The sequence below is a fragment of the Stegostoma tigrinum genome, chromosome 6, assembly GCF_030684315.1.
Source record: "Stegostoma tigrinum isolate sSteTig4 chromosome 6, sSteTig4.hap1, whole genome shotgun sequence".
Taxonomy (NCBI): Eukaryota; Metazoa; Chordata; class Chondrichthyes; order Orectolobiformes; family Stegostomatidae; genus Stegostoma; species Stegostoma tigrinum.
The window spans coordinates 76,490,510-77,453,803 of NC_081359.1; the positions used below are offsets into that span (position 1 = coordinate 76,490,510).

General features: G+C 40.4%; 7 protein-coding genes and 1 long non-coding RNA gene across 18 annotated transcripts in view; 3 read left to right on the forward strand and 5 right to left on the reverse strand.

The window, feature by feature from the left end:
- Positions 1-60,378: 60,378 nt before the first annotated feature.
- amer2 (APC membrane recruitment protein 2) lies at positions 60,379-65,676 on the reverse strand. Its single transcript, XM_048533447.2, has one exon. It carries the CDS (start codon positions 65,599-65,601, stop codon positions 63,703-63,705), a length of 1,899 nt encoding a protein of 632 aa, XP_048389404.1. The 5' UTR covers positions 65,602-65,676; the 3' UTR covers positions 60,379-63,702.
- Positions 65,677-98,693: 33,017 nt separating this feature from the next.
- mtmr6 (myotubularin related protein 6) lies at positions 98,694-139,735 on the reverse strand. Its single transcript, XM_048533242.2, has 14 exons — positions 139,611-139,735; positions 133,324-133,446; positions 127,045-127,207; positions 118,028-118,185; positions 116,294-116,422; positions 115,731-115,865; positions 115,464-115,596; positions 113,668-113,777; positions 107,850-107,975; positions 105,420-105,469; positions 103,603-103,803; positions 103,226-103,360; positions 103,015-103,141; positions 98,694-100,595 (listed from the first exon to the last, which is right to left on the reverse strand). Exons 1-14 carry the CDS (start codon positions 139,632-139,634, stop codon positions 100,332-100,334), a joined length of 1,878 nt encoding a protein of 625 aa, XP_048389199.1. The 5' UTR covers positions 139,635-139,735; the 3' UTR covers positions 98,694-100,331.
- Positions 139,736-147,046: 7,311 nt separating this feature from the next.
- nup58 (nucleoporin 58) lies at positions 147,047-204,289 on the forward strand. Of its 4 annotated transcripts, XM_048533198.2 has the most exons (16): positions 147,234-147,618; positions 155,668-155,816; positions 161,489-161,527; positions 161,690-161,833; positions 164,681-164,815; positions 169,531-169,641; positions 172,440-172,470; positions 176,225-176,290; positions 176,385-176,559; positions 178,452-178,531; positions 180,669-180,787; positions 182,504-182,586; positions 189,418-189,616; positions 192,820-192,918; positions 197,938-198,033; positions 203,245-204,288. In XM_048533198.2, the coding sequence occupies exons 1-16, from the start codon at positions 147,551-147,553 to the stop codon at positions 203,418-203,420; spliced, it is 1,770 nt and encodes a 589-aa protein (XP_048389155.1). In that variant the 5' UTR covers positions 147,234-147,550; the 3' UTR covers positions 203,421-204,288. The 4 variants fall into 4 exon arrangements, with proteins under 4 accessions (XP_059502662.1, XP_048389155.1, XP_048389156.1 ...); XM_059646679.1 differs by lacking the exon at positions 169,531-169,641 and having other exon boundaries at positions 147,047-147,618; positions 203,245-204,289; XM_048533199.2 differs by lacking the exon at positions 197,938-198,033.
- A 32,718-nt stretch (positions 204,290-237,007) lies between these two features.
- LOC125453061 (protein shisa-2-like) lies at positions 237,008-251,730 on the forward strand. Its single transcript, XM_048532120.2, has 2 exons — positions 237,008-238,393; positions 248,909-251,730. The coding sequence occupies exons 1-2, from the start codon at positions 238,060-238,062 to the stop codon at positions 249,469-249,471; spliced, it is 897 nt and encodes a 298-aa protein (XP_048388077.1). The 5' UTR covers positions 237,008-238,059; the 3' UTR covers positions 249,472-251,730.
- Positions 251,731-261,022: 9,292 nt separating this feature from the next.
- atp8a2 (ATPase phospholipid transporting 8A2) lies at positions 261,023-759,904 on the reverse strand. 4 transcript variants are annotated; one of them, XM_048533131.2, is made up of 39 exons: positions 759,838-759,904; positions 753,370-753,429; positions 748,940-748,999; positions 666,004-666,142; positions 648,122-648,221; positions 644,320-644,418; positions 627,385-627,430; positions 617,230-617,270; positions 609,060-609,133; positions 605,353-605,422; positions 604,175-604,302; positions 600,187-600,298; positions 592,607-592,772; positions 585,869-585,996; positions 584,759-584,836; positions 580,645-580,733; positions 577,941-577,985; positions 569,853-569,925; positions 560,439-560,544; positions 557,753-557,835; positions 557,335-557,384; positions 554,492-554,561; positions 550,338-550,422; positions 547,748-547,887; positions 545,793-545,931; positions 542,840-542,904; positions 477,236-477,408; positions 393,617-393,800; positions 391,611-391,721; positions 359,499-359,573; positions 356,477-356,599; positions 345,965-346,043; positions 336,340-336,401; positions 335,305-335,361; positions 334,265-334,372; positions 310,816-310,904; positions 307,399-307,503; positions 281,728-281,816; positions 261,023-263,029 (listed from the first exon to the last, which is right to left on the reverse strand). In XM_048533131.2, exons 2-39 carry the CDS (start codon positions 753,425-753,427, stop codon positions 262,932-262,934), a joined length of 3,597 nt encoding a protein of 1,198 aa, XP_048389088.1. In that variant the 5' UTR covers positions 753,428-753,429; positions 759,838-759,904; the 3' UTR covers positions 261,023-262,931. The 4 variants fall into 4 exon arrangements, with proteins under 4 accessions (XP_048389088.1, XP_048389089.1, XP_059502665.1 ...); XM_048533132.2 differs by lacking the exons at positions 748,940-748,999; positions 753,370-753,429; positions 759,838-759,904 and adding an exon at positions 735,177-735,564; XM_059646682.1 differs by lacking the exons at positions 748,940-748,999; positions 753,370-753,429; positions 759,838-759,904 and adding an exon at positions 652,554-652,579 and having other exon boundaries at positions 666,004-666,075.
- Positions 759,905-777,926: 18,022 nt separating this feature from the next.
- rnf6 (ring finger protein (C3H2C3 type) 6) lies at positions 777,927-788,358 on the reverse strand (the record flags this gene model as incomplete). The annotated part of the gene is made up of 3 exons (XM_048532805.2): positions 777,927-780,270; positions 783,133-783,240; positions 788,154-788,358. Coding segments are annotated over 3 exons (2,124 nt in total), but the record flags the coding sequence as incomplete, so codon positions are not given.
- A 20,291-nt stretch (positions 788,359-808,649) lies between these two features.
- Positions 808,650-825,142, reverse strand: LOC132209772 (uncharacterized). The gene is made up of 3 exons (XR_009445851.1): positions 825,030-825,142; positions 809,764-809,813; positions 808,650-809,527 (listed from the first exon to the last, which is right to left on the reverse strand). It is a non-coding gene; the product is annotated as an uncharacterized LOC132209772 (long non-coding RNA).
- A 50,311-nt stretch (positions 825,143-875,453) lies between these two features.
- cdk8 (cyclin dependent kinase 8) overlaps positions 875,454-963,294 on the forward strand; it is a 144,383-nt gene continuing 56,542 nt past the window's right edge. For 2 of the 5 annotated variants that reach the window (XM_048532368.2, XM_048532370.2), the window contains exons 1-4: positions 875,454-875,801; positions 926,865-926,940; positions 939,588-939,698; positions 946,301-946,441. In XM_048532368.2, the coding sequence (XP_048388325.1) occupies positions 875,674-875,801; positions 926,865-926,940; positions 939,588-939,698; positions 946,301-946,441 (456 nt within the window). In that variant the 5' untranslated portion in view covers positions 875,454-875,673. The remainder of the gene's footprint in view (positions 875,802-926,864; positions 926,941-939,587; positions 939,699-946,300; positions 946,442-963,294) is intronic. The other 3 variants (XM_048532371.2, XM_048532372.2, XM_048532373.2) reach the window with 3 other exon arrangements.

A 963,294-nucleotide genomic window follows, 5' to 3' on the forward strand; every position in this document is an offset into this window, starting at 1 on the left:
ACAGCTCCAGTTGTGAGCATTTATGCCTGAACCCTTGCCTTGGAGGAGAAAGTAAAGGAGACTGTCTATGCAAACCTTGACACACCATTGTCAAGCATCCCCAAGAGGACAAGATAATTCTTCTTGGGAGAGTTCAATGCTGGGATTGGTCAAGACTATAAGCTTTGGAATTGCACAATAGGAAAGTAAGGTATTGGCAACAACAACTCTTGTAGAGGCCTTCTTCTCACAAAATGAACTGAGTACAACCTCACCATCAAAAACGCACTCTTACACCAGAAAAACAAATTCAAAAAATTTTGGAGGCACCCATGCTTGAAACAATGGCACCTCATTGATTCACATCCCAACAGTCCCTGGAGCAAACAGTGATGTAATGTCGTGATCAGCTCAGATGACTACTGGACTGATCACCACCTTATCTCTTCCACAATGTCCATCAGACTACACAGAAAGAGAAGGGTTTAGGTGAAGCAAACCTGGCCAAGATTCAACATCAAGAGCCTAGGTGACGCAGTCACTAGGCAACATCTACAGGTCCTTTGCTAAAAACAAGCCTGCCTCGGAAATACCCAGTGGACACTGGACTCTGCGAAAATCAACATTCTCGGTACCTGCAATGACACCCTCCAGGTACAAAAACCGTTAGGACTGGTTATGTGAGAATGATGCAAAAATTGAACAGCTCATTTCCAAAAAAAAGGACATCTTTCTGTGACTGGCAGAATGACATCAACTGCAAGACCAAAAGAAGTGCCTGAGCAAAAGGAAAGGCTGATGTCCAGAACAGGGTAAGGGCACTCAAAACAAATAGTTGACTGATATAAGGCCTGAAAATCCAGCAGCTGGCAGATGCCAGTGACACAAGCTTCTTCAGAGCCACCAACGCAGTATGTGGTCCAAGCTACCATGGTCCAACTTCTGTGCTCTCTAAAGATGGATAATATTGCTCAAAGACAATGAGGCAATAAACACCAGCTGGAGAAAGCATTTCCAAGAACTCCTCAATTGTAATACCAATGTGAACTTGGAAATCATCAACCAAATCACCTAGAGATCCATTCAGGGTCACATGGGAGAACTTCTCAGTGTGACCAAAGGACAAGATGCCATAAGGACTGTAGGAAACAACAATGTTGTGGGTCCTGATGGTGTTCCAGCAGAGATCCTCAAGGAGGGTCGCCTACAGCTTCATGAACACATACATGCTTTGTCTTTGAAGATTTGGCTCTAAGAAGAACTCCCCTTGGGAGCTCAGGCATGATTTGATTGTGACCGTATCTAAAAGGAGTGAAAAAGTTGACTGTGGGAATTACAAAGGCCTCTCCCTTCTGTCAACAACTGGCAAAGTACTTGCACTTATCCTTGCCAATAGATTTTTACCATTATCTGAGGAAATACTTTCTGAATTGCAGTGTGGCTTTCACCTGTCTAGAGGAACAACAAACATGAATTTTACAGAATGTCAATTATAAGAAAAATGTCAGAAACAGAAACAACTGCTTTTTGTGGTTTTATCCACCTATCTAAGGACTTTGAAACAGCTAACTATCAGGCTCTCTGGCAGATACTGTTACAATGCAGTTGCCCTGATAAGGATGCTGAGGCTGTTGCATGATGACATGTCTGCAACAGTATTTAACAACTGGAGATTGGATTCTGAGCCTTACGGAAACTGGTTTAAGCAGGGCTACATCATAGTACCCACTCTGTTCACCATCTTCATTGCCACCATCCTTCATCTCACTGGCCAAAACCTGCCCATAGGAATTGAAATCATTTATCTTATGGACTACAGGCTGTTTAACCTAATAGGTTCAAGGCCAAGGGCAAGGTCTCCACCACTTCCATCATAGAGTTTCAATATGCTGATGTTAACATTATTGCAGCACACTCTGTGGAAGATCTACAACGCTTCTTGGATATCTTTGCCAAGTGTATATACGCTTATAGGCCTTACTCTTAGCATAAATAAGACTGTAGTACTCCATCAAACATCACTCAACATTCCCTCCACCCCTCCTACAATAAGGGTCAACAACCCTTTGAAAATGTGGATCACTTCCCATACCTCAGTAGCCTTCTCATCCCCAAGGCCAACATTGATGCAGAAATACAACACCATCTGAGCTGAGCCAATAGACCGTCCGCCCGACTCTGGAGAAAGGTGTTTGAAGACTATGGCCTATAGACCCAGACTATACATCTGATCTAGAAAGCCATTGTCCTTCTCACACTGCTGTATGGAGCTGAAACGTGGCACCTTATCTACACCTATCTAAAGTAGGCACCTTAAATCACTGGAACGGTACCACCAGAGATCCTTACAAAAAATCCTGCAGATCTCCTGGGAAGACAAGCACATGAACACCAGCATCTTGGAGGAGGCCAGCTTCACCACCTCCATAATTCAACTGCAACTCTGGTGGACTGACCACGTAATCTGAATGTCCAGCACACACCTCCCAAAATACCTCATGTACTCCCAGCTGAAGGAAGGTCAATGTGCCCCTGGTGGCCAAAAGAAACCCAACAAAAGGTAACATCTGGGCCAACCTCAAGAAATTTCTTATCAACATCAACAACGGAACAATAACTGGGAGGACATGACTACCAACTGGAATCACTGGAGAACCATCACCCAGCAGGGAGCTAAATGATATGAAAATGGCTCCACTGAGCTGCTGAACAGAAGCGACTCTTGCACAAGAAGAGACAGAACGTAAGGAAGGCCCACCCACAACCACCTCCAACCACCATTACCACCCACTAATGTCCACATTGCAATACAGTCCATGGATCCCAGATTGGCCTCTTCAGTCAGTTGAAGACTCACAAATAGATACCCTTGTAGAGGACAATCTGCTCAACCTGAGTGATCGCCAATAGCTTTAGTTATGTTAACAAACCAGTTTAGGTATGTTACCATAATACCTTCAGGGCAGGTAGGACTTGAACCCAGACCTTCTGATCCAGAGGTAGGGACATTACCACAAGACCTTACCAATTGTGCTTTAAAATATCTATTTAGTTTCAAGATGTGAGTTGGGCTTTCATGAGTAACTTATTATAATTTCTACCAAGATACACAAGGTTAATGTGTATAAGCCATCATGTGAAACAGGAAACCATTTTTGAAATCAGTTTACAGGCTTCCCAACAGATCAGTAATCTCAGATAGATAACAATTTTTGTGTGATCAGCAGAGGTAAGAGGCTGTTTAGATTGCCAAGATCCTATAGCCAGATGCAGGAAGCACGTGACCTCTAGTCAAAGAGACACATCCAGCACGACATCCAACAATCATTTGAACAGGCTTTACTGTTGGTGGATTCAAGGAAAGTGCCTGGGGATGGTCACTTATATTCCCATTTACCTGCATAGAAATATAGGAACCCATTGGACCCTGGAGGAAATTGTGGTCATTTGCTTTATTTACTGAAATTTTGTGGACAGTGTTACATGTGATAAGTATAAAAGGGGAATATTATTTCTGTAATTTAAAGCATGACTTGGCAACAAAAGGAAAATTGTTTTTAGTCAATAGTGCTTTTCTGTCATTTGTATCACTAATAACAATCAATTCCCATTAATAAGGCTGCAGTAGACCCAGATTTGAGTGGTGAAAAGCTTTGAGAGCAATTGGTCCAAAGTTATCTGTTCTTATACATTTATTTGATATGTCTTAAAATACTGATATACTATATCCAAAGATACTACTTTGTGAAATACCTTATCTATTTTGCATTTAAATGAATCAATACTATCTCTTTCTGCTGGCACAGTCTATTCCATAGACTAAGGACTGTCTGACTGAAATAAATGGGGGGAATCTAAACAGTTGCAGTTACCAGGAGTGGAATCAAAGTCCATAAGTTTCTTGTCCACATTTAGTGAGTGAACAACACGTACCTGAATGTTGAATCTTCAGTATTTATTGGACCATAGCAAGGAACAAAATGGAATCATTCTACATCTGGTGTATGCGGGTCAATAACTCATGACATGAGCTTACAATGAGGGAAGACTGTCCCACAGATTTGAAGTATGTATGTAATTCTCCAATCTGTAGGAACCCTGGGAGACATTTCCTTTGAAGGATGAAAGGGCAGGCCATCCATTAGAAATTGAGCAGAATTGGCTGAGGGAGTGAGCAGCAGAAGCCTGGTCTGTTGCTGATATCTGTATTTGAGCATATGTAATAGGAGCACACGCAGGCTGTTAAACCCCTGAAGCTTGTGCTGTTGTTTTATAAGATCATGGCTGATCTGTGGCAGGCCACTACTCCTTTTTCATGCAAGCACTTCATAGGCATCAATTCCTCGATATTTCAAACACCTATCTCCTTTTTTAGGATAGAAGGGATGGTCTCTGGTCGGAGATACATGCAGCAAGACATCTAAGGAATCTAGGAGCTTTAGCTGTCAATCATTGGAACAGCAATACTGTTGGTGGGGAGTTGTAGAGTCATACAGCATAGAAACAGACCCTTTGGTCCAAAGAGTCCATGTTAGACATAATCCCAAACTAGGCTTGTCCCACCTGACTGCTCCTGGCCCATATCCCTCCAAACCTTTCCTATTCATGTATCTATCCAAATGACTTTTAAACATTGTAATTTTACCCACATCCACCATTTCCTCAGGAAGTTCATTCCACACCAGAACGAAGCTCTGTGTAAGAAAAATGCATGTCATGTCTTTTTTAAAATTTCTGTCTTCTCACCTTAAAAATATGCTCCATAGTCTTGAAATTCCACATCCTAGGGAAAAGGCAAATACCATTAATTCTATCTATACCCCTCATTATTTTATGAACTTCTATCAGGTCGCCACTCAACCTCCAATGCTCCAGTGGAAAAGGCCCCAACCTATCCAGACTTTTTTTAATAACTCAAATCTTCAATACCCAGCAATACAGTGGTAAATCTGTTCTGAACCCTCTCTAGCTTAATAATATCCTTCCTATAACTAGGTGACCAGAAGTGAACACAGTATGCCAGGAGAGGCCTCATCAATGTGCTGTGCAACTCAATTCCTACACTCAAAGGACTGAACAATGAAGGCAAGCATGCCAAACACAGATTTAACCATCCTGTCTATAGGTGATGCAAGCTTCAAAGAATTATGTACCTGCACCCCAAGGGCCCTCTGTTCTACAACACTACCCAAGGCCCTACCATTAACTGAATAAGCCTTACCCTTGTTTGTTGTGCCTAAATGGAATGCATCGCATTTATCCAGATTGAACTCCATCTGCTATTTTTCTGCCCATTGGCCGATCTGATCGAGATCTCTTAGAAAACCTTCTTCACTGTCTACCACGCCACCAATTCTGTTGTCATCCACAAACTTACTAACCATTCCTTCTGTATTCTCATCCAACTCATTTACACAAATGACACACAAAAGAGGACCCAGAACTAATCCCTGTGGAACACCGCTGGTCACAGGCCTTCGGTCTGAAAAGCAACCCTGCACTATTACACTCTGTCTCTGGCTGCTAAGCCAATTATATATCCAATTGGCAAGCTCAACCTGAATCCCATATGACCTAACTTTACTAATTAGTTTACCATGCGGAACCTTGTCAAAGGCTTTACTAAAATCCAAATAAGCAATGCCTGCTGCACTGCCATCATCAATCTTTTTCGTAACTTCCTCGAAAAGCTCAATGAATTTTGTGAGACATGATCTTCCTTGCACAAAACCATGCTGACTATTCCTAATCAATTTTGCCTCTGTAAACGTCCATTAATCGTATCTTTTATAATCACCTTCAACAATTTATCCACAACCAAAGTCAGACCCACAGGTGTACAGTTCCCCAGTTTCTCCTTACAACCTTTCTTAAACAAAGGTATAACATTAGCCACCCTCCAGTCATCAGGCACTTCACCCATAGTTATAGATGATGCAAATATTTCTGCAAGGGGTCTCATGATTTCCTCCATCACTTTCACAATGTTCTGGGATAAGTTAGATCAGGTCCTGGAGGTTTATCCACCTTTATATTCTTTAAGACCTCCTGAACTTCCTCTTCTGTAATGTGAAATGTTTTTAAAACATCAAGTTTATTTCTCTGCATTTTCTAGACCCCATTTCTTTCTCCACAGTAAAAACTGATGCAAAATATTTATTTAGTATCTCTCCTATCCGCTAGGGTTCGGCACAAAGACGACCAGGACTCTGGGTCTATTCTTGATGGTGTTTAGAAGGATAGGGGGGATTGAATTGAAACTTACAGAATACTGACTGGCCTGGACAGAGTTGATGTTGGGAAGATATTTCCATTAGCAGGAGAGATGAGGACCCAAGCGCACAGCCTTAGAATAAAGAGAAGAACCTTTAGAACAGAGATAAGTAGAAACTTGTTCAGCCAGAGAGCGGTGAATCTGTGGGATTTCGTTGCACAGAAGGCTGTGGAGGCCAGGTCAATGAATATATTTAAGACAGAGATAGATAAGATCTTGATTGTCAAGGGGATTAAAGGTTATGGGGAGAAAGCAGGAGAATGGGGTTGAGAAACTTATCAGCCATGAGTGAATAGAGTAGACTTAATGGGCTGAATGGCTTAATTTCAGCTCCAATATCTTATAGTCTTATGGACCTCCTTAATCTTAAATAGGTCCTACCTTCTCTAGTTACCCTCTTGCTGCTGATGTATTTGTAGAATCATTTGCATTATTTTTAACCTTATCAGCCAATGCCATCTCATATCTCCTCTTTGTCTTCCTGATTTCTTTCTTAAGAATGCCCCTACACTCTTTATATTGCTTAAGAGATTCATTGAACCAAGTTGTCTGTGTCTAAAACAATATTCTCTTTTATTCTTGACTAAAAGCTCAATATCTTTATTCATCCATTGTTCCTTAATCTTACAAGCCTTACCCTTCACTCTAACAGGAACATAATGCCTCTGAACTCTTGTCATCACATTCTTGAGCACTTCCCACCTGTCTGATGTCCTTCTACCCGTGAACAGTCTACTCCAGTCAACTTTTGAAAGTTCTTGTCTCATGCCATTAAAATTTGCCTTACTCCAATTAAACACTTTAGCTTTAATAGAAGGTTTATCTTATTTCATAACCATTTTGAAACTAATAGAATTATGGTTGCTCGACCCAAAGTGTTCCCCCAATTTTAGCTCAGTCACCTGCCCTGCCTTATTGTCAAAAAGGAGATCTAGTTTTGCTCCTTCTCTAGTAAGAGCATCCACATATTGATGAAGAAAATTTTTTTGAACACATTTGACAAATTCTTCACTTTAACTATGGTAGCCCCAGTCAATGTTGGGAAAATTAAAATCCCCCATTATTCCAACCGTATTATGCTTACCTACATCTGAGATCTCCCTACATATTTGTTTCTCAATTTCCCTGCTACAATTGGGGGACCTATACTACAATCCCATCAAAGTTATCATTCTTATTTGTAATTTCTACCCATATATGTTCTGTGGATGATTTTTCAGAAATATTTTCCCTAGCTACAGCAATAATGTATTCCTTAATCAAAAATGCCACCCCCCTCCTTTCTTGCCTGCTTTCCTATCCTTCCTATAGCATCTAAAACATAGAACATTGAGCTGCCAGACTTGTCCATCTCTTAGCCAAATTTCTGTAATAGCTATGACATCCCAATACCGTGTTCTTAAACATGCCCTGAGTTCATCAGCCTTACCTGTAAAACCCCTTGCATTGAAATAAACCCAGTTTAATTCTTCAGAGTTACTACATACCCTGACTCTAACCTAATCTTAATTCTATCTTGTCTTTCTTTTCTAACTGATGTTCTCTCCTCACATTCAGAACCTTCCCCATCAATCCTTCTGTTTACGTGCTGGTTAGAATTCCTCCACTCCCCCTCTCAATCAGTATAAAATCTCACTTAATGGAATGAGCAAACCTCTCTTCTAAGATATTAGCCTCTTTCCAGTTTAGGTTAGACCTAGTGATAATAGGAACTGCAGATGCTGGAGAATCTGAGATAACAAGGTGTGAAGCTGGATGAACACAGCAGGCCAACGTCAGCTTTCCTGCTCCTACGGTGCTGCTTGGCCTGCTGTGTTCATCCAGCTCCACACCTTGTTATCTAGGTTAGACCTATCCTTTTTGACAGGTCTTTTCTATCCCATAAGACATTCCAATTGTTCAAAAACCTGAATCCCTGAACAATACACCAGTTCTTCAGCCATTGATTTATCTCCGACGTGATTGGTCTAGTTGCAGGCAGCAGTGAGGCGGTGGTGGAGGAGTATCGGCCAAGCAGCAAACGATGCCGCCTGAGGATCGCAACTTCAATCATTGGTTGAGTCCGGTGTAGATAGCAGTAAAGTGATGGAGGAGGATGGTGGTTAAGGTATCATTGATGGTGATAAGTTGGCTGAGGACTAATGGACTGTCTTTAAGCTATATATTTCCTTTTCGTCCCTTAATTTTTTATTTAAGAGTAAGGACTAATCCTCACTCTTAAATTATTCAAAATGGTGCCAAACTGTTGTGACAAATGAAAGCTTTTTGCTGTAGTTTATTGTATTCTTACTGTAAAATACACATGACAATAAAATCATTCATTCAACTTGAAAGAGTGCAGAAAAGAATGTTGCCAGGGTTGGAGGGTTTGAGCTTTAGGGAGAGGCCGATTGGATTAGGGCTATTTTCCCTGATGCGTCGGAGGCTGAGGTTTGTAGAGGTTTATAAAGTAATGAGGGGCATGCATGGGGTAAATAGGCAAGGTCTTTTCCTTGGGGTAAGGGAGCCCAAAACTAGACATTATAGGTTTAAGGTGAGAGGGGAAAGATTTAAGAGGGGCTTAAGGGACAACTTTTTCATATAGGGGGTGGTACATATGTGGAATGAGCTGCCAGAGGAAGTGGTGGAGGCTGATACAATAATGGCATTTAAAGGCATCTGGACGGGCGTATGAATAGGAATGGTTTAGAAGGATATTGGCCAAATGCTGGCAAATGGGGCTAGACTTATTTAGAATATCTGGTCGACGTGGATGAGTTGGACCAAAGGGTCTGTTTCTACACCGTATATCTGTGTGATATGACTCTATTCATTCATTCCTTTATTTTGATTCAGAACCCTCATCTAATAATCAGGTACTGTCTCTCTCTGTCTTCATGAAGAAATCTTCCCCAAGGTTTCTTGTAAAGCTCAATTGCCAATTTCTCATTATGTAAAACCCAATTTAAGATGGCCTGTTCTCGAGTTGTTTCCTGAACATATTGATCCATGATATTATTTCTGATTTCCCAATCTATATACAGATTAAATTCACCCATAATTACAACTATATCTTTATTGCTTGCATCTCTAATTTCCTGTCTAATACTTTCCTTAACATTATCCCTATAGTTTGGGAGACTGTATACAAGAACTCAATCATTTTCTGCCACTTGGTTTTCTAAACTCTACCCACACAGATTCCATTTCAGGTTAGCTAGTAATATCCTTACTCAGTATTGTGTTAATGTCGTATTTTTCCAGCAACACTACCCATTTCATTTTCCTTTTTGTCTTTCCGTCCTAAAACGTGAAAACCTCTAATTATTCAGTTCTCATCCCTGCTCATCTTGCAGCCATATCTCCATAATCCCGACTATATATATTTGTGTGATTTATTGGTCTTAGGGTTTGTCTTTTAATTGTTCTTATTAGAGGTAATATATCTATTAGCCCCAGGAATATAAGAACTAGATTAAAAAAAAACTAAATATGAGTTATGTAGTCCTGAAAGATTCCACAGATGTTTATTATAGCTCCAGATATCTGTGTACCTATTTCCATTACATGCACCATTACTTCTGGGTTAGCACTATGTCACACTGCAGGCACAGTAAATTGAGAACTAAACCTTTTATAACATAGGATCACATTCTGTGATATGGTGATGATGTGATGAACATGCCATATAAGAGATAGAAAGATGTGAAACTTACAGCAGAAATGTACTAAAACAGCTGCACCAAAATGCAATATGGTGTAGATCAATACCATGTTTCAAGAATAACATCTCACAAAGGGCCATAATCATACTGATGAGCAAATCCATTTTTGATATATTGGTGCAGCAAGAAACATTGGCCTGGAGAACACTGTTCTTGTTCAAGTAATGTTAATATGTTTTGATTATTCATGTCAAAAAGTAGGTAGGACAGTATGTCAGCATGTCCACAGAGACGCTTACCAATTTTTGTAGATGAACCATAGAAGGCATCCCAATTGGAAGCATACGGTATGGTATGACAACAGCTCTTCCCCAGACTGCAAGAAATAACAGAGTCATGAGCACAGTCCACTTCACCACACAAACCAGCCTTCTATCCATTGACTCCATCTATTCTTCCCGCTGCCTCAGGAAAGCAACCAACATAATCAAAGACTCTTCCCACCCTGGTTATACTCTCTTCCCCTATTATCTGTTAGGCAGAAGGTACAAAAGTTTGAATACGAACAGATTCAAGAACAATTTCTTCCCCATTGTAATCAGTCTTTTGAATGGACCTCTCAAATGTTAATGTTGATTTTTCTCTCTCTGCACTTTCTCTGCAGCTGTAACATTGTGTTCTGCACTCTGCTCTGCTACCCTAATATACTTTGCATTGTACAATTTGCTTGTGTAGCAAGCAAAACAGCACTTTTCACTGTGTTTTGATATATGCAACGACAATAAATCAAACACAAACTCGGTAGTTTAACAACATGAAGAGATGGTGGAAGCTGCCTCCTTGAGTTATTGTAGTCGGAGCTGTCTTGTCTTGGCAGTTGATTTGTATCTCCATTGTTCAGCAGTGAATCATGAGTGCATGGATTGGGTACAACATTTAAAAGGCTTTTGGATGGGTATGAATAAGAAGGGTTTAGAATAATATGAGCCAAATGCTGGCAAATGGGACTAGGTTGGATTGGGATGTCTGGTCGGCGCAGACAAGTTAGACCAAAGTGTCTATTTTAATGCTGTATAAGTGTATGGGCCTATGAGTCTATCTCAGACAGACAATATAGTAAATCTCTATATAGATTATTATGTGATTAGTTCCTGCAATTGCATATGAAGCCACAAACGTCAGATCCACATGCAAATAACTGTATGCATTTTATGTAGTAATGCATTCTTGGGATCCTGGATGAACACAGCAGGCCGACCAGCATCTAAGGAGCACAAGATGCTGCTTGGCCTGCTGTGTTCATCCAGCTCCACTCTTTGTTATCTCGGATTGTCCAGCATCTGCAGCTCCCATTATCTCTCATTCTTGGGATCCCATTTGCTTTTCTGGTTTACAATGTCTTGAGATCCCTGTAATCATATAATAGCCTACCATTTTTGTTTCAATAAATCTCATTCCAAAGAGGTAAATATCTTTGAGTTATTAAACCTTTTAATACTATTTCACTGACATAAATCATGAAAAGAAATTGCAGGTCAGAGTGGCTTCTTCACCTCATTGTTTTTTCTCCAAAGGATTAAGACCATAAAACATAGGAGGATAAATTAGGCCATTCGCCCCATCGAGTCTGCTCCACCATTCAATCTGGCTAATAAATTCCTGAACCCCATTCTCCCGCTTTCTCCCCACAACTCTTGATTCCGTTGATAATCAAGAACCTATCTATCTCAGTCTTAAATGTGCTCAGTGACCTGGCCTCCACAACCTTCTATGGCAGTGAATTCCATACATTCACCACTCTCTGGCTGAAGAGGTTTCTCCTTATCTCCATTCTAAAAGGGCTTCCCCTTATTCTAAGGTTGTGCCCTCAGGTCCTAGCCTCTCCTACCAATGGAAGCATCTTCCCAACATCCACTTTGTCTGCGCCATTCAGTATTCTGTAAGTTTCAATTAGATCTCCCCCCCCCCATCCTTCTAAACTCCAATGAGTATAGTCCCAGAGTCCTCAAACGTTCTCCTATGTTAAGCTTTCCATTCCTGGGATCATTCTCGTGAACCTCCTCTGAACCCACTCCAGAGCCAGTACATCCATCCTGAGATATGGGGTCCAAAACTGCACAGATTACTTCAAATGTGACCTGACCAGAGCATTATAAAGCCTCAGTAGTATATCGCTGCTCTTATACTCAAGTCCTCTCAAGATAAATGCCAACATTGCATTTGCTTTCCTGACTACTGACGTAATCTGCAAGTTTACCTTGAGAGAATCTTGGACTAGAGCTCCCAAGTCTCTTTGCATTTCAGACTTCTGAATTTTCTCCCCATTCAGAAAGTAGTCCATGCTTTTATTGTTCTAACCAAAGTGCATGACCTCACACTTTTGCACGTTGTACTCCATCTGCCACTTTTTTGCCCACTCTCCTGAACTGCCCAAATCCTTTTGCAGCTTCACCATCTCCTCAGTACTACCTGTCCCTCCACCTATCTTTGTATCGTCTGCAAACTTAGCCAAAATGCCCACAGTTTCTTCATCTACATCATTAATGTATAAAGTGAAATGTTGTGGTCCCAACACTGGACCCTTGCAGAACACCACTTGTCGCTGGCTGCCTTCCAGAGAAAGTCCCTTTTATCCCCATTCTCTGTTTTCTGCCAGACAGCCAATCTTTTATCCATGCTAGTACCTTGCCTCTAACACCATGGGGACGTATCTTACTCAGCAGCTTCCTGTGTGGCACAGTGTTGTGTTTTTTTTAATTATCAGTCTGTTTATTTAAAGCGAATTTACAAATGAAACTATTCCTGTGCTGCACTGAATGGCCATATGTAAAGTTTTTTGCATGATAAAATTTCACGTCCTGGCCTTTTCCCACTTTCTCATAAAAGTTCTGACAAACGTTCTGCAGTCAAGAAATGTATCTCCAAAATCACAAAGATACAAATAAATATTGAGTTTACCATGGCATTGACACAAGGGAAACTATCACAGCAATGTTAAAAGACATTGAATTATTTCCATTTAATTTGTATGGATCTAATTGGTTGCAAAATTTATGATGTCTTTACAGCTCACTGTAATTTTAATTACCACGTTATTGTGTAGGAGTTGTTCATTGGAACAATGATAGCTAGACCACAAGGTTTATGTGCAGCACCAAGTATGAAACAATGAAAGACCCCAAAGTGTTAGTTAATGTGTATGAGCTGATGAAGGTGATCTCACCAAGATTGACCTATGAGCTTATAATTTATAATGAATAACACAAATACAATGATTCACAGAAGGTCTTACCTCATTAATCACTTTTATGTACATTCAGTCCCTCCTTTCGGGAATAGTGTTGATAGATGTCGTCATTTGAAAAAGATTGTGCAGTTTGCCAGGTAAAATCTGCAGTTGCCTTAGTTCTGGTTAAGCATATGAAGTACATTGTATAATTGCTGTGTTCCAAAAGAATGATCTAGAAAAGAAGCTGATTTCAATAATGAAGAGGAGCAATTGTTTTAAAATCTTATGACTTCACCCATTTACACATCAATGAAGAATACAAGAAGAATGAGAATGGACTTGATTTACTGAAAATGTGACCATTTTGCCAGAAATGATGAAGTAGAAGCTGAAGAATGTATTAATGGAATTCCATTTGGACAAAAGCAGCCCTTTCATCAGTCTGTTCACTGATTTGATAACTATTATTTATATCACCGTGAGGGGTATTGTGAGCATTTTAATAACCAAGAATTCCTAACATTTTATTTATTAATCCCACAAGGTGAGTCTATATATATCTAAATGCTTCTTGAGTGAAGGAAAATATAATGTACACTGACATTGGAAAATACAAATGATAGACTAACAGATGTTATGGAGATGATTTGGGTAGATGCACTCTCATGCCTCTATTAAATATGATGGAATGCTTCAAGAAAGATGTTGACAATGATCAAGGAGTTCAGAACCTGGGTTCAGAATTGAAGGATATAAAATAAGACCATTCAGGACTGAGATGAGGAGAATTTTTTCTGGACAGAAAGCAGTGAGCCTGTGAAATTCTCTGGCAGAGAAAACTTTGAATATTTTCAAGAAGGATTTAGATATAAAAGGCTAAAGAGATCAAAGGGACTGGGGAGAAAGCAGTCACAGGGTGAGTTGGATTATCAACCGTGATCGTATTGAATGAAGGAGCGGGCTCAAAGCGCTGAATGGTTTACTCCTCTTGTTATTTTCCATGTTTCTATCAGGTCAGAAACCCAGCACCAATGTGCCAATTTTGAATCAGCTGGAAAGTTTGAAGGCCGCAGTGTCAGAAGCATGCCCACCTTCAGAAATTGCTTAACTGCAGCAGAAGTTGACACTGAATAGATTTCGGGTACCAGAGTCTCTCATTTTGCAATTTTTCACTGGAGAATGTAGTATCCTTCTGTCAAAGGGTCATTATCTCGTAGACATTTGCAGTGTTGCCTCAAACCATCACCCCAACCAATCAAGGAATCATAGAAATGTTATGGTATGAAACGAGGCCATTCAGCCCATCATGCCAGCAATCTCCTGCCTTTTCCATGTATCCCTGCACACCAGGGATTTCAGTCCAGATGATCATCAAATACCATCTTGAATGCCTCAGTTGAATCTGCCTCCACCACATTTCCAGGCAGTACATTTCACACACTACTTTCTGTGTGAAAAAGTTTCTACTCACATTACGCTTGTTTTGTTGCACACCACTGTAAACATCACCAGGGTTATTGTGCACATGTCAACTGCAAAGCAGACACCAAAAGTAAATTTTGTGGTACGCATGATTGTCAAATCTTGGTCTACAATCACTCACGTACATCCATGAGACCACTCACATGAATTACATCAATAAATAATTAATTAAAACATTTTCCTATATGTGTCTACTGTGACTGTACAAATTTTTAAAAAGTGCTTTGGGTTAGGGTTAGAATTTATTGCTAGCTGTACTAGAGGCAGGCTGCTGGCCCAGATTCTCCCTTATTGGATGTGGACTCCAGTGTTAAGGTTCTCCTGCTGTGAGTCAGCGGTCTCCTCTGCTGTGTCCTGTGTTATGGGCATCACTGGCAAAGAGGCTCCCATACCAGGAGAGCCCTGAGAAGTGGCCCTTTCAAACATGTGTCTACTTACCCAAGTTGCCAGTCTCAGAGATGGTGCTTCATGCGTGGAAGAATGGGATGGTGTACCTTGTCAAGCTCCCTCCTTTTCTGAGCCTGTCTTAGGCTGGCTGAAGAGAATTCTGCCTGATACACTGTCTAGCTCTGCCCTATTTAGTATGACCTCAGTCCAATCTGAATCTAATATATACAGAAAATAGTTATAAACCTTCTTATATCCATGATCATAAATTGTTTACAGTTCATTTTTGTATAACAAACAAAAATATTCCATCTTTTCTCTTACTCTGTCTACAGACATCTGTTTATATTCCCTAATCTATTCCCAATGCTGATACAGGCCTTGGGGTTTACAAGGTTCATCTCCAGTCATTACTGCTGACATGGACTCTTAGAGTGGTTCAAGGTTCATGCCTGCTAAATCATTCTTTAAATGCTTGCAACCCCTCTTAATGAAATATTATTTAATTCTCACTGCAAGAGGGTTCAATGCTGGCACTTGTGTTACACAAATCTCATTTTCTACTTTAAGCTAGTATACGTAGCTAGGTTGGACAGATCACGAGTGAAAAACATGACCTGCTTTTCTGTATGAAGCATACAGCTACAAGACAACTGAAATGCATCAGTATCTTAAAGTAAATTCAAATGGAACAGGATGTATTTATCAGAAGTGGTAACTGTACTCAATGTGCATGATGATATAAAATAGTCATGCAAGCAATGCATCATTGCTCTGCGAACCTTAAACAACCCAAGCACTGCAATCATCGTTGATCTAAAAATCTGCTTTCCGTTGACCAGGGTAATGCCTGATATGAAATCTCTCTCTCCAATAAATGTAAGTTGTTTGCCTTTCTATTATACATTCTGATTAAGAGATTTATTGTCAGTGTGGACATCGAATCTGTACTCTTGAAGGGGTTTCATCAGTTGCAATGAATTTCTCATTTTAAAATAAATATTTGGATCTCATTTGCAATTTTAGATGTGGATAAAATTAGTAAAATATATATTGATACCATTATGATTTCATGTAGCACAGTGGGTAGATTTCTGAGCCAGAAAATCAATGACTTTTTGGTGCTTCAGATTTTTCAGCTTGCAATCTTGCAGTTTTAGTATTCAAAAGCAGTTTGGATGTATCTGTGGAAATCTATTCATGTTATCTTCCGTTACAGTAACAAACCCAATTGCCTCATTTTACTCTCTCACCAAAAAAAATTGCCCCTCTGCATATCTTCTGAGGGCTGATCATGCCAATCTTTCCATTCAATTTACCCCTCCCATTCCTGAACCTGTTGGAGTCTGCCAATGGATTATCTCTCATTCCCCTCCCCCAGCATCACCCTCCAGCATGTCCATTCACTCGTAGATGGAAAAGCCTTGTTTATGACTATTGATGGATGAATAGAATTTCATCTTAGCCTTAACAGAAAACCGATTAAAAATTGAGTAAACCACCTTGTCCAGCTAAATCTTGGCCCGTCAAGACCCTTTGTGGTGCAATGGGCTAATTAACACTATATCTCACTTTGATCTGAACCTCTACTCCTCTGACACTTACTCCTCCTTTGAGCATCTCACCTTGTTCCACCTCACTTTCAGTTTACTGAAAATTATCATTCTCTATCACCTTCCCAAGTATGATAAAAATATTCTAACCAAGGTTTCTTTACTGCTTTCATCCCTCAGTTCCACTTTAAACTAACTCTCAACTTCAAAGGTTTCAACACAGTTTGCTGTTTTTCTTCTGAGTTCACTGTCCTCCCATCCTTGCTTAAGCTCTTACTCTACATAAACTCCCACATCTATACTCTAGGCTCTTAATTGTTTTTCTCATCTGTTATCTTAATCCCTCCATATCCACCCTTGGATTAAACTATTTCCTAATTCACACAACATTCACTCCAAAAATTCCAAGGGTCTAGGCTTTGACTCTTCATTTGCCACTGTAGCAGCTACTGATTTTGTGACCTCTTTAATGCTTTAGTCTCCAATAAAACCTTCCCTTACTCTGCTGTCCTATAAGTCTCTTGTCCCAAACTTGAAAGGATATGCTAAACAACCAGTTTCACACTAGACCACAAAGGTTCCCATTATCATCTGCTAAAACTCCTCACTATAACCAAGATTATGCAAAGAAAATCTCTCGCTTCTTTTCTGGATTGCAAATTATCTTCTTAAATCTTTCTTCTGTGTCTTTTCCAACCTCATCTCCAACAATATGTATAAGGAATTCATGGATGACTTTGGTTGTTCTGGATGTTAATGACAATCAGCTGCCTTTGCCACTTTCCAGCCTCCCACTAGCCTCTTACTCTCTTGCTTCCCTAACCCTGAACTCACATCTTCCTTGAATTTCTTTCCTATCTCCTTTCATGAAGTCTGAGATCATTTTGTCCTTAAGATCCAACTACTGCTGCCTTGACCCCAAACACCTTAAACTTTTGGTTGCTAATCTTTCTCTCCTAGGTCCTATGTTAACTGGTATTCTTAACACATCTCTACTGTCTTGCTCTCCTTTAAAATTGTCATTGAAACCCAGCTTCACATAAAAACAACCTTTGTGTCCATTGCCTTTTAAGAGTACTCTGTCATCTCAAACCAAAAGAATGCATTGTCACCTCCCAAATCTGCACTTATCTTTATTGGAATTCCAATGTTTGAGTCCCTCCAATTACATTTCTGCCCTTGTCTCAGTAATGAAGGAGATTTTATCAAAGTCATAAATGGCATCCTTTCTGATTGTGTTGGAGGTAAACTATCTCTCTCTGTCCTTTTCAACCTGTTTGCAGTCTTTGACAACATCCTCCTCCAATGATTTTCCACTGTTGCCTAGCTAATTGGTGCTGCTTTTACGTGGTTCCATTCTGATCCAATTATATCAGTTGAGCAACTTCTGTTTCCACTCACTCACTGTTAACTCACATCTCCAAAGAATTGATCCTGAGCTGCATCCTGTTTTACATGCACATACTGGGATGCTTAAAGTCCTAACGTAAATGCACCAAGATATTTTGGAAGTTTCTGAAGTTGGGGGAAATAAGAAATAGAAAGGGACAAAGCCTTGAAGAATTTGGAAGCAAGATGGCTTCTTTACTTAAATCAAACCATGCATAAGTCAACAAGAACAAGGGTGCTGGACATGGTACAAATTAGAGAACTGTTAAGATCCCAGCTGTTGTTATTGCCGGACAAGTCAGATCCCTGTCTGAAATGTGGATTTCTGAGTCTTTTGAACTTTGTGCCACAGAGAGCTGCGGGACAGAGTCGTCGTGCATATTTAAGGCTGAGATAGATAGATTCTTGATCAGTAGAGGAATCAAAGGTTATAGGCAAAAGGCTGAAAACTGGGTATGAGGAGTGTCAGATCAGCTATGATCCAATTAAATAGTGGAGCTAGCTCGAGGGCTAAATGACCTACATTGACCTACCTAAATAACCTCCTATTTCTTATGATCTTAGGTCTTAAACTATGTTTTAAAATAAATCACCATGGCCACAGAAATACTTGCAAGTTAATCATAAATGCACACAAAACCTGCAAGCCACTAATTCAAAATCCAAAAATCCAAAATGTTTATATCTATGTCATGCACCTTACATCGCAGCACACAGTGGTATGATCAGGAAGATGGTTTTTGCTCATGCTTGACATAATGCTATGTTATTTCATGATGTTTGGAACCAATGTATCGCCTCCTAGGGCCACTCCGTCACTGTTATGTATCACTCCCTTGCAACCTCAGTTTAAAAAAATGACACAGCCTATCATGATTCAACAGAAAGTCTTGAGTCTCTGCCAATTTGTTAACACAGAGGTGTCCTCACAGTTTCCATGGCAAGGAAGCTGGATGAAATATTTTTTTCTGAACAGACTGTCTGTCTACTTTCAACCTATCAGTATACCAAATAGGTCTGTCAGCATTCCTGTCTATATTCTGCCAATAAATACAGTAAAACAGTATGCAGCTAGCGAACCCTGAAGGATTGAAACTCAGCATGGGAAAATAACGTGGTTCCAGAATACTTACAATGTCAACTTTCATAGCAATGTGACTATCCGCATATCAGTTTATCACAGTGATAATAATGAATACAGGCTGAATGCATAACTAAAGTTCAAAGCCAAATTTTAAGAGAATATTAAGAAAAATTCTATTATTTGCCATCTTTATTATAGACCATATTTGAATTAGTTAAATGGAACAAGCACTTAGGTGACCGACATTAGTTCTAATATGAACTTTAATTCTGCTTTAACCAAGAAAAATGTTCAGGCCTCTAGGTAAAGAAGAGTGGACAATTTAAATAGTTGGTTCAAAGAGTTGGCCTAAAAGCAATGGATTGAGCAGCCTCCCTTGTGCTGTATGATTCTCAATACATGAGCAACTCAATTGTTTCTACCCGTAATTTGGTTCTATTTCTTTTCACTTTGCAATTTTTACTCTTTATATTATAATACATTTATCATACAAGCTAATATTTCCGGCTGTTTTGATTGATATATTTAATGATATACTTAAACATATGAAGCAAACCAGTCAATACAGCTGTATGATGTCAGATTTTTTGAACTCCTAATCGAAGTGTCCTGAGTTTCAATATTCGTGCTGACTGACAATAAAATCTGATTGCAACAATTCTTGAATCGTACACTCTGGAGAGAGGGAAAAATGCAGAATTGTAGGAAAAGGAAACCTAGGCTCCATATGCAGGAGCACATAGTTTCCATTAATTGATCTTAACATGTCAGCAGTACAGGCTTAATTTTGATTCAGTCACTTTTCTTATTTCCTCCCCTTTTTATGTAATTGCTTATAATTTGTTACTTGTTTAATTAGTTAATTGAGTGAATGGGCAGTGGATTTTCAAAATCAAAGAAAAGCTGGGTTCTGAGTGATCTTTTGTGGCTCAAAAGTAAAGAGCTGAGTTCTTTTGCCCTCATTTGCAATTCCCAAATGCTAAATTCTCTTCCATAGCAACATTCAGCCTAGGTGTCCTTGGAGAGAGAGAGCACATGGTGTCCACCAACAGTCTGTAAGTTTGTGGAGAGTGTCGGGCATCACAGGCACTGAGGTGCATTAATACCCCTACTACTCCATTTTGATTCAGTTCTTCCCCTTGTTTCCTCTCGTTTTTTGAACGTTTTTGTTATTGTTACACTGGCAATGGTGGTCAATATCGGTGATTTGTATGACTGGATCATTTGGTGGTGGATTCTTTGAATAAAAAGATTCTTCATTCTTACTGCCCCTGGTGGTCAGTGTTCATTGATTGATAGTTGGTAATTGAGTAAATTGATACATTTTTGGTGGGTTATTGAAATAAAAGAAGAGCTGAGTTCTTGCTACTATAGCCTCCAACAGGCCCAGGCAGAGAGGTGAGGAGGAGGCTTTAATTCCCAGCTGCCTGCCTCTCTTCAATGGCTTCATCTATGTCCATGTCAACTTAGAAAGGGAGCATGCAGTATCTACAGGAATCCTCAAAGATTTTAAACAGAGGTGTGCACCCTGTGGACTGAAGGGTATTATCTCCAGCACTATTTTGATTTAATAGACTTCCCCCATTGTTTCATTCTTTTGGTTTTTGATTTTTGAGGGTTTTTTGGTCATTGTCACAATGCCCCTGTTAGGCAGTGTTTGTTATTTGTAAATTGGTGTTTGTTTTTATTTTTTTCTTCAGAAATGAGTTGAGTTCTTGTGTTCTTGGTGACACAGTGATAGTGACCTTACCTCTGGGTAAGAAGGTTCAGTTTCAAGTCTCACCTGCATTAGAAGTGAATCATAACAAGGTCCAACAGTAAATTTAAATAAAGAGTTCTTCATGGACTGACAGCTTCTGAACAGGAAAGGCTCCAGAAGGGAAGGGTAGAAACTGGTATTTGTACTGTAGTGTACATTGAGAATAAAACATTATAAAACACCGAAAATCTTTTTCCACTTGATTCAATATATGTTTATAACGCATGAATAGATAGTGTCTTCATGAGGACCTGATTATGTGCTGGTGCCTGTCTTCTACAAAGCTTTCCCAGTATCACTGCATCCTCTCAGCCTTCCTCTCTGGCGTTGCCTGCAACTGGCACTACAGCCTCAACTGTTGACCAGTGAGAGCCCTCCTTTATTGCATCTTCTTCTCCTACACCTTATGTTGTTGGGCCATTGTGTTTATGAGAGACATAGATTCTCTAGCAATTAAAATGTATGAAGAAGGTGGACAATGATAAGAGAACACATGTATGCGTGAATTTCTTCTATATTACTGATGAGCGATGAAACTTTCAACTCCTCTCACTGTGCACATTCAAAGCTCCAGCCACCCCACATTGGGCTCTTCCCACCTTGAATTCCATTCAAGGTGGGACACACGTATGTTTAGAGACATTTTGGCAAAGTAGTACGAGTAATGTTTGTCCTCTAACTTGTGACCCTTTGGTCTCCTCCTGTCATCTTCACGCTTCTTATCATTGTGCTTAATTCTCCCAACATCACTTTGTGCATTCCCTCTATCACCTTTCAACCTCTCTCCATTACTCTGGACCTCATCACTCTCAAATTGCAACCACCATCCCTGTCCCTGACTTACACCTGTCCCTATTAACAATGCCTCTTCAATCCTATATAGTCCTCAATTAACCCTGCATTATCTTTGGACTTTCTGGTAGATCCCACAACACACACAACAAGATCTGTGATTATCCACATATCAGACTGGAATGCCAAATAACCAAATTGATTTTCGTCTGCTTCCCCTCTTGATTGTACCTTCTACCAGTCAATATTTCAAGTTAGACCCATAAATGGAAAAGACTGACCCCATCCTTTATGCCCATCATTTCTTACCTTCATTGACACTTGCTACCCCCCATGCCCAACACGACTAAGATGTCCCTCTGAGATAACAAGGTGTAGAGCTGGATGAACACAGCAGGCCGAGCAGGAAAGCTGACGTTTCGGGTCGAGACCCTTCTTCAGAAAATTAAGATGTCCCTCTTCTCACTTCACTTCTCCAAGACCCCAACCTTCCCCTTTTGTTCTTCCTTGGATCTGTCTTCTAATCCTTCATGTCCCTAACTCCATTCCAGACCCCACAAACTCTTCAATCTGACAAGGCCTTGCCTCCATACAAGATGACATTTTTCCGCTCTGTTCCTTTGTGCCACAGAGTTTAAAATGGTAAAACACTGACCTCAGACACAAATATAAGGTTCATGCCAACTTTAAATGAAAATCAACCAAAATCTGAAGATTGCTGTGCACCACTAGCTTCATGCTGAAGGTAAGACTTCATAGCAAAAGTTTTAATAGTGTTCCTAGCATGCAAAACATATTACTAGTTGAAATCACAACACAATGTGAGGCCCAACACACTGCCACACAAGTCTTAATTTCTGCAATTCAGCCACCATTGGGAATCTGAAATATCAGCTCCCACCAATTACCTCCCTCCATCTATCATATTTCCTGCTCATGCAGGCCCCAATATTATTGTCCCTATATCTTTTTATTCTTAGTGTAGTCTTGATAATTCTTAATGTTTGGTCTTCTTGAGTTCCTGACAGGAAGATGCACTCCTTAGTATGGCAAACAATCAGAAATCAAAAGGACTAAGATGCAGTTTTTAGTCTGCGCTAAATTGTTGATCTTAGCTAAGGCGTAACAATTGGTGTTACGTTCCTGAACTAAAGAGTCAGAACATCATCTGGTTTCGATCTCTCATTGGAGTTCAGTGATTTATGACAGAAAATACACACATATGGATGTTGATCCAGAACTAGATTGGACATATACACTGCATTTTTCTTTGTCAAATAATCTGTCAGCTTTCATTGGGTCATATATAAAGAATTATAGCATAGGTAAGAAAGAAATATCTTTAGTTCATAAAGAACATTTCACATTCTTTGGACATGCAAAATACTTGACAGCCAATTAATAATTTTTAAATATAGTCACTATTGTGACACAGGAAAATATGGCAATCAAAGTGAGGACAGATGAATGATCAGATAATATACTCTCATTGTTTGATGGATTTTTTTTGTCTTTCTATACATCGTGATGAGATATTTTATTTCTATCTGAGAAAGCAGATGTTTTGATGCCTCCCTGAAACCACATACCTCTGAAACCATAGCCCCCCCATTAGTACTACACTGGAGTATCAATCCAGATTCTATCTGTAGATCTCAGTCTGAACTTGCAACTATCTGATTCAGACAGACAGTAATGCATGATACCATAAAACTGTTCATCAGACTTAAGAACTTAATAAGTAGAAATAGGAGTTGACCCTATCTGCTTCATTAAGCCTGCTCTGTTAATCAGTATGATATTAGCTGAGTTTCTGTCTGAATTTCACTTTTTCACTCCCATTCCTCTTAATTCCTTGTAAGATCAAAAGTTTGTCTACATAAGCCTTAAATATACTTAGCAATCGGGCGTCCACAACCCTTCATAACCCAGACAGTGAACAAACTTTTCCTCATCTCATTCCTAAATGATGCCATATCCTGCTACAGTGCCTGCTAACACGAATCTCTTTTAAGTTCAAGATAATACAATGTGAGGCTGGATGAACACAGCAGGCCAAGCAGCATCTCAGGAGCACAAAAGCTGATGTTTCGGGCCTAGACCCTTCATCAGAGATGGCCTTGGCCTGCTGTGTTCATCCAGCCTCACATTGTATTATCTTGGAATTCTCCAGCATCTGCAGTTCCCATTATCTCTTTTAAGTTCCACATTTTTAGGACATGGGAATTTGTCAGCTTCTGGTTTCTTAAATTTCTCCAACCTTTGTCTGCTATATTATTTTAACACCTTCATCCGTAATTGACCCTTGAATATCTTTTATTTCTGATTTGTAATTCATTAATTCTACTATGTGACATAGGCAAAGGCCAAGATTTTTGGGCCCCTAGCAATGTGAATGGAGGTGTATGGGGCCTGAAAATGCAATATGCCAGTTTTCTGTTGCCAAGCCCAGTATCAACCACCTTAAAGCACCTGGTCTGGGCACATCAGAATTGTCCACCTCTGAACGACTGTTTTCCCCTAGGAGTGAGTTCAGCATTCAGCTAGCCCTGACTTCTGCTTCCCATTTCCAGTGGGAAAATCCAGGCCATGATGTTTGTTACTGCCATTTACTCATTCTCAATGACAATTTTTCCTGTTTCTGTCTTTAAGGGATCAATGGTTGTTTGAATCATAGTCCTTTTTGTAAAATTGTAAAAACTCTTATCAACTGCTTTAAATGGTATTCCTAACGTTTTGTTTACTCTTTTTTTCTCTTTATCAAATTTTTAGTTACCATTCCAACTTGTTCCCAATCTTCACACTTAACATATCAGATCAAAAGAAATTGGAGCAGGAATAGGCAATTCAGCCCATTGAGCCTGATCAGCCAATCACAGCTGATCTGATTGTGGTCTTAACTTCACTTTCCTGTCTGTACTCAAAAACCCTCAACTCCCCTGTCAATCAACAAATTGTCTAATTATGATTTGAATATATTCAATGGTTTGGACTCCACTTCTCTTCGGAGAAACCCAAGGCACCTAACTGTGGACTGCACATAGAGGAGATGGAATCTGAGATTTGATGGGAGGTAAAGACAGAACAACAGAGCAGGTGAAAAATTGGACAGCCATTACATTTTCACAGACTAACAATAACCAGGCCCTGTTTGTCTACTTGAATTCTTGATAGGGGTCAACATCTTTGTCACAAAAACCATTGCACTGTCTGCCTTGCAGGAACAGTATATCATTACATTATTCGCGCATTGGACATGTTAATTCCTATATCCATTTACCTCGTACTTGTTCTCTTCAATAAGCGCTCTGTAGCATGATTGTGGTTAAGTCTGGTAATACCGGTTTTCTCTCAACCTTTTGTAGATACAAAAGTCCACACTTCTTTATTTTGGAGAAGATTCTTTGGTTTTCATTTATTCACAAAATACTTTGGGATACCTTGAGAAAGTAAAATACCTTGAAAAATGAAACTTGCTTTCTGCTGTATTCTCATTAACTGATTCTATGTTCTGCTGTGTTACTACCTTCTTACTGTAGCCATAGGAAAGAAATTACTATATAGTGGAGCAGAAAATCTGCAATCTTTCTTGTGCATAGCAAAAATGGGAATTTGGGATTTAGAATATAAATCAAGTGTGGTTACATCCATTTTACTTGTCCTCTCCCCCTGCTTTCATCGATTGATTTATTGATTGTTTTATGGTCATCTGTATCAAAATACAATGAAAAGCTTTGTTTACAAACAGTACAGACAGATCATAGTAAACAAGAATGTACACATCAAAGAGACTTAGACATAGACATACAAGTTACATTGCATAGCGTGTATGCTGGACGAGATCAACATTAGCAAGATCAGCACTTTTGAGGTCAGAGAGCCCGTTCATCAGTCTGATAATGGCTGGGAAGAAGCTGTTCCTGAACCTGCTGGTGTGCATGTTCAGGCTTCTGCATGTTCTTTTCATTTCTTGTCTTTTTTTTGTCATTTCCCATTTTCTTTTCTTGGTCTTTTACCTAACTCTTGCTGAAGAGGTCAGTTGCAGCAACAGCATTAACAGCAGTGAGTGAGCCTAGCACGGACTCGAGTAGGCCGAAGCAGACTCAAGTAGGCCCAGCAATGCTGACTCATGGCAGCAGCAGAGGTGGGTTTGGTTTCGTGGCGGCTTCTGCATTATTGAAGCAGTCCTGGCGCTGACTCGTGCCGGCTGTGGCAGAGGCAAGTTTGTGTTCCCCGCAGCATCGGTATCCAGCACAGATTCATGGAGGCAATGGCAGAGGAAGGTTTGGGCCCAGTCATCTCAATTAACTACCATACCTTTATCGTTTACATCATTTCTCCAAAGTTTTCACTCAAGTTCTGGCAGAAGAAACAACCAAATCAGGAAAACAATCAAAATTCCAGGTAACTGCCTTCAGGAAAACAGCTTTCTTCAGGAAAGAAGTTATTCCCTTGTGACAAAATTGCATGCATGAGATCTAATAGTCCATTTTGATGCATTTTAGATTGTCATAATTAATTTCACAAATACAATTTCACAACAGTATTCCTGTAAATAAAAATGCTGATGTCCCAATTTCATCAACCATAATACTTTTCATCAGTCACTATGATGCATTTTGTCTAAAATTTGTGGTTTATACACAACAGTTCCCTTCAGCAAATCAAAGAAGCCTTTTAATTTCTTGAAAGATTTTGGCTCATTCTGTATACTTCCATTAATTACTGCCATCGTTTTTGTTTAAATTCATGAGGGCATAATAAATTCCAACTAAATTAACAAAATGTTGTACCAAGCTGTGGAAATGCTGTTTTGGTTTTTGTTTGTCATTGAGGAGGCAGCAGAGCCAAAGAATCCTGATTGCTGTCACAGTAAGCCAGAGCAGACACTCAAGGCAGTGGCTGTACTGGAACCACAGGGACTCGTAGTTGCAAGACGAGTGTACGTTCAGCATTGGATTGAGCATCGGCAACGTGGGCCCAATGGCAAAGAGATGACTCCTAAAGAGTGGCGACTCCTACGTTGCTGTGTATGGCACAGATGGCAGTGAGGCAGTGGAGGAGGGCTGGTGTTGTAGGTGTGCCAACTCTGGACTCATAAGACCATAAGGCCAAAGGACATAGGAGCAGAAATTACACCATTCAGCCCATTGAGTCTGCTCCACCATTCAATCATGGCTGATAATTTCCTCAACCTCATTCTCTTGTTGGAGCTGGACATTACCCGGCACTTGTGTGGTGCATATGTTACTTTTTGTGCTATATGTGTTTAATGGTCAGTGTTTAACATGCTGGGACAGACCTGAAAGAAACCTTAGTGAAAGAGGGAAAGGTACATGTTGCTTCATGTTGATGAAGACAAGGAAAGTGGAATGACAAATCTGGTGTTTTACCTCAAGCTTCCTTATTAAAATGGACCATCCCTCAGGTCAGACTTCTGCCTGCATATGGATAATGATGGGATAGTGTAGGGGAGGGGCTTAGATTAGTTCACAGGTTGGTGCAACATCGAGGGCCGAAGGGCTTGTTCTGCGCTGTATTGTTCTATGTTCTATGTTCCTGCTTTTTCCCCATAACCCTTGATCCCCTTGATAATCAAGAACCTATCTATCGCAGTCTTAAATGCACTCAATGACCTGGCCTCCACAGCCTTCTGTGGCAGTGAATTCCATAGATTCACCACTCTCTGGCTGATGAATTTTCTCCATATTTCCATTCTAAAAGGTCTTCCCTTTACTCTAAGGCTGTGCCCTCAGGTCCAAGACTCTCCTACCAATGGAATCATCATCCCAACATCCAATTTGTCCAGGCCATTCAATTTTCTGAAAGTTTCAATTAGATCCCCCCTCGTCCTTCTAAATTCTAATGAGTATAGTCCACTTATGGTGGAGATAGCAGAACAAAACTGGACTCTCCTTCATTATAACTTTTTATTCTTAAACTGTTCCAAATGGTGTTGGATTGTGGCAGCAACTGAAGCTTTTCACAGTAATATTCACCATGAAATGCAATTGACAATAAATCATTCAAATTCAAATTTGTTAGCAGCTCTTTAATATCTTTCTGCATTAGATGCAATGTTTGAAAATTCACATGACAACTTTAAAAAATGGCAGTCCTATATAAATTATTAAATAACATAATTATGAAGGTTAATAATGCCAAGTTCTTGGATATTTAACATTGAATTAATGTGAATGCGATTAACTTAGGGACTTACAAGAGGAAGGGAGCAATAGTATGGAGCCCACATTTAGATTTAACTTCAAAGCTATTCTTAGCACACAAAAGCTTCAATGACAACATTCCTTAATTGTGTGAATGATACCAATCCGCTAACAAATTAGTTGCATCACAGTTTTGATGGACAAGTAAATAATGATTACTGAAGCATGGTTTATCTCCAGCTTTAATATTACAATTCACAAGATCATGATCAAAATAGGTTCGATGTAAATAGCTCCTTATTTCCAACAGTTTCAAGTGAAACACTTTTGGTAATAAATACCGTTTCATCAAATGTACATATTTGATGTTCAGTATTGCAATATATCGTATTTAAATAACTCGTCTTTCAACTGCAATTTTAGTTAGTTACATCATTCATTACATCACGAGAAAGAAATGGGTGTTTATTATCTGTTGTGAAACCTGGGCGGCCTACTTTTAAGTTCAATATTGTACCCATCACCTTTTCTTTATTTCCATGGAATCTAGTTTGTTCATTCGCTTAATTGTGGTTTTTCTTGTAACTCTATATTTTTTCTTTATCTTTGGCTGTGCTACTTAGGAAGTAATAATTTGCTTTGCAGATTAGGGCAATGGCTTTCAGGAATCCATGGTGTTTAAATGGATCCCGAGGAATCTGCGAATACCGGCAGAATGTCCTTCACGTGAAAACATTTAAAATGTACTCCTCTAAACTGATTGCTTAATTGTTCCACATCTCTTTTCATGCTGTTTATCTCCCTAATTCCTAGGTCACATTGCTGAGTAATATTATCAACTGTATGTATTACAGCTGCGCTGTTCTACAGATTAAGAATATCATGAGTAATTTTTCATTCCTGTTAACTAAAAGGTATTTTTAGATTTGTCATTGAGCCCTATATCCCCTCAGGCTTCATACCCCAACTCTAGACTAACTGGGGGAACCAGGCACGCACACTGGCAACGAAACCAATGGTACAATGACTTTCTAATTGGCCACTTGTGCATTTGTGTCCAGTAGGGATGTTTGGTGCCTACCAATTTTGTTATTGCAAAAATATACTTTATTCATAACAGATTACAAGTTCATGCAAATGTCATAAAACAGTTGTACAGTCTTTGCAGAGGGATAGCAAAGTGTGGAGCTGGATGAACACAGCAGGCCAAGCAGCATCTTAGGAACACAAAAGCTGATGTTTCGGGAATTTGACTTTTCTCAGAACTTCCTTGCATTTGCAAAACAAAGGCATTTTCTACTGATGCAGGAAATTACTTACATTCATTCTAATGCAGAAGAGGGTCTGGTTACCACACTCTTGCTATACTTTGGCAGAAAGAACTCGGACTGTAGCCTTTCCCCACTGTGCCTTGGCAGCAACTGCCCCAAGCTTTAGTGTGTCCCTCAGCACGTAGTTCTGGATCTTGGAATATGCCAGTGTGCAACATTTAGTCAGGGTCAACCGTTTGCACTGGAAGACCAACAAGTTTCGGTGAAACCAAAGCATGTCTTTCACTAAGTTAATGATGTTCCAGGCGCAGTCAGTGTTTATCTCAGTGTGTGTCCTGACGACCAGCCCACAGAGCACAGAATCCTGCGTCACAGAGCTGCTTGGGACAATCCTCAACAAATGCCACTGCATCTCTCTGCACACATTCTTTGCAAAGGCACATTGCAGAAGGAGGTGTGTGACTATTTCCCTTCCCTCTATCCCAGCCACTTGAAGGGCAGTATGTGGTGGCAGAGACCGTTCGAACATACATGAAGAATCTGATGGACAGTGACCTTTTCACCATCAACCATATAATGTCTCGATGCTTGTTGGAAAATTCTGGTGATGAGGCTTTCTGCCAAATAATTGACAGTCTGTTCAGGGAACAACCTGACAGGATCCACCCTCTCCTTTTCCCGCAGGGCCTTGAGGATGCCAGGTGCTGACCACTTCCTGCTGGAATTGTGGTCAAAGATGTTTCCTTTGAAAATTTCTCCTCAAAGAACAGGTGGTACAGAACAGCCCAACTACTTGGAGAATTCCGCAGCACCAAGGCCAGCCCCATCCTTTGCAACATCAATGTCAGAAAGAAGAGAGATAATGGGAACTGCAGATGCTGGAGAATCTGAGATAACAAAGTGTGGAGCTGGATGAACACAGCAGGCCAAGCAGGATCTTAAAAGCACAAAAGCTGATGTTTCAGGCCTAGACCCTTCATCAGAAAAGGGAGAGGGGGAGACGGTTCTGAAGTATGTGTCAGATAGAACCTCAGTACATAGTGACACTTGGTGTTTGCTTACCGAAAGTCTACACACAGCTTGATGGAGCCACACACAAAAGTGGCCATCAGAATGAGGGCTGTGTTGGGTACAATCTTCTGCCCCGAATCCAGAGCTTTGTCTCTGCAGACACCGTCTTTCTTTGACCTGCAGATGAAGTGGAAGATGGCTCTGGTGACTGCAATAGCACAAGCTCAAGGAATAAGCCAGACCTACGCCACATACAATAGTAGAGAGAGTACCTCTCACCTGATGACCAGGTTTTTATCCACAATGGAGAGGGAGCAGTGCTCTTCTGCTTCACCTTGGCGATGCGCTCCTCCTAAGTTTTGGCACATTACACTGGCCCCTTTAAACAATATTCCCAGCACCTTCAGATAATCTGTCCTAACGGTGAAGGGAATAAAGAATCGGCCAGCCCAGTTTCCAAAGAACTTAGACTCATTTTTACCTCAATTTACCTGGTTCCCGGGGCTGGTTAGAGCTGATGACAGATGCTCATGAGTCTGCACACTGACAGTGGATCTGAGCAGAAAACGGCAACATCATCCATGTATAGGGAGGCTTTGACCTGCAGTCCTCTGCTGCCTGGAATAGTCACCCCTCTCAGGCTCACATCCTTCCTGATGATCTCATCAAAATGCTCTACACAACACACAAACTAGGCACAAACTCTGCCTGACTCCAGATCTGATCGGGGAGCTTTCTGATTCTCACCCATTAATTGAGACTGCGCTAACAATGTTGGTATTGGGCAGTTGGATCCAATTGCAGATTTCCTCCCCAAAGCCCATATTGGACAGCACATCTCACGTGTAGGTGTGCAATATCCTGTCAAAAGCCAGGCTGATGAGGCAGGCACCCACCCCCCTGTCCTGTGCATGGGTGATTGTATCCTTGAGGAGCATGAGGCGCTCAGATTGTCCTGTCCGGTACAGCACAGGTTTAGTCAGAGGGAATCACTGACCCCAGAACAATCCTGACCCAGTTGGCGATGACCTTAGACAGGGTTTTGTAGTCTGCATACAGTACTGATATTGGCTGCCAATTTTTTATTTCCTCCCTCTCCCCCTTCAGCTTGTAGATGAGTGCAATGATACCCTTCCTCATGGATTCGCACATGTTACCTGCCAGAAACATTATGTCCTTCACCTCCAGGTGCTGGCCAATCAAGTCCCACAGTGCCAAATACAACTCAGTCAGTAAGCTATCACTTCCAGAAGTTTTATTCGTTTCTAAGGACTCGAGAGCCTTGGTCAGCTCATCCAGTGATAATGGCTGGTCCTGTCTGTCCCGCGTGTAGTCAACTAAGATCTCTGTAATAGAGGACAGGAATTACTGGGAGGTGGTGCTGTCTGGGGCTTTGTGTCATACAGCCTGACATAAAAAGATTTGCTGGTCCTCAGAATGTTAAACTGAGATGACATCACTGAACTGGCTTGTTCATTCAGGCTGCTATCACAGAGCTGTCCCTGTGCCCCTTCTGTCATAGAATCATAAAGTCACAGAGTTATACAGCACAGAAACAATCCTTCAGTCCAACATGTCCATGCCAACCAGATACCCTAAATTAATCTAGTCCCATTTGCCAATATTTGGTGGCCCATATCCTTCTAAACTCTTCTTACCCCTTTACCCATCCAGATGTCTTTTAAATGTTGTAATTGTACCAGCCTCCTTGATTTCCTCTTGCAGCTCATTCCATACATGACCACTCTCTGCATAAAACAGTTGCCTCTTAGCTCTCTTAAATCTTTCCTCTCTCACTTCAAACCTGCACCCTATAGTTTTGGACTCCCCTAACCTGGGAAAAAGACCTCGGCTCTCCACCCTATCCATGCCCCCATGATAAACCTTTGTAAAAAGTCACTTCTCAACATCTAGTGCTCCAGGGAAAGTAAGCCAAACCTATTCAGTCCCTACTTATAGCTTAAATATTCCAACCCCAGCAACATCCTTGTTAATCTTTCCTGAATCCTTTCATGCTTAACAACATCTTTCCTATAGCAAGGCGACCAGAATGAACACAGTGTTCCAATGGTAAGGAATAAAAGAATGACGAAAGTAAGATTAGGGCCCATCAAGGATAGTAGTGGGAAGTTGTGTGTGGAGTCAGAGGAGATAGAGGAAGCACTAAATGAATATTTTTCAACAGTATTCACTCTAGAAAATGACACTGTTGTCGAGGATACTGAGATACAGGCTACTAGACTAGGTGGGATTGAGGTTCACAAGGAAGAGGCATTAGAAATCCTACAGAGTGTGAAGGTAGATAAGTTCCCTGGGCCGGATGGGATTTATCCTAGGATCCTCTGGGAAGCCAGGGAGGAGATTGCCGAGCCTTTGGCATTGATCTTTAACTCGTCATTGTCTGCAGGGATAGTGCCAGACGACTGGAGGATAGCAAATGTGGTTCCCTTGTTCAAGAAGGGGAGTAGAGACAACCCTGGTAATTATAGACCAGTGAGCCTTACCTCAGTTGTTGGTAAAGTGTTGGAAAAGGCTATAAGAGATAGGATTTATAATCATCTAGAAAAGAATAAATTGATTAGGGACAGTCAGCACAGTTTTGTGAAGGGAAGGTGGTGCCTCACAAACCTTATTGAATTCTTTGAGAAGGTGACCAAACAGGTAGATGAGAGTAAACTGGTTGATGTGGTGTATATGGATTTCAGCAAGGCGTTCGATAAGGTTCCCCAGAGTAGGCTATTGTACAAAATGCGGAGGAATGGGATTGTGGGAGATATAGGCTTGCTGAAAGGAAACAGAGGGTGGTAGTTGATGGGAAATGTTTATCCTGGAGACCAGTTACTAGTGGTGTACCACAAGGGTCGGCGTTGGGCCCACTGCTGTTTGTCATTTTTATAAATGACCTGGATGAGGGCGTAGAAGGATGGGTTAGTAAATTTGCAGATGACACTAAGGTCGGTGGAGTTGTGGATAGTGACAAAGGATGCTGTAGGTTGCAGAGAGACATAGATAAGCTGCAGAGCTGGGCTGAGAGGTAAATGGACAAGTGTGAGGTGATGCACTTTGGTAGGAGTAACCAGAAGGCAAAGTACTGGGCTAATGGTAAGACTCTTGGTAGTATAGATGAGCAGAGAGATCTCGGTGTCCATGTACACAGATCCTTGAAAGTTGCCACCCAGGTTGACAGGGCTGTTAAGAAGGCATACAGTGTTTTAGCTTTTATTAATAGAGGGATCGAGTTCCAGAACCAAGAGGTTATGCTGCAGCTGTACAAAACTCTGGTGCGGCCGCACTTGGAGTATTGCGTACAGTTCTGGTCACCGCATTATAAGAAGGATGTGGAAGCTTTGGAAAGGGTGCAGAGGAGATTTACTAGGATGTTGCCTGGTATGGAGGGAAGGTCTTATGAGGAAAGGCTGAGGGACTTGAGGCTGTTTTCATTAGAGAGAACAAGGTTGAGAGGTGACTTAATTGAGACATATAAGATAATCAGAGGGTTAGATAGGGTGGATAAGGAGAGCCTTTTTCCTAGGATGGTGACGGTGAGCACAAGGGGGCATAGCTTTAAATTGAGGGGTGAAAGATATAGGACAGATGTCAGAGGTAGTTTCTTTACCCAGAGAGTAGTAAGGTAATGGAATGCTTTGCCTGCAACGGTAGTAGATTCGCCAACTTTGGGTACATTTAAGTCATCATTGGACAAGCATATGGACGTACATGGAATAGTATAGGTTAGATGGGCTTGAGATTGGTATGACAGGTCGGCACAATATCGAGGGCTGAAGGGCCTGTACTGTGCTGTAATGTTCTATGTTCTATGTTCTAGTAGCCTTTCCAAAGTCCTGCCCAGCTGCAATATGACCTCCCAATTCCTATATTAAATGAACTGACCAATAAAGGCAAGCATACCAAATGACTACTTCACTAATTTGTCTGCTTCTAACTCCACTTTCAAGGAACAATGAACCTGCACTCCAAGATCTCTTCTAGAATATGAAACATAAGCATGTCTCATCCTTCTCCACGGTGTGGGCCCTGGACTGGGAGGTTATCTTGGAGGCCTCCAAGGCCAAGAGTAAGGCTTGCTGGCTCTTCGCCACCTGGAGATCCTTCTTGACATCGAGCATCATCTGCAGCAGGAGTCAGTTCTGCAAACTTTTCTGAAGTTTGTACAGTTTCCCATCACTCTCTTACCTTCTGAGGGCCTTGAAGGATAAAGAACCTCTTGATGCCCCCGTTGACTGTTTCTCTTAATGGATACCCACTGCTGCTGGCCCAAAGAAGTACCTTGGTGGTCTCACTCGGAGAATTTGGTACTACCAAGGCAAGTCAGAGAACTGCAAGGGCACCTCAATGTGGAGGATTTTAACTTCCAACGGAGGTAGAAACTCAGCATTGTGAATGGTTTCTCATTATTTACCATGCTGGATTTCCCTTTATATTGACTTAAATTGAGACAGTCGTAAATCTAGCACTTTACAGGTTGCTTCTTTAAATCTATTCAGCTTGCATTTTACAGTCTATCAACTCTATGAATGCATATTTTTGCTTTCTGAATATTTATGGTTTCTTTTTCATTTTTAAAAACATTTAAGTAGAATTTGCTCTCTTATAATCCTCGGAGTATATTTTGTCTGAGTTCTTAAAAATTATTAACCATATCTGGTCTTATTTTCTTTTATTTCTTTGAAGATTTTAAGCTGCTTCCTATCTGACCCAAGGTCTTCCCAAATGTTTGATGTTTACCATGTGCAAAGGAGTAATGACATTAGTTTTATTTCCAAACAATAATCTGTAATCTGACTTGAAGCAAACATGAAAAAGGCTGCGAAGAGTTATCTGATTGTACATCTTCAAGCTTTAGGTAGATTGCAGAAAGGTTTCTCATCATGTCAAAACTCTTGAAAGACCAGGAGTTTGTGTTGGCAACAGTGAGAAACAAAATGGCAACAATTGCCAACATAAAAATCTGAGCAGGTACCTCATGGCTCCAATTCATTGCATTCTCCTCCATCTTGGTCAGTAGACCCCAACACTTTGGGATTCACTCCATGGACCAACTGTATCCCACACCCATCCATAGGCACCAGACATGCATCAGCCTCAGCGCATCTTCACTGCACATCTCCAACTCACTTAGGATACGGAGATTCACTGCAATGATCACTTTGGTGACGCTGCTACCAGGATGCTTTGCACAGAGGGACAGTCACTCATCTCATATAGTGGAGCAGGGTGCACTTCAGAGCTCTTCGTGTACTTTTTTAGTGCTCACTCACTTTGTGCTTGCTTTGATGTTAACAACATTTCTGCCTTGCCTTGATTTTGTGAACTTTGCTTCCTCTTTCAGAACTTACAGACTCACAGTGTTTCTGTCTTGCCTTGCCTTTCAGCACAGGCACAAAGCCAGGCCACTTGTCATGGTTGTCAGCATTGATCAACGAAGGGAGTGGACAATGCTGCAGCACAGCAATGTGCTACATCAATGTCATGTTAAGTTATATACCAGTAGCTTATTTGGCAAACAAACTGCATGCATTTCAATCAATGGCTATTTCTCAAAGCTGAATGGGGATAGTACTCAGTCGAGCCAAGGGAGACTATTGTCAGGCAGGAGGTGCCGCCACAATTAGTCAATGACAGTGCCCAATCACTGTCCAAGACTTGGATATGATCACTCAGCAAACTGGGATGCTTAGGGTCAGTAGTTCCACATCACAGTATGAGGAAAAGGCCATGGTCATCCTGCAGGCCCATTGCAACATCAGGGAATAACGGAAGGTCAGTAAGGAGACTGCACAGAAAGCAGTCAGGGCTGTCATTCCAAGTCAGTCAGAATGGTGAAACAACGTCAGTTCTGGTGCACCTCTTCATTGAGAGGTAGGTTACCAGAGGCCTCTGTTCGACTTGTTGGGGAAGTCAGTTGTGGAGATTAGAGGCCGCATGCTGATAGTTGTGACACAGTAAATCACCACATAAAGATGGGAGACAATTGTATATGAGAGGACATGGCGTACTGTGAGGGATGGTCCTAGCCACCTCCTCTGTCCTCCATACCACTGGAGAGCAGGCGTGATATAAGCCCCACCCTAAGTGGACTGTCCACATTGAGCTGAGGACATAGGCAGAGCCTGATTTGAGATCTTATCAAATGGCAACATTTCCCCAGTACAGCATGGGAGTGTCATCTCCTGAGGTCAGACTTGAACCCAGAACCTTGTGACTCAGAGGTCTGTGCTCCCAACTGAGCCACATCTGGTCAACAATTCATCGTCACAGAAGGACTTTATTCTAACTTCACATTTTTATATCCAACCGGGGACAGTATCAGAGTTGTGAGCAGTCTAGCAGCTTTCACCGCATGGGCTACTCAGGGTATACACACCTTAGATGATATCCCTCCTTTATCTATTCACCTTGCTTTTAATGTCCAAATAAACGCATGTAGCAACTTCACCCCTCTTCTTTGGTTACCAGGCAGATCCATCCAAAATCCACAGACTTACTTGAGTTCCATGACCCCTGATATTTCATTTTAAAGGACTGTTTGTATTCTCAACAGTTGCCATTACATAGTCATAGCTCTGCTGTGACTACAGAACTGGTAACCAATCAAGGCCTCCTACCCTCCCACGACTTATTCATCTCAAACTGCTGTCGCAACATTGATCACCTCAACCTCTCCACCCCTCTCACTCACTCCGAACTGTCCCCCACAGAACGTGCAGCTCTTTGCTCTCTCCACTCCAACCCTAACCTCACTATCAAACCCGCGGATAAGGGTGGCATAGTTGTGGTATAGCGCACTGACTGTGTACATCGCTGAGGCCATGCGACAACTCTCTGACACCTCCTCCTACCAACCCCTCGACCATGGCCCCACCCGACCGCCAAAATATCATCTCCCAGACCATTCATAACTTTATCATCTCAGCTGACTTCCCGCCCACAGCCTCCAAACTCATCGTTCCCCAACCCCGCACTGCCCTTTCTATCTCCTTCCCAAAATCCATAAATCCAAGTGCCCTGGCCAACCCATTGTCTCTACCTGCTTCTGCTCCACTGAACTTATTTCTACTTACCTTGACTCTATCTTCTCCCCTCGACACCACACACGCCCTCCATCTCCTTCAAGACTCTAAATTCCCTGGCGCCCAACACCTCATCTTCACTATGAACAACAAAACCCTGTAAACTTGCATTCCCCATGCAGAAGACCTAAAAGCCCTTTGCTTCTTCCTTTCCCTCAGGCTCAACCAGTGCCCCTCCACCAACACACTCATCCACTTAACCAAACTTGTCCTTATCTTTAACGACTTCTCCTTCAACTCCTCCCACTTCCCTCAGACTAAGGGCATGGTCATGGGAACCCACATGAGCCCAAACTATGCCTGCCTTTTCGTAGGATATGTGCAACAGCCCCTCTCCCACAGCTACACTGGCCCATCCCCCACCTCTTCCCCTTCATTGATGTCTGTACTGGTGCTGCCTTGTGCTCCCACGAGGAGCCTGAACAGTTCATCAACTTTACTAATGCCTTACACCCCAGCCTTAAGTTCACCTGGACCATCTCTGATACCTCTATCTCCTTCCTGGACCCCTCTGTCTCCATCTCTGGTGACTACCTTAAAACCAATATCTATTTCAAGCCCACCTACTCCCACAGCTACATAGACTACATCTCCTCTCACCCACCTTCCTGCAAAAAAAGCAATTCCCTACTCCTACTCCCAATTCCTCTGCCTCCACCACGTGTGCTCCCAAGATGGGGTGTTCTACTCCCGGACATCCCAGATGTCCTGTTATTTCAAGGACCGCAACTTCCCCCCTTCAATGGTCGAAAATGCTGTCAACTGCATCTCTTGCATTTCCCGCGTCTCTGCCCTCATATCCCCTCCCCGGAACAAAAAAAAAGACAGAATCCTCCTTGTCCTCACATATCACCCCACCAAACTCTGGATCCAATGTATCATTCTCACACACTTCTGCAATCCAACACTACAACTAAAGATATATTTCCCTCCCCACCCCTATCTGCCTTCCGTAGGGACCTCTCGCTCTGCCACTGCCTCATCCACTCCAGACTCCCCACTGGCCCCACCAATCCCAGCACCTTTCCCTACAGCTGCAGGAAGTGCTACACCTGTCCTTACACCTCCCCCCTCACCTCCATCCAAGGAACGAAAAAAACCTTTCACATCAGTCAGAGGTTGACATGCACACCCGCCAGTGTGGTCTACTGCATCCACTGCTCCCGAAGCGGTCTCCTCTCCATCGGTGACACCATGTGGAAGCACAGAGAGCACTTTGTAGAGCACCTGCCCTCTGTTCGTGACAAATGACACCTTCCAGTCACAAACCATTTCAAGTCCCCCTCCCACTCCCTGCTCGACATATACACCCATCCTGGGCTTCCTCCAGTGTCACAATGATGAAATTTCCTGAAGAAGGGTCCCGACCCAAAACGTCAACTTTCCTGCTCCTCTGATGCTGCGTGATCCGTTGTGCTCCTCCAGCTCCATATTGTGTCATGCCAAATTATCTGATACTTCTCTAGGGTGTGACTTCCTCAGGGCCACTTTTAACTCGATGTTGCTACTGGACTATTATAGATTCGGGGCAACTGGATTTCTGGTCAGCATGTTATCAAGGGGCATTTTAGCCAGGGTTGGGCGCCTCTATAATCCCCTGTCTAAAATTCAGTTCTATGTTCGTCACTCACTCTGTCATTGAAAGAAAAAACATTCTCTGACTTGTCTTTAACTATTTGGTGTGTTTTCAACTCATCAAGCCATTATTCAGGGTTCGTACCCTAACTGCCTTTTCTTTGATTTTGGAACATGAGACATCAAAGTGATTTAGCTAAGCAACCTCCCTGCTTCTTCACGGAATGAATGAATTAAGAAAATTCCTGGTCACTTGGGTATCATAAAGGGACCGATTCATCACAATGGTGTGGTATGGTTGAGATTATACGCAACAGTCTCCCCTTTGTTTTATTCATTACCATTACAATTTACTATGGTAACCAGCTTGGACTCACTCCAACTTGTTTATTGCTGAGAGAACATGTTAAATTTATCTGTTATAGGATCATATAGCTCAGAAAATGTTTTTCAAACTGTACAAATGAAGACCAAGTTGTTGTATCTTTTGCTTGCTTGTTTGTTTTACTAATATTCATTTGTGTTAAGGGGAGCCCTCTCCTCTTCCTCCACAACATTATATCTCAACCAATGCCAATAAAACAAATTACCTGGTCAAAATTGTGTAATTAATTTAGATTCTGATCAAAGTAGCCCTTTTGATCCTGAACAAAATGGACACAGCAGGATTGGACAGAGAATGGAGCAAGGAAGGCAATTTGAATAAATGGGCATTTTTCTGGTTGGTAAGATGGTAACTAATGGATGCCACAGGGTTCAGTCCTTGGGCTCTCACTATTTACAGTCTATATTAATGAATTGGATGCAGGGATAGAAAGTACTATTGCCAAGTTTGTAGATTACACTAAAATGGATAGAAAGATAAATTACAATGAAGAAATAAGAAATTTACATTGAATTTGAACTTTGAATTTGATCATTGCTATCCTGCACTTAAGTCAGTTAAATTCAACCCTTAAGTCTCTGAATTGGTGACTGTCAGATATTTCTGAGAGCAAAACTGAATAATTTTTTAAATTATTATAAACCATGAAAGAAGGGGTCAGATAGTGATTTCAAAGTAACTCTTTAGTTTATCTTTATGCACAGTGGTTCAGTGCTTAGCACTGCTATCTCACAGCACCAGGGACCCGGGTTTGATTCCACCCTCGGGCGACTATCTGTGTGGAGTTTGCACATTCTCCCTGTGTCTGCGTGCATTTCCTCTGGGTGCTCTGGTTCCCCCCACTGTCCAAACATGTGCAGGCTAAATGGATTGGCCATGATAAATTGTCCATGGCATTCAGGGATGTGTAGATTAGGTGGGTAAAAGGGGGATGGGTCTGGGTGGGATGTTCTGAGGGTTGGTGAGGACTTGTTGGGCCAAAGGGCCTGTTTCCACACTGTAGGGATTCTGTAAATCTATCAATGACAGAAAATGGCAATATAACCTTTTTGATAGATATTTTGAAAGAAATCTGACAATTTGTGAATTTAGTTCAATTCTTATCAAATAGTTTATAAGTCCATAATTTTTACAATTTTTTTGTAATTGAATTAGAGGCAAAAAAAACTGCAGCTGCTGGAATCCAAGGTAGACAAACAGGAGGCTGGAAGAAGGGTAATACCCAAGACGTTGACTTCTCTTTTCCTCCAGATGCTGCCTGGCTTGCTGTGTTCTTCCAGCCTCCTGTTTGTCTTTATGAAATTGAAACTGTTTCCTCAGAGTTTGAAAATTGCAACAGGCCCACTTTTCACAACATTTATTAAACATACTGACAATTGAACACAAAACTATGGTATGTTACTGCCACCTATAGTGCAATGTATTATCCTACATATTAAAGACCTTACACAATATTTAAAACTAGTCTCAAAGAAGGCTCTTTTCTGTATTGGGCAACAATATCCAAGTCATCTGTGGCTCCAGAGAGCAGAAGTAGACTTAAGACTATCCCTGGGATAAATATATATAAAGCTAGCTAATGCTGGCTTTCAAAGTTTATTAGAATCCCCACAATGAGGAAGCGGGCCATTCAGTCCAACAAATCTACATCAACCCTCCAAAGAGCAACCCACCCGATCCCTGTAATCTAACATTTCCCATGGCTAATCCGCCTAGTCACGATGGGTAATTTAGCATGGCCAATCCACCTAACCTACACATCTTTGGACTGTGGGAGGAAACTGAAACACCTGGAGGAAACCCAGACAGACACAGGGAGAATGTGCAAAATCCAATTGGACAGTCACCTGAGGATAGAATCAAATCTGTGCCCAGCAGTGCTAACTACTGAGCTACCTGCCACTCTATTGGTATAATTGATAAGTTGCTTTTCTAATCCTCTGACAAAAAACATTGCGCTCATTCAATTGAACTTCATCTGCTAATGTTTGGTCGATTTAACTAACCTACACATAAACATTTGTAAATTTCTTATTTCTTCATTGCAATTTACCTTTCTATCCACTTTAGTGTAATCTACAAATTTGGCAATAGTACTTTCTATCCCTGCATCCAATTCATTAATATAGACTGTAAATAGTGAGAGCCCAAGGACTGAACCCTGTGGCATCCATTAGTTACCATCTTGCCAACCAGAAAAATGCCCATTTATTCTAACTCTCTGTTTTCTGTTGATTAACCAATCCTGTATGCAAGCTAATGACCCAGTGTGATCTTGCCTTGTGTATTAAACTCATGTATTAGACAGCAGCTGACTAATCTCATTGGCTGGCAATTCTGTAGTTCCAGCAGCTCTAGAAAGGAATAGTAACCACTGCTGAGACTGCAAGTGGTAAAAAAGAACGAAGATTGGGCGGGCCTGTCAGACAAATCCTAACAGGGTGGGATAGAGTCCTGGGGGTCAGGTTGTAGAGAAAGAAAAGGACAAAAGGGATCAATAGGATTGCAAGGGATGTCTCCAAAGAGCACAAGGGTGTGCCACAGGAGGTAAAGCCACCACCATGTCTCCCCCTCCTGCTTGACAGGAGCCCACATAGAGAAAGAAGTCAGATTTGCCCTGCTTTCCTAAGTCGAGGCACAGAATTGCAATAGTTGTGAAATGAAGCCTTTACATGAGACTTTGCATGCCCACCATATGTGTGCATTCCTCAAACTAAAGTGGTATACAAATTTTATTGGAATTTAGATTTATACTTGTGATAATTCTACAGACTGCTATAAGGATATAATTTAGTTCTGAATCACACAAATATGACCTGGGGAACACCATTGCTTCACACATCAGTGAGCTTTAGCCATAGTTAAGTACCTGAAACTTCAATGGACTAAAAACTGATAAATCTCTATGCCTTAGAGATAGCAGGAACTGCAGATGCTGGAGAATCTGAGATAACAAAGTGTAGAGCTGGATGAACACAGCAGTCCAAGCAGCATCAGAGGAGCAGGAAGGTTGACATTTCGGGCCTAAACCCTTCATCAGAAATGGGGTATGGGAAAAGGGTTCTGAAATAAATCGGGAGAGAAGGGGAGGCAGATCGAAGATGGATAGAGGAGAAGATAGGTGGAGAGGAGACAGACAAGTCAAAGAGGTGGGGATGGAGCCAGTAAAGGTGAGTGTAGGTGGGAAGGTAGGGAGGAGATAGGTCAGTCCAGGGAGGATGGACATGTCAAGAGGGCAGGATGAAGTTAGTAGGTAGGAAATGGGGGTGCAGCTTGAGGTGGGAAGAGGACATTGGTGAGAGGAAGAACAGGTTAGGGAGGCGGGGACGACCTGGGCTGGTTTTGGGATGCGATTAGGGGAGGGGAGATTTTGAAGCTTGTGAAATCCACATTGATACCATTGGGCTGCAGGGTTCCCAAGCGGAATATGAGTTGCTGTTCCTGCAACCTTCAGGTATGCCTTGATGACTTGCATAATTTGATTCTCCAGAGATAGCTACGACGACAGTGGATTAACACGAATAATAATTCTTTTCAAAATTCCTTAGACACTAGGACAGTCTCTGAAGATTCAAAGTTCTGAAATTTATACTACTGTTTTAGAAAAACAGAGAAAAGAAGACAGATGGTAGATGATGAGAAGACAAATGGTATCAGTTAGCCGGATGTCACTTGCCTCAAATGGCTCACTGCATCATCTATGACAAAGAAAGACCAAGAGAACCAGGATATTGAACACTCAGGCCATTTTCAACTTTTAACAATAATCTTTTAGAATAATTTCTATTCATCTATTTTGCATCATTCTCCATTTTAGTACAATGCTAAATTATATAACGGTCTTGAGTAGCCAAGAGGAGATCAGTCACCACCCCAACAATGGCCCTGAACACAGGCCATTTGGTAGCCTGGTGTTAATGTTGCTGAAGAAGTAAATCCAGCTTTTCCAGCTAACACCCTAAGGGCAATAGTTTCAATCTCCTATGTTGCAGTTAGTGAATTCAATTAATTAATGATCTGGAACTTGAAGCCAGTCTCAGCAAAGGTGATCATTATCATTGATTACTGTTAGAATTTATCAGGTTTACGAGAGATCTTTGATAAAGGAAATCTGTTGCCCTACAACAATGTCAGTTGATTTGTAATTGTCTGCTGAAATGGCATGGCAAGTAGTACCAAACTGCTACAGGGACTGCGGCTATTTATGACAAACAATCTTTCTCAAGCACAGTTAGAAATTGGCAACAAATATTGCAAGTCAATCAATTTAAATTTGGCTTATGAATGAAACCATGTAATCCAAATCCCCAGCTTTCCATTTACAGTTCGCAATAAGAAAATCAGAAACCAAGTACAAATGGAGAATGTGGAATATGATCTACTTTAAAATTAGATCACTGCAGCTGCTACAGAAAAAAAAATCCCCCAGTCCTCATGTCAACACATGTTTATCTTGCATGATTAAAAATTGAAAAAGCTTAGCTGTAGCTGATCACAATGTTGTAATCATGTGTTTTACAAACTGAAGAATGAAATACTCACCAACTGAGCTATTCCAAATTTGTTGGAAAAATAAGTGGAAAAAAGGTATTAAATCAGCAGCCTTTAAAAAGTTTGAATTTCCATTAATATTGAAAGGCACATATACCTTTAGTTAAATGCGTATTGAAGTTATTTTGGATATCACCGATAATCTGTCTTCCTTCCCCCTTTGTTTACTGATGCCACTTTGTGTTGACATGACATGATAACATGATGAGATTGTTCCAGGCAATTACCACACTGGTACAAAGTTCCATTTGCCAAAACAGAATCCTTTAAAAGACAAATTTCTTTGAAATGGAACATTCTGATTTCGGTCCAAACTAGTCACACTTACTTAAAGGTATTATATGCAATCAGAAGGAAGGAATTATTAAAGGGCAGTTTTGATGGTGAACACTCTAAATTGTTAATTATCCCCACTAGACAGCAGGAAGTAGTCAGTACAATAACAAACTCATTAGTAAGCTACCCATAGATATGTTTCACATTGCACTTGTACAGCTGGCAGAAACAATTGTCATTGATATTTGTTACCATGGCAAATGGCTGGGAAAGGAGTCAGTCTCATGCAACTGCTATTAGTGACAAGTTTTTTCAGAATTTAAAAAGTGTTGCACTGTGGTGTCTTATGTGTTACAGAAATAATTACACAGCATTGGAATTTCATAAATTTGTCCCAATAAACGCCTGAAAATAAAAATGTCTAAATACTTTAAGATAACATTATGTTATACAGACTGTAAATATAGAAATACATAAGTTTAAAAGAATGGAAAAACAGAAATTTTTTACTGTGTATTATCAGAATCATAACCAATGACATTCATTACTGTGCTCAATTAGAATAAGAGATCCATAAAATCCATATCAGTCAAGTTATCCTATGAAAATGGGAACTATTTTCAGAAAATTTAATGAAAGAAACTGACCCTGAAATTTCACTTTTTTTTGTGCTAACTCAGAGCAGCCCCAGTCTAGAGGACCAGAATTTGCTTAGTTGGAGCAGCAGAAGTAGTGGAGTGGTATTTCAGATAAACCAGAGTTACACCTATTCCAAGTACATATTAAACTTTGATATAATCAATTACTGGTAGAACATGGGTTAAACTGACAAATGGTTCATTTCTTTTAATGCTTAATTAATCAACCAGGAGAAGCATCACCCTTTTATCCAGAGATAGCAAGAACTGCAGATGCTGGAGTCAGAGTCAACACAGCGTGGAGCTGGAAGAATACAGCAGGCCAGGCAGCATCAGAGGAACAGGAAAGTTAATGTTTCAGGTTGGGAACCTTCTTCCAGTCTGTCTTATCTGTCCTGCTCATCAGAAATATATGTTTCAGTAAGATTACTTCTCATTCTTCTAAACTCATGAACATAGGACCAATCAACAGCAGCTGTCCTCAGGTGACAAACCCTGCCATCCTAGGAATCGGTCTGATGAAATTTTGCTACGCTCCCTCTAAGACAAATATACATTTCTTCAAAAAGGGGACCAAAACTGTACATAATATTACAGGTAACAAGGCATAGAGCTGGGTGAACACAGCAGGCCAATCAGCATCAGAGGAGCTGGAAGGCTGACGTTACGGGCCTAGACCCTTCTTCAAAATCTCCAGGTGTTGTCTCACAAAGGCCCTGTACAGCTGAGGCAAAACATTTTTATTCATGTACTCAAATCGGTTTGCAATGAATGCCATCATATCATGTTCCTTCCTAACTGGTTGCTGGGCCTGCATGTTTGCTTTCAATGACTCGTGTACAAGAACACGCAGGTCCATTTATGCATCAATGTTTCCCAATCTATCACTGATTAATTAATAGTCATCCATTTTGATTTTACTAAACTTTACATTTATCTACATATTTTTACATTTATCCACTTTCTACTTCTTTTACCATGTATTTTCCCACTCACATAACTTTTTAAAATTATCTTGAAGACTTCCTCCTCATCACTCACAATTCCTCCTGGTTTTGTGTCATCAGAAATCTTATAAATATTATATGCAGTGCCCTCATCCAAATTCTTGATATATATATTGAATAGCTGAGGCCGAAGCACAGATCTATGTGGTGCCCAATTAGTCACCACCTTCCACTCCCAAAGAACCCATTTATTTCTATTCCCTGTTTTCTGTTTGCTAACAAATTCTCAATCCATACCAGTATATTAATATTACCATACTTTTAATCTTACACACTAACACCTTATATGGGACTTTATCAAAAGGTTTCTGAAAATCCAAATACACCACCTCCACTATTTCTCTGATGTCTGTTCTAACAGCTATATCTTCAAAAAAACTCCACTGAGTTCCCTTCCATAAATGCATGTTGATTTTGTATAATCCTGCTGATATTTTCTATTTCTGTTATCCCATCCTTTAAAAACAGACGCCAGCATTTTACCTAAGTTCCCGAGTTTTCTCCTTTCCTCCTTTTTCAAATTGTGGAGTTACATTTGTGACCCTCTAAACTGTTGGGACTATTCTAGAATCTACAGAATTTTAGAAAATGACTAATGCATCCACTCTTTCCAAGGCCTCTTTTAAATGTAGACTACTAGGCCCTAAGGATTTATCAGCATTCAGTCATCTTATTTTCTCCAGCAGCTTTTTTTAAACAATATTAATTTTCTTCAATTTCTCCTTCCATAGAATTTCTGGGAAATTACTTGTGTCTCCTTCTGTGGAGACAGAACTAAAGCAGTTGTTTAAAACAAAAACAGAAATTGCTGATGAAACTCAAATGTATGGCAGCATCTTTGGAGGGAAAACAGAGTCAACATTTCAAGTCCAGCGACCCCACGTCAGTTCTGGTGTTCTGATGAAGAGTCACTGGACTAGAAATGTTAACTCTGCTTTCTCCCTACAGATGCTGTCAGACCTGCCGACATTCCAGAACACATTCCAGGCCATATAAATACACATGTGTTTGCCCAGTCTATGTGCAGATTAAAGTCACCCAGGCATATTGTACCACCATTGTTATATGCATCTCTAATTTCCTATTTAATGTTATCTTTACTTTGCTAGTACTGTTTATAGGCCTATAGACAACCCACTACAGCTTTGTAGCTCCACCCAGACTAATTCTACGTTTAGATTTTCAAATCCAATATCCTTAGGCTCATTATTACAGTGATTTTATTCTTTACTAACTACACTACCTGCTTTTCATTTCCTTTCTGTCTGTCCTTCCTAAATGTCGAATACCCTTGGATGTTTGGTTCCTAGCTTCAGTCACATTGCAGCCATGGCTACACAACCAAAATCATACCATGACCAATTACAACACTTGGCATTGTTAATTTGTCCATTATTTTATGAATTCTCCATGCATTTAAATACAGTACTCTTAGATTTGTCTTTTTAACATTTCTTTTCATATCTCTTTTTGTACTATGGCCCTCTTTTCTGCTAACCCTTGTTTCCTCTGCCTTCCATTATTGCTTTCTATTTTACTGTCTTCCATTTCTAACTTTGTTTCCTTTCTTCAGTCTTCCCACTCGGGTTCCCATTCCCTGACACTCAGTACTCAAGAATACACCTGCCTTGATATCGGTCCAGTCTTGCTCAGTTCAACCCATCCAGCTAGTCCAGAATCAGTTCCAATGCCCAGGAATCTTAATCCCTCCCTTCTACACAATCTCTCCAGCCAGGCACGCATCCAGTCTATTCTCTTATTCCTGACTTTGCCGGTAAATAGTGCTGGAAGTAAGCTTTGAAGTCCCTTTTTCAACTTACACCACTAGCAATTTGAACAAAAGATCTAAAGGTGAATGCCTATCCCTCTCAGTATACAGCCTCTCCATTGGCAAGTCCATAGTAGTGATACAGGGAAACAGTCTTCCATTCAACACCAGGCTACACCTTCACAGGTCTTCCAAGGATACAGCCCCAGAAATACAGTGTGTGGCATTCATATGGAATGTGTGGCATTTAGAAGAGTTTATGGTTAAGGGAGTAAATCCTGACAAAAACTCTGGATTAGAGACAAAAGATGGACAAACATTTAAACTTGTCATCTTTCCAGCAATTCCTGCAACCATGAAGTATCATCTAGTCATCAAAAGAAGAGCACCTCTCTTTCTCTCCCTCTCTCTCTTTCCCCTTTGGTAGTGGTATGCACATTTCTGGAAAAAGTGCTCAGTTCTGGCAGAAGACCAGCTGGGAACCAATATCTTTTAAAAAGGTAGAAATTTGCTCTGTACCATTGAACAACCAGTTCAAAGTAGAATTCTTTCACCAGTGAACTGTAAATGTTCTTTTAATTCCACTTGCCTTCAGCTTCTGCTTTGTTACGTTCCCTAAAACTCCAATGTGTGTACCTACTGGTCATAAAATTTGGAATGTGCTTTTTTTTTCCTTTATGTAAGGTAATACTTTTATTGAGGGAACTTAGAAATAATCAGCTTGTTAATTTTGATTACCTCAAGGAGATCTGTCTGGCACATTCTTCATAACTTTAATGGCAATTTAAGTAGAAATTAAATCGAAAAGCATACTTTTAGAAACAAAAATTGAAAAACTCTTTATTGACTCCTCAAGTGAGAAGCAATACATTTATTCAGCTCTTCCAGCTTGATTATAGCAGAATCCTAGAAACATTCAAGATTAGGCATTATTCTGAACTCACTCTCAATACACACAGGTTACCAAATGTGACAGAGCCTGGGTCAGTGTCAGGGTCAGGGTTAGCTCAGACTATGGTACTGACCATTCCCTGGTGTGGATGAGAGTTAGGATGCAATCTTGATCTTGTTTCATTCACATTAGAAATTTGATCCCCATATCATACTGCCTACCCAGGTAAAGACCAATAGTTCAAGTCAACTGAACAGGCAATCTCCACAATTCCACACAAACTGCAGAAGCAAAATGGAACATATTTCAAGACACTGTCTACAGTACTTCACTCTAAACATCTGGGAAGCAAGAGCAGAAAATGTTTATTCACTCAACACTAATATTATTGTGATCAAACCTGTCTTTGAAGCCAGATGATCCACATTCATTAATTACATACAGTCACGGAGTCATGCAGCATGGAAACAGACCCTTTGGTCCAACTAGCCCACACCAACAGTGTTCCCAAAACAAAACTAGTTACCTGTTTTTGGCCCATGTCCCTCAAAACCTTTCCTGTACTTATCCAAATGTCTTTTAAATGTTTTTGGCCCATGTCCCTCAAAACCTTTCATGTACTTATCCAAATGTCTTTTAAATGTAACTGTACCTGCATCCACCACTTTGTCAGTTCATCACACACGTTAATCAATTCTTGTCCCTTCATCTTATATGCCCCCACATGTTGAACCCCGCCATCCTAGTGAAAAGACCCTTGCTATTCACCTTATCTATGTTCGTTATGATTTTATAAACTTTGATAAGGTCAGAAACCTCTTATGCTCCAGTGAAAAAAGCCCAGCCTATTCAGCCTATGTTTATAACTCAAACCCTCCATTCCCAGCAACATCCTGGAAATTTTTTCTGAACCCTCTCCAGTTTAATAATATCCTTCCTATAACAGGGCAATCGAAACTATACACACTACTCCAGAAGAGGCCTCACTAATGTCCTGTACAACTTCAACATGATGTCATAACTCCTATACTCAAAGGTCTGAGCAATGAAGGTAAGCATGCTAAATGCCTTTTTAATCAACATGTCTACCTGTAGTGCAAATTTCAAAGAGTTATGTACGTGAACCCTAATGACAATTTTAACAACTTTGTCAGATATCTCAATATCCTTTGATACAGAGAAAGCTAAGGGCATGTATGAAGAAATTACAAGAAAGGCAAAAGGTACAGAATCAAACAAAGTGGCTAAATTAAAAGCAATGAAGACATCACTGACTGCAAAAATATTTGGAGAGATGGGTTGTAATTTGAGTTGTACTGAGGGAGAATACATTCCGGAGAAGACTCTAGACATGGTAAAATCTCTGCCTGCCATTGCACAGTTGAATATTGAACCTACATTAGGCTAAGCTGTTGACTTTCTCATAATGGACAAATCTCCTGGTGCTGATGCTATATCTCCTGATCTCACTAAGTCTTGTGAAATTGGCACTTGTGCAGCACCTCTGGTAGAGGAAGGCAAAGTACTCAGGATATGCAAAGAGTGTAAATATAAACAAAGGCAAACATGGCAATTACAACAACAATCAAGGCATTGCCCTGCTGAGTATCATGTAAATCATATTTCCACAAATTGCCCTTGTCAGGCTATAGATCCTGGCAGAACACATCTACCCAAATCCTGGATTCAGAACTGCAAGGTTTACAACTGAAACAGTCTTCTCACTCTTGTAGCTATAAGAAAAATGCTGTGAGCAAAGGAGACTAAGATTCATTGATCTCTCCATTGAGCAGAAATGATCCATTTAAGCTGCTGCAGAAAATTGGCTGCCCACCAAACCGGCTCAATGTAATTTCCTCTTTTCACACAACATGATGAGCAAAATTGGTGTGAAGGAGCAAAAGTAGAATCCTTTCAGATGTGCACTAATGTCGAACAAAGTTATATTTTGACATTGACACTCTTCAATGTAGTTATACACCTTCAGGTCATCTGCAGACAGTGTGTACTTAAATGCTCACACCAGAACCAATGCAAAGCTGCTCAACCTAGCTCACCCAAGATCCAAACAAAGATATGCCAAGTGCTCATCACAGAGTTGCCCTGTGCTTCTGCCTCCAACCCAAATAAGCATAAACTGCTTTCCTGACATGTCACCGACTGAGGCCCTTAAGTAGTGAGTTAATAGCAATATAAGGGTTTCATCACACTGCCATTTGCACTTATCCAGCAGCAGGCAAGGGCTCACCATGTGTAGACCATGAAAAACAAGCATTGTTGAGATTACACAGTTATTCCCAGATGGGGATCTCCTCTTTTCAAAGGCACTTGATGCTTAATCAAGATACTTGACATCAGGAAGATTGGGTCCGCACTGAGGGTCACCCAAGTGCACTTGCTGCCAAGGCCCCCAACAACATCCACCCTGTGAATTCCCCCTGCGTGTCATTGCTCATCCATAGTCTGGGATCCATTGCGTCGGCCTCAGGTGCATGTTTTACCACCAGATAACACTAATTTTCTGATGGTTCCAAAGTTACAATGCAGAAAGACACCATTCAGACCATCATTCTGTGCCAGCTAAATGAAGTTTCACCTATTTAATCCCATTTTCCAGCACCTGGTCTGTAGGTTTGCAGATTACAGCACTTCACATGCTATTGCATGTTCCTTTTAAATGACTTAAGAGGTCCTGCCTCAACCACTAAAGTGGACATCAAATTCACCTTCTGGGTGAAAAAATATTTCTTCATGTCTCCTATAATTCTTTTACTGATCACCTTTATTTTCTGCCCCTGATAATTGATTGCTCAATAATTGCTCATAATTGATAATTGAAGGCAACAGATTTTCCCTGTCCGTTCTAAAGTCCTCGTTATTTTGTACTCGTCTATTAAGGCACCCCTGTAGCTCCTCTGATCTAACAACCATAGCCTGTCCAATCTTCATACTTGCAACTTTCAAGCCCTGACAAAATTCTTGTATATCTCTGTATTCTCTCGAGGGCATTTAGACTGATAGGGCTGTAATTGACAAGATTGAATTTATCCTGCTTTTATGGACAGGATATAAATGGGCAATTTTCCGCATTACTAGGTAGATGCCAGTGGTGTAGTTTCACTAGAACAGCTTAGCTTAGAGCACCACTACCTCTAGATGCCAGTGGTGTAGTTTCACTAGAACAGCTTAGCTTAGAGCACCACTACCTCTGAACACAAGAGTTCAATACTAATGCTGTCTGTCCAGTTAGACTTTGCAGTCTCTAGTGTCTTCAACAATTTCTTGATAACACATGAAATAATCTGAATTGGGTGAAGACTCACAGTTGACACGCTTGACACCTCAAGAGAAGACAGCTATGTATCATCCACTCTGCACTTTTGGCTTAAGGTGAATGCAAATATTTATGCCTTGTCAATTGCACTGAAGTGCTGGGCTTCCTCATCATTGAAGATAGTGATATTTGTGGCGCCTCCTCCTCCTGCTTGTTGTATAAATGCATTCATGACAAAACATGACAAGACAGCAGAGCTTAGATCTGATCTGTTGGTGTGAGATTGCTTAGCTCTGTTTATCACACACAGCTTGCAGTGTTCAGTATGCATAAAATCTTTGTATTCTGCAACTTCATCATGTAAGCAACCTCAGTTTTAGGTGTGCCTGGGGCTGCTACCGGCAGACCCTCCTGCAGTCTTCATTAATCGAAGGTGAAACTCCCAGTTTGATGGTAATGATTGAGCGGGGCATATGCTGAGCCATGATGTTACAGATTGTTGGGGAAAATTAGTGACTAGTGTACTGACCAATTAGCCACTTTGCCAAGCAAAGCCACATGTACACAACCTTGCAGCTCTAGTTCACCTGCAAGCTACACTTCAACTACTTGTGGGACCAGCATCTATGTAAACAGTGTTTACAAGTATCAGGTGACTTGCTTTCAAAAACATGCAGTAATCCAGCAAACCCTGTTTTTTATAACAGACTTTTTCCCATTTTAGTACACAATTAAAAATACCATAAGACACAATTTTACAGTACATTCAGATATTGGATGCAGTGCGAAAAATAATCAACTTGATTTCAGGTTAATGGCGTCTGTAATATGAGGAGGGAAAAGATTCAGGGAAATGTTACTGAAGTATTGAAGATTCTTAAAGAATTATTCTGAAAAGTATCTTTTAAGTAACATTTAGATATCCCTTAATCCCAATAATAAGTTGAAGGTTGCCAACAAGATTAGAATCGGGGAACATCAATTCTGAAGAAAGGGAAGATGAACAGTTCAGACTTAACTCCTATTTCTGCAGGTGGAGGTGAATATGTACCATGGAATGCCCAGAAAAGCAGAAGGACAGATGGTGTAAAATCATTTCAGGGATGATTGGATGGAAGTTTGAGGGAGTAGAATAGTTGAAAAGTAATAATTGTAAGTTCCAGACGGACTGCAAAAAACGTTGTCTTAATCATCTGCATTCCTATTTGAACAGATTAAAGTAGGCTGACCATGATAATGCATTGCTCTTCAAAGTAACTACTTACTGCATTTTTCAGTAGTTTTTGTAGTTCATGGGTTATGGATGTCACTGGCTAGGCCCAAATTTATTGCCCCATTAACTGCAAAAGCCAATTACATTGTCATGGGTCTAGAGTCATATATAGGCCAGACCAGTTAAGGATGGCAGTTTCCTTCATTAAAGGGCATTATTGTACCAGATGGGGTTTTCCTGACAATTAGACAATGGGTTTGTGGTTATCATGAGACTCTTAGTTCCAGATTTTTATTGCATTCAAACATTACCTTCTTCCATGGTAGGATTTAAACCCAGGACCCAAAACATTACCTGGGTGTCTAAATTAATAATCTAGCAATGATACCTTTGGGTCATCATTTTCCCTAGATTGATATTGTGGAATAATAATTCTATTTTAGATCATTATTTTAGAAACGTTTCATTCAAAATGAGCTCTTTCTAATACTTTTGTCCCGAATGCTGTACTAACTTTATCACAGGCACACAGATTACCATAAAATTAACACCAAAAATGTAGACTTTATTAATCACATCCAACATTACATGTGAAAATTACAAATATTCATATTTGCTTATGCCTCCAAGGAAAGTACTGTTTGCTTACATTCCACAAACGTAATGTGTATAAAGATACCTTAGGAATAATTTGGACATTGTGCAATAGTGTAAGTGGGTGATAATGAATTATCAGACAATTTCATGATCTTCAAATTTGCTTTTTGCCATTTTACACAATTACATAAAGGTAAAATTCTACAGCACCCCCCTCACTCTGTCTGCCCTTGATAGCATGGATTGATACAAGCATTAATGGATAGAGCAAAGAAGTAGACATATTTATCAAAATAAATTAAAATAAATTTGGTCAGATTAATAAAAGTGTTGGACACGTTGATTGTTTAGTTTGCAGCAAACCGCAGGAAGCCTCACATATTGCTGACAATTTGTATTGTGAAAAATGCCATTTTTTTAAAACTTTTTTTTAATTTGCTATTTCTTTCCATTAAAACACTTTCACATTTTAATCCAAAATGTAAACTAGTTTTTCCCACAGAGATTTTGCACTACATGATATAAAGCTGCAATTTTTGCCTATTTTCATTGCCTTTGGGTCTTGGTGAAATTCAATTTTTTTCTTTATACATTCACAGTATGAAGGCATCGCTGACTAGGCAGCATTTATTACCCATCCCTAATTGCCCAGAGGGCAGTTAGAGTCAACCACATTGCTGTGGACCTGGGGTAACATGTAGGCCAGACCAGATAAGGATGGCAATTCTTTTCTAAAGGACGTTAGTGAATCAGATGGATTTTTCCGACAATTGATTCATGGTCATCATTAGACTCTTAATTCCAGATATTTATTGAATTCAAATTCCACTATCTGCCATGGTCAGATTCAAACCCATGTCCCTAGAACATTATCTGGATCTCTGGAATAACATGATGTTGAATCCAAGTGAATGAATAGCAGTTTCAAGCACTGACAGTAGTTTGTTCTGATTAGATATTCTCAAAGTAGGCAAGCTAACAATTTAAAAAATGGTTTTCAGTCATGTTAATTTTTGATGAATTAGCTATACCCATTTTCACAAAACTTGTACATTTTTGCATCGACCAAATATCAGCAAATATTGAGGAGGTGCAGCAATTTGAAGCATTTTTCATGATTACTTGATTTCCATGAACATTACTTTCAAATTCTCATTAAATTTTCTCTTTGTCTCTTTTTTCTGTCTCTATGAGATATTACAATTGGTTTCCACAAGGAGGGTCAATCCATTTATTTACTGCCCAATAAGTCTGTTATGATGTGTAAGTAATCTATTCGGTATGAACAGCAATATGACCCAATGTTGTTATCACCAAGCAAACACATTGGACGAGAGATCCCTAAGTAGCCTTCAAGTGTTGCTTTTTCTCTTCCCAAACTGGACATAATGTACCACACCCCAGTTGTACCCATGGTAAGGCAATTTGTCTCAATACTTACTAGGGAACTAACTTTGGAACAAGTCATACTCTTTTTAATGAGAATATGAATTCCTATATATCTCTTCAGCAAACACACATGATAGCTCAGGTATAAAAGGAACTGCAAATGCTGGAGAATCTGAGATAACAAGGTGTAGAGCTGGATGAATGCAGCAGGCCAAGCAGCATCTTAGGAGCAGGAAAGCTGACATTTACTATGAAAAAGGGCTAAATATGCAATCTGTTCTGAGTCCTCCTTTAATATTTCTCAAAGTTAGCTTTGAGAAGTTAGTGGGAAGGTGAAAGAAAACTTAGGATAATTGCAACCTTGAGTTTTTATCCCTGCAGGAAAATACTCAAGCACAATTAGAGACTTGTCACAGCAACTAAACAGAAATAGGCAAATGAAAGTAACTACAGCTGTTCCAGCATTGTACCCCATTTTCTAATCTGTAATCTCGAACTTCATGAATCTCTATTTGTAAGTAAGGAACATCAGCAGGCCATTCATCCACTCAATCTGCTCTACCATTCAACAAGATCGTACTGCAGCTCAATTCTATTTCCTTCTCTTGATACACTTGCCTAACAAAATCCTATCAATCTCAGCCTTGAAAATTTCAGAGATAGCGGGAATTGCAGATACTGGAGAATCTGAGATAACAAGGCGTAGAGCTGGATGGACACAGCAGGCCAAGCACCAGCAGAGAAGCTGGAAAGCTGACGTGTTGGGCCTAGACCCTTCTTCAGAAGAGGGGTCTAGTCTTGAAAATTTCAATTGGCCCAAGATCCACAGCCACTTTGGGAGAAGTTGTTGGAATGTCATCATCCTCAATGTAAAGAAGCACTTCCTGTTTTCAATTCTGGCTCTAATTTTAAGATTGTTGCCCCTTTGTTCTGGATTCCATCACCAGGGGAATTTATTTTACTGTATTTGCATGGACAAATTCCTTTCTCATTTTACACATCTCAGTTAAACACAAGTCAAACGTATGTAACCTGTCAACATAATTTATTTCTCTTAAAGTTTGTTTCATCCAAAATTAAAATACTACACGATGCTGGAAATCTGAACTAAAACCAGAAAATGTTCAGGAAGTCTGGCAACACCAGTGAAGCAAGATATCTGCTGATTAATTTATTTTGCAATTCACTAATATCAACATATCTTGTCCTGAGGATCAGTCCCTGAACCTAAAAGTAATATATTTCAAGTGGGGTCTAACCAAGGATCTATACAACCAAAACACTTCTTTCCTCATTGTGCTTTTTAAAATTTCCCTCCTACAAAGGTCAACATGCTTAGCCTTTTTCAACACATTTTGACTGTAAACTAGCTTATAGTCATTTCTGTACATGAACATCTTTGCTCTTTCTCTGTTTCTTCCTTCTTAATAATGAGAAAATATTAACATTTGTCTTAGACCAATTTCCCCACTTTGACTGTCACCTGCCACAGTTTTGTCAATTCATTTAGTCTGTCTTTGTCACTTTTCAACTTCTTGCTCCTTTCTCCACAACGTGCTGTATTTCCTACTATCATTTGTAAATTTAGTCATACAACCCTATTCCTTGCAGAAAATCATAAATATATATTGCAATTAGTCAGGATTCTGCAAAGAACACCTGTTGTTAAATCCTACAACCATGACAGGTGTGGGTGAGAGGACAAACTTAATTCCTAAATGATCTGTCGGTTGGGCTCGATGCACTAGCTGGTCTTTTCCTGATCATTAATTTCATATATTCCATCAGACAATGCTCCCTTTATTTCTAAACTCAGGCTTCTCCAATCACTCTCCTAGCTCTAATTTGATGTATATTACTCTCTGACTTAGCAATTTATGAATAATCCCCAATGCAATTCATCAAATGCCTTCCAAAAGTCCCTCAGACAACGCTCGTGGACTCTCCCCAATCCACCAATGACCTCCCTAAAAACTGCAACTAGACAAGTAGGCCATCTCTATCCTGAAAAGATCCAAGCTGTCTGTAATCTTCTTGAATTTATTGAAGAATTCAGTCACCCTGTCCTGGTCATGGATTCCAGTACCACAGCCGCAAATTCTGTTGTTTTGACAGCTTCAAAATAATCTGGTGTGTCAATATTTCTCTTGTTGCTAAAATAATGGACTGAAATTTGAAATTTTCTTGTTTAAAGTTACATTTTATAAATCTTGAAAGTTTAAACATTCGTGATGAACACAAGTGCAATCTCTTCATACAAAATCCTGGAAATGTATTTATCTTAAGACATATTACCATCATCATTTTTTTACTTATTTCAAGATCCCTTAGTATTTTGCTCTCTTCCTGCACTGTGGAAACAGATACAAATTACTAGTTTAATAAGTCTAGCATTTCCTTCTTATAAATAATTATCTTGCTTCAACCTGTCTTTAAAGATATCTTATTCCCTTTTACCACTTTTTAAAAATATATTCACTAAACCATTACTGTTAGTTTTAAGAGATAATGGGAACTGCAGATGCTGGAGATTCCAAGATAATAAAATGTGAGGCTGGATGAACACAGCAGGCCAAGCAGCATCTCAGGAGCACAAAAGCTGACGTTTCGGGCCTGGACCCTTCATCAGAGAGGGGGATGGGGGGAGGGAACTGGAATAAATAGGGAGAGAGGGGGAGGCGGACCGAAGATGGAGAGTAAAGAAGATAGGTGGAGAGGGTGTAGGTGGGGAGGTAGGGAGGGGATAGGTCAGTCCAGGGAAGACGGACAGGTCAAGGAGGTGGGATGAGGTTAGTAGGTAGCTGGGGGTGCGGCTTGGGGTGGGAGGAAGGGATGGGTGAGAGGAAGAACCGGTTAGGGAGGCAGAGACAGGTTGGACTGGTTTTGGGATGCAGTGGGTGGGGGGGAAGAGCTGGGCTGGTTGTGTGGTGCAGTGGGGGGAGGGGATGAACTGGGCTGGTTTAGGGATGCAGTGGGGGAAGGGGAGATTTTGAAACTGGTGAAGTCCACATTGATACCATATGGCTGCAGGGTTCCCAGGCGGAATATGAGTTGCTGTTCCTGCAACCTTCGGGTGGCATCATTGTGGCAGTGCAGGAGGCCCATGATGGACATGTCATCAAGAGAATGGGAGGGGGAGTGGAAATGGTTTGCGACTGGGAGGTGCAGTTGTTTGTTGCGAACTGAGCGGAGGTGTAAAACTGTTAGTTTTAAATTCCTTTAAATTTTATATATTCAGTTTTCTACCTCTTTATTTATTTCTCTTTATTGTTTATATTACATAACTCTCATGCTCCTGAATTTAATCCATTTTACTTCCTGTCTGGTGTCCACTCTACTTTAGTTAGTAAATCTGCTACCTGACAGAAGGTTATGGGCTTAGAGATTGTGAGCAGTAAATCTAGGCTGATACCCCAGTGCAGTGCTAAAAGAGAGCTGGAGGTTCCAACTTTCAGATGAGATATTGAAATGAGGCCCTATCTAGCGAGACAATTAAAAAGAGAAGATCGTCTTGTATTTCATTAAAATAATCCTGGGACATTCTCCCAGCTGAGTTGGCCAGTGTTCATCCCTTCCCACAACTCAAAAATAGCCTGCTCTGGGACCTTGCTGTATACCGTTGACTGTATGTTTCCTACATTACAACTGTGACAACTCTTCAAAAATGCTTACTTGAGTGCAATGTGAACATCATGAATGATTCTTTATAACCACATTTCTATTTTTCTATCATTTCTACTATATTTCTGACACACAATCATTCTGTGCTTCCATGACTCTTTCTTAACTTGTTGGCCATGATCACTTGACGATAGGAATGGTCCCTTTGCCTTTTAGGAGTATACACTAGTTTTGATGACCTACTTTAAGACTATTAATAGATGTCTGTAACATTTCATTTACATGAAGGAGAATAAAAACACTGTCCCATTTTAATTAATCAGAGTTTAAAATTTAGACTCCAGAAAACAATTTTGCTTTTCAAGGGAATATTGTTTTGGAGAAGATGTTTTCTTCAAGGGCGAGGAAAGAAAATAAAATCAATAAACCAAGACGGCACCCTTACATCTCTGAGTACATTAATGTTAATGAAACATTAACTGAATACAATGTCCATGACAATAGTGATTAACAAGCTTCTGAAGAAAAAGTCAAACAATGAAAAAAGACAAATTCAGAACAAAATTCAAGGAGGAAGTGAGATTTGTTTTGAATTTATAGAGGCTGAATTTCAAAACCTTCGAAATTTAAATTAAATTTGATGTAATTCAAATGCTCCAAATTGGATGATAAGAACAAACATCTGATGGTGGAAGAAAGCGAATGAGGCCTAACATATCTAGACAAATAAATGGTTAGTAGACAGAAGTGTCAATCTATTCTTGAACTCAAACATAAAGATGGGCACCTTTACATTGTTTATATGATGCATTGTTCTACGTGATGCACCCAAAAGAAAAAATGTCAAGGCTGTTTAGGAGCCAATTCAGGTTCATTAGTCATTGCTTTTTGATAAAAGAGCACAATGTATTTGATAGCGTAGAATGAGTTAGTAGCACTTTTGTCGCAATGTCAAAAGGTTATGGATTGGAACCCCACTCTAGGATTTAAGCACACAGTCTGATAATTCAGCATAGTACAGTAGCACAATTTCACTGTTGGAAACACAATCATTTATAGAAAATGCTCAACCAAGGCTGCCTGCTTCTATAGATAGATATTAAAGATCCTGTGACTATTCACAGAAAAGTAAAGAATTATTTCTGTGCCGTCCTAAATATCACTCCTATGATCAAAATCACCAAAATTAGATTAACAGACTATTGATCTCAATGATATTTGTGTGATTTTGCTGTGTGCAAAATGGCCGTTTCAGTTGTCTGTAGAGGAAGAGTTATTGCTCGTCAAAGTAATCAATTGAATGCAAATACTTTTAATCATTTCTGAGTAATGTAATAGGCATTATATAAATGCTAGTCATTCCTTTTATTTTGTTTCAGTGAAGTAGAGGCAAGCTGACTAGTGTCCATTGAAATCACAATCTGAACCAACCAATAACAACACAATAACAAAGTTGTTGGCATAAGTTTACAATTGGCTATTCCAATTACATATGAAAGTAAAAGGTAAAAGTCACCCATGTCCTACCAGACCATAGGGCTGCCTTCTGATTAGAGAGAGATGAGTAGTGGTTTAACCTGAGGGAAGGCATGTCTTAGGAGAGATTGAGAAGGAGAATTCATAATAGTAACCTCAGCCAATTACATGTAGAAATTTTGTAAAATAAGTAAACTAATCATTTTAGAAGAAATCTAAAGTAAGCCATTTGAAGACTGGGCTCAGGGTAACCTAGTGATCAGAGATAATGGGAACTGCAGATGCTGGAGAATCCAAGATAACAAAGTGTGAAGCTGGATGAACACAGCAGGCCAAGCAGCATCTCAAGAGCATAAAAGCTGACATTTTGGGCCTCGACCCTTCATCAGAAAAGGAGTATGGGGAGAGGATTCTGAAATATATAGGGAGAGAGGGGGAGGTGGGCCGAAAATGGATAGAGGAGAAGATAGGTGGACAGGAGAGTATAGGTGGGGAGGTAGGGAGTGGATAGGTCAGTCTGCCTCCCCCTCTCTCCCCATTTATTTCAGAATCCTCTCCTCATCCCCCTTTTCTGATGAAGGGTCTAGGCCCGAAATGTCAGCTTTTGTGTTCCTAAGATGCTACTCGGTCTGCTGTGTTCATCCAGCTTCACACTTTGTTATCAAGGTAACCTAATTAATTTTACCAAGGTAAGGTACCTCATTGTAGTTCTCCTAGTTACAACCATGATCACATTAGCTCAGAACATCAAACTCCTTAGCAGGCAATATGATACAGGATAACATTTCATTTGAACTAAGTCAACCAATAGATGACTAACATATTTGCCAGTGTTAATTGATCCTCCTCTGTGAAGGACTTTCTTTCACATTACTTCCAATTGTTGGTTGGAAGGAGACCTGATCCTCTGCCTCTGTCTAATAGCTCTCCAAATAGCCAGCAGATGGTAGACATTTTGCTGTGTATATGTACCTTTCAATTTCCTAGTAAGGAGGCTAGTACAGTTTCACAATGATTAATTTTTAAAAACTGAACATTTTAACTTCATTTCCAATGCAGAGCCACATGCTATAGTCATCAGCTCTTTATGTTTTTTTTAAAGTTAAAGGAATGTTATAATTCTATTTGATAAATTAGCAGACCATTGGCTGGATTTTACATTCCCAGATGAGACATACTGTCCCCATGTGCAGATAATAACATTCAGCATCATGGTGTCAGGTCAGCAACTTGATATCATCAAGCAGGTCTTCCAATTGCAGTGCCAATGTCTCCTGAAATCATTAGCCTACTTACCATTTTGAAATCATTTGTTAATGGAGCCATTAAGATCATTAGTAAGCCATTCACCCACAATTCTTCATTGCCTGCTACATTATTGAGGAGTCGAATATAACAGGTTTGGAAGATTTCAAGGGAAGTTACAGTGAGCTGGCACGAGTACAGTAGATAAAACCTGCTGTGATTGAAAGTACCAGAAAATTCTGCTGCGGGAGGTTACATTTTTAGAAAATGGTTAGATATGGAATGAATAATAAAGTCTGATTCGGAGAGTGAGGAGACATGAAATTCTAATCAAGACCATGGCATTACCTTTCTACCTGAAAACATCCCAGGCCAAAAGGCCAATTGCCACAGAGCCTTCCTTTACACCTGTTTCTCAGAATCCACAAGTTATTTATTCACATCAAGGTGTTTTTCATTTCTATCTGTGAATATAATTGCAACAAAAAAATTCAACCCAAGATTTATTTTCCCAGTAATGCAAATTCACAAGACCTCTAGCTTGTTGCATCTGATAATAGCTGCAACGTTGGAAAGAAATATGAGAAAGAGTTAATTTTTTGGGAAGGAAGCCTCCCGTGCATATATAATTGGCTTCCTTCCTACCAGATGGCAGTGACAGGAGCAAGTAGACCATGCAGTTTCTGTTCCACCACCCTCAGTGTGCTGGGAGATGTAAGATCCAGCCCCTGTATCTGTTACTGGTTTTCTGACATCATTTTATTGAGATAAATATAGAATTTACCTCATACTGTTGCTCCCCTGTACTATCTATGAAATGGCAGCATTACCTTTCTACTAACTCCACTCTTGAATACTTTTATTTTAAGGCGCCTCATGTTTCATTATGCTGTTTTAGGGTTGGCCCTTTATATTTTCTATGTACATTTGATTTTTTTTTCAGATTGAGGCTTAGAATTTAAATTATGCTGCCCTTTTTAATGGACAAAATAGACATTAAACATTGAAAAATATGGCATATGTGTCATTGCACTCATTATTTACCTAAATATACACCTACAGAGTAGCTCCAAAGGTTGTTAGTATCTACCATATCCAACTGACCCCTTACCTCACTCCTTCCCATATCGATCCCCCATTTGTTCCTCCCCATCCTCAGCTTATTGAGGACTATTGCAAACATTGAAATCCTCCTCACCAGCAAAATGCCTTGGGACCTAAACAGAAGTCAGCAGCTCATCTACATCATTTAAATGTGGCCTGAGGTCAAATTTTGTTTTCGCCTTAGGCCTTTCCACTCAGGCACTGAGTGCCCCAAGTGGAAAAAAAATCTAAACAAGGAAAGAAAGAAGTTTAACAGACCAAGTTTTTGTGAAGAATGTTTTCTGCAAATAGATAAGAACAATCTTAAACAGTTGGACTGGAGACTGTAGTACAAATATAATTTAAATAGTATCCGCTTCTTCTTCTGCATAAGCTGGTCTCTGTCACAATTACTGAACAAAAATAATAGATACACGACAAAGTGACTAATATAAAAAGAATTATGTGACTATCAAATTCACTCACTATATAACCTTTAAACAATGAGTGTACAGAAAATTTTGGAAGGAACAATCTAAGTTATGTAAGGAACTCATGTGGCACAATTGTAGTGTCCCCACCTCTGGGCCAAGACACCCAGGATCAAGTCCCACATGCTCCAGAGCTGTATAATAATATCTCTGAACAGTTGACTAGAAAATATCTCGAAGTTGTTTAATCATACATTATCTGCCCCCATTGTGAGGACATTTCTGGTGGTCATTCACTCGATCGTATTTATCGCCACTACATGTGGAAAATAAGAGCACTCAGAATTAGTTATTCAAAAAGCATTGGCAGACTGAAAATTGAAAAGGAATCAAATTTATGAAGACAATAAAACAATCTAGAAAGGCAGATTTCTCTCCCCTTCAAAAGTAGCTTCAAGGGAATAAATGTTGTACTATTTACCATTATGCTATACATTGAAGTGTTTTCTCTGGGATGAGAATACAAGCTGGCCTGATTATGTAATCATTCCCTGGTCATAATTATGTAACCCATTTTACATATCAGTTTCTTTTCTTCTTCTGTGAATCACAAATGTCCAATGGATCAACACAATCTGATCCCAGAATGGATTGGCTTTAGGCACCGTCACATTAGAGTTTTTTTCCTCTGCTGTACTTTGTATTGGTGGAAATTCATGTTCATCTTTTGAAGAATATCATCCAAACAAAAGATAGCAAAATGGTGTCTATTGCTCATTATAAAGATGTATAGGATTTGGTTCAACTTCTCATTCACTGTTTCGCAAATATATTTTGTATTCCGTCATAAAGCCCTTTCTTGTTCACATTAGCTGTTTAAAATTTTGTGTGTCAAACAATTGTTTTCTTTCCCAAGAAGAATTTGTGAGCTATAAATTTTGTTTGTTGCATCTGTGCTTCTTAAAATTTCAAATTGCTTAATGTTTCTAGGCACGATTCTATGACATCACAGGAGAAACTCTTTGCCAAGTGATAAAAGTTCTGTTACACAGTGTAAACATTACGAGTGCAAACAGAATATCACACCATTGTGCTTATCCGTACAAATACATGGTTCTGGGCTGATGTAACATGCACATTTTAATTTTCCAACAGTAGATTTTATGAGACTATTTTTTTGCATTTCCTTTGGTTGCCAAGACATTTGCATTTGTCCCAATGGTGCCTTTGTTATTAGGTCTAGGAATTGATGTCTTAGCAACAGGAATTTTGGTTCTTGCAGGCTCGCATCCTACCAACTGTTGATGTGTCTGAGGCCAGGAAGTATGATTTGCTTCGCTCTGTCGTACAGTTAAAGTGGCCCTGTGTCTGGGAATGGCAGATACACTTTTCTCCTTGGAAATTGTAGGAACGTTGGATGCAGTAATGTTGGATGCAGGCGCAAGAGGTTTTGGAGACCAGATTTTAGGTTCAGATACAGAGGACATTTCTTCATCCGAAACAATACTTATCAAACTTTCATCTACATCTGCAAACAGATCATACAGAATATCTCCACTGTAACTGTCTCTTGGAATACTTGCCCTGGTAGCAAGTGTTTTCCCACTTTCATCATCAGGTCCAGGGGTTGTGGAGTCCCAATATCCCTCATCACAGTTTGGGACACAGTCTTGTTGATCACTGTTGGTGGTCACTGGGTCTTCATTATCATTTTTAGTTTTAGAAACATCATTCAAAGTAAGTTGCTTGATTAAGATCCCTTCTGCTGCTTCATCAAGGCAAATTGGAGTTTCTGAAGCCATCCAGGGTGTTTGGTTAGCCATGGTCTGGTCCTGTTTTTCTTTTAGAGGCTCAACAGTTGATGGAGGTGTGTCCCAAAATTCTTGCAGATATTCATCATCAACTTCATCTGGGCTTGCCATCTCCTCTCCTCCACCTTGATAAGTCAGAATATTTGAGCATTTCTTTGCACCACCCTTTCCCTTTTCTGCAGGAGCTCCTTTTTCACAGACATTCCCTTCATCATCCTGGTCAGCAATAATGTCTCCACACCCTGTAAATGAATCAAAGCTCTTTAAAGATGTAACATCAGAAAACATTAAGCAAATTCGATCAATTGATTGTTCCGAGGATGGATCATTATTGGGTGCACAAAGTGTTGAAGCTTCAGGATTGTGATGAGATTCGGATCCAGTTACAGAAATACTTTCTTCTTGTACATCCTGCCCCATATCAGTCAATCGTCCATCATGTTTTTCCTCTAGCTGTTCAAATCCCTTGACATTAGAATCTTGGTCCAATAACTGGTGGTCAGTCGCAGCTTTCTCCAAATCTTTACATAATTCTGGAAGGCACTTGCCACTATTTACATGTTTTGATTCCTCGGTGAAGATGGCTTCATTACCATTCTGCAATTCACATGATAATTTGTCCTGCATTTCCAATGCAGCACTTTCATGTTCAGAGCAAGATTTGTATGTCTCTTCTTTCACACATTCCAAGCTGGCAGTCAAAGAACTAGGCAGTGTAATAGTGCCATGGCTTTCCAGGTACTCATCTTTCTCCTCTTTACTAATTTTGTCCTTTTTATGCCATTTCATGTTGCTGAACAACCCTTTCAGTCCTTTCTTTTGTCTGTTGCAACTCTTTTCCTTCACCTGCTCAGAGTTTGAATGTACTGACTCTCCCTTGCCATTTTCTAACCTACTATTCCTTTTTAGTAAAGAGAAAAAACTGTGAGACTTAGCAATAGGTCTGCAACCAGCAGCAGCAAAGCTCATACTGTTGACAATTTTTGTACTGGAATCATTGTCCAGTTGATAATTACTCAAAGATTCTTCCTTATTGCTCATTTCCAGTCCCATATCAGCAATTCCATCATGCGTTTTGCTTCTAACAAGCCCCATTTTCAAGGAGCTTTTCCTATCCCCTTTGTTTTTCAGATTAAAAATACTAGGCATGGTGCCCCCTGATTTTTTCCTCCCAAATAATTTAAATGCTGTCTTACTTATCTTGCCAGTTTGTTGTTCAGAAGCCGAAATATCATTACAATCACAATGCAAGTCCATGTCTGCCACGATCTTGTTCCTGTTTTCTTTCTGCAGACCACTGCAGCTGCCTGATGCTGACTTTCCCTCTAGCAGCCTCAGTGCTGCTCAAATTCAACTCCATGGCAACCAGAAGGATAAGCAGCTTTCGTCATCTGTGAACTAGAGCCAGTCCACCCTCAGTGACAGTAAATTAACCTGAATTTTGTCAAGGCACTGGGAAAATTAGCATTCCGAAACAATTATACGCTGAATTAAAGTTTCTGTGTTCGTTAACATAGTAAATTGTATTCAGTTATGATTAAGAGAAATTATAACTTAAACAAATAAACATATTTTAATAGATAAACAGTTCTAGTTCTGCTTAGGTACTATGTACAACATATATACATAAAATGATTTACGTAAGGGAAACTACAGATTAGGAAGAGTCATCATAAAGTGTTTGTAAATCTCACAAGGAGAAGCAGAGGAAAATGGAGGCTGAATTTTTAAAATCTTTTTCACTCCTGATGACTTGTCAGTAGAACTGGCAAAGGTTTGGGAACAGATTGCCTACCCTCCATGCTAGTCAGAATACAACATCGGAACAGAAATAATAACTGGAAACAATCTACACTGCATGCATTGTTAATTAAAATTTAGAAAATGTGGAGCTGCAATAATTCAAAATCATGCCTGTTGCAGCTCTGTTAGTAGTGTGCGCACTGCTTGGTTAGAAAATTCTAGTTCCAAACCAGAGTTTGACCACAAAAATCAAGGTTGATCTTGTAGTGTTCTCATTTTATTGCCGTGATGATAAAGTCTGAGTGCGTTAGGTAGAATGTTAAAAATTTCTCCATGTGATGTTGGTATTGCAGGTCAGTATTTATTCCTCATCCTAATTGACTGCAGCACTGTTAAAAGTCAACCACATTGCTATAGTTTTGGAAGCACATGTTGGTCAGATTGGGTAAGGCTGGCAGATTTACTTCCCTGAAAGGATATTAATGAATCAGATGGAATTTTAGAACAATCAGCAGGATGCTGCCACCTGCTCTTCCTTCCAAGTTACTTTGGGATTGTTTTTAGTTGTTTGTCATAAAGAATCAACCAAGAATAAGTCTCAACAGAAGAAATGCCTATCTTAGCTCACAAAATAAATCATAGAATCCCTACAGTGTGGGAGCAGGCCATTTGGCCCATCAGACGTACACCAATCTTCCAAGAAATATCCCACCCAGATATACTCCGCTATCCTATCCTGGTAATCCTTGTAACCATATCCCGTGGAAAATCAACCCAGCCTGCACACTACGGGCAATTTAGTACCGCCGATCCACCTCACCTGCACATCTTTAGACTGCAGGAGAAAACTAGATCAGTCCTGAATAAGAGTCACAATGGACTCCAAACATTAATTCTGTTTCTCTCTCCACAGACGCTGCCAGACCTGTTAAGTTTCTTCCACATTTCCTGTGTTTTTGTTTTCAGATTTCCAGCATCCATGGTATTTTGTTTTTATTACAGTTATTGAATGTTGGGTTATGTAACCAGAAGAATTAAATATAGATGGGCAATAAATGTTGGCCCCAGCCAGGAAAGCCCATATCCCCTGTAGAGACATAAATCTCCACAGTTACAATTTACTGGACAAATCATACTTTAAATATGAACAGTTGTAATTAATACAACAAATTATGAACAAGTCATACATTGACAAGGATTTTGAGAAAAGCAAATGCTAATCCCATTTACCTATACTTGATCCATAACTTACTATAGCCTAAAATATTCCATAGCATTTTAAGTGATCATCTGGATGCTTCTCAAATGTTGTGAGAGTACTTGCCTCCAACACCCTCTCAGACAGCATGTTCCATGTTTCTACCATTCTCTAGATGACAATTCTTCTTCTCAGATCTCCTCAAAACCGTTTTGCTCCTCACTTTAAACTTATGCCCTCTGGTCTTAGATACATCTGCCACCAGGAAGAAATACCCACAATCTACTTTATCCATACCTCTCATATTTTTGTATGCCTCAATCAGATTCCCCCTCAGCCTCCTCTGCTTCAAGGAAAACAAACCTACCTAGCCAGTCTTCCCTCATAACTGAGACTTTTCATCTCATGCAACATGCTAATGAATCTCTTTTTCATCCTCTCCAGTGCAATCATGCCCTTCCAATAGTTCAGCAACCAAAATTGTACACAGTATTCCACTTGAGGCCTAACCAATATTTTATAAAGTTGTAACAAGACATTTTTGCTTCTATATCCTGTGCGCATGCTAATGAGGGCAAGCATCCCATATGCTTTCTTCACCACCCTGTCTGCCTGTGCTGTCACCTTTCGGGATTGTTGGACTTGTACGTCAAAGTCCCTTGGTTCCTTGATACGCCCCAGTGACCTACCATTGTGTATATCCTTCCGTTATTAGACCTCCCCAAAATGTATCACCTTGTACTTATGATTAAATTCCACCTGCCGTTCTGTTTCTCTACCCAATTTGCCAGCTGACCAATATCAGACTGTAGCTTGAGACCATCCTCCTCACAATCAATTATATCATCAACTTTTGTGTCATCTACAAACTTACTAACTATACCTGTTACTTTTTATGCTTTCATTAATATTAATAAAGTACAAAACATGAATATTTCTGAAAAGAGAAGCATGTTGTTTAAGCTTTTTGTCTTGCATTCCCCAACAGTTCAAATTTCAAATTATTACAATAATTTACACCCTAGCAGTAAAGAATACTGATTAGTTGGTGAGAGGACTCTGATTTGCCAAGGTGTTGCCACAGAAGAATCAACAAGCTCCTGAATAATTCCAAAAAATGTGAGGCTTGAAAGAATTCCTTTTGTTTGAAGACAGCGAGTCCCTGCATATGAACATATGGCAATTCTAGCAACTGTAACAGAGCTATGTTTGACTAATTTATATTAAATTACTTCTTGGTGTAGCTATTGGTTCACTCAGGATTGTTCAGCAATTGTGAAAGCAAATCTAACAGCAGACATTTTGTTGGGTTTTGCAAGTGCAGGCTTGTTGAGTAGGATATATTCTGCTTCTATTATTGACATAGATAAAGGGTGCAAATATTGTCAGGTATATTTGCTGCTGACTCAAAGATAATTAGGAAAGCATATGTTAAGAGAATGCAAAGGACTGAATCTTAACAAAATTCAATTTAAAGTCAAATTTGAGGAGTTTCATGAAGGATTACATTCCATGAGCTCTAGTGGGATCAATTCATAAGATTCTCCACTGCTCACCTCATGATGTATGCACCATATCTTTATGACACTGTGCTCCCACTAATATGCACTCACCAGCAGCAGAAGCATTTGCCACTGCCAGCACCTTCCAGGATTTGCACTGCCAGTGTCATATTCAAAGGCCCAGCTGTGTTTCAGCTCAAATGCTGCCAGCCAGGAATAGCCTCCTTTCACTACATATAGTCATCGGAACATGAACTGTCAGTTCCAAAGAAGAATCATTTGGACCTAAAAAATTAATCTGCTTCTCTTTCCACAGATGATACCGGACTTGCTGAGTTTCTACGGTATTTTCTATTTTTATTACAGCTAACTATTAATGGTGAAAGGAATTTGCACCCACTTAGCAGAAAATAATCCTGTGTGATATGGCTATTAATTTGTCATTTCTTATTGATATGAATGAATAAGAAAGAAAAAGTAATTCATTAGAAACTCTTATACCAAAAATTCTTAATCAGCTTTAATTATTTCCATTTACCTGAAAATATACTTTCTTTTAATTTACAACCAATTTAATTGGATTATCAACGATTATTATAGCCAGTAGGTACCAATAATAGCTTTGATTTAGTTGTGTTTACAGATGTTTATGCTTTTGCATGAAATAGAACTTACGAAGCAATGACAAGGCACCAGGATAGTACTGACCGTACAGACTATAAAAGTTACAAGGATAATTATGCAAGTGTACGCAGTGTTAGCTAAACACAGCTAGGGTAGGAGTAGTCACTATGATTAGGTACAGTTGACCTAAGGCGAGGAAGAAAAAGAATCAGGCAAAGTTCCCAATTCTGACTGATCCTTTGGCACAGATGCATGAGAATCGAGTGAAAAGAAAATCGGCCTATCTGTGATGCTTTCCATGCTTGACCAACATGGGAGCATTCATTACCCAACCACGCACACAAAGAATTTGGATGAGGAACTGGATGACTGCTGGAGCCGAAGCTTGTATCAAGTGAGCATGAAGTAACTTGGAAACACTGTTACTTGATGTCAAGGACCGGATCTTTTGCCTCAATTCAACACTTTTGACCATGTTTGGATCCAGCCTATAATAAGGGCAGGAGTTAATGGCCTTGATAGAAAAAAAGGTGTGCATCAGTGGGTAGATTAGTGCATCAAAGTGCTGCTTGATAACAGGATTGAACAAGCCTTTTGTTACTTTTCTAAAAGATGACGGTAGACTTAAAAGGGGCAGTAACTGGCTGGATTGTAATTGTACTGCTTTTTATTGAAAGGTGTGAAGTAAGGTATGTGATTTATTAATATGTTTTAAGTATTTATTTTGTGGGTTTGGTCCGTGAGTATGAAGGGTTTAATGATTAACTTGTCAGTATTTATGAAGCCTATTTTTTAACCTATATGAGAGACAAATTTCAAAGAATCACAGAATCCCTACAGTGCAGATAGAGGCCATTCGGCCCATTAGGTCTGCACCAACCCTCTAAAGAGCATCCCATCCAGACCCATCCCTCCACCTGATTCCTCTAACCCTGCATTTATTGTGGCCAATCAACTTAGCCTGCACAACCCTGAATACTATGGGGCAACTTAGCAGGCCAATCCACCCAACCTGTACATCTTTAGACTGTGGGAGGAAGTCCACACAGACACAGGGAGAATGTACAAACTCCGCACAGGCTGAAATTCATCATGTTTCAATAAACATTGAAAAGCATTAGCTTCCTTTTGAATTAGAATAATTAGGGTCTTGTTTTGCTTAGGGGAAAACCTATATTTTGGAAAGCTTTTGGTTTCAATTTGCAGAAGTCTCATCAATGTTTATAGGTAAGCGGGACCATAGGAATTATGGAGGAGGTGTAGGCAATCCAAGCTCATTCTCCTAATTAACATGATCATAGCTGATCTCATCCAGGCCTCAACTCCATTTTCCTCTCTGCTCACTGTAGTCCTTTATCCTGCATTTCATCAGAAACATACTCATTTCTTTATGGAATCTGTTGATTGATTCTGCCACCACTACTATCTGTGGCGGTGAGTTCCACAGATTCACAACCCTCTGAGAGAAGTAATTTCTCCTTAACTCAGTTTTGAACCTAACTCCCCTCACTCCATAACTATTCCGTCTTGGAACATAGAACATAGAACATAGAAAAATACAGTGCAGAACAGGCCCTTCAGCCCTCAATGTTGCACCGACCTGTGAACTAATCTAAGCCCCTCCCCCGACACTATTCCATCATCATCCATCTGCTTATCCAAGGACTGTGTAAATGCCCCTAATGTGGCAAGGCTAACTACATTGGCAGGCAGGGCGTTCAACGCCCTTACCACTCTCTGAGTAAAGAACCTGCCTCTGGCATCTGTCTTAAATCTATCACCCCTCGATTTGCTGCTATGCCCCCTGATACAAGCTGACGTCATCATCCTGGCTTGTTCAAGACAGTCCAACAAGGAGGGACATCAGTTCCATGTCCACCTTATCAATCCCTTTCAGCATTTTATATACTTCTTTGCTTGCTTTGTTCCCAACCACCTGCCTTATTAGTTCAAACTACCCAAGTTGCACTGGCAAATCTCCCCAGTGAAGATGCAACCTATTCTTTTGTACTGGCCCCACCTCCCTTGGAAGAGATTCCAATGATCCAAAATCTGTAACCCTACCCCCTGCACCAGCTCTTTAGCCACATGATAAGCTGTACTATTTTCCTATTTCTTGCTACACTACCATGTGGCACAGGGAGTAATCACAAGTTGAGAACCCTGGAGGTTCCTGCTTTTCAATTTACTGTCTAGCTCCCTGACTGTCCTTGCAGGACCTCATCATTCTGCCTGTCTATGTCATTGGTACAAATGTACACCACAACATCTGGCTGTTCACCTTCCCACTTCAGTATGCCCAGAGCACACTCGGAGACATCTTTGACCCTGGCACCAGGGAAACAACACACGGCCCAGGACTCTCATTTGCAGCCACAGAAACGTCTGTCTGCTCCTTTAAGTATTGAGTGCCTGAGTACCACTGCTTGCCTGCACTTCAACCCATCCTGTTGCACAACAGAGACAGTTGTGTTGTCACTCTTTAAATGCCCCTAATGTGGCTGAGTTAACTACATGGCAGGCAGGGTGTTCCACGCCCTTACCGCTGTCTGAGTAAAGAACCTGCCTCTGACATCTGTCTTAAATCTGTCACCCCTCAATTTGTAGCTATGCGCCCTCATATAAGCTGACGTCATCATCCTGTCTTTAGGCTACTGTTGTTGTTATATCTGGTAATCTTCGCTCCCACTCCCCCAACAAACTGTACTTCTGATGAAGGGTCTAGGCCCGAAATGTCAGCTTTTGTGCTCCCAAGATGCTGCTTGGACTGCTGTGTTCATCCAGCTCCACACTTTGTTATCACAAAATAGTATACCTGTTTGACAAAAAGGGAGGCCTGCAGGGTCCTGACTGACTGATTGCTCCTTATGGCCATCACCCATCAATCTGACTTAACCTAGGATGTGGCCATCTCCCTGAAACTCCTCTCGCTGGCATTTTCAGCCTCGTGCATTCTCCTCAGCGAGTCCATCTGCTGCCCCAATTGATCTAAGTTACCTGCTAAATAAAAATCGAAAGAACTGTAGATGCTGTAAATCAGGAACAAAAACAAAGTTGCTGGAAAAGCCCAGCAGGCCTGGCAGCATCTGTGGAAGAGAAAACAGAGTTACCATTTCGGGTCCGAAATGCATGTCACAGGTAGACTATATGACATCTATCCTGCTGATAATGGTGATGCCTCTGGAATACTGCCTGCGAGGTCCAATTCTATTAGTATGAGAATTTCAGGCTATTACTTATGTACAAGGTTTGTGGGACAATCTTTCCAATTTTGGCACAGCTCCCAGGTGTAGCAGGGTCAACATGGCGAGATGTATCTTTGTTATTCCTGATGCCATAGTTGCTGCCAAATGTTTCATCTATTGCAATTTTTCTGCTGCAGCTTGATGCAGCTGAATTTGGTTACTCACCATCCTGCCAATGGAACAGAAATAAGAGGAACTGCAGATGCTGGAGAATCTGAGATAACAAGGTGTAGAGCTGGATGAAGGGCCAGGCCAAGCAGCATCTTAGGAGCAAGAAAGCTGACAGTTTGGACCTAGACCCTTCATCAGAAATCGGGGAAGGGAAGAGGTTTCTGAAATAAATAGGGAGAGAGGGGGAGGCGGATCGAAGATGGTTAGAGGAGAAGATGGGTGGAGAGGAGACAGACAAGTCAAAGAGTTAAGGATGGAGCCAGTAAAGATGAGTGTAGGTGGGGAGGGAGGAAATAGGTCAGTCCAAGGAAGATGAACAGGTCAAGGAGGTGGGACGAGGTTAGTAGGTAGGAAATGGGGGTGCAACTTGAGGTGGGACGAAGGGATAGGTGAGAGGAAGAACAGGTTAGGGAGATGTTGACAAGCTGGGCTGGTTTTGGGATGCGGTAGGGGGAGGGGAGATTTTGAAGCTTGTGAAATCCACATTGATACCATTGGGCTGCAGGGTTCCCAAGCGGAATATGAGTTGCTGTTCCTGCTACTTTCGGGTTAACGGAGGAATGTAATGGGATCCAATGTAACGGAGGAAGAGATGGGGTTTAGGGCCAGTGTAGATGCGGAAGAGGGATTGTTCCATGTAACCTACAAAGAGGCAAGCATAGCTTGGGCCCATGCAGGTACCCATGGCAATCCCCTTTGTCTGTAGGAAGTGGGAGGAATTGAAACAGAAGTTGTTGAGGGTGAGGATGAGTTCTGCTGGGTAGATGAGGGTGTCAGTGGAGGGGGATGTTTGAGCCTGCAGGACAGGAGGAAGCGGAAGGCCTTTAGGTCATCTGCATGGGGAATGCAGGTGTATAGGGACTGGACGTCCATAGTAAAAATGAGGTGTTGGGGACCGGGGAATTGGAAGTTCATCTATTTCAAGACCACCAGTTCCCACAGCTACCTAGAATACACCTCCTCCCACCTACCCTCCTGCAAAAATGCCATCCCCTATTCACAATTCCTCCGCCTCCGCCGCATCTGCTCCCAGGATGAGGCATTCCACTCCCGTACATCTCAGGTGTCCTTGTTTTTCAAGGACCACAACCTCCCTCCCGCAGTGGTCGAGAACGCCTTCGACCATGTCTCCCACATTTCCTGCAATTCATCCCTCACACCCCGTCCCCAAAATTACAACCAAAACAGAATACCCCTCATCCTCATGTACCACCCCATCAACCTCCAGATCCATCGCATCATCCTCCAACACTTTCACCATCTGCAATCTGACCCCACCACCAAAGAGATTTTTCACTTCCCACTCTTATCTGCTTTCCAGAGGGACCACTCTCTCCGTGCCTCCCTTGTCCGCTCCACACTCCTTTCCAACCCCACCACACCCGGCACTTTCCCTGCAACCAGAGGAAGTGCTACACCTGCTCCCACACCTCCTCCCTCACCCCCATCCCAGGCCCCAAGAAGACTTTCCACATCAAGCAGATGTTCACCTGCACATCTGCCAATATGGTATACTGCATCCACTGTTCCCATTGTGGCCTCCTCTACATTGGGGAAACCAAGCGGAGGCTTGGGGACTGCTTTGCAGAACACCTCCGCTCGGTTCACAACAAACAACTGCACCTCGCAGTCGCGAACCATTTCAACTCCCCCTCCCATTCCTCAGACGACATGTCCATCAAGGGCCTCCTGCAGTGCCACAATGATGCCACCCGAAGGTTGCAGGAACAGCAATTCATATTCCACTTGGGAACACTGCAGCCATATGGTATCAATGTGGACTTCACCAGCTTCAAAATCTCCCCTCCCCTACTGCATCCCAAAACCAGCCCAGCTCATCCCCGCCTCCATAACCTGTTCTTCCTCTCACCTATCCCCTCCTCCCACCTCAAGCCACACCCCCATTTCCTTCCTACTAACCTCATCCCACCTCCTTGACCTGTCCATCTTCCTTGGACTGACCTATCTATCTCCTCCCTCCCCACCTACACTCACCTTTACTGGCTCCATCCCTACCTCTTTGACTTGTCTGTGTCCCCTCCACCTATCTTCTCCTCTATCCATCTTTGATCCGCCTCCTCTTCTCTCCCTATTTATTTCAGAATCGTCTTCCTCTCCCCGATTTCTGATGAAGGGTCTAGGCCCGAAACGTCAGGTTTGCTGCTCCTAACATGCTGCTTGGCCTGTTGTGCTCATCGAGCTCTATACCTTTGTTGTCTCTGCCAATGGAACAGTTTGTTCTTATATACTCCATTCGTACTGCTTCTAACTTTGATTTAATTGTATGAGTTTTGCATACCCTTTTATACTGTTGCTTCCTTTCCATGGGGATATTGATGAAAATGTTTTATCTGAGAAGCAGTGCACTCCTGCATTCCAGGATATGCAAGTAGGTCAAAGTCTCATGTTACGAGGCTTCAAATTAAAATGCTTCATCACTTTTTTGTGATGTTTTAAGGAGCATACAAGAGCCTTATTATAATTTTAATTTTAATCTACTGTGTGTTAATTAGTCCCACACAGAAATCAGTACACTTCAGTTCGCTCTTTCAGTTTTGCTACAACACTTAAAACAGGTTCTGCTGGAATTTCCAGCTCTGGCTTTGGAAATTTGACGCTCAACAGTTTAATTGCATATTGTATTAATGGTTGAGTCTTGCTATTTCAAGAGTAATATCTGTGTTATTATGGGTGTGTTATGTGCTGCAGGGTATGCTGCTACATTTTTTTCATTAACTAACCTTTGAGACATGTTATGCCCTCAGCACCGTTGCTGCCAGAAGTCACTTTGTTAACTGCAACCATGGTTTTCAGTAAGGTAATTCCAATTATCAGGCCAATTGCAGGATGATGATGTAGAGTGAAAGTTGAGTCAATTAATTTAATAAAAAATTATCAGTTTTTGCCAAGAAGTCGCATGAGGATCATAAAATAAGAAATCAGTCAAATTGACTGATGACAAATAGAAGTGTGATTACACAAGTAGTCAGTACAAAACAAATCAATATGATGTAATTTCACTATTATTTCTTACTCAGCAGCCACTTAATTCATGGAACTACAATACAGCAAATTATTGGACTGAATTTTGAAATTGGCTGTGGACTTTGGTGACTTTCATGGAGGGATTCCCTCAGTGAGGCCTAACAAGGTTTTTCACACAATTTTCTGAAACTTACCTTATTTCCTATCTGCCATGCCCCTATGGCCCCTGTGATTACTCAGAAGAGGAACATCGTTTATTGTTGAACACCAAAAGAGAACCACTACTTAGGGTAGTCCAAGCTCGGGACAGATAGTTCTGACAGTTCATTTATTTTTCTCTTTTTTTGGTTCCCGAAATCCAGAAGACATCTTACACAGAAACAAGCAGCTTTCCCACCACCAAATCACTGTAACTTTTTTTTTCGTTTTAAACTATTATCCGCCACTAGTAATCAACCATATGACCAATTAGATATTTACATGCAAATTTTATGAGGGAAAATGCAAATAATCAAAGTGAGGGAGAGGTTCAGAAATGTTATGACAAATATCTGGAGCAGATGGGATTGAATGCAGGTCTCCTGCCTCAGAGGGAGGGATACTGCCACTGTACTAAAACAGTCCTGCCCTGGCGTCTGCTTTGTAGTTATTTTCTAATCAACTTTTTCAGAGCTGTTAATACATACAGCTGGAGCAGGTGAGACTTGAACACAGGCCTCTGGGCTGCAAAGCCATTATGGTCTGCTTTATTTTCTGCTTAATTTTCCAGTTAACCTGTTGAATATGCTCTTACTCACCTCTGGAGCAGCTAGGACTTGAGCTCAGATCACCTGGAGCAGTGCGAGAGCCCCTGCCATTGTGCGTTTTTACTTAATCTATTTTTCTCCCAAAGATGTGCTCAGAGATGTTGTTATAGACCTCTGAAGCAGGTGGTGTCCTGAACGCAGGCCTCCCAGGTCAGGGGCAAGGACACTACCACAAGAGGGCTCCATTGCCATTGTACCACAATAACCAGGTTGATGAGCCTCAGCTTGGCAAGGGAACTTGTACTCAATGAGCTTCATGGGGAGATGAATTAATCCCTAAAGGCCTTATAAGGATTCTCACAGCCCCTGAGATGCTGTATCTTCCATCTCACCACAAGGGCAAGGACAGGCCTCCTGCTGGGATCTCCTTGGATTTCTGACCTTGGTGCCATTTTTAAAACATATTGATGCAACAAGTTCAAGTGCTGTAAGCCCAGAGTTGCTCAGTGCATTTCATGTGAATTGTCCAGGACATAGCAGATAGATGAACATTGGCACCTAACTTTGCCAATGGAGACTTGGAGTCCCTGGAGGACTAATTAGTGCGGTGTAGGGCCGTCCTTTTGCCTCAGGTGCAGTAGAGGATGCCATGCTGGGACCCTTCCAGCCTCGTCCATAGTTACCACTTTGGTCACTGTTCTTTCCATGGCCCCTAGAAATGCTGAGCAATGCAGGAGAAAGGTCAAAGATCTTCTCCACTCTGCAACAGTAAGTGTAATCATCTTTTCCCTATTACATTACACTCACTCTGTCTCCACCAGCTGGAGGAGGAAACACACCCAGACTCCCCAGAATAGTAGAGGTGGCTAGACTTTCTATCTCCTTGTCACCCTCAGTCCTGGGGGCATTCGAGCTCAGGAAGGTGCATTTGCATCCGGTCAGGCCACACTGAACATTCCTGTGCCCTCTAGCCACAAAAGCCTCTGTGGTCCAAGGCCAGCAAGCTCCAATATAGAGCAGGTTCCTTCCATCCCAGCTGCACAGCCCAGGTCTGCGCCAAGATATAGTGGAAACGAAAGAAAGAAGATTACTTTCTGAGGGCATGCTTTGCAACATCAGCTGTTAGAGTGAAAGTAACTCTAGTTACAAGTGCATCATTGAAGGCGCAGAGTCTTGCCATCCTTAACTCTATATGAGGTGCTATGTTTGAAGGTATGAAGCAAACAACTGCTGCATCATGTGCAGACTATGAGACCTTTTAACATGCTTACTACTTTGGCAATGAGGGTGAAACTTTCCAAGCTGCAGTGTACTGCTTGTGCAGCATAGCCCTATATTGGATTTATTTGTAATGTTGCATGAATGGTGAGATTGGGGCCAGGGTTTGTACTCAGCACAGTGGTTTCACTTACAACTATTTATAGTCACAGTGTCTTTCATCTGTATTGTGTTGGTGTCTGTTTAATGCTGCAGCCCTTTAAAGAGCCTGATAGAACATGAAAGTAGAGCCCCTTCCCTGAAAGAATGAAACCATTTACACTCTGTACTCCAGGTGTGGTGGCATCCGTTTTCATCTCCTTTATACATTTGTGATTTGGAAGACAGTGGAAGGAAACAGCAGTCATGTTTCATAGGGTGAATCACAGTCCAGGTGACCTCTCAAAATCTTCATTCAGTCTTAGTTACACTCTCCATCAGTCCCATCAGATTTGATCTTCATCACATTACGAAGCAACCCATTTATTTATCAATACATCTACACAATTAAGATAAAGTCCCTGCGCCCTAGGGTATAATTACAATGTTTAAAAGACATTTAGATAAGTACATGATAAGGAATGTATGGGGGAGGTGGGATATGCACCAAGTGCAGGCAGGTGGGACTAGTTTTGTTTGGGATTACAGTTGGTACGGAGTGGTTGGGCAAAAGGGTCTGTTTGTGTGCTGTATGACTCTTTGACTCTACATAGCGATACTGCTAAGCCAACATAGTATCGTTCAGTAGTGTTCTGTTCCCATCAACCCAGGGCATTGCTGACTCTCAATGACATCCCCTCCTGCACTACACTTTTCCCTCCCATGCTCTGTTGTCTGCTTCCCTCATGTGTTGAGTTGCCCTCTTTCACAATTCTTATCCTATCTGCATGCTACCTCTAATCCCCACCATTGGGTTCCCCAGCTACCATCCACAGTAGTGCCTCCTGATAACTCTCCCTTGGCTTATATTGGAACAACCATGAGGACTGACTATGGACCAGCCGTCCAATGGACAGCCCTCACTGATGGGTGGTCAGACTGCTGGATGATCTCTGTGCAACTCCCCAACTGACTTGCTGCACTGCCCAGGCAGGTTGCACTAGACCTTAGGACTGACCATGGCCCAATCACCAGAATGAGGAGGTATGGACCCCCTGGTCCTAAGTGGTCCAAGCAGCTGATTTCCTGTAAGATTGACCGGAGTCTACCCTTGACCTACTATACCAGGAGGCCCTGGGTGAACAATCTCTCCCTTAAATTGCCTGAGGACTTAGACATTGTGACATAACTGGTTGGTTTATGCACATGCTACGTGTATACAACATATACAGTAGGCACATGGTACAGCTGTGAGACGATGTAGCATAATGGCAAACAGCAACATCTCTGCTGACAATCATGTCAAGCTGCCAGGCTTTGCATCTGTGCTAAAAGACAAGTCAAGACAAAAGTACTGAAAGCATTAAGATCTATCTGAAGGGACACAAAGCCAAAGAGGTATAGCAAGGCAAGGCAAGACAAGACACAACAAGGCAGCAAAGTTGACACAAAATGAGTGAGAGTTAAGAAATCACAAAGGAGCTCTTAGATGCTCCCTGGTCCAATCCATAAGATGGGTGAGTGTCTTTGTATCAGCAACAGCATTTCAATAAAACGTGCCTGTGCGCTCCCGAGTGCAGCATTGAAACGCAGAACCATATTTTTTGAAGATCAGAGATTGCTATAAGGGTGCAAAGAGGCTGGTATGGGTTCATTTCTAATATCCATGGACTGGGTGATCCAGAGTCATGTGAGCAGTCACTCCCTGTCAGTGACTAGTATCAAGATGGGTGTCCAGAGGAGTCAACCGATAACTGCTTAGACTTTCAGGTCAGGAATTGTCACCAAAAGACACCCGGTTAAAGTATTTTTGTTTTCCGTGACATTCTTGCCAACCTCATTGAATTTTTCAAATTTTCTTGCCAATGCCCATGTTATTCAGGGCACAATCGAAATCACTGATTGGGGACTGAAAACTAGAGAAAGCACTAGTAATCTTTATGCTATGGGAACACAGAAGTTTCTCACATGAAAGTCCATTTTAATCTGTGATCTGCAATTCCTCGTTCCACCATCTGCTGTCAGTAATTCCATAAACAAGTAATATATAAACGCATCAAACATGAACAAAGAACTGAGTGAAATATTTTAAGCTCAGGTACATTATATATAATTACAGTAGATCCTTAAAACATTTTGAAAAAACCTATTCAAAGAAAAGGAACTAAGTAAATCTATACACAAGAGCAATATCCAATTGATATAAAAATTATTTACCTGATGCCAGTAAAATAATCCCAATTGAAGATGGGTATTACCACCATTTGCACAGTAACTACACCTGACTCTCATTGGAGCCCAGCCATGGTAGAAATGGACTTTAACTTGTAATTTCCACATGGCATCTTGGAGTATTTAGACAGGTCACCTAATTTGAAGTCCCAATAAGCTTTTGAAAGGTCAGTGATTATCTTCTTTAAATTAAGAATATTTTATAATGATTTCAATTATATTCAATGGTAATTTTGAACTAGGTTATCTCACCCTATGATTGTGTAATTGAAGTGCTGTAAGTATTTTGTTCTGCAGATCAGTCAATTACTACCAGGTCTAATCTCAATTTGACTCATCAGGCCATCGAATTAAATGGATACTGGAGATGAACCATGTCAGTGTACAATGCTCACTTTGATTCTTCCATATCCAGAACCTCCTAACAGAAAAATCTTTGGGTGGTTTGACAGTTTATGCAACTGAATTATTTAGTATCACACTGCAACAACAAGCTAGAAGTTTTTATTGTCTCGGAGCCTATGTAATGGCATATGTTTAACATAGATGATCTGAGATAAAAAGACTAACAATGCTACAGGGGATCAACCAATATGAGAAGCAGCGTGTAACTGTGGGAAAATTCAATCCTTGAGAATTACCTGGCAGGATGGTTCAAACTATTAATCATGCATGCTTAACCTTTCTTGCTTTTTGAAATGTATTTAGATTTCAGCCAGAGTATTAGCTTAAATCTTCACTTGCATTTCTATCACTGTCACTTCCTTAGGATCATTAAAAGTTTTCATCCATGTATTGTCACTTACCTCCACTGTACAGCAAATTACCAGAATTAAGAATATATTATCACCAATATTGAAATTCAGTAAAATAGCAGTAAACCAAAGAACAACCTGACTTCTCCTATAAGAGAAAGTGAATACTTCTCCTACTATTAAAATAGCTACATTTTTTGCATTATGTCACATAGAACGTCAGGCTAGATTTTGCTCTGAGCAGTGAATGAACCATGGTCATTAACCTTGCACTTGCCCTTTGCCTATCAGTGGGCTTTTGCATGGGAAATTTTTGTCATGCAGAGCTTTTAAAACATGAGTGAGCTGATAAAGTAACAGCATGCCTCTCTAATCAGTCAGATTGGAGAATCATTAACAAATTGAGTCCGAATCAGTCAATTAGAACAATGGATTCAAAATCAAATGGTCCAGAAAGCAAATAAGGAGAGAGATTGGAATACCAGATAGAAAGAAATAAGCTAAAAAGGAAATTTATTTCCCTTTAAAGTTTTCAATGATCATTAAAAGCAGAGGAACTGAGATCCAAGGAGTGAGGTACAGAGGAATGTGGATGTCATAGAGACAAAGAGTCATACAGCATGGAAACAGAACCTTCAGTCCAACCAGTCCATGTCAGACATAATTCCAAACTAAACTAGTCCCACCTGCGTTGAACTCAAATCTCTTACCCAGAAAGCAGTGCAGGGTGGGTCATTGAATTTAACCACGTTTGAGTTGTGTTGATTTTTGAGAATCAGGGAGTTGAGGGTTGTGGAAGGGCAGTCAAGAAAGTAGGGCTGTAACCACAACCAGAGCAGCCATGATCTTACCAAATGGTGGAACAATTTGAAAGTGTCAAGTGACGTACTTCTGCTGCTAAATTCTTTGTTCCACCCTTCTGAAAGTTATTTTTCAGCGCCAAAGAGCCAATATGAAAGCAACTAAGTCTCAGCACATCACTAAAGTATTCTTAGATTGGAATGGACAAACCCTAACTTTTTTAGTGAGTTGAGACATTTTCTATAAGTTCAGGTACCTTACATAGTAAAATAACATAGGAGCAAATGTAGGCTATCAGCCACCTGAGCCTGTTTTGTCATTCAGTAGAATCATGATCAATCTGATGATTACCTCAAATCCACTTTCCTGCCTGTTCCGCATAATTCTGGCACTTTATGATTTGTTATTTTTAGATATCTTTCAAATAATGATGCTCTAATTTCACTGAACATGTGTGTTTGATGGAAGACATTGTCTAATTTACATAAATGACAGTAAACACGGGTAGCCTCATCTTTACAGTAAAATTGGGCTCATTGCTACAGCTTTAAAATTTGAAGATTAACAAATCTGTGTTCTTCCTCAGTATGAAAAGAATGGCCTGGCTGCATTGAAAGAGTTAGGTGTGCCTATTGTGCATTTCTACTGCATACAGTTGCAGGTTGGATTTGTTAACTGGAGAGGAAAGAATGTCTAATGAATCCAGTATCAACGTTTAAAGTCTGACATGATCTTCAAGATTCTGCTAAAGTCCTTCAAACTTGAACACGAGTAAGTTCTGAACCTATATCTTCTGTCATGTTTAACCATATCAGCAATTGTTTTTGGAAACATAAGGCAGTCAAAAAATCTAACACTTATTGTAAAATTATCTAATTCATGTCCTCCTGAATTTTAGTTCCATTTTATTGGTACAGCTAGTCTTGAGAACTGATACTTGTTACCATGGAGATGTTATGCTGGATTCTATCAATGGGAGGGCAGGGGCTAAGAAAAGTACATTTTTATTTGACTGAGGGCCCTTCCCTTCCCCTGTCAGCCAGGAATGACCCGCTGTCACATTGTTTAGGCTTCTGCTTGTGTTTCTATATCTAATCAGCCCCAAATGCCAAGCCTCTAAGTGGGACAAGTTGAGGGCACAAGGTCTACCACCTGTCGAGACTATTACTGTTTCTACAAAGGCTTTTATGAATACAGTTACAATAGCAAGTGAAAACCTTATCCTGTGCTCAGAAATAAATGAGTGTTCCAACGTTTGAGAGATCCCAATTACCCTGAATAACTTCTGTGACCCCATTCAAAAAAATTCTAAGCTGCTCACAGATCTCAGTCGTTTGGTATAGTAACAGCACACTAAAACTACATTCGGTATTATTTTGTTGAGGATTGAAAATCTGAGAAAAGGAAATATCTCTGAAAACATTAAATAGTGAGATCGTGTAGCCCCTCAAATTCAATGTCAATGTGTTTTTTAGAAGTAGATGAATTTTCCAGAACATGCTAACATTTTAAAATAATGCAAATGAATAGTAAAGTGCTCTCTAATGCTTTGTTTAGAAATTCATTATGTTTGTGTGCTTAGCCTTTTATAAAGATTATCCCATTCTACATTTTCTCTGTCCAGTCTGCCCATCCAGAATTAGGCACATCTTCTAATTTTTCTAAAGAATGTTCCACCATAAATATCTTGCTCAGGGTTCATGTAACTTCCTCCCTTTGTAAATGAATATGCTGTATTACGGCATTAGGTATATTACATTTATTCAAATATTTAATGAACATTTCAAGAACTGTCACAAGATCAAATTAAACAGACATAAATACATAGTCACACAAGTGGGCAAAAGTCATTTTAACAGACAAGTTTTCAGCATAATTGGGAATAATAATGACACATAGTTACAGGTGCAAATGTAATGACAAGGAGTTTCATTTGTTCTTGTGGATATCTACATCTACACAGAATTGTTATCATGATTCCAAAATAAAAGCTTGATTACCTCAAGTCCACTCATCTAACATAGCTCTTCCAGCTGCAGGAAAGCTAAATCTTGCATTAGCTATTAGCTTTCTATCACAATTTATGTCCTGCATGTACACAGAACACATTTCAATAGCTATTCATTCCTTGTGTTTCTCTTGGGGAAATCATGTTCAAAGAACAGTCTCATTACAGTTGTATAATGAAATAAACTACTTTGAGATTCAAAATCTTAATATCGCAGACATCAATAAAGATTAAGCTCTAGGCCTGCAGTACCCAAGTGTCCTGGATGGGAATATTCTTTTAACTGAATAAGAATCACAACATCTCCAGCATGCAGCATTTTGGTACTGTATTTTCTATGACTAAATATTCAATATTTTGTTTCAGACTGTCAGAAAACCCTTAAAATTGTTAACAAGTTTTCAGTTTTTAGGAGTTTTACTGTTTTGAGCAAACCAAGATTAATAAATAGCAGAAGCATTGTTTACAAACAAATGATCTAGCAGCAAAGTGGATAGCTGGCACTGTGCATATTAGAACATAGTAGTCTGCCCAAACAGAAACAGCTAGTCACATAAACCCCTCACCAGAAAGGAACAAATTTCATACTAGTGAAACTACAAAGCAGATTGATTAACTTAGTCTGTGAACTTGCTTTCAATTTTCTTTGTTTTTAAAAGAAAATAATCTTTACATCTACACAATTAAGATAAAGTCCCTGAGCACTGGAAGCAATTTCATTCAATCTCATCCATAGAGAGATCTCAGGACTCAAAAAACCTTTCCCAACCTGAAACATCAATCTTTCTGCTCCTCTGATGCTGCCTGGCCTGCTGTGTTCCTCCAGCTCCACACTGTATTATCTCTGACTCCAGCATTTGCAGTTTTTATAACCTCTTAGAATATTTCACAAACAAAGAAACCTACAGCACAAGGAACAGGCCCTTCGGCCCTCCTAGCCTGCGCCGATCAAGATCCTCTGTCTAACCTGTCATCTATTTTCTAACAGTGTGTGTCTATTTGCTCCCTGTCCAAATATGTCTTAAAAGACGCTAACATGTCTGCGTCTACCACCTCCACTGGCAACGCGTTCCAGGCATACACCACCCTCTGTGTAAAGAACTTTCCATGCATATCTCCCTTAAACTTTCCTCCTCTCACTTTGAACTCATGATCCCTAGTAATTGAGTCCCCCACTCTGGGAAAAAGCTTTTTGCTACTCATCCTGTCTTTACCCCTCATGATTTTGTAGACCTCAATCAGGTCCCCCCTCAATCTCCGTCTTTCTAATGAAAATAATCCTAATCTAATCAACCTCTCTTCATAGCTAGCACCATCCATACCAGGCAACATCCTGGTGAAGATAACCAAGTGTGAAGCTGGATGAACACAGCAGGCCAAGCAGCATCTCAGGAGCACAAAAGCTGACATTTCAGGCCTAGACCCTTCATCAGAGAGGGGGAATGGGGTGAGGGTTCTGGAATAAATAGGGAGAGAGGGGGAGGCAGACCGAAGATAGAGAGAAAAGAAGATAGGTGGAGAGGAGAGTATAGGTGCGGAGGTAGGGAGGGGATAGGTCAGTCCGGGGAAGACGGACAGGCCAAAGAGGCGGGATGAGGTAGTAGGTAGGAAATGGAGGTGCGGCTTGAGGTGGGAGGAAGGGATGGGTGAGAGGAAGAACAAGTTAGGGAAGCAGAGACAGGCTGGGCTGGTTTTGGGATGCAGTGGTGGGAGCAGACAAGCTGGGCTGGTTTTGTGATGCAGTGCGGGAAGGGGAGATTTTGAAGCTTGTGAAGCCCACATTGATACCATTGGGCTGCAGGGTTCCCAAGCGGAATATGAGTTGCTGTTCTTGCAACCTTCGGGTGGCATCCTTGTGGCACTGAAGGAGGCCCATGATGGACATATCGTCTGAGGAATGGGAGGGGGAGTTAAAATGGTTCACGACTGGGAGGTGCAGTTGTTTATTGCGAACCGAGCGGAGGTGTTCTGCAAAGCAGTCCCCAAGCCTCCGCTTGGTTGACCCAATGTAGAGGCAGCTACACCGGGTACAATATGCCACGTTGGCAGATGTGCAGGTGAACATCTGCTAAATGTGGAAGGTCATCTTGGGGCCTGGGATGGGGGTGAGGGAGGTGGTGTGGGGGCAAGTGTAGCACTTCCTGTGGTTGCAGGGGAAGGTGCCGGGTGTGGTGGCATTGGAGGGGAGTGTGGAGCGGACAAGGGAGTCATGGAGAGAGTGGTCTCTCCGGAAGGCAGACAAGGGTGGGGATAGAAAAATTGCTTGGGTGGTGGGATCGGATTGTAGATGGCGGAAGTGTCGGAGGATGATGCGTTGTATCCGGAAGTTGGTGGGGTGGTGTGTGAGAACGAGGGGGATCCTCTTGGGGCAGTTGTGGCAGGGGCGGGGTGTGAGGGATGTGTTGCAGGAAATGCGGGAGACGGGGTGAAGGGCGCTTTCGACCAGTGTGGGGGGGAAACGTTGCGGTCCTTGAAGAACACGGACATCTGGGATGTGCGGGAGTGGAATGCCTCATCCTGGGAGCAGATGTGGCAGAGGCAGAGGAATTGGGAATAGGGGATGGAATTATTGCAGGAGGGTGGGTGGGATGAGGTGTATTCTAGGTAGCTGTGGGAGTCAGTGGGCTTGAAATGGACATCAGTTTCGAGCTGGTTACCTGAGATGGAGACTGAGAGGTCCAGGAAGGTGAGGGATAATGTTGGAGATGGCCCAGGTGGGATAGATCCCATCCGGACCTGGGGACTTGTCCACTTTAATGTCTTTTAGGATACCTAACACTTACTCCTTCCTTATGTCAACTTGACCTAGAGTAAGCAAACATCTATCCCTAACCTCAACATCCGTCATGTCCCTCTCCTTGGTGAATACCGATGCAAAGTACTTGTTAAGAATGTCACCCATTTTCTCTGAATCAGCACATAACTTTCCTTCTTTGTCCTTAAGTGGGCCAAACTTATGGTACAGGTGCTTAATTTTGGCTGGTGCAGACTCAAAGGGCCATACGGCCTTTTTGGTGATGTAGACCTCTTTGACTCTATTATTTGAACATGTAATAATGATCTAAATACTGTTATGGCAAGCCAGTTAATCCCTGTTAGTGAGGCCCACACATACCCATTTAAGGTCAACAATTTTTTGAATGACAATTGGGAAGGTAAGGTGTTTTCATTGGACTATCTGAAACCTGAGTCAACATGCAAAGCAAAACATGTAATTCATCAATCTGATTGTAGGATTCTGAAATGAACAGCTGAAAGACTGAGAAGGACATATAATTTAGATCAATGGGCTCAATTTCAAAGTCAAACACAAAGAAAAAGAGAAGAAAAAATTTTGGATTAGAGGAAGATAAAGTAAAATATGTATCAGAGATAATGGGAACTGCAGATGCTGGAGAATCCAAGACAACAAAATGTGAGGCTGGATGAACACAGCAGGCCAAGCAGCATCTCAGGAGCACAAAAGCTGACGTTTCGGGCCTAGGCCCTTCATCAGAGAAGGGGATGGGGTGAGGGTTCTGGAATAAATAGGGAGAGGCGGACCGAAGATGGAGAGAAAAGAAGATAGTTGGAGAGGAGAGTGTAGGTGGGGAGGTAGGGAGGGGATAGGTCAGTCCAGGGAAGACGGACAGGTCAAGGAGGTGGGATGAGGTTAGTAGGTAGATGGGGGTGCGGCTTGGGGTGGGAGGAAGGGATGGGTGAGAGGAAGAACAGGTTAGGGAGGCGGAGACAGGTTGGACTGGTTTTGGGATGCAGTGGGTGGAGGGGAAGAGCTGGGCTGGTTGTGTGGTGCTGTAGCCCAGCTCTTCCCCTCCACCCACTGCATCCCAAAACTTGAATGTATTTGGTTTAATGTTCTGCCTTGTATCAACAAGGACAGAAATTCAGTACATTTGAATAGAGAAGCAGAGAAAGAGATATCATTTACATAAAACTCCAGGGGAGTAGAGCAGAGCACCTCTTTCTTTGGTAAGTTTTTGATTTCTATGATTAACTGTGCATATGTCTATGTCTAAAATTGAGATATTTCTGCATTTAAAAATAACATGCACAATGCATCTTGATGTTATTGAGATTACATTTTTGGCCAATGTTCATCCTATTTATCCTTGCATGATTTTCTGACCCCTTCTCAATCTACTCTTCTGAATGAACAATTTGTATGAAGTAGCCTCTGAAGCGTTGGTTAACCAAAGTGTTATTCATGTAGGAGTAATCAAATATTTGAACTTCCCTGATCTCTGCACATTTTGCACAATGTGGAAATTTGTCATTACAAAAATGCAAAACATTACTTTGAGATTCAAAATCTTAATATCTCAGACATCAATAAAGATTAAACTCTAGGCCTGCAGTACCCAAGTGTCCTGGATGGGAATGTTCTTTTAACTGATTAAGAATCACAATATCTCCAGCATGCAGCATTTTGGTACTGTATTTTCTATGACTAAATATTTAATATTTTATTTCAGACTGTCAGAAAACCCTTAAAATTGTTAACAAGTTCTCAGTTTTTAGGAGTTTTACTATTTTGAGCAAACCATAGTGAAGTGGAAGAGAGTTCCAAGGAGCTTAACATTTTTGCTTCAGAGATTCACTCCTCCAGTGTTACAAAACATGCACATAACATTGAATATAAGCACTTTTTCAGTATTAAAAAATATTGTATAATTAAATACATGACTGCATTTCTTTTATTTACTTTAAGAATGTATGCTCCAGACAATTAAAAATGCATAATATAAAAATATATAAAGTGGACTAGTAAACTGAAGGCCTGAACAATTACCAGTCATTTGGCGAAGGCTGGAAGATGAACATCGGTGACAAAACGGGAAGATGTTGATCTTAAAAGCTTCACACTATCATGATGTTTTGCCAGCTGTGAACATTCGGGAGGTGCAACCGACTGGAAACCTACTTAAGCCATTAAGGGCCAATTCCAAATTGTGCCACAGCCATGTGGGAAGACAACCCATTGATAATTGTAACCCTCTCAACTCTAGCACAGATCAGAAGACTTTGTTTTTGGGCTAGTTTCTAAATGTGGAGCCCTCCTGGAGCCAATGGCCACCCTACAGCAAAACCAGCATTTGTGCCTCGTGACTACACCCTCTTTTGAGGCTGTCTGAATGGCCCTGGTGAACTCCAGTGTTATTTGTAGCTCTTCACGGACACCCAAACACTCTGTGGAACTGCAGCCTCCGCAATGGCCCGCACTTGCAACAATATTATGAAGGCTGCTGGGCTGCTAACATTCAGATTGAACCAGTAACATTATAAACGTCCTGTCTTCCCAAATGGGGTTGCAGCCACTTCATGGACCACCACCAGAAACGTGCATCCACAAATTCCACCACTGACCAAAGCAGCTCATCTTTTGCTTTCAGATGTGATGGCAGAAGTTCTGCATTTAATCTAGCCCGTGTTCAAATTCCACCGTGGAAGTTGGGAGAATTTCAATTCATTTAATTAATAAATCAGGAATAAAAATAAGGAGTGTCATTTATAATGATCATGAAAATAAAAACAAACCTCACACAATTGCAGAAATTTAGATTTTACCCACTGCAATCAATGCAATTGAAGCAATGAAGGGAGGCAGAGGTGCAACTGTCAAACAAGAGAGTGAAGCAAAGATTTGAGGAAACTACAGCTGACAAAGAATAGATGTAAGGGAGAGCTTCAGGGTGATGATACCATAATGGTGCATGACATACATTCTGTGTTCGATCTCCACTTTATAACCACGAAGCAGCACAAGGAATATTCAGTATATTACAGGGTATGCGAAAGATAAGGGAACACATGGGAAGACATGTTTGGATTTTGAATGAATAGTGTTTCATCCACAATTCAGGCCTGTGTGACTTGAAGAGAGCTGTTCTGTCGCACTGCACTTAAAAAGGAGACAACTAGCAACTAGTGTTATAGTGGGTTACCTCAAATGTAAACTACATTTAAGCTCACCCACTTCTGCAAGTCCATTTGTAAACTTGTGTGATGAGCTCAAACCATGAGGTATTATTTATTTTCTCACTGAGGTCCATCTGCTGGTTTATCAGTTACTAATTGTTGGCTAACTGAAATCCTGTACAGTTCCAACATAACCTCCTTGCTTTTATAATCTAGATCAACTCTGATAAAGGCACATGTCTCATGCTCCTTTTCAACTCCCCGGTTAATCTGTTGTGCTGCTTTCAGGGATCTGTGGACAAGCAACTCTGGATCTCTGTGTTCCTCTGAGCTACTGAGTGTCCTGCTATTCATCAAGTTATTTAATTACTTCTTCCAAAGTGCATCCTCTCACACTTAACAGGATTAAATTCCATCTGCCACCGATCTGCCCATCTACCAATAAGTTTATATCCTCCTTTAACCTAAGACTTTCTTCTTGACTGTCAACCACCTAGCCAACAATTTATCTGCAAACTAAATTATTATCTCTCTACATTCTCATCTACATTGACAAGCCTTCTGGCACACCACACAAACAGTCCACCATCACCACCCTCTGTCTCTTTCCATTAAGCCAATAGTTCATCCAACATGCCAAGTTACCCTAGATCCCACATGTCTCACCTCCTTTATCAGTCTCCCATTTTAGACCTTGTGAAAGGTTTTGTTGAAATCCGTACAAAATACACTGCCCTCATCTACACACCTAATCAGCTCAAAAATTCCATCAATAACCTCCCTGCATCGAAGCTATGCTGACAACACTTTGCATTGCCACATGGAGATTAATTCACTCCTTCAGAATTTTCTCCAATGATTTCCCTACCACTGATGGGAGATAGTGGTCTGTAATTCCCAGGTTTATGTCTACCACCGTTCTTGAAAAGTGGAATCGTGTTTGCTGTACTAGTCCTGTAGCACTCCCTACCCCCTGTTGAGCATTTTTCCAAATTCATTCACTGGTTGAGGGTATCATGACTAGGCAGCATTTATTGCCCAGAGGGCAGTTAAAAGTCAACCACATTGCTGTGGGTCTGGAGTCACATGTAGGCCAGACCAGGTAAGGTAAATGACACTAGTGAACCAGAGTTTTTCCAACAATCAGCAATGGATCCATGGTCATCATTTGACTCCTAGGTCAATTTTTTCTTAAAAATTGAATTCAAATGCCACCATCTGCTGTGACAAGATTTCAACCCAGGTCCCCAAAACATTGTCTGGATCTCTGGATTAACAGTCCAATGATAATACCACTAGGCTATTAAATATTTGAGTGAGTGCCCGTATAAATTCCTTCTTCATCTCCCACAGCAGCATTGGATATGACTCATTTATACCTGGAGGCTTATTTACTTTTGAGCTACTCAAAACCTCTAATACCTCCTCTTCCCTTTATCAATTTGCTCATAGGCTTCACAATTGCTCAAACTCTGTGTCAACATCTTCCTTCCCTCAAGTGAAGAGAGATGTGAAGTAACATTTAACACCTTGCCAATATCCTCTAGTTTCACATAAAGATTGCCCGAGTCTCTAATGGACCCTAGTTTTCCACTGGTTATCCTCTTCCCCTTGATGAATTTATAAAATCTTGGGATTCTCTCTAATCTTACAAACTCGTGCTTGCTCATACCCGCTTTTTGCCATAAATTTCTTTCTCAAATGCTGTTCCCCTACATATTCTATACTCCATTGGGACCGCTGCTGATTTGTTCCCTTTGAACCTGTTAAAAACCTACCTTTTCTTTCCCATTCAGTCCTGAATATTCCTAGACAACCAGGGTTCCTTGGGCTTGTTACTTATATATTTCACTCTAAAGGTGACATATCGAGCCTGTAAACTTACCAATTGCATTTTAACACCAGTCGTCCCCCTACTGTTCTGTTGTATATTACCCAGAAGAAATTATTTCCACTCTACTTTGCCCAGATCCTGCCTTTTTTTAAAATGCAACTTGCCTTTCCCAAATCCAAACTTTTTTCAACACACCATCATTTCCTTCACCATAACCAACTTTAAACATGTGTGTTGTGGTTGCTATCACTAAAATATTCTCCCATCACTACCTCAAAGATCTGTCCAAGTTTTGTTCTCCAGAATTCCCCAGCACTATACCTTCTCTAGTTGGACATTCTACATGTTGATATAAAAAGTTCTCCTGGATACATTTCAAGAGTTCGGTCTCACCTAATTGGGATTGTCATACTGTAAAAGATCATGTTGAGGAAGTTGAAATCTCCCAAATTAATTACCTTATTACTGTTCTCATACACCTTAGTGAACTGTCTACAAATCTGCACCTCTGTTTGGGGGTCCGTAATACACTTCCTGCAGCATGACTGCCTCCATTTTATTCCTAAATTCTACGCAATAGACTCATTTGAAGACCCTTCCAAGATATTATCCCTGTTACTGTAGTAACTGATACTTTAACAATGAGGAACTACCTCCTCTTTTACATCCTCCCCAGTCCTGCCTGAAGATGCAAGATCCTGGAATATTGAATTCCCAATCCTACCTCTGCCCCAACCATGTCCCTGTGATGGTAACATCAATTCATTCCCTAAACTCATCTGTTTTACCCACCACAGTCCTACTATTAGTGTCGAGGCTAGATGGCCTCACTTAACTCCCTTGAAACTCAACATGGCTGAAATCCCTTGCCTTTGCTCCTTTATTACTGCCTAGCTCCCTAAACTCTTGATGCAAAATTTTATCCCTCATTATGTCTATATGTTGAACCACTACAGTACTCAAGATGTTGGAACACGTATTCTTTGTATTACAATGTAGAATGTGCTCCAAGCAGAGTAGAATGACATCGCTTCATTGGAGGCTCCACGGATGATATCACCTAGCATGGTGACGAAACATCTGAACAAAAACAAGCCAGTTTGGTGAGCAAGTCAACAACCTCATCCACAACCCAAGCTACAGATCTTTGCCAATACTTTAAATATTCCCACTGTTTGAGAGTGTTGACCACAACACTTAGTAACCACATTTTTACACATTTAAAAATGTGCATTTCAAACTTATCCTATTGAAATCCTCCTTAATCTGTTCCTTTCTAATATAGCACATCCCTGTTGTCTAGTATTATTCTAAATCTAGCACTCCTTTATACATGTTATTCTATAGCTTTCAAAGTCAGAAGTCACATGACACCAGGTTACAGTCCAACAGGCTTATTTGAAATCACAAGCTTTCAGAGCACAGTCTTCCCCTAATGAAGGGGATACACTCCAAAAACTTGGTGATTTCAAAAAAGAACCATTGGACTATAACCTGATGTCATAGTTAGAACTCCTATGTCCACCCCAATCTAACACCGGCATCTCCATATCATCATTTCCTTTCCCCCAATATTACGTACTGGTGCACACACTCTTGTTCATTTAGTCCAAGTCCTCAACAACCACATTTGTGAACCTCCATTGGCTCGATTCTTAGAGGATAGGAAATTGCCCCATATTGAATTCCAAATAGGAAAAAATGCTGGAGAAATTAATGAGGTCTTGCTACATCTGTGTAGGAAGAAAGTTAGCATTTCAAGTCCAATGGCTATTCTTCTGTAGCACTAGATACCTGGCTTTGTAAGAAGGGTAACCATGTACAAACGAGGAAATCTTCCAAAGCCTTTTACAAATCTGTCTGGGCCTCAGTTGCAGTATTGTCATGAGGTTTTTTGGTTATGTGGAGAGATGAGAGAAATTGGGATTGTTTTCCATGAGATAAAGTTAAGGTTAATAATAGACATAATTCAAAATTATACATTTTTGGTCATCCAAACTTACAACTACCACTCCTTGACATTCAACGGTGTTACTACCACCGAATCACCCACTATCAACATCCTAGGGTTATCACTGACCAGAAATTCAACTGGACTCACTACATAAACACAGTGGCTACAGGTCAGAAGCTAGGAATACAGCAGCGAGTAATGCACCTCCTGACTGCCCAAAGCCTGTCCACCATCTACAAGGCATATGTCAGCAGTGTGATGGAACAGTACCCATTTGCTTGCACAATTGCAGCCCTGACAACATTCATTCAAGAAGCTTGACACCATCCAGGTCAAAGCAACTTTCTTGATTGGCACTACATCCACAAGCACCCACTCCCTCTACCATCAATACTTGGTAGCAGCAGCATGTACCGTCTACAAGATGCACTACAGAAATTCAAAGATCCTCAGATAGCATCTATCAAACTCCCTACCGCTTCCATCCAGAAGGACAAAGACTGTAGATTTATATGGAAACACCATCACCTTCAAGTTTCCCTCCAAGCCACTCACCATCCGGACTTAAAATATATCACCATTCCTTTACTGTCACGGGGTCAAAATCCTGGAATTCCCTCCCTAACGGTATTGTGGGTCAATCCACAGCAGGTGGACTGCAACGGTTTAAGGAGGCAGCTCACCACCCTTCTGAGGGCATCTACGGATGCGCAATAAATGCTGGCCAGCAAGCAGACATCCCATAAATGAAAGAAAGACTCTCTTCCGGCAATTAACCAGAAAACAAATTTTAAATAATTTGCTAGAAGATTTACAGAAGTAGTGAGAAACAGGTCAGAGAATTGTATAACACTTACAATTTAGGACACCATTCAGCCCAAGCTCCAATCAAATCACCTAGATCTACTTTCTTATTCTTTTTTCCCTGCGTTTTTCTTGTTCAGATGATAGTCTATGAAGTGCTTCTTAAAAACAAAGAACCCTGATTGAATTGGTTCAGACCATTCTTTCAGGCGGCAATTGTAGATCTTACATAATTCCTGTATTAAAAAGATTTTCTCCTTCATGTTCTTGCCAGCTCTTCTGAAAATTATTTAATTGGCAACTTAAACTTCCACTAAGGACAAGTATGTAAAAGAACACCATTACCTGCAAATTTCCCTCCAAGCCCCACGCTGTCTTAGCTTTGAACTCTATTTCCATTCCTTCAGCTTTGCTGAGTTAAAATCCTGGAACTCCCTCAACAGTGCCTGTGTCCCTGCACCAAGGACTACTGCACAGCAAACAGGCACCTCACCACTAACTTTTCCAGTGAAATTAGGGATCCTAGGCATTGCTGCCTACATCCTATGAACTAACTAAAAACAAAACAAAAAGGAAGTGCAACAACGCTCATGATTTCTCTCCCTGGTCCCGAATACACGAACGTACTCCTTGCCCCATGATGTGCATGTGGTGCAGGAAAAGATTTAACGGAACTGCGCAGGGAAGAAAAATTATCCACTTATAACAACTATGTCTTAAAAGGAGATAAACTGAAGGTATATGCTTAAAATTGTTTTAAAGCTTTATTTAAACAACAAACATTTACAGAAAGAACTCAAGTCTATTTTATTCAATTTTTAGATTTACAATAAGGCAACACTGTGTCCAAAACATTTGTTAAATGTAATGCTCTTCATAGGCATTCTTTGCTCACATTGAAAATTTAGACTTCTCTCAAACAGTTCAGTATATTTACAATATATTCTGCCCAACCCAAGATTACATGGCAAACTCAGCAGTACAAGATACTGTAGTAAGACTAATCACGGAGCTCAATAATAAATATTCAACAGTTTTAAGTGCACAATACTAAGAACTTGCAAAAGGCTCCTGCTCCAACCATTCCAACAGGAGTTTCTGAACAATTGCCATAGTTCAAGTCACATGATGACTTTTTCTAGCCCAATATCCATCAACATCTCTGCAGTAGTTTTCAATGTTCTGTGGCACGTAATCATGCATCAGGGCAAGTAGTAAAACACTATACAGTATTTCAAACTCAATAATTGCATTACAGTTAAGAAATTCAAACTAGGTCCATTCAACTTACTGTGTCCATTAAGAAAAACCACAAATTAAACATAAATAGAAGAGGTAGGAATACGCAGCACAAAAAAAAACACCTTCTATTCTTAGAACGTCAATGCATATACTTTTCCCTGCATATTTCTATTTTTATTTAGAGTGAGTGCAATAGACTGCTTCATATGTTTACCTATATTGTGTTTATACAAAAAACCTTGTTGAACATCAAATCTAGGCACTGAATTTGAAGAGAGTCTGAAATGCCATCACTTCAATTATGCTTCTAGTAATATTTACTGCTTGTTATTTCTCTAGATCCTTTTGCATAGTCCCTTACAAGTTCTTGGAATTTTCATCTGATAATCAAACCAGACAAATAAATGTTTATAACAAATAATCACTAAAAACTTTCATCCAGTTTATTTGTAGCTTTTGATCTAACCACAGGCTCACTGCCGTAAATTCTCTATTACTAACATACTGTCGTCACTAACAGCCTTGTTCCACTAGATTCAATATCCCCCAAAAATTGTATCTTACTATGACCACTTATTTTAATTCAAAGATTACAGCTAAAAGCCAAATCATCTGTGACCAGGTATCTGCTCGTAAAAGACAGTGTTAAATGAGGAACAAAAACATAAGTTGCTGGATAAGCTCCGCAGGTCTGGCAGCATCTGTGGCGAGAAATCAGAGTTATTGTTTCAGGTCCAGCGACGCTTCTTCAGAACAGACTGTTCCCAGAATAAAACACCTACCCTCACTTCAATGACATTAAATATTTCTGTACAAATCTTCTCCAACGTGAGATCGCATTCAGGCAACACAGATGGAATGCTTATGCAAAAGATCAAACAAGTGGAGAAGTTTGTGCGCTTGCAGATGCTCACCATGACCTGATCTAATACTCAACTTACAAAAAGAATATTAATACCTTGTTACAAAAGTGCATTTTTTTTCAATTTCATCCAAACTTCAAAAAATGCATATATAACCAATGTTTGTGGGGAAAAAAATTGTGCACCATAATTCATAATTTACTTCTGACAACAGTAAACCATTTGTACACAAATCTATAATAATTGGTAGGGTTTATTTTGTCATAATACTGCACAAGTAATCAATGCCTTTGAATTTTATTGACAAAAGGTGTTTTGCTAAAGTAAATTAAATTACAGACCCAAATTTACTGTGTGTGTGTGTGTGTGTGTGTGTGTGGGGGGGGGGGGGGGGGGGGGGGGGGGTTAACAGTCAGTATCTCTAGAAATTCTGCAATGTAGTCCATAAGGGCTATGCAGTCGTCCCCATCCCCGACTTGAAATTTAAAGAACAGCAAGTTTAAACCATTGACAGATCTGTACATGATTTACACCTCTTAATACAAATGTGCTCAAAGTTCTCAAATACAAAACAGAGATAACAGACCATATTTGTTCTACACAAAATTACAAAGGTAACAAATAGTGTTGTACTACACTTGAGTACGTAAAAGATGTTCGAGTAACATCAGTGGAGGAGGAGGATTAGGATGAATTGAGAAAGAAAGATATATCCAGCTCTAGTTACTTGCATCTAGTTAAATCCTTTAATTAATAGTATGAAAAAAAAAGATAGCACCAAGCCTACTTTAGGCCACTGAATTTTCCGCCAAACAGAACAAATGGGCAATATATAAACTGTTACATTTCTAAATACAGAAACAGCTTGTAAGGTAAGTTGATGAAGTGCCTTTTGATGTGAAGTAATCTCACCAGCAATAATGGCAAGCTGAAATGCTTTCATTTTCCACATGCTAAGGTCACTACAATGCAAAATGTTTCAAACCAATAGTTAAAATAATTAATCTAATAAAAATCCACATCTTTCTAAATGCTGTTCTTGTGCCATCTGCCAAACTGCAATTTGGAGCAATAGAAGAGGAGTTCAGAAGTTATACATTATATGGTTGAACATTATATGGATAACGGAATCAGTGAAAATTAGCACTTTCAAAACAAAATGCTATACCTTCAAACAAGCAAAAGAAACTTCCGGCTTATCTATTGTTTTGAAAATATTTACCCCATAATCCTTTCAGTCAAAAGTCCAATTATTGATATCCATCTTTGCCACTTTGTATCACTTGACACAATTTAGTTAAGTTGAACGCCGAATTTCTAGCTTTTTAACAACCTTTTTCCTATCAATCAGTTAAAAAATACATACTTCATCCCATTAACTTTTAAAATTCACACGACTTTCCTCTGATCATGGTCAGCTTGTACTTTGAGCTTAAAACGTTTACATGCAGTGTAAAAGAACTTACATTTATATAAAGTGCCAAAATAATCCTGAACACACCTGCGTCTGAAACATACATCAATTTTAGATATTCTGTTAAGCCTCTAAATAAATTCAATAACATCTGTTTTAAAGCCAAGTAAGATTTAGGGTATGTAAAAGTGAATTAATATGTAGCTACATATGAATGACACTTCACCAGCATTTTGTTAGAAGGATAAGCAGGAGGGGGTTTTCACGTACCTGAGGAAATTCTCCGAATATTTTCAGGAAACAATACTCCCAATATTTGCTTCTGGCACAAAGCCTTGTCTGCTGACAGCATATTAGAAAATTAAAGACCAAACCCTATGATTTAAAATTAAGGAACAGAAAATTATATGGTATCAGTGATCTTTTGATGTGTTCCCAGTAGGTGAGATAGATGCCTGCAATGAATCCGAGTAAAATCTGTCCAAAAACGTCCCCATTAGTAGAGTATTCCAATGTTTCTAGTATTATGAATTGACAAATTCTAAAAGCTTAAATTTGAAGTGACATCTTTTAAAGTGATAGAGAGCAGATATTTTAACAGTATGCATGGTCATCAGACCTTCCTACAGCCATGTCTCATAAAACTACCAGATATTACTATATTTATTTGGAACAGAAAGCCTCTGTAGTTTTACTTTACTACGGCAGTAACTTGCACTACACAGAAATTAGCACACAGCTACTTCAGGAATTTCCAGAATTTAAAAAAAAAAGCATTTTTGAGAAGGTATCAACAATGTTAGTGTTAATAGGTTTATATCCATCACATACGATATGATTTTGAACAAATTTTTTGATCATTCTGAATGCGTTACTATGCAATTAGTTCTAATGACAAGGGATCTAGCTTAAAACATATCAAGCTCGGTATCAACAGTTCAAGGAAAAGCCACAAATCAGAGAAACAAAAAGCTTTAATTATGGGAGAAATTTAATACAACAGTCAGGGCAATTTATACTACAGCATACAGTCTTTTCCCCCCTTTCTGCATGCTTTGCTATGGCTGTAAAGAAAGAGTTTGAGAATACAACAGGCCATAAAAAATACCAAACTGAGAACTACAGAAAAATGTAATCGCATATTTCAAAAAACCCATGATCAAACCAATTGACCAGGTAGTGCAATATACTTGCTTGCTTTACTGTACAGTGATAAGTATAGTTTACACAATTCTATACGTGAAGTTAGTCATTTCACTTATCCCAGAGAACTACAGTTCACACTTTTTTAAAAAAAACCTCTCTTTATGGTGGGAATCGAGTTCTACAATCAGAGAAGAATTAGAAATGCGTTGTTTCTTTTCCACTATCAGCCCAAGATGAGGAGAGAGGGAAAATGCATGAAAGCAACAATTCAGACACATTTTTAAAAAAAAAGGTGATAAGAATCATACTACAACTGCTCTCAACTTCTGTCACTTCAGGTTAATCAGAAACAACATCAATTCAGTTCAATATTTGCTATGGGTGCTATTGAAAAACAAAATTTAGATTTCAACAGCAATTTCTAAATGTTGTAAGTTTCTGCCTTAAACAATTGACTCAACCTGCTCAATATGATAAAACAAGCCGAAGGGTATGCCAATACAAACTGCTCTTACATTTAAATACTTTAAACTAACATCCTTGCCCTATCAGGCTCCGATGCTATTAAATAATCATGCTTAAATTACAGCAGCAGGAACAGGGCACCTAGCTTCCTTTGAATGCATCACATCAAATCATTTGTTCTAAATATACAGAAAATCATGAAGTGATAGTAGGTTAGCTTTTAAATCAACTGGTATTTTTCAGCATGAGGATGAGTAGAAGGGGAGAGAAATTAGAAATCTGACTTTTTAGTGGTCAGCGGAGAGATTCCATGTTGTTTGCTTACCGGATCAATTATACTGGTACTGATATGATCCTCTAGCAGCAGGTACATACTTTGGTAGTTGTATAGTAGGTAGCTGTGAGGTCGCTAGTTCATAATAGGGCCTTTTTTTTGCTGAAATTGTCATGTTAATGTCATAAAATATGGTAACATACTTCTCCTGCAAATAGGAACTTTCCAAATAAGTTGCAGCAATATCACCATTTTGTGTATGTGTCTCAACTTCAAAGGGCCACTAGGTGCATCCTCTGCCAACACTTATGAACGTTTTATCCAAAATCCAAATCATAACACGTAGTCAAATGTTTATATTAAGTAAACTTATCAGTTCTCAGGTCCACAAGTCCTAATTATTGTGCATCATATAATTATGTTGGAAAAATACTATAACAGAAACATAGTGCAAATCTTACTGATTTAGATCTAGTACCTTTGTTTGGATTGAAATAACTGAAGTACTACATTGAGATGTTACAGATCTAAATCTGACAACTATTGGAATTAAGAAAATTTACTTCAGTAATGAGAACAAAAATCAAGTGAAACTTAACTCGCCATTAGTAGGTGCAAACCTTTTCAATATTACCGAACAAATAATTAGCAGTATCTGATCACCACAAATACTTCGCCAAGTGTACGAAGAACTGTCTCCTATTCTGAATCAGCAGGTCATCTTTGCCATTCCAAACTCCAAATTAACTAATGTAGGCTCAGTTTTAGAGAAAGTAGCTTTGAGTTCTTTGCATTCATCTCCAGAAATGTTCCCATCTTCCGGTGTTCTAATTGAGTTGTTTTCCACAGTTTTTTGCTGTTCTTCTTTACACACAGTCTCAGATGCCTTGAGCATCTGTGATAATCGGCTAACTGGATGAAAAGGTTCCCTACTGTAGACCGCACATGGTTTTTGACCCAGTTTTATTATTTGCTGTAACAGAAAGACAATATTAACCACAATTAATTGTAAATTAACCAGAGGTATTATGACTAAGCCAAAGAGTAAGGTGACAGTTTACATTTTAAGATATAAAGTAATTAGCATTTAACAGAATTCCAACTCCCCAGGTTCACCTTGGAATGTCTAAAAATTGAAATTTAATCTGGAGTCTGGAGACTGCTGCAAGAAACATGGGAGTTAAAATTTTTTTGAAGAGCATTAAAATAGTGCGCAGTGGTTTTAATTAAACACCATTACTTATTTGTTTTAAAAATACTGGAGATGCAGGACCTTTTGACTGGACAGGAGAATCATCAGATGAAACACCCAGGAATATATCTAACTCACCTATCACCGGACATGTAGATCCGTAAATCAATACACGTTTGTGAGTTTTCACTCTTCAACAAACTTAAAATTTACACCTCATCATGACTCATTGGGGTAGTATGCTGGAAATCAAGCCCCATTAGCCCCGGAATAGTCAATAATATAAAGCGATTTTGTCAACACTATCAAACTCCACAATGACCTGGCTAACACCTAACTAGAAAGAAACTGTTTATTGCAAACACATTGTCCTCAACCAACAGCAATTAGGAAATATGAATTACTACTCAACAGCTCAGATGCTATCCCTTGTTAAATTTTAGACCATCATAAACAGATAAGACAGAGACATTAAAGTGGAAAAATAGAATAAAAATCAAGGAAACCGTTCAATTGCACCAATCTGAACTACAGGATTCAGTTAGTTATTTCTTCCAGTTTCTCTTATGTCTATGCAGTTGATGCAAGGTTCTTAGCATATTGATGCTTTCTTTCATTCACCGTTTGAGAATTCATCTTTTCACTGCCTTTGAAGGCATTTTACTCCTTCTCAAATAGAGTATCAGCAGACAGTGAGCAGAATATACCAAACAACTACGACTGGAAACTTTCCAGTACCTCCACAAAAGGGAGAGACACCAAAATATTCTGAACTCTCTTTGCATACCAGATAGTTCTCTGCTACAGTGTCCTGGTCAGGAACCAATTAGAATGTTATCGACAAGCAATTTACCCTTAGGACAGAACCTGTTCGCTTCCTAGCGTCTGATTTTGTCCTCACTGTTCCAGGAAAATTGTGTATTATATATACTATACACAATGTGTTCCAGTAAACATGATTTTTAAGATGTAGTTCTATCTTTGCAGTCTTCTTGCTTTAAAGCAGTATCTTTTTAACAGTCCAAAATTAAAAAAGGAAATAAGATGACGTGCCCTTTACAGTATTTTAGTTATGTTGAATAAGTGACTACAAGATCTGTATTAATTTACTTATGCTTAGATTATTGCCAATGATTAACTTCAGGCAACTGGCATGAGGTCAGGATGTTTCAACTGTAAGATTTCAGCCTCTGCTGACCCAAGGCTACAAGGTGATTTAAACAAACTTTGTGCACAATCATTAATACAGCTGCTACCCAGCATTTTACAGCACATTACACTAATACCTGAACCATCTTTACGCAACTGTTTTGAGTGAAAAAGTCTTATACTTATAGAACAGAACAGTACAGCACAGCACAGGTCCTTTGGCCCACAAATGTTGTGTTAAGCTTTTACCCTAATCCTAAGGTTTATTTAACCTCCATCCCTACCTTATACTATCATCCATATACGGTGTCATCTATGACCAAATAGACATCCCAAAAGTTCTTTACAGCCAATGAACGACTTTCTGAGCAAAAACAGAAGTTGCTGGAAAAGCTCAGCATCTCCAAAGGAAAAAAATCAGAGTTAACGTTTTGGGTCCTCAGAGCTCAGGCCGTTCTGAGGAAGGGTCACCAGACCCGAAACATTAACTGATTTTTTTCTTCAGAGATGCTGCCAGATCTGCTGAGCTGTTCCAGCGACTTCTGTTCATGTTCCTAGTTTACAGCATCCACAGTTCTTTTGATTTTTCTTAAGTGTAGTACTGTTATAATAGAGAAAATATGGTAGCCAATTTATACATAGAAAGCTCCCACAAACAGGAATGTGATAATTGACAACTATTTCTAAAGTTGATTGAGGGAAGAGTAACTGGCAAAGACATTGGGAATATTGCTTTGCCCATTAAGTACCATAGGATCTTTCAATAGATGGCAGACAGGCCTCTGTTTAAATGTTTCATCTGAAAGACAGTATCCCTAACAGACCAGCATTCCAACAGTTAAGTAGCAGAGAGCCAAACGAGATGACTGTGTTCAGTCCTCGAACAGGTTTTAAACTTCTAGCTTTCTGGCACAGGCAAATGTACTACCAAATGAGCCAAGGCTGACTCAAAAATTGCAAAGTGAACTATGCTTGTACTACAATAAGCACTGCATGGGACAATACACTAGTGAATTTCAAATCTATTTCATACAGTTAATGTTCAACTCACCTCCTCTAGTTTTTTGGCTTCCATCTCCAGTTGATTATTCTGCTCAATGAAGGTCAAAATTCGGCTGAGTTGTGATTGCCTGGGATGTATTGTTATATCAAACTGATGATACATACAGCGCCAAAATCTAAAGTCAAAATCAAAAGAATTAGAAATTGGGGAAAATAAACTGCACATACGATAGAGAATTTTAAGAATAATTTAAACTTACTTGAAATTAAAAGAGACAGTGTTTGGCTCAAGCACTTCATGAGCACAGGGAAGATTACAGTCATAGAGTGGGTTCAAATACTTGTGTTGATTTTCCAAAAGAAATGACCACAAGGAATGGGTTTTTTGTTGAATTCTGTGAAAAGTAGTTTTCAAATCAAAAACATTTAATGCAAGCGTTCTTGCAAAAGCAGAGTTTCACACTAATAGATGGTCATTTACTTTCTCAAACTGAAAATTTCAATAATTATTAACATCAACTTGCTGTGATATGAAACAACCCATAGATCTCTCAAGCTCCTGGAGGTACAGAATCTATTTTTAGAATTCATCTTTTACTTTATCAAATTTACCATATCAGTGCATAATAATTCTTACTTCATTTCCTCCCTTTCTTTTTGGCAGTTTCCAATGAAGTTTCCAAACTGGCAGGAATGGACATGCTCGTGAATCTCAAGTAAGTAAGTTTCACTATACTCAAAAACACGAGGAAACTGTTCAGTCAGATGCCAAACACATTCAATAAACTGCGTAAATACAGGAGATATTTCTTTGGGGTCTCCATCAAGTTGGCCACATCTATATGATAGAAAAGATGAGAAAGAAAGCAATATTAAAATAAATTTTTCAAATACAAATTATTTTGGATGCTCTTAGTTCCTCATCAAGTAATCTAAACTAGTACTCTGGTCCAAGGACCTCTTTGGATGAGATAGGGTAAAGCATCTTTTTCTACTTTACATGTTGAAACTTGGGAAAAAATTAGACTCTTTCCACTTTGCCTGCCTTCCCCAGGAGGTACTATGCTCTTGCTATGCCTGACAGACCGGAGAGACCAGGACCATACCGTTTCAGGAACTTCAGATGCGAATCCACAACTATAAACCAAGTGCACCAAGCATGTCTCTTTCTCTCTCACACACATGTTCTCTCAGTGTTGGTCTGACATAGTTTAACACAATATCTGCTCTATTCTGTATATAAACATCAAATAAAACAAGACACACAATTATTCAGACAGTAACAGACATTGCCCAAAGATGTACTAGTTAGGTGGATTTGCCATGCTAAATTTCCCCAGTGTCCAGGGTTGTGCAGGCTAGGTAAGTTAGCTATAATAAGTGTATGGTTATGGGAATAAGGGAGGGGGCTGGATCAGGGTAGGATGCTCTTCAGCGGATCAGTGCAGGGTCAAATGGGCCAAGTAGTTCTGTCTGCACCATACAGATTCTATGATTAACAAAACAATAAAAGGAAACACTGAATTTAAAAAGGCTGAACAAACATTACCGAAATAGAAGCTAACTAGGTTTTAGTAAATTGAATAAACTTGGCTGTTTTGGATATTTTTACCTATTCCTACATAGAACATTGATGCATTGTAAAGAAAGCAAACAATAAAAACAATAGTGATTTATGGAGAGAGAATTAAAGTTAATGCTGAAACAAACACAGAACTTCCTCCTCAGTATTATACAATTCCAGGTTTTAGGTTCCACACTATGGCTGGAGTCTCAAAATCCTTGCTGGTGGCACCATCTTTTGGATCAGATATTAAACTAAAGTATCATCTGCCTGCTTGGATCAATTTAAAACCTCTTGGTTGTACCATTTCAGAAATGGTGCTGGAAGCTTTCTCCAGTGTCTTGGCCAAGAGCAATCAATCAACATCACAGAAAATAGATCACAGGGTAGCTGCATTGCACAAGTTGACAGCCATGTTTCCTACATTACAACAGTTCAAAAATTATTTAATTAGATTAGATTCCCTAGTGTGGAAACAGGCCCTTCGGCCCAACAAGTCCACACCGCCCCTTGAAGCATCCCACCAGACCCAGTCCCCTATAACCCACACACCCCTGAACACTATGGGCAATTTAGCATGGCCGATCCACCTAGCCTGCACATCTTTGGACTGTGGGTGGAAACCGTAGCACCTGGAGGAAACCCACACAGGCACAAGGAGAACGTGCAAACTTCACACACACAGTTATCAGAGGCTGGAATCGAACCTGGGTCCCTGGTGCTGTGAGGCTGTAGTGCTAAGTACTGAGCCACTGGGCCACCCTGACTGTAAAGTGCTTTGAGATGATTGGTAGTTGAAAAATAGTACAAAAATGCAAGTCTGTTTTCTTTCATGCATCTATTTTAGTTAATAAAAAAATGTAAGTTCCTCCAAATTCTATTCACATTACCTCTCAGCAAACTTGTGCCCAAATGTGATCCAGTCTTTTTCTATCAAAACCTTACAACAGAAAAGAATTAGTTAGAAGGAAATAACTTTTGAAAACGCATTAGTACAATCAGTTTTGTGTCTGATAGGACAACATTTAAAACAATAAGTCACTCAATTAGGGCAGGAATTGTGCTTTTTTTTGTCAAGTGTCATATTACTGCCTGATATTAGATTGTTGCAGAGAGAAATCATTGATTTAGCAGCTTCAAACAAAAAAGGTTAAACACTGTTTAATTAAGTTTAATTAATCCAAGTCACACGCAAACAAGGTTTTATCAGCACGGCATAATATGACATTTACGAAGACTTATGATATTCAAATTACTCTATTACACTAATGACATTTTCACTTACATATACATTATCTTAATGGTGTGTCCAATGTCACACTTGCCTACAACTCTGTTTGGCCTTCATTTGGGATCCAAATCCTATCTGTTTAGAGTCACTGGGCATAATTTTATGGTACCTCACCAGCTGTTTGCAGACAGGTTGGAACCAACAATCCTCTGGATGGCCTTACCACTTCAACCTGCCTGCACTGTTGGGAGAGAGGGGGAGAGGGACAGCATAGGATGCCCTGCTCTTGCACCAATTCAGCCCCTTAAGTGGGACATTAATGACCATTTAAAGGCCGTTGCCGACTTGGCCTTAGTTTTGAGGCTGGTGCGAGCAGTTCAAAGGCAGGGACCAGCTAATCAGCTAGCTGAGGCCTTGCGCAAGCAGAGAACCACCTTTTTTCCCCCCCCCCCCCAACAGCAGAATTGTGCAAAGTTGTTTCCCCCGAATGGATTTGCCCTATTCAGAACACAAAAGTAAGCCACTCATTTTTGATAGAGTTCATGCTGCTAAGTTATTACACAGCTTCATTTAAAGTACTGACATTAAGTATTAATAAGAATATGTCACTTCTGTACTGAGGCAATTCTGGAATGCAGGAAGAAACAAATATATGTATTGTTTACATTTGTCAACTATTGACTCAACTACTCACCACAGATCAAAAGGTGTCAACATAATTAGACACTCAAGACAGGAATCAAAAGATACACCTGATTCAAGTGACTAATTTATATAGAAGTAAATATAGCCCTTTTCAGAGTCTTGCAGAGGTCAAACAGCCCAAAACTTTGCACAGTCTAGTGCCCGACTTTTAGCTTACGAGGGGAAGAATGCCTCATAGATACTGTAATCTTAAAACAACCCTATAGATCAAATGCAGAAGTAATATAATTAAATATTTATTCAGCCTCCTGTATTCACAGAATTTTGACAAACATTGCCAGGTGCTATAATGACATAAAAACAGGTTTAATTCTCTAAAGTAATTAAACCTGCTCCACTACTGCTCCCACGAAATAAGCTTACATCATTCTGTTTGTGCTACATTATATTTCCCCCCCCCCCCCCCCAAGTTTTCCTTGAAGTGGTATAGACCTAAATAGTTAATTTCACATCCCAACATCTTTTGCATTGCCCTTGTTCTGAGAGCAGCAATTCATGATGGAGTATATTTGCACATGCGATGCCAAGCCTTTAATGTTACACACAAACAATTAGTTCTCATTTGAGCCCAGACAAGGAACATTAGCAAGATATTCGTCTACAGGCAGATATTGAAACTAAATTCACTACATCAAGTTCTTTGCTAGAACTAGTGGACAAATGATGATAATAGTGTCCTCATTGTTAATCCCATTCCCTACCAGACACCTTAGAGACCCTGAAGGTCCTCGAATGTAGGTGCAACTAATCCCCGCAATAAATTGTCAACCTGGTTGAACATGTTCTCAACATTTTTTTGATTGTACTAGTTTCCTCCAAATAAACGATAATGCCCAAGTGGGTCCTTTAGTTTATGTTGTCCTTTTTGTGGAATACATGGAAAATTCTTTGTTTCAGTCCTGATCACATCTCTTCTCTAGACACATCATTCTAGTATGCTATTGACTTTCGGTGCCATTCCTTTGTATCACTCATTTTGGAAAATTTCATCATCTTTCTTTCAAGTTCCACCTTTGCATCAACTCCAGTTGCTCCCAGGGTCCTCCTTTCCCCAACTTCTATATTCCATTTCTTCAGAACAACCAGCAAGGCACCACTTTCACAGCTGCTTTGACCATACTTTCACCCCAAGACAAACTTTTTTTTTGATGATTCTATAGCTATCAGTGGCACAAAGATCAACATAATTTAAAAATTGCGCAATATCAATCCTGGCATCGCTCATACATTTAAAATCTCCATAAAAGATTCATTTCTATGATTAATGGAAGTGAGTAAAATTAATTAACAACTCTGGTCCAGTACAATACTTCAATTTGGTAAACAACATTTATACTTTATCTACAATGGCTAAAAAGAAGAAATGCTAGAATTATTTCCTTACCATAAACCCTTTTATTGTCCTATAATATGGGTCCAACAGCAGAGAACCTAAGGAACAGACTTGGGCTGTACGATCCCAACCATCAGAACAATGGACTAAGACACTGGCACCTTCACATCCCACTGCCTGTTCAAAGTATGGAAATAAAAAGAAATGATATGATCGAGCCATTCAAGCAAATTTATTTCTTCAGGATAATAAAAAGAAATCCACAGTCCTTAAATAAATGGTGTTTAAAACTTCATATCAGCTTTTGTGTCAGCAATTAAAGATCAAATACAGACTTATATTTTTCATTACACAAAGTTGACTCCACATTCTGGAAGCAGGTTTACAGTTTGATTCAAGCACTCGTGCACAAATATTTATCCACTCATCTGTGTTTTTAGCTGTTGTTGAACAACTGCTTAATGCTAATACACGATGAAGCACAAAGCCTAGAGATTAAACAATACACTCTACTTTCAGGTTCTTATTTCCAACACATGCTCCCACTTCCCTTCACACTTGGATCATCATCACTATCGGACACTAAATTGAATAACTGCTTTTAATAGAAGAGTTATGGATAAAGAATCATTTCATTTCAGATATCCAAAGCATTTCATGCAAAGTGGCAAGAAAACAATCTATTTCTGTATCTGTATGGAGAGTTGTCATCTATTTATATTGGAAGTTAGGAATGTGAATTTCCTCACAACTACATTACTCATAAGCAATCAGCTGGCAAGGAAAAAGTCTTTTCCTCATGAGATAGTTACTGAGGGACAGTCAGGATCATGTGCACAAAAATAACACTGAAGATGCCAGAAATTTGAAACAGAACAAATATCCAAGCTGTCAAAAATTTTTGAACAGAACACAAACAATTGAGGTGAGGGATTCACATCTTTTTCCAAATGATGTCTGCCTGAAACATGTTCGGTGTTTTCTCAGTGATAATGGGAACAGCAGATGCTGGAGAATCCAAGATAATGAAATGTGAGGCTGGATGAACACAGCAGGCCCAGCAGCATCTCAGGAGCACAAAAGCTGACGTTTCGGGCCTAGACCCTTCATCAGAGAGGGGGATGGGGTGAGGGTTCTGGAATAAATAGGGAGAGAGGGGAGGCGGACCGAAGATGGAGAGAAAAGAAGATAGGTGGAGTATAGAGTATAGTAAGGAGGTAGGGAGGGGATAGGTCAGTCCAGGGAAGACGGACAGGTCAAGGAGGTGGGATGAGGTTAGCAGGTAGGAGATGGAGGTGCGGCGTGAGGTGGGAGGAAGGGATGGGTGAGAGGAAGAACAGGTTAGGGAGGCAGAGACAGGTTGGATTGGTTTTGGGATGCAGTGGGGGAAGGGTACAAACTGGGCTGGTTTTGGGATGCGGTGGGGGAAGGGGAGATTTTGAAGCTGGTGAAGTCCACATTGATACCATTGGGCTGCAGGGTTCCCAAGCAGAATATGAGTTGCTGTTCCTGCAACCTTCAGGTGGCATCATTGTGGCACTGCAGGAGGCCCATGACGACATGTCATCTAAAGAATGGGAAGGGGAGTGGAAATGGTTTGCGACTGGGAGGTGCAGTTGTTTATTGCGAACCGAGCAGAGGTGTTCTGCAAAGCGGTCCCCAAGCCTCCGCTTGGTTTCCCCAATGTAGAGGAAGCCACACCGGGTACAGTGGATGCAGTATACCACAGTGACAGATGTGCAGGTGAACCTCTGCTTAATGTGGAAAGTCATCTTGGGGCCTGGGATAGGGGTGAGGGAGGAGGTGTGGGGGCAAGTGTAGCATTTCCTGCGGTTGCAGGGGAAGGTGCCGGGTGTGGTGGGGTTGGAGGGCAGCGTGGAGCGAACAAGGGAGTCACGAGAGAGTGGTCTGTCCAGAAAGCAGACAGGGGTGGGGATGGACGACCCAAGACATTTTTCCATCCCCACCCCGTATACTGCATCCACTGTACCCGGTGTGGCTTCCTCTACATTGGGGAAACCAAGCGGCGGCTTGGGGACCGCTTTGCAGAACACCTCCGCTCGGTTCGCAATAAACAACTGCACCTCCCAGTCGCAAACCATTTCCACTCCCCTTCCCATTCTTTAGATGACATGTCATCATGGGCCTCCTGCAGTGCCACAATGATGCCACCCGAAGGTTGCAGGAACAGCAACTCATATTCTGCTTGGGAACCCTGCAGCCCAATGGTATCAATGTGGACTTCACCAGCTTCAAAATCTTGCCTTCCCCCACCGCATCACAAAACCAGCCCAGTTTGTACCCTCCCCCCACTGCATCCCAAAACCAGTCCAAACTGTCTCTGCCTCCCTAACCTGTTCTTCCTCTCACCCATCCCTTCCTCCCACCTCAAGCCGCACCTCCATCTCCTACCTACTAACCTCATCCCACCTCCTTGACCTGTCCGTCTTCCCTGGACTGACCTATCCCCTCCCTACCTCCCCACCTCTACTCTCCTCTCCACCTATCTTCTTTTCTCTCCATCTTCGGTCCGCCTCCCCCTCTCTCCCTATTTATTCCAGAACCCTCACCCCATCCCCCTCTCTGATGAAGGGTCTAGGCCCGAAACGTCAGCTTTTGTGCTCCTGAAATGCTGCTGGGCCTGCTGTGTTCATCCAGCCTCACATTTCATTATCTTGGTGTTTTCTCACACGTGCTGCATCAGACATAATGTTTGTTTCAATAGTAAATTGTCATTTATCAGACTTCAAAGGTGAACAGCTGATATTATGGTTTAGAAGTGATCACTTTTGCAAACACCTGACTTGAATCTTTTTACTGTATTGTGGAAGTGCTCTATAATGGATTATATTTAATCATAAATAATACATTCACTTTTAAACTATGTTGGAACAGACTGGTGTCATTGGCTAGTTATGTCTTGTGCAACCACCGTTCTCTGATTTGAATAAAAGAGAAGTTACAAAAATGTTTCATCAAGACTAGTGGCCCACGTTAGTTGTTACTATAAAAAAAAACTTATGCATTTTATAATTCCCCTCTAAGCAGGAAGATGAATCACGAAAAGCTAATTAGTTTTAAGTCTGAACTATACAATGTTTTGTCTTTTTAGTTTTGGTAAAATTTGGAGTCCACAAAAAAAAAGGAACAGGAGTAGGCCATTCAGCCCGCTCTGGAATTCCATTGGATCATAGCTGATCTGAGATTCCTTGTGTACACTTTCCTTCCTTTTCCCTGAAACTCTTGATTTCCCTAGAGATCAATAACCTAGCTCAGCCCCATATATACACTAGATCTCTGACCCAAAAACTTTCTGTGGCAGTGAATTCCAAAGACTCAGTCCTCCAAGAGAAGAAATCCCTCCTCATCTCAGTCTTAAACTGGCCCCCCACTTCATTCTGAAAGAATGCCCTCTGGTTGTTTGAAACTCCCTATGAAGAGAAACATCCTCTCAATATTTATCCTGAGAAACCCCTTACAATCCTATACATTTCAATGGGATCACCTCTCATTCTTCTAAAGTCCAAAGAGTCCCAAGCTGTTTAGCTTTTGCTCTTAAGACAATCCCTCCACACAAGGGTTCATCCTAGTGAACCTTCTTTGAACTGCCTCTAATGAAATGACATATTTCTTTTAATAAAGGGAACAAAACTAGTCTCAGTACTTCAGATGTGGTCTCATCAGTACTTTGTACAGTTGCGGTAAGACTTCCCTACTCTTATACTTGAATACCCTTGAAATAAGGTCCAATAATCCATTAGCCTTCCCGACTATCTACTGTACTTGTGCCTAACTCAGTGTTTTATGTACAAGTACTCCCAAGTTATGCTGCAGCTTTCTGCAGACTTTTTCCCCTATTTATATTCCTTTGTTCTCCCTTCCAAAATGAACAACTTCACATTTTCTCACATTATACTCCATTTGCCAACATTTTGCCTCTTTACTTATCAATATCTCTCCAAACTGCTTGTATCACTATCACAACCTGCTTTTCCACATATTTTTGTGTCATTTGCAAATTTGGCTGCAGTACATTCACTTACTTCTTCCCAGTCACTAAAATATATTCCAAAAATAGTTGTATTCTCTGCACTTATCTCTGTGAAACCCCACTAATCACAGGATGCTGAAATGAATTAAAAAAAACATTATCACCACCCTGTTTCCTGCCCATTAGCCAATTTGCTATAAATTCCAATATACTCTCTGACATTGTGGGCTCTTATTACTTCAGTTTTTGTGAGGCACCTTGGCAAATGCCTGCTGGAAGTCCAAACACAACACAACTTCTGGATGCCCTCTGCAGATTCTTCAAAAAACTTTTTAATTTAGTCAGACAAGATTTCCCTTTCATGAAACCATGCTATCTCTGGTTGATGAGATTAAAATTTTCCAAATGTTCTGCTAAAATTTCCTTATTGATTGTTGGTAAAGTATTGAAATCAATGGATGTTCAGCTAATTGGGCCATAGACACTTATGATTTGCCTAACCTCTTTATGAAAAGGGGTGTCACTTTGGCAGTTTCCCAATCTTCTGGTATTTCTCTAGAATCTAACAATTTTTGAAAAATTATACCCAATGCATCCATTAACTCCGTCACTATGTCTGAGAATCCTGGAATGCAAGCCATCAGGGTCAGGAGATCTATCTGCTTTTAGCCCTAATAGTCTGTCTATTACTGCTTCTTCAAATAATGGTGATGGTAATTAATTACTTAACCCTCAGCTGCAGAAGTAACATGTTTTAGCTTGGAGTAAAAATTTTTTTCTATGCACAAAAGTTTTGATTCACATCAACTGGGCCATAGCGAGCAGACTTTTACAGTATGCATAAGGCACCATTTTAGAGTTTGAATCAGACTTTGTTCCAAGTCTACCACATGGACAAAAAAATCTTTTCTATTACTTCTTGCATCTGATCATTCTATTGCATTAATCCTTCAGACAAAAATATGGTAGCATGTCTTTACATAATTGACAATATAAAGAGTCATCTCATCATTAAGCTTTCACTGCACCTTTTTTATAAATAGTTAGAAATGACATCTTATTCTGTCCTTAAGAACCTATTTTCAGGGTGTTCTAAATTAGAAAAAAAAACAGTATGAAATGGATTCTTAGCACCTCCATCACGACTGAAATTAGATTTTAAAAGTGCTTTATGCTTACTAAAGGACAATCAATTAGACGGAAGAGGACTTCATAGAAGGTTTATGGGTGGATGTCCAGTCTATGCTGAGTCAGTGTTTTTCTTCTTTGGATGAAATCAAATTTATGCAATGGCTTTAAAGTTGGGACTGTGCAGGACATGTTCTGTTGTTCCTGGTTTGTATCTGGCAAGTATAAATGCATTTGTAGGGGCTAATATCCTTACTTCTTGGCCAGAAGTCCTGGTTTAAAGTCCCACTTTCTCCAGAGGGAACACATCTCAATTAAAAACATCCATACATTTTTGTTTATGTTGCACACAGTCAACTTGCCAAGAGGCTCCTTGTGATGGGCATTTACAGCCAGCTCAAACATGAAAAAAGGGCCACAGTTAAGATACTGAAGGCAATTAGTGTAATAACAGCTTTTTTTTGAGGTGGGGGGGTTAGGGGAAGCACAGAGAAACAGAGACTGAGAGGCAGGAGAGTGCGTGTGTCTGGATTTAAGGAAGAGAAAGAAAATTACAAGCAAAGGTCAAAAAGCTTTGAGTCTACTGAAGGCTGTCTCAGCTTTGTAATATACACCAAACATTGGCACTGTAACATCTTACTTATTCAGAAAGCTACATCTTTCCTCTATTAATTAAATTATTGGCTGGATAACATTTTATATGCAGGAAGGAAATTAATTTTATAAAATATATGGTGAAGTAATATGTACTTTAGCAAGAAATGTAGCAGCATCCAACACAGCTTTAATGTGGCGAAGCCATCCAGAACTCTCCAAGCCAATCAGGAAGTCATTCAGAGACAACTCTTTGGTTCCACATACTAAAAACAAGGAAATAAATAATTAACAAGTCAAATAATTATTTTAGCTTGCACATTTGGTAAAAATAACATTTCTTACTTCCAGACTGCACAAGTAAATAAAAGTTTCTCATCTGTTACACAGAACGAGACAGAGTCTTTCTCAACATCCGTTTCATATTTAGCTGTCAAATTCACATGACTCACTCATTCCGCCCAAAATAAATTTAACAAATAGGGTTAGCACTTTGAAATATTAACTCCAAAAAGATCATGTAGAAATTAAATCAGATTGAAGGGCTCCATTACAGTAGTTCCCTAACTCTAACACTGCAGAGGAAGTAACATATGACCCTTTCATAACCAAATGCTGAAGACTTGAAACAAAAATAAAAAAACAAGCTTGATTCACTAAATAGGTAGCATCTAATTCAATTGGCTAAAGATGTACTTCCATGATGGTGGCACCTCAGAAGATTCTTGGATTGAGAGCAATTCGCATTGGTCAACAAACACTGGCTTTATCCAGTACACCAACTTCCGATGAAAGAATTAAACTGAATCATCCATTTGACACTTCAAGTAGAAAATGGCTGAAAGAGATTCATCCTTATCTTTCGCACCAGTGTGCTCAGTTTCACCATTATTGACGATGGGCATATCTGCCAAGTGTCCTTTCCCTATGAGGTGTTTAATTTTCTCCACCTTCGTAACTGAACAGTGCAGGACTGCAGAAATTGGATTCACTGGCTGTAGACTTTCACTGGCTGTAGACTTGGTTCACTGTTTGTAGAATGCTGTTCCACGTCTAGTCATTATTATATTTTCACAAGGGGAATTTTTTTTTCAGTATGCCTCATGCTATTCCTGGCATGATCTCCTACACTCCTTATTTGGTACAGGTTTGGTGGCTAGCCTGTGTAAATGGTTAAATGAAAGGTATGTCACAGAATGAGGTTTCAAATTGTACTAACCATCAGTACCTCATGATGACCAACTCCGAGATGCTAGGTTTCCTCTGAATTTGTCCCGTTTAGCACAGTAATGAATGCTGGAATCTCAAGTCAAGAGTAACCTCTGTGCTCGTTACTCTCTGTACCTCTTCCAAGTAGCATTCAGCATGAGGAATACTAACTTATCGGTAGTCAGAGAAATATCCTTACCCATATTTAACTCAATTGCATAAAATTTCACAGTCAGCTGCTGAGAATGTGTAGGGTTGCTCCCTCCTGATCGTATACTATTGTACTATCATGTCCGCCGAGCCTGGCCTAGTAAAACAGTGTGTAGCCAGGTATGGTGATAGAAGAGGTTGAAATAGTCATAATCACAGCCTTTCAGCCAGTCAGGTAATAGTTCACACTGCAAAAAGATGGTGGATTTTCCTCCCCGAAAAGGCACTAGTGACCCAGATGGATTTTTTAAATGACAATTTAGTAGTTTCACAGTCACAATTGCTGACTAGATACATACCAATGTGCTCAATTTTCAATTTTTCTCTGAAATGGCCTAGCAAACCAAATAGTTGAATCAAAATGCTACAAAACAACTAAATGATCAGAATCTTGCTAAGGTGGTAAAGGAGTTGCTTGCTAATAGAAATGTAGCTCAGTACATTCCACCACATTCAGAAGAGGGAAAAACAGGGCAGGAGGAATTACAAAGCCCTGCAAGACTTACATATGATAGAAACAGATCAAAACACACCTTCATTGACTTTCTGCAAGCTTGCTCTCATGACATGTATATTTTCAATCCCAACAAACTTAAATCTAATATTGGAATAGTTGTCTTCATTTTCATAACCTTTACCAGCAGCTCGATTTGCTATTGCATTTAGCTGAAAAATATAAGAAAAGTCTATTGTAATACTCAAATTTCATGCAATTACCATACTTTAGTTAAAGATATCTAGTAAATAATCTCTTTCAATAAAAGAACACTGACAAATACCAAAACAAGATTCACACATACTTTTGGTCTTGTATCCATTACATACATGAAGTGGCTGTTGGGATTAGCTTTACTTATAGCTTGCAGCATATGTTCATCTTCTAGACACCTGGCACTAAAGCCAGATAATGGTTGGCTGCATCTACAAATGGCAGCCTGGTAAGAAAAAAAAAGTTAGTTTGAAAAAAAAACAGTAGTTTTGTTTAAAAACAGCACAGTAGCAGGCAACTTCCACCTTCATTTCTTCAAATCAGAGGGGTAGAGTCTTTATTGTACGGGGCACACAAACTTGCTTGACTGCCAAAATCAGATTTGGTAGGAAACATTAGCTGATACATCTGGCTTCTACAATTGTTACACCGCCTGCCTTTGATTTTTTATTTTAACGCTCCATAATACTCAGTAGCTTCTCTCCATTCTCTGCACATTTGTAATTTGTGCTTTTTCTTGCATCATTTTTATTTTCATCTATTACATGTTAGCTGCCTCTCTAAGAAAGAAAAATAGAACTAAGGAACCTTGTCAACAGCATGCTTACTAGTGACATGACAGTAATGACCATTAATACAAATGAATGACCATACCTGCGTCTGGTGGAAAAAATAGGACAATGCAGGAAATCTTCCTTTGCTCCTGAACTTGGAACTCCCAACTATAATGGGCTTGCTGACACTTTTAGGAACATATAGCTCTGTTGGGTATGTATCACAAACCTGTTCGTGGAAAGGACAAGTACATTCATGAAATGAAAAAAGCTAATGCTACCAGCATTAAGAAATATCCACAACTCCCAGGTGTCATTTATTACAAGAGATGTTTGTTAACAGTGGGTACAGTCAATAAATACAGATGCAGAAAGAGACTTAGGGGCTCAGGTCATAGATTTTTCAAATGCCACAAACAGGTGCAGAAAATAAATCAGGGTGGCTAATAGGATGCTGGACTTGATATGTACAGTAGATACAAGACTACAGTATAAGGTCACAGAAGTTATGCTGCAGCCAAGCAAAGCCCTGGTTAGAACACACTTGGAACACTATCAGCATAACTAGGCACAACACCTTAGGAAGCATACATTGAGTACAACGTGGATTTATAAGAATGATAACTGGACTTCAGGGTTAAGTTATGAAGAAAGATTAAAGTCTTCAAGATATTAACAAGAGGAGATGGGGCAGACAAAGATAAACTATTTCTACAGCTGGAGGATTATAGAACTGGGAAACAGAGTCTAAAAACTGCTAACACTGACTTGTCTGTTAAGGAGAGATGTTATGAAGCACTTTACACACAAAAAGACAGTAGAGGTTTGGAACTCTCTTTCACAAATGGCAGCCGATGCAAGATCAGTCATTAACTTTAAATCTTGAATAGATATTTTTTGTTAATCAAAAGGTATTAAGGGACATGGACCAAAGCCAGGTGCGTGGAGTTAGACCACAGATGAGCCATGATCACACAATGGTGGAAAAGGCTCAAGTGGATGAACAGCCTACTCCCATATGTTCCGATGTTACATTTGGTTTGTTGCAAAAGAAATTTAATTTGATCAACTAATAAAGGGATAATAAGATGTAAATAAGTAGGACATTTTACACTGACTTCTGCAAGCAAAGTCATTTAAAGTGACTCCCAGTAACAGATTTAATTAACAAGAAATGTTACTACAAAATCAGTACAATGAATTTTCAATGATTTAGGTCTACCTCCCAAAGGGGAACAGAGTATGTAACTAATTCAATTAAACGAGCATCAAACGCTTTAACAGCTTAATAGAACAGTTCAGTATTATTCAAAATTACACAGTTCAACGTCAATCTTTATTTGGATGGCAAGAAATTTTGGACCATGTCTGTGAACCCCAAAGTACAACGTTGGAAAAAAACTGGGCAATACAGGAAACTGCATTGTTGTGAAAACAGGGTAGAATATGCTCTTACAGCAAGGTAATGATAAAAAATAATTGCAAGTGAGAAATAAATTAAGAGAACCATCCTGCCCAGTAATTATGTGCATTATTAGACAGGGAGTTCAAGATCAACATTGCCAAAAGAACTGGGTATAATGGCTCACCAATCTGTAGCCATTACAAAGACACACTTGAGGAAGAGGCTTTTGGAGCCAAAACTGGAACCAGAATACTTTGAAGCAAGTATGTGCACTAAACCTTTTTTCAACCAGAGATTATTTTAGTTAGCTAAATACGATCAAACGTTAGGAAGAGAACTAAAAACGGTAGGAAATCTGAGTAAACGTTATTCATTTTACTTCTTTCAATAAGCATTATATACTCCATATTCTTGACAATTTCTTCTTACCTTGTAACCTCTGTTTACATCAGTTAACTGCCAGGTATCATTTGGGATTCTCATACGTTGATATTCATCATTTAAATTAACAACCTTCCAGCCCATCATTCTTTCATATTCAGTCTTCTTAGGTGTATATGAGAATGCATAGAGATCATCATACTTAACTGAAAAACAGAATGTATTCAATCATTTACTAAGTGTACAAATACTTGTAAGAAATAAAAATGACAAAAATCACTGAAATTCACACACTTGTTCCAAGTAATATCACTTCGGTAAAGGGCAAAAGATCGACAGGTCTTGTGGAGCAGTGGTGGGGTCTTGGATATGCCTCTTACATCAGAACAGACTGACTGCAAATATCCAGGTATTGATTTTGTTTAAAGACAGTTAAATCTGATTTAAAGTAAATGGAAATATATACAATATTCAGTGACAAAACTGCAACTAGGGATCATGATTATTAGTTTCGATACACCCAAGAATTCCAGGAATGATGCCATCATCGACTATACCAAACAGCTGTAAGATTTTCAATTGCATCAGATCCTCTCCTACACAGCAAGTTCAAGATAGCACTTTTGTTATTACAAAAGGCAGAACTGAAAGTGTTTTTTGGTATCTAGAATTAGTCTAAAAAATATTGGGCTGCTGATGTACACCATCTAGTGGTTGGTTTAAGAGCAACATTGGAGGATGAACAGGAGCTGTTAACTGAGATACTAGGAACTGCCAATGCTGGAGAATCTGAGATAACAAGTTATAGAGCTGGATGAACACAGCAGGCCAAGCAGCAGAGGAGAAGGAAAGCTGACGTTTCAGGCGTAGACCCTTCTTCAGAACAAGCTGTTAACCACGCTTGTCCTGAGAAAGGATTACTCGAACTGAAACGTTAACTGATTTCTCTCCACAGCTGCTGAGCTTTGCCAGCAATTTCTATTTTTGTTTCTGATTTACAGCATCAGTTCTTTTGACTTTTATTTGTTAACTGATCTGACCATCTGATGAATTTCCAAGGAGGAAAAGATATTGAGCAATTATGTAATCAAACAAACAAAAACTCAGCTCATCACATTTTGAATGTTTATTAAGTACAAACAAACCAGATTTAGAGCATACTTCTGTATAACTCACTCTACTCAATCTCAAAACAAAATGATGAGATCCTTCTGCAAGTAGAATTTAGGGAGTTAGGCAAAAACAAAACTCTTAGGCAGTAACTTGATGATTGCTCTAAATACTACGTGCTGTTGAGTATAAAAATAGCGGGACTGAGTAGGCTTGGAAAACAGGAAGGGGAACTTTAGGTTTCTGAGGCTCTGGCAGTTCAAACCTACACAAGGAGAACAGGTTACACCTTAACAGAAGTGGGATGAATAAGTTTGTAGTGAAGTTGGTATAGTACTTGTGGATTGAAAGGCAGGACGTTAGAATTTGTTTGCAAAATGATAGGGGCGGGGCGTGGGTTCAAAGATTGCACGGTCTCTTTGAAACGTGGTTTTTTTAAAAAAAAGCAAGAGATTAAAAAAGGTCTGCAGGCAGCAGCAGATGCACACAGGGCTCTTGAAATTGAAACATTGTATCAAGAGGCTATACTGTTAGCAGGCAAAGTAGCATTTTTACCAAGTATACAGATTTTTGAATTTTGCCAATTAATTTAAACTAGGCCCTAGATACCAAGGCCCAGTTAAATTTAAATCTGATTGTTTGGACAACCTCAGATCAATCATATTGTAAGAAGTCAAGCGGTCATCCAGGGTATAAAAGAAAATGGCATTTAGAAAAAAATCAGTAAACCGCCATCTGTTAAAAGAGCAGCTATCAGCTCTAAAGAAAGAGAGAATCATCGGCTCTCACAGAAATCTCTAAGATCTCAGAATAAGCACCATGGCACTCCGCTAATATTCCTGACTTAAGAATTCAACAGAGGGAGATGTTCCTGACTAGAGGACTGCAGAGAAGGCAAAGAACATTCCAGAAGACTTATCCAGAGTATGATTTTGACATATTAAGCTTTCATTTATTAATCTGGCTTATGTAAGTGGGACTTATATCTATTGGAACCACACACCATTAGAATTTTGTTTTATTTGGGAAGTTATTAGTTAAGGGGGAATAGTTCAGTTGTGTTAGTAGTTCTGTTAATTTGTTAACTGTTAGAGTTAGATAAATAAATTAATTATAAAGGGAGTATCAGAAATCTCTTATTTAACTATTGCTTTAATAGATTATGAGGCAAGTTGAGCTTCTCTTGGTGTTTCGGTTTTAGTTATGGTGGCAGCGGTCAGGGGTGGGGTGACCACTCCTCCATAACATGCTTGTGAGAAAACTTACTATTGCTGTTAGTCATGGTGGTAGTGAAAGGCTAGGGAGGGTCAACTAGTTTGTCAAGGAGTCAGGGATACCAGAGGGATTTCAGATCAGAGACAAACACATTTATTACAAGGAAGTGGAAAAACAGAGTACAAATGAACACAAAAACAAGTTCTGGAATCAACCAGATTCAATCTACAGTTTAAAAAAATTACTAAAAGCAGTCTGAAGGCACAGACCACTGACAGCAACATAAGTGATTTGAAGGCACTGAGAAGTAAAAGTCTAAATCATTGCCATCACATGAGACATAGCTTGGGAACTAATAAAGATTTCTGGCATGTAGGGTGTTCAAGCAGAAAGGAAAAGGTGGTGGTTGTGCTGACAATACATAATGGGATCAATGTAACAGAGAGGGGATTGCTGATTAAAACGACAGGATGTAGTATTTGTTTGAGCACAACTTAAAAAAGCAAAGGACAGAAAACATCAATTGAAGAGATTTACAGGCCACCAAACAGTACAGAGGTGCATGTCACAAGGGAAATTCAATAATCATGGGTGACTTCAATTTACATAAAAACTGGGTAAATCTAACGAACAACAATGCTGTAGAGGAAAAATTCCCAGGTTGTGTTCAAAGCAGCTTTTCAAATAATTCTTTGAAGACCAAACTCGGGCACAAATTATTTTAGACTCACTATTATTGAATGAAAAACATCTAATTAATAATTTTATTACAAAGAGAACATTTCAGAAATAGTGACTGTATTATAAGAACATAGAAAAATAGGAGGAGTAGGCATTTTAGACCTTTGAGCTTGATTCGCCATTCAATATGATCATGGCCGACCATCCAACTCAATATCACGTTCCCAATTTCTTCGCGTAACCTTTGATCCCTTCAGTCTTAAGAACTAGATCTTATTTCTTGAAAGCATTCAATGCTTTGACCTCAACCACTTTCAGTGGCAGAGAACTGCACAGACTCCCCACTATAATCAGTTAAAACATTTCTCTTCATCCCAGTTTTAAATGGCTTAGCCCACATCCTTGGACTGTGACCCCTAGTTCCGAAATCTTTGGTCACTGGAAATATTCTTCCTACATTTACACTGTCTAGTCTTGTTAGAATTTTATACGTTTCTAAGAGATCCTCTTTCTTTCAAACTACAATGAAAATAATCCTCACTGATCTAATCTCTCTTCATGCATCAATCCTTCCATTTCAGCAATCTGTCTGGTAAGTCTTCATTGCACTCCCTCCATAGTCAGAACATCCTTCCTTGGATAAGGAGACCAAAACTGTACACAATACCAGAGATAATGGGAACTGCAGATGCTGGAGATTCCAAGATAATAAAATGTGAGGCTGGACGAACACAGCAGGCCAAGCAGCATCTCAGGAGCACAAAAGCTGACGTTTCGGGCCTAGACCCTTCATCAGAGAGGGGGATGGGGGGAGGGAACTGGAATAAATAGGGAGAGAGGGGGAGGCGGACCGAAGATGGAGAGTAAAGAAGATAGGTGGAGAGGGTGTAGGTGGGGAGGTAGGGAGGGGATAGGTCAGTCCAGGGAAGACGGACAGGTCAAGGAGGTGGGATGAGGTTAGTAGGTAGCTGGGGGTGCGGCTTGGGGTGGGAGGAAGGGATGGGTGAGAGGAAGAACCGGTTAGGGAGGCAGAGACAGGTTGGACTGGTTTTGGGATGCAGTGGGTGGGGGGGAAGAGCTGGGCTGGTTGTGTGGTGCAGTGGGGGGAGGGGATGAACTGGGCTGGTTGAGGGATGCAGTGGGGGAAGGGGAGATTTTGAAACTGGTGAAGTCCACATTGATACCATATGGCTGCAGGGTTCCCAGGCGGAATATGAGTTGCTGTTCCTGCAACCTTCGGGTGGCATCATTGTGGCAGTGCAGGAGGCCCATGATGGACATGTCATCAAGAGAATGGGAGGGGGAGTGGAAATGGTTTGCGACTGGGAGGTGCAGTTGTTTGTTGCGAACTGAGCGGAGGTGTTCTGCAAAGCGGTCCCCAAGCCTCCGCTTGGTTTCCCCAATGTAGAGAAAGCCGCACCGGGTACAGTGGATGCAGTATACCACATTGGCAGATGTGCAGGTGAACCTCTGCTTAATGTGGAATGTCATCTTGGGGCCTGGGATGGGGGTGAGGGAGGAGGTGTGGGGACAAGTGTAGCATTTCCTGCGGTTGCAGGGGAAGGTGCCGGGTGTGGTGGGGTTGGAGGGCAGTGTGGAGCGAACAAGGGAGTCACGGAGAGAGTGGTCTCTCCGGAAAGCAGACAGGGGTGGGGATGGAAAAATGTCTTGGGTGGTGGGGTCGGATTGTAAATGGCGGAAGTGTCGGAGGATAATGCGTTGTATCCGGAGGTTGGTAGGGTGGTGTGTGAGAACGAGGGGGATCCTCTTGGGGCGGTTGTGGCGGGGGCGGGGTGTGAGGGATGTGTCGCGGGAAATGCGGGAGACGCGGTCAAGGGCGTTCTCAATCACCGTGGGGGGGAAGGTGCGGTCCTTAAAGAACTTGGACATCTGGGATGTGCGGGAGTGGAATGTCTTATCGTGGGAGCAGATGCGGCGGAGGCGGAGGAATTGGGAATAGGGGATGGAATTTTTGCAGGAGGGTGGGTGGGAGGAGGTGTATTCTAGGTAGCTGTGGGAGTCGGTGGGCTTGTAATGGACATCAGTTACAAGCTGATTGCCTGAGATGGAGACTGAGAGGTCCAGGAAGGTGAGGGATGTGCTGGAGATGGCCCAGGTGAACTGAAGGTTGGGGTGGAAGGTGTTGGTGAAGTGGATGAACTGTTCGAGCTCCTCTGGGGAGCAAGAGGCGGCGCCGATACAGTCATCAATGTACCGGAGGAAGAGGTGGGGTTTGGGGCCTGTGTAGGTGCGGAAGATGGACTGTTCCACGTAACCTACAAAGAGGCAGGCATAGCTGGGGCCCATGCGGGTGCCCATGGCCACCCCCTTAGTCTGTAGGAAGTGGGAGGAGTCAAAAGAGAAGTTGTTGAGTGTGAGGACGAGTTCCGCTAGGCGGATGAGAGTGTCGGTGGAGGGGGCCTGGTCGGGCCTGCGGGACAGGAAGAAGCGGAGGGCCTTGAGGCCATCTCCATGCGGAATGCAGGTGTACAGGGACTGGACGTCCATGGTGAATATGAGGTGTTGGGGGCCAGGGAATTGGAAGTCCTGGAGGAGGTGGAGGGCGTGGGTGGTGTCACGGACATAGGTGGGGAGTTCCTGGACCAAAGGGGAGAAAATGGAGTCCAGATAGGTGGAGATGAGTTCGGTGGGGCAGGAGCAGGCTGAGACGATGGGTCGACCAGGGCAGGCAGGTTTGTGGATTTTGGGAAGGAGATAGAAACGGGCCGTGCGGGGTTGGGGAACAATGAGGTTGGAGGCTGTGGGTGGGAGGTCCCCTGAGGTGATGAGGTCATGAATGGTGTTGGAGATGATGGTTTGGTGCTCGGAATACCTCCAGGTCTGGTCTCACTAAGGCACTGTATGATTGCAGCAAAATATCACTGCTCCTGTACTTAAATCCTCTCACTATAAAGACCAACATGCCATTTGCCTGCTTCACCACCTGGTGGACCAATATACAACAGACTTTTCCACTAAGTTTTAAAACTAAGTAGTTCAATGTAAAACAAGGGTTTTTAATCCATCAAGAGCAATTATAAAAAGTATAAAGGAGGAAGATGGCTGTGATTAATTCAAAGAGTTTAAAAGGTTTAACAGATAGATTTCTTTTCAACCTGGTTATCCTTTAAATAGTTAATACATAGATTATTTAAAAAGAAACACATCTTTAAAAGGTAAAAATACCCAACAGAACAGCAAACCATGGCTCGTCAAAAAGGGAAGTAAACAAAGAAGGCGGCTTATCAAGTTGTCAAACAAGTTGATAACCTGAGGATTGGAGAATTTTAACTCAAAAGGAGGATCGAGAAATTTATGGACAGAGAATAGAATAGAATATGAATGTAAAATGGCAGGAAATATAACAATAGATGGTAAAAGCTTGCAGAGGCTTGTTAAAAGAAAAAAGATTAGCAAATACCATTACAGATAGACACAGGAGAACTTGGTGAAACAAAACAACTGTGTATGTGTTTTCACTATGGAAGACACAAAAACTCCCGGAAATAATTAATAGCTTAGTTAGAACGTGGAACTGAAAGAAATTCATATTGGAACAAAGTATTATTGGAGAAATTAACTAGACAAAAAAAATTGACATATCCCCAGGACCCAACTACTTCACTCAAGAGTCCTTGAAGAGGTGGCGACAGAATTAGTGGATAGATTGGTGCTAATGTTTCAAAATTCTATTAAGCAATGGTGCCTACAGATTGGAAGGCTGCAAGTGTAGCCTCATTGTTGAACAAGGAAGGGAGACAGTAAAACAGGAAACTTCAGACCCGTTAGACAGATATCAGGAGTGGGGAAATTACTACAATATTTTAAAATATACATCATACTGAGATATTTAGGCAATAGTCTTCTGATTGGACAGACACAAAATGGATTTATAAAAGGTGGAATCATGTTTGCCAAACTTGGTGGGTCTTTTTAAAAAAGGATGTTTCAGGCACAATTGATACAGGGAAACAAGTAAACGTTGGGTTTTTAGATTTTCCAAAGGCTTCCCACACAGGAGGATGTTAAACAAAATTAAGGCACATGAATTAGAGGTAATATACTAGCATCAATAAAGACTGGTAATAGGCAGAAAGTAAAAATCTGAATCAGGTTGGCAGACAGTGACCAATACCACAAGATAAATGCTTGAGCACTGATGTTTTCAATCTATAATCGAAGATGCGAATCCAGTGGCCAATTGTAACGTTCTCAAGTTTGTAGATGATACAAAACCTGGGTGATAATGAAAGTTGCAAGGAGGATGTGATGAGGCAAATGAATTCACAGTCGGTAAATGAGTTGGCAAGAGCATGATAGATAGAACAATGTGGAAAACTAGGATGTTATCCACTTTGACAGGAGGAACAAAACACAAGTCATATTAACTGAGATAAGAAAGTACATCTTCCCTCAGATGGTGAATCTTTGGAATTCTTAACCTGAGATGTCTATCAAAACTAAGTCATTAAGTAAGTTCAAGACAGAGACTGATAGCTTTCTAGTTGCTAATGGCATTGGGAGAATACAGGACAAAGCTTGATCAAGGGAGTGAATGACTTAGTTTTACGGTCCTATACTATAATCAACAAGAATACTCATACTCCCATTTTTTGTGGAAACTATTGGTGCAGTTCAGAATTTTGAACATTTCGACAATATGGGTCTTAAGGTCTTTCAAAAGACAGTTGACACTATTCGAACTGGTATGACATAGGACAATACCACCTTAAATCAGTGTGACGTGAATTAATTAGCCAGTCCAAGATATGCAATGACAATGAGTTAATTTACTTGATCAGTGATAATGGGAACTGCAGATGCTGGAGAATCCAAGATAACAAAGTGTGGAGCTGGATGAACACAGCAGGCCAAGCAGCATCTCAGGAGCACAAAAGCTGACGTTTTGGGCCTGGACCCTTTGTCAGAGAGGGGAATGGGGAGAGGGAACTGGAATAAATAGGGAGAGAGTGGGAGGCGGACTGAAGATGGAGAGAAAACAAGATAGGTAGAGAGAGTATAGGTGAGGAGGTAGGGAGGGGATAGGTCAGTCCAGGGAAGGTGGACAGGTCAAGGAGGCCGGATGAGGTGGTAGGTAGGAAATGGAGGTGCGGCTTCAGGTGGGAGGAAGGGATGGGCGAGAGAAAGAACAGGTTAGGGAAGCAGAGACAGGCTGGACTGGTTTTGGGATGCAGTGTGAGAAGGCGAGATTTTGAAACTTGTGAAGTCCACATTGATACCATTGGGCTGCAGGGTTTCCAAGCGGAATATGAGTTGCTGTTCCTGCAACCTTTGGGTGGCATCATTGTGGCACTGCAGGAGGCCCATGATGGACATGTCGTCTGAGGAATGGGAGGGGGTAATATCCTTCTTCTAATAGGGCGACCAGAACTGAACACAGTGGTCCAGATGAGGCCTCATCAACATTCTGCATAACTTCAACATGATGTCACAATTCCTGTACTCAGAAGAACTGAGCAATGAAGGCAAGCATGCTAAATGCCTTTTTACCTACCCGGTCTATATGTGATGCAAACTTCAAAGAATTACATACCTGAACCATAGGTCCTCTGTTCTACAACATTACACAAAGACCTACTCCCTATTCATAAAATCAGTCAAAAAGGACTAAGGAAGATTTTGTCAATATTCTCTGAATTACACATTGTAGATCTGGTCTTTGCAAATATGATTCTGAGTATATTGTTGCTCACAGAGTGAATCTTTTGCCTAACATTTCTTTGCCTGGATCTTTTGGATCAGCTTACTACTCATTACTTAAATCGATGCAAGTTAGCTACAGGAAATTATGAACAGTCACATATGATTGTGACTACGTTCTAACTGCAATTCGTTTCAGATCAGAGCTACTACTTCCCATAACTTTCCAGCTTAAAAGTATTAAGTCTAACACGTATAGTGTCATATTAGACAAAGTATACTGAACAAATGAGTACATATTTAAATTTTTCTAAGATATCTAGTAACCAGCAAGAACTGAACAAAGTTAAATTTTAAAAATTAAAGGTTCCGAGATCTCTATTTATCACCATGCATACCTGGTCGCGAGAGCTTGAGTAGAGAGTTGAAAATGTCATGACAGTCCCTTTCTCTTGGAATGATGAAGTGAATGACCCGAAAATTCTTGCAGTGAATTACTAACGGACACCCAACTGCTGTCAGAGGAAGTTTTTCTACGACAGCAATGTGATGATGCATTATCTAAAGAGCAATCAAATAGATAGTTTAAAATACTCAAATGTGTAATTCATATTTGCCAACTAATTAAATTAAAACTAAAGAAATACAAATGGTGGAAATCAGAAACAAAAACAGAAATTGCTGGAAAATCTCAGCAGATCTGGCAGCATCTGTGGAGAGAAGGCAGAGTTATTATTTGGGATCAAGTGATGCTTCTTCAGAACTGTCACTGCCCCCAAGCAGGGATATTTTCTCACCTTGTCCAGTCCCTTCCCACTTATGTCAGTGATCCTTCTGACATTTTATGTGAGTTTCAGAATTTCCAGTTCGCAGGCTGCAGCCGCCACCTCTATCAACGGACATGCAATCTCTTTGCATGTTCATGCCCCATCGGGATGGTCTCAGGGCTCTCTGCTCCTTACTGGAAAAATAAAAGGCCTAAACCATCCCCATCCACCTCTACCACCTGGCGAAGCTCATCCTCACTTTGAGCATCTCCTTTAACTCCTCGCACTTTCTTTAGATCAAAAGGAGTTGCTATGGGTACCCGGATGGGCTCCAGTTAAGCCTGTCACTTTGGGGAGTATGTGACACATCTCTTGTTCCTATTCTGACCCCCACCCACAATTCCAGTACAATGACAGAGTTCTGATGGAGTGTCACTGTAACAGAAATGTCAATTATGCTTTCTCTCCACAGCTGCTGCCAGATCTGTCTAGTTTTTCCAGCAATTTCTGTTTTTTTGTTTACTCACTATTTGAGGTATGGAGAAGGAAAAAAGAAAAAGAAGCTGCAAGTGGCTAGAATGATCATTTCTGAGAGCAATGGACATTATTCTAATTGCATACATCTGTGCAGGAAAATATGCTAGGATGTGGAGCAGTGAGATCATTATTGATGATACCAGTTAAAAAATTAAAGAAATATCATGGTCCTTAAATATTCTGCCCTTAAATTTTAGTGAAATTCACAAAAGACTAGATTAATAGGAAATACCCCTTGACAGTGTTTTTGTTGCATTTTAGTTAATGATTTGCACGAACTGAAACTGTTCAATTTTCAAATATTCTCCAAATATTTAACTCTTCCACATACTGTATCCTTAACTACCCTTTTAAACAAGAATTAAAATGAAATTCACAAGATATTAAAAGGTAGTGATGTTCATATTTAGAATACCTGCTTGAATTCCTAAATTTTATTCTACAAAAAAAAAATCAGCACACCGAAAGCTGTTAACTCACACAAACACTTAACTGACAAACCCTCTAATATAACTATACTAACAGGAGAGAAAGATCTAAATAAAAGAGTGCTTTTGATTGTGTCAAGGGAAAATCTTATACTTTTAAATCTTCAGAACCTAAGCAAGCCACATGAGAAGTACTCACAGCATAGAAAACATTTTAGCAGCAAAGAGAAAAAAACTGAAGGTTCAATGCAATCTGGGCGCCCACGCACACGACTCATTAACAGTCAGCATACAGATGCAGAAAACAAATCAAGAGGGCTAAAGAAAAGTTATCTTTTTATTTTCTAATTATTTGAGGTAAAAGAGCAAAATATTGCATCTTGATGTGTAGAGTTCTTCTCAGGTCTTATTCAGCTTTAGACACCAAAATGAAGAAGGATAGAGAGTCATGGAGTCTCAGAAGAGACCAACTCGTCAATGCCGAACATGTTCCCAAACTAAATTTGTTTCACCGGCCTGCATTTGGCCCATACCCTTCCAAACATTTTCCATTAATGTACTTATCCAAATGTCTTTTATACGTTGTAAATCCTGCATCCACCACTTCCTCTGGCAGTTCATCCCACACACATGAACCAGTCTAAAAAAATGTTGTCCTTGGTTCTTTTAAAAATTTGTGTTTGTACTTTACCCATATTTGAGGTCTTTCTATATAATTTTCAGGAAAGAGTTTGTAATTTATTTATTGGTTCGTTTGGAAACTTAAGAACTGGAATAGGCCATTCAGATTCTGAAATCTATTCCCCCTGGAGTACTTGTTGATTTCTACTTCAGTACTATTTACCTGTCATTGGTACCAATTCATTTTTAAACTCTTAGCTAACAGTAATCTAGCAATCTACACCTTAAAAATTTCAAGTGACCCTTCAGGTGCTGTTTTGAACTCCCCTACCCTAGGGAAACACCTTTGCTCTTCACTTTATCTATGCGCCTCATGATTTTATAAACTTCTAAAAGAGGTCATCCTTCAAACTCCTACACTCCAGTGAAGGAAAGTCCCAGCCTATCCAACCTATTTTTATAGCTCAAACCCTCCAATCTTTTCTAACTCTCTTCAGTTTAATAACATCCTTACTTTAACACACGTTGAATTTGGAGAGGAAACTATGTAGATTCATCCCAATTTGGCTCATCTTAAAAGGGGTAAATTGGCTACAGACTGCAAAATGTAGTTTGCTTTCACCTGAACTCAGATGTTGTGAAATAATCTAACTGCAGTGGGAGATGATGGCATTCAATTAATAAATTTGTTAAATAAAGTTGGACGTAAGATGAGAGGGAAAAGGTTTAAATGGGACCTAGGAACAACTTTTTCATGCAAGGGGTGTTGCATGTGTGGAATGAGCTGCCAGAAGTACTGGTGGAGGCTGGGTCAATCACAATATTTAAAAGGCATCCGATGGGTACATCAAAGGAAGGGTCATGGGGAATTGGGCCAAATGCTAACAAATGGGGCTAGATTAATTTAGGAAATCTGATCAATCTGATGGACAAATTAGACCGAAGGGTTGTTTCCATGCTGTACAACTCTGACTCTAAATGGTGGCCATGAAACTATCAGTTGTATGAGCCCATTTGGTTCACTAATGACCTCTAAGGAATGAAATCTGCCATCCTTGCCTTGATGTGATCCAGACCCACAACAAAATGGCTTTGAACTATCCTCCAAAATCATCCTGGAAGCCTTTCAGTACAAAGGCAACTGAGGACAGACACACATATTCTTAAATGGTATGCAGATAGGAAAAAGGACATTGACTTGGTTGGAGAAAGGAATCCAAAACAAGGGAGCACATTCTTCAAATCAGAGCTAGACTATTTATAAGTGTAATCAGTAAGCACTTTTGATAGAAATGGGACTGGAAATTTGAATATTTCTCTCCAAACGACTGCAGTTTCAGGGTCAATTGAAATTTTTAAGACCGAGAATGCTAGATTACTGTTAGCTACAAGTTAAAAAAAATGGTACCAATGACGGGTAAATAGTACTCAAGTAGAAATTAAATGAACACTGTACAGGGAAATAGATTTGAGAATCTGAATGGTCTATTACGGTTCTTAAGTTCCCGAGTGCACCAATAAATAAATCAAACTCTATACTTTATAATTATATAGAAAAGACCTCAAACTGGGGTAAAATGCACATACAAAGATGTAATATTAACCTTAGAGAAGGGATGCAATGGCATTGTGGCAATGTTACTAGCTAGTAATCCAGAACTTAGGGTTTGAATTTACATTTGAATCCCAACCTTGACAGATGATGAAATATGAATTCTATTAAAAAAACTGGAACAAAAAGGAAATCTGATAGTGGCCACATAATCATTGTCTGCTTTTGTAAAAACCCCATCTGGTTCAATAACGTTCTTCAAGCAAGAAAATCTATCATCCTTACTGGTCTGCTCGAAACTGACTCTAGGCCTCAATATTGACTCAACTGTCCTCAAGGCAATTAGGTACATCTTATGAAAAGAAAATGCCGGAATAAATGAAACGATCTGCTGGACTCTATTTCAGTTAATCTACCTTGAGATTTGTTGAAGCTTCAATGTACTAGAACTAAGTTTGGAGACATCAAAATGGTTACATCTCAAGAAGGATCAGGAGGCCAAAGTATTGAACAATAGGAGCTTTTATCAAAGACGCTACAATCAGATCAAGCATGATTTTATTGAATACTGGAGCGGGCTAAAGGAGATGAGTGACTACTTGCGATAGGAATTTCTACGTTCTTTCCTCAGATATGGTGTTAAGCACTGTAACTTTAAACACAATACAACACTAAAGAACTTAAAGAGCTTTTGATGCAAATTATAACAATGTTTTAGAAAGTTCCAGAGAGTAGGCACTAAATATGGACTTTAAATAGATTCTTAAATATTTTGGCCCAGGCCTTCTGCTGACACACCATTTGAACGGAAGTGCAGAAGTATAAATTCATATAGTGCAAACATGTACCCTGAATACAAGCAATTTTCAGGACTCTGCTAGCTAATCTACCAACTCCAATCTGCTGGGATAGAGTTAGCAAGGAACTTGGATTGCAATAGGCCTCGAGACCCTCTGCAGGACTGCTGTAGGTGGTTTCTGTGCTGCTGTGAAAGAAGTTTTGCATTTTAAAATTTGATATCACCTCTAAGCAGTCAGTTATTTGATCAACCACATTTGCTTCTTGCCCATTTATAAATGAGTCTAGCATTTTCCTGATGTTACCTTAACATATCATTGAAAAAATGCTCAAATCCTTTTTCAAAAAAAATTGTAGCAGGACAGTTCGAGCATCATAACAATCAGGCAACGTCAACACTATATACTGTAGGGAAAATAGGGTGAATAAAAGGAGAACCAGTAAATATACAGTCAGTTCTGCTATAATGTGTTCCAACAAGGCAAATTGGCTGTAATGCGACTGACAAATAAGGGAATGCTGTTTCTACAACATGATTCCATCGTTTCGCAGGCTTTGTCCTGAGCATGCGCAATGTTAGCAGCAAAGGAGTGTCTGCACTGACATCACATGATCATTTCGCAGACTGTGTCGTGAAGCGCTTTCCGTGAGAGGTACAGTGCTCTGATTTTTAGGGGGTTTTTCCACAAATTCTGCTGTTACCCACAAAAATACCAGGGCAAAGAGTCAGGAATGTTAACAAGAGTCATGGTGATAAAATTGCAAATGGTGAACATAAAAGAAAGGCTATAACACTGGAAGAGAAGCTCCATGTTATAAAGCAGTTTGAGCATAATGACAGAACATGTGATATAGTTCATGTAACAGGAGTAAAGGAGTCTACCTTATGCACCATTAGAGGCAATGCAGAAAAGACTAAAGCAAGCTGTATTGATGGAACCAGTCCGAGCGCTACCAAAACTGTGTGGTCACAGACAAAGGAACTTGAGGAGATGGAGAGGCTTCTAAGTGTGTGGAGATAAGTTCCAACGAAAAAGCAATCCGGGACCACCTCTCTCACCATAAAAGAAAAAGCCATACCAGTTTATGAAGATCTAACAAAATGAGGTGTAAATCCTGCAGATGTGCCTGACTTTAGTTATAGCATTTCACTTGTTTTATCTTCTATCCGGAGGGAAACTGAGAAGCAATTTTGTAGCTCTTAGGAGGTCAATGATTACAATGCAGAACGCAACAGGGTAACAGTTAGTGGAATAAGATCTTCTTTAGCACCCAATGAACAGCTTCTTCATGAGGGAAGAAAAAAGGGCAAAGCAGCAAAAACTGGAGATCTTTTTTAAGCCAACCCCCAAGAAACAGTCAAAAGTCAATGAACCACAGCCATCCACTTCTGAATTAACTATTTTTCGTCCTAAATCTGCAACCACAACTGCACCTTAAGGTGATGACAATGACGCTGACGACCCTTAACCCCTCAACTCCTGTATTAACAACAGAACAACCTCAAAAATCTCCTTCCCCATGAAGTCATCTTTACATTTTATCCCCCAAGGTATTAAATTTACTTTTCTTTCATTATTAGTCAAGAATTAAATATTTATTCAAACTGTGCTATCCTTTGTGTTGGCTTTTGAATGATTTTGAGTGATTTTTTTGGTGGTCTGCCCCAAGCCCGCTTTTCCCATAGGCCCCGTTATTTCTATAGAATGATTTTCTATGATATGGTTTGCGCAGGAACACACCTATCACATTATAGCAGAACCAACTATAGCTTGTTTGGATTTCCAAAGGCAGTTAAATAAGGTGTCAACTTAATCTTTGAACATGAGAGCACTGTTTTCATCTAGAAATCACTGCATAACTTGGTGAATTCCAAACTTACAACATGCTTGGGTATATGCTCATGTGTGCATCTTTTACCCTTCCAAAATGGATATACATTCACAATTGTATTAAATTATGTTAAGTTCATACCCAAATTTCCTTAGAACAGTCTGTAGCTGTTTCTCGATAAATTAAGTGGGTGGTAGTAAGATGCAAAGTTCCAGTAGTTGACTTCTTACTGCTAAACCGATCTAAGCACTTCACCTGCTCCACCTGTAAGAACAATGTCAGAAAAAATGAGAGATGAAGTAAGGCAGTATGGTAACAGTGTTAAGCATTCGATGGTCACCTCTCAATGTAGTACCAATTGACCAAATTACTCAAGTTTTTAACAGGTGCATTATGCAGAATGGATGAGAAATCTGTCAGAAGGAAGAAATTAGTTACATGAATCCCAATAGAGCGGATAAGATCTAGGAATAGGAAAGATAACAGAAGGATGTGCACAGCAGCTCGAAGGATTTGTGGAGAGGTAAATGAGATATCTTCCTTTTCACCTTGCAGATTTAAAAGTTTCCAGTGCTTTCAACAATATGCTGAAAAGTCCCATTTTATTTCAAGAAAAAAACCAGTGTCATTTGTGTGAAAAGTGTCTTCAGTCATGTAATATTAAAACCCAGTGTGTGACAGCCTGTTCTTTTTTTTCCTTAAACACTTCGAACATGTCCAAGGAAAAGACTACCATGATGAACTCCTGTCACGATGTCCAAAACTAAATAGGCTTCATTTGAAAAAGCTGAGAGTTTAGTACCAAATGACTGTAAATAGGAAAGAGTATTGAAGAACACAGCTTTGCTTCCTCCAGAGCTGGCAGAACGTGCAAGCAACAGAGATAAGAGAACAAATACGTAGATGGTTATAATTAAAGAATGCCATGCAGGGCAAAAATATCACAACATAAGAAAAAAAGATTTCTGAAAAGTACGCTTTTTAAAAAAAAAGTAATTTCATTGTACATCTTAGCATGCAACAATATAAATGTAATAAATGAATTCTAAAATATTTTATGTCAGAAAAATAGCACCATGTCAATAGGATAACAATGAAATATGGTCATGTACATCTTAGCAATTGCTTTGTAAAAATAGTTTTGACCAAATTCTCTTGCTTGAACAAAACAATATATTCTGCACTGCAGGAATGTGCAACAACTGTTGTATGGTGATAGTGAAAAACTTTATTCATCTATTTACCAATGTGGATACTGTTAGATCAATGGAAAAGGACTACGAAATGCATTCAGAACATTGCTGGCCATTACGCTCTCAGTCCAAGTGAGCCAAGCATCTATGGGAGAAGTAAATAAAACCCCGAAGGAACTGCAGAAGCTGTAAATCAGGAACTAAAACAAGCTCAGCAGGTCTGGGAGCATCTGTGAGGAAAAAACAAGAGTTGACATTTCAAGTGCAGTGACCCTTCCTCAGAACTCAGTTCTGAGGAAGGGTCACTGGACTTGAAATGTCAACTGTTTTTTCCCCCTTCACAGATGCTCCCAGACCAATCTATGGGAGAACATTTGGATGAGTGACAATCTTATCCAGGACTTAAGATTAATAATAGAGATAAGTGAGGAACAATCCAAAGTAGAACTTCTGAACACAGACAACTCAATTAAATTGTGATAGGAAAGGGTTGAGAGGTAAACTGCAATCAAAGTCTGATTGGTCTTTAAGGAGATTTTCGGTTGTAGGCTATTTACATTGCAACAAAGAGGAAAATCAGGGGAATTATACCAGAGACCAAGGATGTATAAAGAAGAACATGAAGAACCAAAAACAGACAAAACCTAGGAATGCCTTTAAAAATTCAGGTCCAGCAGCATCCATGGAGCAGAAACAGAGTTAACATTTCAGGCCCAGTGACCCTTTCTCAGAACCAAAAAGGTGAATAGTGAGTTGATGAAGGAAAGCCAGCATGGATTTGTAAAAGGCAGATTTTGTTTGAGTATCCTGATTTATTTTTCAATAAAGCTACAGAGAATAAAATTCAGTGATAGTGACTGTATAGATTTTAAGGAAATATAATGACAAATACATCATAAAAGACTGCTAACAAAATTTGTGGGTCATGGAACTGTTGGGGCAGTATCAACTCAGATGAAAAAAAATTCAATCAAGTACAGGAACCAGCAAATCATGACAAATGGGCTATTTTTCAGACTAGATTGTAAATATTTGAGCTAACCAAAGGGTCAGTGCTAAGACCACCAAAAGGTATATAAATTAGCTGAATATTGGAATAAAGAATTAAAAGTTTCAATTCGGCCATGATACCAAAGTTCAAAGTGAGGCAAACAGTGATGAAATAACATCATAACATAAATTGGGTAACAGTGAGCAGAGAAATTTAACACAAGAGTGGGATGGTGAATTTTGATAGATGGAACAGCGAGATGCATTACTATCTTAAACAATGGTTCTAAAGTTCTAAAAGGTGTGTTCAGAGACATAGGGACCTGTAAATTCATGTGCTTAGATCTTAGAAGCTACCATGATGCATTGGGTGAATAATCAGCAAATGATTAACACAGTTGTTGGACACTAAAAACCGGTTGTTATGCTAAACCCTGGCAAAACTCTGATAAGGACTCAACTAGAGTACTGCTGCTGGATGTGAAGGCTCTTGAGACAGTGCAAAGGAAACTTCCTAGAATGGTTCCAGTCTGAAGGAATTTAGCTGTAAAGATCTGGTTGGAGAAGCTGGAGTTATTCTCCTTTCAGCAAAGGAGGGTGAGGGAGACAGCATACAACTATCCAAAATACTGATTGGTTTATGTAAAAGTAGGGAAAGAAACTGCTCTCACTAGCTGATTTTCAGGGATTAGGCAGAAAAACGTAAGATTTTGGGCAAGAATTACAGGGAGGATGAGAGGAACGTAATGATCCCAGTTGACGGAGACGTCAGATCACAAATGAAAGGTGGCTTATACAGTCAGAGTCATACAGCCTGGATAACAGGCCCTTCGGCTCACCATACGTATGCTGACCAAACACCAAACTATACTAATCCCATTTATCAGCACTTGGTCTGTAGCCTACTATGCACTGGTATTTCAAGTGCTCATCAAGGTATTTCTTAAAACGTTGCAAGTGAACCTGCCTCCACCACCTTCTCAGGCATTATTCAGTCCACTATTAGTTAGCAATATGATTCAAGCAACAATAAGTTTGAAATGCTCTGCCCAAGACGGTGGTAGAAATAGACTCAAGTTGAAACATTCGAGTTATGAACTGAAAAAAGACAACGTGCACAACTATGGGAAGAAGGCAAGATAGACTTCAAAGTAAATTGGACAGCAACAGAATGCAATTCAAGAACTATGTTCAAAAATAATAATGAACGTGACTTTATACTAACACATATGCACTGGAACATTTATTAGGTGCAATATGTTGGTGGAGCAAATGGCTTCTTTCCTATCGTTTTCCAGAGTAGGCTGGTTTGACAGGTCTCTCAATTACAGAATCACAATGGTTATAAAATAAATAGCCATACCTCTTATTTCTCTGCTGACTCTCCAAAGGAGCATTTTACTTAATTCCACCACTTCTCCTTCACACCATAGCTCCGCACATTTTCCTTTCCAGATAAACATACAATCCCCTGGGAATGCCTCATTTAAATCTGCCTTCATACATTCAAACAGTGTATGTCATATCCTAACCATTCACTGTATTAACAAGCTAGTCCACATGCCTAATTACTTTTAGAACATAGAACAATACAGCGCAGAACAGGTCCTTCGGCCCTCGATGTTGCGCCGATCTGTGAACTAATCTAAGCCCCTCCCCCTACACTATCCCATCATTATTCATTTAGTGTCTCCATTTTCCAAGTGACAAGGGACTCTGCAACTCCTGTGCATGTTGCTTTTCCATCTTTAAAGCAACAAAATAGCAAAGCTACTTCATACTTCTCAAAAGTGAAAAACAGATATTGGAGATCTGAAATAAAATAAATCAAAGTACAGGAGAACATCACCATATCTACCAGTATCTGTGGAGAGAGAAAAAGTAGTGTTAATATTTCAAGTACGATATAGCTCTTCCGTGGAGGAAGAGATGGAACAGTGATAGGTTTTATACTGTAAAAAAGGTAGGGTGGGTGGCAGTATGTGCAACAGAAGGGAACAGAGGAAAATTTGGAACACTCAAGATTCTGTAAAATATTGGAAGCTCCAGGGTGAGCATGTGTATGTAGGGTGTTCCTTTGAAAGTTTTCAGGCTTAACATATAAATGTTTACAAAGAATATTTAGTGGTATCTGTTTAATTTAACTGTTGCACATTAAAAACTTCTGATGATGATGGGATACAGTAGGGGGATGGGCTTAGATTAGTTCACAGGCCGGCGCAACATCGAGGGCCGAAGGGCCTGTTCTGCGCTGTATTGTTCTATGTTCTATGTTCTAAATAAGAGATCACAGGTGTCACAGACAAAAAGCAAAGGGAGTGGTCATGGTTGTATGATTGGTTCAAAGTGAGTCTTACAAGCAAAGTATCAGGCAGCACAAGTAGGCTGGAAAGGCAGGCAGATGAAACAAATGGGGATAGAGCACATTGTTTGAAATTGTTGAATTGTCCCAAAAACTATGAAGTGCTTTAATTGTGCGCTTTCTCCAGTTGCGTAGGACTTCATAACATCACTGCAGCAGAATTACAACAAATGAAAGCATGACAGCAAGGTGGTGTGCTAAAATGCCAAGCAACTGGCAGGCTGAGATATGCTTGAAGACTCAGCAGATTTGTTTGCAAAGCAGTCACCAGTCTGTTAGGTCTCCCCCGAATAGAAAAGATCACATCATAAACAAAGTGTATGGACAAGTCTTGCACTTCCTTCAACTGTTAACTGCTTCGTAGGCATGAGCGCTTGGGGCATTGGGTGCAATAAAAGAATAAGTGTTACATCCCCTGCACTGGCACAGGAGGGAGATGAGGTGTTGAGGGTGACTGAGGACCAGGGTGTTGCTGTGGCTTTGTCCATTATGAAGGCAATATTACTGGAACAAATGCCCTCAAATCACATGCAATCCACTGCTTGTATTTCTGCTCCCCCACATTCCATTTCCACCTGGAGCCACTATAGGCTTCCTCCATTCTCCCTTTACCAGCCTTCATACACAAAGGATCACCCTCTATCATTTCTGCCACTTCCAAAATGATACCACCTTTAAACATCTTCCCTCCGCTTGCATCATCAGCACCTCCATAACATCATAGTGCAATCCACCATCACTGGCACACATCATCCCTTTCCCACACAATCATGGGAAACTTGTTCTTTATTTCTTTTTTCCTCTTTCGTCACCATCTAGGGTTACAAACTCTCCTTCCAAGTGAAGCAGCAGTTTGTATTTCTTTCAATCTTGTCTACTGTTTTTGTTGCTTACAATGCAGTCACCTCAATATTGGGAAAACCAAACACAGTGGGTGAGCACTTTGCAGAGCTTTTTGCCTCAGCCCACAAGGACAACACCAACCTTCAAGTTAATGGTTTTTAAACAACAACTCACTCCAATGCTCACATTTTTGTCTTAGGTCTTCTGAGGGGTTCCAGTGAGGTTCAAAACAACCTGAAGGAATGGCATGTCATTTCAATTTAAACATTTTACAGTCTTCTGGAGTCAACACAGAGTTTAACAAGGTCAGACTATGAATCCAATCTTTGTTTCTTTTACCTTCTTCAGTGTCTGTTTATTGTGGTTTTGATTTAGTCAAAAAAATTAACCAAAATTCTGTAATTAACATCTATTCAGTATCTCTCACTCCTACACAATCATGGCCACTCATTGCCTTTGACTCCTTGACATTCATAATCTCCAATTTTCCTCACCCTCAAATCGCACCATTTTTTTTCAATAACATAAAACCCATAACTCTGAGGTCACTTCATTTTCAAAGAAGTCATATTGGGCTCGAAACGTTTATACTCGCTAACTGCACAGATGGCAGAGATTTTCCAGCATTTTCTGCAAGCTTTTCAATCCTGGAGGAGCACAACAAACAACTCCACAACATATTCCCATCTTCTGTGATGATTAATAGTGACTACGTTGACTACTAAAAACCTGGAGAGGATAGTAGACTACACAGAATGCGTCCCCATTGTATCCCTACATCATTTGAAGTAAAGCCTCCTAGCACTGAATACGCACTTGATAGCGGCTTCACTTGATATTATAAACAGTCTCCTTAAACTACCTCCATGTTTCTTAATTGCCTCCTAACGAATGTCCAGATACAGCCAATAACTCTTCGTAGCTAGCACTATTACACCACTTTATTCAGCTACAGCAGATTTGACAGGACCCCGAATAAACAATTTTTGAGGACAGAGGAGAAAACAAACATCGCTGTAAAAACTACATCAATCACCCACCTTCGGGGTCCTGATGTGCTCCATTATAACTGCAGACGATAGATAAACAAACAAACACAGATGAAAATTGATATTTCCGCAGTTCCCTCCTCCCCACGACCCAACCCACACACCGCGCCTGCTCAAAATCGCGTGCGAACACCTACGTACGCAAACACCACGCCTACGCAAAACGGCTTGCGGGCGTGTATATACACAAGCACCGCGCCTGCTCAAAGTCGCACGCAGGGTCCGTACGTACGCAAGCACCGCGCGTGCGCAAAGTCACGTGTGGTCGCGTACATACACCAGTCCCGCGCCTGGGCTGTAACACGTGTACTTGCTCAGTTTTCCAGTTCATGTTGGGTCTATCTCCCCTATGCTTCCTTCGGGTGGGGATGTAAGTAGCTTGATGCTGTTTTAATACAACAAGCTATATGCAAGAACTCTCCCCTTCAGGGCAGTAGTCTGTCTATGGAACCTTCTCCGTTCGAGCTGGGTTCTGAGGACGGATGACCGGACCGAAACGTTTTCTCTGTTTTCTCTTCCACAGATGCTGCTAGACCTGCTGAGCTTTTCCAGCAACTTTGTTTTTGTTCTCCCATTCACAAGCATGCTCTATACCAGAAACCACCTTAGGGCAGCAAATTCTCTCTCAGTTCTGAAGAAGAACCACTGGGCATGAAACATTTACTCAGAGATAGCAAGAACTGCAGATGCTGGAGTCAGAGATAACACTGTTGAAGTTTAGTACCTGGTCCGAGTGTGTGGTTTTTCTGTGTACTTCCATTTGGAGTTCCCCATTTGTTTTGCGCTCTACTGTGACATTTCCGAAATCATGGCAGAGGCAGTGATGCAAAGACTAGAAAGGATGGCCCTTCTGCTGATCCAACCAAAAGTATGGATCAGACATGTGGACGACACCTTTGTCATCATTAAATGGACCAAACTAGAGGAGACACACAAACTTATAAACAACACTGTCAAGGAATAAAATTCACCAGAGAGGAAGAGAAGAACAAACAGCCTCCATTCCTGGATATTATGGTCGCATGCAAGACAAATGGTGAACTCCAAACGAAAGTACACAGAAAAACCACGCACACAGACCAGGTATTGAACTTCAATAGTAACCGTCCCGATGCACACAAACGAAGCTACATGTGAACACTATTTAAACGAGCAACAACACAGAACTATGCCAAGAGGAAGAAGAATACCTCTTCCAGGTTTTCAAGGATACTGGATATCTGAAAAACTGGATTAGAACATGCCTACACAAACAACATTGGAAAGATACTACACGCCCTGACACACTCAGCACACTACCCCACATCAGGAACACATCGGAACTAACCGCAAGACTCCTATGATTGCTGTGCTTCAGAGTGGCACACAAGCCCTCATCAACCGTATGACACTGCTCACCTGAACTAAACCCCCACTCTCCGCCATGGACAGGACCGATGTCATCTATAAGATCCCTTGCACAGACTGTGAGAAACACTACATGGGACAAACAGGAAGGAAACTAAGAACAAGGGTACGCGAACACCAACTGGCTACAAAAAGACACGACCAATACTCACTCATCTCAATCCACATGGATAAAGAAAGCCACCAATTTGACTGGGACAACACCAAAATCCTGGGACAAGCTAAGCAGTGACAGGCACGGAAATTTCTAGAAGCCTGGCAGTGCACAAAGAAAGCTATTAATAAACACATACAACTCGACCTCATATACACTCCACTATGAAAGAAAACCAAAAGTGAGGCAATTCAGCTCAATGGACTCCAGAGTTTAAAAACCAGGTGGGAAAACACACCAACACTTCATCAGAGGCTGCACTGAGAATGTTAGCCAGCATGGTAACAAAACGTCTGTGGAACAACAAACCAGCTCGGTGAGCCAACCAACCGCAACACCCATAATCGAAGCTACAAATTTACACCAAAACCTTAGAGAACATTAACTCTGCTTTCTCTCCACTGATGCTGCCAGACCTACTGAGTTCTCCTGCACTTTGTTTCCACTCATAACGGTGAGTTGATTTTCTAAGGATAACCAAGCTAAAAGAAAGACAGAGAGAGAGATTCAACAGTAGGGAGTTAACAAAAAAAAGTTTTGATCGGAGAAGAATGTGCTGTGTTCAACCAGGTGATAACCATGAAATTTGGTGAGTCCAGTTGACTTGATAGTCATTTTGCAATGCATGGTGATGCCAACAGCTGGCGTTCAATTCCTGCATTGGGTGATGTTACCATGAAGGATTCTCCTCTCTTGCTTAAGATTTGGTGACCCTCAGATTGAACCACCACCAGTCATTTCTCTCTAATGAGACAATAGGGCTGTGGCTGTGACTATTATCTCTTACAACCATGGAATAGTTGCAAGAGATTTGAGGAGAAAAGTTGGGAGTAAGCAGAAGACCCAAAAATGTACGAATACTTAAAATACTCAGATCAAGTGGCTAATCTAATTTCTGCTGGGTATCTGAGTTGGGTTTATTAGATCTTGTCAACTGGATGTAGAAAAGTAATTAATTTGAAAGTACCTGTATTCAATGTACTTTAAAAATCTTTAATATAACTATTTGAGATAGAGTGTAGTTACTAGTATTCAAGTTCTTTGAATTGAGTAATAAAATTATTTGCATTTAAACCACTGAGCTTACGGCTTCACTCTTTGAGTAAATATCTGGGTTCTCAGATTCTGAAACATAAATTGTCATTACCAAAGTGGCCGAGATCTTAGATAATGGGAACTGCAGATGCTGGAGAATTCCAAGATAATAAAATGTGAGGCTGGATGAACACAGCAGGCCAAGCAGCATCTCAGGAGCACAAAAGCTGACGTTTCGAGCCTAGACCCTTCATCAGAGAGGGGGATGGGGAGAGGGAACTGGAATAAATAGGGAGAGAGGGGGAGGCGGACCGAAGATGGAGAGTAAAGAAGATAGGTGGAAAGAGTGTTGGTGGGGAGGTAGGGAGGGGATAGGTCAGTCCAGGGAAGACGGACAGGTCAAGGAGGTGGGATGAGGTTAGTAGGTAGCTGGGGGTGCGGCTTGGGGTGGGAGGAAGGGATGGGTGAGAGGAAGAACCGGTTAGGGAGGCAGAGACAGGTTGGACTGGTTTTGGGATGCAGTGGGTGGGGGGGAAGAGCTGGGCTGGTTGTGTGGTGCAGTGGGGGGAGGGGACGAACTGGGCTGGTTTAGGGATGCAGTAGGGGAATGGGAGATTTTGAAACTGGTGAAGTCCACATTGATACCATATGGCTGCAGGGTTCCCAGGCGGAATATGAGTTGCTGTTCCTGCAACCTTCGGGTGGCATCTTTGTGGCACTGCAGGAGGCCCATGATGGACATGCTTCAGGACATGGTCAAGCAGTTTCAAGGCCGAAGAGATTACAAGAGAGTTGCAATGGGAGAGAGATTCCCTGAGGTTGGTCCGGAGGGAGGAGGGTAAATGCTACACCTGTCCCCACACCTTCTCCCTCACCCCCATCCCAGGCCCCAAGATGACATTCCACATTAAGCAGAGGTTCACCTGCACATCTGCCAATGTGGTATACTGCATCCACTGTACCCGGTGCGGCTTCCTCTACATTGGGGAAACCAAGCGGAGGCTTGGGGACCGCTTTGCAGAACACCTCCGCTCAGTTCGCAACAAACAACTGCACCTCCCAGTCGCAAACCATTTCCACTCCCCCTCCCATTCTCTAGATGACATGTCCATCATGGGCCTCCTGCAGTGCCACAATGATGCCACCCGAAGGTTGCAGGAACAGCAACTCATATTCCGCCTGGGAACCCTGCAGCCATATGGTATCAATGTGGACTTCACCAGTTTCAAAATCTCCCCTTCCCCTACTGCATCCCAAAACCAGCCCAGTTCGTCCCCTCCCCCCACTGCACCACACAACCAGCCCAGCTCTTCCCCCCCACCCACTGCATCCCAAAACCAGTCCAACCTGTCTCTGCCTCCCTAACCGGTTCTTCCTCTCACCCATCCCTTCCTCCCACCCCAAGCTGCACCCCCAGCTACCTACTAACCTCATCCCACCTCCTTGACCTGTCCGTCTTCCCTGGACTGACCTATCCCCTCCCTACCTCCCCACCTACACTCTCTCCACCTATCTTCTTTACTCTCCATCTTCGGTCCGCCTCCCCCTCTCTCCCTATTTATTCCAGTTCCCTCTCCCCATCCCCCTCTCTGATGAAGGGTCTAGGCCCAAAACGTCAGCTTTTGTGCTCCTGAGATGCTGCTTGGCCTGCTGTGTTCATCCAGCCTCACATTTTATTATCTTGGCCGAGATCTTAGTTTGTTTGTATAATCCCATTTAGATTTGCAAGTAAATCCATTTAAGAAAACACCAGCAAGACATGAGTCTTAAACAAGATGAAGGTTTGTTTATTACAAAACATTGCTTCAAGTTCCTTAAGTAAAAGTAATAAAGTAACTTTATTGAAATAAAATTCAAGTCAGATTTTTATGATATTGTTGCAGGTCTGTACTTTGCAGGTAAATGTTGGTTATCTGAAGTGAGGGTTAAAATCAAAGAGTTATAATGTCTTCTGAAATAAAACAGTCAGAGTTTAACTTTGTAGGTTCACTCAAAAGTTGGACAAATTGGCTGAGCAGTTTAAGGAAGTGAGTAAAGGGCTTCTTTTTACTAGTTCTGGAACAACAACATTTGAAAACTATTGGGATTTCTTTTCAACAGAACAGGGATGGATTGCTGAACACCTTCCTCAATAACTTACAGTGAGTGAAAACCCAACTCTCACACGCAAGTCATTTTGTTCAATCGAGAACTGTGGCCTGCAGCTGTCTTCACAGGTTCTCCTGAGATCTCTGTGCACAATGACTGACTGCATCCCATCCAGACCCTTTGTTTTAATTTGAATCAATCTGTTTTGATACATTATGAGAGATCTCTGGAACAGGTAGGACTTGAACACTTGCCTTCTGCCTCAGGGATAGGAACACTGTCACTGCACCACAAGAGCTTCAGACATCCAGACTATCTGATCCAAATCAGCCGTATTCCAAACATTTGAATCGTGCTTCCATATTAGACATTGGGTTAGCTCATGTCTGAAGCATAGTCCCATTCATTTCTTTTAACCTTTTAACTTGAGACAATTAAGAAGTTAATTTGAAGAGCTTCCATTCTTCTAGGTTTGGTGAGATAGGATAGAGCTATTTAGATACCCAGGGAAGTTATTGTCAATGAGTTTCTATTTGTCCTGATGGAAAAATTAATTAAAAGTTAAACACTAGTGATGCTTTTTGAGAAAAGTCCAATCAGTTTCCTCCAGCTGGCTAATTGAAGTTGAACTCACGAGAAGTCGTGTTACCTTTTGGTATACATGTTTGAAAGCTCGTGTATCCATTTTTTAAAGTACAATAGTTTGTTACAATCTATATAACATGTTTCTGACAAAATAAATTAGCACTTCCTTGGAAACAAAAATAAATTGCTGGAAAGCCTAAGTAGGTCTGGCAGCATCTGTGGAGAGAAAGCAGACTTAACAACTCAAGTCCAGTGACCCTTTTTGCGAACTGTAGCACAATTGTTATATGTGCTAAAGATGGTATCAGGGGAGGAGTAAGTGATCAATGGTGGTGGAGCCCGAGAGAGAAAAAACACTAATGGGCTGACAGAGGAATGGGTAAAGGCAAGCCTGAGAGAATCAATAGCTGCTAATGGGGAACTTTAATGGCTGACAATGGGTAGCAGCCCACGTGATGATAATGCCTGATGTGCAGGGGTTGGGGTAAGGACATGAGAAAAGGGTTTTAACCCCTTCAATGATTGAACTTGATATTGAGACCTGAGGCTGCAAGAAATGTTGTTCTTTCCTGTTTTCACTGAACTTCATTAAACACTGCATTAAGCCCAAGACAGAAGTTAGCCAGGGAACATGGTGAGGTGTTGAAGTGGCAGGCAACAGGAAGCTCGGTGTCAGAACGTAGGTATTCTGCAAAGCAGTTGTCTAGTCTACATTTCATCTCCCCTGTGTACAGGAGATCATAACTGTGAGCAGAGAATACAGCAGTCTAGATTCAGTGAAGTGCAAGTAAATTACTGCTTAATTTGGCAAGTGTGTCTGGGGCCTTGGATTGTGAGGCAGGAGAAGTAAACAGACAGGTGTTACACCTTCTGTGATTGCATGGGAAGGTGCTGTGGGACTGACAGCAAAGGTCCTATGAGCTGAAGTGATATTAAGTACAAAGGAAGATTCTTATAATTGTTGGAGCCTTGGTCACCCCGCAGACATGTCCATAATCACAATTACATCACATCCTTGTACAACTGTTTGCACTTTTTATTTGTCTTAGTGCAAATGCTCTGTGTATTCAACTAAACACCTCTGACATTTAAAACAAAATTGTATGCTAGCCTATTTGTTGTTAGCCCTTGTTTCCCCTGTCTTCCACATTTCTATTTCTCATTTCCATCTTTGTTTCCCTCAGTCTTCCTTCCCCACTCAGGTTCCTGTCCTCTTGCCACTCGAGTTTAAAGACTTCCCTATGTACAAACAAATGTGAGCATATTGATGCCATTTCTGCAGTGGTGCAATTTATCCAGCTTGTACAGGTCTCTTCTTCTCCAGAATTGGTCCCAATGCTTCAAGAATCTAAATCCCTTTCTTCTACACCATCCTTCTGCCACACAATCATTCGGTCTATTTGTTTCATCTCCCCTTGGCCTTCTCAAGAAAAACACCCAACAGCTCCAATCTATCCTAACTGAACTTTCTTGTTGGAGGAACTATTTTCATAAGCCTCTTCTGCACGTGCTTCTTAAAGTGTGGTATTCAGAATCATAGACAATAGTCCAGCCGAGGTCTAACCAAGTGTCTTATATAAATTCAGCATATCTTAATCTATGGCCCTTTTATTAATCTTTTAAAATTTTATATGTTTTATTAACTGTTCCTGTCTGTTCTGTCACCTCTAATGACTTAAGCATTTTACACCACAGCCTCTCTGCTCGTACACAATCTTTGGAATAGTACCATTTGCTTTATAAGGTCTCTCCATGTTCTTTGGATCAGTTTTCCACATGAAGCAAGGACATTGGGGACATTTAAGAGACTGCTGGACATGCATATGGTCACAGAAATTTGAGGGTGCATACATGAGGATCAATGGTCGGCACAACATCGTGGGCTGAAGGGCCTGTTCTGTGCTGTACTGTTCTATGTTCTATATCCAGTCAAGCAGATTGATTGAGCTTCGTTCTATCTGACATGGCTGAAGAGTTCAGCTTACATTTTTGTGCTCAACAACCGACATAGAGATTGAACCCAAAACTCTGAAATCTAGAGATAAGAGTTACACCAATTGGCCTACGAGAGCCATGTTTTTTCCCACCACCTTAATTATATTTTCCCACATCATTCTGAAGAGAGTGTGTTTGAACGTACCCACGTCTCCGACCGTAAATGGTCCCCCAAATGCCCTGGTCCTCCCATACCTTCACTTTCAACGGGTCATCCTAAACATTGGCCTCATCCCCCTCACAATGCCCTATGACACTGATCTTCCCATCCTCTCACAACCAAAATCTTCCTCCATCAACGCATGTCCCCTCCGTCTAGACCCTTGCTGACTGAGTCTTCCTCCGTAATCCTCCAGTATCCCAACATGCCGCAGCTGGAAGGCCGGTAACTTCCTCTCCTGCTGACCCGAGCCGCAGTTAACCCGCGGAATCGATGATCAGTTTAAAAGGAGTGAGCGGAAGCTACTTTCACCTATCAATTTCTCCCGGTTTAACGGCAGTTTCGATCCGGTAGCTAGCTTGCTTTTAAAACAGTTTTTTTTGTTTATCGGATGGTGTTTCCTCTGTGTGTGGGAGGGAAGCTGGTTGTGACCACGAGAAAGCGGCGTCTTCCGCACCAGGGCACTACAGAACTAAGGCCACGGTTCAGCTCGTCCAGAAATACAGGATGACAACTGGATTTGGTTTCGGTACCACGGCCGGTAACACTGGCGGCTTCACTCTCGGAGTGTCCAGGTAAATACCTCATGGCGACGTGTCTGTGGCTTTTGTTCCGTTTCATTTAAGCTGAGAACTGATGGGTTGAGTTTATAAGCAAACTTGTGTCCGAGTTACAAAGTTACCTAAGTCATGCCTTCCACAAAATAAATAGCATGACTTGTTCCGATAAGTCAGTACACATTGTTTGTGATCAATTTTAAAATCATCTCAAGTTCTCCAGTTTACTGATGGTCTTAGTTTTTATCTCAAGTATTGTGCGTTTTGTGAATTATTGCACCAGACTTCTTATTGTGCATTAAATTGTGTTAAACTTTTCCCATAGTAATCGTTGGCGAACAAAACAAAGTCATTCGAGGCGTTGTGCCCATGCTTGTAAGAGCTTTGCTAGTCCGCTCCCCATATTTACTTGGATAGTTTTTTTTATCCCTTCAAATAATTTTCTGAGATTAATAAGGTGTAGAGCTGGATGAACACAGCAGGCCAAGCAGCATCAGAGGCTGAAGAAGGGTCAAGGCCTGCAACGTCAGCCTTCCTGCTCCTCTGATGCTGCTTGGCCTGCTGTACTCATCCAGCTCTACACCTTGTTATCTTAAATTCTCCAGCTTCTGCAGTTGCTACAATCTTAGAAACAATTTTCTGAATCTCTTTCGAAAGTCACTACTGATTCAACCTCTGCCATAGTCACAGGAAATGCATTCCCGGAACTAAATAATTCATTAAGAGTACCACTTGTATCCCCCTAGTCCTCACAGATCACCCCACCAACCTCCGGATACAATGCATCATCCTCTGACACTTCTGCCATCTACAATCTGACCCCACCACCAAAGACATTTTTCCAACTCCACCCTTGTCTGCCTTCCAGAGAGACCACTCTCTCCGCGACTCCCTTGTCTGCTCCACACTCTCCTCCAACCCCACCACACCCAGCACTTGCCCCTGCAACTGCAGGAACTGTTACACCTGCCCCCACACCACCTCCCTCACCCCCATCCCAGGCCCCAAGATGACTTTCCACATCAAGCAGATGTTCACCTGCACATCCGCCAATGTGGTATACTATATCCACTGTACCCAGTGTGGCTTCCTGTACAAGTGGAGGCTTGGGGACCGCTTTGCAGAACACCTACACTCGGTTTGCAATAAACAACTGCATCTCCCAATCGTGAACCATTTTCACTTCCCCTCCCATTTCTTAGACGACATGTCCATCCTGGGCCTCCTGCAGTGCCATAATGATGCCACTCGTAGGTTGCAGGATCAGCAACTCGTATTCTGCTTGGGAACCCTGCAGCTCAATGGTATCAATGTGGATTTCACCAGCTTCAAAATCCACCCCCCCATCCCAAAACCAGCTCAGCTCATACCCGCCTCCCTAACCTGTTCTTCCCCTCACCTATCCCCTCCTCTCACCTCAAGCCGCACCTCCATTTCCTACCTACTAACCTCATCCAAGCCCCTTGACCTGTCCGTCCTCCCCAGACTGACCTATCCCCTCCCTACCTCCGCGCACACATTCTCCTCTCCACCTATCTTCTCCTCTATCCATCTTCGGTCCGCCTCCCCCTCTCTTCCTATTTATTTCAGAATCCTCTCCCCATCCCCCTTTTCTGATGAAGGGTCTAGGCCCGAAACGTCAGCTTTTGTTCTCCTAAAAATTCTGTTTGGCCTGCTGTGTTCATCCAGCTCCACACTTTGTTATCGCTAGGTCTTTACCATTCGCCTCACTTCTATGACCCCTTCTTCTTGATCCCTCTGCCAATATAACTGTTTTTAATAATCAAATTTGTCCATGTCCCTTATGATAGAATCAATCACACAATGCAGAAACAAACCCATTGGTCCATCTTGTCTGTGCCAACCAGGCATCCCAATCTGACCTAGTCCCATTTTTACCAGAATTTAGCCCATACTCCTCTAAACCTTTCCTATTTTCACAGCAATCGAGTTGCTTTTTAAAAGTAGTAATTGTACCCGCCTCCACTACTTCATCCCACAGTTCGTTCCACGCACTCTCCACCTTCCACGTGAAAAAGTTACCCCTTGGGTCCTTTCTAAATCTTGCTCTTCTCACCTTTAAACATATGCTCTCTAGTTTTGGACTCCCCACCCTAGGAAAAAGACCTTGGCTATTCACCCTCCCAGCCCCTCTTAATTTTATAAACCTCTACAATGTCACTCCTTGGCCCCTGATTCTCAAAGGAAAGAAGCCCCAGCCTATTCAGCCTCTCCTTTTAAGGAAACCCTCCAGTCTTGGTAACGTTTATATAAATCGTTTTTGTACCCTCTCAAGTTTAACAACATCTTGGAATGGAGACTAGAATTATATGCAGTATTCTAATAGTAGCCTCACTAATGTCTCCCTTTTGTCAACAGTTCCCAGGTATTAAACAATTCTGATCAAAACTCTTGACAACCTTTACTTTTCTAAGGAAAACCTCAGTTTTGCTGTCCTGTCCGTATAACTGAAGTGTCAGACTTGTAGTCATTCCTGTAAATCTTTTCTACACTCTTGGTAATGTTTCCCATCTTTCTTGTATAGATTTGACATTCACATTTGTTCATGTGGAATGTCTGTATGTTTGTAAGGATTCTGTTGTATTCCATTTTGAAACAACTGAAGCACTATAATCTATCTTGGCCTTTATCTGACTTGGTTATTATCTCCTTTAAAGAATGTAGTAATTTTGTCAAGCCTGATGTTTCTCCACATGAAACCGTGCTGACTGACTTTGTTTCTAAATGTTCTACCAAACATGCTTTATAACTCTGTATTATATTTAAGCTGTAGGCTAATATTCCTTGTCAGATTCAAGCCAGGAATTAAATCTTATCCATTGTCAAGTATCTGCTATTCCTACTTTTGTCACCAGAGTCTTTCTCGTAAATTCAAATTTATGGCTTCTTTCTTTGCAATTCGAAGCTTTCTTTTACTTGCTCGATCTCTAACTTTTGTTTTTCTCTCTTTTTAGAATTTTAATTTAAGTTTCTGAACTTTCTTTCTCATTCTTCTCTTTTTAATACAACCTTTTTTATTTGTCTTTATTGCTTTATTTCTCATGTTGTTTCCTTTGTAACTGAAACCTGGCCAATTCAATCAGTTTGGGTTATCTTTTCCTTTCTCAATGTTCAAATGTTGACCAAATATTCCAACTTATTTAAAAAGAAAACCTTTAAAAGTTTCCAATTTTTCTGCCACAGCGTTTAAATCAATCTTCCTTAACCTTTGCAAGAAACTCCAAAGCAAGTCTTCTTTTTAAGGAAACTTTGATTGTAAAGTTAAAACGGCTACATTCAGTAATGTAAGACGCACATACTCTTTTGAATGACAACTGGATAACTGAAAGTTTTGAACAATTTGTGCAGTGAAGCATTTACCTTGTGACTTTGTGAAACTGTACTGTGCTTCAGTTATTGTTTGCTTAAATAAGATTGATAAACTGTGGAAGACCTCCTTGCTGTCGTGATATTGCTCAATCTAAGTAAATATACTGAAATATATTTTCATATACTGCAAGTTAAATTACCTACAGAACAGATCATGTGATCCCCTTCATTTCGGTTTAATGACTGTTACATTTTGGAATTAATACTCGTAATCTGACTTCATACAATAATCTAACAATGCTGACAGCAATGTAACTTTAACAGTAGATAACAAAGTGTAGAGCTGTAAAAACACAGCAGGCCAAGCAAAATCAGAGGAGCAGGAAAGCTGATGTTTCGGGCCTGGACCTGCTGTGTTCATCCAGCTCTCTACACCTTATCTCAGATTCTCCAGTACCTGCAGTTCCTCCTATCTCTGAAACAACTTTAACATGCCCAGCTCGGCATTTTGAGGTTACATAAACATGGCCGTGTGAGGTTCATCCAGTTTTGGATTATGGAGGCAGGTTGATTTTTTTTCTGTTTTTAAAAATGCTGAAATAAGACCACTGGATTAATATAAATAATGCATACAAATAGAAATTTTAAACACTGGAAGTATCATTAGCTGCTAATGCTTTTTGCCTAAATTTGTAATATCCTCAATCTTAAAATGAAGAGAAATATATAATTTCTTTATGATGAATCTTACTGGCCAATAATGAGCATGTGATCACTTTGAACTGATCTCTTCCTTTTAGGTAACTCTGTGGCCTGCAGTGATATCCTGTCAGATGTTAGTAATGTTTTAAAACTACATTGTTGGCCAGTATGCATCATTTTGCTTTTTTTTAAGCATTCATTGGCTCCAGATAAGAATTGAAATTGGTGTGTGTTTACTCTTGGTCAGTGCTGATGGGTATAATTTGTCTGTTGTGTTTTTATATGGTCATGATAATTGGCTTTTTCTTAGCTTTCCATATTTTGTTTACCTAAATTTTCTCCATATTGTATGTTTGGTCATCTCCCAGTCTAAGGTTCCTGTTAATCATATCCCAAGTTTATTGGTTCTATTCCTGTTGTCTTATTCAAACTGGTCTCCAATTTGCTCTTTCAAGCTGGCTGTTCAGCATAAACTTCTGGTCAGTGATAATCTCCAGGGTAGCAAAGTGATGGTTGATATGGGGAAGCGTATGGGCCTAGGAGAATTTTGAAAGTCAAAGAATGGTTGCTGGTTATTTGCTTTTAAGATGGACTGCCATTTGCGTGGGGCCAGCTGTAGTTTGGATATTGGCTAGGTACTGTCTATTGGCTGCTTCTTTTTTTTTTTGGAGCTGTGCATGGATCTGATTACCGTAAGATCTTCTAGCAACACCTCCATTCTTGACCTGGTTTTGAAGGGAATGGTGTTGGTAAAGCAATTGAAGATGATTGAACTGAGGATATTTTCTTGGAGGTCCTGTAGCATGACTTGCACTGAAATGATGAAAATTGAAGGTGTAGTGGACAGTGAAGAAGGTTATCTCAGAGTGCAATGGAATCTTGGTCAGATGGGCCAATGGACCGTGGAGTGACAGGTGGAGTTTAATTTAGATAAATGGGAGGTTATGCATTTTGGAAAGGCAAATTTAGGGCAGAACTTATACACTTAATGATAAGGTCCTGGAGTGCTACCAAACAAAGAGACCTTGGAGTGCAGGTTCATACTTCTTTGAAAATAGTCAGATAGGTAGGATAGTGAAGAAGGCATTTGGTACATTTGCCTTTATTGGTCAGCGCATTGAGTATAGGAGTTGCAAGGTCATATTGCATCAATACAGGAAGTTAAGCCACTTTTGGAATACTAAGTGCAATTCTGGTCTCCCTGCTTTAGGAAGGATGTTGTGAAACTTGAAAGGGTTCAGAAAAGATTCACCAGGATGTCAGAGGGTTGGAGAGTTTGAGCTATAGGGCGTGCCTGAATAAGCTGGGGCTATTTTCTCTGGAGTGTTGGAGGCAGAAGAGTGACCTTGGTCAGGTTCGTATTTCGGAGACCCTCATGGACTTGATGCAATAACAAGACACTGACCTGGCTACAAAAAGTCAAGCCTTTATTATTAAGCAAGTACAAGCTGTGGAAGCTTGCTGTACCCAACCTGGCACAGAGCGCTGATTTTCATAAGCGACCCTCCCCAAACAGCGGACAGTCCCCGCTTTTTATACTCTATGTATGAATTGGCTAATACAAAAAAAACAGTTACTACATTCAGAACATAGAGAGCAGGATACAGCATTGATCATTCGTGAAGTGACTAATAACAGCAGGGTGCGTTTTCAAGTTGCCGAACCGACAGAATGCGATTTCAAGCCCCTGAAGTGTCTGGCTTGAACAAAAGGTCACTGACCTAACCACTTCAGTATACACAGAAGTTTCAGTACTTTACAGAAGTTTCACTCACTTACAGAAGTTTCATCCCCTCATCGTCATAGAAGCTTATAAAATCCTGAAAGGCATGGATGGGGGAGTCCAAAACTACAGAGCATAGGTTTAAGGTGAGAGGAGAAAGATTTTAAAAAGGACCTAAGCAGTAACTTTTTTCACACAGAAGGTGATGTATGTATGGAATGAACTGCCAGAGGAAATGTTGGAGGCTGATACAATAACAACATTTAAAAAGGCATCTGGATGGGTATATGAATAGGAAGGGTTTAGATGGATATGGGCCAAATGCGGCTACATTAATTTAGGATGTCTGATCAGCATGGACATGTTGGGCCGAAGGGTCTGTTTCCGTGCTGTACAACTTTAACTTTGAGTGATTGGCTTCTTTTAGCAATGACCATTGCCCTGGTATCTAATATGACTGTGTAGAACGGAAGATTTCACTGTTAACCCCCTATGACCTCAATTTTCTGTAGGATTCGACAGTGCCATGCTGTGCCAAATATTCCCTTGATGTTAAATATATCCACTTCCACTTTTCCTTGGGACATTGAGGAATGAGCGATTAAATATGGCCATGCAAGAATTGCCCAATCCCAATATCGTTTGAGGAAAATAACATAATGGAATGTCAACAATGCTTTGTAATTTAGTGTACTTTTGCTGAGTAATGTGGAGAGGCATATCACCTGTTGCAAAACACTTTTTTTTCCTGAATTTTAATCAGGCTGGAGGAGATCCCTCATTTTATGAGCAAAATGGTTGGAATTTAGCTATAGTTTAATGTATAGCATTTCTCTCCATATTGGTTGCTGGCGTTTTTAAGTTGACGCCTATTTCTTGATCACTGAGCATTTACTGCATGCTGGGAGAAGATTGTAACAATTGCATATGTTATTTTTGACAATAAAGCAATCTCTGTCCATGTGCTACGTGATGTTGACCACCTCCAGGCTAGAGGTGACAAGTAGCACGTAATAATCACGTCACTCATGCCACGCACTACCATCTGTAACAAAAAACCAACCATCTCTGCTTTATCTTCAATTCTGTTACAATTGCTGAATTACTTTCAACTGACGGTTACTACTTACCAGAAGCTGAACTGAACTGGTCCAGGCACACACACAGCATGGCTATAAGAGCGGGGTTGGAGTCTGGGACTTCTGAGAAAAGTAACACATTGTCTGCAAGGCACAAATCAAGACTACAGTGGAATACTCTCTACTTGTATGGATGAGTGCAGGTTCAACAGGATCTGGGAAGCTCAACAATGCTGCTCATTTAATTGGCACCCCATCTACCATCTTAAATATGTTTATGTGGAATTGTCATGTAGTATCCACCTAAATTACAATAGCTCTTGGAGTACATCTAAAACTTGTTCTTTAATGTACCTAGAGAAAACGTTCAAAGCACAGTTGTGCAAGATACTGGCAGGTCTTCACTGTTAACAATTTGATTGACTAACTTGAACAAATTAGTTATTTGGAATGGATCTTGATTATACTAACTAAAATGTAGCCATTACTAACATTTTGCTAATTCAGAAATACATTTTCATTTTAGTTTCTCTACTTTCTAACACAGGTCCTCCCACTACTGACTCAATTTCTTTATTCCTGCCCTTTTTTTTGTGTGTGTACTTTTAATATTCTTGGCTATTTGATGTCTCTTTTATGTTTCTTCCTTCTATGTTGTTCTTTTGTATAGTCGAGCAATATCTTTCTTTTCATAGAAGCAGATTACAGGGCCCCGTATTAATTTCCTCTCATTTGAATTTTCTTTTTACATTTTAACTTAATACATTTGTTTCTTCTGATTTTTCACATCTGCAGAAGTGTTTTTCAAATGATAACCTATCTCTTTTCTCATAACAGACATAAACTTAACCTACTGCATAATTTTGGCATATAGAATCATTGAGTCAAGCAGCACAGAAACAGACCTCTGCACCACCCTTTAGTCCAATCAGTCCATGGCAAGCATCATCCCAAACTAAACTAGTCCCACCTGCCTGCTGCTGGTCCATATCCCTCCAAACTTTTCCAATTCAACATTTGTAACTTTTTGCTACATGATGTATTATTTTTCTTGTCTTGCATCATCTTGCATTGAGTCAGTCTATAAAATATAATGATGGCTACAGAATATATGTTAATTCTTTATATAATTGTCAGCCAGGAGGTTGTATGAAACCATAAGTGCAATATGACATGTATGGCTTGTCATAAGACTGGCCTTCTGACTAACATTTACTCTCTCTCATATTGTAGCAATCCTGGTACCACAGGAGGATTTAGTTTTGGAAATCTTGGAACCGCAGCTGCAACCCCAGCCACAACTGCAACATTTGGGGGCCTTGGGGGTGGACTGTTTGGGCAGAAACAAACTACTGGATTCTCATTTGGAGCTACCTCAACAGGTGAATTAAAATTGTTTGTTGTTGTTTTAGCCCCCAGTTTATTTTTTTCCTGTACTTCATGTGTGATCTTTTTACCACAGAAACAGGATGGACAATATTGCTAATGTGGAAAGTGCATGCTACAGCAGTAGAGCATTGTTCAGAATTTGTAGATGGATTTTATTCAAAAATGAATCTTTTCCGAATGAACTTATTTATCAGATTGCTCTTTTTCCATTATCATTTGCCTTTGAACTGTCTAATCTCACTCAATGCTCAGTGTCAATTTTGCATGAGTTTCTTCCACAGCTAGATGGTTTGTAGGGAAGTGTTTGAAGCCGGGTCATGTCATTCCAAGGAGAAACAAGTAGATGGAACTTCTCAAGGAGGTCATTGGACAAAAGTTTCAGATATAGGCGAATCCCATCTTGTAAGCCTAGAACTTTCAGCTGAATAGGAGGTCCAATTTATCTCCATAACTGACGTGCCTCATCAATTGAACTATTGTAACCACCATCTGCATACACTCAAATGCACATATTTGCTAAATTGAGGCACCCAGAACTGTACACAATACTGCAGTTGAGATCTAACCAGTATCTCGTACAAGTTCATCATAACCTCCCTAATGTTTCCTCTGTGCCATTATTTATGGATCTTTCGAATAATGTATGCTTTCTTAGCAGTTCTCTATTTCCTGCCATTGTAAATAGTTTATACACTTAGACATGCACATCTCTCTGCTTCTGTGTATCTGTTGTCAATCTACGCCTCTGGCTATCCACATTCTTTGTATCACCCCTCCCTTCTCTACATTGAACTTCATCACACACTTTTTGTTGTCACCCACTGCACCATGTTCATGTGCTTTTGAAATTCTACACCGTCCTCTTTGCACTTTGCAGTTCTCCCAAAGCTTGTGTTGTCTGTAAGCTTTGAAACTATCACCTTCACACAGAGATCTAGATCATTGCTATGTATCAAGAAAAGCAAAAGCCCTGATCCCATCTCCTGCAGAACTCCATGACAGAACTTTCAGCTCAAAAACTACCCATGAGCTATTACACTGCTTCTAAGGTTTTCAAATAGATATCTAGCTCTGGTTGTGGATGTTGAGGCTGGTTTGCTTGCCAGGCTGGTTCGTTAGTTTGCAGAAATTTCATTACCCTGCTGGGTAACATCGTCATTGCAGCCTTTGAAGCACTATTGTGTTTTTCTGCCTAATATTTAAACTCTGGAGTCCATTGGAGTTGATTTTACCTCATTTCCTTTTCCATTTTTTTTGCAGTTATGTGTCTGTGTTCCAATTCTACGTGTTTATTGATGGCCTTCTCGGTGGAGAGCCAGGTCTCAGGAATTCCCATGCTTGTCTCTATTTGGCCTGTTCCAGGATCCTGATGTTGTCCCAATCCAACTGGTGGTTTTCCTTATCTGTGTGAATGGAGACGAGTGAGCATTGGTTGTGTCTTTTTGTTGTTAGTTGGTGTTTATGTATTCTCGTGACCAGTTTTTCTTTCCTTGTCTGTCCAATGTAGTATTTGTCGCAATCCTTGTATGGAATCTTGTATATCACGTTGGTTCTGTCCGGAGCGGGCAAGGTGTCTTTAGTTCAGTTTAGCAGTTGGCGTAGGGTTGATGCAGGTTTTTGTGCCACTGTGATGCCCAATGGTTGTAGGAGTCTTTTGGTCAGTTTGGATATGTTCTGGATGGATGGTCATGTTTGTCAGGGCATACTGATAGGATTTTTGTGCCACAATGTATCAGTATGCCCTGACAAACATGACCATCCATCCAGACCATATCCAAACTGACCAAAAGACTCCTACAACCATTGGGCATCACAGTGGCACAAAAACCTGCATCAACCCTACGCCAACTGCTAAACTGAACTAAAGACACCTTGCCCGCTCTGGACAGAACCAACGTGATATACAAGATTCCATACAAGGATTGCGACAAATACTACATTGGACAGACAAGGAAAGAAAAACTGGTCACGAGAATACATAAACACCAACTAACAACAAAAAGACACAACCAATGCTCACTCGTCTCCATTCTCACTGATAAGGAAAACCACCAGTTGGGACAACATCAAGAACCTAGGACAGGCCAGAGACCAGCACAGGAATTTCTAGAGGCCTGGTTGTTCACCAAGAAGGCCATCATTAAACACATAGAATTAGACCCTATATCTACACCATTGGAAATGAAATAATCAACTCCAACAGATCCCAGAGTTCAAATATCAGGCGGGTAAACATGAGCTCTTCGTCGGAGGCTGATGTTACCCTGCAGGATAATGAAATGTCTGTGAAATAACAAACCAACCACACTATTATATTGCTTCCTATGCTTCAGACAATCTTGTATCCATATTGCTACTGTCCCCTTTATTCCATGGCCTATAAGATTGCTAACGAGCCTGTAGTTTGGCACTATATTTTTAGCACTCTTTGGAAATCCATCTAGTACCTTCCTCCACATCAACCCTCTCTCTAGTACCTCTTCGAAGAAGGCACCAGCAAATCAGTTGGACAAAATTTTCTATTAAAATCAATGCTGACTGTTCTGAATTAATACCCACTTTATATGTGACTATTAATTCTATCCTGAATAACCATTCCTAGAAGTCTTGCAACAGCTGAAGTTAAACTGACAGGCCCGGCTATTAAAGACCAATTTTTCCAACCTTCTCTTGGACAAGAAATAGTGTTTTCAATTTTCTAAACTTCCAACGCCATCCCAAATCCAGAGAAGATTGAAAGATGTTTGCCAGCACCTTTTTTGCAATTTCCGCACATGCTACATCCAGCATCCTAGATGCATCACATCTGGGTCTTGTCTCATCAACTTTATCACCAACATCTTATCCAATGCCCCCTCCTTTATCATTTTTGAACCCTTATACTGAAAATCCTGCCTATCCTCCTCCTGTCACCATGGCCCGGGCTGAATTTGCCTGTAGGTAAAGACAGATGCAAAATAGTAATTTTTAATGCCTCAGCTATGCTGCTTCCCTTCAAGTGCAAATCCTCTTTTTGGTCCCTAATCAGCTGCCTATTCCTTTTTTATAAATGCCTTTATTATATAGAATGACCTTTTTGATAGCTGACAGCCTTTTTTATTCTGTAATCCCTCTTTTCTTCTTATCTTTGTCTTTTTCAACTCCCTTATGATCCTTCTGTTTTCAGTTTAGTTCTCAACAGTATGGACTGTTGGATGCCAGCCATAAGCACCCTTTTTGTTTTTACCTCAATTTAATTTTGATATTGTTTGTAAGCTAGGGAGCTACAGATTATTATTTTTTTTTTTGCCTTTTACCTTTTTTGAGGAACATACCTTGACTGTGCCAGACTCCCTCCTCTTTGAAAGTATATTGTTCAGTGACTTTTTTTTTCCCTGCTACCCTTTGGTTCCAGTTCCTAATTTTGTTTTTTGCTTCACTCATGTCCACTGTCTGTTCATTGTTATTACTCTGAATTGACGAATGTCTTTTTCCACCATTTTCCTAAAGCTTATGATACAATTCTTTCCCTCCCTGGCTAATTTAGAAATATTGTTTCTAAAAATTACTGGAGTTGAAACATAGTCCCATAGCCCATCAACAACTAATCAACTCAACTTTGTGATGTAACCCATTTGCCTGTTGTTCTCCTTCTTGTGCTGTTTTACCCACTGTCTGCTCCTTCACCTCCTCACATTTAGGTGCTGATGACTCACCAGGGCGCCCTCCTCTTCCTGCAAAAATATTGCAGATTCTGGAATTCTAAACACAAGTAAAACTAAATTACTGAAACACTCAGCTACTCTGGCAGTTTCTGTCTGGAGAGGAATCTGGGATTAATGCTTCAGGTAGATAACTTTCCATCTGAGCTTTTTATTTCCCCCTTTTTCATTTTGACGAGGAGTGTTTGGAATCCGTAGTCAAATGGTAAGTGAAAAGGCAGATCTTTATTTTCTAAAGTTGCAGGGAATGTGGCTACAGAGGAAAGGGCACTCTGGTAGAATATAGCAAGCTATCATGGCGGGGACATTTTTTAAAATGCTGAGAAGAAAGCAAGGTCAGTTTGTGATTGTGTTGGAAGTGGTACAGGACTGATTCGTCCAAACTGGAGGCAGAAGAGATAAAAGATGAAGACAGAAAGGATCACCTGACACCTATAATTAAATAGATGGGAACAGTCAAACATAACAGTGGAGAGGAACCAGGATGACCTGGCAGAAACACTAGTGTGCAAAATAGTATTATCCGAGCAAATACAGCAGAAATTGGGAAAAAGGAATCAAGGCTTTACATGTTTCAAAGTAATGTTATCCGTCTTGGGTGGTAATCTGACTTTCCAAAGCTGCTACTTGTCCTGAGTCATAAGGCTCTTCAGCCATTGAGTCTGCACTGGTCAAGAAAAAAAATTAAACTATTCTAATCACATTTTTCAGCCTTTAACTCATAGTCTTAAATGCCTTGGCATCACAAATATACATCTAAATACTTCTTAAATGTTATGAAGGTTTCTGTCTCTACCATCCTTGCTGGCAGTGATTTCCACATTCCATATTCCCTCGAAACCACCTGCCTCTTACATGTAAGTCCCTGTCATTGATCCTTCCTCCAAAGAGAAGTGTTATTTCCTGTCTATGCCTCTCAGTTTTATACATCTCCATCATGTGCCCCTTCAATCTCCTCGGATCCAAGGAAAATTATTCCAGTGTATTCAATCTCCCTTCATTATTAAAACTCTACAGCCTTGAGTATCCTGGTAAATTTCTATACCCTCTCCAGTGCAATCTCATCCCTGCTGTAATGTGGATTTCAGGGCTGCACACAATACTCTAGCTGTGGCCCAACCAACATTTTGGACACTTGAACTCTGTACCTGAGCTAACAAAGGCAGGTGTCCCATATGCTGCATTAACCAACTTATCTACCTGTCCCACTCCCTTCAGGGACCATTGGACATGCACATCAAGGTTCCTGATTGTTGGCCCTTCCCAAAGCCCTTTCATTCATCATGTTTGGGTATGAATAGAAGAAACATTTCTACTCTTCATCCATGTTGAAGATATCCACTGAATTCTTTATTTGTCGCCCACAACTTCAGTCCTTTTCCTGTTTGGTTCTGAAATATTTGATTTGACCTGGATTCAAATACTAGTCCTTTATATTTATTATGATAGTGTTGTCAAGTGGACAGTTCTACCATAATATAAGTTCTTCTGACTATTCCATCATGTTTTAATGCTGATCCTAAATGTATGGCTGCAAGTTACTATGGATTTCTGAAAAGCTACATAAGCTCATAATTTTCTTTACTTCAGTAATGCAACCACAGTTTTTAGAATTTGCATAATAACAACCTTTTTTATTCTGAATGATTCTACATTTGACCCTTTTCATAATGTAAACATTGTTTTTGTAATGGAGATAACAACAAAATTTGAACACGAGTATTTTTCTGAAGTTGAATCAGTGCCCCAACAAATTTGTTCGCATCCTGTGAATTGTTGTCATTTTATTGAAATAAAAGCATGACTAGAGAATTTAGCCTTGAAATAATTGCAGAACCACACAAATTTGAGGATCTCATGTTCTTTTCTTGTTCTGTCTGGTTGATAGTGGGTTGGCTTTAGTCTCTTCAGCTTATGGAGAAATGAAAGTTTACTGTTTTTATTGTGGCTTTTTTAAAATGCAGGGACTACAACAACAGCAGCATGTACAGGACTAACTTTGGGTAAGTTAAAGTGATAAGCTGGTTAAGAAATTGAAGTAAATATATTCACATTTATTTCACTTAAATATGACTTGGTTTATAACCTGGTCATCCTAATGATTTGTTGCACTGTAACATTATTTGTTATACTTTAATCTGGGCTTTATTCAATTCATTTTCTAGGAACACCTGCAACTACCACTTTAGCTGGTTTTAGTTTAGGCTTCAACAAACCAGCTGGTTCAGCAACACCTTTTGCAATGCCTATTGCACCTTCTACCACTGGAGGATTGGGCCTTTCGTCTGTACTGCCAACATCTACAGCAGGTAACTGTTCGCAGATTTCGGTCTTCGTTCTCCCTGGCCATAGTCATTCGACGTGGAAACAGACCCTTCAGTCCAACTAGTCCATGCCAGCCATGTTCCCAAACCAAAGTGTCCCATATCCCTCCAAACCTTTCCTATTCTTGTACTTATCCAGATGTCTTTAGTGTTGTGACTGTATGTGCATCCACCACTTCCTGTGGCAGTTCATTCCACACAATAACCACACTGTGTAAAAATGTTGCCGCTCATGCCTTTTTTTATAAATCTTTCTCTCATCATCTTTAAAAATATGCCCCCTAGTTTTGATCCCCCCCCCCCACTCTTCAACTTGGGGAAGAGACCTTTGCTATTCAATTATCTATGCCCCCTCATGATCTTTTTAAACTCTATCAAGTCACCCCTCAACCTCCTATGCTCTAGTGGGGGAAAATAAGTCCCAGCCTTTCTAGCCTATTTTTATAACTCAAACTCTGCATTTCCAGCAAATTCCTGGTAAATCTTTCTTTTATAAACCTCTCCAATGTAATATTATTGTTCCTATAACAGGCTGTCAAGAAATGCACATTGTACTGCAGAAGAAGCCTCACTTGTACAATTCCAACTCCTATACGCCAAGGCCTGAGCAATGAAGGCAAGCATGCTTAATGCCGCTTTAACTGCCCTGTCTATCTGTCATACAAATTTTGAAGAATAATGCACCTGAAATCCTAGGTCTCTCTGTTTTCCAATACTACCACTAATTATATCAATTCAACTAGTCCATACCTTTATTTGTTTGAGCAAAATGCAATAGCTTGCATTTAATAAAACTAAACTCCATCTGCCAGTCCTCAGCCCATTGATCCAACTGATCAATATCTCTTTGTAATCTTTAACTTTCTTCATTGTCTACTATATCACCAATTTTGGTGTTATCTGCAAGCTTACTAAGCATGTCTCTTATATTCTTATCCAAATCATTTACCTAAATGACAAACAAAAGTGGTCCCAATACTGAACCCTGTGGAACACTGCTGGTCACAGGCCTCCAGTCCGAAAAACAACCCTCCACTGCCACTCTGTCTCCCATCATAAAGCCCATTTTGTATCAAATTAGCAAGCTGTCCCTAAATCCCAGTCATTAATTTTACTAATTAGTCTGCCATGTGGAACCTTAACAAAGGCTTTACTTAAACTCAAGTAAACAAAGCCGACAACACTGCTCTCAATCTTTTTGATTACTTCCTCCAAAAAAAAACTCAAGTTTGTGAGACAAGATTTCCCTTGCACAAAACCATGCTGACTAGGCCTAGCCACTCCAAATACATGTAAAGCCTATATTTCAGAATCACCCCCAACAACTTGCCCACTACCAACGTCAGTCTCAAGTCCGTAGTCCCCCTGGCTTCTCTTTACAGCCTTTCTTAAAGACAAAACATTAGCTACATTTCAGTCTTCTGGCACCTCACCCATGGTTACGGATGATACAGATATTTCTGCTAGGGACTCCACAATTTCCTCCCTAACTTCTCACAATGTAATGGGACGCAGTTGATCAGGTCTTAGAGATTTATCCACCTTTTACATTTTCTAAGACCTCCAACACTTACTCTTCTGTAATGTTTTCAAAGCATCACTATTTATTCCCTAAGTACTTTAGCCTCCATTTCTTTTTCCACAAAAAATACTGATGCGAAATATTAATTTAATACCTCTGCCTTCTGCTGAGGTTCAACACAAAGACCACCTTGTTGATCTTTGAGTCATTCCACTTAAGTTCATACATGATTTCCAGTTTATTTGTGCTGTCTGTCCTGTTATATCCTTACCTCTTGAGCCTGAGAGGCTTTTTTGTTATAACTTTTTTTTCTTTAACCGTTGTCTCAAAATCTAATGGGATCTTCACTAAATCAAAGGCATGTTAAGACCTTCACCACTAGTATATTAAGGCTTGAAGAAGTCTCAACCCATAAGCATGCATTGCATTTACCCTGGAAGGTTGAACTTCCAACAGGTAGAGTTAAGTTTCCCAGTGCCTTTTCAGAATATACTAAAGGCTGACTTCTGTGTACTAAATTTAACTAAGTATTTACCCTATAAAAACCGAAAGAACTGCAAATGCTGTAACAGGAACAAAAACAAAGTTTTTGGAAAAGCTCAGTAGGTCTGGCAGCATCTGTGGAGGAGAAAACAGTTGACGTTTCGGGTCTGGTGACCCTTCCTCAGAGCAATACACCCTCTGAGGAAGGGTCACTGGACTTGAAACCTAAACTCTATTTTCTCCTCCACAGATGCTGCCAGACCTACTGAGCTTTTCCAAAAACTATTTGTTTTTGTTCCAAGTATTTACCCTATCCTTCTCGCACAGTCCATCTCTGAGACATGCCGAGGAGTAACAGCAGGAATTGTAGAGGAAATCCTTTTTAAAAGAACAAAGCACTGATCCCATATCCTATCCAGACTATGCTCCTGTCGCTTCCAACACCCTCTGATAGAACTCCCCTCCAACAATGTTGCACTTCCCACCATAGGCGACCTGTATCCCAGCGTTTTTCAATACCTCACTTCCCACTTGCATTCTGATAATTGTCACTTCCAATCTCTCACCTCTGCTCAGTTGTCTCCTCTGCATCCCTGGCATTTCTCCCCTCCCTTTCACCTTATTACAACCCTCTCCTGACACTGCTCCTCTCCTCACCTGAATTTCATCACCATCCAGTTGTGTACCTTTTGATGATAATGAGGCCACAATCCAGCCTGATATGGTCTTATTGAATGACAGAGCCAGTTAGAGGGGCCAAAGGGCCTACTGTTGCTCCTTTTATTTGTATGTTTGCACATAATTTACCAATAACTGGTTCTGCGCAGGCTCTACAGGATTTGCATTAAATTTGGGTGGAGCATCCGCATCCACTGCATCTGTACCAACAGGCTTAACATTGGGAGGAGCTTTGACTGGTTTAAGTGGCAGCCTGTTTCAGGGTGCAAGCACTTCCACTGCAGGTCAGTATGCTGTTATAGATTTGACAGCATTTCCAAGATTTTGTATGTGTCTGCATGCGTGTTAGTTTGTCAAATATAATTTGTAGCAGAAAATATGAATTTCTAGAAATGTCTACAGCCATTTTCAACTTCAGACTACATCGAATGGAACTTGAAATTTAATTTACATGGTTTTGAGACTTGTTTGGAAAATGTCATAGATAAGATAACATTGCTGCATTTTGTTAAATGTTTCATGTTATTTCTCCTCTCTGATGCCTGTTCACATTTTCAAATTCATTTCGTGGCATGAAATCAGTCAGTTGGTTGTTGGAAGATGCGCTTCTGCAGGTCTTGAGCATGTAATGGGGTATTGAAGCTATTTCTGATTTTAAGCGTCTGTCTCAGCCACCGTCTTAAAACAGCTTTTATGCAGAACACATAACATCCTATGTGACTGTGATTAATATAAGTTGTCTACCTTCACCCTTCGCATATCGGAATCCTTTGATACAGTGTCCCTCCACTGTCTTCCAGCTGGATGCACTTCTCTGGTTCCATTTCTTTTTATACAGCTGTAGGCTGAGAACCACAAGCAAAACCTTAACTTCCTGCTTCTTCACAGTTACTTCTGGAATCACCTCAGACCTAAAGGTGCCTGCCTTCGTCCCTCCTATTTTATTTTGTTATATGCTATCCCTTAATGGCGTCAGCCAAAAAAGCTGCTGATTACCGTCTGCTTTTTCTGATTTCTTTGGCTGCTAGTCCAATACACAGCCCAACTATGATGAACTAGGAACTCTCTTCCTCAAGTGGCAGTCAATGCTAATTCATTTGTTAAATTTAAATCTGAGAGAAACATTTTTTAAAAGTGTTTTTTTAAAGTGTCAATGGATCTGGGCCCAAGGCAGGCATTTGGAGTTTGACCACTGATCAATCATGATCTTAATGGCGAAGCAGACATAAGGAACTGAATGCCCTAAGATAACAGTGTGAAGCTGGATGAACACAGCAGGCCAAGCAGCATCAGAGGAGCAGGAAAGTTTTTTTTTGTTTCTGGTCAGGACCCTTCAGAAATGGGGAAGGCCCAGGATGGGCTTTGCGGAACACCTATACTAAGTTCACAGCAAACAACACGCCACCCAGTCGTGAGCCATTTCAACTCATATTTCCCCACCCCCCTCGGACGACATGTCCATCCTGGGCCTGCTGCATTGCCATAATGACGCCACCCGAAAGCTGCAGGAACAGCATCTCCTCCTATTTCCCTTGGGAATCCTGCAGCCCAAGGATATCAATGTGGACTTCACAAGCTTCAAAATCTCCCCTCCCCTGACAACATCCTAAAACCAGCACAGCTAGTCCCTGCCTCCCTAACCATTCCTCCCACCTCAAGCCCCACCCTCATCTCCTACCCACTAACCTCATCCCGCCCCCTTGACCTGTCCGTCCTCCCTGGACTGACCTATCCCCTCCCTAACTCCCCACCTACATTCACCTTCACTGGCTCTAACCCCGTCTGTTTGACCTGTCTGTCTCCCCTTCCCCCTATCTTCTCCTTTTTATCCATCTTCTGTCCACCTCCCCCATCTCCCTTTTTTATTTCAGAATCCCCTTCCCCTCCTCCATTTCTGAAGAAGAGCCCTGACCCAAAACGTCAAAACTTTCCTGCTCTTCTGATGCTGCTTGGCCTGCTGTGTTCCTCCATCTTCACGCTGTGTTATCTCAAATTCTCCAGCATCGACAGTTTCTACTATCTCTGTAACAAGCTGAATGACCTACTTCTGTTCCTGATTTCCTAATATCTAATCCTTGATGAGCAGAAATTTCCTTTTTTTTGTTTTAGGGGAAGGGCCTCTGCCATAAACTTTACAACCAAACCAGTATTCCTCTCCCTGGCTACTGTCTGGGTCTGGTCAACTTGATGCTATATCTAACTATTTCTGTACCACACAGAATGCTGATTTCTACCCATTAGCTAACTTTGTTTCTGAAATACGCTTCCATTTTGTTATCGGCTCATCAATTCAGTGATCCTCTGGCCGCGTCATCTCTTTCATCCTTCATGAATTGAAATCAGAAAATCCAGAATTCTACTGCTTGTATCCTCATTTCACACCTCATTCACCCTTCGAGACGTGGTCCACTGACTTGCACTGGTTCTTACACTGACAGCACCTTGATCTTTAAAATTTTTTTTCATGTTTACAAATATCTACTGTGGCCATAATCCCTCCCTTCTCCCTCCCCTACACACCTTTACAGATCTATGCACTTCTTGAATTCTCATCTAGTCTTGTGCTTTGTCAATTTTAATTGCACCTTCATTTGATAGCTATTTCTTCACGACTTGTCTGTTTCTGTCCTAATGTAGATTTATTGTGTATTGCTTGATAGCACTTCCTGTGAACCATGGGAATTATATTGCATGCAAGTGTATGGATGCTATATAAATGCAATATTGAAGTGTTGCTAGTACCTGGGCTAAAGTGTGTACTGTTGTTCACATGGCTGTTAAATTGAGATGTCTTTTATGATGGTTGTGAAAAATCATGTGGTGCTGTTTGAAGAAGAGCAGATCATTTTCTGCTTATTTCATGTTTTTCTGTCAGCCCACACCATCAAAAACAGACTTAGCTGATTATTCACCCAGTTGTTATTTGTGGATCCATAGGCAAATTTACAGGAAATTTTCATACACGTAGTGTTAGTAGTCTGTTAATTGGATCATTTGGGGTAAGGATTATATAGGTAAGAAGGCATTCAATCAGTGAAGTAGGGGCTCCTGTGGCCCAGTGGTAACGTCAGTATATCTGGGCCAGGAGGTCTGAGTTCAAATCCTGTCTGCTGCAGAAGTGTGTAATAGCATCTCTGAACAGGCTGATTAGAGTATAAACAGGGGCAGTGGTACATTGGTAATTTCACTGGATTAGTGATCCAGAACCCAGACTCCAGTGTTCTGGTGATATGGAATCAAAGCACACCAAGGCACACAGTCAGATTTGAATTACATCCGGAATTAAACAAAATAATTGTGGGGTCTTATGGTGGAGTGGTAATGTCCCTGCCATTGAACCAGGAGGTCCTCAATTCAAGTCCCACTTGCTCCAGTGGTATGTCGTATCATCTCTTCAGATTGATTAGAAAATATAAAGAGCAAATGAAGTCGACAAGGATTCCTGCGGTAGAGTGGTAGGAAGCTCTGGTTCAAGGCCTACATGTTCCAAAGGTGTGTAATAACTTCTGAGTAGGTTGATTTAGAAATATCTGAGTGTATGAAGCAAAACCTCCTCACCATGGTGGCCAGTAGCAACTCCGGGTTGTGGCCCATGCTAGTGCGTATTAGACTTAACTGCCTTCTTTCGTGGAGGCACCTGTGCCCAGGTAACCTTGGAGAAGGAACAAGCAGGGTCTGTTGGTTTGCTTGAGACCTAATGTGACAGATGAGCATTGAGGGGCTGAAATACATCATGACTCCAAAACAAAATTCTAATTTAATTTGCCACGATTCCTTTTTATATTTTCTTAATGTAATGCAAGGGTTGCTCACTCTCGTTTTTAAAAAATACATCAAAGAGTACAAAGTGGAATTTCTGGGACAGGATTTTAGATGCGGAAGATTCAGACATTGGCAATGTTGCAATTTGCAAATAAATCTATTATTAAGCATTGGAGTTGCATCTAGTTTCTTCTTTGAATTGGCTTCAGAATGAATTAACATCCAAAGACTGCAATTCAGAAGTAATTCATTCATTTTGTAGCTGTTTGAAATAATAAGGCACTATACGTCTTTATTTTTGACTTTATGAAATGGAATATTTGAGAAGAATACCTTTTTAATGGGAAATGTATGGGATACACTGAACAAATTTACTGGTTGGAGCGTGCTGATTCTCTTTACCACTAGTGGCTTTACTGACAGCATGCTTAGTGAAACTTGGGGATAGATTTAATTGCATGATCTTCTTCAGAAACCATTATTTGTTAAGAGCCATTGTGCAGACTAGTGATTTACTGAGATACCAGAGAGTTGGTGTCATTTGTGAAACTGGATCAAAGGAGTAGGAGATCGATTTAATGGATGAGCTTAAGAGAAGATGTGAAGAAATGGGTAAACCAGTGAAATATGAGAGTTCAGAGCTTCAAGGCGTTGGGAGGACCTCTTGTTTAGTAGCATTAGCAAGGGTGGGATATGGCCAAGGCAGCTGACCAGACAGTTGCAATCTAAATGGTAAAGTCAATGCTTGAACTTTCTTGTATTGAGGAGAAAGTGAAAGGAGGAGGCAGAGATGTGATAATGAAACAGAGAAGCCCAAAATTATCCTGACATTCCAAGTTCCTGGAGTATTGAACAAATTTGGCTAAGATAAATGAAGGAAAACAGGGTGCCCTAATCATTTTGAAGTTTCAGCCTCTTGGACAAATGGAGCAAAACGGGGGCCACACTAGAACAATGACCAAGGTAGAAAAGTGTGAGGTCTTTCCCAGGGAAAGAAGCATCGAAGGTAGAGATGAGAGTATGGTCAGTTGTAGAAATATTTCAGTTAGATTTCTTTCCTCCTGGTGATGCTATATTAGCTAAATCAAGTGGTTGAAATTATGAGAAGCACCCTGATCACATTCAAGTACCATGCGTTCATCTTATGTTTTTGGAGATAATTAAGTCTTTTGAAGCTTTGACAACTAAATAGAACAGCCACAAAGTTTTTTTGACAACATTTTCTTTTCTGTTTTAGGACTAGGTCAATCACTGGGGTTGAATCTTGGGGTATCTACAGCTGCTCCAACAACTACAGCCAGTGAGGGTCTTGGTGGTATAGATTTTAGTGGGTCATCTGATAAGAAGAGTGAGTATTAACCAGTGATCATCTTCATTACTTTTTAATTGTAAATTTAGCTGCTGTACAATGTTACATAGCTAACTGTGTATTCTGGGATTAAAACATTTAGATGGAGAAGACTTGGTTTTTTTTAAGCACATGTGCTGTGTTACAGGTTAAAATAGTAAGTTACTGTTAAGTCGATTTTTGAACAGAAGAAATTGAATTAATACAAAGAAATAAGAGCTGTTTTTGTCACTGAATAGAAATTTCTTCCTTTCTTTGTCCTTGTTGTCTTTACCCCTGTCTCTTGAACTTGCAACATCAAAAAATTAAGCTCCCTTTATTGGAACTGTCTTTTGTCTGGCAGTGGGTTTGTATAGTTGTAAACTTTTAAGAACAATTAGTTTGGTTAGAATAAAGTTCCATAATTTGCATTGTATAGGTCTACCTTGCATCCGTAATGATCCAATTTTCTTATCTCCAGAAACATTTTTTTAATATCCTCTGGATATAAGTCAACCTCCTTTTCTTAGCCATGACATACATTGCTTGCCCCCTTTGTTTTTCCCCAAAATATGTTTACTTACAAGTAACTTAACTGGGAAAAAGAAAATGGTAGATGTAATATAATGTGGGAAAATATGTATTTATGCACTTTAGCAGGAAGAATAAAAGAGCTGAATGTTCAAATTGAGAAAGATTACAGAAAGCTGCAATACAGTAATTTCAGAGTCCTTCTGCAGAAATCATGAAAACCAATATCCAACTTTAGTGGTTCAGAGAAAAGGCAAAAGCAATTTTGTCTTTTATTTTGAAGGGAATGGAGAGTAATAGTGGAAGGCCTTTCTAACTCTAAGCAGGTCACTAGTTAGACCATACCTAGAATTTTTGAACAGTCTTGATGTCTGTCTGTCTAAGGTAAAACGTGCTAGCATTGAATGTTCACTAGGTTGATTATAGGAATGGTGGATTGTCTTAGGAGAAGTTGCATACGTTGGGCTTATATTCATTGAGTTTAGAAGAATGAAAGGCAACCATATGGAAACACACAAAGTTCTTAGGGGACTTGATGGATTAGATGCTGAGAGATTCTTCCCACTTGTAGGAAAATCTAGAACCAGAAGGCATAGTGTCAGAGTAATGCATCGCCTGGCTATGTCAGACAAGGAAGAATTTCTTCTGAGAGTAATGAATGTTTGAAATTCTTTGCTGTAGAGGCTAGGTTGTTAAGTTTATTCAACACTGAAACAGATCTTTAAGCAGTAAGGAAATACAGGACTGTGGGGTAAAGGCAGAGAAGTGGGAGTTGAAGATTCAGATCAGCCATGTTCTCAATGATGGAACAGACTTGATGGATAGACTGGCATACTTTTGCTCCTGCATTTCATGGTCTAACTGGCACAAGGAATCAAGCAGATGATGTGAAGTATGTTGTAAAGATTTGGAGGAGGCCAAAACAAGGTCCTCTGTGTTGGATGCTGCTGGCATTTCAAAATGGTGACCACTGACCTGCATCAGCAGTTCATCTTTATACTGGGCGTGCAGGTTAATCCCTGTTTATGAAAGCTTCTTTTCAGGGTCAAATGTCAACTCAATCTGGTGTCTGTAAATTTTTCATTTTAAACTGTTTCTGTACACACTAGAGTAACCCTGGATTAAATACAAATGTGCAAAAATTTAAATCAACTTGTCAGTTCCAAAAGAAAAGTCTTACACTGAAACTGTCTATAATAATGGGTACAGGTAGTGGTATGTCTGAACAATAAGACAGTTTAGTTCTTCCCTAATTTTTTCTTTAACCGATCACTGAGGTTTATAACATAGCAGGTAGCAATTTAACCCACTGTTTGTTTGTCATGAATTTGTGTACATATACCCCTTTCTCTTCCAGACCTTTGATCTATCCATCTTCGATTAGTTTAGTTTACTTTTTTTTGTCACTTGTGTTTCTCATCCTTCTTGAAGTGCATCTTTTGTGTCTATTTTGTCGGGAGTAAGTAAAGAACTATATATTTTAAAAAAAACTGGCTTTAGATTGTGCTCCTTCTAGTTCATTAGATTCTCTCAATGTGTTTGAGTTCTCTGCATTAATTGTGGGAATATATTGGATTGTGGATTGTTGCAACAAACATGGAAAATTGACAGTTGTCAAACTTCACAAAGTTGAAAATGATACAGGAATCAAACATGAAGCCAGAAGCACAAATTTGAATTTGGAAGGAGCAAAGTTGCTTTAGCACCACTATATTAACACAATGTCCTTGGTTTTAAGAGACGTTTGTCATATATCAAACATGCATGAAGAAATTGCATTTGCAGGTGGGAAATTGAGCAGGAATTAGGTATTCTAAGTCCCTGTTTGTCCACACTGTTACCGAGATTTTAAAGAAATGCTCATCAGTGTAAAATCACGAGGGGGGAGAAACGAAATGCTAGGAATATTTTTGAAATACTCTGTTGATTTAGAAGATAGGCGGGTATACAGAGAGGGTTGTAAATTTTGCAGATGGTTAAATGAGGTGTACTTACGAATTGAAGCATCTTGCGTACCCGTTGGATAAGTATAAGAAAATAATTGTGTAATCCGTACAGGTTAACTTCAATGTCGCACAAGTAACAGCCAACCACTGAATTTGCATTACATTGATTCTGCTCCCCTGGTAATTGCTTTAATGTTTTTGATCCCTTTGAAGGGGAATTGGGTCTGTTCCATTTTACTTGACATTTGCTCTTTTGTTAAGGATATGCTATGTTGTATATCATGTTCCTTTTTAAAAAGTGCATTTAGATGCACTAATAACCTGTATATTTGTCCATTACAGATGATAAAGGTTCAACTGGAGTTAGGCCTGAGTAAGTATACATAAATATATGTGCTTTTTAAAATCTTGGGCAGCTTGTGAAGGGATAACTTCTGCCACAAACTTCATTCAGTCACTGCCCCATTCCACACACTCCTTCCCCAGCCGCTGTCTCCAACTGAACCTGACTTGTTTGTTTGCTATTGAAGTATGTTGAGTTATGGCAGTTCTTCCTGTAGATCTTGTGTATTACATCCACATTGTACCAAAGTTCAGTGTTTAAAACTGTTCCATCTTGACAATCCCAGTTTTCGTGATTTCTTACAACTTCACCCATTAAGCAAAACAATGAATATCCCATTACATTCCAGTGTTCTGTTTGATTCCAAGAAGTGTTTCTGACTCCATAATCTGTTCATTGCATGTGGGGAGTGGGTGTTCTCTGGGGATTAACTTTCGGCCCTATCATTGATAACCATGACTGAATGTTCTTTTAAAAAAACAACTCGCTAATGTCCGTTTTTTAGGGAAGGAAATCTGTCTCCCTGGTATGGCCTACATGTGACTCCTGGTCTACAGCAATGTGGTTGATTCTGTACTCATCAGCATGAGGATGGATAATAAATGCTGCCCTAACCAATGATTCTCAGTCATACACTCTAGCTTGATATGGAGGTGCTGGTGTTGGACGGAGGGGTTGGACAACGTCAGAAGCCACGCAACACCAGGTTGAAGTCCCAACAGGTTTATTTGAAGTCACAAAGGAGGAGGCGATAACACGGCACACTGGTTGCATGGTTAGCGCTGATACCTCCATGCCACGGACCCAGGTTCAGCCCCAGCCTTGGGTGACTGTCCGTGTAGAATTTACACATTCTCCCCACGTCTGTGTGGGTTTCTTTTGGGTCCTCCAGTTTCCTCCTGCTGTCCGAAGAAGTGCAGGCTAGATGGATTGACCATGGAAAATATGGGATTACGGGGATAGGGTGGGGGCAGTAGGATGCTCTTTTGAGAGTCACTGCAGACTTGTTGGTGAATGGCCTCTATCTGCACAGTTGGGATTCCACTATTTCTCTCGAATGATCTCATTGAAACTTATTGGTCTCTTATGGAGCTTGGCAGCCTAAATGCTTAAAGGATGTTTCCTCTCGGAGAGCGCCTAGGACCAGAGGCATACTTGCATAATAAAGAGGTGCTAACTTAAAACTGAGATGAGGACGAATATCTTCTCTCAGACAATTGAATGTGTTTGGACCACCTTTCCTCGCAGAGCTGTAGAGATAGAGTTCCTCTTATATTTAGGGCTGAGATGGATAGCTTCTTGATCATTAGTGGAAAAGGTAGGAAAGTGGATGTGAAGCATGTCAGATCAACCATGATCCTGTTGCACGGAGGAGCAGACTCAAGGGGCCGAGCAGCCTACTCCTGTTCGTATTTCTTGTGGTCTTTATAGGTGTGGTTTCAGCGATACAGCTGCAGTACTCTTGCAAATGAGGCCAACAAATCATTGCCTTCCTTAAGTTAGTTGCTGCATCTGCATTCTTTCTTTCAATGACCAGTGTACAAGGACACAAGTCTTTTTTGTTACAGGAACATTTCCCAATCTATAACTTTAAATGATACTCTGCCATTTCATTTTTTCCTACGAAGGTGGGCAACTTCGCATTATTTATGTTGTATCTGCATTTAATTGGCCCACTCGTTCATCTTCTCTAAATCATTGTGAATCACCTTTTACCCTTCACAACTCATACTTACTTCCACCTAGTTTTGTGTTAACTTGCATTTCAGAGGGCAGCTGAGAGTCTGGTAATGCATGTAGACCAGACCAGGCAAACATGACAGATTTCCTTCCCTGAAGGGATTAATAAAGTTATTTGTTGAATTGTCTTTTTGACAGTCAGTGGTAATCTCAGTGCTATCAGACTAACTTTTTATATAACTGATCCTGTAATTGCATTTAATTTTCACTGGCTGCTATTGTGACATTTGATCCGGTTTCCAAAACATTATTCCAAGCTTCTGGTTTACATTTCCATTGATTATATCATCACCTCCTCAAAACTTGGAATGCCATATCAAATACCACAGGCACAAGGACTCTAGTGCTTCAAGGAAGAATTTTGTAACCACCTTCTCTAAAACTACTATTGACATGTTGATTTTTGCCTTGGTGCTATATGAATACATTTTGATACTGGACCACAAGCAGGTATTAGAGTGGGTAAACAAAAGTCAATCAAAGAAATAAATTTTAAGGAGCATCTTTTCTACCTCTCTTTCTTCTTTAAAAGTTAAAGGGCAATAGATGAAGAGCAGGAAGATGGCATCAGGCTCTGTTACTTTTTTGCTTGACATGTAGGCAATGGACTGCATGGCCACTTTCTGCGCCATAAAGTTTTTTTTTTAAATCGTTCTATGCCTTAAAAATGGAAATAAAGGCTTGGGGAGAGAATCTGAGGTTAGTGTTGTGACAGCTGAAGGCCCAATTAAATGGTGGGATGCCTAATATAGGGAATGCCCAAGAGGCCAGAGTTGGGTCAGCACAGCTAGAAATCTGTGAACAGACTTAGGCTGTTTACCCCTTCCAACCTGTTCTGCTGTTCATATGCTCCACATGCCATTTCCTTATCCCTTTTTTCCAGGCTGTAGCAATCAAAAGCTATTATCAATCTTAGATTTAAAATTAACAGGTGACCCAGCATCAATTGCTGTTTGAGGAAGGGATGTAAACTCTTTTAAAATCCTGGAGAGTTGTGGGCTGAAGGAGATTAGAAATGACCACCAAGAATCATCAAAACCAGGATAAGAACTTGCAATCAAAGTTTTTCCAAACCAGGAGACAATATATGTCATTACACTCTTGGATGATAAGTGAACAGTGCGCAGACAGCAGAGTTTTGGCTTGTTAGTTTTATGGAATATATAAAATGTTGGAAACCAAGTAAGTGTCAGTTAAAATAATCCAGCCTCGAGAGCCAAAGACTTGAATGAGGGTGGAAGCGGGGCTGGAGTCAGATGATGTTACAAAAGTGTAAATCAGTAGTGATAGTGCAGATATATGAGGAAACGTGCAACTTAGGACTATGTCTAACACCAAGCTTGCTGAGAGTTTGATTTAGCTTTAACTTTGTCAGAGAAAAGTGGTGTTTGTGGCAGACAGAATATAACATCTTGCATTTTCTGTATTTAACTGGAGAAAATTTTGTAATCATCTGAATATGTCTGATGCTAGAGAAGCAATTTGATGTAAAGCAGTGGATGAGGCAAAGAGGGATGTTTCGACACAACTGGATTTCGGCAGTATGACTGAGCGAACTGAGCACTATTCAGCATTGCAGTGGCAGGTGTTAATAATAATTGTACCTTTATTGTGATGCAGAAGTCACATTGTTGCATTATATGTAAAATTATAAAAGGGCCTCTTTATGAAAAGTATATCCTACGTACCGTATCACTACTGCTTCTAAAATTTGTAATACAAAATATTGAAAGAAATTTTACACTGGTTTCACACCAAGTTGAATTGTTTAACAAGTAAATCATCTGACCAAACAATATTATTTCTGTACAATGAAATTTGAAGTTCTTTCTTGAGAATGTTAAATTAAAATATGCTTTTTTTAAAAAGACTTCCTATTATTGATGCAATGATGGAATGTCGAATGATTACAATGTTCTCCTAACTTGAATATATTTACAATGTTCTCACATTTAAAAGAATGATTACATTATAGCAGGTTTTGCAAAGGGATACTTCTCACTATGTTGACATTGTAGTCCTTTTTTTTAAATTTGTTTTACAGTGATAGCAAGGCCCTGAAAGATGAAAATCTGCCACCTGTTATCTGTCAAGATGTGGAACACTTCCAGTGAGTTTTACAGGTTTGACTTCCAAGCAATCATTAACTTGCTATTTTACAGTATCAGCATTTGAAGTCATATATTCTTTTTACACATCTGCAGGAAGTTTGTAAAAGAACAAAAGCAGGTGCAAGAAGAAATTAGTCGAATGTCTTTTAAAGCTATGTTGAAAGTACAAGAGGATATCAAAGCGCTGAAACAATTATTAACAGTAGTTGCCAGTGGACTTCAGAGAGATTCACTTGCCATCGACAAGCTGAAGATAGAATCTGCGCAAGTAAGTGAAAATTCCCAGAGGTTTTTCATGTAAGTTTGTAATAAGACCAGTTTTGAAAAAGGAAATAGTCACGGTTTGAGTTTAGCTACCGAAGAGGTGATATCTAATTTGGGACTTCAAGGGTAGAGATTAGTCAGTAATATTTTACAAATAATCATTTGAGCTGCATTCAATTTCTTCCTACTGTTTTAATAAAAGGATTATTTTAAAATTAATAAAATAATTCTGATTTGCTGACATTGAGAGCAGTGCCTCTATCCTGAGAGTTAACGTCAGTTGTATTTTTGTGTGTTCACAGGAATTAACACAGAATTGTAGCACAGAAGGTGATCATTGATCCCTCTTAACATATGTAGAAATGGGTTTTAAGTCTTAGATTCTCCTCTTGAATTGTGTCACTTACTTACTGAGATAAGCTGGATGAAAAACTGTGTTCTGTAATCAAATAATGTGATTGTGGTTGCATTAACTCTTGTACTATATTTTCAATTCTAACAGTTTCGGGTATAGAAATAACTATGCAACAGTTGTTCTGTATTGACATACTAACCAGAGGCCTTTTCAAAATTTACAACAAGAAGGCTCCTCAGAGGAGAGATTAATTGTGAAATGAAAAAATTGCAGGCCCCTATGACCCCTTTGTGAAATACTGTAGAAGTTAGATTCTTTATCCTGTGTCTAGTGAATGTATTTAAGCTACTCTCTGGTGGTGTAAACCATTCCAGAAGTCTATTGAGCAAGACTACCCTAACCCTAAAAGAATTTGTCATGCTGAGCATCTTTAAAAATTAGGTATAGCCATCAAACAGAAAAGTGACCTCCCATTAGTCCAAAACTACTAAATGGTGAAATAAAATTTGCAGACATGCTTGGATTTAGTTTTTTTAAAAAAAAATTTTGATCAATTGTTTGTGCCAGCCCTGAGTGTGTCATTCAGGAGGCTATCTAAAGTGCAGGTTTTGCATCTATTGAGCCTTCAATTTAGCTAGAAGCACTGTCTCATTTTGAGAAGAGCCGGTTTGGCAGCAGACTATGTATGTTTGATTGCAAACAAAAAAGAATGTTAAAGTGCTCAGAAGTAAGTAAATTGCCGTGCTTTCTTACTCTGTGTATTTTCTATTGTTTAGAAGCATCTTTAAAAGCAACAATATTCTTTGCCCTAACTACCCCCACACCCCCTGCCCTGTGCTATCACAACCCATTTTGACAGTGAAATCGTTACAAATTCATCACATGATATTACTGAACATTTTTGCAAAAATTCTCAATTTCAGTTATGGTCTCTTCGCTGTAGGAAATATGATGTTAAGCCTGAAAGGGTTCAGAAAAGATTTACAAAGACGTTCCTGTGCTTGCAGTGTTTGAGACCCAGACACTTGAGCCACTCCCTATAGCTATTTTCTGTCATGTCAGAGGCTGAGGTGTGACCTATTATAGAAGCTAATAAAATCATGAGGGGCATGGATAGGGTGAACAGCCAAGGCCTTTTCCCCAGGATAGCGGAGGCCAAAACCAGAGGGTATAGCTTTAACGTGAGAGTAGAAAGATTTAAAAGGGACTTGGGGGGCAGTCTCTTTCGTGCAGCGGGTGGTGTGCGTGGAATGAGCTGCCGGAGGAAGTGGTGAAGGTGGGTACAATTACAACACTTTTTAAAAGGCTTTTGGATGGGTTTATGAACAGGAAGGGTTTAGAGAGATATGGGTCAAATGTGACCAGGTTAATTTAGGATATTTGGTCAGCATGGACAAGTTGGACTGAAGGGTCTGTTTCCATGCTATACAACTCTCGACTCTAAAACTTTTTGTGCAATTAGCATAAAATCTAAAGATTAGATGAAGTGATGTTGAAGAAAAGCCACTTAAAATTTGTCAATATCTTGAATTTATTCATAGGAGCTTAAAAATGCTGAAATAGCACTCCGAACACAGAAGATACCGCCAGGACTTCAGCATGAAAATACAGCACCAGCAGAGTAAGTCTACGGATGTCTGCGCAAATGAACGGTCTAGAATGCAATTGAACAGTTTTTTTTAAACTGACATGATGGCAGGAAGTGCTACACTTGCCCCCACACCACCTCCCTCACCCCCATCCCAGGCCCCAAGATGACTTTCCACATTAAGCAGATATTCCCCTGCACATCTGCCAGTGTGGTATACTGTATCCATTGTACCTGGGGTGTGGCCTCCTCTACATTGGGGAAACCAAGCGGAGGCTTGGGGACCGCTTTGCAGAACCCCTCCGCTTGGTTCGCAACAAACAACTGCACCTCCCAGTCGCAAACCATTTTAACCCCCCCCCCCCCCCCCCCCCACCCCATTCCTCAGACGACATGTCCATCATTGGCCTCCTGCAGTGCTACAATGACGCCACCCCAGGGTTGCAGGAACAGGAACTCGTATTCTGCTTGGGAACTCTGCAGCCCAATGGTATCAATGTGGACTTCACAAGCTTCAAAATCTCCCCTTCCCCCACTGCATCCCAAAAACAGCCCAGTTCTTCCCCTCCCCCCTCCCCACCACATCCCAAAACCAGCCCAGTTCGTCCCCTCCCCCCACTGCATCCCAAAACCAGCCCAGCCTATCTCCGCTTCCCTAACCTGTTCTTCCCCTCACCCATCCCTTCCTCCCACCTCAAGCCGCACCTCCACTTCCTACATCCCACCTCCTTGACCTGTCCGTCTTCCCTGGACTGACCTATCCTCTCCCTAACTCTCCACCTATCATCTTTTCTCTCCATCTTCGGTCCGCCTCCCCCTCTCTCCCTATTTATTCCAGAAACCTCTCCCCATCCCCCTCTCTGATGAAAGGTCGAGGCCCGAAACGTCAGCTTTTGAGCTCCTGAGATGCTGCTCGGCCTGCTGTGTTCATCCAGCTTCACACTTTGTTATCTTGGATTCTCTAGCATCTGCAGTTCCCATTATCAATGATGGTATGAATATCGAGTAAGAAATTGTGCATTTGGAAAATAACATTTTGAAATCACATCCTCCGCTTGATTGGGTGAAAGCTTTACATCTTCTACAAAGATGGCTTCCTGATCCCAGATAGATCTCCTACCTTTTGGTTATTTGCAGTACCCCTTCACTTTCACAGTAGAGGCATGCTGTGGAAAGATATTTGTGAGGTCCCTTTGGAGACAAACTATAGTGCCTTTTTTTTTCCTCTGACATTTGAATTATGGGCCTGAATGCTTTCAGGCTTCTATGATGTCCTACAAACAAATATGTCAAATTATGGGAAACACTTGATGCACACACATTAGGCTGAAGAGGGAGAACAATTGTGCCATACATCCCCAAGCTCTCGTCTCCCCTTGCCTGCTCGTGGTCATTGCGAAAATAGTGGAAGAAGTAAAATGTATAAATGTAGAAATAGGAGCATGAGTAAGCTGTTTTGGCCTTTTTTGAGCTTGCTCTGCTATTTAGTATTATCATGGCTGATCATCCAACTCCGTACTGTGTTCCCACTATCTGTAATACCTTTTTGATCTCTCTCGTCCATAGAATTGTATCCAAATTGTTGAAAGCATTCAATGTCTTGGCCTCAATTACTTTATGTGGCAGAAAATTCCCTAGGTCACATTCCTTTCTCCATGATAAAGATTAGGCCTGCTGGCTTTGCATTTTAAATTAACGTTGTTTCTTCGGAGAAACTTTATTTAAAATATTGACTTGTAAACTCGTTAATGTTCATATTTGAAACACTTGTATTACTGGAACTCTATAAACATCATATTTTGAATAGTCTCTCAGAAGACACTCACACCTGCTAAATGTATCCATGGCAAAGCCATCCACATGTTCCAAACAAACCCATCACCATTTGAAGTTGTATCCGTTGTTTCTTGTAAACAACTTCTTCCTTCATCATGGTTTCTTTAACCACATTCCCACTACACTTTACAAGCTCTCCCTTTAAAGAAACGTTATGGATATAATCAGTAGCAGATCATAATTCTTCAATCGCTGATTGATTGCATACAAGTTTAGCTAGTCAAGTCACCTTGTAAACTTTGCGTAAACAATTGGTTATGCACATGAAAATAATCATATGCTATGTTGAATTTCAACAGCTCTGCTTGGCTAATTTTAAGTTCTATTTTAACAGCTATTTCAGACAGCTGGTTGAACAGTTTGAGGTTCAGTTACAGCAATACCGACAGCAAATAGAGGAATTGGAAAATCACCTTGCTGCTCAGGCTAACAGTTCACACATGACTCCACAAGGTGGGTTTTTTTAAATTCTGTTTAATCACTCAAGCATGGTGATGAATTGTCATGAGTTATGTTCTACCATTTGCACTCAAGTATCTGACTTCCCCAAAAGATTTGTTCATTTGTAGTGAAATTTGTTTGCACTAGTGCAGTGCAATATTGCGCTTCTCCATCAGTTTAAAGTTGACCTCTAAGTTTGACATCACCAGTAATCTGGAATTGCAATTAAAAAGATCAAATTGTTAATTGAAAAATGGAATTCTATGCGTTGTATCCACACCCACCGAATACCCATAGCTAAAATTTAAATGGTAAACTTGGTGACATTTGTGAAAGGAGTGTAGAGTTAACATTACACGTTTATGATTTTTCATCAGTAAATAATCAATGAAGCATACCCTTGCTACGTAAATGTCAAGCAATGACCCTGTCAAAGAAGAAAGAAATCAAGGCATTGTCCCATGTAATTCGGTGGCTTTCCTGTCACTGAATCCCCTTCTATCAAATCCTTGGAGTTACTGTAGACCAGAAATTGATCAGTCATATGAATACTGTGTAGCTCCAAAGGCCGGTCAGAGGCTAAAGATTCTAAAGGGAGAAACTCTGTCTCTCCAGTTCCTTTTCCCCCCTTCCAAAAGTCGCCAGGCAAGAGGACTGATGAGATGTTGTCCGCTTGCCTGGATGAACAGAGCTCCAGAAGTTTGACACCATTTGGGACAAAGTAGCATGCTTGATTGGCCCTCTAACCCCGTAGCTGACCCTAACCCATCTTTATGGTCGATCGGGACAAGTAACAAATGCTGCCCTGGCCAGCAACAATCACATCCCATGACACAGTGGAGGGGGGAATGAGAAAACACTTGTCTTAAATAAAAGCCTTCAGATGCCGTAAATCAAGAACAAGAACAGAAGTTGCTGGAAGCTCAGCAGGCCTGGCAGCATCTGTGAGGTGGGGGGGGGGGGGGGGGGGGGAATAATAATCAGGGTTAATGTTTTGGGTCCAGTAGCCCTTCCTCAGAAATAGAGTTGAATAGAGAGTTTAATCAGCAGAGATGTTTAAACAGAGATCTGTGTATTTTTCTATTGTAAACATACTTTACAGTTTATAAACACTTTGCTGAATTTATGGTGTGTCAATGTTTTTGTTTTTTCCCTTTTTATTTCGCAACCAGCTTAACCAGTAGGACAGTGACGTGTGAAATTTCCATTTTCCCAACACTGCCTTTTGTCAATATTTCTCCCAGAAATTGAGAACAAATAAAATTTAATTATGACAGAAGCGGGAAAACAGGCAATAGAGACTAAACTCCCTGGACAGGAGAATCCTACTGTAATGGCTTAATTACATAAAAGGAATTAATTCAGCCAATATTAAATTAGTTATGCTCGTTTCTTTTTGAAGTGAAAAGAACCCTGATTGTGTTGAACTAATTAGGTCCCACACTTAAGATCACCATCTCCACCTTGGAAAAAGACAAAAAAATCAGGTTATAATCAATGACATTCTTATGGAATATATGGGTGTTGGAGATAGAATTGTACTCGGCTGTTGTTTCCTCCGGAATAAAATAGCAAACCATTGCTTGCACCTGAATATTGGCAACTTGGATGAGTTATTAAAGCACGCATGTCAAACTACACCAAAGAGGTGGAGAACAAATGATGACCATTAGATGAACAAAGGATTTTTTTTGGATTCTTCTTTAACCATTTTTGTCATTCCCACAGATCTGTCTCTTGCAATGCAGAAGGTATACCAGACTTTTGTGGCATTGGCTGCCCAACTCCAATCGATTCATGAAAGTGCAAAGGTAGGGCTTGAATTTGAATATTATTGTTTTCATACTTCTTCTAAAATTTAATATTCTTGAAGAATGTATATTGACTGTCATACCCTTTAGTGTAGGGAACACTGTTCTGTTGGCTAGATAGCTTACATTCAGAATCATTTCCACAACTTGGGATTCAGTTCAGGCTCCAGATTAGGTACACTTTGGGACCTGCCATCTTGCTGCGCCGTTGAGAGTTGAAACCAGTGACAAACCAAGAGTTAACAAGAAAAACTGCCAAGAGAAAGGACTCGGGCTGAAGTACTAGCAATGAGCCAAGAGCATTCACAGAATAGAATGTTTCATAGAATGGAATAGTATGCTAATTTCTGTTTTGGCCTATTTTCATGACCACAACTGATAGTTATTGAAAAGATTATGCCACAAAGTTAGGTCAAATAAAGAAAATATTGCTGAAAATGAATATAATATGTATTTGTATGTTTAAATTGAATGGGTTTCTCATCAAATTCAATTTCAAAGTAGTTTAAAAACCCCTATCAACTACCTTATTAGTGCCTGAAGGTGTGTTTGTGATAGCAGCTCATGTTAAATGAAGTTGAAAACTAACGTAATAGTAGCCACAGTATGTGACTGGTCACGTTTTGTCAACAAGTTCATATTCTTGCTATTAACGAGCTCTACAGCCAAAGTTTGTTCAGGCTCCAAGCCTTGAGTATCAATTCATGTGTAAGTTACTTTAGTGTTCTTCTTTCAGTGTTAGACAGTCTGTAGGTTTAAATAATTTGCGATATTTTCTTTTATAATATTACAGCTGCTATAAAAGTGGAGACCTTTTTAAGAAACCCAGTGTTTCCTTACCGTTTGAACAATTAAGAATCTCAAGCACCAACTGTGCAGGACCTCAAAGTTCTAATGTTCCTAAAACCGTAATCGCTAATATTTCTAAAACTCTGCAAAACATTCAAAGAGCTGAGGGTTTACTTCAGCCTGAGGAACATCGGCTAAGAAGATCAATTGCTTGGTCGTCTTTTTCCTGGACTCTAACCTATTCCGAATCCTTGGACTTTCTTTTTCTGTTGACTTCACAAGCTATTTCCTTAGATCTAATGCAATGGTCAGCTCTTTGCAAACAAGCATCAATGATTTAAATGACAAATGATAGGAGTAAATGAGTAGAAACTATCTTCAGTACCAGAAATATTCATAACTAAACGACAGACATTTGACGTGAATGTGCAACCACCCAAAGGTAGCACAAAAGCAAAACATGTATGCAGTAAACTTTTATTCTTGGGAAGCCAGAAGATGCAAATTTAGTAATAACATCTGGAAGGAAATTTGACAAAAAATATGATGTGAAAAACTTCCAGAGTGAGGAAAGAATGGGGCAATGAGGCTAATTGGATACCTCCTTCAAAGTGCCAATTTGTGCATGATGTACAGAATGACCTCCTCTTGTATCCAATCTTTGTATTATTTTCTACATTTTTACCTATATTTATTGTTTGGGAAGGAAGAATCTGACTTTACATCTAATTAATGCATACTGCACAATTATTTATAATCTGAATTAATTTATTTTCTGTGTTATTGCTCAAAGCTATGAAGACCAAGCGCTATTCTAGATAGAAAAGTGTTGGGGAACTTGGGGGGGAAAAATGCACTAAACTTGCAAAAGCATGGTGTGGTATTGTGAAGAACCAATAGAGAGTAGAAATTAGACACTTTACTTTTTGATGCAGAAACTCCCCAAGGCAAAGCCTCAAGCAGAGTCACCATGCCTTTTGTTTTTAAATAAAATCTAAAAATTTAGGAACATTTTTCCCTGGTCTGTTCTTCTTGGCAGTGCTCAACCACTCAGCACTTTATTTTCCTCATACATGTGGGGAAGTGGTGCCACAGTGATAATGGACGTGACTCATCATCCAGTGGCCTAAGATAATGCTTTGAAGACATAGATTCAAATCCCACCACAGTAACTGGGGGAGTTTGAATTCAGTTAATGTTCCAACACTGAGCCTAGTCTTATTGATGATGACCAGGGAGCCATCAAAATGTGTTGAAACCTTGGTTTACTTACATCTTTTTAATGAAGGAAATCTTCCATTCTTCACTGGTCTGGCCAACATGTGACTCCAGACTCTCAACAATGTAGTTGACTCGCTAACTGCTTAGTCAAGAGCAATTGAAGATAAGAAAAAAATTCTGACCTTGGCAGTGATGCTCACAGATCATAAAAGAATAAAGGAAATAATAAATGGTTGGCCTCTTTGAAATTTGGTACTTTTCCAGTGCTAAAGAGTCTACAACAAAATATCTTCTGCAGCGTGTTCCTTTTTTTTCTGACAAAACTTCAAGTTATGAGATCATCATCCCTAGTTTTAATTACAGTTAGAGACCAGGTAGTTTTATGGAAATTAGGAGCCCTTCATATCACAACGCAGGAGTAGGCCATTCAGTCCTTCAAAGCTATGGAGTTGTATCAGCCCTGCCGACTGAAGTATTCCTCCTTCACTTGCATTTTTCTAACCACTTGACCTGTTTGAGTATCTCTCTAATGCATCTGCTGTAATGCATTTCCATGCACATTCCTGTCAGTCTCTTCCCACTTTTTTCCTTCCTGTTCTGTTCCCCCATTTTTATGTTTTTTTTTTTGCACCTTTTTTCAACCTCTTCCCTTATCTCTTTTTTTTTTCTCATTCTTCAACTGTCATCACCATCTCTCCCACCCTCCTATTTTCTCTTGTACTCCAAAATTCCTCTCCCTAAAACTCAGCTTGACTGATAAGACCAAAGGCTACCTATTTCATCATGTGAAATGCCATAGAAAGTTGACTAATCATTATATGAACAAAATAGTATGGACTGGCTGTTTCTTCCTTCATGTGCTAAATTCCCAATCTGTGTGACCGTAGGAAATACTAAGCAAAATACTGATGCCTCCCCAAAAAAGTGGAATGTAATTGCTCACTCTTAAGGCCATAACCTGTAGGAGCAGAAGTAAATCATTCGGCCCATCAAATCTGTTCCGTCATTCAGTGAGATAATGGCTGACCTGATGAGCATCTTCCAATTTTCTGCCATATTGCCAAAGCCTTGATTCTCTTAGATAGTTTTATTGTTTAAATCACTATCTCAACATGAATATTCTTTAATGACCTGACCTAGACAGCCCTTTGCGGTAAAGAATTACACAGATGACTTGCGAACCGAAAATATTTCTCCTTGCCTCTGTCTTAAATGGTCTACCCCTTATTCTGAGGTATTCTGCCGTCTGGCCAAAGACTCTCTCAGAAGGGGACACAACCTTGGGCGACAATTCTGTCAAGCCTCCTAGAAAAAGAAAAGCTTCCTTTTCAATAAGGATTCTCATTATAGAGTTGGCATAGAAACATTATAGTATGTTGAAGTAGCAAGCCACTGGAAGCTCTGGGTCGTTTTCCTGGGCTGAATATAGGTGTACTGCAAAATGGTCACCCAGGCACTCTTTGTACGCTCCATTCCCTTTCGCATAAATGTCTGCTTACTACCTGCTGAACGTGGATGCTAGCTTTTTGTGATTTTTATGCCCAAGAATACCTAAACCCACTTACACTGTAGCTGTCTGCAATCATTACTATCGGAATAATATTCATATCCTCTATTCCTCCTCTCAAAGTGCATGACCTCACATGTTCCCACTTTGTATTCTATCTAGTAAGCATTTGGCCACTCTCCTAATGCGTCTGTATCCCTTTGTAGACTCGTTGTGACATCCTTAAATGTGCCTTCCCAACAATACTTTTCATCTGCAAACATGCCATTGATAGAGATAATGGGAACTGCAGATGCTGGAGATTAAATCCGAGATAACAAAGTGTGGAGCTGGATGAACACAGCTGGCCAAGCAGTATCTTGGGAGCACAAAAGCTGATGTTTCGGGCCTAGACCCTTCATCAGAAGAGGGGGATGGGGAGAGGATTCTGAAATAAATAGGGAGAGAGGGGGAGGCGGACCAAAGATGGATAGAGGAGAGTAGGGGTGGGAAGGTAGGGAGGGGATAGATCAGTCTGGGGAGGATGGACAGGTGAAGGGGGCGGGATGAGGTTAGTAGGTAGGAAATGGAGGTGCTGCTTGAGGTGGGGACGAGGGAGTAGGTGTGAGGAAGAACAGGTTAGGGAGGCGGGGACGAGCTGGGCTGGTTTTGGGATGCATTGGGGGGCAGGGGAGATTTTGAAGCTGGTGAAATCCCCATTGATATCATTGGGTTGCAGGGTTCCCAAGTGGAATATGAGTTGCTGTTCCTGCAACCTACAGGTGGCATCATTATGGTACTGCAGGAGGTCCAGATGGACAGGTCATCTACGGAATGGGAGGGGGAGTTCAAATGATTCGCGACTGGGAGGTGCAGTTGTTTATTGCGAACTGAGCGTAGGTGTTCTGCAAAGCGGTCCCCAAGTCTCTGCTTGGGTTTCCCCAATGTAGAGGAAGCCACAACGGGTACAACGGATTCCAAACCTCTAGGACTTTCCCAAATCTTAAGAATTCTCGGAGAATACTACCAGTGCATCTACTATGTCTGTAGCTGCCTTTTTAATTTCAAAAATAAAATCCTAGGATGCATCCCATCGGATTCACCTGATGGCCTTTAGCCCTGTTCGTTTCGCAAGAACATTTTCTCTAGTGATTAGTTAGTGTGTATATTTCAACCCACCCACTTTGGGCCCCCTTGCTTATTTAGTACTTTTTGGAATGCTGTTAATATCCTCTTCTCTGAAGAATGATTCAATTTCCTGCTTCATTTTTATTTCCCAGCCTAAGGGGTCTATGATTACTTTTGATCTCACTTTCGATTTACGTATTCAAAAGAAGGCTGTCCTGTCTGTCCTTGTATGATTGGCTAATTTGCCCTCAAAATTTATTTTCACCCTTTTTTGTTTCTTTTCAGCTTTTGGTTTTGAAACCTTCACAATCCTCTGGCTTACCATTTAGTTTTGCCCCTTCATGCTTTTTTTTCTTTGAATTTGATACTATTCTTAACTTCCTTGGTTGACCATGTTCAGTTTATCCCCCTCCTTAAATCCTTTGTCCTCACTGAGGTATATCTTTGCTATGACTGAACTATTTTCTAGCATTGTTCATCAACTTTTTTTAAAACTACTTTCCCAGCCTGCTCCAACCAACTCCACCCTCATCCCTTTATAATTACCCTTACTTAGGTTTTTTTGCAACCCAAGTTTCTTGCTCTCAAACTGAATGCTAAAATCTGCCAAGTTGTTATCACTGTTCCCTCAGGGATTTATCACTCTGAGATAATGTATCAAACCTGTGTCATAGTACATTACCAGATCCAAAACAGCCTGGTCCCCAGTTGGATCCATAAAAGATTGTAAACTATCACTCTGAATTCTTCCCTGTTGTTACCTTTTGCCAATTTGAGTTTCCCAATCTACGTGAAGATTGGACTCACCCATAATTAGTGCACTATCTTCTTCACATGCCCTTATTATCTCCTGATTTATATTCTGTTACACAGAACAGTTACTGTTAGGGAGCCAGGAGACTACTCTCAACAGTGTCACCTTGCTTGTTATTTCTTGACTACATCCATATGGATTCTAAATCATTCAATTCAAAATCATTTCTTGTTATTGTACTTATTCCATGATATACTAACAAAGCTATCCCATCACCCTTTTTTGTCCTTCTGATAAGTCACATACGCCTGAATATTTGAATTCCCAACAATGATCTTCTAATCATGCCTCCATAATGGTTATAAGACGTGCTGTCAATTCATTTAATTTGTTCCAAATACTAAACACATGGAAGTAAAAATCCATTAATTTTAATTTTTGCCATTTTTTTTCCCCACCTGAGACTATTTGTTGTTTTCTTATGCTTGTAGACACTGCCCTTTTTTGTTTCCAAGTCTACATATGCTCACCCCTGCAGAGCACAGTATCTTTTTCCCTACTTCTTACAGTCCACTAACACCACTGCATTCCTATTTCTTCATTATCCCATTTGAATGCTTTCCTGTACCACAATACCATTGTGACTTTGCTCATTGTCCCTGCAGTACCCATTTTTACCCACTTGCAAGAAGCTCGTAACTATTAGACCGTTTCAGGGAAACAGGCACCTCAAGGGCTGCCCCTTGAGTCCGCAAACCTGCTTCACCTACATTCATATTCTCCTGTCCTTGATTACAGACCAAGTTTGAATTGCTTTATCTAGGGGCTACGTCAGCCTCTTGGAGCAAACTCCAGTAATCATCCCTCCCCTGACACAGCAGTGTTAACAGCTCAGGCTGCAGTTCTTCATCTCAACCTGAAAGGATTTAGCTGAGTCAGTTAATAAAGATCCCATTTCAAAGCACTCACTGCAGAATTAAAAGCTGCAGTTTTTAATAAATTAAAGTTCTAGACACTAACCCCATAAAGTTATCGTTTGGCTGATTCGCTGAACCAGTGGAGCCCCAAGTGTGAGTTGATGAGATAAATTACCTCAGTTGTGATGGTGAATTAATCTGCATGCAATTTAAATCCAACTAGATATATTTTGCTGCAGTCCACTAAACTGTCTCAGGGAGAAAAAATTAACAAAGGACTGGTGCAGTACTTATTCTGCACAAGTATTGTTTGATGTATTTGTCCTGCAAACGCTTACGACATTGGTGATGTTGTACAGTTGTCATCGTGACATAGATGCATTTATGAACAAGTAAATATTATCTTTTTCTTAGCTCTGTAATAAGTAATATTTCTTTAATTCTATTCGCCTCAACGATAAAGTAAGCTGCCTTTGCTTTACTTTGCGTAGTAAATGATTTTGAGCAGTGGTTGAACATGAGTTTTCTTTCTTCAGATTTTAAGGGAACAGTATCTTGGCTACCGGAAAACATTCCTTGGAGATGCTACTGATGTCTTTGAAGCAAGGCGTACAGAAACTAAGAAGTGGCAGAATGCTCCACGCATTACAACTGGGCCAACTCCCTTCAGCATACCAAATGCAGCGGCAGTTGCCATGGCTGCAACATTATCACAGCAGCAACAGCCTGCTACAGGTCTGAATGTCTTCAAGTTATAGATGAATAGTGTTGAGACAAATATCTGGTTATAGTGGGTCATACCATTATAGTGAACAAATATATTACTCTTTATTGTCTTCCTGGATACATCTCCGTGGTCTTACTGCTGTATTAGAAAGCAACTAAGACTTTGTACACTTTTTGTATTTAAATAAAATGATCAAGATAAATTAATTATTGATACCTGCATATATAACTCCTAGATTATTAGTATGCAGGATATACAAAGCAATAATCCTAAACTGCAAAGTACTTAATCTCTTAAATTGATGTTTCAAAGATCATTACTGCTACAGTAATTGAGAAAATGTGAAGTGACTTTTTATACTGTAACCATGACTAAGAATTTAGTTTGTGACCAGTGAGGCTTTTTCAGTGTTGAATTGATGAGTCAACAAATTCTGATGATAAATTTCAGCAAATATGAAATATTTATTAGAATTAATGTTTTTGTTCAAAAAAACTTGGTTAATATTTAAACTCCAGAGATGGCTAATGGATGAATTTTAGCCATGTATAGCCCTGAGTGTTTTTGGGTTAGATTTTGCTTTGATGAACCTTTAGGGTTGATACTACTGAAGGATGCCATTCCGTATCATTTCCACTATATTTATGCAATGACCTGTCTTTTCCCTAAGTTAATTCATGAGAAAGTGTTGTATAATATATTAGTATACCAATATACTCTCCAAGATATGATTTGTGCTTAGGTTCCCGAAGTATTGTATTCTTTATCTGGGGTAAAAGGTGCCAAGTATGAGGTTAGACACTCTTCCAAAAGGATTTCATTGGAAGCGTGGTTCATTCTAAATTGACTGCTCCTGCAACCCTTCCTTCAGCTTGACAACTTGTCATAGGCCATGACAGATCAGGTGCCATTAATTTTTGGCACATTGGGTTGATAAAGAATTTTAAAATAGCCTTGTTTATTTTTGAATGAAATGTTCTTCACTAAAAGTTGCAGATTCCCATTGCAGGTGCTATTTCCAAGTAGAAACAGGTGCCAGAAATACAAAATTAAACTGGCATTTTTTTTCTCTCTAAATTGAAATGTCAGATACATTATTTTGAGAAGGTAGAGTGAATAAAGCTACTTTGTGTATAACTTTTGGGAAGGTGTAACAAAAGAAGTTCAACAATAATATTAATACATGTTAGTCTTTTTAAAAAGGTAATGAGACATAACAAAGTAAATTACGTTTACAGAAGAAAGGAAGAAGTATTTAACCAGTATTAACATGCTGCATTTTTTTATACTTGCACCATAATTAATACGGTTCTGCCTTGTTTAACATATTCCAGAGCAGCATTTAAAATGCAAGTAACTGAATTTTCCAATTTCAGCTTTAAAGTTTGTTTTGTATGGTTTTTAAATATTTATTAACTTGATAACTCCCCCTTTGCCCCCACCAGTAAAACTGGCTGGTTAGTATGTGTGATTAAATGAAAATGAAGGATCTTTTAAATAAATTTGAAAGAATACAAATATTTGTTATTAACCAGTGTTAACAGCAATATAAACATTTTAAATTAATTTAAGTTGGTAATGTATTTAGAAAATGAGGCTGCTAGAATAATGTGCAGGTAAGTTGTTGCACTTATCGTGAGCTATATTTTGATCAGAAAATACATTTTAGTATAACATTGCTTTCTGATGAAGCAGTAATAAAATTGTAGTTCTACTGAAAACTGAAATGTCTTAAAGGCCAAAAAAACCACTTCTGCCCGGTATTGTAATGTTGCAAACACTATGCGACACTTTCTTTTTATATACCAGTACACAGTGCCACAGTTGCCTTCCAAATAACACTAGATTATGATACTGGTTTGATTATGAAATCAGTCTTTGTAAACTATATATTATATAATACTGCCATACCTGTAAACTTGTGTTAAAAATCAACTGTGCGTTTGGCTCTTATCATTGTTCTTCGAAATCTATATGATGCAAAGAGACAGTGTCAGTTTACTATGACTTAAAGGTGGCTGAAGTTTTGAACACTAGGAATGATCAAATTTGTCTAAAATTCTACTTTAACCATTTTATAGTATTCCAGCATACGTTTTACAAAGTTAGATGCTAGGATTCCATATAAAAATTGCAGTTGTGTAAGAATTAGTTTTTAAAATCAAAACCTGAGTCAGCATACAAATTGATACTGTCTCTTTACTTGAGAATTTGACCCATAATTTGCTTGTGTTTTCTGGCTTTTCTTTTGGCTTAATTTACAGTTTTCTAATTCTCTACGCTAAATTCTCTCTCTGACACTTAAAGGTCTAGAATATCAGAATACAAAAGCAATATTCTGTTCTACCTTTTAAGAAGGGCAAAATAAGTAGTGTGTTTGACCTGTGAAAGTATGGATGTGTTCAATCTACATTTGGAGTGTAAATTCAGTGGTGCCTTTTCAAATTGCGCACGCAAAGAAATTCTCTTCTCATTTGTAACTGCCTTGAACATGGATGATTTATTCCCTTGGTTTATAAAAGGTTGCCTAATTTCAAATTGTAGTGCACTAAAATGAAGATTACAGCAGTAATGGTTTTTTAAAAAATGAAATTGCATTGTTATGTTGCCATGTAATTGAGATGTTTCAAAACTAAACAATAAATTGAGCCATGAAAGATTTTATTGTCTTGTTTCTTTATGTATTTTGTTCATTTTTAAAAAGTATTAGTAAATTGATTCACAGTCAAGTGTAATGCATGTGTAAAATCTGCCAACAGATTAAATTGGGGTTTTATCACTGGATGTGAGCTATTTATTTTAAAAAGTAACATTTGGAACACCATTAATTTGTACTGACCATGCATACTATGTTACCACACATTTTATAAAAATACAAGGAGAAATTGGTAGATAGAAAGCTTTGTTAATGTTTTATATATTTCAGCTTACACAACTAAAGTGGGTAAATTGGCAAGAAAAGTAGTTAACTTAAAACGTTAAATAACTTGAAAATGATCTATATTTTAACATAAATTCCTTAAGTTTTCAGTCCAGTTCTAAACTAACTATTTATAAATTAAGTCTGGCTATTTCCAGTTACTGCTTTTGTCCATTATCTCAAGATTAGCAGATATAAAGAAAAAATGTTCACATTGGTGAGTTTTATATATACTTATTGAATAAAACTACGTCGAAGAGTAAGGCAAATTTTCTGGTTTTTCTGTACTAGGACCGCAACCACCTCTGGGAGTTAATTTTGGAACACCATTCGCCACATGTATTGGTACAGGCTTGCAGTCAAGTGGCTTAGGTTCTTCAAATCTTGGAGGTACTATTTTAAAATCTTTCTAATATCTAAGTTTCCATTTTAATACTCAAATGTTGGTTTTCAGATGCAGTGAATCAATCAATGACTGGAAAATAAATCTGAAATGCAAAGTTTCCTTACAAGGGACATTATAGATTCTTTTTTAAAAAATAAATAATATTTCTTTAAGGGAGACTTTTGTTACATTTTGGGCTGAATCTTGGGTTATTGGTTTATTGACAGAATGCATAAAGTTCTTTGATATGTCGTGTATCTGGAATTTAGGTAAGGAGCTGCCCTATTTCAATATGGATTTTCAAAATAATAAACGTTTTATGATGGTTCTGGTATCTTTCCCCATTTCCTTTCTCATTTTCTGCACCCACACCACCTCTGCTCCGCAAATTAAATCCAGTGAGTTAAAATTTATCCATTTGAACTTGTTAGGCTAAAATCTCAAGTAGGACTTTTTTTAATATTTCACAGGAACATAGTTTATTAGCTATACACTGATTTTTGAGTGACATGTCCTTCACTACTCCCAGCAATTTGCAGAAAGCCCAATTTAATTTTGATATAAAATATATCTACAAAGGAATATTCTGGAGAAATCAGAGTTAATGTTTCAGGTCCAGTAACCTTTCTTCAGAACTGATTTCTCTGTACAACTGCCAGATCTGAGTTTTTCCAGCAATTTCTGTTTGGATATCTGATTTCCAGCACCTGCAGTTCTTTTGGTTTTTTTTTAAATCAGTCTGTTGAATTCTGACTTAAGAATTCTAGAATATTTGCAACAATTTGTTTTGTTGGTCAGATCTTTGAAGTATTAAATTTGAGTCTACAGTTTTTTTTTAATGATTTCTTAATTTATTATAAGAATCAATCCTCTACAACATTGTAGATATGGTTGCATTATTATGTAGTCCAGAATAGTTAACATAAGTCAATCCATCTAGACATTACTTCTGAAATAATTAATGCACTTAGAGATAATGGTTGTTTTTATTGGAAGGAAATATAATGGAACAATTTCTCCTTAGATGTTTGCCACAGCTTTCAAATTCACCTAGAAATAGATGTTCAGAATATTCAAATCTACCATGAAATAAATTTAGGAAATGAAACTTATACATATGATGCCAGTATAATATTGTAGGGTTTCTTTTATGTTTTTGCTTCTGAGGGGAAATCTTGTTGAGATTTTAACTCTTTTTATGTCAGAGATGGCTGCTGTGTTGTAACTTAGCAATAGAGGCTAATTTTTTTTTTTACTGTTTTTTGAATCAGAAAATGGCTCCTTTTTTCCTTCTTGTTTGACATCTCATGACTTGCAGAAATCTTGATGGCTTAATGTTTTTCTGAAGTATATTTGTAGTGCAAGTGTGTCATGAGGTTTGTTTTTCTATCTTTGTTTCCTGCACTTGCTTGTTTCAATCCTGATCTTTGCAAAGGTTCAGATTCTGTTTAGGCTTTTCATAATTTGTGTTCCCAATATTAATTTTCTTTTAACATGATTGCAGTATTAATTTGGTGATTACTTTTGTTTTGAGCACTTTGTAGCTTTGAATGTTGAACATTATCCTCACTATTTTGACATCACATTTCTTTTTATTGCAATTCCACATTCCTATAGAACTATTTGCGCTGTTACCTTACCAATCTAACATGTTTTTACATGTATGCATTGCAAACCTGTCTTTGTGTTTCTTGTAGTCCTCCTCAGTTGTTCCTATTTAATGTAGTGGAACTTACTTTTCTAATATTACCAAACGCACGTTCTCCTTCATACACCTTTTATTGCCTTGCTTGCTTATATATGCTGATGCCAACTTATTTTGAAATCCTCCCAAACCACAATGAACCTTCCTGCAATGACTTTGGTCCCAGTCATGTAGAGATGCATAATTATCCCTCATTAAATAGGTGCCTCCTGCCACATAGCTAGTCTCGGTGCTTCAAGAATCTGAAACTTTTTCTCCTGCACTGTGCCTCAAACCTGATTTATTTTCCCCATTTTGCTCTTACTACTCTCTGTGAGGCATGGCATGACTCCAGCTGGCCCTCAAGCTCAAAAAACATTAACTTTGACTTTGAGCAGCCGGAGCCATAGTTCAGTCCACATTTGGTAAGCTGGGGCAAGATGATTGCCGGCCACGGAAGCAGGCAAGTGTGGGGGTGAGCTTTCTTTGCTCAAGTGGCCAATCTGTTGTAACAACAAATTATTTGTTTTATTAACAACACTTAGGAAGTTTTAATGAGGAAGCAAATTAAAACTGCTGGTACAGCTAGTTAATGGCTTTTGCTACCATACACCAGATGGTCTGTGTGCTCCAGGAGTGGGTGCCTGGTTTGTCTCCAGTGGGAATGAAGAGTTGAGGCCATAGTTATATCAGTCATGATCTTATTGAATGGCAAAGCAGTCTATAATGGCCAAATGGTTAGTCATCCTAACTTGTATGTCAGTGTTTTATTTAAATGAAAGAAAAGGTATCCGCAACTTTCAGTCAAAGGCCTGGAATTCAAATCACTTAAGGTTTGTTTTAAGTGTTGTGGTCTTGAGTCTTCCCCTTGGCATTTCCAGCTCCTTGATGAAATTGCAGTTCCCGCACAAGTTCAGGTCTTTGAAGCAGCAAAGTGATCAATTTAAACTCCACGCTTGTTTCAAATGGTCTGGCTAAATTTGGATCTTTTTTGCCTGTGCAGTTCATGCACTGTCTCCTGTCACCCCCTGGCAAATATGGTATCTCCCAGAAATGGAAACAGGGCTTCTGCACCTTCGTCCTGTCACAAACACACACCCATTTTTTTTGTTTAGGTCTCTTGAGTCATCCCAACTCAGCAAATGTCCATTTGCTCTGAGCGTCTGACTTAGTTATGAAGCAGTTATGCACTACGTTTTTCAACTGTAACTCCAAAACACTTGGGTTATCCTTATGTATTTGAGTGCAGCTAACTGATTTTGTTTTACCACTGAGGTAAAACAATTGATTTTTAAATGGATGTAAAACTAGGGCACATCCTGCATCTATTTCATGTTCTAGTTCTAAGATGTTTGCTTGCTGCTTTGCTTTTCCCAATAAAGTATTAATTTTCTTTCCATGAGTTTTATTTATTTGATCAAAATTATTAAATAAACATTTGAATCTCCTAAAAGTATTTGTTGTTTTATTTAATAAAATTCTCTGGAAAATACTTGTATCCTCATGGCTCAACTTGTTGCTTAATGGTGCTGTTTTCTCAATTATGTTAGCATCTAAATGAATGTCATTAATTTAGCGTAGAGAACATTTGTAATGATTGTGTCTTACCCACAGTAAAGATCAATTGATGTTCTTTGCTAGATACTTCAAATGATCAAATTTGCTAATTCTAATTGAAGTGTATGAAAGGTAAAGACAATGAAAGAGAGAGAAAATCTAAAACAAAAATTCGGAGAAAAAGGAGCTATGAAATTGTGAATCTGTTTTGTAATACATGTAACATTAGACTTTAAAACAACACCTATAAAGTGACACTGATCATTTACATTACGAGGGCTTAGTAGAAGGAATCAGAGCGCCCACCCAAATCTACAATAGAGAAAATAATTTACAAGTGGAAGGAAGCAGCTAAAATTTTGATTTCCTTCTTTGTTTCATTTCTTCACCCCATTTTCCCCTTCTGGAGAATATCAGTGAGATGTTGAATGTCCAAATCTATTTGAACTGCTTAATGAATGCTGTTTTCTGAAATGGAGTGGGACGTGTGCCTAGCTCTAGCCTTTGGGGACAGGCTTCCTACCTTTTATTGTGTCTCAGGACCTCATTGTCCCTAGATATCAGTGGATAATGAAATGCTGAAAAAGGGTAGTTTTTTTAAGTATGTGAGCACTTGTGTAGGTTTACAATGTTGTTGTACAATTTTAATCTTTAGAAACTTTGGATAATAGCAAACTGTAAACAGCGTATCAAAGCATTAATTCATAAAGTTTTAATGCCATTTAAAACTCCCACACGTCAGAATGACTATCATGTTTTGTGATTTAGCTCTTCTCAAATACTTCACTTTTTTCTATTGTCTCAATTTTTGATCAATTCCGATGTTTTTAATGCTGTTAACAATGATGAGCTGTGAATGATTGTGAAACAGAAAAAATGCTACAAATGGCAACAGCTGAAGAATGATGAACTGTTGGAAAACCAAACTCAATGAGGAATCACCCAAAAATGGTGTTGTGTTGAAGCCTAAAATATTGAACTGTATTTCTTAAAATGTTATACAAAGCTTATAAACAACTTGGGGCAATAGTGTTGGGGTTGGTTAGCACAGTTGGCCAGATGGCTGGTTTGCAATGCAGAATGACACCAACAGCATGGATTTCATACTAGCTAAGGTTACCATAAAGAACGGTCCTTCTTGACAATTTCCCCTTGCCTGAGGTGTGGTTAAACTATCGTCCGTCATCTCTCTCAGAGCAGTCCTATGGTTTTCCAGGATTATGATGACTTTCCCTTGCCACAAAAATGCACTTTCTTCCTTTTAAGAAAATAACATCAGGTTTGATTGGCATGCAAATTCACCCAGTCTAGAATCCTTGCCTTGTAAAATTATGTTAATTCCATCCATGTGTTTTTGGGAAAGTCAACATTCTTGTTATTTCCACTTGCTTTTTTTCTTCCTCCACTAATTCAGAGGTAAATTTTTCCTTGTTATGCACAAACATATAGACCAATGTAATTCTAGTACAAATACTTTAAAGAGAATTTAATTTCATTTATGTTTTGTCTGCTTTCCAGTGTATGTTGTTGTATAGCATATTTGCTGTTTAGTTTATCAATCTAGGAAACATCTTTAAACCTCTTCTCAGAATATTGATTTTTTTTTTTTTCCGTGCTGAGAAATACTCCCACATGAAAAAATTGAGTTTTGTTTCAGTTGCAATTCTTAATGGAATTTTCTAAAGTAAACTTGGTCCAATCCCATTTGGTTACATGTTGGGTTTGCTGTGTAACTACTTCAGCAGCACAAATTATATTAAGTGTACAGTACTTATTCTTGTAGGATTTGGAGGTACTTCTGGCTTTGGAAGTAATGCTTCAGGCACCACCTCATTTGGATTTGGATCAACCAATAAGCCCTCAGGAAGCCTCAGTGCAGGTTTGTTTGTAATTTTTGTATCTGTCAATGTTCAACTGTGGGTATGATCAGGAATTCGTTTCCAGTAACTCTCTTCTACATGACACAGCAGGAAGCATTTGAATTTTAAAATGAATTAATGAAAGAAATGGAAATTCAATCTGAAATCCTGATCCAAAATGGTTCTGTTGCACTGTACTGCATATTTTTCATGATACCAAAATTGTATTGTAGTGACGCTGAATGTCTAGATTTTATCGTCTTTACGAGCCTTGCCATTAAAATACTTGGATAGTGCGTTTTTTTTTCTTAAACTGCTTGCCATTTGAGATAAGTTGTCTCATGGAAGATATTCCAGTATTTGAGAATCTGTCAATTGAACAAAAAGCCTGTTTTAAGGACAGAACCTGTTATTAGGGACTAGAATTCATCTCCCTTTCTTTCAAGTGGCCTTGCAAGCCTCTGATCTAATTTACTTAGTGGTAATGGATGGATGAGGAATGATAATTTTACCAGTGCTCTACTGGTAAGATATTCAGTTGAATTCCTCCACTGTCCCATTGCACTTTTGAGGATCCCTGAGCCTTGACACACAGAATCATACACTTTTTAACAGTGTAGAAGGAAGCCATTCAACCCATCATGTCTGTACCAAGTCCAGAAAGATCTATGCAGCTTGATCCATTCCCAGGCCCTACCTCCATAACTTTCTAAATTCATCATGTTCAAATGTGTATCGAGCTCTCTCTTGAAGCCTCTATGAAATCCGCCTCCACCACTCTCCCACACTGCATTTTAAATCCTAAAAACTGAGTTTAAAAATGTTTTGCCTCATTTCAGCCCTAGGTCTCTTGCAGACAGTCTTGAAGCTGTGACCTTTTTGTTACTAACATATCACACAATAGTTATGCTCATCTGCATCTGAATTTGGGCTTAAGCAAATAGGATCTATAATTCTGGGATGGGAGCTTATACAATTTCAGATAAGCAAAGCCCTTGTGTGGATATTTTAGTTCAATTTGGAGACTCTTGAAAAAATAAGAAAATTTGGAATCGAGGTTTGCAAGTGGGATTAAGACACATTCTGAAGTGGCAGATAAATACCAACCATGACTGGTTGTATCAAAGGGCATCATTTGTATTGTAATTGCCATGTAATTTCACAGAAATGAGCATGAAGATGAGTTTGCGTGGCTCCTGGACCACAAAATGCCTAAATAGTAAAGAATATATTTCCCTCTGTTCATTGTTATTGAAATGTTGGAGTTTTAAATGGAGTAATGAAGTTCCAGTGGTAATCTAGTATCTATCTAGCACTGCACACTTGTCTGTTATGGTTTCTAATATTTTTAGTGCAGAGGCACGGATCCATAAATGAGTATTCAGTGCATTAAATGGAGTTTGTTGAAAATAGTTATTATATCAGTGTAACTGTTTCTAACCAGCAATGTGGCTTTTGTCTTCTTTCATTGAGGATTTGAAGTTGAGCTCTTTCTTCATTATGCCTATATTGCATCTAATTTCAATTTAATGCTTATCATATTGTCTGGACTCCTGATCAGGGATGTCAGTTTGTTGTTTTCAAAATAATTACAACATTAGAGACCATTTGGCCCATCTTGTATTTATTGCCATTTACCTCACCTTCTCCCTGTAAACTTGCATATTCATCCTTTCGAGGTAATCTAATTCCTCCTTTTAATGTCTTGGGCAGCACACTCCAAACCATAATCACCTGTTCTGCGAAAGCGTTCCTCCTTTGTCTCCATTGCTTTTGCCAACTGCCTTTTAAATCAGTGCCCCTGACCTCCCATGATCTTGAATACCTTCTACGAACCCCCTCTCAACTTTTTCTTCTCCAAGAAAGTTCTAACTTCTGAATCCATGGAACTGTTCTTGTGGGTTTTTTTCCCTGCATTTGATAAAATGCCTTCACATTTGAACTAATAGTTTATACATAACTTCTTTTTACAGATATAAGCTGACAATTGGTTTCCCAGCATCGTTTGCTGATTAGTGCTTACAGTGGAGAAATTGGGAGGCTCCTTGCTGAAACAGAGAAAAAATGGTGCACAAGTTTTGCAACTTGTTAAACAACATTCCCCTGAATTTTGGGGTGAATTTTAAAGCCTTATGTCTGTGTGGTTTACACGTAATAACATGCAAACATATTCTAAGTCATGTGCTGCTGTTCTCTAAAATTTCAAAACTTCTGGAAGCTAGAGATAATCTGTGGAACTCATTTCTGCTGATGCTTATGGAGGCCAAGTCATTGAATATTTAAGACAAAAATGCATAGGTTCTTGATTTGGTATGGGGATCAAAGGTTAAGGGGAAACAGGAGGAGAATGGAGTTGAGAAACGTATCACCCATGATCAAATGGGAGAGCAGATTTAATGGGGTGAATAGCCTCATTTTACTCCTGTATTTTGTGGAATGCGGTGGTTTAGTGGTAATGCCATATGACTAAGACTTCAGAATCTCAGGGTCGTGATTTGAGGTCTCTGGTTTGAATCCCACATGGTAGTAATTGGTGAAATTTGAATTTTATTAAAATCTGAATTAAATGTGATTGTCATTCAAAATAGCTCTGATTTATTGACAAGATGATAAAGTGTGAAGCTGGATGAACACAGCAGGCCAAGCAGCATCTCGGGAGCACAAAAGCTGACGTTTCGGGCTTCGACCCCCCCGAAGAGTCTAGGCCCGAAACGACAGCTTTTGTGCTCCTGAGATGCTGCTTGGCCTGCTGTGTTCATCCAGCTTCACACTTTATTATCTTGGATTCTCCAGCATCTGCAGTTCCCATTATCTCTAATTCATTGACTTTCCTTGTATGGAGGAAGATCTACCATTCTTGTCTGGCCTGCATGTGACTCCAGATCTACAGCAATCTGGTCGACTCTTCATACTGCCTTCTGGGTCATTTGGTTGGCTCCCCATTCTTGGCACAAATTTTAATAACTAGTGGGAAGGGGCACAATGTTATTAAACCCTTTTCAAATGAACATTTTTGCATCCCCATTAAAATGACAAGCTGTTATTTATACACTTTTTAAATTTTTTTTTTATGTTCTGTAACATCATATTGTGGAATTTCCGGGCTCTGTTTAGTTCATGTATTCTGGGGTGCATTCCCTAGAATCATGTTGGTACATATAGTTCACTGTTGTTCAGATTAGCTTTGTTTCACTTTTATCTTCAGCCAAAACGTGCTACTTGTAAAGCTTATTCTTTTCAACCGTGCAGTATATTCTTTGGATATATAGAAAACTTCTGGTGTTTTGAACTGGAAACTGGCATGTTTATAACTGGAAAGGTTTGGACAATTTACTAGTATTTTAGGTTTATCAACCATCTTTTTAATGAGTATAATTTATGAATTCTTATTTGTGTCATCACACCGTGACCCTTCTGTTCATTTCTTTCTTAGTTTCGACCATCCACGTTTTTGTGGAAAATGCATTTCTTCCAAGCTCGTGGAGATAAAATTTACCTTTTACTTCATAAGTAAAGTGTGGATATAGTTTTTTAAAAATCAATAAACTGTAAAACTCTGAACATTAGGGATCTTCTTGGGATTCAAAATATTGTATTATAATTTCTTTCTGCTTTTATTTGACTTTTAGATTAAGGGCAAATGTTGATGGCATTGCAGATACTAATGTGAGTGAGGATTAAGTCTCAGTACCATATCCTTAAATCATTTTGCACAGATGTGCTCTGAGCTTTTGTGAGCCACATGATGAGCAACGGCCAGACATTTGACCCTGGTTGTGGCTGTGATCCGTGTATACAGATTCAGCAGGGATCACTGGAAGGAAGAGGAAATCTTGGCTGATTTTCACCTCCCTGACTAAATCAGCACAACCTTGATAACAAAGTTGGCACATTCTTGACTGCAATAAAAACAAAACCTGAAAATGCGCAGAAGGTGCAGTTGGTTAGTCAGCATCTACAAGAAAACAAACCTTCCTGGCTTCTGTGGTTTACCTGTAGATAGGGGAAAACTCATTTTCTTCAAAATAAGTTCTTTGATATGCATTTCTGCACTTTTTTTCTTGATACTTGCAGCGTATTTTACTGTCCACATTGAGGATGTGTATATGATCAGCATGGCTGATGTAAATTGCACATTCTTTCAATCAATTAGAACTGTGTTTCTTTTATCAGCAAGATAGGCTGTCAGACAGATGAAGCTCTTCACATATCTAATGCACCTAGTTTTTGACAGTTATTAAAAATGCAGACCAGTTTTACAACTACACTGGTTATTTATTAGTTTTAACTCTGCTTTCCAGTTTTCAATAAGGAGACCTTTATTGTAATTGTGAATACATCAGTTTGAAACTTCTAATTCGATGCCTTTTCTTCTTATTGTGCTCCATTTTTCTCCCCCTTGATGGTTATCATCTTTCCTGTTCAGCATTATCATCTATTCAACCTTCTTACCATCAATGCTAGCAAATACTGAAGTCTTATTTGTAGCAGTGTTTTCTTAGTTCTATTTAAATCTGTTTTAATGAAGCACATACTTTTGAGTTCGTATGGAGCTCTGAATATTGGCTGTTGTTGAAGATTGTTTGTTTTGCTCCAAAACACATTATATTTATGCAGTGTTATTAAATGTGTGTCAAAGTTACTAATCACTGGATTTTTAAAATTAAATTATTTTCTCAAGTTTTGTTTCATGATATTTCAGCTTCTGTCTCCAATCTATGTTTGTTCCAGTCTTTTATTTTGTTTCATATAAAAATTTTTAAAAAGTGTTATGGTTGGCTGCTTCTGACACTTCATTAATGTGATTTGGCGTCTTGGACTAATTATGCAACTCAACTCGATGCTCCAGTCTTTTGCATGGCATGAGAGAGAGAGTTTTCTCCACAAGAGATCTCTCATTGCAGCTTTCTTTGTGGTCAGCAGTGGCCTTGCTCTTCAACTGAATGCAAAAATCAGGGTCATTATCTGACTTTAAAACTTGAAATAAAACTAGATCTGTGGAATACTGGCATTTGATCTGTTTTTTAATATTATGTTAGCAATCAGACTCCTGTATCACTTAGGACATGTCTATTCAGTGCAATGATTTCATTTGTAGTTCTTTACTGCTTGAAGTTTAGCAGAAGCCAGAATGGAGACAAGGTAGCTATCTTAAACCTGTTAAATAATATTTGTTTGGATGTTGTCAGTTATTTAATGAGTAGTTTCTATTTTTGTTTTCCTTGTGCAAGGCTTTGGCAGCTCAACCACATCTGGATTTAACTTCAATAATCCTGGGATCACAGCTTCTGCTGGCCTGACTTTTGGCGTATCGAATCCTTCAACATCCGCCTTCCCCAATAATCTAGGGACACAGCTTCTGCAACTGAAGAAACCTCCAGCTGGAAACAAACGGGGCAAAAGATAGGGAATTGTTAGTATGGGAAGGGAAATATATTTTCATAAGTTAGGCATGATTCATGTGGTCCTATGTCCTAAACACATTTTTTAATATTTGTAGATATAAAACTACCGACAAAGAACATTTATATTTCAGCCAGGGAGCTTTAACCAGAAATTCCTTTGTTTCCAAAAGGATTCTGATGATCAGTTTTAACAATTGAAGATTATATTTTTGAAAGTAAAGCAAGATGGATTGTGTACCTGGATAATTTCATATGCATAGTTGTATCTGTTTTCTACTTCAGGAATTGGTCACAAACTTATCTAAGAACAGCTGCTATGTAAGTGAATTTGAACCATGGGTGCCGCAGATGTCTGCATAGCTGCAAAACTCATTTGTGTAAAGTCAGCAATGTACATGTTTTAATATGGACATTTACAGCTATCATTTCCTTTTAATCATTGCACTTTTTTTTATACAATAGGTACTGCCAATATTTGTCTTTGCAGTAAAAACAAATTTGAATGTCTTACTTTTGAGTTGTCAAGGTACTTGGAAGAAAGCTTTAGTAGTGGTGACTTTCCTTTAACACAGTCAATGTCTATTTTTGTAAGATTAGGGATACTGCTTTTGAATGCCTTTTCTTTAGAGAGAAAGGAAGTTGAGATTTGCTGAATTGGATTAGGTGGTTGAGGAATGCCTGAATTTCGTTGTGTGTATTTGCATGAGGTCCTGCATTGTGCAGACTTGACCTGTGATTCATCTTCCAGTGACTTTTGAAGACCAGATCTAAAAATTTGTTTTCTTTGTGACTACATATTATTTATACACTTGTTTCACAATTGCAGTGAAATAGTCACTAAAATTACAATGTATTTGAAGATTGTAAGGTTTGGATTAGATGAAAATTGAACTGCATTTCAAAAAATATGATTTTGGATTTAAAATAAAACAACTTTCACATGGTTTGTCTTGCTGCATTTTTAATGAATTCTACAATTAAAAACAGAATAATTATTTTCCTGACCAGACACTCATTATACATTTATAGTGGTCTTATGCAAACTCACCTGATTAGATTAGATTCCTTACAGTGTGGAAACAGGCCCTTCGGCCCAACAAGTCCACACATAAAATGCATTTTATCCATTGCAGAATATTCCCTTGAGAAAGGAAAATTGCCACCTGAATTATTTATGCTTTTATGGTGTGACAGGTCATGAGACGAGCAGCTGCAACCCACTATGCATCAGATGGTGGAACAGATTACAAAGGGCTATATAGCTTAATGCTGCTTGTAATTTTCCCGTTTACATGTATGTAGACTGATATGCAAAATTCCATTTTAAAAGTTTTTAATTCTGAAAGCTTTGATGGATCTTCCTTCATTTGACCAATCTGAGATGTGTTTCCAAAGAAGTCTCTTTATTTTAGTTCTGCGGCATTACTTTTCGGATCTGATTGAAATCAGTTTAATTATATTAAATAATCTTCATTAGATTTCCATAAAGGTGCAACTTGATTCAGGCACATTGTGAGCTACATTTTTAGATTTGGCTTATCACAGCTTGTTGTTTAGACCTTTATAACTATTTAAAGAGTGTCCATTGTCAGATGTTGGAAATAGGTCAGTCCCATCCCTTTACTGCAGTTTGACGGAGGGCAAGGGTGGAAGAGGTTGGAGAGGACGGGGCTTTTAAAACCTTAAAAGTTAGAAATGATATTTCATTAGTCTTGTAAATAGCAGAAATAGTGTTACCAGAGTAGGAAAATATTCACAGTATCATCGTTCTTAAAATGAAAGCAGATGCATTGTGCCTGTTATGGACCTAAGAAACCTGACCATGCTGTTGGAGAAGAAACAATACGGACAGACAACTTATCATGCAGCTTGAAGGACTTTGGGCTGCTCGCAGGCTGAAAGCCAAGGTCTAAAATATCAGTTTCCACATGTTAAGTAGAACCAAATGAAGTTGCGGTATATCCAGATGGCTGGATTTGCTATCAATGGAAGGGGATTCTCTTTGGTTTGAACTCCGTCCACTGGATTTAAGTGTTGTCCTTTAATTTTTAAAATGCTGTGAATGCCGTATGTGAGAATATTTCATACTCCAATTTCTTTCTGAAATAGCTCTTGAAGAGCTAGTTGAACAACCCCCATTGCAATTGCAATGGGAAGGATGCTATTAAGTTGGAGAGGGTTCAGAAAATATTTGATTTAATTTAATATGGTTCTTTGAGGGGGTAACAAGCAGATCCAGGGAAACAAGATGTAGTGATATCTTTCAATTTCCAGAAGGCATTCAAAAACCACCCCATGTTGGTGTAATTAATAAGAGGGAGGCAATGGCCTTGTGGTATTATCATTGGACTTTTCATCCAGATAACATTCTGGTAACCTGGGTTCAAATCCTGTTACAGTAGATGGTGGAATTTGAATTCATTAAAATATGTGCAATTAAAAATCTAATGGTGACCATGAATCTATTGTCAATTTGTTGGAAAAGTCCATCTAGTTTACTAATGTCCTTTAGGGAAGGAAACTTCCATCCTTACCTGGTATGGCCTCCATGTGACTCCAGACCCACAGCAATATGGTTGACTCTGAACTGCCCTCTGAGCAATTAGGGATGCCCTCATCCTGTTAATGGGCGGAAAAAAAATTGAGTCTTGCAAGTTGGGGTAGTATAACAACATGGATAAAGGATTGACTAATTAATAGATAACAGAATTGGGATTAAGGGGACATTTTCAGGTTGGCGATCTGTAATTTTTCTCTGTCACAGCGATCAGGCCTGGGTCCACAATTATTTATGATCTATTCATGATTGAGATGGCAGAAGTGAATGTATTGTCCCTAGTTTACAGATGGCATAAAATTTGGTGGAAAGGCAAGTAGTGAGCCTGCAGAGGAATAGAGATGGGTCAGGTGTGTGGGCAAATAGATCGAGGTGGAACTTAGTGTGGGAAAATGTGAGATAATGCAATTTGGCAAGGAGAATGTAACAGATGAAAATTATATAATTAGAAAAAGCTGTAATACTGAGATTTGTGTGTCCTGGTCCATAAATCTCAAAAATTTAGCATCCAAGTTCAGTGGTTAATAGAAAATACAAATGGACTTTTGCCTTCATTTCAGAGGGAATGAGCTAGATAAACAGTGAGGTCTTGCAAAACTATTCAAAGTACTAGTTAGAACACACCTGAAATACTGTGAAACATTTTGGTCCCCTTGTCTGAGAAAATACATAAAGGCACTAGAGGTAGACCAGAGAGCATTAGAACATTACAGCACAGTGCAGGCCCTTCGGCCCTCGATTGTTGTGCCGACCTGTCATACCGATCTCAAGCCCATCTAACCTACACTATTCCATGTGCTTGTCCAATGCCGACTTAAACGTACCCAAAGTTGGCGAATCTACTACCGTTGCAGGCAAAGCGTTCCATTCCCTTACTACTCTCTGAGTAAAGAAACTACCTCTGACATCTGTCCTATATCTTTCACACCTCAATTTAAAGCTATGCCCCCGCGTGCTCGCCGTCACCATCGTAGGAAAAAGGCTCTCCCTATCCACCCTATCTAACCCTCTGATTATTTTATATGTTTCAATTAAGTCACCTCTCAACCTTCTCTCTAATGAAAACAGCCTCAAGTCCCTCAGCCTTTCCTCATAAGACCTTCCCTCCATACCAGGCAACATCCTAGTAAATCTCCTCTGCACCCTTTCCAAAGCTTCCACATCCTCCTTATAATGCGGTGACCAGAACTGTACGCAATACTCCAAGTGCGGCCACACCAGAGTTTTGTACAGCTTCACCATAACCTCTTGGTTCCGGAACTCGGTCCCTCTATTAATAAAAGCTAAAACACTGTCTGCCTTCTTAACAGCCCTGTCAACCTGGGTGGCAACTTTCAACATTGTTTTATTGATTCTGGTTGTGGAGTAATTTTCTTATGATTTGGGCTTGATCTCAATGCCATTTAGAACAATGAGACAAGATCTTATGAAACAAACAATTTTTTTTAGGGTGTTTCCCCTTGTAGAATAATTTAGGACTAGAGGGCATAATCTCAGAATAAGTAATAACCCTTTTAAGATAGAGATGAGGAATTTCTTCTCTCGGAGGGTAATGAATTTATGGATTTTTTTTATTGCAGAGGGTTGCAGAAACTGCGTGGGTACCCGCGTGGGCCCAAGCTATGACTGCCTCTGTAGGTTGTGTGGAACAATCCCTCTTCCATAGCTATACTGGCCCTAAACCCCACCTCTTTCTCTGTTACACTGATGACTGTATCGGCGTCACCTCCTGCTCCCACGAGGAGCTTGAACAGTTCATCCACTTCACCAACACCTTCCAACCCAACCTTACGTTCACTTGGGCCATCTCTGATACCTCTCCTTCCTGGATCTCTCTGTTTCCATCTCTGGCAACCACCTGGAAATCGATATCCATTTCAAGCCTACCAACTCCCACACCTACCTAGAATACACCTCCTCCCACCCACCTCCCTGCAAAAAATGCCATCCCCTATTCCCAATCCCTTCGCCTCCTCCGCTTCTGCTCCCACGATGAGGTATTCCACTCCCGCACATCTCAGATGTCCTTGTTTTTCAAGGTCCGCAACTTTCGCACCCCCCCCCCCACCGCGGCAGTCGAAAACGCCCTCAGCCGTGTCTGCCACATTTCCCGCAACTCATCCCTCACACTCCATCCCTGCAATAACAACCAAAACAGAATCCCCCTCATCCTCAGATACCACACCACCAACCTCCAGATACAACGCATCATCCTCCAACACTTCCGCCATCTGCAATTCAACCCCACCACCAAAGACATTTTTCACTCCCCAGTCTTATCTGCTTTCCGGAGGGCTCCCTTGTCCGCTCCACACTCCTCTCCACCCCCACCACACCCGGCACTTTCCCCTGCAACCACAGGAAGTGTTACACCTGCCCCCACACCTCCTCCCTCACCCCCATCCCAGGCCCCAAGAAGACTTTCCACATCAAGCAGATGTTCACCTGCACATCTGCTAATGTGGTATGCTGTATCCGCTGTTCCCATTGTGGCCTCCTGTACATCAGGGAAACCAAGCAGAGGCCTGGGGACCGCTTTGCAGAACACCTACGCTCGGTTCGCACTAAACAACCGCACCTCCCAGTCGCAAACCATTTCAACTCCCCCTCCCATTCCTCCGATGACATGTCCATCCTGAGCCTCCTGCAGTGCCACAATGATGCTACCCAAAGGTTGCAGGAACAGCACCTCATATTCCGCTTGGGAACCCTGCAGCCCAAGGATATCAATGTGAACTTCAGAAGCTTCAAAATCTCCCCTCCCCCTACTGCATCCCAAAACCAGCCCAGCTTGTCCCCACCTCCCTAACCTGTCCTTCCTCCCATCTATCCCCTCCTCCCACCTCAAGCCCCACCCCCATGTCCTACCTACTAACATAATCCTGCCCGTTTGACCTGACTGTTCACTCTCGACTGACCGATCTCCTCCCTAACTCCCCACCTACACTCACCTTTACTGGCTTCATCCCTGCCTGTTTGACCTGTCTGTCTCCCCTCCACCTATCTTCTCCTCTGTCCATCTCCTATCTGCCTCCCCCTCTCTCCCTATTTATTTCAGATTCTCCTTCCCCTCCCTCATTGCTGAAGAAGGGTCTAGGCCTGAAACATCAGCCTTCCTGCTCCTCTGATGCTGCTTGGCCTGCAGTGTTCATTGAGCTCTACACCTTGTTATCTCAATTGCTGAATGGCCTACCTCCACTCCCATGTCTTATAGTCCAAAATAAATATATTTCTGGCTAGACCACAAAGTCATAGTTACCATGTAGATCAGAATGTCAGGGTTTGTAGGAACAACATTTCTTTGATCTTCAGGTTGTGCACTGCCCCCATCCAACAGGGCCAGTTCACAGGGCTTTCCAGGATCATAGTGGCGTTTTTCCTTCAAATCTCTCTCAAAATAAATTGGAAAAAAGTATTTCTGGCACTTCACAGCAGGTGTAAATGAATTTCACCATCCCACCCCACGCTCCATCTGTTTCAATAACAGGAAAACCAAATAGACTACCAACATCTTGATGTATTTGATTTATTGTAAAAAGGAATTAAAACCTTGAACTTTAAATAGCTGTGTTGCAACAACTAATAAAAGGGCTGTCTAGATTTCAATGACACCTGCTAAATAAAGCTTTGGTTATTTAACTTCATTAATTTTAGATAACTATAATATTCAACTTGGTAAAGGTACTCTTGGCTTTAAGTATGATAGTTTTGCCTTCAAACTCCACCTCTAGATGTATCCAATTAGAAAAGGCTGATATTTCAGTACCATCCTGAGGGACACTTACGCTATGAAGCAGGGCTGCCTTTTGGATGAGATATTAAACCAAAACATTGTCTACCTGTCCGTCATAGTTCAAATAATGTTTACTAAAGCATTAATCAACACAAAATGATTGCTTCCATTTAATATTTGTATTGCTTTAAAATCATTTCCAATCCAAATATACAGTTTTTGCAAAGGATGTTGCTATATGTTCTTGTCACAAACATTTGAAAACAACTTCAATGCATATCTAACTGTTTGGTGGCTGAATGCAAATAAAACAGCTGAACGAATAAGGTTGCATTAATCACTTGATTGGTGGAGCAATAGAAGTTAAATTCGATAAGAATTAATCACACTCACCGAAGAATTCCAAAATGCCAACTTCAGCTTTGGACGTTCAAATTCCATCTTAAAAGCAAAGTCTTTGATCAAATGGTACCTCTTAGTTGTTTAGTACTTAAGTTGCTGCTAATTGAATATCTCTTTACTCTTTTTGACTGTCTTTCCCTACATCAGTTCACTGGCATGCACGTTTTGCGAAGTTTTACTCTGCGCCCAACTCCGTGTGAAATAAACTTTGCCTCTGATTTAATTTGACAATATTTTGTTGTGCTTATAAAATCAGAGCCCACTAACAGAGAGATTGGGAAAATACTCTCCCGCAGTTTAAAAACGGGAAAGTTAAATCTCAATCTATTTACAGTCAGGCGGTGAGCATAGGAAGAAAGTTTTTTTTAACCATGTAATCTGTTTGTATTAATTATAGTCAAGAAATTTATCAGATTATGTTTTGTGACTGTCTCTAATTTAAGGTAAAAATGTCTTGTGAACTGAAGTCAGCCTGGCAGCAAGCCTGGGTGGTTTGATTGTTAGAGATTAAAGGGAACACGATCGTCTAACAAGGAAGAAAGTGCAAGATGTTTATGCATTTAGGGAATGGAAGCCGACTGTCTAAACAATGGATAGACCGAGTCTCCGAAGTCCTGGAATTTTCACTTTGTTAACAGATATGTTTTAAACTGCCCATTTATTTCCAGATTTGACGGTGTTTAAAAAAAAAGCAAATATGCTGTTTTGTAGTTTAAATTGTTAGCAAAGACCGTATTTAGTCAAGAATGCTTTTTAATCTTTTATCGTATTCACAGTCTTAAAAACGGAGATATCGCTGTACCTTTAGAGTTCTATAGACTACATCTCTACAGAGATCATCCCATATTATCAGAAACACAGTATCTTCAAGTGCAAAATGCTGAAAAATTTTTAATGCTAGAACTAAAGATGGGCCACAATCATGATTTGTAACCTAATGTAGCAATGTTGCGTTTCCTAATGCAATATTGAAATATTAATATTTTATGAATATTGTGTTGAATTTTTGGCACAGATAGGTTTTGACATATACAATAGTCGTTAGATAAAACTACCTTGCACAACAATATTGTTACGTTAAGCACTGGAAAGAAGCATAGATTGATCAGGGTTTGGGTAAAAAGGTAGCGTATCTTATTATGTGGGGAAGTGTACAGTCATTAACCTAGGCAAGAAAAATGGAGGGCGGATTATTTTTTAAAAGGTGGGAAAATACGAAGTGTCGGGATTCAGGTGTCCTTGTCTGTCACAACAATTACACATGTTATACACAGATACACGTAATTACAGCAGCCAATTGATGGAATAGGAATGTTGCCCACCTAGTGACACTATCTGAGTGACTAAAAATAAGCTTTTATTTATTCCATGGGTTCACAGCATAAGGAGAAAATATTCCATGTGATAATACAAGTAGTCACAAGGCCAATTCTAAACCCAGTTTTACTTGCTGCATCTTCCACACGGGGGCGAGCTTGACCTAAAAATCGAGCAAGGAATAAGCATTCGCATGGATCTCTCCTTGAACTGTTTAAGCATAATTGAGGATTGACAGTGATATCAGGCTAGCCGAACAAGAATTGGGATCAAGGCTGAATTTTGTTTGGACTTGATGAGGAAAAGATTGTCAAATTGCAAAATAAGTTCTAATGCAATACTCGATTTATTTGAATTTATTTCCCCATGAAAGGAAAATTCCTACAACCCTGAAATTATATTTTCTTTTTCAAAATAGATAAATGTATTGATTTAAAGGGAAGGGGACTCTTTTGTTCACGCATAGTTTAAGTGGCATAGAAGAAACCTCAATAAAAGAATGATGCAGCATGTGAGAAGCATAAAAGTGTGATATCAAGAGTCCAGGGACAGTATGTTGAGGCTCTAGTCAGGAAAAAGAAGACATAATTGGGTTTAAGCTATCAGGCTCAAATGAATCCCTAGATGCCTATAAAAAGTGTAAGAGCACACTTAAGAGGGAAATAAGAAGAGCACAAAGGTATGAGATGGATCTGGCAGAGATAATCCCAAAAGGTTCTATAGCCATATTAAGATCAAGAGGGGGCTAGGGAGAGAATTGATCTTCTTAAATATCAGCATGGTTGTCTATTTGTGGAACCATAGGACATGGGTGAGATTTTTAATGAATATTTCTCCTCAGTGTTTACCGTGGAGAGAATCATGGATGCTAAGAAAATAAGGGAAACAAGTGGGGATGTTTTAGACTGCATTCATATTACCAGAGAGGAGGTGTTTACAGCCTTCAAATGCATTAAAATGGATAAATTGGCTGGGTCTGATTAAACCCATCTTTGGACGTTGTGGGATGTTTGGGAAAAAATTGCAGAGGCCCTTGCAGAGATTGTTGCTTCATCTTTAACCACTGGTGACGTTCCGGAAGACTGGAGGATGGCTAATGTTGTTCCATTGTTTAAGAAAGGTAGCAAAGACAAGCCAGGGAACTACAGGCCAGTGAGCCTGACATCAGTGGTTGGCAAGTTATTGGAGAGGAATCTGAGGGTGAGGATCATCCAACATTTGGATAGTCAAGGTCTTATTGGGGATAGTCAGCATGGATTTGTGCACAGGAAGTCATGTCTGATAAATCTTTTAGAGTTTTTCGAAGAGGTAACCAGGAGGCTAGATGAGGGTAAGGCAGTGAATATTGTCTATATGGAGCTTAGTAAAGCCTTTGACAAGGTCCTGCACAGCAGGCCAGTCATGAAGGTTAGGTTGCTTGGGATCCAGGGCGAACTGGCTAACTGGATTCAAAATTGGCTCAATGGTAGGAAGCAGAGGGTAATGGTTGAAGGTTGTTTCTTGGACTGGAGGCCTATGACTAGTGGTGTGCCACAGGGGTTGATGCTGGGACTTTTGTTATTTGTTATTTACATAAATGATCTGGATGTGAATGTACAAATCATGATTAATAAGTTAGCAGATGATACAAAATTAGGAGGTAACGTTGATAGCGAGGAAGGTTATCAACAATTACAGAGGGATCCTGATCAGATGGAGAAATGGGCTAAGGATTAGCAAATGCAATTCAATACAGATAAGTGTGAGGGATTGCACATTGCAAAGTCAAACCAAGTTAGGATTCATAAAGTAAACGGTAAGATCCTGAGGAGTGTTGTGGAACAGAGGGACCTAGGAAGACAAATACATAGTTCATTGAAAGCAGTGTCTCAGGTGAACAGGGAGGTGAAGAGGACATTTAGCATGCTAGCCTTTATCGGTCAAGGCATTGAGTGTAGGAGTTGGGATGTTATGTTACAGTTGTATAAGTTGTTGGTGAGGCCACACTTGGAGTATTGTGTATAGTTTTGGTCACCCTGTTAAAGGAAAGACATAGTTAAACTGGAAAGTGTGCAAAGAAGCTTTACAAGAATGTTGCTGGGACTAGTAGACCTGAATTATAGGGAGAGGTTGGCCAGGATAGGACTTTATTTCTTGCAACAGAGGAGAATGAGGGGTGACCTTATTGAGGTGTGTGAAATGATGAGGACCATAGATAGGATGAATGCATGTAGTCTTTTTTCCCACGCATGGGGAATTGAAAACTAGAGGGCATGGGTTTAAGGCAACTGGGGAAAGATTTAAGAAGGGCATGAGGGGCAACTTCTTCATTGCAGAGATTAGTGTGTGTATGGAATGGGTTGCCACAGAAAGTGGTCAAGCAGGTACAATAGCATTTGGATAGGTACATGGATGGGAAGGGTTTAGAGGGATATGGACCAAATGCAGGCAATTGGAACTAGCTGAGTGGGCACATAGTCGGCATGGATCAGTTCTATTTCCAAGCTGTATTACTCTGACTGTGTCATACAGGTGTTTAGAAATACAGCTGTCAATCTGTTCCTTCAAGAACTGGGCAAACATTGGATATCTTGTTGGGCTGATGGCTGGATATTTTGTATGGGATATCCATCCGCAAGATAATAAATGCAATGCCAATCATATAAAAAATTAGGAGCAGATGAGGGAAGAGATTGAAAGCATAACAGAACTTAATAAACTAATACTACCAAGCTCTAGAAGGTAGAATATGTATCCACACAGAGGGCTGGGGTTTATGGTTTCCAACGGTGTAGGGGAGGCACAACAGGAAGTGCGTTGTCTGCTCACTCCCAGCCCTGCTGTTCAAACACATTGCATTGTGTGTCAACCATTCAATTAGCAGTTGGCCAATGGGAATGCTGTCCAATTAGCATTATGATAGGGGCTTTATACCCAGTCAGGTGTACAGCTGCAGGATATTTGGCAAGGGAACAGTTAGGCTATGAGCCAAAAGGCAATTCTGACCACCAACTGAAAGGCCACCACTTTCTCTCTCTCCCCCTCCCTCCCTCCTCCCCTGAATTGCTGTACTGGCCTGTAAAAATTCAACAAATTAAATCTACTATCCATGAAACATTGTTGCCTTGAGCAGAAAATTCTGCCCTTCTTTCAGTCATGATCCTGTCTTTCCAAATCCTAGCTGTTGTGTTGCCCCCCCCCCCCACCTAGTGCATGGGATAGCAGTTAATGCCCTGGCATGGATTAAGAATTGGCTAGCAAGCAGAGAAGAGAGAGTAGGAATAGGTGGGTCAACCTCACATGGCAGGCTGTGACTAACGGCGGTACTGCAAGGATCAGTACTTGGACCCTAGCTATTCACAATATATATCAATGATTTGAATATATGCTCAAACATAATATTTACAAGTATACAAATGATGCAAGACTAGGTGGGAATGTGTGGAAGATATAATGTAATTTCAAGAGTATTTGGGCTGACATTGTGAATGGGCAAGACAAAGCAGATGGAACATGTGGAAAATGTGAGGTTATCTACTTTGGTAGGAAGAGCAGATATCTTAAATAGTAAGAGGTTACAAAAAGTAATTGTGCAAAGGGATCTGGATATCCATGTCAATAAGTCACTGATAGTTGTAATTGCAACTGTTGCAAACAATTAAAAAGACTAACAAAAGCTAAAAGGTTAGTCCTTACCACAAGTGGATTTGAGTACAGAGGTCTTGCTTCAATTGAATAGAACCTTGGATTAAACAACACCTAGGGTACTGTTTCGAGTCCCATTACCTTAGGAAAGATATCATTACCATAGAGGGAGTGCAATGAACCAGACTCATTCCTGGGCTGGCAGGCCAGGAAATAGGCATGCCTGAATATTGGAAACTGGGTCTGTAATCACGCGAGGGTTCAAAAACGAGAGACAATCTCATTGAAACCTACTGGGGTAGATGCAGATAAAATATTTCCCCTAGTTCGGGAGTCACCATAAACAATTTCAAAATAAAGATTAATCCACATAGGACCAAGAATGGGAAAAATACTTTCACTTCGAGGGTTGTAAGTCTTCAGAATTCTATATTCCACATAGCTATAGAAGTTCAGTCTTTGAAGTAAAGATTGACAGAATGCTAAATATTAATGAAGTAAAGGAATATGGGGATAATGTGGGGAAACAGCTTTGAAGTGAATTATCAGCCACTATCATATCACCTGTTTAAAAAGTTTCTACATTCTGAACTACTCCTTCTCCTATGTTCCTACAACTCATCTTTTGCATGTTCAAATGAGTGAAAATATGGCAGAAAAACAAACCTACGAACTTGCACATGATCCCCTTTCCATCTACAAGTTTGTGTCACTAAAGCAAACCTAAGAGTTAACCTTGACACAGGATTGGAGAATACAATTTTAGTTGATAGTTAAGGAGCAGAACACTGTCAGAGGCCTTTACATATAACATCAACCAAGGTTTTGCCTGCAGTCAGGGTGAATATTACCCTGGCACTATTTGAAAGAGAGGAGGGATTTTTGAGATTTTAGCCCACCAATGTTAAGAACTGAAAAATTTCTTACTGCAGTAAATTTCTTTCAGTTAGTTTTAAAATAAGTTTTAAAATATTTAATGGGATTCTCAAACTTTACAGTAATGAAGAAGGCCTTTTGACCAATTACACCTGTCTGAAAGAGGTTGCACACTTGAAAGTATTTCCAACCCCTTTCCTTGTATCTTCTAAAGCATTCATTTTTGAAGTACCTTTATTTCTGGGTTGTTATGTGAGCAAACACATTAACACCAGCAATTAATCAGTTTTCTCTTTGGTGGTTTTGATTGAGAGAAAGATATTGACTGTGGTGGTTAGAGAATGTCTCTGCTTCAACTATTGACATGTGATTTTTCAGAAAAGAGTGATTTGAAAGTGACTTTTACAACCTCATTGCGTTATAAAACACTTCGCGGCCCTATAAAGTACTTTTGAAATGTCACTGTTGTCATGTAGAAAATACAGCAGCCAGTTTGCATGCAGGAAGCTCTCACAAACTGCAGCATATTAATGATCAAACAATAGGCCTTTTATGACTTTTATTGAGTGATGAACATTGGCCAGATATTAAGGATAGTTCCCCTGCTGTTCTTTGAGTAGAATCATGGAATCTTTTATATATACCTTAGAAAGAAGGTATAGCATTTCATGTGAAATACAATACCACAAATGCACAGCACTTTGTCACTACTGGACTGCTATGTCAACCTAGATTTTTGAGCTCAAGTCTGGGGTGGAGCTTGAATTCTCAACCTTGTGATTCAAATGTAAGCGTGCTACCATGAGCTATGGCTCACAATATTGACTTTAGCTACTGAAACAAGACAATGACCTTTTAGTTTAAAATTGGTCCAAAGGATAGACTCACATACAATCCAGCATTCCCTCAGTCATGTAGTCATGTGTTGGCCTGGCTTACAAGCTCAAACATCGAAATAGTGCTCAAAATAACAGTGTATTAACCCATAGGAAAAAGAGCTATCCATTGAACCTTACTTACAAATATGTCCCCGTAAAACGTAAGTTTTCAAACTTCTCATCTTGTGAATTCCATGCAAAAAAAATTAATGCAATATTAGGCAATGCAGATCAAATGTGAAACCAATCCACAAGATCCTGTCCAAGAAGTAATGTTTGTCTAGTGGTGTCTGTTCTTCCTGAAGATGATGCCTGTTAAACAAAAAAAAGTCACTGGTGCACAGTATCAGAAATAATTTGTAAATATTGTTAAATAGTTTCAAGTTTAATCATTTACAGCCAAAACACTAAAGTCACAAGCAAAGTTAATTAATTAAAGCATTAATGCTTCAAATAAAATTAAATATATAAAACAAACCAAGCTTGGCTGAAAAAAATAATAACGTCATTTGAGTTACCATTTCTCAATCTTTCCTTGTCAAATCAAAATACACTGACTTAAATATCTTATTTATGTACTAGTTTCTTATCAAACAATCCTTCTATGGCACATCCAGCCTAACAGTGTGTCACAACCATGTCTGGTCTACATATAACTGCACATTTCTGAGCTACAGATGATACATGATATATTTGACGTGAGTGAAGCTAAGTCAGCCTTCAATAATTCTGTTATCTACTGTTCTACAAACCAAAGTAACAAGCTTTTCTTATTTCGCTTCTTCTGAGGTTTCCAGATATTCCTTTATTAAGTATTTGTGCAATGACCATACATGGACATTTTCCATGGTTCACAGAATGCAAGTGGAATCTGCCTTTTTAAAATGGTGACAAGTCAGAGAATTTAATGTTCTGTCTACAGTTAAATGTTGCTGGTTTCAAAAACTGGAGTCAGCCTTCTGCATTTTACCTGTGTCTCCAAACAGCAAGTTAACAAGTACAGAAAAAAAAATTATTTTAGATTTTTGAAAAACTGTTATAATGCTGGTCCAAATTTAAACTGCACCTGAAAAGATTCCCTTGTTGATTTGCAAAATCTTAATAATGTGCCTTCATCTGATATTGTAACTGTGATATCTTCTGAAATCTTTTACAGTACAATTAAATGCCTTCCACTTTAGTCACAATCCATAATGAGCTGTGTTTCTATCAGGTTGTCAAAAATTATATTTTGAAGAGTGGCAGGATGTCGCTAAATTACTTTTCAAAAAAGACACAAATTAATAAACAGTACATTTCTCACTTGCAAGTTAGAGGAAGCCAGGTATTGGAATCTGAATGAGAACATTAAAAGATATATTCAACATTCTTGAATAACTTATATCCCTTTTTGTACATCCATGGAGGTTTGGTCAGCCTCAGTTGTAATCTGTACAGATTTGACTGGTCTTTATCTGCAATACCAATCTAATTTATTGTTTTCTGTTTTATTTTAAATTAAAAAACTCAATCAAAAACTAAACATGTAAAAATGTTTCTCAGGACAATTTCTCCTGCTTCATGAGATACCAGGAAGTGATCCAAAGAAACTTCAAATGCACTAAGCAACCTTACTTTGCTACACATAAATTGGAAGATGATAGTTTTACCTTAAATGACTCAATATTCGTTGTAGATATGAGTAGCTAAATCTAATGTAGAAGTAACTAGCCCATAATTTTCCAATTTCTCTATGGGACTGCCACATTTATTTATATAAAAGTATTTTTTGAATGTTTGCATGTATTTGAGTTCCTCCTTTTAGGTCTCAATTTTTGTACTTTCAGGAGTCTAATTTTTGGAACCTCATGTTTTGCCTGCTTGGAATGGATACTTACACTTTTGTCAGAGGGTTAACATTCTTGCACAATTAGATCCTGCCTGTTTAATACGTACAACTTCATTATGCTGAGCTTAATACAGTGACAAAGTGGTAATGTTAATTGAGGAGTAACCTGCAGTCCAGGCTAATGCTCTGGGGACATGAGCTCAAATCCTAACAGAGCAATTCAAATCAATTCAATGAAGAAATCCGGAATAGCCTCAATAATGATGGACGCGACAGCTATCATTGGTTGTTGCAAAAACCCGTCTGGTGCACTAATTTCCTTTAGGGGGAAGGAAATCTGCCATCTTTATTTGGTCTGGCCTACCTGTGACTCCAGACCGACTTAACTGCATTCTGAAATGGCCTAGGAAGTCACCCAGTTCAAGGTGAATTAGGGAGGCAACAAACATTGGCTTTGCCCCAATAGCTACAAAAACAGGTTTGCATTCTCCGTATAATAATATTTTTCTTAGTTTGACCACTATATTGGAATTGAAAATGATGTTTAAAGAAAAATCAGTGCCAGAGGAAAACAAATGTGTATGGAATCTTGCCAAAGTTTGTCATTGGAATATGGAACTGATTTAAAAACCAATGAACTCCTAAACTCTTGAGCTGCCTTAGGAGTTAGACCAAGTATGAGGATAGTCTAAGCAAACCCCAAGCACAGTCGCACCAGAAGAGTTAAATGAGTTACTGTTCCAAAATATTGATCACAATGATATGCACATTTGTTGTTATTTTGGAGAGCAATGTATGATTTTCCCAGTAAACTGTCACTGCCAGTTTTCCACAAAATGTCTGCTAAAAAAAATTGTTTCATGACATTCTCCCTGTCAAAATTCACTTTTCTGTACATGTCTATGGATTAATTAGTAACAAAGGAATGGTAGCTTCATTTTTGCAGCAGTGACTTAGTTGATGTGTTAATCGCTTAAATTAAATTTATTTCCTGTGCTTGAAGTAAATGTTGACATGAAGCAAAACACACTGGAAGCCTGGCAGGGAGTGGCATTGACTGGGAGTGCCAATTGGAAAAATTACAAGTAGCAGGAAGATAATTGATTGAAATTTATTTTCAGCCAACTAGTACTGTATTGAATGTGCCAAAGAACAAGTTTTTTTATGTGTTGTTTGTTATATGTGATACCCAGATCAAATTGAAATCATGCAATTACAATGTTAATTTTATCTTACATTCACTGCAAGTTATTGTGATATTCTATGACCATGCCTAAGAATGATTTCTTTACAAAATACCATAAGCCAAAGCAATTTCACTGACGGTGTTAAGTTGTTGACATTAGGACAAAGGAAGAAAGATCTAATAACTATGGAATATATGTTTTTAGCACTTCAGCAAGTGGCAATTAATCAGCAAAGCATTTGCAGGGCTCAGTCCATGGCTAGATAAAACTTGTTTGACGGACACCTTGTGAGTTCTTCCACATGAAATCTGTGAGCTATTGATCTCTGCCACATTGGTCTATCGAGTGTCCTCAGTGAAAAAGACATTATAAAACTTGCGATTATGAGTGGGTGAGTTGGCTTTTGAACCTTGACGACTCTTACATTAGCATTCAATCTGAACAAGTTACCAAATACAATTACTGTCAATTATAACAGAAAACAAATTATTATAAATCAGATTGTGATTGGTGCAAAGGCAAAGCAAACTCCATTAATTCGAAGTCTGGCATATTACAAGCATTTAGCTTAGAAGGAATAACCTAAAAACACTAAAACTGTTCTCATTTGAGAGAAAGGTTTCATATAAACCATCATTTTAAGACTCAGAATACAAATTGTGTTTCCAGGGCTAAATATATGAATGATGAAATAACTCAATGTAACGGTATATCCACAGAAATAAATTTGTAACTGATAGTTCCCATCTAAGATTTAAAAAGACAAACGATACACAAGTAACAAAGAAATTGGTGGGAATAATTCTGTGAGAAACATAGATTGTTAACAGGTTCAGAAAGGTGTGTATAAAAATAGATCATGCTAAAGTAATTTGGAAGCACTTGTCAGAAAGATGAAATAGTTAGAAAAGTTAGAGTTCAAAAAAAATGTTGAATTTGAAAACTGATGAATTATTAATATCTGGAATGCATATTTACTGGAGGTAGTCATCAAGAGGATTATAGTAATTTTCAGTCCAATTTGAGGAATTTGAAGAAAGTGTGGGTGGTACTTGATGAGAAAAAGGGACTTGAGAGTAACAACTCCCGAGTCAGTTAATTCTTTGACGACGTTTCAGTACATTGCATGAAATTGTGTATTTAGACTCAAATAAAACCTTTTGGTAAAATACATGTGAAAGTCTTTCAACTAAATTAAAAGCTACAAAAATACAAGTTAGAATGATGCATAGGACAAAGCACATTAGCAAATAACATATAAAGCATGAGTAAGCAAAATAGCTCAGCGTAATGGCATTGATCAGACCACAGAGGCCTGTATTGAGTTTGATTCTGGTCACCATGTGATGAAACGTATACAGGCATTGATAAAGGTGCAAGGCTGTGTAGATAAGCTGGTACAAACTGGAAAGGGAATAAACTATGATACATGATATGAGTTCAATATGGAAGGAAGCCTGTCAAGAAGAAACACCAATTAAATATTAACAGTATGGATAATGTAAATGCTAAATATTAAATTAATCCCTGAGAGCAGTAACAAAAGCATGAATTTAAATTTGTGTAAATCAATTTCATATCAAAACCTTTAGTTGAGGAATTGTTATTTTAAAAAATAATTTGCCAGACAAAAGCAATTAGAAGAAATGCCATCCTCACTTATTCGTACAGTAATAATTTTAAATAGAGAAGTCCAAAAACTTAGTTATTCATTAAAAGGATGAAGCCACAAGATTCCATAGTTTGAATCAAAAGAATTTTTAATATTCCAGAGTCAAACAAGCAAATATTAAGAACTAACTTAGTTAATCATGTGTACTGTAAAACTTGAAGTCAAAATTGTTCAAACCTGAAGGTGAACATGTCTGAACAAGAAAATAATAGTCAATTAAAAACAATAAATAACTCATTAAATGGCAAATACAACTAGCACAGATTATATGAATTGGCTCAGCACAAAGTCCTGCAAACTCAGCTACACAGGTGCTTCAAAACTCAGCCTTCCTTATGAAGAATTTCAGCTTCTCTCCCAGGATGTAGCCTGATGCCAGACTATAGCACTGCACAATCAACCCAAGTTCCAGGGGCAAAGTCTTCACCAAAGGTAGTACAAATCTGCAGAGCTTCCTCAGTTCAGTCTGGATGGTGCAGGTCCACCAATGTTATCTTCAAATAATCAAAACAGCTGCAACAGCTGCACATTTTCTTACTCTCAGCTTGTGGGTCTGGCCTCTGTTTTCTTCAGGACTGCATCAGTGGCCTTACCATGCTCCATCACTGAGGTCTATTGGTTCTGTCACATTTTACATAGATACAACTAAAAGTTTGGTTTTCAAATTTATATCAGTCCTTTTGCAACAGCGCGAGTCAGTTTCTGCTGACACCGACGCAACCCCGCCCATGGCTGATGCTGACGCAACTCCGCCCACCACCGCTGGCACAACCCCGCCGATAACTGACGCAGACATCTCTCCGCCCACAGTCTCCACAGCCAGCAGCTCCAGAGGAGACATCAACACCAAACCCTGCCGAGTCTTCACCATCCCCCCAGACCACCCCCTTACTGAGGACAAACGGCCAGCCCTCAGTAAAGGGCTCACCTTTGTCCCCCTTTCAGTGTGCTGCCTCCAGGCTGTGCCCAATCTCCAACACCAGATTATGTCCACTGGAGAACAAATTGGGTTTATGAATTCCCCTCCCCCACCGCATCCCAAAACCAGCCCAGCTTGTCACCGTCTCCCTAACCTGTTTCTCCTGTCACCTATCCCCTCCTCCCACCTCGAGCCCCACCCCCATTTCCTACCTACTAAGCTCATCCCGCCCCCTCGACCTGTCCATCCTCCCTGGCCTGACCTATCTCCTCCTCACCTCCCCACCTACACTCACATATACTGGCTCCATCCCCGCCTCTTTAACTTGTCTGTCTCCTCCTCACCTATCTTCTCCTCTATCCATCTTTGATCTGCTTCCCCCTCTCTACCTATTTATTTCAGAACCCCCTTCCCCTCCCCCATATCTGATGAAGCGTCCAGGCCCGAAATGTCAGTTTTCCTGCTCCTAAGATGCTGCTTGGCCTGCTGTGTTCATCCAACTCTCAACCTTGTTATCATAGAGTCAGTTTCCAACTTTTGTTAAGATCTATCTCAAACTTGCACAACTTTGAAACCACACATTCATCCTGTCACCCACTTCCCACACCCACGACAAACATGTAGATGTTTAAATTACACTCCCATCGAACGTAGATGATGTTATTTAATTAAGTCCTTTGAAATTTTCCTGCAGAAAAAAACCATAGAATCCTTACAGTATGGCAGCAAGCCACTTGGCCCGTTGAGTCCACACTGACCCTCCAAAGGACATCCCACCCAGACCCATCCCTGTAACTCTGCATTTCCTATGGTTAATCCACTTAGCCTGCATGTCCCTGGACACTTTGGGAAATTTAGCATGGCCATTCCACCTAACCTGCAGATCTTTGGACTGTGGGAGGAAACCCACATAAATACAGAGAGAATGTGCAAACTGCACACAGTCATCCAAAGGTGGAATTGAACCTGGGTCCCTGGTGCTGTGTGGCAGCAGTGTTAACCGATGAGCCGCCATAGATGATATGGAGGGTGAGTCATATTTATGTAATTTTGGACATTGCTGTCTTAAACTGCTTTGTGTGCTATTTGTAGTAAGTTATCTTCTGTAATATAGTACAAGCAGAAATTGACCATGAATATGTTCATATTACTGTAAAAGTATTTACAGAAGAAATGTAAATATTACAATAAATAAACACTTCATAAATATTTCTAACCATAATAATTTAAAAATACTACTAATGGTATGATGCAAGTTAGGATAACATTGAATGTGATGTAAGTTCTCAAACAAGAAACACCGTGATTCAAAAATTTCATCTGTTTTCAAATCTTGCCAAGGCCTTGCTCCTGTCTCATTATATTGTCTCTTCCAACCTAACGGCCAACACAGCTGTTTGTGTTCTACTGTTTCAGGCCTCTCGAATCTTCAAGACTTTATTCACAACACCATTTATGACTGTACCTTCTGTTGTAAAGGCCATGAAGTCTGGAATTCCTTCTGGAGAACTCTTTATCCACTACCTCCCTTTCCTTTTTTAAGGCGCACCTCATAACCTACCACTTTGATTACGTTTTTCAGTCATCTGGGTTAATCCCGCAATATGTAGTTCATTGTCAAATGTTAGTTTGATAATGTTGGTAGAATGTTTTGGGAAATTTTGATATTTTAAAAGCACCATGTATGCTGTTGCTATTACACTGGTGTCCTCGAGCTATTCACCACTTTACTTTGATATCATCAGGAAATGAAGTGAATGAGAATGACACTTGGACATAGAAAACTATTCTGTTGGAATACTTCTGGCTTTCACATTTATCCCCCTTTTTAATTTTTTTGTGTTGTTGATATATTGTAAAATAGTCATCAGCTTTTACGTTATCCAGTTTGTAATTGTATTGCAACCATAGGTTATTGTTATGCCTGACATAAAAGACAGAGTAGATGGAAATATATCATAATATTTATTCTAAATAATCTGTGTTATTGAAAGAGACTAAATCGCTCCTTAATGAATATCAAATTGCCATTTTAATTTCAATTTATATATTTGAATATATGGCTCATTGCCAATTTCTCAAGTGTAACTTGGGATGAACACCAAACACTGCTCTCATCTTAGATGTGCAGAAATAAGAAATCCTAAACAAAGTCTAATTTTTCAATCAGTGCAAAATTTAACAACTACTTGATTCACTTCCATTTGTTGAATGCTGACAGAATCATAAGCGTTAAAGATTTCATCAGCCGTAATCAAGGCAATTCCAGTTCTAATATAATTAAGACTGGTATTGATTTAATCCAATGTATTTTCTTTTAGCTTATGACTTACTTTTTTAAGATATTGCTACAGGAAGAAATGGCAGGTACTGTGACCTGGTAACTATAGAGGTCACTCAAACTTGATCTCTAAATAAGCATCAAGTATCTAACATCACATGAACCATGGAGAATACACCTTATTCACCTAGCCTGCTGGTGATATGTAGTGGCCTTTAGTTGAGATTCAATCATTCTGATGTCAAGTTCTCTATGTCTTCATAGGAACGATGAATTGACATCAGGCAACAACATCAGGCACCAGTTACAGACTACTTCATTAGCAAGTTAGAACTAGTTCAGGTTTTCCTTTTATATTTTGTTAGACTTTGTACAACAAACTAGCTTTTGTACTATCTCAGGTACTTGCCTTTATGCTTTATGCACTGATTAAAAAAACTGGTGAGTACAAAACATTGAATTAACAATCAAATCTGTTCAATGATATATGAACTCCTCCCTAATTGCATTTTGGGTCAATCTACAGCAAATGGACTGCAATGAGACAAGAAGGCAGCTCACCACCACCTTCTGAAGAGCAACTAGGGACAGGCAATAAAATCTCATCCAATCAGCATTGCCCATATCCCAAAAATGAATAAAAAAACTAGTTTTAGTATGTTATGATACCAATAAAACTCTAAAAATTAACAGAAATAATTTAGATGACAGTACAAGATAGTATGATGCTTCCAATTGCACTGACTTGAGCATTAGAACAAAGAAATTGCTAGATGGAAAAAGGTTAAATTCCATTCCGTTCACCATCTCCCATTGTGGTCATCATGTGAAATTGATAATGTTCGCTCATCATAGTTATCAAACCTATGAATTAGCCTACAACAGACCCATAAAAGTCTATAAGAAAATCTCAGTGGTGGAGAGCTGTGGAAATTTTAACATCTTAAATTACGTAAGCTGGCAACAAATGGAAAATAATGGAAAAAAACTTTAGAAATCCTCAAATCAATTTCATCAAACTCACTAAACATCTTAAAATGAATATCTTATAAATTAAGTTAGGTTTCCACATAGTAATCCTTAAATCCATTGCAGAGCACCTCACTCCTGTTTAACACTTCTTCCAGTTCCATTAATGGCATTAAATGTGCAGGGTTTTTGAAACGATTGACAATAATCTGTTGATTTGGTGCATGCTGCATATTCACTTAACAACTGAATAAATTCTTCCAGCAGCATAGTTTGGCCTCTAGCTATGGAGGAGTACACAATGATTAATGCATAGACCAACCGTTCATCATCAATGAACTGCAACACTTGCATTTTGTTCCCCGGACTTAGTTTGACTGCGTGCACTGAACATTAGTTAGCTAACTTACAAAAGGTATTTGTCGAGGTACATTTATCTCAATGTTGGAAAGAATCACCAAAGAATTTCCCACACCAGTAAGCCTTTTTTCAAATATGAACAAACGCATCTTCATTTGTTTGGGCAGTGCTATTACTTTAATTGTGAATTCATTAAGTCTCTAACTGCTAGTGGTTCTCTAATATACCCCGAGCTCCACTGGCTCTTGCTTCCCACAGATCATCTAGAGTGATCGTTGCAATAGTGAATACACTATCTGTTTCCTAATGTAACATTTTAGTGGAATTAACCAATTACAATCTCCTTAGCATGCTAATTAAGACAGTTAAAAGGGTAGCAGCAATATAATCTTGCTTAAACCTTGCAGAGAATTGTTAGTATACATGCAATATTAGTGACTTTATCACTAACGCCTCCAATTGAACTATTTAGTTATCATCAACTCCTCTAAATTTGCAACATGTCCTTACTAATCCAGATTCAGAATTCAATGAAACTGGTTGTTTTAATAATATAATTTTATATTTTACAGGTCCGAATTTAATCATAAGAATTATGACATCCATGAGAAAATCCAAGTGAACTTGTGATTGCCAAATATGCCAATTTCAAAACTAGTGAAAATAGTTTCACTAATGTCTATACACCAGCAGAATTCTGGCTGCACATGAACATGTATAATATGTAAAAAGGATAGCTAAATGGTAAATGTACGTACCATTCCTTCCTGTCCAGTTCTGAGGATGAGTCACTTGACCCAAAACATTAACTCTGATTTCTCTCCACCGATGCAGCCAGACCTGCTGAGCTTTTCCAACAATTTCTGTTTTTGTCTCTGATTTACAGTGTTCGCAGTTCTTTTGGTTGTTACAACATTCCTTCAATTGCTTTGGAAAGGGAAAAAAGAATTCATGCATGAAAGTGTGATAGAAACATGAAACGTTAAAAGGAAAAACATTTTATTTAATTTGAAAGCCTCCTGATAGTATTTTTTTTATTTTAAAAGGCAATTAAAAGTGATATTTAGAGTTTCAGCAGACCATCATCAAAAGTTACCTCAATATCTACTTTCCCACACCTAGCCATTAGTGCCAAATTTTGCCATGTACCTTCTCCAGGTGGACTTACAGAATTATTGCATCTAAACCATAGAAACACTCTTTCTTCCTCTAACTCGCACAATTCATGTTGAAATTTTGTTTCCTCTTTCTTTGTCTTCCCCTCCCCTGGAACTTGGTTAAACCAATACATTGCTCTCACACTCCATCAGCTACATCATGCTGGCATCCATTTGCACTACTCCATCAGTTAGTGGCGTAGTTTTTCTTCCTCAACAAAGTTGAAGCCCAGTTGCAGTGTATGCCCCTTTCCTTCATTCCTTCATTACCATCCATTTCTCCTGCTTTCATAACAAACACATCTCCTCCCCTGTCCATCCATTCTCCCTTTCATCATGTATTTATTCTGCTTGTTTTCCAGATTCATCCATCTCTGTCCCTTTCTCTGTCAGGCGTTCTACCCTTTAATGTTAGCTTGGACTCCAAGCTCCTCTATCTATATTCAAATAGTGAAATTAAAATTGCTATAAGGACTTTAATAAGCAAAACTAAAGGGGATAACACCTTTAAAACAAAAGAACATGCTGCCGTTACAACTCTCTGTTTTCTATCAGTTAGCCATATCTTCCATCCATGCTGATATACTTCCTCAAACAGCATTGGCTGTTATTAAGTAGCCTAATGTATAGTACCTTATCAGTTGCCTTTTATCCACATCCAAATCCAAATATACTCCATTCACTGCTTCATCTTTTTCTATCCTGCTTGTTACCTCCTCAAAAAGTTCTAATAAGTTTGTCAGACATGATTTTCCCTTCCTGAAGCCATGTTGAGTTTGTTTGATCATATTAAGTATTTCTATATATTTCTAAATACTGCTATTACATCCTTTACAATATACTCATTCATTTACTTTCTGAATAACAGACATTAGGCCATCTGTTTCTTTTTTCTTCGCTTTATGAATAAAGGTATTATCTAGGCAGTTTTCTAATGCTCTGGAACTTTTCTAGAATGTAGCTACCTCCTTTAACATTCTAGGATGCATCACATTAGCTTCAAGGAACTTATTGGTCTTTAGCTCATGAATTTCCCTCACATTTTGTTTGAGCAAAATTTATTATGTTTATTTCCTCTCCTCCTTTTGCCCCTTAAATGTTTAGTAATTTTGCAATGCAATTAGTGTCTTCCACTGTGAAGACTGATACAAAGTATTCATTTAACTCTTCGGCCATCTCCTGTTCATTATTATTGTTAATTCCCCAGCCTTGCTCTCTGAGGGCATATAATCACTTTGGTTCTCTCTTCCTTTTCATATATTTAAAGAAGTATTATTTGCAAGTTTACCCATATAAGGTGTAAAAAAGAGAGGTTGAGTGAAAGAAAATGCAAAAGACTTACATTTTAACAATACTTTTCACAGTATGTTTCAAAGGGCTTTAAAGCCATTGAAGTACCTCTGAAATTTAATAATTACTGTAGTACAGAAAATATAGCAGAGAATTTGCACATATGAGAATACAGGGTGACTTAGACAGGCTATTTGAGTGGACAGATGCATGGCAGATGCAGTTTAATGTGGATAAATGTGTGGTTATCCACTTTGGTGGCAAGAACAGGAAGGCAGATTACTATATAAATGGAGTCAAGTTAGGTAAAGAGGAAGTACAACGAGATCTGGGTGTTCTTGTACATCAGTCAATGAAAGCAAGCATGCAGGTACAGCAGGCAGTGAAGAAAGCTAATGGCATGCTGGCCTTCGTAACAAGAGGAATTGAGCATAGGAGCAAAGAGGTCCTTCTGCAGCTGTACAGGGCCCTGGTGAGACCGCACCTGGAGTATTGTGTGCAGTTTTGGCCTCCAAATTTGAGGAAGGACATTCTCGCTATTGAGGGAGTGCAGCGTAGGTTCACGAGGTCAGTTCACAGAATGGCAGGACTATCATATGTTGAAAGATTGGAGCGACTGGGCTTGGATACAATGTGAGGCTGGATGAACACAGCAGGCCCAACAGCATCTCAGGAGCACAAAAGCTGACGTTTCGGGCCTAGACCCTTCATCAGAGAGGGGGATGGGGTGAGGGTTCTGGAATAAATAGGGACAGAGGGGGAGGCGGACCGAAGATGGAGAGAAAAGAAGATAGGTGGAGAGGAGAGTATAGGTGGGGAGGTAGGGAGGGGATAGGTCAGTCCAGGGAAGATGGACAGGTCAAGGAGGTGGGATGAGGTTAGTAGGTAGGAGATGGAGGTGTGGCTTGGAGTGGGAGGAAGGGATGGGTGAGAGGAAGAACAGGTTAGGGAGGCAGAGACAGGTTGCACTGGTTTTGGGATGCAGTGGGTGGAGGGGAAGAGCTGGGCTGGTTGTGTGGTGCAGTGGGGGGAGGGAACGAACTGGGCAGGTTTTGGGATGCGGTGGGGGAAGGGGAGATTTTGAAGCTGGTGAAGTCCACATTGATACCATTGGGCTGCAGGGTTCCCAAGCAGAATATGAGTTGCTGTTCCTGCAACCTTCAGGTGGCATCATTGTGGCACTGCAGGAGGCCCATGATGGACATGTCATCTAGAGAATGGGAGGGGAGTGGAAAAGGTTTGCGACTGGGAGGTGCAGTTGTTTATTGCGAACCGAGCGGAGGTGTTCTGCAAAGCGGTCCCCAAGCCTCCGCTTAGTTTCCCCAATGTAGAGGAAGCCACACTGGGTACAATGGATGCAGTATACCACATTGGCAGATGTGCAGGTGAACCTCTGCTTAATGTGGAATGTCATCTTGGGGCCTGGGATAGGGGTGAGGGAGGAGGTGTGGGGGCAAGTGTAGCATTTCCTGCAGTTGCAGGGGAAGGTGCCAGGTGTGGTGGGGTTGGAGGGCAGTGTGGAGCGAACAAGGGAGCATATAAGTATTACTGAGAAAGAGTCAAGTGCAGTGGAGTTAGAAAACATTAAATTGCAAATAAGAGAATTGAAATTAGAAAGGGAAAATGAGACAGAAGAAAGAGAGCTGAAACTGTTTGAATTATGGTTACAAGCAGAGGAAAGACAAAAAAGAAAAAAGAGAGAGAAGAAAGGGAAAAAGAGAGAGAGTTTGAAATTCAGAAGTTGCAAATTAAACAGAACGCCAATTTAAAAGGATAGAAATAAAAGTAGAAGACAGGCTTAGGAGGAGATTGATGACGAGCAAACCCATTGTAGCCAAAGACCTGGGAAGCATATATACAATTGCCTAAATTTGATGAAAACGATATAAAAGTCTTTTTCATTTCTTTTGAGAAATTGGCTAAACAGATGAACTGGCCAAAGACTATGGGGGCAATGTTAATTCAGACCAAGTTGGTAGGCAGGGTAAGTGAGGTGTTTACAGTGCCATCAGAGGGGTTATCAAGAGAATATGAACGAGTAAAACAGGCTATTTTGAGTGTCAATGATTTGGTACCAGAAACATATAGACAATGGTTCAGAAATGCAATAAAGGAACCAGGTCAGACTTATGTCAAGTTTGAAAGAATTACACAGAGCAGCTTCGACAGATGGGTGAGAGCATTAAAAATAGAAAAGTCATATGATGATCTTAGAGAGATCATTCTGCTGGAGGAGTTTAAAAACTCACTTCCGGAAATGATAAGAACTCATGTTGAGGAACAGAAAGTTAAAACAGCGAGAAGAGCTGCAGAGTTTGCAGATGAACATTATGCATTTGTGCATAAATCAAAATCTGGTTTCCAACAGCAATTTTATTCCACGAGGGATAGAAACTGGGAAGGAGGGAGATCCTTCCATGAAAATCAAAAAGTAGGTCACACTTGGAACAGTTTACCACACGTGAAAAAAGAAATCCAAGAGGGTGGAAAGGCGGTGAAAGACTATAATAGGGTGGGACACACGAAGTCACAGTGCTAGTGGATTAAGAAAGGCACTGGGATAAAGGATGCTGTAAAAGAGGCTAAACTAGTGTGATTAGTTGAGGTAGTGAAGGAAATCCCAAGAGAAGTTGAGGAGCCACAGGAGAATGCATAGCCTAGTCAGGCATTGGATAGTAGAATATCACCTAATCTCTTCAAAGTCTTCACCTCTGTGGGTAAGGTTTACTTGGGTGGAATGCGGAATTGGTAAAGAAGTTAAAATATTGAGAGATATGGGAGCTAGTCAGTCTCTGACAGTAAGAGATGAAAATATTTGTACTCCTTCTGAACTGTTGCCTGAGAAAGTGTTAATCTGCGGAGTAAATGGAGAGAGAATTAACGTTATGCTGTGTAAGATAGAGCTAGAAAGTCCAATCAAGACTGGGGAAGTGATAGTGAGAGTGATTGAGCGAGTGTCTATTCAAGGAAAAGAGTTTGTTCTTGGAAACCATATAGCTGGATCAAAGGTAGGAGTGATGCCCATTGCAGTGGAGAAGCTGAAGAAAAACCAGGGATTTTAAAACCAGGGAATTTAAAGGAAAATACCCTGGAATTTTTCTGGACTGTGTGGTGACAAGATCCCACAGCCATAAGTTAAAACAAGAAGGGAAAACAAAAGAGAAAGATAAAGGAATTGAGGTCCAGTTAGCTGACACTGCTTGATAAAACGGTAAGGGAAAATCCTAAACAGGTAGAGGATCAGGCAGAAGTGTTTACTTCTGAAAGAAATTGATATCATAAAGCTTACTTGGAAAAGGAACCAGAATGTATTTCAGAGTGTTATTACCTGAAGGATAAAATCTTAAGGCAGAACTGGAGACGTTGGCAGGTTAGTGCAGAGCAGAAATGGTTGGATGTTCACCAAATTGTTGCCGGTGACATACAGACGGGAAGTATTGAGGGTAGCACAAAAATTACCCGTAGGAGGTCATCTAGGAGTACGGAAGACTCAGGCTAAGATACAGAAGCATTCCTATTGATCTGGATTACATGAAGATGTGGTTGGACTTTGCTGTACCTGTCATACATGTCAGATGGTAGGAAAACCATGGGCAGTAATAAAACCAGTACCTTTGATGCCGATTTCTGGATTTGGAGAATCTTTTAGGCGGGTTATCATTGATTGTGTAGGACGCCCCACCATCCAACCTCCCCTTCCGACCAAAAGTGGGAGCCAGCATTTGCTAACAATAATGATGTGTCTACAAGATTTCCAGAGGCAATTCCATTCAGGAATGTTAAGGCAAAAAGGGTTGTGGGGGAGTTGCTTGCTTTCTTTACATGTTATGAAGTACCAAGGGTCCAGTTTTACTGCCAGATTATTTAAGGAGGTCATAGATAATTTAGGCATCAAACACTTTAAATCAAGTGTGTACCATCCTGAATCCCAGGGAACATTGGAATGGTGGCATCAGACCCTAAAGACAGCGCTAAGGGCTTATCGCCAGGATTGCCCAAATTATTAGGATAAAGGTATCCCATTTATATCATTTGCTATTAGAAATGGTCCAAATGAATTGACTCAGTTTACTCCATTTGAATTGATTTTTGGATGCGAAGTAAAAGGGCCTTTAAAATTAATTAAGGAAAAGTTGATAGGTCTGAAGTCAGAGATCTCACAGTTGGATTATGTATCTGAGATGAGAGAAAGATTAAATAGTGTAGGTGAATTAGCTGGACAACATTTGCAGATGGCACAGCACATTATGAAGCAAGGGGCAGTTAAGAAATCTAAAATTTGTAAGTTTGCCCATGGGGATAAAGTATTGGCACTGTTACCAGTGGCAGGAGAACCCTTCAAAGCAAGGTTTGGTGGCTCTTATCAGATTGGGAAGAAGTTATGTCAGGTGAATTATCCAATAAAGATGCCAGATAGAAATAAAAGTGATTGGGTATGTCATGTGAACATGCTGGAGTATGACTATGACAGGGAAAGGGAACCAGAGAAACAGCTTTTGGTTACTACCTCTCAATGTGAGGAATCAAATGTAGATTATTTGGATTTTGATGTGCTTCAGAGTAAATTGAATAATGAGGAAGCCCTTAAATTATGGGATAGGGTAATAAGCTATCTGTTTCAGGAACAGAGGACTGAATTGAAAGACTTGTTACAGCAGTATGAGGATATATGTAGAAATAGAATGGGGAGGATTAATACCATAGTACATGAGATTAACACAGGAATTGATAAAACAACACCCCTACAGGCTTAATCCTCTCAAAGCAACACAGATACAGAAGGAAGTGGAAATGATGGTCCAACAAGCTTAGACAAAGCAAGTGGAGTTTGTTGATCTTGTTGGTTCCCAAAAGCTGATGGTACTCAACAGTTCTATGTAGATAATCAGAAGGTCAACACCGTGACCAGATCAAACTCATATCCAAATCTCAGGCTGGAGGACTGTGTGAAAAATGTAGGACAAGCCACTTACATCACAAAGTTGGAGCTATTTCATGATTACAGGCAAGTACCTTTGTAGGAAGAGCAAAAGAAGTTTATGCTTTTGTAACCCCAAATGGGCCATATCAATTTAAAGTAATGCCCTCTGGAATGAAGAACGCACCAGCCACTTTTCAAAGACTTATAACAGAATTGCGGCAGGACTGACTAATTGTGCTGTCTATATAGACGACTTTGTGGTCTTTAGCCATCCGTGGAAAGATCACATAAAGCATTTGGCAGAGCTCTTTGAGAGACTGCGGAAGGCAAAGTTGGTCATAAAACTGGCAAAACCAAAATTTGTGAAGGCGGAAATGACGTTCTCAGGGCACAACTTCAGACACTGATGGATGACACTGAGGTACATGAAGATGAAGGCCATTGAGGAATTTCCAAAACCATCCTCAAAGAAGGAAGGGCTACAATTTTTGGGATTGAGTGAATTCTACTGGAAGTTTGTATCAAACATTAGTAGCATGGTGGCACTGCTGAAAGATTTGCTGAAGAAGACCACAAAATTCCAGTGGACAGAACAATGCCAGGGAGCATTTGAGAATTTAAAAGCAGCGTTAACCACTGCACCAGTTTTAGCTGCCAAATTTCTTGAAACCCTTTAAAGTTGCCATTGACACAAGCGATATAGGGGTTGAAGCTGTGTTGTCACAGGAGGATGATTATAGAGCTGAAAACCAATGGGGTATTTTTTAAAGAAACTTGAAACCCACCAGAAAAGATGTTCAACCATTAAAAGGAGTTATTGTGTTTGGTACTGATCATACAATATTTTAATGTTTATGTTGCAAGCAATGTATCAGAGACGGTTGTGTACACTGACCGCAATCCTTTGACAATTTTGTGAAGATTTAAGGAGAAGAACACCAGATTATTTCATTGGAGTCTCATGTTACGAGCATTCAATTTACAGGTTGCAGGTTGTGAAAATGTTATTGCGGATGTGTTACTGCTGGTTTAAAAGAAAAATGTGTATGGAAGATACAAATGGTAGTGTTCAATGTTATATATGTTTCTAGCATTAGTATTAAATGTGTAACTCTAGACTAATGAGCTATGGATATCGGAATTTAATGGTATTAAGGTTTAGAGAAAGGAAAAAAAAGCCAAGTTTCCAGAATATTGGTTCATTTTTTTCTAAAGGGGAGGTGTTACAAAGTTGGGTACAATACTTGTAGATTGGAAGGCAGGATGTTAGAATTTGGCGCTTTTAAAATATTGATCTTTATAGGTTGATGGGGTTTGGCCTTTAAAAGATAATGTGCTTTTTCTAGGCTTGGAGACAAAAAAAAGGTCTGTTGTCAGTTTGCAGGTGCGCTGAGCATTGGAATTGTAACATTTGTATCAAAAGGCTATTCTGTTAGCAGGCAAAGCAACATTTTTATTGAAACCACAAATCTGAATCTAGCCAATTAATTTAAACCAGGCCGTTAAATGCCAAAACGCAGATGATTTTGACAACGTAGGAGCAATCCTTTTGTAAGAAATTGATATGCCATCAAGGGTATAAAAGATGAGGGCAGTTGGAAAATTGAGAGAGAACCAACTGCCATCTGATTAGAGATCAGCTCTTAGAGAAAGCATCACCTATTTAATAAAGGCACTGCAACACTGTTAGCTAATATTCCAGGCAGAAGAATTCACAGACAGAACATTCCTGACAGAAGATCAACAGAGAAGGTACAGAATATTACAGAAAACTTACCCTGGCTGTAATTTTGAGGGACTAAGTTCTTTTTTTAATATTATTTTGGTTTATATATATAAGTGGGACTTATATTTATTAGAACAGCATTACATTAGAATCTTGTTTTATTCAGAAATAGTAGCTAGAGGGGAACTGTTGGATTTGTTAATAGTTTAGTTAATCTGTTCACTGTTAGAGAGAAAAAAAATTGTTACTTGTGATTACAAAAGTGAGTATCAGGGATTTCTTTCATTTAACTACTCCTTTAAAACAACTTGAGGGTGACAGGCAGGTTATACCACTTTTCACACTTCTTTTAACAGAATATAGGGCAAGGTGAGCCTACCTGGGTAGTTTGATTTTAGTTATCAGAGGGTAGGGGGTTGATCTCCACTTTATAACACCTTTCTGGTCCTGAGGTATGAATAGGAATTACCTTACCTGTGTTAATTCTGCACCCTTCTTGCTTTTAATTTGGGGATGTTGCCTATCCCTAATTGGGCTGGAGAAGATAGTGGTGAGTTGCCTTTTTGAATCACTGCAGTGAATTTATTGGGCAATTAAAGTGCAAGTCTAGCAAGTTCTTTAAAATAGCAGCGAGAGAGAAAGGGAAAGGTGGCTAATGGCTGTGGAAAACATGAGAACAGCATAAGTCGATCAGCAAGTTTTGGAGATTCACAACTCATGGCATAATCTTATTTCTTGCTGCTGCCAATCTGTGCTTTAAAATTGCCCCACACTATGAATATACTTTTCCAAAAAGATATGGCTCATTGAATGAAGTTGGCCATTGCTATCTATGAATAAGCCAACCTTTTTCATTGCATGTTGCCGTGATCCACTGGTGCAAAATTCCAAATATTGAATCCTTTTTAAAAATGTGTATACATTAAGTAAAAGCTCATTATTTATTCCTTTATTTTAAATCTCAAATCCTGGCAATTTTCCCAATACAATGGCAAGAATAGTTAAGAAAAACCCAGTCATGTATCTATAGTCGAGAACAATTTCTTTATTTCAAAAGAAGTGTGTACAACTATCTTGGAGAAAAATTCTGGCCATTGTCGGAACATTGCTTCCAAAATGTTAAATTTGCATTGAAGCAGATAATTTGTTATGCAGAGCATCTTTAAGAACAGGGCCGAAAAGCCAACACCTGTTACTGTAATTCCCAGAAACCATTAGTCCTCAAACTTTAGTTGACCTCACATTTGTCACAGGCAACAATGAAAGAAACTTCAGTTTGCTCGCTCCTTCCGACTGATTGGATTGGTTCTGGAAGACCGCAAACTATACTTTTGTCCTGGTCTCATTGATTCATATCAGCAGCTTCCAAACAGAATGAGAAAACGGACTTCCCCTGTGCAAACGGACGATTAGTTGAACTTTGTCTGCATTGCCACGTCCCCCCAACAGTTATAACTTCATCCGAGTGACATATTTTGGAAACAATGTATTAGCCGCGTACATTACAACGATGAAAGAAATCGGAAAATCACTCAGGTCCCATTTCCTGTATAACAATGACATTTTTTTAATTTGCTGAATATCAATATTTCCATAGCAACAACAGCAAATGCAGGAACTGCGCACCTCGCTTACAGATTCTGCTGGATCAAGGTGCTGAACGGATGAATTCCAGCACATTTCCCCTCTGATTTAAAACAAAATCCGTGCACTGTAGCTTTTGGCATTCGCTCCAGTTCCAAGGGTTTCGCTTAACCAATACCGGTAACAATTTTCTACAGTGTGGACGCTGTTCCAAACTTAAACCCAACTTTACGTAACTCAGATCCCGGATTAAGGAGGTGACCATGTGAACCCGCCTTAAAGTTGCTCCCCCTCTGTGTGCAGTTTGCAATGAACTTGCACAACCAACAGGGCTGTGGCGTCATGTTTGAGCCCCCTGCTACCTGCAAAGAGTGGTCAAAGACTCTTTCAAAGCATTGTACATATTTCTAGCGAATCATTCATTTTAAACATCTTAATCTCGCCAGGAGAATAAATGGCACATAATTAAATGCATCAGGCACAAAAAGTTCGGTCACTGAAGAAACTCCAATGGCCATGGGACTTTTTTTCACGCAGACTCAGACCTATGCGCAAGCCCTGTATAATGTAAAGCGGAGACTGCTGGTGAGATAGTGAAAAGCAGGGATTGTAGGAGCTGGAAGCTGTTAGCACTGAGCCGAGCCAGAGACTGCAGCTCCAGGGCTGACACTCGCCTCTGTGCTTTCAAGCTCCTGGATGTGAAAGAGGCGAGAGCCTGCCAGAGTCTGTGCTAGTCGCAGCCTTTGGACAGAGAGGGCTTTCTGTTTCATTTCTCTTTCCTCAGGAAAAGAAAGTTGACAATCACTTGTGCACAGACGTTGCTGAGGGACTCTGTGCTAAAATGCAGTAGCAGTTGTATCTTTGCTTTTAGCCGGGTCCGGCGGATTATAATTCTGAGAAAGAAGAGTTAAAAGTGTTGCATACGGAGCTGGACAATAGACAGAAAGGGAGTAGCCAGAGTCCACTGCCTGGATATCCGGATTGAAAGACGCTTCGTTTCTTCCTCAACAAAATCGTTGCTGTTTTTGTTCCTATGACTGCTCCGGGTTAAGAAGCGCCGCGGAGATGTTGGCAAAGTGGAAAGTGTCACTTGCTTGTTCTATCGAAACCAACAACTAAATCGGATCTCACCGTGAACCGCTTGGATGAAGATGGGGAACGAAATCTGCTTCCCCACAGTTTGCTTTGTTGTTTAAAGACTGCGTCTGATGTCGGGATCTCTGTGGCTTTCTCTACTGATTCCAGAACTTACCGATCAAGATGTTTTAGAAGCAGGGCAGTCTGTGTGAGGGCTCCTTATCGTATTTCGCTGCCCGTTTCAATTGTTTGACCCGACCCTGTGGTTCCTGGTCACTCGGGGATGGGCTTGATGATGAGAAGTTACAGGGTGCTCCCGGGCAGCTTCCTCCTGCTCGCCGCTGCTTTCGTGGTCGCCCCAACTCCGGCCAGTGCCAGCGGAGAGTACTGTCACGGCTGGCTGGATTCTCAGGGGAGCTGGCACCAAGGCTTTCAGTGTCCCGAGCGCTTCGACTCGGGCTCGGCTACCATCTGCTGCGGCTCCTGCTCCCTGCGCTACTGCTGCTCCAGTACTGAGGCCAGACTCGACCAGGGCCGCTGTCACAACGATCAACCGGCTGGAGGCAGCGGAGCCCAGGCCGGCGGCGAGGGCACGGACAGCGCTAACTCCTCAGCAGGTAAGGCCACACGACATCCGCAATACTGTCCAAACACAAAGCAACGTGCGAAGATCGGCGTCTTAAGGGCACCTAGGTGAACAGAAACGCAATAGACAGGGGTTCATGAGATCAGATTAGGAATATGAAGCCCAGCATGGACTTGTTGAACAGAATGCCCTGTTGTAAAACTCTCAATTCTGTATAAAAGGGCTTACGTTTCTGGCTGCTCCAACCTTTAAACCCCTCTCTCCAATAATATAAATCACGATGAAATGGGGGCTACACTGTATAAAGAAGAGAAAGTGGATTTTTTTTCTGTTTCTTTTGACTGTGTTAATGTTCAGAAGTTGGTGTTTTCAAACAAAAAGTGTGTGCCTTCGGAAGTTTCAGTCTTTTGCTAAAGCAGTTTGTGTAGAGTCATAGATAAACAGAACGGAAACAGACCCTTTGGTCCAACTTGATCATGCCGAACAGATATCCTATATAAATCTAGTCCCAGTTGCCAGAATTTGGCCCATATCCCTCCTAAACCCTTCCTATTCATGTACCCATTCAGATGCCTTTTAAATGCTGTAATTGTACCCGCCTCCACCACTTCCTCTGGCAATTCATTCCACACATGGACTACCCTCTGCCTGAAAAAAGTTGCCCCTTTTAAATCTTTCCCTTTTACCTTAAATCTATGCCCAACCACCCCGGGAAAAAGATCATGGATATTCACCCGATCCATGCCCCGATGTTAGAGGGAGGAGAATGTTCCAATAGGAACTTGGACTTCGGAACAAGAAGGCCTTTCCAGACTGCTCCTCTGTAAGGTCATTTGCTTTCTCAATTCTCCTCTCCTGTCTAACGCTCCCCTTTACCCCGAGACACTATCGCTGGCAGAATCACATCGTTTACAGAACATTGCAGACCGAGTACGTGGGAGAGACAGTTGCGTTACTGCAGTAAATCATAGGACCGAACCTTGGGTTTCATCGTTACATACAGGCTGGGTGGGAAACCTGGGTGAGGGGATTCCCAGACAAATAGAGGGGAGCTGCAGTCAGTGTTCAGCAGCATTGCGGCCTGGTCATTGGAGACAGTAGCTCCACACCAACCTGACAGAGTCTCCAGGCTCATAAAGTCAGGCAGAATGACGGGGATTTGCTCAGAGCGAGGTCAGCGGGTACATGTTAGAGAAGTCCAATCGTGGCCACACGTTGTGCGGTCAATATTACGCGGCAAGTTAATACCAATCGCAGTAATTTAGTTATGGCTGCTAATTCACATTGTCAATTAATGTTTCTCTGCACAGTAAATAACTGCATTTTTCCAAATCAAACTGTTCACAGATGTTATTATACACCTCTGAAGCAGGTGGGACTTAAAACCAGGTCACTTGATCTAGGGTTAGGGACATTACCCCTGCGCCACAAGAGGGCCTAATGCTGACAGTTTTTTTTAACAGAGGTGCACACGTGTGTCTGTGAGAAAAACAGGATCCTAGGTGATAGGTCCTCTCTCCTCCAAACGTGCACATTGCAATATACAAGCTTCGGGTTTGAAGTTGTTGGTTCAGTATTAACGAAAAGTTAAGCGTTGCCCAAGTTGTTTTAAATAATAACACGAAGATTATTGGAATTTATTTAACGGCGCATTTCAGAAGGATTAAAAGACCACACAAGTGATCGGAAACCAGGCTTCAAAAACATCCAGACAAAAACACATCAAATTAACCAGACAAAATAAATAACGTGGCACCGTAATTTTCCCATGGCTTCCAGCCCCAGCGGAACGACAAGTTATTTTAGAGCTGCATCGTTTTAACTCGCTTGGGATTCGCTCCCTTGTGTGGAACAGCTCTTGAAATGTCCATATGCTTAAAAATGTTATGTTGTCAAGTACGAATCCATCTGTCTAATGTTGGGTTCGTTTAATTGTAGCATTTGGTGTCAGTATCTGTTTGATCCAGCCGGGGTTTTACTGAGAATTTTTGGCGCACGTATATTCGATTCCTACATCTGAACCTCTGCATGCAACTGGAAAGTGAAAGTTCACTCACAAAATACAAGCTCTTTTTATTTTGTTGAATTTTGAATGATATGATCCACCAAGCTAATTAACTCTGCTTCACTCCACAGCTGCTGCCGGACCTGCTGAGTTTCTATAGCACTTTTTGGTTTGCTTTTAGATCTCCAGCATCTATAATCCTTTGTTTTATAATTATTCCGATGGTATATACTTGAATCATATATATAAAATGAAAGAATGAGCTTTCTTTATTGTCACTGAATACGCTTCTAGCATCTATTGGCATTTGAAAACAGAAGATGGCTAAAAATATTAGGTGCTTAATGCAGTGGTTATATAATAAGCTGTAGTGACAACGGATCATGCGTGATCGTCCTCTTGCAAGATTTAAGGAAATATCTGTATAAGCCGTTATCCTTTTGCATGCATGTTAGTGTGGGGACAAAAGTTTAATGTCCCAGATGTATCTTAAGAGTTTCAACATTTTATCAGGCGTATTGGTGGAAGCAAAGACAATGAGAGATATGTCTACCCACTGCTACAGAAAAGTTGCCTATTAGATTCCTTTTAAATCTTTCCCCTTTTACCTTAAACCCATGCTCTCTAGTTTTCGACTCCCCCACCTTGGGAAAAGATCATGGGTATTCACCCCATCCATGTGCCCATTTTGGAGGGAGGGGAATGTTCAAATAGGAACTTGGACTTTGGAGTTTATTTATGATATTAATGATAGAAACTTTAAAGAATGAATAATGTGTGAGTTTGTAAAATGTCATTTTGCCTATTGGAAACGGAATTAAAGTCTGGATGAGCTGATGAGGTGAAACGATGTTTTTCCACCAGAACATATTTGGTTCAGATCATGGAGGCTGGTGCTTGTATGCAGGCACTTTATGTTTACATTGCTGAAATGACTCAGCTGCTGAAATTGAACACAATAAGACCAGAAATCACACGACACCCGGTTATAGTCAAACAGGTATCTTTGAAAACACAAGCTTTCGCACCCTTGCTCCTTCTTCACTTGAAGAACTGGGTGTTGTGTGATTTTTGAACTTGTCCACCCCAGTCCAACACCAGCACCTTCCCATCAACACAATATGAACCGTGAAAAGAGATTTTATCACCACTGAAAGGAATACACTAATGTGCCAGTCTGCTATGATTTGAATGAAACAAGAGCTAGTGTAAACTCTTTTTGTATTTCAAGTTCCTGCTGGTTGTCAGGGTCTGTCGAAATGTTTTATTTAAATGGAGTCCTGGACCACCTATCTGTAACAAAACTGTTTTCAACTGAAACATTTAGCATTTTGAATATTTCTTTAAATCAGCTCACACTGATTAAAATTGCAGTCTGTCAGTCATCATGACACTATTACTATTGATGTCACCCATAGGTCTTACTATTTTTTAAAATGATTTGAAAATCCATTGATCAGATGTTTTATTTGTTGAATCATTTATGAAATAATAAAGTCTTGATATCTTGCGTATATAAACTTTCCAAAGGTACTTAACATTAAAGTTCAGGGATTAGATGCTCAGTGTGGATACAAATTTAGCTAAGGGACATGCAGACTGTAGGAATGTATATTGCCTTGTTCACCCTTGTTCAAGTACCAGTCTGCTGCTCTTTTTGGTATATATAATTATTCTGGGCATACAGGTGATCAGTTTAATGTTTGCAGAGGGAACGCAACATGGAAATGTAGCAAACAATAACAGAAGACTGTGAAAGGATTCTGTGATGTTTACCATTGGAAAGAAACTGTGCAAATATGGGACAATGGTCACACCTCAGCTGGAATATCGTGTTCAGTTCTGGGCTATATATATTAGCAGGTTGTCATTCGGAATGCATTGTGTGAAAGTGTGGTGAAAGGGGATTCAATCGTATTTTCCAAAAAGGTATTCAATAAATACCTCTTGGGCAAGTATCAAAAGAATCACCATGAAAGTGTAATTAATTAGAAAGGTCTTGTGAAGAACTGACACACATCTGGTGGGTTGAAACTCCTTCTGTGATGTATGATTCTATGAATTCCTGAATCACAGTCATTAAGAAAATTGAGTCCATTGAATCCTGATAAAGGAACACACCAATATAAAAGTGTAGACTTGCATGGAACTATCAGATTGTGGAACTGCTCTCCCGTCAAAGAGAGATACTGGTGGTGTTTAACCTGTGTGCCACAGCACCTCAGGGAAGGGGAGAGGTTGAGAAGGAGAGTCCTTCATGATAACCACAGCTGGTAGCAGTGACACTTGGACCCAGTGAAATTCCTTGCTTATTGTGGAGATAGTATTGTGATTGTCAAATCAGGGGCAAAACATTATGAGAGAACCAGCTAACAATTTCAAAAAGTGGCAGTAAATCATTAAAGAAAGCTATCTTAACAGAAATAGTTTTTTACTCTTTTTGGAACATTACTATTAGTCAACAGTATTATTTACAAAATAGATTCCACAAGAAGTCAACAGCATTCCACTTTTCAATAGGCTATAAAGAGGGCATTAATGAAAATATTCATATATGTTTCAATCCAATTCGTAATGGCAGAGATCCATAGCTTGAGATGCACAGCTTATAACTGAAATTCATTTATAGCCCAGTTGTATTGAATGTCAGGCATATAGACATACAGTTTTAAAATCTGCACCCATTACAATGTTAAATAAGCTGGAACCTGTGAAACGCAGGCTATGTGATGGGTTGGACATACTTGCCCTTCAATGTTATAACTGCCATATGTTTTAACCTACTTTTGCATAACCAAATACAAAAACAACCTAGATTCCCAAATTGGGAATAACGTTTTAGACGATGTGAAAAATGAAAGTGTCACAACTGGTATAGGGGGAACCTCCTAAAGTTGGAGATATGATAAAGTCCTGGTGCAGTTGCAAGTGACAGTTATCTCTTCTTTAAACCTGGGAAATGATTTTATGAGCGCTCTAGATGCAAAAAGTAAAATGGATAACTTTCTAACTGTGACATTCCTTTACTGAAGAGGACAAAGAAAAAGTCCAAGTACAATTAAGTTAGCTAAACTAGGATAAGTTATTTAGTTTGGGCAACAGATGCTTTCTTTTAGCTGAAGTACTATTATTAAATATAATATCTAGCATATTTCCTTTTTAAGAAAATGTGTTAATATAGACAATCTAAAATCATGGGGTGCAGCCTAAAATAGAGACCAAATGCTGCCAATTAAAAAAAGTGGGTTGACACCTTTGTTATTATTGTCTTTTACTGCTCAGATACAAGGATAAAATTGTAGTTGCACTCATGCTGAATTGAAGTGAAATATGTGATTTGTGCCAATGACATTGACCCTACTGAAGTATTTTATACCGCTATGCTTTCATCAAACAAGAATATATCAAACTGCAGTACAAATCTTACTGGCATTAAACACAGAATCCACTTTACTTGCAGTGAACTGATACAGAATGGAACACACATGTTTTCCTGCTTTCCTTTATTTCATTTGTGCACATTTCTTCATCAGAAAAACAGTAGATGAGGTATTCAGTGAATTCGTTTCTATTTGTAGGGAATTGTTGAAGCAATTTACATTTGTACCTTGTCACTGTATTTTTAAAGTAGTTATTTGAAATATCTAAAATGCTTCCTAAAGTATTTAAAGAGGAGATAGATTTTTGAAATCTCAGGGAGTTGAGGGCAATGCTGAGGTAGAATGAAAGAGGTGATGAGGTCTGAGGCAGATCAGTGGCAATCTTATTGAATGGTTGGACTGGTTGATGGGTTGAATGGCCTACTTCTGCTCCTATTTCTTCTGTAAGGTGTCATGGTGTCGTATAACTGGAAGTAAAAATATTACTTGTGCTGCATTTTGAGGACTGGGCATTGAGGCCATTCACTAGAGCTGGAGCATAGGCATTTTTGCAGGCCATTCTGCTTTGGGTAAAACACCAAAAATGTTAATAACACAACTTTACCACTGAAGCATGAAGACTTATATAATTAAAATATAAAGCTAATTATAGCTGTGTGATAAATGTCATTCATGTACAGTGTACCATAATTCCTTTCATGCATAAGAATTTTCTATGACAACACACACCGGGAATCTAACAGGACATGTGAGCTTGTAAACTAAACAGAATGTTTGATAGCAGTGACAATGATCTTCAGGTCTTGTTTCACATCTGTGAAAGCCCCTTTACAACTCTCACAGATCACTCTCATTCAACTTACTGTGACTGGCAGCCAAAGATCATTCAGTACCTGTATTCCAATATTTTCCAATATCCTGTTCCAATGTGATTATACAGTAGTTTTTATTAAGCTGGACCGTTGTTCATTGACTTTCATTTAGTCACTGAAATCCTAGATCTGGCTCTAATCCACAATTACTCGTGCTGTTCTGAGCCCTTGGTGGAGTGTTGTTTGCAGCAAGAATGGTTCCATGCCTCAGAACTGGAACAGCTGACAGTAGCACAGAAGCAATGCTAAACTTGTAAAAATTATTGGTTATGTTACAATTAGAATTTTGGAGATACTGTAAAGGGAACATAAGACATTTACGATGATGGCATTAGAGTTAGTGATAAAAGGTGTTGGTTATTTGAGAACAAGAGAAAGTTTTTATAAATAGAACAAAGAATTTGTGGCTGAGCTGTAATAGAGAAGGTCGAGGGAAAATAATTATGCCTACCAGCTAGTGAGTTGGTAAAATTGATTTTAATTTAATTTGTCATGTAAAGGACAAAGAAATTACAAGAACATCTAACACTAAAGCACACAATGAACTCTTACTGTCAGAAGCAGAATCTATACAGATTTAAAATAAAACAAAATAGATGTGTTGAGGAGAAAAAATAACTTGAACTGTAGCTTCTGCCACTTAAAGAGTAGCATTGTCTGTAGGCTAGTGGAGTATGCTCAGCTGTAGAAAGATGGTGGAAATAAAATAAAATCGTCCATCTCTCAGTTTTTCAGGGGTTCACATTTAACCTTTGTGCACGCTATTGATAAAGTTTGCAATTTGTCAGCACAGGCACATTATCACCTGCTGTATATCCTGCCTGGATAAGATTGGTTTCAGCTGGTGTAATCTTGGGGTTTGGGGAGATAGTGAAAATATTAGAGAGAGACAGAGATTCAAGCAAGATGGTAAGTGGGCTTGGTTGACAAGTGGAAATAGGTGGAAGGGCAGGTTGCAAAGGAGCTACAAACAGTTCACAGAAAGGTGAAAACAGAAATTGCTGAGAAAACACAGCAGGTCTGGGCAGCACCTGTGAAGATAAAGCAGAGTTAACATTTTGGATCCAATCACCCTTCTTCAGTGCTGAAGGTGTAACAGGTATTCAGAATGGCCCTAACGTTGGCCCTTATTTCAAGGAGGTTGGAGTAGGCAAGTCTTTCTGCAACTGTGAACGTGCCAGTGAGACCACACCTGGAGTGCCAAGAGCTGTTTTGATCGCGTTAAGAAAAAGTAGCATTTCATTGGAGGCAGGTCAGAGAAGGTACAGCCCAGCTTATACCTGCGTCCCTTATCTGTCCTCCCACCTATCCACTCCTCCCACCTCAAGCCCCACCCCCATCTCCTCACTACTAGCCTTATCCCGCCTCCTTGACCTGTCCATCCTCCCTGGACCAACCTATCCCCTCCCTAACTCACCTTTACTGGCTTCAACCCCGTCTACTCGACCTGACTGTCTCCTCTCCACCTATCTTCTCCTTTATCCATCTTCTATCCACCTCCTCTTTTCTCCCTATTTATTTCAGAACCCCCTACCCCTTCCTCATTTCTGAAAAAGGGTCTACACCTGAAACATCAGTTTTCCTGCTCCCCTGATGCTGCTTGGCCGGCTGTGTTCATCCAGCTCTACACCTTGTTATCTCTCATTCACTAAGATGGTCCCTGGTACGCAGGGATTGTCTTATGAGGAAAGATTAAAGAGGTAGGGAAACCTCTCATTGTAGTTTAGAAGAATGAGAGGTGACCTCATTGAAATGTGTAGGATTCTGAAGGGGTTTGACAGGGTAAGTGCTAAGAGGATGCTCCCTGTCGTGGGAGAGTCTAAGACCAGAGGGCATAGTCTCAGAATTAAGGAGCACCAATTCAGACAGAGATAGGGAGGAATTTCTTCTCTCAGATGGTTTTGAATCTGTGGAACCTCTCACCACAGAGAGCTGTTGGGCAGAGTCGTTGTGCATATTTAAGGCTGAGATAGACAGATTCTTGATTGTTAGGGGAATTGAGGGTTATAGGGAAAAAGTGAGAAAATGGATGTGAAGAATGTGGGATCAGCCATGACCGTATGGAATGGCGGAGCACTCTCAAGGGCCCAATGGTCTGTACCTATTTCTTTTGGCTTTATTGTTACGGTCCTGGAGATGAACTGAATGGGTGGATGGGAAAGGCAACACAGCATACAGAGCTAATAGCCAAAAGAAGCCACATTTTATACATATTCTTCAAGATGATCTTAAGATGTTGGCCATTGTATAGGAAAGTGTGGTGAGGGCTGTGGGTTATTATCTGATGGTACAGTGCAGGATGGTGAGTTGGGTTAATGGGCTGAAAGTGAGTTTGCTGTGGTGAGAAGGTCAACAAAAAAAGAGAATGGAGCAGTTTGATTTCACTCCTTACTTGAACAACTTGTATGCCTTTTGACCTATGCCAGGAGGGGCACTTGCTCTTATTTAAAGGAAATTGAAATCTGTGCTGGCAACCAGAGAGTAGGGGAGCTGAAGAGTAATGATTGGTTTGGGTAAGCGATTAGTCCATGGGGTAGGGTGCAAAGTGTGCGGGAGTGGAGAAAGGAATGGTGGTGTGGTCAAGATAGAAAGAAAAAAGGAGTAGAAAAGGGAATTATAAATGATGGACTGTGATTCAGAGCAGCAGCTATAGGTTGCATGGAAATGGATATGAAAGGTTACACAAAATGGGTAACAAATATATATCTGATCTGAACAGTAGTCTGAATATGTTCTTAAAGTCAAATAGAATTCAGCATAATCTTCAAATCAATGGTAGCCATGATGTGGAAGTGCAGGTGTTGGACTGGGGTGGACAATGTCAGAAATCACACAACACCAGGTTATAGTCCAATAGATTTATTTGAGTTCACAAGCTTTCAGAGTGCTGCTCCTTCATCAGTCTCTGAAAGCTTTTTATTTCAAATAATCCTGTTGGACCATAACCTGGTGCCGCGTGACTTCTGACTTCAAATCAACGAGCTGCATTGGAGATACTTTCCCTGCTGTGTGGTCGTGAACTGCATTGGGGACAATGTAAGGTGCTGCCCATAGTGTGTTGATGAACTGCATTGGGGACTACACAATGCGCTCCCTCAGCGAGGGAACTGCATTGCAGACAGTGTGCTGCACTCCTTGTATTGCACTGATGAACTGCTTTAAGGATAGCATAATGCATTCCCCTTAGTGTGCTCATGGAATGTTTGATTGTTTTACGCAGCTGATAGAGCAGAAATTTCTTATCAAACTTGTTTTGCTCTAGGGATGAAAATCAACCAATTAAACATTAGTACACTTTCGTTCTGAAGTATGCTTCATCTAAAACATGTTAAATGTTTGAATAATAACATTGGAAGTTCATTTCTAAAATCATTTCTATTTCTATGTTTCATGAGGTGAGAAATGAATAAGAAATATGTAAATATTCAACTAGCTTTTTAATTCATTTTCCATTTCAAGGAGTGGGACTCTAGTTGTAACAGGATATTTGACAAAATACAACAGATGTATATGATTTTCCATCTTCTCTACTGTCTGCTTCGCTACATCCTGAGTCTTGCTAACCACCAATCCAGGCAGGAATTCAGGAGAAATTTATTTAGCCCACAGGATGGCTAGAATGTGGAAAATGCTGCCGCAAGGAGTAGTTGAGGCAGGTAACATAAATACAGTCAATAGTAAGATACGTACTCACATGAGAAAGAAAGGAGTGGAAGGCTACGCTTTTAGGGAAAGCTGGAGAGGGGTAGGAGGTGGTTTGTGTGAAGCATAAGCACTGCCATGGTCCTGTTGGGCCCAATGATCTATTTCTATGTTGCACCTTGCTGTACTTCACTACCTGTAAACAGGATGGTGATAGTGTCCAGATAATTACATAGCCCATGTGACCTGCCCATTTCAGAGACTGATCAAGTAGTAACACATTTATAAGAATTACTTCTGCTCCTGAAGCCCTTCCATGAAATGCAGCAATTCTGCATAAATAATAATGTGTCTAAGGACCACTCTGTCACCCTACCACTGTTCCAATAGGCAGGTATAGTTCGAATTGTTGTAGAAGATAGATGGAAATATGACGTAAAACACAATGTGGTGGCTCAATATACTTGTACCCTTGTACTTCTGCATCCACCTGATTAATTCTTTGTGTTCGGTATTATTGTTAATCATTTGCATATAGGGCCTACTGGTGGCATACGTACTCAGAATCGCTTGCCGACTGTACCTTTCGTAACTCTTCTCCAGTAGTATCTGCTCATTAATAACATGGTATGTTTCTTTCCCTGCAGTTCCAATCTACGTGCCTTTCCTCATTGTTGGTTCTGTATTTGTGGCCTTTGTCATCGTGGGCTCATTTGTGGCAATCTGCTGCTGCAGGTGTCTCAAGCCTAAGGAGGAACCACAACAGAGCAGAGCTCCAATGGAAAATCGCCTCATGGAAACGATCCCGATGATTTCAAGTTCCGGCAATCCCAGAGGATCCTCATCCAGGCAATCCAGCACTGCTGCCAGCTCCAGCTCCAGTGCCAACTCGGGGGCCAGGGCCCCTCCTCTAAGAACACAGACAAACTGCTGTCTGCCTACAGAAGGGACAATGAATAATATATACTTGAATATGCCACCTAATTTCTCTGTGATGAACTGCCAGCAAGCTCCACAGATTATGCCACACCAGGCTCAGATTTTACACCCTCAATATTTGGGTTATGCTGTGCAACATGATTCTTTGGCAATGACCCCTACTCCTCCCTACATAGATGGACTGCAGAATGGTTTCCGACAGATGCAGACCCCCTTCCCTCATGTTAGTGGGAATACTGAACAGATGATGTATACAACAGTAACTGTTTAGAAAGATACTTCTCAATTTTTGTTAATATCTACTATGAGAAGTCTCTTCCTTAAAATGCGAGAAGTGTAACTCAATTTGAGTTTCTGAAATCAATTAGTTTGTCAACTTTATCTCAAATGAGATGGCAAAAAAAATTTCATTATGTGTACAATGAAAACATGTTTTTAAATTTGCTACCCTGGCAATGATCCTATGAATATTTGTGATTAGCACTGGCATGCTAATGCTCCTGGGAGTATCTGATGTTAGTGTTGCCCAGGTAATGCTCTGGGAATATCTGGTGGTTAGTGCTGCCTAGCTAATGATATTAGGAGTACCTGATGGTCATTGATGTTCAATTGTGGTTTGGAAGCACTTGATTGGTGAGTATTGTAACAGGCTCGGAATTGGGGGTATAACACTGGTTGTTGTTGCCCAATGATGAGTTTATGCTGGTCGGTTCTGTCTCATTGATGATTGTGGCAGTATATGCAATTGGTTCTGTTCCATTGCTTAGAGCAGACAGGGTGACTGCACTAATGATCACACATTAAAGTTCAGAGTGGGATTGGTAATTTAAATATTGTCTTGCCTATTGACTATGATGAATAGGCAACTATTCTTATAAGATGCTACACTGTCTCTAAATCCATGCCCCTCCGTCGATACAGAAAACTGTACCATTTCATAAAACCATGTGTTCATTGTCAGTATCTCACACTGGCACACCTCTACACTGCTGTTTCCAGAAATAACCAATCAATTCCTGTTAAGACAACAAGGGCATTTTGGATACTCCAAATTTAAATTTGTTGTACAGGATCACAATTTAGTCCAAAACAAAGGAAATGCAAATACCTATAGATATTCATGAAAAATGTATTTGAATCTTAAGCAATTTTGTCTAGAAGTTTTAACTGTGAAGCTAGTTAACAGCTTGAATGCAGTCATGGAAAGTCGTCACCTTTACATGGCCAGTTCTGCTAACAGCAATCTATTTGTTAGGATGGAAAGTGCCACAATCAGTTTATTATCTCTGATAGTTTTGTAATAAATTCACTCCAGAGTAAGGGGTCCATGTCTGCTGTGATTTCATACACCAACTAAATGTGCTTGAATTTTTGGTGTAAGAGTTAATTAACCTGAAATTCAATTTTAATTATATGGTGAGATTGCGTCAGTTTCCAGCTCCATAATCATGGCTCCATGAATATAATTCAGCCATCATTCCCCATTAATTCTGAGAATTTTCCATAGAAATCAGGTATTTAGTTCATTCTCATTTATTTCAAATAATTCAGAAGTTGTACCAGGGATTTTACTTATGCTGGTTGTATTTATTGGAACCTCTACCAGTAGACCACAAATGGACGTTTAATTCAGAATTGGTTGGTTTTGAATGTTCACATATTGAGAATAGTTGTTACTTTACAAAAGAGGTTCAAAGAGAGCACCTATGTTAGTCCTTTTTAAACTTATACTGTAAAATGTGATATGCAAGTTGCAGAAGTGTACTTCCTTAATTTTATTGGTTGATATCGTAGTAGAAGTTGTACAAATAACTATGAAGGAGCAACTTTTACACTGGAATACCTTGCCATATGAATGAAATGTAGACTAATACATAATTTCAATACTCAACTTTATTTCAGCTTTTGTTGTGAAACATGCTGAAATCCTGATGATGTGGAGGTCATCAGTCAAAAGATTCTTCTTAACACAAATTCATTTTTATAAAATCAATTTTTACCATTTTTAAGACAATGTGATTGATCCCTTAAGTATCCAAACATCTATTCAATATTTGCATTGATTGTGAAAACTATGCAAACAAAATAACTTTTATGCAAAAGAATACAAATGATCTGTGTAAAGAAGATAAAAAAAATAACTTGCACACCAGGGAATTTGTTGTACTTGCTGATGGAACGTTATATGACATGTATTTGAAAATTAATTATTTATTCAGTAATGTCATCCTTAATTGCTTTGCATTCAGCCATAGTTATAAACAGAATGTGTTGCTCTGTGGACAACTTTCTCTTTCCTGGTTGTATTTTAGAGAATTATTGAAAATAGAAGTGAAAATAAAACTTCTACCTCTGACCAGTAGTCCTCAACATGTGTGGCATTGTTCAGTGGAACAGTTCAGTCCACATGGCAGCTCTTTATAACTGTGCTGCCCTTCCGGTCATCACTTGGGTGTTGGAAGTATAAAGCTCACCTTCATAAATAACAAAGTGTGGAGCTGGATGAACACAGCAGGCCAAGCAGCATCTTAGGAGCACAAAGGCTGACGTTTTGGGCCTAGACCCTTCCTTCTTCATCTCTGATGAAGGGCCTAAGCCCAAAACATCGGCTTTTGTGCTCCTAAGATGCTGCTTGGCCTGCTGTGCTCATCCAGCTCCACACTTTGCCATCTCAGATTCTCCAGCATCTGCAGTTCCCATTCTCTCTAAAGCTCACCTTCAATTTGGTTTTCCTATCCTCCGATTGATGTCAGTATAATGCTTCCCCGTAGAGAAAATCTAAGAAGAAAATAAATGGATGGAACCTCAGCCTTGAGGGCTCATATGAGTGCCCATTCTTTTCTTCTTTATTTTCAAGAATTTTCAAATCTTTCCACATTTTCCCTTCTGTTCTCCATAGTACCCTGTCAATGCACAATGAGCCATCAGGTGGTTTTCTGATCCCAACCTTTTCCAGGTTTTAGAATAGTTGCATGTGCTAGACACAACAATGTGTGAAATCAGTAGTGGGGCTGGGAGAGAGGAAGTCAAACCTGGATGCTGTGGTATCTTTGGATATCATATGTTGATATTCCATCACACTGCACCTTTGGATTCTTGTTTGTGGTCACTTGAAAAGTCAGGGAAAAGGTAGTATTTCAGATTATAACGATGCTAGAATGCCATCCTCTCATGGATTAATGATCAGTGAGTAAAACAGTCTTTTGAGTTAACCCAAAATGAACAGGAAATTCTTGGATCAGGAGACTGTACAGCTTCTGTTAGTTTTTTTGGAACTTGAGCAACTATTTTGGCTTTGATCCAATTTTCTGTTTTATTTAGAAAGTTAGACCAACTTGCTATAAAGGTACAGAGCCTCATGAACCATAGTGGTCAGTGTGCATTTCACATTACGCTCAATAATTGCTCTGTGAACCCCTCTCAGGTGCAAGTCTTTACTGCAGCATTTTTGTAATATGGAAATGTACATTTTATCACATAGAGATATTGCAAAAAAAGAGAAACTGAGTTACTTTCCCAAAGGCTAACAAGTACACATTTTGTTTGTTTCTGTAAGCCAAGTCTGTAATATTTCAAAAGACATTTAAGTGTATTTCTTGAACCAGAATCAAAAATTACATTTTCATAATAAACAGTTAATTATGTGGCAACATAATTTCTTATCTCATGTTTAATTTGATACAGCTTGGATTTTCATAGAGTTGTGGAAGCTCTGGAATTTGCAAAATGGACAGCATTCAGATTGAACAACGCATGCCATTTCTGACCTCCCCAAATTTTGCTGGTCAGAGAAAAAGGGCGGGGTATGATTCACATGATAGAAACCTGCACTCAGCAAGGCAACTTAAGCTCACTGCTGTGTTCAAACACACTACAGTAAGAGCTTTACCCCATTGGTGTGGGAGTCACAAATTTATAGAGTAGACCTAAAGGCTGTTGACTGGAGGAATAACTGTGCATAGCTGTCATAATATTTGAAAGGCCATGGTGTCAGTGAGAGTTTTTTAAAAAATTATTCTCGCTGTTCCAAGAGTTGTTTGTGTACATTTTCATAAAGGCACTATGAATGCTTAGCAGCTTCCCAAAAGCAGTAATATTTCAGTGGATAAGCTGGGAGAAATTTGTCTTTAAAAGAGATCAATCATTTGTGATTTAAAAGGATTGATGGGACTTTCATGAATGGGAGATTGTTTTTACATTTTTCATTTTCATCTTTGTATTTCATTTCATTCCAACTTGCCTTCAGGGGCTTACAACTGATGGAAACTGAGTGAGTTAGTGTGGAACGACTAGGCTGATGGGTTGACACGATGGCTTCAGGGGGCCTCAAGGGGAGTGGGATTTGCTGAACCATGAACTGGCACAGTAGTTATTAGGGATCCAGAGGTTTGGGTGGGTTGTCAAGGGTTTACATGAGGGGCATAATGACCCTGGGGTGAAAATTGGTTCTGACGAGAGTACTTTCTACACAATCAGGTGTTTTGTCAGGAATATTTCCATGCTGGAAATTGTCTTCAACAGCATTTTCCAAACTTTTCCCATTTTGGTCCCATTTTTGGAGACTGAAAAGTTGTTTTTTAAATTCATGAGGGTGTCATCAGCTAAGCAGCAGGTGGTTGGTAAAGGGGTGCCCGAGCTGTCTGACCCTGGTTCGGAAGAGCTTCACAGAGTAATAAGCCACCTCCAGTTGCAACAGGACAATCAGGCCTCAAGAATTGGCCAGAGATAGCAAGGTGTAGAGCTGGATGAACACAGCAGGCCAAGCAGCATTAGAAGAGCAGGAAGGCTGACGTTTCGGGCCTAGACCCTTCTTCAGAAGTGTTATGTCAGATGCTCCAGCATCTGCAGTTCCTACTATCTCAAGAATTGGCCAGTCAGCCTATGCCCACTAAAAGAAAACTAAGTAATGACAATAATTTGTGCCTTGTAGCTTGTGACCTCAAATTTTCATCTGCTGAATAAATTCTGAAGAAGGGTCTAGGCCCAAAACATCAGCCTTCTTGCTCCTCTGATGCTGCTTGGCCGGCTGTGTTCATCCAGCTCTACACCTTGTTATCATACATTGGTTTACCGTTCTTTTTCTAGTTTATATCTTCAAAAGATATCCAATATGTTATGTATCTCTCAGTAAAGTTTAGCCTTATGGAATTGTGTTACAGAGATAGTTTATGTTTGGAGTAACAGATACAACGGAGTATGCCATGAAATGTAACATAAAGTTGAGAAGCTACCATGTAGCTGAGTATGCCTGGCCTGAACTGTACAAATCAGGTGAAACATGATAAGGTTTGTGGAATATTCTTACATCACAGAGAATAGAACTTTAATTATTATTATTGTTGAAACAATTTGAAGAGTTAAAGAGCAAGTCACAGGTGACAGTGGCAGCTGTCGGTATCAGCATAGTAAAGGAGTAGGTAGTTAAAGCACCTAAACCTCTTGATATCATTGATGTCCCATAAGAATTATTTCTTTATTTATTCACAGAATGTGGCCATTGCTGATAGGCCATTATTTATTACCTATCACTAGTGTCTCTGAGGTGGTGGTGGTGAGGTGCCTTCTTGAATAACGTACTCTCTGTGGAGGGAGGGCTTTCCAGTATAGTTCCAAGTCAGGATGATATGTGAGTTGGAGGGGAACTTGTAGGTGGTGTACATCCATGCATCTGCTACATTTATTCTTCTAGGTAGTAGAAGTCATGGGTTGGAAGGTGTTACTGAGGGATTTTGTGGCTGGACCCATTCAGTTGCAGGTCAATGGTAACCCCTAGAATGTTGATAGTAGGGGATTCAGTGATGGTAATGCTTTTGAATGCCAAGGAGATATGGTTAGATTCTTTCTTGTTAGATATGGTCGTTGTCTGGCACTTATGCAGCACAAATGTAAGTTGCTACTTATAAGTTCAAATCTGAATGTTCTCCAGTCCTGCTGCATATTGATATTTACTTCTCAATATCTAAAGTCATAAATCATCCCGAACATTGTGCAAATATCAACAAAATTCCCACTTTGACTTTATGATGAAGGGCAGGTCATTCATAATGCATCTAAAGACAGTTGGCCTAAGGATACTACCCGAAGGAACTCCTGTGGAGATGTCCTGGATTGGAGATGTTTGATCTCCAACATGTACCATCTTCCTTTGTGCTTGGCGTCACTCTTATCAGTGGAGAGTTTTCCTCCTGATTTCCACTGACTGCAGTTTTGTTTGGGGCCCTCAATGCCACATTCAATCAAATGCAGTCTTTAATGTCAGTCTCTGCTTCTCGAGTTCAGCTCTTTTGTTCATGTCTGGACTAAAGAAATTAAAGATTGTATTAGCTCAAAGGAGGAGGCTTCTGTAGTTACCAAAAGAAGTCGAATGCCTGACAATTGAGTGCATTTTAGAGTTCAGCAAAGGAGAATCAAAAAACTGATTTAAAAACTTGAATGTAAACTACTAAGAAACGTAGGAATGAAACATTAACGTTTGTTAAATATGTGAAAATGAATAGTTTGGCAATGACGAATGTACATGCATTACAGGCAGAGGCATGAAAATTTTTAATATGAAATAGGGAAATGACAGAGAAGCTAAATAATTACTTTTATGTCTGTCTTCTTGGAGGAAGATAGAAGAAATAATAGAGACCCAAGGAACCAACGAGAATGAAGAACTGAAAGAACTTAGTAATAATTTAAAAAATAGTGTTGGAGAAATTATCAAGACTGAAAGTTGACAGATCCCTGAGACCTGATGATTCAATCCAGGAATGTTGAAAGGTGGCTATTGTGATAGTGGTCGCCTTTCAAAATTCTATAGATTCTGAAATCATGCTTGCAAAATACAAGGTTGCAAATAGATCCTTGCTATTTATTAAGCATGGAGGGAGAAAATGGGGAACAACAGACCCGTTGTAATGTGGTCAGTAGTGGAGAAAATACTAGCATCTGTTACAAAGAATGTGATGATTTAAAACTTAGTGATGATCTGATCAGGTAAAGTCAAGATGGATTTATGAAGCAGAAATCATGTTTGACAAACCGGATAGTGTTTTTTGATGATGTTACTGGCAGAGTTGATCATGGGCAACAAATGGATATGATATTTTCAGAAGGCTTTCAGTAAGTTCTCACGGAGGTGGTTAATAAACAAAATTAGTGCTCATGTCATAGTAGATAACATGCAGATGTGGATTGAGCATTGGTTCAGGGACACAAAACATAGAATGGGTCATTCTCAATTTTTCAGGCTGTAGCTAGTGATGTACTGCAAGAATCAGTGCTTGAGTCTCAGCTATTCACAAGTTTTTCCATGTATTGGATGGAGACAAATATAATATCTCCCAGTTTGCAAACGGCAGAAAATTAGGTGGAAACATGTGTTGTGACAATAATGCAATGAGGCTTCAGGGATTTGGATAGGATGAATGAGTTGACAAGATCATGGCAGGTGGATGTGAATAAGTATGAGGTCATTCACTTTGGTAGGAGGAATGGAGATGTAGAGTAATTTTTAAATAGTGAAAGGGTGGGTATTCAAAAGAACCTGGATGTTCTGCTTCAGCTGCAAGTAGCGTAAGGATTTTTTGTCTTATTTGTTCACGAAATGAGTGTCACAGTTGGACCACCAATTATTGCCCATTCTAAATTGCCCAGATGGTAGTTAAGGTCAGCTGTAGGTCTGGAGTCTCGTGTAGGCCAGATCTGGTAAAGGTGGCAGATTTCTTTCCTTAGAGGGCATTAGTGAAACAATTTTTTGTTTTATAATAATGGTCAATGGTTATTTGGTAATCATTAGGCTAGCTTTTTATTTCAGATTTATATTGAATTCAAAATTCACAATATCTCTGCCCTGGTGCGATTTAAACCCACATCACCAGAATATTAGCCTGACTTTACTAGCATGCCACTATCTTTCCTAATTGGAAAGATAAATTATATATTGACCTTTATTGCAAGAGGAAGAAATTGGCACAAGGGTCCTATGGACTTGGTTCCTATGTTCCCATGTCCAATCTGTAATAAGATCAGGAGCTGTGTAGCTAAGGTAAATTCCAAACTGAACATCTTTGAGCAGATTAGTGCCATGTGCTGTTCAATAGAACTGTCAATGACCCCCACCAGGGCGGCATGGTGGCTCAGTGGTTAGCACTGCAGCTTCACAGCGCCAGGGACTCGGGTTCAATTCAATCATCGGGTGACTGTCTGTGCGGAGTTGGCACATTCTCCTCTCTGCGTGGGTTTCCTCCCACACTCCAAAGATATGCAGGCTGGGTGGATCGGCCATGCTGAATTGCCCGTAGTGTTCAGGGGTGTGTAGGTTATAGGGGGATGGGTCTGGGTGAGATGCTTCAACGGGCGGTGTGGACTTGTTGGGCCAAAGGGCGTGTTTCCACACTGTAGGGAATCTAATCTTACTTTGCTAATGTTGGGATGATAAATTGTCTAGGTTGGACTTGTCCTTTATTAGACAGAACATAGCTGGGCAATTGCCAGGTTGATGCCAGTGTTGTAGGCGCCTTGGAACAGCTTGGCTAGGAGCATAGCTAATACTGGAAGAGGTCTTCATACCATTGACAGAAGATTGTTAGGGACCATAGCACAGTGTCAAGTGTCATCAGCTGTTTCTGATACCATGTCAAAAGAATCAAGTTGGCTTAACACTGGCACCAATGAGTGGCAGAGATGGATCATTTACCCAGCATTTAAGGTTGAAGGTGTTTGAAAAAGCCTCAAGCTTGTCTCTGCAATGATGTGCTAGGCTCATCCATCATTGGGGAGGTGGATGGTCATGCAGCCTCTTTCTCTTATTGGTTGCTTACCTGTATACTACTATTCATGACTGGATTACAAAGCTTACATCTGATTTATAGTCTGTGGGATTCCTTAACTCTTTTACATGTCGCTTGGCACTTGCTATTTCTTCAATGCAGAGTTGGGAAAGACACTCCAGTTCCCACCCTCAGTTACTGAATGGTGTTCTCAGTAAGATTCTTATAACACTAAACTGATTCCAAATGTGCTGTGCTGTGAAACTGATTGTTACTCCTACCACAAAATTGAGGTCAACGTTATTGTTTTTTGTGAAAGCATGTATCTAACAGAAACTTCCAGCAACTGCAGTTAAGTACAGAAATGAGGATATCGCTGTCTGCATTGCCTGGCTCATCTAGAAGCTTCGGCATAGCAGCCCCTCACCAAAATTTTCAGCATTAAAATACACACAATGCTGTAGATCTGCTTTTTAGTGAGCAAGTAGTTGTATAGTGTAGCTTTCCAGGTTGATAACTTTAAGTTTTAGCTATGCCTGGTGCTACTCCTGATATGCCCACCTACATTCTTCCTTAAACCAGGACTGCGCTCCTGGCTGGATGGTACTGGTAGAGTGGGGGAATATGCTAGGCCATGAAGTCTCAGATTGCGGTTGAATATAATTCTATTGTTGCCGATGGCCCCAGTGCCTCATGGATTTCCCAGTTTGAGTTACTCAGTTTATTTAAAATTTAGCATGGTGCTAGCGCCAAATAACACTATGGAGGGCAAGTTTAATTTTTAATAACACATCAGAAAGTAATTTGGAAATGTGTGTCAATTCCAAGGAAGCATATGACTGCAATTAAGTGCCTGACAGAGCTGCTGTAATGCTATTGCATGGGACATTTATACAAACAAGCTTACAACAGACCAGAAAGCCATCTTTAGTTTGGAACAGTCAAGTATTCAAGTAATTCAAGTAATGGAGAACAGTTACTTTTAGCATGTTTCAGTTTTTGAAGCTTCCAACTCAGTAGTGTTTGGTTTGAAATCTTCACGTTGTAAAAACTGAAATAGATGAGGCTATCAGAGTCATGAAGGGTTAATGCCAGCAGATTTGGAAAGGAATTGCAAAGTTACCTCTCTGCAATTGAAGGAAAATAAACTGTGAAAAAAGTCAGTTAAATAAACCTGAAAGAATTGCGATTGGAGTGGAATTGTTCTGGAATTCAACATTTGTAAAAGGTTAATATTGGGAAATAGTTATTAAGAGATATCAGTCATATATAAGACACTCCTTTTGCATAATGAACTCATGATCCATTGTTAGAGAACATTTGCAGCATCATGAAAATACATTTGTGACTAACCCCTGTGGTAACCAATTGTGATAATTAAACACACGATTGATCAAGTCAGGTTTCTTTTTCTGGGATCGGACTCATCCAGTATTGCTATCAACTACAACGATGGCATGAAGGCTAGGTTATGCAGGATTTTCATCCACTGATTTCCTAGCCGCTTGCTACCAGTCTAACAGCTGTGTATGCGCCTGTGTTCTTCCTCTTTTAGGCACTTCTTCCAGTTGGTACTTGCTGGGAGGATTAGCTGATTCTTCAGCTGAAAAGGTGGGGGGAGGGTGGTTGCAGACTCTCAGACATTTGCAGTTCAGGAGATGGCATTTTGGACCAGCAAGTCAACAAAGATCCTCTAATTGCTCTAATTTCATTTCTTAACTTTTGGTCAATAACCTTGAGTCTATGGCAATGCAAATGGATACCTAAATACTCCTTAAATGATACAAGAGTTTTTACGACTCAGGCACTGAGTTTCAGACTCCCAACGCCATCCTAAGTGAAAAGATTTCTCCTCAAAGAATGATTCTGAATGCATTTAGGATACAGCTTAAATAATCTGTGTAACAGCTCTCCAAAGGTTTGCTGATGTTAATACTTTGATAGGGTTGGGTTTATTGTTGGTGTTTCCAGTGCCTTGTTTAATGCCAGGTGGTGCTTCTGGTTTCACTCCTTTTAGACTGAGTGGTTTCCTAGACATTTTAGCAGGCATATAAAGGTTAACCACACTGCAGCAAATTTGGAGTCATATGTCGGCCATGCTTCTTACTGTTTTCCTAACAGTAGGTTAAGAATTTCAGGTTCACTGTCTGAAGTATCTCAAATTATTTTTGCACGCCCATCCTGGCAAACCTCAAAGATCTATCCACTATTAGATGAGACTCTGCTATTAGATATCACTTATTAAATAATCTGGATTGTGGTAAGAGCTACACTGGTAACCAGTTTAAGATCATCAGCCAGGCCAACAATGTGATGCATTTCTATGTGCTGGAAGCTACATATATAAAACATAAGGGTATAAGTGTAAGCTAAAGAAACTTGTACATACATGGCACCTCTTCCAAAAAAACAGGGTCAGTGAGTCCGTCAAACTGTGATACATTCCTATGGCAACACCCTGACCAATTCAAATACCTGCCTGGTCTAAGAATTAAGACTGGCAGTTAACTATTCCTGCTGCAACTTTCTGCCAATGACATCCCAACCAATCAGCACCTTCTTTTCATTCTGTATAAAGTGGGGTCTTTCTCTCTTTTCTCCCCACCAACCCCGATCTGCAAAATCTGTTTCTTGTGTCCTGGTTCTGATGAGTACAAGATAATAAGCAGCACCTCTTATCTCCTTTTAGCAATGTTTGAATTGATCTTTCTTGGCCATAACTTTGAGAAGGGGGAAGGAGCATTTTGTTGAAGCAGGAGAGAGAATCTTCAAGCTGGCCCTTCTCATTCCTCCATTACAGGCATTTTAAATGGCTTTCATTCTGAGTCAAACACTGAAAAAGGCAGCCCTGTTCCTTCGGAGGCATATAATATCACAGGGTTCAATATATTTTCTATGTCACTTTGACAAAACTATATTGCATCTATGTTAGTGTTTCACATCGGCAACAGGTGCTTAATTTAAAACATTCAATAATTAAATAAATTTAAAACATCTTAAGTTCCTCTAAGAGGATTTCTTTTTTAAAATTGTAATTTCAAATCAGGACAACACCCAAGTCAGAGATAGACAGCTTATAAAATTTTTATTCACAACTTTTTCTGTGTTATAGAAGCAGGTCCATACGGTTCCAAAAGCTGTTAAAGAATTACCTACTGCAACTATTAACACCACTGCCAAGCAGTTAATAGGAATTTGCATCAAGATGTGGAGAGAACCGCTGCAATTTATTCCTTGTATTAAAAGTACCAGTGAACATTAATCAGTCAAGGAAACCTGTATCACTGCTAGAAAAAATATACAGACCTTTGGACACTGCAGAACTGCAGAGCATTAATTAAATACTACTTCCTGAAGTGTCACTCCATTCTGCAGACATTGATTACAAATGTGTGTCTAAATGGATACTTAAAGAGATACCTTTAGAAATGACACACAAGACGCACAATTTCACTTGTTCATATGCAATACTTCCGGAGTCTGACCATGGACCAGCTCATAGTAAAAATATCTGAATACAAGGGACATTTAAGGAAATTGTAATTGTATAATACAAGTGATTTTTGATGCCATGGTTAGTGTGAAACAAAAGCATAGTTCCATATTATTACATTAAATAGAAACAATGTTAATGGTGATGAAAAACACAAAATAACGTGCAGACCATGCAAAATGTGTAACCTTCCTCGCTTTAATTTAATATTTGCACACTTTGGTAATTCTCAGAGAAGTTATACATTTTTTAAAATTGCTACCTGGGCCTATTTCTGAATGTCTCTTCAAATAACAAAAAAAAATACAATTCGGACACTAATTGTGCTCAGACAGGATTTTCTTTTCCTTGCTTTGATTGATCTCTGAACCAAAATTCTAAAGGACTTCTGCATTTTGGAGAAGAAGGGGTGAAATTCATTTTCTCCTTCTCCCATTGTCTCTTGGGGCGAAGACTGGGCTGGGTTGAACTGGGTGTTAATGCAAAATTAACCTACTGCAAAATCTCTGGGAAATGTGCTGCTGTGACCGGCTAGGTGTGAAAGTAGTGTACATTGGTGCTCAGGTGTTGTGGGGAAACCTGCTCTCAGCTTAATCTCTCCCCAGGAAGGACGGTGACATCAGGTGAACATTACATGAGAGACTGTCAGTGACTAGTTCATCGCATTACCCCAGGACACCAACTTACTGAATCACCAAGTGACTAATCTAAAGCAAAGGATTTTTCTGTATTAATAACTTGAATGTTACATAGGAATACTATCAGACGTGAGATTTTTACATGAACATTGAACAGACCCCCTAAAATTCCAAATGATTTAAAAAGAATGAGTCCCAGACATTTACTCATTTTGACAGCCTTATTCAGGTATGGCTGAATAGGTCAGTCATCATTTTTCTTCATTTCAAGTTGGCAAGCTGTTTTTGGGCTTTAATTTTATAATAATCTCAAGGTCTCATACAGGCAGTGCCATTCAGGGTGAGTCTATGCAATCATGACTTTCCCCCATGATACTGCACTACCTAAGGTGAATGCAGAACAATCTTCAGTTTATGAAATTCAAATGAATTCAACATATAAATTGTCTCACCCAGTTCATCCTCCAACTTCTGCTCAAATAAAATTAGCCTATTATTAGATATTTCTCACTTTACACATGGGGAAGGTGGGTTCGAGGGTAGGAGAGTTGACAGTTATGCTCCACATAAGATACAGTGTTGTTTTAAATGATTATTTTTCACAAGCACCTACAATTTTACATTATTAGAATCTGATCAGGACAGCAACACAGTATTAGTTCAGGTACAGCATTAGATCTCTGATATCAGTGCGAGAGTGAAATTAAGTCAAGCTAGTAGGCTAAGGCCACAGAAACAAGGAATCCGTTTTTTTTTGTTGTTGGCTGCTGCTGGGTACGGTCAGCATGCTCAAAAATCTGATCAAAATTTTAATCAGTTCAATACTTGAGGAGGTTCACACTATTCAGTCTGCTGCAACCTTTTGTTTGGTGGTATTGTAGGAACGGACCATGTCACTCTGTGAAACCGCACCATGTTCTTCTTGAGAAAACGCATAGCCATCTGCAACAGAACAAAGTTATTGAGCAATGCTATTTGGGCATCTGTGTCATTTCTATTCAAAGTGTTTTACTTTCATGTCCAGTTTAAAAAAACAATCTGCTTAAATTGTTTGGCAACTCACAACACTGATTGCTGCAAAGAACTGATATTCTAGGTCCATATATACTGGGGTAAAAGGAATCACAAGGGAATAAATGATTTGCAGTGTCAAGGTTTTAAAAAAAAAGGTTATTGAACTTGTGTTCTCTATTTTTCTGGAAATGAGACAGGTTATCTAGTTGCAATTCTCAATTGTATTGAAAGGGGATTGACAAAGTAAATGGGAAGCGACTTACTTTCTATATTGAAGGGTTTAAATAACAAGGTTGAAGGTTTCTAAAAAAAAAATACACAGCTTGGAGTAAAAAATAAAATAAAGCGGAAGTGCCCTGGAACTGAATTGTCCAAACAGACTCAAAGAAATCTGATGGATCTATAACGGTGAGGTCCATTGTCTTTCAGTTCCTGAAACACACACTTTATCCTTTGCCCTTGCCACTGTCTGTACTTTGTCATTCTATTTGATTTTGAGTTGAGAATCTGACGTGAACTCCTCTCCATCACTCAAATTTCTTACTTCCATCATCATAAACTACATATCTCCATCTCTGTCTCAGCTATTTTCTAATGAAACCGCCAATATCTCTGTTAACTCCTGACACAACTATTCAAATGTTCTCCTGGCCAGACTCCTAACCTGCATCCAGTGTAGGGCATGCTTTAATTGGAGGCAGGATTGCCTATCAGTGTGCTGCAAGATTTGGTGGTTAATATACCCTGCCAGAACAGCATCCCTGTAGTTAATACAACCATCCTAGCAACATTAATTGGTTGGAGAAAGAACATCAGCTCAAGCCCTATCTCAAATAGAGCTGTACCAGTTAAGATTGGAATTATAAGCAATCCCCAGATTCAAAGTCTAGGATCAGATAAGTGCACGGGGTCTTGGGGTGGTGACAGAACACCAGCTGGGTCAGTCTGTGGGAGGAGGGAGCCTAATGTGGAAAGGGGGCTCTTAAGCCTATCCCTCTTGTCCTGGTTGGGGCACGAGCAGCATACTTGTCTGGCATCACTCATACTCTGAATTCCTCCTACCAATCTTATGTGTGCCTGGGTGGGAAGCAGCTCAAGCCACTTAAGGACGTCAATTAGGATGAAGGTGGGTGGGTTGCACAAGGCCTTGCCTATCCCCTGTAAAACTGTGTTCAGTTCAGGGGCATGCTGGAGCTTGGCAGACAGGTCACCCAGGAAACCTTGTATTCCCTACCAGATAAAGACCATAAATACTTCCCATAAAGTTGAGTGCATCCAAAACTCAGCTGCCCATATTTAAATGTGAACCAACTTTCTGTTCACCCTTCACGGCTATGTTCGCTGACCCACAGGAGGTATCAGGCTGAATAAGAAGCTGGAAGAACACAGCAGGCCAGGCAGCATCTGGAGGAAAGGAGCAGTCAATGTTTTGGGTATTAGCCGAATATTGAAAGTGTATGTGAATACAGTTGGGGTGCTTGTCTAAAAAAAACTTGAATAAAGGTGGTTTATAGAAGTGTGTCTTTACTTTGGGGATAGCTACTTAAAATAACCATCAAGAACCTTACGAACTGCAGAATGAAATAACTCAGATGCAGAACTAACTGCAGTAACATGATTGCTTCTCAGGAAAACACTTACTGAGTGATGTAATAACATTTAGGGCAGTTGCTGAAGAGGTGCACTAGAGAATGGTTGCTGCTTAAGGCCTTTCAACCATAGTGCACCGAGGCACTGGGAATGGCAGAACTCTTTGGGCCGGGCATTTCAAAAAAATGTAAATCCAGACTTGGGGGCGGGGGGGGGGGGAGACAATGGCCTTGTGGTATTATTGCTGGATCGTTAATCCAGAGACCCAGATAACATTCTGTGGACCCGGGTTTGAGTCCCACCATGACAGATGGTGGAATTTGAATTCAATAAAATATCTGGAAATAAGAATCTAATGATGACCGTGAATCCATTGTCGATTGTCAGAAAAACCCACCTGATTCATGAGCATCTTTCACGGAAGGAAACTGTAATCCTTACCCAATCTGGCCTACACGTGACTCCAGAACCACAGCAACGTGGCTAACTCTGAACTGCCTTCTGAGCAATTAGGGATGGGCAATAAATGCTGCCCTAGCCAGTGACGCCCTCATCCCATTAATGAATACAAAAAATAGAAAATATATTGAAGCACCCAGTGGAGCATCGTTTGTACAGAACTTTATATCCGTTGCAATGTCTATTAATTCTAATATGAGAGGTCTTTGCCCTTGGCTAAAAAGTGTAGTTTATCAATATCAATTCCACTACAATTGAATGGGACATGGAGGCAAATTGAATTTTCTTGCAAATATTCAAATATACAAACTGAAATATTTTGTATTGTATTTTTACACATTTTATAAAGTAAAATACAGTTTTGAAAATGAAAACAAAAGGTTAATAGGCTGCCTGGTTACCCTAAGTTAAGCACATTTTCCAGCAAGTTTAGCTGAGCTTAGTTAGTAGCAATCTTTGACCCAAATGATTGGGATTTCAAGCAACCCTCAACACATCAGCATATTAACACATTGGCAGTGTTGAGGAAGTGCTGCATCATTGAAAGTGTTACTTTTGATGAAATTGAGGTTTTTTGCTTCTTTGTTTGTTCATGCTGGAAATTCAACAGCAACAGCCATTTCATCACCATTTTCCCAATACAGCCAAAAATGACAATCAAGCGTCATCAATCTGATCATTGTGAGATGTATGTGCATTAAATAACTGTCATGTCTGCAAATGTTACAATAACTTCAAAGTATATGTGAATACCGTTGGGGTGCTTGTTAAACAAACTTTTAATAAAGGTGCTTTACAGAAGCGTGTCTTTTCTTTAGGGATGACTACTTAAAAAAAACCATAAAGAACCTTGATTGATTCTACAGTTCATAACTCAGATGCAGAACTAACTACAGTACCATGACCACTTCTCAAGTCAAGAATTATTAACTTAGCATAAACTGGATACCAAATCTGGAATCTTTATGATCACTGCAGGAGTTCCATAGTCACAACGCTATTACGAGAATTTTGATCTTCTTGATAGTCTAAGATGTTAAAAAAATACTTTGTAGCCAGCTTTAACCAAGAAAACACATCACCTACTCAAAAGGTCCCTGTCAGTGGACACTTTACACTTGGGCACTATCTGGTGGATGGTATCACTGTGCTATCAATCTTTTGCGTGTCCACTCCACTAACCACTTAATTGAGATATTGGTAGTGTGTTGGAGAAAGGATCCACATTTTAATCTATAATTAAGATTGTTCCCTTGAACAGGGATAGCCATAATTCAAAGCACACAGCCCAGGCACTTGGATCAGTCTGTACATAGACTAATTTAAATTTTTCACTTGAGATTTCACATCTAATTAAGCAATGAAGCCAACTCATTACATATATCACACTCGTACACAAACAGAATGTTCCAAGTAGGGTCCTCAACTTACATTAAGCTCATCATTAAAAATTTAAACTTTAATGGAGAACTTTTTCTAAAATTAAAATTCATTGGAAAGACCATCATAATTAATATGTATCTGTGGTTCTCGTTCATTTCTCATGAAATGCACCCCATAACACAAAAGCAACTATATTTCCCCATATAAAAGCCACATTTCTTAACAATAGGGGCGAGCACATTTGCTAATAGTTCACTAAAGCTATTCATCACGTTTAAAACACCATTTCTGGTTTTGGCCAACTGAGGGGAAAAGAGCATTTGAGGATCAGGATCTCAATCACAATCACAAGCCTAAGGTTATGGTTTACTGGACAGCAGTAATTCTCTGCTCCCATATGGTTTGAAGACTTGGTCAATATAAAGTAGACTCCTCAAAATACTGGTGAAGCACCATCAGCAGTCCATTTGCACAATCCAATACCAAAACAGGAGGCCCAACATATGAGCATTAATCACTCAAAACCAGCTTCAATGGATGGCGTGTGCCAGTCATGTGTGACACAAACTCCTGAAGCAACTGCTCACTTGGCACTTGTTTATGGCAGGAGTCACTGAAGGAGAGAGCATAAGTGTTTAGAGATGTCCTGGAAAGCAAAGTTTTTGGGAACTAATGAAGAGACTTGGTCAGGAGCATAATAGGTTTTGGCAACCTGTAATCAAACCTGTAAAGAATTCAACAAGCCAACTGTAACACAGAGACAAACACCTTCAAGTAAATTAGATTCCCTTGTAAATACATAATTTCTACAACCAGGAAATTCTATCAATCAACAGAAAGTAGATTGTCAATTGGTTTGCACAGGCTGATTTTTAATGGAAAAACAGATTGAATTGAGGTTCTTTTGGGAATCTGGAGCACAGGCCATCAGATGCTTTAACTAAGGTTTATTGCAACAAGTGTGTTAAGCATGAATCAGGTTTATTAGTATTCCTAAAGTTTATCAATAATAGGAAGGATGATTAAGTTAAGACAAAGTTAAATAAAGTTAATATAAATAAACCAAAGAAAAATAAAGCTAAAAATAAATAGAAGCAAGGTATGGGACAGCAGCTCAGATATTTGGAGCACATGTCCTCTAGTATACAGAAAATGTTGATATTACCAACGGTGTAGATGACCACGTGCAGAAAGTGTCACCAACTGTAGAAACTTGTGCTTGAATCACAGCTGGACTAACTGTGGGGCATCTACAAGGCTGAGAGTTATGTGAGTAGCACATTTAGAGATGTGGTCACACTGCTGGCTCGGTATGGAGGTAGAGATTGAGTGATTAGCTGTCACACAGTCCAAGAAATCCAGACAGTCCCCTAAAGTCCTGCTCTGTAATTGGCTTCCCATTTTGGTTAATGGTAAGGGAACTGGTTCCTCAGATGAGTACAATCACAGTTATGTTTGTGGTACAGTTAGGGGCTCAGTTGTAAAGGAGAGGAGGGAGAGGAAGAGAACAGCATGGGCAATAGAATGTTCTGAGGAAGGGTAACCGGACCAGAAATGTTAACTCTGATTCTTCCTTCAAAGATGCTGCCAGACCCGCTGAGCTTTTCCAGCAACTTTGTTTTTGTTGCAATAGATTTGTTAGTTAGGGGAACAGACAGGCTTTTGTGTGGTTCTAAACATGACACCAGGATGATGTATTACCACCTTGGTGCGAGGATCAGAAATATCTAAGAATAGCTGTAAGATACTCTGCTGGCAAACTGTGAACAGCTAGAAGTTGTGATTTAGGTGGGAAGTGGGCTGACGCCTTGAATGCCGAAATCAAGGAGCTTTTTTGAAGGAGATTGCAAAGCATTCTTTGAAGTATTTTCAATGCACCAATCTCAGGATTATTTGAGGTCATGCCTGCTACTCAGCACAGCAAGAGGATAACTAAGCAATCGAACACATGGCTGGAGAGTTGGTATATAAGATAGACATCAGATTTCTGAGGCACTTTGGCCAGGGGAAAGCAACAGCAGCAGCCAGATCAGTGGCATATGCTGGTGAGGCAAGAAATAGGAAGACAGCTCAGTTGAATGTTTGACTAAAGGGCTGGTACAGGAGGGAGAGTTTCATGTATCTGGATCATTGAGACCTCTTCCAGTCTGGTGGGATCTGTACAAAGGCATGGTTGTACCTAATCTGGAAAGGTACCAAATCCTTGCAGGGAAGTTTGCTAATGCCACTCAGGAGGGTCTTACATTAGTATGGCAGAGGAGTTGGGCCGGAGTAGAAGGTCAACATGTGGAGTGATTGAGGAAAGGATTACTCAACATTAAGTCAACTAAGTCTAATAGGAAGATCAGGCAGGGCCAGGTTAATAAACACCGTGGGACTGGCAGTCTGAAGTGTATTTATTTCAAAGCAAGGAATATGACTGGTGAGGCAGATGAACTTACTGTCTGGATTACTGTATTGAACTATGATGTAGCAGCCATTACAGAAACTTAGACCATGAAACATTGGAGAAGAAATTAGTCCATTTGGCCCATCAAGTCTGCTCTGCCATTCAATCATACCTGATAAGTTCCTTAAACCATTTCACCCACAACCTCCTCCCCCCTGTGACCTTTGATGCCCTTGACAATCAAGAACCTATCTCTGTCTTAAGTATATTCAATGACTTGGCCTTCTGTGGAAATGAATTCCATAGATTCACCAATCTCTGGTTGAAGGTGTTTCTCCTCATTTCCATTCTAAAGGACTTCCCTTTACTCAGGTCCCAATCTCTCCTGCCAATGGAAACATCTTCCCAACATCCATTCTGTCTAAGCCACATTCTGTAAGTCTCACTTGGATCCCCCTTATCCTTCTAAAGTCCACTGGGTATAGACCCAGAGTCCTCAAAAGTTCCTCATATGTTATGCCTTTCATTCCTGGGATCATTCTTGTTCCTAGTCCACTTGCGTATTTAAATCCGCACCCCCCCCCCCACCCCCCATTTTCATGGTAACCTTGCCTTTCTTACACACCTTTTCTATCTCCTGGTGTATCTTGTGCCCCATATCCTGACTATTGTTTGGAGACCTGTACATAACTCTAATTATGCTTTTTAAAAAAATTGCAGCTCGTCAACTCTACACACACAAATTTTACATCATGTGACCTTACGTTGTTTCTTGCTATTGATTTAATTTCATTTCTTACAAATAAGGCAACTTGGCTGAAACAGAGGCGAGACTGGCGGTTCAACATTCTGGGTTTTAGATGTTTCAGGTGAGACAGTGAGCAATTTAAATGGGTGAGTGGCTTGTATTACTTGTTAGGGAGAATGTCACAGCTGCATTAAAAAAGAACACCCTGGAGAGCTCATTCAGTGAGGCCATATGGGTAGAACTCAGGAATAAGAAAAGTGTAATCACTATGATGGGGCGGCATGGTGGTTAGCACTGCTGCCTCACAGTGCCAGGGACCCGGGTTCAATTCCAGCCTTGGGCAACCATCTGTGTGAAGTTTGCACATTCTCCCTGTGTCTGCACGGGTTTCCTCCCACACCAGGCTAGGTGGATTAGCCGTGATAAAAAATTGCCTGTATGATGATGGGTTTGGGTGGATGCTCTGAAGGTCGGCGTGGACTTGTTGGGCTGAAGGGCCTGTTTCCACACTGTCAGGATTCTATGATGGGGTTATATGTAGGCCTTCCAACAGCCAGGAGATAGAGGAACAGATCATGGAAAGATGCAAATTGTTTTTAGTTGGTAATTTTGACTTCCCAATATTGACTGGGAATCCCATAGTTCCAGGGGCTCAGATGGGGCAGAATTTGTTAGTTGCATCCTGGAAGGTTTCTTGAAACAATATACAGATAATCCAACTACAGAAGAGGCCATATTAGACATGAGCCCAGCCAGGTGAGTGAAGTTTCAGTGAGGGGAGAGGTTTGGAAACAGTGATCATAACTGTGCAAACTTTAAGATAGTTGTGAATAAGGATAAGAATTGTCGTTGGGTGAAAGTGCTATATTTGGGGAAGATCAATTACAACAGTGTTAGGCAGGAACTGGAGAAACCAGATTGGGGTGACTGTTTGAGGGTAAATCCACATCTGACACATTTAAATCTTTTAAAGGCCAGTTGATCAGAGCTCAGCAACAACATGTTCCTATGAGGATAAAAGATACGGATGGCAAGATTTGGGAACTCTGGATGACAAGAGATGTTGAAAGTTTAATCAAAAAGGAAAGGGAAGCATATGTAAGGTTTAAGAAATTGAAATCAAAGCAGGCCCTTTAGGAGTATGAAAGAAGCAGAAAAGAACTTAAACAAGGAATTAGGAGGGGCTAAGAGGGGCCATAAGATGTCATTGGCAAGTCATTTTATATTAATAAGAGCCAAAGTTTAACTAGGGGAAGGGTAGGGCCACTCAAGGACAGAGGGAATTTATGCATTGTGCCTGATGAAGTGGGTGATGTCAATGAGTATTTTGCATCAGTATTCAACAAGGAGAAGGACTTGGATGATGGCAAGTTTAGACAGGAATATGTTGATACTCTGGAGCTTGTCAATATTAAGGTGGTGATGGTGTTGGGTATCTTGAAAAGCATTAAGATAGGTACATCTCCAGGCCTGATGGGATATATCCCAGATAGTGAATGAGGCAAGGGATGAGATTGCTGGTGCCTTGACAGAGATCTTTGTATCCTCTTTAGTCAAAGATGAGGTCCCAGCAAACTGGAGAATAGCCAATATTGTTCCTTCGTTTAAGAAGGGCAACAGCGATAATGTAAGAAATTATAGGCTGGTGAATTTAGCATCAATAGTAGGGAAATTAATGGAGAAGATTCTTAGAGAAAGGATTTGGAGAAGAATAGACTTATTAGAGATAGTTAGGATGACTTTATGTTGCAAAATCTTGACTTGAGTTTTTTGAGGATGTGATTTGACTATATGAGCCTTTAGGAAGGATTTGTTTGTCCTTTTTTTCTTGAAGAGTAGTGTTATAAACCAAGGTGTTTGCTCCATGGGAAGCAGAGTAAATAGCTTGCATTTTTTAAAATTAAAGAAAGCCTAAATTAGACAAAAGTAGCATGAATGGATAGAGTCAGGCTCACCAAGCCCAAAAATTTTTGTTTGCTTTCAGTGGTTGAAGTTGGAGTTTTGGAGTTGAATCAACTAGACACAGCTGTGTCTCTGCTGCTGCAGCAAAAGCTTGAGTTCTATTTCTGTGCTGCGAGATTCATTCTGTTGGTGTTGTTCTCCTGGACTAGAGGACATAGCAAGGGAGAGAAATCTGTTGTGATGAACTTGCCATTGCCAAAGGTTTGTTCATGGGATGCTGCTCTATTGGAACAGTTGATAAGTAACAGTTAAATATTATTTTCTCAGTATTTCTAAAAGGCATCTAGGTATATGGACAAGATATGGACGGAAGGGTTTAGAGGGATATGGGCTAAATGCTGGCAAATGAGACTAGATTAATTTAGGATACCTGATCAACATGGATGAATAGGACCGAAGGTCTGTTTCCATGCTGTACGGCTCTATGACTATTTCTTTAGAGTTTAAATTATGCCAATTTTTTTTTTTGCGTGTATTTTAACTGCAGTGTAAGAATAAAGTGTTTTACTTAACTCTGACGACCCATATTTTCATCCAAATCATTTTATCTAGATATAAGCAACAGAAGTCCCAGCACTGATCCTTGCAGAACACCACTGGTCACAGATTGCCAGTCAAAGAAACACCCCTCCACACAATCACATTCTGTCTTCTATGACCAAACCAATAATGCATCCAACTTGCCAACTCACCATGGATTCCACGCATCTTAATCTTTTGGACCAGCCAACCACAAGGCACCTTATCAGATGATTCTGCAAAGTCCGTGTAGACAGTATCCACTGCCCTACCCTCATTAATCATTCTTGTCATGGTCATGGACCAGACCATGACGTAAAAAACACATCAAGGAGATAGTCTAGATCCTAACTATTATCCTAGTTAAAGACAAATGTAAGGTGTTACGTTCCAGATATGATTCAGTTGGTCAAACCACTAGGCCCACTTCCTCAGAAGGGTCACCGGACCCGAAACATTAACTCTTTTTTCCTCCTCCACAGATGCTGCCAGACCTGCTGAGCGTTTCCAGCAACTTTGTTTTTTTTTTTGAAACCAGGATGATGCCTGGACAGCATCAGCTATAAGGAGAAGTTGGACTAACTTGGATCGTTTAAGCTGGAGCATCTGAAGCTGAGGGGGTGACCCAAAATTATGAGCAGCATGGATAAGGTGAATAGTAGAAGTACTTTTCCCTGGATGGAAATGTCAAATAATCTGGGGCATATGCTTAAGGTGAGAGAGGGTAAGTTCAAAGGAGATGAGTGAGGCAAGTTATTTTTAAATAAGAAGGTGGTAGCTGCTTGGAACACAATGCTAGGGGAGGTGCAACAGTCAGATACAAAGTTGAAGAGGCATTTTGCACGGGCAGGGAATAGAGGGATATGGTCCACATGCGGGCAGATGGATTAGTTTAGAATGGCATCACCATCAGTGCAGACCGGTGGCCTGAAAGTGCATGCTCCCACACTGTACTCTTCTATATTCTCAGGGGGAATTCAGGTTTGAAGGAAGCAAACTGGTAAATGGAACTAATGAAGTAGAATGCAAAAAGAGAAGGCACATGAAGCAATGGCAGGTATCATATGAGATAAAATAATGTTACCAAAGCAGAATTAAAGGCTCTGTATCTGAATGCAAGTAGTAGTCACAAAGAGTTGATTTGAATGCACAAATTGAGGTAAATGAACATATTGTAATTTAATTGCCATTATGAAGATGTGGCCACAGGGTGACAAAGTCTGGGAAGTGAATATCTAAGGTTATTCTGCACATGGGGTGATAAAAGAAAAAAGGAGATGAAATAGTACTTTTAATAAGGGACAAAATTCACACATTAGTGAAAAAGGATTTTTAATCAAAGGATCAAGGTGAAATCGGTTTGGATAAGAGAAAGCAAGGGGCTGCAAACTTTGGTGACGTGCTAAATGTGATTGTCAGCACAATTTAACCATGAAGGACTCGCTGACAGCAGCGTCCATAGCAACAAAGTACGAAGATTCGAGCTGTAAGTTAGCTAAAATGGATTGGGAAAATGCACAAACATTTGACTGCAGACAGGCAATGGCTAGTATTAAAAGAAGTATTGTACTACACAGTCTACAACTGATAGACTTTGCTATTGTTTGGTGGAATGTCTAAGAGGCATTTAAACAGACACAAACAGGCAGGGAATAGAAGGATATGGACTATGTGCAGGCAGATGGGGATTAGTTAAGAATGGCATCGTGGACAGTGCAGAAATAGTGGGCTGAAGGGTCTGTTCTTGTGCTGTACTGTTCTATGTTCTAATTAAGAAATACAGATCCGTTACATCACTGTCAGTAGTAGGGAAAATATTAGAATCTACTGATGGCGATAACTGGACATTTAGAAAATAATGGTACCATTGGGCAGAATCAACATGGAATAATGAAAATGAAATCACATTCGATAAATTTTAGGCATTTTTCTGAGGATGTTATTTACAGCATTGATGAAGTGGATTGGGTGTGTTTGGTCATTCAGAAAGCTTTTGATAAGGTCCCCTATATAAGGTGTGATGAAGTTGTTACTTTAAAAAAAGTTATTTTGTCCTAGGGTTTCTTGAAGTGAGGTTGTAAAGGCAGAGATGACAAACTGGCTCCTGGGAACGGTTTAAGTAAATAATTTAGGATGCCTTTGGGTTTTATTTTTGAAACAGTTGGAACAATGAAAGGAGATTGGCCAGTTCTTAAAGATCAGGCTTTCTAGTTCTTTTTAGCTTTAGCAGTCAGAAGCTGTTTGGGGTCCCATAAGAGTTGGAGCTTCAGTCAATGATTCCTAGCTGCTACTTTCTCTGAAATTTCTCTTGATGGTGTTTTTTCTCGGACTGATGAACTGCATGTAAGAATCCGTGTCTGAATTTGCCTTTATGCCAAAGGGTGTGTTTACGAGATGTTACTCCATTTGGAACAGTTAAATAGGAATAGGTATTGTATCTAATATTCAGTTAAGTTTTCCAATAGTTAATTTATTGTAAATTCCTTTTTCTTTTTTTTGAAACAAGGTGTTTAAGTAAATTGTGTTTTGCTTAACATTGAGTAGTTTGACCAGTTGCATCACATATGGAACATGCACTTCATATCTACCTTTAAAAGTAAGAAAAAGTTAGGGTCTAGGCTACCTGCTTAAGATATTTTGAGGGGGTTTGGTCTGGTCCATAACAAGTCAGCAGGTAAAATTAGAGCACATGAAATAGGGGGATAATATACTTGGTTGGATTGAGAATTGGTTAACAAATAAAAAGCAGAGAGTACAATTAAACAGTCAACCATTCTCAGATGGCAGGCTGTCATTAGTGCAGGATACCAGAACTGTTTACAATCTACATAAATAATTTGGTTATGGGGACTAATTGTAATACTGTATTTCAAAACTTGCTGATGACAACCGGATGGGAATGCATTTTGCGAGATGTGTGTAAAGAATCTTCAAGAGGACTTGGGCTTAAGCATAGCAGATGAAACATAATGTGATTAAGTGTAAAGTTGCTCACTGTGGTATAAAACAGAAATAATATTTTTTAAATGGAGTGGGGTTGGAGATGCAGGTATCTAAAGGAACTTGAATGTCTTTGTTCACAAGTACCAGAAGTTAACTATTTGGGTGCATCAGAAATAAGTCTTGCTTTCATATGTTTTCTTTGGTGAGATCACACCTGAAATACTGTATATAGTTGTGGTCTGTTTATCCAAGAAAGAATACACTCGTCATAGAGACAGTGCAATATGGCTCACCAGATTAATCCCTGGGATGGTTAGATAGTTTTCTCAAAAGGCAATATCTGTACTCCCCTGAGATCTCATTGAAACTTACAAAATTCTTCCAGGGTGTGACAGGGTCCATATGGATAAGATACTCCTCCTGGCTGGAGAGTCTAAAACTAGAGACATAGTCTCAGGATATGGAATAGGCCATTTAAGATGGAGGTGAGGAGGAATTTCTTCACTCGGATCTATCTTTAGAATTTTCTATTCCATATGGCTGTGGAAGCTCAATCATTGAGCATTTTCAAGACCGAAATCGACAGATTTTGAGAGTCTAATGACATAATGGAGCACGGAGTCATACAGCACAGAGACAGGGCCTTCGGCCCACCATGGCCATGCCAACAAAAACACCAAAATACACTCATCCAATTTATCTGCACTTGGTCCATAACCCACTATGTGCTGGCATTTTAAGTGCTCAACATCAAGCGATATGGAGGTTGTACAGTCAGGTGGCAATGTGGTAGATGATCAGCTATGATCTAACTGAATAGTGGAGCAGACCCAATGGCTGAATGGTGTCCTGTTGTTACTATGATTCTAAGGGATGGCAATAAGATGACTAAAACTCAGAATCCTATGTTGCATTTTGCACCGTTAGCTTTCTTGGTTAGTTGTACAAATTATTGTATTTTCATTCACAATTTGTAAACATGACTGCTGATTCATTGTTAGTCTTTATAACAATACAGAAAAATATTACTGCATGTCTTACATTTGGCTTTGGAGCTAGGTCTCGCTGCTGCAATGTATGGAGGATTTATTGTCTAAATAAAAGGACATTAGCTATAAAATTCTGATCAGATTTTAAAGCACACCAGTGTCCTTTCTCTCCTTCCCCTTCTTCAGATATTCTATATACTCAACCAGATAAAGAAAGTGCATTATAATTGTTTTATTCAATGTGGCTCACACTTATCTCTGGTATCAATAAACAAATTGCATTCCGGCAATCAAAACAACCAACAAATTTCATTCGTCATCACCAGGAATGAGTGCAGCAATATATTGACAATTACTTAATAACGTCACAACAGAAATATAACAAAAGAGACTACATGTTGTCAAAACTATTTATCCCTTCTTTTACCAGCAGTCATCTCAGTGTCAGTATTACCAGTTACAGTTACAGACTTGCAAAAAATTGAACAACTAGTTTTTGGCCTTTGACCTATACAGGATGTAAACTGATATGCATCATGCTGTGATGCTATGGGTTATTTGCAATGGATATCCTGAATGAATGTGAAATAAAGATATATTATCCAGCCTTAGTCTAGGTTCATTATTTCAATGAAGTTAGCCTTCAAGTATCATTAGTGAGGTCAGGTATGGGAAATCATGAGGGATGTCTATTCCTTAGAAATCTTTTCTAGTCAATCACTGCAAGCCCTCTCCCTTCCTGAATCCTAAATAGCAGGACACAAGCTTGTACCTATTACTGGTTTCCTTCCTCCGCGATGGTAACTTACAATATGGCCTCATTACAAACAGTATGGGATTTGCACTTAGCATCAGAGGTTACTGTTTGCAGATTATCAGAGTAACAAAAAATGCAATCTTACTAAAAGGAAAGACTGTCTGCAAACATAATCATAATGCTATCATCACACGAATAAGGCCACTAAACAGGATTATTTCTCATGGAGATAAGACAGAAAATATATAGGAGCAGACACACAATTTTGTTTGAAATATAAGAAAAAGCAATGCTGCCAATGTGTCACATGATGTGGTACTGAATTATGTAAACCAAGAAGGTCCCAGATTTGTTAGGTTTTTCTGTTAGCTAGGGATGCGCAAAATTCATATTAATGTAAAATCTAAAAAGCCAGAGGTGTAGAAGGGTAAGAAGTGCAGGGTGATAAGGTTACAGGCTTCGAAGGACCATTCAATGACCCTTGAATGTGACTTTTAACCAAAGAAAGGACTGAATTTATCTTTAATCCTCTCCCCCCTAATGTTATCTTCGCAATATCCCAGACGGCTTCCACGAGCCTGAAATGCAGGTATGAATAGACATACGGTCCGTTCAGGTAAACAGGCAGCTATCACCAAAAGGCTTTATTTAAAGTTACTACCCAGGGAAATGAATTTGGGCTGAAGGACAGCAAATGCATTTTCAGCAAATGCCTTGCAGCTAAACAGAGTGAAGGAAGTTTACTTAACTGTAAAGTGAAAGCAAGCATTAATAGATCTATGACTCCTTGGTAGTAACCTGCAAACATAATGTGAGGCCACAGAATGAGCAGATTGAGTTGAGGTTACAATTAGCTGAAAATCTGAGGCTACAAAATGTTTGGAAGAATAATATTTTCTTCACATTTTTAGTATTAAAAATGGAGATTGAGAATGATAATTATAATACAACAATAGTAAAACAGAGCTGAATTGAGGAAAGGAGCCATTGAAATTAAATCAATTTTGGCACTGTAAATCTGTAATGATTTTGATCCATTGGTTTATGAAATTTTGTACCTGCTCCCCCTTTAACAAAAGTGCAGATAAATGCTTGTTCTATTGGAGTTTTGGATTGCCGGATCATTATGATGAGTGTCAGTGATGATAGTGTTTAAAGTCTATAGTGAAAGAGTCCTGTGTCAATCAAAAGAATATTGTTCATAGTTATAATTTGAAGAAGCATGGTCTTTCTCTGGAGTGCTTTTTTTGGGGGAGGGCATGATCTCTTCCTTCTTAAGGAGTTGTGCTGTTTTGCCAATTAACATCAATGAACTTGAACTGAATAATCTCAGTACTCCTAGCTAGCTCTTTCACTGCTGGTTTACAGCCTTCAGGGATTCAACTGTGCTCATTAATGCAAAGTGAAAATGAATATTGTTAAAGAGAGAGAGAGACATATCATGAAGCTTTTCATCTTGGACTGATCAGGTCAAACAAATGCCAAATTTCAAATGACAATTTATACTACTGGTCAAGAGTGCTGATTGGTTGTAAAATTTATGTTGAGTGGATGAGGCATCCAAAGCAACAGAGCAATCATAGTCTGTCCAAAGGCGGCAGTAAGGAAGGATTGACTTGCATTGAATCAGTGCTTTTTAGAATCACTGGATGGATCAAAGCACTTTGCAGTTAATTAAATACTAAAGGTAGTTTTACCAAAGTGGTTAGTTCAGTTGCCTGGATTACCATTTGTGATGCATGTGGTGTCAACAGCATGGGTTCAATTTCTAGAAGTTTACGTAATTATGAGATGCAGGGATAGAATGGATGGTCAGTCTTTCTCCTAGGGTAGGAAAACCGATTATTAGAGGATAACAAAGTGTAGAGCTGGATGAACACAGCAGGCCAAGCAGCATCTTAGTTGCACAAAAGCTAAAGACGTTTCGGGCCTAGACCCTTCATCAGAAATGGGAGAAGGTTCTGAAATAAATAGGGAAGGGGGGCAGGTGGATCAAAGATGGACAGAGGAGAAGATAGGTGGAGAGGACACAGACAAGTTAAAGAGGCAGGAATGGAACCAGTAGAGGTGAGTGTAGATGGGGAGTTAGGGAGGGGATACGTCAGTTCGGGGAGGACGGACAGGTCAAGGGGGCAGGATGAGGTTAGTAGGAAGGAAATGGGGTTGCGGCTACAATTATTAGAGGATACAGTTTAAGGTAAAAGGGATAAGTTTAAAGGTGATGTGAGAGGCAGTTTTTTTTTAAAAAAAAACGAAGACGGTAAGTGCTGTCAGAGTAGGCAGTGGAGACAACAGCAACAGTTAAGAAGCATCTTGACAGACAAAATGAACAGGCAGGGATAAAAGGGATATGGACAGTGTAGAGACAAATGAACAGGCAGGGATAAAAGGGATATGGACAGTGTAGAGACAAATGAACAGGCAGGGATAAAAGGGATATGGACAGTGTAGAGACAAAATGAACAGGCAGGGATAAAAGGGATATGGACAGTGTAGAGACAAAATGAACAGGCAGGGATAAAAGGGATATGGACAGTGTAGAGACAAAATGAACAGGCAGGGATAAAAGGGATATGGACAGTGTAGAGACAAAATGTTTTTAGTTTGGAAAGGCATCATATGTCAGCAGTCTTGGTGGGCCAAAGGACCTGTTACTGTGCTGCATTGTTTTTTGAAATGTGTAGGAAACAGCCAAGTTGAGCACAGCAAACTTCTACACAAACAGCAACAAGTCTGATAGCGACGAGATAACTTATTTTTGTGCTGCTGATTAAGGGACAGATGTTGGCTCAGACAACATAGATAACTTCTCTTTCTTTCTTTGAAATAGTGCCAGGCGATATTTTATACTCTTTTAAGCAGGTTAACCAGTCCTCAGTTCCAAGTTCCATGTGAGAAACAACATCTCTGACAGTGCCATGCTCCATCAGTATAGCACTTGATTGTTAACATTAATTTTGGCCATAGACAGAGTTGTTTGCGTACAAGTTTGATGGGCACAACCTGGAGAAGGACTTGTGACTCAGAATGCTAGAAGTGAAAGAAGTAGATGCAGAGAGAGACTGGCCAAAGTGAAATTTGGGATTAGGTCTTTACTGTCACTGTAGTAGTTTGGACAGGCTAAATGGTGAAAAACATAATTGCAGTAGGCTGTTTGAGCTCACAACAGCATGTCAGTCAAAGCCAGAATATCAATACGAACCATCTATAATGAGATCACAAACAATACAGGGAGAGTTAGAGAGATAAAGACCAGTCTACCTAGCCTGCCATGCACAATTGTAATACCTTGTGCCTCATAATCTAAGTACCACAGACCACCTGAAACTATATGATCTCATGGGACTGCCAAAGAATCGGAAAGGCACGCTGGTCAAGTTCTCTGAGGGAAGACATCTTGTGCAAAGGAAGACAGCTGCGGTTGTTGGAGATCAGCTATCTCAACTGCTTACTTCAGGAGCTCCTCAGGTTAGTGTATTAGATCCAATCACCTTCGGTCACTTCAAAAACAATTTTTTCTCCAACAAAAGTTCAGAGATTGGGAGTGTTCACTCATGATTGCACAGTGTTCAGTGACAATACCAACTTCTCCAACACTGAATTAGCCTGTGTCAATAAAAGGGCAAGGTGTGGGCAACTCTCAGGCTTAGACTGACAAAGTGGCTCATAAAATTTACATCATACAAGTACTACATAATCTCCAATTATACAGAATCTAACCATTTCCCCTCAATTTTCAACATTATTACCATTGCTGAATTCCTCCACCATCAACACCCAGGGCATTACCACTAACCAGAAATATAACTAAACCAGCAAGACAAATACTTAGGCAATAGAAACAGATCAAACACTAGGAAATTTGCCAAGTGTAACTGATGTCAGACTCCCAAAGCCTGTCCACTATTCAAACAGGCACAAGGCCAGGACTGTGATGCCAATGTTATCCACTTGCCTGGATGAGTGAAGCTTCAGCAACACTCGAGAAGCTCAACATTATCCAGGGCCATGCAACTCACTTAATGGGCAACAAATGTTGTCTTGAGAACAACACACACATCCTGAGAACAATGTTTTTTTGAATAAAAATAGGAGATCACTCTGAGCTTGAATCCCCTCAGTACTGACTTTATATAAGAAGTGATGTCACATAAACCAGAAAGGCTTTGCCTGGACAAATTCAGAAAACTGGCAAGGTGCAGTGCAAAAGGCAACCTGCTCCAAAAATCCAAAATTCTGCAGAAAAAGAAGCACCTTTCTATTCATACGCTTCAGTCCTCTCACCACCAGTTAGCCAGTTTATTTGTTCCAAATCGCTTCTCATTTAAATGAATTTGGCTCCTCTGAAACCTTGCACAAGTTGCAAATTCTAAATACGTTTAGTATGATCCTTTAATAGTGGGGATATCAATGTCATTGTCTTCAGTCTCCAATACAGACTCCATCCCAGGGATACAAACTCTATACCTATTGCTAATCACCGAGAACAAACAAGGCTGTTCATAACCTTGGTGTCACATGTGATGCCGAAATTAGCTTTCAACTATCATTTCACATCATCACCAAAACTGTGAAGAAAGCAACAAAATTAAGTAGATACCAGAATTTCAGAGGAAAGAAACGTTAGTAAGCTGAAATTAGAGCAAAACAAGTTGTGAAGCATTTTTAAATTTTGAAGGTACACCACTAGTCTTTCATTTGAATGCGTTTCCCACAGTTTACACATGAAAGTTTTCTCTTACGGTTGGGAAAGGCCTGACTGAATATGTGTCAAAAAATTCAGTGAAAATGAGTACAGTCTCCTGTTTGCATTTTTTTGGAAAGAACAAATATTTCCTTTCCACATAAATGTGTAATCAGAGTAGTGAGAGGTAATGCAATACTTACGTGACAGACCATGAAGAGAATGGGTCCGGACAAGGTTTGAAGGGGTTTTCTTAAATACTCTTTTTAACAGATAAGCACGTTCATTCAGACTATGGAGCAAAACAAAGCACATGTAAGTTCCATACATTTTGAAGTGGTAATTCAAGCTTTGAAACTAGTATGAAAGTCTTAACCTATAAAAGTAAACATCTGGAACATAAATTCAAATTAAGAGAATGCTCACAGTGAGCTGCAAAGTCCAGGTGACTTATTAGGTTTGCAATTAAAAAGGGACAATCCCTCAGTCAACAATTAACATACCAGGTGTTGATTAGCACATGCTAACAATGAGCGTGGTTTCTGTTAATTGATTGACCACAAAGAAAACAAACCTTAAAGGGCTCTTGTGGTGCAGTGGTAGTATCCCCACCTCTAGACCAGGAATATTGGGGTTCAAGTGCCACCTTCTTCAGAGGTGTGTCATAACATCACTGAACAGGTTGAGATAAATAAAACAAGCCTTCAATTTAATGGTTCCAGGAAAAAAAATGTCTTTACAAAGGTCTTGATGGCTACACCAGTTTAGTTCTTAAAATCAATTAAGGAAGTTCCTATCAATTACTTGACTTAGTTCTTCCAGAGACTCACTCACACTAGACTCAAAACTTTAACAGTTTCTCTCTCTGTCGTTGCTGCCAGGCCCGTTGAGTATCTCCTGCATTTTCAGTTTGTATTTCAGATCTCCAGTAACCACACTATTTTACTTTTATTTGAGCTTGTTATTAGTATCCTTTCTCGCTCCTCTTCTAAATTATCTCCTCTTCAGGTTATTGATGCTTCCTTCAATAAAATTGGATATGAACTCAATCACACCAAATCTAAGATCAGGCCATTGATCAAATCAATGCTGTTAAAAAGGCAGCCTTCAAACAAAAACATCTCTGCACCAGCTATCTCTATAACAACGTTGTTAGTGAACTTTACTATTATGATCCATTATTTACATTTAGAAAATAGCAGATGGAAGGACCAAAGGAAAACAAGGGTGCAACAGTTTTCTGATTTGTGGAATGTCATGGAGCATCCTCATTATCGAGGGATCATAGAGCAATGCTGAACTATCATGCAGACGGTTAGCAAGCTATCCTCTTTAAGATACAGCGTGGATGCACAGAAGAACTTATAAACGTCTTATGCATTGAAGTAAGTGGGTAATGATTAATGAAGGAAAGTCAGGGGGCTCATTGTTCAGTTTGCCACTAAAATGGATGAATAGAGTGTCAACAGGGCCGTCAGTAGGATGATTTGAATAGATTTTATAGAGAGAAAATTAACAACAATCTGGCAAAGTACTCAGTCCCAGCATTTCAAGTTCCTTTTAACTAAGTCCCACCACCTACATTAGGTGTCAACTGTGCATGAGAAATTGTTCTCAGAAGCTTGCATCAGCTGTATTTGAAAAAAATCCTCCTGTGTTAGGTTAGCTATTGCTTGATAATTCCTGTCTTTTGTTTAGTTACTTTGAATATTGTTTTGAATTATTTTACTCCTATTTATATAACGTGTCAAAATTCCCATTGAACAAATTTATTTTCCATTAATTTCAATCATCATGTCCACATTTAGTTTCATTGACAAAATAGAACCAGAAGTTATTTTGCTCATTTTTCCTTGACAATGATTAATTGATTTTTACATATTCTGCTGTACAGCATTTTAAAAAAAAATTGTGGGAAGTGAGCTAGCTGGGCCAACATTTATTACCCATCCCTAATTGCTCAAGAAGGGTTGGCAAGCTGCTTTCTTGAACTGCCCCTTTAACAGCATTGATTTGATCAATGGCCTCATCTTAGTGTAGGTAGATCCATAACATCGAAAGGGAGTTCTTGGATTTTGACCCTTTGACAGTGAAGGAATGGCGATATGTTTCTAAGTAAGAATGACGACAACAGATACTGCAGATGACAAAATGAAATGGGGACAAATTTGTTGTCTTATATTAGAGATAATGGGAACTGCAGATGCTGGAGAATTCCAAGATAATAAAATGTGAGGCTGGATGAACACAGCAGGCCAAGCAGCATCTCAGGAGCACAAAAGCTCCTGAGATGCTGCTTGGCCTGCTGTGTTCATCCAGCCTCACATTTTATTATCTTGTTGTCTTTTATTGTTCTTTTTCCCTAAGCAAGCAGTGGAAAGCACATAGGTTGATTGTAACAAGGAGCAGTTTAGGTTTTGTGATGACATCAACTACATTGATGATGAAGTAACATGGGAAAGGGTTAACTGGAGGAAAAACTCAGTTGAGCCCTCCACTCCACAGCTAATCAGTGTATACGTGCAAGTGAAGCATAGGTGAGACAACAAGGTGTGGGGCTGGATGAACACAGCAGCTAGGTAGCATTAGCGGAGCAGGAAAGCTGACATTTTGCACCTGGACCAAAGGAAGGTCCAGACCCGAAACGTCAGTTTACCTGCTCTGCTAATGCTGCCTGGCCTGCTGTGTTTATCCAGTCCCACACCTTGTTATCTCAGCCTCCAGCATTGGCAGTTCCTACTACCTATGGGTGAGACAACTGGGCGTAACAGTCTCCCTTAGTCAGACTGTTACCAAAATTATCAATAAGGCTCAACCATGCAGAGTAACAGACTTAGAAAGGTGCATGTGGATACCTCAATGCAAATCAATGTCTTCAAATGAAGGAGGGAGAAAATTAAAATGGAATAAATAGATGTTCTTGTGGGAATGCCATATCATAGCTGGCTCACACTGGGAATTGCCTGTTCTGGAATGACAGATGGAAACTTATATCCTTGACTTAATCTATATAATACTGTGATATTTCTACATCATCGTTTACTTGTAACCAGTATTTAGAATTTTGGGAGGGAGTTTGTTGGAGGATTAGGCTTGTATGACAATGGAATTTGAGCAGTCTAAAAAAAATGATTAAAAGTTAAGTATCCATTTTATTCAGAGAATAGCATTAGAATGAATCACAGCATGATAAAAGAAAGGCCTGGATAGGCTTTTAAATACAGCCTGCTAAGGGCAAATGAAGATGATAAATAAAGCTGTCATTAAATTTGGTGTTAGGGGCTTAACTGTAATTATTTATTTACAACATTTGAAAGGGAATCACCTCCCCCACCCTCTCCATCAAGAAAACTGCAGCCTTGAAACTTTGAATGAACAAAGATTTTGAAAATAGCTTTAATACCAATGTTTTGTATTGGCCTTGAGAAAAATGCCTGTGTAGTCAACCCCCTATACACACAATAAGGGCTTTCAGAAAATAGCACTTCAAGAGCACCCAGAGTAGTGGGTAGGTCATTGCTGGGGGTCAGAGCCTCTGAAATGGTGAGATACACTTTTGGTATTCATGAGCTGACTGACTAGGATTTATACACAGAGCAGGAGGATTGGTATTTTCTGTGGATCTGGATAGACAAAGCCCAAAATGTGTACAAATTACATTATCCAGAACAACTCAAAAGATGTTAGATAGTGGTGTTCTGTTAATATTCAGAGTAATTAAATAATGATCCTTTGATTTACTACCTTTTAAAGTGACAGAATCTAAAAATTCCAATTCTATAAAGAGAGAAACACTAGCACCAACCAATTAGGAACAAGCAGACTACAGTCACATAACCTCGCATACATGCAAAATAGCACACAAGTCCGAAGGGAATCCAGCAAGGCTACAGGAGGAAAGGATGGCTGCATGTGGGACATGCGCGCGCACACACACACACACACACACACACACACACACACACACACACACACACACACAAATCACAGACAATGCAGCCCATGTCTTTCCCTGACCTCTGAGTCGCTCAGAATTCAGAGAATCTTCTAAATGAGGGCAGGAGAAAACCCACAGAAGCCTGTCTGAATTCTTCTATAGCAGAGTATAAGCAGGTGTGAAGGAATTGTGGAACAACAAAGAAACGGAACATCACAGTGATTAGACTCAGTTGGAAACCGCAGCAGCACAAGTTAAAAAGACACGAAAACATTTGACAGATTTAGCCACACTATTATCTAGTTCACAGATGGACCACCCAGAGAATCTGTGAGCAATTAGTGAAATAAAAACAATATAAGGCAAGGCTGGGTGGTAGAGATGCAAATCTTACATGATCTCCATGAAAGCATTTTGATAGCGAAGCGAGTCTGTGTGGAAGCATGCAGATGAAAAGGTTTTTAAATGAACATGTAAACAAAATAACTAAAACATATTCTCAGCAGGAATAACCAGTTCTCAAACAATTATGTACATAGCTGGCCAAATTTTGCTTCTGTGCAATGCACACACATAAAACAGAATGTCTTTTCAAGTATTTTCGTAATTCGTCTTGCCCTTTCTTTGCCATCGTAGCTGAGCAAATGTCAGAAGGAAGGCAGGCAAGGATTGTTGTTTCTGGAACTTTGCACCTGTTGCTTTTTTAGGATATGAATCAGCTTCTCCTGGTGTGTATAAAACAGACTGTGGTTTTGTGCCCAGATAACAGCCGTAGCAGGTTGCAGTCAGGTTTATGAAATATTATGCCACTCAGCCATCTTTCAGTAACGTCTGCTGTCCTACAATGAATTTGTTCAATTTGTACTATCTAATGTGCGATCTGAGGACACTATATAGTATTGCAGTTAAATATATCTATTCCTTTAAGTGTGATTACCAAATGAATTGGTTGTGGACTAATTTGTACTCCACATGTCTGAAAAACATGTTCAGTACATAGGGACATTGGCTGATTATTACATATGTGACATTACCCATGTCCTTATGCACAGAGGAAAGTAAGATCCATGTAAAACCATCTGCTTTGCAGCAATAAAACATTATACTGAAAAAACAATAACATTTTAAAAACAGGAGCAGAGTTCTATCAAGAGTTCCTAGGCCGACATAATGATATTAAAGAGAGATACTGAGGCTCTGAAAAATAAAAAAAAGGTAATGACTGAAACAAAAGCGATGTTATGATATGCATCGCAAAAGGCTACTTTGAAGATCTACATGAATCTCTTTATATATCCATAAATATTTTCTGTGGGACACTAAGTATAGTTTGAAGTAAAGCATCAGACTCCAAAAAACATATAATTAGCACAGGATAGCTTCTCAACAACTAGCTGCAGAGATAAAGTTGTTTCCTTACTGCACCTGCACAATTTAAAACATGAGGTTATATTCCTCCAATTACAATTTAAAAGATTGCAAGTTCTCAAACTCTTGTTTCCCTCTCTCCATAGAATACATGAGTGGAAAACTCATTTTCCGCTTAATAATCAACAAAGAAAAGCTTTTCTTTAAAAAAAACAGAATCAGCTCCAAATATTCTCATGCTTAATATTTTTGTGATGATTCACACATGATTCTCTAAATTCAAAAGTAGAAATGTCCATTTCAACAAAATATAACTGTACCTGTAATTTTCCTTTACTGTCACTGTTTCTCTGAAAGCATCGCACTTGAGGTTTCTTTATCATACAAAATTCATTGGAAGAGAACTAAAATAATAAAGGCATTTATACAAAGCTTGGTTCCAAAGAACACATCCTGTTTGACTGAAAATATTCATGTGTGCGCGCGTCTGTGTGTCTGTTACAAATCATGCTGTCCTCTGGGTGAAGTCACAAGTCCCACAGAGACTGAGGGGATTGTATTTTGCGCTTCTTAAATGTTTGAGAATGTCATGGAGACACGGAAACAAAATCAGATGGAACATCATAGCAAGGCCTTCAGTGCATCCAAGGGAGCATTTAACTCATCACTCATGCATATGTTCTTGTGCTAAAGCTCATTTTTGAAACAGGTTGGAAACTCAGTTTTTTTTGGGTTGGCGAAATGTTGTCACTAAAGTTGTTGGAAGAGTTACTGATCAATTCCAAAACCCTTTTTTATTATGTGTAGCTCGATTAATACTTGTTAAGATAACAATAATGCTATCAATGAATTGTACGTCACATTGTTCCACCATTTCTTCTCACTTGAAATTCTTATTCTCTACTGATGATTCAAATTCTGCAGTGGTTCTTATTCTCGGTGATTTCAGCCTCCATTTTAACTTATGCTCTCTTAATGCTCTATCTTCTCAATTTACTTCATTTTCTTTATTCTCTCCCTCCATATAAACAACTCAATCCAAATTCACATCTGTCCTCTCACCCTTACCCACCTCATGTAGTTTCATTATTCCCATCATATTAATCACAGAGAAGTTCCAAGTATCACTCTCATAGAAACATAGAAAACAGGAGCAGGATTAGGCCATTTGGTCCTTTGAGCCTGCTCTGCTTTTCGGTATGATCATGGCTGATCATCCAATTCGATTCCTTGTTCCTGCTTTTCTCTATATCTTTTGATCCCTTTCGCCCCCAAGCGCTACATCCAACTCTTTCTTGAAATCAAAGTAGTTTAATGTCAAATGCTTTCTGTGAATTCTACAGGCTTATCCCTGTCTGGGTGAAGAAATAGTTTCTTAGCTCAGTCCTAAACGGTTTCCCATGTCCTTAGATTGCGATCCCTGGTTTTAGATTCCCTGGCCATCGGGAACATCGCTCCCTCAACTACCCTGTCCAGTCCTCTCCAACTATATGTCCCTTCCCTGTTCCAACTCTACATGCTTTCTCTATCTGGATGGAGGGAGAGGAAATTGGTGACACAAACCTCTCATTCACTTAGAAAATTGCAAACATCTAGCCTTTGGCCCACTGTTTACCAGAACAGTTCTGCAACTATTAATTTGCTCAACCCTTGAAGCTCTAATCCTCCTTAAAACCATTACTTTTTCCCACCCTACCTGTTTGCTCATCTGTCTCCCTTTAACTCCAACAGAAGCAGACTTCAACTCATACAGCAACCGACTGGTTTAGCCACTTCTCACCTGATCTGGCCAAGGACCACATTAAACACTCTCTGGTCCTGATCTCAACTGGTAAAACTGCTCACTATTCTACAATCATCCTGGAATACAAAGTAACCTGTCTAGCTTCTTCAGTTACCAAAAGCCACCTTCCTCCGCTTTACCCTGCCTTCAGTGTGAGGTGCCCATGGACTTCTTTGTCACTGAGACTCAGGCCACCCAGACAGCAAATTTTGCCACTACCCCTAGGCTATCTGGCCAATCCTTTCATAAGGTATTTCTGCCCTAATCAAAGTTGCAATATTTGTTCGTTTCTCTTCTATCTCCCTCTCATGATCTCTCCAAGTTTATCTTGCCAAAGAGATGCACTTCCTGCTCCCTTGGCTCTACTCCCAATAAATTGCTCGCCATCCAGTTTTCTTTCTAAGTTTCCACGTTAGCTGACACTATGAACGGCTCTCTCTTCTTAGCAACTGTTACTTCCATCTTTATCGCTATCACACCTTCTACAAAAAGTACATAAACCCACCCTTCTGTCCTTATAAATCACCACTCCATTTCTAACCTCTCTTTCCTCTTCAACATGTTATCACAGCGGAAATCTGTACTCGTCTTTCTTGGAACTCAATGTTCAAGTCACTGCAATTAGGTTTTTTTGCCCTTTCGATAGGATTGAAATGGTTCTTATCAAAGTATTTCTTATATCTCTGCTGCCAGACTGTTTCAGAGCTGGATGAGTAGAAATTTTGACTGGTTAAATATTGGGAAAATTGAAGCCATTGTCTTTGATCCTCATTACAATGCCATTCCCTACAGCTCTTTCCTTGCCCTAGGAACTGTCTGGGACTGATCGAGATTGTCGGGAACCTTGATAAAATACTTGCCCGTGTGATGTGAGTGCCTAAGCACACTTTGGCTTGATCAATAAGACTGCCTATTTCTATCTTTAGAATAACATCGGACCCCTTCTCCACTCATCTGCTGTGGAAACTCAGTTATCCCAAACTACATTCTCTTTAATTTTTTTCGTTGTTGCAGGCCTCATAGATCTATATGTAGTAGTGATTTCTGCCTCCATGGATCCTAGGAATGGCTATATGGCCACTAAGAGGGAACACCCTTCCCAGGCCTTCACCAACTGTGACCCCATTTTGAGATTTGAATATTGTCATGACCCTGCAGTCAGAGTGATGGGCGTATGGGAGCAACCTGAGAAAGGAGATGGGATAGGGGATGGGGGGGTGAGGAAAAGAGAGCTTCATGACACCAAGGAGGTAGGGGGAGGTCTTCTTGAGTTTAGGTGGCTGACAGAACAGAATTTAAGCTGTTGGGGTCTGGTCAGAGCTCCATAGTGGTCACTGCTGCCTGAGAGCTTGCAACCCCAAAACTTCACTTTGTGAGCTCACTTTAGTAAGCCCTGCTCTATACAATTATTGCAATACTCTGATTGACCTCCCATTTTCTATCCAATATGACTTTCAGATCATCTAAAACTTTGCTGCCCACATCCTACCCATATCAAGTCCTGTTCATTCATCATCCCAGGACTGAATGAATACATTGGCTCCTAGTCAAGCAAAGTCTTGATTTTAACATTTACATCCTTGGTTTTCAATGTCTCCATGGCCTTACCCATCCCTTGTGCTATAATCTCCCCCCACCTGCTCTAATTTCAACATTTTTAGGAGCTCAAATTCAACTGCTCCACTACTGATGACCACGTTGTCAGCTGCTGAGGCCCTAAATTTTAGAATCATTTGGCCCCAAACCCCCAGATCTCTCTGCTTTTCTCTCTCGTTCCCTCTCTAACTTGTTTCCACTTAAACTATTTCATGAGCTAAACTTCCCTCATCTTACCCACTGTGACATACTGTGACATTTTTTTTTATAATACTCCTGTGAAGTACCTTTGGATCTTTTAGTGGCTAAAGTGGCTATCTAGAAGCACAAATTCTATGGTATAGAACCTGTAACTCAGCTTCACAGAGAGATGAATGGATATCAGCAGATATCTAAGGAGGGCATGTTACAACAAGTGTGGTGGTATACAGTCAAAGAATTTCTATGGAAATATGTGAAAACTGATACGTCTTTTAACAGCTACACCATTTTCAGGTGAGATATTTGAACAGTCACTGTCAGATAAATAATGGGACTGGGATAACAATCAGATTGTTTGAATTAATGTCCTATTGACTGCAATGCTGCAGCTGAAGGATGCAAAAATTATTTCAGTTGATGAATGTAAATGCAGTCTTGAAATGCCTTGGTTTTTTGGGTCTGTTCTCCACATCTAAAGACTGTCCAGAATCGAAGTGCACCACTAACTATGTATTTATGTGAGACATTATGTCGTGAATAAATTATGATTTTGAGATTGAAAAAAATTGTTTCAGTTCATGACCAGAGCCCTGCAGCAGCAATACTACCATTAGCACATTATTACAACAGGATGCTATTTTAATTACCACAAGATCCCATTTTGCTGGTCATGGTTAGGCCAAACACTCAGCTCGTTTGTATAAGCAAGCAAAACCTTTTTCACATTGCTGATGTGTCTGGATTGTCCTTGCCCGTTTGAAGAATGTAGCTAGGCAATGAAAAGTGGCAGTTGAAACATTTGGATGACAGTGTTGCACACACTTTGCCACTAGTGTTAAGTCATTGACAATTGAAAATGCAGGCCCAATACAAAAGAACAGTTTACAGTTGACAAATTAAAAACAAGAAATGGTAAATGAAGTGCATTAATGCACTTTAAGATTTAAAATTAACAATGATAGAACTACAGCAATAACGTTACTCCGATGTTGATCACTAAGTTGCTTAAAAGATTAAAAACTTGTATTTATATCAGTCATCACTTTCAAGGCAAGCTTCACAAATATTTAACAGTTTCAAAATATAAATGTACTCTATGAAAACCTCACCGATATTCCTCAAGACAACGCATGATACAACAACTGACTTCATTATTGAAACCAGTTTGCAATTTCTGAATGTCTTTTCATTGCTATTGTTCTTAAAAGTTTTACTCAAGCTGTTATTAAAGCTAAATAAATAATAATTAATGAGAAAGAGCCCATAATGTAAACCTATATTGGTGTCTCACTGCCATTGCATGTGCAAGATTTCATTGTAGTGCTGAACATAACATCAAGGAATAGTTATTTGAATTGTCTAGTGTGTTTCAAAAGTGATGCAAATATCTCTCTGGTGTAGAATAAGACTTCAACGTGACTACATTCATAGAATCAGCGGTTCTAGTATGAAACTAATTTGTTTTCTTGCAGATATAGTCTGGCCTGCTGAGTATTTCCAACATTTTATGTTTTATTTCTATCTTACGTTTGCTTTCAAACAAAACAATATTACACAATTTAAAAGAAAAAAAAAGAAAATCCCTGCAACTTTCAATTTTGACAGAAATATGCACCAGTTTCATATAGTTTATTTTATAGAAGTGCATTTTCCCCAAAAGTCCAGCTGAATCAGGTGCTTGAAGTATTAATAAATGGTGGGCTTCTGCAGCTTCCAGTGAAACTACTGTCTTCAAACTGTATTTTGAGGACACATATTTCATTTGCCAAAAATCAAAGCAAAATACCATAGCTGCTGGAAATCTGAAAAACAAATTCTGCAAATAGAAATTAACAGATCTGGCAGCATCTGTTGAGAGGAACAATTAATATTATTTCTTCAGAGCTAAGGGATAGCAGACGCATGATGGCAGAAGCATGGGGTTTGGGCAGGGAATGGCGGTGGCGGTGAAGGAAGATCAAAAGGGAAGGTTGGAAAATGGTAGAAGCCAAGAAGGGTTAAATGACATTGTAATGGAACAAAAGGTAAAGGAAGTGGTCATGATACTGGGAAGACAAGTGGTTAGTACCACTACCAGTATGCAATAGCTCTCGCACTTCATACCACCCTCCCCCAAATTTGGACATGAAATGGCTCAGATTAGCCACACAAGAAACTAGAGGCTATTGTTATAACACAATCTGTGAACATTGCATTTATGAAAGGCATAGCAGATCATTACAATATTCAATGAGGCAGCACAGCTCCCCTGAACCATAAGTACAATAGATCAAAAATAAACAAAAGTTCAAACAGCGTGTTCAAAATATCAACACGTTATGAACTCCCTCACTTAAATTCTCTAATATATACATTGTTTGAAAGCTGTATCCCTTCCAATAATTTTTTTTAATCTGCATCATCTCAGGATATCAAGCATTTTCTATCACTGAGGTTGAGTTGGATTGGAGTCTCCTTGTGCTAATTTTGAAGTAAACATGAGACATCTAGAAGGACAAGGGCAGCACCTTCAAGCTCCCTTCCAAGCCACTCACCATCCTGATTTGGAAATATATCACCATTCTTTCACCATTGCTGGGTCAAAATCCTGGAATTCCCTCCCTAATTGCATTGAGAGTCAATCCACAGCAGGTGGACTGCAGCGCTTCAAGAAGGCAGCTGACCACCACTTTCCCAAGGGAAACTAGGGACAGGCAATAAATGTAGGCCAGCTAGTGATGCCCACATCGCACGGCTGAATAAAAAAATGTAATTGAAATGCAGTTGCTGGAAGTATTTTTTATTCTGTGATGTATGTATACATGACATTACTGAATGTATGCGGAATGAACATATTATTTAAATTTTAACAGAACACAAATTTCACGGCATTTTGTGTAACTAAAGTAAACTGCTTTTGATATGGATGAATTTACCCAGATCCAGTGAGATCAAGGCTAATCGCAACATGTTGTCATTGACAATCACTCGCTAACAAGTACGACTGTCTACCTGGGAAATTCTGTGTCACTGATCATACGTCCTGTGGGTCCTTGTGTGGCTGATTAGCCTGATCCTGGAGCCACATCTCTGGCCACACATCTGGCAAGTGTTTCTGGGACGTGAAAATGGTCCTTGGATTTGAGATCAGTGGCATTCCTTACTCCGATTCCTTTCCTGTACTTCCTCTTGCCCACAGGTGTTCTCAAAGAATTGTGTCCCTACAAGAGTTTCTTCCAAGTCGGTTTCTTCTGAATGAGGTATCCCTTGTGATGACATTCATGTGGTACTTCTTGAGGGAAGGTTTCAGGGAATCTTTGAAAGGTTTCTTTTGTCCTGTCGTTCAAGTGCCTTCCTTCAGATAGTCAAGGATGATTTACATTGGTAGTCAAAACTTAGCTTTCCTACGCACATGGCCAGCCAGTGGAGTTGGTTTCAGATGATCATTGCCTTGATGCTAGTGTTATTAGCTGCTTCAAGGCACTGATGTTAGCATGCTTGTCCTCCCAGCTGATGCAGAGAATCGTCTCAAACAATGTTGATGGTACTTCTTCAGGATTATGAGGTGCAACTATATGTAGTACAAATTTTGGGTTTATAGAAGAGTCTGAAGGATTGTGCACAAGAATCCTGGTATCAGCACAGACATCGTGGTTGAAGACTTTCATCCTTATGTGTCTGAAGGCAGCGCTCATGGATTGTCTACGATGCTGAATCCCTGCATTGATATCAGCCTTAGACTAAGGGGTAGCTTCATAGGTAGGGGAAATGTTCCATGCTTGGAAGGATTTCTCTTAATCATAATGGAGGAATGGATCAGTTCTTGATCTGGGATGGGTTGGTAAATGATTTGAATCTTCTTCAGGTTGAGGCTGAGACCAATTTTTCAGCATGCCTCCACAAAGGGACTAAACAAGACTTGCAGATTCTCTTCAGAAAGCAGTGATGACATTGTCATCCGCAAGTGAGCTCCATAAGTGGGTTGGTGTCATTTTCTCCTTGGATTTCAACCGGTTGAGTTTGAAATATTTTCTGGCAATCCTGTAGATAATGTCTGCATCACTGGGAAGCTTGTTCTTGACAAGATGAAGAAGGTGGCAATGAAGGTAGAGAAAATAGGGGTGACGATGACCTATTCTTGTTTGAATCTTCTGTTGACTTCAAAGGATTGCGCCATATTCCTGGTGAGGACTGTCACTTATATCTAGTTATGGTGGAGATGGAGGATGCTGTTGAATATGACTGGACAGCTGGCCTTTGATAGGATATGCCATTGCACTTCCTGAATGACTGAGTCAAAAGCCTCAGTCAGATCGATGAAGGCCAGGTAGAATAGTTGGTGTTGCTCCAGGCATTTTTCCTGGAGTTGTTGAGCAACAAAAATCTTTCATAGTTCCAGGGATTTGGTAAGAAGTCACACTGGCTTTCAGGGAAGATTTCCTCTGAATCTGGGAAAAGGCACCTAGCAGGGGCTTGGGCTATGATCTTTCCTGCAATGGAGAGTAGCGAGATTTGCTGGCAGGTCCCACATCCAACTTTGTCTCCTTCCTTGAAGACAATGGTAATGGCAGCATCCCTGAGTTTCTCCCAGATTTTCAGGAACAGTTGATAGAGATAACAGGCAAACTCTGCTCCTCCAAGTTTAAAAATCTCCGCTGGAATCCCATCTTTTCCTGCAACTTTCTCATTGTTTATGTGTCTAATGGTAGCTTCAACTTCTGTAACACTTGGTAGGAGTCCAAGATCATCTTTGATGGGGAGTTGGGGGTTTCCTCAAGCACATCCTCAATGATTGTACTATGGTTTAGATTTTAAAGTGCTCTCTCCAGAGACTGATGCTTGTTCTGCCTCTCAAGAGAGTGACATCCTTGCTCCACACCAGTTTGAGGCCAAGGGTGTTGGGTCTGGATATTGTCTTGGTACACTGAGGAAATCCCCGGTATTGTGCTCATCAACAAACAGTTGTAGCTCCTGAATTATCTCAGTCCACCTCAGTTCTTGATTTCCCAAGTTCTTCCTTGGAACTCTGCCTCACTGGTAATGTTGTTTTGCAGGCATGGAGAGATTTCCTGTTCATGTCAATGAGATCTTGGATGATATGGTCATTCTCATCAAACCAATTTTGGTGTTTCTTGGTCTTGTAGCCTATGTTTTCTTCTCTATATCTCCTTCTAGTATTCCCCTGGTCAATTAAAATGACCTTTTTGGAGATTTCGTTGAAAATATTTTGGAAGAGTGCTAGTTTGCTTGGCTCTTGAAACCATGCAACATTGAACATTTTTCTGCAAGTTCTGTTTGTCTTCAGCTGCTTTTGATGACTTTGTGAGGAGCCGATGAGCTGACGGTCTGTCCAGCAGTTGTCTGCACTGGTCATTGCTTCGGTAATGAGGAAATTCTTTTTGTCTTGGGATTGAATGATGACTTAATCCATCACGTGATAGTGCTTTGATCATAGAGGCCTTTAAGTCTTCAACTTACCTTTTTGGCAGAACAGTATGTTGGTAATGACTAGCTAATGTTTTACACAGTTGGTGAATTCCATTGGAGTTGCAATTCCCAACTCCATCCCTTCTCACTATTCCTTTCCAGAATTGGGCGTTTTTTCTAACACTGGCATTGTAGTCTCCAAGGAAGGTAATTTTATAATTATAATTTTATCTTCCTCCAGGATGTTGGTGAGAGTGGAAGAGAAGCTTTCTTCAGACTCGTGTGGAACCAAGGATTGCAGCATAGGCACTTACGACTGTTGATGCTGGTTCACGGAAAGTTGTAGATGAAGAGTTATGTGACAATAAGGCAGCTCCAAGAGCTGGTTGGTGAATTTGTTCTTGATCGAAGATTCAATTCCATGCATTCTGGGCTGATCCTTGGATTTTTTTCCTCTGGAAGAAGGTGCAACCACCACCTTTTCCCCTCAGTTGCCCTTCCCCTGCTTTTTGAGTCTCCTGCAGGCGGTGATATCAATTTTGAAGTGCCTAAGTTCACAAGTGACAAGGACAGATTTTCATTCTAGATGATTATTTTGCTCATTATCCATTAGGGTTTGTTATATTTCAGGTTCTGAAATGGGGTTTCATTTTGGTTTTCAGGCTACAGGTAGATGAGTCCACTGGATATGGTTTTCTAGCCTGTTTGGCGATGGAACAGACTATTTTTAAGGCACTTAATCCATCCGCTTCCTTATGTAGGATGAGGTGACTGGATACTGAAGAGGTTGCTCAGTCATGAAGAAAGCTACTGAAATGCTCTCCTGTTTCTGTTCCAACAGTGAAATGACTGAGGCAAACTCCACCAGTGTCATGCTGATCTGAATCTAGCGACTTCCAGATCTCTCAATCCAGTTCCCATCACCTCTCATCGATCACTGCAGGACTTGTGTTATGTGTGGGGTTCAATTCATTTAGGTAGTTACATTGTGCAGGGCAATTTTTAATGTGGGATTGCTGTTGCACGTCAGCAGACACACGGTTCTTGACAGGTGGTTCATCCACTTCCAGTGGCAAGCAAGCTTTGATGATGGGGGATCTCCGTATAGCTGCATCAGCCTTCACAGTTGTTGATAACATGAGTGCCTTCCACCTTGACATGTCTTCAAACATACAATGGAGACAGGTACCAAATCACTAAAATGGACCACATTCAGCTAAAGCAATGTGCTCTCCTGGGCTTTTGCTGTACAATTTAGTTTGTACAACACTGGTGGTATGTTGTTAAGCAACAATGGAATTTCCAGTCTTTCTCAATCCATGAAAAAGTCTTAATCTGTCAGACAGTTATAATTTTATGCGAGTAACTTCAGTATGTATATTGGAAGCAAGTATACGTTTCCACAGCATCAGCTGCTGCAATGGAATTCTTTAGAAGTTGCCTAAATGGCCCAACTATTTTAGGCATAACAATCTCTTCTCTCAGCAACAATACACTCTGCAGGGTGCAAAGGTATTTCACAATATCACCCAACATGCTGTCACTAAGTTGAAGAGACATTTGACAGTGTTTAACCTCCTGCAAAGCACTGGTGCCATTTAGAGGCACCTCTTCTCAATTTTGCTATCCTCCTTGGCCTATCTTCGGTATTAGCAATCACCATTGCTCTGATGGTACTACCAGTGAGCAGAGTTGCTGACATCTGACCGCAGACAGATGGCATTCCGGCCCAATTATAATTAAAAGGCTATTGCCTGAAAAAGTTAAAGAGGGTTGAGGATGCCTTAAGAGTATAATCCAATCCAATATGTTCAAATTTAGTTTTTCCATTTTGTATAACAAATGATTGAGAACTAATCATCAGCATCTGAGGGCACAGCATATGTTGGATTTTGTTGCTATCATGCTGCCGGTAACTTGTCAAAGTACCAATTATTCACTGTAGGTCTGGACAGTGAATGCCAGCAACTGGGGGATAATCATAATCAAACCAAGCTTTTCCTCTCTAAGACTGAAGAAATCACAGCCAGTTTCTCTTTTCTTAGTTCAGGGATGCTCAGATTATGAGGCCTATGACAATTCTGCTTGATTCATCTTATTCAATGTCACACTGTTTGGGACATTTACCCATGAAAACATCAGAGTCCTCCAGTTACCTCTCCTTGGGAAGTGATGTACTATCATTTTCTATACTCCACAGAGCAAGCAAATCATAGAATCCCTGCAGCATGGAAGCAGGTTGTTCAGTCCATCAATTCCACACCAAACCTAGAATGAGCATCTCACCCAGACCTACCCTACCCTACCCCATCTTTGTAACCTTGCATTCCCTATGGCTAACTCACCTAACCTACACATCCCTAGATACTACGGGTAATTTAGCATGGCCAAACTAACTAACCTGCACATCTTTGGACTGTGGGAGGAAACAGGAGCACCAGGAAGAAACCCAGGAGAATGCGCAAACTCCACACATTCACCCAAGGGTAGAAGTAAACCCAGATCCTTGGTGCTGTGAGGCAATAGTGCTGACTACTGAGCCGCCCCTCTTTTGCAGTGGATGAGGAGTAATTAAACTGCCATTACATAAAATGCCTCTCATCAGTTGCCAACTTGCATGTTCCCTGCATGTTCCATGCTTTGAGTTACAAAATGACCTGATGCATGAAGGCTGTCCAACATTCAAAATCTGAAAGTGGTACTAGTTCAGGTTCGGTCTGTATCCATAATAAGTTATGTGTGGCTGTTAATAACTGTCCATTTTAATAGATGTCACTGTATACTTTAACAACTTTACTGGTCTTCAGTAAGGGGTTTCTTAACCTCGACCTTTGTTGTACACTCGTGGCATGTAATCGCCTCAGTCTGCAACCCCAAGGAAGCGAAATGAACATAAAGGAGAGAATGAACAAGAAAATAAAGATAACAAAATAAAGTAAATAAAATGGAAGAAAGTCTGGGAGTACGCCAGCAGGAAATATGCAAAATTTAAAATGAAGGAAAAAATTACAAAAACACTAGATTTTGTGGAAATTAAAACTGCTTAGATAACGTCCCCCAAAATTGTCATTTACAATTATTTATACCCTTATAACTGAAACTAACTGAAAAGAGAAGAGGTCTGATATTTGCAGTTGGTTAGTGACTAAGGTTAGAAGTCAGTTAAATCATTCAAGAATTAAATCATTCAGAATCATTGTGCTGTGAACTTGTACCAAATAGAGGTCCAAATCATTCCAATGCAGTTCAGTCCACAACAGCTGTAGCACCTTATTACAACACTTAAGTGCTTCTGAAGTCTGGCCAATACTTTAAAAAAATGGCAGTCACCTTATACACAAGGTTCCCAAATCAGCAATGAAATAACCAAAATTATTCTTACTTGTGAAATTTGGCCAAGGCATAAATAAAAATCTCAAAATTAAGATGGTAAATCACCATTGGCACCACTCGAATCACTTCTCCATTTCATCTATTCATTTGTTTTACCCAGCAGCCTGCAAATATGAACCAATAATTCTGTTTCTACTTCTACATTTTTTAAGGAGGTCTTAGCTCTCTAACCTCTGCTCAGTAACTCTGTACATCATGATTAAAATCAGCAGCTTAGTCCAACTTGGGATGGCGTGTGCAGCCTACAGTCTTCTGGTATCTTGCCTTAGGAAGATATGTTGGCCATTGAGGGCGTACAATGTAGGTTATGAGGAGAGATTGTACAAATGAAGCCTGTTGTCTCTAGGCTGTTGAAGGTTAAGGGGTGATCTGATTGAAGTCTTTAAGATATTACAGGAAAAAAAGTTTATTTTTATCTATCCTATTTCCACTGTCTGAGATTCTAGAACTAGGGGATATGTTCTGAGAATTAGGGCCAGAACATTCAGGGGAGATGTTAGACCATAAGATATAGAATTACACCATTCAGTCCAACAAGTCTGCTCTGCCATTCAATCACGGCCAATAGGTTTCTCAAACACATTCTCCTGCCTTTTCGTCCTCCGACCTTCAATCCTCTTGCTAATCAAGAACCTATCAATTTCTGTCTTAAATACACTTTTTTTTAAAGAATATTTTGTGGGATGTGGGCATTGCTGGCTGGCCAGCATTTCTTGCCCATCCCTAGTCTGGCATTTGTGTGGCATGAATGTCACTTGCCACTTGTCAGCCCAAGCCTGGATATTGTCCAGATCTTGTTACATTTGAACATCGACTTATTCAGTGTCTGAGGAGTCATGAATGGCGCTGAACATTGTACAATCATCGGTGAACATCTCCAAATCTGACCTTATGATGGAGGGAAGGTTGTTGATGCAGCAGCTGAAGATGGTTGGGCTGAGGACACTACCCTGAGGAACTCCTGCAGAGATGTCCTGGAGCTGAGATGACTGACCTCCAATGCCCATGAACATCTTCCTATGAGTCAGGTATGGCTCAAGTCATCTGAGAGTTAGCCCCTGATACTGACTGATTCCAGTTTTCCAGGGCTCCTTGATGCCATACTTGGTTGAATGTAGCCTTGATGTTAAGAGCTGTCACTCTCACCCTATCTCTGGAATTCAGCCCTTTTTTCCATGTTTCATCCAAAGCTGTAATGAGGTCAGGAGCTGATTGGCCCTGGCAGTGCCTAAACTGGGCATCACTGAGCTTTTTATGTACGGGACATACTTGGGCAATTTTCTACCCTTGTCAGGTATATGCCAGTGTTGTAACTGTACTGGAACAGCTTGGTTAGGGGAACTGCAAGTTCTGGAGCATAGTACTATTGCTTAAATGTTATCAGGGCCGGTAGCCTTTGCAGTATCTTGATATCATGTGGAGTGAATTGAATTGGCTGGAATCTGGTATCTGTGATGCTGGGGACCATTGGAGGAGGCTGAGACTGATCATCCACTTGGCACTTCTGGTTGAAGATTGCTGCAAAAGCTTCAGCCTTATCTTTTGCACTGATATACTAGGCTCCTCCATTATTGAGGATGGGGATATTTGTGGAGCCTCATCCTCCAGTGAGTTGTTCAATTGTCCACCACTATTCATGACTGGATGTGGCAGGACTGCAGAGCTTAGATCTGATCAGTTGGTTGTAGGATCACTGAGTTCTCTCTATCACTTGTTGCTTATGCTGTTTGGTGTGCAAGTAGACCTGTTTGGTGGCTTCACCAGGTTGAAACCTCATCTTCAGAAATGCTTGGTGCTGCTCCTGGCATGCTTTCCTGCCCTCTCTATTGAGCCATGGTTCACCCCTTAGCTTGATGGTAATGGTTGAGTGGGGGATATGCTGCGCAATGAGGTTGCAGATTGTGCTGGAGGACAATTCTGCTGCTGTTGATGTCTCACAGTGCCTCATGGATGCCCAGTCTTGAGTTGCAAGATCTTTTCAAAGTCTGCCCCATTTAGCATGGTGATAATGGCACACAACAAGATGGGAGGTTATTCTCAATGTGAAGGCAGGACTCTATCTCCAAAAGGACTGTGTGGTGATCACTCTTAGCGATATTGTCATGGACAGATGCATTTCAGCTGGCAGACTGGTAAGGATGAGGTCAAATATATTTTTCCCTCTTGTTGGTTCCCTCACCACCTGCTGCACACCCAGCTTGGCAGCTATACCCTTTAGGACCGAACCAGCTCGATCTGTAGTACTGTTGCTGAGCCACTCTTGGTGGTGGAAACTGAAAGCCCCCACCCTGAGAACATTTTGTGCATTTGCCAGCCTCAGTGCTTCCTCGAAGTGTTGTTCAATATGGAGGAGTATCAATTCTTCAGTTGAGGGAGGATGGTACGTGGTAATCAGTAGGAGGTTTCCTTGTCCATGTTAAAGCTGAAACCATCAGACTTCGTGGGGTCCAGGGTCAATGCTGAGGACTCCCAAGGTAATTCCCTCCCAACTGTATACCACTGTGCCACCACCTCTGCTGGGTCTGTCCTGCTGGTGAGACAGAACATAACAAGGCATAGTGATGGTGGTATCTGGGACATTGTCTGTAAGGTATGATTCCATGAGTATGACTGTCAGGCTGTTGCTTGAATAATTCATGAGATAACTCTCCCAATTTTGGCATGAGCCTCCAGATGTTAGCGAACAGGCCTCTGCAGCGTTGACATGACTGTCTCTGCTGTTATCTTTTCTGGTGCCAAGGTCGATGCCAGGTGGTCCATCCGGCTTCATTTCTTTGAGACTTTGTAGCGATTGGCACAACTGAATGGCTTGCTATGCTATTTAATGGGGCAATTCAGAGTCAATCATATTGCTATGGGTTTGGAATCACATGTCAGACCAGGTGAGGATGACTGGTTTCCTTCCCTGTGGGACATTACTGAACCAGATGGGTTTTTCTCACAATCGTCAATGATTTCATGGTCAACAGTGAATTCTAACTTCCAGATTTTCTTTTTATTGAATTCAAATCCCATTTTTATTGAATCCTGTGGTAGGATTCCAATCTGGGGCCCCAGAACATTATTTGGGTCCCTGGGTTAATAGTTTAGCAATAATACCACTAGGCCATTGCTGGCCCTGTTGCCTCCACAGCTTTAAAGCACTTTGATACACAAAAGGTGGTAGATACTTAGCAGTTGATGTTGGATCAGTTGTTAATTTTAACTCTGAAATAGATATATTTTTGTTAAGCAAATGTATTAAGGGACACAGGCCAAAGGCAGGTATATAGAATTGTCACATATTGCCCATGACTAGTGAATGGTGGAATAGGCTATAGGATCTGAGTAGCTTACTCCTGTTCCCAATGTTCCTAATGTACCGCTGGTTCCAGCACTGTGTCTATGTGCCGGGTCTCCTGAGCATTGCCAGGCAGTGTTTGGGTGTGGAACAGCTGGAGACAGTGGGAAAGCTCAAAGAGGAAGAGTCAAGAGATGTTTGAGATGTGATTGGGAAGGTTTTGTGTGGCTGGGGGAGAGGCAGGTGAGTCCAGGAACAATTGAGGAGCAGGCTTGTTTTGTGGAGCCTGGAGAGCACCACTGTTTCTCCATTCTAGATAAACAATGAAAGGTACCAAGTTCCAGGATATTCTTTGCTCAGCCCACGAGCTACTATTCGTCGGAAGGTGTACAATATACTCTCCATTTATTCAGCTTTAGAAGTGCTAATCCAGGTTCTAGGCACATCATACAATAACAATTGTCATTTAAAGTGCCTACTGCCTGACTCAGGGCATTGCTCTTGTTACCCAGTTGCAGTCTTAGGGAGAAGTGATAATGGAATATGTCACTGTCAATTACTTATGAGATGCTGCAACCCACTATAAAGTACGGTTTTACCTTACAGCACCTTGTAAAAAGTAAACACCAGTTCCAAGAAATGATGGACAAATGTCTTAAACAACTTTTTAATTCAAAGAAAAATACAAATTAATTTCAACTGGAATTTTACGCAGGTGCAGAATCAGAGGACATAGTCTCTGAATAATGGACTTGTCTTTTAGGATTGGGGGAGGAGAAATTTCTTCACTCAGAGGCTTTTGAATTCTCTATTCTAGACATCTGTGGAAGCGTCATCACTGATTACATTCAAGGTAGGCATCAACAGATTTCTAGATAGTTATAGAATTCCTACAGTGTAGATAAAGGCCATTCGGCCCATCGAGTCTACACCTACCCTCCAAAGAGTATCCCACCCACGTAACCCCATAATTATTGCTAATCCACAAAGCCTACACATCCCTGGATACTTTGGGGCAATTTAGAATGGCCAATTAACCTAACCTGCTCACCCAGCAGAAATCTACCCCCACTTGGGGAGAATGTGCAAAATCCGGAGACAGCTAAGGACTGCTGATGCTGGAGTCATAAATTACACAATGTGGAGCTGAAGGAACACAGCAGGCTGGGTAGCATTGGAGGAGCAGGAACCCGAAATGTCAACTTCCTGTTTCTCTGACGCTGCCTGCCCTGCTGTATACGTGCTAAATCCATATAGGCAGTCACTCAAGACTGGAATCGAAATCATATTCCTGGCATTGTGAGGCAGCAGTGCTAACCACTGTGCTGCTTAATGACATTAGGAAACATGAGAATAGCGTAGGAAAATAACACTTTGTTAGATAATCACTCATGACTCAGAATAGCAAACAGGATTCAGGGGCCAAATGATTACTCCTGCTTCCATGCTCCTAAAGGAGCTGATAAGCTTGTCACACACTATTGACAGACAATTAAGGTTGCATTCACTTAATCTGTATGTTAAAACTAAAGCTAATTGTATTTTAAAACAATTAAGGTACCAAAATATAAGGAAGTTTGCTGCTCCAATTTTCAAATAACTTGCAGAAAACAGAACATTAATAAGGTATTCTCTAATGAACTGAGCGTAAGTAGTCTACAGAGGATTAAGGCTGACCCAGGAAGAATGTAACTGCAACTGGATTTTGAATCAGCTTGAATTAATCCTTTGTATATGTTCTACATATTAAACTTTAGAATATGTTTTAACAAAGTAGCACTTGCAGCGTTCAGGAGCTTTAACAGCAACAATACATTATTTAAAAAACAGAACTTCACGGGTTTCATTCAAAGTTCCCATTCATTGAGAACTATGAATTGGTTATGACCATTCAATTAAGAACAACAATTTGGAGAAGCTTAATTTCTTACCTCAAAAGAAAATTCCAATTATCCATGAGCAAGATTTTGTCTGCTCATCTAAAAAAAAGTCTAATCACTTAATTCCATTCAGTGACATCAACTACAAATCAAAGCTAATAAAGCAGAGAAAATTGTAGCTCACTTTAAACTTACAAATAATACAGTAGAAAATCAAATACTTAAATTCAGCAAACTCTTGAGTCCAGCCACTCAAACATTAAAAAAAAACATCAAATTTCACCACAATATAATAGCACTGAGATTCTTTGCAAATACAAGGGTCAGCATGGTAACTCAGTGGCTAGCACCGCTGCCTCACAGCGCCAGGGTTCGATTCTGCCCTGGGGTTACTGTGTGGAGTTTGCACATTCTCCCCACGTCTGCGTGAGTTTCCTCCGGGTTCTCCGGTTTCTTCCCACAGTCCAAAGGTGTGCAGTCTAACAGGATGAGCCATGCTAAATTGCCCATAGTGTTCAGGGATATGTAGATTAGTGGGATGGGTCTGGGTGGGATGCAGTGTGGGTCGGTGTGGACTTGTTGGACCAAAGGTCTTGCTTCCATGCTGTAGGGATTCTATGATACATTTTACTGGATAATCGACTATTTAAGTATGCAGCACTAATTTCTTTTTGTAGCAAAAAAAATTTATTTGTAGGCATAAAAAAAGTGTCCTTGCCTTTGCTATCCCTAACCAGAGTCAAGCTATTTACATTTCAATAAAAGCCATATTAGATCTTTCGTGGAATTGTTGCTGCAGTTGGAACTGTTGCAGATCTTGACTATTTCCTTTAAAACCTTATCTATGGCTCTTTAACATTTTCATTCTTTTATAATCTATGTACTTAGTCACAATAGTTTGATACAGGTATATGCCATTAATATTCAGTTCCTTGGTTAGGGATGATTCCCATGATAACTGAATTAAATCATGTTAAGCAATCAATTTTATGTAAAAGAAACTCTGATGGAACTCAGTTTAGTCCCATCTGTATCATTAGTGTAGTCACTTCCTTTACACTCTTTCAAGGACTCAGTCCTGCTGCAGCTAGACTTTATTTAGCTCCATTACAAACCTAAATCAATTCACAAGACTAAAAAGTAGATTCACTATCTAAATTTCTTCATAATCATGGGACCAGAAACAGTACAGATCCACCAACAATTTTGTTTCGAAAACCTGACTGTTAAAAACCTCGATCGTCCTGGTTTGAGATTTGAGTCAATTAAAATGAGGAGTTGGTCACTATTTGTTAAATAGTTCAGATTATTTGGGGAATAAGATCATTCTGTCTTATTAAGTCAGGGACACTAACACATGTTACGGAACTGAGGCAATGAAAAGAAACACATACCAAACCATGATATGCAATGCAACACAGGCAGTTCACATAGCCTGCTGGAGCAGTGTTATGACACCAGTCATACCTGAATGCTAAACTTGGTCTCATTGATCCTTCTGTAAAATATCCTGATATTTATAGTTAAATTATTCAAATATTTCAGCAAAGAGATATCGTGACTCTAAAACGAGAGGTAGCCATTACTAATTACAACAAAAATGATGAGGTTCAAACTTTATGTGCCAGAAAGCTAGACTCCCTGTCGTTACACTGTTCAGAGAATCCAAACTGAACGAAGAAACAGGAGCTATATACAACCTTATGAATAAGAAGCTGGAATAAGCCACTTGGTTCTCTGAGCTAGCTCCACTATTCAATAAGATTATGGCCGGTCTGATTGCTCCACATTCCCGTCCGTCCCGATAATCTTTTTAACCCTTGCTTGTCAAAAATCTATGTAACTCTACCATAAAAATATTTAAGGATTCTTTTGAGGAAGAGCTTTCTAAAGACTTACGGTCCTCTTAGGAAAATTATTTCTCCTTATAGTCAGGGTCTTAAGTACATGACCCCTTCAATTAAGTCATTCATACATTTTTCTTCCAAATGACTGTTAATGTAGTTTTAGAGGCATAATTCATTTTATGCTGACTTCTCTCCTAACCATTCTTTTGCATTAGCTAAGAACTGTAGGAGGAAGATTGTCCCTCTGATTTGAAAAGAGTTGCTAACCAAGAATTTTGTACATGGTACACAATTGGACAGTGCAGGTGTAAAACTGTGTCCTACCTGCTCCATCGCACAATGTCTGACTGAACATTGTTGTAGTATTATGGAATACTGTTTAAACTGTAATGCCTATGATTGAAGGCTATGTAAAATGTAGAGATGCTATTTAAAATTATTTACCCATACAAACATCGATATAGGCAGAAACATGTACATTTAGAAAGACAGGCATCAATATAATTGTAGTTCTTGAAGTTTAGTGCGCACACCACACGTTTCAACACAGCAATAAAACAGCCCAAAATGTAAAAATGCAACTGTAAACATCAGGGAAATAATAAACTATTATGACTAAAGCATGAGGAAAAAAATCTGGGATTCCATTCACACAGCAAATGCAACAATTTGACAGAGAGCAGAGTCTTTTTTAACGATTCACTGCAGGGGGATATATTTTAATTGAAAGGATGTAAAACACAGTACAACCAATTTGACAACCTCAATACAGCAGGCAAAACCAATGGCCCAAATTAAGTGTGTATGCAGGCATAAAATGTAAATTCTCTCAGACTTACTCCTCCCTTCACTATGCTTTCATATATTTTAAGTTGAGTGGGTTGGCAGAGTAAAGAATGAAGAAAATTGAGTTCATGTACTAAAATGTCTCAATTTTCCAAAAACAGCACCATTCGAGAAAGCCAGATCTGTTGAAAGGGCAGCAGCCACTGAAAATACTTGTTTTTCTCTCTCCAAAGATGCTGTTTGATCTGATGACAATCTTCAACCCCCTAAAGAAAATGCCCCAAGGCACAACAGGAATTTAAGCAAATTTGGCTGACTTTCTTTACAAAACCTCTTGTGTTGAAGTCCTGTTTATTCAGAATGTCTGAATCTGACATGACCATTATTCTTGTCCTACCTCTTAGAACTGATACCACGTAACACTGCTTTTGATGGATCTTGAGATCGAGCTTCCAGTTCCTGAACCTCTTCCAGCAAAGTTTTCCGGTAAGAATGCCAGCCTCTGGGTGAACAAAGTTTTTAAGTAGTTCAGTATTTCAAAAAAAAAACAGGCAGCAAACAGAAGAAAATGAAAATTTGAGAGAAAACACTGAGCTCAATTGGAATAGTTCACCACTAAATTGTGTACATGAAGATGACCATCAACTGCATTGTCTAAAGTGAAATAAACCTAATGAAGTTAGATATAGATGAAAAATATTACCAAGTCATCTACCAGAACCATAAAAATGCATATAGATTACACTGAATGTCCATGTGATCTCTTACTGAGCTACACTGGGGTCTGGAGGTAGTGTTCCAAATATAGAAGGGGTGGCGGACTCCAAAATCTAAAAATGGCCTGGAAAAATTCACTCAAGGTGTAACCAATATGGAAAAAATAAAGGCTGGCTCTCTCCTGTGCACATGCTAATAATTTCTTAGTGATCATGAGAGAGATTGAGAGAAAGATAACAAAGTGTGAAGCTGGATGCTAGACCCTTCGGTCTAGGCCCAAAACGTCAGCTTTTGTGCTCCTGAGATGCTGCTTGGCCTGCTGTGTTCATCCAGCTTCACACTTTGTTATCTTGGATTCTCCAGCATCTGCAGTTCCCATTATCAATGAGAGAGAATGAGCCTGTTACAATATTGAAGGGATGAGCAATGGCAGTCAGCAAGACTGGGGAAAGTGGCAATGGAAATGTGCACCAAGGCCCCAGGATAATGGAGTGAGACCAAGAGCCATGCTAGTAGGAGGCCAAGACAAGGGATCAACATCCAGAGCCTGTAATGCAAGGTTCGGGAGCAAGATCGAGGACCAAAGACCACTGGCTAGAAACTGAACTGATTGAACCATATTAAATACTCTGGTTATAAAAACGGGTCACAGTCAAAGAATTCTGCAGCAAACAACTCACCTTCAAACTCCTCAAAGCCTTCCATCTAAAAGGGGGCTAAAAGGCACAAGTCAGGGGTGTGATGGAAAGATTTCTATTTGCCCAGATGAATGCAACTTCAACATTAATCAAGAAGCTCAACACCACCCAGGATAAAGCAGTCCACTTGACTGCCACCTCATATACCATATTAAACATGCACTCCCTCCACCTCTGACACGCAGAGGCAGCAGTGTGTCCTAGCTACAAGATTCACTGCAACAACTTTTCAAAGCTTCTCAGAGAGAAACTTCTAAGCTGCTGATGTCTATAATCGAGACGGCAAAGGACATCAGATACATCAGAATACAACCACCTGCAAGTTCCCTTCTAAGCCATATACCATCAAGACTTGTAGCTGTATCACTGTTCCTTCATTGTCACTGGATCAAAATCCTAGAATTCCCTCCGTAATAGCATTATGGGTGTCTCTATACCAAACAGATTGCAACAGTGAAAGAAGGCAACTCAGTACCACATTCTGAAGGAAATTAATGCTGCTGCAGCCAAATGTCCAATAAGTGTGGAGAAAAATGTCATGAGGTTGTTAATGGGGAAAATAAATCATCATTTAGCTTGGTTTTCAAAGATTATCTCAGGGATTCGGCTAAACCTGTTGGAGGCAAGCCAACATGCATTGGTGCCTGTCCCAAGCCTAGATAAATAGGTGGGTTTGCAGTTGGAAGGGCAACTAGCCATATAACTACCTGCTAAGTCTCCCCAAAATTATATTTGATATCAAGGGTGATCAATCAGCGTTGTGGAGACAACATGGAAATGTACATAGAGAATGAAGAGAAGAATCCAGAGATATCAGATGGTTTTGGCAAAAAAAACAAGTTGAGTGAGTTGGCAAAAATCTGGCTAATGGAATATAATGAGGAAATGTGTGGTTAAGAACTTTGGCAGGAAGAATAGAGGAGCTGAATATTATTTGAATGGCAAAGAATCACAGAAGGCAGAGGGATTTGGGAGTTCTCACGCATGAATCACAAAAAGTTAGCATCCAGTTCAGTGAGTAACAGGGAATGTTGGCCTTTATTTCAAAGAAAATGAAGAATAAAACTGGGGAGGCTTTGCTAAAACCATACAAGTCACTAGTCAGACCACTGGACAAATACTGTGAACAATTTTGGGTCCCTTAAACAAGGAAAGATATATGGAATTGGAGGCAGTCCAGAGAAGCTTCACTATGCTGATACCAGGTATGGTGGGGCTGCCTCCACAGAGGAGGTTGAGTACATTTGACCTGTACTTATTGAAGCATACAAGATTCTTAGAGGACTGGACAGGGTAAATGAGGATTGGTTCACCTTTAAGACAGTCTACTACCAGACGGCATAAACTTAGAATAAGGGATTGCCTATGTAAGAGAGAGGAGAAGGCGAAATTTCTTCTTGTAGAGAACAGTGAATTTGTGGAATTCTTTACTGCAGAGGACTATGAAAGTTGTGTTGTTAAGTGCATTCTAGGCTGAAATAGATAGATTATAGGGAAAAGGCAGGAAAGTGGAGTACAGGATTATTAGATCAGCCATAATCTCAATGAACAGCAGAGAAGATTGGATGAGCTGAATGACCTGCACTGCTTCTTTCTCTTATGGTTTTAATATGGTCTAAAACACAATGATATGGTTCAGTCAGATCTGATCATGGATAGCTAAGCCAGTTTTACATACTAGGAAAGAAAAAATGAAAGAGAAGAAGAGATTTATGAAGGCAGCAGAACAATGCCTCAGTGGCAAGTACTGCTGCCTCACAGGGGCCAGGGACACAGGTTTGAATCCAGCCTCGGACGACTGTCTGTGTGGAGTTTGCACATTCTCCCCGTGTCTGTGTGGGTTTCTTCCAGTAGTCCAAAGATGTGCAGGTTAGGTGGATTGGCTATGCTAAATTTCCCATACTGTCTAGGGTGGGAAGTGCAGGGATAGCTCTTGGGATGGTTGGTGCAGAGTCGACAGGACAAACAGCCTGCTTCCATACTGTGTAGGATTTCAGTGAAAACCTTGTTTTACATGGCATTATGCATAACCTCAGAAAGTTCCAAAGATGCTGTTCAGTATTTGCAGTCAGTAATTTTAAAGTGTAGTCAATGCTATAATACAGAAAAATGTGCAGCTAAGTTATGCACAATCTCATCCTACAAATAGCAATGAGATGAATGACAAGATCATTCTTTAAGTGGTGCTGCTTGAGGTATTAATATTGGACTTGGCACAGAAAGATCGCTGATGCTATCCTTCAAATTTGCTGTCTTCTTTTACATGTACCTGATGAAGCAGACAAAACATGGTTTAGCACATCATCCAAAAATGTCATAGTTTGTTTGATGGCAGTCCTAAGAAATATCTTAAAGCAGTTTGCAGTCATAAAAAACTACATAAGTTCAATAATACTTACGCTCTCCAAACCACATCTTTTAGCAGGCATGCAATGGGCACAACGAACAAACCAAGCCAGAATGTCGCACATTTTACTATCATGCCAGCCTGCAAAAGAAATAAAAAAAGTGAAATAGTCATCATCTATTTTATGAGTAGAATGCGTGAGAGGACAAGGAGAGATTGGCAGTAGCTTGGAGGTTGGAACAAATCACAAGATAAGGGTTGATGAGAGCAGTCATTCTGCTAACCACTGAATCTGATTAAAAAGACTTGATTACTTTTACATCGTTGAAACTGGGTGCAAAACAACATATCTAAATTTAGTCAAAAAGCATTTTTTAATTATTTCACACTAGACTGATGGGCATGCGTCTTGACAGCTCATTTGTCAGTTTTAAACTGTTAAACACTTGAATGGCGCAACATAACAAAGTGTGGGGCTGGATGAACACAGCAGGCCAAGCAGCATCTTAGGAGCACAAAAGCTGACATTTTGGGCCAACAGGTTTGTTTTATGCCATCATACTCAAGACATAGGAGACCATGGCCTTTGAAAATAAATGGACTACCTTACAACAACGTGGTAGCACATTTTAGCTGAACACGGTGATGAAATGGTAATGTCACCAGACTAGGAATTGGGAGACAATGGCCAATGCTGTGGATTCATGGGTTTAAATCTGACCATGGCAGACGGTGAAATCTTAATTTAATAAAAATCTACACTTAAAGACTAACGACAACCATATACCCATTGTTGATTGTTGTAAAAACTCACGTTTCTCACTGGAGAAAGAAATTTGTGCTCCTTACCTGGGCTGGTCTCAATGTGACTGCAAGCCCATTGACATGGCCTAGCAGGCCACTCGGTTGTATCAAACCATGGCAAAGCCTTATTTAATGACCGAAGCTGATGGACCGGGGGTATTGAACAAGGCACTCGAAATGACAATGGCCAACCCAGCCTAATAACTTTGAAAGGTTCCCCGACAAACATCTGGGGGCTTGTGAGAAAATTGAGACAGCTGTCCTTCAGACTAGTCAAACAACAACCTGGCATTTATGCTGATGGAAACATATCTTACAGATCATGTCCCAGACACTACCTTCATCATCCTATTGACAGAACAGAGCCAACAGGAATGGCAGAACATTTGCATATAGTCGAGAAGGAGCTGTCCTGGGGGATCCTCAAAAATTATTTTGGGCCCCATGAAGTCTCATGGCATCAGATCAAACAAGGAAAGAAGTCTGCTGCAATTGCTACCTATTATACTGTCTTGGCTGGTGAATCAGTGCTCCTACATACTGAACACCACTTAGAAGAAACACAGTGGGTGGCAAAAGCAGAGAATGAACTTTGGATGGGGGTTAGGGGCGGGGGCAGCAGTTCAATGTCTATCACCATGATTAGCTCAGTAGCTCCGTTACTGAATGAGCACTAAAGCTAGCCTGGGTCTGTGGTAGGTGGCTGGTGAGAGAAATTACAGAAGGAAGGAAAAATAAACGAAAACAGAAGTTGCTGGACAAACTCAGTAGGTCTGGCAGCATCTGCAAAGAGAAATTCGAGTTCATATTTCGGGTCCAGTTACCTTTTTCGGGATCTGAGGAAGGGTCACTGGACCCAAAACATTAACTCCGATTTCTCTTTACAAATGCTGCCAGATCTGCTGATTCTGTTTTTGTTTCTGATTTCCAATATCCACATTCTTTTGATTTTGTTTGTTTCTAAGGAAAAAAACATGCTTGACCTCCTCTTCACCAAATTATCTACCACAGGATACATCTATCAGCTTTTGTAGAAATGACCACCACACATTCATTATGAAGCTGAAGTTGAAGTTCTGCCATCACACTGAGGATACCCTCTATTGTGTTGTGTGGTATCTTTATGTTTTGGACAAACCAGGAGCAGCAGCAAGTGGAACAGATTGTGAGGGTGCCCAGAGCAAACTAAAAAGAGAATAAGGGCAGGAATGGCGGACATTAGTCAGACCTGGCTAAATGCTGGTCAACCATGGTTTTGGGGGGAGATGGGGGCAGGAGAACATTCCTTGATTGAGGAAAAGCAAGCAGCCCTGTGTAAGGCATCATCGGAACAGATGCAACAGCAATAATCAAAATACTTGCATTCGCTAAAAAAATCACATTACAGTGATTAAGATTGTGAAAAGCTTTACACAAGTGCAAATTTGAATCTCTGATGAAAAGCATCACGTGAAAGTCAAATAATATTTTCATGCGTCCAATACATGAGTCAGTTACACAGCAGTTGTGTGCATAACGGTTTTTTGGTGGCTTTAGAACCTTCCTCCTTGTCGATCCGCTACTATTACTTTTGAATATTCCATAATTTTACTTGTTAATTTTACTTCTGGACACAAAGGCAGACAATATTCAGATTGCGGAGAGTTTAATTAAGAAACATTATTCCAATGAAACCTACAACGTCTACAGTGACTCCTAACCAAACTGAATTTCAGAAAGCTCAGTCCATGACAAAGAATGCATTAGATCCAAAGGCACTAAAAGCCTTTCAGAATCAGTCCAATAATCCAGGCATCTGTTCTATGTCCAAAGCTGGCCAACTGTGGGAATTTACAAATGCCTGCTGTCAGCATTCTCACAGATGAGTAAACATGCAATCGGCAGTATCTGCGTCTCAAGTGACTTCAGCTGGAAACCCTGGACAGGAACCGTGCTCTGACTAGTAGGTCTCAGGCTGCAGAAAAAGCAGCTGTTTCATGCCTCTTCAACATAACCTGGCACCAGTACAAAAAAAGCCTCCACCTTCAGTCGATCATCTTTTTCATACAGTTCCTACTTTGCCATTGTCCCCTACCATAAATGATGGCCCAAACAACTGTTTTTGTGGAATGGTTGTCCTTTAACTCGCAAATTCATTCAAAAGGGGTTATTTTTGTGCAGCAGTGTTTTTCAAAGGGTCCATTTTGCTAACTGCTCCATTCAGCAGCTTGGCCCAGAAGTGGAGAATATTTATTCCATTGGTGAAGGCAACTGAATAGGAGTAACTGTTAAAGCTGGAAGCTGAATTTATATTCTAGTGGTTTGTAGGACATACCTTGAGAAAATGTCTCTTCTTGTAACCGCAAGAAAATAGCAAAAGGAACAGATTTATAAAAAAAGCAAGTGTCATAATTGCATTAGATTATTGTCGATAACCTAGGTAAAAACTAGAATTCTTTATAATACATCTGGGCTCACAGCACATTCACTTTTCTAACAAGCAGTTACCTTGTTGTCTCACTCAATATTCCTCGAAAAGGCTATGAATTCAATAATGAGCACTCTGTGGTAAAATTCAGATAAAACTTTAATAATTACTATTGTTTTTGCACAGATTTGGCTGCAGTTCTATTTTTCATGAAAATTTGAACAGTGCAAAACCAAGAAAAATAAGCTACATACTAATCAAGAGGTGCAATCTGGGCCATCTTGTTGTGAGTCATTACTACTGATTAGATCACTTAATCACTTGAGAAAAACTGTCACACTATATTAGAACCAAAAAAAACCCTAAGAACTATTTTCTAATGTTCATTGTTAGCAACCAGAATCAACTATAATGAAGAAAAAAGGATACTACTTTTAATAGATGTGCTTTAAAACATATTGCTGGTTATCAGGAAAATATTCAGATCTGCTGAAAATACTTTGATGCATCAGTTAATCAAAAGAAAATTGGAGTTTGCTACAATATTTTACAAGAATACTAAAATAGAAAATACAGTGACGGTACTCTTTCTTCAGTCACTGAATTTAATTGTGCTAAGCAAAAGGTATGGAAATTTAGTGTGGGAAATTGGGATTTGAAATTGGTTAATCAAAACATTCTCCTTCAACAGTCTTTCAACAGGATTGCACAGCTGTCCGTCTTGGACATACTTGAGACCCAAAAAGCAATCTGCAGTACCCTAATATCCCTCATTAGACAATGATCCTGTTAAAACTTCGACTGACAACGATATACTTTGGGGAAACAGCACTGCTGAAATGACTGAGATTCAACTAATAAATTTAATCAAGTGACGGAAAGAGAAGCTAAAGAACTTGCAGCTGGGTGAAATGCATTAAATTCTAGAATAAGTAAATGGTTTATTGTGCCGCATCATTAAAATATTTCATTCATTAATAAAAACTAAACATAAACAGAATTTTCAAGCTACCTTAACAGGAACTCCTGTGAAAGGATGAATAAACTTATGGGAGTGTACTTTGACTTTTATTTTCATTCTGCAGCAAAGAAAAGAACAGTTCTCAAGTAATTCCCACCTTCAGTCTGGTCAGGAGCAAGCTTTTGTTTCACAATGCTCGAATGATGTATCCTGTCAGGATCATGACAGTCTGCTAGCATTGGAGTAAAGCAGATTTAAATGTTTTTTTTACACAACCTGGAACCACAATGAAAGAAATAGTGCTGTTTGCATTGCTGTAATCTACTAACATGAAATAGTTGAATGAAACTGCTTTAGGATACGTCAGCAGACCACAAGCAACCAACCTAAATTGAATTGAAAAGCTACATACTTGGATCCAAAAATCACTTTACATCAAATGAATAAAAAAAACAAGGAATGGCCTCTCCTAAAATAGTCTTCACGAGATCTGTCCTTTGAGCTGATGTGACAAAATGTCCCTTCAAGCTGATTTTAAAGATTTGCCACATAAAGTATTTTGTTTTAAACTTCCTATTAATACCATTTTGTAAGTAGTTATCTTCATCTCCCTTCTTTTCCTGGAATACGAAATGGTGATTGTTGTACAACATATAGTACAAGGGACATCACTGAATGAATGCTAGTAAAAGCAAGTTGTTGGTCTAACAAAACATTTCCCAGTTTTTTGCTGATGTCCCTGTTAAGTTGAACACTAAGAGGTGTGTCAGAGAGACACTGGTTTTTCTTTCTGTCCTACATACTATCAAGTTCGTTAGTTAGAGAAAATACAGATAGATTTATACTCTGAAGGTGCCTAAGAATCCACAGATGCCCATCATCTGAATAGGTTAAAATCTAGATAAATTCTCTGCTTCATTATGAGCATAGCTAATATTACAGGTTATAATGTGAAATTGATCAATGTCAATAGGATCACTCAATCTGATCTGATGGTAGCTTGTGATCCTCACTTGAGGGTATAAAGGAGTAACTTTTAGCTTGACCTGTAATGATAATGCATAATTGGTAGCTATTACCAACTTAAGCTCATTCTTAGCATACCTGGCTCCGAAAAAGTAAGAGGTTTTAGGTCCACACCAGAATCCTGAACACATAACTAATGTAGATTGATTCAATGTAGTGTGCAATAACTAAGGTAGAGTTGCACTGGTGGCAATGCCATTTTACAGAAGAAATGTTGAAATTAAACCCCATCTATTCATTCATGTAGTTGTAAAACATCCTGTGGGCCTATTTAAAGAATAAGAAGTTCTCAAGCTTTCTTAGCTAAAACTTATTCCTCTACATCACCACACTAATATATGCATGTACTAAATGGTTGATCTTAATAGTTAATTAGGCTGGGATCTCTGGACTACAGAGGTGTTGCTTGAAAGTCCTGTAGAAATTAATTACAAAATCTCTTTTTAAAAATTTAATTAGCGATCCTACTTGACAACATTTAGAGCAGGAAAACAGTGGGTGGAGATGCTTAGATAACAAGGTGTACAGCTGGATAAACACAGCAGGCCAAGCAGCATCATAGGAGCAGGAAAGCTGATGTTTCTGGCCAAGACCCTTCATCAGAGATGAAGAAGGTAGAGATGCTAGGTAAATTTAAGTGATGCGTTGTGGAAGGAAGAACAAATATTTTTGGAGAGACTAGGAGTTGGCAAATCACAGAAGTCTGATTGCATGAAATAAGATCAGCGGATCTGGGACTAAGGAGTATTAGTTGATCTTTTGTTGGACTGGAGTTGCAGCAGACAAATTTGCAAAGAATAGTATAAATTGAGCATCAGAAAATATGAGATGGAATATGCAACATGGGTCCAAGAAAGAATATGCTCCCTGATCTCACATAGAGTGACAAGGATTCAGCCCTTAGTGATAATGGGAACCGCAGATGCTGGAGAATCCAAGATAATAAAATGTGAGGCTGGATGAACACAGCAGGCCCAGCAGCATCTCAGGAGCACAAAAGCTGACATTTCGGGCCTAGACCCTTCATCAGAGAGGGGGATGGGGTGAGGGTTCTGGAATAAGTAGGGAGAGAGGGGGAGGCGGACTGAAGATGGAGAGAAAAGATAGGTGGGGGGGTAGGGAGGGGATAGGTCAGTCCAGGGAAGATGGGCAGGTCAAGGAGGTGGGATGTGGTTAGTAGGTAGGAGATGGAGGTGCGGCTTGAGGTGGGAGGATGGGATGGGTGAGAGGAAGAACAGGTTAGGGAGGCAGGGACAGGCTAGACTGGTTTTGGGATGCAGTGGGTGGGGGGGGGGCGCGAAGATCTTGGGCTGGTTGTGTGGTGCAGTGGGGGGAGGGGACCAACAGGGCTGGTTTTGGGATGCGGTGGGGGAAGGGGAGATTTTGAAGCTTGTGAAGTCCACATTGATACCATTGGGCTGCAGGGTTCCCAAGTGGAATATGAGTTGCTGTTCCTGCAACCTTCGGGTGGCATCATTGTGGCACTGCAGGAGGCCCATGATGGACATGTCATCTAAAGAATGGGAGTGGGAGTGGAAATGGTTTGCGACTGGGAGGTGCAGTTGTTTGTTGCGAACCGAGCGGAGGTGTTCTGCAAAGCGGTCCCCAAGCCTCCGCTTGGTTTCCCCAATGTAGAGGAAGCCACACCGGGTACAGTGGATGCAGTATACCACATTGGCAGATGTGCAGGTGAACCTCTGCTTAATGTGGAAAGTCATCTTGGGGCCTGGGATAGGGGTGAGGGAGGAGGTGTGGGGGCAAGTGTAGCATTTCCTGCGGTTGCAGGGGAAGGTGCCGGGTGTGGTGGGGTTGGAGGGCAGTGTGGAGCGGACAAGGGAGTCACGGAGAGAGTGGTCTCTCCGGAAAGCAGACAAGGGTGGGGATGGAAAAATGTCTTGGGTGGTGGGGTCAGATTGTAGAAATCAAAAATTGGGAAACCAAGCGGAGGCTTGGGGACCGCTTTGCAGAACACCTCCGCTCGGTTCGCAATAAACAACTGCACCTCCCAGTCGCAAACCATTTCCACTCCCCCTCCCATTCTTTAGATGACATGTCCATCATGGGCCTCCTGCACTGCCACAATGATGCCACCCGAAGGTTGCAGGAACAGTAACTCATATTCTGTTTGGGAACCCTGCAGCCCAATGGTATCAATGTGGACTTCACAAGCTTCAAAATCTCCCCTTCTCCCACCGCATCCCAAAACCAGCCCAGTTCGTCCCCTCCCCCCACTGCACCACACAACCAGCCCAGCTCTTCCCCCCCACCCACCGCATCCCAAAACCAGTCCAACGTGTCTCTGCCTCCCTAACCTGTTCTTCCTCTCACCCATCCCTTCCTCCCACCCCAAGCCGCACCTCCATCTCCTACCTACTAACCTCATCCCACCTCCTTGACCTGTCCGTCTTCCCTCGACTGACCTATCCCCTCCCTACCTCCCCACCTATACCCTCCTCTCCACCTATCTTCTTTTCTCTCCATCTTCGGTCCGCCTCCCCCTCTCTCCCTATTCATTCCAGAACCCTCACCCCATCCCCCTCTCTGATGAAGGGTCTAGGCCCGAAACGTCAGCTTTTGTGCTCCTGAGATGCTGCTGGGCCTGGTGTGTTCATCCAGCCTCACATTTTATTATCTAGGATTCAGCCCTCAGACTGGTTTCACAGCTTGGGGCTAAAGCAGATTTGAATGTTTTTTGCAAAGTCTGGAACATCAATGAAGGAAATGGTGCTGTCTGCATTGCTGGAATTGACTGACATGGAATAGTTGCATGAAATGAAAGTGCTTTAGGAGACATCATCAGGCACTGGTACAATTTATCTCGGTGGTTTACCTGTAAGAAGAAAAACGCACACTGTTTAGTTTACTTCCCCGTTCACTGCCTAACACCCCTTGATGGAAACTATGTGTATTATGACATAAGAAAAAGGAGAGGAGTAAGCAGTTCAGGTCTTTGAATCTGCTCTGACATTTAATATGATCAGGACTGATCTTATCTTCGCCTCAAATCCACTTTCCTGACTACTCCCCACAAATCTTTAACCTGTTACTAATTAAAAATCTGTCTCTCTCCTCCTTTACATTTACTCAGCATCCTTGTGTCCACTATACTTAGGGGCAGTGACTGAATAACATAACGTTAACATATTATTAAGAGTGGATCGGATTCAGATATGATGCTGAACATTTGCCATACTTAACTGACATTCACACTTCCAAGGAGGAGATGACTGCTGTAAAATTTAAACCATTGCTTTAAAGAAAGCAGAAAAGGAAAACATTAGAAACAACTGATCTAAAATAAAAGTTGATTTATTTCAATGACTAAAAAACACCACAGTTCCAAAACAGGGAAGAGCTATTGTGAAAAACATTTCTGCAGCAGTGCAATTTTTAAAAAAATTAGACTTCTGGATTTCTCATCTGCAACATAGTAAGAATCTATTTGAGACTGTATAAACCCTGTTTAATATGAAAGCTAGCTACCCCTTGCAATGAGCTTTAAGAACAGCCTGTCCATGTCTTATTTCACAAAAATGTTAGAAACTGACTTTGGAAAATCAATTTAAAGCAAAAAAAATCAAAGTCCAAGTTATATAGATTTGGGAATGTTCTTCATTAAATAATTTTGCATTTTCTTTTCTACTTAACATACTCATTCATCCCACGTGACTTGACGTACTGCCCGATCATACAACAAAGCTGTCGGTGACTCTGTTAGATGCTTACAAATGGAAACAGAATGTAGACCAGACAGAATAGCATTCAGGTAAATGAACAAACACAAGGACAATGTTCTGAAATCTTAGACTTTTCAAAACTTATACTGAGTTATTGAGCAGTGAGTGCTACGAGTAAGATACATAAAAGCAGTAAGACACTTTCCTAGAGGAAGGTAAGATCTACAAGATAACTTGTGCAGCTGGCTATAATCTCCAACAATCACAAAGCAGCATTAACGCAGAACAATTAATTCGAATTCAATTTAATTTCATTCCAGAAAAGTATGACCTGTTACTAATTACCTGAGGTTTACTGAGAGGAAGAAAAAAGGGAAAGAAATTGGAAACAAAATTCTAAATTACTGTTTATTCATGAAAAAAAGGGTAACATTAAATACAGCCTACATCAGAATAGTACAAAAAAAAGCAAGGACTGTTTTCAAGACGACATCAGCTGTATTTAGTTCTTGTTCACTTCCTTGGATCAGGAAATGGTCTTCAGACAAAATTCTCACATAGAGGCACTATTTGTCTTCCTTTCGCCAAACTACTAAACCTGATAATGTTTTCTTTGCTTTGCTGCTATCCCATGACTTGGCCCAAGAGATTCACCAAATCTCTTCTCAGTTAAGAGCAAATTTGTGTTTATGCACAAAACCTCAGGAGTTTTACAATGTTGGTTAAAACAAAAGGTGAAATAAAACTTTAAGCTCATGAAAAATCACCTTTTACTTGCTCTTTTAATCGGCCTAAGAGCATTTACTAATTTAACAACACACTCCTGCTGCTTAGGGTCAATAATGCTATTGTCTTCATCCTATGATAATTATTGTAATTCACAAGTTACTTATACAATCTGCTGGTGTTCAATGACACATTCGTCCTTTTGTTACATTAAGCAGACTTATTGTTCTTTATTCAGCCTAACCAATTAGCATGTTTTGCCAATCTCTGTCAGCTGGTATTCATAAAGAATGAAAACAGGCCAGCCAGATACTAATTTAGATATAATTCTTACAGGGAATTCATGTATAAATTCCTTAAAAGATAGTGCTATGATTTAATGAAGGTAACAGCTTGGGTCTTGGCAAGCCGAGAGCAATAATTAGAAAGCCAGATGTATGCTTCCACGCTAATTAGTTGAATGTCAAGGCAATCCCCTTCCTCTAGGTTTGTCCTGCATTGAAAAAACACACACACACACACATCTTCCAAAGAAACTTTTCTGGAGCATTCGTATACAATGCAGGCCCCACAAACCAGATTCACCCCATGGCATTGTTATATCTAGCCAGAAGCATCCTTAGTTAATTTCTTTAAAAGCATTCTCACCAGGGGTTTCTTATCCTGATAGGTTCCATTACGTGCAACTAAATCTGCATGTGTATGTATCACAACAAGAAAACCAGGCCCTCTTCCTCATCTCTGTTTCTGAACTCCATCATGCATTTTTCAAAACATAGTCATATGTACACTTTTCAGGACATTTACCTTGGTGCTTTTATGCCTCTACCTAACATTGAACACATAGACAGGCTGTCAGTTTTAAGAGCTGCACTGGCCAAGTTGCCGTCTTTGAAATAACACATTAAGCTGTGTGTCATGACGTTCAGATGATCATAAAGGTCCCAAAGCACCATTTCATGAGAAACTGGAATTTCTGAGAGATTCCAGTGACAACATATTTCTCAAAACTAATAACACCAAAAATAGATTAATTATTAATTGGCTTTACAGCAGTTCTGAAGAAGAGCAGCAATGGACTCATAACATTAACTGTTTCTCTCTCCACAGACGCTCCTAGACCTGCTTCCAGCACTTGGTTTTTTTATTTCAGCTCTCCAGCAATCACAATATCTTTCTTGTAGTTAATTATTTGCTAATTATTGTAATTTGCTATGTGCATTACACCAATACAAGTGACTACAATGCAAAGTATACTTCGTTTTCCATACAACAAATGTGGGGCAAATAGCAGTTATAAAATTCCCTGTATTGACAGATTGTCTTTCACGGTATAAATTAGCTACAGGTATTTCTGCTACAACGTGTGTTTCATTGATGCAAATTGTCTGTAATGCGATTGATTAATAGTGGAAACTGTTTGAATAACACAAATGTTCTATTGTACAATATAGTGATTTTCTATAATGATATCACTATTACATGATTTTGGAAACTGCAATTTTCTATAGCGTAAGGTCACACAAGCACACAGCTATCATGTTACAGCAGAAATACCTGTATTTTGGTTGAAAACAACAATGACTGTGCTTTAAAAGTATGCCATTGGCTGTGAAATGCTTTGATACTTCCAGAGAACAATCAAGATACTACTTTATCAGGTTGGAAGATCTAGTTACTGCTCAAGGTGGTTTAGGTCTCGTTATAAGGAGAAAAACACTCCTACTGGGTCAGAATGAGCAACAGTGCTCTCTCTACATCCAAAGCAGCCTTTGGCTGTCCCTTTGACACCACAACCTCTCTCTATCCCCACTGGGATTGCAAAACCGTCACCATTACCATGTTACACTCATTCGTTGACGTAAACCCTCTCAGTCCCAGATCACACCCGCCACCACAACCCCAGCAAAACGCACACCAGCCAAACCGCTTCCTGTTTGAATGAAATCTTTCTTTTGCTTACTACTTCTTGCAAAGACTGACACCCACCTCCAACCCCAAAGTCTGATCGTTTGTTGGCTCCCTCCCACAGTTACTGATTTTTCCTCCCCACCTACAAGTCCAGATCTCCTCCTCCGTTCCATGATGTTTGACTTTCCCTGCACCAGCATTCCACAAAGCCAATCTCAACATTCCTTCACGCTCCCTCATCTTTTTTGGGTGCTTTTTCCAAAGTTGTCCAGTTGTGGCCTCCTACTGTTTTTCTGACTGGTCTATATTAAGGCTGGTTACTGGGCAGACAGGGAAGGAGAAAGATTATAATGATACACAATGAAATACTACTGAATGGTGTCCAGTGTTGTCATTCTCCTCCCACTATTCCTGGTAATACTGGGCTGAAGCATCAGATTAGCGCAAGAGAAAATAGTTACCACCTGAAAAGACCATTTATTTGTGAGTTACATAGTTATTTGGCGGTGAAGTACAAATGATGAAACTACCTTTCCTGACAACTTATAGCTTTACAATTTTTTCCAAAAAAATTTAACATCTCTGGTTTATTTGGTATTATGTTTTTCTGGTGACCTGCACCCAACCTCTGGCAATGGTTCCTTCTGGCTAGTTAGTTACTTCCGCAGTACAAGCAGCACTACATCACATATTTGCAGCAAAATAGATTCATCAGGATTAAAAAAGGTACAAATCCTACCATCGCCTGTTCCTTTGATATAGATTGCTCAGACCCATAATAACACAATGCACTGGTATAACCTACTGATCTTTATCATAAGACACAGAAACAACATTTAGATTGAAGTTATAAGGGCTCCAAAGCTGTTCAGGATTTTAAGTACAGTTGTATATTAACTTTACATGTTAAAAATTGATTTCAGTAATTTAGGAGCATTTTGGCTCCTAAATACATATTTCCACAAGCAATTCCTATTTGTTACCCACAATAACCATCAAGTTTAAACATTAAATTGTCAAAAATGTCACTTATTTTCTGGTTACAACAGTTCAGTGAGAATTTTGGAATCAATAGTCATGAAGTATTGGGCACACATTACACACAAAAGTTAAACAATTACATTTTTATCGCATTGATAACAAACTAGCTTCAAATTTGGGTATTTGTGTAAAGTGATCACTAACATTGTCAAACCAATCATGTATTTAAATCCAGTGATTATAAACACGGATGTTTTCCAGAATATTTCATCATTCGTCACTGTCGAAATGTTCCCATTTGAATCACTTGAAAAACCATGAGAAACTGTCACAAAGCAAAAGGTTTAGTGACCTTTTTTCTGCACAATCTCAAAAACTTAGCACAGGTCTCAAATTCAATTAAAACAAAGTCAGCCTAATATCCTGTCAGCTAACTTCAGAATCTGATTAGGATACCTCAGATCATGTTAATCACACATGATAAGAAGATATATAACATCACTGAAAAGAAGCAAAAACTTATCTAACAAATGTATATTAGCATTGCTTACAGTTACAAAGTTAACATTAAAAATCTTCTAAAATTCCCCTCTCTGACTGGCCAGTTTTAGAAAATTACTTGAGTCAATTTGCAGCTTAAGAATGATGAAAGCACGTTTTAAGAAAACTTGCTCCATTAGCCCTAAAAACAATAAACTATGCAAAGCAAAATTCTCAGGAGACTTGGAGCCAGCAGACCCTAAACCTCAGTATTCAACAACTGCATTAGGTATGGGATGGCTGGAATTTCCAATGTGTGGACAAGCCTTAAAATGTACCAGCTGTTCTGCACATCTCCACATTAGACATCAGCTTTTTTCAGCTCTAGCAGAGATTCCTGGAGGATGTACCAATCTCACTTGTGTAGGTCACCAAAAAACAACGTTCCACTGCACGGAGTATCTTTTTCTCCCTCCTTGCATAGCAAATGGTTCACTCTCAACAGGCATATTTTATGATTTGCTAGTCCCCACATTCCTGTCAAAGCTCTTTCGAAATGAAACCTGCTGCAGCTGTCAGGATTTATTTACATGGATTTCTAACACAAACTGAATTAATGAGCGTAATTTGGCTGGGGAAAATTTTTTTTGCATTTGATGACTTTTGCTTTCCTTTCTCCACGTGATTGTTCTCTCATCAACTATCTTATGGCTATTTAAAAGTAAACTGACATTGGTTGGGGAAATGAACAGTAGTAGAAGCTTCCTGCAGCCTTCTGTAATTGCAGCAGAAGGATCAGATTGCATGTCTTATAGGCTAGCCAATGATTCAAAGATCTACTCCAAATGCACAGATTCTTCAAAAACCAACAGGACAGCTGTTCTGGGGTAGGTCTGTTATAAAATGTTTCAATGATCAGTCAAAAGCTTCAGCCACAACAGACTACACAGTGTGCTGATTAGCTCCACATTGTTTGTTTCAAGAGATCCCGCAGCAGCCAGAAACAAAGCAGAAATTTGATTCCGACGAACATTTGCTTCAGAGTTGAGTTTAATGACAAAGGGCATTCTACTGAAACTTCGACTTGCGCTCAACAGGACTTTTGCAAGAACAGATTAAAGGGGAAAACTAACATTTATACTGCACGAGAGGACTGATTGATGACAAATTACTCTCTTCTCATGCAGTAGAAGTGTTGGTCTTCCCCCGAATTTGTATTCTTGCGAAAGGTGTTGATGAATACAAGTTGAAAAACTTCAACGAAACGTGCCTTTTTCAGCAATAATCAAGTTTTCTACTATGAAATCACTTCCGTTCTCCTTTTATAAAGGGGTTTTTAAGAGTTTTCTGGAATAAATTCCTTGAAAATAGAGGGGGAAATTTATTTTAAATTACTTATGCTTTGCAATTGACATAGCTGGTTATGGGCTCTACAGTGTTCTGTTGAACAACATTCCAAAATTTTGACATGGCATGAAAAAAATTAAAACATTTTTTCTACTTCAGTTTTATTCTGGGCACTTACTACACTACATTCATGCAATCAAACCCAGATTTGGCACCTGCTCAGATAAACCAAAATTTCTCAAGGCATCCTGGAAAACATACAATGCCAATGAGATGTTATTGTCTAATTTAGATGGCTAACTCAGACTCTTGGAAAATGAACTGCCCTGGTACAAGGTTTCTTTATGGCACCTTTGAAGTACAGGATGTTGGTCCCTGAAATTGGGTTGGGCTGAATACGGCATTAGATACCATTATAATTACCAGACTAGATATCAGCCCAGGATCAGTATTTGTACTTTTGTCTGAGTCTGAAAGTCATGCAATGAGATCTCATTCCAGATAACTGAACGTAAATGGGAGATCGATGCCTTGGTGTAGTACTACAGGACATTACATTGAGGAGCTGTGTGTTTAATGATATATCGAACTGAATGCCTTCTGCCCTCCTGGTTGACGATAATGCATTCACCGACCAAGATTATTATCTAGTCATTTGTCTTGTTGCTACCTGTGAGACCATTCTATATGCAATTGCTTCACGACGTCATGATAACACATATTTCATTGGCTGGGAAGTGCTTTGGTACAATGAGAATTGGAAAGACACTGCACAAATGTAACTATTAAGATTTATGTTAGTGAATTTTTAAAATGATGAATTAAATTTTTGCATGCTTTGCTGAGGGGACTGCAAAAGGGCTGAGAAAGGTGTTTGTGAAACATGTCGATGTTCAGATTTCTGCCGCTAACTCCCAATAATGTTTGCTTCTTTTTGCTGTTAGCTCCACTCAAATAAATTCGACATCTTAATCCTTTGATTGAAGTTCTCTTATAAGAATACCGGGAATAATGGTAAGCCGAAGGATTGGAGTAATTTACAACAGAGCAAGGGGTGGGTGGTGGGCAAGGAACTGATTGGAGGAGAATATGAATGTACGTTAGTGTGGAACATAAAAACAGCCTGTGCAAGCTTCTATTTGATGTGTTGAAGGAAAATGATTAGTAAGGATTAATTTAGGCCCCTTGCAAGTGGGCTTGGAAAATTTAGAAGGGAAAGCAAGGAAACGACGGAGAAACTAAACAGTCACTTTGCATCTTTCTTCACAGAGACTGATACAGAAAATCTCCAGAAATTCTATGTAATCAAGGAACTTGTGTAAGTGAAGAGATAAAATAAATTACTATTAATAAATAGGCAGTACTTGAAGAGTTAGCTGGATTGAGAGTTGATGAATCTCCTAAACCAGATGACCCTCATTGCAGATTGATGGAAGAAACAGTAATGGAGATCATGGGTGCATTGATGATTATCTTCCAAAATTGTACAGATTCTGGAAAAGTTCCTGATGATTGTAAAGTACCAAATGTAACCCCTTATTTAAGAAGGGAAGAAAAGGGAGAGTGGAGAACTTGACTTAGATCTATTAATTTCATGCTAGTAACAGGGACAATGGTGTGACTATATTATAAATGATTTGATAACTGAAGATTTAGAAAGTATGATAAAATTAGGCAGAGTCAACATGGACTTATGAAAGGGAGATCATGTTTGACAAACTTAGATTGTTTTGAGGCTGAAATAGTATCAGAGATAATGGGAACTGCAGATGCTGGAGAATCCAAGACAACAAAATGTGAGGCTGGATGCTGTGTTCATCCAGCCTCACATTTTGTGGTCTTGTTTTGAGGCTGTTACTTTGGCAGAGACAGAGGGCCAACATTGGATGCAGTGAGATAGCAAGGTGTAGAGCTGGATGAACACAGCAGGTCAAGCAGCATCAGAGGAGCAGGAAAGCTGATGTTCCTGTTATCTCAAATTCTCCAGCATCGGCAGATCCTACTATCTGAGTGGATGTAGTGAATTTGGATTTTCAGAAGGCTTTTGATGGGATCTCAGGTAAAGAAATAAGACTAGTGTCTATGGAACAGTTGGGGGGTGCTGCAATATGCAAGTAAGGTTGAGAATTCAAAGAATGCACTGTCAATTTCCTCAGTCTCTTATATATTAATCTCAGGGATTAATATGATTAATAAAACTAAGAACAGAAAGCAATCTGTAGGGATAAAGAATTATTCTCAAGATGGCAGGCTGTTACCACGAAGACCATTGATAGGTTCACAATTTATATAGATTGTGTGGATACAGGGACCAATTGTAACATTTTCAAATTTGATGATGACACCAAACACAAGTTGTAATAAGGTGCAAAGTGGTTTCAAGAGGACTTGGAATGGATAAATAAATGGGTTAGATCATGAAAAGATCATGGCCAATGAAAAGTAATGTTAAGTGAGAAGGTATTCACTTTTATGGAGATTAAAAAGAAAGCAGAATATTTCTCAAATCGTGAGAGGTTGGGATGAGGATGTTCAAAGGAATCCATGAGCCACTAAAAACTATCCTGTAGGTACAGTAAGCTATTAGAAAGGCAAATAGGGGTTGGCCTTCATCACAAGGGTCTGGAATACAGAAGTGAAGATGTTTAGGGGCAGCTGTATACAGACCTCAACTGGAATATTCTGAGCAGTTTTGGATTCATTATTCAAGAAAGGATAGACTTGGCATAGAGGGAGTGTAACAAAAGTTAACCAGATGAATACAAAAACATAAATTTCTGGTGAAACTCAGTAAGTCGGGTAGCATCTGTGCACGGAAAGCAGAGTTAATATTTCAAATCTAGTGACTCTGATGAAACGTTAATTCTGCTTTCTCTCCACATCTGCTGCCAGATCTGCTGAGTTTCTCTAGCAATTACTGTTTTTGTTTCAGATCTCCAGCATCCATAGTTCTTTGTCTTATTAACCAGATTAATCCCTGGGTTTACCATAAATAGGGAGGCTGAGGAAATTGAGAGTGCATTCTTTCAAGCTTTCAAAGATTGAGATGTGGCTTCATTGAAATTTAGAAAATTCTTACAGGGCATGAGACTATGGGCACAAATAGTGTTCTCCCTGATTGTTAGAGTCATCAATCTCAGGGTCAGAGGCAGGCCATTTAAGAATGAGATAAGGAGGAGTTTCTTCACTTAACAGGAGGCTAATCTTTGGAATTCTCTAACACAGAGGCCTGTAGAAGTTCATTCACTGAGGACATTCAAGACAGAAACTGATTGCTTTCCTGAAAATAATGGCTTTGATGGTTAAGAATTTAGCGTGAGAAAATGATACTGGGGAGATGATCAGCCATAATCTAGGATAGCAGAGCTAGCCTATAAAGTGAATAGGCTACACTTTTTACCTCTATTCCTATCTGTAAAGAAATCCACTCTGTCAAATGTGGATTTAACTTGTACTGTGCATAGACCAGCTTTGTTCCATGTTCTGGCAACTACATACCTTTAGATTGAGAATTTTTAAATTCTGTTCATAATGCGGGTATTTTCTGTTGTGCTGCATGATATTTGTAGCAATAGATCAGCAAAGGTTTGGTGAAATTTAACTTTCATGTTCTTGAATTTTTTTTGGTTCAAGTACACAGTTTATATTTAAAAGAAAAACTAAAATCCATAGTGCTATCATGCTTATTTGTTTGAATTAGTATTTTAAAAAATAAAGCACCGAATGACATAGACCATATTGTTCACTGGTGTAGAGCTATTGTAGCTGTTCAGAGGCTTATTTGTTAAGATGTACTGTTGATATACATCCTGGAATGCACACTACAGCCACTCAATATAAGGCCGTTTGACTGAATAGGACCAACAGCTGACATGTTGTTATCTCCTCTATAAAAAAGACAGTAGCAAAATATTTGGAACTAGTTCCATTTAGGTACAGAATATAGCCCTGAATTGCAACATATTAATCAGAGAGCTTTAGTGTTGCTATCTCATAAATATTACAAACAATATGAATGCTGAACAGAAAAATATCAGTTTTTCCTAACATTATTCTCCTTTGCTGAAGATGGTGACTTGTGTGTGGCATTACTCACGGCCATCCTAAACCATGCCAATGCGCATATTCTTCATTAATGAACAAAGATTGAAAGTTGGGGTAGGTTGTTCGACCATAGAAGCGTTAGCCCAATCCTAACCTCACTGAGCATTCACACTCTCAAACAAGACTCACTGAATATTAATCATGACACTGGAATCTGATTAGTATCAAATCCAGGCAGAGGATCATTACTGCATCTACTGTATTTTGTTTCAGTTCAAAATCATCAGGGATAAAATCTTGGGCCTTCCTCATCTCTGTGATTCAGTACTAACTGGGCAAGAGACATTTTAAGGAAGTTGTAAGTCATTTGCTAAATAATATCAATTTATAATATGAAATTATGTTATTAGCTTCTCAATAATGGTGCAGCTCAACTTTAGCTTATAAACATCAGTTTTAACGATGTTATTTGAGAATGTTAGTTGAATGATGTTAGTTAAGAGAAGTTCATTGCTCCTCTAACAGTGACAAAAATGATTATGTGAGACAAGACTGTCGATGACTCTGAGTTTAATACATCACCCAAAGCACAGGCACTTCAGTATGCCGTCATTCTGTAATACATTGCAACATCAGTGGGCCACATATTGGCACGGTGGTTAGCACTGCTGCCTCACAGTGCTAGGGACCCAGGTTCGATTCCAACTTTGGTTGACTATCTGTTTGGAGATTACATATTCTTCCTCTGTCTGTGTGGGTTTCCACTGACTGCTCCAGTCTCTTCTCACAGTCCAAAGATGTGTAGGTTAAGTGGATTAACCTTGGGAAATGCGGGGTCATGGGGATAAGTTGGGGATGCTCAGTCTGGGTGGGGTGCTCTTTGATGCAGACTCGATAGGCCAAATGGCCTCTTTCTGCACTGTGGGGCTTCTATGATCAGTCTAAATTATCAGGTCTCTGGTATGGGCCTGGAATCCATGACCTGTGGACTCTGAGGTAGGTGTGCTCAAACTAATCCCAGGCTGTATACAGGATAGTGCTCCCCAAGGAAGTTCTAAGTGTGACTTACACTTCTACTCCTGTATCTTTCACAATGTCTGTGAAAAGATCTTGTGGGACTACATTAGTGTTCCTTATGCTGCAGTCAAATTTGTCATAGCCATCAAAACTTGCTTCATAATGTCCTGTGAAGTGTCTTGGGATGTTTCATCACAGCAAGGGCATTATGTAAATACAACTTGTTGGTTTCCAGCCAGCAGTAAAAGGTGATCTCTGCTGGTTAGGGATTTGATCTCTGGAAGTATATAATGCAAAAAAGTTAGCATTTCAACAACGAAACGTACTAAACATGCCTGTATATATTGCACCAGGTAGCATTTATAAAAATCTCAGTTCCTTAGTATGACTTGTTGGTACAATGAAGATCTTATAATCAGTGTCCACAGTTATTTTTATTTGCTGTGAATGATACACTTATCCTAGTGGTTCTGTTTAGATGGGGATTCTTCTCCAAATTGGAATTTTACAGTCATGAATGAAAAGAAAACTTAGATCTTTGCTTCATTCAATTCTATAATTCCTTATGAAGAAGAAAATCACCACCAAAATACACATTCAAACTGCTAGAGATTGTACAGTTCTATTCAGAGACTACCAAACATACTGCAGACTGATGACTGCAAGTGTGTGGGGCTTGAATTTTAACTGTAATAATCCAATTCTGCCTCCCACAAATGATCAATAGTGCACATCTCAAGCCAGTAGAAATCACTTTTACTCATAGGTACAATAAATTTGCTACTATTATTTCTACTATTCACTAAAATCAACACTTGACAACAGTAACAGCCTAATGGTACTGAAAGTATTGCAATGCTTGCCACGGAGTCTACAGTAGCAGCTGAACTCTCAAAATCCTGAAATACAAATAAAATGATACAAAATTTCCAAACATGATATAAAATAAATAAAATCATGTTTTTCGTTGTACTTTCATTTATTTTCTGGCTCCTTCAATGTCTAACTACATAACCTCCACCAATTAGGAGATTTCAGCAATTTTTACAAAAAAATACTAACTAATCCCAGATTTTGCAATCAGCAACAAGTGGCATCAGCCACTCACTATGTTTACAGCTGGCCAAAAATACATCACATACATTTCCTTGGCAAACTACAGTTATCAAGGGTCCAGTACAGTGGTGGCACCCTCTACAGGGCATCTGGGACTTGTGAGAGCAGGGAAAGCAAACTGCATGGTCCTGCAAACAGAATTTATGTTTGCAAGTGTAAATCAGAATACGTAATAATGAAATCATTTATAGTAAGCAAAAATGGAGAAGGAAAGAAAAATGGAATTAAGGGAAATTAATAAAAGAGACAGAAATAAAAGGTAAAAAAATTCCCTTAGATTTTTACCTCAATTAAAAAATCTCCAACAATATTTCCAATTTGAAGGAATTTGATTCTAGGCTTGTCAAAATAACTACAGTGTCAGGGAGGCAGTTTGGAAATAATTACGAACTATTTGTAATTCGTTTAAACTTAGAGATGGATTATTATGTATGTTGGTGGATATATATAGTACATAAATACAGCAGCATCATGTATTTCAGGTGTCTGAATGCCATATCTTTTGGTATTGCAAGACTTTAGGAAAACTAGTCGACTGTGACATCTTTTTAATTTTGTTGTTTAACTGCACCACTACAGATGCAAGAAATTACCTTCCAATTTACCTCTTAATATTGGTGAGTTTTCATAATCTCACTGTTAATCATACTACAAAACCCATAACATTAAATCTGAACAGTGGGACTTATTATACAATCCATAAATGAAAGTATCAGTCCCGAAATGAAAAAAAAATCCCAAAAAAACTTCCCACTGTAAGGTTGATGACAAGACTGGACTGGTTTACTGTCTTATAACCTAATTTATTTAGAGAGAGGAAAAGGATCATGTACAAAGAAATAATTCTGTAAAATAATATCGCATCCTTTATCAGTACTTGTGCCAGATTGCTAGCCCAGTTATGCCATAAATAATGAAATCACTATTCCATTCATTTACTAAATGTTTTTACTGCATGGTACAGAGATTGCTGAGGGAATTGTGTTTCTGCTCCATGACAGAAAATTCTGCACCAACTTTTGTAATAAATGCTTGCATTGTTTCCTTGGATATGCAAATACACAGTAACAATCTGCACTGTGTGAACTGAAATCAACAGGCAGAACAGGACTGTTAAGGTAGCACTTGGTAAATTCATAGGCTTGTTGGTTTGTTTAAAATCCAAATGCCAGTTTTTTGGATTAAACATCTGTCAACTGTAAAATGTAAAAACATTTAAATTCAACCAGAATATAACATTTTGAATGTTCAAGAGTTTCAGGAAAGCAATCTCCAAATTCCTAAATGCTCATTACTTCCGGGGGGGGGGGGGTAAAAAAAAGTAAAGTATGATGGTTTTCCCAGTTTTCTGGATACAGGGGTTGTCGTGTGGGTATACATGTGATTAGGCGATGGTTAGCACTCCTTGCGAGATCTGCACTCTACTTCCACCACAGTCAATATTGTGCCCCTATTTCAACTTTGCTGGCCCGGTTTCACTATTTACTTTCTGCTTTCATAACTGTTCTGAAGAAGTCATACTGGACTAGAAATGTTAACTCTGTTTCTCTCTCCACAGATGCTACCAGACCGGAGTTTCTCCAACACTCTCTGTGCTTGTTTCAGATTTCCAACATCTGCATTTTTTGTTTTTATTCTTCTAGTTGGAAGTGGTCATGTATTTGGAAGATGCTGTCTAAAAAGTCTTGATGAACTTCAACAGTGCATCTGTTAGTTGTACACACTGCTACTACTGAGCATCAGAGGTCAGGGGAATGATTCTCTGTGGGTTTGGGCTGCTCAATCCTGATGGCGTCAAGCTTCCTGCATGTTGTTGGAGCTGTACTCATACAGTGCTGACATGGACAAAGAGACTTTGGGAGTCAGAAGGTGAGTTACTCACTGCAGGATTCCAAGCCTCTGACGTGCTCTTTTCTTTCAACGCTAAGCAGGCATTTATTGTCCATCCCCAATTGTCCAGACAGCAGTTAAGAGTCAACCACACTGTCGGCCTGGATTTGCATGTAGGCCAGAACAGGTAAGGGTGAACCAGGTGGGTTTTCCCAACGATTAGGCCCATAATTGTAATTTATTTGCTGAATTCAAATTCTACCATCTGCCATGGGATTCAAACCTTGAACCTTAGGACATTTGAAACAAAAATATAAATTGCTGGGAAAGCTCAGCAGGTCTGCCAGCATCAGTGGAGAGAAGGCAGAGTTAACATTTTGGGTCTACTGACCTCCTCAGAAGTGGTTTCTTTCCACAGATACTGCCAGACCTGCTGAGCTTTTCCAGCAACTTTGTTTTTGTTCCTGATTTGCAGCATCCGCAGTTCTTCCGGTTTTTATATATTGTATTGGGACGGTATGTCTTTAAGAGGTGAGTCGCATGAGCACTGGTGGCTCATCAGCCAGGTTTGTCTGTTTGTTAACACCTGCTTTAGATTCTTTTACAGGGCACTGCTTGAGAGTACAGCCTCGCTGTAAGATCGCAGGAAATAACAAGTTTGTGTGTTCCTTCATTCTGACTGGAGCCTAATAAATGTTCAGGACAGACTAGAGGTGAACATGCAAGAGGTGGTGTTCCATGTATCTGCTGTCCTTTTCCACCTAGAAGCATTGGTCATAGGTTGGAAGGTGTTGTCCAAGGATACTTCATGAATTCTGCAGTGTATCTTGCCAATGCTGCTATACTGAGCATAGTCACGGAGGAAGTGAATATTTGTGGACATGGTGCCAGTCAAGTGAGTTGCTTTTTCCTGGATGGTGTCAAGCTTCTTAAGTGTTTCCCTTCCCCAGAACAATTTTAACATTGCCTGATTGTATTAAAATATTTTCAGAACACTGCTATAATTTCCTTAACAATAGATTCAAACATTTTCTCTATGACAGATGTAGGGCTAAGTAGCGTTTTGAATACATACAGTCTGAACTACAAAGTGTTTAATAATCTTGTCGGTGTTTGGTATCATTGTCATTTTTTGTTGGCTATAATTTTAAATAAAAGCAGCAGTATTGTTTACCTGTCCGAGCATATCTGGTGCAATCGGTACGGTGGGCCAGATGGTTGAGTAGACTCCTAAAAACGCCAACCACATCAATATACTGCCCCAAACAGCCAAGTGACTGAACTAAACAAAAGAGAAGTGGTCTATTCAATAGATCAACAGGCTAATATCAGTACAATGCTTGAAATCCCCTATGAGATAGCAAGAACTGCCAATGCTGGGATTAGAAACAACAGTGTGGTGCCGGTGGAACACTGCAGGCCAGGCAGTGTCAGAGGAGCAGGCAAGCTGACTTTTCCGGTCAGGTCCCTTCTGAAGTTCTGAAGAAGAGTCCTGACCCGAAACATCAGCTTGCCTGCTCCTCTGATGCTGCCTGGCCTGCAGTGTTCCTCCAGCTCTACACTATTCTGTCTCTTGAGATTCCTTATGATATGCAGTTGGTAAATAATCAATAAACATTCAGGTTGTCAAGTAATTTGTAAAATAATTAGTGGTTGTCCATGAGAGATCTTAGGATCTTTCTCTGTTTGAGGCAATTAATTGTATTGCTTGAGAGACAACACTATGTTAGGCATGACCAGGTTAAGGAGCAGGCCTACCACAGTTAGCACAGGCAGTTAGCACCATTCTCACGTTATCTTGCTAACTGATCAAATGGATTCAAAATTATACACTCAAAATTATGCGCAATAATTTGGACAATGTCCAAGTCAATTAAAAAGAATAAAATTTTTTTACTGGCTTTCATATAAAGTATCTACTATATTGGAAATAAGGCAAAAGTAAAACTTCTAACTGATAACGAGAAGTGGGAAAAGGAAGACCCTTTAAAGTTAATTCTTAATAGTTAATGTTCCAATAGTAAAAATTTCAGACAATGCATAACCACGAAAACTACAAAAGAAAACCTTTAGAAATTACAGCTATAAAAGGCACTAAATTTCAAGTTCCCAGAATTCTAAATGTCTATCCGAAATTAATAGCAATTAAGTAATGTTTTGAAAAGGTATTTTGTACATAACTTTTAAATACTTAATGTTAAAGTAAGTTCCTACCTTTGTCCATGCTGTTGTCTCAAAGCCAGCTTTCAAACATACAGTTACAACGACATACTGAAGAAAAAGGCGCAAAAGTGTTAAGGTAAAAAGCGAGTTTTTAAAAAAATATAATTTGTGAAGCAATACAAGTATAAAGATTTACTTCATTCTGAAATTAAATCAAGCAACTTGAGATCTTATTTAGTCAAGAATGATGGTGGTTTTACTGTAATTTTCGTCAACAAATTTACATGAATAAATCAGTTACATTTTCTGCAAGTAGAACTAGTTGCTAATGGCTATACTGGTTGTGTCTCTTCGTAAGTGTCTTCAAGTTCTTCAGCGCTCAATGCAATGCTTTGCATGGGCTAGTTGGTGTTCAAAAAGATCCCCAACCAACAGGCTAAAATATTTCTTTAAGTTTTTTTTTGTTGTTGTTGAGGGTGAGGACGAGGGTCCCGACCCGAAACGTCAAGCTTTCCTGCTCCTCTGATGCTGCTTGGCCCGCTGTGTTCATCCAGCTTCACACCGTGTTATCTCAGGTTAAAATGTTTTTTCACTTCCAGGCATGGAAACAGAAGTTCTATACTAAGTAATTTTGTTTTTGCTTCTAAATAGGAAATAGTCTGTAAAGACCAGGTAGGCTGTCTGGAGCTTTCTCAGTCTGTTGCACAAACCAAATAATATTTATTTAAGAAATTATGTAGTGCCAGGATATTGCAAGGAATATCTGAAAAACATAGTTGCTGGCTGTTAAGTTGCAAACCAAGTCAAATTTAAACAAAAAAGACCATTTCTGAGCTCGGTGAATAGAATGTTAATGGCCCGCTGTGGGACTGACAATGTTTATGGCACTCGTTTATGTTACACTGAGGGATTCATAATGCAAATGCCCATTTTCCAATTTTGTGGCTGAGCAAGTCAAACTTAACAATTTGCACCTCATATAAATACAATTGCAAACAGATGTGAAATAAATATGATCGAACACATCGAATAATATTGCCGGCCCAGTTTGATTTTCTACACTGCTGCAGAGATTGTATTACTTACTGTATAAACAATGTTCCCGAGAAATAAATAGTCCATAACTTGTCCACTCATAAAAACTGAATCTGAAGGAGAACAGCAAAATTAAAATGTGGTTATGATACATTCATATAGAAGGTACTTCTGCAGATTTAGTTAAAATACACATGGGATTTCATGGTAATGTGGTACGACAATGTACAATAGCTTGGTGCAATGTTACTGCACTAAAGATCAAGAGGACTAGACTAACGTGCCCAAGACTTGAGTTCCAATCTCTCTACTACAGCTTGAAGAATTTGAATTTATTTAAACAAATCTGGAAGAAAGCAAAACTAGTCTCAGTAATAATGATCATGAAAACACCAGATTGTTCTAAAAACTTATCTGGTTCATTAATGTCTTCTAGGGAAGAAAATCTGCCATCTCAGCTATCATATGACTTCAAATCCACAACAAAGTGTCTCACTCAATTGTCCTCAGAAAATACCAAACAAGCCACTTGTTATTTCAAACCAATGTAAAGAAGCTGAGTAAGAATGAAACCAGACAGATCACTGATTATCAACCAGGGCACTAGCCAGATCAAAGGCACACGCTGCATAATCAACCTTGCAAAGTCCTCCTCAGCTGTGTCTGGAAACCTGCGTCAAAGTTGAAAGAACTATCCTATGAGCAACAGTACAACCATCACACTGTCAGAATCCTCATGTGATGTCTCAGAATCGCCCACCATCATTACGGGCATGCCAGTCAATGGTTAGGTGAGTGTGTTCCAGGGGGACCTCAAAATTGATGGTGCAAGTTATGAAGTACCATGGCATCAGGTCAAATTTGGGCAAAGGAATTCTTTTTTAATACTGTGGGACATGGGCATCACTGGCCAGCCTGCTGATTATCATCTGCCTCTTCCTTCCCCCACACATGGAACAGAGACTCCAACGGTCATGATAAGCTGGAGAGAGTTCAGAAGAGATTTATGAGGATGTTGCTGTAAATTGCCCACCACTGCCTACTTGACTCACCTATTGCCATCCCACCTAGCTTCCCCAGCCCCATCCCTTCTCTCTATTTATTTCTGAGCTCCCTTCCCCCTCCCCCATTCCTGAAGAAGGGTCCTAGCCCAAAATGTCAACTTTCCTGTTCCTCTGATGCTGCTTGGCCTACTGTGTTCATCCAGCTTCACACCATGTTATCTCAGATTCTCTAGCATCAGCAGTTCCTACTATCTTTCTTACCTTGGTTTGTTGTGTTTCTTTTAAAGTATGTTTTTTTTGTTCCAGTGCCCCTTTAAGATGGTGATAATTTCATTATGATTTAATCTGATTTATTGAGTATTCCAAAGATTGGATTTGGAGTGTTCTAGGACACTGAATGTTGATTATGGAAGAGGCAGACACTTGTAATGTTGCATTCTATGAATAAATTCAGAATGAAATAAAATATTGGCACCTGGTTTCCCACCTCACTATTTGGCTTTAGAATGAATTCATACCACGTGTTGAGTGATGGCACCACATTGCTGAATAGGATAGATTCAGCACCAATCCAAGGGTGCAAAGCTCAGCATCCATAAGACATTATCGGCCATCAGCAGCAGCTGCAATGTAATCCATCACAACCTGTAACCTCATCGTAACTTGTAACAGCTTGTATTCTCACTCTGTCAAAATCATTATCGTTTAGGAGACTGACCCTGGTTCACTGAGTAATGTAGAATAGCTGGCCAGGCATAGTACCAGCCATTACTGAAAATGACACGCCAACTGATGAAGCTACAAAGGACTATATTAAACAATACAAGCAGCACTTTAAAGACATCAAGTGATTCCACAACCAAAAAACCATATTATTATTCTGCCATATCTATTCATGATTAGTGATGAAAAATTAAGCAATGAGCCAGTGGGAAAGGCTCCCCAATGATCCTAATCCTCAATAATGTGAAAGCCCCACACTTCAGTATGAAGATGAGTTGAAAACCTCTTAACTGGGTCTTCTCTCACTTGTTCAAATCTTGTTGTTTATATTTTGCATTAATCCTGATTTTAATCATGTGCCTGTATAGTTGATTATCTGTTTCTTACGATCAAAAACATAATCCAATGTCAAAAACTTCTCGTGGCAGCTCCTTACCACAAGACTTCAATTCAGTCTTTGTTCAAACTTGGACAAACCAGAGGTGAGGTGAAACTGATATCAAGTCAGCATTTGACACCAGTGTGGCACCAAGGAGCTTGAGGAAAACCAAAATGAGAGAAAATTCACCAGTGGCTGGAGGCAAACCAAACACAATGGAAGATCGCTGTGATTACTGGATGTCAGTCATCTCAGTGTCAAAACACCACTACAGTACTTCCACAAGGTAATGCCCTGAGGACAACTATCTTCATTTCCATCATCATGAGGAAGTGGTGGATATGGGCACAATTAGAATGTTTAAAAGGCACTTGGATAAATACATGAATAGGAAAGATGTGGAGGGATATGGGAAAGGAGCAGGCAGATGGAACTGGTTTAGTTTGAGATTATGTTCGGCTTGGGCTGGTTGAAGTGAAAGGTCTATTTCCAAGCTATATGACTTTAAGACATTAGAAAATCAGACATCAGATGATCATTGATGATTGGAGAGTGTACAATACCATTTGCATTTGTTCAAATAATTAAACAGTCTGTGTAGCAAGGCCTGCGCAATATTCAAGCAGGAAGATGGCATCTGTAAGGCACACAGGTTATGTGGCAACACTATCAACAAGAGAAAATCTAACATTGAATGGTATTTACAATATCCAATCGTCTATCAACATCAACCTGGACTGGCCAGAAAAGTAATGACAATAAATAATCTGGTCACACTGTGGTGAGTGATTCACCTTCTGACTCCCCAGTATCTAAAAGGCTGAAGTCAGGAGCATGTTGGAATACTCTCCACTTGCCTGGATGACTGCAATTTTGATAGTGCTCAAAAAGCTCAAGAATATTGTGGGAAAATAGCCCAATTGCTTAATAACCCATTCACCACCAAAACATTCACTCCTGCAAACACAGGGAAACTGTCTTTATTGTGTGTCATCTACAGGAAGCACTGCAGCAAATTACAAACTTGCAACAGTTACCAACTAGAAGAATAAAGGCAGCATGCTTAGTGGTTACCACTATTTCTAAGATGCCACTCTGACCTGGATACATGGTGAGTTTCCATCATCATCATCCTGCAACTTCCTACCTAACAGCTCCATGACAGTATTTTCACAACATGGACCGCAGTGATTCAAAAAGGTGGCTCATTGTGACCTTTCCATCGGTAATTAGGGATCAGCAATAAATGCTGGCAATTATCATAAAATCCACATGCCACGATTTTAAAATAATTTTTGGGTCATCTTGGATGAAACCCAGAGATCACCTCCTAGGATACGTGAAACAATTTCAGAAAGTGAATATCTCTGAACTAGTGATGCTCCAGCTAAATATTAAATGAAGGCATAAGTCAAAGGAATTGGGCATTCAGTAGCAGTGGATAATAAAATGTGAGGCTGGATGAACACAGCAGGCCAAGCAGCATCTCAGGAGCACAAAAGCTGACGTTTCGGGCCTAGACCCTTCATCAGAGAGGTCTAGGCCCGAAACGTCAGCTTTTGTGCTCCTGAGATGCTGCTTGGCCTGCTGTGTTCATCCAGCCTCACATTTTATTATCTTAATTCAGTAGCAGTGATTGTGATTGCAGAACAACAGCAAAAAATGGACCAACTTGACAACTTACCATTTTCCCACTATAATGTCGTTTTTACGTGGTTAGCACTGCTGCCTCACAGCGCCATGGACATGTATTCGATTCTGGCCTTGGGTGACTGTGTGGCGTTTGCACATTCTCCACGAATCTGTGTCAGTTTCCGCTGGGTGCACCCACAGTCCAAAGATGTGCAGGTTAGATAAATTGGCCATACTAACGCACCCCATAGTGTGCCATCTAGGTTGATTAGCCATGGTTAACGTGGGGTTGGGGGTTAGGGTGAGGATGTGGGTCTGAGTGGGATGCTCTACGGAGGGTTAATTGAGATCTATGAACTTCAGTAGTGGGATCTGTCACTCTTGTGTTAATTTATGAAAATTGTTTCTTTCCCTTGACTTTCACATCTGGTGAGGAAAGTTAACTGATTTCACATTTAAGAACATTGTTCATTAAATGTAAAGGGGAGACATTGTTTGATTCCATTACTGCAGTTTGTGGGTTTGATTTCTGGAGGAGGCTGTCATGCCATTTACTAGTCAGATGCGTAATGAGCTCCAAGATGTCAAGTTACAACTGAGATTTACATACGCATAGTTAGATGGAGTGTCTAGTTCTACTGGATTACACATGGTAAAAATTAAATTAAATACAGTTTCATATCCTTTGTTCTGGATTTGTCATTTTTAAATAGCTTTAAAGTGAATTTGTTTCAATTAAGGTGAAGAATTGTGTGCCTGGAAATTAATATATTCTATCTCCTGCACCTAGTTTCAGCTCAAAACATTTGTAAGTCAGCCAATGCATAGGCTAGATAGAACCAAAGCCTGATCCAATCTCCTCCACAGATGTGCTTTAACTCAGTCACAGAAGGGTGACACTTACTGTGTCAGCAATATTTCCATTTGCCAACATTAGCTATTCTTATGACCCATTGGAGTGAAACTGCCAATTTATGCTTAATTATTGGTTATTTTGTGCAGACTGTTCCTGTCCACTGGGATTTGAGACTGTCCAGACTCATTTTGCTTTCAATATTCAAAGACAGAAGATTTTCATCACCTCAGTCTGGTTGAATTCAAATTTGTGTCCCAAAGGAGAAATAAGAGTACTCTAACTCTGCACCACTCAGCTCCTCCCCAAATGGTTATTTGAACATGCACTAGAAGCGCTTGTAAAAATTGATACAATAAGAGATACTGTCCATCACCTTAATAAGTATTTATACTTCCACTTACATAGCACCTGCACATAGTGAGTTGTCCTAACGTATCCTAAAGGAGCCTTATGAAAGAATACTTGACAATGAGCAACTTAAGTAGACATGAGGAAAATGAATGGAAGCTGAGTCAACAGATAGGTTTTAAAGAACAACCTGAAGGAGGACAGAGAGCTTGCGGTGCAAAGGTTAAGGGAGGTTTTTAACATTGAGAACTTGCCACATCTTGAGCCACTATGTTAACGTGCACAGGATGATGGGTGAACAAGGCTTGTTGTGAGTTAGCATATACCTGTATGCGATAAAGGAGTCTTTAGATGCCAGCTGTCACACCATGACAGAGGTTTTGGTTTGGAAAGGAGAAGTGTGGGTCTATAGCTCATGTTTCATATCTAAGTAAGGGCAACCATGACGGCACGGAGAGACAGCTGGCTTAGATGATCCGAGAAGGTGGATTAAAAGGTAGGCTAGTGAAACTGCAGAGGCAAACCATTCAGGAGACATTAAATAACTCCAAACAAAGATTTTTCCCAATGAGAAGAACAGACTCTGAGAAGGGAAAAATCATGTGGCTAAATAAAATAGTTATGGATTGCATTAAATTGAAAAAGCTGTTCACACCTGCAAAAATTAGTGGTAGGTCAGAGGAATGGGAAGACTTTAAGAATGAGCAAAAAATGACTAAAAAGATAATAAAGAGCAAGAAAGCAGAATATGAGAGAAAGTTAGCTAGTATCACAAAGGCACAAAGTAAGAGTTTCTACAAGTACATGAATAGCAGAAGAGTAACTAAGCTTGTGTTAGTTCTCTAGAGAGGGAGTATGGGAAAATGATAACAGAAAACAAAGACATAGAAAATTTCTCAAAATTAATTGAAAATCACAGGGAGGATGAGCTTAAAGCAAACATTATCATGGGCGAAATGTTGCTGGTAAACCAATAGACCTAAAGACTGACAAGTTCTCAGGACTGCATTTCCCAAGTGCTGCGTCCTTTTGTACATATTGACTCATGCAATTACTGTAAGATTTGATCAGCTTAATAGGTGTAATTTAAAGTTAATAATTCTCTCTTTCGAATTTTAGCTGAAATATTGGTAGCTTGCTTAATTGTTAAACTAAAACTACCATAAGATTCCAATTTTTAGGATAGTAAAGGCTGCTGGGAAGAAGGGTTTTAACAGCAAGATGGTTGGCACTTACCTGTTGTCATATTGTTAAAGATTCCTTCGGTACTAACACAAGAAGCACGCTATGTACGAAAATCTATGGTTCTAAGTCTGAACTATTTTTGATTTATTCAGGGAACCTGATCGTCACTGACAAGGCCAGCACTTGGTTATCTGTAATCATTGCAGTCCGTGCACTGCAGTAAGGGAGATCTAGTGGCAGTGAAAGAATGATGACATGATACTGAATCAGAATGGTGTATGGCTTGTAAGACAAGTCACTGCAAGTGATGGTATTTCCATATACCCATTGAGGGTATTTCTAGTGATGATGGCCAGTGATTTGGAAGGTGCTATTGAAAGCTCCTTGGAGAGTTGTTGGGAGTGTATTTTGTTGATGATACCCACTGCGACTGCGGCACATTGGTAGAAGGTGTATCCATCATACATGTTCTTTTGTTATAGGTGGTGTCATCTAGCTCTCAGTTCACAGACTGGTGAGCCTTATATCAGGGTGGCTAAGCTGTTGGAGGGAATTCTGAGGGACAGGGTTTACGTGCATTTGGAAAGGCACTTTTTCATGTTGGGGATGGTGTGTATATACAACGAGCTGCCAGAGAAGTGGTGGAAACAGGTACAATTACAACAATAAAAAGGCATCTGGATGGGTATATGAAGAGGAAAGGATTAGAGGGTTATGGGCCAAATGGTGGTGAATGTGACTACATCAGATTGGGATGTTTGGTTGGAGGGAAGGGTCTGTTTCCATGCTCTGTGATGGTATTAACATTTTAGAAGGAACGTTTAGTTTTGGGAAGATTAAATTTGGATGGATAAGATCATTAAAATGTTGGACTTTTGAAATTGGCAATGTCTTGGCAATATTTCTGATGTGGAAGCACTTAACCAGAGTGCAGTGCCAGCCACACTTCAAGTGGAGTTTCCAAAATCATGAAGGGATTAAGGAGCAGTGGAGGGTTGCTGGGCTAGAAGCTAGTGAAAGGATCTCAAGAAAGTTCAAAGGACAGAGGAGAGCAGAAACACTAAGGAGAATAGAAATTAATTCCTTAGAACTGTGGCACTTTGGTTTGCTCCAAGGACGTGAAACACTTTAAAAGGACTTGATGAGTAGACAAAGGCTTTCTGGGGAGGGGAGCAAAAAATGGAAAGGGTGTGTTGTTTCAGTTGAGGATTTGAATATGAATTTGAATATGAATTTGAGAATATGAAAAACCATGTTTCTATTTCAGTATAAAGAATAACTGACAACTTTAGATAATGTTTAGTGAACGATACTTGCTTTGTTTATTTGTGTACATGCGGTAAAGTTGTTTAAAAAAGTGCATCCTTGCGGTAGCATTCCCTCAACAGGTAATTTAGATTTTGAATATCTCTAAGTGTTGCTGTGTCAAAAAGGATTGTAACAATGGTAACACCTAGGATGTTGATGGTGGTGAATTAAATGATGGTCATGCAACTGACTGCCAGGATCATGGTAAAATCTCTTTTGTTGGAATTAGCACAAACATTTCTTGTACTGCATGCAAGAACGAACTGCTTTATCACTTGAAGAGCTGCAAATGGAACTCTTGTGCAACCACCAGCAAGCATCTCTACTTCTGACCTCAGGATGAGAGAAGGTCAGTGAAGAAATAAAAGGTAATTGGATCAAGGACTCTGTTCTGAGAAACTCCTGCAGTCCTCAAACAACTATAACCAAAATCTTTTGTGCTAGGTATGACTACAGCCAGTGCATAGTTTTTCCCCATTCCTAATGAACAATCTTGAGTTCCAAGAGGGTGGCATGGTGGCTCAGTGGTTAGCACTGCCACCTCATAGTGCCGGTGACTCAGGTTCAATCTCGCCTCAGGCAACTCTTTGTCTTGAGTTTGTACATTCTCCTCATGTCTGCGTGGGTTTTCTCCAGGTGCCCTGATTTCCCCCCACAGTCCAAAGACGTGCAGGTTAGGTGGATTGGCCATGCTAAATTGCTAATAGTGTCAAGGGATGTGCAGGATAGGTGGATTACCCATCAAAATGCAGGATTACAGGGCTAGGGTAGAGTGATGGGTCTAGGTGGGATGCTCTTCTGAGAGCCAGTGTGGACATGATGGGACGAATGGCCTGCTTCTGCAGTGTAGGGATTCTATGATATCACTCTTACATTGCCTCTGGAATTCAGCTCTATCATCCATGCTTGGAGTAGGGAAGCAATGAGGTGGTCCTGCAGAATCCAAACTGCACATAGTTGGTAAGGTTATTGCTGTTCAAGTTCCATGTGATACTACTACTCAGGATATCTTGCATCGCTCTGCTAATGGCTCTGAAGCCGATGCGTGGCAACAGCTTCTGGCACCAGAAGTCAATGTCACAATTAGTGTGCTGACACCAAATGGTGTGCATGAAACACTTGTCTAGAGGCTAGTTCTGAAGCAAACATCTACAATTCTACAGTTTAATGCTGTCAGCATCCACAGCCTTTGTTGTATTCCATGTAGTTAACCAGTTGTTGATATTGTACACAGTGAATCAGACTGGCTGAAGAATGGAACTTTTTACAGTGGCATCTCAAAGTAAAACTCAAGGTCAGTCCCAGCAACAGAATTCCATAGATAGACGGAAATGTTCAATTCTTTTCAAAATTAGCAAATTCTTCTCTTTATAACCTCAAGAAATGAAAAAGGTGAAATGACTTCATCATGCATCATTTCTGAAATACAGATACATTAGACAGGGAAGAAACAGACTGGTAGAACTTAAATTTGGTTTGAAGAACTGCAAACTCCAAATGGCTTAACGCTGAACTGCAAAATTAGTTGAGCCAAAACAGGTTGAGTTAACGAGCTTTAGCGAGTCCAACAATATAACATGTTAACAAATCTCAGTACACATTGGTTTGACAAGGAGAAAAATTAAAATATTCCATTCAATTTTCTTACATCTGATTAACAATTAGCAACATCTGCAGCAACTTCTTCGTGTGGAGACATCCATTGAGGATGGGACCAAGGCAATAATGCCCTCTGGTACACTTGCTCTTGTCAAATAGTTGGGAAATATTCAAAATCGAGATTTACACTGAATAAATTACAACTTGGAAGCTATATTAGAGAATAACTGATACTTGTACAACTACACCACAGCAAGGAGTCAGCATTGTCAGAAGAAATAAAGAAATTGGTTGCAAGGAAATTAAAAGATAGTTGGCTCGCATGTATGACAAAACTCATTTAAGAGCACTGCAATGTTTAACTAAAATGTATGTAATAACAATACCATGTGGCTGTAAATGGAAAAATAGTTCTGTACAAATTCTAAGTTTCTGTCACAAATAATTATTGTTCATGATTTAACTCACCAATACCTTCAAATTATATACTATAATAATAATCACTTTACAGTACATTTGTAAAGTAAATTAGTAAAACAGGCCCCAAGAGTCAATAAAATGTTATACATTTTCTAAATAAGCAAATTTGTAAAAAGCATGTGTTCTCCAGTTACATTGAGAATAAAAAAATGGACCAAATACCTTGTTCAAGTGCCTTTAGTGGAAACCAGAAAAGGATGATGGAATGGACCAAGGCATTTATGCAATGAGTCCAGAAAACCTGTGGAGAAACAATTTTCCAGAGTCAGCAAGCCTTTCTTTCTTACTCATTCCAACATAGTTATACAGAATATATTTGTGTTGAACTTGCTTAACTACATTGAGCAACATTTGTAACTAATGAAAACATTGCTAAATAGTTTAACATTGTTCAGATCTAGCTTATTACGGCCAAAAAAATCAGTTTGGTGAATTTGCATGTTGCCTGAAGTTCTTCCACATGGGCATTTTGAGTTATCCTTGCAAAGAAGCACAATAGCAAATGAGAAACTTAAAAACCAACTAAAATCCACTGGCTATCCATTTGAGAAAAGTGAATAAAAGATGTGTGCAAGCCTTAATATTTTTGATCATAAGAAACATTACATTTCATATTCACTCGTGCGACATTTCCGTTTTGTACAGATGTGCCCAAAGAATACAAGAGATTCAGATATTCTATTGGTAAGAAAATAGGTTATCAAGAACATTTTTTTTGGTATCTCTAAAATAACTCTGAAGCAATATATTTTGTATTTGTTGAAGGTAATCAATTAATAAATGAACAACCAACACAAAAATCATGAAGTGCACAAACAGCTCAAAATCCTTTAAGAGGTCACATCGGTTTCTCATCCATCCAAACAGACATCCCAAAAATGTAATAAACATAAAAATATTTTTTCAAGTGAGGAAAAGAAAACCCGATCTTCTAACGACTAAAACAACCATAGTCCACAGTCGGTGTACTTCCATTCTCTCTGTGGTCTCGGCCTTGTCTCCTGCTGTATCTCCAGTGTTTGGGTCTTTTAGCCAAACATCCACCCTCAATGTTTGAAAAAAGAAAGAAATAAAACCTGAAAGAACTGCACATGCTGTAAATCATTCTGATGAAGGGTCACCGGACCCGAAACATTTACTTTGATTTTCCTTCACAGATGCCGCCAGACCTGCTGAGCTTTACCAGCAACTTCCGTTTCTGTTTAAAAAAGACCCCACTCAACTCCTTTGTGCAGTTGTTCGAGCAGAATATGCAAACACCCACATCCTAAAGCTTGCTAAACCCCAATGCCCTGCTCCATAGATCCTTCTTTTTACTTTTGACAAAATGTTGAAAGCCAGCTTGCACACAATGCAACTAGAAAGGCAAGTGGCTTGATGGCCTCCCATCACTTAGGGACTCAAGTACAGGGGTAAAAATATCTTGCTGCAGCAGTGTAGACCCCTGTTGACACCCCACAGCCCAAGTCCTCCAATCCAGCAAAGCATACATCTGCCAGAGACGGAGCTCCACCAGATGGTCCCTGGTGGGACCATTCCTTAAGGAAAGGTTGAGGACATGGGTCTGAACTCCCAAGTGTACTGTAGAATGAGGGGTAATTCCACAGGAACCACAGGATGTATGCAGGCAAGAGACCACCCATGGCTGGTCAGCCCAGAAACAGGGACTGCACTATAGGAAGGGTGTGATTGCACTGGAAGGGGACAGAAGACGTTTCACCAGGATGTTGCCTTCGATGGAGAGCTTTATTTATGGGAAGAGCTTTGGTTGTTTTCTTGGAGCAGAGAAGGCTGGGGGTGGGCAATAGAGATGTGTAAGATTACGACAGGACGGACAGAAAGCAGCCGTTCCTCTTAACTGAAGGATCAGTAACAATGGTCAAACATTTAAGAGTGTCGGCGGCGGTCTGGAATAGACTGCCTGGGAGGGGACATGAGGTGGGCCATCTTACAACTTTTTAAAAAGGTACTTGGATGAGCATTTGTAATCTCATAACATTTAATGCCATGAGAGTAGTGCTGGGAAGTGGGATTAGTGGTACAGGTTTGATAGGCTGAAGGGCCTCCTCAGTACTGTATGATTCTATGCTTTTGCAGTCTGCACAGTTAACCGAAGATTCAGATGGTAATGCATTCATAATACAAAATGACTTTCCAGGAATCAGCAATTTCCAGGCAGAAAATCAGAGCCTCTAACACTGCTCATAGCTTCAGACAATGATATGTATGTAAAAGTGCATGCTGTCACAGCAACTCAGGCTCCTCAAGTGAAGATTAACACATCATAGTGGCTGTAGAGACAAATTTAATCATGAGCTGCAATTACGGAAGGGATGCTGGCTTCTGGGCACTGACACAATCCTTTATATTTCCCGACCGTCACTGTATTGGGTATAGTTCCAGAAAGCGGTAAGGCATTTCAGTACACTTGACCAGATGCAATTTTAGCTAGTTAGGCAGAAGCGATACTGTATACTATTGGTCACTGTTCAGCTGCAATGTGTATATTCCAAAAGCTTAGTTACCAATGGGATTATGTAATTCTACAGAATGAACATAACATATCCTACCCATAATAGGGTTCTCCTTTATTATAGCATTGTTTGAAGACTAGCCAGAATTTACATTCTAACAAGGATTCTGCTAACTTCAGTTTAATCAGACTTTTTCCAAGTGTTGTTTCATTGTGACTGCTCCAGGCATTTTAAAATTAAATGTTGATGTGGAGATACTACGCATCTAAAATTAATGTGTGTGTTTTCTGCACTTTTATGAAGATTTTTGGGTATCTTTTTATCTTTTGGTTTAATGAGCATTCTTTTCAAGTCAAGGGTGTACTCATAACTTTAATTACTAGAAAAAAAACATCACATTTGCTTATGCTATTTCTTCTTTGGCTCTGACTCACACTAGACATTATTATTTTCAGAGCCAATAACCACTCAGTACTGTTTCTGACTGAATTCCAGTATATGTTTGAAAGTGGTCAACTTTTTTTTATTAAATCAGCCTGATTTCTCCCCAGTTATAATGCACCAAAACCGTAAGTAAGTATTGGGAGGGGCAAAAACAAATTCCTTTACCACGGGACACTTTAAATGATATTATTTTGGATCACCTGACAATATTGGCTTAGCATTTTTGAGATATTTGCTCGCCTGCTAAAAATTGGAAAAGCAACACTGTGGTACTTCTGGATCACTAAACCACCAGGACTTGAAATAACAAAGTGGAATGGGCTAGTTGGCTTAGATGCGATCTCAGCCGTGCTGTACAGGGAAATTACAGAATAGTCTTTAAGGGTGTCCTCGTAAAGAGAAGAAAACAGGTAGTCTCCCAGCTCAGGGTGTCATGAGGCCGAGTAAGAGGTGGGGGATATCAAAGAAACACTAAAAAGAAACACTAAAAAGACAGGATTAGAGAAAATAAAGCATGCTTCAATTAAGGTTAATAGCCTTAAATCAGAAGGTATTTAGTCTGTTTAAAAAATACTCTCTGGAAAAAAAACAGGAACACTCTCACATTAGGATGAGGGACCAGAAAATAAAACTCAATTATAAAAATTCAAGTCTGAAACAGACTTGTGGACAAACTACCAGACTTTGGATAAGATAGCTACCAGAATTACATTTAAAGAATACTGACAAGCACTGATAGCTTAGTTAAACAAAGTCTCCCACTGGCTAAAATAAGAATCATGTCAAATTCACCACATGTGCAGAACCATGGCTTCCACAATAAATCTTAATAGGAAACAAGAAGCAAAAGGTTGCAAACCTTTTATTTATTGATCAGCCTTATCACAAAGCTTTTCAACACTAACATTTAGCATGAAAATTAACCCCCTTTCATGTGTCTTTATTTAGCATTGTTACATACTCCAAGATTCAATTTCCTTTGTCTTATTGTTAGAACTGGAAAATTAAATACAAAAATGAATCCCAACTTATTTTCCTAAATTGTCATATGAATATTTATATTTATAATAGCACAAATCTTCTATCGCCTACTTCAAAAATACTAAACATTACACGTATTTATATTTATAAAGTGGCAGCCTGAAATAGGATCCAAACGATTTTTTAAAAAATTTCAAATTATTATATTGTCAATTCACCATCTTTTCCTCTTGTTTTAGAAGACAGTGAGTTCAGAGATTCTACTTCTGTAAAATGTTCTTACCCTGCAGTTTAGGTTTAATTAGAATATTTAATTCTTTGGCATTCCTCAAACAGACTGCATTAAGCAATGCATCAATTGCATCAATGCATCAAACCATCATCTCCAACACCATTCAAGACCTCGTCACCACAGGGGACCTCCCACCCACAGCCTCCAACCTCATTGTTCCCCAATCCTGCACGGCCCGTTTCTATCTCCTTCCCAAAATCCACAAACCTGCCTGCCCTGGTGGACCCATTGTCTCTGCCTGTTCCTGCCCCACCAAACTCATTTCCACCTATCTGGACTCCAGTTTCTCCCCTTTGGTCCAGGAACTCCCTACCTACATCCGTGACACCACCCACGCCCTCCACCTCCTCCAGGACTTCCAATTTCCTGGCCCCCAACACCTCATTTTCACCATGGACGTCCAGTCCCTATACACCTGTATTCCGCATGCAGATGGCCTCAAGGCCCTCCGCTTCTTCTTGTCCTGCAGGCCCGACCAGTCCCCCTCCACCGACACCCTCATCCACCTAGCCGAACTCGTCCTCACCCTCAACAACTTCTCTTTCGATTCCTCCCACTTCCTACAGACAAAGGGGGTGGCCATGGGCACTCGCATGGGCCCCAGCTATGCCTGCCTCTTTGTAGGTTATGTGGAACAGTCCCTCTTCCGCACCTACACAGGCCCCAAACCCCACCTCTTCCTCCGTTACATTGATGACTGTATCGGCGCCGCCTCTTGCTCCCCAGAGGAGCTCGAACAGTTCATCCACTTCACCAACACCTTCCACCCCAACCTTCAGTTCACCAGGGCCATCTCCAGCACATCCCTCACCTTCCTGGACCTCTCAGTCTCCATCTCAGGCAACCAGCTTGTAACTGATGTCCATTTCAAGCCCACTGACTCCCAAAGCTACCTGGAATACACCTCCTCCCACCCACCCTCCTGCAAAAATTCCATCCCCTATTCCCAATTCCTCCACCTCCGCCCCCACGATGAGGCATTCCAGTCCCGCACAGCTCAGACGTCCAAGTACTTCAAAGACCGCAACTTTCCCCCCACAGTAGTCGAGAACGCCCTTGACCGCGTCTCCCGCATTTCCCGCAACACATCCCTCACACCCCGCCCCCGCCACAACCGCCCAAAGACGATCCCCCTCGTTCTCACACACCACCCCACCAACCTCCGGATACAACGTATCATCCTCCGACACTTCAGCCATCTACAATCCGACCCCACCACCCAAGACATTTTTCCATCCCCACCCTTGTCTGCTTTCCGGAGAGACCACTCTCTCCGTGACTCCCTTGTTCACTCCACACTGCCCTCCAACCCCACCACACCCGGCACCTTCCCCTGCAACCGCAGGAAATGCTACACTTGCCCCCACACCTCCTCCGTCACCCCTATCCCAGGCTCCAAGATGACTTTCCAGATCAAGCAGAGGTTCACCTGCACATCTGCCAATGTGGTATACTGCATCCATTGTACCCGGTGTGGCTTCCTCTCCATTGGGGAAACCAAGCGGAGGCTTGGGGACCGCTTTGCAGAACACCTCCGCTCGGTTCGCAACAAACAACTGCACCTCCCAGTCGCAAACCATTTCCACTCCCCCTCCCATTCCTCAGACGACATGTCCATCATGGGCCTCCTGCAGTGCCACAATGATGCCACCCGAAGGTTGCAGGAACAGCAACTCATATTCTGCTTGGGAACCCTGCAGCCCAATGGTATCAATGTGGACTTCACCAGCTTCAAAATCTCCCCTTCCCCCACCGCATCCCAAAACCAGCCCAGTTCGTCCCCTCCCCCCACTGCACCGCACAACCAGCCGAGCTCTTCCCCTCCACCCACTGCATCCCAAAACCAGTCCAACCTGTCTCTGCCTCCCTAACCTGTTCTTCCTCTCACCCATCCCTTCCTCCCACCCCAAACCGCACTTCCATCTCCTACCTACTAACCTCATCCCACCTCCTTGACCTGTCTGTCTTCCCTAGACTGACCTATCCCCTCCCTACCTCCCCACCTATACTCTCCTCTCCACCTATCTTCTTTTCTCTCTGTTCCGCCTCCCCCTCTCTCCCTATTTATTCCAGAACCCTCACCCCATTCCCCTCTCTGAAGAAGGTTTCCAGGCCCAAAACGTCAGCTTTTGTGCTCCTGAGATGCTGCTGGGCCTGCTGTGTTCATCCAGCCTCACATTTTATTATCCTGCATTAAGCAATGTTCACTTTTCAGCTTTCATATGATTTGCTACATAGGCCTAAGAGTAACATCAAAAGACTTTCATTCTCCTTGGTGCTCAGCTGTTTGGAATCTTTCTCTGCAAGATGGTTGATATGAGAAACTCAGAGTGATGGACCAAAGCATGAATCCCTTCACTTCATCCAGTGGATTCCTGCTGCAGCAGCATGGAAAGTCGTGATGTGGCTGGCTAGTACATTACTTATGTGTCCATTTTAATAAGTTAGTAGGAAATTATTTATATAGCACTGCAAAATATCCAAATTCTAAAAAAAGTTAAAGATACAACATTACTGTTTCAACAAAATAAGCAATAACTGTCTTTGACTACGTAATTGTTAATGCGTCAAATTTCAGAGAATACAGATTTCCATGTAAATAAAATGTTGAAATCAGAAAGAATTTTATTGACTATATTCTTGGACTAGCTGGAAGAGGTGCAATGATGTAATGAATAGCAAGATTTTTTATTACATACATATTAATGTCAGAATCCTATTCAATTTGGATCTATATTTAACATTTACAAAGACATATCATGACAATATTTGGGCAAGTCTGTCCTCCTGCCTGCACCATTCAAACCAGATGAATAAAACAGCAGTGACAAGAAAAGCTGCACATGCTGAAATCCAAGGTACACAAACAGAAAACGGCAGAACTGACCGTGATTGAGAATTTCTGCTGTGACACAGTCCTGCCTAAGGAAAACATGGAGATAAGGGCAGGGATTTTGCCATAATTTAAACATCACAGCGAAAATAAAAATCAATTGATGAGTTGAAATGAATACAGATTTCAGGATTTCCATGTGGCGAAAGATTGTATAAATAAGATATCCGGACCTTGTACTGAAGCTAAGTTGATCCAGTTCAGTACTTGGACCTTAATTATATGCCACTGAAAGACATTAATAGTTGCAACTGTGCAATGAGCCTGAGGATATTTCAAAACTTGATTCATATTAGTGGACAATGAGTGTACTAGAAGGCTTACTTTTTAGTTGAAAACTGTGAAAACAGACTGTAAACTTGTGACGGATTAACTTGATCAGTTTTGTAGTACTGAAGAACCATTATCAAGCTGATCAGTTTCAATTCCAAGCAGATCATTCAACTTGAACTTGGTGGTCATTCGAGAGTATAGGAATACAAGATCAGTACATCCTTTTCAGAACAGGAAGGATTGGAATAATTCTCCATCCACACACTGTCCGATCCCAAATCCATGTCTCCTCTCTCTATCGCTGCCCCATCTTCAAATGCTCCAATCCCACCCACAACCTTGGGAATAGAACGCACATGGAATTACCAGAGATAATTAACAACATTTCAATTAAATCCGAAAGAGACTTATAAGTATCCATTGAAGGAAGGTACTATTGTACAACGGTAAACTGATAGTTAATAATAATCTCTGAAAAATAAAGCTTCCAGTTATGCTGGGCATTTTTTAAAATTCATTCACAGGACGTGCATGTCCCTGGTTGGGCCACCATTTATCCCTAGCTGCCCTTGAAGCGGTGGTTGTGGACTGCCTTCTTGAACCACTGCGTACAGATATTCTGAAATGTTACTACAATAAACATGGTGCATCACATTCTGAAACTGATGCAATGAAGTGTTTAATTAATTGCCTTTGCAGTAGTGAAAAAGGTTTGGAATAAGATGTTGCAGAAAAAATGTCATATTTTCATTACTTTCACATGGTTTAATGAATTATACTTCGTTCAGATTGTTACAAGACGAGAATACAAGAATTAGTAGCAGGATTAGATCATATAGCCCCCCCAATGAGCTTGCTCTGCCATTTAGTATAATCACGGATCATCTCAGGTGTCAACATTTCTGCCTGTTCACCAGATCCCTTGACAGCTCAAAAATCTATCTGTCCCAGCCTTAAAAGTATTCAACAACTGTACATCGACAGACCCCTGGGGCAGAAAATTCCAAAGATTCACAAATCTTTGACTGAAGTTATTTCTCCTCACCTCAGTCCTCAATGATCTGTCCGTATCCTGAGACTATGCTTATATTTTAGATTCCTTGAATATAGGAAACAATCTCTCTGTATTCACTCTATTAAGCTTCTTCAGAATCTTGTTTGTTTCAGTAAGATCCTCTCTCATTCTTATAAATTTCAGAAAACAAACAGCCCATTAACTGAGCATCTCATCAAAGGAGTTATCACATCCTAGGGACCAACCGATTGAAGCTCTGCTGCACTGCTTTGATATCTAAACCACACACAGTATTCCAAATGTGGTCTCCCCAGAATGCTAAACAATAGTAGCAAAACCTCTTTATTCTTGCATTCCAATTCACTTCTGAGAAAGGTTAAAATGACATTTATTTAAAAAATAAAGTCCCAGAAATAAATATACAAGGTGAACTGTATGGAACAATGTAAAACAATTAAACCTACCAAGGGAGGGGTATTGAGGAGTAACTTGAACTAAAAATTTGCAATTTAGCAGGTCAAAATGGACTTTCTGTTAAGTTTGTAGTAGAAATAACTGCTGAGATAGTGAATGCATTTAAAACTGTATAGATTCTGGAATGGTTGCAAGAAATTGGAAGAAAGTGAATGTAACTCCTCTATTCAAGGCGAGGGAGACAGAAAGCAGGAAACATAGAACATAGAACAATACAGCGCAGAACAGGCCCTTTGGCCCTCGATGTTGCGCCGACCTGTGAACTAATCAAAGCCCCTCCCCCTACACTATCCCATCATTATCTATACGCTTATCCAAGGACTATTTAAATGCCCCTAATGTGGTTGAGTTAACTACATTGGCAGGCAGGGCGTTCCGCGCCCTTACCACTCTCTGAGTAAAGAACCTGCCTCTAACATCTGTCTTAAATCTATCACCCCTCAATTTGTAGCTATGCCCCCTCGTACAAGCTGACGTCATCATCCTCGGAAAAAGACTCTCACTGTCCACCCTATCTAATCCTCTGATCATCTTGTATATCTCTATTAAATCCCCTCTTAGCCTCCTTCTCTCCAATGAGAACAGACCCAAGTCCCTCAGCCTTTCTTCATAAGGCCTGTGCTCCAGACCAGGCAACATTCTGGTAAATCTCCTCTGCACCTTTTCCAATGCTTCCACATCCTTCCTGTAATGGGGTGACCAGAACTGTACGCAATATTCCAAGTGAGGCCGCACTAGCGTTTTGTACAGTTAAGTACGCCAGTCAGCTTAACATGTGTGACAGAAAGAGTGCTGTAATTTATCAGTAAGCAAGTTATTGTGGGGCACTTAGAAAATATCAATGCAAGCAAGAATTGCCCACATGCCACACTCCCCACAAATGTTCCCTCTAGGCTGCGTGCATGTGCATGGCAATTGGCATGCTAAAAAAAAAGAGCAAATGCTGTTCTCCAACAGCCATCCTACCCACCCATACACTCACTTACATTCAAATAAGTGCAAGTCTTCATATGTTAGGGAATGCAGTAAACAAGGGGTGTGTCCCATCTTTCATTGCATGTCTACACAATTGTAATGGGGGTTTTCTTGGGATGCTGCACTCTGCATTTCCAGAGAAGTTAGGTTTGGACAAACGGGAAAGAAATACAGAGCAACACTGGGCAGCAGAATTTTCGAGTAGAGCAGCAAGTTGATGATCAATGCTTCTCCGTGAAAGATTCAAGCTAATATATCCTATGATTCAGCAAAAACTTTTCCAAAGTCTCTGTTAAATACTACTTAAACACGTTATTATTAAAAGATCAATACTGTGAAAGATTTCAACGTCTAACCCTCAAACAATATGACTAACAAAGAAATAAAGAAACTCAACGTTTGTGCCAAGATGCAATATAGAATCTGTACCTGATTAGAAGAACTCATCTCGCAAAATACATTTTTGACTCTATCCAATGAGAATGCCAGCCAGAAAATTTAAATTAAACAACATTTGGGCTTTGTTAATTTCTAGGTTACAGGAGTTTTTCAAAATAAATATTTCATACTTCTGCAATTTTTAGTGATTTCTAATATAATAAAAAATCAAACTTGTTGATTGAAATTTGACTTTCTCTATTCAGAAAACAATCAAATAGGCCTTTCATAGGTCAAAGAAACGCATGTGGTGGCACATTCAGGCATAGGGTATTGAATTCCCATAACAAAATGGCCCAAACCTGAAGGAACGCCTAATTCCAAAATAAAATTTGTAGCACAAGTAAGTTCTTAGCATAATACTGAAAGTGACATCTTGTGCATTTTACATAGTGCTGGGGATGGTAATATTTACCTTTGTGTTAAAGCAATCTGCATTTTGAGTAATCTTATAAAGCTGTGGAAATCGTAGCATGTTCTCTTGACTACACGTCCTTTCAAAAATACCCAATGAGAAGGGAGGTAAGGCTGTGAAAATCTACAGAGAAATTTGAAAAGACTTGGTGAATAAATAAGATACATTTACATAGGCTTCATACACTTTATCAATACTAAACTACTAATTCTGCATGACCAGTTACTATAGACAAGGAAATTAAGGATTAAGTATATAGTCAATACATGATACATATTTTATAAATACCAAAGTGAAAAATATCCTGCATTTATGTAGTACATTTTACGTAAATTGGCAGGGGCAGGATTGTGGCAAGCAGTTCAGAGAGGAGAAAAGCTGAGATGAAATGAGAAGTTAAAACACAAATGATTGAGTCTGGAAGGCACAGGAAACAGACTAGATAAGAAAGAGGTGAGTTTAGCAAGACTAAATTGAGTATGTTTTAATGCATGGAGCCAGAAGAATAAGACAGACAAACACAGAGCACAGATAGGTACATGGAAGCATGACATCACAGTTTTGATGAAAACTTGGCTGAAAAATGGGTAAGCTTCCTAGTTCAATATTCCCATTTAGAATGCGTTTAGATGTGATATAGAGGTGGATAGAAGGGAGTGGGGGAAACATAGCGTTGGGCATGTACTACAGACCATCAAACAGTCAGGGAGTGCGACAGGATCAAATATTGAAACAAATTTCAAAGCAGCCTAAGAATAATGACGCAGTAACTGGTAGGGAATTGTAACTAACAAACATCAAACTAGGGTAATTTTAGGATGCAAGATAGGGAAGGAGCAAAGTTCTTAAATTGCATCCAGTAGAACCTTATTAGCCAGTACGTAGGAAGCTCAACAAGGGATTAGGGCATTTCAGGACCTGATATTTGGAAATGAGCCTGGGCAGGTGGATGGTATATCAGATTGGAGACAGTGATCATAACTCAGTTAGATTTAGAATGCTTATGGAAAAGGAGAAGGATAGGCCAGGAATGAAATTTCTAACCTGGGTAAAGGCTAATTTTATGAAGGTATGTTACAATTTGGCCCAAGCAGACTGGAAGCAGTTATGTGCAGATAAACCTGTGTTACAGCAGTGGGAGGCATTCAAGAAGAAAGTTGCGAGAGTCCGGGCAAGTATATTCTCGTAAGAGCACAGAACCTTGACTTCTCATGGGACATGGAGATTAGGATGAAGAGACAAATTAGGGAAACTTACGGCAGGCATGAAGGGCTCAATATGGTGGACAGCCTAGAAGAGGATAAAAGGTGCAGGGGGAACTTAGCCACGAAATTAAGAAAGCAAAGACAATGCATGAGAAAGCATTGGTGAACAGAACAAATGAAAACACAAAGATTTTTTTAAAATATATAAAGAGCAGGAGAACAGCAAAACAGTAGGGATAATAAAGGATAAATCTGCAAGCCCAGATAAAATGCATTCTAGGCTGTTCAGGCGGGCAAGGGAGGAGATATTAGGGATGCTGGCAATAATTTTTAAATCTACTTTGGCTATAGGTAAGGTGTCAGAGGATGGAAGGGGTTGGGACCCTTGCGATTTGTGGTGTAAATAGAAGTGCAGGGGTACAATCAATAAGTTTGAGGATGACACAAAAGTTGGTAGATTGGTAGATTGGCTAATAGCAAGGAGGATAGCTATGCAGGTGAATGTTAGGAGCCTGGAATATACTGAACACCAGAGGGACCTCGTATGCATATACACAGATCCCTTGAGTTAGGAGAGCAAGTAGAAAAGGTGGCTAAAAAGACAGATCGGACACTGCTTTTATTAGCTGAGAGATAGAACATAAGAGCAAGGAGGTTAGGCTGGAACTGTATAAAATGCTGGTTAGGCTACAACTGGAGTTATAGGGAGAGGTATGGAGAGGGACAGGGGGCTAAATCAAAATGGAGCTGTAGGGGGAGATAAAGCACTCTACCCACTACAATGCCCACCTCTCTCTAAGGGCATCGAGACCATTTGCGGACACAATGTGCACCATCTCCAATGACACCCAGGCACAAAGGGAGAGAGGCAGACAGTCAGCAGTTGTAGCCCCTTCCACAGCCTGCTGCCTGAAACTGTTAACAGGTAACTTGGCCAGACCCAGGAGCAGATCCATGAGGAAGGACCACTGACTTGCTCATACTGCTCCCCACTGGGTACCCAAAGATCAAGAACGTGATGCTAAAGTGCAATCAAAAGCAAATAAAATTTTCACTGTTTTTCTTTAGCTCTCCTACACTCATTTACACATAAGGGCTGGATTTTACACTCCCCTCAAGCAGGTTTAAAGGCAGATAGCCTTCCTAATATCTACCCTAGTGCTCTGCCTCCCATCTATATGAACTTCAGCAAGGGATGGTAGAAACATTGAGTGGCCTATTATCCCTTATTAAGGCCCTTATGTGCCGAATTAGTGGTCTTATCTTGATCCCATCACTATTTTGTCAACATTGAAAGCATCCACCTCTCCTACCACCAAATTCATATTTCCTCTTTACCCTCCTCCCTGGCCTCACAAACTTGGCCCCCTCCCTGTCTCAATGAGGCTTGCAAGCCTGACCCCAGTGAAGACCCGCTCCACCTACCCTGGTGTCCAGTTACAGCAATGATCTCCATTGTGGATGGCTTTTATTCACAACAGTGACTACCTCTATGCCTGAGTTGCTGCTGGGATCACAGAGTTAACGCCAGCAGCTTTCCGAAATGGGACTTCCAGTCCCTGAGGACAGGAGTCTGCGTTCAGCCTGTTAATAGCCAATTGATTACTTCTCAGCCATTCTTCCACTAGACAGGTTCTCCATTGACTTTTTAGCCAAGGGGGCATGGATGACAGCACCCCGTAATATCTAGCCCAGGTTTGTGTTTTGGTGCACACGGGTTGTAGGCCAATTCATTGCAGTTGAGTGAGACAAGCGAAAGCAAATACATTTTAGTTGACATTGTTCTACAGCTTAATATAGTGTTCAGATGTACTTACTACATTGTAGAGACCAATACACCATCGCTCAAAGAGAATTTGTCCTGAAAATCCATTGACAAATGCAAACCAAAGCTGCAACAGAGAAATAAAATTACCAACTTATTCCAGATTGAATTAATAATTGTCTATTAACAGCAAGAAAGGTGTTTAGGAAACAGGAGAATGTTCCTGAGCAAAACATACGCTCTTCCTTCTTCTTTTTAAATAAAGGTTATTAACTTCAAAGGAAATACTGCTGCTTCCTACATTAAATGGTGTTCAACTCCTGTGGAACCGCACCTAGCATGGGACATCATCATGTTCAGAGGCATGGGCTAATAACCACGGAATAAGAATGGAAAATTATATCCCTGACATGGTAGTCCTATGCAACATTAGACATTTAAAGAGAAAAAAATTGAAACTGACATACCCCTCCAGAGATAATAAAATGTGAGGCTGGATGAACACAGCAGGCCAAGCAGCATCTCAGGAGCACAAAAGCTGACGTTTCGGGCCTAGACCCTTCATCAGAGAGGCATCAGAGAGCTCTCTGATGAAGGGTCTAGGCCCGAAACGTCAGCTTTTGTGCTCCTGAGATGCTGCTTGGCCTGCTGTGTTCATCCAGCCTCACATTTTATTATCTTGGAATCTCCAGCATCTGCAGTTCCCATTATCTCTGATACTACCCCTCCAGAGAATTTGGATGGTCACGATTATCATCGTTTGTTCACTGAGAACGTAAAGAAAATCAAGTTGGCATAAAAAATTGCAGGACTACAGAGCCCCTCAGTTTCATGGTTAGCATTCAGATTCATTCAATCAACATCATCTAAATATAGTATTTATATTAATTATTCCATTTTCTGTTTATGTTACACCAATTGGTTTCTGTTTGTTGGTCCAAAGAGTGACTAGTCATTAGAAGTAGTCAATTGGTTTTGAAGAACTTGAAATATCCCAAAGATGTAAAACGTGCTATGTAAATACAAATCTTTTTCATTACAAACAGCTAGCATTATGTAAAAACTAATCAAATTGGAATTTTAAAAATTGAAATGCGTATATCTATTAGGCTTAGTGAGATTGCTTACTTGTGTGGCTAAGACTGAGATTTGGTGTTCAATGTCTTGAAGTGCTGAATTTCAACCTCATAGACAACTAGAATGAGTTATCACTGTTTAATATCTACTGCTGAATAGTCCCAAGACTGAAATACTTTGGTTAGAAACAACTTATTACGTCATTTAGTTAGATATCAGAGAGAAAAAGTGCAATTTACCTTCTGTAGGCAAGACGCCATAACTAAGAAACAAACAAACTTGCTATTCATACTCTAAACCTAAGAATGTGTTGACTTTTAAAATTTGTGTGTATGCAGGCCTGGATGAGGTGTATCCCAGGCTGATGAAGGATGTTCATAAGTAAGTTTCAAATCCTCTCAAGTAACTGATATCAGAGGATGGACGACTGCTAAATTTCCCCATTATTAAATGACAGGAGGGATAGACGAACCAGGGAATTATAGGCCAGCCAGCCTAACCTCAGTGTTGGAGAAGATAGTAAAATGAATTCTGAGGGGCAGAACATATCTGACTTGGAAAGACAGGAATTAAACAGGGATAGTCAGTATGGGTTTGTTAAAGAAAGATTAGACTTGAGAAGTTTAATCGCTGCATTGCCTTAGCTTCCAGGGCTGCGGGCCAAGTGCTAGAAAATGGGATTAGTGTAGTCAGCTCTTCGTTGATCAGGATGGTCATGGTGAGCTGAACAGCCTCCTTCAATGCTGTAAACATCTATGACCTCCAACAACCACTGCCATCCTTTGTGCTCAGTATGACTCAGAATTTTCCCCTCAATTCCCAATTACTCCAGTTTTGCTACACTAAAGTCAAATGCTGCCTTGACGTCAAGGGCTGTTACTACATGTGCAAAGCTGCGATGATTTCAAAGAATGAATGACCATGGCATGGCAGAGCTCAAATTGAGCTTCAGTTTGTGAAAAGCTACCCGAGAACATTGATTACAACATGATCAATGTCTATGCTGATGATGGAGAGAAGGCTGATGGTGTCTGCTTTGCTACACACAATAACATCTACATTGAAGGTTCAATTCCTGCACATGCTACTATGAAAGTTCTGCCTTCTCAACTTCGTTCCTTGCCTGTGGCATGATGAGCCTCAGGTTGAACTTACCAATTGTCTGTTTTTCTCTAATGACAGAGGGGTCCTCTGAGATTACAGTAACTTTATTACCATATGCTGCTTGTGCTAATTGCATGCAATTTATCCTGTGTTGCACCTTCATCCGGTTGATAGCATATTCTTTTTAGGTAGAATGAAATGCAATTTATTGTCACATGATTTTATAAAAACAGATAAGCGAAAAGTTTTATAAGTCGCTACACCGAAATTTATGACAGAAGTCAAAAATAATACTAACCAAAAGATAAAAGTTCATCACAGTTCAATGAATAGCTCTGGAGTTTGGGGTGGAAAATCAGGGTGAAATCACAATCCAGGGGTGGGCCAAAACTGCCCCTCCACACTGAGATGAGATCTTTATGCTGGGTTGCTCAAATACACAGAAGCCATTGAAGAAGACCTCTATGATGGCACGAGGCCTCCACGCTGGGACTTGAATGCCATACTGGGTAGAGATCAATTGATGCCTCTGGCATTCCCTCCTTTATTTCATCAGCAAGTGGTTTCTTTACCAACATCTGACCTGGTATCATTGAGGCTGGAGTCAATGTTGAGGACTCCATGTTAACTCCTCCTCTTTGTATTCCACTGTGCCACCGCCTCTGTGGGTATATCTTGACAGTGAAACAAGTCAAAGCCTAGGATAGTGATGGTGACATCAAGGGCATTATCTATCCGGAATAATTCCATGAATATGATTATATCATGTTATTACTAGGCTAATCTGAGGCTAATCTCCCACCTTAGGTACAGGTCCCTTATGTTAGTAATGACTTTGCAGCATTGACAGGTGCATGCCATGGTTGATTTCGGTGCCTTGGTTGATGTCAGATGGTGAATCTAGCTTAATTTATTTTATCAGACTTTTTGGTGGTTGGATCTAATTTGGTGGCTGCTCGGCTATTTCAGATAGCACAAAAAAGTCAGCACGTTGTTGAACAATGAATATAGTTTGAATTTTAGGAGCTATACGCCCATTAGAGCAAAGAGTTTCTCCTCTTTTAGCACTTAATAGCAGAGAAGAGTCAAAGGGCTGATGAGATAATTTGGAATAAGCCAATGTTCCCTTAGAGGTTTCTATTGTTTTCTCAGCAATTGTAATTATAATTATCTTCTTCTCAAATGTCTTCATTGGCCTAGTAGTTGACCTACAATAACAAGACCATAAGATATAGGAGCGGAATTAGGCCACTCAGCCTACTGAGCCTGCTCCACCATTTGAGCATGGTCCGTAACCCTTGATCTCCTTACTAATCAAGAACCTGTCTTAAAGACTCCCAAAGATTTGGCCTCAATAGCCCTCCACAGCAATGAGTTCCACAGATTCACTATTTGCTGGCTGAAGAAATTAGTCCTCATCTCCATTCTGACGGCTTGTCCCTTCACTCTAAGGCTGTGCCCTCACGTCCTAGTCTCTCCCGCTACTGAAAACATCATCTCCACATCCACTCAATCCATGCCTCTCAGTGTTCTGCAAGTTTTGATCAGATCCTCCCGCATCCTTCTAAACTCCATCGAGAACAGATTCACGGTTGTCATCTGCTCCTCCCAGGAGCCCTTCCTTCCTGGGATCACTTTTGTGAACCTCCTTCGGACTCCCTACAAGCGTAGCATATCCTTCCTTAGATACAGGGTCCAAAACCGCTCAGAATATTCCAAATTCGGTCTGACCAGAGCCCTATACACCTCAGCAGTACATCCTTGCTCGTGTTCTAGCCTTTTCAAAATGAATACTAATGTTGCATTGGCCTTCCAACTGCCAAGTGAACCTGAATGTTGAGTTGGAGAGGATCTAAATTCCTTTGTGCTTGATATTTCTATAGCTTTTCCCCATTTAAAAAAAGTCTACGCCCGCATTCTTCTGACCAAAGTGCATAACCTCACACTTTCCCACGTTGTATTCCACCTGCCATTTCTTTGCCCACTCTCCTAGCCTGTTCAAATCCTTCTGCAGCCTCCTCACTCCCCCAACACTCCAACTATCTTTTTGTCATCTGCAAACTTAGCAATAATGCCCTCAGTTCCTTTGTCCAGGTCATTTACGTATAACATGAACAGTTGTCGTCCCAATACTGACATCTGTGAAACTTCACTAGTCACTGGCTAGTCACCACCTTCTCACCCAGCCCCACCCCATTGCTTTTTCAGTTGTATTCTGCTGGGTTTTAAAGGATTTCCATTCTTTTTGCTTCCCATTAATCTTCACCACATTGCATGTTTTTTATTTTGCTTTTATGCTGCCTTAGACTTCCCTTGTTAGCCATGATTGCCTCATTCTCTCCTATCATACTACTTCTTCCTTGGGATGTATTTCTGCTCTGCTTTTTGAATTATCTCCAAGAATTCCTGCCAGTCTTGCTCTACCATCTTCCCTCCTAGCTCCCCTTCCAATCAAACTCTTCCCTTATGTTTTTGTAGTTACTTTTACCCAATTTTAATATCATTATATCTGATTCTTGCTTCACTGTCTCAAACTGCAGGGCGAATTCTGTTATGGTCATTGTCCCTTAAGGGTTCCTTCAGCTTCAGCTCCATGATAAAGTCTGCCACAGTACACATCACCAAATCTAGAATTGCCTGTTTTCCAGTGGGCTGTACCAAAAAACACAGCTTGTAGACATTCCCTTTTTCTTGGAATCGGCTACTAATCTGATTTTCCCAGATCACCTGCATATAGAAGTCCCCCCATTATTATTGTAACAGTGTCTTTCTAACATGCCTTTTCTATCACTTGATCTATTTTCTTCACCACATCCTGATACTGCTAGGGGCCTGTATATACAACGCCCTCTATTAGGGTCCTTTTTCCTTTGCAGTTCCTCAATTCTACCCACACAGTAGGTATGCCTTCTGACCCTATATCACTTCTTCTTATCAATTTGATTTCTCACTAACAAGGCAATACTGTCCACTCTGCCCATCGTTTCTGATATTTAGTTCCCAGTCTTGATCTCAATGCAGCCATGTCTCTGCGATGCGTATAACATTGTGGCTGCGAGTTTTAATCTGCTCTACAAGCCCATTAATCTTGTTTCTTATTCTGCATATATTTAAATACATATACATATTTAAGAATAATGCCCTCAGCTCTGCGTTGACCATCACTCCTCCCCCTTCTCATAGTAGTCCCTGAAGCTAGATTCCTGACCTTTTCCATACTCTCTGTCCTATTACTTACTGTGGAAACTTTAATAACCTCCCCTGCGCCCTCCCCCATTTTAACCTGTTTAAACCAAATGGCCTAAAACTCAGCCAGTATATACCTTTGTCTACAACTCTTGCCTCAACTTGGCTGGCTCTTCTTCAGTCAATTCATGTTTCTAATATGGCCTGTTCTAAAATAATCTCTGCAGCTCATGCAGTTTACCAGATGTTTTTCTTTCTTGTAATTCTTGCTTTAGTTTGTACATTCTCCTCTCTTAACTCACTTAATGGTTAGTGACAAAGCCTTCAGCAATCTTGATATAGCCTCTGATTGTCCTCCTTTAATTACCTCTGCACTTCTCCCTTTAACTTTAAACATTCCTCAAAACCTATTTTTTGATGAAGGTTCCTATAACTTTGCCTAATTTCTCATTTAGCTAATTTCTTTGTTTATAAGTTTTTATGATGCATTTTCTATATCGAAGGCAATATATAAATGCAAAATAAAAACCAAAAGAACTGCAGATGCTGTAAATCAAGAACAAAAACAAAGTTGCTGGAAAGGCTCAACAGGTCTGGCAGCATCTGTGAAGGAGAAAACAGAGTTAACGTTTCATGTCCGGTGACCCTTCCTCAGGACGGATGGTGGCTGGGAAAACATCAGTTTATATGCAGAAAATAGGGGTGTGGGTGGGGTAGGGATTAAACAATAGACAGAGCCTAAAGACAGAGAAAGAGAGTTGGACAGACAGAGGAGCTACTAACGATTAGTCCTGGAGGGTGAGCAGTTGTTAATGAGGACTGTTATTGACTAACAACAGGGGGGTGTGTATGGCAGGCTATGTGGTAAAAAGGCCTGATGTATGGGGTGGGGGCCTGGGACATGGGAGAGTTTAGGCCCTAAAATTATTGAACTCAATATTGAGTCCTGAGGGCTGTAGGGTCCCCAAGCGGAAAATGAGGTGTTGTTCCTCCAACTTGTGTTGGGCTTCACTGGAACACTGCAGCAAGCCAGAGACAGAGATGTTGGTCAGGGAGCAAGGTGGTGCATTGAAGTGGCAGGCGACAGGTAGTTCAGGGTCTTTTTTGCAAACAGAACGTAGATGTTCTGCAAAGCAGTCGCCAAGTCTATGCTTGGTTTCCCCAGTGTAGAGGAGACCACATTGTGAGCAGCAAATGCAGTAGACTAGATTATTGGAAATGCAGGTGTAGTGTTGCTTCATCTGAAAGGTATGTTTGGGCCCTTGGATTCTGGGGAGGGAGGAGGTAAATGTGTAGGTGTTGCACCTTCGCCAGTTACAGGGCAAAGTGCCATAGGACTGTGGGGCAAGTGTTGGGGGTGAAGCAAGTACAGACCAGGGTGTCCCAGAGGGAACAGTCCCTGCAGAAGGCAGACAAAGGAGGGGAAGGGAATGTGTGTCCGGTGGTGGCATCTTGCTGGAGGTGACGGAAATGGCGTCAGATGTTCTTCTGAATGTGGATGCTGGTGGAATGGTAAGTAAGGATGAGGGGAACCACATCGCTGTTGCGGGAGGGAAGAGAAGGTGTGAGGGCAGAAGTGCGGGAGATGGGTCGGACCTGGTTGAGGGCCCTGTTGACAACGGAGCTGGGGAATATTTGGTTGAGGAAGAAGGTGGACATTTCAGAGGCTCCCTTGTTGAAGGTGGCCTCATTTGAACATATGTGGTGGAGATGGAGGAGCTGAGAGAATGGGGTGGAGTCTTTACAGGAAGTGGGATGTGAGGATGTGTAGTCCAGGTAGCTGTAGGATTCAATGGGTTTGTAATGGATATCAGTGGCCAGTCTACACCCAGAAATGGAAACAGCAATGTAAAGGAAGGGAAGGGAGGAGTCAGAGATAGAGCAGGTGAAAGTGAGGGCAGGGTGGAAAATGGAGGCGAAACTGATGAAGTTTTCCAATTCCAAGTGAGAGAGGGAAGCAGCATGGATGATATCATTAATGTATCGGAGAAAGAGTCGTGGTGGGGGCCGGAATAGGACTGGACCAAGAAATGTTTCACATACCCCACGAAGAGACAGGCATAACTAGGGCCCATGTGGTTACCCATGGCAACCCCTCTTACCTGAAGAAAATGGGAGGAGTTGAAAGAGAAGTTGTTGAGGGTGAGGACAAGCTCGGCCAAGTGGAGGAAGGTGGTGATGGGTGGGGATGGTTCAGGTCTTTGCTCCAGGAAGAAGCGGATAGCCCTAAGACTCTCCTGGTGAGGAGTGGATGTGTAAAGGGATTGCACATCCATGGTAAAGAGGAGGTAGCTGGAGCCAGTAAACTGGAAGCTTTGAAACCCGCGTAGGGCATCAGGTGAATCATGGGTCTCTGTGGGTTGGGATTGGACCGGGGGGAGAAGATTGAGTCAAGGTAGGAAGAGAGGAGTTCTGTGGGGCATGAGCAGGCTGAAACAATGGGTCTGCTCAGACAGTCCTGTTTGTGGATTTTTGGCAGGAGGTAGAAACGAGCTGTGCGGGGTTGTGGGTCTGTTAGCTTGGAAGTGGATGGGGGGAGATCATCGGATGAAATGAGATCCATAACCGTAGTGGATTATGACGGCCTGATGCACTACGGTAGGGTCATGGTCCAGGGAAGATAGGGGGAGGTATCTGAGAGCTAGCGCTCAGCCTCTGTCAGGTAGAGGTCAGTAAGCCAGGCAACAACAGCACCACCCTTATCAGCAGGCTTGATGACAAAGTAAGGGTTAGATCTGAGTGCACGGAGTGCAGTCAGTTCGGAAGGAGATAGGGTGAATTTGTTGAGAGGGACAGTGAAATTGAGATGACGGCTGTCACGTCGACAGTTCTCAATGAAAAGATCGAATGCAGGTAAAAGGCCGGAGGGAGGGGTCCAGGTGGAGGGAAAATGTTGGAGTTGGACAAACAGGTCTGTGGGACAGGGAGAGGACTCTTATCTAAAGAAATGAGCACGGAGGCGAAGATGGCGGAAGAACAGTCTGGTGTCATGTCGTGCCCAAAATTCATTATGGTGGGCATGCAGAGGGATGAAGCTGAGGCCTTTGCTGAGTACAGAGCATTCAGCATCAGAGAGCAGAAGGTTAGGGGTGATGGTAAATACCCAACAGGAGGTGGGGGTGGGGGGTTGGGGGAAGGGATAGAGACAGAGGGAAGGGGAGGAGAGGTAGGTTCCAGAGGGCCATGGGTATTTTGAGTTGTTGCATCTTGGGGGCCTTGATGCCTGAAAGGAAAAGAAAAAAGTTTCTTGTTACCACAAAGAATGAGCCGGAGGATGAAGTGGAAATGTGGAGGGGTGCAGCCCTGAGCCAGCATGTTGTGATGCTGTTGGAGAGAGATTGAGAGTGTGCATGTAGTGCCGCATGGCACTGGATGCGGATCTCAGGGTGCAGCGAGAGCAGCTGTCCGTGGAACGTTGAATATCATGGAGGTATCTGTGATCCTGGGAGGATTCAAAACATGAGGGATGAAACTTCAGTTGGAATCCACATGGGGTGAGTCTGAGCCAGAGTTAGTCACTGAGGAATGTGATATGGCTGTGGAAACAAGTTTTAGCAAATACCTGGTCAAACACCAGGAGTGACAGTGAGATTAAAGATGGTGGGCAAGAAGAGAGATTGGAAGAGAAATCCCGGAGGGAGGAGCAGAACTTCTTCAAGGTGGGCAAGCATACATAAATCCAAGATTTCAAAGTGTAGAGCTGGATGAACACAGAAGGCCAAGTAGTATCATAGGAGCACAAAAGCTGACGTTTCGGGCCTAGACCCTTCATCAGAAATATGCAAGTTGTTAATGCAGATCCATTAATCTGAAGACCCTACTTTTCAATAAAATTTTGTTTCCTGGTGAAATATTTCTCATAAATAGAACATAGAACGTAGAACATTACAGCACAGTACAGGCCCTTCGGCCCTCAATATTGTGCCGACCTGTCATACCCATCTCAAGCCCATCTAACCTACACTATACCACGTACGTCCATATGCTTGTCCAATGACGACTTAAATGTACCTAAAGTTGGTGAATCTACTACCGTTGTAGGCAAAGCGTTCCATTCCCTTACTACTCTGAGTAAAGAAACTACCTCTGACATCTGTCCTATATCTTTCACCCCTCAATTTAAAGCTATGCCCCCTCGTGCTCGCCGTCACCATCCTAGGAAAAAGGCTCTCCCTATCCACCCTATCTAACTCTCTGATTATTTTATACGTTTCAATTAAGTCACCTCTCAACCTTCTTCTCTCTAATGAAAACAGCCTCAAGTCCCTCAGCCTTTCCTTGTAACACCTTCCCTCCATACCAGGCAACATCCTAGTAAATCTCCTCTGCACCCTTTCCAAAGCTTCCACATCTTTCTTATAATGCGGTGACCAGAACTGTACGCAATACTCCAAGCGCGACCGCACCAATATTGTTTCATCGTTTGATAAATGGAAGAAAATCTTAAGGATACTTCATAAAAGTTCAATAGGGGTGATATTAAAACTTCATGATTTTAAAAAGTAAGATCTGGACACAAACATGTCTCTATGACGAAGAAGGGTCCAGACCTGAAATGTCAGCTTTTCTGCTCTGCTGCTTGGCCTGTTGTGTTCATTAGCTCTACACCTTGTTATCACTTTTCTATCTCTCTTTAGTTTGAAGAGGAGTCCTATTAGACTTGAAATGTTAACTCTATTTCTTTCTCTACAAATTTAGCCACACCTGCTGAGTTTCTCTAAAACAATATTTGTATTTCAGTTTTCTAGCATCCATAGTACCCAGTTTTTGAACAAATTATTGAGCTGATTTATTTTAAGACAAGTGAATGGACAGAGCAAAAGACACGACTGGATTCACACCTTCAAGCAGTATAACTTGTCCTTGTAAAGTAATACAAGACAGTAAATGAACACATCGTTTTCCCAAATCAAGAAGTTGTATTGCTTGACTTAACAAAATAGGTTGTAACCACCATCCTAAATTCTGACATTTGGTTTGTTTGCGCTGAAGTAGTTCTGGGGACATTTTACTACATTAAAGGTGTTATAATACATACAAACTATTGTTGTTTTGGATCTGGAGAAAACCTGACCTTATAACTTCTGTTGAAAAAACACTTCAGTTTCATTATCTTCAATTATCACCTGTCTATCTTTATAACCTGAAGAAAGGCTCTCTAGCATGCAATGCGAACGGAATAGCCGCGACTGGAGTCTTCTTAACATACTGTATGTGAAACATTTAATTACTGCCAATACTTACCTTGAATAATGTGAATAATTTTGGCCCCCTCATCTAAGGAAAGACTTACTGGCATTGGAAGCAAATCAGAAAAGGCTCACAAGGCTGATCCTGGGTATGCAGCGACTCTCTTATGAGGACAGGTTGAGTAGGCCTATAGTTACTGGAATTCGAAGAATGAGGGGGAATATTATTGAAACATAGGGTACTTGATTCAAAGGGTACTGGACAGGGTAGTGTGAAAAAGTTGTTCTCATTGTGGGAGAGTCTAGGTTCAAAGGGCATAATCTCAGAATAAAACAGGCAAATTTCTTCTGTTAGAGGGTACTGAATCGATGGAATGCTTTACTCCAGAAGGCTGTGGAGACTGTGTTGTTAAGAATATTCATGGATGAGATACCTAGATTTTTCATCAAGGGTTATGTGGGAAAGGCAGGTAAACGGAGTTGAGGATTATTAGATTAACCATGATTTCATTGAATGCATGGCAAACTCATTAGCTGAGTGGCTCACTTTTGCTCCTCCTGCTCTGATACAGGCCAACAAGCTACTTTCTGTCTGACATGCTGAGTATTTGCAGCACTTTGTTTCTAAAATAAACATTTTAATTGTTAACAAATATCCAAAAAGGTCTTGATCTTCCAATTTGACTAAATTCACACTGAAGGCTAAAACTGAAATTTTCATTGAATGCCTACAGCACGGGCAGTGGCCATTCAATCGTTTGTGTCTGTGCTGGGTCTCTCTAAGAGTAACTTCTAGTCTCACAACCATGCACTTTCCCTGAAGTCCCATAAATTATTTCTCATCAAGTGTTTATCCAGTTTCTTTTTGAAAGTCTCGATTGATCTGCTTTCACTACTTACTCAGGCATCTATTCCAGATCATAGATAACAAAGCGTAGAGCTGGAGGAACACAGCATGCCAGGCAGCATCAGAGGAGCAGGAAAGCTGACGTTTTGGGTGAGGACCCTTAGCTTTCCTGCTCCTCTGATGCTGCCTGGCCTGCTGTGTTCCTCCTGCTCCACACTGCTGTCTCAGACTGTAGCACTGGCAGTTTCAACTATCTCTATTCCAGATCCTAACCACTCACAACATCTAGGCTTCTTGTCAATTTGCTGTTTCTGCTTTTGCCAATCATCATAAATCAATGCCTTCTGATTCTCAATCTTTTAACCTATACCATCTCCCCCTTATGATTTTGAACACCTCTATCAAATCTTTCAATCTTCTGAGAACAACTCAAACTTTGACAATCTATCCACATGACCGAAATCGCTTATGCGAGAAACCTTTCTCCTAAACTTTCTATACTCTCCCTTCTAAACCTTTCACATCCTTCTTCAAATATGGCATCTGGAAGTGAACACAATATTCTTGTTGAGGCTGAAGAAATGTTAAGGTTGGCATAACTTCCTTGGCCAGAAAGCCTAAGATAAACGTTCTCAATCAGTTCAGTCAGCTTCAATGATTTGTGTGCAGAAACCCTTGGCTACTCTGTTCCTCTATATTTTTTGGATTGTAACCTTTGACGTTTCATCAACTGCAGATACAAACTCAAAAACAAGTCCATTTCGTTGTTCACACAAATCTTCTTGTCATTTAAGCCTTTTAATTAGTAGCAGAGATGTTATTCTTCTCTTCCCAACTAATGATCTGCTTTGTCTATGTTCTGGTTTAAACTCTAAGCTACAGTCTACACAATATTTAATGTTAGTAGCTGTCCTCAGCTGTACTTCACTAGATGATGTGGTTATGTACCTTCCTGCTTCATGTTTTTACTTGGAATGACATATTGGTATTGCATCGGCTTCTTCTGTGGCTTTTTAAAATTCATTCATGGAATGATGCTGTCACTGGCTAGGCCAGCATTTATTGCCTATTCCTAATTGCCCAGAGGGCAGTTAAAAGTCAACCACATTGCAGTGGGTCTAGAGTCATTTGTAGGCCAGACCATGCAAGGATGACACTAAAAGACATTAACGAACCAGATGGGTTTTTCCCAACAATTGTCAATGATTTTATGGTGATCACTAGACACCTAACTCCTAATTTTACTGAATTCAAATTCTACCAGTTGCCATGGCAGGATCCAAACCTGGGTCCCTAAAACATTTTCTGAAGAAGCGGCTTGGCCCGAAACGTCGGCCTTCCTGTTTCTCTGATTCTGCTTGGCCTGCTGTGTTATCCAGCTCTACACCTTGTTATCTCAGAGTCTCCAGCATCTGCATTCCTACTGTCTCTCTCCAAAACATTACATGGATTTCTAGATTAACAGTCCAGCAATAATAGCACTCGGCTGTCGCTTCACCAATAGTTTGGAGAAATTAATATTTTCTACAAATGTATTTTTCTGAATTGACATAATGTAAACTGCATATAGTATTCTTTCTTCAACAAATATGACAATAGCATTTTATGGGGTGGGAGATGGCTTTCACATAAAATCATCCACATGCTGGCTTGAAATAAACAAAATAAATTAACACATTAAAAACTCCCAATTCACTGACTCAGTGAATAAACAGCAGTAAATTACAAGCATGTAGTTCCATTACTTGGTTGAAATGGTGTGGAGTCATATGATAATCTTGTGTTCCTGATCTTGGTTTTGAAATAAAATTAGTCAATTTCACATGCTGTCCATGAGAATCAACTTGTTGCAAATACCCTATGTCGACAAAGATCACATGTTCTTCACATATAGTATGGTGGGTATTTCTGTAACATAACTCACTTGCTCATGAAAAAAAAAATCAAGTTGACAATTCATTGGATTTGCCAAACTATACCATACAGCTAAAACATCTCAATTTTGATTCGTATTTATCAAGGTCTAAGTGATGGTTACTGTTTTGACGGCATCACATACTGGATGATGTCCTATCTGCCAGCTGCTGTGACACAGATGATTCAGGTATTGCAAGAACACAAAGGGGATTTCCCAGGAACTCGATCTACATCAGTTCCTCACTCACAAACAGATCAAGTAATCATTCATCTCTTGGTCTTTTAAAGACATTGCTAGCGCAGAATGCACTTTGACTTGCTTCATAAAGCACATCTGCCTCAGAAGTAATTCATTGTGTGAAACACCTGGAGGTTTTAAACACTATATAAATGCACATTGAAACATTGTGACATCAGCATTAGACTAATATAAACACAGACCCAACTCCAGACTCAACTTCTACATGTCTTGAGTTAACTGTAGACGCCAAGGAGAGAGCTTCAGTCCTACAATACCAACAATTTCTTTTCTACATGAGTGGACTTTTCTATGTGAGATGAACAGTATAAACGCTGCAGACCTGACTGACATTTGAAGCTTACTTGTGTGAATCATATGAAATGACAGGCTTGTTTGAGCACAACATTGTCAAGGTACAGGAGAATTCCCTGTTCCTTCAGAATTTTTAAGGTTTACATTTAAGTCTGTTCACTTCAACTGAGTAACTTGAGCTTTCTTTTATACATTGGAAAGGGTCTGGATGCTTCACACAAACTCCACATAACTATATAAATAATAAGTAACCGGGATTTGAGAGTTTGGGAAAAATTAGCCAGAAGTCTCAAGCATTTGATTAATACTGTTATTGGCATGCTTGACAGTGGAGATCAGTTATGTGGATGGTAGCCTTTACTCTGCTCTATGTCACATGGCAGACTTGTCAAACATACAAGGAATACTGCTGAACAATGAATCATACCAGCCATTTCAAGCAAGAGAAATAGAACTAAAGGTACAGTCACTGATCCCTAAAGCAGGAATTGGATCCATATGAGCAAAGCTAGTGTTCAACACTACCACTACAAGGATCCTCAACAGTTTTAAGGAATAATGTGTTTCAGTATGGTAAGCAGTTCTATATACACAGCAGCAATACACTGAGGTTGCAGCAAAGACACAATTCACAACACTGTACATTCATTTATAAATGAATAAATGTAAACAACCAATCTGACTGATAGCTCAAATTAATGTTGAGGGAGATAAACTGAAGCCTGGTTGGATGGCTGGAATTCCCGGGACATTATTTAGAGCAGTGGCAACTGTATCTCTAAAAAGAAATTAATTGGTTAGTCATCTAAGGTACTGTCCACAGAACACGACTGTGAGCAAACTGTTAAAAAGATCTGCCTACCTAATCACAGTGACTACATTTCAAAACAAAATCACTGGCTGGGAAAGATTGTGGGCTATGTGAGGCACGAAAAGGCAGAATAAGAACAGAAGCTCCATCTTTCTAGGATAAGCTAACCAGCAATTCAAGAATTTATTGTTGAATAATCTATCCTCTCTCACCAGAATAGATTTATGAGAATTATATGGTTAAAAACTGAGTGAGAAAATGAGGTTTAGGAGATGAGGTGCCATTTTCCAGGTAAACGTTTTGGGTATCATTTTGATATTACATTACTATTTAATTCAGCTACAAATGACATTAGAAACATATGCTATTACATTAACTAAGATAACAAAGTGTGGAGCTGGATGAACACAGCAGGCCAAGCAGCATCTTAGGAGCACAAAAGCTGGTGTTTCGGGCCTACCGAAACGTTAACTTTTGTGCTCCTACGATGCTGCATGACCTGCTGTGTTCATCCAGCTCCACACTTTGTTATCTTGGATTCTCCAGCATCTGCAGTTCTGATTAGCTCTCTATTACAATAATTACTATCTTATTTAAAATAACTAGTTTGTTAAGATCATACCATTTAGTATAAACAGTTAATTATCAAGGAAAAGTTTAAATTTGCTCAAATGAGCAGAATAACTGCCACACAGTATTTATCAGTTGTTTCACAAGTAAACATGAATTTCTAAGGGGTCTGGCATGTCCAAAGCGTCTTGTTGCAGAGTGGCAGTTGTGCTAGAAGGTCCGAGTTCAAGTCCCATCTACCCTAGAGTTGATTAAAATAACTGGGTCACATCTGATGATCCTCATTGGAGAGGTGACAAAAATAGTGAACAAGGTGTCCAGTCAATGGATGTTATTAATGCTGACGTTAAAAATCAATATTGCATTTGACTTTTACATTACGTAATATTCAGTTTCAGTGTTACTGGCCACCCTGTAGGCATGTATTCTATGATCCAAAATATTACTTCACATGGTCAGCATTAAGGTAGACAATTGTAAGACCCAACAGAGTTCTTTTTTCCTTTTACTGAATTGTACAAAGTGTACAGCATCAACATCCTGGGAGGTACCATTGACCAGAACTGAACTGGACTCACCACATAAACACAGTGGCTACGACAGTGGGTCAGAGGTTAGGGATCCTGCAGCTGGTAGATCACCTCCTGACTCCCCAGAGCCTGTCTGCTATCTACTAGGCACAAGTCAGATGTGTGATGGAATATATCTCACTTAGCTGGATGAATATAGCTCCAACTACACTTAGGACATAGCAGTCTGCTTGCTTGGCACTCCTGGAACACCCTCTCTAATAGCATTGTGGTTGAACACCATATGGACTACAGCAGTTCAAGAGAGCAGCTCTCCATTTGAGGAAAATCCTTTTCACCCAGAGAATGGTGGGGGTCTGGAATGTATTTCTTGCAAGGGTAGTTGAGGCAGGAAACCTCATGACCTTTACAAAAATACTTGGATGAGCACCTGAGGCATTGCAGCATTCAAGGTTATGGGCCTATCATGGGGAAGTGGGGCCAGTGAAAATAATGGTATATTTTTGGCTTGACCTGATGGGCCGAAGGATATCTTCTGTAATATACGGGTCTATGATTCTACCACCACCTTCTCGAGGGCAACAATGGACGTGCAATAAATATACCCCAGCCAGTGACAACTAGGTCCCATGGAAGAATGTATAAAAAATTGAAAACAACATCTTTTTGATAGGAAAAGTTATTTGTTGTGTTCTGAGTACTAATCTTTGTTTTGCACAGAAAATACATGCTTTATTATGGCAAATGGAGATGAAATATGCATTGGGGTGCTAGGTTCTGAAACAAAGGTATTTTCATGTACCAGCTCATATGTTTGGGGAGGCAGTAGTTAATGACCATACATAGATACTAGAAACTTCTAATCACAGAAGTATCTGTAGAAAATCAACTTCCAATTTGGAATAATTTAGGCAGCACCTGTGAATGTGAGACAGAGTTAACATATCAGGTTAATACCTTTTAGCAGATGACTGATCAAAACATCAACCTGAAACATTTCTCTCTCTTCACAGGTGCTGCCTGACCTGCTGAGTGTTTACGCTTGTTCTGACTTTATTTCTGATTTCCAGTATTGGCAGCGTTTTACTTATTTCCACATCTAGTCATTGTCCCAGCTGCTAAATAAGGCCCAATTCTCATTAAAGCCAAAAAGTCAAATGTTTAAGGTTTCCAGGGTAACTTGTAATGAACAAAAGGGAAAATGAGTTGAGGTTGACAGGGTGCTTGAGGGTGTGCTGAAGGGGTCAAAGTTTGGGTAGAAAGGTTTACGGCAAGTTGAGATTGAGCAGAAATGAATGAGAAAGAGTTTGGAGTGGGTCAAATCAAAGACAGATTTGAGAAATGACAAGATTATGTTGTCAAGTTTGAGGGAGTCTTTTACATATTTGAATGTCTTTGGATACACTGAGGTTAAAAAAACATATTGGTTACTTGGACTAATACAGGGACACAAAATAATAAAGCAAGGAAGGGTGCAGAGTTGGATGATCAGCCATGATCATACTGAGTGGTGGGGCAGGCTCAAAGGGCCTACCCCTGCTCCTATTTCTATGTTCCTAAACAGCAAAAGGAAATTGAAAGCTATTCTCAATAATAGTGACTACGAAACTACCATAGATTGTTGCAGAATTCATTTCATTCACTAATTTCCTTCAAGGGAAGAGTATTTGCCATCCTTAGCAGCTCTAGCCTACACGTAATGCAAACTGCCCTCTGAAGTGGCCTGACATGCCATCCTGTTCAAGGGCAACTGGGGGCAACAAATATTGTCTTTGCCAATAATGCCTATATCACATGAAAGAATAACTTACAGATCATGTAATAACTTTGTGACACAGGTTAAATCTCAGCTAGAGCACTGTTGACAATTCAGGGCACAACAGAGAGATGTGAATGCTTTGGTATAGGTAGGATGAGGTTTAGCAAGATATTATCAGAGATGACAGACTTCAGCGATAAGGAGAGATTGCAGTTAGGATTATCCATACACTTAAAATCAATGGCAAAGAACCTGAGGGGAATGTGGAGAATTTTTTTCCACTCCAGATTTCTCCAAATCAAGAACACTTCATGAAATGCAGTGGAAATTGAATTCATACTAATTCCAAAGACAGTGAGACAACTACCTGAGGACAAAATGCCTGCAGGGTTCGTGGGCCAAACAATACTGCTCTTTCAAAGAGCCAACAACATGTTGAAGATCTCTTACTGCGTTATAAGATTCTACAATTATAATCCTTGCACGAGTAAAAAACTCTGGAAAATTACAGGTAAGAAATGATTCTAGCAAAATAACTTGAGAAAAGCTCAGGTAGATCTGGTGAGGGTTGATGCATCAAAGTATAAGATGTCAAATATAGATAAAGAATGTATCCTTAAATGTTGAATCAAATTGAAACAAAGGCAGCTATAGTGAAACATAATAGAAACGGATTATTGGAGAAAGTTACTTGTTGATTGTTTAGTCTTAGGATGTTGGTAGGACAATATTTTCTTCCCATCTCTGGTTGCTCAGAGAGCATCAGAAGTCAATGTGAAGTATCCTCAAGTCAAATCATAACCGAAATCCTCGATCTTGGAAGTAAACTTCATGTTTTCTCAGTTTCCAATCTTGTACTGAGCTTACCATGCTAAGATCTATTATATTTTCAATATTTGTAAAGGAGTTTGATGAAAATAATTACTTAAAAGATAAAAGAACAAAACTGAGATACTGTTGTCTTATTGTATGGCTTTCGAACTCAATTTTCTACCAGTCTTAATATCAAAGTTGCACTCATCAGTAAGTGAGGCATTTTTTGGGCATTGTAACATTTAATGCGCCTTTATGGAGATTCTCCACTGACAAATATATTTCATGTGTGTAGCTGTGGCAGGTTGATTAACAACCACTTCTTCAGCAATAGCCAACATTAATTTATCAGATTAATTCTCTTCAAGGGCACTGGCAATACACCAGTAGTAATAGTTAAATTTTGCTTAAGCTTGTAATTACTAATGTGATTACAACAGAAGTCTTCTCCACATTTTAACGTAGCATGAGTAATGCACAGTTTGAAACATATTTTTATTTATCGTCTATTTGGTGGTCTATGGCCTGTTCTACATAAATGATTTCGGTGGGCTGTGAACACCAATAAAATGGTGCCTGTAGAAGGCGGCAAAGGTCAATATGGAAACTTAAGATTTTACAAACTGCATTATGCTTTAATAACCACATGTAATATGACCCTTTGAGTACAATAGTTCTGTGAAAACATGAAAGAAAACATTTAAGTTACAGAAGTCACAAATGTCTTTTTACAATCCTTTTGTTTTGGGGGCACAACTCACAAAAATCCAACTTCCTCTAGAGTCACTGTGTTGACTTGATGGCTTTTCATACAATTCTATCAACTCAAGAATCCCAGAGGCTTTGTCATCTCTTTTATTCTGTTCATTCCTTGTAATGATTCTGTGAGTTTGAAGCCTAAAAGCCTACGTTCTGAAGTAGAGTTGAGAATATGGAATTCAATCAGCAATAGCAACTTGTATTTTGATTATGCCTTTAATGTAACAAAACGTCACAGGAGGATTATAAAACAAGGAATCACATTCAATCACCTAAGGTAAAATTAGGTTTCTTCAAACAGCAGGGTTCTAAAGAGTACCTTCAAGTAGGAGAGTGAGGTCAGAAGTTGTGGAAGTGTAAGGAGGGGATTCCAGAGGTTGGGGTGTAGACAAAATTAAAGCACAGCCATCAATGGTGACACAATTGAAAAGGGGAATGCACTCAAGGCCAGAGTAAGAGGGGGTGGAGGAGATTACAGAGATAGGGAGGGGACCAGGCCACAGAGAGATATGAAAGCCAAGGGTGAGAATTTTAAAATTAAGGCAATGGTTGACTGGGAACCAACGCAGGTGAGTGAACACAACGGTGACAGGCAAATTGGATTTTGTTGCAAGTTAGGTCAAAACACTGAAGTTTGGAGGTGCTCCTGAAGGATACAATGTGGGACACCAGCCAGGAATGCATTGGGAAGAGGTCTAAAGGTAAAAATAACAAATGAGTTGAGAGAGTCAGGCAATGTTATGAAAGTGGAAATAGACAGGAGTGCAGATGTATACATCAGAAAGTTACTAACATGATAAAGTAAGTATCCAGGAGCATCCTGAATTACTGGAATATCAAACAGCTAAAAAAACCAACAACCATTTTTCTCACAGACAATTTGAGAGAAAACTAATCATTTAAGAACGTAGATAATACGAACTGCTGATGTTGGGGAATCTGAGATAACATGGTGTGAAGCTGATGAACACAGCAGGCCAAGCAGCAGAGGAGCAGGAAAGATTGACATTCTTTAGAAATGGGGGAGGGGATTCTGAAATAAATAGGGAGACAGGGGGATAGATAATGGATAAAGGAGAAGATAGGGTGAGAGGAGACAGACAGGTCAAACAGGCAGGGTTAGAGCCAGTGAAGGTGAACATAGGTGGGGAGCTAGGGAGGGGATAGGTCAGTCCAGGGAGGATGGGCAGGCCAGGGGGGAGGAGGGAGGGGCAGCAGGATGAGGTTAGTGGGTAGGGGACGGGGTGGGGCTTGAGATGGGAGGAATGGTTAGGGAGGCGGGGACTAGCTGGGCTGGTTTTGGCATGTGGTTGCGGGAGGGGAGATTTTGAAGCTTTTGGGAACCACTTTGCGAAACACCTACGCTCAGTTCGCAACAAACTACAGCTCCCAGTTGCGAATCATTTCAACTCCCCCCACCACTCCTCAGACGACATGTCCATCCTGGGCCTCCTGCATTGCCACAATGATGCCACCCGAAAGATGCAGGAACAGCATCTCATATTTCGCTTGGGAACCCTGCAGCCCAACGGTATCAATGTGGGCTTCACAAGCTTCAAAATCTCTCCTCCCCCGACCACATGCCAAAACCAGCCCATGTAGTCCCCGCCTCCCTAACCATTCCTCCCACCTCAAGCAACACCCCCATCCCCTACCCAATAACCTTATCCTAATCCCACCCCCAAACTGTCCGTCCTCCCTGGACTGACCTACCCCCTTCCTAGCTCCCCACCTACGTTCACCTTCACTGGCTCTAACCGCGCCTGTTTGACCTGTCTGTCTCCTCTCACCCTATCTTCTCCTTTATCCATTATCTATCCCCCTGTCTCCCTATTCATTTCAGAATCCCCTGCCCCTCCCCCATTTCTGAAGAAGGGTCCCGACCCAAAACGTCAAACTTTCCTGCTCCTCTGATGCTGCTTGGCCTGCTGTGTTCATCCAGCTTCACACCGTGTCATCTCAGAACATAGCCTTCTTTGCTAGGAGGCCACATATATGGAACTGCATGGTGCCAGGTCATCAAAAGCTTTGAAGATCTCTATGGAAATGTTAGGTGAGAGATCAAAGTGTTCATAAGGTAACTTTGGAGCTGGGTGATATTGCAATAAAACTGCCAGTAAAAAGACCTATCAGGCCAGAACTTTCAAGATGACACATATTTTTAGAAATTAATGGCATCTTGCATGATGATAATAAAAAGGAAGGTTACACAACCATGAAGAATACAAAAGTTAACTTTCTTTGACATATTATGAGAGGACAAAACAATTCTATAAATTATACAACATATCCTCATTATTTTATGGCATTGTATCATAAACTGAATCAAGTCATTTTCAATGGTAAGTTGTAAACACAAACACTCAAAAGCAAAATTATTTGAAAGGCTACATACTGTAATCTGTTCAAGACAAACAATATATGTATGGATGATTAATGGGAGACTGGGCTGCAGTCAATGAAGATTTTGCGTTATATATCTTTCGTAGTTTTGAAGTTTGACTGTGCTTAGCATCAAAAAGGGGTACTGCCACTGATGAACTTCTCCAAAGCATATAAACGTTTTTGATGTTTTTATGTTGCAGTGCCTGAGTTGGAGGTTGGCTCGATCTTCAAATTTTTTTTTAGAAAAAGCATTTGAGAACATCTGAAAAAACACAGGTTTATCATCAGATAAGAAACCTGGTTATTGCTGTTGACAGTGATTAGAGATGTTCTTAGATCAATCTATTCTCCATTTCAGTTTCCTTTGATGAAATCAGTATTATATAATTGCAATGGGCATACTGAGATAAAGGAGGATTACAAAAATTCCAGATATAAGTATAGCTTCTAAAACATTACATAACTGGCTTTACATAATATGTGGAATATTAAAATCGCCAGCTGATACTTTTTCACAAAAATCCACAAACATTTCAGCCACCAGCATAGGTTGTGATCAATTGGTTGTTGGTGGAACTCCACAGTAAGTACTGAACTGCAGCACTATGTTACAACATCTGTTCTATTTTCACATCTTATGTGAACAGAAGGATATGGAGGGACAGTTTCCTATGGTGAACAAGACTCTGGTTCCTCACTGAATCCTTCTTACCATCCATCAACCTGAATAGTTAATGTGACATGAGGAGAGTACATCTCAGCCCCATCCTGGGTAGGAATTTTGGATTGGTTGGTCTTGGTTGAGTGTGAACTGCTGAGAAATTAAACCAGGGGTCCAGTGTAGGGTGTGTTTGGCCACTGACCTGCCCTCTAATGCATGTAATTATGAATTCACTTCTAGATAAGACTATTCTCAGCATATGGGTTTGCTGATCTAAACTCCTCTTGGCTGGTTTATTTTATCTTTATTCATTTATGGGACATGGACATCATTGACAAGTTCTGGATTTGTTTCCAGTCTCTAGTTGCCCGTAAACTGGGTGGTTTGCTTGGCCATTTCAGAAGATAGTTAAGAGTCAACAAGTAGGCCAGACTAGGTAAGAGTGGCAGAATTCCCTTCCTAAATAAAATCTGCTGTTTTTTACACCATCGATTATGGTTTCATGGTGTTGAGGTTAAATTTACATTCCAGATTTATTATTTGATTCAGATTCTACTAGTTGCCATTTGAATGCCAGTAGCATTTGAATCCAAGATCCCAAGGCATTTGCTTGGGCCTCTGGATCACTGCGTCAATGACATTATCAGTATGTCATTATTTTCCCATGGTATACAGAGGAGGCCTAATATACATATTAATAGAAAATCTAGAATCAGTCCACTCATCTGCTATATGGAAGGAAATTGGGTAAAACTATTCATGTCATTTTGTATTACGTATATTTGCAACAATTTAAAAGTTACTGGAATGGTCAGGACTATCACTTTGAGATACTTCTATAAGGCAGTCACATGAGATCTAGGCTCAGAGAGACAATTTCCATTCACAGCATTAAATGATTTGAATGGGGCTTCCCTCTGGGGCAATGTGATAGCAGTTTTGATTGGCAGCAGTGTTGGCCAATCCCCAGAGAAAGAAGTAGCCAGAGGGCCAGTGAGCCAGAAGAACTAAATAAAAATTCTTCTAAGGACAAAGTAAGAGGATAGATTCAATAGAAAATGTTTAATTTAACCTGATTAGTGAAGAAATATGAAGTATTTTGTTACATTTTCTCCATCATAAGGCAGGCTTGTAAAAGAACGCAGTTCAACAATAGGTACTGAAATTTATCACACTTTGTCCAACATGGAAAACTGGAGAACTACAAGTAGAGGAAAATTATGGAACCCAGTTCAAGTGATCATAAAACTCGACACCAAGCAAGAAATTACACCATGCCTAAACAAATAATACAAGTTCACTGTTTCCCCAGTAGCTCAATATGTGAAATGTTGATACTGGCAAAAGAATAAAAGATACTTATTGTATTTGCACTCTTTTGTTCATATAATAACAAGAATAAAATTATGCCAAAGGACACAGACAATAGCAAGTCAGGTTGCACAATGTGGTGAAAAACAGAGATCAATACCAGCCTCTGCTGTTTAGTAACTTCAATACTGGTTCCCCATAAGGGCACTGGTGCCCTTACTAAACTTCTTATAAATTCATTACAGTGCGGCCAAATTCAGCATCAAATTTGTAAATGGATTTAGAGATGACACCACTTTAGTAGGTTGAATCTCAAACAATGAGACAGAGTACAGGATAGAGACAGCCAGTTTAGGAGCATGGTGTAAAGACAACAAACTCTCCCTGAATGGCAGAAAAACGAAGGAATTGGTCATCGACTTCAGGAAGCAGAGTGTAGGACACACCCCTGTCTGTATCAACGGTGCTCAGGCAGAGGTGGTTGAGAGCTTGAAGTTCTCAGGAATAAGTATCATCCACCTTGATGCTACAGTCAAGAAAGTACAGCAATGCCTCTACTTCCGCAGAAAGCTAGGAAATTTGGCATGTCCACAATGACTCTTACCAATTTTTATAGATGCACCACAGAAAGCATCCTATCCTGATGCATCACAGCTTGGTAAGGCAACTGCTTTGCCCAAGACCACAAGAAATTACAAAGAGTTGTTAATGCAACCCAGTTTATCTTGAAAACCAGCCTTTCTTGCATTGACTCTGTCTATGCTTCCTGCTGCCAGGAAAGCAGCCAACATAATCAAAGAGCCCTCTCACCCCAGTTATACTTGCTTCTACTCTCTACCATCAGACAGAAATACATAAGTTTGAAAACACATACCAACAGATTTAATTTCAGCTTCTTCCCTGCTGTTATCAGACTTATGAATGGACTTCATATATTACAGGTGATCTTTCTTTACAACTTCTCTATCTGTTAACACCATAATCTGCATTCTGATCTATTACCCTAATGTACTAATGGAACATATGATCTGTCTGGTTAGCACACAAAACAATACTTTTCACTGTATCTCTGTTCATGTGACTGTCATAAATCAAAACACCAATTATCTGAACTAACAGTGCTTATTTTTTGTGTATACACCAGCAGCACTAAAGGGGGATGTGTTGGCCAAATGGTATTATTGCTGGACTGTTAATCCAAAGACCCAGACCCAATGTTCTGGGAATCCGGGCTCCAATCTCGCCATGGCAGATAGTGGAATTTGAATTCAACAAAATAAATCTTGAATTAAGATTGTAATAATAACCATGAATACATTGTCGATTGTCAGATAAACTAATCTGGTTCACTAATGTCCTTTTGGGAAGGAAACTGTCATCCTTACCGGTCTGGCCTACATGTGACTCCAGACTCAGAACAATGTGGTTGACTCTTAACTGCCCTCTGAGCAGTTAGGGATGGGCAATGCATACTAGCCTAGCCAGTGACACCCTCACCTCGTGAATGAATAAAAGGAGGAATGAAAAGTTCCTTTCCGGATTCAAGTAGAATGTGAAACTTATGTCTAAGTTAGGGATTTGGTTTTCCTTTTAGGTAAAAAAAATTCCGTTTTAGCAGCCATCAGTTGAAAAATTTCTTCATTGACTTCCTATCACAACACTTATTTCTCCTCTTTCCATGATTTGAAACAAACAGCATAGGTCAAAGATGAACTCTGTTGATCCAGTGGACTGACTAAATATAAAACCCATTGTTGAAAAGGTGAGTCTGCATGCCAGCATTATTGGGTGCAGCATAATGACCTGTATTGCAGCTTTGACCTTATACAATGACCTGGCGAGTCACTTTTGATGCTACTAGTCTGTCACTTGCATAAATCTGAAGTGATGACAAACAAAACTTTACGTGAGATAGTGCGAATTAGAATGCATTTAGTTAAAGTCTACTTAAAGATTTGCTGGTGAGGTCATCAGCTTGTGCTAAATCAGATTTGAATTCGAGTAGGAATTAGTAAGATTGCAGATATCATGAATTCTTTGAATTTCATGCATTTTAATATAAAAATGAATGAAAAGCAGAGACAATGATTTTACTGAATGAGCTGAAATTCTTTTCAGACAAACACGTGTGCAGTCTTGTGAGAGATGAGTTGGAATAATATTCTTGTTCAAGAAGTGTGTTAATGAAAGGCTAGTGGAGAAGTAAATAGAGAAAAGGAAATAGAAATACCAAAATCTGACCAGGACCCCCCTCTCAAAGCAGTACATTGGTCAGATACAAGGGCACATACTTTGCTGCATCTGAGTACTTGAGATAGGACAGGTAGATGAGTAAGATAAGTGAGTGTTTGGGAATAGTGACCATATTGTTGCAAAGTTACCTCAAATTAGAAAGGGAAACTAGAACACCAGGTTGAATTAAGATAGCTTTACAGAGTTGAGCAATCTCGCCGAGGTGAAATGGTTGACACACTGGACGGTACAGCAACATTGGGATGGATGCTCAGCAATATCCCTTATGCTCACTGATCTATATTGGTTCCCATTTAAACACAGCATTTACCATAAAACACTCATTCTTGTTCCAAAATCCTTTCATAGCTTTTCTTCTGTACCTGTCTAATCATCCCACCCAGTTAACACAAATCAACTTCTCCCAATGGCTGTAGAGCTCCTGCAGAAGTCAAACTCTGGATTCGACTCAGTAAGAAGCACAATGGACATGATCTTCACAGAAAGATATACAGTCATAGCCATACAGTTACAGCACAGAAACAAATGCTTTGGTCTAACCGTCCATGCCAACCACAACTTCAAGTTCATTACATATTTGAACCATGTTTTGTGTTAAAAAAAAATGCCCCATATGTCCTTTTTAAATCTTCCTCCTCTCACAATAAGATATGCCCCAGTGTTAAAATTCCCTCACCAGAGGGAAAAGACACCTGCCATTCATGTTATCTATTTCTTTCTCCTGATCCTCTGATGCCGCTTGGCCTGCTGTGTTCATCCAGCTCTAAACCTTGTTATCTCACCTTATTTGTACTCATGCTTTTGAAAACCCCTAAAAGGTCACCCCTCAAACTCGTATACTCCAGTGAAAGAAGCCCCAGCCAATTCAGCATCTCCCTACAACTCAAACCTTCTACTCCTGGAAACATCCTGGGAAATCTTTTCTGAACCCTCTCTAGCTTCCTATAATAATATCCTTCCAATAAGAGGGCCACCAGAACTGGAGATAGTAAACAGAAGAGGGTTCATCAACATTCTGCATAACCTCAACATGGCATTCCAACTCCTATAGTCAAAAGTCTGAGCAATGAAGGCAAGCATACTAAATGCCTTCTTAATCCACCCTGTCTACCTGTGATGCAAACTTCAACTAATTACGTACCTGAAACCCTCTCTATTCTAAGGTCTCTCTATTCTACAACACTACCCAAGGCCCTAATTTTAATTGTATAAGTCCTGCTCCTGTTGGTTTTACCAAAATGAAATACCTTGCATTTATCCAAGTTAAAGTCCAACTGCCATTCCTCAGCCCTTTGACCCAATTGATCAAGATCTCTTGGTAATCTCGAATAACTTTTTTCCCTGTCCACTACACCACCAATGTTGGTGTCATCTGCAAACTTACTAACTATACCTTTTATATCCTCTTTTAAATCATTTATATAAATGACAAAGTGGACCCAACAGTGATGCTTGTGGAACGCTGTTGCTAACAGGCAACCAGTCTGAATCTGAAAAACGACCCTTCACCACCACTCTGTCTCCTGCTGTTAAGCCAATTATGTATCCAATTGGCTAGCTCACCCTGAATCCCATGCGGTCGAACATTACTAAGTAGTCTATCATGTCTTGTCAAAGTATGTCCAAGAAAAGTGCAGAAAACAGCAGCAACTTTATATGTGGCCCTCTGCAACCTCACAAAAGACCAATGGCCTCAGCAAGTTGGAGACACTATGGTCTACAGGCATCATAGTGCGGCCCTTCATATGTGGCTGCCCACAGAAATTTGTCACTTTTCTTACTACACAACAGCATGCAAGCCATGATTCTGAACATTATTTTCCATTTTCTTCGTTACAACAGATCTGAGTGAAACCAGACCTGAAACGTCAGCTTTTGTGCTCCTAAGGTGCTGCTTGGCCTGCTGTGTTCATCCAGCTCCGCACTTTATTATCTCCGATTCTCCAGCATCTGCAGTTCCCATTATCTCTTGACAAACCCAAACTCTGTCTTACTTTAAACTGTGAAAAGTTGATTACAAATAACATTCACAAGAGTTTTCTAATGTACTTTTAAGAATAATAAAATGTTTATTAAACAAAAGCTACATTATATCCAGCAAAAAATGTTGGAATGATTTGATGACAAATATCATAAAAAGGTGCAAGCTTACCTTCCTTAATTCTTTACAAACCACATCAAAGACTTATAGCTATCTTCACATCAAGGTTTCTTGTTCAAACTGACACATCTGCAACTGATATTCATTCACTGAATTTCTGTGCCTTTACTTAACCTTTTCCTTCAGCTAGTACCTCATCCTGAAACATCTAAAATAAGCTGCAAACTAAACTGACTGTCACTTTCACTTCCGAGCAAACACGTGTTCCCAAAACTCAAGGATTTTGCAGGATTTCTTACCAAAATATTTATCATTCCTGTCTCTGTTCTCTGGCACATAGTGGTGTACAGTACAGAAAACAGAGACCCTTCAGTCCAACTTGTCTATGCCAACCAGATATTCTCAATTAATCTAGTCACATTTGTCAGCATTTGGCCCATATCCTTTAAAACTCCTCATATTCATACACCCATCCAGATGTCTTTTAAAAGTTGTAACTGTACCAGCCTCCATACACAATTATTGACTGACTTAGAGTCGTAGAGCCCCAACAGTGCAGATAGAGGACATTCAGCCCACAAAGTCTGCACCAAGCTACCGAAGAACATCGCATCCAAAGCTACCCTGCATTTAGCTAAGCTAATCCATCTAGGCTGCATATCTTTGTACTGTGGGAGGAAACTGGAACACCCAGCAGAAATCACCACAGATACAGGGAGAACATGCAAACTTCGCACAGAGATTTGCCCAAGGCTGGAACTGAACTCAGATCCCTAGCGCTGTGAGGCTGCAGTGCTAGCCACTAAGTCACTATTGATGTTAATGTGATGTTAATCAACAGTATCGTTTTGTCATGGATAGTGTGAAGTTGCTGCACTCATCAAGGCAAATGGGAGTGTGCCATCACATTCCTAACTTGTGTCTTGGTGGACAGGCTTTAGGGAGTCAGAAGATAAGTTACTTACTGCAGGATACCTGGCTTCTGACCTGCTCTTGCAATTACAGTAGTTATGTGGTTAGTCCAGTTCAGGTTCCAATCTAACTCCTAGGATGTTGATAGTGTGGCATTCAGTGATGATAATGCAACTGAATTTTCAAGAGGCGGCAGTAAGACTATCTTTAGTTACAGATGGTCACTGCCTGACATTGTGGCACAAATGTTACTTGCTTTTTGTCAGCCAAATCTGGATACTGTCAAGGTTTTGATAGATTCAGACATGAATTGCCTCAGTATCTGAGGATTAGACTGGATTAGATTAGATTCTCTACAGTGTGGAAACAGGCCCTTCAGCCCAACAAGTCCACACCGCTCCTTGAAGCATCCCAAGCAGACCCATCCCCCTATAACCCACACACCCCTGAACACTATGGGCAATTTAGCATGGCCAATCCACCTAGCCTGCATATATTTGGACTATGGGAGGAAACCCAAGCAGACACAGGGAGAACGTGCAAACTCCACACAGACAGTTACCAGAGGCTGGAATCGAACCCGGGTCCCTGGTGCTGTGAGGTTGCAGTGCTAACCACTCAGCCACCGTGCAAATGGTGCTGAATATTTGCAATCACAGGTGAACATCTCCTTCTGACCTTATGATGGAGGAAAGGTCATTGAAGAAGCAGCTGAAGATGGGTGTAGGATAGGACCCCAAGGAACTCTTCTGGTGAGATGTCCTGGAGCTGAGATAACTGATTTCCAATAATCACAACTATCGTCCTATGTGCTAGGTATGACTTCAACCAACTATCTAAAATTAATCCATGGCTGGAATCTTCTGAACCCATGCATGACACAGGTATTTGGTGAGAAAGTTGAGAAAAATCACTTGAGATTGGCAATAGGAGATTTCTGATGTTGAGAGTAAAAAGTCCTATTTTCCAGACAAGCGTTGGGAATAGCAGGATGAGAATCTTGTTAGTGAGCTTTGAGAGGCCATTTGTTTGGATTAACATCTCATTGTTAGTTAATCTTGCTTCACTTATGAACAGTTTCCCATTCTCCCACCTTCCAGATAGAAACAACAATATTACATTTCCCTGCATGAAAGTCAGTGTGGCAACTGAGTTCACTGCTTGCTCTTCTGGCTTTTTGTTTGCACCGACATTTCAGTGTGCAATCCATGGTCAGTGACTCTCACTTCACCGTATCTATGGAAGTCAGCATCGGGCATGTATCAGCCTTACTGCATCATCATGACGCCCACTTTCATTACAGTTCTGCAATTCAAAGCTGCATTTTGGAGTGCATCAACTCCTTTCACTGTAATGCTGTGGGTAGGACATCTTGCATACAGGGACAGGCACCCACCTCAATGATTTTCTAAATTCACTTCTTGGATGTGGTGTCACTGATTGGGCTATCATTTATTGCCTGCCACTAGTTTGATTGGATTTGAAATGGGTGCATTTTCCCCTTAGAGGGGCAACACTTAATCTTCCTCCTAGGTACCTTACAACTTTCAGGACTTAATTCTGAAGTTAACTATTTCAACGTACGAACACCTCTGTCCATGGTCATTACTTACCCTGACATCCCAAAGTCCTGATCTGTATGGGCTATTCCCAGCACAGCTAGTCCATTTTCAACTATTCACAGAGACAACAAGGTGTAGAGATGGATGAACACAGCAGGTCAAGTAGCATCAAAGAAGCAGGAGAGCTGACGTTTCGGGCCTAGGCCCTTCTTCAGAAATGGGGGAAGGAAAGGGGTTTCTGAAATAAATAGGGAGAGAGGGTTCCTTTTATCACCTACTCAGCCTTTATTTCTTCCCTGGCTTACTATCAGCAAATCTTTTGTCTGCTTCCTTTTTCTCCCTTTCCCTCTCTCACTGGGAATCATTTCCACCTATTTGTTTTACTCCTTAACCGTCCATTCCTCATTCTATGAGTGGTTAAGAATCAAACAATCCCAACCCACTCATTTTTGAACTTCATGTTCGCACAAATGATCTTACAAGTGTATTAATGAAAAGAGAATTATTAAATGTGCAGTTCAATTCCTAAGAAGACACAAATAACAATTTATTAGTGATAATCAAAAACAGCAACAGTAATTATTTCACAGTTGTCTTTACCGAAGAGATTACCATAGATCTGAGTGTTAATGTGTGCAGGAGGACTGAAAAGTGGCTAATATAGTGGACACTTATTTTGGAATGCCTTACTGAACTGACTTGAACAACAGGAGACCAGCTGCCTAAGGGGAATTTAAAACCTTTAATGAAAGATATTGATCTGGAAAAGAAAAATTAGTTAGGAGTAGCTAATAACAATTTCAGAAGGGGTGATCATGCTTGACAAATATAGAATTCTTTACATGTGTAACAATAAATGTGGAAATGTAGTTTCAGGAAAGTCTTCAACAAGTTACCAGAAGCAAGAATACTAGGAATAACTAAAGAATTTGCAATTAGCAAACTGGATTAAAAGCTGTCCACAAGCAAGAAAGCAGAGAGCCAAGCTTGGATGGAAGTGGGCAGTCATGCACAAAATACAATACAGTTCTCAGGCTAATAATGGTAATGATTTCAGACTAATTTGTACAGAGGCCAAAGGGAGTGATGCCAGAATTTGATGATGAATGGAAAGTAGAGGTAATTCTTCTCATAATTGAAGAAAGCCAAAAGAGATTTTGCTAAAATAGGGAAATGAACTGAAAGGTAGTAGATAGGAATTCATTGTAAGTACTTGCAAGGTGATTCATTTTGAGAAAAGAAATTTGGAAATAAATCATAGAATCCTACACTTCGGAAACAGGCCCTTCAGCCCAAACAAGTCCACACTGACCCTCAGAGCATCCCACCCAGACCCGCAATCCCACTTAATCTACACATCGCTAAACACTGTGGGCAATTTAGCAAGGCCAATCCACCTAGCCTGCACATCTTTGGACTGTGGGTGGAAACCCACGTAGACACAGGGAGAATGTGCAAACTCCACACAGATAATCACCCAAGAGTAGAAGTGAACCCGGGTCCCTGGCACTGAGAGGCAGCAGTGCTAACTACTGAGCCACCGTGCCATCTGAAGTTAGTTCAGTGCTGTTTTTTGCCCATCCTTCTTAATATTTCCTTTTTTGGCTATACGGCCATCTTTCCCTGTGTCTCTCTGAACGTTGCCACATTTTTCTATGGCGAAGGTACGAAATAAATGAGTTTTGAGTGAGGCTTGAAAACAAGTACCTCAAAAATTTCAAAACTCCATGTAAATATAGAGAAAATTTCCCCTCCTCAAATCGAACTTTTATCTGAAACTCAGCAGCTATTCCTGAAAGGTAATACAAGTCAACAACATCTGTTCTGTCTGAAAATTGTGGCAGTCAAAGATGTGGCTCCTTACCTCTATAATGTACAGCACCACATTTTTGTAAAAACAGTAAAGAATGCACTTTGTCACTCTGATATAACTCCAAGCTCCATGGACTAATAGAAGTTTTTCCAAATATGAAAACTAGAAGCAAAAGAGCTTTTATCAGTATCACAACGACTTATTTTAAGTAACACTAAACAGCAATTAATGCACAGGATGGATAAATATGCAAAGACAAATATTAAATGATACTAAAAATGTTATAACATTCAAACGATAATCAGGTTTACAAAATCAAAGATCCACTTGCAGTAATTTCCTTGGTGTAGTAAGACTGAAATTGTTTTATTAGGAATCAGAAATCATTCAGATACAGTGGTATTTATAACATGATCAGGCACTGCTTTCAGTCCCCCTTCCTTTCACCAGTACTGGGGTTCCAATCACAACCCTTTCAACTTCAGCACATATTTACTGAGTGGAGAGTCTACATTTTTTTTTACTTCTTCCACTCCAAATGCAAGAAATATATTACCTTTCCTTCTGTACAGAAGGGAAGAAGATCCTGTATAAAGCTTGGCACAAGACTATTGGCACTCATTCCTCTACCATACGATTATAAGCCCATCCTTTGTGTTATAACTACCTACTTAATTTCACTGTAGATCCTGAAGCGTGTCGCTCCATGGTGCATGTTCAAGTGTTTCTTGAACAAAACATGTAATGAATAGCGGACCCTGGCAGAAGTTGGTTTATTTGATTACAGACAGCATAAGAAGGGGAGAATAAGAGTCATCATATTGAGGATGTTGCAAGCAATGGAAGAAGTAATTGATTAACATTTGACATTAACTCACAATCTATACTTGGAGTTTGATGGAAGGTTCAAGAATACTTAATCCTCCAGGCAAGAAGGTCCTTGCTGGACCAGTAGTGGAAAATGTACCAATGATTTGTGATTGTATGGTGCAAGTTGGTTTGTTAAATTCACAATGTGTACACAGGTGCCCCAAGAGATGGCTACCATCAATCTGAAGTCAGTTCTTCCGGGTTAAGTGATTATCATGCACCTTTAACAACAAGGATGCTTCACACTCTATATCAGACTAATAGAAAGATTATAAATGTATTTTTCATTTGACTGGGGTTTGGAGAATCACCCACTGTAAAGGGAATTAGTGCCAAAAGTGCATCAGTCACTGAAGTGGAAGAAAATTTCCATATTACAAGAAAAATACTTCTGAGTAGACCACAATCTCTGGAATAATGATATTCAGACATTTTTTAAAATCAAAGTTATTTCTAGCTATTTACAATCTATACTAAATTTTGAAAAGGAGACAGGGTAATGTATTGAAATCTGAAGATGATACAAAGCTAGGCGGAAAGCTAAGCTGTGAGAAAAAGGTTTGCTAAATTGGTCCCTGGGATGAGAAGGTTGTCATTTAGTGGGAGGCTGAGAAATTGAACCGAAATTCTTTGGCGTTTAGGGAAAAAAATGATCTCACTGAAACTTACAACGTTCTGAAGGGGCTTGACAGGATAGACATTGATTGTTTCCACTGGTTGAGGAATCTAAACCACAGGAGGCACATGATCAGGGTAAGGGCCCATCATTTAGGATTGAAAAGAGAATAAATTACTTCCCTTGAAGGGTCTGAGTCATTGAAATTCACCAGCTGAGGGGGTTTTGGATCTTCTATTATTAAATGCATTTAAGTCTGCGCTAGACAAATTTTTGATCTCGTAGGAAACCAAAGGTTGAGCAGGCAGGCAAATGGAATTGAATCCCACAGTCAGCCATGATTATTCTGTCAGACTGTCAATTTCAATGCTCCGCCCTGTCCTCCTGTCTTCTGGTTATGTAACATGAAGTTTTAGTTGATAATAAATTTGCTTGCCCTGGTAAGAAAAGGTACCAACTTTGATGCAGTAGCAAAACATTCTGATTGCATTTGTACAGGAGTTGGCATCTTGTAAACAATAAAGTAGATTTTTGATCATGATCAATAATTGAAAGTATTAAAGTCTCTAACCTGTGCTATAGAGTAATCAGACGAGTTAGTGGCTTGCAGGCCTTCATTGCCACTAATCCCCACTCCAACATGTGCAGTCTGAATCATCCCGACATCATTGGCTCCATCTCCGATGGCCAGGGTGATAGCATTAACATGGTTTTTCACCATTTCTACTATTTCAGATTTTTGGAGAGGAGAAACTCTGAAATGAAGTAACACATAAATCACTATGACAGCTTTGGATCCACAAGATTTTTGCATAAAGCACAAGACCCCATCTTGTGAAATAAATACTGGTACACTCCAGCTTCCTATCATTTAAATTCCATGGTGGCTTTTGGGGTTAATTCATGAAACACTGTGCATGAAATATTTAGCAGTTCAGAAAGCCAGAACCCCAAATAAGATCTTGCACATTGTCACGCTTGGCTTCGGACGTGAGCAGATAGTGGTCTAATTATGCGGTGCATTGTGTCTTGGAGGGGCAGGAGGGTGGTAACATTAAAATCACATGTTAATTAGAACAAAATTGGTTTCGTCTTAGTCTTAAAGTAATAGATCATCTGCTACTACATTAGAAAATATAGTGATACCAAGTGAAATTGCTCACCTATATAGGCTGAACAATATTGACTGGCATTATGCATAATGATGGTGAAGATGAGCATGTCAGTGCAAAAGACAAGGTGGAAGTGTTTCCAAACATCAACTGAAAGTACAAAGTAGACAATGCAACTCAGCCTTCTCTGAGGGCCCAGTGTCACGGATGGCAATTTTCAGCTAACTGAAACGATATCAGGAAATGCCTGAAGGTACTAGATTTAGCAAAGGCGCATTTTGTCTTTTAGTCCCCATGTGTTATAAATAATTACACTTCAGTTTCAGAAAGGTTACAAGCACTAATGTTTAAAACAACATTGCTTTCCATCCTGGGTATAAAAGACCGCGTTAGGCTGGTGTTCTGTTACATATCACATAATTTCTTAGTTCAACCACAATCATTGCCACCTGGAAGACTGGAAAACGTGCCCCAGATCAAGTTATACCCTTAGTCAAAGTGATCTAGTGTAGCTGCAACACTATAACTTAGATAAATTGTTTTTATTTAATTCATTCATGAGATGTGGGTGCCATTGGCTAAGACAGCATTTATTGCCCATAGTTGTCCTCAAGAAGACAGTGATGATTTGCCTTCTGGAACTGCTGTAATCCATATTTTGTAGGTAGACCCACAATGTTGTTGGGGAAGGAATTCCAGGATTCAGAGCCAATAACACTGAAGGAACAGTGGTATATTTCCAAGTCAGGATGGCAAGTTGCTTGGAGGGTAACTTGAAGGTAATGGTATTCCCTTGTATCTGCTGGCCGAGTCCTTCTGGATGGAAGCGGCTGTGAATTTGGAAGGTGTCGTCTAAGGAGCTTTGGTGAATTTCTGCAATACATTTTGTAAATGGTACACACTGCTCTGACAATGCATCACTGATGGAGGGAGCGGATGTGTTGCCAATCATGTGCACTGCTTCGTCTCGGATGGTGTCAGATTTGGAATGTTTTTGGAGTTGCACATTCAGGCATGTGGGAGCATTACTATCATACTTATGACTTGTGTCTTATAGATGGTGGCAGGTTTTCACAAGTCAGGAGGTGAGCTACCTGCTGCAGTATTCCTTGCCTCTGACCTGCTCTTGCAACCAGTGCATGTGTACGGCTAGTCCAGTTCAATTTTTGGTCAATGGGACATCCCGAGGATGTTGATTGTGGGAGATTCAGGGACGGTAATGCCTCAGATTGTCATGGGACGCTGATTTTTTTTCCCCTCTTACTGGAGGTGGTCATTGTTTGGCATTTGTGTGGCGCAAATGCTACTTGCCGCTTTCCATCATGCTGTTCTTGGAAATGGGCTGCTTCAGCACCTGTAGAATAGTGCTTAATTATGACCTGCAAAAAAAATTTGAAATAACTGGATGCGTCTGTCAGTCTACTTAATCATGTAAGCTGTTGTCAACATTTCTATCAAGGGGCATTTGCTCTCCAGCGGTCAGTTTGGAATCTGGAAGTATCAGGTCTAATTATAGCCTGAATTGAAATATGAACAAAAGAGATGAACTTCAGAGGTTATGGCATTCGACAGAACTTAACATCAATATTTCATCAACAGTGGCATCAAGGCCTCCTATCAAAACTGACGTTCCTGGGAATCAGTCTGAATTCATACCCAGCACAAAAGGAAGTTGGTGTGGTTGTTGTAGGGCAATCTTTAAGCCTCTGCAGGAGCTCATAAGGCACAGCACCGGCCCAAACATTTTTTTTCTTTATCAGTTATCTTCCCTACGTAATTCAGTCAAAACTATTCAGACCCACTCATAATTTATCATGAGACATAATCACAACAGCACCTCCTCCATGATAATTCTCAATCCTGCAAGGCTGTGTACTCAGCTCCTTACCATACTCCCTATTCACTCACGACCGTGTGGTCAAATTTCGCCTTAACTCCACCTACAAGTTCACTGACAACAGCACTACTATAGGCCAGATATTGAATAATGATAAGCCAGAATACAGGAAAGAGATACAGTGGCATGGTGTAAAGATAGCAATCTCTCCCTTGACGTTAGTAAAAGTGCTGGTCATTGAGGTGGAAATAGTGTGGAGCATGAAGTTCCTAGGAGGAAGCAATAATCTGTCCTCATCCACTCACACTGATGCTACGGGCAAGAAAGCACAACATGCCTCTATTTCTTCAGGAGGCTAAGGAAATTTGGCATGCTCATAAGAACGCTGACCAATTTTTATGGATGCACTACAGAAAGCATTCTATCCAGATGCATCATGGCTTGGAATGGCAACTGCTCTGTCCAGGACCATAGAAACTAGGCAGTTGTGAACATGGCCCGGTTCATGACACAAGTCACCTTTCCATCCATTGACTCCATCTAACTTCTTGTTGTCTCTGGAAGGCAGCCAACATAATCAAAGACTCTTCTCATGCTGGTTATAAACTCTTCCAACCTCTTTCGTCTGGCAGAAGATACAAAAGTATCAACAGATTCAAGAACAGCTTCTTCCCGGCACTTACTGACTTCTGAATGGACCCCTCAAATTTTAAACTTAATATTGATCTTGCTCTTCGTGTGCCTTCTCTGCAGCCGTAACACTGTTCTTCATTCTGTTCTATTGCACTAATACATTTTGTATGGCATGATCTGCCTGTTCTGCACGTTTAAAAAACATCCCCAATACCTAGGTATATGTGACAATAATAAATCAAATCAAATCAAACTCAAAACCATTCATGCCCACATCCAACAAAACCTGACAATGCTCAAACTTGAGTTAATGAGTGACAAGTAATATTTGTGCCACGCAATGCTGTGAAATGACATCACCAGTAAGATAGAAGCTAAATTTCTCCCATTGACAATTAACAGCATTATGATTGCTGAAACCTCACCAACAATATTCTTGGAGGCAAGTGATAGTGTGGATACTATAGAGCAAAAACTTCACTGTAAAGCTCAATAAGCGCTGGGGTGAAAAAACAAGTCTGAGGCTAGGGATTCTGTGAAGTGCAACTTTCTGACTCCCTCGAGTCTGTCTCTCACCTATAGTGTACAAGTCAGGAATATGATAGAATATCTTCCAATGAATGCAGTTCTAAAAAAACCTCAAGCACTGCACTATTATCCAGAACAATTTTTTTTGTATCCCATTTAATATCTCGAACATTCACTCCCCTTCACCATTTGTACAAAGTGATAGCAGTGTGTATCACATGTAATCTGCTCTGCAGCAACTCACCTGCACAAAACACAACATCTCTACCCGAGGAAGGCAGTAGATACCACCTGCAACTTCTCCACTATGTCAAATATCATTCTGACTTGAAACCTAATCACCATTACTTCAATGTCTTGAAAACAAATGCCTGAAAATCCCTCTCTAGTAACACTTTGGGTGCCCATAAACAAGGACTGCAGCTGTTCAAAAAGACAGCTTACCAGTTTTAAAAAGGACAGTTTTGGATGGGTACTAAATGTTGGTCTTGCCAGAGGTGCATCTTGAGTCAATAGAAAGAACAAACCAAGAAATGGCACACTGTTCTTTTGAATATAAACAATACCTAGCTCTTTGCTTGCAAACTGTCCAAGCTGGAGAGAAATCCACATATCAACTCTCGACTAGACTTTCTTCTTAAAATTGACAGTATATTTTGAATACTGATGAAATGCCAGACATTCATGAACTGTGTTTTAAAAGGTCCAGGACTAGGTACCCAATCATGATCCTAGAGTCTGAGTCATATGGCACAGAAACAGGCCCTTCAGTCCAACAAGGCCAGGCTGAACATAATCCCAAAGTAAACTAGTCCTATTTGCCTGTACTTGGGGCCTTATCCCTCCAAACCTTTCCTAATCACATACTTAGCCAAATGTCTTTTAAACATTGTACCCACTACCCACCACTTGCTCTGCAAGTTCATTCTACACATGAACCATCTCTGTGTAAAAGAATTGCCCTTCATGTCTTTTTTAAACTTTCTTCCTCTCACTGTAAAATGTGCCACCTTGTCACGAAATCCCCAACACTAGGGAAAAGATACCTGTCATTCACCTTATCATTATTTTATAACTCTTCATAGGGTCACTCCTCAATGTTCTATGCTCCAGTAATAAAGGTCTTGGCCTATTCAGCCGCTCCTTATTACTCAAACCCTCCATTACCAGTAACAATCTGGTAAATCTCCTCTGAACTCTCTCCAGCTTAATAGTATCCTTCCTATAATAGGGCAACCAGAACTGGACACAGTTTTTGTTCAGTATACTGTTTATTTAACTGGTCTTCAGGCATTCCTCAACAATATACTGGTCACTCTCAGTAGAGATATTACATAGGCATGCTCAACTCTCTCATCAAAAGATGTGGAGGTGTTGGTGTTGGAATGAGGGGAACAACGTCAGAAGTCACATGACATCGGGCCAAAGTCCAACAGGCCCACCTGAGACCAGAAGGCCCTGAAGCACCATTTCCCCCATCAGATCACCTGATGAAGGAGCAGCACCCAAAACCTGCAACCTCAAAACAAACCTACTGGGCCACAACACGGCATTGTGTGACCTGGCTCTCAAACGGCAAAACATGATTCAGGGTCTCTTGCTTCTGTAAATCATTGTCAATAACATATTCATTCTCTCCCACTCATGCTGAAAGAGTAAATTAAGCTCAGGAATGATCTTCAGTCTCGTCTACTTGGTATCTGCTTCATCTGGCATCTCCTTAAAGGGAAATGAAAAATCTACAATATCAACCTGAGGTCCTAGGGATGGTGTTTCCTCAAAGATAACTGATTTACAGCAGATTGAAAGTCAAAAGGAATGTCTTCTGCAGTGAGTGAATAAGGAAGATTCAAAATCCACTTGCCGAGGTCAGTGCAGCTCAAACAACATGCAAGAAGCTTGACACCATCCAGGACAAAGCAGCCTGGTAGATCGGTACCACGTCCACAAACAGTCACTTTCTCCACCACCACTCAGCAGCAGTAGTTTATGCCATCTACTTGGTGCACTGCAGAAATTCACCTAAGCTCCTCAGACAGCACCTTCCAAACCCATGATGGCTTCCATCTAGAAGGACAAGGGCAGCAGCTACATGGGAACATCACCACCTGCAAGCTCCTTTCCAAGCCATCCTGACTTGGAAACATTTCACTGTTCCCCCACAGTCACTGGGTCAATATCGTAGGAACCTCCCAGCTCCATCTCCCCCTCACCCTGACATTGTGGGTGTACCTACACCAAATGGTACAAGATGGAGGCTCAACACCATTCCCTCAAGGACAACTAAGGATGGGCAATAAATACCGGGTAATATGGACCCCTCATCAACATCACAAGAGCACAGTACTGCATTGATGATTCTAGGAATTTCTTGAGCAAGACTTGACTGCCACATTGCAAAAGTACTTCATTGGCTCTATAGCATTCAAAAAATCTAGAATATGTTCAAAGCTCTATATAAATACAAGATTTTTCTTTAAAATTTTCTGATAACACTATCTTTTGAGGTATTCCACTTACTCAATTATTTACAAGATCAAAACAAATCCCTTGTACTGTACCTAGCAACAATACTTGTACAGTGGTCACATCAGAATCCCTTTTCCTAATACCACAATAGCTGTAAGGAAACTGTCACTTGAACTTTTAGACTTGATATGCAGATAGCCTCTTCCTGGAGCTATCGCATACCTGAGCTTACCTGCATTCACTTTCAAGTAGTGTTTTCAGGGTTTTATCCCAACACTTCTGCTTTGGGACCATCACCAGCTCCTTATTCTAAGATATGCTAGTTTTGTTATGTTCTTTACACAGGAGCACTGCTCTTTATATTCATCTCCATGCAAAGTCTTTACAGAGCTTCTCACAACAAAGGAAAATTGAAACAAAAACTTCTCCCTCTAGTCCTATGGATGTTTCCATTCAGCTTAAAAACCAGAAACGTTAACTCTGCTTTCTCTTCAATGCTGAATTTCTTCAACAATTTTGTTTTTTGTTTCAGGTTTTCAGCATTGCAGCTGTTTATTTTTAAAGCTTAATTCTTTAATAGGCATCTAGTACTTATTTCAGTAATTAATTATTTTACTTTACATTTGACAATGATCATTTGCTTCATGTTGCAATGTTTGCATTAAGATAATGAAGAGTAAAACATGAACTATGCTTGAATTTTCTTGTATAGGATTGCACAAGTTCATACTGATGTTGGCCAGCCGATAGTCTAGATTCTTTCATACATTTAAATGGAGACTCGGCGGATAAATACAATATCATTTCAGTTCTAAAGTATATAAATCACAGAGGTCATCACACTGCGTGGCTGACCAGTGTATGGGGAGAGGAGCTGATTACTCTGTTTTGCGTGCTTGCGTGATATATATGTGTGTAATCACTGTGGGGGAAGAGTTGGTGGGGAATGAAAGGGTTAATTGCAATTTGCTGTTCGTGTAAGAAAAAGGCTGATAAATGTAAATACCCTATTATGTATAAGTACACATGCATACATAGTACATGTATGTATATGAAATGCTCAGTAGAAGATTAGAAATTTACTTGACTCGTCTCACATTAAGATCAAGGAAGTCAACAGCCTTGGCAGAATCTTGATTGGTTTACGATATTGATCAGAAAAGCTCAATGCAATCAGATCCTGGAGCACACAGCACAACCTTTCAGTGTCTGAAGAGTTACAAATGATAGAGAACATAACCATCATAAACTTATACTGGAGGCATGGATCGTTGATAAAAGAGCTGAAGACGGCTGACAGTAATAAGCTACTCTGGAAAGCTCCTGCAATGATCTCCGGGAATGGAGTTAAATAGTGAGCAACTTCCTTTACACAAGGTATGACACCAACCAGTGGAGAGATTTCACCAAGATAATCATCAACGTGTATCTTGCGAGAACTTCACACACTTAGTGAAATGCAACCTTAGTATCATGGGGAGTTGCTCTCATCCTGCCCCTGGAATTCAGCTCTTTTATCCATGTCTGGATTAAGGTTCAATTGAAGTTTAGAGCAGAGTAGTTCTTTGCAGAACCTCTGAGCATTAGCATGCAGTTTATTGGTGGGTAAGTGCTGCTTGCTACCACTGTCAATGAAACCTGGCACCATTCTGCTCTTGAAGGTCTTCAGACTGATAGGGCAGTTCTGGCCAAATTGGATTTATTCTGCTTTTTGAGGCAGGACAGACCTGGGAAATTTGTCAGGTAAATGCAGTGTTGTAGCTGCAACAGAACTGCTTGGCTAGGGATGCAGCTAGTTCTGGAGCACAGTAGATTTTAACAACACATCTAGAATGTTGTTAATGGTGGATGCCTTGTTGGATTCTGTGCTTTTCACCCATTCCTTGATGGCTTACATACTGAAACAACTTGGTTGAAGTTTAGCATGTTTGATGCTGTGACCATCAGGAAGAAGTCAAGATGGATAATCCAGTTGGCACTTCTTGCTGAAAATAGGGCTACAAATGTGTAGTCTTGTCTTCTATAATGATGTGCTGGGCTCCTCCATCATTGAAGATAGGGATGCTCAGCTTTGGTGTGATCTATTGGTTGTGGGAGTGATTTACTGTACTGCATGTTGCTTCTGTTGGTTAGAACTGATGTAATTCTGTGCTGCAATATTACCAGGTCAGAAGCTTATTGCTTTCTAAGATATGACTGGATCTGCTCTTGACACACTTTCTTGCAATCCATACTGAAAAATGATCAGTCCCTTGGCTTGATAACAGAAGCAAGTCATGAGATTACAAGTTGTGGTTGAATACAATTGTGTTAGTAATGACAGTCCGTAGTCAGTCAGGGATGCCCAGTCTGTGTTGCTCTGTCTGTTCTGACTCTTTTCCACTTAACAGGATGATGGTAGTACAGAGATGGCAACCCTAGATATGAAGAAGGCCTTTAACTCCAAATAGATATTTTATGGCAAAGATAGATAGCTCCCTGATACGCGAGAGTGAAAGATTATTAAACTTGGGCCAACTTAAGTCATTGTAGTGTTCTGGAGTAAAACATTTTCACCTCAAAGTGTTTTCGTATCTATTAGCCTGCCTTTAGTTCAGAATCAGCCATAAAACTATAAACAAATCAAACATAACTAAATTTAACCTTCACTTAATCAAATCAAAATATGAGTAATTACTGAAAATAACCCATTTCTACACTGTCCACCCTCAATAAATCAGTTCTCCTACTTAACACTACCTGGACGAAACAATGAGGGTAGCAATGGCACAGGATATACTCTGCACGGGTACTTCAATGCCTATCACCTAGAGTGGATGGTAACAAAGCTCCTGGCAAGTCTGGCCCCATCCAGAAGGCTAAATCCACCTGCCAGGGTCTGCAGAACATGCTCAGAGGGAAAATTCAGCTTGACCTCATTCTCACCAACCATCTATCTGAGTACAATATGATTAATGTTAAGTTACCTCGTACAATCTATGAGCAAATGAATTACGAGTAGACCATTCAGCCCAGAAAGAACATGATTGCAACCAAACTTTGAATAGGCTTCAATTAATCATTTAAATACATTTTAGACATTAAACTTCATAATACATTCAACAAAGTTGCTCTTAGAGAGCTCAGAAGCATCAGAAGCTCAGAACCATTGATAAATGATAGGAAAATAAACCTGCACTTCACATGTTCTGTTCACAAAGTTCCAATTCATTGTGAGAAACTATGAATTACTCATAACCATCAGGCGAAAGGAACAATTTGGAAAAACGTAGTCTCTCACCGCAACAGAAACCTTTGATACAGGTATCAGTGAACAATGTTTTGTCTGCCATAGTGTAAAAGCACATTTAAATCTGTCCAGTAGGGCATTAACCACAATCAAAGCTATAAAAAAGTGCAGCAAACTCTAGCTCACTTTAAACTTGCAACTTGCACGGTGGCTCAGTGGTTAGCACTGCAGCCTCACAGCACCAGGGACCCAGGTTTGATTCCAGCCTCGGGTGACAGTCTGTGTGGAGTTTGCACACTCTCCCAGTGTCGCATGGGTTTCCTCCGGGTGCTCTGGTTTCCTCCCACAGTCCAAAGATGTGCAGGCTAGGTGGATTGGCCATGCTAAATTGCCCGAAGTGTTCAGGGGTGTGAGGGTTATAGGGGGATGGGTCTGGGTGGGATGATCCAAAGGGCGGTGTGGACTTATTGGGCTGAAGGGCCTGTTTCCACACTGTAGGGAATCTAATCATACACCTGAAAATCAAATATTTTATTTCAGCAAATATTGTGAGTCTAACCACTTGCACCTTTAAAAAGTATACAAAGTTCACTAGAGTACAGAAGTTCTGAGATTCTTTTCAAATAGATTTTTCAGGACAATCAAACATTTGAAGCATGCAATGCTAATTTTGATAGCAAAAATAATTTGTCAGTAGGCGTAGAAAATAAAATTGTGTTCTTGCCTTCACTGCCCCAAGCAATAGTCAAACTATTTAAGGCATTTCAATAATAACTACATTCGATCTCTCTCAGAATTACACCTACATTTGGAACATACACAGATCTCAACTATTTCCTTTCACATCTTATCGATGACTCTTAAACCTTTTCATTCCTCTATAATCTAGGTCACAAAGCTTTGTTACATGTATATGCTATCAGTATTCAGTTGCTTGGTTAGTGACTGTTCCCACGGCGATTAGATTAAATCAGGTTTAGCGATCAATTTTATGAAGTCCTGTCAAAAAAATCCAATAGAACTCTGTTTAGTCCCAACTGTATCATTAGTGTATTTACTTTCCTTACACTCTTTCAAGGAATTCTCCTGCTGCAGCTAGACTTTAATCTGGCTTACCCTGAGGTCTGTTACAAACCTAAATTAACTCAAGACCAATAAGTAGATTCACTATCTAAACTCATTGAATAATTAGTCAATTAGAATGAGAAGTCGGTCACTATTTATCATTGTTAAGGTGATCTAAGAAATAAAATCAACGTTATGAAGTTGCTGGCTGATTCTGAATTAAATGTAGGTTAACAGATGTGAAAATGCATTGAGGTAAAAGATTTTTACTCAAAAACACAGCTATGATTTAAATTGGTCTAAGTTTAATAATCTTTTACTCGATCTAGGTTTGCTTTAAAAAATCTATTGGGAGATAAGTCCTTCTTCTCATCTTTGTACATGATGAAACTTAAATCAATTTAAAGAAACAGATAAACAACCACAAGATGCAATGCAATGCAATGCAGATTTCGAGGGCACGCTGAACAAGCATGTCATGAAGCTACTCATTCTCAGCATCACTAATCCTCTGTCAAATACCTGTGTTCATAGGGAGATTGTCCAATATTTTAACAAAGAGATGTCATTGAAGTTTAAAGCAAAAACTTACACTATTAAATAAAACAAAGAATTACAAGATTCAAAATTTGTGGACTACAAACTAGAAATTCCCATGTCAAACTGCTGGAAGTCCAAAATACAGGTAGAGCTGCTATAATGTGTAAATCATTCAGGCAAATTGGCAGTAACACGATTGATGAATACTGGACACTTGCTTGGATAATGTGAACTTTCTTCAAAACGGAGTGCGATTTTCTATAGTGATTTCCTTGTAACATGATTTTCTATGGTGATTTTTGATAGTGCAAGCTCACACAAGTACGCAATTATCACTTTATAGGCAAACTACCTGAAGAGGAAATAGCATATGAATTAGGATCAGGCCACTTAACCATTTTACACAAGGGTAGAGGAGGAGAGTAATATCAGAAAGTTAACCATTACTTTTAAAGAAAGCAATCAGGAGTTGGGAATGTATCATTTAGCCAATCCAAATTTGACCATTCACTGTTCACAGACTATTCAGTCAATTAGAGTTCAGGTTGTCTTGGATCATGCAGAGGAGGTAGTGGTTACCTACTAGTTCAATGTACAAAAAAAAAGAATTTCTTCAGTCAACAGAACTGGAGCAGGAGGCCTGTGTCCACTCAACCAGAGTCATGAACTGGTGTTCTGAAGTAGTTCGACTGAAAAACCACTACTTTTCTAACTAATGTTTCTTTAATACCTCTTGTGATAAACCTAAGTTCTATCAAACTTGTGAAAACATATTCATACCTGAAACGGATCTCTAAACTAATCAGGCTGACTAAAATCTTAGGGTGGCTCACATAAAACACACAGTCTCTAACTGTGATAATGGGAACTGCAGATGCTGGAGAATCCAAGATAATAAAATGTGAGGCTGGATGAACACAGCAGGCCCAGCAGCATCTCAGGAGAACAAAAGCTGACGTTTTGGGCCTAGATCCTTCATCTCTAACTGTACCTGGCTTAGGTTTTTAAAGAATTCATTTTTGTGGGATCTGGGCATTTTTGTCTAGCTAGCATTTATTGCCGGTCCCTAACTGGGCGGCATGGTGGCTCACTGGTTAGCACCAGGGACCCAGGTTCGATTCCAGCCTCAGACAACTGTCTGTGTGGAGTTTGCACATTCTCCCCGTGTCTGCCTGTGTTTCCTCTGGGTGCTCCGGTTTCCTCCCACAGTCCAAAGATGCGCATGCGAGGTGGATTGGCCATGCTAAATTGCCCGTAGTGTTCAGGGAGGGTGTGGGTTATAGGGGGATGGGTCTGGGTGGGATGCTTCAAGGGGTGGTGTGGACTTGTTGGGCCGAAGGGCCTGTTTCCACACTGTAGGGAATCTAATCTAATCTAAACTGCCCTTGAGAAGCTGGTGATGGAGCTGGCTTGCTGATTTGTTGGTTGACCCACAATGCCCTTAAGGAGGGAATTCCAGGATTTTGATCCAGCAACAGTGAAGGAACAGTGATATATTTCCAAGTCAGGATGGTGACTGCTTGGAGGAAAGCGTGAACGTGGTGGTGATCCCTTGTATCTCTACCCTTATCCTTCTAAATGCAAGGGTTTGGAAGATACTTTCTGAGGATTTTTGGTGAATCTCTGCAATGCATCTTGTAGACAGACACACTGCTGCTACTGAGCATCAGTGGTGGATGGAGTGGACTTTGTGGATGTCGTGCCAATCAAGCTGCTTTGAGCTGGATGGCGTCAAGCTTCTTGACTGTTGTTGGAGCTGCACCCATGCAGACAAGTGGGGAATTTTCCATCACACTCCCGACTTAGGCCTTGTAGATGGTGGGCGGGCTTTTCTTTTTTTGGGGGCCGGGGAGGAGGGGTGGTGTCAGGAGGGGAGTTACTTGCCACAGTATTTCTAGGCTCTGGCCTGCTGTTGTAGGTATGGTATTTATATGGTGACTCCAGTTCATTGGAGGTGGTCATAGCCTGGCACTTGTGTGGCACAAATGTTACTTGCCACTTGTCAGCTGAAATCTAGATATTATCCGGATCCTGTTGCATTTGAACATGGATTACTTCAAGATCTGAAAAGTCATGATTGGTGCTGAAGATTAATGACTGTACAGTGAACATCCCCATTTATGATCTTATGATGGAGGTAAGGATATTGATGAAGCTGCTGAAGATGGTTGGACTCAGGTCACTACCCTGAGGAACTCGTGCAGAGATGTCCTGGAGCGAAGATGATTGACCTCTAATAACCACAACTATCTTCCTCTGTGTCAGGTATGACTCCAACTAGTAGAGAATTTGCCCCAATACCCATTAATTCCAGATTTGCTAGGGTTCCTTGATGTCACACTTAACTAAATGCAGCTTTGATATCAAGGGCTGTTACTCTCACCTCACCTCTGGAATTCAGCTTTTTTGTCAAAGCTTGAACAAAGGCTGTAATGAGGTCAGGAGAGCAGCGGTCCTGGCAGAAACAAAACTTGGTGTCACTGAACAGGTACTGTTCCATAGCACTGTTGATGACACTTTCCATCACTTTTACTGCCTGGACTGGAGGGCAGGTCTTACGAGGAAAGGTTGAGGGAGCTGGGGCTTTTGTCATTGGAGTGAAGAACGATGAGAGGTGACTTGATAGAAGTTTACAAGATGATGAAAGGCATAGATAGGAGTGGATAGTAAGAGACTCTTTCCCAAGGTGGAAATGGCTATTACAAAGAGACATAATTTTAAGCTGATTGGAGGAAGGTATGGGGAGATGTCAGAGGTAGGTTCTTCACACAAGGTCGTGGGCATGTGGAATGCGCTGCCAGCAGTGGTAGTGGATTCAGATAATTTAGAGACTTTTAAGCTACTCTTGGATAGGGACATGGAGGATAGTAAAATGTAGGGTATGCAGGGTAGATTGATCTTAGTAGGATAATAGGTCAGCAAAACATCGTGGACCGAAGAGCTTGTACTGTGCTGTACTGTTCTATGTTCCATGTTTACTGATGTTCGACAGTAGACTGATGGGGTGGTAATTGGCTAGGTTAGATTTGTCCTGCTTTTAATCTACAGGACACACCTTGGAAATTTTCCATATTGTTGGGCAGATGTTCTAACTACACAAACAGCTTGGCTAGGGGAACACGTAGCTCTGGAGCACTGTACTATTGCTGAAATGTTGTCAGGGCCCATAGCCTTTGCAGTGTCTCCAATTTTTCCTTGATATCCTGTGCTGCAGATGCTCCAGCCTCATCTCTTGCACTGATATGCTAGGCTCTTTCATCATGGAAGCTGGGCATGATTGTGGCATCTCCTCCTCCAGTGAATCGTTTAATCATGCATCACCATTCACGACTGGATGTGGCAAGTTTGCAGGGCTCAAATCCGATCAGTTGGTTGTGGGATCGTTTAGTTTTGCTGTCACTTGTTGCTTAAGCTGTTTGGCATACAAGTACTCGAGATAACAAAGTGTGGAGCTGGATGAACACAGCAGGCCAAGCAGCATCTCTCCTCTCCACCTATCTTCTCCTCTGTCCATCTTCGCTCCGCCTCTCCCCCTCTCCCTATTTATTTCAGAATCCTCTACCCCTCCTGCTTTTCTGAAGAAGGGTCTAGGCCTGAAACGTCAATTTTTGTGCTCCTGAGATGCTGCTTGGCCTACTGTGTTCATCCAGCTCCACGCTTTGTTATCTCGGATTCTCCAGCATCTGCAGTTCCCATTATCTCTGACATACAAGTACTGTTTGGTAGCTTCATCATGTTGACATCTCATTTTCAGAAATGCCTGGTGCTGTTGCTGGCATCCCTTCCTGAACTCTCAGTTGAACCCTGGTTTGGTAATGACAGTTGAGTGGGGATATGCCGAGCCATGAGGTTACAGATTGTGCTGGAGGACAATTCTGCTGCTGTTGATAGCCCATAGCGCCTCATGGATGCCCAGGCATGAGTTGCTGATCTTTTTGAAATCTGTCCCATTTAGTAGAGTGATAATGCTGTACAACATAATGGAGGTTGTTCTCAATGTGAAGGTGGGACTTCATCTCTACAAGGACTGTGTGGTGGTCACTCTTATTGGTACTGTCATAGACAGATGCATCTGCGGCTGGCAGATTAGTAAGGATGAGGTCAGGTATATTTTTCCCCTCTTGTCGGTTCACTTATCGCCTGCCTTTAGGACCCAACCAGCTTGATCTGTAGAATTGCTGCAGAACCACTCTTGGTTGCAGACATTGAAATTTCCACCCAGAGTTCATTTTGTGGTCAGTGCTCCCTCCAAGTGTTCTTCAACATGGAGGAGTATCAATTCTGAGGGAGGAGTGTGTTGTAATCAATAGGTGGTTTCCTTGTCCACATTTAACCTGAGGCCATGAGACTTCTTGGGGTCCACAATATTGAGGACTCCCATGGCAACTCCCTCCTGACTAGATTCTACTGTGCCATGGTCTCTGCTGGGCTTGGCCTGCCAATGGGACAGGACATATTCAGGGATGGTGGTGTCCAAGACATTGTCTGTTAGGTATCACTTGGTCAGTATGACTGTGCTTTATTAGTCTGTGAGACAGCTCTCCTAATTTTGGCACCAGCCCTCAGATGTTAGTGAGGAGGATTCTGCAGGATTGACAGCGGTGTTTCTGTCGTTATCTTTTCCAGTGCCTAGGTTGATGCCAGGTGATCTGTCCACTTTCATTTCTTCAAGACTTCGCAGCAATTGATACAACTGAATGGCTTGCTAGGCCATTTCAGTGGGCAACTGAGAGTCAATTACACTGTTGTGGGTCTAGAGTCACATGTCAGCCAAACCAGATGAGTATAACAGATTTCCTTCCCAAAGGACATCAGTAAACCAGATTTTTTTTTTGTGACAATCAACAATGCCTTCATGATCATCAGTAGATTCTTGATGCCAATTTATTTTTTATTGAATTCAAATTCGACCATCTGCCTGGTGGAATTCAAACTTGGAAGGCATGGCATGGATGCTGCAAGCAATCAAACAGTGCTTACCTCAAGATGTGCCTAAGAGAGAAAGCTAAGAGCGGTCCCTGTTTTAATACAGAAGATGCTACCTGCTCCAGCCCATAACTCGGCCTGGCACCAGCACGCAATAAAACGTGTCAGAAGGTTGGAACTCTGCCTCAGACAATGGTGGAAGTGAGGTGTTTGAATATTTTTAAGACAGGGTGGAGAGATTCTTATTTGGTAGTATCATTAGGGTAGATGGGGGTGTGAATTTCAAACACGTACAGATCAGCCATGATCTTATTGAATAGTTGAGCAGGACCAAGGGGCCAAAAGGTCCACTTCTGCTCCTACTTCATTTGTTTGTATTATGCATCCTCAATGAAGGGGGAGCACAGCTTATGACTAAGAAAGGCAAAGCTAAAGCATTTGCAATTATTTGCAGCCAGAAGTACCAAGTGGAAGATACGCCTCTGCCTCCCCTCACACCCACAGTGCTGGCGACCTCTTGTACTCAGCCAATTCAATTCACTCCATATGATATCAAGAAACAGGTGAAGGCAAAGGATAGTGCGTAGACTACGGGCTTGTATTCTAGAATTGTCGCATCCCTGCTAATGCTGTTCTTGTTTCGCTACAACACTTGCACGACATGAAAATTTCCCAGCTACGTCCTGAACACAAAAAGCAGGACAAATCCTTGCTGGTTAATTACCTCTCCACCAGTCTACTCTTGATTATCACTGAAGTGACAGAAGGAATCCTGAACAGTGTTATCAAGCAATACTTGCTTTGTAATAACTTGCTCACTGCTACTCAGGTGGAGTTCTACCAGGACCACTCAGCTCCTGACCACATTTAAGCCTTAGTTCAAATATGAACTGGGGAATTGAGAGGGTAGCAAAAGGATGCCTAGCAAAGTACAGTCAATGGAAACTGGGTGGAGAGAAGCTCTCTGCTCGTTGAAGTGAATCCTAGCACAACAAATAATGGTTATGATTGTTGAGGATTAGTCAGCTCAGGTCCAGGACATCACCTCAGGGTTCCTTAGTTATCTCGTAGGCCCAACCATCTAAAACTGCTTCATTAATGGCCTTTCATCTATCATAAGGTTAGAACTAGGAATGTTAACTTATCGCACCATATTCAGCACCATTTGTGACTCCAAAGATAATGAAGCAGACCAAATCCAAAAGCAGCAAGACCTGAGCAATGTCCTAGCTTGCACTGACATGCAGTCAGTAGCACTTGTGCCACACAAACACCAGATGAAGAACATCTCTAACAGGAAAGAACCTGACCATTGCCCCTCGACATTCACTGGCATTACTACCTGCAAATTCCTCATGTCCAATGTCGCGGATTGCCATTGACCAGATATTAAACTATCCATTTAAATGCCATGGTTACAACAGCAGGTCAAAAGTCAGATATTCTGCAGCAAGTAACTCACCTCCTGATTCCCCAAAGCCTGTCCACCATCCACAAAGCACAAGTCAGGTGTGTGATGAAGCATTTCCATTTGCCTAGATGAGTGCAGTTTCAACAACACTCAAGAACCTTGACATTATTCAGAACAAACTATTCCGCTTGACTGACACCAAATGCCCAAACATTCCCTCACTCTGCCATTGACTCTCGTGGCAGCAGTAAATATCTTCCACAAATACACAGCAAAAATTCTCTAAGAATCGTCAGACAACACCTTCGAAACCCAGGATCGACTACCTAGAAGGACAAAAGCAACACCAACACCTGCGATTTCCTCTCCACATCACTCACTGTTCTGACATAGAAATAAGTCATTGCTCCTTCACTATCACTGGGTCAAGTTTCTTGAACTCCCTCCCAATCAGCATTGAGAGTATACCTGCACAAAAACAATGACAGGAGTTCCATAAGCCAGGTCACCATCACCTTCTCAAACTCAATTAGAGGTAAGTCTAGCCAACACTGCACATATCCCTGGACTGATTAAAACATTTTTAGAAGTGCGGGTAAATGGTGTTGATGTCGATCAGACATGATCTCACTTGTTGATGGAGTAGACTCAAGCAGCTAAAGGATCTATTGACCATAAGATCAAAAGATATAGGATCAGAATGAGGCCATTTGGAGCACCGAATCTGCTGAGCCGTTGAATCATGCTCGACATATTTCTCAACCCTGTACTTGTGTATTCGCCCTGTGACCTTGGATCTCCTGACTAATCAAGAACCCATCTCGGTCTTAAATACATTCGATAACTTGGCCTCCACAGCCTTCTGTGACAATGGGTTCCACAGATTCACCACCCTCTGTGTGAAGAAATTCCTCCTCATCTCAGTTCTAAAGGGTTATCCCTTCATTCTGAGGCTGTGCCCTCAGGTCTTAGTTGCTCCTATTAGCGGAAATATCTTCTCACTATATTCCAAATGTGGTCTGACCAGAGCCTTATACAGCTGCAGCAGTATACTCGTGCTCTTGAATACTGGATCTCTTTGAAATCAATGTTAATATTGAATTTGCATTCCTTACCTGCCAGCTGAACATGAATATTAACCTTAAGAGAATCCCAAACTAGTTCCTTTGTGCTTCAGATCGCCAAAGCCTTTCCCAACTTAGAAAGTCATGTACACTTCTACCTTCCTACCAAACTGCAAAACTTCACACTTTCCCACATTCCATCTGCCATTTGTTTTCCCACTTTTTTAGCCCAAGTTCTTCTGCAGCTTCCCCACCTCCTCAACGCTACCTGGCTCTCCACTAACTTTGTGTCACCTGCAAACATAGCAGCAATGCCCTCAGTGATAATGTGAACTGCAGATGCTGGAGAATCCAAGATAACAAAGTGTGAAGCTGAATGAACACAGCAGGCCAAGCAGCATCTCAGGAGCACAAAAGCTGACATTTCGGGCCTAGACTCTTCATCAGAGAGGGGGATGGGGAGAGGGAACTGGGATAAATAGGGAGAGAGAGGGGGAGGCGGACTGAAGGTGGAGAGAAAACAAGATAGGTAGAGAGGAGATTATAGGTGGGGAGGTAGGGAGGGGATAGGTCAGTCCAGGGAAGACGGACAGGTCAAGGAGGCGGGATGAGGTGGTAGGTAGGAAATGGAGGTGCGGCTTGGGGTGGGAGGAAGAGATGAGTGAGAGGAAGAACTGGTTAGGGAAGCGGAGACAGGCTGGGCTGGTTTTGGGATGCAGTGGGGGGAGGGGACGAGCTGGGCTGGTTTTGTGATGCAGTGGGGGGAGGGGAAGAACTGGGCTGGTTTTAGGATGCAGTAAGGGAAGGGGAGATTTTGAAGCTTGTGAAGTCCACATTGATACCATTGGGCTGTAGGGTTCCCAAGCGGAATATGAGTTGCTGTTCCTGCAACCTTCGGGTGGCATCATTGTGGCACTGCAGGAGGCCTGCAACCTTCGGGTGGCATCATTGTGGCACCCAGCCCGTCCCCTCCCCCCACTGCATCCCAAAACCAGCCCAGCCTGTCTCTGCTTCCCTAACCTGTTCTTCCTCCCACCTCAAGCTGCACCTCCATTTCCTACCTACCACCTCATCCCACCTCCTTGACCTGTCCGTCTTCCCTGGACTGATCTATCCCCTCCCTACCTCCCCACCTATACTCTCCTCTCTACCTATCTTGTTTTCTCTCCATCTTCGGTCCGCCTCCCCTTCTCTCCCTATTTATTCCGGTTCCCTCTCCCCAACTCCCCCTCTGATGAAGGGTCTAGGCCCGAAACGTCAGCTTTTGTGCTCCTGAGATGCTGCTTGGCCTGCTGTGTTCATCCAGCTCCACACTTAGCAATGCCCTCAGTTCCTTTGTCCAGATAATTAATGTATAACATGAATAGTTGTGCTCCCAACATTGACCCCTGTGGAACTTCACTAGTCACCATTTACCAACCTACTCAACCTCTCTTCATTGTACAGTCACTCCATTCCTGGACACAGTTGGTGGAGTGTAGCAAGAGTGTACAGGTGCAATTTTAGTTCAGTTTTGAGTAAGAGGAAATTGTGATCAAGTTAAATGGGGTCATGATTAAAATCTCGCACAATGCTAAAGGATAGGTCAGGAATAATCAATTAACAAGTCCATCAATACTACTGTCTTAGAGTGCACTATCATTACAATCTTAAGGCAACTTTGGACCAGATGTCTCATGGATAAATTCAAAATCATGATTTCCATTTTTGAGCCATCATCCTTAAAACTTGACATTGAGCTTTTGGATGCAACAGCTCATGGTGCTGTTATCCATATTATCAATACTACCTTCCCAGTTTTGGTGACTCAGTTATACACTATCTAGTCATGGCGTGAACTACAATGGAATTCTTTTTCCGATGCAAAATTCAGCATAACTATATCACATAATTCTAGTGAACTATTTTCTTTCTAACATCTTCATTATTATTTATTTCCAAATGACTTTGGAACACTAAACAAAAATCAAACAGAATACAACAAATCTGTTTGAGTATTTCTCATCTTTTTATGGCACGTGAAATAATATGAATAGTTAAATTGGTTTTGCCTTCTCACTGGATTCTTAATTTACACATTAATCAGTATTTGCTCTATGATCCTTCCTGTTACTGCTCGAAAAAATGAACACTCAGCACATTTTATGTCTTAAAGTCAGTTTTGATTTTATTGCAGACTTTAGTGTGCAATGGCCCAAAGCTTCTGGCCTCATTTCATTCTCAGTACTTCATTATGCAACTTGAATGATTTCCTGAGATTTCCCCAAGCTTTCATTCAACTAAAATTCTGCAGCTATGGTCCATAGTATTTGGTTTATTTTAAATAAATCGTAACAGAGTTCCTCTGAAACAAATATTGTTATCTTCTGCAACATAAATATGTAACAGAAAACACTAAAAGTAATTGAAACCAATGGATCATGATTTTAGAAACAATATGAAGGGAAGCTCACTGTATCAAGGATAATATGCCATGGAGGTGAAGATAATTTTTCTTTCAACGTTACCTCATTTACTTATTTTCATCTGCCCCTAACTCACTAATGGTGGTCCTGGATCAGCTGAGAGCATTCTAAATTCTCAGTCAGGAAATGTGGCTCAACTTCCACATTGGAGATTTTAGCATGAATCATGCTAACATTTTGTACAGTACCGAGGAAGTACTGTGCCGGTTAAGATGGGACATTTAACTGAGACCCTACCCTAAAATTATGGGCTGATTTCAGAAGGGTCAGTGTGGATTTATCAAAGGAAAATTGTGTCTAACTAACTTGTTGCAGTTTCTTTGAAGAGGCAACAGGAACAATGTTGAGGGAAAGCTGTTGGTGTGGTGTGTGTCGATTTCCAAAAGGTGTCTGACACAGTGCCATACAGAGGAAGTTGTGTGTGATGGAATAAAAAGGGTACAGTGTCAATGTGGGCACTGAGTGAGGGTTAGGAAACAGAGTAACAGTTAATGTGTATTTTTCAGGAAGGAAGTTGTTTGTAGTGAAGTTCCTCAAAACCCTTTGCATTTCTTGATATATATAAATGATTGAGATTCTGACATGTAAGTGACAATTTCAAAGTTTGGGGACAACACAAAACTTGTAAAGTGTGTAAAGGAATACAGAACTTCAAAAAGACTGGCAAGTTGCAGGAGTGGGTGGATAGATGGCAAATGAAGTTCAATGCATAGGAAATGTGAGGTAATACACTTTGGTACTAAGAACATAGAGAGACAGTATAAAATTAAAAAGGCACTATTCTAAAGGATGCGTAGGTGCAGAAAACCATGGACAGATTTAATTTTCATTAAACGTGTAAGAACAGACAGAGCTGTTGAACTCCCTGCTATCAACATCCTGCAATTAACATTAGACCAGAAGACAGAAGTATGCCATTCAATCCAATGAGTCTCAATTCCATCATTCAGTGAGGTCAAGGCTGATCTGATAAGCCTCAACTCCATTTTTCTTCCTTGTCCACCCACTCTCCTCAGAGCCCTTGATTGCCTTACTGATTAATAATAAATCTTGGCCTTAGATATAGTCAACTACCCAGACTCAAAAATTCTCTGTGGTCAAGGGTTCCACAGGTTCACTACGCTCAAAGAAGAAAGGAGACGGTGTTTCTTGGACAGAAAGCTTAGAGGAAGCTTAACAGAAGTTTTCAAAAAATATGAGGTGTTTGGGCAGAGGAGATAAGGAAAAGCTGATCCCATCCATGAAAGAATGGAAAATAGTGGTTGCAGAAGCAGCAAACGACAGGTGAAATTATTTCTTCTTGTATAGTGATAGTTAGGATTTGGAATGCACTACCTGGGAATATGGAAGTGGCGTATTCAATTGAAGTATTTCTTTGGGGCACACTTCTCCTGGAATTTGAGACCTGTCACAGCCATCTTTGGATAACAGATGCTGATATAGTGTTGTCCAAGGGACACTATCCCCATCCCTGATATTCTAATAAACAAAATGAAGCAGGAGACTGCAACACTTTTGTAAAACAAAATTGATACATTTTTCCTATACAATACAGGTAACACAACAACTATATAATTTGCAACCAAACACAATCATGTATGATAATAAGATGTGAGGCTGGATGAACACAGCAGGCCGAGCAGCATCTCAGGAGCACAAAAGCTGACGTTTCGGGCCTAGACCCTTCATCAGAGAAGGGTCCAGGCCCGAAACGTCAGCTTTTGTGCTCCTGAGATGCTGCTTGGCCTGCTGTGTTCATCCAGCCTCACATCTTATTATCTTGGAATCTCCAGCATCTGCAGTTCCCATTATCTCTGATACAATCATGTATGAAATGTTTTCCATAAAATGTTAACTTTTCACAATTCTGGATAAAGGCTATGCACATTATCCTTCCCATCTGATGGCCACAGCCAATTCTAACTTAATAACAAGCAATGTTCCAAAGGCTAGATATTAAATTATATTTACAACTTCCTTAACTCACTTTCCCAGTTAGAAGGGAAGGCAGGAAAAGACAGTGTGTAATTACCTGTTTCTAGTCGTAAACTGATGATTTAAATATATTTTGTAAATGATTATTTGTTTGCAACTTGTGCTAAGTATTAGCCATTAAAACTTACTGTGCCTTTCAGCACCAAAGTACACTTAGTATTTAAATTATAGTCAAGACAAATAGCAGAAATATTATTTAGCACAAGATCTTCATACATGCAGTCGAATAGTGTTAATGCTGGAAGTGGACCCGTTCCATGGCAGCTTAGAATATTGAATGCAAACATCATTGGATCAAATGCCAGTAACTAACACAGTTGATATTTCAGATTTATGCAAAAGACTTGCAGGGTTAGCAGCGCTCAGAGCGGAGACTGTGCTGAACTATTTATCACAATAAATTATTTCTGTGATCTTTCAAAGTAAACAAACAGAAAAATCTAGGTCTGCACCATAATTTGTTATCTTACAGTCATGTATAATACAAGCTTGCATTATTAAATTATGGTAAGAAAAAAATCTCTGTACAGAACAATATGCTGATCGCAAGCATGCAACAAGAATTCTGATATTACAATCTCAAGCCACGACACATTTTCTCCCCAAAAGGAAAAAAATTGCACAATATTGATAAAAATGGAAAGAACTGCAGATGCTGTAAATCAGGAACAAAATCAGAACTCTCAATGGGGTCAGACTCATCTCCCGCATTTTCGCCCTCAACCCCCTCTCCTCTTCCACAACAGTATGATAGATATTCCCCTTGCCCTGACCTACCATCCCACCAGCATCTACATCCAGAAGATCATCAGGTGCCATTTCTACCACATCCAGCAAGATGTTACCATCAAACACATATTCCCCTCCTCTCCCCTGTGCGCCAGCTTCAGGGACCATTCCCTCCAGGATACCATGGTCCACTCTTCCTTCACTCCCAATTTACCTGTACAGCCCCTCAGCACCTTCCCCTGAAACTGCTGAAGCTGTAACACCTGCCCATTTACCTCCTCTCTACTCAGTATCCAACAACCCAAACATACCTTCCAGATGAAGCAACACTTTACCCGCACTGCTCACAATCAAGTCAACTGCATTCACTGCTCACAATGTGGTCTCCTCCACAACAGGGAAATGAAATGTAGACTGGGTGACCACTCTGCCGAACATCTTTATTCTGCCCGCAGAGCAGGCAGTTCTGAGCTTCCAGTTGCCTGCCACTTTAACACACCATCCTGTTCCCTGGCCAACATCTCTGCCTCAGGCTTGCTGTAGTGTTCCAGCAAAGTTCAGCGCAAGCTGGAAGAACACCACCCCATTTTCTGCTTGAGCACCCTGCAGCCCTCCGATGAAGGGTCGAGACCCGAAACGTCAGCTTTTATGTTCCTAAGATGCTGCTTGGCCTGCTGTGTTCATCCAGCTCCACACTTTGTTATCTTTGGACTCAATGTTGAGTTCAATAATTTGAGGGCCTGGAGTCTCCCATTTCCTATTGTCATGCTAAAAATGCCTTATTAGCATATATACCCTCCGATCTTGCAACTCCCAGATTCTACAACTTCCCTACATAGCCTAATATTACTCACTACCCATTGTTAGCTAATAATAGTGTCCATTAACAGCTGTTCACCTCCTAGCTAGATCGTTATCAACTCCTTTGCCTGCCCAACAGTTCTTCTCTCTTTTTGGGCTCCATCATGATCTATCATTTAGTCCTTAGCCTTGCCCCCCGACCCTGCCTTCTGCATACAAACCAACACCTTCCTAGCTACAACCTGTTCTGATGAAGGATCACCAGACCTGAAACATTAACTTCACAGATGCTGCCAGACCTGCTGAGCTTTTCCAGCAACTTCTGTTTTTGTTGCACAGTATCCATGATGGATTAAGGAGCATCATTTGTCTGCCTGATAATGCACAACTCTATAGGTCTTTCCAGTGCCACAAAACTCACAAGTAGTCCTGTGATTACAAAGACAAAACCATTTATAACTACTTTAAAGGGGATTACCACTTCTATACCATTTAAATTTTTAATGTTTCCTGTTAAACTGCAAGGTTTTGTATGCTGGTTTCAAACCAGTGGTCTGCTTATTTCATTTCTGCAACATTAGTTGTCTTCACTCAGTTTATTAATACAATCACTGAAATTTGATCCAGTTTCACCAACTTGAGGATGAACTTCACGAACAATTTTCAGCTTTCCTACATAAACTCTCCTTCATGCAAAATATACAATCCATATTCTTAGCCTGCAACACACTCACCCTCATTCCATCAACCTGTTTGCACCAACATCACCTTCCAATGACACCCTATTTCCCAAGACACACAATGAAAAATCCTCAGTTTTTAAATTCTCGTGCAGCCTCGTCTTCCCCTGTCGCAACGCTATCTGAAAAATGACTTATTAGCATATATACCCTCCGATCTTGCAACTCCCAGATTCTACTACAACTTCCCTTCTTTGTACTCCAGTTTCAATAGCAAACATTTCTGTCTTGAAAACATAGAAAAATCACAAAACATGTTTCTGGTCAATTTCACCTTAAAAATATGCAAGTTCTTTGAACCACTAACTCCCTTGGAAAACTCTTCCAAAAGCTGACCATTGTCTTATACTGAAATGACCTCTCCAATTTATAATCTTCCACTTGTACTACTATCTCACAAACATTGTTCATTCACTGGAGTCATAATAATATGTTGCTCAGCATTTTCTCCAACTAAAAATATTCTAATTCTGATTCAATCTTGATATATTTTATTCTATACAGGGGTTTGCTGATTTATAAATCTCTAAGTTAAAAACACAATCTCATACAAGGCTGTAATTTTAAAGAACCAACACTGGAACATTTTCTGTACATTAAAATGGCACCTTGAAACTGACTTGCATTGTGTCCTGACTTATGTACAAATTGACATGCAATTCCAAAATGGAACTTGTTTGCAACCCAGGGACTGCCTGTAGTTTCATTATCATTCTATTCGACCTTTCCAACTTCCTATGATCTTCTAGCAGCAAGATTGTCATAACTACACAGACTATGACTGAAGCTAAACCTGAGAAATGTCTTAACCAATAGTTTACCGTCCTTTGATCGACATGGTTGTCTCTCTTTTTGCAGAAGCATCAATTTCTGTTTCTAGTAGCAGCCAGACAGTCACTGAATGCAATGTTGAGTCCTGAATGCTTTAACATACTTAAATAGAAATTGAGGTACTGTTCCCTCAGATTGCATTGGGCCTTGCAGGAGCACTGCAGCAGTCTTATGTCAGAAAAGATGAAAGCAAGATGGTGCATTAAAATGGTAAGTGACTAGAAGGTTGGGGTCATTCTTGTGTACAGAGTGGAGGTCTGAAAGTGACCACCTATTCTGATTGGTCCGTCCCATGTACAGGAAACTGCATTGAGAGTGACGAATGCAAAGATCAAAAGAAGTACATGCACATCATTCCTTCACGTGCAAGGGGTGTTTGGTGCCTTTGATGATGAGGAGGGAGTAGGTGAAGGGACAAATGTTATACCCTCCTGTGATTGCAGTGCAAAATGCCATGGGCAGTGAAGATATGTAGGAAGCAATGGAGGAGTGGACTAGGATCAGATCCAGGCTCGCCAAGATTATATCAAACTTGAAGTGTCAACTGGTACTCTCTTCACAGATGCTGTCAGACCCAAGTATTTATAGCTAAATTTTCATCCCACATCCCATTTCTGTTTTGTTGCATTTTCACACTATGCTTTAGATTGTATGAATTTACTTTGATCAACATATTAAACTTGACAGTTGGTATCTCATCTTGCCAAACAGTCTACTCTTTCCATAGGCTGATATATCATCCATTGAATAACCATACCTGCTATTTCCTTACTGTCAAATTACCTACATTTCTTGTAAAGCATTTATAAAAACATTGACTAGTACAGATCACATTTACAGACTTTTTTTACTTTCTATTGTCTCATAATTTGATCCATCTCAGAATATTTCCAAAAAAAAAACATCTTTTAAGAGAATGCATGTAATCAACAGCTATATTTCTTAGCCTCCAGTTACATCCTTAGTTACTTTATTTGCGATTCAATTTAAAAATGGGTGCGCTTTGGCTCTGTTGCTGTAACATTACCATATCAGGAAAGGGTCCAAGTTGTGCGAGAAATGTTTCAATTGCGAACTGTCAATTTTGCAGCAGGTTGTAAGCCAATTGCATAAACACTCTAATCTTGCTTCAACAATAGCGACCTCTGCTATGTTGCACCTTGCATTATCTCGAGAGAAATCCAAATTTAGCAATATTTCTCCATTATAGAGGATAGACATCAGCAACAAGCCATTGATCTTCATCAAAGCCACTGATCTGAAATGGTTTTGTATTTGCAACACAGTACCCCTCAAATTAAAGGTTTCACTTATTCACAACAATTATTTTCAGGATTCAACTACTCCTTTGTTTTATGTTCTAGGTCGTGAGAGAAGCTGGCAAGGCCTGCACTTATTTCCCATCCTTAACTGGCTATGTGAAGACAGTGTTGAACAACCTCCCCGAAATGCTGCTGTCTGGGTATATCCAAAACCTATTAGGGAAGTTTTAAATCGATTAGCAATAAAGGAACAGTGATAATTCTAAAAAGAATTGTGTACAACTCAGAGAAGAACTTTCCAGATTGTTCCTATGTATCTGAATGCCCTTTTCTTCCAGGTAGTAAACATGGCAAATTTGAAAGGCATTATTGAAGGAGGCTTGGCAAGCTGTTGCATTGTATCTTATAGAAAGCACATTGTGTTGTCTGTGTACACGGATGTCGCACATTTAAGATGCTGGAAGTGTAGGCTGAGGGGGCAGCTTTGCCCTGGATGGTATTAAGCATATTTGTTCTTGAAACAGCAGTTATCCATACGAGTGGGGAGTACTCCACAACACCCTTGACAAATATAACTTTCAAATGGTGGACAGACTTATGATTCAGAATTCCTAGTTTCTGTTTGGTCTCAGAGTCACACAACTGATACGGCTGCTCCAATCATGTCTCTAAGAAGTTTATTCAATTACAACTAGATGATGAAGGGTTGAATGATTCCATTCTTTTCCCCTCTCCTCATTTGACCATAATATTTTTGTTTGAAAAGCTTACACTTGTCAATGTAGCAAGTACTAAACTATGTAGGAGCTGTGATCATAAAAGAATGAGGCAGGTCTTCCTGGGCTTAATGATAAAACAAAGTTAGGTCAGTAGTGTGACAATGTCAGATGACATATTTTGAAATGCATCAACATGTGATTGACAATCATAAAGCAGGGAGAAAGAAGAAAATTGACACATCCAAAATTCAACATTGTATAGATGGTTATATAGATTGGTAACAATGCTGGCACCGATGAAGGAAGCGGAGGGATGGCGCAGACTGTCAGCAGTTTGCATTTCAGTCAGCAATTCTGTGTGGCATAGCCACGACACGGAACATGGGCAATGATGGAGGCCTGGCTTGAACTGAGATGATTGTCCCATCAAATTATATGTCTGCTACGCTATCAACACAAGCCAAACTATTTAAGAAAGAAAGATATCAATCATTGTTCCATTAAATATTCAGTACATCTTATGGGATAATAGGACGGAAATAATTCTTCCTTGAAGCCCACTTTTGAAAGCAAATAACAATGACAAGACAAGCGAATCTTGTTAAAGCGAAGTCAATGCTGAGGTTAATGATTTGGCTGCAATTCTTGTTATGACTCTTCCACTGTGTTACTTTTAATTATACTGCATTGTCAATATTACAATAACTATGGCCTTCCAGTGACTTTGTGACAAAGTGGAAAATGTTACTTCAGAGCGCTGTGCTCCACATGCATTTTTGTGAAACTATTCTTTCAACACTTATCCAAAAGTTTTCTATATGCATTATGATATTAACACTAGCTGTTCCATTAGCAATAGCATTTAACTAAAAGAGGGTTCGGCAGATTAAAATATTAGCGTTATTAATTTGCTGCTATTTGTAGTTGCTCATGCCAGGAGATCTGCTGTCATGGTCCGCTACGCTTATCCATCTTGCACCTTCCTCTCTCATCCACTGCAACTCATCTGCAAACACTCTGGCATCTGTCTTCCAACTATGTAGGTCAACCTCTCTTACTTTGAGCCTCCACTTTTCTCTCCAGAAGAGATGTTTATAGCTTTTCAGTTCTGGGTAACTGACCGAAAGACTGATATTTTCTTATCTGTATGTGACCTTTTAAAGTGTTCTTCCTGCTTTTGCAAGTTCAAGTATGTCGTTAATTGTTTAATGATTAAATATCAAAATTTAGCATACATCTTAGAAGCTACAGTTGAAAGACCTCCATTTGCTCCAATAATGTTCACTTATGGTCTAGGTTGCCGAGTCATACAGTTATGTGAATAGAATGTACTTATATTTTCTTGTTACATGCTTAAATTTTTGTGCTGTTAACTCACACTTCCTTGTCACAAATTTGTTTCTGGTTATCTCTATCATTCTTACTTCTGCATCACATCAATCATCGTCAGTTATCGTTTGTCTATATTAGACAAATCTACTTATTTATTCCAGTGTGACACGGTCCACTTCAATCTTCACTTCTGTTTCTTTGAACATAACCTTTCTAACAACCACTGCTTTTGTCTTTTCCTGTTCACTCAATCCAAAGATCAAATAAATACCCAAAGGTTTGACATATGAAATTTTTCATGCATTTTTTGATTCAAAGTGCCACAGGTCAGAGCCCCAACTACAATGGACATTTTAAATTATAATTCAACAATGTTAAAGAGAGGGCTGGTATAGCCAAAAATCATCAATGTAAGATAAGTAGCTGTCTAGAAAGAGGGGCTCATGGAATGTCACACCTATGGATGCAAAAGAAACTTCAAGCAACAACCTTTCAAAGTGACAAGAGGCAGATCAAAACAGACTGGGCTGTGATTGCTTCTGACTATAAAGGTAACAAGAGGCCAATGCCCTCCTAATCAACAGTAAGGCACAGTCCACAGAATAATGTTGCAAAATGCAGACATCTGTGTTTTTCCCTTTGAAAAATAGACAAGGCCGGGGTCAAAAAGCCAGAATCAACTCTAGTGGAGATAAAGTACCCACGTATGCCAGTGCCAGCCTGTGTATCAGCATTAGTGTGCTGTGAAGGTCAGAGTTGGGGAACTCTCGTGTGGCCGGAATAGGGGCTTTCACTCAGTGCTGGCTGCCAGCCAACCAGTAAGCTATGGAAACGAAGACAGGCAACAAAACACACTCTTTCTTACCCCCGACTGCTGGAATTCAGTCATAGTCAAAAGCAATCAGAGCTCTCTCCACCAACTTGTAAAACAAAATCTTCAAATGGACTTTCCAATTACTAACGCCAATACTACCTTCATTGCAAAGGCTACAATGTTCAACTTCATACTCTTCAGGAAAAATTCAGAGAATGGGCCATACTTTTCTTTTCAAGATCTTTTCTCTTTAATTCCAAGCTGCATGCATGTATGTTGTGTTAGTAATTCTTCTCATATTTTTAATTAATAAACTCACTCCTTTGTTAATTCAAGAAAGCCGAGTTAAATCAGATCCTTTTAAAACACAAGCTCATTTGGGTCTGGGAAAAAGGTATCCACAAGATAAGGGATTCGTTTCCAAATTAACCTTTTTGTAACCAGCTGACGTGGTAGGTGAATAAAGGAGGAGCTATTTCATCCTTCCTCATCTGGGAGCTCAACAGTTTGGGGTGCCCTGATGCCAGAGTTTGAGCATGACACATATAATACTGTATTGTCAGTGTACCCCAAGCTTATGTTCTTGCCTGTAATTTTTACATGTGGAAGTACTTCTAATTCGCAGAATAGTAGTTCTACGTATGATTGAAAAATTTTGGGCACAGTATACAGCCTCATCATACTCCTTGCTTAACTTGAAATATGTTTATTAATCCCTTTTCTAGTCTGATGCTTACCACTTGATCCCAATAAATCTCACGTTTACTGTCAATGTCGTAATACAGCAGCAAATTGATTAACTTTTGGTGATAAAATGATTCAATGCTTTTTCATATTCTATGTTCTTGATTACTTCTGGTCATTTATGGAAAATTGTTCTTAACCCAAGTGTTCCTCAAGTTCCTCTCATGCACTTCCTCCAGATTATTTCCTTCTTAGCTGATTTTCAAGATCACCTTAATAAGATGAATTATGCAGACAGTTCTAACATGATTGCACCCTATTGGTTTGGGTTTCTCAGGTAACATGTTGCAAGTCATTTGGAATGTATTCTTTCATTTATGTTTGATCAGAATTTGCTATTATCATTTTCAATTCTGTTTTTTCAAAGGTTTTTTGATGTTCTATTGTTATTTCAGCTATGCCTGTACTTGTCAATTTCAAAGCTTTCTTCACATCTAATGTCAATGTTTTGGCCATCATTTGTCTCTGCCTCTTGATGACTCCCTCAATTTGGATCATTGTACAATTCACTCCAGCTCCAATACTTCATTACACACTTACTGAGACCTGTTCATTTTGGTTCCAGATCAGTAACTGTGGGTTAGTCAAACTCTGTTTGTCATATGACTTCATCAACAAACTGAACGGAGGCATGCTATGCTAGACTGCAAAATCACAGGAAGGCCTGCAGCAATAGCTGCCAACTGATATCACCATGTCATAAACAAGTACACACCAAGGGACATTTTTGACAGAGTTGAAACTGGGCTGTTTGCTGATTTTGACCAGATCACTCTTCTATGTTTAAAGGTGAAATGGGTAAACAGTGGAAAACAAAGCAAAGAACATGTCACTGCTGTGGCCTGCCCTAACATGGATGGCTTTGAAAGGGTCTGCTTCTTATGACAGGCAAGTCCAAAAAGCCAGTGGTTTGTGATTGTCGTGACACCATTCACAGACTAAAGTTAACAAAACCTTCTGGATTATCTCAGCTTCTTTCAGGTGTGGCAAAGAAAATTGACAAAATGCATCAAAAGATGCAAAGGAAATTTATCATGTTCATGGCCCTGAAGAGTCCAATGAATGTCTGCACACTCACCAATATATGTGCGCAGCTGAATGCAAAGACTTCAGAGGGGGTCCAGGATTTTGTATTCCAGAATGAAAATATAAAAAATATTTCTGATTGCATTGACAACATGACAGACTGTTCTGAAGACAGCAAGTTAGACAGCTTTTCCAGAGCGAATGCCAACATTTCTCAGTACCTTTTGCTGCACAAAGTCAGACCATTCTAATGTGTAACCAAAATGAAGAATAAAGGCATTTTTCACAAATTTACCTCATGTTTTCATTTTTTGAGCACATCTGTAGGCAAATTAGCTTACATTGAGCTTCCTCAGTTATCTTGAGGTTTCACTTAACTTTGTAATCAGGCCCTCACAAACTGACTTAAAATGATTTAACTGTATCTCATCTGTCAACACATCTTGACCTTTTTAAATTCCCTGCTTTGGTCATGATTTCTCTGTAACTTGTCGCTTTCCTGTTTTTCCATTTGCTTTCTATTTCCAGGTCTGTAAACTGTCTTTGTTTTGATTTCTCAGTTGTGAAACTTTTATTCTTGGGTCTTGGTTCTTAAAGTAAGGGTGAATGCCTCCCTATCACTTCACCCCTTCTGCATCGTACTAAAGTCTAACTTAACAGGATATGTTAAATCTGTTGAATCTTAACTATTCACTATCTAGGTATTTCCCATCGCGTAATTTACTATGATTTATCAACTCTTTGATTGAGATAAATACGCTTACAGTTTGTAGGGCTTTGGGGCTTTCATGTAGAAATGGTCATCAAGGAAATATACTGACAGATTCTGAATTGAAACAGTAAGTGGAATAGTACATTTTTGTTTATAAATTGCATCTCATTTGTAAACCTTGCAGTAATGCCAATCCAAACATGAAGAATGTTGATTCCTTTGAACAAATAGCTGTTTGTGGCCAAAGTTAAAGTATAACAATATTTGACTTTATTGCCAAAAGTCAAAAGCAAAGTACTCTACATATCTGCTACAAGCAAACTCAAAAAGCACACCATTTTTTTCAAAGTGAAATCAAGATCCCAAAAGAAACCTGAGAAGCATGAACTACAGTCAGTGGAAGAAAATTCCTTGAAGCTTTTTGTGGCTCCAAGCCGTCTAAATCTAAGCAGAACACATACATCATTATTGCTATAACTTATTAGTTGTCAGCCACATCCCAACCACAGTTGGCTAAACAGCTGGATTCACCAGATGAGAAAATCCATTCGACATCAGATCATCAGAACACATAGTCAAGCAATGCACAGCAAGAAGTATCATCATTATGGCATTCCATTAACATGTCTCATGAAAAACACACTAACCACCTGGTAGAGTGATGAAAATCTTCATTAAAGGTACTGAACATGAGATAGTTAATAGCACATCAGTTGCAGGACAGATACTCAAAACATAATGGCACAAGCTCAAAAATTCCAATTTTCAATGGGCATTTATTACTGCATCCTTTCTCCCCATTCTAAGAACACAGTCCTACTTCTGTGCCAGAAGGTCTGTATTCAGGTCTCATCTGACCTGGAACAGTGACAGAACATGTCTGAGCTGGTTGAAGAAATAACTAAAAACATAGGTAATTTTGATATACCTATAATGGAGCCTTGAGCTAAAATGCTCGTACATAAGAACAACGGAATGGGTGTAGGCCATTCAGGCCTTCAAGCCTGTTCCACCATTCACAAAGATATGGCTGATCTACGCCATATCTCCATAAATTGGCCTTTGGCCTCTCTCAAATTTCTTGGCTGAACAAAAGCCTATCTATATCAGACTTAAAATTTTAGCATCAACTGCCATTTGTGGAAGGTGTTCCAAACCTCTACCACCCTTTGTGTGTAGAAATACTTCCTAGCATCCTTCCTAGCCCTAATTTTTAGATGACACCCTGAGTTCTAGAGTCTGTAACCAGTGGAAATAGCTTATCTTCATCTACCCTATCTTTTTAAGCTAATGCCAGAACACCCTTTAATCTTCTACATTTTAGGAGGAAATGGGCCAAATTTGAATAGTTTCTCTTAACTTAACCCCTGAAATCCAGGTATCATTCTTGTAAAACCTTCATTGTATTACCTCCAAGGCGAATATATCCTTCCTAAGGTATGGTGCCTAGATCTGCTCATAGTACTTCAAGTGGGGTCGAACCAGAGTTTTGTTTAGTTGCTGCATAACTTTTGCTTACTTATATTCCAGTCTTCTATATATAAAGGCCAACATTCCATTACCTTTCTTGGTTATTTTTCACACCTGTTCATGGTGTTTTAAAGATCTATATATCTGAACCCACAAGTCTCTTGGAACATGCAATATATTTAACCTCATATGATCCACAAAGTACAGTGATCTATCCTTTTTCAGTCCAAAATGGATAATCTCCCACTTTCACACATTGAAACTCAAAAGCCTTTTTTGCTCAAGTTCAGTATAAGGCAGCATTTGTACAGGAGTTTGAAATCCATGCTAGGAATGGTCACGCAGAGGATTATTAAAGGATTTATCGTTATTATGATGCCTGCTTGCATTCAAAGGTTACAGCATAACATTTTATGGTTAGCACTTATGCTATAAAAGGGCCCTTGCCTAACAATCACCAGGTACTTGACAACAAATATATCCAGTCCATAGATTTCAAGCACTGGCTGCCGTTGTGAGTACCATCTAAGGGGATATTCATCAATTTCCGGTTATGTGGTGCTGGAATTGGAAAAAGAACTTCTAAAACACATCAAGAAACTTTCTGGTCTAGATCTTTCTTCAGAAGGTTCTGAAGAAACATCAGCCTTCCTGGTCCTCTGATACTGCTAGGCCTGCTGCGTTCATCAGCTCTGCACCTTGTTATCTCAGATTCTCCAGCATTTGCAGTTCCTACTATCTCTGAAGAAACTTTCTGGGATGTTTTATTAAAACGCCAACACTGTAATAGTATTTATTCTAGAAATCAAGGATTTCACCCCAAAAAATGTCCAAGCCGTGTCAGTTTATATATAGGAGTTAACTGAAGAGAGTAAATGTGTTTGGCTAGGCATCCTGCTTGGTTCAGGTGAGGAATGGAAGGAGACGGAGGTTAAGCAGAGCAGTACTAGCAGCTGCCAGAGAGGAACAAGAGGCTGAATTGGCATTTTGCTCTCTGTCCCCAACACCATTCGCTCACTATGTTGGCTCAGGATATCCCATTCAGGATCTACTCCACCATCACCTCCAGTTTTCCACTTTTGAGAATGCCCTACCCCCTCAGTCATGGAGTCATCCTTGGACATGCTGCTGAAGCCAAGCCAATGCACTCTCCATTTGCTACAGCAGTGGATGTGAGAAGTCCATATATATTGCTTCAAATAAATTGCATCTGAGTACTTGAGTGCTAGTGTCTGGTTTAGTGCAGATATTTTCTAATAAACCTGTTCAAGACATTACTACACACTGCTGGAACAGGTGGGACTTGAACCAGGCTCCCTGGATCAGAGGTAGGGATGCTACCACTGCTCCACAAGACCCTTCTAGATTAGTGCATCCAGACAAATTCAAATCATTGTAATCAATGCTTATAACCATAGCCACAAGCAAAATTCAGACCTTAAACCAGATGTGCATTATTGTAATGTCTCAATTAGCAATTAATGAACCTTTAGCTATAATAACCTCTCCAAAGTTCATATAGTGCCTGTGTTTAGGACATATCATTTTGATAAGTACAGCTCAACCATGTAAATTACTGTTTAACATTCCCTTCTTTTATTTTGGGAGGGGACACTGGAAGAAGGTTAAAGACTGAAACATTCTTGGACCAAGAAAGTGGTGAATGTAGTCCTCAAGATAAAATTAACTTTAAACTTAAACTGGGTAAAACAAAAGAAACTTTTCCTAAACAGTATTAAATGGAAACATATTTAATCCAAACAGGAAATATCACATCAACAAGATGTATTTGAAAGGCATGAAAGGTATGCACATAAAACAAAGCAGCTAGCAGCAAGTTGTGGTAAGTACTGAGATTTTGTTGCCAGATTGCTACAAGACAGTCAAAGTGATATATATGTTACAAATGTGGCATCAGTAACATAAAGGAGGCCAGTAGATGTCAGGACTATTTTTGTACATATCTTTGCGTAAGAATTTGAGACTGGATTCTTCATCCAAAGAGGGGTCTGATTACTGAGAGCCGACACAAGCTGTAGAGTCCATCAGTTGCCAGATATCTAGTGACAGGTACCATTATACCCCTGTCCTGCAGGCAGCACTTTGAAAGAAAAGCGTGAAGAGCATTTGGCAGGGTTCAGTGAAGCTCTGCTTTTGATATTTTATTTTCCTTACTTCACAGCACTCACTGCACCCCCTATTATTTCTTTGTTGTACCTCAAGAATGCATCTGTTACATCAGAATTTACATGCATGTTCCTGCGTCAACAGGCAGTTATTTCCTATTGAATATTTCATTTCCGTTGAAGCCAAGATCACAACTTCACATTCTGGCATGCAATCAGGATGAAGAGAAAGTAGCACCAACAATTTTGTTCAAATTCAGTTTTTCACAGGAAGTTAATGTCACTGGCTAGGTCAGCCATTTTTGCCCATCCCTAATTGCTTGAGAAGGTGAAGCCAGCTGCCTTTTTGATCTGTTGCAGTCTGTGTGGTCTCAGCACACTTGCAATTCTGTTGGAAAAGGAGTTCCAGCATATGACCAGGAAGGACTGCAAAAGGACAGCAATGTACTATCAAGCCAGGATGGCATTTGGCTTGTAGAGGAACTTATAGTTGATGGTGTTCCATGCATCTGCTGCCATTATCCTTCTGGGTGTTAGAGGTCATGGATTTGGAAGGTGCTGTCAAAGGCGGCTCTATGAGTTGCTGCAGTGTATTTTGCATTTGATACACTTGGCTGTCACTGTGCAACGATATTGGCAGGAGTCATGTATAAAGCAATGGATGAGATGCCAGTCTAGTTTGTCCTGGAGCACATTCAGCAATAATGAAATGAAATACGCTTACCATTCTCAACTTTAAATGCTTCACCTAAGCTAGAAAACGTTTAGCTTGCACTTCCAGATTTTTGAGTCAGAAAAATCTAGTAAAGATGTAAATAGGGGTCTATTTTATATTTGTGCATTCAATGGACAATGTGTGCTGCCTTAACTGGCCATGAAAAGGTCTGAGACACTTCTAAATGGAAGCATCAAGCTAATACTAACGAATGTCACAACATGGCACAATGAATTCAGGGGGTGCAGAATCAAGCAGAAGAGTGTGGTGGGGAGTTGGTGAGTTGGTGGGAGAGAAGTAAGGAGCCCAGGATCAGAACAAGCGAATTTTTAAAATATTCCCATTTCACATATTAAAACTAAGCAGTCAGTCATTTTGGTCACGCACTCTGGTGTAAAATGGGAACAAGAGGAGTTTGGTTGTTAACTGGATGTCACGTCCATTGATCCCGTCATTATCTTCATAATGCTGATTTTAGCAGACTGAAATTGATCCAATGGGGGTGCAACTGCAAGCTAAAAATGTTTGCAAAGCATAAGAGTAGAATATTCATGGTTCTGTCCCATTAATTTTAAATCAGACTGATCGTATCTTTGACTATTTAATGAGAGAATACAAACTGTCACCAACTCTCTACAATTAACGCCCAATGTCAACATCGCCACAATTGACATAAGTCATGAAGTATATCGGCATTATCATGAATCAATGACATACTGCCGTGAGAACTGGAGAATGCTATTTGTTCTCTAAAGCAGCTTCTATTTACTTGCTTGGTTTCTGTTTACAGCTTGCAGAATGAGAACAGCAGTGACCAGAGTCTCACTGGCCCATCCACTGAAGTGGAGTCTAATTAAACGTGTGGAGGAAAGAAATGCAGAAGAACATGCTGATCAAGTGATATGTCAGAGCAGAAAGAAGTTCAACTGGTGTAGAAATACTCAGTGGACCATTCAGCCTGGTTCTATGCTGCACATAGCACAGAATTGTTCGGAAACTGCTCAGCCCATCATATCTGCACAGTTCCTCTGAACTACAATTATGCCTTAGTGCTATTCTCCTGCTGTTTCCCAATAACCCTGAATGTTGTGCAAGTAGAAAGAATCAGCCAATACCCTCTTGAATACTTTGACAGAACTTGCTTCAACTACACTTCCATGCAGTGCATTCCAGACCATCGCTACTCACTGTACAAAATAAAACTTTACTCACACAGAGGATTTACTTCTTTTGTTCCTCATGATTTTGAAAATTTGCTTTATCTCTTCTTTGTCTTCTCCCAGGAAACGAATCCCAACTTCTCCAATCTATCTTCATAACTGAAGGTTTTCATCCCTGGAACCGATTTGGTAAACTTCCCCTGCAATCTCATGTTGAAGTGTGGCACCTATGACAGTAAATTCTATGCAATTTATGCTTTAGGGATTCAAATTCATTCTCCTATTATTCAATATCTGAAGGGAACATAATTGGAGTGAATATTTGTCACATTTGAGAGGCTCAATATAACACAAACATGTCTAGAGAAGTTCCGACAGCAGGAGAGCCAAGCAGCCAAGAATAGTTGTGGGTGACCAAAAATGATAAATTAATCAGGCTGTAAAAGTTTGGATGTTGCTTCTTGTTTCATCCAGCATTACAATCTGGTATACACTGAAACTACAAAATCTATTGTAAGCTTTGTTCTGAGGAGGCATCATTCTGTCCTTCGGCTCCGCTGCATATGCTGGAATAAAGGAGATGGCATTTCACATATCTGGGCTGGGTTAATCCTCTCATTGAACACCACAGTCATTGGTTTGGCTAATTTTGAGAAAGTATATTCTAGCCAGTTTCCAATGTTGTTGGATGACACAGCCTGCCTGGTAGAGAACAATTCACACATTCAGTACCATAACTACTATGATATAAAGTGTGCGATTATATGTGATAACATATTACATGCATTTATAATTTATTTTGGACTTTTGAACTTAGAGGTAGTGGGTTGTCTGTGCCTATGAAGACGCTTAATGATTAACTTGCAAGTATTTCTGAAACACACTGATTTCTTTCAAAAACAGTACTGAAGAGTTACCTCCTGGACAGCTATGGCTTTTTTCCCCCCGATTGGGAGAGTTCATGCGTGATTAATGTAAATAGTGTAGTGCATTAGGTTTTCAGATAGATAATTCTGGAATTGATGCTAAGGTTTGGGGAAATGTCCATAGCTCGAAAATAAAATTTCTGGGTTTTAGTTGGGTTGTTTTGTAGAAATCTCGGCTTTGTAAAGCAGTTGCTCCTGAGAAAGGGATGTAGTTAAAGAAGAGATAACCTCAATATAAGAAGCTTAGTTTAAAAACTTTGGAACAGGAATGTTCAGTTAACACCCTAAAAGGGTTATTTGAAGTTGAGAAAATCTAAGCTCAGTTGGCTGAGGCTCCAAGAAGAGGCTACCAGTCTCTCAAGATGGGGAATTGAAGTCACAGTTAAACGAAGCTTTACAGATGTGAAATAAGGGGAATTCTTTACAGTACTTACATCAGAGAGGAGTGTTTTTCAGACTAACGGGGTTGTACTTTGCCATGGACTGAGGAGAAATTAAGTGTATTAAGTCTATACTAATTGTAAATCAGAAAAACAACAGGTGATCTTATTAAAACAAAAAGATTTTTAAAGGAACTTGACAGGATAGATGTGGAGAAGTTGTTTCCTCTTTGGGAGAGTCCAGGACCAGAGGACACAATCTCAGAATAAGGAGTTGCACATTTAAGACAGAAACGAGGGAGAATTTCTTTTGATGGAAGCTAATTAATCTGTGGCATTCTTTACTACAGAGGGCTGATCAGGCTGGGTCATTAAATATATTCAAGGCTGAGACAGGGATTTTTAATCAGCGAGGGGACGAAAAGGGAAGATGGTGGAGTTGAGGATTATCTAATGAGTTATGATCTTATTGAATAGAGGAGAAGACTCAATGGACTGAATGGCCTATTTCTGCTCCTGTGTCTTATGGTCTTAGGGTGTTTCACAATCTTTAAATGTGTATTCTAAGTAAAGAGTTTTCTAATATATCTTAAGAGCTATCAAATTGTTTCATTGTTAAAAACAAATGAAAAATTTATGAAGCCTGATTTCGACTTTTCCTGTAATGACATCAGCTGGGATCGTAACAGCACCACGTGTGAATCAACAGTCCTAACAGAGATTACATCTATACAGTTAAGGGGAGCAAAATGTCATTTCGGTATCAATACAAATACACAGTTTTGAGCTAATCTACTCCTTTCAAGATTAATTGACGTACTTAAATTAAACTAAATTACTCCAAGTAGAAAAAAAGAATTAAAATATAACTCAGTCTGGTTAGTCTGGGGTATTCATTTCAACTTAATTTCCTTGATGGTATGAAAGCAAAACAAAATTAATTGAATAGCAGTATACTTGTAACCATTGCTGATATAAATTTTCATCAAGTGTTTGGACGTTTGGCACAATTTAGAAGGTTTTTACCTCATTTTCTACTGCCTTTTTGATGTTAACCTCCTTTATCTTGCTCTCACCCCCTAAGGGTGCAGGTGATAAATCTGGGGAAATATCACTTGACAGCACGTCTATAGAGGTGGTCAATACTAGTCTTTGGTTGAGCATAAAACAAGATGGGTTCAAACAGGTCATGAATGTTAACAAAAAAATTTTGGAGGTCACAGCAGATCAGGCAGCATCCATGGAGAGAAAACAAGCTAACGTTGAGAGTCCGGATGACTGTCTGTCAGAGTTCTGATGAAGCTGTCATCTAGATTCATAAAATTAACTCGTTCTCTTTCCATGGACGCTACCGCTGTGATCTCCAGAATTTTCTATTTTTAGTTCAGATTCCAGTATCTGCGGTAATCTTCAGCCAGAAGTGCCAAGTGGGTGATTCATCTCAGCCTCCTCCAGTGGTCCCCCGCATTACAGATACCAGTCTTTAGCCAGTTCGATTCACTCCATGTGATATCAAGGAGCAATTGAAGATACTGGATAATGCAAAGGCTACCAACTCTGACAACGTTCTGGCAATAGTACTAAAGACTTGTGCTCCAGAACTTGCTGTTTCCCTAGCCAAGCTGTTGCAGTACAGTTACAACACTGGTATCTACCCAACAATGTGGAAAATTGCCCAAGTATGTCCTGTACACAAAGAACAGGACAAATCCAAACCAGCCAATTACCGCCCCATCAGTCTCCGTTCAGTCATCAGCAAAGTGATGGTGTCATGAACAGTGCTACCAAGCAGAACCTGCTCAGAAATAATCTGCTGAGTGACACCCAGTTTGGGTTCCACCAGGGCCACCCAGCTCCTGATCTCATTACAGCCTTGATCAAACATGGACAAAAGAGCTGAACTGCAGAGGGGAAGTGAGAGTGACAGCCCTTGATATCAAGGCTGCATTCGACTAAGTATGGCATCAAGGAGCCCTGGCAAAACTGGAATCAATGGGTATCAGCTGGCAAAAACTCTGCTGGTTGGAATCATACCTGACACATAGGAAGACGGTCGTGATTGTGAGAGGTCAAGCATCTCAGCTCCAGGACATCTCTGCAGGAGTTCCTCAGGGTAGTGTCCTTGGCCCAACCATCTTTAGCTGCTTCATCAATGACCTTGCCTCCATCATAAGGTCAGAAGTGGGGATGTTCGCCGATGATTACACAATATTCCCATCATTCGTGACTCCTCAGATACCCAAGCAGTCCATGTTCAAATGTCAGGCTTGGGCTGACAAGTGGCAAGTGACATTCATGCCATATAAATGCCAGGCTACAATCATCACCAATAAGAGACAATCTATCCACTGCCCCTTGACATTCAATGGTGGGACCATCACTGAATCCTCCGCTATCAACATCCTGGGGGTTATCATTGACCAGAAACTTGTCTGGAACTGCCACATTAACACAGTGGCTACAAGAGCAGGCCAGAAACTGGGAATATTGCAGCGAGTAACTCACCTCCTGACTCCTCGAAGCCTGCCCACCATCTACAAAGCACAAGTCAGAAATGTGATGGAATACTCCCCACTTACCTGGATGAGTGCTGCCCCAACAACACTCAAGCAGCTTGACACCACCCAGGACAAAGCAGCCCATTTGATGGGCACAGCATCCACAAGCATCCACTCCCTCCACCACTGATGCTCAGTAGCAGCAGTGTGTACAATCTACAAAATGCACTGCAGAAATTCACCAAAGATTCTCAGACAACACTTTCCAAACCCACGACCACCTCCATCTAGAAGGACAAGGGCAGCAGATATATGGGAACACCACCACATCCAAGTTCTCCTCTCAGTCACTCATCACCCTGACTTGGAAATAGATTGTTGTTCCTTCACTGTGACTGGGTCAAAATCATGGAGTAACCTCCCTAATAGCATTGTGGGTCAACCCACAGCAGGAGGGAGGGAGGACTGCGGTGGTTCAAGAAGGCAGCTTACCACCACCTTCTCAAGGGCAACGAGGGATGTGCAAGAAATGCTGGCCAGCCAGCAACACCCACATCCCACAAATGAATTTTAAAAAATTTGCTCCTAGGTCACAAACGTTTTCTTTTGATAGGGTTTTACAGACTCACAGAGTGAGTGCTCCAACATTGGTGGCCATGCCTGCAGCTTCTGACGTCTTAAGGTCAGGAATCCATCCCTAAACCTCTCTGCTTCTCTCCTCTTTTCTCATCCTTAGTGATGCTTCTTAAGGTCAAAATCTGACTAAAACATTAGTCATGTGCCCTATTGTGTCACTTGGCTCAGGGACAATATCCCAGTGAACTGTCTAAATAAACTACACAAATGCAAGCTGTTGTGCTTGCACGACAGCACAGGAAAATCTAATGCAGTGCACAGGGAAGCTGTCCTCATGAAAATGAGGAAAGATTGTCAAATTAGATCTATTTTTCAACCAAAGACCTGAAATTTTACATTGAAGACCCTGAACAATTTCCTAATATTGAGCAAAGATAATCACAAATTTCAAATTTATTTGGCAGATCCTTTTCTGGAGGTTATACAGTCAGCTTCCGGGTAGTGAGGAAGATAATTTGGTGCTCATAATTCATCTGAGTTTATTATGCCTTCTGGAAGGAAATGCAAGATTCAGAATGGGAACTCACCACATTTGGATCAGTGGACCTGACACCAGCAAATACCATTTAGCCACACAGCACGTTGAAACATTTACTCTGGACTTATTTCGAACAGTTGTTGTGAAACATTCTGATAACTGTTTGAAGTGTTGAAATTCTGTTCTAATTTCTTTTCTTGAGAGAAAAGCAGCATAAAATTTAAATCAACCCTTGTATTAGTTTCTCTCACATCACAGCTGAGTTACTTCCAGATTTTCAGCGTTCTTTGTTTGAAACACAAGTAATAGTTCAGACATGTTCCAAACATCAACTATTCATTAATCTGTACTTATTACAACAACAATGTACATTTAGATAACACCCTTCAATATGATAAAATGGCCTAAAGGACTTTCATAGCAGTAAGAAAAAACAAAACGTGATCCTAAGGTATAGGTTAGCAAAAATATGGGTTTTAAGGAGCATTTTAATTGGAGGAAGATCAATAAGGCATGGCAGGAGGGAATTCTAGAGCTCAGATCCTAGGCAATGTCCCCGCTAAGCTGCACAGTCATACCGCTGGGAAGGTCCATGCATGCTAACTGATGTTCTGATACAATTTCCCCTTCTCGAACTTGCTGCCACGTACAGACCTTGGAAGTCCATGCAGCACCAAGAATAATTAGGGGCGATCTTGGTCCGAGTCAACTAAACGCATGGCAAACAATAAGATAGGAATTAAAATTGGAGGTGCCCAAGAGGCCAGAATTACACAAAGATATATTGGGTTGGAGGCAATTATACAGACTTGGGCCGCAGAGTTTGGCCTCAAACATATGGAAAATTGCATATGGGCAGCTAGCCAGCAGTGATTTGAAATATTCAAGTCCCAAAAAGTTAAGAAAGGCATTGTAGAAGATAATGTGAGAAAGTGGCAAAGTTGGATAACATCACAAGTGGACATAGTTGTTACAATAACACCAAGGCATGGTTGGAAGCTCAACTCAAGTTCAAACATGACTTCTTTTGGAAAAATGTTGTTAAACTTGAAAGGGGCTGAAAGGATTTATAAGGATGTTGCTGGGACCGGAAGGTTTGAGTTCCAGGGAGAGGCAGAATAGGCTGGGACCCTTTCTTTCCCTGGAACATCAAAGGCTTAGGGGTGATATAGAGGTTTATAAAATCATGAGGTGCATGCAAAGAGTGAAAGCCAAGGTCTTTTACCGAGGGTAGGGGAGTCCAAAAATTAGAAGACATAGATTTAAGGTGAGAAGGCAAAATTTAAAAAGGACCGGAGAGATGATTTTCTCATGCAGAGAGTAGAGTGTGCCTGGAAAGCTGCCAGAGGAAGTGGTGAAGGCTGGTACAAATACCACACTTAAAAAGCATCTGGATGGGTATATGAATAAGAAGGTTTAAAGGGACATGGGCCAAATGCTGGCAAATGCAACTAGATCAGTTTCAGATGTCTGATCAATGCAGACGAGTTGGGCCGAAGAGTTTGTTTCCGTGCTGCACGATTGTACAACATCAGAGAATTGTTGTGGAGCACAAAGAGATCATTCAGACCTTCACGTCTGCACCTACTCTCTCTACTCCTGTACACCAATTAGAATAGTACCTTTTAGTTTATACTGTCTCTCCATGTTAGTTGTACCAAAGGGGATCATATTACTCCACACTGAATTTCATCTACTGCCTATCTGCCCACTCCACAAACTTGGCCATACTCTTTGAAGTTCTACACTATACACATGGTAGGCTATTGGAGAAAACGCGGAGGCACAAGATTGATGGAGATTTAGCAGTTTGGATTAGAAACTGGCTTTCTGTAAGAAGGTAACGAGTGGTGGTTGATGGAAAATATTCCGCCCGGAGTCTGGTTACTAGTGGTGTGCCAAAAGGATCTGTTCTGTGGCCACTGCGGTTCGTCATTTTTATAAATGACTTGGATGCGGGCATTGGTGGATGGGTTAGTGTAGTTTGCAGATGACACCTAAAGTCGGCGGAGTAGAGGACAGTGTGGAAGAATGTTGCAGGTTGTAGGGAGACTTGGATAAACCGCAGAATTGGGCTGAATGGTGGCAAATGGAGTTCAATGCAGGTAAATGTGAGGTGATTCACTTTGGGAAGAACGATAGGAAGGCAGAATACCGGTTCAATGGAAAGCTTCTTGGTAGTGTGGATGTGCAGAGGGATCTTGGTGTCCATGTACATAGATCCCTGAAAGTTGCCACCCAGGTTGATGGTGCTGTTAAGAAGGCATATGGTGTGGTCCGCTTTATTGGTAGAGGGATTGAGTTCCAGAGCCATGATGTCATGCTGCAACTGTACAAAAGGCTAGTGCGGCCTCACTTGGAATATTGCATACAGTTCTGGTCGCCCCATTACAGGAAGGATATGGAAGCACTGGAAAAGGTGCAGAGGAGATTTACCAGGAAGTTGCCTGGTCTGGAGCGAAGGTCTTTATGAGGAAAGGCTGAGGGAGTTGGGTCTGCTCTCATTGGAGAGAAGAAGGCTAAGAGGGGATTTAATAGAGGCACTCAAGATGATCAGAGGATTAGAGAGGGTGGACAGTGAGAGCCTTTTTCCGAGGATGATGACGTCAGCTTGTACGAGGGGGCATAGCTACAGATTGAGGGGTGATAGATTTAAGACAGATGTCAGAGGCAAGTTCTTTACCCAGAGAGTAGTAAGGGCGTGGAATGGCCTGCCTGTCAATGTAATTAACTCAGCCACATTAGGGGCATTTAAACAGTCCTTGGATAAGCATATGGATGACGATGGGATAGTGTAGGGGGATGGGCTTAGATTAGTTCACAGGTCAGTGCAACATCGAGGGCCAAAGGGCCTGTTCTGCGCTGTATTGTTCTATGTTCTATGTCCTCCTCACAGCTTACAATTACTCCATGTTTGTCATCCACTAACTTTGAAACTGTGCCCTGTGTATCAAGAGCTAGATCATTTATAAATACATATACTTATACATATACACAGGAAAAGTGTCTCAAAAGAACTCAAGGGGAACTCCACTGCAAACTGTCTTCCCATTAATCATTGTTTTCTGTTCGCTATCCCAGAACCCTCTGAATGAAAACCTTTTTCCTCAAATCCTCTCTAGTCCTCCTGCCCTGTACCTTAAAACTTTGCACCCCAATTATTGACCCTTCTACTAAAGGGAAACGTTTCTCCCTATCCACCATCAACTTTGTGCACCTCAATCAGTACCTGAACACCGTGGCCTAACTGACATTATTCATAGCCTCATAATAACCTCTTTGCACTTACATTTAATGCCTTTACTAATTAAGGCTAGTATGCCTTCTTAACTACCCTATCTACCTGTCCTGTGGCCTTGAAGGATTTATGGACATTCGCACCAAGGTCCCTTTGATCCTCTGTACTTCCTATGGTCCTACCATTCACAATGTGCTCCATTGACTTGTTAGCCTTCCCAAGACATACCACCTCACACTTTTCAGAATGAAATTCCATTTGCCATCAATCAACCCACCTGACTAACCCTCTTATACTGTCCTGTTGTCTAAGGCTTTTCTCTTCATTATTTAGGCACCACCAATTTTCATGTATTATGCAGAATTACTGACAATACCTCCTACGTTCATGTACACTTTAAATAGCAAGGGACACAGCACCAAATCCTGTGGTAGGCATCGGTCACAGGATTCCAGTCACAAAACCAGCCTTCGGCCATCATACTTTCCTTCTTGCCACTAAGACAATATTGGATCCAATTTGTCAAATTGCTCAAGATTCCATAGGCCCTTAGATTCTAAATCAGTCTACATCAAATGTACCCTCTTCTATTTAGATAATATCTCAAAAAATTCAATCAAATTCGTTAAACATGATCTCCCCCTCATAAGCCATACTATGCTATCATTTATTAATTCTTGCCTCTTCAACTGGCAATTAATTCAGTGTCTAGGAACTTTTTCCAATAGTTTCCCTATTACAGATGTTAGACTCCCTGGCCTGTCCTTTCCCAGTTTATCCCCATCATCTTTCTCGAATAATGGTACCATATTAGCATTCTGGCACCCTTCCTTTGTCCAGAGAGATTTGAAAATTGATGTTGGAGCCCTTGCAATCTCCTCCCTTGCCTATCAGAGCAGCCCTTCCGGGATTTATCCACGTTCAAGCCTGCTAACATTGTTAATACTTCCTGCCTCTCAATTCTAATTTGTTCATGGATATCACAATCCCCTCCCTGATTTCTAGACCTATGCTGTCTTTCTCTATGGGGACTGCTGATATGAAGCACTCATTTAAAATCTTTGCTATGTTTTTCAGCTCCACACCCAGATTGCTACTTTCGTGCCTGTTGGGCCCTATCCTTTCTCTTGTTATTCTCTTGCCCCAAATATACTTGCAAAATGCCTTTGGAGTTGATGGTTACCTGGCAGTGTGAAAATCGTCAGTCTCAAAATATGTCTTTAAGCTTTGGCCATCTGTCATTTTAGTTCTATTTTTTACGACCACTCTGAGCTTTCTGTTCTCACTCTTCTGGTATTCCAGGGAAACTAAACTGAAGCTTGAAGAACAGTGCTTCACCTTTTAGTTGGACTCTTGAAAGCCTTTCAGACTCAATTTTGAATTCAACAATTTCAGATTGTAATTTCTTTACCCATGATTCTGTTAGTTCATTTGTCCCTCTTCTAGAGACTTTTATTTCTTTACCACATCCTATTGCTTTGCGGCACTATCCATCAGTCATCTAACCTCTCTTTGCATTCACATTCCCACAGACCCTCACTTCCGTTCTTTCCTCTTCTTCCTGTTTCTAAACCGTCTTGGGACTAGCTACATCTAGATCGTTTTCCAGTTCTGAATGTAGTTCTGAAATCATGGGCTGAATTTTCTCAGAGAATTTTTTAAAAATCATTTTTGGATTGCTCCTGCAGTGGGACTGCCAGTATAATCTTCTGGGGAGTGGCCAATTAAGTACGTACATTCAGGGTCATTATCCATTAGGACCAGTAGGATTGAGGATACAGGATGGAGGTTCAGTATGAGCTTGCAAGGATGGTTGGCAGCATTCTTTGGGACTGCAGCAACACTGCTCTTGGGACAAAAGATAGTGGACAAAGTGAAAATGTGAAGTGGCTGGTCACTACCAGTATCCATGTCATTAGTCTCCAGGAAATAATCACAAAACAACAACGTCTACTGGCAAATGTCCTTACAATTGCAATTTGCACCTTGCACACACAGGGTGCATGTTATTTTCAGTGTTCCGACTTTCTGCTATGTAATTGCCTCCTTGGTTTGTGAACTACAGATAATGTGTCATTCCTACAATCAGTTGGTATAAAATTCTACTGTCCTCAGAAAGTGCCTAAATGTTTCATTAACAACCTCAATCACCCAGTGCAGTGAGACAGTTTATTTGTCATTAGCAAAGAGAAGATGACTCCAAGAAAAATGGGAGGAGGTAATACAGTCAAGACTTAATGTTCATCACCATTCACAACCAGCCTCAAAGGGCCAGATAATTTACGATCTCATTTACAACTTATATTCCAGATTTCCAGCACCTGCACTAAATTGTATTGAGAGATTTGAATTTTAATTCAAGTTAACAAATACAACACTAAATGAAAGAAAAAGTTAGTTATTATACTGTGCATTGTGGGCAAATGATTAATTGGTTGAAATTTATCAGTGCCAAAGTAAACATTTGCTTGAATACTCCAGTGTAAAAGTTTGAACTGCTGAATCTAAGCAAAAGAAACTATGGGCAATTGAGATTCCTTTCATAATAAATTTATGTTTTAGCAGGTCAGGAAAATGAAACATCTTCATCACTGGCAGCAAAAGACTACTGGGGCAGAGTGAGAGAGAAAGCGAGTCAGAGCGGGAAATGTGTCTGCAGGGACACCAGGACACAGTCTACTTCCAGCAAAAACCACAGGGACATGCTCTGATTTCATTAACATCCAGCTGAAAAATTTGATTCTGCCCCTTAGAGGAACTCCCAACTCTTACAGTTATGTAACTTTTTTCTCCTGTGACTTCCAACAAGAATCAAAATAAAGAAAGCATGCTAATCGAAGAAATCTGCAGCTATTAGTGCCAGTGAGAGGGTGGCTACTCTCAAATATGTTAACGCCTCTGCCTCATGTCCCTATCCTGACTGCAGCTTTAGTAATTACCAGAAACAAGCCTGGGTCAAAGAAAACAATAGTTCTGGCCTGTAATTAAACTGCAACTGAAGCTCACATGGAGGCAACTCTCATTCAAGAGCATAAGAAATAGTAACAAGAAAAGGTAACTCAATCTTTGAGACCATTCCAGTATTCGATATGATCAGGCATGACCTTCCACTGTAAATCTACTTACCTGTATTATCCTTAAGTCTCTGCTTTTGTTTAGTATCCAAAAATCTATCAATCTCTGTATTGAATATACCCAACAAATAAGCATTCGTAACTTAAGGTAAAGAATTCCAAGGAATTACAACTGTGTGAAACAGCATCTCATCTTAATCCTAAACTGCCAAACCTCTTTTTTTTGAGACCATGATCCCCTCATTTCAGCCACTTGGAAGGGAGGGTGGAATAGATTCAGAATTTACATTTTAGGGCCTAAATCCTTCCATGTCCTAGCCCAGTACCTCACACAAGGCCTTGTTATCACACAGCCTGCCATTACACTATTGTTAGTTAATAACAGTCTCCATTGACAGCTATTCACCCTCCTCACCAGATTGTTACCCACTCCTTTGTCTATCCAATTGCTTTGCTCTCTCTTTGGGGTCTATCCTTTATCCTATTGTTTACTTTCTACTCCACCCCCTCCCAATCTTCTGCATCTAAACTGATGTTTCCTAGCTACCATCCATTTGAAGGAAGGGTCACCAGGCCTAAAATGTTAACTATGTTTTCTCCTTCACAGATGCTGCCAGATCTGCTGAGCTTTCTCAACAAGTTCTGTTTTTGTTAGTGAAGACACATGTCAGTCACTTAAACGTAGAAACAGGGAACATTATAATTGGACTCAAAGAAATGGTAGACTAAGTAAATACATATTTTGGTATTGCCTTCACAAAGGAGAATACAAATGATGTCCCAAAAATGTTATGGAACACAGGCTCTAGAAAAAGGAAGTGAGTGAAGGAAATCAGGATTGTTAGAGAAATGGTATTGTGAAAACTGATGGGATTACAGGTCAATAAATCCCCTGGGCTGGCTAATCTACATCCCAGAGTATGCAAGGAAGTAGTCCCAGAAATCGTGGACTCATTGGTAGTCATCTTTCAGGATTCCACAGATTCTACATAGCTTCTATGATTTGGAGGATAGCTAACAGAACCCCATTATTTAAAGGGAGTGGTAGAGGGAAAACAATCACAAAACAGTTAGTAATGCATCAGTAACAGGAAAAATGCCAAAGTCCACTCTAAAAGATTTAGTAGCACAGCACTTGGAAAACAGTGACAGGATGGTACAGAGCCTGCTTGGATTTACGAAAGGGAATCAAGCTTCATAAATCCACTGGACTTGCGGGAATGCAACCAGAGTGTCATACTTTCTTGTACTTTCGAAAGGCTTTTGATAAGGTCCACATAAAAGGTTTGCTTATGGAACTATAGTGCAGGGGATTGGGAGTGGTGTACTGACGTGGATCGAGTCCTTGGATTAAATTACTGCAGATGTTGGAATCTGTACTGAAAACAGCAAATGCTGGAGATCACAGTGGGTCAGACAGCATCCATGGCGAAAGAGTAAGCTAATGTTTCAATACCTCTGATGCAGAGTCATCGAGACTCACACAATGTTAGCTTGCTCTCTCTCCATGGATGCTGTCTGATCAACTGTGATCTCCAGCATTTGTTATTTCCAGCATGGATGGAGTACTATCCGGCAGACAGGAAACAAAGAGTAGGGATAAACAGTTGTCTTTCCGAGACGCAGGCAGTGACAGGTGGGGCATTACAGGGATCAGTGGTCAGACCACAACTGCTTACAACATCTGTAAATGGTTTAGATGAGGCATTTAATAGATTTATCTCTAAGTCTGCAGATGACGCAAAGCTGTACCCGTTGTGGCTTCCTCTACGTTGAGGAAACCAAGTGGACGTTTAGGGACCGCTTTGCAGAACGCCTCCGCTTCGTTCGCAATAACAGTCGCGAACCATTTCAACTCCCCCTCCCATTCCTTCGATGACATGTCCATCCTGGGCCTCCTGCAGTGTCATAATGATGCCACCCGAAGGTGGCAGGAACAGCAACTCATATTCTGCTTAGGAACCCTGCAGCCCAATGGTATCAATGTGGACTTCACTAGCTTCAAAATTGCCCCTCCCCCCACTGCAGCCTAAAACCAGCACAGCTCATCTCCGCCTCCCTAACCAGTTCTTCCTCTCACCTATCCCCTCCTCTTACCTCAAGCCGCACCTCTATTTCCCACCTACTAACCTCATCCCGCCTCCTTGACCTGTCCGTCCTCCCTGGACTGACCTATCCCGTACCTACCTCCCCACCTATGCTCTCCTCTCCACCTATCTTCTCCCCTATCCATCTTCGGTCCGCCTCCCTCTCTCTCCCTATTTATTCCAGTTCCCTCTTCCCATCCCCCTCTCTGAAGAAGGGTCAGCTTTTGTGCTCCTGAGATGCTGCTTGACCTGCTGTGTTCATCCTGCTTCACACTTTGTTATCTCGGATTCTCCAGCATCTGCAGTTCCCATTATCTCTGATCACAGAGCTGCTTCAGGGTGATTTGGACAAGTTGAATGAGTATGCAAATATGTGGTAAATGAAGAATAATGGATTTAAATGTGAAATTATCCACTTTGGTTGCTAAAACAGGAAGGCACATTATTATTTCAATGGTGATAGATTGGGAAAGGGGACATGCAACAAGGCCTGGGTGCTCTCAGACAACAGTCACTGAAAGTAAGCATGCAGGTGCAGCAGGCCATGAAGACAAAAAGAAATCATAAGGTGGCCTTCATAGTGAAAGGATTTGAGTGCAGGACAGGGTTATCTTGCTGCAACTGTACAGGGTGGTGGCGAGACCACAGCTAGAGTATTATATGCAGTTTTGGTCTCCTTATCCGAGGAGCAATGTTCTGGCTGTGAAGCAAGTACAATGAAGGATAAACAGGCTGATTCTCAGAAAGAAAGGACTGATATATCAAGACAGACTGGGATTGGTTAGGACTGTATTCAAAGTTTAGAATAATGAGGGGGAGATCTCATAGAAACCTAAAAACGTAACCTCACAGTACTAGTCGTAGATCATGCAGGAAAGATGTTCCAGATGGCCATGCAGTCTGTAACCAGTGGTTATAGTCCATGTATGTATGGTAGGCCACTTTGAACTCAGATAAGGAGATATGTCTTCACCCAGAGAGTGGTGATCCTGTTGAGGGCAAAACATTGAATGTTTTCAAGGAGTTAGATGTAGCACTTGGTTCAAAAGGGAACAAAGGTATGGGGAGAAAATGGGAACAGGGTACTGAGTTGAATGATCAATCATGATTATATTGAATGCCAGAGCAGGTTTGAAGCCCTGAATCTTCCTGTTATTTTTTATGTTTCTATTCATTTTAAGATCCCAACATCAGAATTTATTTACTTTTTAAGGGCAACTTTGTTTTTGTTTTTGTTTTTGTTTTTGGAGTTTACTCTGAAGAATGGAACACTTCCACTTTGAGTATTACAAATAAGTAATACCAGTTGCAAAGTAAAGCTCTGTGTCCAACTGATGTGTCAAATCTCTAATCTCTTGCCCTTCCCCACTGTTTTCTCATACCCTGAATGGGAATTCTTGTGTTCTTGGTCTGCATCTGTGGAGAGAAACAGATATAACATTTTGGATCGATGACCAGAACCTAAAGACTATTTGTCCTTGATTCAAAAACATACATTTGCAAAACTGTGTAATTTTAAATGTTAGATAATAAGGTGTAGAGCTGGATGAAGACAGCAGGCCAAGCAGCATCAGAGGAGTAGGAACGCTGACGTTTTGGGTTCTTCAGAATATCTTTAATTTTAAATGTTGTAGACTTGCTCACCAAGGCAGTGGGTTTGTTGCAGATATATCACCACCTTGCTTGGCAACATTGTCAGTGCACCTCCAGTGAAGCATCAGTGTTCTGTTCCGCTTGTTACTTATACGCCTCAGTTTGCTGGGGTGGTTGGCATTACTTCCGGTTCTGTTTTTCAGTGGTTTGTATATCAGGTCCAATTCAATGTGATTATTGATGGAGTTCCGATGGGAATGCCAGGCCTCCAGGAATTCCCTGGCATGTCTCTGTTTGGCTCATACTATTATGGATCAGTTGTTCTAGTCAAATTCGTGTCCTTCTTTATCTGTGTTTATGGAGACCAGTGAGAATTGGTTGTGTCTCTTGGTGGCTAGTTGGCGTTCATGTATCCTTATTGTCAGTTTTCTTCCAGTTTGGCCTGTGAAATGTTTCTCTCTGTCCTTGCATGGTATTTTGTATATTACGTTAGTTTTATCACTTGTGGCCATGGGATCCTTTGCGTTCGTCAGTAGTTATCACAGGGTATACAAACCACTGAGAAACAGAACCAGATGTGATGACAACCACCCCCAGCAAACCGAGTCATATAAAACACAAGCAGGATAGAACACCAACACTTCCCCGGAGAAGCACTGGTGATGTTACCCAGCAAAGTGACAAAACACCTGCAGTCAACGCACCGGCTCGGCGAGCAAATCTACAACCTCATCCACAACCCGAGCTACAAGTCTTCGCAAAATCTTTAGGTTTTAAATGCTTTAAAAATTTGCATTTTTCTTACTGCGCCAGGCCTTGTTATTCACCCTTTGAGACACAAATACCATTACCACTGCTCCTTTTCATTTACTCCAATGAGTCTGCATAAAAAACTGCAAAGCCTACCCTTCAGCATTGTGCTCTTAAAGAACTTGTGACATCACTAAAACTCAAACTATCAGGGCATTTAAGGGTATACTTGTGTTAGGTCTCAGGTTTGAATTTGCCTTATTGTAACATAAAATACTTGGTCCAAGCAGCCAAATAACCGAATAGCCACAACTTGCAACTCCTCAACCCAACTTCTGGATGGGAAACAGGTTCAGTTTCACCTTGCAAGCTGCACACTACAATCTGATCTATAGTTCTGCATCACATCATGTGTGATTGTTAGGCTTATTTTAAGGTCACCAGGTTTTCCAAAAAGTTTTCTTGTAAGCAAAGCAAATGTCAGAACTCATCATGTTCCTACCTACTACCTAATTCTTTCTGGTTATAATTGTAACTTGACAAAAAGTGACAAGGTCTACTGAACTTTGGCTTTTGTACTAGGTGGCTGCTATTTGTCTGTAAAGACTTTATCTTTGCACAGTATACTTGCCCCATAAAATCCTAAAACTAACCCGATGGCTGATCTTCTGTAAAGAAAGGTCTATTGCAAACTTCCACTTCATGATTCCATTGTTAGAAAGACTGGTCTAATTAATCTGCTGGTAACAGAAGGGCAAAGAATGAAGAGCTACAGATTAATATGGTTCTGCATCAAAGTAGTGCTCTTTCACAAATTAATCTAATTTGAAAAGTGACATTTCCAAGGGTTGTCTTTCCCTTGTGGTATTCAGTGATACTTAAATTCCGCCCCCCCCGCCCTGAGATGTCCAGGCCAGTCAGACGTATGGAATCTGAAAGCTTCTGTTGGCTAACTGCATCTGCTCTATAAATGAGTTTGAACTTGTTGATAATGAAGAAAATGTTTCAATTTTCTAATTTCCCTACAAATGCTTGTTTTAAAAACCACCTTCTGCAGATTGTTTTAAAAAGCAAATGTTTAGTCCTGTACAACTCTATGATTTGATCCACAGTGGAAGCTTACTCTCGATGAACTGGAGCCAGGACGGGGTGTGTACGTAGGGAGAATCAACCGGCACAAATATCCGATTTTTCTGTGGACTAGTGACCATTTGTCAATGATGAAGGCCTTCTGCCTGCCATCAACTGTGTGAGTGGATCTCAGGTAGCCCAGCAGCTTGTGTGTGAAACAAAATAGTCAGATGCTTTCAGACCTCCAGAAAGGGAGTTGCTGTCCTTGGCTCTGCAGCTTAAAAAAAAACACCCAAAACCTGAAGGAAGCCGCTTTTTAAAAAAATACCCCTCACTAATTGCTGTAAACTGTTGCTTGTAACCAAAGTGTCAGAGACTATATATAAATTGTGAACCAGTTGCTCTGCACCTTCTGCAAACAAGTAAACGTAACTGAAGACAGAGATGAACAATCAGCAAGTTCTAAGAAATCAAAAGAACCTTCTCAGTAAACTCTGTGAATTGGATCTGGTCCATGTCTGCTATTAATCTGGGTCTAAAATGACAGGTAAGTTGGAGGATTTTGCAAATGTTGATAAAATGTTTAACTTCTGTGACAACTCCAGGAATAACAGGGCTTGACTGCTAGCATGCAACTCAGTGGGGTGTGACAAAGCATTTAGACTGAGTCAAGGCTCAATCAACATGGTTTTGTGTAAGAGCAGTCAGTTTAACAGTTAACATTTAACAATTTATTGGCGTTCTTTGAAGGAGTAAGGGTGTTGTGGACAAATAGGAACCGGTGGATATAGTATATGTAAACTTTCACAGGACATTGATAAATTGCCAAAATAAAGGTTATTGTAGAAAGTGAAAGTGTTGCAAATGGATACTATATTTCGGCATGGATGGAAAACTGGCTTATTAATAGGAAATGGAAAGAGATCTGGGTGTCCTTGTGCATGAATTGCAGAAGGTTAGTATGCAGGTTCAGCAAATAATCATTAAAACTAATAGTATGCTATGGTTTACTATGAATGGAACTGAATGCATGAATAGGGAAGTTATGCTTCAATTATAAAAGGATTGGTGAGTTTGCACCTGGTGTGCTGTGTACAGTACTGATCTCTTACTTATGGAAGGATCTTAATACACTGGAAGCAGTTCAGAGAAGGTTTACTAGGCCAATACATGGAATGAACGTATTGTCTTATGAGGAAAGGCCCCACAGGCTAGGCCTTTATCCTCTAGCGTTTAAAAGTGTCAGAGGCAATCCAATTAATGGAAAAGTTAAGTCGTCATAGTTTTACCAGGCCTCAGGGAGCTCTCTCATTTACAAAGACATGACTTTTTTTTTCCTCAAAACAATGGGTTAAAGTTTCGGTCTTCAGTGAGGTCAGGAACAGAGGCAGAGAAGGTTTAAGTATTATTTAAATGATTAAATACTATTTTAAATATTTAAATGGAATAGGCTATTGTTTAAATGTAGAAAACAGCAGAAAGCTGCAACTCAAAAGGGAACTGGGGCTACTTTTGCATGAAACATAGAAAGCTAGCACACAGATGCAGGAGGTATTCAAGAAGGGCAATGGAATGTTGGCCCTTACTTCAATGGGGTTGGAGCATATAAGCAGGGAAGTTTTACTGCAACTGTCAAAAGGTGCTGGTGAGATCACATCTGGGATACTGCAAGCAGTTTTGGTCACCTTATCTAAGAAAATCTATCATTTAATTCCAAGCAGTTCAGAGAAGGTTCGCTAGGATGATACCCAAAATGGAGGATGTTAACAAAGGGTAAACACGTTGGGATTCTATTCACTGGAATTTAGAAGAATGAGAGATGATCTCATTGAAACATAAAGAAATCTTAAAGGGCTTGACAGAATAAATGCTGAGAAAATATTTGCCTCATGGTTAAGTCTAGGACCAGGGGGTACAGTCTCAGAATGAAGGGGTGCCAATTTAAGATTGAGACGAAGAGGAATTTCTCCTGTGAGAAGGTTGTGCGTCTTTGTAACTCCTTGCCAGAGAGAAGTGTGAGAGTTGAGTCCTGTAAATGGTCTATTCCTGTTCGTATTTATTATGACCTCAAGTTGTGAGAGATGGCTAAAGAAGGAATATAGATAGATTGTGAGTGAGCAAAGATGTGGCAAATGGAGTATTATGAACTGATAGGCATTAGAATTTTTTAAATACTTTCGATATTACTGTTCTCCATCCAAGAGGTCCATTTTCTCCCATTTGTACTTTACTTCAGATCTATTTTACATTTCTTCTCTTTGTCTTTTCCAGCATCTTCTTTCTTGCTTCACCTCTGCCTCTGTCAAATGTACATGTATAAACGAGATTTTCAGTTTTGAAAAAGTAATTCTGGACTCAAAATGTTGACTTTATTTCTCCATTCACTAATGCTGCCGGATGAGTTTCACCAGCATTCTCTGTTTCTGTTTCAGATTTCCAGCATCAGTGATATTTTGCTTTTATTTGAGTGTTTGGTTTATTCTTGTATTGGACAAGTGGAGTAACACACACATCAAAAATTCCAGTAAAATACCAGCTTTGCCACATGTTACTGGACTAGATTTTCACACCGTAAGCAGGAAACAGGAGTTGATAATTTTGCTGGCTTGTGAATCCATTATTCTTATTCTCGAATAATGTGTTCTAGAAATTCAGCTGTCATCATGGAGATTAGGCACTTTTCATTCAGCATTCGGCAGTGCCTTTAACATGACCCTTACTCTGGTCATGTTTCTTCTTTATTTTACAAGGATATTATCCAAATGGCAAATGGTTCCTATTCCCTTCCATGATTCTACATATTACTCTTTGGAAAATCCAAGTGCAGAGAAGATCCCAAATTGTAGCTACATGATACAATGCTGCCTGAATGGTGTAACATTGAACAGTCTTCACTCAGGATCCAAAGGTATTTTTGCCAGAACCCACTGTGCATCCAGTTCTGTGAAAAAGAAGTTGCTTCTTGACAATTTTGCCAACCTGTTATTGACAGGTGAAATGGGATGAATTTCTCTATGTTTCTTTTAAATTGAGAGAATCCACACACAATCTTAAGTTTTCATTTGTCTTGGGAGCAGTAACATGCCCTGAGCATCACAGTGTTGCTCCTTTCACTGGCAACATGATCCCTCCTTCAATATGCTTTGCCAGATTTCACTTTGCCCACCAAAGACCAAAGAACTTTCCTGGGAGTGTACAACTGGGGGGCTTTGCATTCTATTGCACAGTAATGAGATATTCTGGCTTCAATTTGTGCAAATCCTGAAACAATTTTCAAACTTCTTGCTCAAATTCTTTCCATTTGTAAATTCTCTTCATTCTGAAGACACAAATACATATATTTCTGCTCAACTGTGACACACTCTGATCCTTCAATATATATGTTTCACTGACAGTTCATCTTCTGTGACCAAATTCTGTGCCAATTTTCCCAAACACCTTGAGGATCTAGGTCTTTGGATTTTTCTGTTAGCTGGTCTTCCTCTCTCAAATTTCAATCATAGCAAACTGCATGTTTTGAATGAAGAAAACTTCTCTAGTATCATGTTTAAAATCTGGTTGAAACCTTTGTGGTTTCAAGTTGATGGTTTAGGATCTATTCTGGCTGTTTTTGACCTTACCTAGCAAACTTCTCTTTGTCTTTTGCTCTGTATCTTGAACTCTCCATGAACATTGTTGTTGTGCCATTGACAGTTTTTTGAAAATTTTCCTTTTGCAGGTGATTTTTTGTTTTTGAGGTAAAATAACTTAGAATATTTTTAAAGTTTCCCAACTAGTCACATTTAATAGCACTCTGCTTTTCCTGTGTATTATTTGTTGAGTTTGAGATTCTGTTTGGAATCACATCTCATATAACCTAGACTGATGATATAGATTCCCTCTCGGTGTTTTGGAAGGCTTTCAGGAAGCAGACAATGCCATTTTGGAGTCTATCATGTCAGAAGAATTCTTGAGGTTTTCTCACAATATTAACCAATTTTCGGTTTTAGATTTTTAAAAAAATTCATAGGACGTGGACTGGCTCGGCCATCAATTGTTGCTCATCCCCAATTTCATCTGAACAGATTGGCTTGCTGGGTCATTTTAAAAAGGCAGCTAACAATCAGCCATTTTACAATGGATCTGGAGTCATGTCAGTCAGGCCAAGTAAGGTTGGTAAAATTTCCTTTCTTAAAAAGGACTTTAGGGAATCATACGGGTTTTTATTCCATACTTTTTTGCTGAATTCCACCATCTGCTGTTGTACTATTTTAACAGTGTTCCCAGGACATAGTTTCTCGATTTGGGTTACTAGTCCAATGACTGTATCAACATGCCATCACCTCATCTTTCTGGCTGTACAGAAAATTGTACTGCCTGTTCCAATGTTAAATACTCCTAGATTTGAAGTCTGATAACTTGCTCATCTCTCCGCCACCTCTGATCAATTAACCTTTCAAGGTATTGTACCTGCAATATCCTGCTAGATGATGAATCCGTTAAAAAGGACTGTCCTAAACACCAAGATTACTGATTATACAAGTGAGAGAGTGGGTGAGGTTCAATGTTAAAGATCACTTTCTCCATTTGCTTATTTTTGACTACTGTTTCTCGCAATGTAATCTGTTACATCATCATGATTTCCATTAGCTACATTATACCATAACCATCACCTCTGATTTGACAAATTGCTTGTCCAAAATCCAGTGTTGGATGAGCAGAAATATCTTCTAACTAGACATTGAGAACAGCAATGCTGATGTTACTTCTGACTGTTCTAACACTCTCCTGGCGTGCCTTGTATCTTCAACTCTATTTAGAATTCAGGTCATGCCCAAACTTTGGGGTCCATATCCAAATCTGCACAAAGTCCAATTCGTATATCACCCTCATGCATTTTGCCTTATGTTGGTTTTTGTTTAAGCAAAGCCTTGATTTTAAAATTCTCATCCTTGTTTTCAGCAAAGACAGTTGTGTATTCCTAGTTTGATTTCTCAGTTTCAATCACTCAATTGCTGGCATACCATAACTAATGAGGCCCCAGGTTCTGGAATTCTCTCCATGGCTCTTTCTCTCTTTAAAAATGTTCCTTCAAATTGGGCCGTACCATCAAGCTTATGATAAACCTCGTGAATATCCATTTACGAGGTTCCTGCAAAAATGTTACTTACCAAAATTTTACCTGATATCAGTTCTGTAAAATGCTTTGTAATATTTTAATTAAAAGTATAATTTAAGTGCAAACTCTTGTTGAAAATGTGCAGGCTGAAGCACAAACTGAAAGCTGCGACACCTCAGGACATTACATCAATGTATTAAGGTACCAAGTTATGGTTGTTGACACGTTCTATTTGATAATTTTTCTGAAATGACATGGTAAGTTAATGATCTCAAGCTAACATTTAAGGCACAATTCACCACAAGGGAATGAGACACATTGGCATATCACTAACTCAAATTTAGCCGTTGAAATCAGCTTTGGCAGAATCTGGAAACAGGCTGCACCTCAGTTGACCAAAGTCACTAAGAACACTGACTATATGAGAACTGATACAGGAGCTCGATAACCTGTAACAACTTAATTTGTCTTTCACAATCATGAACATTACATAATCATACAAATCATAACTATCATAAAAATTCAATGAAAGCTCTTTTTTAAGCACGCAAGCCGAGCAAAACTATGGATTCACAGATTAACCAAAGTCACTGTCATCTCATCTCACATGAGCCAACAAAGCCAGATCGGTGTATGTCAACCACTTTGAGATATTAATTTTAGCTCAAATATTATGGGGCAGAGGGCCTCAACACATCAGAGTCTCAATTTCTGTAAAGCAGAAGCAAAGATTTAAGAAGCCTTGCAGTAAAATAGCAATATCAACATTTTTTAGCACAGACACTCCCCAGTGCACAGATGTTTTTCTAATTTTATAGAAGTCAGTTTTTGTTTTACAAGTTAAAATCAACTTATGCATAATTTACAAGCTGCACAAACCTAGCTTCCATGTAAACACTGACTTCCTGAACTTTAAATTTCTAGCACTGCTGGTGAATAGACATCAAAAACAGTTGAGTACCCCTCATCCGATTCAGAGCAAATAATGCATCCGGGGAAAACCAGCCACACAAGGAAGCTGCCAGATGTCAGGCACACCACCAAGGACTCAACTTACACATATTTCTTGACAGATGCCATTCTGCATCAAACAACTGATGAGTGGAACACAATGCTCAATACGTGCTCACCGTCAGTCAAATGTAGTTAAATTTTTTAACTAATTTTTTAAGTTAGTTATAAATGTGACAAGTAACAAAAAATTGACCACAATGAATCATATGTATCAATTATGTAACATAAAAGCCAGAGTACATTTGTAAGTAAATATCTTTTAAGTGTGCAAGGGAAAATTATTATCCTTTCTAATAAATGTCATTCCCTGCCATCAGAAATCAACACTTTATACTGCATACACTAAAACAATGTTTTTCTAGTTTGAATGTCGATTTTGATAGAAAAATGGCTGAATAAACAAAATTAACAACATTTCTGAAGTTTAGGCATTACTTTTTAAATTGAAAATTGAACTAAATTACTCTAGTTCAAAATGTACCTGCTTTTTGATGTCCAAAGTTTCTTCCAATTCATTTCTAATTGGAACATCCGTAGAATTAAAAAATAAAGCTGCACTCCATCCTCTCCACTCTTCAGTCCTTCCTACTCGATGATGGTGATTCTTATGGGATGAACATTTACAAGCACACCTCATTTGTTTTAGTGCAGGAAGGAAGTTAATACGATCATTTGGCATTGAAACGGAGCATGATTTAGTTTTCACTCGGCTGACACATAATTACAGAGGAAGAGAAACGTAATCTCGACCGCATATCCTCCACTTCCCACACTTCTGCCCTAAAACCCCCGCTCCCCTGACAACAATAAGGATAGAGTCCCCTTAGTCATCATATACCACCCCACCAATCTCCAAATCCATTGCATCATCCTCTGACATTTCTGCCACCTACAGTCACCACTAAAAATTTGTTTTCCTCCCCATTCCTGTCCACCATGTGGACCATTCATTCTGTGACTCCCTCATCCGCTCCACACTCCTCACTAGCCGCACTACCCCCAGCACCTTTCCATGAGACCCAAGAGGTGCAACACTTGCTTCTACATCTCCCCCTTCACCTCCATCCAAGGCCCCAAACAATCCTTCCAGATCCAGCAGAGTTACACCTGCACTTCATCTGACCTGATCTATTGCAGCCATGGCTCTGGATGCAGTCTCCTCTATAGTGGGGAGACCAAATACGGATTCAGGGACTGGTTCACGTAACATTTGCACTCTGCACGCATCAACCAACGCGATCTTCTGGTTACCATCCATTTTCATTAACTCTCCCACTCCACTGACGACATGTCCATCCTTGGCCTCCTCCACTGTCAAAGTAAGGCCGAGCGTAAACTGGAGGAACAACATCTGATATTTTGCCTTGGGAGCCTACAGTCCAATGGCCTCAACATTGGCTTCGCCATCTTCAAACTCCCTCCTCCCACCCTTATCCAGCAATCCCCCTCCTCATCGTCTCCCTGACCTGACCTCACCAAACCTAACCTAACCTGTCCATCTTCCTACTTACCTATTTCCTCCACCATTCCCAATGACCAAAGAAAATAACACCCTTCCTGCACTCACCTATCACCATCTTTCCTACCCTTCCCCCAACCCCAACCCTCTTCCACTATTTCCCGGCTCACCTCCCCCTCCCCAGTGCTGGCAAGGAGTTTTGGGCCAAAACAATGACTTTCCTGCTCCTCTATAGACCGCAGAAAAAAGGAATCACTGCAGAGTAAACATACAAAAATCTACCTTTTCTACGTTAGATAATACGTGGCAACCCACCTCTGACTTTCCCGATGATCACAAACCAGGAATTGATTTTGGAACTTCATGGTGTGTAATCATTGGAACAGAAACCAAGAAAATTTATAACACAGAAAACCATTCAGCTCATTGTGTCTACGTCAACTAATGAGATACAACTCAGCTGAATCCTACCTGCATGCCCTAGCCCGGCAGATCACAGCTGTTCAAATGCATGTAAAAGTACTTTGTAAAGATGGTGAGAATTTATTCCTCTACCATTCTCTCAAGCAATATCTCCGAGGATGTCCCAACCACCCTCTGGATGAAAAAAAATTGCTTCCTAATTTGTCTTTTAATCATTCTACCAATCACTTGCATCATATACTTACCAGGCCATTATCCAACTCCTGAGGTAAACAGACCATTCCTACTTCCACAACTTAGGGTCTTAAGTGAACCACCCCTTAGACTTGTCTATTTTAAGACAATGATACTCAGCCCATCCATTCTTCTCTCGAAGCCAATATGCTCCTGTCCTGGCAATGTTCTTATTAATATCCTTTGCACTTTCTTCATTGCAATCATATACTGCTTGTAATGTGGTGACCAGAACTGTATGCAGTACCCAGAAGTGTTCTAACTAGTGTTGTATACAATTCTAGCACAGCCCCCTTGTTTAAATATTCTGTGCCTCTGGTAATAAAAGAAAAAATGCTGTACGCCTTCTTGACCACCTTACCCGTCTTCATTCAGCCTGCTACCTTTAGGGATCTGTGGACAAATACTCCCAGGACTCTCCCCACTACATAATATCATGACAATTACTGTGTATCCCCTTGACTTGCTGTACCTCTTAAAATGCATTACCTCAATCCTTGAACAAAAATGAAATTGCTGGAAAAGCTCAGCAAGTCTGGCAGCATCTGGGAGAAAAATCAGTTAATGTTTTGGGTTGAGTGACCCTTCCTCAAAATGTTATGTTTTTGGTTTCTGAATTACAGCATCCGCAGTTCTTTTGGATTTTACCTCGATTCTTGAATTGTTTTCCATTTTTCACTTACCAGCCTTAATGACCAGACTATGCATTTCTTCCTGAGGCTTCAGTTTTTCTCCTCACTGTCAACCACAGAACCAATTTTAACCTGCAAACTGCACTTGTGTCAACATAAAGAGAAACAGAAAACAAGGGGCAGAATACTGCAGAATCTCCATGATTTTCTGTCACAGAACACACATGATGAAACCTTCGCTTCCTGCAATTAAGCCAAATTTTGGATGCAACTTACATTCTCATTTGGATTCTACAGGCATATTTTGAACAGCACACCATTTGGAAAATTTTCAAAAACTTGGCTAAAATCCATGTTGACTTCACGCACCACACTGTTCTCATTATGATTGACAGTTCTTCAAAATTTTTTTTTCTCAGATTTGCTTACTCATTCAGAAGAGTTTAACAAGATACGTAACTTATGTTAATCTCCTCTTTCTTGTCAATACTATTAATCTTACTACCTTGTCTGGTTGGACCATAAGACCACAATAAATATGAACAGGAGTAGGCTATTCAGCCCCTTGAGCACGTTCCACCATTCAACAGGATCATGGCTGATCCACCATCCTCACTTCCATTTTCCTGCCTTTTCCCTGTCACCCTTGACTCCCTGACTGATTAAGAATCTACCAATTTTGGTCTTAAATGTGCACAAGGACTGTGCCCCACTGCTCTCTGCGGTCAGGAGTTCCAAAGACTCTCAACCCTCAGAAAAGGAATTTCACCTCATCTCAGTCTTAAATTGGCACTCTTTAATGTTGAAACTACGCCCTCTAGTCCTGGACCCCCTCATGAAGGGCAAGATTCTTTCAGTGTTTGCCGTGTGAAGCCACTTAAGATTCCAACATGTCAACGAGATCACCTCTCATTCTTCTAAATTCCAGAGAATAGAGTCCCAACTTGTTTAGCATTTGCTTATAAGACAACCCCTCCATACTAGGGGTCATTAAAGTGAACTTTTCTCTAAACTGCTTAAAATGAAATGATACATTTCCTTAAATAGGAGGACAAAACCTGCTCACATTTAGTGAATTCATCTATCAGTAATCTCACAGTTCATTGACCACTAGCAATACTAAAAGAAACTGCACCTTACCACTAAACAAAAGGGTACTTGTGGTGCGATGGTAGTATCCCTCCTTCCTGGCCAGAGGTTCCAGGTTCAAGTTCCACCATTACCAGACATGTGTCACATCATACTTGGAGAGGTTTGTTAAAAATTGTTTCACACTTGAGACAATACCATGACTTTAAGAGATGCATTTGTCCTTTTATTAAATGGAGAAAGGCTGAGACAGAGTTCATGAGCAGTCTGCTCAAGGCCAATAAAGTCAACAGCTTGTGAAGCCTTGCGTTTTCTAAAATAAAGTTGGAACAATGGAAGCAGCCTGAGTGGGTGGGGTCAAGCTCCCACAGAACCTGAATTTTTAGCTTTAGCTTTCAGCAGTTGCTGGAGTTTTGAAGCTAGATGAGGAAGCTCTTATTCCTCTCTCTGTTCCAGTTAAAAGCTGGGGTCATCTTCCTGGAATTAGCCTTTGCCAAGGTTGTGTTTCTAGGATGTTTTATGTTTCATATATATACACACACACACATATAAATATATTTTATATATAGAAAGAATTATATATATAATTGTTAAACATTTCAACAGTTACAGTTAATCCAATTATTTTATTTTATTTTTATTCTGTCTGTATTTTAACTGCAGTGCAAAAGTAAAGTGTGTTTTGGTGAGCGTTGAATAGTTTGACCAACTAAATTACATCTGGAACGGAATGTTTGACTCTTACCTTTAAAATAAGGAAAAGTTACGGTTGAAGCTGTCTTCTCCATACATTGAGAGGCTGATTGGTCTGGTGCATAACACACCGTGCAAAAACCTTTTTTCTCTTATTGTAATATAGGGACAGGGTTAGACCACTAGTCCTAATCTACAGTTTTAGGAAGTCATGAATGGTCTTTCTAATCTCAATTCCTTGCCCTTTCTCAACACCCCTGAGACATTTGATTGTCTTACATCTTTGATTTTTCTATAGGACACCACATTTCACAGTGTCAAAAGCCTGACTGTGAAGAGCTATTTCTAGGGCTTGACTTGAATCAGGTTAGCTTTATTTTTATAATTAGGGTTCTTTGCTCTGGATTCCTCAGTTAGGAAGATAGTTCCCAATGTACCCTGTCAATTTCTTTATTTATGTTAAGCAATTTAGAACCTGCTCATCGCCATCCATTTCTCTCCTGTAACCACCAAGATCTGACACTGAGGATTGCAGGGTCAATCTGATATCCTATCTGCCTCGTGACATTAAAATAGCAACATATTGTTATAAATGGAAGATTGCCCTTTTCGCTGATGCATGCACCCTGCAGACCACAGAATGTAGAAAGCACAGAATATCAAATATCTTATTTTCTATTCAGTCTCAGACAATGTTATGCAGACATCGTAGATGTTCCCAGTATGTGACTATCCTCTGGCGTGCCTGAATTAAGCAAAATACCAGGAAACTTGAGCCCTCACATCTTCATACTTCATTTAATATCAGTTTCTGTTTTGTTTCAGTGAACTTAATCAAGTTTAAATGTAGGAGTGTTATTGCGAGTACCATGTATAAAACCCAATACAAAATTCATAATCTTAAGATTCAAAATGGAAACAAATAAAGCATTTATTCAACCAGTTTCAGTAACACTATTGTCTGCAGTCAAGATGAAACCATAGAATTGATCCTTCCTATACCTTGAATTAGTTGCAATTACATTTCTCCAGATGAAGTCAAAGAATTTTGACCTCCGCTAGTGAGTTATTAAAAACTACTAGTGGCTTCCTGTAGTATAAGACAGGCTATATTTTGCAGAGGAAAGCCACCATACTGTTAGCAGCTGTGTTATTTCAGACTGAGAATGAAGCCAGTTCTCTTTAGCTAGGCAGTCGGCCCCCCTACTGAGAACCAGCAGCTGCAGTCACCTTGTATAGACCAAAGCCCTTGTGGTGAATTAGTGAAGTCACAGACAGAAGACAAAACCAGTCAGCTGAACAGGAATATCAGACGTACCATCCTTAATAACTGTTGCAAGATCTGCAAAACCCATCAATCCAAATATGCTTCATATTATAATTTAATATACTTACAACCAGCACGTCATAACTTATCCAGCAAGTTCATATTCAGAAACAAAAAAAATCAAGAATTTTATTCAGATTTTTCATAAAGAGTCAGTACAAAGATTGCTACGTAGAATGTGTTTGACCTAGTTCAATTCAGTGTGTTCAAGATCTTTTCAAGCTCACTGTTATCTTCCTATCCCTTAAAAATGATCACGCCTTCCTGAATTACAATTTCAAAGACCAGGGCAGCTATCCCATTGTTCAGATGTAAATAGTCCCTAATCCTATGACCAGAAACAGTCCATGTCAGCAGTTTGTTCAATCCTCTGCTCAATATATGCACTAATGCATTTTCCAGAACAGGTCATTGGACTATGATAGAAGAGGCGACAATGACAAATATTTCCAATCCTCAGTCAATGCCACTTAAATTAATTAAAGTGCCGTCTTGTTTAGCTTGTCTAAAATAAATTATTTTGGTGGCAACCACAGAGCACAAGCATTTTTAAAAGAGTAACCTCAAACAAGGTGAATGCAGTAAATCCATCTTAAAACAAAAACATTTTAAAGATGCAAATAAGCACAGTTGAACTTGACTTTCTCAAATTAAACACTGTACTTTCTGACCCATATTTATTTGCAACAGCTTTACAATAGTAATCAATTCATTATGTAACTGAAGCAACTATGACTGCAAATCATAAGGTAATTGAGTGCCCCCCATCATCTTCAAAGCGAATGTGGAAAGCAATTGCGTTTTAATCCATCTCTGATCACCTGTTCATCAAGGTTAGTCCAGGAGTATAGGAGTTATGAATTTACATGCAAATTACTGACCTTATTTTAGAAAAGTGAACACATTTCAATAAATGGTAAAAAGAGGCTGTGATAAATTTCCACTTGCAATGCTAAACTAATCAGCTGCACCAGTGTCAGGGAATCCTACGAGCCTTCATTATTTGTAGATGTTTCTGCTATGATCTTGTACTGCAAATAAGCTGCTATTCATACATAAGCAGAAAAATGAATGAGCATTAAAATAAGTTTGAGCAAAATTTAATAGGGCAGATTGAGTTGACTGAATTTGCGTATTAATACTTGCTGCTCATCTGACCAACACCAAACTAAGCTAGCTTAACAATTCAGGTCATTGCCTCACCAAACATTTAATTTATTCAACTGTCCAGTGATGAAGTACAGATTCACAAAAAGACACCAGTATAGATCTCATGTCACAAGGGCATCCTGTTGTTATAACCTTGGGTTACACTTTCGTACAAACAAATAATCAGCCGAAGAGTAAATTCTCACAGACATAAGATTCTTACATTATTTACTTGCAGGAGCTTTTGAATCTGATAAGGTATAAACTCTCAATTTTTAATGTGCAGTTATGGATTTTAAGGAAAACCGTCTTATGCTTACACAAGGCATTTGATAGAGATTTCATTGATCGAAGTTAAATGAAGCAGAAGTTAAAGAACCGCATCTTTCACAACCTCAGAATGTCCCAAAGTGCTTTCATAGCCAATGAAGTACTGAATATTTGCAAACGCAACTGCTATCTGAGGCCATGAATGTCCGAGGAGGGATATAGATAGATTTAAGGAATGTCAAAAATTTGATAGACAAAATATAATATGGGAAAATGTGCAGCTGTTCATATTGATAGGAAGAATAGAAAATCAGAACATTATTTAAATGGAAAGACTGCAGACTGCTGCAGAGCAGAGAGATCTGGTAACGTGAGATTGTTCCTGCAGAATGGCAGTGTAGAGTCATAGAATCCCTACAGTGTGGAAAGAGGCCATTAGGCACATCATGTCTGCACTGACCCTGGAAACAGAAAGGGAGGGGGTGAGCCGGAACAGACAAAAAGAGAGGGGGAGTGGGAGGGGGGAGAACATGACAGCAAAAGAGAGAGAAACAAATAGAGGGGGGGTGTATGGGGGGGGGAGAAAAAGAGATGGGGAGAGCAAGAGCGAAAGAGGAGGCAGGAGGTGGGTGCAGAGTAAAGGGACAGGTAGAGACAGAGAGACCAAGTGTGCGAATCAGACAGAGAGGAACAGTGGAAGGGGGACACTGAATAGCATGTGTAGAACCTAGAGGAGTTGCCTGCAGGACGGCGAGAGAGGAGAGTGGAAAGAGGGGTGAGATTTACAAGAACATTGCCAGGGTATGAAAATCACAAGTGTAATAAAAGATAAGATAGGTTAGGACAGCTTTCTTTTGAACAGAAGAGCGCAAATGGTGACTTAATCAAGATATACACAGTAATAAAGGGCTCTGCCCTTTACATCAAGGTTGTATTGGATTCAGTGAGGACCAAAGATTCCTAGCAAAAGGAGTGTCAATGGGAAACTGTGCAGGAAAGGAGGGGGGTGGGGGTGCAGGTACATGGGTCTCTGCTGGTTGTAGCCATACCTGATCCAAAGAAAGATTATTCTAAGAAGTCAGCCATCTCAGTTCCAGTACATCTCTGCAGGAGTTCCTCAGGGTCATGTCCTAGGCCAAACTATCCTCAGCTGTTTCATCAATGATCTACCCTCCCATCATAAGGCTGGATGTGGGCATATTCACTGATGATTGCACAATGTCAGTACTATGTGTGACTCCTCAGACATTGAAGCAGTGCATGTCCAAATGAAGCAATATCTGGACTACATCCAGCCCAAGGGCTGACGAGTTGCAAGTAACATTTACGCTATACGAGAACCAGGTTATTACCAACTTCAACAAGGAAGAACCTAACATCCCCCCACTTGAATTTCAATGACTTTACCATCACAAAACCCCATCTCAACATTTTGAGGGTTACCATGGATCAGACATTGAATAGGAGTAACCAAACAAATACTTTGCTACAAGGGCAGGTTAAAGGCTAGGAATCCTATGGGGTAACTCACCACCTTACCTCCAAAGCCCATCCACCATTTCTAAGACAAAAGTATTCAGTATGATGGAGTACTCCCACTTGTTGGAATACTGCAGCTCGAGCAACAGCGAAGCAGCTCAACACCATTCAGGACAAAATAGAAAGTTTGACTGGCACAATATGCTTAAACATTTACCCCCCTACCACCAACACTTCATACCAGCCATGTGTACCATCTACAAGATGTATAACAGAAATTCACCTTGCATCCTTCAAATAGTAACGTTCAAACCCTTGTCCATCTAGAAGGTCACGAGTAGCAGATACATGGGACAACCACCACCTACAAGTTATGATCTAAGCAACTCACCATCTTTACTAGGAGATACATTGCTATTCTTTCAAGATCTGGGTCAAAATTCTGAAACTCCCTCACCAACATCATTGTGGGTCTACCTACACCCAACAAATAGCTGTGATTCAAAAAGGTAGCAAACTCATTTTCCCAACAGCTAACTCACATGAGCAATAAACAATGCCTGTGTATGACTCACAAATAAGAAAAACATGCAACTAGGGAAAACCAGTTTCCTCTACCAGAAAGGTCAATTACTGTCCAGATTCAAGGTGATTGATATAAGGATGTCAAGGGTGTCAGTGTCTGGAATTCACTGCTGAGCTTCATGGCAGAGAAACTCTCAATTCATTTAAGAGGAACATGGATCTGTATCTGAAGAGATGTAACCTGCAAGAGTAGGAACAAGTGCTGCTAAGTGGGTTGAGAATGGGTGACTAGTTTATTCAGCTGTCACAGATGCAATGGAAGGTGTTGGTGAAGTGGATGAACTGTTCGAGCTCCTCGTGGGAGCACGAGGCACTGCCGATACAGTCATCAATGTAACGGAAGAAGGGGTGGGGTTTAGGGCCAGTGTAGCTATGGAAGAGGGATTGTTCCACGTAACCTACAAAGAGGCAGGCATAGTTTGGGCCAATGTGGGTGCCCATGGCTACCCCCTTTTTCTGTAAGAAGTGGGAGGAATTGAAAGAGAAATTGTTGAGGGTGAGGATGAGTTTGGCTAGGCGGGTGAGGGTGTCACTGGAGGGAGACGACGACGAAGAAGAAACAGAGGGGGCCTTTAAACCATCAGCATGGGGAATGCAGGTATATAGGGACTGGACATCCATGGTAAAGATGAGGCGTTGGGGACCGGGGAATTGGAAGTTCTGGAGGAGGTGGAGGTCGTGGGTGGTGTCACAGGCGTAGGTGGGGAGTTTCTCACTAAGGGAAGAAATGGAGTCGAGATAGGTGGAGATGAGTTCGGTGGGGCAGGAGCAGGCAGAGAGGTGGGTCGTCCAGGGCAGGCAGGTTTGTGGATATTGAACAACCCTTTGTGCTGTAACATGTCTATTGCTCTACGGAGAAGTGAGGAAGATGAGAGAGCAGGGAGAGTGATGAGAGAATCAGAGATACTGAGAGAGTGAGAGAGGGGCAGTTTGTGAATTTGAGAGGTAGTAAGGGTAATGTTCACAGGGAGCAGCATTGCTTTCTATTCATCACCTGAAAGGGGGAAAGTTAAGCATTTTTGCACAAGTTGCTCTGTAGGAAGAGACACTCCAATTTGGAAAGTCGAATTGCAAAATCCCAACTCTGGAAATTCTGGTACCCCCAAAATTGTGAGATAACAAGGAGTAGAGCTGGATGAACACAGCAGGCCCAGCAGCAGAGGAGTAGGAAGGCTAACGTTTTGGGTTTAAACCCTTCTCCAGAAATGGGGGAGGGGAAGGGGGTTCTGAAATAAATGTGACATCAATCACTTCAACCTCTCCACCCCTCTCACCCGCTCCAACCTCTCCCCCGCATGACCCCACCCCCAACCACCAAACCATCAACAACCTCATCACCTCAGGTGACCTCCCACCCACAGCCTCCAACCTCATCGTTCCTCAACCCCACACCACCCGCTTCTATCTCCTTCACAATATCCACAAACCTGCCTGCCCTGGACGACCCACCTCTCTGCCTGCTCCTGCCCCACCGAACTCATCTCCACCTATCTCGACTCCATTTCTTCCCTTAGTGAGAAACTCCCCACCTACGCCTGTGACACCACCCACGACCTCCACCTCCTCCAGAACTTCCAATTCCCCGGTCCCCAACGCCTCATCTTTACCATGGATGTCCAGTCCCTATATACCTGCATTCCCCATGCTGATGGTTTAAAGGCCCTCTGCTTCTTCTTCATCGTCGTCTCCCTCCAGTGACACCCTCACCCGCCTAGCCAAACTCATCCTCACCCTCAACAATTTCTCTTTCAATTCCTCCCACTTCTTACAGAAAAAGGGGGTAGCCATGGGCACCCACATTGGCCCAAACTATGCCTGCCTCTTTGTAGGTTACGTGGAACAATCCCTCTTCCATAGCTACACTGGCCCTAAACCCCACCCCTTCTTCCGTTACATTGATGACTGTATCGGCAGTGCCTCGTGCTCCCACGAGGAGCTCGAACAGTTCATCCACTTCACCAACACCTTCCCCCCCAACCTTACGTTCACCTGAACCATCTCTGATATCTCTCCCTCTTTCCTGGACCTCTCTGCTTCCATCTCTGGCAACCACCTGGAAACTGATACCCATTTCAAGCCCACCGAGTCCCATAGCTATCTAGAATATACCTCCTCCCACCGACATTGCTGCAAAAATGCCATCCCATACTTCCCAATTCCTTCGCCTCTGCTGCATCTGCTCCCAGGATGAGGCATTCCACTCCCATACATCCTCATTTTTCAAGGACTGTGACTTCCCCCCCACTCAGTGATCGAGAACACCCTCGACCATGTGTCCCGCATTTCCTGCAACTCATCCTGTCCCGCATTTCCTGCAACTCATCCCTCATGCCCCTCCCTGAAAAAAACAATCAAAACAGAATCCCCCTCATCCTCATGAAGCACCTCACCAACCTCCGGATCCAACGCATCATCCTCCGATACTTCCACCATCTGCAATCTGATCCCACCACCAAAGACATTTCTCCTCCCCACCCCTACCTGCTTTCCAGAGGGACCACTCTCTCCGTGACTCCTTTGTCCACTCCACACTCCCCTCCACAGCCCCACCACACCCAGCACTTTCCCCTGGAACCGCAGGGAGTGCTACACCTGCCCCTATACCTCACACCTCACCCCCATCCCAGGCCCCAAGAACTTACCACATCAAGCAGATGTTTATCTACACATCTGCTAATGTGGTATACTGTATCTGCTGTTCCCGCTGTGGAGCCCTCTGCTTGGCATGTGGTCCCGATGTAGAGGCTTTGGAACCACTTTGCAGAACACCTATGCTCGGTTCACACCAAACAACTGCACCTCTCAGTCGTGAACCATTTCAACTCCCCCTCCCATTCCTCAGACAACACGTCAGTCCTGGGCCTCATGCAGTGCCTCAACGATGCCACCCGAAGGTGGCAGGAACAGCACCTCATATTCCACTTGGGAACCCTGTAGCCCAATCGTATCAATGTGGATTTCACAAGCTTGAAAATCTCCCATCCCACTACCGCATCCCAAAACCAGCCCAGTTCGTCCCTGCCTCCCTGACCAGTCCTTCCTCCCATCTATCCCCTCCTCCCAACTCAAGCGCCACCCCTATCTCCAACCTACTAGCCTCATCCTGCCCCCTTGACCAGTCCTCCCTGATCTGACTCCCCACCTACACTCGCCTTTATTGGCTCTATCCCCGCCTCTTTGACTTGTGTGTCTGCTCTCCACCTGTTTTCTCCCCTATCCATCTTCGAACTGCCTCCCCCTCTCTCCCATTTCTGGAGGGGGGTCTAGGCCCAAAATGTCAGCCTTCCTGCTTCTCTGATGCTGCTTGACCTGCAATGTTCATCCAGCTTTAAATCTTGTTATCTCAGATTCTCCAGCATCTGCAGTTCCTACTATCTCTGACACAATTTTTACGAACAAAATTGTTCTATTTTTGATTTGATCGGATCTATTCAAGTTCAAGTCAGTAACATTTACAAGAAAAAAAGGCAAATCCAATATAATCAGTTGTTCATCATCAATCTACACTTTAGAAGCAGTTCAGAAATGCTTTACTCCGCTAATATCAAGATGGGGCGGTTATCTTATGTAGAAATGTTAGACAGGTTGGGCAAGCATGCATTGAATTTAAAAGAATGAGGGGTTATATTCTTGTAACAAAACTGTGAATAATATTTTTGAACAATGCAACATAGTGAATCTAAAAGATGAAAGAATGCTCCCTGCTAATTATAGAAAAAATCTCATACTTTGAAGAATAAATGATTTGCTAAAATATTAGACCCAACATGTTGTTGAAATGAATTACATGTCTGCCATACAGAGGAGAATGGATCCAGTTCCAGCCCAATCTGCATGGCAGCAGCAACTGAACGAATACAATTAACTTCAATATGACATGGGGAAAATATTTTTTCTAGAGATTTTGTTAATTGCTGATAACAGCAAGCTAGGTAATAATGTTTTTTAATGTTCAACAAGCAGCCTGACACCTGGATCTCTGAACCAATGTTTTCAATTTCATCTATATGAGAATGTCCTATGAAGGCTATTTGTCTCTGTGAATGGTAAAAATTGATATTTGCAAACAACCTCAACTGCATTGTCCAACTGTACTGTTACCACAAATGCTTAGTTAGCTATTTTGTGTCAATGGCATGATTGTGTTTGTTTCTAACTTATCAGACTTCTTGAAAAATCCAGAAACTTTCAGGCATGGGATCTCAAAATCATTTCACAGCAACAGTGATGATAAACTTTCCTATTTGCCAGAAAAGAAACACCAAAAAACCCTGATATAGTGGGGATCTCAGCTGCAGCTGATTTGAACTCAATGTTAGCAGTTATGATCTCAGACATTTACCATTGGTCAACTGGACAGAACCGGATTCCTAGTTTAGCCCTTTGTTTTCTACGCTGTGCTGCCCAATAATACACTGAATATCTTGACCAGAAAGTCACTTTAGGCAACAACTAACATGAGCATTGAAAAGCCATTTTTTAAACTGCTACCATAGCAGCTCCAAATTGTTTTGAATTGAACCTCTCTAAGGGTTCCGATGTGCTGAACTCATGATTCATAGCCACATTCCATGGAAGCTTTTAGGCTCATATCTACCCCAGTACTTTATGCTGCTCAACTCTGGGATTGGTCAGATGTAACTAGAAGGGATCAAACAATTTAGAACAGAAGCAAGGAAAACTATTGAGAGAAAAAAAAATACAGACCTCCTTATAGCAGGTGCCAGAAAACAACTAGGCAACACAGTATATGGGAAGAAAAGTAGTGAAGGTCAGGGCATATAATTTTGATCAGTAAGGTTTACCACAAATCACAGCACAGTTGCTGAGAAATTGTTCTTTTTGTTGGTGGGGGGGGAATGGGTGCGGGTGGACTTGTACAGGACTAGTTTTACCCCTCTGTGGAACTTGTATTTAGATCAAGATGTCTATCGATATCTTTATTTGACTTGTCCTATACATTCTAACAATTTACAGTAATCCCTGGTAACAGTTCCTTCCAGAGTCCAGAGGTGCTCAACTTTGCTAAAGTTATCGTGATAGTGAGCAGTTAGAAGCTATATTAGTAATGGTGCCATGAAATGATCACTGATTGTTGTAAAAACCCATCTGGCTCACTACATAGAGCATAGAACAATACAGCGCAGAACAGGCCCTTTGGCCCTTGATGTTGCACCAACCTGTAAACTAATCTAAGCCCATCCCCCTACACTATCCCATCATCATCCATATGCTTATCCAAGGATTGTTTAAATGTCCCTAATGTGGTTGAGTTAACTACATTGGCAGGCAGGTCATTCCACGCCCTTGGCACTTCCTGAGTAAAGAACCTGCCTCTAACCTCTGTCTTAAATCTATCACTCCTCAATTTGCAGCTATGCCCCCTTGTACAAGCTGACGTCATCATCCTCGGAAAAAGGCTCTCACTGTCCACCCTCTCTAATCCTCTGATCATCTTGTATGTCTCTATTAAATCCCCTCTTAGCCTTCTTCTCTCCAATGAGAGCAGACCCAACTCCCTCAGCTTTTCCTCATAAGACCTTCGCTCCAGACCAGGCAACATCCTGGTAAATCTCCTCTGCACCTTTTCCAATGCCTCCATATCCTTCCTGTAATGGGGCGACCAGACGTGCACGCAATATTCCAAGTGAGGCCGCACCAGCATTTTGTACAGTTGCAGCATGGCATCATGGCTCTGGAACTCAATCCCTCTACCAATAAAGCCTAACACACCATATGCCTTCTTAACAGCACCATCAACCTGGGTGGCAACTTTTAGGGATCTATGTACATGGACACCAAGATCCCTCTGCACATCAACACTACCAAGAAGCTTTCCACTGACCCAGTATTCTGCCTTCCTATCATTCTTCCCAAAGTGAATCACCTCACATTTATCTGCATTGAACTCCATTTGCCACCATTCAGCCCAATTCTGCAGTTTATCCAAGTCTCCCTGCAACCTGCAACATTCTTCCACACTGTCCACCACTTCACCGACTTTAGTGTCATCTGCAAACTTACTAACCCATCCACCTGTGCCTGCGTCCAAGTCATTTATAAAAATGACAAACCGCAGTGGCCACAAAACAGATCCTTGTGGCACACCACTAGTAGCCAGACTCCGGGCGGAGTATTTTCCGTCAACCACCACTTAGTGTCTTCTTACAGAAAGCCAGTTTCTAATCCAAACTGCTAAATCTCCCTCAATCCCATGTCTCCATCTCTTAAGAAAGCATCCAGTATTCTGGGCATTATTGTCAAGAACATAGAACATAAGAGGCACAAGGTTACACTAAATTTGAACAATATAGAATCCCTACATTGTGGAAACAGGCCATTCAGCCCAACAAGTCCACACGGTCCCTCCAAAGAGCATCCCACCCAGACTCATTTCCCTACCCTTTCCTTGTAACCCAGCATTCCCCATGTCTAATCCACCTAATTTTCAAACCCCTGGACACGACAGGCAATTTAACATGGCCAATTCACCTAACCTGTACATCTTTGGACAGTGGGAGGAAACCAGGGTACCTGGAGGAAACCTACGCAGACATGGGGAGAATGTGCAAATTCCACACAAACGGTCACCCGAAGGTGGAAGTGAACCCAGGTTCTTGGCGCTGTGAGGCAGCAGTGCTAACCACTGGGCCACCATGTAGCCCTAATATATTTGATAATCCAGGAGTAAAAGATTGTCAGGGCAGGTGGGAATGTAGAGCAATCTTATGGCAGGGTGGAGCTGGCTTGAAGTGCTGAGTGGCCTACTCTGGCTCCTGATTTATACTTCTGCACGTAAGTGGTAGCCATACGAATACAGACAAGTTAGGCAATTGAACAAAAAACTGACAGCTGGAACAGAAATTGGAAAAATCTGAACTGGTCCAATTTGGTAAGCTGAATAGAAAAGTAGCATTTTATTTAAATGGAACAAGAATGTAGAGTTCAACCATACAGAGGGATCTGGGTATACTGCTGCATGTGTCACAAAATGTTAATAAGCAGATACAGAAAGTTACCAGAAAGGCAAATAGAAAGTTGTTTCTTATCCTGAGGGGAATGGAAGATAAAAGTAACGAGGTTTTGTTACAATTGTACAGGAGTATTGGTGAGGCTACATTCAAGTAGCATATACAGTTGGGTCTCCTTATATAAGAAAGGATGTAAATGCATTAGATGCAGTTCAGCGAAGGTTTACTCCACTAATACCAAGTTTGGGCCAGTTACTTTCTGAGGAAGGGTTGACTGGGCTAGGTCTGAATGCATTGCAACGTTTACAAGAACGAGGGGTTATGGTCTTGAAGTGTACAAGATTCTGAGGCGGTGTGTCAAGGTGAATACAGAAAAGTTGATTGCTCACATGGGAGAGATCTGAATGGGGGAAAACAATTTACAAATAAGGTTCCTCCTATTTAAGATGGGGACATGGAGGATTTTCGAGGTCATGAGTCTTTGGAATACTCTTCTCCAGGCAGTGGTGGAAGCAGAGTCATTGAATACATGTAAGGAGAGAAAGGATTCTTCAATAACATAGTAATCAAAAGGTTACTGGGTTAGAAAGGAGTGAACAGTTGAGGCCACAATCAGATCAGCAATGAGCTTACTGAATGGCAGTGTGGGCTTGAGGGGCCAAATCATCTACTGATGTTCCTGATTTGGATGCTCACATCTACAACTATTTTTTCAGCACAGACATGTGCTTACCTTTATCTGGTTGGGCTTTCATGTAACAATAGGTCCACAGCAACATCATTGACTTCAATGCTCTGCGCATGGTCATTTTCAGACTCAGTTCAGGAACAATCAAACGCTGGCCTTAACACTAATGCCCACATCCCATGGAAAGACCGTTCAAGAAGTGCTGCTAAATTATGGAATCACTTTGAACTGCAGACATTTCCTTTTAGGTTGTGTAAGTGCAGTCTGGTTGAGTACAGTTTGTACTGTGCCTATTACAAACAACCAAAGAAATGTACTATTTGATTATATTAATCAATTGTAGGAATTCTACAGGCTACATACCAGTATGGTAATGACATTGTAAATCATACATATAGTGGCTACATGTGGTATTTTCCATCAGACCAAGTGGACTATTAATGCTCAGTGAAGAGTGTCAAGCATGCCACAAGCTGCCACATCACTCAGCACCTCTCACACTGTTAGTAACATTTTCATGGAGACAAGGGTGGGAAAGGTAGGTGGCAGGTACACCAAGGGGAGAATAAAATCCAGCCCATGTCTCTTAATACCCATACCAGACAAAAATATATCTACCTTTGTTTTGGAATTTTCAATTAACCTAGCCTCAACAGATTTCTAGAGGTGAGTGTTCAAGATTTCTACTTGCCTTTATTTAAGAGTGTTTTATAACATCGCCCAGAACGGCCAAGCTCAGGTTTTTAACATTATGTTTCCTTTGTCTGGATTTCAAAATAGCTTCTTCTTTACTTTAGAGATCATTAATGACCTCAACTAAGTTCCCACTTACATCTTCTATACTCAAAGAAATGCAAGCTTACTCAACGCAAGCTATTCTAATAATTTATTTCAAATAAAAGCAGAAGTCGTTGGAGAAAGTCAACAAGTCTGATAGCCTCTGTGGAGAAAAAAAGTCAATAGTTTGGATCCAGCAACTTCTAACTTAACTATCCTAGTAAAGGCAACGGATTCAGAGCAGAATATTTTCCTTTGCCTGGACAGTTGAAGTGTTTTGCAATTAGTGTATTGTCGAAAGTGTAAAATATGCTCTTACTTAATTTTCAAATAAAAGCAAAATACTGCTGATGCTGGAAGAGACTGTTGGAGAAACACAGAAGGTCTGGCAAGTCTCTTCATAGATGCTACCAGAACTACTAAGTTTCTCCAGCATTCAGTGTTCATCTATGATTTATCGTCGGATCATAGCAGCCCTAAGGTGCGTAAAGAGGCCATTCAGCCCACTGAATCTGCAATGGCCCTCCCAACAAAATACCATCCAGACCCAGTCCTCCATCTACTCGTAACCATTCATGGCTAATCCACCTAACCTGCACATCTACGGCCTGTGGGAGGAAACCAGAGGACGTGGCGGAAACCTATCCAAACACAGGGAGAATGTGCAAACTTCACACAGACAGTCACCCAAGGCTGGAATCGAACCTGGGTCCGAGTGCTGTGAGGCAGCAGTGCTAACCACTGAACTGCCATGCTGCCCAACAATTTAACCCAATACATTTCCCTTGTTTTTGTTATGATGTAAAAATTTGATTATTTATGGCTTGTAAAAAGGGAGTACTTTTATTCAATTACTGTGTTATGCTTTGATGCCACTAAGAATTTTGTCTTCATTGATTCCATTGGGAAGAGCTGAATAATTTTCCATCAAGTAACATGTTTAAAAAAAAGGCTCAATATCATGTAATTCAAAATGTATCAGTTATGTATAAAATGCGAATAACTGGTTTCCCAAAATAGGAACTTTCCTAAATTAAATTATTTTTTGAGTCAGACATTTTGTTTTCTCCTTTTAATGTGAGAAACACTTCTATGACTATTTCCTTTCATCTGTTAATCATACAAAAACATTTATACAGTAGTTGGGTCTAAAAAGTCAGCAGCTTGTCATTCCTAAATGCTGAAATTAAAATACAAAGTTCTAAGCTTGAACATCAAGTTAACTGACATCTAAAGTAAAGGAGAATGAATTTCACACATGCTTTTCAATATACATTTTAAAAGGAAATTTTGCAAGGCTACGGGGAAAAGACCAGTGATTGACACCAATTGGAATGCTGTGCTGAATGGCTTCCTTCTGTGCTCTATGATTCCATGATTTTAAGTTTGATCCGTGATCTAAACTCTTTGTATCATTCCCAATGTTTATGCTTCAACATTCCAGCACTTTCGGATGACATGTAACACATTATGAACTTCTTCATCAGTAACAATGTCAGTGTTTAATTAGAACAACATCTACTGGTGTAACACATGAATATTATTGGATGCAAATGAAAGATAACTGAAAAGTGAATTTAGGAAAATGAGAGCACTAAAATATGCAATAATTTCAAACCTTAAGTACAGTCCCAGTAGTTGAAATTCACATCATATCAGCCCTGACTGCATTATGACAATGGCAATAATGACTGCAAAACAGGACAGTTTCAAGTTTCACAGCTGGAAGAGCACTACCTACTGTTCCAGGTAAAATTGGTACTATATATCTTGTAGCTCTTACACTGTGTACAGATCTAAAAGTTGAAAAGGAGGCTGGGGTGGAGGGGATATTGATGGTGGTAACAGTCTGTGCTACCTACTTGTGTTGGGAACTTAAGGTAACCAAGAAGAAGATAGGAACACCTATTAAGCAACAGTAGCAAATTATGTATTTTCATTCACGTGAAGAACCTAGACAAATGTTTTACTGCAAGTCTTCCATTACAATGATTGAAAATTTATGATGCAACAAGCATGATGGAATTTGGCTTCAGAGCAAAGAACCAAAAGGACATTTTGACATATTTGCACATCACTTTTATTGAACCACTAGGGAGCACGGAAGTAGGCCATTTACTCCAACAAGCTGTATCCTATGCGAGCTTGCTGACTGAAACCATCTACTTTAATTTCACCCTGTTAGTTTTTCCATGACCTTTCACAGTTGCTCTGAAATATTTACCTAAATTGCTTTAAAATGAAACCTCCCATGTCTCAATAGCCACTCAAAAAATATTGGGTGGTATTTAACCGAGACAATGGAGGTACACCACTTTTAGGGAAGGCTGGCTAAATTTAAGTACAACTCAGGCAATTAACTTCATTATACTTTACATCACTGGGCATTGTTCGGAATCAAGGAGCCTAGGACTAAAATCCTGCCTACCAAGAGCTGCTGGCTAATTAGAGGTAGGCAGCTCTAATGTATGGCAGTATTACAGGGGAGGGAGCAGCTACTGCCCACACAACATCCACCTAGGGCCTAGAATTATTACTGGATCTCAGGCCACAGATGAGCAACTGTAAAAGATAATGGGATCAGCAGAAAAGGGAAGGGAACCCAATTTTGATGCCAAGACTTGCACTCAAGTACTGGACCTTTAGCAGGGAACAATCCTAGGAGCCCACAAGCAACCTCACAGCTCCCTGTGTGGGCATTAATTGTCCATTAAGAACAAAGTAACAGCAAGTGGATGTTGTGATTAGTCAACAACTACATACAAATGGATCTATCAAACAGAAGGATGGCAGATACATTGGCAAAATGGCTGTTGATGTCTGATTAACGCATTAAGTTTCTCAATGGCATTATTTAAAAGGTTAAGAAAAGCAGGCGGTCGCCAATAATTATTTGAGCATATAAAGGGAGCAACCTTAGGGCTATTGGAGCACAGTGGTAGTTCTCTGAACCAGGAGGCCTGGGTTCAAGTCCCAACTGCTCCAGAGATGTGGAATAACATCTCTGAACAGGCTGATGAGGAAAATATATATATATATATATATAGAGGAAATAACGGTAATGTCCTTTCCTCTCAGCCAGAAAGCTTGGGTTCAAGTTCCAGCTGTTCCATAGATGTGTCTTAATATATCAAATATGTAGGAAGCAAGTGTAACATGAGCATGGACTAAGAAGGGCAAGATCCCGTAATTCAATAAACTGTCTTTACAGAACAAAGGATAGATGTGGCCTGAATTCAATGTTTCTAACTGGCTTGGAATCTATTGATAATGGATTTTTTGCTGTCTACCAAAGTCCATGTCTACCAAAACTAAAGGGCTATGGGGAGAGTGCAGGGAAGTGGAGTTGAAATGCCCATCAGCCATAAATGAGTGGGCTTGATGGGCCGAAGGGCCTTATTTCCACTCCTATGTCTTATGGTCTTATGTTGCTCCTCTACGGCAGTGTTCATTCATGTTTTTACAAGATATTCATGGGTTCAGAGCCCATCTTAATGTTCCAGCAACATAGATTCTACTGCCCTAAATTTCACCAAATTTTCTTCAAGATTCTCTCGGTTTCTTTTGCCTCCACTGCAGATAGTGTTCATGATTTCTTAAGCATTGTCTAACTCTAGATTCTGTAAGGCACTAGAAGACATCTTCACACGAGTGAGAAGCAGTAAAACAAATGCAAGTTAACACATTCAGGAGAAATTCTTTAATTAGGCATTTTTTCCCCCACACATTAATACATTCAAATTTGAAACTAAAATGGCATTCAAAATATCAACTAACAATTTGAAACCTCTGATTATCAGTGTCAAACACAACCTATAAAGCATGTGGAAATATCTGCTACATCCCAATACGAATTAACAAAATGTGATATCCACTAATGACCTGTTCCTGCAGAAATCTCAGTATGAATGATCAATTACATAAGCCTTATCTAGATGTCATCAAGTAACAAGTGGAACTGCAGCGTCTGCTTTAAAAGCAAAGCATTGAAAACACATACAAGCAACCAGTGAATACTTTGTCTCACCAACAAAAAACAGATCTATAACAAATTAACTCATGGCAGCAAAATCTCCTTCAACACAACTAATTAAAGTAGAAAGTCAAACATTTCCAACAGCAACTGATAACATTCCCATTGACTGATTCAATCAGCTTCAGCAGTCCACAGGACCACATTAACACAAGTTCATATGTAGTATGCTTATAACTATATGAACTCATTTGGATTTTTATCACTTGTTAGTGAAAAAACACAGATGAAATTCTCACACCACTGTATGCATAGGTCTTTAACCTGTCTGCATCGGAAAAGCCCACTTCATCTGACCTATTTAAAGAAATATAATGAATGCCCAGTTATGGTTGCCTGGAATTAATAGTTGTAATATCACATTCTTAAGTACAGTGCTAAAAACATTTGTTAATCTTGTCATCATCCACATTCATTATTTTTACTGAGGTGCCATAAGGAATGACTGCGTAAACATCAAGATATAAAGTTCATACTCCCCTTGGCAGGGATCTGCCCTACACATTTAAAACAAAGAGCTGACTTGAATTTCTTTATTCAGAGATCACATTTGCATCATGTAACAAATAAGGCACCCTGGATAATATAATGCCTGTGCTGTGCTAAATGGCATCACTGACATTACATTTGGCATTACATTGTATCAAAGCCTAACTATGTCCTTCCACCACTATTGAAATTTGTACTGCTACCAAGAACGTAGCAAAAATATGTCCACCTTGAACTCAAAAATGTATCTACTCATCTTTCAATAACAATACAGGACAGAATAAAATAGTCAAGAAAAAACTAACAATTTGAGGGGGGCTGAGATAAAGGGCATATACATAATTCTCACCACCATATAATTACATGCACAGGACGCACTTGAATGTTAATGTATATGTTTGCAAAATAGTGGCTAAATGATCAGCAAGAGACAATTGGCTCATTTTTGTAATTTAAAAGAGCTGGATCCTCTCCCTCCCCTTCTTGCTCTGGTCCATGCTTTACAGATTACAATTAGGCATGTGCAATAACTACTACAATTCACATCCCATGGTCAGATTTAGAGTAAAACTTATCAATTTAGCCATTTCTTACCTGCAGCAGATGACAGCTTTACAAGACAAAGCCAGATCTAAGAATGAGCGACGGACTTCAAAAGATAGTGCGTATTTCAAAGTGTGCCCATCTATAATTAGGGCAAGTTCATTCTCTTTGTTCAAGGACTCACCTAGGTCCTCACAATGATGAGTAAGCGTTTCCCTGGTTGCCTACAAAAAAACAAAAATTTTGTGATAATATTCAATAGCATATTTCCTTGATCCATGGTCAGCATATCTGCTGTGTTTCCAGTTGCTGTTTTCCTAACTAAAAGGCAAGAATTCAACAACTTGACCCCACATTGATTTTTGACAATTGATCAGCCATAATTTGGAGATCTTATGTCAGTTTAAAAACATAACAACGTACAATGGAATACTTACTCTGGAATCACATCTGAGCTCTGAGCAGGATTAATTCCAATACAAATGTTTAGCATTTCTAAAGAATTGGTCACTCATTATTCCAAACCACATTTAAATTGGAATGCAAGTAATTTTTACTTGGTCTTGGGATGCACAAATTATAAGGTCACAATTATAAAGTCCATAAGATTAATGTATTTTGGGGCTATTTCTTTCAAGTAAAATGAAAGGGGTCATATGACTTTTCCAAGGGTTGCCTTGCTGAAACTAAGCGGTTTGTAGACACTGTAGATAGCTGTGCTCTAATATTTCTATGTAGAGACTGTTGGGTTCTCAAGGATAACTAATCAACATCTCAGACCGAACACACAGTCTATGCTATTCACTTTGCTATGCTGGTGGTTGAGATGGGCAGGGTACAGATGATACCATTGTAACATCGGGTTACAAGCTTTTGTTTTAAAAAAAGATTATTCTGGACAGAGAGAAAGAGAGCAGCTATAGGCTGAAAGTCTCTATGTTCCACCATGTTGGATTGACTGAAATTGTTTATCTTTCCACCATGCAGAGAATTTAAATTGTGCTTTACTCAGTTGGTCTGTTGTTTTGGGGCAGATGCCAAAATTGCCTATTAATAACTTTGATTAGTCAATATGGAGACAATGTCCTACCTCCAGATGATAAAGGAAGATCAGTTCATTTTGGAAAACATACACCTATCTCTGAATCAGTTGCAATTTTTGGACTGAATGGGTGCATCAAGAGTGTAAAGCTCAAACTTCTGAAATTGCAAAAGCCACTTCAGTGTCAGAATGACAGTAAAAAGAGCAATCGATAACACATTGAACCAGTCTAGATTTCAAGTCACCAGTAAAACCAGATTATAAAAGTAGAATATCTGGCAAATAGATTTAACATCTCAACAGTGGAGGCCCCTCCCACAGTGAACACGCAACCTATCATCCCTTCATGTCCATTAGCAGTGCTGACAAAGAGCTATCGGAGACCAAGGATTACCAATGGACCCTGGACCAAAGCTGAATGAGGATAGTCTGGAGATCACAGATTAGGGTAGGGTGGGCAATGGTGTGGCTCTCAATGCTATTCCCCTTCAGATGCCAGGTGCCTCAACTGAAACTTGCTGGAAAATCTTATTGTTTTCAGGAAAGCCACGTGGCTTGCATTTAATTCTTGAGGGACCACTGATTCAAACATTATTAGTCTAACTGCCACCACTCCACTGATTGTCCCATTGTGAGCACCTTCATCCCTATGACTTATTTGGGGGAGGTCCTGTTGCTGCAGGGAGGCTGATGCGGAGCTTCATTTCTGATCAAATGGGATCTAGCTTTCATAGTTCAGTTCAAAAGGAGCTGGATTATCTACGTCAAATTAAATCTATTCCCACATTTCAAATCACTCTTAAATGTCTCATCGCATCATTACAAGACAAACAAGCTCTGCTGGTTTCCTGAACTACAGTCTTCCCTTCACCAACACCACCCAAGACAGATTAATCAGCCAGGTATTGCTACTTGTGGGATTTTCTGTTGAATAATGATTGCCACATCAGCAAACGGATGAAGAATGACTGCACATCAAAAAATTTGCTGCATGAGAAACATTTTAGGATACTTCAAGACACACAATTGTGATGTAGAAAAACAAGATCTTTTGTACTGACGGAAAATACCACTATGCAGGACAGTAAACACAAATTGTACTTCCCCCAACTAGTGCTTTGCAGGAGCCCTTTGCCTACATATTATCAGCAGGAAGAAACTGACAGCAGTCAATTTTCTGCATGAGCTCCCGAAACAGATCTTAGAATTCAGTGCACAAGAGTATGGGGGCTGAACATCCAGCTTTAGTGAGATCAAGTTTGTGGACAACAGCAGCAACAAACCAGTTACATCAGGTTCCTGGCTCTCTACCTGTAAAAATACCCATCCATTTTGGGGGGCAGGAGCAAAGCCATTATTCTATTAAATGCTCAAACAGAAAATAGCACTGCTGAGCACACGGAACATTTGCGATATCCCGGATTGTATCAGAGAATTTTATCTTGTAAAAGGCAAAGGTTTCCTTATTGTATTTAATCACAGAACTATTTGTACAGAAACTGAAACTAAGCAGGTCAAAATATTTCTGGTTAATTCATTTGTTTTTATTCATCCAAAGATGTGGGCTTCACTGGATGTGCTAGCATTTATTGCTTCTCGCAAATTACTGTAGATGGTAGTGACAAGCTGCCCTCCTGGAATGCTCAGTCCTTTTGATGTAGGTTCACCCACAATGTCATTAGGGCAGAATTCCAGGATTTTGTCCCAGCAACAGCAAAAACAAAACAATGGTAATTTAGTTCAAATAAATGCAAAATACTGTGGATGATGGAAAATCTGAAACAAACAGAGAATACAGAAGAAACTCAGCAAGTCTGGAAGCTGTGGAAAGTGACACAGAGCTAACGTTTCAAGTCCAGTACAAGGCCTTTCAGAACTTCTTCACAAATTGCCAAGACAGGATAGTGAGTGGCTTGGAACTTGGTGCTCTCATTTACTTTCTTCCCTTGACCTTCTAGATGGTAGTGCTTGTGGATCTGGAAGAAACTGAAGGATGAATTGCTGCAATGCATCCTGTGCATGGTCTGCACTGCTGCGATTGTGCATTGGTGACAGGGGAAGTGAATGTTTGTGAATGTGGTACCAATCAAGTGGCTGCTTTGTCCTGGATGGTGTCAAGCTTCTTGGAGTGTTGCTGAACCTGCACTCATCCAGGCAAGTGGGGAGTATTCTACCTTGTGCCTTGCAGGTGATCGAGAGTTACTGGGGACTCAGGAGGTTACATTATTTGCTGTAGAATTCTTAGCCTCTAACTAGCTCTTTTGGGCAGAATATTTATTTGAGGAGTCCAGATCAGCTTCTGGTAAATAGTAATCCCCAGGAATGTTGACACTGGCGATAAAGTAATAGTCGTGCCATTGAATATCAAGACGTGATAGTTAGATTCTCTCTTGTTAAATTTGTGTCACAAAAGGCCAGACAATGACACAATGATCCTGGCGACCCATCAGCCAAAGTCTGGATTCTGTCTAGGTCTGCTGCATTTGAAAATGGACTGCTTCAGTTTCCAAGGACTAGACCTATATTGCTACAAGAAATTAGCCCAAATATCAGAACACTTCCCCTCTCTGACCTTAACATTACCAGTATCCCAGACTATATCTGGATAATGAAAGTCTTCCAGATGTTTTAATGTTTTCACCTTTAAGTACTTTGCCGATTTATTCACCTTCATACTTCTCACTACTGACAATCTACAGATAACATTATATATCGATTACAATGTAACAGAATGTCTTGTTCCTTTGCTTGTAGCCCAATGAATGCTCTGAGGTGTCCACTTTCTCCAGCACTCCAATGCTCTCCTCAACCAATACTGCACCATTTTTCCCAATTACCTGTCTTTTCTTTATGAATATTCCTTATAACTAGGAATATTTAATATTCAGTCTTGCTTTTCATTAAGCCAGGTCTCTTATTACCATGTCATAATTGGAATCATTGATTTATTGAGGCCTTTAGCACTGAAAAAGGCCCATCAGGTCGACACGAGTCAAAAACAACGATCTAACTATTTTAATTCAAATAATTATACCTGGTCATCTCCAGTTCCAACTTCAAAACCTTATTTACGATACTATGTGTGTTCAGATTGCACGGGAGTAAGTTAGCTCAGTTGGCTAGATGGCTGGTTAGCAGTCTAGTACAGCATGGGCTCATTTCCCACACCAGCTGAAGTTATCATGAAGGTCTCTCTTTTTCAACCTCTCCCCTCACTTGAGATGTGGTGACCCTTAGGTTAAACTACCACCAGTCATCTCTGTCTAATGAGACAGTAGCCTTATGGTCTGATAGTACTTGCTTTTATTCATGTAAATGAATAGGAATGATATGGAGATCATCCAAACTAGGACAAAGGTTGGGGGAGCTATGGGTAGTGAGGAGGATCGCCAGAGGATACAGCAGGAGAGGCTGGAGACTTGGGCAGAGAAATGGCATTTAATTTAATGGACAAATGTGAGGTGATATATTTTGGAAGGCATAAAACAGGACAGAAATATACAGTAAATGGCAGAAACCTTATAAGCCTTAATACAGGGAGGCATCTAGGTTACAGGTCCACAATTTCCCGAAAATGGCAACACAATTGGAAAGGGTAGGCAAGAAAGTGAATGGCATGCATGCCTTCATCGGTCAAGGCACAGAGTATAACAAGTCATGTTGTAGCAGAGAACTTTAGTAAAGCCAGATTTGGAATATTGTGTACAGTTTTTGTCACCAGACTACCAGAAAGTTATGGAGACTTTGGAGAGGATACAGAAAAGATTTACAAAGGATGTTGCCTGGTTTGGAGGATATTAGTTAGGAGGGGAGGCTGGATTACCTTGGTTTTGATTTCACTTGGGCGTCAGAGACTGAAGCATGACCTAATAAGAGGTTAACAAAATTAAGGAAGGCATGCATAGAATGGATAGTCAGAGTCTTTTTCCCCTAAGGTAGAAATGTCAAATACTAGGGGGCATATGTTTAAAGTCAAAGGGGGATGGTTTAAAGGAGATGTGAGATGCAGGATTTTTACACAGTGTAAGTGCCCAGAATGTGCTGCCAGAGGAAGTGGTAGAAGCAGATACAATAGCAAAGGTTAAGAGGTACATTGACAGATGCATGAATAGGCACAGAATAGTTGGGTGCGGGCTGTATAGTGGCAAGACATTATTAGTTTTGAAGTGTGTCACGTGTTGACACAGGCTTGATGGGCCAAAGGATTGTTCTGTACTGTTCTTTCTTCTTAGGAGTAACTGTTCTCATCAAATCTTACAGCACCACACAGCCTACACAAGTTACTGTTATGTATTCTAGTCCACTCATTTAACAACATATTCTCTGAATCAAAGGTAATTAAAAGAAAGCTTCAGAATATTAATCCTGTCTCCATTTTTATTTCCAACTGTGGCCAACCTTTCTCCTAGGTGGTCATTTGGCCCATCAGGCCCTCTTTGCTGTTCAATATGATCATGGCTGATTTTCCATCCCCATGTCATACCCCATTCTCTCCCCATACCATTTGACACCTTTAGTTTCTAGAAATCTATTTCTTCCTTGAATACATTCAGTACTTGGCCACCACAGCCTACTGTGGCTGACAATCCAAGTCATTAAACTTCTCACCTCAATCCAAAATGACATGCTGCACATACTAAGACTTCTGAATGCTTGTTTTCAGTGAGCAGTGACAGAACATACAAGTCCCATTACTCATCAGCATCTCCCAATCTATCACCGTTTCAATAATACTCTGCCATTCTGCACTCCTTCTGAATTGGACAACCTCATACTTATCCAAGTTATTCTACACCTACCTTGCATTTCCTTATACACTCAACTTGTCTAAACTGCCCTAAAGCCTCTTCACATCTTCCTCATCACGATTTTGTATCATCAGTAAACTTGGTAGTATTATTTTTGATTCCGTCATCTACAATATTGATATATGTGTATGTATACACCAGTGATTTGGATATATGTGCATGAATATACATACATATAAGTTTTGGGCCCAAGCTATGAGCCCTGCAGTTCCCCACTTATCACAGACTTCTACTCCAAAAATTACCCATTTATTCCTTCTCTGTTTCCTTTATTAATAATCTGACAAAAGAATAGAGAAAAATAAAAGACAGGACAACATTGAAATGTTAACAGTGGTCTTTAAATAATGTGACGGTCATGTTGAATAAACTGGGTGGGGTACAGTTCATGGTTTAAATTACAAGGATTGCTGATTCATGCATTCACCCCAAGCTCTAATGCTACAGCACTCATTCACATTGTCGTTCTCAATGAAAGTAGCATTTAAAAGAATTGTGCACTTTTACAGGTTATAAATTAAAAAAAAAGCTCTGGACATTGTAGGCTTACTCGCTGAGCCTGTGTATTTGGTTGCAGCCATTTCATCACCCTGCTAGGTAACATCAGTGCGCCTCCAGTGAAGAGCTGATGTTCTGTCCGCTTGTTATTTACATCCCTCGGTTTGCTCGGGTGGTTGGCATTACTTCCAGATGTGTTTTTCGGTGGTTTGTTTATCAGGTCCAATTCAAAGTGTTTGTTGATGGAGTTCCAGTTGGAATGCCAGGCCTCCAGGAATTCCCTGGCATGTCTCTGTTTGGCTTGTGGATGTGTTGTTCCAGTTGAATTCATGCCCTTCTTTGTCCATGTGAGAATTGGTCATGTCTCTTGGTGGATGGTTCGTGTTTGTATACCCTTATTGTTAGTTTTCTTTCAGTTTGGCCTGTGTAATGTTTCTCTCTGTCCTTGCATGGTAATGTGTATATTACATTAGTTTTATTGGTAATGGGGATGGCATCGTTCACCTTCATGATTAGTTGTTGCAGGGCAGTTGTAGGTTTGTGAGCCACCCTGGTACCTAGGGGTCTGAGTAGTCTTGTGGTCATCTGATGTTTCTGACGTATGGTATGGTGACTAGTGTACCTGGTCACACATTGTCTTCCTGTTGTGGTCTGTCATGGAGATAATGGTGGATTGTGCTTTTTGAGTCTTCATTCCTTTAAAAATTCCATATAAGTGCTCCTGTCCTGCTTTGTGCAATTCCGGGTTGCTGCAGTGCATTGTGCCAATGCAGCTCCGTTTATGGGTGTTGGGGTGGTTGCTGGTGTAATTAAGTATCTGGTCCGTACGTGTAGTCTTTCTGTATACTCCAGTCTGGAGTTTCAGTTGTTCTTACATTCTACCATTATATCTAGGAAGGGTAGTTGGTTATTGATCTCTTCTTCTTTTGTGAATTTTATCCCTGTGAGGATGCTGTTTATGTGTTGGCGGGTTTCTTCCAGTCTTGTGCATTTGATAATCACAAAGGTGTCACCTACATACCACACCCAGAGTTTGGATTGTGCAGTGGGAAGCGCTATCCGTTCTAACCTTTGCAATTGCACTTCTGCAATCAGTCCTAAAATTGTGGATCCTATTGGTGTTCTGTTGAAATGTTTGAATATACAGTTGTTGAGGTGAAGTGGGTTGTGAGGTACAGTTCCAGCAGTTTCAGGGTGCTGTTTTTGTTGATGCTGTCGGTGCCTGCCTTCCTGATTTGTCCAGCGGTGTGGCAATTGTCTCTTTGTTCATCTGGCAGTGTGGCAATTGTCTTGTTATATACAAACCATTCATACATGATATACAGACCACTGAAAAGCAGTACCAGAAGTGATGCCAACCAGCCCAACAAACAGAGGTATATAAAATCGGGACAGAGTGCCAATGCTTCAACGGAGGCACACTGATGATATTACCTAGCAGGGTGAAAAAACATCTGCAGCAATCACACCGGCTTGGCAAGCAAGTCTACAACTTCATCCACAACCTGACCTACAAATCTTCTCAAATTTTTAAAAAACAATTCTTCACAATTCATGTGATTATATTGGTCTGGAAAATGGCCATTGCAGGTCTGATGAAGATTACATTTTCACTCCTACTTTAGGTGAGTTCAACAGCCAAATTGATAATGTCAATGTTATTTCAGGATTTTCTTGTAGGGCTGGGCATTCTGTAGGTCAATAAAGTTACTTTCTTGTATGCGTCCTGCTGGAAGGTCAGTTTTCTGGATTAGTGTACCTGAATAGACTTGGAGACCTTGTGATGTCACAGCCTGATTCTTCTGCCTTGTCATCCTACTGTTGCGGTGTTACGTTCTGCAGTCGACATTTAAAAATTACAGAGAAAACATGGACATCTTAGCATGTGACACCTTGTGATTTCACTTTTTTCCCCCAAAATGTGTGGGAAATCTTAAGTTGATTTGCCACATCCTGGTTAATTTCCTTAAGGGTCATCTTGATGAAGTTAAAACAATTATCTTCTTTGGTTCAGTCATGATAATTTTCAATTGAATTAATTTTGCTCCAGTCATGAATTGATAATTCACATCTATAGATGTGGTATAATGGGTAGCTAATCAAACCCCTTTGCTTCCACAATAACAGCCTCTTTAAAGAGTCACTAGACTTCAAATATTAAGTCTGCTTTCTGCACCCAGATGCTGCTGAGTTTTGCCAGCAATTCCTGTTTCTGTTTCAGAGCTCCAGCCTCCACAGTTCTTTCTTTTATGTTACATTTGCTTCCACAACCCTTCAACAGTATGCCTAATTCACTTAGTCAACAGGTCTTCCAATTCCACTTGGAACAGGAACATTTCTCCCTGACCTGTAAATTAGAACTGCCAAGTCTATTGTGAGGTAGCTGCTCATTCCCATAGATGGAGTTCTTGATTTTATTCATTTTTCTCGAATGCAGAGAGTGGGGAAAATTGGAGCAGAAAAGACAACCCAATTCTGCTTAGATAACACCATCGCAACCACTTATAGAGTACCACTAGCAGGACCTGGAAGAACAACAATCTGATCTCTCAGCTAGAGAACTGAAGGGAAACAGCCTAATCTGGAATTACACAATTTACAAAGATTAAAAAAAATGAAATGCAAGTAAGTCATATCATATAAAATGGTAGTAACTGTTCTTGAGATATCATACCAATTTTGCTTTTATATTTCCTACAAAGGGTATAGACATGTGGAACAGGATGTTGATTTTGATAGATATTTATAGGTCACCTCCTAAACATCAATTCAAAAATAAAGCAAACCCTTTGTCAGCTTTATTATACACAATCAATCAATTCTCTCAGGAGGACATTTCAACAAACCAAAGAAATAGCAATACCCAAGTCGTAACAGCTACCAGATGTATTCATGTTAAACGTATTGTACATTTCTGTGTACTGTTTAAATAAATTAAATCCCACTGTACAAGGTAGCAACAAAAGACACAATAGTTACCATTGAGAATCTTCCCATTGGAAAAAGCTTCTTTTGAAAGTAGCTAATCAGAGCAGCCTACAGGCTTAGTGTTATGGGTGGTCCCAGCTGCAGGCTGCATCCCAAAGCTCTGTAAGTAATCATGTAATGACATGTAGTTTACATTTTCTCACCTTCAAATGTCCTGGCTTACTACAGTCAGTGGCTCCATATAGCTGCACATTAACACCAATATTTTACTAGCCACGGGGAAAAAAAAATTGAACCTCGGATGCTGGATTGGTCTCTTGATTCATAATTAAACACAGAATCAGCTTTTGTTCTCTCTGTTGTGGGACTCAACAGTTAAATAAAAAGTAAGCAATGGACTGAGCTTCCAGTCACTAGGTAATTAATCACTATTAGTGGTATTGGTCTAAATACCACACTGAATAATGTTCAATTAGAACTGACCCACAATTCAGTTTCAAGCTTCTGTAAGGTTTGACACATAGCTATCCAAATGTTTTGGTCACAGAAACAAACTCTGTTGTGATACGTATACTTATATCAGCAATGTCTCAAATATGCATTTTCATCAGTCAAATGGGTAGTAACAGTAACAATTGAATTGGCAAATCCTTAAACTGTAAAAATTAGAATGAAGGTTATTTTTTCACCTCTTCTTGTAACCGGCACTGTGGTAATTTAATAGATCTAACTGAGCTAGACTAATGATTAGTTACAATACATCTGCTGTCTGTTTGAACCAGGAGCTTTTGTGCTGGAACCCTTACCCATTCAGATAGGGAAACAACTTCTTTTAAATTTGATACTTTTCCCTTACCCTCATTAGTCACCTTCCACAACCACCAATTATTTGCATTATTTCTTCTGGGTCAAAGACAAATCTAATCAACTACTCAAACGAATCTAGAGTGACCTTCCTAAACAACACCTTCTTCAAAAGAGTACTTTTCATTAACTGTTTCAGACTTATTCAGTCAAACATGTATAAGCACAAATGAATTTATCATCACTCCAGCTCATTTGAAGGATTATCATTCCTGAACACCAGGACCTGTTATTTTTGCCAACAATAAAACTTGCTCTATATCTATAACTTCACAACAGTTCAAAAATTAGTACTATTTTGATAGGCACATTATTAATATTTTTGTTTTGTTTGTGAAAAAAGATGGAAAACACAGTCTGCTGAAACATGGATTTCTGTTCATAGGATGTTGGTGCCTCCATCTAGGCAAGCATTTATTGCCCAGGGGGCAGTTAAGAGTCAACCACATTGCTGTAAGTCTGGAGCCACATCTAGGCTAGACCACAAAGACGGCAGATTTCATTCCTTAAAGGGCATTAGTAAGCCCAAGGACTTGTAACACCAATAGACAGTGGTAACATGGCGACGTGAAGTCCTGCTGGAGGCAAGGGTGAAAATAATTTGACTTTTAAGTGAACGGAGGTATTTGTGAATGACTTTGATTTTTTTAAAAATAGAATCCCTACAGTGTGGAAACAGGTCCTTTGGCTCAACAAGTCCACACTGACCCACAGAGCATCCCACTCGGACCCATCCCCCGAATCTACATATCCCTGAACACTACAGGCTATTTAGCATGGCCAATCCACCTAACCTGCACATCTTTGGACTGAGAGGGGAAACCGGAGCACCCGGACGAAACTCATGTAGACACAGGGACATTGTGCAAACTCCACACAGACAGTCACCCGAAGGTGAAATTGAATCCAGGTCCCTGGCGCTGAGGCAGCAGTGCTAACCACTGAGCTACTGTGCTACCAGAAAAAAAACTGCTTAGAATCTAGTTGCATCTTGAATATCTGAAGGAAGGACTTTGAAAAGACTGAAGTGAACTGGTGAATTTTACAGTTATCTGTGATATAGACTACAATGGAAAACAATTCCCATAAGCAGTCATATACTTTGCCTTTAAGTATCTCACTTTGCACACAGTTTACAAAATTTAATTGGAGGTTTCAGCTACTAGAAGTGTCAGCCAGTATTTCCACAAATGTCAACAGCTGAAGATCTTCCATTTAATGCTTCAACACAAACCTGCTGCAGTTTCTATTTCCAGTGTTGATGCAGCCACGGTAGCACAACTAATCTATGACCTTTAGGCAACAAATTAAACTAGACACAATTTCTTGCGCCTCATCAGTTGAGCTAACTGCTTGACATTTATGGGTTTCTGGGTGTAAAATATAAGCTCCTTATGTACCAGTCACGTGCAATAACATCTGCCTTCTTTACAAGTTGGTCATGCAAAGTCATGCCAATTTGATTATTATATATGAAGGCATCCAACTCCAGTACATTGTTTTAAAGTTCTTAACCTCTTGTTAAGTGTTGCCTTTAGGAATCTTTGGTCATGGATGATTGTAGTATAACAATCTAAATTTACAAGTGATCTCTACTAAAGTAAAGCTGTGCTTGTTCTTCTTTTAAACTAAGTTCCTTGAAAGTGGCATTGCTGGCAGACAAAATGGTGAAGGTAGCTATTGGCTTCCTTGCCTTGATCAATCACAGCACTGAATATAGTAGTTGTGATGTCATGTCACAACTGTACAAGACATTGGTAAGGCCACATTTGGAATGCTCTGTACAATTCTCGTTGCCCTGCTAGAGGAAGGATGTTATTAAACTGGAAAGAGTGTAAAAATGGATGTTACAAACACGTTACCGAGACCAGGAGGTTTGAATTACAAGGAGAGGCTGGAGAGACTGGGACTTATTTCACTGGAACTTAGGAGGCTGAGGATCTTATGGAGGCACATAAAATCATGAGAAACATAGATAAGGTGAACAGTCAAGGTCACTTCCCTACAATTGGAGAAGTCCAAAACTAGAGGCTGTAGGTTTAAAGGTGAGGGGAAAAGATTTAAAAAAGTGACACGAGAGGGAACTTTTTCACAGAAAATCGTGTGTAACGGAACTAGCTGTCAAAGGAAGAGCCAGAGATGAGTATAATTACATTTAAAAGACATATGAACATGTACATGGATAGGAAAGAGAGGGAATATGGGCCAAACACAGTCAAATGAGACTAGCTCAGTTTAGGAAACCTGGTCAGGATTGTGGTAAAAATGGACCATTAATTTTTAAAGTTCACCATCTGATTTTTAAACCTTTCATAGATTAAAGTAGTTTCAAAATGGAAAACACTGATGTCAGATGGCTGTAGTGATCACATGATCTGTTAATGAAATCAGCAATAAACACAACCCAGACTGAGCTTAAATTAACATATCAAAATGACTAAAACTAGGGTGTGATCATAGAATCCCTACAGTGCAGAAAGAGGCCAGTCAACCCATTGAAAGAGCACGACCCTCCAAAAAGCATCCCCACCCTAACCCTGCAATCATGCATTTACCATGGCTAGCTCACCAAGCCTGCACACCTTTGGACTGTGTGCTTCTGGCAGAAACCCACAGTAAATGTGGGGAGAACATGCAAATGCCACACAAACAGTGGGGGCTGGAATTGAACCCGAGTCCCTGGGCTGTGTGGCTGCAGTGTTAACCACTGAGTCACCATGCCTCCCTACATCATGATCTGCATTTCCTATATGATCTACATTTCTCTGGAAGTTTTGTACATTGGGGTGGAAGTCACTGGCAGATCATATTCAGCTTGAAGAAAAATAATTAAGTCAGACACAGGATTCATCAATGCCCTTCAGTTAAATTCAAAGTCCTTTCTTGGAATCCTCAGGATGCAGCTAAATTCTTTCCAGTGTTATCTTTCTGGTGTAATTCCAAGCAGTTCACTGTACCTGTGTTCACTCAAGGGCTAAATTACTTTCAGGACTGCCTCCAGCTGTGCTTCACAACACCAAAACAAAATATCTCATTCAGACAGGTCACTAATTAATAGTTTCTTGGATGCTGACAGCTATATTTCAGGCAGCACTCAAGGATATCTACAAAATTCACCATTGCTGGGGATACAGACCAACTAAACAACTGTGGTCTTTGGTTAAAGCTCAAGAGCTATTTTTGATATTGCCTATTCTTCCTTTTTGTACAAGGCACAATGCCCTTTTAAATTTTCCACCTGTATTTGAGTGTCTTCAGTATAGCACCTTATTAGACTTATTGAAACAAAATGATTGATGAGGGTGGAACAGTAGATGTTGTTTACTTGAACGTTAGTAAGCCTTTGACAAGGTTCCACGTGGTAAACTAGTGAGTTAAGTTTGATCTCATGGGATTCATGGAGAGCTTGCCAATTGGATACAACATTGGTTTTTTGGTAGAAGACAGAGTGGTGGTGGAGGGTTGTTTTTTGGACTAGAGGTCTGTGACCAATGTTCCACAGGGGTTGGTACCAGGTCCACTTTTCATTGTCATTTATATGAATGATTTGAATGAGAATATAGGAGGCAGATGATGTCAAAATTGGAGCTATAATGGACAGGGAAGAAGGTTGTCTACTATTACAAAGAGATCTTGATCAACTGGGTCAATGGGCTGAGTGGCAGATGGAACTTAATTTGGAAAAATGTGCGGTATTGCATTTTGGAAATACAAACAAGGACAGGACTTACACTGTTAAAGGTAGGGCCCTGAATCATGTTGTAGAACAGAGGGTTCAGGTATATAATTCTTGGAAATTTGCATCACACGTAGACAAGGTGGTTAAGAAGGTATTTAGTATGCTTGTGTTCATTGCTCAGACCTTTGACTATAGGAGTTGGAACATGGTAAGGCCTCTTTTGGAGTACGTCATGCAGTTCTGATCGTCTTGTTATAGGAAGGATATTATTTTAACTGGAGGGGGTTCAGAAAGGATTTGCCAGCACTGGAGGGTTTGAAATTTAAAAACAGACTGGGAAGGCTGGAATTATTTTCACTGGAGCGTAGGAGGTTCAGGGATGACCTTATTGAGATTTATAAGGTCATGAAGGGAATAGAGAAGGTGAATGTCAAGGGTCTTTTCTCAAGGGCGGAGAGTTCAAAATTGGGGCACATTTTTAAAGGTGGCCGGCGAAAGATTTAAAAAGGACATGGGGGCGACTGTTTTTTTCTTACAGATTGGATCGTGTGGAATGAACTGACAGAGGAAGCAGTGGATGCAGGTACAATTACAACATTTAAAAGACATTTGGATACATTCACGGATAGGAAAGGTTTGGAAGAATATGGGCCAAGCGCAGGCAGGTGGGACGGCTTTAGTTTGGGAACATGGTCGGCATGGGCAGGTTAGACCAAAGGGTCTGTTTCCGTGTTGTAGGACTCTATGACTTCATTAAAATTCCTCTTCCTTCCACTCAAGAACATCTTGTAGCTGGTTCTTAATTTTCATGTGTATTACATTTTAATTGATACGCAGTAAAAAGCTAAAAATGATCAAAAAGCTCTGTTGCTGCCAACCTCATCTTGTCTTTCTTGCTTTATAGCAGTTTTTTTTTGCATTTTCATTTCAACACACTTTTCGGAAACCCAAATATCTAACCTTTCTACTCTTATAATTCTACCACTGGACAAAACCAGCTATTAAATGGTTGATTCCTGCCCAAAAAGTCCTAGAACTATTAACACAACAGATCAGTCACCAGTGAGAATCTGTGGGGCGTCACCTAAAACAAATGTAAACCTAGTTCGAAACAATTAAGCTTTTAAAATAAATTGCCATTCACTAGAGATGCAATTGCAGCATTCTTCAAATATTTCACACAAGGAACAAGCTTGAATTTGAAAAATTAAATATTTTTAGAAGACTTTCTCTCTTGGAGAAATGATACATCACCTTCTTACTACACATAAAAAATCTAGAGGTGCGCATTTTTTTTGACTCTGGCAAAGAGATGTAGGGAGGGAATTCCAGCCTAGGATTGTAGGCAACTAAAGGCATGGTCACTACTAGAGGGGAATTTTATTTAGGAACAGATTAAAGCAGTGCAGGTGGCTGGAGATGACTGCAAAGACAGTGAGGGCAAAGGCGATGGTGGAATTTAAAATCAAGCATGAAAATTTTGAAAGCTAGTATGTTGTTTGAACAATAACAAATACAAGTCAACAAGCACGGGAGAACGGGGTTTACTGAGAGTTAAGACATGGCAGCTGAGTTTTGCATGATCCTTAGGTCAGTAGGAGTATAGAATACGAGAGAATACCTATCAGATAAGACCACTTCAGAATTAGGGCAAAATATACAGAGAACTGTATGCCTGTGAACAACTCACTGTCCAAGGATTTCATGAAGGCTTGATTTTCAGCATTTGGAAATGTTTAATTCAACTAGCAAATTTTAATTTTTTATTTTCTTTCCAATTGACCCCTCAACTGTGTCTGTCATTTGGTCCTTCTCAGAGTGTGTGGGGATTGTGATTAAAGAAGATTGGGCTTAGATTATAGATGTTAATTAGACTAACTTGTTTACCTTTGTTCTGCCAAATTTACATTGTTAATAAAAAAAAGTTAGCTTTTGTTTAAGTTATAAAGTTGGTTTCCAAATCCATTATTTGTAAAGTCCTGTAGGAAATAATTGGACAATTTAGAGAGTTACTGAATGTTTTAATCCCGTGCTGCAAATCCAGTAACAGTGAGGCTGATTTAGTTTGGCTTTCTATCCTTGTATCGTAACAGAATAAAATGACCAGAAGTTGCAAAGGAGAATTTATAAAATTACAAATGGAAATGGATAAGTTGGGTAAATAGGCCAAATTTGACAGATGGATAAGTGGGTGGTTATCCATTCTGGTTCAGTAACGGGGAAAGAAATGTGCTTTCTTTACCTATTCTGGTCTACACATGGCTCCAGACCCAAAGCAATGTAGTCAACACTGAACTGCTCTGTACAAAGGCTGAGCAAGTCACTCAGTCCAAGGATAATTAGGGATGGGCAAAATACATTGGTCTTACCAGCAAAACCGACATCTCATGAAAGATTATAAAAATACATATGCCTCAAGAGAAAGTCCCCCATTCTTGGGTTTCAGACTTAGCTTATATATTTTAAAGAATCAAGGTTTGAAGACGTAATTTTCTCAATTTCAGGTATTTTGCAGAGCTCTTTTTCATAAAGCACAAAATAAACTTGCTAACTAGAGATCAACCCAGTATTCATAATGAAGCCATCTAGCAATCATATCAACAGAAACATTACAATTAAACTATTTATATATAAATTAATAGCTAGCTTGATGCAGCTGCAGGCTTTAAAAAGGGTCAAAATATACCGAAATTCTAAAATGAAACTGGTATAAAGTTAATTGTAGACAAGACAATGACAACATGTGAATAGCAGGGGGCTGTTTAATGCTACAGAAAAGAGATTGCAGTAAATAGACAAAATGGAATTCTGTTTAAAACACTTCGAGGGAGGAATGGGTATAACATTGTAGAGAAGTAATCATTAGAAACAAATAGAATGAAGAATTGTCTTCAAACAAAGAAGCATGATCATTGCGGAACCTGCAAAGGAACTTAGCAACTTTACAAGGATTGTGATCACCGTGGAGTGCATTGTCTAGTGTCAAGAAAACTACAAATACTGTAATAATTTCACCTTACTGGTAGCCATGTGACAGTTAGGATGCCCGAGTACCTGACGTAATTGTACAGGGAATAAATGTGCACAACAAACTGAAATCAGGGAGACAGTATTCCCTGTATACACTAGTATAATAATAAACCTACACATGCCTTGCTTGCAGTATTACTTGGGGATACAATGAGTCAAAAGGGGTGTGTGTCTTTCTCCAGAATTTCAGAATAATTAACCAATCACATTAAAGAATTATCACCGATTACAAACTATGAAGTAACCTGTACTGAACTGGGAAAATAAAAATTAGGACATATACATAAGCTGAAACGTCAATTCTTTTAAAAAAACGACATTAAAATGATCTCATTACCAACAGAAAATTTTGACATCAAAATTAAAATCCAAGATCATTTCTTTAGTAGTTATGACTTAGAATGTTGTTAAAGATAGATCAACACAAGATTCAGAGATACTCCAGACCCAGAGTCTAGGCCCGAAACGTCAGCTTTTGTGCCCCCGAGATGCTGCTTGGCCTACTGCGTTCATCCAGCTCCACACTTTGTTATCTCGGATTCTCCAGTATCTGCAGTTCCCATTATCTCTCCTCTCTCAACACAAGATTCAATATGTTCATGTTTTTAAAAAACTGATATTTCTGTAACCTTAACAGAATTAAACATTCAACAGCACATTATATAGGAAAATAAAACAAACAATACCCAGCTACATTAGAGGAAATTAAGGCAGATAACCAAAAACTTGACCTTTGGGCAGATAAATGGCAGATGGAGTTCAATCCGGGCAAATGCGAGGTGATGCATTTTGGAAGATCAAGTTCAAGGGCGAACTATACAGTAAATGGAAAAGTCCTAGGGAAAGTTGATGAACAGAGAGATCTGGGTGTTCAGGTCCACTGTTCCCTGAAGGTGACAACGCAGTTCAATAGAGTGGTCAAGAAGGCATATGGCATGCTTTCCTTCATTGGGCAGGGTATTGAGTACAAGAGTTGGCAGGTCATGTTGCAGTTGTATAGGACTTAGGTTTGGCCACATTTGGAGTGCTGTGTGCAGTTCTGGTCGCCACATTACCAACAGGATGTGGATGCTTTGGAGAGGGTGCAGAGGAGGTTTACCAGGATGTTGCCTCGTATGGAGGGTACTAGCTATGAAGAGAGGTTGAATAGATTAGGATTATTTTCATTAGAAAGACGGAGATTGAGGGGGGACCTGATTGAGGTCCACAAAATCATGAGGAGTATAGACAGGGTGGATAGCAAAAAGCTTTTTCCCCAGACTGGGGGACTCAATTACTAGGGGTCATGAGTTCAAAGTGAGAGGAGGAAAGTTTAAGGGAGATATGCGTGGAAAGTTCTTTACACAGAGGGTGGTGGGTGCCTGGAACGCGTTGCCAGCGGAGGTGGTAGACGCAGACACGTTAGCGTCTTTTAAGATATATTTGGACAGGTACATGGATGGGCAGTGAGCAAATGGACACAGATCGTTAGAAAATAGATGACAGGTTAGACAGAGGATCTTGATCAGCGCAGGCTTGGAGGGCCAAAGGGCCTGTTCCTGTGCTGTAGGTCTCTTGGTTTCTTTGTTTCTTTGTTACAATTTTGTGCAGTCTCTTAAAGGATGAAAGTGAGTCAGAAAAGTGGAAAAGGCTTAGCAACAGAATTCCAGACTTTAGGGCCAAGCACTGGAAGACTGTCCACCTGACCACTGATGCAATAGTTAATCATGAATGTTTCAGAAACTAGAATGACAGAAGCATAGATATTTTGGAGAGTTCAGGGTTAGTAGGGAAAATTTAGAAAGGGAGGGGGGAGGTCCTAGGAGGGTATGACAAATGTAGATGAGAATTCTAAAATCAAAGTTTCATTTATCCAGGAGCCAATGGAAAGCAGTGGGCACAGTACAGAATCTGGTGCTTGTGAGAAGATGGACAGTATCCGCATTTAGGATGAATTCAAGCTTATGTAGAGGGGATCAGGGAGGCTGGCCAGCTGTACATTGAATAGATCAGATCAAGACACAGATAAAAGCGTTCAGCAACAGATGAATTGAAGCAGGGCAGGCACAGGTAATACTACAAAGAAATAGAGCCTGAAAGTAATGGCTTTAATTTTCAAGTATTTGGTATCAACAAGCATGCTTTTACATTTCCTTATAATCATGTTACTTATAATTAGCATTTTGTAATTTTGTTCATGTATAGGATTTATCTGAAAAGCTTTAATGTGCTTCGATAACTGAGTCATCAATGGTGATGAGCGTCTCACCACGATAATCCCTGTGCCTCCATTTCTCACCTTGAAACAACCGCCAAACTTTAAACACACTACTGTTCGCAGAAAACCACCCAACCTTTAGGGCAACATTGACCACACAAACATGCCATTGTGACCTCTGCAAGACATGGCAGATCATCATCATGGATACCATCACCACCACCACCAACACATGTGGGAATGCCACCCAACACTTAACAAAACATACTTTGTGTAACTCAACCAGTACTGTCTATCTCATATATTGCAGGCAAGTATGCCTCAAAGCATAGTATATTGGCAAGACCATGTAGATGCTACGACAACGGATGAATGAGCACCATGCAATAGTCGCCAGACGGGCATGTCTCCTCCCAGTCAGGGAACACTTGTGGTCAAGGACATTCAGCCTCTGATCTTTGGGTAAGTATCCTCCAAGGTGACCTTCTAGATATACAACAACGCACAATCACCGTACAGAAACGGATAGCCAAGTTCTGTGCCCGTGAAGAAGGCCTCAACTGTGATTTTGGGTTCTTGTCACACTACATGTGACCCCACCACATTGTTCAGTATCAGTAACATCTTCTTTACTGCTCTGTTTTGATACCATCACCTTTTAAATTGTTGTGCTCTCTCTAACTTAATTAATTTATACAGTTTTGGATTGCTTATTACTTTGAATAGACCTTTGGCATTTGGCTCTTATACCCATCTCGCTATTCCAGTCATTTGGTTTGTCTCCAGCACCACCTTATCTCTCTCTGTGTTGTTTAATTGGATTATAGGGCATTCTCTCGCTTACTATTCAGATGTCAACATTTTACTCACACCATCTGACACTTTTGATCAACTGCAGGGCCTTATTATTTGATTCTCCACTCAGACCATTTATATGATCTTTTGATCTCTTCTGCCCTTGATCTCTCTGCCTACAAATTGTGTGTCTGTGTGCTTCCCTCTCAATTCACCTGAAGAAGGGACTATGGTCTGAAAGCTTGCGATTTCAAATAAACCTATTAAGACTATAACCTAGTGCTCCTGATTTGTGATCTTGATAAGAGTGTTCAGGGTTTTATTTGTCAGCAGGATTTTATTCTTCTCAATATTATAGTAAATAAGAGTACAATATCTTCAATCCTCTAGGTTAGTTTAAAATGTTTTTTTCAGGCAAATGACGCAACCACCATACGGGAAATTTATCATTGACTTAATTGGTTGATCAATCCACTGGATATGCAGCAGGACAAGTACTGCAGGAATTGATTAGGCAATAGATTTCCAAAATCAAACAAAATGTCAAGCAGGTTTCAGACAAGTACATTAAGAAAAAAAAGTTTATTCTAGGTTTAAATCAGTTCAGGACAGAACATAATGGATATACTAACATGATAACAGAAGTGCATAAAGAAATGTTTTCCGGTTCCTTGCCCCAGTCCTTACACGATTAAGCTCACACATATTTGTGAAATAAACATTTATCCCATCGAGAATAATATAAGAACAATGGTAAATTATGACAGTAAATATTAAGAAATATTGCTGACAAAGGTGAAACTTGCAAAAAGAACATTTTTAGGGTCGCAGAAATAAGAAACAAACCTCCCAAATTATAGAAAAAGCTGAAGCCCTATTGGGTTTTCAATTCAGCAAGAATTTTACAAAAGTTCTCAGAATGTCATTTCACAAAATCTTGAAGCAACTTGTGACTATCTATTTAATCTAGCTGCAAAAGTAAAGTAAAGGAATCAGGAGGAGATTGTAAGATAAGATCAGAACAAGCTATTCATCCAGTCTCCCCAGGCAGCAACTGAAGAATCTTTTGTCTTCGAAACAAAGTGCTAAATTTAACACTTGTTGTCAAAGCTACACTACACAAATAATTGTAATTAGTTGGAGCTATGATACTGTATCTAGGTTAACTCCAACAAATTTATACCATACACTGCCAGATTTCATTGCAAAGGCTAGATGTCCATCCAACATTTCAGTCTATCAATAATAAACAAAAATGTAATTGGTAGTAAGTCTACTCAATGAGGGATAATGGCTCAGTAGATAAAACCTCTGACTTTGGACCAAGCAGCTCAGGGTTGCATGCCATTTCGAGACTTGAGAATTATGGGAGGTGCCTTTATAGCATGATCAAACCGGTTGATTATGAATCTGGAAACCTTTCCAATATGCCTACGGAAGACACTAAGGATGGGAATGTTTTCTCATCAGCAAAGCCTCATACCAAGTGGTGCCTTTGGAGACAGGCAGTCTGTTGCAGGAAAAATCCAACTAATGAAAGATATATTTTTTTTGTCTGCGAGTAGGCCATTCAATGGGGGAAGCTTCCAAGTCTAGCATTATTTTGCTGCACTAGAACAATATTTTTGAATTAAATGGCATTGCGAAGACTTGACTTTAGATGAGTTTAAAGAAATACAGCATAAATAAAGTAAGTCCAAAATTGCACACAAAAATCTACAGGCGGCCTGACCAATCAGTTCTATCAGGTGACCTAAGTACGTTGAAGGCTCCAAAACATTTACCTGGTACCTTGCTCACCACTACCCTCAGCCCCCATCCCCACTCATCTCCTTGAGAACTCAAAGTTGCATTTCATCTGCTCCAGATGCCTTGTGGGCAGTTAATGCTTTGATTTCCTTTGTAACACATGCTTTACTGACCTCCACATCTGTGATGCGTGTTTCTTGGATATGGAATTTGCCCAAGATCTTCATCTGCAATGACTGATGTGCAGAATTCACTTAACACATCTGCATTTCCCGGTTCTTCAGATTTCAAACCACTTGATCACATTCTTAAATAAATCTCTTGCACTATCATTGATGATTTTAGTATGACTTCTAATCTGCACCAGTTTTTGTCTCTTGCCTCTAAACTGGGCACACTTCTTAGCTTACTTTTTCACAAACAGTAAATTCCTGCTAAAGTCTCTTTCAATGATAACTTAAAAAAAGGTTTTCTAGCTTGCCACTTTGCTTGTTTGAACTTCTCAGGCCCAGTGCCCTATTTATTGATGACTAAGGATGTCAAAACATTCACACTAGTTATCAACACTGGTGAATATTACAACAAATGCACTAAGTGGCCCAGTGGCCTTCAGGACACCTTGTATTAAAGGTCAAGTCAATTAATACCACGCCAAAACTTGAGGAGAGGTGACAGAGACAGCTTTGACATCAAGGTCACATTGGACTAAATGTGACATCAAGGAGTGCTAGGAAAGCTGAAGTCAATGGGAATTGGGGAAAAACTCAACAGTTGCAGTCATACTTGGCACAAAGGAAGGTCACTGTGGTTGTTGGTAGGTCAGTCATTTCACTTCCAGGGTCTCTCTGCCGAAGCTCCTCAGTGCAGTGTCCTTGGCCTAGCCATGTTTAGCTACTTCATTTTCTGCTGACTTTTCTTCCATCAGAAGCTCAGAAGTGGGGATGTTCACTGATGACTCCTGATATTCTTTGAAATGATGCCTTGAAATATTTTACACACACAGCAAGTAGATACAGTTTCAGTTTCATGCCCCATCAAAAATTCAACACCCTTGCAATGCAGCGCTCCTGCAGCACTGCACTGAAATGTCAGCCTTGACTTTTATATTCAAGCTCTGAAATGGAACTTAAATGTGAAACGTTGTCACTCACAGGCTTTCAGATATAGCACACGTGATCGAGACACAACCTCCACAGCCAGCAACCCCAGAGAAGACAGCCACACTGAGCTCTGCCGCATCTTCACCATCCCCCCAGACCTCCCACTGACTGAGGACAAACGGGCAGTCCTAAACAAGGGGCTCAGGTTTGTCCCCCTCCACCCACACATCAACGAATACCAGTCATGTTTGGACATCGAGCAGTTTTTCTGCCGCCTTCGCCTCCATGCTTACTTCTTCAACCGGGAGCCTAACCCTCCCTCCACTGACCCCTTCACCCGCCTCCAACACAAGTCCTCTTCCTGGACACCACCCCCAGGCCTCCTACCCTCCCTTGACCTCTTCATCTCCAACTGCCGTTGAGACATCAACCGCCTCAACCTCTCCACCCCTCTCACCCACTCCAACCTCTCCCCCTCACAACGGGCAGCCCTCCGCTCCCTCCACTCCAACCCCAACCTCACCATCAAACCTGCAGACAAGGGTGGCGCAGTGGTAGTATGGCGCACTGACCTCTACATCACTGAGGCCAAACGCCAACTCTCCGACACCTCCTCCTACCGCCCCCTTGATCGTGACCCCACCCCCGAGGACCAAACCATCATCTCCAACACCATCCATGACCTCATCACCTCAGGGGACCTCCCACCCACAGCATCCAACCTCATTGTTCCCCAACCCCGCCCGGCCCATTTCTAGATAATAAAATGTGAGGCTGGATGAACACAGCAGGCCAAGCAGCATCTCAGGAGCTCCTGAGATGCTGCTTGGCCTGCTGTGTTCATCCAGCCTCACATTTTATTATCTTGGAATCTCCAGCATCTGCAGTTCCCATTATCTCACGGCCCATTTCTATCTCGTTCCCAAAGTCCACAAACCTGCCTGCCCTGGTCGACCCATTGTCTCAGCCTGTTCCTGCCCCACCGAACTCACCTCCACCTATCTGGACTCCATTTTCTCCCCTTTGGTCCAGGAACTCCCTACGTACGCCTGTGACACCACCCACGTGCTCCACCTCCTCCAGGACTTCCAATTCCCTGGCCCCAAACACCTCATTTTCACCATGGATGTCCAGTCCCTACACACCTGTATTTCTCATGCAGATGGCCTCAAGGCCCTCCGCTTCTTCCTGTCCCACAGGCCCGAACAATCCCCCTCCACCAACACCCTCATCCGTCTAGCCGAAGTCGTGCTCACCCTCAACAACTTCTCTTTTGGTTCCTCCCACTTCCTACAGACAAAAGAGGATGGCCATAGGTACCCGCATGAGCCCAAGCTATGCCTGTCTCTTTGTGGGTTACGTGGAACAGTCCCTTTTCTACACCTACACAGGCCCCAAACCCCACCTCTTCCTCCATTACATTGATGACTGTATCAGCGCCGCCTCTTGCTCCCCAGAGGAGCTCGAACAGTTCAACTACTTCACCAACACCTTCCACCCAAACTTCAAGTTCACCTGGGCCATCTCCAACACATCCCTCACCTTCCTGGACACCTCAGTCTCCATCTCAGGTAACCAGCTAGAAACTGATATCCATTTCAAGCCCACTGACTCCCACGGCTACACCTCCTCCCACCCACCCTCCTGCAAAAATTCCATCCCCAGTCCCAATTCCTCCGCCTCCGCCGCATTAGGTCCCAGGATGAGGCATTCCACTCCTGCACATCCCAGATGTCCACATTCTTCAAGGACTGCAACTTTCCCCCCGCAGTGGTCGAGAACGCCCTTTACCGCGTCTCCCACATTTCCCTCAACACATTCCTCACACCCCGCCCCCACCACAACTGCCCCCAGAGGATCCCCCTGATTCTCACACACCACCCCACCAACCTCCGGATACAACGCATCATCCTCCGACACTTCCGCCATCTACAATCCAACCCCACCACCCAAGACATTTTTCCATCCCCACCCTTGCCTGCCTTCCGGAGAGACCACACTCTCCGCGACTCCCTTGTCCGCTCCACACTCCCCTCCAACCCCACCACACCCGGCACCTTCCCCTGCAACCGCAGGAAGTGCTACACTTGCCCCCACACCTCCTCCTCACCCCCATCCCAGGCCCCAAGATGACTTTCCATATCAAGTAGATGTTCACCTGCACATCTGCCAATGTGGTATATTGTATCCACTGTACCCAGTGTGGCTTCCTCTACATTGGGGAAACCAAGCGCAGGCTTGGGGACCACTTTGCAGAACACCTCCGCTTGGTTTGGAACAAACAACTGCACCTCCCATTCCTCAGACGACACGTCCATCATGGGCCTCCTGCAGTGCCACAATGACGCCACCCGAAGGTTGCAGGAACAGCACCTCATATTCCGCTTGGGAACCCTGCAGCCCAATGGTATCAATGTGGACTTTACAAGCTTCAAAATCTCCCCTTCCCCCACTGCAACCCAAAACCAGCCCAGTTCTTCCCCTCCCGCCACTGCATCACAAAACCAGCCCAGTCTGTCTCTGCTTCACTAACCTATTCTTCCTCCCACCCATCCCTTCTTCCCACCTCAAGCCGCACCTCCATTTCCTACCTACCACCTCATCCCACCTCCTTGACCTGTCCATCTTCCCTGGACTGACCTATCCCCTCCCTACCTCCTCACCTTTACTCTCCTCTCTACCTATCTTCTTTTCTCTCCATCTTCGGTCCGCCTCCCCCTCTCTCCCTATTTATTCCCAATTCCCTCTCCCCATCCCCCTCTCTGATGAAGGGTCTAGGCCCGAAACGTCAGCTTTTGTGCTCCTCAGATGCTGCTTAGCCTGCTGTGTTCATCCACCTCCACACTTTGTTATCTTGGATTCTCCAGCATCTGCAGTTCCCATTGTCACTGATCTAGACACATATTTTGTTCCTTTTTTCTGCTGCCTTTCCCTTTAGATTCCCACCATTCCTGTAATGACCAACTCTTTGGTCATTCAACCTCTTCCGTCTTCACCTTGCCCAAAACCAATTACATTTCTAACTCCGCCCCCCCCCCCCCTCCCCACCCCTATTCTGACGGAAGGTCAGACGTAAAATGTTAACACTGTATCCCTCTCGACACAAACCAAATGTGTTATGCCAACAATAGAAGAATCATTTGGATTTCAGATCCCCAACATCCCCAGTAATCTGCTTTTGAATAGAAGTCAGTTTTAAACAACAATTTGAAACATCAAAATCTAACATTCCTGACTTTCTGATTAGGCCATTGAAAATGTCTTTTTGATTGAAGTCAATTACAATTCCCTTTGCACCGGCTTCATAACTTCCCTGTATTCAGTTGTACCATCCATGCCAAATAGGGTCAAAACTTTGTTTTGGCACAAAAGCTTTGCTGCCTAGGATTGTTTAAGGCTCTTCTCTTGATGAACTTTAAGTGCATCAAAGCAAACAATATGTCACTCTTCCGTGGAACCTGTACAATGTGTTTGAGTCAACCGTCAGATTTATACTCATCATTAATACCTCAAACACCAGAAGTCGACAAATATATTACTGGATCACAGCAAATAATCAAATGATTGCAAGAGTTAATTTGAGGTTTTCTAGGAGCTCAGACAACATAATCCTGTGATGTGGCAAAATAGGCTACAGTTTGAATCCCTCATTAGTGCACTAATGAAAAACCATCAAATTTAGGTAATAAAATTGAACAAATAACAACCTTACCACAACGCACACAAGAAACAAAATTTTTTTTTAACATTGTGGAGTTTACTTATTCTGAACAAAGCCAAAGAACAAAGAAACCTACAGCACAGGAACAGGCCCTTCGGCCTTCCAAGCCTGCGCCGATCAAGATCCTCTGTCTAACCTGTCATTTATTTTCTAACGGTCTGCGTCCATTTGCTCACTGCCCATCCATGTACCTGTCCAAATATATCTTAAAAGACGCTAACGTGTCTGCGTCTACCACCTCCGCTGGCAACGCGTTCCAGGCACCCACCACCCTCTGTGTAAAGAACTTTCCACGCATATCTCCCTTAAACTTTCCTCCTCTCACTTTGAACTCATGACCCCTAGTAATGGAGTCCCCCACTCTGGGGAAAAAGCTTTTTGCTATCCACCCTGTCTATACTCCTCATGATTTTGTGGACCTCAATCAGGTCCCCCCTCAATCTCCGTCTTTCTAATGAAAATAATCCTAATCTATTCAACCTCTCTTCATAGCTAGCACCCTCCATACGAGGCAACATCCTGGTAAACCTCCTCTGCACCCTCTCCAAAGCATCCACATCCTGTTGGTAATGTGGCGACCAGAATTGCACACAGTACTCCAAATGTGGCCAAACCAAAGTCCTATACAACTGCAACATGACCTGCCAACTCTTGTACTCAATACCCCGCCCAATGAAGGAAAGCATGCCGTATGCCTTCTTGACCACCCTATTGACCTGCGTTGTCACCTTCAGGGAACAGTGGACCTGAAAGTCAGGAGCCTATGACAATCTAAGCTTGGGTGAATGGAATAGAACAGCAGAAACTAGGTGTGAATCATTCAAAGTATTTTATTAATAGGAGTTTAAAAATGGCACAGTATTTGAGATTGGCTGAGGATGCAACTGCATCATTCCATACTGGTCAAACTGTGTAGATATTAGTTTATCAGGAAATGCATAGATGGCAGCTCCAAAAAGGAATTAGATTAGACATGAGTGAGATATCTTAACTTTGTATGTAACCTGCACATAACTGACCGAGGGATTCAAAAGTGGACAACCATTAAGTTCACTACAGTAATCTAATAAGTAGAACATTATCCCTTATGTGCACACATTAACAAAAATTAGAACACAATTTTAACTTTTTAGCTGGATACTAAGAAACAAACATGGATTTTGGTACCAGTATCCAGATAGGAACACAGTGCTATTTATAATGAATCCATGGCTTAGATGTCAAGGACTCCTGTTAAACTGAGTTTCCAAAGCAAGGTTGGTATGAGCTATCCGCTTCCTCCTTCAACTTGATGAAATCTATTAATGTAGGTCACCAGCAAATTCTTTAAAATTGATAATCCTAGTGAAGGAGGCAATGAGGATGACTGCTTGGGAAATAGAAAAATGCACAGTGTCGCGGAAGAAATGGTCGATACAGATCTGGATCTTAGCACAGCTTATTTCAGACCTGTTTTTCAAAATCTGACTGGAAGGCACTCATTCCAGCACTGGGTAAAGTAAGTAGAAAAATGTTACTCAAAAGAGTGATATGTTGTCAAAGCTTTTCATCTTGCACATCTTAGGATAAACAGAAGAATGCCAAGTTTCAAGTATTTACAATTTATACTACAGGAGAAAAAGACCGCTGAATCATCAATCACTTGACTGTGATTGCCGAGTTGTCGTCATGAAGAAAGCAAAGCAGAACTGTAGGTTCCCTCTGCTCCCAGGTAATTGAACAAAGCTTGGACATATTTCCTTTGTTTGTGGATATTAGATCAGTGTATATGAATTTATGCTGCTTTTAGCAACTGTAAAGGAGTCACCTTACAAGCTCAACTGATTATCCTAACATGTTTGTCAATGTACTTAACAGTGCACTAAGGATTGATCAACAAAGCTGTTTAATTGGGGAATCATATCTGACTGTAGACATTTTAGATGGAAGATCACGTTTAATCACATCTGACTATTGTTTAATCACACAACTTATACATTTGGTATTGCAGTGGTATTGAAGTTTGTACATAGCATTGCTCAATTGTGTGATCGGCTGAATATCTTTTTTGACTGATAGCAGCATCCTGTTGATGCATCTCACATCACCACTGTGCAGGAACAGTGTGAAATGACATTGTTAATTAAGATTTACATTAGCACAATAGAAGAGACAGTTTTAGTTTTCAAAATCAAGACATAAAATCAGTCTGGGTAGAGGTACAAAATTGCAGTAAGAAATCTACTGTGGGAATAGTTGACAAATTCTTCAACAGTAGCCACTGCAAGAAAGGTATGGTGATAGTCAGATGATTTTAATCTACACAGAAATTAGATGGAATATCAAATTGAAAATGATCGCCTGGAAAATGAGTTCAGTGTTTTCATACTGTTTCTTACAGTAACAGATCCTAGAGCCAACCAGAGAGTAAGTTATTCTAGACCTACCGTGTAATGAGGCAGGATTAATTGATAACATCATAGTAAAGATACTGCCAGGTAACAGTAGCAATTGACATGATCGAATTTCAAGTTCCCTATGAGGGGAGAGACAGGGGTTTGGAACTGAAGTTTTCAACATAAAAATGAGCAATTCTGAGGGTATGATGACTGAGCTGGTCAAAGTAAACTGGGAAATTAGGTTCAGGGACAGGTCTGTAGCAATTCGGGCTGGATAGTATGCCACTGTTTCTCATGCGCATCTTTTGCTCATTGAATTGTTTTTCAAAAACAAAGTCAAAGAAGTGTTTTTTTGAAGGAAGGGTAGTTCAGGAAAGCAATTGCAGAGTTCAGCGCCAGAGCAGTACAAGGGATAGCTGTTAAAGGTGGAGGGCTTCAATTCAGAGACATGCCAAGTTGGAAAAGAGTGCAACTTACTGGCTTAGAGGACTGCAAACAGTCAGGGGATTTTAGAATAGTATCAGAGATAATGGGAACTGCAGGTGCTGGAGAATCCAAGATAACAAAGCGTGAGGCTGGATGAACACAGCAGGGCCAGCAGCATCTCAGGAGCACAAAAGCTGACGTTTCGGGCCTAGACCCTTCATCAGAGAGGGGGATGGGGAGAGGGAACTGGAAATAAATAGGGAGAGAGGGGGAGGCGGACCCAAGATGGAGAGTAAAGAAGATAGGTGGAGAGAGTATAGGTGGGGAGGTAGGGAGGGGATAGGTCAATCCAGGGAAGACGGACAGGTCAAGGAGGTGGGATGATGTTAGTAGGTAGGAGATGGAGGTGCGGCTTGGGGTGGGAGGAAGGGATGGGTGAGAGGACGAACCGGTTAGGGAGGCAGAGACAGGTTGGACTGGTTTTGGGATGCAGTGGGTGGGGGGGAAGAGCTGGGCTGGTTGTGTGGTGCAGTGGGGGGAGGGGACGAACTGGGCTGGTTTAGGGATGCAGTAGGGGAAGGGGAGATTTTGAAACTGGTGAAGTCCACATTGATACCATATGGCTGCAGGGTTCCCAGGCGGAATATGAGTTGCTGTTCCTGCAACCTTCGGGTGGCATCATTGTGGCACTGCAGGAGGCCCATGATGGACATGTCATCTAGAGAATGGGAGGGGGAGTGGAAATGGTTTGCGACTGGGAGGTGCAGTTGTTTGTTGCGAACTGAGCGGAGGTGTTCTGCAAAGCGGTCCCCAAGCCTCCGCTTGGTTTCCCCAATGTAGAGGAAGCCGCACCGGGTACAGTGGATGCAGTATACCACATTGGCAGATGTGCAGGTGAACCTCTGCTTAATGTGGAATGTCATCTTGGGGCCTGGGATGGGGGTGAGGGAGGAGGTGTGGGGACAGGTGTAGCATTTCCTGCGGTTGCAGGGGAAGGTGCCGGGTGTGGTGGGGTTGGAGGGCAGTATGGAGCGAACAAGGGAGTCACGGAGAGAGTGGTCTCTCCGGAAAGCTGACAGGGGTGGGGATGGAAAAATGTCTTGGGTGGTGGGGTCGGATTGTAAATGGCGGAAGTGTCGGAGGATAATGCGTTGTATCCGGAGGTTGGTAGGGTGGTGTGTGAGAACGAGGGGGATCCTCTTGGGGCGGTTGTGGCGGGGGCGGGGTGTGAGGGATGTGTTGCGGGAAATACAGGAGACGCGGTCAAGGGCGTTCTCGATCACTGTGGGGGGAAAGTTGCGGTCCTTACAGGACATGTCCATCATGGGCCTCCTGCAGTGCCACAATGATGCCACCCGAAGGTTGCAGGAACAGCAACTCATATTCCGCCTGGGAACCCTGCAGCCATATGGTATCAATGTGGACTTCACCAGTTTCAAAATCTCCCCTTCCCCTACTGCATCCCTAAACCAGCCCAGTTCGTCCCCTCCCCCCACTGCACCACACAACCAGCCCAGCTCTTCCCCCCCACCCACTGCATCCCAAAACCAGTCCAACCTGTCTCTGCCTCCCTAACCGGTTCGTCCTCTCACCCATCCCTTCCTCCCACCCCAAGCCGCACCCCCAGCTACCTACTAACCTCATCCCACCTCCTTGACCTGTCCGTCTTTCCTGGACCGACCTATCCCCTCCCTACCTCCCCACCTACACTCTCTCCACCTATCTTCTTTACTCTCCATCTTCGGTCCGCCTCCCCCTCTCTCCCTATTTATTCCAGTTCCCTCTCCCCATCCCCCTCTCTGATGAAGGGTCTAGGCCCGAAACGTCAGCTTTTGTGCTCCTGAGATGCTGCTTGGCCTGCTGTGTTCATCCAGCCTCACATTTTATTATCAGGGGATTTTAGAAGTTTGGGAAGACTGAAAAAAGGTGAGAATTTTAGAAATATCCTCATCTGTAAAATTGGCGCAGGGACAGGGGCAGGGTTGAGTCTCTAGTCAATAGCTCAGTGCCACGATTAATGGTCATCAAATCGTTAAGCCACAAACATAGCCCGTAAAATTCAGCTCTAGTTGTGAGTTAGAATTGAGGTAGAAAAATTTTGGATGAGTTCAAGTTTCTAGATGGTGAAAGATAAGACACATTCACCAAGAAAACATGGGAATATTCCAGTTGAAACAGTTAAAAAAGATGATACAGGGAAGATTTCAGTAGTTGACATATTGTGGGAGTGCAGGAATTGGAAATCGGAAATCAAAACACCTGATATATTTAAAAAAGGTTAGTTTAATCAGACAGTGTGTTCTGGACTGTCACCATTTAATGAGCTAGGTGATAACAGTCACATAGTCGGCTGCAGGAAAACAAAATTACACTTAATTTTGTTGGTATGGATTATGTTTGAATCATGAAATCTGTCAATAAACAAAGTGATTAAGACAACAGAACCCTAAGTTCCGTTGATAATTAAAGTAACATAGGTTAAGTCTCATGACAAGTTATCTGAAATGTGAAACTGAACAAATAGGTGGAAAAGCAATCCTGCCAGCAATCAGCCTTTGTGGTTACTGTGGAATGTCAAATCCCTCATCAACCATAAAATTATTCAGAAACTAAATGCCTGGGAAATATATGGAATACCAGAAAACAATAAAATCAAAATGCAGAATCCAAATGGCATCTGGCAATGAACGCAATGACACAACCAACAACCATCTCCTTAAATTTCTTCAGCAATCTATTGTTTTAAAAGTGAGCAGGATTTTACATGTTTTTTTAAACTTCTATTCCTTCCTCCTTCTCCCCTAACTTGGTAATTTCAAAGTCAATGTGGTAGTTGTTTCTTTGTTTATGTTTGATAAAACCAGGACTATTTCACTTGAGATATGTGCTTCTCTTCACCCTCCTTCGGGTATGTAAGGTGGAATCTCGATGACAGCCATGGCCATCACGTAGACAGCCAGTGGGTATGCCACATCTCTTTACTACAAGGCCTCATGTGCCAACCAAGCATTCGCCAGGCCAGAGCAAGTGTTCCCGAGGGGAAGAAACCAGGAATGCAAGTCCAATCCAAAAGCTTCCAGCCTCTGACTAACCAGCTCCTGGATTAAATGGCTGCAGGCAGACAATGTCTGTTCATGGTATTTCTCTGACCAAAGTTTAGGATCCCAGGCCAGAGCTAAATAATAGTAGGATATGGCTCAAATGATCCGGGAAGGAGTACAAGCAGCCAGAATAGGGGTTCACTCTTAGCAGGCACCCCTACTCCTCTCCCAATGTCAGGTCTGTCAATCAGACAATAAGTGTCGTTAAAGTGTCACCTCCCTCCCCTGGAGCCTGCAACCAAACACAACATTAAAACCAGCAGCAGTGGGAAGAGACCCCCAAGCGGAAATGAATTGGACACTTAAGAGTTTCAAGTGGCAGCAGACAAAGGCGGCCATCCACCTGTTTTCCTGCCATAGACTAAACTGGGATGGAGATGGTCAGGCAGTCATTTCCCTACAGACCTACCATCCCTTCTGATTGAATCCCTCTTTCCCACTAAACTTACCATATGGAGGGTACAAGATTCTGCTGATAAATTCCAAACATATGCAAAGCAATTTAATATAGTGTCTTTCCAAAGTTACAAATATTGAATTTCAATTCTAACCACAACATTGTGAAGAATGGTGTAAAAAACACATTCCTTGGCAGGGGTAATTCCATTTTTTCCACTTAATGCATTAATTTAACAAGAGTGAGTAGTAAGTAACGAGTGGAAAACAGGAGATTGTGATTTACTCTGCTGCTGGTTAAGTAAATGGTAATTTTTGGATGAGGCCACATAACTTAACAACTACAGAAGGTGTTTGATACAGTGCCAAACAACAGACGTATGTGGGCATGCATAGCATTGGGCGGGTAGGTGGGAGAGAAGGTAGACAGGTTATGACAAGTCAAGAAGGTGGGGATTAGAGGGAAGGTTGAACATGGGATGAGACCGGTGAGGGGGCGGGAGGGGGTGGTGGTGGTGATTGTTGATTTTAAAACTGGTGAAATCCACGTTTAGGCCATTGGGCTGTAGGCTCCCGATGCGGAATATGAGGTGCTGCTCCTCCAGCTTAAGGGTGGCATCTCTGTGACACTGGAGGAGGCCCAGGATAGATGTCACCCAGGGAGTGGGAAGGGGAGTTGAAGTGGTTCATGACTGGAAGGTGTTGTAGTTTGTCACATACAAAGCGCAGATGCTCTACAAAATGGTCTCCGAGCCTCCACTTGATCTCACCAATGTAGAAGAGGCCATATTGGGAGCAGTGGATGCAGTAGACCAAGTTTGAGGATGTGCAGGTGAACACCTGTGTAATGTGGAAGGTCTGTTTTGTGGTTTGAATGGAGCTGAGTCGGGAGGTGTAAGGGCAGGTGTAGCACTTCCTACAGTTGCAGGGAAAGTTGCCGGGGGTAATGGGTTTTGTGGAAAGTGTGGCACGGACGAAGGAGCAAAGGAGAGGGTGGTTCCTACGGAAGACAGATAGGGGTGGGGAGGGAAATGTCTCTTTGGTTGTGGGGTCGAATCATCTACAATCACCACCATTCCTGCTTCAACCTCACTGACAAATCCGCACCACTCCCTATCTGCACTCACCAATCTTCCCCAGCCTCATCCCTCCTCTCTCTATTTGAGCTCCCTTCACCCTCACTATTTCTGAAGAAAGGTTCTGACCCCAAACGTCAACTTTCCTGCTCCTCTGTTGCTGCCTGTGTTCATCCAGCCCTACACTGTTATCTCCGACTCCAGCATCTGGAATTCTTACTATTGCCAAGTGGTATGAGGAAAATCATTTTATGCACTGCCCAAGAGCAGAGTGGAGGTACACAGTCTGGGCATTCAAAACGGAGTTAAATGAGCACATTAAGAGAAAATAACTTGCACACCTGTGTGGAAAGTGCACAGGTATGGGACTAGCCAAGTTTGTCTGTCATAAGTTAGCATGGACACAATAAGGTGAACAACACTCCTGTGCTATAATCATCCCATGAATTGACATCTGAAACTGACAAAAGAATAGGCAGCACCCATGCGATTATACCTCAGCTTTAGTTAACACCATTAGGAGGCAAAGGCTCAGGGGAAAAAAGCCAATAATCTTCCACAGTAAACTAAAAATTCTGATGTTGATTGGTGAAATGGGTCAAGCCCTACTTCACATAAACCAGAATTTCCTGGATAATTCATCAAAGGAGAAACATTTTCAGAAAAATTTCAGTTAAAACATTACCCAACATTTTAAAAAGACTGCAGATTGAAACTCAGAACTTGGAAATAAAAACTAATGATGAACATGGAATTGCAACAAGTCTATTGATGCTGACATCGAAAATAAAGTAAATTAAAAATTCTACAAATTGTCAAGACAAATGAAACAGTTTTAATTTCAGGATCTCCTTAGAACAGAGGTTATTGGAAAATTTAAGTGGAGATGAGAGAGAACACATGAAGAGGAACTAAGTTCAGTGTCAGATCAATAATCAGAGGACACAGATTTAAGGTAATTGGCAAAAGCCAAGAAGCAAAAGATTTCTTTTTGTACAACGAGTAATATGATCTGGAATACACTATCTGAAATAGTGCTGAAAGCAAATTCATAAACAAGTTTAAAAAGTGAATTAGATAAAAGCTTGAATGGGTAAAATTACAGGTGAATGGGATTAATTTGATAGCCCTTTCAAAGAGGTGCATAGGTACAATGGGCCACATGTCTTACCTTTCAATAATCCCTTATGCCAGATCTGTCGTCTTTAAATTATACCAGCTGAGAGAATTGTACACTCACCTGCCCTAATCACCAGATAGGAGATTGTCTTGTTCCACTCTTTGGTTCAATAAAGAAGATCAGGAATATAAAACTACCTAACATTCCCAAAGCAACAATCTTGGAGTAAATACTTACAAGTTTATAACTGAATTGATTTGTCGGTTACCAGCACATGACAAATTTACATCTGCCTGTTCTTACTTACAGACTCGGAAAAGCATGATTGCAAAAAAAACTTTTTTCAAATTTTGACAAAATTACTCCATTGGTGAATGTGCAATCTTCTGAAAATATTGATTAATATTAGAAAGAGTGGAGGATCCACATGATATATTCAAGGCATTCCAATCTTGGTGCCCAATAATCCATTGTCAATCATACAGCAGCTATCATCAGGCACTCCCTGTTGACTTCTACAATACTTTAATAATTTCCAGATGCACTTTAGATGAATTGAGAGAGGGGAGGTACTAATTTAATAAAAGTGAAAATCCAACAAGTCCATTATCACACATTTCGTTGTGCTCAAATTTGTTTTGGCAAGGAAACCTCATTTCATCTGTTCAAACAGTAAAGTAGTATCAGTTCACTCACTCCACTGCCATTTCCCTTATACTTTGTGCAGCTGTTTTCTGTAGCTTTTAGAATACTGCCTCTCAACTACCTAAGGGTTCTAATGTTTCCAGAATTAACATTTTTATTTCACTTTTCACCCTGTCCTGCTAGCAAGATTTCCCATGAGATTCAGTCTCTGGACCTTCTCAAACTTGTGACAATTTACGTTAATATAATGTAAAAGTCTGCTGCAGGTCACATTCACCAATGCTTAGTTCCATGTCTAGATTGTATTGAAAAAAGCTGTTTAACTTAAAGTGTCAATCAAGTTCCTTGCAGTTAATTTGGTTCATTCCAAGAATAAAAGTGTCTTTTTGTTATTAAAAAAATCCTTCAATTTTGGGGGAAATTCTAATTTTTGATTCAATATTCTTGTCTTTTTAACCCCAGGTTGACAGAAAGCATGAGACAGGTTTCTGTACATAACAAGTATCATTATTTATCACAAATAAATAGGTTCTAGCTGCAGATAATCAACTTTGAATAGAGAACATACAACTCTACGTAGGAGCTAATTACTGCAGAAGCTAGAATTTATACTGAAAACAAAAAAATGCTCATCTGTAGAGAGAAAGCAAGCTTTCGACTCTAGATGACTCTTCATCAGAGCTGACATGAAGTGTGGAGGGTGTAGCATTTATGAAATTCTAGGGGTGGTATGCTAGGAGAGAAAGGGTACTGATAGTGCAGATTAAGTAATTGAAATGTGAGAATGAGAGAACAATGGTGTGTCTAACTGCCAAACTGGAAAGAACAGATGGTCTCACTAGAGTAGGGGGAGGGGAGAGAGAACATGGTGACAGTGAATGCAACAAGTAGTGCTAAAAGACAGTGAAGACATGGGAGTGGGTTTACAATCAGAAGGTGTTTAACTCATTATTAAGTCCAGAAGGTTATAAAGTGCCCAGTCTGAAGAGGAGATGTTGTTCCTCCAGTTTGTGCCGTGATTCACTGGGGCATTGCAGCATGCCAAGGACAGACACATGGGCATGTGAGCAGGATGCTGTGTTAAAACGATTGGCTACTGGTAGGTCAGTGTTCTGCAAAGTGGTCACACAGTCTGTGTTTGGTTTATCCAATGTACTGTAGGCCACATTGACTGCAACAGACCAGAATGGAGGTGGTGCAGGTGAAATCCTGCTTCACCTGAAAAGACCATTTAGGACCTTAGATGGTGAGCAGGGAAGACAGGGAGGGGCATGAATTGTAGTTACATGGGAAGGTGCAGTGGGAATGGTGGTTTTTGGTGGTTATTGACGAATGGACTAGGGTGTCTGGAGGGAACGGTCCCTGTGAAATGCAAACAGGGGGAGTGAAGGGAAGATATGTTAGGTGGTGGTGTTCTGCTGAAGTTGTCTGAAATAACAGAGGTTGATCCTTCGAATGCAGAGGCTGGTGGGATGAAAAGAGTGGACAAGAGAGAACCGATCATGCTGTTGAGAGTGATGGGAAGGGGGCAAGGGCGGAAGCAATTAGAAAGGAAAAATAAACTTGTTTTTCAGCTTTAGGCTTTTCTTTAAACTGCAGAGACAAAGGCACCACCTCCCCTTCCAGAGATCAGAAGGCTTCTGACTCAATTGCTCATCACAAGTTGCTTGGCTATCTGACAGCCATTTACAAAGCTGTTGGCAGGCAGATTGGCGATCGGCCACCACTCCACACACCAATCAACTACTTGTTGTTGGCTTAATCTCCCTTCACGTACAGCCCACGATTCCAGCTTGTCTCCCCCACTGCTAGAACAAACAGCAGCATGAAGGGTACTTTGAGTGTCAGAAGCATGCTTTTAAAAAGTTTAGGAATCCCTTCTATAATCCAGAATTTTAAAACATTCCTTTACCCGTTTCAGTCAGTCATCAAAAAAGCAGAAAAATAAAAAAAAGGTCTTTTTAAATGTTCAGTTGTCTCTTGCATATTACTCAGTTCAAAGATAATTGGGAGTAGATAACAAGGGAGCAACGATCACATCATAATGAACATGTGCCATACCAGCTGAACCAGTAAGAAACAAAAAAAAGAGAGATCTTGACTTGCTCCAAAAAACTGTCATCTACTGAAACTACCAAAGGCAAACTCTGACAATGTGACTAAAAATCCATAGGAGCTGCTGATCACAAAATCCAACTTCAACCTTCCACACCAGACAATCAACACTTCAACATAAAGCTGCGAGCCTGCAACAGCCTGAGCTGAATTTCATCTTCCTAAGTATATTTATCCTTCTAATTATTTTTACTCAGTCATTTACAGCTGTATTTTGTCATAACCTGAACTTTATTTTGTCTATGATTAAGGCCTTGTTGGCTATTTTAAAATTAAATCATTTGCAAATTTAGAAAAGATGCTACACCCATGCTTGTATAGAGATGACATTAGAGATAACTTTTACACCAGAAGTGCTATATAAATGTTAGATGCTGTTGTTCATCTTGATTTGAACACAGTATTAGATTGGGCTCCTGGAAACTTTAAAATGAGACCAATTTTTTGTTTAAAAAAATATCCTGCCCTGTTGCCTTCTTTCTTCATCTCTTTTCTCTTTATACATTTCTGATTTGATTCCAAAATCTCTATTCTAATTTACACAGTATTTCAATCTGATTGATGAAGTAGATATAGTAAGTGGAACTTAAGTTTGCCCTTTTCATATAGTCCCAGATATCATGCAGTGGACATTGCGATTGGACCTTTACATTACAGCAACTTCCAGTTCAGGACATAGAAACTAAACAGGCCAGTCTAAAGAATAGCAATATTCCCTGATTATAGTAAATTCTGATTTACTAAAATAAAACAAGCATGGTAGCTTTCAAAACACAAGGAAAAATAAGCAAGCAATATGTGTTAGTATGGAGGAGAACAAAGTTGAATATGACAATAGAATTAGTAACAAAAACCTGAAAAAATATTGTTTAAAACTTAAAATTTATCCTGCTACCACTTCTGCAGAGGATGCAGAAAAATTCCCCAACTGTACTTTTAACTTCATCATTGGTCAGCAAATGTTCGATAGTATGTGTTATAACACTCCCAACAGAAACTGTCACGACAGAAGAGGAAATCATAATATTGCCTTAAATTCATTTCCTCAGCATTACTTATATTTTCCCGCTCTAAGTACATTAGGTGCTGAAATCCTCATTTATGCTCTTGTTATCTCTGGTCTTGTAATTCCAATTAATGCTAACCTCCCACTGTTCCACACTACATAAATTCAAGGACATCCAAAACTTTACTGTTGTATCTTTCACCCCTGTGATGGTTGATGTATACTGGCATCCAGCTAAAGAAGACACTATTTTAAAATCCTTACACGTTTTCAGATTCTTTAATGGGCTCTCATTGTCAATTACTACAATCTCCAATGGTTCCAAACACGGAAATATTTGCACATGTCTAAGTCTGTCCTCAAGCCTCCGGATTTTAATTGTTTCAACTTTTATAGCTGCTCGGATGTATACTGGAGCAAGACTGTAAGATCATAAGTGGGAGCAAAGGTAGGCCATTCAGCCTATCAATGAGATCAAGGCCACTCTAATAATCCTCAAAACCACTCTGCCTTTTTCCCCCAACACCTTAATTCCCTTACTGATTAAAAATGAGTCTCTCTCTTATATGGCACAACACACAATTGCCCTCATTTGAAAAAACCTTCACTTCTGCTACGCAGTTCTCAGAAAGGAGGGAAAAAGAACCCTCCTCCTGACAGCCATTATGGGAGGCAGAATCCTGTCAATTCAACACTTTCAGCAACTTTCTTATATTTGACCGTGAATTTAAAGGGAACGTCACATTTTGAGAATGCACTTGTGCTGATTAAGTCAGAAGTAGGTGTAATAGGAGATTTAAGTGCAGGAATAGCCCAAAGACTATGAAGCTGGAATTGCTTATTCAATTGGCTTCCGGTCTTTGTAAACATAAAAGGAAAGTAAAGTTCAAAAGGGAAGGAAGAGTATTTATATGGAATTAAGACCATAGTTCACTTCTGGCTGAGGTCATCTTTTGCCTGTCCCTCACTCTCACAATGACATCACTTTGTGACGAAGATCCCCTTTTCTTCCAGACAGCGTCCACTCAACTATTCAAGCACTCCTGTTCCATGCCCTCCACCATCACCTACTGCTGGCGGCCCTGTTGTTATATACCTCCCTGCTTCAGCTTTGCCATTCCAGCAACAACACACAGCACTCAGTGATTAAAGCAAAACACACTGGATGCTGGAGATCTGAAATAACAAGAGAAAGGGCTAAAGAAATACAGCAGGTGGGGAAGCACAAAGTGATCAAGGTACTGCACTCACATCCCAAAAAGATGGCACATTCTCTGGTTTGACTTACAAGATGAACTTCAACAAGCAGGTCAAGATGGGGTCCAGTCTTTGGAGCAAAAACAGAAATTGCTGGAAAATCTCAGCAGGTCTTGAAGCATCTGTAGAGAAAAATCAGAATTAATGCTTTGGATCCACTGACCCTTCTTCAAAACAGGACTGGATCTCAAGAAAGGTCACATGACCTGAAACATTAACTCTGATTTCTCTCCACAGGTGCTGCCAGACCTTCTGAGTTTTTCCAGCAATTTCTGTTTTTGTTTCAGATTTCCAGCTTCCATGGTTCTTTGCTTTTTTTTTGGTCCAGTCTTTCAAGGATCTCCTTGAACATAAAGCCAATGACGTGTATAATGTTCAGATGCAGGAGGAGGAACTGGAATGTTAAGGTTGCCAAAAGCTTTTTCACTTGCATGTTTGAATAGGTTTGCATAGGTAATACAGATCCCAAACAGCATTCTTGTGCGTTTTTAAAGTCGCCGTGCCTAATCAGATGCTGCCTTTAAACATCTTATTGAACATTTTGCAGAGGGTAGACAATAAGCATCCTTAGTGGTATTCTGTGTTGAGTGCTTTCCTTCTGCACAAGGACTATAGGGCATCTGTACAGATTTGATGATTCTTGCACAGCAGCTCACTCCAGACACTGTTGTGTGTAGTCCCATACATCTTCCTAGTGATGAGGGTTCCAGCAGGAAGGATTCTTTAATGGATACAATTCTGAGATTCACCGGGTCACAATACCTGATATCATCATCATCTTTATTGAAAGATGTCACATACTCCAGGGAGTAGAAACAAAGCTGCTTCTTCTATCTCCTCCAACTTGTCAATGGCCACCTTTGAGAGGAGTTTAGAAATATATCCTTGTCAGTCTACCTGTATCCAACAGCAGAAGGTTTAAAGACACTGAAGAGACTCAGCATTTAGAGGTTAACATTTTTTTTTGTTGCTGAAATTGGCAATCAGCATAGATACCCTACCCTTTTTTCCTATAGTGATGAGGACAGCTCTGAGAGTTACATCAAATGGGAGCTCTGCTACTGGAGATATGCCCACTCAAGTCTCTTGTTGACCTGTTGGAAACGGCAGACAAGAACAATCGAGAACAATGGTATGAGTGATTATAGCAGCCGCTGGATTTCCTGCTAATCAGACTGTTCTTAGATCCCATAAAGCTGATACATATTGAGTGCACAGAGTAAAATCAAAGACTCCCATTTCCCATCTGCTGACCTTGTAATGTGGAGATCACAACATCACCACACATTTTTACAAGGATATCCAGATGTCTCTTAATATCTCTCAAACCCACACAAGCATTCACAACTTTCTTACTAGAGTATTGATCAGGTCTTGAAATACAAGGAACCACGTAAAGCGAGTCTGAGGATAGATAGAGAGAACACATTATAGCTATTATGAAGCATGTCTCATCATGCAAAGCAGAAGCCTGGATGAGTGAAGGGACATCGATCGGCTCACATCCTCAGTGAAATGTATTCAGAAAAACTGGCATGTCAATTGGCAGTTAACTCCTCTACTTCTGTATCATTTCAGCACAATGGTTCCATCTTGCCAGTTCACCGTAGGGCAAATCTTAATTGTTCTACCTAAGTTCATGACTCTTCCTAAAGGACCCACCCCTCACCTTCTCCCAAAAAACCTGACTCTTGGTGGAAGGCCTAACTAGTTTAACAACAGGTGGGAAGGGAAGGAGGTACAATGGATGGGATCTCTAGTGGCAGTCATGATGTGGAGATGCTGGTGTTGGATTGGGGTGGATGGGGTCAAAAGTCATTACCACCAGGATATATCAAACAGATTTCCTTGAAAACACAAGCTTTCACAGCTCAGCTCCTTCCTCAGGCATAGTGTGCTACGCTACTCTCGAGGAAGGAGCCGAGTTTCAAAAGCTTGAGTTTTAAAATAAACCTGTTGGACTAAAATCTAATGTCGTGTGATTTTTGACCTAGTAGTGGTGGTTGTGTGATTATTTGAGAGCAGTTTTGTTTGAAATGCTCAGCCCTGTCACAACTTTAATACTGGTTTGGAGCGTCCGTGGGCAGAATCGGCTGTGAGGCTTACTGTGAAGATTCAACAGCAATGACTGGATTGGTATTCACTTTGCAACAATCTATTCCACCTCTTCATCAGCCTGACATTTACATCCCTGTCCACACCATAAGTCAACTCCCTGATGGTAGCATCTTTGCTGTCATAAAATGTCCAGTCTTTCCCAATGATCCAGGTATTGTAATCTCATGCTTCAAAGAACTACAAGTGAGATTTGACACTATTAAGTTTCTTCAACTCCATCCAGAAATAACCATCTTTTACTGTTTTCCTCGGTGGTGCTTCAGCTGCCATTCCCTAGTCTATTTGAAGGGTGGATCCAGAAGGTCAATGCAGTCAAACAGCCTCAGGTATACAGAGATCACGTCCTCTCCTTTGGCATGCCTGTATTCATAAAACCTCTGCCATTGCTTTGAAAGGTTACTGCTGCCCCGACTACATTCTCAGTACCTCAAAGATCCACTTGTCCGAGCATCTGCATCTTTTCCAAGTATTTTCTGACAGCCCTTCCCACAAAGATGTTTCAAATCATGAATACAACCTGCCCGCTTGCTTTCAGGTTCCTGAATGTCATAACCTCTGTTCATTTTATAGGCAGTGACCAGTGGAGTACCACAGGCATCAGTGCTTGGATCATCACTATTCACAATCTGTATGAATGATTCAGATGAAACAACTAAATGTAATATCATGAAGTCTATAGATGACACAAAGCTGGGTTGGAAAGTGAGTTGCAGAGGGCAGAAGTGCTTCAGTGCAATTTGGACAAGTTGAATGATTGGACAAAATGCACGGTAGATGAAGTACCATGTGGATAAATGTGAAGTTATTCATTTTGGCAACAAAAACAAGAAGGCAGATTATTGGAATGGCAAGAGACTGGGAATTGGAAAATAGACTACAACAAGACCCAAGTGTCCTTGTGCAACAGTTGCTAACAATAAGCATGTAGATAAAAGCAGGTGGTGAAGGCGGCAAATGGTATCTAGCCTTCACAGCAAGAGGATTTGATTACAGGAGCAGAGATGTTTTGCTGCAATGATACAGAGCCTTGGTTGAGACCACAACTGGAGAATTGTGTGCAATTTTGGTCTCCTTATCTGAGGAAGGGTGCTCTGCCTATGTCGGGAGTGCAACAAAGGTTTACCAGACTGTTTCCTGGGATGGCAGAGCTGCTATGTAGAGGCTGGATCAGTTAGGACTATATTCACCAGAATTTCAAAGAATGCAGGGGCTTCTCACAGAAACCTATTTTTTTTAAACAGGACTAGAAAGGGTAAATACAGGATGTTCCTGATGATTACGAGTCCAGAACCGGTCTAAGGTTACAGCAAAGGCTACTTCAGATTGAGATAAGGAAAAGTTTCTTCAACCAGAGAGAGAGGTGAGCTTGTGGAATTCTGTCATAGAAAGCTGCTAGGCCAAAACATTGAGTGTTTCCAAGAAACTACATATAGTTCTGGGGGCTAAAGGGGTCAAAAGGTAAGGATAGAAAGCAGGAACAACATATTGAGTTGAACAATCATACTGAAGGACAGAGCAGGCTTGCAAAAGTCTAATAGCCTGCTCCTGCTACCATTTCCGATGTTGCTATGTAATTCTAAATTAGCATTAACAGTATCCAATATCTAAGCATTAAGTTCACAACACATTTCAGCAGATCGTAGCTAACTGGGAGCTCAGAAGAAAGTAACTAAAATAGTCATTGATGTTTCTAGCTTTGTAACGTTTCTGACAATGAATTAAAGCATCAGATTTTCAGCCATAGCCCTCAGATTATGTGAAGCAAAACACCACTCTGTACAAAGTTCTTTGAACAGCCGATCTTACTATTTTATTTACAAAACAATTACCCTAAATACATCACATGGAATAAGTATTGACGTTAATTCTAGAAAAAAACACCAACACCTAAAGAATGCTGTTGATTTTAAACAACCTCACCTCTATTATTATAAACTTCCCACCTTCCAATTATAACCGCTAAGCAATTAAAAAGATTCAGGTGATCATACCAAAACCAAATCTTACCGGAGTACTAAATTACCTCTCAAAACAAACCATAGAAAACAGAATGCATATGCAAAGCCCTGCAATTAGAAGCTCAGGGCTGCATCCAAATAAACCATTTATATTTGTGAAATCCTAGATGGTGTCCATTCAAGTCTTTGCTTAGGATGAATATGCCATTGTTGCATTTTCCTCATGTGTACCAACCACGTTGGTGATTCCTTTACTTAACTTTACTCTTTGTAAACTGCAGTCAGGAAATCTAGCTGACAGAACAACAGTGCTTTCAATCTCTATTTTATTACATCCATCAATTGTCACCAGATTTCCCACAGGGAAAATCCATTAAGTTGGACTCTCTCCAGTTATCACAGCATATTTGTGTTCATCACTACTTTGGCTGGCATTATTACTTATACTTTTGTTCTCCCTACTTTTTAAATACATGTTTACTTCTGCACAGCAATCTAAATGCAAAACTTGACCGACCTTAATTTCCCCGAGGTCGGCCCATAGCTTCTTACCTAATTGCAATGCCTGGAACTGCACAATCCATTACATACTAGATACTCAGAATGAATAAAAGGGCAAACATCTCAAACCCGCTTCTAGTGTTCCGATCTAGCTTTTCAACTTTGTTGCCTCAAAATCGCTGTTTCAGATACAGTTTTAATTGTCACCCAATGACAATTTGTTGAAGATTCACATTGTACAGCCAAATAAAGGGCCCTAAAATATTGAACACTACAGCGCAGAACAGGCCCTTTGGCCCTCGATGTTGCGCTGACCTGTGAACCAATCTAAGCCCATCCCCTACACTAACCCATCATCATCCATCTGCTTATCCAAGGATCACTGACTTTTCACAAAAACTGAGATTCCCCTCAGCCACTCGAAGAAGGAAGCTCTTAGATCTAATCCCCAAATGGAGTTGTTAGTTGATTTTAACTAACATTTAGACCACAGTATTTTCCCCATTATCCCTAGACTATGGAGATAAGGAGTAGGTCGGAGCAAGATTGGGGTAACTTAGCCACTCCTGATCACTAATCTTTGGCTTCAAGTGCTAGGAAGTAAACAGGTGTGTATTTTGCTCAAGGATTGACTGTAACATCCCCAGCGGTTGAAAACTAAAACTCATCCAGGCTCACAGAGAGAGAGTAGTTGTTTGGATGAGGCGCGGGGACTGACTCTCCATCAACATAACTTATAGCAGAAATTGCTTTTAGTTGAAATTTTTGCACATAGCAGCAGCTGGGAACAGTACTGACTCTCAGTAGGATGCAATCTACTGATCTCCCTTAAAAACTTAAGAATAAGCTAGTCAGAATGCAAAATACTTCATTTCATATACACAGACAAAATAGATACAACAACATTAACAGATCGATTTAAGAATTCCAGTGCAACATTTTAACACAAATATTACAGAGCAATTGGTTTCTATATCACTGATGAGTAAAATGGTCAACTCTTTGCAGCTGAAGAAAACTGAAAAAAAAGTCTTTAGCACGCCCATTACTGAAATATATGTCTGTTAACTGAATCAAAGACAAAAACCATGGAACAGTAAACAGGTTATGCACTATTGCTCTTGAAGGAGGACAGCTGATGATAGATATTTAATGAATGCCAGTAATTTCACAATAAGCTGATGATATTCGGGTAAAGCCCAAAGGGCAAGCAAACACCAACCAAATCCATTTTCTCCACAAATGTTCGAGGGCTTATCTAAAGCTTATTAACTTGGCAGCACACAAAAACTTGAACAACATTATTAATCAGTTGAGATTTGCTATTTTCCACATGGTCCTGTCGTAAGAGTCTGCCTCCTGCCAATGTAAACAGTTTACTGGCTCAGCTGCTTGCAGTTTCCTGCTCTGAACTCTGTCCTTGCAATATCAGAGCCTCGAGGTCGAAGAATATTGTATCTGGCAAAATAAACTGGAGATAACTCCCTGTTCTTTTACATCACTTTCTGTGGCTGAGTTTAATGTCTCATTTGAAAGACAGCACCTCCATCAATGGAAAAGTTCCGAGTGCAGCATTGCAATGTCAGCTTTGAGTTTTGTGCTCAAGCCCTGGAGTGGGTTCTTCAGTCTGAACCCTTTAGAATTAGAGGGGAGATGCTACCAAGTGATACCATTCTGGCTTTGGTAGGAATATGCTCTACACATGGAAAGGTTGTCTCTTTCTGATGCCTGATGATAATTTACACCATCTGCCTCACTCATAATGCTAGAAAACCATTTGAAATAGGAGACAGTAGGCCACTCAGCCCATTAAGTCAAGTTTGCTCTTCAATGAGATCTGATAATCCTCAACTCCACTTCCCTGTAACACTTTTTTCTCTATAAACCTTCAATCTATTGCGGATTATAAATCTGCACATTTTGTCTTGAATATAATTAACAAACAGCCTCTACAGCTTTCTTTGATGAAGAATTCCAATGATTTACCAGCCTCAAGAAATTTCTCTTTATTCTGGTTCTAACTGGTGACTCCTTACTCTGGGACTACGACCTCCGGTCCTAGATTCTCCCACAAAATGGAGAAGAGAAAACAGGGAATTTCCAGTAGTTAATGAGGTTCATTTAAAGCACTGATGCAGACACATGGGCTGGGTGGGTGGCCTCCTTCTGTACCATAACACTTCTGTGCTTTCAAAAAGAGAAAACAATCTCTCTGAATGCACCCGGTCGTGTTACTTAAGAATCTTGTACATTTCAATTGAGGAAGTGATAACGGGGACTGCAGATGCTGGAGAATCCAAGATAACAAAGTGTGGAGCTGGATGAACACAGCAGGCCAAGCAGCATCTCAGGAGCACAAAAGCTGACATTTCGGGCCTAGACCCTTCATCAGAGAGGAGGGTCTAGGCCCGAAATGTCAGCTTTTGTGCTCCTGAGATGCTGCTTGGCCTGCTGTGTTCATCCAGCTCCACAATTTGTTATCAACTGAGGAAGTGTTGCTCAAATCTCCAGACAATCTTGGTTCACTTCCTACTCGTGTGGTATCCATTATATTAAGGAGCTCCTTTCTTTGTCCCATCTACTCACCTTTCTCTTACAATCCTGTTGACTGTCATCTCCCAAACCTTATGCGTAGTTTCTCATGAGAAATCTCCAAACCTATTCTTGAATGACTCATCATACTTAATTTCAATCTCTGAGAACATAAGGTAGGAACTGGACAAATTTATACAACCTCTTGAGTTTGTTCCATTATTCAGTCAGATCATCCTTCAACTTCACTATCCCATCTTATCCCAATCTTTCTAGAGTCCACTAGTATCCAAACATCTTCAAGATATTTCACAACTGAGCATCCACAGTTCTCTGGTAAAGAGAATTCTGAAGGCTCAGAACCTTTTGACAATAAAACATCTCAAATCAGTTCTCAAGGGCATCTTTTCCCAAGAGTATAATTCTCAATTCAGGACTTCTGGCTTCTCAGAATCTTACCTGAGAAATCCTGTCTAGTCTCAAAGAGATTAGCACACTACTCTGCTGAACTTCATCTCAAGATTTTTTCTACACTCAAGGCTTCAAACATAGACATGAATACCTCGTGTATTTTTCACCACCCACGGCTACTTAACTCCGAACTTCATCTTACTTTGCATCTGACTTTGAAAAATTCTCTTCCTACTTACAAAACCACATTTAAAATTTCTAACTGTGGAGTCTTTAATTCTGAAATCCATTCTCCATCAAGGCTAAAATGTGTAGTCAACACTCAAATGCAGACCATATACCCTCTTACTCCACAATCAAATTGCTCCAATTAGATTTGTATCCTGAACTGGAGATATGTCTAGAATAAGAAATTTGAGCGAACACATAAATAGTTAATATGGTTAAGTATGAAGTCAATTAAAAGATATGACAAGGCAACAGAAAGGTAAGTTAATCAGCGATACAGAAAAATATGAAGTGACACATCTAGAGAGTTCAGATATATAAAAATTGAAATACATGTTGCTAAAGCTGTAAATAAAAGAAATTGGATTAAAGGCAGTTATAAAGTCAGAGCTGTACAGCATGGAAAGAGACCTGTTGGTCCAACTCGTCCATGTTGACCAGATATACTAGATAAATCTAGTCTCATTTGCCAGCATTTGGCCCCTATCCCTCCAAACCCTTGCTATTCATATATCCATGATAATAGGAACTGCAGATGCTGGAGAATCCAAGATAATAAAATGTGAGGCTGGATGAACACAGCAGGCCCAGCAGCATCTCAGGAGCACAAAAGCTGACATTTCAGGCCTAGACCCTTCATCCCAAAACGTCAGTTTTTGTGCTTCTGAGATGCTGCTGGGCCTGCTGTGTTCATCCAGCCTCACATTTTATTATCTTCTATTCATATATCCATTTAGGTCCCTTTTAAAGGTTGTAATTGTACCAGCTTCCACCACTTCCTCTGATAGCTGATTCTAAATTCGCACCATCCACTGCATGAAAAAGTTGCCCCTTAGGTCCCTTTTACATCGCTCCCCTCTCCCCTCAAACTTATGCCCTCTAGTTTTGGACTCCCCTACCTGGAGAAAAGACCTTGGCTATTCACCCTATCTATGCCCCCTGTGATTTTATAAAGTTTTGTAAGGTCACCCCCTTCAGCCTCCAATGCTCCAGGGAAAATAGCCCCACACTATTCAGCCTCTCCCTATAGTTTAAACCCTACAACCCTAGCAACATTCTTGCAAATCTTTTCTGGACCCTTTCAAGTTTCAAAACATCTTTCTATAGCAGGGCGGACCAGAACTGCATGCAGTGTTCCAAAAGTGGCCTAACCAATGTCCTGTACAGCCACAACATGACCTCCCAACTCCTATACACAATGCACTGTCCAATAAAAACAAGCATATCAAATGCCACTTTCACTGTCCTGTCTACCCGTGACCCCACTTTCAAGGAGCTACAAACCTGCACTCCAAGGTCTCTTTGTTCAGTAACACTCCCCAGGACATTACCATTAAGTGTACAAGTGCTTTTGAAAATGCAGCATCTCTCATTCATCTAAATTAAACTCCATCTGCCACTCCTTGGAACACCATCCGATCTGAACAAGATCCTGTATTACTCTGATGTAAGCTTCTTCACTGTTCACTGCACCTCCAATTTTGATGTCATCTGCAAACTTACTGACCACATTCAAATCATTTGAATAAATGGCAAAAAGCAGTGGACCCAGCACCGATTCTTGTGGCACACCACTTGTCACAGGCCTCTGCCCCGATAAGCAAACCCCAACCAGCTCTTACCTCTCAGCCAGTTTTGCATCAAAATGGCTAGTTCTTCCTGGTGCTCCAAGTGATCTAACCTTGCTAATCAGTTCACCATGTGGAGCCTTGTCGAATACCTTACTAAAGACTACATAAATTGCGTCCCACCGGTCTGCCTTCATCAATCCTCTTCTTCACCTCTTCAAAAATCTCAAATCAAGTTAATGAGAGACAATTTCCCACACACAAAGCCATACTGACTGTCCCTCATTAGTCCTTGCCTTTTCAAATACCTGTAAATCCTGTCCCTGAGGATCCTCTCCAACAAATTGCTCGCCACTGATGTCAGGCTCACTGGTCTATAGTTCACTGGCTTTTTCTTACCACCTTTCTTATATAGTGGCACCATGTCTGCCAACCTGCAGTCTTCTAGCACCTCACCCGTGGCTATTGATGATACAAATATCTCAGCAAGGGGCCCTGCAATCACTCCCCTAGCTTCTCTCAAAATTCTAGGATACACCCGATCAGGTTCCAAGGATTTATCCACCTTTGTGTTTTAATATGTTAAGTACTTCTATACTAAAGGAAAAGTAGCAATACTAAATTCTTATATATCAATTTGGACCATTTTCAGAATACTGTGCACAGCTTTTGGCATGTTATTTTGGGCAGGAGTTATAGAACAGATCATTATGATTGCAGAAATGAGGACTGCAAGATTTCAGACTATTAATAAGGGGAGTAATAATAAACTTAGGTTGCAACAAAATTTAAGAAGCGATTTGATCAAATTATTCAAAATTCGAAGGCATTTTGCAAAGACAAAAAAATGAAACATTTTTCCAGAGCTGCTAATTCGTTAAAGAACAGATAAATTTATAATAACTCAGGGTTGGGTTAGGAAAAGCTACTTAAGCAGTGTCTTTTTCTGAAATAGTTTACCCTACCAGAAAAAATCTAATGGAACCAGAGTCCACAGTAGTCTTTAACTGGAACTGGAAATTATTCTTAAAGATTTTGAAAGCTATGGGGAAAACAAAGGAAATTGAAATGAAATGAATAACATTTTCAGAGTTGGCACAAGCACAATAAGCTCAGTAGCTGTATAGTTCTGGAGCTGGATGGGGAAGAGATGTAATGTAAGATAGAAGACAGGCAAGAAAATCAGGGAAGGAGTAAAAGTGAAGAAATCAACAGGCAGGTAAAAGAAATAAAGATCCTTCAAACAGACATAAAAAGAGGTGAGACACGGAACAAAAGGATAACATTAAGACAAAGAATGGGAAAGAAACACAAACATGAATGAGAGTGCATCAGATAGGCAAATCATAAAGAGAGGAGCTGCGAATAAAAGGAAGCAAGAATGTGTACTATATATTGCAAGAGCATCTATCCTCTCAGGTCTGCTGTTCGTCTGGCTCTAGTTGACTGTCTATCCCCACTCTTATCTTTTAATCACTGGCATTGTATCCACTCAGGTTAATCCTCTCTAAATTGAGTGCACAATGGAATAAATTCCACTGCTGGCGATGGCATACAGCACCTCATGAATACCCATTCTGAACTGCTAGATAGGATAAATTCAGGACCTGTTTATCACAGTGCCTGTCACTACAAATAATGGAAATATATCCAATGGATAACTTTAATCAACTTCAAAAACACAGATGAAAGCTACAAAATTTTGTCGCTAAGATTGAGAATTTGTTACATTTGCCTTTGTCACTTCCCACCAACCTAAATAACTTTCTATTTGTTCACGGGATGAGTGTGACTGAAAGTAAACATTTGCTGCCCATCCTTAATTGCCTTTCAGGAGGTTGTGGTGAGCCAACATCTTGAACAACAGCAATCATGTGGTTACATACACCCACATTGTTGTTGTTCGGAGGGGAATTCTAGGTTTTTGACACACCAACAGTGAAGAGCAGCATATCATTTTAAATCAGAGGGCTCCTTTAGCTACACTTTCCCAACTTCTAACGAGAGGGAGCGAGAGAACAAGCAGATTGGGAATAAGTCAGATGAACAGAGACAGGCACATGTTGCTTGTTGGGGACACACACACACACACACACACCACAATACACACACACACACACACACACCTGTCCTCCTTAAAAAGCTATCCATACATTGAGTCAAAGGATGAGAAAAGCAAGGCTGAAAGACGACTCACTTCTGATTGCCACTTTGCATTAATTCCAACAAAACCAGCACAGAATGTGCACTACCACAGTGTTAATTAAACCCAGCTCTTTTGTTTGGCCTCAATCTCCTCATTTTCCTTACCTTGTTGAGCAGGATTTAGGGTCTAGTTCACCTCTCTACCTCTGTATCTTAAACCAAAAGGCAAAGATGATTTTACTAGCTAACTCTGCTGCTTAGCACCTTTCAACCATCATCTTTATTATTTATATTTTATTAAAATATCAATTTGTTTTGACATTTCTTTTGCTCAAATTGCTCGTTTACTTAGTTTTTATTTTGCATCTTGACTTTTTTTTTCTTGAAATTCATGTTTACTGTTGTGCAAAACCTTATCTTTGAGATTTTCTCATTGGTCCCCCGAATGAGAAAAAAATGAAATGTAGCCCTTCAAACAAAAAAGGTTGGACAACCTAATTCGTGTTTATTTCCTTGAACCTCAACCTCTTCCTGGGATAGTGGGTTTCCACGCCTTAATCATGCTGGAGGTAAAGATATTCCACCTGTATTCCTTATTAGTCTTACTCATCCCATATTTTTTGGCTGGGCACTTATTTTGAACACACTCGCGCACAAAATCAAAGCAAAACATTATGTAATTTGTCTAGAAAATTCCAACAACCAATTGGTAGAACTGTATTTTATTCACCTTCCCTTAGTTCTGTTGTGCTGACTTGATTATGGCTCGTTGAACATTTAGCAGTCTCAATAACAGACATTATACAGGTAAGTTTCACTTTATTGTTTTAAGCAGGGCCTGTAGAAGTATTTTGAATTGTTGCAAAATGAGCTAATGCTTATGCAGGTCTACTGTTATGATGACTGAATGAATCAAAATTTGTTATGGTATAAATTTCTAATGATCTCTCATCAGGAAGCTGTAGCAACTTTAAATTAGAGTTTTCCAGCAAAGGACAAGTAAAATTATTCAAGTTAATTATACCAGAACAGATAGAAGTCAGTTGCAATGAAAGATAAATAAGAGCCGAATACTAAAGAGAAATTGAAAAATTAAGAGGCTTCTTCTAAAAGGTCAGAGATAATAATTTCTAAATAATCGCTAAACTTCTGAAGATTGTAAAAGCAGTCGACAACCAAATCAGAATACTACTGTAAATTGCGATAGGACCTAGGATTGCAGATTGTGGTTTGGATTTCAGGGTCAGCAGCAATGTAAAGGTCGATTAATTTCTTTGCCATGGATTTCTTCTTTTGCACCAACAGTTTAATTCTGGCTCCAAGTCAAAGGCACCTCTAGGCATGCAGCAACAGTGATGTCAACAAGCAGATAAGCAATCATTCAAGTTGAATTGTTGTCACACAATAAACCAGGAAGCTACAACAATTCACAGTGTCGGACAAAAGATAAACGCAACAAAAAATTTAACATGTAATTTTCTTGAAATCATAGAGAAGTAATTTAGCACTTTCCCCAAAATAGCTTCTTTTTCGGTCAATGGGGCAGTTAAAGATTGTTACTGAAGAAGGTTACTGATTGATTTCTGAAGAAGGGTCTAGGCCCGAAACATCGGCCTTCCTGCACCTCTGATGCTGCTTGGCCTGCTGTGTTCAACCAGCTCTACACCTTGTTATCTCAGATTCTCCAGCATCTGTGTCCAATTTTGGGCCCCACACCTTAGGAAGGACATACTAGCCCTGGAGCGTGTCCAGCAAAGATTCACACGGATGATCCCTGGAATGGTAGGTTTAACGTATGATGAACGGCTAAGGATCCTGGGATTGTATTCATTAGAGTTTAGAAGGTTGAGGGGAGATCTAATAGAAACTTACAAGATAATGTATGGTTAGAAGGGGTGGACGCTAGGAAGTTGTTTCCGTTAGGCGGGGAGACTAGGACCCATGGGCACAGCCTTAAAATTAGAGGGAGTAAATTTAAAACTGAAATGAGACAACATTTCTTCAGCCAGAGAGTGGTGGGCTTGTGGAATTCATTGCCGCAGAGTGCAGTGGAGGCCGGGACGTTGGATGCCTTCAAGGTAGAAATCGACAAATTCTTGATCTCAAAAGGAATCGAGGGCTACGGGGAGAGTGCGGAGAAGTGGTGTTGAAATGCCCTTCAGCCATAATTTAAATGGCGGAGTGGGCTCGATGGGCCGAATGGCCTTACTTCCACTCCTATGTCTTATGGTCTTATGGTCTTATCTGCAGTTCCTACTATCTCTGAAAGATTGTTGCATGTTTTTGAAGGGTTTTTACAGCCCAATAGCAACATACAAGTGGAAGTTCTTTCCAATGCATATGTTTCCTATTGAGTGTAATTCAGCAGTGCCTCAACAGCCTGGGGTAGCATAGAATCATCAAAAACTACTTCTGGGTTCTCTATCATGCACATGCATAGACTGCAGGAATTTCTATCACTGTAGTAGCATAATGATGGTGAATAATGACAGTTTCACCATCATTATCATCACACGATCTAGGTCAATGAACTGAATTCGAATACATGAAAGCAGAGCTGGCTAAGGAGTTTTAGTCGCAAAATGAATACATTGCAACAATGGAAGTAGCCAGAAAGTACTGAGAGGTAAAATAAGTAAGCTTCACAATTTGTAAACAGGTGTTGATGAAAGAACTAATAACATGTCAGGTGGCATGGGAGCAGGTAAAGGCCATGAGTTCAGTGGGAAGGGCGGAGAGGAAATGGGATAGTAGAAGGTGCAAAATGGATAGTGTCAATCTTGGTGACAAGTAATTTCAATTCTTCAGAATTTATTTTTGAAGACAAGTGTGGAAAGGACTGGAACAAAGTGGAGATCATGGATAATGGAGAAAAGAAACCACAAGTTAATTTTTGCTCTCCAATAGCTTTGATTTTGACAGGAGAATGAGACTTGATAGTTTTGTGTGTGGTCCAGCCAGGTTAGATAATGGATAGCTAAAACAGCATGCAAATATTCTCAAGTACACTCCCCTTGAACATGAAATGAAAATGGTAGCCATAACAGCACAATAACTGGGATAGAATACACTAAAGATTGTGCTGGTAACAAGGATATTAAAGGGGGAGTTCTAGAAATTGCGGAGAACATGAACGGTTCTTGAAAAACACATTCATTCACCCCAATGAATACTCAGGAATGGATTTTGAAAGCGTACTTACAAATGACAGTGGAGGTGATTTTGTGGCAATGGGAGAAATAAGATTAGGATTGGAGAGAAAAGAGAGAGAGCGCGAGAGCGAGGACCTTGTCTGTGATAATAATCAAGGGAGTCGTATCCACAAGGACTAATAAAATTAAGGGATGTCACTGAGTATGGAGGAAATGTTTATATGAAGGAAGGCCGTTATCAAGAAAAGGCTGGTTAAGAAATCAGAAAATAGAGGGTGAACTAGGGCGAAGGCTGACATTACTGAGTCGCAGCTCAGTATTTTGTGCAAAGGGCAAAAGGAAGGAGAATATTTCTTAAAAAATAGAAGTAGGCAAAGTATCAAAATACAAAATAGGTGCACAGAACCATTTCTGGGAAGACAATTGCGCACTGTCCCAAATGCACGGAAAGTAAATACTATCATTCACGTCATTAGCATGTAAGACTATTTTGCATGACTTTTTCATTATACTGTCATGCAATGGATTTTAATCTTTTCTCCCCATAAGTAAATGTACCACTTGTTCTGTTAATTAGATTCTAGGTGTTCCAGCTGTTCAAGTGCCACAGTACTTCAGTTTCTTTCAAAATACCTTTATAATTGGTCATTATGCTCAAGGGTCCAGGAAGGTAGTGAAATTCAAGCCAGTGGCCTCTCTGCACTCTATCCTGATAGAAACCTGTTCTCAACCACGTGCAAATAAAACAGACAAAAGATGAATGCAGAGGACCTGCACGTCAGAATCACTCCATGTTGAGATAATGGAAAGTCATTAGTCAAACCATATGTCTGCACCCAGTAGTGGGAGGACTCATTAAATGTCAGCTGTAGAAACAGTTAGTTTCTGGGAAACAGGTGCAGTGTCCATAATTCAAACTCTACCGAATCACCTAACAAAATAAAGCAGGTTTTTAAGAAGACAGATCAGTTCTGTCACACATCCTGAGATGTAAGCAAAATACTAGATTCATTACAGGAAAAACTAATGCCACATCTATTTGTTTCCATGTAATTGCAACCAAACTAAATAATTTTTAAATTGCATAAGTGCACAGAGGAGCCAAACATGTTGCATCAATTCATCAATGCACTTGAAACACTAATCCCAATTGCATTAATTCCTGTGACATCAGAGATCAAAGGAAATTATCACAAAGTATACATTATTTCAATCACAATAGTTGAATACAACATGTTTCCATGGTGCTGTGCAACCTTCACGTATTATGATGGAGGGTTATCCTATTTCCTTAGTGGCTAGACCAAGAAAAGGATTACTCTTTAGCAAAACTATTTCTGTTGGAAAGAAAATAAATGGCCTTGCTTTCAAAATACACTGGGAAAGCAATATTAGAAAATACACATTTTGTTAACATTGATGTTCATAATCTATTATTATAGAATTATTATCCTAAATGTTGACTAATTTGTCATTTATCCATCTGTTATTTGTGGAACCTTGCATTGTGCCTAATATAACACTGACTGCACTTTAGAACTTATTGGCCATTAAACAGTTAGGGGATCCTAAGAATGTGAAAATCATTACAAACATGCCAAGTTTTTCCCCTGTTTCTTATTCCTTAAGCCATACTGTTAATATCCTCTCCCTGTCAAGTTTAAAACAGATCACAGAACTCAGGGTTGTACAGAAAATTGTAAGTCAGCTGTCAATTAAACATGAGGCTGATAACTTCAACCACTTTTAGCTATTACAGTGAATTCAAGCTTTGTGGTGATAAATGTGTTTGGGAGAATTTTTAGGAATGGAGGAGTTGAGATACAGACATTGGCAGATGAAGTTTCAGAAGGGAGAATAATTACTCTTAATGATGAAATTGATGCAATGTTTCATCATCATGAAAAGGGATGGATTAAGAATAATAGAAAAACATGTCTGGGAGGGACCAAACAGAATGACTTCTATTTTGTTCACACAAACCTGAAAAACTTTCAGTTTTAGCCAAAATCTTCAATGAGTTGGGCAGTCATGGAGTTGACATTGTGGAAACATTTATGAAATGGAGATACAACAAGGCAAATAAAATAAATTTTGAACAGGGAAGGCACGTATAATCTCTACTATTGCTCGTGTGGAAGATTAACACCAGGATCCATTGGCTGGGCTCTAAATACTGTTTCTGCTCTGTTATTTTATGGAGAAAATGTAAATTGCTCTCTAACATACAAGCAAAAGAAAAAAGTTAGTCATCTCTCCTAGGTCTTGAATAGAACCATCATCACAGCTCCCCCTTCACTAACATCTCAGGAGTCACCACTGATCAGAACTTTACCTGGGCTAGCCATATTAACACCATGGCACCAAGAGCAAAAGACAAACTGGGCACCTCATGCTAAAATAACTTTAAAATTGACAGAAACCATAAATACCAGTACTGCATTTGCACTTTTAATTATAAAGACATAAGCAACTCAGTTTTTTTTCTGACAGAGTTCATGTTAAAATTAGGTTGAGAACCATTACATTCATTTATATTTATTGACAAGGAGGATACAGCATGTCAGTGAGTCACAGGAAGATGTGTGTGTTTAAAATGACAAAAATAAATTAAGGTTTATCTATGTTGCAGAGCTTCAAGATTTTGTTACTAATAATACATATTATCAACTCCTAGCTAACTTTTCCCAAATGGAATACAAAGGGGATCTTTCAATACATTGGCAAAGCTACTGAAGTATTAAAAAAATGTCAAGTGGCCTTTTTGTGCTACAAAAGAATAATAGTTTATTAAAAGATCAAGAGGGGAGATCACCTATATTACTGTTTACAGGATAAACAATTATCTGAAAATATTACCACCAGCAAGTGTATGCCACTTTTCTCATCACACATTCATCTCTGTAATCTAGTATCATAAATAACTAGAAACAGTGAGTTCATTGAACCATCACAACATCTCCATGAACAAAACATGTGAGTGAATAGCTTGAGACAAAACCCAGAGTTTTCTTCAACATCCCAAGCAAACATCAGGTGGTAGATTTAATGAACAGTAATAAGTATGCATTTCCCCCAAAAGCCCCCACTCATCTAAAATTAACTTTACCCATTGTGACTCTGCGCAATGGTGGTTACCTCACAATTTTGGTATTTCATCTCTCAGGACATTACTATAATGGTTTAAGCATACCTCACTTGAAACTAAGCATATATTCCCAAGGGGAAGCCTGTCCCAATATGTTGGAGAAACCATTAATTACCGGAGGCTCATTTCTCACTTATAGGAGAAAGGTTCAAGTTATTTCACAGCTCATAGGCACAAGTATGCGTAACCGAGTTTCCAACTCAAATCTTCATTTTTACACACACAAATTAATCAACACGAAATTGGTCACAATCTCTCATTTAAGTAGAATCTAAAAATCTGCCACTTAATGGCTTCTAAACACAGGCAGTTCCCGAGCTGAAAACAGATTTCATTCTGGAGTTCATTCACAAGTTGGAACACAGTTCAGGACAATATAAAGCAGCTGTTTGTACGTCGGGTTTTTAAAATTATACCTGTTTGGGATTGTGTTGGTAAGTCCAAGAATTTGTAAACTGGACATTCGTAAATCGGGGATTCCTGCATTGCATATCCCATCATACTTCATGTTCTTTAATCATCATAATAATGATGATAGTTCAAGCTATGAGGTTTTTGTTCCTCCTCAAAAGTACAGCATATGCAATCATGCTATAGCATGTTTAACTGAGATAAACTGTATTATTTATTCAATGCAAGGATTCATGATAATTTAGGAAAGAAATGATGTTGTGCCGGTCTTTCCTGATATTCAAGAGATAAGTTAATTGAGAGATTTCTTACACGAGATAATCATACAGTTGGTGCCTTGTACAAACATTTCAAACCTTACTTAGGATATCATTTGAAAACTTATGAACACAACTAGGAAAACATTCCACTTTACAGCTTTTCACCTCGCTTATTCTTCATGTTTGAAGATACACAAAGCTATGGGCCTGCTGCATCTCTCTTTGTTCCTACATCCTCATAATAAAACCAAACTTTAAAACTACACAATCTGTTTACGGTCTTTAGTTAATCTTTGCTCATACTCATGTTTCGTGGTGTCTTGCAGTTATCCTTGAAACTATCAATTTCTGATTCAGAAGTGTCTACATGATCCAGACACCATCCAATATTTGGTCCACACAAGCATTCGTCATTCATCCCAGATTTTTCAATATACATAATCAATGGTTAAAGGCTGTATTTATATTTGCTCTAAAACATTTCACGCCACACCTCAACTTGTCCGAGATTAATTTGAGCAGTGAAATGAAACAAGGTGTTAGAAATAGAAATTTACAATGGGCATGTGAAACAAAAGGTTAAGGATGTCACTGGTCATAACTCTGTAGCGGAAACTGAAAGAAAGGAGAAATAAAAGGCTGTAAAAGATTGTAATTATAAATTATTTAAAATCTGGTTGAGAATATTACTAAAATGCTGCTAATTCCCTTCATGCTTGTTATCATTGTAAACAAAACAGTCATTACAATACAGCTGTATCACTCTCTTATAAATTATGTTAAAATACCTAAAACTGACCTGAAGGTAGAAGCTAACATGTTTCAAAGTTCAAGAGCAAAGCTTGATATGTTTATATTTATCCAGAACAAAATAAAATTAAATTCATAGTTATAAAAATGTCCTGACACTTGCAAAAAACCTTTCGCTTCATGGCTCAATAGTAAAATTTACAGAGAGCTTCACACTGGAAGTGAACTGAGGAATTGCTGATGCTAACACTTTTCAGAGAGGGGTTTGAACATCGCATCTTAGAGACATAAAAAGAATTGTGAAAAAAAAATTCACTAAGGGATTATGAGTACACTATTGCTGAATATATTCTGATGCTATGAATGGATCAGAAATGCCCAATGATCAAATCCGAACAGACCAACAGATCTCAGAAACAGTAAGAACTGCCGATGCTGGAGTCAGAGATAACACAGTGTGGAGCTGGAGGAGCACAGCAGGCCGTGGAGCATTAGAGGAGCAGGCAAGTTGACGTTTCAGGTTGGGAACCTTCTTCAGAAATCGAGGGGGAAGGGCACAGGGGTTGAGCTCTGAAATAAATGGAGTCGAGAGGTTGGGCTGGGGAAGGTAGGCGAGATGGTGATAGGTGAGCGCAGGCAGGCAGTGGTGGGGATTGGTCAGTGAGGCATCAGACAGAGGTTCACCTGCACAAAGACAAAGTTGCTGGAAAAGCTCAGCAGGTCCAGCAGCATCCATGGAGGAGAAAACAGAGTTAACGTTTCGGGTCCGAGCTCAGAAGCTGTGAGGAAGGGTCACTGGACCCGAAACGTTAACTCTGTTTTCTCCTCCACGGACGCTACCGGACCTGCTGAGCTTTTCCAGCGACTTTGTTTTTGTTCCTGATTTACTGCATCTGCAGTTCTTTTGGTTCTTATTAAATGTTCACCTGCACATCCGCCAATGAGGTTTACCATATTCGCTGTTCCCGACGTGGCCTCCTTTACACTGATAAGACTAAGAGGAGTGCCTGCACTCTGCTCGCGACAAACAATAACGCCTTCCGGTCACGAACCATTTCAACTCCCACTCCCTGGATGACATGTCTATCCTGGGCCTCCTCCAGTGTCTTAATGATGCCACTCGGAAACTGATGGAGCAGCACCTCATATTCCACCTTGGGAGCCTACAACACCATGGTCTCAATGTGGACTTTACCAGTTTCACAATCTCATCACCACTGGCCTCATCCCTTGATCAACTCTCCCTCTCATCCCCACCTCCTTGACATGACACAACCTGTCCATCTTCTCTCCCACCTACCTGACCAATCCCCACCACTGTCTACCTGCACACGCCCACCTTCCCCAGGCCCAACCCCCCTCTATTTATTTCAGAGGTCCCTTCACCCTCCCCTATTTCAGAAGGGTCCCCACCCAAAACGTTAACCTTCCTGCTCCTCTAATGCTGCCTGGCCCACTGTGCTAGACCAACAGATCTAGGGGAAATCAAGAATGAACAAATTACACAAATACAGGAGTTAAATTTCAGAGGAGATTCAATGCTGAAAAGGATGGAGCCAAGTAAAGCAAAGGATGTTTCCTACATGAAAGAAGTATGGAGGCTAACCAGTTGCCATTGAAAGTCACCTTTTGATTGGAGGAGAACATTCAACGGGACACAGCAGAAAGGTTAGAGACTGATAACAATTGCATGCAGTAAAAACAGCATTGGAGTTATTTCAGCAGCATCAATTAGTGACCTATAAAGGGAATCCATAAGTGCAAAATCTAAGGGAAAATAGACCTCCAGATGGTTATCAAGTATAATAGCCAGGGGTGAATTGGGTTTAATACTGCACAGACTAACTTTTCAATATAGATATTATCCAACCAACCTCAATAGTCAGTGATATTCAGAAATAAAAAATTGGCAATTTGTATAACATACAATTGTATAAGGTCTGACATAATGTCTTTTGATGAAACATAGTACGAAACACCAAAAACAAACAAAAAGTTGCACATACCACAAATCTAAAAACATACAGCAGGCTAGACAGCCTGGACAAAGTTCTGTAATCTTTATCCTCCTACTAATCATGAAATCAATCACAGCTAATAGGGTAATTTCAACCTTCTAAAACAAAGATCCTGATGTAAACAAACTACCAATGAAACACTATCAAAAAGTTTACCGGATTGAATATTCACGACCATTGTCTGAAAATTCTTTTTGAGGAGCTTGAAAACCAAGATGACAATTTCTTGGAAGATTTTTTAATAGACTGCCATTTTTAAAGATTCAGACTGACCAACATTATTGCCACAAAGGCTCATATTTGCTCTGGCAAAAACCAGGATGCACTTCATTTCCAGAAATTGGGATGCATTTTTCCATAAATTGCAAAATGACCTCGTAAACAATTACACAAAATGTTCCTGCTTTACTGTTGTGAAAGAAGGTACATACAATGTTTTACCTTCTCATTCTGCACCATCTTTCTCACCCAGCACACTTGGTATGTGGGCAAGATGGTGGATGGGCACGTGTAAAGTTTATCTTTTTCTACTGTAAGTGGATAAAAGGATAATATATTTTGACTAGTGAGAAATTAGAGAATTGTTGCATTTTAAAGGATCTGGGTTTTCTTGTACCTGAATTACAAATTTCAAATGCGGACACACCAAGGAATTAGGAAGGTATGTTGAGCTTTGTCACTAAAGGTTTGGAGTTTGATAGTTAAAAAAAAGTCTTTCTGCAATCATACAGGGCATTGGAGGCAGCAACCATTTAAGGTGCTCTGTACCGTTTTGGCCTCCTTACCTAAGAAAGGACATAGTTGTGTTAAAAAGGGAGCTATGAGAGTTCACTAAACTAATTCATGCGATGAAGGATTGCCTATGAAAAGCGATTGAATAGTTTCGGCCTATGTTTGCATTGTTTAGATTACGGGCAAACTCAAACTTATACATGCCAGAAGTATGATGAATTCAGCCATTAAATTACTTGAGGGCTCTTCATTGCTATCAATGGCTTTGACATTCTCGTTGTTTTAAGGGACAAGGAAGGCAGAAACTCTAATGTAAAATGTAAATTTAATGTACAACCTTGTTGAAAAAAACTCTGTAGTCACCACAGTGCACACTTCTTTTGATAAACAATTATGATTGGTCATGAAATTGTTCATTACCTTCACTCAAGCATCAGTTATAAATCAGAAATCGCCACTGTTAGCAGAAACTCATGGATTGCGTTGCATTACATTGATGTAGGTGTGCGGTATAGTATTTTCTACTTATTAAAATTCACATTATCTCTGCACAAGTATAGATAAACTGAAAAATCCAAATCTGTGAAGTATTTAAAATTGTAAATCTGTGTTGTTTTTAAACAGCAAACCCCTGTGCTATGAGAAATTTTCCTTCTGGTAAGCCAGATAATTAAAATTAAATCATGTTTAAGGTGTCTAAGAAATGTACAGGCTTTTTTTAATTCACTCATTCATGGTTTGTGGGTGTCGATGGCTAGGCTAGCATTTATTGCATATCCCCAACTGCCTTGGAGAAGGGGGTAGCAAGCTACCATTTTGAACCGTTGCTGTTATTGGACAGTAGGCATACCCATAGTGCGATAGGACTTTCTACTTGACTGGTGCGTGTGCGCAAAATTATAAACTCAAGTCTGGACAGGCAAAGCCAGAGGCTAAGCAGACTACATGTACTGAATACAGATGACGTTTAAGCAACAAATTGCATTGCGAAAGCTGTATTTGATGTGCTCATGTCCTATTATCCTATCTGCTAAAGCAATGGCTTCCAGCATAATCTGGTAGTACACTGAAAAAATTCTGACCTTCAATGGTGGTGAAAAATCTTAATCACAGTGGTGAGGCCCTTTCCTCATTCTATAAATTCCTCTAGCCCAACATGTCTTTCAGATCCCCGTACTCCTGCAATTCTGACATCCTGTACATTCCTCAGTTTAATCAGCCCACCATGATAATTGTGTTTTCAGTTGCTTTAACCCCAAGCTTTGGAATGCCTCACCTAAACTTTGACACTTCGCTTTTCCCTCAAATTTTAACATATTCCTTAAAACAGGTGTTTTTGACCAAACATTTAGCAGTCAATTCTGATAGTTCCTTCTGTAGCTCCACATCATATTTTGATTGATAAGATCCTTAAGATGTATCTTGGAATGTTTTGTTACACTAATGGTGTTATACTGTCTTTTGTTGCTATTAATCTATCTCGTTAAACTCCATTATTAAGCCAGATAAATCAGCAGTGTCCTGGAATATTACTGACCTGTCTGTTTAAAATACTAGACTAGCAAGTCTATCAGAGGGTCAGTTTTGTTCTGTGCTTCCATGAATAAGTTAATGTAATTCAATTCTACATTTAATCCACTCCTTCAGAAATAGTTTTGTCTTTTTTTGGAAAGATAGGACCAACCAAAATATTTTTTAATTGTTCAGTGTTTTGGTTTTAAAAGATTCTCAGGGCATGTTTCCTGAGCAGTGAGCTATTCCAGGAATTAGAAGAAAGGTAGAAATGGCACATTGGCTCCAATATTTTTGCTAAGATTTATGAGGCATACAGAGCTGGTTTGACACCTAATTTTTCATTCAACCATGTCAAGAAAAGATTGGGCCTGTTGCGGTATGACCTCTCCACCTCATCATGATCTCAATTGAAAAATCCCATTGCAGAGAATCATGGCTGAAGTCACTGATCACTTCAGCACAAACTAGCTATGTCATTTGACTGCTATTGAGTTCTATTGTGCTATTCAATGAGTTCACAGATTACATATAACTGATAATAATTAATGTTCCCTCTATACTGTCTGATTTTTAACATATTTTTCAAATCATTGGCCTGATTAACGAAGTCCAAGTTTGAATGAGTACATATTTACCAATCTTCCTGATAAGCTCCTCAGTTTGGATGCCAAAGTTTAAATAAAATTAAAACAAATCAAAACATGCTATGATTTAGTGTCACTACGGAATCCTGGATAACCAGCCTTAATAACACACACACCAGCTGTCATCCACAAGTCATGGCAATGTGCCGACTGCCTTTCAATTGGCAGTGCTATTCATTTCCAACTGTTAAACTGTTCTGTGACTTCCTATATTCTATTTTAAAATGTTGCTTCAGCTAACCAGTTGTCATTTTAAATGACAGATTCTCGAGCAATGAATTACAAACTTGGAATAAACTTTTTCAAGATCAATATATAAGAGTTAAACAACTTTCAAATTGTGTCACAAATCTAACGTGAAAGGAATGAGGGTAAAATAATAACAGGTCAAACATTTTTTTAATCAAGTTTGTGTGTAATAGGCTTTTACAGCTTTGTCTATGCCTGTCTCAGTTGCTGACTGCTCACAAACAGTAATTCTCCAAGTCAGATACACTAGCCAGCCCATCAGTCAAAATAATACAGTTGTAGTGACTTTACACCCAACCCAACAAAACAAGCTATTTAGGAACACCATACAGCACCAACAGCTATTGTTTATATTTCTGGTCCAAAATATCTATTGAGCCTTCGTCTTCATTTACTCTCAGTACCAAATGTCCACATTTTGTTTATTTTTATAGTGCCCTTGCACTTAATCCTTATACCATTTCCTCACATCATAGAGTTCATAAGAGCAGGAGGGCCTAAAACATGAATTTCACCATGACGGAAAAAAAGTAAAATTAATTCTGGGGGCAACTAACTTCCCACCTCCAACCAAGATGGATGCTCACATTGTAATTTCACATACAAAAACACATTTATTGAAATCATGCCATTAGTTATATTTGAGTAAAATAACCTTAGAGTGAAGAGCAAATGCCTTTTATTACTACTAATTTTTCCCACACTTTGAACATGTCAATTCCTAGGTTCCACGGCATTTTTGAAGACAGGAGGAACAACCTCTTAAGCTACTATTTTATTTGTCCCTTTCTTAAAGAGCAGTCTAGTGAGGATTTCTATACTAACTTTTATTACAACTACAGGTGTCTCCTAGCGTCTGTTCAATACTTTCTTGTGAGACGGGATTCAGTTTGAGAACTGGCAGGGTGAAGAAGGTGGGAAGAAGGATCTGTTTCTACATTACTGAAAAGTCAGAGTCTGAGTAAGAATCAAATCTGAGATTCAAACTTGGAATCAACCACTAGATAACAATTCAGTCAAAAAGCAAATCTGTCCAGTGAGTACCATTCTCTGTGTGGAGTAGAGTCTAATCGCCACTTCTAGCTGCCCTTCTGTGGCCTATTGGTATGGCATTTGACAGAGATTAAATTGCACTAAAATTACTTCAAATCAATGATACTTCTTTTCTGAGGAAATTCAAACTGAAAGCAGCACAAATCATACTACAACTTATTTGCAATTAAAATGCCTATGTACTTTCAGAATTTGAACAGGTGAGAAACATTGCAGGCACCAAATGGTGGAAAGTATTACAATTCTGAATGGAAAGTTTCATAACTGACAAAAGTTAAATGCTTTCACGTCTAAAATCTGGACAAGATTTGAAAGGAATGGAATGACTTACATCTAAAGAATCTTCATTCACTATTAGTAGTGACATACTTTGGGACACAAGTTTACATGAATAACCTGTCAAAAGAACAGAAGCAAGCAACAGTTGAAAAATATCAATTCTTTTCTAAATACAACATTGACAGGTAGAAAGATCACAGAGTAACATTTTGACTAGACTTCTTTTTATTTGCCAAATTCCAGTCAAAGGTATGACTATTTTGAAAATTTCTAAGGAACATAGCTTTTCACAACTAGGTACGGGACACTCCCAACTTACATATAATGCAATTATCTGTGAAACAACTTTTAGGACTTTCCTGACAAAGCAGCTTCAGCTGAACCCTTGTAATGACCAAGTTGTTAAAATTATGGTTCATCCAGCACTGAACCATTAATATCAGTAAAATTCCAGTTTCAATCTTCAAAGCATGCTCAAGTTCAGTGATATCAACAGGCACAACGTTTCAGTATTCCTGCGTATGGGGTGGAAAGGAGGAGGAACGGTGTCAAAGTTAGGTAATGAAAGTTTACATCTGAAATTTCTATCCAGTAATGTCTGCTATGATCTATGAATTTATGGACACTGGGTAAACATGGGTTGGGTTTATTTGTGACCTCTAAAGGAAAAAAAAACACAGCAACACCAACAATTAGTTTTCTACATCTGACTCTAATGTACCAAAGTAGACTTTTCATCCACTCTCCCAGTTCATAAGTTTTTTTAAAAATAATAATCAGTCCCCAATTCATTTAACTTGGTACTATTCACCACTTCACTAATCGAGTAGCTCTATTCCTCTCTCACAGAGTTCAAGCTGACAACTGCACCTCCAATTCATGCCAGCAATTGCTGCTCCTACCCATTTCAATACTTTCAGGGCCTAAACTCTCCCTTGCTCCAGTCCCCCACCCAACACACCAGGCCTTGTTACCACGTAGCCTGCCATTACACACCCCTGCTCTTAGTCACTAACAGTCCCTGTTCATAACTATCCACCCTCCCAGTCTGATCGTTAGCAACTCCTTTGTTTGTCCAACTGTCTGTCTGTCTGTCTCTCTCTCTCTCTTTGGGCTCTATCCTATCATTTACTCCCTACCCCGCCCACCTCCCTATTGTCTGCATATAAACCAATGTTTTCCCAGCCACCATCAGTTCTGAGGAAGGGTCACTGGATCCAAAACATTAACTCTGATTTTTCCTTCACAGATGCTGCCAGACCTGCTGGGCTTTTCCAGTAACTTGGGTTTTGTTGCTGCCCCTACTTTATTCAATTAATGATGGCAGATTCCTTTCTCCCACTTCAAAATATTGGTTCTAGTTTCTGGCAATGCTTTCTCACACCTCAAAAAACTGCTCTCAAACAATGGTGATATGTAATACTGTGATGCAAAAGCTCCACAGCTTTTAAAAGAGATGGAAGACACTACCCATTCGACTCGAAGAATATTACTGTCAATGTTGTATTGAAGGAATTTGGACGAACAAGATCCAATTTGCTTTGGCAAAATCTAGGAGGAATTAGCTATTTAGAGTTTAAAATCAGTAGAATTAAAATTCTACCAGAAATATTGATGGTCGTACAGCTGTTGCAAATGAAAGTTATATGACTGAATGAACTCCAGGGAGGCTTCTTGACATCCTTCAACTTATTCAATAAGAATTTATTCTGAACAAAAACCATCTCTTTATCCATTGGTCATAGAAATCAACACAAATCACTCACTATTTAGCAATTCTAAATTTGGAGTTTGTCTTGGTTAATTCTTTTTTCCTATTGGTTTCACTTATGCAAACTATTTAACATAACAAAATGCTGCAAAGTGTGTCACAAAAACTAAATAGAAACTTGAAATCTGAAATTATCTTTTGATTCAATGCTTCTGATGGATAACTGCAACACACCAACAATGTACTCGGAAGCATTAAGAATTTTTTAAATTATGCATTATAATAGGACTCTTAGCTAATTACAACCTGCATAAAGCACCAATCTTCTTCAATGTGTCAGAGAGCTGGGCTAGGATTATGGTCCAGTCATTTTAAGGCCACCTTTGAATTGAATAACTTGAAGTTGCTCCAAATTCATTACTTTCTGAGTCATATATAATGACAGTTAACTATTTCCCTTCTGGACAAAGGTATGTGTATCCTTCAGTTAACGATGGGCAGAACTAGTTTGGAGTTTCCCAGAGGATTGTGCAAATTGCCATCATCTCTTGAATTGTTGTTAACACTCATTTGATCAGAAGTGGTTACTGAACCTATCATTGTTGATATTTGCTGAACTGCAAGTCATTTCGATAGAGATACTGACTTCATTGAAGCCAATCTGAAAATTTTTTTGCCACTTGTTCAATTTAGTCCAGGAGTGATCAATCATATTTCAGTTTTGTGTATTTGAAATTAACAACTCTGTAGAAGGCTACAACATTATTAAACAATCTATCACTTTAGGTGACATTGCCCACATTACTAGAGACGGAAACTGAACAGGTCCAAACATTTTCTTGAAGAAGCTCTCTCCAGGTGTTATACTAAAAAGATTAATATTCACAAATCAAGACTCAGTCCTTGCACCCTCTCAGGTTACCTATTCCAGTAAACAGCTCAAGAGGGCTCTTACAAAATTAATTTTGTGTACCAGTGAAAAATCAGTATCCTTTAAGACAAGCTAATTGGTGCAGCTCTTCAAAAGGCTATTTACATGAATTTATATCAATAATCTTAGTCTAATCTAAAAACAGCTGCTACCTCACATTCTGCAATCCCAGCAGTGTAACATCAATTCAAGGTAACTTCAACATCCTAGACTTCACAGTTTGTTAATTGAACTTAAATTTTAAAAATGTATAGCAATTTAGTTATACACATTTAATAATGCGTATCTTATATGACAATCCTATTGAACTATTCAACATTAAAAGCACTAAAACATGTGTGGGGGAGTTGAAAGTGGACACACCTATATTGATTGCAGTTTCTTGCTTATCGCCTGTCAGAACCCATATTTTGATTTCAGCTTTCATTAGGGTTGCTATGGTTTCAGGTACTCTGTTCTGAAGACGATCTTCAATGGCAGTTGCTCCAAGCAGCAGCAGATTCTGAAAAAATAGGTTTGTGGAAAAAGTATTATGCAAATTCTTGAATTTACACAATGTAAGAATTTCCAATGTTTCACAAGGAATGCAAAACAAATGAATATGGGGGGTGGGTAAAGCTGTCTGTGGGCATTTAAATGCCCATGTACATTTTACACAATTAAAGCCACTTTTTAAATGTAAATTGTTCTTGTGATCACATGACACTGAGGCCAAAAGTTCTATTCCTACAACAGAAAAGAGTTTGCATAGAAAAAGAATAAAAGGATAAATGACTTGGTGTCACACGGCATTGTATGTTCACCAAGCCTTTTGAAGAACACTAACTTCTTGATCTGAAGTCAATTAACAAACATGAAAATACTTCACACTGTCAATGGCCCTTAAGTTGTTCATTCACTTTACCCAAATTTAGTGTTTTTCCTTAAATTTGTAATTTCATTCTTTCAATTAACATTCAGTGTTAAACGACATTCTTTTGTCAAATGGTTTTCTTTATATGTTAGAAGTGTTAACGCTGCTGCACTCTGCTGTAGATAACTGAAATAACACTTTTACATGGAAATTACAAAGGAGGAAATTTCAGAGAATACAATATTTTCTCAACTAGTTTAGGTTGGTACAAACTCACCACATTATCACTTGTGTAACTCTGCCTGTTCTGTTTCTATATCTTATTATTACATATTCTCTCAACCATTTAACTGACCGAGGATTAAAAATGTACATTGTCTGTGTTCGGCAAGACTACAGCATCAGTCAATTTCAGCCTCTCAAACGATGTTTTCAGCACTCTGTCCTAAATGACTGATATTTAATCTCACATCAATAACTATTAACCCAAATGAATGTAATAAAGGAATGCAGGAGAACCCTCTTTACCTAGAGAATGGTTAGGATGTGAAACACATTACCATGCGGTACAGCTGAGATTACCAGCATGGGTGTATTTAAGGGGAAGCTAGATAAACGTAAGTGAGAAAATAGTTGTAGGTTAAAGGTCAACAGGGTTAGATGAATAGTGTGGAAGCAGGTTAATGTGGAATATAAACATTGGCAAGACTATTTCTGGCTTGCACATTATTGATTGCATGTGAAGTTTTCTTTGTGACAATGCTACATAAATTAGCAAGCTAATGAAATGCAGCAATAAATCTTGCCGGGTTATAGTCCAACAGGTTTATTTGAAAACAAAGCTTTCGGAGCCTTGCTCCTTCTTCAGATGTAACACCTGAAGGAGGACTGAGTGAGGCTACAAAAGCTTGTGCTTTCAAATGGTTGAACTATAACCTGATGTTGTGAGATTTCACCTTCTCTCAGTCTAACACTGGCACCTCCATACCATGGCAATAAACCTTGACAGATCAAATAATTTCAAATTTATATTTCCCTCCCATAAAAAGAAAATTTCCCTTTTCTATGTCAGCCTCATAGGTCAAGAAGGTAGAGAGTCAACTATCCCCAAAGACACTGCATTCTACACTTTTGTGATCATTCAGTGGGTTCTAAACCTAGCTGCCAAATGAAAATCAACATCCACAATTCTTCAGCAATAGTAGCTGCCAGAAGGCCCAATAAAAATAAACCTTATCAACAACAGATCTTAACAAATCCTGGCAAATTTACTTTTGGGTTACAACTAGTGAAGTGAGATCTGTACACTGGGACTCATCTGGACATAACATAAATGAATCCCTAAGGTGAACCAATAGAGAATAGGGCCATGCTGATTTCTTTCATGCTTTCTCTCCACTCATTATCAGTTTTGAAGTCTGTCCACAACAGTGACATGTATAATGCAGCAGTAATCAGTTCTTACATTTTCGATGAGTTCATAGGATTCCTCCAATTTGGTGGTTCTGTTCTGAAGAGCAGTGCTGGCTTTGTTATAAATTTGTACCCACTGCTTGTAGTCATGCAATTCCAGATCAGTATACGCAAAGCATAAAGTCCTTAAACCTGAAAGAGAAATCAGACTTTTTTTAAACATCAAATGATCAATTATAAGGAATAATTTGGGGAAGTGAACCCAAAGCAAATCAAAATTAGTTAAGGGTGCGATATACATCTATGTTGGACACAAAACCAGAAATAAGGTGGCTGAAACTGATACACCATTCTCCAAATTTAGTTTGCCAACATGTTCCCACCTCTAGAGCATTTTAAAAGTGGATGTTTGGGGGTAGGGCGGCAGTTACTTCTCCAGGTGCAGCAGGGAGTCATCGCAGGCTTGTAAATTGCATAAGAGTGCTGTGGAAGTGACCATTAGAATTTCTCAGTCAGCAGTCAAGATCCTCACGTGGGCAAAATCCCAACACACGCATGTAAACCATCTCTTGGCAGCTGAGCAGAGCGCCAGTACTCCAACTGAGTTTTTCAACCACACACCATCCTTGCACCACCTCCCCACACCCTCCCCTACCAACACATCCCATGGCTAGCTCTGTTAGATGATCCATCTCATCATTTTTTTACAAGTCCTCAAGAGGACAGCTCCATCTTGAGCCATGCTCCCCCTCTCATCATCTCTGATGGTAGGACTGGTGATCTCTCACGGCCAGAGAGCTAACAGTTCAAAATCTGGCCTCAACACCAAAACGATACCACCACTGACAGTAAATTAAATAGTTTCATCATGAGAAGAAAGGGACTGGGAGAACAAAAATGGCGGAATTTGAAGAACATATGACTGTTAAAAGCGGCTGGTGCAAAGGTGAAAGAGCACAAAGAAAATGAAAAGAATTACTACTGCTTTGAAAAATAAAATTCTTGACATCTGTTGTCATCCAACAGTTAGGCGTTTAATTGGTGTGTGTGTGTGTGTGTGTGTGTGGGGGTGGGGGGGGGGGGGGGGTGTAGGTGCTTTTTAACCTGACTGGCAAAAATACAATGGAGTAACAATGTTGAAATCTCTTTTGCCTATTTCAGTTACACATATGTTATCTTTCTTCCACTTATTTCTGAACTTGCACTCCTCTCACTAATGACTCTCCTTCTCACCAAATGGAAATTTGTAACATTCTCTGAAGTATGTTTCCCAGCCAGGGTTATTTAGTCAATCAGATAGGGATTCCATCCATTTCCCAATTAACTACGTGGTGGGAAGGCCCATACAGAGCCTTCCTACTGAGTTACCAATTAAAGCCTTATGTGAGCAATTAAGTGCCTTATCCTGTCACTACTGTAGTAGCCCAGAGGCAGGACAGAGGGGAAAGGGGAGAGAACCTGTTACATTTGCGAACATGACAAGTAAATGGCATGTTCGTTTGTGGCTCCCTGCTAGGCTATCTTATTCATGGCACCCAATGTCCAATTGTGGAGTTGACTTTGGGAAAGGGGGGCTGCTGAGGAGCAAGCATTTACCCTCGCTAATGGCTCCCCATCTTCATCACACACAATCTGGGTTTCTCCACAATGTGGCCTCCAAGTATAAAGGAATTAGACTGACTGCTTATCTAAACAGCACAACATATTGCCTGCTCAGGTAAATTCATTTTTGTATTACACAGTGAAGATAATTCCAGATATATAGGCCTTCTTCCAAGGGCTTACCTCCATAGTGTTAAGCCCAGTCTCTAGAGATTGTTTAAAACAAAATGCCATTTTGTAATGCACTTTTCACACCATCAGACATCGCAAAGCGCTTCACAGCTAATGATGTATATCTGAATTGCGTCACTGTTGTTATAGATTAAACTCACAAAATGTCGGAGTAAGGGATCAAGGTTCAGCTACTGCATTTTTACATCACAATGTTTGATGGCAACCTACCCAGGCATCATCTGTGGCAGATACTGAACTCATTTCCACAACTACCTACAATGGCATAGTTAACAGAAACACGGGAACACCATCACAACTTGGGAACAAGATGACCACTAAATCTTCACTGTCACTTGCCTCAAACTCCTGGAATTCCCTAAAGTTGCTGAAGGTATACTTACACAACATGTAAGGCAGTGGTTCAAGGCACAATCTCACACCATTTTTCCATTATAAAAACAACAACTCATAAATAAATTTAAAAAAAACCTTTCTTCTGGCAACATAAGGAATGAGGATACCATGTCTAGCAAAGCTGTTTAATCGGCAAGTGTTCCAAATGCAGTTAACTCATGGGCGTCAACCAAATATACTTAATATTAATGGCCTCAAGGTTGCTTTCCGTTATTGAACAATTGTCCAAGGATCATTTAATCTTCTAGATATTTGTTTATTGCCAGAGTATGAACCATCTGGTAATGTCGCCACTGTTGCGATTGTAAATACTGACTCGTGATTTTAGGCAATAAAAAGAACAGCCTTGAATTGCTGGCCGGAGTAAACTTGCCAATATTTTGTTCAATGTCTGGGTGTAGTTAAATGCTCCGTTATGTCACGTAAAGCATATTAGTTCAGAGTTTTCTTACCTTCTGTAGCAAACTGTTCAAGGTGATTTAATGTCTGACCTCTGTGTTTTGAGGAGTCAGATAGTCTTTGGAAAATGACATCATCCTGTTAAAAAGAAAAGCTGTCATGGTTTCGGTTTTTAATTTTTTTTCTAAATTCTGTAGGAATGCAAGAGAATCTGCCTTGAAAAAGTATTTTCTGATATAGCGGCATGTAACTGAAAACCATTTCCCATGGCAGTTTAAAAACACGCAGGCTCAGGATTTGTACTTTTGTAATCATCAGAATGCAAATATTATGAAAAGAGCTAATGGGATACTGGAAATGTTGTGCAACAAGGAATTCCTACATTGTTCTTGATTGGTAGAAATGGAACAGTGATAACTTTAATTGTTGCAGCTTCCATCAGTAATAGCTAACTGATTTTCCCAGCATTGAGTATATATGGTGAACACTTGCAGAAATATTCAACCTCTAACCCGTATGCATGCAAGCCTGCACTGTAATAATTTAGCTTTCAATTATTGGAATTCAATTATTCTTTCAAGCTGCATATATAAATTGTACTACGAATGGGCAGGAACTCCAGCTCTTAAATCAGGAAGAACACAGTAGCAAGCATTAATTTAGAGTGATATTTTAAAATTTGTTTTACACATGTATAGTCTCTGAATCATGCTGTGATACAGTTCAGTGGGTTCCAGCCATCACCTGTGTCCAAACCTCTGTTACCATGATCTTCTACCATTTTGACTGGGTGTAATCATGTCCAATATTCCCTGTAATTGTTTTTCTGCTGCACAGACTTCTGAAGCCTGTGCACAGCAGTAGCTACTGGAAACAGAAGCCAATGACATACTGAGTCTGACACAAATCAGCATGTACTAAACTTCCCAATGGCTGCACGGTCATGGAACTCGGAGGGGCCGCTGATCATATTACGAGCTAATAGCTACATATATTTTCCACCAAATGTCCTGAGATACTGAGCTAGAGCTGCAATTCTTACTTTGTCTGCTACCTGATCATGAAAGCTAACTGTACTGCTGTACACTAACTGAGGGGCATTTCAACTAAGTTGAACTCTCTCAGCATAGATCAGTAATGGAACATGGGACTTGCTGGATCTATAAGCTTCAGTATACCACTGTTCATTGTAATTCCTCGATTAGTTAAGCAAGAAGTTCATCATCTGAAGACATCTTTTTCCTCAAGGTAGTGATTTTTATTACTTGAATTGCATTTTTCTTTGGCTGCACAGACATTAATTGTCCAACCTTTAGTGAATTCAGTGATGAGTTAGCTTCTTGAACTGCTACAGATGTATTGCTTCAGCTTTAAGGGCATTGGTGAGATCACACCTCAAAACTGCATGCTGTTTTGGTCTCGATGTTTATGGAAGTATGTAAATAGATGGACAAGATACAGAGGAGATTGACTAGATGCATACACGTGATCCAGTTGTCTTACAAGGAAAGGTTTGAAAGACTGAGCTCGCTTCCAGTGGAGTTTAGAAGCGTGAAGCGAGTCTTGACATCTCCTATACATCATGTTGAACCAATTAGCCTAACTTCGATTGTTGGAGAAGTATTGGAATCAATTAAGGAAGTAACAGCAAAACCTGTGAAAAATCATAATCTATTCAAGCAGAGTCAGTATGATTTCATGAAAGAGAAATTATATTGTATTTGGAGTTCCAGAAGGCACTTGTCAGGTTATCTTACAACAAGTCAAGTCATAAGAGCCCACAGTGTTGGAAGTAGTATATTGCCAAGGGTACAGAATTTGTCATGGCAGGAAGTAGTGAGCGGGGATGAGAGTTTTTTTTAAGATTGGCAACCCGTAGCCAGTGGAGTTCCACAGGAATCAAGGATGCTAGGACTGCAACACTTTACAATATAGATTAGTGACTTGGTGGAAAGAAGTGAAAATGCAGTAGTGAAACTTACAGACAATGCAAAAATAAGTGGCAAAGCAGGTGGCGAGGGAGATACATACCGATTACGGAGGGATATTGACAGGAGGGTATAAAGTTGGCAAATGGAATATAATGTGGAAAAATGTGAAGCTGTTAATCTTGAAAGGGAGAACAAAAGAAAAGAATTAAAAAGGAGAAAATAAACACAAAACTGCAACATAAAGGCACTTGGGAATACTTGTGCATGAAACACAAAGATAGCACACAGGTACAGCAAGTAATTAGGAAGACCTTTGGAATGTTAGTCATACTCCAACCCTCTTGAAGTAAGAAGGGCAATTAAAGTCTCACTGCAACTTTACGAGATGCTGGTGAGACCACATCTGGAGTACAATGAATAGTTTTGATCCCCTTATTTAAAAAAAAGATACCTTTTTATTGGAGACAGTTCAGAGAAGGTTCACTCAGATGATCCTCAGTATGGACGGATTGTTACATGAGCAAAGGCTAAACAAGTTGGGACTCTGCTCCCTGGAGTTTAGAAGAATGAAAGCTAACCTCATTGAAACACAGATTTGCAAGGGGTTTGACAGGGTAAATGCTGAGAGGATGCTTCCCCTCATGGGGGAGTCTAGGACGAGAGGGCATAGTCTCAGAATAAACAGGCGCCAATTTAAGACTGAGATTGGGAGGAATTTCTTCTCTTAGAGGGTTGAGTAACTTTGGAACTCCTTGCTACAGAGTTGTGGGAGCAGAGTCCTCATGTACATTTAAAGCTGAGAAAGATAGATTCTTGATCAAGACGGAAATCAAAGATTACACAGAAAGGAGGGCAAGTGGACAGGAGTAAAGCTGGATCAGCCATGATCCTATTTAATGGCAGGCTCGAGGGACTGAACAACCTGCTCCTGTTCCTGTTCCTTATGGTCTTATGAATGGTCTTTAGGTGAATGCACAAAGCATGGATCTAGAACTAAGGGGCACTATTTAAAATTAACGGAGGCTTCTTAGGACACACATTCGTAGAAATGTTTTCTCTTGGACTGAAGACACTTCAGATCTGCCTCAGAAGGTAGCAGAGGCAAGGTCATTGAATATTTTTAAAGTGGAAGGTTGGTAGATTCTTGTTAGGCAAGGGCAACAAAGGAAAGGTTATCAGGAGTAGATGGGTATGTGGAATTTGAAAGACAAACGAATCATCCACTATCCCTGTGAATGGCACAGCAGAACAAGAAGCCAAATGGGCTATGCCTGCTCCCAATCCAGATGTTTTTCCATATGGTCATTTCCTGGTATCTGTGTACTGATCAACCCAAAGTTGGATGATATTCTGGGTCTTGACATGGATATGGATTGTTTCAGTATCTGAGGAGTCATGAATTGTGCTGAACAATGTGCAAAGATCAGCAATCATCCCCACTTCTGATCTTATGATCAAAGGAAAGTCATTGATAAAACAGCTCAAGAAAGTCGAGTCTCAGACATTACCCTGAGGAATTTCTACAGTGATGGCCTGACGCTTCAATATTTGGCCTCCATCAATTACAACTATCTCCCTTTGTGTTAGATGTGGAGACTTTCCCTGATTTCCACTGACTTCAATGTTGCCAGGTTCCTTGATGCTACTTCCCCTTCAACTCAACTTCTTTGCCCATCCATCTCCTTCATTTGGACCAACGCTGTACTGACGTCAGGAACCAAGAGACTCTGGTGAAATTCAAGCTGCGTATCAGTGAGCAGGTTTTTGCAGGTGTCACTTGACAGATCTTTCAGTGACACCTTTATCACCTGATGATGACTGGAAGGGGACTTATGGGGCAGTTGATAGCTGGATTGAATTTATTTTGTTTTTGTTTGAAGACAGGGAAAACCTGGACAAAATTTCACATTGTCAGGTAGCTGTCAATGTTGTAGCTATACTGGAACAGATTAACGAAGGAAGCAACTAGCTCTGGAGCACAGATATGCTTAAATGACGCTCCAGTTTACATTAACTCTCTTAGCGCACAGGATAACATCCTGGGCTTTGTAGAATTTGTGCATCAGGACTGAACGCAATAAAAATTAAACAAATTTAATTCATACATACTCATATGTACAGTATGTACATCATACACAAATGCTCTGAATTCTCAGTGAATATACGGTGTTCCAGTAAAGATTCATGTTTAAAAACAAAAAACAGGTCAGAGTTGCGTACAGTATTACAAATTTGTATCATTTTGTATGGTTGAAAATGTTATGCAGAATACTTACTGCTCCTTTGCAGTACAACCGAATCTTTCCTGATGGAATCTTAACGATCACTGACATTCGTTTCCTAGTACTTTTGGACAGAAAAAAAAACACAATATTATTACTGACAAAAAATGAGCCACCTGATTCTAAATGTTCCCATCACAATGACTGATTAGAAAAACTCACTCATTATTTTGGATTACCACCTGAACGTGGAACTGCTACAAATACATTGATTAATTTTTCATGATGCATTTTTCATTACGACAGAGCGCACACCATTGATGTTGGTCCTCAAAAATACAACAAAAAGGGAAACACAATAAAAGTAAGCACAGAAATTCCACAGTTTCTGCACTGAATATGGAAGTTAGGGATGTATACAGGAATATAGAATTGTGGTATTTCTGGTTTCCTTCCAAATTCTCCACTGTTACAAAAGATCACTCAAGATCAAAATCAGGATTATTCCAAGATAGCAAAGTGTGGAGCTGGATGAACACAGCAGGTCAAGCAGCATCTCAGGAGCACAAAAGCTGAAGTTTCGGGCCTAGACCCTTCATCAGAGATTGGATCCTGATTTTCAGTACAGCGGTTGGGTAATTACTATTGAAGATATTTTCTGGGAAGACAACCTGACCAACAGCCATCCTGCTGAAGCAGTGCAGTCCTGAAAGCTAAGATAACACTCTTGCCTAACTGTCAGTTACTGTCAATGTGGCTAAAAGATCCTTCAAACCACAAAATAAGGTGGTGCGACAAGGTTGTAGTTTCAGTGCTGCTTCTGTCCGCTGCTACCTACATAGATTTCAGGACTGTATCAGTGATAACGGGAACTGCAGATGCTGGAGAATCCAAGATAACAAAGTGTGGGGCTGGATGAACACAGCAGGCCAAGCAGCATCTCAGGAGCACAAAAGCTGACGTTTTGGGCCTAGACCCTTCATCAGAGAGAGGGATGGGGAGAGGGAACTGGAACAAATGGGGAGGGGGGGGGAGGCGGACCGAAGATGGAGAGAAAAGAAGCTAGGTAGAGAGGAGAGTATAGGTGAGGAGGTAGGGAGGGGATAGGTCAGTCCAGGGAGGACGGACAGGTCAAGGAGGCGGGATGAGGTGGTAGGTAGGAAATGGAGGTGCGGCTAGGGGTGGGAGGAAGGGATGGGTCAGAGGAAGAACAGGTTAGGGAAGCAGAGAGAGGCTGGGCTGGTTTTGTGATGCAGTGGGGGGAGGGGAATGGCTGGGCTGGTTTTGGGATGCAGTGGGGGAAGGGGAGATTTTGAAGCTTGTGAAGTCCACATTGATACCATTGGGCTGCAGGGTTCCCAGGCGGAATATGAGTTGCTGTTCTTGCAACCTTCGGGTGGCATCATTGTGGCACTGCAGGAGGCCCATGATGGACATGTCGTCTGAGGAATGGGAGGGGGAGTTAAAATGGTTCGCGACTGGGAGGTGCAGTTGTTTGTTGCGAACCGAGCAGGCCTATACTCTCCTCTCTACCTATCTTCTTTTCTCTCCATCTTCGGTCCGCCTCCCACTCTCTCCCCATTTGTTCCAGTTCCCTCACCCCATTCCCCCTCTCTGAAGAAGGGTCTAGGCCCAAAACGTCAGCTTTTGTGCTCCTGAGATGCTGCTTGGCCTGCTGTGTTCATCCAGCTCCACACTTTGTTATCTTGGATTCTCCAGCAACTGCAGTTCCCATTATCTATGATACAGTCCTGAAATCTATGTAGGTAGCAGCGGACAGAAGCAGCACTGAAACTACAACCTTGTCGCACCACCTTATTTTGTGGTTTGAAGGATCTTTTAGCCACATTGACAGTAACTGACAGTTAGGCAAGAGTGCACTGGCAGGTTGGTGGAGGGGCGGAGTGCTTAATGGGAAGTGGGTACAGCTGTCACTTAAAGGACTTGGGTAGAACTGGGACCACTGAGATGAAAATGAATGCAGTCATGGGCATGAAGGGGAAATCTTGTCAGGTGGTGGCAAGTCAGAGTGATGGGTGTCAGGGATGGTTTAAGTTATGGATGGAGAGGGCAGTGATTGCAGCAGAATGGGAGGGGTTCAGGTGCAAAGTCACTGGGGGTGGGTGTTTAGGTGTAAGGGAGTCAGTGATGAGTTTAGAAATTTATAGCTAGCAATGAGCAGGTTTTAATTCCTTGAATGTCTCTGGGCTAAAAATTAAGGTAAGAAAGTTGAAACTCTCCAAAGTCTCCGACTTGGGGAGGTCTTCAGGTTCTATAAAACAGGTAAATGCCAAAAGGAAATTTCAGCTTCCAGGCAATTCCTTCAGAGTCAGCTATTATCTGCTGCAAGGTTTAACAAGTCACAACAACAATACATGTCAGCAAAGATTATCTTCCAATTGAAAGATCAGGTCTCAGATTTCTTAAAACAACTGGCCATACAGTTGAAAAATGTTAATACTTTTTAAAAAAAGGGACCTTTAAAAGTTACAACAAAATTAGTGCATCTGCTCCAGAGTCACATTTTCTAGTTTCTTAACTAACAATTTAATTCAAATCGCAACAAATATCTTCTGCCTTGGTAATAAAATGTGAGGCTGGATGAACACAGCAGGCCCATCAGTATCTCAGGAGCACAAAAGCTGACGTTTCAGGCCTAGACCCTTCATCAGAGAGGGGGATGGGGTGAGGGTTCTGGAATGGGTTCTTCGGCCTTGGTGCAATTTGTAGATTTCTATCCCTGACCCGGTGCGATCATTATTGCATCCAAAAACCTTGTGCAAAGGCTTTTGGCATACATTACACCACTATCAGGCGTGTTATAAATGCAATTTTTGCCCTATGCAATGACTTCAATGTAACTGCAATGTGATATATTAAATGATAAAAATACTTACCTGGAAAATTCCAGAACATTAAGTAGCTCATAGGTCTGCTCTTCTCCCATCTACCAAAACAGAAGTAAGAGCAAGTTATTTCCATCTGGCTTGCAATTTTAACTTCTCAGGTATATATGGATAGTTCTCAGAAAATAGTAGCAATTCAGCATACAAAACACAGAACAAAACATTTAACATTTCACATAGATAATTCCAGAAAAATAGAAAATACAGTTTCTCAGTTCTCCAACAAATAGAAAGTCTTGAATATATACAAATATCTCAATCCTGGAAATTATGCACCCCAGTAAGTAATTAGGAAACATATGAGCGAATATCCATTCCATCCCTAAATGTTCAATGCAAATGCGACATTAAACTCCAAATGATGTCAGCTATCTGACCTTCATAGAAGACAATTAACATGCTTACTTACAGCTTCTATAATGACAGAATCAGGTGTTCTTCCAGTGAAGACGAATCCAAACTGCTTTGCGGCTTTAACCAATGAGTTTTCATCTGCATTAAAGCACATCTGTCAGCAGTAGTGCGAATAAGCAGGTAGGACTACCAATATGATGAATAATTGAAAAGCAACTACTGAGCCTTCCTCCACATTCACGCACTGATACAATATTGACTGCATTTGACCTTCACCCTTCTCTAGACTTTAATTAGTTTACTGTGGCAATGCTGACCACCAAAACATAAAGTTAAATGTTGCTGCCGTTCTCCAGAGGTTCTGTTTTCTCTTTCAGACAGATGCAAAGGTTCCCATAGCACTCATCTTCATAGTTGGGCCATTTCTTTTTGGAGGCTTTGGCAAATATTGTTAAAGGCCACCAATGGACAAAAAAAAAATCTGTTAACTTATTTCACTGCTGTTCATGGACCTCGCTCTGCCAAAATTGGTTGATGTCTTGCTGAACACAGCCACAACATACGACAGTGCAGAAGTCATTTCATTCACATTTTACTCACTACACTGTGCAACTCACAATCCTTGATTTCTCCAATGTATTCCTATTGGCCTCCAACTTATACCAACTCTTGATTGGTTTGAAATGTTGAATCATCCAAAATAAACACAAAGAACTTAGGAAACTGGAAATCCTAAACAAAAACAGAGGATATTGGAGAAACAAAGTACATCCGGCAGCATCTGTTGGGAGAAAAATAGTTAACATTTCAGGTCCAGTGACCCTTCATAACAACCCAAAATTAAACTCGAAACATTAACTTTTCTTTGAACAGATGCTGCCAGACCTGTTGAGTTTCTCATTTTCCACATTTTCTGCCTTCTCTCCTTCTCTCCTAACTCAAAACTATTGCTCCAAATCAACTTTTCCCCCAAAGCACTCGAGGTTATTTTCAATAATGAAGACATATTAAACAATTAGTTCTATTTACACTGCATTAACCTCATGAAGTAATGTAAATGATGAATCAGATAATCGAGAAGATAGGTGACACAGACCTCTATTTTGCATTAATCTGTGGCTCAAAATGACAGTATCATCGGTATTGAATAAATCTAGTATCGCCTTAACACCAACCTTATTTTTCTGTACCATTTCATGTTTACATTGTATTCATTTTACATTATTTATCCCACTTTTACCGGTCCATACCTACCACATTCAGCTCGCTCTGCAATGGTAACAAATAAGACTTCCAAAATATTACATCTTAGGAAGACACACACATTATGTGACAAACAATGGAAATTATCTAACGCAGTAATTGCATGGCTGTGTTATAAACCAAAAGTACATAGAAAAATGAGAGGAAATACTGTAAACATGACAGACAAGGAGAAAAGCATACTTTAGTGTTCCCTTTTTATATCCCACCATACTGTTTGTGTTGAAAAGAAAATAAATTGCAAACAGGAGAACTCGTTTATGGAATTGTTTGTATTACACCCACATCCTTTGGTTTGTAATATAATATTTACCTGAGAAACAGTGTTCTGTAAAATCAATATTCTTGATCATAAATTTTACAAAGTGAACAAATCTAGCTGCCTAACAACTGACTGCCATCTGCCCAAACATGTGCAAATAACATTTGGACAGACAAATATTCTATTTATGACTGAATACCTCAGAGGATAGAGTGGCAACGTGAATACAATTGGAGTGATTTAAGATCATAAGTTACAAATTACTATAAATAACAAAAACATTTTACTTTAAATATGCTAAATATGCAATGGGAACACAAAAATAAAGTTTCTGCATCTGATGGATTAAGAAGTCTTTATCAGCAATTTCTGCCCACAATGTAGCTAATCCCGTTGCTCAATTTGGAGTATAAATAACGAATGCAATAGTTCTGGCATATAAAATAGAGGAATAGCCTGCCATTAATAGCTTACAGCTAAATGATAACAGAGAGGACCAGAACTCAATCGAGCACAACTTAAAACTAATGCTACAGTTATGCAAATAAAACAACACACCTACACAAAATAATAAAATGTGCGGCTGGATGAACACAGCAGGCCCAGCAGCATCTCAGAAGCACAAAAGCTGACGTTTCGGGTCTAGGCCCTCTCTGATGAAGGGTCTAGGCCCGAAACGTCAGCTTTTGTGCTCCTGAGATGCTGCTGGGCCTGCTGTGTTCATCCAGCCTCACATTTCATTATCTTGGATTCTCCAGCATCTGCAGTTCCCATTATCACTCACACCTACACAAAACACCATTGTGAGTTTATCCAATGACTTTGATACTTTTGGGCAACCATGGAACACTGGCCTGAACCTCCCAATTCACCAAATTACCAGAGCGACAAAAGGAACAGAATAAAGAGAATTTTGCTTCTTAATTAGGAAAACATAACTACTGTCAAGTCAAAATCTTTGAGAAGTGTCTGTGTTTTTGTGTGAGACATAAAGAATACAATTGAAGCAAATGATGCACACAGTACAGTTCTGAATTAATATTGTAAAAGGATTACTCTGAAGAAATTCTTCAGGATTTTGTCTGTTTTATATCTTTAAATTACACGGAAGTAAACCAAAGTTATGGAAGGAGATGCTGTTGATGGTTGCAACTATTGATTCCAATTCTACAATCATTATTTCCAGTTTTTCACAATCATATTCCAGTTGTCTCACCTGGTGACGAAGCTTGGTAATTAATGTCATTGCCATCTCTCTCAGGGACAACTGTGTGGCAAATTGCCATCATAACGAGAAACTCCCGGATCTCACCAGATGTTGGCTAAAATAAAGCACACATAATTATTGCAGGTTATTAACTCAGGAATTTTCTATTGATCCTTTTATTGTCTTATATCCTCACATTTATTTACTTGATCACATATATTCAAATTCCATATAGTTTAGAGAATCCACAATGCACATTTATAATACAGCATAATGCAGTTATAGGGCAATGAAGGATCTTCACGAATTCACACTATAGTTCCTCTTTCTTTAGTAGCACAGACAGAAGTAACCGCACTCTCTCACCCTTAATATTGGCTCTGGATAAATTTCCAGTACCCGAGATCCACTGACACTCCCCAAGCTCTTTGCAAAGTAGCACACAATATCAAACCCAAGTACTGAAGAAGACTGCAGTCTCCAAGGTAAATTTTTAAAATGATTTTATTTTGAAGAGGTGACTACAGTAGTGGACAAGGGAATGCCATTGATTATTTGCAATTATATGCCAATATTTGCTGTTTGTTAACATTGAAGCTGTGGAATTGATCAGAAAATAGACTGAATGGAAGGAGACAAAATCAGGTTGTGGCTTGTAGGATCAGATTTTTATGACTGAGTGGGTAGCTTAAGTTGGGAAATTTAATGCTGGAGTGTCGAGCAAAGATCTGCATTGCTGCCTCAATTATTCACTATATTCATAAATGATTGGATAGAAAGGCCATATATCCAAATTTGCCACAACAGAGAGAAGGTATTGTAAGCTGCATAAAATTACAAAGTAATACTGATAGATTAAATCAATGGGCAAAACTGTAGCAAGTCAATTTCAATGCAGACAATATGTGGTCATCCACTTATGACTTAAAAATTATACAATATTTGCTAAATAGTGAAATCGGAAAACAGAGACTCCAAGGACACAGATCAGTAAAAACCGATGAATGGGTACAGCAAATAATCAAAAAAGGCAAATGGAATGTTGGCCATTTTAAGAATTTGACATAGAGGCAAATGTCATGTTTTGGCTATACAAAGCCTTGGTTCTGGGTGTCACATCTTAAGAAGAATAGATTGGCATTGAATGGTGTGAATGATAACTGAACTCCAAAAGTGATTAAACAAACTGGGGTTGTTCCTCCTGATATTCAGAAAATTAAGGGGAGTGGTGTTGGAAATGCCAAGATATTAAGAACAGATAGTTTCCAACAGTTGGGGAATTTCGATTAGGTGACATAGCCTTAAAAGATTAGATTTGGAATAATCTGGAGTGAAATTATTGAATAACAATTCATGCTGGATTAATTCTCAGCTGTGAAATATATCACTATTTCTTTACTACCTCTCAGTCAAAATCCTAGAATTCCCTCCCTAACTTCAGTACAGGTATATCTATGCCAAAAGGGTCACAGGCAGTTAACCAATATCTTCTCAACAGCAAGTAGAAATGGACAATAAATGCTAGCCCAGACAGTGAAGCCCATGTCCCCTTTATGCATTAAAAGAAGGGATGGTTTTTAAATTAATTGTGTAATTCATTTGGATAAGAAAAAAATTGTGTGTGGCAAAGGCAAGCATGTGGAATTAGAGATAATGGGGACTGCAGATGCTGGACAATCCGAGATAACAAAGTGTGAAGCTGGATGAACACAGCAGGCCAAGCAGCATCTTAGGTCACAGCTCTGCCATGATTTTACTGAATGTCAGGAACAGGTATGAGATGGTCTGTGTTGCTATGTTCCCTTTCTCTTTAAGGCAGATTGAAACCTGACTACAGTTATACTGGTGTCTTGAATTCAAAGCAGAAAATGCCAACAACACTAAATTTCACGACCACATGTATAAACACACACAGTTTTTAAGCTTGTTAAGCTACAGATTGTATGCAGAACAGAAACAAGAATTTCAATAGTTCTATCTGCTCCACATTTTCTATTCTGTGCTCATTCTAGATTTACAACAGTAACAATCCTTCCATTTGAGAACAGCTTGGTCACATCAACAAATTCATTTCAACTATTAATCAGAAAAAAGAAAATTTGATCTTAAACACATTCCTTTAACTTCCAGAGGGGTTTGATAGACTTCCATCTTGTTTACATGCAGTTTTGCAAACTGGTGTTCAAAACTCAGTTCAGAAAAAAAAGTGCAAAAATTTTACAGTTTGGTTTGATCAATATTTTTGATTTACTGATTTAAGTTTGAAGATAGCAAGTTATCCAGGAAACTGATTGCACCATGCAATTTAGAAAAATGGAAGTCACACACAACAGGTACAGAACAGTTCAGATGTAATAGCGAAATTATTAACTGAAAAATAGAAGCAAACAAAAACAGCAAGAAAGCTATTAATGTGTGATACATTTAAACAGGGTGAACTTAATCAAAACTGCTAAACACTTCTGTCAAAACCATTGAGATAACACTAAAGTTTGAATTAAATGTTACATCTTCTTGATTACGTCTGTTTTTGCTGGAAGTCCAAAATGAGTTTCAACAGACTCGCAAATTATTTTATTTTTAAAAGGATTGAAGGAGTTTGACAAACCCACTTGCAGTTGTGCCTTGAATGGTGTTTTGCTGACCTATTTTGCATAATCCTTACCATTCTTGAAAACTGAATTTTGGATCATCATGTCAAGTAATGTAGAACAATTCAATGATGAGTGAACCTTGACAGACACTAGAAGTGAAAGGTTGGTTAGAACACCTCCAGGCATGTACTTTTCTAGTTGCAGTTTTACTCCAATTCTTACGGCAAAGCATCAACCCTGCCAATTACTTGTTCCCCATATGTACGTAATCCATTAGGTAGAAACTTCAGAGTTGAGATAGGAGTGTAATTTCTCTGGATTTGAGACTCTGCAACACATAGTACCAGAAAGTAGGATGAAAGTTTGTACTGCTGTGTTTCAGATCACCCAGTCTTCTACGTTTTGTTTGTTTACTTCGTTTATTTTCTCTTTTGCATGACGAACTTTTGTTCTATTGTTAAAGAAATGTTTCAGCTTCATGTAAATATTTTTCAATAACTGATCACCACATTAATCAACTAAACTAAAAAAAACTGTTAAGCCAGGTTTCATTCTGGACCGGTCAGGTTTAATTCTGGACAATGAATGCATTCATTGACCGGTCCAGTAGTATAATCAGCTGACATCGTAACACTCTACTATTACTAAAAGCAATGAACATCTTGCTTTTCCAAATAAGATTATGGATACAGATACCTCTTCAATGCTCCAATCATACTCACCTCCACTACTTCCTCTGGCAGTTTGTTCTGTACACACCTCACCCTCTCTGTGTGAAAAGGTTACACCTCAGGTCCCTTTTAAATCTTTCCCCTATCACCTTAAACTTATATCCTCTAGTTTTGGACTCCCCTAAAGACTACGTCTATTCACCCTATCCTTGCCTCTCATGATTTTAAAAGCCTCTATGACGGTCTGCCATCAATCCCCAAATGCTCTGGGGAAAAAGCCCTAGCCTATTCAGCCTCTCCTTATAATTCAAATCCACCAACCTGCCAGTCCCAGAAACATCCTTGTTCATCTATCCTGCACCGTCTCACGTTAAACAGCATCTTCCCAATAGAAGTGTGGCTAGAATTGTACGCAGTATTCTGAAAGCAGCCTCACCAATGTCCTGGTTTGCTTCAGGAAATGGTCGAGCAGTTTCAAGGTTGAAGAGCTTAGAAAAGGTTGCAGTGGGAGAGAGATTCCCTGAGGTTGGTCCGGAGGGAGGAGGGTAACGTCTTCAGGTTAGGCATCCCTGGAAGAGGCTTTGCAGTGGGGTTAAAATTGTATCAGTGATAATGGGAACTGCAGATGCTGGAGAATCCAAGATAACAAAATGTAGAGCTGGATGAACACAGCAGGCCAAGCAGCATCTCAGGAGCACAAAAGCTGACATTTTGGGTCAGAGAGGGTCTGATGAAGGGTCTAGGCCGGAAACGTCAGCTTTTGTGCTCCTGAGATGCTGCTTGGCCTGCTGTGTTCATCCAGCTCTACACTTTGTTATCTTGGATTTTCCAGCATCTGCAGTTCCCATTATCACCAATGTCCTGTACAGCCATAACATGACATCCCAATTCGTATATTCCATGATCTGACCAATGAAGGCAAACATGCCAAATGGCTTCTTCACCACCCTGTCTACCTGTGATACACTTTCAAGGAACTATGCACCTACACCCCTAGGTCTCTTCATTCAGCAACACCCCTCAGAGCCCTACCATTAACTATATAAGTCCTGCCCTGATTTGCCTCAACAAAATGCAACACGTAACATTTATCTAACATTAAAATCCTCAGCATACTAGCCCATCTGATCAAGGCCCATTGTACTCAGATAACCATCCTCATTGTCCACTACACTGTCTATTTTAGTGTCATATGCAAACTTGCTGACCTTACCTCCTATATTCCCAACCAAACCATTTATACAAATGACAAAAAGCAGTGGATCCAGCACTGATCCTTCTGATCACTGATACCACTGATCACAGGCCTCTAAGTCTGAAAAGCAATCCTTTATCACCACCCTCTGTCTCCTACCTTCAAGTTAATTTTGAATTCAATTTGTTAGCTATCCCTGGATTCCACGTGATCTAACTTTACTAACCAGTCTACCATGTGGAACCTTGTCAAATGCTTTGCTGAAGTCCATTTGAACAAAGTCTACCACTCTACCTTCAATCTTCTTTGAATTTTTCTTGAAGAGGTGACAATCAAGTTAGTGAGACACGATTTCACATGCACAAAGCCATGCTGACTATCCCTCATCAGTCTTTTCATTTTCAAATGCATGTAAATCCTGTTCCTCAGAATCCCCTCTAACAAACTACCCACCACTAATTCAAGGTTCACTGAGCTATCGTTGCCTGGCTTTTCCTTATAGCCTTTCTTGACTAATGTGGTGCCATTATTTAATCTCCACTCTTCCAGCACCTCACCTGTGGCTGTTGATGACAAATATCTCAGCAAGGGACCCAGCAATCTCCTCCCTAGCTTCCCACAAAGATCTGGGAAATGTCTGATCAGGTCCTAGAGATTTATCTTTCCGTTATGTGTTTTAAGATCATCAGCACTTCCTCTTCTGTAATATGGACTCTTTTCAAGACATCACCATTTACTTCCCCAAGTTCCTTACTTACAATTTCCTTCCCCACAGTATATAATGGCATGAAATATTCATTCATTATCTCACCCATCTCTTGTTGTTCCACACATAGAAGGCAATGTTGATCTTTGAGGAGGGCCTTTTCTCTCCCAAGCTAAGACAGATCTTACTGAGAAGAACCTAGGTCTAGGGATGCATCACCTAGGCCATATATGTGTTTATTTAACCTCAGAGATAAGGGTGAAGAAACACTTCCTTTTGACCTGACTTCCCTGCAAAAATATAGCTTTAATTGGCAACTGACCCATGTTCTCAAATATTTCTTACTACCCCAGCCAAGAAAATCTTCACAAGTGCTCTTCCTGCCATAGGTAAATCTTGTAACTTGTTTCTCCAGTTTTTCTTGAAAACTTTGTACCGAAAGCTTGTTAGGCCTTGTAAGACTACTCAGGTGATATCTTTTCCATGCATTTGCAACCGAATGCTGTTTGGTAGCTTTGAGAAAGTTGCTGGCCTTCTAATTTGTTTGTAGCCACCAAGATAACACTGCATACACTGCATTTACACTTCCATTTTTGTACGTCCTAGATACTTGCCATGGCCCTAACACCCTCATCCTGTACATTAAACCAGTTGTTTTCTTTTTCAGTGGGCTTCCCCACTCTACTTATAATAGCCACATTTTTTCACTGATTAGCTCCTTCAGGTAAATATTTTACCTTAAGACCCACTTGTGTCAGTCTTACTTTGATGGCCCCATTTTTATCATAAGAACTAATCTGAACTTCATAAGAAACTGTCAATCTAATGTTCCTTGTTGTGCAACATTTGGTAATTAGAGGTTCTCGTTCTTCTTCAGTACTTTGGTTAACTCCTTTTCAATCTGAAAATTTGTAAACCACATTCAGCAATCCTGAACAGTGCAACTGAACAATCTGGTTTCCATGTCACAAAACTATTACTTTTCCTTTGTTTTGAACACTAATCTTTCCACATCAAATTTTACTTTCCCAAGTGCACACTTCTCTTTTTCTTGCCCAATCTCATAATCTCACAATCTAATTCCCATGAAAGCTCTGAAATAAGCACTATTTTCTGAGATGCAGCAAGTCACTATTATATGTAATTAGGCAAATATAATACAGCTGGCTAAATCAACATATGTAGCTCATACAAAAAAAGTAAAGCATTTTCTTTAAGTGCACCTGAACACCAGCATTACTTTCCTAGTCCTGCATGTATTGTGAAGCTGATAATAAGGAGCAAATATCAACATTTCAAATGAGCTGCGGCCAAATTGTTTCAAATCAAGAATGATAACTGATGTTAACTTTATAAAACACAGCTTCAATTGCGGTGGTTTTTAGTAAATGCATGGAAACACAAAACTGTAACTTTAGCAACAGAATCCGCTACTTATTGCAGAAACACACTTAGATCCAGTCTGTTAAATCTTTCAAACTCAAACTAGTGAGTCTGAGGAAAAACAGATACAATTTCATGCAATGTAATTATGGCACAACAGACTTTTATGTTGAGATAACACGGTGTGAAGCTAGACGAACACAGCAGACCAAACAGCATCACAGGAGCAGGAAAGCGTGACGTTTCGGGTCAGGGCCCTTCTTCAGAAATGGGGGAGGGGAAGGGGATTCTGAACTAAGTAGAGAGACGGGGGAGGCGGATAGAAGATGGATAAAGGAGAGGATAGGGAGAGAGGAGACAGACAGGTCAAAGAGGTGGGGTTAGAGCCAGTGAAGGTGAATGTAGATGGGGAGTTAGGGAGGGAATAGGACAGTCCAGGGAGGACGGACAGGTCAAGAGGGCAGGTTGACGTTAGTGGGTAGGAGATGGGAGTGGGGCTTGAGGTGGGAGGAATAGTTAGGGAGGCGGGGGCTAGCTGGGCTGGTTTTGGCATGTGGTCAGGGGAGGGGAGATTTTGAAGCTTGTGAAGTCCACATTGATACCCTTGGGCTGCAGGGCTCCCAAGCGAAATATGAGATGCTGTTCCTGCATCTACTATCTCTAGAGTATTATGTTACTAGCTTGGGTTTCCACAATCAGCTGCATCATAGTACAGAATCTTTGATCTCTGCTTGTATCCTCTAGCCAAGTGGTAAATTAAACCTGACTGATTTAATAACTTAGCAGGTCTGGCAGCATCTGAGAAGAAAAATCAGAGTGAACGTTTTGGGTCCAGTGACTCTTCCTCAGAATACCATAAACCTCTGAGGAATGGTCACTGGACCCAAAATGTTAACTCTGATTTTTCTTCTCAGATGCTGCCAGACCTGCTGAGCTTTTCCAACAAATTCTGTGTTTGTTCCTAACTTACAACATCTGCAGTACTTTTGGATTTGATTTAATAATCCATCTTTAAATTTCTGTAGATTTTTTCACAATAGTGATAGGATATAATTTACAGTCAATGTTATTCACATCAATGACATGTTTGTTTGTGATAATTTCAGTCAGTCCTTAGACAATGCATATGCTGAACAACTGTAATATTAATATCAAGCATAAAACACTTTACTGTAGCCACTGGATAGCTAGCAAGGCTCAAGCAAGAAATTTAGCATAGATGTTTTTCAGCAATAAAGGAAAATGTTTAAGTGAGTAGTGATCATCACATCAAACTGGAATTAAAAGCAAGCTAACCCTGAAGCACAAATAGCAGTGTGAAAGAGAGTTTGAGGAATGATTCTTAAGCTGCTGGCTACTCTGTAAGGTAGCATTTATAACTGTACTAAAAAATGTATCTATTTTAAAAGACAATGCAAATGTTAACTTGATTATGAGCAGGTTTTTTTTTTAAATTGTAGCCCCACCAACCCATTGCAGCATACTTTCTGATTTCACACTATGCAAATACACACTGCTTTAAGTCAGGTAAATCAGGACGCTAATAATTTTATGGCATAATGAAAACATTTTAACTTCCAGTTGAGAACAATGACGGAGCATGGTGTGCTAATGAAGACTAACATGTTGTGCCATTGAAACACTGTTCCTGCAGCAAACAATGAATTGACTGAGCAAACCTATACATATCCCTATTATACGTTAAGGGTATATAATTTCAAATCAATCTTGTACACCATCTAGTGGTTAATTTGGGAACAATCACGCTAGAGTCTAAGACCAGACACTAATGGCACATCATTAAAAAGGAACACAAATAAAAGTATTTACAAAGATAGGAAAAAAAACACGAAGTAGTCGAAACATCAACTTGAAATGCAAAAAAAAGTATAATACGTATAAAAACATCCATAGGATTGTTGTGAATTCTCAAAAGTATTAAGGTTTCAGATTAAAATTTTTTGAGTACTTGAATTTAAAGGATCTTAGAAAGTAGTTGGATATTTTTTAAAAATGGCAATGCAAAGACCAATGGAATATTTTTGAACTGAACTTTCTTGCTGACCACATGATTCCAACTGGGCTTGTTTTTTGAACTCACCAGGGAAAATATGGGACTGTTTTTATGACTGAGTTTATAGCTATTCTGTTTCAACACTGTTTTGCAGGCTTGGAGCTGTTTTGGATTTTAGGGATAAAGCTTGCTAAAAGTAAGCTTCCTAGCACAGTTCCCGTGTTTCTGGAAAAGAACCCTTATGGTGGCTGTAATGTGGTGCCTGGAGCCCAATTTCACGTGTTCTCACACGAAAACCCTCCGAAGGGTTTGTTAATATTTCCTGAAAGATTGCATCTGCTCAGGACCCTGACTTATCGGCCATCGGACTGTCGATCAACTGAACATTTCAAATCTTCTCCTTTTATGCCTGCAAAAGCAATAATAACTGGCTGAGAAGTCTTTCTCCCCTGAAGTGAAGCTCTGCAGAAAGAAATCCATTTTGTTTCTTTTTACCTAGTGTGAGTTTTCTAACATATGGAAGAATTGGAATTTGACAAAGACAGTGCTATCTCTGATCTTGATTTTAACAAGTGAACAATTTTCTTTTCATCTGCACTGAATGCAATATAAGTCAATGAAGTATTTCAAACTCCAGAAATTCAAAAGTGAAACTCAATGCTGCTCCGCTAAGAAACTTACCGGTCTCTCTGCCCCTGTTAGGGTAATGAATTATTTACCAATCTATTAACAATCAATGCACTTCGAAATTATTTCTCAGATTTATGATAAGGCATCTTACAAACTCAAGTCTTTACCGTATTTATTTTGGAAACAAATTTTCTAAAGCATGAATAACATTATTTGGTTCAAAGACTTACATGCTCACTAAGGATGTTGTCTAACAATGTTGGGTCATCAAATTCCAATGAATCCTTGGAGGAAGCAAAATGTCTGCAAAATGACAAATGGATAAATAAAACCAACTTGCCAAAGAATCTTCTTCTCATATGACAAATATGTTGGGTGGGGAGATGGTGGTGCGAGGGAGAGGCCAATGCCAAGTACACTGTGCCAGAGGTGTTCCCTTTCGGTCCTTTTGCACACCTTTTTCACTTAAAGAAATTTGGGTGAATGATTATGATTTGAATTAGCAATAACATCTATTTTTCTTATAGTTTATTTAAACTCAAGCTTGACAACCCACTTACTACAAAAGCCAAGTACTACAGATGCTGGAAAGCTGAAATTTACATAAACACATGCTGGTATTACTCATCTGATCTGACAGCATATTTAGAGAGAAAAAAAAAGTTCATTCTTCAAGTCAATGCAATCTCATAGAAGATCACAGATTTGAAACAACCTGACCTGCTGCGCATTTCCAGTATTTTTGTGTTTTCAAGGCTTATTTATCGGATTTCTCTCATCTTTTTTCTTCCATTTTTGCTTTCTTTTTGGTTTATTTTTAAGTTCACTTAAATAACAATGGTTTTAGTTCAAAACAATTCATTGAGAAAACTGCAAAAAGCAGCAAACAGCAATCTATTTAATAAGATTGGCCTCTAGAGAGTGTCAACTGTGTTCCCAAGCTTTGTCGTGTCATATGGTGCTTTCATGATAATATTCTTGACACCATTCAGATCAAGACCTCCAACTTTTCTGATGAAGGGTCTATGCCTGAAACGTCAGCTTTTGTCCTCCTAAGATGCTGCTTGGCCTGCTGTGTTCATCCAGCTCCACACTTCATTATCTGAAGACCTCCATCTGACAGTTTTGACATTAGTAATGAAAGAAACATGTGCCTGAAACTTCCTCCCTATTACATTGTGGGTGTACCTTCAGGAGACAGACTGCAGCAGTTGCAGCAGTTTCCCTTCTCATGGGAAGTAAAAGTGGGCAATAAATGCTGCTCTAACCTACTACATTCAAACATTCCTCAAATGAATTTCAACAGTAGCTCCCACAGAGTCATAGAGACGTACAGCATGGAAACAGGCTGGTCCAACTCATCCAAATCGATCAGATATCCTAGATAAATCTAGTCCCATTTGCCAACATTTGGCCTATATCCTTTTGAACCCTTCCTCTTCATATACCCATCCAGAATCCTTTCAAATGTTATAATTGTAACAGCCTCCACCACTTCCTCTGACAGCTCATTCTATACATGCACCACCTATTGCGAGAACATGTTGCCCCTTAGGGCCTTTTTAAATCTTTCCCGTCACACCGTAAACCTATGCCCTCCAGTTTTGGCCTCCCCTACCCAGTGGAAAAGAACACAAGATCATAAGAACTAGGAGCAGTAGGCCATCTGGCTCCTCGAGCCAGCCTTGCCATTCAATAAGATCATGGCTGATCTTTTTGAGACTCAGCTCTGCTTACCTGCCCACTCACCATAACCCTTAATTCCTTCACTGTTCAAAAATGTATCTAGCCTTGCTTTAAACACATTCAACAAGGTAGCTTCAACCACTTCACTGGGCAGGGAATTCCACAGAATCACAACCCTTTGGGTGAACAAGTTCCTCCTGACCTCAATCCTTCATCTTCCCTTTATTTTGAGGCTAGGCCCCCCTAGTCCTAGTTTCACCTGCTAATAGAAACAACCTACCGGCCTCCACCTCATCTTTTCCTTTCATAATCTTATGTTTATGTAAGATCTCCCCTCATTCTTCTGAATTGCAATCAGTATAACCCCGTATGCTCAGTCTCTCCACCTAAACCAACCCTCTCAACTCTGGAATCAGCTGAGTGAATCTCATCTGCACCCCCTCCAGTGCTAGAATATCCCTTTTCAAGTAAGGAGACCAAAACTGCACACAGTACTGCAGGTGTGGCCTCAGCAGGACCCAATACAGCTGCAGCATATTCTCCCTGTTTTTAAACTCCATCCCTCTAGCAATGGCAGACAAAATTCCATTTGCCTTTTTAATTTCCTGCTGCACCTGCAAACCTACTTTTAGGATTCATGCACAAGGACACCCAAGTCGCTCTGCACAGCAGCATGCTGCAATTTCTCACCATTTAAAACATAGTCCATTTTGCTGTTATTCCTACCAAAATGGATGACCTCACACTTATCAACATTGTACTCCATCTGCCAGACCTTTGCCCACTCACTTAGATTATCTACATCCCTCTGCAGACTTTGTGTCTTCTGCACACTTTGCTCTACCACTCACCTTAGTGTCATCTGCAAACTTTGACACACCACACTTAGTCCCCAACTCCAAATCATCGATGTAAATTGTAAATAATTGCAGTCCCAACACGGATACCTGAGGCTCCCCAAGGCATGGCATCAGGGAGAGCAGATAATAATTCTTAATAAACATTGAACTTAAAGCTGGCCAATGATGATAATAATGACAACTTTGGTTGCAATTAAAATCGATCTGGCCCATAAGTGCCCGGCAGGAAGGAAACCTGCGGTCCTCACCTATTTTGGCTCACATGCAAAAGAAAAAAAAAGGGCAAAATATTTCCACTGTCAGAAGGGTGCAGATTAAAGCTGCTTGACAGAAGAATGGGAATAAAGATGAAAAATTTTCATTTAAACGCAAGGTACTGTTTTGGTCTGAAATGCACTGCCTGAAGGGATTGCAGAAGCAGATTCGCTGCTAGTCTTCAAAATTTCAATTAAATAATTGCTTGAGGAAGGAATATAAATAGTACAGAGCTTGTATATCACTGAGAAAAGACATTTTGTCAAAGCTTTCCATCTTGTACTCATCAGGACAGTATGCCAGAACATCAACGCAAAAGGGAACATAACTTGTGTACTGTATGACAGGTGAGTGCTGACTGGTTGACAAAACATGATATAGAGTTTTGAGGAGTGCCTTGAAAGGGGAAGGGAGATTGAGAATGCCTTAATTTTTTGAAATAAAAAGGGAAATATTCACAGGGTGATGGGGCAAGAGCAGGCAAGTTGCACACGTTAAAAAGCTCTTCTGAAGAGCTGGCGCAGCACATAAGGCTGAACGGTCTTCCTTTGCACTGTCAGATTCTTTACACAACCTGCAGTCAGATGTACCTTTCAACAAAAATCTCGAATTAAAAGAATTAATGATGACAGGCATGTGGCTCCAGACCAGTCTTAAGTGCCTTCTCAAATGGCCTAACAGGCATTCAGTAGCATCAACTATTAGGAAGGAAGAAAGCAATGAAACTAGACAACCATTAAGGCATTGAAAATGATGTGCTAACACATCCTTGCTAACATCTGGGGACGAGTGCAAAAATTGGATGAACGGTCTCACAGAGTAGTCAACCAACAGCCTGACATAGCCATACTGTGGCTGGGGTACACCTGGAGCAGGAACTCCAGGCGTCGGTGAGGGGGCAGTGTCAGCGAAGCCGGTCGCAAAGAAGCTCAGTGGGACAGACACGATAGACTCCCAGCCTCGAGGTAATGCCCAGCGTAGACTCCCCGCTTTTCTCACCTTTTTTTTCTTTTTTCTTATTTATACTCAAGATGGCAACAAAATAGTAATTTTGTCCACTTTTTGCTGTGCTCATATACCACTGCTCTAATTCTAATTCACAGAGCTATACCTTCAACACAATATCCCAGGCCATTACCATCCCGATGTATGCCCGGTTTCATCAGCAGAGGTGAAGTTTCAGTGGTATTGCTGCAGAACTCCTCCAAATTGACTCTGCACACCATAGCACCTCTTCGCATCAAGCCAAAGGTGGGCAAGGAAACCTGACTACTACATACCAACCCCCTTCTACCGATGAATCAGTACTCCTCCAATATTAAACACCATTTGGAGGAAGCACTGAGAATGGCAGTATGCCCCTCTATTCTCTAGGTGGGGGACTTGAATCATGGCAGCACTACTATGCACTGAGACGATCGAGTCCAAAAGGATGAAGCTGCTACAGTGGGCCTGCGACTGGTGATATGGTTCTTGTAGCAACAAAGCCCTGTCTTCACATTGAGAATACTCTATTATGTTGTGTGGCACTACCAATGTGTTAAACTAGATCAATCAGTTTCAGACTGGGCAACTAAGAAATGTTGTAGACTATCAGCAGTCGAATTTTACTCCAACATAACTTAACAACCTCATGGACTAACATATCCACCCAGTTTACCTTTACTAACAAACCAGATGATCAACCCTGGTTCAGTGAAGAATGGCATGCCAGGAATAGCATTAGGTATGCCTGAAAAGAGAAATATTAAGCTGCTGAAGCTGCAAAATGAGACAACTTGCATATGAAACAGCATAAGCAGCAAGTGATAGACGGATTGAAGTCATTTCATAACTAATGGATGAGATCTTAGTTCTACAGTCCTACCACATCTCCAATTGGTGATGGAGGAATAGGCTTCACGGACATCCCCATCTTGTACGATAGGGAAGCCCCACAGAAAGCCAAAGATAAAGCTGAAACATTCCAAATCTTCATCCTGAATTGCAAAGTGGCTAATCCATTTTTGCCTCCTCCAGGAGGTTCTCAGCATGACAGATGCCAATTTTTGGCCAAATCACACCCTCCATGTGATATCAAGAAATGGTTGGAGATACTGAATACTTCATAGGCTATGGGGCTTGACAACATTCCAGCAATAGTACTGACATTTTGTGCTCCAGAATATGCCAACCCCTGAGCTAAGCTTTGCCAGTAAATCTAAAACAATGACACTTACCCCACAGTATGGGAAATTATCCAGGTATGTAGCGAAGTCATAGACAATAGGTGCTGGAGTAGGCCATTCGGCCCTTCGAGCCAGCACCACCATTCATTATGATCGTGGCTGATCATCTACAATCAGTATCCTGTTCCTGCCTTATCCCCATAACCCTTGATTCCACTATCTTTAAGAGCTCTATCCATCTCTGTATATGTCCTGTATATGAAAAGTAGGATGAATCCAATTCGAGCAATTACTGCCCCATCAGTCTGCCCTTGATGATCAGCAAAGTGATGCAAGGTGTCATCAACAGCGCTATGAAGCAACACTTGATTAGCAATAACCCACTCACTTAGGATCAGTTTGGGTTCCACCAAAGCCACTCAAAGCATAACCTTATTATCCTCAAGGTACTGTCCTTTGTCTAAGCATTTTCAGTTGCTTCATTCGATGACCTTCCTCCATCGTAATGTCAGAAACGGGGAAGTTCTCTGATTACTGCACAATATACAGCACCATTCGTGACACCATAGATAGTGAAGCAATCCATGTCCAAAAACTGCAATATCCAGACATTAACATCCATGCCAGACAATGATCACCACTCACAAGAGAGAATCTAATCATCGTCCCTTGACATTCAATGGTATCAATATCCAGGAGGTTACCATTGACCAGACACTGAACTGGTCCAGCCACATGAAAAATGTGCCAATAAAAAGCAGATCAGAGGCTAAGAATCCTGCACCAAATAATTCAGCTCCTGCTTCCTCAAAGCCTGTCATCTACAAGGCACAAGTCTGAAGTGTGACGGAATACTCTCCATTTGCTTGGATTAGTGCAGCTCCAATTACATTCAGAAAGCTTGTCACCATCCAGGACATGCAGCCTGTTTGACTGGCACCACATCCACAATCATTCACTTCACTACCATTGCTAAGTGGCATCGGTCTGTATTATCTGTGTGATGCACTGCAGAAATTCATCAAGGCTCCTTAGACTGCACCTTCCCAACTCATGACCACTATCATTTAGAAGTACAAGGGCAGCTGCTATGCAGGAACATGATCTCTAAGTTCCTTTCAAGCCACTCACCATCACAATTTGGAAATAAAGCACCGTGCCTTCAGTGCTGCACAGTCAAAGTCCTGGAATTCTCTCCCTAACAGCACTGTGGGTCTGCCTACATTAAATGGACTGCAGCAATTCATGAAGGCAGCTCATCAACACTTTCTCTGGATGGGCAATAAATGCTAGCACAGCCAGTGATGCTCATATTTCATGAAAGAATAATTGTTTTAAGAAAGCTAAACTAAAGACGGTACCAGATTGAAAGAAAAAGCATAGAACATCATGAAGATGAGTGGTGATGCCAATCGTTGGGAAAATTCTAGAAGCAAAGAAAGAATTACTAAACAGAAATGATGTTGAGAAAAGACGAGGAAGAAAAATAAAAACAGACAGTAAGAACACCAACAAGTCGCCAAAAAGAAAGAAGCTAAAACAAGTTGGTCCCCGAGAGAATGAGACAGAAGAATTGATAAATGAGGACTCGAGAAAGTGATAAATTCTGATCAAGTAATGTGTGTACGTTTTCAGAATAGAAGATATCAAAATAATCGCAGCGAGAGTATATAGCTGGGGAGGAACTGAAACAATCATAAAGGAAAAAGTGTTACGTAAACTTTTGGGACTAGAGGTTGAGAGGTCCCTTGTGCCTGATGCCTTGTATCCCAAAATCTTCAAAGAACTAGCTGCAGAGATACATGGCATGCTCTTAATTTTCCAAAATCCTTCTGAAATAGTTCCAATCAGATTGGAAAACTGGAAATGTAACATCCCTATTCGAGAAAAGAGAGAAACAATAAGCAGGAAATTATATGGTATTTAGTCCAACCTGTCAAGGGGGCAATTTGGGAATTTATTAAAGGAGTGGCAACAGGATTTTAGGGAATTATAATTCATGTCAGGCAGAGTCAAAATGGTGTTATTAGGGGAAAATGTTGTTTGCTGATCATGCTAGATTTCTTTGACAATGTAACAAGTCGGCTAGGTAAGGGGACCTGGTAGATATAGTGCATTGATCTCCAAATTGCATTAATTAAGATGCCAGATAAAAAGCTCTTGCACATTAAAAACTCATGCTATTAGGGAGTAACATATTAGCATGGGCAGGGAATTTGCTCACTAACAAAAAAAGGAGTGGGAATAAACAGGTCAGTTTCAATTTTGAAAATTGTAGTTAGTAGAACACCACAGAGATCAGTACTCAACCATTTACAATCTGTACAAAAGTTAAATTTGCTCATGATAAAAAAGATAGATTTGAAACTAATTATAAGAAGAACACAAAGAAACTGAAAAGTCTTGTCAATAGGTTAAGTGAGTGGACAAAAAACATCTATAGATGGAGTATAACATCGGAAAATGAGGTTGTCGAAATTGACAAGAAGAATAAAAAAGCAAAATATTATTTAAATGGAGTGGCTGCCGAAAACTGCAGTTCACAGGCATCTGGATGTCCTTACATATGGATCAGATGAAGTTTGCATGCAGATAATTGAGAAGGCAAATGGAATACTAAATTTTATTCCAAGGGGGATAGAGTATGAAAGTAAGGAAGTCTTGCTAGCACTGTATAAAATACTGGTGAGACCAGACTGAAAGTACTATGTACAGTTCTGGTCTGCTTAGGTTATTAAAAGTTTCAGCAGGACTGAAAGGATTTTTCTCAATTGCAGAGGAACATAGGAATGAAAAGGAACAATAATGGATTGCCCACACAAGAGTCATTGCGGGTAGCTAATTTTTGGAATTCTCTACCCCGAAGAACAGCACAGGCTGGGTTAGTAAAAATATGCAGAGCCAAATCAGACAAGATATTTGATCTACATGAGTGTTACGATTCCAGAATAATACTGGGTACCCAGTTTGACCATTCAAGGCAGTAAATACTGTTGATTTTTCCAAACATAAAACATTGATCCAATTCAATTGGTATCACTGTAATCAATAGAAGGGATACACAAATAATTTCTGTCCACTATGTGAATTGAGGATTAATAAAATGTATCTACGCTCGTGGTTTTTCAGAGCTCATTTTTCATCCTTGCATATCAAATACAATTATGATCATTTATTGATGTGCCCAGCCTCTGCTAGTTAATCACAGATATTTTACAAAGATGCAGTTCTTTAATGCAAAACTTGATTTGCAGCACTTAAAACAAAACTTCCTTATCCAAATGTATTAAGTAATATATACTGTAGACCCCAAATGAAACTTGGCAAAATATTTATAAAGTTCACTCACCCCAAATCATCAGAAGAGCGTTCAGTATCAGAATCTGGATAATGACTACAAGAAAGAAATGAGAATTTTATTGTACATACAAAGCACCAACTCCATAAAATGCAAATAACATAGCCACAAGGGACAAAACAAGCCGTGTTTTCTGCGTTTTATCTTAAAACGAATCTGTATCTTCCACTCTTTTATTAAAAAAAGGGCAAATGACACATTATCAACAGAAGCTGTCAACAAGTGATTCAACCTGAAAACTACCCTCCTCATGAGATACCCCTGTGTGAAGATATCAAATCTCTATGGCAAGATCATTATTTACTCCAGAAGGGGTCACCAGACCCGAAACATTAACTCTGAATTTTCCTTCACAGATGTTGCCAGAGCTGCTGCACTTTTCCCACAACTTCTGTTTTGGCTCATTATTTACTACTCCTGCTTCAACAGATAATATACTTGAATATTGCTGAATGAGACATTTTGTGAAAGCTTTTTATCTTGCACTCATCAGGACAATTTGCATGAATTTATCAATGTAAAGGGAAAACAAGTCTTGTACTGTTTGAGAGCAGAACTTTGATCGTTTGGCAAGGACTCTGTCTGGTAGAGGTGTTGCAACAGTGAAAGCACCAGTTAGGTGGTAACAGATGGTAAACTGTCACTTTTATTTACACTTCCAACCCAGGGTGAGTCAGATCAGTCAAGACATTGCTCTGAGAAAAGAACCGGAGATTAGATGCCTACTGTTTTGTTGCATTGAAATAGGTGCAGTCTATGCAGAGTTCTTTCTGTCTGCGAACAATAGGACCCAGTATTTTAATACATGTTGTTTTCAGTACGCTCAAGTGCATCACACTGTGAACCTACATGTAATTTTTAAACTGGTTATAAATGTAATTTTTTTATAGCCAATAGCTAGCTAATAAGTTTACAGATGACACAAAAATATACCCAAAAGAAAGAAAGTGTTGAGGATGACAGTGTGCAATAGGATACGGACATGTTAAGGATGAGCAAAATCTTGGCAGATGGAAGATAATGTGGGACAATGTGAGGTATGCACATCAGCAGGAAGAATAGAGGAGCTCTACATTATTTAAAAGAAGACAGACTGCAGGAAGCTACAGAAAGGAGTCCTCATGCATGAATCACAAAAGGTTTAATGGATAATAGGGAAAGCAAATAAAATGTTCTGAAGAAAAGTCACTGGGCTGAAAATGTTAACTCTGATTTCTCTCTACTGGTGTTACCAGGTCTGCTAAGATTTTCCAGCAATTTCTGTTTTTGTTTAAAGGCATCTAGAATGTTGGTCTCTTTTTTTTAAAATGCAACAAAGTTTAAAAGTAGACCATAGTTCAAAACTATGAACAGATTTGGGCCTCTTATCTAAGGAAAGATGTACTGGAGTCAGAGACAGACCAGAAAAGCTTAATTATGCTGATATCAGGCCTGGAAGGGCTGTCTTATGGAGGAGAGATTGAATAGGTTGGGCCTGTACTTTACAGAATTTAGAAGCATCAGAGGCAATCTTGTTGAAATATACAGACTCTTACGGTATTTGACACGGTACATACGGAATGGATATATACCATTGTGGAAGAGTCCAGGTCTAGATGACATAAACTCAGGATAAAGAGCTGCACGTTTAAGATCAAGATGAGGAGTTTCTTCCCTCAGACTCTTCTCTCATATGGGGCTGTCAAAGCTGGTTTGTCCAGTACATTCAAGGCTGAGATTGACAGATTTTGAAACAGTAAAGAAATCAAGGATTATTGGAAAAAGGGAGGAAAGCGGAGTTAAGTATGATCAGACCAGCCACAATCTCATTAAATGTGGAGCAGACTCAGCCTAAGTGGCCTACTTCTGATGTTATGGTCAGCTAGCTTAATTGGTCGCCCAAAGCTTTGAGAAACCATACAGTTACAAAGTAATCTGCTTCAGATTGGGCAGTCAATTTCAGATTGCGAGGCTAGTTGAGTGTGACACACTTGTGCGTACTGGAAGTTAAATAAATTAATACACTAGGTTCTGTTTCCTTGGAGACAAAGAACACGTGCAGACAAAGTACCTGCTTCCACCTAATAAAAGTAGCTGACAGTCATCCTCCGGATACAATACAATAAAAAAAGTTCTTTGCAAGAAATATCAACATAGAAACAAAAGTGCAAGAGAAATGCTTCAGCAAAACGCGTATTATTTTCACCAATTCTTAGGTGCCGTACCACCAACTGAATAGAAAATGTCCTGTTTTTACATTTTTTACAGCCCATTTTCTAAAATTAAATCTGGCTTATATATCTCCACCACATCCTGCTGAAACCAGGAAGTAATTAATTTCAGGTGTCCTGATTTGTCCATGAATTTGGATTCATGGTAAGTTTAATTTTGGAGTTTTGAGAGGGGGATGTATTTTTCTCTCAATGACAGTAACGATAACAAGTAACATGGATAATGGCAACAGGGAAGGATACAGCACACAACAATGGAGGAAAAATTGGACGAAATATGAAAAAAAAAACCCATGCGTTGAGTTCATTTGATGGCTGATAAAAGCTACTGCTTTCTTTGGCTGCAAACTGGTGAATTACATGAGCGCTTCATATAATTTTGATCTTTCATTATGGAATGGAAGTCCCTGGTTATGTAGATACTCTTAAAATAAACAAAAATCTAAAAGAAAGGAAATATATACAGTAGTGATTTATGTCCTTACCCATAAGTAATGCCAGCAATGGAACATTTTTTGAACTGCATAATGTTACAGGTTAAGGTACCAGTTTTGTCTGAAAATATGTACTTGACCTGAAAAGGAAGAGCAAAAATAAAACTCAAATCTTTCAGAAACCTGTGTTTGAAATGACAGACTACAGAGCACTTTTGTTCACACAAAGAAATGCCTATGCACATATTCTCTCTTGCAGTTGGGGCTGTCCAGGGCTGAAGGTAAAGTAAAATGCCTGCCCTTCAGTCTTATTTGACATAAACTGGCTGAAGTAGTTTATTAGCTCACACAGTAACTTGCACAGTTAGAACACAGCCTTTGTACAAATGGCAACCAGAAAAGATAATAAAGTGCCTCATAGAAATTACACACTCATTAAAGCACCAGATTACAGCTGAAGTCTACACTTTGAGCTTTAATTCCTGTTTAGTCTCATTCTCATTTCCATGCTCAGTATTTAATAAGTTTCCATAACACCTTTTTTATTATAATGGCTACATCCTGAACTCTAAGAAGTTATAGTCAGCATATGTCAATTTTCCAGGTTCAAGAAAAATAAAATCTAGCTTCTTCCGATTAGGAATTTTGCCACCGATATCAAAAGGTGTTGTGGCCCATCTGAGTGGTGACGATTCAGCTGGTTATCAGGCCATCTAACAGTAGTGGTATTACAATTACTTTACAATTGCTAGCTTGACAGCAATTTAGGCAGAGACAGAGTGGAATCGATAAAGAATACAGGCACCTCGCTGCCACTGCTGACGACTATCCAGTAAACCAAAGTAGAAGTGAGCATGTCAGATGAGGACAGTATAGAATCATAGAATTCCTACAGTGTGGAAGCAGGCCATTTGGCCCATTAAGTCCACATCCACCCAAAGCATTCAGACCCAGCCACCTACTCTATCCCAGTGACACTGCACTTCCCACAGCTAATCCACGTAACCTGCACATCCCTGAACACTACGGGAAAATTAGCATGGCCAATCCACCTAACATGCATATCTTTAGACTTGATAAGTTAATACAGTTACACCCAATCAATTACTTAATATTGTTGGAAGGTTTCTAACATACATTGGCAAGGTTGTTATGAAGCCAAATCATTATTAATGTTTTTCTTTTATGTGGAAGGATTGTGGTTAGTGATGCACAGTACCAGAACTTTTTCTTTTGGAAAGCAGATCATGTAAAGGTCAGTGTGACATTTTTTTGAAGAAATTTCTTTAAAGTCATGACTGAGACTAATTTCTTAAGACCTCATAACAACCATCAGGAATTGCTTTGATTGGAGATTGAGACCAACTGAAATCTCAACAGTCTGTTGAGAAACAGCAGCTATCTAGCTCAGCCTATGCCTTTCTGAGAAACCATTATTGAGAGTTCACAGAGAACTGAAATCCTGACCAAGATGTTCTCCTGAAAAGCACCTAAAAGCGTACTTCTCAACAATTCCAGAGTGAATTGCATCCGCAAAGATCCCAGTAACTCATTCCTGTGTTTGATAATACCTGTCTACATGTGCCAGGACAGTCTCTAGATGCTTCTTTGAAAATGTCTTACATTAGCTTTTTTTCACTTCTCACTTTTTCTCTATCTGTGGTGAGTACACGCACATTGGGGTATGTAGAGGAATAACTATTTGCATTTTCATGCTTTCAAAATGTGTGTTAACGAGCTCTGTATTTCAGCTGAGTAAAATTTTGCTTTGTAATAAATCAGTACTTTTGTTGGTTATTTAAGAAGGCTTGTTGATGAATCTTCTCATTGCGAACCTAATATATAGAAGACATCAACTGGCCATATCGGCACTTGTTAAATATATGCTGTAACTAGAAAATTACAGTACATTCCTCCAACCTCAATTGTAACAAAGTTTACAGATGAATGATTGTGTTACGGAGAGGTGTTCAAAATTCTTCCTCTCCCCGATAATTAAGCCAAAACACAAGCCCCCAATCTGTTATGGCAAGATTAGAGGTTCCATTCTAATAATTAAATCTTAAACCCCCAGAGAAGCTTGCCTCGTCTTTATAATCTGTTAAAAACAGTGGTTACAAGAAAATAACCCCTGATGTTCACTTTGTAAGTAACAAGTAACGATTTATTTGTTTAACCCTAACAACGAACAAATTAACAGAATTATGAACAAACTGAACAATTCTCCCTTAACTACTAACTATTCCCAAACTGAAATTCTACCAGTATGCTGTTCCAACAAACACAAATCCCACTTGTATAAACCCAAGTAATAAGAAAATATATTAAAACTAAGTTTCTCAAAATCCACATGCCTTTCTTCTTCTGATCTGAAGTCATAAATGCATTTCTTTCGCTGATCCAGTTGTCAGGGATGTTTTGTCTGTGAAGTCTTCTGTAAGGGCGGTTAGCAAGAAGTGCTGTGGTACCTTTTATGGATGCACAGTGTTTTCTTAGATAGCTTAGCGATTTCTTGTGAGAGCTAGTTGCTTATTTCTCAGATGGCGGTTTGCTGTCACACCAATTTTCAAAACATCTCTCCTATATACCTTGGATGACATATCAACCTTCCGACAATAGGATTGGTCCGGGGGATTGTCAAAACCATCAGGTTGACATTCAATTGGCTTTCAATTGCTAAGTGTTTGCTTTCAATTAATTGGCTGATTCCAGCTAGTTGCCAAAACATCAAAATAGGCCTAAGGTTTCAAATCACACAGCCAAGTGATACATGTTTCAATTTCAGAACTGGCTACACATCTTCAATTACATACAGACACGTTTTTTTACACATCTCTAAGCTTACAAAACCACTTTGCCTCTTAAAAAGAAGCAGACACACCTCATTCATCATCTTTTTCAACAAAAAAAATTCTAGTTTCCGGCCTTCCAATTCATGATTACAATACACATCCTCGTAACAGATAGAAATTAAAAAGTATTAGCATGCACCTTGTTTGTTAAATTGAATCAACATATTAAAAGATGTCTGTTAAAAGCCATTCATAATTTAGTTGTTACAGTCGAGTGAAGTAATGCTGCTGCAAAATTTCTCAGAGGATAGAAAGCATTCATTCTGCAAGATCATACTCAAATTGAGTTTAGGATACACAGCTGTGATTAGATCAACAACTGAAGTGGTCCTTCACTGTGTAATTTAGAACTCTTGTTTTACATACATTTAAAAATGGTAAAAGTTTTAGTTAATGTCTACATTGTTTCAAATTAAAAACAGGAAAACCAAAGCAAAATGCAAACATTTTTTGTTTAAAGAAGTAAAAGGTAAAAGCATTTTGATAGCTGGACAATGGATATAAATGTGTAAATGCATGTAGTTTGCAGATTAAGGTGTCATTTTAGTGACATGCCTGAAATAATCAGACTTGTGTTTCTTGACAGCTAATTTACTGCAGCTCAAAGTACTCTTAATAGTACCATGTCTGTCATCAGGATTGGACAGCATGTTTGCTCTGACATCAAAGATATTCAAAGCTAAAAGCAACAAACCTTAAAAATAAGGGAATGAACTTACACTTACTTAACACATTTGAGAGAAAAACACTCTTGGCAACGGCACAAGAGATGGACACTTAAGGAGGGGTGGTTAAAAGAAGCAAAGTTAGGTGAAGAAGCAGACAGTTTTATGCTGGGAATTCCATATTTTAAGACCTGAAAGGCTGAAGGAATGGGCACTAATTGGCAGAGTGAGGAGTCGAACTTGCAGAACAGAGTCAATAGAATGATACATCCTTACCATGCAAGGAACTTCCTCAAGCCTAATAAGTTTCCATTCATGAAGAGAACAATCAAAGTTCCACAAAATAACAAATATACAGTACAAGAAATCTGATTTCTCAGAACTTGCTGTAAATTTCAAACTCAAAGAATGCACATTCTTAAAATACGTATGGAAATGGTCATAAAGCCATAAACACTAAAATGTTTGCTGCAGGGAACTTTAACAATGGAGGTGCCAAAGTTTTATTGTGAATATTTTAAACATCTTAATACGCAAATTAATTCAAGGCAGAAAGCAAAATATTCTCGAGGAATTAAAAGTAGTCAGTGTCTATTCAATGAAACACAACATTGAAAAATTCAGAAAAAAGCTATAGAGGTCTCCTACCTGGCCAAGTTCTTCGTTCAGATTAGAAGTTCTGGCCATTGCAGGCATGTCTGTTTCTGGATGGTACATATCCATATCCTACAACATCGTAGGACAAATTAGACTTTTGATTCTAATTCAAACCCTTTACATGAACTATCAATTTCCAAGGTAAACAGTGAATAGGCAAAAGTAATAATTTGCTTCCATATCCAAAGGCACATGTATACATTTTAATTTGGTTGAAAGTAATTATTAAATATTGAGCATTTATAGAGCTTCCCACAAGCATTAGAAAAATGTAGCAAATAAAATTGAAAATGCAATTTTTACGAAGAAGCTGATCAAAGCATCAGTTATGCACTTTTCTCAATAAGGTATTTTTCAATTTTAGCAAAAGAAAAAAAAAAAAGTTTGCTCCATTCTTTTAGGTCATTCCTTCCTGAAGCACAGTCAAAGAGGAGGCTGACAGCCGATCCTGTAAAGGTTTATCAAACCATGAAGGGTATAAATAAGATAACTGGCAGGCGTCCTTTCTGCAGTGTGGGGATTTCAAGACTGGGAAGCATATTTTTAAGGCGAGAGGAAAAGACATCTAAAAAAGACTTGAGGGGCATTTTTTTTTAAAACAAACAGTGGTTTGTGTGTGGAATGAACTTCCAGAGGAAGTGGTGGATGCAGGTACAGTTATAGCATTTAAAAGACATTTAAGTAAGTACGTGAATAAGAAATGTTTGGAGGGATATGGGCCAAGCGCAGACAGGTGGGGCTCGTTTAGTTTGGGATTATGGTCAGGTTGGACCACAAGGTCTGTTCCTGTGCTGTATGACTCTATGACTATGGTTATATAATCAGAAATTACATTAAGGCGGCAAGTAAAAAATGCTACGTTTTGCATAAGCACACCCAAAGAAGTGTATATCAAAAGCACGAACCAACAATTTCCCTCTAAATAGGGGCTTGATACAAAAATTCAGTTCTCCTACTGTCAGCGAAGTCAGCACAGACCAAGAGCCAAAGCTTTCTACACGGCCAAATGAATAAACTCCAACTCAACAAGAAGCTAGCAATCAAATTACAATATATGTCTGAATACATTATCTAGACAAAGAATTTTAAAAATACACATACCCAGTTAATAAAGAGTGCTTGAGTAAATTTGACAACTTCCAAAGTTACGAGCAGGCTGATTGGAATTAGATTATTATAGAGAATGATGAAGGTAAGGAGGTTGTACCCAAAATTAGCTGTGTCAGTACCTATGAAGAGAAACAAAGTTGCAATTAATTGCACTATACAAAGATCAGAACAAAATTTGAACGCTTCATGTGCAAACACATATATAATTTTTGAACCTGCACTTACAAAATTGAACAATGCAAGAGTATTTCAAGGTTTAGCCACAGCGTAGGATTCCTGACATTTGTATGCTGCAAAGTGGATGCAACCTTGAATTAGTTAAAATACCCCAGAATTTGCAGGCGGTAATGGTAAATCAATCAGAATTTACTATCATTACAACTGTGAAAGTCACAGCACTTCTGGTGTCTGCATGTGCACAATTAGATGCAGGAAGTTCCATTCAGCAATGCCTTGCTCCTGCACAGGGTGCACTGCTGATGTCTCTGACAATGGCAATCTTTATAAATCATCTGCAATATCATAAACTTTAACTTTCATAATGTAATGTTGCAATAAAAATCAAAAAATAATTATGCCTTATTCAGCAAAACATCATTGAATATTTAATATTTCATGTCATAACAACTCAACACCACAGTCCACATCACGATTAAATTCCAAAGGTTTTAAAGCACAAAAATTCATTAATGTAATCTTCCACCTTTTACCTTATTCACATTTTCATGACCTAATCTAATGTATGCCATTTCTAAAATTTATAAAACATTAACGATAGTCAGTTCATTTTATGTCCTGGTTTGCTGTTGGTGACAATTTGTCAATGTGATTGTCTGATCAACCTTCTTGATGACAGCACTTTTGCTGGACACCTGAAGATCCCATTAACCAGACACCAGAATCAACCTAACATTGGGAAAAGGGAAATTCATGCCACCAAAAAAAATACTTCTTTAAGGTTCTCTGCTGAAAGCGAAATCCAGGCTATTTTCTTCCTTTACTTTAGTTCAAGGATTAAAAAATATGAATCATTCAGAGTTGCCAGCACTAGTTTGTTACAGACTGAACTGAAGTGAGAAGTTTGAATTAATATAAAAGAGAAGTCGCAGGCTCCTACATCAACTGGAAATGGCAAATGATATTGGTAGAACAAAGCTGCTCTTTCTCTGAAGAGATTTTGATTAAGAGGAGGAGTATTTTTCACTCAAAATATTTCAGCTGTTCTCCACAAGACAACATGATGGTTGGATTAGTTGCATGTCTAAAACCAATTCCACAAAACCTTATTCATAGTTTTGCCATGTGTTATATTTTAGTACTTCCTCACTTTAATGCTTCTTAGGATTTTAATATTTATTCAGGATTTCTAAAGCAGAAGAGAAGCAACATCAGTCTGGATTTTGCAATAGCAATGATAGCAAAATGTCAGTATTTGCAATCATTATCCTCTGAAACTGACATAATTTCTGCAGTTTACACATTGTAACTAATGCAGAAGCTATTGTCAGCAATAGTACACTTCTTCAGAGGGCGTGCTGTCGAAGATGCCAAGAGGCCAATCAAATTGGAATTGTTGGTCCGAACTTTGGTCATTGGTGGGTAAGACGGTCTAATCTTTTTATACAAATTTGATTTTCTTTTTCAGATGACATTTAACTGAAATCCACTTTCAATTCTATAGTCAAGAGCCTTAAGCATGGTTTTAACAAGGTCTCCATTGGAAGCACAATCAGGTTTGGTTGATTAACTAAGCATATGAAACCAGTTCCTCTGTAATTGAATCTACTAGGCCTTCATGTGTCGAACATCGAAAACTATTTTATTTGTGACTGAATGCTTTCAGGTTGGCTTCCAATAGAAGTATTGGCACTTGGCGATTAAGGGAGAAGAGGGAAGGAGGGAAAGAGGTGTTCCTTCGTCTTTGCTCTGTGTGACTTTCTCCGCCTCCAGGAATTGGCTCTTAGTCTGTTACAGGAGAAAAACTGTTTATTTGGCGAGTATCTTTTCAGAGAAGAAGGGCTATTCTATTCCTAAGGTTCCAAACTGGCAGTGTGGTTACCAAAACATATAAGTAAATATATAATTGAACAAAATAATTAAGTAATTGCTGAGAATACAAAACAATCCGCAATCTAATTACTAATTAAATAATTTTATCTGTTAACTTGCAACATCATGTTCTGGAGTCAACCAGAGAGCTGCCTATACTGAGATTATGCAACAAGACAGGATTTATTAATGATCTCACAGTAAAGGTGCCCTTACGTGACAATTTTCATGAAATGTTTGAAATTTACTGAAGGAGAGAGGAATTAGATTCCACAGAAAACTAGTTGGCTAAAAAGAAACAGAAAAGTTGGCTAAAATGGGCCTTTAGTTTGGATGCAATTCATACGCCACAGTGACTGATGCTAGGACTGCAACCATTTAGTTTATAGTAATGGCCTGGATAGAAGGGATTTAAGATATGGTTGTCAAATTGGTTGACACAAAAATTAGTAGGAAATTAGTTTGTAAACAGAATGCAAGAAGGCTACAAAAAGATACTGATAGTGTAAGAGAGTGAGCAAAGGTATAGACAATGGAGTTTAATGCAGGAAAATGTTAAATTTTGTTGGGAGGAATAACAATGCGTATTATCTAAATGGAAATTGTAGAGCTTCAAGGCAAAGGGATATCTGGCTATCCTAGTGCATGAATCACAGAAATATGTGAACATGTTACAAAAGTTAGTATGCAAAAAACAGCAAATAAAGAAACAGCAAGTGATTTAAAAAAGGTAACAGAACATTTACTGTGAGGGGAATTTAATACAAAAGTAGGCTGACAATACTTCCATGACACAAGGCATTGATGAGATCTGGAGTACTCTGCACAGCATTGGCCACCTTAATTAAAGAAGAATGCAAGTACATTGGAAGCAGTACAGAAACTGTTTACCAGTCTAATACCTGGATTGGACAGGTTGTTTGAAGAGCAAAACTTAGACAAGGCAGACTTGAATCTGCTGGAATTTAGAAAGGCAAACAACAACTTGACTGGATCATACAAGACCTTGTGGGAACCCACCAGAGTAGATGTGTAACTGATGCTCTTATATAAGAGTCTAACAATAGTGGGTCAAAAATCAGGAATTGCCCATTTAAACTAAAAATACAATCTATTTCTCCAGGAGGGTTGAGCTTCTTTGGAACTGTCTTCCCGAAAAGAATTGGAAAGCAGTAACTTGAACATTTTCAAGGCAGAAGCAGATAGAAACTTCCTATCCAGGGAGGTGAAAAGTTATCAAATGTAGGCAGGATTAATGTTTTGAGGTATCAGATCAGCCATGATCCTGGAAAATGATAGAGTAGGCAAAAGAGGCTGAATAGCTTATTTCTGCTCCATGTTCACCTAATGTTCGTAACTATTTCATTGTGAGATCACTTAGCATTGTGTATAATGTGCTGCTTTCACTGTTAAAACACTAGTCATCCTATATTGTAGTAATGAGTCAAGATTTGCTCATGGCATGCTCTTTGACAAACCCCAGTGAGCCAGTTGGCCCCTTGCTTGATTGCAACAGTAGACTGAGAAATATGCTTGGCTTGCAGGTCACCACACTTCAAGTGCAGATTCAGATTGTTTTTAAATGAATCGAGCGTGTCCACCTCAGCCAAACTGGGCATTGAATTCAGACAACCACCAACTTCTGGGTGGAAAAAATTCTCCTTGCCCAGTGAAGAAAACCATTCATATACTTTCTTCACCACTTTATCTACTTGCCCCAATGCATCTAGCAACTGTGGGCATACACTCAAAAGTCTCTCACATCCTCTTTGCTGCTCAAAGCCCTCCTATTTATAATTTAAACTCCTGCTTTGTTTGTCCTCCACAAAAGCAAATCTTTGCACTCTTCTGGACTGAATTCTATTTGTCACTTATCCGTCCACTTGCCCAAACCACAGATTATTTTCCTAAAGTCAACACTGTTAACTACTCACCAATTTTTGTGTCATCTACAATACTCCCAAACGTGCCTCACATATTTAAGTATCAAGCATTAAATATATAACACAACAGCAACGGACCCAAGATGAAGTTCTATGAAACACCAGTGGAAATGACTTTTCATTCAGAAAGAGATGTGTTACCTTTTTCTGTCTGCCACCAAGCCAATTTTGAACCCAACACACATTTCTCTATATGCCATCAACTTTAATTTTTTTGACCAGTTTGCTGAAGGATCTTGTCAAATCCCTGACTGAAATCCATGTACACAATATCTATTACACTATCCTCATCAATCCTCCTTTACACTTCATGAAGAAAAATCAATTAAGTTGGTAAGACATGACCTTCCTTTAACAAACATACACTACTGCTGATTAGTCTCTGACTTTACAAGTAGCAGTTAATTTGAGTAATTTGCCCATCAAGGTCAGACTGACTGGCCTTTAAGTATTTCGCCTATGTCTCACACCTTTTTATGTACAATGATACAACTTTCACAGACCTTCAATTCTCTGATACTTTGCTTGTATCTAGTCAGTGTAGGAAAACAATCTTTGGACCATCTTTACTTCTTCCTTGCCTTTTTTAAACGGCCTAGGATGCGATTCTTGTGGCCCAGGTTATTTATCCACCTTCGAGTAGGTCACTCTTCCTTGTACTTGCCTTCTCATTGTGCTTTTTAGAAGTAATTTTTCATAAACCTCCTTTTTAACTAGTGCATCTACATCATTCATCTTGTTTGTGAAGGCAGAGACAAAACACTCAGTAAGAACTTTGCCTACATCTTCTGCATCCACAGTTGAGCTACCATGTGTATCTCTGATAGCCTTAACCACTTCCTTGGTAAGTCCCTTTCTTGTTAACATACTGATAAAACATCTTTGCTTTTGTCCTTAATTTTAAAAATCGGGCAATTATGCTTTCATATTGTCTCTTGCTTTCCTAATTTCCATTTTCACCTTACCCACGTACTTTGTAAACTCCTCTAAGTTTCCAAATTATTATTTGCTTTAAGATTGTCATAAGCTCTATGTTTCTGCTTTATTTCACAATGACTGCATCTGGGTAATTGGGGAATTGTAGATTTTGCACTACCACCCTCTCTCTTGTGGGCCATATCTACACAGCGCCCATAGAAACTAGTTTTTAAAAACCTTGCAATGATTTGCCACTGACACCCTTTCAAGTAGCATTGTTTTCAAATTTTTGGACTGCTGCCCTCTTGCATTGTTTTTAAAGTTGTCAGTGTGATGTTGGAACTTTTGTTTTAAACAAGGATTGCAGAGTGGTGACTGTCACCAGTACTCTGATTTACAGATGCATATGCAACTGATGGATTGGTGGGGATCATATCAAGTTAATCTTGCCCTTTCATTAGTTGTCCCAACATGTTTCATAAGCCCAGTCGAGAGCTCGGTCCTTCGGGATCCTACTGCTCTGCTGTTGTGCTGTTGAGCCACTCGTGGTGATGAACACTGATGGCCCCCATTCAGGTTACATTTTGTCATCTTTCAATTGATGCTGAACAGGTGATTTTCGTGCCTATGATTAAGCTGATGTGAGAACCAAAGGCTGTCAGAACAGCACCTCATTTTGCTTGGGAACCCTGGAGCCCAATGGTCTCAAAGTGGACTTCACAAACTTCAAAATCTCCCACCCCCGAATTCATCCCAAGACCAGTGCAGCTCGTCCCTGCCTCCTTGATCTGTCCGTCTTTTCTCCCACCTAGCCGCCCCTCCCTTCCAACTGACCAACCGCCATCCTGAACTCCCTATCTACACTCACTTTTACTAGCCCCATCTCTGCCTCTTTGACCTGTCAGTCTTCTCTTCACCTATCTGCTCCTTATTCACCTTCTATAATCACCTCCCCCCTCCCTATTTATTTCAGAATCCCCTTCCTCTCCCCTATTTCTGAAGAAGGGTCCAGACCCGAAATGTCAGCTTTCCAGCTCCCGATGGTGCCTGGCCTGCCGTCTTCATCCAGCCCTACACCTTGTTATCTCAGACTCCAGCATTGGCAGTTCCTACTATCTCTCTGTGAGAAGGACTTTGTCAAGTCCAGAGACCAAGTTCACCTTTGGTTCAGGAAATGCCTTCTCAAACTCCAAGTACATTCATCTACAGGTCCCCTTGTATCCACTTTAAATGCTACTTGATCAAACAACTCTAATTAGTCAGTTGAACATAATTTACATTTTCAGTTCTAAGGAAGGGTCACTGGACTTGAAAGATGAGCTGTTTTCTCTCCACAGATGCTGCAAGACCTGCTGAGTTGCTCCAGCAATTTCCGATTTTGTTTCAGATCTTCACACTTTCTAACTTTCACTATACCACGTTGACTCTGCCTGATCCCATTAGGATTTTCTAAGTACCCTTCCATAACCTCCGTAATAGTGGATTCTATCAATTTTCCATGACAAATATTCAGTTAACTGGCTTATATTACCTAGCTTTCTATCCATCTTGGTATTATCCTGTATTCTTTGTTTTCCAACATTTAACAAATGTAATCAGGAAATAACTGAACCTAGTACTAGACTCACAAACTAAGACTTGCTGTGGACTATTGTTCAAAGTTGAGTTTTATAGAAACTCCAGGGAGAAGGCCTTTTGTGTCAGTGAATGAGATCTCAACATGTTAAAATAAATTGGATACAGTAAATAAAGAACAATACTTTTCTTTTAAACTAATTCTTATGCTATGAGCAATTTTTATCATATTAATAATCCTTACCAATCAGGCTCAGGTACCAATCTGAGTTACCGTGCTTCTTGTTCCAAATCTCAGCACCAGCAGCACTTATCAAAGACATAGCCACTAGAATGCAGAAGAGAACCAGTATCTGTACATTTGTAACCCTTTCAACATTGGATCTCTTCAAGGGTGCTTTCGTAGAGTTCTGCATTTTGAGAAAACACAAACAAAAACAACTGACGTATAATCATGCTTTGCAAAATCTATAATCCCTCCCATTTTGAAAATAATATCCCAATGCCAACAGATATATCTTTCAAATCTTTTGGAAAATTCAAACGTTCTATTTCGTAAGCTTTTGTAATATTCAACGAGCAAAATAGACCACAAGTATAAATTGCACCAAAACACTGACGCTTCTGCCTTACAGTTCATTGATCTGCAAATTTATGAATTTGTTCACTCTTTTCCTACAAAACAATCTGATAAAACCAATTCTGGACACAAATGAATCTGAAAACTGACATTTAATCCAAGGAAGGTCAGCATTTGGGCACTCTTCAAAATAAAAGCTGCTCTCGAAAGAAACATTTTCAAACACGAATCCCAATTCAAATGCAAAATTGAGAAACATGAGTTACAAAATTCAGAAAATATGCTTAGAAGAGTAAATGATGCTACATATTCCAGTGTATACATCACAAAATATTTTTACTTGCACAGGCGTTTGGGGCATCACTGGACCAAATTCAAGCGTTGATGTTTATCTTATTCCATACACTCTGCACTCACAGCTCAAGTGGCAGATCCATACAATGGTAACTGCAATATAACTCCTTATTACTCAACCAAATCAACATGCAGTGGTTTTTTTTTGTTTTCACCTACTGAGGGCATGAAGTTGCATATTGATATTGTGTAATAAACTTTGGTGAACTAATAAATGATTCCACTTCATTACAATTTGTACACATTTATTTTCATTTTCATAGCATTTTTCTCCACCAGTATTAATCGTGCTTACAAACACAGAAAACAGGAACACTTGGCAAGTTGGCCAATCTATCCAGTTTCACCATTCAATGTGATCATAGCTGATCCAATGTCTCAATGCCACACTCTCCCAATACTCCTTCACACCTTTAGCATCCAAAAATAAATCTCTTTCTTGAACATATTCAGTGATTTGATCTCAACAGCCTACTCTGTTAGGAAATTCCATAGGTTTCAACACCCTCTGAAGTGAAGAAATTTCTCCTCATTTCCATTTGCAATGGGTGCCCCATATCTTGGTATCATGATAACTGGTTTTCGAAGGGCTCTTGTGGCACAGTGGCCCTACCTCTGGGCCAGAAAGTAATTCTGAGCACATATACACCCTGCTACTCTCCCACCCAATAGGGAAACATGACTGATTGATCCAGCATGTCCACCTGTGTCATAATAATGTGTATTTCAATGAGATCCTCTCTTATTCACATTCTAATAAACTTCAGTGAATACAGACCCAGTCATCCCAATGTGTCCTCACATGACAATCATGCCAGAAATCATCCTGGTGAACCGTTGTTGCACGCCCTCTATAGCAAGTATGTCTTTTCCTTAGGTAAGGAGACCAAAACTACATACTGTACTGCAGGTGTGTGGTTTCACCAAGGCCCTGTACCACCATTTTGTGCACCTGTGTACACTCTTGCAATAAACATCAACAAACCAATTACCTTACCGAACTGCTGGCTGTGCCTGCATGGTTGCATTCAGTGAGCAGTGTACAAGGAAACCCAGATCCATTTGTACATAAACATTTCCCAGTCTATCACCACTGAGATATTATTCTGCTATTCAGCTTTTCATACCAAAGTGAACAACTTCTTACAACCACATTACACTGCCTTGCCCACACATTCAACTTGTTTAAATAGCCATTTAGGGACATGTCCATACTATGTCCCAGACAACATATCATCACTGGGCAGTCCTGTTCAACCAGCAGGACAGACCTTGCAGAAGTGGGAGTACAGTGCTATGCAGTCAGGAGGGAGTTGTCCTGGGAGTCCTCGACATTGTCTGGATATCCAAGGTTTAAAATCAACTAATAGGGTATTTTCCCAAGCGGAAGAAACATCCAAAATACAGATGCTGTACTTAAATCTTGGCCAGACCCTGAAAATGAACATGAAGAGCTTGTGAGGACAAAGAAGCATTTGACATCATAGCTGCTTTTCTGGGAAACAGTTTTGCACATAAAAGAACTTCTGTTGCTGCCCTAGAGATTTGAGGAAAACTTAATGACAAATAAAACTGGGGGGGAAAAAAAGGCAGGTCACGCCTGACAAATCCGTTAAAATTCTTTGACGAGGTACCTGAAATAGACGGCAGAGGACAGCATCACATCACCAATCACCCTTTATTTACAATTGCATATCTTTTGACAATAACTCTGTCTCACAGAGTCAGGCATTCAGGGGGCCCAATATTCCTGACACTCATCCTTTTATGTCAGTCAGGTCTCACTGTTTGGACCAGATTAACATCCCCAAACAGGGAATTCATATTCTACGAGATGTCGCTGGCTGACCTCATTACATTCACATCAGTAATCAGCAAGTTAGACAATGGAGAGCTAGTAAACATGATCTATTTAGATTTCCAGAAGGTATTTGATAAAGTGCCGTACAGGAGGCTGCTAAGTAAGTTAAGAACGCACAATGTTTAGGGCAATGTACTGGCATGGACAGAGGACTGGCTGACTGGCAGAGAGAGTGAGAATAAAGAGCTTTTTTCAGGACACCACTGGTGACTAATGGAGTTCTGCAGGAGTCAGTATTGAGACCACAACTATTCACATTATACATTAACAATCTGGATAAAGGAATCAAGGGCATTGTTGCTAAGTTTGCACATGACACGAAGCAAGGTGGGAAGACAGGTAGTGATAGCATTGAGGAAGCAGTGAAGCTGCAGAAGGATTTGGACGGGTTTGTAAAGTGGGCAAAAAAGTAGCAAATGGAATATAATGTGGGAAAGTAAAAGGTTTTGTCCCTTGATAGGTAGAATACAGGTGTAGACTACTTAATAAATGATGAAAGGCTTTGGAAATCTGAAGCATTCAGGACTTATCAGTCCTAGTTCAGAATTGTTTTAAGGTTCACAGATTTAGTGGCAGTTAGGAAAGCAAATGCAATGTTAGCATTCATTTTAAGACAGCTAGAATACTAGAGCAGAGATGCACTACTGAGACTGTATGAGGCTGTGGTCAGACCACCTTTGGAATATTTTGAGCAGTTTGGGTCCCATATCTAAGGGAGGATTGCTGGCCTTGGAGGTTTACAATGATGATCCTGTGAATGAAGGGCTTTTCGTATAAGCAGTTGAGGACTCTGGATCAGTTCTTGTTGCAGTTTAGAAAGATAAGGGGGGTATCCAATTGAAACTTACAGAATACGGAGAGGTCTGGACAGAATGCGACATGGAGACGATCTTTCCACGAGTAAGAAATATAAGGGTCTGAGGGCACAGCCTCAGAGTGAAAGGACAGCCCTTTAGAACTGAGATGGGGAGGAATTTCTTCAGCCAGAAGGTGGTGAATCTGTGGGATGCACAACCACTGAAAGCTGAGGAGGCTAAGTCATTGAGTGTATTTAAGACAGAGATAAATAGGTTCTTGATTAGTAAGGGGATTAAGGTTACAGGGAGAAGGGAGGAGAATGAGGTTGAGAGACATATCAGCCATGATTGAATGGTGGAACAGAATTGTTGGGCCAAATGGCCTAATTCTGCTCTGATATCTTATGGTCCACAAAATGCAAAAAATGGTAGCATTGATCAGATTTGAGAAAGACAAGCTGCTATCATGATGAAAGATCTGAAAGAACGAAGACTTTCACTGAAATAGCGGGCTTGAAAAATTGGTAGAATGCTATTTTTAAGTCAGCGCTAATTCTTGAGATATATGTACCATAGCTAAGGCCAACACTGGTTGCTTAACCTCAACCAGCTTCAAAAGTTGGTGCAAAGCTGCCTTCTTGAACTGCTACAGCCTGTTTGTTATAAGTACAAACTGATACTGCTATGAAGAAGGGAACTCGAGGATTTAGAACCAGAAACTTCTACAAGGACCAACTCAGGGGTGTTATGAAATACCCTCGATTTACCTGGATTATTGCAGCTCCAATAGTCGAGAAACACAACACCATTCAGTACAAAGTAGACTGATGGTAGGCACCATCTTCAATACTCAGTCCCTTTAACAGAGACAAACAGTGGCGACTATATACAACATTCACAAGATGTACAGCAATAATGTTTCCTCATGGTTCCTCCAACAATACCTTTAAACCTGCAATCTCTACAACCTAAAAGGACAATGACAGTAAATGCATGGGAACATCACTTACAAAGTTCTCCTCCACACATGATTTGGAACTACATTGCTGTCCACTATAGGGAAATTATGGAACTCCCTCTCTAACAACACAGTCAGGTACCTACCACATGGACTGCAACTATTCCAAAAAGCAGCTCAACATCTTCTCAAAACCAATTACAAATACTGGCCTAACCAGCAATGTCTACATTCTATGGAAGGATAACAAAGAGTAAAGGGCTTTTTCATCAAATGTACGTGGTAAGTGATATGATGTAATGCCTTATACTGGTCAAATGAACCACTAAATGATGTAAGACAAGCTGCCCACAAGTAATTCCTTCTGCTATCAAAAACAAGTGCAGCATGACAGCACTTGTGCTAAGTACAATAACTACGAGTTTTCGTTGGGTTCTTGATAATACTTGAGCACATGTAGTGAATTCACTCAATTCAGAGGGACTCCGTGTTCTTGTACAGAATGCTCCCTTTTACCAAGCAGAAGAGCAGTATCTGAAAGAAGTCCTACAACTGTTACAGGACCGTGTAATTAAAGCAAAGCTCATACTGAATGAAACAAACCCAGTTTCCACAGAATTTAAATATGATCCTGGAATTAATCTCAGTTTGAAATCATCATCATGACAGGTCACACAAAGATTTAATTATTTTGACTTTCTCAACTCTGTTAAATAAACAAAATTGTTCACATTTAGCACACAGACTTCGAAATGAAAATGCAACATTATTTCTCGCTTAAATGTGGTACTTGAGTTTGTATGGGAAAAGTGGTTTTATTTTCCACCATATGTCGAAATATCTCTGTGCTTTCTAATTTATATTTCATGTTCCTCTGTCAACAGTGGAACTGTAGTTTCAGCAGCAGGTTAACTGACTCACAAACCATCAAGTGGAAAACTCTGTTTGATTAAGCTTTGGACCCTTTACCACAAAATACAATTAGATTCTGCCACATTTCCATGTGTACGAAACAGCACAGGATACAGACTATCCAAATTGACTTTTCTCGGTCTTCTCTGCATTTGAAGGATTGCTTTAAATTTGTGTTAGTCAGGGAGAGTGCATTAACACCATTACACACAGAATTTGTGCACTGGCGTCATTATCAACTAATAAATTTTGTTCACATTTTGACAGCTTTAGAACCAAGCACAGAAGGAAAACTTTGTCTGTTGCTTGTCCAAGCGTGGGAGGAAATGGTTTGTAAAGTGAATCTGTCCTCCTGGACAACCAGCAAGATATCCAGCCAGATGTTCCACCAATCAATTAATGAATGGCACCAGCCTTATGATGGATTCAATTTATTTTTCGTTCAAACTGTAACTGTGAGCTTTTATATGGCAAATTCTTGTTAGCCAACAGTTAAAAAAATTCACAGTATCCATTACACATCATGAGGGACCCTTATCAAAGGTAAAACAATTCTGTATCTCCTCAACCAAAAAGATAAATGGATAGTTTCAGGTTTTGAAATCAATGCATGGCTTGAGCTATGAACATGGAAATTTTATGACATGGGAAATTATTCAGCTCAATATATGATTTTTGGACCATAATACAAAATGTACAGTGCAGTAGATACATTATTCCTATTCGGTAAATTAAGAGTAGCAATATATTCCAACCATTTAAGATCATAACTGTGCAATCCTCACTGTTTTATTCTTATTTTAATATTGGATTATCACAATGGTATGAATTACGGTTACTTACTTTATTGGTATTATAACAATTCAGCATTTTTGCTGTGACGATTTTCCAATAAGTCCATTATCTATCATTCAATCAATGTTAATGATTTACATGAAGGGGCTGAGTGCAATTTGTTTAGGTCTCCCCATAATAGAATGTTTAAATGGAAAAGCAGTCTGAGAGCAGGTTACAGGGTCAAAATTTTGTAATCCTACATGAGGAACTTCAGCAGTTGAGGGGAGGGTGCTCCAACGGACAGGAGGCTGCAGGGAGGAGACCCTACCACCTTCTCAACATTCAACTCCCTCCAGAAAGAGTGTTTTTAGCTGCTGCAGATCAGCTGATTTATCGTCTGGTCAAATAAAATCTGAAAGAACTGCGGATGCTGTAAATCAGGAAGAAAAACAAAGTTTCTGGAAAAGCTCAGCAAGTCTGGCAGCATCTGTGAAGAAAAAAACAGAGTTAACGTTTTGGGGCCAGTGACCCTTCCTCAGAACTACCTCAGTTCTGAGGAAGGGTCACTGGCCCCAAAACGTTAACTCTGTTTTTGCCTTCACAGATGCTGCCAGACCTGATGAGCTTTTCCAGCAACCTTGCTTTTGTTATCTTCTGGTCTGACTACCTTTCTTTTGGACTGATTCACAGCCCAAGCTATTCGGTTACCTGACAATCATACGGTCATTTGCAGGCAGAGGACATGGGCCCAAGATAATTAGTCCCTAGTCCATAAAACAAGTCACATCACTTCTAAATAAATCCTTAGCTCTAGTTCATCTGCACATTGCTGGAACCCACAATTACACAAACAAGAATCACAACAGACAAATTATTTATTTTCAAAACATGCAGCCACTCTTATATGTAAATACTTGCTTTTCTAAACAGTTCATTTCAGTCCACCGTTTTAAAAAAGCACAAAAAAAAAGTACAAAAATACATCGACTATACAGGAGGGTATCTTCATTGTAAAGATGGAACTTGGACTCCGCACACAATGTGTAGGTGTCACTCCTACCAATCCGGTCATGGACGGAGGTATCTGCAATAGGCAGATTAGTGAAGATGAGGTCATGTACGTTTTCCCTTATGGCTCCCTCATGAACTGCCATAAATCCAGTCTAATAGAATCATCTTTTAAGACATAGCAGATCCATCTGTAGTGATGCTGCCAAGCCAATCATGGAGATGGACAGTGAAGAGTTCCTTCTGCTCCCTGCATATCCTCAGTCCTTCCTCCAAGTGTTGTTTAATGAGGAGGAGTACAGATTCATCCATAGGAGCTGGGGTGGGGGGCAGCAGTGGTAAATGGTCATCAACAGGAGGACATTTTCTTGTCCATCTTTGACCTGATGCCTTGAGGCTTCATTTGGTTCAGAGGCAGAGTCAATGCTGAAGAGTCTCATAGCAATCCCTTTCGACTTTATTTCACAACTTGTTTTAGAACAGCTTTTATTCCATTGATAAACATTAATTCACACTTCAGAAGTGAATACAGATGTAAATATACAGTGAAATAAAAATAAGAAAATTAGATAACAACCTGCACTAGTTTGGTGTCGTGTCCAGTATAGACCACAAGGCCTTGAATCCATTGAGTGTTCCTCAGCTGCGCTCCTCTCAACAGAATTTGATCAGGTCCAACAGGAACAGGACTGCAAGAGAATAATGATGACATTACATACTCAAATCTGGACTCCACATACAACACAAAACATACAGCTATTTGATTCTAAGCCATAGTTTTAATCATGTGAATCCCAAGGCCACTAAAATATTTGGTTATAATATGGCAGAAATTTTGAAACATTCTATTTGAATGCTGCCAATCCATTGAAAGAAAAACAGTAATTACAAGTTCTTGCTACTATTTCCAGTAATATTCATGCAGTAATTTGCATTCCAAATTGCAGGCAATTCTTCGCTTATCCACCTGTCATATAACCTTACCAGGGGAAAATAAGAGCCTCTGTGAAAATGGAAAAGTTCAAACAAAAATTGATAAATTCACCAAGGCTTTGAAAGGGAGTTTATTTACAGGTGGTTGGATACTTTAAGCCTAATAATCAAGCAGGTGCATTGCATGCTTCAGTAGAAGTGTTTCACATGTACAAGGAAATGATCGAAATTAGGTATTGCACTACAGGGATCAGATCCCAAATGCTCTTCGACAGGGTTCACTTGTCCAAACTTATGACAGGAGAAGAGCATATGGTCTTCTAAAAGCAAACTGAATGAACAAAAACTCAATTTAAATTGTCTTTTTCATGTAGATAAACACACATAGTCCATGGCAAAAACATCAAACAAAAATTGGCGGAAGACATTATAGGAGTGGTAGTGAGTTTGTTCAAAGAAGTGGATTCCAAGATGGTGGCTCAGTGGTAAGACAGTCATTCCGGTGTCAATATTGTAGACTCAAGCATGCTTCCAGGATTTTATGCTCCAAGTCCTATTTCAGTGTCATATTGAAGAAGTGCTCTACTGTGGAAGGTATATTTTTTGATATCTCCTTCACCTGCATGACAGAATTCTATGAAGAGGAAAGTTATTACGGCATCATAGGGCTGGAAGTGTTCAATTTGTAACAAATACGTTTTATCATCTAAACATTAGTTTAAAATTCAAGGGTTAAATTAATGTTAGTGTAAAGCCTGGTTAAGAAACTAAAATTATTGTAAAGACGTGTAAAGACAAACCTACACTCAGTTAACCTATCTTTATTGAACAAGATCAGAGTGGTGGTGAAAAAGAGGCTTAAAACAATGGGTGGCCCATCTCTGGACCTCTTAATGGAAACAAGGTAGTCAGGATAGGGGGCAAATTACATCTATTAAGAACATAAATGATTTGTATGGGTTTCAGAATCAAGAGTTGTGCTGAAGGTGAAATTAATAAGCTGATTTTTCTCTTTGACCTACCTCAAAGCAATGCACACTGTCACAGAAATTGACAGTGGTAAGAAAAGATTATTTTGTTTAAGATTACTGGGTGTTTTCTCAAGAAGCATGCAATTTATTTTGGTAGACTGTGTGTCAATGGATTGAGACAGCCAATGATGTTACTGATGCCTGCGCTTTAAGCAAAGGTTAATGGAAGAATCCCTTTAAAATATTACTACGGAGAAAAGCTGAAACAGAGGACAATTAAAGTAAATTCTGGAAGATTGTGGCACACCTTCTGGAATCAAATCAGTGCCTAAAGGAATAAATGAGCCTTCAAGGTTTTATTTATTCACTCATGGGATATGGACATTGCTGATTAGGCTAGTATTTATCTCCCATTCCGAGCTGCCCTTGAGGTGGTGAGGGCAAGCTTCTATCTTGAACCGCTGCAGTCCATATGCTGTAGGCAGACCCACTATACCACTGGGAAGGGAATTCCAGGATTGTGACCCAACAACGCTGAAGGAAAAATCAAGTCAGGATGGCAAATTGCTTGGAGGGGAACTCGGGACTGGGGGTGGTGTTACCATGTATCTGCTGCCTTTGTCCTTTTAGATGGTAATGGTCATGGGTTTAAAAGGTGCTGTCTAAGGAACCTAAGGAAAATTTCTTCTGTGCATCCTGTAGATGATACATGTTGCGGCTCCTGACCATGATGATGGAGGCAGTGGATGTGTGTGGCTGCGGTGCCATTCAAGCAGGCTGATTTGTGCTTGATGGTATCAAGCTCTTGAGTGCTGTTAGGACTGCAATAATCCAGATAAGTGGCAAGTACTCTGTCACACTTGTCTCTTGTAGATGGTGGACAGACTTTGGAGGTTCAGATGGTGAGTAATTCTTATAACGCATAAAGACATCTGGTGGGAGGGATGAGAAGACAAATTAAGCAGAACTGAGCACAGAAAATAAATAATTATAAACTATATTAATAGCACTTGCTTTGTTTAGTTCTTATATACACAATTAAGCTTTTTTTCCTCACTTGAAACATTAAATCTTGTCATGTTGTTCAGTTAATTAAGGGTGTTTGGATATTTCTTAAACATTAGTAGTTATTAACACAATTGTAACACCAGATCATTGATCCATTAAGAAACACCAAAGTAATTTGATTGCTTAATTATCTCATTGCAGTTTAAATGAACCAGTGGTGCATAAATTAATTGTTGTACTTTCCCTACATTTCAATATTCTTCCTACTTTAGACTTACTTGATTTGCTTAAAAAAACTTGTTATTTTCTGCTTCTCACATAAAGTGAAAAGGGATAAAAGAGATTTAGGATTTCAGAGCTTCAGCACATGATGGTTGAAAGAATTAATCGTGGCAAGAGGGAACAGGGAATACATAAGGCCAGAGTTGGATAAATGCAAATTTATCAGTAAGGAATAAGATCTTCTGAAGCAAGAACATAAACGGATTTGAATTTAAAGATACAAATTTAAATCTGAAGGTTTTGGAGCACTGATACGGTAAGTCATCAAACACAACAGTTGTGGATAAAGGAGGATGCTTTTACAGATATAAGCAGCAGGATGCATGAATATAGAGAACCAGTGTCCAGCCAGGATAGCACTGAAACAATCCATGTCCAGAAGCTGCAAATATGGAAAAGCATTTGGTAACAGACCGGCTGAGGCAGGAGCAGAAACAAGTGATTTTAATGGTGAAAGTTGACTTTTTTTAAAAATTAGATTAAGTACAGGATGAGAAGCAGGGGTCAGGTTCAAGGAGGTTTCTGAGACTAAGACGAGTCAGTTTGAACGGGATACATTACGCATTGAAAAGGCTGGAATCAGAATTGTAGGAATAAAGTTTGTACTGAGGGTCAAAGATAATACATCTATTCTTCCCAACATTTAACAGGAAAATTACAGCTCATATATGAAATGGGATCACTGAAAGAAATAAGACAAAAAATTCCTGTTCTCTACTTTGACTTGTGAAGAATGGCTCAAATTTGAAAGCACAGCATGAAAATTCTCAATACCATAAATTCCATGCTATAACGGATTAGAAAATGAAAGGCAATAATGCTTAAGGATGTATTCAGTAAAATTTGTGGTGCCATGGCTAATCAAGAAGAATGTAAAATTCTCCTGGGTTAAAACCCCACCTGTTCCAGAGATGCCTGCAGGTTCATTATAAAATATCAACAAAATCATCCATTGAAGGAAACCTCTTACAGCACACATTGTTGCATAGTTTCCAAAAAAGCATTACTACAATCCTAATGTATCCACAGAGATGAAGTTTGGAACACACAATGCCTTTATAAAACACAAGATGTTCCTAGCAAAGTTAAAAAATTTCATGATTAGTATCTGCATTCACAGAATAGTATTTTTTCTTGTTCTTGAAAAGAGCTTGACAATAATGGTTTAAGCTTATAATTTAATTTCCCTCTGCTGCCACGATCATGCTCTTCTAATGAAAAGTTCACGTGGGGTGAGCTCACTGAAATAATCCAATCCAGAGGGCTGAAGCTGACCCTAGATACTGGGGTGGAAGCCAACCTATTGAAGTTAGAGAAAGATCATACAAATGAAGGATAGAATCAAACATTAAAAAAAAAACTTCATAATACCCATTGCTCCCTATTCGGAGATTGCCAGTGAAGTCATAGAGATGCCGATTGGGCCCATCACATTCTAAACTCCCAGTCATTTTCACTAAATCTTCAACGGACAGAATATTAGCCGTTATGGGCAAGCCCTAAAAGAAAAGAAGGACAAATGTACTTTAGATGATTCCATTTTAAATAGAAATTCTGGGAACATAGTAAACATTTCTCAAGGTAATGACCAACAAATGGGCAATGCCAAAAGTTAATCTATGCTTCTATAATCATTCTTACCAAGATTCAGCTGTTATGGCAATATCTATGTTAAATTAAAACTGAAGTTACTGTGGATGCTCTAAATCACAACCAAAAACAGAAATTGCTGGAAAAGCTCAATTGGTCTGGCAGCATCTGTGGACAGAAATCAAAGTTAACATTTCGAGTTCAGTGACCCTTCCTCAGAACTGAAAATTTGGGAAGTATTGATGTCACTGACCCATGTTAAATTACTGGAATCAAGCAAATCAAATTATTCTTCCCATAAAACTGTCAGAAGCAACATAGATAATATAGCTACTGATAATACCATTGAGAGTTGTGGATTCTTCAGATCGTTGATAAAAACACATTAAGAACATTCCTCCACCATCCAAAGGTAACCTGATGCAAGTTCTAGTGTGAACATTAACATCCAATACATTGTCAACGTGATCTGGTATAATAAACAAGATGGAATACTAAAGTTTGTCAAACTTGTTATTCTGGATGGATGAAATGGAACAGGTGTATACCAAGTTTCAGGCTAATTTTTCACTTCATTAGCATATAACCCTATTTCAGCAGAGTGATCTTGTTGTGCTTCATTACTCCTGCTAAATCAAACCAACCTTCATGGGTCAACCTCCATTACTTCTCAAATCTTCACATCATTTGTGGGGATGCAGGAACAAAGAAAGAACTGCATTCTATTACAATCAGAGATAATGGGAACTGCAGATGCTGGAGAATCCAACATACAAAGTGTGAAGCTGGAGCTCCTGAGATGCTGCTTGGCCTGCTGTGTTCATCCAGCTTCACACTTTGTTATCTCGCATTCTATTACACACTGGTAATATAAAAACAACCCTCCATGTACTTCTGGTTCCAATTAAACTGCTGAAATATGTTCTAAAACCAGCAACCTGGAATGGAATCTAATTTACCTGTCGTACTTTGAGATTTGTTTCCCCGTCCAGGTTGGATGTTTCAATGTAACACATTGCCTGTGGTTCACTAAGAAATGAAAAGACAATTAGTGAATGACCTATAGCAAAAGTATAAAAAGTCTTGCACACCGGTGCACTAAAGCAAGTATAGACAATAAAGGGGCACTCAACATTAAAATAACAATTCACTAATAAAGGAGAACATAAAACAGTCAGTGATGGCTAATACAGATCTTCATCCTGGACTTTATCAATTTCTTTCTTCAAACAGAAAATCAGATTGGCAACTATGAACACATATTCTTTATTTTAAAAAAATCATTGCGACCAATAGATTCCCATTATATTCATTCCTGATTTCCTTCCGGTTCCTATCCAAGTTCGTAACCAAAATCATCTTCCCAACTGTTCGGCCATAATCCTCACCGACGCTCCCCATATTTTGCCCCTTCTGTTCTGACAGCATCAACACTTGCTGGGTGATGTTCTGCAATCCTTCAATTGCTCACGGAGTGCCCTGACACATCATTCCTGCGCAAGTTTGCACAAAATACAAGAAACATCACAGCTGAGTCAGGCTGTACGTCCATCACTTATGTACAAAGAAACACTGATATGTGTTATTAGGTAACAGTGTGTGAATACTAGCTGATTTTAAACTCTTCCCAAACACAGGAAGACAATGTCCTCTGTCCCAGGTTTTGCCCTGCACAAGATCACACTAACGAGCACAGAGCAGGAACTGAACACATGGCCTTCTGGCCTTCAGTTCACAACAAATATGCTCTGGAACTAACTCAAATACAGGATTTTATTTATTACATCAGTAGTTAATTATTGCTTTTGATTGGGATTACTACATTTCTGATACCACCTCATTTTGTATAGTTATTGATTCTGAAATGTATCAATAATGACAATCTGATGTAATTAGTGAACAAAATACACTCTAGCTTAAATTAAGGAAAATAATTACATTTACATTTCATAAATCGATCAACTTCGTTTGACAGCATGGATAAACAGCTCATTGTCACATATAAACAAATGATTTTGTTTTCAAACTGCAAGATCATCTCGCTATCTTTTAAACAGCCATGGGGAATTTTCCTTTCATTACTTATTAACGAAAGCATTTTCAGACAATAACTAGCTAGGTACATTTCTCACAATCTTATAGATGGAAGTAATGGTTTTATTCCTAAAAGGCTTTATCAGCTGAAAGTTGGTCCAAAGTGAGTCCATTAAAACAACTTCAACAACTCGGAAACTGTTCTTTCAAATGCTCCAAGATGTACCACAGTGGTCAATTAATTATACACTGTCAATTTCTGCACTAACACATTTTTTTAGTGTGATCCTGATCATTTAAAAACTAAAGTCCTTACAGTCTGTTGTAAGGGATAGGGCTCAGAAATAAGCCAATACTTTTAAGTACTGTGTATCTGTATTCTTGGTGGGAATAAATGTGTATCAAGTGACTTTAAGAAAAAAAATTACCACAGAGCATCAAGGTAACCCAAATGGTATTCGGGAGGGTTATAAGGAGACAGGAAACATAAACAAGGAAAATCCAGGGATTAACTTCTATTTTGTCTAAGTTATGCTTTGAGTAGTACAGACCTGACAATAAGCCTTTTGAATACACCCCAATATTTGGTGACAAGTAAACAAAATGCATTCAGCAAATGCTGCTTGGTATGAAATCGATGCATCAAATCTTGACTGTTACTCAATATTATAATAGGACAAGAATAGAAGGGGTAACACTATGAGCGTTAACAGAAAAAATTTTTATATACATGATATAACCATTAAAATTAGTTGCATTAGATGGACTTAAAGACTTAACTGTTCCAATTTCTGGAATTTGAATCAGAATCCAGCGAAAACTTTTGAGATAAAATTATCAGATTTCGTGCATATGTTCAGCCTTTGCAAAAATCCATTCACAAACAGAAGGTTGTATTTATTCTTTTTAAATGTGGAACTGTTATCTCACACAAAACTTATATTCCCAGCATGAAACCACCTGTAGCAATTTTGACATCTTAACTACCATCACTAAATTACATGTTCTCTCAATTGTTCAATTTACTCTACTAGATAAGCACTCTACTTACTGCAGTGCTCAGGTTTCCCTAAAAACAGACAGTATTGGTGGACACCGCATGCCCAGGTGTCATTGGAAAGGGTAGCCCCCGAAGAGAAGCAGGCAAATTAGCAACTATGACTCCCTCCAAAAGCCGCTGCCTGAGCCTGTTAAATGGACGACTTGGTGAAGCCCAGAAGCAGACCCAGGAGGTCGTCCCTTGACTTGCCTACACCCTTCTGCGCCTGATGCCCAAATGTCAGGAACATAGGGCCAAAGTGCAACCAAAAGCACGACAAACAATTTTTTCAGATAACTAAAAAGAGTGAGGGGTGTACTGTTTTGCCCTCTTGTTGGTTTCTTCACCATCTACTGCAGTTCCAGTCTAGCAGCAAAGTCCTTTAAAACTTGACCAACTCAGTCAGTGGTAGTACTGCCAAGCCACTCTTTTTGATGATCATTGATGTCTCTGGCCCAGAGAACATTCTGTGCCCTTGTTACCCTCATTACCCTCTGTGATTATTTCAAACACTGTTGGAAGTCATGTTGGGATGAGCAGGGTACATGGTAATCAGCTGGATGTTTTCTTCCCAATGTTTGACTTGATGCCATGAGAACTTATAAGATCCAGAGTCAATGCTGAAGAATCCTAAAACAACTTCCTCCTGACTGTGAAGCACTGTGCAGGCACCTCTGCTGGGTATTTCCTGCCAGTGAGACAACACATATCCAAGAATGATAATGGTGGTGTCTGGGACACTCTCTGGTTGTTACTTGATTCATCTGTGGGAAGTTCTCCCTATTTTGACACTCATCTACAGATACTTGTGAAGGGGATTTTGTCTTTGAATTAATTTTATAAAGGTTATCAAATCATGAGAAGTCTTGCCATCTTGTGCATGTTTCAAAAGCTGCTACCCTTTCATATGAAGTTTTCAAAAGATGGTTTAGGAAGTGAATAACATTTATTACAGGATTAAAGGCAACTGCATCCAAATTTGTTTCTAAATAACAACGTGTTCCCTGAATAGATTTAAATTTGGAACTGATGATGTGTTTGAACTTATTACAGTTTTTTTTAATCCTTGAAAAACTCAATTAATATATCAAAAAGTCTGTTCATTCCATTCCAAAATACAAACATCTAATATTTTGCAATATATGCAGAAGTTAAAACTGCAGAATTTTCCTTTCATTACTTATTAACGATAGCATTTTCAGACAATAACTAGCTAGGTACATTTCTCACAATCTTATAGATGGAAGTAATGGTTTTATTTCTAAAAGGCTTTATCAGCTGAAAGTTGGTCCAAAGTGAGTCCATTAAAACAACTTCAACAACTCGGAAACTGTTCTTTCAAATGCTCCAAGATGTACAACAAGTGGTCAATTAATTATACACTGTCATTTTCTGCACTAACATTTTTTTAGTGTGATCCTGATCATTTAAAAACTAAAATCCTTACAGTCTGTTGTAAGGGATAGAGCTCAGAAATAAGCCAATACTTTTAAGTACTGTGTATCTGTATTCTTGGTGGAAAAATTCCCCATGGCTGTTGCTTTGAAAGCATGATTCAGAGTGAACAGCAATGAACCTCATATGGCGCCTGACCTGGTGGAGATAATAATCATATCAGCTGGGAGACACCGTCCATTGGTCACCATCACAATGTCCCCCACTGCCACCTACAAAAACAAATTGAACACAATGATATGGAAACACAAAAGGTAGCATTAAATAAAACAAAACATTCACACTGGAGAAAGTCTTACTACATCGTCAAAGATTCTGATCATGCAGGATACTAGAGCAAAGCGGGCTGGATGTGTACAGTGTGCAGTGGCTGAGAGCTGGAGCAGAGCTGGCTGGAGGCCTGGAACGGTGTGGAGTGGCTGAGAGGCAGTGCCAAGGGGGCTGGAGGTCTGGAGTAACTGAGATCTGGAGCAGAGCCAGCTGAAGGCATGGACTGGAGTGAGGATGGTTATTGAACTGGGTCTGGCGCAGGTGATCAGCAGCTTGCAAGACTTGTCAGACCACGTATGGAAGCCCCCTAGGCTGATCAACTACAATATGATGTTTATCTGTAATCTGTTTATCTGACTGTAATGTTTATCCTTTTAACAATGTCTTCTTTCTGACTTATACTATGAATTGCCCTATGCAACTTATTTCTTCTTTATTCTTCTATTTGTATCAAAGATTTGTACCCAGGTACTTCGTACTTGAGACGGTTCCATGACAGGTGACATTGTAAACTTTTCTTGTATACTCAAGTACAGAAGAACAGTGACAATAAATAAAAGCTAATTCTAATTCCATTTTGCCAGCCTTTGTTTTGCCTTCATCTAGCTCATGAATAAAGCCACAATGTGTTTTGGCTGCAATTCCTCACTTCCCAGAACAAACATCCATTCAAATTTTGAACAATTTTGAGAGCTACTAATATTTAAAGTCATTTGCATCCCCTAAAATCAAACTGATAGGTTTTCTTCATAAGAATTAGGAGGTAGTGAAGGTCAGAGTCATAGAAATGTATGGCACAGAAACAGACCATTCGGTCCAAATCACCCATGCAGACGAGATATTCTGAATTATTCCATTTGCCAACTTTTGGCCCAATATCCCTCTAAACCCTTCCTGTTCCTGTACCCATTCAGATGTCTTTTAAATGTTGTAAAATGTACTAGCCTCCACCACTTTGTTGGCAATTCACTTCATACACGCACCACCCTCTGGTGAATTGCCAACGAAGTGGTGGAGGCTATATCTTTTCCTTCTCACCTTAAACCTATACTCTGGGGAAAAAGTCTTGGCCATTCACCCAATCCATGCCCGTTATGATTTTATAAACTTCTATTAAGGTCATCCCTCAGCCTCCAATACTCCAAGCCTATTCAGCCCCTCCCGATAGCCCAAACCCTCCAACGCTAGCAACATCCTTGTATATCTTTTCTGAACTCTTTCAAGTTTAACAACATCTTTCCTACAGCTTGGAGACTGCAATTGAACACAATATTCCAAAAGTGGACTAACCAAATGTCTGGTACAACAAAGTATGACATTTGTGTTATCAGAAAAATTACAAGTACGATGATGTTAGCTCTCTTAGAAATTTGTTCATGGAATCTGGGTATCACTGGGTAGGCCAGCAGTTATTATCCAACCTAATGCTCTTAAGAAGGTGGAGGTGAACTACCTTCTTCAACCGCTGTTGTCCTTGGGGTATGCGTAGATGCAGTGCTTTTAAGATGGGAATGACAGCATTTAACCCTATGACAGTGAAGGAAGGTGACATTGTTCCAACTCAGGATGGTGCACAGCTCAGAATGGTCAAAATTGCACTAAAGGGACATAATCAGTGTGAGGCAGCCTTCATCTGAACAAGACAGAGGCTGAGTGAGTACATTTGGAAATTTGGCTCAAAGTGGTGCAAAGTAAACTGTGTGATTATCAATATACAGGTGCGCACACACATTTGATGCTAGCGAGTTTTGAGAAGATTTGTAGCTCAGGTTGAGGTTCTGGATGTGAGTTTGCTCGCTGAGCTGGAAGGTTCGTTTTCAGACGTTTCGTCACCATACTAGGTAACATCATCAGTGAGCCTCCTACAAAGCGCTGGTGTTATGTCCCGCTTTCTATTTATCTTTTTGATGCTAATTACAATAAGTTTGGGTTTCTGTTTCTTTGTGTTAGTAACTGGTGTATTTTATGTGTATTTACTTCTAAGTATTTCTGTAGCCAGTGAGATTTCTTTTAAAACAGCTTTAGTACTGATTTTAGAGTGAAAGGGTTTATGTGTACCTTACAGGATTTTGTTTCTTGTAAACTGTTTTGCAACACAAGTAAGAGAAATAATGGAGCCTCAAATTTGTCAGAGACCTCTGAAACTTATATTTAAGCTTGGAAAACTTGCATTCAATTTTTACTCTGAGTGCATTTGTTCTGTGAAGTCCTTGAAATAGAATGGATGGATAGTCCCGTGTTCCTGGGAAGCAAAGGACATATCGTTATGGCACGGACACAGAATCAAGCCAACCTTTCTACCTCTGTATTCGCAAGAAAGAAAGATAGAACAGTCGAAGATTTCCCAATAATTACTCCAATGATTCCAAACTAGACTTTGAATAACCAATCTCAGACTTTATGAATACTTAATTGACTGAAATATTAATTCCAGATACCAGTTTTGGATCTCAATTAAAAGACTTAATTTATTTGAAAAGATCAGAGAAAATTTAAACAAGGTAGTCTGATTAATGTCTGTGCTTTAAACCTGAAACATTGTTTGCATCCATCGTTCACACAAAGGAAAATGACGAACAAACAGTTAAGGAATAAAAGAAAACAAAATAAAGCACGACTGAAATGGCTTTCATTATGCATTATTTCACAGGCATAAATATGGACTCTTTGCTTACTTTAAGCCACCGTGAATTGGGGTCACCTTCTCAGTTCACTCAGATGTCGATAGCAACACTTCTAACTCGGCTTTCTACTCTGTTGCTGAAGAGATTAGCCAGGGAACTTTCAAATCTTCATGCTGTGTTGTCAGCAGCTAAGTTCCTCTCCTCTACAAAATACAGTTCAAAACAAAAACTCCAGCTCTTGTTTCCACTCTGAGAAACTGACTTTCCTTTCCTGAGGCCTCAATTACCATTCAACATCTGCCATCTGCTTAATCGTAGAGGCTCTTCCAGGCTTGTGGGAACCAATTACCCAGCTGCTGACCTTATTAATAGCCAACTTCTATTATCTATTTAAACACAATGCTCTTACCAGGGTCACTGTGTCTATAGCAATGTTTTTTTGAACAAGGCTCAGCCTGCAATTAACTTCCAGGCCTAGCCTCACAAACAAACAAAAGCTTGTTTGGCCTGTTCTTTTACCACAAGTTGTTTCACGAAGTTCTTAAGTCATTTTTAGCTCCAAACCAAAATTGATAAAAGAATATAAATAAAAATGAAAAATCAGTGAAGATTCTAACAATATAGTGAACTACTTTAGAGTGAGGGGCTACTGTTGGTTTCTGATCATAAACCTGATATGGAAGAGTCCCAAAATAGAGGGCAGAGGTTTAAGCTGAGTGGGGAAAGATTTAAAGAAGGACCTAAGGAGTAACCTTTTCACGCAGAGGGTGGTGACTGTACGGAACAAGCTGCTAGGGATAATGGTGGAGGCGGGTACAATTACAACATTTAAAAGGCATCTAGGTGGGTATATGAATACGAAGGGTTTAGAGGAATATGGGCCAAAAGCTCACAAATGGTTAGATTGGGACATCTGGTTGGCATGGGAGGTCTGAACTAAAGGGTCTGTTCTGTGCCATATGACTCTAAGTGTTGGGATAAAACTTTGAAGGTTTTACTTAATGCTGATTACATTGAAGCTCGAGAATATGACAGATCCAAGAAGGAGCTATCTGAGTTTCAATCTAAAACTTGGAGTCACAGCTGACTTAAAGCTACAGAGTGTTAGATACAGGGACTTTGGTGTAATTATGAGTAGTGCTTCCATCCCTTTGGTAATGAACAATATTTCTACCTCTGCTTTAAAAGTATTTAAAAGATTCTGCATCAATTGCCTTTTGAGGAAGAGAATTCCAAAGACTCTCCTCAGAGGAAAATGTTTTCCTCATCTGTCGTAATTGCCAATCACTTTTTTTTTAAACCATGACCCTTAGTTCTAAATCCTTCCACAAGAAGTAACATCCTTTCGACATTCACTCAGTCAAGTCCCCTCAGGATCTCATTATGTTTCAATTAAGTTACCTCTCGGCCGTCTAAACGCCAGAAAATACTGGCCCAACTTGTCTAGCCATTCCTTATAAGGCAAAACACTCATTCCAGGTATTAGTCAAGTAAACCTTCTCTGAACTACTTCCAAAGCACTAACATTCTCCTATAGGTACAGTGACCAGTAACGTACACAGTACTCTAGAGGAGGTCTCACCACATTCTATGTAACTGAAGCATTACTTCCCTAATCTTGCATTCATTTCCTTTTACAATAACCACAACGATCCATTGGCATTCTTGATTGCTGCTGTACCTGCATACTCATCTTCATGATTCCTGCTCAGAATTGTGTCTTTGCAGCTCTACAACTTGTCATCTTTTAAGACAGTATGCTTCTTTTTTATTCTCTCTTTATTAATAGACAATTTCATACTTTCTGACATTGTACTCCATTTGCCAGATCTTTGACTTCTTACTTAACTTATCTACATCCATTTCTAGGCTCCTTACATCCTCTTCTTAATTCACTTTCCTACCTTTGTGTCATCAGCAAATTTAGCTACTATAATTTAGATCCCTTCATCCAAATCATTTATTTAAAAATTGTAAAGAATTGTGGCCTCAGCACCAACCCGTACAGAATACCACATACGGTATCCTGCCAGCCTGAAAAAGAAATGCTTATTCCTACTCTCTACTTGCTGTTCACCAGTCAATCTTCTATCCATGCCGATATGTGACTCCCTACACCATGACCTTTAATTTCTACAATAACCTTCAAGGTGGCAACTAATCAAATGCTTTCTGAAAATCTAATTACAATACGTAGCTTCTAACATTTTCCCAATGACAGATGTTAAGTTAACTTGCCTGCAGTTTCCTGCCTTCAGTCTCCTTCCCTTTTTGAAGAAAGGATTGGACTGAAGAGTCATACAGCATGGAAACAGACCTTATGAGCTACAGTAACTAATTTCCCATCTGAAGCAACTTTCCCCTGTTCTAATGAGTTTTAGAAAATTAAAACCACCAAATGAACTATTTCATTGGCTACTTCTCTTAAGGCCCTAGGATAAATCCATAAAGTCCTGGGACTTATCAACTTGCAGTTCCAACAATTTACCAAGTAAACTTTCTGGTAACTGTAATTCTCTTCAATTTCCTCAGCCCTCCTTTCAATTCTTGGTTTACACCTGTGAGATGCTACTTGTACCCTCTCTAGCAAAGACCAACCCAAAATATCTGCTCAATTCATCTACCATCTCTTTATTCACTGTAACCAATGTCCCAGACTCTCTTTCTAGAGGACACATACTTTGTTGAGTCTATTCTTTTTTAATTACCTGAAGAAACCTTTTCTATTTGTTTTTATATTTTTAAGTCACTTTCTGTCATACAAATGTTTCTATCCTTATTTATCTTTTAGTATTTACTTGCTGGTTTTTATATTCTGGCCAGTCTTTTGGCCTGCAACCTATCCCTGCGGAATTATATGTCTTCTCTTTCAGTTTGAAAACATCAGAGATGGTATCAGTCACTCACAGAGAGTGGTTCTGTCCCTTAGAATTTTTTGTATTTGTTGGAATGTATCTATTCTGTGCTTTATGAAATAATCCCTTACATGTTTGGTATTGATCTATACCTTAATTTAAACTGCAAGTTTACTTTGCTAGGTCTCCCTTTCACACCTTCACACATGCCCTTGTTTTTAAAATACTAGTTTTGGACCCACACTTCTCTCCTGTAAACTGTGTACAAAATTCAATCATACTATAGCTGCTGTTAAGCAGAACACTTTCACTATCCCATCACGAATTATTTAGGAGTAGAAAACCTACTGATAAAACAAACTAAATGACTAAAATTTCATGTTTTTTTGGAAAGCAGAGAGGGATTATCAGATGTATGAAATTGTGAATTGCCTAACAAAGAAATGCTTAGGTAAGAACTAAGTCATATTCATAATAATTAGTAGCTCACCTTTACTTCCAATTGATTTTAATGGTTGTTCTTATAATTCAAGTGTGTGCTTATTTTAAGTTTCCTGAGCTTTAGGAAGTCAAATGGAAACAAAACACCTGGGCCACAAGCCAATAATTCACCATTGCCACGCACTTAAATAAAAGGCATGTTAATGGTGAAGTAGAAATGGTTCAGATGAATGGTCAATTTTATCCAGAGGCAGCAGTCAGCAGCCACTCCAGAATACCTCACTCAGATAGCAGGATCTGCAGATGCAGACGCTCCAGGATACCTTCCAGTTCAGCCTACTATTCACTGTACACAACATAGGAAACTTATAAAATCTACACAATGGTTATCTCAAATGTTAAAAACTTAACATTAGGAAGAAGATTCAACTCCATCAAGGACACTAAAACATCCACTTCATCAAAGTCTCATCTTCTATATATGTCTTTAAAAAGAAAGTTGATAGATGAGAGAACGGCTGTGGATGTCATGTACATGGGCTTCAGTAAGGCATTTGATAAGGTTCCCCATGGTAGGCTGATGCAGAAAGTGAGGTCGCATGGGGTCCAGGGTGTACTAGCTAGATGGATAGAGAACTGGCTGGGCAACAGGAGACAGAGAGTTGTAGTGGAAGGGAGTTTCTCAAAATGGAGAACTGTGAACAGTGGTGTTCCACAGGGATCTGTGTTAGGACCACTGTTGTTAGTGATATACATAAATGATCTGGAGGAAGATATAGTTGGTCTGATCAGCAAGTTTGCAGATGACACTAAGATTGGTAGAGTTGCTGATAGTGAAGGGGACTGTCGGAGAATGCAGCATAATATAGATAGATCGGAAAGTTGGGCGGAGAAATGACAGATGGAGTTCAATCCAAGCAAATGTGAGGTGATGCATTTTGGAAGATCCAATTCAAGACCGAACTACATGGTAAATGGAAAAGCCCTGGGGAAAATTGATGCACAGAGAGATCTGGGAGTTCAGGTCCATTGTACCCAGAAGGTGGCAATGCAGGTCGATAGAGTGGTCAAGAAAGCATACAGCATGCTTTCATTCATCGGATAGGGTATTGAGTACAAGAGTTGGCAGGTCACGTTCCAGTTGTATAGGACTTCGGTTTGACCACACTGGAATACTGCATATAGTTCTGGTCACCACATTACCAAAAGGATGTGGATGCTTTGGAGAGGGTGCAAAGGAGGATCACCAGGATGTTGCCTGGTATGGAGGCCGCTAGCTATGAAGAGTGGTTGAGTATATTAGGTTTATTTACATTAAAAAGGCAAAGGTTTGTGGGGGACCTGACTGAGGTCTACAAAATCATGACAGGTATAAACAAGGTGGCTTGCAAGAAGCTCTTTCCCCCCCAGAGTGGGGGTCTCAATTACTAGGGGTCACTATTTCAAGGTGAGAGGGGAAAAGTTGAAACAAGATATGCGTGGCAAGTTCTTTACATAGAGGGTGGTAGGTGCCTGGAACACATTGCCAGCAGAGGTGGTAGAGGCAGGCATGATAGCGTCATTTGAGATGTATCCAGACAGCTACATGAATGGGCAGGGAGCAGATGGATACAGATCCTTGGAAAAGAGGCAAGAGGTTTAAATAGAGGATCTGGAGCGGCCCAGGCTTGGAGGACTGAACAGCCAGTTCCTGTGCTATAATTTTCTTCGTTCTTTGTTCTTTGACACCGCATCCCATTAAACTCAACTACCCTCTGGTTGAAGCATCAGTTTTAAAAAAGTTCAATAAAAACATTCATCCCAACTTTTAGGTCTGATATTATAGTGTTGAGAATTCTGGTTTATATCTAAAATGAATTTCTTACTGTGTATGAACAAAACATACCACAATCGGAAGGAGAGCTCTACTCCCTCAAACACAAAGATTTCAAACATGTCACTGTATTAAATACTGCTGGAGGTGTTCCAAAATGTAACTCATTCGTTATTTTGTGATAACTTACTTCCAAGTTCTAAAGGTTTAATGTAAAATAATCCAGATGGACATGATTGAGGTTATCCTACTTGTTGACTTTTGTGGCAACCTTACATTATATGTTCTACATGTATATCACATACCTCTTTCCAAATAATGGTCTTCCACTTGCCATTTCTTAAAACTGGAAATAAGACAAAAACATACCTAGATGATTAAGTAGATTAGAAAATTTAGAACTCCGCATTTTATCTAATCTGCTCATTGAATACCCTCACGTTGATACTGTACATCTATTACCAGTTGAGCTGTTTGTCTGCTAATCCGCATGTTAAAACAATACACAACATTCACACAAAAGTAACAACAAAAAAGGGGCACATATTTACGATGGAGTCATGCAGCACAGAAAGGGATCCTTCAATCCACCATGTCTATATATGCCAATATATAAACATCAAACAATGGTCATTCCATTTACCTGCACTTGGCCCATAGCCTACTAAGCCCTTCATTTTAAGTACTCATCCAGGTGTTTCTTAAATGGTGAGCGAGTACCTGCCTCCATGTATCTACCAACCTCTAGGTGAAACAAATTCTTCGATCTCTTCTAAACCACTTGGTCATTGCTTTAAATTTAAGCCCTCTGGTCCTAGTCACATCTACCATGAGGAAAAGATTCTCACCATCTACTTGATCTATACTTTTCATAATTTTGTGTACTTCTGTCAGATCTCCCCTCAGACCCCTCTGCTTCAAGGAAGACAAACACAGCCTATCCATTCTCTCCTCATAACTGAGGCTTTTGATCTCAGGGAACATCCTGGTGAATCTCCTTTGCACCTTCTCCTTCCAAAAGTACAATAACCAGAAATACACAGACGACTCCATCCACAGCCTAACCAATGCTTTATAAAGTTGTAACGAGGCTTCCTTGCTTCTCTCTTCTATGCCCTGGCTAATGAACGAAAGCATCCCATATGTCTTCTTCACCACCCTGCCTAGCTGTACTGACACCTTCAGGGATCTACTTCAATGTGTACTTCCTTTCCTTTTCAGGCCTTCCAAAATGTATCACCTTACATTTATCAGGATTAAATTCCATCTATCATTGCTCTGCCCAATTTACCAGCTGATCAATATCAGACATCAGCCTGAAATATCAGCCCCATCATCAACACCATCAATTTTCATGTATCTTGCAAACTTCGTAATTATACCTTCTACATTCACAACCGAATTGTTAATGCAGAGAACAAACTGCAAGGATCCCAGTACTCAACCCTTGGGTACACTGCCGGTCACAAGTTTCCTATTACAAAATAATCTTCCATTTACTCTGTCATTTGTAAGCCAGTTTTGGATCCAGTTTGTTAACTTGCCTTGCACCCACAGGCTTTTACCTTCACCTTCCATGTGGGACCTTGGCAAAGGCCTTAATGAAGTCCACATGAATCATATCAACTGCAAGGCCCTCATTAACATTTGAATCACCTTTTCAAAAATCTCAAACAGGATCTCCATCTCACAAATCTATGTTGTCGATTCCTGATCAATCCCTACCTTTCAAGTATTGATTATTCCTGTTCTTCAGAAATTTTTCCAAAAATATTCCCTACAACTGACATCAGACTAACCGGTCTATAATTAGTTGGCCTATCCCTGTTGCACTCCTTGAATAAAAGAACCATATTAGCTTTCCTCTAGTCATCTGGCACTTCACCAGTGTCCAGCAAAGTATTAAATATAATAGAGAACAGGTCACTGGACCCGAAATGTTAACTCTGGTGTTCTTCTTCATAGATGCTACAGACTTGTTGAGTTTTTCCAGCAAATTCTGCTTTGGCTTCTGATTTACAGCATCCACAGTACTTTCAGTTTTCATTAAATACATCTGCCAGATTCCCAGCATTCTCCTCCCTTGCCTCCCATAGCAACCTGAGATATATCTCCAAGCCCTGGAGATATAAGTAATTTTGTGCATGCTAAAACTATTCATCTTAATGTGTTCTAGAATCTCACCACGCTAAATTAAGTGATGATTGGAAAATTGCTGTTGTAACCCCCTTGTTTAAGGAAGGATCAAGGCAAAAGATGGAAAATTATAGGCCGATTAGCCTAACCTCAGTTGTTGGTAAAATTCTAGAATCCATTGTCAAGGATGAGATTTCTAAATTCCTGGAAGTGCAGGGTCAGATTAGAACAACTCAGCATGGTTTTAGTAAGGGGAGGTCCTGCCTGACAAACCTGTTAGAATTCTTTGAAGAGGGTAACAAGTTTGTTAGACCAGGGAAATGCAGTAGATGTTATATATCTAGACATCCAAAAGGCCTTTGATAAGGTGCCTCACGGGAGGCTGCTGAGCAAGGTGAGTGCCCACGGTGTTTGAGGTGTGCGACTGGCTTGGATTGAGGATTGGGATAAAAGGCTCTTTTTCGGAATGGCAACCAGTGATGAGTGGTGTCCCGCAGGCTTCAGTGTTGGGGCTGCAGCTGTTCACCTTGTATATTAATGATCTGGATGAAGGGACCAGGGGCATTCTGGCAAAGTTGGCTGATGATACGAAGATAGATGACCAGGCAGGTAGTACTGAGGAGGTGGGGAAGCTGCAGAAAGATTTAGACAGTTCAGGAGAGTTGTCCAGGAAATGGCTGATGAAATTCAATGTGAGTAAATGTGAGGTTTTGCACTTTGGAAAAATGAATACAGGCATGGACTACTTTTTAAATGGTGAGAAAATTCACAAAGCAGAAGTACAAAGGGATCTGGGAGTGTTGGTCCAGGATTCTCTAAAGGTTAACTTGCAGGTAGAGTCCATAATTAAGAAAGCGAATGTAATGTTGTCGTTTATCTCAAGAGGGTTGGAATATAGCCACATGCTTCTGAGACTTTATAAGGCTCTAGTTAGGCCCCATTTAGAATACAGTGTCCAATTTTGGGCCCTACACCTCAGGAAGGACATACTAGCCCTGGAGCGTGTACAGCGGAGATTCATACGGATGATCCCTGGAATGGTAGGTTTAACGTATGATGAATGGCTAAGGATCCTGGGATTGTATTCATTAGAGTTTAGAAGGTTGAGGGGAGATCTAATGGAAACTTACAAGATAACATATGGCTTAGAAGGGGTGGATGCTGGGAAGGTGTTTCCGTTAGGCGGGGAGACTAGGATCCGTGGGCACAGCCTTAAAATTAGAGGGGGTAAATTTAAAATTGAAATGAGACGACATTTCTTCAGCCAGAGAGTGGTGGGCTTGTGGAATTCATTGCCACGGAGTGCAGTGGAGGCCGGGACATTAGATGCCTTCAAGGCAGAGATTAACAAATTCTTGCTCTCAGAAACAATCAAGGGCTACGGGGAGAGTGCAGGGAAGTGGAGTTGAAATGCCCATCAGCCATGATTTAAATGGCGGAGTGGATTTGATGGGCCGAATGGCCTTACTTCCACTCCTGTGACTAATGGTCTTATGTGCTTGATCACGATGTGTTTCATCTGTATTCACAGAGGAGAAAGGTATTAATTTAACATCTCACCGACATCCAATGGTTCCACACACAGTTGCCCCTTTTGTCTCTCCTAGGTCCCACTCTTTCCCTTGTGATCTTCTTACTTTTAATACACTTACAAAAAGCCTTTGGATATTCCTTGATCCCACCTTCCTAACATATTTTGTGGCCTCTCCATGCCCTCCTCATTTCCCTTTTAAGCAATCCCCACACAGTATCTTTTTGAAGTCCCTCCCCTGTTTTTAATGCACTGTACCTGACATAGACTTCTGTTTTCTTGATCAAACTTGATATTCCTTTACATCCAACTTTCCCTTGCCTTCTAGAACATAGAACATAGAAAAGTACAGCACAGTACAGGCCCTTCGGCCCACGATGTTGTGCCATGGAATATTCCTAATCCAAAAATAAAATAACCTAACCTACATTCCCCTCAATTCACTGCTGTCCATGTGCATGTCCAGCAGTCGCTTAAATGTCACTAATGACTCTGTTTCCACGACTACCACTGGTAAACTATTCCATGCACTTACAACTCTCTGGGTGAAGAACCTCCCTCTGATGTCTCCTCTATACCTTCCTCCTAACACCTTAAAACTATGACCCCTCGTGGCAGTCAATCCTGCCCTGGGGAAAAGTTCTGGCTATCGACTCTATCCATGCCTCTCAATACCTTGGACACCTCGATCAGGTCACCTCTCTTCCTCCTTCTCTCCAGAGAGAAACGTCCGAGCTCAGTCAACCTCTCCTCATAAGACGAGCCCTCCAGTCCAGGCAGCATCCTGGTAAACCTCCTTTGCACCCTCTCCAGAGCTTCCACATCTTTCCTATAATAGGGCGACCAGAACTGGACACAATATTCCAAGTGTGGTCTCACCAGGGTTTTGTAGAGCTGCAGCATAACTTCGCGGCTCTTAAACTCGATGCCCCTGTTAATGAAAGCCAAAACACCATATGCTTTCTTAACAACCTTATCCACCTGGGTGGCAACTTTGAGGGAGCTATGCACTCGAACACCAAGATCCCGCTGTTCCTCCACACTGCCGAGAATCCTGCCTTTAATCCTATATTCAGCATTTAAGTTCGACCTTCCAAAATGCATGTCTTTGCATTTATCCAGGTTGAACTCCATCTGCCATTTCTCAGCCCAGCTCTGCATTCTGTCAATGTCTCGCTGAAGCCTGCAATAGCCCTCGATACTAATCAACGGAACCTCCAACCTTTGTGTCATCAGCAAACATACTAACCTACCCCTCAACCTCCTCATCCAAGTCATTTATAAAAACTACAAAGAGCAGAGGCCCAAGAACAGAGCCCTGCGGGACACCACTCAGCACTGACCTCCAGGCAGAATACTTACCATCTACAACCACTCTCTGCCTCCTGTCAGCCAACCAATTCTGAATCCAGACAGCCAAATCACCCTGTATCCCATACCTCCTGACTTTCTGAACGAGCCTGCCGTGGGGAACCTTATCAAATGCCTTGGTGAAGTCCATGTACACCACATCCACTGCTCGACCCTCGTCAATCTGTCTCGTGACTTCCTCAAAGAACTCAATAAGATTTGTAAGGCATGACCTGCCCCTCACAGAACCATGCTGACTCCCTTTAATCACGCTGTGCTCTTCCAAATAGTCATAAATCCTATCCCTCAGAATTCTTTCCAAAACCTTGCTGACCACAGACCTAAGACTGACCGGTCTGTAATTTCCAGGAACTTCCCTATTTCCTTTCTTGAAAAGAGGAACAACATCTGCCTCCCTCCAATCTTCCAGTACGACTCCCGTGGAAAGTGAGGAAGCAAAGATCTTCGCCAGCGGCTTAGCAACCTCCTTTCTCGTTTCCCGGAGCAACCTAGGATAAATCTGGTCTGGCCCTGGGGACTTATCAATCTTAATGTTTGCCAAAATTTCCAGCATATCAACTTCCTCAATCTTGATCTGTTCAAGGCTGTTTTCCTGCTCCTCAAAGTTCTCATTCACAACAAGGCCCCTTTCCTTAGTGAAAACCGAAGCAAAAAATTAATTGAGGGCTTCCCCTATCTGCTCAAACTCCACATACAAGTTCCCTACGCTATCCCTGATCGGCCCTACCTTCTCCCTGATCATTGTCTTATTCCTCACGTATGAGTAAAATGCCTTCGGGTTCTCCCTAATCCTTCCTGCCAGGCCTTTTTTGTGCCCCCTCCAGGCCCTCCTCAGTCCACTTTTGAGTTCCTTCCGAGCAAGCCTATAATCCTCTAAAGCTGTGCCAGACCCTTGCTACCTCCACCTTATGTACGCTGCCTTTTTTCTTTTTGACAAGAAGCACCTCTGTACCCATCAGCCAAGGCTCCTTAATCTTACCCCTTCTTAGCTGTCTCAGAGGAACAAATTTATACATCACTAGCAACAACTGCTCCTTAAACAGCCTCCACATGTCTGCTGTGCCCTTTCTGTGAACACTTGCTCCCAATCTGTACTTCCCAACTCCTGTCTGATAGCATCATAGTTTCCTTTACCCCAGTTAAATATCTTCCCCTGGTAACTGCTCCTTTCCCTTTCCATGACTATGGTAAATGTGAGGCTGTTGTGGTCACTGTCGCCATAGTGTTCTCCCACCACGAGATGTGACACCTGTCCTGGCTCATTGCCGAGCACCAAATCCAAAAAGGCCTCCCCCCTCGTCGGCCTGTCCACATACTGAGTAAGGGAACCCTCCTGAAAACACCTGAAAAAAACGGCTCCATCCAAACCATCTGCACTAAGGAGGTTCCAATCTATATTGGGAAAGTTGAAGTCACCCATAACAACAACCCTGCTACGTTTGCACTTTTCAACAATCTGCCGGCCAATGAGTTCTTCGATCTCCCTACTGCTATTTGGGGGTCTGTAGAAAACCCCCAGTGAGGTGACTGCTCCCTTGCTTTTCCTAACTTCCACCCATACTGACTCAGTCGACAAACCTTCCTCGGCAACCTCAGCCCACACCACCTCAGTAGACGAGTCCTCAAAAGTTCTTTCAGCCGCCGTTATACTGTCCTTGACTAACAAAGCCACATCTCCCCCTCGTGTACCACCTGCCCTGACCTTAATGAAAGATCTAAACCCTGGAACCTGCAATATCCATTCCTGACCCTGCTCTATCCATGTCTCCAAAATGGCCACAACGTCGAAATCCCAGGTACCTATCCAAGCTGCAAGCTCACCTACCTTATTCCGGATACTCCTGGCATTAAAGTAGACACATTTCTCTCAGAGAAACATGGTGGCCCTAAATTCTCAACTATGCAAGTTTGACAAGACACACTTTCCAAAGGCAGACTTAGTGCAAGTAGCTGCTCCCAGACTGTGTTTGCCAGATTCTATCTCAAGGAGTTGGAATTGGTCTTCCCCCAACTTAGGCATTGAACTTCTGCACTATCCTTATCCCTTTCCATAATGATTTTAAAAACTTGGAATATCTTTCTCAACTATGAACAACTCAAAAAAAATCGCAGTGACGATAAACTCTGGTCACGTAGGAAACGTGGCAGTCGATTTGCACACAAACTTCCAAATTACATGATAATGAGCAAATAATTGCGTTTTGATTGCATAAAAGAAACAGAACTGCTGGAATCACTCACAAGGTGTGGCAGAATTGTGGAGAGAGATGTACAGCCACTGTTAGCCTGTAATTCTCTCTAAAACCAGGTCCTGCCAAAGCTACTGTTTTCTCCAGCACTTTGGTTGTTGGAAATCTGAAGTAAAAGAGCATTTTGCTTTTATTTGAGAGTATTGTTTTTTAAAACCATCTTGATTGAGAGAGAAATAGTGATCAGGATATCAGAGATAGATCAATGTTCCAAAGGATTTTTTTTTAAAAAAAGGGTAGAGATGATAAGAAATCTTTTCTAACAGAGGATTCCTGTTATATCGAACACTTATTCTCAGGAGCAGTGGAAGTAAGGATATTGAATATTTTGAACACTCACTCAGATAAGGTAGGATTTTTGACTGACAAGGGAGAGAGTGTAAATATGGTAAGCAGAGGCCACTCTGGTTCACTAGTGTTCATGGAAGAAAATCTTCTATCCTTACCTAATCTGACCTACGATAAACTCCAGATTCCAGCAATACACTTGATTTGTACTCAGAAATGGCCTATCAAGCCACTCATTTTAATAGCAACTGAAGATGGAAAAAATATGCTGGGCCCACTAGTGATGCCCTAAACCCATGAAAGAATAAAGTAAAGTAAAGAAAGTCTCCAAAGAAGCATAGCTTCAATAAAACCTGGGCTATATTGTAAAGTTTCTACTGTGTCACATAATATTTGAAAGTGGTTTATGAAACAGTAATCACTTTGGGCTACGACCATCTCTTTGCTATATGGATCTGTGCTCATGGACAATAACAGATGTCCAACTCCAGACGGCAAAACATATTTTCACAATTAATTGTGCAGGCATTACTAACTCAAATCCAACTTAACATTCAATGCAAACCATCAAGCTCAAAAGGTGCTGCATCTGTGTAGGAATCAGACAGAGTTACCAGAGTGGATCATTCCACGTCATCATCAGTTCAGATATACATGTTAAAGCAACCAAACAGATCATAATCACTGCACAAAACATCCTCTAACTACGTTCTTCTGCACTTTATGTCACATGCTTATCTTTTGTCTGGTATATCCTTTTAAAGCGAGAGGAGAGAGACTAAAAAAAAGTCATGAGAGCCAAATGGTTTAACTGAAGATGGTTCACAAACTAAATGAACTTCCTGAGGAAGTGGTGGATGTGGTTACAATTACAATGTTTAAAAGACATTTGGACAAGTACATGAATAGGAAAGGTTTGGAGGGGTATCGGCCAGGAGCAGGCAGGTGGGGCTAGTTTAGTTTGGTATTATGATCAGCATGGACTGGTTGGACAGAAGGGTCTGTTTCCATGCCACGCGACTCCACGGCTCTTTGAACATTGTTATTAAGAAAGATGCACGTTTCACTTTGAGAAGTGGTGGAAAATTTATCATTAGCTTCCCAAAGCAAAAGAAAACTATCCTTCTCAATATCACTTTCACTAACATGATAATCAGTCAAGTTTCTTCGGGCAGTGACTTAGTGACAGGAATTGGGTTGGAGATGGGGATAGGGAATTAAAGTGGGGCAGAGGAAGAATTCAGTGGCAAATCCTTGTTCAATGTAATAGCTGACCAAGAGTTGTCCTCGGCAATTCCACTGGAGTCAACTAATTCAGGATTTCTGCACGATCATGCTGCATAACTTTAGCCTATGCTGTTCTAATGACTACCTGGTCACTGGAATTTCCAGGTTATAGTAGAAGCTAAGGAATATTGATGAATCTGCTAGGGCTTTATGGCAATATGATAGTATACAGAATTGGATATTTGGTACCCTCACATAAATGATGTGTTAAATTCAATTTTACAAACTGCCACAGTGGGAATTCCACTTTTGGCTTTTAGCACATCTAAATTCATGGGAAAATTGTGCTATATTCTTGTGACATAACAATGAGGTCAGTTGATGGTACTAGTAACTCTCTGTCATTAAGTTCAGGTTCAAATCAACTACAATCGTGAATAAGTAATCTAACCGACACTTTTGGACATTGAGAGGCGGCATCTTTCAGTTGTAAGATGAGAAACAAAGGCCCTCTTTCATCTGCCTGCTCAGGTGATCCTAGTTGAATCTATTGAGCTCATATAGCATTATTTAAACGAACAGACAGTAATTTCCTGGTGTCTTGATAGTCATCACTCAACCAACAGTCATTTCAGAGAAAAACAGATCAACTGGTCATTCATTTCATTACCATCCAAAGAATATTATTATCCATTAATGACCACAGAATTAAACTACATATCTTGAAAGTCATTAGCTGTGCATGATGCATTTCAGGAAATTGCTGAATGTAAAAAGGTACTAACCCTACATGCCATTATTATAGCACTGTTACCACTTCACTATTTCCACAATCTGTCATTGGCTTGGTGGGGGAATGTAGCTATGTTAATTAACTTATCTGGACATGCTAGAACATACCTTTGCACAGGTGGGACGTGAACGAAGACCTTCTGGGTCAGGGGCACAGACAGTTCTGGAGTGAACTGTGCTCTTCCCTCCAGGAAATTCACAATACGGAGTGTTTCATTCTTGCCAGACCTGCTACATTTCTTTAGTACTTTGTTTTAATTTTGAATTTCCAGCATGCGTATTATTATTGCTTTTATATTACTGTAGTCATCTCTATTCTCCAATTAGGACCTACATGCTCTGTTCAGAAATTTACATAACACCCCACATATCCAACTCAACTCCAGCCGTACTAGACAAATTACTTTATTTGAATGTGAGAGTTTAGCCAATGAAGAACCAGTGACAAATTTGAGTCTCAATCTTTAACCAGTTACTCAAGAACTTTCATTGGAACATTACTTCAGAAATTCAGGCACTGTTGCGTAAGAAGTAGAACTTCAGGATTATTGCAAACCTTGAAATGTATTTCATCAAGTAAGCATTATTTAGAAAACTGTAGACGTTTTCAGAATTCATCATCATACTGGATAATTTATAGCAAGAATCTGAGTAGTACAAGGAAGAATCCTGGTGGAAAATATATGCTCATCTTCAGCATCACAGCAGTTGGAATGAATTTGACAGTAGTGACTTGTAATACCCATTGGATTTCTATAGGGTTTGCACACTTGGCTATTACTCAGAGAAAGTTGTATAACCTAACTTAATATACTTGTATGGCAGTAACCCTTAAACAGTCCAAATCTCACCTCATAGGTACTCACCTTTAGTTTTCTTCTTGTTGACATTATTATCAGCTTTATGCCTTTTCTGTTACAAAAGCAAACAAATTAAAATTTGAAAATTTGCTTTGAAAATAATATATCCCACACATGATTTTGAAACAAAGATTTGCACCTGCTAAAAAGAAAACCATACATTATTAGTTTTATGTACGATTTCAGGTCACGATTTTTTTTAAAGACTGCATTTTCTGACCACCAGAGCACATGCATTTAAACCAGTTCTGGGAGATATGGTCCAGGAATTTGGGAGGGTGGAGGGGTCAAATAGTGGCGAGGGACACAAGGAGAAAGCATTGAGAACAAGAGACGGGACAAATGGAGAGAAAAGGACCTGATTCTCATTCCCTCCCTATGCCTCCTGTGTCCTCACTCCTCACTCGTGCCCCTTCATTGCCCAACCAATCCTACATTACTACAACTGCCCCTCCTGACTGTCCTCCTCCTGCCTCCTCACTCCGCCACTCCACTCAATCCTCATTCCCAGCGGCTAAAATCATTTTCAAAATCACACTTCTGTGTGCATGTGGAGAGTGGCCTTTGCAGATAATGTCATTTATAAATTTTATGCGATAATACATTTGGTCTGTACTTGTGAGCAAGTAATTTTTCAGGTTTAGTGTGCATGCATAGTTGCCCACAATTACAGGTATCAGCATTTGCTGCCTTTCAAAATGGCTTATCATGCCATTAGCACAATTATTAGAAACGTCCAATTATTCAACATCGCAGACAAGTGGACCAGTGCTCAAACTACTATCTAAAATGTTTAGAACTTCTGCCAAAATATCACCAAATACATATGTAAAATACTAACTGGCATACAGAATCAATCACATGCACTTAAAATTTTACATAGCAGCTTATTCTGCCTGTCAACATTGTAATACCTACCAACTGGCTTTAGGCAAAACTATTTTACATTTTCAACGTTCGCTACTGTCAGTCCTGTACAGTAATCTGAACAACAGTTAGCTGCCTTTTTCTTTCAAGTAAAAGAACAGAACTTTACAATTCCAGATTTCCTTCAAAAATAAGGATTTAGACAAATCAAGATTTTAGATGGATCTTTTTGCAGTGAGTACACAGAAATCTCATTACAGATTGTGATTCTGATAAAGATTTTTACAAAATCTGAATTGCCTATGAACTGGATTTCAATGCAGACTATAACATAGTTATGAAAATGTAGAAGAACTTGTAACAAAGAATTAAATAGTACTGAAAAGTTGAAACCAAAACTAATCCATATCTTAACATAAGACCAACAAATAGAACAATGTCACTTTCTGTGCTGGCTAGCCTTTTCATTTTGCAGATACCAATCAAATTTTGTGGTTTCTTGAGATTCGAAAGTTTCTATCGGACTTATAAACAACACAGTGGCTCAGCAGTTAGCACTGCTGCCTCGTAGCACCAAGGGCCCAGGTTCAATTCCAGTCTCAGGTGACTGTGTGGAATTTGCCTGTATGAGTTTCCTCCCAATGTCCAATGATGTGCAGGTTAGGTGGATTGGCCATGCTAAATTGCCGGTGGTGTCCAAGGATGTGTACGTTAGGTGGATTAGCTGTGAAAGTTACAAGGTTAGGGAGATAGGGCAGACGATGATTCAGGGTGGGATGCTCTTCAGAAAGTCTGTATGGACTTGCTGAGCCAAATGGACTGTTTCCACACTGTAGGGATTCTATTCTATTCTATTCTTAAACCATATATTACCAGTTAGATATGAACATTAATGCATGCTGTCAGTTTGCAAAAATGTTAAATTCAGTAAGCACCTTTCACACAAATTCCCATGAACTGCTAAGATTATTCTGACAAATAAAGAAGGCTTCATTAAAATGTTCTTTTCAAAACTAGAATTTAAATCCTCCAAAACAGTACTAAGTTTAATGGGAAAGATTGTCAGATTTCTCTTTTTCACACAAAACACTCCACTGAACACAAAAACATTGAAAAACAGAACAAAAAAGAATGAAGGAAGAAATCCATCTCTTCAATGTAGACCTCAAACTCATCTACATTTTGCACCATATTTCTTGATGCTTTCACGACTCCAAAATCTCTCACGTGTCTTTTGAACAATAAAGTCAATTGTCTGAGTCCCCAAGGCATCATTGCAAGTATTCCTCAGAGTAATATCCAAGGTGCAACATTTTTAAGCTGCTTTATCACTTCCCTTCCGTCCATCACAATGTTACATGGGGACGTCCACTGATTGCGTTCAGCAGAATTGGCCACTCCTCAACTGTGAAGCAAACCGGTGTGCAGCAAAACTTGAACAGCATTAGTCTGGGCTGATATGGGAGTAACGTCCATGCCAAACAAGTGTCAAGCAACGACCATTTCCAACAAACTAGAATCAAATTATCTCTCCTTGACTCTCAATGACATTATCTGAAGGTTACCCTCCAAGTTACACACTTCCCTGACTCAAAACCTTAATACCATTCCTTCACTTTCACTAGATCGAAACCTGAGAAATCCCTTCTTAACACCATTCTGGGTGTACAAAACCATATTGACTACAGCTGTCACAGGTCACAACCACCTTCTCAAGGGAATGGGGAGTAAATAATGACCTAGTCAGGAATTCTGGTGAAAAAACAAATGGAAAACTAAAAATTGTTTGACCTGCTGGGATGCATGTTAGGTTAATAAAGCAAGTAGCAACAGAGATAGTGGATGAACGCATAGTAATCTGGGGCAGCACTGTGGCTAGTGCTGCAGCCTCACAGCACCTGGGGCCTGGGTTCAATTCCACCCTCTGTCGACTGTCTGTGTGGAGTTTGCATGTTCTCTCAGTGTCTGCACGGGTTGCCTCCACGTGCTCCAGTTTCCTCCCACTGTCCACAGATGTGCAGTCTGGGTGGATTGGCCGCGCTAAATTGCCTGTTGTGTTCAGGGATGTGTAGATTAGGTGGGTCATTGGGAATTGGGTCTGGGTGTGATGCTCTGAGAGATGGTGTGAGCTTGTTGGGCTGAAGGGCCTGTTTCCACACTGTAGGGAGTCTAAGTCTAATGCTAATTTTCCAAGAATCCTTCAATTCTGGAAAAGCCCCAAAGGATTGGAAAACTGTCAACATCTTTCTTTACAAGAGGAAGGAGACAAAATAAAACAGGTAACCATAGGCAAAAATGTGGAGTTGGAAGAACACAGCAGGCCAGGCAGCAGAGGAACAGGAAAGCTGACATTTTTGGACAGAATGTCAGCTTTCCTGTTCCTCTAGCTCCACACTTGGTTGTCTGACTCCAGCATCTGCAGTTCTTGTTATCTCCAGATAACCACAGGCCATTTCTTAGCCTAACACAGGTTAATGAGAAAATGCTGATGTTTGTTACAAAGGGTGTAATAGCAAAGCATTGAGAAATTTATAATACAATCAAGCACAGGTTTAATACAGCTCTCATCGGACTATCTACATATTGTTTCAAGAAATCCTCCTGGATGCACCGAAGAAATTCTACTCCATCTAAGCCCCTGGCACTAAAGGAATATTGGGGAAGTGAAACTCACTCACTGCAGAAACCTTGTTTTCATATCCTGCCATGGTTTGCTCACATATTTGTTCCTCTATCTCCCACTAGCTATTGGGAGGCCTAAAGTGTAACTCCATCATGGTGATTGCACCTTTGATATTCCTGAATTCTACCCAAAGGGCCTCAGTGGATGAGCCCTCCAAGGTGAATATGAAATCATGCCTGTCAAGTCTACTAGAATTCTTGGAGGAGGCAACAAGCAAGATAAAGGGAAAGCAATGAATGTCAGATTTGTGATTTGTCAGAAGGTGTTTGTAAGGTACCACACATTAGGCTACTTAATAAGAACCCACGGTGTCAAAGGTGTATTTTGTTATCATGGACAGAGGATTGGCTAACTAATAGAAAACAGTTGGTTGGAAGGAGGAGGGCATTTTCAGAATAGCAATCTGTAAGTAGAAGAGTGTCGCAGGGATCGTTGTTGGGGCTACAATAATTTACAATATATATCAATGACTTGGATGAAGAAAGTGAATGACAAACATAGATGGGAAGGGAAGTGGTGTGGATGACACAGAGTCTGCAGAGGAATACAGACAGGTTAAACAAGTGGGCTAAAACTTAGCAGAAGGAATACAATGTAAGAAAATGTGAGGTTATGCACTTTACGAGGACAAGAAGAGTTGAGTGTCATTTGACTTGAGAAAAAAAACACAGAAAACTACAGAAGAGACACATTTGGGAGTGCTCATGCATGTTTCTCAACTGACAAATTAATCGTGTTATGATAGCAACTAGGAAAAAAGGGTTTAAACCAATCCAATAAAGTATCATACGTTTTGTCAAAAGTGTAAATACAGTAAATTAATATCATGATGTATATTCATTTAACCATTCTAATTAATATCAGATATAATTGTCATGTGTTGTACTTTACCACTTATATTGATCTACTGAACAGAATGGATACCGAGATTTAAAGTCATAATAAATACTAGATATATAAAATAAAGACAATAATCAAATTTCAAACTGGTTTATGGGAACTATTTTGAATATTCAGATGAATAAACATATTTTCTAACTGACATTTCAATGGAAAACCACCATATCATTCTTTTAGAAGCATCAGACAGCCCGAGGGGCAGGAAGCTTCTTTTCTTGTTCAGTATCATGAGGTATTCTGGGCCTGCTGTTTAATATTTGATATGCCATAATATATTTTCTTTCCAATACACCTTTGACTTCTTCAAGGCAATTAGGAATGGCCGATAAATAATAACCTTGCCAGTGATTCCCACAACACATGAATGAAAAAAAAAAGGAGCTTGAGGTTCTCAAACATTCCTTCAGATCATGTCTACTGTATGCCCAAAATAATCTTGATGCCTTTGCACCTTCCGTGCTTGGAGAAGAATAAACAAATAAATTTACAAATAAAGTTATATGGCTCTTTTTACATCCACAAAAATGATTTGAGGAGCAATCACTGTTAATAGTCCAAGGGATAATTGTATTTCAATTGAATTCAAGTCCACACTTTTAGGCGAGAGCTTTCCTTAGTTAGCAACATGTCAAAAAAACCCTCAGCCCACTGATTATTAGATCCCTATAACTATACAACCAATTCAGACCCCACAAGCTCAATATAGCCATCACCAGCTGGCTTACTGTAGAAGATTTCAGGCATTCCTTCAGAATGCATTAGATGATTAAAAACCCCTTTATGACTCCTGTGATATCTTTCATATGTGCCTGAGAGGGCAGAGAACCATAGTTTAACATCCCAAGCAAAATACATCACTTTCCCAGCACTGCATTCAAGTATCAACTGAAATGATGTGCTCATGTCAATGGATTCAGAGCCAGTCAAGTGGTAACCATGAACCGACTAGTTAGTGCAAATGATGCCGGGTGGAAAACGGATTTTCCCATGTATTATTAACTCTCAACAATATTCTGAAGAGATGCATTCCACTATCCAACAATATATCCTTTGAATATAACTTAATCATCGATGCATTGAAAATCAGTCTCCACTTTATTCCTCCAACTAATGCAGCAATAGTAATCCATTGACAAAATAAATGACATTTTATTTAAGTCAAGGTCTTCAACATTCCTTCAGCATCATTAGGCCAAAATCCTGGAACTCATTCCATAATATTGGACTGCATTGTAGGACTGCCGGCGCTGGAGAATCTGAGACAAGTAGAGCTGGACAAACACAGCAGGACAAGCAGCATCAGAGGAACAGGAAAGCTGACATTTCAGGTCTAGACCCTTCTTCATAGATTGGGGGGGGGGGGGGTGGACAGAAGATGGATAAAAGAACAAGATAGGTAGAGAGGAGACAGACAGGTCAAAGGTGGGGTTGGAGCCAGTAAAGATGAGTGCAGGTGGAGAGTTTGGGAGGGGGTTAGGTAGGTCCAGGGAGGACGGACAGGTCAAGGGAATGGGATGAGGCTAGTCGTTAGGAGATGGGGGTGGGGCTTGAGGTGGGAGGAGTGGATAGGTGGGAGGGCAGGCTAGGGAGGCAGGGACAAGCTGGGCTAGTTTTGGGACGTGGTCAGGGGAGGGCAGATTTTGAAACTTATGAAGTCCGCATTGATACCATTGGGCTGCAGGATTCCCAAGCGAAATAGGAGGTGCTGTTTCTGCAACCCTCAGGTGGGCATCGTTCTGGCACTGCAGGAGGCCCTGGATGGGCAGGTTGTCCAAGGAATGGGAGGGGGAGTTGAATTGGTTCACGACTGGGAGGTGCAGTTGTCAGGTGCGAACCGAGAGTAGGTGTTCCACAAAGCGGCCCCAACCCGCCGCTTGGTTTCCCCAATGTAGAGGAGGCCACAACGAGAACAGCAGATATGGTATACCACATCAGATGTGCAGGTGGCCTCAGATGAGGGTGAGGGGGGAGGTGTGGGGCCAAGTGTGTCACTCCCTGCGGTTGCAAGTAAAAGTGCCGGGCGTGGTGGGGCTGGTGGGGAGTGTGGAGCGGGAAAGGGAGTCATGGAGAGAGTGGTCCCTCTGGAAAGCACGTAAAGGTGGGGAGGAAAAATGTCTTTGATGGTGGGGTCAGATTGCAGATGGCACAAGTGATGGAGGATGATGCGTTGGATCTGGAGGTTGGTGGGGTGGTACGTGAGGACGAGGGGGATTCTGTTTTGGTGATTATTGTGGGTAGGGCCTATGAGAAATGAGTTGCAGGAAATGAGACACACACACAGTAAAGGGTGTTTTCGACCACTATGGAGGGGAGGTTGTGGTCCTTCAAAAATGAAAACACCTGGGATGTCTGGGAGTGGAATGCCTCACCTCAGGAGCAGATGCGGTGGAGGCGAAGGAATTGGAAATAGGGGATGGCATTTTTGCAGGAAGATGGGTGAGAGGAAGTGTACTCTAGGTAGCTGTGGGAGTTGGTAGACTTGAAGTGGATATTGGTTTCCAGGTGGTTGCCAGAGATGGAAATAGAGGGGTCCAGGAAGGGGAGAGAAGTGTTGGAGATAGTCCAGGTGAACTTAAGGTTGGTGCGAAGATGTTAGTGAAGTGGATGAACTGTTTGAGCTCCTTGTGGGAGCATGAGGCAGCGCTGATACAGTCATTGATGTAACTGAGGAAGAGGTGGGATCTTAGGGCTATTTATTCCAGAACCCTCACCCCATCCCCTTCTCTGATGAAGGGACTAGGCCCGAAACATCAGCTTTTGTGCTCCTGAGATGCTGCTTGGCATGCTGTGTTCATCCAGCTTCACACTTTATTATCTTGGATCTAGGGCCAATGTAGCTTTGGAAGAGGGGTTGTTCCATGTATCCTAAAATAGGCAGGCACAGCTTGGGCCCATGCAGGTACCCATAGCCACAACCTTTGTCTGTAGGAAGTGGGAGAAATGGAAAACAACTTCTCCTTCCATTCCTCCCATAAACAAATAAAAAGAAAGTCATTCAGCTTTGAATATATACTGTTCAAAACCAGGTTCTTGCAACAGGCTTAGAAAGGAAACAGCACACTAAAGTATTTCAAAAAGTGAGGAGTTCCGGAGTTGTTTATTTGTGACAAAGTACAAAAATTCAATTTCCAAGTTTCTGAACTTACCTGTGAACACTGGCATCTTTTTAAGATCAGTTCCCCAGCTTCAAAGGTGTAAGATTCTTGTTGTAAATGATTCAAGTTAAAAGAATAAGATCTTGAATTCAAGAGATGCAATGTCTTTTCAACTGAAATTCGTGAAGACTATACATCCTAATTTTATTTCGGTGACAGAATTCTGTTCTATTTAAAGTCCCAAATTTCTCTCACAACTGAACACATTGTTCCATCTCTCAAAAAGATTCACTTCCTTCTCTCACTTCATATAATCTTGTCCGAAATTCTGAAAAAGCTACGAAGTGGGTGAGTAAAAGTAAGTGAGACTTTGAAGGCAGAGGATAGGGAAGATGTACAAAAGATCTGTCAAACGTAACGTAAAGAGAAACAGGAACACTATATTTAGAGAAAGCAAAACAAGAAAGTTGCATAAGCGAACAGGAAAGTGAAACAGGAAAGCAAGAATACTGACAACGAGAAAAGCCACAGGAGGTCGATCAGGAAACTGAAAAACTTCAGTATATGACCATGACGACTGGAAGAAATTCTCCAACACAGTAAAATCTTTCCACAAGTTCTAGTTTGCTGGTTCATTACCAATTTTCAGTGCCAAGCGTACAGGTAGACTTAGCTCTTTACATAGAATTCTGAGTTCAGTGTTCAGGATATATGAAGTCGTCAGAGACAATGTAGTTTGGGAATTTTCTCAGGTTTCTCGAAATAGTTCATAGAAAGGCAAAGGGCGATAGCAACAGCGAGTGGGGAGGTGACAGCAGAGAGGTAATTTCACTAGTTTTGCTCATCAAAAGCCTTAGGCTAATGATTTGGGGCAACAAATGCAGAGAAAGCTGGAGAAACTCAGCAGGTCTGACAGTATTCATGGAGAGAGAAACAAAAGCTAATGTTTCAATTCAGTGTAACTTCTTCAAAACTGATATTCTGGGAATACAGGCTTCAGTCCCACCATGGCAGGTCATGTGGCTTGAATTTAGTAAAACATCTGGAATTTAAAGCTAATCTAATGGTGATCATGTAATCACTGTTACATGTCATAAAAACCCATCTGGTTCACCTCTCTTTAGGGAAGAAAATCTGTCATCCATACCTGGTCTGGCCTACATGTGATGCCAGACCCAATGTAGTCAAAAACCAAAAGAACTGCAGATTCAGTAAATTAGGAACAAGAACTGAGGTTGCTGGAAAAGCTCAGCAGGTTTGGCAGCATCTGTGAAGAAAGTCAGAGTTCTCATTTTGGGTCCGGTGACCCTGCCTCAGAATCATTTTGTAGAAGGGTCACCAGACCAGAAACGTTAATTCTTATTTTTCTTCACAGATGCTGCCAGCCCTGCTGAGCTTTTCCAGCAACTTCTGTTTTTGCCAGTTGACTCTATAGTGGACTGTGACCTGCTCTCTGGGCAAGTAGGAAAGGGCAATGAATGCTGGGCTAACCAACTCCACAAACAAATGAAAAAAAAACATTGAAGGTGGAATAACTGGTTGACAGTATAGTTAATAAAGTGTGTAGCTAATCCAGCTTCAAGTGGAGTATCACATTTAGTTCTGAAGCATGCAGAGAAAATTTCTGAGAATGGTCTCAGGGTTGAGAAACTTTGGTTAAATAGACAGGAAAAACTAAGACTGTTTTCCATGGATAAAGGAAGACTGAATTACAGAAAAACTGTTCCCATTGTGGAAGGATGGAGAACAAATGGGCACAGATTTAAGGTAGGTGGCAAAAGATGCAATGGCAACATCAGAAAAAAAAAAAATTTTTCACAAGCAAGTACTTCTGGAATGCATTGCTGCAACACTAGTGAAATTAGGTTTTAATAGAGGTATTCAAGAGGAAATTGTATTATTGGCATTGGAAAAATGTGCACAGCTACATCTAGAAAGTGGGAGAGTGCCACAAGGTCATGTGCTCCTCCAGAGGAACAGTACACACACAATGTCCTTCCTCTGCAATATATTAGAGTTAATGGCAATAATTAAACATGGTACTGTTAAGGAAACCTTAAGACCAAATGAAGAAATTAAATTTAACAACGTATACTCAAGTTTCCAGCTTCAATGATGCTTCACATGCCAGTCTTCCATGTGACCATTTGAGTTAGGTGAGGTTTATTATATTCTTGGAGGTAAGCCAAGGAAATTAAAACATTAGTTAAAATATCTTAGCAGCTGAAACTCTAGCACTAGTAGAAGCTGTCGATATAAGGGTACATTTATCCAATAATCCAAGAGAAACTTGACGTTTTCTGTTCTGTTAAATCTTATTCCAGGAAAAAAAAACAGCATTGCTGGCAGAGCTTGCACTGTCCACAAATCTGATCTGTCGTTTGACCTTATCCTCACTTGCCTGCATTCCAAACATTACCTTCCAGTCTGTGGTACTTCAACTTATCAACATCCAGGACACAAGCTCAAATAAATCCAATATTAGAAGTAAATTCAGACATTGGCTACAATATTGCACGATGACTAGACAACTAGACTACAGAATAATACAAAGAAAACCAATTAGTGCAGTTGATACTAGTCATAATCAACTGCACCCCAGTGAAGAGTATTTAAACGATCTTTGGAAACGTCTTTTCAAGCAGGAAGATAGTAACGATAATTATGAAAACTTGAGTTATTCAATACTAATTCATTCTGCTTTTCCAGCACTTACCCTCATCTCCACAGCTAGGCATGAATTTCCACAATCAAACTTACCAGTGTTTTTGGGAAAGTCATTTTTGAAGTTGTAAATTAGCATGTTGTCATATCAACACTACAATTAAATGGTTGCAATTACTGTAATACCAGAAGCAAAACATCAAACACAACACTTCAAACAAAAATTCTTAGTCCATAAACGGGAAACACACATTTAAGATATGAGTAATTTTCTTAACGCTAACAAATGACTTGAAGTAACAGTCATGTTTGGCTCCACTCTGGACTTCCCAGACAAGATGTAGCAAGTGGATTTGTAGGAGTTTGCTTGTTCTTTGAGTTCACATGCTCTGACAAGAGCTCAAAACTAAAGAAAAAAATCTGCATTTTCAGCAGAATCTGAGAAATTGCCAATCACTTATAACCTAAAACTAAAGTATGGTCAACTCCACAGCATGCCTAGAAATAACTATACACAATTTAATCCAACTTTTTCAGAGTGCACACACATCAAATGGTAACAGTTTATACTTAGAACAAACCGCTTGTAACTCTGACTGCTTTTCAAATCAGCCAGTCATGAAGAAGTGTCAGTGGACCTGAAACATTAAAGCTGCTTTCTTTCCACAGATGCTGCCAGGCCTGCTGAGTATTTTCAGCAATTTCTGATTTTGTTTCTAGTATTTACCATGAGCAGATGTTTGGTATTCAGTTATTTGCCATTATTTGCACTGATATTTTCATTGAACTTTTGGAACTTGCTCTCAAAAATTTCACTTGCTGACAAAGACAATGGAAAACTCAGAAAAGAGAGTTTTAATATAACCAGCCATCATCAGGCACTTTTGTACAGATCTACCCACAATCCATTAGTACCACTCAAGAAACTAGAAATCAATTGATGAATCCTAATGCACAATCATATAACAATGAACAGATAAAAATCAGCTATTAAGTGTGCTTAGGCAGCAACAATGTGGAACTTTTAAAAGCAGTACATCAATAAATTCAGTTAGAATCAAAATCCATTTTTACAATTGCATTTAGTAGTAAAATCCAAATGAGAAGGACATATTTTCATTGAACATAATATGGCAATTAAAAAAGCCCTGCCTTAAAAAGCTTCTATCTCTCAACATTATTTGTATATCACAATTCCTCACAACATAAATGTATATTGGTAAAAGTAAGATCACAGAATTTTTAAGGACATATACATAGGCTGCAAGATTCTTTATAATCTACTAATATTTTGTTATGTTTGCTTCATAAGTTTTATAATATTGTTAGTAAGAAAAGTTAAAGTGACAGGGCTTGTGTTTTGAAGATGGAGCTTGTACTCATCTTGAATTAGTTGCCTCCAACAAAGTTCCTTTCCTACTCCCCTTTCCTCCTTTTAGGGAAGTGTTTCAGCATAGTGTCACTAACACAGCTTAAAGCTAGAACGTTTTATAGGCGTAAAATCAAACAGGGAAGTGAAATTCACCTTGATGGCAGACTGCAGAAGCAAGCATCAGAGTGTGGAGCACAATGATTGGAGAAGGGACCAATTTAATGCAAAAGTCCAAAATTTGGTTCCCATGGCAAGCCTGTACAAAAGGGGGAAGCAGATATTCCTTTTAATTCTGTTTTACCTCCCATAACTTGTCAAAAGTCGTCCTTTGCCTACAAGCAAGCAAATTCTAACCAGCTGTTAAGTGACTAAATTAGTAAGTAAATAACTATGCAAATAAGTAACCACACAAATGTTAGACAAAAATGGCAGGTCAGCGCAGGTGATGTCTTGTAACTAACCTCACTGAAACACACAATGTTCTGAAGAGGCTAAACAGCATCAACTTCGAGAGGTTGCTTTTCCTTGCAAAGGAAGGATAGTATAGAACATTGTGCACAGTGTCAGAAATAGAAGTTGATCATTTAGGACTGAGATGTGAAGCAATTTCTTTTCCCAAAGAGATATGTGAATCTTTGGAATTTTCAGCCAAGATTATTGTGGATGGTCTACTACTGAATATATTAACAGTTGGAACAGAGATTTATGACTTCTCCAAACATTAGGAATAAGCAGCAGACCACATGACCTGTTGACCCTGTCCAAAAGTCAATAATGGTCAGGTTGATCTTGGGTTTCAATGCCACCTTTCTTTCCACACCCTATCAGCTTGTCCATCTCAGCATGAAACATATTCATAGCCGGCATATCCAAAAACTCAGAAATAAAAAGGCTCACAACCCTTTCAATGGAGTTTTTCTTCATATCAGCCCTAAATGATTGATTACTTATCCTGTAGTTATGTCGCATTATTCTACATTTTGCAATGCCACTCCTCAGAAAATAAAAATTTCATCTTTTTTATGAAAGGACAGCACTCCAGTTCTGACAGGAAATTCCAATCAGGAATCCTTCTCAGTCAGCCACCTTGACAACTGTCAGGCAGTAAGTACATAAGACAAGTGTGAGGTTAGGGTGCCATGTAAGAAGGCTGCCAGGTGGGTGGGATGCCATGTGGATAGGAGATAGAGTGCCATGGGTAGAGTGGCAGGACACAAGGCAGGGGGCAGCTGGAAACAGGCAAGTAATGAAGTATTTAAGTCTCAGTGGCTGCATGACTGAGAGAAATTGGGTCCGTCGGATGTGGGAGCTGGCTTTGAAGTGCGTGGGGTTCAGGTCCAGTTGCGGGGGGAAAAGCGGGGTCAGATCTGGGGCTGGAAGGTCGTGGAGGCAGATTAAGCCTGAAACGGGGGAAGAAGGGAGCAGATCCAGAGAGGAGGAGTAGGATGCCACGTCCAGAACTGGGCAGTCAGCAAGCCTTCTGATTCAGACAAGGGAAGGGGAGAGTGGGTTCAAAATGGGGGAAGGGAGAGCATTGGTTTGAGATCTGTTCTTATCAACACTGCAGCGACAACTGTTTCATCTGTCGAAAAAGTGGACTACTTTCTTAATAAATACCCTGTCAGGCCTATTCATAATTGTGAATGTTTTAATGAAATCACCTCCTAATCCGCTAAATCCAGACTCTTGACATCATTCCACATCAGATTACCAAATTTTGTTATTTGCTGGCTCGGGATCAGCAACTCTTTTCAAAAACAAAAATGTAGACAAATGTGAGATCCCAGGTCCTCACTAAGAGGATATTTCAATGTATCCATAGTTTTGAATAAAAATACCTTTACTTAAAAGGAATGCCATCTACAAGAAACAAGCATGGAACTCTTACTTTATTGCCCAGAATTCCCGTGAGGCGAATAAGGATAACAGATCAATTACAGTCAAAATACATCAAATAGTAAATGAGGCCAATGTAAAGGCCACAGATTTCACAGTAAACAAAGTGTGGAGCTGGATGAACACAGCAGGACAAGCAGCATCTCAGGAGCACAAAAGCTGACGTTTCGGGCCTAGACCCTTCATCAGAGAGCCTCTTTGATGAAGGGTCTAGGTCCAAAACGTCAGCTTTTGTGCTCTTGAGATGCTGCTTGGCCTGCTGTGTTCATCCAGCTCCACACTTTGTTATCTTGGATTCTCCAGCATCTGCAGTTCCCATTATTACAGATTTCAGAGTGATCCCCCAAACACTGGGACACTATGGGTAATCAAATCTATTGAAGACTTTACAAGAGAGTCCAATTCTTCACTTTTGAAGACCTCACTCCAAAACTCCCTTGAAAGTTACTACATCACAGATTTCCTCAACAATGCTCACACTCTGGTAATTCAGACTTTCCTGGGCCTGCGCTCCTCAGATTCTGGAAACTGCTCTCCAATTCCAACTTTCAGATACAATTCCAACAGTTAGCATTACCAAGTTGTTATTGCCCCAGAAAGCTTCAAATTTAAGAAAAGAAAACCATCCAGTTGCGTCAAGTTGAAAGTGGCAGGTAAAAAGTGACTCATCAGAATACAGAGAGAATAATTAAACGGCTGATCAGGACAGATTAAACTAGAGCATGAGAGGAGGCTATCAATTGTTCTATAGATAAATACAGAGGAAGAGGGCAGGTAAATTGTGTGTTGGTCCTCCAGAGGTCCATAATGGGAAGTTAATAGCACATCATAAGGAAATGGCAAATGAAATGAATAAAATTTTGTTCTGTTTTCATTATGGAAAATAAAGAAAAAAAAATCCAGCTATACCTGTAATTAAAACTTTGAAGGAAGAGAGAAAATTGCTGAAATTATCATCACGAAGGAAGTGATACTAGGCAAACTGACAGAACTGTGGGTTGTTAAGTCTGCAGGTTCTGACTGGCCTCATCCTAGGGTCTTAAAAGAGGAGAAGGACTGATCAAGTAATATTATCACTTGACTATTAATCCAAAGACCTTGGTAATGTTCTTGAGACCTGGGTTTGAATCCGACCATGGCAGATGGTCAAGTGTGAATTCAATAAAAATATTGAACTAAGAATTTAATGACGACCATGGAATCATTGTCAGTGGTAAGTTTTAAAAAAAAAACCCTCTGGTTCACTGATGTCCTTAACTGGTCTGAACGCATTGACTCTTAACTGCCCTCTTGGCAATTAGGAATGGGCAATAAATGCTGGCCTAGCTAGTGACACCCATATCCTATGAGTGAATTAACAATAAAGGAGGCCAAAAAGGTCTTGGTGCATTGGTGTGCTAATTTTCCAAAATTCATTACATTCTGGAAACATTCCATCAGACTGGAAAGTAGCATATGTAATCCATCTTCTTAAGGAGGGAGGCAGAAAACAGAAAACTATACACCAGTTAGCTTGGCATCTGTGATGCGCAAGATGTTAGAACCAATTACCTGGACTATTAGAAAAACACAAGGTAATCACAAAAAGTCAGTATCATTTTGTGAAAGGGAAATCATGTTCGGCTGCTTTGAAAGAATAATATGTGCTGTGGATAAACTGGAGCCTGAAAACATTGCACACTTGGATATCAGAAGGCATTTGATAGGATACAGTTAAAAGTTATTGTTAAAAAGCAGGAGCTCATGGTGAAGCTGGTATATCAGTGACAAGGATAATTGATAGGCTGGCTGGCAGAAAAAGAGTCTGCATTAATAGGTCTTTTTCAGATTGACCCCACTTATTATAGCCTGCCACAGTGTCAGATTATGAAGGCATGGACGATATGGATTGAGAGCAGCTGTTTGCCTTCATTGAAGGGTCAATAATGAGGTGTCATAATTTTATGGTGAAGGAAGGTGGTTGAGAGGAGATTGGAGGAATCTTTTCCACCCAGAGTGTGGTGGGAAACTTGGAGGCTTTGCCTGGGATGGCTAGTAGAGGTGGGAAACCTCACAACGTTTCAAAATTACATCAATGAGCATTTGAAATATCATAACATTCAAATGTATGGGCCATGCAGTGCAAAGTGAGATTAGCATAAATTAGTCAAAAAGATTCGATCGGCTGAATAGTTTCACCTGTGTTGAATGACTGTATGACTTTTTGATCTTATTAGATGGTGAGCCAGGTTTGAAGGGCTGAATAGCATAGTTTTCCTCCTAATTCATATGTTCACATGTATGTAACTTACCCTGCATTTCTTCTGTGAGTTTCTTCTGTGATAATTCAAGACTATATTTTCTTTCTCAAGTAAGACAAACAATCCCTAATATTTGGTGCTAGTTTGCCTTAATTGATTTCCATATCAATAGCCATTTCTGTCATGTCAGAAAAAGTGCATCCTTGTTTCCTTGTTAAATTGGAATTGATTTCCTAAGCTCCATCAAATTGCACAAGTTGGCAGGTGCAGGGAGTCCTGGACGTTCTGGTACACTAATCAACTGCAGCCACCAGATGTTGCTTTGTCAATATAAAAATACTGTATAAAAATGGTGAGTAATTTTAATTTTAAAAAATTCAGTCTTTTACATTTCATTGTGCATTCTATTTTTCAAGTTATTCAACTAGGAGTCCAATGTCACAAATGTACAGTGCAGTCTTTGAACATTTCCACGTAAAAAACATCACAGCTCACTCGCACCTTCTTCAGGGCATTTAGGGATGAGAAATTAATGCTGGATTAGCCAGTATCCTATGAATGTCTGAATGAATGGGATTTAAAATAAAAAACAGACTTACTCTAATATTAATTACATGTTTACGTATATACAAAATCAGCTAAACCCATTCATATTTCTCAAACTTTTTAATTCCCATTTTTCCATTCATTTTCTTGACCTTTATTAGATCAGCCCTCAATCCACCAGATTTACTACTTGCCACTGATTTGCCCTGATCACATACAAGTTCTTTGATAAATACTTTTTTGTACATTATCTGCATGACTGAATACTTCAACAGATACAGGAATGCCCAAGAATTTTAGCTGTTTTTACTTATCGTCTTCAGTTCTCCATTCAGAAAAGCAATATCCATCATACAGATATTGCATTGGACACTGTGAATATTACTATTTAAAAAATACATAATACATCTTCGTAGCCCAGAGCCAAAATATGTAAAATGTCTTTTGTTTCATTTAAAAACTTATTTTAAATATAGAATATGATATCTACTAAGGTTTTCAGAGTGAATTCCTAGAACCATTGAAACAGAATTAACTATTTGGTCATACAGAACTTGAGCACTGTTGAAGAAATATAAAGACAACACATGGCAATTAACTGTCAGTTATCATTAACTAATGCATTCTCAATGACAATGCTATTATTAATCTGAGGTGCAAAGCAACAGTTATACTCACATAATCTTCAATAATCTCTTTGATACCAGCTACTGTGAGGATGAAGATAAGTGGCATCAAAGTCGTATACCTTCCTGTGGGAGAGACATCTGGAATTTGCTAAAACAAATAATCAAGACTTAGTGTTTTGTCCCTGTGTTTTCATTCTTAACACAAACTGTGCTGTAATTGTAGCATCTAGAGTGAATTTTATAGCACATCAAAAAAGGGCAAGAAAAAAATGAAATTAATTGATGTATCATAAATTTTAAATTAATAGACATCAGTAAAAGCAATTTACATATCTCATCAAAACAGCAAGAATCAGCAATACATTTTGGGATTATTTATACTTGTAGGGGAGATTAGGTGCTGCTAAATCATTTCCTCCCACATTCCATGAGCTTTAAATAGTGTCTATGAAAACGTACATATGAACCAGCAGCTGGGCAAGGAACCAGCCGTAGCTGTAATCTGTCAATCTGAAATCCAGTATAAGGTACTGTCTGTTTATAAATCAACACCTTCCTTAAGTTAAGAACAATGAAAATGAAAAATTGGTATTACATTGAACGTTACCAAATCAAACTCAAAAGGGTTCAGAATCTTGCTTCCCTGCTGCAAACATTACAACTACTTTTAGACGGAATAAAGATAGAGACAGATAAAGGGGCAAGAGTCATGAGGATAGGAAAAACTTTGGGTTGCATCTGTGAACAGTACCACCTTTTTTTTTAAGCAATGCAGTGCCAAATTTCTGAGAAGCTATCAGCAACAAATCAAGGGGTAGCCTATGAGAGGACTTCCAACCAGAGCTATATTTGCAGCACTAAATGGACTGAAAAAGATTCAAAGCTAAAATAGATAAAAATGTACCATTACTTTGAGATTCCAATGTACACCATACTGCACATGTGCTATTGATAGAAATCATCAGGGCATAATAGAAACCAATGGGAAGTTATATATTTTTCATGAGCTTAAAGCTATCAATAGATTATTTTATGAGAGGCACTAAAATTACTTTCCATCATTTGGTTGTGCAGATTTCAATATTGCTAGAGAGGCATATTGCAAGACTGGAAAAAGGCAAAAATGCCAAATTTCAAACAAACAGTCACAACAAATTACACAATAGCAGAAAAGGGCTGTTTTTTTTTCCATGGCAACGTATCAGCATCCTGATTCTTCAGTGATATAAATTTTCAAGATGCTTTGAAATTTGACATTCTTAATTTTAAAACTAATGAATTCAATGAGAAATGCTTTAACAACATACCTTCCCTTTGAACAATATGAAAGTGTTTAACACATGACCATAATTATGGTAGGAAATCTGTCAGAATTACCACAGAAAGATAAACAGATTGAGGAAAGCAGCCATCCCAGCCTCTCACTAAAATGCTCAATCCTCCATTGTTTCTATATTCACTCCTAACTTCATCAGTTGGATGCTTTGCAGTCTTATGGAGACACTAATAGTTGAAATTTGCCAAAAAACAAACATGCAATTTGGCCTAAATTTTTAACAAGTATTCACAATTTATTAGGTACAACTTACAAAAAGATGAGAAAACATTGATTTTTGGATGACATCGTGGAAGAGCCACCCAAACACATTTTCTGCAAAGATATGGATTTTAAGAACTTTGAGCAAACAATAAAAGTAACTGGATAGTTATCCATTAAGGATCAATCTATCCATCCAGCTAGATAGATTTTTTACAAGATCAGATTAAAGATATAAACTAAAGTAGTAAAAGAAATAAGGTGAGCAAATGAGAGTTGCACCTAATCTTACCAAACACCTTTTCCCCAGCAATCTTTATAGTGTGACATGGCCTAAATTATGGTGATTTTTTTTCCAGTGCTGATCCATATATATTTTGTAAAAATGCTGACTGATCGAGGAATTTCAACTGATCATTACTGAACTAATGAGACAGAAAGAAGCTACAGCAGAATCATAGCAGGAAAAGGGTTAGGCCATTCAACCCTTCAAGCCTGCTCTGTCATTCAAATGATCATGGCTGATCGTCCAACTCAGTACCCCGGTCCCACTTTTTTTTCCCTGTAGCCTTTGATCCCTTTACACAGAACAACTATATCTAACTCCTTGAAGATTTTCAAGATTTTGACCTCAGCCACTTTCTGAGACAGAGAATTTCACAGACTCTGGAAGAAGACATTTCCTAAATGGACTCCCCGGATCCTGAAGCCATGAACAGCTGGTTTTGGACTGCCTGGTCATTGGAAACATCCTTCCAGCATTTATGCTGTCTAGCCCTGTTATAATTTTTTTGGTATCTTTGAGATTCCCCCCATTCATTCTCCTTAGGTTCAGTGAACATGGCCCAAATTGACCCACTCTCTTTTCATACCTCAGAGCTGCCGTCCCAGCAATCAGTCTGGTAAACCTTTGTTACACTCTCTCCATAGCCACAAATTCTTCCTCCGATAAGGAGATCGGAAATGCACACACTACTCCAGGTGTGGTCTCACCAAGGCAAGACATCCCTGGCCCTTTACTCAAATCTTCTTGGTAAAGCCCAACATACATATATGGTCACAGAAATTTGAGGGTGCATACATGAGGATCAATGGTCGGCACAACATTGTGGGCTGAAGGGCCTGTTCTGTGCTGTACTGTTCTATGTTCTATGTTCTATACAGTTTGTCTTCATCACCACCTACTGTACCTATGTGGTTACTTCGAGCGACTGGTGTACAAGGATACCCAAACCTCACTGCACCTCCCGCTTTCCCAATCTATCAGCCATTTAGGTAATAACCTGCCTTCCTGTTTTTGGTACCAAAGTGGATAACCTCATACTTAAACACATTATACTTCATCTGACATGCCATTCACCCACTCACTCAACCTGACCAAATTACACAGGCATTTCTACATCGCCTCACATTTCACTTTCCCAGCCAGTTGCAGGTGTTACAATGATCATCAATAAATTTCTGTTGAACAGTAATGTGGCAGTTAATCACACAGCATACTCCAGTCTCTGCTTTCAAAGCTGCATCATAAATTCAAGTGCTGGTTGTTGCTAAAGGACATCTCGCAGTGGTACAAATTTAAACTAGTGCTCTTCAGCCTGTCTATTCTTCTGGTCTCTCATTGGGCAATGATACAAGAGTAAATAGAACCTTCTGGTGGCAATCAGCATTTGTCAATATAAAGTACAAATTAAAAAGGCCCAGTTATTCAAAACTGCAAATTATTCAGCACTCATTTTTCTTGAGAAATTACGTAATTAATAATAGTACAAATGCAATCCCACACCAGAATTATTTAAGCATATCTTCACTTCCACACTATTTTAAACTTCTGTCCTGAAGGCAATAATGTAGTGTTTTAAATGTTCATGTGTTGAAGAGGAAAGGAAAATTAAATGGTCTCGCTGCAAATTAGGAATGGAAACAATTGGCTTGGCCCCAAGTTTGTATCCTCATTCAATTCTTGGCAATCTGCTCGGTTGCAGTAGTTGATTTCAAGTTGACAGAAGGCAGTGTGTGCCATGATCTACAATCCACCTCACGACCATTTGAATGCTGAAGGTCAGGCAAAAAGATAGGGATATCGGAAGGTTCCGTACTTTATCATTAACCATTAACCACAAAATAGAACACTTGGTTGTATGATGATTGATAGCAAAGTGATCTTAAATTAAAAAGATTACCAGATCCTCATCACTAGCATTTTCAATAAAAATTTACACAAAAATCTTGAAATAAGGATGGGGAAAACACCAGTGGAAGGCATATAAAATTAGATCAGAATCTTACCCAAAAATGCTCAATTTAGACTTACTTGTAATAAGGCTATAAAAAGAAAGAAAGCATTTGCAGCTCTTCTGATCTGTTCATACAAGAAGCGAGGCAGAAATGTTATCACGCTGTATTTTGCTGTGCTGTTGATCATAAAAAGGAGGACATTGTCATAAGAAAACTCAAAGCACACAATAATCATATAAAATTCACATCAAAGCAAACACTCTAACGAAGACCAAGGACAATTACTTTCTAAATTCAGGACAAGCATGACCATAAAGCATCAGTCAGCATCTGAGAGAGAAATAGAAGTGAACATTTCAGGTATGAAACTTTATCAGGCCTGATGAAAATTCTGATAAAAGATCTCCTCTTTCACTCCAATATATCAGTGTAAATTAATTTCACACCTTCAAGGCCAAAAGAAAATTTCTCTAAGTCAAGCAGATGAAATATGGAAGAGCAAGTACACTGGCAATATGGGAATTGCATGGTCTTCTTCAGAGATGCATTAAACTAGCACCCTAAGAGGAGGAGACTGGAGAAAACTTGGATATCACAGAAACGTGCAAATCACAGGTGCTTAAAAATCAATTCCAAGAGAAAACCAAAAGTAGTACACCATGGATGCTAGAAATCTTAAAGGAGAGAAAAGCTGGAAAAACTCAGCAATTCAGGTAGCATTTTGAAACGAAACAATTAATGCTTCAGATTGAGCACTTTTCGCCAGAACTAGTTTTCTCCATAAATGCTACCTGGCTTAGGCTCATGCAACATTTTTTGTTCTGCTATCAGTTCCAAGGACTTCTTTAAAGATACTGGGCTGGATTTTCCAATGAGTGGCACACCGTCTGACTGCCAATCCACTCCTGCTCTTTTTTCAAAACACAAAATGATAAGAGCAAGCTCTGTCTTTCAGAAAGGAGGTTCTCAGAGTCGCTTCAGAAATATGGAGCGTACTTGAAATCTGACAGGTCGCATGTGACCAAGACAATCAAGGCAAGTCATATCATGCCACCTTAATCACATGCTGTATTATGGAAATGTCTAGCATCACAGACAGCCACTTTGACAGCTCCTGTGAAAGGCTAAGTACATGAAGTAAGGTCAGGGTGCCAGGTGGGAAGGGCATCAAGCAACTAGAGTGCCAGTGAGTAGATGCCAGGACAGCAGGGAAAGATGGGATTGGCGGAAAAGAGGAGGTATAGTTGGTAGGAGTTGAGTAACATTTAACAGTTACCCAGGAGTTAGACCTAAGTTCTCAATTGTCTAACAATTTCATTGTTTGTTTAATAATCCTGCTTTACTGTGGCAAAAACTTCTGAATACGGATTTAAATAGATTCCTTTGCAGGGATCCAGGCATAGGGGAATTGACCATTGTACTGTTCAAATTGCCAGGCAATTCCCTCAAAGACAGCTGTGATGGGATTCTGCAGGGTTCGAATGCACAACTCCCATTTACAGCACAGTAATGCCTATCTGGCCATCAGTAAATCCAGGGCAATATTCCAGTGTTAACATTTAAGCATTTTCCTACTCCGTAAACTGTTAGATGCACAAAACCGACTATAATATAGCAGGGTCAACACCTGGTTTGTACTTGTCAGGAGATATTACCCATGGATCAGCTGAGGATGTACAAGTACAAGTACAACTGCTGAGTCTGGCACACAAGGTTGGCGGGGAGAAACTCTCCTACAATCTCTCTATCCATAATCAGGTACTTTTGAAAATATAAATTGTGCCTTTGTGGCTGCAGCGAAGCCAAGAGCATTACATGATGAACACTGGTATCACCTATGTTCAGAATAGTCCAATTTTACACTGCAAGGGGCCTCAAACAAACATGGACCCACAATACCATTTTCTGCTTTTATAAAAGTGACAGAACGTGTTCCGTCGACTATGGTGGCAGTTCATGGCCCACCTGCACCTTAATTTGTAGGTCATGACCTTTTAAATAGGCATTAACTTGAAGTCCCACATGTCCACTCAGACAGACACTAAAGTTTCCATTTAAAAAATCTGGAGAGGATTTCTTCTGATATTATCTAATCAAATAATTTTCAAAAAGAATTACTGCTCTTTGATGGATATTAACTAAGTGCAAATTATCTGTATTAATACTAATAACTATTCTTCAAAAATATATACAAGCTGCACTTCAACTGGTAACATCTTGGGATGATCTTCCCTTATTTCAGCTCCTTTTTGTCGGCCAATGCTTCATATTATCCACAATGGTCCTTGACTCCTGTTGAAACAGATTTTACAATTCCTTTTCTTTACCTTTCCTTAGATCATTTTCATCTAAAATTAACTTGTTTATTTTCTATTGTAAACAAACCACACATCAATTTGAGTAAGAAATCAGTAAAATAAAAAGTGAAAAAGACACTTAGCTAAAAGCAAGGACATTGTAAAACGATACGAGAACACATCCATTCTATTGAGTGGGGATTTAGTTCTGTGTGCAGGACAAGGCGAACACCAAGTGATATACTTGGATATCACAACAGCTTAACAAAATATGAAGGAGAATAAATAAAATCGAAGGTCCAGTTATGATAATAGAATCTGAAGCAAAATACAACACCATGAACTTGTGATCATATGATAATCTCTTGCCTGGCATCAGTATTTAAATATCCCAAATGGGGCCTTGGAGTAGTTTTTGGTACATGGCAAACATATCAGCAACCAACAGCAAAAACAAAGCTGCTGCCTGTCATTTCAAACACTGTTGCTTTGCTCATAATAGACTAATTAACTTAACACATTAAATTTAATTGCCATGTCTCTGTATTATTAAAAATTTGGTAAATTTGCTCAATGTTAGGTTTGTGTTAAGTAGTTTTTGATGAATGCCAATACTGCAAGAAGTAAATTTATAAGCTAGTTTGTTGTGACTGTAGACTCAAAGAATGTTTCAATCATAGAATCCCTACTTTAAACTGGCACATAATTTGCCTTTGCTTACACTCTTACGGTAAAGTAGAAGCATCCCTAACTTTGAGGAATATGCCCCAGATTCAAGATCCAACCATCCTAGAGGTATTCAACAACACAGAAAAAAAGATTAACTACACTGGTTCTTTGCTCATACAAACATAGGAGTTAGGAGCAACAGTCAGCCACTCGGTCCCCCAAGACTTCTCCTTCATTCAATATGATCACGTCTGGTCTGATTACTCCACAATTTTGACGACACCGGTTAACCCTTCACCTCTCCTGCTGGAACCTGCTGCCCCAGTATTTCAAATCCATCCTCCTGTTTCCCATCCTTAGTGTCATCCAGGCAAATGCATTCAAGGACTCTTCGTAGTTTCATGACACTTTTATACACATCAGCTGGTTGCCACACTTTATTACCAAAGCAAAAACTAAGCCATACTTGTACTTTGTATACTGGAAGCTAATCTAAATCTATTCTACAGACATCTCTCCTCTTTCATCATTTACTCATGATTATGTGAAGTGTTGGAAAATGGGACTACTGTAGGAAGAAGTGTATTTTTGGCGGTACAGATTCAATTGACCGAAGAGTCTTATAAGCACTGTATGATTCTAGGGCTCTATTTTGTTTCATTTACTACAGCCATTATACAAATTGCACTCATGAAGTCATTCTAAGTTAAAACAAAATAGTTTATCATAAAGCCATAACACACGCAAAAAACATTCTAATCAAATGGTGGTATTGGCAGGGGGTTGAGCAAAATTCCTTCTTCATTACCAAGGAGTAACAATCATGCTTGATGGTGTGTACCATTTCATTATTAAATCATGGGATGCTATCAGTCATCCACTTGTACAAAAAATTTGAAATGGATGGCGATGATTTACTGTAGAGACGATCCTGTAAGTGAATGCATCATGTCAGAGTCAAAATTCAAATCTTATGATGATGGCATAGCTAAAATAACTCAGAATTAATTCAATGAATGCTTTGCAACAGATGCTGAAGAAACATATTTGCTGGTGTTAAAATATTTTGATTATGGCAAGAAATATCTTCTTAAAATTAATCTAATTCAACAAAGCACGCATGTTAACTTAATATGAATTACCTAGGTTTTCTGCCCACAGTTCACCCACACAGGTAGTTCACATTTTGTGCTCAATATGAGCGGATGAGTGGCTTCCACTTTTGGGAAGATCTTTGCAGACTTCCTTGGTCAACTTATTGATCTTTCGTGGTTGTTAAGGAGGATTTTAAAAATGAAGAGGGCAGAAGCACGGAAAGGCTTCGGAAGGAAATCCAGACTGAGAAATTGAGGGCAAAATGGAGTGATGCATAATTGATATAGGAAAGAACAAAAGTGCCCAGACACAGTTTGGATGATTGAACAGTGAGCACCAAATGTAATGTGAAGAAAGAATGAAAAAGACAAGACAGAACCAAATAGGAAAGAAAGAAAAACAAAATTAATGGAGGTAGAAGACATGATCTAAAATTACTGAACTCACCTCAATCTTGAGCAACAGAAATCGACCTGATAATAAAAGCAAAAATATCATGGATGTTGGAGATCTGAAACAAAAAACAGAATGCACCAAGAGAAATTCTGTGGACAAAACTGTGCAAATGGGGAAACGTAAAGTTATCCAGTTTGGATCATACTGAAGACAAAATGTTTTCTTAATAATTAGAGATTCGGTGGTGCGAGAAGCTCGGGGATTTGGGTGTACAGGTACACAAATTATTCAAGGTTTGTGCACAGGTCCAAAAAAAATGAAAAACCTCTCATGGTACTGTCCTCAAAAGTCACAACTTGAGTTTGGGGAACTATAACTCAATAAAAAAAGTGAGATTTGGCAGAAATGCTTCAAATTCACCACTGCAGGACTTAAAGGGTTAAATAATGACGATTAGATTCCACATCACATTCCCTTGAGCAGAAGAGAATGAAAATTATGGAATCAAGATGTTTAAAATATTTTTAAAAAGCATTGTACAGCATTAATGCACAAAAGCTAGTTTCTCTATAGCAGGACAATCCAGATCCTAGGGCTCATTCTGATTTTACAGCCAGTGCATTCAGGATGAAATCATGAAGCATGTGATGCAAAGAATAGTGAAATTTGAGAATATCTACCCCTGAAGATACCGAACGCTGGGCAGAGTGAAATCTTCACCACGGAGGTTGGCAAATTTTATTCAAGAACTCAAGATATGGATCAATGCAGTAAAAAGGAATTACGTACCGTATAATTGTATTGAATAGAGAAACCCTAACTGAATAGAGAAACAAGCAAGAGCTTGGACTATATTCTAAAGTAATGCAGAAAAGGTGGAAAGTAGAGTTATACATCAGGTTGATGGTTTGTATTGATCTTTCTCCTACAGTAATTAAAATTGTTTCACCCATTGCTCAATTTGCAAGTGCTAAGTTATTTATATTCTTGCCTTTTATATAATCCAATAGTCCAGACTATCGTACTCACTGTAGAATTTAACTGCAAGATGATTGTCAAAAGCATACTTAAACTAGCATTTCCATGAATCAAAACCAGTAACAACGTAACCCCAAACACAAACACAATTTAGCAACAACAGTATCATTACGTTTAGAATGTGACAGTTCTGTTAGACTAAGGATTGCGCAATTTTATGTCACTGATATGATGAAACGGTTGGATCATTCACACAACTAAGGTAATAGCTTGGTTGTCTTGCTATAGGAAGAATGTTATTAAACTGGAAAGGGTGCAAAAACAATTTACAAGGACATAACAGAGACTGGAAAGTTGGAGTTAAAGGGAGAGACTGGGACTTCATTCCCTGGGGCATGGGAAGTTGAGGGGTGACCTTATAGAGGTTTATAATCATGAGGGGCATAGATAAGGTGAGTAGCCAAGGTCTTTTCCCATACGGGAGTCCAAAACTACAGGTTTAAGGGGTGAGGGCAAAGATTTATAAAGGGACTTGAGGTGCAATTTTTTTCACACAGCAGGTTGTGCATATACACAACAAGAAGTGGCAGAGACAGATACAACCACATGTAAAAGGCATTTGGATAGGTACATAGATAGGAAACCTTTAGAGGGATGTGGGCCAAAGACAGGCAAATGGGACTAGTTTAGTTTAGGAACCCTGGTCAACATGGCTAAGTTGGGCCAAAGGGTCTGTTTCCATGCTATATGACTATCTTCTGAGCTGCCTCTAGCCAACGTTTGTTGTTTAAAAGATAAAAGACCTTTTTAGTTGATTTTAATTATTTTTGGTTCCATCACAACATTGCCAAACTTATACACATATTTCCATTTCAAGATGGAGAGCAGCTTGGAGGGGAAACTTGAAGATCATGTTCCTATGTATCTGCTGCCCTTGTCTCTTGAGATGGAAGTGGGCGTGGCTTTGGAAAGTGTAGAGATAATGGGAACTGCAGATGCTGGAGAATCCGAGATAACAAAGTGTGGAGCTGGATGAACACAGCAGGCCAAGCAGCATCTTAGGAGCACAAAAGCTGACGTTTCAGAGGGTCTAGGCCCGAAACATCAGCTTTTGTGCTCCCAAGATGCTGCTTGGCCTGCTGTGTTCATCCAGCTCCAGGCTTTATCATCGTGGGTTTGGAAATTGCTGTCTAAAGGATCTTTGTGAATTTCTACAATGAATCTTGTAAATAGTAGATTCTGCAGCTATTCAACATCAGTGGAGGGCGGCATGGATGCTTGGATATTTAATTCTAATCAAGTGGTCTGCTTTGTCCTGGATGGTGTCAAGCTTCTTCAGTGTTGCTGGAGCTGCATCCAATCAGCTAAAGTAGAGAATATTCCACTGTTTCTTAGTGGAGATGGTCATTGCCTAGTATTTGTGTGGTGTAGATGTTACTTCAACAAGTTAACTTTTGGTCCTTCATGTATTCAGACATTCAGATCTCTCTGCATCACAGAGTTCTGCAGTTCCTGTCAACTCAAATCAATGTGTTCATAATCTGTTCTTCTTGGCAAAATAGACAAATTTGACACAACATATTCCATTTGTCAATATTTTCCCCACTCATTTAACCTATCTCAATCTCTCTGTAGATTTTTACTTCTTGGTAAGCTACTTTCCGACACATTTTGGTCTAAGTGAGCAAATGCAGCAACCATACATTTGGACCTTATGGGCCTCTGCTGCACAGCAGTAGTGTCCCTACCTCTGTGCCAAAAGGCCCAGGTTCATGTCCCAGCTGCTCCAGCCATGACACAACATTGCTGAACAGGTTGGTGAAAAATAACTTTTATCCAATTCATGGATATGGATCGTAAACAATTGAGGTTCCAGCAGAACCAATGTGACATATCTCTAATATGATAACACACTAGTAAGGCATTGGGGTTACACCGGACAGGATGTGTGCTAGATAAGATCAACACGAGCAAGATTAACATTATTTGAAGTTAGATAGTTCATTCATCAGTCTAACAACAGCAGGGAAGAAGCTGTTCATTAATCTGTGGTGCATGTGTTCAAACTTCTGCATCTTCTGCCTGATGGAAGAGGTTGTAGGAGAGCACTACCAGGGTGAGATGGGTCTTTGACAACGTTGACAGCCTTTCTGTGGCAATGAGAAGCATTAATGAAATCTGTGAATGAGAGGGTAGCTTCACTGTTGGTCTGGGCAGTGCGTACGACCTTCTGCAGTTTCTTGTGATCCTGGCAGAACAGCTGCTGTACTAGGTCGTTATGCACCTGGACAGAATGCATTCTATGGTGCATCTGTAAAAGTTTGAGAGGGTCCTTATGCACATGTCTAAATTTTCTAAGTTGCAAGAGACATTGTTGTGTCTTCTTGATCATCGCATCTACATGGGAAGTCTAGGACAAGTTGTGGTTATCATCACTGCTAGGAGCTTGATGCAGTCAACCTTCTCAACTGTCGCTCTGTTAGACGTAGATGGGGGCAAGTTTACCACCTTTCTTTGTGAAATCAAACATCTGTTTGTTAGTTTTGTTGACATTGAGAGGGAGGTTATCATCGCACCACATCAGCAACCGCTCTGTCTCCTTTCTGTATTCTGACTTGCTGTTGTGTGATATCTGTTCTACCACGATGGTGTCATCAGCAAACTTGTATGTGGTATTTGTTTGGAATTTGGCAACATAGTCATTGTGTACAGGGAGTACAGTAGGGGGCTGAGAATGCATCCTTGGAGAAGCTCTGTTGCATGTGATTTCTTAGGTATCGGGATGAAGAAGGTGGTCTTCTTGAAGCTGGTGGAGTCTTCGGCTTGTACGAGAGAGAAGTTGTAGATATCAATGAGTGCCTTCAGCTGGTCCATGCAAGATCTGACAATATAGCTTCAAGTCAGGATAGCCTGTAACTTGGAGGAGAGCTTTCAGGTGGTGGTATGCCAAGACATCTGCTACCCTTTTTCAAGTTCACAAGATTGGATGGTGCTGTTAAAGGAACATTTTATGGGTTAGTTGCTGTGCATCTCATGGATGCTATGTTCAGCTACTACTGTGTATCAGCAATGAAGGCAGTGAATGATGAAGGTGGAAGAGGTGTCAAACAAACATGAGAATATACCATCAAACCTTTTTCCAGTCATGATATGATTATTGTTACTCTCATTGCTCCCTTGACGGTTTACCTTGTCCTCTTCCTCAAATTTACCTTTCCTCACCTGTTCTCTCAACCTACTATATAAGTTAAAGCCTTCTCTACCACTTCAGTTAATTATAGCAGAATACTGGTCCCAGCAAGGTTCAAGTGAAAGGTTCAAGTGAAGACTGCGCCAAAAATACAGTCTGAATTAAAACCCGTTTCTCCCAACAGCAAGTGTTCTGAGCCCTGGAATCAATCAGGCATCATGTTCTGGATTTTCACTCTCTACTGCAGAAAAATTTGTCAATCCCCTGTAGTACGTTGTCTCCTATTTCCACTCCATTCCTATTAGGCCCCCTGACTTGAATGGCTTCTTGTACCAGGGTGTCTTAATCATTTTAATAAAACAAAGAACTGGAGATGCTGGAAATTTGAAGCCGTTCCGAAGAAGGGTCATTGGACTCAAGGTTGACACTGGCTTTCTCTCCACAGACATTGCTGGGTGTGCTGAGTTTCTCCAGCAGTTTCTGTTTTTGCACCATAATCACTTGTTTATTCATACTTCAGTTCCCATTTTGAGCCATATAAGTTGCTGCTGGGTGATTGCAATGGCTGAGGCTGCACCACTATTGTTTATGTCCCTTTGCATACCTAATTTGTAGCGTTACCCCCTTCCCCCCAACACATACATGCATGCACGCAGACACCCCATTCAGGACTATGAACTATATCAAAAGGCTGTAGTCTCTCTTTGTGGCTCTCTTTGGAACAAAGTATCGAGGAAACTGTTGCATTGCGAGTCTCAAGCTCAGACATCAGTTAATTAACTGAACTGAAGTTCTGCAAGTTTCAAACATGTTTGCCTTGGGTCTTCACAGGTGTACATCAATTTCAACATCCTGCAATTTCAACACATGACCTGTCCTGTTATCTGTGCAGGTTCTATATTCTTTATCATGGAATGAAATCATCACTTGTGTCCATCTGTAAGAATTCTTGAACTGAGTGACTTGCTTAGACATTTAAACGTCAACCATATTTCGGTATGTCAGCAGTAGGAAGTTAAGGGAGGAGATATCGGGGACCTGTTAATAACTTCCATGTATTCTCTGGCCAGAGGTGAGATGCCAAAGACTTGGAGGACTATTAATGTTGGCTCATTATTAATAAAAGGAGAAAGGGATAGACAAGAAAATTACAAGCAAGTCAGTCTAACCTGGGTGGTGGAAAATTTTACTAGAAATAATTCTGAGACAAAAAGTGTGTGCAGCTGGAGAACTAATCAGAGATACTCAGTATGGGTTTGTTAAGTGAAGGTTGTCTTAGACTAATTTGATTGGATGTTTCAGGGGGTAACTGCAAGTGTTGGCATGAGTGATATTTTTGATGTGGGCTGCATGGACATTAGAAATACTTTTGATCAGGCCCTTTTTGGCAAACGGGGCCAGAAAATAAGAAGAGAGATAATGGGAACTGCAGATGCTGGAGATTCCAAGATGACAAAATGTGAGGCTGGATGAACACAGCAGGCCAAGCAGCATCTCAGGAGCACAAAAGCTGATGTTTCGGGCCTAGGCCCTTCATCAGAGAGGGGGATGGGGTGAGGGAACTGGAATAAATAGGGAGAGAGGGGGAGGCGGACCGAAGATGGAGAGTAAAGAAGATAGGTGGAGAGAGTGTAGGTGGGGAGGTAGGGAGGGGATAGGTCAGTCCAGGGAAGACGGACAGGTCAAGGAGGTGGGATGAGGCTAGTAGGTAGGAGATGGGGGTGCGGCTTGGGGTGGGAGGAAGGGATGGGTGAGAGGAAGAACCGGTTAGGGAGGCAGAGACAGGTTGGACTGGTTTTGGGATGCAGTGGGTGGGGGGGGAAGAGCTGGGCTGGTTGTGTGGTGCAGTGGGGGGAGGGGATGAACTGGGCTGGTTTAGGGATGCAGTAGGGGAAGGGGAGATTTTGAAACTGGTGAAGTCCACATTGATACCATATGGCTGCAGGGTTCCCAGGCGGAATATGAGTTGCTGTTCCTGCAACCTTCGGGTGGCATCATTGTGGCACTGCAGGAGGCCCATGATGGACATGTCATCTAGAGAATGGGAGGGGGAGTGGAAATGGTTTGCGACTGGGAGGTGCAGTTGTTTGTTGCGAACTGAGCGGAGGTGTTCTGCAAAGCGGTCCCCAGGCCTCCGCTTGGTTTCCCCAATGTAGAGGGAGCCGCACCGGGTACAGTGGATGCAGTATACCACATTGGCAGATGTGCAGGTGAACCTCTGCTTAATGTGGAATGTCATCTTGGGGCCTGGGATGGGGGTGAGGGAGGAGGAGTGGGGACAAGTGTAACATTTCCTGCGGTTGCAGGGGAAGGTGCCGGGTGTGGTGGGGTTGGAGGGCAGTGTGGAGCGAACAAGGGAGTCACGGAGAGAGTGGTCTCTCCGGAAAGCAGACAGGGGAGGGGATGGAAAAATGTCTTGGGTGGTGGGGTCGGATTGTAAATGGCGGAAGTGTCGGAGGATAATGCGTTGTATCCGGAGGTTGTTAGGGTGGTGTGTGAGAACGAGGGGGATCCTCTTGGGGCGGTTGTGGCGGGGGCGGGGTGTGAGGGATGTGTCGCGGGAAATGCGGGAGACGCGGTCAAGGGCGTTCTCGATCACCATGGGGGGAAAGTTGCGGTCCTTAAAGAACTTGGACATCTGGGAAGAACTCTGGTATCCAAGGCAAAGTGGCATGTTCAATCAAAATGCACGAAGAGGCAGGAAGCAGAGGGATATTTTTCTGATTGGAAGCCTTTTCATGTAGGGCTTGATGCTCCAGTCCTTACTGTTTATGGTATACGTTAGTGATTTGGACTGAAATCACTTTTATTTATGATCAAGAGGATTACCAATGTCTTGAAAATATTAAACAGGATAGCCATAAACTGCAAGAGGATATCAGTGGAGTTGTCACGTGGTCAGAACAGTGGCAAATGGAGAAGTGTGCCAAGGAATGCCAAATGGAGTATAATTTAGATAAAATAAGAAGTGTTGCATTTTGGTTAGACACATCAGGGCAGGACTTAACAGTTAATGTTAGGGCATTGCAGACTGGTGTTGAACAGACCTAGGGTTGTAGGTACATAGTTCCTTGGAAGTAGAAACCGGGGTCAGGGTTGGTGTTGATGGTTGGGGGTGAAGAAGGAATTTGGCACGCTTGCCTTCATTGGTCAGAACAAAGTGTACAGAAGTTGGGATGTCATGTTACCGTTGTACAAGACATTGGCGGGGGGGCCACATTAGGAGTACTGCATACAACTTTGATTGTCCTAGTATAGAAAGGATGTTATTAAACTGGAAAAGATGCGAAATAGATTTTGAATTATACCGAGAAGCTGGACATGCTGGAATTATTTTCCCTGAAGAGTAGGAGGCTGAGGGGTGACATTTATAGAGGCTTCTAAGATGACTGGGGGTGGACATTGAAAAAGTGAATAGCCAAGGTCTTTTCCCCCAGAGTAGGGGAGTCTAAAACTAGAGGGCATACATTTAAAGTGAGAGGGAAAAGATTTAAAAGGGACCTGAGGAACAACTTTTTCACACTGAAGGTGGTGTGTGTCTGTAATGAACTGCCAGAGGAAGTGGTAGAGGCGAGTACAATTACAACATTTAAAAGACATTTGGACAGGTATATGGATAGGAAAGGTTTAGAGGGATGTGGGCCAAACACAGGCACATGGGGCTAGTTCAGTTTGGGAAACCTGGTCAGCACGGACGAGTTGAGCCTAAGGATCTGTTTCCGTACTATATGACTCGAAGCAAGAGGTAATGCGCTTGAAGGCTAACAAGGTAGGGGATTACACTATGAATTACAGGATACTGGGAAGTATTGTATGATTGAGGTTGTAGACTTGCTTGCCAAGTCTGTGTGTTCGGTCGCAGATGTTTTATCACCCTGCTTGGTAACATTGTCAGTGCGCTCCCAGTGAAGTGCTGGCATTCTATCCCAATTGGTATTTATATGCCTCGGTTTACTGGGGTGTTTGGCATTACTTCCGGTTCTGTTTTTTAGCAGTTTGTATATCAAGTCCAATTCAATGTGATTGTTGATGGAGTTCCAGTTGAAATATCAGGCCTCCAGGAATTCCCTAGCATATCTGTTTGGCTCATGCTATTATGGATGTCTTGTTCCAGTTGAGTTTCTGTCCTTCTGTGTCAGTGTGTATTGAGAACAGTGAGAATCAGTCGTGTTTCTTGGTGGCTATTTGGTGTTTGTGTATCCTTACTCTCAGTTTTCTTCTAATTTGGCCTATGTAATGTTTTTCACAGTCCTTGCATGGTATCTTTTATTGTACGTTAGTTATATTAATTGTGGGTATGGGATCCTGTATTTCACTAGTGGTTGCAAGCTGATAGTGGTTTGTGGGTTCCCCTGTTACGTAGGGGCCTGAGTAGTCTTATGGCCATCTCTGACATGTCTCTGATGTACAGTAGGACCGACAATAAATGCTGATTAGGCAGCAATGTCCACGTGTCATGAATAAACAAAATCTTGAGCAGATCACCTTGGGACAAAGAATACAAAATGGAAAATATTACTTAAATAAAGAGAGATTACAGAATTCTGTGGTACAGAGAGATCTGGCTGTCCTAATACATGAATTACGCCAACATCACAGCATGCTGCAAGCAATCAGCAAGGCAGATGTAATGTCATCATTTATTTTAAATGAAATACACTGTATAAGTAGGGAAGATTAGCTACAGTTGTACACAGTGTTGCTGAAACTATACCCAGAGTATAGAGATAACAGTGTGGAGCTGCTGGAATACAGCAGGCCAGGAAGCATCAGAGGAGCAGCAAAGATGATATTTTGGGTCAGAACCCTTCTTCAGAAATGGGGAGGAGGAGAGACAGAGAGACAGAGAAAAGGAAAGCGAGGAGAAATGGGGGTGGGGAAAGTAGGTAGGATGGTGATACGTGAGTGCAGGTAGGTAGTGGTGGGGATTAGTCAGCAAGGTGGGAGGAGCAGAAGGGTGCGAGAGAAGATGGACCAGTTGTGTTAGGTCAAGAATGCGGGGATGGGGAAGGGGGTGGGTTTGTCATGGGATGAGGTCAGGGATGGGGAGATTTTGAAACTGGTAAAATACAACTTCTTCGAAGTGGGCATACTTGGAAGAGGCTTCACAGTAAGGTTATCCTTTACTCCCACCTCAATGACCAATTCCAACCACTGCCTACATGCACTCATCATCACCATCCCACCTACCTTCCCTCAGCCCCTACCCTCCTTTATTTATTTCTGAGCTCCTTTTCCCCTCATGCCTCTTCTGAATTTGGGCCCAGACCTGAAATGTCAACTTTCCTATTCCTCTGATGCTGCCTGGCCTGCTGTGTTCCTCCAGCTCTACACTGTGTAATCTCACACTCCAGCATCTGCAGTTCCTGCTATCCCAGTATATTATATGCAGTTTTGTTCTCATTAAACTAAGGACACACTAGGCCCATTGAATAATAGCTGGGATGAAAAGACCATCATGTGTGGATAGTTAAGGACTAGCGACTGATGAGCCTACTCCAACACCTAATTCCTTTGTCCTCATCACCAAAATCATTACTGTGAATCTCTTCTGTACATTCTGAAATGTACACATTCTGTCTAACACATGGTGACCAGAGCCAAACACGATAGTTGGAGGTTGAACCAGAGCTCTTTACAAGTTTGAAAGAGTTGCTTGCTTTTGTACTCTTATGCCCCTATTAATAAAGCCCATGGCGCTGTTTGCATCATTTAACACACTCATTCTATCCCACCACCTCCAATGATGTCTGCACATATACACACAGGTTCCTCTACTTCTCTCTATTGCACTCCACTTAAATAGAAGTTGCCCTCAACAAATCCATGCTGGCTCCCCTTAATTAATCCTTTTCAATTAACTGTCCTTAAACAATTTCTGAAGCTTCAACATCACTTGTCTTTCAGTAAGCTGCGTGCTCCCCCGAGCTCTCACATGTATTAGTCCTATTTCCCCAGGGCTTGAATGGTCACCACCTCCGCAGTGAATTGTTGAACAGAAGAAACTTGAGTCACTTGCGTGCTTCACCATCCTAACGCTTATTCTTTTCTCCAAAAATCCAGCACTGAGTTGCTTTTATCTTGTATTAAAACTACTGCCCTAGTAACACCAGTAGGTATTTTGGTTATCATTATGGTTAGAAAGGCCCAGTAAAATAATCTCTTCCTCATCACTAATGTTAGTGAGTCTCAGCAGAGTTTATTTTGGAGTTGCAGCTGGCTGTGTGAGATTGGTATGTTTACAGCAACACCATGGGTATCACAGTATAGGCATTTGTCTAAATTGTGGAGCATTCTAAGAAAATAGTTTCTGTGGGAACAAAGAAATGACATATGGGAGACCATAGTGATACCACAACTGTTACAAAATAAATCTGGAAGTTCAGTTAAAGCCTATGTGCACAAAGTAAATTAACAGTGAAAAATTAAATCTATTTTATCTAAAGAATATACCAGAATGTCCTGAGCATAAATATTGTTGAAAAGCAAACATGCTTTCAAAGTGCAAAGTGACTGTTACTTTACAAATGACCAGAATGACCCAATTTTCTTACCCTTTCTACAGAGACGACAATTTAAAAATAAGAGATGCAGGTGACATGTCAAAACTTGATTTCAGCATCAAACATGCTGGACAGGAGAACAGCAAATGCTGATAAAAGAATAGTAATTTTTTAAATAAGCTCTAGTGAATCAGACAATTCCAGAGAAACAACTTAGCATGTATAATGTACAGTAGCTACAGCAGAAATCGAATGATTACTATGCAGTTCTCAAAACACGATTGTTATCTCTCAAATTCAAGTTAATCAGAGGTACACCAGATTTCCCATTTCCTAAACCATTAGTTTTTCCTAATATCATCAACAGCACAGACAACTTCACAGTTCACTCCCTCACAAAAACTCCTTCAAGCTAATTCCAATTAATTTGATGAGCAATCTCCAATTCCTCCAAATTGCTTTATACAGGATTTTTTAACATTCATTTGTTGGATGCGGGAATCACTAGCTGCCTAGCATTTATTGCCCATCCCTAGTTGCCCATGAAAAGGTAGTGGCGATCTGCCTCCTTGAATTGCTGCAATCCACATTTATTTTTATGGAGATGTCACTGATGCTTTTTTATTATCATTACAATCCTATGGAGTGTTCCATTGTTTATAGTCCTGGTTTGTTGGACAGTACATACACCATTCAAGTTGATTTTATTCAGATTTAAAAACATTTACAATTCATGCAAAGAATTTAACTCAACTGCAGAACACTTCTTTATATAATGCCATTAACATTAAACATGTTAAGTCAAAGATAATAGCAACTGGAGCTTATGTTGTTGTGAATCATAAAAAAAACATGAAAGCTGCCAAGTAAACAATTAAGGCTGCAATCTCAATTCTTACAGTTCAGATAATAGCTCTACCTCATGTACTTGGCTCGTCTGTAATATTTCCTTAAAAGATGGATTAGATGTCAGTGACGGCATAATGATCATAACCCTGGCAAAGTGTAGGTTCAGATCTCAGTTCAAAAATCTAAGCACAAAATCTAGACTGGTATTTCAAAACAGTGCAGCACTCCCTCAGCATTATTGGAGATTGGGAGAGATGATAAACAGAGGCTATGTCTACCCTCGTTTTTTTTAAATTCAGTCAGTCATCGGATGCAAACATCACTGGTTGGCCAGCATTTATTGCCCATCCCTGGAGAAGGTGATAATCAGCTGCCTGCTTGAACTGCTGCTTGCTGGTCTTCAAAAGGTTCCTTGACATAATTTGCAAAGAGAGATCCAGCCAGTATTTATTCCTCTACTGCAATCACTGGAACACATTATCTGATCACTGCCACACTGCATTGTCGGTGGAACTTTGTTACACTTTGCCACGTTTCTCTGCATTTCAATAGTGACTACTCTTCAAACCTATTTGATTGCATGGTGATATCCTCAGGTGAAGCTTTGCTTTTGTAATTCTTCCTATCTTTTTCACTTCTGATGAAACAGAGACTTTGTAATAATTCCCAGATACTCAGCATATTGATTTCCTGGTACAATATACAACGCAACAGCAAGGCAGGTTATGACACAGGTGATTCAATGGAGGAGATTCATATTTTGCTGTCTTTTAGAAATCTTTCCCAGCACTATAACTTTAGTAATTAAGCCCAAATTCTTACCTTGTTCTCTGGAGATACTCAACTAGTTTCAGAAGTTCACAAATACTCAATTGATCGCACAGAACTTGAATTATACTGAAAAACTGTCTATTTCAAAGTGATCCTTCAGAAGTTTAAATACTTTTTTAGCACCACAAAATAAATAAATTGGGCTACGATCTCCCTAAAAACTAACCTGAACTTGAGTCAAAAGACCTACAAATATGAAATTACATGAACTTCAAAAACATTTCAGATTTCCATTCACATACCACAATATTGCTCAAAATGTTTCCAGTTGATTCCCCTAGACAAGACTGCTGGTCCACTATTCAAAATCCACCTGTACAGATGCTGCTCATTCTGCCATCTCTTTTGTAATATTATCAAACAGCACTTCACTCTTGTAATACATCTAACATTGGTGACTTTGAGACTTGCATGTTTAGTATTCCCTTCAAACAACTTTCATTAGTTTCCCTGTCCCGATATCCAAGAGATACCATGAACTTTCAAAGGCAAATACTGCAGAATCGCTTTTGGAATTGCTTTTAAAAAGCAAAAATAACATGCTTTCATGTTTAAAACAAGTTTCTAAAAACGTCCCCAAATAAATTCACAGTACATCGTATACTTAACCCCATAACCCATTTCTAAAGCCAAAGACTAAAAGGAGAACATATCTCTTTCCATGCAAGTGTTTTAAGTTACAGCAAAATTAATTGCAAACAAACTCAAACCCAAGATGAACTGAAGCATTTGATAACTTAGAAATTTGGGAACAATCTGCAACTTTGGTTTTTGGTATATTTTAACAGAAGAACACTTATTAGCTAGTGAAATTAAAATACAGGAATCCGCTATTTTTGAATGCAGTTCAATATCTCTAGGCAGATATTCCATCACTCATCAAAAATCACTTTTTCTCTCAATCATCTTTACTCAGTTTTAATTTTATATACCTTGAAGAAACAAATTATTCCACTGAATATCTAATTGGGTTTCCCCACAAATAGGCAGTAAGTCTTCTATTAATTAGCAATCATATTGGAATAAGGAACATACTGAGAGTCAATAAGTAATTCAAAAACTCCAACTCGGTCAAGAAAAACAACACTTAGCCTTCAACATGCGACTGTAGCTATCTTACCCTGCACAATGAATTTTAATGTTTACTCACCTGACATGGTTGTCACAGAATTTAGTTATCTGAGGCAGGTTGATATTGATAACTCGGCCTGCTTGATCCAACTCTGTGGATGTCGTTGCAGACATCTCATCATCAGCCTTCTCGTAGCCCGAAGATGAACAGCCAGCTCCTAGTGTTCAGACCAGAGAGAAGCCACTCAGTAATTTGAAGTGAACACAATTTATGCTCGCCAATGGCAGATGTTAGAAGTTTAATCAAACAGCAAGGCTGTACTCACAGTAAATTAAGCTGCTGAAAGCAGCACAATGCTCTCTAAACAATGACTGACAGACACGCTTTTGTTCAATGCATGTGGAGCACACATACATAGTTATCAGCAGTCTTTCAGGTTTACAAAATAAATAACCTTCAGCGCAACAAAAGAGCCATTAATGTAAGAGAGATAATTTTTCCAGACCGATGGGAAGTCAGGCAATGACAGAAGTGCAAGCTGCAGCAGTGGGCTGGTAGTGCCACTGCCAGATAAAATGGATGCTTTACAAAAGAGCATGCCTGACCAAGTAGTATATCACTCAGTGTAATAAATTATGCAGACTGATTAGGAATACTTAAATAGATAACTAATGTAATATTAAGGATTTCCCCTTCCAGCATCTTGGGATCCACAGGCAGTATGTTGCAGCATTCACCAATCAGCACATCTGTCCGTATTATGCTGAGCTATGGGGCTGATTCAATAATCACTTCTATTATGTCTAACAACATATTGGATCGGCAGCAAACACATCTAGTATTCCAAGCAGCCAAGACTTTTATCATTGCATTGTAAATAATTGTTCAAAATATAAGCACAAGTAATGTTTCATGTGAAGCTAGTTTAGGAAAAGGAATCAAATTCCCTCTTCTGTAACAGTGATGAGTAGAGAATTAGTTGGAAGGTCGAAAACACAGTAGGACTAATGGCTGTACGTGCCAGTTCACCAGATTTGATAAATTGCATCTCCCAGACATCAACACTGGGATGTCAACCTTACCAACGCATTTATCAATGGCATAGTGAAAAGAAATTGCTATGATCCAAGTTGACAGTAATGGACAAGCCAGATCCCAGAGCATGAAAGACCATAAGTTTTTTTTATTATTTATCAATCAATTACTAAACATATTTGCAAAGAGGCTATCAATGTATCTTTAATAAAAGATAAATGTTTATTGCACACAAAAGAACACTATTATGCTACAAAATAACCATTGAAATTGTCTTATTACACATAGCAGAAATAAAGACTCAATTCTCAATAATCTTACAAGAAATCTTACAAATGAAGGATCAGCCTGTTTCAACTTTAAACTTCCTTGGGTTTCTTCCCGGCTAATCTCTACATTCATGGAATGCCATCTTCTTCAGTCAAGGTCTCTTCATCAGACCCTTAAACTGCTAACATCACTCTTCCTCTCACCTATCCCCTCCTCCCACCTCAAGCCGCATCTCCATTTCCTACTGACTAACCTCATCCCGCCCCCTTGGCCTGTCCATCCTCCCCGGACTGACCTATCCCCTCCATACCTACCAACCTACATTCACCTCTACTGGCTCCATCCCCGCCCCTTTAACTTGTCTGTCTCCTCTCCACCTATCTTCTCTATCCATCTTCGATCCGCCTCCCCCTCTCTCCCTATTTATTTCAGAACCCTCTCCCCCTCCCCCATTTCTGATGATGGGTCTAGGCCTGAAATGTCAGCTTTCCTGCTCCTAAGTTGCTGCTTGGCCTGCTGTGTTCATCCAGCTCTACACGTCATTATCTCGGATTCTCCAGCGTCTGCAGTTCCTACTATCTCTAACATCACTCACTTCTTTCTTACGATGGACTCCTTGTACTCCTATTTCACAGTCATGTGTTTCTGGAGCTTCCAGTCACTGTCATTAAACTACCTAGGATTTGTTTTCATCCACCATAACTGTTCAGACTGCGAAACTGCACTGCTCGTCATGCAGGGTGTTTTTTTTGGATACAATGACCTGTCTGTATAAAAAAGAAACCTGCATACTCTCTGCCCTTCTGGATGGTCAGTTTTTCTAAATGTTTCTGCTTCATAGGACATCTTGTTGCTGCACAGTAAGCCAATTTTATTGTCTCTTTTACTGTTTTCTAAAGTGCTGACCTATTCAACTTGAGGATTTTTAAAAGTCCCAATTAAAAGCATCTAAACAAATTTTCAGGCACCTCCGTGCCACCCATAGAACTGAAAAATGATATTGAGTTTTTCCTTTCTTGACCCACACGTTACAGAAATACACATCCATGCTTAAAGATCTACCTTAGAACGCAAATTTCCAAATAATACATTTTGAACCTTCATCACAGAATAGGGAGATATATATCCAAATTTTCTGACAATGCTAAGTGTTAGAGTCTAGGTGGGAGGAAGCAAGTTGCTAAGTAACTTTGACAGATTGGGAGTGTGGACAAAATGAAGTTCATTTTCAGGAAATATAGTCATCCACTCAGAAACCAGGATAGATATAATCTAGAAACCACTCTGTTCTAAGAAACTAGGAGCAATGGTGGAAAAGGACAGATTTAGAAGACCAGAAATCACTCAAAGCTACGGAACAAGAGCAAAATATGTCAGCCTTCATCTAAAAGGAGCTGGAAGACAGAAGGCTAGAGTTAACACAAAAAGTGCAGATTTGTTGAGGCTAAGCAATTTCCTACCCAGCAGTCTTGCATTATTAGAGTGAAAATCCTGGAACTCCCTTCCTAATAACACTGTTGATGTCCCTACACCCCAAGGACTGCAATAGTGCAAGATGACAACAAATCACCACCTGCTCCAGGGCAATTAGGGAGAGCAAATGCAGACTGAGCCTTCAGTGCCAGGGGATGCAGTCCTGTAACTTACCTTGGAACAGCTAAGTGTCGGTATGGAGCAGGCTGGAGGCTTGGAATGGAGCAGGGACAGCTGTTGGATCAGACCCTGATCCAGGCAGTCAGACCACGTGTGAAGGCCCTGCAATGAGCTGCTGCAACGTACATGTTTCTTTGAAATTTTTTACCTGACCACAATGTCAATCCTTCAAAAATGTCTTATTTCTAACTTTTTTTAAAAAGCTCTAAGTAATGTAATTACTTTCTATTCCTCTTTTGCATCCATGATTTGTACTTAGTGTTTGTACTTAAGATGGCACCATAAAAAGATAGACACTGCAATAAAGATAATTCTACGCTATTCTACAAACAAGTATTTAAAAAATTGAAAATTTCAAAATTGAAACAAATTTTTGTTTGAAACTATTAAGCAATGGGTAAGTGCAGCTTATGTGGAGATCCATCATAATCCAACTTAATGGTGGGATATGCAAGAGAGTAGGGATGCTCTACCATTGTTCCAATGTTGATTTAGTCTTATAAACCGAAAGAACTGTGGATGCTGTAAATCAGGATCAAAAACAGCGATTGCTGGAAAAGCTCAGCAGGTCTGGCAGCATCTATGCAGAAAAATAAGTGTTAACATTTCAGGTCCAGTGACCCTTGCTCAGAACAGACGGTAGCTAGGAAAACGTCAGTTTATATGCAGAAGACAGGGTGGGAGAGGGTGTAACGACCAAACAACAGGTGGAGACAGAGCACAAAGACAGAAGAACAGTTGGACAGACAGAGGAGTTGATAACAATCTGGCTAGGAGGGTGAATCGCTGTTAATGGGGAGTGTTGGTGACTATCAATGGGTAGTGTGTAATGGCAGACTATATGAAATCAAGGCCTGGTGTGTGAGGTAGAGAGCTAAGGCATGAGTGTGTTCAGGCCCTAAAATTATTGAACTTGATACTGAGTCCATAGGGCTGCAGGGGCCCCAAGCAGAAAATGAGGTGTTGTTCTTCCAACTTGCACTGAGCTTTGCTGCAACACTGCAGCAGGCCTGAGATAGAGATGTTAGCCAGGAAAACAGGGTGATGTATTAAAGTGGCAGGCAACCAAAAGCTCAGGGTCATTTGCAAGCAGAACGTAGACCTTCTGTGAAGTAGTCACCCATTCTACACTTCACTTCCCCAACGCAGAGGAGTCCACATCGTGAGCATATTGAGAGAGTCTTAGATTGTAGATATTTCATCAGCATTGCTCAAACATTATTTCAATTTCTGCCAAAAAGAATGTGTAGCTGAGGCTGAACCTGAGAACTTCTGTGGACTTTCTGAATACTTGTTGACCAAAATACATTAGTTTCTGAGCACCAGGTATATTTATTTTCCTTAAAAGTGTTGTCAATACAATTTTTGAACAGATGAATGAAGAGAGTTTAATGCCATGATTTATCTATCAGTCTTTTCCTGCACAGTGCAGATCCAACAGATTCAGACTAATGACAAACAAAGCACATTGGGCTTCCAAGATAAAACTATAAGAACAGAAACCAATCACCCATTAGATTGCTAACGTCCAGACAAGAGTACAAGAGTTACAGCTGCCTCATTAAAGTACACTGGAGATAACCTATAAGAGATTAGAATGACCACTGAGGAAGGAAATGGCAGTGGACATTCTGATCAATGTCGACATTGAAGAGCACAGAGTGGTGGCGACATCTGGGTTTTCAGTCAGAAGAGGTTGCGTCATGCATAGTACAGGACAGAAAATCATGGAAGACACAATACAGAAGCAGTCCATTCTATCCGCAGTGTGTGTGAATCGTTGACAAAGCTATTCAATCAATCAATCAATCTGATGGCTGAGAAAATATTTTCCCCAATATCTTCCCTGAAACTGTTTCCACCATCACCGCAGTGCATTTCTGATCATAACATGCAAATTGACCAAGTTCGGAGTTAAAAAAAATCCAGACTTATTCTTCATTTTCAAATGTTAGTAATTTGTCAAGATATTTTAAAGTCAGCAATCTAAATGCTATCTAGGCCCAATTCTCCTGTAGCTGATTTCATGAAACATGTTCCAAACATAAGAGTTACAAAAACAATGCACTGTCAATCACACCTCCACTAAAGTATAACAAAAGAAACTTTCTGAAGAAGGGTCTCCATCCGAAATGTCAACTTTCCTGCTCCTCTGATGCTGCTTGGCCCGCTGTATTCATCCAGCTTCACGCCGTGTTATACAGCATGGTTGTCTTCATTGTCTGGGACATTAAGTATAAAAATTAGTAAGTTTTAATCAGCTGTAACATAACTTTTGTTAGGCCACATTTGGAATGCTGCATGCAGTTCTGTTGGTCACACTACCACAAGGACATGGATGCTTTGGAGAGGGTGCAGAGAAGGCTTACCAGGAGGTTGCCTGGTCTGGAGGGTTTTAGGAATGAGGAGAGGTTGGATAACCAGGGATTGTTTTCACTGGAAAGGCAGAGGTTGAGGAGGCGCCCTGATAGATGTCTACAAAATAATGACAGGCATTGAGAGGGTGGATAGACAGAGGCGCTTTTTTCCCCCAGGGTGGAATGGTCAACTACAAGAGGACACAGGCTCAAAGTGAGAGGGGAGAAGTGTGGGGGAAATGTTTCTCATGTAACGTGTTGGGTGCCTGGAACACAGGAGATGGAAGCAGGCATGTTAGCAACATTTAAGTTGTATCTTGATTGACACAGGAATAGGAGGCTTCTCCAGCATCGGCAGTTCCGACTATCTCTGTAATAATAGCCAGACAGTGTGTTTGGTGATGCTACTTGAGGGAATAAATGTTGACCAGAACAGCTGGGAAAACGTCCATTATCTTCAAACAGTGCTTTGTATTATTTTCATTCACCCAAGAGGATATAAAATTTGACATTCTGAAAGACTATTTCTCTAGTATTTCAGCATTCTATGCTCTGATGAAAAGTCACCAGACTCAAAACATTTAACTCTGCTTTCTTTCCACAGATCATAGAAGCAAGCCATTCAGCCCATAGAGTCCAGTCCAACCCTCCGAACAGCATCCCACCAAGATCTATCCCTCTATCCTGTCCCTATAACCCTACATTGCAAGAGGCTAATCTACCTAGCCTACACATCCCTGGACACTTTGAGCAATTTATCATGGCCAATCCACCTAACCTCAACATCTCTGGACAATGGGAGGAAAGTAGAGCACCCAGTGGAAACTCACACAGGCACGGAGGGAACGTGCATGCAGTCACCTGAAGGCGGAATCAAACCCAGGTCCCTGGCGCTGTGAGACAATGGTGCTAACCCTCATGCTTCCAGACCTGCCGAGTTTCATCAGCATTTTCTGTTTTTCTTCCCTCAAATACAGCATAATGCAGCACAAGAACAGGCCCTTCAGCCTACTGAGCCTGTGCCGATTCCTAATCTTTAATTAGACCCTCTACTTATTGCCCATATGCAGTTTCCAACCCTCTGTTTGCCTCCTATTCACGTGTCAATCAAGATACAACTTAAATGTTGCTAACATGCCTGTTTCCATCTCCCGTGTTCCAGGCACCCACCACCTTACACGTGAAACATTTCCCCCACACTTCTCCCCTCTCACCTTGAACCTGTGTCCTCTTGTAGTTGACCATTCCACCCTGGGGAAAAAAAGCACCTCTGTCTATCCACCCTCTCAATGCCTCTCATTATTTTGTAGACATCTATCAGGGGGCCTCCTCAACCTCTGCCTTTCCAGTGGAAACAATCCCTGGTTATCCAACCTCTCCTCATGCCTAAAACCCTCCAGACCAGGCAACATCCTGGTAAACCTTCTCTGCACCCTCTCCAAAGCATCCATGTCCTTGTGGTAGTGTGACCAACAGAACTGCATGCAATATTCCAAATGTGGCCCAATAAAAGTTTTATTCAGCTGTAACATAACTTACTAATATTTATACTTAATGTCCCAGACAATGAAGACAGCCATGCTGTATACCTTCTTGACCACCTTACCAAACTGTGTTGCCTCTTTCAGGGATCTATGGACCTGTACACTCAGATCCCTCCGTATGTCAATGCTCCTAAGGGTTCTGCCATTTATTGTATAATTTGCACTTGAATTTGATTTTCAAAATGCATCACCTCACCTCTTTCCAGATTAAACTCCATCTACAATTTCTCTGCCCAAATCCACAATTTACATCCTGATGTATCCTTTGACAATCCTCCTCATTGTCCGGAACTCCAGCAATTTCGGCGGCAATTTCGGCGTCATCCGCAAACTTACTAATCAGACCACCTATATTTTCCTCTAGATCATTTATATGTTTACAAACAAAGGTCCCAGCACTGATCCTTGTGGAAGACCAATAGTTACTGATCTCCATTCCAAAAAGCACCTTTCCACCTCTCCGCTCCATTTTCTATAACCAAGCCAGTTTCGTGTCCACTTAGAGTCTCATGGGATCTGGGGTGAGCAGGCTAACTTCTGCACTAGCCTGCCATGAAGTACCTTATCAAATGTTTTACTACAGTCCATGTAGGCAACATCCACTGCCGTTCCCGAATCCGTCATTCTTGTCACCTCCACAAAAAAACTCAAATCAAGTTGGTGAGACACCTTCACCGCACAACTCATGCTGCCTATCAGTAACATGTCCATTCGCTTCCAAATGTGAATAATCTTGTCTCTCAGTATCTTATCCAGCAGCTTCCCCACCACAGATGTCAAGCTCACCAGCCTCTAACTACCTCGATTATCTCTGCTTCCCTTCATAAGCAAAGGAACAACATTATACTTTGTCTGTTTTTTAGTTGCCAAGACCTTAAGTACGCTTTTTTTTTTAACTAAGTTAACAATTTCCCCTGTCATCCAAGGTTCCTGAACCCTGCCATTTCTGTCCTCCTTTTTCACAGGTATATGGCTGTCCTGCATTCTAATCAAATGGTCTTTAGAAGTCTCACACGTCGGATGTAGATTTACCGCAAATCAGCCGTTCCCAATTTACATTCTCCAATTCTTACCTAATTCAGTTATAGTTAGCCTTCCCTTAATGTAACACCTTCATCCACTGTCCACTCTTGTCCTTATCCTTCAGTATCTGAAAACATACACAATTATGGGCACTAATCCCAAAACACTCCCCTACTAAACCTTTTATCACCTGGCCAGGATCATTTTCCAATACCAGGTCCCAATATAGACCACTCCCTCATTGGACTATTCACATAACATTTAAAAAAAAAATACCCTCCTGCACACACCTAACAAATTGCTCTGCATCCAAACCCCTAGCACTAAGGGAGTCCCAGTCAATATGGGAGAAAAATTAAAATCACCCACAACAACCCTGTTATTTTCACATCTTTTCAGAGTCAGACTCCATACCGCTTCCTCCATCTCTTGCTGACAGCCGAGGGGTTTGCGGTACAATCCCAGCACTGTGACTCCACGCTTTCTATTCTTTAATTTTACCCATAATGCCCCACTCCAGACTCTCTCCAGGGAGTTTCCCCTCAACATAGCTCAGATATGCTCCCTAATGAGTGATGCAACTCTCGCACCTCTCTACATCAATATCCTGGAATATTAAGCTGCCAGTCCTTTCCCTCTTTCAACCATTTCTCTATGATAGCAACTTGATAACTTCATGCATTAATCCACGCTCTAAGTTCATCCATTTAACCTGTTATACTTCTTGCATTGAAGCAAATACAGTTCAAGCCTTCAGTTCTGCTGAGCTCAGTAACCTTTCCCCGATTGCTCTTCCTCTTGCCTCAGTCTAAAGACTTTCCCCAGTCTCTCTATTTATTGACCTGCTGCTCCAGTTCCCAACCCACTGCCACACTAGTTTAAACCCTCCTAAGTGGCACTATCAAACCTCCCTGCCAGGATATTGGTGCTCATCCAGTTCAGATTCGACCCGTACTTCTCATAAAAGGTCCCACCTTCCCTGGAAGGCATCCGAATGATTCGCATATCTGAAGTGGTCTCCACTACACTAGCTGTTCGACCATTTGTACAGATATACTCTCTGTTCCTAGCCTCAGCAAGTGGCACAGGCCATAATCCTGAGATTAACACCCTAGAAATCCTGGTTTTTAGTTTACTACCTAACTCCCTGAATTGTTGCAGGACCTTGTCACTCTTCCTACTTATGTCATTTGTGCCAATATGGACAAAGACTTCTATCCGTTTACCGTCCCATTCCAGGATGCCCTGTACCCACTCAGACACATCTATGACCCTGGCACTAGGGAGGCAACATACCATCCTGGAGTCTCTCTCATGGCCACGGAAGCACCCATGCCCCAGACTATTGACTCTCAATTACTATTGCTCTATGCCACTTTGTCCATCCCCTCGGGGCCAACCATGGTGTCACTGCTCTGGCTACTGCTGCTTCTGCGGTCACCTGATGGGCCATCACCTTCTCAGCCTCCCAAAACGGAATACTTGTTTGACAGAGGAACAGTTACTGGGGATTCTTTACTACTGCACTAAAATTGTAGTGAGGTGTCAACCAACTGAAGTTCAAGAATGGGACCTGAGCTCAAAACTGTTGACAGAGATTGAAGTACTCCAAGTCAGCCAAATTGACAACAAAATTGATACAAACATACACAATTGTGTATACATTGTTATACTTACAGTAAGAGAGTATATAGTAGATTATTTTATGGTTTCACTTCCGAAAAACATTTCCTTATTCCAGTTGAATATCAGCTCAAGTGAATTTTTTGTCAAATTTATATTGTACATCTAGCTGCAGTCACACGATTACCAAGATTTCCTCTTTCAGAATTAATGAACCATACCAGACTCAGTATACGTTACAAGAGTTACCCATTTGCAAACAGCAGGGACACCATATGGCAACAAAACAACACTGTTCTTGCTCAGATGACACCAGGAAACTCCCATTATTTTACTCAGGGGAAGTGGATTATGGAATAAGATGATTAGTTTTAGAAGAACATTTAAAACATCAATGTTAAGTTTCCGCATCCTAACGCTTTCTGGACACAATCACAGGAAAAAAATCAGATACCAGGTAGCTTAATTTACCTGCAACTTGACCTATGTCAGGAAACAGTCATTTTGCTGTAGACATCTAATTTCGTGGAGATACTTATGGGTTTACTGATCCAAGTATCATCACTGATCACACACTGCAGTGACACTAGTTTACAATGCGAACCGTACAGTTATTAAAAGTATTCAATGTTAAGAGACATTCAGTTACATTCCACTGGCTTATTTTATTAAGATACCTTTTAAGGCAAGGGCTTAGTGATATTATCACTGGACTGTTAATCCAAAGACCTAGATAGTGTTCTGGGTACCCAGGTTTGAATCCCGCCATAGAAGATGGCAGAATTCCAATTCGATTAAAAAAAACTAGAATGAAGAGTCTAATGATGACCATGAATCCACTATTCATTGTTGGAAAAAGCCATCTCGTTCACTAATGTCCATTTTGGAAGGAAACTGCCATTCTCATTTGGTCTGGCTCACATGGTGACTCCAAACCCACAGCAATTTGGTTGACTTTGAATTGCCCTCGAGGCAATTAGGAATGGCAATAAACACGGCCTAGAAGCTCTCATCCCTTGAATGAATTTAGGAAAAAAAATACTTCCCCATTAACCTTAAAAACAAGCTGAAAGTTAACTGGTGGTTCTTTCCCATACCTCACCATTTTCTACCACCCGATCCTCTGCTTCCTCATACAGTTTCTCCAAAAATCCTCACAATCAATCACAAAATTTTATTCCAATAACTGCTTTACAAGTCATTTTTCAGTGTTATAACCATAGCATCATAAAGCTAATTATTATTTCATAGCTTACTCATTTCACTATCCTCTATTTTTACATTTAAATCATTATTCAAAGAAAATATGCCTCCAATTCCTAAATAATAAGAGTGGTTGCTTCCAAGATTAATACACAGTTGGGAATGCTACACTTCAACTCTGTTCCATCACATCACAATCTCAAATAACATTGAATATAACTTTGATTTAAAACTTAAGTGCTACGTGCTAGTGAGGCGAGGAAGACGGAGAGAGAGGAGTTGAACATGTGGCTACAGGGATGGTGCAGGAGGGAGGGCTTTGGATTCTTGGATAATTGGGGCTCTTTCTGGGGTAGGTGGGGCCTCTAGGTCTTCACCTCAACCAGAGCGGTACCAATATCCTGGGGGGAAATTCGCTAAGGCTATTCAGGTGGGTTTAAACTAATTCAGCAGGGGGATGGGAACCAAAATTGTAGTTCGAGTATAGAAAAGGTTGAGAGTAGGGAGGTCCGAAATAAAGTTTCAGGGATGCAAAATGGCACCGGCAGCGAGAAGTTGGTTTGAAGTGTGTCTACTTCAACACCAGGAGCATCTGAAATAAGGTGGGTGAACTAGCAGCATGGGTTGGTCCCTGGGACTTCGATGTTGTGGCCATTTCGGAGACATGGATAGAGCAGGGACAGGAATGGTTGTTGCAGGCTCCAGAATTTAGATGTTTCAGTAAGAACAGAGAAGATGGTAAGAGAGGGGAGGTGTGGCATTGTTGGTCAAGGACAGTATTACAGTTGCAGAAAGGATGTTTGGGGACTCATCAACTGAGGTAGTATGGGCTGAGGTTAGAAAGAGGAAAGGAGAGGTCACCCTGTTGGGAGTTTTCTATAGGCCTCTGAATAGTTCCAGATATGTAGAGAAAAGGATAGCAAAGACTATTCTCAATAGGAGTGAGAGAGACAGGGTAGTTGTCATGGGGGACTTCAACTTTCCAAATATTGACTGGGAACACTATAGTTTGAGTACTATAGATGGGTCAGTTTTTGTCCAGTGTGTGCAGGAGGGCTTCCTGACACAGTATGTAGACAGGCCAACAAGGGGCGAAGCCACATTAGATTTGGTACTGGGTAATGAGCCCGGCCAGGTGTTAGATTTGGAACTAGGTGAGCACTTTGGGTGATAGTGATCACAATTCTGTTATGTTTACTTTAGTGATGGAAAGGGATAGGTGTATACCACTGGGCAAGAGTTATAGCTGGGGGAAAGGCAATTACGATGAGATTAGGCAAGATTTAGGGAACGTAGGATGGGGAAGGAAACTGCAGGGGATGGGCACATTAGAAATGTGGAGCTTATTCAAAGAAAAGCTCCTGTGTGTCCTAGATAAGTATGTACCGGTCAGGCAGGGAGGAAGCTGTAGGGCGCAGGAGCCGTGGTTTGTGAAGGAAGTGGAATCTCTGGTCAAGAGGAAGAAGGCGGCTTATGTTAGGATGAGACGTGAAGGCTCAGTTAGGGCGCTTGAGGGTTACAAGGTAGCCAGGAAAGACCTAAAGAGAGAGCTCAGAAGAGCCAGGAGGAGACATGAGAAGTTGTTGGCAGAGAGGATCAGGGTAAACCCGAAGGCTTTCTACAGGTATATAAGGAATAAAAGAAATTTCGAGAGTAAGATTAGGGCCAATCAAGTATAGTCATGGGAAGTTGTGTGTGGAGTCAGAGGAGATAGGGGGAAGCACTAAATGAATATTTTTCAACAGTATTCAAGCTAGAAAACGACAATGTTGTCGAGGAGAAGACTGAGATACAGGCTACTAGATTAGGTGGGATTGAGGTTCACAAGGAAGAGGTACTAGAAATCCTACAGAGTGTGAAATAGATAAGTCCCCTGGGCCGGATGGGATTTATCCTAGGATCCTCTGAGAAGCCAGGGAGGAGACTGCCGAGCCTTTGGCATTGATCTTTAACTCGTCATTGTCTACTGGAATAGTGCCAGAAGACTGGAGGATAGCAAATGTGGTTCCCCTGTTCAAGAAGGGGAGTAGAGACATTATATGGTAATTATAGACCAGTGAGCCTTACTTCAGTTGTTGGTAAAGTGTTGGAAAAGGTTATAAGAGATAGGTTTTATAATCATCTCGAAAAGAATAATTTGATTAGGGATAGTCAGCACGGTTTTGTGAAGGGTAGGTCGTGCCTCACAAATCTTATTGAGTTCTTTGAGAAGGTGACCAAACAGGTAGAGGAGTGTAAACCGGTTGATGTGGTGTAAATGGATTTCAGCAAGGCGTTCGATAAGGTTCCCCACGGTGGGCTATTGTACAAAATGCGGAGGAATGGGATTATGGGAGATATAGCAGTTTGGATCAGAAATTGGCTTGCCGAAAGAAGACAGAGGGTGGTGGTTGATGGGAAATGTTCATCCTGGAGTCCCATTATTAGTGGTGTACTGGAAGGGTCAGTGTTGGGTCCACTGCTGTTTGTCATTTTTATAAATGACCTGGATGAGGGCATAGAAGGATGGCTTAGTAAATTTGCAGATGACAGTAAGGTCGGTGCAGTTGTGGATAGTGACAAAGGATGTTGTAGGTTACAGAGAGACATAGATAAGCTGCAGAGCTGGGCTGAGAGATGGCAAATGGAGTTTAATGCGGACAAGCGTGAGGCGATGCACTTTGGTAGGAGTAACCGGAATGCAAAGTACTGGGCTAATGGTAAGATTCTTAGTAGTGTAGATGAGCAGAGAGATCTCAGTGTCCATGTACACAGATCCTTGAAAGTTGCCACCCACATTGACAGGGTTGTGAAGAAGGCATACCATGTTTTAGCTTTTATTAATAGAGGGATCGAGTTCCAGAGCCATGAGGTTATGCTGCAGCTGTACAAAACTCTGGTGCAGCCGCACTTGGAGCACTGCGTACAGTTCTGGTCACCGCATTATAAGAAGGATGTGGAAGCTTTGGAAATGGTGCAGAGGAGATTTACTAGGATGTTGCCTGGTATGGAGGGAAGGTCTTACGAGGAAAGGCTGAGGGACTTGAGGCTGTTTTCATTAGAGAGAAGGTTGAGAGGTGACTTAATTGAAACATATAAAATAATCAGAGGGTTAGATAGGGTGGATAGGGAGAGCCTTTTTCCTAGGATGGTGACGGCGAGCATGAGGGGGCAGAGCTTTAAATTGAGGGGTGAAAGATATAGGACAGATGTCAGAGGTAGTTTCTTTACTCAGAGGGTAGTAAGGGTATGGAACGCTTTGCCTGCAATGGTAGTAGATTCGCCAACTTTAAGTACATTTAAGTCATCATTGGACAAGCATATGGACATACAGAGAATAATGTAGGTTAGATGGGCTTCAGATTGGTATGGCAGGTTGGCACAACATCGAGGGCCAAAGGGCCTGTGCTGTGCTATTATGTTCTATGTTCTATCTGAGAATTAAATTTTACAATATTTAGACAGGGCCAACTAGTTTCTGCATTTCTAGTTATGATTTATAACTAATTTTTCTAACAGATATTAATGAATAAAAAGGAAAAATTAGGGTCTTCTGGTTAACTGGTTTCGAGTGAAGGATTCCAGCTCAACAAGTCATCAAGAAGTCTCAAGCATTCCAAGTACATTGGGACAATAATCACATTTAAATCAGAATTCAGAGGATAATTAAACAACTGTATTCCAGCAAGGAACAATGCTACACATTCAATTTCTGAATACCATCAACTGTAATTCGTAATAATGAAACCATGATCAACACAGACACACTGACTTACAAATTCATTTACGCAGTCAATGCGCACTCATCTTATATTGAGAACATGTGGCTGAAGTCTGAAGAACATGTTTCAGTGCTGATGACGTGACTTTACAGATAGTCGATATGCTGATAATTCTAGAGATTCTGGAATGATTCGTACAGATTGGAAGTCACAAATGTCACCCCACTATTCAAGGAGGAAGTGAGGGGGAAAACAGCAAACTACAGACCTTTTGGATGGAATGAGGCCAAGGCAAAGAAACACAGAAGAAACTGGCGTAAATTCACCATTACTGTACTGTCAGTCATAAATCAGCGAGAATACCATTAATAGTACCAAATACTGGAATCTATGAAAAAGGATGTTATGTATGGCCACTTGGATAATAATGATGTAATTGACATAGACAACATGGATTTGTGAAAGAGAAATGAGGCTTGATGAACTTAGTGAAATTTTTTTTTGAGAACTCACTACCAAGATTGAGAAAAGTGAGATAGAACATAGAACAGTACAGCACAGAACAGGCCCTTCAGCCCACAATGTTGTGCCGACCATTGATCCTCATGTATGCACCCTCAAATTTCTGTGACCATATACATGTCCAGCAGTCTCTTAAATGACCCCAATGACCTTGCTTCCACAACCACTGCTGGCAACGCATTCCATGCTCTCATAATATTTATGGATTATGGATTATGGACATAATATTTATGGATTGTCAAAACACTTCTGATAAAGGACCACACAGCAGGTTGGTGATTAAAACTAAAGCACATGGAATAGAAGGTAATGCAATATCATGGATTAAGAATTTGATAACTTGCAGAAAACATGATAAGGAATAAGTGGGTCATTCGTGCCTTCGGAGGCTATGACTAGAGGGCTACTACAGAGATCAGTATTTGGGCCCAGCTGTTCACAATTTATATCAAGGATTTCCAAGTGGAGAGCAAACGTTAATTTCCAAACTTGGTCTTTGAGCACATCAAAGTCACAATTGATAGATTTCTGATTACCAATTGCATAAAACGTTAGAGGGATAACATGGCATGAAAAGCATTGAAGTGTTCAAGGACTTACATAAACTAAGTGAGATTGTGTGTTGTCAGGAAGATGGACAGCGGTTTCATGAGGAATTAAACAGGCTTAGTGACTGAGTAAGGACACGGCAAATGGAATACGAGAAGAAATGTCAAAAAAAATGTATGGGCTTTTTCTCAAATGTAAAGAAGTTGGAAATTAGAAATGTACAAAGGGATCTACATATCCTTATCACTAAGTTACTGAAGGTTATGTGCGGGTGCAGCAAGCTATAGGAAGTTAATGGAATGTTAGCCTTTATCACAACAGGATACAAGTGCAGAGGTATTGAAGTATTGCTTCAATTGTATATCAGCTTAGTTAGACTAAACCTGGAGTGCAGTGTGCAGTTTTGGTTTCCTTAAATAATATCAGAGTGCAACAAAAGGTTCACCAGTCTTATTCCTGGGATGGAAGGACTGCCTGACAAAGAGCAAACAGTGCCTGTTTTCTCTAAAGTTTTGAAGTATGAGGGGTGATCTCATTGAAACAAAGAAAATACTTAAAAGCAATTGACAGTGTGGATGCGACCAAGGCATTTCCCCTCGATGAGGAGTCTAGAACCTGGGGTATAGTTATTAAGCTAAGGGGTATACCATTTTGGAGCAAGAAGAGGAGAAATGTTTCTATACAGAGTTTTGAACTTTTGGAATTCTCTATTGCAAAGGGCTGTGGAAGCTCAGACTTTGAACACATCTAAGTCACACTTGATAAATTTCTGATTGCTAATATCATTGAAGTGTTCAAAGAGTCACAATCATTAAATGGCAGAGCATGCGCGCTAAGTAGAGTGGCCTACTCCTGATCCCATGTTCCTTTAAACATACCACTACATCCAGTTATGATATCACGTTTTGCAAAAACTAAGCTTTGTTAATTATTTTCTATTCCTGGGCCATTTGTGATATATCATTTTCAGTTTTTGTTTTAATTCATCATCTATTTGCAAAGCTGCTTCATTAAACTAAATAAATGTGAAAACTTGTTCAAATGAATTTTAGCAATGAGAATGAAAGTGATGCAACTGCATTTCACCAATTTTGACACAATATTAAGACAAAGCTATAAAACAGTTAAAAAAAGTGTACAAACCTTTAGAAGGGAAGAATTAAAATAGCATTAATGTTTGTACCAATCTGTTCTTGATAGGGTGGATTAAGTGTAAAGAAATAACAATTGCTCCAGTTTTGACTAAGGCATTTGTCAGTCTAAAAACACTCAGTACAAATGTACAAAACACATTTGCACAGTACCCCTACCAGTACTGCCTGTGACATCATGTCATCCTATTCATTCACATTTCTTGCGCATTTCTGGGCACCATGTCTTTTAATGGCAGAGCATTGCATAAATTGTACACGTGCAGACCTTTCCAAACATGCAACATGAACCTTTCAGGACAGGGGTTTTCATGGGTCACAGTTTGAACAAATGATTGAAATAAACATCCAATTGCAGAATACTCTCATCACCATGAAGTCCCACATGAAAGGGTACTAGTCTGGTCCGATGGAAAACAGCCTACAGCCAAATAAGAAAGTGACAAAAAGGGAGAAGCAATGAGCAACGAGAAACTCTATGCAAATTGGTCAAATTACTCATTATACTAAACTTGAAGGTGTACTGGAATCTGAGAAATAGGTCATAAATAAAAAACAGAAATGGCTGTAAAAATAGAAGAGGTTTGATAGCATCTGTGGGAAGAAAGCAGAGTTAATGTTTTGGATCTAGCAACCCTTCCTCAGAACTGATTGTCACTAGGCAGAAGCTGGTATATATACTAAAAGATGGGGTGGGGGCAGAAGGGAGGACTAAGCAATAAGTGGAGATAGAGCTCAAAGAAATTGAAAAACAATTGGGCAAAGGAATGGAGAAAGGCAAGCCTGGGAGAATGTATACAAATGACTCAATGTCTGCTGCTGATGGTCCCCATTCGCAAATACTGATTGTCCTTGGCTGACTTTTATCCATTTCTTGGACTGCCCAACTGATTTTCTCTCTCCCTCTCTCCGGACTAAAGTGTGACCATCTCATTGTCTCCACAAGGACTAAGTTTCACCTTCACATTAAGAACACTCTCCATCATGTTGCATAGAACTATCACTGAGCTAAATGCAACTGACTTCAAACAAATCTGGCAACAAAAGATTAGGCATCCAGGAGGATCAACTCTGTTTCAATACACAATACAGGAGGACTTGCCAGGAGCAGCACCAGCAGACCTAAAAATGAGGTGTCAACCTGGTGTAGCTACCAAACAGCATAAGCAGCAATTGATAGAGCTAAGCTATCCGACAGCCAATGGATCAAATCTAAGCTCTCTCATCCTGTCACATCCAGTCATAAATGGTCATGGACAATCTAACAACTCTCCAGGGGTGGCTCCACAAATATCCTCATCCTCAAATGAAGGATTAGTTCAGCACTCTAGTACAAAGGAGAAGGCTGAAGGGTTTGCATCAATCTTCAGTGAGAAGGGCCAGGTGGATGATCCAACTCATAGGTCCCCAATATCACAGATACCAGTCTTCAGTCAATTCAATTTACTCCATGTGGTATCATGACATGGTTGGAAGCACTGGATATTGCAAAGGCTATGTTCCCTGATAACATTCCAGCAATAGTATTGAAGACCTGAGCTCCAGAACTTGCCATTCCACTAGCTGGGCTGTTTCAAAGCAGCTACAGAACTAGCATCTACCCAACAATGTGGAGAATTGCTCAGGTATGCCTTGTAAACAGAATGCAGGATAAATCCAACCTGGTGAATAACTTCTCCTTCAATCTACACTTGATCATCAATAAGTTGATGGAAGGTGCCATCAACACTGCTATCAAGCAGCACCTGCTTAGCAATAACCTGGTGACTGATGCCCAGTTTGGGTTTACCGAGCTCCTGACCTCATTACAGCCTTGATTCTAAAATACACAAGCAGCTGAGTTCCTGAGGTGCAAGCTTGACTGTCCTTTAAATAAAAGCAGCAAGAAGCCCTAGCAAAACTGGAAACAAAGGGTATCGGGTATCTCTGCTGGTTTAAGTCATACCTGGGACACCAGAAAATGTTTTTCTTTTACATCTCAGCTCCAAGAGTTCCTCAGGGTACTGTTCTTGACCCAACTACCTTCAACTACTTCATGAATGACCTACCCTCTACCATAAAGGTTAGAATTGGAAATGTTTGGCGATGATAGCACATAATGCTCAGCACCATTAACAACTCCCCAGATAGTGAAAAAGACCATGTTCAAATGCAACAAGATACAGGTTTGGGCTGACAAGGAGCAGTAACATTTGCACCACAAGTGCCAGGCAGTGATCACCTACAATAAAAGACAACCTAACCAATACCTCTTGGCATTCAATGGTGTTACTATCATTTAATGCCCGAATATTAACATCCTGGGTGTTACCATTAACCAAAATATAAACTGAAGGTGCCATTTAAATACAAGGGCTACAAAAGCAGGTCAGAGGCGAGAAACACTGTGGCGAGTAACTGACCTCCTGACTCCTCGAAGCCTATTCGTCATCGAAAAAGTATTAAGTCAGAATTGTAACAGAAGACTTCCTACTTGCCTGGAACTAAATCCACAAGCACGTACTCCCTCCACCAGCGACACTCAGAAGGAGCAGTACGTATTGCCAAAATTCAAGGAGATCCTCAGACAGCACCTTCCAAACCCATGACCACTTCTGTCCAAAAGTGAAGGGCAGCGGATACATTGTAACACCATTGCCTACAAATAGCCCTCCAAGCCACTCTCCAACCTGAATTGAAAACATATCACTTTTCCTTCACTGTTGCTGGGTCAAAATTCTGGAATTCTCTTCTTAAAGGTATTGAGGTGCTAACTACACCACATGGACTGCAGCAGTTCGAAAACTCAGCTCAACACCTCCTTGTCAAGGGTAACTAGGTACAGGCAATAAATGCTGACCTGCCTGCAATGTCCACATCCCACCAGTGAATAATTTTTTTAAAAGTCATTAATAGTAATATCAGGAACAGATTGCTAGATTTGCTCTTGTTGGGAATGGTTATTACCTAATATTAATGTGGTGTAAATGTTAAAAATTTAGCTACTTATCAGTCCAAGCTTGAATGTTGTTCTAAGCCTTGCTGCAGAGGACTGCGGTCTGCTTCCATATTTGAGGAAGTGCAAAGTACAAAAAATTGAAAAGAACTACAAGTAGAAAGGAAAATAAAAAGGAAGTATTTGTCTCGAAATTCCATTAAAATAGTGAAAGTATTACGCTATTCTAAATATGGCCAATCAAAGAGGACAACCACAAACAACGCCTGTACAATATTGAAATACATGGTGAAAGCATCTCCAGGTGGTCAAAATCGACTACGGTGCTCTGATCAGATCACATCATGAGTTTTAGTCATTGAAGCACAAGACAAACGCTCAAACATTGCATGTCTTAGAGAGAGGTTTACAGATTTTAACAGTTATGGAGCTCAAATCCAGTCTTCCAACTCAGCGGCTGAAGTATGGCAGGAACAGCTCACATCATGGCATTTGAATCGATAAATGCAGAATATTACTTCTAAAGTAACTTGTGTATTAAACACAATTTTGAATTTAGCCATCCATATCTGCCTTGACAGTAGAATGCCAATTACCTGAAAATGCTCTGTATGTTTCACCATTACGCCACTGACCTTTATTGAAAGAGGGAGGGGTTTTGCTGCAGTGCCTGATTAGAAGAGGACACTGCCTTTCATACAACATTTGCTCCATGCTGAGATGCCTGCTGCAATCCTCATTAATGGGAACACCATAAACCCCACCTCAGTGAAAAATGGCATCAAACAAGACAGTGTAATTGCATCAATGCTCTTTGCCATTTTCCTCTACCAGACTGCACCTCATTGCCAACAATTATTCATAGGATTGGAAATAATTTACAAAACAGACAGAAAACGGTTCAGCCTATACCATCTTCAAACCAAAACCATTCAATTTCAGTCACAGATCTTCACTGTCAATTTGACAAGTGTGTACGGACTCATACAGAAGTTGTGTTTCAGATCATTGGAAAAGGAGTTGACCAAAGGTCACGAGAAATTGGGCCGATCACTTACTATTGGGAAACAGAATTTCAAGGCTAGCGTTCCTATAAAAGAAATGGTGATCAATGGGTATGAATAAAAATTCAAATGCTGAATTTTCAACCAAGAAAAAAACTGAACTTGTTCAAAGTACACACAGCAAGTCACTTATCCAAGGATGTCTTAAAAACAGTATACAAATAAAAGTTATATTTTATAATAGCAAAATCCAACATAGCAATTATACTGGCCAAAGGAAGATTGGATTTTCTTTTTCTTTTTGGCTAGGTATATGGAAATTATAAATCACCAATCCATCTTCTTAGATCATTCTTCCTTACACAGATTTACTTGCAGATGCATATTACGTACTAGCTCAAATTTCAAACAATTGTATCTGCTGTTCAATTTTATAATACAGCCAACAATCTACATCTCAGCTTGTGATAGTCTGATATTAGGATAGATGCATTAACGACTATTATGTTTCAATGCCTTTCCAAGTTCGTTCATTTTTCTTGGTCCAACTTAATTTTGCCACTGTATTGAATGACACTGTAAATAGAAAATGTGTGTTAATATTAGGCTCAATCTTTATCAACTATTCTGGATTTTTGTTCCAGCCTGTATTTACGTCAGCTATTTCTGGGGTTACTTTTGCCTCCAAGGCACATGTTCAGTGTTCAGGCTCCACTCCAGAGATTTGAACAAATCCATGGAAACACTCCATTACTGTGATGGTGCTTTCTGGACATGAAATTGATGCCAAAGCTGGTTGGATGCACAAAGTTCTGAACCACAATTTCCCCCATCTCCTGGCCAGTACTTATTCCTCAATTAGCTTCATCCCAAATAGCTCTGTGATCAAACGCATTTGATTTTAGTAGGATACTGAGCAAATTCGCAGCTAGTTTCTCTGTGGTTGATAAGGAACTTATCTTATCCACAAGTCCAACCCCAGATGCAATACATTTTGTTGTACAAAATGAACACATTCAGGTTTTGAGGATTGATAAACAAAAAACATTCTCCTTCATATACAAAAGGATAGCCTCCTTAGAATATCAATTTTCTGCAACTCGCATCCAGGAGTTTAATTTTACCCTTAGGAACTCTTTATTGACTGTGACTTCCAGCAGATCATGAAACTTAGCCCAAAAGGAAAATTATTGTACCAAGGCAGGAATAAACAGGAATGAATTCAGAAAACAAAAGTGTGAACTATCTGTACAATCAACGAACAACACTAGTCCACACCTGACCCTTAAAGCCTGCTCTGCCATTCGTAAGATCTGATTTAGTTTCAACTCTACATACCTACATGTCCTCAATAATCTTTCATCCCCTTGGTAATCAAGAATCTACATACTCCACCTTAAAAATATTTAAAAAGATTCCTCAGAAGGCAGTGGATGTAGAAGGTAATCCCAAAGACTCAACAATGAGAGAAAAATCCAAGCTTCATCACAAGTCATAATTAAGACGGCAAAAGAAAAACTTAAAATATGTCCATAATGCTTTCCTGAAAATCCAAAAGCCACCTTTATGAAGAAGCACCTGCAGCAGAATCATCCATGTTAAACGTCTTCATCAGATCCAATGGAGGCCAAGTGCAAACAGTCAGAAGGACAACCATCCCACCCATCCACCACTCGCCCAAACTAGCACAGAGTTCACAGATTCAGTCTTGGAGTATTCAGTTAACTCAGGAACAAAACACCAAGACTCAATTATACAATCACACAGTCCAGAAGAGGCTCTTCAGTCCATTGGAGTTTGTACTGTCAGAAATACATGACTACCTACACTAGTCCCACTTTCCCGGTAACAGATCCAAAGCCTTGAATGTTAATGACATTTCAAGGGCTCATCCACATACTTTTTAAGAGGTTGTGAAGTTTCCTACCTCAACTGCACTCAGGCAGTGCATTCTGTAGCCTCCTGCACCTCCCTCCCCCTCCCAATTCAATGGGTGAATCATTTTTCTCCATCTCCTCTCTCAACCTCCTGCCTCTTACTTTAAAAATTATGCACTCTTGTTACTGACTCTTCAATTAAGGGGAATAGCTGCTTCCTATCCACTTTGCCTGTGTCAGGTTCCCCATTGCCTCTCTCTGCTCCAAAGAAAAAAACAACTCAAGCTTATCCAGCTTGTCGTCAAAGCTGAATTGCTCCATTCAAAGCAACATCCTTGTGAATGTCCAGTGTACTCCTTCCATTGCAATCACATCCATCTTACAGTGTGTAGTTCTGGTCACCACACAGTTCTCCAGCTGTGGCCTAACTAAAGTTCTGTACAGCTCCAACATGATTTCATTGCTCCGATACCCTACGTCACAAACGAAGAAGGCAAGCATCCTTTAGGACTAACTACCCTGTCAACATGTCCTGTGATCTTTAAAAGGTTATGTGGCCAAACATCCCAATTTCCCTGTTTCTCTGAGCATCCTAGTGTCCAGCCATTCATCAAGTACTCCTTTATCTTGTTCTTCCTTCCAAAGTACATCATCTCACATTTATCAGGGTTCAATTCCATCTGCCACTGATCTGCCTGTCTGACCAATTTGCTCATATCATCTTGAAACCTTTCCTCTCAGTCAACCAGTCGGCCAATCTTTGTGTAATCTTTAATCTTGAGTATTTGCCTAAAAAAAGGGAAAAAATAATTATTTATATTCATTGGTTTAAGAATACCTCAACATATTTTTCAATTATCTAACTGTTCTGTTCTGACTTGTACAATTCTTTTCAAGTAAGGAGGCAGACTGCAACCCCTCTCGTGTTTTTAAGTTTGGGCTAATTTAAAGAAATGGATTATCACAATATTCTATCAACTTTGGAATATAAAACTTAGGTCAAAATCAACACGGATTGCACATTCAAGAGTCTAGATTTTCTGCCTTGTTGATATGTGGTTTTACCTGATCACATTAGAAGTGCATCAACCTTGTTTGAAGTTTCGAACAATGACAGCTCGATTGATTTCGACTTGATAGACAGTGTATGTTCATTCCGTACAAACCAAATTCATTTAACACTCTCTCCAATGGGAAAAACTATCAGTTCGAAAACTTCACTTTTGGGAGTAGATCATCTTAGTTAAGTTGTTAAACCAACTCAATTTATAAAAATCATTACAATTTTAAATCCTTCCTTTAGAAATCAGAAATTTCTGATATAGTAGTAAGAGGGAAATGGGAGGTATACCTGCAAGAAGTGATTCTTATGTAAATGAAAATGCAATCTGTGAACTACACTTAAGTCAGTCAAGCAATGATAGGAAAACCATTGGTGACTATGGTGGCTGCCCAAGTGCTTTTGGGAGTAGCTCATGTTTTGTATTGTAGTAATGGTCCCTTTAAAAGCTAGATTTTTCTGGAAGATGATGTATTGCAAAAAACCCTGGCTTCCAATAAGTGAATATGTGACTGAGTTAATACAGCTTCTCCAGCTCCACAGCAGGCCAAGCAGCAGAGGAGCAGGGAAGTTGATGTTTTGGGTCGGGACCCTTCTTCAGAAAAAAACTGAGTTGTAATGGAGATAAAAAATAATAAAAATTAATGAAACATTAATTAAAAAGATAAGTAGATTCCGGTGTATGAGACATTTCAATTCATTTAGAAAGAGCTAGCGAGAGGGGATATTTTGTTAAGTATATTTCAGATAAAATTTTGTGTGCTGAGTAAAATAATTTAAAACCGTGCTTAACTGAAGGACTCGGGAGTTAAATTTCTGGCATAGCTAAGCTGAGGTGGAGAGTGGGGGAAGAGAGAGAGCACATGTGCGAGCGAGTGAGAGAGGGAGAAAAAGAGAGATGAGAGCAAGCGAGAGCAAGAACAGATCAACATACAAGATGCCAGAGGCAAAGAACATTATAACCCAGGGAGGTTTTACCCAAGATAATTATTTTTAAGAAAATAGCAATGCCTGTATTAAAATCAGAGTCAAAAAGTATACAATAGTTGCAGGAAGTTGGATGGGAAAATCTTGCTGAAACTAAGTTGAAAGCTGAAAAAATTTCAACGCCTGCACAAATCTTCAAAACAGAACTCTAACCAAGCTGTCTAGTATGCACTTGATTTTATTGAAGTGTTGAAGTCAAACGAGTCTGGAAGGAAACTGGAGTTGAGAAGTTTCTTCAAACATGTGTTGTAATTGTTTTACATAGTTGCATTAAAAATGAGTGGTTAATATTTGTTTTCTCCCCCCCATGTGTCATAATTTTCCTTTATCTGTTATTCTTTGATAGAATTTTCATTCATTTATAAAAACAGAGGATTTGGTTTCGAAAAAAAAAACACAATGTTTATTAGGAATAATGGGGACTGCAGATGCTGGAGAATCCAAGATAACAAAGTGTGAACTGGATACACTTGTTAAATTGCTTATACATGGTATCCCAAAACATTTTCTTTAAGTTCAATCCAATTTGGAGCTGAACATGTTAATACCATCTGCTTCTACAGTTCCTGGGAACCTATTCCGTAGGTTTCCAACTCACACACTGAAGTAATGACAATAACTTTCATCAGCCACCAATTACTAAAGTACAGAGAGAATTATAAATATCACACGGTGATGGCACATTACAATGTAATAATTGAAGTGTACGCATTCAATAGGTAATGTATAGTTTCTGAATACCTTGAAGTACAAACATCTATATTTGACTTATTTATTAGGTCTTTGAAAGAATATGACATTAATAATTGAAATGTCACAGCTACTTTCACTACATTTTGTTCTATTAGTGTGTAAAGGAGTAACAACACAGTAAACTATAAAAATAGTAGCACCATGGCGTTTTACCTATTTCAATATTATATGAATATTAATCAGCAAATGTATCTCCATAGAAAAGATATCTGGTGACCGCATTAACAGGCTAAAGTCACCTTTAGGGAAATCAAGATGATGATGCAATAACTGCACATTCTTTATTCACAAGGGAAGGTAGCTTTAACTCCCAGATCTTTAGAGTTGCATCATGGACAGTCAACAAGCACAGTAATTCCCTGCAGAAGGCACTAAAATTGTGTGCAAAGATTATATGAATAGAGGAAAAACAGCTGATACCTATCGTGTCTAAGTACAGTGGACAATAGCATTCGTGTAAACATCTTTCCTTAATTTATTTTTATTTGTAACTCATCTGGCCAGCAATTTTCACATCTTAAGAACTAAACTTATAAATTTTGTTGCACACAACAGTATTCATAATCTAACACACAATGAGTTCCTATTTGGCATGGTAAACATTAACCACCTGACATTTCATTTAGTACACTGTTTATTTAGCAAACTAAGTTCTGCTTAATAGCCAGGTATGGAGAAAAAGAAAGTGCGGGGCTCCTGCATCTTTTCATTCACAAAAATAAAATACCTCATTTGTTGACATAATGACAGAGTGGGATGCGGGTTGGACAGGACAAAAATAAATTATTACATGAAGCTGGTAAACTTCAGTTCGTTAAGCTCAAGTTGCTTTGCAGATGAAATTAACTGGCGCAGTTTCTACTGGCTAAGAGCAGGCAGCAATCAGCAACATCAGGTTGTGTTAGAAAGTCAAAAAAGAGGGCAGCAGTTAATTTCCGAAACGAAACGGTGGCACATTTTGCATAATAATATAAACAAGTAAACACTGCAATTTTTGAAAATCTGAGTTATATTAATTTACTCATTAAGCAGATATTCATTATAACCAGGACATTATAAATGGGTTCCAGAAGGCCTGGGACTCCGCAGTATTCGGGGTGGCGATGGCCAGTGGTATTATTGCTGGACTGTTAATTCAGGCACTCGAACAACATTCTGGGGACCCGGGTTCGGATCCCGCCATGGCACACGGTGGAATTTGAATTCAATAAAATATCTGGATTTAAGAATCTAATGATGACCATGAATCCGATGTTGATTGTCAGAAAAACCCATCTGGTTCACTAATGTCCTTTAGGGAAGGGAACTGCCATCCTTATCTGGTCTGACCTACATGTGAATCCTGACCCCCAGCAATATGGTTGACTCTGAACTGCCCTCTCAGCAATTAGGGATGGGCAATAAATACTGCCTAGCCAGAGATGCCTTTATCTCATTAATGAATTTTTTTAAAAAGTCAGCTGGTGAGAAACATGTAAACACCCGGCATAAACCTGATCAGTCTGTGTCATAATTCCTCCACAATCTCTAATTACATTAAATGAATATATGAACAAAAGGAACAACAGTGGGCCACTCAGTTCTCGAGTCTGCTCCACCATTCAGAAGATCATGACTAATCAGAGTTTAACCTCAACTCTACATTCTTACATGTATCCAATAGTCTTTCATTTCTTTGGTAATCGGAATCTACCCGTATAAAAATACTTAAGTCAAAAACAAGAAAATATAAACCAAACGGTGAAACTGGTAACAATCTCCACCTTGCCCAGGTGCACCACCGCCAAAATTAACTCACACCCCACGGCGGCTCAGTGGTTAGCACTTCTGCCTCACAGCGCCAGGGACCCGGGTTTGATTTGGCCCTCGGGCAACTGTCTGTGTGGAGTTTGCACATTCTCCCTGTGTCTGTGAGAGTTTCCTCTGGGTGTTCCAGTTTCCCCTCACAGTCCAAAGATGAAAAGACTTGGTGGATTGGCTATGCTAAACTGCTTCAAAGTATCCAGGGATGGTGAGGTTAAATGTGGGGAAATGTAGGGGTAAAGGGAATGAGTCAGGATGGGATGCTCTACGAAGGGGAGGTGTGGACTTGTTGGGCTGAATGACATGTTTCCACACTGTAGGGATTCTATGAATCTCACAATTTGCTCTCAATCTGTGATGGCTGACAGCAAGGTGCATTCGTAGCATCATGAATTGCAAAGTACCGGCTTCAGGGTTTATAACGCCATTCAAAGTCCATGTGTAATTTTTTTACGATTAACTAATTTTGGATACTCAAAGCTCCAGCCCGAGTTCCTTGTTCCATGTCAGAGTACACGGGAACCTAAGTCAAGGCAATAAAGCAGTGGTGAAGTTTTCCTGAGGAAAAAAAAATTACTGTAATGAGGCTGCAGAAAATAAAATAAAGAGTGATTTGAGAATGTGAAGACAGAAAAATGTGCGGATCCATGGATCAACAGCCAGTGGAACAAAAGAAAAGTGTGCAACCTTAAAAACAAAAAAAGGGGGAAGAAAGACTCCATTCAGCTGCAAAAAAATGCACGCACTTATTGAACAGTCCCCAAAAGGAGATCTGAAAACTGTACGGCAATGCAGCACTTTCATTTCATAAGATATCAAACAAATTTCTAACATTACAAAGACAATTTAATTGAACAACCTATGCAATTTGCTTTTATGCATTTGATATACTTTCAGGAAAAAAAAATTCATGCAAAAACTGTATTCCAAGCAAAAACAAATTGCTGAAGAAACACAGCAGGCCTTTGGCAGCATCTATGGGAGAAAATGGAGTTGTTGTTTCAATAAAGAATCACCGCACTCAAAATATCACTACTGTTTTCTCCTCACAGATGCTGCAAAACTTAAGAGATTCTGCGGCAATTTGTTTTTGTTTCAGGTCTCTGGCATCTGTAGAAGAAGGGTCGCTAGAGCCAAAAGGCTAAGTCTGCTTTCTCTCCATAGATCTGTAGAAGAAGGGTCGCTAGTGCCAAAAGGCTAAGTCTGCTTTCTCTCCATAGATCTGTTGAATTTTACCTGCAGTTTCTGTTTTTGTTTCTGCAGTTCTTCGTTTTACTATATTAGATGCCTTTGCTAACAAATTTTATATATTCCAAAAGTTTATATTTCAATTGTGATTTTAAATGTTACAAAAAGTTCTAGGGAGTTTCAGAAACGTTACTAAACAAAGTATGACACTGAACTACATTGAGTAAATAGCTGGTCAGATGAAAAGTTAGGTCAAAAAGGTAGGTTTTAGGGACCATTAAAAAGGAGAAAAGCGAGGAAGAGAGATGCCGAGACAGAATTCTGGAGCATAAGGACTATGAAGCTGAATGCTTGACTAACTAAACGATGGAATAATTAAAACTTTGGATAGACAAGAGTCCACAATTATAGGAGGGCAGGACTCTTAGAGGGACTTGAGATTTAAGAAATAGGGAGCAGAAAGGCCATAGACCAAACTGAAAACAAGCATAAGAATATTTAAATCCAGACATGGTTTGACCATGAATGAATATAGAGAGCCGGAATTTGAAGGCAGTTAGGACAAGTTTTGGATGATCTCAAGTTCCAGAATTGCAGAATGTGGAAAACCAGCCCAAAGTAATAGTTAGTGGTAACTTAGGCATCTAAGCACTGAAACGAACAGAACAAAGCATGTAACAGACTCCTGGCATTCAACTGTTTCATTCTGCACTGTTAAAAGAATACAATTTGCCAAAGTGCATTCTGAACAATGGTGTAAATTATTTTTACGTTAAGCAACACCACTATTAACAGTGATTACCTCATCAAACTAACCCAATGCGATTAGTCCACCACTAGGATTTGTTGGGGGCAATGTTCCACATTGATGCACTGTATTGAGGAAACCGTGACACCCACTGATTACAATTCCTGAACCATTCATACAATTGCTGCTAGCACGTTGCAAAATTTTGAAGAGGCCATGAGATTTGAACATTTCCTTATTTCATGCAATTTAAATGTTTCTGCCAAAGCAAGCAATACTGCCCTGATCGCCTTCGAATCGAGTGGCTTGCAATGCTTAAAAGCAATTGGTTAAGAGTCAGAGTCAATCACGTTGCTGCAGGTCTGGAGTCACACATATGCGAGCCTGGGTAAGGATGGCAGATTTCACTCACTAAAAGAACATGAATGAACCAGACAGGTTTTTCTAACAACTGATGACAGTAATCACAGCCACCATCACTGATACTAGTTTTATAATACAGATTTTTTTAAAGGATTTTAAACGCTATCAGCTCCATGTTGGCATATAAACCTGTATCAAAGGTCTATTACCCTTCTTAAACTGGCTACTCCTGGATTACCAATCCAGTGCGATCACCATTATGCCACCATTTCTCCTTAAGTTCGGAGTTCTGTCTCTGTATATGAAGAATATTTTAAAATTCTCTTAAAGTTCAATTTATTCAAAGAGAAAAAAAAATTGATTTAATCCACATTCAGGTCATTTCTCAGTCAGGTTTTTTGCCCCCTGTTCATAATGCCTGATGTCATCGCCCCACCACATTCCTGTTATTTAACATAGCACCCCTTATTTATCTCAGTGTACTATGAGTTAAGGTTTAAATCTGATTTCATACCCCCTTCCCTACTTTCCATACTCCTCAGATTTAGTTACCATCCTTTCATGAAGCAATGCTGGCTCTAACCAAATACGGTCATTGGAGTTGTACAACACGCAAAAAGACCCCTTGGTCCAAATCGTCCATGCCGACCAGACATCCTAAATTAATCTAGTTCCATTTGCCAGCATTTTGCCTATATCCCACTTAACCCTTCCTATTCATATAACCATCCAGATGCCTTTTAAAATGTTGTAACTGTACCATCCCCCACCACTTCCCCTGGCAGTTCATTCTATAACACACCACGCTCTGCTTGAAAAAATTGCCCCTCAAGTTTCTTTAAAATCTTTACCCACTCTCCTTAAACCTATGCCCTCCAGCTTTGGACTCCCGGAGGAAAAGACCCTGACTAATCACCCTGTCTGTGCCCCTCATGATTTTATGAGCTTATATAGAAGTCATCCCTCAACCTCTTGCACTCCAGGGAAAATAGCCTCAGCCTATACAGTCTCTCCCTATAGCTCAAACCCTCCAACCCTGGCAACATCCTTGTGAATCTTTTCTGAACCTTTTCAAGTTTCACATCTTTTCTATAGCACAGGGACCAGAATTGAACACTGTATTCCAGAAGTGGCCCAACTAATGTCCTGTACAGCTGCAACGTGACCTCTCAACTTCTATACTTAAATGCACTGACCAATAAAGGTCTACCTGCAACTTCACCTTCAAGCAACTACGAATCTGTACTCAGAGGTCTCTTTGTTTGGCAACACTCCCCAGCTCCTTACCATTAAGCCCTGTATCCTCCCCTGATTTGCCCTGCCAAAATGCAGGGCTTCACACTTACCCAAATTAAACTCCATCTGCCACTCCTCAGTCCACTGTACTCTGAGGTAACCATCTCGGTTGTCCACCAATTCTGATGTCACCAAAAATTTACTAACCATACCTATGTTCACATCCAAATCATTTATATCTATGACAAAAAGCGTAGACCCAGCACCAATCCTTGTGGCAACCCGCTAATCACAGGCCTCCAGTCCAAAATGCAACTGATGATCACCATTGTCTTTTTGCAACTCTTGAGCCAATTTTGTATACAATTGACCAGCTCTTCCTGTATTCCATGTGATCTGGTATTGTCAACCAGTCTACCATGCAGAACCATGTTGAACGCATTAGTGACAATGTGCATCACTCTGCCTTCAATCTTCTTTGTGTTTTTTTGAAGAAGTATCAATCAAGTTTGAGAGACACGTTTCCCATTCACAGAGCCATGTTGACAATCCCTAATCAGTCCTTGCTTTTCCAAATTCATGTAAATCCTGTCCCCTCGGAATCCCCTCCAACAACTTTCCCACGACTGATGTCAAGCTCACTGGTCTATACTTGTCTCGCTTTCCTTACTACCTTTCTTAAATAATGCCACTGCATCAGCCAATCTCCAGTCCTTGTCCATGGCTATCAATGAAATAAATATCTCAGCAAGGGGCCCAGCAATCACGTCTCTTGCTTACAATTACGGTCTTCCAAATGTGCTGCTGTTAGATGCTTAATAATTGATTTTTCAACAGTAGACTTTAGGCTAATCAGACTACTGATAACCACTTTCTGCCTTTCCCTTTTTTGAATAGAGTTGTCACGTTAACAGCTGTCTAATTCTCTGTTACTTCTCTAAAATCCAAGCTTTTTGAAATGTTACAACCAATGCGTCCATTGTCTGTGTACCTACCTCTTTTAGGATCCTAGAATGCAAAACCTAAGGTCTATGGGACTTAGGTTCCTTCTCCCTATTAGTTTGCCTAATACTACATCTCTGGTGACAGTTTTTGGTTGCTTCTTCATAATTTTCAATCTTAAATGGAGTGCTCAAACTATCTTCCACCATAAAGACTGATGCAAAATATCTGTTTTCATTCCCACCTCCTTACAATGTGTTTTTCCAAACTCAATGAAGCCAACTATCACAAATAGGCTCCATGTTTCAGAGAACCCCACAGAACAACATGACACTTTATGGAAAATTGTAAGAACTGCACTATGTTTAATAAATTAAAATTAGATTTGTATTTTATTGTCAATGTACTCAAGTACAGAGATACAGGAATATACTGAAAAAAAGTGTAAAAAGTCGCCATTCCCAGCGCCTCTTCGGTGCAAAGGTACCTGGATACAAAGTGGAGAAAGAAATAAAAGTTCAACATTGCAGTCCCTCTTAAGTGCTGGTCTTGCACACCTCTCAAGGGTTCCATTTCTTCTACACTAGGCTCGCTTTCTCCTGCCCTCAGCGATGTTGCAAATGCCAGAAGACTTCGGGCTGCCGTCTTTTGCCATTGCTGCAGTTGTTGGGAGATCTCCCTCAAGGCCATGCTAAGCTTGACCTCTTCCATGTTGGGCTCACTCTCCCCGTAGGGACTAGAAGAAACCTTGCCTCAAACATGCTGGACACTTTGATGTTGCTGAGCTCTTCAGACAAGATTCGTAAAGTTAGACGGGAAATAACAAACAATAAAAACGAAAGCCAACAGCAGATGCACTCTGGGCAGAACCCACACGGTGCACTGCTACTCTGCCTCCATCTTGATGGCATTATCTAATGGTTGATTTGACTTTAATAGATTGCTGAAATTTTATCTTTTGCAATGTCATCTCAACCCTCTCTCTATGTTACATTTTCATTAGCAGCACTCTCCTGTGTATTACTAGATATGAATAGAGACCCTAAGATCAAATTATCCTGTGCAAATACTAAATAGGAACGATTATCTATGTTTCAAATAATAGTTTTACCGTCCACATGATGCAAATCAATGAAATCTCATTGTGAAGTACTACTCTTAAATTGTCTGTCCAATGACAACGGTAAAAGCCAAACATCTAAATCATCAAATCTTTTAAGACAGCATCAATTAAAATATGGGACCATACAGTCAATAGGTTGCATATACCCCATAAAGTAATAAATAAAATAGAATGACATCATGTATGAGGAAAGGAAGGTATTACAGATAAGTAGATATTGAATACTCCCCTCAAAGTTAATTCAGGCTTTCAGAGAACTTTTTACAATTGGTCAGAAAAATCTAGTTAAATTTAAAATGTACAAAAATTCAGGGGGCAATGCAGAAAAAAGTAACAATAAAATTATCAGCATATATTTGTATACTAGAAGTACAAGTGGTGTATAGAAAGCAAGAAAACCTATTTTCAAATGAAGATACTGGAGGAACTGTTGAAACAGCCTTAAAGCTTTTAGTAGACAGAGACAGTGACTAAAAAGACTACAAGATGTTGAACCCATTAAGGCTGGTCTGCTAATTAATGGGATCATGGCTGATCTGATAACGCTCAAATCCCCTTTCCTGCCTTTTCCCATAAACTTTGATTTGCTTACTGATTAAAAACATTTACAACTATGTTGTCAGAATTGGAGAGCTTAATAGTCTGTGACAATTTTCCCCTGGAAGGTCAGGGACCAAACAATGACTTTACAGAGGTTCATAAAATCATGAGGAGCATGGACAGGATAAATAGCCAAGGTCTTTTTCTCAGAGTAGGGGACATAGTGTGGGGAGATTCTCTTCTTTGAAAGTATTCCATTTATCTTCACTTGCAACAAAACTTTGTCGACCAAATTTTGGCAAGTGCATGTAAAAACTGAAATTTGAACGAATGACAAACAAAGCAATATATTTGTTCAGGCAAATCTGCAAAGTTACATCTTTAATGAAGTACTCTCCTTGCCAACTTCTGGAATTCCACCTTGTACCAACTTCAAGATTTTGAAATGTGCACTACCATAATGGGAATTGCAATAAGGCCCATACCCAAATTACCCTTAGCTTCAAAACCTCCAGCCTCTACATTTCCAAAACGCTCATTTAATAACTCTTGCATTCAAGTCCAACTTCTATACTGCAGAAAACTACTTATTTTCCTGGCCAATCCAATTATATGCCAATAGCCATAAGACAGAGCAAATTAGATCATGATTGATCTGATCATATTCAAAATTCCCCATAAATCTTTAATTCACTTACTGATTAAAAATCTGCCCATTACAGCCCTTGACATACTTAATGACCCTGGCTACATAGTTCTCTGCAAAACATTCCACAGATTTACTACAAAGAGAAAATGCGATTTTAATCTGATTGGACGTGTTGGAAAACATCTCCAGTGTAGAAAGTGGGACTTGAACACAGGTCTCCTAGCACACAAGTAGGCACACTATCAGTGCAACACAAGGCTTCTACTGACCAGAAATTCAACTGGACTCGCCACATGAATACTGTGGCTGCAAAAGTAGGTTAGAGGCTAGTGATTAATTAATCTCCTGACTCCCCAAAAGCCTGCTCACCATCTACAAAGGTCAGGACGGTGATAGAATTATTGCCACATGACTGGATAGGTGCAAGTCCAACAACTCAAGAAGCTCAACAACATTTATATTAAGAACCAAAAGAACTGCAGATGCGGTAAATCAGGAACATTTATAATAAAGCAAGTCAACTAATTGGCACTCCATCCTCCACCCTAAGCATTTTTTTTTAAAATCTGCAATGCACAGTAGCAGAGTTTGTGCCATATACAGGATGCAGTGAAGCAACTAGCCAAGCATCTTTAAACAGGAACACCTACATTTGCAAACATGACAGAAGTTTTAAAAAGTGATAGTAGGTCTGTCTTTGACAGGTTGGACTCTCGTAATGGCATCAGATAAGAAATCGCAGGATTCTGGCTGGAACGATCTCATGTTATTCAGCAGTGCTCATTACGTACTTTACAATAGTAGAAGTTACAAAAGGACAGAAGATGATATTATTAAGTAAACATGAGTTGCTGCAGTGCATCCAGGTATGTTTTAACACAACCATACCTTCACTGGTGGAAAAGGTATGTGGCAGAGATGCCAATCAAACTCATATCATGGACTCTCTAAATAATTTCATACAGATGGGGTGTGACAACCTTAATAGAATTGGAACCACAGCTGTTTCTGTAAACTGACCTAATTCCCTACAATTAAGAAGCTAAATTGCATGTCCTAAAGATTAATAGGTATCTTCGCTTGCAATAATCGGTTTAACTGGACTAAAATAACATCTTGGGCTGTACTTTGAGAGACAGGGAGATATTAATCGCAGATTGGAAGAAACAATGGAAAGACTTCCAGACTCTAACATTCAAAATTCAAAACTAGCAATGCATAACAAACCAAAAGAAAATAAAAATAACTCAATTAATTCACTTTCTTCAAAACTATCATCACATCTAGTTTGGTTTTAAAAACAAAATACATTTAATCAGCAAAGTGCATTCTACTGCTAAACCACACAGGAAATTTGTTCTTATTTGAACTGTTGTTATCAGAAATCACAAGCATTACTGGTCCTTTTCAGTGTCTTACAGTAACTAAGTTCATTTGATTTATGATCACAAGACTAAAATTACTGGTAATAAGATCTACACAATATAAAAATTGCAAGCAAATATGACATATTTACTGTACCACATGCACAATGTCGATTTCTATCTTACAGGATTTAATTATAGAAAATAAAGAAAAACTCAAACACGAGAAGATAACACACTGAAATGTCATAGCCTACAAATTTTTCCCTCTTTGCAGATGCTGACCAACATTCTGGTGATTCGAGTATTTCGTTTTAATTTTAATCAACAGGTGCTTCCAGACAAAGCACAAGGAGACATTAGCTTGGATTTCAGAAAACTCAGATACATCTGTACAGCAATTAATATTACCCTCCATTAGGTACTTGCAGCTGAACCTTAGTAACTAAAGAAATAAGCCAAATCCACAGGATGTGCAACTGATAGGAATACCCACAGGTACACTTTCAAAATAAAAGTCCTTAAACGTTCTTCTTACTAACAAAAATAATAAACTACAATTTCAAGTTAAATCTAACAGGGCGGCATGGTGGCTCAGTGGTTAGCAGTGCAGCCTCAAAGTGCCAGGGACCTGTGTTCAATTCCAGCCTTGGGTGGCTGTCTGTGTGGAGTTTGCACATTCTCCCAGTGTCTGCGCCGGTTTCCTCCCACAGTCCAAATATGTGCAGGCTAGGTGGATTGACCATGCTAAATTGCCCGCAGTGTTCGGGGCATGTGGGTTATGGGGGATGGGTCTAGGTGGGATGCTTCAAGGGGCGGTGTGGACTTGTTGGGCCCAAGGGCCTGTTTCCACACTGTAGGGAATCTAATCTAATCGAACATTAGACTGTTCTTTACTTAAGGATAATGGGTTTCATTGAAAAATAGCATGTTTATGGAATTCTGAATTTGACTTGGGAGGCCAGGTGACGTGCTATAGCTGTACGATGTGGGAGCTAGTGATCCCATTGAGAACAGCAGTGACCACAGCTGCAGCAAGTGCTGGCCACTTGAGGAGCTCCAGCTTAAAACTGATGAGCTGTAATCTGAACTCCAACACTGCAGCACAACCAGGAGGGGGAGAAACACCTGTATTCCTGCAGGCAGTCACCCCTGGTAGATTAACTAACGTTAATTCGATCGGCGGGCAGGGACTGCAGTGCGTGACTGCGAGTGAGGCAAATAGAGGGACCCTGCAGATACAGGAGCCGTAGCCCTTGACATTGCCTCACAAGTATGAGGCACTTGCTCCCTGTATGGAAGAGGAACAGGGCTGCAGGAAGGATGAGTCAACTGACCATGGCCCCACGGTCCAGGAGGCCATTCAAGAGGGAGGAGCAAAAAGAAATTGTAGTTGTAGGGGATTCCATCATCGGGGGAGAGACAGTATCCTTTGCGAGCAAGATAGATAATCCCGCATGGTGTGTTGCCTGCCCGGTGCTAGGGTGAGAGATATCTCTGACCGGCTTGAGAGGATACTAGAGAGGAAGGGGGAGGATCCAGTTGATATCAGGGCCGTAGAGAGAGATGATATAGGTTCTACTGAACAAAATGTTGAATCCATTTGGGTGAAAATTAGGAATAGCAGGGAGAAGTAGTCACTGATTAGGTGTGGTCTGTAGGCCTCCAAATAATGGTATCGTAGTGAGGCAGGCAATAAACACAGAAATAACTAATGCATGTAAAAATGATACAGCAATTATCATAGGAGATTTTAATCTTCCTATCGATTGGTCAATGGTCATGGTAGCCTTAAGGAGGGGCTCATACAATGCATCCGCAATAATTTCCTTGAACAATGTGTCATGGAACCTACAAGGGAGCAAACTATCCTAGACCTATTCCTGTGTAGTGAAACAAGAATAATTAACAATCTCACTGTTAGGGATCCTCTCGGAAGGAGCGATCACAGTATGGTCGAATTTAAAATACAGATGGAGCGAGAGAAGGTTAAATCCAGTACCTATGTCCTGTGCTTAAACACAGGAGACTATGAAGGAATGAGGGAGGAGTTAGCTAAATGTAGAACGGGAGCAAAAACTTTATGTTGGCCAATTGAGGAACAGTGGAGGACTTTCAAAACAATTTTTCCACAGTGCTCAGCAGAAGGATATTCCAATGATAAGGAAGAACTGTAGGAAAGGAGAGCGCCAGCCATGCATGTCTAAGGAAATAAAGGAAAGTATCAGATTGATAAAAAACCACATACAAAAAAAGCAAACAATAGCGGGAAACTAGCAGACTGGGAAATCTTTAAAGGTCAAGAGAAAGCAACAAGAAAAATTATAAAGTAAAGTAAGATAGATTATGAGAGTAAATTAGCTCAGAATATAAAAACAGGTAGCAAAAGTTGCTATAAATACGTAAATTGTAAAAGCGTGGCAAAGGTAAACATTGGTCCTTTAGAGGATGAGAACGCCAATTTAATAACTGGGAATGAGGAAATAGCCAGAGACATTAAATAGTTATTTTGTGTTGGTCTTCACAGGGAAAGACACGAATAACATGCTGAAAACTAATAGCAAGCTGGGCAAGCTAAATCGGGCTAAAGGTAGACAAGCCTCCTGGACATGATGAAATGCATCCGAGGGTACTAAAATGGGGGAAAAAAGCAAATGCACGAGTAATTATTTGCCAAAATTCCCTGGACTCAGGGGTGGTTTCCGAAGATTGGCTGTTTTCAATCTGATGCCACTGTTTACAAAAAGGAAGTAGACAAGAAGCAGGTAATTATCGGCCAATTCACTTAACTTTGGTAGTGGGGAAAATGCTTGAATTTATCATTAAGGAAGAAATGGCAAGACATCTGGACATAAATTGTCCCAGTGGGAACACCCAGCATGGGTACGTGAAGGGTAGGTCATGTTTAACTAATTTGATGGAATTCTTTGAGGACATTACTTGCATGGTGGACATTCGGGAACCTGTGGATGTGGTGTATGTGGATTTCCAGAAGGCATTTGACAAGGTGCCACACCAAAGGCTGCTACACAAGATAAAGTTGCACGGTTTTACAGGTAATGTATTGATATAGAGGATTGGTTGTCCAGTAGAAAGCAAAAAGTAGGAATAAATGAGTGTTTTTCTGATTGGCGGTCAGTGGCTAGTGTTGTTCCTCTGGAATCAGTGTTGGGACCGCAATTGTTTACAATTTACACAGATGATTTGGAGTTGGGGACTAAGTGTGGTGTGTCAAAATTTGCAGATGATACTAAGGTGAATGGTAGAGCAAAGTGTGCAGAAGACACAAAGTCTGCAGAGGGATATAGATAGTCTAAGTGAGTGGGCAAAGGTCTGGCAGATGGAGTACAATGTTGATAAGTGTGATGTCATCCATTTTGGTAGGAATAACAGCAAAATGGACTATGTTTCAAATGGTTAAAAAATTGCAGCACGCTGCTGTGCAGAGGGACTTGGGTGTCCTGTGCATGAAATGCTACAAGTAGGATTGCAGGTGCAGCAGATAATTAAAAAGGCAAATGGAATTTTGTCTGCCTTTCCTAGAGGGATGGAGTTTAAAAACAGGGAGGCTATGCTGCAGCTGTGCAGGGTTCTGATGAGGCCACACCTGGAGTACTGTGTGTAGTTTTGGTCTCACTTGACAAGGGATATACTAGCACTGGAGGGAGTACAGATGAGATTCACTGGGCTGATTCCAGAGTTGAGAGGGTTGGATTACGAAGAGAGACTGAGCATACTGGGATTATACTCATGGGAATTCAGAAGAATGAGGGGAGATCTTATAGAAACATAAGATTATGAAGTGAATAGATAAAGTGGAGGCAGGGAGGTTGTTTCCACTAGCAGGTGAAACTAGCTCGAGGCCATCGCCTCAAAATAAGGGAAAGCAGATGTAGGACTGAGGTCAAGAAGGACTTCTTCACCCAAAGGTTTGTGATTCTGTGGCATTCCCTGCCCAGTGATGCAGTTGAAGCTACCTCGCTGAATGTTTTTAAGGCAAGGCTAAATAAATTTTTCAACAGTAAAGGAGTTAAGGGTTATGGTGAGTGGGCGGGTAAGCAGAGCTGAGTCTCAAATAGATCAGTCATGATCTTATTAAATGACAGGGCAGGCGAGGGGCCAGATGGCCTACTCCTGCTCATAGTTCTTATGTTCTTATGACTCATTTAACTCATCATGATTCATTTTAGTCTACATGGTGGTCTTACTGCTAGTTACCACTTACACTCTTATTTTAAAAAAATCCCACTAACTTCTAAATACTTTGCAACAAAATACTAAGTTAAGACTCCAATGATGTCAATGCAGGATTGCTGGCAGTTTACCCGATCACAGAAAAGTTGTCTGGTTATCATTTACACCTCAGTAAATCAAAATTAACTTTTCAAAATTATGAATACAATCTTTCTGCTAAGTATGGAAATCTGAAACAGCTTAGCACTCTACAAACTTGGCTCAGTACACAACAGACAAACTCTCATGAACTTCAAGTCCACTTTAAAATAGGCAGCACCTAAATTGTGACCTTGCACACACCACCCATCATCTCAGTGTATCTCCATCTCTCCACAAGGTCAAAAAATCCATTTGACGGCTAAAGAACAGGGTGCAGATGGAAGCACGAAAATATAGCAGAGAGGCATTCTTGACATTCCTTGTCTGGAAGGAAGAGGCTACGCCAGGAGATCTGAGAGATAACAGTGTGAAGCTGGATGAACACAGCAGGCCAAGCAGCATCTCAGGAGCACAAAGGCTGACGTTTCGGGCCTAGGCCCTTCATCAGAGATGCCATTTTTGTGACTATCTTCAAGAAAGGAGACAGGTGAAACTGTACAAATTACTCAGGGATTTGCCTTCTGTCTGCCATGGGAAAAGGTCATCCTGAGAACCCTCCTCCCAGTAGGTGAGGAGGTCCTGAAACTCAACGTGGCCTCTACATGTCAAGAGTCGCAACAGACATCATTTTCAATGCACTGCAAATCAAGGGGAGTGCAGGGAACAGCAGCTATCACTGTACGTGGCCTTGTCAACCTCACAAAGGCTCTCTCAACCATGAGGGATTGTGAATATATTCTTCAAAATTTGGCTGTCTCCAGCAATATGTCACCAACAAATACAAGCGCAAACTGGAGTCATGCAGGGCTGCATCTTCTTCGCCACAATATTCCATTCCATCTCCACGAAACTCCCTGTCGGAGTGGAACAAACCTACAGGTCATGCAGGCAAGTCTTCAACCTTTCACATCTCCAGGCCAGAGCCAAGACTATCCCAACTTCTTTCAAACTACAGTATGCAGATGATGCCTACGAATGCATCAACTTGGAGGCTGAACTACAAACCAGAGTCTAGGAAATCAGCGAGGCATACAAGAGATGGGCCTCAGATTTTTTTTTGTTTACTCATGAGATGTAGGCATTATTGGCTGACCAGCAGTTTGATGGTCTCATGATGATGATTGGTTTGGAGGGGAACTTACAGTTAGTGGTTTTCCCGTGTATCTACTGCCTTTGTCTTTCCAAATAGAAGTGGTTGTGGGTTTAGAAAGGGCTGACTAAGGATCTCTGGTGAATTTCTGCAGAACATCTTGTAGAAACTACACACTTCTCCTACTGAATGTCAGTAGTGGAGGGAGTGGATACTTGTGGGCAAAGTGCCAATCAAGCACGCTGCTTCGTCCTGGATAGAATTAGAATTCGGTTTTATTGTCATGTGTACTCAAGTACAGAGATACAAGAGAACAGTGAAAAGTATACAATGTCACCATTCACCAGCATCATCTTAGGTACAAAGGTACCCATATACGAATTCTTCGCTGTAAAGTAGAAAAATAAAGGAATAAAAAGTTAGACGATCAACATTGTAGTCCTTAAGTACTCATCCAGTGGCCTGGATATGGGCTCTTCCACCCTGACACCGAGACCATCACCTGCATGAAACAGTTGGCCGGCCTCAAATCCCTCCAGCGCTGCAAAACCATGTTATCATTCTGTGGCGCTGTCTTGTCTCAACCGGCAATGCCGCTTGGCAACTTCTGGAGTACAAGTCTTCAGTACTATTGCCAAAATATTGTCAGGGTCCATAGTCTTGACATTATCCAGTGCCTCCAGCTGTTTTGTTGAAATATCTGAGTGAAGCAAATTGGCTGAGTCCATTCTAGGCCAATCTCAGCAAAGCAGCCATCACTGAAGCTGCTGGGTTCCCCATCGGGCACTGGGCCCCAAACTTGTCTCCCTCTGCCAACACAGAACACAAAGTTGCCTCCTTCAGTCACTGCCACCAAGAGGAGCACAAACTCAACTCTCTACACTGCCACCAAGAACAAACCTTGCCTCCAACAAGCTTTACACCTTGATGCCGTCTGAGCTCTCCACCGAAGGCAAGGTTAAAAAGAAGCAAGAAGTGGGGGGAAAAAAAAGGTAAACATGGAAGGAGCAGACAGGCTCCAGGCTCACGAGCTAGCATGCTATGCTGGTACTCCACACCATCTTGACCAGATGGTATTAAGACTCTTAAGTGTTGTGGGAGCTGCATCCATCCAGGCAAGCAGGAAGTATTCCATCACACTCTTGACTTGTGCCTTGTACATATGGACAGGCTTTGGGGAGTCGGCAGATGACTTGCTCTTGTCGTCACTGTGTTCATGTGACATGTCCAGTTCAGTTTCTGGTCAATGGTAATCTCAAGGATGTTGATAGTGGGGAAGTTTGGCAACTTCTGGAGTAAGTCTTCAGTACTATTGCCAAAACATTGGCACGGTCCATAGTCTTTGCATTATCCAGTGCCTCCAGCTGTTTGGTTGCAATATCCGAGTGAAGCAAATTGGCTGAGGACTGGTATCTATGATGCTACGGACCACTGGAGGAGGCAGAGATAGATCATCAACTCGACACTTCTGGATGAAGATTACTGTGTATGCTTCAGCCTTATCATTTGCATTGATGTGTTGCGTTCTACCATTATTAAGGATGGGGATAACTGTGACACCTCCTTCTCCACCGAGTTGTTTAATTGTCCACCACCATTCACATCTGGTTGCAGAGCTCAGATCTTATCAATTAGTTGAGATTGCTTAGCCCTGTCTATCATTTGCTGCTTATGCTGTTTGGCAAGCAAGTAGTCCTGTTTGGTAGCTTCACCAGGTTGATACCTCTTGTGTGTGTGTGCCTGGTACTGTTCCTGGCATGCCCTCCTGCACGCTCCACGCTCTCCAGACTAAATAGACAGAAAACAAAGGTTATCACCAGTCCGCTCCTGCCGCATAACATGGCCCCCAACCATCAAAATCAACGACAAGCGCCTGGCCAAAGTGCATCATTTTGCAAACCTCAACAAGTCTTCTCTCAATGCGAACAGGCACTGATGAAGAAATCCAACATTGACTCCAATGTGCCAGTTCAGCCATCAAAAGCCTAACAAAGAGTGTGGTCGAAGTCCAAGGTGACAAAACCAACACCAATGACATTATTTCACAGCATCCATGGTCTCCATTTTCCCATATACAGCAGAAACATGGATCATACACAGCAGACACCTCAAATGCCTGAAGAGTTAGCACCAGCACTTGTTTTACAAAATCCTGTAAATCCACTAGCAAGATTTTCATACCAAGACAAAAACCAACATCTCCATTATCAAGGAACTGGTCATGCATGAAGGGCATGCTATATTGTCTGCAAGCCTGACAGAAGACTCCCTAAATGTGGGCTTTATTCTGAGCTGTGCAGTGGTAACTGATCACGATAAGGGTAGAGGTAACATAACAAGGACATCTTGAAAGCCTCCCTAAACAAATGCAATATTCTTTCAACACACTGGAATCAAGGTACCCCAGAAAGCACAAACCGAGTGGAATCAATTCATCCTTGACCCTGAGGAACTGCCAAAAGAAGAGGAACAAGCCAAATGCATAACTGTCACAGCTGTACTGCAGACTAATAGTGAGCAACACATCAGTGATCAGCTAGTTGTTGAAACTAGTTGAAAACTAAACATAAGGCAGCACACAATAATGAAAGGAATTAAACAGTAGACCTGGCTTTAGCAAGAAAAAGAGTGCATTCATTTACCAACTACTCCGCAAGATTGACAGTAGATGAAAATCTCTCAGATCTTATGTGATCACCTTCAAAGGAAAGGGAACCTAATTTGCACGAATGTTTCTGCTGGTGAAGCTAACGCATGGCAGGATGGCTTCTGAGGCGGGGAAGAAGTGAAGTGAAGATCGTGATATGCAAAAAGGATAGCATAGCACAGGCTTCAGGGCTCAATTGCTTTTTCTTTTAAATTCAGTCCACTATTTTCACATGTTTGTCCATGCTGCTTGTTTGCTGGGTTCAATGTAGAAGACAAAGTACTGAAATTAAAATCTCCCTCAGTACTAAATCTGTTGCTATGATTTGAAAAGTTAAGCATTTTTTTCTTTTAAGACTACAATAAGGGACCCAATCCAAAATTATAGGCAGCAAAATGATCAGGTTTTGGCTCTCAACACAGTGGAAAGGAATTAGAATTCGACGCTTCAGCCACTGACATCTTACTAGTAACAATAGTGAGTCACCAGGTAAAAAGCAAGTCTGTCCTTCCTCTGAGGGAGTCTGGTAACAAAGAAGCTTTGGCATCACCTTAGATCCCAAGATTGTTGGATGCAGAGAGATTGAGAGCACGAGAGCAAGGATAAAGTTTGATGTCACCCAAAGAACACGCCTGATAATGCAGCGCTTCCTTTACACTTTTCTCCTGAATTCAACGCAAGCAAAAACAAAACTATATGTTATTTACCTCATTAATGCTGGTGAGATCTTGGGGCAAAATAGCTACCGCATCCATCTTGTTTTACTGTCTAATTTATTAGTTGAAAGTTTAGAACTGCCTTGCCCCATTTCTTTAAAATGACAAAAGTTGATCGATTTAGTCAAATCAATAATGAACACTAATAACAATCACTCAATTGTAAAAATTTTCACCATTGTTACTGATAGGTATAAGCAGTCAAGCAATTGTGTAGTATTTGCAGGGCTTTGCAAAAATGCACCAATGGACCCTCAGGAATTTGCTTAGACAGTGAACTTCTTTTTACACCAGGCAAAATATTTGTTTAGGAGAGGGCTATGATGCATCAGATATGCTAGCTGAGAAAGGCAATTGCCAGAAATACAGATATGAAAGTTATCATTTTATAGATCAATACAAAATACATAAGAATACTTGATAACCAAGCTGGATGAACACAGCAGGCCAAGCAGCATCTCAGGAGCACAAAAGCTGACGTTTCGGGCCTAGACCCTTCATCAGAGAGATTCTCCAGCATCTGCAGTTCCCATTATCTCTGATCACGTACGAATACTTGTTTCCTAAAAGAAACATCAGAATCTTGCCATGCTTCTCATGTTGCTAACAGAATCAGACGGCATGGCAAGGCGAAAACACAACTCGGACTCACTTTGTACTGATGACAGAATTAGTTTTTGGGCAAACATAAAAAAGATTCAACAACTTTAGGGTCTTCTCATTTAGCTACCCTGCCAAAGTACTGAAAATTGATTGGTTCAGAGAATGGCTAGTGCTGGAAACTGGATCACAGTTCACATGCCGTTCACATGCTATCACAATCAAAGGTAACAATGGCAAATGAAGGGGTCAGCTAACTACTCAGGTGGATGTAAAAGATTCCAAAGCCATACTTCAAAGAGAGCAGGGAGGATATCCTCAATGCCCCGGCTAATACTTATCTCAATAAAAAGCACAAAAAAAGGAGATTTTCTAGTTAATTATCACATAGCTGTTTCTGGGGAGTTTGCACAAATTGGCTGCTGTCTTTCCAAGATTACAATAATAATGACACTTCAAAAGTACTTGATGTTATTTTCCAATCAAGACATCCATTGGACATAAATGAGCACTAAATAAATTTCAGTCTTCTTTGCTTTAAATTCGTTAGAATTTCAGAACACTGAACACATGGCTCTACGATTCAAAGTCAGGATCGTGTGTGGCTTAGAGGAGACCTTGCACAGAGTGGAGTTACTAACATGCTGAACATGTCCAACTTCCAGTGAACATCTCCACTTTTGACCTGATATAGGGAAGGTCACTGGGTCTAGTACTCTGAGGAGTACCTGCACTAATGCCCTGATGCTGGGAAAACTGACCTCCAAAAGGATCTTCTGACTGTAACCAGAAGGACCAGCTTACATGCAAACACATATTCTAATTGTACTCAGGCTCCTTGACGTCACACTTAGTGCCACATATCATTTGATATCCACAGCGGTCACACATCTCACCTTTGGAGTACATCTCTTTGGTCCATGTTTGAGCCAAAGGCCGAACAGAGGTCAGAAACTGAGCGACTCTGACAGAAACTCAACTGTGCGTTAACAAGGGGGTTATTGATGAACCAGTGCCACTTGACAAATACCCACTACCCTCACTTCTTAGACTTTGTATTTGTTTTGATATAATTAAGTGGCTTGCTCAGCCATTTCAGAAGGAAATTAAGAGTCATGCACATTTTTGATGATAGAGAGTATGCTAATCAGCTGATAGGACAGTAAATTAGCCAAGTGGACTTACCTTGCTATTTCTGTGAACAGGACATAACTGATCAATTTTCTGGTATCCACCTGGTGATACAGTGTTGTAGTTGTACTGGATCAACTTAACTAAGGACACGGATGGCTGTGAATCACAAGTCCTCTGCAATAATATTAGAAGAATATTGGCACCATCTGATGCCTTCACTGTCTTTTCCTGTCATTTGGAATGAAGCATGGTGAAATGCTGGCATTAGGAGGAGGCCAAGCTGGATCATCCACTCAACACTTCTGACTGAAGATTGTTCCAAATTATTCAGCCTTATCTTTTACACTTATGTGCTAGGATGCCCCTTACTTAGGGATGTGGGTGGATATTAGTGGAATCTCATCCTCCAGTCAGTTGTTGAAGTGTCCACTCCACTAGTCCACAAATGGCTGGATGCATCAGAGACTACAAAAGCTATGTGTCCTGATAACACTCTCGAAATAACCCTGAAGATTTCTGCTCCAGAACTTGGTGCACCCCTATCACTGTTCTCTTGTACAGCTACAAGGCTAGCATCTGTCTAGCAAAGTGGAAAATTGCCTCCACCCCATCAGCTCACTCTGTATCATCATAGAGTAATGGTTGGTGTCAGTGATATTGCTCAGCAACTGCTAACATGCTCACTCACACTCCATTTCAGTTCTGCAAGAGCCATTCATCCCCTGCCCTAAATCACAGCCATCGTTCATGCATGGGCAGAAGAGCTGAATTCCAGATGCGAGGTGAGAGTGGCTGCCCTTGACGGAGTATAGCATCAAAGGAGTCCCAATGAAACGAGAGTCAATGGGAATCAGGGGAAAGCTCTCTGCTGACTGGAGTCAGGTCTGGCACAAAAGAAGATCGTCGTTGTTGTTGAAGGTCAACCATCTCAGCTCCAGGACATCTTTGCAGGAAATCCTCATAGTTGATATTTTCTATTACATGCTTCAGGAGCAAATAGGACTTGAACGTAGTCCTTCTGACTTAGGGGCAGAGACACTAATTATGCACCACAAGAGCTCTTAATCCTTTGCTGTGTTCTAATCAACCTAATCAGAAATGCTATAACACACCTCTGCAATGGGTGGGATTGGAAATCAGGCCTTCTGGTGCAGAGGCAGGGGTGGTCCTGCTGTATAACAAGAGTTCCTTAATCCTTGGATAGATATTTTCTCATCAACATGTTGAGATGTGTTACAATACATCTTTGAAACAGGTAGGACTTGAACCTGGACCTTTCGGCTCAGAGGTGAGCATGCTATCACTGTGCCACATAAACCGCGTAATCTTCAGGATATATCCTAATCAACCTGATCAGAGATGGTATGACACACCAGTGGAGATGGTATGACACACCAGTGGAGCAGTTGGGAATTGAACCCCAGTCTCTTGGCTCAGAGTGAGGGGCACATTCACTGCACCACAAGAGGCCCTAATTCTCAGGGTACTCTCTGAAGACCAACCCTCTTCAGTTGCTTCATTAGTGATATTTCCTTCAACGAAAAGGTCAGGACTGGGGGTTCATTAACAACTAAAAAATATTCTGCAGCATTTCCAACTCCTCAAATACCAAAACAGTCCATATCTCAATGTAACAAAGCAGGACAATATCCATGAATGGGCTGACAAGTGTAAAGTGACATTCTTGCCACACATCTTCCAGGCATTAACCAGGGCAGCGGAATTTAGTTTAAGAGTGAGGTTATCCCGATAAAACTCTGGTTAGACCACACTTGAAATATTGTGTTCAGTTCTGGTCACTTCATTATAGCTAAGACATGGAAGCTTTAGAGGGGGTGCAGAGGAGATTTACCAGGATGCTGACTGGACAGGAGGGCAGGTCTTATGAGGAAAAGTTGAGGGAGCTAGAGCTTTTTCATTGGAGAGAAGGATGAGAGGTGACTTGATAGAGGTGTACAAGATGATGAGAGGCAATAAATAGATTGGATAGTCAGATATTTTTTCCTAGGGCAGACATAACTATTACAAGGGAGCATAATTTTAAGATGACTGGAGGAAGGTATAGGGGAGATGTCAGAGGTAGGCTCCTCACACAGAGTGGTCAGTGTGAGTAATGCACAGTCGGCAGTGGTAGTGGAGTCAGATAACTTAGGAGACTTTTAAGCGATTCTTGGATAGACACGTGGGGGATAGTAAAATGTAGGGTATGGAGGCTAGATTGATCTTAGTAGGATAATAGATTGACACAACATCATAGGCTGAAGGGCTTGTACTGTGCCATACTGTTCTATGTTTGTATCTCCACTTGACATTCTATTCAATGTTACCATCACTGAACACCCCACTGTCATCACCCTGGAGGCTAGCAATGCTCAGAAACTGAACTGAACTACCACATAAATGCCATGGCCACTATAGCAGATCAAGAGGAGATTAGGAATCTTGCAGCAAGTAACTGATTCCCCAAAGCTATCCAACAACTGACGGCCACATCAAACCAACAGATTAAAATAGAAATCTGATGGACTCATTGGGTTTGGGTGCTGAAGCCATAATTGAACACCACTCAATTGGTTTCGTCATCACAGAATTCACCTTCTGGTCATTTCCTCAAATTTCTTCTGATCTGGAGACATTAAGGGATACAAATTCTTTCTGGTTATGTCGAGACCTAATGGATTAGCATTGTCCCTTAATGCGATGTTGTATTCAGTACTGAGCATTCCTTATTCTGTTAGGGTACACATCTCAAAAGTACCTTTGCCTCAGAGCTGTTCAAAAGGTTCAATAATGACCAATAAGAAATGTTATAAAACTGGAGGGAAAAACAAGGGGCCGGAATTGTAGAGCTAAACCCTGCAGCCCTGTGTGAAGAATCAATGGCTACAGCTTGAGCACTGAGGTCTGAGAAAGGAGTGTTCCTGGGCAGGAGACACAATATGCCTGCCTGCTTGGTAAGGAACAACAGGGGTATTGCTTGAAGCAAAGAACAGATAACTGTGACTGGAGCAGTAAAGATGGAACTGCAAGATGGTTTTCGGTGAGGAACGGTATCATAAGTGTCCAATTATTGGGGTACTAGGAGACTTCCCAAAAGGCAAAACTAATCTAATGCAATAAATCTTTCAAATGGTTTCAGGTCCTTCCTCATCAAACTTTCGTACAGCTGCTCAGAGGGGTTTAGCCCATGTGGGGGTTGGAATTGCTAACCTGAGATTCAGATATTCTGAGTCCAGCCACATTGATTATCACCTTTCTCTCATTCTATCTTTCACCTAACATCTAACTCCATTACAAATCTGACAGCCAAGAAAATAGGTTAAAGTGCCGATTTTGAGAATAAAGGTAAACTTCAGTCAAATAGTCCAGGTGGTCAGTTAGTGACGTGGTTGGTTCACTCGCCGAGCTGGTTCGTTGGTTTGTGGACGTTTCATTATCTTGCTGGGTAACATCATCAGTGCAGCCGTATTTTCCTGCCTGGCATTTAAACTTTGAGGTCCGTTGGAATTGGTAAACTCATTTCCAGTTTTTCTTTGTACTGGTGTATATATAGGTCTAATTCTCCGTGTTAGTTGATGACCTTTTTGGTGGAGAACCAAGGTTCCAGGAATTTCTGTGCCTGTCTCTGTTTGGCCTGTCCTAGGATCTTGATGTTGTCCCAGTCAAACTGATGGTTCTCCTTATCTGTGTGAATGCAAACGAGTGAGTGCTGATCGTGTCTTTTTGTTGCTAGTTGGTGTTCATGTATTCTTGCGGCCAGTTTCCTTCCTGTCTGTCCAATATAATGATTGTTGCAGTCTTTGCATGGGACCTTGTAGTTCATGTTGGTTCTGTCTGTCATGGTTAAGGACATGGGGAGAGGGAACTGGAATAAATAGGGAGAGCGGGGGGGCGGACCGAAGATGGAGAGAAAACAAGATAGGTAGTGAGGACAGTATAGGTGGGGAGGTAGGGAGAGGATAGATCAGTCCAGGGAAGATGGACAGGTCAAGGAGGTGAGATGAGGTGGTAGGTAGGAAATGGAGGTGCGGCTTGAGGTGGGAGAAAGGGATGGGTGAGAGGAAGAACAGGTTAGGGAAGCAGAGGCAGGCTGGGCTGGTTTTGGGATGCAGTGGGGGGAGGGGGCGAGCTGGGCTGGTTTTGGGATGTAGTAGGGGAAGGGGAGATTTTGAAGCTTGTGAAGTCCACATTGATACCATTGGGCTGCAGGGTTCCCACGTGGAATATGAGTTGTTGTTCCTGCATCCTTCAGGTGGCATCATTGTGGCACTGCAGGAGGCCCAGGATGGACATGTCGTCTGAGGAATGGGAGGGGGAGTTGAAATGGTTTGCGACTGGGAGGTGCAGTTGTTTGTTGCAAACCGAGCAGAGGTGTTCTGCAAAGCGGTCCCCAAGCCTCCGCTTGGTTTCCCTAATGTAGAGGAAGCCACACCGGGTGCAATGGTTACAATGCCACCATAGACTCTGTAATCGGAAATTGTTTCGTGTTTGTATTGAACTTGATTATTGCTGAAAAATGTATATGTTTTTGCAGCTGTTTGTCTTGCAACCATTAGGAGAAATGCAAGAACACCGATTTCACAGTGAACAATAAGTTATGAGAAAAAGTGTCAATTAGTTGGCAAGTGGGCTCTGATTGGTTAAGACAATGCCATGGCGCAAACAAAAGAGAACAGAGACGTCAAAATTTTAAAAAGACAAGCTGACTCTCGAATAGAAACTGAAAATGCTGGAATAGTTCAGCAGAATCAAGCAGTATCTGTGGAGAGAAATAGCAAAGTTAGCTTTGGAAATCAACCATATTGTGGAATTTTATACTACACTATTTTCACTTCTCTTAATGTTCCCCCGTTGTTTCCAGACTTGGTTAAAACCTATTAAATAACTTCTTCTGGTTCAGCCTTCAAAGTGTTTCAGTTTCTCCTTACACTGATGCCTGCGTGATCTACTGAGGTTTTTCTAAATTTTGTGCTTGTACTTCAGACAGGAAATGAGGTGCTTACAATTTAAGTATGTGGCTACATCACTTTAGCAAATAATTAATTTACAAATGCAGCTAATTCCCTCATCAACACACTTGCTACTCTTCAGAACTTCATGAGTTGTTCACAAATTACAGGAGAAAGATTGGGACCAAGTTTAGATTCTAAATGCATTCAGGTTCAGATAACTCACATAGGAATCTGATAAGTAAAATAATGCTCAATTATATAGTATGTCATCACATCACTATGATGTAATGATCTTTAAGTTCTTCTAAAAAGGCAGATGACAAATCTCAAACTAGCAAAATTTCAAAATAAGAACTACTGTTTGTCTGTTTGTTGTTTCAATAGTGACAAATTTACTGGGAGAAAAAGCAAACTTACTAAAAAGTCAACAAGTCAAACGTTATAACATTAGGAAGTAAATTGAGTAGAAAGGAAAGCAAAAGATGGAATGCTTTTCTGAGCTTCAAGCAAGATAATAACCTAAGTAAAAGGCTTTGATGAGGTTGCAAAAAAAGCAAAGTGCTAGCAAGACAAAAGAGAACTGGACATAATTTCCAATTAGTTAAGAGTACGGAGACTGATTGACTGACTAATCATGAAGCAGAGAGGAGAAGTAAGCAGCTCACTGCTATAGTTCTAAGGACTACTATATGACCAAAGCGGAAGTACCTCATTAATTTGAGCAGAATGAGAGCTCGGAAGATTTTAAAAGTTAGCACAGAAACTTTGTAGCCAGTGGAGCACAGGGAGGATACTGCAATAAGAATGTGGGTAACAGACTATAGCTTTTCAGTGTTCCAACTAGCAGTGGGGTTGGAATTAAACAAGTTGATGAGAGTCAAGAGTAACCCTGTATGAAGGCAATGAAAATAAGAATGAAAGCAGGGTAGATATAGAAATGCTAGCTGTAAATATTTCAGAAGGATACTGTTCATTAAGTGGAGGCATACCCCAAAGTTCCAGACTTTCCCAAAAAGCATAAAATGCACAATCAACTGTTGAGAGAGAGACTGGTCAGATTGGCACGTAGCATTTGCTTTCCAATGTAAGGCTCTAAATACAAACAGAAACTAAAAATGAAGGACTTGGATGGACCAAAAGAAATTTTGTTCTTTCAGGTGATGTCAAGAAATGCAGTCTGAAGGTACACCAATAGCCAATGAAACAGCAGTTAATACATATGCTGATTTGAACAAACACTATGGGTTCAAATTAACATTTTAACCCATTTACTCTTAGAGTAACCAACTGTATTATTGTTTTAAGTTGCATGAAAATTTCAATCAAACCACTATTTACATATGGACAGGAATCAATGTAGGCTTAAGTACTGACGTAACAGTCTAAACACAATCAAGTTTACAGTCACTAGCGAGCCGGAACAAATGGCATTTACAACATTTACCTCACTATCATTTCACTAAATTGGGTAGTTTGCTGTTAAATGTTTGCGTTTTTACATGAAATATATGCACAAACACATGTGCGACAGAAAACATTCCACATTAGGAGAAAAGCACAAAGATCTTAAACAATTTGCAATCGGTAAAGATGGCCATTACTACTTCTTTTAAAAGATTTGCAATGCCTATATTTTGCTAACACAGTAAATAAACAGATGCTGTGAGTAAAAAAAACACTTTTTCAGCCTCTGTTTTCTTGTTTTTGTATTTACAGTGAAGCTCTACAGAATGCCCTTAAGATGTGATGAGCACTATATAAATACAAAGTCCTTTGTTTATTTCTGATGTCTAGTACCAGTTACCACTCTGTCCACTACGGTCAAAAAAAGGACTGATGAATATCCTTCTCTCCAATTTATCCTTTCTTCATTGGGGAAAAAAAAACTTTGTTCCAGCACCCTACTTTAGCATATCAGCAGCATGTGTGGAAACATGGGCTTCATTTGATCCAACATTCATATCATCAGTGTACAGATATAATTTGCTAAAGGAACTACATAGATCAAGTATATTTGAACATTCAAGAACAAAGTTTATGGATATGACAACAGTTCGAAAATCATAGATTAGAGCACATGATATACTGTAAACAGCTTTGTCATTGTACTTACTAAAAAAGGACAGAAGAATTGTTCCAAGAAGGTTACCAAGTTTGATACACTCTCTCTCTCTCTCTCTCTCTCCCCCCCTAACATTAACCCACTTATAAAGAAAGGCTGAAGAAGCTACATCATCTCTCATTGGACAAAAATACAGGTTCAAATTTCAAAATTCATGAACGGAATTGATGCAACGTATGCACAGAGGTTATTAGTGCTCCACCAAGGAAAATGAGAAGATATAATTGTCAACTAGATAAACCTTGTGCTAAAAACATAACTTCAGAAGTAATGGTGCCCTTCTGATTAAATTTATGAATTACAGGGACACCCAACATAGTGACAACTCAGCCTAAGCATTTAAACAGAGAGAAAATGATTTTCTGAAGGAGGGTCTAGGCTCGAAACGTCAGCTTTCCTGCTCCTACGATGCTGCTTGGCCTGCTGCGTTCATCCAGCTCTACACTTCGTTATCTCAGATTCTCCAACATCTGCAGTTGCTACTATCCCTCTACAGCTAAGTAAACTGGGTTCTGACAAACGGTTAGAAGCTTGAAACAATAACAGAATCTGTCTCCACAGACCTGCAGAGTATTTTCAGCATTTTCTGTTTCTATTTCAGATCTCCAGTGCCTGCAGTATTTTGTTTTTGTATTGCTGTAAGAGCAGGTTCAAAGGGTCATTGAACAATTTAAAAAAAACAAGCTCCACTGCAGCCACAAGCCAAATGGAGGTAAAACGTACAATCAATTAAATCCAAGTAAAATACAACAGACAAGAAAAGAGTTATAGAAAGAATACAGTATAATAACATTCTGATTATCAGGCTAGGGTCACCATGTAGTCAAGGTTCAACTTTTAACAATCAACCTAACCAGTAATGGTTAGATTCTCTCGTTGGAGATGGTCAAAAAATTCCAGGGCTGCACAAAGAAGTCAAGCAAATGAGACTAACCAAGTTGTCATTGTTTCCTCTGCACTGTCTAGAAGCAGAAAACCTACCAGAAAACGTGGAAATGTGCTCGCTTGCAGGTTAGACTGGAACCATGAGGTTTCCAGCGCGCCCCCTTCCCAGCATACTCTTGACAAATGTCCAAACTATTGAAAACAAAATGGATGAATGCCAATCTAGATTTATCATTCAGACAGAATTGGGAGACTGTTGTATGCTCTGTTTTACCAAGACATAGCTCAGTCCTGCTATATCAGACTGTGCCTTGGAGTCTGAGGGATTCTCCATACATCACATCAACTGTATAGCGTCCTCAAGTAAGGCAAAGGATAGTGGGATCTGCCTCCCAATCAACACCTCTTGGTGTTCAGATGTGGCGACTGCTCCCTGGACTGAGGAATATTTTATAGTTAAATGCCATCCCTATTACCATCCACACAAATTCACCTCTGCCTTCCTGGCAACAGTCTACATACCACCTCAGGCAGAAGTGAAGAGCGCTCCGTACGAAATTTACACTACTACAAATGCTCTGGAGATGAAATCCCCCATGTCCTTATTCATGGTGAACAGTGATTTCAACCAGGCCAACCTCAAGAGTCTGCTACCAAAATGGCATCAATACACCTCCTACCCCACCAGGGAGACTGAACATCTTTGACCATTGCTACACAAGCAAAAACAGTTACTGCTCCATACCCTGTCTGCACTTTGGAAAAATCATATCATAATGCTGTTTGTCCTCCCAGCTTACAAGCAGAAGTTGAAATGAGAGGTCCCTTCACAGGTGGTGGTCCAATGTTGGTCCAAGGCAGCAGAATAGCTTCTGCAGGACTGGACTATATTCAAAAATTCAACAGACAACCTCGACAAGTATGTACTCAGTGTCTGTTATACTCCATTCAAGCAGGATGCCAGTGGCACACTGTTACCTGCCCTGACAGCCCCAGACAAATCCTGCTCCCTCTGTCACCAGCACAGGGGTCAGATCAAGATGACCGTTCCGAGGAAGGTTCACCAGACCCGAAATGTTAACGCTGTTTTCTCCTCCACAGATGCTGCCAGACCTTCTGAGCTTTTCCAGCAAATTTGCTTTGGTTCAAGAAGGCCATCATCTCAGTACCAAAGAAAATACATGCAACATGTCTCAATGACTACTGCTCAGTGGCTGTGACCTGCATAATCATGAAGCTCAAGGTTGGTCATGGCCCACATTCACTCTAGCCTGCCTCAATCCCCAACAATTTGCCCAATGGCAAAACAGGTCTACAGCAGACACTATTCCCTTCACTCTACACTCTTCCCTGGAACATCTGGATAATGAGAATACTGACATCAGGCTCCTACTCATCAACTACACCACTAACTCTACCAAACTAATCACAAAATTCCGAGACCGGAGGTACCAGCTCCACCCTCAGCAATTGGATCCTCAGCTTCCTAACCCATTGTCTGCAATAATGGGAGATAGACAACCGTACCTCCTCCAAGATAATCCTCAACACTGGTGCCCACAACATGTGCTGAGCCCCCTTCTGCACTTCCTGTATACTCATGGCTGAGCAGCCAAATTTCGAAAGAACACCATCTACAAAGTTATTAACTTGCTCGCTGAGCTGGCTGTCCTCTTTCAGAACAAGCCAGCTCGGCATGGATGTCAACATCACTTGAGCTACAGATCTTAGCCAAAACTTTGACCAACTACAAGTTTACTGTCGACACCACTACTGTTGGCCGGATATCAAACAATGATGAGTGAGAACGCAGGAAGATAGAGGGCATGGTGTCGTGGTGCAACAATAACAATCTCTCTCAATTTCACCAAAACAAAAGAACTGATGACTTTCAGGAAGAAAGAAGGAGGATGCCCCAATCTATATCAATGGAGCGGAGGTGAAGAGGGTTGCAAGGGTCAAGTTCCTAGGAGTGACAATAAACAATCTGACCTGGACCACCCATGTAGATGCAACAGTCAACAAGGCACAACAGTGCCTCTTTTTCTTCAGTGGGGGGAAATTCAGCATGTCCATAAAGACCCTCATCAACTTTTATAGATGAGCAATAGAAAACATTCTATCGGGTGCATAATGGCTTCGTGTAGCAACTGCTCTGCCCAAGGCCATAAGAAATTACAGCAAGTTATGTGCATAGCCCAGACCATCACGGAAGCCAACTTCCCATTCATGGAGTCCAACTACTCCTCATTGCCAGGGAAAGGCTACCAACATCTACAAAATCCCCTCCCACCCTAGCAATACCCTCTTCCATCGGGCAGAAGATGCAGAAGCTTGAAACGCACCAACAGGTACAAGAACAGCTTCTTCCCTGCTGTTATTATAATGGATCTCTCTAATTTTAATCCGATGTTGATCTTAATTTGCGCACCTCCTGTGCAGTCATAGCCATGTACGTCTCACTCTGTCTAAGCACCCTATGGTATGTATGTCCGTGTTCAATAGGATCTGCCTGTACTGCTTGCAAAACAAAACTTGTCTTTGTACTTAGATATTAGGTATCAACAATAAATCAAATCAAACACAAAAGTACACAAAGGGCTGGATGCTCTTCTCTGTGCTATAACCATCTTTTGATTCTGGAATTCAATCAGAGGATTTTGCTTCAAGATTACATCAATGAAGCTGGTATTCTTCTCCTGGTGCAAGAAGTTATGGAAAGATTTGCAGAGGAGTAGCATTGTAACAGGCCTACATATGATAGATTAAGAAACAGAATCCCCATTATCCAGTTTCAAGTCCCACTCAGGAGGTGTATCATAATATTTTGAACAAGTTGATTAGAAAATATTTACAGGAGAAAAGTATGCATGAATGTCTTATGCAAGGATTCAACGCAAAATTCACTGCCAACAAATGTGGAAGAAGCACAGACTATCAGTTATTTTCAAAGGAAACAGGACATGAAAAAAAATACTTGCAGGTTAAATGGGATTGAGTAAGGAAACAGGGCTACCTGGATTCCATTTCTGATAACCAGTGTGACCTCAATGCGCCAAATTGTCTCTTTCTGCTTTTTAACGACTTAAGGCTCTCGGACAATTGATAACCCTCTTTTAGCTCTACAGCAGAGAGAAGTGAAAGGCAAATGGCCAAGAAAAATAGAGAATTATTTGACATTAAGGTTGATTGACTATCCGGGGTTAACTGGTCAGTTCAGCTCTTTTCTGCAACGCACCAAACTTTGACTAATACGTTAAATGGTACTGTTGGGCGAATTGAGATTCTAATTCTTCTGGTTTTCCTCTTTTGCTCCTATCCAATTTTAACCAACCCATTGTAAGCAGCCAATTTGTCAGTTGTTTAGGCTGTAAGCTTTGGAAATCCCTCGTTAACCATCACTGCTTCTCACTTGTTCTAATGTTCTTTAAGACCCTTGTAACATCAAGTGAAACAGTGCCAAATTTCAATTAAAAATGCAACAGAAATTGTAAGCTGTTTTAGTTCTCTCAATCTCATTTACTAACAACCACCAATTTGACTGAAGATGATTAATGAATTGTGAAAATACAAAATATGAACACAAGCTTCAACCCAAGGGATTGACAGTAAAATCAGATCAGTTTAACCTGCATTCTGACCTAAATCCTGGAAGTGTTAAGAGAGTATTTGGCAATCTTATAGTCTTCTTTCAGCCCATTGTGTCTGCTCCACCAATCAAGAAGATTGTGTCTGAACTGATCATTCTCAACTTCCACTTTCCTGCCTATCTTCTAAAATCCTTGACCCCTTACTGATTTAAAAAGCCTCAAATATACTTAACAACACAGCTTCAAAAGCCCTCTGCGGTAAAGAATTCCACATATTCACTACTCTGGGAGAAGAAATTCCTTCTCAGTGTCTTAAATTTGTGGACGCCTTATTTGGAGATTACACTCGCCAGTCCTAGACTCTCCCATAAGGCAAAGCAACTTTCTACATCTACTCCACTTAGAATTGTGTACATTTCGATAAGGTCACCTCTCATTCCTTGTAATTTCAATGAGTACAGGCCCAATTTTCGCAATTTCTCCTCATAACAGTCCCTCCACACCAGTTAATCAGCTTAGTACACAGAAACTTCACTGTCTCTAATGCCAGTATATCTTTCCTAGATAAGGAAACCAAAACTGTTCAGAGTTCAACCTCTGGTTTGACGAAATGCCCTGTACAGGTTTAGTAAAACATCCCTTCTCTTAAATTCTTTGAAATAAAGGCCAACATTCCATTTGTCTTCCCTATTTCCCTGAGCACAGATGCTAGCTTTTTGTAATTCATGGATGAGAATTCCAAAATTCTTCTGTTCTGTAGCTTTCTTCTCTCTCTCTCTCTCTGTCTCTGTCTCTCTCTCTCTCTCTCTCCCCCTCTCCCTCTCCCCCTCCAGCTCCTCTACTCTTCTTTCTAGAGAATAAGTTCACATCTGTCCCATACTATATGCTAACCACTAAGTTTTTATCTCCTTACTTAACTGGTTTATGTCCCTCTGCAGATTCTGGATAATCCTCATCACTTGCCTTTCCACCAAATTTTTCAATCATCCACAAACTTGGCCACAGTACATTCGCATTCCTCGTCCAAGGTATTAATCCATAAAATGTAAATAATTCACTTAGCACTGATCTCTATAGTACATCACTAGTTACAGTTTGCCACCTTGAAAACAGCCCCTTATTCTAACTCTATTTTCAGTTATTTAACCAATCCGCCATCCATGCAAATATACTACTTCCAACACCATGGGCTCACTACCTTAAACACTTTCTCACAACCCAAATATATTACATACACTGTTTCCTCTTTATCTAACCTACTTCTTACTTCCTTAAAGAATTCTAATAAATTTAAGTTTGAAATGGAGGGAAATGAAGTCAGTCATATCTACATACACAGGTCACAGCACAGAAAAACACCCTCCAGAGTCTGCATCAATTAGTAGCAGTAGCTTATTTTTGCTTTTAATAGACAACGTAAATAGTTTTTAATGCAAAAGATTAAATTCTGGGCACTTCCACACACACTGTTGTGATCAAGCAGTTTGCAAGTTTTATGTCCATCATCCCCAGTCAAGCTCCAGCCCGTGGCCCCAAGTTTGCAAAACAAACTAGCAGTTTATCAAAATCTGGTAACTACGCAAAATTAATTCTCTCCAACTAATTCGTATAAAGCTTACCATTTACTAAAAGGAAATGAGCAAGATCTGGCGGGATATGCACTGATCCTCCCTCCTTAAAAAACTCCACGTGATAATTCAAATCCATTATTTTGCATTTCTCAAGATCAAAGACGTTAGTGTCAGGAAAGAAACTTTTAAAACTTGCAAGTCAAGCACATCGACAACATAATTTGGTTTTCTGTATTCTTCCATGGAATGTTAATGTCATTGGCAAGGCCAGCATTTGTTACTCTTCCTTATATACCAATGAAGGTATGCTCTCTCACCCATTTCACAGGACAGTTAAGAGTAACCACTGTGGGTTTGGAGTCATGTGTAGACCAGATCAGGCAATTACAGAAGATTTCCTTCCTTAAGGGGCATTAGTGAACCAGATAGGTTGTTATGATATTCAATGTTTGCTTAACATCAATGGGCTATCTTTTAATTTCACATTTTGTTCAACTCAAATTTCACCACATAGCATCATGATGTTCAAATCCATATCTCGAGAACATTTGCCTGGCAGGGGGGCGCTCTGGAATACCACTCTACAGGTATTACCATTAAACCATCTCCTCCCCAAAGCAGAACGAGCTTAACAGATCTAGGCCATTGCTTATGTAAATGTATGAACTTTCTCCCATCCTTCAACTAACTCCATCAACATCTCCCATTCTCTTCCCCCACCAAGCATTCCCCTTAAACATTCTAATCACCTGGTGGGTGAAGCTGTTCTTCCCAAAGGCTGTCTTTATTTATGGCCCACGATATTTGTCTCCCACACTATTGAAACATCTTGTCTTATTAACTCTTCTCAAACTTCAAGATCTCCATCAGGTCAGCCCTCCGTCTTCTTCAGGCTAAATGGAAATCCAGACTGATCAATGTTTTCTTATAAATATTCTCTCTTAGCTCTATAATGAGAGTAAGTAATTTTGCACCTTCAAAATGTGTCTCTATACTCTTTCAATAACAAAGCCAGAAATGTTCACTGGTTAAACCAAGGCTCTATACAAGTTAAACAGAATTTCTCTGCTTTACCATCTTTTTCTCTTCTGTCTTTTCAGAAAAAAAATCCCACTGCATCTTTACATTTTTTCCTGAAAGAAAAAAGCTCATCCACATGCATTAGCTGTTAGTGATTTACATAGCTGTACCATAAATCTATACTACTTAGGCACATTTTTGTTTAAAAAAAAAGTACATGACTTTGATTCCTCCCACTTATCTTGAACTTTATTTAATCAACTACCTGCCAAATTTGCAAGCTTACTAAATTTTACTGTATTTTCTTGTGGGTCTCCTTTGTCTTAATTATATCCCCTGGTGTAGTATCATTCAAATTATGAGATTGGGTTTCCAAAACTGAACGCAAATTGAAAACAACACTGGTTCCAGCAAAGAACCTTGTAGAATACAATGACACACCTTTTGCCAGTCTGAGGACTTGAAACTCTAGTGTTTGTGGTGTTTTGTTGCCAGCTTCCTATTTATTGATCCATTTGTCTGTACTGGTTCTGTCCTTGTTTCAGCTCATTTGCTGCTCAAACCACATCCATTCTTTCATTAACGTGAGACTTAGCTACTCTAACACACGCTAGGCAGCCTGTCACGTTCCAGTTGGCATAAGCTTCAGGTCATCCAAAAATCTGTTGCCCCCGACCTTACTCTGACTAAATCCCTATGATCTATCACACAATTTGTGGATAGGCTACACTTGATTTTAAAACGATCATCATTATTTCAAATCTCTCCATGTGCTCATGTTACAGAACTCAGAGATATCTGCACTCGTATAATCCTGGACTCCTGCACATCCTAATTTTATTTGCTTCACACCAGGTGCATGCCTTCAGCTGCCTAGGCCATAAGCTCTGCAATTCACAGCCCAAACCTGTCAGCCTCTCTGCATCATTTTCCTTAAAACATTCGTCATGAAGCAGATTTTTGGTCATCTGCCTTAATAATGTCAAACTGCTTTATGCTGTGAAACATTTCAGAACAGGTTTAATGCCTTATAGGTGCTACATAATACAAGCTGCTGCGAGCATCATTTCTTCTGAAAGTAATTATGAATCTACCACATGGGTCCTTGTTGTGGACCTTTCTATAATCCAAAAAATATAATCCATGAACTAAGGGCTTTGGTGGCACAGAAGCAGTTTTCCTATCTCTGGGCCAGGAGGTCCAAGTTCAAGTTCCACCTGTTCTAACAGCATCGCTGAGCAAATTGCTCAGAAAATAATACACCCACTTCATCACCCAAATTTACACGTTCGTTATTCAAAATGCTTGATTAAGCATTAATTTCCTTTTGCAATCCACACTAACAATTCAATCTGTTTCTAAGTGCTGTTGTTCAATTAGAATGTCACAATTTTTCCTAATAGCTACATTTAGCTAGCAAATGTTGTACAATTGTTCTACCTCCTCTGCCAAATATTAGAATTACATCAGCTGAAAAGATACTAACAAACTCATTCCAGTCTGCCCTTAAAATGTACTTAATGGCTAAATCTTTACACTCCAATGTCATCTATTTGTTATGCTGTTCATAACTGATGTAGCAGTTTTAGAAAAGAAGAAAGCACAAATGAAAAATCAAATTTGCTTAGCAGTTATTTAAAGATCATTCTCCCGTATTTCTTTTTAAAAACATGGACTGAATGAGAAACAGCAGTTTTAAAATGGAGGGATTTATAAAGATGGCTGTATATATTGCAAGTAAGGAGTTTAACACCTCTCATGAACCCTGTTTATATTGCTGAGAATTCTAGCAACGCACAAACAAACTGGAGCAAAGGAGTTTCTTTTCATAAAAAAAGTGAAGCAGATCCGTTTGTATACTGGGGACCAGTTATCAGTGGCTAAGGCCCTTTGCCTGCCAAAAAGTATACAGTTGTTTGTCAGGTCACTGAACTGCTTCCGCTGTGAATGAAACAGAGAAGCCAGTAAATCTTCACCAGTTGAAAACACAAACTCTCAGTTCTTTACTGTAAGCCATTCTAAACCGGAGCAAACCAACTTACTTTTCTGAGGAAGGGTCACGCAACCTGAAAAGTTAACTGATTTCTGTCCACAGATTCTACCAGACCTACTGAGCTTTTCCAGTTTCTGTTACTTTTCTTTCAGCAGATACTACAAGTTGAGACTTTGAATTAGACATCGGAAACCTTTCATAAAAAGTAAAGCTGCCACCCTGTGCCTCTTGCAAACCCGTGGAACATGTGAAAAAAAGGTCAAGGACAAACCTTTGCATCAGCAAGAACCAACCCACCTGATCTTGTGAACAAAGATTATGGAATTGTTTTCTGGTTTTCTGTCAGCCAATGTGTTTCTTTCTGCCTTGCTTATGTTGGCCAGTGTGTGTAAGGCAAAGTTTATTTAATTTACCTGTAGCAAGAATCTAATTACCTGTTGCATAGTATTAAAACAAAATCACCTGAGCCTTAAATTCAGATATTATGAGGATTTTACTTTTTATATAATGAATACAAGAATAGCAGGTTCATTTTCCAGTGTGTTGCCCCAGTAATTAGAAGTTAGAAGATTCCCCCCCACCCAGGGATCATGTCAGTTTACTAATCCCTTTTGCCTTACTCATTAAATAACGTTAATTTCTGCACAATTTCTCCCTATGCATCAAGTAAATCTCAACAATCTTTCGATCTATGCTTTTTAAACTCTAGATGACTAACGGAAAACAGATCCAGCACAACAGGAACCCATGTAGACAGTACAGCATTGGAACATTTTCATCCTTTCTTAGCTCTCCAACATTATATCTCATTGCAATTCAAACCAGTTTCTTTGTCTTCAAAAAGGAGCCAACTGGCAACACTGTTGGCGCACGTTTGAAAATTTTTAATTTACTTGCATTGTGTTCTCAAAATGGAATGCTGGTAAAGTGTCTCCACAATATTGATTAAGTAGTTAAGCTCAAAGTCTGAACACAGTTAGGGATACAAAACTAATTAAAACCTTGAAGCTGTTTTTCCTTGAATATATTCTAAGTGGCATTGCCACGGTTCAGTAAATTCTCTTCATTTGGTTAGATGCAATTTCTCTTTACAGATACAATTTTTTTTCCCCCATTGTATGCTTTACCTAGCAGATATGTTAAAACTACAGCCACCCAACACCATCCTTCAACCAGGAAACTCTTGCCCTCTCTGCCCCAAGAACTGGGACTCCAGGATTGGCAGACGTCATTCTAATTTTTTTTAAGAGATGTAACTTACTTCATAAATATGAGTGCAGTGGCATAAAACAGTTATTGGCAGAGTTACGGTTGTCATTTGTACCCATAAAGGTTTCCGAGATCAGGTGGAGTACAGTTAAGATATCAGATTACATCACTCATACACTATGACTCAGCTAGAAGCAAGGATTGCAACGCAATAGATAATACTGCTTCTACAGAAATAGTATATGTAATTCTAGACAGAAATAATATATGGTTTAAAATTCTATGTCAACAACATTTTAATACCCATATAAATTCCTTTGATAACTATTTGTACCCCTTCCATTACAGTAGAGTAACTTTACAAAAGAATGAGAATATGAGGCATCAAATCACAGATTCCTTTGTGGTGGGTTCCTCGGCAATGTTGCATGAATTTGAAAGAATAGATTAAGATCTTCAAAGGGAACTTCCACATTCTTCATTTCTTCGCACCATTATTATTGGATGTTTGACGTTAATATCTGACATGCTCATGTTATTACTAGACATACTAAAATAATTTGAAGAACATGGTACAACAGAACATAAAACTCAGTCATACAGAACTCGAGAAGAAAAGCAAGATTACAGGAAAAGGAATTTGAAAAGGTCATGTCCCTTTGCAACCAATGAATCCTTTACTGATTCATGAATTCTACCCAACAGGAGGTACTATCAAGGTCAACCTTGAAATTGCTCTTTCACCACAGAAACAAAATAGACAAAACAAACTTTCAACATTAAAAACCACTTTCTGGTCAGTAAAATTCAACACATAATACAACTATGATCCCCAGAAGCACATAAAATTGTTGTATTGCATTTGATTATATGTCTATTTTGAAAGACTGAGGTAACCAGTTTTCACTTCACTTGCTAAATAATTCACAAAACATTGTCTGCTAGTCACATTTTGCAATAGAGATTTTAGCACAGCAGAATGTCACACAGACAACAAGCACGTACTTGGTTAACTAATTCAAACATTGTCTCACTAATTTTTTGCTGCTTTTATATGAACAATGATAATTACTGAAAAAAAAACACTTAATAGAGTTACCATATCAACAAACAAAAAGTATGCAGGAAAACCAAATCAGATGTCAAGCAGTTATTAATAAATGAAGTAAAAGAAAGCAAGTCAAGCATATCATAGAATCCTTTTTGAAAACTCAAAAGCAGGAGTTAAATTTGTGACATAAGCTTTACTGTAAAAAAACAAACATAATCAAAACAGTACACTTCAAAGATACCTAATTACTATCGAAGACCTTTAACTATTGTAAAATCGTAAAAATTATAATAACATTACATTTCAGAGCATTTTTTGTTCCAAATATCCATGGACTACTGTACTGCCTTAAAAATGCATCTCTAGATGTTCAGTCAAGCAGTGGTCCTTATAGCTCATCTACAAGAAAGTTTGCTGTAAAATATTTGGAATTCTCGACCCTGGAGTGCAAAGTTCAAGTCATTGAACACATTCAAAATAAACATAGATTTCTAGTTATTTATGACATCAAGGGATAGGGGGGTGGTATTAGAAAATGGCATCGAAGTAGATAATAGGCCATGATCTAGAATGGGCCATTCCTGACCCATGTTCCCACAGAATTATCAACTAATTCCAGTCATTCTTTTCCTGCACGAGCATTTCCTAAGTAAATTCATCAAGGCTAGATCGGATCCACTCATTTTATTTATGGTAAAGACATTCTTGCATCACTCCTTCAAAGAAAAAAAAACAATAAGTTAGATAAGTAAAAACCTCCCATCATAATCACTTATTTGCTCTTACTATTTTACTTCTACACAAATACCCATTTTTTCTCATTACAAGTTTCTACATCTTTACTCAAAATCAATCTCAGTTAATCTCTTTTTTTGCTTTGAAATTTTACTGGCAGCAACATCTGCCTCTCAAGTCTGCAGACATGTTATTGCTTGCTTCTAGGTGCAACGGCTTACTATACTTAAAAAAAAATGCATTGTTGACATTTTTCTTGATTCAAATATGATCTATCCTCTCTCATGATATTTCCAGAATTTACAACACAGATTATTCTGAACAGAATTGATGCAGGGACATAAATGTTGTGACAAAAACACTACCTTTGTAATGCATGATATACCCTTGTAAAAAAAATCCTCCCTATTCCACCTTATCCCAACCCTTTGGTAAATTAAATAATCTTCAGCCATAACATTTAAACAGAATATTATTTATCCAACTTTCTTTCTTCTTATTCCCTCAGAGGCAAGCAAAAATAAGTCACTATATTACCCAGTCAAAAATTCCAAGTATGGAGCAGCATCTTAATTAATGCAAGGTCAGTTACCTGTTACAAAAGGTCAAAAACTCAGACTCTCATATGTTTACAGAACAGACGGGCACCATTTGCCCCACTATTCCTAGTACGGTCAAGAAAGACTGACTACACAAATCCTGTTTTCTAGCTCTTGGCCTGTAGCTCTGGAGACTATGCAATGCCAGTGAATATTGACTGCATAAATGTTATAAGAACATCTGACTTAACCAGCCTCTTCAGGTTGACTTCAAGATTCCCAGCACCAAGTAAAAGAGAAAATTTCTCTTCCACTCTTAATCTTCCACCCCTTTCCTTAAACTTATGCCCCATGATTTATGATCCCCAAATGGAAAGGTGTATTCCTGAAAACACTGTGTTCCTCACGATCTTATACATCTCTACTAAGGTCCATCTCAATCTTGGCTGGTCCAAGGATGTGACTATACTACAGAGGGTGCAGAGCAGATTTACCATACTGCTGCTGGATGCAGGACTGACCTCTTTAGAAACACTGGATAGGCTGAGGTTCTAAAGGAGTCATATATTTGAACAGCATTTTTTGAATGCTTTGACTATATAAGATATGTCTTTAAAACTTGGTTGTTCACCAATTTAAGTGTCTGCTGCACTTCTGATCTCATTTTCTGCCTGCATGGCTCCAATGGAAGCTTAGATTAAGACAGTGATTAGTCATTTTTCAACCTTATAGTCTTGACCAAGTTCAACAATTTCTGATTATCTATTATCTTGTCATATCAGAACTGAAAAAGAAACTTTGCTTTTTTCTCTACAGATGCTGAGTTTCTCCAACATTGCGGTTGTTTAAACACAGATTGCTGGAAATTTGAAACGAACAGGAAATTCAGAAATGCTCAATAGATTTGACATTGGAAAAAAATGAGAATTAATAGTTCTGATGACAACCTTTTGTCAGAACTGGAAACTTTTACAGGATTGGACCTCAAAGGTTCAAAGACAAGGAAGGATCGAGTGGGATAAGAAGAATGAACAAAATAGTAGATCATTGGAAATTGCTGAACTTGGTCAAGACTAGAAGGTTGGGAAATGACTAATCAAAGTCTTTCTAAGCTTCCATTGAGCTCTTTTAGAACCATAGAGGCAAAAAAAAGGAAAGAGGGATCAGAAGTGTAGCAGACACTTAAAGCAGTGAACAACCAAATCTTAAAGATATGAGTTTGGTCTGAGATGTCCAACAAAATGGTCAATCTGTGTTTTGTCTCCTCACTGCAAAGGTGGCCACTGAACATATAGAACAGTGAAACTGTGGAAGTGCAGCTAATCACTGTTTCCTTCAAAGCCCAACCATCGCTCGCTCCCACCTTTTTTTTTCAGAAAACAGGTTCTGGCAATGACTCTGCATTTGAGATTTACCATTTCTTTAGGCACATCCTTTCTTTCTTGATTTGTCCCACTATTGTCCTTGTCAACCTGGAGCTATCATGCTTGTATCATTCAATTTTGACCTATTATGCCTGTATCGTTCAACCAGTTCTACTTTAATCACAAACTACTCCTCTAGTACCTGGGTGCGCGCGCGCGCGCGCGCACACACACACACACACACACACACCTTCCGCTTCATGTTACATCTGGGATAAAATTTTCCAACAGGCAAAGTGGTACCTGTTTCTCATTTCACCTACGCTGCATGAAGCTCTGACTAGTACCAGTATATGACCTGCTCATATACATTATGTATCAGGTGCAGGAGGCAGTAAAAGAAGCCATATGGTATGCACGAGGTTTCAAGTACAGGAGCAGGGATGTGCTGTTGCAGTTATACAGGGCCTTGGTGAGGCCACATCAAAAATAGTGTGCGCTGTTTTCATCTCCTTTTCCGAGGAATGGTGCTGTTGCTCTTGACAGAATGCAATTAAGGTTTACCAGGCTGATTCTGGGGATAGCAGGTCTGACGTATGGAGGAGAGATTGACTAGATTAGGATTATTTTCACTGGGATTCAGACGAATGGGGTGGGGGGGGGGTGATCTCGTACAGACTTATAAAATTCTAACAAGACTAGACAGGGTAGATGCAGGGAGAATATTCCTGGTGGTGGAAACATCCAGAGCAAGGAGTGGCAGTCTGAGGACTCAGGGCAGACCACTTAGGATGGAGAGGAGGTGACATTTCTTCACCCAACAAATGGTGAGCCTGTGGAATTCATTACCACAGGAAGTAACTGATGCCAAAACAGTGAGTGTATTCAAGACTAAGTTAGATATAGCACTGGGGGCAAATGGGATCCAAGTTATGGCAAGAAAGCAGGGTTAGGCTATTGAGTTGGGCAATCAGCGATGATAGTGATGAATGGCAGAACAGATTCCAAAGGCCAAATGGCCTCCTGCTCCTGTCTTACAAGTTTCTATTCTGTACAGTTGATTTCTTGCTTCTGACTGTTCAAATTGAGTTGGCCACTGCCCACAACCATCCCTTCTGCTAATATATCCAAAACAATTAATACTGTGAATGTCAAATCAAAGAGAACAGAATGGAGGAAAAAAAACTGCCCGAAGGAGACAAAATTAAAGCCACTTAATAGGTAGGATGAAGATTTTTCTATGATTCAGAGTTGGTATTCTCAGCTCTTTGGAAACAGTACCTTTAATTCTTCAACATGTATTTTGAAAGGAGCCCTTCAAATTGTTGGACTCATGAAAATGCTATTTTTGACATCATTATTCTAATTAAAAGTATGGAAATACAAATTACTAGATCAGAAATTACAATCTTTGTAAATCAGAGAGGAGTGATTATTATATGGTTGCAAGATATAGATACAGAAGAAAATTATGCCTAGTCTCGCCCAAATATTAAAATATACACCCACGTATTAAATAAAGGGTTTTACCTTAATTACTGCAACCAGATGTCAGTTGTTCTTAATATGAACAACTTTCTATTATCTGCCCAAAACTTGCTCTTCAGCTTGAACCTGGTCACCTTTTGGTCACGACATAGCATGAATAACATGCTGATTTTATTTTTTTAAAACATCATTTACTGTTTAAAATAAGCCTTTATACAGTACGCCAGTTGACTTCTTTCAGAAGATAAATAGTGTAAGTTCCTTCCCTCCTCCCATAATTGTGTTTTTCGATGCTGGGGTTTAGCTTGAGATTGCACCAACATTTTGATTGAAAAGGCGATATAGAAAGAAAAAGTGTTTTTCCTTATTGGGAAGCATCTAAGAACAGACGTGCTAATTTGCCAAAAAGACTAGGCATTGGGCGAGATGCGCGGTGATATTTGGCTCAGGACGGTAAAAACAGTTTACAATACATGAGCTAGAACACGGTCTCAAGTCAGTACACCCAAAACCAGCACACCGCCACCGAACGCAGCAGGTACACGGCAAGGAAGAACAAACAGCTGACGTAGAACTGAAACCGAGAAGGGGACAACAGATGGAGGAGGGGGAGGGGGCTGTTTATAGCCTGAAAGGTAGCAGAAAAGGATCAAAGTCGTCTCTAAGGGTGACAGGAAGGATCCTCAGCACTCACGCACTGCACCATTTCTATCAGAGTGCCATTTGTCAAACGACATTCGGAATATCACTTGCAATATGCAGGCAGTGTTAGCTACTGATGAACCCTGCGCCTGAACCCAGCCCACACAGACTAGACGAATCCACGGCCAGACAAAGTGACTGGTAACTAGCTAGCATCGTAATCATAAAAGCGATGGCGCTGCTCTAGTATCTTCGATCAAAACCAAAATGCCAACAAGAATAAACCCGTGACAGGCGAGCCATTCCGACTCAACTGCTTTCTCAGATTAAAAGGTGCGCCACCCAGATCGGTTTTCCCCACTCACCTCCTGACGAATGGATTTTTTTGGATTTCCTGGGGAAAGACATCTTGCAGTGGCAGGGAGCTGAGCGGAGCTGCTGATGCTAGCTGTTACTGACATGCTCCTGTCCGCCCGAAGCGGCCTCTCTGCGGCGCTCCTTCTCTCAAGTCTCTGGCGCCAAGCAGCAGCGCCATGTCTCTGATGGGACCCACACGTAATTATTGGATAACCACAAGTGGGCACAGCGCACAGAGAAGAGAACATTTAGCAATTGTAAAGCAACTAGGAAGCGGTTATCCGTGGAATACACTTTTCGTCTCTGTCATTTTCGTGTCCGTTTACAGTGTACTCTAATTTGTTGAACATCAAAAAGATCATTTTGGGCACATTTTCAGTTAGTGCGAACCCCAGTAATCCCTGTCATTCGGTTCTGCGTTTTCTTGAGAGTTTATAGTTTTCAAATTCACTGTGCGATTTAAAGTTATATCCTAAACATACTTAAGGGGGTTATTTGCGTTAATTCCAAAATATTCAGGGGCAAAGTTTGAATTAACGTGGAGACAGTTCCTTCGCCCTTTAGTGATTGTATTGGAGTTTAAATATACTATATGATACCTGTATGAGGCATTAACTCTATATCATTTGTTTCCACGAAAACTACGCCTTTTTTATTAAACAACCCGATTATTCACTTAATTATGAATAGCTTCTCTTCCACTAACTTTTCTTGCTGCTACCTACACAACTGTTTGAATCTGAGATAGTAGGATCCCAATCCTTAAGTCTTCACTATGGGCTTCAATCCGTCAAGGTTACCAGATGATTCTCTGCACGTTTCTAATTTTTTCTCAGTCATTCATGGAATATAGGCTTTGCTGTCTAGGTGCACATTTATTGCCAGTCCCTAATTGCCCAGAGGGCTGCTACGGACGTTGCTGTGGGTCTGGAGTCACACTGAGACGAGACCAGGTAAGATCAGTGAGTTAGATGGGTTTTATTGGACAATTCACAATGGCTTCGTAGTTGTAGTGGGGCTGTTGATTCCAGCTGTTACTTTACTTCACTCCAGCTAGCTTTCCTTATTTACTTAATTTGTTACATATAATAGATAGCAGCCATCATGTATCAATTGTAGAGAGATAAACACCAAGGTCAAATAACAAGACAACACCCAGAAGCAACAGAAAGATTTGTAAGAGAGAAAATGAAAGCTAAGCCTTCTGCCCAGAGGCAGAAAGAACCCAGCAGCTGAGATTGGGATAACAAAGTGTGGAGCTGGATGAACACCTGGACCCTTCATCAGAAGAGGGGGATGGGGACAGTTCTGAAACAAATAGGGAGATGCGGACCGAAGATGGATAGAGAAGATAGATGGAGGGGAGAGTATAGGTGGGGAGAGTATAGGTGGGGAGGTAGGGAGGGGATAGGTCAGTCCTGGGAGGATGGACAGGTCAAGGGAACGGTATGAGGTTAGTAGGTAGGAAATGGAGGTGCGGCTTGAGGTAAGAGGAGGGGATAGGTGAGAGAAAGAACAGGTTAGGGAGGTGGGGACGAGCTGGGCTGGTTTTGGGATGCAGTGGGGGGAGGGGAGATTTTGAAGCTTGTGAAATCCACATTGATACCATTGGGCTGCAGGGTTCCCAAGCACAATGAGTTGCTGTTCCTGCAACCTTCGGGTGGCATCGTTATGGCACTGCAGGAGGCCCATGATGGACACCTCCTCTCAGGAATGGGAGGGGGGGGGGGGGAGTTAAAATGGTTTGCGACTGGGTGGTGCAGTTGTTTATTGCGAACCAAGTGCAGCTGTTCTGCAAAGCAGTCCCCGAGCCTCTGTGTGGTTTCCCCGATGTAGTGGAGGCCACAACGGGTACAGCAGATGCAGTATACCACATTGGCATGTGTGCTGGTGAACATCTGCTTGATGTGGAAAGTCATCTTCGGGTCTGGGATGTGGGTGAGGGAGGTGGTGTGGGGGCAATTGTAGCACTTCCTGCGGTTGCAGGGAAAAGTGCCAGGTGTGGTGGGGTTAGAGGAGAGTGTGGAGCGGACAAGGAAGTCCCAGAGAGAGTGGTCTCTCCGGAAGGCAGAGAGGGTGGGGATTGAAAAATGACTTTGGTGGTCGGGTCAGATTGTAGATGGCAGAAGTGTCGGAGGATGATGCATTGTATCCTGAAGTTGGTGGGGTGGCATGTGAGGACTAGGGGGATTCTCTTTGAGCAGTTATTGCGGGGGGCAGGGTGTGAGGGATGTGCAACTCATCATTCCCAAAAAGGGCAGACCTTTTACAGGACTATATGATTATGACATTCTGTAACTAGAAAACCTGCTCAATGGTTTCATTGTAGTGATAAACATCGTAAGATTGTAATTGTGTTGACAGTGGCTATACTAGGGAGCAGTGGCAAACTCCACAGCAAAATAATAACAACAGAATTATCTCTCGCTTCTGATTGAGTCTGTTTACATTGACCAGGGATCTATCACAACTATAAATTCATTGTTTGATCAACTAAATGTACAGTCAATAAAAATGGGGTTATGGGGTGGGGTGAAGAAAATGGGTAGTCAGAATATCTGGACAAAGAATCAAACAGGTCAGAAAATAGTCAAATATGGAGAGGCTGACAGGAGACAGTCCTTTTACAAATTTCATTAATCTCAAACAACTGACTTAAAATAGGTGTAGGCATGATTTGTGCAGGAAAACGATCGCCAATACCATCAAACAGAGTCAAGAACTCAAATTCAGTACAATTCTGCTAAGCTATTTATGGAAAATTCCACAAAGGTACTTGACCACAGACAAACTGGAAGGCTCAACAAGTACTGTCAATTACTAGCAGAATTACCAATCACTCCTAAGAGTCCAACAGAGGCAGCTTTGATGGCTTTTAAGTTTTAAAAATAACAATGGAAAACAAAAATGTATTTTTTAAAATAAACTCAAATACTTTTCTATGGATTTTCCATCTTTTGGGATTCCAACAGCTATTTCAAGAGTGCAATTCATAGAAGCATTTTCTTTTTGTTATTCCTAACAATTTATCTATTAAGTCCTGAGGTTTATCAATCCAACTGATGGCCTTAAGTTTGAACACCAGCATCCCATAAGAAAACAATGAACACACCAAAATGCAAGACAACCAAACCCATCAGCACTAATGTCAAAACACACTGGGATAAACTGATTAAACTTCAACTGTGTTGAAATTGTAAGAGCAAATTAAAATAAGATGGTTTTGCAAGTAGTGCTTAAATTATGATTTGGGAAACATGGCTGCAAACTACATCTCGACAATGGATGTCATAGATATTAGTCACTAAATTTCATACAGTTCATTTCCTAAGTAGCAATAGGCTTAATTAAATAGTTGGAAAGGATGGAATTCCAACATAAATACTTTTTGAGTGCTCCAATAGCTTATGGTCCGAGATAAGGCTGCTGACGAAACACTAGCTTTCCAGGTGATTCTGCAACTAGTATACCCACCCATTTCTACTTAAGGCTTTTCTTGTCAACTACAAATACATGAACATAAAATAGGGAGGAGATAGCAACTTGACTCCTCATGCTTGCTTGGCCATTTGATAAGACCACGTCTGATCAGAGCCAAATGCAGCCTCAACCACACTTTAATGTAAATTCCCAATACAATGTGGTCTAAACATTTGTTTTTTTAGTTTAGACTTCTATAAAGGAAATAGAAACAATAAATATTGGAAGATATGACATCAGTCACAATGTTCTCTTTAGCAATGGTAAGACAAATTATGAGAATATGAAAAATTGTCTTCAACTTGCAACTTATCATTGCTTAGTACTGAAAGCATTAAGAGTCTTTTTGCTTCATTAGTGGATTCTCCAATGTGTCAGTGATTAATTGTACTCCAGTCCTTCTTTACAGCACCTTGAAGCCAACTTGACTCCCAAAGTACCAGGTGCACTCCCCTTGTTACTCAGTCCCACAGGACAATATTGTAATCTCTGTACAGACTTCAGTTTTTCTAAAAAAAAGGTATTTTGCACTTCAGTGACTGACTGAAGAACACCACAGATTTAAGATTTAAAACTTTTACTGTAATAAAAAAACTAAAAAGCAAAACAATGTAGCTCTTCCCTTGTCAGCAATTACATTCTAAACTACAGAAAGTTTATCCATTTAAGTTTTATTAAAAAACAATCAAACAACCAAGGCCCATTGTCAGGCTCAATTTGTACCAGGTAACATGACCTCTCTTCAAGACATGGTCCCAAAAATCAAACAATCTTATAAGTTTTGTATTTGTAGCAATGAAAATCACTAATTATTCATCAGATAATTCACAAAATGTGAAAAAAAAGTGAAGAAATGTAATAAATGAAATTGGTTGGGAGAGAGAGGGACAAAGTTAGACAAGGACCAGGAACACAGGGAATAACTCTAAGCCAAATGGACCAAAACAGGAGGTCTTCAGGACACTTAGTTCCAGAAGCAGGAAATTACATTTACAAACTTTAGAATCTATAGAACCGCATTCTCTCTTATTGCTTATGTTAAGGCAATAAAAATGTATGTAAACTTAAAGGAAGAAGATCACTTACACCATAAACAGTTCCCGTACAGATACAGTAGAGAAACTCTATTCTTGAAACAAGCCAGAAACATATTTATTTTCAGAAAATTGCAGTCAATTTAACTGAAAAAAAAACTCAACTTCCTCTCTCCTATCTTAAAATAATTAAGAAGACTACTCTAAACAGAATGGGCTGTTATCTCTTGTGACTACGAGGATTTGATGATCTTCTGCTCAATAACAAGTGATCACCTGTAGATTATGTCCCAAAATGCAGACACACTTCGTGTTTTTCCCCTTCGAAGAGTACACAAGGATACAGGTCAAAAAGCCAGTTTCAATTCCACTGAAGTCGGCTAGTATAAATATACCCAAGTTACCCGGTGTTGCAGGTAAAGGATGACACTGAGTGCTGCAAACAATCTTCTTAAAAAAAAAGGAAAATGAAACAGGATTAAGGAACTCCAAGAATTTCAGGACTTGTCTGCAGACAAAGCAGTAAGTAATTTGCACTGCATGGATCACATTATTCAACTATCTGTTCTTTGCAGACAGTTCAGAAGCTGATGCATACTTTTATTTTTTCAGAGTGACCTCTTATTTCTAATCTGTGCATGTGTGTTGTATTACTAATTCTTCTCATATTTAATAATGAATAAACTCACTTTGTATTAAGTTTGGAAAGCCTGGTTAAATTGAATCTTTTTAAAACACAAGTTCATTTGGATCTCATAGAAAAGTATCCCCTAGGGGAAGAATCCTTTTTAATTTAATGTTGTTACAACCAACTGAGGGAGTGGTAAATAATGGGGAGCCAGTTCATCCCTCCTCATTAAAGAAGCTTACAACTTTAGGTGTCCCATTTGGAATCGTAATCAATTAGGGAACCTCACCCAGGATCTAGTCATCGTACTGTGATCGTCCATCATGCCAGACAAAGCCAGAGACTGTCCCATCTAATCAACTTCTTATCCTCTTTAATTAAGAACATATCAATTTCTTTCCTGAAGTAGCACAGTAAACTGCTATCCCTATATAATTTGATAGTCTATTCAGGGGCCAAAGGCATTTGCTAACATACAGTTAACGAAGGGTGTTGCAGTTCATGTGTCCCATTAAAAAAAGCACATTTATAATTTAACAAGCATAAAGATGATGATGCTATGCATGGGAAATTATACTCATTACCACTATAGCAGAGAAGGCTGACAGCATATTGAAGGGAAAAGTGGCGAAATATTTAGAGCAGAGGAAGAAACAAGGTTTTGAAACTCTTCCTCTGAAGAAAATAAATACTACTTGGAATCCAACCAAATTGTTCACTTCAAAATTATTTTATAATGCACTTTTATTTCCATTTTCCACCATATTTATCTATTTTAAATAATCTTATCAACCAGATTGACCTCAAAACCTTCAGCCCTTTAGAATACTAGACATTTTCTCACATGTAAATGATCAAACATTTGGAGTCTATTCAGGTAGGAGTGGATTTAAAATGGTAACTGTCTCTTGCATCTTCTGCAAAATTTCATGATACTTCACAATGTGCAGGGACCATAACACGGCATAATAGCAGAAATGTGCTGAGTCTAAACCAGATAAAGTCAGAGATTGATCCTTGTTACCCTCTTGACAGCAGGAAAGAGCTGCAGTGCCACCTAATAATAGAAGGGCTGAAAGATTTGTATCATGGCAGTTATACAAATAGTTGTACAACTATTTAAAATTTCAACTTCCAGTTAATAGCCAAAAGGATGGCATGACAACTTTTCACATTTTTAAGACAAACTAAAAGCACTATTGACCAATACTACATTTGGAGATACCTTATACTTTAACCTACAGAACCGAGCTTACCTTTTACTTTTAACAATTTTTTTTTAAATGGTTTAAGTTTACTTCACACCGTTCTTTAAGAGTTTTCCTGAAAACAGACCAAATTGATTCATACCCCTTTGGGATTTACTTCCGATCTTTTCATTTCCCAACCCAGTAGTTTTCACCCAAGAGTTGCCCTTCATACATTAGGTGAGGCCAGGAATATCCAACCTTTCACCTCCTTCCCAGAACAATTTGCACACCTTTTAGTTTTTAATAAATCAACTATCCACGTGTGTTGTCAGACAGACTTGAGCCCATAGGAGCTTCATTTTTGCCCTAATTTGAACAGTTACAAAACATAATCATATAAATCTCTTTACAATTGTATTACACTGTAACATTAGCAATTCATCCTAAATTTCTATTCTCTTTTCCTACAGGCAACCCCATACTTCCTAGGAGTTATAATTATTACTTTTCAAGTTGCCCTCAGGATATGTCCAGCTCTGATTTCAATCACAGATTCCAATGAGTGATCAAGAGTTGCTTATTACAAATTAGGGAAGTTTGTTTCACACTAAATAACATCACTAGGCCTAACTGTGTATCTTGGAGTACTTCTGTGCTGCACAGGCTCAAGATGCAGTTTGCATGAATACACTACATACACATCTGGGATGGATTAATCTCTGATATTTATATTCTTTTATCTGACTAGGCCTGGGTACCTCAGTGTAATTAATACACAGGAATAGCACATGTGAAAATAATAAAATTGCTATAAGAATAAACATGCATTAAAATAATTGCTTATTTTAGTCACATTAAAAAAAGTCATAACATGAGTGATGCAAGGTTAGACTTAGATTCAGAGCCCTTTATCTTCCACGTTTCCCCAAGTATGATTACTGTGTAAATAATGGCAAACTTTCCATAGAAAAAGTCCAGTAAGCTGTAACTAAACCCATTGCTAATTAAAATGAAAATTTCAATATCAACTCCATTCAAAAAGGTTAATATAATATTGGACAATATTCTGCTACAATTGATTTCCAAGTATGCACATAATTAATCATGCATTATATACATAAATAATAGAAACACATACACACCCACACAAAATAACATTGTTTCAGTGGATTATGCAGTTCATTCTTGAGTCAATCTAAATTAAATCATGCTTTTCTGGGAGAAACAGAACAAAATTACACTATTTGTCTCACCAGTAGGCTTTTTTCCAGCTGAGAACTTCCAAACACAATCTTCAGTGGCCATTTTAGAAAGTAAGCATTACCTATAGCTAAACATTTACCGCACAGTGCCACAACAATCAGCCAATGGCATCCTAGATTCAGGAGCTCAATCTGTGTTTTTTTAAAATCTAGTAATCAGGAACAATGTATACAACATACCATTCAGAGAAATCTATTAGTAATATTAAAACGCTTTGCCAAAGTGCAAACACTGACACATAGTCATGAATGTTTGCTATGCACTCCTCTATCTTTGTTATTAGCACCATTAGATATTACTTCCAACCTAAATTAGTTGAATGATACTAGTAGCATATATATGCATGACAAGAATTCATACACATGAATAACTGCCATGATACAAATCTTTCAGCCCTTCTATTATTAGGTGGCACTGCAGCTCTTTCCTGCTCTCAACATTCTACTGCCACCTTCTAGGCCAATTTCCCCTTTCGTGCTCTGTTCCAACTTCTGATCCAATTCTTTCCCTTACATGTGGTATCAATTTTTCTCCTACTTCACACTATTTCCACATCCATCCTTTAAACTTACTTTAAATAATGTCACCCCAACAATGATTTGGCCTGATGGACAGGCCTTTTTCAACAAAACTGCACACCCAAGGAATTGGGCCCAAAATTAAACCTGCATAGAATTATACATTAATCACAGATTTGTCAAACTTGCACCAAGATTTTACATGGAGACACTGACTCCACCCACTGGCCATGAAGTCAGGGAATACTTTGCCTCTGGTGTTTTCGCTCACTGAGCTGGTTCATTAGTTTGTACATGTTTCATTACCCTGCTGAGTAACATCATCAGTGCACCATCTGATGAAGCACTGTTGTGTCTTCCCACTTTAAACTCTGTGGTCTGTTGAAGTGGAGTACCTCATTTCCAGATTTTCTTGGCAGCGGTGTATATATAGGGCCTAATTCTGCTTTTTTATTGAGGGCCTTCCTGGTGGAGAACCAGGCCTCTAGAAATTCCCATGCTTGTCTCTAGATCCTGAAGTTGCACCGAAGTGATGGTTCCTCCTTGTCTGTATTCATGAAGACAAGTGCGTATTGGTCGTATCTTATTGTTGTTAGTGTTCATGTATTGTCGTAGCCAGTTTTCTTACTGTCTGTCCAATGTAATGTTTGTAACAATCCTTGCATGGAATATTGTACATCATGTTGGTTCAGTGTATAGTGGGTAAGGGGTCTTTAGTTCTTGTTAGCAGTTGGCGTAGGGTTCATGTAGGTTTGTGTGCCACACTGATGCCCAGTGGCCGTAGGAGTCTCATGGTCAGTTCAGATACATTCTTGATGTCTGGTAACATGACAAGCGTGTCGGTACGTACTGTATTTTCCTGTTGTCTGTATGACAAGCATCATCAGACCCAGGTGTTTGGGTATCCATTGTCTCTAAATACTTGGTGGATGTATTCTTCTTCATTTTGGCATAGTTCTGGGTTGCTGCAGCATGTTGTGGCTCATTTGAATAGTGTTTTTGTGCAACTCCATTTGTGGATGTTGGGGTGGTTACTATTGAAATTTAGGACTTAATCCACGTGTGTGGCCTTTCTGTATACTTTGGTCAGAAATTCCCCTTCGGCCCTGCATTCTACCATCATATTCAGGACAGGGAGCTGTTTGTTCTTTTCTTCTTCTCTGATGAATTTGATGCCAGCAAACATGTTGTTTACAAGTTAGTGTGCTTCTTAGAAGCTGAAGATGAAGAATCTGAGAAAGGGCCATGCTTTCAAGTCTTTGCATCACAGCTTCTGCTATTAGTCCAGAAATGGGTGCCCTCAAAGGTGTCCGGTTGATCTGTTCGTAGATCTCACCAGTAAAAAGGTAAAATGGGTCATGATGCATAGGTCTAGTAACTTCAGCATGTTCTCTGTGGAGATGGTATTACTCGGGTCCAGTTTCTTCAGTAGTGTAGCTAGTGTTTCTCTTACTCGTGGTATGTCGATCGATGTAAATAGGGTGATAGTGTCAAAAGATACCACAGTCTCTTCCTCATCTATTCTGATGTCTGAAGGTTTTGAGGAACTCCTGGGTTGAGTAGATTGAGTTGTTGACAAGGTGCTTTAGTCTTTGTTGTAATTCCTTGGCTAACCTGTGTGTTTTGGTGTGCCTGGGAGAGAGGTTATGGGTCCAAGGGGTACGTCTGGCTTGTACACCTTCGGTCCAACCCAAACTATCATCTCATACATGGATAACACTTTTGTCATCATGAAACAAACTAAACTAGAAGAAACATACCAACTTATAAACAACATGTTTGCCAGCATCAAGTTCAGAGAAGAAGGACAAACAGCCCTCTGTCCTGAATGTGATGGTAAAATGCAGGGCCGAAGGGGAATTTCTGACCAAAGTATACAGAAAGGCCGCACACATGGATTAAGTCCTAAATTTCAATAGTAACCACCCCAACGTCCACAAATGGAGTTGCATGAAAACACTATTCAAATGAGCCACAACACACTTCAAAAACCCAGAACTATGCCAAAATGAAGAAGAATATCTCCACCAAGTATTTAGAGACAACAGATATCCTAACAGCTGGGTCCAACGATGCCTGTCACACAAACAACAACAGGAAGATACAGTATGCCCTGACACACTTGTCATGTTACCAGACATCAAGAATGTATCTGAACTGACCACAAGACTCTGACGGCCACTGGGCATCAGAGTGGCACACAAACCTACATGAACCCTACGCCAATTGCTAACAAGAGCTAAAGACCTCTTACCCACTATGGACAGGACCAACATAAATTTACAAGATTCCATGCAAGGATTGCGACAAACATTACATTGGACAGACAGTAAGACAACTGGCTACGACAATACATGAACACTAACTAACAACAAGATACGACCAATACTCACTTGTCTCCATAAATACAGACAAGGAGGCCCATCAGTTCCACTGGGACAACATCAGGATCCTAAGGCAAGCCAAACAGAGACAAGCACAGGAATTTCTAGAGGCCTGGTTCTCCACCAAGGAGGCCATCGATAAACATGTAGAATTGGACCCTATATCTAAACCACTGCAAAAAAAAAACTGGAAATGAGGTAAGCAGCTCCAACAGACCTGAGAATTTAAATATCAGGCGGGAAAACACAACCGTGCTTCATCAGAGTCTGATGTTACCCTGCAGGATAACGAAACGTCCGCAAACTAATGAACCAGCTTGGCGAATGAACCAACCATAGCAACCACGACCCGAACTACAAATCTACTCAGGAACAGACTTCGCCTCTGCTAGACCTGGAAGATAGTCAGATTTTACAGTATGCAGGCAACTGAATTACCTGCAGTCAAGGTCTCTCAGGCAGGATCTGCTACCTTGAAGAACAATTATCAATCAGCTCTGCAGGACAACCATAATGATCAAAGGCTAGAGTTAATCTAACTGAGGATGGGGATTCCCAAGGCAGTGTTGGGGAAGGGTATAAGATCTTGGGTAGATGTAAGAAGTTGGGTGGGGTCTTATAGTGGGGTCACCACAAAACTAAGTTCTCTTCCCAAAATGCCCAGTCAGAAAGATGCCACACCATCACTAACCCACTCAAGGACCTCAAATGGCCTAAATGTCAACAGGTTTTCTATCACCTACCTGACCATTGGTAAAATATCAGTGGCAGCAAGTAATGTCCAGAGGTGCCACTGCCATACCCCATAATTTTGCACTGAGGTTAATCCCTCCCTTCTGAGCCTGCCTCATTACCTGCCAGCCCATTCCAGGGGGCTGTGTGGGAGCATAAAATTCTGTCCTAAATCTTAGCATTTTGCATTTTAGTTTGCAATACGTCAGTTGGTGCAGAGATTTAAAAACCACTGGGTTCCATGACTAAATGAAGTGTTAACATAGAGTCGCCAATTGACACACGTGAACTTTCAAAGTCCTTAACTGAAATTGCTTAATTTTGTCACAAGTTGATTTAGATTAATGACAAATAATCTTTATTTGATATAGAAACGCAGTAGATAAATGACAGAGCTAGTTCCACTCATGTTAAACCATCAACTATAACCAAAGTATCTGGGACTTATCTCCCAAAAGTAAGATTTGACACTTAAGACAGCCAAAGATTATCTAATCTGCCTTCAGAAATTTATTCCCACTAATATGTGTCAGGATGTGTTGCAATAATGAGATTATAATCATGTTAACTTGATGCAGAAAGGAAATCCTAAAGCCTAAAAAAAAGTCTGAAATTAAAACAGATTTCAAGACAACAGCATCTAGGAAACATCTACAATAACATCAGCGCTCAAAGGAATGTTTCAATATTTACCTAATACATTCAGTAGTCTTGCTCAGTTACCAGTACTGTTCACATTTGTTCATAAAATGTTTAGCTCACATATCTTGAAATGAAAACACATCTAATAATCTCCACTTTCATTCTCTGGTCAATCCTGTCTCCAGAACTGTAATTTATTCATCTCTTTATTCTTTCAGCTCTTGTTTAAAAAGCCATAAAAATGCTTTAATTCTTAATGTATTAATTATTCTACACAATTTCATTACCCTTTTCCAAACATCCAACCATACATTTTCTTGCAATTGAAGTCAATTTACAAGGTGCCTCCACAGTTCTTCGTAACCACATGCATATCAGAATGCCTGTGTAGGCAGGCAGGAGATATTTTCAAATAATTCTTTAACAGGAAGCGACTATAAGCAAGGTCACAGGATTACAATTTTGAAAATGGAAACACAGAATTCAAGATACAAACGTCCTGTCATCCCATGTGATACAAGTGGAAATACATTTAGTTTATTTCAAGACTAATTTCATAATTAATGGAATAAAAACATTACTCCACAAATTTCAGTGTCTGCAAACCGATTACTCAGATTATAACTACTAATTTACATATACATAATTGCTAAGCATTTTCAGTTAAAGAACCGTTCAGATTTCATGAATAGTGGGGACACTTTTGAGGCCCATTCCTAATGGCATTAGATGGGTTGGCAAGGATATTGTCATCTTGATAGGAATGGAAAGGCAAGACATAGCAACTGATAACATGGAACACCTCTTGTTATTTAATGGACTCCTTTGAATACTTCAAAATCGAACACCAATAAATTTAATTGTGCACTTCTTGCATAACAACTGAAGCCACAATAGGTCCTCACCCACTGTACCATAGTATGTTACTATGTTAAATGACTGTAACACTAATTTTAAAAAGAGGTATTTGCTGACCTGCATTGTTCAGGCTTTTTGATTCACTGAGCCACTCTTCTCCATTTTATGCAATGGAAGAGCTCTACATTTCTGACAGGAATTTTTAATTAGGGGTCCTTCGGAAATGCAGAGCCATGACTGGTCCTTCTCTGACTGTTCAACACTATGAAAGAAAAATCATATCCCTGTTTTCATAGCAGTTGCCACATGTGAAATGTAAAGGTCCAGAATCAGTCAACCACTTTGACAGCTGCTTTGAAGTAGCAAGTACATAAAGTAAGAGGGAGTTTAGGGTTCCAGGTGGTAGGGTGCCTGGTAAGCAATGTAGTGTTTATGGTGGATGGGAGATAGCAAGTCTGGTAGTGAAGAGGGTGTTGAGTTCAGATCATAAAAGGAGATCATGGGATGGGAGTGTCTCACAATGTGAGAAAAAGGATTCAGGTCTGTTGGGGGAGGGAAGCTGTGTATCAGGTCCAGGGAGCAGGGTCAGGTCCTGGACAAAGACTGTGGTGTTGGTAGGTCAGAAGTAGGGTGCTGCTGATCAGGATCTATGGGAGGTGCAGTCGATGGTGTGTGAGGAATATTAGAGAAGTTAGATAGTTATTCAGGAACTAATACTCTAACTTTTCTTGAGTAACTAACTAATTTCATCAAATCTAAATAGATACTTTTTGAGGGCTCCAGGTGTAGGGGAATTATCAAGAATTTCCTGGGAAATTCCTTTGGAGTCTGCAACCATAGAGATTCCACACAGTCCCATCTACACTACAGAGGTGATGACCTGGCACTGCATCTAAAGCTTGTAACAGAACATCAATTCAAAGCGTCACATGTTCAAACAAAAATGTATTTGACCATAAAGACGTTTCATCAAAGGTTGAAGGAGACGTGAAGGGGAATAATATCACGATCACTGGGCTGCTCGTTGGCAGCTCAAGCTTACCAAAATGATCAATGCAACTCTTCCAAAACTTTCTCCATTTACTCCTGGCATCAACTGGATCTATAAATAAAAAAAAAAGAAAGTCAAACTTTCTAACATTAACAGTAGTTATTGTGACTGGAAACATTCCACATACTTGTTTGAATTGTAAGACAACAGTAGTAAACATCTAAAAAATTATTGCAAGACTCACTTGAAGCATGTCATGCCCACATATACTCAGCCAAGTCAGCATTCTTGACAAATTCGAATTCATCATTTCTTAAAACGTAGCTCAGTTGAACCCCACTGAATGTATTCAGTCTCTTGTATCCCATGAGCAAAGGAAATAGTTAATTTCTAGTCTACAAAAAAGTGCATTCTAAACTCAAGATAAAAGTCAGAGCATAAATAAATATTAAAAAGATGGAATGTGCTTTGGTCTAACTTTCCCTTAAATACATCTGCACTGTTCACTTCAATCTTCTTTATGGTATCAAGTTCTATCTTCTCATCCCTCTTTGAGCAAAAAGGTTCATTCCAAGTTCCTGATGGATTTCTTGGTGACTCAAATTGATAGCTTTTAGCTCTGTTCCTATCTCAAAATGGAAACAATCATACTGTGAACCGTTAACAAATATTTGTAAAAATCTTGATATTTTAAACATCTCCATTAGGTCACTCCTCAATCCTGAGGATAAAGAGATAAATGAGCATACTCACTCATTTCTGATATTATCCTTGTAAATATTTGCTGTAATTTTTCTGGGGCTCCTCTCTCCTTTTCATAATATCCCAATCAAAACTGCATGAAGTTCCCCAAATGTGGTTTAACTGAGAAATGTTCAATAAAATTTTGATGATCAACTTGTGTTGATCAGGTCACTATGTTATTCAAAATATATGCAAAGGCTGGAGTGAAACCTGTAATAATCTCCCAAAGATGAACTTGGATTAAGGGACAGGACCAAGGTTATCCGTAACAGTGAATTCACTGAACTGGGGCAGCAGCTGTATTAAAGAATGCACGTAGTAACAGTAATCCAGCATTCACTTGGAGCACAAAAACCAAAATATTTCAACCTGCTTTCACTTCCTTCAATCCGAACCTCTTCACCGCATACCTCAGTACAGCTAGCCGACAGTTTCCCCCAACACACCCCCACCACAAGTAAAGGACTACGTTTTCTACGTGCTTTTTGAAATGGCTGTAAATTGTGTCAGAGAATCTGCAGAATCTTCTTTAATTGACTGGGCTGCTACACGGTCCATCCAAAATCAAATTTCTCACCTGCTGAAGATCATCTATTTGCCACTTATCCGCGGCTCGGATCACTTTGTCCTCTTCACATAGCCTTACACCTTCCAAATAATAAGTGATGTCCCTACGCTTCTTACCAAAATAAATGTATTACCTACCACTTAGCTCTGTTGAATTTTACTTCCCAATAATCCTGTCAATTTTGCAAGTTTATAAATGGCTTCTTGCAACTTGTTCCAGTCCTCTTCACCACATCTGCCAACCCCATTTGGTTTCATCTGCAAATTCAGAAATTGTGTTTTTCAAGCAAAAATTAATATAAATTATGAACAGTGTCCGAGCTGGTGGAACACCACGTGCTTACTTCTACCACAAAAGCCCTTCACTCCCACTTGCTGTCTTGCAGCCAGCTAGCTAACCATTCCGCCTTTTGTTTCATGACTCCACATTCCCTGACGTCAATCTTTAGACTATTATAGGCCCTTCTGAAAATTATGATGAACTAAATCTACTCTTAACATTGTCTAGTTCCTACGTTACCTCCTCAATAATTCACTATTTAACCAAACAAAATTTTTCCTTTTGAAATCTAACATGGCCATTGTCATGTTTCTAATTTTTATCTTTTCTATTTTCCAATATTTTTCCAACCACTGAGCTTAAACTCATTGGTCTCTAAGTCACAGGACATGTCCTGAACCCACTTCTTAAATACAGACATTACGTTTGCTATCCACCAGTCATTTGGCTTGATATCTTTTCCTAATGCTTCCTTAAATATGTTTTGCACTGCCACTGCTGTCTTTTCCCTAGATTCTCCAAAAATGCAAGGATACAATCCATCTGGACCAATGTTTCTTTTCACTTTGACTTGGAATCGTCTATTCAATACTTAAACCAATAGTTTTTTAATATCTCTTTTACCTGTGGTATTATCTCTCCTTTTATAGTCCCATTTTCATCTCAGACTTCCTTCTTTTTATTGATGGATCTGCAAAATATTTCACTATAATATTTTAAGATCTTTGATAGTATTATTTAGTGGTTCCTCTTTGCCTTTGTATTTTTTTTTGTTATCCTTTATCTTCACATATTCTTTCTTGTCATGCATATCTCTGTTGTCTATGTATTACATGTATGTCTCTTAGGCAAAAACTCAACAGATGGAATGTAAATGTGGAAAAATAGGAGATTCTGCACTGACAGGAAGAAGATGTGGTGAACACTACTTAAATGGAAAAATATTGCAAAAGGTTATAACACAGGGGATTATGTAAAAATCACAAAAAGCCAGCATTTAAATTGGGCAAGTTATCAAAAAGGCAAATAAATTATTGGCCTTTATTTTGAAGGGAATGACATATAAAAATAGGATAATTTGTTAAAACTGTACAAGATACTAGCTACATCAAAACAAGAACAATGTTAAAATTTTATGTCCCTTTATCAATGGAGATATTTACGAGCATTGGAGGCAATTCAAAGAAGATTCACTAGGTTGATCACAGGCATGGAGGATTGAGCAAGAGGTTAGAAGAATGTGAGGTGACAATATTGAAACATACATTGTTCTTAGGGGTTAGGACAAGGTAGATGCAGAAAAGCTATTTCCTCTTCTGGGAAAGTCTCGGACTAAAGCCATAATCTCAGGAGCAAGTGGGTTGTCCATTTAAGACAGTCACGAGGAGGAACTTTCCTCAGTGGCTAGTGAATCTGTGGAATTCTTTACCACAGAGGGCTGTCAAGGCTTAGCCATTAAGAACATTTAAGGGCGAGATGGACATTTGACCAAATGGCCTATTTCTGCTCTTACATGTTATAGTCTTCCCTAACACTCAATCACATTTATATTGCTTTTACCATAGGAAATCTTCCCATAAGCATAAATTTAATCATTTATGTGCTAAGAGACAATCTTCACACTATAGAGTCATACAATCAGAGCCAAATTTGTGCACAGATCATTAATACAGGCAGAAATTGCCACATTACAGATATCATTCACTATAGACATCAACTGCTCTTCGCACACTAAGAATTTTTTTTCTACTGGTCACAATGGTTAAAACAGGAGGCAGGCATTTCAGTCAGCATTTTCATGGCTGTTCTCAACCAAAGAAACTCACTACCATATCTTTTTCCCACAAGACCCAAACTTTACAGATTTGTGTGGAGACAACGCAACAGGTGCTTTCTGAACCTATATTCCAACTCTGTGCAAAATTCGGAAACAACATGAACCCTGAAGCCGATGACAACTGTTTATTTTCACTGGTCACGTTTCATTCAACGGAATGATTTAACATCACAAGTTGGATAGCTATTGCAGATGGCATTAATAAGTCCTCATTTTGTTCATGACTAATCAAGTGAATTTTACATTTTTTGCTCTGCATCTCCATTTATTTGATGGAAACATTGTAATCCAGCAATTATTTCTTCTCAGATAGCTACCGAGGTTTATTTTGGCAAACATGCCATCTTTTTCTTTGTGTGAGGTTATATGCATTTGCAGTTATTGCATGCTGTTCTCTGTCTGCAATCCCTCTGCCTAGAACATCTACCGCATAATCTAAGACCAGATCTACTCTGCCACGTTCTTTGGATATTAATTACATATTCATAACAACCGTTCATGAAATGTTTTGTCATTCTTCAACAATAAATTTGAAGTGTAGGCTAAAGATTACAGTGATGCATGAAAATGGATTTCAAACACATCACTGAACCTAATGGTTTAGGCTACTTTTCGAAGAAAATATTTTAAGCCGAAGTTGAAAAGTGGAGATAGGTAACCTTATGTTTTTAATAAGAAACCAGCATAGGGCTTTCTCTAATAATAGACATAGGTTAGGAACAATTTGGTAGTTGTTCCCTGACCAGTGAGAAATACTAGATTAAGACAGCAAATAATGTTTCTTCCTCTACAATTTATATTGTTAATAGCAAAAACACTTACCCATGTTTAGAAATCCTTGGTATTGACCCGAAATGTTACCTCTGTTTTCACCTTCACAGATGCTACCAGACCTAATGATCTTACAATCATGCATTTACACCACAATGGCCCAAGATGACTTGTGATATTTGATAAGCTATGGTACTGTAAACACTGTTTTACCTTAAAACAATCTGTTCATCTGAACAAGGCAGGTAATTAAAAGCATGTCAGTGACTCAGATAAACTCACCATTCTCTTCTGTTTCAGAATATTCCAAAAGCTCATCGTCAGACTCCAGTTCTCCCATTTCTGAAATTGAAAAAAAGTTAACCAAAAATTGTCAATAAGAATTTCACTTCTACAAGCCAATCTATTTCATTTTGATGTTAGCATGTACAGAAATGTTATTTTGTCATGTTCCTTAGACCGGTACATTTTAGTATATACACTATTTAAATGGACTGGATATGTAATTTACCCAGACAGGTACAAACGATACAAATTACCCTTACAGCTAGCCTGAGGTCGTTACCTAGAGAAGTGACAACAGTAAAATCAAGAAGGTTAAAAACAGCATCAGCAGTTTCATCAACGCACACCCCCTTACAAGAAAAAAAGCTTACCTCAGTGAGTTTGGTTTACAGTGTATTGAGAAATAAGTTGGGATATTTGGGATCTAATAAACAAATATACGAATGTAAAAAAAAAGTACAACAGCTCAATAAAGAAGCTGCAAACACACTTGAGCAGTCTCAACAGTGGGAGAAATAAGATATTTTCTAGAATAAAGTGAATGTCGAATCTTACGGTCATGTCTCAAAATGGATCTCATTCTGATCCAAGATTCCCAGAAGCCAATCTCATATTTGAGGCAAGTCTACGTCAATTTTATGAAGCACAGGTTCCTTTTCCAAGACAGTTAATTGTGAAGAAATAATGCATATTGCAAAAGTCTAACAAGTAATTGATAACCTGCTCTCAATTTTCCTGCATTTTTGATTGATGGTGATCATATCTTCTAGAATTGTTATTGCAATTTGAAAATAAAAATCAATTCCATTTGCTGAGATATTTGTATCATCAATAGCCATGAGTGAGGTGTTGGAAAACCGGATGGTGCCATTATTTAAGAAAGGTGGTAAGGAAAAGCCAGGGAAGAATAAGTCAGTGAGCCTGACATCAGTGATGGGCAAGTTATTAGAGGGGATTCTGAGGGACAGGATTTACATGTATTTGGAAAGGCAAGGACTGATTAGGGACCGTAAACATGCCTTTTTGCATGGGAAATCGTGTCTCACCAACTTGGTTGTTGCTTTTTCAAAAAGAGGATTGCTGAAGACACAGCGGTAGACGTTTGTCTAAGTGGAGTTCAGTAAGGCATTTGACAAGGATCCGCACAATAGACTGGCTAACAATGTTAGATTGCATTGAATACAGGGAGAACAAGCAACTTGAATACAAAAAATTGGCTCGAAGGTAGGAGTAAAGGGTGGTGGTGAAGGGTTCCTTTTTTGGACCAGAGCCTTGTGACCAGCAGCGTGCTACAAGGATCAGTGCAGGGTTCCACTGCATTTCGTCATTTATAGAAATAATTTGGATGTGAGTATGTAGGTATTATTATTATTAAGTCTGCATAGGATACAAAACCTTGTGGTGTAGCAGACAAAGAAGGTTACCTCAGAGAGTAAATTTGGGACCTTGATCAGATAGGCCAAGGGGTGGCAGATAGAGTTTCAACAAGATAAATGTGAAGTGCTACATTTTGGTAGAGCAGATCAGGGCAGGACTTGTAAAGTTAAAGGTAAGGTCCTGGGGATTGTTGCCGAATACACAGCCTTCGGAGCACAGTTTCATTGTTCCTTGAAAGTGCCATCGCAGGTAGACAGGGCAGTAAGACGGCATTTGGTGTGCTTGCCTTTATTGAACAGTTCATGCATGATGAGAGTTGGGAGGTCACGTTGAGCCTATGCAGGACATCAGTTAGCCCACTTTTGGAATACTACGTTCAATCCTGGTCTCTCTGCTACAGTAAAGATGTTGTGAAACTAGAAAGGGTTCATAAATTATTTACAAGGATGTTGCCAGGGTTAGAGGGTTTGAGCTATAGAGAAAGCCTGAACAGGCTGAGGTTAATTTTTCCTGGAGCAGAGGTTGAGGGGTGATCTTATAGAAGTTTATATAATCATGAAGGGCACGGATAGGGTGAATAGTCAAAGTATTTTCCCCAGTGAGGGCATCAAAAACTACAGGGCATAGGTCTAAGGTGAAAGGAGAGAGATATAAACGGGAGCTAATGAGCAACTTTTTCATGCAGAGTAGTGAGTGCATGGAATGAGCTGCCAAAGCAAGTGGTGGAGGCTGGTACAATTACAACATCAAAGGCATCTAATAGGTACATGAATAAGAAGGGTTTAGAGGAAAATTGGCCAAATACTGGCAAATGGGACCAGATTAATTTAGGATGTCTGGTCAAGGTGAACAAGTTGCAGCGTAGGATCTATTTCCATGCTGTACAATTCTATGATTCTAAATGGTTTTCCTTCAGAAATTCAGCAAGAAACTTCTTTCACAAATATGGAAACCAATGTGACAACAAGCCATTTCTGAAAAAGGGTCTAGGCCCAAAACGTCAGCCTTCCTGCCCCTCTGAAGCTGCTTGGCCGGCTTTGTTCATCCAGCTCCATACCTCGTTATCTCTTGACAACAAGCTATCCACCCACACCCTTGCGAATCGTGACCATTTCCCTTCATTACCAATACCAGATCAACAATGATCTCAGGTAAAATCTCTGAATCCCACCAAAATCAAACTGATACATGTGAATAAATAGTTCTCAGTGAACTACAATATGAAGTTAAGCCCATTAGCTTTGATCTTTGTATCCTTCAGGTCATAAATATTGATGAAAAGTAGACAACTAAATGCACTTGAAGCAAGAGCATTCTTAACAATCAGATACTGAGAAAGAGTTGAAATAAATAGCCTGTCACAATAAAATGATCAATATACAACTTTAGCATAAGTACAACTTTGAATATTTTGTGACCTCAGGTGTGCCAAAACAACTTACAGCCAGAGAGCTACTTTTTGAAGTTCAGTCACTGACGTGCCATAGGAAAACTAATTCACACATAATCAGATCGCTCCATCACTAAGATGACAAACAGAGAATTGGTTTTAGAGATGTTGTTAGAGGGCTAAATATCTGCCAGAACACTGGAGTGAACTCCACTTGATTTCTCTAAAATATTTACAGGATTTTTCTAAAGTAACTACCCTCACAACACACAGAAACACACTACCCGGACAATTCCACAGCCATCTCCAACACTGGCCATATTAACAGAGACTCATGCTAAATGCTCTGACATTGACCAGAAATTTGCAGAAGTTCCAGAACTTTTAATCAAGGGGCAGGATCAGGATGGGAAGTGATTTACCATGGAAACTATATTACTAAGGCTTTTGTATTATACAAAATGTTCTAAGTTTGTATTTTAAACAAAATACAATCTCTACCCTACCGCCATAAGACGACTCGGTCAAGGGTTTGTCCATGATTATCGGTTGTGGGCTTTAAAATGGAGGCAGAGATTAAGGAAGGATTGGAGAGCAGTGACTCAGAAGACAAAAGCACGACAAATTAAGGCTTTAGGGTCAAATCACCACAGATGGGAAACAGCCTGCAAAAGCAGAATGAAAAGTAATGGAGCTGCCCAACATGAAACTGGAGAACAAGAATTTTAAACTGGAGGCAGATGGGACAGAACAAGTAAGATACTGAAAGTAATAGGAAGTGCCAGAGAAGTAGGGAAGAGGACAGGAGAATAGAGTTAAGGAAAACAAGATCTATGAGAGCGGGGAACTAAAGGAAATCAGTATTAGGTGGTAAATGGCATTGGGGAAATTGATGGCATGAAAGGCCAATAAATCCCTTGGGTCCGATAATCCATATCCCAGTGTTACTTAAGGAAGTGGCCCTAGACCCAGTGGATACATTGATGGTTATCTTCTGAAGATACTATTGACTCTGGAACATTTCATATGGAGGGCAGCTAATGTAACCTCACTATTTTGAAACAAAGTAAGTGGAGAGAAACCAGGAAATTAAAAACTGGTTAGCCCATCTCTGGTGGTAGAGAAAATGCAGCAGTCCAACATAAAATATTTAATAGCAGAGCACTTAGAAAGCAGTGACAGGATTGGACAGTGCCTGCATGGATTTACAAAAGGGAAGTCCTACTTGATGAATGCGACTAAACTTTTTTTGAGGGTGCGACAAAGAGTTGATGGGAGGAAGCCATTGGCTGTGGTTTACTTGGACTTTCAAAAGGTTTTTGATATGGTTCCAGATAAAGGGATTAGCATGTAATATTTAAAGCATGTGGGATTGGAGAAGTGTACTGACATGGATAACGAATCAGCCAGCAGATAGAAACAAAGAATAGAAATACACAAGTCTTTTTCCAGGTAGCAGACAGTGAGAAATCAGGGGAAAATTTGCAGGGATCAGTGCTTAGATCCCAGCTGTTCATGATACATGTCAATGAGTTAGATGTGGGAACCAAATGTAATATCTCAAGTTTGCAGATGATACAAAGCTGGGTGGGAGGTGAGCTCTGAGGAAGATGCAGGGTTGCTTCATTGTGATTTGGGCAAGTAGAGAGAGTGGGCAAATGCATGGCAGATGAAGTGTAATGCAGATACGTCTCAGGTTATCTACTTCGGGAGCAAAAATGGGAAAGCAGATTATTATCTGAATGGCTATAAATTGTAAAAGCAGGAAGTGCAATAGTTTGTGGGCGTCCTTGAACACCAGTCACTGAAGGTGACAGGTGCAGCAGACGTTGAAGAAAGCAAATGGTATGTTGTACGTGAAAACAGGAACAGGGTATAAAGTTGAATGATTGGCCATTATCGTACTGAAAGCTGAAGCAGGCTCAAACAGCCAAATGGCCTATTTCTTGCTTCTACTTTCTGTGTTTAAGTGGAGTCAGGATTTGGCAAACAGAATTACCAAGGTGAGAAATAAAGACAGACAAAACAACAGGAAGAGGTTTAGGGGAGGTTAAAAAAAGTAGCTTTAAAACATAAAATAGTGGAAATAGAGCAGCACACAGATAGGCACAGTGAACTCAAGCTACATAATCCTGTCGACACAATGAGGATTCTCTTGTCCTGCTGGAAAACAGGGATAAGGGGAAGGAGAGAATTCAAATTTAAGCCTAGACAGGCGATGTTAGGATAAAGTTGAAGTACATAGCGTGGAATCAACATGCAACAAACTACTTCCGTCCAAGTTCATTCTGGTGAAACAAAACTGGATACTATTTGAAAGGTAGAGTGCCAGAGTACACATTGATGGAGTTATTTTATGAGAACAAAGATTTAGGATGTGCAGGAAGAGTTTCAGAGCAGAAAACATGTTGTAAAGCGAGAGGTCAGTATTACATCTAGAGTATATCTCTGCCCATGAGTCACACTAGCTAAAGTTGATAAACTAATGGGACTAGTAGGCCATCCAAGGATCAGTCCAGATCAACTGCAGTTAGCTAATTGGTTAACAGAAGTAACAGCATGACTAGATCAGAGTCATAGCAGCTGAGTCTTCAGAGGTGTAAAAAACCAGACAATACCAATAATTTGGAAACCATATTTAAGAAGATGATTCAGTCTTAAAATGACGACAGCAGCACGCATTTATGCTTGCAGGATAAGTAGTGGCAGGTTGGGCAGCAAATAACTTGCGAGTCAGTCTGAAATACATTCAACTATTCAAGCCAAGAGAATTTAAACATTGGGAAATTGGGAAAGAAAGAGCAAAGGATGGGATCATACACACGACAGTTTTGGAGTTCCTGACCACTTGAGAGCTATCTTGAATCTTTATGTGAAACCACCGTTAAAATGGCTTATCATCCCGAAACAAAATTCCGATACGGGATTGGATAGTGTTAACAATAGTGGACATGAAAATGATCATAACTATTTTAATATCAACTTTTCAATACAGCAGTAAGTGTGCAGTTCGACACTGTCAGCAAGCACAATGGATTTTACAGGTCGTTTAATATAGCTGGAATCTTAAAACCTGCACTTTAATTTAAGAAAGTCAATAAGAAAGTTGTCGAACGGTGCCAGAAAGGATGACTCAGACTTGCACGAGTATAAACTAACAAGGTATGTAGAATACTGTAAGTCAGAACATGACATTCAAATAAAAACAACCCCGTCAATAAATCTTAAGTGAATAAAGAAGGGAGGATAACCGCAGCAAAAAAAAACACGCGCAGCAAATCGAATACATTCAAATCGTACAGAACAACAAATGAACAGAACTTCAGAACTCACTTTGAGACAGGCATTTATTTAAAGGCCTTGTATACCTAGTAAAAGTACTTGCTGCTGAGTAACCTCGAACTCTGTCTCCCTCATTACAAGAACGACCTGAACTTCACCAAACAAATTCCAATAAACACTTCAAGCAACGTGAAAAACTGAAACAACTCCGGGAAACTGCTGTAAAAGCTCAGCACATCTGGCAGCATCTATGGAGTAAAGTCAGCTAACGTTTTAGGGCCGGTGACCCTTCCTCAGAACTAATGGTAGCTAGGAAAATGTTATTCTTTTAAAAAATATATATATAATTATTGATCAGCGACTTAAATAATAAGCTGAGAAATCACACACCCAAACCTGAACCAAGTAAAACTCACAATGAGAGGATCCTTTGACATAAAACAAAACAATAAGTTCAGACTCTGACGTTGACTACGGTGTTTATCTGTTGCCCCCACCACCTCTAAACCCAGCCCACCCCGACAAATCCAGAGAGAACCTTTCAACCCCCAACAACGCTCAGGTACCAATGGCTGCGCCATCTACCGGACTGGCAGAGAATCGATTCCAATAGTACGAGTGCAGCTTTTATGTTGGGGAATTCAAGAACTGCGGATGGTGGAGTCAGAGCTGACACAGTGTGGAACTGCAGGAACGCAGGCCAAGCAGCATCAGATGAGCAGCAAAGTTAACGTTTCAGGTCGGGACCCTTCTTCACACATGCATTTATGTTACTGTAATAGTCATCCAACAGTTGGCTCAACAAATAGATAGAGCACGATCTCAAATTCCACTACAGCAGTTTATGAAATTGAATTCAGTTTGAAGAAGCAATCGTATAAAAACTTGGAATTAAAGTGCAAGTATTAGTAAAGATGAGGAAGAGTATTTTTTCTTCACAGATGTTGCCAGGCTTGCTGAGCTTTTCCAGCAACTTCTGTTTCTATTCTTGCAAACTCAGAAGGAGTAACACTAGAAATAGATTCATAGAATCCCTACTGTGTGTAAACAAGCCCACACTGACAGAATATCCCGCCCAGACCCATACCCCTGCAACCCACCTAATCTGTCTATGCCTGAACACTACAGGCAATTTAGCATGGCTAATCCACTTAGACTGCAGATCTTCGGATTGTGGGAGGAAACCCACACAGACACTGGGAGAATGTGCAAACTCCACACAGACAGTTGCCTGAGAGTGGAATCAAACCCAGGCCCCTGGCACTGTGAGGCAGGCATGCTAACCAATGAGCTACCGTGCCACATACTGTAAACATGTCTTTCAATGTCAGGGGGAAGTGGTTTAATCATATGTTGCTACCCTGAACAGAACATTTCTCACTGTATATTGATCTCATAAAAGTGCACTGCCTACATCAGATTACACTGGAAAGGTGCATTGACTCTAACGTTTGAGCAAGAGGCTGGGACCTTTTTGACTGGAGCATAAGAGGTTGAGGGGTAACATTAGAGAGGCTTTTAAAATCATGAGGGGCATAGATAAGGTGAACAGCAGATGTCTTTTCCTTATGGTGGGGGATTTCAAGACCAGAGGGCATATTTTTTAAGGTGGGAGAAGAAAGGTTTAAAAAGGACATGAGGGGCAACATTTTTGTACAGACAGTAGTTCATGTGTGGAATGAATTTCCAGAGGAATTGGTGGATGTGACTACAGTTACATTTAAAAGATATTTGTTTAAATACATGAATAAGAAATATTTGGGGGGATGTAAGCCAAGCACAGGCACAGCTGGACCAAAGGATCTGTTTCTGTGCTATATAATTCTATAACAAAGCAGTGTCTACCCATTAACCCAGTGTTATAAAGAAGCCAAAAGAGCACTCTGCCTATCAAACAAATGTCATGAATTTCAGTGCTGGTGTGATTATAGGTACATAGGATGTACATTCCAAAGACTGGTGGATCATACCAAACAGCATGGCACTTTTGCTGTTCACAACAAGCAAAGAACTGACTGCACCCAACTGACATTCACTTGCAGAATTCACATCACAGTGTCCTAAATTAAATATTATCAATCATTGGACAGCATTTTGCTCCATAATCCTGAGTTTACAAGGTATTATGCCAACAACTAATTTAAGATTGTCAGTTGGGTTCACACTATGATGAGCTTGAATGTACAGGAAGCTACATTTATTAACACACACAGCCCTGTGCTTCATCGAGAGAAAGAACATGTATGTACTGTGCCCATTTTAATGAGACAAAATAGGTGCCAGCCACTGTCTGGTTCATTGTCTGGGCAATATCTTTACTAATCAGAGTATGCCTAACTTGTTTAAACAGCAAACAAAGCTTGGCTGTTAACTGTTAATCATCACTTACTGGTGCATTCTCCTTGGAAATGCCTCTATCAGTAGGTCCATTTTCCAACTAGTCAGCATTTTCCTCTCATACACTGTAAGTTTTGTTTGCTATTTAATTTGATATGGCTTGAAATTTGCCCTGTTGTGTGCAAGACAAAAAGCTTGGATAAAATGTATCTTTCTTTTAAAAAATACTCAAATTATGTATAACTAAATGATTACTTATTCCAATTTTATATGGTTAATTTGAGCTTTCACATGCTTCAAGTATCAAGAGTCATTGTAAAGTTATTGTGGTTCTTTTAATGAAAACATATTCATAGATTTGGAGAACATTCAAATATAGCAGTTAAATTATTGACAATAAATCATTGGGAGCTGACCTTGCACTATCCTAGACAGAAGTGTGAATGGATTTACTCAAATGGGTCGTGTGATATGAGTTGCAATGCCAGTGTGATGCCATTAATATAGGTTCCAATGACTGGCAACCATAGCAACAACATGTCAGTCAGTGGACAGCATGCTTATTGTGCTCCGCTAACCAATGCATGCAAGCCTCAGAGAAGTAAATGCATTAGATTTAATTCTGTGATTGGACATCATTTATTAAATAAGAATTACACTGGAAACCAATCCAGGATTATCGGTCAGGCTGACAGTATAATGTATTTGTGTGGGCTAGAAACATAAATACATAGACCCTGTGTTATGCAGGCAGGCAAAATTTGTGCATATAATGTCCCTTTTTCATAAAAGAAAGGCATTATGGAGACAATCAATCTCTGCTATAACCCTACAGCAAGACTCTGATTAATCAGAATCCACTGCCTGGTCTGTGAATTAAAATTGACAATTAACTGTTCTTACTGCTTTCCCATGTTAACAAAGGGCCAACCAATCAGCACTTTCTTCTTATATGATAAAAAAGTGTTTTTTTTTGTCATATGATTCTTGCATCCTTCATCTGATGAGTGCAAGATGAAAAGCTTCACTTTCTTGGTTTCTTTTAGCAATATTTCAATAATGACAGACTTCAAGAAACATAGATAGCTTGGTGAAAAGGATAGCTATGTGGCAGAAACAATACCGAGAGTTGTGATGGTTCATTTTGGTGGAATTAAAAGAAAAGGACATCTTTATTGGGGCACAAGATTCAAGGAACCTTAGGTTACATTGACACATCATTGAGTGTGGTTGCCACATTGTAAAAGCTGCTAAAAAAAGTGCAAAAGATCTTGGGTTTTATAATTAGTGGCACAATTTATAAAAGCAAGGAATTTATTGTGAATCTTTATAAAACACTGGCTTTGCCTCAGTTGGACTATTGTGTTCAATTCTGAATGCCCTACTTTAAGAAAGGTTTGGTGGCATTATATAGGTTGCAGTAAAGGTTAATGAAAATGATTCTAGGGATGAGGAACATCAGACATGCAAATGGGAATGTTTGATTAGGTAGATGGATTTGCAAAGCTGGGAATGTTCCCTTTGGAGAAGAGATTTGCAACGAGTGTTGATGAGACTAATTGCAATCATGAGATGCCTGGACAAAGAAGATAGAGAGAAACTGTTCCCATTAGCAGAAGGACCAAAAAGCAGAGAACACCAATTTAAAGCAAATGGCCCAAGAATTAAAAGTACCATAAAATGTAAATTCTTAACACAAAGAGTGATTAGGATCTGCAGTACACTGCTTGAAAGAGTGGTTGAGGCAGATTCAATTACATACTTTATAAGGGAATTTGATCATTATATGATGAGAAAAGATTTGATGTGGAGGTGCCGGTGTTGGACTGGGGTAGTCAAAGTCGGAAGTCACACAACACCAGGTTCGAGTCCGACAGGTTTACTTGAGATCACAAACTTTCAGAGCACTGGTACGTCAAGTGACAAAAGAGCAGCGCTCCTAAAGGTTGGGATTTCAATTGAATCTGTTGGACCATAACCTTGTGTTGTGTGACTTCTGACCTTGAGAAAAGATTTGCAAGGCTTCAGGCTAAAGGCAGACAGTGGAACCAACTGAAAAGCTTTTGCAGAGAGCTGACATGGCGGCGATGGGCTGAACAGCCTCTTGCTATGCTACAATCTTTCTACATATCTATCTTCCATTTCCATTTTATTGGTGAATATTCTGAAGACAGAGGTAGACTCATCTGTTGGTACATTATGTTAACCAATATCCATCATCATCATTCCTTTAGATTTCAGTGCCATTCTTAGCTCCAATCATACATTGACACAATCCAACATCCATGATGTCTCATTTATCCTTCTTTCACTGTCAATAAAAACCCACTTTTCAAATTGTTCGGAGTTCGTACAAGAAAAATGTTATCATTACAGGAGCTCTCTACTGTTTTTGTTTTGTTTGGTGAACTTTATATTAAAGTTGATATGTTTATATCATATATTTCCAAAATCTTCATGAAAATGTTAATTACAAGAAAACACCCAAATAGCCTTTTATACATGTTCCTTTGGATAAATTTATCTTTAAAGTATCTGGCTTTCATCAGATAGATTGTATGAAATAAAATAAATCATAACAGTACACGTTGTACCAGTGATTTTGGTATAAAAGATGTGGTTCAGTATCCAGAATTTAGGAAACTTGGGAGAAAGTTAGCAGGCAGGACCACAAATATAATAATCTTCAGATTACTTCTACTGTCACATACACGCATGTACAGATAGGAGAACAAAGCAGATGATGCATGGCTGGAAAGATGGTGCAGGAAGGAGGGCTTTAGATTCTTGAGTCACTGGGAATAGCTTTGGGGAAGATGGCACCTATACAAGCTAAATGGATTGCACCTGATCAGAGCTGGGACTGCTTGCAAGACATTTTGCCAAAGCTATTGGGAAGGCATGGTGGCTCAGTGGTTGGCACTGCTACCTCATAGCACCAGGGACCCAGGTTTGATCCCCCCTTGGGTGACTATCTGTGAGAAGTTTGCACATTCGCCCTGTGTCTCCAAGGGTTTCTACAGATGCTGTGGTTTCCTCCCACCGTCCAAAAATGTGCAGGGTAGGTGGCTTGGCCATGCTAAATTGTCTGTAGTGTTTAGGGATGTGTAGATTAGGTGGCTTATAGGGGATGGGTCTGGGTAGGATGCTCTGAGGGTCAGTGTGGACTTGTTGGGTCAAAGGCCTGTTTCCACACTGTAGGGATTCTATGAGCAGTCGAAGAAAATACCACGGCTAGCAAAATATGTAAGGATGAGGATGCAGCTGATACCGATTAAGGAAAACATTAAGTTAAAAGGTGCAGGTGGAGGAATAGGCAAGAAAGAAAGTACAGAGCAACGTTAAAGTGTATGTATGTGAATGCATAGAAAGGGTCACTAGACTCAAAATGTTAATGCTAGTTTTTCTCCACAAGTGCTGCCAGCCCCACTGAGTTCCTCCAGCAATTTCTGTTCCCATATCGAGGCTAGGAGAGGGAGCTGTGGGTCACAGGGCATGATGTCACAATGCTTATGTCATCTCCCATATCATAAGAATCTAGACATGAATGTGTGATATTGAAGAATCCAACAGAAGTTTGTAGTGGTTAGATAATGTGTACAGTTATTATAATCACAAGCATATCAGTGTCTGGTCTAACATAAAGCTTTTACTTTACACTGTGCTGCATGTTCTTGTAGTATGTCATGCTTCAAGTGATCCCAGGTAAGATGGAATCAGTGATATTTATACCCTCAAGTCACATGTTATGCTGCAATGATAACATCATAAGCATTCTCTTAAAGATTTACTGATATAATGTGTTCCTGAAAGATATACTGACATACTGACTGTGAGTGATAACAAAAAGTCCCATTTTCCCAAAGATAAAAAGTTACCTCAAATGGATATATATCATTGTACCTTGGCATGTGTTGTCAACTCAAACATTACAGACACAGGTAAAACAGAGTTTAAAAGACTAACATTTCAAAGTTCAATGTCAAGCTTTGGAACATTGCTAGTGGAAACAACCTCTCTCCTTCCATCTTATCTTTTCACTTCATAATTTTATATGTTTCAATAAGATACCCCCCCCCCCAACTATTCTTCTAAATTCTAATGTGTACAGTCCCAGTCTATGATAGGTTCTGGTAAATCATTTGAACATGGATCATGTGGTGATGATGTGATGTGGCTTGCTCTCCACTAAGTGTACACATCTTGAAAGGAATAAAAACAGAAGTTGCTGGTAAAGCTCAACAGCATTTGTGAAGAAAAAGTCAGAGTTAACATTTCAGGTCTGCTGACCCTTCCTCAGAATGGCTTGTGTCTTCAAATAAACCTGTTGGACTATAACCTGATGTCGAATAATTTTTGACTTGCTTTAATATTGATAGTCAGTGGTAGATAATTATCTGTACTATACAGTATCACAGAGATGTATGTCAGTCAGGATGCCTGGTGGTAATATGTCAGCACTAACTCCTCTGTTAATTTTAGCTTTTAGTATTATATCCTGCCTTTATAGGACTCGTGATATTAATAGTTGTAAAGGCTTCTGATTGTTTTGTACCAGGAACACAGTGTGTAATATTAAAAATGTGGAAAACTTCAACTTCCGAAATTTGCCTTTTGCTTGGTTGACTCTGAACTTCATCGACGTGTTTGCATTTGTGAACCTTCTTAATGTTTTCCTTGTTGTGAGTGTTGTGTTGTCTTATGTTATTGAACAACTGTTCTATGTTTGGCCCAAAATTCCCTCACATACATGCCCAACATCCCATGGTGCCATATGCTTTACAGGTATCGCGGACAACATTTGAATAGATACCACAAACTACATCTTTTGGCTTGGTGTGCTTTACTTTCAGTAGCAATAGTGTTGGCTGCACGTAAAGTATGTAATTGTTGTTAGCCTGCCATTGTGTCTTCAAACCTGTGTCCATCTCAAGTGTCAAAGGTATGACCCTGTCATATAACCCTTTTCCTTTATTAGAAAATCCTTCCTAAAGGCTTTAACTGGTGCAGAGGCTATGAATAAATCTACCATCCCCTCTGACAGTTACTCTTCACATTCTGATGAACTGATCAAAAAGACTTTTGAAGTTGCAGTCTGTACAATGAGTTGGAGCCGATATTCCCCATAATTTTTACTGCGCTGAGATCTGCACACATCATCCATTTCTGCTGATTATTGCATGGCATTTCCAAGTGGCTGAGCAGAAGAAAATTGGTTAGAGTCTGTTAATCATCAAGTTATTTCTTCTCTTGATCTGGTCTTCCAGAACTGTCAAGACCTTTTCAGTGTTTATCTGATCATCCATAGATGAAGGGATGCATTAATTCTATGAAGCTCCACCTCACCAATGATAAAAATGATTTCCAGAGCTTTCTTTCACAGATCTGTTACATAACACTGCATACGTTGCCTGAATAACTGCAGGGGCTTGAATGTTTCTAATTCAGTTTGTCATTAATGCCCATTTTTCTTTGCAAGTCGTTTTTTTTGATGTAGTGTCTCTCTCTCTTTCCCCCATTTCTTTTTACCTAGTTTTGCTTATGTTTACTTCTATTTTTCTTTGACGTTGCTTCTTTACCAGGCTTGATCCATTTAACACTATGCTTTTAAAACTACAGGCTTAAAGAATTTCATTCTTGTAGTAATAGGCACATCCCTCTAGATGGAACTCACGTCAAATAAGCAGAAATAACATCAAGCAGGATTCTCTCTACCTTGATGCCGATTTGAAGTTAGAAAAGGGCAGAATTGATGGATGTCTGGACACAGGTAAGCTTTTAACATGAAAACCTGCTTATTTAGTGTTTTTAAGCTGTATTTTCTCCTAGGAAGGCTAATTGTTCCAAAAAATTTTGGATCACAAGGCCCTCAGATTTGTATTCTTTTTTGAAGAGAGAGGGGCAGATTACACATGTATCACCTTTATTCTTGCTTGTCTCTGCAACTTTCGATTTTTGAATTTAAGCGAACAGACTCTTGCATTTTTTTCACATCTTGAAGGAACATAGTCTCTAGTTAAAAGGCAAGCTGTTCTGTCTTCTGGATGGTTAATGCACTATCTAAAGATCTGTACAGCTCTTTTTATTCACAAAAATTGATGTTCCTGATTATTGTCACGTGTCCAGAACTGTTTTCCAGTTTGTCTTCAATTGATTTTTAAGATATCTACCACTGTGATGTTGGTGTTTCTTTTATAGATGGCCAGTGTTGCTAATCCTAAAGTAGATGCAGAAGATGGTAGAGAAACTCAATAGATTAGGTACCATCTGTAAAGAGAGAAATTGAGTTAACATGTTGAGGCCAATATGACTCTTCTTCAGAGCTGAAAAGGTGTTGGAAAATAGGTTTTAATTATAATTCTGACAAAAGCAGAGGTGGATCTTAAGGACAGATGGTGTACAGGCCCAGTGCAATAAATAAAAGGGTTGTTAATGGTGGTGAAAGAGAAAGAGAGATGTAAAAGGGGTGTAAATTAAGGTGTGATAGGGAAATAGGTCCTCTGCACTAAGATAACACAAGGAGAGAAACAGAAAGCAATGAAAGTGAACAAACCAAAGATTAAGCAGAAATCCTGTTGGAGAGAAGACAGACATTTCTCAAGGCAGGCATAGCCAGAAGAGAATTGCTAATATTAGTTCACTAATGAACTAAACATGCACAAATAAGCAAAATACCCCAGATACTGGAAATGTGAAATTAAGACTATACTGGGGAAACTCAGCTTAGTATAGAATTAGTAATGGAGTAGTCTATTGGAGGAGAAGGGTGGAGCTTGTCGAGCAGTTGGATTCAGGGTCCAGGGGAGGTGAAGTTGGGGGAAAGCAGGGCACAGGGTGTTGGGTCCTGCAAGAGGTGTAGTTGAGGATGTGTGAAGTAAGTATAGGATCAATGGAATAGTCCCTCAGGAGTTAAACTAAGTATTTAATAGTTTAACTGTTAGTGAGTAACTACTTACTTAATTTCATTAGAAACCTCTAAACTGTTTCCATTTTGAGACAAAGACTCGCCTACACATTGACAACACCCTCCATCATTTTGTTTGGCACTATAGCCATTTTAATGGGATAGACTTTAAACAGATCTAGCAACTCAAGACTAGGCATCTGTGAGCTGCTGTGGGTCATTAGTAGCGATCAAATTGTACTCCAACACAATCTGTGACTTCATGGCTTGACATATCCCCGACTCTACCATTACCATCAAGCCAAGTGATCAACTCTGGCTCCACAATAAGTGTCAGGACCAGTGCCCCAGGTATACCTAAAAATGAAGCGTCATCCTGGTGAAGCTACCAAAGAACTACTTGTGTGCCCAATTGCCTATGTAGTAAGTGATAGACAGAGTAAGCAAGCCCATAGCCAACAGATCACATTTAAATTTTGCAGTACTATCACATCCAGTCATAAATGGTGATGGACAATTAACTCACTGGGGGAGGATCTACACATATTCCCGAGCAAAGGATAAGGCTGGAACATTTGCAACAATCTTAAGGCAGAAGAGTCGAGTAGATGACTCATCTTTGCCTCCTCCAGTGGTCCCCAGCATCTCAGATGTGAGTCTTCAGCCAGTTTGACTTCACACAATATCAGAAAACAGAGGTACTGGATACTGCGAAGGCTATGGGCCCTGACAGTCTGGTAATAGGACTGAAGACTTGTGGTCCAGAACATGCTGCACCCCTAGCCAAGCTGTTCCATGTACAGTTACAATGCTGGCATCTACCCAACAATATGAAAATTGCCCAGGAATGTCCTGTGCACAAAAGCCAGAACAGATCAAACCTGGCCAATTACAGTCAGATTACTCTCGATCACCAATAAAATGATGGAAGGTGTTATCAACAAGTGCTATAAACTTGCTCAGCAATTAACCGGATTTAATTCATTCTCAGCATGGTGACATTTATAGTCCATGCCTAGTTACCCTGGAGAAGATGGAAGTGAGCTTCCTTCTTTAACTACTGCAGCCCACCAACCACAGTGCTGATAGAGAGGGAGTTTCAGGATTTTGATCCAGCAACACCGAAGGAGCAACAACATATTTCCAAGTCTCAATGTCTGTGGTTTGGAAGGGGATTTGCAGGTGGGGGGATCCCATGTAATTACTGCCTTTGGCCTTCTAAGTGGCAGCAATTGTTGGTTTTAGAAGGTGCATATAAGAAGTTTGGTGAGTTGTTGCAGCGTATCATGTAAACCCTACACACTGCTGCCAATGTGTGTTGGTAACAAAGGCAGTGAATGATAAAAGATGTTAAATGGGATGCCAATCAAAACAAGCTTCTTTGTCCTGAAATATGTCAAGCTTTGAGTGTTATTAGAACTGCACTCATCTAAGCTCATGGATGCCATTCCATCAACCTCCCTTGTAAATGATGAATAGGAATTAGAGTCAGGAGGCAACTTACTCACTGTAGAATTCCGAGCTTCTAACCTGCTCTTGGAGCTATATTATTCATGGAACCACTGTATTTCAGTTTCTGGTTAAGGGGAAACACCAAAATGTTTAAAATAGGGAATTCAGCAATGGTAAAGCCAAATATCAAGAAGAGATTAGATTCTCTCCTGTTGGTCATTGCTTGGCACTTGTATATCAAAGTGATACTTGCCACTTCAGCCCAAACCGTAATGTTGTCCAGGTCGTGCAGCATTTGGAACTGACTGCTTCAGTATCTGCAGAATCACGAATGGCACTAAACATTGTGCATTAACAAAAGAACCTTCTATACCACCACTCTTCTCAATTACAACATAACATGCTATAGGATAACCTCAAAAAAAATCTAAAAGAATGATTTTTATCATTAATAACCTTTTTTGCTTCGATAACCTTGTGAATTATTTATATTGGTAATAGAGTTGACAAGCCATTCTCCAGCAGAGATGGCAATATGCGTGCTGGCCCTACCATGAGGATTTCGAAGGTAAATACAACGGTTACTTACAAGTTAGGATGGCTTTTCAGTTTCTTAACCAGGTTTATCTGTTTATCTTTTATTGAACACTTTAATCTATAAATGTAAAAGTTATAACAAAAACACACAAATTATAAATTAATTGCAATAATGTGCATGCGACACACTTGTTGGAGCTGAATAAATGGCAATATACAGTAGGTTTGGTGTAATGAGTGGTGTTTGAATTTATTTGCACTGAACAAAGAACAATACAGCACAGGAACAGGCCCTTCAGCCCTCCAAGCCTATGCCGACATATTTTGCCCTTTCATACTAAAACTGTCTTTACATACAGGATTCCTATCCCTCTATTCCCTTCCTATTCATGTATTCCTCCAGGTGCTTCTTGAATGCTGCTATTTTGTCTACTGCCGCCACCTCCTCTGGCAATGTGTTCCAACAACTTTGTTTTTGTTCCTGATTTACAGCATCTGCAGTTCTTTTGTTTTTTTAATGTGTTCCAGACACCCACCACCCTGTGTGTGAAAAACATGCCTTGCACATCTTCTTTAAACTTTCCCCTCGTACATTACACCTGTGTCCCCTAGTAATCAGCCTCAAAGGCCTTTTACTTTCCACACTCTGTGCCGTTCACAATCTTATAAACTTCTATCAGGTCTGCGCTCAACCTCCTGTGTTCCAGTGAAAACAAACCCAATCTATCCAACCTTTCTCCTTAGTTAAAGATTCCCCATACCAGGCAATGTCCTGGTAAATCTTTTATGTTGCCTTCTCCAAAGCAGCTACATGCTTCTGGTAGTATGGTGACCAGAACTGTAGGCAATATTAAAGTGTGGCCTAACTAAAGTTCTATAAAGCTGCCACATAATTGTATATCACTAATATCAATGCCCCTGCTAATGAAAGCAAGCAGACCATAGACTTTTTACTACCTTATCTACCTGGGCTGCCACATTCAATAATCTGTGTACCTGCACATCCAGATCTCTCTGCAGATCAATATTCCTAAGGATTCCGCCATTCACTGTATAATTTCTACCAGTACTTGACCTTACAAAATGTATCACCTCACATTTGGCTGGATTAATCTCCATCTGTCATTTTTTTTGCCTATGTCTCGAAATGATCTATATCCTGCTGTATCCTATGACAATCCTCCTCACTATCTGCAACTCCACCAATCTGTGTATCATCTGCAAACCTACTCATTAGACCAGCTATGCTTTCCTCCAAATCATTTATGTAGATCACAAAGAGTTGTCAGAGCACTGATCTCTGTGGAACACCACTAGTCACAGCCCTCCATGCCAAATAGCGTCCTTCCACCGCTGCCCTCTGTCTCCTTTGACTAAGTCAGTTCTGTATCCATCCAGCCAGCTTACCCTACTACCATGTGACCTCACCTTTTGTACTAATCAGCCATGAGGGATCTTGTCAAATGCTTTACTGAAGTTGATGTAGACAACATCATCTGCTTTGCCGTCAGAAATCATTTTTGTCACTTCCTCAAAAAGTTTGATCAAGTTAGTGAGGAATGACCTACCCACGCAAAACCATGCTGTCTATTGCTAATAAGTCCACTTGCTTCTAAACACTTAAAAATCTTGTCCCTAAAAATCTTTTCTAATATTTCCCTATCACTGATGTAAGGGTCACATGTCTGTAATTTCCTGGATTATCCCTGTTATCCTTTTAAACAATGGGATAACATAAGCTATTCTCCAGTCCTGTGGGATCTCACCTGTGGCCGAAGAGGATACAAAGAGATCTGTCAATGCGCCAGCAATTTGTTCTCTTGCCTCCAATAATATTCTGGGATAGTTCCATCAGGGTCTGGGGTCTTGTCTATCTTAATTTTTAAGATGCACAACTGCTCTTCCTTTTCATTAGCAACTTGGCTTAGAAGTTCAACACTCACTTCACCGAGATCATCCTCCACTAATTTCCTTGTCTTTGGTGAATACCGATACAATGTTCATTTAAGACTTGCCCTACCTCTTCTGGCTTCACTTATACATTCCCTCCTTTACCCTTGAGTGGGCCAACCCTTTCCCTAGTTACACTCTTGCTTTTTATGTATGTGTGAAAAGCTTTGAGATTCTCCTTAATCCCGATTGTTAATGACTTTTCATGGACCACTTTTAGCCCTTCTAATTCCTTGCTCAAGTTCTTTCCTACTTTCCTTGTGTACTTCAAGGGCATTGTCAGTTCCCATCCTCCTAAACCTCACATACGCTTACTTTTCCTTTTCGACCAAGGTCATAACATCCCTGATCATCCAAGGTTCACGTTGGCCATAGCTATCCTTCTTCACTCTCACAGGAACATGCCACTCCTGAACTCGTATCAACTGCTGTTTGAAGTACTCCCAGTGTCCAATGTGGATTTAACCTCAAACATGCACTTCCAATCAACACTCTGCAGTTCCTATCTAATATTGCTGTAGTTTGCCTTCCCCTTAATTAACCCCTTAATTTCACTCGAGGACTCAGTTATCCCTGCTCATGAGTAACTTAAAACTCAAGGAATTTAAGGTCAACTCCTGAAATGCTCCCCCACTGAAACTTTACTCACCTGGCTACGTTCATTTTCCAAACCTAGGTCCAGCATAACCCCTTCCTTGGTTGGAGTGATTACATACTGTGTCAAGAAATCCTTCTGAAGGGCCTCCTGGTCCTTACAAATTCTGCTCCATCGAAGCCCCCTAGTACAATGTGAGTCCCACTCAATGCAGTAGAAGTTCACATCACCCACCACAACAACCTAGTTGTTTTTATATCTTTTCAAACTCTGTCTACATATTCTCTCCACTATCTCCCGCTAGCTGTCGGGAGGCCTGTGTATACCCCCAGCATTACGACTTCATCTTTCCTATTCCTGAATTCTACCCATATTGCCTCGGTGCAGGAGTCCACTGACGTATCCTCGAGTACAGCTGAGAGATACCCCTTTACCAGTAATGCAACTTCCTCATCCCTTTTAAAATCCCTTTCAGCTCTATTTGAATGCAAAAGGAGAGCCAAACAAACTCTAAGTAAATAAATTAGAATATGAAAGCAATTCTTTGTTTAAAAAAAAGGACTATAAAAACTTGTATAGCTATCTAATATGTATAAAAAAAGTGAAAGGGAGAGAGCAAAAAAAAAATCAGAATCTATTATAAAGAGAATGATAAGAGGACACTCTGAAAATAATAGCAGTATTAGCGAGAGTTGACATGGATTTATGTTTGACAAACCTGTTATGACTTTTGAAGGATGCAGCCAGCAGAGTATGATTACGGGTAGCCAGTGGATGTTGTGTATTTCAATTTTCAGATGACTTTCAGTAAGGTTAGTGATCAAAATTGGGTCAAATGGCAGTCAAATTTTTAGAAAATTTCTTGAGAGACATGGGTGCCACTGGCTGGCCAGCAGTTATTGCTCATCTCTCGTTGCCCTTAGAAGGTAGTAAGCCATGATAGTGCATGTGCTGTAGGTACACCCATAATGTTCTTATGGAGGAAATTCCAGGATTTCAACAACAGTAAAGAACCAGCAATATATTTCCAAGTCAGGATGGTGAGTGGCTTGAAAGGAACTTACAATTGATGGCATTCCCATGTATCTGCTGTCCCCGTCCTTCTAGATTGAAGTGGTTATGGATCTGGAAGATGCTGTCTGAGGATCTTTAGTGAATTTCTGCTGTACATGTTATAAATAGTACACACTGCTGCAACTAAGCATTGGTGATAAAGTGAGTAGATGCTTATGTACGTGATGCCATTCTACTGGGCTGCTTTGTCCTGGATGGTGTCAAGCTTCCTGAGGGTTGTTGGAGCTGCACTCATTCAGGCAAGTGTGAAATATTCTGTCATGTTCTTGACTTATGCCTTAGATGGTAGGCAGGCTTTGGGACAGGGGTGGGGGAATGGAAAGAGAATGGAGTAGGAGGAGAAGGGAATCAGGAGGTGAGTTACTTGTGCCTTATCTTAGCTTCTGACATGCTTACTGGTAAGGTTCTGGGGAGTGTTGCTGAATAAAGACCTTGGAGTGCAGGTTCATTGTTCCTTGAAAGTGGAGTCAGGTAGATAGGATAGTGAAGGAGGAGTTTGGTGTGCTTGCCTTTATTGGTCAGGGCACTATGTATACGAGTTGGGAGGTCGCGTTGCAGCCATACAGGACATTAGTTTGGCCACTTCCGGAAGAACGTGTGCAATTCTGGTCTCCTTTCTATAGGAAAGATGTGGTGAATCTTGAAAGGGTTCAGAAAAGATTTACAAGATTGTTACCAGGGTTAGAGCATTTGAGCTATAGGGAGAGGCTGAATCAGCTAGGGTTATTTTCCCTGGATCATCAGAGGCTGAAGGGTGACCTTATAGAGTTTTATAAAATCATGATGGGCATGGATGGGGTGAGTATCCAAGGTCTTTTCCCTCAGGGTAAGAGAGTTAACAACTAGAAGGCATAGGTTTAAAATGAGAGGGGAAAGATTTAAAAAAGAACCGGAGGAGCAACTTTTTCACAGAGGCTTGTGCATGTATGGAACGAACTGCCAATGGAAGAGGTAATAGTATCTGCCAGCCAACATTTAAAAAGGCATCTGGATAAATAGGAAGGGAATTTTTAGAGATACGGGGCAAATGCTGGCAAATGGGATTAGATTAATTTATGATACCTGGATGACATGGAGGAATTGAAACAAAGGATATGGTTCCATGCTGCATACCTGATTCCAGATGAAATTTTTCATCGTTTTATTTTAATTTTTTGCTCAACTATTTTTGATGTAACTCAGCAGATTAAATAATTACTGTGAAAAATGAAAGTTCAAAAACTAACAAAAAGAAGCATTAATACAAAGTTTGCAGATACTAACCTAGTTTCTATGCTAGCATATACAAGAGCATTTGGTTTACAAGGAAAACATTCAAGGAATCTGTGCAACTGCATTGTCCATTCCTTTTCAATTTTTACATGCAGTTGGATTTAGAAAGAAGAATTATTGGGGGTTGACATTTTAAGTCACTAAAGGGGCAGTTTTCTATATTTGATCATGTTTTGCAGTGTGAATTTGCACTAAAAGAAAATCATCACAAACCGATCTTTCGTACTTAAAAAAATTACTTTAAAAATCTGTTTCTACAGTTAAATTAATCTGTAAAAGTAACTGTTTGTCCATTTACAATGCCATCATAAATGTTTTGCAAAATTCATACACTTGGATGAAAAAAGTGCCATCAAAATTCAGGGGTCACATACGTTAAACCTATCTGAATCTTATTCAGAGGGGTAAACGTAATAATACTTTTAAACATGTCCAGTACATCCCCTTTTATACAAACATATTGCTGATATAAAGATGCAAAACTAATTATTCAGACAAATGAAAGATTCAACCAGCAGCAACATTTGCAGGCCAGCAGAAGTACAGTAGCATTGGTATTATCAATGACAATGCCTTTACAGACCCTTCAGGAAAAAAGGCCCACTTCTTAAATGCTAAAGTTTCAAACTGTTTGCTCGGAAAGTGGGATGCCATTCCCTTCACATACACTGAAGAGCCTTATTTGAACTCAGTCTAATTTTTGGGAAGCGAAAATCATGGCCCCAGAAAATGGAGTACATTTTAACCTTCCAGTAGCCAATTAATGCAAGATTCATGCCAGACTCCTACTTTCTAGAGAATGGAACTATTTCAAGGCAGTTATTTCTTCTCAACCTCAAATTTGAATTTATCTTTTCAACACTCCTTCACCACAGACCATAATCAAACCAGCCCTAACTTAAAAGAGTATTTTTTGCGACTCTGATGTTGTTGTGATGGGTATCTGCCACTGATAAAAAGCAGGTTCTAGGTGAAAGTGGCAATAGGAATTTAAAAGTTGAAAAGTTTAGTGGTGCCATTTTGAGGCTGTTACTTTTCCGTAGAAGTAAAAACCATCAAAACCTGACAAATTCAATGCATTTCTTAGCACCTAAATGAGGTGTACTCAACTAGTATAAAAATATCACTGAAGTGTTCCGCTCCACACTACTGTCACAGATCTGGCTGATAAACAAATGATAAGACGTTGCACAATATCCTTTGTACAAATATAATGGTATAATCATCAGTCTCTAGAAATCATTGAGCACAAGAAACAGGAAGGGTAGGCCATTCAACCCTTCAAACTCACTGTGCCATTCAATGAATCATAGCGAATCTTACTTCAATACCATTTTCCTGCACTATTCCTTTAATGTTTTTGATATGTAGACAGCGATCAATCTCAGCACTGAACATATGCAAAAAGCAAGTCTCCACAGCTGTCCAGGGCAGAGAATGTCAAACATTCACGCTTTTGAGTGAAGAAATGTCTCAATTCAGTCCCTGTGGCCTGCCTCTTATTTTGAGACTGTGTCCTCTGGCTCTGTCCAGGAAAACATCCTTCCTGCATCTACGTTTTTAATTCCTCTAAGAATTTTGCATGTTTCAATGAGAACATGCCCCATTCTTCTAAAACTCCGGAAAACAATCTCTTCATCGCAAGAATTACTTTGGAGAAGCTCATTACACTCCCTCTATGGCAAATCTGTCTTTCCATGGACAAGGAAATCAAAACACCACACAATACTCAGTCTGGTCTTATCAAAGCTTTATATAATTGCAGTAAGACATCTTTGCCCCTATAATCAAATTCTGTTGTAATAAAGGCCAACAAATCACTTCCTTTAACTGCTTGCTATGACTGCAAGCAAGCTTTCAGTGGACAACTAACTGGCCAGAAAGCTAGCCATTATTCCAATCTGGCACCCACCTTTCCTGCTCTGTTGAATTTTATGCTTTCCACTACAGTCAAATGGAAATCCATTAGCAAGGAAAGGTTCTTTTTCCAGGTACACATGAAACTGCGAAAGAAAAGCAGATTGCTTCATCAAATCCACAAGAACAGCCCCTTCCATTCAAGGTACTCAAATGCTAAATTGGTCATATTAATTTGGAAAATCATGTTGAACTTTCATCAGTGGTCTCAGGAATCATCAGAAAATCTGACATACCTCTTTCATATACAGAAGTTTTGGGTGACCATGTTTGCCCAACTTGCAGCAAAAATGCATAAAGTGAAAACTTTTTCAGGCATGGGAGGGAAGAATGTTTGTATGGTGACCGTGAAGGGCAGGGAAGAGAAGAGAAAATGAAATAAATATTGTATTTATAGACCCATATCAGCAAAACATACATCAATTGATTCTTTATTAAGATTAATCAAAAATTTAAAGTAGTGCTGCCAATGGTAAATATCAGAAGTCTCATTGTAATTCGGCACAAAAGTCAGTCTATTTAATTGCAAATGTGTTTTTTTTATTTGCAGAATACCAAGCTCATTTTATCAATCTGTAAAGTTTCATGTTGTATATCATAAACAATGATCAAGGGCAATTTAACTCTACTCAGATGATTTGTACTATTAGTCAGATCTGAACAACAATTGCCTTATGTTAATTTGCACTGTTATCTTGTAACAAAAACAGCACACTATAATCCATAATTGCATCTACAAATGTATTAGATATGATTAATCATGTACAATTATATACTTCTGCTTGGCTCACTTTTCAGTTCCAATCAATCCAATGACAAAGTGCTCAGCTCAACAAAAAAAAAGTCTAAAAAAATAAAGCTTCAGCAAGAAGCAATAAGAATGTATTTCATGGTTCTATAATAGAATCTATAACATTTGTTTTACAAATTCCTATAACTCAGGCTTTTAGTGCTTAAAGGTTCCAAAAATGGACAGGGTGCTTGTATACTCCCTCTCAAATCAATTACTGGAGCCCAAAATAGGTTGTCGACAAATAGGGCAGGTAGAGTTTTCAGAAAGCCAACGGTCGATGCAATGAATATGAAATTCATGTGCACAAGGCAGCCTTCTAAGCTTGTTCCCAACTGCATAATCATTAATACATACACTGCAGGTTTTGCTGACTTCATTTTCTGCACTAATGTTTCCATAATTCCGAGTCAAAAGATTGTCTATTTGTTCTTTGGTCAAACCCCTCTGGCGCTCATCTTCATCATCATCATTCAGCAAAAAGAAGTGCGCAAGCCGCAAGATTGGCAGGGTACCATTTTCCACTAAACTGTTTGTGTCTCGACTTGGTCGTGTCTCTTGGCTTCCAGCAGCATTGTCAAGGGTTTCATTCTGCATGCTTTCATTCATTTGCTCACTTTCTGATCGGTCCCCTGTTAATAAGTTAGTTGACTGATTATTTAAATTCAAGAGACTGCTGTTAGGACTGATCTGCGAGCTTACTGAATCAGACCTCTCAGACTGGTCCTGCTGAACTCTTTGGTTAAGTTCAGAATCGGAATCATTCTCCATTAGAGAGCTTAGTTCACCGAATCCTGTCATAATCTGACGAAGTATTGACCTCAAGGCTATGGATGATGGCTCTCCAAGCCCAGTTTCAGATATCCTGCGTAGAGGTATACGGATAGTGCTAACGTAAGTCCTAATACCTGCAAGTTCAGACCGTGAGATAGTACGGCGGAAACCACCACTGTCACTTTCAAAGGTCACTGTATTTTCTGCCATTCGGACACGAGATCGAGTTCTGTTAGCAATACTGTCACGATCTCTACTTTCTCCAGGACGTATCCTTCTCACCTGAAGATCTAACATAATAGTTGGGTGCCTTCGAACAGCTACAGAGGATCCACTGGGATGGTTTACATCCCCCTCGTCCACAACTTGTTGTCTAATTATTCCACCACCCATTGATTGCAAGGAAGGATTGCTGCTGACAGCCTGCAGTTCCTCAGTCGTCATGGTGGATTGGTCCGTTGTCCGTTGCCTCCTTGTGCTTTGTCTTGGTTGTAAATAATCCTCCTGGTGGGATAAAGACCTATCCAAAAAATTTACAGGAACACTTGTTCTATGCAAGGGTGAACGACTCCGTCGGTTTTGAAAATTCCTGGAAGATCTACGTTGCTCCATGTGCCGGCGTGCACGACTCTCTCTCACACTAGTTGGAACACTATGACTTTGTAACTGTGCAGGGTCACTTTGACGTTCCTGATTGTCTCCCTGCAATCTTCTAACACTATGCCGTCCTGCTCTTCGTCTTCCTACTTGTCGGTCAACTGCTGCACTTAAAACAGCTTGTCGGTTCATGCTTGGTCGCCTGGGCCTTAGCCTACCTGTGATTCTGTCAATAGTTGCACTTCTGAAACTCCTTTGAGTGAAAGGTGGACTAACTTGCGCGGCTCCAAGTTCTTCAACTCTCACTGTGCCTCCAAAATTGGTCACTTGCACGTGGGCTCGAGTGCGACTTCTTGTACGACTAGCAACAGGAGTCAATAAACTTAGCAGTCGAGCATCTTCTACATTTCTGTCCCGATTTTCTAGCGTAGACGGGTCCAAAGACTGACCGTTGCCAGCATCATGCTCATGATTAATATTAATTTCCAAGCTGAAGCGAAACTCGCCACTGTTGGGGTTTGTCCGACTAACAGCTCTCCATGTCTGGTTTCCACTTTGTCCACTGCGGGTGGCATTTCCTGTACGCCTGAATGTGTTTAGCCACTCAAGAAGGGAATCGCTACTGGAACTTTCCCCTGGTGTGTCAGAGCCTATACAGGGAAACAAAAGTGCAACGTGTTAAATCATCCAGTAAGATTTTCTTACCTTGATGCTCAGATAACATATTTCTAATTAATTAGATTAGACACATCATTATATCTCATTCATTGTTAGAAAGATAAACACATTCTTCAAATACCACAAGACCGAGCTTGATTGCTTAGGAAATCACATACACATTTTGGTGTTGTGGGTAGCTGGTGCCAAATGAGATACTTCACTGCTTTGTAACAATACTCGGGATTAGGTGTCACAGCATCAGTTCATCATGACCTAAAACAAAACTGCAACTGATCAAACAAAAACATACATACACTGCAGGCTTGTTAACATACAGAAAGAGAAAATAAACCACGCTTTGCACTTCTAGCATTTTCTACTTCATTTTCAAATCCAATTATTTGTTTTTTTTTTCCTTTAGTAGAGTACATGGCTATTAAGTCCAGACTTACATACTGTAGATAAAAAAAGGTGAATCCCAAGAGCTATCTTGTTGAAAAACCCAAATGAAATAAATTAGTTTACAATTAAGGCTTGTAGTTGACAAATTCTGTAACACAGTTCTTACTGCAAAAAATATTTCATGCAATAAATCTTAAAAATTGCATACATTTGAGAAGGGTCAGAAATTGGGTGCCTATCAATGAAGGGCTAAATTAAGGTCTCAGAAAGGATGAAGGATGAATTGGGCATCATTTCCAAACAGATTGCAAAAAAACAGCCAAGGTGAAAAAAAAACAAAGCATGAAAAGAAAATGAAACATGGTAGCATGCTTTGTCATTGTACTTTACTAGGAGGAATAAACACTATGAATAATTAAGCATAAAAATTATTGTGTGTCATTGCAGTCTTTAAAATTTTATTACAAATGTGCTGATCCCATTGTGAAAGCATTTGGCCTATTTTAAAGTAATGCACAGGTCACCAGTAGAGCATAGAACCTCAATTTTCCTGAGGAAAATTCCTTGTTAATTTGTAAAATTCCAAGCACACCTTGCCTTCTTCTACAGTAAATGTTCACCTTCTTTGTGCATCTTTGCTCCTTTCGCAGCCATTGTAAAAGCAAGCACAGTATGGCTGAGTAATGCTGCTGCTGTAATATTGAAACAGGACAGCCGTCGTTTTCAAGACAAAAGTGTTCAAAAAGACAGTCTAAAAATGATATTATTAGGCAGTATGCCACATGGCACTAACTGGTGTTTACATCTTAGAATCTTAGGAAACCCAGACTTACCAAATTAAATAATTTTTGATTATCAGATTTAAACTATTTATGTAGAAAGGCTAAAACAATTGCGTAATTAAAACAGAACTAACTGCAGATGCTGTAAATCAGGGGACAAAATGATAAAATTGCTGGAAAAGCTCAGCAGGTCTGGAAGCATCTGTGAAGAAAAAGAAATCAGATTCAATGTTTTGGGTCCGGTAACGCTCCCTCAGAACTGATGGTAGCTGGGAAAACGTCAGTTTATGTGCAGAAAATAAGGAGGGGGATAGAGTAGGGAATAAACAATAGAAGAGCCTGAAGGGAGACAGAAGAGCAGTGGGATAGATAAAGAAGTTCATAACAATTTGGCTAGGAGGGTGAATAGGAGGGGACCGATAGTGACGAACAATAAATAGTATATAATGACAGGCTATGTGGTAACAAGGCCTGGTGTGTGGGGTAGGGGGCTAGGACAGGGCAGAGTTTAGGCCCTAAAATTATTGAACTCAATATTGGAGGGCTGGAGGGTCCCCAAGCATAAAATGAAGTCTTGTTCTTCCAGCTTGCGTTGAGCTTCACTGGAGCACTGCAGCAAGCCAGAGGGAGAGATGTTGGCCAGGGAACAAGGTGGTGTGTTAAAGTGGCAGGCAACAGGTAGCTCAGGGTCTTTTTTGGCAAGTAGAGCGTAGATGTTTTGTGAAGGAGTCACCCAGTGTACACTCACTTCTGCAATGTAGAGATCGCATTGTGAGCAGTGAATGCAGTAAACTAGAATTTTGGGGATGGGAATGTGTGCGTGGGGGTGGCATCTTGCTGGAGGTGGCAATAAATGGTGTCTGATGATCTTCTGGATGGGATTCTGTTCGGATGGTAGATAAGGACAAGGGGACTTTCATGGTCCAGAACATTTGCCATACGAAACTGATTTTTCCTCGTGTCAACCTTTTGTTCTTTTATCAATCACTTCAAATTAGTTTCCTTGGATTCTCAAACTGCCTGTGAACAGGAACGATATCTTCTTGTCAACTTTGTCCTAACACTCAATTTTTAATAACTATATCAATTTCCTTGCAAATTCTTGTAAGGCCAGCTCCAATCTATCTCAAGTCCCTCATCCATGGAATTACTGAAGACCTTCATCACGCTTATTGTTGAAATACTACAGTATTACCTTTTGTACCACTGAACTGAAAATAAACTGAAATGAAGATTACAGAAATAGAATAGAATCCCAACAGAGTGGAAACAGGCCCTTTGGCCCAACAGGTCCACATCGACCCTCGGAGCATCCCACCCAAATCCATTCCCCAAACCCACCTCATCTACACATTCCTGAACACAATGGGCAATTTAGCACAGCCAATCCACCGAGCCTGCACATCTCTGGACTGTGGGATGAAACCTACGCAGACACGGGGAGAACGTGCAAACTCCACACAGCCAGTTGCCAGAGGGGGAAATCAAACCCAGGCCCCTGGCGCTGTGAGGCAGCAATGCTAATTACTGAACCGCCCTGGAAAAAGTATGATGAAGCAGCACTACCAGACAACAAACTCTATCCCAATATTAAGCAGGAGTGTTGCACTGCCGCCAAATGCCAGCAGCCTGTACAGTTATAAATTTACCTCCAAACTCAAAACTTGCCTTGGTTCTGCCTTTGTTCAGGTTCATAGTTTCCAACAGCATTTTGTGATGTTAATTGCTCCTTTGCACCATCCAAACGCTGTTGCAGCTCTTCTGCTGTAATTTCACCTGAAGCAACCATGAAAGAGAATATTGAACATATTCATTTAAAAAGACAAAGATGCGGATGCTGGAAATCAGAAATAAAAGAGAAATTGCTGGAAAAACTTGGAACTGCTTTGAAGAAGGGTCATGGGATCCAAAATGTTAACTTTCCTTTCCCCCACAGATACTGCACAGTTAACATTGACATATATATCTGTCAATATATGCATGTTTTTTTAATACACAAGACCAAAATAACACCAACATTAGATTGTGACTCAGCTTGAGCAGATATTCCAAACTTTCAAAATAAACATTACAACACTATTATATTCATTCTTAAGCTACTTGAATTCACTTGGGAGTCATGGGTGAAATGTGTAGCTACTAAAATGAGATTAAGTTACAGCCTCCAACAATAACTCTGGGGAATAATTTATTAATTTTCACAGACCTTGAAGAATGTAACATATGTTCAGAAATTAGAGATCTAATAACAATGCTGTAATTGGTTTGGTTTCTGGAAATTTGTTGAATTCTGAATACATGCAGAGCAAATACACGAGTTTTATAAGCTCTCATCTTCTAGTACATTTCAGCGTCAGGAAATTTTTTAAGCCACTCAGCCATAATCATTATTTTGGAGAAAACTGTACTTATAAGACCTTTTCAGTCAGAGGGGACCTGCATCCACTGCCTGAACTTGTGAATAGTTGAGTTTCTTCGGGCTTCCTCAGTCATAGGATACCTTTCTTCATCCTTGTTTCTAATGCACCGAACTCTTCACCTCAAGGTATTTCAAGACTTCTTTAGATGCATATCAACGGAACTTCAGACAATCCACATCTCATTTAGATTCAAAATGATACTAAAATTCCCCATAAGACATTCAATATAGAAATAAAAAATCAAACAAAGCTATCCAAATTCTGAAGATAGGTCCAGACCCGAAACGTCAGCTTTCCTGCTCCTCTGATGCTGCCTGGCCTGCTGTGTTCATCCAGCTCTACAGCTTGTTATCTCAAAGCTACCCATGGTCCTTTGACTTTAGAATCCAAGTTTCCAAACAGTAACAATAACCGATCATGTATTTTCATCACATAATTGCTTCTGGGCAAGCTTCGATTAATCAAGTGTTCGGCACTGCTGTGATCCCACAATAATACAAGAGCAAGTCAGATATAAATTAGGTATCTGCTGAACAGTAGCTTAGAGGTGGTAGGGGTACAAAATAATATTAGATATAAACAATTAGCAATGACAAGTAGAACAAGTCCCATTCAAAAAAATATTCAGTGGCAGAGTGGCCTAGCTTATGTGCAGTTATTGAACATTTTGACCAGCCCAAGATATAGTCTATATGTTCAGTTGAAATATATTTTGCTGTTAGCTCAGTTGGATGGACAGCTGGTTTGCCATGCAGAGTGATGCCAAGGGAATGATTTCAATTCCTATACTGGCTATGTTTACCATGAAGGTTCTGCCTATTCAAGATTGCACCGACCACATAGTCTATATTCTACGGAGGTCAGAAGAATGACAGGTGAAATGTGCAAGGTCAGACAAGAAGAGACATGCCACACAACATCCTCTACTTTGCCACCTGCTGTGTCAGTTCTTATTTGACAGCGATATTCGATGTGCATTTTCTATGGGCGTACAGCATATCCATAAGTTCTCTTATCTGCATTACTTGTACACCCTCCAAGAGCACCAATAAATTAGTCAAACATTACTCTGTGTTCATAAAACCACACCAACCCCTCAAACTGCATTAAGATTTTTGAAGCGCCTCGCTAATAATCTCCTAAAAGTTGAACATTTTCCTATGATATACTGGCTAAAGATCTGTAGTATCCCTGCTTTGTGTCTCCTTCCTTTCTTGAACAGAGGACTTACATGCACGCTTTCCTCATCTGATGGGACCGTTCCAGAGTTAAAGAAATTTTGTAAAACTGAAACCAACGCTTCTTTTTCAGCAGACAGGTTCAAGACCACCCCAGAATAAAACTACCAAACAATTTTCAGTCCTGTTTCCCTGGTGATTTTACTTATATTTATATTCCTCACTTCATTTTTCCTTCTTTTTCACAATTATTTTAAAGATTTTATCTACATACTTTAGTGAACACAGATGCAAAAACCAGTTCATTTCATACACTATTATTAGATTTAACATGAATTCTTCACACTCTCGTGGACCAAAGCTCACTTTGCTAAATCTTTTCCTTTGAAATACCTGGAAAAAAAAAACTTGTTTTCTCTCATACTCAAGTTTCCCCATATTAATTTTGCCCAATCTTCCAACATGTCACTTATGGATAAATGCACTTTTTCTTTTAATTCAAACCCATCTTCAACTTCCTTGGTTAGATAATGGATGGTGAATTCTTCCCTGGGATATTCTCTCAATGGAACGCATCTTTTCAGAACATTCTGAAATATCTTGTTAAATGTCTTCCATTGTATTTCTATCAACTTCACTTTCACCTTGTTTCCCAGATCATTTTAGCAAACTTTTACCATCATTCACGCAAAACTGTCCTTCCTCAAGCTTAAAACTCTAATGTTGCATTAGCCACCTTTCTCTTCTTCCTGCTGAATAACGGTGAGCCAGAGTCTGCATAATCCATTCTTGTTTATTCATTTCATGGGATGTGGGCATCACAAGGTAGGCCATCAATTTACCGCCCATTCCTTAAGAACGTGGTTGTGAGCTGTCTTCTTGTTCTGCTGCAGTCCATTGGCATAAGAATAACACAATGCCATTAAAAAGGGAGTTAGGATTTCAAGCCAGCAACACAAAGTTCGACAAAGTATTTCCAAATCCATATGATCAGTGTCTTGGAAGGGAACTTGTGGGTGATGGTATTACCTTGTATCTACTGCCCTTGCCATTCCAGATTGTTCTGGCCAAAGATTTTTAAAGATGCTGTCTAAGAATCCTTCGTAAATTTGTGCAGCGCATCTCTGATGGTATACACTACTGCAACGAAGCATTAGCGGTGGAAGGAGTGGATGTTTGTGGATGTGGTGCCAGTGAAGCAGGTTGCTATTCCTGGAAGGTGTCAAGTTTTGTGTTGTTGGAGCTACACTCGTCCAGTTAAGTGGGGAGAATTGGACCCCACACCTGACTTGTGCTATTTTGATGGTCGACCAGCTTCGGGAAATCAGGAGCTAAGTTATTTGTTGCAGGATGCATAGCCTTTGATCTACTCTTGTAGCCACTATTTATATGGCTAGTCCAGTGCAGTTTTGAGTTAATAATAACTATAATATTGTAACGGACAGAAGGCATAAAGAGAAATCATAATTTGTAAACTATGCAGTATACTATTCTAGCTTCTCCTTTTAAGAAGTGGCCAATACTGCCAGAGCCTTAATATGGCTTCTCTAATTGTGTGACTGGAATCTGCTGAAACTCTTCAGAACTTTCTACAAGCCAAAGGCAAATTAGTTCACTAACACCTCGAGACTTGGTCTGTTATCTATTCTAACTACATGTTGCTACAAATGTTCGAACTCCAGGTGAAGACCATGATGCGAGAATTGTAAACTACTTCCGTAAAGAAATTGCTACAAAGATCAACAAACTGATAGGCTCTCAATCGGACAGAGAATCACTGGACTTTAAGTCATACAAACTAACACCAACATCTTTAAAAGAAATTCCTGAGTTCTAACATGCTTCTTTCCATCTTGTGTGTGTGCGCGTGCATATGCGTGCACAAGAGAATGCATGTATGTGTATGTGTGTGAATGGTAGAAGTGGACAAGTTGGCACAGTAGGGCTCCTGAGCCAGACCTTTTCCACAGTCTCCATTTATCGTTTCTTTTTCTCTTTTCCTTCTATACCTTTACTTACCACTTATCCTGAGCTTGGATAGCACTGGCAGGAGCCCAGCACATGGAGGAGAATGAGCCCAGGGCAGACCTCGATCGGGATAAGCACAGAGGACAGCGTGCCCAGCACAGACCTCAAATCAAGCCCTTATTTACTTTCTCTGGTCAAGCACAGGATCTGGCATCAGAATAGATGAGAGGTGACGTCGCATGATAGGCACCATCTTTGGCTGCTGGGCCTGAGGATGAGCAACTTCGTCGTTGCTTGAGGCCGGTGCTGGCAGCGAAGCAATGGTAGAAGGGCATCACAGTGACATTGATGAGGTGGGTTCAACGGCAGGAAATGTGACTCCAACAGTGCCACATGTGCCAGACCAATCATTGAAAGACTGATCAGCCCAGCAGGAAGAGATAGCACCCGAGTATTGAAGGCTTGCATGGTGGTTGGGCCTGGTGTAGATAGTAGTGAAGTAGTGGAAGAGACATGGCAGGACAGGCATTGTTGTTGACAAGTTGGGTGAGGACTGGTGGACTGCCTTTAAGCTTATTTTTTCTCCTTATTCCTAGATTATTCAAAATGGCACTGAATCATAGTGACAAATGAAAGACTTTCACTGTATTTTATTGTACTTTTATCGTACAATACACATGAGAGTAAATCATTCACATGAATGAAGTACCAAAACAAATTCCTGAATTTTGAATTTTTAACCTATGATTTAACCTATTAAACCTATGATTTCAACTTAAAAAGGATTTTGTTGTGCGTTTATTTCAAAAATTGATATCCCTTTGGCCTACCTCATAAGATACCAAAGTAAAAAGGGAAAGGAACAAATCAAATTTAAATTCACCCTCATTTCCCCTTTGTCCATGACCACATCAAACAGTCTTGCTCACCTCAAACAGCATTGACCATTTTTGAAATGTATTTGTTAGTATTTCTTTGAGGGTTACTCACAAAGCTGTAAAGCACGACTCAAAGCAGGTATGAAGTTTCTTCACACCATAATGTTTTGAGAAATTAAAATGAACTTTCTTCCTTACTTATATTTTAAAAACCTCTGTTTCTCCAGAAAATACTGTGACCTCACCTGGAGTGCCAAGAAGGTTGCTGTCTCTCATAAGTCGGTAGTCCTCCTCACTCAGGTCATTAATAAACTGGTAGTATGCTTCCTCTCGACTCAGGCGCTCCAACTGTCGGCTGCGCTCATCTTCGCTGCGGTTTAAGTTTTCTATGGGCGACTGCTGATCTCCTCTATGACTGGCACGATTAGGAAGGTCCATGGTGCTGGGGATTCAAACTAGCCGTAAAATAACAAACAAGGCCATGTTACTTCTCACAAAAGGGTAATCATTACCAAAGCAGGTTGCTCCATGCACATTCCTCAGTAATCAACAAAGCTATATTCGAAAATGGGTCAAAGGTATATGCAGTCTCCTGATTTTACTTATTCAGTTTTACCACACAAGTAGTCTTTCCGCATGTCCAGAATAGAAAAGTGTGACATGTTCTGTAGTTGAGTGGTGTACTGTAGTTTCTCATTGAATGATATCTCAACATTGCAGATTTACTTCTACTGATGGCTACTTTACTTTTATGGAGATGTAACTCCTACATTTAAAAGAAACTTACGTTTTCAACAAATTTATGCCTTGCAAATTTAACCTCTCAAGTCAAGTGCTGCAGGATTGAGTCACAGTTTTCAAAAGGGTGGCAGACAAGCAACCTTACAGCACCAGAAAGTGCTTAAAGCAAATCTTCTGATGCAAATACCTTCCCAAATGAATGTTGCAGTTCGTCAAGAAGGAAGGGCAAATCAGAGAAACATCGAATGAAACAGCATGAGTCCGCCATTCGGCCAATCAAACTTGCTCTGTCATTACAATATGATGGCTGATTACTCAACTCAGTATCTTGCTCCTACTTTCTTCCCATATCCTTCCATCCCCTTAGCCTTGAGAACAATATTTAACTTCTCCTTGAAACATTCAGTGTTCTAGCCTCAAACATATTGTGGCAGAGAATTCGACAGGCCCACCACTCTCTGAGTGAAGACATTTCTCATCTCAGTCCTAAATGACCATCCCTAGCCTAAGACTGAGACCTCCAACTCTGTTCTCCCAGTAATTAGGAACCCCTCATTCTTCCACACTCAAGCAAATATAGTCCTAACTGATCTAATCTCTCTTTCATTGTCCTGCCATCCCAAGAATCAGTCTGGTAAACGTTTGTTGCACTCGCTTCACAGCCAGAACATCCTTGCTCAGAGGAAGACCACCAAAACTGCACTAATTACTCCAGGTGCGGTCTCACCAATGCCCTATACAACTTCAGCTAGATATCCTCTTGCTATGAAAGCCAGCACACCATTTGCCTTCTTTACTGCCTGCTGCACTGTATACTTATTTACAGTAGCTGGTGTACAAGAATACCCAGGTTGAACAGTTCCCTCAATCTACTGCCATGCAGATAACAAGATGCCTTCATGGCTTTGCTATCAAAGTGGATAGCCTCATGTATAGTGTGGATAAACTTCATCTGTTATGTACCTGTCCACTTCCTCCACTTATCCAAATCAGACTGAAGCAACCCTGCGCCTTTCTCATAACTCACCCTCCACACAACTTTTGTCATCTCAAAATATGGAGATATTATATTTGGTTCCCTCATTTAAATCATTAACATACATTGCAAACTGCTCGTGTCCAAGCACGATCCCTGCAGTACTTCACTAGTCACTGGTTGCCTCGCAGAAGAAGATCTGGTTCATTGCTAATCTCTGTTTCCTAATATGCCAAGCAGTTCTTTATCAATGTCAGTACACTATCCCCAACTCTCTATGCTTTAATTTTACATACTGATCTTTTACTTGGGACATTGTCCAAAGATTTCCGAAAGTCCAAGTAAACCACATCCACTGGCTTCTCCTCATCAACTCTACGAGTTACATCCTTGAAAAAACGTCAGTACTGTTTACTAAGCAGGATTTCCCTTTCAAAAATTCATGACTGTTCAATCCCGTCACTACTTTCTAAGTGCTCCACTCTTAAATATTTTATATTGGATTGCTGCCTTCTGTCTACTACCAATGACAGGCTATACAGTCTTCAATTCCCAGTTTCCTCTCTACTTCCTTTTTTGCAAAGTAGTGGTGTTACATTAGCTACCCTCTAATCCATATGTAATATTCCATGGTCTAGCATCTTGAAAGATAACCACGGATGCTTTTTTTATAAAAAAAGGCCACTTCCTTAAATTCATTGGGATAGAAGTTATTAGTCTCTGGGGATTTAATCTGCCTTTAATCCCATCAATTTCCCCGACACCACTTTCTAATTAATCCCGGTTTCCTTCAGTTCCTCTCTCTCTCTCTCTCTCTCTCTCAAGGCCCCATGTTCCGTTAACCTATTCTCTTGTCCTGCCCCTACTCCCTCTCATCTCCCACTCCAGGATGCCACATAGCCACTCCAAAAATCCTTGACTCTAGTACCCAAGCGGCAACATTCTCGAAATTTCATTTGTGGCCACAGAAACGTCTGTCTATTCTTATCATATTGGAATCCCCTACTACTATAGCTTTCCCACACTTACTCCTTTACCATGCAGCATAGAGAAGTGATGTGTAATGAATTTGGCTGTTGCTACCTTCCGCAGATGCCAATCATCCCAAAAGTATTCAAAACTGTGTTTGGTTTGCAGGGAAACTACCAAAGGGAACTCATGCACTGCCTGCCGAGTCCTCTTTATCTGCCTGATGGATCAGCTACACAGTTTCTCTGCCTGGTTATTGCTGTACTAAACTTGTGTTTCTGATAAAGTGATAATAACATAGCTTACCTGCAATGTCTCCAACAATCAACTTTTTTCAATATTTATTGCCTTTTATTGGGCAAAATATTAATGGTCACTTCAGTAAGATGGCTAAGATTGCCTGTGCCACTGAACTGTGCCCCAACAGAGTCAACTCTTTCACAAGAAAGAAGATGGGACAAGTTTCCCTGATCTTTGTTTACTGAAGAAGTGAAATTTGACTAAATATCGGTAGGCCACTGACTAACAACACAAGATCCTGATGGATTTTGACACGGTGGATGTTATACGGAGGTTTCGTCCTGCGGGAGGATGAGAGATCGTGTTTTAAAAATAATCAAGAACTGAAAGATAGCTAATCTCTCCTATTTTGAGAAGTTGTTGTCTCTAAACCAGTGACTTAAATATTGAACAATTAATCTGTCAACCACCTGCTGCATTCAGAAAACAACTGAATGGATTTGGAAATAATGAGATCGAAGATCAGGAGGAACTTGGAAGTAGTAAAAGAAATACTCATTGATTGCTGTGGGCTGGTGCTCCTGAATTATGTTTCTCCAGTATCTTTCCTTGATTAATAACATCCAGGTTTGTTTGCTTATATCTATTTGCATGTGTTTGGGGGTTTAAGTAGGGGTTTGGGTTAATATTTCCTATTTGTCTTTGGTTGTGGTAAGAAGTGATTTGACACAAGTAGTAATTAATGGTTTAGCTGGGATTCCTTTCATATTGACAGCCATTCAATTTTTAAAATTTCTTTCCCAGTCATATTTTCCTGGTCATGTCCATTCTGGATTTCACATGAAGATTCACCTGCCTTGTATTATATACTCCGCCGCATCATATTCACCATCTCCCTTATCAGCTATGGACCAGTGGTTTTGATACTCACCACAGTTCTTCTTTGTTGGAATGCATCAAGTCCATACCCAAAAGATTTTTCTTGTTAAGAACCTATGTCCCATTGCAGCTTCCCTTTCAGGCTTTGGCTCTATTTTCTAAAAAAAAACTTAGCTGAACACTTCTTGCACAACTTCTAAGTTTGATATGCTACTTTGAACTATTGTTTGTAATTCTCTATGACTCATTTAAATCTCATTTAAGATTACTAAAATGAATTGTCACTGATTTTAGAGGTGGAATTTTGCAATAGTGGTCCAGGGTTTAATCATTAACTAGTCAGCATTTTTGGAGCAAGAGCACAAGAACAACACATTTGTTAACTACAAATCATGATGTATCTAGCTGGATTTCCATTGGGATTTAACTTGTTCAATAGTAATCCAGCTGGGATGACAAGATGAGGGTCAACTATTTCCCACAGGTACTCATCCACTTGACATACCTCATTCCAAGCAGATCTAGCAACCAGCAGATCCGTTCTAGTTTGACTGAGAACATAGTAGAGAAAGAAGTTTTCTCACATATTAAAGATATTGTTCCCTGAACTCTCAAGATCTGAAAATAGATATTTGGCTAATCAGAGTCCCCAGTATCAACATGAGAATTCTTGTGCATTCCTGTTATTTCCCAACACAACTGATCCATTACCACATGTAAATCACTTGTAGGCCTTATAGAACAATCCTAGCAGCATAATCAGAGCTGTTTTTTCAACTCTTATCAAATGAATTCTAGTTTTTCCCCCAAGGGCATTCCTTCTTTCAAAGGACAGACAAAAGTGGCCGAGCATATGAAGACAGGTTTGGTTAGTTTCTTTACACAAAGCAATAAGAATTCATCGGAAAATATATTACAATGAAACAGAGTTGGTTAAATTTAACAAATCCAAAATTACCCTAATGCAAATTTCTTGGCAAAAATGAATTTCATGTAATTTTTCTGACTAGAAATATCTATTTTTGTTTCAGTTTGACTTGACTAAGTAAGGACTTAACACTTTGGCAAATCAATGCCCTAACAAGCTGGAGACCAAATAAAAGCTATATTTTGACATCCCAGTAGCCACATGCTGACAAAAAGTACACAACGGAGGCCAGGTGCTTACTGCCTAATACAACAAGCAGGCTCACCAGAACCAATTTTTTTATACTGAAGTGCTCAGGCAATTGGCAAAATAAAACCAAGTCAATTCACTGGATTGTTGCAAGTAAACAGGGAGATACCTTTTCCACAAGGGGAAATATTTGCTTGATATCTACTTTGTCAACCTGTTCTAGCATCTTATATACCTCAATTTGATCTTCTCATTCTTCTAAACTCTTGAGTATAATTGAAAATTGCTCGATCTCTCTTGGAATTCCACTGGAATCAATCCATTGAACTTCTCTCAAGTGTTTCCAATGTAATTATATCCTTCCTCAAGTAAGGGGACCAAACTATACACAGTATTCCAGACACCAGTCTCACTAATGTCTTGTACAGTTGTAACAAGGAAACCCAGATTTCTCTGCTCCAAAGCATTCTGAAGATTCTCTCTACTTAAATAATATCTTTTGACCAAAGTGATAACTGCACATCTATCATGTTGAACTCCAATGGTCATACTTTAGCCCATTCAACTAACATACCTGTAGCCATCTGTGAATTTCTTATTGATCCTGTGCAACTTATGTTCCCATCCATTTTGAATTGTCTGCAAACTTTGCTACAGTGCGTTCTATCCCTGCATCCACATCATTAACATATGTTGCAAATAGTTGGGGCCTCAAAGACTGAACCCTGTGGCACCTCACTAATTACAGCCTGCCAACCAGAAAAAGATGCAATTGTCAAGAGTCTTTGCGCTCTGTTGGTTAGCCAATCCTCCATCCTAGCTAGTATATTCCCCAACCCCATGTGATCTTGCCTTGTCAATTAACTTTTTGCATGGCATTTCAACAAATAAGAGAATAACTCGGAGGAGTAGTTGACAATTCAGTGCCTAGAGCCTGCTCCGCCACTCAATACGACCATGGCTGCTTTCACTTTGACTTCAACGCCACCTTTCCTGCCCACTCTTCAACAGGTTACCAATATTATTTTATTAAAAATTCTCTCCTTAAATTTAGTGTCCCAGCATCCACTGCAGTGTGTGGTAGTGAATTTTTCAGATTCATGACCCTTCAAGAGAAGTAATTTCTGCTCTTCTGTTTTAAATCTGTCACCCCTTAAATTAAAACTATGACCTATCATTGTCAATTGCTTCACCAGATGAAACATCAGATCTACATCTACTTTATCTACTCCTTTTAGGATTGTCTATCTCTCATTTATATCTCATCTAATTCTTCTAAACTCTGGCAAGTAAAGTCCAAAGCAATGCAAATTCCTCATTAGACAGCTCCTTCATCTATGGAAACAAGTGAATCTCTCCTGTCTTCAATGCAATTACATCCTTCAAGTAAGGAAATGAAAACTTGAGGTAATACTACAGATATAGCGTCACCAATGCTTTGTTAAAGGTAATTATGTAGGTATGAGGATAGATTTTTATGTCAGTGGATGGCCAAGAAGGCTATAAAAGGATAGTTGATAAGTCGTGGCAAATATTTTAAAGGCATATTCAATTCCTCCCAACTAAAATATATATTACGGAGGAAGAAGGATCGTAAGAGGCAGAAAACATCTGTGGCTAAACCCCCTCCCCACAATCTCATCCTCTGAGATCATTCATTTCAGCTACTCTTTTCCCTTTTATATAATTCAAGAATCTTCTTATCCACTTTCATATTTTGCATTAGTTTTCTTTCATAATCTAGCTTTTCTCCTTTCATTACCATCTTTTGTAACTTTTTTAATCCTTAAACATTTCCCAATCTTCCAGTTTGCCACTGGCCTTTGCAACATGGTGTGCCTTAGCTTTTGTTTTTATTATTATCTTTAACTTTCTTGTTTAGCCACAGATGTTTTCTGCCTCTTACGATCCTTCTTCCTCCGTAATATATATTTTAGTTGGGAGGAATTGAATATGCCTTTAAAATATTTGCCACAACTTATCAACTATCCTTTTATAGCCTTCTTGGCCATCCACTGACATAAAAATCTATCCTCATACCTACATAATCTTCAAACTTTACCATGAGTTAATTAATTAGTCCCATCGCCTTATTTACTACCAATCTGTGAGGTTACTTCTTCCAAAGTACATCACAAGACTAGAGACTACTCAATAAATGGCAGGGCACTAGGAAGCTCCGAGGAACAAGGGATTTTGGGGTACTTGTTCATAAATCCCGAGAGGTGACAGGACAGCTTAATAGGATGGTTCAGAAGGCATAAGAGTTGTGTCACAAGACTATACAAGTGAGGAGGTTATATGAGCACAGATTATAACAGCAGGAATATCACTGCTAGAGTGCCATTCTGGTCCTTCTAGAGAAAGGTAGTAATTACGCTGGAGGGACTATAGAGAAGATTGACTAGAATATTGCCTGCATTGGATCATTTTAGATGTGAAGAGGCTGAATAGGCTTGGGTTGTTTTGGTGCAGAAAAAGCTGAGGGGGGACCTGAAAGAGATGTATAAGTTTATGAGGGCTTGGTAAGGTGGATGGGAAGCAGCTTATTCCCCTGAGTCAAAAGGTTAATTATGGGGGACGTAATTTTAAATGTGAAGGGCAAGTGGTTTAAAGGGGACTTAAGGGGAAAAAAATACTATTACTCCGATGTTGGTGGGAATCTGGAAGGGTAACAGAAATGGGAAATGTCAACCTTGAGAGAATATCATGCATGACCATGGGCAGAGTATCAAAAAGTATGATTAGCGAAGTTAGGTCAGCACAAACATAATTGTCTGAAGGACCTCTTCCTGTGCTGTATAATCCTAAATCCAGAACAGTCTGCTCCCTGGTTCACTGCCCATACTATTTTTGGTGTACACAAGCTCCAATACATTTGTGAACTCTCCCTGGGCTTCCCTCATCAATTTTATTAACACTGTACATGTGAATCCTGAAATCACCAATAATTATTGAGCGAGAGTGAATGAGAGAGGCAGAGATGGGGAGACACAGAGTTAGAGAGCATAGAAACAGACCCTCTAGCTCACTATGTCTATGCAGACCAATGTATACTCTAATCTCATTTACCTGCACTTGGTCCACAGTCTACTCTGCCCCAGCATTTTAAGCTTTCATCCAGGTGCTTTTTAACTGTGAGAAGAGGAGTGCCTGCCTCTACCATGCTCTCAGGCAGCACATTCCATATATCCACCATTCTCTGGGTGAGAATATTTCCCCCGCACCTCAGACCTCCTCTAAACCACTTGTTCCTCAACATAAACTTATGCCTTCTGGTCTTAGACATGTCTGCAACTGGGAAAAGATTCTCATGATCTACTCGGTCTATGCCTCTCATAATTTTGTATACATCAATCAGATTGCCCCTCAGTCTCCTCTCCAAGGAAAACAAACCTAGCCTATCCAGTCTCTCCTCCTGAGACCTTCCATCCGATGCAACTTCTGGTCAGTATCCTCTGTACCTTCTTCAATGCAATCACATCCTTCAGATAGTGAATGACTAGAATGGCACACAGTATTCCATTTGTGACCTCAGCATTGTTTTGGTGAAGTTGTATCAAGACCTCCTTACTCTGAAACAAAAACAAACATAGAACTACAGATGCTAGAAATCAGAAACAATAACAAATTTCTGGGAAAACTCAGCAGATCTGGCAGCATCTGTGGAGAGAAAGGAGAGTTAATGTTTCAGATCCAGTGACCCTTCTTCAGAACATTCTGCCTTTCATGGTATTTTTCTGTGCAGCTTCCCTGTTTCTATTTTGTTGTCCAGATAGTATGTACCACATAATGTTTTATTTAAGCATCCAATTTGATCCCCCTCCTGGACTTTAACTAAAGCTACAAACCTTGCTTCTCCCCAAGGCCATCATTCTGGGTGGCAGCATTTCAACCACTTTTGACACAATTTCAGCACTCTTCTACTTCCCATGCAGAACAGCGAAGTACTGGTTTAAGTCGTTATTTTTGAAAGTCAATTAAATGCCTAACACTTTTGATATTTTTGCTGCAACAACTGGTGAGCCAAGAATGAATAGTAATGTTGGTACTTGGATGGCTTCAGATCTTTAAAGGGTGAAAAGACTGGGATGAATGTGGGTCAAACAGGACAGCTAACACATGGAAACAAGGAAGGTTTAGCTGAAGTACACCCCAGAAATAGATGGCAAACTAGAGACTAATAGTCAGGAATTAAAGGAAGCTAATATCAACACAGGAAAAAGTACCTCAGAAACGCAAGGGACTAAAATCCAGCAAATCTTTAAGATTTGATGACCTACACCCTAGGGTTTTAAAAGCTAAAGCTTCAGAACCAGTGGACGTGTTGGATAGCACTTTTCAAAGCTCTTCAGGAGAATTGTTTCAGCAGGTTAGAAGTTAATACATGCAAGACCACAATTTAAGAAATGAGGGAACAAGACAAATAACACCAAATAACCTGACATCAGTTTTTGGGAGTCTATCAAGAAAATCTTAACAATGAATGTGGAAAAGCAAAATACGTTCAGATCAGGACAGCCTGGTTTTACAAAAGGGGAAATCCTCTTTGACATAACAAAGTGTGGAGCTGGATGAACACAGCAGGCCAAGCAGCATCTTAGGAGCACAAAAGCTGACGTTTCGGACCTAGACCCTTCATCTTTGACAAATCAGTTAGATTATTTTTGAGGATGCAACTAATATGGCAGATAACAAGAAGCCTGTAAATGCAACATAATTGGATTTTCAAAAACTTGAGGTTACTTATTTTGATTGTGAGAAGAGAAAACCTTTTGTTTAAAGAAGTGTGCAACTTATAAATGCTTATGTTCGGAGAGACCTGGGTGCAAGTGTACAAAAACTCAAAATGTTAGCAAGTATGTACAGCAGTTAAGAAAGTAGATGACACGCTGGCCTTTATTGCAAGGAATTGCAATTCAACAACGAAGACGGCTCGTGACAATTGTCTGGAGTTTTGTGATGCCATATCTAGAATATCATGTGCAATTTTGGTTTCCATATTTATAGAAGGATATACTTGCTTTGTAGATTACTGGGAAGTGAATTTTGAAAACAAATTATAAAATCAGACTTGAAACATTAACTCTATTTCTCTCACCACAGATGCTGCCAGATCTACTGAGGTCTTCCAGCATTTTCTATTTTTATTTCAGATTTCCAGTATCCATGGTATTTTGTCTTTATTTATGGGAAGTACTGGCTAGGGAGTCTAGAACAAAGGGTCAACAATTTAGAGTTGAGATGTTATTATTAGTTCTTAAATTTCCTGTGTTCAATTGGCTCCTGCTGCAGTGTTCTTGTTATAGTTTAAATTGGAAATCCTCTCAATTGGTCACTATCCTCAAGTCCTGTTTCCCACATTTTGCTCAAGAGCCAAATGTGGTACCGTGCAGTTCTAATGCAACAATGTGCAGCATACAACAAGCCATGGATCTCAAAGCTGATCACATGTGAGTACTGTCATTACACAGAAATATTACATGCAATTCAATGAACTTACATCTGTATGGAAGGGACTCAAGATGGTCTATATGTCTGTACATCTCCAGCTATTTTGTTGCATGAATGTTCTGGCACCATGTGATGGATTGTTAAATCTTTCATCGCAGCAATCCAGCAAAGACTAATTCTATATTTCTTTCAACTAGGACTGCAGCATCTAATAGAAGGATATGCTGATCAAGAGTGATGATAAATTGTGTGTTTCTCAATAAAACGTCACGAATTATTGCTGACTGGAGATGAAATAGTGAAACCAGAACATTTTAATAACTAAACTTTTGAACTGTTTCTCAATGCAAGCTATCAATTATAATTGCTATGCAAATACAGTGTTACCAACTTCATCTCAAAACATAAGTGAAATTAATTTTAAAATCAATTTTACTTTGGAAAAGCTCATAATAGCGGTTATGTGGTATATATTTTCAAAAGCATAATTCAAAATAAAATGGATGCTGTGATCTACACCAATAATGCAGAAGATTGAGTGATCTATTATCATAGAACCCTGACCACAAAACAGGATCACTTTCAATAGTGTCATTTCCTTAACTGTAATGCCAAATATTTGCTAATAATACTACAAAAAATAAATGCTTTCTTGACCTGTTTTATTATTGCTCTATTGTAATCTGTTGACTAAATTGAAAAGTTTCCTGAAGCAACATGAAAATAAATATAGCAAACAGCACAACCATGAACTAATTTTATAACATCTCAAAATATCCCAGCCCAGAGGAACCTATCGTTGAATAATTCAGAGAACCAAAATTTTCGTTGCTATTCTGTGAAATAATTTTACATCATTTTACTCAAATTTTTTTTAATTAACCCAGTATAAAACGGATTAATTATACATTCAACAGTGTCTGCAGCAGCAAGTCAATTGGACAGCCACACAATACAATTAGTTATTTTGTAAACTAGAACAGATAACGTAAGATAGCAAAGAATGATTTGGTTGTGCAGAATAAAGAGTTCGGGTGAATGACTATTTTTCAGACCGAAAGAAAGTACACAGAGAAGTTGCTGAAGATCAGTATTAAATGTAATTGGAGTTGACATGTTGAGGGCACTGTGCACAATTTTTCAAATCTACCAATGATAAAATTTGGAGGAATAAGTCAACAGTGAGGAAAACAATATAGATTTAAAGAGAATATTCAGGGTGATGGATACATGACAAATGAAGTTCAACACAGACAAACATGGACGTGACATAGTTTGGAATCAGTAAGCAACATGTAATAAATTGTGCTATTTCACTCAGGGTGTAAGGAGCGCATCAATGTCACAGCATCCTCCATTCACAAATTTGGAAGCTGGTAAAACAGGTTAACACCAGTCCTTAATAATGCACATAAGAACCTGGGCATATTACAAAGAGGTTTGCTAAACCTACATAAAAAGAGCAAGTTGGAGTAATACGTTAATTCTGGGTATCACACTTCAGAAAGAACATGCACAACGTGGAGCAGATACAGAAGATATTTATTAGAACGATTCCAGGAATGATGATGACAAGTAATGTAGATGGACTGAAAGCATTATCTTGGTAGATTAATAAGTTGAGGTTGGTTGGCTCGCCGAGTTGGTTTGTTGGAACATCCATCAGTGCAGCATATTACCCAGCATGGAAATGAAACACCTGTGGAACAACAAACCAGCTCAATGAGCCAACCAATCTCAACATCCACAACCTGAGCTACAAATCTACTCCAAAACCTTGGAGATTAGTAAGTGTTACAAGAAGATTTGGCTGAAGTGTTTAAGATCATGAAGAGTTTAGAATTGATGTGAAACTGTATTCAGTGGCCGGAGAGCTGGTAAAAAAAGACAGCACAAGTTTAAGACAACATGCAAAAGAATCTGAAGCGGCACAATGAAAACATATTTCCACACAATGAATCAATAGGATTCGGGTTGAATCACTCTAAGCTGGTGGATACAGATTCAACAATAACTTTCAAAAGAAAATCAAATAAATACTTGGAAGGACAAAACATTCCACCCACCTTTTATATGAGCAGAAGATTGTAATTAAAGCTGCCAAAACAAACTAAAAATTGTATTGATTCCCAAACTGTGGATGTTTCCTCTGATCAAAATTAAGGAACCTAGTGCCAGTTTCCTGCTTCTTCCCCATACTCAAGAGCATTTTTTTTTAATCCCAAGTAATGATCAAATGTTCTCTTGAACACCTCAAGTGTACACACAACTGTCTACAACTAACCTCTAAAATATATCAACAGCTGTTTTCATCAAGAGCTTAATCATGCTGTTCTAAAATTAAGGAAACTAGAAGTACTTTTGCAAATGAGGACATTTCATGGTAAAACCAGTAAGGTTGACACAGACTGCCCGGACTTCATTTGAAATTTAAATGGTTGCCAAGGATGTCAGAGCTAAAGGATCAGTTTTGAAGGGGAAAGTTAAAATGTACATTTCCTTTTAGACACTATGCATGTCACATTGCTGTGGTGATAGGTTAAACAAGTCAGGAAGGTTTCTTCATATTTGTCTATTTGCTCACACAAGTAAATAGCCAGCAGTTAAATTTAGAAGTAAACGTAAACAGCTAAATGGAATTATCAAAATAACAGGCCTACGCTTCTTCATTCACCATGCAGAATATAGGTACATGCTCATATGCAGTCTGGACACAGAGTCTGTACTATTGCAGAGATGGAAAGATTTTTCTAGCTTGAAGCCAGAGGAAGAAATCTGAAGTAAGCCTCATAACAAAAACAAAAACAAAGACAGTTAAGTCAGAAGACAAAGACAGATAAATCTGCCAGGAGCTGTAAAGAAATTTGTGTGTCTAAATCCATGATAATGTGCAGTCAGTCCATTTACAATCAGTGCTTTTTTCTGATCTGTATGTAGGCCACTGACTACAAATGCAACTATGCCAAAGCTTGAGCTGACAGTCCACAGTTGAGGAGCGGCTTTATACATAGTGTGGCGACAAGAATCATTAGAGACTGGAATTTGTGGTGAGTAACACCTCCTGATTTCCTAAATTTTGGCTGTCATCCAGAATGTAGCAGTCAGGATGGTGATGGAATTCACTCCATTTGTTCCATCATAAAGATTGAACACAATAAAAATAAAACAAGGCAATCCAATGGCACTCCATTCACCACCTTCCATGACCAACACACAGAGGCAATAGTGTTCAACTTCTACAAGTTGCACTGCAATGACTCAGCAAGGATCATAAGAAATAAATATCAGGAGTAGGCTATTTATCCCCCTTGAGCATACTACACTGCTCAACATGATCTTGGTTGATGTGACACTCCTCACGACCACGTTCTGCCTTTTCTCCATAATTCTTACTGATCAAGAATGCATCTATCTTATGCCTTAAGTATACACGAGTACACTGCACCTGCAGTTTTCTGTTCCAAGTAGTTCTGAAGATTCTCAACCCTCTGACAGAAGGAATTCCTCAACTCAATCTTAAATCGACAACCCTTCATTCTGAGACTATGCACTCTGGTCAGAGACTCTCCCATGACGAGAAACATCCTCTTAATATTCACTCTTTGACAGCATTGCCCAAATCCCATAAACTCAACCATCTAGAAAGAGAAAGGCAGCAAATCATATGAATGCCACCAACCTGAAGGTTTCTCTCCATGTCATACACCATCCTGACTTGCAAGTACATCACAATTCCTTTACCATCACTCGGTCAAAATCTTGGAACTTCCTCCTGAACAATACAATGGATGAAGTAACACTGGATAGACTGCAACAGTTCAAGAAAAGGGTTGCTAACCATATTTTCAACAGCAATTAGAGCTGGGCAACAAATGCCAGTCTGGTTAACAGTACCAATATCTCATAAAATAATTCTACAAATGACTTCTACATCAGCAAGTTTTTAAGTCAGCTATGAAGTAATTTGGAGCTTCCTGAGAACATGAAAGAACCTACATAAGTGTAAGTTATTTTTATCTTTACAATAGTATAAATTGTGATCTTAGTTCAAACAGTGACACTACTGACTCAGGATAACCAAGTGTGAAGCTGGATGAACACAGCAGGCCAAGCAGCATCTCAGGAGCACAAGAGCTGACATTTCGGGCCTAGACCCTTCATCAGAGTTCTGATGAAGGGTCTAGGCCTGAAACGTCAGCTTTTGTGCTCCTCAGATGCTGCTTGGCCTGCTGTGTTCGTCCAACTTCACACTTGGTTATCTTGGATTCTCCAACATCTGCAGTTCCCATTATCTCTGAACACTACTGACTCAGTCAGGTTGCCTAGTTATTTTGTTCAAATGGTTACCTTTTCCTAATTACGTGTGAAAAGGTGACAAGCAATATTACGCAAATTGGATGCAGGTGATTTCTGAATGCTGAACTTCACTATTAAATGCAATTGTATTGTAGAAGAGAAACAAACTACTATATTTTCCTAGATAATAAAATGTGAGGCTGGATGAACACAGCAGGCCAAGCAGCATCTCAGGAGCACAAAAGCTGACGTTTCGGGCCTAGACCCTTCATCAGAGAGGGGGATGGGGGGAGGGAACTGGAATAAATAGGGAGAGAGGGGGAGGCGGACCGAAGATGGAGAGTAAAGAAGATAGGTGGAGAGGGTGTAGGTGGGGAGGTAGGGAGGGGATAGGTCAGTCCAGGGAAGACGGACAGGTCAAGGAGGTGGGATGAGGTTAGTAGGTAGCTGGGGGTGCGGCTTGGGGTGGGAGGAAGGGATGGGTGAGAGGAAGAACCGGTTAGGGAGGCAGAGACAGGTTGGACTGGTTTTGGGATGCAGTGGGTGGGGGGGAAGAGCTGGGCTGGTTGTGTGGTGCAGTGGGGGGAGGGGATGAACTGGGCTGGTTTAGGGATGCAGTGGGGGAAGGGGAGATTTTGAAACTGGTGAAGTCCACATTGATACCATATGGCTGCAGGGTTCCCAGGCGGAATATGAGTTGCTGTTCCTGCAACCTTCGGGTGGCATCATTGTGGCAGTGCAGGAGGCCCATGATGGACATGTCATCAAGAGAATGGGAGGGGGAGTGGAAATGGTTTGCGACTGGGAGGTGCAGTTGTTTGTTGCGAACTGAGCGGAGGTGTTCTGCAAAGCGGAATCTCCAGCATCTGCAGTTCCCATTATCTCTGATACTATATTTTCCTAATCCACCTTATACAGAAATTAAGAAAGCATTTCAAACAGGAACTGAGTATTTAATGCATACTATTTTAAATATTCACAAACTACACATTTACAAGCACACAGCAGGCATCTCTTTGTATGATGACATATAAATTTAGCTTTTAAACACTTCAGAAAATTCCAGTGTTCTACAAGTCATTTTTGAAAACAAATTCAATGCAATGCTCCTCCCAACTCCACTGAATTTGCAACACACTGTTCACAAGTTTAAAGAAAAAGTTTATAATGGCACAGATTTCCTAATGGTCAAATGATCAATTTTCTGTCATAGATAATAGTTACACCAGGAAATCCTGGGAAATCTCTGTAGCAACAGACTGCAAAAGAATTGTCCTGAAAATGAAGATTCCACTAGTCAATTCCTCTGGAAGCATCTGATAGCATCTGTTTAAATCAAAGAAAATCGAGGAATCTGTTAAGTACATTAAGTTAAGTCCTAGTTATTCAGGAAAAATTAGACTAACTCCTGACCAGTTAAGAAATTGACCCCAAACTTACCTCACTCACCCCAAGTGCCGCTCTCCAAGATCCCTTAAATACCCCAATCCCTCCCTGGGACCTGACACACCAGTCTTCTGGAAACAGATATGTCATCTCCCCCAACCACCATTGCACTCTGAAGATCTGAACCCCGTGTCATTCCGCTATCAAACTTGACCCTCACCAAACCGTGCAATCATGTTATCCCCCTTACCCTGCCACAGGAACATAAGCCCCAACATGTAGGAGCAGAATTAGGCCATTCGACCTAGCAAATCTGGTCCACCATTTGTTTGTGGCTGGTATACCACTCTCATGACTTCTCCCCATAACCCTCAATCCCCTTATTAATCACAAACCTATCTATGTCTTAAATATACTCAATGACCTGCTCCCACAGCCTGCTTTTGCAATGAATTTCACAAATTCACCACCATCTGGCTGATAGTTCCTTCATACTGAGTCTCTTCTACGAACGAAAACATCTTCTCCATGTCTAGTTTATCCAGGCCTCAGTATCCTGTGAAGAGGAATTAGGCTTAACCTTCTGGGTCCAATGACCCTTCCTCGGAACCAATACTAGTTAGGGAATGATTGGTATACATGACGATGATGGTGATGGCGAGGAAGAGGAGGAGGAGCCCGAGCACAAAGAGAAAGACAACAGTCGAACAAAGGAATGGCTAAAACATCAGGCTGGGGGATTGAATAGCTGCAAACAGATTGGGACAATAGGTTGATGTCAATGTCTGGTGTGTGGGGGTTGATATAAGAACATTCAAGATGTCACTTGAAAACCGATGCACACTCCACCGTTTTTGTTCCCCACCATTACTTCTGCAGCCTCAATTTCTAGCAGTCTAACGCCCTTTCTTACCTTCTGTATGTCAAAAAAAATGTGCAATCTTCTTTCATCTTACCAGCTAGTTCAGATACTTCACCTTCTCTCACCTTATGAGTTTTTTTTCCCCATTGTACTCTGCTAGAATTTAAAGGCTTCCCCCGAATCTTCAGCACTTTGTATGCTTTCTCTTTCACATTATGCCGTCCCTGACTTCCCTTGTCAGCCATTGATGTTCTGTCCTCTCCTTTGGATGAATTTTCACATTGTATCTCAAATTGGCCCCAAAAACACCCGCCATTCCTAATCCACAATTTTCCTTACCAAACTCCTCTTCCAACTAACTCTGGCCAGCTTCTCCCTCATATCTTTATAATACCTTTACTCAATTGTAAAGCTGTTACATCAGCTTCTGCTTCTCAAAATGCAAGGTGAATTCTAATATATTGTTGCTGGTGTTTCTTACAAGCTCAGTATTTCCAGACTAAGGCATAGAATGAACAAGGAACTAGTGTTTGGGGTCCTGTAAATTGCACCTACCAGAGATTTCTTTCCCTTGCTTTTTCTTATTTCTACCCAGAATGATTTTACATTCTAATCTCCACTACCTAGATAATTTCTCACGACAACATCTTTTCTTGTACTATCAAAGCTACACCACCTCATTTTCCTTCTTGCCTATCCTTCCAAGATACGAATACCCTTGGATATTCAATTCTCAAACTTGGTTTCTTTGCAATCACATCTCAGTAATTGCCACTAAATCATATCCATTTATCATTCTTATTTGTGCTGTTAATTTTATTCTGAATGCAATAATGCTTATTGACCCAGTGCTATTTAGGTTGTGGCTCAGTCACCTAAGATTACAAATGCCTTCTTGAAGTCCTGACATACAAAATCTACAGAACCCCCAATATCCATATTGTTTATAACGTCTCCACAGAACTCCAACAAATCATTCAAACACCATTTGTTGTTCATAAAGTCTGGCCAACTCTGATGGATTGCATTTTGAGTTTCCAAATGTCCCCTCAAAAGCCTTAGTGGATTCTGCTCAGCAGCTTTGATAAGCCAATTGTCAGCCACACTCCATGAGTAGCAAGTTTCTGACTCAGGAGGGAAGAATGACATTTGACCAGTGAAGTCAAAGATGAGACTTCAATGCAATTATGAAGGAAAGTTGCATTGTCAAAAGAACCATTCTTTTGAGATTCTAGGTGCATTCTAGGCAAGCCTACCGACACCCAGTTACCTAGAATACACCTCCTCCCACCCACCTTCCTGCAAAAATGCCATCTCCTATTCTCAATTCCTTTGCTTCCACCATATCTGCTCCCAGGATCAGACATTCCACTCCCGAACATCTCAGATGCCCTCGTTTTTCAAGGACTGTAACATTCCACCCCCCCGCCAAAGTGGTCAAGAACGCCCTCGACTGTATGTCCTGCATTTCCCACAGCTCATCCCTCACATCCACTCCCCACAATAACAACCAAAACAGAATCCTCCTCATCCTCACTACCACCCCAACCACCTCCGGATCCAACGCATCATCCTCCGACACTTGCGCCATCTGCAATCCAACATCGCCAAAGACGTTTTCCCTCCTCACCCTATCTGCTTTCCAGAGGGACCACACTCTCCATGACTCCCTTGTCCACTCCACATTCCCCACCAGCCCCACCACACCTGGTGCTTTTCCCTGCAACCACAGTAAGTGCTACACCTTCCCCCTCACCCCCATTCCAGGCCCCAAGAAGATCTTCCACATCAAGCAGACATTCATCTGCACATCTGCTAATGCGGTATACTGTATCTGCTGTTCCAGATGTGGCCTCCTGTACATCGGGGAAACCAAGCAGAGGCTTGGGGACCACTTTGTGGAACACCTATGCTTGGTTCGCAACAAACAACTCCCCCTCCCACTCCTCAGACGACATGTCCATCCTGGGCCTTGAGTGCCACAATGTTGCCACCCAAAGGTGGCAGGAACAGCACCTCATATTCCACTTGGGAATCCTGCAGCCCAATGGCATCGATGTGGACTTAAACTTCAAAATCTCCCCTCCCCCTACCGCATCTGAAAAACCAGCCCAGCTTGACCCCGCCTCCCTAACCTGTCCTTCCTCCCACCTATCTCCTCCTCCCTCCCACTTCAAGCCCCATCCCATCTCCTACCTACTAGCCTCATCCCACCCCCTTGACCTGTCCATCCTCCCTGAACTGACCTATCCCCTCCCTAACTCCCCCGCCTCTTTGACCTATCTGTGTCCTCTCCACCTATCTTCTCCTATAACCATCTTCTACCCGCCTCCCTATTTATTTCAGAATCCCCTTCCCCTCCCCCATTTCTGGTTATTCCAGTTATACATAACTAGTTCTAAGAGTCAACTTGACCCAAAATGTTCACTGATTCCTCCCGACAGATGCTGCCAGACCTATTGAGCTTTTCCAGCATTTTCTGTTTGTGTTTACAGTTTATATAGTATTTTTGATTTTTATTTTGCATTGTTACTTTTTCAGACTGACATTCCAAGATCCAAGACTCCTTGCTGGGAGACATTCTAAAGCTTGTGGTAGCTGTTGCAAAGGCTCAAGTGGGAATTGCCAGTGATTAAAGGTCCACCAGACTGATACAGAGGTGTTGGTAACTGTTTAAACACTTCTCTGGCTGAACCATGAGACCTCCCTCTGGCTGTATGTTTGACATAATGAACATTGTAAATACAAGCCATGTAGAATAGCACATTTTGAAAGGAACAGCTCCTCTGTTTTATTCCTTAATGTCAACTTTGAATCAGTATGAAATAAACTTTATTCATATTTATAACAGTATGTTTTTGAAACATAGGAAAAGAAACATTTAGACAAGACAGACAATGACACTATGCCAGACAAAAAAAAATGAATGAATGAGGTTGGAAAGACAGCACAAAATTTCTCTTCTGTGATTGGATCTGCTCAGTTTCAAATGGGTAGGCTAGGGTTACCTTCACAAGGTAATTCTGACTATAATTCAAATTTTAATAATAATAATTACTTTTGTGACACTACAGTTATAACCTGTCCAAATAGTCACACATAGTACAGCCATAAAAATTCATGTGACAGGATGTAGCAATGGAAGAGATGCAGAAAGAAACTAGTAGCTAAATTACAAACAAGTTTCTCTTCCAGTAAGCCTGGTGATAAAACTTTAGCGATAACAATGACACATGAGAGCTAACACACCTTGAGTGAACTGAAATTCAGACTCCATTAATGTGCAATAACAAGGTGTAGAGCTGGATGAATTTCTGAAGGGTCTAGGCCCGAAACAACAGCCTTCCTGCTCCTCTGATGCTGCTTGGCCTGCTGTGTTCATCCAGCTCTACACCTTGTTATCTCAGATTCTCCAGCGTCTGCAGTTACTACATATCTCCATTAATATGCAAGTTCTGATTCAAATCAGACTAGCAAATAGCCAGAACTGTTGCTGTCAAGTATTCAGATGTTGTGTTTCAGTTGTCCAATGCAATGTCAAACATGAACGATTAGGAATAAAATTTATATTCCATTACTTTGTTGTGTATATCATGACAGCATTGCAAAGTGGTTAGTAAATCAAAATACAGCAAACATGGAATGCATGTCAACTTTCACCACTTCTGATAGTAAAATAAGATGAAACACAATAGTTGTAAGCTTTTGAGCTGCACAGGATTGTTTTGATCTTTGAAAAAGACCTTCAATCAAGACTGAGCAATAATTTCAAGTGGACAACACTAATCCACTTCATTATGCATTTCACAAAAACATTCAACTGAACAACAAAATAATTAAGTCTTTATTTTCTGAAGGAATACATCATTTTAGGAAAAAGCCCGATGGTCTCCGGAATAGGATACAATAGACATTTGCACTTAATTTACATCAGTTTTTACATGCCAAAAAATGGCAACAAGCAAAAAACAACCCAGGTCAACTGTGTCACAAGAAATTTGGGCAATGTCTCCCTTGATCACTTGCTGTAAGAACTGGCCATGTGCAAACTGGTGATCATTAGTACGTTATTAAGAACAGTAACGATATAGCAAAACAAGTCAATTGGCTGCAAAGTACTTTTGTTAGGACCGGGCAAAGACTGGGAGGACCGGGCAAAGACTGGGACAGGCTTTATTCCCCTTTCTGAATCCTAGGAAGCACACAAGAAAGCGTTCATACTTTGATTGTGAGTATTTCATCCCCAGCTTCTTACTTCTCGTTACAACTGCTGGTATCCTTAACTAATGTCCAAATATATTATCCCAAATCTTTTTCCCTTATTCTTATATTGAATAAAAGAATCCTTAAACTCATTTTTCCTCAACATCAGAAACAAAGCAGCCGAGATTCCTGCTTCAAGCGTGGAAAATCTAAGTATGGCATTATCCTTTTTGTTTTTGCCCTGTTTTGTCTCCCTTGTTAGCTTGAATCCTTCAGCTTAACAGAAAAAGAGGAACTAATTCAGCTTTCACTGCAGACTAAGCTTCACGTTGATTCTGCTCACTGGAGAAATGTTTTCCTTACTAGGCAGTCAGGCTGCCTATTTGAACTGTGACACTTTGGATGATTATCACTTTGTAGGGAGCCTTCAACATCGGTGTTAGAAGTCTCCTCCATACATTGACAGGGTGTAGCTTTTACTTGGACCAAGCTGCATCTGTTAAAAAAAATTATCTTGGTTTTAAATTGTAAATTAATTTATTTTAAAGTAATTCTTGCAGATGAAGTAAAATCACTGACTTACCAGCAATTATACGCAAAGTTACAGGATATTGCTAAAGCATTTGCAAAACCTCTAACTTATATATGCATGCTTGTTATAATGAACTATGAACTTTACAATATTACCTATTTATATTTTTGGAAGAATATGGAAATGATTCTATGACTTACCAGATTTCTCAGCAGTTGCATGCAAGATGTTGGCATCATTACGTTTTGGTCTGTAGAGATAATTGAGATCTTTAGATTTTCAAGAGTTTTATAGTTGCTAAGTGCAAGTGTTTTCAACTGCATTTTGCTGATTTGTTGCAGTAGTTATTCTTTCCTAATAGCCTGATAGATGGTCAGAAGCTTAAAAACATGGACAACTTGTCCAAATGACTCCAGGGTTGACAGCACCCTTGATTCAAATATGAAAATATGAATCAAATGCCATATTTAAAGAAGGTCCTTGGAACAAAGGCCATATTTGACTTAGCAGGTCATCAGGAAGCCCTAGTAAAATCAAAGTTAAATAGAAACTGGAAGTAAATTTTCCATTGGTTGAACATGTTCATGATAGTTGCAAGCCTCAGGACAACATTGCACGAAGTCCCGAAATAGTGTACCAGACCCAAATCATCATCAGCTGCTTATCTGTCCTCCATTCTAAGCTTAGAAGTCATGATTGTGCTGGTGATTATAATGCTCAGTTCCATTCACGATTCCTCTGATAATGAAGCTTAGTGTGCCCGTGCTTAGGAAGATGTAGCACCAATGAAGCTGAAGCTGGTAAGTAGCAAACAACATTCACACTTCATTAGTGACAGTCAATGATCACCTCCAAAAGGAGAGAATCTAACAAGTTCCTTGATATTCCATTTGAAGACATCACCAATGACCAGGAAGTGAACTGGATCAGCCATTTAAATACTCTAGCCTGGTCAAAGACTGGGTATTCTGCAGTAAGTGTCTCACAAACACTTTCCACAAGCAATAAGTCAAAAATCAGGTATGATGGAACACTGTGATAATGGGAACTGCTGATGCTGGAGAATCCAAGATAACAAAGTGTGGAGCTGGATGAACACAGCAGTCCAAGCAGCATCTCAGGAGCACAGATAGAATACTCTCCCCTTCCTGCATTAGAGTATCACACCCAACTTCCTACCAAGTTAACAGAGTACTGAAAGCGTGCACACGTGATGAGCATCTGTTGAGAGAAATCAGAGTTAATGTAATCGGTCCATTGACCCCTTCTGGGGTTCTTGTTTTCGTTTCCGATTTCCAGCTTGCAGTTCTTTGGGCTTTTACCGATACCACACAAACTGGAATGGTTCACGAAGGAAAATTAGGATAAGCAACAAAGGCTGTCATGGCAGCGGTGCCACATCCCATGAATAAATTGGCAAAAGAACCTCCTCAGCTCATGGTGATTTTTGTGTTTTAAACAACTAATTTTCAAACTCCATTCCTCCCACTAAATTATCATCTGTGAATAAATGTGGTTTCCTGGATTATCTTACACAAATCTTACAAATGTCATTCAACTAAAAGCTCCACCTTACAACAAAGCTCACTTAAATGAAGACATGCAAAAAAATGTAGCTAACAATTGACTACTATATCGGAATAAACTCAATCTTCCTTTTCCAAATAAAGAACGGTTGAATTGTTTTGTGCAAACCAAATGTAATTAACACTGCAATGGTGTCAGAAAAGTATTGTTTCAATGGTTGCAGTAATTCCTCTGGTACTCTTGTGTTTACATATAAGAAATAATCATAGCTTACTTAAAACAAGATTTATAGTTGGATTTAAAATTACAATTCTCAGATCCAATCAATACAATGAAGGACTAAATAAGAGTTGCATGTTCATCATGTAGAAAGTACCAATCAAATTTAAAATTCATTGCTGTGAAAGCTGAGGAAGAAAGGATTGCATTTATATAGTTTCCTCAGGACTACTTCATGGAATGGAACAATGACTAATTTTGATAGTCATTATGATCACTAAAGCAAAAGGATCATTCCATGTGTCAATAACATGATTCTTTAAGAAGAATTATTAGATAAAGATTCATTAATTGTTTCTGGTTTATGGTTATGTTGGAAGATAATTAGTTAAGATAGTGCAAAAAAATTCTGCTGCTGTTCTTTGACTAGTACCACTGAGTTTTAGGTTTACCTCGACAAGTAGAGTTCACATTCTCAAACAAAAACATGACCTTCAACAATGCACTGCTCCTCTGTACTGTACTAAAGCATTACTATTGGCTATACTGACCATCAACAATCACAAAGATCCTGAGCTTCACTGAGCTTGGAAAGACCTTTTGCCTGATGTTCTGGAGTATGGTATTGATTGTGTTTTCTTGTCTTCGAAGTGAGAGTTGTAAGCAGACTGTGGAATTTAGTAGGATGCTCCACTTAACATCTTGAACATTGCATTTAGGAGCTCTGCTAATTACTCAATATGTTATGGCACTCATGAAAATTACAGAGTGGATAACAGAGTTTCCACTGTAACTTAAATCTCACACTAAATCATGACCTATCCTAAACATTCATCATGAAAGCAAAACACAGTCTTTTCTTTTCTGAGAACGTTCTAAGTGTCTTAACCATCCAATCGACATTCATGATCCGTTTGAAGAATTACCCTGAACAGCCAAAGATGAGATTCTTCAATCAGTTCAAATCCAATCAAATAGAGGCTGCAGCTATCACAAGATCTGTGAAAACGGAAATCAGTGTGGATCAGATCACAAATTCCAATTCCAAGATGGCCTCCACAATGTGCCAATTTCTAACATCCAAAGTCAAATAACACAATGTTATACTCCAACGGGTTTATTTGAAACAAGAAGTTTTCAGTGCATTGCTCCGTCATCAGGTGAAGTGAAACTTCAATGATGCAAGTGTGTGAAATCCACTGCTTTTTGTCAAACTAATACATTCACCCTTTCTTTCCACACAACTTAGTTCATTTTCTCCAAATCCTAATGCAAAGGAGGCTAGCTGCATTCATATGCCTAAACTGCAAAATGGTTTTTCAAAATCACATGAATAACCTGAAATAAGGACAAACATACTTGGGGGGGGGGGGGGGGGGGGAAAGGAAGAAGAAAAAAAAAAATCAGCAGATAAAGCAGCATTTGTGGACAAAGATAACATTTCAGGTCAATTACCTTCCATGAGAACTGAACAGGAAAGAGGTTTTAGAATTTAAGTCTGCACAAGGTTGGGGTGGGGATGGGAACCGGTGGGGTGGGGGCGGTGTTCTGTGGGTTATGTTTTTGGGGAGGTAGGAAAAATAAAGATTACCTGAGTTAGGGTGAAGACCAGGGAAGATGGAAATAAAAAAAGATTTCATGTTGCAAAAGACAAAAAAAAAGTGGCAATAAGTATAACGAAGATTCAAAGATGGTATTCAAATGAGGCATGATTTGCTGTAACCATCTGAAGGTGAGACAAAAAATTAAAAGGGATTAGGAAACAAGACATAGTCAACATAGCACAACAAAAAAGGGAAAAAAGACAAAACCACCTAAACTGAAGGCAGAGGTCACATTTGAACTTCAAACTCAACATTCAGCCTAGAAGACTGTTGGAAGTGCCAAGTTGAAAAATACAATAATGCCCTTCAGCTTGCATGGAGTTCACAGAACATGGGCACAATGTTCAGCATAGAAGTAAAATACAAAATTAAAATGACAAGCAACCAAAACTTCTGGACAAAATGGAGGCATTCCACCAATGAGATCACCGCTTATTCCTCAAACTCCTATGAATAGAATATCAACGAATTTAACCTTTGCCCATGAGACAATTCTTCTATACCAGGAATCATCCCAGTGAACCTTCTAATGAACCACCTTCAAAACTGCTCATCATACCTCAAATATGGTCTCACCAGCATCTCCCACAGTTGCAGGAAGGCTTCCCTTATACTCCAACTGCTTGAATAAGGGCCAACATTCCATTAACCTGCTGCATCTGCATGCTAGCTTTGGGTTTTGTGCACCAGTACAGCCAAGTCCCATTGCATTGCAGTTTTCTGCAGTTAGTCTCCTTTTAAATAATATTTTTTTCTTTTGTTCTCCCTTCAAAAAAAAGAACAACTTCACAATTTCTCACATTATACTCCATTTGCCAAATTTTTGCCCACTTACTTAACCCAATCTCTCTCTGATCTGTTTTCATCTCCTTCCCAAACTGCCTTTCCACCTATTTTGCACCATCTGCAAATTTGGCTACAATGCATTTGTTTCCTTCATCGAGATCTTTAATATATATTAAAAGCAGCTGCAATCCCTATAGAATTCCACTGGTCACGGGTCACTCACCTGAAAAAAAAAACCCTTGATACAATCACTATATCCTACCCCATTAGCCAATTTTCTCTCCATGTGTATATACTACCACCAACATTGCAGGCTCTTACCTTGTGACTTAACCCTTTGTGAGGTACCTTGTCAAATGCATTCTCGAAGTCCAAACACAACACATGTACTGGATCCGCTCAATCAATCTATTGATCTTCTTTAAAACACCAGGAATCAGTCAGACAATTTCTCTTTCATGAAGCCAGCTGACTCTGTTTTATTAAATTATAACTTCTCGAATTTTCAGCTGTTACTTCCTTAATAACTAAATCCAATACTTTTCCATCAATAAATGTTAAGCTAAATCAGTTACCTGCATTTTGCTTCCCACTGTTTTTGAATAGTGGTATTATATTAGCAGTTTTCCACTCCACTGGTACTTCTCCAGAATCCATGGATTTTTGCAAAATTACAACCAATTCATTCACAGCTCGTCCCCGCCTCCCTAACCTGTTCTTCCTCTCACCTAGCCCCTCCTCCCACCTCAAGACGCACCTCCATTTCCTACCAACTAACCTCATCCCGCCCCTTGACCTGTCCATCCTCCCCAGACTGACCTATCTCCTCCCTACCTCCCCACCTATCTTCTCCCCTATCCATCTTCGATCCACCTCCCCCTTTCTCCCTATTTATTTCAGAACCCTCTCCCCATCCCCCTTCTCTGATGAAGGGTCTAGGCCCAAAACTTCAGCTTTTGTGCTCCTAAGATGCTGCTTAGTCTGCTGTGTTCATCCAGCTCCATACTTTGTTATCTCAGATTCTCCAGTATCTGCAAGTTCCCATTATCTCTGATCTCCATTCATTATCTCTTTTTGTACTTCTTTTAGAATTCCAGAATATAAGTATCAGGACTAAGGGACTTAGGTCCATCAACCTTTAGGTCCATTAGTATATTACCATTTTTCAAGTGATAGCAATGGCACTTAATTCCTTCACTGCATTCTTTACTATTAGTGGTGTGTTCAAGTATTTTCTTTCATAAAGGCTGATGCAAAATATCTGTTCAACCCCTCTGCCAGTTTCTTATTTCCCAAAACAGTCTCCCCACATTTGTATATCCACTGTGACCTGTCTCCCTTTTTATATCAAGCTCTTATTTCAGTTTTTATATTCAATAGTTTGCCCTTAATTTATTTCCAACCTCCATTATCTTTTTAAGTTCTCCTTTGCTGGATCCTGAATTTGTCCCAGTCTTTGGGGCTACCACTAATTTTGATTTTCTGTTATATGCTTTTTTCTTTCAGTTTAATACTCTCCTGCAAAACCTTAGTTCGCTATCGTTATCCCTTAGGATCTTTCCTCCTTTCTGTAACATATTTTTGCCAAGAGTCATGAATTATCTCCTTAAATGTCTACCACTGCTTGCTTACTGTTATTCGTGCTTTTTCTCAGGAGGTCATTTATTACCCAATACCAAATCCAAATAGTTCTCTGGTGGTTCCCTGACATATTGCTCTATGAATCTATCCCTAAAGTTGTAGCTTATCTTTTCCAGTTTGATTAGCCCGATCAACATTGCATTAAAGTCACAAATAGTTGTTCTATTCTTTTTGCATGCTCCTATTATTGGGAGTAAAAGCTATTTATCAATAGAGTGCTTACAGTCCAAGGGTCTGTATACTACTTCTACCAATGTCTTCTTTCACTTATTATTTTTTAAACTTCAGCCCATATGAACTCTACGTCATCCACACCCGGATGGTCTCTCACAACTGTCTTCATTTGATTTCTGCTAACCCACCACCTTTTCCATCCCTCCTATCTTTCCAAACACTGCACTGTCACTGAACTCAAAATGTTAACTCTGCTTTCTCTCAACAGATATTGCCAGACCGGCTGAGTTTCTCCAGCATTTTCTGTTCTTGTAACATGGACTGGTATCTGAATCTTGAAGGGTACAAGACATTTAGCATGGAGCAGGAAGCTAGGGAAAGAAAAGGCGTGGTTAATTAATGAAGTTATCTGCACTATAGACAGGGTGACTCAAGTCTAAGACATAGAAAGAGATAGAAAAGACAAAATGACAAAGACAAGTCGTCAGTTGTGGGAGCACTGCATAGATGCCCCTCTTGTGGTGCAGTAGTAGTGTCCCTACCCCTGAACCAGGAGACTCAAGTTCAAGTCCCACTTGCTCCAGAATATCTATGAGCATCTCTGATCAGGTTAATTAGGTAGACCCCCAAACAGTAAATGAAGGTAGAACAAGAAAAGAGAAAAGCAACAGGAGCTTCTCAGAAAGACATAATGTTAATGGAGTTTTGAAATCGATATCAAGACTGGAAAAGGTTGTTGACTTGATCGCTGAGCTGGCTTGTTCTCTCATGAAGATCGGAGGCCTCACTAATGACGTTACCTAGCCTGGTGACAAAACGTCTGAATGAAAATAAGCCAGCGCGGCGAGCAAGACAACAACCTCACCTCACAACCTGAGCTACAAATCTTTGCTAAAAACCTTAACGCCATTTCCAGCATCCTGCCACCCCAGCTACAGTTTGAGGTCTCTCTACAACCCCCATTAAATGGAAAAACCAGGTGAGAAAATGTAGCCCACATGACAAATACGTTTGAAGTAATTTCTTAAAATAGCACATTCTGCAACCAACCAGAAAGCAAATTATACTAGATCTGGTAATATGAAATGAGATAGGGTTAATGAGTGAATTCGTAGTGAAGGCTTCCCTAGGTAGAAGCATCAATTGTATGATTGAAATTTACACTGTATTTTAGGGGCAGGAAATGCTTTAAACTGTCAAAAAAAGGCATGAAAACTGTGAAGTGATAAACTACAGTGAAGGATAGGTCAATAGAGATGGAACAGACCCAGAACTGATGATTAACAAGAAAAAAATTAAAGACAGTACCAAACTTAAAGAGATAGCATTAAATTGCACAAGATGACAGGTCATAAGTTTGAACACAAGATAAATACAGGAAGAGTGTACAAATAAAGGAGAAAAAAAAAGGAGAAAGTTAAGTAGAACCATAAAAAGCAGATTGCAAGAATTAAAATATTTTTAAAAAGCAAAACAGTTGACAAAGTGAGTAATGGCCCTATACAGACAGCGTTGGAGAATTAGTAATGAAACATAAAACGAGACGACACATTAATTAAACAGGAATTTTGTATTTCTAGGATGTGGGTAGAGATGAGAAATACCAAGTGGCAAAAAACATTAATGGGGGTTTTAGATTAGATTAGATTCCCCACAGTGTGTAAACAGGCCCTTCGGTCCAACAAGTCCACAACGCCCCTTGAAGCATCCCACTCAGACCCATCCCCCTAAAACCCACACAATCCACCTAGCCTGGACTGTGGGAGGAAACTGGAGCACCCGGAGGGAACCCACGCAGACACGGGGAGAATGTGAAAACTCCACACAGACAGTCACCCGAGGGTGGAATCAAACCCGGGTCCCTGGTGCTGTGAGGCTGTAGTGCTAACCGCTGAGCCACTGTGCTGGCCTATAAGGAAGAGCAAAATGTCTCTTGTAGAGAGACCTCAAACTGCAGAATGCTGGAAATGGCATTAAACAAGAAATTAGAAATGCATGCAATTAAAGAACATCTGCACTTTTGGGTGACTTAGATTGCGCAAACCAAATCAGCAATAATAGAGGGACTAGGTTAGCTTTGGTAATCTAGGTGACGTGAACGAGTTGAACTGAAGGTTCTGTTCATGCTGTGTGAATGTCGGACTCTATGACTCCAAAAGAGGAATTTGTGGACCGTATATAGGATGTTTTTTGGGACAAATACATCAAAGACCCAACTAGAAAGAAGACCATCCTATGCTGGGTACTGTGCAATGAGAAAAGAAAAATTGGCAATCTACTTGTACAAGGTTTCTTGGGAGAGAATTCCCTATCAAGATGGAGCAACATAGTTGGGTGTGAGACTAGAGTCCCGAATCTAAACATAGGAAATTACAATGGTATGAACTGAGAATTGGCTATTTTCCATTCCTCTGGGACCCTCCCTCAATCCAGTGACTCGTAAAAGATCACCAATAACTCCACAATCGCCTCAGCTATTTCCTCAGAACTTGGGGCATAACTTGGTTGGTGATTTATCTACCTTCACCTAAGGACTAGTGTGGTTAATGTAAGCCCACTCTTCAAAAAGGAAGAAAGAAACCTGACTGTAGACCGGTCAACCTGATGTTAATCATGGGGAAAATGCTAGAGTCCATTCTAAAAGATTTAACAGCTGAGCAAAACAGTGGCAGGAATGAACACGGACATTGAACATGGAGTTGGCACAGATTTATGAAAGGGATAGCAAGCTTGACAAATCTACTGAAATTCTTTGAGAATGTAACAGAATTGTTGAGGTGCAGCCAGTTGACATGATTTCTCTGGACTTTCAGAAGGCTATTGACAAAATCTCACAAAAGGTTAGCACGTAAAACTAAGGCACATAGGATTGGAGTTAGTGTGCTGACATGGGTAGAAAACTGCTTGACACACAGGAAATAGACATTAGGAATAAACTGATCTTTTTTGTGAACGGCAAACAGTGTTGAGTGGGATACTACAGGAACGCGTCCATGTGTGCACCCATGCGTGTGCACTTCTGTGTGCCCGCGTAACCTCAGAGGCCTATAAAATCCTAACAGGGCTAGGCAGGCTAGATGCAGGAGGATATTCCTGGTGGCAGTGGAATTCAGAACCAGGGGTCACAGTCTAACTGCAATGGGCTAAGCCATTTAGGACCGAGATATGGAAAAATGCTTTCACCCATACAGTCGTGAGCATGTAGAATTCTCTACTACACAAAGCAGCTGTAAATAGCACTTGCGGCTAAAAGCGACCAAAAGGATACTAATGGGGATGGCAGGGGAAATAGGCCATTCAGTTGGATTCCAACATTCAGTTGGATAATCGGCCAAGACCAAATTGAATGGAGGAGCAGACTTGAAGGGCCAAATTCTGTTTCCGTTATTTCTACAACTTGGCTGAACAGATGGAAGGTATGTTTGTCAAATTTGTTGATGATGCAAAGGTTGGTATTAAAGTGAGTGGTGAAGAGGACAGAAGGCAGCTACAAAGAGAAACAGATCAGCTAAGTGAGTACTCGAAGGTCTGGGCTAATGAAAATGTGAGGAAATGTGAACTTATTCATCTTGGCAGGGGAAACAAAACAGCAGCCCCATTACCTAAATGGCAAGACATTCCTGCAGAGTTCTAAGATGCAAAGGATCTAGATGACCTGGTGCATGAACTGTACATGGCTAGTGTGCAACAAGTAACTAGGAAAGTGAATACAATATTCTAGTCTGTTGTGAGGCAAAATTAAATACAAAATAGGAATTTATATTTTAGTTATACAGGGTACGAGTGAAACCACATCTAGGGTACTGTGTGTAATATCAACTATCTTATTTACAGAAGGGTGCAAATACATTGGAAGCAGTTCAGAGAACATTTATTAGACTAATACCTAGAACAAGTGGGTTTCTTATGAGGGAAGTTTCGACTGGCTAGACTTGTATCTACTGAAATTTAGAATAATAACAATTTTATTAAGCACAAGATCCTGGGGGGTCTTGACAAAGCAGATGTAAAGAGAGTGCTTCTTGTTATGAATGAATTTAAATTAGGATTCACAGTTTAAAAATAAGGGGTCACCCTTTACAACTGATAAGATGGAAGCTTCTCCTCCCAGAGAATTCAGAGTCTTTGGAACATTTGCCCTGAACAGGACATGGAAGCTGAATTCTTGACAATTATTAATGCAGAGGTGAATAGTTTCTTGATAGCTAAGAGGGTGAACGGTCAACAAGGCAGGATGATATGGATTTATGATTGCAAAAACATCAATCACAACCTCATTAAGCAGCAGAGCATGCACAAGGAGCCAAGTAGCATACTCCTGCTCCTTGTTTACATGTTCCTATGAATTCTAATTACTGGAGTTGTTTAAACATTTCAAATGTTTGCAGCATTTTCAGTCATGACATAGCCCTGAAATACTCTAATTAATGTGGTACTCCACTTAGTGGTGGCATTGACCTTAAAACACAGCCATCTGCTGTATGTTAAGGGTCAGTCACTTGAACTTAGAAACCAAAGAATCATGAATTTCTTTAGCACAAAACAGGCCCTTCAATCCATCATGCCTGTGCCATGAGGGAGGCAATGGCCGAGTGGTATTATTGCTGGACTGTTAATCCAGAGACCCAGCTGATGTTCTGGGAGCTTGTGTTCGAATCCCACTACGGCAGATGGTGGTATTTGAATTTGATAAATATCTGGAATTAAGAGTCTAATGATGAGTCAATGAATCCATTGCCAATTGTCGGAAAAACCCATCTGGTTCACTAATGTCCCTTAGGGAAGGAAACTGCATATCCTTACCTGGTCTGGCCTACATGTGACTCCAGACCCACAGCATTGCCTCCTGGGCAATTAGGGATGGGCAATAAATGCTGGCCTAGTCAGCGACGCCCTCATCCCGTGAATGAATAAAGGAAAAAAAAAATCAAAAACAACTGCTGAACTGATCTACTCCCATTTTCCAGCAATTTTCCATCAATTTTCCAGATACTAAAACACCTCTAGACAGCTGATCACAACATGGATTTGACTTTCTAGGTTGTGAGAACATGTTTTTCCCAATAGTGAATAACTGCCCTTTGAAAATGAAAGCAATTGGCTACTATCAGCAAATAACATGCCCTTTCACTACGACAGGATAATTGCTTTGTCACTATGTGCCCTCTGCTGAGAAAAAGCAGTTGGAAAGCAATCAAGCAATCATCTTAGTAGCTGCAGGGCCAACACACTGCTATCATACAGTGGAGTGGACAGTGAGGAAATTTTTTATGACACCATTCAGAAACCTGTTTAGTTGTTAAGGAATTCTAAAGCTCAATGCAATGTACCTTCCAAGAAATGCACAAAAGATTCTCAAATACAAGACCGTGATCTCTTAAAAGATTACATTTTCCCTCTTATGAGGAATGAAACACACTAAATTCAACTGCTGGTAAACAGGCCTTTTGTCATCTGGATCCAGAGGCTCCTCAATTATATACTAATTATGAAATCTTGGCAAATGGTCAATAACTTATTAATACAATTCCGTAGACTGAATACTTAACCGGGGTTTTGGGGGGGTGGAAAGAATGAAAAATGACACTCAACTTAATATTTAACACACTGTGGCAAAAAGTTCACATCATTATTTCTTTCCATCACACTGCCATCCACAGTGTCTTGGTTGTTCAGTTGAACCATCACACTAAATAAAGCGAAATTCTGCTCCAGAATTGATTTTTGTAAAAATGTTAAGAAATAATACATGAAAAGTCAACATTGAGGAACACTGCTTAATTAGTCATACAGGTCTACAGCACAGAAACAGGTCCTTCTGCCCAACTTGTCTGTGCTATCCAGTTTTCACAAGTAAACGAGTCCCACTTGCCAACTTTGGTCTGTATCTCTCCATACCAATCCAATCCACGTATCAATCTAAAATGTTTCTTAAATGACAAAATTGTCCTCATTTCCAACACTACCTCTAAGAGCCTGTTTCAGAAACTTACCACCCTCAGAGGATTTCTCCTCTGGACCCTTTTGTATCTCTCCCCTCTCACCTTAAACCCACGCCCTCTAGTTTTCAGCTCCCCTACCACGGGGAAAAGCTGTTGGCTATCTACCTTACATACGTCCTAATATGTTCTAATGTCCTTTAGGGAATGAAACTTCCATCCTTACTTGGTCTGGCCTACACGTGACTCCAGACCCACAACAATGTGGTTGATTCTGAAGTGCCCTCTGGGCAATTAGGGATGAGCAATAAATGTTGCCTAGTCAGTGACGCTTCATCCTGTCAATAAATAAAAGAATAAAAATACGCCTCACCATTTTACAAAACCTTTATAAAAGCTCACCCCTCAGTTTTCCACACTCAAGGGGAAAAAAAAACAAGTGTCACTGCCTATCCAACCTCATAACTCAAACGTTCCAGTCCAAGTACCAGCACCCTGGTAAATCTTTTCTCCGCTCTTTCTAGTTAATAACATTCTTCCAATATTAGGGCAACAAGAACGGCACAGAGTCACGGAGATGCACAGCATGGAAGCAGACCCTTCGATCCAATTTGTCTATGCTGACCAGATATCCTAAATTAATAGTTCCATTTGCCAGTATTCGCCCCATATCCCTCTTAATCCTTCCTATTTATATACCCATCAGATGCCTTTTAAAATGTTGTAATTGTACCAACTTCCACCACATCCTTTCTCAGCTCATTCCATACATGCACCACACTCTGCGTGAAAAAGTTGCCCCTTAGGTCCCTTTTAAATCTTTCCCCTCCTAGATCTTGATTATTCACCCTATCCATGACCCTCATGATTTTATAAACTTCTATAAAAGTTATCCCTCAGCTTCTGATGCTCCAGTGAAAATATCCCTAACCTATTCAGCCTCTCCCTTTAGTTAAACTCTCCAACCCTGGCAACATCCTTGTACATAATTTTTGCACTCTTTCAACTTTCATAACATCTGCCCTCTAGTAGGGAGACCAGAAATCAATGCAGTATTGCAAAAGTGGCCCAACCAATGTCCTATACAGCTGCAAAATGACCTACAACTCCTTTACTCAAGGCACTGCCCAATAAAGGCAAGCATACCAAACGCCTTCGTCACTATCCTATCTGCCCGCAACTCCACTTTCAAGGAACTATTAAACTGCACTCCAAGGAATCTTTGTTCAGCAATACTCCCCAGGACCTTACCAAATCCTGTCCTGATTTCACTTTCCAAAATGCAGTACCTCACATTCATCTAAATTAAACTCCATCTGCCACTCCTTGGCCCACCTGACTAAAGTCCCAAAATGTGGTCTCATTAACATTTTGTACAGCTGTAATGTCCCAACTCCAATACTCAACATTCTGACCAATGAAATCAAGCAGTCCAAAAGCCTTCTTCACCCATGACCACTTCTGAATTATAAATCTTGTACTTATTGATATTTTCCATTATAAAATATCTTAATCCCACATTTATAATGACAAGCATATATATTTACTATGCCATAATTACACGTGTCCCTGATCAACAAAAGCAAGACTATGCACTAGCACTGGTTAGAGAGTCTAATTGCAACGCGCAATTGCACAAGCAGTTTTCATGAGAAAAATACATTTAAGGCCTTTATGCTGGACATTTTAAAAGGGCAGAATATCTTTAAAATTGACATTAAACTTTAAGAACTTTCTTTGGTCTGGTTATTGTCTAGTATGTAATCCCACAACTTGAAGACTATATTTAGCTTCACCTACGATATCCCTTTCCACAGGTGTTGGCAGACCAGCTTAAACCTTTACAGGATCTACAGTCTTTTCTTTTTGTTCCACAGATCAATCATTATTCCAATAATTTTGTTTTTGTTTTACTTTTATTTATTTCTGGGACAAGAGTGTCACTGGTTGACTGTGGATTAGGATTTACATTTTTCAACAGTTACTCCTAAATACGGAATGTGCTGCCAGGATACTGTACAAGTCATCAGCATCACCCTGTTGTTAAGTCCTTCATGCTGCACCTAAAGCACATTAACACAACATGACAGATTATGGTATTTTTAATGAATTGAGATTTGAGAAAATTATGCTTTCATAAAAAGTGACACTATTTGTATGATAATGTCGTTTAAAAACAGATCTTTCAAAAATTCCAGGAATTGATGCCAAACATCAACAGTATTACAAAGAAACCAGACTGACTAAAAGTAACTGGGCCATGGTGCACAAGTGTTGACGCATCAGCCTGATCACACTCAATGGCAGCAGGTATCTGGATTTAGATCAAAGGAAAATGGCAACACAATTCAGGATACAAATGACTCCAGCAATTTTGAAGTACTTTGAAAATTTAAGCATCTTAATCCAGAAATGTCAATATAAGTATTGAGCAGGGGAGGGTCACATACGTTGCTTTCAGAATATGGCTCAGAACAATCCTTTGAGATGAACAGTCAAACCAGCTAAAAGATAGAAGTCAACCAAAAATTTGCATCCAACAAAATGGCTGCTAGGTCACCATCACAATATGTATTTAATGCTTTGATAAAATGGCACTTGAAACCAATTTACACTAAGTTTAATTCCTAATCCTTGAACGCTCAAAGCAATCTGGACTGCATCATTTACAATGATGCAATTATTAAAGGAAAGCAAAGTGAGAATCTAAAATACTGAGAATTACTGTACAACAGCTGAGAGAATTGGTCATTACGAGCAAACTAGAATTGTTTATAACAGGTATGACACCCTAAAATTTAATCAGAGCCTTGAAATACTACATTACACGTATAACACATACATTTTATATACCTAGTTATTTGGCTTTTAATTTTTTAACGGATTTTTCTGAACGTTGTTTACATAACATTGCAAGATACAACCTATGTGGGGAAAAATCTCTGTGCAGATTTTAGATTATTCTAGGCTACTCGGTAGCGGGATGAAAATGAACGTGGCTACACGAGTTGCTCACACTGTCACAGAGAAAGGCAGATGGCTAAAAACTGAAGAAGCAATTTTAGATTTTTCAATACTAATAAACTGACACACGTCTTGGAAGGCTCACCTGATTTTTGTGGAGCTGATTCCGTCACTAGGACGGAACCGAATCTGAGCCCAACGAGCAATTAGGAGCAGCAAATAAGACAAAATGAAAACAAGATCCACAACAAGAAGTATTAAAACAGTGAAGAAAACCATTTAAGCCCGGTTTAGGCCTCAGCACTACAAATTAAAATGCAACCGAACATGATAGCAAGCGACAAGGGATCGATTGACATCCAAACTGACCATACGGAACTCAAACCACTTCTGATGCCATTTTCTGCGACACAACTGAGCCAGTCAACATACAAAGGAGGCGGGACGACGCCATCACGTTAGAGTGATCCGCAACGGATCCCGAAAAAACAAACCATTTAATGGGACTACGGAAAAAAACGAACCGCCGATGTTTGAAATGAATCCCGACTTTCAGATGAACAAAACCGCACGTGCTCATACAACACCAAATTAGTGAGAGAAAAGCGATACCTTACAGTCGACGCTTTTCCGCCACGGGCACAATCCCGAGTCTCCAGCTGCCGTTCCAGCCGTAAAGTGAACAGCCAGCCAGCGAACGAGCGCGCGCGTGCGGCTCCCTACACTGAGAACCGTGACCCAGCACCACGTGACACTACCTCAGGAACGAGCCCAGCGGGGTCGTCTGAGCTTCGCCACACCCCCTCGGCACATCCCGTGTTCGGGTTAAATGCTGCAGAGGAATGTTCCCATATCGGGCGACAAGACCAATGCTCGTCATTTCTCAAGCCTGGAGACGATGGGTGTACGCTTGCCCTACTTTTTTCTCCATCACTGACAGTTCTGAAAACAAACTAATCATCAAGGGAGTCGACACCGGACTGGGAAAGCAAAATTCTGTGACATCATTCATATAGTGTTGTTCATTAAATGAAATGTCCCAAGGTAAAGTCACTATTTAAAGAGCACAATTACTTAAATGTGGTTCAGAGTGAATTGGGATGGGCGGGTCGAGAACGACAGGTATGTAAAAAGTTTGAACTGCATCGAGGGTTACGATGGCCCTTATTCCGTACACAGAAAGGGTGGCTACAGTGTGTCCTTACCTAAAGGCGTGAAGATCCAGGTCTAATCCCACATATCCTGCAGACCTGTCAAAACGTCCAATTCGCGTTAATTTTAGGGGAAAAAGAAATGATGCTGCACGCGTTGCTGGTGTCCATACTTTCTGCAAATTCAATACCTGGCTGCTGTTTGACCGTCCAGCACACACCCATGGAAGATCTCAAGCAGAGAAGACGGGCAAAGAGAAGCCGTACGTTTCTATAATCCGTATGCTTGTAAGATTTTATAGAATCCCAGCCTTTGAAACTGAGTGAATTGGCATGTTTGTGAATGGAGTGGAAGTGTCAGGTTGGGTTGGGCAGGTGACGCTGGTTTTGAAGAGCTTGTTGGGTTAGGGGAATGGTAAAGTCAGTGGTGGGGGAGGTTTTGGTGAGTTGTTCAGTCATTGGTGGTACTGTCCAATTACGCTGGCTGAGCACTCAAGTTAACCAGGAAATTTCCATTGCTTAATATCTGGTCTAAGTACCAGATATGTGGTTAAAGTCTGTGATCTTGGTCTCAGGATCAGGGACTTTTGCACAAGGTCCAGGACAGTGGAAAATAACCTATCAGAATTTAAGTTGAAATAAAATTGCAATATTGTACATGCCGAATATCTGAAATAAAAACAGTGCTGGAGAAACTCGGAATATCAGGTAAAACACAGTTAACGTCTTAAGACCGAAGTTCCTTCAGAATTACATTTCACTTTGGCAATTTCAGAGCATGCATGCCAGTACCCCCTTTTGTGGGGCCTACCATTGATCTTCCTGAATTAAATTCCCATTTTAATATAGTGGTATTCAATACAAATTCCAGAAGATTTGGATCAAGAGGCATTTAAATAAACACGAATCAATGAAGAGGAGGAAATTTGGGAACTCAATCTTCCTCATTATAAGGTGTTCAGGAAAAGAAGGAAGAAAAATGGAAGGATTGAAGTTGTTCTCAAATGAACTATTAGCTCTGAAAAGTGGTAATGCTGTTCAGGGAGTCAGTAACAGAACACATTTGCATTAAATACCAGAACAATGATGGAGCTGTCGTACTGCGATGCATCATACTCCAGAAAATAATGTGAAGAAATTAAAGAAGCAAATTCATGGTTGAAGATGATGAAATAACAAACTAATAATAATAATAATGGAGGACCTTAGTTACATTAAAATAGATTGGTACAGCAGCAGTGTAAAAGGGTGAATTGGAGGAAGAATTCCTGAACTGGGTTCAAGAGAACTTTTGACCACTGTTTTCAGCCAATTAGGGAGGAAGCAGTGCAAGATGTGGTTCTAAGAAATTAAATAAGGCAAAAAGAACATGCTTCATTACAGAAGTATTTGAAGAATGGCAATCATGAAATAAGATTTAGAACAGTTATCAGAAGTGATAAGTAAAAATCAGACTTAAAATACTTCGTTGGCAAAGGTTAATTTCAGTAGATTGAAAAGACATCTGACTTAGGTGATTTAGAGTCAAGAATTGGCAGACAATAGTTGAACTATGGTGATATTAGTTACAAAAAAAGATACTGGAAAGTTTGGCAGTGCTCAAGACAAGAAAAGCCACCCAGATCCAATGAAATACATCCAAGGTTGTTGAGAGAAGTAAAGGTTTAAACTGCATGGGTTGGGGCTACTAAATTTTCCAATCCTCCAAAGATAAATGGGGAGGTGCCACTGGACTGGAGTTTGCAAATGTTACAACCTGTTCAATAAAGAAGGGAGAAACCCCAAAATTATCAGCTGGTCAGTAAAACATGGAATGTGGGGAAACTTGGAGACATTAACCTACAATAAAATAAATTGGCACTTTTGGGAGGTGTAGACCTTGAAAGACACCACAGATTTCTGAAAGTAAAATGGTACTTGACTAGCTTGATTGATTTTATTTGAAGGGGAGGAGAGATTAATAAGGGTAACTCAGGTGATATATATGAACTTTCAAAGACTATATGGTAAATTATGACATACAGGTCTTAGCAAAATTAGAGCTGACAAAAGTAAAGCAATAGTGCTTTAGAAAGAATCGTTCTGGACTGGGAAATATTTAGTGCTGTTCTCCAGTTTCATAGTTATCCTTATCTTGAGTTGGTCTCCAGCTCTAAATAAAATTTATGGATATTGCTTGCCAGATGAGCAGCTGGCTGTTGGTGATTTTTTTTCCAGTCAAGATTCTGGGTCTGGTCTGTCCCAGAAGCATCTATTGGTGGAAGCCAGAGAGAAGTTCACTTAGTGAAACAATACTGTTGTAGTCCAAGACATGCCTCTTTTTTTCACAATACTTTCTGCTGTATTTCAGGAGTTAAAGGTCCCAAATGCACTTTGACAACAACTGAGCAAAGGTAAGTATGTATGGTAAATGAGGGGTTTGTGTGCTAAGTCGGTCAAATGCCAATTGGGTGAAAGAGGAGGGTGACAGTTGCTTAGGGCAGTGTAGGAAATGAGAAATCAGGTATTTCTGATGGTGGTGATGTGACGGCAGGGTGGGGAAGTCTATGTATCAGTTCCAGCAGGTCAGGGATGGGCAGCTGTAGAGATGGTGATAGCGGCAGTGGCTGGGTCAGGAATTAAAGGATATTAAGTGTGGTTGAAGGAGGCTAGTGGTGACTCAGGTATTTAGTAGTTAGCCAGGAGTTGGAGCAGATTTTTAATCCTTTACCTTTTCCTGGGTACCTCTTAAGCTGAAGTGTGTTGGAACCTTCCAAACTTTCTATTTTAATAAACTCTTTTGGAGGGTTCCTGGCACAGTACCGTTGCCCATTGAAAAATTCAGTTGCCCTGTCAATTCCTACAAAGTCAGCTGCATGGGGATTCCATGTGGTTTTTGGTGCAGTCGAGTCACTGGGATATCAGGGCCCTGAGTGTCACAGGGGATGCACCTGCATGCGCCAATATTCCTTGAGAAAGCCACAGTGGCCTTGCAGGTAGCATCCAGTGGTACAACCTGCAATGAGAATACCAATGCCTTTGTACACCATATATATTAATTGACCCACTGGGGAACAATTGTCCGTTTATAAAGATTTACATCAATTCCCAGGGGGAGGATCATGCCAGAGATCATTAACTGCACAATCAACATCTGTTCTGTTTGTTTTGCTTTTAATTTCCTCATTGGCTTCCTTACTGCCTCCTTGTGGAATTGGGATAACTTACTGAAGCAGACCCAACGCAAGCAAATTTCTCCCACCTTACTTGGTTTAGTCGGATTCGCCATGCTAAATTGCTGATAGTGTCCAAAAATGTATACGTTGGGTGGATTAGCCATGGGAAATGCGAGGCTCTAGAGGATAGGGTAGGGGGATGGGTCTTAATGGGATGCTTTTCAAAGGGCTGGTGCAGACTCGATGGACCTCATGGCCTGTTTCTGCACTGTAGGAATCCTGTGTTTGTATAATCTGTTGCTAGAATTTTTTCTTTACCAGCAGATGGCAATAAGGAGCAGTAAATGCAGAATAAAGTTAAAATATTTCAAAACACAAGTCAAATCTAAAACAAAGAAATTGTAATTACTGAAAATCTGAAATAGAAACAGTTTATTTTGGAAATACATAGCACATATTCCAGGATTTAGTTTTTGATATACAAACTATAAGCAGGTACTAGAGTTTGCATTGCCATTCAATAAGTGAGGGACTGATCTGATTGACTCCCCTGCTAACCTTTCACCCACATCATAAGAATCTCTCCATCTCTTAAAATATTTTGAGCCCTCTTGTTGCACAGTGGTAGTGTCCCTATCTCTGGATTGAGAGGCATGGGTTCAAGCCCCACCTGCTCCCAAAGTGTGTAATAACATCTCTGAACAGGTTGTTTTGATAAATAAGTTAAACAAAACAAAATTAAAAGACTGCTTATTGAGTACTCTTGAGGGAAAGTGTTCCAAAGACTCACTGCCCAGCTGTGAGGAAAAAAGTTACCTTATTTGTTTTAAATGGATGACCCATAATTTTTAAAGTGATCCCCAGTTCTAGACTCTCCCACACGAAAGAACATTTTTTCTTCATCCACCAAGTTGTAACCCCTCAAGACCTCGCATTCAATTAAGTTATCTTTATAAAACTAAGAGACTAAAGTCTTGTAAACTCCGGCCCAGCCTGTCCAACTTTTCTTCATCAAACAACACACTCATTCCGTAGTAATTTTAGCTGAAGTGCTTTCAATGTAGATACACCCTTCCTTAAATAAGTAGACCAATATGGTACACATTACATCAGACAAGGTCTCATCAATGCCCTGCATAACCTCCCTATAACTGTATTCAATTTCCCACCCCAGCAATAAATCATAACATTCTATTCATAAACTTTCATGATTCATACATTAGGACACCAGGAGTTTTCGACATTTCAGGGCTCTACGGTGTCTCGCAATTTAAATAATATGCTTTATCATTCCTATCAAACAGGACAAGTTCACATTTTTTTCCCCATTGTACTGTCGTTGTTAGTTTGGTTCGAGACAGACTTTGTTCTTCTTCACTCATGGGATATGAACATCACTGGTTGGGCCAGTATTTATGGTCCATCCCTCATTGCTCTTGAGAAGATGGTGGTGAACTGGCTTTTTGAACCACTGCAGTCTATGTATCAACAATGCGTTGGGGGGGGTGGGGGGAGGGGAAATTCCAAGATTTTGCCCAATTTGAAGAAAAAACACTATATTTCTAACAGTGATGGTGAGTAGCTTGGCAGGGAACTTGCAAGTAGTAGTATCTCTGCTACATTTGTCCTTTTCGATGATAGTGTTCGTAGGCTTGGAAGGTGCTGTTTAAGGCCTATCATGAATTTTGTGGCGCATCTTGGAGATGGTACAAACTTCTGTGACCAAGCATCATAATGGAGGGAGTGGATATTTTGATGTGGTGCCAGTCAAGCCAACTATTTTTACCTGGATGGTGTCAAGTTCCTTTCGCGATGTTGGAGCTGCAGTCATCCAGGCAACCGGGGAATTTTCCATCACACTCCTATTTGTGATTTGAGGATGGCAGACAGGTTGGGCAGTGCACTATTGAGTTAGTCCCTGCAGGATTCCTAGCCTCTGACCTGCTCTTGTAGCCACTGTATTTACATGGCTAGTCCAGTTCTATTTCTGATCAATGGTAAGCCCCAGGATGTTGATAGCGGGGGATTCAAGCCCCATTTTGGATGAGCACATGCATCTGGGCTGTTAGTACCATCGTTCTAAGGAATTCTGCTTGTAAATGCAGTCATTTACAATCATGAAAATCTAAGTACAGTAAGTCCATAAGTTCCTATTTATCATTGCAAATTACTTTCTGAAAGAACTCCAGTGAAACATTATTTCCTCATCACAAAACTACATTGATTTTTGTCTGACTACCTTGAACATAAACTCAGTGGCTCCGCCAGCATATCAGATGCTAGGAGTGCTACGTCGAGTAACTCACCTCCTGACCCCTCAAAGCCTGACACCATTGATCACGGACAAGTCATGAGTGTGATAGAATACTCCTCACTTGCCTGAATGGGTGTAGCTCGAACAAGACTCAAGAAACTTGACATCATCCAGGGTGAAGCAACCTGCTTTACTGGCATCATAACTATAGTTGTCCACTCCATCTACTACCCATGCTCATTAGCAGCATACGTACTCTCTACAAGATGCACTGCTGAAAATAACTAAAGATCCTCAGACAGCATTTGCTAAACCGCTGACCTCTTCCATCTAGGAAGACAAGGGCAGCAGATACATGGGAACACCACTACTTGCAAGTTCCCTTCCATCCTGACCTGGAAATATATCACCATTCATTCGACATCACTGGATCAATATCCTAGAATTCCCTTCCTACAGTAAGTGGACTGTGGAGGTTCAAAGAGGCAGTTCACTTTACCTTCTCAAGGTTAGCTCAGATGGTTGGAGTGTGTGCTAATAACACCCAGGGTCATGGTTTCAACCCCCATACTGACTAAGTCTGCAGGTTTCCAACCATGAATTTAACATTATGTATTTTCATTTGAAGCATGCATTTGCGATAAGACCAAGCGGCTGTCTCATCTTTAGGGGCGGCACGATTGCTCAGTTCTTACCATGGCTACCTAATATCACCAGGGACCCAGGTTCAGTTCCAGCCTTGGGCGACTGTGGAGTTTGCACATTCTCACCATATCTGTGTGGGTTTGCCCCAGGTGCTCCAGTTTCCTCCCTCAGTCCAAAGGTGTGTAAGTTGGGTGGATTGGCCGTGCTAAATTGCCCATAGTGCCCAGAGATGTTCATCTCTGGTATGTTGTAAGGGGGTGGTTCTGGGTGGGATACTCCAAGGGTCAGTGTGGACTTGTTGGGCCAAAGGGCCTGTTTCCACACTGTAGGGAATCTATGATTGCAAACCTATCCAAATGCCCTACTATAGCTATTTTTAACAGCACAACCATTTTCAAATGGCAGGTGTTAACTGGACTATGGCTTCCTGCTTTTGTCTGTCTGAAGCTTCAGCGTTTTACTCAGTATCACTTTCTTTCTGATTACGATTTTCTTACATTCCTCCCTCCTTTCCACTTCTTGATTTAGCACTGCTTCTGGGATGTTACCTCTTATCCTCTACAGTGAAGACTGGTGCAGAATTCATCTGTCATTTCCTGTTTGCAAAAATTGCTTCCACGTGCTTGTTTCCTGAACTTAGGTCATCCCTCTCCATTATGTTGATACGTCATTAGTGATCAGAGCTATATCTCTAACTTTTCCTGGCTTTCGGTTCTGATGTCATGTACCCTTGAGGTTCCAAATTATTTTGCAACCATGTTTCTGATATAGCTGTCAAATCATACTTATTTATATTTGCACTGGTGCATCAGTTTTGTTCAAATGTTATGTACACCCCAATACAGAGGCTTTGGATTTCATCTTATCTCATTTTTCCTCACCTCCAGCCACATCTGTTGACTCATCATTTGAATTGTACTCTCGATACCTTCCTGCCACAGTTTGTTTGTTATTCACGTATTAAATAATTTCCTCCCTTGCCTCAACTTCAGTTTTTGATTTACCATTTTTTCCCACATTTGATCCTTTTCCCCCACTGTTTAGCTCATAGCCCCCTTTTCTGAGATATGTAATGACTCACGAAAACACTGGCTGTCATTCCATTTAGATGAATGCTGTCCTAATGGTATGAGTTCTATTTTCTCCAGTATGAGCAAAATACTGTGGATGCTGGAAATCTGAAACAAACATAGGATGCTGGAGAAACTCAGCGGCCCCAGAAACATCTGTGGTGAAACAAACAGACTTAACATGTTGACTCCATTATGACTTTTCTTCAGTTCTGAAGAACGGCTTCATGATCTGGAAGTGGTGTCTTTGTCTTTGTTCTGCCTTCAAACTGATGTAGGGTCATCTCCTAGAAGATGGTAGCTGGTTCACTGGATTCTCTTGCTTGGACGCATCTCCACTCGCTTATCCCAAATGATATACCTTACTTTGGGAGCTGGCCCATCTATGTTGCATCAATTGCTTGCCTAAACCCTCTTGGCTAATGACCATGGGCAACTGTTCATGATGCAAGATAACCACTATCCCCTTGCCCACCTCCATTTGAAGGTTAGTTTTCATTTCTTCTCAGAACAAACCCTTATATTTGAAAACATTTATGTCATATTAGAATGGCGCTCAATGAATCTTTATGCTCGTGGAAAGCTAGTTACCACAGTGAAATGGGGGTCAGGTGGCTCAGTTGCTGGAGGATGGTTTGTATTGCTGAATGATCCCAATAGCACAGGTTCAAGTTTTGAACTGTCTGAGGTTACCATGAAGGGTCTCACCTGCTCAACTTCACCTCTTGCCTGAGGTACAGTGACTCTCAAGTGAAACCACTGTCAGTCATCTCTATTTAATGAGAGAGCAGCCCTATGGTTCTCTGGGAAAATGAAAACATTACTTCAGTTAAATGAGGCTTCATACTACACAGGAGCTACCATAATTCTGAGGCAATACAGGTTTCAAGGGGACCCCAGTTTCCAACATCTCTATCATTATTGATGGATGTTTGTGGAGTCTTCTCTCCCTGTTGCCTGTTTAATTACCCACCACTATTATGGTTGATATGGCAGGGTAGTAATGCTTGGATTTGATCAGTTAGTTGTGGAAACACTTAGCTTTAATCTATGTCAGCATGGTACTTCTGCTAGTATTCAACCAACATCACAAAAGAAAGATTGTCTGATCACTATCTCACGGCTGTTTGTGGAACCTTGTGTGAAAATTTATTGCTACATTCTTAACACCATAATAATGACCACTGCAACTTGTACTTATTATCACATTAAAGCTACCATGTGATGTCCCCATGCCCTTCACATATGCATTGTGAAACAAATTATTGTGGCTTGAAGACAGTTTTTAAGAGGTATCTTCTAAAGGGAGAAAATGAGGCAGAGTGGTGTCGGTAAAGAATTTCAGAGACTGAAGTTTAGGTAATTGAAGGTGGGTCACCAGTGGTGGAGTACTTAAAATCAGGCTTGCACAAGAACCTAGAATTAGTGGAGCACCTATATCTTGGAGCAGTTTGGGGCTGGAAAAGATTAGAGATATGGAGGCCTTAGAGATTTCAAAACAAGGATAAATATCTTTCTTGACTGCCAATTGATATTGGTCAGTGACTATGGGAGTGAAGGGGAACATGACTTAGTCAAAGTTAAAATTAAAAAAACTACTTAATCTCAGATTGTTGGCAGGTAGCAGGATGAGGTCTACAGTTAGAAGCAGAGTTTAAAGTATGGACTGAAAATGTGGCTTCAGTTTTCCCAATATTTAATTGGTGGAAACGTCTACTCCTCTAGAACTGAATGCTGAAGAGGAATCGAGAGAGATAGGAATGAGTTAGCCATGGGTGTCCTCAGCATAGATGTGAAAACTAATGCAGTGATTTAAGATAATATTTCTAAGGGGCAGTATGTAGATTAAAAAAAAAGGAGGCTAACGTTCCATCCTTAGAATATACCAAAGGTAATGGTGCGATAGCAGGAAGAGAAGCCAGAGCTAGCGATTCTCTTGCTCGATATTGAAGAATAGAACCAGATTAAAGCAGTCCCATCCAACTGGCTGACAGTGGAAAAGTGTCAGAGGACGAGGTGTGGTCAGTCAGTGAAATGAAAGACTGCAAACAGGTCAAGGAGGACATGTCCAAAGTATTTTATTTGGCTGTGAAGCACAAAGGGAAGGAAACGGCCTCATAGTATTATTGCTGGAATATTAATCCAGAGACTTGGGTAATGTTCTGGGGACTTGGGTTTGAATCCTGCCATGGCAGTTTGATTTTTTTTTAACAATTGAATTCAAATTCCATCAGCCTACTGATTGTCAATTGCCAGGAAAAGAATAACGCCATCTGGTTCACTAATGTGCTTCAGGAAAGGAAATCTGCCATCCTTACCTGATCTGCCCTACATGTAACTCCAGACCCACAGCAATGTGGTTGATTCTCAACTGCCCTTTGAAATGGCCTAGCAAGCCATTCAGTTGCACCGATTGCTACAGTCTCAAAGAAATGAGCCTGGCTGGATCACCTAGCATCGACCTAGACACCTGAAAAGAATGATAGAAACAGCCCTGTTGGCTCTATAAAGTCCTCTTCACTAACGTCTGGGGCAAGGTCCAAAATTGGGAGAGCTAACAAACTAGAAAAGCAACAGCCTGACACAGTCATACTCACAGAATCATACCTTACAGACAATGTCCCTGACACCATCACCACCATTCATGGAAATGTCCTGTTCCACTGGCAGGACAGACCCAGCACGGTTGGCAGCACATTAGTATATGGTCAAGAGGAAGTTGCCCTGGGAGTCCTGAACAGTGGCTCTGGACCGAATGGAGGCTCATAGCTTCAGGCTAAATATGGGCAAGGAAATCTTGTGCTGGTTACCACGTGTGTTCTTCGTCAGCTGATGAATGGGTACTCTTCCATGTTGAAGAACACTTAGGAGGAAGCATTGAAGATGGCAGGAGCACGAAATGTACTCTGGGTGGGGGATTCCAATGCTCACCAACAGTGGCTCAATAGCAGTACTACTGATTGAGCCGGTCGGGTCCTAAAGAAAAGAGCTGTGAGGTTGGGTTTGCAGCAGGTGATGGAGGAACTAACAAAAGGATAAAATATACTTGACCTCATCCTTACCAGTCTCTCAACTAAAGATGTGTCTGTCCATGACAGTATCAGTAAGAGTGATCATCGCACAGTCTTTGTGGAGACAAAGATCTGGCTTCACATTGAGAATAACTTCCATTATGTTGTGTGTCACTATCACTGTGATAAATGGAACAGGCTCCAAACAGATCTAGCAACTCAAGACTGGGTATTCTGAGGCCCTGTGGATCTTCAACAGCAGCAGAACTGTACTCCAGCACAATCTGTAACCTCATGGCCTGGCATTTCACCCACTCAACTATTACCATTAAGCCAGGGGATCAGCCCTGGTTCAACAGAGTACCATAGGGCTTGCCAGAAGCAGCACCAGGCATACCTGAAGATGAGGTGTCAGCTTTGTGAAGCCACCAAACAGGACTACCTGCATGCCAAAAAGCATAAGTAGCAAGTGATAGACAGAGCTAAGCAATCCTACAACTAATGGATCAGATCTAAACTCTGCAGTCCTGCTACATCCAGTTGTGAATGGTGGTGCATGATTAAATAACTCAGTGAAGGAGTTTCCACAAATATCCCCATTCTGATGATGGAAGAGCCCAGCATATCAGTGGAAAAGACAAGGCTGAAGCTTAGGCAGCAATTTTCAGCCAGAAGTGATGAGTGGATGATCCATCTTGGCATTCTGCAGTGGTCCCCAGCATTACAGATACCAGTATTCAGCCAATTCAATTCATTCCATGTGATATTGAGAAATGGTTCGAGATACTCTATGGCAAAGGCTACCGTCCCAGACAACATTCCATCAATAGCACTGAAGACGTGTGCTGCAGAATTTGCTGCTTCCCTAGCCAAGCTGTTCCAGTACAATTCAACACTGAAACCTACCTGACTCTGGAAAATTGCCCTAAGTATGTCCTGTACATAAGCATGACAAATTGAACCTGGCCAATTACTGCCCTGTCTGTCTACTTTGAGACATCTGTAAAGTGATGAAGGTGACATCAACAGTGCTATCAAGCAGCACCTGCTCAGCACATTCAGTCTGAGTTCCACCAGGATGACTATTCCTGACCTCATTTAAGCCTTCGTTCAAACGTGGACAAAAGAGCTGAATTCTAGAGGTGAGGTGAGGATTACAGCCTTTGACATCAAGGCTGCATTCAACTGAGTGTGGCATCGAGGAGGTCTAGCAAAACTCGAATCAATGGGTATTGGGGACAAACTCTCTGGTGGTTAGAGTCATACTTAACATGTGGAAGATGGTTGTGGTTGTTGCAGGTCCACTCAGTTCCAGGATAGCTCTGCCATAGTTCTTCAGTGCACTGTCCTCGGTCCAACCATCTTTAGCTGCTTTACCAATGACCTTCCCTCCATCATAAGATCAGAAGTTGGCATGTTCTGTCCATTTGCAACTGCTCAGGTACTGAAGCAGCCCATGTCCAAATGCAACAAAGATCTGGACCATATCCAGGTTAGGTCTAAGTGATAAGTAACATTCACACCACACAAATGCCAGGCTCTGACCATCACCAATAAGAGTCAATCTAACTACCGTCCCTTGACATTCAATGGTGTACCATCACTGAATTCCCCACTGTCAACATCCACATGGTTACCATTGACTAGAAACCCAACTGGACTTGCCAAATAAACACATTGGCTGTAAGAGCAGGTCAGAGGCTAGGTATACTGTGGCAAGTAACACACCTTCTGACTCCCCAAAACTTGTCCACCATCGACAAGTCACCAGAGTGATGAAATACTCCCCACTTGCCTGGATGACTAGTCCTCACACTACAAGAAACTTTACACCATCCAGGATAAAGCAACCCACTTGATTGGCACTACATCCACAAGCATCCACTCCCTCCACCAATGACACTCGATAGAGGCAGTGCATACTATCCATGAGATGCACTGCAGAAATTGACCAAAGATAACAAGGTGTAGAGCTGGATGAATTCAGCAGGCCAAACAGCATCAGAGAAGCAGGATAGCTGATGTTTTGGGCCTAGACCCTTCTTCAGAAAATGGTCTAGGTCTGAAAAGTCAGCTTTCCTGCTCTTCTGATGCTGCTTAGCCTGCTGTGTACAATCAGCTCTACACCTTGTTATGAGATTCTCCAGCATCTGCAGTTCCTATTATCTCAGAAATTGACCAAAGATCCTCAGTCAGCACCTTGCAAATCCTCAACTACTTTCATCTAGAAGGACAAAGGACAAAGGCAGCAGATATATGGGAACACTACCACCTTCAAGTTCCCCTCCAGGCTACTTACTATCCTGACTTGGAAATATGCTGCTGTTCCTCCACTATCAACGGGTCAAAATCCTGGAACTCCTCCCCCATCTAACCCCCAATTCATTGCAGCATTTCAAGAAGACAGGTCACTATCATCTCAAGGGCAACGAGTGACAGGCAATAAATGCTGGCCAGCCAGCAACACCCACATCCCACAAATGAATAAATAAGAAACTTTGACACACCCAAAGGCAATTTCTTCATGCATTTGTTATTTCTAAGTGCAATTTTGTTTTCAATGTATTGAAAATGTTTTAAAACAGATGGCAACTTTTATTTTGGAAGAGAGAATCTGTCACAACTATATTTCATTTTCTTCACAAATGTCATAGCTTGTTTCTCGCATGTAAATTCACAGAAGTTTAAGGACATATTTAAGATTGGTTTTGGCTTGTGTGTTTACAAACAAACGTTTCCTGAACTGCTGCTAATGGTGATATTGTTCATTTTGGCAGTCCCCATTGAAGCCTGCCATCCAATTATCTGAAATGTAGATTACTAACATGAATTTCTTAAAAGGTTGCAATAATAGAAACAAATAGAAGTCAACCTCCCTGCTCCAGCTGTAGAATGTACAAACAAAAACTCATTAGTTTACTCCTCAGTTGTGGCATTTTGTGTTTTTCTAACACTTACCTAACTTTTATTGTTGTTTAATACTTAACACATTCCAAATTTCCTACTGAGTGACTGTAAACAACTGTGCAATCATGATTTTTGCTTGCCAATTTACTTAATTATGCATGGAATTCCAAGTAAAATTTATCAAGTGAAACACATCATATAAGGTAACAGAGTAGGACACCTTATGTTAAGTAACACCAGACTGGCTCATTGGTAGCACCTCTGCTTGGAAATCAGAGGTGTGGATTTGACCTCTGAACCATGCTTAAAGCGCAATCTAGGCCTTTATCTTAAAACAGTATTGTGGGGGTGCAGCATTGGCACAGGTGCAATGTTTTGATAAAACATACTTAATTCTGTTTATGTTAGAACACAACTAATTTGCCACAAACGTGGTGATTTGGTGACTTCTGCTGATGAATTCATTTGCAGGACGATCATGCACTAAAAATATTACATTTTGTTGTGGAATACCATTTTGTGGTTTCATATTGCATTGTAGTAGCTCTTATGTTTATAACAAAGCTATGCAGAAGCAATGGTGTAATAGCATCCGTGCTGTCTGATGCTGCTTGGCCTGCTCTGTTCATCCAGCTCTACACCTTGTTGTCTCAGATTCTCCAGCATCAGCAGTTTCTACTATCTGTAATATTTGGGGGACCTGCATTTGAATGTTGGTGTAGCAGATGGTAGCATTTGAATTCAAATAAAAAGAAGTCTGGAATTAGAATGTAATGATCATGAAACCATTGTTAGTTGTCAAAAAAAAGAAATATTTGGTTAACTCATCCCTTTAGGGAAGGAAATTGTTTTCCTGTGATGATGGGAACTGCAGATGCTGGAGAATCCAAGATAATAAAATGTGAGGCTGGATGAACACAGCAGGCCCAGCAACATCTCAGGAGCACAAAAGCTGACGTTTCAGGCCTAGACCCTTCATCAGAGAGGGATGGGTCTGATGAAGGGTCTAGGCCCGAAACGTCAGCTTTTGTGCTCCTGAGATGCTGCTGGGCCTGCTGTGTTCATCCAGCCTCACATTTTATGATCTATGAAATTGTTTTCCTACCTGGTCTGGCCCATGTATGATTCTGAGGTTGATGCTTAACTGTCCTCTGGGCAATAAATGCTGGCCTAGCCATTGACACTGACATCCCATGAATGAATTAAAAACTCACTTACCTATCCTGGTAGTGTGGATGGTCCTTAAATATCCCATAGCACTGTGGGACATTAATGGTGCACCCTGGATGTCTTGACGATGCAAATCTAAATTTGGCTTTGTAATACTCCATTTGGGATCATTTATACTAAGTGAGGCGTTCATGTGACAATGGTGTCCATTTAGGGCATGGGTATTGTGCACACATGTAATAAAGCTAATTCATAATATTTATACAAAAGCAGAATACTGCAAATGCTGGAATAGGAGTCAAAAACAATTCTGGAAACAATTGACAGGTTAGAACAAAGAACAAAAACAGAAGTTGCTGGAAAAGCTCAGCAGGTCAGCAGCATCTGTGAAGAAAAAAAAAATCAGTTAACATTGGGTCCAGTAACCCTTCATGAGAACTGATGGTAGCTGAGAAAACATCAGTTTGTATGCAGAAAATAGGGAGGGGGATGGGGTAGGGAATGAATGATAGGATAGAGCCCTAAGAGAGATGAGCAGGTGGATATACAAAGAAGTTGATAACAATCTGGCTAGGAGGGTGAACAGCTGTTAATAGGGACTGTTAGAGACTAACAATAGGTAGTGTGTAATGGCAGACTATATGACAACAAGGCCTGGTGTGTGGGATAGGTCGAGGACATGGGAGAGTTTAAGCCCTAAAATGATTGAACTTGATATTGAGTCTGAGGGTTGCAGGATCTCCAAGCAGAAATGAGGTGTTTCCAGCTGGCATTGAGCTTCACTGGAACCCTGCAGCAAGCCAGAAAACAGTTGTTAGCCAGGGAACAGGGTAGTGTGTTAAAATGTCAGGCAACGGGTAGCTCAGTCCTTTTTGTGAGCAAAACGTTGATGTTCTACAAAGTGGTCACCCAGTCTACGCTTTGTTTGCTCAGTGTAGAAGAGACCACATTGTGAGCAGCAAATATAGTAGACTAGATTCTGACAAGTGCAGGTGAAGTGTTGCTTCACCTAGGTGGTGTTTGGACCCTTGGATATTGGGGATAGAGGGCGGGCAGATGTTGGCACCTTTGCCAGTTGCAGGGCAAGGTGCCATGGGGCTATAGGAAGGCGGTGGTGTGTTGGGGGTGAAGGAAGTGTGGACCAGGGTATCCTGGAGCAAAAAGGCCCCTGCAGAAGGCAGCCAAGGGAGGGGAGGGGAGGGGATGGAAGGGGATGGAAATGCGTGTTGGTGGAATCTCACTGGAGTTGGCGGAATAAACGCATGGTGATCTGGATGTGGATGCTGGTGAGATGGTAGGTAAGCACAAGGGGGAACCCTATTGCTGTTGTAGGAGGGAAGAGAAGAGGTGATGGCAGAAGTGTGGAAGGTGGGTCAGACCCAGTTGCCGCCCCTGTTGATAACGGTGCTGGGGAATTCTTAGTTGAAGAAGAAGGTGGACATTTCTAAGTGTCCGTTGTTGAAGTTGGTCTGATCTGAACATATGTGACGGAGACACAGGAATTGAGAGAATGGAATGGAGTCTTTACAGGAAACAGGGTGAGAGGATGTATAGTCCTGGTAGCTATGGGAATCAGTGGGTTTATAGTGGATATTCGTGGCCAATCTATCCCCAGAAATGGAAACAGATGTCAAGGGAGGAAAGGGAGGAGTCAGAAATAGACCAGGTGAAAGTGAAGGCAGGGTGGAAACTGGAAGCAAAAATCAATGAAATTTTCCAATTCCAGAAGAGAGAGGTCTGCAGCACCGATACATTGGAGAAAGTTGTGGGTGGGGGATGGAATAGGACTGAAAAAAGGAATGTTCTACATACCCCGCAAGGAGATAGGCATAACTGGGGTCCATGTGGATTCCCATTGCCACCCTCTGACCTGAAGAAATGAGAGGAGTTTAAAAAGAGAAGTTGTTGACAGTGAGGACGAGCTTGGCCAAGCGGATGAGGGTAGTGGTGGGTGGAGATCGTTCAGGTCTTTGCTTGAGGAAGAAGCAGAGAGCCCTAAGATCCTCCTGGTGGGGAATGGATGTGTAAAGGGATTGCATAGTAAAGAGGTAGTGCTGGAACCTGCAAACTGGAAGTTTTGAAACCAATGTAAAATGTCAGAAGAATCACAGATGCATGTGGGCAAGGATTTGACCAGGGGAGAGAAGACCAAGTCAAGGTAGGGAGAGAGGAGTTCTGTGGGGCAGGAGCAGGCTGAATCAATGGGTCTGCCCAGACAGTCCGGTTTGTGGATTTTTGGAAAGAGTCAGAAGCGAGCTGTGTGGGGCTGGGAGACTATCAGCTTGGAGGTCACCAGATGAAAAGACATCAGTTACTATAGTAGATACAATGATCTGATGCATTATGGTGGGGTCGTGGTCCAGGGGAAGATAGGAGGTGGTATGAGCGAGCCAGTGCTCAGCCTCTGCAATGTAGAGGTCAGTATGCCAGACTACAAAAGCACCACTCAAAGTCAAGGTTAGATCGAAGGGCACGAGTGAGGTGAGTTGGATTTGGTGAGAAATTGAGGTGACTAATGTCATGTCGACAGTTCTCAATGTACAAATCAAGTGCAGGTAAAAGGCCAGAGGGAAGGGTCCAGATAGAGGGAGTGTTGGACCTGGGTGAAGGGGTCTGTGGGACAGGGAGTAGACTCTTGTCCAAAGAAATGGGCACAGAGGCAAAGACAAAGGAAGAAGTGCTCCACATCATGTCTTGCCCAAAATTTGTTAGGGTGGAGATGCAGTGGAATAAATCTGAGGCTTTTGCCAGGTACAGGACTTCCAGTATTGGAGAGCAAAAGGTTAGGAGGGATGGTGTATACCTGACAGGAGGTGGGATTGGGAGAGGGGATGGAATCAGAAGGAAGGGGAGGAGGGGAAGGTTCCAGAGGGCGATGGGTATCTTTGATTTGTTGCATCTTGTGTACCTGGATGAAGTATAACTGCAGAGTGGGGCAACCTTGAGCCAGTGTGTTGCAAAGCTGTTGGAGAGACAGGGCAAGAGAATGTGCATGTGACACCATATGGCACTGAGTGTGGATCTCAGGATGCAGCAAGAGCAGCTGTCCATGGAATGTTGAACATCAAAGAGATATCTGTGATCCTAACAGGATTCAAAACAGGAGGGATGAAGCTTCAGTTGGAATCCACATCGTGAGAGTCTGAGTCAGAGGCAGTCACTGAGAAATGTGGAACAGTCCCTCTTCCGCACCTACACAGGCCCCAAACCCCACCTCTTCCTCCGTTACATTGATGACTGTATCGGCGCCGCCTCTTGCTCCCCAGAGGAGCTCGAACAGTTCATCCACTTCAACACCTTCCACCCCAACCTTCAGTTCACTTGGGCCATCTCCAGCACATCCCTCACCTTCCTGGACACCTCAGTCTCCATCTCAGGCAACCAGCTTGTAACTGATGTCCATTTCAAGCCCACTGACTCCCACAGCTACCTAGAATACACCTCCTCCCACCCACCCTCCTGCAAAAATTCCATCCCCTATTCCCAATTCCTCCGCCTCCGCCGCATCTGCTCCCATGATGAGGCATTCCACTCCCGCACATCCCAGATGTCCAAGTTCTTCAAGGACCGCAACTTTCCCTTCACAGTGGTCGAGAACGCCCTTGACTGCGTCTCCCGCATTTCCCGCAACACATCCCTCACACCCCGCCCCCGCCACAACCACCCCAAGAGGATTCCCTCTCATTCTCACACACCACCCCACCAACCTCCGGATACAACGCATCATCCTCCGACACTTCCGCCATCTACAATCCGACACAGGCACCCAAGACATTTTTCCATCACCACCCCTGTCTGCTTTCCGGAGGGACCACTCTTTCCGTGACTCCCTTGTCCGCTCCACACTGCCCTCCAACCCCACGACACCCGGCACCTTCCCCTGCAACCGCAGGAAATGCTACATTTGCCCCCACACCTCCTTCCTCACCCCTATCCCAGGCCCCAAGATGACTTTCCACATTAAGCAGAGGTTCACCTGCACATCTGCCAATGTGGTATACTGCATCCACTGTACCCGGTGTGGCTTCCTTTACATTGGGGAAACCAAGCGGAGGCTTGGGGACCGCTTTGCAGAACACCTCCATTCGGTTCGCAATAAACAACTGCACCTCCCAGTCGCAAACCATTTCCACTCCCCCTCCCATTCTTTAGATGACATGTCCATCATGGGCCTCCTGCAGTGCCACAATGATGCCACCCGAAGGTTGCAGGAACAGCAACTCATATTCCGCTTGGGAACCCTGCAGCCCAATGGTATCAATGTGGACTTCACCAGCTTCAAAATCTCCCCTTCCCCCACTGCATCCCAAAACCAGCCCAGTTCGTCCCCTCCCGCCACTGCATCACACAACCAGCCCAGCTCTTCCCCTCCATCCACTGCATCCCATAACCAGTCCAACCAGTCTCTGCCTCCCTAACCTGTTCTTCCCCTCACCCATCCCTTCCTCCCACCCCAAGCCGCACCTCCATCTCCTACCTACTAACCTCAACCCACCTCCTTGACCTGTCCGTCTTCCCTGGACTGACCTATCCCCTCCCCACCTATACTCTCCTCTCCACCTATCTTCTTTTCTCCATCTTCAGTCCGCCTCCCCCTCTCTCCCTATTTATTCCAGAACCCTTGCCCCATCCCCCTCTCTCATGAAGTGTCTAGGCCTGAAACATCAGCTTTTGTGCTCCTGAGATGCTGCTGGGCCTGCTGTGTTCATCCTCACATTTTATTATCTTGGATTCTCCAGCGTCTGCAGTTCCCATTATCACTGAGAAATGTGATATGGCTGTGGAAATAAGTTTTAGCAAATACTTGGTCAAGCATTGCGACTGACAGTGAAATTAATGTCCATGAACAAGAAGATAGATTAGAACAGAAACCCCATCAGAGAGGAGCAGAATTTTAAGGTGGGCATGCCAAGACAAGATGTGGCAGTGAGCTGAATAGTAAATAAAAACTGAAAGAACTATGGATGCTGTAAATCAGGAACAAAACTGAAGTTGCTGGAAAAGCTCAGCTGGTCTGGCAGCATCTGTGAAGAAAAAAAAAAATCAGAGTTAGCATTTCAGGTCCAGTGACCCTTCCTCAGAACAAAGAGTCAAGAATAATACAGCACAGGAACAGGGCCTTCAGTCCACCTTGTCTTTGTCAACACATGATGCCTTTCTAGGCTAAAACCTTTTGCATCAATGTGGCATGTATCCCTCTACTCCCTGCCTATTCAGAAATCTGTCAAGATGCTTCTGAAACATGGCTATTGTATCTGCCTTTACCACCATCTGGCAGTGCATTCCAGGTACTTACTACTCTTTGTAAAAAAAGAGTTGCCTCTCATATCTCCTTTAAACACTCCCCCTTTCACTTATATGCATTAGTAATTGACATTTCTACACTGGGATAAAGACTCTGACTATCCATGCCTCTCAATTTTGTAAACTTCTATAAGATTGTCTCTCATTCTCCTTCAACCGGTACACGGTACACGGTACACGGTACACGGTACACGGTACACGGTACACGGTACACGGTACACGGTACACGGTACACGGTACACGGTACACGGTACACGGTACACGGTACACGGTACTGACCTAGCTGGCTCAGAGCCAGCTCCTGGAGTGAACAGAACACCTGATACTCCTGTTTATATTTGTCCGACAGGAATCCCTGATTGGACCAAGTTAATAGTCCCAATCAGGGAACTCATATTCTAAGGGGTTCATGTGGCTGACCTTGTTCCAATCACTACATTCCTCCCCTTCTCGGGCTGGGGACATAGGCCTGTCCATTTCTCTGTAGCTTCTCCTGGGCTGTTTCTGCCGTAGGTCTGGTTCCTCCAAACCTGCTTCAGATACTGGCACCATATACTGGATCATAGCCTGCCTCTTGCGCTGAGAGCATCTCATAAGAAATTCATCTTTTTCAGTTGGTAATGGTGTTGAATCTGGGCATCCGCTGTGTCCATCTCATCCTTAGTGGTGTCTTCAACGCTAGGTAGAGGGGGGGGATCCCACGAGTTCTGACAGCCTTGCTGGATATTCTGAGGGGCTGGATATATTTTGCTCTTGCCCTGTTCATGAGTTTGTAGCTTTCATGTGGTCCATATGTTTGTTCAGGACCACTTCTCCTACCTGAACATTGTGTGTCAAGGGACTTGTCCTCCTGTCGACCATGCCTCTTACAAATGCAGAGCCATTTCTGTGGTTTCAACACCAAACTTTGTCCCCTGAAATAATCTGCCTCTCTCACTTAGAGCAGTCTTGTATATGACATTAGCATTCCTAATGCCGTTTCACAACCACCTCCACCAGGTCAGGAAAATCAGGTTTAACCTGATGTGGAGTCTTCTCCCCATTAGAAACTCTGCTGGAGCTACTCCCGTAGTTATGTGATGGGTGGTCCTACAATAAAGTAGGAACTGGGACCGTTTGATATTGAATGAAGCTGCAGACTGTTTCTTTAAGCTTGCTTTTAAAGTTTGGACTGCTCTTCCTGCCAAACCATTGGTCGATGGATGGTATGGAGCTGTCCTTATATGCCGAATCCTCTTTGACTTCAGGAAATACATGAATTCCCTTATGGTAAATGATGGACTGTTGTCTGTGACCAACATTTTTGGGAGTCCGCATATTGCAAAAGATACTCGCAGCTTTTCAATCATCATCACCATGTTTGATGAATGAGCTTCACTCAAGTCCAACCACTTTGAATGGGTGTTTGCAATGATGAAGACCACAGAGCCCATGAAAGGACCTGCACAGTTGACACTGTAGCTGAGACCAGGGTTTACTTAGCCAGTTCCACAAATGTGGGGAATCTGCTGGCCGTAAGTTTTGTTCCTGATGGCACTCTGGGCACTGTTCCCCCGATGCAGCTACGTTTGCATCCAATGCTGGCTACCAGATATAACTTCTCACCAACAGCTTCATTTCGGAAATTCCTTAATGATCCTGGTGGGATTCAGCCAGTATCCAAAGGCAACCTTTGCTTAGGACAATCACTGTCACTCTCCCATAATAATATGCTATCTTTTATGATGATATGCTCTCATCAGGTCCAGCAAGGTTTCAGTCCTGGTTGTGATGGCCCCTTTTCTCCCCCCATCATCACCAGCTGGTTTAGTCTTGCCAAGACAGGATCTTTTTCTGACCTCAGTCAGATATTGTCAGCCATGACCAGAAGAGTGGCCAGAAAGGTTAAAACCAGAACAGAGTCATCAAGTGGCAGCACCAGCAGTGGTGTATCTGCCAGTGGGAGCCAGCTCAGAGCATCTGCATTTGCTGCTTGAATGGTGTTCCAACTTGTAATGGTACACACTCAGAATAAGAGCCCACTGCTGAATTCACCCTGAAGCTATGAGTGGCATGGACCTGTTCTCTTTTTAAGTAGTTCTATCAGGGGTTTGTAGTCCGTTACTATGACATATTTACCTCTGTAAAGATACTGGCAGAATTTCCTCACACCAGAAATGACCACCAAACCATCCTTCTCTGTCTACGGTGTATTTTCATTTGGCATCAGCCAAGTCTGGGAAGTGAATGCTATTAGGCGTTCTAGTCCGCTGGGCTAGCGGTGAACCAACACCACCCTGATACCATATGGGGAGGCATCGTATGTCAGTACCACATCTTACTTGGGATTGTAGTGTGTCTACACAGACAATGATTGCTGCTTCTTCACTTGCCTTAAGGCTACTTCTTGGCCATGAGACCATTTCCAAGGCAGACTGTTTTTCAATAGCAGATGTATGGGTGCCAGGATGGAAACCAGGTTATATATGATTTCTCTGTAATAATTCAGAACCCAAGAAAGACCTAAGCTCTGGAAGAGACGTGGGAGCCAGAGCACCTTTGATCACCTTCACTCTATCTTCCAATGGGTGTATTCTGGTCTTGTTGACTCTGTAGCCCCAGTAGGTCACTTTGAACATAGAACATAGAACAGTACAGCACGCTAGAGGCCCTTCAGCCCACGATGTTGTGCCGACCTATTATCCTACTAAGATCAATCTACCCTGCATACCCTACATTTTACAATCATTTTGGTGCCCCGAACACATTTTTCTCTCCTAAGGCATACACCCACTTTGGAGAAATGTTTAAGCACTATGTCCAAGCTCTTAAAATGCTTTTTATTGGTCTTTCCTGTTATTAACACATCATCCAGATAAATGACGACCTGGGGTGGACCTTGTATAATGTTCTCCATTGTCTGCTAGAAAATGGCACAGGCTGATGATACCCCAACAAGCAGTCTTGTATATTTATGTAAACCTTTATGGGTATTCATTGTAGCAAACCTCTTGCGATCATCATCTACCCATTCTGCAAACTGGATTGGTTTGATGATTCTTTTACTTTCCAGTCTGTTAATGTCTGCCTCTACTTTTGCATATAAGGCAAATGGCACTGGGAGGGTCTTGCAGAACCGTGGAATTGCTTCCTGTTCAAAATGTACAGTGGCCTTGGCTCCTTTGATAATCCCTAGGCCTTCCTGAAAAACTTCCAGGTATTTAATCAGGACTTCAGTCAGGTAGCCATTTTTTAATCAAAAAATGTCGAGTCAATCAAGTTGAATCTTTCTCAATCAATTTCATCTATCAAGCTTGGGTCTGAGGCTTTTACTACAAATCAGCAGCAACTGAACCAGTTGCTTCTCATAGAACCAAAGTTGTACCCTTAATCTTTAGAGGATCCCTGGTATGGGTTCTCAGCCTGGCCAAGATCTTACACAAACTTAAGGGTTGGAGTCCAGAGTAAATTTTGGTAAAGAATGGCTGCATAATCACTGAATTGGCTGTGCTAGTATTGACCTCCATTAGAACTGGCTGACCATTTAACCACACGTTTATTTTGATTGGTTCTGATTTGGCTGCTGCTAAGCAATTTAACTGTTCTAAGCCAGCTATAGGTGGACTTTCCAAAGTGTGTACTCTCCTACATACCGGCCTATGAGTTCTCTTACTCAGTTCAGCTCTAGTAGAATTCTTTTGCTCTCTCGAGCCTGCATACCAGAAGCAATTATAATGGCCTGCCGCCTGGATCCTTGAGAACATTTTAACTGTTTGGCTGAGGCTTGGATTTGTTTTGGGGTTTTGCTGCTGTGGGCTGACCTAGAGTCCCTCTGCTCAGGACATGTCCTGAGTGAAGCTCGCAGTTGCGTTCACTCAGGTGGTGCTCCTGAAGTTCAATCATCCTAGCGAGTGTGACCACTTTTGTCAGAATATCCTGTAACCCATATACTCCACTTGCTGTATTTTCTATTGACAAAGCCAGTTGTAGTGCCTATTTAAAGTCTAGTTAGGCTTCAGCTATTAGGCACCTTTGCGTGGTCATTAATCCCACATACCAAACAGTCTGTCAGCATCTAACTTAGGGTTAAACCAAAATTACATCCCTCTGCCAGTCATCTTAACCTTGTCAAAAATCCTGATAGGGATTCCCCTGGTTCTTAAATTGTTGAGGAAAACCCACAGCATCTCAGAATTAGAAGAGGCTTGGGGTTGTAACATTCCTTAGCTAAATCTGTCAACTCTTTAAAGGTTTTGGTATCTAGCGTCTCAGGAAATGTTAGGCTCTTAATAACTGAAAAAACTGCAGATCTGCAAATTGTCAGGAGAATTGCTCGTTGCTTTTCGTCTGCCCCAAATATCATTTGCCCAGAAAAAATAATGCGTTCTTTCCACATACTGGGCCCAGTCTTCAATAACTGAATCAAATGAGTTAAGCTTCCCTCGTAGTGGCATGATGCCAGAAATGCTTACCCCAATTCAACGACCACTGTTGTGAGTGAATCTCTTCAGGGGCGTGTTTTTCTCTTGTCACCACTGAAATAACTCCACGAAGACCAGTATCCCATCACTAAGTCACCCTTTATTTACACATTCATAGCACAAGACACTGATCTAGCTAGCTCAAAGCTGGCTCCTAAATGGAACAGAATTACTGACACTACTGTTTATATCTGTCAGTCAGGGCTCCCTCATTGGACCAAGTTAATAGTCCCAGTTGGGGAACTCATATTCTATGAATTTCACTTGGCTGACCTTGTACCAATCACTACACCCTCCAAATCAGGCAACTATTTTTTATTCATTCAAGGGATGAGGATGTCACTGGCTAGGCCAGCATTTACTGCGCATCCCTAACTGCATAGAGGGCAGTTAAGAGTCAATCACATTATGTGTTTCTGGAGTCACATGTGGGCCAGATCAGGTAAGGATGGTAGTTTCCTTTCCTAAAGGACATTAGTGAACCAGATGAGTTTTTCTGACAATCAACAATGGATTCATGTCATCATTAGACTCTTATTTTCAGATTTTTATTGAATTCAATTCCACCATCTTTTGTGGCAGGAATCAAACCCAGGCCTCCAGAACATTCCCTACATCTCTGGATTAACAGTACATAGATAGTACCACTAAGCCATCCTGGTATTTTCTATCTCCTCTCTAAAGCCTCCACATCATTTTTGTAGCGTGGCGACCAGAAATTTAGCCGATATTCTAAAAGTGGCCTAACTAAAGTTCTGTACAGCTGCAACATGACTTACCAAACTTTATACTTGTAAGCCCCCACCATTGAATGCCATATGCCTTCTTGACCATCTCATCCATTTGTCTACAGCAGGCCAAGCAGCATCTCAGGAGCACAAAAGCTGACGTTTCGGGCCTAGACCCTTCATCCGAGGGTCTGATGAAGGGTCTAGGCCCGAAACATCAGCTTTTGTGCTCCTGAGATGCTGCTTGGCCTGCTGTGTTCACCCAGCTCCACACTTTGTTATCTTGGATTCTCCAGCATCTGCAGTTCCCATTATCTCATCCATTTGTCTTGCCACTTTCAGCAAAATGTCTACCTGTAAATCTAGATCTTTCTGTATATTAATACTTCTAAGGGTTCTGCCATTTACCACATACGTCCTTCCTGAATTAGACCTTCCAAAAAGTATCATCTCGCATCTGTCCAGACTAAATTCCATTTACCATTTCTCCATCCAAATCTCCAGCCTGTTGATATCCTGCTGTACGCTTTGGCATTCTTCCTCACAATGTGCACCTCCCCCAATTTTTGCATATTCTGCAAAATTACTAATCAGACCATCTACATTCTCCCCAAATCTTTTATATATACAATATATATTGCAAACAATAGGAATTCCTGCACTGATCTCTGCAGAACATCACTCCAATCAGAAAGACACCCTTCCATCACTACTCTCTGTCTGCTATGTTTAAGCCAGTTCTGTATCCATCTTACCAGTTCACTGCAGATCCCCTGCGCCTTCATGTTCTGTATCAGCCTGCCATTAAGGACCTTGTCAAAAGGCTTGCTAAAATCTGCGCAGACAACATTCACTGTCCCGTCTTCATCAATTATCTTTGTCAAAAAACTCAATCAAGATTGAGAGACAACCTTCCCTGCAGAAAACCACGTTGCCTATTGGTAATAAATTTATATTTTTCCAAATGTGAATAAATATGTCCCTAAGAATCTTTTCCAATAATTTCCCAACATGGACACAAGACGCACTGGTCTGTAATTCCTTGGATTATCCCTATTGTTCTTTTGAAACAAAGAAACAATATTTGCTATTCTCCAGTCCTCTGGGACCTCTCTTGCAACGAAAGAGGATACAAAGATTTCATTCAAGGTCTCAGCAATTTCCTCCTTCACTCCCCACAGCATTCTGGGATAGATCCAATCAGGTCCTGGGAACTTGTCTGCCTTAATACTTTTCAAAACACCCAACACCTTTATTATATTGGCATGCCCTCGAATATCAAACCCCTGTCTAGACTCACCATTCACTGTATCTTCCTTTGTGAATACTAATGTAAAGTCTTTGCTAAGGACCTCACCCACTTCCCCTGGCTCCACGCATATATGTCCTCTTTTGTCCTTGAACAAACCTGACCTTTCCCTCTTGCTCCTCATGTATGGATAAACTAACTTGGAATTTTCCTTAACTCTGTTTTCTAAGGACATTTCATGGCCACCTTTAGCCCTCCTAACTCCTTGTTTAAAGTCTATCATGCTTTCTTCGTATTCTTCAAGGCCTCTGACTGTCTTGGTTTTCTGAACCTTTCATAGGCTTCCTTTTTTTTGAGTAAGCTCTCAATTTCTCTTGTCACCCAAGGTTCCCAAATCTTGTCATTCTTATGCTTCATTTCACAGGAACATGCTAGTCCTCTAATCAACTGGCTTTTAAAATGTCAATTTACCCTCAAGCAGCCTTCTCCAATCTACATTTCCCTAGTTCCTGCCTAATATTGTGGTAGCTGGCCTTCCCCTAGTTTAGTACTTTCACCCAAAGATTACTGTTATCCTTATCCATAAGTTCCTTAAAACGTAGAGTTATGGTCACTGTTCCTAAAATGCTTCCCGAGTAAAACTTTGATCACCTAGCTGGGCTCATTCCCCAATACCAGGTTTTGTGTGGCCCCCACATGATTGAGTCGAAGTAAAGATAGATTACATGACAAATGGGATGTTGATGTAAGAGAAACAAGGCATATTAATGGGACAAGAAATATATTTTCATTGTGCAGCTGAATTGTTAAGTGCTTTTTTTTTCGATGACTGTGCATGTGCAGTAATTTAGTGTGGCCAAACTATGAACAGCTTGTGTTGGAATTTCAATGCTGCTTATAGTTTAATGCTTCACAAGTTAGGGAAACACACTCATCTTGAAGAAAAGTATCTTCCCTCTAAATTAGATATCCATAACATTCTGAACAGAACGTTAAGTTGAGTAATATCGGGTCATAACCACAGCTCCAATTTGCTTGGGTAGTAACTGTTTTCCACCACTCTGCTGTCACAATTTACACTTCCTTTAGACCTAACATGTCCCACTATCATGCACTTTCCTTGTGTAACATCATCCAATGTATGATAGTACAATGCTTGGTGGAACTGAATCCTTGCAAAGTGTCAAGTTGATCTTGTTGAAATTCGAAGCAGCTTTGGAACTCCCTCACAATGGTTCTTGGGCTTTTAAGATTTTAAAGAATGAAATTATTCGTATACTGTTCCTGACTCAACTATAAATGTATTTATTAAAATAAGGCAGTGTTGTCTGGCACTGGAACAACTGCTCAATCACACTCACATGGAAAATTGCATATGTGCAGTTCTAGACCCTCCACACTGTTTTGTTATCTGCATAATATCTATACTATGCACACAGAGAAAACAGGCACTATGCTGAAATAGGAATTGGGTGCTGGCAGGTGGGAGGAGGAAGAGAATTGCAGTGGGGAGGGCATGACATGGAAAGCCCATGAACTGGGAGACCTCTGACCCTCCTCCTGCTCTCTTCCACATCTGGTTCTTCCCCCGACCGTGTCCCACAATACCTGACCCATTTGTACTTGAACACATGATTTAAAACAGTGTACACACTCTTGTCAGTAAATGCAGCCTTAAAATCTCGTATTGCCCTGATGCAAAACCATCCAGCTTGATTGGAAGAATTAAAATTGGGCATCCGATGGCTTAACCTTAACCTTGGCTCCACCAAATCAAAGTCACCATGACGTATTTGGGAGCCACAGGCAAAACCTTACTTTTCTGTCAAACCTTAGTTAATTGAGATCCCAACCTCCTGGATTTGTTAACCTTAATAATAAAGTGTGAAGCTGGATGAACACAGCAGGCCAAGCAGCATCTCAGGAGCACAAAAGCTGACGTTTTGGGCCTAGACCCTTCATCAGAGAGGGGGATGGGGTGAGGGTCCTGGAATAAATGGGGAGAGAGAGGGAGGCAGACCGAAGATGGAGAGAAAAGAAGATAGGTGGAGTATAGAGTATAGTAGGGAGGTAGGGAGGGGATAGGTCAGTCCAGCGAAGAGGGACAGGTCAAGGAGGTGGGCTGAGGTTAGTAGGTAGGAAATGGAGGTGTGGCTTGGGGTGGGAGGAAGGGATGGATGAGAGGAAGAACGGGTTAGGGAAGCAGAGACAGGCTGGGCTGGTTGTGTGGTGCAGTGCGGGGAGGGGACGAACTGGGCTGCTTTGGGATGTGGTGGGGGAAGGGGAGATTTTGAAGCTGGTGAAGTCCACATTGATATCATTGGGCTGCAGGGTTCCCAAGCGGAATATGAGTTGCTGTTCCTGCAACCTTCGGGTGACATCATTGTGGCACTGCAGGGGGCCCATGATGGACATGTCGTCTGAGGAATGGGAGGGGGAGTGGAAATGGTTTGCGACTTGGAGGTGCAGTTGTTTATTGCGAACCAAGCGGAGGTGTTCTGCAAAGCGGTCCCCAAGCCTCCGCTTGGTTTCCCCAGTGGAGAGGTAGCCACACCGGGTGGAGTGGATGCAGTATACCACATTGGCAGATGTGCAGGTGAACCTCTGCTTAATATGGAAAGTCATCTTGGGGCCTGGGATAGGGGTGAGGGAGGAAGTGTGGGGGCAAGTGTAGCACTTCCTGTGGTTGCAGGGGAAGGTGCCGGATGTGTTGGGGTTGGAGGGCAGTGTGGAGCGAACAAGGGAGTCATGGAGAGAGTGGTCTCTCCGGAAAGCAGACAAGGCTGGGGATGGAAAAATGTCTTGGGTGGTGGGTTCGGATTGTAGATGGCGGAAGTGTCGGAGGATGATGCGTTGTATCCGGAGGTTGGTGGGGTGGTGTGTGAGAACGAGGGGGATCCTCTTGGGGCGGTTGTGGCGGGGGCGGGGTGTGAGGGATGTGTAGCGGGAAATGCGGGAGACACGGTCAAGGGCGTTCTCGACCACTGTGGGGGGAAAGTTGCGGTCCTTGGACAACTTGGGCATCTGGGATGTCCAAGCCCAGTTTGTTCCCTCCCAGCACTGCACCATACAACCAGCCCAGCTCTTCCCCTCCCCCCACTGCATCCCAAAACCAGCCCAGCCTGTCTCTGCCTCTCTAACCTGTTCTTCCTCTCACCCATCCCTTCCTCCCACCCCAAGCCGCACCTCCATTTCCTACCTACAAACCTCATCCCACCTCCTTGACCTGTCCCTCTTCCCTGGACTGACCTATCCCCTCCCTACCTCCCCACCTACACTCTACTCTCCACCTATCTTCTTTTCTCTCCATCTTCGGTCCGCCTCCCCCTCTCTCCCTATTTATTCCAGAACCCTCACCCCATCCCCCTCTCTGATGAAGGGTCTAGGCCCGAAACGTCAGCTTTTGTGCTCCTGAGATGCTGCTTGGCCTGCTGTGTTCATCCAGCTTCACACTTTATTATCTTGGATTCTCCAGCATCTGCAGTTCCCATTATCACTGATACACTTTGTTAACCTTAAGTTGCCTTAGGTTCTCAGAAGAATCCCAGAAGCAATGGTTTACCAGCCGAGTTGTATTCAGCTCTGTGGGACTTGGTTGGCCAGGATCTGCTGGAGGTGTACGACAGTCTGCTTCTTGGTGGGTAGCATGTGTGAATCCGTGAGGAAAGTTATCGTCATCCTCATCTACAAGCAGAAGCGGCAGAAGGAGCAAATTTAAAAATGGTGAGCAATTTCACTGTCGGACGTAGATTACAAAATCCTGTTTAAGTCATCACCAGTCAGGTCAGGTCTGCTCTGGGATTGGTAAATCACCCTGACCAAAACTGTGCTGTATTGGGCAGGACAATCTCTGAGAGCCTTCCGCTCCTTGGGGATACAATTGCCAACGTGCAGGACAGGGGGTGATTGCCTGCCTCATTAGCCTGGACTAGGAAAAGACCTTTCATTGTATATTGCACACCTACATGTGGGATGTGCTGACCAAAATGGGCTTTGGGGAGGGAATCTGCAATTGGAACCTGACCGCTGTACACCAACATTGTTAGTGCAGTCTCAATCAACGGGTGGGAAATGGAAAGTTTCCCAATCTAGACCTGAAGTGAAACAGGGCTGCCCACTTGCTCCTACTATGTTCGTCAGTTGTATAGAACCTTTTCCTGAATCCTTCAGAAAGGATGCGAGCCTGTGAGGATTGACAGTTCCAGTTGGTGATGTCCAGGAGGTCAAAGCCTCTCTGTACATGGATAATGTTGCCATTTTCTGCTCAGATTCACTATCTGTGTGCAGACTCATGAACATTTGCGATCAGATCGAACTGGCCTTGGGAGTCAAGGTAAATTGAGGTAAGTGCGCCATGTTCTTTGGGAACTGGGCCGACTGATCCTTTATCCCTTCACTGTCAGGACAGAATGTGTTTTGGAGGGGCCAGGGCATACACAAAATCTTGGGAGGAGTTGAGACCCAACGTGAGGCAGAAACTGTGCTTTTGGGAACACTACTCCTCTCCATTGTGGGTAAAGGCCTGGTCATCAGGCGTGAGGCACTCACTGGCCCATTCCCAGATCCTGCACTATTGCAATTGCCGGAGCCATGTTCCACTTCATCTGCAGGTCAAGTTGGACTGTGTCTGCAGGGACACCATGAACAAATCTCTGGATAGATGGGGTAGAGGGGTGGGAATGTAACCAATACCGTCTTCATCTTGATGGCCATCTTTGTCTGTGGTTGCATCAAGCTGTGCATAGTCCTTGAGTATGCAAACACCAAGTATCCTGAGTTTTGGACTTGCCTCATTGCCGCAAAATCCTGCAACTTGTTGGACTGTTCCATATCACCATCCTTCATGGAGAAACACCTTTGACCACAAGTCTATGAGAAAACGGTCAGCGCATAGTCACCTCGACCCTGCGGGAAAAGGAGAGAATGGATCATGTTGGGCTGTTCCCCGAGCAGACTGTCAAAGTCATCTGGCAGAAAGTCTCATCATTAGAACTTTCCAAAAAGGACAAGGACATCACTTGGCTGGTGGTGGAGAAGGGCATTAACTTGAGATCCTTCTTGTACATCTAGACTCTCTGCAACACCACATACTGCCTTTGAACTGACAGTGGGTTATTGGAGAAAGTCACTCACCTCCTGGTGGAATGTGCTTTTGCAAAGGAAGTCTGGAGAGAGAGAGGTGCAGTAACTGTTGTCGAGGTTCTTCCTGAGTAGCTCTGTGATGCAGGATTCTGCGCTCTATGGTCTGTTCCTCAGGATGCACACTGAGACAAACATCAACCGTGCCTGGAGGACAATCAACTTGGTGAAATATGCTCTTTGATCTGTCTGAAACCTGTTAGTTTTCCCGAGCAAGGACTTGGCCTTGACTGAATGATGCAGACTGCACATTCCGACATCCGGGACTACTTGAGGGATGCAGTAAAGATGGGCAGCTGTCGCCCAGTTGCAGTGGGGAAAGACCACCATCTTAGGTCTTTCTGCCAATGTTAAGTGGGGGTCCATTCAATCATCAAACCCTCCAGGTGCCTCAAATTTATGTAAGTGTAGTCTTTTCCAGGAAAGAAACGCCTTGGGTTTGTTTGCTGGATAGAGTCAAACTCCAAGATAACAAAGTGTGAAGCAGACCAAGCAGCTGTGTTCATCCAGCTTCACATTTTGTTATCTTGGATTCTCCAGCATCTGCAGTTCCCATTATCACGGAGTCAAACTCCAATGTTTGTTTGTTTCTTCATATGCGACTGTACAGTACCAAACTGCTTTAGACACGTATATATATAAAGACATTTTTATGAACAAAGCTTTTTTTGAAATGAAAATGTCTTAAGTTCTCAGCGCTGATACTGCTCGGATTTGGCTGATAACTTATAATCCTCATGTGGTTGATCCCTATCATGAGAAATGCAGTGCCATAAGTCAGGTTGACTGTTACCGACCCTCCTCCTAACTGCAACAACACTCTGAATTGGCTGGAACACTTACAATCCCCACGTTGGTGTAGGCCTAAGCAAAGCTGACTGGCCCCGACCCTTCTCCAATTGAAGTAAACTTGCTTAAATTTCACCCCTTTTGTACCGACTTACATCAAACATATCACACCACATCAAACATCTTCCCGTTGTTCAGGTTGTCTGAGAGTTAGTTCCCAAAGATTTCTCACGATGTCCAGCCAGGTATGATCATTGAAACAATGCAGTCCTTTTTCATGGACAGGGCCTGTCAAGACAAGATGATCAGTTTACAATGGCTGTAAACATCTTACCTGCTGTTTGGAAATGGCAACAGCACCTGTCTGGAGATTAATTATTTACTTCCCTCCTTAACAGGAACACAGAAAATCAACAATGGCCAGACTCCAAAACTACGAAATTAGGTTATCAATTTCTTAATTGCTTCAGACAGTAATAGTAGTGGTATTTCCCCACACCATTATTTCATGATCACAGTCAAATGATCCATGTTGAGCCACTGAATGTAACCTATGTTTATGCTGAGGACTGGCTTTTATTTGCAGCAGTATATTTATATGTTGGGGATCTTTTCTTCATACTTCAAAGTTGAATGACTTAATTTCCATAACCTACTTTTCTGCAGACCTCAGAAGCCCACTGGCAGCAGCAACTTGAACATGTGGAAGACAATGTGTCTTTTTTTTTAATCAAAAATATACTTTATTCATTAAAAATCTTCATATACATGGTCACTAAAGCAGTTCAATTCTGTGCAGTCTTTATGTATGAAGCACAAACAAACTCAAAGCATTTCTCAGTTATACATGTGAGGCACTGAGAGGGTCTGACAATTGATCAGACCCCCATTGTAATTTGGCTGAAAGACTTTAGATGGTGGTCCTTCTCTGCTGCGCCTTGGCAGCAGCTGTCCCAAGCTTTAATGCATTCCTTAGCATGTAATTCTGGGCCTTGGAATGTGCCAATCTGTAATACTTGGTTAAGGTAAACTCCTTACTTTGGAAGACCAATAAGTTTCAGACAAACCAAAGTGCATGTTTCACCGAGTTGATGGTCCTCCAGGTACATTTGATGTTTGTCTTGGTGTGAGTCCCAGGGAACAAACAGTAGAGCACAATGTCCTGCATCATGAAGCTGCTGGGGTGAACTTCAATAAGAAACACTGATCTGTCTCCAAACTTCCTTTGCAAAGGCACATTCCAGAAGAAGGTGTGTGAGAATTTCTACCCTCCCCACAGCCACTTCATGTGCAGTGTGCAGTGGTGCAGAGAGTCCAAGTGTACATGAAGGATCTCACAGGTAGTGCCCTTATCACCAACAGTCAAGCAATGTCTTGGTCCTTGTTGGAAAGTTCCAGTCATGAGGCTTTCTGCCAAATGCCTTTGACAGTCTGCTCAGGGAACAACCCTACATGATCCATCGTCTCCTTTTCCCACAGGATCCAGGTGACTATGTGCTGACCACTTCCTGATGGTGCTTTGCTTTGCCAATTTCTCCATGAGGGACAGGTTATACAGAAAGGTTCAACAACTTACAGCATTCTGCAGCAGTGAGGCCAGTCCAATGCTTCACAACATCAGAGACAGATAGCTCAGTACGTAGTGACACTTGGTGTTTGTGTACCGAGGGTCTACGCACAACTTGATGCAGCCACATACAAAAACCCATCGGGATGATGCAAGTGTTGGGTACATTCTTCCCCTTTTATCGAGAGTTTTGTATAAGAGGTCCCTGTGGACATGGTCCATCTTAGATCCATAGATATGTGAAAGATGGCTTGGGTGACTGCAAAGGCACAGATTTGGGGAATTGGCCAAACCTATACCACATGCAGCAACTAAGAGAGTGACTCACACCTGATGACCAGGTTTTTACCTGCAGTGGAGGGGGAGCTGTGCTCCCAAAAACCCAGTTTCTGCCTAACCTTGGTGATGTGATCCTCCCAAGGTTTTGCACATGTCTCCACACCTCCAAACCATATTCCCTGGACCTTCAGATAATCCATCCTGACAATGAAGGGGATAAAATGAACAGTTGGATCAGTTCCCAAAGAACATGTCTTCATTTTTGCCTTAATATACCATGGCTCCCGAGTCCAGTTTGAACTGGTTGCAGATGCTCCTGAATCTGCCCACTGACAGACGATTCAAGCAGAAAACAACAAAGTCACCCATGTATAGGGAGGCTCTGACCTGGAGGCCTCCACTGCCTGGCATAGTCATCCACGTCAGGCTTGCATTCTTCCTGATGGACTCAGCAAAAGGCTCTATAAACACACAAACAAGGTAAATAGGCCAGTCCTGACTGACTTTGGATCTGATCAGGATGTTTTCTGATTCCTACATGTTGACTGAGACTGCACCATCGGTTTTGGTATACAGTAGCTGGATCCAACCATGGATTCCCTCCCCAAAGCCCATATTGGAGAGCGCATCCAACATGTAGGTGTGTGATATCATGTCAAAGGCCTTCTCCTGGTCTAGGTTAATGAGGCAGGCACCCACACCCCTGTCCTGCACATGGGTAAATGTACCCCCAGGGACATGAGGATCTCAGAGATTGTCCTGCCTGGTATAGGACAGATTTGATCAGGGTGAATTGCTAACCCCAGAGCAGACCTGATCTGGCTGGTAATGACCTGAGAAAGGATTTTGTAGTCTGCATTCAGCAAAGAAATTGTTCGCCAATTTCTAATTTCCTCCTTCCTCCACTTCCGCTTGTAGATGAGGGTGATATCTTTTCTTATGGATTTGCATATTCTACCTGCCAGAAGCATACTGTGATACACTACCAGCAGATCCTGGTGATCCACTCCCGCCAAGCTGAATACAACTTGATCGGTATGCTGTCGTTTCATTGAGTTTTATTCTTTTCTAAGGACTAGAGGGCCCTGGTCAGCTCATCCAGCAATAATAGGTGGTCCGGCCTCTCCTGCATGCTATCATCTAAGCACAGTGGCACTGTGGATGGCACTGCTGCCTCAGAGCACCAGGGACCTGGGTTTGATTCCAACCTCAGGTGACTATCTGTGTGGAATTTGCATGTTTTTCCCGCCGCTGTGTGGGTTTCCTCTGGGTGCTCTGGTTTCCTCCCACAGTCCAAAAATGTGCAGGTTAGGTGGATTGGCCATGCTAAATTACCCATAGTGTCAAGACTGTATAGATGAGGTGCGTTATAGGGGGATGGGTCTGGGTGGGATGGTCTGAGGGTCGGTGTAGGCTTGCTGGGTTGAAGGGCCTGTTTCCACACTGTAGGGATTCTATGACCTCCAGGTTAGAGACAGGAACAACAGAGAGGTTGTGCTGCCTTTTACATTTGTGTCATGCAGTCTGGCATGAAATGATTTGCTGATTCTCAGGATATGTGCTAACTTTACAGAGCCATCTTCTTCCTTCAGGCTGATTAGCACAGAATTCTCCCTATGCATCTTCTAAAAGAAGAAATGCAAGCACATTTCGTTTTGCTCCATGGTACAGACCGTGGACCAGAATATTATATTAGAGGCCTCCGAGGCAAACAGCGAGGCATGTTGGCACTTCACCTCCTAGAGATCCTCCTTGACATCGAAACCCATCATCTGCAGCAGAAGTAGGTTTGCATAGTTTTTTGGAGTTTGGACAGTTTCCCCCCTCTCTCTCTCTCTTTCTCTCGCCTTCTGAATACCTTAGAAGATAAGGAATCTCTTGATGTTCCCCTTGACTGTTTCTCATCAGTCCGCTGGAGACTCAAAGAGGAGCTTCATGGTTCTTCAACCTATGTAATCCCTTTTGAGCTTCTTAATGTTGCCTGAAGTCAACAGTTTCACAATCAGCTTCCACATTCGCTCACCAGACCCTGGTTGTCCAGAACATGACAGTTGGCCAGCAGAAGGCAGTGGTCAGAGAAGACCACCAGCTTTATTTTGGTGGATCTGGCTGAAAATGTGTGGCACACAACAAGTAATCTATCCATGAGTGGATAGGCCTGCCTGGCCATGACCAAATGTATCCACACTGCACTTCATTTACAGTGTCATGCAGCTCAGCAACTTTAACTTTCCAGCAAGAACATGGACGTGGCGTCTGGTTTGCTGTCAGTTCCTCCAGATTGTCCTTCCACATTGATGATGCCATTGAAATCCAGGATGAGTGACCAAGATGTGGGAGATGCTGCAAGATAGCCAACCACTCATGCTTTACCACTGGGGCGTACACGTTAAGTAGTCTCTGGGGAGTGTTTCTGTACGTAACAGCTGCTACAAGGAGGCACCCGCCCACCACCTCCAAACCTTGGAGATGGCCAAGATGCCTCCCTGCAGCAGAATACCCAGGCTGGAGGATTGGCATTTGTTTCCCCTGACCAAATTGAAGACCAGTGGACCCACAAGCTTGACCATTTTCTGTAGCTACTGAGGTGCAGCATCCCACACTCCTGCAAAAACATGAGGTCAGCTTTGATGTTGGGCAGGTAGGCCAATATGGAAACACATCATATAGTAAATTTGATGCTACACACAATAATGCTGACAATTTAAAAACCTATGCTTCGTCCTCTGCTTGAGCGTGGCTTCCATCTGAGCCTGTTAGATGCTTGATATGGTTGGCATTTTTGTGAATACTTCTCCTCCAGGATGTGGCGGCTTAATCGAAATGCCACTGGAGAAGTAGCCTCGAAACCCCTGCTAGTGTTTTTACATCATGGGTTCAAATCCCATAATGTCAGGTGCTGAAATAAAAAAAATGCCAGCTTAATGGTGACCATATAGCCACTGTGGGTTGTCATAAAAATCCATGTAGTTTACTTAAATCCTTTGGGGAAAGAAATCTGCTAACTTACCTGGTCCAGCCGACATGTGATTCCAGACCCACAGCAATGTGATTGACTCTTAACTGCCGGATGGGCAGCAAATGTTGGCCTAACCAGTGTCACATTCATCTCATGAAAGGATAAAAATTAAGTTTGGGCAGACTTGGGCAAGAGATTCCCACAAGCTGCTTAGGAGATTGTATTTTTTCAAGCAATCTTAGAAGATGTTTTCAAAGTCCCTCCTGGTAACTGCTTGCAACGTTGAAGCTTGGATTAGAGAGCTTTTTGTTCGGCATGTGGATGATGACAGCTGATAGACGATAATCAGTGTCTTAATGCTGGGAATGATGTCTTGAGAGAGGATACTAATATTGCACAACCTATCCTGCCACTGGATTTACAAGATTTTATGTTGGCATTGCTGGTAATAGTTCTTCAGGGATTTGAAATATTAGCAGGACATTGTCCGTAACTTTGATGCATCCAGGAGGGGAGAGAACAATGCTGCCTGGTCAAAGAAAGGCCAAACATGATTCTTTGTACTTTTCTTAGAATCTTGGTATGAAGTTGGTATTGTAGACAGAATTTGTCTTGTGATTCTGGGAGATCTTCAGGTACCTGGAAGAGGATTCTTGTAGGACCCTTCCTTGTGGCTGGCAACAGAGAAACACGACTGTAGCTACCCAATGGGTTTTACCACCTTTCTTGAAGATGGTCATAAATGCTGCCCCTCAGAGAACCCCTGGCACATTTCCCTCCTTCCACCAGAGTGGAAAGATCATGTATTTGTGCATTTTCTTTCTGCCACTAAACTCAATCCTTAGCCTCTTCTCAGCAACACCCTTTGTCAAATGTACGCTGTTCTAAGAAAAAGGCTTCCGTAATTTTTCTCAGACATCTTTTTGAATATTAAATACAGCCCTGTAACTCTAGATTCTATCAGCAGTAATCTTTCCGCAACGAAGGTACCTTTAATTACCTTTATTTTCCTGGCTTCCCAGATCAACGGGCACCATTATTCTTGCACACCAAAAATATTAAAAGAATATCTAATTTAAGAACATGTATTATTTCATTGGAGACAGATTAGAGAAGGTTCGCTAGGATGATCCTCGGTGTGCAGGAGCTGTCTGGTGGCGAAAGGTTAAACAGGTTGGGATTCTACTCTTTGGAATTTAGAAGAATGAGAGGTGATTTCATTGAAACATATAGGATTCTTAAGGGACTTGACAGGGTAAATGCTGACAGGATCTTTTCCCTCATGGAAGAGTCCAGGCCCAGAAAGCATAGTCTCAGATTTAAGGAGTGTGTATATTTAAGGCTGAGATAGATAGATTCTTGATCATTAGGGAAATCGAGGGTTATGGAGAAAGGGCAGGAAAGTGATGAGTTTCAGATCAACCACTGTCCTATTGAATGGTTGAACAAGCTCAAGGCCTGAATGGCCTACCCCTGTTTGATTTCTTACTGTCTGTGGTTTCTCACAACCCAATAACTATCCAATGCAGTATCATTAAGAAGGACTGGCTTCATATTTTTGGGACACCAAAGCTGGAAACTGATCTGCGTTATTCTGAATTTAATTTTTTTGCACATAAGACTTTCTTAACTGTAGTAAGCTTCATCATAGTCTTCAGTTCCAATATGTCATCATTAGCTTTAGATCTATTGAGTGCACATTATTTTTATTGTACTCTTATTAATTTTGGATTGGAGTTGTGAATGGGGAACTGAGAGCCAAAGTTGACTTTTTGACTCAAGGTAACAACTCTTTAAGAGAGACCAAACAAGCTTTTATTTATTCCTGAGGACATGCATGCACGTTAATTGCAGGTTGAGCTTCAGCAGATGCTTCATCACCAGGGAAAAGCATCATGTTTGAACAGATAGCAGAAATTGACTATTATTGAGCTATATAGATGGGAATTGGTTCCAGTAAAAGACCTCATGCTCAAGCAGATGGCAGATGTCAAATGGTAGCTGGCACCTCGTGGAGGAGACAGTCAGTTTGTCAAAGAGTGGTCAGAATTGGAATTGAATTTTGGACTCTGTTTTCTGTGAAAATGAATCTAGCTCTTGATGTTTCAGCACGAAGATTTGAAATGTTCCTGCATAACTTCCCATAAGCTCCTCTTGGAAGTTCAGAAATTAGAAAAACTAAATTATAAGTATTAATGCTTTTATCCACGTGAACTGAAAAGGTGCCCGTGATCGCCATCTACAGAAAGACACCAAGAACCCTGCAGCCAGATGGTATCAATGTGGACTTCACCAGTTTCAAAATCTCCCCTTCCCCTACTGCATCCCTCAACCAGCCCAGTTCGTCCCCTCCCCCCACTGCACCACACAACCAGCCCAGCTCTTCCCCCCCACCCACTGCATCCCAAAACCAGTCCAACCTGTCTCTGCCTCCCTAATCGGTTCTTCCTCTCACCCATCCCTTCCTCCCACCCCTAGCCGCACCCCCCACTACCTACTAACCTCATCCCACCTCCTTGACCTGTCCGTCTTCCCTGGACTGACCTATCCCCTCCCTACCTCCCCACCTACACTCTCTCCACCTATCTTCTTTACTCTCCATCTTCGGTCCGCCTCCCCCTCTCTCCGTATTTATTCCAGTTCCCTCTAACCATCCCCCTCTCTGATGAAGGGTCTAGGCCCGAAACGTCAGCTTTTGTGCTCCTGAGATGCTGCTTGGCCTGCTGTGTTCATCCAGCCTCACATTTTATTATCAAGAAACCAGCATCTCTGCCTGTAGAACAATGTGAAAGCCTTAAATAATCTGTCAGTATTTTTATTTTCCTTTATTTATCACTTAGCTGAATTTGTTTGTCTGTCTTTTGCGTGAATGGAGCTGAAAACAAAGGTTTTGGGCTTATAGCAGAGACCAATTAGATTAATTTGTTGCTTAATTGTACTCTGGTAAAGTTACTATATTGCTAATAAATTGCTAAGTCTTTTGTTTAAGGTACAAACTGGTATCTGGAATTCTTTTTTCACAGAGTCTGGGATTAGCTATCCAAGAAGTCTGGTTAGGAACCAATGGGGTCAATTTTGAGGGTCTTTAATGGTTTTAATTTTACTGTGTTGCAAGTACAGAGGCAGAAAAGCTGATTTAAATTGGTTGTCGACCTCTGTGTTATAGCATTGTCAAGTCTTAACTGGTCTATTTCTTTACTGAATGCAAAATCATCTTGCTTTACAGGACCCGGCCTGATTTATTAGAAAGTGAACACTTTCTAAGCTAGGCTGTTGATTCAAAGTAACTTATGATTTATTCTGTGATAATGGGAACTGCAGATGCTGGAGAATCCAAGATAGTGAAATGTGAGGCTGGATGAACACAGCAGGCCCAGCAGTATCTCAGGAGCACAAAAGCTGACGTTTTGGGCCTAGACCCTACATCAGAGAGGGGGATGGGGTGAGGGTTCTGGAATAAATAGGGAGAGAGGGGGAGGCGGACCGAAGATGGAGAGAAAAGAAGATAGGTGGAGAGGAGAGTATAGGTGGGGAAGTAGGGAGGGGATAGGTCAGTCCAGGGAAGACGGACAGGTCAAGGAGGTGGGATGAGGTTGGTAGGTAGGAGGTGGAGGTGCGGCTTGGGGTGGGAGGAAGGAATGGGTGAGAGGAAGAACAGGTTAGGGAGGCAGAGACAGGTTGGACTGGTTATGGGATGCAGTGGGTGGAGGGGAAGAGCTGGCCTGGTTGTGTGGTGCAGTGGGGGGAGGGGACGAACTGGGCTGGTTTAGGGATGCGGTGGGGGAAGGGGAGATTTTGAAGCTGGTGAAGTCCACATCGATACCATTGGGCTGCAGGGTTCCCAAGCGGAATATGAGTTGCTGTTCCTGCAACCTTTGGGTGGCATCATTGTGGCACTGCAGGAGGCCCATGATGGACATATCATCTAAGGAATGGGAGGGGGAGTGGAAATGGTTTGCGACTGGGAGGTGCAGTTGTTTATTGCGAACCAAGCGGAGGTGTTCTGCAAAGCGGTCCCCAAGCCTCCGCTTGCTTTCCCCAATGTAGAGGAAGCCACACCGGGTGGAGTGGATGCAGTATACCACATTGGCAGATGTGCAGGTGAACCTCTGCTTAATGTGGAAAGTCATCTTGGGGCCTGGTGAGGGAGGAGGTGTGGGGGCATGTGTAGCATTTCCTGCGGTTGCAGGGGAAGGTGCCGGGTGTGGTGGGGTTGGAGGGCAGTGTGGAGCGAACAAGGGAGTCACAGAGAGAGTGGTCTTTCCGGAAAGCAGACAGGGGTGGGGATGGAAAAATGTCTTGCGTGGTGGGGTCAGATTGTAGATGGCAGAAGTGTCGGAGGATGGTGCGTTGTATCCGGAGGTTGGTGGGGTGGTGTGTGAGAACGAGGGGGATCCTCTTTGGGCGGTTGTGGCGGGGGCGGGGTGTGAGGGATGTGTTGCGGGAATTGCGGTCAAGGGCGTTCTCGACCACTGTGGGGGGAAAGTTGCGTTCCTTGAAGAACTTGGACATCTGGGATGTGTGGGAGTGGAATGCCTCATCGTGGGAGCAGATGCGGCGGAGGCGGAGGAATTGGGAATAGGGGATGGAATTTTTGCAGGAGTGTGGGTGGGAGGAGGTGTATTCTAGGTAGCTGTGGGAGTCGGTGGGCTTGAAATGGACATCAGTTACAAGCTGGTTGCCTGAGATGGAGACTGAGAGGTCCAGGAAGGTGACGGATGTGCTGGAGATGGCCCAGGTGAACTGAAGGTTGGGAAGGAAGGTGTTAGTGAAGTGGATGAACTGTTCGAGCTCCTCTGGGGAGCAAGAGACGGCGCCAATACAGTCATCAATGTAACGGAGGAAGAGGTGGGGTTTGGGGCCTGTGTATGTGCGGAAGAGGGACTATTCCACGTAACCTACAAAGAGGCAGGCATAGCTGGGGCCCATGCGGGTGCCCATGGCCATCCCCTTAGTCTGTAGGAAGTGGGAGGAATCGAAAGAGAAGTTGTTGAGGGTGAGGACGTGTTCGGCTAGGCGGATGAGGGTGTCGGTGGGGGGGCACTGGTCGGGCCTGCGGGACAGGAGGAAGCGGAGGGCCTTGAGGCCATCTGAATGTGGAATACAGGTGTATAGGGACTGGACGTCCATGGTGAAAATGAGGTGTTGGGGTCCAGGGAATTGGAAGTCCTGGAGGAGGTGGAGGGCGTGGGTGGTGTTTCCGGAGAGACCACTCTCTCCGTGACTCCCTTGTTCGCTCCACACTCCAACCCCACCACACCCGGCACTTTCCCCTGCAACCGCAGGAAATGCTACACTTGCCCCTACACCTCCTCCCTCACCCCTATCCCAGGCCCCAAGATGACTTTCCACATTAAGCAGAGGTTCACCTGCACATCTGCCAATGTGGTATACTGCATCCACTGTACCCGGTGTGGCTTCCTCTACATTGGGGAAACCAAGCGGAGGCTTGGGGACCGCTTTGCAGAACACCTCCGCTTGGTTCGCAATAAACAACTGCACGTCCCAGTCGCAAACCATTTCCACTCCCCGTCCCATTCTTTAGATGACATGTCCATCATGGGCCTCCTGCAGTGCCACAATGATGCCACCCGAAGGTTGCAGGAACAGCAATTCATATTCTGCTTGGGAACCCTGCAGCCCAATGGTATCAATGTGGATTTCACCAGCTTCAAAATCTCCCCTTCCCCCACCGCATCCCAAAACCAGCCCAGTTCATCCCCTCCCCCCACTGCACCACACAACCAGCCCAGCTCTTCCCCTTCACCCACTGCATCCCATAACCAGTCCAACCTGTCTCTGCCTCCCTAACCTGTTCTTCCTCTCACCCATCCCTTCCTCCCACCCCAAGCCGCACCCCCATCTCCTACCTACCAACCTCATCCCACCTCCTTGACCTGTCTGTTTTCCCTGGACTGACCTATCCCCTCCCTACCTCCCCACCTATACTCTCCTCTCCACCTATCTTCTTTTCTCTCCATCTTCGGTCCACCTCCCCCTCTCTCCCTATTTATTCCAGAACCCTCACCCCATCCCCCTCTCTGATGAAGCGTCGAGGCCCGAAACGTCAGCTTTTGTGCTCCTGAGATGCTGCTGGGCCTGCTGTGTTCATCCAGCCTCACATTTCATTATCTATGATTTATTCTGCTTATTCTGCGTATGTAAAGGCCTGACTTGCGATTTTTAATTTGCTTTTGATATTATTTAATCTCACATTCAAATACCATATAACCACAGAAAATCTTCTTTTGTGAATACCATTAGAACTGGCTCTGCTTTAAGTGGTGTACAATTGAGGCCAATCTTGCTGAAACTAGTTAAAAAATACGAAATGCTGCATCATGCAATCCATAAACACACCAGTTTATATTCTATAGATTCCTTTCTATATATCACCCACTTCTCTACATGACTTAAAAATATTTCTTCTTGAAACTTTTCTCCTGCCATAAATGCAGTTTTTGATGTCGGCTAACTTACATTTTCCAGGTGCAAGTTGCTAAAAGATCCAGGGTGATCTTTGAGATAATTTTCCCTGCCGGAGGGCCAAGCCACTCAAACATCCAGCACGTTTAACAGTTTGCAGTAGAAATCCTGTGCATTAATTACGATATTGAGAAATAGCATTCATAGTTGAGCCTGAATGATTGTTCAATCTATCATGATCACTAAGCTTCTCTTCAAAATTCTAAATCACTAGTCTCATTTTAACCTTATACCTCTCATCATGTAGCACATTTTCTGCACATATCCATCTCTGATAAGACTGGTATCTTGGTGTATACACTACATTCTTTCCAGCTAACAACTGTTTTTGTTTTTCATCTCTTGACAGTTTTACCTTTTCTAATTATTTTGGACACACAAAAGCATCTTGATCATGAGAGTTTCTACTCCAAGTGATATTTCCAGTCTGATCCAGAGTCATGTTCTTATCAAACTGCAGCCTCTACTCACCATCTTATCTTGCTCTGGGCGATTACTGCAAGGTCTTCCCTGCCTATACAAAAAATCTTTCTGTAAATTCATGACCTTTTCCTTGGGTCTTGCTTACTTAGAATCCATTTTCAGAATTTGTACTATGTTTCCCAGCCATCTATATCTTAACCTTATTTTACTACTCTATGGATCTCACCTCATATTTCTCATTTTGAACATTTAGCCAATATTTATGTTTACCACCCCACCAACCTCCGGATACAATGCATCATCCTCCAACACTTCCGCCATCTACAATCCGACCCCACCACCCAAGACATTTTTCCATCCCCACCCTTGTCTGCCTTCCAGAGAGACCACTCTCTCCGGGACTCTCTTGTCTGCTCCACACTCCCCTGCAACCCCACCACACCCGGCACCTTCCCCTGCAACTGCAGGAAGTGCTACACTTGCTCCCACACCTCCTCCCTCAGCCGCATCCCAGGTCCCAAGATGACTTTCCATATCAAGCAGATGTTCACCTGCACATCTGCCAATGTGGTATACTGCATCCACTGTACCTGTTGTGGCTTCTTCTACATTGGGGAAACCAAGTGGAGGCTTGGGGACCACTTTGCAGAACACCTCTGCTCAGTTCGCAATAAACAACTGCACCTCTCAGTCGTGAACCATTTTAACTCCCCCTCCCATTCCCCAGACGACGTGTCCACCTTGGGCCTCCTGCAGTGCCACAATGATGCCACCCGAAGGTTGTAGGAACTGCAACTCATATTCCGCTTGGAATATCAATGTGGACTTCACAAGCTTCAAAATCTCCTCTTCCCCCACTGCATCTCAAAACCAGTCCAGCTCATCCCTGCCTCCCTAACCTGTTCTTCCTCTCACCTATCCCCTCCTCCCACCTCTAGCCGCACCTCCATTTCCTACCTACTAACCTCATCCCACCTCCTTGACCTGTCCATCCTCCCCGGACTGACCTATCGCCTCCCTACCTCCCCACCTATACTCTCCTTTCCTCTATCTTCTCCTCTATCCATCTTCGGTCCGCCTCCCTATTTATTTAAGAACCCTCTCCCCATCCCCCTCTCTCATGAAGGGTCTAGGCCCTAAACGTCAGTTTTTGTGCTCCTGAGATGCTGCTTGGCCTGCTGTGTTCATCCAGCTTCATACTTTGTTATCTCGGATTCTCCAGCATCTGCAGTTCCCATTATCTCTGATCACAATTTATGTTTACTGCTGGATTTGTCTGCTCTACCCGTAATGGTAAATTCCCTTCTATCATTGATCTGTCATACTTGTTACTTTGGTGGCTACTTTCCGTGTTGTCCTCGGGGGCAAATAGCCTTGTAATGTGTCCCTGTATCACTTTGTCCATCTTCAGTCAGTGCTTATTTGCCATAAACCAGTCCTCATAATTTGCCAGCATACATCTATGTGAGGTGTACAGGCCTCATAAGTGTGTAATTGATGTCAATTAACTTTGAGGAATGCACCCCAACAGTTTGGTTGCCATGTTGTAAATTACTGTTTCTACCACTACCTATGACTCCCCATTATTCCTGTCCTTCTCTTTTGTAATACGGTGTCCCATGGATTAAAATGTATTTCTGATGGCCTTACACAATGCCGTAAGGCTCGTTGAATTGTCCCAAATCTCAAACTTCATGCATGTCCTTCTCCCTGCATGCCTGACTTTCAAGTAATCAGATGTACTCAAATCACTATTACCAAAGGCATTTTTGGATTTCTCCCAAAACAAAATTGATACGGACAGTAGCCTCAGGCATTTACAGCAAGTTCTTTCCATGGAATGCCCATTGTCAAATATTAATTTACAACTTGTTTGGTCTGCTAAAACTTTTATGAAAAGCATCTCATCTATCGATGCTTGACATTTTTCACAAACTATTACTAAAAAGGGACTTTCCACAGGCATGTTTGTTACAACAATGTTTATATTCCCACACAAATAATACCCCTCCGCATTGTCATACAGGAATTTAGTTAGTGCTCTCAGGCAGGTTCCTATTCATTTCTCCATTATCTTATTCACTATTGCTCTCTTTGCATATATCATTGTTGACTTGCTAAATGTGGTTTCATTTGAGCCTTTTTCTACATTACTGTAGACCAAGCCGCTTATTTCACTTCACACTGTACCATGCTGATAAAGAGGTTTACCTCAGCTGTTTTACTAGGAATCACTCAATGACTTCAAAACATTGTCATCCCAAACATGGAACCTCAAATTACAGTCCTTATTATTTAAAATAATTAGGCAACATTTTAACCGTTCTACTTGTGGCTAGCATCCAGCATCCAAAGCTGTCCAGTTTAATGAGTTCTTGAACAAAGAATCATTACTGGGCTGAAGTTCATTGTGACTCATACAATTTCTTCTGCCTGGTCAACATTACCACCTTCTCCTTCCAAATGTTTCGTGTTATCTGTGGTTTAAAAAAAAATCCATTTATGATAATTCATTGCAGAATGGCATTTGAAAATCACATTTCAACACTGTAGATCATTCCCAGGTATTCCTGGTGTTCATTCTTATGTCATGGTTCCTCGTTCTTGTCATATATTTAATTGTCAAATAGATTTGTATCCTTACTTCTCTTAGTTATGATTTCTCTTTTATATAGACATTTAGTCTCTGTGCAGTCTTGGTCAATTAAGAGTGAGCAATTTGGAATGGACAATAAATGCTGGCCAAGTGAATGATGGGTAGATCCAGTGAAGGAATAAAAATAAATATTATTCAATTTGGGCATCAAATTGCAGCAATAAAGTTAGCAGATGCTTTTGAGACTTTTTAGGGCTGAACGACAAGAACAGAGCATACTTTCACTATATTAATGTTAGCCAAGGTCTCAGAATAAATATTGCAAAACATGTAGCAGAACAGTCTATTATACTGCGACATCTATTGTTCATTGATCAAATTATACTCATATATTGGTGGCCAGGCTAAAGTATTCTATTTTCTTTATTCATTCACGGGATGAGGGCATCGCTGTCTAGGCAGCATTTATTACCCAGCCCTAATTGCCCAGAAGGCATTTACGAGTCAACCACATTGCTGTGGGTCTGGAGTCACATGTAGGCCAGACCAGGTGAGGATGGCAGTTTCTTTCCCTAAAGGACATGAGTGAACCAGATGGGTTTTTCAACAATCAAGAATGGATTCGTGGTCATCATTCAGTTCTTAATTCCAGATTCACGAATAATAGAGATGGTGGGACTGTCTGTTAGCCAATCAGTTGCTTTTGATCGCTTAATTTTATGTCAATTGCTATTGTTGAAGGTTTGATAGGAACCCAAAAATGCGATTATTTAAATTTGCTTCTCCCCATCACCATGAAAAAGAAGAATCCACACTTTGTATATTATTTTGGTAGACTGAATTTCTTGTTCTATAGAACTGCCATCTTGTCTGTCATGAAAATAAAACTTAAGCACCTTTGGTCTGGCTAGGGTGGAAGATGGGCAAATCAGAGATCCTTCTCATGGATGTGGAATAAAGAGTTAATTACACACTGGCTGAAGAATAGCTACTTAGCAGAATTGAAAGCGCAAAACCATAATGATGCCTGATCACATGGAACAGGAGCCTGGGTCCATAGGATTCCAGATGGCCCCAATTCTTGTAAATTGTTACACTTAATAAAGCCTGTTCATGTTCACTCACAAGAGTGTATACAACAACTAGTCTGCTCCTGTGTGTGGCCAATGCGATGATCCAGTGTTATGATTCCAGCTTACAATAATGCTAGAGAAATCAGTTCCCAGAGTGAAGCCTGGCTTGAAAAACCTTATATTTACTATTTTCTTTTTGTTTCACATGGCGGTCAGTCACATGAATTTATTTATGAGGGTCCGCCCAATGGACTTCAAACAACATTTACTGCACAGAATAAAAATAAATAGGAACTATTAGAATGTTGTAATTACAGACATCAGAAAGAAAGATTCATCCTTTTTATCCTGCCAGTACTCTTACAGGCACTTAAATCTCAGTGAAGAATCACTCCAATCTCCACATTAAAGCTTCTTGCTCAGTTGGCATAAGTTCTAATCGTTTTTTTTGGTAAATTTCTGCACATTCATGAAATTTTTCAGTTTCTGTTAGTTTCCACCTTTTTTTCCTATTAATGTTTTTTCTGAGATCCTTAAAAAAGTCTGCTAATTCAGCACACGGTTACTTAACATGGGTTGATTAAACTCATGTGTTGAAATAGGCTTTTAGGATGTTTTCTTCTCTGACACTTCCATAGCTTTATGCTCTGGAGCTAAGTACCTCAGGACTTCTCCCCAACCCCAACTGCTGGGAAACTGTAAACAACAGCATCAATGCTATTACAGGCCTTTTCCTCCTGTACAAAAACACTTATGGCTCCTTTCTCGGTTGGCCATAAAACTCAAAACAACTTTGTAGAATTCTGGTCATTTAGCTGAAATCGCATGGCCTTTTTGTAAATAATGTTTTGAACTGCACAAGTCAGATTTTCATTTAATATCTAATGTTCATTTCCCCTCACTTCAGACTCCAAGTTCTCAAATAACATATTACATTTTCCCTCATAACAAATGGATACTACCTCCCTCTCTCTCTGTGGCTTTCTCCACATGTGGATTATCTTGGGGAAAGACTTTTGCTCATGCGGTCAAGCTGTTGTGTGACCAGTGGGCATCTAGGGGGTGCAGGTCCACAGGAGCGATACAGCTCAAAATCTTGTCATTTAAGTTAAATTTCCTTTGACTTTTTAAAAATAAAGTCAGAGTATTAACAGCAAGGAAAGAGACCCTTTGACCTATCATGTCCACCTGGTCATCAAATATCCATCTACCGTAATTCCATTTTCCAGCACTTGGCCCACAGTCATATACTATGGCATTTCAAGTGCTCATTAAAATAGTTCTTTAATACTTGATAATTCCTTCCTTTTCCACACTTTCAGGCAGGATGTCCCAGATATCCATCACTCTACGGATGAAACAAAAGCTTTCTTCAAATCTCCTAAAAAGCTCTTGCTCCAAACTTTAAATCTCTGCCCTTTGGTTATCGTCACATCTACTAAGGGGAACTATTTCTCCCTATCTACTCTATCTCTGCCCTTGGAATCTTGTATATCTTAAACATATCTGCTCTCAGCCTTCCTTGTTCCAAGGAAAACAACTCCAGACTGTCTAGTTTTTCTTCACAGTTGAATCACTCCAGCCAAGAAACATCCTGATGAATCTACTCTACATCTTCTCTAATAATCACACTTTTCCTATGGTGTTGCAACCAGAACTCCACACAGTACTCCAGCTGTGGCCTAACTAACATAATGTACAGCTCCATCACAATCTCCTTCCTCTTGTATTCAACACCCTGACCAATGAAGGTACGTAACCTACACACATTCTTAACCACCTTTATTTACCTGTCCTGCTGCTTTCAAGGGTATATGGACAAGCATACCAAAGTTCCTGGTTGTCTACTTGCTAGGATCTACCATTGAATATGTATTCCCTTCTCTTGTTAGTCTTCCCAAAATGCAACACTTCATACTCTTTAAGATTAAATTCCTTTGCCACTGTTCAGCTGATGTGACCAGCCCAACCATATTATCCTGTAGTCTAAGGTTTTCCTTCCAAGTATTTTCACCACCAATTTTCAGGTCATCTGCAAACTTACTGATTCTACCTTCTACTGTACATTCAAGGCTAGATCATTATGGTGCACAACCAACGCCAAGGAACCCAGCACCTAATGGACACATGCTTCCAGTCAAAAGACTTCGCCCCTCACAGCGCTGCTGGCCACGAAGTTCGTTTTGAATCTAAAACAAAAACAAAATTGCTGGAGAGGCTCAGCAGGTCTGGCAGCATGTGTGAAGGAAAAAACGGAGTTAACGTTTCGGGTCTGGTGACCTTCCTCATAACGGATCCAATTCATTTTGGATCTAATTTGTCACATTCACGTGGATCCCACGGGCATATTTTTGGTTTCATTCGACGCGAATGTGGCTCAGCATTTATTTATGTGCCATGAAATCTGAAGTAACCAAATGCCTATTGGAATTACTTCGGCATATTATCATGTTCCTAACATCCCGGGGACGCTAGACAATCCATTCCGAACATGCTCGTACACAGGACCTTGCATCACACTTCACGCGTGCGAGCACCCATGCACGAGATATGCTAGGCAACGGCATACAATGAGTGGCGGCGTGCATTTTCTTCACGACAATTTACGGCAATGCCGTAGGTGGGATTGATGTGTGATACCGGCGTTGTGTAGAGGTAGCGAGCGGTGAGGGGGTGATCGCAGCGACGGCTCGTGCAACCATCCCACGTCAACAGGCCAACCAGCGGCTTATATGGTGCCTCCGAGTGTCACCCAGCGATATCGTGAACCCGCAAGAGAGGCGGTCGGCTTCAGTTAGACAATACAACTATTAAAACAAAATAGATTGGAAAGCTTCGAAAATGGACTATGATTTCAAGATGAAGCTGACGACAGAGAGGGAACGAGTGGAGGACCTGTTTGAATATGAAGGCTGTAAAGTTGGAAGAGGCACTTATGGTCATGTATACAAAGCCAAACGGAAAGACGGGTAGGTAAAGGTTTCAAGAGCATGTAGGCCACGCTGGTCATTCTTGATGCAGGTTCTTGCTTGGATTTTAATTGGCGAAGGAGCGAAGCTGAGTTCTTTCTGCCAATAACTTTGTCGTGCGCAACCTGTTTTTGAAGTAAAGTATGTTGCTTGTCTGGTGCAGCTTTTCGAGTCTTTGCGGTTAAATACGTGCAAAAGCACTTGAGTGAAACCAACTTTACTGTATTTTTATAGAGTAATATTTGATTATTGCCTTTGTTAGGGATGGTGTCAAGTAAACCATTTGGTCGTGAAACCTTTGAACTTGTATGCATCCTTCATAATTACTATTTCTCATTTCAATTAACTTTTAAACTAATGAGTCTGGATAGAGCTGGAAATATTAATGGACCTACTTTAAATTGTTTTCTTGATTATTGTTGGATTGACATCTTCATTGAATTGTTTGCGACCTTTAAAATACATTCGTGGCAAAGTTACACATGGTGATATATTTCATAAGTTTATTGATATTCAAATGATATGTAATGACGAGTACTTTAAAAAGCTCTTCCAAATCTTAAGTAATGCATGTAAATGCCACACTCTTTCCCTTCCCCCCCCCCCCCCCCCCAGCAGGATTTCCAGTGGCATTTAGATTGGTTTCAAATGCTAACTCTGAAATTAATTCTGACCTTGGCATTTACCTGTTGGAGGTTTTTTTTTTAAAACGAGCTGTTGTTTATAAGAGTGGGAATAGAATTCATGTTGTAGAATTTGACTTTACACAAAATGTGAGTTTTATTTTTGTAATTTTTTTGGGGTGATGTTGCTGTGTTTGACAAACACTAGTTAGGGTCAGTAGCTGCTTTTAGTTTTCATTCCTCCTGTGGATGATTTTCTTTGTCAGCACTAACGATTGCACCCTCCTGGTTTGTTATGACTGTCTTACAGTTGTGGAGAAGAATAAGGCAAGATTTGGACATTCACATAGATTTATAGTTGGAGTCATTATCATACCATTAAGGAAGAAAAACTCAGCTGATTTTAGCCTTTCTATTTGGGATATTGGTATACTGTTGCACCTCGTAGTACAGTAAAGATATGCAAATTCAACATAGAATGAGGGTTGACCTGAGACCTTCTCACCTCCCCAGTTGAGAAATACACCACAGATGCACTTATCGTAGTGAGGGAGCTTCAGAATCTTTTTTAAACATTTAAAATAAATTCTCACTGTACCTGGAATAACCCTACTTTTTTCTGTAATTACAGCTATTATTGTGACAAAATTGAAATCAGTCAAATTGATAAGTTATCTTCTTTCCTCATTGCTTTAATGTAAGTGGGAATCAACATTGTGGATTATTCATTTTTAGAATAGAAAAGCAAAATTTTTTAAAAAAGCATGAAACATACAAGTGTACATGTTCAGAGGTACTGGGTATACTCGTACAAAGAATACAGAATTTTAGCTTGCAGGAACAGCAAACGTTTAGGAAGGCAGATGGCATGTTGTTCTTTATGGCAAGGAGTTTGAGAATAAAAATGAGGAAGTCTTATTCCACTTGTATGTGGTTTTGGTGAAACCACACCTAGAACATAGTGAATTGATGTCTGTATTGTGTTGGAGGCAGAATTGTAAGGGTTCATTAGATTGGTCTCTACAATGAGAGATTGTCCTATGATGTGAGGCTGAGTAAATTGGACCTACATACTTTGGAGTTGAGGCAAATGAAAGATGATCGCTTTGAAATGTACAAAGCTCTTGTTGTTAAGAACTGAGGTGAGAAGAAGTTTCTTGTGACTCTTAAAATTTTCCACTCAAAATGTGCAACCTGCAAGGTTGAATATGTTTTATGGCTGAGATGGACAGACTGTATGCCTCAGAAATGAGGGATATAGGAGTTAGTCAGCAGGAAAATGGAGTTGAAACCCCAGGTTAGCTGTGAATAGCCGGGTAAGCTCTAGTCTATTCCATCTGTATCTTTTGCTGTTATAAGCTGCAATGAAAGAAAAATAAGATGCATTCAACAAGATCTGCTTTAACTCTTACACCATGAATGTCTTTAAGATTGTGCACCTATATTTTGAAGTTAGAGCATTGTTTGTAATCTAAAATAATTTAATCTTGGCAAACGGTAGCTGGGTAACAAATAATTCTGGTATATCCGTCTAATTTCTTTATGATCCTATTTGCTAAACCCTCCTAAACATTTGAAAACAATTTCGTGCCATCCTGCAATGTCAGTTTTCAGCATTTTGATCTTTTATAGTTTATGAAAAGACAGCTCATTTAATTTTTCCTAATCTTCAAGCCAACGCCAAATGTTTCACAGTCTGCAGTTGTCCTTGCTTGTGGATAAGGTCATAAGGTTAAGAATATATTGTTTGTTATGTGAGATGTTTACAGATTTACATACTGTTGCTTTAAAGCCCGTTTGTTTCTGGTGAAACAATTTCACGTGATCAGACAGTTGTGGGTTCAAGCACCATTCCAGAACTTGGGTATGCAATCTAGACTGTCTCTCAGTGCATGATTGAGGGAGTTATTCAAGATGCAATTTCAAATGGTGAATTAAACTGATACTCAAATGCCTGCTTAAGTGGCCATTTAAAAATTTCATAACCCTTGTTTTTGGAAAAAGAAATTGTTAAAGTGTCTTAATTTTGTACCCAGTCATTATAGTGCCATGAGTCATTGGAACCCATATACCTGTATCATTATTTACCCTTTGCTGAGTGAACAAAGATCCTTGTTCCTGTTGAATATATATTGCACATTTTCCACTGCTTTTATATTTTTGCTATAAACGGATGCCTGTCTGCCATCAGTACTCCTAGGTAAGTTTTTTAAATGAGCATTTGTACTGCATTGACTCCTTGTTTATATACTTGTACTTTGTTCTTCTTTTATACCTGGAATGGAAGTCACCTGCAGTTACAGGGTCAGAGTCATTCAGCATGCTGAACATAATCCCAAACTAAGCTAGTCCCGCCTGCCTGCTCCTGGCTCATATTCCTCCAAACCTTAGCAATCCATATACTTATCCAAATGTCTTTTAAATGTTGTAATTGTGCCCACATCCGCCATTTCCTCAAAGTTCGTTCCATGTGTGAACCATCCTCTGTCAATATAAAAAAAAGTTGCCACTCGTCTTTTTTTTTTAAAATCTGTCTCCTGTCACCTTGAAATCCCTCCTCCTAGACAAAAGACAACCACCGTTAATTGTTGAAACTAGGTGCTTTTCTTTATCCTTTTTTAAGAGGAATATTTTCAGGTTTTGGGAAGTCATATGAATAGCTCAGTCTGATTAAGTCCTACAAATGCAATTAATGCCTTTGGCAAAAAGAAGGATTAGGAACAGATGGGAAGTCTTCTTTCTGAAGTGACTATAATGACGCAGTAACAGAAACACATGTATCACATTCTGCAAAGAGATTTCAGGTTTGCTGTGCCAATCTTTGCTCATTTTGTGGTGGAATGGCCAAATTTTCAAAGCATACAAGATTGGGGGCATTGCAGGCATTTGAAATTTTGATGGGAACTAGAACTGTGATTACCTTGTGATTCTCTGTCGATCTGTCATTGTGTGAAGCATGGTATTTGTGTTATGCTTCAGCATGATTCGTGGATTATGGGATCCCAGATAGATTAGTAGCTCCATGTATTTCACAGTCTTGCTGGCAGTTGCTGAGGGAATTTTTGTTTACTTGCAGTTGACTTGAAACCCCAGGGGACCAAGTTCTTTGTGATGGTTTCAAGGATCAGAGTTAGAATGTGAATTGTTTTTTGCAAACGAGACTATTGACTGTGAAAGCCAGATCTGTGATGCATTTTCCATCAATAGCGGCTTCATTAAATGTTGAGTGCTGCTGTTGAAAAATCAATCGAGGTCTGTGTTGAAGGCATTTGGATATGACATGTAATAGTCTAACAGGAATTATAGAGTCATAGTCACACAGCTTAGAAATAGACCCTTCGGTCCAACTTGTCTGTGCTGACCAAATATCCCAATCTGACCAAGTCCCATTTGCCAGCATTTGGATCATATCCCTCTTAAACCCTTCCTATTCATATACACATCAAAATGCCTTTTGAATGTACCAGCCTCTGCCACTTAATCCAGCAGCTGATTCCATACACCCAAACAGAAGGTGGTGCAAAAAGTTACCCCTTGGGTCCTTTTTAAATCTTTCCCCTTTTAAAACTGTGCCCGAGAGTTTTGGATTCTTTCATCCCCACCTTTCTCTTCTTCACCTCTCTCTCTCTCTCTCCCCCAACCCAAGGCACAAGACTTTGGCTATTCACACTGTCCCTACATCACTTGATTTTATAAACTTGTAAGGTCACCCCTCTGCCTCTGATGCTCCAGGGAAGAAACCCCCAGTCTATTCAGCTTCTCCGTGTTGCTAAACTCTCCAGCCCCAGCAATGTCCTTGTAGATCTTTTCTGTACTCCCTCAGGTTTAGTTTTTGGGAAATGGCTGAATATTATACTGTCCAGTTTTAAGACATTGGCTTCTGAGTATAAGGTTTTATAAACTGAGCAGGGACACCAAGAATATAGAATGTCAGCCACAGGTTACACCTGTACACATCATCAAATGCTGACTTAAGATTTGTGCAAACCATATGAGAGTTAGAAATGTAGGTTTTTGTTTCATGCTCAGGCAGAACAGTTCTAGTGTTGGTTGATAGCAGGTGATACTCCATTTGAGTTTATATTGTAGCAATCCAGGTTGGGCCCCCTCTGGTGCAGTGGGCATTTCCCAAACCCTGGACTGAGACCTGTGTTCGAGTCCCGCCTGCTCCAGCGGTGTGTAATTACATTTCTGAGCAGTTTGATTTGAAAAAGAGAGGCCTGCATTAGGGCGGTTATGACACAGTGGTAGTGTCGCTATCTCTGCACCAAGAAGCCCAGGTTCAGATCCCATCTGCTTTCGGGGTACGTAATAACATGTCTGATTAGAAATCTTTTGAGAATAGGGCCTAGTTTACACTTGTGTCTGGCTGCCGTTGGCAAGGAAGGATTGTCCTCCAATACACTTGATGCCTTTAGAGAAAGGTGAGCATGTGAGAGGATGGTGTTTTTTTTCCTCCCCTTCCAATTCCATTTGCATTTAGCCCTCTGCCTACTTCTCACTCTCTTTTTAGTGTTACTGCATTGCCCTTTTTTGAGATTTGCGTGTCAGTTGAACAATTGAAGACACCAGTGATTTAATGGTTGTGGTGAAAAGGTGAAAATTGCCAAAAGTGGTTTGTTGGTAGGAAAAGCAGTTTGATCACGTGTGATAGCATTTCTGGATGGGAGAGCAAAAAAAAGGAGGACCAGGTTACGTATAACCCTGAATCATGTTGGGGAGGGAGCACATGGTGTCTACCTCTGTACTCAATGCTTTTCGAGAAAGGTGGGCACTGGAGCAGTGACAACTTCATTTTGATTTAATTCCGTCCCTTTCTCCCCTCATCTCCCTTGTTTTTGTTAGGTTCAGATTGCTTTTAATGGGCTTTGTATGTTGATTAATCAGTTGGTGGTGAATAATAGATCAAAAATACCGTGGGTAATTTTTGTGGTCACTAAGTAGCCATTGGTTGTGTGACAACACTTTTTTTTGGATGTGGAAAGGAGAATATCTAGATAAATGTGAGGTGCTACGTTTGGTAGGGAAAATCAGGGCTGGTCTTATACACTTAATGGTAAGGTCCTGGGGAGTATTAACATACAAAGAGATCTTGGAGTGCAGGATTGTATTTCCTTGAAAGTGGAGTTGCAGGTAGACAGGAAGCTGAAGAAGGTGGTTCACATGCTTGCATTCATTGGTCAGTATACTTGGGAATGTGTTGTGCATGTACAGGGCATTGGTTATGTACTTTTGAAATACTGCATTCAAGTCTTGTCTCCTTGTTAGAGGAAGGATGTCCCTTCCTCTGCAGTGGTAGCCTCCCTTCCTCTGAGCCAGGAGACCTGTGTCCAAGTTCCACCTGCTGCACAGATATGTATTAACACCATTGAATGGTTTCTTTAGAAACAAAAAGAGGCTAAGTTGGGCCTCTTATTGCATGGTAATATTGTCTCTACCTTTTTGAGCTAGAAGCCAACATTGAACGTCTGCCTGCTTCAAAGGTGTGTCACAAACGTGTCTAATCAAGTCAATTTTGGGGGGAGAAAAATGAGATTTTGTGGCCTCTTGCAGTGCAGTGGCATTGTTCCCTAACTCTGAGCCAGAAGATTTAGGTTCAAATCCCACCTACCTTTTAGACGTGTTACAGCATGTCAGAATAAGTTGATTATAATAACTGCAAGACTGATCCTGGGCATGGATAAAGTCTGAGGATCTTTGGTAAACTTCTGCAATGCATCTTGTAGATGGTACACATTGGACACTGAGCATAGGTGATGGAGGGAGTTCATGCTTGTGGATATAGATCCATTAAGGCAAACTGCTTTGTCCTGGATGGTGGCGGGCTGCTCTTGTTTAGGCAAACGGGGAGTATTCCATCATAGTCCTGAATTGCACTTTGTAGATAGTAGACAGGCTCAGGGGAGTCAGAAGGTGTATTACTTGTGACAGTATTCCTGGCTTCTGACCTGCCCTCGTAGTCACTGTTTGTGGAGAGTCCAGTTGCGTTTCTGGTCCATGATAACAATGAGGATATTGATAGTGGGGGATTCAATGATGGTAACACCATTGAATGCCAAGGGGTGTTGGTTAGACTGCCTGTCTCTCAGTGGTGATGGTCATAGCCTGAAATTTGTGTGGCATGAATGTTACTTGCCACTTGTCAGCCCAAACGTGGCTATTATCCAGATCTTGCAGTATTTGAACATGAACTGCTTCAGTATCTGAGGAGTATCTGAGTTGTGAATAGTGTTGAGCAATGTGTAATCATCAACCAACATTCCCACTTCTGACCTTTTTTTTAATGGAGGGAAGATCATTGCAGAAACTGAAGATGGTTGGGCCTAGGACACTACCCTGAGGAACTCCTGCAGAGGTGACTGACCTCCAGCAACCATGACCATCTTCCAATATGTCAAGTATGACAAGCCACTGAGAGCTTGCTGCCAGATTCCCATTGATTCCAGTTTTACTGTGACTCCTTAATGCCACACTCGGTCAAATGCAGTCTTGATGTTAAGGCCCCTCACTCTGTCACCTTCCCTTGCATTTTGGTGACCAGAACCCAGCAAATTACTGAAGATGTAATTTCTATTGGCTTTGGCAATGGTCTCTTGGACCTTCAATTCGACTTTTTTTTTCACTGTTGTATTGGCTTATTTGATTTATGCTTGCAACAGACTGCTTCGATCTCTGCTGTTTATCCAGTGACATTTGCAAACCTGACTGCTTTACATTGAGTTTCTGCTTCTACGATAATGACGCAAGCTAGAAATAGTAGTGGGCCCAATATTTGAACTTCCTTTCCTGTTCTGATAGTTCCTAAGCAAATAATTTGGAATAAATCATGAAGAATAAAAACTCACCCCTGTTATTTTTGAGATTAACTCTTGATCCCTGATTTGAAAACTTGCCATTCTTTTTAGATGTATGGATGCAGCACACTGTGAGACTTAGCATGTCAAATAAGTGATATGTCGTCCAGAAGTCAAACTAACTTCTCACAAACAAAAAAAATCCCTTTTTCTAAATTCTATATTGAATGCCATTAACAAGGTTATTATTGTACAGAAATCAAGTTTGTTGCTAATGAATTTTGAACTAAGTTTTTTTTTTGGAAATTTGCCTTGTTTGATGTCTTCAGTAGCTTTCTTAAGATGAACAATGCCTCACAGATCTTCTCTGAAATCTTTCTTAGCACTTTAGCTTGTTCTTAGTAACCACCTGTGCTGTGAGATGATGGTTTGCACATTTGTGTTAAACGTTTCCCGATATAGCTGAGGAGGCCTACGCTGGCATAGCAATCTTTGCTGTATCTGCTGCCGACCAAGACACTACGCTGAGAAGGTGTACGATTTGCTGATGGTTTTTCTCTCTTGAAGCTCCCTTAGCCACTTGAGTTTTCCATTTTGCATTTCTTTGCCTTTTACCTCTCTTGACAGTTAGCATCTAGACATTATGGTGGCTGGCATCCGTCTTTGTTTATCAACTTCAGATTTTACCTCTGACTGAAGGATGCCTGCAAGTTCAGTAGTATGGCAAGTTCATACAGCCATCATCCAACTGACAAACATTACTCAGCCAATAATATCTTCACTGGCTCTCAGTCATCAGTCATCATGTTGATGGAATTAATAAATTCCAAACCATCTGAGCTAGTGAACATTTTAGTCAGTTCTCAGTTAAAATTCTGGGTATACCTGATCACAGTGACCTAATATAGGCAGCCCATCATTTGGGGCAATTTTCGGAGTTTGTTAAGCAGCAGTTGAGATGTGATACATTAATTAGACAAAGAAAGTATACGTAGCATATATAAATGATTTAGACTTGAATGTAGGAAAGTTGATCAGTAAGCTTGCAAATGATATAAAACTTGGTGGGTTGTAAATAGTGATGACGATAGTATTAGATTACAGAATATTACAAACAGACTGGGCAGTGGCAAATGGAATTCAGTCCAGGTAAATGTGAGGTGGTGTACTTGTGATGTAAGACCTCACACCTAACGTGCATTGTCTGACCTAAAATGTCGCCTCTTCTTTACACTGATTAAAACCTTTTGGGTCTCTCAGGACAGTGACTTGAAAGGAATTTGGGATTTACGTATACGCATTAATCCATTAAAACCTTCTAACTGATGGATTTCACAGTATCTTAGGTCTGTTTAATGCACCCTCCTTAGTGGTGTGACCCCATGATCTTGTACTTCTAAATTCTAATGCTACCTCTCTCACTTCTACCTGATGATGAAGAAGTGAGGCTCTGAAAGTTTGTGTTTGCAAATAAACCTGGTGTCATGTGATTTTCTAACCATGATGTACTTGGGTAGGACAAGAACAGGTAAGGAAATACATGGCAAACAGTATGATCCTTGGAAGTTCCATGATTTGGGGGTTCTGAGGATGAGCATGAGATATGTAGTTAAGGAGGAAAACGGGATGTTTGCCTTTCTTATCCAAGACATTGAGCTTAACACTAGGGAGGTGATGTTGGATCTGTTTTTCTTAAACAATTTTTTTTTGTCTCCAGCTACAGGATTGTCTGCAGTTCTGGAATCCATGTTACAGGAAGAATGTACTTGTGCTGTAGACTGTATGGAGGAGATTTACTAGGATGTTGCCTGGACTGGAGAATTTATTTAGACAGATGGGTTAGACTGGGGTTGTTTATCTTGGAACAGAGGAGATTGAGTGGTGCATGATTGAGATACATAAAACTATAAGGCGGTCTACCTAGGGTAGATAGGAATGAAGCTTGGAAGAGAGATCAGTGACCAGGGAACATACCTTTAAGGCAAGCGGTAGGGGGTTTAGACAGGATGTGAGGAAATTTTATTTCACCCAGAGAATCTGGAACTCAGTGGGCTGGTAGAGGCATTACCCTCAGAACACTTCAGAACCATTTAGATGTGTACTTGTTATGCTAAGGCTTGCAAGGCTATGGGCCAAGTGCTGGAAAATGGGATTGATGTAGTTAGGCATTTATTTTTGTGCAGTGTCAGTGGGGCTTTTTTGTGTTCTGTAGACCTCACTGACTCTATAATTGGGTTAGAGTTATCAAAATAGGCTGGGACCTTTTTCACTGGACCATAGGAAGTTAAGGGGTGACCTTTTTATTTATAGAGGTTTAGAAAATCTTGAGGGGTACAGGCAAGTTGAATAGTCCAGGTCTATTCCCTAGCATGGTATTCAAAACTAGCAGGGAGTGGCATACTTTTAAGGTGAGAAGAGAAAGATTTAAAAGGGCCAGGGCGTAACATTTTCACACACGAACCACTCTGTGTGGAATGAACTGCCAGAGGAAGTGGTGGATGCAGGTGCAGTTAGAATATTTAAGACATATGGATAAGTACATGAATAGGAAAGGTTTGGGGTAATACAAGCCAAACATAGGGAAGTGGGACTAGTTTAGTTTAGGATCATGATCGGCGTGGAGTGGTTGGACCGAAGGGTCTGTTTGTTGGCATGGAATGTGGTGTTCTTTTTAAAATTGTGAAGGCACCATCCTGCTCTTGAGGGAAAGTGTTTGGCAACTCCAGTCAGAGTCTTCCTTCGGGTCCTTCTTCCCTCTGGTCCTTCTTCCCTCTGGCAAAGACGGCTCCTTGACAAGGACAGATACTTACATGAACTGTCCGCTGCCTCGATCACTTGATATCCCCTATTTTTAGGGACTAGTAGTTTACGCTGTGTCATCACATTCTTTGAATCTCTCTGATATTAGGATGATGGTTGTCCTGTTACCTCCCTCCACTTGAAGGCTAGCTGTCATTCCTCATAAGACTAAGACATTCTATTTTCCCAAAAATACATTGATAATAGGATAATGTGGTTCCTGGTAAATGTTTGTTTTAAGTCCAATATGACCTTGGTGATTCTGATGACACTTTGTTGATTAGAAATCTGTTTATTTGTTTTACAGAATATTTAATAAGGAAGATTAAAAGAATTTGGTTTTAGAAGGGGGCCCAATTTCCAACCCCTTGCAGGATCCTATTTTTTTGGTTTCTGTAAAATCTCATGCAATATCTTGCCAGTTAAAGGTGCTGTATATGTGACTTCAAGCATAGGCAGAAGTTATTTTGCCTAGTCATTTTGTTTGTGGTGGTTCTTTGCAAGATTAGCTCAACTAGAACTTGGCCTTTCTGCAATCATGTTGCAAAATTTTTTTGGAGTCTTGATGCCCATTTTCGTGCATAGGACCAAGAGATCTAAGTGCAAAAATTATCCATTTACTTTATGAAAGCTACAATTAAATCTGTCTCAACTATCCTCTCAGGAATTACGAGCGTATATATGACTTGGGAGCAAGACTTTGTAAATTGTTTCTCAAGCCTACTCTGCTATTCGATATGATCATGGATAATCCGATTAGTCTGCTGTAAATCCTGCCTATCTAACATACGTTTTCACCCTGTTGTTTACCAAGAATCTAGTTTTTTCTTTAAAAAAAAACCCTGCTTCTACTTTCTTTTGGAGGAGGAAGAGAGTTCCAAAGACTTGGGAATTCTGAGGGGAAAAAAATCACCTCCTCTCTGTCTTAAATTTACAACCCAATATTTCTGAATAAAAATCCCTAATTCTAGTATCTTCCATAAAAGGAAACATCATTACTATGTATAAAATCCTGAGAGTCTTGATGGTGTATGTTTCAAGCAACTTGTTGTCTTTTATTCTTCTAAACTCCAGCAGGCACAAACTGAGCCTATCACCCTTTCTCCTCACAAGATAATTTGTCTAATCCAGTATCAGTCGCATAAACAGTAATCACTATCTCTGAGCTGCTACTACACGTCGATCCTTCACTTAATAAGGAGACCAACACTTTGTGAAATGACATTTACAGCATTAGTTTGAAACTCGAGCATAACCCCCTGTTTTTGTATTTAGTTCCCTTTGCAATAAGTAACAACATTCTTATTAACTTTTCCACTTAGTCGCCTTGTGTGATTAGTGCAGAAGAACTCTGAGATCCCTCTGCTTCAGAGCTGTAAAATTCTTCACCATTTCTGTAAACTTTTTAAAAAATTCTTCTTAACAAAATAGACAAATTCACATTTCCCCACAATACAATCCAATTGCCAGATCCTAGGTCATTTCCTCAGGCTCCATTATAGCCTCTTTATATTATAGAATCATTGAATCCTTCTTATCTTTCTATGCCATCAGCAAATTTAGCTGTAGTACTTTTGTCCCTTCACTCAAGCCATTGAAATAAATTGTAAATATGGACGTCCCAGCACTGATCACCGTGGCACACCACTCATTACGTCTTGCCAACTGGAAATTGAATCACTTATGCCCACTGTTTTCTATTAGCTAGCCAATCTTCTGTCCGTACAAAAAGAACAGCACAGTACCAGAAAAGACCCAATGGCCTGTCAAGATTGCATTGCCACATGATAATGTTTTCCTAAACTAAAAACGTTTTGCCTCTACACAGTATGGTTCGTCTGCTCTGTGCTTATTATTTTATCCGTTAAGATACCTGTTTTATGGTTGCCTCCATCACCTCTGGAAGTGCATTCCAGGCACTTGTTACCCACTTTTTTTTTTAAATGCCTCTCTCTCATCTCTTTTAAACTTACCCCCTTTTGCCTTAAACCTATAAACCCCTAGTAATTGATATTTCTACCCTGAGGAAAAAACTCTTGACTATCCATTCTATCCATGCCTCTCATAATTTCATAAACTCCATAAGGTCAAATCTCATCCTTTGATGTTCATGTGAAAATAAACTAAGATTGTCTAGCCTCTCCTCCTCATTGGTAATACACTCCAAATCAGGCAATATCTTCATCAACCTTTTCTGTACCCTCTCTGCATCTTTTAGTGTGGCAACCAGAACTGTTCACAATGTTCCAAATGTGGCCTTACTAAAGTTCCATAGAGCTGTAACATGACTCACCAATTTTCATATTCTGTTCCGACCAATGAAGGCAGGCACATGATGTGATATAATATAATTCCAATGAATTGGTGACTGACTTGTTTTCAAATACGATTCTGCTGTTGATGGCCGAGTGCTTCAAAATGCCCAGATCTGAGCTGCTGATCTGTTCTGAATCAGTTCCCTTCAGCATTGTAATGGTGCCACACAGACGTATCTACTGTTCTCGAACTGAGATGCGGACATACCCACTGGGCCAGTAATAGATGCATCAGCTACAGTGGCTCAAAAAATGTCATGCATATTTTGTCAGAGATAACGGGAACTGCAGGTGCTGGAGAATTCCAAGATAATAAAATGTGAGGCTGGATGAACACAGCAGGCCAAGCAGCATCTCAGGAGCACATGTCACATGATAATGTTTTCCTAAACTAAAAACGTTTTGCCTCTACACAGTATGGTTCGTCTGCTCTGTGCTTATTATTTTATCCGTTAAGATACCTGTTTTATGGTTGCCTCCATCACCTCTGGAAGTGCATTCCAGGCACTTGTTACCCACTTTTTTTTAAATGCCTCTCTCTCATCTCTTTTAAACTCTGATGAAGGGTCTAGGCCCGAAACGTCAGCTTTTGTGCTCCTGAGATGCTGCTTGGCCTGCTGTGTTCATCCAGCCTCACATTTTATTATCATGCATATTTTGTCTTTTTGTTAACTTTTTCATCATCACGAAAGGCCCAGTCTGGCAGATATGTCCTTCAGGACTGTGTTAAATTGGGCAAGCTTATTTTAGTGATGGACATGCAAGCACTCTTGGATTACATTCTGCACCCTTCCTGATTCACCAACTGATGGAGAAAGGAAAGTGGTAAACAATTAGAGATTTCCTCATCCATGTTAGACTTGATTCCTTGGATGGTTTTGGGGTCTAGAGGCATTGTAGAGGATTTTCAGGGCAACACAGCTGACCTCCCAGTCATAAACCACTGTTCTCCCACCTCCGGGTTAGCTTATTCTACCATTAGAAAGGACAGGAGAGACCAGGAGACCCAGGGATGGTGATGGAGTAGTTCAGAGCATTGGTTATAAGGTTTAAGTGCATGAATGACTGACTGTCAGGGTGTTCCTTCATGAATCTGAGAGCAAACTTTCCCAATTTTAGCTTAACTATTGTATTACTGATATTACTAATGAGTTCAATTATTGAAAGAAATTTAGAGCATTGCCTCCAAGTATATTCCTTTGTCATTTTTTGTACCTAGTTTGATGTCAGTTGATTGTTCAGTTTTATTCTCATTCAACTTTTCCATAGTAATGTGGTACAACTGGGCCATTCAGTGGGTGGTCAGTGGGTAACTAGATGACCTGGGACTCTGACATGAGTGTGTTTAGGGATCATTTTGATTATATGGCCCAAGTCAATTACAATTAATGTTGATCTAAAAGGTCTACTAATTGCGATTTACAGTTAAAAGGCTTATTGCAGATTTCAAGTATGGCTTCAGAAGTTTGACAATTTATTAATGCTACTGTCATAAGTACAAAAGAGGCGATAAGGCAGTGGATATAATTGGTTCACAGTTTCCAGCTGACTTGTTTCTTATTCTCTTATATTGTTGTTCTTCTGTCTTTTTGTTTATTAACTGCACTCCAAAATAGGAAGAACCACTGCTTATTAATCCCTCAAAGTTTTTGTCTCAAAGTTTGGTGGCTTGAGTTTACATTAACCTGGTATATAAAATCAATTATCAAACAATAATCTTGCTTTTGGCCTGGGCCATATGGCTTGTCTTACTTGTAAGAAGTGTTTTATAATTAAACACAAGTGAACAGAACATAATTTTTAATTACTCATTTGCTCAATCAAATCAAAATTATTGAAAAAAACTTGATCCTACAGAAATCGCATTAATGCCAGACTGCAAAACAATGACAGATTTTCTTCCCTCTGTGCCGTTTGTGAACCATGAAATTTTTCATTCCAGTCAGGTATTTCACAATAATTATTATTGAGCCTAGCCTTTTATTTCAGATGTATTAATCAATTGAGTTAAAATTTCCCGAGTTGCAGCATGCTGGAATTTGAACTTGTATCTCAGAGCATTAGGCTAGGCCTATTGATGATTTGTTGTAATATTATCATTAGTCTGTTTTCCCTGTAGAACAGATCCAGTAAGGATAGATTATTCATCTAATGTGGATGGCGATAGTAGTACGTTTCCTCTGGTATGAGCAAAGTGTAGTTTGGTGACTCTTTCAGATCTTTTTCTCAAAAATGCAGTATTAGTTTGATATTTACTTAGAGATAGTAAGAAAAGGGGTCAATATAAGCTTCTGAAGAAGAGTCCCAACCCAAAATGCCAGCTTTCCTGCTCCTCTGATGCTGCCTGGCCTGCTGTGTTTCTCCAGCTCCACACTGTTGTTTTGATATTTCCTTTTGTTTTGTACAAGCACCGTGAATATCACACCTGCTGTTGTACTTCCTTCCTTCCTTCCTTTCAGTTTGTCACTGTCCAGATCTTTTCAGATAAAACAGTCTACTATATTTGCTTCTCGCTTTGTGGTATTTGCTATATGGAACATCGAACAGTACAACACAGTATAGGCCCTTTGGCCCACGATGTTATGCCAACCTATTATCCTCCTACGAGCAGTCTACCCTGCATACCCTACATTTTACTATCCTCCATGTGTCTATCTAAGAGTAGCTTAAAAATCTCCCAATTATCTGACTCCACTACCGCTGCTGGCAGCGCATTCCACGTGCTGACCACCCTGTGTGTAGAATCTACCTCTGACATCTCCCCTATACCTTTTTCCAACCACCTTAAAATTATGACCCCTTGTAATAGCGGTTTCCTCCCTGAGGAAAAGTTTCTGACTGTCAACCCTATCTATGCCTCTCATCATCATGTTGTAAACCTCTATCAAGTCACCTCTCATCCTTCTTTGCTGGCTCCCTCAATCTTTCCTCCAGTCCAGGCAGCATCCTGATAAATATCTTTTGCACCCTCTCTAAAGCTTCCACATCTTTCCTAATAAGGTGACCAGAACTGAACATAACATTCCAAGTGTTGTCTAACCAGAATTTTATAGAGCTGGAGCATAATCGCATGGCTCTTAAACTCAATTCCCCTGCCAATGAAACTCAACACACCGTATTCCTTCTTTATAACGCTATCAACTCCACAACAGCAAAAACCTTTGTGTCATCAGCAAACTTATTAACCCATCCTTCCACTTTCTCATCCAAGTCATTTATAAAGATCACAAAGAGCAAAGGCCCCAGAACAGATCCCTGTGGCACACCACTGGTCACCGAGCTCCAGGCTGAATATTTTCCATCCACTACCATGCTTCTGTCTTCTATTGGACAGCCAGTTTTGTATCCAGACAGCCAAATTTCCCTGAATCCCATGTTTCTTTACTTTGTGAATGAGCCTACCATGTGGAACCTTATCAAATGCTTTGCTAAAATCCATATAACCACATCCACTGCTCTACCTTCATCAATGTGTTTTGTCACATCCTCAACGAATTCATTAAGGCTTTTGAGGCATGACCTGCCCCTCTCAAAGCCATGCTGACTATTTTTAATCAAACTGTACTTTCCCAAATAATCATAAAAACTATCTCTCAGAATTCTCTCCAATAATTTTTACCAGCACAGAAGTAAGACTGACAGGTCTGTAATTTCCAGGGTTATCCCTATTGCCTTTCTTGAACAAGGGAATGACGTTTGCCACCCTCCAGTCTTCTGACAGTACTCCAGTGAACAATGAGGACTCAAAGATCATTGCCAAAGGGGCAGCAATCTCTTCCCTCACTTGCCATGGAAACCTTTGGTGTATCCCATCTGGCCCAGGGGACTTGCCTGTCCTCCATATTTTTCAAAATTTCTAGGACATCCTCCTTCCTAACATCAACCTATTCGAGCATATCTGCCTGTCCTCACAAAGGTTAAGGTCCTTGTCACTGCTGAATACTGAAATAAAATCTTCATGAAGGATCTCACTTGCCTCCTCTGACTCCGCACACAAGTTCCCTCCATTATCCCTGAATGGCATTACCCTCACTCTGGCCATCCTCTTATTCCTCACATAAGTATAGAAAGCCTTGGAGTTTTCCTTGATCCTACCCACCAAGGTTTAATCATACCGCCTTTTAGCTCTCCGAAGTCCATTCTTCAGTTCCTTTCTGGCTGCCTTGTAGACTTCTAGAGCCCTGTCCGATGCTTGCTTCCTTCTTCCGCTTCTTGACTAGGTGTTCCACATGTCTTGTCAGCCAAGTTTCCTTCACCTTACCATCCTTTCCTTGCCTCAATGGGACAAACCTATTACTTCACCTTTCCAAAATCAGTCTTCCAAAATCTGTTCCTTAGTGTCTCTGTTGCCCTTGGGGGGTCTACAGAAAACTCCCAGTGAAGTGTCTGCTGCTTTAGTGGGGACAAAATCTGTGTTAGATATTGTTTTGTGAAAAAGCTTTGTTCAGTTTGTGAGATCTCAAGCCTTTCAACATGCCATTTCAATTCTGTCTCACTATGACCTCTCAGATGAACAAAACATAATACCCGAAGCAACCTCAAACCTGTGCAAGGAACTTGTTAATTATATTGAAATTAACGAAAGATTAACAACTCTGTGAGATTGCCAACAAAGATGATGACATGCATTTGGGGCCTGCAGTGAGCAACGATATGTAGCCCTTCAGCAACGACTGCCAGTCTGGTACAGTGTCCTCCCGTAGCGGCGGCCTCACATGGTAGCCTCCTGGCTGGAGCAACAGCCGGGTGTAGCAACTTCCCAGCATGGTGTGGTGACCTCCCCACCTATTAGTGGCCTTCCAGCATGGCATCCTTGGACCAGCATGGCATTCTGAAGCAATCTCCCAGCCTCATGGTCGTCAAGGTGAAGCCCAGTGTGGACTGGAAGTTAGGTACCAGCAAAGTTTGTTCTGAACTTCTATTCCTGGAATGCTGGACATTTAATTTTTCTATTGTTTAACATCTTGCAGCTAAAGAAGCTGTACCTAGGTATCCTTGTGCCTAAAATCAGTGGAAATACCAACATGTAAAGTTTTCACTACTTATTGAGTATATGTGACAATAAAGGCTAACTCTAATTCTTTCATATGTCTTCTATGTTCTTTTCAGTGAAACACTAAATTCAAGGAATAGCGCTTAATCTTTGGATTAGGCACTTTACATCCTTCAGAATTCCAAAATTTAGTTTCGCAATTCCAAAATCATCATTTGTGCTCCACACATTTTGGACAGCAGCTGTTGTTAATGATTTTGTTAATCTCACTCACACCTCTTCTGGGCCCATCCTCTTTAACTTGTCTCATTCCTATTTCCTTTTAGATCCTTTTGACCTTGCACCACCATTTCATTTGTCATTCATTCTCTCCATATCTCCAGCTTTATTAAATACTTTCTCTTTATACAACGCTCCACTTTGCCTGCCGTGGTACTTGTCAAAATCCTGTTGCGTTGTTAGCTCTTTGCATGTCTGATGAAAGGTAATTTACTTGTAATATTAATCCGTTTGCACCTCCACAAATCTGCCTAACATTTAATTGTCAGAATTTTCTGGTTTTTATTCCTGGTTTCCATCACCCAGCAGTGTTTTTTAAACTAAATATTCCACCTCTGCTCTTTTAACATCTCACTTCGTATGTTGGTTTAAAATTTTGATGTAATTTGAAAAATTACATGCTCCTGTAAAATGTTTCTGTAAATTGTGTAAGATGAAGACAGCGACAGCATTTAGCTTTCATGTGGCATACTTCTAATGTAATAAAACATCCCAAAGTGCTTCACAGAGTATAATCAGACAGAATTTGACCATGACTTAGATAAAGATGGACTGGTCAAAGATGTTGGTTTTTAGGAACTGCTTGGCTAAAGACGTAGTGTGTATGCATTTGTTTCGAGGCGCAGGGAAAATATTGGTGAAGAATATCCAAATCTTAACTCCTAAAAGTTGCCTTGAAGCATAGCAATGCAGTTAAGTTAGGGATGCACCAAAGACTGGAGAACTGAAGAGATTTCTGAAAATGTGAAATCAAGGTGGTTATGGAAATGAGGACATATGAGAAAATGAAGGGATTTGAAGATGAGGTTGGGATACCTTTCATCAATAATGCAACGAGTTAACAATGGAGTAGATTTTTAACAAGTACTGTGACAGCAAAAGAGGAGTGTTTGAAGAGAAGTAGAGTTCAGGACCAGCATGTTCCTGTGAAAATGAAGGATAAGGATGGCAAGATTCAGGAACCTTTTGGATGACACGTGAAACTGAAAGCTTAATCAGAAACAAAAAGATGTGTGAAAGGTTACAGAAACTGAAGCCAGACAGTCCTTAGAGAATACGAAGATAGCAGGAAAGAACTCAAACAAGGAATTAGGAGGGTTAAAAGGGACCATTGAATGTCTTTGGCCAAGAAGTTTAAGAAAAATCCCAAAGCGTTTACCAGGAGAGTAGCTAGGGAAAGAATAGGTCCACTCAAGGACAAAAGAGGCAATTTATGCATGGAGCTGGAGGAAGTGTCTGTAATGAATGCTTTTCATTAGTATTCATACAAGGAGAAGGACATGATGGATGTGATAATGGGAACTGCAGATGCTGGAGAATCCAAGATAATAAAATGTGAGGCTGGATGAACACAGCAGGCCAAGCAGCATCTCAGGAGCACAAAAGCTGATGTTTCGGGCCTAGACCCTTCATCAGAGAGGGGGATGGGGTGAGGGTTCTGGAATAAATAGGGAGAGAGGGGGAGGCGGACCGAAGATGGAGAGAAAAGAAGATAGGTGGAGAGAGTATAGGTAGGGAGGGGATAGGTCAGTCCAGGGAAGATGGACAGGTCAAGGAGGTGGGATGAGGTTAGTAGGTAGGAGATGGGGGTGCGGCTTGGGGTGGGAGGAAGGGATGGGTGAGAGGAAGAACCGGTTAGGGAGGCAGAGACAGGTTGGACTAGTTTTGGGATGCAGTGGGTGGAGCGGAAGAGCTGGGTTGGTTGTGTGGTGCAGTGGGGGGAGGGGGCAAACTGGGCTGGTTAAGGGATGCAGTGGGGGAAGGGGAGATTTTGAAGCTCGAAGTCCACATTGATACCATTAGGCTGCAGGGTTCCCAAGCGGAATGAGTTGCCGTTCCTGCAACCTTCGGGTGGCATCATTGTGGCACTGCAGGAGGCCCATGATGGACGTGCCATCTAAAGAATGGGAGGGGGAGTGGAAATGGTTAGCGGAGAGAGTGGTCCAAGTTCTTCAAGGACCGCAACTTTCCCCCCACAGTGATCGAGAACGCCCTTGACCGCGTCTCCCACATTTCCTGCAACACATCCCTCACACCCTGCCCCCGCCACAACCGCCCCAAGAGGATCCCCCTCGTTCTCACACACCACCCCACCAACCTCCGGATACAACGCATCATCCTCCGACACTTCCGCCGTCTACAATCCGACCCCAACACCCAAGACATTTTTCCATCCCCACCCCTGTCTGCTTTCCGGAGAGACCACTATCTCCGTGACTCCCTTGTTAGCTCCACACTGCCCTCCAACTCCACCACACCCGGCAGCATCTCCTGCAACCGCAGGAAATGCTACACTTGCCCCCACGCCTCCTCCCTCACCCCTATCCCAGGCCCCAAGATGACATTCCACATTAAGCAGAGGTTCACCTGCACATCTGCCAATGTGGTATACTGCCTCCACTGTACCCGGCGTGGCTTCCTCTACATTGGGGAAACCAAGTGGAGGCTTGGGGACCGCTTTGCAGAACACCTCCGCTCGGTTCGCAACAAACAACTGCACCTCCCAGTCGCAAACCATTTCCACTCCCCCTCGCATTCTTTAGATGACATGTCCATCATGGGCCTCCTGCAGTGCCACAATGATGCCAACCGAAGGTTGCAGGAACAGCAACTCATATTCCGCTTGGGAACCCTGCAGCCTAATGGTATCAATGTGGACTTCTCGAGCTTCAAAATCTCCCCTTCCCCCACCGCATCCCTAAACCAGCCCAGTTCGCCCCCTCCCCCCACTGCACCACACAACCAGCCCAGCTCTTCCCCTCCACCCACTGCATCCCAAAACCAGTCCAACCTGTCTCTGCCTCCCTAACCTGTTCTTCCTCCCACCCATCCCTTCCTCCCACCCCAAGCCGCACCCCCATCTCCTACCTACTAACCTCATCCCACCTCCTTGACCTGTCCGTCTTCCCTGGACTGACCTATCCCCTCCCTACCTCCCCACCTATACTCTCTCCACCTATCTTCTTTTCTCTCCATCTTCGGTCCGCCTCCCCCTCTCTCCCTATTTATTCCAGAACCCTCACCCCATCCCCCCCTCTGATGAAGGGTCTAGGCCCGAAACGTCAGCTTTTGTGCTCCTGAGATGCTGCTGGGCCTGTTGTGTTCATCCAGCCTCACATTTTATTATCAAGGACATGATGGATGCTGAGTCTTAGGAGTGCAGTGTTGATATTCTGGGATATCATGATATTTTTGGGCATGTCGATATAAAAAGGACGTGATCTTGAGTGTTTTGAAAAGTCTTTAAAATAGACAAGTGACCAGGACCTAATGGAATCTATCCTAGAATGGTAAAGGAGGCAATTGCTCGAGCCTTTTACAAAATCTTTGTACTTTGTATCCTCTTTAGTTGCAGGAGATGTCCCAGAGAACAAGAGAATAGCCAACATTGTTCCTTTATTTAAGAAGGTTAACAAGGATAATCCAGGGCATCTCAGACCAGTGAGCCCTACATTTAGTGATTGGGAAATTATTGGAAAAGATTCTTGGGATTTACTTATACTTGGAAAAGGGTAGATGTCTTTGCAATAGCCAGCATTTCTTTGTGTGGGGAAAGTCATGTCTCACAAACTTGATTTGAATTTTGTCACTTGCTCATAAGGTGATTGAGGGCAGGGCTGTAGATGTTGTCTATGTGGCCTTTAACAAGGTCCGTCATGACAGGTTGATAGAAAAATTAAAGTCACATGGGATCTGCAGTGAGCTAGTAAGATGGATATAGAACAGGCTTGGTCATAGAGTAATGGTGGAAGGGTGTTTCTCTAATGGAGATCTGTGACTGGTGGTGTTCTGCAGGGGTCAGTACCGACACCCTGTTGTTTATACTATACGTAAATGATTTGGAGGAGAATGCAAGTGGCCTGATTAGTAACACTAGTTTGCAGACAACACAATTCCCCCAATCTTTGTGGATAGCGAGAAGGATTACAACAGGATATAGATAGGATGGAGACTCAAGTGAAGAAATGGCAGATGAAGTTTAATCTGGACAAATGCAAGGTGATGCATGTTGGAAGATCTAATGCAGGAAGGAAGTGTACGTAAATGGTGGAACCCTTAGTAGCATCAACATACAGAATGATCAAGGTGTACAAGTCCACAGTTATCTGAAAGTGGCAACACATGTGGATAAGATTGTCAAAAAAGTGTATGTCACATTTGTCGCGTTCAGTTGGATCATAGAGTAGAAAGATTGGCAAGTCATGTTGCTGCTGTATAGAACTGAATTTGGGGTGTTGTGAACAGTTCTGGTTGTCACACTACAAGAAGGATGTAGAGGCTTTGTTTCTGTAACCTATCCAATGTACCAGGATGTTGCCTGTTTTGAAGGATATTAGCTGTGAAGAGATATTGGGCACACTTGGTTTGTTTATACTTGAATGTTAAAGGATGAGTGGCAACATAAAAGAAGTTTATAAAATTATGCGAGGTATAGATAGAATGGATAGTCAGAGTCCTTTTGCCGGGCAGAAATGTCAATTACTAGATGTCATAGCTTTCAGATAAGTGGTTGGGGGCGGGGGTGGGGTTGGCAGAGCTGAGTTAAAAGGACTTGAGAGCCAATTTTTTTTTAAAAATGCAAGTGTTTAGAGCCTGGAATGCACTGCCAGAGCAAGTGCAGGTGGACACAGTAGAAATGTTTGAGGCACCTTGACAGATACATGAATAGGCAGCCAATAGATTTTAGATTTAGATTTAGATTTAGATTTTATTGTCCTGAAGTACAAAAGTACAGGAGTACAGAGGAAAGTTTTTCCATGTCACTACACACCATGTCATCTTAGGTACAAGTACCTAACTGCAAAAACGTAACAAGACAGAAAGAAATAAGGAACAAAGTTAAAAGCTAAACATTATAGTCACGTTTAGTGTTTTCAAAAATAACTGTTACTGACCTTTTAACTTTTTAAGCATTTTCAAAAAATAGACGGATATGAGCCACATAGAGGCGAAAGGTATTTTGTTTAGAAAAGCATTGTGTGTTGGTGCAGTCTTAGTCGGCTGAAGGGCCTGTTCCTATGCTGTACTCCTTTGTTCGTTAGAATTTTAAAACTGAATTGTTGGTTAATCAAAAGTCATAATAGGTCAGCTCACTCAAGGGTACATGTGTAACTTGGTTCTAATAGGATATGGGTCACAGAGGTCTGAATGAATTTAAGCTTACGCAGGTCCAAAGAAGCAAAGGGTACTGAATTAACAGTTTTCATTGCATTGTAATATTATTTTGTGTTGGAACATGAGTACACATTTTCATGAATTAAAAAATCAATATAATTTCTGAATTAACAATTTGAATAATGGGCTTGAAAGAGGTTGAAACTAGTAAAACAAACTGCTGGAACTTTAGAAAATGTTTATTTACATAAATGATTTAACTGAAGATTTTGAAACTTCATTGAGTTATATAAATTTTCTTAAGTTTGTAGAATTCAACAAGGTTATTGTACACATACAGATCTCACTTCCATCTCCTTCTCCACAAATGATTAACTGAGACATGTGCTTCAGTTTCATTTGTCACTTGTTCCTGATGATGTTTTATTTATAAATGCTCTTGTCTGTGTCAGAGAATGTTATTGCCAGCTCAAAAAGAGTTTATTGGGCTTGCAAAAGGTATGTTTTACTGTGAAATGGGTCAGAAAGCTCAAAGTTCTTCATGTGCTTGTAGTATTGTCTTGAAATTTGACATTTTTGTTTTAATGTATTGACATTGCACAAAGTGGTTGTTTTTGTTATTCTACTACATGCAACTCACACTATAAACTTAGGTTATGTCATATTTGTTACAAGCAGCCAACAAAAGCTTGGAAATCTTTGAATCCTCGGTTGTTATTGAGTGATCTATAGCTAATAAAAAGGCAGTCTTTAATTTCTGAACTATTAATGACCAAAAGATAGAGAAAATTAAGAGGATGTGATTTTTAGTATAATAGTGTCAGTTGACTGCAGCACTGCTGGCCTGAAAACTGTTGGAATGATGTATCTTGCAGTGAGTGACATGAATTAGAATTTTTCTTTAATCTTTAGATTTGCACTGCACTTGTGCTGATATTAGTTTGTATTTTCAGCGAATTTCAAAAACACATTTGGGATCTCATTGTATGAAGATGGACCATTGCGCAGACACAGGAAATGGGACTTGAGGTGGTTCAGGAGCTGCAAATTTAGTATTGCAAGGCCTGAGACAGAAATGGCTACCGTAGGCTTTCAACATAATGCTGTGCTTCTACTCTAATCGATTATGAAGGTGTGATTTTTGAATGCTGTCACTGGCTGGAGTTTAAACTACCACAGACAATTGTGACTTTTTAAAAGAAAAGTAGCAGACAGGTTAACTGTTACAACGTAATCAATTTTTTGTGGAGCATGGAAGATGCCATTTGATTTTTTCACACACCTTTCCTTCAGGGACTGCAAAATCCGCTTAGTCTGCCCTTGGTATTTGTGTGGAGTGGGCCAGGATGAACGTGTGTGATTCTATGAAGAGCATTTTTTTTTCAGTTTGCATGTGGTTTCAAATAAACTTGGCTCTTTCTTTAACTTAAGAAAATCCGTCTAATTCTTTACAACTGCAACACTGACATGTGGACGCTTAGTGTTGACAAAATGCATCTTCTCTAAACTCTCTAAAGAAAAAAAATTTCACAAAACTGTGTCAAATAAGGATTGAGAGAAAAGGTGAGAAATTTCAGCACTCCTCAACTGAACGTTGCCAGATGTGCCCTTAAATTTCTGTTTAGATCTACACACGCAATAATTGGAATGGGGAAAATAAATTGTTCCAGAGAGGCATTTTTGGAAACGGTTTCCAGTTTTCTTGCGGTTTGCTGATACTGCAATGCTATGATGTCCTCTCATGAAGATCCCCAATGTATCCACTATCTCTTTAACACTCTCTTGGGTGCTGTGCATTTGCCAACTTTAGATCCCATTATTTTCTTCTTGTTCCTTATTCTCACTGGACTATTGAATCTCAATTATTTCAGGGTTCCTTCTTATCCTCCTCCACGGGTACAGATGTAAAGTTGTTATTTAGTTTCTCTGTCAGTTCTGTATATCCCATTATAAAGGCTTCAATTTCTGCTGGTAACGGATACTCACCTGTCTTTGCCAATCTTTTCCTCTGTACACTAGAAGCCTCTACAATCTGTATGCTTCTTGTTATTCTACATTAATCGTCTATTCTCTTTTTCTTTTATCATTTAATTGTTCTCCTTTGAATGCTAATGTTAGCTTGATCCTCAAGTTTCCTAGATTTTTGTTTTGGACACAGTGTGCCTCCTCTTTGGCACACTTCCACTAACTCCCTTTTTTAGCCATGGCAGCCTTACTTTTCCTGTGGGCATTTTTGGCTTAACAGAATGTATGTATTTCAATAAACAAATATGAATTATTTAAATACTAGCTATTGCCTATTTACTGTTGAATCTTTTAAGTGTGTTTTTCCAATCCTCTACAACTAGCTTCCTCCTCATAATTGCTCTTGTTTAGAGTTATAACCCTAGTTTTGATATTGAACTACATCTTTTTCAACTCATTAGAAGATTTATCGTGCTGTGGTCACTTTTTCTCAAATGTTCCTTTTGCTGCATCATGATTAATGAGCTCTTTTACCATTATATAATACTAGATCTAAATTACCCTCTTCCCAAATAGATTCCTCAACATATTGCTCGAGGAATCCACAGTGAGCTAACTTGGGATGGTTAAAGGGCTCCATCCCTCGAGGAATTAACATGTTGGTGTCAGTTAAAGTTTGAGTTTCTCTCAATGTTAGGAAAACTGTAATTTTGAAATTTGCAACCAAACAGATGTAGGAACAAAAATAGTATCAGAGATAATGGGAACTGCAGATGCTGGAGAATCCAAGACAACAAAATGTGAGGCTGAATGAACACAGCAGGCCAAGCAGCATCTCAGGAGCACAAAAGCTGACGTTTCGGGCCTAGACCCTTCATCAGAGAGGGGGATGGGGTGAGGGTTCTGGAATAAATAGGGAGAGAGGGGGAGGCGGACCAAAGATGGAGAGAAAAGAAGATAGGTGGGGAGGTAGGGAGGGGATAGGTCAGTCCAGGGAAGACGGACAGGTCAAGGAGGTGGGATGAGGTTAGTAGGTAGATGGGGGTGCGGCTTGGGGTGGGAGGAAGAACAGGTTAGGGAGGCGGAGACAGGTTGGACTGGTTTTGGGATGCATTGGGTGGAGCGGAAGAGCTGGGCTGGTTGTGTGGTGCAGTGGGGGGAGGGGACGAACTGGGCTGGTTTAGGGATGCAGTTGGGGAAGGGGAGATTTTGAAACTGGTGAAGTCCACATTGATACCATTAGGCTGCAGGGTTCCCAGGCGGAATATGAGTTGCTGTTCCTGCAACCTTCAGGAACACGAAGGTTGCAGGAACAGCAACTCATATTCCGCCTGGGAACCCTGCAGCCTAATGGTATCAATGTGGACTTCTCGAGCTTCAAAATCTCGCCTTCCCCAACTGCATCCCTAAACCAGCCCAGTTTGTCCCCTCCCCCCACTGCACCACACAACCAGCCCAGCTCTTCCGCTCCACCCACTGCATCCCAAAACCAGTCCAACCTGTCTCCGCCTCCCTAACCTGTTCTTCCTCTCACCCATCCCTTCCTCCCACCCCAAGCCGCACCCCCATCTACCTACTAACCTCATCCCACCTCCTTGACCTGTCCGTCTTCCCTGGACTGACCTATCCCCTCCCTACCTCCCCACCTATACTCTCTCCACCTATCTTCTTTTCTCTCCATCTTCGGTCCGCCTCCCCCTCTCTCCCTATTTATTCCAGAACCCTCACCCCATCCCCCTCTCTGATGAAGGGTCTAGGCCCGAAACGTCAGCTTTTGTGCTCCTGAGATGCTGCTTGGCCTGCTGTGTTCATCCAGCCTCACATTTTGTTGTCTAGGAACAAAAATAGGTTGCTCGGCTCATTGAGTCTGCTCCGCTTTTCAACGAGATCATTGCTGATCTGGTAATACTTAATTCCACTTTCCTGCCATTAAGAAATAATTTCCTTGAATGCGTGTGAAATTTTGAACTCTATCAACATTCAGGTTGAGGCTCAGGGCCAGTCGAACTTACCTGCAAACTTTTTCATCCCAAAGGAAACCCTTCCCTAGTCTGCACTAACAACCTGAAAAAAAAGGGATAGAAGGTGTAAAGGTGAGAAGGGAACTGCGAACCTGTAGGAGAGAAAGAGAAGCAAGAAATATGTGGCCTTTCTCAGGCCAAAAAATATCTTTCTAAGAAGAGCAGTGGTGTCAGGAATCCTGTGTTTTTCATTACCATCACATAGGACACTTTACTGCTGATAGCTGGAGACTACAAGAAAAGCATGTGACATTTATTGAGGCACATGAGCCCCATGCAGCAAAAAGGAGACTGTGTATGTAGCAGACAAGATTATGACTCTGAATATGGCGACAGTGTGCTATAAATACACTGCTGTTTGTAACTGAATTTCAAGTTATGTGACTTTTGAGTCAACAAAAAGTTAACCCATTTTCCCCACAGCAAGTTGAGTAAGCTTATAGTCGTATGTAGTGATACTGAGGCCAGCCAATCTGCTGTTGGGTAAAAACATTACCTGACTGCCAGAATGCAGGAAATGCTAAATTGATAAAGGATATTGTGAGAGAGTACATGTCCTACCGGTGTAGACATTGGTTAGACTGGGCTAGAGTTCTGAGGAAGGGTCACCGGACCCGAAACGTTAACAGTTTCTTTTTCTTCACAGATGCTGCCAGATCTGCTGAGCTTTTTGATCAACTTTGTTTTTGTTTTTAGTTAGACCGGGGTTGGTTTTTCTTTTGAGCAGAGAAGACTGAGGACATGCATAACTGAGATGTATAAAATTACACAGGGCGTACTTAGGGTAGATAGGAATGAACTTTGGAAGAGAGATCAGTGACCAGGGAGCATACCTTGAAGGCAAGCGGTAGGGGGTTTAGACGGGATGTGAGGAAATTTTATTTCACCCAGAGAATCTGGAACTCACTGGGCTGGTAGAGGCATTACCCTCAGAACACTTCAGAACCATTTAGATGTGTACTTGTGATGCTAAGGCTTGCAAGGCTGTGGGCCAAGTGCTGGCAAATGGGATTCATTTGTTAGGTGGAGATCGGAGATAATGGGAACTGCAGATGCTGGAGGATCCGAGATAACCAAGTGTGGAGCTGGATAAACACAGCTGGCCAAGCAGCATCTTGGGAGCACAAAAGCTGACATTTCAGGCCGAGACCCCCCTTCACAAGAGGGGGATGGGGAGAGGATTCTGAAATAAATAGGGAGAGAGGGGGAGGGGGACCGAAGATGGATAGAGGGGAAGATGGATAAGAGAGTGTGGGTGAGAGGTAGGAAGGGAATAGGCCAGTCCAATGAGGACGGACAGGTCAAGGGGGCGGGATGAGGTTAGTAGGTAGGAAATGGAGGTGTGGCTTGAGGTGGGAGGAGGGGATAGGTGAGAGTAAGTACAGGTTAGGGAGGTGGGGACGAGCTGGGCTGGTTTTGGGATGCAGTGGGGGGAGGGGGAGATTTTGAAGCTGCTGAAATCCACATTGATACCATTGGGCTGCAGGGTTCCCAAGCGGAATGAGTTGCTGTTCCTGCAACCCTCTGGTGGCATCATTGTGGCACTGCAGGAGGCCCAGGATGGACATGTCGTCTAAGGAATGGGAGGGGGAGTTGAAATGGTTTGCGACTGGGAGGCGCAGTTGTTTATTGCGAACTGAGTGGAGGTGTTCTGCAAAGTGGTCCCCAAGCCTCCACTTGGTTTCCCCAATGTAGTGGAAGTGCCCCTGGGTACAGCGGATGCAGTATACCACGTTGGCGGATGTGCAGGTGAACACCTGCTTGATGTGGAAAGTCCATGTTGGGGCCTGGGATAGGGGTGAGGGAGGTGGTGTGCGGGCATGTGTAACACTTTCTGCGGTTGCAGGGGAAGGTGCCGGGTGTGGTGGGTTTGGAGGGGAGTGTGGAGCGGATAAGGGAGTTGCGGAGAGAGTGGTCTCTCCGGAAGACAGACAAGGGTGGGGTTGGAAAACTGTCTTTAGTGGTAGGGTTGGATTGTAGATGGCGGAAGTGTCGGAGGATGATGCGTTGTATCCGGAGGTTGGTGGGGTGGTATGTGAGGACTAGGGGGATTCTCATCCTGGGAGTAAATGCGGTGGAGGCCAAGGAATTGGGTATAGGGGATGGAATTTTCGTAGTAAGGTGGGTGGGAGGAGGCGTAATCTAGGTAGCTGTGGGAATCGGTGGGCTTGAAATAGACATTGGTTTGTAGGTGGTTACCTGAGATGGAGACAGAAAAGTCAAGGAACGTGAGGGATGTGTTGGAGATGGTCATTTGTTAGGTGCTTGTTTTGATCAAAACAGATGTTGTTGACTGAAGGGCAAATTTTTTTTGTGCTGTGGACCTTTATGACTCATTAACTGGGTTTAAGTTATAAAAATAGGCTGGGATTGGAGCATAGGAATTTGAAGGGTGACTTCTGTTTAGACATGATAAAATCATGAGGGGCATTGATAAGGTGAATAGCGACTGTCTTTTGCCTAGAATGGGAGAGCTCAAAACTAGGGGCACATTTTTAACGTGAGAGAATAAAGATTTAAAAGGGATTTGAGGGACAACTTTTTTACACATTGATTTCTGTGTGGAATGAACTGCCAAAGGAAGTGGTGGATGTAGGTACAGTTATAATGTTGAAAAGACATCTGGATAAGTACATGAAAAGAAAGGTTTGAGTGATATGGGCCAAATGCAGGCAAATAAGACTAGTTAGTTTGGAAACATGGCTGGCTTGGATTTGTTGGACTGAAGCGTCTGTTTTCATGCCATATGACTCTGTGACTGTATATCTGTATAACTGAGTGCTCCTGGAAATTGACCATTTTTCTGGAAAGATAACCATAACTGTTTAGGGTTGACTTGCTCCTTAGCAATGACCACGTGGGATCGTAGTCCCATAACCTGTTGTGTGAGAGTAGCTGAATAAGATCAAAGAGCCAGAGCACCTGTACGAGAATGTGCCTGGCATGTTTCCTGAATACATAGAGACCCCTCTATGGTCAAACAAACTCCAGCTGAGGAGGCTGAATTGACTGTAAATGGGTGACCCTGCTGTTGGGTTACCCAAAGCGTTTCCAAGATTCTAGAGAACCTTATAGAGGCAATGAGTTGCCCTTCCTAGATTTTCACTCAGGTAAGCCAATCCAATATTATAATGTGGAGCTATGAAACAAACAAACACAACAGGAATTGTCACGAAACTCTGCTAAACTGGCAGCATCTGTGGATAGAAAACATTGTTAACTTTGACTTCTTTGACACCTCTTCAGAGTTTTGGAAAGTGAACTCTGTGCATGACCTGTTATAGATTTCCAGAAGGCATTTGAAAAGGTACCATATCAAAGGCAGTAGTCAAAATGCCAAATAAGAGCTCATGGGTGCTAACATATTACTGTGGATAAAGAAAAACAAGAAGCAATAGGAGGCAGAGTTAGCACAGTTGACTAGCTGGTTTGTGATGCAGAGCGATTCTAACATACTATATCTGTTCACTTCCTACACTGAGTTTACCCTGCAGGTTTCTCCTGCTTGATCTCTCCTCTCGCTTGAGGATTGGTTACCCTCAGGTGAAACCAACACTACTTGCACCTCTCTATTGAATGAGCAGCCCTCTAGTCCATTGGAACTATGGCGACTTTACATTTGCCAAATTTTCACAACTTTTCTATAATATGGGAGAATATAAACTTAGGTTACTTTTCTCTTCTCCCTGCAGATTTAGATATGTGGAGAGAAATTGCAGAATTTGGGAATGATGGTACGTGAATCATGAAACTTTTGTGTGGAGGAACAGCAAATATTTAGAAGGCAAATGGAATTTTGTCATTTATTGCACGAGGAATGCAACCTAAAAATAGGGATGCTTTGCCACTGGACACTGGTGAGACCACATCTGGAGCACTGTGTGCAGTTTTGTTCTCTATTTAAGAAGGGACAGGATAGCATACGAATGTGTTGGAAGCAGTTCAAAGAAAGTTGATTTGACTAATACCTAGATTCGATTTGTTATCTTCTGTGAAAAGGTTGGACAAATTGGTCCTATATCTGACGGAGTATAGAAGAATAGGAGAGAGTTCATTGTGATTTAGGCCCTGATGAAAAGCACCATGGGGAATAATTTAAATAAAACAAAGAACTGCAGATGCTCGACAAGCTGCAGGGTTGCCAAGTGGAAAACGATATGCTGTTCTTTGAGCTTGCTGGAACACTGCAGCAGACCTATGACAAAAATGTTGGCATGGGAACATGGTGTGTTGAAGCACCAGGCAACTGGAAGCTCGAGATCATTTTTTTGGACAGAACCAAGGTGTTCTGCAAAGTGGTTACCTACTTGACATTTCTTTGCAGCACTGGCAAGGCAACCACTCTGAACGCCGAACATGCAATCACAGGTGCAACCCTGGTCCATCTTACCACCTCCCTCTTCACTATTGAAGGCCACAGATATGCCTCTCAGGTGAAACAACAACTTAGCTGCACTTTAGTCAATCTAGCCTATTGTGTTCACACTGTGGTTCACAATTAACTCCTATAGAAATAAATAAAGTGTGGATAGAGAGATCCCAAACACTATTTGAGAAACTAAAAGTCATTAGCCATAACAAACACTGGTTTGTTGACTAACCAGACATGAACAAAGCATTTATAGGAGTCATCAATATTTATGGACTTGGGTCGGGGCTCTGCTATGTGTGAGGCGCAAAGAGATTGACCGGGTATTTCTCCCAATAATGTGAACAAACTCCAGAAATGATAACCACTGTGGAAAAATGTGTTTTAGGATTGTCATTGGCATTAAAAATTTGAAATTTGTATCTGAAATGAATACCGTGATAGCACAGCCGATAACATTAAATTCCTTTTGGCCTTTGTGGAGATTTTCAAAATCCAAAATGCATGACTGTTCCTCCAATCATAACACTTAAAGATTACTTAGGCTGCAGGTAAATTAAAATTTAAAAAAACCTCAACGGAATAACTGATCAGAACTTAAACAGAGTGCATCTGACATGCTTGAGGAAAACAAATGTAGGTAAATGTGTATATGCATGTTCTTGTAAGTTGCATTCTTTACCAGTTTTGATATAAAATGAGAATAAATTTCACTTCATTCCACGTGGTGCAAAGGTATCATTATGATGTAAGATAACAAATTGTGGGGCTGGATGAACACAGCAGGCCAAGCAGCATCTTAGGAGCACAAAAGCAGACGTTTCTGGCCTAGACCCTTTATCAGAAAAGGGTCTAGGCCCGAAACGTCAGCTTTTGTGCTCCTAAGATGCTGCTTGGCCTGCTGTGTTCATCCAGCCCCACACTTTGTTACGTTGAATTCTCCAGCATCTGCAGTTCCCATTGTCTCCTATCATTATGATGTGTTTTTTGAAGATATGATTTTTAAATATTTCACTCCCTGGATTTTGAATGGGAGCTTGATAGACATTGTTTTTTAAAGTAACAGGCCAAGACACTATGAAACAATTTCATAGTTGCACAAATTTGGAATGAAGACAGGCCATTAGTTCCTCCGGGAACATGGAAGACCCCAACTCCGGAGTTACCATACTACACGGAGACTTCCAAATAGTTTTGAGATCAGATGTTGAAATCAACTTGCCAGTTCATAAACAATAACTGGAGCCCATGTGAACTGATCACTCTTTTCTGGAATATACAGGTAACAAATTATTTCAAGAGAGCCCCTATTAAGCAGGGGAGAATGGAATAAGAAGACAGTGTTACACTGGAACAGGCATTTGAAGCAATGCTGTCTCTCTTAGCATAGCTGTGTTTGCAGCCTTTTTTTTGTTTTTCCATTTGCACGTTTTTTTAGCTTGTCTTTCTTTTTTTTTCTCTGTCAGTATTGTGCCCATTATTTCAGGTGACCACCATGAGACAAATACAGCTGTGAACTCTTTGGGAGATAGTAGGAACTGTCGATGCTGGAGAATCTGTGATAACAAGGTATGGAGCTGGATGAAGACAGCAGGCCACGCAGCCTCGGAGGAGCAAGAAGGCTGACGTTTTGGGCCTAGACCCACCTTCAGAAATTTCAGCTTGTCCCTGCCTCCCTAACCTGCCCTTGCTCCTACCTATCCCCTCCTCCCACCTCAAGCCCCACCCCCATCTCCTACCTAGCCTCATTCCGCCCCCGCCTCCGTCCTTCCTGGTCTGACCTATCCCCTTCGTAACTCCCCACCTACACTCACCTTTACTGGCCCCACCTCTTTGACCTGTCTGTCTCCTCTCCACCTATCTTCGATCTGCCTCCCCCTCCCTCCCTGTTTATTTCAGAATCCCCGTCCCCTCCCCCATTGCTGAAGAAGGGTCTAGGCCTGAAACATCAGCTTTCCTGTTCCTCTGATGCTGCTTGGCCTGCTGTGTTCATCCAGCTCTACACTTTGTTATCTTAGTGAAATGTTGTCCCAACTATGTGCGACGTGAGTTCACCTCTGCCATCCTGACACCAGTCTACGTACCAGCCCAGGCGAAAGTGAAGAATGCTTTGTATGAAATTTTCACTGCTCCGTATGTACTGGAGACTAAATGCCTGAGGCCTTATTCATCATGACCAGCAACTTCAAGCAGACCAACCTCAAGGATGCTACCAAAATACCATCAACACATCTCCTTCCCCAACAGGGGGCCGACCCTCCCTTAAACATTGCTGCATAACCATCAAAGGTGCCTGCTCAATACACCATCCACATTTTGTGAAAATCAGATTGCGACACTGTGTTCCTCCTCCTAGCTTACAAGCAGAAGTTGAAACATGAGGACCAAGCACAGAAAGTAGTACAGTGCTGATCTGAGGCAATTGAAGAGTTTCTGTGGGACTGCTTGGAATCTGTAGACTGAATCATAATCAAAAAATTCCAGTGGACTACCGAAACTGGTATGTCATCACTGTCATGGACTTCATTAGCAAATTCGAAAAGGACAGCAAGCCCAAGACATCAATCCATTTGTTCCCCAATTGGAAGCTCCTGAACTATGGTATCCATAACCTACTGAAAACCAGACATTTGGCATTCAAGTAAGATGACCCGTACTTTTTACTGAATCCAGATATGACCTCCAAGGCTATTAGACATGCCAAGAGGCAGTACTGGACAAAATTAGAGGCCCAAATTAACCACATGGAGACCTGCTGCCAATGGCAAGGCCTACTTGACATAATGGGATACACAAGGAAGCAGAACAGAATAACTGACCAAGACACATCGCTCCCTAATGCGCTCAATGCTTTTTACGCTCGTTTCCAATAGAATAGTGTCTTCTGCCCTGACAGCCCTGAATACACCTGTTCCCTTCATCTTCGTTGCAGACGTCAGATGGGCCGCCTTGAGAGTGAACCCAAGGCAAGCGATTCGCCCAGATGGAGTCCCCAGCCATGCACTCGGACCCTGTACAGACCAGCTGGTAGGGATATTCGCTAATATCTTTAACATCTCCTTGCTAAAATCTGAAGTCCTCACCTGTTTCAAGAAAACCACCATTATCTCAGTACCAAAGGAAAAATGTGATTTGCCTCAATAACTATCACTTGGTACCTCTGACCTCCATAATTGTGAAGTTCTTTGACAGGTTAGTCATATCCAATATTAATTCTGCCCTCCTAGCCTGCCTCACCCCTTTGTAATGTGCCTACTGGCACAACAGGTCTACGGCAGATGCCATTTCCCCAGCCCTAGGCTCATCCATGGAACATCAGATAATAAGTGGAAATCTGACATAGATATCCTTATCAACTACAGTTCAGCCTTGAACACCATAATCACAACCAAACTAATTTCCAAACTCTGAGACCTAGGTCTTGGCAGTGCCTTTTGCAACAGGATCGTCCAGCTCCTGACCCACATCGCAATAAGTAAAGATAGACAACAGCACCTTTTCCATGATAACCCTCCACACCAGTCCTCTGCCAGGGTGTGTACTTAGCCCCCTATTGTACTCCCTGTATGCTAATAACTGTGTGGCCGAATTAGATCTGAACGCCATCTACAGGTTTGCTGATGATAGCACTGTTTGATATCTGGCCGACAACAATGATGAGTCAGAATACAGGAAGGAAATAGTGCTTGGTGTCATGGTGCAAGGATAACAATCTCTCCATCAATGTCAGCAAAACCTGAGGTAATCACTGACTTCAGGAAGAAAAGAGGAGGACATAAACCCTATCTACATTGATGGAGCTGAGGTGGAGAGAGTCAAGAGAGTCAAATTCGTCGGAGTGACAATCTGTCCTGGACTTGCCACGTAGATGCGACAGTCATGAAGGCACCACAATACTGTTTCTCCCTCAGGAGGCAAAGGTAATGCAGCATGTCCGTAAGGCCACTTGCCAACTTTTGTGGAGGTACCACAGGATGCTTTCTATCTGGGTGAATCATGGCTTGGTACAGCAACTCTTCCGCCCAGGACTGTAAGAAGCCCACAGATTCTTGCCATCATGGAAGCCAACCTCCCGTCCATGGACTCCAACTGCACTACTTGTTGCTGTGGAATAGCAGCCAACAGAATCAAAAACCTCTCCCATCCCAGTAATACTCTCTTCCAACCTCTTCTGTCAGGCAGAAAATAGAAAAGCTTAAACACGCATACTAACCGGTTCAAGACTAGCATCATCCCTGCCGTTAGACTGCTGAACTGGCTTTGTCTAATTTCAGATCTGATGTTGATCTTGCTCTGTACCTCACCTATGCAACCAAAACCTTACATGCATCGCTCTGTTTAAACACTGTATGATCTGTAAGGCCTTGTATGTTACCATATGATTGTACTGCTTGCAAAAGATAACTTTTGTCACGTACCCAAGTACAATGAACAATAAATCAAATCAAATCTGTTACGTAATGAGGCAGGTTTAATAAATAATGTTTAATAGAAGTAAAAGACCTCCTTGGCAACTGTGATTTTATTGCATGGCAAAGCAGGCTAGAGGGGCTGAATGGACTATTGCAACTGTTGTATGGTGAAATTGACATCCAAGGCCACACTTCTGAGGATTGATGAATTATGAATGTTATTCTCTGTTTACGAAGGAGAAAGGGATCAACCCAGCAACTACAAACTAGTCAGCCTAATGTCACTGGTGGGGCAACAGTTCTCTCTCCGTCTCCCCTGCCTTCCCAATCTTGCTCCTGACCTTAAGGCGTGGTGATTCTCAGACTAAACCCCCGTGAGTCATCTCTCACAGCCCTATGGTCCTTTGGGACTATGGTGAATTTACCTGAACTGATCTGGAAGTTGCTGCCTGAAAGTGTGATGAATGTGATTTCAAAACTTGCATTTGTAAGAGAATTGCTTAAATACCTGAAGGGAAAATAATTAGACAGCAAGGGGGAAAAGCAGAAGAATATAGTCAATTGGCTAGCTCTGAGTTACCACAGATATAATGGCCAAACCTTGAGATCTATGGATTTTGACGCTCATGTATTTAGATATGTCAGACCAACATCCCAAAGGCAAACAGATCATATCGAACTACAATTATTGTTGGCTGTTCACAATTGTCAGAGTATTGTACTTAACCAGAGTGTGTTGCAAAACTCAGAAAATAACAGCTAATGGTAGATAGAATTTTGACTGGACAGCATTTGGTGAATAACCCTGAGTATGCTGTCTTACATTGGTTGTTAATTTCAGACTATCAAATGGTTTTAAAATTGGATTATTTATGCTCGCGAGAAGCTGCTCATAGTCATGTATGGAGACCTGTTCTCTTGTAGGCAAAAGGAGAATGTCCTGGAATTGAGCCTTGAAATTATATAACAACATTGGGACCATTGTTACCCACAGATTCTATATGCTTCAACCAATCCGTGTCCTTTTCTGGTCCAGAATAAATTTCTTGCCCACTTTTGAAATTTTGTCGTCATCTCTCTGTCCTGATGAATGCAAAATTAAAACCTTTGGCAATATGTTTCTCCAGCGGTACTCAGTTCTATAAACTACCAATCACCACCTTTTCTTTTGAAGGTCACTGTCAAACGTGCCAATTCAGTTAGGCAATATATTAATTCCTAGTGATCATGGGAACTGCAGATGCTGGAGAATCCAAGATAGCAAAGTGTGAAGCTGGATGAACCCAGCAAGCCAAGCAGCATCTCTGGAGCACAGCTGACGTTTCGCGCCTAGTGCCTCTCTGATGAAGGGTCTAGGCTCGAAACGTCAGCTTTAGTGCTCCTGAAATGCTGCTTGGCCAGCTGTGTTCATCCAGGTTCACACTTTGTTATATTAATTCCTAGACCGTGTTGCTCATGACATGCAATGCTTTTCTTGCTGTTGTCTTTGAATCTTTTGCTAATCATCGAGAGTCTGTGCTGTTGATTTGCTAGCCCAGAGTTTTTCAAACTTTTTCCCCACTTAAACCCAATTTTGAGGGATTAAAACTTTCATGACTCTTATGATATAAACCCACAGCTGTACTTGGGGTTTCAATCCCAAGTTTGGGAAGCCCTGTTTTAGCCATTGTAAGGAATTTCTTCTTAGTTACTCTGTCTAAACATTTTGCGTTATGAAACACTTTATTTCTGATTAATAAAGAAAATTTGTGATTTGATCCTGGTTGCTCCTTTTTAGTTTTAACAAATTTCAAGTAAGATTCGTGTTGTGAAAAGACAGTCACACAGCCAATCCATTTATGGATCCTTAATTCCAATTATTCAGATTGAGTAGCGCACCACAGAAATTGGCTTGTTTTGTTTTGCTCTAGCTTGATTTTGAAGTGTGTTGGATTTCTCAAACACAATTTGTGTTTTTAACTGTTGTCCTTGATCACAGTATCTTTGAAGTGTTGTGTAGATGTTCTTATCCTCCGACTGATTTACAATTTAAATTAAAGAAGAATTTAAAAATAAAGATTGTTATTACACTGTTGTCCTGGAGATTTTGTTGCAACATTTGTCACATTATTACACAATGAGGGCTAAATATTGTCAGGGAGAAAAAAATTCAATTAAAAGTAGAAACCATTGCTGTATATTTCATAGCAGGCCTGTTTATTCCTATTTGAAATGAGGCATAAGCTGGAGTGGAGGTTTGATGAAAATGTAGAGGATTCTCAGTAAATTGAAGATCCTTACAGGTAAATTGCCAACATATTGACTCTGGTGGACTTAAAGGTGGAAGAAACTGGACTTGAATCCTTCTCCAACCTTTTTAAACGCATAGCTGGTTTTCCTTTACTGTACCGTTGAAATGAGTAGAGTTATTGACCTTTTCAGATGATATCTTGCTGGCTCCAACAGCTTTGGTTGTAGCCTTTTTTAAAAACAGTTGCAAATCATGTGACCTGCTAAGAATTCAAGTCACCCTTCAGAAAGGTTTGTGTTGGGTTTATGTGTCCTGGTTTGCAGGTTTTTTACATGTCTCTGGTTTGGAAGCATGGTGAGGTGAGAGTGATTGCCCTTGACGACAAGGTTGCTGTTGAGTGTGGAATCAGTGGGAATTGAGGAGAAAACTCGGTGTTTTGAAGTCATACCTGGCACATAAGATGGTTGTGGTTGTTGGAGGTCAGTCATCTCAGCTCCAGTACATATCTGCAAGATGTCCTGGGCCCAACCATCTTCAGTTGTTTCGTCAATGATCTGTTCAACATATGTTCGGGAGTGGGAATGTTTGTTGATGATTGCACAGTACTCAGTACTATTCACAACTCTGCAGATTTTGAAGTAGTCCATATTCAAATACAACAAGACCTGGACAATATCGAGGATTGGCTCACAAGTGGCAAGTAATATTTTGTGCCACACAAATGATGGGGAATGACCATCTCCAATAAGACACCATTTAATATTTGTCCCATAATAATCAATGGTGTTACCATCACTGAATCACCCACCATCAACATCTTGGGTGTTACTATTGACGAGAAACTGCACTGTACTTGCCATATAAATACAGTTGCTACAAGACCATATCAGCACAAAATGATTCACCACCTGACTCTCCAAGCCAGTCTGTCATCTACAAGGCACAATTCAAGAGTGTGATGGAATAGCCCTACTTACGTGGATGAGTGCATCTCTCACAATACAAGAAACTTGACATTATTCAGAGCAAAGCAGCCTGCTTGATTGGCACACCATCCACAAACATTCACTCCTTCCAACACACGCTCAGTTGTAACATTGTGTACTGTTTACAATATGCAGTCCAAAAATTTGCCAATAATCCTGAGATAACCCTTTCCAAACCCATGATCCACTACCATCTCGAAAGACAAAGGCAGCAAGCGGATACATTGGGGCATCGACACCTACAAGTTATCATCCTGACTTGGGATTGTTGTTCCTTCACTGTCGTTGGGTCAAAATCCTGGAACTCCCTCCCTAATAATGTTGCTGGTCTACACACATCAAATGGACTGTGGCAGTTCAAGGCGACAGCTTGCCATCATCTTTTAAGGGTAACTAGGGGCAGGCAAGAAATGCTGGTGTAGCCCACATTCCGTGAATGATTCCAAATAAAAAGCTGATGTTTGTGTTTGAGATGAACCATTATAATAAAACATAAATGTGAGACTCTTTTTCATATTCATTTGTCATCTATTGAGTTTCAAAGATCAGTAGTTAATAGTAAAACAAAGTTATCAGCTGGTGGATTTGAGTTGTGGTTGGGATTAATTATATTTTAGTAATGCAATTTCTTGAATTTCAGCTCTTGATTGAAGTCCATATTATTAAAGGACATGTTATCAGCCCTCTTAAAAGTTTTTTTTTGCTTTATTCATTAATGGGACGAGGGCATCACTGGCTAGGCAACATCTATTGTCCATAGGGCAGTTGAAAGTCAACCAATTTGCTGTGGGTCTGCAGTCATATGTAGGCCAGACTGGGTAAAGATGGCAGCTTCCTTCCCAAAAGGACATTAATGAATGAGATTGCCAATTGTCGAGAAAAACCAATGAATTAATGGTCATTTATTAGATTTTTAATTCCAGATATTCATTGAATTCAAATTCTACCATGGCAGGATTCAAGCCTGGATCCCTAGAACTTTATTGGGGTCTCTGGATTAATAGCCCAGCAGTAATCCCAACAGGCCATCACCTCCCCTAATATGTGTTTTATTTGACCAAATTGTAATACCTGTCTTGACTAGGCAAGTCACAGGCAACCGGGGCATTCACTCTAAAGTTTTAGAGGAGATCAGTTTCTAAAAATTGCTTATGAGGCAGGATGTAGTATTTTAGGGTAGCTGATTTTGTATTGTTAACAGTTGTGCACAAAGGAATGGCTAAAACTACACCTTGGAGACTTCAAATAACGAAATAAAGTGAAGCAATTCAATGAGTCAGTCATTTGGTAGAACAGAAATTGAACGTAGTGCACTTGTGTGTACTGGCGGCCTTGTATATTAATACACAAAGCCCTGCTGTTTGCAGACTGATGTAAAATTTACATGCTGTACACCTGTTACAACTCAAATAAATAGATGACATCCATTCACTGGTTCATTTGAGGGCAATGCCTTGACCATCTGGGGTCAACCTCCCTGGTTGAAATGTGAACACAGCTCAGCAGTTAACTGTCAGTCATCATTAATTGGTTCATTCTCTGTAGCGATGTCTCTATCAATCAGAGTGCGTCTACCAACTGTCCCCTCATAGTATAAGTGGTCTTAGAACAATACCATTTACCAACTTGCCCTTAGGAGTGCAAGATGAAAAACTTAGACAAAGCTGTTTTTATTCAGCAATGCTTCAATTAGAATAAAATTTTGACTATTTTAGACAATCTTGACTGAAAGGACAAGAAACCACACTTATGAAAATTTTCAGATGTTTAATGTATAATCATGTTAGAGCAGAGTTTTTGAGTTACTAAATTCACAGAACAACTGTACCAGCTAACTATTTAAGTGAATGAGCAATGGAAAACAGATAATTTATTACTGCATAAAGGTGTTAATAAAGTGGCTGTGGGCAACAGTAAATTTTTCTATATGTGGACTGGAAAGTGTACCTACAAATCAATAAATTGATGCAGAAAGGAACCAGTTGGGAACAGTAACAAATTGAACAGTAGTTTAGCAGACATAAATAACAGATTAAGGAGTACACCACAGATCAAGTGGAACCAAATGAATAAATTGCTGGTAGTAGGTACCAGTTATTAATATATTGATGCTGGAGAGAAAATCCAAGGCATCAACAAATGAATAACACAGTTGACACCTTAAAATAATACTGCATTCTGCCTCTTATGTTACTTTGTGCTGTCCTAGCTACAAATTATCATTTGCCAGTTTTATTGAGAGTCTGCATTTCCACGCCATGCATGTTTTTCATTTGCTGATTTTAAAGATAAGCTTAAAGTAAATCTAAAGGCTCCTAAATTAACAAAATGCCTTTTGTCTGATATAGATTTCAGTGGTAAATATGTATTTCTGTAAGTTCAAACACTTCTTTAAGTTACTGCTTAACCTACAATGGGGTCACAGGTTGCAATATTGAAGATATGTTAGGTCATCCATGGTATTTGCAGGCAAAGTGTAGATAGAAGTACAAGGGAGTCAGTAGCCCTTGTCCAAAAGTGAGGCAATTTGAAAATGAATATCACCCTCATGTACAAGCAGAAGGTGGAGGTGGGAGGAAATTAGAAATTGGCAACCAATTTCACTGCTGAATGCAGACGACTCAATCTTGTTTAAGGCCATGATCAAATGGGTCAGGTCTGCTGTGGGTTTGTTGATTGACTCTGACTCTGACCAAACCTTTGCTGTAATAAGCAGGATGATCTCCGAGAGCCTTGTGCTCTTCAGGGATGTGATTGTACATGCCAGACAGAGGGGTGCATGCCTGCGTCATCAGCCTGGATCAGGAGCAGGCCTTTAACAGGATATTACGCACCTACATGTGGGGGCATGCTCTCTAAAATGGGTGTTGGGGAGGGAATTTGCAATTGGATCCAACTGCTCTACACCAACATCAATTGTCTCAATCAACACAGGGGAACCAGAAAGAAAGCTTCCTGATCCAATCTGGATTCAGGCAGAACTGTTTACTCTTTCCTGCATTGTTTGTGTGTTTTATGGAGCCTTTTGCTGTGTCGGTCAGGAACGATACGAGCCTGAAAGGGGTGACGATTCTGGGCAATGGAGGCTTGCAAGTCAAAACTGCCCTGTACATAGATGACACTGCCATTTTCTGCTCCCATCCACTGTCGTTGAGCAGACTCATGAGCATCTGCAACCAGTTTGGCTTTGCGAAGCAAGGCAGAGGCAAGAGCAAGGTCGTGTTCTTGGGAACTGGCCTAACTGAACTTTTTAGCCCTTTTGCTGTCAGGACAGATTACCGTAAGGTGTTGAGAATCATGGTTCAGAGGGGCAGAAGTGTGTGCAAAATCTTGTGAGGAGCGCATTGCCAAGGTTGAAGCAGTAACTGGGTTTTTGCAAACATGGCTCCCCCTCCATTATGGATTAAAAACCTGGTCACCAGATGTGAGGCACTCTCTCTTAGTTGCTGTATGTGGTATATGTCTAGCCTATTCACCAAATCTGTACCTTTTTCTGTCACCCGAGCCATCTTCCACTTCTTCAAGGGGTTCTAAGACGGACCTTGTTCACAGGGACCTCTTGTACCTCTGGATAAAGGGGTAAGAACATACCCAACGCTGCCGTCATCCTGATGGCCACCTTCACGTGTGGCTGCATTAGGCCATGCATAGGCCCTCTGTATGCAAATACGTACTGAGTTTCTAACTGTCCCCAATGCTGTGAAGGATGGGTCTGACCTCGTTGCAGAGGAACACCTCAAATAGTTGGACTATTCCATATCATCTGTCCTCCTTGGAGAAATTTGCAAAGGAAGATGTCTTTGACTACAAGTCCATCAGGAAGTGGTCAGCACGTAGCGGGCAAAGGAGAAGGTGGATCCTGTAAGGTTGTTGCCTGAGTAGACTGATTGGTCTGGCTGAAACTGAACAACTTTCTAGAGCAGGGAGTTGACCTCAACTGGGTGGTGCAGACTGGCACATTCCAAGGCTCAGCTTTACATGTGGAGGAATGCACTAAAGCTTGGGGTAGCTGCCATCATGGAGATGTTGTGAAATATCACTGTTTGTTCAATGGAATTTTTAAATTTTTGCGGTAAGACAATATGTAGAAATGGTAGGCGCAGATCGCAACCATATACAATCTTTCTATTTATTTGGTGTTTTTAAAAAAAAAAGCACCTAAACCAATACTTAGGTGACAACTAGGAGAAAATAAATTTCAAAACTTTATTACTAATAAAATCTGATTTAGGAAATTGGGACTTGTGTGATAATGCTATTTAGTTAACATAACCTTTATAGCAAACAACGGTAGTTTTAAGTTTTGAAGTTTGTGAGAAAAGTGCAAGTTGAGTTCAGGAACAGGCAGTGTGTGCCACACAGGATTTATCAGAATGGTCATAGACTTGTCGGTCACATGTATTGTTATTCAGTTTTTATTTAGGTATGGGACTTTTAAGTATTATTCTGTGCTTTTTAAAAAATACTCCCAAGATGGGACTGTGTCCATTTTAAGTTTGCAAAATATATTTAACCAGGGGTTAAACCAAAATTCAGTTGTAGGGTCATACAGCATATAAACAGACCCTTCAGTCCAACTTGCCCACACCGACCAGACATCCAAATTTGGCCCTTATCCCTCTTAAACTCATCCTATTCATATACATGTCCAAATGCCTTTTAAATATTGTAAATGTGCCTGCTCCACCACTTCCTCTGGCAACACATTCCAGGCATGCACTACCCTCTGGGTGAAAAAGTTACTGTTCTGATCCTTTTTTCCAATCTTTTCCCTGTCACGCTTTAAACTTATGCCTGGCCAGATAGGAACTGCACATAAAACCAAATTTTAGCACTGATTCCATTTACACAAACAATAAACAATATTGCACTTCAGATTTGACTGGGGAATTATTTGTCTGTAGGCACATCTGGAAGTGTACCTGTTCTGCCAGTTGTGTTGATGAGAACTATTATTGCAGTGAATTTCTGCATTAAATTGCTAATGCTGCCGCTTAGCACCCTGCGGCTACTTGTTAAAGAAATTGAAGTTTGCTAAAAATGATGAGAATGGTATGAAATTAGGTCGCAACATGAATAATATTTTTGGGTTTCTAAGATGTGCATGCTAATTGTCTGGATGATTGAGTTTTTAAAATATGTGGAAACCATACTGATGAGAGCTATTTATGTTTTAGAACCTTTTTTGTCTTTATTGCATTCCATGTACATATTCAGTGTTGCACTTAGTTATAGAATTTTACAATATAGAAGGAGGCCATTGGACGCATTATTTCTGTATCGGATCCCGAAAGAGCTACGCAGCTAGTCCACTTTCCAGCCCTATCTATGTAGCCCTGTAACTTCACTTTCAAATATATATCTGGCCCTCTCATTTGAAGCCTCCAGTGGAAACTTTCCCAGGCAGCAATTCCAAATCCTAACAAATCTGAGTAAAGAAGCTTTTCCTCGTCTCACTCCTAGCTTTCTTGCTGGCAATCTTGAAATTGTGACCCTTAGTTACTGACATACCAACCAGGGGAAATGTATTATTATTCTTTATCCTGTCAAAATTGTTCATATTTTGAACATCTCAATAAGGTCACCTCTTTAATTTTCTTTGTTCCAAGGAGAATAAACCTAAGTTTCAAATTTTTTCAGGTTTCTAAATATGTCTTTCGTAGTATCATTCTAGTAAATCACCTTTGAATTCTCTCTTGGGCTTCGACATCCATCCTTGAATAGGGTGCTCAAAACTGAATACACTAATCCAAATGTGGTCAGATCAATGATTTTGTAAAGGTGTAGCATCACTTCCTTGCATTCATACTCATTGCATCCATTTATTAGAATTAAAATTTAGAGTTAAATTTTAGTGTCACATTTACTCATGTACTTCTGTACATGGTTAGAGTGACAAGTTGCTATTCCTGGTGCCATCTCCGGTGCAAAGGTAACGAGGTTAAAAAAAAATCTTAGGTATAAAGTAGAAAAATAAACAAAAGTACAAGTTAAACTGTACGTCCTTCTTAGTACTAAGTGGAAAAATAAAGCAATAAAGTTTCATAAATTTATAAACTGAATGATCTTCTGATCTTAACTGTATCAACTTACTTGGCCTCCTTCAGAAAATTATGTGTGTGAACCCTGAGGTCCCTCTGCTCCTGTACTACCCTCAAAGTTGTACCATTTGAGTCTGTATTGTCCCTTGTGTTTCTTCTACCAAAATGCTTTACCTCACATTTCTCTGCATTTGCAATTCATCTTCCAGGTGTCTGCCCATTTATCCAGCTTTTTATTGTCTCTCTGAAGGCCACTCAACATCATCCATACAATTCATTTATTCTGTCTAATTTAGTATCATCTGCAAATTGAGATTTTGCCCTTAACACCCATCTCCAAATTGTTTATATTAAAGAGAAAAAGCAAGGGTTCCAACACCAATCTCTGGGGAACACCACTTTCGACTCTCAACAACATTAGAAATATCCATCTATAGCTTCATAGAACCTAGAACATTCCAGCGCAGTACAGGCCCTTCGGCCCTCGATGTTGCGTCAACTTGTGAAACCAATCTGAAGCCCATCTAACCCAGACTATTCCATTATCATCCATATATTTATCCAATCCCTTCTCTTTCTTATCTTTTAGCTAACTTCTAATCAACGTTGCCAAGGACCCATTGATCCCAGACATTTCTAATTTGCCAACCAACCTGCCAAGTGGCACCACGTCAGATTCAGGTCAGCACAACATCGAGGGCCGAAGGGCCTGTACTGTGCTGTAATGTTCTATGTTCTATACAACACCCACAGTGCTACCTTCATCCACTGCCTGTGTCACCTTGTCAACTAACACAATTAAATTTGTCAGACATGACCTGCTGTTGACAAAGCTATGTTGACTCAAAATATATATTTACCTTATCCAGTGTTATGACCTTCATCAGTTCTCCCACTATCAATGTCATGCTGACAGGTCTGTAGTTTCCTGAGTTATCCTTTTGTCCTTTTCGTAAACAATGGTGTCATGTTTGCAGTTCTTTAGCCCTGTGGGACCAATCCTGTTGTATATATTTTGGCTATATTATCAAATGTTTGAATAATTACTCTGGATTCTGCTCGTTGTTTTTCTAAAGGAACTATTTTAAGTTTTCTGCAAATATTTTACAATGTGTATGGCCATAGTTTCTAGCTGGCTAACACTAGCACTTTTGCTGCAATCATAGAGCCATGAGTTTGACCTTATTCTTCCTCTGTTACTTGATTCAAGTTTTTTTTGTGTACTGTAATTGTAGCTGACTTTTATTAAGATTACAAGAAGAATTTGGGAAGCGATTATTCATCCTTGTTTTACACATTGCTTTAGTTGGTCACAGATAATATTTCCTTTTTAATTTTTAATTTTTTTGTAATTTTGCGGATACTAAGAAATACAGTAAATCGGGTGGGGAATGAATGAAGAAGTAGAATGGTGTTGAAGTTATTCTGTTAAAATGTTGTAAATGTACACTGAGATAGCTCACTCACACACATTTGAACAGTTGTAATTACAACATACTTGAAAAATTTTCAAGCTTTACTTAGTGGAAGTTTAAACTTCCTGCTTTATTCACATCAAAGTTCAACTTAATTCTTAATGTTCAATTTGATACAACTACTGTTGAGTACTTTGTGGTACGGATCAGGACAGAGTTAATGGAGTACTGCATGGAGATTGTCAAACTGAGAATTCCACTGACTACATTGTTATGAAGCAATTCATAGTTCCAAATATCTATGCCTCTTTCATGTAATCAAGTCTTGCCATTCCTGTTCATATTATGCCATTTTTAGCACAAATGGAGAAGGAAATTGTGGGATCAAGATCTGCTTTTTTTATCTCGGCACTGAACAGTGTTGACTGGTTAATAGCAGTATGCTTATTCTGTAAGATTTTTGGGTGTGTTGTGCGCTAGTAAAAAAACGAAATATACCCTAGAATTAAAATTTAAGAAAACACTTTCATCTAGAAAGGAATGATTTGTTTAGGGATAGTCAACACGGTTTTGTGAAGGGTAGGTCGTGCCTCACAAACCTTATTGAGTTCTTTGAGACGGTGACCAAACAGGTGGATGAGGGTAAAGCGGTTGATGAGGTGTATATGGATTTCGGGAAAGCATTTGATAAGGTTCCCTGTGCTAGGCTATTTGCATAAAATAGAGTCATGGGATTGAGGGTGATTTAGCGGTTTGGATCAAAAATTGGCTAGCTGTAAGAAGACAGATGGTGGTGGTTGATGGGAAAGGTTCATCCTGGAGTTCAGTTACTAGTGGTGTACCACAAGGATCTGTTTTGGGGCCACTGTTTATTATTTTTATAAATGACCTGGATGAGGGCGTAGAAGGATGGGTTAGTAAATTTGCAGATGACACTAAGGTCGGTGGAGTTGTGGATAGTGCGGAAGGATGTTGCAAGTTACAGAGGGACATAGATAAGCTGCAGAGATGGGCTGAGGTGTGGCAAATGCAGAAAGCTGAGAGGTGATTCACTTTGGAAGGAGTAGCAGGAATACAGAGTACTTGGCTAATGGTAAGATTCTTGGTAGTCTGGATGAGCACAGAGACCTCGGTGTCCATGTACACAGATCCCTGAAAGTTGCCACCCAGGTTGATAGGGTTGTTAAGAAGGCATATGGTGTGTTAGGTTTTATTAGCAGAGGGATTGAGTTTCTGCGCCATGAGGTCGTGTTGCAGCTGTACAAAACTCTGGTGCGGCCACACTCGGAGTGTTGCGTATAGTTCTGGTCGCTGCATTATAGGAAGGATGTGGAAGCATTGGAAAGGATGCAGAGGAAATTTACCAGGATGTTGCCTCGTATGGAGGGAAGGCCTTATGAGGAACGGTTGAGGGACTTGAGGCTGTTTTCGTTAGAGAGAAGTAGGTTAAGAGGTGACCTAATAGAAACATACAAAATGATCAGAGAATTAGATAGGGTGGACAGCGAGAGCCTTTTGCCTCGGATAGAGATGGCTGGCACAAGGGGACATAGCTTGAAATTGAGGGGTGAAAGATATCGGACAGATGTCAGAGGTAGGTTCTTTACTCGGAGAGTGGCAAGGGTGTGGAATGCCCTGCTTGCAACAGTAGTAGACTTGCCAAGTTTAAGGGCATTTAAATGGTCATTGGATAAACATATGGATAATAATAGAATAGTGTAGGTTAGATGGGCTTCAGTTTGGTTTCACAGGTCGGTGCACATCATCGGAACATTGCGCTGTAGTGTTCTATTTTCTATTATCTATTATCTATTATCTCTTCCCTGCAACAATTTAAGAAAGCAGTACGGAAATTAGCTGTCAATTGCATGAAATTTCTAAATATATTTTGGTGGGGTTGAAGTAGTAAGATTTTCTCCTTTTTTGGTGGAGTGATGGTGTTATATGGTCCAATCCAGGGCTTTCCTTCGTTATGTGGAATCAAATAAAATTCTGGATCTTCATAAATTTTCCTTTGTCTGTTGGCCCAGTATTCAATGTTATTTCAAATTACTTAGTTGTATCAGTCATTGCTCCATTTTAAACATTGAGTAAAGTTTGAATGTACAAAATGGAAGCAGAGAAAGGGAGAGCAGATTCAAACCCTTGAACCTGCTTTTCCATTTAGTAAAATCATGGCTGATCTTTTGTGCTTTGACCTCGACGTTCTTATCTACCCTTTAAAATATAACCTTTTGATTCCTTTGCCTAAGAATTAGTCTGTCAACATCTTAAACATGTTGTATGACTGCCTCCTGAGGCAGAGAGTTTTACAGTGTGTCAACTCACTGAGAACATAAGATTTCTCTTTCTCCCTGTCCCAGTGGGCAACATGCAATTTTTAAACAGTGTCTCCTAGTTCTGGACTCTTTCATAAGAGGAACATCTTTTCTGCAGCCATCTAGTCAAGATCCTTCAGGATCTTGTATACTTGAAACAAGCCACTTGTCACTCTTCTAACCTCCAGTGGAAACAAGTCCAGCCTGTCCAATGTAACCTCATAAAACAGCTCGCTCATTTCAGGTATCTAGTAAATCTCCTCCCAAAGCCTATACACCCTTCCATAAATAAGGAGACCCAAAACTCCACACAGGATCCAAAATATGGCCTTCTTAATACCCTATACTACTAAAGCATAACATGCTTTTATATTCAATTCCTGGTAGAAAGGAAATCTTTGCATTTGCTGCCTTCGTCACATGCCATACCTGCATGCCAGCTTTGTGATGCATGCATCTCTTAATTCTGCAGTTATTTTTGATTTTAAGTAATACTCCAGAATCATAGAATTCCTATACTGACCCTTCAAAGAGCATCCCATCCCAAACCCAGTACCTGCACGTATCCCCAGAAATCTGCATTTACTTTGCCTAATGCACCTAATTTATAGATTCCTGCAGTCCAGGTCAATTTTTAGCATGGCCAATCCACCTAAATTCCATGTTTTCAACTATGGGAGGAAATTGGAGCACCAAGTGGAAACTCCTGCAGTTACAGGCAGAGCGTTCAAAATCTGCTTTTACAATCATCCTGTCAAAATGAACTTCATATTTTCCCCACATTAACCTCATCATTTACTAGATTTTTGCCCTTTTTCTAGTACTTGATGTTCATTTTTAAACTCCTTTTATCTACAAGTATTTTTGTTTGTGAATTTAGTGACCAAGCCTTTATCCCCAAATCTAAGTCATTGAAGTAAATTGTAAAATGTTGAGATCTCAGCACAGACCCCCATGGGATTCCACCTGTTACATTTTGCCAATTCGAGACCTATTTATGCACGCTTTGTTTTTTGTTAGCCAGTCAGTCTTTTATCTGTGCTAATATGTTACCCTCAACCTTGTGAATTTTATTTTTAATAATAAACTTTTATGCGGCATCTTATCAAATGCCTTCATAAAATCCAGTATAATAGGCATACAGGCTCCTCTTTATACACTGTACATGTTACTCCTTTAAAGAAGTCTAATAAACTAGTTCAACATAATTTCCTTTTCACAAAACCTTGCTAACCCTTCACAATCTTCTGACAAAATTTTTCCAGAATTTAGAGAATTTTGTAAAATTAACACCAAGGCTATTGCTACATTATCTACCTCTTCTAAGAACCTAGCACGAAGCCCATCTGGATCTGGGGACTTGTCATCCTTCATGCCATCAGAGTTTGCTTCATATTGCTTCTCCTCTGCTCTTTTTAAAAAGAAAAGTTACAACAAAATTAAACATCCATGGACAAAGCTTCCATATCCAAATGTTAAAAAAATATTTTTAACCTTTTAAACCAGCTCTGTGTTTGTGAATGTCATAATTCGTGGGAGTTCTCAGAAATGAAACCCTCACAGATATGGAGGAATACCTGTAGTTTCTTTGTCTCTTCACTTCCTGATTTACAGATGTAAGTGGAATTTTTTTTTCTTATATGCCTCATTGTGATGACCGAAGAACAGCATAGTGGCTGTATGGTTAGCACTGCTGCCCCAGTGCCAGGAACACAGTTTCAATTCCAGCCTTGTGTGGATTTTGTGCATTCTCCCTGTGTCTGCATGGGTTTCCACCGACAGCCCAAACGTATGCAGGTTAGGTGGATTGGCCATGCTAAATTCTTCTGCCGTGTCTGGGGATGTATGGGTTAGGTGGCTTAGCCATGGGAAATGTGAGTCATAGGGATAAGGTGTGGGTCTGGGATACTCTTTGGAGGGTCAGTGCAAACTCAATGGGCAGAGCACCCTCTTTCCATGCCTTTGAGATTCTGTGATTCTATGAAAGTATTTGGTCAGGATACAAACACACAAGTGATCAAGAAGTGGAATTTCATGAAGTTTTGTTTCTGGGGTTCCATCCTGCACAATTTCCTGTAGTTTATTGAATGATGTCAGCTAAATGCTGTTTGCTATGTAAATGGAAGAGTTTGCCATTTGCAATGTGCTTCGCTCATCTTAATGGTTAGGCGTGAAACTCAAATTCAGAAATTAACAGCTGTACGTGTGGCTCAAAAGTTAACTTAAATTTTATGTAGTTACTTTCAAAAAGAAGCATGGTAGCTTTCTAAAAATATGAAACAAACATTTACTGAGTACACACGATTATTTATTTTTGTCAGAGTCTTTGTGCACTATAAGCCCTGTTCTGCAATAAATTGTTTTTATTTTTATATTTGTTTTGTGTAGGAAAGATGACAAAGACTACGCTTTAAAACAAATAGAGGGTACTGGAATTTCTATGTCTGCTTGCAGAGAAATAGCAGTAAGTAAATACTATTGCTTTTGTTTCAAATGGAAAGCTGGAGCAAAAAGAAAATGTTACTTTTTCTTGAGAGTAAACAATTTGAGACAAATTTAATAAAGCTCCTGTTGGCTATTACAAGTCAAACAATTAGTCAATGTGAAATGTGGACTAGGCACAACATTATGTACTGCCAAAAAAATTCTGAACGCAAACAAGTAATTGCCTTCACTACAAAGGTGACATCTAAATGTACTGATTGCAGATTTTTTTTCTTTGTTAACTGTGAGTTCTTCTGAGAACTTACACTGAGGTCTTGTGTACTTTTTATTGTGTTAGATGGATATTGATTTATCTCATTGCCATAATGACAAAAAAAAGTGCAGTTTGTTTCAAAATTGTGCTGTTTATTTAAACAGACACCACCAAAGGACAGAGATTTTTGGAAGAAGCATTAATCTTTGTATATAATTTGGATGCATGTGAGGGAAGTGGAAGTGGAGACATTCAATCATTTCAAAAGAAAAATGGCTATGCAACTCGCACTTTACCTCAATACCCCATTTTCTAATAAGTAATTATTTATAGCTTTTTCTCTCAAATAGCTTTGATTAGCAATTCTTCCTTTATCACTTGATCATAACAGCACAGAAAGAGGCCATTTAACCTATCAAGTGCATGTTTGATTATGGGATAAAGTGAGGGAAGGATTGTTGTGGTACAAGTACACCAATGTACTGATGCAACTTCTGCAAGAACTGTGTCTTCTTATGTTTGCCTTTAAAACTGGACTGCCATGAGAACTAGTAAGCATTGCTGATGCTGGCGTCTGAGATAACACGGTGTGGAGCTGGAGGAACTCAGCAGGCCATAGGAGGAGTAGGAAAGTTGATGTTTTGGGTTGGTGTTATATCTGCCATGGGAAAGAACTATTTTTTAAATAAAAAAACCAGGATTTACCTTGCTTGCTGCAGAACTTCACAGCAAGGAATTTGATTGTGAATTTTTTTTGTGGCCATGGGTTTCTTCGGCGTGCAGACAATCAGGGATTGAGTTGTTTGCAATTGAAGCTGGTTGGTTTTCCACAAACTGAAAAGTTTGAATTGGAAACAAAATACAGAAATGTAGGGAGAGAGTACATAATGGTCGGACCCTGGCAAGCACCAAAGATCACATTAACCTTGGTGTGCATGTAAGTCAGTCCCTTAAGGTAGTGGGACAAGTAGATAAAGTGGTTAAGAAGTTATATGGGGATACTTGCCTTTATTGACTGAGACATAACGTTTAAGAGCAGGGTGGTGATACTGGAACTGTACAAAACCTTGGTTAGGCCATAGCCAGAGTATTAAGTGACATTGTGGAATTCACATTCCCACTTAGGAATGAGCAATAAAAATACTGGTCAAGCCAACAGTGCCCATATCCTATGAGTAAATAAAAATAATTCTTTAGCCAAAACAGTGAATTATTTCTGTGGAAGGGCAAAATACATATAGTTTGCATAAATAATACCTGTCAAAGCTACATGTATCAGACTAAATGTAAATACTATTTATCAGAATGTTGTCATCAAACAACTGTGTTTCATTACCTTTTTGCATTTGCTGCACTGTACTACTTCTACAACTTTATCTACAAGACAAATGATCATTCTGGCATTTATCTTGCAAATGGATTCTAGGAAGAAAAAGCAGACTTATGGTTATAAACCATTAACATTACAACAAAAATGTACAAAGGGCAGATTTTCAGTGAAGCTTGTATTATTGTTTTCATATCATGTATGGCTACTTACAGATGGCATGTGCAAGTGTAAATATATATCTTATTCCATCACTCTTTTATAGGGAATGTTAAGAATGTTTGTTTTCATCTGCGATGTAAGAAACTCATTAGATTTATGAGTGTGAAAATAACCAGATTGGAGAAGTACTTTGTAATTTTTTTTTCTGTTATGGTGGCTTAATATGTATTCCTCACCTCTGTAATAGGTTATTACAAGACTAGTTCGTGTTGAGGGGCTTTGAAACTTTCAGATTTCCAGCTGTCTTGCATGCTTTGCTTTGTAAATACTATGATGTCTCAGTTACTGCTAAATAATATATATTTCATTTATACAGTTCATGAGAAGAGGAGGAGCTGGCATAATTGTCACTAAATTGGTAATTGAGTGTCCCAGGTTAATGCTTGGATGACGTGGGTTCGAATCCCAATATGGCAGATAATGAAATCTGAATTCAAAATAATCTGAAATTAAGAAAAAGTACTAGTCTAATGGTGACCATATGAGCAATCAACAGTGCTTACTAATGCTCTTTTGTAAAGGAAATCTGCCATTCTTAACTGGTTTGGCCTACATCTGATTCCAGATCCACAGAAATGTGCTTGACTCCTCATTGTCCTCCTGAGTGCACCCAAGCAAGCCAAACATTTCCAGACAATTAGGCTGACTTGCCAATCTTGCACAGACCCTGTGTAAAAGTGGTGAAGTTTATTTGAAGGAGAAATGGGCAAACAAGTCTGGCTCAAAATAGAGGTTACTCTACAGTTGATCTGGATAAACATGAAATTGTTATTACATTTTTTTAAAAAAGGCAAATGTTGGAAATACACAAAAACAAATCAGTATTTGATTGCAGAATCTTTGTTAATCCGAGCTGGAAAAAATTAACCCTACTTTTTTCCTTCCATGAATCCATGTTTCTGTTCTGTTTTCTGTTTTTTGATTTTTCTCGCATTTGCTGCATTGTTTACCTTTTTTATATCCAATTTTCCAAATAATGCAAGTGCATGTTACTCTTGACTTGGGATTGTGCATCCAAGCATGCACTTTGTTTCAGCAAGATTTGTTACAGAGAAGCTATGTTAGCCTGTTTTTCTGACACCGGAGCTGTGCAATCAAGTTCTGAATGGTGAATCAAACTTTGGATATAACATAATCCTTCCAAACATTTGTAGAATTTTGGAGTGAATGAAATATCACAGAACATGCCAACACAGAAACTGTTTTTTTGGCCCAACTTAGTTTATATCTCACTCAAACATTCTGGAGCCTTCCCTATCACCAGAACGTTTAATATCCTTTACCCTCCTACTGGCTTCCCCTTAAATGGTATTTACATGATTTGCCTTAATTGTTCACTATGGCAATAAGTTTCAAATGTTCTCTAATCTCTTGGAAATGAAGTTTATTTTGAGTTTTCTGTTTTTTTTCTAGCAGCTTCTAGTTTTGCCTTTTGCAATGTGGAAGCATCTGATTCAAAACCTTTAATTTCAAATAACTTGCTTTTCCAAAAGACATTTTATTCTTTCCTGGTGGATATAACGCATGAACTTGGATTGGATAAGGCAGTTCAGCCCCTTGAATTTACTCCACCTTTTGGTACGACCATAACTCATGTTGGCCTTAACTCCACTTTTCTGCCCAACCTCTCTAAACCTTCAACCTGTTACTAATTTAAAAGTTAATAAAATGTGAGGCTGGATGAACACAGCAGGCCAAGCAGCATCTCAGGAGCACAAAAGCTGACGTTTCGGGCCTGGACCCTTCTTCATTAAAAGTTGTCTGTTTGTTCCTCAAACTTATGCTATATTGTGGCTTTCACCCCACTTTTGGTTAGTCAATTTCACAGATTTGCAAATTTCAGGGAAGTAGTTTCTCCTCATTGCTGTTTTAATTTTGCTACATCTTGTCCTAAAACAATGACCTGTCATTCTCTAATTTCACAGTTCTAGTATCCTTGTAGTGAATTATCATTGCACTCTCTCCTTTACTTTTTTAGCCTTCTTTAAATCATTAGAGAGTCATAAAATCCCTACAGTATGGAAGCAGGCCCCTTGAGTCTACACCATTGCTCTGAAAAACAGATTACCCAGATCCACCCTTCTACCCTATCCCTGTAACCCTACATTTCCAACCTAGTCCACTTAGTCTGCATATCCCTGGACAGCATGGGCAATTTCGATGGTCAGCCTACCCAGCCTGCACTTCTTTGGAATGTGGGAGGAGCCCGGAGTACTTGAAGGAAACGCATGCAGAGAACGTGCAGTCGCCCACGGCTGGAATTGAACCTTAGTCCCTGGCACCGTGAGGAAAAGGAAAGTGGCTGAAAATCCAACAAAGGCATGGAATGCAGAACATGTCAGAATTTCTTTTAGTTGCCAGGTTGTGTGCCACACATAGCTCTCTCCATTTTTTTTCTACTTGGAAAAATATGTTGGTTCTATAAAATCCAAGTTTGATTTCATGAACCAATCTTTTGTATAAATTGTACACACGATGTCAAGGTAACGTGCATGACTCAGGTCTAGATTAGGTGTCTCTTCCAATTTCACACTCAGATGAGGGAACGAAGGTACCTCTGGCAAAAAAAGCATGAAAGGGGACAGGTGTGAGGCACAGGAGGGATAGATTGGAAGAGGGTAGTGGCCTTTTTAATTGTGGTGGTGACAATGATCTGAATTTGGGTAGCCTGAGAAAGGGAATCTGCCTTCTCTGACTGTACTGAATATTCTGTCCGCACAAATCCAACCGTATATGTCTTGATTATTCAGATGTGTTGTGACATAGATCATCATACCATGGAGAGAATTACTTACTCAAGGGTGTTGACTCAGGAATAATATTTCTAGCCACTGAACTTGGCACAAATTTACTTTTATATTTGAGGGGTGAGTGCAGTTGCTAGCTATGTCAGCATTAGCTTTCCTTCCCAAGTGTCCTGATGATGTGGTGAGCTATTTCTCACAATTGCTGAAGTCCATGATTTGTAAGTGTGGCCACAGTGCAGTAATGAACAGACTTAGAAGGTTTTGGCCCAGTCACCATGATGGAGAGGGTATATAATTGCAAGTTAGAATGATGTGTGGCTTGGAGGAAAATTTTCAGTTCATGGTGTTCCCATGTATCCACTTGAATTGACCTTCTTGATGATAGAGGTCATGGGTTTGGAAGGTGCTGTCAAATGAGTCTTGATGAGCTCATAATGGAGATGATGTAATCGTGGTGAGTAGGTTGGGATTATTTCAGATGTTTGCATTGAAATCGTTCCCAGATGTCAAGGTTAATAATGACACCTGTATGTGGCCATAGTTGCTGACCAAAATGTAATTTTTCACAATTGTTTGTATTCAAATTCATTTGCCGATTATATATCCGTGCTGTAAGTTTAGTAACGTTGTCTTCTCTACTTGTGAGAATATTTCTCAGTATTGATTATTGCTCTTAATTTGGTATTGATTCCAAAGTCTAAATTATTAATATAAATGTATTTTGCCTAATTTAGCAATTTAAAGATTTACAAAATACTGTTGTTTTGATTGTGCTTTGGGATCCTGCAAGATTGGTAGAGGAGTACCCAATACACGGATTTGACAAAATCCATCCAACTATCTTTTCAGTAACGAAAAGGGAGAAAACTGCAGAAAATCCAGATGATTGTAGCTACACCCACCATGCATTCCCCGAGAATAATCCATTACTTTAAGTTTTTAACCTTCATGTACTGAAGTTATCGATAGAGAATTTTCCAAATTTCTAACTTGTGTTCTGTTGTCAATTTATGGCTAGTACTTGGACAGCCCTCCCCATGCCATATGGGATATGTTTAGATCATTGTGTGGAATCAGGTCGTTTATTCCGTCCAGCCTGTTTTGATGTTTTACCTTTATTGACAGGTCATAGTCATAAATCATACAACCTGACCAGTATCTGCTTCTGTATGAATACCTATGCCTGAATTTTGACTTTCTGCCTTATCTTTTAGCTTTGAAAGTAAACTTCACAGCTTCATGATTCTTGGTAAATTCATTTCTTCTGCCGTTTAATCAAAACAACTTAGATTTTTTTTGTATAAATGTGTGTCAACTCATTTTTAAATTTCACAGTTCCTGACATGTCTGATTTTATCTGTATTGTGTACTTTTGATTTCAAACAATTACGCCACATAGACCCAACCTGAGTTCTAATGGGAAACACCACAGTTGTTCAAATCTTGTTCTGGGTGACAACCTCTGACCACTCTGGTGTCTAGGCATCCCCTCCTGATCCTGGGAGAATAGGACGTTCTGCCAAACATGACCTTCTGGATGCTACTGCAAAACAGAGTGCCAATTTTCCTCTCTCTTCCATGTTGCAGGTAAATATAAAGAACTGTGTAGGGCATCTGCAGAATAGCAGTGTTTATTCAAGTGCACCATGCCTTTCAAAGATGGCACAACACCAGAAATGCCAGTCCACCGTGGGCTAGAGGCGAAATGAGGCTAGAATCCAAAGAGAGGGGCATGATAGGGGTGCAGTAGGTAGTTACTGAGGCACGTCTGGTAAGCTACTCTGAAGACACTTTTTGCCTTGCAGGGTGACGTCCTCCATGCAACTCGACAGAATAAACTTGGCCAAAAGAAAAGAATCAGTCTATCGGGTTTGTCTGCAAATCAGCCAAAGTGTTATTCAGTGAAAGAAAAGTGGCTACATTCCCTGGATCTTTTCACTGATATTTAGAGATTGAATAATAACCGCTTCCTCTGGTTTATAAATCATTGCGTGTAGGTGCCGGTGTTGGACTGTGGTGGTCAAAAGTCACATGACACCATGTTGTAGTCCAACATTATTTGAAAACACAAGCTTTTGGAGTCTGTCCTCCTTCAGGTATTAGTGAGAGAGGTAGTATCAGACACACAATTTACAAGTAAAAGCTCAACGGTTCACACCATTGAGGATGTACTCAACAAACCTAAGATGCTGTTAAGTCTTTAATCAGTTAGAAGGCTTTAATTGATTTGGTATGTATATGTAAATCCTCAAATTCCTTTCACATCACAGTTCTGAGAGAACCAAGGGTTTTATTAATGTAAAGAAGCAGTGACATTTTAGACAATGCTGTTAGGTGTGAGACCTTGTTTAGAATCTGTTTGTGTTTTGGTTTGGAATCAGACTGGTTTTATTTCTAAAGTAGGAATTTCTAAAACGCCATGCGGACAGTCTATAAATTTGTGCTTTTTGAACAAAATAGAGTGTATCTGCAAATAGAGATTCACCACATGGGTGTGTGTGTGAGAGAGAGTGTACATGAGAGCGCGAGGGGACGGTAGAGAGGGGTGTGTTTGTGAGTGTGTGAGAGAGAGAGAGAGAGAGAGAGAGAGAGAGTGTATAGTGTGTGTAGTGCAACACGAACCCAAGGTCCTGGTTGATATTGTCCTCATGGATAAACATGGCTATCAGCCTCTGCTTAGCAGCTCTGCATTGTTGTGTATCCTGAAGTCCACCTTGGAGGACGTTTACCCAAAGACCCAAGGCTGAACGTCTTTGACCGCTGAAATGTTCCCTGCTGGGAGGGAACACCCCTGTCTGGTGATTGTTGCACAGTGTCCATTCAGCTGTCGTAGCATCTGCATGATCTTGCCAATGTACCGTGCCCCCGGGGGATCCTTGCCTGCAGCATGTGAGTTAGACATCGTTGGCCGAGTCACATGAGTATTTGCTGTGCATGTAGTGGGTGGTGTTCCGGCGTGTGATGGTAGTGTCCATGTCAAAGATCTGATCTGTCTTGCAAAGGTTACCATGACTGGGTTGTATCGTGTTGTGGTTGATATTGTCCTGAAGGCTGGGCAGTTTGCCGCAAACGAACAACTGCCAAACCTTAAATAGACCATTGGAGGTATGGGGAAGATCTTGCCAAGGTGTTCATTATCACGGATAATGTGTTAAAGGTTGTGAAAAACATGGCATAGTTTCTCTGCTCCCAAAAAGCACTGGATGACAAAGGGAACTCTATCGCATGTGTCCTGTGTCCCTCTTTTGAGGAGCTTGTTATGGTTTTTCGCTGTGGCCTGTTGGAACTGACCATTGATAAGTTGAGCATCATATCCTGTTCCTGTGAGGGCATCCTTCAACACTGTCAGGTGTCTGTTTCGTTCCTCTTTATCCAAACAAATTCTGTGTATGCATAGGGATTGTCTTTAGGGGTTAGTTGTTTTGATATGTTTCGGATGGAAACTGGACAAGTGCAGCATCATGAAGTTATCCGTGCGCTTGTGGTAGAGTGAAGTGCTGAGGTGTCTAACTTTGATGCAGATGTGTGTGTCTAAGATTGAGATTGATTCTAAAGAGTAGCCCATGGTAAGTCTGATTGTGGGATGAAACTTATTGATATCACTATGTAGTTTGAGCCCAAAGGAAGAAAATGTCATCAATGTATCAGGTATATAACATTGGTTGGACGTTCTATGAAGCAAAGAAGTCTTGTTCTAACCTTTGCGTGAAAATGTTGGCATAATGGGGAGCAAATCTGGTCCCCATGGCTGTTCCATGTGTTTGGATGAAGAACTGATTATCAAAGGTGAAAACGTTTGGTTGAGGATGAAGCAGATGAGTTGTAGGATGGTGCCTAGAAATTGGCAGTTGTTGGTATTGAATACTGAGGCTGTTGTGGCAATGCCAACGTCGTGGGGCATGTTTATGTAGAGTGCCGAAACATCCATTGTGACGAGGAATGTTCCCGGTTCAAATGGTCTGTGGGTGCTGAGTTTCTGCAAGAAATCTGTAGCGTTGCAACAGAAGCTGGAGGTTCCCCGTGCAGTGGGTTTTAAGAAGCCTTCAACGTAGCCAGAGGGGTTCTCATCCAAGATCATTCAAGTGTGTTGGCTTTGTGCATCTTTGGAAGGTCGTAGAAGTCTCCTGCATGGGAATTACGTGGGATGAGAGTGCGTAGGGTACACTCAAGGTCTGGATCAAAAGTCTTGCTCACTCTTTGTTCTTTGGCCTGTTCGGCAGATAGTAGATTGTGGTGTTCCTAGTTGTTCAGTTGTTTCCTTTCACTAGTCTGTTCTATTCTGGATGGCAGTGGCTCCTTCTTTGTCTGCTTGTTTGACTATGTTGCAATTGGTCTCAGAGCACGGATGGAGTTGTATTGCGCCTGGGTGAAGTTTTGCACTACCTTGTGCAGCTGATAAATCTAGCATTCACACGTTCTCTGATGTCAGGTACGCTCAAGACAAGCCCCGGGCAATGGCCCTCCAGAAAGGTCTAATTTGACGACTCCTTTGCCCGCTCCACCATGAGTCCCTCTGACTGATCTGGTTCGTTGGTTGTCGCATTGGACTCACTGCTGACATCTGAAAGAATTCCTTGAGTTACATTCATCTGATGAATTCCTCGGTATCTCCTGCAAGATTGCTGGGACGGAAATTGAGTCCTTGGCTGAGAGCTTCAATCTCATCCAGTTGAAGGATGTGGTCCGAAATCAGACGACACCAACGGTTCACGCCATTTACATATGCGTGTTAATCAATTAAAACCTTAGAACTGATTAAAAATTTAACAGTATCTTGGGTTTGTTTAGAACACCTTTTATCAATGGTGTGAGCCTTTGATCTTTTACTTATAAATTCTGTGTCTGGCACTACCTTTCTCACTTGCACCTGAAGAAGGACTAAAGCTTCGAAAGCTTTTGTCTACAAATAAACCTGTTGGACTACAACCTGGTGTTGTGTGATTTCTGATCTTATAAATCATTGAAGGGGCATCATTGGGCTAAAACTATGGAGCTTCTCCCAACAGTATTGCCGATGTAACTACACCAAATGGCCTGCAGCAGTTCAAGAAGGCAACTCAGCACTTGCTTCTAAAGTGTAACTAGGGATGAGCAATGAGTGCTGGCTTGGCCAGCAAAACCCACCTTCCACGAATGAAATGTAATATCTTAGAAATACTGTCATATTCTGAAAGTGTACTGATTAAGTAGCTAAAAAGAATGAATCTGAGGTTAGAATTTTTCTGAATCCGCATTGGTTTTAGGAACATGTAACACTGTCCTTCAAGTTGTAAATTGGTGGAAACTTGTTTTTGCAGTTGAGACAAAACTTCTAAGTATTGTAAAGTCTGAGGAAGATAGTGTTGAACTTGAAAAGGATATCGGCAAGTTTGTGGAATGGGTGAACAAATAGGTGATGTACAAAATCGAGAAATGTAAAGTGATTCATTTTCATAGGCAAGAAAAGATAAAGGGCACAATTTTAAAATAGTTACAGGAGCAGAGGAATCTGTGTATGTATGCATAAATCATTAAACATGGAAGGATAAGTGGAGTGTATAGTTAATAATAAAGCATGTCACATTCTAGACTAACTGGGGCATAGGGTTGTACTTGGCTAAGACACCTGTTTGTCGTCAGCTGGAATATTGCTCTTGTCTCGACACGACAGTTTAGGAAGGCTGTGATGCCATCAGAAGGTGTAAGGACATTTATGAGAATGGCTTCAGGAATGAGCAGCTTTGGTTATGAAGATAGGTGGAAAAGTTGGGATTTCTTTTGCAGAAGAGCCAGCAGAGAGGAGATTTGACAATCATTTGGCTTCTGGATAGAATAGATTGGGAGAACTTATCACTTGATCAGCAAAAGGAACAAAATCCATAAGAGGTTTTTCATGCAGTGGGCAGTTAGACGCTGGAATTCATTTCCTGATGGTATAGTCAAGACTGGTTCAATTAATGTATTCAACTGTATTCAAACCCAATTCAACTGCTATTTGAAAAGGAACACTGCGGAAGATTACAGGTATAAAGCAGAACAATGGCATTAAGTGAAATGCTAGTTTGGATAAGTGGTGCAGTCACCATGAGCTAAGTGGCCTTCTGAGTTCCAGATGGGAGGGGAGGTTGGTTGGTTGGTTGACAGACTGACTGACTGCCATAGAGTCATGGAGTTATACAGCTGGAAACAGATCCTTCATGCCAACTAAGTTTTTCCCAAACTCAATTAGTCCCACTTGCCTGCATTTAGCTCATGTCCTGGGAAAGGGTTCCCATTCACGTACCTATCCAAATGTCTTTTAAATGACGTAACTGTACCGTTTCCTCTGGCAGTTTATTCCACAGACTACCCTCCGTATGAAAACGTTGTCCCTCAAGCCCGTTCCTTTGACATCAAGTCCATGGTGGACTGACTATGGTATCAAGGAGCCCTAGGAAACCTAAAGTCAATTGGAATCGGAGTGGTGGAGGTGGGGTAGAACCCTGCTGGTTGGAGTCTCACTCAGCGCAAGGGAAGGTGGTTGGCATTGTTGGAAGTCAATAATCCCAGCTCTGCAAGTATTCATCAGGGTTTTTATTTTTTGCGAAATTACCATGACTTTTTTGTTGTTTATAGTTGTTAACCACCACCAGTAAATCATCTCTGCAGCCAATTAAGGTATTTGTATGCTTTAAGAGCCATTAAAAGTGAGGAAGTTGTAGGGAGGTAAGGGCTAAATCACCATAAAGTTGAATCGGGGGTTCCTCAGAGTATTGTATTATGTCCAAATTTTTTTAGTTGCTTCATCACTGATTGACAGTCCCTCCATCCTGAAGATCAGAAGTGGTGATATTTGCGGCTGACAGCACTGTGTTCAACTCGGGTGGTGAAACAGACTATTCCAAGTGCAGCAAGATCTGGACACTATCCAAGCTTGGGCTGATCGGCAGCAAGTAACACTGCACTTCACAAGTGGCAAGCGAATACCACCTCCAACGAGAGATAATTCAGTCGTTGTCCTTGAACATTCAAGGGCATTATCACTAAATCCCCCAGCTATAAACATCCCATTGACGAGAAACTGAACTGGACCAACCATTAGAAATACTGTGATTACAAGACTGGTTCAGTGGCTAGGGATCATGCAGTGAGTAACTACTCTCTTGATTTCCCAAGATTTGTCCACTATGTACTAGGCACATGTTGGGACTGTGATGGAATACTCACTGCTTGCTTGGATGAGTGGAACTGAACAGCACTCCAAGCTTAATACTGCCCAGCACAAAGTAGCCTGCCTATTTGGCACCCATATCGATATACTTCCACTCACCCACCCACCAGTGCTGCAGTGACAGTAGTGTGTTCCATTGACAAACTGATCTAGGCTAACCGTATAAATATTGTGATTAAAATAGCTGGTCCAAGGCTAGGAATCTTGCAGTGAGTAACTCCCCTCCTGACTACCCAAATATTCCACTACCTATAAGGCACGTATCAAAATTGCCCTCCACGCCACACCCTACCCTGACTTGGAACTATATTTCCATTCCATCATTGGGTTAAAATCCTGGAGTTTCCCCCCTCACAGCATTGTGGATGTAACTGTACCAAATGGCCTGCAGCGTTTCAAGAAGGTAACTCAGCACATATTTCTCAAGGGTAACTAGGGATGAAAATGAGTTCTGGCTTTATCAGCAAAACCTACCTTCCACGAATGAAATGTAATATTTTAGAAATCTTGTCACATTTAACAAGTACACTTTCAAAATAGCTAAAAAGAATTTTTTTTTAAAAAAAGAAATAGGCGTAGATTGATGAATTCAGTTTGCTATGGAGAATTCCTTGTTAAAAAAAAATTGTGCAGTTGAGCAATAGTTCTTTTGATTCTTTGTAAACAGCCAGTACAAGTTTGTCCATTGTCCACTTAAAACCTTCATCTCTTAAAATTATTTTGGCATTTAAAAAAAGTTTTAAGTACAAGAAAAATGTATTGGTCACTATAAAATTTTGGGCCTGGAGTGCAAATTAAGTTACTAATTACATTTAAAAATCTCAAGATTTTAAGAATAAACATGAATTGAAAGATATATTAACTCTCAGACAACCGATGTGTACATTTCAGTTGTCATAATCTTAATACAGTATATTTTCTTCAACAGTTGCTGCGGGAGTTGAAACACCCAAATGTTATTGCTCTCCAGAAAGTATTTCTGTCTCACGCAGACAGGAAAGTGTGGCTATTGTTTGACTATGCCGAACATGATCTCTGGGTAAGGTCTACCTTTCTGGGACTGTTAAGTATTTAGTACAACGTTGCTTAATTTGACTGCTTATGCCTCTAAGCTAGCCTGAATGTATGAACTTCATCTATTTCAAAAGATTGTGCAGTTGATCTATTTGGTACAGTACTAATGTCAAATTGACTAATCGTAGCTGACATATTCTAAGTGATTGAATAGCTATAAAATGAGTGTGTAATTTTTTTGCCAAGTTGTTTCCACACAGTTTTGTGCAGAATTTGGTATGGAATTGTTGGAATCTAATGAAAAGTAAATACACATGATTGTTTTCTTCAGACTTGCCTAGCTGGTTGGCAAGAGGCAAGTTTCAATTTACTGTTTGTTAATTCCACTTGCCTAGTAAAATTGAACAAGTGAAAGATTATGACAAGTTGCAATAACTTTCATTGTTTTGCAGGGAATACATCTGCGTAAAATGTTACCCACTCTTTTTATTCAGCAGAGGGTTCTTTGAGTGGATATAGTAGATGTATTGTATTTGGACTTAAAGATGTGTTTGATAAGGTACCGCACAAAAGTTTGTTATATGAGACGAGACCATGGTGCTCGAGGTAGCACATTGGCATGAATAGGAAACAGCAAGTGGGGTTATGGATTCCTTTACAGGGTGGCAACCTGCAATTAGTGGGGTTCCACAGGGATCCATACTGGGGCCACAACTCATTTATGTTAATGAAATGGAGGAAGGAAGTGAATGTCGCCAAATTTGCAGATACAACAATAAGTGAAAAGGGCAATTTGTGAGAGAGATACTGATTGTTTGCCCACTTATTTAAGCAATTGGCAAATGGAGTACAGTGTGGGGAAAATATGAAATTGTACATTTTGGAAGGGAAAACAGTAGAACCATGCTATTTAAATAGAGGAAAAACTGCAGAAAACTGCAACACAAAGTGACTTATAGAATACTTGTGCATGAGACACTGAAAGCTAGCACGCAGATTGCAGCAGGTGCAATCAAGAAACCTAATGGTGTGATGGCCAGTATTTTAAGAGGTTTGGAGTAGAAGAGTAGGGAAATCTTATGGTTGGTGAGATTCCCGCAACAACTGCAAACCTTTTTGGTCCCCTTATTTAAGGAAACATGTTATTTCATTGGGGGCAAATTTAAAAAATGTCGACCAGGATGATCCCCAGGATGTCTTATGAGCAAGGTTAAACAGTGTTGAGGGGTAACTTGATAGAGGTTTATAAAACCATGAAGGGCATAGATAAGATGAATGGCAAAGGCAGTTTCCTTACATTTATGGGAGTTCAGAATGAGCAGTCATATTTTAAAGGTGAGAGGAGAAAGACTCAGAAGGGGTAAGGGGCAACTTTTCCCATACAGAGGGTGGCTTGTACGTGAACTGAACTGTCAGAGCAAGTAGATGCAGATACAGTTACAGCATTCAAAAGACATTTGGACAGATATGTGAATAGGACAGGTTTAGAGGGATATATGTCAAGCACTGGTAAATGGGACTACTAGTTTGGGAAACTGGCCAGCATGGATGAGTTGGACTGAAGTCTGTTTCTTGTGTACTGTTACTGTAGACAGGGACTCTACTCATTGAGGTTTCAAAAAAATGAGAGGGAAATTCATTGAAACATATGGGGTTCTTAAGGGAATTGACAGACTAAATGCTGACAGGATGTCTAGGACCAGAGGGGAGAGTTTCAGGATAAAGAGATGCCAATTTAAGACTGAGATGAGGAGGAATTTCTTCGCTCAAGGTGTTGAGTCTTTGGAATGCCTTGCCACAGACCTGTCAGGGCAGAGCCCATGGTGTATATTTAAGGCTGAGATGGATTCTTGATCAGTTAGAGAATCAAGGGTTACAGGCAAAACACAGCAAAGTGGACATGAGGAGCATTGTCAGTCATGATCCTATTGAATGGCAGAGCAGGCTTGAGAGGTCAAACAGCCTACTCCTGTTCCTGAGATAATGGGAACTGCAGATGCGAGAGAATCCAAGATAATAAAATGTGAGGCTGGATGAACACAGCAGGCCAAGCAGCATCTCGGGAGCACAAAAGCTGACGTTTTGGGCCTAGACCCTTCATCAAAGAGGGGGATGGGGTGAGGGTTCTGGAATAAATAGGGAGAGAGGGGGAGGCGGACCAAAGATGGAGAGAAAAGAAGATAGGTGGAGAGGAGAGTATAGGTGGGGAGGTAGGGAGGGGACAGGTCAGTCCAGGGAAGAGGGACAGGTCAAGGAGGTGGGATGAGGTTAGTAGGTAGATGGGGGTGCGGCTTGGGGTGGGAGGAAGAACAGGTTAGGGAGGCAGAGACAGGTTGGACTGGTTTTGGGATGCAGTGGGTGGAGGGGAAGAGCTGGCCTGGTTGTGTGGTGCAGTGGGGGGAGGGGACGAACTGGGCTGGTTTAGGGATGCGGTGGGGGAAAGGGAGATTTTGAAACTGGTGAAGTCCACATTGATACCATTAGGCTGCAGGGTTCCCAGGCGGAATATGAGTTGCTGTTCCTGCAACCTTCGGGTGGCATCATTGTGGCACTGCAGGAGGCCCATGATGGACATGTCATCTAAAGAATGGGAGGGGGAGTGGAAATGGTTTGTGACTGGGAGGTGCAGTTGTTTATTGCGGACTGAGCGGAGGTGTTCTGCAAAGCGGTCCCCAAGCCTCCGCTTGGTTTCCCCAATGTAGAGGAAGCCACACCGGGTACAGTGGATGCAGTATACCACATTGGCAGATGTGCAGGTGAACCTCTGCTTAATGTGGAATGTCATCTTGGGGCCTGGGATAGGAGTGAGGGAGGAGGTGTGGGGGCAAGTGTAGCATTTCCTGCGGTTGCAGGGGAAGGTATCGGGTGTGGTGGGGTTGGAGGGCAGTGTGGAGCGAACAAAGGAGTCACGGAGAGAGTGGTCTCTTCGGAAAGCAGACAGGGGTGGGGATGGAAAAATGTCTTGGTTGGTGGGGTCGGACTGTAGATGGTGGAAGTGTCGGAGGATGATGCGTTGTATCCGGAGGTTGGTGGGGTGGTGTGTGAGAACGGGGGGGATCCTCTTTGGGCGGTTGTGGCGGGGGCGAGGTGTGAGGGATGTGTTGCGGCAAAGTGCGGGAGACGCGCTCAAGGGCGTTCTCGATCACTGTGGGGGGAAAGTTGCGGTCCTTGAAGAACTTGGACATCTGGGATGTGCGGGAGTGGAATGTCTTATTGTGGGAGCAGATGCGGCGGAGGCGGAGGAATTGGGAATAGGGGATGGAATTTTTGCAGGAGGGTGGGTGGGAGGAGGAGTATTCTAGGTAGCTGTGGGAGTCGGTGGGCTTGAAATGGACATGAGTTACAAGCTGGTTGCCTGAGATGGAGACTGAGAGATCCAGGAAGGTGAGGGATGTGCTGGAGATGGCCCAGGTGAACTGAAGGTTGGGGTGGAAGGTGTTGGTGAAGTGGATGAACTGTTCGAGCTCCTCTGGGGAGCAAGAGGCGGCGCCGATACACTTCCTACAGACTAAGGGGGTGGCCATGGGCACCCGCATGGGCCCCAGCTATGCCTGCCTCTTTGTAGGTTACATGGAACAGTCCCTCTTCCGCACCTACACAGGCCCCAAACCCCACCCCTTCCTCCGGTACATTGATGACTGTATCGGCGGCGCCTCTTGCTCCCCAGAGGAGCTCGAACAGTTCATCCACTTCACCAACACCTTCCACCCCAACCTTCAGTTCACCTGGGCCATCTCCAGCACATCCCTCACCTTCCTGGACACCTCAGTCTCCATCTCAGACAGCCAGCTTGTAACTGATGTCCATTTCAAGCCCACCGACTCCCACAGCTACCTAGAATACACCTCCTCCCACCCACTCTCCAAAAATTCCATCCCCTATTCCCAATTCCTCCGCCTCCGCTGCATCTGCTCCCACGATAAGACATTCCACTCCCGCACATCCCAGATGTCCAAGTTCTTCAAGGACCGCAACTTCCCCCCACAGTGATTGAGAACGCCCTTGACCGCGTCTCCCGCATTTCCTGCAACACATCCCTCACACCCTGCCCCCGCCACAACCGCCTAAAGAGGATCCCCCTCGTTCTCACACACCACCCCACCAACCTCCGGATACAACACATCATCCTCCGACGCTTCCGCCATCTACAGTCCGACCCCACCACCCAAGACATTTTTCCATCCCCACCCCTGTCTGCTTTCCGGAGAGACCACTCTCTCCGTGACTCCCTTGTTTGCTCCACACTGCCCTCCAACCCCACCACACCCGGCACCTTCCCCTGCAACCGCAGGAAATGCTACACTTGCCCCCACACCACCTCCCTCACCCCTATCCCAGGCCCCAAGATGACATTCCACATTGGCAGATGTGCAGGTGAACCTCTGCTTAATGTGGTATACTGCATCCACTGTACCCGGTGTGGCTTCCTCTACATTGGGGAAACCAAGTGGAGGCTTGGGGACCGCTTTGCAGAACACCTCTGTTCAGTTCGCAACAAACAACTGCACCTCCCAGTCGCAAACCATTTCCACTCCCCCTCCCATTCTTTAGATGATATGTCCATCATGGGCCTCCTGCAGTGCCACAATGATGCCACCCGAAGGTTGCAGGAACAGCAACTCATATTCCGCCTGGGAACCCTGCAGCCTAATGGTATCGATGTGGACTTCACCAGTTTCAAAATCTCCCCTTCCCCCACCGCATCCCTAAACCAGCCCAGCTCTTCCCCTCCACCCACTGCATCCCAAAACCAGTCCAACCTGTCTCTGCCTCCCTAACCTGTTCTTCCTCTCACCCATCCCTTCCTCCCACCCCAAGCCGCACCCCCATCTACCTACTCACCTCATCCCACCTCCTTGACCTGTCCGTCTTCCCTGGACTGACCTATCCCCTCCCTACCTCCCCACCTATACTCTCTCCACCTATCTTCTTTTCTCTCCATCTTTGGTCCGCCTCCCCCTCTCTCCCTATTTATTCCAGAACCCTCACCCCATCCCCCTCTCTGATGAAGGGTCTAGGCCCGAAACGTCAGCTTTTGTGCTCCTGAGATGCTGCTTGGCCTGCTGTGTTCATCCAGCCTCACATTTTATTATCTACTCCTGTTCCTATTTGGTATGGCCTAATTTACATAACATTTAATAGCCAGTTAGAGTACAATGTTTGTTTATTTTTAACTTAATTGTATTTTCAAGTGTTTGACAATGCATCTCTCCAGTTGGTCAATGTTGTAGTTGAGCAAAAAGCTCTCTGCTTTCCACAATATGATCATTTTGAGTATTAATTGCTTTATACTATAATTAATTTCATTCTTCAAGTAGTGAAGAAGAATGTTAGTGAAAATGAATGTTAGTAACTGGTCTAAGACCAGCAGAAGTGATGGTCTACAGAATTTCACCAGAGGTCAACTTTATTTTGTTTTTACAGCCTCTCTTGATTTACTTAAAAAGAAATTAACACTGAAAGCTATGCTACAGAAAACAAACTGCATTTCTTAAGTCAAATAAATTGTGTGCAGCTGACCTATGACTGAGCTTTGAGGAATCAAGAAAGGCTATTCAACCCTTCTCATTCAGTCTCCTAAATTCTTTTGTTGTGCAGATTGCAAGAGTATGTCTATCAAATTTCACTTTAAAACCTGTACCTCTGCTCTGCTGAATCAGCTTAATTCTGCCAGCAATAGAGTTTTGCTGCAATACTTAGCAGTCTGCACTTTTTTCATTCAATGTCAAAGTTGTTATTTCTTAAAAATGCAGCAAGTAAGTTCAAGTTTTTAATCTTACTTTTCAGAGTTTATTTTTTTTCAGCTTATTTTCTGGTCACTTAACTATTTCTGAAATTATTTCAAAATTCATCTTAGGAACTGTAGTTAGTTGTTACTAATCTATGGAATCCATTAAGAAGTAATGCCAATTATGTTGTCTTGTTTTTCATCTCTAAAGTCAGGCTCTTACAAGCACAGACAAATTTCTGTTTAGCACTTTATTCAGTTGTCACTAAGAGTTGGCAGTGGTTCGGTTAAATTAATGATGAACGATCTATTTAAAATTATCTTTTATAGTCAGTAAAGTCTATTTGTATGTAATGCTAATTATGTAATATTTTAAATAAGTAGCTATTCATAAAATTTTACAGTTTCAGCATTTCTTTTGCTTGTAAAGTACAATTCAGAATGAAGCATTGCTTATCCTTTGGACCACTTTTGCTTGGAAGTAATAAGTTGTTATGCTGTTCAGGAATCCTTATGCATTGACTAGCTGCAGAAGGAATTCAGTCGAATAGCATTTTAAATGATTGAATTTTCATTGTAAGTCAGTTGAATTTTGGTTGAGCTTCTAATGCATAAACGTATTACATTGCTTCAGTATTTTTATTGTAATTTGGATGTTTAATGCACGAAAAATTTTTGGATGGGGGTTTCATTTTAGGTAAAGACAAATGAAAATCCTTTTTGAGGTGTGCAGATTTTGAGGGAAGAATACATGTCAGTGTCTTAAGGTAAGGGATTTTTAAAATGCTAGTCTAACACCCAAGGAATTAATCTGTGGAGTACACTTCAGAAGTAAAATAGTCCAAGTCTTTGAATCTCCTTTTTCAATTTCTTTAAATATTTTCTTTTTCTTTTCTCAGCACATAATCAAATTTCACAGAGCTTCTAAAGCAAACAAGAAACCGGTTCAATTACCTCGAGGGATGGTGAAGTCCCTATTATATCAGATTCTAGATGGCATTCACTACCTGCATGCTAACTGGGTGTTGCACAGGGATCTGGTAAGTGATTTGTCAAGGGTATGTGAAATTGATGCCTGAATTGACTAGGCAGGAATAATTTTATCACTAGTTACTTCAGGGACAGTATCTTACTTGAAATATACAATGAGGGGTTTAACTGGAGTAAATGCTGAATAACGGAAGTGCGATATGTTGCCCTTGGCAACTTGACATTGACACTGAGAAGAAATCTAACAACTGAGTGAATTATATTGTCACACTTATTCCACTTAAACCATTTTCCTTTTGAGCACATTTCCTTGTGCTACTGAATACAAAAACATCCACAAATTGTGGAAATGATATCTTGAAATGTAATTAATTTTGCCAATCCTCATCAGGAAAAAAGAAACCTGTATGTTCAAGGCAGGATACCGTAATCCTGTCTTCAAACTTAACATTGTGACTTTTCTTTAAAAAACTGCTTTTCTTTTGTAGCATTTGTCCACTTCCCCAACTACTTGATAAATTGTCGGGAGCTCCCATGCAGATCCTTGAAAAGATTTATTAATTTCAAAGTGTCAGTGTTTAAGACAGCTCAACCTGGTTTGAGCTACTGAGTTGGGAGCTGATTTTCTGGGATGTTTTATCAGAATAACTTTGCTCTTTAATATAAATTCCAGCTCTTTAAGAAAATTAGTTTGTTCCAAAGTCTCAATGACCCTATGTATTGTGTAGAGAGTGGTTAGGAGATAAGATATTTTCAATAAATATATAACGTAAGCTCTTCAGGATCATGCCTCATGGTAGACTGGTTAGCAAGGTTAGATCACACAGAATGGAGGGAGAACTAGCTGTTTGGATTCAGAACTGGCTCATAGTTAGAAGATCAGAAGGTGGTTGTGGAGGGTGACTTTTCAGACTGGAGGCCTGAGACCAGCAGTGTTCCACAAGGATTATTGCTGGGTCCAATGCTTTTAATCGTTTTATACAAATGATTTGGATATGGACATATGAGGTATGGATGGTAAGTTTGCAGATGACACTAAAATTGAAGTTGTAGTAGACAGTGAAGAAGGTTACCTCCAGAGAATAATGGGATCCCATTCAGATGGGCCAATGGGCTGAGGAATGGCAGATGGAGTTTAATTTAGATAAGAGAGATGCTGCATTTGGGAAAGACAAATCAGCGCAGGACTTATATACTTAATGATAAAGTCCTGGGGAGTGTGGTTGAACGGAGAGACCTTGGAGTCAGGTTCATAGTTCCTTGAAAGTGGAGTCGCAAGTAAATGGAATAGTGAAGGTGGCGTTTGGTGTGCTTTCCTTTATTGGACAGTGTATTGAGTATAGGAGTTGGGAGGTCATGTTGCGGTTGTACAGGACATTGGTTAGGCCACTGTTGGAAGACTGCTTGCAATTCTGGTCTCCCTGCTATAGGAAGGATGTGAAACTTGAAAGGATTCAGAAACAATTTACAAGGATGTTGCCAGGATCGGAGGGTTTTAACTGTAGGGAGAGGCTGTATGTGCTGGGGCTATTTTGCCTGAAGTGTCGGCGGCTGAGGGGTGACCTTATAGAGGTTTATAAAATCATGACAGGCATGGATAGGGTAAATAGGCAGGTCTTTTCTCCAGAATGAAGTAGTCCAAAACCAGAGGGCAGAAGTTTCAGGTGAGAGGGGAAAGGTCTAAAAGGGAGCTGAGAGGCAACTTTTTCATGCAGAGGGTGGTGTATGTATGCAATGAGCTGCCAGAGGAAGTGGTGGGGACTGTTATAATTACAACATTTAAAAGGCATCTGAATGGGTATATGATTAGGAAGGGTTTAGAGGGAAATGGGTCAAATGCTAGCAAATGGAACTTATTTAGGATGTCTGGTTGGCACGGACGAGTTGAACCAAAGGGTGTATTTCCGTACTGTGTATCTCTATGACACTATGTAAACTTTTGCGTTAACTTTTTGCACCTTTTTAGCTCCTGTATTGTGTGCTGAAAACAAAACTTTCCACGCTAATGAGCTCCATATACATTCTTTTTGTTCATACCTATTGTCATCGTCATGCCACATAATATCATATGGTCCTCCCCTTTCAGTAATTTCCTTCATGCCTGTACGTTCCTTTGACCATGTCCAACTTCCAGTACTTGTATCGTGATTAATCTAATATGCAAGGGTAACCCTTTTGCATCTCCTTCCTATTTTGCATGTTTCAATGTGTGTGGATTGATTGATTGAAATAATGTGCTGTTATGTTACAAGTAAGTTCATTTCAATAATTTCTTGTGACAGTATTTGTGTATTATTTTACTCTAACTGCAATATGAAAATCTATTTACATTGAAGGTTATGCACAGCCTTTGTTTGACATTTCAGTGGTAGATTCATCTTCAGCCTATATTAACCAAGTAACAATTGACACAATCTGCTACTGTAATGCATTAAGTAGCTTACTAGTGTTTTGTCCAAGTTCAAGATTAGTGATCTGTTGCTGATGAAAATTTAGTCATTTGCTGTAATAACAGTCTTGAATGGTGAATGTTCAATGTATGGTCCCTTTTTGACTCTTGGATTCAAGGTAGATTTTTATGAATTGCTGGATATCCAACTGGTTTTCTTGCCTAAAAGAAATGTCCACCTTTGCCACATGTATTGAAACTTGTGGAATGATGAATAGATAAGTTCACTTTATTATATTGAATTGGAACAGAAGGAATTGTGGGGACACAGGAAGATAAATATTCAACATGGTCTGGTTGGGCTGAACAAACCATGTCTTGGCTGTCACTTTCATGTGTTTTACTGCATTTGTATAATATTTCTGCATTTCTCCTTTTGATAAGTCTGTTCAAGAACAATGTGAGTGAATGGTTTGGTATGTTGTCTTTTCAACATGGTGGCTGTTTTCGAAATGTAACCTGGACTGATAAATTTCTCTTTCCTAACTGCAAGTGTCTGACATGCAATGCATTTAGGTTATTTCAACTAATTCCAAAGATACAAAATTACGTACACTTCAGAATTAATTTGTTATCTTGGTTCTACTGCAAGGTTTGTTGCTATCAAAGGTAGAAAGGATCACACTTGGTGCTGAGAGTGTTTCTGGCTAAAGTAGATATGTTGGTGAAGGATAAAGTGAACATTTTATCTAGATGTTGATTTTTGAGTCGTAAGATGAGAGAAACATTCTATGATTTCTGTCCATCACACAATTATGCAAGTAAAAATAATAACCAACTGGCAAAAAAAAAATGCACCTCCCCATTGATTAACCTGCTCAATTACCCTCTGAATTTAATGGAACATGGCATTTTGCATGGTACATTGTAATGATTTATGGCTGCTTTGACTTCTTGTTCACTTCTTGTACTAATTGAAAAGTTGGTTTTAAATTTGACCACTTGAGGGTCTTGTTTTGTTACTTTGATTGTCGTATTGTTGGTTTAACTCTTGGATTGATCTTTAATTTACGTGACTGTTGTTGTTAATACCTTTTGCATAATAATTGAAGTTTGGAAATGAATGCAACTTGACAATCTTCTAAACTTGTTTGAGGTGGCAAGAGACAGACAGATGAGATTCATGTACAATGGTGTCACTGTATAGAACTTAAACATTCAAAACTAATCAGCGGAGCTTACTGTAGTCCAACCTTCATTGTTTGCTGCTGCTTGTATTACTGAAGTAAAATCTTAGGTGTTTGATGCCAAACCATATCCTGTTAAAAATAAATGCCATAAAGACTACCAATAATTCTATGTACAACATTTTTCTTAGTACTGTTTCAGCAAGCGTTCCCTCAACAATAAATATTAGTTATCCATGCATAACCTTTACTTACTAAATAGATTAGAAATCTTCAACTGCATATTCTGTTGTGAAGTATAGAATCACATCTGAATTTCCTCATTTTGCTACATGAGTAAATTTTTGAAGTTGCTGACGTCTTTAGAGGCATAATAATGGCAAAGACTGACACAGGCTATGCAAAATCTGGGTCATCGAATTTTACAGATGGAACTGGAGTCGCCCGTCATGTCTATGCTGGAGATCTTGGTCTCATTACCTTGCTACTTCCCCATGTCTCTTTTTAAACTTTTCTCTTAACTATGCTAAATGATTCTGCTCCCCAGCACTGTTCCTTGAGGGGTGTCCATTTCCTGAAAAACTGAAATATTTCTTTATTTTGTAAAGGTTATCTGAGACATATTCATAATCTTGAGTGTATGTGCACTAGTTATCAACTCTTCTTCATTAGAAGTAGTTTTCCCAATTAACCCCATTAAAACTGCTCTCTATAGGTAAAATAAGAGCAGAGTTAAGGTTATACATGTCCCCTGGGTGGCATCCTTATTTTTCACCACTTCTGCCCTTTAAACTTTTGTCGATACTGATGCGTCCAGTTCCATTTCCCCAAATTTTATTAACTGTTTCTGTTTTTGAAAATATGTATAACCTCTGCTGCATTTTCTTCATCTCAATGCTCATTTGCATAGTGAACTTTTGAGAATAGCTAATATGGATGTAATAAACTTAACTTTGTGTTAATATTCTACCATGTCACAGCTGTATAGTCTATTCATTTCTTTAGTGAAGCAGTCTTTGGCACAGCTGAATAGAGAGGTGTTGAGAAGGAACTGGATACTTAGACAGCTATCAATAATGTTTTATTTTCTTTTCCTCTGAAGGGAAAGAAAGGAACCTTATGTTCTTAGTTATGCGCCAACTGGTAATGTACATGTATTGGGCTGAATGAAACAAATACAATGCTCACACTACAGACATCATGCACGTTGAATTTACTCCAGCATAGACATGAAGACCTTTTGTTATTCTAAAAGTTGTTTCACCTGAGGTTTTTCCAAAGTAATTTATTTCTCCTCAATACAATGAGACAAGTTTTGTTCCAAGTCCCTGATATTACTTTGGGTGCATTAGAACCTCGCAACAGATTTTTAATTCTACTATGTTGATTTTCCTAATTTGAGTGTGTTAATGCGTATGCCAGGGTACACTGAAAAAAAACTGAATGACCGTATTCGAAATGTTTGATGTCTGAAAGAATTTGCCCAACGTCTTGAAATTGAAGGTCTTGGTTTCATTTAATGTGATTGAATGTTCCTTTGGAAGTTGTAGAGTATTTGAGTGGTGAAAGCCAATTTGTGGTGATGTATCTCCTGAGTATAGGGGTATATCAGCTTCTCAGCCCAAGTTGCAGGATATCTCCCATTCTCTTTCTATCTGTTATTTACTGTTTGCTGAATTCCCCTATTCACTCAGGAATTAATTTCCTGCTCTGGAAATCCAGTTGGTCTTGAGATTATTTAATTTTATCTATCAATACAGAGCAGCGTAGAACTAATATTTAAAATATAAGTCACCTATTTCTGTTGTTATTTTTGTGGGTAATGAAAGTGTCCATGAACAATGTGGAAATTCCAAGAAGTTCTTTTTAAAAACAAAAATTGCCATGATATTATTTAAGGAAGACCGAAGAGATTTTTCCAGTGGGTCTGGCCAATGTTTATCTCTCAACCAACATAATTACCTGATCATTCATCTAATTGATGTTGTGAAATTTTTCTGTGCAACTACATTTAATTACATGTTTCCTGATTACAACAGTGACCCTTTCAAAAGCATTTAATTTGCTTGAAGCACTTTGGTAATTTGCAATAATCCTGAGAGCTGCTATATGATGGCAAATTTCTTCTTTCTTTAGAATGTCATGCATAAAAAATGAAATTTCACTTATTTGGCCATTGTAATCAATGTTTTTTTGAAAGTTACTTCCATAGCTTCATTGAACAAAGTGGAAAAGCCTCAATGGAAATTTTGCGATACCACAGTTTTATTGTATTATCTTATTCATTCAAAATGGCAGCTTGGACTTTCTCTTTTTTTCAAGAAGCAACTCTAGCATGGAACATTAGATTTTACATTCAAAGTATGTAACATCCTTACTCAAATATTGATGACATATCTCCCATTGGTGTGAAATAAAGAAGATTAATGTCATGATCTATTCATCGAACAAAATAATTTAATGCAATGCTAAGATTTATGAATCAGTTAATTTAGGGATTTGGTGTCTCATTCTGTAACTGAGTTATAAAATATTACAGATATTAGAATACTTATGTGCAGTACATTTTTACAGCAATTGTAAAGCATCATGCTGCTGAGAGGAGAGATTATAGTACATAGAACTCAATTCTAATGCATTCAAGAGAAAAATAAGATCTGCAATCTTAGATAATTTAATTAACTTGAAATAGCAGTCTCGAGGACCATGGATCCATGTTAAGGTTAATAATGACTAAAGTTTCTGGAAAACTGAACTGCTTACAAGTTTTCGAGTATTTGATTTACCTTTGAGTTATTCAGCATATTACTCCATATGGCATTGAACATAAAGCAAAGTGTTCATTTTGGATACAATAAGGTGTTGAAATTAACAGGATGCAATTTACTGAATGGTTGGAATTCTATGAATATTACATAGAACATGACATACTTTACATTTTTAGTGAATTTTTACTTGGCCAAAATTCCATCGTTGATCTTTTAAAAAATGTAAAAAATATAATCAATATAAGTGTGAAAAGTAAACTATATAACTCACCATTACAGGCTGGCTATGAGGATTTAAATGAAAAGCCTACATAACTAATCTGAGTCTGGTGCTTCTGAGTTCTGGCTCTTGGACATATGAAAGAACATCCATATGTGTACAGTGGTAAATTCTATCTTCTCTTTTTCTGTCTTAGGTTATAGTACAGTGTTCCCATGTTATACCAGCTATGTAAATATAGGGCAACAAATTTGAAATTTGCACTGGTATCATTTTTTTTAAGCATTTTTTCAGATGCTAAAATACAGATTGAGGCTACTGTGTGCTTATCCTTCACACTTACCTTAATAAGCCTGAGCTTGGTGGCACATCTAAATTAGCAAGATTAATTAAATCAAAATTAATACTTCCAACCATAAACATCACCTTACGCAGAAGTGATAGAACCATAACTTGATGGTATAACATTGGGTCACTATTTAGAAATTGATTTTAAAAGCTGTGCATTACATTTGATTATTCTTTACGTCATGATTTCTTTTTCTCTAAACTGTGCCCATGGAGCATAGTGTACAAATATTGAGAATTCACATCAACTACTTCGCTTAAGTATGAACTGGTGCTCTGAAAATCTCATACTGCACTTTCTGCTGTGTAAGCTGATAAACGATAGTTTAAAATGGAGTATATTACATGTTCCACAACTCAATGAGAGGTTGGTTGATCTGTGATCTAACTTTATGTCCTACCTTTTCCCTACTACCATGTAAAATCCTTAGTAAACAACAATCTATCAATCTTCAGTGTAAAATTATCAATTGACTTAGAATGAACAGCATTTGTAGAAATGAGTTCCAAACTTTACTTCAGCTATCCTTTTTTCACTCTAATATTTTCCAATTTCAATATTAGAAAAAGAAAACAGCTGCCAGTTTTAAAGGGGATATTCCCTTGTCATGGACTGCTTCATCAGGGAAACTTTATCTACCTATCAGTTTCTCTGAAATGTGTTCAAAACTTCGATCGATTCACTCTTGACCAATTTCCAGGTAATGCAACCAGATTGTGTAATCTGTCTATACAGTTTATCCTGTAGAGCCTAGCATCATTTCAGGAAACATCTGAAGCAGTCCTTTTGAGATCCATAAGTCCTTCCGAGACTAATAAGTTCTTTCAAGATGTGATGTCCTAAACTATTGACCATGACAGGTGTAGTCTAACCAAGCTGTTCTGAGGTTATAGCATGACATCTAACCTTTTGTATTCCAATGTGTAAAAGTCAACACTCTTAGCATTTTTGCTATCTTTTTTGCATCAGATTATCATGTTTTCATGCCTTTGTTTGCCTGCTCCTTCAAGATTTTCACCATTTTGAAAGTACTTTGACATAGCCTATTTTGGTCCACCTTGCATTTCCCTAAATTCAAATATATTTGTTTTAGTTTAGCCATTTGCTTATTCTATTGATATCCCTTGTAATTTTATGTTTCCATCTACAGTGATATCCTATGACAAATTTGAATATGTTTCTGTATCCCGTTATCTCAGCTAAAAAGTAAAATCAATAGGTGAACACCCCACACATTCCTAAAGGACCTTACAGGCGAAGTTGATTGATTACCTGATGTGTTACTGCCACTCTGTCTTCTGCCACTCAGCAGGTCACTTATTAGCTTTTGGTTCTATGAGCTTCAACTTGAACAGTCTTTGATGAGGGGCTTTGTCAGTCGCCTCTGGAAGTCTATATAAATAACATGGAAATATCTGTGCAAACCTCAAACACCTCTTTGAAAAATTCAATCAGACTTGTATTGCAAGTTCCATACTTTTTCAGATCCAAGCTGTACATTCCTCATCAGCTAAGTATTTCCTTATCTTTGCTGGAGGCTACAATTGGTTTCAGAGCATGTGATATAGAAGTTAAAACTGGCCACAGCTCCTGAGTGGCCCACTGTACACTGTACATGGATTCAGCTGATCGGTGGATGTTGTGTGTTTGCCACTTTGGGTCAGCTATGCCTTCCTTCGAACACAGCCTAGTTGTGTGCTAACACACTGTCAAGGCTCACGTGACAAATGGCTATTGGGTTATTGAGGATAACTAACAAGAAGTCGGCATCAAGATGAGAGAAAAATTGTAGAATTGAATAAATAGCTTCCTCTGTGTCTAAATTCTCCTGAGCAAATCAGAAAAAATAGATCTCCAGGGTTTACTGTTTGGAAATTGAAACATTTGTGCAAACTGAAACAATTACTTTAATTTGAAATGCCAGTGCCGTAGTAAATGTTAAGTTGAATTAGGCTATGCATATCAATTTAAACACAATTTGGAATTATAGAAATCTTGGTTGCAAAATCTTTTTGTGGATTTGTTTCCAAATTGCATGATGATCAATAAGAGAATGTTTGTTTGAGAGGAGGAATTAAACAAAATCAACAAGACTTTTCTTCTGTTTAAGAATTATTATTGAGCCTTTAAGTTTATGTAGGGTAGCTTGGTTTATTGCAGTAATTTGAAGAGTAGGAAAATGTACCATGTTGTATTGTAAAGTCGTAACAAATAGGACCGGCCACACTTTGTGTTTATAGTGTGTCTTTAATATAAACATCTTATAACACTTTAGTACTGATCCATATGTGTAGCAGCAGTGCTTGGTCAAAACAGGTTATTTGAGGTGGATCTTAAAGGAGAAGAGAGACAGGTAGAGAGATTAATGGAGAGAATTCTGAAATTCAAGACCGAGACAGCTAATGACACAGCCATCACTGCTGGAGAAAATTTGCCCCATTTTGATGAATTAATGCTTTTTGCTTGGACTGTCACTGAATTTGGCCTTGGCATCCCATGATAGGACCAGGAATATCTGTAAAGGTCCATATTGATATCTGTTCTAGGGAAAACAATCCCACAGAACCAATCTTTACTCAAAGTATATGTGTTAATGTTAGATGAGGAATAGATCTGTTCTGCTCCAATCTGTCCCAGCCCCTATGTGTTAGTGACCTTACTTTTAGATGCATGTTTTCAAGACTTTTAATTCTGGCCTGTCACTTTTTATAACCTCTTGTTTGTGTTGCCCCTGTTGAGAAGTAATTGATATGCATTCTCTGTCCCCTTCCCACAGTCCAGCACATTCACCCTTGTAAAATAATTTTTAAAAATTCAAAGTTTAAAGCAAACAAATTTCCTGTATTGAGCAAATTTTGTATCCAGCTTGCTAAATTTTTTTTTAGTAGTCAGCCACTTGGGACCTCATCAGAAGCCGTACTAAAATTCAAGTGGACAACACCAACTTCTTTGTCCTTATCGATCCATCTTGTTAGCTCATCAGTAAATTCCATAAAGCAAGCTAGACAGTATCTTCCATGAACAAATCCATTCCAAGTGTCTTTAACTACTGAATGCTTTTGTAAGTGAGTGGTCTTCCCATGTCCCTGAATTGATTCCAATAAATTAAACATTTACCAAAATTAGATTGACGAGCTTGCGGTTATTTGATATACTCCTCAAATCATTTTTAAACAAAAGTACGACAATAGCAGTCCTCCTCCTCTGGCACCATGACTGCATCCAGTGTTGGTTGGCCTCTTGTGCCATTGTGGCTGTATTTTTAACTACACAGTCCATAAACTCTTCAATTTACCACTTTTGACCTTTCAGTCTTTTGCTGCTGTTTGTAAGGTACTGCATAATGCTTTCTGTATAAAGCTTTTGTCATAATATTTCCATTTGTAACATGTCGAATTAATAATGTTCTGAAGTACCTTGGGGCACTAATGCATTAAGGCATCACGATGTGGAGGTGCCAGTGTTGAGCTGAGGTCAAAAATCACATGACCCCAATTATAGCCCAACAGGTGTATTTGAAATCATAAGCTTTTGGACCGTAGCCCCTTCATCAGGTCAGTGGGAGGAGAGCACACAAACACCATTTAAAGGCAGAGAGATCAAAGGATCATACGCCTGATGTGAGCAGAGTGAACAAACCTAAAATAGCTGGCTAATTGCCTCCTGTTGAATCTTTAATCAGTTATACTTACCTGCATTGTAGAAATTGCAGAAGCAGGATATGGAGAACTGCTAGTTTTAAGATGCAAATTCCAGAATCTGTTTCAAGTCACTGCCCCGAGATGAAGATTTCATCAGCATCTGCCTAACTTGCTAAACTTCCAACAGGCAGAACGATAAGCATATACAATAGGCGACATCTCAGGTCAGACTCTGAATTGTACGTGTGAGGCTTTGTCCAGAGTCTGTCTCAAGAGTTTTAACTGTAAATCAGACTGGTTTTGCTCCAAAGTGGGAATTATAAAATGCTACACTGACTGACTTTGACTTTGATTCCAAGTTGTGTGTTTTTTTTGAGCAAAATACAAAGTATCTGCAAATAAACAAACATCTTGGATGAAATGATTCTGTGTATGTGTGTGAGAGAGCGAGAAGGTAAGAAGTAATCCAAAACCATACAAACTAATAAAAGTAGAGAGATCATAACAATTTACCATGTTCATGCTGTCAAAACAGGATAGTAAGGAAGTCTTTACGGATACAAAACAGTGTGGCGGGGTCATCTGTAGCATGACGTGAACCCAAGATTGTGGTTGAGGCCTTCTTCATGGCCATGGAACTGGCTATCAGTCTCTGCTTGGTGATCCTGCTTTGTTGTGTGTCTCAAAGGCTGCTTTGGAGGATTGGAGGCTGAATGCACTTGACCGCTGAAGTATCCCCGCAACTGGCAGGGAATACTCCTGTTTAGTGATTGTTGCGTGGTGCTCATTGATCCATTATTGTAGCGTCTGCATGGTCTCGCCACCATATCATGCCATGGCATGTTGAAATGCTTGCGAAGAGCGTGGTGTAGTTTCTCCATGCCTGATCAGCATGGACAAATTGGACCAAGAGTCTGTTTCTATGCTGTACAGCTCTATGACTCTAAGTAGATTTATTTGACATCTGCTAACCAGAAAAAAACATTTTAGAAGAACCTGTTTTTGAGACTAAAACAGACATTTATGGGGAAACTCAACAATTTTCTGGCAGCATCTGTGGAGAGAAATTAGTGTTAGTGTTTGAGTTTAATGATCTTTCTTCAGAACTCGGTTACTGGGCTTGAAATAATAACTCTGATTTCTCTCCACAGATGTTGTCAGAATTTTTGAGTTTCTCCAGCACTTTCTGTTTTTGTTTTGATCTTCAGCATCCCCATTCTTTGTTTTATTTAATTGTTCTGACACTATTTCTCTTGTTACTCCTTTGTTAGTCCACGTTGGAAATCCACTTCATACAGTTATAGCAGTCCTCTGTGATTTTAGTGTGGTTTTTTTAGTCACCAGGCTTAAACAAAAATCTGAAAGTTAAGTCAGCGTCATTCTATACATGCTTCAGGGCTTAATTCGTGGAGGAATGTTGAGATAATTCTGTAAGTGGTTTTTATATTTTTTTAAAGTAAATAAAGTTAACAGTTTCAACAAAAGCAGCTGCAGGACTGATTGGCTACCAGAAGCAGCAAGCAACAATTTTTAACTTCGAAATATTTCACTACTGGTTGATGTATCCTCTTGGCAACTATTGATCTTGATATATTGTACAAGTATATAAAGTTAGACCTATATATCGTTTAGATCAGTGAAAGGCATTGACAATTTGTTTTGGAGAAATATGGAATGGAGTCAGTTTATATCCTTAGGACATTGAGCTATCGCTTGTTGTTGAGTTGATGCTAGAATTTGATTATGCCCTTGCTGTGTTCCTAAACTTTGCAAATAAATGAATATATGAGGTGGAACGAATATGGTAAATAGGCTTGAACCAAATTAGCAATGTGATGAGCATTGAAAACTGCAGATTATTTTTTTCCTACAGATGTATAGGACTTACTTGAAATAATCCTGTTTTTTATATTAGATTTAGGTGAAAGACTTCAATATTTTAAACATTATTATTAGCAAGTTTTGAGAAGATTTGTAGCTCACGTTGAGGTTCTGGATGTGAGTTTGCTCGCTGAGCTGGAAGGTTCGTTTTCAGACGTTTCGTCACCATTCTAGGTAACACCGTCAGTGAACCTCCGGTGAAGCGCCAGTGTTATGTCCCGCTTTCTATTTATCTGTTTAGGTTTCCTTGGGTTGGTGATGTCATTTCCTGCATTGGTGATGTCATTAGTGTGTTGGTGGGGTTTGTGGGCTACCGTGATGCCAAGAGGTCTGAGTAGTCTGGCAGTCATTTCCAAAATGCCTTTGATGACGCTAAAACAGCAGCTAATGAACTTAAAAGACCCGATACTGACAACAAGCAAAACTAACGTCATTTACAAAATACCTTGCAAGAACTGTGACAAACACTACATTGGACAAACAGGCTGAAAGCTAGCCGCCAGGATACATGAACATCAACTAGCCACAAAACGACATGACCCACTATCACTCGTATCCTTACACACAGATGAGGAAGGACACCACTTTGATTGGGACAACACATCCATCCTAGGACAAGCCAAACAGAGACACGCACGAGAATTCCTAGAAGCATGGCATTCCAACCGGAACTCCATCAACAAACACATTGATTTGGAGGCAATCTACCTGCCTCTGAGAAAAAGAACAGGAAATGACATCACCAACACAGGAAATGACATCACCAACCCAAGGAAACCTAAACAGATAAATAGAAAGCGAGGCGTAACATCAGCGCTTCACCGGAGGCTCGCTGATGTTATCTAGAATGGTGAGGAAACGTCTGAAAACGAACCTTCCAGCTCAGCGAGCAAACTCACATTATTATTGTATGTTTCAAGTAGGTGTTGAAAATAAACTGAACTACTGGAGATTCCCTGATATTGCACAATATCATATTCATGAAAAGATTAAATGAAAATTAAATCTTATGGATGCTGAAAATGTGAAATGAAAACAGAAAATGGGAAAAAAGGTTGGGCAACATCTATGAATGGAGAAAATAGAGTACATGTTTCAGCTTGAGAACCTTTCATGAAACCTAAAGTATTGTTTTGAAGATAACACTTTGTTTGCTTAAAAATTAACAGGAAGTAGGGATAGGGAAGGAAAGAGGTAAATCTGTGATGAGATGCTAGAGGGGCAAGCAATAAATGATGGATGCACAGAGTTATATAACTTGTTAGAGCTGACTGGAAAATGAAGGAAACCATGCTAAACCTGATAAAGTTGGGGAGGATCCTATGGTCCAGGCATATGTACAAAAGCCAGATAGTCCTCATTGTATTGATGAAAAGGACATCTATGGACTACTGGGTAAGTCCCCAGCTGAGTTTTAAGCCCAAAGGATGTCTACTTCCAGTGGCTCTAATGCAACGATTTTTATTACCATTACAAGCTGTTGGAATGGTGGTTAAGATCTAAGTTATTAGATTTGATAAGATGAGAAAGCTGTAGAACGTTTATTTGAAAGGTCTGAAGGTGGTTCTCAAGCATGCATTGACATTCTTGCAACAATGTGGCAAGCAAAGGGCCGATACGAAAATAGACTGGAGAATTCAAGTGGCTGGAAATGTGTCACACTTGCAGGCTGAGAAGATGGTTTGCTGAATACAATCTCCCAGTTTGCGTTTAGTTTCCCTATTGTAGAGGAGACTCCATTTTGAGAAGTGAATTTAGTATGCCCAGTTGGGGGACATACAAACAGAAATATGCTTTGGAATCTGTTTTATAACTTCTGATTTTAATCAGCATCTAATCTAGATTTATTGGTGATGGTACCTTTTACCTGATTGCTACAGTCATGAAGATTCAGATATCTTGATGCTGGTCAATGTATCTGTATAAGCCAAAATTGTTTTTGATATTTTCTCACAGATGTTTTAGTTGATGCTTTATATTTGGAGTTGATAATTACATCACCGAAATAATATTGCCTTTCAAATCATTCTTATAGCATGATGTGAATTTACTTATTAAACTACTGTCAAATGCAATTCTTGTTTTAAATATATAATTTAAATCATCATCATATGTTTTGTTTCTTTTTGCCATTTGTTGATAGTAGGTGATTTCCATTCTAATATACAGTAGCCACTGCAGAAATGAAACTTTTCTTGTCTGCAAGTTGAGTTCCATTTAAGATGCAAGATATTTGTTTTTATTCTCTTCTTAATACTTCCTGCCCCCACCACCACCCACTACTATATCTAATAGAGGCTAGAGACAAGAAACCTCCAAGTTCTGGTTTAATTTCTGAGATAATGGGAACTGCTGGAGAATCTATGATGACACGGTGAAGAGCTAGATGAACACAGCAGGCCAACCAGCATCAGAGTAGTAGGAAAGTTCACGTTTCGGGTCTGGACCCTTCTTCAGAAATGGGGGAGCGTAAGGAGATTCTGAAATACATAGAGAGAGAAGGGGGAGGCAGATGGAAGATGGATAGAGGAGACAGACAGGTCAAAGAGGCAGGGATGAAGCCAGTAAAAGTGAGTGTAGGTGGGGAGTGAGGGAGGGGATAGGTCAGTCCTGGGAGGATGGACAGGTCAAGGAGGCGGGATGAGGCTAGTAGGTAGGAGATGGTGGTGTGGCTTTAGGTGGGAGGAAGGACAGACAGGTTAGGGAGGTGAGGACAAGCTGGGCTGGTTTTGGGATGTGGTATGGGGAGGGGAGATTTTGAAGCTTCTGAAGTCCACATTGATACCATTGGGCTGCAGGGTTCACAAGCGGAAGGTGAGTTGCTGCTCCTGCAACCTTCGGGTGGCATCATTGTGGCACTGCAGGAGGCCCAGGATGGACATGTCATCTGAGGAATGGGATGGGGGAGTTGAAATGGTTCGCGACTGCAAGGTGCAGTTGTTTGTTGCAAACTGAGCGAAGGTGTTCTCAAAGCGGTCTCCAAGCCGCCGCTTGGTTTCCCCGATGTAGAGGAGGCCACATCAGGAACAGCAGATACAGCATACCGCAGATACAGTATACCACGCTACACAGCAGATGTGCAGGTGAACATCTACTTGATGTGGAAGGTTTTTTTGGGGCCTGGGATGGGGGTAAGGAGAGAGGTCTTGGGGCAGGTGTAGCCCTTCCTGCGGTTGCAGGGCAAAGTGCCAGGTGTGGTGGGGCTGGAGGGGAGTGTGGAGCGGACAAGGGAGTCACAGAGAGTGGTCCCTCCAGAAAGCACATAAGGGCGGGGAGAGAAAAATGTTTTTGGTAGTAGGGTCAGATTGCAGATGGCAGAAGCGCCAGAGGATGATGTGTTGGATCCGGAGGTTGGTGTGATGGTACGTGAGGACGAGGGGGATTCTGTTTTGGTTGTTGTTGCAGGGAGGGAGTGTGAGGGATGAGTTGCAGGAAATACGAGAGACACAGTTGAGGGCGTTTTTGACCAATGGAGGGGAAGTTGTGGTCCTTGAAAAAAGATATATGTGGGATGTCCGGGAGTGGAATGCCTCAACTCTGGAGCAGTTGCGGTGGAGGCAAAGGAATTGGGAATAGGGGATGGCATTTTTGCAGAAAGGTGGGTGAGAGGAGGTGTACTCTTGGTAGCTGTGGGAGTCGGTAGGCTTGAAATGGATGTCGGTTTCTAGGTGGTTGCCAGAAATGGAAACAGAGGTGTCCAGGAAGGAGAGAGGGGTATCGGAGATAGTCCAGGTGAACTTAAGGTTGGGGTGGAGGGTATTAGTGAAGTGGATGAAATATTTGAGCTCTATGTGGGAGCACGAGGCAGTGCCGATGCAGTCATTGATGTAACGGAGGAAGAGGTGGGTGATAGGGCCAGTGTAGCTTCGGAAGAGGGATTGTTACTCATATTCTTCAAAGAGGCAGGCATAGCCTGGGCCCACGCAGGTACCCATGGCCATCCCCTTTGTCTGTACGGAGTGGGAGGAATTGAAGGAGATTCGGAAGAGGGATTCCTGTTCGTCTTCCCTGGACTAACCAACCCTCACCCTAAATGCCAATCTACGCTCACCTTTCCTGACTCCACCCCTGCCTTTTTGACCTTGCCTGTCTTCTCTCTACCTGCCTGCTCCTTTGTCCATCTTCCATTAGCCTCCCCCTCTCTGTCTATTTATTTCAGAATCCCTTTCCCCGCGCTTGTTTCTGAAGAAGGGTTCAGACCCGAAATGTCAGCTTTCCTGCTGCTTGGCCGGCTGTGTTCATCCAGCTTTACACCTTGTTATCTCCTGGTTTAATTTCTGATGCCTTTAATTCTTAATTCACTGTTACAAACGCGACTACACAACCTGATAGAAGTGTATAAAACTATCAGGGGGACTTATAGTTTGGATAGAAGGACGTCTTTTGTTTAAGGGTGAACAAGTCAAATACTATTGGGTATAGATTTAAGATGAGAGGAGTAAGTTATTTTTTAAACACCAGGTTGGTA

Excerpts from the sequence above, each read along its gene's own strand:
- amer2 (XM_048533447.2), bottom strand. The coding sequence starts at position 65,601 with ATGGACTTGCATTGTGATTGTAATGATATTTCGGCTTCTGAACAACAA.
- mtmr6 (XM_048533242.2), bottom strand. The coding sequence starts at position 139,634 with ATGGAGCACATCAGGACCCCGAAG. Across the intron at positions 133,447-139,610 it reads AGCACATCAGGACCCCGAAG|GTGGAGCAGGTGAAGTGCTT; the intron begins GTGGGTGATTGA and ends TTGTTCTTACAG. Across the intron at positions 103,142-103,225 it reads ACTGTCTCTTTTAATTTCAA|ATTTTGGCGCTGTATGTATC; the intron begins GTAAGTTTAAAT and ends TTTTGACTTTAG.
- nup58 (XM_048533198.2), top strand. The coding sequence starts at position 147,551 with ATGACAACTGGATTTGGTTTCGGTACCACGGCCGGTAACACTGGCGGC. Across the intron at positions 178,532-180,668 it reads GAAAATACAGCACCAGCAGA|CTATTTCAGACAGCTGGTTG; the intron begins GTAAGTCTACGG and ends CTATTTTAACAG. Across the intron at positions 198,034-203,244 it reads CTCAGGAAGCCTCAGTGCAG|GCTTTGGCAGCTCAACCACA; the intron begins GTTTGTTTGTAA and ends TCCTTGTGCAAG.
- LOC125453061 (XM_048532120.2), top strand. The coding sequence starts at position 238,060 with ATGGGCTTGATGATGAGAAGTTACAGGGTGCTCCCGGGCAGCTTCCTC. Across the intron at positions 238,394-248,908 it reads CAGCGCTAACTCCTCAGCAG|TTCCAATCTACGTGCCTTTC; the intron begins GTAAGGCCACAC and ends CTTTCCCTGCAG.
- atp8a2 (XM_048533131.2), bottom strand. The coding sequence starts at position 753,427 with ATGGGAGAACTGGAGTCTGACGATGAGCTTTTGGAATATTCTGAAACA. Across the intron at positions 604,303-605,352 it reads CAAATCTCAAAGTACGACAG|GGCTTGCCCATAACGGCTAA; the intron begins GTAAATTAGATT and ends CTTTTCTTTTAG. Across the intron at positions 580,734-584,758 it reads TGAACGAAGAACTTGGCCAG|GTCAAGTACATATTTTCAGA; the intron begins GTAGGAGACCTC and ends CTTCCTTTTCAG.